General features: G+C 38.7%; 2 protein-coding genes across 2 annotated transcripts; both read left to right on the top strand.

Moving 5' to 3' along the window:
• Nucleotides 1–721,570: 721,570 nt before the first annotated feature.
• Nucleotides 721,571–725,028, top strand: LOC145159101 (protein HEADING DATE 3A-like). Its single transcript, XM_079077996.1, has 4 exons — nt 721,571–721,819; nt 721,937–721,998; nt 722,580–722,620; nt 724,557–725,028. Exons 1-4 carry the CDS (start codon nt 721,619–721,621, stop codon nt 724,778–724,780), a joined length of 528 nt encoding a protein of 175 aa, XP_078934122.1. The 5' UTR covers nt 721,571–721,618; the 3' UTR covers nt 724,781–725,028.
• A 13,176-nt stretch (nt 725,029–738,204) lies between these two features.
• On the top strand, nt 738,205–740,611 carry LOC145159100 (protein HEADING DATE 3A-like). The gene is made up of 4 exons (XM_079077995.1): nt 738,205–738,451; nt 738,569–738,630; nt 739,306–739,346; nt 740,140–740,611. The coding sequence occupies exons 1-4, from the start codon at nt 738,254–738,256 to the stop codon at nt 740,361–740,363; spliced, it is 525 nt and encodes a 174-aa protein (XP_078934121.1). The 5' UTR covers nt 738,205–738,253; the 3' UTR covers nt 740,364–740,611.
• The last annotated feature ends 412,822 nt before the right edge of the window (nt 740,612–1,153,433 follow it).

The raw sequence follows: 1,153,433 nt of genomic DNA, 5'->3' as shown, positions 1-1,153,433 counted from the left end.
TGTGACATATTCTACAACTTGGTTAAGATTACTCCTTCTAAATAATCTTCCATCAAAAACTCATTTTTGATGCTCATTGTCTCTAAATTGACTAGACCGGATCTACGAGCGTTACAATATTTCATGAAGAATGGGCTGAATGGTCGCTGTGCTTTTAACTGCGGTCTGTGGTGCGGATGACTGGACTACCGTAGAGTATGTCAAATATGCTTCATTATTGGGACATTTTATGGAAAGCAGCGATGGACAATTTACAATTACTTATGGTCCTTCCACAATGATTTCTTCATCTACATGTGAAGATGACTGAGAATCGGGACAAATTGTGCCAATGATTGGCAATTGATCACTTGGATTACCAGAGGATTCAGGAAGAATTTCCTCTATGACACAATTGTTACTCAGCTAATGAAGTTTACCGAAGTGGCATCTTATGTCTTCAGGGAACGTTTTTATCATTGACTGGATAATGAAACTCACGATCCGGTGGGACATATGGTCGATCAACATTGAACCGAGGAATTGAGTTCTCATTGGTTGAGTACCCATTGGAGAATCCCCAATTATAGGTGTTGTCTATAGTCCCATTGTTAACTAAGTTTCCAATTGCTTCACATTCATTAAAGAGCTTATCTATTAATTGATTCAAATGTACAATTTCTTTATGGACTAAATCCATTTGATTTAAACCAATATCTAACTGAGTTTCATTCAACATCCTAGCATCCTTTTCTAACAACAAATCTTTTTCTAGCATAGCAACCTTAAGTCTCTTATCCTTAAGTCTTCCTCTCATATGATATAGCTCTTGGGACGCTATATTCTTTTCATCTAGTGCTTTGTTGTAGTCTAAAAGGACGGCAGCACACGTGTCATTAAGTTTTTCTAAGTATGGTTCACAATCATGCATGCTGAAATTGTTAGAATGGATCATGATTTTTACCTGTTCGAGGATGCTTAGAGTGCCGTCTTTGTCCATGTAACATTAATTCCTCTCCAAGTTTGTCGATCCATCCTCTTCAGCAGCTGCAACCATGCATATCTTTCCTTTTCTCTTGTTGTTGTTAAGAATTTCATCCTCATCTCCGGATGACCACACTTGATGATCCCTCTTCACTTGAGCAACATATGCTCTTGCCTTTTCTTTTTCTTCCATCTCTTGGGTCATTCTAAGGTAGAATTCCTTGTCCTTAACCATATTTTCTTTTCAAGCCTTTGCAAAGTGATTCTGTTTATGACACTTCTGGCAGATAGTGACTTCATTCTTCTCTTCAGTTGAGGTACCAGAGTCTGATGGGTTGTTGGACTGCGGTCCCTCTTTAGAATGATGTGCATTTTGTGGTTGCGGTGGATGGTGAGGGTTCCTGGGATAACGTGAGTGGTTAGACTGCAGAGTGAAGTTGCGGTTAAAAGGTGGTTTTATGAATTGCCGATTTTTGCGAAATGATGGTGGTGGTAGCCTGTTGAATTGTTGGCTAACCAAAGCGATGGAATTTTGGAATTCTTCTTCGTCATGAATTTCAGCATCAGCTTCATATGACTGCGGTGGGTTGTCATATGATAGTGGGTAGGATGGTTCAGTAGGATATGAATACTGTTGAGTTTTGACTTGTGGGGTTTGAGCTATCAGGGCAGCTGGACCACCGAGATCAGCAAAGTCTTTCAACACAGTTGATTCTTGTGCCTGAAGTTCTCCGTACAGTTTGAAAAAAGACAAAGTATGAATCTTTCTATCTCCTTGCACAACCATCTTTGAAGTGGACCAATGTCTTCCTAAACCATTGAGAAATTGTAGATTTGTTTCATGGTTGCTTCGAACTGTTCCAACATTTGATAACTTCATGATGATAAGATTGAATCGTTTGAACGAGTCGTCAAGTCTTTCACCGGAATATCATTAAAGTTGTTAAACTCATTGAGAGATGTGGTGAGTTTATTATCTTGAGCTTGTTCTGACCCTTGATAGAGATTTTTGAGCACATCCTAGATCTCCTTAGCAGATTTGCAGTTGATGATGATGTTAAAATTATCAGGAGCAACACCACAAGAGATTTCATAGAAGGCTATGGCATCGTTCTCTATTTTGTCAAGATCATCTTTGGTTGGTCGATTCATTGCGGATTGACCTCCACCTAGTCGTGCTTGAGCACCATCTGTTTGAACAAGAGTAAGAACAGGTACATGGGGTCCTTCTTCAACAGATCTCCACACATCTCTTCCTAGCCTCATAATATACCTTTCCATCCTTTTAGGACCAATGGTGGTATTCATTTGCAACAAGTATTGGTGCTCTGTTCGAGCATCCAACACTGTTGGAAACATTTAGTGATAAAGCTTTTGCCGTATAGCCTTTGTTTTTTTGGGTTTTTTTGTTTTTGAAGAATGAGCTTTTAGTGGTATAGAAGGCTTTTCAAAATCATAGTTTTGTTTAAAAAGCAGTTGATGATGATGTTAAAATTATCAGGAGCAACACCACAAGAGATTTCATAGAAGGCTATGGCATCGGTATCCATTTTGTCAAGATCATCTTTGATTGGTCGATTAATTGCGGCTTGACCTCCACCTGGTCACTCTTGAGCACCATCTGCTTGAACAAGAGTAAGAACAGGTACATGGGGTCCTTCTTCAACAGATCTGCACACATCTCTTTCTAGCCTCATAAGATACCTTTCCATCCTTTTAGGACCAATGGTGTTATTCATTTGCAACAAGTATTGGTGCTCAGTTCGAGCCTCCAACACTGTTGAAAAGATTCTGTGATAAAGCTTTTGCCATATTTCCTTTGTTTTTTTTTTTTTTGGTTTTTTTGTTTTTGAAGCATGAGCTTTTAGTGGTATATAAGGCTTTTCAAAATCAGAGTTTTGTTTAAAAAGCAACCACTTTGCTCTGATAGCAATTGTTGAGAGAAAAACTTGGGAATAACACTTGAACAAACGTTAGTACAAGATAATAGTTGCGGAATAAGTTAATCTCAAGGATCAAGTAAGCTCGACAATAATAAGTTAGAAATGTTAGATAGTTAGTTGCGGAAAAGTAAAGGAAATGTAAATGGCAACAAGTTATATTAAGTATACATCCAACTGATTTGTAACGAGGTTTGAATTCAAACACAAGTTAGTAAGTGTGATCAGTTTAAGATGAAGAGGATATTGGATATCATATAAGAAAGAGAAATGGGAGAATGATATTTGTATTTCAGTGAAAGTTCAATAGATTGTGGAAAGAGATGTGTATTATACATGAAGAAAAGAGACTCTATTTATAGAGTTCCATACAGTTACAACTGAAATAAAAAACTAATATTCTACTGACTTAAGTGATCGTGCAAGGTTTACTGGACAAAGTAATGCAAATACGCTAAGTCAGATAATAAGAGTCTTCTATAATCTTCAGTGCGGTAGTGACTGCACATCACTACGGTTTCAGAATAACTTCTTCAATATTGGTTGCGATAGACACATCTTGATTGCGACAGCAACTCCAATTGCGGTAGACAAAAGTACGATTGCGGATCCTTGAAGTTTAAGAGGGTCACTTTATGTAACAACACAATCATTGGTTGTAGAGCAGCATCATACTTAGATGAATCCAAGTCAAGAATGAGATTTTGGTTGGATTTGATATTCAGAAGCGTTGATGATGCAGTCTATTTAACAGTAGATGGAGTTTCTGTGGAGGTAGCCATGGATGCAATAGAGAAGAAGATGAACAATATTGAGGTATTGCACCAGAGAGTATTCGAAATCTTTAGAAGAGGTAAAAGAAATCAATCGACGATTTTCCCTTTTATACGTCTATATTGGAGAGAGAAAGACAGCTGTTGACGTTTCCTTTTCCCGTAAAAGGCGCGTAACTGACAAGGCGTGATGTCAGGCTGCGTAACTGACAAGGCGTGATGTGAGGCTGCGTAACTGACAAGGCGTGATATAAGGACTTTTGAAAACCAGATGCCCAAATATGGAAATCTTATCCATTTAAAACTGCCGCTTCAGTTTTGCATATTCGTAACGACTCGTCATAACCTGTTCTCGGATGCGAAAGTAACCGTTAGGAATAAGAACCAGACTTTTGGAAAATCACAAAGATTTTCGTGCAAGAGTGTGCCAATAGATAAAGAAATAAAGCAAATAATATCTGAAATTCTGTGATGTCAATAAATTGACATGAAAACAGTTGGATCCCGGGCAACGATCTCTTCCTTCGGAGTCAAGAGAGACTCAGAAGTTTCTGTGTGGTCTCCCGTTGAATTACGATCATCTGTTTGTTGAGAAATAGTGAAAGGCTTCTTTTCATTGGGCTCGTAGGGTGGCTTCATCTTCAACTAAACTCCGAAACTCAACATGAGTCCGGACGTTCGGAAGATGTACTTGTCTGACCAGTGTAGTCACAATAACAAGTATGCATTGGAAAGATTTAAGTGACTGGAAAATATAAAAATCTCAAGAAAAATAAAAACTGGATCTAATGGGAAGAAATGTCTTAGGTCTAGAGTATTTCATTAAGATCTCACAAAAATAAAATAATGAGATTTCAAGGTACAAACTACAAAGGTGGTTCTCGTCAATTCCATGGTGAAAATTCTAGAACATGTTAATTATTCACCGTTAATTTTGAAATTGGTTTTGGATTTTTGGTTTCACTCAATTCGTGGTGATAACGAATTTAAGATCATAAACGCAAAATTTGTTTACCATAAACCTCAGTGGTAATATCTGAGAGTCTCAAGGGTTACGAGTGTGAAAGTGAATGTGATGGAGAAAGTGTTGGAGGTGGTTCTGAGAAGAAGTGTACCTCTGCTATGAAAGAATAACGAAGCAGTCATCTCTTAACTCGATATTAGTAGAGTAAGGTAGCCCAATGACGTATGTGAATTGTCAGTCTGATTGCGAAGAAACGATTGGGATTATCGATTCATTAAGGCTTGAAACATAAAATCTTAGAGGCTTCGGACAACATGCAACAACATGCTTCTAGGGACACTATACTAGTACATAGTATCGAAGTTATATACCTGCCCTATCTTTCTGAATTGAGATGACTAAATGGTACCTAAGATAGTACAAATTTAAATATATCACACACATAAATGAAAAATAATTTTTTTAGAGTTTTTAATTTTTTGAAAAGATAAAACAAAAACAAGAAAGAAAATATTTTTGTATTTTGAATTTTTTTTTGATAAGAAATAAAAAAACAATTTTTTTTTTGTATTTTTGTAAAGTTTCTAAAGAAGAAATAACAGAAAATAAGATACAAAAAACACATAGTATACAAAGTATAAATGAAGTTCCGAATCCGAGATGAACAGTGGACTCCGAGTGACTCCGAGGGCTCAAACCTATTCGCGGCGTGAACAGTATACTCCAAGAGGCTTCAAAGGTTCGCACCCATTCGGAGTGTGAACGGTATGCTCCTAGAGGCTTGGAGAGCTCGGACCCATTCGCAGTTTAACTAGTGCTTTCAGAGTGCGAAGGTTGTTTCGGAACAGAATCTGCTTCTATCATTCCCTAGCCTTGTAGAATTCGATTAAAAGATTGTTCAAGTAAGGATTTCGTGAATATATCAGCTAGTTTATTAGCAGATCTAACAAAGTGGATTTCAACATTGCCATCCTCCACATTTTCTTTTTTGAAGTGATACCTCAATGCTATGTGCTTAGTCTTGGAATGTTGCACTGGGTTGTGGCAAATGCGAATGACACTTTCAGAATCGCAATATAAGGGGATTCTCTTCATATTAATCCCATAGTCCCTAAGATAACTTTGAAACCAAATCACTTGTGAAGTACATGAGGTAGCTGCAATATACTCCGCTTCAACAGTCGATAGGGAGAAGCAAGTTTGTTTCTTTGATTTCCAACTGACAAGTTTTCCATCAAGAAACTGACATCTTCTAGTGGTACTTTTTCGATCAATACCGTAACCTCCAAGATCAGCGTCGAAGAATGCCTGCACAAAGAACCCTGAGTTAGAAGGGTACTTCTCCGATTACTTGTCTTTTAGGATGATCTCTGGTCCATTTGGCCAATGGAAGGTAGTTCGGATCAAAGGATGGATACAGTTCAGCATTCACGTTTTCAAATTCTGAATGAGCATTCGAATCATCATTTGCATTCACATTATCCCCCTCAAATGATGGATTTGGCTCTTCGTTCAGAACAAGATTCTCCCCCTGGATTGGAATTTCGTGGTTTATCTGAGGAGTTGAATACTCCCTCTGAATAGGTGTGGAGGTCGATGTAGAACCCTCCCTTTGAATTGGAGCATTCACAGATTGTGGTTGAGATGGAGTGTCAGAAACTTTCGGAATCGGGGGCTCGTTTTTAAGATCCTTCGCAGCATCATCAATAATCTTCTTTAGTTCATCTTACTTGTTATCAGCCGCTTTGGATTCCGAATAGATCGCCTTTTCTGGCTCATCAAACAGGTTCATGAATTCCTCGTAAAGGTTGGAAAGAGGAATCGTCATCGGATTTGTCGTGGGAAAATTCTCCTTTGATTGAGAGTTAGCCTTCTGATACTTCTTCAGATAAGAGTCATCAAAGGTGACATAATAGGTTTCTTTTATCTTTTTGGACTTTTTTTTAGAACCCTATTGTAACGCCCCGATTCTCAGGTATTGATTTTGTTTATATAAGATTTTTCTTGATTCCAAGGCCTACTCAACGAGTTACGTGCCCGACTCGTCGAGTAGTAGCGGGTTGGTCCGCGTTTTTAAGTGACCTACTCGCCGAGTCCAAGTAGGGTTTCGACAAGTAGGAGCTGGAGGATGAAACCCTAATTTCCGGGGTTTTGCACCCTATTTAAAGGATCATTTGTAACATCCCAAAGTTCTAGAGCAAGAGATTGGGGGTGTAAAGCGCAAATGGAGGGTTGGACTCGGCGAGTTGGAAGGGTAACTCGGCGAGTCGACTCGCGAGTGGACCGCGTGAATAAGTGACCGACTCGGCGAGTCGGGGATGGACTCGGCGAGTCCGTGCTGGAATATGAAACCCTATTTAAAGAACAATATGCCTTCTTTTCAGCCTCTATCTTCACTGAGTGTTCCAGAGAAACCCTAAATCGTGAGAGACTCCATTGTTAAGAAGAGTGAAGCTTGGAAGAAGAAATTGGTGGAGAGAAGTTGGAGGAAGTTGAGGATAGCACCAAGAGAGCTGGTGGATCTGAAGTCTACATCAGTTTAGGCTCATCTTTGGGGTAAGAAGTCACCTCCTTAAGCCTCTTTCCTTATTGTCATCCATGGTGGTTGTTTTGGGGATTCTTTAGCATGATTGAGATCCATTTTGGGTATAGAGACTAGATCTGAGGTTGAAACTTCAGATCTAGGTTGTATTGGAGCCATGAGGGCAGAAAGCATCAGCCATGGGACTTGATTGAGAGTGCCTTTGTCCAAAAACCTTCTTGTAGCTTGGTTGGAGCTTGTTGAGCCTTGCATGCACGTAAAGTTGGAAACTTTACATGTGAATCTGGCCCTAGGAGTCCAGATCTATGTATTGGAAGCAATGAAATGGCCTGAAATCGTCTGAATGAAGATGTCACGTTTGGACTCGGCGAGTCACATGAGTGCACTCGACGAGTTGTTTGAATATATGCATGGACTCGACGAGTTGGAAGAACAACTCGGCGAGTGTGTTGAAGATTGCCTTGGACTCGGCGAGTCTGTTCTTGGACTCGGCGAGTCTGGTCGTGGAACCCTAGCCTTTTCTGGTTGAGCTGTGAATCGGTGAGTCGAGGGATGACTCGGTGAGTTGAGCAAGAAGGGACTCAGAACTTGTTGGACTCGACGAGTCTTGGGTCGACTCGGCGAGTTGAGTCGTGGCATGGGAGTTCTGAGCATAGGGACTCGACGAGTCAACGGGTTGACTCTGCGAGTAGGATCAACCAGGAAGGTTGACTTTGACTGAGGACTTTGACTTGGACCAAGGGTTGACCAGTTTGACTTCCAAGGGTATTTTGGTAATTATTGGTATTTATGGAATTGGTTCTTTGGTAGTGTTCGGTGGTGGAGTTCGTGTCGGTGATCGGAGCAACTGATCTTATCCTTTCAGTCAGCAATTGCGAGGTGAGTTATCCTCACTATATCGACAGGGTCTACGGCACCAAGGTCGGCCCTTTATTGGATAGAAATCCGCGTAGTTGTTATTATGTTATTGCTTTGTATGTTTGCATCTTGGTAGTTAGGATGGTATGTGTTAGAGACCTGGTTAAGGTTGGTACCCGGGATATAGGGTAATGTTATGCTAGTGACCGGTTAGGTCGGAATCCTGGTTAGGATATTGATATGCTATGTGATATGTTAGATTGTTTGTCTGGTTGAGGATTGTATATGATTATATGTTTATGTACACATGGTTGTTGGACTGGGGTTGGGTTGAGGCGGGTCCTGCTTTGTGTTGTAGGCCAACATACCCAGGGCGGACCGGACATTTACGAAGGCCCAGCGAGCGGTCCGGATAGGCTGAAGGCCCCGAGAGGGTGGACCAGACGTGCCGAGGCTCGAAGAGTGGACCAGGCCGACTGAAGGCCCGATGTGGGCGGACCAGTCATACTGTAGACTCAGAGAGTGGACCAGGTGGATTGAAGGCCCGGTGCGGGCGGACCAATCACACTGTAGACTCGATGTACATGGCTAGACTCGGAGGGTGGACAAGGTGGACTGAAGGCCCGGTGCGGGCGGACCAGTCACACAGTAGACCCGATGTGCGTGGCTGTTCTATTTGTGATATGTTATGAGTATGTTTATGTGTGGTTGGTATTTTGGGGGTAACTCATTAAGCTTTCGGGTTTACAGTTGTAGTGTTATGTTTCAGGTACTTCAGGAGATCGTGGCAAGGCGAAGGCGTGATCGTACCGCTCCTCATGTTTTATGATTTATGAGATATGGTTCTGGGGGATACTCTGATAATAAACTATTTTGAAAACGAGATGTATGAACTTAATGGTTTTGGAAATGAATTAAAATGTTTTAATTTGGCAAAATTTTTATGAGTGTTACAAGTTCGTATCAGAGCCTTGGTTTGAGTGAATTGGAGGAACATTCGTGTGAATCCAGTCTCAAATCAAGGATGGATTTTCAAAATGGTTTTCAAAAGGTTTTCGAAATAAGTAAAGGAGGATGCAGAGGGTACGATCAGCCAGAGCCAGTAAGTAGACCCCAAAATACCATGCAAGTTATTTGATTATGTGATATGTTAGAACAGCATGCTAGTACTAGGCTAGGGATCTTCAGGAATTGCATGATAGAATTGCCTGATTATGTGATGCCTATTAGCCTAGGGTTTTCCTTACATGAGATATGCGGCTTTTCCTCTAGGAGCGAGGATTGAGCGGGTGTGTGTATGTATGGTTAAGGTGTTGTGGTGATACTTGAGACAAATATGGGTAGGTGTGCAAGGTAGTATGGGCCCGTACTACTGAAAGCACAGGACCCATATGCGTATCAAGCAAGTCACAACTCTCTAGGGTATCGGTTATGAGATAGTTCCTCGGGTGGATATGTGAGGTGTCTAAGGGTCTCGTTGGTGTATTGCAGTATGGCGATTACGAGGCGTGTTGTGACTGGATCCGGATCGGGATCAGGACAGGGTGAGCCGGAGGCCCCAGTGGCACTTGAGATTATCGGCCAGGAGGGGCCAATGTTGACAGAGGATCAGGTCAGGGAGATCATCCGCGAGGAGGTGGTCGAGATTGTCCGGGGTCAGATCCCGGAGTTGTTTGGGACTATTAAGTCCACTATGAGAGAGTACTCTGATGATCGTTATGCAGCTCTTACTAAGACGGCTGCCACGGCAGCTACAGCGGCTGTAGCAGCGGCAGGGGGAGGAACCGGTCGAGGTTTTCAGTATCGGGACTTTGATAACACGAAGCCCCCTACCTTTGATGGAGTTCAGGATCCTATCATTGCTATGAGATGGTTGTCAGACGTGGAGGGTTGTTTCTTCACGTGTTCATGCCCTGCGGATCAGAGGGTGAGATGTGCTCTGAACCTTTTGAGGCTCGGGGCGAAGGATTGGTGGAGGTTGACTACGGGATCTTATTCTGACGTGCAGCGGGCTGTGGTTACTTGGGATCAGTTTCGGGAGATGTTCAGCACTCGTTATGTTCCACGGGTTGAGAGAAATAGGTTGGCTCAGGAGTTCCTGGAGCTGAAGCAGGATTCAGAGTCGGTGACGGAGATCACCAGGATGTGTACTGAGAGGGCGATGTTTTGCCCGGAGTTTGCTTCGGAGCAGGCTCAGATGTCCCGATATCTGAGTATGCTCAACAGGGACATCAGGCAGTTTGTGTCTACGCAGAGGTGTGATACCTTGTTAGAGCTGCAAGAGGCCGCCAGGCGGCGTGAGTTAGAGATGGAGTTGCAGTTACGAGAGCAAAGGCAGGCCCCGGTGCAGTCGCAGTCGGCGCCGAAACGGTTCAAAACCGTTGACTCCAGGATTGGGGGTCAGAGCAGCCAGACTTGGGAGAAGTGTGGGAAGGGTCATGCCGGAGTTTGCCGATCCGGTGGTGCGTGTCGCAAGTGTGGGAGAGAGGGGCATTATGCGAGGGATTATCGTCAGTCGGCCCCGGTTCAGGATATGAGGATTTGCTATCATTGCCATCAGGTTGGGCACTTGAGGGCCAACTGTCCACAACTTGTTGCAGGACCGGTGCAGGCTCCAGCACCAGCCACTTTGAGGATTACGGGTGGAGGTCAGGGTGGAACGGAGCCCCCGAGGTCTCAGGGACGCGCATTCCAGCTTACAGCAGAGGAGGTCAGGGCAGAGCCAGATGCAGCTGCGGGTATGTTTCCATCCTGTTATCTTGTTATTTGTGTGGTATTGTAAATCTGTCTGCATTGTTTCGCATGTTCGTAGTATGACTGAGGATCTTAGTAGTTAGGAGTTGTAGTTAGCGTTCAGGAGGATTGCGGTCGGAAGACAAGTTATGTGATCTCGCTGCTAGGAATAGCAACGACGATGTAAGGAGGATTCAGTTGAGATTCGAACTTCCTTGGAGTTCGGGTGTGCGATGACGGAAGGGTTATTCAGTGAAGGTTACTTACTCCCGAGGGAGTTAGTCCATGGATAAGAGGGAATGAATGGATTAAGGGAGATTGAGCTATGCCGCTTTTGAGCATCGGTGGTTAGTAGTCGATGCACTAAGTGGGGGAGAATTGGAAAATTCTCCAGTGGAACAACATGCATCCAAGGATGGTTAGCTGTTGGATTTCAGCGTTGTGTTAGCCGAGAGTGTGGAAATAGACACGTGGGGCAGGGAACAAGCCAAGATTTCCAGAGAAAGTGATTGATTGATGTGAGGCCTGGGTTTAGGCCATGGAAAGGATTCCGAGAATGGAACTGGAGTTCGGAGCCCCGAGAGGGCTAGAACAGACTGCATGGGAGAGATTCCCGGGAAGAAGGGATCAGGGTGATGTGCGACAGTCTTTGAAAGGTCTGGATAGACTGAAGGCCGATGGGCGTACCAGTCAGGCCGAGGGCTCGGGGAACGGTCCAGACAGGCTGAAGGCCCAGGAGGGCGGTCCAGACATGCTGAAGGTTCTGAGAGTGGTCCAGATAGGCTGAAGGCCTGGGAAGGCGGTCCAGTCATGCTGAAGACTCTGTATGTATTTATGGATCGATAGGAGGATAATGAGTGAATAAGTCACCATGCAATAGTAATCGATATGGTCTGGCCCCAAGTATTGATTAGGATGCTGGAGTAGGTTGGAGGTTTAGGGAACAGTCCAGACAGGCTGAAGGCCCAGGAGGGCAGTCCAGACATGCTGAAGGTTCTGAGAGTGGTCCAGATAGGCTGAAGGCCTGGGAAGGCGGTCCAGTCATGCTGTAGACTCTGTATGTGTTAGTGGGACTATAGAGTGGAGTTTAGCTCAGTGGCACTTATAAGTGCGGCTATGATTGTGGAGTAGACTTCCTGGAAAGGAAAGGTATGTAACTCCGAAAGGAGTGTGGGTCCTCTGAAAGGAAGGCAGCAGAGTAAATGGATGATCGAAAGTGCTTGGTAGCAAGCACTGGGATTGTACCAGATATATGGAAGCACATGCGGGATGGATGCCCGTTGTGGTTGTGGGAATGTTGGATGATGCACAGGCATGTTTTCGGTCTCCTTGGAAGAGGAGAAGGAAAGGGATTCCCGATTGGAGATTGGGACAGAGGAAGGTGAGACAGCAGGTTAACAGACTCGAGAGTAGCCTGGACCGGTGCTGAGGACTGCATAAGGATATTACAGTCAGAGGTCAAGGACCTAGAAATCGTGATAGAGAGGTGTGAGTGGGTTGCACTCTGTTGTGTCGAACCGAAGGGTTCGAGGGTGACGCAAGGACAAGGTCCTTGGTTCCAAGTATGGCTGTAGGCTTGAGTTGTGTATGAGGAAGTAGTTCAATATGGGGTATTCCGTCATGAGGATGACCGGACCCTATGATTGATTGGACCTGGTGTGTTGGTATTCCAGGCCGAGGCCGTTTAGGCCAGATATGAGTGGTTACGTGATATGGTTGGTTGATGAGTTATGAGAGCTGAAGGATGCGACATCCTGTCAGAGCGTCAGAGATAGAACCCGGGGGTGGAACAGGATTCGTTCCAGGTTGCAGTTATCAGGGTTATCGCCAATTTTTGGGCGGAGGGAGATGGATTAGTGTCTTGGCAGGAGCACAGTGGGAGTATTATCTGGAATTGTGTGCTGCAGCAGGCTTCGAGGACGAAGCCTAATTTAAGTGGGGGAGAATTGTAACATCCCAAGTTCCAGAACAAGAGATTGGGGGTGTAAAGTGCAAATGGAGGGTTGGACTCGGCGAGTTGGAAGGGTAACTCGGCGAGTCGAGTCGCGAGTGGACCGCATGAATAAGTGACCCGACTCGGCGAGTCCGTGCTGGAATATGAAACCCTATTTTCAGGGTTTGCACCCTATTTAAAGAACAATATGCCTTCATTTCAGCCTCTATCTTCCCTGAGTGTTCCAGAGAAACCCTAAATCGTGAGAGACTCCATTGTTGAGAAGAGTGATGCTTGGAAGAAGAAATTGGTGAAGATAAGTTGGAGGAAGTTGAGGATAGCACCAAGAGAGCTTGTGGATCTGAAGTCTACATCAATTTAGGCTCATCTTTGGGGTAAGAAGTCACATCCTTAAGCCTTTTTCCTTATTGTCATCCATGGTGGTTGTTTTAGGGATTCTTTAGCATGATTGAGATCCATTTTGGGTATAGAGACTAGATCTGAGGTTGCAACTTCAGATCTAGGTTGTATTGGAGCCATGAGGGCAGAAAGCATCAGCCATGGGACTTGATTGAGAGTGCCTTTGTCCAAAAACCTTCTTGTAGCTTGGTTGGAGCTTGTTGAGCCTTGCATGCACGTAAAGTTGGAAACTTTACGTGTGAATCTGGCCCTAGGAGTCCAGATCTATGTATTGGAAGCAATGAAATGGCCTGAAATCGTTTGAATGAAGATGTCACGTTTGGACTCGGCGAGTCACATTAGTGCACTCGACGAGTTGTTTGAATATATGCATGGACTCGACGAGTTGGAAGAACAACTCGGCGAGTCTGTTGAAGATTGCCTTGGACTCGGCGAGTCTGTTCTTGGAATCGGCGAGTCTGGTCGTGGAACCCTAGCCTTTTCTGGCTGAGCTGTGAATCGGTGAGTCGAGGGATGACTCGGTGAGTTGAGCAAGAAGGGACTCAGAACTTGTTGGACTCGACGAGTCTTGGGTCGACTCGGCGAGTTGAGTCGTGGCATGGGAGTTCTGAGCATAGGGACTCGACGAGTCAACGGGTTGACTCGGCGAGTAGGGTCAACCAGGAAGGTTGACTTTGACTGAGGACTTTGACTTGGACCAAGGGTTGACCAGTTTGACTTCTAAGGGTATTTTGGTAATTATTGGTATTTATGGAATTAGTTCTTTGGTAGTGTTCGGTGGTGGAGTTCGTGTCGGTGATCGGAGCAGCTGATCTTATCCTTTCAGTCGGCAATTGCGAGGTGAGTTATCCTCACTATATCGACAGGGTCTACGGCACCAAGGTCGGCCCTTTATTGGATGGAAATCCGGGTAGTTGTTATTATGTTATTGCTTTGCTATGTTTGCATCCTGGTAGTTAGGATGGTATGTGTTAGACACCTGGTTAAGGTTGGTACCCGGGATATAGGGTAATGTTATGCTAGTGACCGGTTACGTCAGAATCCTGGTTAGGATATTGATATGCTATGTGATCTGTTAGATTGTTTGTCTGGTTGAGGATTGTATATGATTATATGTTTATGTGCACATGGTTGTTGGACTGGGGTTGGGTTGAGGCGGGTCCTGCTTTGTGTTGTAGGCCAACATACCCTGGGCGGACCGGACATTCCGAAAGCCCAGCGAGCGGTCCGGATAGGATGAAGGCCCCGAGAGGGCGGACCAGACGTGCCGAGGCTCGGAGAGTGGACCAGGCTGACTGAAGGCCCGGTGTGGGCAGACCAGTCATACTGTAGACTCAGATAGTGGACCAGGTGGATTGAAGGCCCGGTTCGGGGAGACCAATCACACTGTAGACTCGATGTACATGGCTAGACTCGGAGGGTGGACCAGGTGGACTGAAGGCCCGGTGCGGGCGGACCAGTCACACAGTAGACCCGATGTGCGTGGCTGTTCTATTTGTGATATGTTATGAGTATGTTTATGTGTGGTTGGTATTTTGGGGGTAACTCACTAAGCTTTCGGGCTTACAGTTGTAGTGTTATGTTTCAGGTACTTCAGGAGATCGTGGCAAGGCGAAGGCGTGATCGTACCGCTCCTCATGTTTTATGATTTCTGAGATATGGTTCTGGGGGAAACTCTGATAATAAACTATTTTGAAAACGAGATGTATGAACTTAATGGTTTTGGAAATGAATTAAAATGTTTTAATTTGGCAAAATTTTTATGGGTGTTACATCATTGGCCTCCCTAGCCTCCCCTTCACAACCCCTTGACATTTCAAAACCATAATTCGTGTGTGTATGCTTCTTTGGTGTATTGAAGCTTTAAGGAAGGAGTTTTGGTGAGAAAAGCTTGGGGAAAACAAGTTATTAGAAGCAAGGAACTCGTGGGAATCAGAGATCTACTTAAGTTGGCACCCTTTTGAAGGTATTAAGCTGGTATCTTGGCTCATTTCTTCCTAGATCTCTTTTGGGTGTTTTTATTTGGAAGCCTTTCTTGTGTTTGAGCTAAGATCTGAAGTTGAAACTTCAGATCTGAGCTCTTCTTGGTCTCTAGGTCCATAAAGTTATCAAATTTGGCAAGTATGAGCTTTCCCTCAAGTGTGAGACTTCTTTATAAGCTTGGTTTTGTCATTTTAAGACTTTGAAGCTTTGCATGCACGTAAAGTTTGCAACTTTACGTGATAAACATGCCTTGGGAAGCTGGATCTATAATTTGGAACCTTAGCATGGATTAAAAGCGTTTGTATGGATGAAGGACTGAAGGGACTCGGCGAGTTGCATGGTCAACTCGGCGAGTCCGATGAAGATTGTCGTGGGCTCGGCGAGTCAGATGAGTGACTCCGCGAGTCGCCTAGGATTTTCCCAACCTTTGGACACGTATGGACTTGGCGAGTTGCAAGAGGAACTCGACGAGCTGGACAAACAGTTTATGGCCGCAAACCTTAGGAACTCGACGAGTTGGCGAGTTATGCAAGGAACTCGGCGAGTAGCTGCGGGTACTCGACGAGTTGAGGTCAACATGGACTGTTGACCTTGACCAATGACTTTGACTTTGACCAAGGGTTGACCAGTGGACTTATGGGGACATTTTGGGAAATTGGAAATTTACAAGTATGGTTTAATGGTGAATATAGGTGGTGGAGTTTGTGCCGGCAATCTGAGAGCTTGAGTTTATCTTCGAGTCGACAGTGTGAGGTGAGTTGCCCTCACTATACTAAGGGTTCTAAGGCACCAAGGCCGACCCATTGGATTTGATATCCTAGTAGTTATTGATATGTTGAGTTTGAACTAGTGATGTATGCCAGTTGATATGCTAGTATGGTAGATCTGTATGTCACAACCAGGAAATTCTATGTTTTTGTAAACATTAACAAAGACAAAATTGTAAACAAAATCTGGAAGCATGCATGATGTTTATTCAATGACAACAAACTTCCATCAAAATACAATTGAAAAGCCCAAAAACTCTATCCAAACACTTCAAATAGTCAACTACAGATTGGAAACCCTAAAAATCCCGGTTTAAGTCCATTATGGACTAGGATTTTCATATTGGGCCTAATGGACCAATAAACCTCCAATTTGACTATTATGGGATTAGAACCGTTGATGGGCTCTAAATGGACCCACATTCATTAAACTTAGAATTTTGGGCCATGTGGGCCTAAAATGGATTGTTTTACCTACATTGGGCCCAATGGGCCGAAAAAGTATTAATTTGGGCTTTGTAATTTCAAACTAAAACAACTAATGGCCCAAAACTATTCAACTCTTTCTTCTAGCCAAACTCTCGGCCCAACATCACTTAACAAAAAAAAAGAGAAATTTGCATGGGAAAGAGGTTGACACCTCATTTTTACATATGGGATTTCCATACTAATTATACCTCATGTATCTAGATTATGATCCAAATCCATCATGCAATAACCCACTTGGAAATCCTCCCCTATCTCTCTTTAACTCTCGGCCGAGAGCATCAACACACCCACATACATAATTCATTTTTCAAACACTTCCAAATTCTCTCAAGAACACCTTCTTTCTTTCATCAAAATCTCGAAATTTTCTTGTTCTCAAGGATATTCACAAGTTTTTCAACCTTTGGTAAGTTGTTATTAAACACAAACATCTATTTTCCATCTTAATGTTAAGAACTCCTTCTTACATAGCTTTACTTCATGAACTAACTCTTAGAAACCTTCTATGTCCGAAAATCACTCAAGAAAGCTTGCTAAAGGTCAAGACTTCTTCCGTTTCTTCTTCAAAACTGAGAACAACTAAGCAAGGTGAGTTCATACTCCCTTTGTTTTCCGTTTTTACTTGTTTTTGGGGGGAGAATACAAGTAAATATGTTGATCTATGTGTGTGCGCATTTTATATGTGATTTCTTTGGTTTGTGTTGTGAAAATGTGATATTATTTGTTATATCTCGAGATCTATGGCTAAAGTGTGAAGGATACATAAACAAATAACATAATAAACAACATACTTCAAAGATCTAAGAGTCTTTAGGCTTAAGAAGTGAAAACAAAGCCAAAAATCTTTATAAGTGTCATTTTTGCAAAAATAACAAAGATTTGGGTAAAATATGATATTTTCGGTTTTATAAGGATAAATTAGTATTATTTACATAAAAATCTGACTTTTATGAAAATAACACTTTTCAAGGGGTCAAAAACATGAATTATAGCTTATTGGGCTTACATTTGGGCCTCACGGGTTTTTGGGCTCAAAATTGCGAAAAATGAAGAGTTTTGGGGGTTGAAGTTGTAAATTTATCAAAATATGAGTCTAAAACGTAAATAAACTATTTCAGGGGCTGAAAATGACTTTGACGCAAAAATTTGACTAAAAATGCAAAGTTTTTGATTTTGGGGTCAAAATTGTAAAACTTACGGAATTTGAGCCAAAAGTGTAAACTTTTTACAAATAAGGACTAGAAATGGCGAATACAAAATTTTTGGGCTAAAATTATTATTTAAATAAAGTTTGGGTCGAAAATGTCAAGAAAAATGGTTTAAGGACCAAAAATGACAATTTTCATAAAAAGGGACTAAAAGTGCCATTTTTATAGATAAAGGGGCTGGAATGGTCAAAATAAATATTTTTGGGCCAAATAGGCTAATATTAAATTATTGGGTTAAAAATATTAAGTTTATAACGCATGGTTCTTAAAAATGTTTATATATATATATATATATATATATATATATATATATATATATATATATATATATATATATATATATATATATATATATATATAACCAAAGCTTCGTTATAAATCAAACGTCAAAGTATTTTTAACAATGCGAATAAACATTTAGCATACAACAAATACCTACACTACGAACTTAAAATCGATAAACTATAAATGATTCAATGATTGGGCCCAAAATCTTCTGTTCGTGCTATTGGGTCTTTGTGGCCCAATATCATGATTATTGGGCCCAATATATTCAAACATGTGTGACACCAATCAAACTATGGTCAAAAATAAATTGATCAATAATTGTAACTGGGATGAACCAAGTGGTAGAGTTTGTAACAAGGTTTCCAAAAACATAAAGAACACTGAAATCCGAGTTATAACGAAGAAGTTATGACCAATCGAAAATCCGCGATAAAACCGGCAAAACACTATTCAGTGTAAAAAGCGAATTTTCGAAAAAAGGGTTTTTAGCCTTAACAATCTAAATGAAAATTGTAGAATATGTTAAACCGAGAACGTTCATAAAAAGAACGTAAAAATCTGACTTCATATGAAGAAGTTATGATTTTTCGAAGTTTCGGTTTAGCAGTAGACAGCTAAAAATTCGAAATATAAATCGATCGATATTTAGCCGACGCAACTTAAATGAGAATCGAATGTCTCGTCAAAAGTAGCACAACGGTAAAAAGACAGACGAAAACGGACGTCGGATGAAGAAGTTATGAATTTTTAACGGATTTCCTGTCCCGGTCTGTTAAAAATAATAATATTAAAAATAAAATCAAAATCAGCCGACGAAGTCTAAACGAAAGTCGTAGAGTATGATTTTCGCAAGTTTTTGGCACAAAAATCAAGAAAATGTGGAAAACCGGGAAATTTCGCTGAGTCAACTTCGGACACGTCACCTCGCATGTGAGGCCTCCATGTGTTCGCTTCTCATTGGACCGCAGCCTCGCGTGTCGTCTCCTGATAGGTCCGAAGTCGTCACCTCCTTTCCCCATTGGACTGAAGTCCGGTCCACTTAGAAGGCTCCACCTGTCCGAAATCACGTGCCTCACACATGGTCCGAAGCTGCACCGCCTTAAGAATTCGCACGTGGCCTTCGCAGGAGCTGCCGCATGTCCTACTGACTCTTCCTTGCCTCGCCAGGTGTCCGAACCCTCGCCAGGTGGCTGCTGACTCCTCACTTCGGACCGCACCCTCGCACCCCTATATAAAGGGTGCGAGACTCCTCGACTAAGAAGAGTTTTTCACCCCAAAACTTCCCAAAATTCACATTTCCACCCCGTAAACTTTCTCCCGAACCCCCAAGGCCCCGATATCGTGTCTAAAGCCCGAAGCAAGCCCTGGAGCCCCGGAATTCTCAAGAAGTCATCCTCTCTCCTGTCGAAACTCTGCCCGGTTTGAGCCGGTTTCTCGTCAAATAAACTCTTTCTAGGAAACGAAACGCTGCCCGAATCACCGCTTATCAAAGTGAGTTCATACCCCTATAATTTACCTTTTTAATGGTTTTTAAATCCTTTTTAGAGGGGGGAGTACAAGTTTAACACAATAATAAATTGTGTTAATAACTGTGTGTGATAATAATCACACATAAAGTTTCGGTATGCTTTTTAGAATTACCAAATACTTCCAAAATAACTTAAAGCCATGTTAAATCTTAAAAGTCATGTAAACTCTGTTAAATTCTTTGAAAAATGTTTTATAAACTATTTCAAAGTATAAATGCCAAAATCATGTTTATATATGTATAAATATATAAATAAGATTTGAAGGGCTTAGGACTAATGAATTATCTTATATCCTTTTCCTTGTTTGGATGTGGAAATAAGGTTGTATTGTTTGTCCGAAGGTCGTTTCCTTCTTAATTATACATATATATCCTTTTAGTATCATTACCGTTGTATCAGGCTGAGCAAAGGTGTTCATCCATGACATATCATGCTAATCAGATAGAACATATAAATTATAATAGGTATAATTTATGATTCAAAACTAAATATACAAGTATGATTCACGACTGTATACCTTCCAAGGAAATTACCAAAATTCATTCAACTATATCAAGATATGTATAATACTTTTAATATACGAACAACATATTAAAGAAGTAAAGATACATCATACCGGGTTTGCATTAACCGAGGGTACGATACAGAGTACCAGAGTTAGCAAACATGAGGTAATGCCGGGTTTGCATTAGCAAAGGTACTATACAGAGTACCCGAATTAGCAAACACGAGGTAATAATACATCCTGTCGGGTTTGCCTTAGCAAAGGTACTATACAGAGTACCCGAGTTAGCAAACACGAGGTAATAATACATCATACCGGGTTTGCATTAACCGAGGGTATGATACAAAGTACCAGAGTTAGCATTCACAGGGTAATAATAATACATCGTAAATCTTGTTGAAACAACGAGTGAATTACAAATTAATATACTTCTCTTATAACAGTAAGAAAAGTTAATTACATCCCGACCAGATATACCTTCAGTAGTTTTTACTTACAGTAAAAGCTACGTATCATGAAATCAAGTATTGTACTTCTGGTTTTGAACATTTAAAACCACAAGGCAGTATTATGGATAATACAATAGTCTCCAGGATTAATACTAAGGTTTTTACTATAGAACAGATATAACTAAGAACACTTTTACAAATGAAACGGTTTATGGGATTAAACCACTTTTACAAATGAAACGGTTTATGGGATTAAACCACTTATACAAAGGAAACGGTTTATGGGATTAAACCACTTATCAAATGAAAATTAGTCATTCAATCTTTGTAAACTAGTATAACATAAAAGACCTTTAGTGGTTAATTCTATAATTCCTTAGTTATTACATCAGAGTTGTACATAAGTAATATCCGATTGACAGTGAAATGTGTGACTTCCGCCTTACTTCCTGTTCCTTGTTTGGTTGTGGGCTTAGGGCAGATACACCCATTTAACTGTCCATTCGATATTGTGTTATATATAATCAGTATAAACTAAGTAATTACAGAGGGAAACTATTGAGGTTATCAGTTAATCACCTCAGGAAATATAGGATTTCCTGGAGAAACCAATGAACTTATTCAATGAACTTAGGGTATACTTAACAGAAATAAAATACTTATGAACTCACCAGCTTAAATGCTGATCTACTCTTTCCAAATAACTTGTATTCTCAGGAATCCAGTAGACAGGTACACTCCGGAAGCTTTTGAGAAGACTACCTAGTACCGTACCGCGACTCTTGTCTTCTACTGTACCTACTTTAGTGTTTGAATATGTAATGTTTGAACACTTATGTAAAACTTATACTTATTAATGCAATGGTTGTTTGTACTTTGATTACTATATTGCATGTGTTGTGATACTTACCTAAAGTCCTCCGCCCCCGAACGTTTCCACCGTTCTGGTTTGCGGGTGCGACAGATTGGTATCAGAGCAGTGTTTATAGTGAACTCAGTATATCAGTCATAAAAGATATACAGCTATAAACCCATTGGGATAAAAACACTCTGACCAAGAGTTATACTTTAAAAATATATCAATATTTTATAAAAGTATAAGTACATGCAGAGTATATATACCAGAATGAGTATCACAAGAAGAACAAAACTAAAGTATTTGGATGTTGGATATTACAGTTAAACCTAGACAGTGACGTAATCATATCTGGGATCAATATAGCCTTATCAACTATATTCATCCGAGACATGACCAACATGTGTTTGGGGAGTGATTGTAGTGTTGCAAGAAGAACAAAACTAAAGTATTTGGATGTTGGATATTACAGTTAAACCTAGACAGTGACGTAATCATATCTGGGATCAATATAGCCTGATCAACTATATTCATCCGAGACATGACCAACATGTGTTTGGGGAGTGATTGTAGTGTTGCAACCGGTCTAAAACTTACCTAATTATCAGAAGAATTCTAGAACCAAACATAAAGACTAAAATACTATGGGAGTATTTTAGGATGCTATAACAAGAAAACTGAAAACTTGTTAAGTTCTTATATCTAGAAGTCCAAGAATCAAACTCATAACTAAAATAACATGGAGGTATGTTACATACCTTTGGGAAAATGTTAAAAAGATCTTTTCTGATAAGTCTATAATTACTAAGTGGATACGTTAAGGTTATATATAGCCGAGATTTTATGGACTTAGAATATGTGATTTTCACTCTACTTCCTTTTCCTTGTTTGGATGTGGTTTTAGAGTAGGATTACTTATTCAAAGGTCTATTTGATCTGGATTATATATAATCGGTACACACCGTGTGATTATAGAAGGACCAGAAAGAATCAGCTTCGTAAAAATTTAAATTTTCTCATAGATTCTTTAGACATTCCCATTCTCGTATAAACCCGTTAGGTAAACATAGTTACTCCAGCAATCAATAGAAGAGTCAAGAAGGATCCAAAAGAATTTCATTAGGAGAATCCCAAGAACGAATCATATGAGAAGTACATAAACTATAGAAATCATCTAGTGCCCTTACCCTATTAAGGACACCAATGAGAGATTCGCATGAACTTCCGAGATTCAAAATGTTCATTACGAAGTAATGGGGATCAGTGTCAGAATCGGAAGTAAGACAGCCCGGGAATTCAATATACCTACAGAGGAGAAGGACACCCTATACATACCAGGGGAGAACAAATCATTACCACCCAGAATAGAACAAAGGAAAACCACGCATGATTCATGTGAAGTGTTCGAGAACCTTTTCATCTAAGTAATAACTAGTAAATCGGTTGAACCTAGTGAGTTAGTGATTTCATTACTCACATTAGGTTTGGAGCTTATCCTTTTTTCCTGTCACATCTAATAACAATAAATCAGATCAGAGAATCTTAATTGATAGTGATTACATCTCAAATTCATAAGTCTATTTTATGTAGACACTGTTATGAATTATTTTCGAATATTTTCGAAAATTGTGAAACGATATCCACCAAACGAAGGTAACTTAGTTCGGATGATACTCGGTTCCTAACCATTCTAGAAACTTAATTATGTTCCTTACCAGGACTGCATCATAGGATGCAGGTCGAATCATTGAGAACAATATAACAAAACAAAAGATTAATACATAGATACAAATGGTTAGAATACATCTAGAGACACGATAGTCGCTCACGAGCTCATTTTCTTATCATGTAACAGAATCATGCCTCCATAGAAGTGTAACCAACCCACCAGCGAAACACCAATCCTTCAGATAGACGCGACTACGTTTCAAGCCGCGGTCACAGTAGCTGTAGCAGCTGTCATGGCACACCTGAATCCTAACAATGCAAATGTTAGTAGTAATGCCATCGGTAACCCCGATCGTGGTGATGGCCAACTACAGCAACGAGCACCTACTTGTAAGGACATCTAGAACCTTAAGCCTAATATCCTTAAACGAAAGTTTGAGAATAAGGAAAGGAGTTGTTCAACTCAAGAACCTAGCAGAGGGCAACGAACTGGGGCAGTCAATACCCCCATCAGCCTTGTTATTCTAGCACCGACTAAGCCGTATTTAGGAAACCTTCCACACTGCAGAAAGTGCAATTACCATCATCATGGAGTTTGCCGAGAGCTGCATTGCAATAGATGCAACATGAAGGGGCATACCGCCCGCATCTGTAGAACTCCGGTTGAGTTCATCACATGAACTACCGATGTTGGAACCATTCCCATATGTCACCTTTGTAGTGAAATAGGACATTACAAGAGGGATTGTCCAACAGAGAAGACCGACTAGGAAGCAGGAGGATTTTGATCCCAATACATGGGATAACATCAAAGAACCCTGCTATATTTTGGTACGCTTCCAAACCCCGATAACTATCTATAATTATGATTACTCTTCCGTTTAAATTAAATCATAACACTTATATAAAATTTGAAACCCTAACAGGTAAGCTATGATGACTTAGTGTATACATAAGGGTCATTTATAATTAAGATTTGTAGACTTAGAGTGAGTAATTCCGCCTCATTTCCTGTTCCTTGTTTGGTTGTGGATTTAGGGCAGGGTTGCTCAGTCAAAAGTCTTACCAGTCTTAATTACACATGACTTGTATACACCAAGCGATTGTAGAGAGACCTAGTAAGGATAGTTTCATGAAAGTTCATAATTTCAAATTATCAGAACCCTCGTATTGGTAGTACCCGTCAATTTTGAATCAAAAAGGGGTTTGTAGTGATAACAACGGAATAAAACCAGAAGTGCAGAAAACTTAGGTACATAGGATATCATCCTAGTAGTCATTCCTCCTAGAACGACTTAATATCTATTTCGTCGAGAAAATTTCGACATTCTCATTCGACATGGTTTGGCCTGGCCCTTACCATGTGAAAATTCTTATGCTGTATAAGAAAACTTTTTCCTTAATCAGCCGTAAGATGAAATTCTTCCAATCATTAACGTAAAACCCTTAGGTTGACTCTCATTTCAAAACTTCAGAAGTACCCATGCGAAGAATACCACACCATTCTAGCCAACTCAGTAGACAGGAAACTTCAAACGAAAAGCACCGAAGTAGTCTTAGACGTCAGTACCTACCGAAGTACCTCAATCGATCTCGTAGGAAAATCATTGTATCGCAGGTCAAGTTCAAGAATAGAGACTAAGAACTCATTAAGTTAATCTATCGCTACAAAGTGTATACACGAGAGTGGAATATAAGTTAGACTTAACAAGATTAAGGATGTGAGTCCGCCCTATCTCCTGTTCCTTGTTTGGTTGTGGACCTGGGGCAGAGTCACCCATCGATCAACATGGTTACATACGAGTTCACGTTAAAACATTTAATTAACCATTCTAGGATTAAAGGCTACTTTAGACTCCCCGAGGTGTATTGTCCATTTAATACTACCTGGAGTCTGTATTCTATTTATTTAGACTCCCCTAGGTGTATTGTCCATTTAATACTATCTTGAGTCGGTATTTTATTACTTTACAGCCAGCAGTGTTACTGCTGAGGTAAAACATTATTTTCCCTATTACATTTACTTTGTGATCTTTTCACATATCCATTAATGTATATACTATATTTAGTTAGTGAGAGTCTCACTTGGGAAAATACACACTCATACAAGGATCAAACCTACAAAACATTAGATGCCTTGGTAGAAGAATACGTTTTGTAGAAAGGACCATAATGCTAACCTTATGATTCCTTAATGTATACATCAAAGGATACATATATATCAATAGGATCCGACAGGTAATAGGATGTGTGCTCTCCGCTTTATTTCCTGTTCCTTGTTTGGTTGTGGGCTTGGAGCAGATTCACCCAACCTATTATCTATTTGATTCTAGATATATATGTCCAGTATACATTGAGTCATCATAAGGGTACCTGGTATGGGTCAAGTCATAGGATACAGAGTCAATGCACAGTTTTCTAGTACAAAACATACTTTCCAAATCAGAACGTTTGGTATACAAAACTAGAAACTTACCAGTTAAGGGTTTAATACATTTTATTAAACCAGGATAAACTTAAAGGACCTTAGGTGATTAACTCTATAATACTTTAGTTTATACATCATGGTTATATGTCATTAATACCCAATAGATAGTTGGATGTGTGCTTTCCGCCTTACTTCCTATTCCTTGTTTGGTTGTGGGCTTAGGGCAGATTCACCCAATTAACTCTCTATCCGATATTAGATCATATATAGCTAGTCTAAACTAAGTAATTATAGAAGTAATCACTGTAGTCACCATTTTATTATAAGAAATAAGGGTTTTCTTAAAGAATATTTTCATTAAATATAAAGGAACCATTACAATTAACCCCATGAGTAACAAGTGAACACGCCAGAGTTATATACAACAATGATCTAACAAACAAAGGGATGTGTGCTATCCGCCTTACTTCCTGTTCCTTGTCTGGTTGTGAGTTAGGGCAGATGCGCACAGTCGATTGTTTGTTTACTCTGAGTTTTATATCACTTGTATCCATTTTGTACTCATAGAAAGGATTGTAGAATCATTTTTACGTATCTTTCATCAAAGTAGAAAATATACGATTTTCTAAGAGGAACAGACGAACTTTTCTAAACAGGACTTACAACTTACTACATTTTTCAACTACATCTTCAACAGCAGTTTACCACAACATTTTACAACTTACATCACTAAAATCTTATGAACTCACCAGCTTAATTGCTGATCAACTCTTTCAAATAACTTGTATTCTCAGGAGCCTAGTAGACATGTACTCGCGCTGGGAATTCAGAAGATGGAGCAATATAGCTTCAAGTCTTGATTGTTATTTGCTTATGTATTCTATGTTTTGTGAACACGCACTTTGTAAACACCTTCTTTCTAATGAAATGGTTGTTCATTACTTTGATTACTATGATGCATGTCTTGTGATACTAAACATGACTTCCTCCAACCCCGAGCATTTCCGTCGTTCCGGTTTTGGGGTGTGACAGATTGGTATCAGAGCATTGTTTATAGTGAACTAAGTATATCAACCAATAAAAGATATACAACTATATATACAATGGGGCTTAAGTGCTCTGGATAATGGTATATTTTAGGGGTATAACGATAAGTTATAAAAAATATACCTACTTGCTTATACACGTACATACTAGACCAAGTATCACAAGAAGAACATAACTAAAAGTATTTAAAGGTTGAACACTGACGTCAAACCTGAACAGTTATGTAATCATAGCTAGGATCAATAGAGCCTGATCAACTATATTCATTCGTGATGTGACCGACATGTGTTTGGGAGTGATGTGGTGTTGCAATAGTCTTAAAACTTACCGAATACTAAGTCAAGAGAATACTAGAACAAGTACATTTGAGTTAGACTACTATATGAGTATTCTATGATACTATAACGCGATAACAAGTCTGAAACATACTAAGTACATTACATTAAAATACTATAAGAGTATTTTAGGCACTATATAAACAACATATGTGATAACTTAAAAGACCCTTACAGATAGGTCTATAATCTTGCAATGTATACTTCCAAGGTTATATATAATTGAGATTTTATAGACTTAGAATTTGTGATCGACGCTCCACTACCTGTTCCTTGTTTGGTTGTGGTTTCGGAGTAGGATCACTTATTCGAAGGTCTATTTAATCTTAAGTTATATAAAACTTGTATACATTACGCAATTATAGGAGGACCCTGTAAGGATCACCCCATAAAGTTACCTTAAATCTCATAGAATCTTTATTCACATCCATTCTCGCACGACAAACCCAGATAGATGCAACCACTTCCTCATAAGTAGACAACAGCAGAGTTCAGGAGGAGCAAGAGCCAGTTCACGAGAAGTTTTCAAAGAGGGATCAACCGAAGTAACCAAAACGTCTTACACGTCACACTAATAAATAATAATCATGGTTAACTAATTGAGCGAGTGGAAACACTGCTCACATTATGTGTTAGGATTACTTTCTTACATGCAACTCGTAACAGTTATTCAGGTAAGTGATATTCATTCGAGGATAGCCATTTCAAATTCATAGAGTTTATTTGGTATATACTCTTTTATGAATTGTTTCTAATACCCTGTGGAAGTCAGGACCCGGTACACTCAGAACTGGAATAACCTTGTCTTTTCAGCTTTCGGCTTGTGTCCATTGTGATAGACTTATTCCATCTCATCTTTGTATTCTTTTAGCAAAGATGCCTCCTCGAAAATCGAACAGATGCACTATTCCGATAACTCCAACTCAACCGTCACTACCCCCGTCACAGTTCGACCTAGCTGCTTTTCAGGCAGCGGTGACAGCAGCAACGATAGCCGCCCTAACCCAAATTCACGCAAGTGGTATCAGTGGATCTGGTGGCGGTGCTCACCTAAATAACCATGGAGATACCCACGAATACCCGCAGGAATGCTCGTATAAAGACTTCATGAAATGCAAACCCAATTCCTTCGACGGAAATGGTGGAGTCATCACTCTGATGCAATGGTTCGAGAGAACAAAGTTGATTTTCGAGATCTGTTCATGCCCTGAAGGAAGTAAAGTGAAGTTTGTTTCTTGCACCTTCTTCGACAGAGCCTTAACATGGTGGAATGGCCATGTTAGGTCACTAACTTTATCGGTGGCTAACTCTATGGGCTGGGAAAACCTGAAGGAAATGATGATGAGAGAGTACTGCCCAAGAGGCGAAGTACAAAAGCTGGAACAAGAACGATGGGAGCTCAAGATGGTTGGCTCAGATATAGGGGCCTACACTGACAGGTTTAGTGACTTGGCAGCACTATACCCCGGGATGGTTACCCCGGAGAGCAGGAAGATAGAACGATACATCTGGGGTCTGATTGCACCGACCCAAGGAAATGTGTTGTCTTCTAAACCAGCCACATTCGATAGTGCCAAACGCCTGGCCCAGCTACCCATCGACCACGAAGTCCATCATGGCTTAGAAGTCCCGGTTCTCGAGCCATCGAGGGAAGAGGACTACGGACAGAAGTCGGGGAACAAGAGGAAGAAGAAGAAAACAACACATAACACCCCGTAGGAAGAACGAACGAGTACTATGTACACCGCCACAAAACCTGCTACTCTAGCACCTGCCAGTCGATATGCTGGAACCCTACCGGAGTGTGGAAAATGCAACTATCACCACACCGGAGTATATCGGAGAATGCAGTGTCTGAACTGCCACAGAAACGGACACACGGTCCGTTTCTGCAAGGCACCGGCTCGACCGATCTCCCAAGTCCCCGAAGTTGAAGAAAACCAAGCCTGCTATGGCTGTGGTGAGATTGGACACTACCAGGAAGACTACCCGATAACAAAGAACTCAGGTGCAGATGGACGAATTCTAATGATCACCGCAGGGGAATCGACCTCGGAGTCGCCTTCGAGCAGCGGTACATTTCCGACCTAGTAATTGCTTTGAAACATAATTTATGTTTATATAAGATTAAAACTTGGGGATAACACTTAAAAGTAATTATAATAACTCACTCATAGGAATCAGTCACACTAATCAAGGGAATTAAAGGACTCGTTTAGGGATTCAGTTTACACTAGATACAATATACGATAATACAGGGAGGAACATACTATAACATATACATAGAGAAACATACTATATCAGATACAGAGGAAAACATACAAAGTACCAGGGAAAATCACGTAAAATATATCTTTCCGGCTTCGCATTGACACTGGTACGATTTCACGTACTAGGACTAGTAGGCACGAGGTGATAAACTTAATAATATATCTTTCCGGCTCTGCGTTGACATTGGTACGATTTCACGTACTAGGACTAGCAGGCACGAGGTGATAAACTTAATAATATATCTTTCGCAGTATGTACGCGCACATCGCGGTACGATATGTAGGAGTGTTAACATCAAGGGGAAAATAGAAAACACTAGAACATTTACAAAGAGTACATTTTTGAACACACTAGAAGTACATAGTCGAGCGCACTAAGAATAGATTTTGAACGTGCTAGGGATACATCATCGTATAACATACATTCCTTTCTAATCGGCCGAACCTTATTCATCAAAGAGTCTGTTGCTATCATTCGTCATGAATTGGCATGGTCCTCACCATACTAAAGTTCATATGTTTCTATCGCCTCAATCGGCAAGTTCTCGAAACTTTTGTCATTCATATCGACAGTCCGACCTAAACCTCAGTACTTTGTCCTCTGAAACCTTATCGTCAGATGTCACACCCCGATCCTTGTCGGAATCGATCGAGGCGTGATATATTGTTCAAAGTCTCATGACAACTATGTTATAATATGATTAGATTCAATTAAGTACTAAGTATGCAAACAAGATCCACAACATACAAATACAAATCCAAATACGAACAACATTTATTACATCAAATTTAAATAGTCTTGTGGATTTCTAAGGCACAACCTATTTTTCATCAACTTCATTCTTCAAATCTGCATCATGGGTAAAAACCGGTCAACTACGAGCGTTGGTGAGTAATCTAATTTTAGTAGAGAAAATTGTGAAGTTGAAACCTTTATAATTGGAAATTTGTTTTCTTTTGAAGTCGACAAACAATTGTATTTGAGATAACGGTTTATAAATCAAAAATTGATTAACAAATGATAACAACAACAATAAGTCCTCACCCTATATATACATATGTATATATATATATATATATATATATATATATATATATATATGTATATATATATATATATAATTATATATAGGATGGAGCATCTAATCATCATACACACTCAACCACGTGCGATCAATCACCTTAGCGTCCCAAGGCGGGGTGGTCAACCCAATAGCGCTATTATCGTCCATAACGTACCTCAAGAATACGGGCATAGTCATGGAGATTAGACTAAAAATGGTAATGCACTACAAGTACATGTAGCGTAAACAAACTATAGTTATACAATTAATGACTCATGTATAAATGTCCCAACAATGTCTCAATTGTGATAAAACAATAAAATGAAGTTGGAACATATTAGAACCACATGATGCACCCCAAAAGTATTGAAAATTATAAAATATGGGGTAGATTACTCACATTAGTCCCAAAACGAAATGCGTGTGTCGTACGATAGACGGTTCGGGTCAAAATGGCGTAGAACCTAATATAATTAATAGTTTTGGTTTAGGAACTGCTAAACGAGAATAGAGTACTAATACAAATAATTAGACACGTATTCTTATATTAGATGAATTAACAATAATTCATTTTGATTATAATATTAAGGTATTCATTTGTTAAATGAATTTTAAATTGAATTAATTACTTTGCATAATTAATTTATATTTTCAATTTAGGCCAGATTTTAATAATTTCTTATTAAAATAATAATTTGCCCAATTATAATTATTTACAGATTTTAACAATTATTTATATGAAATAATCATTAAAATGCATTTTTACATGTTTAAATACTTAGGAAAATGGTTTTAAATAGTACACAGTATTGAAAAATTATGAAATTATTAGGAAATCATTATTTCATACAATATTAATTACTGTAAAATTTTTATATTTTTCTGAACTGTTTTAGTATTTATTTAATACTTTAATGATTAAACAACAACAAAATTCGGGAAAAATAATAAATGATTCCCAAAAATTCTGTAAAATTAACCATAGTTTTATAACATGATATAGAGCCCAGTGTATAAGTTTCGGATATTTGTGACTATCGGAAGTACTTTTTATATATTTCATTATTAATTAATCAATAAAATCATAAATAATAGTAAACAGTAATATAAATGCATGAAACTTCATAAATTATGTTTAATCAATATATTGGTCATCCCAGAATTTTCTCAGAATTTATTGAATGCAAAAAGTATTTTATGTGAATTATTGCCCTACTTTATTGCAATAATTATAGTAATTCAATAAAAATAAGTTATTTTCTGAAAATTTCCAGAACTTCTTATTTTATTGATGGGATTCTGAGAAAAATCAGGTTTATGCATAAAATGAGTTTTAGATATTTTGGTGGATTTAATTTGTTTCTTGTATGAATTTGAAACTTTTAACAACATACCTTCATGAATGCTTCAAGAGGGATGAAGATTTGAGTATAATAGATTGTTCTTGGCTGGAATATGAGTATTTCTTGGATGAATTTCGAGATTGTGAGTGAGAGAAAGAATAGAGAAGGTTTAAGTGGTGAAGAGAATAATGTGTTGGGAGAAAAAGGAAAGGAAAGTGGATGGGAGGTGAGAGTGGGAGACCATGGGAATTATCTTTTTGCTTTTGGTGGTCTTCATAATTTCCCACTAACACAAGCATCTTTTACATAATTAATATAAGAGTTTTATAAAATTTAAAGTAAAGTTTATAAAAATAGAGTTTTATAAAATTTAATGTAAAGTTTATAAAAATGGAGTTTTATAAAAGATAGGTTATGATTTGATTATAACAATCTACTTTGATTTGAAGTTTAATTATAGCATTCAAGTTTGATTCTTTTAATTTAATTAGAGCATTATACTTTGATTTGATTTTAATATGGTATCATAATTTAATTTGATTATAGTTATAACGTTGTACTATACTATGTTGCTATTAACGTCAATTTATATCGTAGTGTATGAGTTTTGATCCTATTAGCGTCAAGTAATCTTGAGTAGGGTTTGAATGAGATTGAGAGAGGTTTCGTTTGTGATCTTTTTGAGTGTCCGGCTTCACAACGCAAGGTCCATAGACCCTGTTAAGCCATGATTTAGTGTCCTACACAATCCCGATGATTGTGCAATAGTGTTTTATCGCTTTGGTTCATTGTTTAGCACTGTTAAGGCTAAGGAAAATCAAACACATGAACTTTCCAAATGATGTTTTCTCATTAAAATAGCGAATTGTACAGTGATTACATAACGTAAACCCTATCATACAAGGGTTAATGGAGTTGACCGGTTTGACTAGTTGACTTTGTTTGACTTTGACTTGACCGAAATTTGATGGTTGTCACATCATCCCCCCGTTAGAGGGAATTTCGTCCCGAAATTTGCATTTTGATTGGGACTTCAAGAGTTTGGAAAAAGATGTGGAAAACTTTTCGTAGTACAAGAAATTGATTGTGGTGAGGAACAACCCTCCTGATGTCACATGACGACCTTGGAAATTTCTTATTGTAACTTGAACTGAGTCAATTTAAAAGGAGTTTATTGTTTTGGGATGATAGAGTATTCTATGTGTGCTTTTATACTCCCTGTTTTATCCTTGGTATTACCACTATGAATATTTTACAACGTAGTTAGCGAGTTCCATCATTACGAATGTTTCAACAAATTTTGACGAAATTTGCATTATAAGTCCTACAAGTTCTTTTATAGTCGATTGACGTAAACTAGTCGTATATCATTAAGATTGCAAGGGCATTTTGGATGGGTGACCCCGCCTTAAGCCCACAACCAAACAAGGAACAGGGAATGAGGCGAAATCACACATTCTAAGTCCATAGAATCTTAATGATATATGACCATAATGTTTACACTAGCCCTCATAGATTCCAGGGGCGTAGTATTATTGGGCTAGAAGTAGGAATTGTAGTTCAAAATAAAATAGTTATAAGCCTCCTATCTTCAAACTTGGGCTTTGGCCCGTCCCGATTCCTAATCAGAATGGTCCAATACTCCCAATTCTCCAAGCGACCAAGCGGTATCAAGAAATCAAAATCGATTCATCCCTATTTTCCCAATTCACTGCCTATCTCGCCTGCTGTTCGTTTGTCGCTGTCTCGCCAAGTCAGTCGCCTGGTCTCACTCTCGCCAATCGCCATCGCCAAGTGCCCAAGTCCCCATTCACACTTCACAGAAATCAGGTATGTAATCCCGAGACCCAAATCCTGTTCAGATGTTCTTTCTTTTCTGATTGTAAGATTGTTGATTGTTGGTGTTGGCGTATTGCACTGCTGCTGCTGTTTTCTGTCAATCTGTTGCCTATTTATGCGTTACTACTGTCTTACTGAGTTTCCTTTTAATTTGGCTGTCATTTGCGATTTGGCGATTTGCCAATTTGATTTATAAGTTATGAACTTATAGATTTGGTTATTGATTTGGTTATGCTTAACAGCTTGTCAGCTTCAAACAAAACTGAAAAGTGACAACAAAGATTGATTTGGTTATTGTTAAATGAGTTATTGGTTATTGTTCTAATTTTGAATTTGATTGGATCAATTGTTCCTTCATTTTGATTTTTCTAGATATAATCATGGGAAAGATGAAAACATTGAAAGAGAAATTGTTGTCTGCTTACTAATATATCATTCATAATCTGTTTTAAAGACATTAAAGGCTGTCGGGCTGAGTTGTAATTCTTTTTCTAGGTGTTTTTGGTGTTTATTTGTTGAAAACAATCTGTTTTTTTTTAATGTTAATTTCAGTTTATAATATTTTCGCCCCCCCCCCCCAAGTTAATTGTTCAAGCTCCGCCACTGATAGATTTACTAGTAAAAACCCTGAGTTTTTTTTTACATAGATGATAAGACTTATTTGGGTTTTGCCGTGTTCTCAAGATTCATGGTTTATATACTTGAATCGATGCTAGTTTTAGTAATAAAAAGAAATTTAGAATTTAAACGTCGAGGTTAGAAGCTTGTACTGATATTTAAGGGGTTAAAAAATAAAGTTTTATTAGTTACCTATAGCGACACACAAGTCATAATTTGCATGTGTGAAGACTTGGAGTACTTTCTAATTGGTTCGTGTGTGAAGACTTGGAGTACTTTCTAACTGGTTCATGTGTGAAGACTTGGAGTACTTTCTAATGAAAAGTGTGCTACTGAGGAAATTTGAAACTGGTACGTAGCTTCAAAGTCAAGAATATGCAGTAGGCATGTGATGTATTAAATGCATGAGGCACATAAGTCATAATTTGCGGCAACATATACGTATATGTGTGTTAATTGAAGAAGAAGGTTACAGTTCAAATACCATATATATTCATTTCCTCTTTATTTGTTATTAATTACTTCTCCCACTTCACTTATATAAATCATCACATTCTTACCGCAACTTTTAACTTCTCCCTCACAAATAGATCCACCTGCAGATCATCAAAACCCCATAGATGACCTCGATTGGTTTCAGTACTTTGATCATCAAGATCTTTTCAGGTATATATAAACGTCACTCATTACCACATCTTTCGCACATAAAAGTGATTTTGTCTATATTGATCAAAACATGGTTTGGATTTGTAGTGATCAAAAAGAGTCTTTCATCGTGTTGGATTTGAGTATCTTGAGTTTTTTTTTTTTTTTTGGATTTTTGCGGTGGTGACATGCTCGACCATCATGATTACGAGTTGTCGGAAAAATTGCATGAAGTTCTCGAGCAGAACGTTTCCACAGTACTTAACAAAGATCAAAACATCATTTCTAGAAATGAGTTTCACGATTTGGATCCCCTTAAAGACATAAGCTTATGGGATTGTTGGGAGGATGGTAATTTACCATTGGTTAGTTTCAGTGAAGACTGTAAATCCGGTGGTGAGGCTACAGGTAGTTCTAGTGCTGCCACCACTGATCACGGTGGCCGAAAGGTGGCAAAGAGATTGAGACCATTGGAGTTTGAAGAGATAGCGAAGTACTTTGAGATGCCGATAATCATGGCGGCAAAGGAACTAGGGATAGGGTTAACATTGTTGAAGAAAAGATGCAGAGAGCTAAACATAAACAGATGGCCTCATAGAAAACTTACGAGCCTACAATCCCTCATTCAAAATGCCAAGGTAAATTACGATAATAACCTTCTATACATTACTCATGTATGCATGCCTGCACTTGGTAACCAAAGTAGTTTTGGTATTTTCTAAAATTTTAATTATTAGTTTCTTTATAACATAAACAATGGCCCTAGGCATATTCCACATCAATTCAATTGATTTTCTACGATTTCCTGACTTATATTTATATAAACTTAACTTATTGTAAATTTTGTGAACTCACACGAAAAATATATTGCATCTACCTTTTTTTAAAAAAAAAAAAAACTAGGAGTTGGGATTAAAGGAGGAGATAGAGACGTTAGAAGGGCACAAGAAGATGATGGATAAATTGCCAGTTATGGAATTGACAGAAAGAACAAAGAAGCTTAGGCAAGCTTGCTTCAAAGCTATTTATAAGAAGAGAGGACTTAACAATCCTTAGTCCTTACCTTTTCTTTTAGCCATTTTGTTATAATTAGTGGATTTTAATCTACATTGTATGTGTTTTTCTCTTGATAATTTGATACCCTTTTTAGTTTCATTGTGTTTGTTTGTCTATTGATTTTTTTATGCAGAAAATTTTGTATAATTTGGGTATTATAGTTTGTATTATGTATTTAGCCATATTCTAGATTGCCGACACGACTACGCCGACGACTCTATACTAGAGGTCTATATAAATAGACTTATGAATTTAGTAGGAATAACTTGATTATAATCTTGTGATTTGTTCCATGTCTGATCCACTCCTAAGATTCACTCGACATGCCCCCAATTACGTGTAATTAAAATTTTATTAGACTATTGATCCTAATGAGTCTACCCTAAGTCCACAACCAAACAAGGAACAAGTCAACTACGAGAAACACGCATATGGACTTGTGAGTTATTTGTAAATTGATTATGGAAATAAAGTTTTTAGACATTGTTGGGTAAAATAATTGTAAAACACTTGTTGGGCCATGGTTAGGAGTGTTGGGCACCTTTTGGGCTTTCCATGGTTACTAAATGTGAAACATGTAGCACTTGCGTGGGCCCCCACAAAACTAAGTTTTCACATTTCTTTCCCACTTCTAGGCCCATTAGGGAACTTAATAGTCCAATGAGTTGGCCATTTTGGAGTGTATTCTTTCGGATACGTTTGATAAGGTCGGGTATTTTGATGGCTCAAAAGTAATGTGAATGACGCGCTTTGGCCTATAGGTTTGGGAACTCTCGCCTTTGGTCCCCAGATAAGCAAACTGGTCCCTCGGTTGATTGGGATGTATACGAATGCTTACCTAGTCAGGACTTTCGGGCTACCGGCACCTCCCCCTTCCAGTTACTACGCGTCCATTACTATGATCCTACCCAACTAGAGTGGATGACTTTGAATTTCCTATGAGCTCTAAGGAATACATATATGTATATACATTTTGTTAAACAACTTGAGTATGTGTGTGATTTTCAGAGAAAGTGGAGAATATTCACAAGTGTATGCACACATATAAGTGTCAGGAGTAATACGTATGCACATAAGGGAGCAATTAACACACAAAGGTATTCCTAGGGTTTTCTAAGTGTGAATTGCATGCAGTTGTGTGTGCATTTTATAAACTAGCATACGAGAGGACCCTAGAGGCTATAGACTAGGTCAAGGCAATTAACCTAATTCCCTATAGTCAAGGGCTCTGATACCAATCTGTCACACCCCGATCCTTGTCGGAATCGATCGAGGCGTGATATATTGTTCAAAGTCTCATGACAACTATGTTATAATATGATTAGATTCAATTAAGTACTAAGTATGCAAACAAGATCCACAACATACAAATACAAATCCAAATACGAACAACATTTATTACATCAAATTTAAATAGTCTTGTGGATTTCTAAGGCACAACCTATTTTTCATCAACTTCATTCTTCAAATCTGCATCATGGGTAAAAACAGGTCAACTACGAGAGTTGGTGAGTAATCTAATTTTAGTAGAGAAAATTGTGAAGTTGAAACCTTTATAATTGGAAATTTGTTTTCTTTTGAAGTCGGCAAACAATTGTATTTGAGATAACGGTTTATAAATCAAAAATTGATTAACAAATGATAACAACAACAATAAGTCCTCCCCCTATATATACATATGTATATATATATATATATATATATATATATATATATATATATATATATATATATATAGGATGGAGCATCTAATCATCATACACACTCAACCACGTGCGATCAATCACCTTAGCGTCCCAAGGCGGGGTGGTCAACCCAATAGCGCTATTATCGTCCATAACGTACCTCAAGAATACGGGCATAGTCATGGAGATTAGACTAAAAATGGTAATGCACTACAAGTACATGTAGTGTAAACAAACTATAGTTATACAATTAATGACTCACGTATAAATGTCCCAACAATGTCTCAATTATGATAAAACAATAAAATGAAGTTGGAACATATTAGAACCACATGATACACCCCAAAAGTATTGAAAATTATAAAATATGGGGTAGATTACTCACATTAGTCCCAAAACGAAATGCGTGTGTCGTACGATAGACGGTTCGGGTCAAAATGGCGTAGAACCTAATATAATTAATAGTTTTGGTTTAGGAACTGCTAAACGAGAATAGAGTACTAATACAAATAATTAGACACATATTCTTATATTAGATGAATTAACAATAATTCATTTTGATTATAATATTAAGGTATTCATTTGTTAAATGAATTTTAAATTGAATTAATTACTTTGCATAATTAATTTATATTTTCAATTTAGGCCAGATTTTAATAATTTCTTATTAAAATAATAATTTGCCCAATTATAATTATTTACAGATTTTAACAATTATTTATATGAAATAATCATTAAAATGCATTTTTACATGCTTAAATACTTAGGAAAATGGTTTTAAATAGTACACAGTATTGAAAAATTATGAAATTATTAGGAAATCATTATTTCATACAATATTAATTACTGTAAAATTTTTATATTTTTCTGAACTGTTTTAGTATTTATTTAATACTTTAATGATTAAACAACAACAAAATTCGGGAAAAATAATAAATGATTCCCAAAAATTCTGTAAAATTAACCATAGTTTTATAACATGATATAGAGCCCAGTGTATAAGTTTCGGATATTTGTGACTATCGGAAGTACTTTTTATATATTTCATTATTAATTAATCAATAAAATCATAAATAATAGTAAACAGTAATATAAATGCATGAAACTTCATAAATTATGTTTAATCAATATATTGGTCATCCCAGAATTTTCTCAGAATTTATTGAATGCAAAAAGTATTTTATGTGAATTATTGCCCTACTTTATTGCAATAATTATAGTAATTCAATAAAAATAAGTTATTTTCTGAAAATTTCCAGAACTTCTTATTTTATTGATGGGATTCTGAGAAAAATCAGGTTTATGCATAAAATGAGTTTTAGATATTTTGGTGGATTTAATTTGTTTCTTGTATGAATTTAAAACTTTTAACAACATACATTGATGAATGCTTCAAGAGGGATGAAGATTTGAGTATAATAGATTGTTCTTGGATGGAATATGAGTATTTCTTGGATGAATTTCGAGATTGAGAGTGAGAGAAAGAATAGAGAAGGTTTAAGTGGAGAAGAGAATAATGTGTTGGGAGAAAAAGGAAAGGAAAGTGGATGGGAGGTGAGAGTGGGAGACCATGGGAATTATCTTTTTGCTTTTGGTGGTCTTCATAATTTCCCACTAACACAAGCATCTTTTACATAATTAATATAAGAGTTTTATAAAATTTAAAGTAAAGTTTATAAAAATAGAGTTTTATAAAATTTAATGTAAAGTTTATAAAAATGGAGTTTTATAAAAGATAGGTTATGATTTGATTATAACAATCTACTTTGATTTGAAGTTTAATTATAGCATTCAAGTTTGATTCTTTTAATTTAATTAGAGCATTATACTTTGATTTGATTTTAATATGGTATCATAATTTAATTTGATTGTAGTTATAACGTTGTACTATACTATGTTGCTATTAACGTCAATTTATATCGTAGTGTATGGGTTTTGATCCTATTAGCGTCAAGTAATCTTGAGTAGGGTTTGAATGAGATTGAGAGAGGTTTCGTTTGTGATCTTTTTGAGTGTCCGGCTTCGCAATGCAAGGTCCATAGACCCCGTTAAGCCATGATTTAGTGTCCTACACAATCCCGATGATTGTGCAATAGTGTTTTATCGCTTTGGTTCATTGTTTAGCACTGTTAAGGCTAAGGAAAATCAAACACATGAACTTTCCAAATGATGTTTTCTCATTAAAATAGCGAATTGTACAGTGATTACATAACGTAAACCCTATCATACAAGGGTTAATGGAGTTGACCGGTTTGACTAGTTGACTTTGTTTGACTTTGACTTGACCGAAATTTGATGGTTGTCACATCACATGTCCGCAGACCGTTATGAAATACCACTCGTCCACCAGACCAAGTACGAGCACAGAGGCTATGGAAGAATACAGCCCATTTATCACTAATCAGTGTATACGCGAGGGTAGTATATGATTATGATTATGCAGATTTAGTATGTGTGAATCCGCCCTATCTCCTGTTCCTTGTTTGGTTGTGGACCTGGGGCAGAGTCACACATCCGACCGTCTTACTAATCCTAATTATATACGACTTGTATACACGAGGTAATGATAGATGGCCCGATGTACGAATCTTATCATGAACACCAGGGCAAAGTTTCCAGAGCTACGAGTTGGTATTCTGCAATCAGAGGAGCGCAAACCCAGTAGTACTGCTAAGAAAGCAAATTTCGGGACGAAATTCCGTCTAACGGGGAGATAATGTGACAACTCGAAAATTTTTAAAATTTTGCATTATAAAGGTCCGCCAGTCAACTCGACTGAGTGTCAAACTCATTTCTGCTATCATTTAGCCTCGTTTAGAGTCCATTTAAAGGTTCAAAGCTCAGTACATTCAAGCCTTGAGCATAGGAATGGATCGCGTAAACTTCTAGCACTAAAATCGAGCCTTACACTCCAACATTAGGAGTGTACGGCCGCACACTGGGTGTGCGGCCGCACACCCCTCTCCTGGCAGCACACCCACGTGTATAAGTCTAGAACCCAACCTCCTTTCATCCCTTTTTACACTCCCAAGCCTAGAACACGATTTCTCTCTCAACTATTATCCGATTTTCAGCCTAGATCTTCAAGAATGTAAGTGTTCTTCACTTGATTTGTTGTTAATCCTTCCAAACTAGTAACACTCTTTGATTTCATCCATTGGAAATCATGTTTTGACTAGATCTTCAAGTGTTCTTCAAAAAACACCAAGAACACCTACTAAGTTCTTGGGCTCCAAAAACTCCCATACACTTATACACTGTAAGTACCCTACTCCTACATGTGTTTAGCTATATTTGAGCCTTGTTAAAAGTACAGAACTCTATCTTCAAGGAGTGTGCGGCCGCACACATTCGTGTGGCCGTACACCCCTTATTTTGATGCTTTAAGACCTCAAACTCAAGTAGTATCCTAGCACATGATCAAAGACACTTAGGGGATATGAGTTATGGCCTTAGAAATACGTTTTTGACCATTTTCCCTAGGAGTGTGCGGCCGCACACTATCTGACCGCACACACCTGGCCGTACAGCCAATGGGCAGCACACCAGGTGGCCGCACACGACCCTGTACGGCCGTACACCCACTTCAGAAGACTCTTGATGCTTCTAACACTTTAATCTAAGTGTTTTCTTAGTCCTAGGGTGTTTTTCTTTCATGACTAGTGGTATATAGACTAATTCTACTCATATATATGCCAATATATGCTCATTAGGGTCCGTTGTGCTCAAGTCTACATTTAGCACTTAGCATCCTACAACCCGATCTTTCATTCATACCACTCCCTTCAGGTGAGTTCGTACCCCGTAACGAATCTTTTAACTGCTTTCAATGTTTTAAGGGGGGGAATACAAGTTGAACACAATGCTAATTGTGTAATTGTTTGTTATAAACATTTTCAAAAGGATTACTTATGTCATTTATAAGTTGTCAAAAACATTTCACAGACTATTTTCAAGTTATGTACTTTATAGTTTAACAAAACTCCGTTTTTAAAGTACCAGCATAACTTAGTGGTAAAATGAGTTTTTTTCACAACCGTTCAAGTACATTACTAGTAAACTATCATAGGTATAGTTTAGATTCAGTTCATTCATGAGTCAAAGCATACTATGATGAGAAACAAACACAACATACATACATACTAGGCAGAGAGAACATACAATACAACCAGTACACACTATACAAGAGAGTATACTATACACTAGTACAGAGAGAACACTACTACACGATAACTTACTATTCAAACACTGTTATACGATAAATTAATGTAACAAACCATTTAAGGATACAACGACACTGTGTTGTATCAATTTGTAACCAGAGACTCCTGGAGGTAGAGCAGGCATCTTGTGCTAGCTACAGTCCCAGCCGATAAGGCCAAAGGGTGACAAATGTCACCTCACTACATATGACACCGGAGGGTCATCTTTTATTCAGTCGTCGATCAGCATGGTTACATACGAGTTCACATTAAAACCTTTAATTAACCATTCTAAGATTAAAGGCTACTTTAGACTCCCCGAGGTGTATTGTCCAATTAATACTACCTAGAGTCTGTATTATATTTCTTTAGACTCCCCTAGGTGTATTGTCCGTTTAATACTATCTAGAGTCGGTATTTTATTACTTTACAGCCAGCAGTGTTACTGCTGAGGTAAAACATTATTTTCCCTATTACATTTACTTTGTGATCTATTCACATATCCATTAATGTATATACTATATTTAGTTACTGAGAGTCTCACTTGGGAAAATACACACTCATATAAGGATCAAACATACATAACATTAGATGCCTTGGTAGAAGACTACGTTTTGTAGAAAGGACCATAATGCTAACCTTATGATTCCTTAATGTATACATCAAAGGATACATATATATCAATAGGATCCGACAGGTAATAGGATGTGTGTGCTCCGCTTCATTTCCTGTTCCTTGTCTGGTTGTGGGCTTGGAGCAGATTCACCCAGCCTATTATCTATTCGATTCTAGATATATATGTCCAGTATACATTGTGTCATCATAAGGGTACCAGGTATGAGTCAAGTCATAGGATACAGAGTCAATGCATAGTTTTCTAGTACAAAACATACTTTCCAAATCAGAACGTTTGGTATACAAAACTAGAAACTTACCAGTTAAGGGTTTAATCCATTTTATTAAACCATGATAAACTTAAAGGACCTTAGGTGATTAACTCTATAATACATTAGTTTATACATCATGGTTATATGTCATTAATACCCAATAGATAGTTGGATGTGTGCTTTCCGCCTTACTTCATGTTCCTTGTTTGGTTGTGGGCTTAGGGCAGATTCACCCAATTAACTCTCTATCCGATATTAGATCATATATAGCTAGTATAAACTAAGTGATTATAGAAGTAATCATTGTAGTCACCATTTTATTATAAGAAATAAGGGTTTTCTTAAAGAATATTTTCATTAAATATAAAGGAACCATTACAATTAACTCCATGAGTAACAAGTGAACACGCCAGAGTTATATACAACAATGATCTAACAAACAAAGGGATGTGTGCTATCCGCCTTACTTCTTGTTCCTTGTCTGGTTGTGAGTTAGGGCAGATGCGCACAGTCGATTGTTTGTTTACTCTGAGTTTTATATCACTTGTATCCATTTAGTACTCATAAAAAGTATTGTAGAATCATTTTTACGTATCTTTCATCAAAGTAGAAAATATAGGATTTTCTAAGAGGAACATGCGAACTTTTCTAAACAGGACTTACAACTTACTACATTTTTCAACTACATCTTCAACAGCAGTTTACCACAACATTTTACAACTTACATCACTAAAATATTATGAACTCACCAGCTTAATTGGTGATCAACTCTTTCAAATAACTTGTATTCTCAGGAGCCTAGTAGACAGGTACTCGCGCTGGGAATTCAGAATATGGAGCAATATAGCTTCAAGTCTTGATTGTTATTTGCTTATGTATTCTATGTTTTGTGAACACACACTTTGTAAACACCTTCTTTCTAATGAAATGGTTGTTCATTACTTTGATTACTATGATGCATGTCTTGTGATACTAAACATGACGTCCTCCACCCCTGAACGTTTCCGCCGTTCCGGTTTTGGGGCGTGACATCACAAGTGCAGATCCTATCTGCACTGGACTAATTTAGGTAATACCCAACTAGCTAGAGATCCAATTTCCACACAACACCCTCGCTGATCGGGAATTCATCCGAGAAACTACCAAAAACAAAATACGAATCAAGAAGCGCCATAAAGCTTCCAGAGTTAATCAGAGAAGCTACGGCTTCGATAAAAGAAAACCCTTGGAATTCCAGGATTGATGACCTTGTCATATGAAGGTCTCACTCTAGAATGACAAGATACGCTTGTGAAAGCGTGGAATACAAAACTCAAAGTACATTGGACCATTTGAGGTTCTTACCAGAATCGAGCTTGTACTTTTAAACTTAAACCACCACAAAAACTTAATAACATTCATCCCATCTTTCACATATCTAATCTAAAGAGGTGTCTATCCGGTAAAACACTTGTTATTTCACTCAATGAAATCAAGTTAAATAAAAGTCTACACTCTGTAGTTGAACCAAAGAAAACCATGGATAGGGAAATCTAAAGAACCACGCTAAGTCTCATCCCGTTAGTGAAGGTTCGTTGGATTACAAACCAGGGACCTGAATTCACTTGGGAAAGGAAAGATTAGACCTAGTCCATGAGTATCACTTTAGACTTAATTTCGGGATGAAATTCCCTCTAACGGGGGGATAATGTGACACTAGTCAAACTTTGGTCAAAAATAAATTGATCAATAATTGTAATTGGGATGAACCAAGTGGTAGAGTTTGTAACAAGGTTTCCAAAAACATAAAGAACACTGAAATCCGAGTTATAACGAAGAAGTTATGACCAATCGAAAATGCGCGATAAAACCCGGCAAAACACTTTTCAGTGTAAAAAGCGAATTTTCGATAAAAGGTTTTTTAGCCTTAACAATCTAAATGAAATTTGTAGAATATGTTAAACCGAGAACGTTCATAAAAAGAACGTAAAAATCTGACTTCATATGAAGAAGTTATGATTTTTCGAAGTTTCGGTTTAGCAGTAGACAGCTAAAAATTCGAAATATTATTTAGCCGACACAACTTAAAATAGAATCGAAGGTCTCGTCAAAAGTAGCACAACGGTAAAAAGACAGACGAAAACGGACGTCGGATGAAGAAGTTATGAATTGTTAACGGATTTCCTGTCCCGGTCTGTTAAAAATAACAGTATTAAAAATAAAGTCAAAATCAGCCGACGAAGTCTAAACTAACGTCGTAGAGTATGATTTTACCTACGCGTTCATATAAAGAACGCCAAAAATGGAGCTCGTATGCGAAAGTTATGATTTTCGCAAGTTTTTGGCACAAAAATCAAGAAAATGTGGAAAACCGGGAAATTTCGATGAGTCAACTTCGGACACGTCACCTCGCATGCGAGGCCTCCACATGTTCGCTTCTCATTGGACCGCAGCCTTGCGTGTCATATGCTGATAGGTCCGAAGTCGTCACCTCCTTTCCCCATTGGACCGAAGTCCGGTCCACTTAGAAGGCTCCACCTTTCCGAAATCAAGTGCCTCGCACATGGTCCGAAGCTGCACCGCCTTAAGACTTCGCACGTGGCCTTCGCAGGAGCTGCCGCATGTCCTGCTGACTCTTCCTCGCCTCGCCAGGTGTCCGAACCCTCACCAGGTGGCTGCTGACTCCTCACTTCGGACTGCACCCTCGCATCCCTATATAAAGGGTGCGAGACTCCTCGGCTAAGAAGAGTTTTTCACCCCAAAACTTCCCAAAATTCACATTTCCACCCCGTAAACTTTCTCCCGACCCCCCAAGGCCCCGGTATCGTGTCTAAAGCCCAAAGCAAGCCCCGGAGCCCCGGAATTCTCGAGAAGTCATCCTCTCTCCTGTCGAAACTCTGCCCGGTTTGAGCCGGTTTCTCGTCAAATAAACTCTTTCTGGGAAACGAAACGCTGCCCGAATCACCGCTTATCAAAGTGAGTTCATACCCCTATAATTTACCTTTTTAATGGTTTTTAAATTCTTTTTAGGGGGGTGGGGGAATACAAGTTTAACACAATAATAAATTGTGTTAATAACTTTGTGTGATAATAATCACACAGAAAGTTTCCGTATGCTTTTAAGAATTACCAAATACTTCCAAAATAACTTAAAGCCATGTTAAATCTTAAAAGTCATGTAAACTCTGTTAAATTCTTTGAAAAATGTTTTATAAACTATTTCAAAGTATAAATGCCAAAATCATGTTTATATATGTATAAACATATAAATAAGATTTGAAGGGCTTAGGACTAAGGAATTATCTTATATCCTTTTCCTTGTTTGGATGTGGAATTAAGGTTGTATTATTTGTCCGAAGGTCGTTTCCTTCTTATTTATATATATATATATATTATACATAGATGAGTCTAAAAGTTATTCCTTTTAGTATCATTACCGTTGTATCAGACTGAGCAAAGGTGTTCATCCATGAGATATCATGCTAATCAGATAGAACATATAAATTATAATAGGTATAATTTATTATTCAAAACTAAATATACAAGTATGATTCACGACTGTATACCTTCCAAGGAAATTACCAAATTTATTCAACTATACCAAGATATGAATAATACTTTTAATATACGAACAACATATGAAAGAAGTAAAGATACATCATACCGGGTTTGCATTAACCGAGGGTACGATACAAAGTACCAGAGTTAGCAAACATGAGGTAATGCTGGGTTTGCATTGGCAAAGGTACTGTATAGAGTACCCGAGTTACCAAACACGAGGTAATAATACATCCTACCGGGTTTGCATTAGCAAAGGTACTATACGGAGTACCCGAGTTAGCAAACACGAGGTAATAATACATCATACCGGGTTTGCATTAACCGAGGGTACGATACAAAGTACCAGAGTTAGCATTCATAGGGTAATAATAATACATTGTAAATCTCGTTGAAACAATAAATTTGTGAGACCCTTCACGGTGTACTTATCTAAGTACGACCTTTTAAGTCCTGAACTATTAGCCATAATCTCTTGTAGGGAGAGCGTGAATTTGTGTATAGATCTATATGGGACTGACAATCCCGCACCTCTACTGTTCGCTACAGTTTGGCCGGCAGGCCTAGGCTGATATATATCATTCCACTTCCGACGCCTGAAGAACGTCGCCGCAGGCATATCAGTCATATTAGTATGGTTAATAGGACTCATATGGATAAAAAAACAAGTGAATTACAAAGTAATATACTTTTCTTATAACAGTAAGAAAAGTTAATTACATCCCGAGCAGATATACATTCAGTAGTTTTTACTTACAGTAAAAGCTACATATCATGAAATCAAGTATTGTACTTCTGGTTTTGAACATTTAAAACCACAAGGAAGTATTATGGATAATACAATACTCTCCAGGATTAATACTAAGGTTTTTACTATAGAACATATATAACTAAGAACACTTTTACAAATGAAACGGTTTATGGGATTAAACCACTTTTACAAATGAAACGGTTTATGGGATTAAACCACTTATACAAAGGAAACGGTTTATGGGATTAAACCACTTACCAAATGAAACTTAGTCATTCAATCTTTGTAAATTAGTATAACATAAAAGACCTTTAGTGCTTAATTCTATAATTCCTTAGTTATTACATCAGAGTTGTACACAAGTAATATCCGATTGATAGTGAAATGTGTGACTTCCGCCTTACTTCCTGTTCCTTGTTTGGTTGTGGGCTTAGGGCAGATACACCCATTTAACTGTCCATTCGATATTGTGTTATATATAATCAGTATAAACTAAGTAATTACAGAGGGAAACTATTGAGGTTATCAGTTAATCACCTCAGGAAATATAGGATTTCCTGTAGAAACCAATGAACTTATTCAAAGAACTTAGGGTATAATTAACAGAACTAAAATACGTATGAACTCACCAGCTTAAATGCTGATCTACTCTTTCCAAATAACTTGTATTCTCAGGAATCCAGTAGACAGGTACACTCCGGAAGCTTTTGAGAAGACTACCTAGTACCGTACCGCGACTCTTGTCTTCTACTGTACCTACTTTAGTGTTTCAATATGTAATGTTTGAACACTTATGTAAAACTTATACTTATTAATGCAATGGTTGTTTGTACTTTGATTACTATATTGCATGTGTTGTGATACTTACCTAAAGTCCTCCGCCCCCGAACGTTTCCGCCGTTCTGGTTTGGGGGTGCGACAACATGGTTATTGGGTCTTGGTGATCCAATTACATGCCCAATGGGCCTTTATCAGCTTTAACATGCTATTGGGCCTTAGTGGTCCATTTGCATTGCTAATAAGACCCTAAACATTCATAATATGCTTAATGGGCTATAACGTGTCCGTAGCATACTCGACAGTCTATAATAACATACATAATTAGTGGACCACTGTTGTCCTCTTTCATGTCTGTTAGGCTTACTTCATATTCACGTAAGCATCATTCGGGTTGTAAAACAAGGTTATTCAATTTCATTGGGATTTAGTGAGAAATAACGGGTTGCACCAATAAATGTCGGCCGTAGCATGTAGTTATAATCAGAGTCTCCTGGAGGGAGAGCGAGAGTTTGTGTATAGATCTATACGGGGGTCACTCCCCCACACCTGAGCTGTTCGCTACAGTTAGACTCGGCCGGTCTAGGGTGACAAAATCTTGATCAAAACCGGCATTTGGAAAAAATGCCAAGACAGGTGAATTAGTCATTATTATGCATGGTTATAACGACTCACATAGAGATCCATTACCATCTAAGTATTCATGGGAAATCATATTCATACACTGTGACGATGCAAAGTGATTCATACAATAATACAAAACTATCATACTATTTAAATTGGAAAACATCGGGTTTTCCGGGGAACGACATTATTCACTTCTACATATAACAACTACAATGCAAGGAACAATTATGAAAGGCATTCATTTTTACATGTTTTGAAATCACATACATATACACTTATGGGATCATCACATCTTTTTCGTAAACAGTTTTTGTTACAGAAAATATCGGATTTTCTGGGTTTTACAAACAATACAAACTATTTTTATATCAAACATGCTTATGAACTCACCAACATTATATATGTTGACTGTTTTCAAAATAACTTGTATTCTCAGGTAACCGTTAGAATGAAGAATCATCAAGCGTGTTTCTGAAATCTCTTTTGTGCAATGTCAATCGTTAAATAACTTATGTTCTGTGATGTTGTAATGTAAACAATGTACTTGATGTGAACAAGGTTAGTTGTAATGTATTAATGCATGGCTATGTTTATGTTATGTTTCATGTATATTCATTGTGATGATATTTCAATTTAAGTCACACAAGCCCTCGGACGTTTCCGCCGTCTGGTTCGGGGGTGTGACAAGTTGGTATCAGAGGTTTGTTTATAGTGAACTATCATATCTAACAATACATGATATGCAAATATAAACACAATGGGGCTAAATAACTCTGAACAGAGTAAATAAAATACTTACCTATGTGTGCGTTTTAGGATCACAACATAATACTAAACAATAAAAGTCTTTGGGGGATTTGAACGTTGCGATTTAACCTGGGCAGTTATGTAATCGTATTGGGGATCAATGTAACCTGATCAACTACATTCATTCAAAGTACGATCAACATATGTTTGGGAATAATCGTGATGGTCAATAAACCGAAAACTTACCACCTAACTATCCAAATAGGTTAGAGGAACTAAACTTAAGAAAAATAAACATTGTAGGAGTATTTTAAGAATACTATCCTTATACACCCCAATGCCCACACTTTTCACACCTATACTTCCCACGCAGGCGATATGGCAGGAATGCAGCAAGACGACCCCTACTATCGAGCTTTAGTAGTCTATGGGGAGATTGAGGTGGGTCTTGACGACAATCCTGAAGAAAACCCTGATGGAGGCCCTGCAATGGGTCAGGAGGTGGGACCCGGAGTGGAACCGGAAGAGTACGTGGTAACTAATTACGAATATGACGAATCTGACCGGGAGTCAAATAAAGGAAAGGACGTTAAGGAGACACCTAGTAAGCCCCACCCATCTGAAGCCTATCAGACCCACACACGATTCAGGAAAGTGATACAGACTACATACGCTCTCTTGAGAAAGAAATAGCCAATCTCAAGCGTCAACTCTTTGCGGCCGAAGCTAGAGCCGTTCGAGCTGAGCAAAGGGAAGAAGTAATCACCCAGGAGGTGAATGAACTGGCTGAACTCCTGATACGCCAGCTTGACGATTGAGTGTCATCTTCATCATCACTGATAGAACGTACTCTACTACTTGTTATTATAGGTCCTACAGTATGTAGAACCAGCCGTATCTCCTACTAGTATTGTGTTTCTATGGAAATTATGTCGTAACACTGTCGGATCGTACATTTTCCCATGGAATGTATCCCCTTCAGGCAAATTTTCCTGTATTAAAAATGGTTATTTCTAGTAAGAAATGTTATATGTTTCAATATGGGGTTTCACTTATGTGCACAAACAAACCATCGAAACCGTTAGATACTCAAGAACCTTGAAACCAAAATAACCTATGAACTCTATGAATAAGACTTAATATTCGTGACAAGTTTACAAATTATCTACTATCATAAATACACCATAGGATCATACGACAGAATGTCACACCATAAACACACCATAGGGATATAGATCGAAACCGGAACGGCGGAAACGTTCTGGGGTGGAGGACGTCATGTTTAGTATCACAAGACATGCATTATAGTAAGCAAAGTAATGAACAACCATTTCATTAGAAAGAAAGTGTTTACTAAGTGTGTGTTCACGAAACATAGAGTATATAAGCAAATAACAAACAGGACTTGAAGCTATACTGCTCCATCTTCTGAATCCCAGTGCGAGTACCTATCTACTAGGCTCCTGAGAATACAAGTTATTTAAAAGAGTTGATCAGCAATTAAGCTGGTGAGTTCATAAGACTTTAGTGATGTAAGTAAGTTGCAAAAGTCGTAGTAAACTATTGTTGAAAATGTAGTTGAAAAATGTAGTGAGTTGTAAGTTCTGTTTAGAAAATTTCGCTTGTTCCTCCAGGAAATCCTATATTTCCTGCCTTGATGAAAGATAAGAAAAATGTGTCCACAGTCCTTTCTATGTGTACTAAATGGATACAAGTTATATAAAACCCAGAGTAAACAAACAATCGGTTGTGTGTATCTGCCCTAAGCCCACAACCAAACAAGGAACAGGAAATGAGGCGGAAAGCACACATCCCAATGGTTGTTAGACCCTTGTTGTATATAACTCTGGTGTATTCCCTTGGTACTCACGAAGTTAACTGTAATAGTTCCTTTATATTTGATGAAAAGATTCTTTAAGAAACCCCTTATTTCTTATAATAAAAATAGTAACCACAATGATTACTTCTATAATCACTTAGTTTATACTGGCTATATATGCTCTAATATCGGTTAGATAGTTAATTGGGTGAATCTGCCCTAAGCCCACAACCAAACAAGGAACAGGAAGTAAGGAGGAAAGCACACATCCAACTATCTATTGGGTATTAATGACATATATCCCTGATGTATAAACTTAAGTATTATAGAGTTAATCACCTAAGGTCCTTTAAGTTTATACTGGTTTAATAAAATGGATTAAACCCTTAGCTGGTAAGTTTCTAGATTTGTATACCAAAAGTTCTAATTTGGAAAGTATGTTCTGTACTAGAAAACGGTGCATTGACTTTGTGTCCTTATGATTTGACCCAAGCCTGGTACCATTGTAATGACTCAATGTATACTGGACATATATGTCTAGTATCGAATAGGTGATAGGCTGGGTGAATATGCTCTAAGCCCACAACCAAACAAGGAAGAGGAAATGAAGCGGAGAGCACACATCCTATCACCTGTCGGATCCTATTGTTATATATGTATCCTTTGATGTATACATTAAGGAATCATAAGGTTAGCATTATGGTCCATTCTACTAGATGTAGCCTTCTACCAAGGCATCAAGTGTTATGTATGAATGCTTCTTGTATAAGTGTGTATTTTCCCAAGTGAGACCCTCATTAACTAAATAAAGTTTAAACATTAATGAATATGTGAGAAGTTCTCAAAGTAAATGTAATAGGGAAAATGATGTTTTTCCTCAGCAGTGACACTGCTGGTTATAAAGTAATACAATACAGACTCCAGGTAGTATTAAATGGACAATACACCTCGGGGAGTCTTAAGTAATAATATGCGGACTCCAGGTAGTATTAAGTGTACAATACACCTCGGGGAGTCTGAAATAACCTTTGGCCCTAAGTCGGTTAATTAAAGGTTTAATGTGGACTCGTATATAACTGAGAAGATATATTATTATATTTTATCACCTCGTGTCTGCTAACTCAGATACGTGTAATCGTACTAAAGTTAACGCAAACTCGGAAATATATATTATTAAGTTTATCACCTCGTACCTATTAGTCCTAGTACGTGAAATCATACCAGTGTCAACGCAAGGCCGGAAAGATATATCATTAAGTTTATCACCTCGTACCTGCTAGTCCTAGTACGTGAAATCGTACAGTGTCAACACACGGCCGGAAAGAAATATTTTACGTGCTTTTCCCTGGTACTTAGTATGCTTTTCCCCGGGTACTTAGGGTGGTGTGTTTCTCTCTATAGTAGTTATAGTAAGTTCCTCTATGTATATGTTATATTATGATTCTCTATGTATCTGTTATAGTATAAAGTGAATCCTTCAACTATACCTATTATAGTTTACTAGAAATGCACTTGAACTGTTGTTAAATACTCATTTCACCACTAAGTTACGCTTGTACTTTAAAAACGGAGTTTGTTAAACTGTAAAGTAGCATAACTTGAAAAGAGTCTTTGAAAGGTTTTGACAACTTATAAACGACATAAGTAATCCTCTTGAAAATGTTTAAATCAAACAAGTACACAATTAACATTATGTTCAACTTGTATTCCCCCCCTTAAAACATTTAAAACGGTTAAAAGATTCATTACGGGGTATGAACTCACCTGATGTGGGTGATTCAAACGAATATGCGCGTAAGGATGAAAAGTTCCACTAATGAAGTCCTGAGACTTAACGAGTCCTAAATGACATATCATGACATATATTGACATAAATATAGTGTTTAGAAGCAACCAAATGCGAGAAAACACCTTACGCGACTAGGAAACACTTTGTCCAAGTGTTGGAATCACATGTGATTCACTAAATGGGAGTGTGCGGCCATATTGATGGGTGTGCGGCCATAGGTGTGCGGCCAGGGAGTGTGCGGCTGCACACTCACGGTAAAGAGTTCACAAAACGTTTTCCAAATGGTGGGGAGGCTTGTAGGACTAATGCTCATCAAGTGTTGAAGCTAGAAAGGCACTTTGGAGCCCCTTAAGCACTGAACAAAGGGGTGTACGGCCACATGTGTGTGTGCGGCCGCACACTTCTTGATGAACATTGTTTTGGCGTTTTCTAAGGCTCACATCTAGTAAGTAACAAGCTTAGGGGGTGGTACTTACAATATGGAAGCCTTTAGGGGTGTTTGAAGGGTGTTTAGAGGGTTTTTGAGGGGTGTGCGGCCACATGAGTGTGTGCGGCCGCACACTCATATGTTCTTGAGTTCTGGGCAGTTTCACGGCCTTCATCTCGAGTTCTTAACAAGTTCTAAGCTTAAGGGAAGAGTACTTACGATCTGGAAGCTCGAGGAGGCCCAAAATCGCCAAGAACAAGTGTGTGTTCTTGGTGTTCTTGGTGTAACTTGAAGATCTAAACAAAACTTGATTTCAAATGGATGAAATCAAAGGATGTATCTAGCTTATGAAGATTAACAACGAATCGGGAGAAGAACACTTACCAACTCGAAGATCGAAGATCAAAATCGGATGGTAGTTGAGAGAAAAATCGAGTTCTAGGCTTGGGAGGGTGAAAAGTGATGAAAGGAGGCTAATGTCTACCCTTTGTACACGTGAGTGTGCTACCAGGAGAGGGGTGTGTGGCCGCACACCCAGTGTGCGGCCATACACTCTTGAAGTTGGAGTGTAAGGCCCGGTTTTGATGCTAGAAGTGCACGTGATCCATTTCTATGTTCGACGCCTGAATGTACTGACCTTTGGACCTTTAAACGGACTCCAAGTGAGGCTAAATGATAGCAGGAATGAGTCCGACACTCAGTCGACTTGACTGGCTGAGCTTTGCAAGGCAGAAATTTTAAAATTTTTCGGGTTGTCACATCATCCCCCCGTTAGAGGGAATTTCGTCCCGAAATTTGCTTTCTTCACAGTACTATTGGGGTTGTGCTTCTCTGATTTGTAGAATACTCGGTCGTAGACTTGGAAACTTTGCCCTACTGTTCATGATTGGATTTATACTCGGTCCATCTATCATTTCCTTGTGTATATAAGTCGTATATAATTAGGCTTAGTAAGACAGTTGGATGTGTGATTCTGCCCCAGGTCCACAACCAAACAAGGAACAGGAGATAGGGCGGAAAACACACATACTAAATATGCGTAATCATAATTACATACCACCCTCGCGTATACACCGAATAGTGATAGGTGGGTTGCATTCGTCTTTAGCCTTTGTGCTTGAACTTGGTATGCTGGACGAGTGGTATTTCGTGACGGTCTGCGGACTTCTGACGACAAAGCTTCGGAGGACAAAGTACTCTTCGCACGAGTACTTCGTGGTTTAGAATACTAAAGATAAAACTGAGGTTTAGGTTGGACTGTCGATATGAATGAAGAAAGTTTCGAGAACTTGACGATCGAGACGATAGAATCATATGAACTTCGTATGGTGAGGACCACGCCAACTCATGACGAAAGATAGCAGCAGACTCCTTACTGAACAAAGTTTGGCCGACTGGAAAGAAATGTAGGTTATACGATGATATATCCCTAGCGTGCTCAAAAAATGTACTCTTCGTGTGTTAGACAATGTTCCCCTAGTGTGTTTGACTGTGTACTCTTAGTGCGTTCGATAGTGTACTCTTAGTGCGTGGAAATGTACTTTTAGTGTGTTCGAAAATGTACTCTTTGTAAATGTTCTAGTGCTTTCTGTTTTCCTCTTGATGTTAACACTTCTACGTATCGTACCGCGATGAGCGAGTACATACAAATGAAAGTGTTTTGATAACTGGTGATGATACCTTATATCATGATCCTCCTCGGTACCACTATGATCGCTCGTCATATACAAGTTGTGAATATTCAAGATGAATAAGACGGTCGACTGAGTAACTCTGCCTCAATCCACAACCAAACAAGGAACAGGAATTAAGGCGGAATCACTCACTCTAAGTCTGCAAAATCTTAGCTACGCACAACACTAAATGTACATACTAAGCCATCATAGCTTCTCAGAACGGATCTCTTAGTTCTTTTGAATGCTGTGACTTATTTCAATAAGCGAGTTATTATAATTACTTTTAAATGTTATCCCCAAGTTTTAAATCTTATATATAAATATAAATTAATTTTTAAAGCAATTACTATGTCGAAAACGTACCGCTGCTCGAAGGCGACTCCGGGGTCGATTCCCTTGCGGTGATCATCAGTATTCGTCCATCCGCTCCTGAGTTCTTTGTTATCGGGCAGTCCTTCTGGTAGTGTCCAGTCTCACCACAGCCATGGCAGGCTTGGTTTTCTTCAACTCCGGGGACTTGGGAGATCGGTTGAGTCGGTGCCCTGCAGAAACGGACTGTGTGTCCTTTTCTGTGGCAGTTTAGACAATGCATTTTCCGGCATACTCCGGTGTGGTGATAGATGCACTTCCCACACTTCGGAAGGGTTCCAGCATATCGACTGGCATGTGCTGGAGTAGAAGGTGTTGTGGCGGTGTACATGGTACTCGTTCGTTCCTCCTGCGGGGTGTCCTGTGTTGTTCGCTTCTTCTTCCCCTTGTTCTCTGACTTCTGTCCATAGTCCTCTTCCCTTGATGGCTCGGGAACCGGGACTTCTACGTCTTGATGGACTTCGTGGTCGATGAGTAGCTGGGCCAGGCGTTTGGCACTATCGAATGTGGCCGGTTTAGAAGACAACACGTTTCCTCGGGTCGGAGCAGTTAGACCCCAGATGTATCTTTCTATCTTCTTGCTCTCCGGGGTAACCATCCCGGGGAATAGTGTCGCCAAGTCGCTAAACCTGTCAGTGTAGGCCACTATGTTCGAGCCGACCATTTTGAGCTCCCATAGCTCTTGTTCCAGCTTTTGTACTTCGCCCCTCGAGCAATACTCTCTCATTATTATTTCCTTCAAGTTTTCCCAGCCCATAGAGTTTGCCATTGATAGAGTCAGTGACTTAACATGGCCATTCCACCATGTTAGGGCCATTTCACCATGTCGGGGCACGAACAGATCTCGAAAATCGACTCTATTCTCTCGAACCATTGCATCAGAGCGATGACTCCACCATTCTCGTCGAAGGAACTGGGTTTGCATTTCATGAAGTCTTTTTACAAACTTTCCCTTGGGTGTTCGTGGGTATCTCTATGGTTGTTTAGGTGAGCACCTCCACCAGATCCACTGATACCACTTGCGCGAATTTGGGTCAGGGCGGCTATCGTTGCTGCTGTTACCGCTGCCTGAAAAGCAGCTAGGTCGAACTGTGGCGGGGATAGTGGCAGTTGAGTTGGAGTTATCTGAACAGTGCGTCTGTTCGATTTGCGAGGAGGCATCTTCGCTAAAAGAATACAAAGATGAGATGGAATAAGTCTATAGCAGTGGACACAAGCCGAAAGCTGAAAAGACAAGGTTATTCCAGTTCTGAGTGTATCGGGTCCTGACTTCCACAGGGTTCTAGAAACAATTCATAAAAGAGTCTATACCAAATAAACTCTATGAATTTAAAATGACTATTCTCGAATGAATATCTGTTACTTGAATAACTGTTACCAGCTGCATGTAAGAAAATAATCCTAACACGTAAGGTGAGCAGTGTTTCCACTCGCTCATGAAGTAAACAAGATTATTATTTATTAGTGCGACGCATAAGACGTTTTGGTTACTTCGGTTGATCCTTCTTTGAAAACTTCTCCTGAACTTGTTCTTGTTCCTCCTGGATTCTTTTGTTGTCTACTACGAGGAAGTGGTTACATCTATCTGGGTCTGTCGTGCGAGAATGGAAGTGACTAAAGAATCTATGAGATTTAAGGTAACTTTATGGGGTGATCCTTACAGAGTCCTCATATAATTGCACAATGTATACAAGTCGTATATAACTTAAGATTAATAGACCTTCGAATAAGTGATCCTACTCCAAAACCACAACCAAACAAGGAACAGGTAGTGGAGCGTGGATCACAAATTCTAAGTCTATAGATTCCCAATTATATATAACCTTGGAAATATACATTGCAAGATTATAGACCTATTCGTAAGGGTCTTTTAAGTTATCACATAAGTTGTTTATATAGTGCCTAAAATACTCCTATAGTATTTTAATGTAATCTTCTTGGTATGTTTTCAAACTTGTCATCGCGTTATAGTGTCACAGAATACTCCTATAGTATTCCAATGTAATGAACTTGGTATGTTTTTAACTTGTTATCGCGTTATAGTATCATAGAATACTCCTATAGTATTCTAACTCAAATGTACTTGTTCTTGTATTCTCTTGACTTAGTATTCGGTCAGTTTTAAGACTGTTGCAACACCACATCACTCCGAAACACATGTTGGTCACATCTCAAATGAATATAGTTTATCAGGCTATATTGATCCTAGCTATGATTACATAACTGTTCAGGTTTGATGACAGTGTTCAACCTTTAAATACTTTTAGTTCTGTTCTTCTTGTGATACTTGGTCTGGTATGTACATGTATAAGCAAGTAGGTATATTTTTATAACTTATCGTTATACTCTTAGACTATACCATTATCCAGAGTACTTAAGCCCCATTGTATTTATAGTCGTATATCTTTTATTGGTTGATATACTTAGTTCACTATAAACAATGCTCTGATACCAATCTGTCACACCCCAAAACCGGAACGGTGGAAACGTTCTGGGGTGGAGGACGTCATATTTAGTATCTGTCACACCCCAAAACCGGAACGACGGAATCGTTCGGGGGTGGAGGACGTCATGTACAGTATCACAACAATGCAAAGTAGTAAATAAGCAACAACATCATCCATTGCATTAATAATATAATTTCATACAAGTGTGTTCTGTCAAGTTATATAGACACCAAAAATATGAATCAAAAATAAAAGAGGAGTCTTGAACAAGCTCCATCTTCTCAAAACCTGGCTCCGGTACCTGTCTACTGGCGACCTGAGAATACAAGTTATTTTGAAAGAGTTTATCAGCTTTAAAGCTGGTGAGATCATAAGTATATTAGTGTCTGTATTTGTATGAAAGTGTTTGTAAGATGTTTGTAATGGATAAGTTTTGTAAAAGTTTGTAATTGTTTGAACTCTCCTAGAAAACCCTATGTTTCCAACTAAAAGTAGCCTTCTACCAAGGCATCTAGTGTCTGTGTGTGTGTCTCTTGTAAGAGTATGTATTCTCCCAAATCTGACTATCATTAACCAAAAATATAGTTTTTACATTATTGTTTATTGTGTGAATATCACAAAGTAAATGTAATGGGAAAATGAAATAGTACTGTAGTGTTGTATTAAGTAACTACTGCTGTACTAACTACCTTAAACCAATTGTTATCTAAAGTACCATGTGTGACAACCCGAAATTTACTCCGTCACTGTAACTCGTTTCCGTTAATAAAAGTTAGTTCTATTAAAATTTTCCGTTAACTTTTATTTATTAAAATAATTTATTTTGAGTTATTAAAATAATATATATATTTAATGACGGAATGAAAGCATCTAAGTCGGGTTACGGTTAGTTTACCGGGTAAAAACATTTAGCTCCGTTTAAACGATAGTGTATGGTGGGTCCCCACTAGGCAGCCATATATAAAAGAGGAGTGTCCACCTTTAGAGTCTTTTCCCCACCTTGGAGCTTTCTCTCTCTACCTTCTCTCTCAAAAATCGAGTTTGGCCAAGGATCACCACTTTCAAGCCTCAAAAATTAAAGGTAAACCCCCCTAACTTGATTTTCTAGCTTGGTATTCATGCTATTTCGAGTTGGATCATCCAAATACCCCAACCTGCATGTGTTTACGGTTTGGGGAGCCTCCCAAAACCGTAAACTCCTATTTGAGGGTTTTGAAGCCCCAAAACACTTCCAAACCTTCTCTAATGCTTAGATATAGCTTAGATACTTGCATGCATGGACAAAGGAACCCAAGATCATGACTTTCTGGCCATAAACTTGAGTTTACGGTTCTTGAACATTCAAGAACCGTAAACCCAAAACCGTAAACACCTCAAATGGTGTTTTCATGCCCCTAAACCCTTCCTTAGCTTGTTTGATGAACTAGAAACTAGTGTAGATGAGCTTAAGACCCTAAAACATGAAATGGTTGAAGTGGTCAAGGGTTTACGGCCGTAAACCCTAGAGTTTACGACCGTAAACTCCCAAGGAGTGGTCCAAGGACCGTAAACTCCAAGGGAGTGCCCAATTGAACCCTAATCACTTCCCAAGCCCTTGAATTGATCCTAGGAACCTTCCTTGTGATGCATGAGACCTTTAGACACCCAAACTCACCCTTTCCATGAGTTTATGGCCGTAAACTCATGGGGGAAATGGTCTCCCAACCGTAAACACACTTAAGTGTGGCCAAGTGAAGTGTAAACTCCATAGTGAGGCCATACACTCCTTAGATGCAACCTTTAGCACTCCTAACACTTGAAACAAAGTGTTTTCATACATTAAAGTGCCTTTACTCACTTAATTAGTGATTACACAACTAATTAGATACTTTATACATCACTACATGTTACATAGGATCCGTGTGTGTGTTCAAGTCCTCACTTGACACCTAGCATCCTACCCGGCGTTTCCATCCACTTCACTCACTACAGGTGAGTTCATACCCCTAAATGAACCTTTTTAAATGTTTTTAACTGTTTTATGGGGGGGGAATACAAGTTGAACCAAATAAGTTATAGTAACAATCGCATGTGAAATATAACATGCAACCAAAAGGATTTTCTACACTATTAACTGTTTTTACCACCAAAAAGGGATTTTCTATATTTTCAACTATATTGCCAATTAAACTGTTTTCAAATGTTTACCAAATTCATTTTTGTGTTAAATCACTATAAAACTATTTTCCAAAATTCGCTTAAACTAATTTTTATTCTCAAACCATATCTACTCCAATATATTTATATAAGTAAGACTTGAAGGACTTAGGACTATTAGCTCACCTTAATTCCTGTTCTTGTTTGATTGTGGGCTTAGGGTATTTTGTTATTAGTCCGACTCTCGTTGAATTCTTAGTTATATATCTTATATATTTGTGTCAGATATAAAAGTTTTCATATCAGTTCAATGCCTTTGAATATCAAGGACATACAACCAACATTACTATTTAACTATAATAGGTATAGTTAAGGATTACTACTCAGTGCTGCTATTACCATGACAACTACCAGAGTCAGTTCAGTTGTGAGTCAATATATGCTATGTACTATACAAGAGAACACTATATACTATACAAGGAGAACATTACATACTATACAAGAGAACACTATATACTATACAAGGAGAACATTACATACTATACAAAGAGAACACTATATACTATACAAGGAGAACATTACATACTATACAAAGAGAACACTATATGCTATACAAAGAGAACAATACATACTATACAAGAGAACTTACTAAAATAGAATGTGCCATACTATTTCTCGATACGACACATCTTTGTGCTATCACCGCGTAACCAGAGTCTCCTGGAGGGAGAGCGGGCATTATGTGTATAGATCTATACGGGACAGACACTCCCACATCCCGACTGCTAGCTACAGTCCGAGCCGTCTAGGCCCAGGGGTGACAAAATGTCACATCACTACATATGACTCGGAGGGTCAAAGGGATTCGATCGTCAATCAGCATGGTTACGTACGAGTTCACATTCAAACCTTTAATTAATACTTTAAGAATTAAAGGTAACAGACTCCCTGAGGAGTATTGTACATTTAATACTACCTGGAGCCTGCATTTCTTTACATATGGCCGACAGTGATACTGTTGGGGTAAAACATTTTTCTCATTACTATACATGAATAAAGTCTAAAACTATATTTTCAAACTAATAACTACTGGGAAAACTTGTACATTATCAAAGGAACAAACAAACCATCGGGTCTTGGTGAAGACTACTTTTTCTGGAAAACATAGGGTTTTCTAGGGCTCATACTATTTTCGAACACCGAAACTTTCTTTTACAATGTATAATTGTGAATATTTTTATACAGGAAATGACACTAAATACTTATGAACTCACCAGCGTTATGCTGATAAACGTTTTCAAAATAACTTGTATTCTCAGGTCATCAGTAGGCAGGTACGGATGCAGCTTTTGAGAAGACGGAGCACACATAAGACTCCACTTTATTTTGATTGTATTTTTGGTGTCTAACATTTGTACTGAACACGTTTGTATTACAATTATTATCTTAATGCAATGGATGTTGTTGCTTGTCTTTACTATTATGCTTGGTTATGATACTGTACATGACGTCCTCCACCCCAGGACGTATTCCGCCGTTCTCGGTTTTGGGGTGTGACACCATGTGATCGGCCTGTATCCTGCTACCGACTCTAGTAAAACGATGATGTAAAACGTCGTAAGAAATGACATTTGGCACCCGTAGACTTGCAAGTCCCACTGTAGCGAGCAGCAAGGTGTAGGATAGTCAATCCAGTATAGATCTATACACAAACTCATACGCTCCCCACCTAAGGAGATTCTGGATACAAAACGGTCATGACAGGTAGTGCCATGCCCCGTTACGTGGCTCACATAACTGTAGTAATGTATATGTAATGAATGTGCTAGCTGTATTGTATGTTCTCCCTCTGTCTAGCCTGTATGTATGTTCTCTCTGTATGGTATTGTTTGTTCTCTCTCTGTATGGTATTGTTTGTTCTCTCTCTGTATGGTATTGTTTGTTATCTATCTCTGTATGGTATTGTTTGTTATCTATCTTTGTATGGTATTGACTCATGTATGAACTGACTCTTTGTATGTTTCATTGTTCTAGTAATATTATTAGTATCTCCCTAAACTATACCTATTATAGCTTACTAGTAATGTTGTTTGGATGTAAGAACATGTTTGTGTACCTTTGCTACCCAAAGGTATTGAACTGAATGAAAGAAGGAACCTTTATATCTATATACATATACATAATATATAACTAGGATTCAAACGACCTTCAGACAAATAGCCTGAATACCCTAAGTCTACAACCAAACAAGGAACAGGAAGTAAGGTGAGCTAGCAGTCCTAAGTCCTTTTAATCCTACTTATATAACTATATCTATATAGATACACATATAACAGAATATAAGTTTAAAAGAGTTTAAGTAAAAGTATTTGACGTGTAAAAGAGTTTGTAAAACAGCTTGAAGTAAAACAGTTTGGTAACACAGTTTGAAAAGTAAGAAATCCACTTGCTTGGTAGTTATTAATCACATGTGATTATTGTAATAACTATAATTGTTCAACTTGTATTCCCCCCCATAAAAGTATTTAAAAACATTTAAAAGGTTAATTCAGGGGTATGAACTCACCTATAGTGAGTGGTTTGGATGAACGGATTGATATAGGATGTTAAGTGTCAAGTGAAGACTTGAACACACACAAGGATCCTAGTTAACATATAATAACACATATATGTATCTAATTAGTCATTAAACAACTAATTAACCAAGTTTAAGACATCCTAAGACATGTAAAACACTTTATTTAAGTGCTATAAGTCCTAAGGATTGCATCTAAGGGTGGTAGGACCTTGCTTTTGAGTTCGGGGTTCAAGGGTAAACACCCTTGGGGTTTACGGTTTTGTGACCATCACCCCTTGAGTTTACGGTCGTAAACCTATGAGTTTACGGCCGTAAACTCATGATACTTTGACCATGTGATGTTTTGAAGCTTTACTAGTCATTGGAAGCATTCCTACTTCATATCTAAGCCTTTGGAAGAGATTAGGGCACCATTTCACTACTTTAGGGAGTTTACGGTCCTTAGACCATTTCTCTTCGGGTTTACAGCCGTAAACCCAAATGGTTTATGGTCTTTTGATGTTTTCAAGTACTAAACACATTAAGGAAGTGGTCTAGACTAGTTTCCAAGGCTTGGTAAGGGACTAGGGCCACTTTGGCCCCTTTATTAGGGTTTACGGTCCAAGGTGTTCTTGGACCGTAAACACCTTCTAGATGATTAGGAAGTATAACAAGCCCTATAACACACTAGGGTAAGAGTACTTACAAGTAGAACCTTGAAAATGTGTTAAAAGTCCAAGAACACTAGTGTGTGTTCTTGGTGAAACTTGAAGATATATACATTTGGCATAATTTCACGGATGGAATCATGTTAGATCACTAGATTAAGTAAGATATCAACTTATTAGGGCCAGAAACACTTACTAAGTTGAAGATCAAGAGGAAAAGTTGGATGATACTTGAGAGGATTTGAGTTTGGATCTTGAAAATGTGAAAAAGTGGTAAATAATGAGTAAGTGTCATTTTTATACCCCCTTTTAGGGTTTACGGCCGTAAACACCTTTGTTTAGGCCGTAAACTCCAACTCACGGATGGAATCATGCAGGCTCGCAACATATCCTCTAAGATTTGGATAGTCCTCTCACTCTGTCCTTCGGTCTGTGGATGGTAGGCTGTACTCAGGTCCAGCCTAGTTCCTAGGGAACTTTGTAGCGACTGCCAGAACCTAGAAGTGAACCTACTAACTCTGTCTGAGATAATGGATATGGGAACACCGTGCAGTCGTACAATCTCCCGTATGTAAGTTCTGGTAAGCTTGTCCATCTTATTTGTTTCTTTGATAGGCAGGAAGTGTGCGGACTTGGTCAATCTGTCGACGATGACCCATATGTTATCAAGTCCACCCGTTGTCTTGGGCAACTTGGTTATGAAATCCATAGTGATCCGCTCCCACTTCCATTCCGGTATCTCCGGCTGTTGTAGAAGACCGGAGGGTTTCTGGTATTCGACCTTCACCTTGGCGCAAGTAAGGAATTTACTCACGAAGGTAGCAATCTCTGCTTTCATGTTAGGCCACCAGTATAACTTTTTAAGATCCAGATACATCTTATCTGAAACTGGGTGGACGGAATAACGAGTGTTGTACGCCTCGTTCATGACCAAGTCTTTGAGACCACCGTGTTTCGGGGTCCAGATCCGATCCATGAGATAATAAGCTCCACCACCCTTAACCTCCAAGTTCTTATCCATTCCTCTCAGGGATTCACCCGCCACATTTTCAGGTTTCAAAGCGTCGAGCTGAGCCTCCTTAATTTGTGTGGACAAGTGTGAATGGATAGTCATGGTCAAAGATTTGACTCTACGACCAGAATATTCTTTCCGACTTAGGGCGTCAACTACTACGTTGGCTTTGCCCGGATGATAATGGATTTCGCACTCGTAATCACTAAGTAGCTCGACCCACCGTCGTTGTCTCATGTTGAGCTCCTTCTGGTCGAATATGTGTTGTAGGCTTTTGTGGTCTGTAAAGATAGTGCTTTTTGTTCCATACAGGTAGTGTCTCCAGATCTTCAGAGCAAACACAACTGCTCCTAGCTCAAGATCGTGTGTAGTGTAGTTGACCTCGTGTGTCTTTACCTGTCTCGAGGCATAGGCGATGACCTTACCTCGTTGCATCAGAACACATCCGAGCCCTTGATTTGATGCATCACAATAGACAACGAAGTCTTCTATCCCTTCGGGGAGGGATAGTATTGGTGTGGTACACAAGGCTCGCTTGAGCGTTTGGAATGCTCTCTCTTGTTTCTCTTCCCAGTCAAAGGCCACGCCCTTCTGGGTCAGTGTTGTAAGAGGTTTTGCAATGCGGTAGAAGTTCTGAATGAACCTGCGATAATAGCCAGCGAGGCCTAGAAATTGACGAATTTCCGTAGGCGTCTTCGGCGCTGACCAGCTCTCAATGGCCTTGATTTTGGAAGGGTCCACGTGTATTCCCTCTTCGCTAACCACGTGCCCTAAGAATTCGACTCTTCGGATCCAAAATTCGCACTTTGAGAACTTCACATAGAGCTTCTCCGTACGCAGTGTTTCTAAGACTAATCGCAGATGTTGACTATGTTCCTCCTTACTACGAGAGTAGATAAGTATGTCATCGATGAAGACGATGAAGAACTGATCCAAGTAAGGACGACACACCCTATTCATTAAATCCATGAATACTACGGGCACGTTTGTTAATCCGAGCGGCATCACTACGAATTCGTAGTGCCCATAACGAGTTCGGAAGGCTGTCTTCGGAACATCCTCCCCTAGCACTCGTAGTTGGTGATATCCGGATCTTAAGTCGATTTTTGAAAAGAAGTTCGCCCCTTGAAGTTGGTCAAACAAATCGTCGATCCGAGGCAATTGTTAACGATTCTTAACGGTCAACTTGTTGAGCTCCCTGTAGTCGATGCACATACGAAATGATCCGTCTTTCTTCTTGACGAACAAGATTGGAGCTCCCCATGGTGAGAAGCTTGGTCTTATAAAGCCCTTGCTGAGCAGTTCGTTAAGTTGACTGGACAGTTCTTGCATCTCTGCAGGTGCTAGACGATAGGGCGATTTGGCTACGGGGGTAGCCCCTGGAACTAAGTCGATTCTGAACTCGACTTGACGTTGCAGAGGTAATCCTGGAAGTTCTTCTGGAAAGATGTCGGGAAAATCACGTACTACTAGAATGTTCTAAATGTCCGTCTTTTCTTGGCTCACATCAACAACATGAGCAAGGAATGTGCGACATTCCTTTCGCAAGAATTTCTGACCTTGAATGCTCGAGATGAGGCGAAGGTTAGTGCCGGGTTTGTCGCCATAAACTACTAGAGTTTTGCTAGAGGGAAGATTAAGGCGAACAGCCTTTTCATAACACATGATGTCGGCACGATGAACACTCAACCAATCCATGACGATAATGACGTCGAAACTTTTAATTGAGACCGGCATGAGGTCGATCGAAAATGAATGGATATCTAGAGTTAGGCTACACCCTATGAATATACTGCTACTGCTCTCTGTCTTTCCATTAGCCATTTCTACATTGAACGGTTCTTTAAGTGCTCGTGATTTTTGCTTAAGTAAATGAGTAAATTTTTGGTTCACGAAGCTCCTCTCCGCTCCACTATCGAATAGTATGCATGCATATGAGTTATCGAGGAGAAACGTACCAGTGACCACTATGGGGTCAGCAACCGCTTCCTCGTGGCGTATGGCCAGAACTCTTCCCACTCTACCGGAATTCCCTGACTTTGGGCAGTCCCTCTTGTAGTGGCCCACCTCGCCACAATTGTAGCAAGCCTGGCCCACACCAGCGTCGGGGACTTGGTTGAGTGGTCTCGCCGGAGCTTTATAGAAACGGGCGGTGTGCCCCTTCCTGTTGCAGTTTGAACACTGCATTTCCCGGCAGGCTCCTGTGTGGTGGAAGTTGCATTTGTTGCACTTAGGCAAACTTCCAGAGTACTGCTTGACCGGAGCAGCAGCGGCAGGTGCTATCGCAGCATGAACTGCCACGACCTGCTGCTTTTTGGCAGCCTTCTTCTTCTTTTTGTCATCCCAGAATTTCCGCTTGGAGTCAGCAGTTCTGGCGGGTTCTGAGATGGCCAGGGTTGTTGTTGTGGCCGGGGTACGAACCCCGTGGTCTATAAGCCGCTGTGCCAATCGCTTGGCACTATCAAATGTAGTGGGGTTTGAAGCCAAAACATTTCCCTGGAATGGAGGCACCAGCCCCTATATGTACCTTTCAATCTTCTTCCCCTCTGTATGAACCATGTTGGGACAGAGGGCCACCAGCTCACAGAACCTGGCGGTGTAGGTGACTATGTCGGAGCCCTTCATGGTTAGGCTCCACAGTTCTTCCTCCAGCTTTTGGATTTCGCCCCTCGGGCAGTACTCCTCAACCATCAGCTCTCTCAGAGCTTCCCAGCCCATAGCATTTGCCACTATTAGAGATAGTGACTTGACATGGCTATTCCACCATGTTAGGGCTTTGTCTTCAAAGGTGCAAGCGGCGAACTTGACCTTGCTCCCTTCTGGACAGGAGCAGATTTCAAAAACCGATTCGGTCTTCTCGAACCATTACGAGAGGGCAATGACTCCGCCATTCCTTCTGAAGGACTTGGGCTTGCAGTTAGTGAAGTCCTTATAGGAGCACTCTCTCAAGCGCACAGGAGCTTCACCAAGAGTAGACTGAACAGGGGTTCCTCCTCCAGTAGAACCAGATGAATGATATTGAGCCATGGCTGTAGCCACAGCCGCAGCTACAGCAGCATTTAGTGCTGCCGTATCGATTTGAGGAGCAGGTGGTGTCGCAGTGATTGGAGGATCGCGTCTTCTTGATCGGCGTGGAGGTATCTTTCAACTATAAGTTTACAAAAATGAAGATATTGATAAGAATAAGTTAGAGAGAACAGATGAGAATGAAACATGGACTAACTCTCCATAGCCCCACAGCACAATTGAATGGTATGATTTGGTTGTAGATGAAAGCATTTGGATATAATTTCCATAAGATTAGATATCTGTCAACAATACTGGAATTACAGATGTAATGAGTTCGGGAAAAATGACCTAGGAGTAGGTCTTACATCAACCAAGATGGGAACATTTTGACAGAACTATGACCTAATCAAGACCTAACAGGTCTAAGATTTACAAGGATAGGAAATTAGACTAGAGTTTTTACATAAACTAGGTTATATCCAAAAGAGAAGTCGATGGGACTCTATCAGCGACGAGAACTAATAGAGTGAGTCCTTGAGTCCGACAGAAGGCGTTCTATGTCCCTCACGCGCCTATCAGATCTTGCTTGCTGAGCTCGAAGTTCCCTGACTTCAGCTTGAGTTTCAGTAAGTTCCCTTTGTAGAACTGCATTGCGGAACTGAGTCCTTTCATGAGCAGACTCTAGCTGGCGAATGCAGATAGTGTTAACGCCAGAGTTGGCGTCAATCTCCACGACTCGGTCTTCAGTTGCTCGACCTTGTACGGTATTCCGAGAAATCCTACGAACCATGAGGGGTAGGACCCTGTCAGCTGAACCTCCCTCGGTGAGGTTGTAAAAGCTTCTGTCTCCATTGTAGGCCATGGGTTGCCCCTGTTCCTGACTCCATCTGTTCAAGTTTGTGGCCCACAGAGGTGTGGGTCCTTGAAATGCTGGACGAGGGTTCGGGTTTGGGTCTTGAGCAGCTGAGGGTAGGTTGTTGACTTCTGGCTCTGAGTCAGAACCATCAGAAAAACCTGCAGCTTCGTGATCATCCAAAGGGATTGGGTGATCATCTTCTAGTTCTTCATCAAGCCATCCACCATTGTCGTGGTTGGGATAGTACGGGTCTCCGGGAAGATGGAATCCAGCCATTAAATCTACGCGAGAAAAGGGATAAGGAAATAATTAATAGACGAACTACTAGATAAATATAAGATGACCTTTATCAGTTACTCCAATACTTGTTTAGATCATACCAGTTATATGTATTCCAAAACATGATAGACCTTCGAATAAGTGATCCTAACTCTAAGCCCACAACCAAACAAGGAACAGGAAGTAAAGCAAAGATCACAGATTCTAAGTCTATGACATCCTAGTTACATATAACCTTAGCGTATCCACTAAGCAACTATTGACATACTAATAATGACCTTTAGTTCTCAGATAAGTAATTATAGTAACACAAAATACTCCTATAGTATTTTAAGTTTATGTTCTGTTCTACTGTTCTCATTATAGTAGTGTTGGTAAGTTTTTAGACTTGTTGCAACCTCACAACCACACTTAGGCACATGTTAGTCACTCCTCGGATAATATAGTTGATCACGCTATATCTTCCCAGTTTTGACTATATGTCTCTAAGTCCACTTCTGCTGCCCAACAATCGTAATACTTTTGTTCTGTCCTAGTGACACTGTTTTTAGTATGAATGCAGGTATTTATACTTGGTTAAATATATTATTATTTAAAAGTATAAACTCTTTATCAGAGTATTTTAATCCCGCTTGTGTTTATAGTTCGTATATCTTTTATGGGTTGATACACTCAATTCACTATAAACAATGCTCTGATACCAATCTGTCACACCACAAAACTGGAATGGCAGAATCGTTAGGGGGTGGAGGACGTCATGTACAGTATCACAACAATGCAAAGTAGTAAATAAGCAACAACATCATCCATTGCATTAATAATATAATTTCATACAAGTGTGTTATGTCAAGTTATATAGACACCAAAAATATGAATCAAAAATAAAAGAGGAGTCTTGAACAAGCTCCATCTTCTCAAAACCTGGCTCCGGTACCTGTCTACTGGCGACCTGAGAATAGAAGTTATTTTGAAAGAGTTTATCAGCTTTAAAGCTGGTGAGATCATAAGTATATTAGTGTCTGTATTTGTATGAAAGTGTTTGTAAGATGTTTGTAATGTATAAGTTTTGTAAAAGTTTGTAATTGTTTGAACTCTCCTAGAAAACCCTATGTTTCCTACTAAAAGTAGCCATCTACCAAGGCATCTAGTGTCTGTGTGTGTGTCTCTTGTAATAGTATGTATTTTCCCAAATCTGACTATCATTAACCAAAAATATAGTTTTTACATTATTGTTTATTGTGTGAATATCACAAAGTGAATGTAATGGGAAAATAAAATAGTAATGTAGTGTTGTATTAAGTAACTACTGCTGTACTAACTACATTAAACCAATTATTATTTAAAGTACCCTGTGATCGGCCTGTATCCTACTACCGACTCTAGTAAAACGACGATGTAAGACGTTGTAAGAAATGACATTTGGCACCCGTAGACTTGCAAGTCCCACTGTAGCGAGCAGCAAGGTGTAGCATAGTCAATCCAGTATAGATCTATACACAAACTCATACGCTCCCCACTTAAGGAGATTATGGATACAAAACGGTCATGACAGGTAGTACCATGCACCGTTACGTGGCTCACATAATTGTAGTAATGTAAATGTAATGAACGTGCTAGCTGTATTGTATGTTCTCCCTCTGTGTAGCCTGTATGTATGTTCTCTCTGTATGGTATTGTTTGTTCTCTCTCTATATGGTATTGTTTGTTCTCTCTCTGTATGGTATTGTTTGTTATCTATCTCTGTATGGTATTGTTTGTTATCTATCTCTGTATGTTATTGACTCATGTATGAACTGACTCTTCGTATGTTTCATTGTTCTAGTAATATTATTAGTATCTCCCTAAACTATACCTATTATAGCTTACTAGTAATGTTGTTTGGATGTAAGAACATGTTTGTGTACCTTTGCTACCCAAAGGTATTGAACTGAATGAAAGAAGGAACCTTTATATCTATATACATATACATAATATATAACTAGGATTCAAACGACCTACAGACAAATAGCCTGAATACCCTAAGTCCACAACCAAACAAGGAACAAGAAGTAAGGTGAGCTAGCAGTCCTAAGTCCTTTCAATCCTACTTATATAACTATATATATATATATAGATACACATATAACAGAATATAAATTTAAAAGAGTTTAAGTAAAAGTATTTGACATGTAAAAGAGTTTGTAAAACAGCTTGAAGTAAAACAGTTTGGTAACACAGTTTGAAAAGTAAGAAATCCACTTGCTTGGTAGTTATTAATCACAAGTGATTGATGTAATAACTATAATTGTTCAACTTGTATTCATCCCCATAAAAGTATTTAAAAACATTTAAAAGGTTAATTAAGGGGTATGAACTCACCTGTAGTGAGTGGTTTGGATGAACGGATTGATATAGGATGCTAAGTGTCAAGTGAAGACTTGAACACACACAAGGATCCTAGTTAACATATAATAACACATATATGTATCCAATTAGTCATTAAAGAACTAATTAACCAAGTTTAAGACATCCTAAGACATGTAAAACACTTTATTTAAGAGCTATAAGTCCTAAAGATTGCATCTAAGGGTGGTAGGACATTGCAATTGAGTTCGGGGTTCAAGGGTAAACACCCTTGGGGTTTACGGTTTTGTGACCATCACCCCTTGAGTTTACGGTCGTAAACCCATGAGTTTACGGCCATAAACTCATGATACTTTGACCATGTGATGTTTTGAAGCTTTACTAGTCATTGGAAGCATTCCTACTTCATATCTAAGCCTTTGGAAGAGATTAGGGCACCATTTCACTCCTTTAGGGAGTTTACGGTCCTTGGACCATTTCTCTTTGGGTTTACGGCCGTAAACCCAAATGGTTTATGGTCTTTTGATTTTTTTCAAGTACTAAACACATTAAGGAAGGGGTCTCGACTAGTTTCCAAGGCTTGGTAAGGGACTAGGGCCACTTTGGCCCCTTTATTAGGGTTTACGGTCCAAGGTGTTCTTGGACCGTAAACACCTTTGATCCTTTGATTCTTGGTGTTTTCTAGATGATTAAGAAGTATAACAAGCCTTATAACACACTAGGGTAAGAGTACTTACAAGTAGAAGCTTGAAAAGGTGCTAAAAGTCTAAGAACACTAGTGTGTGTTCTTGGTGTTCTTTGTGAAACTTGAAGATCTACACATTTGGGATGATTTCACGGATGGAATCATGTTAGATCACTAGATTAAGTAAGATATCAACTTATTAGGGCTATAAACACTTACTAAGTTGAAGATCAAGAGGAAAAGTTGGATGATACTTGAGAGGATTTGAGTTTGGATCTTGAAAATGTGAAAAAGTGGTAAATAATGACTAAGTGTCATTTTTATACCCCATTTTAGGGTTTACGGCCGTAAACACCTTTGTTTAGCCCATAAAATCCAACTCTTGGAGTTTTGGGACTTTATTGTTACACAATAAACGCTAGGGCATCCCCTCTCCTGATACCTCCCGAAGTACTAACTTTAAAACACTAAAACTTAATCCAAAAAACTTGAAAGTTAGCAGAAACTGTTTTGACTCTTATTGAAGTGAATGGTTGTACATAATGCAAATTTCGGGTTGTCACAGTATCACAAGACACTCATTATAGTAAGCAAAGTAATGAACAACCATTTCATTAGAAAGAAAGTGTTTACAAAGTGTGTGTTCACGAAACATAAAATATATAAGCAAATAACAAACAGGATTTGAAGCTATACTGCTCCATCTTCTGAATCCCAGTGCGAGCACCTGTCTACTAGGCTCCTGAGAATACAAATTATTTGAAAGAGTTGATCAGCACTTAAGCTGGTGAGTTCATAAGACTTTAGTGATGTAAGTAAGTTGCAAAAGTCGTAGTAAACTATTGCTGAAAATGAAGTTAAAAAATGTAGTAAGTTGTAAGTTCTGTTTAGAAAATTTCGCCTGTTCCTCCAGGAAATCCTATATTTCCTGCCTTGATGAAAGATAAGAAAAATGTCTCCACAGTCCTTTCTATGTGTACTAAATGGATACAAGTTATATAAAACCCAGAGTAAACAAACAATCGGTTGTGTGTATCTTCCCTAAGCCCACAACCAAACAAGGAACAGGAAATGAGGCGGAAAGCACATATCCCAATGGTTGTTAGACCCTTGTTGTATATAACTCTGGTGTATTCCCTTGGTACTCACGGAGTTAACTGTAATAGTTCCTTTATATTTGATGAAAAGATTCTTTAAGAAAACCGTTATTTCTTATAATAAAAATAGTAACCACAGTGATTACTTCTATAATCACTTAGTTTATACTGGCTATATATGATCTAATATCGATTAGATAGTTAATTGGGTGAATCTGCCCTAAGCCCACAACCAAACAAGGAACAGGAAGTAAGGCGGAAAGTACACATCCAACTATCTATTGGGTATTAATGACATATAACCCTGATGTTTAAACTAAAGTATTATAGAGTTAATCACCTAAGGTCCTTTAAGTTTATACTGGTTTAATAAAATGGATTAAACCCTTAGCTGGTAAGTTTCTAGATTTGTATACCAAAAGTTCTAATTTGGAAAGTATGTTCTGTACTAGAAAACGGTGCATTGACTTTGTGTCCTTATGATTTGACCCAAGCCTTGTACCCTTGTAATGACTCAATGTATATTGGACATATATGTCTAGTATCGAATAGGTGATAGGCTGGGTGAATCTGCTCTAAGCCCACAACCAAACAAGGAAGAGCAAATGAAGCGGAGAGCATACATCCTATCACCTGTCGGATCCTATTGTTATATATGTATCCTTTGATGTATACATTAAGGAATCATAAGGTTAGCATTATGGTCCTTTCTACTAGATGTAGCCTTCTACCAAGGCATCAAGTGTTATGTATGAATGCTTCTTGTATAAGTGTGTATTTTCCCAAGTGAGACCCTCATTAACTAAATAAAGTTTAAACATTAATGAATATGTGAGAAGTTCTCAAAGTAAATGTAATAGGGAAAATGATGTTTTTCCTCAGCAGTGACACTGCTGGTTATAAAGTAATACAATACAGACTCCAGGTAGTATTAAATGGACAATACACCTCGGGGAGTCTTAAGTAATAATATGCGGACTCCAGGTAGTATTAAATGTACAATACAACTCGGGGAGTCTGAAATAACCTTTAGCCCTAAGTCGGTTAATTAAAGGTTTAATGTGGACTCCTATATAATTGAGAAGATATATTATTATATTTTATCACCTCGTGTCTGCTAACTCAGATACGTGTAATCGTACTAAAGTTAACGCAAACTCGGAAAGATATATTATTAAGTTTATCACCTCGTACCTGTTAGTCCTAGTACGTGAAATCGTACCAGTGTCAACGCAAGGCCGGAAAGATATATCATTAAGTTTATCACCTCGTACCTGCTAGTCCTAGTATGTGAAATCGTACAGTGTCAACACACGGCCAGAAAGATATATTTTACGTGCTTTTCCTTGGTACTTAGTATGCTTTTCCCTGATACTTAGTATGCTTTTCCCCGGGTACTTAGGGTGGTGTGTTTCTCTCTATAGTAGTTATAGTAAGTTCCTCTATGTATATGTTATAGTATGATTCTCTATGTATCTGTTATAGTATGAACTGAATCCTTAAACTATACCTATTATAGTTTACTAGAAATGCACTTGAACTGTTGTTAAATACTCATTTCACCACTAAGTTACGCTTGTACTTTAAAAACGGAGTTTGTTAAACTGTAAAGTAGCATAACTTGAAAAGAGTCTTTGAAAGGTTTTGACAACTTATAAACGACATAAGTAATCCTCTTGAAAACGTTTAAATCAAACAAATACACAATTAACATTGTGTTCAACTTGTATTCCCCCCCCCCCTTAAAACATTTAAAACAGTTAAAAGATTCATTACGGGGTATGAACTCACCTAATGTGGGTGATTCAAACGAATACGCGCGTAAGGAGGAGAAGTTCCACGAATGAAGTCCCGAGACTTAACGAGCCCTAAATGACATATAATGACATATATTGACATAAATATAGTGTTTAGAAGCAACCAAATGCGAGAAAACACCTTACGGGACTAGGAAACACTTTGTCCAAGTGTTGGAATCACATGTGATTCACTAAATGGGAGTGTGCGGCCATATTGATGGGTGTGCAGCCATGGTTGTGCGGCCAAGAAGTGTGCGGCCGCACACTCATGGTAAAGAGTGCACAAAACGTTTTCCAAATGGTGGGGAGGCTTGTAGGACTAATGCTCATCAAGTGTTGAAGCTAGAAAGGCACTTTGGAGCCCCTTAAGCACTAAACAAAGGGGTGTACGGCCACATGTGTGTGTGCGGCCGCACACTCCTTGATGAACATTGTTTGTGTTGGATAAGGTGTCTAAGTCCATAAATTATTTGGTATATACTTGACCCGACCCGGCATGGTCCATTTGGGTTGCACTTCACCCGAACTAGTTATGGATAATTTTATGAGAGTTGTATACTTACGATTTATTAATATATTATAAGTTATAATATATTAATATAAAGTCATGTTACCTAATTAGTTTTAATCTTGAATTAATTATGAATTAATTTAGTGATTACAAGGAAGACTAATTAAATCATGGGCTATTATATTTATATGGTGTGGGCTAACACTCATTTGGGAATGGGCTAAGCTTATATGGAAGTCCATGGATGATCCATGGAGCTTTTACCCATGGATCCTTGGAAGAGGAAAAGACATGGGTTATTAGGGTTTCACCCTAACCATGTACACTATATAAACAAGCTTATGTTGCATGAAAAAGACACTAAGGTGTGTGTAAGTGTGGTGGCCAAAATCAAGAGTTAGTATACTCTCTCATACATTTTCCAAGTTTGTGGTGATTTGTGATTTCCATTTGAGGCATTCACATTATTGGTGCTTGGCTCTCAAACTCCAAGGAATCAACAATCAACAAAAGGTATGTAATTCATCTAGTTCTTTTATGGTTAAAAGTACCCCATGCCATGCTAGATAGGTTATAAACCTTGGAAAATAATATTTTGAATGTATCTTAGACAAACATAGATCCAAGGTTTAATAGGGTTGCATGTACACTTAGGAAGTGTTAGAATGCTCAAAACCCAATAGTTTGGACGTTTTCTAAGGCTCACATCTAGTAACTAACAAGCTTAGGGGGTGGTACTTACAATATGGAAGCCTTTAGGGGTGTTTGAAGGGTGTTTAGAGGGTTTTTGAGGGGTGTGCGGCCACATGAGTGTGTGCGGCCGCACACTCATATGTTCTTGAGTTCTGGGCAGTTTCAAGGCCTTAATCTCGAGTTCTTAACAAGTTCTAAGCTTAAGGGAAGAGTACTTACGATCCGGAAGCTCGAGAAGGCCCAAAATCGCCAAGAACAAGTGTGTGTTCTTGGTGTTCTTGGTGTAACTTGAAGACAAAACATGATTTCAAATGGATGAAATCAAAGGATGTATCTAGCTTATGAAGATTAACAACAAATCGGGAGAAGAACACTTACCAACTCGAAGATCTAAGCTCAAAATCGGATGGTAGTTGAGAGAAAAATCGAGTTCTAGGCTTGGGAGGGTGAAAAGTGATGAAAGGAGGCTAAGTCTACCCTTTGTACACGTGAGTCTGCTGCCAGGAGAGGGGTGTGTGGCCGCACACCCAGTGTGCGGCCGTACACTCTTGAAGTTGGAGTGTAAGGCCCGGTTTTGATGCTAGAAGTGCACGCGATCCATTTCTATGTTCAACGCTTGAATGTACTGACCTTTGGACCTTTAAACGGACTCCAAGTGAGGCTAAATGATAGCAGGAATGAGTCTGACACTCAGTCGACTTGAATGGATGAGCTTTGCAAGGCAAAAATTTTAAAATTTTTCGGGTTGTCACACAGAACGCGAAAGTTACAGAGTACCACCGGAAATGACCGTCGTTACTTACGATCCTGCTTATCATCATGCAGCAGAAGATGTCATTCCACTGAAATAACAAGCACACCCGTGAAGCACTACTCTTGCAGATGGACTTTACTACATTCCAAGTTGCTGTCACCGCTGCCGTCACCGATGCTATGGCACAACTCAACGCAAACAACACCAACAGAGGTGGAAATAGCGTCGACAACACCAGTCGAAGGAACAACCACGAAAACCAACGAATGACAGCTTATCAAGGCACTCCAAACCCCAAACCTAAGAGCCGGAAGTGAAAGTCTGGGGGTAAGAGAAAGGGACAGCCAACTCGAGGTTTCTCGAAGAAGCAACATGTTGTTGTTGTCCATGCGATCATGACCCCTACTACATCAACATCGGCGAGACCATATGCTGGAAGCCTTCGAAAATGCAACCAATGAAACCTCCATCATAAGGGAGCCTGCCGGGAGCCGTATTGTAAGAGATGCAACCGAGAGAGCCACACCACCAAATACTATAGAACTTACCCACAACAGAACCAATAGCCAAACAACAAACCGTAATGTTGGGGTTAGCCACACCTGCTATGGGTGCGGGAGAACCGGACATTTCCGCCGGAACTGCCCCAACATTTATAACCAATGAAATGGAGGAGCGGGAAGGGTTCTGGCTATGGGTCAAGGCGAGAAAATTCAAGACCCAACGGTTGTTACTGGTACGTTCCCACTTAACAACTCTTTCCCCTCACATCTTACTCGATAGTGGAGCTGAGCGACGCTTCGTTAGTAACAAATTCGAACACATACTAAAACAATAATCCCAGAAGCTAAACGAAGCCTTCATGGTGGAGATGGCTAATGGGAAAAACCGAATCAACCAAAGATACTTATGTAGGGTACACCTTAACACTAAACAACCATTCATTTCAAATAGATTTGATACTAGTAAATATGAGGAGTTTGATGTGATAATGGACATGGTTGGGTTAAGCCCCCACCATGCTGATACTATGTGTCGCGAGAAGGCCGTTTGCCTTCACCTCCCTAATCACGAAACTCTGATAATCTACGGTGATAAACCTGGTGCCAATCCTCGTCCTATCTCGTGCATCAAGGCACAAAAGTACCTGCACTAGAAGAACTACGTTTTCCTCGCTCATGTTGTCGACAAGACCAAGGAAGAAGTAAGCATACAAGGTATTCCAGTAGCATGCGATTTTCCGGATATATTTCCCGAATCACTTCTGGGAATACCCCAGAGAGACAGGTCGAACTTCGGATCGACCTCATACCGGGAACCACATCAATTGCCAATTCACCCTATAGGTTGGCTCCTGTGGAGATGCGGTATTATCAAGCCAATTAAGCGAACTCTTGAGCAAAGGATTCATCAGACCCAACTTCTCGCCATGGGGAGCTCCGATTCTTTTCGTTAAAAGGAAAGACGGATCCTTCAGGATGTGCATCGACTGTAGAGAGCTGAATAAGCTCACTATCAAGAATCGCTACCTACTCCCTCGGATTAACGACCTATTTGACCAGCTCCAAGGAGCTAACTACTTCTCCAAATAAATCTAAGATTCGGTTATCATTAGCTCCGAATCCGAGAAGAGGACATTCCAACAACGGTCGTCCGAACTCGATACGTCTATTCCAAATTCGTTATGATGCCTTTCGGTCTAACGAATTCCCCCGCGGCATTCATGGACCCCATGAACTGAGTTTTTGTTGCGTTATGAGCATTCTAACACTCCTAAGTGTACATGCAACCCTAAATACCTTGGATCTATGATTTCTCTATTATACATACAATTATGAACATCCAAGGTATTATCCTAATCTAGCATACAAAAATAATAAATATAACAAGATAGAATACATACTTCTTTGATGTAGAATGTCTTCATGAAGCTTGAGTGCCTAGTGCCCCAAGTGTGACACCTCAAATGGTTCACACAACACCAAATACACTTGGAATAACTTGAGAGAAACTTGAACACTCCTTGAAATCGTCTAGCCCTCACACTCACACAATAGTACCCGATTTCTTGAGCCATGGGATTCTTTTATATGGTGGCTATTAGGGTTACACCATGTAACTCATAACTTTACCCATTCCTTATGCTCCATGGATTTTAACCTCCATGGAGTATCCATGGGTCACCCCATGGACTTAGGCCAACATAAGGAATCTTGGATCACAAGCCCACATATATAAGAATGAATGATTTACACAATCAACCCATATATTTAATTAGTCTCCTTTTGATCACTTAATTAATTCCAAATTAATTCTTGATCAATACTAATTAAATAACCTTATTAATATATTAGAACTTATAATATATTAACCAACCTTAAGTGTTATTTCTCTCATTATAGTCTATCCAAATTCATGATGCCATGCAACCCAAATGGACCATGCCGGGTCGGGTCAAGTCGTACCAATTATAGTTATGGACTTAGACATTAATCCAACAGTCTCCCACTTGGATAAGTCTAAAACTATTATTGCGTATGACTTCAGGAACCGATCACAATCGTAGCTCTCAAAAGCTTCTGTCGAACTCTGACCTTGTCGATGAACTCTGACCTTTGTCAATGACTTGTCCATTAGATAAGGGATCATATATTCCTCCATTCTAGATATCATATGGACTGAGACATGGATTATCAATCATTCTCTCTGTCCATTTGTTGTTTCCCAATTTCCGATTCATGATGACTGACTGATTGAACAAATCAAATCAGTACTGGCTTGGCCAAGCACTCACATGTATCATCTTTAAATCATTGAGGGGCCCACAGATATCGCTTTTATCCCGAAGGTAAAAGGAATGGATAAACTTCGACTCATATGGCTTTTTCTACTACTTGTTGAATCATACACAAAGGCACGTTTTATAACATCGAGTTACCAATGCGTTTTCGTGCAATCAATGTATAACCAACTCATAGTAACAACTCATATCTCTAGGTTTGAAGAATATAAGATATTATCGTCTCATGATCACTCGTGATAAAATCCATGAAGTGATTCAAATGAGCGCGGGTTGAATCCAATACTCAGAACTTATGAGCACTCATGAGTGTTGTAGCACCACTTTGTCCACCAACTTGGACCTCTACAAACCAACCCATGACAGTCTTGATTCATATCTACTTCCAACATATGACCGACTGTGGATGGTTTGAATAACTTAATCATTCAGGAAGAGCGACTTAGTTATTCTGGAAGTCAAAACATGCAAAGTGAAACACAAGAATAAATGAATCAAATATGGTATCAAACCCTATGAATATAAATGAACACTTTTATTTATCACCATACTGATTACTCATTATTCATTGTTTCGGTTTTATCAACTTTATACTTGAATTTAAAACAATAGTTGTCCCATGCTCCAAGCATGTACACTATGTTTTCTAAACACTAGTCATGCCATACACCAAGTATGCATACTATGTTTGTCTATGATCTTTACTTTGTAAAATAGATCAAGTGAACATCACTCCAATTATCCTCTTTTCACAGTCCCAAATCCTTACTGCAAATGCAAGAATTCCAAATTCATGCCATTTACTGAAATCTGTTAGATTCTAAACTTATATGCATTGATCCTCTTAATGATTATGCACAAAGTCAGAAAGACTTGACAACAATCATTACAGAGCATTCCAAAGGAGATCAGCTCCTTGGAAACATCCTTCTTTTCATTAAGTTTCCTAATCTTACACAGATTGAATAATTTCTAACTTTGAAACATTTCCATATTCCATTTTGACTATCACTTCTGAACAAGAGTTGCCTCCTTACAGATTATGTCAATATGGTCCTTCCAGAATTAACATTATACTTCCAACTGTCCTTGAGCAACCAATCTTTGGTAAACCTTAGATTGTCCTCGACAATTGCTTAATCATTTTAGTCATATCCAATTCTAGACCTTTTCCCTTCATAATGCCCCAGGCATTTGGAAAATTTTAGAAAGGATGAATATAGCACATGTAATCGATCCTATATCTGAAGCATATGGGACACGATTCATGATGTCTCACATAAAGACTAAACCAGTCTTTTGCTATAATATTTCCATTTCAATTTGCCAAGTTCTCAAAATTCAGATTATGAAAAGGGATGTCGTAATCATAATCGAATTTTAGAACGCAAATAATGGACCCATATATAGAATTTCCTTATGTTGAGCCATTCCAACATGAAATTCATATATATATCCTTGATTAAATACGATTAAAATCTCTATCTAAGCTTTTAGAATTGAAATGAAGTATAATTTCCTCTCCCTTAATTATAGCAAAATAACTTTTTCAACCCCTGCAACCTCACGAATTGAAACTTTTGTTTTCTATAATTAACATTGCTAACTTGCAACCTTTGTCATAATTATCATGCTCCCACTAACATGATGATTATTAGCATAACACTTATGCTCCCACTAGCTTTGACATGTACTCAGAAATCAGCTGGACTTCTAGAAATCAATACTTTATTGACTTTCTTACCAAAGTTCAGATTTCTGATACGAGATGCTTTGATAAAACTTTATCAAAATCATACACCTTTCCTTAGATCGCATGCATGTGTGTCTAAACAATTTCAGAACTATGAAAAGGGATGTCGTAATCATAGTCTCAATTGTTTAGACCTTTTGCCATCTGCTTCAAATCTACTTGGTGGAAGAGTTTCCTCACCATCATTTTCTTGAATCGGAGAGAAACCTTATGACCCTTAGATTTTATGGTGTATGTGTTCTTATCCATGTGAATCGTCAAAACCATAGTCACAAGACAAGGATAATGACAAATCTAAACTAATATGGACTGAATTATGCAATCTTAACTTCTTGCCACCTGGCAGTACAGGGCTTGCCATTGCTTCCAAGTTGTTATGCAACCAATTGAGAACTTTCAGAACTCCTATGCAAAGCCAACTTTAACTGGAATGGGCACAGAATATGTCAACACGATAGGTTATAAACCTCAAGTCGTGTACTAGTAAAGAACCTCAGGTTTTATTCTTGATTAGTTCTTGAAATTCTTTTTAGGATCTTTAAGACTCCCACTATCCTCTTGACATATAAGACTATCTTGCCAAATATTCAAGAGATAGTGCGGATTCTTTATCAAGACAAACACTTCACACAATTGGCCTTAGTTGGTCTTTGTTTTATCCAAAACATCACAACTTACCAATTTCAAATGTACAAGAGTAGGACACTTTTACTCTTACATTTGACAAGTGTTTTAAACCTTTCTTTAAGATATGTCACTCAAGTTACAATCTTGGAGTATGACTCTAAGAATTGTTTTGGAACGAAGTATGATTCATCTTCCTGATTTAACCATTTCAACAATTCATGACTCCTCTTCTTAGTCATAAGAATGCACTAAGATGACCTTTAGAGGACTAATTGTGATATGATTTCTAAATCATTAAGATGATCACAAACATGATACTAAAGTACTCTCCCATCTTTTCAGATTTGAGAAACTTTTATCTTTCTGCCTAATTTGATTCTTCCCATTCGTTCTGCCATACATTGAGACTTTTCCAATGTTTCAGAATTATACTTAAACTTGTAAGTATAACCATATTTACTAAACTTTAGTAAATCAAATAGTCTTAACGAGCTTTGTGGTGGACATGACCAGTGCACAAGAATGTGTAATCGATCCCTTTAGTCCTTCACTTGACTCACACATCCATGTGAACAAGTAATTAGTCTTGATTTTCCAATGCTTGAAAGTTCTCATTCATCATACTATTCAACTTGCATGATTCCAAGTTTCGGTCCAATTGAAACTAGGGTGATGAGGAACTTTCCTGATTTGGTAAATTTACACACTACCACAAATGAAAGAATCAAATCCATTTTCCAATATTGCTATCAGTGGAATCATATAAGCAACAATTTTCCACAAATGCCATTGTAAGGATACTTCAAATAAACAAAATTAAACAATTTTCTTTTATTTTAAAACTTTGCGGAAAAACTTATCCTTACAATCCACATGGAAATATGTTGTTATCTATTCCTTAGCAATATATCATAACTTCTTAAGCAACTGCTCAAAATTCTGATGCGATCGAAATCCACCTTCGCGATCAGAATCAGCATATATTTCCTTTAAGATTTCTCTCTATTCTTTGATTCTTAAAACATCAACATGTGACCCAGTCACATCATGTAATGAGGATCTCAGAATAGAACTTAACAGAGTTAGATAATGGACTTTACCTGAAGTAGAGCCAAACTTATTGACTTAAACATCCTTAGGTAAATTTGGCAGCTTCATAACCAATGCCCCTTCCTTTGGCAATAGTTACCTATGGACCCTTGATAATGGGACTATCTCAGACTTCGCCTCACTCTTTACCATTGGGTCAACCGAGTTGACTATGGCCGATCCCTTTCCATTGGGAAGAGAGAGCTGTACTGGATATCCAATGTCATCATTGTCAATGTCCATAGCGTTTTAGGAAGTTGATCTTAGCAAATAGATAAGATCATTAAGGGTCTTGTCTTAGTCTGTTTCATAGGATTCCCAAAAGAACTCACTATGTGACTTAGAAAGTAGTTGAGCCACCAACTTTATCAAGACTTTGACACCCAACTCTCCCGGCTTGTCAATATGTGACTACATCTCCAAGATGTGATCACACCTAGACCTTGCCTTGCCAATAGGGCTTGAGTGACCTTAAACTTTTTAGGAACTTGTGGGTTAGGGAGAATAATTGGAGGAGGTGAAAGAAGTATGATATCCATGGGACATCATCTTCATTTAGGAAAGCTTGTTTCAAGAGATTTGGGAAGATCATAAATGTCTAGACCAGACATCTTTTTGGGAGATATTCAAGATAGTTGATTTAAAGTCCTTAATATGACACCCAATATGAAATATTAAGGCTAGGACCCAACAAACTATTTTATAACTTAGAAGAGGGATGCCATAATCCAAGCTATAAAATATTTGAAGGTAGGTGAATGACGATTCACCAATTTCCACCATGAAAAACGAAATAATTTATTAGGTTTTAATTGGATTTGAAAGTCCTAGATCTTTGAGATTCATTAAACTGTTCAAAGGCATGTTTCAATCTCGAGTGTGCCCTTCTGGTTTTGTGACTGGGATGTCGAGGATCACAAAACAAGGTGTGAATAACCATGCAAATATACTTGGTACCCTTAATATTTACCCCTTAATCAGTGTGTCGGTTAACCACACACGCTCCACCGATACTATGATAAATATTAAGTTACCATTTGCCTACCTTGTTAAGTGCAGGTTAGTGTGCCGGTTAACCACACACGCTCCACTAACGACTTAAGCAAAGTGCAAAGCGTAATTTCATGGGTTAGCACCAAATTCACATTTTCCTAAGTAACTAAGATTGAGTATTAATAAGAGTTTAGTTACTTAGTATTTATCATTAATACATTTAATGAAAGGAGAATTATAGTCCTTGTCCTACCAGTTCGGCTAACGACCCTCCACCAGTCAAGGAAGCGGTGGGTGAGAGTGGACACCCATTAAACTGCCATTTTATAGGCAGTAACCTTATACCCCCCTTATAGACCGGCTTCGTGAATGAGGCTAACTAACGGTAAGACTGACTTTACTCTTATACATATATATAAATATTATTAACTTATAATATTATAAAGTATAAGGGTTGAATTTTAACTTTTAAAATTCTAAGGGCTAACTTGGAATTAAAGTATTCATAAGTGAAAACTTTTCAAATTCCAAAACTTGAGGGCAAGTTTTGAAACTATTCAAAACTAATTAATTCCATAACTTATGAGTTTAAAGTAGTTTTAATTAACAAAAAAAAAAAAAAAAAAAAAAAAAAAAAAAAAAACTCTTCAAGTTCCATAACTTGAGGACAAGTTATGGAAGACTTTAAACTAATTAAGAAAAAAAATAATTTTTTTTTATTGTAACTTATGGAACTAATTAAGGTTAAACTTTTTTTTTAATTTAATGAAGAGACTCTTGAACCTCCATAACTTGAGGACAAGTTATGGAGTCATAAAACCATTTTATTAGAACTAGACTCTTCATTTTGTAACCTTTGCCAACTTTTATGAGTTTTATGATTCTTAAATGTGACTTTTCATATAACTTGAGGACAAGTTACAAAAACACACTTTGGAATCAACTCTTAGATTAAAATGGATTGAAAACAACTATTTCACACAACTTTTCTATTAATCTAAGAACCTCATAAGAACAAGATAATTCAAATCATCAATCTTCAAGAAATTAGCATGAACATACAAACTAATACAAATCTTGAAATTATGACAATTATCTTAGAAATTGGATTAGCATGAACATTACCACATCAAAAATAAGTTTATAAGTCCAAAAACATCTTAGGGTAATGTTCCTGGTCCAATTCCAGCCAAAACAATCGAATATATGCATCCAACTCGATTTTTCAGCTACTTTAAAAAGTATAACAAGAAAACAAGCCTAGGCTCTGATACCACTGTTGGGTTATGAGCATTCTAACACTCCTAAGTGTACATGCAACCCTAAATACCTTGGATCTATGTTTTCTCTATTATACATACAATTATGAACATCCAAGGTATTATCCTAATCTAGCATACAAAAATAATAAATATAACAAGATAGAATACATACCTCTTTGATGTAGAATGTCTTCATGAAGCTTGAGTGCCTAGTGCAACAAGTGTGACACCTCAAATGGTTCACACAACACCAAATACACTTGGAATAACTTGAGAGAAACTTGAACACTCCTTGAAATCGTCTAGCCCTCACACTCACACAATAGTACCCGATTTCTTGAGCCATGGGATTCTTTTATATGGTGGCTATTAGGGTTACACCATGTAACTCATAACTTTACCCATTCCTTATGCTCCATGGATTTTAACCTCCATGGAGTATCCATAGGTCACCCCATGGACTTAGTCCAACATAAGGAATCTTGGATCACAAGCCCACATATATAAGAATGAATGATTTACACAATCAACCCATATATTTAATTAGTCTCCTTTTGATCACTTAATTAATTCCAAATTAATTCTTGATCAATACTAATTAGATAACCTTATTAATATATTAGAACTTATAATATATTAACCAACCTTAAGTGTTATTTCTCTCATTATAGTCTATCCAAATTCATGATGCCATGCAACCCAAATGGACCATGCCGGGTCGGGTCAAGTCTTACCAATTATAGTTTTGGACTTAGACATTAATCCAATAGTTTTCCCAACCATCACTAGTCAAACTTTTATTATTTTCATTGATAACATACGCATCTGCTCGCGAAACAAGAAAAAACACTGTCAACAGTTATGGCCGGTTTGGGAGGCATCGAAGCCAGAGAATATTGTAAAATGAAGCATTGCGTGAATTGGATAAAACTCTCGAAGTCAACCAGACGAAGCTTATTATTACAAGAGTCGGATTGGGCACTATCTGGGTGATCAACGATAGGTTAACCAAATCTGCCCATTTCCTACCAATAAAAGAGTCCTATAAAATGGAAAGATTAACCCGGATATACATCAAGGAGGTAGTGAGACTTCATGGAGTGCCAATATCTATCATCTCGGATCGAGATAGTAGATTCACTTCACGCTTTTGGCAATCACTTCTAAAGGTTATGGGAACACAACTCGACATGAGCACTGCTTACCACCCACAGACGGATGGTCAAACAGAGCAAACCATTCAGACGCTTGAATATATACTTCGAGCATGAGTGATAGACTTTGGAAGGTCGTGGGATACCCACTTACCTTTAATTGAATTTTCGTACAATAACAGTTATCACACAAGCATCAAAAATTGCTCATTTCGAAGCGTTATATGGTCGCAAATGCAGGTCACCTCTATGCTGGGCTGAGGTGGGTGACTCTCAGCTAGCAAAGGGGCAGGTACCGAGCAGCACTCTAAAAGGACCAGAGATCATCCGCGAAAAAACTGAGAAGATAGTCCAAATCAAAGCCCGACTATAAGCATCGCGAGACCGACAGAAGAGCTACGCTGATAAACGGCGAAAGCCTCTGGAATGTCAAGTTGGAGATCGGGTGTTATTGAAGGTCCCTCCATGGAAAGGGATGATTCGTTTTGGGAAACGGGGGAAACTAAACCCATGATACATTGGGCCATTCGAGATTCTAGCCCAAATCGGCCCAATGGCCTATAGACAACAGCTACCTGCCGAGCTCAGCAGCGTACACCCCGTGTTCCATGTTTCTAATCTGAAAAAGTGCTTATCCGATGAAACTCTTGTCATCCCATTGGAAGAAATCAAAATCAACGAGAATCTCCTGTTCATCGAGGAACCAGTTGAAATCATGGACAGGGAAGTGAAGCGTACTAAGCAAAGTCGCATTCCGATTGTGAAAGTTCGATGGAACACAAAGCGTGGACCGGAATTCACATGGGAACGCAAAGACCAGATGAAGCAAAAGTACCTTCACTTATTCTCGTATTCTCAAATCTAGCGTCAAAAAGAATTTCGGGACGAAATTCCCTCTAACGGGGATGATGTAAGAACCAGGAAATTCTATGTTTTTGTAAACATTAACAAAGACAAAACTGTAAACAAAATCCGGAAGCATGCATGATGTTTATTTAATGACAACAAACTTCCATCAAAATACAACTGAAAAGCCCAAAAACTCTATACAAACACTTCAAATAGTCAACTACATATTGGAAACCCTAAAAATCTCGGTTTAAGTCCATTATGGACTAGGATTTTCTTATTGGGCCTAATGGACCAATAAACCTCCAATTTGACTATTTTGGGATTAGAACCCTTGATGGGCTCTAAATGGACCCACATTAATTAAACTTATCATTTTGGGCCACGTGGGCCTAAAATGGATTGTTTTACCTACATTGGGCCCAATGGGCCGAAAAAGTAATAATTTCCGCTTTGTAATTTCAAACTAAAACAATTAATGGCCCAAAACTATTCAACTCTTTCTTCTAGCCCAAACTCTCGGCCCAACATCACTTAACAAAAATAAAAGAGAAATTTGCATGGGAAAGAGGTTGACACCTCATTTTTACGTATGGGATTTCCATACTAATTATACCTCATGTATCTAGATTATGATCCTAATCTATCATGCAATAACCCACTTGGAAATCCTTACCTCTCTCTCTTTAACTCTCGGCCGAGAGCATCAACACACCCACACACATAATTCATTTTTCAAACACTTCCAAATTCTGCCAAGAACACCTTCTTTCTTTCATCAAAATCTCGAAATTTTCTTGTTCTCAAGGATCTTCACAAGTTTTTCAACCTTTGGTAAGTTATTATTAAACACAAACATCTATTCTCCATCTTAATGTTAAGAACTCCTTCTTACATAGCTTTACTTCATGAACTAACTCTTAGAAACCTTCTATGTCCGAAAATCACTCAAGAAAGCTTGCTAAAGGTCAAGACTTCTTCCATTTCTTCTTCAAAACCGAGAACAACTATGCAAGGTGAGTTCATACCCCCTTTGTTTTCAGTTTTTACTTGTTTTTGGGGGGAGAATACAAGTAAATATGTTGATCTATGTTTGTGTGCATATTATATGTGATTTCTTTGGTTTGTGTTGTGAAAATGTGATATTATTTGTAATATCTCGAGATCTATGGCTAAAGTGTGAAGGATACATAAACAAATAACATAATAAACAACATACTTCAAAGATCTAAGAGTCTATAGGCTTGAGAAGTGAAAACAAAGCCAAAAATCTTTATAAGTGTCATTTTTGCAAAAATAACAAAGATTTGGGTAAAATATGATATTTTCGGTTTTATAAGGATAAAATAGTATTATTTACATAAAAATATGACTTTTTGAAAATAACACTTTTCAAGGGGTCAAAAATGTTGGGTCTTATTGTGTTGCGTCATGGGATTGTGTTTTGTATCCTGATTGGGCTTGTCCATCTGTGATTATCTAGTAGGGTTATACTATAAATAATGCATGCATGTATGCATTAGTAACGTAGTGATTATTGATTATTGTTTTTGTAACCCTAAACACCTCTACAGTCGAAGTTCTTAATCGAGGTCTTCTGAGGTGTTGAAGTTTTAATCATACGACATATTGAAAGCCATTCTTGTGTTCATAATTACGTTCTTAATTGTTTGCCTGCATAGAATCTATCGATCCTAATAGAACTTTGTTCTAACAATTGGTATCAGAGCAGGAGACTGTGTGATCAATACACATTCCTTCTGTGTTAAGAATTCTTTAGGGTTTCCGCTTTTATCGAATATAAAAGAAGTCATCTTTTTCCTATCGCCGGAACTCTGTTTCTGATAAAACCCTAATCTCAAGTTTACACGTCTGATTCTAGCGGCTCACCATGTCTCACGAATATTCTCAAACAAATCCCATCAACATCTCTAACAGCATTGGATCCACTACCAGGATTCCCATTCTTTACACTCAAGACTATGTAGTCGGATCTGAAGACAATGGTTATCTCATCTGGGAAGCCATCACGCTTGGGTCGTTTGTTCATTCTGGAACGAACACGACTATTAAGACCCAAAAAGAGTATAACAAGCTGGTGGCGGACGTAGACAAGATGTTGCAAGATGAGAAGGACAAGTTGATGTGTAATGTGAAGGCCATGAGAATGATCAGATTTGCCTTGCAATCTGACACTTTTCAGTTAGTTGGTTCATGCACGACGGCCAAAGAAATATGGGATAGGTTGAAAGAACTTTACTCAACCGATGAAGATCTAGAACACTCCATTCAAACCTTGCTGCTCTCAGAATTTGGAGTTTTTGAACAGAAACCTGAAGAAAAATTGATACAAACTTTCGATCGGTTCAGTCATCTCCTAAGTAAGATGATCAAGCACGGAATAGAAAGAAAGTTAATCGAGCAGAAGGTAACCTTCATGAACGGTCTGAGAACAGAATGGATGGCAGTGGTTTCAACAGTGAAAGCTCATGAACAGTTTAAATCTTACTCACTAGCGAAACTTGTGGGAATACTTAAGTCCCATGAAAGTGTGGTAACCAAGGAGGCGAAAGTTGTTTCGGGTGTGGGATCGTTGGCCCTTGTCTCAAAAGGAAAGAGTATTGCAGAAGAAGAAGAGGAATCAGATATATCTGAGTGTGATGTAACAAGCGAAGAGTATGCTATGATGGTCATCAATCCAAAGAAGTTTGCACGAAGAAAATTTCTTGTCAACAAGAACCGAAACTGGCAGGGAAGTTACAGTTCTGAGAAGGTGAAGGATGAAGCGAAAAAAACTTCTCAACAAAATGAAGACAAGAAGGAGAGCAAGCTTGCAGGAGACTCTGGGTTCGACTGCAATTACTGTCATGGCAAGAACCACTTTGCCAAAGATTGCATGTTGAGGAAAATGGATGAGAAAAGAGATGGTGAAGATGATGAAGCGTACTACATGCGCAAGTTGGAAGAGATCAAGAAAAAGAAGGCAACTAACAGTTCTTTGAATGCCCTAATTGTGCACGAGAATGCAGATGAAGATGAGTTCGGTGGAGTTGAAGTTTGGTCAACAGATTCTGAGGATGAAGAGGTGAGAAAGCCAACTCATGGAAGAGCTTATGTGGCAAAGGAAGCAAGTTCGGTTGGAAGATGTTTGATGGTCACAGCAGGTGGATCAACCGAAAGTGCCAGTAAGGAACCGAACCTAATTGAGGACAAGTGCTTTGCAGCCAAGCCTGTGAGCAAGAAGATCAACGACTATGATCGGCTGATCAAAAAGGTACAATCCATCTTTGAATCACTTAAAGTTCCAGTAACAGATTATGAAGAAGAATTAAATGAATTAAAATTTAAATTTTCTAACTTAAGTGGTAGTCTCATGCAAACTCGCTTAGCAAATTCTAACCTAACTAACCAACTCAGCAGGGTGTCTTCAAAAAGTGAGGAGAGAAGGATGTGGATTGAGCTGAAGGAGGCGGAGTTAAATAGGGCTAGGGATGAAAGTATTTATTTACAACGTGACAATTTAAGATTTTTGAAACAAAGGAATGTTTTTTGTTTAATTTCTAAGCGCTTATATACTAATATTGCTCAATTGCATTTAAGCTGTGAAATAGGGAAAAAGATTCATAAGATGATCTTACCCTTCCTTGAATTTAAGGAGGATGAGGTTATTGCTGAGTGTGAATCAATAGTGTCCTCAGAAGAGACATCCATCTCATACAAAATTAGACTGGACAAAATAGAGACCTTCATTGACTCTAAGGAACATAAATGTATGCTCAAAAATCTTTTAGATGAAAATGATAGGTTAAAAATTAAGTCCGAAACTATTCAATCATTTGACTCGTCTAACGCCAAATTAATTTCAGAAAATAAAATGAACTTAGATAATACGTCTGAATTTGATGAGGAAAGTGAGATGAGCGAAATCTCAGTAGAAGACGTAGTTGATTGCTCTGAGATTATGAAGAGCGAAACCGAGAATGAGAAACCCCTCATATCTGAAAATTCGGTTGAATTCGCTCGACTGTCAAAAGACAAGCCACAGAAACTCAAAGAAAAAGCTATGGTTTATCAAAAGGTTCAAACTGTGCCGAATCAGGTCTATGCAGTTACAGGGGTCACTGCAAAACAAACGGCAGAATTAAAAATCTTGGTCGACAAAGACAATGCTGAAGGGTGCGACGATTACTTCTGGTCAACCCCTATTGACAACGCAGACGAAACCATTGGCTTATCTGAGCAAACTTCATGGAGGTTAAAGGAAGATATGTAGCTGAACCCATCAACAAACCCTCAAGTTTCGACAAACCAAGCACAAGTGGAACAAAAGAAATCCCTGAAGAACCAATGAGAGAACCGATTGTTCCAACTAAGACAACCGAAACTCAAAAGGAGAAGCCAAAGGCTAGCTTCAATATCCACAAATCTCAGAAGGAGTTAGTTGAACAGAAACGCCTAAGAAATCAAAGATACATGAAAAATCTAAATGAGCGAAAACCTCATTGGCAATCTCAAAATCCCAACTACGTACCTCCTAAGAAAGAATCAATTGACAAAGGAAAGGAAAAACTAAAAGGAAAAGAAAATTTCAGTCCAAATTCCTACTATTCTAAATCTCCCAACCGAACATCTACTTTCGGTTCCAAAACTAGAGCACAGAACCAAACGTCTAGTTTCGGTCCAAACGCCAAGGCTAACAACCGAGCGTCTAATTTCGGTCCCAACACCACCACTCAGAACCGAAAGTCAAGTTTCGGTCCCAAGTCTAGTTTCGGTCCTTCCAACTCCCAAAGCAAATTAAATTCATTAAAGGACATCAAAGGAAAGGGAAAGCTTGATTACGATTCTAATTTCAATAATAAGAAAAAGTCAGCTAACCCGAGGATTCAAAAGAACATTCCAAAACCATCTAACAACACACCATCTAATACACCAAAATTTAAACAAGATAAAACTAAAATCAAGGTGTATACCATCAAAAGAAAAGATCAAACCACTCTGGTAAAAAGAACATATTTGGTTGATATTTCTACTGCAATTCCTTTTTCTGTGAAAGACTGTCACACCCCAAAACCGGAACGGCGGAATCGTTCGGGGGTGGAGGACGTCATGTACAGTATCACAACAATGCAAAGTAGTAAACAAGCAACAACATCATCCATTGCATTAATAATATAATTTCATACAAGTGTGTTCTGTCAAGTTTATAGACACCAATAATATATAAATCAAAATAAAAGATGAGTCTTGAACGAGATCCATCTTCTCAAAACCTGGCACCGGTACCTGTCTACTGGTGACCTGAGAATACAAGTTATTTTGAAAGAGTTTATCAGCTTTAAAGCTGGTGAGGTCATAAGTATATTAGTGTCTGCGTTTGTATGAAAGTGTTTGTAAGATGTTTGAAAGTGTTTGTAAGATGTTTTGTACTCTCCTAGAAAACCCTATGTTTCCCACTAAAGTAGCCTTCTACCAAGGCATCTAGTGTTCGTGCGTGTATCTCTTGTAAGTGTATGTATTTTCCCAAATCTGACTATCATTAACCAAAAATATAGTTTTTACATTATTGCTTATTGTGTGAAGATCACAAAGTGAATGTAATGGGAAAATGAAATAGTAATGTAGTGTTGTATTAAGTAACTATTGCTGTACTAATTACTTTAAACTAATTGTTATTTAAAGTACCATGTGATCGGCATGTACCATACTACCGACTATAAACAGGACGATGTAAGACGTCGGAAGAAATGACATTTGGCACCCGTAGACTTGCAAGTCCCACTGTAGCGAGCAGCAATGTGTAGGATAGTCAATCCAGTATAGATCTATACACAAACTCAACGCTCTCCATTTAAGGAGATTCTGGATACAAAACAGACCATGACAGGTGATGCCATGCCCTGTTACGTGGCTCACATATATGTAGTAATGTATATGTAATGTATGTGCTAGCTGTATTGTGTGTTCTCTCTCTATCTAGCATGTATGTATGTTCTCTCTGTATGGTATTGTTTGTTTCTCATCATAGTATTCTCTATATGTATGTTATGTTCTCTCTGTATGGTATTATTTGTTTCTCATCATAGTACTCTCTATCTGTATGTTATGTTCTCTCTGTATGGTATTGACTCATGTATGAACTGACTCTTTATATGTTTCACAGTTCTAGTAATAGTATTAGTATTTCCCTAAACTATACCTATTATAGCTTACTAGTAATGTTGTTTGAATGTATAAACATGTTTGTATACCTTTGCTACCCAAAGGTATTGAACTGAATGAAAGAAGGAACTTTTATATCTATATACATATACATAATATATAACTAGGATTCAAACGACCTTCGGACAAACAGCCTGAATACCCTAAGTCCACAACCAAACATGGAACAGGAAGAAAGGTGTGCTATCAGTCCTAAGTCCTTTCAATCCTACTTATATAACTATATCTATATAGATACACATTTAACAGAATATAAGTTTAAAGAGTTTAATAAAAGTATTTGACATGTAAAAGAGTTTGTAAAATAGTTTGAAGTAGTTTGTTTGATAATACAGTTTGAAAAGTAAGAAATCCACTTGTTTGGTAGTTATTAATCACATGTGATTGATATAATAACTATAATAGTTCAACTTGTATCCCCCGCCATAAAAGCATTTAAAATCATTTAAAAGGTTGATTAAGGGGTATGAACTCACCTGTAGTGAGTGGTTTGGATGAACGGATGTTATAGGATGCTAAATGTCAAGTGAAGACTTGAACACACACAAGGATCCTAGTTAACATATAATAACACATGTATGTATCCAATTAGTCATTAAACAACTAATTAACCAAGTTAAGACATCCTAGGACATGTAAAACACTTGATTTAAGTGTTATAAGTACTAAGGATTGCATCTAAGGGTTGTAGGGTTTGGCTATTGAGTTTAGGGTCCAAGGGTAAACTCTTTTAGAGTTTACGGTTTTGTGACCAACACTCATTGAGTTTACGGTCGTAAACCCATGAGTTTACTGCCCTAAACTCATGGTACTTCTACCATTTTGTGTTTTGAAGCTTTTCAAGTCATATTGAGGCATCCTACTTCATGTCTAAGCCTTAGGAAGTGATTGTGGCAACATTTCACCCTTTTATGGAGTTTACGGCCCATGGACCATTTCTCCATGTGTTTACGGCCGTAAACTCTAATGGTTTATGGTCTTTTTAATGTTTAAGGTCCTAAGCACATCAAGGATGGGGTCTAGACTAGTACCCAAGGCTTGGTAAGGGACTAGGGCACACAATGGCCCCTTCATTAGGGTTTACGGTCCAAGATCATGTTGGACCGTAAGCACCTTTGATCTTGTGTTTCCTTGAGTTTTCTAGATGATTAAGAAGTGTAACAAGCCTTATAACAAGCCAAGGTAAGAATACTTACCATGTAGAAGCTTGAAAGGGTGTTAAAAGTCCAAGAACACTAGTGTGTGTTCTTGGTGTTCTTGGTGAAACTAAGAACACTTGAAGATCTACACAAATGGAATGATTTCACGGATGGAATCATGTAAGATCACTAGATTAAGTAAGATATCACCTTATTAGGGTAAGAAACACTTACAAAGTTGAAGATCAAGAAGGAAAATCGGATGATACTTGAGAGGATTTGAGTTCTAGTTCTTGAAATGGTGAAAAAAGTGCTAAAAATGGCTAAGTTCCATATTTATACCCTTTGGGGTTTACGGCCGTAAACTCCTTGTTTAGGTCGTAAACTCCAAACTCTTGGAGTTTTGGGACTTTAGTGTTACACAATAAACCCTAGGGCATCCTCTCTCCAGTTATCTCTTGAAGTAGTAACTTTAAAACACTCAAACTGACTCCAAAAAGCTTGAAAGTTAGCAGAAACAATTTTGACTTCTATTGAAGTGAATGGTTGTACAGAATAGAAATTTCGGGTTGTCACATCATCCCCCCGTTAGAAGGAATTTCGTCTCGAAATTAGAGTTTAAGCAAATAAATAGTTACAAATAACTAAGTAAAAAGACGAGGATATTTCAGTTTCATCTGATCCTCTCGCGCCCAAGTGAATTCAGGTCCTCGCTTGGCGTTCCAGCGAACCTTCACTATCGGGATACGGCTTTGCTTGGTTTGCTTGACCTCTCGGTCCATGATCTCTACAGGTTCTTCCACAAAGTTGAGGCTCTCGTTGATCTCAATCTCGTCGAGTGGGATTACAAGAGTCTCGTCGGACAGACACTTTTTCAAGTTCGAGACGTGGAAAGTAGAATGTACGTTACTGAGTTCGCGTGGTAAGTTAAGTTTGTAAGCTACAGGGCCGATTATAGCGAGAATCTCGAAAGGCCCTATGTATCTTGGATTTAGCTTTCCATGCTTTCCAAAGCGTATTAAGCCTTTCCAGGGTGAGACCTTCAATAGAACACGATCGCCCACCTGGAATTCCAATGGTTTCCTTCGTTTGTCTGCGTAGCTTTTCTGTCGGTCTCTAGAGGCTTTCAATTGTTCACGAATCTGAATGATCTTCTCTATCGTTTCCCGGATGATCTCCAGACCCGTGAGAGTGCTATCAGGAACTCGTCCTTTAGCTAACTGGGTATCCCCCACCTCAGCCCAGCACAGAAGGGAACTGCACTTTCGGCCATAGAGGGCTTCAAATGGAGCAGCCTTTATGCTCGTTTGATAACTATTGTTGTAGGAAAATTCGACAAGGGGTAAATAAGTATCCCATGCTTTCCCAAAGTCGATCACATAGGCTCGCAACATATCTTCCAAGGTTTGGATAGTCCTCTCACTTTGTCCGTCGGTCTGTGGATGGTAGGCTGTACCCATGTCCAGCCTAGTTCCTAGGGAACTTTGTAGCGACTGCCAGAACCTAGAAGTGAACCTACTATCTCTGTCTGAGATAACGGATATGGGAACACCGTGCAGTCGTATAATCTCGCGTATGTAAGTTCTTGTAAGCTTCTCCATCTTGTCTGTTTCTTTGATAGGCAGTAAGTGTGCGGACTTGGTCAATCTATCGACGATGACCCATATGGTATCAAGTCCACCCGTTGTCTAGGGCAACTTGGTTATGAAGTCCATAGTGATCCGCTCCCACTTCCATTCCGGTATCTCCGGCTGTTGTAGTAGACCTGAGGGTTTCTGGTATTCGACCTTGACCTTGGCGCAAGTAAGGCATTTACTTACGAAGGTAGCAATCTCTGCTTTCATGTTAGGCCACCAGTATAGCTTTTTAAGATCCAGATACATCTTATATGAACCTGGGTGGACGGAATAACGAGTGTTGTGCGCCTCGGTCATGACCAAGTCTCTGAAACCACCGTGTTTCGGTGTCCAGATCCGATCCATGAGATATAAAGCTCCGCCACCCTTGACTTCCAAGTTCTTATCCATCCCTCGAAGGGATTCACTTGCCACATTTTCAGGTTTTAAAGAGACGAGCTGAGCCGCCTGGATTTGTGTGGGTAAGTGTGAATGGATAGTCATAGTCAAAGATTTGACTCTACGACCAGAATATTCTTTCTGACTCAGAGCGTCAGCTACTACGTTGGCTTTACCCGGATGATACGAATTTCGCATTCGTAGTCACTGAGTAGCTCGACCCACCGTCGTTGTCTCATGTTGAGCTCCTTCTGGTCGAATATATGTTGCAGGCTTTTGTGGTCTGTAAAGATAGTGCTTTTTGTACCATACAGGTAGTGTCTCCAGATCTTCAGAGCAAACGCAACTGCTCCTAGTTCAAGATCGTGGGTAGTGTATTTGACCTCGTGTGTCTTTAGCTATCTCAAGGCATAGGCGATGACCTTACCTCGCTGCATCAGAACACATCCGAGCCCTTGATTTGACGCATCGCAATAGACAACGAAGTCTTCTATCCCTTCGGGGAGGGATAGTATTGGTGCGGTGCACAAGGCTCGCTTGAGCGTTTGGAACGCTATCTCCTGCTTCTCTTCCCAGTCAAAGGCTACGCCCTTCTGGGTCAGTGTTGTAAGAGGTTTCACAATTCGGGAGACGTTCTGAATGAACCTGCGATAGTAGCCAGCGAGGCCTATAAATTGACGAATTTATGTAGGCGTCTTCGGTGCTGACCAGCTCTCGGTGGCTTTGATTTTGGAAGGGGCCACGTGTATTCCCTCTTCGCTAACCACGTGCCCTAAGAATTTGACTCGTCGGATCCAAAATTCGCATTTCGAGAACTTCACATAGAGCTACTCCGAACGCAGTGTTTCTAAGACCTGTCGCAGATGTTGACTATGCTCCTCCTTACTACGAGAGTAGATAAGTATGTCATCGATGAAGACGATGACGAACTGATCCAAGTAAGGACGCCACACCCTATTCATTAAATCTATGAATACTGCGGGCGTGTTTGTTAATCCGAACGGCATCACTACGAATTCGTAGTGCCCATAACGAGTTCGGAAGGCTGTCTTCGGAACATCCTCCCCTAGCACTCGTAGTTGGTGATATCCGGATCTTAAGTCGATTTTTGAAAAGAAATTCGCCCCTTGAAGTTGGTCAAATAAATCGTCGATACGAGGCAAAGGATAACGATTTTTGGAGGTCAACTTGTTGAGCTCCCTGTAGTCGATGCACATACGAAACGATCCGTGTTTCTTCTTGACGAACAAGACTGGAGCTCCCCAAGGTGAGAAGCTTGGTCTTATAAATCCCTTGCTGAGCAGTTCGTTAAGTTGACTGGACAGTTCTTGTATCTCTGCAGGTGCTAGACGATAGGGCGATTTGGCTACGGGGGTAGCCCCTGGAACTAAGTCGATTCTGAACTCGACTTGACGTTGCGGAGGTAATCCTGGAAGTTCTTCTGGAGAGATGTCGGGAAAGTCGCGTACTATTGGAATGTTCTGAATGTCTTTCGTTTCTTGGCTCACATCGACCACATGAGCAAGGAATGCGCGCCATTCCTTTCGCAAGAATTTCTGGGCTTGAATGCTCGAGATGATACGAAGGTTCGTGCCAGGTTTGTCGCCGTAGATTACTAGAGTTTTTCCAAATAGAAGATTAAGGCGTACAGCCTTTTCGTAACACATGATGTCGGCACGATGAAGACTCAACCAATCCATGCCGATAATGACGTCGAAACTTTTAATTGAAACCGGCATGAGGTCGATCGAAAATGAATGGCTATCTAGTGTTAGGGTACACCCTATGAATATACTGCTAGTGTTTTCCGTCTTTCCATTAGCCATTTCTACAGTGAACGGTTCTTTAAGTGCTCGTGATTTTTTGTGACAACCCAAAATTTTCTTTTGTGTAAACTCTACACTCAATCGCTTCAAATAAAAGTCAAATACTTTTCTGCTAAATTTTATCCAGTCTAAAGTCCGTTTGGGTGTTTTAATTTTTATTTCGTCAAACAATTAAATAAAAAGAAATATCGTTACGAGTGAGGTGTAACCATTTATCATTTTAACACCTTAACAAGGTGTTTACGGCCAAACTTGGGGAGTTTGGGCCATAAACTCCCTCTTGACCATGAACTCATGCTTAAGGCATGAGTTTACCCTTATTCCCTCATTTCCTCACTTTACACCTTCAAGTTCAAGAACACCCACCACTTTTCTCTCAAGTATTATAAGATCATTTCTTCAAATCCGCCAAAATGTAAGTATTTCCTTCCTAGATTCGAACACGCAACACTTAATCTAGTGTTTATACATCATTTCATCCATGAAATCTTCATTTCTTCTTAGATCTTCAAGTGTTCTTTTAAACACCAAGAACACACACTAGTGTTCTTGGGTCCTAAACACTCTTACAAGCTTCCTATAAGTAAGTACACTCTCCCTAACTAGTTACTTGCTTGGTATACATGTTAATGCATTGGAAAATCATCAAAACCCCCAAGAACATATGTGTTTATAGTCTTGGGATCTCCCAAAACCGTAAACACCACCAAGTGGTGTTTAAATGCCCCTAACACCTTCTATAGCTTGGAGGAAAGACTAGGAACTTGCATGCATGAACTAGGAACCAAAAAACACGAAATAGAAGAAGTTGCCAAGAGTTTACGGCCGTAAACTCAAGGGTTTACGACCGTAAACTCCCAAGGAGTGGTCCAAGGACCGTAAACTCCAAAGGAGTGCCATTTCGAGCCCTAACCACTTCCTAAGCCTTTGATTCGAACCTGGAACCCTTCTTTGTGAAACATGAGACCTTAAAACACACAAATGCACCATTACCATGAGTTTACGGCAGTAAAATCATGGGGGAAATGGTCCATCAACCGTAAACACATGTGGGGTGACCATTTGAGGAGTAAACTCCAATGTGAGGCCATACTCTCCTTAGATGCAACCCTTAATACTCCTAGCACTTGAAGCAAAGTGTTTTCATGTATTAGGATGTCTTTACTTGCTTAATTAGTGATTAAATAACTAATTAAATACATTTATGTATCAGTACATGTTATATAGGATCCGTGTGTGTGTTCAAGTCCTCACTTGACACCTAGCATCCTACCCAGCACTTCCATCCAATCCACTCACTACAGGTGAGTTCATACCCCTTAATTAACCTTTTAAATGTTTTTAAATGCTTTCATGGGGGGAATACAAGTTGAATCATCATAGTTATCATATCAATCACATGTGATTAATAACTATCAAGCTATGGATTTTCTACACTTTTAGCTGTTTTAAGAAATAAACTACTTCAAAATGATTTTCTCGAATGTATTTACACGTTAAACTCTTTATCAAACTTGTTTTGTAAACTACACTTTTCCTTTCAAATCCTGTTATATCGATGTTTCAAACAAAGGTTTTCATGAATTTCAAACTGTGTTCCCAATAAGCGATTTCTTATATTTTAAAATGTTTATATCAAACAACTGCTTTTAAATCGTTTTATAAATTGACACCAAGTCATAAATTCTTGTTATTAAACTTTCCTAATGTTTTACAAAATTTCTTTTAAACTTTTAGATTACCAATTGCATGCCTCTATATGTATAGTTATATAAGTAATGTTTAAAGGACTTAGGACTACTAGCTCGCTTTAATTCCTTTTCCTTGTTTGGATGTGGCCTTAGGGTATCGGCTATTTGTACGAAGGTCGTCTAAATATTAGTTATATATTATGTATACATATAAAGACATAAAAGTTCTATCAGTCAGTTCAGTACCTTTGGGTAGCAAAGGCATCCTTCCATTATTCATATACATAAAATACTAGTAACTATTATGGGTATAGTTAGGAGATACCATTTACTATTTCTAGTACGAGGAATTACACAAGAGTCAATTCATTCATGAGTCTACACAATTATTTTAATACTATAAATAGAATGTGACATACTACTTCTCGATACGACACTTCTTAGTGGTATCACCTTGTAACCAGAGTCTCCTGGAGGGAGAGCGGGCATCATGTGTATAGATCTATACGGGACAGACACTCCCACATCACGGCTGCTAGCTACAGTCCGAGCCGATAAGGCCCAGGGGTGACAGGATGTCACATTATCATATATGACCTGGAGGGTCATCAATTATTCAGCGTCGATCAGTATGGTTACATCCGAGTTCACATTCAAACTTTTACTTATCTAATTAAGAATTAAAGTTCTATTTAGACTTTGCGAGGCGTATTGTTCATTCGATACCGTCTGGAGTCCATACTTCATTCTTTTAGACTTTGCGAGGCGTATTGTTCATTCGATACTGTCTGGAGTCCATACTTCATTCTTTTAGACTTTTCGAGGCGTCCCGTATGGAGTCCATACTTCATTCTTTTAGACTTTTCTAGGCGTATTGTTCATTCGATACCGTCTTGAGTCCATACTTCATTCTTTTAGACTTTTCGAGGCGTCCCGCCTGGAGTCCATACTTCATTCTCTTAGACTTTGCGAGGCGTATTGTTCATTCGATACCGTCTGGAGTCCATACTTCATTCTTTTAGACTTTTCTAGGCGTCCCGCCTGGAGTCCATACTTAATTCTTTTAGACTTTTCGAGGCATCCCGCCTGGAGTCCATGTTTTATTCACTTTAAAGCCAGCAGTGTCACTGCTGAAGTAAAATATTATTTTCCCTATTACAGTTACTTTGTCTTTTTATTACACACACATTTATGTATAGCTATACTTAGATAATAATAGTTATACTAGGGGAAATAAAACCTTCATTTTTACAAGAGGTGCAAATCTTCAAAACGGTCGGGTCTTGGTAGAAGACTGCTTTTTATACTAGTAGGAAATATGGGATTTTCTAGGGTTTTTCATACTTATACCAAGTTTTCATAAAGAAATTCCAAATCTTCTCTTTACAGTTTTACAAAGAAATGACACTAAAATACTTATGTTCTGACCAGCTTTAAAGCTGATACTCACTTTCAAAATAACTTGTATTCTCAGGTTACCAGTAGACAGGTACGATGATCAGGTTTTGAGAAGACGGAGCGGTCAAGACTTGTATTTTATCTTTATTTCTTATTATCATGTCTTATATTATGAAAGAACACACATGTATTAAAATTCTCATATTAATGCAATGGATGATATTGTTGCTTGTTTACTACTCTACACTGTTGTGATACTGTACATGACGTCCTCCGCCCCAGAACGTTTCCGCCGTTCTTGGTTTTGGAGTGTGACAGATTGGTATCAGAGCATTGTTTATAGTGAATTGAGTATATCAACCCATAAAAGATATACAGTCTATAAATACATTGGGATTAAAATACTCTGACCAAGAGTTTATACTTTTAAATAATAAAATATTTAACTAAGTATACATGCCTGCATTCATACTAAAATCAGTGTCACTAGGACAGAACAAAAGTATTACGATTGTTGGGCAGCACAAGTAGACTTAGAGACATATAGTCAAAACTGGGAAGATATAGCCTGATCAACTATATTATCTGAGGGTTGACTAGCACGTGCCTAAGTATGGTTGTGAGGTTGCAACAAGTCTAAAAACTTACCCACAATACCACAATGAGAACAATAAAACATAAACCTAAAATACTATAGGAGTATTTGGTGTTACTATAAATCACTTATGTGCTTATTTCTTATATCCCTTTTCTCGCGTAGATAATATGGCTGGATTCCATCCCCACGGCAATTTGTACTTCCCTAACCAAGGTAATGAAGGAGGGTTTGAAGCAAAGCCCGAAAATGATCACCCAATCCCTGTGGGTGATCACTAGGCTGAAGGCTTTGCAGATGGTTCTGACTCCGAGCCTGAAGTTGAGAACCTACCCCCGGTGGCTCCCAATCCAAATCCTAACCCTCATCCGGCTTTTCGAGGCCCGACGCCTCCGTGGGTGGAAAGTTTGGAAACATGGAGCCAAGGGCAAGATCAGCCCATGCCATTCAACTGAGACCGAAGTTTTTATGACCTGAGCGAGGGGGGCTCAGCAGACAGAGTCTTGCCAATCCTGGTCCGCAGAGTGGCCCGAAATGAGATTCAAGGCAGGACAGCTCTCCATCAAATCACGGAAGTTGTCACTAATGCGAGAATGCATACCCTTCGCACCATTCGTCTCGAAGATGCTCGTGACAGATCTAGAGTAGACCATGAGACCCTACTTCAAGAGCTAGCTGAAACTCGAGCTGAAGTCATAGAGCTCCGAGTACGCCAAAGGGTGTACGAAAGGTACCTGCTGGATATGGAGCGTCAACTGGCTGAACTAAGGGTCCACCCAAGGGATGACCGTCCCCAGTAGGAGATATTCTACCTTTCTTTCGTTAGTTGAAAGAATAGTCTTCCTACCTATGCTACGAGTAGCACTTTTCTATGTAACTACCCCAGTACCGTGAGTACTTGTATTTAGGCTTTTATGCTGTCGAAACTTTTCTGCTTCGTATATGATGTAAGACCTACTCCAAGGTCATTTTTCCCAAATAAATTACATCTTAAATGTCAATGATATTAACAGTCGGCTAAATTCTGTGTCGATCCTTGCTCAAATACTTTCGTTTTGCTATCGTTAGAATCCTATCTAAACCCTCACTTCGTCGGATTAATGAGCTACGGTGAATTAGCTCAAGGATTCTTTCCAATCCTTGTCAAAGGTTGGATAACAATTGTCTTATAACCATTCTAAGAACTTACTCCTACTCTTTACTAGGACTGCATCATAGGGATGTAGGTCAAACCCTCGAGAACTTACTCCTATTCTTTCATGAATGGTCGAAATACATCTAGGTTCAAACATCATCACTCACAAACTTATTTTCTTTTGTAATAACAGAATCATGTCGTCGCCCAGAGATAACCAGCCGAGCAACGAAACCCCTATCCTTCGTATCGACGCCGCTACATTCCAAGCCGCGGTAACAGCTGCAGTGACAGCCGTCCTTGCAAACCTCAACTCTGGCAACACAAACACGACTGGCAAAGGAGTTGACAATTCCGATTGTCGTATCGATCCGGGAACCCAACAAATGACAATAGTCACGGACTTGCAAAGTCGTAAAACCGAGAAGAAGAAACGAAAGCGCCAAGCCCAATAAGGATTGTCCAATAACAAAGAACTCTGGTGCAGACGGAAAGATACTAAGGATCACCGCCGCAGGAGAGGCTACTCCGGACCCACGTTAAAATAGTTAAGGCGTTTCGTTGTAACAGACTCTTAAACTATTTAAAACTAGTGCAACTCGAGTCTTATCTTTTGCGAGATCCCGTCAGTCAAAGGGACCCACGTGCTGCGTATACTTGTCTTTTGTAGTATACCCTGTTCGCAGCAGTAGTCTTTTAGTTAATCCAAAGTATTGTAACTCTGTTAAAAGTTGCACTGTTGTCTTTTGTCTGTAACACCTTTATGATCTAATCTAATGCCTTTATTTTCCAAGTGAGTCCGATACTATCAGATCACTTGAGTCAATTCGACCCTCACAATACCAGTTCGTGCGTACATCTCTTTCTCCGTAATCGCCTTTCTAGCGAGGCCGTCATTCCGGAACTCCGAGGTACTCATGCATAGGGTACCTTATGTTCCATATCCTTCCCGAAGAAACCTCAGCAAACCTCCCCGGAATACCACTCATACAATACGTCAAGTTCAATCCAAAGACCCTTACGGTTGATCTATCGCTGAAGAATGTATACACAAGGGTGGTATATAATCAAGGTTCTAACGGTTTAGAATTGTCACACCCCGCTAAAGCGGAAATACGGGGCGTGGCAGTACAAAGGTCTCATAGCAAAAGTTAAAAGACAACACCAACCATAGTAGTAAAAATCATTACAAATTTACAATGAGTTTGAACAACTTTTTAAAAGAGATTACAATGTATTTAAAAGTCAACACATGCAAATGCTCCTACAAGTGTTGTGTCTCTACGTGCCTCTTACTAGATGATTCCTGAAAAAGCATGTAAAACGAGCGTCAACTACAAAAATAGTTGGTGAGTACTCACATATTTAAAAATAATATTGGTTTCATAAATCGAAATAAAAATTTTGATAAAAGTTTCCACGAATAAAAATATATTGCCAAAATAAGTAAATAAGTTTGCATAAACAAAGTTCGTTGTCATCATGAGAGATAAAGTATGTTGCTCAAATGAGATGCAATGTTCATATTCTCATGGGAAATAAAGTTCGCTACTAAAACGAGTAAACAAGTTTCATTGCTAAAATGAGTATATAAGTTTCGTTGATAAAATGAGTATACAAGTTTCATTACTAAAATACGATATAAGATTCGTATATGCATCAAGTTTCCATTCATGAGTTCACAACCCAAGCCTAATGACCGTTCCTGCCCCCATTCCATCATGTCCATGGTTCCCATGATGTCAGTTCATGGAAATATGCACTCGCGGTTCCGGGCGAGTGGGGGCTGTCGACCCCAAATAGCGCTATCCATAAGACCATCGGCTCGAATATGAGTTAATAGGTTGTATCGGTTCTCCGGGGACTTAATCGTACAAGTTCATAACACTAAATTCATAGTACAAGTTCATAATACAAGGTTCATACAACAAAGTTCATATCATATAGTTCATAGCACAAGTTCATAAAATAATGTTCATAGAAATTGTAGCATGCTTTCCACCCCAAAACATTAAAAACGTAAAATATGGGCTATGAATACTCACAATATGCAAAATATAGCAACCAATTTTATACGAGTCAAATAAATACAATGAACATAGATAGTTTAAGACATGCTTTCCCACCCCCAAAACATTTAAAAGAAACCGAAAATAGAGGAGTCGTGAATACTCACAATACATTGAGATGATGCTATTGGTGCCTTGAACTACGTTCCACGTGTACCACTCTCGATTCCTACAATAATGGTATTCGCTAGTGAGTCTCTAATCGAAATCTAACACTAGTATACTTACTACTACAATAGAATTATGCCAATATTGTGTCAAAATTTAATATTGATAAGTTACAAACATTTTTCTGTGGAAGTTAACTTTCAAAGAATCAATTGTTATATAACAATTTAAGTGGAAAATTTTCATTATTGAAATGTTAATATTTAACATTTTAGAGGTGTTCCAATGATTAAATATTCAAAACGAAATCAATTTAGTTCTAAACTTTCCCAAACTTTGTATTTCATTTTTAATTGAAGTCAAAGACCTTAAGATAAATTTTCTTGAATTTTTGATTTGTCTAACTATTTTTCACCATTTAATTCCATGAATAATCATAAAATCATGGAAAAATAGTAAATTATCATGAAAAATTCTTGTAATTTTTGTGTAACTATTTTACAGTGTACATAATCTAGGAAAAATATTAATATGTGTTTTCAAAAAGTTTAACACAATTTTTCTGATTTTTGTACACTTAAGTGTATTAAATCTTGGGAAAATAGAAGAAAAATAGCATACAGAAGATAAAAATCATCAAAAAAATTATGTATCAGCCTAACATATTTCAAGAGCTTCTGGTAAATTTTCATGAATTTTGGATGAGCAAAACTATTTTTCTCGGAGTCTTAAATATAAGGTACAAGCTGCGAAAAATAAGAAATAATATTTTCACATTACCTAAAGTGGTTTTATGATTTATTATAGCTAAATAAAAAGAAAATTAAAAACCATACTAAACAGTAACAAAAATCGATGAAACTTCATGAGAGATGTTTATTAACTTAAAGGGTCATCCACAAATATTTCCAGAATTTATTTACAAGTTTAAGTATTTTATATGCTTTAACACTCTATTTTATTATTATTTTCATGTAAAAATAAAGAAAATATATATTGAGCTGAAAATTTCCAGAATGCAACTTCAAACAATTTAATAACAATGAAAAATTGTTTTTTATTTTTGATGTCGAAAAACATGCCTAAAGGCTCAAACAATTAAAGAGAAAACTTGATTCTTGTGATTTTGGTAAAAATTATTGATGTTACTTTGAGAATTTTTGCAACATGTTCCAAAGGCTTTTGAATCAAGATATTTTTATACCTCTTAATACATGATGTTAAGTGCTCAAATTAATTTTTCCTTGATTTTTAATGATGAATAAGATCTTTGAACATGCAATACAAAACTAGTATTCACAAAAAGGTGCTAATTGAGCAACAGTTTTGTAAAAATTGCTAAAAATCGAAATATTTGAATTTTCCAGTGAGGTCAGATGGGTTTGAAAGCTAACTCAAAATATTATATTTCAGAAAAATAATCACGAATTTTTCTTAAGAAATGAGTGAGATATCACAGTTTAAAGTCAGGTAAAGAAATCTGGCAGATTGCATGCATGGTGATTGGTTAGAAAAATGAGTTTTCATCATTTCTTTGAGTAAATCTTTTGAAATATTTTAAAAGATATCATGATAAACTTATATTCTAGTCATGTTTCCAGAGATCAAAAGATTAAAACTTATCAAAATGTATACATTCATTTATGAACAAAATTTTGTTTCTCAAAAACTCTTAACTTGAGTTTGATGTTGTAATCCTTAAAATCGATTTTTGCACTAAGATCATGAACATGCAACCTTGTTTATCATACATGCATGGTGTTAAAACACATCCATGATGTTCTAAAAATCATTTTAACAAAAAGAAAACAAGTTTGAAGAAGATGAAGAAGTAGAAGTCGGTTTTTGAAGTAAAATGCACATGCATGGCTTAAATCATTGTTGTGGATCTTCAAGAGATGTATGTTCTTTACCTTAAATTTATTTGTGGCTTGAAAAACCCTTATGAATCTCCATAATTTCGTGGTTAAGAGGCTGTGGTTGTGGTGTTTGGAGAAAAAAAAATTAGAGAGAAGGTAGAGAGAGTTTTCTAGAGAGAGAAAGAAGAGAGATGTGTGTGTGTTGGAGAATGAGAGTGAGAGAGAGAGATATGGGAAGAAAGGGGTCCGAAATTTTGAGTATAATAACCCTTTCTCATTCATTTTGTTTTATAAAATTTAAGTTATTTTATAAAATATCTAAATTTTATATAAAATGTGCACTAAAATCAAGTTTTTATTCATGAAACCTTGATTTTTGACTTATAAATTAAGGATGAATGTTAATGACTTAAATTTTTATTTTCCTTGATTATATTTCCCTGAATTTAATTGTTTTAAGATAATATTATAAGTTTCATAACTATTTTTATAGAATTCTTGATGTTAAACTTTATAAAATTTAAGTTTTAGGGTTTTTAGGGTTTTTGAGAGTTTGTAAAAATTTGGATATCAAAATAAATAGAATATTTGAGACTTTAAATTATCTTATGGTATTATAACTCTTTTATAGTTATAAATAATGTTTGTAATTTATTTTTATCGGTTTATTGGCATTCTATGTAGTGATTCCGAGATTCAAGCGAAATTGAGGAATCAAGTATACTAGTCCTAGTCTTCAACTTTGACTTAAGTTTCTATGAGACTTTGACCTAATTTCTACTTCTAGGTCAAGTGCATGATGTGTGTATATAATTCATGAAAAGGTGTTCGAGTCAAAGAGTGACCCGAATATGGATAGCCTCTACAGTTAAGTAGTTGTAGAATTCACATATCAATGTGAAATCTAAGTACATTATCCATTGTTTCTAGTTGCTTCAAGTTTCTAGTAGTTTATAACTGAGCTTCTAGTCACTAAGTCCAATATATGCCGTGCCTATATGTGCAACTAAGTTTATTCAAATCTAGAACCGACTCGAATTTTGACGGTTGTCACATTCTCCCCCGGTTGAAAAAATTTCGCCCCGAAATTCAATTCGTGACGTATTCTATTAGAACTCAGTCGAATACAATTATATAGTTGGAGAGGTGGTGACTTGCAATGTTCTTTGATTATTTCGGGTTTATTTCCTCAAGGGAAAAGCCCAATTCTTTAGCTATAGTTAAATTAATGTTTCCTTAATTCGAGTTCTACAATTTAGATTGCGAGAAATTAGGATAATGGAAATCATGATCCAAACATGGCGACCTAGTCGAAAAAGATCATCTAGTTAGATATTATCTGAATTAATAGAGCTATAAGTTTTGCTGAAGCACTAACTGCACTGAGCGTTAAATCCGCATTGATCCTTAAGTCGCGTTCTAAATTAGCACTAAGTGTAAATTCGCCGCCTAATAAAGAAGAGATTAGGAACAATTTGTTCACTTCCGGGTTGGCTACTACATCTGGAAAGGATATATTTTGAAATAAGAAGGGGTAGCACGAATGAAAGAGAAGCGATTGAGGGTAAGTTCCTAAAAATACGTACTAAGGGTAGGCAACGAAGTTTTGGTACATCTCAAATGTAAAGGCTAATTAAGTGTCGTCGACAAAATAAATTACGAATGATTGAGCATCTCCGAGGCTATAATTACTACTACGGTTACTCTTACAATAATAAAACCTTATTCGAAAAATATTTTTATTTAGAGAGTCATTTTTGCAAATCGAGGCGATGAAAGTTTATGAGAAATTAAATCACATTGTGTAGATAGCATTTTAAGTGCTTAGAAGTGATAAAAATCTCACTGTTATCAAAATGTGTGTTTAGAAATGATAATTAATCTCACTATTATGAAAATGTGTAATAATTCCAAGATAGTGAAGATACATGTGTGGCGATCCAACAAAGTAGTAAAATAATATAGAGATTAATTAAGGTTAAAGGTTTAAGTCGTCATTAAAGGAATTTGTAAAGAAATATTTGTATTAAACTTTTGAGAAATTGTCCAATTGTCTAAGTCAGGACAAATTCAAGTTTACGAGGAGTCAGAATACTTATGAAAACAAGTTTGAGAGTTTAGGAACTCACTGAAAACTGCAAAGTAAAATACTATTTTAAGAAAGGTGTAAAAATGTTAATCTTTGAAAATAGTGCATTCATAGTTTAGTGTTTCTACAAAAACAATCATTTAGAGAATAGATAATCGTAAAATTCAAAACTTTTGATGTATTTAAAGAAAAGAAGAAACATAAGGAAATATATCCTTCACATATATGTTCCGGATATAGAAAAATTATAAGCATAAGAGTATTCATCTTGTGTATTAATTATAAGGAAAAATACAATGAAACTTACATTTTAAATCAAATTTCCGAATTTGGAATGAAAGAGCAAATGCAAATAAGGATTACTTGTTTACTGTAGATTTCAAAATAAAAACAAGATGTATATGATAAAAGGCGTAATTGAACATATTAAAGTTGACTAAATAAAAATTATTCCTCACGGCTATACATGTATTAATCGCTCAAAACGAAAGGATAGACTTCTAGTATGTATGTGTACAAACATGATACCAGGAGAAGCAAAATAGACAGAAACAAAGTTAGACAATGTATTATGTTACTATTATGGGTGTGCGAGATCTAAAATCATAAGGAGAGCAAGAAATCAAGTGTGGGGGAAAGAAAAAGGAAGGTAGCGGCGGCAATGATTGTTATTGTTAAAATTATAAGAACAATACATATAGGTAGATTTAAAATCAGGTTGAGATATATTTCAAACTTAAATATTTGATATATGTTGATGATTAAATAGACATGTGGGAGTTTTAAAGTGTTTCCTAAATATTTATGAGTTATCTATTAAATTAAACTCCATTTGTGAATAAGAAGAAACACTAAAACTTGTAATTGAAAAATCTGACAACTTTGACCTTTTAGACTGAAGTTCAACCGTAGTTAAAACGGATAAGGTAAAGAATCAATATATTTAGAAGAGTAATTATACATTGTTGAGAGTGAATCACTAGAAATTTAACATTGAACACTATGTTTTGCAATGTAGTAATCATCTAGAAACTTTATAGATTATATAAATAATTTGTAATAAAATATACAAATATGGTAAGTTTTAAGATGTAGGCATTAGTGATGTCTTGTAAAAAAATTCTGAAGTGAAAGGTTGTAAAAATACCATGTTGGGTTTCAAGAAAACACATTTAAGTAAAGTACAATGTCTAAATGAGAAAGTGGCCAAAAGAGCCAAAACAAAACTGGTTCGAAAGATCCGATGAAACTTATTCATATAATATGAACTTCAATGTCATATGTTTAAGTTTTCTAGCATAGCGTTTAAACACTTTTATAAAAGAAAATGTTTCTATGTTTTTCGAAAACATGTCAAAATGGTAAGCAAGGTTGAAAATGGTTTATATGCCCTTAAAAGCACATCTATCCATTGAAATGGATTTGAAATAGCAATGTTAAAACCAATATTGGCTAAATTGAGTTTTGAAGAAAGGTGTTAAGTTAAAGCAAGTTGTCAAAAGATTTTTAGCGAGAATATGGATTACACTGTTAGGAAATGTCTACTAAGTTGAATGAAGTGGTTATAAAATATTTTATTGATGATAAATAAAACCGATGAAGCAAAATAACTTTTCGATGGAAGATTAAGAAGTAAGGAATAATTATGTTAGTGTAGCTGATCGTACCTAAATACTAAGGCGAGTACAAGGCAAGTATAAGACGAGTACCGATGTCTTTTTCCCCAAGATAAAGGACAAAAAGAATTGTTTGAAAACCGTTTTATGGCGTCAATGCAGTTTACGACCTTTTATAGAGGTCAAAGGGATATCCTATGTTAAGTTTTAACCTGAAGGTGGAAACAACCTAAAGCTAAATCGTAGCGTAGTAATAAGGTCTCACGTATTAGTAGCAATAGGTTAAACCTTTGTGTCTCCTTGTGAGTCGAATCCGGAATGCCCGCCAATGGTATCCAAGTGATTACTTAGTGGTGACTCATCTACATCCTTACGCGATGTTCCAATTATCATTCGTGTCGGTATCGAAACGGTTTTTCCTAGTTGTAACTCTAGTACGAAGACGATGAAGTGGTATCGAGGAATAATTGATATTGGTTTCGACTTAAGATTATTAGTAGTATGTATCTAGCTGCTAACCTTACATCTAAAGTCAAAATCTACCGAGGAATACTCATTCTCAGTACTAAGTGCATTGCTCCTAGAGTGGCAAGTGATATAACCTAAGTGGTTAACCTAGCACTTGATAAGGGATAAGAATATTTCTGAATAAAGGCATTGTTATAAAAGTGCACTTAGTTTCTAAGTGTACCTAGATGAATGCCTATAATATGCAATGCCCGTACGCACACCAAAAAAAATTTGTTTTTCAAAAGTTTAAGTTGAAAATTGTTTTGAACATAATTCTACTATAACCGTTTCAAGCCTCGCATTAAGTTTCCTTAATTAAGCACAGTTGGCCAGGCTATACTTAGTTAAAGTCCAATAATGCGTACTCGAATTAGTTATACTAGTAGTATGTTCAGTATTTTAAAAACATTTTGAAAATTTTTGGCTATAGTTGTGGTTCTCCAAAGGAAAACCGGTATTCTCTATAACCTTCGGCTCTGATACCATTTCCTGTCACACCCCGCTAAAGCGGAAATACGGGGCGTGGCAGTACAAAGGGTCTCATAGCAAAAGTTAAAAGACAACACCAACCATAGTAGTAAAAATCATTACAAATTTACAATGAGTTTGAACAACTTTTTAAAAGAGATTACAATGTATTTAAAAGTCAACACATGCAAATGCTCCTACAAGTGTTGTGTCTCTACGTGTCTCTTACTAGATGATTCCTGAAAAAGCATGTAAAACGAGCGTCAACTACAAAAATAGTTGGTGAGTACTCACATATTTAAAAATAATATTGGTTTCATAAATCGAAATAAAAATTTTGATAAAAGTTTCCACAAATAAAAATATATTGCCAAAATAAGTAAATAAGTTTGCATAAACAAAGTTCGTTGTCATCATGAGAGATAAAGTATGTTGCTCAAATGAGATGCAATGTTCATATTCTCATGGGAAATAAAGTTCGTTACTAAAACGAGTAAACAAGTTTCATTGCTAAAATGAGTATATAAGTTTCGTTGATAAAATGAGTATACAAGTTTCGTTACTAAAATACGATATAAGATTCGTATATGCATCAAGTTTCCATTCATGAGTTCACAACCCAAGCCTAATGACCGTTCCCGCCCCCATTCCATCATGTCCATGGTTCCCATGATGTCTGTTCATGGAAATATGCACTCGCGGTTCCGGGCGAGTGGGGGCTATCGACCCCAAATAGCGCTATCCATAAGACCATCGGCTTGAATATGAGTTAATAGGTTGTATCGGTTCTCCGGGGACTTAATCGTACAAGTTCATAACACTAAATTCATAGTACAAGTTCATAATACAAGGTTCATACAACAAAGTTCATATCATATAGTTCATAGCACAAGTTCATAAAATAATGTTCATAGAAATTGTAGCATGCTTTCCACCCCAAAACATTAAAAACGTAAAATATGGGCTATGAATACTCACAATATGCAAAATATAGCAACCAAGTTTATACGAGTCAAATAAATACAATGAACATAGATAGTTTAAGACATGCTTTCCCACCCCCAAAACATTTAAAAGAAACCGAAAATAGGGGAGTCGTGAATACTCACAATACATTGAGATGATGCTATTGGTTCCTTGAACTACGTTCCACGTGTACCACTCCCGATTCCTAAAATAATGGTATTCGCTAGTGAGTCTCTAATCGAAATCTAACACTAGTATACTTACTACTACAATAGAATTATGTCAATATTGTGTCAAAATTTAATATTGATAAGTTACAAACATTTTTCTGTGGAAGTTAAGTTTCAAAGAATCAATTGTTATATAACAATTTAAGTGGAAAATTTCCATTATTGAAATGTTAATATTTAACATTTTAGAGGTGTTCCAATGATTAAATATTCAAAACGAAATCAATTTAGTTCTAAACTTTCCCAAACTTTGTATTTCATTTTTAATTGAAGTCAAAGACCTTAAGATAAATTTTCTTGAATTTTTGATTTGTCTAACTATTTTTCACCATTTAATTCCATGAATAATCATAAAATCATGGAAAAATAGTAAATTATCATGCAAACTTCTTGTAATTTTTGTGTAACTATTCTACAGTGTACATAATCTAGGAAAAATATTAATATGTGTTTTCAAAAAGTTTAACACAATTTTTCTGATTTTTGTACATTTAAGTGTATTAAATCTTGGGAAAATAGAAGAAAAATAGCATACAGAAGATAAAAATCATCAAAAAATTTATGTATCATCCTAACATATTTTAAGAGTTTCTGGTAAATTTTCATGAATTTTGGATGAGTAAAACTATTGTTCCTGTTTTTAGTCCATTATAAACACAAAAATTCAAGAAAAATAGATATACATTTTCAAAAATTCCCAAAATATTTTTCGGAGTCTTCAGTATAAGGTACAAGCTGCGAAAAATAAGAAATAATATTTTCACAATTCCTAAAGTGGTTTTATGATTTATTAGAGCTAAATAAAAAGAAAATTAAAAACCATACTAAACAGTAACAAAAATCGATGAAACTTCATGGGAGATGTTTATTAACTTAAAGGGTCATCCACAAATATTTCCAGAATTTATTTACAAGTTTAAGTATTTTATACGCTTTAACACTCTATTTTATTATTATTTTCATGTAAAAATAAAGAAAATATATATTGAGCTGAAAATTTCCAGAATGCAACTTCAAACAATTTAATAACAATGAAAAATTGTTTTCTTATTTTTGATGTCGAAAAACATGCCTAAAGGCTCAAACAATTATAGAGAAAACTTGATTCTTGTGATTTTGGTAAAAATTATTGATGTTACTTTGAGAATTTTTGCAACATGTTCCAAAGGCTTTTGAATCAAGATATTTTTATAGCTCTTAATAGATGATGTTAAGTGCTCAAATTAATTTTTCCTTGATTATTAATGATGAATAAGATCTTTGAACATGCAATACAAAACTAGTATTCACAAAAAGGTGCTGATTGAGCAACAGTTTTGTAAAAATTGCTTAAAATCGAAATATTTGAATTTTCTAGTGAGGTCAGATGGGTTTGAAAGCTAACTCAAAATATTATATTTCAGAAAACGAATCCCGAATTTTGCTTAAGAAATGAGTGAGATATGACAGTTTAAAGTCAGGTAAAGAAATCTGGCAGATTGCATGCATGGTGATTGGTTAGAAAAATGAGTTTTCATCATTTCTTTGAGTAAATCTTTTGAAATATTTTAAAAGATATCATGATAAACTTATATTCTAGTCATGTTTCCAGAGATCAAAAGATTAAAACTTATCAAAATGTATACATTCATTTATGAACAAAATTTTGTTTCTCAAAAACTCTTAACTTGAGTTTGATGTTGTAATCCTTAAAATCGATTTTTGCACTAAGATCATGAACATGCAACCTTGTTTATCATACATGCATGGTGTAAAAACACATCCATGATGTTCTAAAAACCATTTTAACAAAAAGAAAACAAGTTTGAAGAAGATGAAGAAGTAGAAGTCGGTTTTTGAAGTAAAATGCACATGCATGGCTTAAATCATTGTTGTGGATCCTCAAGAGATGTATGTTCTTTACCTTAAATTTATTTGTGGCTTGAAAAACCCTTATGAATCTCCATAATTTCGTGGTTAAGAGGTTGTGGTTGTGGTGTTTGGCGAAAAAAAATTAGAGAGAAGGTAGAGAGAGTTTTCTAGAGAGAGAAAGAAGAGAGATGTGTGTGTGTTGGAGAATGAGAGTGAGAGAGAGAGATATGGGAAGAAAGGGGTCCGAAATTTTGAGTATAATAACCCTTTCTCATTCATTTTGTTTTATAAAATTTAAGTTATTTTATAAAATATCTAAATTTTATATAAAATGTGCACTAAAATCAAGTTTTTATTCATGAAACCTTGATTTTTGACTTATAAATTAAGGATGAATGTTAATGACTTCAATTTTTATTTTCCTTGATTATATTTCCCTGAATTTAATTGTTTTAAGATAATATTATAAGTTTCATAACTATTTTTATAGAATTCTTGATGTTAAACTTTATAAAATTTAAGTTTTAGGGTTTTTAGGGTTTTTGAGAGTTTTTAAAAATTTGGATATCAAAATAAATAGAATATTTGAGACTTTAAATTATCTTATGGTATTATAACTCTTTTATAGTTATAAATAATGTTTGTAATTTATTTTTATCGGTTTATTGGCATTCTATGTAGTGATTCCGAGATTCAAGCGAAATTGAGGAATCAAGTATACTAGTCCTAGTCTTCAACTTTGACTTAAGTTTCTATGAGACTTTGACCTAATTTCTACTTCTAGGTCAAGTGCATGATGTGTGTATATGATTCATGAAAAGGTGTTCGAGTCAAAGAGTGACCCGAATATGGATAGCCTCTACAGTTAAGTAGTTGTAGAATTCACATATCAATGTGAAATCTAAGTACATTATCCATTGTTTCTAGTTGCTTCCAAGTTTCTAGTAGGTTATAACTGAGCTTCTAGTCACTAAGTCCAATATGGCTCGTGCCTATATGTGCAACTAAGTTTATTCAAATCTAGAACCGACTCGAATTTTTACGGTTGTCACAAGAATTGATGATTACGCTTTATTTTCTTTTCCTTGTTTGGATGTGAGCTTGAAGAATCATTTATTCGACTGCCTTTTCGGTCTTAATTATATACGACTCGTATACATGAAGCTGTGATTGATGAAACAAAAAAAAATGACTTCTTATAGGAACTTTAGGACGGAGACTGCCCAAGACTACGAATAATCGTACTACCATGCGGATAAACTTAGAACCCAATCAAATGCCTTCTCGCCGATCGAAAAGATAGATTCAGTTAAAACAGAAGAACCTCCAGGATTACCTCCGCAACGCCAAGTCGAGTTCAGAATCAACTTAGTTCCAGGGGATGCCCCCAGTAGCCAGACCGCCCTATCATCTAAGCACTTGCCTTGATGCAAGAACTGTCTGATCAACTTAATGAACCGCTCAGCAAGGGCTTTATAAGACCAAGCTTCTCACTTTGGGGAAAACTCTGGTCTGGTTCGTCAAAAAGGAAAGACTGATCACTTCGTATATGCATCAATTGCAGGAAGCTCAACAAGCTAACCATCAAGAATCATACCCTTTTGCCTATCAAAAACGAATTATTTGATCGACTGAAAAAGGGCGATCTTCCTTTCAAAAGTCGATCCAAGATACGGTTACCACCGATTACGAGTACTAGGGGAGGATGTTCAGAAGACAGCCCTCCGAACTCGTTATGGGCATTACAAATTCTTAGTGATGCCGTTCGGATTAACTAACGCACCCGCAATATTCATAGATTTAATGGATAAGGTGTGTCGTCCTTACTAGGATCAGTTCGTCATCATCTCCGTCGATGACATACTTATCTACTCTCGTAGTAAGGAGGAGCATAGTCAACATCATCAGCAGATCTTGAAAGCATATCGATCGGGGAAGCTCTACGTTAAGTAGACACTTCCAAATCCAGGGCTCAGTTGCATTTTGATGTAACGAGGTAAGATCATTACCTAAGCCTCCCGTCAGCTAGAAACCCTCAAAGCTAACTATGAAATTCACGATTTGGAGTAAGAGGGCATCATTAGAGAAGATCGTTCATATTCGTGAACGATTAAGGGCCTCTAGAAACCGACAGAAAAGCTACGCAGACAAACGGAGGAAACCCTTGGAATTCCAGGTAGGAGAACGAGTCCTCTTGAAAGTCTCACCCTGGAAGGACTTGATACGCTTCGGAAAGCGTGGAAAGCTAAATCCAAGATACATAGGGCCTTTCGAGATTCTCGCAAGAATCGGCCCCGTAGCTTACAAACTCAACCTACCCCGCGAGCTTAGTAACGTACATCCTACCTTCCACGTTTCGAATTGAAAAATTGCTTATCCGATGAAACTCTTGTAATCCCACTCGACGAGATCGAGATCAACTAGAGCCTCAACTTCGTGGAAGAACCTGTAGAGATCATGGATCGAGAGGTCAAACGATCGAAATAATGTCGCATCTCAATAGTGAAGGTTCGCTGGAACGCCAAGCGAAGACCTGAATTCACTTGGGAGCGAGAAGATCAGTGTAAACTGAAATAGCCTCATCTTTTACTTAGTTATTTTATAACTACTTATCTGCTTAAACTCTAATTTCGCGACGAAATTCCTTCTAACGGGGGGATGATGTGACAACCCGAAATTTTCTTTTGTGTAAACTCTACAGTCAAGCGCTTCACATAAAAGTCAAATACTTTTCTGCTAAATTTTAGCCAGTTTAAAGTCCGTTTGGGTGTTTTAATTTTTATTTCGTCAAACAATTAAATAAAAAGAAATATCGTTACGGGTGAGGTGTAACCATTTATCATTTTAACACCTTAACAAGGTGTTTACGGCCAAACTTGGGAAGTTTGGGCCGTAAACTCCCTCTTGACCATGAACTCATGCTTAAGGCATGAGTTTACCCTTATTCCCTCATTTCCTCATTTTACACCTTCAAGTTCAAGAACACCCACCACTTTTCTCTCAAGTATCATAAGATCATTTCTTCAAATCCGCCAAAATGTAAGTATTTCCTTCCTAGATTCGAACATGCAACACTTAATCTAGTACTTATACATCATTTCATCCATGAAATCTTCATTTCTTCTTAGATCTTCAAGTGTTCTTCAAAACACCAAGAACACCAAGAACACACACTAGTGTTCTTGGGTCCTAAACACTCTTACAAGCTTCCTATAAGTAAGTACACTCTCCCTAACTAGTTACTTCCTTGGTATACATGTTAGTCCATTGGAAAATCATCAAAACCCCCAAGAACATATGTGTTTACGGTCTTGGGATCTCCCAAAACCGTAAACACCACCAAGTGGTGTTTAAATGCCCCTAACACCTTCTATAGCTTGGAGGAAAGACTAGGAACTTGCACGCATGAACTAGGAACCACAAAAAAACGAAATAGAAGAAGTGGCCAAGAGTTTACGGCCGTAAACTCAAGGGTTTACAACCGTAAACTCCCAAGGAGTGGTCCAAGGACCGTAAACTCCAAAGGAGTGCCATTTCGAGCCCTAACCACTTCCTAAGCCTTTGATTCGAACCTAGAACCCTTCTTTGTGAAACATGAGACCTTAAAACACACAAATGCACCATTACCATGAGTTTACGGCCGTAAACTCATGGGGGAAATGGTCCATCAACCGTAAACACATGTGGGGTGACCATTTGAGGAGTAAACTCCAATGTGAGGCCATACTCTCCTTAGATGCAACCCTTAGTACTCCTAGCACTTGAAGCAAAGTGTTTTCATGTATTAGGATGTCTTTACTTGCTTAATTAGTGATTAAATAACTAATTAGATACATTTATGTATCACTACATGTTACATAGGATCCGTGTGTGTGTTCAGGTCCTCACTTGACACCTAGCATCCTACCCAGCACTATCATCTAATCCACTCACTACAGGTGAGTTCATACCCATTAATTAACCTTTTAAATGTTTTTAAATGCTTTTATGGGGGGGAATACAAGTTAAATCATGATAGTTATCATATCAATCACATGTGATTAATAACTATCAAGCTATGGATTTTCTACACTTTTAGCTGTTTAAGAAATAAACTACTTCAAAATGATTTTCTCGAATGTATTTACACGTTAAACTCTTTATCAAACTTGTTTTGTAAACTACACTTTTCCTTTCAAATCCTGTTATATCGATGTTTCAAACAAAGGTTTTCATGAATTTCAAACTGTGTTCCCAATAAGCGATTTCTTATATTTTAAAATGTTTATATCAAACAACTGCTTTTAAATCGTTTTATAAATTGACACCAAGTCATAAATTCTTGTTATTAAACTTTCCTAATGTTTTACAAAATTTCTTTTAAACTTTTAGATTACCAATTCCATGCCTCTATATGTATAGTTATATAAGTAATGTTTAAAGGACTTAGGACTGCTAGCTCGCTTTAATTCCTTTTCCTTGTTTGGATGTGGCCTTAGGGTATCAGCTATTTGTTCGAAGGTCGTCTAAATATTAGTTATATATTATGTATACATATAAAGACATAAAAGTTCTATCAGTCAGTTCAGTACCTTTGGGTAGCAAAGGCATCCTTCCATTATTCATATACATAAAATACTAGTAACTATTATGGGTATAGTTAGGAGATATTGTTTACTATTTCTAGTACGAGGAATTACACAAGAGTCAGTTCATTCATGAGTCTATACAATTATTTTAATACTATAAATAGAATGTGACATACTACTTCTCGATACGACACTTCTTAGTCGTATCACCTTGTAACCAGAGTCTCCTGGAGGGAGAGCGGGCAGCATGTGCATAGATCTATACGGGACAGACACTCCCACATCCTGGCTGCTAGCTACATTCCAAGCAGATAAGGCCCAGGGGTGACAGGATGTCACATTATCATATATGACCTGGAGGGTCATCAATTATTCAGCGTCGATCAGTATGGTTACATCCGAGTTCACATTCAAACTTTTACTTATCTAATTAAGAATTAAAGTTCTATTTAGACTTTGCGAGGCGTATTGTTCATTCGATACCGTCTGGACTCCATACTTCATTCTTTTAGACTTTGCGAGGCGTATTGTTCATTCGATACCGTCTGGAGTCCATACTTCATTCTTTTAGACTTTTCTAGGCGTCCCGTCTGGAGTCCATACTTCATTCTTTTAGACTTTGCGAGGCGTATTGTTCATTCGATACCGTCTGGAGTCCATACTTCATGCTTTTAGAATTTTCGAGGCGTCACGACTCGAGTCCATACTTCATTCTTTTAGACTTTACAAGGCGTATTGTTCATTTGATACCGTCTGGAGTCCATACTTCATTCTTTTAGACTTTTCGAGGCGTCCCGCCTGGAGTCCATACTTCATTCTTTTAGACTTTTCGAGGCTTCGCGCCTGGAGTCCATGTTTTATTCACTTTAAAGCCAGCAGTGTCACTGCTGAAGTAAAATATTGTTTTCCCTATTACAGTTACTTTGTGTTTTTATTACACACATATTTATGTATAGATATACTTAGATAATAATAGTTATACTAGGGGAAAAAAACCTTCATTTTTACAAGAGGTGCAAATCTTCAAAACGGTCGGGTCTTGGTAGAAGACTGCTTTTTATACTAGTACGAAATATGGATTTTCTAGAGTTTTTCATACTTATACCAAGTTTTCATAAAGAAATTCCAAATCTTCTCTTTATAGTTTTACAAAGAAATGACACTAAAATACTTATGTTCTCACCAGCTTTAAAGCTGATACTCGCTTTCAAAATAACTTGTATTCTCAGGTTACCAGTAGACAGGTACGATGATCAGATTTTGAGAAGACGGAGCGGTCAAGACTTGTATTTTATTTTGATTTCTTATTATCATGTCGTATATTATGAAAGAACACACATGTATTAAAATTCTAATATTAATGCAATGGATGATGTTGTTGCTTGTTTACTACTTTACACTGTTGTGATACTGTACATGACGTCCTCCGGCCCAGAACGTTTCCGCCGTTCTTGGTTTTCGGGTGTGACATTTTTTCTTAAGTAAATGAGCAAATTTTTGGTTCATGAAACTCCTCTCCGCTCCACTATTAAACAGAATGCATGCATAAGAGTTATCGAGGAGAAACGTACCTGTGACCACTGTGGGGTCGGCAACCGCTTGCTCGTGGCCTATAGCCAGAATCCTTCCTACTCCACCGGTGTCACACCCCCAAACCGGAACGGCGGAAACGTTCGGGGGCGGAGGACGTCATGTTCAGTATCATAACCATAGTGAAGAAAGTAAACACAACCATCATAAATATAATTTAAAAGGTTACATCGTTGCAAAATACATGTTTCCAAATAAATTACATATGATGTCAAAATAGTTCAATATAAATCTACGCCTTAGCGTCTTGCCTTCAAAAGTCTTGTGGTTACCTGTATTACTGATTATCTGAGAATACAAGTTGTTTTTGAAAGAGTATCAGCATTAAAGCTGGTGAGTTCATAAGCAATTTATGAATGAAAAATGAATGTTGTTCCTTAAAGTTTGTTACAAGTTTGTTTCCAGAAAATCCAATATTTTCTAAAAGGTTTAGTGTAATCTTAACTGAACCAAGACTTAGTATATGTAAGTAAATCATCATACTTATATGTTGTTTTATATTTAAATAAAACTCCTTTTCGTAAAATCCTTAAATTCCCGTGAACGGTGTGTTTGTTAATTTCCCATGTGAGTTGTTATAACCATACTATGACTTGAAGACCTCGTACCCGACGTTCTTCAAGCGTCGGAATGTTATGACACTTGTCACCACAGACCTGCCGGTCTAGCTGTTGCAGGCAGCTCAGGTGCGGGTTGTCAAACCCAATATAGATCTATACACAATTATCACGTTCTCCCTACAAGAGATTCTGGCTATAACTACAGGACTTTTCTGTTGTACTAAAGAGTACTCCGAAGATGAATGTCTCACAAATTTATTCATTAACATGTTCACGTAGTTTGTAATAAAATACTCGCTTTGTAAATCGATAGTATTACCATTTCTTTGTTAAATGAGGTGTCCAAACTATACCTATTATAGTTTTATAAAAATGTTTTAGATGAATGAAACCTTGTTATGCATGACCTTGTATTTCAATAAAATAACATTTAAAATGCTAGGTATAAAATCTTACACACCTTGCTCAGCATGTTACAAGGTGTGAATAACTCTTAAACTTGTTTTAACAATTTAACTCTTAACTGTCACTGTTTTAGATTATTTATAGAAAAATCATCGTAAGTTGAAAACTAAATCCGTAAACTCGGAGAGTTTAAAAAAATAGTCTACTATGTTCAAAAATTTTCTTATAATTTTTGGTGGTCTCAAACCAGTGTGAAAATGTTCATTTTCACGACCTGGTCTGATTTCGTTGCTGCAGTGATAGGCAGTTTTGTAAAAATCATAAAAAATTGTAGAAACATCGTATGGAGATGTGCAAGTAGTCCTTTTAAAGGTATAAACCTGAACCATTTGCATATTGAACATTTTTGAAAAATATTAAGTTTAAGTTGGGTAAAACAGTTCGTGAACAGGTCACAACTTTTCTGTTGTAAGCTGTCAAGTTAAGTTTCAAATATGTTTTGGTGTTTTAACTTGTATTCCCCCCCCCCCCCCCTGAAAACTAAAGAAAACTAGAAAATGTAGGGGTATGAACTCACCTTGAGTGATGACTTGAAGAGTGGAAGGTTGAAGTTAAGGAATATCAAGCCAAGAGTACTTGATGAACACGGGAAGACTTGGATGATCCTAAGAACGATTTTTGGTGTTAATATATGAGTCTACGATCCAAGAGTGTTATGGAAATTTGGAATAACACTTTAGTTTAGATGGAATACTTATCAAAAGTGCAGTAGCAACTCAATAACATTTGCACAAGGTGGTGGAAAGTAGAGAGAAAGAAGCTTTCTTAAGGTGATATGAGAAGTGTGGAAGTTTTTGAAATGAGCAAGTAAATCAAGAAATCCTCCAGGGATTTGTTTATATAGAAGGTTGCTGGAGCAACTTGAGAGTTTGAAGTGATGTATACATTGGTTTGTGTGATGTGGATAAGGTTAGCTAATGAGAGGATGACACATGGAGGCAAGTGGGCACACTTGACCCACTTGTGGGGTAGAATACTTCTCTTATAATAAAATAATGATTTTTAATTAAAAATCCTTAAAAAATAAATAAAATATGAGTTTTGGGGGTTAAAAATGGTAAAAATATGAATTTGGTGAAAAAAATCCCGTCAAAAACGGGTTTAGGAGGCGAAAGTAGTCAAAAACCGCCATTAGGGACCGAACCTGCGAGGTTCGGCTCTAAGGAGCTAAGAACCGAGAGTAGGGAAAGGAAGAACCGAGAGTAGGCCGAAGGTCCGAAGTGGGAAGCCGAAGGTCCGAGGTCTCGCATGGGGGGGCCGAGGTTTGGTCCTCGCTGCTGGCTTCGGTCCGAGGAGGCTTCTGACACTTTCGGTTCTGACACTTTCAGCTCCTAAGAGGAGTTTCGGTTCCTAAGAGGAGTTTCGGTTCCATATGGCTGTTTTTCGAGAAATCTTTCCGTTTTGCATGATTTTTGACCCAATTAAGGGTCGGGATGACCCAGATGACTATAAAAAGTTTGAGAGAGATTTTGAGAGAGATTTCACATACTTGGAGAGATTTGGGAGAGATTTCACATACTTGCAGAGATTTGGGAGAGATTTCACATACTTGGAGAAATTTCACATATTTGGAGAGATTTGGGAGAGATTTCACATACTTGGAGAGATTTCACATTCTTGGAGAGATTTGGGAGAGATTTCACATAGTTGGAGAGATTTGAGAGAGATTTCACATACTTGGAGAGATTTGGGAGAGATTTCACATACTTGGAGAGATTTGGGAGAGATTTCACATTAGCCATTATTATCTTATAATCTCGTAATGCAAGGTTCGTGAACCCCGTTATGCTTCGTTTATGATTGTTTTAAGTCCCCGAAAGGGTCCTTTGTCGTGTTTTGATGCGTTTAACTCTCTTTTTAGGGTTTTTACATTGATAACACATAGATTCTTCGAGACCTTTGAATCCTTGACATACAAATGTAAATTTTTATACATAGAATAAGTTTTAACATTCAAGTACAAATTAAGTTTGACCGGTTTGACTTGTTGACCTTGGCTTGAATTTGACGGTTGTCACAACCGGCATTCCCTGCCTTGGGGCACTTCCTTTTGTAGTGGCCCACCTCGCCACAATTGTAGCAAGCTTGGCCCACTCCAGCGCCGGGGATTTGGTTGAGTGGCCTCGCCGGAGCTTTGCAGAAACGGGCGGTGTGCCCCTTCCTGTTGCAGTTCGAACACAGCATTTCCCGGCAGGCTCCTGTGTGGTGGAAGTTGCATTTGTTGCACTTAGGCAAACTTCCAGCGTACTGCTTTACCGGAGCAGCAGCGGAAGGTGCTATCGCAGCATGAACTGCCACGACCTGCTGCTTTTTGGCAGCTTTCTTCTTCTTTTTGTCATCCCATAATTTTCGCTTGGAATCAGCGGTTATGGCGGGTTCTTAGATGGCCAGGGTTGTTGTTGCGGCCGGGGTACGAACCCCGTGATCTATAAGCCGCTGTGCCAATCGCTTGGCACTATCGAATGTAGTGGGGTTTGAAGCCAAAACATTTCCCTGAAATGGAGGCACCAGCCCCCATATGTACCTTTCAATCGTCTTCCCCTCTGTATGAACCATGTTGTGACAGAGGGCCACCAGCTCACAGAATCTGGCGGTATAGGTCACAATGTTGGAGCCTTTCATGGTTAGACTCCACAGTACTCCTCAACCATTAGCTCTCGCAGAGCTTCCCAGCCCATAGCATTAGCCACTATAAGAGATAGTGACTTGACATAGGTATTCCACCATGTCAGGGCTTTTGCCTCGAAGGTTCACGCAGCAAATTTGACTTTGCTTCCTTCCGGGCATGAACAGATCTCAAAGACCGACTCTGTCTTTTCGAACCATTGTGAGAGGGCAATGACTCCGCCAGTCCCTTTAAAGGATAATGGCTTGCAGTTGGAGAAGTCCTTGTAGGAGCACTCTCTCAAGCGCACAGGGGTTTCACCAGGAGTAGATTGAACAGGAGTTCCTCCTCCAGTAGAATCGGAAGAATGATATTGAGCCATGGCGTTTGCCACAGCCGCAGCTACCGCAACATTTAGAGCTACTGTATCAAATTGAGGAGGAGTTGGTGTTGTAGTTATAGGAGGATCGCGTCTCGTTGATCGACGTGGAGGCATATTTTAACTGAAAGTTTACAAAGATGAAGATATCGATAAGAATAAAATAGAGAGAATTTGATGAGAATGACTCATGGACTAACTCTCCATAGTCCAACAGCACAATTGAATGGTATGATTGATTGAAGATGACAGCATTTGGATAATAATTTCCATGAGATTAGATATCTGTCAATAATACTGGAATTACAGATGTAACAAGTTTGGGAAAAATGACCTAGAAGTAGGCCTTACATCAACCAAGATGGGAAAATTTTGACAGAACTATGACCTAATCATGACCTAACAGGTCTAATATTTACAAGGATAGGAAATTAGACTAGAGTTTTACATAACTAAGTTATATCCAAAAGAGAAAGTTGAGTAGGCTCTATCTACGACGAGAGCTACTAGAGTGAGTCCTTCATTCATACATACGACGATCCATGTCTCTCATGCGCCTTTTTGTCATTGCTTGCCGAGCTTGAAGTTCCCTAACTTCAGCTTGGGTTTCGGTAAGTTCTCTCTGCAGAGCTGCATTATAGACTTGAGTCCTTTCATGAGCAGACTCTAGCTGACGTATGTGGACTGTGTTAACGCCTGAGTTGGCATCAATCTCCACTACTCGGTCGATAGTTGCTCGACCTTGTTCTGCGTTCCGGGAAATCCTACGAACCATGACGGGTAGGACCCTGTCAGCCGAACCTCCCCCGGTGAGGTTGTAGAAACTTCTGTCTCCATTGTAGGGCATGGGTTGCCCCTGTTCCTGACTCCATCTGTTCAAGTTTGTGGCCCACAAAGGTGTGAGTCCTTGAAATGCGGGACGGGGGTTAGGATTTGGGTTTTGAGCAGCTGGGGGTAGGTTGTTGACTTCTGGCTCTGAGTCAGAACCATCAGAAAAACCTTCAGCTTCGTGATCATCCAATGGGATTGGGTGATCATCTTCTGGTTCTTCTCCCAGCCATCCTGCATTGTCGTGGTTGGGATAGTACGGGTCTCCGGGATGATGGAATCCGACCATTAATTCTACGCGAGAAAAAGGATAAAGAAATAATTAATCGACGAGCTAACTAGATAATTATAAGATGATCTTTATCAGTTACTCCAATACTTGTTTATTGCATACCAGTTATATGTACTTAAAACAGGATAGACCTTCGAATAAGTGACCCTAACTCTAAGTCCACAACCAAACAAGGAACAGGAAGTAAAGCAATGATTCACATATTCTAAGTTTATAACATCCTAGTACATATAACCTTAGTGTATCCACTTAACAACTATTGGCATACTAATAAAGACCTTTTTAGTTCTCAGATAAGTAATTATAGTAACACAAAATACTCCTATAGTATTTTAAGTTTATGTTCTGTTCTCTTGTTTTCATTGTAGTAGTGTTGGTAAGCTTTTAGACTTGTTGCAACCTCACAACCACACTTAGGCACATGCTACTCACTCCTGGGATAATATAGTTGATCAGGCTATATCTTCCCACGGTTGACCATATGTCTCTAAGTCTAATTGTGTTGTCCAACAATCGTAATACTTTTGTTCTGTCCTAGTGACACTGATTTTAGTATGAATGCAGGTATGTATACTTGGTTAAATATTTTATTATTTAAAAGTATAAACTCTTTATCAGAGTATTTTAATCCCGCTGTGTTTATAGTTCGTATATCTTTTATGGGTTGATATACTCGATTCACTATAAACAATGCTCTGATACCAATCTGTCACACCCCAAAACCGGAACGGCGGAATCGTTCGGAGGTGGAGGACGTCATGTACAGTATAACAACAATGCAAAGTAGTAAACAAGCAACAACATCATCCATTGCATTAATAATATAATTTCATACAAGTGTGTTCTGTCAAGTTTATAGACACCAAAAATATATATATCAAAATAAAAGATGAGTCTTGAACGAGCTCCATCTTCTCAAAACCTGGCACCGGTACCTGTCTACTGGCACCGGTACTCTCCTAGAAAACCCTATGTTTCCTACTAAAGTAGCCTTCTACCAAGGCATCTAGTGTTCGTGTGTGTGTCTCTTGTAAGTGTATGTATTTTCCCAAATCTGACTATCATTAACCAAAAATATAGTTTTTACATTATTGCTTATTGTGTGAAGATCACAAAGTGAATGTAATGGGAAAATGAAATAGTACTGTAGTGTTGTTTAAGTAACTACTGTTGTACTAATTACTTTAAACTAATTGTTATTTAAAGTACCATGTGATCGGCCTGTACCATACTACCGACTATAAACACGACGATGTAAGACGTCGGAAGAAATGACGTTTGGCACCCGTAGACTTGCAAGTCCCACTGTAGCGAGCAGCAAGGTGTAGGATAGTCAATCCAGTATAGATCTATACACAAACTCAACGCTCTCCATTTAAGGAGATTCTGGATACAAAACGGACCATGGCAGGTTATGCCATGCCCCATTACATGGCTCACATATCTGTAGTAATGTATATGTAATGTATGTGCTAGTTGTATTGTGTGTTCTCCCTCTGTCTAGCCTGTATGTATGTTCTCTCTGTATAGTATTGTTTGTTTCTCATCATAGTATTCTCTATCTGTATGTTATGTTCTCTCTGTATGGTATTGTTTGTTTCTCATCATAGTATTTTATATTTGTATGTTATGTTCTCTCTGTATGGTATTGACTCATGTATGAACTGACTCTTTGTATGTTTCACTGTTCTAGTAATAGTATTAGTATTTCCCTAAACTATACCTATTATAGCTTACTAGTAATGTTGTTTGAATGTATAAACATGTTTGTATACCTTTGCTACCCAAAGGTATTGAACTGAATGAAAGAAGGAACTTTTATATCTATATAAATATACATAATATATAACTACGATTCAAACGACCTTCGGACAAACAGCCTGAATACCATAAGTCCACAACCAAACAAGGAACAGGAAGTAAAGTGAGCTATCAGTCCTAAGTCCTTTCAATCCTACTTATATAACTATATCTATATAGATACACATTTAACAGAATATAAGTTTAAAAGAGTTTAATAAAAGTATTTGACATGTAAAAGAGTTTAATAAAAGTATTTGACATGTAAAAGAGTTTGTAAAACAGTTTGAAGTAGTTTGTTTGATAACACAGTTTGAAAAGTAAGAAATCCACTTGTTTCGTAGTTATTAATCACATGTGAGTGATATAATAACTATAATAGTTCAACTTGTATCCCCCCCCCCATAAAATCATTTAAAATCATTTAAAAGGTTGATGAAGGGGTATGAACTCACCTGTAGTGAGTGGTTTGGATGAACGGATGTTATAGGATGCTAAATGTCAAGTGAAGACTTGAACACACACAAGGATCCTAGTTAACATATAATAACACATATATGTATCCAATTAGTCATTAAACAAATAATTAACCAAGTTAAGACATCCTAGGTCATGTAAAACACTTGATTTAAGTGTTATAAGTACTAAGGATTGCATCTAAGGGTTGTAGGGTTTGGCTATTGAGTTTAAGGTCCAAAGGTAAACTCTTTTAGAGTTTACGGTTTTGTGACCAACACTCATTGAGTTTACGGTCGTAAACCCATGAGTTTACGGCCGTAAACTCATGGTACTTCTACCATTTTGTGTTTTGAAGCTTTTCAAGTCATATTGAGGCATCCTACTTCATGTCTAAGCCTTAGGAAGTGATTGTGGCAACATTTCACCCTTTTATGGAGTTTACGGCCCATGGACCATTTCTCCATGTGTTTACGGCCGTAAACTCTAATGGTTTATGGTCTTTTTGATGTTTAAGGTCCTAAGCACATCAAGGATGGCGTCTAGACTAGTATCCAAGGCTTGGTAAGGGACTAGGGCACACAATGGCCCCTTCATTAGGGTTTACGGTCGAAGAACATGTTGGACCGTAAACACCTTTGATTTTGTGTTTCCTTGAGTTTTCTAGATGATTAAGAAGTGTAACAAACCTTATAACAAGCCAAGGTAAGAGTACTTACTATGTAGAAGCTTGAAAGGGTGTTAAAAGTCCAAGAACACTAGTGTGTGTTCTTGGTGTTCTTGGTGAAACTAACACTTGAAGATCTACACAAATGGAATGATTTCACGGATGGAATCACGTAAGATCACTAGATTAAGTAAGATATCAATTTATTAGGGTAAGAAACACTTACAAAGTTGAAGATCAAGAAGGAAAATCGGATGATACTTGAGAGGATTTGAGTTCTAGTTCTTGAAATGGTGAAAAAAGTGCTAAAAATGGCTAAGTGCCATATTTATACCCTTTGGGGTTTACGGCCGTAAACTCCTTGTTTAGGCCGTAAACTCCAAACTCTTGGATTTTGGGGACTTTAGTGTTACACAATAAACCCTACGGCATCCTCTCTCCAGTTATCTCTTAAAGTACTAACTTTAAAACACTCAAACTGACTCCAAAAAGCTTGAAAGTTAGCAGAAACAATTTTGACTTCTATTGAAGTGAATGGTTGTACAGAATAGAAATTTCAGGTTGTCACAAAGACTCACCAGGACCCAAGAAACTTTGGGTTCCTAAATCTGCTTGAACTTGCAGGTAATTAGTGACGAGCAGTTCGATGATGAATGGTATATAGACAGTGGCTGCTCGTGTCACATGACAGGAAGGAAGGAAGAGCTGAGGGAGTTTCGGTCCCTAAAGGATGGTGGATGTGTGAAGTATGGAAATAACTCATATGGCACAATCAAAGGATATGGAATGATAACCAACAGAGACTTCTCGATTCAAAAAGTAGCGTATGTGGAAGGATTGCAGCATAACCTCATCAGTGTGTCACAATTAGTTGTGGGAACAGGGTTGAAGGTTTCATTTCATGATGAGGGTTCTGAAATAATTGAAAAACAAACTAAAATGGTTCTGTTGAAGTCTGAACGCAAGGGAGAGATGTATTCTTTAAATCTCAACCCAATTCGTGGAAAACCAGCAATATGTCTGCTATCAAAGGCGAACACTGATGAAAGCTGGTTGTGGAATCGACGCCTATCGCACCTGAACTTCAAAGACATTAATAAGTTGGTGCTTGGTGATCATGTTCGAGGCCTTCCTCTTCTCAATTTTGATAAGGAACATCTATGTGCAGCGTGTGAGATGGGCAAACAAAGAAGAAAGAGCCATCCTACACGAATCAATACTAAGATTGTTGAAGCTCTTGAACTTCTGCATATTGACTTATGTAGACCTTCGGCTATCGAAAGCATCGGTGGTAGTAAGTTCATTTTTGTCATTGTAGATGATTTTTCACGCTTCACCTGGGTTTTCTTTCTTAAACATAAATCAGAGCAACTCCCAAGTTGAAGATGTTTATCAAGTAAGTGGAAGTGCAGCTGCGAAAGACGGTGAGGAATATCAGAAGCGATAATGGGCTGGAATTCAAGAATAAAGAATTTGAGGACTTTCTGGCTGACAAGGGGATATCTCACAACTTTTCGGCCCCTTATACACCACAACAGAATGGGATTGTTGAAAGACGAAACTGTTCTTTATGTGAGGCAGCCAGAACCATGCTAAGCTTCGCTTCCCTTCCGTTATACTTCTGGGCTGATGTAGTTGCAACCGCGTGCTACACTCAGAACCGATCCTTACTCAACAAAAGATTCTCAATCACTCCATATGAGATTCTGGCATATGCTGCTCATAAAAATTTCGAAGTTTTCCAAATGGACGTAAAATGCGCTTTCTTGAATGGAGAACTAGAAGAAACAGTGTATGTTGAGCAACCACCTGGGTTCGTGAATGAGAAATTCCCTGATCATTGTTATGTGCTGGATAAAGCTGTATATGGTTTGAAGCAAGCACCGAGAGCCTGGTATGAAACTTTAACTCGCTTTCTGAAAATGTCGAAATTTAAGCAAGGTTCGGTTGACCCAACCTTCTTCTGAAAGAAAGAAAGCGAACATCTAATGATAGTTCAGATTTATGTTGATGACATCATCTTCGGCTCTACGAATCCTAGCTTAACGGCTGAATTCAGGAAGTTGATGGAAACTAAATTTGAAATGAGCGCAATGGGTCCGATTAATTTTTTCCGTGGTTTGAATATTAGACAGGGACCAGAAGGTATATTTATAAACCAGGAAGCTTACACAAAGAACTTGTTGGCGAAATTCGGTATGACGGGTGATTCAAAAGTGAAGGTTCCTATGGCATTTGGCACTAAGTTGACACCATCTCTGGAAAAACCTGTTGTTGACATAAGACTATATCGTCAAATGATAGGGTCCCTTATGTATCTAACAGCTAGTAGACCGGATATTATGTTTTTTGTTTGTTATTGTGCCAGGTTTCAAGCAAATCCAAGAGAACCTCACATGGTGGCAGTGAAAAATGTTTTCCGTTACCTGAAGCGAACCTCATCTCTCGGTCTCTGGTACCCTGCTAGATCTGGATTCTTCATTCAAGCTTTTTCTGATGCTGATCTTGGAGGATGTGGTCTGGACCGAATGAGCACTACAGGTGGATGCCAATTTTTTGACGGTAAACTTGTTAGCTGGCAGTCCAAGAAGCAAACCTGTGTGTCACTTTCAACAGCCGAAGCTGAGTATATAGCTGCAGCATCATGTACTTCTCAAGTGATATGGATTCAAAGTCCACTAAGAGATTACGGGCTAATTATGAACAAGATTCCTCTCTATTGTCACTCAGAAAGTGCAATAAGAATATGTCACAATCCAGTGCAACATTCAAAGACTAAGCATATTGCACTTAGATATCATTTCATCAAGGACCATGTAGAAGATGGGAACGTAGAAGTACATTTTGTTCGGTCCTCTGATCAACTGGCTGACATATTCACTAAAGTCTTACGTGAAGCAAGCTTCAATAAAATTTTACAAGGCTTGGGAATGATGGAAGCAGAGTCGGTACCGAAATAGAACGAACGCTCGGTCTATTTCGGTTCCGGATTTTTCGGGAACCGAAATGAACCGAACGCTCGGTCCATTTCGGCTCTGGAATTTTAAGGAACCGAAATGAACCGAACGCTCGGTCCATTTCGGCTCTGGATTTTAAGGAACCGAAATGAACCGAACGCTCGGTCCATTTCGGCTCTTGGAATTTTCAGGAACCGAAATGAACCGAACGCTCGGCTTATTTCGTTTCATTCTTTTAAGGTAAGGTTTCGGTTGCACATTTTGTTTGTTCTTTTAACTCTATTTTTCTTAGTTTTTTTAGAGTGTTTTGTGCTACTTTATTTTTCTATTTCTGTTTTTATTATTTTTCAGAAAACTTCAAAAATCCAAAAATATTTTCTTTTTCTGTTTTTATTATTTTTCAGAAAATCTCAAAACTTCAAAAATATTTTTCTCAACATTATTTTTTTGTTTGGTTTGTTTGTTTGTTTTGTTTGTGTGGTGTGTTTGTTTGCTTGTTCTTTTAAATAGGTCCCAAGTATACCAGTACAACAAAATTTGGATCTAAGGCAGGTACGATTATTTTTATCTGAACTAGTTAAGGGTCCCTAGAAGCATGCTGTTGCATTTTGACCAAAGCCTATACGACTAAGAGCAAAGCCTTAATGATTCGATCTATACCTATCGTTTCTTCCCAATTAGGCTGTTATAATCAACTCAAGTCCAGAGCTACCTTCCTCTTCTCAAATGAGTTAAGAGTTTTCTGCTTTATCATGACTATATAGCAGAGGTACTTTCGGTTCTTTAACCATCCTCCTTACATTCTCCATCAACTTTCGGTTCACCACTGTAACCCTTGAGACTCTCGGTCTTTACCACTAAGGTTTATGGTTGCATAAAATCTGTGTTTGTGATCTTAGATACGTATACCACGTGCTGAGTGAAACCCAAAATCCAACACCTACAATGAATTGACGGTGAATTGTTATATTCAAGATCTTACTGGTTACCTACTGAAATCTCATTTTATTTTTTGAGTGGTCTTTTTATGAAATTGTCTTACACTAAGGCTTTTCTTCCCAAAAAGATCCAGTTTGTTTTTGTTTTGAGATTTCTATCACTTCTTCAGTCACTATAAATCATATCCAACCTACTTGTTCAACAGACCACATCGGTCTCACAAGTACTTCTTCCAACGTTCGGTCTTATTTTAAGAATCGATGTTCGGTTGAAGATAAGCTACCCTTAGCCTTTAAATTAAAAGAAGCCTTTCAATGTTTCTCTACAAACACTTGATCGTATTTTCTCGGGAAACCACACAAGCACTTCAAGTCTCTCATGACTTTGAAGGAAGCGATTCTTGCCCGGAATCATCTGATTTATGTCTTTCAACAGACATCACTCACATCCAATACACATTTTGCTTTATTTATTTATCTTTTGTCACCCTAATGCACGAAAATTTTTATTTTCCAACATTCTGGTTGCTGTTGGTTCGATTTTTGTTTATCTTTTGGAACAACAGGGGTTATCCTGAATTTTGGAGCGAAGCTGAATTTCAAACGACGAATTAAGGATAAGATTTTGAGAGCGTGAATTTGAACGGTTACTAAAACCACGCGTGCTGACGTATACCTGGGAGAAACCACCCTGTCACATCGCGCTTTTTCAGGCGACGTTTCAGTGATCGCGTCATTATCATGATGATTTTTCTCTCTCCTGGCAACGGTATATAAAGGGTTTCTAATATTATTTGTCTTTTACCAGCAACAAATTCTCTCAGTATACACGACGATTCACAACTGTTCATCTTCCTTCTTCAATCAACAATAGCGACTTCTTCATCGGCTCACGATCAAACTGCTTCGTCTACATTGCTCTCGATCAAGCCAAATCAGAATATGATCATTGAACTCAATCCTTTTCTGTACGATTCGTATATGCTTCAAGTGGTTGAGTGTTTGAAGTATTCACCTCTGGTTCTAGTCCTAACACAGATGGAATCCGTCCCTATGTCACTCCTATCACAGGTTTACACTACTGCTTCCTATGACAAGAACAAGGAGAGAATCTACTTCCAAATCTTTTCTCACAAGGCTTCTATTTCAAAAGTGAGATTTTGTTCACAATTTCAACTTGCTGTAGATTCGTCCGTAATCTCACCGGACTTCATCACCACGACTCAACTGTTCTCGATGCTCTACGAGATGGGCTACACTGATGTGCTTACCACGGTTACGAAGGTTAAGAAGTCATGTTTACCGCCCCAATGGAATGGAATGTTAACTCTTCTCATCAAAAGTTTGGCGGAGAGGAGTGGTGGATCTGATGGTACCAGCAAGGGTTTTCTGACCCTTCTATACGTAATTTATAATGGGATAAATCTCGACTATGGGTCGATTATCTGGTCCCAAGTGGTGCAAAGCCTCAACACTTCCACGAGGCATTCTGAAATTTTGTGTGCTCGGTTATGGACTATCATTACACGAAGGGCGCTTAATACTTTGCAGATTCTGGTAATGAAGGATGCCTTAGTCGCGTCTGTAGCTACGTTTCACACCAAGAAAATCATAATTTCTGATCCTACAAAGTTCCCTCACAATGGCTCTATACCAGAGACAATGTACAGGTGTGTCTCAGCCGAGAGTAAGGTCATGGCTGATTATCGCAAGATTCCTCCCAAGGAACCGAGAGTCTTATCTCCTGAACAGCAGGCTGCCTTGGATGCTGTGGAGAAGCCTGGAAACCGAGGAAGAAGGGCTACTACCAAGAAAGGGACAACCGAGGATGATAAGTCTAAGTCTGCTAAGTCCAGCAAAGCGAAAGTCTGATAAAGGGGATTCTTCTAAGCCAAAGAAGATTAAGAAGATGGCGAAGAAATCCAAGAGTCCCACTCCTTCCAGTTCAGAAAATGATGAGGAGGATGAAGAAGAGAAAATTCATCATGAATCACCGAGAGGTAACACCCCTCCCTGATCCCCTACTCCAACCGAACCTATTCATGACAAACTTCCAACACCACCTCCATCGCCGAAACCGACAGTTCCAATTTCGGTTGCTCTTATTCCACCGCCTACCACATCTTAAACAACAACTTCTCTACCACCACCACCAGTTACTAACATTCCTATTTCTACAACTCCCTTACCACCTCCTATAATTTCCCAATCCACTACCACCACTATTCCTGAACCGACAGTAAGAGTCAACATATCTAATATGGGGGCGACTACTGAAACCGAACCTCCAGTTATTTCCAAACCACTTTCACCCTCACCTTCAACTGATTCCGGTGCCACTCTCGGTGGTGCTAATTATGAGTTTGATTCGACCTACTACAGTCCCTATACGCTTCCTACAGATGATGATGATGAAGCTCCAGTCACGAGACAACACTTGCAAAGCATTGATGAGAAACTTGATAAATTGCTTGATGCCAACAAGTCATACAATGATGTTGTGCTCAAAGCTTTCATGGATACTGCTCTTGAGCAATACACTGAGTCAATTGACAAATCCACAAAGGTTGTTAATGAGTCTACTTCTTCTTGCAAGAAGGCCACTACTGATGTTGCTGACATTGTTCATACTACTCAGATCTTTCTCGAGTCACTCAAAGGGCATGCTGATACAAATGCAGCCAAGGTGAATGCTTCTGTGGATTCCTTATCCAAGTCACTTAAAGAGGAGCAAACAAAGTTTGAGGCTGTTCGTTCTTCAAAAAAGCAGAGAACACTTCACTAAACAGTTCTGTGAATTCTCGTCTTGAATCTCTTCACGCTGATTTAGCAAAGGAGAGTGCTCTAAAGGAAGATCTTGCACGCCAAGCCTCAACAATTGAAGTTCAGAAGGTGCAGCTTGCTCATGCTGAAAAGGAAATCTCTTTGTTGAAGACTGAAAGAGCTGTCTTTCGTAGCTGTGCTGGGGATGTCAAGGATTTTCTGACCAACCTCCTTGGTGCTCATGATCCTATTCTTACTCTCACTATCAGAAATCATCTAACTTCAAAACTTCTTCCTGCCCTCGCATTGTTACACGAGATGAAGGGTGTTTCGGAGAGATTCATACCTCCAAAACAAGGGGGAGAAGGTGCTCACCCGAAGGTTACTGTTAAAACTGAAACCAAATCTGCTCAACCGAAAGTCAAAGATTCAACCAAACCGAAGGGTAATGAAGCTTTGGGTTCTGGTTCTCAAGCCAAGAAGAAGGGGATTGATGATGACAGTGATGACGATGTTGAAGAGACTATTGCTGAGGCTCCTAAAAGAAAGAAGAGGGACAGAGAGTTGGATGAAACCTTAAAGGTTGCGAGGGAGGCTGAGGAAAGGGAAAGGAGGAACAAGGAAGAAGAAGAAGCCTTAAACTGCAAGAAGGCCTTGTTTCCCCTCTGGACAAAAGAGACACTTATCAATGAGGCAATAGAGTTTCCAAGCGTCTACTGGCTGGAACATGTCGCTTCGTTTGATTGTGACAATTCTAAGGACTCACAGTTCGACATGCCAATAACACGAAAGGCATTCACATTTCATTGTTTCGACTCGACTGTTGAAGTTCCTTTCCCACATCCAAAAGTTGATTGTGAGCTTATCGACTTTTATCTGAAGTATGGTCAACCGCAGTACTTGACATGGAGCGCACAGAAGATTGTTACTGTCAAGGTACTCAAACCTTCGCCTGCTGGGAAGTTCATAAATGTTAATTTCAAAATCACACAAGGATCAGCAAACTCGGTGTCGATTACTTCCCTGGCAGACCTTCCGAATTTAAATCCTCATGATTGGATCCTATTGTTTAACATTCTGCTCACCAATCCGAAAGAATATGAGCCGATACTGGATCATTTGAAAAGGATGTTGGCCTCCTACATCCATGAGGTTGCTGCTATGGATCAGGAGATAGCGAAAGTAATGAACAAGAAACCAACTGTCAAGCCAACACCGAAACCAGGAGATGTGAACAAAATGAAGATAAGCCAAATCGATACTACACATCTTACTGTAATGTTTACAAGAGGCGAAGCCAACCGATTTCTATTCGCTCTTGTTGATAAACACCTGTTTTCAACAGACTGCTGGGAGCACATCATTAATATCATTCATCGGTGCAAGCAGAATTCAGAAGCAGATAAGAAGAACTTCACGGACATGCTTCGGTAGTACATAATGTTTCGTCATCATCTATTGGCCATCATACCGAAGGTGTTCAAGACAATCAAGAAGTCTTCTGCAGCTCAACCAAAGTGAGCTTTCGGCTCCATTGACGCAAAGGGGGAGATTGTTGGGTCTTATTGTGTTGCGTCATGGGCTTGTGTTTTGTATCCGGATTGGGCCTGTCCATCCGTGATTATCTAGTAGGGTTATACTATAAATAATGCATGCATGTATGCATTAGTAACGTAGTGATTATTGATTATTGTTTTTGTAACCCTAAACACCTCTACAGTCGAAGTTCTTAATCGAGCTCTTCTGAAGTGTTGAAGTTTTAATCATACGACATCTTCAAATCCATTCTTGTGTTCATAATTATGTTCTTAATTGTTTGCCTACATAGAATCTATCGATCCTAATAGAACTTTGTTCTAATAATAAACATATATTATAGCTTATTGGGCTTACATTTGGGCCTCACGGGTTTTTGGGCCCAAAATTGCAAAAAATGAAGAGTTTTGGGGTCTGAAGCTGTAAATTTATCAAAATATGAGTCTAAAATGTAAATAAACTATTTCAGGGGCTGAAAATGAGTTTGATGCAAAAATTTGACTAAAAATGCAATGTTTTTGATTTTGGGGTCAAAATTGTAAAACTTACGGAATTTGAGCCAAAAGTGTAAACATTTTACAAATAAGGACTGGAAATGGCAAATACAATAGTTTTGGGCTGAAATTATTATTTAAATAAAGTTTTGGTCGAAAATGTCAAGAAAAATGGTTTAAGGACCAAAAATGTCAATTTTCATAAAAAGGGACTAAAAGTGCCATTTTTATAGATAAAGGGGTTGGAATGGTCAAAATAAATATTTTTGGGCCAAATAGGCTAATATTAAATTATTGGGTTAAAAATATTAAGTTTATAATGCATGGTTTTTAAAAATGTTTATATATATATATATATATATATATATATATATATATATATATATATATATATATATATATATATATATATATATATATATATAAAAGATAGGATCATACCTAGTCGTCATGCTGGCCAGTTGCCAGGAAACGCTGAAACTCATTGTTATAGCCACTTTGGATAAGCTTAGTATCTAGTGTTACTATGCCCAAGTTTTTGGCTACGTGAAACACACACACACATACACACACACACTATATATATATATATATATATATATATATATATATATATATATATATATATATATATATCAAATAAATAATGTATATAAGTAAACCGTATAAATCCAACACGAATAACAACACGAACGACTAGGGGAGACCCCCACGACAAGAGTTAGCTGAGACACAATTCATCAACACGCTTGTAAATTTTCAGCTAGCACCCGACCTGTAATCGTTAATTCTTAAGTGAGAGAGAGAGGTATGTATAGATCTATACGGGATTGACACTTCCACCTGTGGTTGCTTGCTACAACCCGATGGCAAGTCGAAGTAGGCCTAACTTTCTGAACACATCGACGTCCGATGAATCATCGTGGTATTTCTTTTGGGATCAACAGTCATAACTCGATTATAGGAACTCATCGTAACTTTATCAAACTAAAACGAGTTATCATAAACTACTACTAGGAACTAATCCTACTAGGTAGTGATAGTACACACAAACTCGAGGAAGTGATTTTAGGTCAACCAACATCGACTATCTTAGAATACCACTAGGAACCTATTAATAGAAGTAGTGATAGTAATCAAAAACATAAGGAAGTGAGTTTAGGATAAACAAAACAACTAAAATACCTACAGAAGTTTAATAACAATAAAACCTGTAGACTCACCAACATTATGTTGACCTCTCAAACCACATGTATTCTAAAGAGAATGAACCCCGTTGATGCAGTCAGAAACTTGATGATTCAGTTGATACCCTGGAGGACGGTGATGACTCGGAGCCTGATTATACTCCCGTTGAGCACCCTTCAGAGGCAACCCTATCACCCGACTACACATCGGTTGTGCTAGAGCTTCTTACTTCCGATTATGAGACCGATGAGGATGAGGAGGATACTGCCACCTCACCAGAGACCTCACCACCCTTCCCCACTCCTTTAAATTGGTCTCACAGGACATTGACGGGTACTCTGGTGAAGCACACGCCGAGGAAGGTTGCTGCCACACCCTCACGGAAGAAGGTAGCGTCCCCACCAGCATCACCACCGACAGCTAAGAAATCCTGCGGAGATGCTGTTTCGATGTCCCAGATTCAGGGTACAAGAGGAGGCTATCAGATCACGATTCGAGGTGGGAGAGTCATCCACTGCACCCCTACCCCGGACACCCTTGTGGAGCAGGCCATCTCTCTTCTGGTGCCCTACACCGTCCATCACTCAGACATTATTGGAGTTATGGACATTAAGCTCTTCTTATTGAGGATGGCCTTGATTCAGCTCACGGAGAGGGTAAAATAGTTGGAGGAGGAAAGGGACGTAATGGAAATGCAGACCTTAGTCGTCCACTGCACCCCTACCCCGGACACCCTTGTGGAGCAGGCCATCTTTCTTCTGGTGCCCTACACCGTCCATCACTCAGACATTATTGGAGTTATGGACATTAAGCTCTTCTTATTGAGGATGGCCTTGATTCAGCTCACGGAGAGGGTAAAATAGTTGGAGGAGGAAAGGGACGTAATGGAAATGCAGACCGTAGTCGTAAAGGATCACCTACAGGAGGCACAAGATGATGCCCCATTCCATCGTCTGGTCCTAGAGGAGGTGATTAGCCATGCAGATCGATTAGAGCTCCAGGTGGAGAGAGTAGAGTCTCGAGTCTTTCTTTCTAATATCTGGCTAGAGTTTGTATATAGAAAGTTAGTCCAGCTGATGGCACTTCTTATAGTGTATTGTGGTTTTTAGTTTTCTTTTGTTTTGACCCTAGCATGGTAGCTAGGAGTGATATGGATACTTTTCTTTTGGGTTAGGGTAATAGGAAAAGCCCACACATGTATGATTTGTAATCGCAAGGCTTTTCCTACCCTAACCACACTCTGTTTTGTTGACTACGGCATGATATATATATGATACACATTATACATACCTAGTTGCATGAAATATGTGTTGTTATTGTTGTTCCCATTAACATCAACACTAACACACCACAATGTAACCATGAGAGTACGAACTTGCTAATTCCTACAAATTAACTCACGTCTTCACACTAACTTTAGGAATCTAGAAATGGCACCCCTGAGAATTACCAGATCTAGCCAAGGTCTTCAAGATGAGCAGGATGCTCAGTCAGCACAAAGTAACCCACCCCTGGAGCACACATCTTTTAAGGAAATGGTCGAACGAGGAATAGTTGAGGCACTAGCCGCACATGGAAATCATACAAACTCTAGAATGGGAGGAGAAGGCTCCCATGGAAATGAGAAAGGTGCACTAAAATCATGCACCTTCAAAGATTTCATGAACTATAAACCCAATACGTTATATGGGAATGAGGGAGTTGTAGGACTCACCATGAGGATTGAGAAGAAGGAGTCTATCTTCGAGATGAGCTCATGTGCTGAGGAAAGCAAGGTTAAGTTTCCCGCCTGCACATATGCAGATGTGGCTAAGTCTTGGTGGAATGGCCACGTCAAGACTCTAGGCCTCACCAATACCAAAGCGTTGTCTTGGGAGCCATTGAAACAAATGCTCATTGATGAGCACTGTCCTCGGGAAGAGATGAAACAACTAGAGCAATAACTATGGAACCTAACCATGAGCATGCTGACATATCGACCTACACCAACAGGTTTCAATGACCTTCGCTACCCTTTGCCCAAAGTTTGTGACCGCTAAGTACAAGAAATTATAAATATACATTTGGGGATTGGTTCAACCCATCCCAAGGTCGAGGCACGTTGATCCAGAAGAGCGACATCCCAAGGACGAGGGAAAACAAGCGCAAATCTAGAAACAGATTCCAAGGTACCTCCAAACAATCTCTCAGCAAGATACAGAAAATTGTCAGGGCTTACGCCATCAATCTGGCCCCGAAAATAGTCATCGCCCCTACATCTGAAGGACAGTATGCAGGAAAGCACCCGAAGTGCAATTTGTGTCACTTCCACCACTCTGTAAATAGCATGCACTACAACAAGTTCAATCACAGAGGACATACTGGGAAATACCGCCGCCAGCCCACGACTACTCCAACTGTCACAACAACCCACGCATGGCTGCACTGCCAGATAATAGAGCCTTCTTTGAATGTGGAATTGTTTGGCACCTCAAAAGGAACTGCCCAAGGCCGAGGAACAAGGGAGGAAACGCTAGAGGAGGAATGTTTGTTATTGGCACGAATGATGCCATCCAGGACCCCATCGTTGTGACAGGTACATTTCCTGTTAACGGTTTATGCGCATCTTTACTCTTTGATTCTGGTGCTGAAAGAAGCTTCAATACACCTATGTTTAGGAAAATTTTAAGCAATAAGTCTAGAAACTTAGATGAGTCGTACATAGTAGAAATGGCTAATGGAGAATCCCAAAACACTCATGAAATATCAGAAAACTACCTTTTAACTGTCAATAACCATTTTTTTCACGTCAACCTCATGCGGATGACCATCAGTAGCTTCAATATCATAATCGGCATGGATTGGTTATCGCCATATCGAGCTAATATATTATGCTATGAAAAGGTACTATGACTACCCTTACCCAACGGGGAATCCTTAATAATCTACGGAGATAAGATCAACAAAGGCCTTAGAATCATCTCTTGCATGAAGGCATAGAAGTACATTCACAACAAATATCATGTTTTCTTAGCCCAGATCACAGATAAGAGGGGTGAGAAGAATGAAATGAAGGACATACCCCAAGTATGTGATCGTTGTATTTCTGGAGAAGTTCCCCAGACTACCGCCAATTCGTGAAGTCGAATTTCGAATTGACCTAGTCCTAGGGGTAGCTACAGTGGCAAAATCACCCTACCGATTAGCCCCTTCGTAAATTCAAGACTTGTCTAGTCAACTCCAAAAGATTTTGGATAAAGGCTATATAAGACGGAGTTTCTCACCCTGGGGAGCCCCTGTGCTATTCTTCAAAAAGGACGGAACCTTCTGAATGTCCATCTACTACCGAGAACTGAATAAGTTGAAAATCAAGAATAGATATCCACACCCTAGGATTGACGATCTGTCTGATCAACTACAAGGATCCAGCTTCTACTCAAAAATTGATTTAAGGTTCGGATACCATCAACTTAAGGTGCAAGAGGAAGACATTCCCAATATGGTATTAAGAACTCGTTATCGTCACTACGAGTTCCTAGTTATGCCTTTTGGCTTAACAATTACACCAGTAGCCTTCATGGATCTAATGAACCGTGTCTGTAAACCATACATTGACAAATTCGGGATAATATTCATCGATTATATAATGATATACTCGCGGACAAAGGAAGAACACGATCAACACCTTCGAATCATTTTGTAGTTGTTGAGGAAGTAGAAATTGTATGCAAAATTATTGAAGTGTGAATTTTGGATCAGAGAAGTACATTTCCTAGGACACGTGGTCAACGATAAGGGCATTCACATAGATCCCTCCAAGATCATATCCATAAAGAATTGGGAAGCACGTAGAACACCAACATAGGTGCGCCAATTTCTAGGCTTGGCAGGCTGTTACAGGAGATTTATAGAAAATTTATCAAAATTAGAAAAATCAATCACGAAACTTACACATAAAGATACAAAGTTCGAATGTCAAGAATAACAAAAATATGCATTTCAGAAGTTGAAACATGTGCTGTGTAGTGTGCCAATTCTTTCACTTTTGGAAGGAAGCAATTTTTTTGTCTATTGCGACACATCACATCAAGGCATTGGATGCGTACTTATGCAAAGAGAAAAAGTGATTGCTTACGCCTCGCACCAAATCAAGACTCACGGGAACAATTACACCACCCATGACATGGAATTAGGAGCTGTAAAATTTTCCTTACAGATCTGGCGACACTACTTCTATGGCACAAAGTGTGTCATATACATGGAACACAAGAATATTCAACGCATCTTAAACTAAAAGGAACTCAACATGAGGTATCGAAGATGGCTTTAACTGCTGAACGACTATGAGTGTGAGATTTGATACCACCCGGGAAAGGATAACGTAGTAGCTGATGCCCTAAGCAAAAAGGAAGGAGTCAAACCTCGCAGAGTGAAAGCACTCACTCTAACTATCCAATCAAACCGTCCATCCCATATTTGATAAGTCCAAGAAAAGGCACCTAGGGTAGTGAACAAAACAAAAGAATTCATGCAGGCATGGAGAAATAATTCGAGTCTAAAGAAAATGGAACCTTGTGTTTCATGGACCGAATTTGGATACGAAAATATGGTGACATCAGGAGTATGGTACTGGACGAAGCTCACAAGACAAGACCCTTAGTTCACCCAGGAGCTGATAAGATGTATCTTAAATTAAAGAAAAGGTAATGGTGGCCTAACTTAAAGTTAGCAATCCCCACCTACGTGAAAAAATGCTTGACATGCACTAAGGTCAAGGAAGAATACCAAAAACCATCGGGACTACTGCAACAACCCGAAGTTGCCATGGACTTCATCACAAAACTACCTAAGACGCCCAATATTTACGACACGATTGGGGTAACGATCGATCGTCTGAATAAGTCCACCCATTTCCTACCCATTAAGGAAACGAATAATATGGAGAAGTTATCCAAGACTTATCTCAAGGAAATAGTACGACTACACGAGATACCAACATCAATCATATATGACACAGACAGCCGATTTATATCCCGGTTTTGGCAAACAATGCAACAAGCATTAGGAACCTGACTCGATATGAGTAATGCCTATTACCCGTAGACTGATGGTCAAAGCGAAAGGACCATACAAACCTTGGAAGATATGCTCAGAGCATGTGTGATAGACTTTGGCAAGCATAAAGGTTGCACCATTTGAAGTATTATATGGGAGAAAATGTTGTTCACCATTGTGTTGGGCAGAAGTGGGTGATACCTAACTAGCAAAGAAAAACGCAGGGAACACATTCCTAACTGGACCTGAGATTATTCACGAAACAACCGACAAGATCGTGAAAATTAAGTAACAGTTGAGAACGACTAGTGATCGTCAAAAGAAATACGTTGAATATCGAAGAAAGACACTTGAATTTCAAGTTGAAGATAGAGTCCTTCTAAGGGTATCCTTGGAAATGAATTATAAGATTTGGTAAGAGAGGCAAACTCAATCCAAGATACATAGGACCTTTTGAGATCCTTGCCAATATAGGTCCAGTAGCCTACCAAACCGCTCTACCCCAAAAGCTCAACAATGTACACAATGTCTTCACGTTTCAAAACCTTAAGAAATGTCTCTCTGAAGACATGCTAGTTGTACCTCTCGACGAAAAACAAATCGACACAAAACTTAATTTCGTTAAGGAACTAGTCGAGATCAAGGATCGCGAAGTTAAAACGCTTAAGCAAATCCGCAAACCCATAGTCAAGGTACAATGGAACTCTAAGGGAGGACCAGAGTACACATGGGAATGAGAAGATCAATTGAGGAGCATGTATCCCCATTTATTTGTAAATGCCCTACCCACGGAAAGCTAAATCCAAGGTATATAGGACCCTTTGAAATTATTGCAAGGATTGGTCCAGTAGCTTATAAACTCCAGCTACCACTCAAACTTAACAACGTACATCCTGTGATTCACGTGTCAAATCTGAAAAAGTGTCTATCGGATGAAAATCTTGTAATTCCATTTGAGGAGATCGAATTGAACGAAAATCTTCACTCTGTGGAAGAACCCGTCGAAATCATGGATAGGGAAGTCAAACGAACAAAGAAAAGTCGCATACCAATAGTGAAGGTTCGTTGGAATGCCAAGTGATGACCTGAATTCACTTGGGAGCGAAAAGATCGGATGCAACAGAAGTATCCGCATCTCTTCCCTAGTCCATAAATACTCATTTTAGAAATAATTTCAGGACGAAATTCCTTCTAACGGGGGGCTGATGTAACAACCCGATATTTCGAGTCAATGTAATGATCTAAAGTCAAGTATTGTAACCTATTTTTGAAATAATAAAAATAGCATCAAAATGAAATGTTCAAAAATCTCAATTGGGATGTATAAAGTGTTAGATAGCGTAACCAGGTTTTAAAAAAACATAAAGAACACAAAAATCCGAGTTATAACGAAGAAGTTATGACCAATCAAAGATCTGCAACAAAACCGGTAAAACACTGTTAAGCGTAAAAATCGAAATTTCAATAAAATACTTTTTAGCCTTAGGTATCTAAACGGAAGTCGTAGATTACGTTAAACCATAAACAATCATAAAAAGAACGTCCAAATCTGACTTTGTATGAGGAAGTTATGATTCTTCTAAGTTTCGGAATAACAGTAGACAACTAAAAACTCGAAATAAAGACCGAGTGATTTTCAACCGACGCAACCTAAACGAGAATCGAAGATCTCGACAATAGTAGTGCAATGGTAAAAATACAGACAAAAACGGACGTCGGATGAAGAAGTTATTAAGTTTTAACGGACTATTCCAATCACGGCCTGTTAAAAATATAATATTAAAAATAAAATCAAAATTAGCTGACGGAGTCTAAACGAAAGTTGTAGGGTATATTGTCACCTGCGCGTGGATATAAAGAACGTCAAAAACGGAGCTCGTATGCGGAAGTTACGGATTTTTAAAGATCTGAGCACACACTTCGAGGCTGGTCCGAAGGGAACGCCCTGCGTACCGAGTGAACGCCCCGCGTTCGTAATGCAGGGCCTCGGATTGACCATGTCGCCCCTCTAGTCGCATAGCTGGTCACGTCCGAAGCTCGATCCTCACTGATGCAAGGTGTCTTGCAGAACGCGCTACGTACGAAGGGAGCGCCCCGCGTTCGAGGTTCAGCCCAACCCTATAAATAAGATGCGAGGCTTCCGGGTTTAGGTTGCAAATTCACAACCTCTCTCCTATATTTACATTCTTTTAAGCCCTCGAGACTACCCCGACGCCTCGGTTACGTATCCAAGTTTTGACGGAAGCCCAAAGCCCCGAAATTCTTGAAAAGCCAACCTCTCTCCAGTCGAAGTGCTTCCCGAGCAAAGCCTCGTTTTCATCAAGTCATCACTCTTACCAAGTGAGTTCATACCCCTATTTTACATATCTTTTCTACATTTTTAGGGGGGAATACAAGTAAACACGTGAATAAATCGTGTTAAAAATATCAATCTTTTGCTATATTTTCTTGTTGTTGTTATAACTTTATTTGGAAATATTAGCATGCAAAACATATCATGACACCATTTTACCCTCTAGGGATAAAATAATGTTTATATATATATATATATATATATATATATATATATATATATATATATATATATATATATATATATATATATATATATATATATTATGCCTTGATAAACATCGTAAAAAGGGTAACTATTTCAAACATAACTACATTCATTTCGAAAATACATAATCTCGTTGGGAATTTCTGAGTCTTTCGTCTTCCTAGTACCTATCAAGGTATACAAGAAAGTCCTGTTTTATAATCAGAGTCTCTGTCCATAGAACGTGATAAGTGTGTATAGATCTATACGGTACTGATGATCCCGCACCCTGGTTTTTAGCTACAGCCCGACCGGCAGGTTAAGGGTGACAAATGTCATAACATTTCGACACCTGAAGAACGTCGCTACAGGCAAACCCATCTTAGTACGGTTATGAAAAATCACATGATAGACGACTTTTTACGGTATTATGTTTTACGTGAAAAGTAATAATACAATTATTTTTACGTGAAAGTACAAGCTTTCAAATAGTTTTATTTACTAATAAAACTGTATTTCATCAAATTAAGTATGACATATTTACTTACAATTTACGGTCTTGGAGCATTAAGACTACTTCTCAATTTTCAGGAAAATATAGGATTTTCGGGGTTTATTACATCCATTTTATACAACAACCAATCATAAATCATTTTTATAGAAACTATCGGATTTTCTGGAAACAAATGTGAACTTACGAATGGCATGCATTTATTCAAATAACTGCTTATGAACTCAGCAACTAAATTGTTGACACTTGTTCGTTTTCAAATAACTTGTATTCTCAGGGAATCATTAAATCAAGTAATGAACTACTTTTGAAGATTGTCGCTTAGGCGTTAATAACATCTTTTGACATCATATTATAACTGACTTTTGAAACATGTAATACTTACAATCATGTAAACTTTTCAATTATGTATATGATGGTTGTGTAATTTCTTTACTATTCAATTGTTATGATACTGTACATGACGCCCTCCGCCCCCGAATATTTCCGCCGTTCAGGTTTGGGGGTGTGACATCTAGCATGTAATCCTCAAAGTGCAGTGCCCACACTTCATAATCGTTTGGAAAAATTATAGGGATCCTTGTTGTAGATCCAATACTGGTTGAGATATTGATGGAGTTGACGTGTGAATCTTCAGGTTGCATGTTTTTCGATTCAATAATAACCTATAAGAACCAGATGTGTAAACTGAAATTGAGTTTAGGTTAGAATATGGATCAAAATCCAACGTCTACAATTGATCAAGATGATGAAGACGGCTTATAACAGATCCAATAAAAGCGGAAACCCTAATGAAACTCGACATAAGATTTGTGTAGATTTACACAATCTCCTGCTCTGATACCAATTGTTAGAATAAAGATGAGTAGATTGACAGATTTCAAACAGACAATTGAATCATAAACAAAGAACACAGTGATAAAAGTTATGTTGAATGATTAAAATCACTGCCTTAGAAGAGCTCGATGAAGAACTACTACTGTAAAGGCAATGTAGGGTTACAAGATGATCGTATTTAGATACGGTGCATGCATGCACTATTTATAGCTAAACCCTAATCATTAAAGACACCGGGTGGACAGGCCCAACCCGTTACATAAAAGGACTATATATAATTACAATTGACGCAATCCAATGACCCAACAACGGTCAAAGCTAAGGTAAAAATTGCCAACAGCGACCCTTCACGTTGTGGCCTCCCTTTGGCCATGTCGTGGGCACAAAATTCAAAAAACAGTCGGCTGCTTCCCCAGTCGCCATGTGGTGGAAACCTAAGGCTACGCCGTAGGAACTGGTCTGAACAGCTAAATCGAGCTTAATTTGTTTTCTTCCAATCTCAAGATCTCCAAAGCTCAGATATGGTCCTTTCCAAGGGCTTAAAGGATAAAGTTTCCAACTTTATCCCTTGAGACATCCATCTAAGCCTAGATCTAACTTCTAATGTCCAAAATGTAAACTTGATGCATGGGATTAGGTTATTAGGTACTTAATCCATGAAGTCTTCGATCTCAAACTTCCAAAAGGACTTTAGGGACCCTAATGATCCCTAAAAATGAAAACTTTATGGACATGCATACCAATGATGTCCTTTCCCAAATTTAGGTCAAAAGATGCAATATAACCTAGAATTCAAGCAGAGTTCCCAAATCACCACAATTTCCTAGATCTATGAGATATAATGCTCTTTGGACATAGAAAAAGCATAAAGTTGGAAACATTATCTCTTCAACCCATACAAACCACATCAAAGGGACTAAAATATGACATAAAGTCTACATCAAAGGAGAAAGGCATTAAAAGATGGAAACTTAATGACTTACAAAGAGTCCAGAAAATGCATACAAGTGAAGGAAAGGTTTGCTTGTTTAACCAAGGCATCAATTCTTCTTATTCTTCCTTGAAAACCACCAAGAACTTGCAAAATGAGAACAAAAGCTTCCAAAAGATTAAGGTTTGGACAAGGAGTTATTTGAAGGTGATGGAGGTTGAGGGTGGAGGAAACCCTAGCCTTTACTTCCATTAAATAGGACTCAAAGCCCGAGAATTAGGGTTTGGCCCAAAATGTTCGCCACGGCATGGCACACGGGGCATTTGTAATTAGCGTAAATCCACATGTGGTGTGTGGATCCTGGTAACTGAGTTTTGGTAGTGTTTCCTAATGACTTATTATAGGATTTTTAGGTCTTTTTCATGGAATCTCTCATCTTTGACAAATCGGAGGCGACTCTTTCTAGAATTTCTTTCTAGGGATCATTTAAATATCATTAGGAAACATTTTATTTCATCTTTGTAAGAAAGTTTAGTACTTTAGTTTCATTTCTAGTCTTGTTGATTATATTCTAGTCATGTTTGGCTAGAACCCTAGTTTCTCCAACTTTGTGTTTTGACTTCTTCGTCGTGATTTCAATCATATGACTTGATGTTTGATTTTAATTTCTATCTAGTGAATTTGATTTTCTTTTAAATTGAAAGTTTGATTCTAATTTTAGTTTTTATTGGTCATCTAAATTAGGGTTAGATCACTCAAGTTATCTAATTGCGAAGTTTGTAATTGTTTGTGAATTAGACTATGTAACAAGCACTAAATTGATTTTCGTTGAATAAATTTAGACTAAATTTTATTCAAAAACTCTTACGCTTACGAATTTGTGAGGAGTATTGAACGTTATTGGAAACATTCACATGAAACTTAATGCAACCTTTTGATTTCTATATAAGAGCTTTTTTATATGTAAATTATAATGTTAGGTTATTTTCAAAGAGCTTGTTTTGAATTTGACAATTTGGAGAATGGGGTGTGTTAGAGCCTGTTAATACTTTCAAGTACTAGCTTAGGTAGAATTTAGTAAATATCATGTTATCTTCGAATCACATTGCTAAGTTGTCATACATAGAGTTGGAGTCCCTATAAAATCTAAAATTACTTTAGCTAATTAGCTATTTACTTGTTTCTTTTATCGTTTGTTCAAATCATTGCAACCCAACCCCTCTCTTTTGTGACTGCATCATACCTTATGCAAACATGTATAAGCATTTATCCCGTGTCTCTATGGATCGACCCTTCTTTCCTTTTATTTCTATTTAGTGCAATATAGTAGTGTTTTTGGAGTCAATTCTACCCCTATCGTTTGTTGGGTTTGTCACCCTAACATTGGTCCTATAAACTATATTAACTTAGTCGTAGGAAATAAAGAGATCAACAAAAACAAATACGGATATTTAACAAAACTAACATGATAAATTGAATAAAACTTTAAAATCTGATTAAAGGAAATCACACCAATACTTTAAGGTTTCATCTACTCTGGTGAAAGCATAAAGGTTTTACCCCATAACCAGTAAATAAAAAAAAACATCACCGTAGATTTTCGAAACACATTCATCGAGCAAACCAAAGTGATATCCTAATGCTTGTAGTGTCAGATTCTTCTAATCCTCGCTCCAAACCACTTCTCTATCCTTTGATTCAACCCAAAAGGGTTTTTGGACAAATATAATTCATAGGTTATGTCCCAAGTATTTTATACTTGAATGCCCCAAGGCTACCTCATGGTTGCACACGAAATTATGACAAAACGTTCATGTTTTGTAGAAAACAGTGAATTTATGTCGTTATTGTTTATGGTCGCATTGAGAATCACATATATCCGTGTTTATATTGAATTTTGGAATCGGCTAGTATCGCGAACGGAGAATGTTAGCGGCACTAACGTCAGATTTTTAGCAATTTTCAAAATTGTTTCTTATTAGTTTCTCTCTTGTCCCAATCCTTTCATTTTCTAAATTTTCCTGTAATTATCCAATTCAAAACATACTAAGCATCCTTTGTCCTTAAATCTATCAATTAAGCTCATAAATATTAAGATAAAGGCCTAAAATATACGTGTAAATTTGGCCATATCACAAACGAAAAGAGAATACTCAAAAACTACAAGAATGCAAAGGTGTAGAGGAGATAAAGCATATCAGAGAGAATTTTTGGATTTTGTTTGTGGAATACTTTTCCAGGAGGGCTATATTTATAGTCAAAGAAGCTCTAGGAGGCATCCAAAAACTGTGAAAGTGATAGGGACAACCTTATAATAGAATGCTACATACAACACGTTACTCTCCATTCAACGCATTTTTCTTGGTGATACTAGAAGCTTCTACGAGCTTATCCTTAAAGTCAACATGATGATTTGGTCAGTGTAACCCGATCCGACCCAAACCCTACTAAGAATAAAAGCTCCTCAACTATTAGTAATAATGTAGGCGAAGTGCAAAGTGCACCTAAATCGCTCCATTTCATGAAGTTTGTGTATCTCATCCATGGCTCGACTAGGCGCACATGTGGGATTGGCTCATCCCTTAACCTCCACTAAACTGATTAGAGGCTTAAGGCAAGCAGAGCCATAAAAACCTATCTAAGGTTCCCTCCCCGACCCCACCCACACACACACATATGTAGGGAAAAGAGAATTTATCAACTTATATATTAACCTTTTAAATATTCAACGGTGTAAAGTTGCCACTAAAACAATGCAATATTAAATGGGTTGAGATTTCTCCTGCTAGTTATGATTCGATTTTAGAAATGCTCCAGTATTTGGATTTCTTATCTATTCACAAACCGGCAAACCGAAGTAATCATTTACACTACATGGTGGACGATTTGGTGCTTCAAAATTTATGTGCATTTTAGGGAAAGAAGCATCAAAAAGGTTGATTTTGATTATATTTGTATTTACTCGTTTACTTTTTCTTATAACAATATAATTATAAGATACTAGCAAGAAACTAGAAATGAAATATTACAATGAAAAGCAAGCTTAGATTGAGTTTTGCAAACAAGTAATTGATGGGTTTTCTAGGTAATAAAAATTAACATGTGGCAGAAAAACATTGAAACCCTTATGTTCACATGCAACCTAAAAAGGATCTATGTTTTCTCTATTGATAGCAACTAACTATGAACATCAAGAAACCCTAGGAGAGAGCTATGAAATCGAAATTCATATTAGATTAGGGTTACATAGCTTTTGATTATTGTTGCAAATAATCAAAGTAGAATCATTTTTCTAGATCTTGGAAAGCTAATACCAAAGGAATGGATGCCTTTAATGGCTTGTACCCAAAACCCTAGTAGCAAGAAAACTGGAGGAGAGAGGAGGCTTCAACAAAATTTTGGCTCTTGTAAGAGTATATGTGGTGGTCGAAAATGTGATCCCAAGGGGTCCTATTTATAGCTGATAATGAATCCTTGAAACCCTAATTTGAAAAATAAATAATATATTCCAAATTAGGAATTATCTAAGCCCTTAGGGGGTGTTTGGATAGGGAAAAAATAGGCTGCTTATTATTTATTGCTTAATCCCACCGCAATAAGCAAATTGAAGTGTTTGGATAGAAGTCTTTAAAAATCAGCTTATTGCGGTAGGAATAAACTAAATAAGCTGATTTTAATAAGCAAGGGGGGGAATGCTTATTGCTTATTGCTTATTGCTTATTGATCATTTTACTCATATAAGCTGTTTTGTTTGCCAAACACTTAAGATGCTTATTGCTTATTGCTTATTTCCACCGCAATAAGCTAATCTAAACACATTTTAAAAAAGTGTTTATTCCCACCGCAATAAGCAAATAAGCAATAAGCTAATAAGCTAAAAACTATTTATCCAAACACCCCCTTAATTATCTAATAGAATTATCCTAAAACCCTAAAAGACCTAGCAAAATTCGGCCACATCTAGAAGGTTATAGAGACCCTATTTTGTTCAACTATTGAACAATTACAACTCAGTTCCTGTACTTCCAATTAATTCTAATTAATCCCGAAATTAATATTTAATTAATTCCAAATTAATTATTACTATTTCTAATTAATATATTAATCATATAATATATTAATAAATAATTTATTTCAATTTCTAATTAATTTATTAATCGTATAATAATTTAACAAATGAGTATCTTCCTCCAAGAGTCATTCTATCCAAATACTAGTTTTGAGGACAACACAAAAAAGGACTTTGTTTTTAATTCAAGAATATATCAATTTTAATTATTGACTTAGACAGCTTAATCGAACAGTAATCAAATTCACATTTGATAATAGAAACCGAAAAGTTGGCTTGATTGGTTAAAAAAATCCAAAGTATATTATTACTTTCTAATTCTCCTATTTCTCTCTAGCTATTCGCTAGTGAATTTTAATAATAGGAAGATATTAAAAAATCAACATAACTTCATATTTTCTTTAAAAAAACAATTTAAGTAATTCCAACTCCATATAAACCAAAATCAGATAATTTACTTGTACACTTTTAAATCGTAATTTTCAAATCCGGAAAGATTCATATTCTTTCTCATCTTATAAAATAGTGAAAGATAAAGGGATTCCTTTTGCTTTTCCAAAAACTTCTTCACATTTGAAAGTAAATAATATATTGTTTTATAGATCCTAATACGTTCTGGATAGACCTTTTTTGTGAAAGTAAAGCTTTGTTAGTTCCTACCATACATATTACGGAAACGTTTAGACGCTATAAAGATCACACCGTTGTATTATTTTTATTATAAATAAAATATAAAGCTCAACATTAGATGATACTCCCATAAAAACTTAAATGCCATACGACTTGTTAGATATTATTTCAAACGGTTGTTAGATGGAGTCGTATGTTGATATAACATTATACACTTACACATCATTTTTACTATTTTATATATGTGCACTTCTTACTGTTAGCATGTATTGCTAGTTTTCGCCTCATACTTTTATGATTTTACTTCTATGTATTTGTATAACATGTGTGTTGCCTATTGCAGACAAACTCTTCATAATGTAGGAGCTACTTCGGTGTACCCGCATAAATAAGACAAATTTTTGTTAGCATAATAAAATATTTGAGCTGATTTTATGTTGGACAGTTTTTTAGTATTTGTAAGTTTTTTGTTATTGTTCATATGACTCCTAAGGATGACTCTTTGTAGTCTATTACCGGTTAACTAGATGGCAAAAATAATGTTCATTGGAGTTATTTAATGAAGAATATCCTACCCGGCAAATATGGAGAATATTGTTACGGGTATAAAAGGAAAACCAACAAATGAGAAAGCTATTAATTATGCAATGTTATCGAATGCGTGAGAAACTGATAATTCAATTATGTTATTCAATCAAATATCAAATGACCTTTGACCTAGCGGGATGGAGTGACTCTCTCAAATGAGAGGTCATGAGTTCAAGTCTCTGTAGGAGACATAGATGGTGTTTAGGATTAGATTAGGAGTATGATAGTTTGTTGTTTCAAAAATAAATCCAATCAAATGGTTAAATATGATACGACAAAGGAAGCTTAAGATCATTGATTCATTTCCATAGTATCTTTACATAAATTGTCTATTTACAATTGGTTAGCAATTGTGTAACTCACCAAATAACTATAATAAATAAATAAAAATAAAGAAGCTGTTTGGAAAAACTTATGTTTGAAAAATCTCATCATAGTTTTTTGTTTTCAATAAGCTTTTTAGTGTGAAAAACGCATATTGTTTTAGTGACTATTGTGACCTATACGTAGTATAAAGTACTATTTTGACCTATATGTTTTTTGACTCAACATTTTTCTATAATGTTGCTGACGTGTAAACTTTAAGGGAATAAATAAAATAGAAAAGGAAAAGAAAAACATTGGCCAATGAGATTGACGATAAATATAAGGAAATGGAGACGAAGGCACCTATGATATTGACATTGGCCAATGATATTGACGATAAACATTGGCCAATGATATTGACGATAAATATAAGGAAAAGGAAATTGTGTATCTTTACAAAGAGAGCATTTGATGCGCACAGTATCTAAATCAAGACGAAGGCATACGCCATGTTAATTATGCGTGGCAACACTTTTTGGCTTTTCGATTTGGTGGTATTAGTTGAAAAGACCAAAAGACATATACTCTGTTTTCATTGGCCAAGAGGACATTTCGGAATCTGGATTTAAAAAAATTGTTTTAGAAAGTATGGATTCTAAATTGGTGAGATTATTCTAAACCCACGAATGTGGACCTACTTTTACAACTTTGACACCTTTGTATGGTATTCATGTAGTACAGTAGTACTGGTTTTGCCCATCAAAAATTGCACCCATAAAATGTATGATTTTAAAATATTAGGGGCCAACCGGCGTTTTTCATAAAATCAAAGAAACGGCGTTTTACGAATGTGGAGGTGGCAACAGGAAGCAACGGCAGACGTATAACGCCCATAGGATGTTGCTCATACCCAACATTCTTAATTTTTATAGTATGAATGTAGGGAAAATGAATAATTTAACCATTAGGGGTGTGCGCGGTGCGGTTTGGTGCGGTTTAGAGTCAAAACTACAAACCGCACCGCATATGCGGTTTGAGTTTTTATTAAACCACAGACCGCACAGCGGAAGTTCAAAACCGCATTATGCGGTGCGGTTTGGTGCGGGTTATTTGTGCGGTTAAGATACGGGTTGTGCGGTTTATGAGTTACAATATGTTAAAACTTTTAAAAAACTAAAAAAACCCCGAAACTTTTGACAAAATGAAGACATTTCTTTTGGAATTTGAAAAAGAAATACCAAAATTTGAGTTTAGCTTTTTTCTTATTCTTCTTGTGATATAAATATGAACAGATTGTACCGAAAGAAAACCCAAAATGATGTCGCTTTAAACATACATGTAATACTTTTCTTAATTAATTCTTTATATATTTTAATATACCGTAATTGTTTCCTTGATATAAATGTAGCTTCATAATATGATGTTTACTTTAACATATCAGTGTTGGTAAATGTTCAATATGAAGCTAAGCTTTAGTGGTGTAAGTTAACATGAACCAAACTACATCTAATTCTTATGACATACAAATTGTTACGGATTTATCAAACTTTATTCATTAAATACAATACACATTTTACGTTCCTTTCATTTCATTAATCTAAAATAATATATATATATATATATATATATATATATATATATATATATATATATATATATTGCGGTGCGGTTTAAACCACAGATTCGTAATTAAAAACCGCAAACCGCACCGCATAGCGCGGTTTAACAATCTTACAAACCTCAAACCGCACCACAAACATCCTAAACCGCATTATGCGGTGCGGTGTGGTGCGGTGCGGGCGGTTTATGCGGTTTGTGCGGTTTGGTGAACACCCCTACTAACCATTATAAATGAGATTTTCAAAGAAAGTAACCATTTTTTTTTCAGTTTTCGAAAAAATAACCACTTTCTCCGGAATGCCTTATTTCAGAGCATAGTTTATATTCCAGAGTTTTTTTTTTCTTAATTTTCAAAGAAATCTTTTTCTTTGGATTACGAACGATACATTTCGAAATCTTTAATGTCCCCGTTTTTCAATAAAGTATCAAATTTTATGCAATAATATCGCATATAGTTTAAATTACTATGTTTGTTTAACTTTTTATTAAACTTAAGTAAAATAATAATTTTTTTCTCGAAATCTGGAATTGTTTTTCGGATTTCGAATTTGTTCTTCAAATTCCAGAGTTTTTTTTTTTCTAAAATCTGAAATTTTAGTCCGGAATCCGAAATGTTGTTTCAGAATCGGTCAAAAAAATATTTTTTCTTGGTTCGAAATGCCCATTCCAGATAAATTGGTTATTTTTGCTAAAATAAAATTGGTTATTTTCTTCCAAAAAACATTAAAAAGTTGTTAAATTACTTAATTTCTTGAAAATGATCTCAAATTAGATGTAATTTGTATGCTAAAAGTCAATATTTTTCAATAATGAAATAGACAAATATGATAACTTCAATAAAATAAAAAAGTAGGAAACAATAGATATGTTTAAAAATAAGAAAATAAAAGGTAAAACCATATAACTCTGATCAATATCATCATATTAGATTTTTTTTATTTATCATGATAAAATTTCATATTTATCCAACCTAATTTCTAAATATCATATTATCCTTACCAAAATTTTAAAATATCTTAATAGCCCAAATATTTTTTAGTATTTTATAATTATTCTATATATTTTAGAATCGTTTTAATTATAAATAGGGTAAATTACACCATTGGTCCCTCGTGCATATGTCAAAACACATGTTTAGTCCCTATTTTCTAAAATTAACTCGGACGGTCCCTTGTTTTGTTTTTTCTTGCATGCATAGTCCCTATTGACATAAAATGACTATTTTGCCCTTAAATTTTTCTTTTTCAATTTTATTTTGTTTATTTATCATTTTTAGATTGAAAAAAAAAAGAAAAATAAAATAAATATCTACACCCCCAACCTATCCCTCCCCTTCCCTTCCCCAGCTCGTCTCCCTCTTTCTCACCCCTTCTTCCTCTATATCGATCCTACCACTAACATCGGTAAAGAACATCACCACCGGTAAACACTAACACCGCCACTGGTCGATGCCATCACCACCATAGCTCTTCTTCACAAACTTCCCTTCTGAAACCTATTTTAAACCATATATGTAGCTTGATTTTTAGAGATGACAATGGAGTTTGAGAGGTTAAAACAGTAGCAGAAACCACAAGAAGAGGAGATTTTAGGTATGAACAAAAGACTTGAGGCGATGAAGCAGCGACCAAAACAAATTATGGCGGTTCTCTAAAGTAGCTATTAGCATTATCCGAAGCACTCTTTGATATCAAAATCCAAGCAGAAGAAACCGGTGATGGAGATGAAGAAATCAACGCATTGACAACAACGTCTTGGACTACTTGTTCGTTCTCCATCTTTTGCTAGACGTAAGTAAGATTTCAGGCGAGATTCTTTCTCCTCTCCTCGAGATCCTCTATTTGTGATGGCGATGGAGGCTAGAATCGGAGCAAGAAGGTTCATCGAGCATTAGAAGTAAAATCCTAGGCAGCACAACGGCGATATCCGCAAGATCTCAGTACCAGAAAACCATATGGGATCTTTACGGTTGTGTGTAGCTTAAGTTATGGGGTTCGATTTTGAAAGTGAAACTAAAATTATTGTCGGAGAAGACGACCACCAGATATGAGCACCAGCAACACACTAAAGTGGGTAGATGGGTTGGGTAAGTGAAGGGGGTGGAGTGGTGGTGAATATTTCTTTTTTAATTAAAAATAATAATAATAACATTAAATTAATTGGAAAAGAAATAGAAAAAGGGCATTATTGTCATTTTAGATCTGTCAAGGACTAGATGCGTAACAAAAATGTATATCAGGGACTAAAAGTACAAGTTTTATGCAAACGAGGGACGATCAAAGTTAATTTTTGAAAATAGGGACTAAACATGCTTTTTGGCATTTACACGAGGGACGATTGGTGTAAATTACCCTTATAAATAAAACAAAATTGACCATATTATACCTCCTCTTAAATTGGTGGAATCATCTTCAACACCAACTATGTTTAGGATATAGATTCCTGGCCTCTTGAACCCTGCTTGTCGTCAGTTATCCCAACCACGTCTCTGTTATCTCTACCGCCCCTCCACGTCGTCCATAATCTTCGACGATTTGTTGCTCTCTAAGAAATCCAGATCTTAACGTTTGCTTTCTAGTTCTTTTTATATCCCTTTTCGCATTTGCGTTCATTTGCCCCTCTTTTCTACCATAATCATTTGTAACTAGTTTCTTTCATGTGTCCGTCTTTTCATTTATATGTAATAAACCGATAGCATTGCATGCTAGGGAACTACACAAAAAAAGAGAAAAACTATAATAGATAAACGAGTAAATGTCATGGAAAATCTAAAAGGAACTGTAAAAATCAAAGAGATTAGTGTACATTAGCGGGTACCCTATCATCTTCACCTATCATGTCCTCATTGGCACCTCCGACCGGACTGTGGCATCATCTTACTTGCTTTAGGCCTCACTAAACCACTTAATTTTTTTTTTTGTACTTACATCTCTAACTCTCATCCTCTACGTCACTCCTCTCTAAGACTTCACTTCAACGCTCATGATATTAAAAGACGAAAAAGGCATTACAAGGTTAAAAGGGTCGAGAGTTGCACACTACACAATATAAAGTATTACCTGGGTAAATGTTATCAATACGATTTAATTATAATAGATTAATTATCAATTGAAAGTAGTTTCGATAGCGTTAGAAAAAAGTTTTAATTAAACTATTTTGGATGTAGCTAATAAGTGTTTGATTTTATGCTTGGCTGAGTCATTTTTGTGTATAGTGTAAACAACATATGTCGATAAAATCTCATTAAGAAATATTTTTTATGATATTTAAAACTCAGACAAAGACAATAACTGATTATAAAATGAAATTGGGTAAATATGATATTTTGAACTTAAATTTGTAAAAGGGTATAATTCTCAATTGATAAAATTAAGTATTTAAAATGATTACAAAATGTTAAATTTTTTTTGGGTAAATATGATTTTATGAAAATTAAAAAGGGTAAATATGATATTTAAAAATTAGGTTGGACAAATATAATATTTTGATATTTAAGAAGGGTATATACGGAATTCTTCCTTTTATAATTAAGTAAACATAATTAAAATACTTCCGATTAATTAATGAAAAATAAATTGAGACTTTATGCATTCGACTTTATCCAAAATATTGTTGAGATAATTTTCAGATATGATGAGCCAAATTTTGACATTACTATTGATGGTCTCAACGTGAGCCCACAACTAATCGCCTTAGTGCATCACTTGAAGATATTCGGCAACATGAAGGTAAATATAGAAATACAAGTTAAGATCCAAGTTGTTTTTGTATAATGATCTTTTAAAGATAGAATTACAAAAGATAATTAAAGACTCCATGATCTTAGGGATTGTGATAACAACTATGTTAAGTTATGGTTTTGATTAGTGTTTGTTTATGAATAGTTGATAATATTCTATGTGTATATTATCCAAGAGTGTGTTCCATAATCATTTCATGTTATCTAATTATATCGTGTATTGTGAAACTAACTCTTAAGCAATAAAGATTTAGTTTTAATGTATTTCCTTTTGTTTTTTTACTGCTTGATTTAACAATATACATGACCTGTTTGATTGAACCATATACGAGACCAACAATTGGTATTAGAGAAAGTGTTTAGAATTTTTGCACACATCTTTTCTTTCTACACTTTAATGGATTTACCAACCTCTTCAAAAAACTCTTTTAGATCTAATTCTTTAAACAAATTCCCTCCATTCGACGAAATTTTTTTCTCTATGTGGCTCAACAAGACCTTAATGGTTCTCCAAAACCATAGACATCTTCATGATGAATGTTTTGATTGATATTCCATATGTTCTAATGAGAACAATTACTAAAGGGGATGCACCACCATAGACTATGGTGATGGGTTTTGAGCACTACATCAATCCTATGGTGTACATGCAAACCCTAAAGCTTTAGATCTAGTCTGTCTAAAGAACATGCAATAATTATCCAAAGCTCATAAACCCTAGATCTAGCATATGATAAACGATATTAACATAAGAATAGGGTTTACATCTAACCTTGATTGTTATATAGCAATAACAATCTCAAAACCTTCTTGATCTTGACTTCTGAAAGCTTAGTGCCTCAAATGTTGCACCTCTAATGGAGTCACAAACACCACTAGCAATAAGGATGAAGAAGAAAGAGAACGAGGAGGCACAAAAACGTTCTAGGGTTTTCTCCAAGAGTTGGACACGTTTTTGGAGGCCTAAGGGTTCCTTTTATACTTAGGCTATTAGGGTTTTCAACCAGGAAACCCTAATCTGACTGCTTAGGCCCTAAGCAGCCCATTGACTCCCTCCCTAGAAGCCTTGGATGAATTCTAATGGGTTTCCCCATAGATTTCGTTCACTCCAACATCTATGGAGTCCATTAGCCCAATATTCAACTATCACACAATTGACAGTTCTAGTCCCCTTTATTTAATTAATGTCTTTTAGCCACATAATTAATTTTTGACTAATATTAATAAAACAATATGATTTCTCTTTTAATATATTATTCATATAATATATTAATAAATCATAATTAATCCTTTTTCTCCTTAATTCATCTTATCAGTTGCTATGGTGAAGGCAACCCAAAAGGACCATGCTCACAATCGGGTCAAGTACATACCAAAATATTTATGGGCTTAGACACCTAATCCAACAGTCTCCCACTTGGATAAGTCTAATAACTATTTGCGTATGACTTCGAAACCTGATCAGTAATCGTAGCTTTCAAAAGTCGCTGTCAACTCTGATCTTATCAGAAGCGTGTCCTTTAGATAAGGGATCATATATTCCTCTATTCTAGATATCGTATGAACTGAGACATGGATTTTAATCATACTCTCTGTTCATGTGTTGTTTCCCGATTTCCAATTTATGACGACTGACAACAGACTACAATTGAACACATCAACTTAGTCCCGGCTTGGCCAAGCGCTTAGGGTATCATCACTAAATCATCGAGGGGCCCACATATATCGCTTTTATCCCACTTTGGGTAAAAGGAACGGATAATATTCGACTCAATGCTCGCTTGTACCTACTCATCAAATCACACACAACAATATGTTTTATAACACCAAGTTACTGGTGTGTTTACATATTGTCAATGCGCAACCGACTTGCAGAATAAAACTCACACGTCTCGGTTTCAAGAATATAAGATTCTATCGTCTCACCAATCACTCGTGATAAAAATCCATGAAGCGATCCAAGTGAGCGTGGGTTCAATCCAATACTCTAATTTTATAGGAGCACTCATGAACTCTGCAGCAAACTTGTGCTATGTCTAAACACTTTAGACAATCTACAGACGGATTCATGACAGTCTTCTTTCATACCTACTTCCAAAGTATGATTGACTATGGAAGATTTGAATAATCTTATTATTTAGGAAGTCAAAACATGCAAAGTGAAACACAAGAATAATCGAATCCAATATGGCCCCAAACATATGAGTATAAATAAAACTCCTTTTATTTAGTCACCATATTGATTACACATTATTCATTGTATAATGTTTCGGATAATTAACTTATTACTTGAATTATAACAGCAGTTGTCCCATGCACCAAGCATGCACACTCTGTTTACCTATGGTCCATACTTTTGTGAGATGGATCAATTGAAAAACATTTCCAATGACGCTCATTTCACAATCCCTAATCCTTATCATTAGTGTAAGAATACCAAATTCTTGCCACTATTAGAATATGTTAGATTCTAACATTTTATGCAATTATCCTTTTGTAAGCTTATTGCACAAAAGTCACCAAGACTTTGCCAATGAAATTACAAAGTTCTCTATTGGAGATTGCTACAAGGCAATTCCATAGATATGAAGTCTCACATTCAAAGTACATTCCTTTGAACATTCTTCTTGCATAAAAGTTTCTAATCTAGACATGGATTCTCAATATCCAACTCCCAATATGGAAACATTTCCATATTTTCCATATGACAACTCATTATTAATAGAATCATATCTAATCATAATAATGTCATTATGGTCCATTCATTACTATACTTCCAACTGCTCACAAGCGACCAATCCTTAGCGAACCTTAGATTGTCCTTGACAGTTGTTTAATTATTTTAGTCAAATCCGGTTCTAGTCCTTTTTCCCTCTTAATGCCCTAGGCATTTGGAAAATTTAGAACGGTCGAATATTACAGCATATGCAATCGATCCTATACCCGAAGTATATGGGACACGATTCATAATGAAAAAACGTGATACTTTACCAGTTCTTTGCTATAATATTGCCATATATAGAATCCTTTTAAGTTGAATCTTTTCAACATAACATCCATATATGTCCTTTGACTAAATTTGATTAAAATTTCTCGATCCAAGCCTTTAGATTTTAAAACGAAGTATACTATTCTCTCTCTTAATTATAGCAAAACAACTTTTCAACCCCTGCAACTTTGCAAAGTGAACCTTCTGTTTTCTATAATTAACATTGCTAACTTGCAACACTTAAAATAATAATCATGCTGCCACTAACATGATGATTATATCCATACCAGCATAACATTTATGCTCCCACTAGCTTTGACACGTATTCAAAAAAACATTGGACTTATAGAAGGCAATACTTATCGACTTCCAAAGTTCATATTTCGAATACGATATGCTTCGATAAGCCTTTATCTAAGTTTCTCATACACCTTCCCTTAGATAACTCACATGTGTGTCTAAACAATTCTCGAACTTACAGCAATAAGTCTCAAATGTTCAAACTAATTGCCAAATCTCACAATTCGAACTATGAAGAGGGATGCCGTAATCATAATCGAATTTGAGAATGCAATTTACACAATCGCTATCTCCTTAAAATCTCTCTTAGTGAAAGCGTTTCCTCTCAATCATTTTCATGAAGGAGAGAAACCTTATGACACTTAGATTTTATGGTGTATATGTTCCTATCCATGTGAATTTGTCATAACCATAATCATAAGATAATGTTCGTGACAAATCCAAACTCTTATGGACAGAACTTGTTCATTCTTAATTTCTTGCCATCAAGGGTCCCACCATTGCTTCCAAGATATTTAGCAGCTCACCCCTACCTATCCATGTACTTTCCATTGAACAGGGTGCTTGCCCTTATGCAGTCAATTGAGAAATCGTAGAACTCATATGCATAAGTAACCTTACTGGAATGGCACAGAAACAAGAATATGTCAACACGATAGGTTACAAACCTCAAGTCGTGTGCTAGTGTTTAATAAGTTTACTCTCGATTAGTTCTTGAACCTTTTCAAGATCATTTAGACTCAGTGGCTCTTGACATATAAGATTCTCTTGTCAAGAAACATTTCTTGACAAACAAATATTTAAGAGTTAGTGCGGATTCTTATAAAGACAAACCACTACACACAGTTGGTCTTAGTTGGTCTTAGTTGGTCTTTGTCTTACCCACGATAATCACAAGTTACCAATTTCAAACGTGCAAGAGTAAGAAAAACAATTTTCTACTCTACATTTGATGAGTGTGTTAAAACTTCTTAAGATATGTCACTCAAGTCACAATCTTGGAGTATGACTCTAAGACTTGATTTTGGAACGAAGTATGATTCACCTATTGATTTAACCATTTCAACAATTTCTGATTCCTCTTCTTAGCCATACTAGTGCACTAAGATTTACTTAGAGGATCAATTGTGATACGGTTTCAAATCACTAAGTTAATCATAAAATAGATACTTAAGTACTCTACCATCTTTTCAGATTGGAGAAACCTTTATCCTTCTTCCTAATTGATTCTTCTTACTCCTTCTGCCATTCATTGAAACTTTTCAATGATTTAGAATTATACCTAAACTTTTAAGTATAACCATATTTACTAATCTTTTAGCAAATCATGACGAATATTTTATCGTTCTTTGTGGCGGACTTAACCTAGTGCACAACAATGCGTACTAGATCTCCTAGTCCATCACTTGACTCACATACTTATGTGAACAAGAAATTAGTCTTAGTTTCCCAAATACGAAGTTTCTCATTCATCATACAATACCAGTTGCATGATTCCAAGTTTTTGTCCAATTGATACTTGGGCGATGAGAATCTTTCCTTATTTGGTAAATTTCTGACATTACTACAAATAACATAACTAAGAATCAAATCCATTCACAATATTGCTAACAATAGAAACATTCAAACACCAATTTTCATAAAATCCATCGCAAGGAAACATAAATAAGACAAAATCAAAAATTTATTTTATTGCGGAAAAATCTTGTCCTTACAATGCGATTGCAAATGAAAACTATGTAAATATTATTTAGCAATCTGTCCTAACTCTAAAGTAGCGGCTAAAAAATCCGATCTTTGAATCATGCGATCGAAATCCATTTCTTCATGACCAAATTCAGCTCACTTCTTTCTTTTAAGCTTCCTTTTTCTTTGATCCTACAAAACACCAAATGTAATCTTATCACATCATGTATTAAGAATCTAAAAAGGAACTTAATAGAGTTAGATAGTGGATTTCACCTGAAGTAGAGTCATACATCTTGACTCTTCCATCTCTTAGATCTCTCAAGTAGTCAGGACAGCTTCGCAACCAATACCCCTTCTCTTGGCAGTAGAAACACACAGATTCTTTGGGAATGGCACAAGGGACTATCTCAGACTTAGCCTTTCTCTTGCGTAGAGAAAACTTTTCTGGACTTCCAATGTTGTCATTTCCCATAGAAGGTTGGTATATTGATTTACCAGACAAATTTACTTGACCAGTGCGCCAAATCATTTCCGATTCAGCAGCAATAAGCAAATAAATCAAATCAATGAGGGTCACATCGTTTTTCCATCATATAGTACTCTCTAACGAACTTACCATATGATTCGGGAAGTGAGTGAAGAACCAAGTCAACATCCAACTTTTCCAAGACATCGACGCCCAACATTCCCAATATATCAATATGCAACTTCATATCCAAGACATGAGCGCATACCGACTTTCCATCTTCGTGTCTTTTCGCCAGTAGGGCTTGAGCGACCTTGAAATTTTCAAGTCTTCGAACACGTGGGTCAGGGAGAATTATTGGAGGAGGTGGAGGAAGTGAAGAGTGATTTCCATTTCCACGATCCAATCGTGGAACACCATCTTCAAGTGGAAAACGTTTTCCAACGGATTCAGGAAGACCATAGTTGTCAGACTTTGACATCTACAAAACGGGAGAAAATTCAAGTTAGTTGATTGAGTCCTTAATAAAACACCCAAATGAGATATTAAGGCTAGGACCCAACACAATATTCTACAATATGGAAGAGGGATGCTGTAATCCAAATTGCAGAACATTTGAAGGTAGGTAAATGACGATTTAGCAATTTCCACCATTAAAAACGAAAATTGAAAATTAAGTTTTAAATGAATTGAAACTCCTAGATCTTTTGAGATTCATTGAACTTTTCAATCACATGTTTAAATCTCGAGTGTGTCCTTCGTTTGTGACTGGGATGCCGAGGATCAAAAACAAGTCGTGGATAACCATGCAAATATACATGGTGCCCTCAATGTTACTGTCACCTAATCGACGTGTCGGTTAACCACACACGCTCCATCGATCTATGACAAACATCGAGTCACCCTTTTCAACCTTCCTTAGAGCCCAATTAGTGTGCCGGTTAACCACATACGCTCCACTAACGTCTTCGCAAGGGTACAAAGTGTAATTTCATCGAATAGCACCAACTCCACATTTTTCCTAAAGTAACTAAGATTTGGGAATTTATAAAAGTGTTTAGTTACTTCGTATTCATTATACTTATAATGGAAGGTTGTGTCATATCCTACCCGTTCGGCTAACGATCCTCCACTAGTCAAGAGTGCGGTGGGTAAGAGTAGATACCCAATGGCGGTCATTTTACAGGCCGCTTCCTTAAACACCCCTTATAGACCAGCTTCGTGAATGAGGCCTACTAACGATAAGACTGACTCTTTACTTATACATATATAATATTAGACTTTTAATTTTATATAGTATAAGGGTGTATTTTACATTTTCAAAATACTAGGTGGTCTAATTTAATAAATTATACTTTTAATTTAATTAAATGTAAAACATATCATTATGGATTTATTAACTCTCTTTTAATTATACATTTAATTAATTTAAAAAAACCATAAGGGTATAATTTGAACTTTTCAAAATACTAGGGTTTTAGAATATAATATTTCAAAATTAAACTTTTAATCAAAAAATTTTAATTCCAAAACTTGAGCACAAATTTTTGAAACTTTTCAAAACTTTAGGGTTTAGAATTTAAATATTTCAAAATTAAACTTTTAATAAAAAAACTTAAATTCCAAAACTTGAGGGCAAGTTTTGAAACTTTTCAAAACAATCTAGATCAAATTAGGAATAATTAAATTAATCAAATAATTGGTAATTATCTAAATTTGACCTAATTCAATTTCTTACAAGATAATTCAAAACAAAATTACAAATAATTAATATTTATCTTATAAAACAAGTAATTATCTTAATTTTGACAATAATCTACTATTTTAGTAAGGATAATCACTCCAAATTAATAAAAATCAGATTTTATCAATAAAAAACATTTTTGGTAATTATCCCACAGCAAAATAGGTCAAAAACTCGAAAAATCTGGCATCTGATACTTCGACTCGTCGAGCCAACCTTGGACTCGTCGAGTTGCCAGTGAACTCGGCGAGTCCAGCCTCCAGATCTAAGATTTTTCGATTTCCAGCTTTGAATAATCATGAAAAAACATAAAATACATCAAACAAACAGCCTAGGCTCTGATACCGCTGATGGGTTTTGAGCACTACATCAATCCTATGATGTACATGCAAACCCTAAAGCTTGGGATCTAGTTTGTCTAATGAACATGCAATAATTATCCAAAGCTCATAAACCCTAGATCTAGCATATGATAAATGATATTAACATAAGAATAGGGTTTAGATCTAACCTTGATTGTTATATAGCAATAACAATCTCAAAACCTTCTTGATCTTGACTTCTGAAAGCTTAGTACCTCAAATGTTCCACCTCTAATGGAGTCACAAACACCACTAGCAATAAGGATGAAGAAGAAAGAGAAGGAGGAGGCACAAAAACGTTCTAGGGTTTTCTCCAAGAGTTGGACACGTTTTTGGAGGCCTAAGGGTTCCTTTTATACTTAGGCTATTAGGGTTTTCAACCAGGAAACCCTAATCTGACTGCTTAGGCCCTAAGCAGTCCATGGACTCCCTCCCTAGAAGCCTTGGACGAATTTTAATGGGTTTCCCCATAGATTTCGTCCACTCCAACATCTATGGAGTCCATTAGCCCAATATTCAACTATCATACAATTGACAGTTCTAGTCCCCTTTATTTAATTAATGTCTTTTAGCCACATAATTAATTATTAGTTAATTTTTGACTAATATTAATTAAACAATATGATTTCTCTTTTAATATATTATTCATATAACATATTAATAAATCATAATTAATCATTTTTCTCCTTAATTCATCCTATCAGTTGCTATGGTGAAGGCAACCCAAAAGGACCATGCTCACAATCGGGTCAAGTACATACCCAAATATTTATGGGCTTAGACACCTAATCTAACATATGGGTGGTCTCATGCATCTATGGAGTGAAGATGAAAAAAAGAAGTTCAATCTCAATGTCATAACAAGATATGTTATCTATTCTGCTGTTTTATATGGTTGAAAATTGCATCTCTATTAAAAGATATTAAACACGCTAAAGAATGTGTAGATATTTTTGAGCCTTGGTGAAAGTAATGACTTTAAGGTCTTCCCAGACTTATCGTCATAGATAAATCAGGGCTTCGTCGTTAGGTAATGGTAATCGTATATCTTTTTCATAACATAGGATTTCAGCTTGGTATAAAGATAACCAATACATGTGTAACACTCAAAAATCACAAAATTTTAAAATTTTCAAAAATAAACCATAAATCATCATTGTTTACAAAATATTCATTGTTTCAAAATTATTATTTTAAATAAGAGTTTTTCCCCAAGATCCAGTGACAAAACAGGAGACTGTGTACGATCACGCATTCGCATTCCCACGATCCTCGGAAGTACGTGAAACCATAAACTAAAACTGTAAGCGAAAGATTAGTGAGATCCCCTAAACTACCACCATACAAACATATAATCAAATAGATAACGAATCCAAAACCTCCTGGTTGGATTACTCCTGGCCCACAACCATACGGTTGTAATGCCCCGACCCACAACCTTACAGTCTGACGAAAATAGCGATGAAACTCACCTCACAGTCTGACGAATAGCTGAGAAATACACCGCTCCAAATACCGGCTCTACATGTCACCTATTTGAGCGATAGAGACCACGACTTAACTATAGCTCAAAATACCCAAAATACGCTTAAGTCAAACATGGTCAACCCTGGTCAAAATCAAAGTCAACGGGTCAAAGAGTCCATTTGGTCCACTCAGCCGAGTACGCGGGGCGTACTCAGCTCCTACGTTGGGCGTACTCGAGCTTTGACCGGAGTCAGGAGGTTGACCACGTATGCGCGGCGTACGCTGAGGTACGCACGACGTACTCTCAGAACCTCTTTTCCTCAATAAGAGCTTAATGCATTAAGCTCTCACATCCAACATTCGGATCCAAAGCCAAAATACCACTAAGAGTCATAAAGTTTCTAACTTTATGACTTTGCATGTCCATTAAGTGCTTAATACACAAAATCCCAACTTCTTAATGCCTTAAGACCTTCTAGAGCATGCATGGGGAAAAACTAAGCATCAAGATCACATTTTTATGACTCAAGACCCCTTAAAAGGTCTGAAAGGACGACTTATTTGGTTAAGAGCATGTCATGCTCAAGAATCACCATATTTGGGACCAAAAGTGTCCTAAATGAATAAATGGCTAAATCTACATGATAGGGTGATCAAGTTATGATCTTTTTACCTCCTGTAGGTTGCTAGCAAGGAGAAGTCGTAGCATTCACTGACGGACAGTTAGGGTATAGTGTTGTTAGACTGCGGGGAAGTCGTAGCATTCACTAGGAGTAGAAAGTGTTGTAAGATTGCGGTAGTGCCGTAGCGTTCACGGGTTCTTTCAGGTGATTTGGACTAGGGTAGGCTAGTTCGCAAGGTTGTGAAGGAGCCACATCTTAGTTAGGATCAGGACCAAAGATGATTGATCGATCGGTTATCCGGGGGCGAGCCCGGATGGTTATGGGAATTTAGAATGGAACCGGTAGAGACTACTGAGCCAAGGATTGGATCTTGAGATACAAGATCTTGTGGGTGAGTAGTTCATGTCACAGTAGGGCTACGGCTGGGTAGCCCTGATATTGGATCTCATAGGAACCTGGTGGTTGGACCGGGTGCGAGACTGGTAGTCTCAGGGAATCAGCTAAGGGTATTTATTAATCGGTCGAGTAAAGGATGACGGGAAGTCGTGGTGCATTATGAAAATGCCGATTCGAGGATCTCTGGATAGGAGCGGAGTATCGATTCGGTTTTGGATAGGAACTCGAATCGGAATTCGCGCATGTTTGGTGCAGGATTTTGTTTCAGTGAGTTGGGATGTGGGTCATCTATATGCCAAGGGCATCGAGGGAAGAATTCCAGGGTGATGAACGTGTTGGTTTGATGGTAGTTTAAGCCATTATGATGTGTCTCGGGTGGCTCTATTCGTAATAGAGCCACGATATGTTGGAATAAGGAAACGGTAGGTCGAAGGAGACCGAGTATGATGTAAGACTATAGTTATTCTGATTGCATTCACCTTTTTGCGTCGGATTCAGTGGCGACAAGTTGTCAGCCTATCACGATCGGATGGATCAAATGGATTGAAGGAGCCACGAGTGGCGGTATAGATAGGGCAGTTATTGTTAGACGATGTAACCTTCGGAGGTCGCAGGGGACTGCTGCGTGTGTTTTTGGCTTAGCAATCGGGTAGGTGTCCGGTGTTCTGGACAGTTGGCAGACAAGTTGGAACCAGGGAGGTCCCTGGTTGCTCTTCAGGAAAGCAGCTATGTGGCAGCAAGAGGAGTCGGAGCGACTTAAGTGATTTGGGGTGTGTGTGTGGAATTGCTTGTTATTCGGTAGCCGTAGTTGACCGGTGATTTTGTTCTTTTGATAGCTTCAAGGTATTTCGGGTAGGAACGTATTCTTATTAGGTTGGTTTTCTTGGGGAATAAGTTTGATGATGATTTGATGTGGGTAGTCTGTCAGGGAGACAAACCATCTCAAGACTCTAGATTTCAGATGGAGCAGATGTGATCAGGTTGCAAGGAATTCGTTCATCTTCGGGTTCTAGAACCCTACGAGGGTTGGTCTTAGTTGCCTTGGGAAGGCTGTGGTATTCTCGGGTTTGTGGCCGTGGTGCTCAGGTTGTCTAGTATGTCGGGGATGGTGATGCGTGATTTCGAAGACGAAATCTAATTTAAGTGGGGGAGATTTGTAACGCTCTGTTCCGAATTAATTTCCTAGTCTGAGGTTGTGGCCCGAAGATCGGTCATCATCAGGATTAGGGCTTTTGAGAAGGTAAGATCTAGGCCCATTTGGGTGCGGGTGATGTATTAGAACTGATCCGGCTGTTCGGTTCGTGTTTTGAGGCCTTGGGGTATTTCGGTAAAGTGGCAGTTTTGGCTTTTGTGGAAAATGGACTCTTGTTCGGAAGGTCTTAAGGAAGGTATGAGTTGATAGAAGTGTAGGTCTTCTCGTGACCTTTCCGTGGATATAAGGATCGTCAGAATCGGGTTTATAATGAAGTTATGGCCTTCGGAAGTTTCGTGGTTTTCAGGCTTAGCTGCGTACGCGAGGCTTACACAAAGCGTACACGGGGCGTACTAGTGAAGAAGGCAGTACGCGGGGCGTACCTTGGAGTACGATGGGCGTACTGACCAGGATGGTTGCGAAGGTTCCCAAGAGTACGCTGGGCGTACTCCAGTTAGATCAAAACCCTATTTTAGGGTCTTGGACCCAATTTAAGCCCCTTATCTCATAACCTAACCCTAATATCTTCAGCCTCCACCCCTCTAAACCCTAGAAATCGTGATATATCATCCATTGTGGCATTTTGAGCTTATGGAGTCCATTTTTTGGGTGTTTGATCCATTTTCAAGAAGATGGAGTTTGATGCAAAGATGGGAATCAAGGAGGAGCTTATGGATCTGGCTTTTAGGACTCATTCTCAGCTTGATGAAGGTATAAATCTTTAAACTTGGTCATTCCTCTCTTAAATCTACCATTTGTGAGTTTTTGTTCATTTTGGTCCCAAGTATGAGATCTAGTGGCCTTGATTTCATTCCAGGAGCTTTGAGTTGCCCTTCTTAGTGTTTCTGAGGTTCAAGGTCCATAAAATTGGCACCTTTAGAGTTTAAGACCATCTATGTTGGAGTTTGAACCATTTCCATGAAAGTAGAATGCTATTTGGTCTTGTTGGGGCATGAAAAGTCACCAAGTCAGTGATTTTATGGGTTTAAACATTATATGGGACTCAGATCTGTGGTTTGGATTTATGACTTAAAGCATTAAGTGCTTTATAGCAGAATTGAGACTAGAGGGTAGTACGTTGGGCATACAATCCAGTACGCGCATCGTACAAGCCATTTAGCGAGTATGCGCAGCGTACTGCTGAGTACGCCCTGCGTACTCAGCCATGTTGGATTTCGGACTTTGGGCTTCGTGTTGGGGCCTAGATTCTTGGCTCCTAATGGACCATCAGAGTGGTTGTGTTTTGGGCTAATTGAAGGATTGGATCTTAGGTTAAGGCCCAATAAGGAGCGTGGTCCCAATTTGGAAAATTGTGACATTCATGGGCCTTTATGGATTCTATGATTTTGGACTTTGTGTTTTGGGCCCTGTTGGGCCATCAGGTTTTGGGGTTGATATTTAATTGCGGAGGCTCATTATGGTTTTGAGCCCAAATTGGAAAATTGGGCCATGGATTGGGTCGTAGGGAATTTTTGGTATTTGGGCCTTGTGGACTATTGGGTTTGGGCCCAATTTGTAAATACGACCATTAAAGGATTTATGGACATTATAGTGTTGGGCTTTTGTATTGGGTTTGGGCCTTAGTTTTGGATCATACTAGGCCAGGGGTAGAACGGTCATTTTACCCCATGCATGGATTAAGGATTATGGTATGGGACCGAGTTGCTAATTGGGTATAATGATTGGTAGTGACAGCTCGGGAAGCTGGCGGGGCAGAAGCTAAGGAATTCATGCAGGAAGCTTCTGCAGTGCGAGGTGAGTCTTCTCACCATACCAATGGGTCTAAGGCACCAAGGTCGGCCCATTTTATGATATGTGGTACACTACCTGTAGTAGAGATATGTGTTATGATAGTTAGCTTTATGCTAAGCGGCATGCTAGTGATTATGTGATATTTGCATGGAAAACCCCGGGGGGAGCCCGTGGCAGTTGGATATAAGACAATGTGGGGGAGCCCATGGCATAATGGTATGAGACCCTGGGGGGAGCCCACGACATCCTTATATGTTAATGTATGTGTTATGTAGTATGATAGATACTTCTGTGATATATGATAAGCTAGTTGGTTATGTATGTAATTGCATGGAAGACCCTGGGGGGAGCCCATGGTAGTTGGATATAAGACCATGTGGGGGAGACCATGGCATTCCTAGGTAAAGACCATGGGGGAGCCCATGGCATGAAGGTATAAGACCCTAGGATAACTTGTATAGCTAATATGATATGTGTTATGTGGTAGAGATAACTTTTATAGCTAATATGATATGTGGATTGTGGATTGTGTGTGGGGTATGCTCTGGGGGACTCACTAAGCTTCGTGCTTACAGTTTTGTTTATTGTTTCAGGTTTCATCGGTTTGGAAAGGAAGGGCCCGAATTGATCGCAGTACACACACCCATGTTTTCCGCATTGAATAATTTTGGGATGAACTCTGATAAATGTTTTAATTAACGATGTTTTGGATGCTTGGAATAAATGATATCTATGTTTTGACTATATTAAAAATGAAATTGTTACCCTTGATTTTTGGGTCGTTACAGAGACTTATGTGCCTCCTTCAAAACAATCTGCCTGATCCTGCCAGAAACCGAAACCCATACCCGACCACACCGGGTTAACAATCCCCAACTATCGGTGACAAATCTGTCGACCTCACCTCTGATCCTCTCCGGTTTCCAATTCTCCTTCTTGAATCCCTCTTCCTGTGCCCCTCTGATCAATTGCAAAAGTGGAGAATCAATGGATATCCTCATACACATATCCCTAGCTAAAGATCCAGCCAACTTGAAGCTCAAGGAATCCGCGACCATATTCTCTTTACCCGGATGGTAAAAGATTTCACAGCCTAAATCTTTGACAACGTTCAGTGACCTGTGCTTCCTCATGTTCAGGTTCAGTTGGTCCATGAGATATCGCGAACTCTTGTGATCCATGTAAACGATACAAAGGACCCTATATAGATAATGTCTCCTAATCTTGAGGGCAAATACCACTGCCCCCAACTCCAAGGCATGAGTAGGATATCGTGCCTCATGCGGCTTCAGCTGCCGAGAAGCATATGCAATCACTTATCCCCTCTGCATAAGAACCACCCCCAAACTAGTGATGGATGCATCACAAAATACCACGAAATCCTCAATACCGTCCGGAAGGGTTAATATCGGGGCCTCACATAACCTCTGTCGTAGTGTCTCAAATGTCGTCTACTGCTCAGGGCCTTATCAAAAATCCATTCCCTTCCTCGTCAGACGAGTGAGGGGTACATAAATCTTGGAGAAATCTTGGATAAATCTTCGATAATATCTCGCCAAACCCAAGAAACTCTTGATCTCTGAGGGAGATTTCGGAACCTCCCACTGCATCACGACCTCAATCTTGGCCGTATCGACCAAAATCTCGTTTTCATCGTAACCAAAACATATACTTCGAGAACTTGGCATACAACCATTATCGCCTCAACATTCCCAGAAGCTCTCGAAGGTTCTCCTCATGCTGCTCTAAGGTCTTGGAATACACCAAAATATCATCAATAAAAACAATAACTGATCGATTGGGCATCGGCCTGCATACTCGATTCAACAAATCCATAAACACCGCAGGCGCATTGGTAAGTCCAAATGGCATCACCACGAACTCATAATGCCTATAACGAGTCTGAAATGTTGTCTTCTCCACATCCTCCTCTCTCACCCTCACCTGATGATACATGTTACTCAGATCAATCTTGGATAACCAAGATGCACCCTACAACTTATCAAAGATGTCGTTGATCCGCGGAAGGGGATAACGGTTCTTCACCCTTAACTTGTTCAACTCCCGGTAAATAATGCACATCTACTGTGAACCGTCCTTCTTCTTGACGAACAATATCGATGCTCCCCATGACAAACTGCTCGGTCTAAAGAACTACTTGACTAACAGATCCTGAAGTTGAGAGGACAACTCTTGCATCTCGGGCAGTGCCAAACGGTACGACGCCTTGGCAATCAGAGTCGCACCTGGCACTAGGTCAATCCTGAACTCAATCTTCCTCTCGGGAGGAACACCTAATAACTCCTCTAGAAACACATCAGCAAATTCCATAACAACTGGCACATCTGAAACTGACACCTACTCCCAGCCCGAGTATCAACCACATAGGGAAGATAACCAACACACCCATGCTGATTATACGGATGAGCACTGGCCACCGAAAAAAACCCTGATCCAACCCTGGTACCCTCTCCATAGATGACCAGTTCTCCCCCACTTGGGGTTCAAACTACTACTCGCTGACCCTCGCAATCAACCATAGCACCAAACCTGCTCAGCCAATCCATCCCCACTATCATGCATACATCCCCCATGGGGATGGAAATCAAATCAATTAGATAAGGCACCATGAAAACATCCAAGACACAACCCTGATACACTCTGGATGCAGAAATCCCATGTTCGCTGGCGATAGAGACCCGCAACGGACACTCCAACTCACTAAGGGTCATATCAAAATCCCTACTAAAAGACCAAGACACAAAGGACCGACTCGCGCCCGAGTCGAATAACACAAGAGCATGCAAAGAATTCACTAAGAAGGTACCTATTAGAAAGAGAAACATAAGCATACCATAAAATAATCGACAGAATGATAAATAGAAACATACCAGTAACGACGTCTAGCGCCGCCCTAGCCTCTTCTGCCGTGAGCTGAAAAGCGCGAACTCGAGCCCTCGGGGGCTCCGCCCTACCCTGGCTCTCATCAGTAATTCTCATAGTAATCGGCGATGGAGCCTACACCGGTCTAGCAGTAAGCAAAGGGCACAAGGCCTTCACATGGCCCACTTGGTCACAAATAGGAAATCCTGGTGCTCAGTACTAGAGCCTGCTTACGGCGGTCCTTGGCGTAAAGCCCCTCCTTGCCACATTTGTGGCAACCAGATGAAGTTCGATAAATAGCCTGATAAACCTTACTGCACATATCACAAGTGCGACCCCTTTGCCCTCCAGTCCTCAAATCAGCAGGCTTGAACTGCTTCGTTGCAGGCTGTGTCTGAACCGGAGCCTGCCTCCGCTCTCTCACCTGGAGCTCCATCTCAACCCCCCGCCTCCTAGCGGCCTCCTGAAACTCCAAAAATGTACCATAGTGTTGTGTGGATACGAACTGGTGGATATTTGTCTTAATCATGCTCAAGTATCGGGTCATCTGATCTTTCTCAGAAGCAGCAAACTCAAGACAAAACATAGCTCTCTCTTTAAACATGTTGGTGATCTGTATCACCGCCTCAGTCCCCTACCTCAGATCCAAAAACACCTGAGCCAGCCTCTCCCGCTCCACCAATGGAACATATCTCAAGCGGAACATCTTAGAGAACTGCTCCCAAGTCACAGAAGCCCTCTGCTCTGGAGTGTACGAGCTAGTCACCAATCTCCACCAATCCTTTGCTCCTGACCGAAGAAGGTTCAGAGCCCACTTGACCTTCTGGTCAACTGGGCAGGAACAAATAAAGAAGCATCCCTCAACATCTGATAGCCACCTCATAAATATAATTTGATCCTGAACCCCATCAAACACTGGGGGCTTCGTGTTGTCGAAGTCCCGGTGCTGGAATGCTCCCCCCGTGCCAATCCCTACATGTGACAACCGTCAAAATTCGAGTTAGTTCTAGATTTGATAAACTTAGTTGCACATATAGGCACAACACATATTAGACTTAGTAATTAGAAGCTAAGTTATAACCTACTAGAAACTTGGAAACAGATAGAAACAATGGATGGTGTACTTAGATTTCACCTTGATATGTGAATTCTACATCTACTAAGCTGTAGTGACTATCCATATTTGGATCACTCTTTGACTCGAACAATATTTCATGAATCATGTACACACATCATGCACTTGACCTAGAAGTAGAAGTTAGTTCAAAGTCTCATAGAAACTTAAGTCAAATTTGAAGACTAGGACTAGTATACTTGATTCCTCAATTTCGCTTGAATCTCGGAATCACTACATAGAATGCCAATAAACCGATAAAAATAAATTACAAACATTATTTATAACTATAAAAGAGTTATAATACCATAAGATAATTTAAAGTCTCAAATATTCTATTTATTTTGATATTCAAAGTTTATTAAACTCCAAAACCCTAAAAGCCCTAAAAACTCATATTTATAAACTTTAACCTTAAAAATCCTATAAAAACAATTATGAACCTTATAATATTATCTTATCATAATAATTATTATGAAATAAAATTCAATGAAAAATAAAGATTTAGTTATTAACATTTACCCTTGATTTATAAGTCAAAAATCAAGAGTTTTATGCATAAAAACTAGGTTAAGGTGCACATTTTATAAAAAGTTGGATATTTTTATAAAAGATTTGAATTTTTATAAAAGAAACAAGAGAGAGAGAGCCTCTCCTCCCCTAAAATCGGATCCCTCTCTCCCCATATCTCTCTCACACTCTCATTCTCCAACATACACACATCTCTCTTCTTTCTCTCTCTAGAAAACTCTCTCTACCTTCTCTCTACTTTTTCTCTCCAAACACCACTCCATTCTCTCTTCCTCCCTCTAAGAACCAAGAAATTTTCCAGAAAACAAACCCAAGAACACTCCTCAAACTCGAAATCTTCATCATCTTGTGGTATTCTTGAAGGTAAAATCGATTTCTACTTCACTTTTCCTTCAAGTTTTGCTCTTTTTCTTACACTTTCTCCTTCTTCATCTTCTTCAAACTTGTTTTCTTTTTGTTAAAATGGTTTTTACAACATGATGGATGTGTTTTAACACCATGCATGTATGATAAACAAGGTTGCATGTTCATGATCTTAGTGCAAAAATCGATTTTAAGGAGTAAAACATCAAACTCAAGTTAAGAGTTTTTGAGAAACAAAATTTTGTTCATAAATGCATGTATACATTTTGATAAGTTTTAATCTTTTGATCTCTGGAAACATGACTAAAATATGAGTTTATCATGATATATTTAAAATACTTGAAAAGATTTACTCAAGGAAATGATGAAAACTCACTTTTCTAACCAATCATCATGCATGCAATCTGCCAGATTTCTTTACCTGACTTTAAACTGTCATATCTCACTCATTTCTTAGCCAAAATTCGTGATTCTTTTTCTGAAATATAGTATTTTGAGTTAGCTTTCAAACCCATCTGACCTCACTGGAAAATTCCAATATTTCGATTTTTACCAATTTTTACAAAACTGTTGCTCAAACAGCACTTTCCTTATGAACATTTGTTTTGTGTTGCATGTTCAAAGGACTTATTCATCACTAAAAATCATTCAAAAATTATTTTAAACTCTTAATATCATGTATTAATAGGAACAAAAAGATCGTGATTCAAAAGTCTTTGTAACATGTTGCAAAAATTGTCAAAGTAACATCAATAATCTTTACATAAATCACAAGAACCAAGTTTTCTCTATACATTTTATTGAGTCTTTAGGCATGGTTTTCAACATGAAAAATAAGAAAACAATATTTCATTGTTGTTAAATTGTATAAAGATGCATTCTGGAAATTTTCAGCTCAATATATATTTTCTTTATTTTTATATGAAAATAATAAGGAAATAGAGTGTTAAATCATATAAAATACTTACACTAGTAAATAAATTCTGGAAAAATTCTTGGATGGTTCTTTAAGTTAATAAACATTCCCCATGAAGTTTCAATGACTTTTGTTACTGTTTAGTATGGTTTTTACTTTTCTTTTTATTTAGATCTAATAAATCATAAAACCACTTTAGGGAATGTAAAAATATTATTTCGTATTTTTCGCAGCTTGTACCCTGCATTTAAGACTCAGAAATATATTTTGGGAATTTTTCAAAATGTATATCTATTTTTCCATGATTTTTGTGTTTATAATGGATTAAAAACAGGAAAAATAGTTTTACTCATCCAAAATTAATAAAAATTTACCAGAAACTCTTATAATATGTTAGGATGATAAATAAATTTTTTGATGATTTTTATCTTCTGTATGCTATTTTTCTTCTATTTTCCCAAGATTTAATACACATAAATGTTCAAAAATCATAAAATTGGGTTAAACAGTTTAGAAATCAGTTTTTATATTTTTCCCAGCTTAATAATCTTTAATAACAGTAATACAAAATGTTTGGGTAATTTTGGAAACTGATTTCCATTTTTCATGAATTTGTATCTATTTAGAGAATTAAATATATGAAAAATGGTTATACATATTCATACTCCATGAAAATTTATCTAGAAGTCTTTTAGTACATTTAGAACCAAAATCTGAAGTTTGGTAATTTTTATTAACTGTTTAGTATTTTTCAAGATTTTATGGTTATTCAAGAAACTAAAATCGTGAAAAATAGTCAGACAAATCAAAAATTCAAGAAAATTTATTTTGAGGTCTTTCACTTCAATTAAAACTGAAATGCAAACTTTGGGAAATTTTAGAACTAAATTAGTTTAGTTTTTGAATATTTAATCATTGGATCACCTCTAAAATGTTAAATATTAACATTTCAATAATGGAAATTTTCCACTTAAATTGTTATATAACAATTGATTCTTTGAAACTTAATTTCCACAGAAAAATGTTTGTAACTTATCAATATTAAATTTTGACACATTATTGGCATAATTCTATTGTAGTAGTAAGTATACTAGTGTTAGATTTCGATTAGAGACTCACTAGCGAATACCATTATTGTAGGAATCGGTAGTGGTACACGTGGAACGTAGTTCAAGGCACCATTTGCATCATCTAAATGCATTGTGAGTATTCACCACTCCCCTATTTTCGGTTTTTACGTTTTGGGGTGGAAAAGCATGTCCTAAACTATTTATGTTCGTTGTATTTATTTGACTCGTATAAACTTGGTTGCTATATTTTGCATATTGTGAGTATTCACGCACTCCCCTATTTTCAGTTTTTATGTTTTGGGGTGGAAAAGCATGTCCCGAAAAACTATTATTTGAACGTTGTATTTAAATTGATTTGTATCAAACATGATTGCTATTTTATTGCTATGTCTCTCTATTTATGTCTATGCAACACGGAACATGAGAACTTATCATACTAAGGCCCTTCCCTTATCTCTAACCATTAACTCTTTGAGCCAATGGTCATTATGGATAGCGCTATTAGGAATTGACAACTCCTCACTCGCCCTATTGCTGGAGTGCATGATACCATATTCATCTATGGAACGATAAGCATAGATCTTGATAGGGCTTCAGTCATAGGCTTGGTTGACTCTCATTGTTTGCTCATACACATACAAACTCGTTTCTCGTTATAGCAATAAACTTGTTATTAATTATAGCAATGAACTTCGTTTCTCATTACAACAACGAACTTTTATTACTGAAAACTTATATACATGTTTTAGCAATGAAATTGTTTGCTCCTTATAGCAACGAAATTGATTGCTCATTTTAGCAATGAAACTTGTTTACTCGTTTGAGTAATGAACTTTATCTTCCATGAGAATATGAATGTTGCATTTTATTTGGGCAACATACTTTATCTCTCATGATGACAAAGAACTTTGTTTTTTTACAAACTTATTTACTCATTTTAACAATATACTTTTATTATTGTAAACTTTTATCAAAACTTTGATTTCAATTCATGGAACAAATATTATTTTGTTTATCTGTGAGTACTCACCAACTATTTTTATAGTTGACGCTCGTTTTACATGCTTTTTCAGGAATCATCGAGTAAGTGGCACTTAGGGACACTTCACTTTTAGGAGCATTCGCATGTGTTGTATTTCAATTTACATTGTAATTTCTTTTAAAAGTTGTTCAAACCCATTGTAAAATTGTAATGATTTTTAATACTATGGTTGGTGTTGTCTTTTAACTTTTGCTATGAAACCCTTTATACTGCCACGCCTCGTGTTTCCGCTTTAGCGGGGTGTGACAGAAAATGGTATCAGAGCCGAAGGTTATAGAGAATACCGGTTTTCCTTTGGAAAACCACAACTATAGCCAAAAATTTTCTAAACGTTTTTAAAATACTGAACATACTACTGGTATAACTAATTCGAGTACGCATTATTGGACTTTAATTAAGTATAGCCTGGCCAACTATGCTTAATTAAGGAAAGTTAATGTGAGGCTGGAAACGGTTATTGTAGAATTATGTTCAAAACAATTTTCAACTTAAACTTTTGAAAAACAAAATTTTTCGGTGTGTGTACGGGCATTGCATATTATAGGCATTCATCTAGATACACTTAGAAACTAAGTGCACTTTTATAAAAATGCCTTTATTTAGAAATATTCATGTCCCTTATCAAGTGCTAGGTTAACCACTTAGGTTATATCACTAGCCACTCTAAGAGCAATGCACATAGTACTGATAATGGGTATTCCTCGGTAGCTATTGACTTTAGATATAAGGTTAGTAGTTAGATATACACTAGTAATAATCTTAAGTCGAAACCAATACCAGTTATCCCTCAATACCTCTTCATCCTCTTCGTACTAGAGTTACAACTAGGAAAAAGCGTTTCGATACCGACGCGAATGATAATTGGAGCATCGCGTAAGGAGGTAGATGAGTCTCCACTAAATAATCACTTGGATACCATTGGCGGGCATTCTGGATTCGACTCACAAGGAGACACGGAGGTTTAACCTATATGTGAGATCTTATTTCTACGCTACGATTTAGGTCTAGGTTGTTTCCACCTTGAGGTTAAAACTTAACATATGATATCCCTTTGACCTCTATAAAAGGTCGTCAACTGCATTGACGCCATAAAATGTTTTTCAAACAATTTTTCTTGTCCTTTATCTTAGGAAAAAGACATCGGTACTCGCCTTATACTCGTCTTATACTCTCCTTAGTATTTAGGTACGATCAGCTACACTAATCTACTTATTCCTTAATTCTTAATCTTCCATCGAAAAGTTATTTCGTTTCATCGGTTTTATTTATCATCGATAAAATACTTTATAACCACTTCATACAACTTACTAGACCTTTCCTAACAATTTAAGCCATATTCTCGATAAAAATCTTTTGACAACTTGCTTTAACTTAACACTTTTCTTCAAAACTCAATTTAACCAATATTGGTTTTTTTTTTAACATTGCTATTTCAATTTCAATTCAAATCCATTTCAACGGATAGATATGCTTTTAAGGGCATATAAACCATTTTAAACCTTGCTTACCATTTTGACACGTTTTCGAAAAATTTAGAAACATTTTCTTTTATAAAAGTGTTTAAACTCTATGCTATAAAACTTAAACATATGACATTGAAGTTCATATTATGTGAAAAAGTTTCATTGAATCTTCAAAACACTTTTATTTGACTTTTTAACAGCTTTCTCATTTAGACATTGTAATTTACTTTAATGTGTTTTCTCGAAACCCAACATGATATTTATGAAAATTTCTACTTCAAACATGTTTATAAGACATCTCTAATGCTTGTATTTCAAAACATAGCTTATTTGTGTACTTTGCTTCAATATGGTTTTATAATCTATAACGTTTTTAAAATTTATAGCATTTGAAAACTTAGTGCTCACTTTTAAAATTCCAGTGACGCACTTTCGACAATGCACAATTATTCATATAAATATGTAAGTTTTTACCTTATCCGTTTTAACCATTGTTGGACCCCAGTCAAAAAAAAGTCAAAATTGTCAGATTTTCAATTGCCATTTGTAGGGCTTCTTCTTTTTTTCACAAATGGAGTTTAACTTAATATGTAACTTATGAATTTTTAGCAATCCTTAGCAAACACTTTAGAACTCCCATATGTCTATTTAATCATCAATATACATCAAATATTGAAGTTTGAAATATATCTCAACTTGGTTTTTAATCTACCTATAGGTATTGTTCTTATAATTTTAACAATAACAATCATTGCCGCCGCTACCTTCCTTTTTCTTTCCCTCGCACTTGATTTCTTGCTCTCCTTATGATTTTAGATCTCGCACGCCCATAATAGTAACATAATACATTGTCTAATTTTGTTTCTTTCTATTTTGCTTCTCCTAGTATCATGTTCGTACACATACAGACTAGAAGTCTACCCTTTTCGTTTTGAGCGATTTATACGTGTATAGTCGTGAGACATAATTTTGATTTAGTCAACTTTGATATATTCAATTACGCCTTTTACCATATACATCTTGTTTTTATTTTGAAATCTACAATAAACAAGTATTCCTTATTTACATTTGCCCTTTCGTTCTAAATTCGAAAACTTGATTTAAAATGCAAGTTTCATTGTATTTTCCTTATAAGTAATACAAAGATGAATACCCTTATGCTTATAATTTTTCTATATCTGAAAAATATATGTGAAGGATATCTTTCCTTATGTTTCTTCTTTTCTTTAAATACATCAAAAGTTTTGAATTTTACGATTATCTATTCTCTAAATGATTGTTTTTGTAGAAACACTAAACTATGAATGCACTATTTTCAAAGATTAACATTTTTACACCTTTCTTAAAATAGTATTTTACTTTGCAATTTTCAGTGAGTCCCTAAACTCTCAAACTTGTTTTCATAAATAGTCTGACCCGTAAGCTTGAATTTGTCCTCCCTTAGACAATTGGACAATTTCTCAAAAGTTTAATACAAATATTTCTATACAAATTCCTTTAATGACGACTTAAACCTTTAACCTTAATTAATCTTTATATTATTTTACTACTTTGTTGGATCGCCACACATGTATTTTCATTATCTTGGAATTATTACACATTTTGATAATAGTGAGATTAATTATCATTTTTAAACACACATTTTGATAACAGTGAGATTTTTATCACTTCTAAACACTTAAAATGCTATCTACACAATGTGATTTAACTTATCATAAACTTTCATCGCTTCCATTTGCAACAATGACTCTCTAAATATATTTATTCTTCGAATAAGGTTTTATTATTGTAAGAGTAACCGTAGTAGTAATTATAGCCTCGGAGATGCTCAATCATTTCGTAATTTATTTTGTCGACGACACTTAATTAGCCTTTACATTTGAGATGTACCAAAACTTCGTTGCCTACCCTTACTACGTATTTTTAGGAACTTACCCTCGACCGCTTCTCTTTCATTCGTGGTACCCCTTCTTATTTTGGAATATATCTTTTCCAGATTTAGTAGCCAACCCGAAAGTGAACAAATTGTTCCTAATATCTTTTTTTTTAAGCGGCGAAGTTACACTTAGTGTTAATTTAGAATGCGACTTAAGCATCAATGCGGATTTAACGCTCAGTGCAGTTGGTGCTTCAGCAAAACTTATAACGTTCTTTTAAGTTAGATAATATGTAACTATATAATCTTTTTCAACTAGGTCGCCATGGTTGGATCATGATTTCCATGATCCTAATTTCTCGCAATCTAGACTGTAGAACTCGAATTAGGGAACCATTAATTTGATTATAGCTAAAGAGTTGGGCTGTTCCCTTGAGGAATTAACCCAAAATAATCAAAGAGCTCTTCAAGTCATCATCTCTCCAATTATACAATTGTATTCGGCTGAGTTCTAATAGAATGTGTCACGAATTGAATTTCGGGACGAAATTCTTTCAACCGGGGGAGACTGTGACAACCGTCAAAATTCGAGTTAGTTCTAGATTTGATAAACTTAGTTGCACATATAGGCCCAACACATATTAGACTTAGTAATTAGAAGCTAAGTTATAACATACTAGAAACTTGGAAACAGATAGAAACAATGGATGGTGTACTTAGATTTCACCTTGATATGTGAATTCTACATCTACTAAGCTGTAGTGACTATCCATATTTGGATCACTCTTTGACTCGAACAATATTTCATGAATCATGTACACACATCATGCACTTGACCTAGAAGTAGAAGTTAGTTCAAAGTCTCATAGAAACTTAAGTCAAATTTGAAGACTAGGACTAGTATACTTGATTCCTCAATTTCGCTTGAATCTCGGAATCACTACATAGAATGCCAATAAACCGATAAAAATAAATTACAAACATTATTTATAACTATAAAAGAGTTATAATACCATAAGATAATTTAAAGTCTCAAATATTCTATTTATTTTGATATTCAAAGTTTATTAAACTCCAAAACCCTAAAAGCCCTAAAAACTCATATTTATAAACTTTAACCTTAAAAATCCTATAAAAACAATTATGAACCTTATAATATTATCTTATCATAATAATTATTATGAAATAAAATTCAATGAAAAATAAAGATTTAGTTATTAACATTTACCCTTGATTTATAAGTCAAAAATCAAGAGTTTTATGCATAAAAACTAGGTTAAGGTGCACATTTTATAAAAAGTTGGATATTTTTATAAAAGATTTGAATTTTTATAAAAGAAACAAGAGAGAGAGAGAGCCTTTCCACCCCTAAAATCGGATCCCTCTCTCCCCATATCTCTCTCACACTCTCATTCTCCAACATACACACATCTCTCTTCTTTCTCTCTCTAGAAAACTCTCTCTACCTTCTCTCTACTTTTTCTCTCCAAACACCACTCCGTTCTCTCTTCCTCCCTCTAAGAACCAAGAAATTTTCCAGAAAACAAACCCAAGAACACTCCTCAAACTCGAAATCTTCATCATCTTGTGGTATTCTTGAAGGTAAAATCGATTTCTACTTCACTTTTCCTTCAAGTTTTGCTCTTTTTCTTACACTTTCTCCTTCTTCATCTTCTTCAAACTTGTTTTCTTTTTGTTAAAATAGTTTTTACAACATGATGGATGTGTTTTAACACCATGCATGTATGATAAACAAGGTTGCATGTTCATGATCTTAGTGCAAAAATCGATTTTAAGGAGTAAAACATCAAACTCAAGTTAAGAGTTTTTGAGAAACAAAATTTTGTTCATAAATGCATGTATACATTTTGATAAGTTTTAATCTTTTGATCTCTGGAAACATGACTAAAATATGAGTTTATCATGATATATTTAAAATACTTGAAAAGATTTACTCAAGGAAATGATGAAAACCCACTTTTCTAACCAATCATCATGCATGCAATCTGCCAGATTTCTTTACCTGCCTTTAAACTGTCATATCTCACTCATTTCTTAGCCAAAATTCGTGATTCTTTTTCTGAAATATAATATTTTGAGTTAGCTTTCAAACCCATCTGACCTCACTGGAAAATTCCAATATTTCGATTTTTTTACCAATTTTTACAAAACTGTTGCTCAAACAGCACTTTTCTTATGAACATTTGTTTTGTGTTGCATGTTCAAAGGACTTATTCATCACTACAAATCATTCAAAAATTATTTTAAACTCTTAATATCATGTATTAATAGGAACAAAAAGATCTTGATTCAAAAGTCTTTGTAACATGTTGCAAAAATTGTCAAAGTAACATCAATAATCTTTACATAAATCACAAGAACCAAGTTTTCTCTATACATTTTATTGAGTCTTTAGGCATGGTTTTCAACATCAAAAATAAGAAAACAATAATTCATTGTTGTTAAATTGTATGAAGATGCATTCTGGAAATTTTCAGCTCAGTATATATTTTCTTTATTTTTATATGAAAATAATAAGAAAATAGAGTGTTAAATCATATAAAATACTTACACTAGTAAATAAATTCTGGAAAAATTCTTGGATGGTTCTTTAAGTTAATAAACATTCCCCATGAAGTTTCAATGACTTTTGTTACTGTTTAGTATGGTTTTTACTTTTCTTTTTATTTAGATCTAATAAATCATAAAACCACTTTAGGGAATGTGAAAATATTATTTCGTATTTTTCGCAGCTTGTAACTTGCATTTAAGACTCAGAAAAATGTTTTGGGAATTTTTCAAAATGTATATCTATTTTTCCATGATTTTTGTGTTTATAATGGATTAAAAACAGGAAAAATAGTTTTTCTCATCCAAAATTAATAAAAATTTACCAGAAACTCTTATAATATGTTAGGATGATAAATAAATTTTTTGATGATTTTTATCTTCTGTATGCTATTTTTCTTCTATTTTCCCAAGATTTAATACACTTAAATGTTCAAAAATCATAAAATTGGGTTAAACAGTTTAGAAATCAATTTTTATATTTTTCCCAGCTTAATAATGTTTAATAACAGTAATACAAAAAGTTTGGGTAATTTTGGAAACTGATTTCTATTTTTCATGAATTTGTATCTATTTAGAGAATTAAATATATGAAAAATGGTTATACATATTCATACTCCATGAAAATTTATCTAGAAGTCTTTTAGTACATTTAGAACCAAAATCTGAAGTTTGGTAATTTTTATTAACTGTTTAGTATTTTTCAAGATTTTATGGTTATTCAAGAAACTAAAATCGTGAAAAATAGTCAGACAAATCAAAAATTCAAGAAAATTTATCTTGAGGTCTTTCACTTCAATTAAAACTGAAATGCAAACTTTGGGAAATTTTAGAACTAAATTAATTTAGTTTTTGAATATTTAATCATTGGAACACCTCTAAAATGTTAAATATTAACATTTCAATAATGGAAATTTTTCACTTAAATTGTTATATAACAATTGATTCTTTGAAACTTAATTTCCACAGAAAAATGTTTGTAACTTATCAATATTAAATTTTGACACATGATTGGCATAATTCTATTGTAGTAGTAAGTATACTAGTGTTAGATTTCGATTAGAGACTCACTAGCGAATACCATTATTGTAGGAATCGGTAGTGGTACACGTGGAACGTAGTTCAAGGCACCATTTGCATCATCTAAATGCATTGTGAGTATTCACCACTCCCCTATTTTCGGTTTTTACGTTTTGGGGTGGAAAAGCATGTCCTAAACTATTTATGTTCGTTGTATTTATTTGACTCGTATAAACTTGGTTGCTATATTTTGCATATTGTGAGTATTCACGCACTCCCCTATTTTCAGTTTTTATGTTTTGGGGTGGAAAAGCATGTCCCGAAAAACTATTATTTGAACGTTGTATTTAAATTGATTTGTATCAAACATGATTGCTATTTTATTGCTATGTCTCTCTATGTATGTCTATGCAACACGGAACATGAGAACTTATCGTACTAAGGCCCTTCCCTTATCTCTAACCATTAACTCTTTGAGCCAATGGTCATTATGGATAGCGCTATTAGGAATTGACAACTCCTCACTCGCCCTATTGCTGGAGTGCATGATACCATATTCATCTATGGAACGATAAGCATAGATCTTGATAGGGCTTCAGTCATAGGCTTGGTTGAGACTCATTGTTTGCTCATACACATACAAACTCGTTTCTCGTTATAGCAATAAACTTGTTATTAATTATAGCAATGAACTTCGTTTCTCATTACAACAACGAACTTTTATTACTGAAAACTTATATACATGTTTTAGCAACGAAATTGATTGCTCATTTTAGCAATGAAACTTGTTTACTCGTTTGAGTAATGAACTTTATCTTCCATGAGAATATGAATGTTGCATTTTATTTGGGCAACATACTTTATCTCTCATGATGACAAAGAACTTTGTTTTTTTACAAACTTATTTACTCATTTTAACAATATACTTTTATTATTGGAAACTTTTATCAAAACTTTGATTTCAATTCATGGAACCAATATTATTTTGTTTATCTGTGAGTACTCACCAACTATTTTTATAGTTGACGCTCGTTTTACATGCTTTTTCAGGAATCATCGAGTAAGTGGCACTTAGGGACACTTCACTTTTAGGAGCATTCGCATGTGTTGTATTTCAATTTACATTGTAATTTCTTTTAAAAGTTGTTCAAACCCATTGTAAAATTGTAATGATTTTTAATACTATGGTTGGTGTGGTCTTTTAACTTTTGCTATGAAAACCTTTATACTGCCACGCCTCGTGTTTCCGCTTTAGCGGGGTGTGACAGAAAATGGTAAAGAGTTGGGCTGTTCCCTTGAGGAATTAACCCAAAATAATCAAAGAGCTCTTCAAGTCATCATCTCTCCAATTATACAATTGTATTCGGCTGAGTTCTAATAGAATGTGTCACGAATTGAATTTCGGGACGAAATTCTTTCAACCGGGGGAGACTGTGACAACCGTCAAAATTTGAGTTAGTTCTAGATTTGATAAACTTAGTTGCACATATAGGCCCAACACATATTAGACTTAGTAATTAGAAGCTAAGTTATAACATACTAGAAACTTGGAAACAGATAGAAACAATGGATGGTGTACTTAGATTTCACCTTGATATGTGAATTCTACATCTACTAAGCTGTAGTGACTATCCATATTTGGATCACTCTTTGACTCGAACAATATTTCATGAATCATGTACACACATCATGCACTTGACCTAGAAGTAGAAGTTAGTTCAAAGTCTCATAGAAACTTAAGTCAAATTTGAAGACTAGGACTAGTATACTTGATTCCTCAATTTCGCTTGAATCTCGGAATCACTACATAGAATGCCAATAAACCGATAAAAATAAATTACAAACATTATTTATAACTATAAAAGAGTTATAATACCATAAGATAATTTAAAGTCTCAAATATTCTATTTATTTTGATATTCAAAGTTTATTAAACTCCAAAACCCTAAAAGCCCTAAAAACTCATATTTATAAACTTTAACCTTAAAAATCCTATAAAAACAATTATGAACCTTATAATATTATCTTATCATAATAATTATTATGAATAAAATTCAATGAAAAATAAAGATTTAGTTATTAACATTTACCCTTGATTTATAAGTCAAAAATCAAGAGTTTTATGCATAAAAACTAGGTTAAGGTGCACATTTTATAAAAAGTTGGATATTTTTAAAAAAGATTTGAATTTTTATAAAAGAAACAAGAGAGAGAGAGAGAGCCTTTCCACCCCTAAAATCGGATCCCTCTCTCCCCATATCTCTCTCACACTCTCATTCTCCAACATACACACATCTCTCTTCTTTCTCTCTCTAGAAAACTCTCTCTACCTTCTCTCTACTTTTTCTCTCCAAACACCACTCCGTTCTCTCTTCCTCCCTCTAAGAACCAAGAAATTTTCCAGAAAACAAACCCAAGAACACTCCTCAAACTCGAAATCTTCATCATCTTGTGGTATTCTTGAAGGTAAAATCGATTTCTACTTCACTTTTCCTTCAAGTTTTGCTCTTTTTCTTACACTTTCTCCTTCTTCATCTTCTTCAAACTTGTTTTCTTTTTGTTAAAATGGTTTTTACAACATGATGGATGTGTTTTAACACCATGCATGTATGATAAACAAGGTTGCATGTTCATGATCTTAGTGCAAAAATCGATTTTAAGGAGTAAAACATCAAACTCAAGTTAAGAGTTTTTGAGAAACAAAATTTTGTTCATAAATGCATGTATACATTTTGATAAGTTTTAATCTTTTGATCTCTGGAAACATGACTAAAATATGAGTTTATCATGATATATTTAAAATACTTGAAAAGATTTACTCAAGGAAATGATGAAAACTCACTTTTCTAACCAATCATCATGCATGCAATCTGCCAGATTTCTTTACCTGACTTTAAACTGTCATATCTCACTCATTTCTTAGCCAAAATTCGTGATTCTTTTTCTGAAATATAGTATTTTGAGTTAGCTTTCAAACCCATCTGACCTCACTGGAAAATTCCAATATTTCGATTTTTACCAATTTTTACAAAACTGTTGCTCAAACAACACTTTCCTTATGAACATTTGTTTTGTGTTGCATGTTCAAAGGACTTATTCATCACTACAAATCATTCAAAAATTATTTTAAACTCTTAATATCATGTATTAATAGGAACAAAAAGATATTGATTCAAAAGTCTTTGTAACATGTTGCAAAAATTGTCAAAGTAACATCAATAATCTTTACATAAATCACAAGAACCAAGTTTTCTCTATACATTTTATTGAGTCTTTCGGCATGGTTTTCAACATCAAAAATAAGAAAACAATAATTCATTGTTGTTAAATTGTATGAAGATGCATTCTGAAATTTTCAGCTCAATATATATTTTCTTTATTTTTATATGAAAATAATAAGAAAATAGAGTGTTAAATCATATAAAATACTTACACTAGTAAATAAATTCTGGAAAAATTCTTGGATGGTTCTTTAAGTTAATAAACATTCCCCATGAAGTTTCAATGACTTTTGTTACTGTTTAGTATGGTTTTTACTTTTCTTTTTATTTAGATATAATAAATCATAAAACCACTTTAGGGAATGTGAAAATATTATTTCGTATTTTTCGCAGCTTGTAACCTGCATTTAAGACTCAGAAAAATGTTTTGGGAATTTTTCAAAATGTATATCTATTTTTCCATGATTTTTGTGTTTATAATGGATTAAAAACAGGAAAAATAGTTTTTCTCATCCAAAATTAATAAAAATTTACCAGAAACTCTTATAATATGTTAGGATGATAAATAAATTTTTTGATGATTTTTATCTTCTGTATGCTATTTTTCTTCTATTTTCCCAAGATTTAATACACTTAAATGTTCAAAAATCATAAAATTGGGTTAAACAGTTTAGAAATCAATTTTTATATTTTTCCCAGCTTAATAATGTTTAATAACAGTAATACAAAAAGTTTGGGTAATTTTGGAAACTGATTTCTATTTTTCATGAATTTGTATCTATTTAGAGAATTAAATATATGAAAAATGGTTATACATATTCATACTCCATGAAAATTTATCTAGAAGTCTTTTAGTACATTTAGAACCAAAATCTGAAGTTTGGTAATTTTTATTAACTGTTTAGTATTTTTCAAGATTTTATGGTTATTCAAGAAACTAAAATCGTGAAAAATAGTCAGACAAATCAAAAATTCAAGAAAATTTATCTTGAGGTCTTTCACTTCAATTAAAACTGAAATGCAAACTTTGGGAAATTTTAGAACTAAATTAATTTAGTTTTTGAATATTTAATCATTGGAACTCCTCTAAAATGTTAAATATTAACATTTCAATAATGGAAATTTTTCACTTAAATTGTTATATAACAATTGATTCTTTGAAACTTAATTTCCACAGAAAAATGTTTGTAACTTATCAATATTAAATTTTGACACATGATTGGCATAATTCTATTGTAGTAGTAAGTATACTAGTGTTAGATTTCGATTAGAGACTCACTAGCGAATACCATTATTGTAGGAATCGGTAGTGGTACACGTGGAACGTAGTTCAAGGCACCATTTGCATCATCTAAATGCATTGTGAGTATTCACCACTCCCCTATTTTCGGTTTTTACGTTTTGGGGTGGAAAAGCATGTCCTAAACTATTTATGTTCGTTGTATTTATTTGACTCGTATAAACTTGGTTGCTATATTTTGCATATTGTGAGTATTCACGCACTCCCCTATTTTCAGTTTTTATGTTTTGGGGTGGAAAAGCATGTCCCGAAAAACTATTATTTGAACGTTGTATTTAAATTGATTTGTATTAAACATGATTGCTATTTTTTTGCTATGTCTCTCTATGTATGTCTATGCAACACGGAACATGAGAACTTATCGTACTAAGGCCCTTCCCTTATCTCTAACCATTAACTCTTTGAGCCAATGGTCATTATGGATAGCGCTATTAGGAATTGACAACTCCTCACTCGCCCTATTGCTGGAGTGCATGATACCATATTCATCTATGGAACGATAAGCATAGATCTTGATAGGGCTTCAGTCATAGGCTTGGTTGAGACTCATTGTTTGCTCATACACATACAAACTCGTTTCTCGTTATAGCAATAAACTTGTTATTAATTATAGCAATGAACTTCGTTTCTCATTACAACAACGAACTTTTATTACTGAAAACTTATATACATGTTTTAGCAACGAAATTGATTGCTCATTTTAGCAATGAAACTTGTTTACTCGTTTGAGTAATGAACTTTATCTTCCATGAGAATATGAATGTTGCATTTTATTTGGGCAACATACTTTATCTCTCATGATGACAAAGAACTTTGTTTTTTTACAAACTTATTTACTCATTTTAACAATATACTTTTATTATTGGAAACTTTTATTAAAACTTTGATTTCAATTCATGGAACCAATATTATTTTGTTTATCTGTGAGTACTCACCAACTATTTTTATAGTTGACGCTCGTTTTACATGCTTTTTCAGGAATCATCGAGTAAGTGGCACTTAGGGACACTTCACTTTTAGGAGCATTCGCATGTGTTGTATTTCAATTTACATTGTAATTTCTTTAAAAAGTTGTTCAAACCCATTGTAAAATTGTAATGATTTTTAATACTATGGTTGGTGTTGTCTTTTAACTTTTGCTATGAAACCCTTTATACTGCCACGCCTCGTGTTTCCGCTTTAGCGGGGTGTGATAGAAAATGGTATCAGAGCCGAAGGTTATAGAGAATACCGGTTTTCCTTTGGAAAACCACAACTATAGCCAAAAATTTTCTAAACGTTTTTAAAATACTGAACATACTACTGGTATAACTAATTCGAGTACGCATTATTGGACTTTAATTAAGTATAGCCTGGCCAACTATGCTTAATTAAGGAAAGTTAATGTGAGGCTGGAAACGGTTATTGTAGAATTATGTTCAAAACAATTTTCAACTTAAACTTTTGAAAAACAAAATTTTTCGGTGTGTGTACGGGCATTGCATATTATAGGCATTCATCTAGATACACTTAGAAACTAAGTGCACTTTTATAAAAATGCCTTTATTTAGAAATATTCATGTCCCTTATCAAGTGCTAGGTTAACCACTTAGGTTATATCACTAGCCACTCTAAGAGCAATGCACATAGTACTGATAATGGGTATTCCTCGGTAGCTATTGACTTTAGATATAAGGTTAGTAGTTAGATATACACTAGTAATAATCTTAAGTCGAAACCAATACCAGTTATCCCTCAATACCTCTTCATCCTCTTCGTACTAGAGTTACAACTAGGAAAAAGCGTTTCGATACTGACGCGAATGATAATTGGAGCATCGCGTAAGGAGGTAGATGAGTCTCCACTAAATGATCACTTGGATACCATTGGCGGGCATTCTGGATTCGACTCAAAAGGAGACACGGAGGTTTAACCTATATGTGAGATCTTATTTCTACGCTACGATTTAGGTCTAGGTTGTTTCCACCTTGAGGTTAAAACTTAACATATGATATCCCTTTGACCTCTATAAAAGGTCGTCAACTGCATTGACGCCATAAAATGTTTTTCAAAAAACTCTGGTATCTGCGCTCAGACAATATAAACAACCTCAATATGAATCATCTCCCTAACCCGGTCCTCAGTCAACCCTGGCCTATCCTGGCCACTCGATCCAGCTCCCAACTCAAATTGCCTCGTAACCACCATACTGAAAATATACCGTAAAATATCATATGAGGCGCATATCATACCATATGAGCTATTCCAAACAACAAAACCCTAGGGGTTGTGACTTCCCTGCTACGCATGGAGGTCCTGTTCTTCCGGTAGTACGGGCCCATACTACCTTCCGTACCTACCCGTATTTGTCTCATAAGATCATCACAACAACCATAACAACACACACTAGATTACGTATACACCCTATTCTCACTTCCTATGGAAGGGCTAGACATCCCTCAACTGGTCGGCTGACCCCACATAACTCATCCATGAAACTTCCACCAACCCTACAACACTTGTGTATGCTAATCATACATAACACTGGACCCTATAGACATTCAAATAACTGATTCTACCCTAATCCCTTCATCAAACAAGAACATGAAATAAGGCTAAACCAAACATTCTCATGCTATAGAATCTTAGTTATGTACAAATATGATGCATACACTAAACAACTACAATAATGATGTCAATTCCATACAAGAAAGAAACCCTAGGCTATCAGGCATCAATTTTCAGGCAATTCTAGCATATAATTCCTGAAGATCCCTAGCCTATCACTAGCATGTTTTTCTATCATAAACATAATAGCAAATAATAGTGTGGGTAATTTGGGGTATACTTTCTTGCTACGGTTGATCGTACACATCGCATCCTTCTTTGTTTACTTTTTGAAAACAGTTTTTGAAAATCAGTTAAAGAAACTTTTGCAGTTCCCTAGTTTGAGTACGGATTCACACAATTGCTCATCTAATTCTCACAAACCAAGGCTCTGACACCAACTTGTAACACTCAAAAATCAAAAAAAATTAAAATTTTCAAAAATTAACCATTCATCATCATTGTTTACAAAATAGTCATTGTTTCAAAAGTATTATTTCAAATCAGAGTTTTTACCCAAGATCTAGTGACAAAATAGGAGACTGTGTACGATCACGCCTTCACCTAATACATAATGGGTCCACGATCTCCTGGTTGGATTACCCCTGACCCACAACCATCCGATTGTAATGCCCTAGCCCATAACCTTACGGTAAGAATTCCCCAGTTTGTTGACTTACAACACAAAGTAGTACAGTCTCAACCCCCACCATATCATGTCGACATGCACAAAACAAATCATATATATCCAACAATAGATAATCACATAACCAGTTAAAAGTGTAGCAGGAAGATTTACAGATTACTATTGTATAGAAACATCCTAGATACCAGGATACATAACCAAAGGGGCCGACATTGGTGCCTTCAACCCCGAAAATAGTGAGGTAACTTACCTCATAGTTTGACAGCTAAACATTACACCCGTTTTAAATACTGTCTCTACATGTCACCTATTCAATAGATAGCGACCAAGACTTAACTATAGCTCAAAATACCCAAAATACCCTTAAGTCAAACTTGGTCAACCCTGGTAAAAGTCAAAGTCAAAGTCAACATGTCAAGGAGTCCATTTGGTCCACTAAACCGAGTACGCAGGGCGTACACAAGCTTTGACCGGAGTCGGGAGGATTACTACGTACGTGCGACGTACGCTGAGGTACGCACGACATACGCTCAAAACCTCTTTTCCTCAATAAGAGCTTAATGTTGGAACCTGAAAGTGAACCTCTAGAAATATCAATCCTTTTTGAAGATCCGAAGTCAGTCAAGTTTCCGAAGTAATAAATTGGTGCGGAATCATTTGGAGTCCGGAAGTCCAGCCAAGTCCGGAGCAGATGAGTAGAAGGCATTCTGGAATGAATATTAGGACCTGAATGTTTGTGTTTCTGAATCAGTACCTTTTTCACTATGCATTAATTAGTTTTGTCACTTAGCATGATTAGACATTTCATGGGACTTAGTCAGTTTGTCAACTTGGACAATCAGAATGTCAGAAACATCTTTCTTATCCAGTCCTATGTATGTATCCCAGTTTGTACCTTGTATCATGCTCTCCTATTTATAGGAGCTTTTATTGCAAATCAAATGACGGATCATTCACTCAAATATAGCAATACTCTAGTTACTTCATCTCTCTAGTTATTCTCTCAAACATTCTTCTTGTTCTTCATTTATTATCTTTACCTCGATCATTATCTTCTCACTTCATTAATAGCTTGAATATTTGTTGAATACATTAACTCAGACTTGACTGGAACATTCATTAGCAAGCAGACATTGATCTTAAGTATTAACTCAAGGTTTGAGTTTTCAAACCTTGTCATTGTGCATCAGATCAATTTGTTCTCACACTTAATGCATTAAGCTCTCACGTCCAACTTTCAGATCCAATGCTAAAATACCACTAAGAGTCATAAGGTTTCCAACTTTATGACTTTTCATGTACATTAAGTGCTTAATACACAAAATCCCAACTTCTTAATGCCTTAAGACCTTGTAGAGCATGCATGGAGAAAAAATAAGCATCAAGACCACATTTTTTTGACTCATGACCCCTCATAAGGTCTGAAAGGATGACTTATTTGGTTAAGAGCATGCCATGCTCAAGAATCACCATATTTGGGACCAAAAGTGCCCTAAATGAAGAAATGGATAGATCTACAAGAAAGGGTGATCAAGTTATGAGCTTTTTACCTCCTGGAGGTTGCTAGCAAGGAGATAATCTCAGATCCAAGTTGCTTCCAAGCTCCAAGTTCTTCTCACCACCTTCCTCTTCTTCAAGAATACCACAAAACAAAAAGATAAGCTCAAGATGCATTCTTCTCACTTAGGGTTATCTAGAGGGTCGTTCTTCTCAGATGGAGGCCGATGAGGGAATGAGAAATGAGGGATAATGATGTTTATATATGGACAAAACCCTAAAAATTAGGGTTTGAGGATTTACCACGTACGCCCTGCATACGCGGTGTACGCCCAACGTACTAGGGTCCGCCCCAGTACGCCTAGCATACACAACGTACGCTCAGCGTACTAATCTACATGCCAAAATTACCGAAATGCCACTATGGGCCATTCTTGCAATCTTTCTCAAACCCAAGGGTCAAAATGCAATATTCTTTCATACATAGGGTTAAAATTGAAAATACCTGATCATCGGTTTGTTACTACATGCCAATGATGACGTCAAAGCTCCCAATAGCCATTTACATGAGGTTTACGTGAAAAATGTGATTATTAGAGTTAAAAGGCAAGTTTGTATGATTTTTTGTGTGTTTCAGGTTTAGCCGTTAGCCATTTCTACTTCATATGCCTCTCTTAGTTTGTTAGACTCATGATTTAAATGTTGCCTAAATGTTGGGGTGATAAAGCTCCTATCGGCTCCGGAGTCAAAGGGTACTGTAGCAAATAAGTTATTTATGTGGAACGTACCGATTACCACAGAAGGGACCTAGATAGCGCCCCTGGTTCCAGTTACAAATTATTTGCCACGGGACATTACCTCTGTGGTTCCTCAATTTTGGACATTTTGTTCCAAAATGTCCTGCTTCTCCAAATGTGTAACACGTTTTTTCCTCCACATGTGCCATATCCTATGTTCGTTCCCTGATTAGCCACTGCAGGTGTCGTGTTTTTGCAGTAATTAGCAGTATGCCCTTTCTTTTTACACTTCGTGCAAACAAAACAATCACCAGGGTGATGACGGTTGCACTGATTACATATTGGATGTTTTCTAGTATATTGCTTTGGTGGTGTGGGTGTTGTTGTTGTTTTTGTAGTGACATAAACGGTTGACACTTCTTGTTTCTTCCCGGATGATTGCCTTGGGCTTCCTCCACCGAACTTGTGGTTGTATGTTCTAGATCTGGAAGACTCAACCTTTGCTACCGTAGACACCATTCGGATCTTCGTGTTGGTTAAACAATAGCCTATGCGCTCTATACTATCGTAGGTTGTGGGTTTTGATGCGTTAACCATCCCTTGGATATGTGGGCTAGATCCCAGATGTATCGCTCAATTTTCTTGTATTCAGGGGTCACAAGTCTCGGACACATCACAACAAGGGAATTGAACCTATCGGTATAATCATTTATCTCAGAAACCTTCATAGTTAGGTTTCATAGCTCTTGTTCAAGGTTATGCACCTCGTCTCTAGGACAATACTCTTTTATTAATATCATATTCAGATCCTCCCAGTTCATGGAAATTGTAATACCAATTCCCTTCGTGTTTGCATGGCTATTTAACCATGTTAATGTCGTATCAGAAAAAGTACAAGCTGTAAATCGTACTTTGCAATCATTTGGATAGAAACTTATTTGGAAGACAAACTCCGTCTTCTCAATCCATCTGTGTAATACCTGTTTTCTTAACAGGTATTACCCTAAGAGATATAGATTATTTTGAGATGAACATATTAGATAAATCCATGAGTTGCTTTGATTTGAGAAATGTTATTTAATAAAATATTGTCGAGGAATGTTGTAGTTCGTGTCATGCGGATTCTGTGGATATAAAGGTTTTTGAACACGGAGTTCGTATGAGAAAGTTACGACTATCTAAAGTTGAGATGAAAGTAGGTTGCTATTCAGAGAAAATCAACCTTTGACCACCACGACGTAGTGAAATGATTTCAACGGCGTGACAAGTTGTGACTCATGAAATACACGTGTCAAACGTTCAGAAACACGTGGCAATTATCGGAGAAATGGGTCACCATGACGTGACGAACATATTACCACGACGTGACATGTGACGAGTAACCGAGACACGTGGTTGGAGAGTACGAAACATGACAAGATCGGGGTCTAACTTATCACCACGACGTGTTTTTCAAACCGTCATGTCATGTCTTTAAAACCGTCACGAAGTATACCATAAGTAAAATTTTCATTACACTAGTATAAAAATGAACTACGGCCACACCACAAAAGTATGATCATATGTCGTTAAGCTGCATGTTATTTTTTCAGGTCAAGTGTGACAAAAAATCATGTCTTTCTTGGTATCATACGTCCATATTAAATTTTAGTGGCCGTATCAACTAGAAAAGTGTAATCATATCATAAAAGTATGGTTAAAGGTACCAACATTTCTGGCTGTAATAAAGGATTTCATCCATTAAGTGTGGCTATAAAAGTTTTCTAGACACACAAACGTTATTTGATTGTGATTATTGCTCGTACAACTGCCATATAAGTATATATTTAGTTTGGTCGTAGCTATTATTTAATCACATAAATGAGTGTTTATTGAGCTTTTAGTCACGTCGATTTAATAAAAGCATGGAAAATGGAGTCGTTGTAACCAAGGATGACGTCCATTAAGTGAGGCTATAAACAATTTCTAGATACACAAGTGTTTGCTTGTTGTCACTATTGCTCATACGACCGCCGCATGAGTTTATTGTTAATGTGACCGTAGCTATTATTTAGTCACATACACGAGTGTTTATTGAGTTTTTAGTCACATCGATTTAAGAAAAACATGACAAATGGAGTCGTTGTAATCAAGGATTCTGTCCATTAAGTGTGGCTATAAACAGTTTCTAGACATGCGTTTTTATGTTGTGACTGTTGGTCATGCAACGACCACATGATTTTTTTTTTTGTTAATGTGTTTAAGGCCCCAATATATAGTTTTCATTGTGGCATATGTTATCATTTAGACACAAAAATATTGTTAGGTATGACTGTTGTTTATAATTTAGACACATACATTATTTGTAAACTGTGGTTGCAATTGTGGTATAGTCGCATAATGTTCATTCTTTAGGTGTGACTAATGTTGAAACATCCCAAAAATACAGTCCAAAAATTTCATTTTTAATTCATTAATAAAACCCATAAATATCTTTCATCATATAGAAGTCATATAACGTGTATCTCAAAAATATCAAAACATCTCTAAATATATCAAAATCATATGTCAAACATCAGAGTGAATCCTCCCAGGCTAAAAGTTGTGGTGTGTACCATGCAGTCATCCCGAGCTCTTCCCCTTACTAGCGGAAGTACCTGAAACCAAAACTGAAAACTATAAGCACGAAGCTTAGTGAGTCTCCCCGACTACCTCATACCATACACATAATCAAACAATCACATACATTGGCCCCCGCCCTGCTACATCGGGCACTGCCCGACATCGGGCCCGCCCAACATCTCACCGCATCTGGCATCGGGCCTTGCCCGACATCGAGCAATGCTCAGCATACATATGAGCATAACTACTAATACATATAACGTAAGCATAATCACTTAACCATAAACCTATAAACATTCCTCGGGCCCCACCCGACATCGGACTGAAGTCCAGAAGCATACCGACATAACTCGGGAACCGCCCCGGTATCAGACCATAGTCCGGAAACATACAAATACATACACATGCAAGAATCACAAAGACATCAAGCATACTAACATTCTTCGGGTACCGTCCCGACATCGAATCGAAATCCGGAAAACATATAACCTACATCGGGCTCCGCCCGACATCAGACATTAATCCAGAACATACTAGCATACATAAACGGGCCGACATTGGTGCCTTAGACCCGTTCCTACTGGAGGAAAGCTCACCTCTCAAGCTGGCTGCTGAAATCTCATGTGAGGAATCTCTGATGGCTGCTCCAACGACTCCTCGACTATCATTATCACAATAATCACTTAGTCAAAAACAGATAATCCTTCTAAGGGTAGAATCGCCATTTTACCCCTAGTCAAAGTCAACCTTCTGGTTAACTCAACTCGCCGAGTTGACCTATCAAGTCGCCGAGTTCTATAACTCAAAATCCTGGAAATCACGATCTAACTCGCCGAGTCGTCCCCCCGACTCGTCGAGTTCTATCTGATACATAATCGGGACAACATGACTCAACTCGTCGAGTTCCTCTATGGACTTGACGAGTTCTTTAGTCTGTTTAGGCCATCTTAAGGGATTAAGATCATACTCTTTAGATCCAAACTCCATACTTCATCTACATACTAGAAATACCGTTTTAAGGGTAAAGTTTCCAACTTTACCCAGTATTAGTCCTTCTTAATGAGTTTAACTCAAACCCTAGCTCTTTAAGACATAGATCTTGGTCTAAAAGCCATAATACTCCAAACCAAAGCATACTAGCATAGATCAAGCCCTTAGACATCATTTGAATACGTAAAGCTCCTACCTTTCCTTCCATGCATGGCCTTTTGGGGCTTAAAAGGCCATAATAACACCTTAAAGCTTGCATGGGGCTTCCATGGTCATAAAGTTTGCACCTTTATGCCATGAAACCCCTTTTAGACCCCAGATCTAAAAGATAGGCCACTTGGGACGTCCATTTCCCAAATACCAAGTTTCTTGAACCAAAAACCCCATAAATTGCCAAAGAAGATATCTAACAAGCTACTAAGCAAGTTGTGACAACCCGAAACTTTTTCCGTTTCTGTTATCCGATTTTCATTAATAAAATTTGAATTTTATTAATTTTCCGTCAAATTTCTTGAATTAGAATATCATTTAGTGTTATATAATTAAATTTATATATGCGAGTCGGAACCAAATCATGCGAAAACCCGAATCTCTCGAAAAGTCAAACAAGTTCCGGCCTTACCGAGTTTACGGCCTTAAACTCGTGTACGGCTGTACACTCGTTTACGGCCAGCGTTGGGTGGACCCCCTACCCACCGACCCAGAAACCCCTATATATATGAGACTCCCACCCTCATTTGAACACTTCTGACCGGAAACTCTCTCATTCTCTCTCTAGAACCCCTGGCCGTAAACACCTAAAACGCCTATTTTCTTCCGAAAAACATCTAAAATCATCATTTGGGGTCGATTGGGAGCATCTGAAACACATTTTCTGCGAAATCAAGCACCCTTGTTCTTGAGTTTACGGTCGTACACACTCCAAATCTTCAAATCTTCAAAGGCCGTAATCACTGTTCTTGAGTTTACGGCCGTACACTCCTCGAATCTTCGAAGGCCGTAAACCTAGTTCACGGTCGTACATGTCTCTTGAGCAGTGAAAAACTCGTTTTCCGATTCAACCAAGTCCCGGTAACATTCCTTAACCGAAAGCAAGTGTTTATGTTGCACTTTATCTAATGAAATCGCTAATTTAGATACATTATGTATTTGATGGTTATTAGGATTCCGTTAAGTGCAGTACAACAACCCGAGGATCTTCGTCTCTAGTCGACCTTTTCACACAACAACCGTGAGTTCATACCCCTACATTTTCGTGATTTTTAATGTTTTCAGGGGGGGATACAAGCCAACCACAACTAATTTCGTGAAACTAAAACAAAAGGTTTTCAACGAGTTTAAAACTTATGCAATTGATACAGATAAATGATTTCCCACGTTTTATGAAACATTTAGACATGTTATCCCTTTTGTACTATGTTGAGCATAAGGGACACTTTCAACTTGGAAACATAATTGCATAGTTTTCAGAACATCTTACAAACCAAGTACATAACTTTTCAATCAAACTATAATAGGTATAGTTTTGAGAATTCAATACATAGTTTCTTTTACCAATTCAGACTACATTCATGGGTAATCGTATGAACTATGACATATTTAGTTTATGACATACATTACTACAAGAGAACAACATATAATAATTATTTAAGTATAATTATTATCTTATACATTATATATACAGAGTTCAATACAGTAGATCACTACAGAACCACACCTAAATTAGTTAATACAGGATTGTGAGATCACTCTTCATTTGTATCCTTCTGGGTACTGGTAAAATCCTCCACATATAGTGTAACTAGAGTCTCCTGGAGGGAGAGCATGCGATTTGTGAATAGATCTATTCGGGACTGACAATCCCACACCTAAACTGCTAGCTACAGTTAGGCAGGCATGCCTGGAGTGACAAATATCATACCGTACGATGCCTGAAGAGCGTCGCTGATGTCATCAGTCATATCAAGCATGGTTATACGAACTCACAATAGTATAAACTAACCTTTTGTTTACGGGATTTCATTCTCCAATAGTTTTATTTTCATTAATAGAACTACTACATACTACAACTGGAGGATTCTAGGGTTTTTATACTATAACATACTGGTGTTAGCCAGGGTTTTCATACTATACATACTGGTGCTAGCCAGGGTTTTCATGCTATACATTACTTACATTACTGGTAGCAGCCAGAGATTTCATACAAAAACTTTCATACAAAACAATACAATACAGCTGGTGGTACCAGGCATACATGCAAATACTTTCAGACACAAGAACAGAATTCAATAACGAACTTACAATTGGTCTTAGGGTTTAAGACTACTTTTTCATTACTTAAGAAAATATTGGATTTTCTTGCAAACATACAAACATTTTCACAGATTCATCAACAGGTTTTCATTATAAAAACATGCTTGTATTCTCAGGAAATCAGTAGACAGGTGTTACCTGGAGTTTTGAGAAGATGGAGCAGTTAGAGTCACGTCTTTGCATTTTGCTTATACTTTTGATGTATTCAAACAAGACTTATACAGATGTAAACCTTTTACATATATGTATTCACTGTAATGGTTGTGTTTACTATGATTGCTATGATACAATTGTTGTGATACTATACATGACGTCATCCACCCCCGAACGTTTCCGCCGTTCTGGTTTGGGGGTGTGACACAAGTTTGAGACTTGGTTACCAGAAAATGAAGAGAATGAGAAGTTGTTTCTGGATCTACTAGGTTCTTTTTGAATCTCCAAGCCCCTTCACTTCTTCACAAGCTTCAAATGCACAAAGTTCACTCAAAGATGGCTCATAAACTCACAAAAGGTTCTACTGTTTCGTGGATTAGGGTTTGGGACTTGGAGGCTAGAAATAAGGCAAGCAAGTGGGGATTAAGATGTTTAAATACAGTGAAAAACCCCGAAATTAGGGTTTCATTCTGGCAGACCTACTCGCCGAGTTGAGGGTCCCAACTCGTCGAGTAGATTGCTTAAAAACCCGTGTCCCTTTTAGTCTCTACTCGACGAGTCTGGGGCTACCAACTCGTCGAGTTGTTTTGTAAAAATGAGTGATTTAATAATGAATGCGTACCAGGAACCAGACATTACAATTCTCCCCCACTTGTCGTAGACTTCGTCCTCGAAATCTGCTGCGTCTGGAAAAAAACTCCGGGTAGTGCTCCCTCATGTCCTCCTCGGGTTCCCAAGTCCACTCGGAACCCTTACGATGCTGCCATTGCACCTTCACCAGCTCAAACCTCTTGTTCCTTAGCTCTTTCGTCTCCTTATCGAGAATAGATACCGGTCTCTCTATGTAATTCAGGCTGTCATCATCCTGAATGTCCTCTAGGGGCATAACCGTCGAATCATCCACCAAGCACTTCCGTAACTGAGAAACATGGAAAGTGTTGTGGATCTGCCTGAGCTCTGCTGGAAGATCCAAACGGTAAGCAACCTGGCCCACCCGAGCCAACACCCTGAACGGACTGATGTATCTGGGGCCCAACTTCCCCGCTTCCTGAACTGGATGACATCTTTCCAAGGTGACACCTTTCCAAGGTGACAGCTTCAGGAGGACCATGTCGCCCACCTGAAACTCCAAGTCTCAATGCCGCTTGTCGACATAGCTCTTCTGCCGACTCTGAGCAGTCTGGAGCCTACTCCGGACCTGCTGGATCCTATCAGTAGTCTTGAGTACTACTTTAGTACTCCCTATGACTCTCTGACGGACCTCACCCTAACATATTGGGGTCCTACATTTACTCCCGTAGAGCATCTCAAAGGGAGGTTGGTCTATGTTGGTGTGGTAACTGTTGTTATACGAAAATTCTGCTAATGGAAGATACGTATACCGACTGCCACCGAAATCCAAAACACATACGCGCAGCATGTCCTCGAGAGTCTGAATCGTCATCTCGCTTTGTCCACCCGTCTGAGGGTGGAAATCGGTGCTGAAGTGGAGAAGAGTACCCATCTCCTCGTGAAATCGCTTCCAAAACCTGGAAGTGAAATGGACATCTCGGTTTGACACCACCAAGAAAAGCACTCCATGTCGTTCGACTATCTCACGCACGTAGATATCGACCAACTTCTCAACCGATATACTCTCCTGGATCGGGATAAAAAAAGCACTCTTGGTCAACCAATCCACTATGAGCCATATCGAATCTACTCCATGTGCGGTCCTGGGAAGCTTGGTGATGAAATCCATGGTGATATCTTCCCATTTCCACACGAGAATGTCTAGCGGCTTCATCTTGCCGGGTGGTATCTGGTGCTCGGCCTTGACCTTCCTGCAGGTCAAGCACCGCTCCACATACCATGCTACGTTCCGCTTCATGCATGGCCACCAGTAATCAGGGCGAAGATCCCGCTACATCTTCGTCGCCCCATGATGGATGTAGAACCTCGACTTATGGGCCTCATCCATCATAACCTATCGTACTCCGCCCCAATACAGAACATAGACCCTCCCATGCAGGGTCAAGAACCCTCGGCTGTCGTAATCAAATGAGGCCACCCGGCCTACGATTCGCTCGCACTTCTGGTGCTCTTCCTTTAGGCCCTCAACCCATGCCTCTCTAATCTGCTCCAGCAATGGAGTAATCACTATCATCCTCATGCATATATCTCGAATCGGAGTCATCAATGCCTTGCGGCTTAGGGCAACGGCCACCACATTGGCCTTTCCCGGGTGGTAAAGACAACACCAACTATAGTATTAAAAATCATTACAATTTTACAATGGGTTTGAACAACTTTTAAAAGAAATTACAATGTAAATTGAAATACAACACATGCGAATGCTCCTAAAACTGAAGTGTCCCTAAGTGCCGCTTACTCGATGATTCCTGAAAAAGCATGTAAAACGAGCGTCAACTATAAAAATAGTTGGTGAGTACTCACAAGTTTAAAAATAATATTGGTTTCATGAATCGAAATCAAATTTTGATATAAGTTTCCATAGATAAAAATATATTGCTAAAATGAGTAAATAAGTTTGTGTAAACAAAGTTCGTTGTCATCATGAGAAATAAAGTATGTTGCCCAAAAGAGATGCAACATTCATATCCTCATGGGAAATAAAGTTTGTTACTAAAATGAGTAATCGAGTTTCATTGCTACAAGGAGCAAACAAGTTTGTTACTATAAGAAGCATCCAATTTTGTTGCTAAAACAAGTAAATAAGTATTTAGTAACAAACGTTCGTTGTTATAATGAGATACAAAGTTTATTGCTATAATAAGAAACAAAGTTGATTGCTATAATTGATAAACGAGTTTATTGCCATAATAAATAACAAGTTTGTATGTGTATGAGCAAACAATGAGTTCTCAACCAAACCTATGACTGAAGCCCTATCAAGATCTATGCTTATCGTTCCATAGATTAATATGGTATCATGCACTCCAGCAATCGGGCGAGTGAAGAGTTGTCAATTCCTAATAGCGCTATCCATAATGACCATTGGCTCAAAGAGTTAATGGTTAGAGATAAGGGAAGGGCCTTAATACGATAAGTTCTCATGTTCCGTGTTGCATAGACATACATAGAGAGATATAGCAATAAAATAGCAATCATGTTTGATACAAATCAATTTAAATACAACATTCAAATAATAGTTTTTCGGGACATGTTTTTCCACCCCAAAACATAAAAACTGAAAATAGGGGAGTGCGTGAATACTCACAATGCATTGAGATGATGCAAATGCTGCCTTGATCTACGCTCCACTCGTACCACTATCGTTTTCCTACAACGATGTTACACACTAATGAGTCTCTAATTGAAATCTAATACTAGTATACTTACTACTACAATAGAATTATGCCAATAATGTGTCAAAATTTAATATTGATAAGTTACAAACATTTTTCTGTGGAAATTAAGTTTCAAAGAATCAATTGTTATATAACAATTTAAGTGGAAAATTTCCATTATTGAAATGTTAATATTTAACATTTTAGAGGTGTTCCAATGATTAAATATTCAAAACGAAATCAATTTAGTTCTAAACTTTCCCAAACTTTGTATTTCATTTTTAATTGAAGTCAAACACCTTAAGATAAATTTTCTTGAATTTTTGATTTGTCTAACTATTTTTCACCATTTAATTCCATGAATAATCATAAAATCATGGAAAAATAGTAAATTATCATGAAAAATTCTTGTAATTTTTGTGTAACTATTTTACAGTGTACATAATATAGGAAAAATATTAATATGTGTTTTCAAAAAGTTTAACACAATTTTTCTGATTTTTGTACATTTAAGTGTATTAAATCTTGGGAAAATAGTAGAAAAATAGCATACAGAAGATAAAAATCATCAAAATTTTTATGTATCATCCTAACATATTATAAGAGTTTCTGGTAAATTTTCATAAATTTGGGATGAGTAAAACTATTTTTCCTGTTTTTAGTCCATTATAAACACAAAAACTCAAGAAAAATAGATATACATTTTCACAAATTCCCAAAATATTTTTCGGAGTCTTAAATATAAGGTACAAGCTGCGAAAAATAAGAAATAATATTTTCACATTCTCTAAAGTGGTTTTATGATTTATTAGAGCTAAATAAAAAGAAAATTAAAAACCATACTAAACAGTAACACAAATCGATGAAACTTTATGAGAGATGTTTATTAACTTAAAGGGTCATCCACAAATATTTCCAGAATTTATTTACAAGCTTAAGTATTTTATATGCTTTAACACTCTATTTTATTATTATTTTCATGTAAAAATAAGGAAAATATATATTGAGCTGAAAATTTCCAGAATGCAACTTCAAACAATTTAATAACAATGAAAAATTGTTTTCTTATTTTTGATGTCGAAAAACATGCCTGAAGGCTCAAACAATTATAGAGAAAACTTGATTCTTGTGATTTTGGTAAAAATTATTGATGTTACTTTGAGAATTTTTGCAACATGTTCCAAAGGCTTTTGAATCAAGATATTTTTATACCTCTTAATACATGATGTTAAGTGCTCAAGTTAATTTTTCCTTGATTTTTAGTGATGAATAAGATCTTTGAACATGCAATACAAAACTAGTATTCACAAAAAGGTGCTGATTGAGCAACAGTTTTGTAAAAATTTCTAAAAATCGAAATATTTGAATTTTCCAGTGAGGTCAGATGGGTTTGAAAGCTAACTCAAAATATTATATTTTAGAAAAAGAATCCCGAAATTTGGTTAAGAAATGAGTGAGATATAACAGTTTAAAGTCAGGTAAAGAAATCTGGCAGATTGCATGCATGGTGATTGGTTAGAAAAATGAGTTTTCATCATTTCTTTGAGTAAATCTTATGAAATATTTTAAAAGATATCATGATAAACTTATATTCTAGTCATGTTTCCAGAGATCAAAAGATTAAAACTTATCAAAATGTATACATTCATTTATGAACAAAATTTTGTTTCTCAAAAACTCTTAACTTGAGTTTGATGTTTTAATCCTTAAAATCGATTTTTGCACTAAGATCATGAACATGCAACCTTGTTTATCATACATGCATGGTGTTAAAACACATCCATGATGTTCTAAAAACCATTTTAACAAAAAGAAAACAAGTTTGAAGAAGATGAAGAAGTAGAAGTCGGTTTTTGAAGTAAAATGCACATGCATAGCCTAAATCATTGTTGTGGATCTTCAAGAGATGTATGTTCTTTACCTTAAATTTATTTGTGGCTTGAAAAACCCTTATGAATCTCCATAATTTCGTGGTTAAGAGGCTGTGGTTGTGGTGTTTGGAGAAAAAAAAATTAGAGAGAAGGTAGAGAGAGTTTTCTAGAGAGAGAAAGAATAGAGATGTGTGTGTGTGTTGGAGAATGAGAGTGTGAGAGAGAGATATGGGAAGAGAGGGGTCCGAAATTTTGAGTATAATAACCCTTTCTCATTCATTTTGTTTTATAAAATTTAAGTTATTTTATAAAATATCTAAATTTTATATAAAATGTGCACTAAAATCAAGTTTTTATTCATGAAACCTTGATTTTTGACTTATAAATTAAGGATGAATGTTAATGACTTAAATTTTTATTTTCCTTGATTATATTTCCCTGAATTTAATTGTTTTAAGATAATATTATAAGTTTCATAACTATTTTTATAGAATTCTTGATGTTAAACTTTATAAAATTTAAGTTTTAGGGTTTTTGAGAGTTTGTAAAAATTTGGATATCAAAATAAATAGAATATTTGAGACTTTAAATTATCTTATGGTATTATAACTCTTTTATAGTTATAAATAATGTTTGTAATTTATTTTTATCGGTTTATTGGCATTCTATGTAGTGATTCCGAGATTCAAGCGAAATTGAGGAATCAAGTATACTAGTCCTAGTCTTCAACTTTGACTTAAGTTTCTATGAGACTTTGACCTAATTTCTACTTCTAGGTCAAGTGCATGATGTGTGTATATGATTCATGAAAAGGTGTTCGAGTCAAAGAGTGACTCGAATATGGATAGCCTCTACAGTTAAGTAGTTGTAGAATTCACATATCAATGTGAAATCTAAGTACATTATCCATTGTTTCTAGTTGCTTCCAAGTTTCTAGTAGGTTATAATTGGCTTCTAGTCACTAAGTCAAGTATGTGTCGTGCGTATATGTGCAACTAAGTTTATTCAAATCTAGAACCGACTCGAATTTTGATGGTTGTCACATTCTCCCCCGGTTGAAAGAATTTCACCCCGAAATTCAATTCGTGACGTATTCTATTAGAACTGAGTCGAATACAATTATATAGTTGGAGAGGTGGTGACTTGCAATGTTCTTTGATTATTTCGGGTTTATTTCCTCAAGGGAAAAGCCCAATTCTTTAGCTATAGTCAAATTAATGTTTCGTTAATTCGAGTTCTACAATTTAGATTGCGAGAAATTAGGATCATGGAAATCATGATCCAAACATGGCGACCTAGTCGAAAAAGATCATCTAGTTAGATATTATCTGAATTAAGAGAGCTATAAGTTTTGCTGAAGCACTAACTGCACTGAGCGTTAAATCCGCATTGATCCTTAAGTTGCGTTCTAAATTAGCACTAAGTGTAAATTCGCCGCCTAATAAAGAAGAGATTAGGAACAATTTGTTCACTTCCGGGTTGGCTACTACATCTGGAAATGATATATTTTGAAATAAGAAGGGGTAGCACGAATGAAAGAGAAGCGATTGAGGGTAAGTTCCTAAAAATACGTACTAAGGGTAGGCAACGAAGTTTTGGTACATCTCAAATGTAAAGGCTAATTAAGTGTCGTCGACAAAATAAATTACGAATGATTGAGCATCTCCGAGGCTATAATTACTACTACGGTTACTCTTACAATAATAAAACCTTATTCGAAAAATAAATATATTTAGAGAGTCATTGGTGCAAATGGAGGCGATGAAAGTTTATGAGAAATTAAATCACATTGTGTAGATAGCATTTTAAGTGCTTAGAAGTGATAAAAATCTCACTGTTATCAAAATGTGTGTTTAGAAATGATAATTAATCTCACTATTATGAAAATGTGTAATAATTCCAAGATAGTGAAGATACATATGTGGCGATCCAACAAAGTAGTAAAATAATATAGAGATTAATTAAGGTTAAAGGTTTAAGTCGTCATTAAGGGAAAAAAAATTTTATTGAAATTATTGATATTACGCTATTTGAAAAATTGACTAATTGTCTAAGTCAGGACAAATCTAAGTTTACGAGGAGTCAAAATACTTATGAAAACAAGCTTGAGAGTTTAGGAACTCACTGAAAATTGCAAAGTAAATTACTATTTTAAGAAAGGTGTAAAAATGTCAATCTTCAAAATAGGGCATTCATAGTTTAGTGTTTCTACAAAAACAATCATTTAGAGAATAGATAATCGTCAAATTCAAAATTCTTGATGTATTTAAAGAAAAGAAGAAACATAAGGATGCATATCCTTCACATATATTTTCCGGATATAGAAAAATTATAAGCATAAGAGTATTCATCTTGTGTATTAATTATAAGGAAAAATACAATGAAAATTGCATTTTATATCAAGTTTCTGAATTTAGAACGAAAGAGCAAATGTAAATAAGGATCACTTGTTTATAGAGATTTCAAAATAAAAACAAGATGTATATGATAAAAAGGCGTAATAGAATATATCAAAGTTGACTAAATAAAAATTATTCATCACGGCTATACATGTATTAATCGCTCAAAACGAAAGGATAGACTTCTAGTATGTATGTGTACAAACATGATACCAGGAGAAGCAAAATAGACAGAAACAAAGTTAGACAATGTATTATGTTACTATTATAGGTGTGCGAGATATAAAGTCATAAGGAGAGCAAGAAATCAAGTGCGGGGGAAAGAAAAAGGAAGGTAGCGGCGGCAATGATTGTTATTGTTAAAATTATAAGAACAATACCTATAGGTAGATTAAAACCAGGTTGAGATATATTTCAAACTTTAATATTTGATGTATATTGATGATTAAATAGACATGTGAGAGTCTTAGAATGTTTGCTAATAATCACGAGTTACCTTATTAAGTTAAACTCCATTTGTGAAAAAGAAGAAGCACTACAAACGGTAGTTAAAAATCTGACAATTTGACTTTTTAGAATGGAGTTCAATAATAGTTAAAACATATAAGGTAAAGACGCAATAGATTTAGAAGAGTAATTATACATTGTTGAAGGTGTCACTGGAAATTTAAAAGTGAACACTAAGTTTTGCAATGTTGTAAGTTTTATAAACACAGATTATAAAACTAATTTGAAATAAAATAAACAAATAAGGTGTGTTTTGAAATGTAGGCATCAGTGATGTCTTGTAAACACATTTGGATTAGAAAGTTGTAAAAATACCATGTTGGGTTTCAAGAAAACACATTTAAGTAAAGTACGATGCCTAAATGGGGAAGTAGTCAAAAGTCTTAAAACAAAAGTGGTTTGAAGATCCGATGAAGCTTTTACACATAATATGAACTTTAACGTCATATGTTTAAGTTTTATAGTAAAGAGTTTAAACACGATTATAAAAGAAAATGTTTCTAGTTTTTCGAAGACGTGTCAAAATGGTAAGCAATGTTTAAAATGGTTTATATGCCCTTAAAAGCACATCAATCCATTGAAATGAATTTGAAATGAAATTGAAATAGCAAGGTTAAAACCAATATTGGTTAAATTGAGTTTTGAAGAAAAGTGTTAAGTTAAAGCAAGTTGTCAAAAGATTTTTAGCTAGAATATGGCTTACATTGTTAGGAAATGTCTAGTAAGTTGTATGAAGTGGTTATAAAGTATTTTATCGATGATAAATAAAACCGATGAAACGAAATAATTTTTCGATGGAAGATTAAGAAGTAAGGAATAAGTATATTAGTGTAGCTGATCGTACCTAAATACTAAGGCGAGTATAAGACGAGTACCGATGTCTTTTTCCCTAAGATAAAGGGCAAGAAAAATTGTTTGAAAAACGTTTTATGGTGTCAATGCAGTTTCGTGGCCTTTTATAGAGGTCAAAGGGATATCCTATGTTAAGTTTTAACCTGAAGGTGGAAATAACCTAAAGCTAAATCGTAGCGTAGTAATAAGGTCTCACGTATTAGTAGCAATAGGTTAAACCTTTGTGTCTCCTTGTGAGTCGAATCCGGAATGCCCGCCAATGGTATCCAAGTGATTACTTAGTGGTGACTCATCTACATCCTTACGCGATGCTCCAATTATCATTCGTGTCGGTATCGAAACGCTTTTTCCTAGTTGTAACTCTAGTACGAAGACGATGAAGAGGTATTGAGGGATAATTGGTATTGGTTTCGACTTAAGATTATTACTAGTGTATATCTAACTACTAACCTTATATCTAAAGTCAATAGCTACCGAGGAATACCCATTATCAGTACTATGTGCATTGCTCTTAGAGTGGCTAGTGATATAACCTAAGTGGTTAACCTAGCACTTGATAAGGGATAAGAATATTTCTAAATAAGGGCATTGATATAACAGTGAACTTAGTTTCTAAGTGTATCTAGATGAATGCCTATAATATGCAATGCCGGTACGCACACCAAAAATTTTGTTTTTCAAAAGTTTAAGTTGAAAATTGTTTTGAACATAATTCTACTATAACCGTTTCAAGCCTCGCATTAAGTTTCCTTAATTAAGCATAGTTGGCCAGGCTATACTTAGTTAAAGTCCAATAATGTGTACTCGAATTAGTTATACTAGTAGTATGTTCGGTATTTTAAAAACATTTTGAAAATTTTTGGCTATAGTTATGGTTCTCCAAAGGAAAACCGGTATTCTCTATAACCTTCGGCTCTGATACCATTTCCTGTCACACCTCGCTAAAGCGGAAACACGAGGCGTGGCAGTATAAAGGGTTTCGTAGCAAAAGTTAAAAGACAACACCAACTATAGTATTAAAAATCATTACAATTTTACAATGGGTTTGAACAACTTTTAAAAGAAATTACAATGTAAATTGAAATACAACACATGCGAATGCTCCTAAAACTGAAGTGTCCCTAAGTGCCACTTACTCGATGATTCCTGAAAAAGCATGTAAAACGAGCGTCAACTATAAAAATAGTTGGTGAGTACTCACAAGTTTAAACATAATATTGGTTTCATGAATCGAAATCAAATTTTGATATAAGTTTCCATAGATAAAAATATATTGCTAAAATGAGTAAATAAGTTTGTGTAAACAAAGTTCGTTGTCATCATGAGAAATAAAGTATGTTGCCCAAAAGAGATGCAACGTTCATATCCTCATGGGAAATAAAGTTTGTTACTAAAATGAGTAATCAAGTTTCATTGCTACAAGGAGCAAACAAGTTTGTTACTATAAGAAGCAACCAATTTTGTTGCTAAAACAAGTAAATAAGTATTTAGTAACAAACGTTCGTTGTTATAATGAGATACAAAGTTTATTGCTATAATAAGAAACAAAGTTGATTGCTATAATTGATAAACGAGTTTATTGCCATAATAAATAACAAGTTTGTATGTGTATGAGCAAACAATGAGTTCTCAACCAAACCTATGACTGAAGCCCTATCAAGATCTATGCTTATCGTTCCATAGATTAATATGGTATCATGCACTCCAGCAATCGGGCGAGTGAGGAGTTGTCAATTCCTAATAGCGCTATCCATAATGACCATTGGCTCAAAGAGTTAATGGTTAGAGATAAGGGAAGGGCCTTAATACGATAAGTTCTCATGTTCCGTGTTGCATAGACATACATAGAGAGATATAGCAATAAAATAGCAATCATGTTTGATACAAATCAATTTAAATACAACATTCAAATAATAGTTTTTCGGGACATGCTTTTCCACCCCAAAACATAAAAACTGAAAATAGGGGAGTGCGTGAATACTCACAATGCATTGAGATGATGCAAATGATGCCTTGATCTACGCTCCACTCGTACCACTATCGTTTTCCTACAACGATGTTACACACTAATGAGTCTCTAATTGAAATCTAATACTAGTATACTTACTACTACAATAGAATTATGCCAATAATGTGTCAAAATTTAATATTGATAAGTTACAAACATTTTTCTGTGGAAATTAAGGTTCAAAGAATCAATTGTTATATAACAATTTAAGTGGAAAATTTCCATTATTGAAATGTTAATATTTAACATTTTAGAGGTGTTCCAATGATTAAATATTCAAAACGAAATCAATTTAGTTCTAAACTTTCCCAAACTTTGTATTTCATTTTTAATTGAAGTCAAACACCTTAAGATAAATTTTCTTGAATTTTTGATTTGTCTAACTATTTTTCACCATTTAATTCCATGAATAATCATAAAATCATGGAAAAATAGTAAATTATCATGAAAAATTCTTGTAATTTTTGTGTAACTATTTTACAGTGTACATAATCTAGGAAAAATATTAATATGTGTTTTCAAAAAGTTTAACACAATTTTTCTGATTTTTGTACATTTAAGTGTATTAAATCTTGGGAAAATAGAAGAAAAATAGCATACAGAAGATAAAAATCATCAAAATTTTTATGTATCATCCTAACATATTATAAGAGTTTCTGGTAAATTTTCATGAATTTTGGATGAGTAAAACTAGTTTTCCTGTTTTTAGTCCATTATAAACACAAAAACTCAAGAAAAATAGATATACATTTTGAAAAATTCCCAAAATATTTTTCGGAGTCTTAAATATAAGGTACAAGCTGCGAAAAATAAGAAATAATATTTTCACATTCCCTAAAGTGGTTTTATGATTTATTAGAGCTAAATAAAAAGAAAATTAAAAACCATACTAAACAGTAACAAAAATCGATGAAACTTTATGAGAGATGTTTATTAACTTAAAGGGTCATCCACAAATATTTCCAGAATTTATTTACAAGTTTAAGTATTTTATATGCTTTAACACTCTATTTTATTATTATTTTCATGTAAAAATAAAGAAAATATATATTGAGCTGAAAATTTCCAGAATGCAACTTCAAACAATTTAATAACAATGAAAAATTGTTTTCTTATTTTTGATGTCGAAAAACATGCCTAAAGGCTCAAACAATTATAGAGAAAACTTGATTCTTGTGATTTTGGTAAAAATTATTGATGTTACTTTGAGAATTTTTGCAACATGTTCCAAAGGCTTTTGAATCAAGATATTTTTATACCTCTTAATACATGATGTTAATTGCTCAAGTTAATTTTTCCTTGATTTTTAGTGATGAATAAGATCTTTGAACATGCAATACAAAACTAGTATTCACAAAAAGGTGCTGATTGAGCAACAGTTTTGTAAAAATTGCTAAAAATCGAAATATTTGAATTTTCCAGTGAGGTCAGATGGGTTTGAAAGCTAACTCAAAATATTAGATTTTAGAAAAAGAATCCCGAATTTTGGTTAAGAAATGAGTGAGATATGACAGTTTAAAGTCAGGTAAAGAAATCTGGCAGATTGCATGCATGGTGATTGGTTAGAAAAATGAGTTTTCATCATTTCTTTGAGTAAATCTTTTGAAATATTTTAAAAGATATCATGATAAACTTATATTCTAGTCATGTTTCCAGAGATCAAAAGATTAAAACTTATCAAAATGTATACATTCATTTATGAACAAAATTTTGTTTTTCAAAAACTCTTAACTTGAGTTTGATGTTTTAATCCTTAAAATCGATTTTTGCACTAAGATCATGAACATGCAACCTTGTTTATCATACATGCATGGTGTTAAAACACATCCATGATGTTCTAAAAACCATTTTAACAAAAAGAAAACAAGTTTGAAGAAGATGAAGAAGTAGAAGTCGGTTTTTGAAGTAAAATGCACATGCATGGCTTAAATCATTGTTGTGGATCTTCAAGAGATGTATGTTCTTTACCTTAAATTTATTTGTGGCTTGAAAAACCCTTATGAATCTCCATAATTTCGTGGTTAAGAGGCTGTGGTTGTGGTGTTTGGAGAAAAAAAATTAGAGAGAAGGTAGAGAGAGTTTTCTAGAGAGAGAAAGAAGAGAGATGTGTGTGTGTTGGAGAATGAGAGTGTGAGAGAGAGATATGGGAAGAGAGGGGTCCGAAATTTTGAGTATAATAACCCTTTCTCATTCATTTTGTTTTATAAAATTTAAGTTATTTTATAAAATATCTAAATTTTATATAAAATGTGCACTAAAATCAAGTTTTTATTCATGAAACCTTGATTTTTGACTTATAAATTAAGGATGAATGTTAATGACTTAAATTTTTATTTTCCTTGATTATATTTCCCTGAATTTAATTGTTTTAAGATAATATTATAAGTTTCATAACTATTTTTATAGAATTCTTGATGTTAAACTTTATAAAATTTAAGTTTTAGGGTTTTTGAGAGTTTGTAAAAATTTGGATATCAAAATAAATAGAATATTTGAGACTTTAAATTATCTTATGGTATTATAACTCTTTTATAGTTATAAATAATGTTTGTAATTTATTTTTATCGGTTTATTGGCATTCTATGTAGTGATTCCGAGATTCAAGCGAAATTGAGGAATCAAGTATACTAGTCCTAGTCTTCAACTTTGACTTAAGTTTCTATGAGACTTTGACCTAATTTCTACTTCTAGGTCAAGTGCATGATGTGTGTATATGATTCATGAAAAGGTGTTCGAGTCAAAGAGTGACCCGAATATGGATAGCCTCTACAGTTAAGTAGTTGTAGAATTCACATATCAATGTGAAATCTAAGTACATTATCCATTGTTTCTAGTTGCTTCCAAGTTTCTAGTAGGTTATAACTGAGCTTCTAGTCACTAAGTCCAGTATGTGTCGTGCGTATATGTGCAACTAAGTTTATTCAAATCTAGAACCGACTCGAATTTTGACGGTTATCACAGTATCCTAGGCAAATCCTCCGGTAATACATCCAGGTACTCTCGCACAACCGGTACATAATCCACTGTCGCCTTGCCCTTTTTTCGGGTATCCATAACATAAGCGACATAACCTGCGCAACCCTGCTGAAGGTAACGCGTCGCCCTTGCTGCTGAACATACCGTCGGTCCACATTGTAGCCTCTTACCCTGGATCACTAGCCTTCCCCCATTAGGAGTCCGAACTCTCACTAGCTGCTGCTCGTAGTCGATCACTGCCCCATTGGGGCTCAACCAGTCTATACCTACTATAACCTTATTCCCTTACAGGGGAATGGGGACCAAATCCACGGAAAACTGCTTGTCGAACAACTGTAGTGTACATCCTCGATGCACCCCCGCAACCCTAACGGTCCTATCGCCTGCTATCTCTACATCCAGAGGAGAGTCTAGCTCCCCCAGAGCTCCAACAAATCGCCTGCTAAGTGCAAGCGACACAACAGACCGGGTGGCCCCGGAATCGAACAATACCAAGGCTGATATACCATTCACTAAGAACGATCCTATAAAAAAACAAGTACACATAAGCGATAATCAGTACAAATAAAGAGATAAAGAGAGAATACATACCCGTCACAACATCGGGAGCTGCACGTGCCTCCTCTGCAGTAAGCTGAAAACCCCTGATCCTCGTCGTAGGTGCCTCTGCCCAGCCCTGACGGCCATCTGTAATCCTCAACGTGGTAGGAGCGAGGGCCGCCACATGTCCTGCTGCTGCTAGACTTGGACATTGGGCCTTTTGTGGCCCCTCTGATTGCACTGAAAGCAAATCAGATCTGAAACTGTTGTGGAGGTGGTGGTAGTTGTACAATCCCTGCTCAAGTGACCAGTCCGGCCGCACTTGAAGCAGCCCGAACTCCCCGCCCTGCACGCCCCCTTGTGCATCTTGCCGCACTTGCCACACTGGTTGCGGCCCTGTTGGCTCCTCGATCTATGATCCAATACCTTAGGCTTCTTACTAGAACTACCTATCTGAATCCCATCTGGTTTCCTCTTCCTCTCCATATCCAAATCCAACTCCCTCTCCCGAGCCCTGACAATCATGTCCTCCAGCGTCTTGCAGCTGGATCGGCTCACAAACTAGCGGATATCACTCTGCAGCATGTCATGATATCGGGCCTTTTTCATCTCCTCATGCGCCGCGTACTGCGGAACGAGAAGGGCCCTCTCCTTAAACTTGGCGGTGATCTCCGCCACTGTCTCAGTCGTCTGCTTGAGATCCTGGAACTCCCTAGCAAGCTGTTGCACCACAATCACAAGTGAAAACTCGGCCCTGAACCTAGCCGAGAAATCACCCTAGGTCATCGCATCTAAAACTGCAGCATCTCCAATGGTTATTCCGACCTCCTCCCACCAGTCACGTGCTCTGTCCTTCAGAAGACAGGAGTCCAATCGGACCTTGTCCCCCTCGGGACATCGGCTCGTACGGAATGCGTTGGCGACATCAGCCAACCACCTGCTGCTAGCAATGGGGTCCCGAGCCCCATGATAGCCGGGAGCTCCACAAGCTCTGAACTCCCTGAACGTCAGCGTTCGCTACCCCATCATGGCCGCCACCTCGGTGTGGAATGCACTTAGTCTCTCATCCAAAGGCTCCATGATTCCCTCCTTGATCGTACCGAAGATTACAGGAGTCTGGTCTAAAATACTGCGCCTAATCTCAAACGAAATGAACTATCTCGTCTGCTCATCGAGCTACCCGGCTCCAGAGCCCGAGCTTGATCCCTCTCCGGTGCCTGAAGTGCCAACTGGCCTAGTGCGTAGCGTCACTATACTGAAAATACACCATAACAAACATCAGTATACTCATCAAATGTTACACCGTAAATTTTCAAACAAATTTTTCATTTTAAAATCACATAATTCTCATTAACACATTTCACAAAACCCCAAAGTGTCAAATCATCAAAAACACAAATCCATAATTGTTTAATAAAAATCCAGGATCCTTAAAACATAACTCGATCTCATGTGTACAATCAAGTCGGCGCCTTCCCGCGATCCTGAGAAGTACCTGAAACACATATCACATAACACGGTAAGCACGAAGCTTAGTGAGTTCCTCAAAATACCACACACATCTCATTAGCCTATCATGGCTATGTCTCGAATAAGACCCTCCGGTCAATGTGTCTCAGTGGGACCCTCCGGTCCTAACTCAGTAAAGATCAGAATAATACACAACATAAATCACAAAGACATAATGCAGGATATCATAATACTCAATAATGGCATACAAGACCCTCCGGTCACACAAATTACCACTGAAGGTAAGTATAGTGAGAAGACTCACCTCGTAAGTAAGCAAGTAACCTCGTACCCCTCCAACGGTCTAATCCCCGCCTACATGTCATAATCATCTCTAATTAACACTTATAACAACAACTCTAAATACATTAAGCTAACCCCTCTCTCTAGCTCCCGCAATGGGTAAAAGACCATTTTACCCCTCTATGGTCTCCATAATTCAAGCCTTGACCAACCCTAAAAGTCAACAGAAGTCAACACTCGAGTCAACAGTCCCTGTTAACCCAACTCGTCGAGTGCATCTATGTGACTCGTCGAGTACCCTTGTTTCCTCAGAAGTGTCGTGAAAGCCCAACTTAACTCGTCGAGTTGTCTCATCAACTCGCCGAGTCACACATGTCCAGACTAGTCGGGGAAAACCCTAACCGACTCGTCGAGTCCGCTTACCGACTCGTCGAGTCCCTTCAGCCCCTTTACTCATTCAGATGATTTTTAGCAAAAATGGTGTCTTATACTTTGGATCTATCCTTCCAAGGCTCACTTGTCATGTAAAGTTGCAAGCTTTACGTTCATGCATGGCATCTATGGCTCAAAATGCCAAAACAAGCTCCATAAGAGGTCTCATGCATGGAACCTTGTCTAAAGCTTGATAAAGCTTGGATCTTTGGGCTCATGGGACCTCAATACGTCCAGATCTAGAGTCTCAACTCCATGACAAGCTCATAACACTTTAGATCTCAAAGAAGGATGGGGAAAAAGGCCCTAAACTCCCTAAAACGAGATCTAACTAAACAATGAGCAAGATAGTGACTTTTTACCTTCAAACAGTAGCTAAGAATGAGTGAACACCAGATCCAGAAGCTCCTTCTCATCCAAGGTCTCTTGATCTTCAACTCTCTTCCAAGAATGCACAAAAACCCACAAAACTAGCCTCTCTTTCTCTCACACAAGGTTACAGCTCGATTAGGGTTTCTCACAGTGTAGTAGGGTGACAATGGTGGCGGAAATAAGGGCTTAAGGTTCTTTAAACTGACACAAACCCGCAAAGTTAGGGTTTCCTCACACAGCTCCAACTCGTCGAGTCGGGGTCCTCCGACTTGTCGAGTAGACTCTAAAGTTACGCGACCAATTAACCCCTCTACTCGGCGAGTTGAGGCATCCAACTCTTCGAGTTGCCCCGCCAAAATGAATAAAATTGATTAAATAATATACATGGGACTCAGGATGTTACAATTCTCCCCCACTAGAATCAGACTTCGCCCTTGAAGTCGTTTCCCGAGAATAACTCTGGGTACTGCTCTCGCATCTTTGAGTCCGGCTCCCAAGTCCACTCGGATCCTCTCCGATGTTGCCACTGAACTTGAACCAAAGGCACCTCTTTATTCCTCAAGAACTTCACCTTCTTATCCAAGATCTGTATAGGCCTCTCAATGTAGTTCAGGCTCGCATCCACCTGAATGTCCACTAAAGGGACTACTACCGTCTCATTGGCTACATACTTCCTCAGCTGGGACACATGGAAGGTGATATAAATATGGCTCAACTCTGCAGGTAGCTCCAACCGTTAAGCTACCTTACCCACTCGGGCGATCACCCTGAAAGGACCAATGTATCTAGGGCCCAACTTGCCCCGCTTCATGAATCGAATCACCCCTTTCCATGGGGACACCTTCAGGAGGACAAAATCTCCGACTTGGAACTCTAACTCTGATCGTCTCCGGTCTGCATAACTCTTCTGATGACTCTGGGCCGTCAGTACCCTCTGTCTGACCTGCTGGATCTGCTCTGTCGCCTTGAGCACTATCTCAGTGCTCCCCATAACCCTCTTCCCTACCTCTCCCCAACAAATGGGAGTCCGACATCTCCTCCCGTATCAAAGCTCGAAGGGAGGCATACCGATATTAGAATGATGGTTGTTGTTATATGAAAACTCAGCCAAGGGCAATTAAGTGTCTCAACTTCCACCGAAGTCCATAGCACATGCACGCAGCATGTCCTTGAGCGTCTGAATCGTCCGCTCACTCTGCCCGTCTGTCTGTGGGTGATAGGTTGTACTGAAGTGCAACCGGGTACCCACCTCCTCATGAAATTTCTTCCAGAACTTGGAAGTAAAATGCACATCTTGATCTGACACTATCGACGTCGGCACCCCATCCCGTGCTACCACCTCTCGAACATAGATCTCGGCCAATTTCTCCGCAGAAGAGCTCTCACTAATCGCCAAAAATTGAGCACTCTTCGTCAGACGATCTACAATCACCCATATCGCATCAACGCCTCGCGCGGTCCTCGATTATTTGGTGATAAAATCCATGAAAATCTGCTCCCACTTCCACTGGGAACCTCCAAGGGCTGTTACTTGCGATGAGGACGTTGATGCTCCGCCTTGACCTGACGACAGGTCTAGCACCTCTCGACTACCCAAGCCATATCTCTCTTCATACAGGGCCACCAATAATCCCTTTTCAAGTCGAAATACATCTTGGTGGCTCCCAGATGGATCGAGAATCTCGATTGATTGGCCTCCTCCATCAAAATATAGCCGAGCTCCACCTGTATACGGCACCCATATCCTCCCAAGATATGTCATAAGCCCCCGACTATCCGTCTCAAACTCGGAAACCTGTCCGATCACCCGCTCCCTCTTGCGGTTCTCTGGCCTCACAGCCTCCACCTGAGCCTCTCGGATGGTATCTAGAACTAATTTCATCACCGTCATCCTCATACACACGTCTCGGATCGGAGCACTCTCTGCTCTACGACTCAAGGATTCGGCTACCACATTAGCTTTGCCTGGGTGATATAGGATCTCGCAGCGGTAGTCCTTCACTACATCCAACCATCTCCTATGTCTCATATTCAGGTTGGGCTAATCCATAAGGTACTTCAGGCTCTTATGGTCTGTGTATATGGTACACCGAACACCATATAGATAGTAGCGCCAAATCTTGAGGGCGAACACCACCGCCGCCAACTCCAAATCATGGTGGGGTACCTCATCTCATGAGGCTTCAACTGCCTCGATGCATATGCTATCACGTGTCCCCTATGCATCAACACGGCTCCCATCCCTGATATAGATGCATCACAGTAAACTACGAAGTCATCTACTCCCTCGGGAAGGGCTAACACTGGAGCTTCGCACAATCTCTGACGAAGAGTCTCGAATGAGGCCTGCTGCTCGGGCCCCCAGGAAAAAGTAACACCCTTCCTAGTCAATATGGTAAGAGGAACAGCAATCTTGGAGAAATCTATGATAAATCTCCAGTAGTAGCCTGCCAAGACAAGAAAACTCCCGACCTTGGATGGGGACCTCGGCACCTCCCATCGCATAACCGCCTCAATCATGGCCGGGTCGACCAAAATCCCATCCTGGTTAACGAGATGCCCTAAGAACTGGACCTCCCGTAACCAGAAATCACACTTGGAGAATTTGGCATAAAGTCTCTCCGTCCTCAATACTCCAAGAATCTCCCAAAGATACTCCTCGTGCTGCTCTCTGGTTCTCGAGTATACCAAGATGTCGTTGCTGAACTCGATCACCGACCTGTCCAACATAGGCCTGCACACCCGGTTCATGAGATCCATGAACGCTGCCGGTGAGTTGGTGAGTCCGAAAGGCATCACCACAAACTCGTAGTGCTCATAACGAGTCCTAAAGGTCGTCTTTTGGATATCCTCCTCGCAAACTCTCATCTGATGATATCCAGAACACAAATCAATCTTGGAAAACCAAGATTCCCCCTGCAACTGATCGAATAAATCGTCAATCCTCAGTAGTGGATAACGGTTCTTGACCGTCAGCTTGTTCAACTCCCGGTAATCCATGCACATCCGGTGTGAACCATCCTTTTTCTTGACAAAAAGGATCGGCGCTCCCCACGGAGAGCTACTCGGTCTGATAAAACCCTTCCCCATCAGCTCCTGGATCTGTGAGGATAACTCCTACATCTCAGGTGGCGCAAGGCGATAAGGTACCTTGGCAATAGGTGCCGCACCCGGAACCAAATCAATCCGGAACTCCACTTGCCTCTCGGGAGGCACACCCAGAAATTCCTCAGGGAAAACGTCCGGAAACTCGCACACTATCGGAACCTCAGAGATAGAACTCAGCCTCTCTGTAGCAACCCGCGTATCCATCACGTACGCCAAAAAACCCATACAACCCTGTTGTAGACTCTGTCTCGCCCTGGCAGCAGAGCAGAAAGTTGATCCAGATCTGGTACCCTCGACATAGACCGTAAGCACTCCCCCACTAGGGTCTCGTATGGTCACCATCTGACGCTCACGGTCGATCACAACTTCAAACCGACTCAAACAATCCATGCCCACTATGACATAGACATCACCCATCGCTATCGACACTAGATCTATCGGGAAATCAACACCAAAAATCTATACTAAACATCCTCGGAATACATCAGTGGAAAAAACCGCGTGCTCGTCGGCTATAGAAACCCTAAGAGGTCGACTCAACACCTCTCGCCTGATACTGATGTGACGACTAAAAGCTAAAGACATGAAGGATCGAATCGCACCCGAGTCAAATAACACCAAAGCAGGTACAGAACTCACAAGAAAAGTACCTATACGCAACACAATATAAGCATAGACAAATCTCAAAATAATAGAAATAAGAAAATACGTACCAGCCACGACATCAGGTGCTGCGCGGACCTCCTCCGCTGTCAGCTGAAAAGCTCTCCCACGAGCTTTCGGTTTCTCGACTTTCGCTGGTCGACTATCAATAGCTCGTAAAGCAGCAGGAGCGGAACCCTAGGCTGATCCATGAATGAGCTGAGGGCACTCGGCCATCTGAAGGTCGGTCTGGTTGCAGTGAAAGCAAACTGCAAACCCCTTGGGGAAATCCTTCGCCATGTGCCCCTCTTTGCCACATTTGTAGCAAATCACTGCCAGACATGATCCCTCGTGACTCTTGTCGCACTTGCCACAAGTGCGGCCCTTCTGCCCCCCCCCCCCCCCCCCCCGCTCTCGCATCAGCGGGTTTAGCCCGCTTAGTCGCAGGCTGCGACTGCACTGGTCTCCGGCCTCTCCCTTGAGACTCTCCCGCCTCCCTAGCCTATAACTCTAGCTCAGTCTCCCTCCTCCTGGTATTGGTCTGAAGTTCAGCCAATGTCCGGTATGACGAGTTCGCCACGAACTCCCGTATATCCCTCCTCGGTACGCTCGGATATCGGCTCACCCGTGCCTGCTCAGTAGACACGTACTAAAGGCAAAACAACGCCCTCTCATGGAACATCCTCGTGATCTCGGTCACAGTTTCTGTCTTCTGCTTGAGAGATAGAAACTCTTAGGCTAACCGTTCCTTCTCCACAAGGGGAACATACTCATCTCGGAACAACTGTGTAAACCTCTCACAAGTCACTGCATCATGATCTGCAGGAGTAAAGCTGGCAGTCACAAACTTCCACCAGTCCTTTGCTCCCAAGCGAAGCTGGTTCAGTGCGAACCAAACCCTCAGGTGCTCTGGGCATGAACACGTATAGAAACACCCCTCAATATCGGAGATCCATCTCATAACAGCAATCGGGTCCTGAGTCCCATCAAACTCTGGTGGCTTCGTGTTGTTGAACTCCCAGAACAACAACAAGTCAGCCCCCTGTGGCCTTGAAGCAGATAGGGTTGCGATGGCTGCGACAGCAGTAGCCTCAGTAACAGCAGCATAGCGCTCATCGAAGGTCTCAATCAACGTGGTCTTAATAGACCCGAACATCTCTAGTATGGCCTATCTGATAGCTACACCCACCTCATCATGGATGATCCTGCGGATCTCCTCGTCATTGGTACCACTGGTGCCCTCGGGGTTGTGGCGTGTACCCACCATAATGTCTCTGAAACACAACACGCAAAATCATCAGAGACTCATTTGAGCATACTCACACTCGATTTCCCGCCCCTACATGCTCCTTAGTATGCCAAGGATTCTTACTTAGATTGCATACAAATCCGGTGCTTTCAGTAGTACGGGCCGAATACTACCTTCCACACCAACCTGTAGTCATCCCAAGTCCTCCTCCTAGGATCCTAATTCAAAGTACTCTATCCCTCACAGATATCAAACTACTCTCTTGGTAGATCCCTCTATACTCATCTAGGTATCTCTCCTAGATCACTCAAACTCTCTCTAAAAGATTCCTGCTATATTTCTCCTACTCACTACACAAAGAGCAAATAACAGATAAGATCAATCAATATCATACCCTAGGCTAAGGCATCATGAATCAGGCAACTCTAGGTATAAATTATGAAGTATCTAGCCTATCATCTAGCATGCAACTCTAATATCTCATAAATATCTCATAATACAAACAAGTAATGGTATTTTGGGAATCACCGTTCGGGCTCTGGCTGATTGTACACACTGCTCCATCTCCTTTTTCTCTTAAAAACTCTTTACTCATTCTAGAAAAATCATTTCTCCTTGAAATTTTTTCTCAAATCCTCAGTTTGAGTTCAGACATACCCGAAAGTATATCTGAATCCCTCAAACCAAGGCTCTGATACCAACTTGTAACACCATAAATTTTCAAACAAATTTTTCATTTTAAAATCACATAATTCTCATTAACACATTTAAAAAACCCCCCCAAAGTGTCAATTCATCAAAAACACAAATCCATAATTGTTTAATAAAAATACAAGATCCTCAAAACATAACTCCATCTCGTGTGTACAATCAAGCCGGCGCCTTCACGCGATCCTGAGAAGTACCTGAAACACATATCACATAACACGGTAAGCACGAAGCTTAGTGAGTTCCTCAAAATAGCACACACATCTCATTAGCCTCTCATAGCTTTGTCTCGAATAAGACCCTCCGGTCAATGTGTCTCAGTGGGACCCTCCGGTCCCACAACTCGGGTGGACCCCCCGGTCCTAACTCAGTAAAGCTCAGAATAATCCACATCATAAATCACAAAGACATAATGCAGGATATCACAATACTCAATAATAGCATACAAGACCCTCCGGTCACACAAATTACCACTCAAGGTAAGTATAGTGAGAAGACTCACCTCGTAAGTAAGCAAGTAACCTCGTACCCCTCGAACGGTCTAATCCCCGCCTACATGTCATAATCATCTCTAATTAACACTTATAACCACAACTCTAAATACATTAAGCTAACCCCTCTCTCTCTAGCTCCCGGAATGGGTAAAATACCATTTAACCCCTCCATGGTCTCCATAATCCAAGCCTTGACCAACCCTAAAAGTCAACAATATTTAACACTCGATTCAACAGTCCATGTTGACCCAACTCGTCGAGTGCATCTATGTGACTCGTCGAGTCCCCTTTTTTCCTTAGAAGTGTCGCCAAAGTCCAACTTAACTCGTCGAGTTGTCTCATCAACTCACCGAGTCACACGTGTCCAGACTCGTTGCGGAAAACCCTAACCGACTTGTCGAGTCCGCTTACCGACTCGTCGAGTCCCTTCAGCCCCTTTACTCATTCAGATGATTTTTAGCAGAAATGGTGTCTTATACTCTGGATCTATCCTTCCAAGGCTCACTTGTCATGTAAAGTTGCAAGATTTACGTTCATGCATGGCATCTATGGCTCAAAATGCCAAAACAAGCTCCATAAGAGGTCTCATGCATGGAACCTTGTCTAAAGCTTGATAAAGCTTGGATCTTTGGGCTCATGGGACCTCAATATGTCCAGATCTGGAGTCTCAACTCCATGACAAGCTCATAACACTTTAGATCTCAAAGAAGGATGGGGAAAAAGGCCCTAAACTCCCTAAAACGAGATCTAACTAAACAATGAGCAAAATAGTGACTTTTTACCTTCAAACAGTAGCTAAGAATGAGTGAACACCATATCCAGAAGCTCCTTCTCGTCCAAGGTCTCTTACTCTTCAACTCTCTTCCAAGAATGCACAAAAACCCACAAAATTAGCCTCTCTTTCTTTCACACAAGGTTACAGCTTGATTAGGGTTTCTCATAGTGTAGTAGGGTGACAATGGTGGCGGAAATGAGGGCTTAAGGTCCTTTAAATAGGACACAAACCCGGAAAATTAGGTTTTCCTCACACAGCTCCTACTCGTCGAGTCAGGGTCCTCCGACTCGTCGAGTAGACTCTAAAGTCACGCGACCAATTAACCCCTCTACTCGGCGAGTTGGGGCATCCAACTCGTCGAGTTGCCCTGCCAAAATGAATAAAATTGATTAAATATATATCTGAGACTCGAGATGTTACATCATAACTCGAGGGATCTCTCACACTACAAGTTTCCTGGATTCATCTCAGCTTTCCCTAATTCGAGTACGGATCCTCTACTTTCAGTACTACGGGCCCATACTACCTTCCACATCTATCCGTACTTTCCTCAAGAACTGCCTCGACTCCACCAAGTCCCTTCCACATCTATCCGTACGCATTCAACCCTTATGACCGGTTATTCTAGGTTAGTCGGAAAAAATGACTTAATAGGGTAATCTATTTCTTATTTTTTCACATTTAGTCTTTAATATTTTTGTAAACATTTAATCCTTAATATATTTTTTTGTTTCAAAATAAGTCTTTTTTTGATTTTGTACTCCTTCAGTACTCATGAATGATTTCTTTAGGTTTTTCTCACGACATCTTACGTGAGACAATCATTGATGAGGTGTTTGAGGCTGTTAATGCTTATGTCCATCCAAGGCGAAGCTATGGTGTACCAAGGTGGGTCCTAGGACCCACCTAATTTTTTAATTTTATTTACTATTTTGTATATATAAAAAAATTATGACCTATCTTGAAAAAAACTTTAGACCTACCTTATAGTATTTTGACAAATAAGATACAAATAAATAAAAGAAATGGTGGAATGTTTTACTTAAATTTGCAAAGAATATGATTAATTTTTATCAAACCTATCCCAGATTGGAGACAAAGATAAAAAGTCGTAGTTATTTGATATTATAAAACCGCTCCTACATTATTGGTTTTGATAATAGGTAGTTGCAAGTAGACTTTTTAAAATGAAAAGAAACCCATTTGTACACTATATATATTTTTTTTGTAAAAGTCTGGTTTGAGGGTTCAATTAGGCCGCTTTGTACTGGTTTTTGAGGTGTTCGAACGGTTCGGATGAACGCAGTTTTTTACAAACCGGCCGGTTTATACTGGTTCGACCCGTCCTGCTCTGCTATAAACATTTTTGCCTTTTAGCTTTACTTATATAGGGAACCACGTGCTTTTCTATTCTAGATTCCTCACTGTGTCCATCGCGACCTCGACTGCTTGGTTGCGTAGGTCTTGTAGTTTGGCTTAGGTCTTGTGTCTTGAACGTCGTAACTTCTTCATACGATATCATATTTTAACGATCTTTATATCCACGTGTTCGTTTTTTTAGTCTACTCCAATTTTCGTTAAAATCACTCCCGTTAAAATGTAATATATTTGTACTTACGATTTAAAAAAAAAATTCATACATGCATTCATAAAAAACATATGGATATATAGATCATAAGTAAAAATATCTTATTTTTTAACGGGATAATCTAAATGAAAGTTGTAGTAGACTAAAATACGAACGCATAGATATAAAGTTCGTTAAAATCCGAAATCGCATGAAGAAGTTATGATGTTCAGAACACATGACCTAAGCAAGTAAGTAGTTGAGCTCGCGATGGGCATATACATCAAAAGCCTCAAACACCTCATTAATGATTGTCCCACGTAAGATGTCGTGAAAAAAAAAATAAAGAAATAATTAATAAGTACCGAATGAATATATAAACAAAAATAACTTATTTTGTAAACAAAAAAATATTAAAGATTAAATATGTATAAAAATATTAAAGACTAAATATGTACAAAGTAATAATAAATATATATTACTCTATTAAGTCATTTTTATCGGCTAACCTGAAATAGCCGGTCGTAAGGACTTAATGTGCATAGTTTAAGATTTTGAAGAGGTAAATATAGATGAAAAAATAACTAAATGACCAAATGTGTATAAACCGAAAAATATATATTACTTTGTAAATCATTATCCTATGTTTGCAAGTAAAAAATGATTTAAAATAAAATCTAAAAGTGGTAAGGTGGGTGTGATTACGTGTATAAAAAAAATAGGGATTGTGGTGGGTAAGAGTCTAGTCACGTGAATTATGGAGTGTATGTGGTTGAATATGGAATGTAGGAGCATGTCTTGACCGTGAGAGACATGATGTCGTTTACATCATCCATCAAAAGCAAGAAATAGCTGGTAATTTGACTTTTCATTTTATTCTTGCATCCAAGACATGTACCGATTGTAATAAAAGGTGTACTTCTTCCAAGACTTTATTCAAAATAAATACCAGCCATGTAAAATAAGGAGAGCCATACCGTCAATGTTTCACAGGATTTGTTTTTGTCAGGAGTATGACATCGAAGGATTTGTTTAAATCTTTTTCCAAAAACAAATCTCCTCCGTAATACCCAAAATATTTTGACTCTTCCATAACATAACATGGAGCAAAATTCATTAAATGAGCTCATTAAAAAAAAAAAAAAAACTTGACAAAACCCGGAAATTTCAGCATAAATGATAACGGAACAACATTTTTTATTATTATTTTGGGATAACTTAAATCAACACTCAAAAACTTGGAAAAACTCATCAACAATTCCTAGTTGCGAAACCAAGAAATCTTATACAAAAATCCAAAATCTCAAGATGAAAAGATAGTCAATTGGGTTGGTTCCCTTGAAATAATCGGTTAGATTTTCAAGATACAACTTTAATACCAATTGTAGGATCCCGATTTTAACGATTCGCTTGGTACGGAATAAGAAATATTGACGATTAACTAACATAAAGATAAGTAATCTCACAATTTCATAGAAAATAAGATTACAAAATATAACAATACAAACTCTCTTGGATAGGGGGAGACCACATCCACCATCTCTAACCAGAGGATTATATATTTGGTTCAGTATATGAATGATCACTACCTTTTTATTTGTAGAGAGAGGGGTATCTTCTAAACAATAAAAGGGAATATAAAAACTTAGTTATCACTCATAATAGGTATAACATTTACATACTCAATATTTGCATTGCATAAAGCTTGAATTAAATGTTGTTTGCTTTGTTCTTATGAAGAACATGAAAATTGCATGATGTTAGGTTAAAAATTGACAATCTTGAAGTGTTATGGATTTAAAATGGTTTAAAATATTTTAGGTAATTATCTTCAAGAAGATAGATGTAATCTAAGACATTATCTAGGATTTCTTAATTAGCAAGATACAAGATAATTTCAAAAATCATCTTGGGATTTTAAAAAATTTCATGTGGACCATGATTATCTTGGATATTGCTGGATAGTTAATTTGAAATCATTTTCATATTTGTAAATTTTAAATATTTAAATGATCAAATCTTTTCAAAAGGATAAAACTGTAAAAATGGTCCCTGTGGTGTGTATTTTTTTGGGGTTTTAGTCCAAACCACTATTTTTTTGGATTGGTAGTCCTTTTGAGTTAGTTTCTTTGCGTTTTTTGGTCCCTCAGTAATCTGAAAATACTATTATGCCCTTATGATATATTTTTTATGTTTTTTTATTTAATTTAAATGAAAAATAAAATAATTAATTAATTTGGGGCCAACATCTCTCTCTCTCTCTCTCTCTCTCTCTCTCTCTCTCTCTCTCTCTCTCTCTCTCTCTCTCTCTCCAATAGATTCCGGCCACTCATCCTCTCCACCTTCCACCAAATTTCGGCGACTTCCAATGCTCATTTACAATCCTTGACCAAGTGTATACAAACACAATCAACTAAACCAAGAATCATATGTATGATTTAAATCTTTTTTGCTTCAATTTTTTTCCAGCAACGAATCAGAAAATTTCAATCACAGTCAAACACCATACGTTGGTTTCTTCTTCTTGTTCGCATCACAATTTCTATCTCCGATTCTTTTCCAAAATCAAAATATTCTCCTCTTCTTCTCTTTTTCTGTTTAATGGAATCTCGATCGACATCAAACATATTTCGCAAACCAAAACTTTTCTATTGTTGTGATCCGAGTTTGAACATTTGTGAGACTTGTACGATCGATATTCAACGCAAAAAAAAACCTGCAATAGAAAATCGAAATTGATAGATTACAATTGAGAATCCATGAACAGAATAAAGAGAATCGATTGAAGATTTCATGAGTTGTTCTTTCTGTGAAGGCTTGTAGGTAATAAGATGTCTGCTTGAACACACATATCAATTTCTAAAAACGAAAACCACACACACATACAAATCAATTTCATATTCTTATTTTGGGTTTTTTTTGGTTCGAAAACAAAAGTGAAATTGAGACCTAAGTTTCATTTTGAAGAACCGATGAATTTCATACAAATCAATTTCATATAAATTTCATTTTGAAGAACCGATGAATTTCATACAAATCAATTTCATATAAATTTCATTTTGAAGAACCGATGAAGAACAAATTAAGAACAATGATGAACACGATGATTTATGTTGAAACAAAACTGAAAACTCTATTGGTCAAACTCTATAAAAAAAGAAATCAGAACCAAAACCCAAATACATTCAGAAATTGAGACCTAAGTTTATCTACTTAAACTAACCGGGATGCATTGGTGAAATCAAAACCCAAATACGATGGTCTTTCTCATGATTATTCCAGTCGACGTCATCCCTTGCTTACTCCTTCCTTCTGCCACCGTGAACCACCCCAAACAAGGATGTTTAAAAGATCGAGTAGTAGAGGCCAAAAAGGGAAGGAATAAGTAGACTAAAGATTGGGAGGAGGAAAGTGATGAGCAGGAAATGGAAAAAATTGATGGTGGCTCCTCCTGAGTTTTTTTGGGGAAGAAAAAGATGAGAGAGAGAGAGGGGGGGGGGGAGGGAGGGAGGTCTTTTATTATTTTTTAATTGTTAAAATAAATAAATAAATATTAAATTTAAAAAAATAAAAGAAAAATGAAAATTAAATACCCCAACGGTATTATAGTCATTTCAATTTTCGGAAGGACCATTTTCACATACAAACTATTCCAAAAGGACCACGAAGCCAAAAAAATCGTGGTTTGGACTAAAACCCCAAATAAATGCATACCACAGGGACTGTTTTTGCAATTTTGTCTTTCAAAAGATAATTAATTTAAATAGTTTAAATTATGTTTGGTAACAAATATATCAAAATCTATAGATATTTGAATTAAATTAATCATTATCATTTTAAATATTTAATTGGTAAATTACATAAATATGGATCTTTAGGATTAATTATTTAAGTCAAATTATATATATATATATATATATATATATATATATATATATATATATATATATATATATATATATATATATATATATATGTATTGTAACGTCCCAAGGCTAAGACCAAAAATTTCATTTTTAAATTAATAAAATAGTAATCCCAAAGACAACATCATGGGATCCAAGGTGGAACAAAGTGTGTCAATACATCATAAATATTAGAGAAAATCACAAATGCGGAAAACGGTGGTGTGTTCACTACAATCATCCCGGGCTCTTCACCTTCAAACCAGAAGTACCTGAAACATAAACTGAAAACCGTAAGCACAGAACTTAGTGAGTACCCCAAATACCACATCCCATACATAATAAACACATATTGGGCCCCCGCCCCAAATCGGGCCTCGCCCGACATCGAGTCCCACTCGGCCTCGGACCCCGCCCGACATCGAGCCCCGCTCGGATTACAGATCTATCATTTATTAGACCTCACCTGACATCGGGCCCCGCCCGGTATACATATAAACATATAAATATATAATCATGCTAACACATACGATAGTCGCAAAGCTAATGGAATATAATACAATCATTGGACCTCGCCCGACATCGAGCCCTGCTCGGTATACAAACCAACACATAAAACATGCAAGAGTCATGCAAACATCTAGCATCCTAACATAATAATCATGGGTCAGAATTGGTGCCTTCGACCCACTAAACCCAGTGAGGAAACTCACCTCAGACTGCTGAATCTCATAGATAAATCTATGGCTGGTGGCCCGTTAAAATCCCCACGCTATCAACATAAAAGACCTTTTTACCCTTTACCTAACTTGGCCCAAGGTAAAAGACCTTTTTACCCTTTACCAAACTTGGCCCAAGGCCAAGTCCCAAGCCAACTATCCAAAAGGCCCCAATTCCAAAATGATCACCTAAAGCCCAAATATGGGCCAATCTTCCAAATTGGGCCCAAATCCCTTCATGGGCCTTCAACCAAAAGAGTCCAACAAAATAGTATCAACCCAAAAATAGAATTATGATGACCCAACAAAGCCCTAGACTACTAAGGTCCAACATAGGCCCAATACCGAAAGCCCAAACTTCCAAAGCCCACTACTGAGTACGTTGGGTGTACTCAGCTCATACGCTTAGCGTACATGCTCTGGGTTAGTACGGGCAACGTACCGACTTGTATGCCCAACATACTCCCCAGTTAGCCATCCCACATCATTAAGAACTTAATCCGCTCAGATATTGCTTCATACTCACCGATCTGACTTCCTTAAGGTGGCTTATCACGTAAAGTTGGCAACTTTACGTGCATGCATGGCTTAATGGGGTTATAAAGCTCAAAAAAACTTAATAAAGGGTCTTAACATATGCATGAGTCCATAAACACCTCCAAGCTTGCATTTTTAAGGACAAGGGGTCCAAAAGAACCTTAGATCTATCATTAATCACTTCTGGAGTGAATCAAGAGGCTCGACAATCACTCTAAGGACTAAAAAATGCACAAAATTACACATAACTAGATCTAGCATCATAGATTAGCAAGATGGAAGCTTTTTACCTCAAAAAGTTGGCAGATGATGAACTAATCCCGGATCCTCAAGCTCCAAGCACAACTCCAAATGGTCCACTTCTTCTTCTCTTTCACAAATCACCAACAAACACACTTTATAGCTCAAAACTCTCAAGAACTCACTAGGGTTTCGATTTCTGGACAAGGGAGGGTGGAGGCGGGCTAAACTGTTGTAACCCATTTTGACGATCAGTTGATGCGGAATAAGAACATCCTGATATTTAACGATCATAAAAATATAAATGAAGAACATAAGATGAGTACTTCCATAATCTACTAGAAAAGAGAGATAAAAATAATATATGAAGAACATGGGTTAGGAGAGATAAATCTCCCTTGTTATGAGAGATCCCACCACACTTTCTCTCTCTAGGAACTACATTGTTAGTGCACTCTTACTTTTTTTACATGACCATCTCTCTCTATTTATAAGGAGAGAGAAACCAAACAATACAATAAAGGGAATAAAGTAACCTAACTATCACTCATAATTTGTAGAGCATTTACATGCTCCAACATTCTCTCCCTAAATGATCGCAAATAATGAGGGATACAAATGAAGTGATAAAAGGCTAAAATACACAGTAACCGACTAGAAAGTGTGGTAATAAAAATGAAACGTAATGAGAACCAAATGCTGAAATGTCTCTGAAACTCTGAAGTATCTGTGATATCTGATGCTGGCCATTAATCTCTAATCAGTAAAGGTCTTCGGTTTCAAGGTCAGCAATCTTGAGGCAGAAAAACAAGATCCAAATCTTCAAACTAGTCATAAGCCCAATGAACAAGTAGAAGATCCAATAAGAAAAACACTTCGGTTTCAAGAAGTCTGAAAAACATCTCTAGTTCTCGAATCATAATACACCCAAAATTCTTCAAAAGAATAACCTGCTAAAAATGTGAAGCATCCAAAAGTGAGGTCCGAATAATAAATAATGTGAGTCCAAAGACATGGTCTAGATTTGCCAAAAATTTGATCGAAAGATCAAAAATAAGTGCCACGTCAGATCGCCAAAATAGTCTTTGTCTTCAAAATATCGCAAATCCAAGCTCGAGAAATCAAAGATCTGAACCGGATGCAAACACAAATGAATCATCCTGTGGTAGAGTCTGAATAATAAATAATCTGGAACCGAGAAACATCTAGTGAAGACAAAAATTTGATCAAGATGACCAAAAATCAGTGCCACATCGCATCACTAAATAAATCATCGTCTTCAGAAGTCTCAAAAATCCAAACTCAAACAATACATAATAACATATCCAGATGATAACATAATATTCTCTCCCTATTTTTGATAACAAATGACCGAATATCAAAAATCATAAAATCATCGGGATGGAGAGTGTCGCGTACCAAGAGCTATGCAAGCTCTCCCTAGATGTATGAAGGGAATCGATAAAACTCGAGAATGAGAGTAAAATAAATACTCTCCGATCATATGTAGCTGGCTGATTGAGTCGCTGAAAAACTGCTCGAACAAATACCAAAGTAACAAATAATAACTTTGCATGAAAAATCTTTGTTGTGCTGAATAAATACCAATGTACCCAAACTGTAGTGCCGGATGTCCTGAAGTGGTCTTCAAAAAAAAAAAACAAAGTCCACATGCTCAAGATACATGGTTCGTCAACCAAAGATCAAAAGCGACAAGTCATAAAAATCCCATAAAGCGAAGGTTGCTAAACAATTTTGTTGATCAGACGCAACTGCGGTACAATCCTCGCGAAGAAAAATATGATGTCTGATGCGGTATGGAGTAATCCTCATGGAAAGAATAAAATTCTTCCAATATAATCAACATGAAGTAAACCAATGTGACTATCATAGGTTGGATTGTGGCAAAAATTGGTATTAAAAAAAATTGGTTTTTAAAAAAAATTGGTATTAATAAAAAAAATTGGTTTTAATAAAAAAATTGGTATTAAAAAAATAATTGGTTTAAAAAAATTGGTTTTAAGGACTACCGAAGAGTACTACTGAAGAGGGTGGGTTGTGGGTGAGAGGGGTAGGCTGGAGAGGAGATAGCTACCGAGGAATAAGGTCTGCAGGTAAGGAGGTGAAGTCTGCGGTAGTAGCTGAAGGTTGAAATGGAGAGGCGGAAGGGTTGAGGGAAGTCTGTGGTACTAGTCTTCGGTGCGAGGTAACAAGAAGAAGGTAGTTTGTGGTAGGAGAAGAAATGGAGGTTGCGGTGCGAAGATGAGGGGATTGGTCTGCGGTGCGAAGGCAAAGAGGAGAGGTCTTCAGTAAGAGGTTGCGGTCACTCAGATACGTGTAGGAGGGGTCTCCGGTTGACTGCAGAGGCTGCTCAGTAGTCCACGGTCAGCAGAAGGTCTCCGGGTAAGAAGGCTAAGGAGGTCTCCCGTACCAAGTCCGAGAGGGGTATCGCAGGAGCTTCTCAGCAGACTTTGGTAGGGCAATTTCATTCTCAGTTTTTGGTCTACGGTTCTTGGAACCTTAGTGATCCTTTGCTGATGTGCTGCAATACAGATCATGGTGAGGTCCCTTAGTTCATCAATCATGTTAATATACTAGGCTAGGATCATGTTATTGTCTTCTTGAGTATAAATTTGGTATCTCATCGTTGGAATCACTACTTCAGTTGGGATCATGGATTCTGCTCCAAATACTAAGGAGTATGGAGTTTGACTTGTTCCCGTTTTGTTGTAATCCTATTTAAACAAAAGCTTTAGATTCGATCCATTTTAAGAAGTAATCTGTCATTGCTAGCATGAAGACTTTTCTTTCTGGTGCCTTGGGTAGTATCCCAACTATGTCCATTCCCCACTTCATGAATGGCCAAGGTGAAATGATGAGATGTAAAGGTTCCGCCGGTTGAAGAGGGATATTATTGTGTATTTGGAAAGAATCACACTTTTGAGCATGTAGGAAGGCATCTTTCGTCATGGTCGGCTAGTAGTTTCATGTTCTTAATACTTAGGAACATAAGGATCTACCCCCAATGTGGTTTCCACAATATCCTTCATGTATATCTTTCAAAACTTCTATGGCTTCACGACCTACTAAGCATCTTAGATATGGTCCTGCCATAGACTTCTTGTACATCACTCTTTGGATCAACACAAAGCATGAGACCCTCATTTTGAATGCTTTGTCGTTTTTTCCGTTTGGGATTGTGCCATTCTGGATGTATTCTATGATGGATTGGACCCAATATTTATGTTGTTGGTGTGGATCATGGATGTTCAGATTAGGATTTTGGACATTAGGATCCTGATGGGGGGTTTGGTGAATTGGATCTTTAGTTGCTGTTATGCTAGCTGATTGATAAGGATCCTGGGTGGTGAGATCTTCTAGCATCCTGGTTGGATCTTCTTTTTCTAGGATCGTTATATGGACTATTGGGATCTTGGTTTCCGATGGGATCGTAAGGGAAGATCCTATATCGGCAAGTGTGTCTGCTTCTGTATTATCTTCTTTAGGAACTTGATTTTAACTAAAATTTGTAAATTCAGATGCCAACGTTTTGTGTATCTAAAGGTATAGTTCTATTATTTCACCTTTGACTGCGTAGTATCCATTGAAATGGTTAGTTATTAATAATGAGTCAACATATACCTAAACATCCTTGATCTGAAGATCCTTGGTTAGTTGTAGTCCCATGATTACTACTTCATATTTTGCTTCATTTTAGTTGCGTTGAATTCACAACTAAATGTATAGGGAAAGATGTCCCCCTATGGCGATTTTAGTATGATCCCAAGGCATGTTCCTCTAAAGTTGGATGCTCCATCTGTAAATAGTATCCACCTCCCCATGTTTTCTTATTTTTTGAGTCATTGGATTTCTAACTCTACCGCAGTTGTAGATCTTCACTAAAATATGTTGGATTAGGTGTCTAAGCCCATAGCTATAATTGGTATGTACTTGACCCGAGAGTAGCATGGTCCATTTGGGTTGCATATCATCAGGACAATTTGTTAGGATGGACTTTTGAGAAGAGGTTATTTATGGTTTATTAATATAATATAAGTTCTAATATATTAATATGAAATCATATGATTTAATTAGTATTGATCAAGAATTAGTTTGGAATTAATTTAGTGATCAAAAGAGACTAATTAAATCAATGGGGACTAATTGTGTAAATTAGTTATATTTATATGTTGGGCTTATGATCCATGATGGGCTAAGTTTATGCATGGATATATAAAGAGTTGGGCCACATGAACTATGGATCATAAACGCATGGGTATGGATTAGGGTTAACCCATGACCCTTGGAATCCTACATATAAATATGTTGCTCCATGACCAAAATCGTGTGCATTTATTCGTAGAGAACTATTAGCCGATTTTGTGTGAAAGGAATACTCCGTCAAAATGTCATCCTTTGTCCTAGATGTGTTGTGATTCCATTTGAGGCATTCACACTATTGGTGCTAAGTTCTTAAAGGCCAAATACATCAAGGATAACAAGCAACAACAAAAGGTATGTCATGTAACTACAATCTTATAGTATAGATACTCCATTGTATGCTAGTTAGGATGATGCTTTGGAAAGAAAAAGTTTGCATGTATATTAGAGAAAACATAGATCCAAAGCATCTAGGGTTGCATGTACACCATAGGAGTGTTAGAATGCTCAAAAACCCATCAAAATCAACCATAAAATTTGCTAATGGTTGTTACTTTATTAAGGATATTGGCTCATATTTTATGTCATATGTGATGAGCTTCACTGACCACTTAGCCTTTCTACCTGACATTTTTGGTTTTCTCATAACATTCTTAATAAGATAGTTAGTTTTGACATGTATTGTATGAGTTTCAAATAATGTCTTAGTTTGGTGGAAGTTGTGACTAGTGCTACTATTAATTTTTCAAGGTGAGAGTACCTGTTTTTAAGATCCAAGAGACGTTTACTTACATAGGGTGTTGATCTACATCCAGATCCTTGTCCAGGACTGCACTACTTCTGGCACACTCGAGATCATCTATCTTAACTGTTGAAGTGCCATATCCATGACTGGACTTATCCCTACATCAAGATTCACAGAATTAGTGTTAAAGGTTTTATTTTCCAAGAAGTTACCAACGTCTTGATTTTTAGGAGGAGTGAAGCTTCCGTGAGGATCTTGAGTCACAAGAGTTCGATTATCTGGGATTACGCCTCATGTTGAAGTAGTGGTAGGTGCCGAGGTTGTAGTCTCTCAAAATTTAGGATCCTAGGTTACAAGATCGAGGGTGCTACTTCATAGGGTTCACGAATTTTAGCCCTTATCCTTTCCACCTCATTGAGCAATGTTCTGTTGTATTACTGTTGCTGAGTCACCTGATGCGTCAACATCTTCATCATGGAAAAGAGTTTGTTGTTAGAGATCGAAGCGGGAGGATCTTGGGATCCCAGGGATCCTGGATTCCCACGGCTAGTGGTTGGAGAAGTTCCTTTTCTTAGATGCATCAGAATTTTTCCTCTGACCAGGGGGTCCACTTGGAGGCGGTGGAAGGTTTTTTTAAAGAAATGTGAGGAACAGAGGAAGAAGATAAGGTTGGTTGTGTAGAACTCCACGACCCTACAGTGGGTGCCAAATTGTTTTGTTCTAAAATCGATCAAAAGGATATCAACCAAATTCTATGAGAGGCTGTGGTGTTTTTATTAACTTAAATATATAATTGAGATCAAAATGACACAATTAGTTTACAAGGAATGCCCTTGATCCTTTTTAGGATCTCCGACATAAAATCTTGGGAGGTGATAATGATCACCTGCCTTGTTTGATTTTATTGATTGAAGAATGAATTATAGAGATATGCTTGATAATACGAGTACAAATGATTCAGTGAGCCTAGATGTGTAAGGTATCAAATAATTGAATCCGTTGTGTGCATGTTACAAGGGTATATATAGTCTAGGTTATGTAAATAAAAGTCCAATATTTACGGGAGCCTGTTGAATTAGTATTTGCACGTGCTTTGACTTGGTATTTCATTGTCTTAAGCTTGATTGAAGCGATTCTTCAGAGTTGATGAGTCTTTTGTTGACTATTTATGTACACGTGGATAATAAATAAGAAATATACCTGTTAATTTTGATAGGAAATAATAATGGTGATGTTCTGGATCCTGATGTATCTTTCGGGATCCTCAAACTCCTTTAGGATCCGGGATCCTGGATAGGTTTAAGGGTCTTGACCCCTAACAATTTTAAAATGTTTAAAATATACACTATACTTTATAATAGTTTATTTTATGTATATCTAAAACTAAATGCATCGATAGTTGAATCAAGAGCAGGCCCTATCCATTCTAAGCACTCTAAGATGGTTTAAGGAAATCCCTAGAAATTTACCATTGAATGTGTGTCTTTTTCACTGTAACAACGTGATTTTCAAAACAATTTTTCATTTTTAAAATCATACTTTTAATCACACGATAATCACAAAACATAATGTATCACTGTGTCATAACAAAACATGTCCCAGAATCTCAATAACATAAACTCCATAAGTGTGTACGTATCATGCCGGCGTCTTCCTGTGATCATCACTAGTACCTGAAACACATAACATAACAACTGTAAGCATAAATGCTTAGTGAGTTCCCCAAGATACCACATACAACACATACGCCTTTCCAGGCCACAACTCTGTAGGATCTTCCGATCCATGTGTCTCAGGGGACTTCCGTCCCGAATCCCGGTAGACCTTCCGGTCCTACCCGTATCGACCTTCCGGTCCGTAACCTCTTGACCTTCCGGTCCATATCAACCTGACCTTCTGGTCCTTACCATACATAACATACATAGCACATACATATCACATAACTGCATATAGCACATACATCATAGCATACAAGACCTTCCGGTCACACATAGGTACCCTTCCAGGTACAGTATAGTGAGGAGACTCACCTCAATGAAGTCGGATAAACTCTCGTTCTCACGTCCCGACTTAGCCTCCTCCTATTATTCAAATAGCATCCTCGATCAATATTCTCTCATGATCTCCTCTCTACAGATTGGGTAGAAGGCCTTTCTACCCTTCCCTGAACTCTCCTGAATCAGTCTTGACCATAACCCTAAAGTCAACGAAAGTCAATGGTCAAACTTTGACCCGAATCGTCGAGTGCACAAGGGCGACTCGGCGAGTCCATACGGGTCCTCTGAATCCAATCAGCCTCTCTTGGCTCGTTGAGTCATCCTTCAACTCGACGGGCTACACCTGTCACGAATCGCGGGGCAACCCCGACTCGACTCGTCGAGTCCACTTATGGACTCGGCGAGTTGCTCCCATAACAACTCTCAAACGACATTCTGAGGTCAGATATGCTTCTCTAAACTATAGATCTGGCCTTCAAGTGCTCAAAGATCACGTAAAGGTGCAACCTTTACGTGCATGCAACCCACATCAAGTCATAAATGGAGAAATAACTCTAAAAATGGCAACCTAGTCTCCAATCCTCCATGAACAAGCATAAAACAGAATGGGAAAGGTTCTCTGGACCTCTATGGGTCCAGATCTGAGGTCTAACCCAGCAAGGGACCATAACCTCAACCTTTCAAGCCTTAAAAGGTTTATAGAAAACCCTAAATCATAGATCTTAACCCAAAACAGAAGGGATGTTCGATTTGATATCTCAATAGTGTAGATCTGAACTTGAAAACCCTGGATCCGCAGCTCTCTTGACCTCCTCTTGTTGGAAACTACATCTCTTTTGCTAAAACCCACAAGAAATGGTGAATTAGCCTTCCTCTTGCACCACAAACGTTCTCTCTCTCTCTCTCTCTCTCTCTCTCTCTCTAGGGTTTCTCAGGGGTGAAGTGGCCGCAATGGAGGCTATAAATGTGACAACCCGAAATTTTCATTCGTTTTAACTTCGCAATCAAGCACTTCAAAAAAATTAGCCAAGCTCATCTCAAAACATTTTTGGCCGGATTTAAGACCGCTTGAATATTTTATTTTATATTCGTCAAGCGAACCAAAAATAAGGAAGTATAAATTTAGAGTTGCCATGTTTAACGTAAGTCGCGAAACTCCAAAAATTTGGAGTTTACGGGAGTAAACTTGGAGTTTACGACCGCAAACCCCCGAGAGTATAAGTATGACACTTAGTCATTTTTAACTCATTTTACACTTCCACCTCCAAGAACACCCAAGAAATCCTCTCAAGTATCATAATTCTTTTCCGTCAAATCCGCCAAAATGTAAGTGTTTCTTGCCTAGATTTGTTCATATAATGCTTAATCTAGTGTTTTTACAACACTTCATCCATGGATTTTCGATTTTTGCTTAGATCTTCAAGTGTTCATCAAGAACACCAAGAACACACACTAGTGTTTTTGGCCAAAATCAATCATTCAAGCTTCCTATATGTAAGTATACTTCTCCTAGCTAGTTATATGCTTAGTATGCTTAGTAATCCATGGGTTAAACACCAAAAACCCACAAGAACAAGGGTTTATGGTTTGGGGATCACCCAAAATCGTAAACATCCCAAAGAGGGGTTTTGATGCCCCAAACCCCTTCCAATGCTTGGCTATGAACTAGGAACTTACATGCATGATCTAAGAACCCCAAAAACATGAAAACAAAGGAAAAACATGAGTTTACGGTTTGGGAAGGCCTCCCAAAACCGTAAACACCTTCTAAGGGTGTTTAAGTGCCCTTAACACTTTCCTATGCTTGTATAAGTGACTAGAACCTTGCATGCATGAGATGGAACTAATGGGTTTTGAGCATTCTAACACTTCCTAAGTGTACATGCAACCCTAATAACCTTGGATCGATGTTTGTCTAATTATCATGCAAAGTTGAATTCCAAGGTTATATTCCTATCTAGCATACATGGGGAACAAATTTTAACTTACATGAAAGATAGAATAACTTACCTTGTTGTTGCTTATGATCCTTGAACCTTGTGAGCCTAGCACCCCAAGTGTGATGCCTCAAATGCTTCACACAACACCAAATGCTTTTGGAATGACTTTAGAGAGAATACACACTTCTAAAATCGGCCTAGCCCTCTTGTTTCTTATTGTCCCGATTTTGGTGAAGAACATGTTGCTTATATAGTGTGTCACATCTAGGGTTACACCATGTAAACCCTAATGTGGCATGACTCTTCATTTCCATGACCCATGGGTTTGTAACTCCCATGGAGCCTCCATGGAGCATTCAATAGGTTTAACCCAACTGGATTATCCATGGAGCCTTTTAGCCCACTATACAAGTTATGGATGATTTACATGATCAACCCATATATTTAATTAGTCATCTTTTGATCACTTAATTAATCCTAGATTAATTCTTGATCAATACTAATTAAATAATACTATTAATATATTAGAACTTATAATATATTAATAAACCACAAGTGTTATTTCTCTCATTTAGTCTATCCAAATGCATGATGCCATGCAACCCAAATGGACCATGCCGGGTCGGGTCAAGTACATACCATAAATAGTTATGGACTTAGACACCTTATCCAACAGTCTCCCACTTGGATAAGTCTAATAACTATAACTGCAAGTATGACTTCAGGAACCGATCAGCAATCGCAGCTCTTTTCAAGGTTTCTCGGAACTGAGAAGATGATGATACGCCATTTCAGATAAGTGATCATATAATCCTCTGTTCTAGATATCAGCCGGACAAATACATGGAACAATGTCTTACTTATTGTCCAGCTGTTTGTTTCCCGATTTCCGATTTGTTTGACAAAGAACTTAATTGAACACATCAACTTAGTTCTGACCGGGCCCGATACATAGGTCAAAACAAAATCATCGAGGGGCCCAGATATCAGCTTCTAATCCAAGAAGAAACAGATAAACTTCGACTGATATGTTTGTTCTACCACTCATTGAATTATACAAAATAGCACGTTTTATAACATCGTGTTACCAATGTGTTAACGTACAATCAGTGCATAACCAACTCATAAGTAACAAATCATATCTCTAGGTTTGAAGACTTATATGATATTACCGTCTCACGATAACTCGAGATAAATTCCATGAAGTGATTCCAGTGAGCGTGGGTTGAGTCCAATGCTCAGAACTTATGAGCACTCATGAGTGTTGTAGCCATGTCCAACAACTTAGACCTCTGCAACCAATCATGACAGTCTTGATTCATACCTACTTCCGACATATGACCGACTGTGGAGGTTCGAATAATATGATATACCAAACATAATTATTCTGGAAGTCAAAACATGCAAAAGAAATATAGTAAACGATCGACAAGAGATAGCAACACTTTACTCATAAATAAAACACCTTTTATTCATCATCTAATGTCAATTACACTTTACAAATTTCAAGGTTATCCAACTACTAAATCTAATATCATCATTCAGCCCTATGCTCCGAGCATGCTGGAGATGCTTAACCCGAGTCAGTCCTTTCGTGAGGGGATCTGCTGGATTCTCATCCGATGATACCCTCTTTGCCACGAGGAGTCCTTCTTCTATTCGATGTCTAATGAAATGGTATTTTCTGTCGATGTGTCTGGATCTCCCGTGATCCCTTGGTTCCTTGGCTAAGGCAACTGCACTTTCACTATCACAGAAAATTTCCATTGGCTCTTTAATAGCTGGTACAACTCCAAGGTCTCCAATGAAGTTCTTCAGCCATATCGCCTCCTTTGCTGCCTCGCTAGCTGCTATATACTCTGATTCACAAGTTGAATCAGCCACTGTCTCTTGCTTGGAACTCTTCCAAGAAATTGCTCCTTCATTTAAGGTAAAGACCCAGCCTGACTGAGAGCGGAAATTATCCCTATCAGTCTGAAAGCTAGCATCACTATACCCTACAACTCTCAAGTCTTCACTCCCACCGAGGGTAAGGACCCAGTCCTTAGTCCTCTGTAGGTATTTGAGGATATTCTTTACCGCAGTCCAGTGTGCCTTGCCAGGGTTCCCCTGATACATGCTAACCATGCTCAAAGCAAAGGCTACATCAGGTCGAGTACACGTCATAGCATACATGATCGATCCTACATCCGAAGCATAAGGTATTCGACTCATTTCTGCTATCTCAGCCTCAATACTAGGGCTTTGTGTCTTACTCAATCTGGCATTACTCTGGATGGGTAACTCTCCTTTCTTGGAGTCCTGCATGCCGAATCTCTTCAACACCTTATCCAAGTAAGTACTCTGACTAAGTCCAATTAGTCTTTTACTCCGGTCTCTCAAGATCCTTATCCCTAGAATATAGGCAGCTTCTCCTAGGTCCTTCATAGAGAAACACTTCCCAAGCCAGGACTTAACTTCCTGCAGAGTTGGGATGTCATTTCCTATGAGTAGTATGTCATCCACATACAATACCAAAAAGCTAACTATACTCCCACTAGCCTTGACATATACACAAGATTCATCTTCACTCCTCGAAAAGCCAAATTCCTTGACTTTCTCATCAAAGCAAAGATTCCATCTGCGAGGTGCTTGCTTTAACCCATAAATGGATTTCTCAAGCTTACACACTCTATTAGGGTACTCTGTGTTGACAAAACCCTCTGGCTGACTCATGTAAACATCCTCAGCCAACTTTCCATTAAGGAAAGCGGTTTTGAAATCCATTTGCCATATTTCATAGTCATGAAATGCGGCTATGGCTAACAGAACCCTAATAGACTTAATCTTGGCCACTGGAGAAAAGGTCTCATCATAATCAACTCCCGGAGTTTGTGAGAAACCCTTTGCAACCAGTCGTGCCTTATAAGTGTGTACATTACCATCCATGTCGGTCTTCTTCTTGAAGATCCATTTGCACCCTACAGTCTTACGACCTGGTACATTCTCAACCAAGTTCCAAACTTGATTGTCATACATGGACTGTATCTCGCTGTCCATTGCCTCTTTCCACTTGGTTGACTGAGGGCCTGCCATGGCTTCCGCGTAACTGTTAGGTTCATCCAGACCTATCAGTGTCTCATCACTGATAAATGTATCACCTTCCGCAGTAATATGGAATCCATAGTAATGCTCAGGTGCATTCCTAACCCTTGTGGAACGCCTCAGAGGTACAGACTTGTCAATTGGCTCAATAGAAGTTTCCTCCTCAAGTTGAGTGCTAGGGTTTGAAGTTCCTTCACCACTTGAATCTTGAATTTCTTCAAGGTCAACTTGCTTCCCACTATCTCCTTGGCTTATGAACTCTCTCTCTCGAAAGAAAGCCCTCCTAGCTACAAAGACCACATTCTCACTAGGTCTGTAGAAGAGGTAACCAAAGGATTTCTGTGGGTAGCCGATGAAAATACACCTCTCACTTCGAGGTTCGAGCTTATCATGAGTCTCGCGTCTCACGAAAGCCTCGCAACCCCAAATCTTAATGTGGTCTAGTTTGGGTACTTTACCAGTCCACATCTCATGAGGAGTTTTGTCAACTTTCTTTGTGGGAACTAGATTAAGGATATGGGCGGAAGTCTCTAAGGCATACCCCCAAAATGAGATTGGTAGCGAAGCTCGACTCATCATGGAACGAACCATATCCAACAAGGTTCGATTACGCCTCTCAGCTACACCATTCAACTGCGGTGTCCTGGGAGGTGTCAATTGTGAGACAATCCCACATTCCCTAAGATAGTCGAGGAACTCTGAACTAAGATACTCACCACCTCGATCAGATCAAAGCATCTTAATGTTCCTGCCCAATTGATTCTCGACTTCCTGTTTAAACTCTTTAAACCTCTCAAAAGTCTCTGACTTATGCTTGATTAAGTAGACATATCCATATCTACTGTAATCATCAGTAAAAGTCAAATAATAACGATTAGCATCCTTTGTGGCATGTTTGAAGGGCCCACACACATCCGTGTGTATAAGATCCAACAAACCTTCACCCCTCTCACAAGAACCTGTGAAGGGTGACTTTGTCATTTTTCCAAGTAAGCATGATTCGCAACTATCATCTGACTTTAGGTCAAATGACTCCAATACTCCATCCTTTTGGAGTTGGCCTATGCGTTTCTTGCTTATATGTCCAAGACGACAATGCCATAATGATGCTTTATCCAAGTTATTATCATTAACAAAATCAATACACAATACATTATTTCCTAAGTTATCAACCACAGATACAGTTTCATACACACCATCACAAGGTAATGCTTTAAAATAAAGAACATTATTAAAGAAAGCATTAATCGGACCAACTTCATTATCAAATGAAAAGGTGAAACCTTGTATATACAATGCATGAAAGGAAAAAATATTTCTTGCCATTTCTGGCGAATAACAACATTTATTCAAATCTAAACTAAACCCACTACTTAGCGATAAAGTATAAACTCCAATCTTGGTGACAGGTAAAGCTTTCCTATTCCCCATGATTAAGTTTATTCTTCCATGCTCCACATTCTCACTTCTTCTTAGTCCCTGCAAATCAGAACATATATGAATACCACAACCGGTATCAAGGACCTAAGAGTTAGAATGGGGTGAGTTATTAGATAAGATAGTGTAAATACCTGCATGGTTGGGTTTAACTTTCCCATCTTCACATCTTGCTGGTACTTTGGGCAGTTCCGCTTCCAATGTGACTTTTCATGGCAATAGAAGCATTCAGCCTCTTTAGGGTCAGAAGAAGGAGTGACAAAACCTTTCTTGGTTCCACTTGAAGAAGAGTCATCAAGGGTCCTAGCCTTGGTACCCTTCGAAGAGCTCTTCCTCTTCTTCCCTCTACCTTTCCCGATTGCCAAAACCGGGGCGGAGTTTGGAGTAGGAGTGTTAACAACCGACTTACCCTTAAGACCTGTTTCTGCGGTCTTGAGGAGTCCCTAAAGTTTGCTGAGTGTGACCTCTTCCTTATTCATGTGATATGTCATGCGGAATTGATCATAGCACGATGGTAAGGAGTGCAAAATGATATCTATTGCAAGCTCCTCAGGGAAGTTCACATTAAGCTTCAGCAACCGATCCACATACCTTTGCATTTTCCGCATGTGGCTCGTGACGGATTCCCCGTCCTTCATCATGGTTGTTATGATAGAGCATATGATTTCATACCTCTCTTGTCGTGCACTTTGATGTTATCTTTCCATCAGATCTTGGTGCATTTCAAAAGGGTAGAAGTCCTCATAGGACTTTTGGAGTTCCGCTGTCATGGTGGCCAACATGATGCATGCCACTTTTGTAGCATCCCTTTCATGTGCCCGGAAGTCAGCGATCTCCTGGGGAGTTGCAGTGGTCTCATCAATCTCCTTAAGCTCCTTGTCAAGGACATATTCTTTGTCCTCGTAGCGGGTAATCATCCTGATGTTTCTGATCCATTCATTGAAGTTGGATCCATCAAAAGTGACTTTCCCACACAAGTTCATAAGGGTAAAGGAGCCATTAGGATTAGAGCCAGAAGCAGCATTGTTTGAAGACATCTGAAAGAAGAGAACAAGATTAGTTTAGATATTAAGAGAGTCCTTAATAAAACACCCAAATGTAATATTAAGGCTAGGATCCAATCAACATATATTATAACTTAGAAGAGGTATGCCGTAATCCAAGCTATAACATATTTTGAAAGGTAGGTGAATGACGATTCACCAATTTCCACCATGAAAAACGAAATATAAATATTAGGTTTTTAATTGGTTCTTAGAAATTCCTAGATTCTTTTGAGATTCAATGAACTTTTCAAAGGCATGTTTCAATCTCGAGTGTGCCCTCCAAGTTTTGTGACTGGGATACCGAGGATCACAAAACGAGGTGTGAAGTAACCATGCAAATCACTTGGTACCCTCAAGGTTTATCACTCAATCGATGTGCCGGTAAACCACACACGCTCCACCGATGCTATGGTAAACCTTAAGTCACACTTTACCTACCTTGTTAAGTCCAAGTTAGTGTGCCGGTTAACCACACACGCTCCACCAACGACTTAAACAAAGTGTAAAGTGTAATTTCATGGATTAGCACCTTATTCACATTTTCCTAAAGTAACTAAGATTGGGAATTTAATAAAAGCATTTAGTAACTTTATAATATTCATCATACTTTTAATGAGAATTTATAAGTCCTTGTCTTACCCGTTCGGCTAACGACCCTCCACCGATCAAGGAAGCGGTGGGTGAGAGTGGACACCCATTAAGTTGCCATTTTATAGGCAACAACCTTATACCCCCCTTATAGACCGGCTTCGTGAATGAGGCGTACTAGCGGTAAGACGACTTGTTGTTATATATATATATATATATATATATATATATATATATATATATATATTAGTAACTTATAATATTATAAAGTATAAGGGTTGAATTTTAACTTTTAAAATTCTAACGGTTGGAACTAAAGTTTTAATCAAGACTTTACATGTTCCAAAACTTGAGGGCAAGTTTTGTAAACTTCCAAAACTTTTCATTTCTTATAACTTATGAATTAATTGAGTAATAAAAATGAAGACTCTTCATTTTTATAACTCTTGTGTTCTTTTAATGGCTTTAATAAAAGTGAGACTTTTGGTTTTCCATAACTTGAGGACAAGTTATGGACTCCATTAAAACACATTATGATCATGAATTAAACTACCATGAAGGTTACAAACAATTCCTATGATCATCTAATCTTCATAAGTTCAAGAACATGAATATGAACACTTTCAAGAATCAAAAATTACACTTAAAAAAAAACTTGTAATTTTAATAATTGCCATTGTAAATGGATTAGCATAAACATTACACCATCTAAAACAAGCTTTAAAACATCAAAACAGTTTAGGGTAATGTTTCTAGTCCATTTCCAGCAACAAATGTGCAAACTTTCATACGAACAGAAAATAGAAAAAATGATTTTTTTTCAAGCTGTTTGCACACACAAAAAAAAAACAACAAACAAACCTAGGCTCTGATACCACTGATGGGTTTTGAGCATTCTAACACTTCCTAAGTGTACATGCAACCCTAATAACCTTGGATCTATGTTTGTCTAATTATCATGCAAAGTTGAATTCCAAGGTTATATTCCTATCTAGCATACATGGGGAACAAATTTTAACTTGCATGAAAGATAGAATAACTTACCTTGTTGTTGCTTATGATCCTTGAAACCTTGTGAGCCTAGCACCCCAAGTGTGATGCCTCAAATGCTTCACACAACACCAAATGCTTTTGGAATGACTTTAGAGAGAATACACACTTCTAAAATCGGCCTAGCCCTCTTGTTTCTTATTGTCCCGATTTTGGTGGAGAACATGTTGCTTATATAGTGTGTCACATCTAGGGTTACACCATGTAAACCCTAATGTGGCATGACTCTTCATTTCCATGACCCATGGGTTTGTAACTCCCATGGAGCCTCCATGGAGCATTCAATGGGTTTAACCCAACTTGATTATCCATGGAGCCTTTTAGCCCACTATACAAGCTATGGATGATTTACATGATCAACCCATATATTTAATTAGTCATCTTTTGATCACTTAATTAATCCTAGATTAATTCTTGATCAATACTAATTAAATAATACTATTAATATATTAGAACTTATAATATATTAATAAACCACAAGTGTTATTTCTCTCATTTTAGTCTATCCAAATGCATGATTCCATGCAACCCAAATGGACCATGCCGGGTCGGGTCAAGTACATACCAGAAATAGTTATGGACTTAGACACCTTATCCAACAGGAACCACCAAAACACAAGAGAAATGGACAAACATGGGTTTACGGCCATAAACCCATGTGTTTACGACCGTAAACACCCAAGGGAGTGGTCCAAGGACCGTAAACTCCATAAAGTGTCCATTTTGTGCCCTAGTCACTTCCTTAGCCCTTGATTCGAGTCTAGCATAATTCCTTGAGTGATATAAGACCTTCAAACACCCAATGACACCACAACCATGAGTTTACGGCCGTAAACTCATGGGGGATGTGGTCCAGAAACCGTAAACACCCCTAAGGGCCACCATTTGAGGAGTAAACTCCAATGTGAGGCCATACACTCTTCATATGCAATCCTTAGTACTCCTAACACTTGTAGCAAAGTGTTTTCATGTATTAGGACATCCTTACTTGCTTAATTAGTTATTAAATGACTAATTAGATACTTAAATGTATCACTACTTGTTAAATAGGATCCGAGTGTGTGTTCAAGTCCTCAATTGACACATAGCATCCTATACCGTCCGTTCATCCGAATCACCCACGTCAGGTGAGTTCATACCCCTGAATCAACCTTTTAAATGATTTTAAATGCTTTTATGGGGGGGGGGGGGAATACAAGTTGAACTATAGAGTTATTATATCAATCACATGTGATTAATAACTGTATAGCAAAATAGATTTTTGCTTGTCAAACTGCTTTATCCAGCTGAAGGTTTTCAAATCTTGTTTTAAAATATGAATTTATCTTTTAGATTATCAAAGGATTTCCAAAGGTTTTCCAGAGGTTTTCAAAGCTTGTTTTATATACTGACATCAAGTCATAAATTCTTATTTGTAAAGTTTTCCGAAGGTTTTACCAAAGTTTTTCGATGCTTTTATATTGTTAAATGCATGTCTATATATGTATAGTTATATAAATAATGTGTAAAGGACTTAGAACGGCTAGCTCGCCTTATTTCCTTTTCCTCGTTGGGATGTGGTCTGGTGGGTATCAGTAATCCGTCCGAAGGTCGTTTAAATATTAGTTATATATCATGTATACTTGTATAGTCATAAAGGTTCTCTCATCCAGTTCATTTCCTTTGGGTAGCAAAGGCATCCTTCCATGATTCATATTACCTATACATTAATAACTATTATAGGAATAGTTAGGAGATTCTATTTACTCTTTCTAGTATGAAGAATTCCACAAGAGTCAATTCATCCGTGAGTTTATACTAGTACTTTAATACTTTAAATAGAATGTGACGTACTATTTCCCGATACGACGCTTCCTAGCGCCATCGCTGTGTAACCAGAGTCTCCTGGAGGGAGAGCGGACATCATGTGTATAGATCTATACGGGACAGACACTCCCGCATCCTGACTACTAGCTACAGTCCGAGCCGGTAAGGCCCATGGGTGACATAATGTCACCATACTACGTGTGACCTGGAGGGTCATCAAGGATTCGATCGTCAATTAGCATGGTTACATACGAGTTCACATTCAACCCTTTTATTATCCATTCCCTTTAAGATTTTGCTAGCCGTATCGTTCTTTCGATACCGTCTGGAGTCTGTACTTCCTTATTTTAGACTTTGCTAGCCGTATCGTTCATTCGATACCGTCTGGAGTCTGTATTTCCTTGTTTTAGACTTTGCTAGCCGTATCATTCATTTGATACCGTCTGGAGTCTGTATTTCTTTGTTTTAGACTTTGCTAGTCGTATCGTTCATTCGATACCGTCTGGGGTCTGTATTTTCTCTGTTTTAGACTGAGCCAGACGTATTGTCCATTCGATACCCTCCTGGAGTCTATGTTTTATTTACTTTAACCAGCAGTATTCCTGCTGAGGTATAATATTACTTTCCCCTATTACTTTTTACTTGTGATTTTTCTCACAATTCCTTTAAAGTAAAAACTATATTTTGATAATGATAGTACTTTGGGGAAATTACTCCTTAAACCAAAAACAGTCGGGTCTTGGTAGAAGACTGCTTTTAATAGAGATATCCCTTGGTTTAAACACAAAACAACTGGGTCTTGGTAGAAGACTACTTTTAATTAGAAAATATAGGATTTTCTGGAAAGAATTCTAATACTCTGTAGATTCTAAACTACCATCTTTCATGAGGTTATTTTGAATAAAAACGTGTATTTATACTAATGTCATTAAATACTTATGAATTCACCAGCATTTAAATATGCTAATACTCGCTTTCAAAATAACTTGTATTCTCAGGTCATCGATAGACAGGTACATCCCGGGAGCTTTTGCGAAGTCAGCCTAGTACCAAGCTACATCTATGTTATTCTCTCTATTTACTTTGATATTTCTATGTAATGTAACCTATGTAAAATTATTACTATTAATGCGATGGTTGGTGTACTTTGATTACTATACTGCATATGTTGTGATACTTGACATGACGTCCTCCACCCCAGAACGTTTCCGCCGTTCCGGTTTTGGGGTGTGACAATAAAGGCCTTTAAATAGGGCACAGGCCCCGAGAATTAGGGTTTCACTTAACAGTGCGGACTCGCCGAGTCCACGAATCAACTCGTCGAGTCCTTCATTAAATCAGACCAGAAATGCGCGATCCCACTCGGCGAGTCTGAGCGCCTACTCGCCGAGTCCCTCTCTAAAATTCAATATAAATACTTTGATTACTATACTGCATATGTTGTGATACTTGACATGATGTCCTCCACCCCAGAACGTTTCCGCCGTTCCGATTTTGGGGTGTGACAGATTGGTATCAGAGCATTGTTTATCATGAACTCAGTATATCTAATCATAAAATATATACAACCTATAAATACATTGGGATAAAACACTCTGACCAAGAATTATACTTTAAAATATAACCATATTTTACAAAAGTATAAGAACATCCAGAATCTAAACACCCGAACAAAGTATCACAAGAAGAATAAGAATAAAAGTCTTTGGATGTTGACCACTACCGTCAAACCTGGGAAGTTATGTAATCGTAAGCTGGAATAAATATAACCTGATCAACTATATTTATTCGAGATGCGATTAACGTGTACTTGGGAGTGATGGTGGTGTTGCAACAAATCTGAAACTTACCAAATAGGATTGCTAAAGCCAAACATAAATATTAAAATACTATAGGAGTATTTTAGGATACTAAAAGACTTACAATAAACCCAGAAGCATGTTCAGAAGTTAAAGAATCAAACATGTAGTTAAAATACCATAGGGGTATTTTAGGAACCATAGATAACCTTGCGTGAAAACTAAAAGAGATCCTTATTGATAGACCTATGATTACAGAGTGTATACTTCCAAGGTTATATATGGTGAGGATCTCATAGGCTAAAAATGTGTGGTTTCGCTCTACTTCCTTTTCCTCGTTGGGATGTGGATTTAGAGTAGTATCACATATTCGAAGGCCTATCAGATCTAGGTTATATATGATTTGTGTACGCTCTGTAATAATAGTAGGACTCGATATGGATCGCCAAGTGAAATGTTTAATAATCTCTTAGGATTCTTTAGACATCTCCATTCTCGCACGAAACCCTTTAGAAAGCCTTATCCACTTCAGTGATCGGCAGGAGAGTCGATTCTGACCCAGAAGAGGTTCATTGAGAAGATTTCCATTCAGGAAATAAATGAATCGGGACGAGACTATTGAAACCACCAAGTGCCTATGCCTTTTAGGGACATCAGTGGGAAATCTGCCTGAACTTCCAAGATTCCAGTCATCCATCATGAAGAGATGACACTCAGAGTCAAAATCAGAAGTAAGGGTGAGCAGAAATGCAATATGTCTACAAGAGAAGAGAACCCTAGGAAACATACCCGAATAAAACCAACGCCGGTTCAGTCAAGGATAAGAGGTAGACAGAGGGAGCCAATGCATGGAACCCGAGAAGTGTCTTTTCCTCTTTATCGTCACGCTAATAAATCCATAAAATAATACAATTTAGTGAGTTAGTGATTACACTACTCACACCATGTGCTAGGCAAATCGTCTTTCCCGTCGCGAGTAATACGAATAGATCGGATCTCAAAACCTCGATTGAGAGTGTTTAGCCATAAGTCTTCATGAGCCTTTTCTTCCGTAATCTTCGTTCCAAACTTTCCTCAAAATCTTTTCAAGCCGGAGAGTGAACCTCTCCAGTATAAAAGATAACTTAGTAGGAACGACTCCCATTTTATGGCTTTCCGATACACTTACTCCTACCTTGCTACCCGGACTGCATCATAGGGATGTAGGTCGACGCTCAGATAACCATAAATCAAAGCGCGGGAAAAATTTATGCCTATTATAGTAAGGATAAATACGTCTAGAATTTAACCATCGTCTCTCATCAGCTTGTGTTCCTTTTCGTGTAGGAAAAACCATGCCTCCGAAGAAACGTAACCAATCCGATGGCAAGACACCGACTCTTCTATTCGATGAAGCTACGTTCCAAGCTGCAGTCTCAGCAGCCGTAGCAGCTATCATGGCTCATCTGAATGCTAACAACGCCAATGTTAGCAAGAGCCCTATCGAGATTTCCGATCCTAGCAATGGACAGCAGCAACCAACACCTGCATACCCAGCCACCCAAGAACCCCAACCAAATCCACTGAAGAGAAAGTTCAAGAGCGAAGAGGGAAGTACCTCGACTCAAGGTCCTTCCGAAGGGCGACAAGCTGAGGTAGCCAATACCCCTGTCAACCCTTCCGCCTCGACTCCAAGAAGACCATACCTAGGAAACCTCCCCCGCTGCAGCAAGTGTAACTACCATCATCATGGTATCTGTCGAGAACTCTCTTGCGTTAGGTGCAACATGAAGGGGCATACCGCTCGCTTCTGTAGGACCCCGGTTGAGTTCATTACATCAACCACCAATATGGGGACCAGTCCAGTATGCCACCTATGTGATGAAATTGGACACTTCAAGAGGGACTGCCCAACTGAAAGAAACGACAAGGGCGCAGGAGGAGTCTAACCCTAATGCCTAGGGAGAAGCATCAAGGAACCCGATAGAATTTTGGCACGTCTCTCTCTATCCCGAGTAGTTAACCGAAAACATTAAATGATTAATTCTAGTGGTAATTACTCTCTCGTTAAGGCGAAAGTCGCAGCACGGTTGTAAAATTCAAAATCCATTAGGTAAAGCGATGATGGCTCGTTATATACGTTAAGGCCATGTATAATTAAGATTGATAGACCTCGAGTGAGTGATGCTGCCTTATCTCCTGTTCCTCGTTGGGTTGTGGATTTAGGGCGGAGTCGCTCAGTCAACAGTCCTTTTAACCCTAATTATACATGACTAGTGTATACTAGGCGATTATAGAGAGGCCTCGTGAGAAATCCATTCATGAAAAGTACATTATTCCGAAACATCAGGACCCCCTAGAGTTCCGCGTCGATTCCATCGGTCCAAGTATCCGCGACAGTGATTCCATGAACGAACCCCGAGACGCCAAGAACTTGTGTGCTCGTTCAGCACATGGTCCTACCGATCTTCATTCCATATCATGTCGATGTTTGTTAAATTCGACACTGCCGTCAATCATGGTTCGACTTGGTGCAACCATGTGAAAATTCCTAGTGATGTGTAAAGAGAACTTTCACCCGAGCCTATTCATCAAATAAAGGTTATTCCGAACCTAATAATAATAAAACCTAATGCAATCCGTCAAGTCGTCTCTCTTATCCAAACCTTCCGAAGTACCCAGGAGAAGGGTACCATGCGCTGTTAACCAACCCCTCCCTTGGACAGATAGAACCCGAAGCGAAAGGCACTGCAGGTATCCTAAGAGACAACAACCGCCCGAGACCTACCCAGTGGATTCCCCAAAAAGACCAATAACACCGCATAATCAGGTTCGTGAACCAAGAGAAAGAACTCACGGGATTAACTTACTACTGCTGAGTATATGCATTAGAGTGGTATATAATTCAGATCTATAAGATTTAAGATGTGTGCTTCCTCCCTACTCCCTGTTCCTCGTTAGGTTGTGGGTTTGGGGTGGGGCCACACAACTGAACATCCCGCCGATCTTAATTATATACGACTTGAATACACCGAGTATTAGTGATTAAGCCGAGTATGAACTCTACCACGAACCTTATAAGGAGACCCTCCATCCTATCCCATAGAAAAAGGATTTGGAGTCAAGAAAACCACTGCGGGTGGAGCTACTAAAATGACCACAAATTCGAAATTTGTTGGCATCCCAGTTAGGCCAACATAGTAGCTAACACCCTCAGTTAGGAAAAGTAACTCAAGTCGTAAGAGTCAAACATTGACTACGACCATCCATTCACGCTTAATCCCACGAATTAAGCATCTCAGCAGAGATCCCGGAAACCTGGAAGCCGTGATAGGTTAAACTCTGAGAAGAGTGGATGAGGAATTAGAAATTCCGAGTGACGGAACCCTATACTCTCTAGACTTAATCTAGATCGAGGAAACTCTGAAACACCTCGAGAGTCAGAAGTGCCGGTCCATTTTGCACTAAATCGAGATAGATGTCTCGTAACCGATAGATGCTAGTGTATAGCCAATACATCCGATGATCCAGAGAACCTCCGAAAGTCAACCATTAGGAAGTACGAACCCGAAGACGACATGAGCCTTCTAAGAGACAACCCGGGAACTACGCCCTCAGTATGGAACTTCAAAATGGCGATCACACCAGTGATGATCCCACCATAGAAATACATTATGTTACAAGTACTGAAAAACTCTATCTTTCCGAGAGCTTAGGACCATCCGAGATTCTTTATAGGAATTGGTCCAACCCTCATCAGACCTCGACTACTTTTAGAATCCCATAAATTCCACCGTAGTCTATTCACGTCTCCAACCTGGACAAAGTGTTTGTCCGACATGACTCGTATAATCCCACTCGTCGAGATAGGAACCATTGAGAGCCCCAACTTAGTAGAAGAACCGATAGAAATCATGGACCGAGAAGTCAAGCGAATGAAACAAATCCGCATACCGTTAGTGAAGGTTCGCTGGAACGCCAAGCGAAGACCGGAGTTCACTTGGGAGCGCGAGGACCAACCGAATAGGAAGTACCCTCATCTCCTTGCTCGATTGTTCATGCCTACTTCCTTGCCTAAACTCTAATTTCGGGACGAAATTCCCTCTAACGGGGGGAGGATGTGACAACCCGAAATTTTCATTCGTTTTAACTTCGCAATCAAGCACTTCAAAAAAATTAGCCAAGCTCATCTCAAAACATTTTTGGCCGGATTTAAGACCGCTTGAATATTTTATTTTATATTCGTCAAGCGAACCAAAAATAAGGAAGTATAAATTTAGAGTTGCCGTGTTTAACGTAAGTCGCGAAACTCCAAAAATTTGGAGTTTACGGGAGTAAACTTGGAGTTTACGACCGCAAACCCCCGAGAGTGTAAATATGACAGTTAGTCATTTTTAACTCATTTTACACTTCCACCTCCAAGAACACCCAAGAAATCCTCTCAAGTATCATAATTATTTTCCGTCAAATCCGCCAAAATGTAAGTGTTTCTTGCCTAGATTTTTTCATATAACACTTAATCTAGTGTTTTTACAACACTTCATCCATGGATTTTCGATTTTTGATTAGATCTTCAAGTGTTCATCAAGAACACCAAGAACACACACTAGTGTTCTTGGCTAAAATCGATCATTCAAGCTTCCTATATGTAAGTATACTTCTCCTAGCTAGTTATATGCTTAGTATGCTTAGTAATCCATGGGTTAAACACCAAAAACCCACAAGAACAAGGGTTTATGGTTTGGGGATCACCCAAAACCGTAAACATCCCAAAGAGGGGTTTTGATGCGCCAAACTCCTTCCAATGCTTGGCTAATGAACTAGGAACTTACATGCATGATCTAAGAACCCCAAAAACATGAAAAGAAAGGAAAAACATGATTTTACAGTTTGGGAAGGCCTCCCAAAACCGTAAACACCTTCTAAGGGTGTTTAAGTGCCCTTAACACTTTCCTATGCTTGTATAAGTGACTAGAACCTTGCATGCATGAGATGGAACCACCAAAACACAAGAGAAATGGACAAACATGGGTTTACGGCCATAAACCCATGTCTTTACGACCGTAAACACCCAAGGCAGTGGTCCAAGGACCGTAAACTCCATAAAGTGTCCATTTTGAGCCCTAGTCACTTCCTTAGCCCTTGATTCGAGTCTAGCATAATTCCTTGAGTGATATAAGACCTTCAAACACCCAATGACACCACAACCATGAGTTTACGGCCGTAAACTCATGGGGGATGTGGTCCAGAAACCGTAAACACCCCTAAGGGCCACCATTTGAGGAGTAAACTCCAATGTGAGGCCATACACTCTTCATATGCAATCCTTAGTACTCCTAACACTTGTAGCAAAGTGTTTTCATGTATTAGGACATCCTTACTTGCTTAATTAGTTATTAAATGACTAATTAGATACTTAAATGTATCACTACTTGTTAAATAGGATCCGAGTGTGTGTTCAAGTCCTCAATTGACACATAGCATCCTATACCGTCCGTTCATCCGAATCACCCACGTCAGGTGAGTTCATACCCCTGAATCAACCTTTTAAATGATTTTAAATGCTTTTATGGGGGGGGGGGGGAATACAAGTTGAACTATAGAGTTATTATATCAATCACATGTGATTAATAACTGTATAGCAAAATAGATTTTTGCTTGTCAAACTGCTTTATCCAGCTGAAGGTTTTCAAATCTTGTTTTAAAATATGAATTTCTCTTTTAGATTATCAAAGGATTTCCAAAGGTTTTCCAGAGGTTTTCAAAGCTTTTTTTATAAACTGACATCAAGTCATAAATTCTTATTTGTAAAGTTTTCCAAAGGTTTTACCAAAGTTTTTCGATGCTTTTATACTGTTAAATGCATGTCTATATATGTATAGTTATATAAATAATGTGTAAAGGACTTAGAACGACTAGCTCGCCTTATTTCCTTTTCCTCGTTGGGATGTGGTCTGGTGGGTATCAGTTATCCGTCCGAAGGTCGTTTAAATATTAGTTATATATCATGTATACTTGTATAGTCATAAAGGTTCTCTCATCCAGTTCATTTCCTTTGGGTAGCAAAGGCATCCTTCCATGATTCATATTACCTATACATTAATAACTATTATAGGAATAGTTAGGAGATTCTATTTACTCTTTCTAGTATGAAGAATTCCACAAGAGTCAATTCATCCGTGAGTTTATACTAGTACTTTAATATTTTAAATAGAATGTGACGTACTATTTCCCGATACGACGCTGCCTAGCGCCATCGCCGTGTAACCAGAGTCTCCTGGAGGGAGAGCGGACATCATGTGTATAGATATATACGGGATAGACACTCCTGCATCCTGACTGCTAGCTACAGTCCGAGCCGGTAAGGCCCATGGGTGACATAATGTCACCATACTACGTGTGACCTGGAGGGTCATCAAGGATTCGATCGTCAATCAGCATGGTTACATACGAGTTCACATTCAACCCTTTTATTATCCTTTCCCTTTTAGACTTTGCTAGCCGTATCGTTCATTCGATACAATCAGGAGTTTGTATTTCCTTATTTTAGACTTTGCTAGCCGTATCGTTCATTTGATACCGTCTGGAGTCTGTATTTCCTTGTTTTAGACTTTGCTAGCCGTATCATTCATTCGATACCGTCTGGAGTCTGTATTTCTTTGTTTTAGACTTTGCTAGCCGTATCATTCATTCGATACCGTCTAGGGTCTGTATTTTCTCTGTTTTAGACTGAGCCAGGCGTATTGTCCATTCGATACCCTCCTGGAGTCTATGTTTTATTTACTTTAACCAGCAGTATTCCTGCTTAGGTATAATATTACTTTCCCCTATTACTTTTTACTTGTGATTTTTCTCACAATTGCTTTAAAGTAAAAACTATATTTTGATAATGATAGTACTTTGGGGAAATTACTCCTTAAACCAAAAACAGTCGGGTCTTGGTAGAAGACTGCTTTTAATAGAGATATCCCTTGGTTTAAACACAAAAAAACTGGGTCTTGGTAGAAGACTACTTTTAATTAGAAAATATAGGATTTTCTGGAAAGAATTCTAATACTCTGTAGATTCTAAACTACCATCTTTCATGAGGTTATTTTGAATAAAAACGTGTATTTATACTAATGTCATTAAATACTTATGAATTCACCAGCATTTAAATATGCTGATACTCGCTTTCAAAATAACTTATATTCTCAGGTCATCGATAGACAGGTACATCCCGGGAGCTTTTGCGAAGTCAGCCTAGTACCAAGCTACATCTATGTTATTCTCTGTATTTACTTTGATATTGCTATGTAATGTAACCTATGTAAAATTATTACTATTAATGCGATGGTTGGTGTACTTTGATTACTATACTGCATATGTTGTGATACTTGACATGACGTCCTCCACCCCAGAACGTTTCCGCCGTTCCGGTTTTGGGGTGTGACAATAAAGGCCTTTAAATAGGGCACAGGCCTCGAGAATTAGGGTTTTCACTTAACAGCGTGGACTCGCCGAGTCCACGAATCAACTCGTCGAGTCCTTCATTAAATCAGACCAGAAATGCGTGATCCCACTCGGCGAGTCTGAGCGCCTACTCGCCGAGTCCCTCTCTAAAATTCAATATAAATACTTAAAATAAGATACCTGGGAATCCGGATTTTACAATTCTCCCCCACTAGAATCAGACTTCGCCCTCGAAGTCCTGCTCGGCAAACAACTCTGGATGCTGCTCCCGCATCTCCAACTCCGGCTCCCAGGTCAGCTCGGACCCTTTCCGATGTTGCCACTGGACCTGCACCAGGAGCACTTCCTTGTTCCTCAGAACCTTGATCTTCCGATCCCGGATCGCGATTGGTCTCTCAGCATAATTCAGGCTCGCATCCACCTGAATACCCTCTGGCGGGACCACCGCCGATTCGTCGGCTATTCACTTCCTCAACTAAGACAAGTGAAAGGTATCATGAATCTGCCTCAGCTCCTCAGGTAGCTCCAACCGATAAGCTACCCTACCCACCCTCGCGGTCACCCTAAATTACCCGATATACCGGGGCCCCAGCTTGCCCCTCTTCCTGAATCGGATCACTCCTTTCCAAGGAGACACTTTCAGGAGTACGAAGTCTCCCACTTGGAACTCAAGCTCGGATCGTCGCCTATCCGCATAACTCTTCTGACGACTCTGAGCCGTCAATAACCTCTGTCTAACCTGCTGTATCTGCTCTGTCGTCCGAAGCACTATCTCAGTGCTACCCATCACACGCTGTCCTACCTCTCCCCAATAAATGGGAGTCCGACACCTCCTACCATACAACAACTCGAAGGGAGGCATACCAATACTCGAATGGTGGCTGTTGTTGTAGGAAAACTCAGCCAATGGCAAGTATGTGTCCCAACTTCCTCCGAAGTCCAACACACATGCTCGAAGCATGTCCTCGAGTGTCTGAATCGTCCGCTCACTCTGTCCGTCCGTCTGGGGGTGGTAGGCGGTACTGAAATGCAACCTCGTACCCAACTCCTCATGGAACTTCTTCCAGAACTTGGAAGTGAAATGTACATCTCGATCTGACACAATCGAGATCGGTACTCCATGACGCGATACCACCTCCCTCACATACAACTCTGCCAACCTCTCATCAGAAGAGCTCTCACTGATAGCAAGAAAATGCGCGCTCTTCGTCAGTCGGTCGACGATCACCCAAATTGCATCGACACCCCTCGCGGTCCTCGACAATTTGGTGATGAAATTCATGGAAATTTGTTCCTACTTCCACTGGGGAAGCTCAAGCGGCTGCAACTTGCCATGCAGACGCTGGTGCTCGACCTTAACCTTGTGATAGGTCAAGCACCTCTCGACAAACCACGCGGCATCCTTTTTCATACAGGGCCACCAATAATCTTTCTTCAGGTCCAAATACATCTTAGTGGCCCTGGGATGGATCGAGAACCTCGATCTATGCGCTTCCTCCATCAGAATGGTACGTGCCCCGCCTGCATACGACACCCAAATCCGACCTTGAAAGGTCATCAGCCCTCGACTATCGGTAAAGAACTCGGACACCTGCCCGATCACCCGCTCCCTCTTGCGGTTCTCCGGTATCATGGCCTCTGCCTGGGCCTCCCGAATGGTGTCCAACATTGGAGTCATCACTGACAGTCGCATACAAATGTCTCGAATCGGGGCACTCTCCGCCCTACGGCTCAGGGCATCAGCTACGACATTAGCTTTGCCCGGGTGGTACAGGATCTCACAATCGTAATCCTTTACCACGTCCAACCATCTCCTCTGGCGCATATTCAGATTGGGCTGATCCATCAAATAGTTCAAGCTCTTGTGGTCCGTGTATATGGTACACCGAACCCCATATAAATAATGACGCCATATCTTGAGGGCAAACACCACTGCCCCCAACTCCAGATCGTGGGTGGGATACCTCGTCTCATGAGGCTTCAGCTGCCTCGATGCATACGCTATCACATGCCCTCTCTGCATAAGCACTGCACCCAACCCTGATATCGATGCGTCACAATACACCACAAAATCCTCCATCCTTTCCGGGAGGGCTAACACATGGGCTTCGCATAACTTCTGGCGAAGTGTCTCAAACGAGGCCTGCTGCTCCGGACCGCATGAAAAAGCAACACCCTTCCGGGTCAGCCTGGTGAGAGGCACGACGATCTTGGAGAAATCTCTGATAAATCTCCGATAGTAGCCGGCCAATCCTAAAAAGCTCCTAAGCTCGGTGGGTGATCTTGGCACTTCCCAACTCATCACTGCCTCAATCTTGGCCGGATCGACCAAAATCCCATCCTGGTTGACGAGATGCCCCAAGAACTGGACCTCCCGTAACCAGAACTCGCACTTGGAGAATTTGGCATAAATCCTCTCCGTCCTCAATACCCCGAGGATCTCTCTCAGATGCTCCTCGTGCTGCTCTCTAGATCTCAAATACACCAGTATATCGTCGATGAACACGATCACCGAACGGTCCAACATCGGTCTACCCACCCTGTTCATGAGATCCATGAATGCTGCTGGTGCATTGGTGAGCCCGAAAGGCATCACCACGAACTCGTAATGCCCATAACGAGTCCTGAACGCCGTCTTCTGGATATCCTCATTGCGCACTCTCATCTGATGATATCCAGACCTCAGATCAATCTTGGAGAACCAAGATGCTCCCTACAACTGATCGAACAAATCGTCGATCCTCGGTAATGGGTAATGGTTCTTGACCGTCAACTTGTTCAACTCCCGGTAATCAATACACATCCGGTGTGAACCATCCTTTTTCTTGACAAAAAGGATCGGAGCTCCCCAAGGGGAACTACTCGGTCTAATAAACCCCTTCCCCAGCAGCTCCTGAAGCTGCGAGGATAACTCCTGCATCTCTGGCGGCGCAAGGCGATAAGGCGCCTTGGCGATAGGTGCTGCCCCCAGAACCAAATCGATGTGGAACTCTACCTGCCTCTCGGGAGGCACACTCGGCAACTCCTTGGGAAAAACATCCGGGAACTCACGCACTATCGGAACGTCATCCACCGAACTTGGCCTCTCAGCGGCCTCTCGTGTGTCCATCACAGAGTCTACAAACCCGCTGCAGCCCTGCTGTAAACTCTGCCTCGCTCTAGCAGCTGAACAAAATGCTACCCCAGAACGGGTACCCTCGCCGTACACCGTAAGTACTCCCCCACTAGGGTATCGTATCGTCACCAACTGTCGCTCGCAGTCTATAACAGCCCCAAATCGGCTCAACCAATCCATGCCCACTATGACACACATGTCCCCCATCGCTATCGGGACCAGATCTATCGGGAACTCAACACCGAAGATCTCGAGTACACATCCTTGTATCACATCCGTAGCATACACCGCTCGCTCTTCAGCTATGGAAACTCGCAGAGGTCGACTCAACGTCTCTCGTCTGCTACTGATGTGTCGACTAAATGCTATCGACAGAAATGATCGACTCTCACCCGAGTCAAATAACACTAAGGCAGGTACATAACTCACAAGAAAAGTACCTACGCATATCATCATATAAGCACAATTTCTCAACTCAGCATAAATAAATAAGAATACATACCAACCACTACATCGGGCGCTGCGCGGACCTCCTCCACTGTCAAATGGAAAGCTCTCCCACGAGCCTTCGGTGCCTCGGCCTTCGCTGGCCGAACCTCAGTAACCCTAGCAGCAGGTGCAGATCCCTGTGCTGATCCCTGATGTAACTACGGGCACTCAGCCTTCCGATGGCCAGTCTGGTTGCAATGAAAGCAAACCATAAATCCCTTGGGGCAATCCTTGGCGATATGCCCCTCCTTGCCACATTTGTAGCAAGCACCTGATCGACAGACCCCATCATGTCCCTTGCCGCACTTCCCGCAAGTGCGGCCCTTCTGGCCTCCATATCTCGTATCAGCGGTCTTTGCCCGCTTGGCTGCCGGCTGAGACTGTGCCGGCCGCCGATCCATCCTCTGAGACTCGGCCTCCTCCCTGGCCTGTGTCTCCAACTCAATCTCCCTCTTCCGTGCATTTGCCTGGAGCTCAGCAAATGTTCGGTAAGTCGAGGTCGACACGAACTCCCGAATATCTCTCCTCAAAACTCCTAAATACCGGCTCATGCGTGCCTTCTCGGTAGACACCTGCTCAGGGCAGAACATCGCCTTCTCATGAAACTTCCTGGTAACCACAGTAATAGAATCAGTACCCTGCTTGAGGGTTAAGAACTCCTGAACCAACTGTTCCCTCTCCACTGGGGTAACATACTCGTCTTTGAACATGGTGGTGAACCTCTCCCAGGTCACCGCTGAAATCTCTGCAAGAGTGAAGCTCGCCGTCACGAACTTCCACCAATCCTTCGCTCCCAAGCAAAGCTGGTTCAACGCGAACCGTACCCTCAGATGCTCCGGACATGAACACATGTAGAAGCATCCCTCGATATCAGAAATCCATCTCATCGCAGCGATCAGATCCTGCATCCCGTCAAAATCTGGTGGCTTCGTGTTGCTGAACTCTCGAAGCAACAACGAGTCACCTCCCTGAGGTCTGGCAGCAGCCACAGCTGCAGTAGCTGCAGCAGCCGCAGCCTCAGTCACCGTTGCGTACCGCTCATCAAAAGTCTCAATCAATGTGGTCTTGATAGACCCAAACATCTCCGGAATCTCGGCTCGAATCGTCGCTGCCACCTCATCGTGGATCATCTGACGAAGCTCCTCGTCACTCACGCCACTCAGCTCAGGTCTGTGACGTGTCCCAAACATGATGTCTCTGAAATACAACATAAAAATATCAGAGACTCGCTCGAGCATACTCGCACTCGATAACTCAACCCTACTTGTTCCTTAGTACCCAAATACTTAGAGCGCGCACTACTCCGGTGTCTTCAGTAGCACGGGCCCTATACTACCGTCCACACCGCATCAGTATTCACCCTAAGTCCTCCTCCTTGGATCCCAGATCACAAGTACTCTATATCTCACTGGCATAGGCTACCCTTCGGTAGACCCCTCATCAGCTCCTCACTGCTACCTACTCGCTCTCAAGCATCACATAGCAGCAAAATCCTTCCTAGGCTAAGGCATCACAAAATCAGGCCACTCTAGTCCTAATATGAATACCTAGCCAACTCTAGCATGCATATCATATCATAACATATCTCATAACACATAATGTAAGGGTATTTTGGGAAATCACCGTTCAGGCGCTGGCGGATCGTACATACTGCTTCCTTCTGCCTTTCTCAAAATCTTTTACTCTCTTAGAAAAATTGTTGATTTTATGAAAAACTTTCTCAATTCCTCAGTTTGAGTTCAGATTCATCCGAAGATGCACCCGAATCCCTCAAACCAAGGCTCTGATACCAACTTGTAACAACGTGATTTTCAAAACAATTTTTCATTTTTAAAATCATACTTTTAATCACACGATAATCACAAAACATAATGTATCACTGTGTCATAACAAAACATGTCCCAGAATCTCAATAACATAAACTCCATAAGTGTGTACGGATCATGCCGGCGCCTTCCCGCGATCATCACTAGTACCTGAAACACATAACATAACAACTGTAAGCATAAATGCTTAGTGATTTCCCCAAGATACCACATACAACACATACGCCTTTCCAGGCCACATCTCTGTAGGATCTTCCGATCCATGTGTCTCAGGGGACTTCCGTCCCGAATCCCGGTAGACCTTCCGGTCCTACCCGTATCGACCTTTCGGTCCGTAACCTCTTGACCTTCCGGTCCATATCAACCTGACCTTCCGGTCCTTACCATACATAACATACATAGCACATACATATCATATAACTGTATATAGCACATACATCATAGCATACAAGACCTTCCGGTTACACATAGGTACCCTTCCATGTACAATATAGTGAGAAGACTCACCTCAATGAAGTCGGATAAACTCTCGTGCTCACGTCCCGACTTAGCCTCCTCCTATTTGTCAAATAGCATCCCCGATCAATATTCTCTCATGATATCCTCTCTACAGATTGGGTAGAAGGCCATTCTACCCTTCCATGAACTCTCCTGAATCAGTCTTGACCAGAACCCTAAAGTCAACGAAAGTCAACGGTCAAACTTTGACCCGACTCGTCGAGTGCACAAGGGCGACTCGGGCGAGTCCATGCGGGTCCTCTGAATCCAATCAGCCTCTCTTGGCTCGTTGAGTCATCCCTCCACTCGATGGGCTACACCTGTCACGAATCGCGGGGCAACCCCGACTCGACTTGTCGAGTCCACTTATGGACTCGGCGAGTTGCTCCCATAACAACTCTCAAATGAACTTCTGAGGTCAGATCTGCTTCTTTAAACTATAGATCTGGCCTTCAAGTGCTCAAAGATCATGTAAAGGTGCAACCTTTACGTGCATGCAACCCACATCAAGTCACAAATGGAGAAATAACTCTAAAAATGGCAACCTAGTCTCCAATCCTCCATGAACAAGCATAAAGCAGAATGGGAAAGGTTCTCTGGACCTCTATGGGTCCAGATCTGAGGTCTAACCCAGCAAGGAACCATAACCTCAACCTTTCAAGCCTTAAAAGGTTTATAGAAAACCCTCAATCATTGATCTTAACCCAAAAGAGAAGGGAAGTTCGATTTGATACCTCAATAGTGCAGATCTGAACTTGAAAACCCTGGATCCACAGCTCTCTTGACCTCCTCTTGTTGGAAACTACTTCTCTTTCGCTAAAACCCACAAGAAATGGTGAATTAGCCTTCCTCTTGCACCACAAACATTCTCTCTCTCTCTCTCTCTCTCTCTCTCTCTCTCTCTCTCTCTCTCTCTCTGTCTGTAGGGTTCTCAGGGGTGAAGTGGCCGCAATGGAGGCTATAAAGGCCTTTAAATAGGGCACAAGCCCCGAGAATTAGGGTTTCACTTAACAGCGCGGACTCGCCGAGTCCACGAATCGACTCGTCGAGTCCTTCATTAAATCAGACCAGAAATGTGCGATCCCACTCGGCAAGTCTGAGCGCCTACTCGTCGAGTCCCTCTCTAAAATTCAATATAAATACTTAAAATAAGATACCTGGGAATCCGGATGTTATATTCACCCACCGTTATTTGTGTGGACTAATGGTGTTTATCGAAAGTGTTCAATAGGTTGATATCAAATTAAAAGTATTAACTTAAAAGTATCCAAAGAAAATTCCTATTTAGATATTAGCAAAATGTGAGTAGTATGTTAATCCATGAAAATGCACATCATTTCTTCATAAGTCTATTAGTGGAGTGTATGTGGTTTACCGACATATGATTTTGAGACTATAAGAGGTAAGGTGATGTGGCAAATCGAATTTGCGGTTTGTGATGGAGCGTGTGAGGCTTACCGACACATCTATTCGAGACCGTAAATGGAACGCGTGTGTTATGTGGTTTTGCATGGTACTTCACAATATTGTTTTGTGATCCTCGAAATCCCAGTCACAAAAGTAAGAGCATAATCTGAGATTAACATGCCATTGATAAGATAAATGAATCTCAAAAGATCTACGAGTTTCATAGAGATTGAAATTGGTAAAGGGCTTTGCATACCTAAATAACTTTGTGGTTTGTTTATGACAACCCTTTACACATCACAAACCAGAATATGGTTCTTAGCCTTAGTAAATAATTCATTACTATTAAAAAACTTATTTTAAGGATTAATAAAACAAACAAGAATGGAATTAATAATGAATGATGTCTATAAGATTTGTAAGGTCTAGTATGCTCAAGAGTCATATTAAATTGATATTGCTAAATATCATATGATACTAATGGGTCACACTAACAACAACTTGATACAATTGATTATTTATTAGAAATTGATTTTAATAAATATTCAATAAAACTCTTATAATTAAATTGGAAATTATTTATTTCATGGAAATAATAATTTTCATTAGCAAGTAACATAATATATTATATGGTATGATTTATTAAGTTATGTACAACATTTTGGACTAGTTAAGCTTTTTGTCTTTTAGGAAAAGACAAAGTTTATATCTTATAAACTTAAAGTTTATAAAATATAATCAAACTCTTCTTCTTTATGCAATTTTCGAGATTCTCATAAAAAGAAGAAGTGTATGACTTGTTTAATCATGCTTTAAAGGCATGGGAGACATGCTTGTGACAATGAGGACAAGTTTGCTTAAAGTGCTAAGGACTAATGGTTAATACCTTCACTTTTTGCATATAAATAAGAGGCTTGCATTTGGCTAAGGGTGCTCATTCTCTTCTTCGATGCAAGGCCGGAACTTCTTTCTTCTCCATCATTCTCTTTAGTTTTGGTTAGAAAACTTGAAGTTACTTGCATCTTCAATCCTTCTTTATGTTCATAATGGTTATGAACTTAAAGCTTAAGGGTTTAAGATTTTTGTACTAGTATCTACATCAAGTTGAGTCAATGTTGGTGTCTCAAAGGTTCCACATTCTTCATCAACTTCCAAGCCTCCCAAGAGGACCCAAATAACTACAAAGGTTGTTATTTCTTCGTCTTTCGTTTGGTTGGTGTTTAATCTTTCTATAACTTGCAAGAAGATCGTTGGTGGGTATAAAATGTTTATGTTATTTCAAAATTAAAGTCTTCCGTTGCCATATTTTTCTTTTTTTTGAAACTATTTTTTTGAACTAAAACCCAACAATTGGTATCAGAGCCATCTTGCAAGTTTGGTTAGATTTTTTTTTTGATTTTTGGAAATATTAGTTTTTGGAGAATATGGATAACTTGTTTTTGTATAAAATAAGTTCATACCTATTTTTTATGACAAGTTTTTTTTATTTTATTTTATGTGACAAAAGTTTCATGTATCTTTTGTCATTTATAGTTGTCTTAGAAAATCAAAGGTTGTTTTATGTGTATGTTGATGTATATGATGTGCATAAACTAGCCAATGACCATTGTGTTGTTGTGTTGGTTGTTTTATAAAATGGTTGTAATAATTTATTTATTCATATGGTATGTAGTAATTAAATAGATTAGCTTTCGTTGGTTATTTTTGTAAAGTAATAGATTAGTTCTTAGAATTAATTGATTTTTACAAAAATGTAACAAGAAATCAAGTTGGAACCATTTTTTGAAGACAAAAGAGAAATTTTCAAGTCTAAAAGGCGTGTAGGATTTTCAGTGACATTTTTCTGAAAAGTGTCACTAATGCTGTTCACAAAGGGTTGTTGGCTTTTAGCGACAGTTGCTGAATTTTAGCCTTCAAGAAGTTTTTCCTATCTTTTGCAAGCAATGGGTGTTTACTCAAGTGGGAGCTTCAACAACAACATTACAAGAACTTTTTGGTCCCCTTAAATGTCCCTTTAGGAATGGACTTGGCATTTTTGTGTTTGGCTCACAAAAATATCATTAGTTGGTTATGTTTATGCACATATCTTTTTATGCATGTTTGTGTTGTTTATTTTAAGCATTATTTTGTGTGGTTGATAATGTTGGGATTTGAGCATTCTAACACTTCCTAAGTGTACATGCAACCCTAATAAACCTTGGATCTATGTTTGTCTAAAATACATGCAAAATTTGTTTTCCAAGGTTTATAACTTATCTAGCATGGCATGGGGAAGTTTTAAACATAAAAGAACTAGATGAATTACATACCTTTGTTTGTGAATTGATTCCTTAGGAGTTTGAGAGCCAAACACCAATAATGTGAATGCCTCAAATAGAAATCACAAATCACCACAAACTTGGAAAACTTATGAGAGAGTATATCTATGCTCTAGAAATTGGCCACCTTTCTTCACACACACTAGGGTGTCATTTCATGCATCACAAGCTTGTTTATATAGTGCACATGATTAGGGTAAACCCTAATAACCCATGTCTTTTCCTTTCCAAGGATCCATGGGTTAAAAGCTCCATGGATCATCCATGGACTCCCATATAAGCTTAGCCCATTACCATAATGAGTGTTAGCCCACACTATATAAATATAATAGCCCATGTTTAATTAGTCACCATTTGATCACTAAATTAATTCATAATTAATTTAAGACCAATACTAATTAAATAATACAATTTCATATTAATATATTATAACTTATAATATATTAATAAGCCGCAAATGTACTCTTCTCATAATGTTATCCATATAAATAGTTCGGGTGAAGTGCAACCCAAATGGACCATGCCGGGTCGGGTCAAGTATATACCAAATAAGTTATGGACTTAGACACCTTATCCAACAGTCTCCCACTTGGTTGAGTCTAATAACTATATTTGCCTATATGACTTCAGGAACCAACAGGCAATCGTAGCTCTCTAAAACTCTGTTGAACTATGAAGCGCCATTTTAGATAAGTGATCATATAATCCTCTGCTCTCATGATATCAGCCGGACAAATACATGGAAAAATGTCTTACTTATTGTCCAATAGTTTGTTTTCCCGATTTCCGATTTTTTTTGACAAAGAACTTAATCGAACACATCAATTTAGTTCTGACCGGGCCCGGTACATAGGTCAAAACAAAATCATCGAGGGGCCCAGATATCGCTTCTAATCCTCCAAGGACTAGAAGGAACAGATAAACTTCGACTCATATACTTGTTTCTACTACTTGTTGAATTATACACAAAGGCACGTTTTATAACATCAAGTTACTGATGCGTTTTCATGCAATCAATGTACAACCAACTCATAGGTAACAACTCATATCTCTAGGTTTGAAGACTTATATGATATTACCGTCTCACGATCACTCGAGATGAATTTCATGAAGTGATGCAAGTGAGCGTGGGTTGAATCCAATACTCATAACTTATGAGCACTCATGAGTGTTGTAGCCATGTCCAACATCTTAGTCCTCTACAACCAACTCATGACAGTCTTGATTCATATCTACTTCCAACATATGACCGACTGTGGATGGTTTGAATAACTTAATCATTCGGAAAGAATAACCTAGTTATTATGGAAGTCAAAACATGCAAAGTGAAACACAAGAATAATTGAATCCAATATGGTCTCAACCCTTATGAATATAAATAAAACACCTTTTATTCATCACCATATTGATTCCACATTATTCTGTTTCGATTTATCAACTTAACACTTGAATTAAAACAATAGTTGTCCCATGCTCCAAGCATGTACACTATGTTTTCTAAACAATAGTCATGCCATACACCAAGTATGCACACTATGTTTGTCTATGATCTTTACTTTGTGAAGTAGATCGATTGAACATGATTCCAATGATGCTCATTTCACAGTCCCAAATCCTTACCGTAAATGAAAGAATACCAAATTCTTGTCATTTACTGTAATCTGTTAGATTCCAAACTTATATGCATTGATCCTCTTGCAATGACTATGCACAAAAGTTACAAAACTTGTCAACAATCATTACAGAGTATTCCAAAGGAGATCACTTCTATGGAAACAAACTCTCATATTCAAAGTACATTGCTTTGAACATCCTTCTTGCATAAAAGTTTCTAACTTTCTCATAGATTCTTAATATCCAACTCCCAATATGGAAAATTTCCATATTCCCATTCTGATTATCATATCTGAACAAGAGCTACCTCTTTTCAGAATATATCCATATGGTCCTTCCAAAATTTAACACTATACTTCCAACTGTCCCTGAGCAACCAATCTTTGGTGAACCTTAGATTGTCCTCGACAATTGCTTAATCATTTTAGTCTTATCCAATTCTACACTTTTCCCTTCTTAATGCTCTGAGCATTTGGAAAATTTAGAAAGGATGAATATTATAGCACATGTGACCGATCCTATACCCGAAGCATATGAGACACGATTCACGATGTCTCACATAAAGACCTGATACTAGATCAGTCTTTTGCTACAATATTTTTTTTATTTTCCATGTTTTCAAAAATCGACTATGAAGAGGGATGTCGTAATCATAATCGAATTTGAGAACGCAATATATATAGAATTTCTTTATGTTGAACCATTCCAACATAAAATTCATATATATATCATTGACTAAAGATGATTGAAATCTCAATCTAAACTTTTAGGATTGAAATGAAGTATAATCTTCTCTCCCTTAATTATAGCAAAACAACCTTTTCCAAGTGAAATTCTTGTTTTCTATAATTAACAATACTCATCATAATTGATTATGCTCCCACTAGCATAATAATTATTTAGCACAACAATTATGCTCCTACTAGCTTTGACATGTACTCAGAAATCGACTTCTAGAAATCAATACTTTATTGACTTTCATCACCAAAGTTAAGACTTCTGATACGAGATGCTTCGAAAAAAACATTATCTAAGCTTCTCAGACTCATACATCTTTCTTTAGATAGCTCACATGTGTGTCTAAACAATTATGAAGAGGGATGCCGTAATCATAATGTTTAGACCTATTTGCCATTTCTCACAAGTCCATGTTAGTGTGCCGGTTAACCACACACGCTCCACTAACGACTTTGAGAATGCAAACAACAAAATTGCTATCTACTTAAAATCTACTTAGTGAAAGCGTTTCCTCACCATCATTTTCATGAATCAGAAAAAACCTTGTGACACTTAGATTTTATGATGTATGTGTTCCTATCCATATGAATTTGTCAAAACCGTAATCAAAAGACAAGGTTAGTGACAAACTCAAAACATATGGATTGAACTTGTTCAATCTTGATTTCTTGCCTCTTGGTAGCCCAAGGGCCCACCATTGCTTCCAAGTTGTTATGCACACAATTGAGAACTCACAGAACTCACATACATAGTCAACTTTACCGGAATAGGCACAGGAACAAGAATTATGTCAACACGATAGGTTACAAACCTCAAGTCGTGTGCTAGCGATAAACTATAGGTTTTATCCTTGATTAGCTCTTGAAACTCTGAAGACCTTTAAGACTCCCATTGTCCTCTTGACATGCAAGTTTCTCTTTGTCAAGAATCATTCCTTGACAACCAAACAAACATTCAAGAGTCCGTGCGAATTCTTATCAAGATAAACACTTCACACAATTGATGTCAGTTGGTCTTTGTTTTATCCAAAACATCACAACTTACCAATTTCAAATGTACAAGAGTAGAAAACATTTTACTCTTACATTTGACAAGTGTTATAAACCTTCTTTAAGATGTGTCACTCAAGTTACAATCTTGGAGTATGACTCTAAGACTTGTTTTTGGAACGAAGTATGATTCATCTTCTTGATTTTAACCATTCCAAAACTTCATGAATCCTCTTCTTAGCCATAAAATTCAGTAAGATGTCCTTAGAGGATGAATTGTGACATGGTTTCTTAATCATTAAGATGATCATAAAACAAGATACTAAAGTACTCTCCCATCTTTTCAGATTTGAGAAACTTTTATCTTTCTGCCCAATTTGATTCTTCCCATTCGTCCTGCCATACATTGAAACTTTTCCAATGTTTCAGAATTGTACTTCAACTTGTAGGTACAACCATATTTACTAAACTTTAGTAAATCATGACGAATATTCTTATCGATCTTTGTGGTGGACTTTGACCTGCACACACCTAGTGTACCCGATCCTTTAGTCTTTCACCTGTCTCACATATACATGTGGTCAGGGAATTAGTCTTAACTTTCCAAAAATGAAAATTCTCATTCATCATGCAATACAACCTGCATGATTCCAAGTTTCAGTCCAATTGAAACATTGGGTGATGAGAATCTTTCCTTATTTGATAAATTTAGACACTACCACTAATGAAAGAATCAAATGCACATTTCCATTATTGCTAGAACCATACAAACATCAATTTTTCATAAATGCCATTGCAAGGAGATATAATAAAATAAAACACAATTTTATTTATTTATAAATACGGAAAAACTTTTTCCTTACAATGCAACTTTAAATGAAAACTATGCTATTACATATCTTCTAGCAATCTATCATAACTCTTATATAGCAGCGCAAGAATCCGATCTTCGAACTATGCGATTGAAATCCATCTTCGCGATCAGATTCATCATACTCTTTCTTTAAGTGTCCTTCCCTTTGCTTGATCCTGAAGCAGAGTCAAGCCTTTTGTTTCTACTTGCTTTCAGATCTTTTAGGTATTCAGGGCAGCTTCGCTTCCAATGTCCCTTCTCATGACAATAAAAACATATAGACTCTTTGGGAATGGTACATGATATTATCACAGACTTAGCCTTTCCCTTTGCCTTTTGGTCAACCGGGTTGACCAAGGCTGATCCGTCTCCATTGGGAAGAAAAGGCTTTTCTGGACTTCCAATGTTACCATGGTTCATGTCCGTGGAAGTTTGAGAAATAGACTTTCCACCCATATTTGCTTAACCATTGCGCCATATCATTTCTGACTCGGCAGCAACAAGCAAATAAGATAGATCTATTAGGGTCATGTCGTGATCTATCACATAGTAGTCCTTAATGAACTCACTATATGTATCTGGAAGTGACTGAAGAACCCAGTCAATAGCCAACTTCCTTGGGACAACGACACCCAACATTCTCAACCTGTCAAAGTGTGACTTCATTCCTAAGACATGAGTGCATACAGGTCTTCCATCTTTATGTTTCATTGCTAGTAGGGCTTGAGTGACCTTGAATTTTTCAAGTCTTCGAGCTTGTGGGTCAGGGAGAATAAATGGAGGATGTGGAGGTAGAGAAGTATGATTTCCATGAGATTTGGGAAGATCACAGTTGTCTAAACCAGACATCTACAATGGGAGATATTCAAGTTAGTTGATTTTAAGTCTTTAATAAAACACCCAATATGAAATATTAAGGATAGGACCCAACACAATATTTTATAACTTGGAAGAGGGATGCCGTAATCCAAGCTATAAAATATCTGAAGGTAGGTGAATGATGATTCACCAATTTCCACCATGAAAAACGAAATAAATTATTAAGTTTTAATTGGATTTGAAACTCCTAGATCTTTTGAGATTCATTGAACTTTCAATGGCATGTTTCAATCTCGATTGTGCCTTTCAGGTTTTGTGACTGGGATGCCGAGGATCACAAAACAAGGTGTGAATAACCATGCAAACTCACTTGGTACCCTTAATATTATCACCTAATCGATGTGCCGGTTAACCACACACGCTCCACCGATCTATGATAAACATTAAGTCACCCTTCGTGATCCTTACTAGTCCAAGTTAGTGTGCCGGTTAACCACACACGCTCCACCAACGACTTGGTAAGGTACAAAGTGTGAATTTCATGGGTTAGCACCATATTCACATTTTCCTAAAGTAACTAAGATTGAGAATTTATAAAAGGTTTAGTTACTTTATAATATTCATTATACTTTTAATGAGAATTTAAAGTCATTGTGCTACCCATTCGGCTAACGACCCTCCACCGATCAAGGAAGCGGTAGGTGAGAATGGACACCCATTAAGTTGCCATTTTGTAGGCAACAACCTTATACCCCCGTTATAGACCGGCTTCGTGAATGAAGCCTACTAACGGTAAAACGACTTGATGTTATACTTATATATAATAATTAACCATTAATGTTATAAATAGTATAAGGGTTGAATTTTAACTTTTAAAACTCTAAGGGTTGGATTTAAAGTATATTAGAGTGTGTGTAACTTTACAAATTCCAAAACTTGAGGGCAAATTTTGAAACTTTTCAAAACTTTTCATTTCATAACTTATGAGTTAATGGTTCATAAAAATGAAGACTCTTCATTTTTATGTAACTTATGTGTTTAAATGTGTGTTTAAAAGAAAGTGACCTTTGGATATCCATAACTTGAGGACAAATTATGGACTCCATTAAAACACATAAATGATCAAGAATTAATGATAAACAATTCAGCAAATAATTCCTATCATTTTTCTAAACTCATAAGAACATGAACATGATCGTCCAGATTTCAAGAATTATATGAGCACATAAAATCATGGAATTTTGATATAAGCCATTGTAAATGGATTAGCATAAACATTACACCATCTAAAACAGGTTTTAAAACACCAAAACAGTTTAGGGTAATGTTTCTAGTCCATTTCCAGCAACAAAAGTCGAAAATCTGCTGTCAGTTCATTCTACTCGTCGAGTGCACGAACCTACTCGACGAGTAGGATGAATTTTCACTTGGACTCGTCGAGTCCCCCCATGGACTCGGCGAGTCCACTGTTCAGACAGCAAACAATTTTGATTTTTAACACAATTTTGCATCAAGTATCAACAAACAAGCCTAGGCTCTGATATCACTGTTGGGTTTTGAGCATTCTAACACTTCCTAAGTGTACATGCAACCCTAATAAACCTTGGATCTATGTTTGTCTAAAATACATGCAAAATTTGTTTTCCAAGGTTTATAACTTATCTAGCATGGCATGGGGAACTTTTAAACATAAAAGAACTAGATGAATTACATACCTTTGTTTGTGAATTGATTCCTTAGGAGTTTGAGAGCCAAGCACCAATAATGTGAATGCCTCAAATAGAAATCACAAATCACCACAAACTTGGAAAACTTATGAGAGAGTATATCTATGCTCTAGAAATTGGCCACCTTTCTTCACACACACTAGGGTGTCATTTCATGCATCACAAGCTTGTTTATATAGTGCACATGATTAGGATAAACCCTAATAACCCATGTCTTTTCCTTTCCAAGGATCCATGGGTTAAAAGCTCCATGGATCATCCATGGACTCCCATATAAGCTTAGCCCATTACCATAATGAGTGTTAGCCCACACTCTATAAATATAATAGCCCATGTTTAATTAGTCACCATTTGATCACTAAATTAATTCATAATTAATTTAAGACCAATATTAATTAAATAATACAATTTCATATTAATATATTATAACTTATAATATATTAATAAGCCGCAAATGTACTCTTCTCATAATGTTATCCATATAAATAGTTCGGGTGAAGTGCAACCCAAATGGACCATGCCGGGTCGGGTCAAGTATATACCAAATAAGTTATGGACTTAGACACCTTATCCAACAGATAAAACTAGTTTTTCATATGATAAAATAATTTTGGGCAAAATAAACATCACATGGAGTTTGGGTTTTTCAAAATTGGACATAAGATTTAACAAGTTATTATTTTAAAAAATAAACCCGGTTTTATTAAATTGTTAATAACGACAAATTTTGAAATACTCCAATATTAGTTTTAAAATGATGATTTTTATAACTTATACAAACTCCAAATATATAAGTAATAAAATGAAGTTTTATTAAAAATATAAAAGGTTCAAATGCATTCAAACTGAATACCGGTTATTAAAATTGAATTGCGTCAAATTATATAAAAACTACCTTTTATATAGAACCTTTAAAAGTGATTTTCTTTTGAAAATTGATACCATTGTTTATTTTATGCATGTAATTATTATGATATCATATGTTTTTAAACTAGAATTATAAAACATATAAAGACCCTTTTTACAAACCTCAAATCTATGCAATCCTTTTGAAGAACACTCGCACATCTCTTGTATGCACTAGTGGGATAAAGGATACCTAACCGCATAGTGTTATCTTTTGATGGCCGGGGTGTATTCGAAATTTCTATAACCAAGTTATAGGCCGATTACACAAGTTTTTTTAAATTGAAAGATTTGATCGGAAATCTTTTTTGATAAAGGATACCTAAGCAAGAGAGTTCTGAGGCATAGATGAGATCAAACATGTCTAATTAAATTTTTTATTAGCGATCCCATAAATCTAAGAATTATATAGGAAGATATAATTGATAATCGATATCTACCGAGTTGAATTCAAATGGATGAGATAAAGGATACCTAACCATTTTTTTGTTTTGCAACTTGGATCCTAGACTTTGATAATTAATGTTTTTGGAAACTAAAAAGGGTATTAATTATTAAATATTAAATATTGAAAATACTAAATGAATTTTTGTTAAAATTTTGTAGTTAAATAATCAATTCTCATTATCATGAATTGTCATTTTCTTTAATGACTTAATGAAACATTAACATTCACTATATACAACTTCAATGAATGGGTTCATGTCTTAAGAGACAATCTCGTGAGAGATATGAAATTCTATACACTTAAAGGTCCCAGTCCTAAACTATTTGCCTTGAGCAATAAACCTGAACATGATACCTAGTAAATGCATCAATGTGATGCTAAAGATGCTTCTAATATCAAACTAGGAATAGTTATTCATGGCTTGTAGGAAGTCTTGGATAATTTAAACATATATCTGATGATATAACAGGTCAAGCAATATTCCAATAAATACAGTGATATTTTATTTAAAGCTAGTTTAAACATTGGAATAATGCAAGGCTAAAAGATTCACCTAGTATGATCCAAGAGGTCCATGTTTTATGGACTGAACACCTTTAAACCCAAGAAATCTACTAAAGCCCACATAGATGGATCTTGTTTCTTTTATGAAGAAACTAGACACTGGAAGAGGATTTACTCCTCTTATTTGGAAAGAAAGTCTGGAAGAGACTAGTACTTCTGTATCTAATAGATAGAACTCATACTTTTCATATAACACTTAGGTACTTGTTACTTAAATGTTAATCTAATATCTGTAAATGGCTTGCAGACATTTACTGAATAGTACTAGCTGAGCACAATCAAGTTGGAACTACACTCTCGAAGTTTAGTTTATTATTTATGCTTAGAACATAAATTACTTGTAATGTAAATCAAATTTTGTTTTGAAACAATGTATGTTTTAATTTAGCATGTCTAAATTAATGTCTCAGTTATTTTATTCAAATGTTTGATAATTTACTCAATCGTTTTTCATAACGATAATATTCATATTCTGAAATGAATAACTTCTATTTATGAGACTAGATTTCTTAATAGAATTATGAAGTAAGTATGAACATTTTATAAATAAAATTAAGTTCTATATGCAAACACTTTAGACTTCAACTTGTTTTAAATCAAACTCATCTTTTACATTGTTATCTTTATTATATAAATGGAATTCATATATTCCAACTTCAGGAAAGGGATATTTGAAGGCAAATAATATAGTTTATTTGACATATGTGAACCTCATTTATATGTAAGGGATTCTTAATGATATTTTGACTAAGGTGTAGAGAAAATAATTAAGGAACTATATACTTTTATGTATGACTTCCTTTCTAATGAATGTCTAAGATTAAGCACAAGATACCGAATCAACTTTATTAACAACTATAGTAGTTTTAATTATATTTTATGTGGTAAAACATAATTGTGAAATCTTTGTTGAAAATTTCAAAAGTTGAGATACAAACCAGTAAGAACCATCTAAGGCCTTAATGATAATAAAGGATGAATTAAATCTTACTTGGTTTGATTTACTTTCTTATCGGTAGAGATATCCTCCTTTAATCTTTTTGAGATAATAGTTCAATCACTATTAATTGTATCTCGAATACAAATAACAACTAATTAGTAGATTAAAAACTTTATAAGATTCAGTATGGAAGGGCTCTATCCTCATATTACTTAATGTTTTATGGATTTGAAGCCGATGTTGGACCAAAGCTTCTAAACCCATAATCTACTAAATACATATTTGTATAATACTCTAAATGTGGCTTAGATTATCATATGCAAACCCACCGAGAATAAGTTCTCTTATTCTTGTGAAAGCTAAGTTAGTAGAAAGCAAGCTTCTAATGACAAAGTAAGTGGGAGGTAAATGGAATTTGAAGCAGCTCAAGAACCATAACCTTATGTAGTAATAGTTGGCACTAGTTTTAACAAGGATTGTTAAAATTGAATAATAGCTATTCACAAACACAAATTGTTCGCATTAATGGTAGAATTCATCTATGAGTTGAGAAATGTGGAATATCTCATTGCTGATATTTTATTGATGGTTTCTGGAAAAACCATCAAATACCAAGATGCTATGTCAGATCTCGAATCTGATAAATGACTTAGAGTCTTGAACATGAGATGAAATCCATGTATGAGAATCAAGTATGGGCTTGATTAAAAATTTTCCATATAGCAAGGCTAGAAGGAGTAAATAATTTTTCTAGAAAGAAAAAATTACATGGATAACAATACACATTAAAAGCAAGACTTGTAGTAAAAGGATTTTCTCATACTCATGTCATTGACTATGGTCCTCATCATACTCATGACATTGACTGTAATCAAACCTTTTTCACAAGTAGCTATGATTAGATCAACAAGGATATTATTTACTATAAATTCATATTATTAATATGAGATATAGTAAACAGATTTCAAGAAAGACCGCTTTTCTTAATAGACATCTACTAGAAGACATCTATATAGATTAGCCTGGAGGTTTTCTTAATCGATGTTATCCTAACAAAATGTGTAGAGCTTGAGATCCACTTGTGGATATAAAGCAAAAATCTCAATGTTGCAATCATCATTTTATGTAAAACCACAAGGTATGTTTTTATATCAAAATGAATACAACATGTGTGTTTACTAAGAACTAGTGGGAGCACAGTGGAATTCCTAGTCTTGTATAAGTAAGACATACTTGATCATTTGAAATCACATTCGGACTAAGCAAGGTCATTTTCACATTGACTCAGAAAGTGTTTCTAAAATGAAAGACTTAGGAAGGAAAGGATACATTCTTTGAATGTAAAATCTATAAGGGATATATAAAATGAATGTTATAAGTTTCATGTCCTTATACATATATTAACAATATCTTGAAAGGGATCAAGACACAATATTCTTTTAGAGAATTCTTGGCATTGTCATGTGGCACCATTTTGAGCTAGCGTCAAAAGTTCATAGCTCATAGGCTTGAACTAGATGAAATGATTTATATTATATTTACTTGGAAAATGAATTCATCATTTATGCCATATTATGCATAGGACATGGTATTTGATCATGTTGTAAGCATGTTATAGGATACTAATTGAATACATGGTTAAGTTACTGGATAACTAAGAGAGCATTCTAAGAGTACTTTAGAAGAACTAAGGGATTTTATATGAGACAATCAGTTTAGAAATGATCTTTATGGAAAGAGCTACATAATATGTAATTTCTAAACAGATATAAATAATTATGAATTATAATTGGATTTTGACTTCATTATGGAATGAAGGGTAAGTTTTGTTGGAATGAGGTCCAAGCAAAACATAATGACACAATCTACTACAAAATAAGAATACACTACTTTAGAAGTTGAATTAAAATATGATTGGATGAATGGGATCATTGAAAAACTATATTGATTTCTGCCATTCAAGGATCACATAGAAATCTTTGTGACCTCGAGAGTATACTTAATCAAGCTAAGAGACTCTATGTCACGAAAGAACACCAATCATATTATCCAAGATATTTAACTATACCTAGAGTAAAGTTAAGTATGGAGATGATAGTATTCACATGTGACCACCCGTACTCTCCATTCTTATAAAAGTCAAACTTGGTCATCTAAAGTCAAAACTTATCCCATAAAGGTCAAACTTGTGCTTTGATGTAATCTCAAGGTTAGATTAATAGCCTTTTCATGGTAAAACACTTAGTTAAAAGGGTTGTAGAAAATTGAAAGTTTAAAAACACTCAAAAACCGAGGACCTTCGCTGGGCCGTGAACCTCTCTCGGACCGCAAACGAGCCTTCGCAGCCGTAAACGTCCCTCGTTCTCGGTCGTGAACTCCTTCAGACAGTGAACCTTCATTGGACTGCAAACCCTACCTATATATATATATATATATATATATATATATATATATATGTGTGTGTGTGTGTGTGTGTGTGTGTGTTTAACTGAATTTATCCTCACTTCTACATTTCTAGCCGCAAACTCAAACCTTTTCTCTCAAAGTCTTCAACTGAAAACCCAAGTTTTCTCTCATCTATCATCCGAAGATCATCTAATTCACCTTCGGATCTTGTAAAGAACATCTATTGTTCTTCCTTTTCATTGATCAAACACCCTTTCATTGGTGGGTTTACAGCCGTGAACCATTGAATCTTGTTAGTTACACCAAGAACACCAAGATCACACACTTGTTTCCAGCTGAAAACACTTGAATCATCAAGTAGCCGTGAACCGTTTACGGCCGTACACACACCGACGCCCAGCCGTGAACACCGAAGCCTAGCCATAAATAACTTGCAACCTCTTGATTTCGGTTTTAACACTTCTTTTGTAAGTAATTCTTACATCCTAGGTTGTTTCCTTAACTCCTTTGAGATTATATTCACTAATTTCATGGCAACATATCGCGTGAATTGCTATTTAGGACTAGTTTTGTCTCGGGATCTAACTTGTGGAAACAATCAACGTATATCGAACATCCAAATGAATCACTCACTTAAGGTGAGTTCATACCCCTACAATTTACCTTTTTAAATGCCTTTAGGGGGGGGGGGGGATACAAGTAGAACACATTTTATTGTGTTAACACTGACATGTGAAAACAAACAAACAAAGGATTTCTTATGCTTATAATTGTTGTTAAAATCATTTCAAAAACTCTTTTAAACTATTTTAAATTACTGTTTATTATCAAAATCGTATTCATTTATATATTTATGTATAAATATGCTTTAACGGATTTACGATTATTGCTAAACACCTGGACTCCTGTTCCTTGTTTGGTTGTGGGCTTAGGGTAGGATCACTAGTCCGACTGTCGACTAAATCATAGTTATACTTGGTAAATCTATACATGAGTATTAAACCCCATTTTCAAAGTACATACTTAACTCAGTTGCAAACATTAGTCAATTGCATATTTTCTACAAATCATTTACAGTTCAAACAAATGCACTAGTAAACTATAATAGGTATAGTTTAGAGGAACAATACATACTATTTTCTAGAAAAGAGAAACAATACATGAGTTAATACATACATACTATTACTATTCATTACAAAGTATACTATTCATTTATGAGAACAAAAAGGAACTTACATACTATAACAAGGACAAGATAACTAAAACGTGAGATACTATTTCATGGCATATCAATATTCTTGTTATGTCACGTTTGGTAACCAGTGTCTCCAGGAGGGAGAGTGTGAGTTTGTGTATAGATCTATACGGGATTGAACATCCCACACCTTGCTGCTAGCTACAGTGGGACCTACAGGTCTACGGGTGACAAATGTCATACCATTTTTGACGCCTGAAGAACGTAGTGTTTTACACTAGCCAATCAAGCATGGTTATAACCTAATCACATTTAACCTAAATTAACCAATTTGGTTACAAGGTAGTTAATGCATCAGTAGTTTATTTTACACAATACTACTGTAAATCTTCATTTTGCATTACATTCATACAGTGTTATTATCGCATGAGAAATGCATACTATTTTTCTAGTAAAGATGGTTTTACAAATTTGGAAAACTTACATTTTATACTATTCAAGTACAAACATACCTTTTACAAGAGAACAAGCATACAAAACTGTCGGGTCTTGAGTAGAAGACTACATTTCATTTTTAGAAGAAAATATAGGATTTTCTGGGAAGTATACAAACATTTTACTAAACAAACAAAAACATTTTCATGAAACAAATACAAACACTTGACATTAAATACTTATGAACTCACCAAATTAAATGTTGATAATCTCTTTCAAACTAACTTGTATTCTCAGGGAACCAGTAGACAGGTACACTGGATCAGGTTTTGGAGAAGACAGAGCATGTTCAAGACTCGTCTTCTATATTTTGCTATATACATTTTTGGTGTCTTACAACTATACTCATAACACACATGTATTAACTATTCTATTAATGTAATGGATGTTGTTGCTTGTTTTACTATTATGCATTGTTTTGATACTGTACATGACGTCCTCCGCCCCCGAATGTTTACGCCATCTCGGTTTGGGGGTGTGAGCGATTGGTATCAGAGCTTTGTTTATAGTGAACTGAGTATATCAACCCATAAAAGATATACAATTATAAACACAATGGGATTAAAACACTCTGACCAAGAGATTATACTTTTTAAATAATAAAATATTTTACTAAAGTATACATACATGCATTCATACTAAAAACAGTGTCATACTAGAACAGAACAAAAGTATTACGATTGTTGAACAACACAAGTAGTCTTGGGGACATATAATCAGGTCTGGGATTGATATAGCCTGATCAACTATATCTATCCGAGAAGTGATTAGCATGTGCCTAGGAATGATTATGGTGTTGCAACAAGTCTAAAAACTTACCAACTCTACTACAAAGAACCACTACAACATAACATAAACTTAAAATACTATTGGAGTATTTGTTGTACTATAATTACATATGTGAAAAATGAAAAGGTCTTTACTAGTAGGTCAATAGTTTTCGAGTGGATACGCTAAGGTTATATGTGACTAAGATGTTATAGACTTAGAATCTGTGATCTTCGCTTTACTTCCTGTTCCTTGTTTGGTTGTGGTCTTAGAGTTGGATCACTTATTCGAAGGTCTATTCTATCTTGGTTATATATAGTTGGTATGCACTACGTAAGTATTGAAGTAACTGGTAAGGATCATCCTATAAATATCTTTAGTAATACGTCTATTATACGTCTCTTACACCTCTTTTCTCGCTTAGATAACATGGATGGATTCCACCTACCTGGCGACCCGTATTTTCCCGCTCAAGGGAACGGTGGATGGCTTGAAGCTAAAACTGAAGAAGAGAACCTGATGGTCCCAGTAGTAGAAGACCCCGAGGAGAGTTCTGAGGAAGAGAATGAAGAGGATGAGCAGGAAGACTCTGAATCAGAACCCGAGGTCTATAATCCACCTCAAGTTGCTCGAAATCCTAACCCTCGACCGGAATTTTAAGGCCTAACGCCTCTGTGGGTAGTGAACTTGGGAAGGTGGAGCCATGAATAGGGACAACCACCACCTTATAATATAGACCGAAGCTTCTACAACTTGAGCGAGGGAGGCTCGGCTAACAGATTCCTCCTTATCTTGGTTCGTCGTGTTGCTCGCAATGCTGAACAAGGAAGAACAACCATCGACCAAGTCATGGAAATCAGGGCTAACTCAGGAGTCAACACAGTTCGTCTCCGCCATCTGGCCGATGACCAAGAATTAACCAGGACTCACACTGCCGCACTACAGATGGAACTGAATGCTAGTCGATCCGAAGTTAGAGAACTTCGACAGGGTCAAGTTGCATCGGAAAGGCATGTGTGGGAAATAGAACACCAGCTGGCTGAGTCCAGGGCAGAACAACACCCCTCGCGAGTAGAGCGTGCTCTACTCACTCTTTTGGATATAGCTTAGGTCTACTTTTAGACTCTAGTATTATTTTCCTGTTTATGTTTAAACCTTGAAATTTTAGTTTCGTTAAGTCATTATGCTGTCAAAATTTTCTCTATATTGGTATGTTGTAGACCTTTTACAATGTCAAATTTTCCTGAACTCTATACATCTATAATACCAATGATATTGATAGACATCCAATCCTCTTGGAAAATCTTTATCCAAATACTTTCATCTTCTAGTGGTAACTCTCTATTGAAAACACTCAAACGATTTCATGTTGAACTATGGTGATTTAGTTCAAGGAACACTCTCATTTTTCTCACTGTTGAATACTTACAATTATCTTCATCTTTGTAAACTTATAGTTGAAAGATTCCTCCTCGTAGATCAGATAGACGCAATACACCAATAACTACAACTCAACCACCACCTCCTCCACAATTCGATCCTATAGTTTTTCAAGCTGCAGTGACCGCGGCTGTAACGGCAGCCTTAGCTCAGGTCAACGCTAGCGGTACTAGCGGAGGTGGAACGGGTGTTAACTCCACCCAAGGTGATAGTCAACGACACCCTAGGGAGTGTTCATACAAAGACTTCACCAACTACAAACCCAAAGCATTTAACGGCAACGGTGGAATCATTGCTCTATCGCAATGGTTTGAGAAAATGGAGTCTATCTTCGAGATATGCTCCTGCCCTGAAGGAAGCAAAGTAAAATTTGCTTCTTGCACTTTCTCAGATAGGGCCCTCACATGGTGGAATGGCCATGTTAAGTCACTTACTCTCGTAGTGGCTAACTCGATTGGCTGGGATACACTAAAGGACCTGATGGTAGGAGAACAGTGCCCGAGGGGTAAAGTTCAGAAGCTCGAATAGGAACTTTGGAGCCTGACCATGAAAGACTCTAACATAGTAGCCTACACAACTAGGTTTAGTGATCTAGTGGCTTTATGTCCAGGGATAGTCCCTACTGAGAGCAAGAAGATTGAGAGGTACATATGGGGACTGGTACCTCCATATTAGGGGAACGTTTTATCTTCAAACCGCGCTACATTTGACACTGCCAAACGATTGGCACAACGACTCATTGACCACGGAGTCCGCACACCAGCAACAACCCTTGCTGTCCCAGAGTCGGCCAAACCGAACAAAAACAAAAGGAAGTTTTGGGACGGAAAGAAGAACAAATAGGCGCAGAACTCCGCCAAGAAATAGCAGATTGTGGTTGTTCATGCCGCAACAACCCCTGCTGTCCCTGCACTGACAAAGCAATACGTTGGGAGTTTGCCGAAGTGCAACAAGTGCAACTTCCACCACAACAGACCCTGCCAGGATATGCAGTGTGCTAACTGCAACAGGAAAGGGCGCATAGCCCATTTCTGTAAGGCTCCGGCAAGACCAATCACCTAGGTCCCTGGTGCTGGAGCAGTCCAGGCCTGCTACGAGTGTGGTGAGGTTGGACACTACAAGAGAAACCACCCGAAAGTAGGGAATACTGGTGGAGTAGGGAGAGTTGTGGCGATAGGCAATGAGGAAGCGGTGGCAGACCCTACGGTGGTCACGGGTACATTTCTCCTTGATAACTCTTATGCATGCATACTATTTGATAGTGGAGCGGAGAGGAGTTTCGTAAACCAAAAATTTGCACACTAGCTTAAACAACCACCACGAGCACTAAAAGAAACGTTCACCGTAGAAATGGATAACGGGAAGGCTGAGAGCACTAACAATATATACATAGGATGTACCCTCATTCTAGATAGCTATTCATTTCAAATCGAACTCATGCCCGTATCAATTAAAAGTTTTGACGTCATTATTGGCATGAATTGGTTGAGTCTTCTTTGTGCTGACATTTTGTGTTTCGAGAAATTCGTTCGTCTTAATCTACCGAATAGCAAAACCTTAGTAATCTATGGCGACAAACCAGGCACGAACCTTCGAATCATCTCAAGTATTCAAGCCCAGAAGTATTTACGAAATGAATATCACGTGTTTCTTGCCCACATGGTTGATATGAGACAAAAGGTGAATGACATAAAGAACATCCCAGATGTCTGCGACTTTCCCGACATCTTTCCCGAAGATATTCTAGGATTACCACCACAACGTCAAGTCGAGTTCAGAATCGACTTAATTCCAGGAGCTACCCTGTAGCCAAATCGCCTTATCGACTAGCACCAGCTGAGATGCAGGAACTATCCAGTAAACTAAACGAACTGATAAGCAAGGGATTCATTAGACCAATCTTCTCACCCTGGGGAGCACCGGTCTTGTTCGTTAAGAAGAAGGATGGATCCTTCCGTATGTGCATCGACTATCGCGAGCTAAACAAACTTACCATTAAGAACTGATACCCTCTACCACGGATAGACAACTTGTTCGACCAACTCCAAGGAGCAAGCTACTTTTCAGAGATTGAATTAAGATCCAGGTATCACCAGTTACGAGTGTTAGAGGAAGATGTTCCCAAAACAACCTTCTGAACTCGTTATGGTCACTACGAGTGTGTAGTGATGCCTTTCAGATTAACCAATGCACCCGCAATGTTCATGGACTTGATGAACCGGGTTTTCAGTCCTTACTTAGATAAGTTCGTGATCGTATTCATTGACGACATACTCATCTACTCACGGAGTAAGGAGGAACATGGTCAACACTTACGACTGATTTTGGAAACACTACGAGAAGAGAAGCTTTATGCGAAGTTCTCTAAATGCAAATTTTGGATTCGAAGAGTCGAATTCTTGGGTCACGTGGTTAGCGAAGAGGGAATTCATGTGGATCCTTCCAAAATCAAGGCCATTGAGAACTGGTCAGCACCAAAGACGCCTACCTAAATTCGTCAATTTCTAGGCCTCGCTGGCTACTATCGCAGGTTCATTCAGAACTTTTCAAAGATTACGAAACCACTTACCACATTGACCCAGAAAGGTGTGACCTTTGACTTGGAAGAGAAACAAGAAAAGGCGCTCCAAACGCTTAAGCAAGCCTACGCACCGATATTATCCCTCCTAGAAGGGGTAGAAGATTTCGTGGTATATTGTGATGGATCCAACCAAGGGCTTGGTTGTGTTCTTATGCAATGGGGAAAGGTTATCGCCTATGCCTCAAGACATCTTAAGACACACGAAGTCAACTACACTACTCATGATCTTGAGCTGGGAGCAGTGGTGTTTGCTCTGAAGATCTGGAGACACTACCTGTATGGTACGAAAATCATTATCTTTACAGATCATAAAAGCCTTCAACATATATTCGACCAGAAGGTGCTTAACATGAGACAACGACGGTGGGTCGAGCTACTAAATGACTATGAATGTGAAATTCGTTATCATCCCGGTAAAGCCAATGTAGTAGTTGACACCCTAAGTCGGAAAGAATACTCTGGTCGTAGAGTAAAGGCACTGACTATGACAATCCATTCACATCTGTCCACACATATTAAGGAGGCTCAGCAGGAATCCTTGAAACCTGAAAATATGGCAGGTGAAACCCTAAGAGGGATGGATAAAAACTTAGTAATCAAGGGCGACGAAGTCTTATACCTCATGGATCGGATCTGGACACCGAAGCTCGGTGGCTTCACAGACATTGTCATGAACGAAGCACACAATACTCGATACTCCGTTCATTCAGGTTCAGATAAGATGTATTTGGATCTCAAAAAGTTATATTGGTGGCCTAACATGAAAGCAAATATTGCTACCTTTGTAGGCAAGTGTCTTACTTGCGCCAAAGTTAAAGTAGAATATTAAAACCCCTCAGGTTTACTACAACAACCAGAGATACCAGAGTGGAAGTGGGAGTGGATTACAATGGATTTCATAACCAAGTTACCCAAGAAAACGGGTGGACTTGATACCATTTGGGTAATCGTCGATAAATTAACCAACTCCGCACACTTCCTGCCAATCAAAGAAACCGACAAGATGGAGAAACTGACAAGAACTTACATTAGGGAGATTGTACGACTGCATGGTGTGCCCATATCTATTATCTCCGATAGAGACAGTAGATTCACCTCAAGATTTTGGCAGTCGCTACAAAAATCTTTGGGAACTAGGTTGGACATGAGTACAGCCTACCACCCACAAACTGATGGACAGAGCGAGAGGACTATACAAACGTTGGAAGACATGCTGAGAGCTTGTGTGATCGAATTTGGTAAAGCGTGGGATATCCATTTACCCTTGGTCGAGTTTTGATACAACAAAAACTACCATACTAGTATCAAAGTTGCTCCATTTGAAGCCCTCTACGGCCGGAAGTGAAAATCCCCTCTGTGCTGGGATGAGGTGGGTGACACGCAACTAGCTAAAGGACAAGTTCCTGACAGCACTCTCACTGGTCCAAAAATCATCCGGGAAACTACTGAAAAGATTGTTCAAATTCGTGAACGATTGAAAGCCTCTAGAGACAGACATAAAAGCTATGCTGACAAAAGACGGAAACCCTTGGAATTTCAGGTTGGTGACCTTGTTCTATTGAAGGTCTTACCCTGGAAGGGCATGATACACTTCGGAAAGAGAGGCAAACTAAATCCAAGGTACATTGGGCCTTTTGAGATTCTCGCTAGAATCGGCCCGGTAGCTTACAAACTTCGGCTACCTCAGGAACTTAGTAACGTACACCCTACCTTCCACGTATCGAACCTAAAGAAGTGTCTATCTGATGAGACTCTTGTTATCCCACTCGATGAAATCGAGATCAATGAGAGCCTCAACTTCGTGGAAGAACCAATAGAAATTGTGGATAGGGAAGTCAAACAAATGAAACAAAGCCGTATCCCGATAGTGAAGGTTCGCTGGAATGCAAAACGGGGACCTGAATTCACTTGGGAACGGGAGGATCAGATGAAACATAAGTATCCTTATCTTCTCCCTTAATCCACGTGTATCTCTTAGACTTAATTTCGGGATGAAATTCCCTTTAACGGGGGGATGATGTGACAACCCGTAATCTTCATTCTTATAAAAGTCAAAATTGGTCATTTAAAGTCAAAACCTATCCAATAAAGGTCAAACTTGTGCTTTGATGTAATCTCAAGGTTAGATTAATATCCTTTTCATGGTAAATCACTTAGTTAAAAGGGTTGTAGAAATTTGAAAGTTTAAAAACACAAAAAAACCGAGGACCTTCGCTGGGCAATGAACCTCTCTCGGACCGCAAATGGTTCGGACTGCAAACGAGCCTTCAGAGCCGTTAACGTTCCTCGTTCTCGGTCGTGAACTCCTTCGGACCGTGAACCTTCGTCGGACCGCAAACCCTACCTATGTATATGTGCTTGACTGAATTTATCCTCACTTCTACATTTCTAGCCGCAAAGTCAAGCCTTTTCTCTCAAAGTCTTCAACCAAAAACCCAAGGTTTCTCTCATCTATCATCCGAAGTTCATCCAATTCACCTTCGGATCTTGTTAAGAACATCTATTGTTCTTCCTTTTTCATCGATCAAACACACCTTCATTGGTGGGTTTACAGCCGTGAACCATCGAATCTTCTTAGTTACACCAAGAACACCAAGATCACACACTTATTTCCAGCGGAAAACACTTGAATCATCAAGTAGCCGTGAACCGTTTACGGCCGTACACACACCGAAGCCCAGCCGTGAACACCGAAGTCAAGCCGTAAACACCTTACAGCCTCTTGATTTCGGTTCTAACACTTCTTTTGTAAGTATATCTTACATCCTAGGTTGTTTCCTTAACTCCTTTGAGATTATATTCACTAATTTCATGCCAACATATCGTGTGAATTGTTATTTAGGACTTGTTTTGTCTCGGGATCTAACTTGTGGAAACAATCAACCTATATCGAACATCCAAACGAATCACTCACTTAAGGTGAGTTCATATCCCTACAATTTACCTTTTTAAATGCTTTTAGGGGGGGATACAACTATAACACATTTTATTGTGTTAACACTTACATGTGAAAACAAACGAAAAAATGATTTCTTATGCTTATAATTGTTGTTAAAATCGTTTCAGAAACTCTTTTAAACTATTTTAAATTGTTGTTTATTATCAAAATCGTATTCATTTATATATTTATGTATATGTGTGCTTTAACAGACTTAGGACTATTGCTAAACACCTTGACTCATGTACCTTGTTTGGTTGTGGGCTTAGGGTAGGATCACTAGTTCGACTGTCGGCTAAATCATAGTTATACTTGCTAAATCTATACATGAATATTAAACCCCATTTTCAAAGTACATACTTAACTCAGTTGCAAACATTAGTCAATTGAGTCTTTTCCACAAATCATTTATAGTATGTAAGTTCCTTTAGAGGATCAATACATACTATTTTCTAGAACAAAGAAACACTACATGAGTCAATACATACATACTATTACTCATCATTACAAATTATACTATTCACTTACGAGAACAAAAAGGAACTTACATACTATAACAAGGACAAGATAACTAAAATGTAAGATACTATTTCATGGCATAGCAATATTTTTGTTATGTCACGTTTGGTAACCAGAGTCTCCTGGAGGGAGAGCGTGAGGTTGTGTATAGATCAATACGGGATTGACCATCCCACATCTTGCTGCTAGCTACAGTGGGACCTGCAGGTCTACGGATGACAAATGTCATACCATTTTCGACGCCTGAAGAACGTCGTGGTTTACACTAGTCAATCAAGCATGGTTATAACCTAATCACATTTAACCTAAATTAACCAATTTGGTTACAAGGTAGTTAATGCATCAGTAGTTTATTTTACACAATATTACTGTAAATCTTCATTTTCCATTACATTCATACAGTGATATTCTTGCATGAGAAATGCATACTATTTTTCTAGTAAAGATGGTTTTACAAATATGGAAAACTTACATTTTATACTATTCAAGTACAAACATACCTATTACAAGAGAACAAACATACAAAACTGTCGGGTCTTGAGTAGAAGACTACATTTCATTTTTAGAAGAAAATATAGGATTTTCTGGGAAGTATACAAACATTTTACTAAACAAACACAAACATTTTACTAAACAAACACAAACATTTTCATGAAACAAATACAAACACTTGACATTAAATACTTATGAACTCATCAACTTAAATGTTGATACTCTCTTTCAAAATAACTTGTATTCTCGGGGAACCAGTAGACAGGTACACCAGATCAGGTTTTTGAGAAGATGGAGCATGTTCAAGACTCGTCTTTTATATTTTGATATATATATTTTTGGTGTCTTACAACTATACTTAGAACACACATGTATTAACTATTATATTAATGCAATGGATTTTGTTGCTTGTTTTACTATTATGCATTGTTATGATACTGTACATGACGTCCCCCGCCCCCGAATGTTTCCGCCATCCTGGTTTGGGGGTGTGACATCATAGAATTCACACAAATTAAATTTTGACATATCCATTAATAAAGTCATTCTTTTGAGCTAAGTATGAATGGTAGAAATGGGTTTTTTATTTGTATTTAGTATTTGGATAATGGAACATTATAACAACAACTATTAGATAATGTTATGATATATTAGGATATAGTCATCACATTAAACTTGTTGTGTTCTATATTAACATGTTTAATCCATGAATAATGTTAGTATTCTAAAAGTTCATTGTCGGTTATAATTGTGGGAGAAATTATAAATTAAGACTAATATGATTTGGATTGGTTGACTCTCACTAGATTAAAGTAGGCAAGTGGTTGTAACCAAGTTTATAGGTACTTGTTAGAGAACTTGTATTGAAATGACCCACATCAAGATTATCTCATGGATTTCTATCATGAATGATACTTGAATAAAAGGTACTATCTTTGTATCCTTAACACCTGAGATACATAGTGGGACTTAAGTATACGGAGTACTATGCTTTGATAATGGTCAAATGCTGTTCCTTAACTGGGAAGTTATAAAATCCATTTTCAGGTATGGTGTGAACTATGCAAGAGGCTTATGTAGTCAAGATTGGATTTGTTCCTCTTATGTGTTGAGAGTTAGACATCTAAGGTGCCTTTCCAAACGTTGAACAACTAATGAGATTGATCGCGATCGGAATCTCATGTTCAACATGATCTCTGTAGCAAAGGGATAACTGATAAACTTAACTTATACACCAATTGTAGCTTTGAGCTTTTGGGGAACTAGGCGTTGATAGAATGGAAAAAACAGTCGTATGGTCTTAGGGGAAGTGAAATGTTGCTAGACGTTGACCACTATCTATATCAATCTAATACGAGTGTTGCGCAAGTGGGAGATTGAAAGATCTAGTATGCTCAAGAGTCATATTAGAGTGATATTGTTAAATAACATATGTTACTAATGGGTCACACTTAGAACAACTTGATACAATTGATTATTTATTATTGATTAGAAATTGATTTTAATAAATATTCAATAAAACTCTTATAATTAAATTGGAAATTATTTATTTCATGGAAATAATAATTTTCATTAGCAAGTAACATAATATATTATATGGTATGATTTATTAAGTTATGTACAACATTTTGGACTAGTTAAGCTTTTTGTCTTTTAGGAAAAGACAAAGTTTATATCTTATAAACTTAGAGTTTATAAAATATAATCAAACTCTTCTTCTTTATGCAATTTTCGAGATTTGCATAAAAAGAAGAAGTGTATGACTTGTTTAATGATGCTTTAAAGGCATGGGAGACATGCTTATGACAATGGGGACAAGTTTCCTTAAAGTGCTAAGGACTAATGGTTAGTACCTTCACTTTTTGCATATAAAGAAGAGGCTTGCATTTGGCTAAGGGTGCTTATTCTGTTCTTTGATGCAAGGCTGGAACTTGTTTCTTCTTCATCATTCTCTTTAGTTTTGGTTAGAAAACTTGAAGTTACTCGCATCTTCAAGCCCTCTTTAAGTTCATATTGGTTACGAACTTAAAGCTTGAGGGTTAAAGAGTTTTGGACTAGCATCTGCATTAAGTTGAGTCATTGTTGGTGTCTCAAAGGTTCCACATTCTTCATCAACTTCCAAGCCTCCCAAGAGGACCCAATGAACTACAAAGGTTGTTATTTTTTTATCCTTCCTTTGGGTGGTGTTTAATCTTTCTATAACTTGCAAGAAGATCCTTGGTGAGTATAAAATGTTTATGTTATTTCAAAATTAAAGTCTTCCGTTGCCATATTTTTCTTGTTTATGAAACTATTTTTTAAACTAAAACCCAACAAGATCATCCACTTGAATTTACTATTATAAAACCTCAAAAGGATTATCCAGTATGAAGATTAATCTAGTCCAAATTCATAGTTTGGGAAAAGTTCTTATAGACTAATAGAAAGATTATGTCTTAGATAAAGCTCTTCCTAAGGTTCCTCCCATAACCTCATTCTAAAACTATTAGAATAGTGGTCAAATATATTAATGAAGTAAAGTGGAATTTCATTTTAGGTAGGAGTTGACTATGGTTAACATGATCAACTAGCTGACATGTACATATAATCAGTTGACTCTGATTCTGGTATGAACAACATCAAATATCCATGAAGGTGATGTATGACACATTGAGGGACTTTTTAGAACTAACATGTGTGAGAAGTTCAACTTCATATGCTACCTTATTCGCTATCATGAATAGAAGTGTGAAAAAGAAAAAAAACAATTGCCCATGGGTGAAAAGGCGATTAGTGTTAGAATATCTAATTCGGTCTTAAACACCAAGGACAAAAGGAAGGCTAATTCTGGGACATGTTCTAATAGACTATTCGTTTCCATAACAATAGAAGGACCAATAAAGCATAAATGCCCAATATGTATGCTAGATAAGACTGAAACATGGAGAAGATGATTTGATAATAGATATCGAGCCCATTTTACTATATATTGGATCAAATTCTAACTTGTTCTCGCAAATGTTTAAGTCTACAAATCAGACATGCAAATTCATAATATCATTAGAAAATTACTTCCAATCCTTGAGTATTTTACTATGGATCGAGTAATGACATTTAGAAAAAAATTATAGCGACTAAAAGGAAGTATGAAGACTGAAAGATGGAGAAGGAAATTGATTGTGAATATCGAGCCCTTGTTACTAATCGTAGGATCAAAATACACCTCATTATCCCTAGAAGTTTAGTATATGGTCTTGTGTGTCAAAATTGTTTATACAAAAAATTTCATAATGTTGTTATGACTTATTTAAAATGTTTTAACCTGTTTGAAAGGAAAGTCATGGGATATGTGACACTAGTATAGCAACAATAAATCAGAAGTTGATTCAAATATTTGAATAAGATATATTATTGTGGAATCATTTTCTTGAAAAATAGAATTGCATTACCAAATATCCAGTTGGATAGAATATTGAAGTCCATTTGACCATAAGTCTTATGATAAATGCAAGTATCAAGATGGATGATCAACTCACTATATGACAGTATGAATATCCTTTGGAATTACTCTTAACTAATGGTTCGTTCAGATTATCGATGATACACACTAATTCGAATACATCCAAAAGGTTGGATAAAATATATTTGTGGAGTCATTGTCTTGAACATATAAAAAAGAAATGCATTACCAAGTGTCCCGTTGGAGCGAATTTTGGATATCATTTGACTGCAAGTCTTATGATAAAGGAAACTATTGTTTATCAAAATATATGACGTTTAGATCACTTGGTGATGTGAATATCTATTGGAATTAGTTATTGCTAATAGACCATTCAGATAAACCACAATGCATGAGAAGTAAAACATCGAACACGAGTGTGGAACCTTTAAGGTGTTCAGAAATATCATAAAACGAAGTTTAGAATAAACTGGGCCAAAGGATGAGATACTCAAATCCTATAAGGATAGTGGGCATCTTAGTAAAAACCTTGTCGATCATATAAGGAATTATGAAAATATTTCATGAGATGTCTCTACACAAAACATTATCGAAGAACGTGTAGTTGGATAGAGAAACAAATCGCTGATTGATTTGGTACTTGATGATTCGTATTGTACTTACCAAAAGTTCATGGATTGGACCATGAATAGTGTTACAATAGTCCTTGGTCTTGCACCAAGTTAGAAGGTCTATAAGAAAGTCTTTGAGTTGTGGAGTAAGGGTTCATCCCCCACCAGTGATGGGTTTTGAGCATAGCAAACAATTCCTATGTATGCATGCAACCGTAATTTGTTGGATCTATGTTTTCTCTATTAGACATATAAGCATTGAATACAAAAACTAGAAACCCTAGGAGGAACATGTAATTTTCAAAATTAATAATAAACTAGGGTTAGGATACATACCTTTAAGATTGTTATTGTAAACAGTCTTGAATCCTTTCTTGAAAGACTTTTAGTAGCAAGCGCCACAAGTGTCTTGCCTCTAATGGTTCACAAACAAACCTAGCAACCAAGGAAAGCAATAGAGAGAGAGAGAGGGAACATAGAAGAATTTCGGCCAAGGCACTTCAAAATAAGGTATCCCCGAAATTCAACCCTAAGGATGGTTTATATAGGTGTTAGGAAGGTATTGTATAAGGCAAGTATCTCTAAGATAACCCTAATCCCTTGACTTCCTCCCTAGAGCATCTAAGGAACCCTTACATCCCAAGAAACCCTAGAGATCATCTAGAATTCATTCCCCTCTCTTTAGGGAGGTTCTAGAATTGCCTAATGCTCAACTATTGAAAATTGTCACCTTTAATCCATGCACTTTTAATTAATTCCTTTAACCCCAAAATTAATTCCAAATTAATTTCTGATTAAATATGAATTGAAGAATATGATTTCTAATTAATATATTATTTCCATAATACATTAATAAATCACTTATTTTGATTTCTATTTAATTTATTAACCAAGTAATAAATTTATAAATCATTCTTCTCTCTCTAACAGTCATTCTATTCAATTGCCAGGTTTGAAGGCAACCCAAAAGGACTGTGCTACTATCAGTTCAAGTTTATGCCAATAATAGTTATGGGCTTAGACACCTATCCAACAGTCTTCTACTTGGATAAGTCTAATAACTATAACTTTCAGTATAACTACTGAATTGACTAGCAAATTGTAGCTACCAAAAGTCGCTGTCAAACTCTGACCCAATCAGTGACGTGTCCTAAGAAAAGTGATCAAATATTCCTCTGTTCTACAAGATATCGTATGGGAATTAGACATGGATTATAATCAATCTCTTTGTCTTATATTGTTTTACCGATTTCAGATTTATGACGACTGCAATTAGACTACTAATTGAACACATCAATTCAGTCCAAGATTGGCCAAACGCTTTAGATGTCATCTTCAAATCATCGAGGGGCTCACAAATATCTCTTTTTCCTGCTAGGGAAAAAGTAATGGATAAACTTCGACTTATATGCTTGCATTATTCACTCATTAAATCACACACAACAATACGTTCTATAACATCAAGTTACTAGTGCGTTTATGTATTATCAATGCACAACTGACTCGTAAACAACAACTTATATATCTCCGTTTCAAGAATATAAGATATTATCGTCTCAAAATTACTCATGATAAAATCCATAAAGTAATTATTTGAGCGTGGGGTAATCCAATACTTAAATCCCCATTTCAAAAGTACTCATGAATACTGCAGCAAACTATTGCTATGTCTAACTCCTTAGACAATCTAAAGTATGATTCATGACAATCTTAATTCACTACTTACTTCTAAAAGTATGATCGACTGTGGATGTTTGAATAATCCAATTATCCGGGAAGTAAAACATGCGAAGTGAAACACAATAATAACCTAATTAACTATGGTATCAAAACTATTGAATATAAATAAAATACTTATTATTTAATCACCATATTAATTAGACTTTATTAATTGCATAATGTTTCGATTAATCAACTAAACACTTGAATTAAAAATTAGTCATGCCATTAACTAAACATGCATACTATGTTTCTGTATGGTCCTACCTCCGTGAGAAGATCGATTGGACACTATCCCAATGATGCTCATTTCACAACTTCGAAATCCTTATTACAAGTGTAAGAATTCCAAATTATTGTCACCATTAAATGTGTTAGAGTTTAACCTTGCATGCAATATCCATTTGTGATGATGTGGGGTCAAAGTCACTAAGACTTAGCCAACGATGTCACAAAATGCTCCATTAAAACTTTGTTACTAAAACAATTTCACGGTAATGAAGTATCAAACTCAAGGTACACTCCTTGAACATCTTCCTTGCATTAAAGTTCCTCAATCATATGTAGATTTCAACAACCAACTCCCACTATGGAAACATTTCCATATTCCCACATGACTATAAATTCTGATCAAGAATTATCCCAATCTGAAACATGTCACCATCGTCCTTCCAAATTTATATTATACTTCCAACTGTCCACAAGCAACCAATCTTTAGCGAACCTCATAATTTCCTTTAAGAGTTGTTTAACAACATTAATCATATCTAGTTCTAGTCCTTTTCCCTCTTAATCCCCTAGGCATTTGGAAAATCAGAACAAGTGAATATTATAGCATAATCAATCCAATATTTGAAGCATATGGGATTCGATACATAATGTATTACATAAAGACATGATACTTGATCAGTCTCTTGCTATAATATTTCCATATATAGAATTTCCTATGTTGAATCATTTCAACACGATATTCATATATGTCCATGACTAAGTTCTTTCAAATCCAAACTTTTAGATATGAATGAAGTATAAGTGTCCTCTCCCCTAAATCCTTTTGTAGCGAAACAATTCCCAAACTTTGCAATTTTGCAAATTTGAAATCTTTTTTTCCTACAACTAGTACTGCCAACCTGCAATACTTAGCATAACAATTATGCTCTCACTAGCATAACAATTATGCTTCCATCTGCATAACAATTATGCTCCCACTAGCTTTGACATATACCCAAAAATCAACTGGACTTCCAGAAATCAATACTATTGACTTTATTACTAAAGTTCAGATTTCTGATATGTGGTGCTTCGTTAAATTTTCATCTAGACTTCTCAAGCTCACACACCTTCATTAGATAGCATATGTGTGTGTTTAAACCCTTTCAGAACTTATAGCTATAAGTTGTGAACGTTCAAACTATTTCTTGCCATTTCTCACAATTCGAACTATGAAAAGGGATGACATAATCATATGCAAATTTGAGAATGCAATTATCACAACTGCTAACCATGATGATATTAATCAGATTTAGAAATCTACTAGAGAAAATGTTTCCTCATAATCATTTTCATGAATTAGAGCAAAACCTTTTGCCACTTAGATTTTACGGTGTATGTGTTCCCATCCATGTGAATCTATCATTACCAACCATCAATCATAAGACAAGGTTGAGGAGAAAACCAAAATCGAATTTAGTTTTCCTTTCATGGACTGAACACTGCTTATTCTTTATTTCTTGTCTTCTGGTAGCACATGGGCCTACCAATGCTTCCAAGTTGTCAAGCAGGTCAATCATATTGATCAATGTACTATCACTGACCAACGTGCTCTGCCTTTTGCTATCAATTAAGAACCATATAACTCATAAGCTTTGCCAACTCAACTGGAAGGTGCACAGAAACAAGAATGTGTCAACACGATTGGTTATAAACCTCAGGTCGTGTGCTAGTGATAACTAAAATGTTTATCCTCGATTCACTCTTGAAACTCTTCAAGACCAATAAGACTCCCACTGACTTCATGACATATAATTTTCTCTCTCAGGGAACAATCCTTTACAAGCTAAAACAAATATTCAAAAGTAAGTGTGGATTCTCGATAAGATAACACTTCATTGAATTGGTTTTAGTTTATCCTTTGTTTTAACCAAAACATCACAACTATCAATTTTAAATGTGCTAGAGTAAGAAAACAATATTACTCCACATTTGATGAGGTGTTATCAACCTACTTAGTTTAAAATAAGTTTCAATATATGATTTGCAGTTACTAGAGTATGACTCTAAAACTTGATTTCATACAAAGTATGACTCATCTCTTGATTAAACCATTTCACCGATATTCGATTCCTATTCTTAGTCAAACAATCGCACTAAGACATTCTTTGAGGATCAATTGTGATATAGTTCCATAGCCATTAAGATGATCATAAAACATGATGCTAAAGTACTCTCCTTTCCTTTTAGATTGGAGAAACTTTTATCTTTCTGCCTAATAGATTCTTCATATTCGTTCTGCTACTCTTTTAAACTTTTCAAAGGTGTTAGAATTATGCTTAATCTTATAAGCACAACCATGTTTACTGACTATCAGTAAATCACGACGAATATACTTATCGTCCTTTGTGGTGGATCTGAATAGTCCGTATCAATGTGTACTAGATCCTTTTTTCCTTCACTTGACTCACATAAACATGTGATCAACAAATTAGTCATGATCTTCTAATGATCATGATTCTCATACATCACACAATTCGACTTGTATGACTCCAAGTTTCTGTCCAATTGAAACTTGGGTGATGAGAATTCCTTTTCCCTTGGTTGATTATGACATTTCCACAAACGACATAATTAAGAATCAAATCTATATTCAACATTTCTAATAATAGAAATGTAACCACCAACTTTCATAAATGCCATTGTAAGGAAACATAAAGTAAACCAGATAAAAAACTAAATTTAGTTTATTGATAATCAGCGGAAAATTTTGGTCCTTACAATACAAATATATGAAAACTATGTTTCTAGATATTTCCTAAGCAATCTATCATAACTCCTAAGCAGCAGCTCAAAAATCTGATCATCGAACTATGCGACCGAAATCCATCTATCACGATCAGATTCAGCTTCCTCTTCTTAAGCTTCCTTCTTTCTATTAGATTCTGCATAACATCAAAATGTGACTATCACATCATGTATTAAGAATCTATGAATAGTAATTTATTCAAATAATGGAGTTAGATAATGGATGTATCTGAAGTAGAGTTATACAGCTTGACTTTACCATCTCTGTGATCTTTCAGGTAGTCAGGATAGCTTCGTAACCAATGCCCCTTTAACTGGAAATAGAAACATATGGACCTTTCAGGAATAGCACATGGGACTATCTCAAAATTAACCTTTCTCTTTACCATGTGGTCAAACGGTTTGACCTTGGCCTATCCCTTTCCATTGGGAAGAGAAACCTTTTCTGGACTACCGATATTTTCATTGTCAATGTCCATGGAAATTTAGGAGACAGATCCTTCAAACACATTTTCTTGACTTGTGCTCTTAAGCATTTATGCTTCATCAGCAATCAACATATATGTTAGATCAATTAGGGTCACGTCGTGGTCCCTCATATAGTAGTATTTAATGAACTGACTATATGATTCAGGATGCGAAACTAGAACCAAGTCAATGGACAGTTCCCTTGGGAAAACGACACCCAACATCCCCAATCAGTCAATGTGCGATTTCATTTTCCTAAAATACGCACATACAGACTTTCCATCTTGATGTTTACATGCCAATAGGGATTGAGTAGCTTCGTATTTTTCAACTTGAAGAAGACATGACTTAAGGAGAGTCATTTGAGGAGGTGGAGGAAGAGTTGGAGAAACATGATTTCCAGTTCCACCATTGCTCGAAGAAGGGAACATTGTTTTACCTTAATCAACATGTGGAAGATCATCTTCAAATAGAGAAGGAAAAACATTTCTAGTAGAACGAGGAAAACCATTGTTGTCTTCACTTGGCATCTATAATACGAAAAAAGAGAATTCAAGTTGGTTGATTTGAATCCTTAATTATTAACCCAAAAGTTTAAAATAAGGCTAGGATCCATATTTTCGATTCGGAGTTTGAAGCGGGATGCCATAATCAAATTCGAATCTATTTTAGGTAGGTAAAGCATTTACCAATTTCAATCTTATGAAACTCCTAGATCTTTTTAGACTCATTGAACTATTCAATGGCATGTTTAATCTCGATTATGCTCTCACTTTATGACTGGGATGCCGAGGATCATAAACGATATGTGAATAACCATACAAATTAGCTTGGTACTCTCGATGTCATCTATAATCTAATTAATGTGCCGGTTAGCAACACACTCTATTAATCAATGATAATTTACGAGACACCCACTGCCAACAATATTAGTCCCATATTAGTGTATCGGTTAACCACACCTGCTCCACTAACGACTAATAACGTGCAATGTGCAATTTCATGGGTTAGCATCAAATTCACATTTTGTGACAACCCGAAATCTTCATTTTGTATAAACTCTACAGTCAAGCACTACAAATAATAGTCAAATTCATTTCTGTTAATTTTTAGCTCGGTTTAAAGCCCGGTTGGAAAATTTTTATAATTACTTTTCGAGAGAGAACAAATGAACGAAAGTATTTTTAGGATTGCGGCTTAACAAATAAAATGACTAAAAACTTAGTGAGGTGTTCACGACCAAACATGAGGAGTTTGGGCCGTGAACTCCCCTTTGGCCGCAAACTCATGTATAAGGCATGAGTTTACTCCTTTCCTCCCTCATTTCTCACTTCCATGCTTAAGAACACCATCATTTCTCTCTCAAGTATAATAGCATATTTCTTCCAATCTTCCAAAAATGTAAGTGTTTCTTCCCTTAAATCATTGATACAACACTTCATCTAGTAAGTACACCCCTCTTAACTAGTTATGTGCTTAGAATACTTGCTAAACCATTGAAAAACACCAAGAATTCCCCAAGAACACATGGATTGACGGCCAAGGCAATCTCCTTGGGTCGTAAACACCATTAGGTGGTACACAAGTGCCACCATTACCTTCTAGGGCTTGGATAATGGACTAGAACCTTGAATGCATGAGCTATAGACCTTAAACCACGAAATGATGGGAGTTGCCATGGGTTTACGGCCATGAACCCACTAGGACCGTAAACCCTAGTCCGTAAACTCCATGGGAGTTGGTCCTTGGGCGGTAAACTCTAATAAGGGGCCATTATGAGCCTTAGTCCCTTCTATAGCCTTAGAACTGAGTCTAGATCACTTCTTTGAGGAGTATAGCACCTTAAACAAGCAAACGAAGCAAGCACACATGAGTTTACGGCCGTAAACTCATGGGGTTATGACCATGGGCCGTAAAACTCATATGGTGATACCATATGGGCAGTAAACTCCAATGTGAAGCCATACTCTCTTTAGATACAACCCTTTGGTGTTCCTAACACTTGAATCAAAGTGTCATCCATGTTCTAGGGTGTCCTTACTTGATTAATTAGTTGTTAAATGACTAATTAGATATATTTATGTGTCATTACATGTTAAATAGGATCTGTGTGTGTGGTCAAGTCTTAACTTGACACTTAGCATCCTATCCGACACTTCCATCCAAACCACTCACTACAGGTGAGTTCATACCCCTTAATGAACCTTTAAAATTTTTTAAATGCTTTTATGCGGGGGAATACAAGTTGAATCAAAATAGTTATAATATCAATCACATGTGATTTATAACTTGCAAACAAATGGACTTTCTATACTTTTAACTGCTTTGTCACCAAAACTACTTCAAAATGGTTTTCAAATTCATTTACAATGTTAAACTGTTTAAAAAACTGTTTCCAAACTCTTTAAACTTTCATTATTTTCAAAACCATATCTACACCAATATATTTATATAAGTAAGACTTGAAGGACTTAGGACTGATAGCTCACCTTATTTCCTGTTCCTTGTTTGGTTGTGGACTTAGGGTATTCTGTTATTTGTCCAAATGTCGTTGAAATCCTACTTATATATCATATATATAAGTGTTGGATATAAAAGCTTTCACTTAAGTCAGCTCCTTTGTGTAACAAAGGCATACAAACAACATTACTATTTAACTATAATAGGTATAGTTATGGAATACTACTCACTATTACTACTACAATGATGCATACACGAGTCAATACATTTAGGAGACACTACATAAATACTACATTGAGGAACAGAACATACTATACACTATCCAAGAGAACATATTATACACTATACAAGAGATCATACTATACAAACATTAGAATACTATAAACAGAATGTGACATACTACTTCTCGATACGACACTTCACCGTGGTATCACTTTGTAACCAGAGTCTCCTGGAGGGAGAGCAGACATTGTGTGTATAGATCTATACGGGACAGACACTCCCACATCCCGACTGCTAGCTACAGTCCGAGCCGATAAGGCCCAGGGGTGACAAAATGTCACCTCACTACATATGACCTGGAGGGTCATCAGTTATTCAGCCGTCGATCAGCATGGTTACATACGAGTTCACATTCAAACCTTTAATTAACCAATTAAGAATTAAAGGCAAAACAGACTCTCCGAGGCGTGTTGTTTATTTAATACCACCTGGAGTCTGCATTTTATTTCTTTAGACTCCCCAAGGTGTACTGTACGTTTAGTACTACCTGGAGTCTGTATCTCATTACTTTGTGATCCTGTCACATACACAGTTAAAGTAAACTATATTTTCATAATGATAGTTTCACTGGGGAAAACTCCTACATTTATAAAAGAACAAATATACAAACAGTCGGGTCTTGGTAGAAGACTACATTTTCTGGAAAATATAGGATTTTGAGTATAACTATTTACAAACATTACAAATCAGTTACTTCATTTACACTAAGTTGTTACAGATATTTTCATACAAGCAATGACACTAAATACTTATGAACTCATCAGCTTTATGCTGATAAACTCTTTCAAAATAAATTATATTCTGAGGTCATCAGTAGACAGGTACCGATGAAGCTTTTGCGAAGATGGAGCACATACAAGACTCATCTTTATTTTGACTATACATTTTTGGTGTCTTACATACTGTTCATAACACGCTTGTATCTAAATTATTATATTAATGCAATGGATGTTGTTTTGCTTGTCTTTACTATTATGCATTGTTATGATACTGTACATGACGTCCTCCACCCAGAATGTTTCCGCCGTTCCGGTTTTGGGGTGTGACAGATTGGTATCAGAGCATTGTTTATAGTGAATTGAGTATATCAGCCCATAAAAGATATACAAACTATAAACACAACAGGATTAAAACACTCTGACCAAGGATATATACTTTTAAATAATAAAATATTTAACTAAGTATATATACATCTATTCATACCAGTGTCAGTATCATACTAGAACAGAACAAAAGTATTACGATTGTTGAACATCACAATTAGGCTTAGAGACATATAGTCAAAACTAGGGGGATATAGCCTGATCAACTATATTTTCCGAGGAGTGACTAGCATGTGCCTAAGAATGATTGCGGTGTTGCAACAAGTCTAAAAACTTACTAACACTACTACAACGAGAACATCAGAACAGAACGTAATTTTGTGATTACTATAATTACTTATGTACAAACTAAAAAGGATCTTCATTAGTACGTCTATTAACTATTCTCTTCCCCATTCTCGCGTAGATAGCATGGCTGGCTTCCATCTCCCCGGCGATCCGTATTATCCAAACCAAGGCATTGGTGGATGGATTGATGAGGAGCCAGAAGATGATCACCCAATCCATTTGGATGATCACCTCGCAGAAGGCTTTTCGGATGGCTCCGACTCCGAACCAGAGGTCAACAACCTTCCCCAAGGAGTTCCAATTCCAAACCTCAACCCCCGTCCGACATTTGAAGGTCCCACTCCCATGTGGGCAACAACCTTCAATCGATGGAGTGATGAACAGGGTCAGCCTTTACCTTACAACGGAGACCGAAACTTCTACAACATAAGCGAGGGAGGTTTCGTTGACCGAGTCCTGCCCATCATGGTCTGTAGGATTGCTAGGAACGTCGAGCAAGGTCATGCAGCCATCGACCGGGTAGTGGAAATTGATGCCAACTCTGGCCTTAACACAGTCCGCATTCGCCAACTCGAAGAGGCTATGGATAGGACTAGGAGGACCAATGAGGCTTTGCAGCAACAACTAGCTGCATCTCGAGCTGAAGTCATGGAACTCCGAGTGCGTCAGAGGGCGCATGAGCGACATCTTCAGGAAGTTGTACGTCAACTGGCAGACCTAAGGGTTAGCCCAAGGGATACCCATCGCCGGTAGAAGATATCGACTCATCTTTACCTTTGAATTAAGGAATAACCTTTCTTTCTGTGCTCTATGGAGCGCTTGTCTGTAAAATATTCCTAACTTCTAAAAGTACTCTAACTAGACTTCTAAGCTGCCAACATTTTCTCTTATGGTTTGATGTAAGACTTACTGTTAGGTCAATTTTCCCAAACTCATTTTACATCATTAATACCAGTAATAGTGGCAGTTATCTACTCTATTGGGAAGTCTTTACCTCTGTGTTTCTCTACTCTATGGTTATGTCTCTATCTGATGTTGGACTATGGTGATTTAGTCCATGAAACACTCTCATCATACTTATAATTGATTCTTACTATTATCGTTCATCTCTATCAACTTTCAGTAATAGATGCCGCCCCGAAAGCGTCCGACCGGAAACACGCCTGTGAATCAAGCTCCGCCACCACCACCCCCTCCGCAGTTCGATGCGGTGATGTTTCAAGCAGCAGTGACCGTAGCTGTGACTGCCGTCATGGCTCAAGTAAACTCTGGTGGTGTTAGTGGAACAGGGATTGGCACCAACTCTAGCCACGCTGAAATCCACCCGCGTACACGAGAGTGTACCTATAAGGATTTCATCAGCTGCAAACCTACATACTTCAACGGAACCGGAGGGATCATTGCACTGTCCCAATGGATTGAGAGAACATAAGAAATCTTTGAGATGTGCTCATGCCCTGAAGGAAGCAAGATAAAGTTCGCTGCTTGCACCTTCACCCAAAGGGCCCTGACGTAGTGGAATGGCCATGTCAAATCACTCTCACTGGTAACAGCTAACGCCATGGTCTCGGATACACTGAAGGACCTTATGACAAGGGAGTACTGCCCAAGGGGCGAAATTCAGAAACTCGAGGAGGAACTGTGGAACCTCAAAATGCAAGGTTCCGACATAGTGGCTTATACAGCCAGGTTCTGCGACCTGGTGACCCTATGTCCCAACATGGTCCCCACCGAAAACAAAAAGATCGAAAGATACATCTGGGGTCTGGTGCCCCCATATCGAGGGAACGTTCTAGCATCACACCCTGCAACCTTTGACAGTGCCAAGGAATTGGCCCAAAGGCTCATCGATCACGAGGTTCCTTCTACTCCATCAACAACTACAATGACTACCCCCGCCTCAACCAAAACAGCTGACAACAAGAGGAAGCGTTGGGACCGAAAGAAGGACAAGTCAACTCAACCTTCTTCCAAGAACCAACAGACTGTGGCTCTCCATGCTGCCACTACTCCTGTTGCCCCTGTACCAGCCAAACATTATGCAGGGAGCCTACCCAAGTGCACCAAGTGCAATTTCCATCATAACGGTGCCTGCCGGGAAATGCACTGCGCTAATTGTGACCGGAAAGGCCATACCGCCCGGTTTTGCAGAGCACCACCCAAACCTAACACCCAGGCTCCTGGTGCAGGAGTGGGCCAGGCCTGCTACGGGTGTGGCGAGACGGGGAACTTCAAAAGAAACTGTCAAAAAGCTGGGAACGCGGGAGGAGCAGGAAGACTACTTGCTATGGGCCACAATGAAGTCGTGGCAGATCCCACAGTAGTCACGGATACGTTCCTTCTCGATAACTCTTATGCTTGTATCCTATTTGATAGTGGGACAGAGAGGAGCTTCGTAAACCAAAAATTTAAACACTTACTTAATCAAGCACCGCAAACACCAAAAGAAACCTTCGTCGTAGAAATGGCTAACGGAAAGACAGAAAGTTCTAACGAGATTTACGTAGGTTGTACCCTTACACTAGATAACTATTCATTCCCAATCGACCTCATACCAGTATCGATCAAGAGTTTTGATGTCATTGTGGGCATGGACTGGTTGAGTCTCCATCGTGCCGATATTCTGTGCTTCGAAAACGCAGTCCGCCTGAACCTACCAAATAACGAAACCTTATTGATTTACGGAGACAAACCCAGTACGAGCCTTCGTGTCATCTCAAGTATTCAAGCCCAAAAGTAATTGCGTAAGGAATATCGTGCATTCCTGGCGCACGTTGTCGATACGAATCGGAAAACAAAAGACCTAAAAGACCTTCCAGTAGTACACGACTTTCCCGACGTCTTTTCGGAAGAACTCCCAGGATTACCACCGCAACATCAAGTCGAGTTCCGAATCGACTTAATTCCAGGAGCGACGCCCGTAGCCAAATCGCCATATCGACTAGCACCTGCTGAGATGCAAGAACTGTCCGGTCAACTTAACGAACTGCTCAGCAAGGGATTTATAAGACCAAGCTTCTCACCCTGGAGATCATCAGTTTTGTTCGTGAAGAAGAAAGACGGATCGTTCCGTATGTGCATCGACTATAGGGAACTCAACAAGCTTACAGTCAAAAATCGTTACCCTCTTCCTCGCATAGACGATTTGTTCGACCAACTGCAAGGGGCGAGTTACTTTTCCAAGATTGATCTGAGATCCGGGTATCACCAGTTACGAGTGTTGGAGGAGGATGTTCCGAACACAGCTTTCCGAACTCGTTACGGACACTATGAGTTCGTAGTGATGCCATTCGGATTAACTAATGCGCCCGCAATATTCATCGACTTAATGAATAGGGTATGCCGTCCTTACTTGGATCAGTTCGTCATCGTTTTCATCGATGACTACTTATCTACTCTCGAAGTAAGGAGGAACATAGCGATCATTTACGACAAGTCCTAGGAACCTTACGAGCATGCGAAGTTCTGTAAATGCGAATTTTGGATCCGAAGAGTCGAATTCTTAGGATACGTGGTTAGCGAAGAAGGAATCCACGTGTACCCTTCCAAAATTAAAGCCATCGATAACTGGTCAACACCGAAGACGCCTACTGAAATTCGTCAATTTCTAGGCCTCGCTGGCTACTACTGCAGATTCATACATAACTTCTCTCGAATTGCGAAACCACTCACTACATTGACCCAGAAGGGCGTGACGTTTGACTGGGAAGAGAAACAAGAGAAGGCATTCCAAACGCTGAAGTGAGCCTTATGCACCGCACCAGTACTATCCCTCCCTGAAGGGATAGACGACTTCGTGGTATACTGCGATGCATCCAACCAGGGGCTCGGCTGTGTTTTGATGCAACGAGGTAAGGTCATCGCCTACACCTCAAGATAGTTGAAGACACACGAGGTCAACTACACCACACACGATCTCGAATTAGGGGCAATTGTGTTCGCCCTGAAGATATGGAGACACTACCTGTATGGTATGAAGAGCACTATCTTCACAGACCACAAAAGTCTACAACACATATTCAACCAGAAGGAGCTTAACATGAGACAACGACAGTGGGTCGAACTACTCAATGACTACGAATGCGAAATTCGTTATCATCCGAGTAAAGCCAACATGGTTGCAGACGCCCTAAGTCGAAAAGAATATTCTGGTCGGAAGACCAAGTCATTAACTATGACCATCCATTCGCATCTATCCGTACAAATTAAGGAGGCTCAGTTCGAAGCCTTAAAACCTGAAAATGTGGCGGGAGAATCCCTGCGTGGAATGGATAAGAACTTGGAAGTCAAGGGTAACGGAGCCTTATATCTCATGGACCGGATCTGGACACCGAAACACGGTGGCTTCAAAGACTTGGTCATGAAGGAAGCACACAACACTCGATATTCCGTCCACCCGGGTTCAGATAAGATGTATCTGGATCTTAAAAAGTCATACTGGTGGCCTAACATGAAAGCAGAGATTGCTACCTTCGTAAGTAAATGCCTTACTTGCGCCAAGGTCAAGGTCGAATACCAGAAACCATCAGGTCTACTACAACAACCGGAGATACCTGAATGGAAGTTTGAGCGGATCGCTATGGACTTCATAACCAAGTTGCCCAAGACAACGGGTGGACTTGATACCATTTGGGTCATCGTCGAAAGATTGACCAAGTCCGCACACTTCCTACCCATCAAAGAAACCGACCAGATGGAAAAGCTCACAAGAACATACATTTGGGAGATAGTCCGACTGCATGGTGTTCCTATATCCATTATCTCCGATAGAGATAGTAGATTCACTTCAAGATTCTGGCAGTCGCTACAAAGCTCCTTAGGAACGAGGCTGGACATAAGTACAGCCTACCATCCACAGACCGACGGACAAAGTGAGAGAACTATCTAAACCCTAGAAGATATGTTGCGAGCCTGTGTGATTGACTTTGGGAAGGCGTGGAATACTCAATTACACCTCGTCGAATTCTCTTACAACAACAGTTATCACACAAGCATAAAGGCTGCTCCATTTGATGCCCTCTATGGCCGAAAGTGCAGATCCCCTCTTTGCTGGGCTGAGGTGGGTGACACTCAGTTAGCTAAAGGACGAGTTCCTCACAGCACTCTCACGAGTCCGGATATCATTCGGGAAACGACAGAGAAGATCGTTCAGATTCGTGAAAGATTGAAAGCCTTTAGAGACCGACAGAAAAGCTACGCAGACAAACGAAGGACACCCTTGGAATTCCAGGTGGGAGGCCGAGTCCTTCTGAAAGTCTCACCCTGGAAGGGCTTAATACGCTTCGGTAAGCGTGGAAAGCTAAATCCAAGATACATAGGGCCTTTCGAGATTCTCGCTAGAATCGGCCCCGTAGCTTACAAACTCAACCCACTCCGCGAGCTCAGTAACGTACATCCTACCTTCCACGTCTCGAACTTGAAAAAGTGCCTATCTGACGAGACTCTTATAATCCCACTCGACGAGATCGAGAGCAACGAGAGCCTCAACTTCGTGGAAGAGCCTGTAGAGATCATGGATCGTGAAATCAAGCGAACGAAACAAAGCCGCATCCCGATAGTGAAGGTTCGTTGGAATGCCAAGCGAGGACCGGAATTCAATTGGGAGCGCGAGGATCAAATGAAACTTAAATATCCTCATCTTTTTACTTAGTTATTTGTAATAACTTAGTTGCTTGAACTCTAATTTCGGGACGAAATTTCCTCTAACGGGGGGATGATGTGACAACCCGAAATCTTCATTTTGTATAAACTCTACAGTCAAGCACAACAAATAATAGTCAAATTCATTTTTGTTAATTTTTAGCTCGGTTTAAAGCCCGGTTGGAAAATTTTAATAATTACTTTTCGAGAGAGAACGAATGAACGGAAGTATTTTTAGGATCGCGGCTTAACAAATAAAACGACTAACACCTTAGTGAGGTGTTCACGGCGAAATATGAGGAGTTTGGGCCGTGAACTCCCCTTTGGATGCAAACTCATGCATAAGGCATGAGTTTACTCCTTTCCTCCCTCATTTCTCACTTCCATGCTAAAGAACACGAACATTTCTCTCTCAAGTATCATAGCATATTTCTTCCAATCTTCCAAAAATGTAAGTGTTTCTTCCCTTAAATCGTTGATACAACACTTCATCTAGTGATTATGCATGATTTCGCCCATGAAATCTTCTCTTTTCTTTGATCTTCAAGTGTTCTTCAAGAACACCAAGAACACACACTAGTCTTTTTGGGCCTTAAACACTCTTGCAAGCTTCCTATAAGTAAGTACACCCATCTTAACTAGTTATAAGCTTAGATTACTTGCTAAACCATTGAAAAACACCAAGAATTCCCCAAGAACACATGGATTTATGGCCAAGGCAATCTCCTTGGGCCGTAAACACCATTATGTGGTACACAAGTGCCACCATTACCTTCTAGGGATTGGATAATGGACTAGAACCTTGCATGCATGAGCTATAGACCTTAAACCACAAAATGATGGGAGTTGCCTTGGGTTTACGGCCGTAAACCCACTAGGACCGTAAACCCTAGGCCGTAAACTCCATGGGAGTTGGTCCTTGGGCCGTAAACTCTAATAAGTGCCCATTATGAGCCCTAGTCCCTTCTATAGCCTTAGAACCGAGTCTAGATCACTTCTTTGAGGAGTATAGCACCTTAAAAAAGCAAAGAAGCAAACACACATGAGTTTACGGCCGTAAACTCATGGGGTTATGACCATGGGCCGTAAAACTCATATGGTGATACCGTATGGGCAGTAAACTCCAATGTGAGGCCATACTTTCTTTAGATACAACCCTTTGGTGTTCCTAACACTTGAATCAAAGTGTCATCCATGTTCTAGGGTGTCCTTACTTGATTAATTGGTTGTTAAATGACTAATTAGATACATTTATGTGCCATTACATGTTAAATAGGATTTATGTGTGTGTTCAAGTCTTCACTTGACACTTAGCATCCTATCCGGCACTTCCATCCAAACCACTCACTACAGGTGAGTTCATACCCCTTAATCAACCTTTTAAATGTTTTTAAATGCTTTTATGGGGGGGGGGGGGGGAATACAAGTTGAATCAAACTAGTTATAATATCAATCACATGGGATTTATAATTTGCAAACAAATGGACTTTCTATACTTTTAACTGCTTTGTCACCAAAACTACTTCAAAATGGTTATCAAATTCATTTACAATGTTAAACTATTTATAAAACTATTTCCAAACTCTTTTAAACTTTCATTATTTTCAAAACCATATCTACACCAATATATTTATATAAGTAAGACTTGAAGGACTTAGGACTAATAGCTCACCTTATTTCCTGTTCCTTGTTTGGTTGTTGACTTAGGGTATTCTGTTATTTGTCCGAATGTCGTTGAAATCCTAGTTTTATATATATATATATATATATATATATATATATATATATATATATATATATATATATATATATATATATATAAGTGTTGGATATAAAAGCTTTCACTTAAGTCAGTGCCTTTGTGTAACAAAGGAATACAAACAACATTACTATTTAACTATAATAGGTATAGTTAAGGGATACTACTCACTATTACTACTACAATGATGCATACAAGAGTCAATAAATTTACGAGACACTACATAAATACTACATTGAGGAACAGAACATACTATACAATATCCAAGAGAACATACTATACACTATACGAGAGATCATACTATACAAACATTAGAATACTATAAACAGAATGTGACATACTACTTCTCGATACGACACTACACCGTGGTATCACTTTGTAACTAGAGTCTCCTGGAGAGAGAGTGGGCATTGTGTGTATAGATCTATACGGGACAGACACTCCCACATCCCGACTGCTAGCTACAGTCCGAGCCGATAAGGCCCAGGGGTGACAAAATGTCACCTCACTACATATGACCTGGAGGGTCATCAGTTATTTAGCCGTCGATCAGCATGGTTACATACGAGTTCACATTCAAACCTTTAGTTAACCAATTAAGAATTAAAGGCAAAACAGACTCTCCGAGGCGTATTGTTCATTTAATACCACCTGGAGTCTGCATTTTATTTCTTTAGACTCCCCGAGGTGTACTGTACATTTAGTACTACTTGGAGTCTGTATCTCATTACTTTGTGATCCTGTCACATACACAGTTAAGTAAACTATATTTTCATAATGATAGTTTCACTCGGGAAAACTCCTACATTTATAAAAGAACAAATATACAAATAGTCGGGTCTTGGTAGAAGACTACATTTTCTGGAAAATATAGGATTTTCTAGGGAGTATAACTATTTACAAACATTAGAAATCAGTTACTTTATTTACACTAAGTTGTTACAGATATTTTCATACAAGCAATGACACTAAACACTTATGAACTCACCAGCTTTATGCTGATAAACTCTTTCAAAATTACTTGTATTCTCAGGTTATCAGTAGACAGGTACCGATGAAGCTTTTGCGAAGATGGAGCACATACAAGACTCATCTTTATTTTGAGTATACATTTTTGGTGTCTTACATACTGTTCACAACACGCTTGTATCTAAATTATTATATTAATGCAATGGATGTTGTTTTGCTTGTCTTTACTATTGTGCATTGTTATGATACTGTACATGACGTCCTCCACCCCAGAACGTTTCCACCGTTCCGGTTTTGGGGTGTGACACATTTTTTTAAGTAATTAAGAGTGGCATTTTAGAAAATAGTTTAGTTACTTTATGTCATTATACTTTTAATGAAGTTATGTCCTATCAAACCCGTTCGACTAACGACCCTCCACCATACAAAAGAGCCGTGGGTAAGAATGGATACCCAATGGCGGTCATTTTACATGCCTCTTCCTTAAACTCTCCTTATAGTATGGCTTCGTGAATGAGATGTACTAGCGGTTCGACTGACTTGTCTTATATATATAGTAATATTATACCTTTAATGCTACATATAATATAAGGGTGTATTTTAAAACATTTTTAAAATATCAAGGGTTTAGTCTTTTAATAAATTAAACTTCTAATTTAATTAAATTTAAACCTTTTATGGATTTTTTTAATCTTCTTTTAATTAATCACTTAATTAAATTATTAATAACATCCATAGGGATGTACTTCAAACCTATCAAAATACTAGGGTTTTTAAATCTTATTTAAAATTTCGAAAATCTTCAATTTATTAAATCAATAAGGATTATGCATTAAACTAAACAAATTAATTTAACCTAATCCTTTGTCCCCTAATTTTCGAAAACGGGAAGAGATTTGTATGATTCCATAATTATCTAGTCAAGCAATAAGGAAGATAATTACCAAATATAACATCCCTATCAATCCCTAGATTCTCGAAATCTTGGACATTGAGTGGAAGGCAAGGATTTCAATCCTTTCCTTACTTTTGAAAACCCTAGGGTTAGGAAACCCTAGATTTCAAAATCTTGGAGGCCAAAGGAAAGGGTTAGAAAACCCTTTGCAATTTTCGAAAACAAGGGTTATGGAACCCTATTTGCGAAAATCACATGGCTTAGGGTTTAATTTCTATTAAACCCTAATCTTGTCAAATTCAATCAATTGCATCAAATCTATTTCAAAACAAAAACCAAAAGCTCTGATACCACTGATGGGTTTTGAGCATAGCAAACAATTCCTATGTGTGCATGCAACCCTAATTTGTTGGATCTATGGTTTCTCTATTAGACATACAAACATTGAATACAAAAACCAGAAAACCTAGGAGGCACATTTAATTTTCGAAATTAATAATAAACTAGGGTTATGATACATACCTTGAAGATTGTTATTGTAAACAATCTTGAATCCTTGCTTGAAAGACTTTTGGTAGCAAGCGCCACAAGTGTCGCGCCTCTAATGGTTCACAAACAAACCTAGCAACCAAGGAAAACTATATAGAGAAAGGTAATAGAGAAGAATTTCGGCCAAGGCACTTCAAAATAAGGTATCCCCAAAATTCAACCCTAAGGAGGGTTTATATAGGTGTTAGGAAGGTATTGGATAAGGCATATATCTCTAAGATAACCCTAATCCCTTAACTTCCTCCCTAAGGCATCCAAGGCACCATTAGAGCCCAAGAAACCCTAGAGATCATCTAGAATTCATTCCCCTCTCTTTAGGGCGGTTCTAGAATTGCCCAATGCTCATCTATTGAACATTGTCACCTTTAGTCCCTGCACTTTTAATTAATTCCTTTAACCCCAAAATTAATTCCAAATTAAATTCTGATTAAATATTAATTAAACAATATGATTTCTAATTAATATATTATTTCGATAATACATTATTAAATCATTTATTTTGATTTCTATTTAATTTATTAATCAAGTAATAAATTTATAAATCATTCTTCTCTCTATAACAATCATTCTATTCAATTTCCACGTTTGAAGGCAACCCAAAAGGACTGTGCTACTATCCGTTCAAGTTTATACCAATAATACTTATGGGCTTAGACACCTAATCCAACAATTAGCACATATGGACGTCTATGATTATGAGGCTTACGCTCGTCATTAATTGCTTGACAATCTAAACATTGAATATAAATGTGTCTTCTTGTTGGACTTACCAACAAGAGTTTTCGATAATAGTTTTACAAACCTTTTGAGAACAAAATGTTTGTTGCTCGAAGGGTAGTCCTTCTTAAGAGGGAACTGATATCCAAAAGAGCTAGCGAGAGCCACACTAATATCATCGAATAACCTATAGTTTCCCTAGCTTTCAATTTGAATTTGAAAATGATTTTAAGGAAACTGAACTTCCTCCAACTCTTCATAATAGAATTGATAGAAGACATCATAAAACTTGTTATATAGAGTCTGTATTAACTGAGGAATAGTTACTGGTAAACAATAGTCAGAGTATGCTAGCTATCAGAAGCTATGACGGGCCCTAAAAGGCTGCAAGATGAAAGGATGTCATGGAGAATGAGACTCAGTCCATGTAAATTTTCCAATTGGTTGATCAAACACTTGACTTAAAATCGTAAGTGTTTGTGGATCTTCAAGAAGATAACAAATATGGATAGGAACGAACACACATTGAATCCAAGATAGGTTGTGAAGGATGTGTAAGCTTATGAAGTTCGTTTATAAAATGAAACAAGCATCTCGCAAAATGGAATATTTTATAATGACATAATTCAAGGAGTTTGAATTCCGATAAATGAAGGTAGACCATAAGTATGTCAAAGCCAGTATGAGTAATTGAAATTCATGTTTTATTGAGAGAATTCGAGGAGTTTGAATTTCGAGAAACGAAGACGAACCATATGTGTATCAATGTTAGTGGGCACATTGTTGTCATCCTTGTAATGTATTTGGATAATACAAAATTCATAGTAAACAATGTTCTAACTTATCTTGGGAATTATTTTGCTTTAAGAAACATGGGTGAAACAAAAAACATACTGAATGTAAAATCTATAGAGATAAATCTAACTGGTTCAGTAGATTAAGCCAAACAACATAAAAATCTCAAGGAAACTCTAGATGCAGAGCTCCAAGAGAGTTCATGATTATAAAGAAAGACATGAAATTTAGTAATTCTAATGTCCTATTTCTATTATTGAGTTGTAAGAAATGAGTCTAGCCGCACATGCTTTTGCTTATGGGTTCGATCATGTATGCCACAACATAGACTGGATCTGATGACTAGTATGCCTCGGGCATGATATGTGAGATCATATCAACTTGGCAAGAATCTATTAGTTAAAATATAATACATTCCTTGGTGTCCTAGGAGGAAAAAGGAAAGGATCTATTAGTATGGAAGAGATCAATGTAAAGGTTACAATGATGCTAAGTTCCAGACTAATAAAGACGATAAAGTGTTATCTTGGAAGAGTATCAAGTAATACAACATAGTGGTTTTGAGAATAAACTTATAGTATATTTCAACTAGTTAGAATGCAAAGGAAACAATGTGACTAAATGATATTAATCAGTGACATCACTGTCGTAATTCATGATGGTCCTTTTGAAAGTTCTTGTGACTATAATGGTGAACTTACCTCGCGTATGGATCCCAAGTCACATAAGCTCAGATGACACATACTCAGTAAGTACCATCACATTTGATTGTTGTTTGAATGTAAATACATCATATTCAATAAAATCATATCGAAAGACATTATTTTCGATCCACTGGGTAACTCAATATCACCAATCAAGTCTGATAGTAAGAGTTAGTCACATGGCATTTGGTTTGACTTGATCATACTTGGAATAGTTTGTTTTAAATTTGATAACTCAAGCAGTATAAGGCTTTATCTAATGTGGCGATTATTAAGTAGAGATCTTAGTATATTATAGTGATTAATCATTTCATTAGAATGTTACTGTGTTCTCCTTTTGCATGTTTAGAATCTAGTTCTTGAGTATTAAGTTACTCAAACCTCCACAGTTGGTCATACTCTTGGGAATATGTATTGATTAAAGACTGTCATGGAGTATTAAGTTACTCAAACCTCCACATTTTGTCATACTCTAGTTCTTGAGATGCCACTAACACTTATAAGTAGTTAAATAGAGAGTTATGTATTGGAATTCCCTAACTTAGAGAGATTATCTTACGGATTTAATCATGAATAATTCTAAGATGATAATATATTATATTCTTCAAGCGGAGATGCATAAGTTATAATATAAAATACCGATGCATTACATTAAATGCAACTGTAAATGGACTTTATAAAACGTATGTCCATGTGTAACACCCATTTTCTAGATTGGTGTAGCTTAAAACTTAGCATAAGAAAAGATGGATTTTTTTGGGAAAAACTCCATGACACAACGTGGCACATGGAAGACCACGATGTAGCAAGGTTATTATGGACATTTGTAAGTGTTCAAGATCATCTTCTTCAGTCTCCATTTCCTTTTCTTGTGCATTATATGGACCTTTATAAGTGTTCAAGATCCGGGCTTTTGCGTGATATGCTTCTAGATCAAGATTTGTTGTCCCTTTTCTTCATGATTGTGATTGTTTGGAGGAATGGATTCAATAAATTTGGTAACATTATGGATCCAATAGGTCTCTTTAAGGTCATATGTTTTAGATATGGAGTATCCTGAAGAATTTGGTCCCATGCAAAAGTTTAAGCTCATTTTATCAAGATTATGAACTAAATTGGGAAGGACATGCATTGGACATGCATGTTCGTAAAGCTATGATTTTTGTGGTCCGTTAGATAACATTGACTACCTTGGCGTCCGCAACAGCAAATCCTAGTTTTTATGGGATCTTGTGAGGATCCTGATCCTTTTCTTTGGATATTTCTTTTCTCCTTGAGGTATTCCTTGCCTAGGAGGTAACTGATCTCGTTCCTCAGAGTTATGCAATCTCTTGACATGAAAAAAGTCTTCATGATATATGCACACCACTTGGACTTATCCTTCCAGCTGGTGGATTTTTCTCCCTTTCATGCCCATCTTGCTTTGTCTCCAAGATCTTGTATAGCAAATATTAAACCTGATATATCCACAGAAAAGCAATAGTAAGTAATCTTAGGAAATTCTTCTTCCTCTCCTTGATCGTCAAGGGCATTAACCCTACGATGATCATGTTTGGAATATGATTTTGACTTATTGGAACTTTGGACCTAGGAGTCGGCCTTCCTATTGGGATTATCATATGATTTTGGGGGTTGCTCCTCTTTTGGATCTCCATTTCTTCTTTGAGCCTTACGAACCAAAGTACTTTTCTCCTTACTGCATCCATTATTATTCATGGAGTCGTTACAAGGTCTTCTTAGAAAGGGGAGTCCTTCTTTAAGATCATCTTGAAGGCATCAACGAAAATTGCCATATCAATGTTGGGGATACTCAGAGCTTCCCTGCTAAACATGTTCACGAAATCCCTAAGGGATTTCTTAGCATCCTGAACTACCCGATAGAGATCACTAGTGATCTTTTCGAATGTTCTGCTACAATAAAATTGGTTGTTAAAAATATTAACAAAATGAGAAAACAATGTAATAGAGTAAGTAGGAACATTTAGCAACTACTATGGCAGGATCCCAGAAGCATATTTAGGATCCTTAATAACGGCTGTATTCTTCTTTCCTTTTCTCGCATGTGTAGAATTAGTCAACACAAGAGTCATTCTTAATGGAGAATCACATCAACCAAGCTTAAGACCTGGGAATACCAAGTCAACCAACATGGAAATACTTGTTCGAGGAGGATCCCGAAAATATTAGACTTCTTGTTATTTACCTTACACTATAAATAACACATGTAAATCTCACACTACACACATAAATAGCTCTACTATTACACTCGTACTCGGATTATCTTCATCATATTTATAATCTCACATGAAAATCAATAAAAGCAAAAATGTAGGTCATAATTATCACCTCCTAAGGTTTTATGCCGGAGATCCTTTAAAGGATCAAGGGACCTTGCTTGTCTAACTTTGATCATTATTCTAGACTGTCATTATCCTAACACCAGAGCCTCTCATATAATTTGGTTGAGTTACACTTGATCAATTTCGACCAAAACAGTAGCCATTTATGTTTGATCCTATGAGCGTCAAACCAAAACCCTTTCATAAGCAAGTTTTTTTCAAATGTGTGAGAATAGGGATGATCTACATTCTTTCCCTGTATTGTGCCACATGTTCTTCAGGATTCGTAGTCCCATCGTAGGACCTCATACTGGGAGTTTGGAATCCGTTTGGGATTTCGTTGTCAACAATTGCGAGAGAAAATCTTGAAATCCTGTGGCTTGTTTGGGAAACTTCTCGTATAGGTTGGCTACTATGGGAACACTTGAGATTCATGATCAAACACCTGCATCCGAAAACATGGAAGAATTTGACATTAGTTTTTCGATTGTTCAGAATTTCGTATGGTGTAATATTAAAACGACGAAGAATGAACGATCTGTTTTGAGTGAAACATGCAGTCGAGACTGATTCAACCCACAAATATTGAGGTAAATTCGCATATGCCAACATGGTTCTTGTTGCTTCGCACAGTGAGCGGTTCCTTCTTTCTACAACACCATTTTGTTGTGGTGTGTATGGGGAAGAAAAATTATGCGAAATTCCTTCGTCCACCAAAAATGAATCAAGAACATTGTTCTTAAATTCAGTTCCATGATCACTCTTGATTTTTCGAACAGTTTTCTTCAATGTTGTTTCCATCTTTTTGATAAAATCAATCATGATTTGAGCAACTTCGGATTTGAGCCTGAGGAAATAAACCCAAGTAAATCTTGAAAAATCATCAACAATAACAAGAATGTACCGTTTGTTGTTGAGTGTGGAAACAGTCAAAGGACCACACAAATCGATATGCAAAAGCTGCAGAGGTGCAACAGTTTTCGAATCTATCGTAATTGGATGACCTTGTTAATGTTGCTTGCCAACTTCACAAGCCGCACATAAAGAATCATTATCAATTTTTAGAACAGGTAAACCTCTTACCAGATCTTGTACCACAAGTTTATTGATGTTTCGAAAGTTGAGATGTGAAAGTCTTCGATGCCATAGCCAACTCAAGTCAGTTGTTGCTTTCGAAAGAAGGCATACTGCAGGTTTGCCAACAATCGGATTGATGTCCAGAGTGAACATGTCACCTTTTCTTTTGGATTTCAGCAAAACTTCTTTTGTGTTAACATTTGAAATAACACTTCCTTCTTCATTGAAAAGAACTTGATTGCCAGTGCCCACAACAAGTTGAGAAACACTAACCAAGTTATGTTGAAGACCTTCAACATAGGCAACACGATTCACTGTGAATTGTCCATTCGTGATCTTCCTGTATCCTTTAACTTGACATTTCTGATTGTTCCCAAACTTCACTACTCCAACATTTTTGAGACTTCGAAAATCTCTTAAATTCTTCTTCTTCCCAGTCATGTGACGAGAGCAACCACTATCAATGTACCATTTATTGTCATATTGCTCGTCACACAATACCTGCGATCAATGGAAAAATTTAGGTACCCAAGATTTTTGGGTCCTTGGAAATTAGATTTTAATTTCGAATGAAATGAAGAACTTTTAACCCAATCACAAACTTTGGTTTTGAGACTATCAATTAAGTTCACTTCATCATCTAAAGGAATCGAAACGTAAGTATTCGATGGTTTCGAATGTTCACTGACATTACCCTTCGCATTTTGAGTTTGTGACTGAACTTTCTTCGCTTTTGTGACTGGTCTCCAAGATTTGACTGATATGTTCGAATCCTTAGAAGATGAACTTCCATTCGAAGAAGTATTCATATATTTTTCTTATGCTTCATGAATTTGTTCCTTCGAATATGCATTCGACTGATATATCTTTCCTTTTCCTTTAAGCCAATGATCAATGTTTTTCCTTGAAGTGATTCCTTTTTCCCGTGAAGTTTTCATTGTATCTTTCTTCGAATGATTAGGAAAATTTGGCTTTTGAGGAATAAAATCTATTTTTTGTTTTGTTATAAAAGATTGACTATATGATGTATCAACTGTTGATTTAAGATGTTGACGTTGAATTTTTTTTTGATTTGTATTAGATTTATTTGAAAATCCTCTTGTTTTGTTAGATTCAGAAACTTTCGAAAATTTTGATTGCTTATTCACTTCAGACCTTGTATTATTTGATAGAGTTGATTTTTGAGGTTTTGTTGAAAAGGAGAAATTTTTATCTTTGAAAACATTTTTGGTTGATTGTGATTCAGACATCTTTTGAGACTCAATATGTTGCCAAAATATTTTCTTTCTTGCTTGTCTCTTCGAAATGTTGTTTTCCTTAGAAAACTTGTCAATTTGATCTTTAAATTCCTTAGAGTTTAGTTTGACAACCTTTTCTTTTTCTTTTTCAACACTTTTTGCTTTTTCTTTTTCAATTTTTGATTTTTCAATCCATTGTCTGTGTGGTTTTTGATGTTGAAAAACATACGAATTCTTTGTTAAATTGTTTTCAACTGTGCTTTGATTTGCGAAAAAACCTTCTTCAGTTGTTTTTGAATTATCCTCCTCAACCAACTTCTTTAATTCCGGTTTGATATTCTCAACATTTCCAGTTGTTACGAAAACTTGATTTGGAAAAATGACATCATCTGTGCATTTGAAATTTGGAAAAACCACTGTGTTTGTTTCAAGATAATGTTCACCTTTTTCATTCATTACTTTTTCGAACTTTTGTGTATCACCATACACTTGATCAACCACTAATCGTGGGATTTCTTCTTCCTTTGAAGATACCTTTTCTGTCGAAATTTTCCCTACCTCTTCATCATCACTATCATCAGTTTGGCAATCTTTGAGATCCACGAAGTTCATATCACTTACTTTCGAAGTTGAAGGCATATCATTTTCATTTTCAACCATTAAATCTTTAACTTTTTCTTTCCCTTTAGATGTTGATGCAATATTAACAACAGACAACTGAGAACAATCAACATCTTCAAGCTCACTAATTTCACTAATATTATCAGAATTATCTTCAATATCAGCAAAGTTAGATTGAGAATCAGATTTTGAATTCTCAGTCTTTTTCAAAATGTGAATTTGTTCAGATTTAGTCAAAGTATCATTCACAATGTTAACTAATTCATTAGCATCAAGACATTCATCAACTTTGACTATTCCATATCTATACTTATCATTTGGAAATTTGTTAAAATCAGCTATTTCTTTTTCACAATCATACGAAATGTTGTCTATTGTAGCTCTTTCATATGCTAAAAAAGGTAGCAATTTTCGATGTTGTTCTTTACTGATTTCGCATGAGTGATGTAGTTCAGTTAATTTTCCATACAGTCTTTTATTCGAATTACAGTAAATATTTCTCTGGGCTAATAACAGTTTTGTATCACTCGACAAATTATCCCTATCAACCATGATATTTGTTATTTGAAGTTCTAAACAATCTATCTTAGTGATTTTCGAATCTAGCTTTTTCTGTGTCTCTAGCAACTGCATAGACAACTTCTTAGGCTCATTGCTAGCAGATACCATAATTGAATCAAAATAAGTAACGGTTTCATCGAAAGATACTAATTCAACATTATAAGCATGTACTGGAATATTGAAAGATTCAAGAATATTACGTACTTTTGTGGTCATTGGAGATTTGTCAGCAGCTTTTGATACGAAGCATCTCCCTTTCACTTCGTATGCTTCCTCATCTGATTCTTCCTCCATTTTTGCAAACATTGCTCCGTGGGTCGGATTTCGCATCTCCTCATCGTCTGATCCAGATGACCAGATTTGATAAGTACCTTCTTCATCCTCATTCGTACCCTTTGCCACCAGAGACAAATTTTTGGCTTTCGCACGAACCACCTCCAGCTTCTCAGCATAGTACGCCTCATCCTTGACCTTATTCTTCCTTTCATCCTTCTTTCGAAGGATACAGTCATTTGCAAGGTGATCAGCACCGTTGCAATAATGACAATCAGTCCCAGCATCTCCTTTTAACTTCTTCTCATTCTTTCCCTCAACAGGCTTCAAATCTTTCATCTCTTCCTTCTTCTTCTCATCCCCAGCACTTTTACTCAAAAAATTTTCCTTTTGACTCAGAAGATTTTATCTTCGGATTGAATGGTTTTTTAAAGAACTTTTTCAAACGATTGTTTGAGTAAAAAGCAACCACCTCATCATCTGAGTTCATGATGAACCCTTCATCGTCATCCGAAACATCTTTCTCAGCTTCCTTTTCAGAGATCTTCGAAACTAGAGCAAGTGGGCCTCCCAAACTTGCCTTCGATTCTTCAGCAATTTCGTTCACTTCGCTTTCATCAGTCTTCAGTTGATTGTACAAGTCATTCAAATATGACGTGTCAAAGCTCTGTTGATTCTTAACCATCATGCGTACACTACGCCACTCCTTGCGAAGTCCCATAACAAAAATTAGATTGAACTCCATGGCTGATCTGGTGATACCATATCGATTGCATCGATAGATCAATTCATTAAGACGATCATAGTAAACTTCAATCGTTTCACCATCTTTATGTCTGAAGTCCTTCAGCTCCACTAGGCATTGCTTCATAGAGTTAACCTTTTATTTCTCACCTCCCTAAAATTTCTCCTTGAGATTGTTCCAGATTCCCTTTGCAGTTGTACAACTCCTTACATAGTTGTATACAACTGGAGGCAAAGCTCCTCTTAGTTCTCTCATGCATCTCTTCTCTAACTTTTTCAGACAATCAGACTGATTTTCCACGTCGGAACTTCCAGAGGATGAACCAATTGGTTGAACATTCATTGGTGGATTGAGATTTCCAGAAATGCAATTCCACGGTTCTTCATCTAATCCTCTAAGATAATCCTGCATACGATCAGCCCATTGATCGTAATACTCAGGGATGAGCATAGGAATTTTAGTGGATGATCCTAGAAGATGAGAGAATGAAGTCATGGAATTCAGATTGAAAGACGCCATTGTTTTACGGAATAAAACCTTGAGAATTTTTGAAGAAACTTTGAAAATTTGACAACAAAACTGTATGATTCGAATCAGAATCACTAGCAGAACACTCGATTCAATGAACTAAGTGCAGAATCGAATCACAGACTCAGATCTTGACAATTTTTCACTTTCAAAAAGTGCGGAAACTTTTGAATCAGAAAGTTGATTCAAAAACCTTTTGAACAATGTGAAAAACAGATCAGAGATATGATTCCTGCTCTGATACCAATTGATGAGTCAATGAATCGAGATATGAACTAATCAGAGTATGAATTGCAAAATGATCAAGTTAGATTTAGACACAAGATGTAAATATAATCTGTTTGGCTCAATTACGCTTCCCAAGTTTTACAGAGTACATGTGAATATTCTGTAAAGACTTCGTTACTAAGACTCTAGTAAACACTCCTATTTATAGGAGAGGAAAGTATACAAAAATATACTAAGGACTAAACATTAAGCTTCGAATATAATACCCTAGTAAAATAAATTACAGAATGTTCGAAGACATCAAAACATACTTCGACTAATTACAACACTTCGACTCTAACACGGAGTTCATTCCTATATCAATATCCATAGAGTTAGTAGTTGTGACATCCCCAAAATCACGGCCAGAAAAAACCGGTTTCATATATGCTTTTAAATAAAATCAGAGCAATCCTTTGATTAAAAGAGTTGCGGAATTTGTTCCCAAAACGAAATATGATAAAAATTTATCAAAGCATTTCATAAAGAAATATAGTTTCATTATATAACAAAATCTCGGGATGTCATGTTCCGATACAGACCAAAAGCATAAACAATACAAAATAGACCTTACAACAGTTATTCATAACTACAGGTCTATAATCCAAAAATATCTTCACAATGTCATCCAACTTATGCCCTTGCGCCACTACCTGTAATACAAAGAAACTGAGTGGGTCAGGCTTGGGAGCCTGGTGAGCATATAGGGTTTTTAACCCACAATAAATAATTATATTTAATTTCACCAACCAACAATAACCCGGTTACCCATTCCCGTTATCCTCACTTTATGTCCCTAAAACAACAATATGACAAGGGACCTAATCTAGGATTTTCATTGGGACGGACATTACTGTAAAGGGGTTTCCTTAACAATAGATGTCCTAAAGGCAACCATGAGGGGGATAGAGTACACCGGTGAACACATCGTTCACAACACCTACAGGTTATAAGCCTGCTGGTGTTCCATTGGACTGTCTAGAAGGAGTCCGTGGTCGTCATCCATACTCCGCTAGATGACTAGATCAACAACAACATCGAGGCCTCTCATCATTTTTATTTCACCACACACCAACTGTCTACCCACGTTCTACCCAACATATTAGTAGATAAAATATATACATTTATATACAACTTAAAACCTGTACAAACATCCATTCAACAACTAGTTCACATAAACAAATAATATATACACACATAGCACGTATTTCATAAAGAATACTTCATATCTATGTGTTAGAAGAAAACGAATATACACTCACTTGATCAGAAGATGATCGGACAACATTATGACTCTAAGAGTAGTGTTCTTTGGTGATACCGAGAGATCTTCACGCACCGGGCTTCTCGCGGGTAGGGCTTCGGCTTGGAAACTCTTTTCTTTTTGGGATCTTCGGTGCTTCGGGACTCGCTTCGGGTCTCGGGATGATACCGGGGCTTCGGGGGGGGGGGGGGGGTTAAAATAGGGCTTAGAGAGAGTATCGGGAGTGAGAGAGAAGAGATTGAGCAACCAAACTCGGGTGCCCCTTGAATTCTATTTATAGGGCCAACATTCTGTACTTACGTTGTGAGTTTTAAGTGTTCACGTCGTGAGAACAGTAGGTCACTACGTTCGTCATTCGTACTCTTGATCTGGAGGACGTCCAGTCTGTTCTCACGTCGTGAGCACTGTGCTCACCTCGTGAGTTCTGACACAGCCTCGAATAATGTGATCCGAACTTCAGAAATTCATATCTTTCGCATACGAGCTCCGTTTTCGACGTTCTTTATATCCACGCGTAGGTGAGATCATGCTCTACAACTCTCGTTTAGACTCCGTTGGCTAATTTTGATTTATTTTTATTATATTATTTTTAGTATGCCGGGACAGGAAAACTCTGTTATAAATCCATAACTTCTTCATCCGACGTCCGTTTTCGTCTGTCCTTTTACCGTTGCACTAATATTGATGAGATCTTCGATTCTCATTTAGATTGTTTCGGCTAGAAATCACTCGATCTCAAAATCGAACTTCGGGCTGCATACTGCTAAGCTGAAACTTAGAAAAATCATAACTTCCTCATACGAAGTCAGAAATAGAAGTTCTTTTTATGCACACTCTTGGTTTAACGAATTCTACGACTTTCTTTTAGATCACTAAGGCTAAAAATCACTCTATCGCAAATTTCACATTTTACGTCACGTAGCGTCGTGCCGGTTCTGTCGCGAAACTTCGACAGGTCATAACTTGTTCGTTATAACTCGGATTTCAGCATTCTATATATATTCGGAAACCTCGTTACGACCACTACCACATCCTTCATAGATATAAGGCTTATCTAATATTTTATTTTATCGCTTATTTTTATCCTTAATTCAATTAAGCCACATAATTAAGCATAAAACACATAATACTCAAATAACACATTCTTATTATTTCAAAATGAGTTTGAAAGGTTGAACAAGACTATTACATCAATATAAATTCCTAGCCCAGAAACGCGAGCGTTACAATTCTCTCCACCTTAGGATGATTTCGTCCCCAGAATCACACATCAACAAACAAATGCGGATAGCGATTCATCATGTCACTCCCCGTCTCGCAGGTGAGATTTGGCCCATTCGCATGTTTCCAACGGACAAGCACCAATTTGACCATCTTACGTCGTAACTTCTTAGTCGTTCGGTCAACGATTGCCTCCGGTTCTTCAATTAACCTTTTGTTCTCATCAATTCTCAACTCCGAAAGTGGAATCATGTCGGGAACTTCTCCCGTGAACTTCCTCAAATAACACACATGAAAAGTGTTATGAATTCCACTCAGTTCTTCTGGTAGTTCGAGCTTGTAAGCTTGGTTCCCAATCCTATGAAGAACTTTAAATGGTCCAATAAACCTTGGACTCAGCTTTCCCCTTTTTCCAAACCTTATAAGTCCCTTCCACGACGAGACTTTAAGCAAAACCGAATCTCCAACTTCAAAAGTCATCGGTCTTCTTTTCTTGTCAGCATAGCTCTTTTGACGATCCTGAGCTGCTAACATTCTCTCCTTAATTATTTTCAACTTTTCAGCAGTTTGATGGACTATCTCCGGTCCCATAAACTGCTTTTCCCCAGCCTCAAGCCAACAAGATGGCGTACGACACTTTTGTCCGTACAAAGCTTGATAAGGTGCCATCTTTATGCTCGAGTGGAAACTTTTATTGTAGGAAAATTCTACCAAAGGTAAATGTTCATCCCAGTTACCTTGGAATTCCAGGGTACATGCTCTCAGCATATCTTCAAGTGTTTGTATCGTTCTTTCGCTCTGACCATCAGTCTGTGGATGGTAAGCTGTACTCAAACACAACTTGGTACCCAATTCCTCTTGTAGACTTTTCCAAAACCCCGAGGTGAAATGGCTGTCACGATCTGATACAATTGTTAACGAAATACCGTGAAGCCTCACTATTTCCTTCACGTAAGAATTCACAAGCTTATCCATATACCATTTCTCATTGGCTGCTATGAAATGCGCACTCTTAGTGAATCGATCAACGACTACCCAAATCATGTCGTGACCATTCTTCGTTCTGGGCAGTTTAGTGACAAAATCCATTGTGATGTCTTCCCACTTACCCATAGCGACAAGTAAAGGTTCTAACCTCCCATATGGTTTTTGATGTTGTGCCTTGACCTTCGCATAGGTCACACACTCCGCCACATACTTTACAATGTCGAGCTTCATCGTCGGCCACCAGTAATAGGGTTTCAGGTCCCTATACATTTTAGTGCTGCCAGGATGAATTGAGTACATGGTTTTGTGAGCTTCTTTCATCAGAAGATCTCTTATTCCTCCTGACTTAGGCACCCAAATACGATCTTGGAATACCTTCAGTCCATGACCGTTTGTACCAAACACTAACGTTTAGCCCAAACGTTCCTCCTTTCGGTCATTCTTCTTTGAAGCTTCTTCTTGAGCCTTCTTTATAGTCTCCACAATTCTTGAGACAACTTCTATTCTCAACGCTCTTGGCCTTTTTCTTTCAAGATTGACTTTCCGACTGAGAGCATCAGCAACAACATTGGCTTTACCGGGGTGGTAAAGTATCTCACAATCGTAGTCCTTAAGTAATTCTAGCCAGCGTCTTTGCCTCATATTCAATTCTTTCTGATTAAAGAGATATTGGAGACTCTTATGATCAGTGAAAAGTTTGCACTTCGAGCCATAGAGGTAATGCCTCCATATTTTTAGAGCGAAAACTACCGCTGCCAACTCTAAATCATGAGTCGGGTAGTTCTTTTCATGCTCCTTCAACTGTCGAGACGCATATGCGATCACCTTTTCTATTTGGGTCAAAACACAACCCAACCCAACACCAGACGCATCGCTATAAACAGCGAAGTCTTCAACTCCATCGGGTAGAGAAAGAATCGGTGCCTTACATAGCTTCTTCTTTAGCTTCTCGAATGCTTCTTTATGCTTATCATTCCAAGCATAAGTAGCTCCTTTATGGGTGAAAGCTGTTAATGGAGTAGCAATCGAAGAAAAGACTTGGATAAACCTTCGGTAATATTCGGCTAATCCCAAAAAGCTTCGGACCTCCGTGGGACTTTTTGGTTGTTCCCACTTCATCACAGCTTCGATCTTTGCTGGATCAACCATTATTCCTTCTTGGTTGACCATGTGACCCAAGAATTGGACTTCTCGGATCCAAAAATCACATTTGGAGAACTTTGCATACAGCTTCTCCTTCTTCAAGACTTCTAACACTTCGCGCAAGTGTCTGCCATGCTCCTCTTGGCTTTTCGAATAAACCAGAATGTCATCCATGAACACTATCACAGATTTATCAAGGAACGGATTACGAACTCTGTTCATTAAATCCATGAATGCTGCTGGAGCATTGGTTAGTCCAGACGACATAACCAAAAACTCTTAGTGTCCATATCGCGTTCTGAATGTAGTCTTCTTGATATCCTTCTCTCTCACCTTCAGCTGATGATATCCTGACCTTAGGTCGATCTGTGAAAAATAACTTGAACCTTGTAGTTGATCGAACAGGTCATCAATCCTCGGTAACGGATATCTATTCTTTATTGTTGCCTTGTTCAGCTCTCTATAATCGATGCACATTCTCATACTTCCATCTTTCTTCTTTACGAATAACACCGGAGCTCCCCAGGGTGATGAACTAGGTCTAATGAAACCTTTGTCCAATAACTCCTGAAGTTGCATCATCAGCTCCTTCATCTCCGTCGGTGCTAATCGGTAAGGTGCTTTTGCTATTGGCGTCGTCCCTGGTAACAAGTCTATTCTAAACTCCACTTGTCTATCAGGCGGTAATCCGGGAAGATCTTCAGGAAATACTTCCGGATACTCACATACGACAAGAATGCTCTGCATGTCCTTTTTCTCCTTCTTAGCATCGATCACGAATGCCAAATATGATGTACATCCTTTGGCCAAACACTTTCTGGCTTTCATTAGCGAAATGATTCCAGAATTTACTCTGCGTTTGTCCACATACACCATAAATGACTCTTTCCCTGGCGGCTTTACTTTTACTATCTTCTTCTTGCATAATATCTCGGCGTCATTGGCGCTAAGCCAATCCATTCCCAGCACGATGTCGAAACCGTTAAGTTCGATAGGCAATAATTCCTCGTGAAACTTATTATCATTCAATTCAATTAAGATGTTTTTCATACGATGGCTAACAGGTACAAACTTGCCACTAGCAACTTCGACTAATAAAGCATTATCTAGTCTATCGACAGGCAAAGCTAGTTTTCTACAAAATTCATGCGAAATAAAGGAGTAGTTGGCTCCAGAATCAAATAAAATTTGGGCAGGCAATTTGTTTACGAGAAAGGTACCTAAAGCGACATCGGCTTCTTCTTTATCAGCTTCCAGTGTCATCTGAAAGGCTCTCGCTTTTGGCTTTGGGGTAATGTTGGGTTTTGCTGCCTCCTTCTTTTTCGGACAATCCCTCGAGATGTGCCCCTCCTCACCACACCCGTAGCAGACTTTCTTGGTGAGGGTGCATTCGTTGGCATAGTTCCCTGGCTTTCCACATTTGAAGCATGTGACTTCCCCATCACATTTCCCATGATGCTTCTTTCTGCATTTGTTGCACCACTTCGATTCGCCTCCTCCTCCTCTCGAGCTAGACTTCGAGAGCTTCTTTTTCTTGCTGGACCCTGAAGGCCCATCAAACTTCCTCTTCTCACCACCCTCTGATCTCTCCAGACCCTTCTCCCTGATCTGAGTCTCAACATTCTTAGCAGCCCATATGGCGGCTTTCAAAGTTGTGGCTTGCTTAACCATTGGACCATAGTCCGCTGGTAGTCCGAGGGCAAACTTATTGACCTTTAAGAGTTCTGTTGGAACTAGGTATGGGACAAGCATCATCTTTTCTACGAAACAAGCAGCGTATTCAGTAACGCTCATTTTTCCCTTCTTCAAATTCTGAAACTCGTTATTGATTTCCAGAAGGTCCTGGTCTGAGCAGTATTGCAGTTTCAGTTGTTCCACAAAGTCTTCCCAAGACATCATGCTCGCTTCTCCCTTGGGCATAGAGTCAGCTAACAGCTTCCACCAACTCAACACACCAGATTTTAAGAAAGGGATCGCAAGAGCGGTCTTCTGCCTGTTGCTGCATTCACAACTTTCAAACATTGTCTCCATTTCGGAGATCCAATCCATAATTTGCATCGGCGTCGGGCATCCGGATAGACACGGTGGCTTAGATGCCATAAAATCCTTGTATTTACATCCTCTTCCATTATTTCCTCCATCACGATTATCTTGTCTAACAATTGGTGGGTTGTCTTGATCAATGGTACCATTGAAGTTTCCACCTTCCGACGGCCCTCCATTCACTTCGGGCTCTTCAACTTGGATTGAAAGTTCTTCACGATTTTGTTGAAGCAGGCGTCTAGTTTCTTCCATCTGACGATCCAACATCTTCTGAATCATCAATTGTACCCCAACCATTGTCATTGGCTCAGGTGCTACTGCTACAACAGGTATTTGCTCGATTACAGGTGGTTGGTTCCTGTTTTTGTTCGCGTTTCCAACTCCACTTCTTGTTCTTGCCATTCTTGATTTATACACCGAATAAGGTGAATTTAGATCCTTATTCATGATAGATAATTATCCAAATCACTCCGAAACGTTTACATGCTAGTTCTTATTCCGTAGTCGCACGCTTAGAATCCTAAACACATAAGGTTTCCAGATCCGGTCGGCCATAGACTATAGATCCGAACAAATAATATCCCATATGGCAAACATTTAGCATTTAGCACATAAAAGCATTTTAGGCATCTTTCCAAAAATAAACTAGTGCTCGCATCTCAAAATCATCGCTTAGCATTCTAAGTTTAAGTCTAGAAATCCTACAAATTCCTAGTTCGCTTAAACTAATGCTCTGATACCAACTGTGATATCCCAAAAATCACGGCCAGAAAAGACCGGTTTCATTTTTGCTTTTAAATAAAATCAGAGTAATCCTTTGATTAAAAGAGTTATGGAATTTGTTCCCAACACGAAATATGATAAAATTTATCAAAGCATTTCATAAAGAAATGTATTTTCATTATATAACAAAATCTCGGGATGTCATGTTCCGATACAGACCAAAAGCATAAACAATACAAAATAGACCTTACAACAGTTATTCATAACTACAGGTCTATAATCGAAAAATATCTTGACAATGTCATCCAACTTATGTCCTTGCGCCACCACCTGTAATACAAAGAAACTGAATGGGTCAGGCTTGGGAGCCTGGTGAGCATATAGGGTTTTTAACCCACAATAAATAATTATATTTAATTTCACCAACCAACAATAACCCGATTACCCATTCCCGTTATCCTCGCTTTATGTCCTTAAAACAACAACTATTACAAGGGACCTAATCTAGGATTTTCATCGGGACGGACATTATTGCAAAGGGGTTTCCTTAACAATAGATGTCCTAAAGGCAACCATGAGGGGGATAGAGTACACCGGTGAACACATCGTTCACAACACCTACAGGTTATAAGCCTGCTAGTGTTCCATTGGACTGTCTAGAAGGAGTCCGTGGTCGTCATCCATACTCCGCTAGATGACTAGATCAACAACAACATCGAGGCCTCTCAACATTTTTATTTCCCCACACACCAACTGTCTACCCATGTTCTACCCAACATATTAGTAGATAAAATATATACATTTATATACAACTTAAAACCTGTACAAACATCCATTCAACAACTAGTTCAAATAAACAAATAATATATACACACATAGCACGTATTACAAATAATACTTCATATCTATATGTTAGAAGAAAACGAATATACACTCACTTGATCAGAAGATGATCGGACAGGACTACGACTCTAAGAGTAGTGTTCTTCGGTGAAACCGGGAGATCTTCACGCACCGGGCTTCTTGCGGGAAGGGCTTCGGCTCGGAAACTCTTTTCATTTCGGGATCTTCGGTGCTTCGGGACTCGCTTCGGGTCTCGGGATGATACCGGGGCTTCGGGGAGGTTAAAATAGGGCTTAGAGAGAGTATCGGGAGTGAGAGAGAAGAGATTGAGCAACCAAACTCGGCTGCCCCTTGAATTCTATTTATAGGGCCAACATTCTGTACTCACGTCGTGAGTTTTAAGTGTTCACGTCGTGAGCACAGTAGGTAACTACGTTCGTTATTCGTCCACTTGCTCTGGAGGACGTCCAGTCTGTTCTCACGTCGTGAGCACTGTGCTCACCTCGTGAGTTCTGACACAGCCTCGAATAATGTGATCCGAACTTCAGAAATTCATATCTTTCGCATACGAGCTCCATTTTCGACGTTCTTTATATCCACGCGTAGGTGAGATCATGCTGTACAACTCTCGTTTAGACTCCGTTGGCTTATTTTGAATTTATTTTTATTATATTATTTTTAGTAGGCCGGGACAGGAAAACTCCGTTATAAATCCATAACTTCTTCATCCGACGTCCGTTTTCGTCTGTCCTTTTACCGTTGCACTAATATTGACAAGATCTTCGATTCTCGTTTAGATTGTTTCGGCTAGAAATCACTCGATCTCAAAATCGAACTTCGGGTTGCATACTGCTAAGCTGAAAACTTAGAAAAATAATAACTTCCTCATACGAAGTCAGATTTAGAAGTTCTTTTTATGCACACTCTTGGTTTGACGTATTATACGACTTTAGTTTAGATCACTAAGGCTAAAAATCATTCTATCGCAAATTTCACATTTTACGTCACGCAGCGTCGTGCCGGTTCTGTCGCGAAACTTCGACAGGTCATAACTTCTTCGTTATAACTTGGATTTCAGCATTCTATATATATTCGGAAACCTTGTTACGACCACTACCACATCCTTCATAGATATCGGGCTGATCTAATAATTTATTTTATCGCTTATTTTTATCCTTAATTCAATTAAGCCACATAATTAAGCTTAAAACACATAATACTCAAATAACACATTCTTATTATTTCAAAATGAGTTTCAAAGGTTGAACTAGACTATTACATCAATATAAATGCCTACCCCAGAAACGCGAGCGTTCGAGTAGTGAACGTATTGTTATTCACAAAATTACCAAGATCCATGTTATTGGGAGTGATGAAGGTTTCTACGGGATCCTGGATCGCATGAGTTCACAATTTTGCAGTTGCATCCCAAGCGGGAGTCGGGGCTAGCGTTGAGGATCCTAGCTCCTGGTCTTCTTGCTGATGAGTGACCTGGCGTTCCAGTATCTTCATCATACCGAAGAGCTCATTGTTGGAAATCAGTACAGGAGGATCTTAAAATCCTTGGGTGATGATCGGAGAGGAGTTTTTCTTTGGTGCCTCTGAAAGTCCTCTTGGGAGCTCCACCTAGAGGTGGTGGAAGGTTTTTCTAGGAAGTTGCAAGAATGGAGAAAGAGGATAAGACTGGTTGGGTAGACATGATTGGTGGACGATTGTGAACACCACGGCCCCATGGTCGGCGCCAAATTAATTTTTGTGAAAATCAATCTTATAAAAATCAACCAAATTGGATGAGAGGCTATGGTGTTGTGATCAAAATGAATATGCTAATGAAGTCTAAATGACACAAGCGACTTTAAAAGGAAAGCCTTTGATCCTTGCTAGGATATCCGACATGAAACCTTTGGGAGGTGATAATGATCATTTGCCTTGTTGTGTTTATTAATTTCAAAGCAGGTTTACAGTGATAATGAAGATAATAAGAGTACAAGTGACATAGTAGAGCTTTTTTGTGTGTAGTGTGTGATATACAGGTGTTATTTATAGCCTAAACTAAATAACAAGAAGTGTGATATTTCCGAGATCCTCCTTAAACAAAGATTTGCACGTTATTTGACACGGTATTCCCAGGTCTTAAGCTTGGTTGAAGTGGTTCTCCATTGAGAAAGGGTCTTATGTTGACTAATCTACATAAGCGAGAAAAAAAAGAATATAGCCGTTAAAAATGTTAGGAAATATTAATGATAATAATCAGGATCCTGTGACATGGTTAGTGATCCAGAAGCTTCAGAAATATTAAGGATCCTGAATATGATTATGGGATCCTGCCCCTAACAATATATATATATATATATATATATATATATATATATATATATATATATATATATATATATATATATGGGGCAGGATCCTGAAACTATATTCAGCACCCACGATGTTAACGAAGCTCCAGGATCCTTAAACATACCTTAGGATCCAAATCATCATCGATATGATTTCCTAACACTTTTAATGGATATATTTCTAATTATTTTTTTCACATGTGTAGAAATGGTCAACATAAGACTCATTCTCAATGAAGAATCGCTTCAACCAGACTTAAGACCTAGGAATACAAAGTCAAACAACGTGCATATACTCATTTAAGTGAATCCCGCCAATATCAAAGTTATTGTTGTTTAGTCTAGACTATAAATACACATGTAATTCACACACAACGAAAACAAATAACTCTACTACTACATATGTATTTGTATTACCATCACCATTTATGTAATCTTACATTTAAGTCAATAAGAACAACAAGGCATGTGATCATTCATACCTCCCATGGTTTTCCACCGGAAATCCTATAAAGGTTCAAGGGCTTTCCTTGTAACTTAATTGTTTCAATTTGATCATTGTTTGATACTTGCATTACCTTAAACCCCACATCCTCTCATACAATTTGGTGGAATATTACTTGATCAATTTTTGACCAAAACAATTTGGCACCCACCCGTGGTGTTTACAATCGTTCAAAAACCATGTCTACCCAACCAACCTTATCCTCTTCCTCTATTCATCCCAATTCCTCTAAAAACCTTCCACCACCTCCAAGTAGAGCTCCCAAAAAGACTTCTGATCCACCGCAAAAAAACACCTCTTCGGTGACTACCCTAGGATTTTAGGATCATCCTATAGTGATTTCCAACAACAAGCACTTTATTATGATGAAGAGACTGGAACAACAATTTACTCAAAATAAGGAGGACAATAGGATGGAGTTTAAGGAAATGGAGAGAATGAGGACGGAGATCCATAAACCCCAAGGAGCAGCACCCTCGATCTTGCAACCCAAGATCCCGAAAATTGAAAATACGAGATACTCATGAAACCGTTGGGAGATAAGATCCTCAACACCAACACCTACTCCTACATGGGAAGCAACTCCAAAAGAGCGAGCCCATGTGATCCGATATCCCGATGAAACTTTTATCACTCCCAATAACAAGGATCCTAGTAACTTCATGAACAATTACACTTTTAATACTAACTCTATCGATCTTAATGCAAGAATGAGCTCGGTCATGGCCGATGAACTTCAACAGTTAAGGCAGATAATCTCAAGTGTGCCCAGAGTGGTCCAACCCATACCAGAGGTATCCCCTACAAGCCACATGATCTCAAGAATTTGCACCTGCGATAGCTGATACCGAAGTCCCAAAGCGCTTCCAAACTCCCATCATGAAGCCTTACGATAGAACTACGGATCCTGAAGAACATGTGGGACAATACATGGAAAGATAGGAGATAATTTCCATTCCCACACATTTGAAGGAAGCTTGCCTATTATAGGGTTTTGGTTCGACCCTCAAAGGATCAACCTTAAAATGGATTCTCAATGTTTCTCCTTACTCTATTACCTCATTTTCTCACTTAGTTAATCTTTTTAACAGTCAATTTCTTGTAGCAGAACATTCAAAAAACTCACTAGTGATCTTTACCGGGTAGTTCACGATCCTAAGGAATCTTTAGGGATTTTGTGAACAAGTTTGGTAGGGAGGCTCTGAGTATCCCCAACATTGACATGGCAACTACCGTAGAAGCCTTCAAAATGGGCTTAAAGAAGGACTATCCTTTCTACAAATACCTTATAATGACACAATGCAAAAGAATGGATGATGTAAGAAACAAAGCACTAAGCTTTATAAGGCTCGAAGAAGACAAGGAGATCCAAAAGACGAGAAACCCACTAAACTCATACGAAAACCCGAGTAGGAAGGTCGAATCCTCGGTCCAAATATCCTATAAGTCATAACAATATTACATTCCTGATCTCACAAGGTTAATTACCTTGAAGATGAAGGAGGGGAAGAAGAATTTCTCAAGATCATTGACTATTGGTTTTCTGAGATGGCCAGAAAAGGGAGAAAAGTCCACCGTATGTAAAGATGATTCCATGTGGTGTGCATACCATGAAGACTTTGGTCACGTTCCAGAATATTGCATAGGCCTCATGAAAGAGATTAATTGTCTCCTAGCCAAGGAATACCTCAAAGAGATCCATGGGAGAAGAAAAGAAAGATCCAAAGAAAATGATCAAGATCCTTATAAGATCCTAGTAAGACTAGGATCCCATCTTGCAGATGCCATGGTAATCAATGTTATCTCTGGAGCTTCAGACATTTGTGGTACCTCTTATTTTGGAACAAAAAAGCATGCCAAAGTGTCAAAAACAGAGAAAGAAGAAAGAACACAGAAGAATATGTCAATCACAAACAAGAAGGAGATCACCTTCCATGAAACAGATAGAGCAGACATCCAGGATCATCACCACGATGGATTGGTGATCACTCTTTACATCGCCAACCATTTTTTCAGAAGGATCCTTGTCGACGGATGATCCTAAGTCAACATTATACTCTTGGATTCTTTAAAAATAATGAACATCCTATAGTCTGAAAAGTCAAAAGATCCGAAGTTCTAATAGGATTCAGCGGCAAAACAAAACTTACGGTCGACGAAGTAGAGCTGCCTATCTACATAGAGGGGCTAAACACCATGCAACACTTTTTCGTAATTGATACATTATCCTCATATAATTTTATATTAGGTAGACCATGTATCGACGATATGAAGGTAGTTCCATCAACATACCATCAATGTGTAAAGATGCAAACTCCCTGGGGGACAGTGAAGATCGCAGTTGATCAACAAGAATCCAAGGATTGCTACAAGACCATGATGAAGACTTCCACAGTCCCATGCCAAGCACATAAATTAAAGTAAAGGGCATAACATGTACTAGAAGCCGAAGGACAAGAAACAAAAGAAGTGTCCTTAGACCTTAAGGATCCCGATGCAAAAGTACTCATATGATCCTAAATGCCAGAAGTCATAGAAGATGATATAATAATGTTCCAAAAAGAAAGAAGGAAAACCTTCTCATGGAAACACAAAGAGATGACATGTATAGAGAAAAATATTATAACTCATAAACTAAACATTGCTCCTTCTCTTAGATCCATGCATCAAAAAAGAAAGAAATTTTCACCTGAGGGGAATGAGATCATCCAAGAAGAAGTGGAAGAACTTCTTAAGACAAGATGATAAAGAAGGTCAAGTTCCCAATGTGGCTAGCCAACATGGTCGTGGTACAGAAGATGGTAAATAGAGAGTATTTATGGACTATACAGATATTAACAAGGCTTGCCCTAAGGATCCTTTCCCCCAGCCACACATAGATTCCATGATAATTCCTACGACTGGTCATGAATTATTAACATTCATGGATGCATCAACAGGGTTCCCACAATTTCAAATGGAACCATCTGACCAAGAGGAAAGCATATTCACAACCCCAACATGTATATATTGCTATACTACTATCCCATTTGGTCTTTGTTTGGGCTAGGATCTTAGAACTACAATAATATCCTAAAGCTGAAGGATCCTCGAACCTCCGGATCCCGAACCTACTTCAAGATCCTGGCCATTATATTTCTAATATTTATAATGGTTATATACTCTATTATCTTTCTCACATGTGCAGAAATAAACAGTCAAAGACTCATTCTCAATGAATAGTCGTCACAACTATGCAAAAGACCCGGAGGACCAAGTCATGCAACGTCTATAATTTGATCTTGGAGGATCCCAGAATTTTTGGAGTTCTTGTTATTAGCTTTACACTATATAAATCACTTGTATTCATCACACTACACATGATACTTGGTACAACAATAGGACTCGTACTCATACTCTTTACATTTTCTCTGTAATCAATCTTTTCAGTCAATAAAATCATCACGATAGGTGATCATTATCACCTCCCAAGGTTTTATGCCGGAGATCCTAACAAGGATCTGATGGGTTTTGAGCATAACAAACAGTCCTGTGTGTACATGCAACCCTAATTTTCTTTGGATTTATGTTTTCTCTAATTGAAAATAAAAGTATTGAACATCAAAAGATAAACCCTAAAAGGCATATACTATTTTTAAAATTCATTAAATAAGATAGTAGACATACCTATAAAATTGTTATTGTAAACAATCATGAATCCTTACTTGAAAAAACTTTGATTGCAAGCGACACAAGTGTCGTGCCTATAACGGTTCACAAACAAAACCTAGTAACCAAGGAAAACTATAGAGAGAGAGGGAAGGGACAAAAATTTCATCCAAGGCACTTAGAAAGAAGTCATGGCCGAAATTCTACCCTAAGGAGGGTTTATATGGGTGTTAGGAAGATGTTGAATAAGGCAGGTATCTCGAAGATAACCCTAATCCATTAACTTCATCCTTAAGGCATCCAAGGCACCCTTAGAGCCCAAGGAAACCCTAGAGACACTCTAGATTTCGTTCCCCCCTCTTTTAGGAGGTTCAAAAATTCCCTAATGCTCAACTATTGAACATTGTCACCTTTAGTACTCCTACTTTCAATTAATCCAAATAATCCCAAAATTAATCCAATTAATTTCTTATTAATTATTAATTAAAAAACATGATTTATAATTAATATATTATTTCCTTAATACATTAATAAATCATTTATTTTTTATTTGTAATTAATTTATTAACCAAGTAATAAACTAATAAATCATTCTTCTCTCTCTAACAGTCATCCTATTCAATTGCCAGGTTTGAAGGCAACCCAAAAGGACTGTGCTACTCTCAATTCAAGTTTATACCAACTATAATTATGGGCCTAGACACCTAATCCAACAGTCTCCCACTTGGATAAGTCTAATATCTATAACTGCCAGTATAACTACCAAATTGACTAGCAAATTATAGCTACCAAAAGCCGCTGTCGAACTCTAACCCAGTCAGTGACATGTCATAAGATAAGGGATCAAATATTCCTCCATTCTACAAGATATTGTATAGACATGAGACATGGATTATAATCAATCTCATTGTTCAAGTTTTGTTTCCCGATTTCTGATTTATGACGACTGATATCAGACTACTAATTGAACACATGAATTCAGTCCAGGCTTGGCCAAGCTCTTTAGATGTCGACAACAAATCATCGAGGGGCCCACATATATCGCTTTTCCCGTTAGGGCAAAAGGAATGGATAAACTTTGACTTATATTCTTGCACTATTTTCTCATCAAATCACACACAACAGTATGTTTTATAACATAAAGTTAGTAACGCTTTTACGTATTATCAATGCACAACTGACTCGTAAACAACAACTCATATATCTCCGTTTCAAGAATATAAGATATTATTGTCTCAGAATTACTCGTGATAAAATCCATGAAGTAATTCTCCGAGCGTGGGTTTATCCAATACTTAAAATCACCATTTTCAAGTACTCATGAACATTGCAGTAAAACCGTTTCTATGTCTAAACCCTTAGACAATCTACAATTCAATTCATGTCAATCTTAATTCGCTACTTACTTCAAAAAGTTAGAGCAACTGTGGATGTTTGAATAATCCAATTATTCGGGAAGTAAAACATGCGAAATCAAACACAATAATAACCTAATTAACTATGGTCTCAAAACCATTGAATATAAATAAAACCCTTATTATTTAATCACCATAGTACTTAGAAATTATTCATTGTATAATGTTTCGAGTAATTAACTAAACACTTGAAGTAAACATCAATCATGCCATGTTATAAACATGCATACTATGTTTCTCTATGGTCCTTCCTTTGTGAACAGATCGATTGGACACTTTTCCAATTATACTCAATTCTTGTTACTACTAAATGTGTCAGAGTTCAAATTTACATGTAATGGTTTTCTGTGATGTAGAGGCTTCAAAGTCACAGAGACTATGCCAACGATATTACAGAACTTTTGTAACACCGAAATTTTTCAAACCAAAAATTTCATTTAAAAAGCACAATAAACTCATATATTGTATTTTTTTAATACCACATGTATCTCAAAATGTCAACATCAAAACCACAACTAAAGTCAAATCTCAGAATCCTCAATAAAGTCTCGAACAAGTGTGTACAATCATGTTGACGCCTTCCCGTGGTCATGAGAGGTACCTGAAACACATCACACATAACACGGTAAGCACGAAGCTTAGTGAGTTCCCAAAATACCATATACACAAATAATAAGCCTCTCATGGCTATAACTCGGCATGGACCCTCCGGTCTCATGCTTCTCGGTGGACCCGCCGGTCATGTGTCTCAGTGAGGACCCTCCGGTCTCACAGCTCGGTTTGGACCCTCCGGTCCTGCCTCAGTGGAAACCCTCCGGTCCCACAACTCGGGTTGGACCCTCCGGTCCTATTTCAGTAAAACACAGAATATAGCATATATATCACACAGAAAAAATGCATAATATCACATAACTCAATAAGCACATAAGACCCTTCGGTCACACATAGATACCACTCATGGTAAGTATAGTGAGAAGACTCACCTGGTAAGCTACCAAGTAACAATCTTGTACACGGAATCTCGAACTAGCCTCCGCCTAACACATATAATAATTATCTCTAACTAATTCTTTACTCATACTCAAAATATACCAAATGTTGCTCTCTCTCTCTTTCTCTCTCTCTCTCTCTCTCTCTCTCTCTCTCTCTCTCTCTCTTTCTCTCTAACTATTGGAATGGGTAAAAGACCTTTTTACCCCTCCATGGTCTCCATTACTCATTTTGACCAAACCCTAAAGTCAACAGAAGTCAAACTTGAGTCAACAGTCCATGATTGACCTGACTCGCCGAGTGCACCCATGTGACTCTTCGAGTCCACTCGTTTCCTCAGAAGTCTCGTGAAGGTCCAACTCAGCTCGTCGAGTTAACCCCCAACTCGCCGAGCTATCGTATGATCAAGCTTTTGGGGACAACCCTAACCGACTCGTCGAGTCGGCTCATCGACTCGGCGAGTCCATTCAGACTCATTTCTCATTCAGACGATTTCAAGGCAGAAAACCTTCCTAAACTCTAGATCTACTCTCTCAAGGATTGATTATCACGTAAAGTCATGATCTTTACGTCCATGCATGGCACTTAGGGCTTGAAATGCCAAGAACATGCTCTATTAAAGCTTTTTCACTCAAAAGCTCTATTATGGTTGAATAAAGCAGGGACCTTTGGACTCTAGGGACCTCTCAAGGTCTAGATCTGATGTCCAAATCTCTATATGAACACAATACACTCAAAGTCCCAATATTAGATGAAAAAAGCCCTAAAATCCAAATAATATGAGATCTACCCAACAAAATGAGAAAGGTGTGGACTTTTTACTTTTCACAGAAGCTCCTGGATGAAATAGCCATGAATCTAACAACCTCTTCTCGTTCCTTGGCTTGGAATCCTTCCTTTCTCTTCAAAAGATGCACCAAACACTCAAAGTTAGCTCAAATACTCTCTCTTAGCTCAATGGCCGATTAGGGTTTTCTCTCAGTGAAGTTGGGAAGCTGGTGAGCCGCTAATGAGGCTATAAGTGTCCTTAAATAGGCTCCAAACCCGGGGATTTAGGGTTTCATCACTCATCGTCTACTCGACGAGTCGACTCTCTGACTCGTCGAGTAGGTTACTAATCCCACGTGGCCAAACACGACTCTACTCGACGAGTTGTAGCACCAACTTTTCGAGTTTCTCAATCGTCCTAAAAAATAAATAAATAATTAATATACCTGGGAGTCCGGATGTTACAATTCTCCGACACTAGAATCAGACATCGCCCTCGAAGTCATGCTCTAGGAATAACTTTGGGTACCGCTCGCGCATCTCAGACTCCAGCTCCCAAGTCCACTCGGATCCCTTCCGATGTTGCCATTGAACCTGCATTAGGTGCACCCCTTATTCCTCAGAACCTTCACCTTCCGATCGAAGATCGCGATCGTCCTCTCAATATAATTCAGGCTCGCATCCATTTAAATGTCCTCTAGGGGTACCACCATCGTCTCATCGGCCACACACTTCCTCAATTGGGACACATGGAAGGTGTTATGAATATTACTCAACTTTGCAGGTAGCTCCAACCGATAAGCTACCTTACCCGCCCTGGCGATCACTCTGAAAAGACCAATGTATCTAGGGGCCAAGTTGCCCCGTTTCCTGAATCGGATCACCCCTTTACATGGGGATACCTTTAGGAGAACATAATCTCCGACTTGGAACTTTAACTCACATAGTCTCCGGTCTGCATAACTCCTCTGACGACTTTGGGCCGTCAGTAACTGCTGTCTGACTTGCTGAATCTGCTCCGTCGTCTTGAGCACTATCTCAGTGCTCCCCATCACTCTCTGCCCCACCTCTCCCCAACAGATGGGAGTTCGACATCTCCTTTCATACAAAAGCTCGCTGGGAGGCATGCCGATACTGGAATGATGGCTGTTTTTATAAGAAAACTCAGCCAAGGGCAAATAAGTGTCCCAACTTCCACCGAAGTCCATAACACATGCACACAGCATGTCCTCGAGTGTCTGAATCGTCCATTCACTCTGTTCATCTGTCTGTGGGTGGTAAGTTATACTGAAATGCAGTCGGGTACCCAGCTCCTCATGAAACTTCTTTCAAAACCTGGAAGTAAGACGCACATCCTGCCACCACCTCTTGTACGAAGATCTCGGCCAACTTTCCTACAGAAGATCTCTCATTGATAGAAAGGAAGTGAGCAATCATAGTCAACTGGTATACAATTACCCAAAGTGCGTCAACCCCACGCGCAATCCTCGGTTACTTGGTGATAAAATCCATGGAAATATGTTCCCACTTCCACTCGGGAACCTCTAGTGGCTACAACTTTCCATGAGGGCGCTGGTGCTCAGCCTTTACCTGGCGACAGGTCAAGCACCTCTCAACTACCCATGCTACATCTCTCTTCATACAGGGCCACCAGTAATCTCTCTTCATATCCAAATATATCTTCGTGGCTCCTGGATAGATCGAGAACCTTGATCTATGCGCCTTCTCCAACAATACACGACGAGCTTTACCTGTATAGGGCACCCAAATCCGCCCATGGAAAGTCATAAGCGCACGATTGTCCGTCACAAACTCGGTAACCTGCCCAATCACCCGCTCTCTCTTGCGGTTCTCCGGTCTCACATCCTCCACCTGAGCCTCTCAGATGGTATCTAATACTGGAGTCATCACCGTCATCCTCATACACACATCCCGGATCGGAGCACTTTCGGCTCTGCGACTCAAGGCATCAGATACCACATTATCCTTACGTGGGTGATATAAGATCTCGCAGTCATAGTCCTTCACTATATCCAACCATCTCATCTGCCTCATATTCAGGTTGGGCTGATCAAATCTTGATGGCGAACACCACCGCCCCCAACTCCAGGTCGTGGGTGGGATACCTCGTCTCATGAGGCTTCATCTGCCTCGATGCATATGCTATCACGTTCCCCCTCAGCATCAACACCGCGCCCATTCCAGATATATAAACATAACAATAAACCACAAAGTCCTCGGAAGGGCTAACATCAGGGCTTCATACAATATCTGGCGAAGGGTCTCAAATGAGGCCTACTGCTCGGGACCCTAAGTAAAGGTAACACCCTTCCAGGTCAGCATGGTGAGAGGAACGACAATCTTTGAGAAATCTCTGATAAATCTCCGATAGTAGCTGGCTAAACCCAGAAAACTCCTGATCTCGGGCGGAGATCTCGACACCTCCCAACTCATAACTGCCTCAATCTTGGCCGGGTCGGCCAATATCCCATTTTGATTAACGAGATGTCCCAGGAACTGGACCTCTTGTAACGAGAAATCACACTTGGAGAATTTGGCATATAGCCTCTCCAACTTCAAAACTCTCAGAACCTCTCTAAGATGCTCCTCCTGCTGCTCCCTGGACCTCGAGTACACAAGTATATCGTCGATGAACACGATCACCGATCGATCCAACATGGGCCGGCACACCCGGTTCATGAGGTACATGAACGCCACCGATGCATTGGTGAGCCCGAAAGGCATCACCAGAAACTCGTAGTGCCCATAACGAGTCCTAAAGGCCGTCTTCGAAATATCCTCCTCGCAAACTCTCATTTAATGATATCCAGATCTCAAATCAATCGTGGAGAACCAAGATGCCCCCTGTAATTGATCGAACAAATCGTCGATCCTCGGAAGTGGATCGGTTTTTGACCGTCAGTTTATTTAACTCCCGGTAATCAATGCACATCCGGTGTGAACCATCCTTTTTCTTGAGAAAAAGGATCGGAGCTCCCCACGGTGAGCTACTCGGTCTGATGAACCCCTTCCACAGCAGCTCATGGAGCCGTGAGGACAACTCATGCATCTCTAGTCGCCACAAGGCGATAAGGTGCCTTGGCAATAGGCGCCGCATCCGCAATCAAATCAATCCGGAACTCCACCTGCCTCTCGGGAGGCACGCCCGATAACTCCTCGGGAAAAACATCCGGAAACTCGCACACTATCGGAACCTCGGAGATAGAACTCGGTCTCTCTGTAGCAACCTGCGTATCCATCAAGTACGCCAGAAAACCCATACAAACCTGGTGTAGAGTCTGTCTCGCTCTGGCAACAGAGCAAAAAGCTAATATAGATCTAGTACCCTCTCCATACACTGCAAGCACTCCCCCACTAGGGTCTTATATGGTCACCATCTGATGCTCACAGTCGATCACAGCTCTAAACTGACTCAACCAATCCATGCACACTATGAAACAGACATCACCCATCGCAATCGGTACCAGGTCTATCGGGAACTCAACACTGAAAATCTCTAGTACACACCCTCGGAATATGTCAGTAGCGAAAACCGCATGCTCGTCGGCTATAAAAACCATCAGAGGTCGACTCAACACCTCTCGATCGACACTAATGTGATGACTAAAAGCAAAGGACATGAAATATCGAATCGCACCCGAGTCAAACAACACCAAAGCAGGTACAAAACTCACAAGAAAAGTACCTATACACAACACAATATAAGTATAAACAATCTCAAATAACATAATAAGGAGATACGTACCAGCAACAACATCAGGCGCGACACGGACCTCCTCTGATGTCAACTGAAATGCTCTCCCATGAGCCTTCGGAGGCTCGGCCTTCCCTGGCCTGCTATCAATAACACGCAAAGCAGCAGGAGTGGTAGTCTGGGCGGATCCCTGGGTAAGCTTAGGATACTCGGCCTTCCAATGGCTGGTCTGGTTGCGGTGAAAGCAAACAGAAAATCCCTAGGGGCAGTCCCTCGCCATGTGCCCCTCCTTGCCGCATTTGTGGCAAATCCCTGACTAGCAAGATCCCTCGTGGGTCTTTCCGCACTTGCTACAAGCGCGACCCCTCTGACCTCCAGTCCTCGAATCAGCGGGCATAGCCAGCTTGGCCGCTGGCTACAACTGTGTCAGTTTCCTATCTCTCCCTGCTGCTCTCCCTCCTCTCTAGCCTGAATCTCCAACTCAATCTCCCTCCTGCTGGCATTGGTCTGCAACTCAGCCAATTTCCAATAAGACGAGTTCGCCACGAACTCCTGAATATCCCTCCTCAAAATGCTCAAGTACCGGCTCACACGTGCCTGCTCAGTAGACACCTGATCAACGCAAAACATCGCCCTCTCATGAAACATCCTAGTAATCTCAGTCACCGATTTTGTCTTCTGCTTGAGAGACAGAAACTCCTGCACCAAATGTTCCCTCTACACCTGGGGAACATAATCATCTTGAAACAACTTGGTGAACCTCTCCCAAGTTACTGCAGCATGATCTGCAGGGGTAAAATCAGTCGTCACAAACTTCCACCAGTCCTTCGCTCCCAAGCGAAGCTGGTTCAGGGCGAACCAGACTCTTAGATGCTCTGGGCATGAACACGTATAAAATCATCCCTCAATATAAGCGATCCATCTCATTGCAGCAATCGGATCCTGTGTCCCATCGAACTCTGGTGGCTTCGTGTTGCTGAACTCCCAAAACAACAACGAGTCACCTCCCTGTCGCCTAGTAGCAGCAACAGCTGCAGTGGCTGCAGCAGCAACGACCTCAGTAACAGCAACGTATCTCTCATCAAACGTCTCAATAAGGGTGGTCTTAATAGACCCAAACATCTCAGGAATCTCCGCTCGAATAGCTGCGACCACGTCCTCATGAATCATCCTGCGAATGTCATCATCACTAGTGCCACTGTGTCACACCCCAAAACCAAGAACGGCGGAAACGTTCGGGGGTGGAGGACGTCATGTAAAGTATCATAACAATGCAAAGTAGTAAACAAGCAACAAAATCATCCATTGCATTAAAAGTAAAGTTTAAATACATGAGTGTTCTTTCATTGTAATAAGACACCAAAATATGTAATCAAAATAAAAGACGAGTCTTGTATGTGCTCCGTCTTCTCAAAACCTGGTCATCGTACCTGTCTACTGGTGACCTGAGAATACAAGTTATTTTGAAAGTGTAGATCAGCATAAAGCTGGTGAATTCATAAGTATTTTAGTGTCATTGATTTGGAAAGTTGTTATGAAAGACATGCATTTGTTAATGAAACATTTGATGTAAGTGTGAAAACTCTAGAAAATCCCATATTTCCTACTAGTATAAAAAGTAGTCTTCTATCAAGACCCGAATGCTTTGAAGTTTGCATTTCTGTGTAAATGAAAGTTTTTCCCCTGTGTGACTATTATTATAAATATATAGTCTACCTCATCGTTTATGTGAATGTGTCACAAAATAAAAGTAAAAGGGAAATTATATAAGTATTATCCTTTGGTACTAGGATAAACACGACATAGTAAATGCCGAATAGTATTAACCGTAGACATGCGTCGATGTGCATTTTCCCTCTGTAGCTAACAACCGGGTGTAGAATGGTTAGTCCCGTACATATATAATAGTATCTACACATATAATATGTAATAGTATCTCATCATATAGTATCTATGTAACAGTATCCATGTAAAAGTATCTATGTAAAGGTATCCATGTAATAGTATCTCTTCATATTGTGGGTAATGTATTAGTATAGACTCATGAACGAACTGACTCTGGTGTAATTCCTTGTAATAGGAATAATGTTTTGTATCCCCTAACTATTCCTATAATAGTTTCCTGGAAGGTAAATTGAATGTCCAAGTAGGTTTATACACCCTTGCTACACAAGAGTGTGGGAAGTGAAGAAGAAATGAAAACTCTCATATCAAATACATATATACTTGAATCATAAGTGTATAGATATGCTTTTTAACAATAAGTTGAAAAAGGTTTTGTAAAACATTTAAGAGTTTTGAACAATAAATAATGATGACTTGATGTCATTTTATAAAACATTTCAAAAGTAATTCATTTGATAACAAGGTATAACAGAACTGAAAACCATTGTGTTTATCACATTTTGAAGTATGTGAAATCAGTTGGTTGAAAACATAGTTATAAATCACATGTGATTGATTCTATAACATACTGTTTCCTACTTGTATTCCCCCCCCCCATTAAAGCATTTAAAATCATTTAAAAGATTGATTAAGGGGTATGAACTCACCTGTAGTGGGTGGTTGTGGATGAACTAAATGATGTAGGGTCCTAAGTGTCAAGTGAAGACTTGTACGCACACAATGATCCTAGTTAACATATAATCACATATATGTATCCAATTAGTCATAAAACAACTAATTAATCAAGTTTATGACATCCTAAGACATGTAAAACACTTGATTTAAGTGCTACGAGTCATAAGGATTGTATCTAAGGGTGGTAGGACCTTGCTATTGAGTTTGGGGTTCAAGGGTAAACTCCCTTGGAGTTTACGGTTTTGTGACCATAACTCCTTGAGTTTACGGTCGTAAACCCATGAGTTATGGCCGTAAACTCATGTTTCTTTGACCATTTGTCGTTTTGAAGCTCTACAAGCCATTAGAAGCATTTTCACTTGAAGTATAAGCCTATGGAAGTGATTAGGGCACCATTTCACTCCTAAATGGAGTTTACCGTCCCTAGACCATTTCCCTTTAGGTTTACGGCCGTAAACCCAAATGGTTTATGGTCTTTTGATGTTTTCATGTACTAAACACATTAAGGAAGGGATCTATGCAAGTTTCCAAGGCTTAGAAGGGACTAGGGCACACTTTGGCACCCTTTTTAGGGTTTACGGTCCAAGGTGTTCTTGAACCGTAAACACCTTTGATCCCTGGTTTCCTTGGTGTTTTCTTGATGTATAGAAGTGTAACAAGCCTTATACTACTCTAGGATAGAAGTACTTACTAGTTAGAAGCTTGAAAAGGTGCTAAAAGTCCAAGAACACTAGTGTGTGTTCTTGGTGAAACTTGAAGATCTACACTTTTGGAATGATTTCACGGATGGAATCATGTTAGATCAGTAGATTAAGGTAGATATAAATTTATTAGGGCTAGAAACACTTACAAGTTGAAGATCTAGAAGGAAAACTCGGATGCTACTTGTGAGGATTTGAGTTTTGTTCTTGAAATGTGAAAAAGTGAATAAAATGGCTAAGTGCCAAATATATACCCTTGGGGTTTACGGCCGTAGACACCAACTTTAGGCCGTAAACTCCAAACTTTTGAAGTTTTGGGACCTTATTGTTGCACAATAAACCCTAATGCATCCTCTCTCCTGTTATCTCCTGAAGTGTTAATCCTAAAATACTCAAACTTATTCCAAAAAGCTTGAAATTTAGTAGAAACAGTTTTGACTTCTATTGAAGTGAATGGTTTGTACAGAATAGAAATTTCGGGTTGTCACATCATCCCCTCGTTTGAAGGAATTTCGTCCCGAAATTAAAGTTTAAGCAAATAAGTAGTTACACATAACTAAGTAAAAAGATGAGGATATTTCAGTTTCATCTGATCCTCTCGCTCCCAAGTGAATTCAGGTCCCCGCTTGGCGTTCCAGCGAACCTTCACTAACGGGATACGGCTTTGTTTCGTTTGCTTGACCTCCCGGTCCATGATCTCTACAGGTTCTTCCACGAAGTTGAGGCTCTCGTTGATCTCGATCTCGTCAAGTGGGATTACAAGAGTCTCGTCGGACAGACACTTTTTCAAGTTCGAGACGTGGAAAGTAGAGTGTACGTTATTGTGTTCGCGCGGTAAGTTGAGTTTGTAAGCTACAGGGCCGATTCTTGCGAGAATCTCGAAAGGCCCTATGTACCTTGGATTTAGCTTTCCACGCTTTCCGAAGTGTATCAAGCCCTTCCAGAGTGAGACCTTCAATAGAACACGGTCGCCCACATGGAATTCCAACGGTTTCCTTCGTTTATCAGCGTAGCTTTTCTGTCGGTCTCTAGAGGATTTTAATCGTTCACGAATCTGAACGATCTTCTCTGTCATTTCCCGAATGATTTCCAGACCCGTGAGAGTGCTTTCAGGAAATCGTCCTTTAGCCAACTGGGTATCACCCACCTCAGCCCAGCACAGAGGAGATCTGCACTTTCGGCCATAGAGGGCCTCGAATGGAGCGGCCTTTATGCTCGTGTGATAACTATTGTTGTAGGAAAATTCTACAAGGGGTAAATGAGTATCCCAAGATTTCCCAAAGTCGATCACACAGGCTCGCAACATATCTTCCAGGGTTTGGATAGTTCTCTCACTTTGTCCGTCGGTATCAAGTCCACCTGTTGTCTTGGGCAACTTGGTTATGAAGTCCATAGTGATCCGCTCCCACTTCCATTCTGGTATCTTTGGTTGTTGTAGAAGTCCGGAGGGTTTCTGGTATTTGACCTTGACCTTGATGCAAGTAAGGCATTTACTTACGAAGGTAGCAATATCTGCTTTCATGTTAGGCCACCAGTATAGCTTTTTAAGATCCAGATACATCTCATCCGAACCTGGGTGGACGGAATAACGAGTGTTGTGTGCCTCGGTCATGACCAAGTCTCGGAAGCCACCGTGTTTTGGTGTCCAGATCCGATCCATGAGGTATAAGGCTCCGCCACCCTTGACTTCCAATTTCTTATCCATCCCTCTCAAGGATTCACCCGCCACATTTTCAGGTTTCAAAGCGTCGAGCTGGGCCTCCTTAATTTGCGTGGACAAGTGTGAATGGATAGTTAGAGTCAAAGATTTGACTCTACGACCAGAATATTCTTTCCGACGTAGGGCGTCAGCTACTACGTTGGCTTTACCCGGATGATAACGAATTTCGCATTCGTAATCACTGAGTAGCTCGACCCACCGTCGTTGTCTCATGTTGAGCTCCTTCTGGTCGAATATATGTTGTAGACTTTTGTGGTCTGTAAAGATCGTGCTTTTTGTACCATACAGGTAGTGTCTCCAGATCTTTAGAGAAAACACGACTGCTCCTAGATCAAGATCGTGTGTGGTATAGTTAACCTCGTGTGTCTTCAGCTGTCTCGAGGCATAGGCGATGACCTTACCTCGTTGCATCAGAACACATTCGAGCCCCTGATTTGAAGCATCGCAATAGACGACGAAGTCTTCTATCCCGTCGGGGAGGGATAGTATTGGTGCCGTGCACAAGGCTCGTTTGAGCGTTTGGAACGCTCTCTCCTGTTTCTCTTCCCAGTCAAAGGCCACGCCTTTCTGGGTTAGTGTTGTAAGAGGTTTCGCGATGTGGGAGAATTTCTGAATGAACCTGCGATAGTAGCCAGCGAGACCTAGAAATTGATGAATTTCCGTAGGTGTCTTTGGTGCTGACCAGTTCTCAATGGCCTTGATTTTGGAAGGGTCCACGTGTATTCCCTCTTCACTAACAACGTGGCCCAAGAATTCGTCTCTTCGAATCCGAAATGCGCACTTAGAGAACTTCGCATAGAGCTTCTCCGATCGTAATGTTTCTAAGACTCTTCGGAGGTGTTGACTATGTTCCTCCCTGCTTCGATCGTAGATGAGTATGTCATCGATGAAGACGATGACGAACTGATCCAAGTAAGGACGACACACCCTATTCATCAAATCCATGAATACTGCGGGCGCGTTTGTTAATCCGAACGACATCACTACAAACTCGTAGTGTCCATAAAGAGCTCGGAAGGCTGTCTTGGGAACATCCTCCTCTAATACTCGTAGTTGGTGGTACCCGGATCGTAGATCTATCTTCGAGAAGTAGTTGGCTCCTTGAAGTTGATCAAATAAATCGTCAATGCGGGGTAAGGGATAACGATTTTTAATGGTAAGCTTGTTGATTTCCCTATAGTCGATGCACATACGAAACGATCTGTCCTTCTTCTTGACGAACAAGACCGGTGCTCCCCATGGTGAGAAGCTTAGCCTAATGAATCCCTTCTTAAGAAGTTCGTTAAGCTGACTGGAAAGTTCCTGCATCTCCGTTGGTGCCAGACGATATGGAGATTTGGCTACTGGGGTAGCCCCTGGCACTAAGTCGATTCTGAACTCGACTTGGCGTTGTGGTGGTAATCCCGGTAGTTCTTCTGGAAAGATTTCGGGAAAGTCGCGTACTTCTGGGATGTTCTGAATGTCTTTTAGTTCTTGACTCGTATCGACGATGTGTGCGAGGAATGGATGATACTCATTTCGCAAGCACTTCTGAGCTTGGATACACGACATGATGCGAAGGTTCGTACTAGGTTTGTCGCCGTATATAACTAGAGTTTCGCTGTTAGGAAGGTTAAGACGAACTGCTTTCTCAAAGCACATGATGTCGGCACGAAGAAGACTCAACCAATCCATGCCGATAATGACGTCGAAACTTTTATTTGGGACCGGCATGAGGTCTATCTTGAAAGTATGGCCATCTAAAGTTAGAGTACAACCTACGTGTATGCAGTTAGTACTTTCCGTTTTCCCGTTTGCCATTTCTACAGTGAATGATTTATCTAATGCACGTGGTTTTTGTTTAAGTAGGTATGCAAATTTCTGGCTTACGAAACTTTTCTCTGCTCCACTGTCGAAAAGTATGAAAGCATATGAGTTAACGAGGAGAAACGTACCAGTAACTATCGTAGGATCAGCTACGGCTTCCTCGTGGCCTATGGCCAGAACTCTTCCTACTCCGCCAGCTATCCCTGCCTTAGGGCAGTTCCTCTTGTAGTGGCCCACTTCGCCACAACCGTAGCAAGCTTGGCCCACTCCGGCGTTAGGAACTTGAGCGGTCGGCCTCGCGGGAGTCTTGCAGAAACAGCCGGTATGCCCCTTTCTATTGCAGTTAGAGCATTACATTTCTCGGCCAGGTCCGTTGTGATGAAAGGTGCATTTGTTGCACCTCGGTAGATTTCCATCATATGGCTTTGCTGGTAAGGGATTAGCAGGGACGACAGGAGTTACTGTGGCAGCATTAATTGTAACCAGTTGTTGTCTCTTTGAGGATTCTTGCGAAGCCCCACTTTTCCTATTGTTCCACCCCTTTTTCTTGTTGTTGTTGTTTCCTTTTTGTTGCTCAGGTGTAGAAATTGTTGGGTTCTGGTGGTTTCCGTGATTTATAAGAGATTGTGCCAGCTCTTTGGCGCTGTCAAAAGTAACAGGCCTGGATGCTAACACACTTGACTGGATCTGGGGCGACAGTCCCCAAATATTCCTCTCTATTTTCTTGCTCTCAAGAGCAACCATATCAGGGCAAAGAATTGCCAGATCACAGAATCTGTTAGTATAAGTTGATATGTCAGAACCAACCATTTCAAGACCCCAGAGTTCCTATTCGAGTTTTTGAATTTCCCCTCGTGAGCAGTACTCTCTCATCAGCATGGCTTTCAAGTTTTCCCAGCTGATCGAATTTGCCACTATTAGAGTCAGTGACTTAACGTGGCCATTCCACCAAGTTAAAGCCCTGTCAGAAAAGGTACAAGTAGCAAACTTGACCTTATTGTTCTCTGGGCATGCGCAGATTTCAAAGACTGATTATGTCTTTTCTATCAATTACCTTAAGATCATAACCCCTCCAGTTCCATTGAAATTCTGGGGTTTGGCATTCGTAAAATCCTTGTAGGTGCATTCTCGGGGGTGCCCATGACTCTCGCCATGGTTGGAATGAGGTGCACCTGTTCCCGATCCACTAGGGACAGGAGTATTGATGTGCGACATGGCAGCTGCTACGGCTGACGTGACAGCCGCTTGGAACATAGCAGCGTCAAACTAAGCATGTGGTGGAGGTGGTGGTGGTATCGATGTTTCGTTATTAGTGTTTCGCCTTGGATTTCTGCGAGGAGGCATCTTTTACTATAAGTTGAAAAGATAAAGATTTCGATAAGAATTTAATAGGAAGGTTGATGAAAATGACTCATGGACTAACTCTTCATAGCCCAACAATACTATTGAATGTAGATCTAGAACTAACAGATGATAGTATTTGGATAATAATTCCCATGAGATTAGGTATCTGTCAATGTTACTGGAATTACAGATGTAATAAGTTCGGGAAAAATGGCCAACAGAAGGAGGCCTTACATCAACCAAAATGGGAAAATTTTGACAGGACTACGACCTAATCAAGACCTAACAGGTCTAAGATTTACAAAGATAGGGAATTAGATCAGAGTTTTACATAACTAGGTTATATCCAAAAGAGAAGTCGATGAGATTTTATCGGCGACGAGAACTACTAGAGTGAGTTCTTGATCCCGACAGCAGGCGTTCTATGTCCCTCATACGCCTGTCAGATCTTACTTGCTGAGCTCGAAGTTCCCTGACTTTAGCTTGGGTTCCAGCAAGTTCTCTCCGCAGAGCTGCATTGTGGACCAGAGTCCTTTTCATGAGCAGACTCTAGTTGGTGAATGCGGCTCGACCCTGTTCGGTGTTCCGGGAAATCCTACGAACCACGATGGTCAGGACCCTGTCAGCTGAACCTCCCTCAGTGAGGTTGTAGAGGCTTCTGTCTCCATTGTAGGGAAAGGGTTGACCCTGTTCCTGATTCCATCTATTCAAGTTTGTGGCCCACAGAGGTGTGGGTCCTTGAAATGCTGGGCGAGGGTTCAGGTTTGGGTTTTGAGCAGCTTGGGGTAGGTTGTTGACTTCTGGTTCTGAGTCTGAACCATCAGAAAAGCATTCAACTTCGTGATCATCCAAGGGAATTGGGTGATCATCCTCTGGTTCCTCTCCGAGCCATCCAACATTGCCGTGGTTATAATAGTATGGGTCGCCGTGGGGATGGAAATCCAGACATGATATCTACGCGAGAAAAGGATATAAGAAATAACTAAATAGACGTACTAATTAGATAATTATATGATGATCTTTATCAGTTACTTCAATACTTGTTTAGTGCATACCAGTTATATGTACTCAAAAAAGAATAGACCTTCGAATAGGTGACCCTAACTCTAAATCCACAACCAAACAAGGACAGGAAGTAAAGCAAAGATTCACGGATTCTAAGTCTATGACATCCTAGTACATATCACCTTTGTGTATCCACTAAACAACTATTGACCTCTTGATAAAGATCTATTTAGTTCTCAGATAAGTAATTACAGTAACACCAAATACCCCTATGGTATTTTATTGTGGTAGTGTTGGTAAGTTTTTAGACTTGTTGCCATATCACAACCATTCTTGGGCATATGCTAATCACTCCTCGGACAAGCATAGTTGATCAGGCTATGCCATTCCCAGGACTGACCATACATCCCCGAGCTTACTTGTGATATTCAACAATCGTAATACTTTTGTTCTTGTCATTGTGACACTGATTTTAGTATGAATGCAAGCACGTATACTTAATTAAATATTTTATTATTTAAAAGTATATACTCTTTGTCAGAGTGTTTTAATCCCATTGTATTTATAGTTAGTATATCTTTTATGGGTTGATATACTCAATTCACTATAAACAAGGCTCTGATACCAATTTGTCACACCCCAAAACCAAGAACGGCGGAAATGTTCGGGGGTGGAGGACGTCATGTAAAGTATCATAACAGTGCAAAGTAGTAAACAAGAAACAACATCATCCATTGCATTAAAAGTAAAGTTTTAATACATGAGTGTTCTTTCATTGTAATAAGACACCAAAATATGTAATCAAAATAAAAGACGAGTCTTGTCTGTGCTCCGTCTTCTCAAAACCTGGTCATCGTACCTGTCTACTGGTGACCTGAGAATACAAGTTATTTTGAAAGTGTAGATCAGCATAAAGCTGGTGAATTCATAAGTATTTTAGTGTCATTGATTTGGAAAGCTGTTATAAAGACATGCATTTGTTAATGAGACATTTGATGTAAGTGTGAAAACTCTAGAAAATCCCATATTTCCTACTAGTATAAAAAGTAGTCTTCTACCAAGACCCGAATGCTTTGAAGTTTGCATTTCTGTGTAAATGAAAGTTTTTCCCCTGTGTGACTATTATTATAAATATATAGTCTACCTCATCGTTTATGTGAATGTGTCATAAAATAAAAGTAAAAGGGAAATTATATAAGTATTATCCTTTGGTACTAGGATAAACACGACATAGTAAATGCCGAATAGTATTAACCGTAGACATCCGTCGATGTGCATTTTCCCTCTGTAGCTAACAGCTGGGTGTAGAATGGTTAGTCCCGTACATATATAATAGTATCTACACATATAATATGTAATAGTATCTCATCATATAGTATCTATGTAACAGTATCCATGTAAAAGTATCTATGTAAAGGTATCCATGTAATAGTATCTCTTCATATTGTGGGTAATTTATTAGTATAGACTCATGAATGAACTGACTCTGGTGTAATTCCTTGTAATAGGAATAATGTTTTGTATCCCCTAACTATTCCTATAATAGTTTCCTGGAATGTAAATTGAATGTCCAAGTAGGTTTATACACCCTTGCTACACAAGAGTGTGGGAAGTGAAGAAGAAATGAAAACTCTCATATCAAATACATATATACTTGAAACATAAGTGTATAGATATGCTTTTTAACAGTAAGTTGAAAAAGGATTTGTAAAACATTTAAGTGTTTTGAACAATAAATAATGATGACTTGATGTCATTTTATAAAACATTTCAAAAGTAATTCATTTGATAACAAGGTATAACAGAACTGAAAACCATTGTTTTATCACATTTTGAAGTATGTGAAATCAGTTGGTTGAAAACATAGTTATAAATCACATGTGATTGATTCTATAACATATTGTTTCCTACTTGTATTCCCCCTCCATTGAAGCATTTAAAATCATTTAAAAGATTGATTAAGGGGTATGAACTCACCTGTAGTGGGTGGTTGTGGATGAACTCAATGATGTAGGATCCTAAGTGTCAAGTGAAGACTTGTACACACACAATGATCCTAGTTAACATATAATCACATATATGTATCCAAGTAGTCATAAAACAACTAATTAATCAAGTTTAAGACATCCTAGGACATGTAAAACACTTGATTTAAGTGCTATAAGTCATAAGGATTGTATCTAAGTGTGGTAGGACCTTGCTATTGAGTTTGGGGTTCAAGGGTAAACTCCCTTGGAGTTTACGATTTTGTGACCATAACTCCTTGACTTTACGGTCGTAAACCCATGAGTTTATGGCTGTAAACTCATGTTTCTTTGACCATTTGTTGTTTTGAAGCTCTACAAGCCATTAGAAGCATTTCCACTTGAAGTATAAGCATATGGAAGTGATTAGGGCACCATTTCACTCCTAAATGGAGTTTACGGTCCCTGGACCATTTCCCTTTGGGTTTACGGCCGTAAACCCAAATGGTTTATGGTCTTTTGATGTTTTTATTTACTAAACACATTAAGGAAGGGATCTATGCAAATTTCCAAAGCTTAGAAGGGACTATGGAACACTTTGGCACCCATTTTAGGGTTTACGGTTGTGACAACCCGAAATTTCTATTATGTACAACCCTTCACTCCAATAGAAGTCAGAACAGTTTCTGCTAACTTTCAAGCTTTTTGGAATAAGTTTGAGTATTTTAGGATTAGCACTTTAGGAGAAATCAGGAGAGAGGATGCCCTAGGGTTTATTGTGCATCAATAAAGTTCCAAAAACTCCAAGAGTTTGGAGTTTACGGCCCAAATGGCTTTTGGACCATAAACCCCAAGAGTATATATATGGCACTTAGCCATTTTTATCACTTTTTCACTTTTCAAAATCCAAACTCAATTCTCTCTCAAGTAGCTTCGAATTTTCCTTCTAGATCTTCAACCTAGTAAGTATTTCTAACCCTTTTAAGTTGGTATATCACTTAATCTAGTGTTTTAACACACTTCCATCCGTAAAAATGTTCCAAAAGGTTAGATCTTCAAGTTTCACCAAGAACACCAAGAACACACACTAGTGTTCTTGGCCTTTTGGTACCATTTCAAGCCTCAATCTTGTATGTACTTCTATCCTAGAGTATCTTAAGGCTTCTTATATTTCCATATGTCAAGAAAACACCCAAGAAAGTGGAGATCAAAGGTGTTTACGGTCCAAGATGTTCTTGGACCGTAAACCCTAAAAAGTATGCCAAAATGGCCTTAGTCCCTTCACAAGCTTTGGAAACTAGCCTAGACCCTATCCTTGATGTGTTTAGGACTTGAAAACGTCAAAATACCATAAATCATATGTGTTTACGGCCGTAAACACATGGAATAGTGGTCCATGAGCCGTAAACTACATATAGGAGTGATTTGATGCCACAAACACTTCCATAGGCTTATACTTCAATGTAGAAATGCTTCTAAGGCTTCAAAACACAAAGTGGTCAAAGAAGTATGAGTCTACGGCCGTAAACTCAAGGGTTTACGACCGTAAACCCAATGAGTTATGGTCTCCAAACCGTAAACTCACAAAGAGGGTTCCCTTGAACCCTAAGCTCAATAGCTTTGTCCTACAACACTTAGATGCAATCCTTAGGACTTATGACACTTATATAAGGTGTTTATCATGCCCTAGGATGTCTTAACTTTGTTATTTAGTTGTTTAAAGACTAATTGGATACATATATGTGATATTATATGTTATCTAGGATCATAGAGTGTGTACAAGTCTTCACTTGACACCTAGCATCCTATACTTTCCGTTCATCCAAGCCACTCACTAAGGTGAGTTCATACCCCTTAATCTATCGTTTAAATGTTTTTAAATACTTTTATGGGGGGGGGGATACAAGTTGAATCATGCTAGTTATAATATCAATCACATGTGATTAATAACTAGCATACAAATGGATTTACTACATTTTTAACTATTTTACCAAACAGATTACTTCAAATGGCTTTCCAAAACGTTTTTACTGGTTTAAAACTCTTTATTAAACTGTCTTACATACTGAATGTTTCTTTTCAAACCCTGTTGAAATTGTGTTTCAAACAAAGGTTTTCCTTACTTTAAAACTGTTCTTATAAAAAAAAAACTGTTTTCAAACCGTTTTACAAACTGACATCAAGTCATCTTTTCTTAGTTCTTAAACTCTTCAAAAGTTTTACAAAACTTCTTTTATACTTATATATTGTCAATTGAATGCCTAGATATGTATAGTTATATAAGTAATGTTTAAAGGACTTAGGAAGGCTAGCTCGCTTTATCTCCTTTTCCACGTTGGGATGTGGCTTTAGGGCTTCGGCTATCCGTCCGAAGGTCGTTTAAATATTAGTTATATATCATGTGTACATATACAGTCATAAAGGTTCTTCCAGTCAATTCAATACCCTTGGGTAGCAAGGGTATACTTCCGTGTTCATACGTACAAGTCAAATTACTAGTAAACTACAATAGGCGTAGTTTAGGTAGTTACTAATACTATTACTAGAACAATGAATCCTAAAAAGAGTCAGTTCATTCATGAGTCAATACATGCTAGATAGAGAGGGAACATACAATACAGCTAGTACACACAGTACATTACAATACATGCTAGATAGAGAGAAGAACACACCATATAGCTAGTACATATAGAGAACATACAATACTATACAGAGAGAACATACAGGCTAGACAGAGAAAGAAGACACAATACAGCTACCACACAAATACATTACATATACATTACATACAGTTATGTGAGCCACGTACGGGGCATGGCACTACCTGCCATGACCGTGCATGTATCCAGAATCTCCTTAATTGGGGAGCGTATGAGTTTGCGTATAGCTATACTGGATTGACTATCCTACACCTTGCTTCTCGCTACAGTAGGACTTAAATGTCTATGGGTGCCAAATGCCATTTTTCTCCGACATCTTACATTGTCGCGTTCTATAGACGGTAGCAGGATTACAGGCCGATCACATGGTACTTTAAATTACATTAGATTTAAGGTAGTTAGTACAGCAGTAGTCACTTATTATAATACTACAGTACTAATTCATTTTCCCATTACATTTACTTTGTGATATTCACACAATAGGCAATAATGTAGGAACTATATTTTGGTTAATGATAGTCAGATTGGGAAAATGCACACTCTTACAAGAGACACAGATAGATACTAGATGCCTTGGTAGAAGGCAACTATTAGTAGGAAACATAGGGTTTTCTAGGAGGTTCAAAACTTTTACATACTTATACTTCACATACTTACAAATACATTCTTGCAAATACATACACTAAAATACTTATGATCTCACCAGCTTTAAAGCTGATACTCGCTTTCAAAATAACTTGTATCCTCAGGTCACCAGTAGACAGGTACAGATGCAAGGATTAGAGAAGATGGAGCTCGTTCAAGACTCATCTTTCATTTTGATTTATATTTTGGTGTCTATATAATTTGACAGAACACACTTGTATTAAAATTATACTATTAATGCAATGGATGATGTTGTTGCTTGTTTACTACTATTCATTGTTGTGATACTGTATATGACGTCCTCCGCCCCATAACGTTTCCGCCGTTCATGGTTTTGGGGTGTGACAGATTGGTATCAGAGCATTGTTTATAGTGAATTGAGTATATCAACCCATAAAAGATATACAGACTATAAATACAATGGGATTAAAATACTATGACAAAGAGTTTATACTTTTAAATAATAAAATATTTAATTAAGTATACGTGCCTGCATTCATACTAAAATCCATGTCAGTAAGACAGTACAAGAGTATTACGATTGTTGGGCAGCACAAGTAGACTTAGATACATATAGTCAAAACTGGGAAGATATAGCCTGATCAACTATATTATCCGGGGGTTGACTAGCATGTGCCTAAGTGTGGTTGTGAGGTTACAACAAGTCTAAAAACTTACCCACAATACCACAACGAGAACAATAGAACCTAAACCTAAAATACTATAGGAGTATCTTGTGTTACTATAAGCTAATTATGTGCTAGATTCTTATATCTCTTTTCTCGCGTAGATAATATGGCTGGATTCCATCCCTACGGCAACTTGTACTTCCCTGACCAAGGTAATGAAGGCGGGTTTGAAGTTGATCTAGGAAATGACCACCCGATCCCTGTGGATGGTCACCAAGCTGAAGGCTTAGGAGATGGTTCCGACTCCGAGCCTGAAGTTGAGAACCTACCCCCGATTGCTCATATTCTAAATCCTAACCCTCGTCCGGCTTTTAAAGGCCCGACGCCCCCGTGGGTGGAAAGCTTGGAAACATGGAGACAAGGGCAGGATCAGCCCATGCCATTTAATGGAGACCGAAGCTTTTATGACCTGAGCGAAGGGGGCTCAACAGACAGAGTCTTGCCAATCCTGGTCTGCAGAGTGGCCCGAAATGAGATTCAAGGCAGGACAGCCCTACATCAAATCACGGAAGTAGTCGCCAATGCGAGAATGCATACCCTCCGCACCATTCTTCTGGAAGATGCTCGTGAAAGATCTGAGAGAGACCATGAAACCCTGCTGCAAGCACTGGCTGAATCACGAGCCGAAGTCATAGAACTATGAGTACGCCAGAGGGTGTACAAAAGACACCTACTTGATATGGAACGTCAACTGGCTGAGCTGAGAGTTCACCAGAGGGATAACCGTCACCAGTAGTAGATGCCTTACTTTCTTTCCCTGTTAAAAGGAATCGTTTTCCTGTCTATGTCCTATGTGGCATTTTTCTATGAAACTATCTTGTACTGTAGGTACTTTTAGTTAGGCCTTTATGCGGCCAAAACCCTTCTACTCTGGATATGATGTAAGACCTTCTACAAGGTCAATTTTCCCGAACTTATTACGTCATGAATATCAAGGATATTGACAATCGGCTAATTTCTGTGTCATTCTTTGTTCAAATACTTTCATCACACCATCATTGGAGTCTATCTGAAACCCACTCTAGTCAAGTTATTGAACTAGGGTAATCTAGCTTAGGGATAATTCCCAATTCTTCCTCAAGGTTGGATCATGTTAGTTACCAACCGATGGTACCCTGTTTTAGACATCAAGCGTCATAAGACCATTCTACGAACTTACTTCTACTCCGTGCTAAGACTGCATCATAGGGATGTAGGTCAAACCTTCGAGAACATACCTATACTCTTTAGGTTAACGATCGAAAATACGTCTAGGTTCAATGATAGCCATTACTAGAAATTCTAGTTCATTAAGAAGGATTAGTAAGAAGGTTATTATTATGATTTCCTCGCTTGTACATTCCCAAGTATATATAACGAAGACCTGGTAGACAATAGAATGTGCGATTTCTAACTTAGTTTCTTTTCCTCGTTGGGATGTGAAACTAAAGTAGAATCACACATTTTACTATCCGCCCAGCCTTGATTATATCAAAATGTGTATAAGCTAAGTTTTCATGTATAATAACTCATCTCTTAGTCAGAATCAAATAATCTAGGGTCAACCTTAGTCACTCACGAACTTCTTGTCTTTCGTGTTACAGAATCATGTCATCATCCGGAAACAGTCGGCCGAACAAAGAAACCTCTGCGTTTCCTATGGACGCCGCTACTTTCCAAGTCGCAGTTACAGATGCCGTGACGGCTGCTGTGGCAGTTGTCCTCGCAAACCGCAGCGCTATCATCGCAAGCAATGCTAACAACGCGGACGTTAGCGAAATGGTTATCAATAATTCCAATCAAGGTAACAACCAAGTACATCATCAAGTATCGAACTACCACAACACTCCGAATCCCAAACCCAAGAGTAACAAACAAAAATTTTGGGATAAGTTTAAAGGAAAATCGCCCCAAAGGACGAACAAGAGACAACAACCTGTGGCAGCCTTCGCGGCCACGACGTCTGTAACTCCTACTACCACCCCTACTATCATCCCAGTTATCCCTAACCCAGCCAGACAGTATGCTGGTAACCTTCCAAAGTGCAATAAGTGTAGCTGCCATCATTTAGGTAGTTGTCGTCTGTCGCACTGCAAGAGCTGCAACAGGAACGGACACACCACCCGCTTCTACAGAACTCGGATCCAGCACATTACTTCAACCACCGATGTTGAAATTTCACGGATATGTCATCTGTGTGGCGTAATGGGACATTTCAAAAGGGATTGCCCAACAGAGAAGGGTGATGGGGGAACAGGAGGAGTTTGACCCCCAGAACAACAAAAGACAGCTGAGGACCCCACTATAATATAGGTTCACTTCCAGTAGGCAGTAATTATGTATGCGTTTAATCATGTTTAAAAACTAGTGCAACTAGAGTCTTATCTTCTGCGAGATCCCGTCAGTTAAGGGAACCTCGTGCTGCGTATACTTGTCTTTTGTAGTATACCTAGTTCGCAGCAATAGTCTTGTAGTGAATCTATAGTACTGTAACTCCGTTAAAAGTTGCACTGGTGGATTTTGTCTGTAACACCTTTATGATCAAGTCTAATGTCTTTATTTCCAAGTGAGTTCGATATTATCATACAGCTAGATTCAATTCGATCCGCACAATACCAGTTCTGTACGTACATCTCTTTTTCCGTAAATGTCTTTCTAGCGAAGCCGTCATTTCAGAACTCCGAAGTACTCATGCGTAGAGTACCTCATGTTTCTTATCCTTTCCAAAGAAACCTCCGCAAACCTCCCGAAGTACCACTCGTACAGTACGTCAAGTTCAATACAAGGACTCTTACGGTTAATCTATCGATGAAGAATGTATACTCAAGGGTGGTATATAAACAAGGTTCTACAGGTTTAGAATTAATGATTCCCCTTTAACTTCTTTTCCTCGTTGGGATGTGAGCTTAAAGAAGAATCATACATTCGACTACCTTTTCAATCTTAATTATATACGACTCGTATACATGAGACTTTGATCGATGAACCATGTATGAATCCTAATATGAACATCAGGACGAGACTGCCCGAGACTACGAGAAATCGCATCGTCATGCGAACAAACTTAGAACCCAGTACGACCCCTGTAACCAGATCGCCCTACAGTCTAACACCTACAGAAATGCAAGAACAATCCGGACAACATAACGAACTACTCGGCAAAAGAATAGGAAGACCAAGCTCCTCGCCTTGGAGAGCTCCGGTCTTATTCTTCAGAAAGGTGGACGAATAGTATCATGAGTACATCGACTATCGGAAACCTCGTCAAGATTTCTTTTGGAAATCATTATCTCTGCCTCGCATAGATGAGTTGGTTTAAGCAAACGCAAGGAAACGAATTACCCTTCAGAAATGGACCTGAGATCCGAATATCACCAGTTTCGAGTGTTAGCAGAGGATGTCCCGAAGACGACCTTCCAAACTCGATGCGGACACTACGAGTCCGTAGTGATACCCCTCGGATAGGATCAATACGCCCGTAGTATTCATGAACTTAATGAATAGGGTACGCCATTCTTACTTGGATCAGTTCGTCATTGTCCTGTAAATGAGTTACTTATCTACTCTCATAATAAGAAGAAAATTATAAAAGAGCATCTACAGCAAACCATGGAAACAATGCGAAGTTCTTTAAATACGAGTTTTGGAGTTGAAGAGTCAGATTCCTAAGACACACTATTAGTGATGTGAAAATTCTTGAAGACTCTTTCAATTTATCAAAACCGTTGGGAATTTGTCGGCACTGAAGACGCCGACGGAAATTCGCCAAATTCTAGGTCTCGCAGACCTACTGTCGTAGTTCATTTAGAACTCCTCGTAAATTACGAAACCTCTTACGACCTTGACCCAGAAGGGAGTGGCCCTTGACTGGGAAGATAAGCAAGAGGGAGAAACCCTTGGAACTCCAGGTGAGAGGCCAAATTCTTTTGGAAGTCTCACTCTGGGAAGGCTTAATACGCTTCGTAAAGCGTGAAAAGCTATATTCAAGAGAGTTAGGACCTCCGAGATTCTTGCCAGAATCGGCCCTATATCTCAAAGACTCAATCTACCCCGCGAGCTTAGTAACGTACATTCTACCCTCCACGTCTCGAACTTGCAAAAGTATCTATCCGACGAGACTCTTGAAATCCCACTCGAAGAGATCGAGTTCCACAAGAGCCTCACCTTCGTGGAAGAACTGTAATGACCATGGACCGAAAGGTCAACCGGACGAAGCAACGCTGCTTCGAACCGAGGACTTGAAATCACTAAGGAGCGTGAAAATCAATCGTTTAGGGAGTATCCCCATTTCTTGTCTCGATTATTCATGCCTACTCCGTTACCTAAATTCTAATTTTGGGACGAAATTCCTTCTAACGGGGGGATGATGTGACAACTCGAAATTTCTATTCTGTACAACCCTTCACTCCAATAGAAGTCAGAACAGTTTCTGCTAACTTTCAAGCTTTTTGGAATAAGTTTGAGTATTTTTGGATTAGCACTTTAGGAGAAATCAGGAGAGAGGATGCCCTAGGGTTTATTGTGCATCAATAAAGTTCCAAAAACTCCAAGAGTTTGGAGTTTACGGCCCAAATGGCTTTTGGACCGTAAACCCCAAGAGTATATATATGGCACCTAGCCATTTTTATCACTTTTTCACTTTTCAAGATCCAAAATCAATTCTCTCTCAAGTAGCTTCGAATTTTCCTTCTAGATCTTCAACCTAGTAAGTGTTTCTAACCCTTTTAAGTTGGTATATCACTTAATCTAGTGTTTTAACACACTTCCATCCGTAAAAATGTTCCAAAAGGTTAGATCTTCAACTTTCACCAAGAACACACACTAGTGTTTTTGGCCTTTTGGTACCATTTCAAGCCTCAATCTTGTAATTACTTCTATCCTAGAGTATGTTAAGGCTTCTTATATTTCCATATGTCAAGAAAACACCCAAGAAAGTGGAGATCAAAGGTGTTTACGGTCCAAGATGTTCTTGGACCGTAAACCCTAAAAAGTATGCCAAAATGGCCCTAGCCCCTTCACAAGCTTTGGAAACTAGCCTAGACCCTATCCTTGATGTGCTTAGGACTTGAAAACGTCAAAATACCATAAATCATATGTGTTTACGGCCGTAAACACATGGAATAGTGGTCCATGGGCCGTAAACTACATATAGGAGTGATTTGATGCCACAAACACTTCCATAGGCTTATACTTCAATGTAGAAATGCTTCTAAGGATTCAAAACACAAAGTGGTCAAAGAAGTATGAGTTTACGGCCGTAAACTCAAGGGTTTACGACCGTAAACCCAATGAGTTATGGTCTCCAAACCGTAAACTCACAAAGAGGGTTCCCTTGAACCCTAAGCTCAATAGCTTTGTCCTACAACACTTAGATGCAATCCTTAGGACTTATGACACTTATATAAGGTGTTTATCATGCCCTAGGATGTCTTAACTTTGTTATTTAGTTGTTTAAAGACTAATTGGATACATATATGTGATATTATATGTTATCTAGGATCATAGAGTGTGTACAAGTCTTCACTTGACACCTAGCATCCTATACTTTCCGTTCATCCAAGCCACTCACTACAGGTGAGTTCATACCCCTTAATCTATCTTTTAAATGTTTTTAAATGCTTTTATGGGGGGATACAAGTTGAATCATGCTAGTTATAATATCAATCACATGTGATTAACAGCTAGCATACAAATGGATTTACTACATTTTTAACTATTTTACCAAACAGATTACTTCAAATGGCTTTCCAAAACGTTTTTACTGGTTTAAAACTCTTTATTAAACTGTCTTACATACTGAATGTTTCTTTTCAAACCCTGTTGAAATTGTGTTTCAAACAAAGGTTTTCCTTACTTTAAAACTGCTCTTATCAAACAAACTGTTTTCAAACCGTTTTACAAACTGACATCAAGTCATCTTTTCTTAGTTCTTAAACTCTTCAAAGGTTTTACAAAACTTCTTTTATACTTATATATTGTCAATTGCATGCCTAGATATGTATAGTTATATAAGTAATGTTTAAAGGACTTAGAAAGGCTAGCTCGCTTTATCTCCTTTTCCTCGTTGGGATTTGGCTTTAGGGCTTCGGCTATCCGTCCGAAGGTCGTTTAAATATTAGCTATATATCATGTGTACATATACAGTCATAAAGGTTCTTCCAGTCAATTCAATACCCTTGGGTAGCAAGGGTATACTTCCATGTTCATACGTATAAGTCAAATTACTAGTAAACTACAATAGGCGTAGTTTAGGTAGTTACTAATACTATTACTAGAACAATGAATCATACAAAGAGTCAGTTCATTCATGAGTCAATACATGCTAGATAGAGAGAGAACACACAATACAGCTAGTACACACAGTACATTACAATACATGCTAGATAGAGAGAAGAACACACCATACAGCTAGTACATACAGAGAACATACAATACTATACAGAGAGAACATACAGGCTAGACAGAGAAAGAACACACAATACAGCTAGCACACAAATACATTACATATACATTACATACAGTTATGTGAGCCACGTACGGGGCATGGCACTACCTGCCATGACTGTGCATGTATCCAGAATCTCCTTAATTCGGGAGCGTATGAGTTTATGTATAGCTATACTGGATTGACTATCCTATACCTTGCTGCTCGCTACAGTAGGACTTAAATGTCTATGGGTGCCAAATGTCATTTTTCTCCGACATCTTACATTGTCGCGTTCTATAGTCGGTAGCAGGATTACAGGCCGATCACATGGTACTTTAAATTACATTAGATTTAAGGTAGTTAGTACAGCAGTAGTCACTTATTATAATACTACAGTACTAATTCATTTTCCCATTACATTTACTTTGTGATATTCACACAATAGGCAATAATGTAGGAACTATATTTTGGTTAATGATAGTCAGATTGGGAAAATGCACACTCTTACAAGAGACACAGATAGATACTAGATGCCTTGGTAGAAGGCTACTATTAGTAGGAAACATAGGGTTTTCTAGGAGGTTCAAAACTTTTACATACTTATACTTCACATACTTACAAATACATTCTTACAAATACAGACACTAAAATACTTATGATCTCACCAGATTTAAACCTGATACTCGCTTTCAAAATATGTCACACCCCCAAACCAGAACGGTGGAAACGTTCGGGGGCGGAGGACGTCATTTTCAGTATCATAACAGTTCATAGTAAGGAAAGTACACACCACCATACATATAAAGGTTTCAAAAGTGTTTACATAGTTGTATTTGTTACATGTTCAAAAGATAAATACATAAACATCTTTCAAAAGAAGTAATTAACGTCAGAGAGTTAATCCCCAAAAGTTGATTTCCAAACCTGCTTAGCGGTTCCCAGAGAATACAAGTTATTTCAAAGAAAAAGTGTCAACAATTAAGTTGGTGAATTCATAAGCGGTTTTGAGGAAATGTATGCCATTCCAAAGTTCGTTCGTGTTTTCCAAGAAAATCCCTTATTCTCTTATAAAAGTGTGAAATGCATATGAACGTTCATGTTGTGAATTGTAAATAGTTGAACTAGGCAAATCCCTTATTTTCCTATTAGTTGATTGTTTTAGATGCAGGAAAAACCCTTATTTTCCTAACGTAACAGGCAGTCTCTAATGACCAAGACCGAAAATCGCAAGCAACCGACGTGCTTAAAAAGTTGAGGCATAGTTTTATATAGTAAAACTATAAGAATATCGCACTTGTTAGATGAAGAGTAGTTTTAATAACTATTTGTTCATAAAATAGGAATACTATAATAATTGGCTATCCGGTGAGTTTTATAACCATGCTAAACATAATATGCCTGTGGCGACGGTCTTCAGGCGTCAACTCGTTTACGCCAAACTGTCACCCAAAGGATTGTAGCTAACAGTCAGGGCGCGGGATCATGACTTCCTGTATAGATCTATACACATTTGACACGCTCTCCAAACGGGAGACTCTGGTTATAATCGTCAGGACTTTAAGTTGTACCTTTTCGCAAAAAGGTAGCAGTGAATATGTCTCACGGATTCTCAACTAAGTCTGTATTAAAATGATAGTTTTGTATGAAATGTTTTATCCTCTTTCGCAATGTTTGACAAAGCATAAATCATAAGTTCTTTAAATGCATAAAATGGTTTATCAAGGATGACTACCCTAGATACTATACATTTTGTATAAATATAGTGCATTTTGTATAAATATAGAGCTTTCTGTATAAATATAGTGCATGTAAAATATAACAAAAGTTTTCACGTTTTCACCCGGGATTAACCGGGTGTTTACTTGTATTCTCCCCCGAAATGTATTAAAAGTACATTATAAAGCATTTGAAGGTGTATAAAAGGGGGTATGAACTCACTTGATGATTGAAGAAAGCTAGACGAAAACCGAGCAGAACTTTGACAGGAGAAAGCGGATTTTTCTCGGGGTCCTTGGGAATCTCGGAAGTCTCGGGAGCATAAAACTTCAGTCGGGACTTGGATATGAAAACCGGGATGTCGGGATGGCTTCGTGTGGAAAAACACAGATCTTCGGCACAAGAAAGAGAAGAAATGAGCAATTTTTCCCGGAACCCTCGCGTCCCTTTTATAGGGAGGCTGAACCGCCTCGGTACGCTGGGCGTACAAGCTTACGCGGGGCGTACTCGTGCGTCACTGCTTACGCACTCCTCGGACGAAGCAGCTGATGGGAGGGCATAGAGGCGTAGGGGTGACGTGGACAAACCGAGGCCGAACATCCGTGTACGCTGGGTGTACGAGGGTACGCTGGGCGTAATCCGGATAAGCCCGGGGACTCCTCCTCCTTCGGATAATACCGGGAATTTAGACTTAAATTTAATGTTTAATTATTTAATAAACTTCGAAAATTCATATCTTTCTCATACGAACTCCGTTTTCAACGTTCTTTATATCCACGCGTAGGTGAGACTACGATCTACAACTCTCATTTGGACTCCGTCGGCTAGTTCTGAATTTATTTTTATTATATTATTTTTAATAGGCCGGACCTGGAAAACTCCGTTTAAATTTCGTAACTTCTTCATCCGATGTCCGTTTTCGTCAGACTTTTTACCGTTGTACTCCTATTGATAGGGTCTTCAACTCTCGTTTAGGTTGCGTCGGCTAAAGACCGCTCGATCTCTATTTCGAGTTTTTAGCTGTCTACTGCTAGGTCAGAAACTTCCAAAAATCATAACTTCCTCACACGAAGTCAGATTTGGGCGTTCTTTTTACATATGTTCACTGTTTTGGGATATCTACGACTTTCATTTAGATACCTAAGGCTAAAAAGTATTTTATTGAAATTTCTCGTTTTATGCTTAACAGCTCTTTACCGGTAGTGTGACGAATCTTAGATTGGTGATAACTCCTTCGTTATAACTCGGATTTTAATGTTCTTTATATTTTTGGGAACCTTATCACGATATCTATCACATAATATACTAAAACGGATCTTTTTGAACATTTCATTTTCGATGATATTCTTATTACTTCACAAAAAGATTACAAGACTCGACTTTCAGACATTATATTGACCTGAAATAACGGGTTGTTAGAAAATAACTTGTATCCTCAGGTCACCAGTAGACAGGTACAGATGCAAGGATTAGAGAAGATGGAGCTCGTTCAAGACTCATCTTTCATTTTGATTTATATTTTGGTGTCTATATAATTTGACAAAACACACTTGTATTAAAATTATACTATTAATGCAATGGATGATGTTGTTGCTTGTTTACTACTATTCATTGTTGTGATACTGTACATGACGTCCTCCGCCCGAGAACATTTCCGCCGTTCATGGTTTTAGGGTGTGACAACGGTCCAAGGTGTTCTCGAACCGTAAACATCTTTGATCCTTGGTTTAATTGGTGTTTTCTTGATGTATAGAAGTGTAACAAGCCTTATACTACTCTAGGATAGAAGTACTTACTAGTTAGAAGATTGAAAAGGTGCTAAAAGTCCAAGAACACTAGTATGTGTTCTTGGTGTTCTTGGTGAAACTTGAAGATCTACACTTTTGGAATGATTTCACGGATGGAATCATGTTAGATCACTAGATTAAGGTAGATATCAACTTATTAGGGATAGAAACACTTACAAGTTGAAGATCTAGAAGGAAAACTCAGATGCTACTTGAGAGGACTTGAGTTTTGTTCTTGAAAAGTGAAAAAGTGAATAAAATGGCTAGGTGCCAAATATATAGCCTTGGGGTTTACTGCCGTAAACACCATGTTTAGGTCGTAAACTCCAAACTTTTGAAGTTTTGGGACCTTATTGTTGCAAAATAAACCCTAATGCATCCTCTCTCCTGTTATCTCCTGAAGTGCTAATCCTAAAATACTCAAACTTATTCCAAAAAGCTTGAAATTTAGTAGAAACAGTTTTGACTTCTATTGAAGTGAATGGTTTGTATAGAATATAAATTTTGGGTTGTCACACACTGCCTCTCGGGTTATGGCGTGTACCCACCATGATGTCTCTGAAACACAACAAAAAAGTCATCAGAGACTCGCTCGAGCATACTCACACTCGATCACTCATCCCTACTTGTTCCTTAGCATCCTAAGGATTCTTACTTGGGTGGCATACAGATCCGGTGGTTTCAGAAGTACGGGCCCAATACTACCTTCCACACCAACCTATAGTCATTCCAATTCCTCCTCCTAAGGTTCTAATTCACAAATACTCTATCTCTCACCAATAGCAGGCTACTCTCCCAGTATTCTACTCATATACTCATCTAGGTATCTCTTCCTAGATTATCTCTCGACTCAGAACTCAGCACATACTCAGAGGAAATAACATATAACACTGATCAAAAGCATCTCCTAGGCTAAGGCATCATAAATCAGACAACTCTAGCCCTGGAATATGAAATACCTAGCTTACTCTCTAGAATGCATTTCTATATCTCGTAAGTATTTCATAAATATCTCGAAAAATAAACAGTTAAGGGTATTTTGGGAAACCACCGTTCGGGTTCTGGTTGATTGTACACACTGCTCCTTCTTGTTTTCTCTTGAAATCTCTTACTCGATTTTAGAAAAATCATTTCTTTTGAAATTTTTTCTCAAATCATCAGTTTGAGTCCAGACATGCCCGAAGGTGCATCCGAATCCCTTAAACCAAGGCTCAGATAAAAACTTGTAACATCGAAAATTTTGAAACCAATATTTTCATTTTAAAAGCACAATAAACTCATATATTTTTTTTTTTAAAACCACATGTATCTCAAAATGTCAATATCAAAACCACAACTAAATTCAAATCCCAGAATCCTCAATAAAGTCTCGAACAAGTGTGTACAATCATGTCGGCGCCTTCCCGCGGTCCTGAGATGTACCTGAAACACATCACACATAACACGGTAAACACGAAGCTTAGTGAGTTCCCCAAAATACCACATACACAAATAATAAGCCTCTCATGGCTATAACTCGGCATGGACCCTCCGGTCTCATGCTTCTCGGTGTGGACCCTCTGGTCATGTGTCTCAGTGAGGACCCTCCGGCCTCACAACTCGGTTTTGACCCTGCGGTCTTGTCTCAGTGGAAACCCTCCGGTCCCACAACTCGGGTTGGACCCTCCAGTAATATCTCAGTAAAACACAGAAAATAGCATATATATCACACGGACAAAATGCATAATATCACATAAGTCAATAAGCACATAAGACCCTCCGGTCACAGATAGATACCACTCATTGTAAGTATAGTGAGAAGACTCACCTCGTAAGCTAGCAAGTAACAATCTCGTACACTGAATCTCGAACTAGCCTCCGACTAACACATATAATAATTATCTCTAATTAATACTCTACTCATACTCAAAATATTGTTGGTTTTTGAGCATTCTAACACTCCTAAGGTGTACATGCAACCCTAATAACCTTGGATCTATGTTTTCTCTAAAATACATGCAAATAAGAATTTCCAAGGTTTTCATCCTAACTAGCATAACATGCAAAGTAGAATCATAATATACTAGAAGAATGACATACCTTTTGATAGTGATTGATGTTGGGTTTTGGTATAATACAACATCCTATGGTGCACATACAACCCTAAATACCTTGGATCTATGTTTTCACTAATTATACATGCAAATGGTTTCCAAGGTATTGAACCTATAGCTAGCATTCAATTGTCATACAAACTACATAAAACACTAGATAGTGTAACATACCTTTTTGTGTGGCTGGAAGTCTTGATGTATTTGGCCTTAAGAACTTAGCCCCAATAGTGTGGAAGCCTCAAATGAAGTCACAACACATTAAGGACAAATGTAGGACTTGAGAGAGAATCTCCATGCACTCTAAAACCTTCATGAACTCAAAGAACATGCACACACTCTAGGGTGTGACTAGGGGGTGGCGGTTTTAGGTCATAACATATGTATTTATATGTGTTGAATTCTAAGAGTCATGGGTATAACCCAAACCCATATCCATGGATCTTATGATCCATGGTTCATGTGACCCAACTCTTTATGTATCCATACATAAACTTGGTCCAACATGGATCATAAGCCCAACACATATAAATATAACTAATTACCATAATTAGTCCCCATAGTTTTAATTAGTCTCTTTTGATCACTAAATTAATTTCAAATTAATTCTTGATCAATACTATTTAAAAAATATGACTTCATAGAGCTTATAATATATTAATAAATCATATATAACCTCTTCTCTCAAAAGTCCATCCTAACAAATTGTCCTGATGATATGCAACCCAAATGGACAATGCTACTCTCCGGTCGAATACATACCAATAATAGTTATGGGCTTAGACACCTAATCCAACAGTCTCCCACTTGGATAAGTCTAAAACTATTATTGCGTATGACTCCAAAACCCGACAAGCAATCGTAGCTTTTAAAGCCGCTGTCGAACTCTGAGCAAATCAATGACGCGTCCATTAGATAAGGGAACATATATTCCTCCATTCTAGATATCATATGGACTGAGACATGGATTATAATCATTCTCTCTGTCCATTTGTTGTTTCCCGAATTCCGGTTTATGATGACTGACTAATTGAACAAATCAAATCAGTCCAGGCCCGGCCGAGCACTTACGTTTGTCCTCACCAAATCATCGAGGGGCCCACATATATCGCTTTTATCCCTTTAAGGGTAAAAGGAATGGATAAACTTCGACTCATATGCTTGTTCTACTACTTTTTGAATCATACACAAAGGCACGTTTTATAACATCGAGTTACCAAATGAGTTTACGTGCAATCAATGTATGACCAACTCATAGGCAACAAGTCATATCTCTAGGTTTGAAGAATATAAGATATTATCGTCTCATGATCACTCGTGATAAAATCCATGAAGTGAGTCAAATGAGCGTGGGTTTAATCCAATACTCGAATCCTTTTTCCAGGAGTACTCATGAATGTTGTAGTAACTCTTACTATGTCCACTACCTTGGACATCTACAAACCCGATTCATGACAGTCTTGCCTTAATACCTACTTCCAACGTATTATCGACTGTGGATGGTTTGAATAACTTAGTAATTCGTAAAGAATAACTTAGCAATTCTGGAAGTCAAAACATGCAAAGTGAAACACAAGAATAATACTAATCACTCTATGGTCCCAAGCACCTTTGAGAGTAAATAAAACACCTTTTATTTAAACACGATATTGATTACTCATTATTAAATGTATAATGTTTCAAATAATCAACTTTATACTTGAATTAAAACAATAGTTGTCCCATGCTCCAAGCATGTAAACTATGGTTTTCTAAACACTAGTCATGCCATACACCAAGTATGCACACTATGTTTATCTATGATCTTTACTTTGTGAAATAGATCAATTGAACATGATTCCAATGATGCTCATTTCACAATCCCAAATCTTTATCGCAAATGTAAGAATTCCAAATTCCTACCATTTAACGAAATCTGTTACATTCTAAACTTATATGCATTGATCCTCTCGTAATGACTATGCACAAAGTCACAAAGACTTGTCAACAGACATTACAGAGTATTCCAATGGAGAGCATTCCATGGAAACGAAGTCTCAAATTCAAAGTACATTGCTTTGAACAACCTTCTTGCATTAAGTTTCCTAATCTTACACAGATTTGAAGAACAACTTCCACCTATGGAAACCTTTCCAGATTCCCATTTTGACTATCACTTCAGAACAAGAGTTACCTCTTTTCAGAATATGTCAATATGGTCCTTCCAAAACTAACACTTATACTTCCAACTGTCCATGAGCAACCAATCTTTGGTAAACCTCATATTGTCCTCGACAATTGCTTAATCATTTTAGTCATATCCAAGTCTAGATCTTCTCTCCTCTTAATGCCTTAGGCATTCGGAAAATTTAGAAAGTATAAATATTACAGCACATGCAATCGATCCTATATCCGAAGCATATGGGACACGATTCATGATGCTACAATATTTTTTATTTGCCATGTTTTCAAAATTTGACTATGAAGAGGGATGCCGTAATCATAATCGAATTTTGAAAACGCAATATATATAGAGTTTCCTTATGTTTGGCCATTCCAACATAAAATTCATATATATATATATATATATATATATATATATATATATATATATATATATATATATATATATATATTCTTGACTAAAGATGATCAAAATCTCAATCTAAGCTTTTAGAATTGAAATGAAGTGTAATTTCCTCTCCCTTAATTATAGCAAAACAACTTTTCCCAATTGAAACCTTTTGTTTTCTATAATTAACACTTAACATAATGATCATGCTCCCACTTACATGATAATTACTAGCATAACACTTATGCTCCCACTAGCTTTGACATGTATCCAGAAATCAGTTGGACTTCTACAAATCAATACTTTATTGACTTTCTTACCAAAGATCAGACTTCTTGATACAAGATGCTTTGATAAAACTTTATCAAAAAACATACACCTTTCCTTAGATAACTCATATGAGTGTCTAAACAATTTCAGAACTATGAAGAGGGATGCCGTAATCATAGTCTCAATTGTTTAGACCTTTGCCATTTCTCACAAGTCCATGTTAGTGTGCCGGTTAACCATACACGCTCCACTAACGACTTTGAGAATGCAAATAACACAATTGCTATCTACTTAAAATATACTTAGTGAAAGCGTTTCCTCACCATCATTTTCATGAATTGGAGAGAAACCTTATGACACTTAGATTTTATGGTGAATGAGTTCCTATCCATGTGAATTTGTCAAAACCATAATCACAAGACAAGGTTAGTGAGAAATCCAACCTCATATGGATCGAACTTGTGCAATCTTAATTTCTTGACACTTGGCAGCACAAGGGCCTGCCATTTCTTCCAAGTTGTTATGCACCCAATGCAAAACCAACTTTAACTAGAATGGGCACAGAAATAGGAATATGTTAACATGATAGGTTATAAACCTCAAGTCGTGTGTTAGTGATAAACTATAGGTTTTATTCCTGATTAGATGTTGAAACTCTTTCAGGATCTTTTAGACTCCCACTGTCTTCTTGACATATAAGACTCTCTTGCCAAGAACCATTCCTTGACAAACAAATATTCAAGGGATAGTGTGGATTCTTATCAAGACAAACACTTCACACAATTGGCCTTAGTTGGTCTTTGTTTTATCCAAAACATCACAACTTACCAATTTCAAATGTACAAGAGTAGGACACCTTTTACTCTTACATTCGACTAGTGTTAATAAACCTTCTTTAAGATGTGTCACTCAAGTTACAATCTTGGAGTATGACTCTAAGACTTGTTATGGAACGAAGTATGATTCATCTTTTTGATTTTAACCATTTCAACAATCCACGATTTCTCTTCTTAGCCAAACAAATGCACTAAGATGTCCTTAGAGAAACAATTGTGATATGGTTTCATAATCACTAAGATAATCATAAAACAAGATGCTCAAGTACTCTCCCATCCTTTCAGATTGAGAAACTTTTATCTTTCTGCCTTATTTGATTCTTCTCATTCGTTCTGCCACACATTGAAACTTTTGCAATGTTTCAGAATTATACTTAACCTTGCAAGTATAATCATATTTACTAAACCTTAGTAATCATGACAAATAGTATTATCGATCTTTGTGGTGGACTTGACCAATGCACAAGAATGTGTACTCGATCCCTTAGTCCTTCACTTGACTCACATATACATGTAAACAAGGAATTGGTCATAATTTTCGAAAGATGAAAATTCTCATTCATCATACAACTTGCATCATTCTAAGTTTCTACCAAACTGAAACTTGGGTGATGAGAATCTTTCCTTATTTGGTAAATTATGACACTACCACAGTCGAAAGAATCAAATCCATTTTACAGTATTGCTATCAATGGAAACATATAAACAACAAATTCTCACAAATTCCACTGTAAGGATATTTTAAAATAAAATAAATCCTTTTCTTTTATTTTAGAACTTTGCGGAAAACCTTATCCTTACAATGCAAATGCATGCGAAAAACTATGTTGTTATGTATTCCTAAGCAATCTATCACAACTCTTTAAGTAACAGCTCAAAATTCTTCCTTTAAGCTTCCTTTTCACTTTGGTTCTTAAAACATCAAAATGTGATCTAGTCACACCATGTAATAATAATCTCCAAATAGGAACTTAATAGAGTTAGATAATGGACTTTACCCGAAGTAGAGTCAAAACTTTTGACTTTACCATCCTTATAGACTATCAGGTAAATTTGGCCAGCTTCGCAACCAATGCCCCTTCCTTTGGCAATAGAAGGTTTGGGAAGTCGATCTTCTAATCAAATTTGCTTTTACCAGTGCTCAAAATCATTGCTGACTCAGAAGCACCAAGCAAATAGGTAAGATCATTAAGGGTCAAGTCATGGTCTGTCACATGGTAGTCCCAAAGGAACTCACTATGTGACTTAGAAAGTGATTGAACATCCAACTTTCTCAAGACTTTGACACCCAACTCTCCCGGCTTGTCAATACGTGACTTCATCGCCAAGATATGATCACACATAGACCTTGCTTGCTAATAGGGCTTGAGTGACCTTGAACTTGTGGGTTAGGAAGAATAATTGGAGGGGGTGGAGGAAGTGAAATTCCAAGAGATTTGGGAAGATCATAGATGTCTAAACTAGACATCTACAATGGGAGATATTCAAGTTAGTTGATTTAAGTCCTTAATATAACACCCAATATGAAATATTAAGGCTAGGACCCAACACAATATTTTACAACTTGGAAGAGGAATGCCGTAATCCAAGCTATAAAATATTTGAAGGTAGGCGAATGACGATTCACCAATTTCCACCATGAAAAACGTAATAATTTATTAGGTTTTAATTATTTTTGAAACTCCTAGATCTTTTGAGATTCATTGAACTTTTCAATGGCATGTTTCAATGTCGATTGTGCCCTCTCAGATTTTGTGACTGGGATGCCGAGGATCACAAAACAAGGTGTGAATAACCATGCAAATTCACTTGGTACCCTTAATATTATCACCTAGTCGATGTGCCGGTTAACCACACACGCTCCACCGATCTATGATAAACATTAAGGTACCCTTCGCCACTCTTACTAGTCCATGTTAGTGTGTCGGTTAACCACACACGCTCCATTAACGACTTAGTAAGGTACAAAGTGTAAATTTCATGGGTTAGCACCAAATTCACATTTTCCTAAGTAACTAAGATTGGGAATTTATAAGTGTTTAGTTACTTAGTATTTATCATTAATACTTTTAATGAAGGGAGAATTATAGTCCTGTCAAACCCGTTCGGCTAACGACCCTCCACCAGTCAAGGAAACGGTGGGTGAGAGTGGACACCCATTAAACTGCCATTTTTTAGGCAGTAACCTTATACCCCCTTATAGACCGGCTTCGTGAATGAGGCCTACTAACGGTAAGACTGACTTTTACTCTTATACATATATATAAATATTAAACCTATAATATTATAATAGTATAAGGGTTGAATTTTAAACTATTAAAATTCTAAGGGTTTAACTTGGAACTAAAGTATTCATGGGGGGAAACTTTACAAATTCCAAAACTTGAGGGCAAGTTTTGAACAATTCAAAAACCTTTTCAATTCCATAACTTATGAATTTAAAGTAGTTTTAATAAAAACTCTTCAAGTTCCATAACTTGAGGACAAGTTATGGAAGACTTTAAAAAAACATTTAAGGAAAAATAAACTCTTCATTTTCATAACCTATAAGTTTAAAGTAGTTTAATGAATAAACTCTTCAAGTTCCATAACTTGAGGACAAGTTATGGAAGACTTTAAAATCATTCAAGAAAATAAGACTCTTCATTTTTCCTAACTTATGGAAATATTATGAGTTTTAAAGGATCATAAATGTGACTTTTCATATAACTTGAGTACAAGTTACAAAACACATTTTATGAGCAACTTTAAGATTAATATGGATTGAAAATAAATTATCACATAACTTTTCTATTAATCTAGACTAACTCATAAGAACAAGACAATTCAAATCAAACTTTTTCATGAAATTAGCCTAACCATTAAACTAATACAAAACATGAATCTATTGACAATTATCTTTGAAATTGGTTTAGCATGAACATTACCACATCAAAAACAGGTTTGCAAGTTCAAAAACAGCTTAGGGTAATGTTCCTAGTCCAATTCCAGCCAAAAACATCAAACAGCAAGCTGTCAGCACCCAAAACTCGTCGAGTTCCTTGGGGAACTCGTCGAGTTCATGCCCAAAATGGTGAACTCGTCGAGTTTTTTTGCATAAACTCATCGAGTTTTATGGTCTGGACAGTTTCAGCTTTGAAAAAACAAGTTTGCATCAAGTATAAGTGAAAACAAGCCTAGGCTCTGATACCACTGTTGGGTTTTGACATAATACAACATCCTATGGTGCACATACAACCCTAAATACCTTGGATCTATGTTTTCACTAATTATACATGCAAATGGTTTCCAAGGTATTGAACCTATAGCTAGCATTCAATTGTCATACAAACTACATAAAATACTAGATAGTGTAACATACCTTTTTGTGTGGCTGGAAGTCTTGATGTATTTGGCCTTAAGAACTTAGCCCCAATAGTGTGGAAGCCTCAAATGAAGTCACAACACATCAAGGACAAAGGTAGGACTTGAGAGAGAATCTCCATTCACTCTAAAACCTTCATGAACTCGAAGAACATGCACACACTCTAGGGTGTGACTAGGGGGTGGCGGTTTTAGGTCATAACATATGTATTTATATGTGTTGAATTCTAAGAGTCATGGGTATAACCCAAACCCATATCCATGGATCTTATGATCCATGGTTCATGTGGCCCAACTCTTTATGTATCCATACATAAACTTGGTCCAACATGGATCATAAGCCCAACACATATAAATATAACTAATTACCATAATTAGTCCCCATAGTTTTAATTAGTCTCTTTTGATCACTAAATTAATTCCAAATTAATTCTTGATCAATACTATTTAAAACATATGACTTCATAGAGCTTATAATATATTAATAAATCATATATAACCTCTTCTCTCAAAAGCCCATCCTAACAAATTGTCCTGATGATATGCAACCCAAATGGACAATGCTACTCTCGGGTCGAATACATACCAATAATAGTTATGGGCTTAGACACCTAATCCAACAATTGATTGCTTGGAGTTTGAGAGCCTAGCACCAATAGTGTGAATGCCTCAAGTGGAATCACAAATCACCACAAACCTTGGAACCTTGAGAGAATAATATATGTGCTTTAGAAATTAGGCCACCACTCTTGTTCACACACAGCTAGTGTCATTTCAAGCATCATAAGCTCCTTTATATAGTGTGGAGGATTAGGGTTACATCCATGTAAACCCTAATACCCATGACTCTTCCTTTCCAAGGATCCATGGGTTAAAAGCTCCATGGACTATCCATGGATTCCCATGCATGCCAAGCCCATTCCAAATGAGTATTAGCCCACACTACATAAAATACAAGAGCCCATATTTAATTAGTCACCTTTTTTATCACCAAATTAATTCTAAATTAATTTATGACCAATACTAATTAAATAATATGATTTAATATTAATATATTACAACTTATAATATATTAATAAAGCATGAACATATTATTCTCAAAAGATTATCCAAACAAATTGTTCGGGTGAAGTGCAACCCAAATGGACCATGCCGGGTCGGGTTAAGTACATCTCAAATATTGTTATGGACTTAGACACCTTATCCAACAGTCTCCCACTTGGATGAGTCTAATAACATATTTGCAGATATGACTTCAGGAACCAACCGGCAATCGTAGCTCTCAAAAACTCTGTTAAACTATGAAGCACCATTTTAGATAAGTGATCATATAATCCTCTGCTCTCATGATATCAGCCGAACAAATACATGGAATAATGTCTTACTTATTGTCCAGCAGTTTGTTTCCCGATTTCCGATTTGTTTGACAAAGAACTTAATCGAACACATCAATTTAGTTCTGACCGGGCCCGATACATAGGTCAAAACAAAATCATCGAGGGGCCCAGATATCGCTTCTAATCCTCCAAGGACTAGAAGGAACAGATAAACTTTGACTTATATACTTGTTTCTACTACTTGTTGAATTATACACAAAGGAACGTTTTATAACATCAAGTTACTGCTGCGTTTTCGTGCAATCAATGTACAACCAACTCATAGGTAACAACTCATATCTCTAGGTTTGAAGACTTATATGATATTATCGTCTCACGATCACTCGAGATAAATTCCATGAAGTGATGCAAGTGAGCGTGGGTTGAATCCAATACTCATAACTTATGAGCACTCATGAGTGTTGTAGCCATGTCCAACATCTTAGACCTCTACAACCAATTCATGACAGTCTTGATTCATATCTACTTCCAACATATGACCGACTGTGGATGGTTTGAATAACTTAATCATTCAGAAAGAATAACCTAGTTATTATGGAAGTCAAAACATGCAAAGTGAAACACAATAATAATCGAATCCAATATGGTCTCAGAACCCTTTTGAATATAAATAAAACCACCTTTTATTTATCATCATATTGATTACACATTATTCATTGTATAATGTTTCAAATAATCAACTTAATACTTGAATAAAAACAACAGTTGTCCCATGCTCCTAGCATGTACACTTTGTTTTTCTAAACAATAGTTATGCCATACTCCAAGTATGCACACTATGTTTGTCTATGATCTATACTTTGTGAAATAGATCAATTGAACATGATTCCAATGATGCTCATTTCACAATCCCAAATCCTTATTGTAAATGTGAGAATTCCTAATTCCTACCATTTACCACAAATCTGTTAGATTTTAAACTTATATGCACTGATCCTCTCGTAATGATTATACACAAGGTCACCAAAACCTTGTCATCAGTCATTACAGAGGATTCCAAAGGAGATCAATTCCATGGAAACGAAGTCTCATATTTAAAGTACATTGCTTTAAACATCCTTCTTGCATAAAAGTTTCTAACTTTCTCATACATTCTTAATATCCAACTCCCAATATGGAAAATTTCCATATTCCCATTTTGATTATCATATTTGAACAAGAGCTACCTCTTTTCAGAATATATCCATATGGTCCTTCCAAAATTGAACACTATACTTCCAACTGTCCCTTAGCAACCAATCTTTAGTGAACCTTCGATTGTCCTCGACAATTGCTTAATCATTTTAGTCATATCCGGTTCTATTCCTTTTTCCCTCTTAATGCTCTAAGCATTTTGAAAAATTTAGAACGGATAAATATTATAGCACATGTGACCGATCCTATGCCCGAAGCATATGGGATACGATTCATGATGTCTCACATAAAGACCTGATACTAGATCAGTCTTTTGCTACAATATTTTTATTTGCCATGTTTTCAAAAATCGACTATGAAGAGGGATACTGTAATCATAATCGAATTTGAGAACGCAATATATATAGAATTTCCTTATGTTGAACCATTCCAACATAAAACTCATGTATATGTCCTTGACTAAGGATGATTAAAATCTCAATCTAAAATTTTTAGGATTGAAATGAAGTATAATCTCCTCTCCCTTAATCAGAGCAAAACAACCTTTTCCAAGTGAAACTCTTGTTTTCTATACTTAACAATACTCATCATAATTGATTATGCTCCCACTAGCATAATAATTATTTAGAACAACAATTATGCTCCCACTAGCTTTGACATGTACTCTGAAATCTACTTCTAGAAATCAATACTTAATTGACTTTGATCACCAAAGTTCAGACTTCTGATACGAGATGCTTCGACAAAACTTTATCTAAGCTTCTCAGACTCATACATCTTTCCTTAGATAGCTCACATGTGTGTCTAAACAATTATGAAGAGGGATGTCGTAATCATAATGTTTAGACCTGTTTGCCATTTCTCACAAGTCCATGTTAATGTGCCGGTTAACCACACACGCTCCACTAACGACTTTGAGAATGCAAACAACACAATTTCTATCTACTTAAAATCTATTTAGTGAAAGCATTTCCTCACCATCATTTTCATGAATCGGAGAGAAACCTTATGACACTTAGATTTTATGGTGTATGCGTTCCTATCCATATGAATTTGTCAAAACCGTAATCAAAAGACAAGGTTAGTGACAAACTCAAAACATATGGATTGAACTTGTTCAATCTTGATTTCTTGCCTCTTGGTAGCCCAAGGGCCCACCATTTCTTCCAAGTTGTTATGCATACAATTGAGAACTCACATAACTCACAAACATAGTCAACTTTACCGGAATAGGCACAGAAACAAGAATTATGTCAACACGATAGGTTACAAACCTCAAGCCGTGTGCTAGTGATAAACTATAGGTTTATCCTTGATTAGCTCTTGAAACTTTGAAGACCTTTAAGACTCCCACTGTCCTCTTGACATGCAAGTTTCTCTTTGTCAAGAATCATTCCTTGACAACCAAACAAACATTCAAGAGTCCGTGCGAATTCTTATCAAGATAAAAACTTCACACAATTGATGTCAGTTGGTCTTTGTTTTATCCAAAACATCACAACTTACCAATTTCAAATGTACAAGAGTAGAAAACATTTTACTCTTACATTTGACAAGTGTTATAAACCTTCTTTAAGATGTGTCACTCAAGTTACAATCTTTGAGTATGACTCTAAGACTTGTTTTTTGAATGAAGTATGATTCATCTTCTTGATTTTAACCATTCCAACAATACATGAATCCTCTTCTTAGCTATAAAATTCACTAAGATGTCCTTAGATGATGAATTGTGACATGGTCTCTTAATCATTAAGATGATCATAAAACAAGATACTAAAGTACTCTCCCATCTTTTCAGATTTAAGAAACTTTTATCTTTCTGCCCAATTTGATTCTTCCCATTCGTCCTGCCATACATTGAAACTGTTCCAATGTTTCAGAATTGTACTTCAACTTGTAGGTACAACCATATTTACTAGACTTTAGTAAATCATGATGAATAGTCTTATCGATCTTTGTGGTGGACTGTGACCTGCACACACCCAGTGTACCCGATCCTTTAGTCTTTTACCTGTCTCACATATACATGTGGTCAGGGAATTAGTCTTAACTTTCCAAAAATGAAAATTCTCATTCACCATGCAATACAACCTGCATGATTCCAAGTTTCAGTCCAATTGAAACCTTGGGTGATGAGAATCTTTCCTTATTTGATAAATTTAGACACTACCACTAATGAAAGAATCAAATGCACATTTCCATTATTGCTAGAAACATACAAACATTAACTTTCCATGAATGCCATTGCAAGGAGATATAAAATAAAGTAAAACAAAATTTTATTTGTTTATAAAATGCGGAAAAACTTTTCCTTACAATGCAACTTTAAATGGAAACTATAATATTACATATTTCCTAGCAATCTATCATAACTTCTAAGTAGTAGCTCAAGAATCCGATCTTCGAACCATGCGATAGAAATCCATCTTCGTGATCAGATTCAGCACACTCTTCTTTTACCCTTCCTTTTGCTCGATCCTGCTAAACATCAAGATCCAACCTAGTCACATCATGTAATAAGAATCAAGAATTAGGAACTTTAACAAAGTTAGATAGTGGACTTACCTGAAGCCGAGTCAAACATTTTGTCTCTACTTGCTTTCAAATATTTCAGGTATTCAGGGCAGCTTCGCTTCCAATGTCCCTTCTCATGACAATAAAAACATATAGACTCTTTGGGAATGGTACACAAGACAATCACAGACTTAGCCTTTCCCTTTACCTTTTGGTCAACAGGTTCGACCAAGGCTGATCCCTTTCCATTGGGAAGAAAAGGATTTTCTGGACTTCCAATGTTACCAATGTCCATGTCCATGGAAGTTTGAGAAATAGACCTTCCACCCATATTTGCTTGACCATTGCGCCACATCATTTTTGACTCAGCAGCAACAAGCAAATAAGATAGATCTATTAGGGTCATGTCGTGATTTATCACATAGTAGTTCTTAATGTACTCACTATATGACTCTGGAAGTGACTGAAGAACCCAGTCAATAGCCAACTTCCTTGGGACAACGACACCCAACATTCTCAACCTGTCAAAGTGTGACTTCATTCCTAAGACATGAGTGCACACAGGTCTTCCATCTTTATGTTTCATTGCTAGTAGGGCTTGAGTGACCATGTATTTTTCAAGTCTTCGAGCTTGTGGGTCAGGGAGAATAAATGGAGGAGGTGGAGGTAGAGAAGTATGATTTCCATAAAATTTGGGAAGATCACAGTTGTCTAAACCAGACATCTACAATGAGAGATATTCAAGTTAGTTGATTTTAAGTCCTTAATATAACACCCAATATGAATTATTAAGGCTAGGACCCAACACAATATTTTATAACTTGGAAGAGGGATGCCGTAATCCAAGCTATAAAATATTTGAAGGTAGGTGAATGACTATTCACCAATTTCCACCATGAAAAACGAAATAAATTATTAAGTTTTAATTGGATTTGAAACTCCTAGATCTTTTGAGATTCATTGAACTTTCAATGGCGTGTTTCAATCTCGATTGTGCCCTTCAGGTTTTGTGACTGGGATGCCGAGGATCACAAAACAAGGTGTGAATAACCATGCAAACTCACTTGGTACCCTTAATATTATCACCTAATCGATGTGCCGGTTAACCACACACGCTCCACCGATCTATGATAAACATTAAGTCACCCTTCGTGATCCTTACTAGTCCAAGTTAGTGTGCCGGTTAACCACACACGCTCCACCAACTACTTGGTAAGGTACAAAGTGTGAATTTCATGGGTTAGCACCATATTCACATTTTCCTAAAGTAACTAAGATTGGGAATTTATAAAAGGTTTAGTTACTTTATAATATTCATTATACTTTTAATGAGAATTTAAAGTCATTGTCCTTCCCGTTCGGCTATCGACCCTCCACCGATCAAGGAAGCGGTGGGTGAGAATTGACACTCATTAAGTAGCCATTTTATAGGCAACAACCTTATACCCCCCTTATAGACCGACTTCGTGAATGAGGCCTACTAACGGTAAAACGACTTGATCTTATACATATATATATATATATATATATATATATATATATATATATATATATATATATATATATATATATATATATATATAATTAACCATTAATGTTATAAATAGTATAAGGGTTGAATTTTAACTTTTAAAACTCTAAGGGTTGGAATTAAAGTATATTAAAGTGTGTGTAACTTTACAAATTCCAAAACTTGAGGGCAAGTTTTGAAACTTTTCAAAACTTTTCATTTCTTAACTTATGAGTTAATGGTTCATAAAAAATAAAGACTCTTCATTTTTATGTAACTTATGTGTTTAAATGTGTGTTTAAAAGAAAGTGACTTTTGGATATCCATAACTTGAGGAAAAATTATGGACTCCATTAAAACACATAAATGATCAAGAATTATTTCTATCATTTTTCTAAACTCATAACAACAAGAATATGATCATCAAGATTTCAAGAATTATATGAGCACATAAAATCATGGAATTTTGATATAAGACATTGTAAATGGATTAGCATAAACATTATGTGACAACCCGAAAGATATTCCGTTAACGTAACCCATTCCGTTAATAAAAATTTCATTTTTGTTTTGGGTTTTCCGTTAATTTTCAAATTAAATAATTCATTTAGAATTATTATTATAATTTCGTATGTGTCAGAACGAAATATTTATTTGAGTGAAAACACTCTAAATAATCTTTTGAGGATTTCTAGACTACGACTCATACGGATAATGGTTATTTACCCGGGTAAAATATTAAGCCCCGTTTAATGTCCGTATTGGGTGTATTCCCACCGGGTCACTAACTCTAGTCATACAAAAGGGTGGAGTGACCACCATTTGAGCTTTTCCCACACTTGAACTTTCTCTCTCTACTCTCTCTCTAAAATCGGATTTCTCTCAAGGATCTTCACTTTCAAGCTCCAATTTGGTAAGTGATCCTTCCTAACTAGTGGTTTATCCTAACATGCATGCAAATCCATGTCTTAAACTCTCAAATTCATCAACAACTCGTGTTTACGGTTTTGGGGAGCCTCCCAAAAACCGTAAACTCCTTCAATGGGGGTTTTGAAGCCCCAAGACCCTTCCAAACATCTTCTAATGCTTAGATCCTTACATGCATGGAGTTAGAACCACAAGATCACGAGTTTTTGGCCATAAACATGAGTTTACGGTCCTTGAATGTTCAAGAACCGTAAACACCCTTTCATGGGGTTTTGATGCTCCTTAACCCTTCCAACGCATGTCTAATGGCCTTGAAACTTGCTTGAATGATCTTAGAACCCTAAAACATGTCCAAATGAGCATAAACTCGAGTTTACGGTTTGGGAACGTCTCCCAAAACCGTAAACACCTTCCAAGGGTGTTTTAATGCTCCAAACACCTTGCATGGCTTGTAATTGAGTCTAGAACTTGCATGAATGGCCTACAAACCACCAAAACACATGGAAAATGGACAAACATGGAGAAAGGTGGGTTTACGGCCGTAAACCCATGTGTTTACGACCGTAAACTCCCCAAGGGTGGTCCCAGGACCGTAAACCCTTGAGTTTACGACCGTAAACTCCCCAGGGTGGTCCAAGGACCGTAAACCCTATTTCCAAGGCCATTTCATGTCCCGATCACTTTCCAAGCCATAGAATCAACCTTAGAACCTTCCCGTGTGCAAGATGAGACCTTGGATCACTCAAACCACCACACCCATGAGTTTACGGCCGTAAACTCATGGGGGATATGGTCTTTGGACCGTAAACTCCCCTAAGGGTTTACACTTGAAGAGTAAACACCTTATCTAGGCCCTACACTCCTTAGATACAACCCGCACCATCCCTAACACTAGGATTGAAGTGTTTTCGTGCCTCGGAGTGTATTATCCTACTACCTTGGTAAATCAAAGTCTAATTAGATACAATTATGTATCTCTTCATGTTACATAGGAACCTCACGCGTGTTCAAGCCCTAAACGAATACTTAGCATCTAAATCGGCATATTCTCGTCAGGTGAGTTCATACCCCTACACCATTTTCTGTGTTTTTTCATGTTTTCAGGGGGGGAATACAAGCAAAAGTACAAGGAAACTTGTACTCAAATCTGTTATTTCGTATAACATAACTACATGTTCAATATGTTTTAAACATTGAAAATCCGTTTTAACCAACCGTCTAACTCGTGGAGTTAGTTTTCAAAACCAATTGTGAAACTCATTATAAAATGTTACATTTTTACATTTCACAAGGATTTCATGACATTTCATAAACCGGGATTTTCTATACTATTACTTGTAAAGCTCATTATTCTTATGATTGGAGACACGTCCTCGGTAACACTCCACACGGATTACGAGAGTGGAGGACTACTCCCGTAACCAGAATCTCTTGGAGGGAGAGCGTGACTTGAGTGTATAGATCTATACGGGACTGACTACCCCGCACCCTGCTGCTAGCTACAGTTGGATCGTCAGATCCATGGGTGACAAAAGTCATAAAACGACGATGGACTTCTTATTGCCATGTCTAGTCTATCGTATGGTTATGGAACTCGCAACTTAGATAATGGAGATTTACTGATAAAGTAATAACGAACCTAGTGAACTAACCTTCTAGTAATAACTGTCTTTAATTACTACTAGTTCACTACTTACTTATTAGTTTTGTGTACGTGTCAAAACTAATACGCTTACCACGGGATACTAGACATTTAGTATGTTTCACTTAATCGATACAAGTATGGTAGATACTTGTACACATCACTTCAGAATCGATAACCAACGAATGTTTTACATAAGAAAACATAGGGTTTTCTTGGGATAACGAAACTTTTCATAAACAAGGTTGTATGGTACATCGAACGAGAAATCAAACCATATTTTCATAAGGAAATTTGCAAGATTTTCTTAATTCAAATTGTGTAACAAAGGGATAACCAAACTACTTTTATAAGAAAATACGGGATTTTCTTGGATATCAACTGTTCATGAAACAAAAGGAAACTGAATCTTTTTCCAGAAAACAAACCGCTTATGAACTCACCAGCTTTATGCTGATACTTTAAAACTGCTTGTATTCTCAGGGCATCCATAGACAGGTACTCCTATTAACTTTTTGGAGAAGACGGAGCATATAGAAGACTCGTCTTTACTTTCGTTCTAACCAATGTATCTAAGAAAACTTGTAGTACTTTATTTTCAAACAAATGTAAAACTTCCTCATGTAATGTAATGGTTGTGTTTACTATGCTTGCTATGTACATTGGTTGTGATACTCTACATGACGTCACTCCGCACCGGAACGTCTCCGCCATCGGTTTCGGGGTGTGACAGATTGGTATCAGAGCCCTTGTTTATAGTGAACTAAGTATACCGAACCTTACATGGTATACAACTATAAACACTAAGGGGCCTAAGAGCTCTAAACTAAAAGTATGCTTTTAAAATATAAGTATTTTTATAAAAGTATACAAGTATACCCGAGTACCGAAATCCGTATCGCGAAGAGAACAAAGCATAAGAAATTTGGGTGTTGCACACTGTGGTTAAACCTGGGCAGTTATGTAGTCATGTCTAGGGTCAATATAGCCTGATCAACTATATTCATTCGAGACACGGCCAACATGTGCTTGGGAGTGACTGTGGTGTACAGCAGGCCTATAACTTACCTGATATCCATTCAACATAAAATAGTATGGGAGTATTTTAGTCCGAACCAAATACCTCATGGAAATCCGTTCCGAGTGTTACTACTCATTCCTCCCTTAGCGATAGTTTACTTACTTTAAGTAAATTTTCCTGTCCTATCGCTTAGTAGAACACTCTAAAAATTATTATGAGATATATCCTTGCTTCATATCTCTAAATTCCATCCTCCTGTTTCTTGGTCATTTCAGATCAAGATGCCTCCCCGAAGGAGATCTACCAGGAGAAGCAACGACACTCCTCCACCACCGCCTTCTCCCCAATTTGATCCTGTCATGTTTCAGGCAGCTGTTACTGCTGCAGTGGCTGCTGCCATGTCGCAAATAAATTCCGGTGGATCTGTTGGTCAGGGAAGTGGTGTGCATCCTCAATCACAGGAAAGTGGTCAGGGACACCAAAAGGAGTGCTCCTATAAGGACTTCATGAACGCAAAACCCACATCTTTCGACGGCAAAGGAGGTGTGATTGCTCTGACTCAATGGTTTGAAAAGATTGAGTCCATATTCGAGATTTGCGCAGTCTCCGAATCCAACAAAGTGAAGTACACCGCTTGCACTTTCCTCAACAAAGCGTTAACCTGGTGGAATGGTCGGGTCAAGTCCTTAACCCTACCAGTGGCAAATGCCATGGGTTGTGACAAACTGAAGGAACTCATGATAGCCCAGTATTGCCCACGGGGCGAGATGCAGAAACTCGAACACGAACTCTGGACCCTAAAGATGAAGGGTTCTGACATTGCCTCCTACACTTCTAGGTTCGAGGACCTAGCACTCCTTTGTCCGGGAATGGTATCCCCGGAAAGCAAAAAGATCGAACGATTCATTTGGGGGCTGACCCAGCCAACCAAGGGAAATGTTTTGGCCGCGGAGCCGGAAACCTTCGATAGCGCCAAGTGTTTGGCACAAATTCTGATTGATCATAGCGACGATCCCGAGGAAATAGCCACCGCCTCTGATCCGGCTAAAGGGAACGGTGAAAACAAGAAGAAATCCTGGAACAAACGAAAAGGTCAGGGTTCGCAAGGATCCTCAAAGAAACAGCAAACTGTAGCGGTCCACGCTACTACTACCCCTGTTGCTACTCCTGCCACCCAGGCTCCTACCAGCAGGTACGCTGGCACCCTTCCTCGGTGTGACAAGTGTAGCTACCACCATAATCCCGGCCCGTGCCGGGAGATGTCATGCACAAGCTGTGGCAAAAAGGGGCACACGATGCGATTTTGTAGAACCCCAGCCCAACCAACAAATCAAGCCTCTGGAGCGGGTGTTGGTCGAGCCTGCTACAGCTGTGGGGAGGTCGGGCATTTCAAGAGGGACTGCCCCAAAGCAGCAACAACCAACAACACCGGGAGAGCTCTAACCATGGGACAAGAAGAGGCAGTCGCTGACCCCACTGTTGTCACGGGTACGTTTCTCCTCGACAACTCTTATGCATGCATTCTTTTCGATTCTGGTGCTGAAAGGAGCTTTGTTAGTCATGCATTCAAACAATTTCTTAAACAAAAATCCCAACCATTAACCGAAAAGTTTACCGTCGAAATGGCTAACGGTAAGAAAGAGAGCACTAACGAGATATACGTAGGGTGTACCCTATCCTTAAACGACCGTTCATTTCTCATTAACCTTATGCCAGTCTCCATAAAAAGCTTTGATGTCATCATTGGCATGGATTGGTTGAGCCCTAATCGTGCAGACATCCTCTGTTTCGAAAAAGCTATCCGTCTCAATCTTCCTTCGGATGAAACTCTTGTAATCTACGGGGATAAACTTAGTTCAAACCTTCGCATCATTTCGTGTATCAAAGCCCAGAAACTCCTGCGGAAGAAGTGTTATGCATTCTTAGCCCATGTCGTTAACGAAAAGCAGGAAGTTAAAGACCTCGAGAGCATCCCCGAAGTCTGCAACTTTCCTGATGTCTTCCCAGAGGATCTCCCAGGAATTCCTCCTGAACGCCAAGTGGAGTTTCGTATCGACTTAATCCCCGGAGCTACCCCCGTAGCCAAATCTCCTTATCGATTAGCTCCGGCAGAAATGCAGGAGTTATCTAGTCAGCTCAATGAGCTGCTCAGTAAAGGATTCATCAGACCGAGTTCCTCGCCGTGGGGAGCCCCGATCTTATTCGTGAAAAAGAAAGATGGATCTTTTCGAATGTGTATCGATTACCGAGAGCTGAACAAGCTCACAATCAAAAACCGCTATCCTTTTCCTCGAATAGACGACCTCTTCGATCAACTTCAAGGAGCTAGCTACTTTTCCAAAATCGATTTAAGATCAGGGTACCATCAGCTGCGAGTCCATGAGGGTGACGTTCCCAAAACAGCCTTTCGGACTCGATATGGTCACTACGAATTCGTAGTTATGCCCTTCGGTCTAACCAACGCGCCGGCGGTGTTCATGGATTTGATGAACCGGGTGTGTCGTCCATTTCTGGACAACTTTGTTATCGTGTTCATCGACGACATACTTGTCTATTCTAAAAGCGAAGAGGATCACAAACAACACTTGAGGCTAGTGTTGGAAACTCTTAGATCGGAGCAACTGTACGCGAAATTCTCCAAATGTGAATTCTGGATCCGGAAGATTACCTTCCTTGGTCATGTAGTAAGCAAGGAGGGCATACACGTGGATCCTTCCAAGATCAAAGCAATAGAAAACTGGTCAGCACCGAAGACACCCACCGAAATCCATCAATTCTTGGGTCTCGCTGGCTACTATCGCAGGTTTATCCAAAATTTCTCCAAAATTGCCAAACCCTTAACCACTCTAACTCAGAAATGTGTACCCTTTTGTTGGAGCGAAAAGCAAAACACTACGTTCCAAACACTGAAGCGAGCCTTGTGCAGCGTACCTATCCTGTCCCTTCCCGATGGGACGGAAGACTTCGTTGTCTACTGCGATGCGTCCAATCAAGGTCTCGGTTGTGTCCTAATGCAACGAGGCAAGGTCATCGCCTATGTCTCCAGACAACTGAAAGTACACGAAGTCAACTACACGACTCACGACCTAGAATTGGGAGCAGTGGTCTTCGCATTAAAAATCTGGAGACATTATCTCTACGGAACTAAGTGCACTATCTTCACTGACCATAAAAGTCTACAGCACATCCTCGACCAAAAGGAGCTGAACATGAGACAACGGCGATGGGTTGAACTACTCAACGACTACGAGTGTGAAATCCGCTACCATCCCGGCAAGGCCAATGTGGTGGCAGATGCCCTCAGCCGGAAAGAATACTCAGGTCGTAAGGTGAAGGCACTGACTATGACTATCCATTCCCACTTATCCGCGCAGATCAAAGAGGCTCAGCTGGAAGCCTTAAGACCAGAAAACGTGTCAGGCGAAGCCCTGAGAGGAATGGATAAGAATCTTGAGATCAGAAACGACGGAGTCTATTTTTTCATGGACCGGATCTGGACCCCAAATTTCGGAGGTTTCAGGGAGGTTGTCATGAACGAAGCTCATAATACTAAATACTCCGTACACCCAGGTTCGGATAAGATGTACCTGGATCTCAAGAAACTGTACTGGTGGCCAAATATGAAGGCCGAAATCGCTACCTTCGTGGGCAAGTGCCTGACTTGCACCAAGGTGAAGGTCGAATATCAAAAACCCTCCGGTCTACTTCTTCAACCCGAAATACCTGAATGGAAATGGGAAATGATTACTATGGATTTCATTACCAAGTTACCCAAATCTCCGAGTGGGTACGACACCATTTGGGTAATTGTCGACCGACTGACCAAATCTGCTCACTTCCTTCCTATCAAAGAAAACTTCAAAATGGAAAGACTCACGCGAATCTACATCCAAGAGGTGGTCCGACTGCATGGTGTACCTGTGTCCATCATTTCCGATCGGGATAGCAGGTTCACTTCTAGGTTCTGGCAGTCACTACAGAAGGCTCTTGGAACTAAGCTGGATATGAGCACAGCTTACCATCCTCAAACAGATGGACAGAGTGAGAGAACCATCCAAACCTTGGAAGACATGTTGAGAGCCTGCGTCATCGACTTCGGCGCGTCATGGGATACTCATCTTCCTTTGGTTGAATTTTCTTATAACAACAGCTACCATACCAGCATCAAGGCTGCGCCGTTCGAAGCCCTCTATGGCCGCAAGTGCAGATCCCCTCTGTGCTGGGCTGAGGTGGGTGACACGCAGCTGGTCAAGGGACAAGTCCCTGACAGCACTCTCACTGGTCCAAAAATCATCCGCGAAACCACTGAAAAGATCGTACAAATCCGAGAACGACTTAAGGCCTCCCGAGATAGACAAAAGAGCTACGCCGATAAACGACGAAAACCCTTGGAATTCCAGGTTGGAGACCGTGTCTTGTTGAAAGTCTCACCCTAGAAGGGCATGATACGCTTCGGAAAGCGTGGAAAACTTAACCCAAGGTACATAGGACCTTTCGAAATCCTAGCCAGGATTGGTCCCGTAGCTTACAAACTCCGTCTACCTCATGAGCTTAGCAATATTCACCCTGTCCTCCACGTCTCAAACCTTAAAAAGTGTCTTTCTGATGAGACCCTTGTGATTCCTCTGGATGAGATCGAAATCAACGAAAACCTGAACTTTGTGGAAGAGCCCATCGAAATCATGGATAGAGAGATCAAACGAACGAAACAAAGCCGCATCCCGATAGTGAAGGTTCGCTGGAATACCAAGCGGGGACCCGAATTCACTTGGGAACGCGAAGACTCGATGAAAACGAAATACCCGCATCTCTTTCCAGATCCATGATTTGTATCTAAATTCTAAATTTCGGGACGAAATTTCCTCTAACAGGGGGATAATGTGACAACCCGAAAGATATTCCGTTAACGTAACCCATTCCGTTAATAAAAATTTCATTTTTGTTTTGGGTTTTCCGTTAATTTTCAAATTAAATAATTCATTTAGAATTATTATTATAATTTCGTATGTATTAGAACGAAATATTTATTTGAGTGAAAACACTCTAAATAATCTTTTGAGGATTTCTAGACTACGACTAATACGGATAATGGTTATTTACCCGGGTAAAATATTAAGCCCCGTTTAATGTCCGTATTGGGTGTATTCCCACCGGGTCACTAACTCTAGTCATACAAAAGGGTGGAGTGACCACCATTTGAGCTTTTCCCACACTTGAACTTTCTCTCTCTACTCTCTCTCTAAAATCGGATTTCTCTCAAGGATCTTCACTTTCAAGCTCCAATTTGGTAAGTGATCCTTCCTAACTAGTGGTTTATCCTAACATGCATGCAAATCCATGTCTTAAACTCTCAAATGCATCAACAACTCGTGTTTACGGTTTTGGGGAGCCTCCCAAAAACCGTAAACTCCTTCAATGGGGGTTTTGAAGCCCCAAGACCCTTCCAAACATCTTCTAATGCTTAGATCCTTACATGCATGGAGTTAGAACCACAAGATCACGAGTTTTTGGCCATAAACATGAGTTTACGGTCCTTGAATGTTCAAGAATCATAAACACCCTTTCATGGGGTTTTGATGCTCCTTAACCCTTCCAACGCATGTCTAATGGCCTTGAAACTTGCTTGAATGATCTTAGAACCCTAAAACATGTCCAAATGAGCATAAACTCGAGTTTACGGTTTGGGAACGTCTCCCAAAACCGTAAACACCTTCCAAGGGTGTTTTAATGCTCCAAACACCTTGCATGGCTTGTAATTGAGTCTAGAACTTGCATGAATGGCCTACAAACCACCAAAACACATGGAAAATGGACAAACATGGACAAAGGTGGGTATACGGCCATAAACCCATGTGTTTACGACCGTAAACTCCCCAAGGGTGGTCCCAGGACCGTAAACCCTTGAGTTTACGACCGTAAACTCCCCAGGGTGGTCCAAGGACCGTAAACCCTATTTCCAAGGCCATTTCATGTCCCGATCACTTTCCAAGCCATAGAATCAACCTTAGAACCTTCCCGTGTGCAAGATGAGACCTTGGATCACTCAAACCACCACACCCATGAGTTTACGGCCGTAAACTCATGGGGGATATGGTCTTTGGACCGTAAACTCCCCTAAGGGTTTACACTTGAAGAGTAAACACCTTATCTAGGCCCTACACTCCTTAGATACAACCCGCACCATCCCTAACACTAGGATTGAAGTGTTTTCGTGCCTCGGAGTGTATTATCCTACTACCTTGGTAAATCAAAGTCTAATTAGATACAATTATGTATCTCTTCATGTTACATAGGAACCTCACGCGTGTTCAAGCCCTAAACGAATACTTAGCATCTAAATCGGCATATTCTCGTCAGGTGAGTTCATACCCCTACACCATTTTCTGTGTTTTTTCATGTTTTCAGGGGGGGAATACAAGCAAAAGTACAAGGAAACTTGTACTCAAACCTGTTATTTCGTATAACATAACTACATGTTCAATATGTTTTAAACATTGAAAATCCATTTTAACCAACCGTCTAACTCGTGGGGTTAGTTTTCAAAACCAATTGTGAAACTCATTATAAAATGTTACATTTTTACATTTCACAAGGATTTCATGACATTTCATAAACCGGGATTTTCTATACTATTACTTGTAAAGCTCATTATTCTTATGATTGGAGACACGTCCTCGGTAACACTCCACACGGATTACGAGAGTGGAGGACTACTCCCGTAACCAGAATCTCTTGGAGGGAGAGCGTGACTTGAGTGTATAGATCTATACGGGACTGACTACCCCGCACCCTGCTGCTAGCTACAGTTGGATCGTCAGATCCATGGGTGACAAAAGTCATAAAACGACGATGGACTTCTTATTGCCATGTCTAGTCTATCGTATGGTTATGGAACTCGCAACTTAGATAATGGAGATTTACTGATAAAGTAATAACGAACCTAGTGAACTAACCTTCTAGTAATAACTGTCTTTAATTACTACTAGTTCACTACTTACTTATTAGTTTTGTGTACGTGTCAAAACTAATACGCTTACCACGGGATACTAGACATTCAGTATGTTTCACTTAATCGATACAAGTATGGTAGATACTTGTACACATCACTTCAGAATCGATAACCAACGAATGTTTTACATAAGAAAACATAGGGTTTTCTTGGGATAACGAAACTTTTCATAAACAAGGTTGTATGGTACATCGAACGAGAAATCAAACCATATTTTCATAAGGAAATTTGCAGGATTTTCTTAATTCAAATTGTGTAACAAAAGGATAACCAAACTACTTTTATAAGAAAATACGGGATTTTCTTGGATATCAACTGTTCATGAAACAAAAGGAAACTGAATCTTTTTCCAGAAAACAAACCGCTTATGAACTCACCAGCTTTATGCTGATACTTTAAAACTGCTTGTATTCTCAGGGCATCCATAGACAGGTACTCCTATTAACTTTTTGGAGAAGACGGAGCATATAGAAGACTCGTCTTTACTTTCGTTCTAACCAATGTATCTAAGAAAACTTGTAGTACTTTATTTTCAAACAAATGTAAAACTTCCTCATGTAATGTAATGGTTGTGTTTACTATGCTTGCTATGTACATTGGTTGTGATACTCTACATGACGTCACTCCGCCCCGGAACGTTTCCGCCATCGGTTTCGGGGTGTGACACATTACACCATCTAAAACAGGTTTTAAAACACCAAAACAATTTAGGGTAATGTTTGTACTCCATTTCCAGCAACAAAAGTCAAAAATCTGTTGTCAGTTCATTCTACTCGTCGAGTGTACGAACGTACTCGATGAGTAGGATGAATTTTTACTTGGACTCGTCGATTCCCCCCATGGACTCGGCGAGTCCACTGTTCAGACAGCAAACAATTTCGATTTTTAACACAATTTTGCATCAAGTATCAACAAACAAGCCTAGGCTCTGATACCACTGTTGGGTTTTGAGCATTCTAACACTCCTAAGGTGTACATGCAACCCTAATAACCTTGGATCTATGTTTTCTCTAAAATACATGCAAATAAGAATTTCCAAGGTTTTCATCCTAACTAGCATAACATGCAAAGTAGAATCATAATATACTAGAAGAATGACATACCTTTTGATAGTGATTGATTGCTTGGAGTTTGAGAGCCTAGCACCAATAGTTTGAATGCCTCAAGTGGAATCACAAATCACCACAAACCTTGGAACCTTGAGAGAATAATATATATGCTCTAGAAATTAGGCCACCACTCTTGTTCACACACAACTAGTGTCATTTCAAGCATCATAAGCTCCTTTATATAGTGTGGAGGATTAGGGTTACATCAATGTAAACCCTAATACCCATGACTCTTCCTTTCCAAGGATCCATGGGTTAAAAGCTCCATGGACTATCCACGGATTCCCATGCATGCCAAGCCCATTCCAAATGAGTATTAGCCCACACTACATAAAATACAAGAGCCCGTATTTAATTAGTCACCTTTTCGATCACCAAATTAATTCTAAATTAATTTATGACCAATACTAATTAAATAATATGATTTAATATTAATATATTATAACTTATAATATATTAATAAAGCATGAACATACTATTCTCAAAAGATTATCCAAACAAATTGTTCAGGTGAAGTGCAACCCAAATGGACCATGCCGGGTCGGGTCAAGTACATCTCAAATATTGTTATGGACTTAGACACCTTATCCAACAAATATATCAACGGTTGATCTCTCTCTCTCTCTAACTCTTGAAATGGGTAAAAGACCTTTTACCCCTCCATGGTCTCAATTACTCATGCTGACAAAACCCTAAAGTCAACAGAAGTGAAACTCGAGTCAACAGTCCATGATTGACCTGAATCGCCGAGTGCACCCATGCGACTCGTCGAGTCCACTCGTTTCCTCAGAAGTCTCGTGAAGGTCCAACTCAACTCGTCGAGTTAACCCCCAACTCGTCGAGCTATCGTATGATCAAGCTAATCAGGACAACCCTAACCGACTCGTCGAGTCGGCTCATCGACTCGGCAAGTCCATTCAGACCCATTTATCATTCGGACGATTTCAAGGGAGAAAACCTTCCCAAACTCCAGATCTACACTCTCAAGGCTCGATTATCACGTAAAGTCACGAACTTTACATCCATGCATGGCACTTAGGGCTTGAAATGCCAAGAACATGTTCTATTAAAGGTTTTTCACTCAAAAGCTCTATTATGGCTGAATAAAGCAGGGACCTTTGGACTCTAGGGACCTCTCAAGGTCCAGATCTGATGTCCAAATCTCTATATGGACTCACTACACTCAAAGTCCCAATATTAGATGGAAAAATCCCTAAACTCCAAATAATATGAGATCTATCAAACAAAATGAGAAAGGTGTGGACTTTTTACCTTTAATAGAAGGTCGTGGATGAAATAGCCACAAATCTAACAGCCTCTTCTCGTCCCTTGGCTTGGAATCCTTTCTTTCTTTTCAAAAGATGTACCAAACACTCAAATTTAGCTCAAATACTCTCTCATAGCTCAATGGCCGATTAGGGTTTTCTCTCAGTGAAGTTGGGCAGCTGGTGAGCCCCAAATGAGGCTATAAGTGTCCTTAAATAGGCCCCAAACCCGGGGATTTAGGATTTCATCACTCAACGTCTACTCGGCGAGTCGACTCTCTGACTCGTCGAGTAGGTTACTAATCCCACGTGGCCAAACACGACTCTACTCGACGAGTTGTAGCACCAACTCGTCGAGTTTCTCAATAGTCCTCAAAAATAAATAAATAATTAATATACGTGGGAGTCCGGATATTACAACGTTTCATAGGAACTTTGCTACTTAAAACAATTATGTGGTAACGAAGTTTCAAATTCAAAGTACACTCCTTGAACATCCTTCTTTCATTAAAGTTTCTAACTCACATGTAGATTTCAATAACCAACTCCCACTATGGAAACATTTCCATATTCCCATATGACTATCAATTCCTGTAACAACCGGTTATTTCGGGTCAACAAAAGTCAATAAAGGTCACACTTGTTCAAACAAAAGTTTAACACTTAAAATAAATCATGATATTTCATAGTATATGCATGGTTTTCGGATTTGGGAATCTAATCCCATACCAAAACCGAAATCTCTTCATGGGGAATGTCAAAACCGAAAACTCTACCATTGTTATCCCTAGGACCGAAATCACTTCCTTTATGGAAGCTTGGACCGAAATCACTTCCTTCCATGTGAAGTATATTTACCGAAATCCCATTTGTAAATCAATTGAGGACCGAAATCACTTTGTTAAGGACCATTTAGGCAGGAAACTCCTCCTATATATGTGTGTATAAACGAAAACCAACTTCACAATTAACTTTCAACACCGAAATCCTTCTCAATTTTGCTCTCAAACCTCATTCGTAAACTCCATATGTTCATAAGATTTGCCCAGATCATCATCCAATCTTCATATTTCACCCAAGAACAGCAAGAACACATTCATATCTTCAAGCAGTTTCCTAGAAAACCTTCATATCTTCAAACTTACTCAAGAACACTTTCAAATATTTCCAAAGATTATTGTAAGTATTTATTACATAATCTAGTGTTGTCTAACACTTTAATTGATTATTTCACTAATATAATACAATATCGTGTATAAATACTATTAGAATTACGATTATATACACGTGTTCTAACCCGAGGATTATCACGACTCAGTTGTGCCCAACCAAGAACACCCACTCGAGGTGAGTTCATACCCCTACGTTTTCACGATTTTTCATTGTTTTAGGGGGGAATACAAGTAAAACACAAGGAATCTTGTGTTAACATTCAAACGAATTCAAACGGTTTTTAAACCGTTTCAAACTATTTTAAATATTGTTTTTATCAATATATATATATATATATACATATATATATATATATATATATACATATATATATATATATATATATATATATATATATATATATATATATATATATATATATATATATATATATAAGGATAAACTTATTTTAACACGTTAAACAAAAGGAATATTTTGTATCATAATTTTATTACTATTGGTACAAAGTTGTCAAAAATACATAGGTTTTCATCTCGACGGAACATACACGTTAAACTATAATAGGTATAGTTTATGGAACATACGTACTATTTTAACAAGTTCGAGTTACAATACAGAAACAAACATATAAATTATAATAGGTATAGTTTATGAAATATACATACACTTTAATCATTACAAAGTGGCTTTTCATTATTCTACACGTAACCGTCAATATAGCTTTGTGAGACACACTTCAAGTACTTATCAAAGTACCAACAAGGTCCTGAATTATAACCAGAGTCTCATGGAGGGAGAGCGTGACACATGTGTATAGATCTATACGACACTGACAATCCCGCACCTAATCTGTTAGCTACAGTTAGGCCGGTAGGCCTGGGATGACAAATGGCGTACCATTTCCGACGCCTGAAGAACGTCGTATGATACCATCTTATGTCATCTAGCATGGTTTTAATAGCTCACAAATTGGTATTGAATAATACGATCAGTGTACGAATACGTAAAAAAATTCATATAGTTTTATTAAGTAATAAAACTGCAATACAGTATTTTACATTACAGCTGGTGGATCCAGGCACATACATTTATAGAGTTTTCATACAAGTACACTTACATCATACTATTTTCCAGTACAGAGAAACTTACATTTTAGAGAAACATTCATTTTCATATCGTTTTATTTAATAATAAAACTACGATATACTATTTCAGAGTACAAAAATAGTTATACATTTTGGTCTTAAGGTATTAAGACTACAATTCATTTACAACAGAAAATATAGGATTTTCTGGAAGAAACACACTTACATTTTCAAGAAATCAAAGACAAATTTCTAATACAAAGCTGCTTATGAACTCACCATCTTAATTGTTGACACTCTTTTCAAAACTACTTTTATTCTCAGGGAATCAGTAGATAGGTATCCACACAGGTTTTGAGAAGACAGAGCATTATACAGTCACGTCTTTTAGTCTTTGCTATATAATTTTAGTGTCAAATATACAATGATTTGAACATAGATGTAAAAACTATACTTTATGAATGTAATGGTTGTTGTGCTTTGATTACTATTATTCAATTGTTGTGATACTGTACATGACGTCATCCACCCCTGAACGTTTCCATCGTTCCGGTTTGGGGGTGTGACAGATTGGTATTAGAGCATTGTTTATAGTGAACTAAATATACTAAAACCATGCAAGATGTACAACTATATATACAATTAGGCTGAAACGCTCTGACTAAAAGTATACTTTTTGTAACATCCGGACTCCCATGTATATTATTTATTTATTTATTTTTGAGGAGTATTGAGCAACTCGACAAGTTCGTGCTAAAAGTCGTCGAGTAGAGTCGTGTATGGCCATGTGGGATTTATTAACCTACTTGACGAGTCAGAGAGTCGACTCGCCGAGTAGACGCTGAGTAATGAAACCTAAAATGCTTGGGTTTCGCGTCTATTTAAGGACACTTATAGCCTCATTTGCGGCTCATGAGCTGCCCGACTTCACTGAGAGAAAACCCTAATTGGCCATTGACCTAAGAGAGTATTTGAGCTAACTTTGAGTGAAAAACCCTTGATCGAGCATGTTCTTGGCATTTCAAGCCCTAAGTGCCATGCATGGACGTAAAGCTCGTGACTTTACGTGATAATCGAGCCTTCAGATTGTAGATCTAAAGTTTGGGAAGGTTTTCTGCCTTGAAATTGTCTGAATGAGAAATGAGTCTGAATAGACTCGCCGAGTCGATGAGCCGACTCGACGAGTCGGCTAGGGTTGTCCCGATAAGCTTGATCATAGGATAGGTCGGCGAGTTGGGGATTAACTTGACGAGCTGAGTTGGACCTTCACAAGACTTCTGAGGAAACGAGTGGACTCAATGAGTCACATGGGTGCACTTGGCGACTCAGGTCAAACATGGACTGTTGACTCGATTTTGACTTTTGCTGACTTTAGGGTTTGGCCAACATGAGTAATGGAGACCATTTAGGGGTAAAAAGGACTTTTTACCCATTCTAAGAGTTACAGGGAGGGAGAAAGAGAAAGAAACCTTGGTATATTTTGAGTATGAGTAGAGTATTAATTAGAGATAATTATTCTATGTGATAGGTAGAGGCTAGTTTGAGATTCCGTGTACGAGATTGTTACTTGATAGCTTACGAGGTGAGTCTTCTCACTATACTTACAATGAGTGGTATCTATGTGTGACCGGAGGGTCTTATGTGCATATACTGTGTATTGAGATATCCTGCTTATTGTTTTTGTGATATATATATATATATATATATATATATATATATATATATATATATGTTGTGTATTATATTGAGTTGTCGAATTGAGGGACCGGAGGGTCCAACTGAGTTGTGGGACTAGAGGGTCCCACTAAGACACATTGACCGGAGGGTTTTATCTGAGTATAGGCATGATAGGCTAACGAGATATGTGTGGTATTTTGGGGAACTCACTAACCTTCGTGCTTACCGTGTTATGTGCTATGTGTTTCAGGTACTTCTCAGGATCACGGGAAGGCACCGACTTGATTGTACACACATCAGAGATTGAGGTATGTTTTGAGAGGATCCTGGAGTTGTTATATATATAGTTTTTGGATATCTGTTGGGTGATTTGAGATTATGACACTTTTGAGATGTTTGGATTGATAAAAATGTGTTTTTAAATTAAAAAAAATATTGGTTTGAAAATTTACTTTGTTAGAAGTTGGTATCAGAGCCTTGGTTTGAGGGATTCGGATGCACCTTCGTGTATGTCTGAACTCAAACTGAGGATTTGAGAAATATTTTCAAAAGAAATGAATTTTTCTAAAAAGAGAAAGAATTTTTAGAGAAATGGAGATGGAGCAGTATGTACAATCAGCCAGAGCCCGAACGGTGATTTCCGAAAATACCCTTACTTATTGTGTTATGAGATATTTATAGGATGTTAGTTATGCATGCTAGAGGATAAGCTAGATATTTAATATCTTAGGGCTAGGGTTGCCTGAATTGTGATGCCTTATCTTAGGAGTCGTTGCAATCTGTTATGTGCTTTGAGTATGTGTCGAGCGAGAGTAGCGAGCAGGATCACGTAAAGAGAGAATTCTGAGGCGAGGGATAATCTAGAGGAGATATCTAGATGAGTAGTGAGGTGTCTACTAAGAGAGTAGTTTGGTATTCGTGAGAGATAGAGTACTTGTGAATTAGAATCCTAGGAGTAGGACTTGGGGTGACTACAGGCCCGGTGTGGAAGGCAGTATTGGGCTCGTACTACTGTAAGCAACCCAAGTAAAAATCTTTAGGAAACTAAGGAACAAGTAGGAATGAGTAATCGAGTGTGAGTATGCTCAAGCGAGTCTCTGATGATTTTTGTGTTGAGTTTCAGAGACATCATGGTGGGTACACGCCACAACCCTGGAGGCAGTAGGACTAGTGATGATGAGATTCACATGATGATTCACGAGGAGGTGGCCGCAGCTATTCGAGTGGAGATTCCTGAGATGTTTGGGTCTATTAAGACCACCCAGATTGAGACGTTTGACGATCGATACACTGTTTTCACTGAGGTTGTTGCTGTTGCAGCCACTGCAGGATTCGTCTCTGCTAGGCCACAGGGAGGTGACTCGTTGTTGTTCTGCGAGTTCAACAACACGAAGCCACCAGAGTTTGATGGGATATAGGATCCAATTGTTGCGATGAGATGGATCTCTGATATCGAGGGATGTTTTTACCAATGTTCATGCCCAGATCACTTGAGAGTTCGGTTTGCACTGAACTGTAACGCCCGTGTTTCTAGGCTAGGCATTAATATTGACGTGATAGTCTAGGTTAACCTTTGTAACTCATTTTGAAGAAATGAAAAGGAATTATGTGAATATTATGTGAAAATTATGTGTTTTATGCTTAATTAGTAGGGTTTAATTAATTAAGAATAAAAAAAAGTGTCGAAAATAAATATTAGATAAAGCCGATATCAATTAAGAAAGCTGTGGTGGTCGTGACAAGGATTACAAATATATAAAGAATACCGAAATCCGAGTTATAACGAAGATGTTATGACCTTTCGAAGTTTCGCGACAAAACCGGCACGGTGCCGAATGACGTAATAAGTGAGTTTTTGATAAACTACTTTTTATCCTTAGTGATCTAAACGAAAGTCGTAGTGTTCGTCAAACCGAGAGTATGTATAAAAAAAAAGCCCAAATCCGACATCGTATGAGGAAGTTATGATTTTTCTAAATTTCAGCTTAGTAGTAGACAGCTAAAAACTTGAATTTTAGCTCGAGTGATTTTTAGCCGACACAACCTAAACGAGAATCGAAGGTGTCGTAAATAGTAGTACAACGGTAAAAATACAAACGAAAACGGACGTCGGATGAAGAAGTTAAGAATTTTTAACGGATTTCCTGTCTCGGTCTGTTAAAAATAATAATATAAAAACTAAAGTCAAAATTAGCCGACGAAGTCTAAACGAAAGTTGTAGAGCGTAATTTTACCTACACGTGCATATAAAGAACGTCAAGTTCTTTCACGTGTTCGGTTCAAGATGCTTCATCTTCAATTAAAGGAGCATAGAAACAAGTTTGATGTGAAAGCAGACGAAGGAATCTTTCTGGGTTATTTCTTAACCTCCAAAGCATGTAGGGTCCTCAACAAGCATTCAAAGAAAATAGAGGAGACCTATTATGTAACCTCGGATGATAACTACGTCAAGAAACTGAAGACAACCGAAGGTTCTGTGGAGGAGAATTTTCCAATTTCTGGCAAAGTAACGGTACCTATATCAAACCTGTTTGAGCAGTACCTTATGCTGTTTGATGAAGCAGAAAAGACAATTCATTCTGAATCTGGAGCTGCAGACAATAAGGTAGATGACTTGAAGAAGATAATCGATGATGCGGCACAGAAAATGGCAGAAGAACAACCAGTACCACTAGAACAACCAAAAACAAGCGAACCTCCAAAAGACTGTTCTCATACTTTGGGGGAGGGTTCGTCTTCTCAACAGAATCAAGATTCACAATTCCAGGGGAGAGCTCTTCATCATTCATTCCAACCGAAAGTCAATTCCAGGGGGCGAATTCTGAACCTGAAACTGAAGAAGTATCATCATTCGAGGGGGAGAATGCGAACTTAAATGATGATGATACTCAGTCTGAACTTGAAGAAGTAGTAACTGCTGAATTGGACCCCACATATGATCCTAATTACCCTCCACTCATCAAATGGACCAAAGATCATCCACAAGCACATATTATTGGTGATTCGGCTGAAAAAGTTCTTACACGATTGTAGCACCTGGTTCTTGGTATGTATTTTTATTTAAATATTTTGCATTTTTGGCCTTGGACTCGGCGAGTTGAACGACCGACTCGCCGAGTAGAAGCGGGATGAGGCGCGAGATTTAAGTGATGGACTCGTCGAGTCGGGTCCCGGACTCGACGGGTAGGCTCTGACTGGACAAAACCCTAATCTGAGGGTTTGTACCCTATTTAAACAACCTTATGCAGCCTCAATCGCCCCTTTATGCTCCCAGAAACCCTCCATAGCAAACCCTAAGTGTTTTGGTGCAAGATCTAAGGCTTTTGAGTGATTTTTGTGGGATTTGACCTCAAGGAAGAAGGAAGAGCATAGAAGGATCAAGAAGAGACTGAAGGATTCGAGTTTGGTTCATCATTTGCAGTCTTTGAGGGTATAAAGTCTGTACCTTGCTCTTTCATTTGATAGATCCCTTTTTGGGTAGATTTAGGGCTTTTATAAGCCATTTTTGGTAACCAACCATGATTGCAAACATGGTTGGGGGATGAGGCTTTGGAATCAGGTCTTTATAGGGGTCACAAGGCAGATTTGGGTTGCTTTTGCACCCAAGGAAGGCCCCATGCAACACTAGAGCTTATCTTATGTCCTTTTGAGCTCAAAGTCCCATGCATGCACGTAAAGTTTGTAACTTTACGTGCTAGAACGATTGAAGGAGCTTAGATCTATCTTTTGGTCAAGTGTTGTACATCAGAAATCGAGGATTTAGGGTGTGGATGTTATCGACTCGGCGAATCCGTTCTTGGGACTCGACGAGTCCGAGGCTTTTAGTCCCATATCTGTTGAGGGTCAAAAGGACTTAGTTGGGTGTTAGAAGGGTTGTAGCAGGATAGAAAGAGTGACCCAACACATTGGACTTAATTTTAGACCTGGAGTTCATGGGACTTGACGAGTGCTAGAACAGACTTGGCGAGTCCAAGGCAATCTCCTTAGGTTTGAAGATGAACTCGACGAGTTGTTCATACAACTCAGCGAGTCAAGGTCAGGACTTGTTCATCAATTGAAGGTGAACTCGGCGAGTGTTCATCCGACTCGGCGAGTCGGATGAAGGTCCATTCGATGTTCATAACGAAGAGGAACATGTCGAGTCGTCGCTAAACTCGACGAGTAAAGTCGTGGATAAGGACGAGTAAAGGGAAGGGACTCGACGAGTTGACGGCCCCACTCGGCGAGTCTGGTCAATTGAAAGTTGACTTTTGAGTTGGACTTGGTTGGGGGTAAAATGGTCATTTTAAACTAAGAGTAGATATCAGATGCTGACTGAGTGTTTTGTGGGGACTGTAGCCGAAGGATTTCCGGAGCAGTAGCAGACAGAAGTTCCCGCACATATTATCAGCAGCTACTCGTACGAGGTGAGTTACCTTCCAGTAGCGGTGGGTCTACGGCCACAATGCCGACCCACTAGTAGGAGTTGTATGTTAGATGATTGTCTTTGTGATATCATCTAGGTTTGCTACTACCTAATATGTTATATGCTGGCATGATATGTTATATGTGATAGTAGTAGAGTTCGGTTGTTAGGACCGAAGGGTAGGTCAGGCACCCCAGATATGTCTGACAGTATGCGATGATATGTTTATATGCTGGCAAGATATGTTATATGTGATAGTGGTAGTAGGAGGGGGAATAGTCCCCAAGTTCGCTTTTTAGGACCGATGGGTAGTTCGGACACCCAAGATATGTCTGATAGTATGTTTATGTTATGATATATGTGATAGTAGCAGTAGGGGGTGGAATAGTCCCCGAGGGTCGGTTGTTAGGACTGACGGGTAGGTCAGCACCCCAGAATGGCTTGACACGGGTAGGTCAGCACCCTAGAATGGCTTGACACGGGTAGGTCAGCACCCCAGAATGGCTTGACACGGGTAGGACGCCACCCCAGAATGGTCGTACAGGGTAGGTCGGGCACCCCAGAATTGTCCGAAAGTATGCATGCTTTGTGATTGTATGATATGTGGTATAATGGGGGGACGCACTAAGATTTGTGCTTATAGTTGTAGTTTTGGTTTCAGGTACCACTTCGTCTAAGGGGAAGGAGCCGACAGTGTAGCAGCGCATCACACACACACATGATTTCCGCATAGAGTTTTCTAGGATTGTACTCTGACATGTTGTTATTTATGACTTGGGCTTTCAAACATGATACATTGTTTTCTGGGTTGATGTGTTGGCACAGTATTTTCTTATGAATGTTTTTATGAGTCAATTAATTAAAAGAAATTTTTTTTTGGGCTTGAAAATTGGGATGTTTCAAGTTGGTATCAGAGCCCTGGTTTGAGGGATTCGGAAACACCCTCGGGAGTGTCTGGACTCAAACCAAGGGATTTAAAAGATTTTTACAAAGAAAATGGTTTTCTAAAATCTTATTCAAATGGTTTTGAGAAAGAACAAGGTGTGTGATGCGTGCGACCAGCCGAGCTCAAGTAAGTTTGCCCCAAGATACCCATACTTGCTATGTTATGTTATATGGTCTTGATTCAGAAAACTGCATGCTAGAATAGGACTAAGGATCTAGGAAGATGCCTTGTGTGCCTAATATATGATTATGAGAATTGCATGCTAGTTATGGCAAAGGGTTTAGGGAGGATGCCTTATATGCCTGTTGTATGAGTTATATGCTAGGACTGTTTAGTCAGTAGTAGGATGGCTTGCGTAGGTTATGCCTGATTTGATTACCCAATGCACGAATGTTGCTTGCTTTGTGCTATGGGGGTTCTGATCATCTTCAACTAGCTAAGGAACGGATATGTAATAGTATCTGCAAGTTAGCTAGGGGGAAGTGGTGGGGACTCCTAGTGCAGCTGATGGCGGAGGGTAGATCGGAGAATGCCCTAGGCAAGCCTAGGATGAGGTAAGTGGAAAGGGTATCGGTAAAAGGGACTTGGTGAAATCGAAGCAATCCTTGAGGAAAGAACGGGTAGATGTGGAAGGTAGTATGGGCCCGTACGACTAAAAGCAAAGGACCCGTACTCGAATCAAGGAGGGCCTAGATTGTCACACCCCAAAACCGAGAACGACGGAATACGTTATGGGGTGGAGGACGTCATGTCGAGTATCACAACAATGTAAAGTAGTAAACAAGCAACAACATCATCCATTGCATTAATAGTATAACTTTAATTACGAGTGTGTTCTTTCATAGCGTAAACAACATAATGAATACTTATATAAAGACGAGTCTTGACTGCTCCGTCTTCTCTAAACCTTGCATCAGTACCTGTCTATTTGTGACTTGAGATATCAGCAATAATGCTGGTGAATTCATAAGTATTTTAGTGTCATTACTTGTGAAAAGCTGTTATAAAACACTCGTAATAGTTTAAAGAAAACAGTTTTGTGTAAGTTTGAAAACCCCAGAAAATCCCATATTTCCTACTAGTATAAAAAGTAGTCTTCTACCAAGACTCGAGTGTTTTGAGAATATGAACCTCTACGCAAGTGAAGGTTTTACCTTGTACAACTAATATTACTCAATTCTAATCTACCTCATCGATTATATGAATGTGACACAAAGTAAAGGTAATAAAAGAAATAATATAATAACAGAGAGCGTAACTATGTGAATGTATCACACAGTAAGATAGTGGTATCACGACGTGGAAACTCGCCGAACAGTAAGTAGTGGTATCACGGCGTGGAAACTCGCCGAACAGTAAGTAGTGGTATCACGACGTGGAAACTCGCCGAACAGTAAGTAGTGGTATCACGGCGTGGAAACTCGCCGAACAGTAAGTAGTGGTATCACGGCGTGGAAACTCGCCGAACAGTAAGTAGTGGTATCACTGTGTGGAAACTCGCCGACCAGTAAGTAGTGGTATCACACAGTAAAATAATTAGGTAAGTAATATAATATAATACCTAGTGTAATAGTATCTCTACGTATAGTGTATATATAATCGTATTCAAGTAGTAGCATCCATGTATTAGTGTATCTACAAACGGCATGTATGTAATTGTATTCAAGTAGAAGCATCCATGTATTAGTGTATCTACAAAAAACATGTATTCGTATAGACTCCTGAATTAACTGACTCTTGGGTGATTCCTTGTACTAGGAATGGCAACTAGTGTCTCCTAACTATACCTATTATAGTTACTAGTAATGTATGAGTATAATCGGAAGTATACCTTTGCTACCCAAAGGCATTGAACTGACTGATGGAACTTTTATGACTATATATGTATACATGATATATAACTAATATTTAAACGACCTTCAGGCGGATAACCGATACCCTAAAACCACATCCCAACGAGGAAAAGGAGACAAGGCGAGCTAGCCGTTCTAAGTCCATCTGAAAGGTAGCTGAGACTGCTTGGTAACTAAGATAAGATGACTTGATGTTAGTTTGTAAAACTATTTGAGAACTGTTTGGTAAAATAGATAAAACCGTAGTAAATCCTTTTGCATGCGGGTTATTAATCACGTGTGATTGATATGATAACTAGCATGGTTCACCTTGTATTCCCCCCATAAAAGCATTTAAAAACATTTAAAAGCTTAATTAAAGGGGTATGAACTCACCTGAAGCGAGTGGATCGGATGGAAGTGCCGGGTAGGATGCTAGGTGTCGAGTGAGGACTTGAACACACACACGGATCCTATGTAACATGTAATGATACATAATTGTATCTAATTAGTTATTTAATTACTAATTAAGTGAGTAAAGGCATTCTAATGTATGAAAACACTTTGTTTCAAGTGCTAGGAGTGCTAAGGGTTGCATCTAAGGAGTGTATGGCCTCACTATGGAGTTTACACTTCAAATGGTCACCCCTAAGGGTGTTTACGGTTTGAGGACCATTTCCCCCATGAGTTTACGGCCGTAAACTCATGGGAATGGTGTGTTTGTGTGTTTTAAAGTCTCATGTTTCACAAAGAAGGGTCCTAGGGTTGATTCAAGGGTTTAGGAAGTGGTTAGGCCTCGAAATGGCATACTTTTTGGTGTTTACGGTCCTTGGACCAACCTTGAGTAGTTTACGGTCGTAAACACTAGGGTTTACGGCCGTAAACCCAAGTATGCTTCAATCTTTTCGTGTTTTGTGGTTCTTAGTTCGTTCATGCAAGTTCCTAATCCATAAGTCATGCTAGAAAGGGAGTTTGGGGCATCAAAACACCCTTTAGGGGTGTTTACGGTTTTGGGACTTTTACAAGCATTGGAAGGCATTAGGGGCACCTAAACACCTTTAGAAGGTGTTTACGGTTTTGGGAGGTCTCCCCAAACCGTAAACTCATGGATCTTGATGTTCTTCAAGGCTTTGACATATATTCTAAGAAATCAACTAGCTAGGAGGAGTATACTTACATATAGGAAGCTCGAATGGGTGCTTGGAGCCCAAGAACACTAGTGTGTGTTCTTGGTGTTTTGAAGAACACTTGAAGATCTAGTTAAAAACCAAGAATTTATGGATGAAATGTTGTATAAACACTAGATTAAGTGTTATATGAACGAATCTAGGAAGAAAACACTTACATTTTGGCGGATTAGACGGAATGATTTTATGATAGTTGAGAGAGAATCTTGGGTGCTCTTGGAGGTGGAAGTGAAAAATAAGTTAAAAATGACTAGGTGTCATATTTATACTCTTCGGGGTTTACGGCCGTAAACTCCATTTTTATGTCCGTAAAATCCAAAATTTAGGAGTTTCGTGACTTACGTTAAACACGGCAAACTCTAAATTATACTTCCTTATTTTTTTTTGCTTGACGAATATGAAATAAAATATTCAAACGGGCTTAAATCCGGCCAAAAATGTACGGAAATGTTTTTGACTATTATTTGAAGTGTTTGACTGTAGAAATTATGCAAATGAAAATTTCGGGTTGTCACATAGATGGAACCTGGAAACCTTGGAGAGTGTGTTAGACCTCTCGAGAGTATGTATGATCTTGACATTTATGCGTGTATTATTCATTATGGTGACCACGCGACATGGAGCGGGAGGTTCCGGATCAGGATCAGGATCGGGCTCGGGAGCAGAATCCGAGCAGGTTGATGACGGGCTGCGCGAGTTCATCGCGTCTGAGATCACGAGAGGCATTCTTGAGTCGACCCCTATCATTTTCAGGTCGATCAAGGAAGGGATTGTTGAGCTGGTGGAGGATCGCCTCCGAGCATTCATGAGTGATATGGCATCTAGCCAGGCGGATACGCGCACACTGTCCTTCAAGGATTTCCGAGGGAGCGGTGCGCCGGATTCCATAGGGCGAAGGACCCCATTGCTGCCAGGCGATGGATTGCAGACATTGAGTCTGCACAGTTAACTAGCTTCTGCCCCGAGGGGTCGAAGGTGAGATACGCAGCAGGATGCTTGAGAGACAGGGCCATAGACTGGTGGGAGTCTGTTGGTGACTCCTTGGGAGCCTCGGCTGTTGAGGCTATGACCTGGTCAGGCTTTGTGACTAGATTCAGGGAGGAGTTTGCACCAGCTGTTGAGCTTCAACAGCTGGCCAGTGAGTTTTTACATATGAGACAGACTACGGAAACTGTGGCGGAGATCACCGCCAAGTTCCGGGAGAGGGCGTTGCTGGTGCCCCAGTATGCAGGAGATGAGGATATGAGGAGGACCCGCTACCATGACATGCTACGAGCTGACATTCGGGAGCATGTTAGTTTTTCAGCTTGCCCTACCCTGGATTCCATGGTTGCCAGGGCAAGGGAGAGGGAGATTGATCTGGAGCATATCCGAAAGAGTAAGGTAGAAGAGGGACAGACGACTGGGGCTTCGGGGAAGAAGCCCAAGGGATCAGATGGTAGGCCGAAAGACCAGCCAGGACAGGGCCGCTGCAGGAAGTGTGGCAGGCCGCACGAGGGAGCTTGTAGAGTGGGATCGTCAGGCTGCTACAAGTGCGGTAAGACGGGGCACTTTGGCAGGGATTGTACTGCCCCACCCCCACGGTACAGATGACAGACCTGATTTGCTTCCATTGCAATCAGAGGGGCCATAAAAAGGCCAACTGCCCGATATTGACAGCAGCGTCAGCAGCAGCGCCAGTAGTGGCGCCGGTCTCAGCGACAGCGCAGGTTGCAGATGGCCGGAAGGCCAAGTCAGAGGCTCCAGTGGTGCGGAGCCGAGCATTTCAGTTGACAGCCGAGGAGGCACGCGCTGCACCTGATGTAGTGACATGTATGATTCCTTTCTTATGCTTTTATGTTATGGCGCTGTGATCTTGATATGTTATGTATGTGCATTGTTTAGGATCGTTCCATGTGAACGGTATCCCAGTTCAGAACGGTATCCCAGTTCAGGTATTGTTTGATTCGGGTGCCACCCGATCATTTGTCTCTCTTGCGCTTAGCAAGAAGTTTCCTGAGTCGTCGGGCACGTTGGATTGCCCTCTAGAGGTCGAGATTGCGGACGACCGGTCAGTGCGAGCGTTAGAGGTTTACTGAGATTGCGTCCTACGACTGTTTGAGGAGCGTTATCCGGTAGATCTGTTTCCCATACCTTTAGAGGGGAACAAGGTTATTATCGGTATGGATTGGCTAAGCCCCAATGGGCAGTGATTGACTGTGCACAGCAGTTGGTGCGGATCAGGACCCCAAGTGGGGGAGAGCTGGTGATTCAGGGCGAGAGGCCACATCAAGGACCAGCTTTATGTTCAGCAGCGAGAGCTAGGCGTTACCTTCAGCAAGTTTGCACAGGTTATGTTGCCTATGTTATGGATACCCGGGAGGCGGGTAGGGCGACGGTGGGCGATGTGCCCGTGGTATGAGTGTTTGCGGACGTATTCCCCGAGGAGTTGCCTGGGATACCTCCAGAGCGACAGGTGGAGTTCAGGATCGACCTAGTCCCTGGTGCGGTTCCGATAGCCAAGGCACCGTATCGGTTGGCTCCTCCTGAGATGCAGGAGTTGTCTACACAGCTGCAGGAGCTGTTAGACAAGGGATTCATTAGACCGAGTAGTTCTCCTTGGGGAGCCCTGATTCTATTTGTGAAGAAGAAGGACGGGTCGCATCGGATGTGTATAGACTATAGGGAGCTGAATAAGGTAACAGTGAAGAACCGTTACCCACTCCCGAGGATTGAGGACCTCTTTGACCAGCTACAAGGAGCATCTTGGTTCTCCAAGATTGATTTGCGTTCAGGGTATCATCAGATGAGGGTCAGAGAGGAGGATGTGCAGAAGACGGCGTTTCGGATGCATTTTGGCCACTATGAGTTTGTGGTGATGCCTTTCGGGCTCACCAATGCTCGTGCCGCGTTCATGGACCTCATGAACCGCGTGTGTAGACCGATGTTAGACCGGTCTATGATAGTGTTTATCGATGATATATTGGTTTACTCCAAGATGCGAGAGCAGCATGAGGAGCATCTGCGAGAGGTTCTGGAGACTTTGATGAGGGAGAACATGTATGCTAAGTTCTCCAAGTGTGAGTTCTTGTTGCGCGAGGTGCAATTTCTTGGGCACCTTGTCAACCAGAACGGGATTTCGGTAGATCCGGCCAAAGTGGAGGCCGTGATGAGATGGGAGGTTCCGAGGTCTCCATCTGAGATTCAGAGTTTCCTAGGATTAGCAGGCTACTATCAGAGATTCATCCAGGATTTCTCCAAGATAGACGTACCCCTTACCAGGCTAACGAGGAAGGCCGTGGTTTTTCGTTGGGGGCCCGAGCAGCAGGCTGCATTCGAGACACCGAGGCAAAGATTGTGCGGGGCGCCAATCTTAGCCCTGCCAGAGGGTATGGAGGACCTCGTCGTGTACTGTGATGCGTCGATCTCGGGTTTGGGCGCAGTATTGATGCAGAGAGGGCATGTCATTGCATACGCTTCGAGGCAGCTGAAGCCTCACGAGGCGAACTACTCGACACATGATTTGGAGCTGGGGGCTGTTGTGTTCGCCCTCAAGATTTGGCGTCATTACCTCTATGGGGTTCGTTGTATGATTTACACGGACCACAAGAGCCTGAGGTATCTCATGGAGCAGCCAAATCTGAACATGAGGCAGCGTCGGTGGTTGGACGTGGTGAAGGATTACGATTGCGAGATCCTTTACCACCCGGGGAAGGCCAGTGTGGTGGCCGACGCGCTTAGCCGCAAGTCAGTGCCGATCAGGGATATCTGTCTGAGGATGACAGTGGTGACTCCGCTGTTACAGCAGATTCGGGAGGCCCAGCAGGAGGCCGTGAAGGAGGAACATCGGAAGAGCGACCGGATTGTGGGGCAGGTTTCCTCCTTCGACTCTGATAGCCGAGGGTTATCGATTCTTCACCGTAGGGTGTTGGTCCCTTATCATGGAGGCGTGCGCCAGATCCTGATGGAGGAGGCACACAAATCTAGATTTTCTATCCATCCCGGAGCGACGAAGATGTATAGAGATCTTCGTCCTGACTATTGGTGGCTCTGCGTGAAACAGGATGTAGCATGGTACGTGGAGCGGTGCTTGACCTGCAGGAAGGTCAACGCCGAGCACCAGAGGCCACATGGCAAGATGAAACCGTTGGATATTCCGCTGTGGAAATGGGAGGACATTACGATGGATTTTATCACAAATCTTCCCAGGACCGCGCGCGGAGTGGATTCGATTTGGGTCATCTTCGATCGATTGACCAAGAACGCCCATTTTATCCCAATTCAGGAAAGTATTTCGGCCGAAAGGTTGGCCGATATCTATATCAGGGAGGTAGTGGCGCGGCACGGGGTGCCAGTTTCGGTGATTTCAGATAGGAATGTACGGTTCACTTCCAGGTTTTGGAAGAAGTTTCATGACGAGTTGGGTACTCGTCTGCATTTTAGCACCGCCTTTCACCCGCAGATGGATGGTCAGAGCGAGCGGACCATCCAGACATTAGAGGATATGCTACGGGCATGTGTTTTAGACTTCGGAGGTAGCTGGGATACCTACCTTCCTTTGGCGGAGTTCTCATATAATAATAGCTATCATGCGAGTATTGACCGTCCTCCCTTCGAGATGTTATACGGGAGTAAGTGCAGAACCCCGATATGTTGGGGTGAGGTTGGCCAGAGGGTCATGGGGAGCACCGAAGTGGTGCTCAAGACGACAGAGAGGATTCAGCAAGTTCGGAGCAGGATTCAGACCGCTCAGAGTCGGCAGAAAAGTTATGCCGACAAGCACCGATCGGACCTGGAGTCGAGGATATGGTTCTCCTGAAGGTGTCGCCATGGAAGGGCATCATCCGATTCAGGAAGCGGGGCAAGTTCGGTCCCAGGTATATTGGACCCTTCAGGGTTATAGCCCAGGTGGGCAAGGTGGCTTATAGGTTGGATGTGTCAGCCGAACTCAGTCAGATCCACATTACGTTCCACCTCTCTTAGCTACGGAAGTGCCTGGTGGACGACTCAGCAGTGGTACCATTAGAGGATATTCAGGTCGATGACAGCCTGAATTACATTGAGCGGCCTGTAGCGATTCTCGACCGAAAGTCGAAGGATCTGAGGAACAAGAGGGTTGACCTGGTAAAGGTGCAATGGCAGCACTGGAAGGGCTCAGAATGGACTTGGGAGCCGGTGGAAGAGATGATGGAGCATTACCAGAGTTGTTCCAGGATCGAGCAGCAGACTTCGAGGACGAAGTCTAAAATAAGTGGGGGAGATTTGTAGCACCTGGTTCATGGTATGTATTTTTATTTAAATATTTTGCATTTTTGGCCTTAGACTCGGCGAGTTGAAGGACCGACTCGCCGAGTAGAAGCGGGATGAGGCGCGGGATTTAAGTGATGGACTCGTCGAGTCGGGTCCCGGACTCGACGAGTAGGCTCTGACTGGACAAAACCCTAATCTGAGGGTTTGTACCCTATTTAAACAACCTTATGCAGCCTCCATCGCCCCTTTATGCTCCCAGAAACCCTCCATAGCAAACCCTAAGTGTTTTGGTGCAAGATCTAAGGCTTTTGAGTGATTTTTGTGGGTATTGACCTCAAGGAAGAAGGAAGAGCATAGAAGGATCAAGAAGAGACTGAAGGATTCGAGTTTGGTTCATCATTTGCAGTCTTTGAGAGGTATAAAGTCTGTACCTAGGTCTTTCATTTGATAGATCCCTTTTTGGGGAGATTTAGGGCTTTTATAAGCCATTTTTGGTAACCAACCATGATTGCAAACATGGTTGGGGGATGAGTCTTTGGAATCAGGTCTTTATAGGGGTCACAAGGCAGATTTGGGTTGCTTTTCCACCCAAGGAAGGCCCGATGCAACACTAGAGCTTATCATATGTCCTTTTAAGCTCAAAGTCCCATGCATGCACGTAAAGTTTGTAACTTTATGTGCTAGAACGATTGAAGGAGCTTAGATCTATCTTTTGGTAAAGTGTTGTACATCAGAAATCGAGGATTTAGGGTATGGATGTTATCGACTCGGCGAGTCCGTTCTTGAAACTCGACAAGTCCGAGGCTTTTAGTCCCATATATGTTGAGGGTCAAAAGGACTCAGTTGGGTGTTAGAAGGGTTGTAGCAGGACAGAAAGAGTGACCCAACGCATTGGACTTAATTTTAGACCTGGAGTTCATGGGACGCGACGAGTGCTAGAACAGACTCGGCGGGTCCAAGGCAATCTCCTTAGGTTTGAAGATGAACTCGACGAGTTGTTCTTACAACTCGACGAGTCAAGGTCAGGACTTGTTCATCAGTTGAAGGTGAACTCGGCGAGTGTTCATCCGACTCGGCGAGTCGGATGAAGGTCCATTCGATGTTCATAACGAAGAGGAACTCATCGAGTCGTCACTAAACTCGACGAGTAGAGTTGTGGATAAGGACGAGTAAAGGGAAGGGACTGGAAGAGTTTACGGCCCAACTCAGTGAGTCCGTTCAATTAGAAGTTGACTTTTGACTTGGACTTGGTTGGGGGTAAAATGGTCATTTTACCCTAAGAGTAGATATCAGATACTGACTGATTGTTTTATGGGGATTGTAGCCGAAGGATTTCCGGAGCAGTAGCAGACAGAAGTTCCCACACAGATTATCAGCAGCTACTCGTACGAGGTGAGTTACCTTCCAGTAGCGGTGGGTCTACGGCCACAATGCCGGCCCACCAGTAGGAGTTGTATGTTAGATGATTGTCTTTGTGATATCATCTAGGTTTGCTACTACCTAATATGTTATATGCTGGAATGATATGTTATATGTGATAGTAGTAGAGTTCGGTTGTTAGGACCGAAGGGTAGGTCAGGCACCCCAGATATGTCTGACAGTATGCGATGATATGTTTATATGCTGGCAAGATATGTTACATGTGATAGTGGTAGTAGGAGGGGGAATAGTCGCCAAGTTCGGTTGTTAGGACCGATGGGTAGTTTGGACACCCCAGATATGTCTAATAGTATGTTTATGTTATGATATATGTGATAGTAGCAGTAGGGGTGGAATAGTCCCCGAGGGTCGGTTGTTAGGACCGACGGGTAGGTCAGCACCCCAGAATGGCTTGACACGGGTAGGTCAGCACCCCAAAATGGCTTGACACGGGTAGGACGACACCCTAGAATGGCCGTACAGGGTAGGTCGGGCACCCTAGAATTGTCCGACAGTATGCATGCTTAGTGATTGTATGATATGTGGTATAATGGGGGGACTCACTAAGCTTTGTGCTTACAGTTGTAGTTTTGGTTTCAGGTACCTCTTCGTCTAAGGGGAAGGAGCCGGCAGTGTAGCAGCGCATCACACACACACACACATGATTTCCGCATAGAGTTTTCTGGGATTGTACTCTGACATGTTGTTATTTATGACTTGGGCTTTCAAACATGATACATTGTTTTATGGGTTGATATGTTGGCACAGTATTTTCTTATGAATGTTTTTATGATTCAATTAATTAAAAGAAAAAATTTTTTGGGCTTGAAAATTGGGATGTTACAACGATCACAACTGTAAGCGAAACAAACTGCACTTTTCTCTAAAGCTGAATTTTGTATGTTCAATTCATTTGTCTCCAAAGTTGAACCCAAGACGGTCAAGACTGTACTCGATCATTCTGATTGGGTACAGGCTATGCAGGACGAACACAATAAGTTTGAAAGAAATTAAATGTGGAGATTGATTCCAACTCCAAAGGATGCTTCTGTGGTTGGGTTAAAGTGGGTCTTCCGGAACAAGATGGATAAGGAAGGGAATGTAATACGCAACAAGGCGAGACTGGTTGTGAAAGGTTATTGTCAAGAAGAAGGCATAGACTATGAAGAGACCTTCGCTTCAGTAGCAAGACTAGAATCAGTTCATATTTTTCTCGCCTACGCTGCACACAAGAACTTTGAAGTATTCCAAATGGACGTCAAGTGTGCCTTCCTAAACAGAGAACTGGAAGAGACGGTATATGTTGAGCAACCACCAGGCTTCGTGAACAAAAAGTATACAGATCACTGCTATATTCTGGATAAAGCTGTTTATGGTCTCAAGCAAGCACCGAGAGCATGGTATGAAACTCTGACTAGATTCCTGAAAATGTCTAAATTTAAGCAAGGTTCGGTTGACCCAACCTTCTTTCGTAAGAAAGAGGGTAACCACCTTATGATTGTTTAGATTTACGTTGATGATATCATCTTCGGTTCCACAAATCCTAGCTTAACAGCTGATTTTAGGAAGTTGATGGAGACTAAACTTGAAATGAGCTCAATGGGTCCTATTAACTTTTTCCTTGGCTTAAATATAAGACAGGGACCCGAAGGCATTTTCATTAATCAAGAGACTTACACGAAGACCTTGCTCGCAAAGTTTGGAATGATGGGTGATTCGAAAGTAAAGGTTCCTATGGCGTTTGGCACAAAATTAACTCCTTCTCTGGACAAACCGGCTGCTGATATGACTCTTTATCGTCAGATGATAGGGTCTCTGATGTATCTAACTGCGAGTCGACCAGACATAATGTTCTTTGTGTGTTATTGTGCCAGGTTTCAAGCAAATCCACGCGAACCTCACCTGACTGCTGTGAAGAACATCTTTCGATACCTGAAGCGAACTACTTCTCTCGGTCTGTGGTACCCAGCTAAATCAGGGTTCTTTGTCCAAGCATTATCCGATGCTGATCTTGGGGGATGTGGACTCGACCGAAAAGTACCACTGGAGGATGCCTATTTTTAGACGGAAAACTTGTTAGCCGGCAATCCAAGAAACAAACATGTGTATCTCTTTCCACGGCCGAAGCAGAATATATAGCCGCAGCATCATGCACATCTCAGGTTATCTGGATACAAAGTCAACTTCGAGACTTCGGCCTGAACATGAAGAAAATCCCACTATATTGCGACTCAGAGAGTGTAATTAGGATTTGTCATAACCAAATGAAACACTCAAAGACGAAGCACATAGCACTGAGGTATCACTTTATCAAAGATCATGTGGAAGACTGTAACGTTGAAATTCATTTCGTTAGAACCACTGATCAATTGGCTGACATCTTTACTAAGGCCTTGCCTGAAGCAAGTTTTAATAAAATCCTACAAGGCCTAGGAATGATGGAAGTTGAATCTGTACCGAAATCTCTTCAGTCTCAATAAAAGTTGGAAGCGAAATATAGCGAACGCTCGGTCCATTTCGGGTTCGGTTCTTCTAGGAACCGAAATGTACAGAACGTTCGGTCCATTTCGGGTTCGGTCTCACCGGGCTCGGTTCGCTCCTAATTTCCAAAAGATGATTTCGGTTGTATTCTTTGTACACTCTTTTCTCACAATTGATTTTATGTTTTTCCTTTCATTTTAATAAAAGCCAAAACAAATATTTTTCTTTTCTAGTTTTAATTATTTTTCAGAAAATCTTGTAAAATCCAAAAGTATTTTTCTCTTCTGTTTTATTTCTTTTTCAGAAAATCATATAAAATTCAAAAATATTTTCTTTCGTTCTATTACCATTTGCTTTTAATATTATTTGTGTACAAGGACCATTCTCAATGATGGAGCTGGGGAAGGTATGATTCTTTTTCTATGTACTCGCTGAATGTCCCTACAAGCATGCTGCTGCATGTTGACCAAAGCCTCAAGCGATTTCGAGTGAAGCCTTAATGACTTGATATATACCAATCTTGTCTTCCCAATCAGGCTGTTATATTCACTCTGATCAAGAGCTACCTTACTCTACTCAAATTGAGTTAAGATTTTTTCTGCTAAGTCCATCTTTTGTAGCAGAGGTACATTCGCTTCTTTATCCTCCTATATATTCTCCATCACACTTCATCTCATATCTGTAACCCTTGAGAGTATCAGCTTTACCACTGAGGTTTACGGTTACACAACTTCTGTGTTGATGATCTTCGTTTCGTGTCACTACGAACCGAGTGAAACTCAAAATTCAAATCCTTTAATGCATTGACGGTGAACAATTAAATGTTCTAGTTTTCATCCTTGGTATTAACGAAAATATTTTTTTGTACATGATTACAGAAATCTATTTTTATTTCAGGACCTGAAAATACTTTTTTGGCCTGGATCGAGGATTGCAAAGAGAAAGAGGCGGAGATAGATCCCGAAGAAGACATGATGAACCTCCAGTTTGCCTTCATGGTGGAAACTACTTCTGAGCCATCTAAGCCCGAGGTAAGTGAGTCTAGTTGCTCTCCATCATGCGCTAAAACTATAATTTTTTTGCGAGAATCAACGGAGTTAATCAAGAGAGAGAACGAGGACTTGAAATATGAGGGATACTGTCTTAAAAAAAACCAAAATCCCTAAGAGACTCAACTAGAAAATAAAATAAATGACTTTAGAAAATTACAAGAGGACTACAACAACAAATGTGAGAACTATGACCATATGAAACGAAACTTTGAAGCTGTGTCTGCTGAACTTGACTCATTAAAAACACATTTTGAAAATGCTGAATTCAATTTTAAAAAATTTGATGGGTCAAGTGAAGTAGTTGCAAAAATGATTGAGAAACAAATGCAGTGGAAGGACATTACCTGTGGAAACCAAAAGAAAGTAGGATTAGGTCTTGAGAGTGTCCCTCCCCCATTCAATCACACTTACAATGTTACTCCTTTATCTCAAGAAGAGATCAACAGAGAACCTTATATGGTTTATGGTAAACCAGCTGCTGAACAGGCAACATGACCTAGTGCTAGGGTTTTGGATACTAACATTTCTACTTCCCATGCAGATACATCTTTAAGCCAGGGAAAGCAGGAGTCTAGAGAGAATTGTGCAGGTAAAGTAGTGGAGGATGAGAACAAGGAGAAAGCTATTGAACAATCCAATGACACCTTGAACTCTGAATCTGTTGCTTCTAACTCAGTTACTCCTAACAAACCTGCTGTTGGTAAATACATGCCACCATTCCAGCGAATCAGGGTGCGTGCTGCAAGTGTGCATGTGCGAACAACAAGAGACAAGGCATGGACACGCCACCAGGGGCAGGAAGAAACAACTCCTACGTGAAGAAGCATACTTGCTTTCACTATGGAACACCTGGACACATTACCAGACATTGTCCGAATCGCGCATACGTTCCCTATTATACACAAGGCTGGCAGAACGCGCCAAGAGGGAGATACTCCAAAGGAAACCCCTGAAGGTCACGTTCAGACAATGGTGACTCGAACGCGCAGAAGGCCAAAAATCAAACCCACAAGGCCATGAATCTGAATCCCAAGGGCAAGAAGGGAATGTCGGCCAAGAAGTCTAATCCAAGAGATGCTCCCGTGAATCCAAAATCAAAGTCGTCTCAACGGCCGACATCAAGATCAAAAGCAAGTACCGAGCCACCCATCAGATCGAAAAAGAAATGGGTTAAACCCAACTACCAATGGGTACCAAAGGCTCAATCTCCCAAATCTTCTAACAATTCTAATATTTCTACATCTTCTGTTTGTGATAAACAGGATATGTCATGGGAGAAAGTACCTTGCAAGGATGAAAAAGGTCGACCCAGTTTCAAAATGGACTGGGTTCCAAAGACCAACTGATCCCGCTCTGTGTCGGAGCAGCTATGGAGGCATATCATCGGACTTCGGTTTGTTGATAATGGGTGCTCCTGGCACATGATAGGGGGCATCTCTCAACTGTACAACATTCAGATCTTTGTTTGAGAGTATGTGATCTTTGCGGGAAATGAAGAGATCACACATGGGGTTAGTGCTTAATGACATGAAGAATTTTCGGATCTGTTCTGAGATTACACGTGCAGTTCTCAGACCTTTTGGATCCAAATTCAATCGGTGACTTACGGTTTGAGTTTTCTTCTCTATACTCCTGAGTTTTTCTTAAACTGATTCGCTTTAAAGACTAATTTTTGTTTTAGGATAGTTTAAATTTGCGCATTTACTTAAGTTTCTCTACTATGCACAAATTTAGGGGGAGAAATAAAAACAAAAGAAAAATTTTAAAATTTTTAAAAAAAAAATTCCAAAAAGATTAGAAAAGCAGGAAATCCAAAAATATGTTGGTTATGAAATGTGCTTGAGGGAGATGTTTTGGGAAGTGATATAATCATGTGATAACAGGCAATCTGAGTCTATGTAAAGTACCAAAGCTGAATTGTCTAGGCTCTGTGTTCGATGCGCTGGTAGGCACGAAGAATTTAACGGACTTGACTAGGTGCAGATGAACTTAAGGAATCTAGAGACTTCATAAATCTTGACCTAGATAGTTCCGTTTAGCCTGACAATATGACGCTCGGATAGGTTAAACAGGGAGATATACATGAGAATCCACCAGTCACATTAAAGAACCCGTATCTAGAACTGTGGTTTAACTTTTCCTCGATGTACGGACTCTGTCCTTAATTCCGGTATTGATAGGGCGACTGGGGAATTTTGATAAGGTAGGTCTGTAGAAAATTATTTTCTTTCTTTCTTACTGTTAGTCATATGTTGCCTCCTTTACGTGATTGGAAGAGATCCGACCTGGACTGCAACATATGCAAATCTATTTCTCTGCATATTATATCTATGAAATTCTTCCTATCTGTTAGCCGTATGCTGTCTCCTTTGTGTGATTAACAATCCGACCTGGTACACAGCATATGCAACCTTCTACTTCTCAATCCCTCTAAAAACTATAATTAATAATAATCTAAATCTATCCTCTCTATGAATAATAGTCTGCTCACCTAAAGTAAGGAGTATCTCGGAAGTTCTTGATTATTGGAGTATATCAGGAAGCGGGAAACATGTTGCAGTACATCTAAAACTGAACAATTCTAGATTGTCTGTAGATCTCGCTGCTCAACTTAGGTGGACAACAATATTCTTGGTCGTCGTCAGATGAATGCTCCTTAGGAAATATTATCTAGGCACATAGGATCAACTTGTCTTGTCATCTATAGCAGGTCCATAATTTGTCATAATTTTTCGTGCTTAAGTGGACCACAATACTGGTGATCGACCAGATCTATTCATGAAAGGAGAGGTACTGATAAATGGCAAATGATTGTTTAAAAACTTTGATCCCAAATCACTCTTAAAGTTAGATATCATTTTTATTTTTTGTTAAATTTGATCATAATTTTATTCTTATTTAAATATTAGGGGAGAATTAAAAAAAAAACTTTAAAAACCAAACAAAAAAAAACAAAATTTTCAAAAATAGTGTTAATTCTGTTTTATTTCTTTTTCAGAAAATATGAAAACCCAAAAATATTGTGTGCTAAATTTTTCTTTTAGTTTTGTTTTGTCTTGAAAAGTGATTTCAAGCGTAGATGAGACTCGTGGAGACTGTATAGAAGATTTTCTGAGCCAAGGCTTCATCCGTGAGCATCGAAGAATTTTCATTCGAAGGAGCAAGAAATGAAGACTATTCTTCCAACATTCAATCTTTCAACCCCAAAAGCAAGGTGAAGCTGTTCTTCAAGGTTATGTGACGGATTGCATTGAAACCTCCAAAATCAGTCTGCTGCTATCTTGAACCTGCTGAAGTGATCCAGAAGATACGTTCTCTCTGTTCTCTCTGAAGATTCTCAAGCTGAAATTGCCATCTTTCAAGAATCTGTCCATCAAGCCTCGTCACCCAATGTGCGTTCAATGTCAAAATCTGCAGAAATCCCAACTGCTCAAGATGAAGTCATTTATTGAAGATTCATATGTTCATCTTGAAGTTGTGAAGAAATTTGAAGATTAACGGTAAAGCCAAGCTCCAATTGAAGATCGACAAGAAGAGTCAGCTACTTTTTAGGGGGAGCTTGTTGGGCCTATTAGAAAAGAAAGCTATAAACCAAGGGGGAGATTGTTGGGTCAAAAATATGGTTTATACTTTGCTTTTCTAAGAAAATATATTTTTATGTAATTTTGTGGCTGTGTGCAGCCGCACACCCTGTGTACGGCCGCACACGCGTGTGCAGCTGTACACTCATGTGATGCTGGTGGCCTATGTCTCATATATATAGGCTGAGGAGTGTACGGTTAGAGGAGAGTTATTAGAGAGGAGCATATTGTAGAGAGAGAAACAAGAGAGAAGAAGAGTGTGTGTGACAGAATCTATTGTAAGGAGCATCATTCATATTGAATACATCATTAGATTCATCTTAATTCTTCTTATCCTTCTCTTCTATTTGATCTGACATCATCCAATTGATTGGGATTCCGCACCATCAATTGGATCTGATTGATACACAAGCATTTTAGGGAATGACAAATTTTGAGAGATCCTTATGCAAATGTTTTCCACCAACACTTTTCTTCCCAAAGGATCCAAATTTTAATATTTTTTTGAGATTTCTACTTAATATTTTTCACCGAGTCACTGAATATGTTCCCAACCTACTTGTTTAACAGGCCACATCGGTCTCACAAGTACTTCGTTCTATTTTAGTCTTATATCAAGTATTGATATCAAGAATTGAAGCGAAAGCCACCCTTAATAGCCTTATATAAAAGATGCCTTTCAATCCTTCTTAACAAGTACTTGATCGTAATTCAACGGGAATCCAAACAAGCACTTTGAAGTCTCTCCTGACTTTGAAGGAAGAGATTCGTGCCCAGGATCCACTGTATTGTGTCGTAAATGACATCACTTATTCCCACAAATAGTTTGATTTATTTCTTTATCTTTTACACTCTCTTGCACGAAAATCTTGTATTTTCAAGATTCTTGTTTGGTCATTCATAAGCTATTAATCTCTATATAGCTTCGGTTATTCACGATCTAGTCGAGCTATTTTCAAAACAATGCGATATGTCACAGTAAACGCCTTTGGTTATTACGGAATTTAAAACAATAAATTGGCGGTTTCAGCGGTGACTCAGCAGGAAGTTTAAACGCTTGACAATTTGAATTGTGGATAAGTATGGAAGGTGCCAGAATTTGAAGCATTCCTCATTATACGTCATCACTACTTTATCGGGTTTGCAAGTTGTCCAATCACGCCTTTTTAGGCGTCGTTTCCAAGATTTAAGGAATCATTGCTTGCAATTTTTCTCTCTCTACACAATCGTATGTAAGGGTTTGCTTTTTGTGGTATTATTCTTTACCACTCTTCAAATCTCTTACGCAAAAGAAGGCGATTCAATTCTCACTGTTCATCTTCTTCCTCGTCAAGCTTCATCAATGGCGGAATCTTCTTCTGTTCAAGAAACTACTGCACGTTCCATTCTTCTTGCAATCAAGCCCAATCAGAACTTGCTGATCGATCTCACACCATTTCTCTACGATACGTACATGTATCAAGTGGTGGAATGCTTGAAATATTCCCCACTGGTCAAAGCCCTAACAACAGTCGAAGTCGTTCCGATGTCCTGTCTCTCTCATATCTATTCCTCTGCAACGTACGATAAAAGGGCAGACAAAATTTTCTTCCACATCCTCAACCAGAAAGCTTCAATCTCCAAGACTCGTTTTTGCTCTCTGCTAGGGCTTTCTTATGAAGAATCTATGGTGAATCCTGATTTGATCGCAACGGGTCAGCTTTTCTCAATGTTCTACAACATGGGGTATACTGAGACCCTAACCACTATGACCAAGTTCAAAAAGTCCTGCCTTCCTACTCAATGGAATGGCCTCTTCACTCTACTCTTCAAAGGGCTTTCTGAACGTAGTGCTGGATCTGACGGAGCTAGCAAGTCTTTTATGACTCTGCTTTATGGGTTGTACCATGGTCTTAATCTGGATTACGGACTGGTCTTGCGGCTTCAGCTTGTTCAGAGTTTATCATCTTCTTCTTGCCACACAGAAATCTACTGTGCCCGCTTCTGGACTATTATAACTCAATGGGTAATGGATCGTTTTCATGTTCCTATCATGGCGGACTCCATGCTTTCTTCCATCGCTATGTTTCACACCACCAATATCATTGTCACTCATCAGTCGAAGTTTATTTTCATTGGCTCCCTTCCTGAGACGATGTATGCTTCTGTCCCTCCTTTAAGCAAGCTGATTCAGGAGTACAAAAAGCTTCCCCTTTCTGGTGCAAGGGAACTCACTGCAGAAATGGTGAAATCTATTGAGGAAGCAGACAAACCTGCCAAGAGGGGCAAGAAGCCAGAAGCGAAAAAGGGCGATAAAGGGGGTCAAGTCTCCAAGGTTCAAACTCCTAAGAAGCGAAAGTCAGAGAAGGCGGCGGCATCCCAGCCCAAGCAAAAGAAATCCAAGAAACCTGCTCGCCGACTAATTCTTCAATCATCGAGTGATTCTGACTCAGAGTACGTGCCTCCTGGTCATCAATCAACTCTTCCTAATGAATCTGAGAGCGAAAGCTCAGAGGATGAATGTTCGGTTCGTGGTGATACACCACCTCGTTCGCCTTCACCAGAGGTAATTGTTCGCTCCAAATCACCTTCTCCTCCACCTGTTTCCATTCCTATCTCCTTACCTCCCACCATTCCCATTATCACATCTCAACCTTTCTCTACAATTCCCATTTCTACACCCATTTTTACTGAAGCTACTACCACCACCACTACTAGAGTTCGGACCAACGTATCTGATACGGGGGCTCCCTCTTCAGCACCCGAACCCCCTGTTAACACTAAACCTCCATCACCTACTCCCTCTACAGAAACCAATACTGTTCTTGGCGGTGAGGACTTGGAGTTTGATTCTACTTATTTTAGTCCTTATCGTGTCCAAAGTGACGATGATGAAGATGATCCCATTACAAAGCGTCATCTAAAAGCGGTGACTGATAAGATCGATCAGCTACTAACTTCCTCCTCCACTGGTGCTTACTCAGAAGCTGCTCTCAAAGCTTTGTTCTCTTCAGTGGTACAATAACATGCTTCCTCTCTCTCTCTGATGCAGCAAAGGCTATTGATGCCTCTACCTCTCAATGTCAGAGGGCTTCGCTTGTTGTTGAAGCTTCAACAAAGGATTGTAAGGAAGCCACCACAAAAGTCGAAAAAATAATTTCTGAGGCTCAACTGTTTTTGGATTCTTTGCAAGCTGCTGCTCAGAAGAACGCCCACACTGTGAATGCTTCGGTTGACAATCTCACACGTTCCCTGGAAGTTGAAAAGAATAATCTTGAAGTCGCCCGAAGAGCCACTGAAGCTGCTAATAAAGACCTTCATACGAAAGTTGATGAATGTTTAACTCAGCTAGAGGCAGAGCTTGCAGTCGAAAATCGGATTATGGATGAGCTAGACAAGCGAACTTCCCAACTCAAGATTCACAGTTTAAAGCTCCGAACTGCCACGAAAGAGCTTCATGATTTAAAGTCTGAAAGGGAAGTTATTCGAAGGTCCGTGGGTGATGTTCATTCCATTCTGTTGCATCTTCTTGATGCCCACGACTCCATCCTGACTATCTCCATTCGATGCCATTTAGCTGAAAAGCTAAGACCTGCTTTGGATATCCTTAGTAGGATTGAGGGTGTTCCGGAGTCTACTGTCCTTCCGAAACAAGGGGAGAAAAGGTCACACAAGGTAAAGCAGCTCATTCCCAACCTCCTCCAGATCCAAAATCAACGGTTGAACCGAAGGATAATGTAGCTTCGGGTAGTAAGAAGGAGAAGAAGAAAAAGAAGATTGGAGAAGATGATGTAGTTGATGATGATGATTTTGATGACTTCACGGGTGGGAATCCTTCCAAATGCTATCAGAAAACTAAGTCCACTGATAAAGAGCTTGTGGAGAAACTTCTCAAAGCAAAAGAACATATGGAGAAGGAGATGAAAGACAAAGAGCTCGTGGAGAAAAAGAAGTCCATGTTTCTAGAATGGACTATTGAATCGCTACAGAGGGAAGTTATAGATGAAACGAGTACTCATTGGCTCGAACCCGTTATATCGTTCGGTCTTGAGAACTCAAAGGACGCTTAATTCGATATGCCAATCACCTGAAAGGCATTTATCTTTCATTGCTTCAACTCAACTGCTGCCATTCCCTCTCCAGACCCGAAGGTAGATCGGGATCTGTTGGAAATTTATCTTGAGTTCGCTCAGCCTCAGTACTTGACCTGGAGCACACAGAAGATTACGACGGTCAAGGTACTAAAGCCTTATTCAGCGGGGAAATTTGTCAATGTCAAGTTCAAAGTGACCCGAGGCTCAAATAGCTCGGTCCATAATTTTTCCCTGGCTGATCTACCGAACCTGAACCCACACGACTGGATGCTCCTCAACAATATTCTGCTGTCCAATCCTCAGGAGTACCAGCCGATCATTGACCACGTCAAGCGAATGCTTGTTTGCTACATGCATGAAGTAGCAAAGATGGATCAAGAAATTGCATCTGCCATTCACAAGCGACCCACGATCAAACCAATTGGAAGAACTGGCAATGTGAACGCGATGGTCAAGGGCAAAATTGATCTAAAATTTCATATTGTGATGTTCATTAGGAACGAAGGTCAAAAGTGTCTGTTCGTGTTGAATCATAAAAGTGACCCTCTTGAACTCAGCTACCGCAACTATCTCTCTACCGCAACGGTTCAGCACCCGGAGTCAATCTCTTCATCAGCATCATCAACCTCATTAGCACCCGGAGTCAGCTACCGTAGTCAACATAACTATATTACTATATTTGTCTTTTATGTAATACACTCTATTATCCAGTATGCCTTGCATGGCTGCTTATAGAGATGTAATCTAGTGTAGATCTAAGTCACTATAAATAGAGACTTATTCTCTTGTATTGAGTACATCTATCACCGATAACTTGCGACTTATTCTGAATACATTTCTCCAAGTTATCTTCTTCATTTCTCTATCTTTCTACTCTTCACTTCTTACTCTCAATTGTTACCGGAACATAACTGATTATAACCTCTCTCCGGAGCAAGTCTTTGCGACTTAATCACTAAGTTGATCTTCCTTATTAACTCGGTTTGATTGCATTCCGTGTTATGAATCAACTTAAGTGTATACTTGATATAACAACTGTTGTCATTTATCTTTCTTTATATTTCCGCAACTAACTAATTAACTCTAACTTATTAATATTATTGTTGAGCTTTTAGATCCTTTGAGATTAACTATTCCGCAATATATACTTGTTCTAACAATTTGTTCAAGTGTGTCTCCAAGTTTTTCTCTCAACAATTGGTATCAGAGCCAAAGTGGTTGCTTCTTGAAAACGGAACTCTGTTTTTTCAAAAAGCCTTCTATACCACTAAAGCTCATTTCTTAAAAAAAAAAACAATTTCAAATGGCACAATCGTTATCTCTGAATGTTTCCAACAGTGTTGGTGGTTCTAACCGAGCCCCAATACTAGTAGCAAATGAATATCATCACTGGTCATAAAGAATGGAAAGGTACTTGAGAAGACTAGGTAGAGATGTATGGCGATCCGTAGAAGAAGGACCACATGTTCCAGTCCTTACACCAGTCCAAACTGACGGCACTGCTACCAGGCTAGGAGGAGGTCAACCAGCCATGAGCCGTCCCACGAAGGATGATCTCGATAAAATTAAAAATGATGCTGTTGCTTTTTATGAAATCTCCTGCGGAGTTGCTCCTGACAACTTCGATATTATCATAAATTGCAAATCAGCAAAAGAGATCTGGGATGTTCTTAAGAACTTGTATGAAGGCTCAGAACAAGCACAAGACAAGAAACTCACTACCGCACTCAGTGAGTTTAACAACTTCAAAGCTCATGCAGGCGAAAGTTTGGAAGACTCCTTCAAAAGGTTCAACCTGATAGTCACCAAATTATCCAATGCGGGCACCATCCGCAGTAACCATGAAACTAATCTTTAGTTTCTTAATGGTTTGGGAAGACATTGGACTACGGACAAGATGATAGTCCAAGGCGATAGAAAGATTCACTCTTTGTCACTCTACAAGCTCTATGGAGAGCTACAAGCTCAGGAATCCACCGTACTCAAAGATTGTGCTGACTTCGGAGGACCACTTGCTCTCATAGCACAAGCTCCACCGCAGTCACCTTACTCTTCCTCGTATGACACTCCACCGCAGTCATACGAAGCGGATTCTGAGTATGATATTGAAGAAGATTTTCAGAAGGCTATTGCTCTGGTTAGCCAAGAGTTCAACCGTCTACCACCTCCTTCCTACCACAAGAATCAACACTTCAACAAGCCTCTATTTAACCGTAGACGAAGATGAGGCCATCAGCAGTGTCAAAGAAAAAGGGAAAATCTGCATGCTGGCCACTGCGGATGACGATGGGTCTTCAATGCTGAACAAGAACTACTGCTACATGGCAAAGGATGGAACTCTTAGCATCGTTGAACAGGTATAACTCATGATCCAAACTATAAATTATAGTATGCATGACTGTCAGCCCTACATAAATGATCTTAATGACACTTGTGTTGTCGTCCTTACAGACTATAATAAAGCCTTAGATGAGAAGAACATTGCGTCCAAAGAGATGTTCCACGTGAGAGGACGACTGGATAACAAAAGACTTAAGATGGCTATGTTAGAGAAGGACCTAGAGTTAGAAAAGGATGCAAGAATGTTAAGTGAAACCCAATTAGAGATAGCTTTGAACCAGAGAGATTTAGCTCAGAGAGAAATTATACGCTTAAATCTCTTAATTGAAAATTTGTTTAATGAAAGTGAAGCTATTGAAAATTTGGTAAACAATGGAGCCGTGGACAATACATACAGTTGGGGTTGGTCGAATGGATATCCTACCGCAATGGATTCCACACCCCGGTTCAACAAAGACAGACTGTATGTCCTTCCGGATAGAGAATTTCAATTCCCTGTCAATGACAAGACTTTTCCCGAAGATATCAAAACTCACTTCGGTAGACTGCACAACTTAAGCAATAATTGTGTCATTGAGGAAATTATGCCTGAGGTTTCGGGTCACATATGTGATCAAATTCCTATCTGTGGCACCGTCTATTCAAATTCTCAAACTTCATCCGTAGTTGATGAAGAGATTGTTGTTGAGGGCCCCAAAGTCTCAAAAGACTTTCCATCTCTGTCCTCAGACTGTAGTGTCTCACACTGTAGTCAAATGTCCCACAAATGTCCCACCGAAATCCCATCTAAGACCTACTCAGCGGTAGTCAAGTCATCCCTACCGCAGTCATCAGTTCAAGGAACTGTAACTCTTCAGCCAATATTTCATGAATTACCCATAGATAATTTTGAAGTAGGACAATGTTCCCAAATTCCCGAATCCTCAAGTTCAGATGAATCAAGTCCACATTTTCAAAATCACTCAAAAAATTCCAAGAAACCGCAGTTGAACAACCGTGACTGCGGTTCACCAAAATCTTTGGCCAAAAAGGCCTTCAAGGAGGAAGTTAGATCTCGAGGCACAAACAGACAAACTCTTTCAAAAAACAAAAAACATGTCAGAAGTCCAAAATCTAAGAGTCCAGAAAAATTTGTTTTCTCACACTACATGTCAAAAAACTCTCCTATCTTGAAAACAAACAAAAAAGAATGTCTAGTTTCATCAGTCATTCCTAGTTCACCTGACAAAAATCAAAAGAGTATAAAGTCTTTTCAAATCAATGGTTTTCAAATATATACCTTGGACGACCCAAAATGGAAAGGTATTTTACCTATTCCAACACTTTCTAAGTCTCATCAGAATTTCAAAAGATGGAAGGGTATTCTGTCAAATCCACCAAAAAAAACTCAAAGATTCACACGTGCTAAGTCTCTTCGAAAACAACCTTTTTCGAACTCCAAAAACACTCATGTCAGAAATTACCCGTCTCGGACCGGTAACAAGTCTGAAGTATCCTTTAAACCCCTGACCAAGCGTAATGTCAGATCAAAAGACAAAATTCCTTTTTGTAAATGTTAGTGTAGCTATCAAAATGTTTTATCTCATGTCAAATCTAGTCAGAATCAGAAACCTCGTACCTTTTCACAAACTCACAACACGAAACCTCGTACATTTTCCAAAAATCACAACACTCCAAAGCTGCACAAACACCCAGGACTAGGCTTGAAAGATGACAAAAGACCTGTCCATGCAACCTCGGACCTTGCATCATTCAGAAACACATCAATTGTCCCAGGCTCCAAACTTGTTTGGATGCCTAAACTAACCGTTTAATTCTCAGGCTTTGTGCAAGGAGGAACAAGAAGATGAATGGTTAATTGATAGTGCCTGCTCCTTGCACATGACCGGAAGGTTAGAATACCTTCGGGACTTCAGGCCTGTATGCAATGGTGGAAATGTCACGTTTGGTAACAATGCAAACGGTGTCATCCGAGGTTACGGTGTTCTCACTATGGGGACTTTTTCCATTCAGAAGGTTGCCTATGTTGAAGGCCTCAAACACAATCTCATCAGTGTGGGCCAACTATGTAAGGCAGGACATACGGTTGAATTTGACGATCAGTTCTGTTACGTAATGACTAGTGATAGAAACACCTGTCTGATCAAATCTCGATCCGAAGGCGCGATGTATCCTTTGGATGTCTCCTTGATCATTGGCAGACCGTAGTTGTTTTTTCTATCCAAAGCCGTATCTGAAGTAAGCTGGCTATGGCACCGCAAGCTAGCTCATCTCAACTTCCGGTACATCAACAACTTGGTCACTGGTGAACTAGTCAGAGGTCTTCCTATTCTCAAATTCAGCAACGATACTCTTTGTCCGGCTTGTGAATGCGGTAAACAGTCCAAAGCAAGTCACCCTCTGATAATTGACTCTTCCATTTCTGAACCACTGGAGCTATTGCACATTGATCTCTGCGGTCCATCAACCGTAGCCAGTCTCCACCACAAAAAGTATATACTGGTTATTGTTGATGACTATACACGCTTCACATGGGTCTTCTTCCTCAGACTCAAATCAGAGACACCGCAGATCTTGATCAACTTCATCAAAGAAATCGAACTTCAGATCAAGCTTCCAGTCAGACACATCCGCAGTGATAATGGAACCGAGTTCACTAATCATCTTCTCAACAGTTTCTTGGTGTCCAAAGGCATTTCTCACAACTTCTCAGCACCCTACACACCGCAACAAAATGGTGTAGTAGAAAGAAGGAACCGCACACTGGTAGAAGCAGCCAGATCCATGCTTAACTTTGCCCAACTTCCTCTCTACTTCTGGGCTGAAGCTGTAGCAACCGCATGCTTTGTCCAAAACCGAAGCATCGTGTGCAAACGCCTCAATAAAACTCCATATGAAGGTCTTAACAACCGCAAGCCCAATTTTCGATTCTTCCACATTTTGGGTGTAGATGCTTCGTGATCAACAATAGAGATCAGCTCAACAAATTTGCACTGAAGTCTGATGAAGGCATCTTCCTTGGTTATTCCACAAACAAGGTTGCTTATCGAGTGCTCATCAGGCGTACAAGGCTGATCATTGAAAGCTTCGATGTGAAATTTGATGATTCTCACATCCGCAACGCCCCTCCATCCACTGAAACCACCGCAATCATGGAAAGTGATATTCCTTCTTCTTCAGGACCTTTAAACCTTGTTGAAGTCAATTATGACGATCTCTTCGACCCTGTTGAAACGGCAAAACTATCCGAAGTTCTTGTGTCACCCGCAGCTCAACAACAACATGCTGATGTTTCTGGACCATCTCTATCTGAAGTAGCCTCTCTCAATACTTCCACCTCTCCGGTTGAGGGGGAAAGCTCTACTCCGGATCTAGCCGCAACCGTTGAGGTTCCAGTACTTGATATTGTTCAAATTCCTGCCCGTAGAGAAGCATTACCATCAAACGTATCTTCGGATTCGGATGATGAATTCATAGAGAACATTGACACAAGAACCGATCCAAGGGTTATCACACTCCCATCCGTAGTCCAGGGGGAACCTTCTCAGGTTCCAGAGGAACTCCCATCCACAACCCAGGGGGAACCTCTCCCGATTCCAGTAGATGAAGATGACTCAGTAGGATGTTCTCAAGTCCAGGGGGAACTACCATCTCCAACCGCAGATTCCCCTGATATTCAAGATATTCCATCTACCGCAGCCACTGATCATCTGCAACCCCGTCTACATGTGTGGACGAAGGACCACCCACCAGGTCAAATTCTTGGCAACCCATCCGCAGGCATCCAGACTCGATCTTCCAAAGACCTATCTGATCACTGCCACTATGCAGCATTTATGTCCTCGGTAGAACTGATGGGTTTTGAGCATTCTAACACTTCCTAAGTGTACATGCAACCCTAATAACCTTGAATCTATGTTTTCTCTATATACATGCAAATTTCTTTTTCAAGGTTATTTCCTAACTAGCATGGCATGGGGATTACATAAAACATAAAACTAGTAGAAATACATACCTTGTTGTTGCTTGGATTCCTTCAAGACTTTGTGAGCCTAGCACCCCAAATGTTGTGCCTCAAATGCTTCACACAACACCACAAGACTTGGAATAACTTGAGAGAATACTTCTAGCACTCAAAATTGGTTATGCCCTCTCTAGTAACACTATGTCCACTAGGTCTTGATTTTGCTAGCCATAGGGTTTCTTTTATAGTGTTGTCACAATTAGGGTTTACACATGAATGCCCTTAATTGTCATGACTCTTGATTTCCCATGACCCATGGGTTTGTAACTCCCATGGACTATCCATGGAGCTCTATATGGTTATAACCAAACCCATAAACCATGGATCATTAATCCACCATAAAAGAATTGATGATTGTCATAATCAACCCTATATATTTAATTAGTCTCACTTTGATCACCAAATTAATACTAGATTAATACTTGATCAATACTAATTAAATAATACTATTATTAATATATTAGAACTTATAATATATTAATAATCATAAGTGCCTTATTCTCTCATTTAGTCTATCCAAGTATTGCAATGCCATGCAACCCAAATGGACCATGCCGGGTCGGGTCAAGTACATACCAAATAAAGTTATGGACTTAGACACTATATCCAACAGTCTCCCACTTGGATAAGTCTAATAACTATATTTGCAAATATGACTTCAAAATCCGACTAGCAATCGTAGCTCTTTCAAAGTCTCTCGGAACTGAGATGATGATGATACGCCATTTAAGATAAGTGATCATATAATCCTCTGTTCTCATGATATCAGCCGGACAAACACATGGAACATGGTCTTACTTATTGTCCAGCATTTGTTTCTCGATCTCTGATTTGTTTCGACATAGAACTAAATTGAACACATCAATTAGGTTCTGACCGGGCCCGGTACATGAGTCAAAACCAAATCATCGAGGGGCCCAGATATCGCTTCTATTTCTAGAAGGAACAGATAAACTTCGACTGATATGCTTGTACTAACTACTTGTTGAATTATTCACAAAGGCACGTTTTATAACATCGAGTTACCAATGCGTTTTCGTAAAATCAATGAATAGCCAACTCATAGTCAACAACTCATATCTCTAGGTTTGAAGATTTATATGATATTACCGTCTCACGATCACTCGAGATAAATTCAATGAAGTGATGCAAGTGAGCGTGGGTTGAATCCAATACTCAGCCCTTATGAGTACTCATGAATGTTGTAGCAACCATTGCTTTGTCTAAAGCACTTTAGACAAATCATACAAGCCAAATTCATGATAGTCTTGATTCATATCTACTTCCAACATATGACTGACTGTGGATGGTTTGAATAATATGATATATACCATAACATAATTATTCTGGAAGTCAAAACATGCAAAGTGAAACACAAGAATAATACTAATCTTATATGGCCCCAACACTTTGAGTGTAAATAAAACACCTTTTATTTAAGCACCATATTGATTACTCATTATTTATGTTTCGATTAATCAACTTTATGCTTGAATTAAAACATTAGTTGTCCCATGCTCCAAGCATGTACACTATGTTTTTCCAAACAACAATTATGCCATACTCTAAGTATGCATACTATGTTTACATATGGTCCTCTCTTTGTGAAATAGATCAATTGACAATATTCCAATGATGCTCATTTCACAATTCCAATCCTCGTTGTAAATGAAAGAATACCAAACTCTTGCCATCTACTGTAATCTGTTAGATTCTAAACTTATATGCAATGATCCCCTTGTAATGACTATGCACAGAAGTCGCAAAGACTTGGCAACAGAAATTACAAAGTATTCCAATGGAAAACAATTCCTATGGAAATGAAGTCTCAAATTCAAAGTACATTCCTTTGAACATCCTTCTTAGCATTAAGTTCTTTAATCTTACACAGATTCAAAGAATAACTTCCACCTATGGAGACAATTCCATATTACCATTTTGACCATCACTTATGAACAAGAGTTGCCTCTTTTCAAAATATGTCAATATGGTCCTTACTCTATACTTCTAATTGTCCATGAGCAACCAATCTTTGGTAAACCTCATATTGTCCTCGACAACTTTGCTTAATCATTTTAGTCATTTCCAGTTCTATTCCTTTTTCCATCTTAATGCCCTAGGCATTTGGAAAATTTAGAATGGATGAATATTATAGCACATGTAATCAAACCTATAGGACATGATTTATGCTATAAAATTTTTTATTTGACATGTTTTCATAATTCGAACTATGAAGAGGGATGCCGTAATCATAATCGAATTTTGAGAACGCAACATATATAGAATTTCCTTATGTTAAACCATTCCAACATAACATTCATATATATTCTTGACTAAAGTAGATTAAATTCTCAATCTAAGCTTGTAGAATTGGAGTGAAGTATAAAATCCTCTCCCTTAATTATAGCAAAACAACTTTTTCAAGGCGAATTGAAACTTTTATTTTCTATAATTAACATTGCTAACCTGCAATATTTAACATAATCGTCATGCTCCCACTAGCATAATGATTACCAGCATAACACTTTATGCTCCCACTAGCTTTGACATGTACTCAGAAATCAACTGGACTTCTAGAAATCAATACTTTATTGACTTTCTTACCAAAGTTCATATTTCTGATAGTAGATTGCTTTGATAAGACTTTATCAAAAACATACACCTTTCCTTAGATAGCTCACATGTTTGTCTAGACCTTTTGCAATTCTCACTAGTTAGTGTGCCGGTTAACCACACACGCTCCACTAACTATATGAGAATGCAAATATCACAACCGCTATCTACTTAAAATCTTCTTAGTGGAAGCGTTTCCTCACCATCATTTTCATGAATCGAAGAGAAACCTTATGACACTTAGATTTTATGGTGTATGTGTTCCTATCCATGTGAATTTGTCATAACCATAATCACAGGACTAGGTTAGTGACACTTCCAAATTCATAGGGACTGAACTTGTGCAATCTTAATTTCTTGCCACCTGGTAGCACAATGCCCACCATTGCTTCCGGGTTGTTATGTAAACAATTGAGAACTCATAGAACTCACAAGCATAATCAACTTTCAACTGGAACAGACACAGAAACAAGAATATGTCAACACGATAGGTTACAAACCTCAAGTCGTGGGCTAGTGATTAACAAAACTCTTGATTTAGTTCTTGAAACTATTTCAGAATCATTTAGACTCCCACTATCCTCTTGACATATAAGACTTCTCTTTGTCAAGAACCATTCCTTGACAAAACAAATATTCAAGATCTAGTGCGGATTCTTATCAAGTTAAACACTTCTCACTATTGGTCTTAGCTGGTCTTTGTTTTATCCAAAACATCACAACTTACCAATCTCAAATGTACAAGAATAGGAAACATCTTACTCTACATTTGACAAGTGTTGTGAACTTTCTAAAGACTATGTCACTCAAGTTACAATCTTGGAGTATAACTCCAGGATTTGTTTTTGGCACGAAGTATGAATTATCTTTTGATTTAACCATTTCAACAATTCACGATTCCTCTCCTCAGGCAACAAACACACTAAGGTGTCCTTAGAGGATCAATTGTGATATGGTTCCATAATCACTAAGATAATCATAAAACAAAATACACAAGTACTCTCCCATCTCTTCAGATTGGAGAAACTTTTATCTTTCTGCCTTATTTGATTCTTCTTATTCATTCTGCCATACATTGAAACTTTTCCAATGTTTCAGAATTACACTTAAACTCGTAAGCATAACCATATTTACTAAACTTTAGTAAATCATAACGAATAATCTTATCTATCTTTGTGGTGGACCTGACCAGCACACAACCAAGTGTACCCAATCTTTTAGTCCTTCACTTGACTCACATGTACATGTGAACAAGGAATTAGTCTTAATTTCCCAAAGACGAAAACTTCTCATTCATCATACAATACAAGTTGCATGATTCCAAGTTTCTATCTAACTGAAACTTGGGCGATGAGAATCTTTCCTTATTTGGTAAATTATGATACTACCACAAATGAAAGAATCAAATCCATTTTCAAATATTGCTATTAATGGAAACATATAATCAACAATTTTTCACAAATGCCATTGTAAGGATACTTAAAATAAAATCAAATCAAAACTTTTCTTTATTTTAAAACTTTGCGGAAAACTTATCCTTACAACCCATATGAAAACCTTGTTGTTATCTATTCCTAAGAAATATGTCTCAACTCTTAAGTAATAGCTCAAAATTCTGATCACCGAACCATGCGATCAAAATCCCTCTTCGCGATCAGAATCAGCATATACTTTCTTTAAGTTTCTTCACTTTTCTTTGATTCTTAAAACATCAACATGTGACCCAGTCACATCATGCAATAAGAATCTCAGAATAGAAACTTAATAGAGTTAGACAATGGACTTTACCTGAAGTAGAGTCAAACATTTGACTTTACTATCCTTATGGACTTTTAGGTAAATTTGGCAGCTTCGCAACCAATGCCCTTCCTTTGGTAACAGAAACATATGGACTCTTTGGAAACGGTACACAGGACTATCACAGACTTAGCCTTTCTCTTTACCATTTGGTCAACCGAGTTGACTATGGCCAATCCCTTTCAATTGGGAAGAGAAAGTTTTTCTGGACTTCCAATGTTACCATTGTCAATGTCCATGGAAGTTTGGGAAGTTGATCTTCCAATCAATTTTGCTTTATCAATGCTCCAAATCATTGCTGATTCAGCATCATCAAGCAAATAGGTAAGACCATTAAGGGTCATGTCGTGATCTGTCATCAAGGAGTGACCAAGTCAACAGCCAGCTACCTTGAGACTTCGACACCCGACTCTCCCGGCTTGTCAATATGTGACTTAATCTCCAAGACCTGAGCACATATAGACTTTGTTTGCCAATAGGGATTGAGTGACTTAGAACTTATCAGGTCTTGAGACTTGTGGGATAGGGAGATTTATTAGAGGAGGTGGAGGAAGTGAAGTATGATTTCCAGTCCCACTAATGCATAACAAAGGGATTGATCTTTCACCTTGGTTGCCATTTGGGATATCATCTTCATTAGGAAGCTTGTTCCTAAAGATTTGGGAAGACCATAGCTGTCTAAACTAGACATCTATAATGGGAGAAATTCAAGTTAGTTGATTTAAAGTCCTTAATATTACACCAAATATGAAATATTAAGGCTAGGACCCAATAACCTATTTATAACTGGAAGAGGGATGCCGTAATCCAAATTATAAAATAGTTAAAGGTAGGTAAATGACGATTTACCAATTTCCACCATGAAAAACGAAATATAATTAAGTTTTAATTGGATTTGAAACTCCTAGATCTTTTGAGATACATTGAACTTTCAATGGCATGTTTGAATCTCGATTGTGCCCTCTCAAGTTTGTGACTGGGATGCCGAGGATCACAAACAAGGTGTGAATAACCATACAAATTGACTTGGTACCCTCAACAATATTACCTAATCGATGTGCCGGTTAACCACACACGCTCCACCGATCTATAATAAAGTCAAGTTACCCTTTGCCACTCTTACTAGTCCATGTTAGTGTGCCGGTTAACCACACACGCTCCACTAACGACTTGGTAAGGTACAAAGTGTAATTTTATGGGCTAGCACCAATTTCACATTTTCCTAAAGTAACTAAGATTGGGAATTTCTAATGTATAGTTACTTTATAATTCATTATACTTTTAATGAAAATTTAAAGTCGTATCCTACCCGTTCGGCTAACGACCCTCCACCGATCAAGGAAGCGGTGGGTGAGAGTGGACACCCATTAAGTCACCATTTTATAGGCAACAACCTTATACCCCCCTTATAGACCGGCTTCGTGAATGAGGCCTACTAACGGTAAGAATGACATATTCTTATACATATCTATATAATAAAATTATAATAATAGTATAAGGGTGTATTTTAAACATTTAAAATACTTGGTGGTTTAATCTATTAATTAAACTATACTTAATTTAATTAAACTTAAACCATGTCTTTATGGAATTATTAACTCTTTTAATTAAACACTTTAATTAATTTAATGAAGTCCATAAAGCTTGAATTTTACCTTTAAAAAATTCTAAGAGTTCAATTTGGAATTAAAGTGTAAGGCTTTTCAAATTCCAAAACTTGAGGGCAAGAATTGAAACTATTCCAAGTCTCTTCAATTTGTAACTTATGAGTTTTAATGGTTCATAGAAATGAAGACTCTTCATTTTATGAAACCTCTTTAGTTCTTTAATTACAATTTAAAGAAGTGACTTTTGGTTATCCATAACTTGAGGACAAGTTATGGACACCATCATTAGCATTAAGATCATGAATTAAACAAGCATGTAAGTTACACAAAATTCCTATGATCTTCTAAAAACTCATAAGAACAAATATTCATATCAAACAATTTCAAGAAATCATATAAACATATACAATACTTGAAAATTGATAAAAGCCATGTAAAACGGGTTAACATAATCATTATCATTTTGAAAAACAGATTTTACAAGTCCAAAACAGATTGGGATAATGATTTTAATCCATTTCCAGCAACAAAACACGAAAAGCTGCCCAGCACGATCCTACTCGGCGAGTGCATTATTCTACTCGTCGAGTAGGATGAATTTGTTCATGGACTCGGCGAGTTCAGTCGTCAGAATGCAGAATTTTCAATTTTTAAGCAATTTTGCATCAAGTATACAGAAAACAATCCTAGGCTCTGATACCACTGATGGGTTTTGAGCATTCTAACACTTCCTAAGTGTACATGCAACCCTAATAACCTTGAATCTATGTTTTCTCTATATACATGCAAATTTCTTTTTCAAGGTTATTTCCTAACTAGCATGGCATGGGGATTACATAAAACATAAAACTAGTAGAAATACATACCTTGTTGTTGCTTGGATTCCTTCAAGACTTTGTGAGCCTAGCACCCCAAATGTTGTGCCTCAAATGCTTCACACAACACCACAAGACTTGGAATAACTTGAGAGAATACTTCTAGCACTCAAAATTGGTTATGCCCTCTCTAGTAACACTATGTCCACTAGGTCTTGATTTTGCTAGCCATAGGGTTTCTTTTATAGTGTTGTCACAATTAGGGTTTACACATGAATGCCCTTAATTGTCATGACTCTTGATTTCCCATGACCCTTGGGTTTGTAACTCCCATGGACTATCCATGGAGCTCCATATGGTTATAACCAAACCCATAAACCATGGATCATTAATCCACCATAAAAGAATTGATGATTGTCATAATCAACCCTATATATTTAATTAGTCTCACTTTGATCACCAAATTAATACTAGATTAATACTTGATCAATACTAATTAAATAATACTATTATTAATATATTAGAACTTATAATATATTAATAATCATAAGTGCCTTATTCTCTCATTTAGTCTATCCAAGTATTGCAATGCCATGCAACCCAAATGGACCATGCCGGGTCGGGTCAAGTACATACCAAATAAAGTTATGGACTTAGACACTATATCCAACAAGAACCCAGAACGATCAAAGAAGCATTGCTTGAACCTGACTGGATAGCCGCAATGCAAGAAGAGCTTGAAGAATTTCAAAGAAAAAAAGTTTGGCAGCTCGTTCCGAAGCCACGTGGTCACTCCATTGTTGGAACTAGATGGGCGTTCAAAAACAAGTTGGATGAATCTGGTGCGGTAGTCAGAAACAAGGCAAGATTAGTTGCAAAGGGCTATAGTCAACTTGAAGGCATTGACTACGATGAAACGTATGCTCCGGTAGCACGCATGGAAGCCATCCGGATCTTTCTAGCATACGCAGCCCACAAGAATGTCAGGGTACACCAGATGGACGTTAAAAGTGCTTTTCTCAATGGGGAACTAAAGGAAGAGGCTTATCTTCAGCAACCTCCAGGTTTTGAAAATGTGGAATTCCGAGACCACTGCTACAAGCTTGTGAAGGCAGTCTATGGTCTGAAGCAAGCTCCTAGAGCCTGGTATGAGACTCTTTCTGAATTCCTCGTCTCATCCGGATACAAGAGAGGAGTGATCGATCCCACACTATTCAGAAAAGCAAATGGTGACCACCTTATGATGGTACAAATATATGTGGATGACATCATCTTCGGTTCGACTGATCAAGGCATGGTAGATGAATTTGCCAAACTCATGACCAACAAGTTCAAAATGAGCATGAATATAGAGATTAACTTCTTTCTAGGTCTTCAAGTGAAACAAGTACCGCAAGGGATATTCATTCATCAAGAGAAATACACCACTGAACTATTAAAGAAATATTCTATGGACAACTGTTCTTCTGCTAAGGTCCCCATGGCCTTCGGTTATAAGATCTCTGCTAATCCCTTAAGAGAATATGTGGATCACAAGACTTATAGAGGCATCATAGGCTCTTTGATGTACCTCACCGCAAGCAGGCCAGACATTGTCTTTGCAACTGGTGTATGTGCAAGGTATCAGGCTGACCCAAAAGTATCACATATGACCGCAGCCAAACAGATTCTATGGTACCTGAAAGGAAGCAAATCTCTTGGTCTATGGTACCCCGCAGGCAATGACTTCAGCCTGCAAGCTTTCACATATGCGGATCATGTCGGATGCAAGCTCGATCGAAAAAGCACTTCAGGAGGATGTCAGTTTCTGGGTGAACGACTCGTCAGCTGGTCTTCAAGAAAACAAAGTTGTGTCTCTCTATCAACTGCAGAAGCTGAGTATGTGGCTGCAGCCAGCTGTTGCTCTCAAGTCCTTTGGATGAAAACTCAACTAATGGACTACGGGTATAGAATGCTGCGGATACCGATCTATTGTGACTCTGATAGTGCTATTGCTATTTCTCACAATCCAATTCAGCACTCCAAGACCAAACATATTGAACTAAGGTATCATTTCATCAAAGACCACATCTTGAAAGGTAACATTGAACTCATCTTTGTCCCTTCTCATGAAGAGATTGCTGATGTGTTCACAAAAGCACTCCACTCAACAAAGCTCAACACTTTCCTGCAAATGCTAGGGATGATGAATCCAGACCCGCAATTCTTCTTGAATTGTTAGCTACCGCAGACCAGCCTTGGTCTCCGTTGCGGTTCTAACTGAGAATTACATATGATAGATGGTTTTAATATCGTAGTCTAGGTACCGCAACCATATATCATACGTATCTCTCATGGGTCTTTATGGTCTGTTATTACTAATTTTTTTGTACAAGTGTTTTCCTCTCAGTTCCTCACTGCAGTCTCTTCGTTTCTCAACCGCGATGACGGTTCTCGACCGCGATGACGTTTTTCAACCGCAATGATGTTTCTCAACCGCAATGACGTTTCCCAACTGTTTCATCAACTCTTGAATCCTTTGTGTGCTATTTAATGATCCTTCATTAAATAAAATAAAACATTCCATTAGACACTATCACATTCTCTCTCTAAATAATCCTCGTGTCAGACCTATTTTAGGGATGATGACAAAAAGAACATTTTTCCAATAAACTCTTCCTTAATTTGTCCTTTCCTCTCCCTAACACGTCCCATCCGTTACAATTTCCTCTCCCATCACCCCCACGATCACCTGACGTATTGACACGCGTCTGACCTTACATTAAATGCAAAACCCCTTTTCGAAATCTCCTCAAATCCTTTTAAATCCGTTTTAATGATGTGTGGCTGAGATTTAATCCAAAATTCATATATTCCCCCCAAAAACCACAATCGACGTTTTACCCTATTCTTACCTTTTACTTAGGGTTAAAAAAAACGTTTTCACCCCCTTTATAAACCTTTCTTTTCCCCAATCTCACTTTACGCTTTCTGATTATCGACTGTTTCTCTCAACCTTAAAAACCCTCCATAACTCTCAAGAACTCTGTTTTCCTTTTTCTCAAATCATTCACAATGGTGAAATCAGGTGCATCTAAGAAGCATTCCAAGGCTTCAGGTTCAGTAAATCCAACTGGTTCTGATTCTCCAACAATCGCATCATGCAATTTCAGAGCAATATTTGAAGATCACCATTCCTACAATGCCCCGACTAAGCTTATGATCAAGTTTCTCAAGAATCACCCTTTGTTTGGTCCATTCGATGCATTTACAGACGTTGTTCCAGTTTCTACACTCTTCAAGTGTGCATTTTCTGCATATCGCCCATTGGAGAACCCCCAAGAAGAGCATCTCAACCTCATCAACGATTCTTTGGTCATCTTGTCCAAAGAGAAGTTCTTAACTGCCATTAATCTACTGGTTCACCCCTCCATCAAGATTTTCTCACCATCAATGGCGGACGTTACATCCGCACTCTACCAGATGGGGTATCAGAGACCAATCCGAGGGATTGGAGAATTCAAAAAGAATCAACTGCCTACGGTATGGCAGTTTGTATGTCACATTATCATCCGTTGCCTATCCGGCAGAACCGGAGGCATCGATAACATGGGACTGAAGTTGCTAGAACTGGTATGGAGCATCTACACAGGCCACGACGTCAACTATGGGCAGATCCTTTGGGACGATTTCCTCCAATATATCCCCAAAGAGCACCCAAGGGAGAACCCAACCGAGCTCACCTTTGCACGGTTCTGGTCACTGTGCATCTCAGACTTGCATGCGGATGTTGGCATCGACATGGGGAGTGACATCAACTTTTTTGTCACTAAAGATCTTAAAAGGTACAACCCTTCTTCTGATCAAACTATATTTGGACCGATCCGCAGACTTCCCCTACACATTCTTTCATCTCTTGGTCGTAAGACTGCTGATGTCTCTGACCACATTGAGGCTACGGAGGGTATTGCCCCATACCCTTCTACCCCGCCTCTTCCATCCGCAACCATTAACCCTGAGGGTACCGCAGTCCCCTCTGCCACTACACTATCCAATATTTCTCAAAGACGAAAATAGTTGGCATCGAAGAAGAAACAAGGAATACCCAAGAAGGATGCACCCAAACGAACCGCACCCATCAAGAAACGCAAATCAAAACCTTCCCCAACCGTATCTAGCAGTAATTTAGATGAGGATAGGCAACAGATCTCTATCCTCAAGAAAAGGAAAACAACCGATACCACTGACCAAATGCGTGACCGGACAGATGCTGAAGCCTCTCAAAAGGCTCTAGTAGTCCTTGGGGTGGCCGCACACCCATTCGACACCACTATCATATTCCAGTGAGACTCAGAAACTGAGTCTGATTCACAAAATCGTGGAGACTCCCCCCCAGTGCACTCCCAAGGGGATGAAACTGGTTCACGCTCTAAGGTCTCCAGGGCTTCCCGACTGCATTTCTTTTCCCCGGAGGAGTTGCGCTCCATCCTTCTTTCTGTCACCCAAACACTTTAAACACCTTCCCACCCGCTGGGCACTTCTTCAAGGAGACCGAGGAAGCTCAGGAAATCCTACTTTTCTTTCATCTTTTACAGGTGGTTTAGGCACGGTGAGCACAGATGTGCAAGGATTCGTGGACCCGAAGGACACTTCGGTGCGATTTGAAGGATTTGACGGTGATGCATCCAACGACTCTTGGTTACAGTACAATCCGGTAACCGAGTCAGCCAAAAAGAAGTATGCTGCATTCAAAAGAGCCTTCCAAGCCCGCAAGGAGCAACAAATCAAGCAGCAGCAACAGAAAGAACAAGAGATCCAATTCGTGGCGCAGTATTGGGCAAAAGCTATCAGCAATGCCAATACCGTAGCCACAATTCAAAAGGTTCAGAACCGGATGGATCAGCTGGAAGAGACAATGTTAAAAGCTCAAGCTTCAGGAGCAGCCGCGGGTACTTCCAAAGTTCCTCCTACTCCAACTCCTATCCCAACTCCCACTCATACAGACCATCCATCACAAGACGAAAGACCCGCAATCGAACTCAGTTCAGCTCCAACCTTCGGTCTTGATGATGAAGACATTCAAGAGGTCAATAACCCAAACCCTTCAGACGATGACCTTATGATGTTTGAAGAAGAGGAGTCTAGTGGTTCTCAGCATTCGACTTCCAAGCCTAAAGATAAGAAGAAGAAGAAGAAGAAGAAGAATGTTGTCACCCGCAAGGAGTTCATGAGCCTTCAAGCCAAAGTAGATCAGATCTTGGCTGCGGTTAAGCCTACTCAACCACAACCTGAAGACACTCCAGGCCCGCAGTCACTGATTGAAAGAATTGAACGACTGGAGACAAGGGAGCGCATGGCTGCTGAACGCATCTCTCTCAAAGTAGAGATGGGGATCCGGTCCCTTGACAACAACCGCATGGCTGACCATAAGGACTTCATGGCTGCAGCGGAACACCTCATCACTGAGGTGACCGCAATCAAAAAGGATCTTCAAGCAGCCATCGCGGATCAAGCTGCTCAGTCTCAGAAAGTGATAGATGAGACTTATACTGCTTATGAGTCCACTATCTCTGTTCTTCAAGCAACCATCAACAGACTGCAGAAATCCCTCTCCTCCAACTTCCATGGCTCTGAGATCCTCCAGCTCACCAAAGAAATCCACAAGTTGCTTTTCAGCTCTTCCAATCCAAACAACCAACAATTGGCAGAAACCCTAAAGGCTTAATTCCAAGAAGTTTTTGCCAAAGTGGATGGACTTAAGCAATGGCTTGAGGAAGCACCTCCGTTGCATCCCTCAAGAGGGGGAAGTGAAGAAGAAGTCCACCACTCTGATACATCTATCCATCAGAGTCCCCCAATCATCACTGAAAAAATTCCAACACCGCAGCCTTCACCGCACCCATCTCAACATACTCCATCTCCCCACACTTCACCTCAAAAGGATACTCCCAAAAACCCTCCAACTCCTCCTCACTTCAAAAATCTTGAGGAGAGCATGTCATCCGCAAGCTCTACAGACTCCCCTGCCACCGCTCAGAAAAAACACGACTGGAAAGCGGCCAAGCTTGCTGAACTTATTTGGCGTGAATGCGGATTTGACACGGTCATGGACGAATCATTGATCAATTCTTGGGTCAATCCGCACCGCAGGCTCCATGATGAAGATTACAGACCGCACCTCACTTATGTTGAACCCCCTGCTGATGGATATTGGGATGTCCCAATTTATCCTAATGCCAAATACTTTGCGGTATTTGAGCCATTCGACAACAGTCTTCCTGATCACAAACGACTGCCGATTGAATTTGAAAGACTGAATTGTTTTTATGCTAAGCATGGCACTTCAGTTGACAGAATATGGTCTAACGATAGAACATCCGCAGTCAAGAATTACAAGATCCGAAAATTCATGAAGGCTGACTACATCCAGTATACCCTCACCAGAAGGGAGCATGACTACATCCGCACCCAGGCAGACTTCCCATGCATGAATCCGGAAGAAATCTTCCTCATTGCCAGGGTGTTCCAGAACAAGGCAGAAAAGCACCCTAAAATGTAAATAGCGCTTGAAAAAGCCAACTCTTTTCTGAGGGATATGGTCTGTGATTTTGGAAAGATAGATGCAGATATCTACCCCACCATCCTCAAGAAGTTTGTTCTCCCACCGCTTGAACCTGTGCCAATGCCTACCGAAGGCTTTGAAGAAAGATCTCTAGGAGCAACAAACTTTCCTAAACTTGGAATCATATTCAAAAGGAAGACTGACAATGTCAAATACTTCATTCCCATCACAGCCATGCATCGCCTCACCAGAAAACAACCTGAAATATGCCGGACCGCAGTTGAAAGATCGAAACATACCACCGCAGAGGTCGAGTTCGAGATCACAAGAAGAATCACATGGTTGGAAAATGTCAGGAAGTTCTGGTGGATTTTGATCAAGTTCCTCAAACTTGATAGCTGAACCGGAGTTAAAGAGGTCACTTAGGGGGAAATTGTTGAATAATAAAAGTGACCCTCTTGAACTCAGCTACCGCAACTATCTCTCTACCGTAACGGTTCAGCACCCGGAGTCAATCTCTTCATCAGCATCAGCAACCTCATTAGCACCCGGAGTCAGCTACCGCAGTCAACATAACTATATTACTATATTTGTCTTTTATGTAATACACTCTATTATCCAGTATGCCTTGCATGGCTGCTTATAGAGATGTAATCTAGTGTAGATATAAGTCACTATAAATAGATACGTATTCTCTTGTATTGAGTACATCTATCACCGATAACTTACGACTTATTCTGAATACATTTCTCCAAGTTATCTTCTTCATTTCTCTATCTTTCTACTCTTCACTTCTTACTCTCAATTGTTACTGGAACATAACTGATTATAACCTCTCTCCAGAGCAAGTATTTGTGACTTAATCACTAAGTTGATCTTCCTTATTGACTCGGTTTGATTGCATTTCGTGTTACGAATCAACTTAAGTGTATACTTGATATAACAACTGTTGTCATTTATCTTTCTTTATATTTCCGTAACTAACTAGTTAACTCTAACTTATTAATATTATTGTTGAGCTTTTAGATCCTTTGAGATTAACTATTCCGCAATATATACTTGTTCTAACAATTTGTTCAAGTGTGTCTCCAAGTTTTTCTCTCAACAGTTCGCTCTTATTGACAAGCACCTGTTCTCAACCGCTTGCTTGGAGCATATTTTGGAGATCATTCACAAGTGTAATCAAAATTTTGCAGCTGACAAGAAGTTGTTTACTGATATGCTACGCTGGTACATTCAGTTTCGGCAGACACTTCTTGCTATCATTCCTCGGCTGTTCAAGGTTGTGAAGAAGGTGAAGGTTACACAACCAAAATAGTCTTTCGTCTCATTTGACGCAAAGGGGGAGATTGTTGGGTTGAATTGTGTTGCCTCTTGGGCTTGGTTCTTAGCCCAGTTTTGTTTACCGGTTTGGGCCTGTCCAGCCGTGTTTTGTTTATTTGGGTTTAGTATTTAAGGTGCATGCATGCATCCTTTATGGGAGACGCTTTAATCATTATTCATTGCATTGTACTAAAAACCCTAGCTCGCCTCTACAGTGGAAGTTCTTTATCAAGCTCTGCTGAGGCGTGACTATATTTGAATCATTAAACATTATTTGATTCTACATTGTGTTTACTGTGTTTGTTTGATATTTTATTGTTTAACCTGTTGAATATCTAATAGATCTAAGAGTTTTTCAACTCAACAACCTTTCATGTGTGTTATTTAAGAAAGTTCACGGGAGATGTGCCCGACATAATTCCCATTTTCTGAATTAAGGTTGGATCAAAACAAGAGGTTAATTGAAGAACCTGAGGCAATCGTTGAACGTAAGACTAAGAAGTTGTGACGCAAGATGGTCGATTTAGTGATTGAGTGTTGGAAACATACGAATGGGCCAAATCTCACCTGGGAAACGGAGAGTGACATGATGAGTCGCTACCCGCAATTTTTTGTTGATGTGTGATTCCGGGGACGAAATCATCCTAAGGGGGAGAGAATTGTAACGCCCGTGTTTCTAGGCTAGGCATTAATATTGACGTGATAGTCTAGGTTAACCTTTGTAACTCATTTTGAAGAAATGAAAAGGAATTATGTGAAAATTATGTGTTTTATGCTTAATTATTAGGGTTTAATTAATTAAGAATAAAAAAGAGCGTCGAAAATAAATATTAGATAAATCCGATATCTATTAAGAAAGTTGTAGTGTTCGTGACAAGGATTACGGGTATATAAAGAATACCGAAATCTGAGTTATAACGAAGAAGTTATGACATGTCGAAGTTTCGCGACAAAACCGACACGGTGCCGAATGACGTAAAAAGTGAGTTTTTGATAAACTACTTTTTAGCCATAGTGATCTAAACGAAAGTCGTAGTGTTCGTCAAACCGAGAGTATGTATAAAAAGAACGCCCAAATCTGACTTCGTATGAGGAAGTTATGATTTTTCTAAGTTTCAGTTTAGCGGTAGACAGCTAAAAACTCGAATTTTAGATCGAGTGATTATTAGCCGACATGACCTAAACGAGAATCGAGGGTCTCGTAAATAGTAGTACAACGGTAAAAAGACAGACGAAAATGGACGTTGGATGAAGAAGTTATGAATTATTAACGAATTTCCTGTCCCGGTTTGTTAAAAAAAATGATATAAAAATTAATGTCAAAATTAGCCGACGAAGTGTAAACAAAAGTTGTAGAGCGTAATTTTACCTACGCGTGCATATAAAGAACTTAAAAATGAAGCCCGTATGTGAAAGTTATGGATTTTAGAAGTTTTTGCACAAAAATCAAGAAAAAATGTCAAATCCGAGAAAATTCGCATAGTCATACTTCGGCCACGTCACCTTCGCTCCATGCGCGCCACGTGTCCGAAACTGCTAAGTCACCGAGGCCAGCTGGCGAGGCATGTCGCCTACCCTTGCATCCGAAGTGCGGTCGAATGGGGGTCCGACGCGTGCCTTCTCCTGACGTGTCCGACCTTCGCATGGTGTGCCACGACTCCGAACCTCGGACCTAGACCTCGGTCCAATCAGAGGCCAACAGCTCACCCCTCGCACGTGCGACGCACCTGCCTTCTCTTCGCATCTGTTGCCGCGTGGATTCCTCTCAGCCGTCTGATCAGAAGCCTCGCACCTATAAATAGAAGGGTGCGAGACCTCCCGGGTATATTTTGGAAACTTGTCATTTTACACCCCTAAACCCATATTTCTATCATTCCAACTTCACCTAAAGCCCCGATATTATACCAAACACCCGAAATACGCCCCGAAGTGCCCGAGAAGGCCGAGAAATTTATCTTTTCGGTTTTGAAGCCCGACCCTCGCATAGCCCAGTTTCTCAATAAAACTCTCGATTTTATTAGAAACGATCGTTTTAGGAAACGAAGTGCTGCCCGATTATCATCAAATCAAGTGAGTGTGTAGTTACTTCCACCTTACACATATATATGAAGTATTTTATATAAAATACATGCTGTGTGAATATATATTGTTTGTTTATTTGAGATGGATGTTGAAGGAATGATTTATACAGGTTTTTAAATAATTTAAACTACATATGTATTTTTATCTACAAAAATGTTGGGTAAAACATGGGTAGATGAAATAGTGGGTGTATAATGAAAGATGAGTTGGATAAATGAGATGATCAGTGATATAGATCATGAGTTGAGGGTGAGTGGTGAATTATGAGAGAATCACTTACCCAAACGTTGGCCCCTGTCATTCAGCAGAGTGTGGATGACAACCATGGACTATTCTAGATGATCTGTGGAACACTAGCAGGCTCACAACCTGTAAGTGTGTGAACCATATGTTCATCAGTTGTACTGTAAAAACCCATTGACATGTATTACATGGGGGATTCCCATGAATAATACTGTCAATAAATAAGAGCTATGGACTTAGCACATGTTGTATAAACCCTGACAGCTATGGACTTAGTTCCTGTTGTATAAACCCTGGCGACGATGTGACTTCATGCCTATTCCTTAGGGTGAATCCTTAGGAATGAGTGATAGTTGAATATTAGGGTAAATCCTTAAGAAATAAATATGATGAATCAAAGAATCGAGTTACGAATTAATCAGAGTATGAATTCAAAGTATGAATGCGAGATTTGAACACGGATGTAAATATGATCTGTTTGGCTCTATTACGCTTCTCAAGGTTTACAGAGTACAAGTGAATATTCTGTAAAGACTTCGTTACCTATGACTCTAGTAAACACTCCTATTTATAGGAGAGGAAAGCGTACAAAAAATATACTAAGGACTAAGCATTAAGCTTCGAATACAATGCCCTAGTAAAATAGATTACAAAATGTTCGAAGACACCAATACCTACTTCGACTAATTACAACACTTCGACTCTAACAATCTCCCCCTTTGTAATCATAGTCGAAGTCTTCAGTTTGTAAGAAGTATGATGGAGTACAACAAAACTCTTCGAACCTCAGTATACCATGAAATAATCTTCTTCAACTCCTTCTTGTCTCCTTCATTATTCTTTTTGCAATGATTCATACGAACAATTAAGTTCGTATATTGAGATGTAGAATAGCTCTCAACTTCACTTTCTTGAAACAAAAATCTTTTCGCTTTTCCAGCAAAAACGATTCCAAATGGCTTAAGGCAAATTTCACCATCAGCAAACTTCTTTAATTATGCCTGAGTTTTCGATGGAGCCATTGGAGCCTTTATTTCCATTCCCTTGGCAGTTGCCAACTCCACATCAGTCATTGCTAAGCACTCATAGTAGTTTTCAATAAAAATCTTGATGCGAGCAACTCCAGTCTTGAATTCTTCTGGATCTGTGTTTTGAAGGAATGAAAATGATTTGTCTTTTAAAAGCAATGCAACTTGTATGAGATCATACAAGTTCATCAATGGAAAATCTGCAACAGTGAATTCACAAATCTTTCCATCTGCCCTGGCAACCACGTATTTAAAGTTTTGGACTGTGTTTTCGAAAACCACATCCTTTTTCATGCTGATCACTTTCTTTATTTTTATCAAGGACCAAACATCTTCAGGGGCTTTTCCAAGTACAACATGAAAACGAATTTTCATGTGTGTGCCTTCATCCTTGTTTTTAAAGTTCCCTTCTGCCTTGAACTGTGGCATGATAAACATCATCTCATTGATTGGGAAATCCAGCTGGCATACATCAGTGTTCGTGATCAAGTAACTTTGCTTTGGCTTCTTTTCGAACGTATACATGTGATTAAAGGCAACCTTGGCTTCGATTGTCTCATAGTTATAGTGCTTCGCTGGATCCCCTTTGTCCATCCCCTTCGGATCATTTGCTCTTAGTGCCATGATGCTTTGAACCATTCTGAGCTTTTCAATATCAGCTTCAGCTTCTGCCTTCTTTTCATCCTTCGAATTTTTAACAAAAATCGATTTCCCTTTGTCTTTTATTGCTGGATTCTCTATTGCTTCCTTTGGTTTTGAACCACTCCCACCAGTTTCCAAAGGTTTACCAATTACAATTCCTTTTGAAATTGGTCTTGCAGTTGGCATTGTTGTTACTACAGTAGAAGTCACTGGTTCAGCAGAAACAATAATAGGCTTTGTTGATGGAATTTTTGAAGAAAATACTTTGCCCACTACTTTCGCATCTTCTTCACCTGACTTTCTTTCTCCCCCTTGCACCCCTGTGAAAACAGGAGGGGCAGTTGTTGTTGGTAGAAGACTGTAGATACGAAAGAGTAGGGCTAGTTGCTTGTTGAGTATGGCTTCGAACTGAACAAACTTCTGGGATAAAAAATCCGGAGTAATCAAAGGAGAAGAAACCGGCTTTTCAGAAAGCTCCTTTAACTCCTTGAGCAACTTTAGCACTTCCTCAAAACTTGCCTTTTCGGATGTTGATATTTAAGTTATTTGAGGACTAAAATTTTCGTATAATTTCACAAATCTTGTGACAGCATCACAAATGATATCTACTTTTTGATTTACAGAAGCATAATCTTGTTGAACAGTGACTACTTCTTTGTGCATATCTTCACGAAGTTCACGTATCTGCATATTGACATCTTCACGTACCTTCTTGACATCGTGAATAAAAAGCACATGTCTTTCCTTTGCTACATTCTTTAACTGTTTCATATCACTAGCAAATTTCGAATTAAGAGAATTGATTCGAATTTCAGTGTTTTGATCATTGAGATCAACTTTCTCCAAAAGGCGAGATTCAGAATCTTTAATCATGCCAGAGACTTTGCTGATTATCTGGGATTCCATCATCTTCATCATAGTATCAATTTCCAGATTGGATACTGACGAACCTCCTCCAAGATCTGCTTGATATTGAATGATGGAGTTCAATTTCTGATTAAGAGTTTTATACTGCTTCATAGTCATCAGCATATGATCAGGAAATTCTTCTTCTTCGTCGTGAAACTCCAATTCTTCGAATGTACCACCAAATCCCTCATTGTCAGTCTCTGTCTCCATTTCTATATTTTCTTGAATAGGTGACGGTGGTTTAGGTGTGTCAGTGGATTGAGATGAAAAAATGGAAGTGATTGGGTGATTTATAATGTGTTCAAAAGTAGGTGAGTCTATGGTTGATGTAATGGGAATAGTAGATGATTGTGTTACAGAAACAATTGTTTTGAAAGGAGTAGAGATAACAGGACCATGATCTTTATTCTTCGAACCTCCTTCACCCATGTCGACATTTGCATCCGTATCAGATACGTGTGCAGGGATGCCTAAAGTTCGAACCTCCTTAAAAATTGATTCGACAATCGAAACTTCGGGTGGTATGACAACGGTCTTCTCAGGAGTTGAACTTGTAATGAGATGAGTGAATTTTGGTGTTTCTGGAATCCTTTCATCTTCTTCTGTGGACTCAGTTGATAAAACAAGCTTTCGATTCTTCTTCTTCTTCTTTTTCTTTGACAAATGCTTTGCCATATCCTCAGCTCTCCTTTTCTTCGACACCGGTGAAACAGGTGCTGGTACTTCTCTAATTAACACACCTTGATGTGTAATTTGGGGTTTTCATACCATTTTCTGTGTAGGAGACTTGCGTTTATGAGAGGACTTCATTTTAATTCTTCGAAACATTCCTATTTTCGAAGGAATGACAACCTTCTCTTGTGTTTCTTCAATGATAGGCTCAATCACTTGTGGTTCAGAAACAATTACTCCAGCAGTTTCAGACTTTTTCTTTGGAGACTTTGAGGAGGGTGAAGCTTTAGGAGGGAGCAGGATCAACCTTCTTTGTCTTTTTAGACTTCTTCTCTTCCCTAGGCAACAAGATTCCTGTTTGGACAGAAGTATCGATGTTCTGCAAATATGCGACTAACACCGAATTCGTAAGATCCACCCTTTTAAGCATCGCGTCTGGAATTCGAGCAACAGTTGGGAATTCATTAGCATCATCAACAACCTCCTTCGTATAATGATAAGATTGAAAAGTAACCTTCTCTTCGTCATTTGGGACCAAAATCCTTCCTTATTGCAAAAATATTGCAAAATAAGGCTCCAGTACCATGCACACGAAATGTCATGAACAACATTCATATGTTCTACACCTTTTTGGAATTCCTTCCATAACTGTGTAGAGTAATCTGCTTCAAGATCATAGTATAGGCCTGCAACCATTGCATACACCTCCATCCGTCCTTTGTCTAACCCAACAGTTCTTCCAGTCAAACATCTTAGAAAGATCCCAAACAAGAAATTCCATAATCGTGGAAGTCCAGACTTCTTAAAATCACTGATTTTTGACAATGGGGGCTGATAACCCATTTCATTAAACATATGGACTATTTGTGGGAATGTGAAATCAACAAAAGGAGGCGAATTCGGAACTGCAAGAATCTGGCAAAATAGTTTCTTGGAAAACCTAACCTTTTTGTCGTTCACTAGATGGAAAGTGATCGTATCGGAGGCTTTATTGTATGTTGTAGTGAATCCTTGTGACAACCCGAATATTTCATATATGTAATTCTACAGTCAAACCCTTCGTTTGGAAGTGAAATTCATTCCCGCCACTTTTTAGCAAATTTAAAAATCCGCCTTAGCATTCCGAGATTTTCACACTTAACGATCAAGTCTTAGAAAGTAACCACTAAAGCCCTTAGCACCAAAAATCATGTCATAAACCTCGTAAGATAGAGTTCTCGGGCGATAAACTCCCGGCGGTAAACTCGGGCTGTAAACTCCCGGCGGTAAACTCCGGCGGTAAACTCTCGGCGGTAAACTTGGGCGGTAAACTCACCCTATATAAGGGTGAGTGAGCCTCATTTACACCCTTTCCACTCTCTCTCTACTCTCACCCTCTACCCTCTCTCTCTACAAAGCCGATTTTGATCCAAAAACGCCCCTTTCGAGCTCCATAATCGTAAGTAATCTATCCTAGCTTGTTGTTTAGCTTGATATACATGCAAATTCGTGTTTAAATCATCCAAAAGCCTCAAAATCATGTGTTTACGGCCCAAGAACACTCTTGGACCGCAAACACCCATAAGTGGGGTTTTGAAGCCCCAAAACCCTTCCAACTCACTCCTAGTGCTTAGCTATGACTTAAGGGCATGCATGTACGAGTTTAGAACGCCAAAAAATCGTGTCATTTGAGGAGTAAACATGAGTTTACGGGCCAAGAACATTCTTGGACCGTAAACCCCTCTTCATAGGCCGTGAACACCCTTTGAGGTGTTAAATTGCCCCTTAAACACCTCCTATGGCTTGAGGTAATGTCTAGAACCAACCACCATCGAAGTAGGAACCTTAAACACCAAGGAAACAATGACCTTAGGAGATTACGGCCGCAAACCCCCCAAGGATTAGTCCCTGGGCCGTAAACTCCCTTAAGGAGGTCAAATGATGCCCTAACTTCCCCCTATGGCTTGGAATAATGCATAGAACCATGTATTCTCTCATTCAAGACCTTAAAACATCAAGTGAGGGGACAAGTAAGAGTTTATGGCCGTAAACTCTATGTTTGCGGCCGTGAACTCCCATAAATGGTCCATTTGAAGACTTAACCACTTCCTATGCCCTAGAATTGAACCTAGCCTAATTCCACAAGTGTTATAAGACCTTAGAGCAACCAAGAACACACCACCCATGAGTTTACGGCCGTAAACTCATGGGAATATGGTCATTGGGCCGAAATCTCCTCTAAGAGTTTACTCTTGAAGAGTAAACTCCCTAACTAGGCCATACACCCCCTTATTGCAACCCAATAGCCTCATGGCACTTGACCAAAGTGTTTTTCCGCACATTAGGATGCTTATATGTGTTTAATTAGTGTTATAATCACTAATTATATGTAAACATATGTCTTCATATGTTATTAGGTCATTAAGTGTGTTCAAGTCTTTACTTGGCACCGAGCACTCAACCGACACCTCCATCCGATTCACTCGCAGCAGGTGAGTTCATACCCCTTAATTAACCTTTTAAATGTTTTTAAATGCTTTTATGGGGGCGAATACAAGTTGAATCATGCTAGTTACCATATCAATCACAGGTGATTAATAACCCGCATGCAAAAGGATTTACTATACTTTTATCTATTTTACCAAATCTATTACTTTAAATGGCTTTCCGAAATGTCTTTTCTAGTTTATAACTCTTTATTAAACTGTCTTACACTCTGTATACTTTCTATCAAAATCTGTTACAGCTGTATTTCAACATGGACTTTCTTCACATAAACTGTCTTACCAAGCTTTCTTCAAATCATTTTATAAACTGACTTCAAGTCATCTTTTCTTAGTTCTTAAACTTTTCAAAGGTTTTACAAAAACTTCTTTTATACTTTTAATTGTTAAATGCCTGCCTATATATGTATAGTTATATAAGTAATGTTTAAAGGACTTAGAACGGCTCGCTTGCCTTGTTTCCTTTTCCTCGTTGGGATGTGGTCTGATGGGTATAGGTTATCCGTTCGAATGTCGTCTAAATATCAGTTATATATAATGTATACATGTATAGTCATAAAAGTTCCATCATTCAGTTCAGTACCTTTGGGTAGCAAAGGTATACTTCAGATTTTACTCGTACAGTACTAGTAACTATAATAGGTATAGTTAGGAGATACTACTTGCCATTCCTAGTACAAGGAATCACACCAGAGTCAGTTCATTCATGAGTCTATACTACATGCTATATGAAGGGATATACTTACATAGATTCCTCTTACATGAATACATGGATACTCTTACAGGGATACTTATACATAGATACTATATGATGAGATACTAGTACATATTATATGTGTAGGAATTATTATGGTAGATCTATCTATCCTAGTACAAAAGGATATTGTAAGGGATTGACCATTCCTAAACCCCTGCTAGCTACAGAGGTAAATGGACATCTACGGATGTCTACGGTTGGTACCATTATGGTAGATCTATCTATCCTAGTACAAAAGGATATTGTAAGGGTATACGAAAGGGACTAACTATTCCTACACCCGGCTGTTAGCAACAGAGGTAAATGCACATCTACGGATGTCTACAGTTAATACATTTACGGCGAGTTTCCACACCGTGTTTACTTCTAGTATAATACTTATATAGTTATATTGTTACCTTTATTATGTGTCACATTCACATAACCGACGAGGTAGGTTATACTAGAATATCCTAGTACCCAAGGATACAACATAAGTTATTCTATGATTACTTCAATAGTTTTATAATAATACTTAAACAAAGAAAAAACCGTCACATTTTCAGTGATGCATACTTTCAAAACATTCGGGTCTTGGTAGAAGACTACTTTTATACTAGTAGGAAATATGGGATTTTCTAGAGCTTTCACACTTATACATAACTGCTTTTCTCAAAGTTTTACAAATCTTTCATAACAACATTTCAAAGTAATGACACTAAAATACTTATGAATTCACCAGCTTTCTTGCTGATACTCGCTTTCAAAATAACTTGTATTCTCAGGTTACGAATAGACAGGTACCGAAGCAAGGTTTAGAGAAGACGGAGCAGCCAAGACTCGTCTTTTATTTTAAGTATTCATTATATTGTCATGCTATGAAAGAATATACTTGTAATCAAAATTATACTATTAATGCAATGGATGATGTTGTTGCTTGTTTACTACTTTACATTGTTGTGATACATTACATGACGTCCTCCACCCCAGAACGTATTCCGCCGTTCTCGGTTTTGGGGTGTGACAGATTGGTATCAGAGCATTGTTTATAGTGAATTAAGTATATTAACCCATAAAAGATATACTAACTATAAATACAATGGGATTAAAACACTCTGACCAAGAGTTAATACTTTTAAATAATAAAATATTTAAGAAAGTATACATGCCTGCATTCATACTAAAATCAGTGTCACAATGACAAGAACAAAAGTATTACGATTGTTGAATATCACAAGTAAGCCTGGGGATGTATGGTCAGTCCTGGGAGTGGCATAGCCTGATCAACTATGCTGGTCCGAGGAGTGATTAACATATGCCCAAGAATGGTTGTGATGTGGCAACAAGTCTAAAAACTTACCAACACTACCACAATGAAATACCATAGGGGTATTTGGTGTTACAATAATTACTTATCTGAGAATTAAATAGATCCTTATCAATAGGTCAATAGTTGCTTAGTGGATACATTAAAATTATATGTATCTAGGATGTCATAGACTCAGAATCTGTGAATCTTTGCTTTATGTCCTGTCCTCGTTGGGTTGGGGGGCTAGAGTTAGGGTCACTTATTCTAAGGTCTATCCTGTCCCAAATACATATAACTAGTAGGCACTAAACAAGTATTGAGGTATCTGATAAAGATCATCTTATAATTATCTAATTAGTACGTCTATTTAGTTATTTCTTATATCCCTTTTCTCGCGTAGATATCACGGCTGGATTCCATCCCCACGACGACCCGTACTACCCTAACCACGGCAACGCTGGATGGCTCGGAGAGGAGCCAGAGAATGATCACCCAATCCCTATGGATGGTCACCAAGTTGAAGGCCTTGCTGATGGTTCTGACTCCGAACCTGAAGTGGAAAACCTACCCCCGATGGCTCTTGTTCCAAATCCTAATCCTCGCCTGACTTTTCAAGGTCCGACGCCTCCATGGGTGGAAAGCGTGGAAACATGGAGCCAAGTGCAAGATCAACCCATGCCATTTAACGGGGACCGAAGCTTTTATGACCTAAGCGAAGGGGGCACAGCAGGCACAGTCTTGCCAATCCTGGTCCGCAGAGTGGCCCGAAATGAGATTCAAGGCAGGACAGCCCTCCATCAAATCGAAGAAGTTGTCGCCAATGCGAGGATGCATACTATCTGCACCATTCGCCCGGAAGATGCTCGGGAGAGATCTGAGAGAGACCATGAAACCCTGTTGTAAGCACTGGCTGAGTCACGAGCCGAAGTCATAGAACTCCAAGTAGGCCAGAGGGTGTACGAAAGACGCCTGCTTGATGTGGAACGTCAACTGGCTGAACTAACGGTTCACCTTAGGAATGACCGTCACCAGTAGGAGACGCTTTACTTTCCTTCCTTGTTTCGAAGAACCATTTTCCCGTTTATGTCCTATGGGGCATTTTTCTATGTAACTACCTTGTACTGTAGGTACTGTTAGTTAGGACTTATACGGCCAAAACCTCTCTACTCCGGATATGATGTAAGACCTTTTACAAGGTCAATTTTCCCTAACTTATTACATCATAGATATCAATGATATTGACAGTCGGTTAACTTCTGTATCATTCCTTGTTCGAATACTTTCATCATACTATCGTAGGAGTCTATCTGAAACCCACTCTAATCAAGTTATCGGACTAGGGTAATTTAGCTCCGGGATCATTCCCAATTCTCATTCAAAGGTTGGATCATGTTATTCACCAACCATTAGAACCCCGGTTTGAACGACAAACGTCATGAGACCATTCTACGAACTTACTTCTACTCCGTACTAGGACTGCATCATAGGGATGTAGGTCGGACCTTCGGGAACATGCTTCTACTCTATAGGTGAACGATCGAAGTACATCTAGGTTCAATGATAGCCTTTACTAGGAATTCTAGTTCATTAAGAAGGGTTAGTAAGAAGGTTATTAGTATGATTTCCTCGTTTATACATTCCCAAATTATATATAACGAAGACCTGGTAGACAGTATGAGATTTCTAACTTAGTTTCTTTTCCTCGTTGGGATGTGAAACTAAAGTAGAGTCACACATTTTACTATCCGCCCAGTCTTGATTATATCATAATGTGTATAAGCTAGGTTTTCATGTATAATAACTCATCCCTTAGTCAGAATAAAGATAATATAGGGTCGACTTGAGTCACTCACGAACTCCTTGTCTTTCGTGTTGCAGAATCATGTCATCATTCAGAAATAGTCAGCCGAACAACGAAGCCCCTATCCTTCATGTCGACGCCGCCACATTCCAAGTCGCGGTAACCGCTGCCGTGACAGTTGTGCTTGCAAACCTCAACGCTAACAACGCAATCACGACTGGCGAAGGAATTGAAATTACCGATCGTTGTATCGATCTAGGAAGCCAACGAATGGCAACAGTCACGGACGTGCAAAGTTGTAAAACCGAGAGGAGGAAACTAAAATGTCGAGCTCGAAAGAAGCGCCAACGATTCCAAAGGCTTGCCATGCAACATCAGCAAGTGACAACTCCTGCCCCTTCAGCACCGGCACGACCCCTTTCTCAAGTTCCTGGCATCGGGACCAACCCTACACACAAAGGTGATGGTAAAGCCGGACTCTTTAAAGGGAAATTTTCAAAATGGAGGAACGAGGAGGGCACCCGCGTCCACGTAACCCTAACTAAACACCTCACTCCCAACCCCAATGCTAGTACAAGCCAGCTATGCCACCAATGCGGCGAGAAGGGACACCTCAAAAGGGACTGTCCAATAATAAACAACTCCGGCGCAGACGGGAGGATACTAAGGATCACTGCCGCAGGAGAAACTACTCCGGACCCCCGTTAAAGTATCTAAGGCGTTCGTTGCAACAGACTCGTAAACTATTTAAAACTAGTGCAACTAGAGTCCTACCTTTTGCGAGGTTCCGGCAGTTAAGGGATCCTCGTGCTGCGTATACTTGCCTTTTGTAGTATACCTTGTCCGCAGCCATAGTCTTGTAGCTAATCTAAAGTACTGTAAACTCTGTTAAAAGTTTCACTGCTATGTTTTGTCTGTAATGCCTTTATGATCAAATCTAGTGCTTTTATTTCCAAGTGTTTCCGCTTTTATCATACAACTAAAATCCATTCGACCCTTACAATACCAGTTTCATGCGCACATCTCTTTCTCCGAAATCATCTTTCTAGCGAAACCGTCATAATCAGAACTCCGAAGTACTCATGCGTAGAGTACCTCAAGTCTCTTAGCCTTTCTGAAGAAACCTCAGCAAACCTCCCCGAATTCGCACTCGTACAGTACGTCAAGTTCAAACCAAAGACCCGTAAGGTTGATCGATCGATCGCTGAAGAATGTATACGCAAGGGTGGTATATAATCAAGGTTCTACAGGTTTAGAATTAATGATTCCCCTTTAACTTCTTTCCCCGTTGGGATGTGAGCTTAAAGAAGAATCATTCATTCGACTACCTTTTCAATCTTAATTATATACGACTCGTATACACGAGACTGGGATTGATGAACCATGTATGGTTTCTAATATGAACTTCAGGACGGAGACTGCCCAAGACTACGAGTAATCGCATCGTCATGTGAACAAATTTAGAACCCAATACGACTTCTGTAACCGGATCGCCCTACAGACTGACACCTACCGAGCTGCCAGAAACTGCCAGGACAAACCTAACGAACTACTCAGGCACTTTGTGCATCCAGTTACGGACAAGTAGTGCCTAGGACACACCACCTCCTCATGCGAGAAAAGTCACCGTCGCCCTGTAGACGATAGACTGCATGCTCCAAAGTTAGTATTAGGACCCTAAGAACCACATGACCCCCTCCGCAACCAAGAATACTTGAATAAAGTAAAGTGGTATGTTGCGTTAAGCCTTATAACCCAGATCATGAAGAGATTATAGACTCGACACCAGTCTAGGCGTTAGTCGATGGGTTATACAAGAAAACATGCTTCCTGCAAACTGGAAGGAGCCGACACCTTAGAGAATAAAACATGTCTTAGAGATTAGTTGGGCTACTCGGTGTTCCAAAGAATACTATCCCTATAGAGATAGTAGAACCACCTCCTAAAAAAGGTCCAACACTTCAGAAAATCTCAAAGGCCTAAGTTAGCCCTGATCAGAGACTGCTATCCATGAAACAGCAAAGCGAGTAAGAGCATGATTCTTTCCAGTTAGGAATCATACTGCGAAAGCATCTGATAGACGATCATGAAAATTAAAACTCTCTAAACATCGTCTGGTAAAACCCTATCTCACCGACCTTGAGGGTTTCCGTTAGAAACACCTCGAGAGTTAGAAGTGCAGGTCCATTTTTGCACTAGGTCGAGATAGATGCCAAGTAACCAATAGGTACCAGTAGTAGCCAATACCTCCGATGATCCAGAAAACCTCCGAAAGCCACTCAGTAGGAAATACGAATCCGAAAACGACCTGAGCCTTCTAAGAACCAACCCGGGAACTACACCGTCAGTAAGAGAGAAGTTTTGAAACTTCAAAATGGCGATCACTCCAGTGATGATCTCACCATAGAAGTACTTTATGTTCTAAGTACTGAAAAGCTCTATCCTTCCGAGAGCTTAGGGCCATCTGGGATTCTTTATAAGAATTGGCCCAACCTTCGTCATATCTCGACTACTTTTGGAATTCCATAAATTCCACCGTAATCTATTCGCGTCTCCAGCATGGACAAGATGTTTGTCCGACGTGACTTGTATAATCCCACTCGTCGAGATAGAAACCATTGAGAACCCCAACTTCGTAGAAGAACCTGTAGGAATCATGAACCGAGAGGTCAAGCGAACGAACCGAATCCGCATCCCGTTAGTGAAGGTTCGTTGGAACGCCAAGCGAAGACCGGAGTTCACTTGGGAGCGCGAGGAACATTCGAATAGGAAGTACCCTCATCTCTTTACTCGATTGTTCATACCTACTTCCTTGCCTAAACTCTAATTTCGGGACGAAATTCCCTCTAACGGGGGGATGATGTGACAAACCGAATATTGCATATATGTAATTCTACAGTCAAACCCTTCGTTTGGAAGTCAAATTCATTCCCGCGACTTTTTAGCAAATTTAAAAATCCGCCTTAGCATTCCGAGCTTTTCACACTTAACGATCAAGTCTTAGAAACTAACCACTAAAGCGCTTAGCACCAAAAATCATGTCATAAATCTCGTAAGATAGAGTTCTCGGGCGGTAAACTCCCGGCGGTAAACTCGGGCGGTAAACTCCCGGCGGTAAACTCTCGGCGGTAAACTCACCCTATATAAGGGTGAGTGAGCCTCATTTACACCCTTTCCACTCTCTCTCTACTCTCTCCCTCTACCCTCTCTCTCTATAAAGCCGATTTTGATCCAAAAACGCCCCTTTCGAGCTCCATAATCGTAAGTAATCTATCCTAACTTGTTGTTTAGCTTGATATACATGCAAATTCATGTTTAAATCATCCAAAAGCCTCAAAATCATGTGTTTACGGCCCAAGAACACTCTTGGACCGCAAACACCCATAAGTGGGGTTTTGAAGCCCCAAAACCCTTCCAAATCACTCCTAGTGCTTAGCTATGACTTAAGGGCTTGCATGTATGAGTTTAGAACGCCAAAATCGTGTCATTTGAGGAGTAAACATGAGTTTACGGCCCAAGAACATTCTTGGACCGTAAACCCCTCTTCATAGGCCGTGAACACCCTTTGAGGTGTTAAATTGCCCCTTAAACACCTCCTATGGCTTGAGGTAATGTCTAGAACCAACCACCATCGAAGTAGGAACCTTAAGCACCAAGGAAACAATAACCTTAGGAGATTACGACCGCAAACCCCCCAAGGATTAGTCCCTGGGTCGTAAACTCCCTTAAGGAGGTCAAATGATGCCCTAACTTCCCCCTATGGCTTGGAATAATGCATAGAACCATGTATTCTCTCATTCAAGACCTTAAAACGTCAAGTGAGGGGACAAGTAAGAGTTTACGGCCGTAAACTCATGAAGAGTAAACTCCCTAACTAGGACCTTAGAGCAACCAAGAACACACCACCCATGAGTTTACGGCCGTAAACTCATGGGGATATGGTCATTGGGCCGAAATATCCTCTAAGAGTTTACTCTTGAAGAGTAAACTCCCTAACTAGGCCATACACCCCTTATTGCAACCCAATAGCCTCCTGGCACTTGACCAAAGTGTTTTTCCGCACATTAGGATGCTTATACGTGTTTAATTAGTGTTATAATCACTAATTATATGTAAACATATGTCTTCATATGTTATTAGGTCATTAAGTGTGTTCAAGTCTTTACTTGGCACCGAGCACTCAACCGACACCTCTATCCGATTCACTCGCAGCAGGTGAGTGCATACCCCTTAATTAACCTTTTAAATGTTTTTAAATGCTTTTATGGGGGGGAATACATGTTGAATCATGCTAGTTATCATATCAATCACAGGTGATTAATAACCCGCATGCAAAAGGATTTACTATACTTTTATCTGTTTTACCAAATCTATTACTTTAAATGGCTTTCCGAAATGTCTTTTCTAGTTTATAACTCTTTATTAAACTGTCTTACACTCTGTATACTTTCTTTCAAAAAAATTTACAGCTGTATTTCAACAAGGACTTTCTTCACATAAACTGTATTACCAAGCTTTCTTCAAATCATTTTATAAACTGACTTCAAGTCATCTTTTCTTAGTTCTTAAATTTTTCAAAGGTTTCACAAAAACTTCTTTTATACTTTTAATTGTTAAATACCTGCCTATATATGTATAGTTATATAAGTAATGTTTAAAGGACTTAGAACGGCTCGCTTGCCTTGTTTCCTTTCCCTCATTGGGATGTGGTCTGATGGGTATAGGTTATCCGTTCGAATGTCGTCTAAATATCAGTTATATATCATGTATACATATATAGTCATAAAAGTTCCATCAGTCAGTTCAGTACCTTTGGGTAGCAAAGGTATACTTCAGATTTTACTCGTACAGTACTAGTAACTATAATAGGTATAGTTAGGAGATACTACTTTGTGACAACCGTCAAAATTCGAGTCGGTCCTAGATTTGAATAAACTTAGTTGCACATATAGGCACGACACATACTAGAATTTGTAACTAGATGCTAAGTTATAACCTACTAAAAACTAGGAAACAAGTAGAATCGATGGATTGTGTACTTAGATTTCACATTGATATGTGAATTCTACAACTACTTAACTGTAGAGACTATCCATATTTGGGTCACTCTTTGACTCGAACAACATTTCATGAATCATATACACACATCATGCACTTGACCTAGAAGTAGAAGTTAGTTCAAAGTCTCATAGAAACTTAAGTCAAAGTTGAAGAGTAGGACTAGTATACTTGATTCCTCAATTTCGCTTGAATCTCGGAATCACTACATAGAATGCCAATAAACCGATAAAAATAAATTACAAACATTATTTATAACTATAAAAGAGTTATAATACCATAAGACAATTTGAAATCTCAAAGATTCAATTTATTTTATATTTAAAGTTTATGAAACTCCAAAACCCTAAAAGTCATAAAAACTCAAATTTATGAAGTTTTATATTAAAATCTTATAAAATTTTTGTTATAAACACTATAATATCAAATTAATATATTTAAAATGTTGAAATGTAATCAAGGAAATTAATTTAATTCATTAATATTGACATTACATTTATAAGTTAAACATCCAAGAGTTATGAACAAATTTTATATAAAATGCATATTTTATATAAATTGAAAGAAAATTTATAAAAATTTAGGAATTAATATAAAATAAATAAGCAAAACAAGATAAAATCTCATCTCTCCACTCAATGGTCGGCCTCATCCCTCCCAAGACCACTCTTCCCCAAAACTCAATCAATTCACTCATTTATTCACTCTACCACTCCATCTTCTCTCTCACTCTATCCCTCATTCTCTCTCACACTCTTCATCACCACCACTCCATTTCTGTCTTCATTTCTCTATACCCACGAAATTTTCCAGAGAATAAGTCCAAGAACACACCTCAAACTCAAAATCTTCATCATCTAGTGGTGTTCATTAAGGTAGAACACGATTTCCTTTCATTTTCCTCCATGTTTTCAAGGTTTTTCTTGCATTTCCTTCTTCTTCTACAACTTTCTCTTAGAAAATATGTGTGCATGTTCATTCACTTCAGTTTTGATGATGATGGTGGTAGGATTTCACCCAAAAACAACATGCATGTTGTAAATGGTGAAATCCAAGGACCTAAACCTAAGTCAAGATCATGAAAATGCACTTTTCTACAAGTTTTGGTGGAAAATCACCACATGCACTCTAAGTTTTCTTTCAAAAACGATTTTTGAACATTTCAAACTCATGAATGGTCTTCAAACAAACATGCATGTGATGATCTTCAAGCTTAGATGCTAGACCATCAAAGTATGTTGTTAAAAACTTTCAAATATGTTCACGAAGGATTTATTTCCAAATAAATATCTAAAACCCCTTTTCTGACCAATTCCGATTTTTCCCAGATTCCCATCAACAAAATGAGATGTTCAACAAATTTTCAAAAAATAATTCATTTTTCTCGAATTATTATAATTATTGAAATAAAATAGGGCAATAAATCATATAAAATACTTTCTGAGGTCTATAAATCCTAGGTAAATTCGTGGATGACCCCTATGCTAAATAATGACTCCACATTAAATTTCATCGGTTTTTGTTACTGTTTAATATGGTTTTGAATTTTCTTTTTGTTTAGCCCCAATAAATCATAAAACCGCTTTAGATAAATTGAAAAGGGTATATAATAATTTTCGCAGCTTATACTTTCTGTGGAAGACTTAGAAAAATATTTTCAGAATTTTTCATAAGGCATTCCTATTTTTCTCCGATTTTTGTATTTATAATGGACTAAAAACAGGAAAAATAGTTTTACTCATCCACAAATTATGAAAATGTACCATAACACCTTGTAGTACATTAGGAGGCTACATAAAAAGTTTGATGATTTTTCTCTTCTGTATACTATTTTTCTCCTATTTTCTAAGATTAAATACACTTAAATACACAAAATCGGATTCCAGTAGATAAAAACCACCTTTGGGATTTTTCCCAGATTATTTACACTGTAAATGAACTTTACAAAAATTTTGGTAATTTACGTTAACTGTTTAATAATTATTCTACATTTAATGATTATTTAAGAGGATAAAACAAAGAAATATAGAAAGACTAATTGGAAAATATCTTTTATATTTTTCACAGCTTCTACATGTATAATAAAAGTGTTACAAAAATTTTAGGCAATTTTGGAAACTGTTTCCTATTTATTTCAATTTTTATTAGAATAAATGCTCAAAAATCATAAAATTTGGTTAAACAGTTTAGAAATCAATTTTTATATTTTGCCCAGCTTAATAATGTTTAATAACAGTAATACAAAAAGTTTGGGTAATTTTGGAAACTGATTTCCATTTTTCATGAATTTTTATCTATTTAGAGAATTAAATATATGAAAAATGGTTATACATATTCATAATCCATGAAAATTTATCTAGAAGTCTTTTAGTACATTTAGAACCAAAATCTGAAGTTTGGTAATTTTTATTAACTGTTTAATATTTTTCATGATTTTATGGTTAATCAAGAAACTAAAATCGTGAAAAATAGTCAGACAAATCAAAAATTCAAAAAACTTTATCTTGGGGTCTTTGACTTCAATTAAAACTAAAATGAAAACTTTGGGAAATTTTAGAACTAAATTAATTTAGTTTTTGAATATTTAATCATTGGAACACCTCTTAAAATGTTAAATATTAGCATTTCAATAATGAGAAATTTCCACTTAAATTGTTATATAACAATTGATTCATTGAAATTAAATTTTTACAGAAAAATGTTTGTAACTTGTCAATATTAAATTTTGACACACTATTGGCATAATTCTATTGTAGTAGTAAGTATACTAGTGTTAGATTTCGATTAGAGACTCACTAGCGAATACCATTACTGTAGGAATCAATAGTGGTACGAGTGGAGTGTAGTCAAGGCACCATTTGCATCATCTCAATGCATATTGTGAGTATTCACCACTCCCCTATTTTCGGTTTTTAAATGTTTTGGGGTGGAAAAGCATGTCCTAAACTATTTATATTCGTTGTATTTATTTGACTCGTATAAACTTGGTTACTATATTTTATATATAGTGAGTATTCACGCACTCCCCTGTTTTCAGTTTTTATGTTTTGGGGTGGAAAAGCATGTCCCGAAAAAAAAAACTATTATTTGAATGTTGTATTTAAATTGATTTGTATCAAACATGATTGCTATTTTATTTCTATATCTCTCTATGTATGTCTATGCAACACGGAACATGAGAACTTATTGTATTAAGGCCCTTCCCTTATCTCTAACCATTAACTCTTTGAGCCAATGGTCATTATGGATAGCGCTATTAGGAATTGACAACTCCTCACTCGCCCTATTGCTGGAGTGCATGATACCATATTAATCTATGGAACGATAAGCATAGATCTTGATAGGGCTTCAGTCATAGGTTTGGTTGAGAACTCATTGTTTGCTCATACACATACAAACTCGTTACTTATTATAGCAATAAACTTGTTTATTAATTATAGCAATGAACTTTGTTTCTCATTATAGTAATGAACTTTGTTTCTCATTATAGCAATGGAATGTTATTACTGGAAACTTATTTACTTGTCTTAACAATGAATTTGTTTGCTCCTTGCAGCAACAAACTTGATTGCTCATTATAGCAATGAAACTTGTTTACCCGTTTTAGCAACGAACTTTATTTCCATGAGGATATGAACGTTGCATCTCATTTGGGCAACGTAACTTTATTTCTCAAGATGGCAACAAACTTTGTTTATGAAAACTTATTTACTCATTTTTTGCAATATATTTTTATGGAAAACTTTATCAAAACTTTGATTTCGATTCATGAAACTTATATTATTTTTAATCTGTGAGTACTCACCAACTATTTTTATAGTTGACGCTCGTTTTACATGCTTTTTCAGGAATCATCGAGTAAGTGACACTTAGGGACACTTCACTTTTAGGAGCATTCGCATGTGTTGTATTTCAATTTACATTCTAATTTCTTTTAAAAGTTGTTAAAACCCATTGTAAATTTGTAATGATTTTTTTATACTATGGTTGGTGTTGTCTTTTAACTTTTGCTATGAAACCCTTTATACTGCCACGCCTCGTGTTTCCGCTTTTGCGGGGTGTGACAGAAAATGGTATCAGAGCCGAAGGTTATAGAGAATACCGGTTTTCCTTTGGAAAACCACATCTATAGCCAAAAATTTTCTAAACGTTTTTAAAATACTGAACATACTACTGGTATAACTAATTTGAGTACCCATTATTGGACTTTAATTAAGTATAGCCTGGCCAACTATGCTTAATTAAGGAAAGTTAATGTGAGGCTGGAAACGGTTATTGTAGAATTATATTCAAAACAATTTTCAACTTAAACTTTTGAAAAACAAAATTTTTCGGTGTGTGTACGGGCATTGCATATTATAGGCATTCATCTAGATACACTTAGAAACTAAGTGCACTTTTATAAAAATGCCTTTATTTAGAAATATTCATGTCCCTTATCAAGTGCTAGGTTAACCACTTAGGTTATATCACTAGCCACTCTAGGAGCAATGCACATAGTACTACGAATGGGTATTCCTCAGTAGCTATTGACTTTAGATCTAAGGTTAGTAGCTAGATATACACTAGTAATAATCATAAGTCGAAACCTATACCAATTATTCCTCAATACCTCTTCATCGTCTTCGTACTAGAGTTACAACAATGAAAAAGTGTTTCGATATCGACACGAATGATAATTGGAGCATCGCGTAAGGAGGTAGATGAGTCGCCACTAAGTAATCACTTGTATACCATTGGTGGGCATTCTGGATTCGACTCACGAGGAGACACGAAAGTTTAACCCATACGTGAGACCTTATTACTATGCTACGATTTAGCTCTACGTTGTTTCCACCTTGAGCTTAAAACTTAACATAGGATGTCCCTTTGACCTCTATAAAAGGTCGTAAACTGTATTGAGACCATAAAACGTTTTTCAAACAATTTTTCTTGTCCTTTATCTTGGGGGAAAAGACATCGGCACTCGCCTTAGACTCGCCTTAGTATTTAGGTACGATCAGCTACACTAACATACTTATTCCTTACTTCTTAACCTTCGATCGAAAAATTATTTCGCTTCATCGGTTTTATTTATCATCGATAAATATTTTATATCCACTTCATTCAACTTAGTAGACATTTCCTAACAATTTAAGCCATATTCTCGCTAAAACTCTTTTGACAACTTGCTTTAACTTAACGCTTTTCTTCAAAACTCAACTTAACCAATATTGGTTTTTACCTTGCTATTTCAATTTCATTTCAAATCCATTTCAATGGATAGATGTGCTTTTAAGGGCATGTAAACCATTTTAATCCTTGCTTACCATTTTGACACGTTTTCGAAAAACTTAGAAACATTTCTTTTATAAAAGTGTTTAAACTCTATGCTATAAAAATTAAACATATGATATTGAAGTTCTTAATATGTGAAAAAGTTTCATCGAATCTTCAAAACACTTTTGTTTTGACACTTTTAACAACTTTTTCATTTAGACATTGTAATTTACGTTAATGTGTTTTCTCGAAACCCAACATGATACTTATGCAAATTTCTACTTCAAACATGTTTATAAGAAATCTCTAATGCTTGTATTTCAAAACATACCTTATTTGTGTACTTTGCTTCAATATGGTTTTATAATCTATAAAGTTTTTAAAATTTATAGCATTTGAAAACTTAGTGTTCACTTTTAAATTTCCAGTGATACACTCTCAACAATGAATAATTATTCTTCTAAATATATTGAGTCTTTACCTTATCCATTTTAATCATTGTTGGACTTCAGTCTAAAAAGTCAAAATTGTCAGATTTTCAATTGCCATTTGTAGGGCTTCTTTTTTTCCCCACAAATGGAGTTTAACTTAATAGATAACTTATGAATTTTTAGCAATCCTTAGCAAACACTTTAAAACTCCCACATGTCTATGTAACCATCAACATACATCAAATATTGAAGTTTGAAATATATCTCAACCTGGTTTTAAATCTACCTATATGTATTGTTCTTAAAATTTTAACAATAACAATCATTGTCGCCGCTACCTTCCTTTTTCTTTCCTCCGAACTTGATTTCTCGCTCTCCTTCTGATTTTAGATCTCGCACGCCCATGATAGTAACATAATACATTTTCTAACTTTGTTTCTGTCTATTTTGCTTCTCGTGGTATCATGTTCGTACACATAAAGACTAGAAGTCTACACTTTCGTTTTGAGCGATTAATACATGTATAGTCGTGAGACATAATTTTGATTTAGTCAACTTTGCTATATTCAATTACACATTTTATCATATACATCTTGCTTTTATTTTGAAATCTACTATAAACAAGTGATCCTTATTTACATTTTCTCTATCGTTCTAAATTCGGAAACTTGATTTAAAATGTAATTTTCATTGTATTTTTCTTACAATTTATACACAAGATGAATACCATTGTTCTTATCATTTTTTCTAAATCCGTAAAATATATGTGAAAGAATACATTTTCTTATGCTTTTTGTTTTCTTTAAATACATCAAAAGTCTTGAATTTTACTATGATCTATTCTCTAAATGATTGTTTTTGTAGAAACACTAAATTAAGAATGCACTATTTTCAATGATCGATATTTTACACATTTCTTAAAATAACATTCTACTTTGTAATTTTCAGTGAGTTCCTAAACTCTCAACTTTGTTTTCATAAATATTCTGACTCATAAGCTTGAACTTGTCCAGACTTAGACAATTAGACAATTTTTTTTTCAAAGACAATTAGACAATTTTTTTTTCAAAAGAGTAATCAAAATATTTTTGTATAGATTCCCTTATTGATGACTTAAACTTGTAACCTTAATTAATCTTTATATTATTTTACTACTTCGTTTGATCGCCATACATGTATCTTCATTATCTTGGAATTATTATACATTTTGATAATAGTGAGATTAATTATCATTTCTAAACGCACATTTTGATAACAGTGAGATTTTTATCACTTCTACACACTTAAAATGTTATATACACAATGTAATTTAAAATATCATAAACTTTCACCGCATTCATTAGAAACAATGACTCTAATTATATATACTCTTCAAATATAGTTCTATTATTGTAAGAGTAACCGTAGTAGTAATTATAGCCTCGGAGATCCTCAACCATTTCGTAATTTATTTTGTCGACGACACTTAAATAGCATTTACATTTGAGATGTACCAAAACTTCGTTGCCTACCCTTAGTACGTATTTTTAGGAACTTACCCTCGATCGCTTCCCTTTCATTCGTGCTACCCCTTCTTATTTCGGAATATATATTTTCCATATTTAGTAGCCACACGAAAGTGAACAAATTGTTCCTAATCTCTTCTTTATTAGGCGGCGAATTTACACTTAGTGTTAATTTAGAATGCGACTTGAGGATCAATGCGGATTTAACGCTCAATGCAGTGGGTGCTTCAGCAAAACTTATAACGTTCTTTTAAGTTAGATAATATCTAACTAGATAATATTTTCAACTAGGTCGCCAAGGTTGGATCATGATTTCCATGAACAAAATTTCCCATAATCTAGACGATAGAACTCGAATTAAGGAGACACTAATTTGATTATAGCTAAAGAATTGGGCTTTTCCCTTGAGGAATTAACCCAAGATAATCAAAGAGCTCTTCAAGTCACCACCTCTCCAACTATACAATTGTATTCGGCTGAGTTCTAATAGAATACGTCACGAATTGAATTTCGGGACGAAATTCTTTCAACCGGGGGAGACTGTGACAACCGTCAAAATTCGAGTCGGTCCTAGATTTGAATAAACTTAGTTGCACATATAGGCACGACACATACTAGAATTTGTAACTAGATGCTAAGTTATAACCTACTAAAAACTAGGAAACAAGTAGAATCGATGGATAGTGTACTTAGATTTCACATTGATATGTGAAATCTACAACTACTTAACTGTAGAGACTATCCATATTTGGGTCACTCTTTGACTCGAACAACATTTCATGAATCATATACACACATCATGCACTTGACCTAGAAGTAGAAGTTAGTTCAAAGTCTCATAGAAACTTAAGTCAAAGTTGAAGAGTAGGACTAGTATACTTGATTCCTCAATTTCGCTTGAATCTCGGAATCACTACATAGAATGCCAATAAACCGATAAAAATAAATTACAAACATTATTTATAACTATAAAAGAGTTATAATACCATAAGACAATTTGAAATCTCAAAGATTCAATTTATTTTATATTCAAAGTTTATGAAACTCCAAAACCCTAAAAGTCATAAAAACTCAAATTTATGAAGTTTTATATTAAAATCTTATAAATTTTTTTATAAACACTATAATATCAAATTAATATATTTAAAATGTTGAAATGTAATCAAGGAAATTAATTTAATTCATTAATATTGACATTACATTTATAAGTTAAACATCCAAGAGTTATGAAGAAATTTTATATAAAATGCATATTTTATATAAATTGAAAGAAAATTTATAAAAATTTAGGAATTAATATAAAATAAATAAGCAAAACAAGATAAAATCTCATCTCTCCACTCAATGGTCGACCTCATCCCTCCCAAGACCACTCTTCCCCAAAACTCAATCAATTCACTCACTTATTCACTCTACCACTCCATCTTCTCTCTCACTCTATCCCTCATTCTCTCTCACACTCTTCATCACCACCACTCCATTTCTCTCTTCATTTCTCTATACCCACGAAATTTTCCAGAGAATAAGTCCAAGAACACACCTCACACTCAAAATCTTCATCATCTAGTGGTGTTCATTAAGGTAGAACACGATTTCCTTTCATTTTCCTCCATGTTTTCAAGGTTTTTCTTGCATTTCCTTCTTCTTCTACAACTTTCTCTTAGAAAATATGTGTGCATGTTCATTCACTTCAGTTTTGATGATGATGGTGGTAGGATTTCACCCAAAAACAACATGCATGTTGTAAATGGTGAAATCGAAGGACCTAAACCTAAGTCAAGATCATGAAAATGCACTTTTCTACAAGTTTTGGTGGAAAATCACCACATGCACTCTAAGTTTTCTTTCAAAAACGATTTTTGAACATTTCAAACTCATGAATGGTCTTCAAACAAACATGCATGTGATGATCTTCAAGCTTAGATGCTAGACCATCAAAGTATGTTGTTAAAAGCTTTCAAATATGTTCACGAAGGATTTATTTCCAAATAAATATGTAAAACTCCTTTTCTGACCAAATCCGATTTTTCCCAGATTCCCATCAACAAAATGAGATGTTCAACAAATTTTCAGAAAATAATTCATTTTTCTCGAATTATTATAATTATTGAAATAAAATAGGGCAATAAATCATATAAAATACTTTCCGAGGTCTATAAATCCTAGGTAAATTCGTGGATTACACCTATGCTAAATAACAACCCCACATTAAATTTCATCGGTTTTTGTTACTGTTTAATATGGTTTTGAATTTTCTTTTTGTTTAGCCCCAATAAATCATAAAACCGCTTTAGATAAATTGAAAAGGGTATATAATAATTTTCGCAGCTTATACTCTCTGTGGAAGACTTAGAAAAATATTTTCAGAATTTTTCATAATGCATTCCTATTTTTATCCGATTTTTGTATTTATAATGGACTAAAAACAGGAAAAATAGTTTTACTCATCCACAAATTATGAAAATGTACCAGAACACCTTGTAGTACATTAGGAGGCTACATAAAAAGTTTGATGATTTTTCTCTTCTGTATACTATTTTTCTCCTATTTTCTAAGATTAAATACACTTAAATACACAAAATCGGATTCCAGTAGATAAAAACCACCTTTGGGATTTTTCCCAGATTATTTACACTGTAAATTAACTTTACAAAAATTTTGGTAATTTACTTTAACTGTTTAATAATTATTCTCCAATTAATGATTATTTAAGAGGATAAAACAAAGAAAAATAGAAAGACTAATTGAAAAATATCTTTTATACTTTTCACAGCTTCTACATTTATAATAAAAGTGTTACAAAAATTTTGGGCAATTTTGGAAACTGTTTCCTATTTATTTCAATTTTTATTAGAATAAATGCTCAAAAATCATAAAATTTGGTTAAATAGTTTAGAAATCAATTTTTATATTTTTTCCAGCTTAATAATGTTTAATAACAGTAATACAAAAAGTTTGGGTAATTTTGGAAACTGATTTCTATTTTTCATGAATTTGTATCTATTTAGAGAATTAAATATATGAAAAATGGTTATACATATTCATAATCCATGAAAATTTATCTAGAAGTCTTTTAGTACATTTAGAACCAAAATCTGAAGTTTGGTAATTTTTATTAACTGTTTAGTATTTTTCATGATTTTATGGTTAATCAAGAAACTAAAATCGTGAAAAATAGTCAGACAAATCAAAAATTCAAAAAAATTTATCTTGAGCTCTTTGACTTCAATTAAAACTAAAATGAAAACTTTGGGAAATTTTAGAACTAAATTAATTTAGTTTTTGAATATTTAATCATTGGAACACCTCTTAAAATGTTAAATATTAGCATTTCAATAATGGGAAATTTCCACTTAAATTGTTATATAACAATTGATTCATTGAAATTAAATTTTCACAGAAAAATGTTTGTAACATGTCAATATTAAATTTTGACACACTATTGGCATAATTCTATTGTAGTAGTAAGTATACTATTGTTAGATTTCGATTAGAGACTCACTAGCGAATACCATTATTGTAGGAATCAATAGTGGTACGAGTGGAGCGTAGTCAAGGCACCATTTGCATCATCTCAATGCATATTGTGACTATTCACCACTCCCCTATTTTCGGTTTTTAAATGTTTTGGGGTGGAAAAGCATGTCCTAAACTATTTATATTTGTTGTATTTATTTGACTCGTATAAACTTGGTTACTATATTTTATATATAGTGAGTATTCACGCACTCCCCTCTTTTCAGTTTTTATGTTTTGGGGTGGAAAAGCATGTCCCGAAAAAAAAAACTATTATTTGAATGTTGTATTTAAATTGATTTGTATCAAACATGATTGTTATTTTATTGCTATATCTCTCTATGTATGTCTATGCAACACGGAACATGAGAACTTATCGTATTAAGGCCCTTCCTTTATCTCTAACCATTAACTCTTTGAGCCAATGATCATTATGGATAGCGCTATTAGGAATTGACAACTCCTCACTCGCCCTATTGCTGGAGTGCATGATACCATATTAATATATGGAACGATAAGCATAGATCTTGATAGGGCTTCGGTCATAGGTTTGGTTGAGAACTCATTGTTTGCTCATACACATACAAACTCGTTACTTATTATAGCAATAAACTTGTTTATTAATTATAGCAATGAACTTTGTTTCTCATTATAGCAATGAACTTTGTTTCTCATTATAGCAATGGAATGTTATTACTGGAAACTTATTTACTAGTCTTAACAATGAATTTGTTTGCTCCTTGTAGCAACAAACTTGATTGCTCATTATAGCAATGAAACTTGTTTACTCGTTTTAGCAACGAACTTTATTTCCATGAGGATATGAACGTTGCATCTCATTTGGGCAACGTAACTTTATTTCTCAAGATGGCAACAAACTTTGTTTATGAAAACTTATTTACTCATTTTTGCAATATATTTTTATGGAAAACTTTATCAAAACTTTGATTTCGATTCATGAAACTTATATTATTTTTAATCTGTGAGTACTCACCAACTATTTTTATAGTTGACACTCGTTTTACATGCTTTTTCAGGAATCATCGAGTAAGTGGCACTTAGGGACACTTCACTTTTAGGAGCATTCGCATGTGTTGTATTTCAATTTACATTCTAATTTCTTTTAAAAGTTGTTCAAACCCATTGTAAATTTGTAATGATTTTTAATACTATGGTTGGTGTTGTCTTTTAACTTTTGCTATGAAACCCTTTATACTGCCACGCCTCGTGTTTCCGCTTTAGCAGGGTGTGACATACTTGCCATTCCTAGTACAAGGAATCACACCAGAGTCAGTTCATTCATGAGTCTATACTACATGCTATATGAAGGGATATACTTACGTAGATTCCTCTTACATGAATACATGGATACTCTTACAGGGATACTTATACATAGATACTATATGATGAGATACTAGTACATATTATATGTGTAGGAATTATTATGGTAGATCTATCTATCCTAGTACAAAAGGATAATGTAAGGGATTGACCATTCCTAAACCCCTGCTAGCTACATAGGTAAATGCACATCTACGGATGTCTACGGTTGGTACCATTATAGGTATATGAAAGGGACTAACTATTCCTACACCCGGCTGTTAGCAACAGAGGTAAATGGACATCTACGGATGTCTACAGTTAATACATTTACGGCTAGTTTCCACGCCGTGTTTACTTCTAGTATAATACTTATATAGTTATATTGTTACCTTTATTATGTGTCACATTCACATAACCGACGAGGTAGGTTATACTAGAATATCCTAGTACCCAAGGATACAACATAAGTTATTCTATGATTACTCCTATAGTTTTATAATAATAGTTAAACAAAGAAAAAACCGTCACATTTTCAGTGATGCGTACTTTCAAAACATTCGGGTCTTGGTAGAAGACTACTTTTATACTAGTAGGAAATATGGGATTTTCTAGAGCTTTCACACTTATACAAAACTGCTTTTCTCAAAGTTTTACAAATCTTTCATAACAACATTTCAAAGTAATGACACTAAAATACTTATGAATTCACCAGCTTTCTTGCTGATACTCGCTTTCAAAATAACTTGTATTCTCAGGTTACGAATAGACAGGTACCGAAGCAAGGTTTAGAGAAGACGGAGCAGCCAAGACTCGTCTTTTATTTTAAGTATTCATTATATTGTCATGCTATGAAAGAACATACTTGTAATCAAAATTATACTATTAATGCAATGGATGATGTTGTTGCTTGTTTACTACTTTACATTGTTGTGATACATTACATGACGTCCTCCACCCCAGAACGTATTCCGCCGTTCTCGGTTTTGGGGTGTGATAGATTGGTATCAGAGCATTGTTTATAGTGAATTAAGTATATCAACCCATAAAGGATATACTAACTATAAATACAATGGGATTAAAACACTCTGACCAAGAGTTAATACTTTTAAATAATAAAATATTTAAGAAAGTATACATGCCTGCATTCATACTAAAATCAGTGTCATAATGACAAGAACAAAAGTACTACGATTGTTGAATATCACAAGTAAGCCTGGGGATGTATGGTCAGTCCTGGGAGTGGCATAGCCTGATCAACTATGCTGGTCCGAGGAGTGATTAGCATAACTCATCCCTTAGTCAGAATAAAGATAATATAGGGTCGACTTGAGTCACTCACGAACTCCTTGTCTTTCGTGTTGCAGAATCATGTCATCATTCAGAAATAGTCAGCCGAACAACGAAGCCCCTATCCTTCATGTCGACGCCGCCACATTCCAAGTCGCGGTAACCGCTGCCGTGACAGCTGTTCTTGCAAACCTCAACGCTAACAACGCAATCACGACTGGCGAAGGAATTGAAATTTCCGATCGTTGTATCGATCCAGGAAGCCAACGAATGGCAACAGTCACGGACGTGCAAAGTTGTAAAACCGAGAGGAGGAAACGAAAACGCCGAGCTCGAAAGAAGCGTCAACGATTCCAAAGGCTTGCCATGCAACAACAGCAAGTGGCAACTCCTGCCCCTTCAGCACCGGCACGACCCCTTTCTCAAGTTCCTGGCATCGGGACCAACCCTACACACAAAGGTAATGGTAAAGCCGGACTCTTTAAAGGGAAATTTTCAAAATGGAGGAACGAGGAGGGCACCCGCGTCCACGTAACCCTAACTAAACACCTCACTCCCAACCCCAATGCTAGTACAAGCCAGCTATGCCACCAATGCGGCGACAAGGGACACCTCAAAAGGGATTGTCCAATAATAAAGAACTCCGGCGCAGACGGGAGGATACTAAGGATCACTGCCGCAGGAGAAACTACTCCGGACCCCCGTTAAAGTATCTAAGGCGTTCGTTGTAACAGACTCGTAAACTGTTTAAAACTAGTGCAACTAGAGTCCTACCTTTTGCGAGGTTCCGGCAGTTAAGGGATCCTCGTGCTGCGTATACTTGCCTTTTGTAGTATACCTTGTCCGCAGCCGTAGTCTTGTAGCTAATCTAAAGTACTGTAAACTGTGTTAAAAGTTTCACTGCTATGTTTTGTCTGTAATGCCTTTATGATCAAATCTAGTGCTTTTATTTCCAAGTGTTTCGGCTTTTATCATACAACTAAAATCCATTCGACCCTTACAATACCAGTTTCATGCGCACATCTCTTTCTCCGAAATCATCTTTCTAGCGAAACCGTCATAATCAGAACTCCGAAGTACTCATGCGTAGAGTACCTCATGTCTCTTATCCTTTCTGAAGAAACCTCAGCAAACCTCCCCGAATTCACACTCGTAAAGTACGTCAAGTTCAAACCAAAGACCCGTAAGGTTGATCGATCGATCGCTGAAGAATGTATACACAAGGGTGGTATATAATCAAGGTTCTACAGGTTTAGAATTAATGATTCCCCTTTAACTTCTTTCCCCGTTGGGATGTGAGCTTAAAGAAGAATCATTCATTCGACTACCTTTTCAATCTTAATTATATACGACTCGTATACACGAGACTGGGATTGATGAACCATGTATGGTTTCTAATATGAACTTCAGGACGGAGACTGCCCAAGACTACGAGTAATCGCATCGTCATGTGAACAAACTTAGAACCCAATACGACTTCTGTAACCGGATCGCCCTACAGACTGACACCTACCGAGCTGCAAGAAACTGTCAGGACAAACCTAACGAACTACTCAGGCACTTTGTCCATCCAGTTACGGACAAGTAGTGCCTAGGACACACCACCTCCTCGTGCGATAAAAGTCACCGTCGCCTTGTAGACGATAGACTGCATGCTCCAAAGTTAGTATTAGGACCCTAAGAACCACATGACCCCCTCCGCAACCAAGAATACTTGAATAAAGTAAAGTGGTATGTTGCGTTAAGCCTTATAACCCAGATCATGAAGAGATTATAGACTCGACACCAGTCTAGGTGTTAGTCGATGGGTTATACAAGAAAACATGCTTCCTGCAAACTGGAAGGAGCCGACACCTTAGAGAATAAAGCATGTCTTAGAGATTAGTTGGGCTACTCGGTGTTCCAAAGAATACTATCCCTAAAGAGATAGTAGAACCACCTCCTGAAAAAGGTCCAACACTTCAGAAAATCTCAAAGGGCTAAGTTAGCCCTGATCAGAGACTGCTATCCATGAAACAGCAAAGCGAGTAAGAGCATGATTCTTTCCAGTTAGGAATCATACTGCGAAAGCATCTGATAGACGATCATGAAAATTAAAACTCTCTAAACATCGTCTGGTAAAACCCTATCTCACCGACCTTGAGGGTTTCCGTTAGAAACACCTCGAGAGTTAGAAGTGCAGGTCTATTTTTGCACTAGGTCGAGATAGATGCCACGTAACCAATAGGTACCAGTAGTAGCCAATACCTCCGATGATCCAGAAAACCTCCGAAAGCCACTCAGTAGGAAATACAAATCCGAAAACGACCTGAGCCTTCTAAGAACCAACCCGGGAACTACACCGTCAGTAAGAGAGAACTTTTGAAACTTCAAAATGGCGATCACATCAGTGATGATCTCACCATAGAAGTACTTTATGTTCTAAGTACTGAAAAGCTCTATCCTTCCGAGAGCTTAGGGCCATCTGGGATTCTTTATAAGAATTGGCCCAACCTTCGTCATATCTCGACTACTTTTGGAATTCCATAAATTCCACCGTAGTGTATTCGCGTCTCCAGCATGGACAAGATGTTTGTCCGACGTGACTTGTATAACCCCACTCGTCGAGATAGAAACCATTGAGAACCCCAACTTCGTAGAAGAACCTGTAGGAATCATGAACCGAGAGGTCAAGCGAACGAACCGAATCCGCATCCCGTTAGTGAAGGTTCGTTGGAACGCCAAGCGAAGACCGGAGTTCACTTGGGAGCGCGAGGAACATTCGAATAGGAAGTAACCTCATCTCTTTACTTGATTGTTCATTCCTACTTCCTTGCCTAAACTCTAATTTCGGGACGAAATTCCCTCTAACGGGGGGATGATGTGACAACCCGAATATTTTATATATGTAATTCTACAGTCAAACCCTTCGTTTGGAAGTCAAATTCATTCCCGCCACTTTTTAGCAAATTTAAAAATCCGCCTTAGCATTCCGAGCTTTTCACACTTAACAATCAAGTCTTAGAAAGTAACCACTAAAGCCCTTAGCACCAAAAATCATGTCATAAACCTCGTAAGATAGAGTTCTCGGGCGGTAAACTCCCGGTGGTAAACTCGGGCGGTAAACTCCCGGCGGTAAACTCACCCTATATAAGGGTGAGTGAGCCTCATTTACACCCTTTCCACTCTCTCTCTACTCTCTCCCTCTACCCTCTCTCTCTATAAAGCCGATTTTGATCCAAAAACGCCCCTTTCGAGCTCCATAATCGTAAGTAATCTATCCTAGCTTGTTGTTTAGCTTGATATACATGCAAATTCGTGTTTAAATCATCCAAAAGCCTCAAAATCATGTGTTTACGGCCCAAGAACACTCTTGGACTGCAAACACCCATAAGTGGGGTTTTGAAGCCCCAAAACCCTTCCAAATTACTCCTAGTGCTTAGCTATGACTTAAGGGCTTGCATGTACGAGTTTAGAACGCCAAAATCATGTCATTTGAGGAGTAAACATTAGTTTACGACCCAAGAACATTCTTGGACCGTAAACCCCTCTTCATAGGTCGTGAACACCCTTTGAGGTGTTAAATTGCCCCTTAAACACCTCCTATGGCTTAAGGTAATGTCTAGAACCAACCACCATCGAAGTTGGAACCTTAAACACCAAGGAAACAATGACCTTAGGAGATTACGGCCGCAAACCCCCAGGGATTAGTCCCTGGGCCGTAAACTCCCTTAAGGAGGTCAAATGATGCCCTAACTTCCCCCTATGGCTTGGAATAATGCGTAGAACCATGTACTTATGAATTCACACTTATACAAATATACTTTTCTCAAAGTTTTACAAATCTTTCATAACAAGATTTCAAAGTAATGACACTAAAATACTTATGAATTCACCAGCTTTCTTGCTGATACTCGCTTTCAAAATAACTTGTATTCTCAGGTTACGAATAGACAGGTACCGAAGCAAGGTTTAGAGAAGACGGAGCAGCCAAGACTCGTCTTTTATTTTAAGTATTCATTATATTGTCATGCTATGAAAGAACATACTTGTAATCAAAATTATACTATTAATGCAATGGATGATGTTGTTGCTTGTTTACTACTTTACATTGTTGTGATACATTACATGACGTCCTCCACCCCAGAACGTATTCCGCCGTTCTCGGTTTTGGGGTGTGACAATCCTGCTTGAGAAAGCCAGGATAATGGAACGGAAAACGAATTGAACATCGCGGTGGCTAACACAGAATGTTTTAGAGCAACAATGAGCATCTTCGATTCCTCCGGGTATTGTGAAACTTCACCATCTACATAGTAGTTTGTGGATTGAATCTTCATAACTGGTGCAGATGAAATACCTTCAGTGGAATGATCAACATGAGCAGAAGTCGCCATTGTTAGGGTTTGAAGATGATGATTAACAGAGAAATTTTGGGAATTTTTCGTTTTGATCGCGTAAACGACTGATGAACTCTTTAATCCCCTCTTATATGTAACGCTGAATTTTGAATTTGAAGCGGGATGTGTAATTAATGACATTCGATGTGGCACCTTGAAAATCGGACCATTACTGCGTAAAGGTAGGCATGCGTCAAAAAGTAGCTGTCACATCACCTTGAAAACCGGATAAAATACCATACGTCATTTATAAATAGCCTGTCATTATCCCCCCAAGAGAATTGTAACCGCCAGAACCCTTCGAATGAAAGCAAGGCTCTTTCACTTTTGGGATTAAAAAGCGAAGTCATATGCTAAATGTTCGAAATCATCAGTCTGAGTTGGTATTACTCAGAACCTCAAGGATTTCGTGTGTGCAGTGTTCCAAAGAAAGTTAGACAAGAAACAATGAAATAAAAATGTTGGGATTTTGTGATGTCAAATTTAATTTGACAGAAAAGCAGTTAAAACCCCGGGCAAATGTTGCTTCGTTAATCATCAAGAGAGATGATCAACAGCTTGTGTATGTTCCCGTGAATTACAATTGAATACTTTGTGATAAGTATCAAAGGGCTTCTTTTGAGAATACTTCGTGGGTAGGTTCAAAATTTCGTTACATGTCAACCTAAACATAAGGTGATTAATTGTAACCGAAATTACTTGTTTGACCAGTGTAGTCACTGACAAGTTGGTTTGGAAACTTTTTAACATGACTTAGGACATTCGTATGAAACTCACACGGAAACCATATTCAAGAAAAATTTGTGTGCTGGATCTTGTTGGGTAACAAACATCGTGGGTTTCGAATGTTTGATCAAGACCACTCATTCGAAATGAATATGATTTGGAGTTTCGAAATCTGGTACTGAAACAAATGTTTCGTAAATTCTGGAACTTAGTTCCCCTTCAATTCCTTAATTTACAAGAAATTTGGGTTTTACTTTCATCACGGTCTCATGATGTCAGATCATAAACACAGAGTTGTGATATGTCTAAGTCTCGATGGGTTTGATCAGAGACCTCTTGGACATATGTCTTTGTATGTGATCGTGTAAGAACATTATGGATGAAAAATATTGGTAAAGAGACGAAGTGTACCTTTGTTATATATTGACAAAACAGTAAACTCTTTACTCATATGAGAAGAGTCAGGTAGCTCAGAAGACTAATGTGAATACAAGCCTGATTGGGAAGAAAGCTTCGTATGAAAAGTTCATTAAGGCTTTCGTACACACACATTGAGTCATGGAGGCTTTTGTCAACATACAACAACATGCTTCTAGGGACATCCTAACTAGTTCGAATGATGAAAAATTTATAGATGCATATGAAAATTGTACCTTACCCTAATACTGCTTGCATAGCCTCCTCTGAATTGTCATGCTAATCTGCAACAAAATACTTTTAAAAAGAAGTAAGAATCAAAATATTTTTGTTGTTTTGATTTTTCAAAAATAAAGACAAAACAATCTAAAATCTTTTTGGAATTTTGAGTTTTCGAAAAATGGAAATTACAAAACAGTAGAAATTCTTTTTGGATTTTTGAATTTTCAAAAAATGAAAATGACAAAACAAAAGAAAATCTTTTTGGATTTTTGTGTTTTCGAAAAATGAAAATGACAAAACAAAAGAAAATCTTTTCGAAAAATGAAAAAATATATTGTACTTGTTGCAAACAGACGAAATTTTATCGTGATAAATGTACGAATTCGAAGCGTTCGAAGCGTTGAATATGAACAGTAACCCTAGAAACCACTTGTAAAATAAGTGATAATCGTACGAATTCGAAGCGGTCAAAGCGTTGACCATGAACAGTAACCACAGAAACCACTTGTAAAATAAGTGACAAACGTGCGAATTCGAAGCGGTCGAAGCGTTGACCGTGAACAGTAACCGCTGAATGCTGAATGACTTTGCGTTATCTTTTATTCAGTACCTCTGATTCATTCTTTGTTACCCATCATTCTTCTTTTTCGTATGGAACAGAATTTCCATCGATCATTCCAAGCCCTTCTATTATTCGCACAAGAGACTTTTCATCTAATGGTTTTGTGAAAATATCAGCTAACTGATCAGTTGTTTTCACAAAATGTACTTCGATATTTCCATCCTCCACATGATCTTTAATGAAATGATAACAAAGATCTATGTGTTTAGTCTTCGAATGCTGCACAGGATTATGACAAATTCTTATCGCACTTTGAGAATCACAATATAATGAAATTTTTTTCATATTAATTGCATAATCACGCAATTGACTTTGGATCCATATTATTTGTGAAGTGCAAGCAGCAGCAGCCACATATTCTGTTTCAGCTGTAGAGATCGATACGCATGTTTGATTTTTCGATTGCCAACTCACCAATTTGCCATCAAGAAATTGACAACCACCACTCGTGCTTTTTCGATCAAGATTACAACCACCCAAGTCTGCATCTGAGTAAGCTTGTACGAAAAATTCAGTTTTCGAAGGATACCACAATCCTAACGAAATTATTCCTTTAAGATAACGAAATATATTCTTCACAGCAGTGAGATGTGGCTCTCATGGATTGGACTGATACCTGGCATAATTACACACATAAAACATTATATCAGGTCGACTTGCTGTGAGATAAAGTAATGAACCAATCATGCTTCGATAAAGAGTTATGTCAACTGCAGGTTTATCTAATGATGGTGTTAACTTGATGCCTGTTGCCATAGGTACTCGTAACTTCGTCATATTCGTCAATCCAAACTTTTCTAGCAGATTCTTCGTATATTTTTCTTGATTGATGAAGATCCCTTCTCTGTTTTGACGAATATTCAAACCAAGAAAATTATTGATTTTTCCCATCATGCTCATTTCGAACTTGCTTTTCATCAGTTCTTCGAATTCTCTAGACAAGGCAGAGTCAGTCGAGCCAAAAATAATATCATCAACATAAATTTGAACAAGCATAAGATGATTCCCCACTTTCTTTCGAAATAATGTGGGATCAACAGATCCTTGTTTAAATTTAGATTGTTTCAAAAATGTTGTTAGAGTTGCATACCAAGCTCGTGGTGCTTGTTTCAAACCATAAACTACCTTATCTAAAATATAAACATGATTTGGATATTCTTCGTTAATAAAACCTGGAGGTTGTTCCACATAAACCGTTTCTTCAAGCTCTCCATTTAGAAATGCACACTTTACGTCCATTTGATAAACATCAAAGTCCTTGAGAGCTGCATAAGCCAGAAATATTCGAACCGCCTCGAGTCTTGCGACAGGGGCAAAAGTTTCTTCATTGTCGATTCCTTCTTGTTATGAATATCCTTTAACAATAAGGTTGGCTTTGTTTCGAACAATATTTCCATCTTTGTCGGTTTTATTTTTAAAAATCCATTTTAACCCGACAATCGAAACATTTTCAGGTTTAGGAATTAATCTCCAAACCTTGTTTCGTTCGAATTCTGACAATTCAGATTGCATTGCAACAACCCAATCTGAGTGTTCCATTGCATTCTTAACTGTTTTTGGTTCAATTTTAGAGATGAAAACATTGAACATGCAAAATTCTTGATGAGTATTCAGTACCACATTCTTTGCACGGATTTGAGCTCTTGTTAATACTCCCTCTTGTGGATTCCCAATTACTTGATCCTTCGGATGATCTTTTGTCCATTTTTCCATTGGTGGATATGCTGGATCAAATTCCAAAGGTGCATCTTCGTAGATTTCATCATACTCAGAGCCTACAATCGAACAAACATCATCAATATCATTAATATTTCCAATGTTTTCTAAATGCTCCCCCTCAACATCATGCTCCTCCTCGACATTAGGCTCCCTCTCAACATCAGCATTCAATCTTTCTTTCTCCCCCTCGAAAGAATGCTCGTCGTCATTTAAAGAATTCGAATCCAAGTGCTCCCCCTCCACTAGATTATGGTGCATACTTTCGCTTGCTTGAGGAATTGATGTTGATTCATCATTTAACTTCTCAAATTCTGGTAGGTGATTATCAGGAGCATTAAGTTCAACATCGATTGCATGATCTGAAATTCCAAAAATCAAATCATAATCAATATCATCCATTTGTAAAGATTCAGTTTCAACTTGTGTTTCTTGTAAAATTGGATGATTTGCAAATTTTTGTTCAATTTGTTTAACATAGTAATCATCGAATGTGAGATTAAAAGTTTCTTCCACTTTTCGTGTTCGCTTGTTTAACACTCGATAGGCAACAGAATTGTGCGAATATCCAAGAAAAATCCCTTCATCAGCTTTTGCTTGAAACTTCGAAAGATGGTCCTTGAGATTCATAATGAAGCATCTACAACCGAAAACATGAAAGAATTTCACATTAGGTTTACGATTATTCAGAATTTCATATGGTGTAATATTAAAACGCCTGTGTATGAAAGATCTGTTCTGAGTAAAACAGGCAGTGGATATTGCCTCAGCCCAAAGATATTGAGGTAAATTCGCATATGCCAACATGGTTCTTGCTGCTTCGCATAGTGAGCGATTCCTTCGTTCTACAACACCATTTTGTTGTGGTGTGTATGGAGATGAAAAATTATGTGAAATTCCTTTGTCCACTAAAAATGAATCAAGAACATTGTTCTTGAATTCAGTTCCATGATCACTCTTGATTTTTCGAATAGTCTTCTTCAACGTTATTTCCATCTTTTTGATAAAGTCAATCATGATTTGTGCAACTTCTGATTTAAGCCTGAGAAAATACACCCATGTAAATCTGGAAAAATCATCAACAATGACAAGAATGTACCGTTCCTTGTTTATGTTGCTTGCCAACTTCACAAGCTGCACACAAAGAATCATTATCAAATTTAAGAACAGGTAAACCTCTTACCAGATCTTGTATCTCTAGTTTATTGATGTTTCAAAAGTTGAGATGTGAAAGTCTTCGATGCCATAGCCAGCTTAGATCAGATGTGGCTTTCGAAAGAAGGCATACTGCAGGTTTGCCTACAATTGGATTGATGTCCAGAGTAAACATGTCACCTTTCCTTTTTGATTTGAGTAACACTTCTTTTGTGTTAACATTCGAAATAATACTTCCTTCTTCGTTAAAGAGAACTTGATTGCCAGTGCCAACAACAAGTTGAGAAACACTCATCAAGTTATGTTGAAGACCTTCAACATATGCAACACGATTCACTGTGAATTGTCCATTCGTGATCTTCCCATATCCTTTGACTTGACATTTTTGATTGTTCCCAAACTTTACTACTCCAGCATTTTTGAGACTTCAAAAATCTTGTAAATTCTCCTTCTTCCCAGTCATGTGATGAGAGCAACCATTATCAATGTACCACTTGTTATCATATTGCTCGTCACACAATACCTGCGATCAATGGAAAAATTTAGGTATCCAAGGCTTTTTGGGTCCTTGGAAATTAGATTTTAATTTCGAATGTAATGAGGAACTTTTAACCCAATCATAAACTTTAGTTTTGAGACTATCAATAATGTCCACATCATCAATTGTAGGAACCGAAATATAAGATTTTGTTGGTTTCGTATGTTCACTGACTTTACCCTTCGCATTTTGATTTTGTGATTGCTCTGTGTTTGCTTTTGTGACTGGTCTCCAAGCTTTAATGGAAATGTTCGAATCTTTTGAGGATGAACTTCCATTCGAAGAAGTATTGACATACATTTCATAAGCTTCGTTGATTTGTTTTTCTGAATATTTTCTGGATTGATAAACGTTTCCTCGTCCTTCGAGCCAATGATCTATATTTTTCCTTGAAGTTATGCCTTTTTCATGCGAAGCCTTTAATGTTTGTTTTGGGTTTTGTTACAAAAGAATGAGCATTTGATGTATTTCCAGTTGTTTTAACTTGTTGATATGTATTAGATTTGTTTGAAAAGCCTTTTGATTTGTTAGTTTTAAAAACTTTCGAAAACTTTGGTTCCTTATTCACTTCAGACCTTGTTTGAGTTGATGGTGTTGAATATTGGGTTTTTATTGAAAAAGAGGAAGTTTTAGCTTTAAAAACATTTTTGGTTGTTTGTGATTCAGACATCCTTTGAGACTCAATATTTTGCCAAATTATTTTCTTGCTTGCTTGTCGTTTTGAAATGTTGTTTTCCTTCGAAAATTTGTCAATTTGATCTTTAAATTCCTTAGAATTTAATTTGACAACATTTTCATTTTCCTTTTCAACATGTTTTATATTTTCTTTTTCAAACTTTGATTTTTCAACCCAATTACTTTGTGGTTTTTGTCGTTGAAACACATACAAATTCTTGGTCAAGTTGTTTTCAACTGTGTTTTGATTTGCAAAAAATCCTTCACCAGTTCTTTTTGAATTGTCTTCCTCAACTAACTTCTTTAATTCGGGTTTGATATTTTCAACATTTCCAGTAGTTACGAAGACTTGGTTTGGAAAAATAAGATCATCAGTACACTTGAAATTTGGATAAACCACTGTGTTCGTTTCAAGATAATGTTCACCTTTTTCATTCATTACTTTTTCGAAATTTTTTGTATCACCATACACTTGATCAACAACTATTCGTGGAATTTCATCTTCCTTTGAAGATGCCTTTTCTTTCGAAACTTTCTCTACATCTTCATCATCACTATCATCAGTTTGATAATCTTTGAGATCCACGAAATTCATATCACAAACTTTCGAAGTTGAGGGTTGATCAGTGTCAATCTCAACCAACAAATCCTTAACTTTTTCTTTTCCTTTAAGTGATGATGCAACATTTATAATAGCCAACTGAGAACAATCAACATCCTCAATATCACTTATTTCACTAATATTGTCAGAATTATCCTCAATATCAGCAAAATTAGATTGAGATTCAGATGTTGAATTCTCAGTCTTTTTCAAAATGTGAATTTGTTCAGATTTAGTCAAAGTATAATTCACAATTTTAACCAATTCAGTTGAATCAAGACATTCATCTACTTTGACTATACCATATCTATACTTATCATTCAGAACTTTGTTAAAATCAACAATTTCATTTTCAATGTCATACGAAATATTGTCTACCGTAGCTCTTTCATAAGCTAAAAATGGCAGCAATTTTGTATGTTGTTCTTTACTGATTTCGCATGAATGATGTAGTTATGTTAATTTCCCATACAATCTTTTAGCCGAATTACGGTAAATGTTTCTCTGGGCTAATAACAGTTTAGAATCACTAGACAGATTATCCCTATCAACCATGATATTAGTTATTTGAAGTTTTAAACAATCTACCTTAGCTATTTTCGAATCAAGTTTCTTCTGTGTCTCAAGCAACTGCATAGACAGCTTCTTAGCTTCATTGCTAGCAGATACCACAATTGAATCAAAATAAGTAACAGTTTCATCGAAAGATACTAATTCAGAATTATAAGCATCTACTGGAATATTGAAAGATTCAAGAATATTCCGTACCTTTGTAGTCATCGGAGATTTGTCATCAGCTTTTGATACGAAGCATCTTCCATGAACTTCATATGCCTCCTCATCTGATTCTTCCTCCATTTTTGCGTACATTGCTCCATGGGTCGGATTTCGCATCTCCTCATCGTCTGATCCAGATGACCAGATTTGATAAGTACCTTCTTCATCCTCATTCGCACCCTTTGCAACCAGACACAAATTTTTGGCTTTAGCACAAACGACCTCCAGCTTCTCAGCATAGTACGCCTCATCATTGACCTTATTCTTCCTTTCATCCTTCCTTCGAAGCATACAGTCATTCGCAAGGTGATTAGCACCGTTGCAATAATGACAATCAATCCCAGCATCTCCCTTTAACTTTTTCTCTGTCTTTCCCTCAACAGGCTTCGTATCTTTCATCTCTTCTTGTCTTCTTCTCATCCCCAACACTTTTACTCATAAAATTTCCTTTTATCTCAGATGACTTTGCCTTCGGATTAAAAGGCTTTTCGAAGAACTTTTTCACACGATTGTTTGAATAGAAAGCAATTGCCTCATCATCTGAGTTCATGATGAACCCTTTATCTTCATCCGAAACATCTTTCTCAGCTTCCTTTTCAGAGATCTTCGAAAGCAAAGCTAGTGGACCTCCCAAACTTGCCTTCGATTCTTCAGCGATTTCGTTCACTTCGCTTTCATGAGTCTTCAGTTGATTGTACAAGTCATTCAAAGTTGATGTATCAAAGCTCTGTTGATTCTTAACCATCATGCTCACACTACGCCACTCCTTACAAAGTCCCATAACAAAAATTAGATTGAACTTCATGGCTGATCTGGTGATACCATATTGATTGCATCGATAGATCAATTCATTAAGACGATCGTAATAAACTTCAATTGTGTCGCCATCTTTCTGTCTGAAGTCCTTCAGTTCCACTAACCATTGCTTCACAGAGTTAACTTTTGTCTTCTCACTTCCCTGAAATTTCTCCTTGAGATTGTTCCAGATGTCCTTTGCAGTTGTACAACTCCTCACATAGTTGTAAACAATTGGAGGCAAAGCTCCTCTTAGCTCTCTTACACACCTCTTTTCCAGCTTTTTCAGACGATCAGTTCGATTTTCAACTTCAGAATTTCCAAAAGATGATCCAATTGGTTGAACATTCGATGGTGGATTGAGATTGCCAGAAATGCAATTCCACAGTTCTTCATCCAATCCATTGAGATAATCCTGCATATGATCAGCCCATTGATCGTAATACTCAGGGATGAGCATAGGAATTTTAGTGGATGATCCTAGAAGATGAGAAAATGAAGTCATGGAATTCAGATTGAAAGACGTCATTGATGTATGGAATAATTCCTTGAGGATTTTTGAAGAAACTTTGAGAATTTGACAACAAACTATATGATTCAAATCAAAATCACTATTAAAACACTCGATTCAATGAATTAAGTGCAGAATCGAATCACAGACTAAGATCTAGACAATTTTTCACTTTCAAAAAGTGCGGAAACTTTTGAATCAAAAAGTTGATTCAAAAACCTTTTGAACAATGTGAAAATCAGATCAGAGATATGATTCCTGCTCTGATACCAATTGATGAATCAAAGAATCGAGTTACGAATTAATCAGAGTATGAATTCAAAGTATGAATGCGAGATTTGAACACGGATGTAAATATGATCTGTTTGGCTCTATTACGCTTCTCAAGTTTTACAGAGTACAAGTGAATATTCTGTAAAGACTTCGTTACCTATGAATCTAGTAAACACTCCTATTTATAGGAGAGGAAAGCGTACAAAAAATATACTAAGGACTAAGCATTAAGCTTCGAATACAATGCCCTAGTAAAATAGATTACAAAATGTTCGAAGACACCAATACCTACTTCGACTAATTACAACACTTTGACTCTAACAAAATAAGATAATGGGGTTGGGGTAATTTGGTTGATTGTTGATGTTTAAGCATAATAAATTTATTTATTGTGGATTGAAAACCCTATATGCTCACCAGGCTTCCAAGCCTGACCCACTCAGCTTTTTATATTACAGGTAGTGGACCGCGAGCATAGTCGGATGATGATGATGAGTGATTTTTGGATTATAGGCCAGTAGTTGTAAATAACTGTTGTAAGGCTTATAATGTCTTGTTTATGCTTTTGATCTGTATCGGAACATGACATCCCGAGGTTTTGATATGAAATGAAAATATATATTTCTTAAAGAAACGTTTTGAATAATTTTTATCATGTTTTGTTTTGGGAACAAATTCCGCAACATCTTTTAAAAGGATTACTCTGATTTTTTTAAAAAAAGCATAAAATAAATCGGTCTTTTCTGGCCGAGAAATTAGGAGATGTCACATGAACCACCTTCGCTTGGGAGCGAAGGACTGATGGAAGTTTGTGACAGCCAGCTTTACCTCTACAGATCTTGTTGTAGTGACATGGGAGCGGTTTGTTTTGATGTTCCGAGACGAGTATGTTCCCCCGGTGGAGAGGGAACGATTCAAGTAGAAGACAGAGTTAGTGACTGAGATTTCGAGGATGTTTCACGAGAGGGGGATGTTTTTCCCTGAGCACGTGTCCACTGAGCAGACACGTGTGAGCTTATATTTGAACATACTGAGGAGGGATGTACGAGAGTTCGTGGCAAACTCGTCATACAGGACATTGGCTGAGCTTGAGGCCAATGCCAGGAGGAGGGAGATTGAGCTTGAGTTGCAGACCAGGGAGGAGGAGGAGTCTCGGGGTAGGGATTGGAGACCAGTGCAGTCGCAGCCGGCGACGAAGCGGGCTAAGCTCGTTGATACCAGAGATGGGGGCCAGAAGGGCCGCACTTGTGCAAGTGTGGCAAGAGTCACGAGGGGTCGTTCCGTGCGGGGATTTGCTACAAATGTGGCAAAGAGGGGCACATGGCGAAGGATTGCCCCAAGGGGTTTTCAGTTTGCTTCCACTGCAACCAGACCGACAATCGGAAGGTCGAGTGCCCTCAGCTCGTGCAGGGGTCAGCACAGGGATCTGCACCTACTACTTTGCGTGCTAATGAGAGTCTGTTAGCGAAGTCTGAGACATCAAGGGTTCGTGGAAGAGCCTTTCAGCTGACAGGGGAGGAGGTCCGTGCAGTACCTGACGTCGTGGCCGATATGTATTCTTGTTATTATTCTGTTGAGATATATTGTGCTTATATTGTGTCATGTAATGGGACTTTTCTTGTGAGTTATGTACCTGCTTTGGTGTTATTTGACTCGGGTGCGAGTCGATCTTTAGTGTCCATAGCTTTTAGTCGTCACATCAGTATCCGACGTAAGGCGTTAAGTCGACCTTTGAGGGTTTCCATAACCGACGAGCATGCGGTTCTTACTACTGACGTGATCCGTGAGTGTATACTAGAGATTTTTGGTGTTAAGTTTCCGATAGACCTGGTACCGATCGCTATGTGTGATGTATGTGTCATAGTGGGCATGGACTGGTTGAGTCGATTTGGAGCTGTGATAGACTGCGAGCGACAGTTAGTTACTATACGAGACCCTAGTGGGGGAGTACTGACGGTGTACGACGAGGGTACTAGATCTGGATCAGCTTTCTTCTCTGCTGCCAGAGCGAGACAGAGTTTACAGCAGGGTTGTATGGGTTTTCTGGCGTACATGATGGGCTATTATATTTATATAGTGTGGGCTAACACTCATTATGGTAATGGGCTAAGCTTATATGGGAGTCCATAGATGATCCATGGAGCTTTTAACCCATGGATCCTTGGAAAGGAAAAGACATGGATTATTAGGGTTTACCCTAATCATGTGCACTATATAAACAAGCTTGTGATGCATGAAATGACACCCTAGTGTGTGTGAAGAAAGGTGGCCGATTTCTAGAGCATATATATATTCTCTCATAAGTTTTCCAAGTTTGTGATTTCCATTTGAGGCATTCACATTAATGGTGTTTGGCTCTCAAACTCCTAAGGAATCAATTAACAAACAAAGGTATGTAATTCATCTAGTTCTTTTATGTATAAAAGTTCCCCATGCCATGCTAGATAAGTTATAAACCTTGGAAAACAAATTTTGCATGTATTTTAGACAAACATAGATCCAAGGTTTATTAGGGTTGCATGTACACTTAGGAAGTGTTAGAATGCTCAAAACCCAATAGTGGTATCAGAGACTAGGCTTGTTTGTTGATACTTGATGCAAAATTGTGTTAAAAATTGAAATTGTTTGCTGTCTGAACAGTGGACTCGCCGAGTCCATGGGGGGACTCGACGAGTCCAAGTGAAAATTCATCCTACTCGTCGAGTAGGTTCGTGCACTCGACGAGTAGAATGAACTGACAGCAGATTTTCGACTTTTGTTGCTGGAAATGGACTAGAAACATTACCCTAAACTGTTTTGGTGTTTTAAAACCTGTTTTAGATGGTGTAATGTTTATGCTAATCCATTTACAATGGCTTATATCAAAATTCCATGATTTTATGTGCTCATATAATTCTTGAAATCTTGATGATCATGTTCATGTTCTTATGAGTTTAGAAAAATGATAGGAATTATTTGCTGAATTGTTTATCATTAATTCTTGATCATTTATGTGTTTTAATGGAGTCCATAATTTGTCCTCAAGTTATGGATATCCAAAGGTCACTTTCTTTTAAACACACATTTAAACACATAAGTTACATAAAAATGAAGAGTCTTCATTTTTATGAACCATTAACTCATAAGTTATGAAATGAAAAGTTTTGAGAAGTTTCAAAACTTGCCTTCAAGTTTTGGAATTTGTAAAGTTACACACACTTTAATATACTTTAATTCCAACCCTTAGAGTTTTAAACTTAAAATTCAACCCATATACTATTTATAACATTAATGGTTAATTATTATATATATGTATAAGATCAAGTCGTTTTACCGTTAGTAGGCCTCATTCACGAAGCCGGTCTATAAGGGGGGTATAAGGTTGTTGCCTATAAAATGGCAACTTAATGGGTGTCCATTCTCACCCACCGCTTCCTTGATCGGTGGAGGGTCGTTAGCCGAACGGGTAGGACAATGACTTTAAATTCTCATTAAAAGTATAATGAATATTATAAAGTAACTAAACCTTTTATAAATCCCAATCTTAGTTACTTTAGGAAAATGTGAATATGGTGCTAACCCATAAAATTCACACTTTGTACCTTACCAAGTCGTTGGTGGAGCGTGTGTGGTTAACCGGCACACTAACTTGGACTAGTAAGGACCACGAAGGGTGACTTAATGTTTATCATAGATCGGTGGAGCGTGTGTGGTTAACCAGCACATCGATTAGGTGATAATATTAAGGGTACCAAGTGAGTTTGCATGGTTATTCACACCTTGTTTTGTGATCCTCGGCATCCCAGTCACAAAACCTGAAGGGCACAATAGAGATTGAAACATGCCATTGAAAGTTCAATGAATCTCAAAAGATCTAGGAGTTTCAAATCCAATTAAAACTTAATAATTTATTTCGTTTTTCATGGTGGAAATTGGTGAATCGTCATTCACCTACCTTCAAATATTTCATAGCTTGGATTACGACATCCCTCTTCCAAGTTATAAAATATTGTGTTGGGTCCTAGCCTTAATATTTCATATTGGGTGTTTTATTAAGGACTTAAAATCAACTAACTTGAATATCTCCCATTGTAGATGTCTGGTTTAGACAACTGTGATCTTCCCAAATCTCATGGAAATCATACTTCTCTACCTCCACCTCCTCCATTTATTCTCCCTGACCCACACGCTCGAAGACTCGAAAAATTCAAGGTCACTCAAGCCCTACTAGCAATGAAACATAAAGATGGAAGACCTGTGTGCACTCATGTCTTAGGAATGAAGTCACACTTTGACATGTTGAGAATGTTGGGTGTCGTTGTCCCAAGGAAGTTGGTTATTGACTGGGTTCTTCAGTCACTTCCAGATTCATATAGTGAGTTCATTAAGGACTACTATGTGATAGATCACGACATGACCCTAATAGATCTATCTTATTTGCTTGTTGCTGCTGAGTCAGAAATGATGTGGCGCAATGGTCAAGCAAATATGGGTAGAAGGTCTATTTCTCAAACTTACACGGACATGGACAATGGTAACATTGGAAGTCCAGAAAAGCCTTTTCTTCCCAATGGAGAGGGATCGGCCTTGGTCAACCCGGTTGACCAAAAGGCAAAGGGAAAGGCTAAGTCTGTGATAATCTCATGTACCATTCCCAAAGAGTCTATATGTTTTTATTGTCATGAGAAGCGACATTGGAAGCGAAGCTGCCCTGAATACCTAAAAGATCAGAAAGCAAGTGGAAACAAAAGGTTTGACTCTGCTTCAGGATCAAGCAAAGGGAAGGACACTTAAAGAAAGAGTATGTTGAATCTGATCGCGAAGATGGATTTCAATCGCATAGTTCGAAGATCGGATTCTTGCGCTGCTACATAAGAGTTATGATAGACTGCTAGAAGATATGTAATATCATAGTTTTCATTTAAAGTTGCATTGTAAGGAAAAACTTTTTCCGCATTTATAAATAAATAAAATTTTGTTTTATTTTATTATATCTCCTTGCAATGGCATTTTATGAAAAATTGATGTTTGTATGCTTCTAGTAATAATGGAAATGTGCATTTGATTCTTTAATTAGTGGTAGTGTCTAAATTTATCAAATAAGGAAAGATTCTTATCACCCAAGGTTTCAATTGGACTGAAACTTGGAATCATGCAGGTTGTAGTGCATGATGAATGAGAATTTTCATTTTTGGAAAGTTAAGACTAATTCCCTGACCATATGTATATGTAAGACATGTGAAAGACTAAAGGATCGGGTACACTGGGTGTGTGCAGGTCAAAGTCCACCACAAAGATTGATAAGACTATTCGTCATGATTTACTAAAGTTTAGTAAATATGGTTGTACCTACAAGTTGAAGTACAATTCTAAAACATTGGAAAACTTTCAATGTATGGCAGGACGAATGGGAAGAATCAAATTGGGCAGAAAGATAAAAGTTTCTCAAATCTGAAAAGATGGGAGAGTACTTTAGTATCTTGTTTTATGATCATCTTAATGTTTAAGAAACCATGTCACAATTCATCCTCTAAGGACATCTTAGTGAATTTTATGGCTAAGAAAAGGATTCATGAATTATTGGAATGGTTAAAATCAAGAAGATGAATCATACTTCGTTCCAAAAACAAGTCTTAGAGTCATACTCCAAGATTGTAACTTGAGTGACACATCTTAAAGAAGGTTTATAACACTTGTCAAATGTAAGAGTAAAATGTTTTCTACTATTGTACATTTGAAATTGGTAAGTTGTGATGTTTTGGATAAAACAAAGACCAACTGACATCAATGGTGTGAAGTGTTTATCTTGATAAGAATTCGCACGGACTCTTGAATGTTTGTTTGGTTGTCAAGGAATGATTCTTGATAAAGAGAAACTTGCATGTCAAGAGGACAGTGGGAGTCTTAAAGGTGTTCAGAGTTTCAAGAGCTAATCAAGGATAAAACCTATAGTTTATCGCTAGCACACGACTTGAGGTTTGTAACCTATCGTGTTGACATAATTCTTGTTCCTGTGCCTATTCCGGTAAAGTTGACTGTGTATGTGAGTTCTCAATTGTGTGCATAACAACTTGGAAGCAATGGTGGGCCCTGTTGGATTAATGTCTAAGTCCATAACTATAATTGTTAAGACTTGACCCGACCCAGCATGGTCCATTTGGGTTGCATGGCATCATGCATTTGGATAAACTATAATGAGAGAAATAACACTTAAGGTTGGTTAATATATTATAAGTTCTAATATATTAATAAGGTTATTTAATTAGTATTGATCAAGAATTAATTTGGAATTAATTAAGTGATCAAAAGGAGACTAATTAAATATATGGGTTGATTGTGTAAATCATTCATTCTTATATATGTGGGCTTGTGATCCAAGATTCCTTATGTTGGACTAAGTCCATGGGGTGACCCATGGATACTCCATGGAGGTTAAAATCCATGGAACATAAGGAATGGGTAAAGTTATGAGTTACATGGTGTAACCCTAATAGCCACCATATAAAAGAATCCCATGGCTCAAGAAATCGTGTACTAATGTGTGAGTGTGAGGGCTAGACGATTTCAAGGAGTGTTCAAGTTTCTCTCAAGTTATTCCAAGTATATTTGGTGTTGTGTGAACCATTTGAGGTGTCACACTTGGGGCACTAGGCACTCAAGCTTCATGAAGACATTCTACATCAAAGAGGTATGTATTCTATCTTGTTATATTTATTATTTTGTATGCTAGATTAGGATAATACCTTGGATGTTCATAATTGTATGTATAATAGAGAAAACATAGATCCAAGGTATTTAGGGTTACATGTACACTTAGGAGTGTTAGAATGCTCATAACCCATCAGTGGTATCAGAGCCTAGGCTTGTTTTCTTGTTATACTTGCAAAAGTAGCTGAAAAATCGAGTTGGATGCATATATTCGATTGTGTTGGCTGGAATTGGACTAGGAACATTACCCTAAGATGTTTTTAGACTTATAAACTTGTTTTTGATGTGGTAATGTTCATGCTAATCCAATTTCTAAGATAATTGTCATAATTTCAAGATTTGTATTAGTTTGTATGTTAATGCTAATTTCTTGAAGATTGATGATTTGAATTATCTTGTTCTTATGAGGTTCTTAGATTAATAGAAAAGTTGTGTGAAATAGTTATTTTCAATCCATTTTAATCTAAGAGTTGATTCCAAAGTGTGTTTTTGTAACTTGTCCTCAAGTTATATGAAAAGTCACATTTAAGAATCATAAAACTCATAAAAGTTGGCAAAGGTTACAAAATGAAGAGTCTAGTTCTAATTAAATGGTTTTATGACTCCATAACTTGTCCTCAAGTTATGGAGGTTCAAGAGTCTCTTCATTAAATTAAAAAAAAAGTGTAACCTTAATTAGTTCCATAAGTTACAATAAAAAAAAAAGTTATTTTTTTTTATTTATTAGTTTAAAGTCTTCCATAACTTGTCCTCAAGTTATGGAACTTGAAGAGTTTTTTTTTTAATTAAAACTACTTTAAACTCATAAGTTATGGAATTAATTAGTTTTGAATAGTTTCAAAACTTGCCCTTAAGTTTTGGAATTTGAAAAGTTTTCACTTATGAATACTTTAATTCCAAGTTAGCCCTTAGAATTTTAAAAGTTCAAATTCAACCCTTATACTTTATAATATTATAAGTTAATAATATTTATATATATATGTATAAGAGTAAAGTCAGTCTTACCGTTAGTAGGCCTCATTCACGAAGCCGGTCTATAAGGGGGGTATAAGGTTACTGCCTATAAAATGGCAGTTTAATGGGTGCCCACTCTCACCCACCGCTTCCTTGACTGGTGGAGGGTCGTTAGCCGAACGGGTAGGACAAGGACTATAATTCTCCTTTCATTAAAAGTATTAATGATAAATACTAAGTAACTAAACTCTTATTAATACCCAATCTTAGTTACTTAGGAAAATGTGAATTTGGTGCTAACCCATGAAATTACACTTTGCACTTTGCTTAAGTCGTTAGTGGAGCGTGTGTGGTTAACCGGCACACTAACCTGGACTTAACAAGGTAGGCAAAGGGTAACTTAATATTTATCATAGTATCGGTGGAGCGTGTGTGGTTAACCGGCACACTGATTAAGGGGTAAATATTAATGGTACCAAGTATATTTGCATGGTTATTCACACCTTGTTTTGTGATCCTCGGCATCCCAGTCACAAAACCTGAAGGGCACACTCGAGATTGAAACATGCCTTTGAACAGTTCAATGAATCTCAAAGATCTAGGACTTTCAAATCCAATTAAAACCTAATAAATTATTTCGTTTTTCATGGTGGAAATTGGTGAATCGTCATTCACCTACCTTCAAATATTTTATACCTTGGATTACAGCATCCCTCTTCTAAGTTATAAAATAGTTTGTTGGGTCCTAGCCTTAATATTTCATATTGGGTGTCATATTAAGGACTTTAAATCAACTATCTTGAATATCTCCCAAAAAGATGTCTGGTCTAGACATTTATGATCTTCCCAAATCTCTTGAAACAAGCTTTCCTAAATGAAGATGATGTCCCATGGATATCATACTTCTTTCACCTCCTCCAATTATTCTCCCTAACCCACAAGTTCCTAAAAAGTTTAAGGTCACTCAAGCCCTATTGGCAAGGCAAGGTCTAGGTGTGATCACATCTTGGAGATATAGTCACATATTGACAAGCTGGGAGAGTTGGGTGTCAAAGTCTTGAGAAAGTTCGTGGCTCAACTACTTTCTAAGTCACATAGTGAGTTCTTTTGGGAATCCTATGAAACAGACGAAGACAAGACCCTTAATGATCTTATCTATTTGCTAAGATCAACTTCCTAAAACGCTATGGACATTGACAATGATGACATTGGATATCCAGTAAATCTCTCTCTTCCCAATGGAAAGGGATCGGCCATAGTCAACTCGGTTGACCCAATGGTAAAGAGAGAGGCGAAGTCTGAGATAGTCCCATTATCAAGGGTCCATAGGTAACTATTGCCAAAGGAAGGGGCATTGGCTACGAAGCTGCCAAATTTACCTAAGGATGTTAAAGTCAATAAGTTTGGCTCTACTTCAGGTAAAGTCCATTGTCTAACTCTATTAAGTACATGCTGATTCTGATCGCGAAGATGGATTTCAATCGCATGGTTCGGTGGTCAGAATTTTGGGCTATTACTTAAGAGTTATGATATTTATATTGCTTAGGAATAGATAACAACAAGGTTTTCATATGGATTGTAAGGATAAGTTTTTCCGCTAAGTTTTAAAATAAAAGAAAAAGGTTTTGATTTTATTTATTTTAAGTATCCTTACAATGGCATTTGTGAAAAGTTGTTGCTTATAAGATTCCATTGATAGCAATATTGGAAAAATGGATTTGATTATTTCGGTTGTGGTAGTGTCTAATATTACCAAATAAGGAAAGATTCTCATCACCCAAGGTTCAATTGGACCGAAACTTGGAATCATGCAAGTTGTATAGTATGATGAATGAGAACTTTCAGCTTGGAAAATTAAGACTAATTCCTTATGTGAATAAGGAAAGGACTAAGGGATCGAGTACACATTCTTGTGCACTGGTCAAGTCCACCACAAAAGATCAAGAAGACTATTCGTCATGATTTACTTAAGTTCAGTAAATATGGTTATACTTATAAGTTTAAGTATAAGTCTGTAGCATTGGAGAAGTTTCAATGTGAGACAGAACGAATAAGAAGAATCAAAGAATGGCAGAAAGATAAAAGTTTCTCAAATCTGAAAAGATGGGAGAGTACTTTAGTATCATGTTTATGATCATCTTAATGATTAAGATACCATATCACAATTGGTCCTCTAAAGTCATCTTAGTGCATTCTTATGACTAAGAAGAGGAGTCATGAATTGTTGAAATGGTTAAATCAAAAAGATGAGTCATACTTCGTTCCAAAACAATTCTTAGAGTCATACTCCAAGATTGTAACTTGAGTGACATATCTTAAAGAGGGTTTGTTAACACTAGTCAAATGTAAGAGTAAAAGGTTATCTACTCTTGTACATTTGAAATTGGTAAGTTGTGATGTTTTGGATAAAACAGAGACCAACTTAGGCCAATTGTGTAAAGTGTTAGTCTTGATAAAGAATCCGCACTATCTCTTGAATATTTGACAAGGGAATCTTATATGTCAAGAGGACAGTGGGAGTCTTAAAGCTCTTGAAAGTTTCAAGACTTAATCAAGAATAAAACCTAAAGTCCTTCATTAGCACACGACTTGAGGTTTATAACCTATCGTGTTGAAATTTTTGTGCCTATTCAAGTTGGCTTTGCATAGGAGTTGTGAGAGTTCTCAATTGGTTGCACAACTACTTGGAAGCAATGGCAGGCACCTGAGCTGCCAAATGGCAAGAATTTAAGATTGCACAAGTTTAATCAATATGAGTTTGGATTTGTCACTAACCTTGTCTTGTGATTATGGTTTTGACAAATCCACATGGATAAGAACACATACACTATTAAATCTAAGTGTCATAAGGTTTCTCTCCGATTCATGAAAATGATGGTGAGGAAACACTTTCACTAAGTAGATTTTAGCTAGATAGCAATTGTGATATTTGCATTCTCAAAGTCGTTAGTGGAGCGTGTGTGGTTTACCGGCACACTAACATGGACTTGTGAGAAGTGGCAAAGGTCTAAACAATTGAGACTATGATTACGGCATCCCTTTTCATAGTTCTAAAATTGTTTAGACACACATGTGAGCTATCTAAGAGAGGTGTATGATTTTGATAAAGCTTTATCAAAACAATCTAGTATCAGAAATCTGAACTTTGGTAAGAAAGTCAGCTGATTTCTGAGTACATGTCAAAGCTAGGGGGAGCATAAGTGTTATGCTAATAATCATCATGTTAGTGGGAGCATGATAATTATGACAAAGGTTGCAAGTTAGCAATGTTAATTATAGAGAACAAAAGTTTCAATTCGTGAGGTTGCAGGGGTTGAAAAAGTTGTTTTGCTATAATTAAGGGAGAGGAAATTATACTTCATTTCAATTCTAAAAGCTTAGATTGAGATTTTAATCGTATTTAATCAAGGATATATATATGAATTTCATGTTGGAATGGCTCAACATAAGGAAATTCTATATATGGGTCCATTATTTGCATTCTAAAATTCGATTATGATTACGGCATCCCTTTTCATAATCTGAATTTTGAGAACTTGGCAAATTGAAATGGAAATATTATAGCAAAAGACTGGTTTAGTCTTTATGTGAGACATCATGAATCGTGTCCCATATGCTTCGGATATAGGATCGATTACATGTGCTATATTCATCCTTTCTAAAATTTTCGAAATGCCTGGGGCATTATGAAGGGAAAAGGTCTAGAATTGGATATGACTAAAATGATTAAGCAATTGTCGAGGACAATCTAAGGTTTACCAAAGATTGGTTGCTCAAGGACAGTTGGAAGTATAATGTTAATTATGGAAGGACCATATTGACATAATCTGTAAGGAGGCAACTCTTGTTCAGAAGTGATAGTCAAAATGGAATATGGAAATGTTTCAAAGTTATAAAATTATTCAATCTGTGTAAGATTAGGAAACTTAATGAAAGAAGGATGTTTCCAAGGAGCTGATCTCCTTTGGAATGCTCTGTAATGATTGTTGTCAAGTCTTTCTGACTTCGTGCATAATCATTAAGAGGATCAATGCATATAAGTTTAGAATCTAACAGATTTCAGTAAATGGCATGAATTTGGAATTCTTGCATTTGGGACTGTGAAAAGAGGATCATTGGAGTGATGTTCAATTGATCTATTTTACAAAGTAAAGATCATAGACAAACATAGTATGCATACTTGGTGTATGGCATGACTAGTGTTTAGAAAACATAGTGTACATGCTTGGAGCATGGGACAACTATTGTTTTAAATTCAAGTATAAAGTTGATAAAACTGAAACAATGAATAATGAGTAATCAGTATGGTGATAAATAAAAGTGTTTATTTATATTCATAGGGTTTGATACCATATTTGATTCATTTATTCTTGTGTTTCACTTTGCATGTTTTGACTTCCAGAATAACTAAGTCGCTCTTCCTGAATGATTAAGTTATTCAAACCATCCATAGTCGGTCATATGTTGGAAGTAGATATGAATCAAGACTGTCATGGGTTGGTTTGTAGAGGTCCAAGTTGGTGGACAAAGTGGTGCTACAACACTCATGAGTGCTCATAAGTTCTGAGTATTGGATTCAACCCGCGCTCATTTGAATCACTTCATGGATTTTATCATGAGTAATCATGAGACGATAATATCTTATATTCTTCAAACCTAGAGATATGAGTTGTTACTATGAGTTGGTTATACATTGATTGCACGAAAACGCATTGGTAACTCGATGTTATAAAACGTGCCTTTGTGTATGATTCAACAAGTAGTAGAACAAGCCATATGAGTCGAAGTTTATCCATTCCCTTTACCTTCGGGATAAAAGCGATATATGTGGGCCCCTCGATGATTTAAAGATGATACATGTGAGTGCTTGGCCAAGCCAGGACTGATTTGATTTGTTCAATCAGTCAGTCATCATGAATCGGAAATCGGGAAACAACAAATGGACAGAGAGAATGATTGATAATCCATGTCTCAGTCCATATGATATCTAGAATGGAGGAATATATGATCCCTTATCTAATGGACAAGTCATTGACAAAGGTCAGAGTTCATCGACAAGGTCAGAGTTCAACAGAAGCTTTTGAGAGCAACGACTGCTGATCGGTTCCTGAAGTCATACGCAATAATAGTTTTAGACTTATGCAAGTGGGAGACTGTTGGATTAATGTCTAAGTCCATAACTATAATTGGTAAGACTTGACCCGACCCGGCATGGTCCATTTGGGTTGCATGGCATCATGCATTTGGATAGACTATAATGAGAGAAATAACACTTAAGGTTGGTTAATATATTATAAGTTCTAATATATTAATAAGGTTATTTAATTAGTATTGATCAAGAATTAATTTGGAATTAATTAAGTGATCAAAAGGAGACTAATTAAATATATGGGTTGATTGTGTAAATCATTCATTCTTATATATGTGGGCTTGTGATCCAAGATTCCTTATGTTGGACTAAGTCCATGGAGTGACCCATGGATACTCCATGGAGGTTAAAATCAATGGAGCATAAGGAATGGGTAAAGTTATGAGTTACATGGTGTAACCCTAATAGCCACCATATAAAAGAATCCCATGGCTCAAGAAATCGTGTACTAATGTGTGAGTGTGAGGGCTAGACGATTTCAAGGAGTGTTCAAGTTTCTCTCAAGTTATTCCAAGTATATTCGGTGTTGTGTGAACCATTTGAGGTGTCACACTTGGGGCACTAGGCACTCAAGCTTCATGAAGACATTCTACATCAAAGAGGTATGTATTATATCTTGTTATATTTATTATTTTGTATGCTAGATTAGGATAATACCTTGGATGTTCATAATTGTATGTATAATAGATAAAACATAGATCTAAGGTATTTAGGGTTGCATGTACACTTAGGAGTGTTAGAATGCTCATAACCCATCAGGCCCTTGGGCTACGAAGTGGCAAGAAATCAAGATTGAACAAGTTCAATCCATATGTTTTGAGTTTGTCACTAACCTTGTCTTTTGATTACGGTTTTGACAAATTCATATGGATAGGAACACATACATCATAAAATCTAAGTGTCATAAGGTTTTTTCCGATTCATGAAAATGATGGTGAGGAAACGCTTTCACTAAGTAGATTTTAAGTAGATAGCAATTGTGTTGTTTGCATTCTCAAAGTCGTTAGTGGAGCGTGTGTGGTTAACCGGCACACTAACATGGACTTGTGAGAAATGGAAAACAGGTCTAAACAATATGATTACGGCATCCCTCTTCATAATTGTTTAGACACACATGTGAGCTATCTAAAGAAAGATGTATGAGTCTGAGAAGCTTAGATAAAGTTTTTTTCGAAGCATCTCGTATCAGAAGTCTGAACTTTGGTGATGAAAGTCAATAAAGTATTGATTTCTAGAAGTCGATTTCTGAGTACATGTCAAAGCTAGTGGGAGCATAATTGTTGTGCTAAATAATTATTATGCTAGTGGGAGCATAATCAATTATGATGAGTATTGTTAATTATAGAAAACAAGAATTTCACTTGGAAAAGGTTGTTTTGCTATAATTAAGGGAGAGAAGATTATACTTCATTTCAATCCTAAAAGTTTAGATTGAGATTTCAATCATCTTTAGTCAATGATATATATATGAATTTTATGTTGGAATGGTTCAACATAAGGAAATTCTATATATATTGTGTTCTCAAATTCGATTATGATTACGACATCCCTCTTCATAGTCGATTTTTGAAAACATGGAAAATAAAAAAAATATTGTAACAAATGACTGATCTAGCATCAGGTCTTTATGTGAGACATCGTGAATCGTGTCCCATATGCTTCAGGTATATGATTGGTCACATGTGCTATAATATTCATCCTTTCTAAATTTTCCAAATGCTCAGAGCATTAAGAAGGGAAAAGTCTAGAATTGGATAAGACTAAAATGATTAAGCAATTGTCGAGGACAATCTAAGGCTCACCAAAGATTGGTTGCTCAGGGACAGTTGGAAGTATAGTTTTAAATTTTGGAAGGACCATATGGATATATTCTGAAAAGAGGTAGCTCTTGTTCAGATATGATAATCAAAATGGGAATATGGAAATTTTCCATGTTGGGAGTTGGATATTAAGAATCTATGAGAAAGTTAGAAACTTTTATGCAAGAAGGATGTTCAAAGCAATGTACTTTGAATATGAGAGTTCGTTTCCATAGAAGTGATCTCCTTTGGAATACTCTGTAAAGACTGTTGACAAGTTTTGTAACTTTTGTGCATAGTCATTGCAAGAGGATCAATGCATATAAGTTTGGAATCTAACAGATTACAGTAAATGACAAGAATTTGGTATTCTTTCATTTACGCTAAGGATTTGGGACTGTGAAATGAGCATCATTGGAATCATGTTCAATCGATCTACTTCACAAAGTAAAGATCATAGACAAACATATTGTGCATACTTGGTGTATGGCATGACCATTGTTTAGAAAACATAGTGTACATGCTTGGAGCATGGGACAACTATTGTTTTAATTCAAGTGTTAAGTTGATAAATCGAAACAAAATAATGTGGAATCAATATGGTGATGAATAAAAGGTGTTTTATTTATATTCATAAGGGCTGAGACCATATTGGATTCAATTATTCTTGTGTTTCACTTTGCATGTTTTGACTTCCATAATAACTAGGTTATTCTTTCTGAATGATTAAGTTATTCAAACCATCCACAGTCGGTCATATGTTGGAAGTAGATATGAATCAAGACTGTCATGAGTTGGTTGTAGAGGTCTAAGACGTTGGACATGGCTACAACACTCATGAGTGCTCATAAGTTATGAGTATTGGATTCAACCCACGCTCACTTGCATCACTTCATGGAATTCATCTCGAGTGATCGTGAGACGGTAATATCATATAAGTCTTCAAACCTAGAGATATGAGTTGTTACCTATGAGTTGGTTGTACATTGATTGCACGAAAACGCATCAGTAACTTGATGTTATAAAACATGCCTTTGTGTATAATTCAACAAGTAGTAGAAACAAGTATATGAGTCGAAGTTTATCTGTTCCTTCTAGTCCTTGGAGGATTAGAAGCGATATCTGGGCCCCTCGATGATTTTGTTTTGACCTATGTACCGGGCCCGGTCAGAACTAAATTGATGTGTTCGATTAAGGTCTTTGTCAAAAAAATCGGAAATCGGGAAACAAACTGTTGGACAATAAGTAAGACATTGTTCAATGTATTTGTCCGGCTGATATCATGAGAGCAGAGGATTATATGATCACTTATCCAAAATGGCGCTTCATAGTTCAACAGAGTTTTCGAGAGCTACAATTGTCAGTTGGTTCCTGAAGTCATATAGGCAAATATAGTTATTAGACTTATCCAAGTGGGAGACTGTTGGATAAGGTGTCTAAGTCCATAACTTATTTGGTATATACTTGACCCGACCCGGGATGGTCCATTTGGGTTGCACTTCACCCGAACTATTTATATGGATAACATTATGAGAAGAGTATATTTGCGGCTTATTAATATATTATAAGTTATAATATATTAATATGAAATTGTATTATTTAATTAGTATTGGTCTTAAATTAATTATGAATTAATTTAGTGATCAAATGGTGACTAATTAAACATGGGCTATTATATTTATATAGTGTGGGCTAACACTCATTATGGTAATGGGCTAAGCTTATATGGGAGTCCATGGATGATCCATGGAGCTTTTAACCCCTGGATCCTTGGAAAGGAAAAGACATGGGTTATTAGGGTTTACCCTAATCATGTGCACTATATAAACAAGCTTGTGATGCATGAAATGACACCCTAGTGTGTGTGAAGAAAGGTGGCCGATTTCTAGAGCATAGATATACTCTCTCATAAGTTTTCCAAGTTTGTGGTGATTTGTGATTTCCATTTGAGGCATTCACATTATTGGTGCTTGGCTCTCAAACTCCTAAGGAATCAATTCACAAACAAAGGTATGTAATTCATCTAGTTCTTTTATGTTTAAAAGTTCCCCATACCATGCTAGATAAGTTATAAACCTTGGAAAACAAATTTTGCATGTATTTTAGAAAAACATAGATCCAAGGTTTATTAGGGTTGCATGTACACTTAGGAAGTGTTAGAATGCTCAAAACCCAACAAAATTCTCCTGTCATGACGTTCCTTGGGACGCCGACGGGTTTATGGTAAGGTCTGTCACCCTAGACTGGCCTAGTCTAACTGTAGCGAACAGCTCAGGCGTGGGGTGTCACCCCCATATAGATCTATACACAAACTCTCGCTCTCCCTCCAGGAGACTCTGTTATAACTACAGGCTACGATTGTACACTCAATAGGTGTCAACCGAAATGTCTCACAAGATCCTTTACCAAATTTACGCGAATATGAAGTTGCACAGAGTATATTATTTTCATATAAGTATTTAGTATTCGTAGCCCAACGTGTACGTTTGTGAATGTGTGAAGTCAACAAGCATGTAAATGGACCACGAAGGCCCAATATACATGTAAGGTATATTCCAGGCCCAATATACATGTAAGGTATATTCCAGGCGCAAATAAACATGTAAAATGACAACTAAGGCCCATTAAACATGTAATTTATAATCCAGGCCCAATAAGCATGCAAGGTCTATTCCAGGCCCAATAAACATGTAAAAGGACACGAAGGCCCACTAAACATGTAAATTATATTTTAGGCCCAATAAGCACGTAAATGACGTAATTGATCCGTTTGATGTTACGCTGGTTGTTAAGTTTAGTTGTTTACCAAAATGACATTAAAAGGCCCATTTTTAGTAAAAAGACGTTTTTGGTCCTTAAAACTGAAAATTTTACAATTTAGGCTCATTTTTGGTAAAAATGACACTTTAGGTCCTTTAAGACCAAAAGTTTGTATTTAAGGCCAGTTTTAAGTAAAAATAACATTTTTAACCCTCTTTTGTCAAAAATATCATTTTTGGCTTAAGTTTATGAAAATGTGCATTCTCGGCCCCATTAATAAATAAATTTATCTTTTTGACCCAAGTTTTAAATAAATTTACATTTTCAGCTCTTTTTGTCGAAAATTTACATTTTTGGCACAACTTTGTTTAGAATGACACTTAACCCACAAAAGTCCAAAAATTTACATCTTTGGCCGAAAAGCCGTGAAAGCTCAAATGAGCACCATTTGTGATAATTTACACTTTTAGCCCCTTGAGAACCGCAAATACCATAAAGATTCATGTTTAGCAAAAATAAATCCTTTTTGGTCCCTTAAAACCGTGAGGTATATATAGAATAACCTCACTTTGATTGTTTTTGTCATTATTGGTTCTCTCATGCAATTTTCTTAGTTTGAAACAAACTTTGAAGTGTTTAAAACCTTTTCTTAACATTATATGTTGTAATAAGTGTTATGTTCTATAAATATCATCATAAGTTAGTATATCTCCAAGTTTATGATGTTTATAACACATAATCACACTTATATCATGAAAAACACACAAAATCAGGGATCTACATATAGATCTACACAAAACAACTTGTATTCTTCCCCAAACCATAGTAAAAACCGAAAATAGGGGGTATGAACTCACTTTGGTTTGATGGATTCGGTTTTTGGTGAAGAATGAATGAGATCTCGGCCCTAGTAAGCTTCTTGAGTGGAGTTTTCGAACCTAAGATGGATCTAGAGCATCGATCACGAAATGATGTGTTAAGGAGTGAAGATTATCATAAAATGAAGTTAATCATCATACTTAGAGAGTAGCTTACCAAATTAGTGGACTTTTGGATGAAGTGTTCTTGGATATACACTTAAGCACACACGAAATTTTTGGAAGAATAGAGGAGGTTTCTTTGAGAGTTCTTAGAGAGGATTTTTGTGTTTGAAAACTAGAAGAATGATGATGGTGGTGAGGTCTCTTATGGCCGAGAGTGAGAAGAGAAAAGAGAGAGAGAGAGAGAGAGAGAGAGAGAGAGAGAGATTTGATGTTGCATGGAGATATGTGATTGCTTAGATATTTGAAGTGTAAAATGCATGGATAACCACCATGTAACACTGAGGTGTCAAGGCTCTAATCCCTCTTAATTTTATACAGATTATTGTTACTTTTTTTATAATATGGGCCGAGAATGAGAGGGAAGGAAAAAGAGAAAGAAATGTTTGGGCCATTCTTGAATATATTCGAAGTTATTGGCCCAGTATGAAGGTTCTCGGCCCATTGGGCCTATATAAGGGTTTACGGCCAAAAAATGATAAAGAAATGGGTTTACGACCCAATAATGTTCAACAAAGTTGTTCACAGCTCATAAAGGCCCATGGAAATAGAGTGAGTCATTTTAGGTCCAATAAGCCCATAAAAGTCTTATGGCCCAAAATGTTATAGTTTAATGAAAGCGGGTCCACTTAGAGCCCCAATAGAGCTCCTTGGACCAAAATAAATAAATTGAATGTTTATTGGCCCAATAGGCCCAATAAAAGGATCCTGGTCCATTCCGAGTTTGAACCGGGATATTAGGGTTTCAAACCCACAGTTGAGTATATGAGATGTATTGAATTAGGTTTTGAACTTCAAGAGTGAGTTTTAATTCAAATGATTGTTTTTGGAATGAGCATTTGTATATAACATCAATTTAGATTACAAGTTACACAAGAGTTGATTACACGAAGACAGAGATTGCTAACCAAAATGCTAGTTGTGACATGACGCCTTTCGTGCTCACCAACGCACCGGTGGCGTTCATGGACCTCCTGAACTTGGTGTACAGGCCCATGTTGGATCGATCGGTGACCGTGTTCATTGAAGATATTCTTGTGTACTCGAGGTCCAGGGAGCATCACGAGGAGCATCTTAGAGAGGTTCTGGGAGTTTTGAGGGCGGAGAGGCTATATGCCAAATTCTCCAAGTGTGATTTGTGGTTATGAGAGGTCCAATTCCTGGGACATCTCGCTAATTAGAATGGGATATTGGTCGACCCGGCCAAGATTGAGACATTTATGAGTTGGGAGGTGCCGAGATCTCCGACCGAAATCAGGAGTTTTCTCGGTTTCGCCGGCTACTATCGGAGGTTCATCAGAGATGTCCCCAATATTGTCGTTCCTCTCACCAGGCTGACCCGGAAGGGTGTTACCTTTACTTGTGGTCCCGAGCAGCAGGCCTCATTTGAGACCCTTCGCCAGAGATTGTGCGAAGCCCCGGTGTTAGCCCTTCACGAGGGAGTGGAGGATTTCGTCGTTTACTGTGATGCCTCTACATCAGGGATGGAGCGGTGTTGATGCAGAGTAGACACGTGATCACATATGCATCGAGGCAGTTGAAGCCTTATGAGACGAGGTATCCCACCCATGATTTGGAGTTGGGGGCGGTGGTGTTCATCCTCAAGATTTGGTGCCACTATCTTTATGGTGTCCGGTGTACCATATTCACGGACCACAAGAGTCTGAAGCTTGATGGATCTGCCCAACCTGAATATGGGGCAGAGGAGATGGTTGGATGTAGTGAAGGATTATGAATGCGAGATCTTTTATCACCCAGACAAGGCTAATATGGTAGCCGATGCCTTGAGTCGCATAGACGAGAGCGCTCCGATCTAGGATGTGTGTATGAGGATGACAGTGATGACTCCAGTCCTAAATACCATCCGAGAGTCTCAGGTGGAGGCTGTGAGACCGGATAACCGCAAGAGAGAGTGTGTGATTAGGCAGGTTTTTGAGTTTGTGACGGACAATATTGGGCTTCTGACTTTCCATTAGGGGTGAGCACGGTGCGGTTCAGTGCGGTTATTAGCCAAAACCTCACCACTAACCGCAAATGCGGTTAATCCGTTTTCAAAACCCCTTGGTGCGGTTATTTTTGCGGTTTGGTTAGGTGGTTATTTTTGTGTTGCGGTTTTGTTATTTCTGTCTTGCGGTTATTAACCGTATGGATTTGGTGAGGTTATTTTGTGTGGTTTTTAACAACAGTTTAGAGCTCAAACGGTTTTAAGAGTTCAAACATATTACTAGTAATAGTAAAAAAATCATAAGGTATAAGATAATTAACTTAAATCACAAACAACTAATCTCTTAAAAACGTCAAATCAATAGTAATTAACAAGAAATATCTTAAAATTGTCTAATTTCACCAATTTTCAAAGTTAAGCATAACAAAAAACTAATATTTTTGTCTTCTAGTATTTTATCCATCTTTCATCCATGAAACTTGTCTTATTTTTAATATTTAATATATTAATAATTAATTAAAAAAATTTTATATAATATATGCGGTGCGGTGCGGTTTTTGAAAACTAATAACCGCACCGCACCGCAAATTTGCGGTTTTTGAAAAACAAAACCTCACCATCGGTTGCGGTTTATCGGTTGCGGTTTATGCGGTTTTTGCGGTTAATTTTAGTTGCGGTTCGGTTTTTGCTCACCCGTACTTTCCATTGGCAGATTTGGGTGCCCTATACAGGTGGTGCTCGTCATGTATTGTTGGAGGAGGCACATAGATCGAGATTCTCGATCCATCCAGGGGCCACGAAGATGTATTTTTATATGAAGAGAGATTACTGGTGGCCTTATATGAAGAGAGATGTGGCATTGGTAGTTGAGAGGTGCTTGACCTGTCGCCAGGTTAAGGCCGAGCACCAGGGCCCTCATGGCAAGCTGCAACCACTAGAGGTTCCCCAGTGGAAGTGGGAACAGATTTCCACGGATTTTATCACCAAGTTACCAAGGACTGCTTGTGGGGTTGACGCAATTTGGGTGATTGTAGACCGGTTGGCTAAGAGTGCTCACTTCCTTGCTATAAGTGAGAGCTCTTCACAGAAAGGTTGGCCGAGATCTATGTACGAGAGGTGGTAGAACGACATGGAGTAACGACATCGATAGTGTCAGATCGGGATGTGCGTTTTACTTCCAGGTTCTGGAAGAAGTTTCATGAGGAGCTGGGTACCCGACTGCACTTCAGTACATCTTACCACCCACAGACAGACGAACAAAGTGAGCGTACGATTCAGACGCTCGAGGACATGTTGCATGCATGTTTATCGACTTCGGTGGAAGTTGGGACACTTATTTGCCCTTGGCTTAGTTTTCTTATAACAACAGCCATCATTCCAGTATCGGTATGCCTCCCATTCGACCTTCTGTATAGAAGGAGATGTCAAACTCCCATCTGTTGGGGAGAGGTGGGGCAGAGAGTGATGAAGAGCACTGAGATAGTGCTTAAGACGACCGAGCATATTCAGCAAGTAAGACAGCGATTACTGACGGCCCAGATTCGTCAGAAGAGTTATGCAGACCGGAAACGATCTGAGCTAGAGTTCCAGGTTGGAGATTTTGTCCTCCTGAAGGTATCCCCATGGAAAGGGGTGATCCGATTCAAGAAATGGGGCAAATTGGTGCCCCGATACATTGGTCCTTTCAGAGTGATCGCTAGAGTAGGTAGGGTAGCCTACCGGTTAGAGCTACTAGCAGAGTTGAGCCAGATTCATAACACATTCCATGTGTCTCAGTTGAGGAAGTGTGTAGCCGACGAGACGACAGTAGTACCATTATAGGACATCCAGGTGGATGCGAGCCTGAATTATATTGAGAGACCGATTGCCATTTTGGATCAGAAAGTGAAGGTTCTTAGGAACAAGGAGGTGCCCATGGTTCAGGTTTAGTGGCACCATCGGAAGGAGTCCGAGTGCACTTGGGAGCCGAAGTCTGAGATGCGAGATCAGTATCCAAAGTTATTTCCAGAGTATGACTTCGAGAGCGAAGTCTGATTCTAGTGGGGGATAATTGTAACATCCGGACTCCCAGGTATTTTATTTATTTATTTATTTTTGAGGACTATTGGGCAACTCGACGAGTTGGTTCTAAAACTCGTCGAGTAGAGTCGTGTATGGCCACGTGGGATTAGTAACCTACTCGATGAGTCATAGAGTTGACTCGCATAGTAGACGCTAAGTAATGAAAGCCTAAATCCCGAGTTTGGGGCCTATTTAAGGACACTTATAGCCTCATTTGCGGCTCATCAACTGCCCAACCTTACTGAGAGAAAACCCTAATCGGCCATTGAGCTAAGAGAGATTATTTGAGCTAACTTTGAGTGTTTGGTGTAGCTTTTGAGGAGAAAGGAAGGGTTCCAAGGCAAGGGACGACAAGAGGCTATTAGATTCGAGCCTATTTCATCAAGGCTTCTGTGAAAGCTAAAAAGTTCATACCTTTCTCATTTTGTTGGGTAGATCTCATATTATTGGAGTTTAGGGCTTTTTCCATCTAATATTGGGACTTTCAGTGTGCTGAGATCATATAGAGATTTGGACATCAGATCTGGAACTTGAGCGGTCCCTAGAGTCCAAAGGTCTCTGCTTTATTCATCCATAATAGAGCTTTTCAGTGAAAAAACCCTTGATAGAGCATGTTCTTGGCATTTCAAGCCCTAAGTGCCATGCATGGACGTAAAGCTCGTGACTTTACGTGATAATCGAGCCTTGAGAGTGTAGATCTAGAGTTTGGGAAGGTTTTCTACCTTGAAATCGTCTAAATGAGAAATAAGTTTGAATGGACTCGCCGTCTCGATGAGCTGACTCGACGAGTCGGCTAGGGTTGTCCCGATAAGCTTGATCATACGATAGTTCGGCGAGCTGGGGGTTAACTCAACGAGCTAAGTTGGACCTTCACGAGACTTCTGAGGAAACAAGTGGACTCGACGAGTCACATGGGTGCACTCGGCGAGTCAGGTCAAACATGGGCTGTTGACTCGATTTTTACTTCTGTTGACTTTAGGGTTTGGTCAACATGAGTAATGGAGACCATGGAGGGGTAAAAATGTATTTTACACATTCCAAGAGTTAGAGAGAGAGAGAAAGAAACCTTGGTATATTTTGAGTATGAGTAGAGTATTAATTAGAGATAATTATTCTATTTGATAGGCGGAGGCTAGTTCGAGATTTCGTGTACAAGATTGTTACTTTCTAGCTTACGAGGTGAGTCTTCTCACTATTCTTACCATGAGTGGTATCTATGTGTGTCCGGAGGGTCTTATTTTCATCTACTATGTATTGAGATATCCTGCTTATTTTCATATATATATATATATATATATATATATATATATATATATATATATATATATATATGATGTGTATTATATTGAGTTGCCGACTTGAGGGATCAGAGGGTCCAGCTGAGTTGTGGGACCAGAGGGTCCCACTCAGACACATTGACCGGAGGGTCTTATCTGAGCATAGTCATGAGAGGCTAATAAGATATGTGTGGTATTTTTGGGAACTCACTAAGCTTCGTGCTTACCGTGTTATGTGTTTCAGGTACTTCTCAGGATCACGGGAAGGCGCCGACTTGATTGTACACACATCAGAGATTGAGTTATGTTTTGAGAGGATCCTGGAGTTGTTATATAGACAGTTTTTGGATATGTGTTGGGTGATTTGAGATTATGACACTTTTGAGATGTTTGGATTGATAAAAATGTGTTTTTAAATTAAAAAAAAATGGTTTTAAAATTTACGTTGTTACACTTTTAAAATACAAGTATTTTGTAAGAAGTATACGAACATCTATACATACCAGAAACAACATCATAGTGAGAACTACATAAACGTATTTAGATGTTGGACACTGCAGTCAAACCTAGACAGTTATGTAATCATATCTAGGATAAATATAGCCTGATCAACTATATTTATTTGAGATACGACCAACATGTGTTTGGGAGTGATCATGGTGTTGGAACAAGTCTAAAACTTACCAATTCTATATACAAGAGAAACTCTAGAACCAAACATGAAGTTAAAATACTATAGGAGTATTTTATGACACTATAACACTAGAACAAGAACATTTAGGCCTCGATAGTTATATAAACTAATAGTCGAGAAGGGCCTTATTACCAGAACCAATCATGTGAAAACAAATGACCCTTTCTGGTAGATCTATAATTACTAAGTCTATACGTCAGGGTTATATATAATTAAGATTTTGTAGACTTAGAATTTTTGAATTCGCTTTACTTCCTGTTCCTTGTTTGGTTGTGGACTTAGAGTAGGATAACTTATTCGAAGGTCTATTTGATCTTGGTTATAAATAATTTGTATACACTATGTGATTAAGGAGGACCCAGTATGAGTCACACTATACGAATTCATTAGAAGTGTTAATATAAATTTCATAAATTGAAATTACGATTGTTTACTTATTTTAGTAAATCTCTACTATAATCGCCGATAGAACACTATAAAAGTCAGGATGTGATGCGTTTAGAACTAAGATATATCTTGTTCAATATCACCTGACTCATGACCACTATAGAGGACTTATCCTCATTTCCTCTTTAAACCTTATAGAAAAAGATGTCGCTACGTAAATCAAACAGGCGTTTCAACAACATACAACCAACTCCACCACCGCCACCATCTCCACAGTATGACACTGCTATTTTCCAAGCAGCAGTAACAGTCGTCGTGGCAGCCGTCATGACGTAAATCAACGCAAGTGGTGCTAGTGGGGCGAGTAGTGGTACCAACAATTCTATCCACAGAGAAAGCCACGAACACCCAAAGGCGTGTTCATACAAAGACTTCACGAATAACAAACCTAAGTCTTTTGTTGGCACCGGAGGTGTTATTACTCTCACACGCTTGTTCGAGAAGACATAATCATTGTTTGAAATTTGTGCGTGCCCTGAAACTAGCAAAGTCAAATTTGCAGCATGCACATTTCTAGGCAGAGCCCTCTCATGGTGGAACGGTTATGTCAAGTCATTGACTCTCCAAGTAGCCAATGGCATGAGCTGGGAAGACCTAAAGATTCTGATGCTAGCAGAATACTGCCCGAGGGGTAAGGTGCAAAAACTAGAGCAAGAGCTCTGGGGTCTGATGATAAATGACTCAGACATTGCAGCTTATACTGCCAGATTTAGTGTCCTGGCTATTCTTTGTCCCGGGATGGTCACCCTAGAAAGTAAGAAAGTGGAAAGGTACATTTGGGGACTATCTCCACAGATCCAAGGAAACGTGATAGCCGCAAATCCACTTACTTTCGACAGTGCCAAGAGTCTGGCACAGACATTCGTGGATCATGGAGTTCACCAAGGCTTCATGACAACCATTACCGAGCAACCCAAAGAAGGAAACAATAAAAAGAAGTTTTGGAACAAAAGAAAGGGCCAATCGTCATAAGATCCCTCAAAGAAGCAACAATTTATGGCAGTGGAAGCTGCTACTGTTCCTACTATTGCACCTGCTACTCCAGCACCCCAAAGTCGATATGCTGGAACACTTCCAAAGTGTAAGAAGTACAACTTCAATCACATAGGAGTTTGCAGGGAAATGCATTGCAAAAACTACAACAGGAAGGGCCACACCACTCGTTTCTGTAAGGCGCCAACACAACCAATCACTCAAATCCCCGACGTTGGAGTTAGCCAGGCTTGTTATGGGTGTGGTGAAACAGGATACTTCCTGAGAGATTGTCCAAAAGCAAAGAATGCTTGTGGTGTGGGAAGAGTATTGGTAATATGTCACGAAGAAGCAATAGCAAATCTTACCGAGGTTACCGGTACGTTTCTCCTCAACAATTCTTATGCATGCATTCTTTTCGATAGCGGTGTGGAGAAAAGTTTCATTAGCCAGAAATTTAAACACCTACTTAAACAAAACCCCCAATCACTAAAAGACACATTCACCGTAGAAATGACGAACGGAAAGATCGAGAGCACTAATGACATATACATAGGATGTACCCTTACTTTAAACAACTACTCTTTCCAAATCGACCTTATGTCGGTCTCAATAAAAAGCTTCGACGTTATCATCGGCATGGATTGGTTAAGTCCTCACCGTGCTGATATCCTATGTTTCAAAAAATCCATTCGTCTTAATCTACAAAGTAGCGAAACCCTCATCATTTATGGCGACAAACCCGCCACGAACCTTGAAATCATTTCTTGCGTCAAGGCTCAAAAGTATCTTCACAAATAATACTGTGCCTTCTTAGCTCACATGGTAGATAAGAAACAAGAAGTAAAACACATCGAGATCATTCCCGAATTATGTAACTTCCCCACCGTATTCCCCGATGATCTCCCAGGAGTTCCTCCTGAACACCAAGTCGAGTTCCGAATCGAATTGATTCCCGGAGCTACTCCCGTTGCCAAATCCCCGTACCGTGTAGCACCGGCAGAAATGCAGGACCTATCCAGCCAACTTAACGAACTGCTAAACAAAGGATTCATAAGACCAAGCTTCTCGCCTTAGGGAGCACCAGTCTTTTTCGTGAAAAAGAAGGATAGATCGTTTCGCATGTGCATATACTACCGGGAATTAAATAAACTCACTATCAAAAACCGATACCCTTTACCTCGAATCGATGATCTCTTCGATCAACTTCAAGGAGCAAGTTTCTTCTCAAATATTGACCTGAGATCAGGATACCATCAGCTACGAGTCCAGGAGGAAGATATTCCTAAGGCTGCTTTCAGAACTCGCTACGGTCACTATGAATTCGTAGTAATGCCCTTCGGTTTAACGAATGCACCCACAATGTTCAAGGACCTTATGAACCGTGTGTGTCAACCTTACTTAGACAAATTCGTAATAGTTTTCATCGACCATATACTAGTCTATTCCTGAAGTAAGGAAGAACATAGCAAACACTTGCGACAAGTCTTGGAAACATTAAGGGCAGAGAAGTTGTATGCGAAGTTCTCGAAGTGCAAATTATGGATTCGAAAGGTGGATTTCATAGGTCACGTGGTCGGCAAGGAAGGGATACATGTGGATCCCTCCAAAATCAAAGCTATCGAAAACCGAGCGACCCCGAGAACCCCAATAGAGATTCGTCAATTTCTAGGCCTCGCTGGCTATTATAGAAGATTCATTGAAAACTTCTCCAAGATTGCAAAGCCACTCACCTCTTTTACTCAGAAGGGTGTAACCTTCAACTAGGAAGAGAAACAAGAAACTACTTTCCAGACACTAAAGTGAGCCCTCTGCAGCGCTTTGATCTTGTCCCTCCCAGAAGGGACGGAAGATTTTGCACTTTACTGTGATGCGTCTAAGCAAGGACTAGTCTGCGTTCTTATGCAGCAAGGAAAGGTCATATCCTATGCCTCAAGACAACATAAGAACCACGAAGTTAACTATACCACACACGAATTTGATCTGGGAGCAGTGGTTTTTGCTCTAAAGATCTGGAGGCATTACCTTTATGTTACAAAGTGCACAATCTTCACGGACCACAAAAGCCTCCAGCATATCTTTGATCAAAAAGAACTTAACATGAGGCAAAGACAATGGGTAGAACTACTCAATGATTAAAAATGCGAGATCTTCTATCATCCAGGGAAAGCCAATGTAGTAACAGATGCCCATAGTCGAAAATAGTACTCGGGCCGTCGAGTAAAGTCATTAACAATGACCATCCATTCACACCTGTCCACGCAAATCAAAGAGGATTAGTTGGAAGCCTTGAAACCCGAGAATGTGACACGTGAATCCTTAAGAGGAATGGATAAAAATCTAGAAGTAAAGAATGACGTAGTTCGTTATTTTATGAATCAAATCTGGACACCAAAGTTCGGTGGGTACAGAGACGTTGTCATGAACGAAGCACACAAGACTCGATACTCTGTTCATCCTGGTTCAGTCAAAATGTACCTGGACCTCAAAAAACTCTATTGGTTGCCAAACATGAAAGCTGAAATTGCTACCTATGTGGGAAAGTGCCTGACTTGCACCAAAGTTAAGGTAGAATACCAGAAGCCTTCAGGTTTAATACAGAAACCAGAAATACCCAAATGGAAGTTAGAACGGATAACTATGGATTTCATAACCAAGTTGCCCAAGACAACGGGTGGTCATGATACCATTTGGGTAATCGTCGATAGATTAACCAAATCCGCGCACTTCCTGTCAATAAAGGAAACTGACAAGATGGAGAAGTTAACAAGGACATATATAAAAGAGATAGTAACATTGCATGGTGTGCCAACATCCATTATCTCTGACAGAGATAGTAGATTAACCACATGGCTTTCGCAATCACTGCAAAAGTCCTCGGGAACACAACTCGACATGAGTACATCGTACCATCCCTAGATTGATGGGCAAAACGAGAGAATCATACAGACGTTGGAAGACATGTTGAGAGCTTGTGTGATAGATTTTAGTAAAGCTTGGGATACCCATTTACCACTCTTCGAATTCTCGTACAATAACAGTTATCGCACTAGCATAAAAGTTGCTCCATTTGAAGCCCTCTATGGCCGGAAGTGCAGATCCCCTATGTGTTGGGCTGAAGTGGGTGATACACAACTAGCAAAGCAACAAATTTCTGATAGCACTCTCACCAGTACTGAGATCATTCGAGAAACTACAGAGAAAATTGTCCAAATCTGAGAACGACTGAAAGCTTCTAGAGACAGACAAAAGAGCTATGCGGACAAACGAGGAAAACCCTTGGAATTTCAGGTTGGGGACCGCGTCCTGTTAAAGGTCTCACCCTGGAAAGGAATGATACATTTCGGAAAACGTGGAAAACTAAATCTAAGGTACATCAGACAAGTTGAGATTCTTGCTAGAATCAGCCCGGTGGCTTACAAACTCAAATTACCGCATGAACTCAGTAACATACATCCCACTTTTTACGTATCCAATCTAAAGAAGTGTCTGTCTGACGAGACTCTTGTAATCCCACTCGATGAAATCGAGATAAACAAGAGTATACACTTCGTAGAAGAAGCAGTGGAAATCATGGATAGGGAAATAAATAGAACAAAACAAAGTCGTATACCAATAGTGAAGGTTCCCTGGAATGCCAAGCGGAGACCTGGATTCACTTGGGAACGGGAAGAACAAATGAAACAAAAGTACCCAAATCTTTTCCCTAATTCATGAGTACCACTTTAGAAAAAATTTCGGGACGAAATTCCCTCTAACGGGGGGATAATGTAACAACCGGTTATTTCGGGTCAATAAAAGTCAATAAAGGCCACACTTGTTCAAACAAAAGTTTAACACTTAAATTAAATCATGATAGTTCATTGTATTTGCATGGTTTTCGGTTTTGGGAATCTAATCCCATACCTAAACCGAAATCTCTTCATGGGGAATGTCAAAACCGAAAACTCTACCATTCTTATCCCTAGGACCGAAATCACTTCCTTTATGGAAGCTTGGAGCGAAATCACTTCCTTCCATGTGATGTATATTGACCGAAATCCCATTTGAGAATCAATTTAGGACCGAAATCACCTTGTTAAGGCCCATTAAGGCCGAAAACTCCTCCTATATATGAGTGTATAACCGAAAACCAACCTCACCATTCACTTTCAACACCGAAATCCTTCTCAATTGTTCTCTTAAAACTCATCCGTAAACTCCATATATTCATATGATTTGCCTAGATCATCATCCAATCTGCATATTTCACCCAAGAGCATCAAGAACACATTCATATCTTCAAGCAGTTTCCCAGTAAACCTTCATATCTTCAAACTTACTCAAGAACACTTTCAAATATTTCCAAAGATTATTGTAAGTATTTATTGCATAATCTAGTGTTGTCTAACACTTTAATTGATTATTTTACTAATATAATACAATATCATATATAAATACTATTAAGATTACGATTATATACACGTGTTCTAACCTGACGATTATCACAACCCAGTGGTGCGCAACCAAGAGCACACACTCGAGGTGAGTTCATACCCCTACGTTTTCACGATTTTTAATTGTTTTATTAGGGGGGGGGGGGGGAATACAACTAAAACACAAGGAATCTTGTGTTAACATTCAAACGATTTCAAACGGTTTTCAAACTGTTTCGGACTATTCTAAATATTGTTTTTATCAAAAATATATATTTATATATTTATATATGTATATATATATATATATATATATATATATATATATATATATATATATATATATATATATATATATATATAAATATATATATATATATATATATTATATATATTATATAAATAAAATTAAGATTCTACAGGCTTAGAATTGGTGATTCCGCCTTATTTCATGTTCCTTGGTTGGTTGTGGGCTTAGGGTAGAATCATTTATTCGACTGTCTATTCAATCTTATATATATATATATATATATATATATATATATATATATATATATATATATATATATATATATATATATAAGTATAAAATTATTTCAACACGTTAAACAAAAAGAATATTTCTTAACTTAATTTTATTACTATTGGTACAAAAACGTTAAATTTCACGAAATACCTTTATCACAGATTTATGATTATAAGCATTCAAAGTTGTTAAACAAAAAGAATATTTCTTAATTTTATACTTATATTATAAGTATATTTCTTAACACGTTAAACAAAAAGAATATTATAAGTATAAAATTATTTCAACACGTTAAACATAAAGAATATTTCTTAACTTAATTTTATTACTATTGGTACAAAAACGTTAAATTTCACGAAATACCTTTATCACAGATTTATGATTATAAGCATTCAAAGTTGTTAATAAATACAAAGGTTTTCATCTCGACGGAACATACACTTTAAACTATAATAGGTATAGTTTATGGAACATACGTACTATTTTACTATGTTCGAGTTACAATATAGAAACATACATATAAACTATAATAGGTATAGTTTATGAAATATACATACAGTTTATTCATTACAAAGTGGCTTTTCATTATTCTACACGTAATCGTCAATATAGCTTTGTGAGACACACTTCAAGTACTTATCTACGTACCAACCAAGTCCTGAATTATAACCAGAGTCTCCTGGAGGGAGAGCGTGACACATGTGTATAGATCTATACGGGACTAATAATCCCGCACTTAAAATTTTAGCTACAGTTAGGCCGGCAGGCCTGGGATGACAAATATCGTACCATTTCCGACGCCTGAAGAACGTCGTATCAGGACATCTTAGGTCATCAAGCATGGTTATAATAGCTAAAAATTTGGTATTGAATAATACGATTAGTGTACGAATACGTAAACAACTTCATATAGTTTTATTAAGTAATAAAACTACAAGGTATTGTCACACCCCCAAACCGGAACGGCGGAAACGTTCGGGGGTGGAGGACGTCATGTTAAGTGTCACAACACATGCATCATAGTAATCAAAGTAACAACAACCATCTAATTGATAATATAATATTTACATTATGTTCAAAACATTACTTGAAATACATAAAAAGTACAACAAAAGATAAGACGTAAAGCTCCATCTTCGCATCACCTGGGAGAGAGTACCTGTCTACTAACGACCCTGAGAATACAAGTGGTTTGAAAAAGTGTCAACATTAAAGTTGGTGAGTTCATAAATATTTTTGTTATAGAAAGTATACCCTTTATTCTTTTGAAAAGTTCGCCAGTTCCTCTAGAAAATCCTATATTTTATGCTGTCAAATGATAAGTAAAACAACTCATGATTGTTACTTCTACGAGTACTTAGTGAATATAAGTCATATACATTCAGATCGAATAGATAGTTGAATGTGTGGTTCTGCCCCAAGCCCACAACCAAACAAGGAACAGGAAATGAGGCGGAATCCACACATCTCACTATCTGTCGGACCCTAATGTATAAAACCCTGTCGTATTCACTAAGTACTTTTAGTAATCCTTTAATTTGAAAATATTCCTTTAGAAAATCCTATATTTTCTTAATAAGTAAAATAATTGCAGTTAATCCTTCTGTAATTATTCGGTGAATACTAATTATATATAATACAGATCGATTAGACAGTTGAATGTGTGAATCTTCCCTAAGCCCACAACCAAACAAGGAACAGGAAATGAGGCAGAAGCCATGCATTCCATTGTCTATCGGATCTTTATTATATATAATCCTAATGTATTCATCAAGCAATTACATAATTAACATTAACGAATCTCTGGTAAAACAGTAACCATAATAGTTCCTTCTATAATCACTTAGTTTATACTAACTATATATAACCTAATATAGAACGAACAGTTGAATATGTGAATCTGCCCTAAGTCCACTACCAAACAAGGAACAGGAAATGAGGCGGAAGTCACACATTCCACTGCCTATCGGATATTATTTATATATAATTTGAATGTATAAACTAAGGAATTATAGAAATAATCATAAAGGTCCTTTATGTATTACTAGTTTAATAATATAATATTAAACCTTTGTAAATAAGTTTATCTTCCCAAATAATGATGTAATCCATAGAAAATCCTATATTTTTTATAAAAACCGATTTATAGTCTTAAACACTTCAAGACCGAGAAGCACAAGTATAATTACCATACTTAGCTTAATGATACCCAGTTTTGTTTATCAGTAACCCTATCTGAACATGTAATTATCCTGAAAACTCGACGTGACGATACTCCCTCCTATGATCACTTAGTACACACGAGTTGTATAATACCGAGATCGAATAGACAGCTGAATGGGTGAATCTGCCCTAAGCCCACAACCAAACAAGGAACATGAAATGAGGCGGAAGTCACACATTCCACTGTCTATCGTACTTCAATTTTATCTAACCCTATTGCATATGCTGAGAAATCATATAGTTAATATTCCTTAGGAAAGTTTAGGAAAAGTATATCTTTATGTAAATAATTAGTTAATACTATTGTGAATATTCATTATAACCATACTAATACAAAGTTACTCCCATATAGATCTATACACCAACTCGTTCTCTCCCTTATGAAGACTCTTGTTATAATTAAGATTTGAACGGGTACCCTGAGTGGTACATCGAGTGGTTCACAATCCTGTATTAATTATTTACATAAAATGTAAAACCTTTTTATAATTAACATGTAATTTTGTAAAAAGATTTCCTTTCGTTTCATAAACCATGTTTATATGTTCATTTCCATGTTATAACCTGGATTTTTGTGAAAGAGTTCCTGTGATCCATAAACCATACTTAATATAGTTTATAAGTTGATTTCTATGACTTTAACAAGTTTCAAGTTCAAATACATTTAAACGGTAAGAAAACATAATAAATAAATTATGTTTTTAAACACAAGCAATCTTGTGTTATACTTGTATCCCCCCCCCCCCTTAAAACATTAAAAATCTTGGAAAATATGGGCGTATGAACTCACCTTATTTGAGGGATTTAATAGAAGATTTGGTATAGATTGGTAAATTTCCCGAGTGAAATCCCGAAGCAGAAACGAGTCCCATTTGGTATATTATGACACATATATGTATATAATTAGTGAATATAACTACAAAGGTGTTTAGGAAACAAGCTAGGATGCTAGAATAACTCACCAAAAGAGTGTTAGAAGCAAGTTAGGAGGATGAAATGGAGTTCACGGCCACCTGGAGGTGTTTACGGCCCAAGAACACCAAGTGTTCTTGAGTTCACGACCAGCTGTTCTTGAAGGATGATGAAGATTCAAGTGTTTTAGTCTGGAGATTTGTGTGTGTTCTTGGTGTTCTTGAAGGAATGAAGAATACCTTGAAGATCCAAACAATAATCTAAGAAGATTAGAAGGTTTGAAAGATGATACTTGGGAGAGAATTGGTTGAAATATCGAGCGAAAGTGAATATATGAAGCAAAAACTACCTGAAACATATATATATATATATATATATATATATATATATATATATATATATATATATATATATATATATATATATATATATATATATATGCGAGGGTTCACGACCAGGAGGGGTTTATGGTCGTGAACCTCATTTGCGGTCCGAGGTCGGCTAGCGTTTACGGTCCGAAGGCGGTTTCCGAGGCGATAAGATCCGATGAGTTTGCGGTTGCGAGGCATGTTTACGGCTCCCAAGCTGTTCACGGTTGGAGCTTGGTTCACAGCCGTGAATCGAGGGTTCACGGTCCGAAGTTGATTGCGGCCATGTGAAGCTTCTCAATTCCTTTTGCTTTTCTCTTCCAAACTATAACACACTTATTTAACTAGGCTTCAACACTTATAATCCATCGAATGTTTAGAATCCTGGAAGGAATAAGTTTGACCAAAGAGAAATTTTTCAAGAATAAAATTTTTATGTTGTCACATTATTCCCTTGTTAAAGGGAATTTCGTCCCGAAATTCAGAATTCTAAGTGGTTACTCATGAATTTGGGAAAAAGATGGGTACTTTGGTTCTATCTGATCTTTTGTTCTAAATGGTAGAGAGTGTGCGGGTTTTGCTTACTTGATTACGTTTATCCAACTGGTAGGATGTCTACTCGTAGTTCTGGACAGCTTTGTCCTGAAGTTCATGGTAAGACTCATACTTGGTTCATCCATCATCGTCTCGTGTATACAAGTCGTATGTAATTAAGATTAGTAAGATGGTCGGATGTGCGACTCTGCCCTATGTCCACAACCAAACAAGGAATAGGAGATAGGGCGGAAACACACATCTTAGGTCTATATAATCTTAATTATATACCACTCTCGCGTATACACTTAACAGTGATAGGTTAACCGTATTTTTCCTTAGCCGCTTTGCTTGAACTTGACTTGCTGTATAAGTGGTGTTCCTAGAAGATCTATTGGAAATACTTCAGAAGAAATGGAGACTTTCAGAATATCCTCGGTGTATCTCCCTTTAAGTTCCTTGTCTACAAAGTAAACTAGAAAGATGTGGTACCCCTCGCATGGGTACTTCTGAGTTTTGAAACGAGAGTCGATACGAAGGTTCTTGTCAAGTTTGTTGTTATAAATTGAAAGGATTTCGTTAGACGGTTGATTAAAGTGAAGGGTCTTTATGTAACACAAGAAATTGGTATGGTAAGGACCAAACCAATATATTTCTAAAGACGACATCGGAACTTCTTATCGTGACGGTTGTTAAATCGAATTGAACATCGTACTATTCTATGTATGTGTTTTTAGTGCCCTCCGGGTTTATCCCTGTTATTAATACCTGTGAACAATCTGTACCTCATTAAGCGAGTACTAACAGTATGAGTGTTCTGATATTCGAGACTGATTAATTTTCATAAGATAATCCCTAACAAATATCTCTATAATCGCTTGGTGTATACAAGTCATGTATAATTAAGATTAGATAGACAGTTGACTGAGCAATTTTCCCTAAATCCACAACCAAACAAGGAACAGGAAATAAGGCGAAATTACTCACTCTAAGCTTACAAATCTTAATTATAAATGACCCTAATGTATACACTAAGCCATCACAGCTTATCTGCATAGGTTTCTTAGTTTCTTTTATAAATGATGTATTTTGTTCAATTATTTATAATTATTTATAAAAAGTCTTAAGTTTTTTAAAAAATATTTTCATTGGGAAAACGTACCACTATTCACTGGGGTTTCGGGACAGTCTCTCCTGCGGTAATCATCAATGCTCTTCCATCCCTGCCAGCATTCTTAATTATTGGACAATCCCTCTTGAAGTGTCCAATTTCACCATACTGGTAACAATTCGGGTTAACTCCAATATCGGGGACTTGGTTAAGGGGTTGTGTTGGTGCCCTACAGAAACGGGCAGTGTGCCCCTTTCTGTTACAGTTTCTACAGTGTAACTCTCGGCAGGCTCCATAATGATGGAAGTTACACATATTGCATTTTGGGCGATTCCCCGCATATTGTCGTGCTGGTGTTGGCGTGTCAATTGTTGTAACAGTATGAACAGCTGCAATTTGTTGTCTTTTCGAGGCCTCTTGTGTTGACAATCCTTTCTTCTTGCTCCCAGAATTTCTCTAATTGTTGCCCTCTTTTGTTGGCACGGGAACGGGGGTCATTGTTCCTTGGCGAACCCCATGGTCCACGAGACTCTGCGCCAATTGTTTGGTGCTATCGAAAGTAGTTGATTTGGAGGCTAAAACACTTGCTTGAATCTGGGAAGATAATCCCCAGATGTACCTCTCTATCTTCTTGTTCTCCGCTAGGTCACTAAATCTATTAGTGTAGGCCACTATGCCTGAGCCCGTCATGGTGAGACCTCAAAGCTCTTCCTCTAGCTTTTGTATTTCTCCTCTCGGGCAGTATTCTTTCATCATTATTGTCTTTAAGTTCTCCCAGACCATCGAAGTAGCCACTGCAAGGGTCAGTGACTTGACATGGCCATTCCACCATGTCAAAGCTCTATCGGAGAAAGTGAAGGCAGCAAATTTGACTTTGCTCCCTTCTGGGCACATGCAAATTTCGAAAACTGACTCCGTTTTCTCGAACCATTGCATTAAAGCAATGACTCCTCCACTTCCACTAAAGGATTTGGGTTTGCATTTCATGAAGTCTTTATACATACACTCCCTAATGAGTCTGTGGATATTTTCGTAGTTAGACGGGTTGGCACCACTTCCAGTTCCACTGGTACCACTTGCATGGATATGAGACATGGCGGCTGTTACGGCGGTAGTCACCGCAGCCTGGAACATAACAGGATCATACTGTGGAGGTGTGGCGGAGGATTTGTGCTTGTGTTGTTATTACGCCTAATATTTCTACGAGGCGGCATCTTTCTGTCATAAAGTTTAAATATGGAAGGTTGGCAAGATATAGGTAGTATAAATCGAATGATATAATACCAGAATATCGAGTGTATCATGTTCCGAAAGTGTTTTGAAATCAATTCATAACAGAAGTCTATGTGAACATAAACTTATGAATTTTTCACTAATGAATACCCTTACCGAAGTTTCGTGACTTGATTTACAAGTACTAGTTGTGATGAAATACGTGATAAACTTAACACCTGATGTGAGCAGTGTAATCACTAGCTCATTAAGTTAAATTATTTTCTTTCTTATTAGTATGATGTATACGGTACTTTCTAGTTTATTCCTTATAAGGTAAGGTTCGATAATGATCTCTCTAGGACCTTTCTCTTCGTCCGATCCTTTCTCAGAATTCTCCTTGTAAACCCTCTTTTGGTTCTGTCTTGACTCCTCTGTTGGCTGATTGCGAGGTCTAGGTGTATCGGTTGTGCGAGAATAGTAATGTCGAAAGAACCTACGAGGTTAATAAAACACTTTTATTAAAAATAGATTCTTACGAGGATGATCCTTACTAGGTCTTTCTATAATCACTTAGTGTATACAGATTATATATATTCCAAATTAAATAGACCTTCGAATAAGTGATCCTACTCTAAAACCACATCCAAACAAGGAAAAAGAAGTAGAGTGAAAATCACCAATTCTAAGTCTATAAAATCTCAATTATATATAACCTTATGTATACACTCGGTAATTATAACCTTACCAGTACAGATCTTTTAGTTTTCACTCAAGTTATTTATAGTACTTAAAATACTCCTATAGTATTTTATGTTTGATTCTAGGATTCCTTTTTATATAGGGTTGGTAAGTTTTAGACTTGTTGCAACACCACTATCACAACCAAACACATGTTGGTCATATCTCAAATAAATATAGTTGATCAGGCTATATTGATCCCAGATATGATTACATAACTGTCCAGGTTTGAATATAGTGTCCAGCATCCAAATACTTTTGTTTTGTTCTTCTTGTGATACTTGTTCTAGTATATATATACTTTTATAAAATATTGTTATATTTTAAAGTATAACTCTTGGTCACAGTGTTTTAGTCCCTTCACTATTAACAATGCTCTGGTACCAACCTGTCACACCCCAAACCGGAACGACGGAAACGTTTGGGGGTGGAGGACGTCATCTTAAGTATCACAACACATGCATGATAGTAATCAAAGTAACAACAACCATCGTATTGATAATATAATATTTACATTATGTTCAAAACATTACTTGAAATACATAAAAAGTACAATAAAAGATAAGACGTAAAGCTCCATCTTCGCATCACCTGGGAGAGAGTACCTGTCTACTAACGACCCTGAGAATACAAGTGGTTTGAAAAAGTGTCAACATTAAAGTTGGTGAGTTCATAAGTAGTTTTGTTATAGAAAGTATATCCTTTATTCTTTTGAAAAGTTCGCCAGTTCCTCCAGAAAATCCTATATTTTCTGCTGTTAAATAATAAGTAAAACAACTCATGATTGTTCCTTCTACGAGTACGTAGTGAATACAAGTCATATACATTCAGATCTAATAGATAGTCGAATGTGTGGTTCTGCCCCAAGCCCACAACCAAACAAGGAACAGGAAATGAGGCGAAATCCACACATCCCACTATCTGTCGGATCCTCATGCATCAAACCCTGTCGTATTCACTAAGTACTTTTAGTAATCCTTTAATTTGAAAATATTTCTTAAGAAAATCCTATATTAAATAGTTGAATGTGTGAATCTGCCCTAAGCCCACAACCAAACACGGAACATGAAATGAGGCAGAAGCCACACATTCCACTGTCTACCGGATCTTTATTATATATAATCCTAATGTATTCATCAAGCAATTACATATTAACATTAACTAATCTCTGGTAAAACAGTAACCATAATAGTTCCTTCTATAATCACTTAGTTTATACTAACTATATATGACCTAATATCGAACAGACAATTGAATATGTGAATCTGCCCTAAGTCCACAACCAAACAAGGAACAGGAAATGAGGCGGAAGTCACACATTCCACTGCCTATCGGATATTATTTATATATAATTTGAATGTATAAACTAATGAATTATAGAATTAATCATAAAGGTCCTTTATGTATTACTAGTTTAATAATATAATATTAAACCTTCTGTAAATAAGTTTATCTTCCAAAATAATGATGTAATCCATAGAAAATCCTATATTTTCTATAAAACCGAGTTGTAGTCTTAAACACTCCAAGACCGAGAAGCACAAGTATAATTACCATACTTAGCTTAATGATACCCAATTTTGTTTATCAGTAACCCTATCTGAACATGTAATTATCCTGAAAACTTGTCACACCCCCGAACCAGACGGCGGAAACGTCTGGGGGCTTGCGCGTGACTTCATCTTGAAATATCATTATAGTGAATATAATTGAAACATAACAGCATCATCATCACACATGTAATATAACAACGTTCATTGTTTACATCGAGTATTGTATTTGAATATTACATGCCAAAATAGTAAGAGTATGATGAAACAAAATATAACACAATATCCATTAGTTTGTTCCGTTCATCCTGCTTCAACGGTTTCCTGAGAATACAAGTTATTTTGAAAACGGTCAACATAAAAATGTTGGTGAGTTCATAAGCATGTTTGTGAAAATGATTTGTATAACTTTAAAAACCACCAGAAAATCCTATATTTTCTACAAACTGTTTAGTGTGTTTGTGTCAGATCTTGTATTTATACATGTATGTTATTGTTTATTTGACTAAATAGGTAAAGAGAATGTAAAGAGCATGTAAAGAGAATGTTCCCAGACAACCCGATGTTGTCTGTAAAAGAGAAAGCTGCCATACCAACCCCCGAGGTTGAGTACCAGTACGAGAATGTTTCCGAGTAATCCAAGAGAAAAGAGAATGGTCTTCCGTAAACTTCATAACGTTAATTCCTCTAAGCGAGCCGTCATAACCATACTAAATAATGACAATTTCACCTGTCTTTGCATCTTTGGGACGCCGCCGGAATAGAATAAGGTTTTTGTCACCCTAGACTGGCCTAGTCTAACTATAGCGAACAGCTCAGGTGTGGGGTGTCATCCCCGTATAGATCTATACACAAATCCCCGCTCTCCCTCCAAGAGACTCTAGTTATAACTACAGGAGACGATCAAACACTTAATAGGTGTCAACCGATAAAAACTCACTAGATCCTTAATCGAATTTATGCGAAGAAAAAGGTATAAACTCATTCCAGGCCCAATGATCCATGTAAGTGAACCACTAAGGCATCGCTAAACATGTAAATCATTTCAAGACCCAATTGGAATGAGATTATATAACATGGGCCCGAAATATATATGAAAGGACAACTAAGGCCCATTTCACATGTAAGGTATTTACAGGCGCAAATAGCACGCAAATAGTATCCAAGGTCCGTCGCACATGTTAATGGGTCAAGGAGGCCCAATAAACATATAAATAGTATACAAGACCTATCGCACATAAAAAAAATGGGCCACTAAGGCCCAATAACCTAGAAAATGATCAAATTAATCTGTTTGTTAGTTTATCGTTGGTTTTGGTTCCGGTATTCACTTAAAATAGCATAAAAGCCCACTTTTTGTAAAAATGACGTTCTTGGCCCAATAAGCCAAAAATTTACAATTAAGGCCCAATTTTTGTAAGAATAACACTTTAGTCTCCATTTTGTTTAAAACTTGTGTTGATGACTAGTTTATGGTAAAAATAACATTTTAAACCCATTTTTGTCAAAAATATTATTTTTGGCTTGATTTTTGTGAAAATACACATTTTTCTGGTTTTGGGCTTTTCTGACCTAGTTGTTGGAAAATTCGTAGAAAATTCATCGTAAGTCGAAATTTGGATCCATAAATTGTGGAAGTTTGGAAATTTTGTCTACTTTGTTCACGATTTTTCTCAAATTTTTTAATGGCTTCTAACAAGTGTGAAATTGCTCACCTTCACAGGCTGGTCCGAAAATATTTCAAATATGATAGGCAGTTTTGTAAAATTCGCCAAAAATTATAGAAAAATCGTATGAAAACGTGAGAGTGGTCATTTTAAAGGTATAAATCTGAACTTTATCCATGTAAAACATTTTTTAAAAATATTTTGCATTAAGAGGGTCAAAACAGTTCGAGATTGGGCTAAAACTTTCCAGTCAAAAGCTGATTTTTGAGTATAAGTTATAGATCTTTGAGCACAACACTCATTTTTTTCTATTTTAAGTGTATAATTCCCAGATCTACAAGTTTATATGTAATATATGTGATAAAACATACTTTTCTCAAGGTTCGTATGAAGATCCAAGTGATAAACTTCAAGTTCTTAACATATTTTTAGATTAATGAAGAAATCAACACATAATCACCAAATAATTCATGGAAAACACACATAATCATGCATATACACATAGATCTACACAAAGCAACTTGTATTCTCCCCCAAAACAAAGTAGAAATCGAAAATAGGGGGTATGAACTCAGCTTTGCTTGAAGTTTCGGTTTTGAAGTAGAATGAAGTGAAGATCTTTACTTTAGCAAACTCCTTGAAGGGTTTTCGAACTCTATGAAGCAAGGATGTGTTATTCATGAAGTGTTATGGTTTAAGAAGAGATTCTTGAGGGAATCAAGAAGTTAAACTATAGATCCAAGTATAAACTTACCAAAAATGATGATTTAGATGGAGATCCTCTTGCAACCAACACCAAAACTCGAAAATTTAGAGGAATAGAGAGGAGTTCTTGAGAGAGTTTTGAAAGTGTTTGAAAGGAAAAATAGAAGATGGTGGGAGGGGTGTTTGGCCGTAAATAGAGAGGAGGAGAGAAGAGAGAGATTTGATAAGTTTGCATGGTGGGTAATAGTCTTCATGGATGTATGTGATACAATTATGTGTTGTCAATTGTTTAACGTTAAACCCCAAAACCGAGAACGGCGGAATACGTTCTGGGGTGGAGGACGTCATGTCAAGTATCACAACATATGCAGTATAGTAATCAAAGTACAACAACCATTGCATTAATGTAATAATTTTACATAGATTACATTTAGCAACAACATCAAAAGTAAATACATAGAATAACATATTCCCATTAATCTTTTTTTTTTGTATTATTGTTGTTGGGCCGAGATTTGGGCCAAAAGAAAGGAATTGAGATAAGTTTGGGCCCTATCTTGACTTAGTTTCGAAATTGAGGGGCCAATTAATATTTTTCGGCCCAAAAGTATAAAAGAATGGGTTCTATGGTCCATTAAGGTTAATTGGAGTTGTTATGGCCCAATAAGAGAATCCTAGTCCATAATAATCTTGAACCGGGATTTCTAAGGTTTCCAACCCTTAGTTGAACATATGAGATGTATTTGAACGAGAATAGAGTATAGGCTTTTACAATGGATGATGCTTACATGGGGATAGAATTCCCTAGCAAAATGCCAGTTGTGACAAAACTCGACGTGATGATACTCCATCCTATGATCACTTAGTACACACGAGTTGTATAATACCGAGATCGAATAGACAGCTGAATAGGTGAAATCTGCCCTAAGCCCACAACTAAACAAGGAACAGGAAATGAGGCGGAAGTCACACGTTCCACTGTCTATCAGACTTCAATTTTATCTAACCCTATTGCATATACTGAGAAATCATATAGTTAATATTCCTTAGGAAAGTTTAGGAAAAGTATATCTTTATGTAAATAATTAGTTAATACTATTGTGAATATTCATTATAACCATACTAATACAAAGTTAGTCCCGTATAGATCTCTACACCAACTCGTGCTCTCCCTTATGAAGACTCTGGTTATAATTAGGATTCGAACGGGTACCCTGAGTGCTACATCAAGTGGTTCACAATCCTGTATTAATTATTTACATAAAATCTAAAACCTTTTTATAATTAACATGTAATTTCGTAAAAAGATTTCCTTTCATTTCATAAACCATGTTTATAAGTTCATTTCCATGTTATAACATGGATTTTTGTAAAATAGTTCATATGATCCATAAACCATACTTAATATAGTTTATAAGTTGATTTCTATGACTTTAACAAGTTTGAAGTTCAAATACATTTAAACGGTAAGAAAACATAATAAATAAATTATGTTTTTAAACACAAGTTTGTGTTCATTGTTTTCTATTGCTTGTTATTATCTCATTGATATTTGTTTGAATCTATCGGTCTAATAGAAGATTTGGTATAGATTGGTAAATTTCCCGAGTGAAATCCCGATGCACAAACAAGCCCTATTTAGTATATTATGACACATATATGTATATAATTAGTGAATATAAGTACAAAGGTGTTTAGAAAACAACCTAGGATGCTAGAATAACTCACCAAAAGAGTGTTAGAAGCAAGTTAAGAGGATGAAATGGTGTTTACGGCCACCTGGAGTTGTTTACGGCCCAAGAACACCAAGTGTTCTTGAGTTCACGGCCAGCTGTTCTTGAAGGATGATGAAGATTCAAGTGTTTTAGGCTGGAGATTTGTGTGTGTTCTTGGTGTTTTTGAAGGAATGAAGAATACCTTGAAGATCCAAACAATAATCTAAGAAGATTTGAAGGTTTGAAAGATGATACCTAAGAGAGAATTGGTTGAAATCTCGAGTGAAAGTGAATATATGAAGCAAAAACTAGCTGAAACATATATATATATATATATATATATATATATATATATATATATATATATATATATATATATATATATATATATATATATATATATATATATATATATATATATATATATATATATGCGAGGATTCACGGCCAGGAGGGGTTTACGGCCGTGAACCTCATTTGCGGTCCGAGGTCGGCTACCATTTACGGTACGAAGGCGGTTTCCGAGGCGATAAGATCCGATGAGTTTGCGGCTGCGAGGCATCTTTACGGCTCCGAAGCTGTTCATGGTTGGAGCTAAATTCACAGCCTTGAACCGAGGGGTCACGGTCCGAAGTTGTTTGCGGCCATCCGAAGCTTCTCAATTCCTTTTGCTTTTCTCTTCCAAACAATAACACACTTATTTAACTAGGCTTCAACACTTATAATCCATCAAATTTTTAGAATCCTGGAAGGAATAAGTTTGACCAAAGAGAAATTTTCAAGAATAAAAATTTCAGGTTGTCACAGGTATTAAGACTACAATTCATTTACAACAGAAAATATAGGATTTTCTGGAAGAAACACACCTACATTTTCAAGAAATTAAAGACAGATTTCTAATAAAAAACTGCTTATGAACTCACCAACTCAATTGTTGACACTCTTTTCAAAACTACTTGTATTATCAGGGAATCAGTAGACAGGTATCCACACAGGTTTTGAGAAGATGGAGCATTATACAGTCACGTCTTTTAATTTTTGCTATATACTTTTAGTGTCAAATATACATTGATTTGAACACAGATGTAAAAACTATACTTTGTCAATGTAATGGTTGTTGTGCTTTGATTACTATTATTCAATTGTTGTGATATTGTACATGACGTCATCCACCCCCGAATGTTTCCCCAGTTCCCGTTTTGGGCTGTGACAATTCCGAACAACTGTCTCCTGTAACACCGTAAATTTTCAAACAAATTTTACATTTAAAATCATATAATTCTCATAACACATTTCACAAAAATGTCATTTATTTAATTGACAAATCGCAACTCCATAATTGTTTAATTACAACTCCAGGATCCTCAAAACATAACTCTTTCTCTGGTGTGTACAATCAAGCCGGCGCCTTCCCGCGATCCTGAAAAGAACCTGAAACACATATCACATAACACCGTAAGCACGAAGCTTAGTGAGTTCCGCAAGATACCATACACAGCTCACTAGCCACTCGAGGCTATAACTCAGTAAGACCCTCTGGTCAATGTGTCTCAGTGGGACCCTCTGGTCCCACAACTCGGGTGGACCCTCCGGTCCTAACTCAGATGGACCCTCCGGCCCTACTCGGTAAGCTCAGAATAATACACATCATACATATCACAAAGACAAATAAGCAGGATAACTCAATACATAATATATGCACATAAGACCCTCCGGTCACACATAGATTACCACTCAAGGTAAGTATAGTGAGAAGACTCACCTCGGATGACGAACAGCTCCTATAGACGCTGCTTCTACGCATCGGCCACTAACTCTTTGCCAAACCCACAATTATCCCAATTAGGAACTAAGTCCACAACTCTCACTCATTAGGTCTAAAGGTAGTCCACTAACCAGCCCATCAATGACCTAAAACCCATTGTGCCCACCAAGGCCCAATAACAGATGGGCTCTCCCAAGGCCCAATTCTCAATATAAATGACAATCCCAACTCAAGGGCCCAAAGCACAATATAATATTTCTCTGCTCAAAGTCTGTAATACACAAGCCCAATCATCCAGGAACAACCCTTAAGGCCCATTAACAAATTTAACCCAAAAGCTCACAGTGGGGTTACGCGGGGCGTACCTCCCTTGGTTCGCTCAGCGTACACTAGCATGCACGAATCTGATCAGGGACACCAAACCAGTATGCGGGGCGTACTGGAATTACGCTGGGCGTATGCCCAGTTTTGCTTAGTACATTCTCTTGGTCTTAACCCGTTAAGACCTTAGCTCATTTCTCAGATCTGGACTCCCTAATAGCTCTTACTCCATAAAGTCAGTGACTTTAAGCCTTTGCATGGCTGATAAGGTCACAAACACACAAAACTCTTACTCTCTTAACTTAAAATGCTCATATCTCATGCATGGGCTGATTCTCATGTTCAAGACATCATTTTTATGGATCCTTACACTAGAAACACTTAAAAGGACAGATATTAAGCTCTGGAGTGCAACAACTCATAAAGCCTCAAGCTTTGGGTCCAAAAACCCTAAATTGGACCGTATCATGCACAAAACAAAAGAATGTGAAAGCTTTAAGCTTTATACCTTCAAATGATGCTCCAACCACAGAAAAGCTCAGATTCAAAGCCTGGATTCCAACTCTATTCTCTTCCATGATCCTCCTTCACTCCAGTAATCCCACAAGAACACTTAAAAGCTCACAATGGTCACACACAAGCTCAAGAATGAGGATTAGGGTTTGAGAGGGTTTATTGACTGAGGATGGTGGCCAGGAATGAGCCCATCTCATTCTTTATATAGGGACACTCCTCTCAATTAGGGTTTTCCTTTTGTGCCTAGTACGTGCAGCGTACCCTCTGGTATGTCCATCGTACTAGGTGGCTCCGCTTAAAAGTCACGCACATGAGTACGCTAAGCGTACACACATGTACGCCCAGCGTACTCCACTGCCACCTTTTTCAATTAAAGGACTTATCCTGCCATAACTTCAAACAACCATTGCTTCCTCGCTATAACTCCGTTTCCCATGAATCTCATATCCTCAGAAAGGTGTCAAGACGCTCTACGCTTCCAGCAACTAGTCGCAACCCCGAGACTTCCTCCAGTCCGGGTTGCAGCCCACAAACCCTAATCTCAGACGATCTTAAACAGGATGTTACAATTCTCCCCCACTTGAATTAGATTTCTCCCTCGAAATCGCTCCTTACCAACACATAGATCGAGCCCAAAAACCCGAGAAGCACTACCGAAGGTCCTCATATCATACAACAATCACTCCCAAAGACACCCGATCCCAACAGGGACTCCCGACCCGAAGAAGGACATACCCAAATGCCGTTGCGGTACTCGATATGACTCTCCAGCACTTGAAAACTCTAGTGGCCTATCTCCCTGCTAGACCACCCTCGCAAATCACTATCCTGCTAATTGCCCATCGATTAACAGACTCTAGGAACACTCCTCCAACCCTGATTCTCTAATCGATCCCGATCGCAATTCAAAAGGAACGAAAAGGTCATAATCTCCCCCCTTAAGGACCCACTGCATGAACAACTATCAGAACTCATCCGAAAGGATGAACCCAAAACTCTGACATTGAACACAAGAAAAAGATCATGCTCACCTGGAAATATCCTCTGACCTCTATGAACACAAGCCCCAGCTCTCACTCAAATATCCCCTTCAACACTAAGCACCCGGTCAACTCTCGACCCAATAGATGAACCTCCAAAGGTTACTCATTGCATAACAAGAACGCCTTACCGACTTCCTTCTTACAATAACTATCTCGGCTCATCGTGACACACAAGTCACGAAGTTCGCTTTACCCCAAGAGAATACTGCAACTCATTTGAAATCGTCTCACCTTCGACCTCTGTCATCTACCAACCACTGATTCCATGCGTCTCGCGGTTCTTCCCCTACCGACGAAACTGACTCACTGTGGTCTAAGACACCTGATGGAGAACAATACTTCTCAAAATGAACCCATCTACGAATCCAAAACCTCATCTCGCCTACTCAACAAACGAACGAATCCAGACTCAAGCTCGAGAGTCTGATTCAACAGCAGAATTAGAACCACTCAATTCCAATATGGTACTAAACTCATGACCCAAGATTCGCGAATCTAACACACACCATTTCTCTAATTCCTTCCGATTACGATAATCCCTTCTCAACCTGGGATATAAAAATTCTCGACCAACACGGAGACCCCAGTCTCGCCCCTGGTTCGGCACTCAAGTTCCTGAAGACTCAAGTGGTAAGGCTGCACAAGCCTAAGGACTCCTGTGCGTCATACTCGGACTAGTGAATATTACAGCTCCCAACGGGACAATATTCACCCTTATCGACTACTGAGTGCTACGGTCTCCCCCGTAGTCTTACGACACTCTCTCACCGACTGGAGTATGCTACGCCTCCTCACAGTATCACAACACTCTCTCTTTAACCAGTGAATACTACGGCCCCCACAGTATCACGACACTCTCTCGCTGACTAGTGAATACCACGACTCCCCGCAGTATCACGACACTCTTTCTCTGACTCACGTATGCTGCAGCTCTCCGCTGTCACACGATACCCTTTCTCTCACTGACCCATAGGTACTACGGCTCCCCGTAGTCATACAACACTCTCTTACTCACTGACTCGCCATGGGCTCACTCCATGATTTTTCCCCAATAATCCTGAGTGATTACCCCCACTCGAATCCACTCGCTCTTTTATCACCTCATAATCTCATCATCAAGTCATCACTACACTGAGTTCACTAACTCATGCTCAACAACCCAACATAGATAAGTGCACACACCGACTCAGTTTATGCACCAGCACTCCTGATGTAAGTTCTCATAGGCAAGGCACTTTCCTCAACACATACACCCTTAGATAGTCCCACTCCGATGACAATTAACTGTTGGGTTCCCACTAGAACAATAAAATCATTCGGGTACCTCGATACACCATCACAGCATCTCACGATGTATTGCCTCAACCACTGATCTTCTACTTACACAACATGAAACAACGAAATATTCTCATCTCACAAATTGAAACACGAAAGAAATTGTCAACGACTGAAAACATGTTGACAAAAATCCAAAGCTCCATTCTCTACTGATCACCATCCATACGTAACTACTCATACCGACCCTGTAATTGGTTGAAAAATCAACTGCTGCCCCTCATGGAGTATAAATCACGATCTATATCGATACCCACATCTCTCAGCAATTGCACCTTGAAATCAGTGACTCGACCGCCTCGAACTCAACATTTGCAAACCTTGCTCCTCATTTCATCCACCAATAACCCATATATCATGTGTCCGCACCGTAGATCTCCATAACCAGCTCTCTAACAGTACCTGAGTAAATCTCTGATCCTCTTAATAAAATAATCAGTCCTCCCCCAGTCAAGGTTCGAACCATCACCAATTGGCATACTCACAGTCTACCCCACAGACTGTTTCACCGGGTACATCACACTTAACTCTTGGAACGTACCACATAATCGCATCAATGATCTTCCCGATGGAAACCAAGCAACTCCAAATATCCCATAACTCAGACAAAAATCTCAGAATCCTCTCGACGTGATTGCCTCTAGTCATCTCGAAGCCTCAGACCGACACACCGCCGGATACCCCAACTGTTCCGAAATAATCCTGACTCTCGTCCGGAAATAATGCACTATCACACACCTCGTCTCTGCCTCCTCGACCATCCTCTTAATACGTGAATCATCATCAAAGCACGAGACCTCACTCTCACGGCCGATACACAACATAACGACGAGGGCCACTGCCCCAGTGTACTCCTCTTGATCACTTGAAACAGCTGCTAAAAACATGTCTGACTCGACTAAAGCATCCCTTTGTCCTCATCTCAGTTTCCACTAATAGTTCTCTCGTGGCATAAGGAATACCTTGTAGCAAACATACTACCCAATTATTCTGGTGAAAAGGTTGCAACCCTATGCTGCCCCACGGGGTTTACCTCCTGTGACAACTATCAATTCAGGTCATTCTCGGACTCATGCATCTTGTTATAAAAACCATACATGCACAACATGCCATGGCCTATTAGTATAAATTAGGTCAAAATCTTGCATGAACTAGGATCCAACTAAAATCTAGGACTAATATACTTGACTCTTACGATTCTAGTAAGTTGTTTAACTACGATAGGAAATGCCAATACCCGAATTAGAATAAAACTTCAAACTTTGTTACAATTGAAAAAGGGTATAAAACCCTAAAAATAAATTAAAATATTCTAATTTCATCCCAATATGATGGTGAATATCAAACAATGTTCCAAAAACTCTAAAGAGCCCAAAAATCCAAATTTATAAACTTTAAAGCTTAAAAACTTTATAAAATTTGCTATAAACTTCCTAATATAAAATTTTTATTAATCAAATTATAGATTATAATCAATGAAATAGAAATTTAAATTATCATACATTAATCATAATTTATTAGTTAAAAACAAGATTTTTAAATAAATCAAAAATTGCTTAAAGAAACATTTTTATAAAAATTTAGGTTTTATAAAAAATTGAAGGGAGAATTATATAATTTGAATTTTAGGAGAGAGGGAGCCCCTCTCACTCATAAAATCCGTGCATCCTCTCCCCCATGCCCTCTCTCTTCCCAAAACTTCAATCATTAAAACACAATCCCCACTCTTCCACTTCTCTCTTCACTCTCTCTCACACTCCACCCTTTCAACTCTCAAACTCTCCTCCTCTCTCTCCAAACCCACGAAAATCATCAGCCAAGAACACCTCTCCACACTCAAATCTTCATCTTCTAAGGTTGTTCTTCAAGGTATTCACGAAAATCCTTCATATTCCTTACTTTTCCTTCTTGTTTTTAAAGGGTTTTCTTGTACTTCTCCTCCTTCTACACCATTCTTTATGAACATTCATGAACATGTTCATGAATGTCGTGTTTGATGATGATGGTGGTAGGGTTTCACTCAAGAACAACATGCATGTTGTTTAATGGTGAAATCCAAGGACCAAAACCTATGTCAAACACTAAGGTTCGGATTTTTACAAGTTTTAAAGGCTCATACACCTTATGCATTCAAGTATTTCCTTTAAAAACATCACTATAACAAACATATGTCCATGCATGGTCTTCAAACCGTGATGCATGTGAAGAACACCAAGCTAAAGAGCTTGATGATCAAAGTACATTGTTAATAGTGCATGTAAATGATTTTGTCTAGAAAAATATCTAAAAGTACTTTTCTGTTCAAATCAAAAATTTTCCAGATTCCCATTAAGGTAATATGAATATCTGGAAAATCCCAAGAGTTTTTATCGTTTCCTTGATTTATTAAAATTGTTGCAAGAAAACAAGGGCATAAATCACATAAAATACTTCCAGAGGTCTATAAATCCGGAATAAATTCGTGGATGACCCTTATGGTGGATAATGACCTCTCATTAAATTTCATCGATTTATATTGCTGTTTAATATGATTTTCGATTTTCTTTTTGTTTGGATGCAATAAATCACAAAACCACTTTAAAGAGTGTGCAAAATTGTATCTAACAATTTTCGCAGCTCTTACCTGTGGTGAGAGACTCAGAAAAATAATTTCAGAATTTTTCATCATGCCTTTCTATTTTTCCCAATTTTTGGTAGTTATAATGGCCTAAAAATAGGAAAAATAGTTCGATGATCCAAAATTCATGAAAATTGACCAGAACATCGTGTTGTACATTAGGAGGATACATAAAAATTTTGATGATTTTCCTCTACTGTATACTATTTTTCTCCTATTTTCTAAGGTTAAATGCACTTAAATACACTTAAATACACATAAATACCCAAAACCGGATTATACAATATGAAAACCACTTTTGGTATTTTTCCCAGATTACTTACACTGTAAATGATGTTAGAAAATTTTGGTAATTTATTTTAACTGTTTGTTATTTATTATTCAATTAATGGTTATTTAAGGGGATAAAACAAGGAAAAATAGAAATAACCACTGAAAAATATCTTTTATATTTTTCCCAGCCTAGTTATGTATAATAACAGTTAAATAAAAAGTTTGAGTAATTTTGGAAACTGTTTTCTATTTATTCCAATTTTTATTAGAATAAATGCTCAAAAATCATAAAATATAATTAAACAGCTTGGAAATCCATTTTTATATTTTTCCTAGCTTAGTAATGTGTAATAACAGTAAACTAAAAAGTTTGAGAATTTTCATCCTTTGAATGCTATTTTTAGTGAATTTATTTGGTTATGAAGGCTTAAAAACTTGGAAAAATAGTTAACCATATCAAAAATTCAAGGGAAATTTTCTGGAAAATCTCTATTGTATTTAGAATGAAAATACAAGGTTTGACAATTTTTGGAAACTATTTGATAATATTTTGCGTTGTTAGGAATTTAAAACACCTTTAAATGTGTTGAAATACCCTCAAATTATATTACTAAATCTGAAAAATTAATATCCAAAATTTTCTTAATCACATGACTTATAGAATTTCACCATTTCAGAAAAATCGTAACCAATTAATATAAAACCGATATTAGAACATAAATTTGGCATTTCTCTATATGTAGAGTTTAGTATATTAGCATTAGATTTCGACATGGAAACTCACTAGTGTGTGTTTGATGTCGTAGGATCCCGGTAGTAAGACGTTGGTGTATTCCGAGGCACCACTTGTACCTACTCGAAACATTGTGAGTATTCACGCACTCCCCTATTTTTCAGTTTCTATGTTTTGGGGTGGAAAAGCATGTCCCGAAAAACTATTATTTGAATGTTGTATTTAAATTGATTTGTATCAAACATGATTGCTATTTTATTGCTATGTCTCTCTATGTATGTCTATGCAACACGGAACATGAGAACTTATCGTACTAAGGCCCTTCCCTTATCTCTAACCATTAACTCTTTGATCTAATGGTCATTATGGATAGCGCTATTAGGAATTGACAACTCCTCACTCGCCCTATTGCTGGAGTGCATGATACCATATTCATCTATGGAACGATAAGCATAGATCTTGATAGGGCTTCAGTCATAGGTTTGGTTGAGACTCATTGTTTGCTCATACACATACAAACTCGTTTCTCGTTATAGCAATAAACTTGTTATTTATTATGGCAATAAACTCGTTACTCATTATAGCAATAAACTTGTTATTTATTATGGCAATAAACTCGTTTATCAATTTTAGCAATCAACTTTGTTTCTCATTATAGCAATGAACTTTGTTCTCATTAAAGCAATGTACTTGTATTTATGAAAAGTCTTATACCATATCTTGATTTTATAAACCTGTGAACTCACCAACTATTTTCATAGTTGACGCTCGTTTTACATGTTTTTTCAGGAAATAATTAGTAAGTGGATATAGAGATTCATCATCATAGAGCATGCTGCATCGTGTGGAAGTTATTTTATGAAGTTATATTTTGAACAATGTCATTTTGGAAAAACTTGTACTTTGTTTTGTTTAAGCTATGGGTTGTAAACTTTTAAATATTGGTATGGTGATGTATCTTTATCTTTTGCAATGAAACCTTTGTCGCTGTCATACCTTGCGTTTCCGCTTTAGCGGGGTGTGACATAAATGGTATCAGAGCTAAAGTTATAGAGAACATCAGTTTTCCTTTAAGAAAACACAACCTATAACCAAAACTTATAAAAATTCTTTTTACATCAAACATATTACTAATATAATTAGGTCGGGAATTGTATCGTTGGACCTCAATTAAACATAGCCTGATCACCTATGTTTAATTAAGGAAAGATTTATACAAAGCTTGAGCTAATTATAATGGGAATATGTTCAACAAAATTTTTGAGAAAACTTTATTTCAAAAATTCAAAAAGGTTAATTTTGGTGTGTGTAAGCATTGCATATTATAGGCATGCATTGTCATTTATTTCATATCTCATTCAATCTATGTCTCAGTCCACTATGTCGACATCGTCATCTTCTCACGCTACCGCCTCAGCTGATGAGTCTGGCTACGTCACTGTTATTCCTCGACGTGATCCCCCCGCCTCGGTGGAGGAAGACCCCTCGGAAGACACAAAAGATACAGGAAACTCGGTGGAGATCAGCAATGACAACGCCCCGAGTCAGCAACGTGAGGCATCGCCTGCATCGGTGTTGCCACAACCACCACTTTATGGGCTTCGTATTCGGAGGACAGCAAGGAAGAGTGTCCCTATCCCGGGAAGGATAGCAACCAGTACAACAGGACTTGGCACGGCAGGAATCAGTCGGGTAGGACCCAGCATGGCAGGACCGAGAGCACCCCCACCTCAGCGAGTTATAGGGATACCTGTCAGGCGGTCAGGTATGACCCCGGAGGAGTCCCGGAGGATGCATTCGATGGCAGCGGGCCTACATCGCAGTCTTGCTGTGATAGCTGAGCATCGGGAAGTTTTAGATGAAGTGTTGACAAGGATGGAAATCCCGTTTCAGCATTCGATGGAGACTGCTGACACTGCTAGTGCTGCTAGACGAGTGGCAGGTCGTGCGATGACCGCATGTTATGTGTTTGGAGGGCTGTTACTGATTGTGGTGTGGATGTTTCTTGTTGGGATAGCGATTCGTACTTGGTTCTGATTTTAGTATTTTATTGTGTCATGAAATGAAAACCCATGTTGGGTATCTTTTGGGGAAAGACATTAAAACTTTATTTTGGGATTGAAGTATTGTTTTGGTTTTAAGACTATTTCAAATGGTAATGAAGAAGTTTATTTTATGTTTGAAAACTTTTACTATGAGGTCAAACCCTAGAACTTATTTAGTCAATAGTTGAACAAAAAGATTTTTCTTTTTCTTTCCTTTCTCAAATCTATGTGCATAGTATTAATGCAAACCATTAATTTGACAACACTTATGGTTTTCAAAATAGTAGTGAATTAAAAAAAAAATTTATACATTATTTTATGTATTCATACGTATTTCTTCTCTTGTGTCTTAGAACCATGTCAGGAAGGCCTAATCGCGGGCGCCCACAGAACGAAACACCCGATGTTGCTCAAGTGGTAGCACAACAACTCATGGCAGCAATCCCAAACATTGTCACTCAAGTAACTACGGGTCTTAATGCTAACCAAGGAAGTAGTGGAGGAAACCGGGGAAACAATGAAAGAGAATGCAACTACAAGTCCTTTATGGCCTGTAAACCTAAGGAATTCCATGGAAAGGAAGGTGCGGTCGGGTTGCTGAAATGGATTGACAGTATGGAGTCGGTCCGTCACATTAGCAAATGTCTCGAACGCAACAAAGTGGAGTATGCAACTTGTCTACTTCAGGATAGGGCATTGACCTAGTGGAATACTTTAGTGCAAACCCGAGGTCGTGCAGCGGCATATCAGCTAACTTGGGAAGACATAAAGAAGCTGCTGATAGAGGAGTATTGTCCCAAGGATGAAATTCAGAAGCTTGAATCTGAGTTCTGGAACCATTCTATGGTTGGAACACAAATAGAGAAGTACACAGTCCGATTTCATGAACTAGCAAAACTGGTACCTCACATGGTTACTCCTGAGAAGAAACGGATAGACCGTTACATCTGGGGTCTGGCACCAGAGATTCGGGGAATGGTTACTTCAGCAAACCCAACTACCATTCAAAGTGCAGTAAGTCTAGCAAATCGACTAACCAATGATGTGATAAGGACGGGAGCATCGGCAAGGGAAAACTCTAGTAGCAAGAGGAAGCCAGCAGATCAGGGAGAGAAGAAGTATGGAGGCAAGTCGGGGAGGAAGCAGAAAGTCTCAAGAAACTTTATGGTAAGAGCCCAGGAGCAAGAACCAGTGAAAACTCAGGAACAGAAAGTCATGGAAGTGCAGGAGCGAAAGCAGTACACGGGACCGCACCCGAAGTGCAATAAGTGTAACTTCCATCACAAGGGAGCTTGCCCAGTGTGCCAAAACTGTAAACAGACAGGCCATTACCCGAAGTATTGTAAGCTGAATAAGGATGGAAAAAGGGCATGTTACGAGTGCGGGAGTACTGATCATCTGCGTAGTGCTTGTCCCAAACTAAACAAGGGGCCTGGTAACAATGGACAAGGCCAAGCTAGGCAAAATTTCCAAGGAAATCAAGGTGGGCGGCCAAGAGGTGTAGCCTTTGTGATTGGTGCAGAAGAAGCTCGTCAGAACCCTGAAGTGATAACAGGTACGTTTCTCCTGAACAATCATATTGCATCAGTAATATTCGATGCGGGAGCAGATAGGAGTTTCGTTTCTTTAGCATTTAGACCGGTACTCGACTTGAAATCAAGAAAGATGAGGAATACTCATACTATTGATCTTGCTGATGGGTATGAAATTAGGGCTAATGAAATAATTCCTGGCTGTACTATGAATTTAGCTGATAAACTCTTTAGCATTGACCTAATTCCTATCGAACTAGGTAGTTTTGATGTAATAGTAGGAATGGATTGGTTATCCAAGAATAGAGCGGACATTGGTTGTTACGAGAAAGTCATTAGGATCCCTCTCCCTAATGGAGAAACCCTTATCATACACGGTGAGAAGCCAGGAAGAAGTTTAAACATTGTATCGAGCATAAAGATTCATAAGTACCTGAAAAGGGATTGTATCGCATTCATGGCCCACGTGATAGAAAGAGAATCTAAAGCTAAGCAACTCAAGGAGATCCCGGTGGTTCAAAACTATCCCGAAGTGTTTCCGGAGGAATTACCCGGTCTACCCCCTCACAGACAGGTCGAATTTCGGATAGACTTAATTCCCGGAGCGGCACCGGTAGCAAAAGCACCATATCGCCTCGCGCCATCCGAGATGCAAGAACTGTCCGGACAACTTCAAGAACTTCTAGACAAAGGGTTTATTCGACCAAGCTCTTCACCATGGGGAGCCCCAGTGTTATTCATCAAAAAGAAAGACGGGTCATTCCGAATGTGTATTGATTATAGAGAACTGAACAAGTTGACAATCAAGAATCGATATCCTCTCCCTCGAATAAATGACTTGTTCGATCAGTTGCAGGGCGCTTCATACTTCTCAATGATCGACCTCCGATCAGGATACCATCAACTAAGAGTTCACGAAGGAGACATTCACAAAACAACATTTAGAACCCGTTATGGACATTATGAGTTCTTAGTCATGCCTTTTGGACTAACGAACGCACCCGCTGTTTTCATGGATTTGATGAATAGGGTCTGTAGACCATACCTAGACAAGTATGTAATTGTATTTATCGATGACATACTTTTTTACTCACAAACCAAAGAAGATCATGAGAGACATCTGAAGCTAGTGTTGGAGCTGTTGAAGGAGCATAAATTGTATGCCAAGTTCACTAAGTGTGAATTTCGGATTCGGGAAGTACATTTCCTTGGTCATGTGATCGGCGAAAGAGGAATTCATGTAGATCCAGCTAAGATCGAGGCAATCAAGAAATGGGAAGCCCCCAAAACCCCGACAGAAATACGATAGTTCCTAGGATTTGCTGGGTACTACAGACGCTTCATTGAGAATTTCTCTAGTATTGCTCAACCATTAACATCTTTGACCCAAAAAGACAGAAAATTTCTCTGGGAAGAGAAACACGAAGAGGCGTTTCAAATCCTGAAAAACAAGTTGTGTAATGCACCAATTCTGGCTTTACCAGAGGGATCAGAGAACTTTGTAGTGTATTGTGTTGCGTCTCATCAAGGACTAGGATGTGTGTTAATGCAAAAAGATAAGGTCATTGCGTATGCTTCCAGACAACTCAAGCCGCATGAGAGGAATTATACCACCCATGATCTAGAACTAGGAGCAATAGTTTTCGCTCTTAAAATATGGAGGCATTATTTGTACGGAACCAAGTGCACCATTTATACCGATCACAAAAGCCTTCAGCACATCCTAGATCAGAAAATGTTAAACATGCGGCAGATGAGATGTGTAGAGTTGTTTAGTGATTATGACTGTGAGATACGATATCACCCAGGGAAGGCTAACGTAGTAGCCGACGCTCTTAGTAGAAAAGAAAGAGTGAAACCTTCCCGTGTGAGAGTCTTGGGAGTGGTGATTCAGACAAACTTGAAATCTCAAATCATCGATGCCCAGGAGAAAGCTTCATTCAAGGAAAATCTTCCAGGTGAAACTTTACATGGTTTAGAAGTGAGATTTGAAACCAAACCTAATGGAGTTCGTTATTTTAAGGACAGAGTTTGGATTCCAAGGGTTAACAATATGAGAGACATGGTACTAGAGGAGTCTCATCGATCTAAATACTCAATCCACCCTGGAGCGGATAAGATGTACAAGGATCTTAAAGAGTACTATTGGTGGCCTGGAATGAAAAGGGATATTGCCTTACATGTTGGGAAGTGTTTAACTTGCTCAATAGTCAAAGCTGAACATCAAAAATCATCCGGCTTATTGCAACAACCTGAAATTCGCCAATGGAAATGGGAGCAGATACCCATGGATTTCGTTACCAAGCTTCCTAGAACTGCTAAAGGTCATGACTCAATTTGGGTCATAGTGGATCGACTGACGAAATCTGCTCACTTTCTCCCCATTCGGGAAGACTTCAAGATGGAAAAGTTGGCCCAAATCTACATCGACAAAATTGTTTCTCTGCATGGTGTATCCCTATCCATCATTTCTGATAGAGATAGTCGTTTTACATCACGATTTTGGTGGATGTTACAGAAGGCACTAGGAACCAAGATAAATTTGAGCACAACTTACCACCCTCAGACAGATGGGCAGACAGAGAGAACAATACAAACATTGGAAGACATGTTACGGGCGTGTGTCATTGAGTTCAAAGGAAATTGGGATACTCATTTGCCTCTAATTGAGTTTTCCTACAATAACAGTTACCACACGAGTATCCAATGTGCCCCATACGAAGCATTGTATGGACGCAACTGTCGTTCTCCATTGTGTTGGACAGAAATCGGAGACAGACAATTGACTAGACTCGACCTTATCCAGGAAACAACTGACAAGATTGCTATCATCAAAGATAGGCTTAAAGCCGCCAGAGATCGTCAGAAAAGTTATGTGGATAATCGTCGAAAACCATTAGAATTCCAAGTTGGAGACAAGGTACTTCTAAAGGTGTCGCCTTGGAAAGGGCTTGTACGTTTTGGTAAGAAAGGAAAACTAAGCCCAAGATATGTTGGACCCTTCGAGATCATCGAAAGGATTGGTCCGGTGGCATATAAACTCCGATTACCCCAAGAGTTAAGCGCCATTCACGACACATTCCACGTCTCCAATCTTAAGAAATGTTTAGCCGACGAAGCATTGATAGTACCTCAGGAGGAAATTAAGATCAATGATAAGCTAAACTTTGTTGAGGAACCGATATAAATCCTTGACAAGGAGGTGAAACAACTTAAGCGGAGTAAGATTCCGATTGTGAAAGTTCGATGGAACTCAAAACGCGGGCCGAAGTACACTTGGGAGCGTGAGGACTTCATGAAGGAAAAGTATCCACAACTTTTCCCATGCGATGACAAACGATGACATAGAATGAATTTCGGGACGAAATTCTTTTTGAGTGGGGGATACTGTGACAACTGTCAATTCAGGTCATTCTCGGACTCATGCATCTTGTTATAAAAACCATACATGCACAACATGCCATGGCCTATTAGTATAAATTAGGTCAAAATCTTGCATGAACTAGGATCAAACTAAAATCTAGGACTAATATACTTGACTTTTACGATTCTAGTAAGTTGTTTAACTACGATAGGAAACGCCAATACCCGAATTAGAATAAAACTTCAAACTTTGTTACAATTGAAAGGGTATAAAACCCTAAAAATAAATTAAAATATTCTAATTTCATCCCAATATGATGGTGAATATCAAACAATGTTCCAAAAACTCTAAAGAGCCCAAAAATCAAAATTTATAAACTTTAAAGCTTAAAAACTTTATAAAATTTGCTATAAACTTCCTAATATAAAATTTTTATTAATCAAATTATAGATTATAATCAATGAAATAGAAATTTAAATTATCATACATTAATCATAATTTATTAGTTCAAAACAAGATTTTTAAATAAATCAAAAATTGCTTAAAGAAACATTTTTATAAAATTTTAGGTTTTATAAAAATTGAAGGGAGAATTATATAATTTGAATTTTAGGAGAGAGGGAGCCTCTCTCACTCATAAAATTCGTGCATCCTCTCCCCCATGCCCTCCTTCTTCCCAAAACTTCAATCATTAAAACACAATCCCCACTCTTCCACTTCTCTCTTCACTCTCTCTCACACTCCACCCTTTCAACTCTCAAACTCACCTCCTCTCTCTCCAAACCCACGAAAATCATCAGCCAAGAACACCTCTCCACACTCAAATCTTCATCTTCTAAGGTTGTTCTTCAAGGTATTCACGAAAATCCTTCATTTTCCTTACTTTTCCTTCTTGTTTTTAAAGGGTTTTCTTGTACTTCTCCTCCTTCTACACCATTCTTTATGAACATTCATGAACATGTTCATGAATGTCGTGTTTGATGATGATGGTGGTAGGGTTTCACCCAAGAACAACATGCATGTTGTTTAATGGTGAAATCCAAGGACCAAAACCTATGTCAAACACTAAGGTTCGGATTTTTACAAGTTTTAAAGGCTCATACACCTTATGCATTCAAGTATTTCCTTTAAAAACATCACTATAACAAACATATGTCCATGCATGGTCTTCAAACCGTGATGCATGTGAAGAACACCAAGCTAAAGAGCTTGATGATCAAAGTACATTGTTAATAGTGCATGTAAATGATTTTGTCTAGAAAAATATCTAAAATTTCTTTTCTATTCAAATCAAAATGTTTCCAGATTCCCATTAAGGTAATATGAATATCTGGAAAATCCCAAGAGTTTTTATCGTTTCCTTGATTTATTAAAATTGTTGCAAGAAAACAAGGGCATAAATCACATAAAATACTTCCAGAGGACTATAAATCCGGAATAAATTCGTGGATGACCCCTATGGTGAATAATGACCTCTCATTAAATTTCATCGATTTATGTTGCTGTTTAGTATGATTTCCGATTTTCTTTTTGTTTGGGTGCAACAAATCACAAAACCACTTTAAAAAGTGTGACAAATGTATCTAACAATTTTCGCAGCTCTTACCTGTGGTGGGAGACTCAGAAAAATAATTTCAGAATTTTTCATCATGCCTTTCTATTTTTCCCAATTTTTGGTAGTTATAATGGCCTAAAAATAGGAAAAATAGTTCTGATTATCCAAAATTCGTAAAAATTTACCAGAACATCATACTGTACATTAGGAGGATACATAAAAATTTTGATGATTTTCCTCTACTGTATACTATTTTTCTCCTATTTTCTAAGGTTAAATACACTTAAATACACTTAAATACACATAAATACCCAAAACCGGATTATACAATATGAAAACCACTTTTGGTATTTTTCCCAGATTACTTACACTGTAAATGATGTTACAAAAATTTTTGGTAATTTATTTTAACTGTTTGTTATTTATTCTTCAATTAATGGTTATTTAAGGGGATAAAACAAGGAAAAATAGAAATAACCATTGAAAAATATCTTTTATATTTTTCCCAGCCTAGTTATGTATAATAACAGTTAAATAAAAAGTTTGAGTAATTTTGGAAACTGTTTTCTATTTATTCCAATTTTTATTAGAATAAATGCTCAAAAATCATAAAATATAATTAAACAGCTTGGAAATCCATTTTTATATTTTTCCTAGCTTAGTAATGTGTAATAACAGTAAAATAAAAAGTTTGAGAATTTTCATCCTTTGAATGCTATTTTTAGTGAATTTATTTGGTTATGAAGGCTTAAAAACTTGGAAAAATAGTTAACCATATAAAAAATTCAAGGGAAATTTTCTAGAAAACCTCTATTGTATTTAGAATGAAAATACGAGGTTTGACAATTTTTGAGAAACTATTTGATAATATTTTGCGTTTTTAGGAATTTAAAACACCTTTAAATGTGTTGAAATACCCTCAAATTATATTACTAAATCTGAAAAATTAATATCCAAAATTTTCTTAATCACATGACTTATAGAATTTCACCATTTCAGAAAAATCGTAACCAATTAATATAAAACCGATATTAGAACATAAATTTGGCATTTCTCTATATGTAGAGTTTAGTATATTAGCATTAGATTTCGACATGGAAACTCACTAGTGTGTGGTTTGATGTCGTAGGATCCCGGTAGTAAGACGTTGGTGTATTCCGAGGCACCACTTGTACCTACTCGAAACATTGTGAGTATTCACGCACTCCCCTATTTTCAGTTTTTATGTTTTGGGGTGGAAAAGCATGTCCCGAAAAACTATTATTTGAATGTTGTATTTAAATTGATTTGTATCAAACATGATTGCTATTTTATTGCTTGTCTCTCTATGTATGTCTATGCAACACGGAACATGAGAACTTATCGTACTAAGGCCCTTCCCTTATCTCTAACCATTAACTCTTTGATCTAATGGTCATTATGGATAGCGCTATTAGGAATTGACAACTCCTCACTCGCCCTATTGCTGGAGTGCATGATACCATATTCATCTATGGAACGGTAAGCATAGATCTTGATAGGGCTTCAGTCATAGGTTTGGTTGAGACTCATTGTTTGCTCATACACATACAAACTCGTTTCTCGTTATAGCAATAAACTTGTTATTTATTATGGCAATAAACTCGTTACTCATTATAGCAATAAACTTGTTATTTATTATGGCAATAAACTCGTTTATCAATTTTAGCAATCAACTTTGTTTCTCATTATAGCAATGAACTTTGTTCTCATTAAAGCAATGTACTTGTATTTATGAAAAGTCTTATACCATATCTTGATTTTATAAACCTGTGAACTCACCAACTATTTTCATAGTTGACGCTCGTTTTACATGTTTTTTCAGGAAATAATTAGTAAGTGGATATAGAGATTCATCATCATAGAGCATGCTGCATCGTGTGGAAGTTATTTTATGAAGTTATATTTTGAACAATGTCATTTTGGAAAAACTTGTACTTTGTTTTGTTTAAGCTATGGGTTGTAAACTTTTAAATATTGCTATGGTGATGTATCTTTATCTTTTGCAATGAAACCTTTGTCGCTGTCATACCTTGCGTTTCCGCTTAAGCGGGGTGTGACACCTCCAACTCTGAAACCGGAACTCTTATCTCCTTCGCTTCTCCCAGGAACGGGGACATCACAACTCTTGTCACAGAAGGTGACGTCTCATCTATCGGTCGATTGCTCAACTTAGATCGCGATCCTCCAATAAGCATCACCTCTACTCATCTCCTGAGTCTTGCGACTCCAACTGGCATCTCACAAATAAAATCCCCCGGAATCTAACTCGATTTTTCCTCTCAAGGTAGGCTCCATTAAAACTCGCTCGACATTTCCCTCGTGCCCCACACGCTATCACATCTGATCTCGGTCTAATCAATCACAACGGGATAACTGGTAAAACCAGAAGCACTAACCGCCACAAATCATGGTACTCGAAACTTGTGATCACCTCAATTTGCAACGAACCATGGCAACCGAACCATGTTATCTCTCTTCTCAATCTGCTACGATTCATGGTACTCGAACCGTGTTATCTCTCTTCTCAATCTGCTACTTAGAACCTCTGGAATTCTCCCTGTTTCGAGTATGGGTCCTCTGCTTTCAGTAGTACGGGCCCATACTACCTGCCACATCTACCCATACTTTCCACACAGATCGTCACAGATTTCCTAAGTAGCTGCTCAACCTTCCCGATCACCAATCTCTTTATACCTAGTCGCTCTCTAATGAATATTCTCCTCTATCAGCGTACTAATCTGACTAAGGGCTCTCCCTAGGCTCTTCCTAGGTTCTCATACTTCTCTGCGATCAGCTGCTGAAGAACTCCTTATGATGCCAACCATCTACCTCCTGAATATCGTCATATTCACTTAGTAGCTGACTCCCATCATCAAGAGTCCCACAAAGCACGAAGCAAGCAGCATTCGGGCATCAAATAATCTCTATCAACACGTAAAACCACTCTAGGTTACAACTCCACTTGCTCTACTCACACTCAAAAGGTGTCACCAAACTCAGGCAACTCTACCCCTCACGGGTATCTAACTACTCTCTCAGTAGGCTCCTCCGATGATCATCTAGGTATCACTCCTAGATTACTCCTCTACTCAAAGCTCTTTCTCTCTCTAAAAAATTCCTGCTGGATACTCTTACTCCGCACATACTCGGAGCACATTACATATAGCAAAATTCCTAGGCTAAGGCATCACAAATCAGGTAACTCTAGCCCTAAGATATGAAATACCTAACCTATCTTCTAGCATGCATCACTAATATCTCAATAATAACTCATAACACAAATAAGTAAGGGTATTTTGGGAAATCACCGTTCGGGCTCTGGCCGATTGTACACACTGCTCCTTCTCGTTTTTCTCTTAGAAACTCTTGCTCGTCTTAGAAAAATCATTTCTTTTGAAATTTTTTCTCAATTCCTCAGTTTAAGTCCAGATATACCCGAAGGTGCATCCGAATCCCTCAAACGAAGGCTCTGATACCAACTTGTAACACCGTAAATTTTCAAACAAAATTTTCATTTAAAATCTTATAATTCTCATAACACATTTCACAAAAATCTCATTTATTTAATTGACAAATCGCAACTCCATAATTGTTTAATTACAACTCCAGGATCCTCAAAACATAACTCTTTCTCTGGTGTGTACAATCAAGCCGACGCCTGCCCGTGATCCTGAAAAGAACTTGAAACACATCTCACACAACACTATAAGCACGAAGCTTAGTGAGTTCCCCAAGATACCATACATAGCTCATTAGCCACTCGAAGCTATAACCCAGTAAGACCCTCCGGTCAATGTGTCTCAGTGGGACCCTTCGGTCCCACAACTCGGGTGGACCCTCCGGTCCTAACTCAGATGGACCCTCCGACCCTACTCGGTAAGCTCAGAATAATACACAACATACATATCATAAAGACAAATAAGCAGGATAACTCAATACAAAATATATGCACATAAGACCCTCCGGTCACACATAGATTACCACTCAAGGTAAGTATAGTGAGAAGACTCACCTCGGATGACGAAAAGCTCCTATAGACGCTGCTGCTACGCACCGACCACTAACTCTGTGCCAAACCCACAATTATCCCAATTAGGAACTAACTCCAAAACTCTCACTCATTAGGTCTAAAGGTAGTCTACTAACCAGACCATCAATGACCTAAAACACATTGGGCCCACCAAGGCCCAATAATAGATGGGCTCTCCGAAGGCCCAATTCCCAATATAAATGGCAATCCCAACTCAAGGGCCCAAAGCACAATATAATATTTCTCTGCTCAAAGTCTCTAATACACAAGCCCAATCATCCAGGCCCAACCCTTAAGGCCCATTAACAAATTCAGCCCAAAAGCTCAAAATAGGGTTACGCGGGGCGTACCTTTCTTGGTACGCTCAGCGTACACTAGCATGCACGAATCTGATCGGGGACACCAACCCAGTACGCGGGGCGTACTGGAATTACGTTGGCTGTATGACCAGTTTTTCTTAGTCCATTCTCTTGGTCTTAACCCGTTAAGACCTTAGCTCATTTCTCAGATCTGGACTCCTTAATAGCTCTTACTCCATAAAGTCAGTGACTTTAAGCCTTTGCATGGCTGATAAGGTCACAAACACACAAAACTCTTACTCTCTTAACTTAAAATGCTCATATCTCATGCATGGGCTGATTCTCACGTTTAAGACCTCATTTTTATGGATCCTCAACACTAGAGACACTTAAAAGGACATATATTATGCTCTGGAGTGCAACAACTCATAAAGCCTCAAGCTTTGGGACCAAAAACCATAAAATGGACCATATCATGCACAAAACAAAAGAATGGGAAAGCTTTAAGCTTTATACCTTCAAATGATGCTCCAACCACTAAAAAGCTCAGATCCAGAGCCTGGATTCCAACTCTATTCTCTTCCATGATCCTCCTTTACTCCAATAATCCCACAAGAACACTTAAAAGCTCACAATGGTCACACACAAGCTCAAGAATAAGGATTAGGTTTTGAGAGGGTTTATTGACTGAGGATGGTGGCCAAGAATGAGGCCATCTCATTCTTTATATAGGGACACTCCTCTCAATTAGGGTTTTCCTTTTGTGACTAGTACGCCCAACGTACCCTCTAGTATGCCCAACGTATTAGGTGGGTCCGCTTAAAAGCCACGCACATGAGTACGCTAGGAGTACACACACGTACGCCCAACGTACTTCGCTGCCACCTTTTTCAATTAAAGGACTTATCATGCCATAACTTCAAACTACCAATGCTTCCTCGCTATAACTCCGTTTCCCATGAATCTCATATCCTCGGAAAGGTGTCAAGACGCTCTACGCTTCCAGCAACTCGTCGCAACCCCGAGACTTCCTCCTTCCTGGGTTGCAACCCACAAACCCTAATCTCGGACGATCTGAAACAGGATGTTACATCTCCTCCATTCATAATTATGTCATTATGGTCCATCCAAATTAACACTATACTTCCAACTCTCGACAAGAAACCAATTTATAGTAAACCTCAGATAGTTCTTGACAGTTGTTTAACAACTACACTCACATCGTGTCCTAGTCTTTTTCCCCTCTTAATTCCCTAGGGATTTGTAAAAATCAGAACAAGTAAATATTATAACATATGTAATCAATCCTATATCTGAAGCATATGGGATTCGATACATAATGTCTTACATAAAAGCATGATATCTGATCAGCCTCTTGCTATAATATTTCGATATATCGAAATTCCTTTGTTGGATCATTTCAACACGATATTTATATATGCACATGACTAAGTTCTATTAAATTCTTCAATCTAAACTTTTAGATTTGAAATGAAGTATGAATGCCCTCTCCCTTAAGCTTATTATAGTGAAACAATTTCTTGAAAAATGAAAACTTTGTTTCCTACCAATAGAATTGCCAACTTATAACACATAGCATAACAAATATGCTCCCACTAGCATAACAATTATGCTCCCACTAGCTTTGATATGTACCATAAAACTAACTGGACTTCTAGAAATCAATACCTTGACTTCTTTACAAGAGTTCAGATTTCTTATACATGGTGCTTCGATAAGTCTTCATCTAGACTTCTCAAGCTCATACACCTTCATTAGATAGCATATGTGTGTGCGTGTGTGTTTAAACCCTTTCAGAACTTATAGCTATATGTCCTGAACGTTCAATCTATTTCTTGCCATTTATCACAATTCGAACTATGAAAAGGGATGCCGTAATCATATGCGAATTTGCGAACGCAATTATCACAACTGCTAACCGTAATTATATTAATCAGATTTAAAATCTACTATAGAACGTTTTTCCTAATAATCATTTTCATGAATTAGAGCGAAACCTTTTGTCACCTAGATTTTATGGTGCATGCGTTCCTATCCATGTGAATTTGTCATTTCAAACCTACAATCATAAGATAAGGTTTATGACGCATCCAAAATCAAATTTAGGTTTCACGGACTGAACTTTTCTTATTCTTATTTCTTCCTATCTGGTAGCACAAGGGCCTACCAGTGCTTCCATGTGGTTTAGCAGCTCACCCATATTGATCAATGTACTATCACTAACCCACGTGCTCTGCCTTTTGCAGTCAAATGAGAACCATAGAGCTCATAAACATTGCCAACTCAACTAGAAGATGCACAGAAACAATAATGTGTCAACTTAACACGATAGGTTATCGACCTCAGGTCGTGTGCTAGTGATAAGTAAAAGGTTTATTCTTGATTGACTCCTGAAACTCTTCAAGACCAATAAGACTCCCACTGAATTCTTGACATATAAGTTTTTTTTCTCAAAAAACAACCCTTTACGAGTGAAAACACGTAATCAAAAGTTAGTATGGATTCTTGATAAGAAAACACTTCATGGAATTGGCCATAGTTTATCCTTTGCTTTAACCAAAATATCACAACTACCAATTCTAAATGTTATAGAGTAAGAAAATATTATTACTCCACATTTCATGAGGTGTTATAAACCTACTTAGTACAAAACAAGCTTCAAAATACGATTTATAGTTACTAGAGTATGACTCTAAAATTATAATTGGATATGAAGTATGAATCATCTAATGATTGAACCATTTCAACAATATCTGATTCCTCTTTTTACTCAAACAATTGCACTAAGATGTTCTTCAAGGATCAATTTTGATATAGTTCCAAAATCATTAAGATAATCATAAAACATGATACTAAAGTGCTCTCCTTTCCTTTTAGAGTAGAGAAACTTTTATCTTTCTGCCTAATAGATTCTTCATATTCGTCCTGCTATTCTTTGAAACTTTTCAAAGTATCAGAATTATGTTTAATCTTATAAACACAACCATGTTTACTAAAGCATCAGTAAATCATGACGAATAAAATTATCGTCCTTTGTGCTGGATCTAAACAGTCCATATCAACATGTACTAGATCCATTAGTCCTTCACTTTGACTCACATAAGCTTGTGATCAATGAATTATTCATAATCTTCCAACGATCAAGATTCTCATATATCATGCAATTCAGATTGCATGACTCCAAGTTTCTATCCAATTGAACCTTGGGTGATGAGAACTCCTTGTCACTTGGTTAATCATGACACTACCACAAACGATATAATTAAGAATCAAATCCACATTTAACATTGCTAATAATAGCAATGTAACCACCAATTTTCATACATGCCATTGCAAGGAAATATAAAATAAATTAGAAAAATCAAAATTCACTTTTATTGATAATAAGCGGAAAAATATTGCCCTTACAATGCAAAATATGAAAACTATGTTTCTAAACATCTCCTAAGCAATCTATTAAGTTATCATAACTCCTAAGAGTAGCTTCCAAAATCTGATCATTGAACCATGCGAACGAAATCCATCTCTCACGATACGATTCTAATCACTCTTCTTAAGCTTAGTTCTTTCTCTTAGGTCTTGGAAAACATCAAAATGTGTTCATCACATCATGTATTAAGAATATATGAATAAGAACTTATAATGGAGTTAGATAATGGACGTACCTGAAGTGGAGTCATACGGCTTTACTTTACCATCTCTAAGGTCTTTCAGGTAGTCTGGGTAGCTTCGCAACCAATGCCCCTCTATATGGCAATAGAAACATATGGACCTTTTAGGATTAGCAGATGGAACTATCTCAGAACTAGCCTTTATGTTCACCAAATGGTCAAACGGTTTGACCTTGGCCGATCCACTTCCATTGGGAATAGAAACCTTTTGTGGACTACCATTATCAATGTCCATGGAAATTTGGGAGCCAGATCCTTCAAACATTTTTATTTCACTTGTGATCTTAAGCATTTCTGCTTCACAACAACTAACATGTGTGTCAGATCAATTAGGGTCACATCGTGGTCATTCATATAGTAATCTTTAATGAACTCACTATACAACTCAGGAAGCGAAAGTAGAAACAAGTCAATGGCCAGCTTCCTTGGGAAAATGTGTCACACCCCCAAACCAAGGATGGCGGAAACGTCCGGGAGTGGAGGACATCATGTAAAGTATCACAACAACGAGTATAATAGTGCTCAAAGTAAATACAACCATCATAAATATAATTGAAAAGGTTACACCATAGTATATGTTTACAGGTTTCAAAATCAATTACATTATGATGACAAAATGAACTGTTTGACGATTTAACGTCCCATTCTCATAATGCTGTTGGTTTCCTGTTTCACTGATTTCCTGAGAATACAAGTAGTTTTGAAAAGTGTCAACAATTCAGTTGGCGAGTTCATAGGAGTTTTGTTTGAGGAAGAAATCGTTTTTCTTGTAAAAGCGGTAGAGTATGATTTCCAGAAAATCCAATATTTTCTTAGTTAAGTGTCAAATGAATGCTTCTATGTTATGCGATAATGAACCCTAGAAAGAACCATAAATTCCTTCTATAATCACTCAACGTATATGAGATATATAAAATTTAAGTCAAATAAACCGTTGAATAATAATGGGTCTGCCCTAGGTCCACAACCAAACAAGGAACAGGAAATAAGGCGGGCCCACCAATTCTAAGTCGATTTCAATTCAATTTTATATAACTCTAACATGTACACTTAGTAATTATAGCTGAAAACTAACAATTCTAAAGATATGTAGTTTTAATATCATAAAAACCATTTTGTGTACACTTGGTACTTTGTATTTGTACCCCTTTTTGTATGAATCCGGTACTTTGTATTTGTACCCCTTTTTGTACAAATCTGGTACTTTGTATTTGTACCAATTTTTGTATGAATCCGGTACTTTGTATTTGTACCCCTTTTTGTATAAATCTGGTACTTTGTATTTGTACCCCTTTTTGTATGAATCCGGTACTTTGTATTTGTACCCATTTTTGTATGAATCCGGTACTTTGTATTTGTACCGTTTTTAATATGAATCTGGTACTTTGTATTTGTACCCCTTTTTGTATGAAAACCCGGTACTTTGTATTTTTACCCCTTGTTGTATAAAAAACCTTTTGTAATGTAAATGAACATAAACTATACCTATTATAATTTATCAAAATGTTTGTAATGTATATGCAACCTAACTATACCTATTATAGTTTAGCATGTTTGTTTGACGTGTATAAGAACCCTTTTCTATGTAAGTCGAATGTATATCAAGAATATAACTATGTTTATCATGCCTTGTTTTGTGCTAATCGTAATGATGGAGTATTCTTACAATTCAGTGAGTATTTTATGTTATTCGATTATACCACAACAAGAAACACATGTAAAATATGAAATTCTCAAATATTAACACTTTGCTCAACATGTTACAAAGTGTGATGAAAGTTATAAGTTGTTATCTAGATTATGACATTTCTACACTGTTTTAGAAAAATCATAGAAAAATCATAGAAAAATCATAGAAAAATCATACGAAGTCGAAAACTGAATCCGTAAATTCTGAGAGTTCATAAAATTTCTCTAGTTTATTCATAATTTTTATTATGATTTTTGGAAGTCTTTAACTTGTGTTAAAACGTTTATATTCACAGACTGGTCCGATTTCGTTTCTGAAATGATAGGCAGTTTTGTAAAAATCACCATAAATCGTACCAAACTTGTATGGAGATGTGCAAGTAGTCATTTTAAAGGTATGCACCTGAACTATTTGCATATTAAACAGTTTTGAAAGATATTAAGTTTAAGATAGTAAAAACAGTCCGTGAATAACACTCAACTTTTCTGATGAAAGCTGTTGTTTGAGTTTAGTTAATTTTTTGGTGTTTTAACTTGTATTCCCCCCTTAAAACTTAAGAAAAACATGAAAAGATAGGGGTATGAACTCACCTTGTGTGTTCTTAGTGGATGGATGTTGAAGAAAAGGAAGTGTTCAACTGAAGAACACTTAGAAGATGCCTTGAAGGTTCGAAGATCAAAAGTGAAAGAAAACTTGATGATCAGCCCTTGAATCTCGAATTTGAGAGAGAAAGGTGTTTTGTTCTTTGGTGGAAATGAGAGAAAATGAGAGAGGAGAGATAATGATTCTACCTTTTGTTCAAGTGTATGGCTGGAAGAAAATTATGGGAAGGACGATGGAAGTGACTAGGTATGGTGGAAGGACAATGGTTGGTCATGGAGTGGGCATGGGGTGGTTGCTTGTGTCATACACTAAGGCAAAGTCAACACTCCACCACAAGATCTAACTTAATAGATTTTTATTCTTAAATAAGGATTTCCCTGAAAATATGCTTAATTTATGAATATATGGGGTCTTATATGTCAAAATATAAGTTTGGGTGAAAATCCCTCGTTAAAATAATTAAAAACGGGCTTAAAACGGAGTCGTGGTCGAAAACCGGGTGGAAAATCGGAAAATCCGCAGTCAGGGCGAGGTTCCGGTCTTAGCAGCCTTATAACCGGAGGGGGAGGAACTTCGGTCCGAGCAGGTTTCGCAGGCGATCTCATCCGAAGGGGCCGAAGGCGGGGGTCAGGTCCGGTGCTCCAGTTTCGGGTCCGGTTCAGCGCTGCAGTCTTAATTAGCCTCGGTCCTCAGCAGTTCCGTCCTTAGTCGTTCTGGTCCGATGACTGCGGTCCGATGGCTGCAGTTCCTTAAGGGGACTTCGGTTTTGGTTCTTGGAGCTTCGGCTCAAGGACGGTTTGGTCCCTATAGAGAGACTTCGGCCCTAAAAGGCTATTTTCCACGGTATCATCCCGTTTCGAATGGTTTTTCACAAAGTCAAGTGTCGGGATGCCCCAAATGATTACAAAACTCAAAAGCGGTTTTGAGAGAGATTTGGGAAAGATTTGACATACTTGGAGAGATTTGGCATACTTGGAGAGATTTGGGAGAGATTTGACATACTTAGAGAGATTTGGGAGAGATTTCTCATTCTTGGAGAGATTTCTCATACAGAGAGAGATTTGGGAGAGATTTTACATTCTTGGAGAGATTTCTCATACAGAGAGAGATTTGGGAGAGATTTCACATTCTTGGAGAGATTTCTCATACAGAGAGAGATTTGGGAGAGATAGAGTGAAAGAGATTGGGAGAGACTTCTTTTGTGACCTTTTTGAGTGTTTGGCTCTGTAATTCAAGGTTCGTAAACCTCGTTAAGTCTCGTTATGAATGTTATACGCTCTCGAGGGATATGGAATAATGTTTTATCGAGTAGTTTCATCACTTGCCCTGATTAGGGTTTAGATTTTTCGAACACGTGAAAACTCTAAGTGATACTTTGTATTAAGATTGTGAGTTGTTCAATAAGAAACATAATCGAAACCCTAATATACAAGGGTTAGATGAGTTGCCCGGTTTGACTTATTGACTTTATTTTACTTTGACTTGACCGGAAATTGACGGTTGTCACATCATCCCCCCGTTAGAAAGAATTTCGTCCCGAAATTAGCGTTTCGACTGGGACTTCAAGAATTTGGAGGAAAGATGGGGGAAACTTTTCGTAGTACAAGAAATTGATATGGCGGGGACAAATTCGCCCGATGTTAAATGACGACCTTGGAATTTCTTATTGTAACATGAGCTGAGTCGATTTAAAGGAGTTTATTGTTTTGGAATGATAGGGTATTCTACGTGTGCCTTTATGCTTTCCGCTTTATACTTGGTATTACCACTATGAATATTTTATAATGTAATTTGTAAGTACTAGTATTATGAATGTTTCAACAAATTGTGACGAAATTTGCATTATAAGTCCTACCAATTCTTTTATAATCGCTTGGTGTAAACTAGTCATATATCATTAATTGCAAGGGCATTCGGATGGGTGACCCCGCCTTAAGCCCACAACCAAACAAGGAACAAGAAATGAGGCGGAATCACACATTCTAAGTCCATGGAATCTTAATGATATATGGCCACAATGTTTACACTAGCCATCATAGATGCACTAGTAAAAACCCTGCGTTTTTATATAGGTGATAAGACTTATTCGGGTTTCGACGTGTTCTCGAGATTTATGGTTGATATACTTCAGTCGATGCTAGTTTTAGTAATAAAAAGAAATTTAGAATTTAAACGTCGATGTTAGAAACACGTATTGATATTTACGGGCGGTTCCGGGGTGGTCTCTCCTGTGGTGATCGCAAGCACCCTTCCACCATCGTCGGCATCTCTTGCTCTTGGGCAATCCCTTTTAAAGTGTCCCGTTTCACCGCACTTGTAACAGGCTGGGCTTACTCCAATGCCAGGGACCTGGTTGATGGGTCGTGCTGGTGCCTTACCGAAACGGGCAGTGTGCCCCTCTCTGTTGCAATTTTTGCAATGCATCTTTCGGCAAGCCCTAGTGTGATGGAAGTTACACTTGTTGCATTTCGGAAGGGTTCCCGTGTATTGTTTTATGGGTGCTGGCGCGGCGAGGGTGGTGGCAGCATGAACATCAACATTCTGTTGCTTCTTAGTGAAGTCTTGGGCTGGTTGGTCCTTCTTGTTGTCCCAGAACTTTCTTTTGTTGTTCCCTCCTCTTGCTTGATTAGGGGTGGTTGTCGTGGTGTCATGGCTGGTACGATGGTCTATGAGTTGTTGTGCCAATTCCTTGTGTAACATCCCAAAAATACCAGCTAAAAATTTCATTTTTAAATTAGGTTAATACATAAAAACATCGTTACAAAACATTCATAATATAAATTCATGTCTGAAAACCGGTAACATCATAGTAAAATATTCAGAGTACATCCCAGAAAATCCATAGTGCGGAAACAAGAGTGTGTGTGATATGCCGCTACCGCGCCGGCTCCTTTCCCCTAGCTGAAGAGGTACCTGAAACAAAACTGTAAACTGTAAGCACGAAGCTTAGTGAGTTCCCCCATCGTACGACAGACCATACAATCACATAACATACAGATACTGTCAGGCATATCTGGGTGCCCGACCTACCCCTTCGGTCCTTTCGACCGGATGCTGCCCAGCATATCTGGGTGCTGGCCTCCCCTTCGGTCCTTTCGACCGGATACTGGGGACTATTTCACCCCTCTACTACTACAACATAACATATATCACATAACCATAATCTGTCTAACATGACTGGGTATGACTACCCCTTCCGGCCCTATCGACCGGAAACCCTGGGGACTATCTCCCCTACTGCTACTAGCATATAACATCATATCATACTAGCACATAACATATCAGGTAGTAGCAAACCTAGATGATATCACAAAGACAATCATCCAACATACAACTCCAACTGGTGGGCCGACATTGTGGCCGTAGACCCACCGCTACTGGAAGGCAACTCACCTCGAGGGTAGCTGCTGAAAACCCGCCCAACCTACGCCTGGCTACCGCACCGGTAACCCTCCGGCTATAAATCTGTAATCATGGATTAGGTACTCATAAATACCCCTTAGGTCAAATGACTGGTCAAAGTCAACTTCTTGGTCAAAGTCAACTCTCTGATTGACTGGACTCGCCGAGTCCATATAGCGACTCGCCGAGTCCTTCTACGTCTAGCCCGACTCTGACTCATCGGGTCCCTGTTCCCACTCACTGAGTCAGCCTGACTCGCTAAACGGGGACAACTAACAAACCCGCGACTGGACTCGCCGAGTCCAAGGGGGGACTCGCCGAGTCCGACGAACAGATCTCACAATTCGCTCCAATCTTCCATCAGAACATCAACCTTGGAGATTTGGAGATTCTGGGACTATAGCTACACGTTAAATTGCTAATTCCACGTGCGACTACGAAGGGTTGGACCTCCTACACTTAAACCCTTCTTATCCTAGTGACAGGTAATATGACTCGCCGAGTTTGAAGAACACTCGCCGAGTTCAAGGCTATATTCAAGGGACTCGCCGAGTTTGAAGAACGACTCGCCGAGTACCAGACAATCTTCATAGGACTCGCCGAGTTGTTCATCCAACTCGTCGAGTCTAAGGCCATCTTCATGGAACTCGCCGAGTGCACTTTGGCACTCGCCGAGTTCCCTTCAACTCTTCACCCAATCTGGCGAAATCTGAGACATGCAACTGATCCAACTCATGGGTCTCAGTTCCTAGGGTCTGGTTATCACATATACACACGAAATCTAGGGTTTTTAAGGCTTGCAGATCAACCATTGGGGACAAAAAGGAACCTAAGAGCTAATGAGCAAAGTGAGGGTTTTATTACCTGATTTGATGCCTTCCCCAGAGTAGATTTCGGATCTACCTTCACTTCTGGAACACTCCAACTTCCTCCTTCTTCTTCTAAGCTCCAAAACCTTCTTTGGAAGATCAAAATCACTCAAGAACACTAAAGGAGCTAGGGTTGTTCTCTACTGCTCTCTGGGAGGAAAATGGGACGAAATGGGTGTTTTAGAATGGGTAAAATAGGGTGCAAAGTCTGAAAATAGAGTTTCATCCAGACAGGTGGACTCGCCGAGTCCATGTGTCGACTCGCCGAGTTCCCAGCTTAAATCCCGTGTCCACCTCGCTGCTACTCGGCGAGTCGGGACGCAGACTCGCCGAGTTCATGGCAAAAATTTAAGAAAATACTTAAATAAAATCATACCAGGAATCGGGTGTTACAAATCTCCCCCACTTATTTTAGACTTCGTCCTCGAAGTCTGCTGCTCCCTCCCGGAACAGCTCCGGATAATGCTCCACCATCTCATCCGCGGGCTCCCAAGTCCATTCCGAGCCCTTCCGGTGCTGCCATTGCACCTTCACCAGCTCCACCCTCTTGTTCCTCAGTTCCTTCGACTTCCGGTCTAGGATAGCCACAGGCCGCTCGATATAATTCAGGCTGTCATCAACCTGGATGTCCTCCAAAGGTACCACCGCTGAGTCGTCCACCAGGCACTTCCGCAGCTGGGAGACGTGGAAAGTGCTGTGGATCTGACTGAGTTCGGCTGGCAGATCCAGCCGGTATGCCACCTTGCCCACTCGGGCTGCAACCCTAAACGGTCCAATATACCCGGGACCCAACTTGTCCCTCTTCCTGAATCGGATGACGCCCTTCCAAGGCGACACCTTCAGGAGAACCATATCCCCAACCTGGAACTCCAAGTCTGATCGGCGCCTATCGGTATAACTCTTCTGCCGACTCTGAGCAGTCTGAAGCCTGCTCCGGACCTGCTGAATCTTCTCCGTCGTCCTGAGCACTACTTCGGTGCTCCCCATGACTGTCTGTCCAACCTCGCCCCAACATATCAGGGTCCTGCACTTCCTCCCGTACAACATCTCGAAGGGAGGACAGTCAATACTCGCGTGATAGCTGTTATTGTATGAAAACTCGGCTAAAGGAAGATAGGTATCCCAGCTACCACTGAAGTCTAAAACACACGCCCGCAGCATATCCTCCAGAGTCTGGATGGTCCGCTCGCTCTGGCCATCCGTCTGCGGGTGGAAGGCTGTACTAAAATGCAGACGATTACCCAGCTCGTCATGAAACTTCTTCCAGAACCTGGAAGTGAACCACACATCCCTATCCGAAATCACTGAAACTGGCACCCCATGTCGTGCCACTACCTCTCTGATGTAGATATCGGCCAATTTCTCGGCCGAGACGCTCTCCTGAATCGGGATAAAGTGGGCGCTCTGGGTCAATCGGTCGACAATGACCCATATTGAATTCATTCCCCGCGCGGTACTGGGAAGCTTGGTTATAAAATCCATCGTGATGTCTTCCCATTTCCACAGCGGGATATCCAACGACTGCATCTTGCCGTGCGGTCTCTGGTATTCGGCCTTGACCTTCCTGCAGGTCAGGCACCGCTCAACGTACCATGCTACATCCCGCTTCATGCAGGGCCACCAATAGTCCAGACGAAGATCCCTATACATCTTCGTTGCCCCTGGATGAATGGAGAATCGGGATTTGTGCGCCTCGTCCATCAGGACTTGGCGCACGCCTCCGAGGTATGGAACCCACACCCTGCGGTGTGATGTCAATAATCCCCTGCTGTCATGGTCGAAGGAGGAAACCTGTCCCACAATCCGCTCACTATTCCGATGTTCCTCCTTCATAGCCTCCTGTTGAGCCTCCCGGATCCGCTCCAGAAGCGTAGTCACCACCGTCATCCTCAAACAGATATCCCTGATCGGTGCTGCCTTGCGGCTAAGCGCATCGGCCACGACATTGGCCTTCCCTGGGTGGTAGAGGATCTCACATTCGTAATCCCTTACCACATCAAGCCACCGACGCTGCCTCATATTCAGATTTGGCTGGTCCATGAGGTACCTCAAACTCTTGTGGTCCGTGTAAATCGTACAGCGAACCCCATAGAGGTAATGACGCCAAATCTTGAGGGCGAACACAACGGCCCCCAACTCCAAATCATGCGTCGGGTAGTTCGCCTCGTGAGGCTTCAGCTGCCTCGACGCGTAAGCGATGACATGCCCTCTCTGCATCAATACTGCGCCAAAACCTGAGGTGGACGCATCGCAGTATACAACAAAATCCTCCATGCCCTCTGGCAAGGCTAAGATTGGCGCCTCGCACAATCTCTGTCTCAGTGTCTCGAATGCTGCCTGCTGCTCAGGCCCCCAACGAAAGAGCACGACCTTCCTCGTTAACCTGGTCAGGGGTAATGCTATCTTGGAGAAATCCTGGATGAATCTCCGATAGTAGCCAGCCAATCCCAGGAAACTCCGAATCTCAGATGGAGATTTCGGAACCTCCCATCTCATCACGGCCTCCACCTTGGCCGGATCCACCGAAATCCCATTCTGGTTGACAAGGTGCCCAAGAAACTGCACCTCGCGCAACCAGAACTCACACTTGGAGAACTTGGCATACAAGTTCTCCCTCCTCAAGGTCTATAGAACCTCTCGCAAATGCTCCTCATGCTGCTGTCGCGTCTTGGAGTAAACCAAGATATCATCAATAAATACTATCACCGACCGGTCTAACATCGGTCTACATACGCGGTTCATGAGGTCCATGAACGCGGCAGGAGCATTGGTGAGCCCGAAAGGCATCACCACGAACTCATAGTGGCCATAACGTGTCCGAAATGCCGTCTTCTGCACATCCTCCTCTCTGACCCTCACCTGGTGATACCCTGAACGCAAATCTATCTTGGAGAACCAAGATGCTCCCTGAAGCTGGTCAAAGAGGTCGTCAATCCTCGGGAGTGGGTAGCGATTCTTCACCGTTACCTTATTCAGCTCCCTATAATCGATACACATCCGATGCGACCTGTCTTTCTTCTTCACAAACAGAATCGGGGCTCCCCAGGGTGAACTGCTCGGTCGAATGAAACCCCTGTCTAACAGCTCCTGAAGCTGTGTAGACAACTCCTGCATCTCAGGAGGAGCCAACCGATACGGTGCCTTGGCTATCGGAGCCGCACCAGGGACTAGGTCGATCCTGAACTCCACCTGTCGCTCCGGAGGTATCCCAGGCAGCTCCTCGGGGAATACATCCGCGAACTCTCGTACTACGGGCACATCGCCCACCGTCGCCTTACCCGCCTCCCGGGTGTCCATGACATATGCGACATATCCTGCGCAACCCTGCTGAAGGTAATGCCTCGCCCTCGCTGCCGAACAGAAGGCTGGCCCTCGCTGTGATCTCTCACCCTGAATTACTAACTCTCCCCCACTTGGGGCTCTGACTCGTACTAACTGCTGCGCGCAATCTATCACTGCCCCATTGGGACCCAGCCAATCCATACCAATAATGACCTTGTTTCCCCGCAATGGAATGGGAACTAGGTCAACGAAATACCGCTCTTCGAACAACCTCAATACACAATCTCGAAAGACCTCTGATGCTCGCACCGACCGGTCGTCCACAATCTCGACCTCTAAAAGGCAATCCAACATGCCCGAGGACTCAAGAAACTTCTTGCTAAGTGCAAGAGAAACAAAGGATCGGGTAGCCCCCGAATCAAACAACACCTGGATTGGAATACCGTTCACATGGAACGATCCTAAACGTATATACACAGAGCACATATCAATATCATAAATCTCATATAAATAGGTCAGAGGGAAACAATCATACCCGTCACCACATCGGGTGCAGCGCGTGCCTCCTCGACTGTCAGCTGAAATGCCCGGCTCCTCACCAACAGAGCCTCTGCCTTGCCCTGCCGGCCATCCGTAATCCGCAGGGTCGTTGGAGCTGGCGCCCGTACTAGCGTTGTTGCTGTCAACTGAGGGCAATTGGCCCTCTTGTGGCCCCTCTGGTTGCAGTGGAAACACAGCAACTCAGACGTCTGAAATACCGGAGTAGGAGCAGTACAATCCCTGCTAAAGTACCCCGTCTTGCTGCACTTGTAGCAGCCTGACGATCCTAACCTGCATGGTCCCTCATGCGACTTGCAACATTTCCTGCAGCGGCTACGACTCGGTGGGCCTCTTGGGCCCGGATCTGATCCCTTGGGCTTCTTCCCCGAAGCCCCAGTCTTCTGTCCCTCCTCAGCCTTTCTCTTCAGAATGTGACCCAGATCAATCTCCCTCTCCCTTGCCCTGGCAATCATGGACTCCAGGGTAGGGCAAGCTGAAAAACTGACATGCTACCGGATGTCGGCTCGGAGCATGTCGTGGTAGCGGGTCCTCCTCATGTCCTCATCACCCGCGTACTGAGGTACCAGTAACGCCCTCTCCCGGAACTTGGCGGTGATCTCCGCCACTGTTTCTGTCGTCTGCCTCATATCCAAGAACTCCCGTGCTAACTGCTGGAGCTCCACCGCAGGCGAGAACTCCGTCCTGAATCGTGTCACAAAGTCCGGCCATGTCATAGCCTCAATGGTCGCGGCTCCCAAAGAGTCACAAACCGACTCCCACCAATCTCTAGCTCTGTCACGTAGACACCTTGCTGCAAATCGTACCTTTGACCCCTCGGGGCAGAAGCTGATCAGCTGTGCAGACTCAAGGTCTGCAATCCATCGTCTAGCAGCAATGGGGTCCTTCGCCCTATGGAAATCTGATGCACCACTGCCCCTGAAGTCCTTAAAGGACAGTGTGCGTGGTCCTGACTGGCTAGCCGCCATATCACTCCTGAACGCCCTGAGACGATCCTCCATCAACTCTACAATTCCCTCCTTGATCGACCCGAAGATGATGGGAGTCGACTCAAGGATGCCCCTGGTAATCTCTGAAGCGATGAACTCGCGTAGACCCTCAACAACTGGTTCAGACCCTGAACCCGAACCCGATCCTAATCCTGAGCCTCCCGCTCCCTGTCGTGTGGTCACCATACTGCAAAACATAGCATAACCACCATCAAACTATATTCCACTAACGAGGCTCACATACATATCACAAGTCCCCGGTCTCGTCTCGACCCTTTTTTGAATCGAGTACGGATCCTCCGCTTTCAGTAGTACGGGCCCATACTACCTTCCACGTCTATCCGTACTTTCCTCAAGAATTGCCTCAACTCAACCAAGTCCTTTCTACTAATATTGCGGTTCTCGTGCTACTCTCGCCCTAGGCTTGCCCTAAGTAATCGCCACCCACTCTCTGCCATCAGCTGCACAAGAAGTCCCTACTTTCTTTCCATAACTAGCTCGCAAATACTATTACATATTACTCAGACTAGATAATTCTTCGAATGAGAGGTCCTAGCCTACAACGGTTGGACTCAGACAAGAGCTGCGAAGTAGGGCTAGACCCAACCTTCTGAAATTATTTAGTCCTTTCAATATGTAACGTAACATATTCGTTTACTAGTTAGTGAGAGACAACTAGAACTCCTAAAAGCACATAGCAAGCAGCATTCGTGCATTGAGTACACATAATCAAGTATATACTATTCTGGCTATCATACTGACTGATCTGTACTAGCATGCAATTCTCATAAAGCTGGAACACATAAAGCAGACACATAAGGCATCATTCCTAGATCCTTAGTCCTATTCTAGCATGCTGTTCTACTGAAAATTGGAACTGATAATCATAACAATAACTTGTATGGGTACTTTGGGGAAAACTTACTTGAACTCGGCCGGTCGCGCACATCACACACCTTGTTCTTTCTTTCTCAAAACTCTTTTACTTAGTCTTTAGAAAAATCATTTCTTTATAAAAAAAAAAATCTTTTGAGTCCAGACACCCCCGATTTGAGTCCAGAAACACATGTAAAATATGAAATTCTCAAATATTAACACTTTGCTCAACATGTTACAAAGTGTGATGAAAGTTATAAGCTGTTATCTAGATTTTGACATTTCTACACTGTTTTAGAAAAATCATAGAAAAATCATACAAAGTCGAAAACTGAATCCGTAAATTCTAAGAGTTCATAAAATGTGACTAGTTTATTCATATTTTTTATTATGATTTTTGGAAGTCTTTAACTTGTGTTAAAACGTTTATATTCACAGACTGGTCCGATTTCGTTTCTGAAATGATAGGCAGTTTTGTAAAAATCACCATAAATCGTACAAAAATTGTATGGAGATTTGCAAGTAGTCATTTTAAAGGTATCAACCTGAACTATTTGCATATTAAACAGTTTTGAAAGATATTAAGTTTAAGATAGTAAAAACAGTCCGTGAATAAGACTCAACTTTTCTGATGAAAGCTGTTGTTTGAGTTTAGTTAAGTTTTTGGTGTTTTAACTTGTATTCCCCCCCTTAAAACTTAAGAAAAACATGAAAAGATAGGGGTATGAACTCACCTTGTGTGTTCTTAGTGGATGGATGTTGAAGAAAGGAAGTGTTCAACTGAAGAACACTTAGAAGATGCCTTGAAGGTTCGAAGATCAAAAGTGAAAGAAAACTTGATGATCAGCCCTTGAATCTCGAATTTGAGAGAGAGAGAAGTGAGAGAGAAAGGTGTTTGTTCTTTAGTGGAAATGAGAGAAAATGAGAGAGGAGAGATAATATGCTTAATTTATGAATATATGGGGTCTTATATATCAAAATATAAGTTTTGGTGAAAATCCCTCGTTAAAATAATTAAAAACGGGCTTAAAACGGAGTCGTGGTCGAAAACCGGGTGGAAAATCGGAAAATTCGCATTCAGGGCGAGGTTCCGGTCTTAGCAGCCTTAGAACCGGAGGGGGAGGGACTTCGGTCCGAGCAGGTACCGCAGGCGATCTCATCCGAAAGGGCCGAAGGCGGGGGTCAGGTCCGGTGCTCCAGATTCGGGTCCGGTTCAGCGCTGCGGTCTTCATCGGCCTCGGTCCTCAGCAGTTCCGTCCTTAGTCGTTCCGGTCCGATGGCTGCGGTTCCTTAAGGGGACTTCGGTTTTGGTTCTTGGAGCTTCGGCTCAAGGAGGGTTTGGTCCCTATAGAGAGACTTCGGCCCTAAAAGGCTATTTTCCACGGTATCATCCCGTTTCGAATGGTTTTTCACCAAGTCAAGTGTCGGGATGCCCCAAATGATTACAAAACTCAAAAGAGGTTTTGAGAGAGATTTGGGAGAGATTTGACATACTTGCAGAGATTTGGCATACTTGGAGAGATTTGGGAGAGATTTGACATACTTAGAGAGATTTAGGAGAGATTTCACATTCTTGGAGAGATTTATCATACAGATAGATATTTGGGAGAGATTTCACATTCTTGGAGAGATTTCTCATACAGAGAGAGATTTGGGAGAGATTTCACATTCTTGGAGGGATTTCTCATACAGAGAGAGATTTGGGAGAGATATAGTGAAAGAGATTGGGAAAGACTTCTTTTATGACCTTTTTGAGTGTTTGGCTCTGTAATTCAAGGTTCGTAAACCTCGTTAAGTCTCGTTATGAATGTTATACCCTCTCGAGGGATATGGAATAATGTTTTATCGAGTAGTTTCATCACTTGCCCTGATTAGGGTTTAGATTTTTCGAACACGTGAAAACTCTAAGTGATACTTTGTATTAAGATTGCGAGTTGTTCAATAAGAAACATAATGGAAACACTAATATACAAGGGTTAGATGAGTTGCCCGGTTTGACTTAATGACTTTATTTGACTTTGACTTGACCGGAAATTGACGGTTGTCACAAATAGACACCCAACATCCCTAATCTGTCAATGTTCGATTTCATTTTCAGAACATGCGCACACACAAACATTCCATCTTGATGTTTGCATGCCAACAGGGCTTGAGTAACTTTGTATTTTTCAGCTTGAAGGAAACATGACTTGGGGAGAGTCACTAGAGGAAGTGGAGGAATATTTGGAGAAGCATGGCTTCCAGTTGCACCATTTCTTGAAGAGGGGAACATTCTTTCACCTTGATCAACATGTGGCAGATCATCTTAAGATAGAGAAGGAAAAACATTTCCAGAAGGACGAGGAAGATCATTGTTGTATAAACTTGAAATCTTGATCACTGTAATAGGGAGAAAAGAGAATTCAAGTTAGGTGATTTCAATCCTTAATTATTATCCAAAAATTTAAATTAAGGCTAGGATCCATATTTTCGATTCCCACTTTGAAGAGGAATGTCGTAATAAAATTCGAATCTATTTTAGGTGGGTAAAGCATTTATCAATTTCAATCTTATGAAACTCCTAGATCTTTTGAGATTCATTGAACTATTGAATGGCATGTTTAATCTCGATTATGCTCTCACTTTGTGACTGGGATGCCGAGGATCACAAACGAGATGTGAATAACCATGCAAATTAGCTTGGTACTCTTGATGTCATTTATCATGTAATCAATGTGTCGGTTAGCCACACACGCTCCATTAATCAATGATAATTTACGAGACACCCATTTCCAACAATATTAGTCCATATTAGTGTGTTGGTTCACATTTTTCATAAAGTAACTAAGAGTGAGATTTTACAAAATGGTTTAGTTACTTTATATCACATTATACATATTAATGACATTTAATTTGGCCATATCGAACCCGTTCGGCTAACGACCCTCCACCATACAAGAGAGCGATGGGTAAGAATGGATACCCATTGGCGATCATTTTATAGGTTGGTTCCTTAAACTCCCCTTATAGTATGGCTTCATGAATGAGGCGTACTAGTGATTCGACTGACTTTTCTTATACGTGTAATATATATTAAGCTCTTAATTATATATATATATATATATATATATATATATATATATATATATATATAGTATAGGTTGAATTTTAAACATTTTAAATTCCAAGGGTTTAATCATTTAATAAATTAAACTATTAATTTAATTAAATTTAAACTAATTATGGATTTATTGATTATCCTTTAATTAATCTATTATTTAAATTAATAATAAGATCCATAAGGATGTATTTTAATGTTTTCAAAATACTTGGGTTTATTTTTAATATTTTAAATTTCGAAATTAAAACAATTAATTTAAATTTAAATGAAATTGATTTTATAATTATCTATTAATTAAACCTTTAATTAATTTATTAAAACAAATAAGGATTAGCCAATTAAATTAATCAAATAATTTAACCTAATCCACTCCCCCTATATTTCGAAATTATGGGAGGGATCTTACAAAATCTTGTAATTATTTTAATAAACAAATAAGAAGATAATTACCAAAAATAAGAAATCCCTATCATATTTAACAATTTTCGGAAATATGGAAGGGATCAAACAAATCTTCCAATTATCTAGTTAATCAAATAAGGAAATAATTGCCAAAAATTAGAAATCCTACTGAAACCCTAATTTCCAAAAATTGGCAAATCTTGGGAAGGAAGCTAAGGATTTCAATCCTTGACATATTTTGAAAATCCAAAGGGTTCAGAAACCCTAATTTTCGAATCGTGAGGGACATGGGAAAGGGTTAAAACCCTTTTTAAAAACTTTGAAATCTAGGGTTTTGGAAACCCTATTTAACGTCTGGTTCCTGGTATGCATTTAACGTATTTATTTATTCATTTTAAGAGAGGGACTCGACGAGTTGGTGGCCCTAACTCGTCGAGTAGAAGGCAAATTATGCGCGTGGTTTAAGCTATCTACTCGACGAGTCAAGAGCCCTCGACTCGGCGAGTAGATCGGCTAGAATGAAACCCTAATTTCAGGGTTTTGCACCCTATTTAAGCTCTTTAACCCCCACTCATTAGCCTCATTTACAGCCTCCTTGTCCCAAACCCTAATCAACGAAAACCTAGAGCATCTTGTGAGTGTGTGTGAGCCATTTGTACGCAATCTTTTGTGTTCTTGAAGCTTGAAGAAGTAGAATGAGGTAGAAGGCTCAAGAGGAAGAGAGTAGATCCAGAAACTACACTTCTTTGGCTACATTTTCTGGTAATCAAGTTTCTATCTTGACCTCTAGTTCATTCGATCTCTTCCTTCCCCTTTTATGAAGGTTTTGGCCCAAGAATGATGACCTTTGGAGAATGGACGACCCAACTCCCAAGTGGATAATCTTCCAGATCTAGGACCTAGAGGGGCTGTTACGACATAATGGTGCAAAATTTATGCCATTGGATTCTCCATGCAAGCCATAGGGTTGTCATATTGGCCTTTTTAGCCCCAAAAGGCCATGCATGTGGAGAAAGGTTGGAACTCTACGTTCCCAAGTAGTGTTAGGGGTTTAGATCTGAGGTTGTAAGCTTTAGGTTGGTATATAGAGAGCTTAAGGACCAAGTTCTAGGCCCCAAGAAAATAGGGTTTGAGCTAAACCCTTTAAGAAGTGGTATTAATGGGTAAAGTCAGAAACTTTACCCTTAAAAGCACATTTTCAGAATTATTGTGGAGTATGAAGTTGATGGGTTTTGAGCATCCTAACAACCTTAAGGTACATATATAACCCTAAATGCTTTGTATCTATGTTTTCTCTAGTTATACATGCAAAATGTTTTTCCAAGGCATTGTCCTATTTAGCATGCAAACATAGGTACTTGTATAACAAAATCTAGATAGAAGACATACCTTTTCTTGTAGATTGATTCCTTGGACCTTTAAGAGCCTAGCACCCCAGGTGTGATGCCTCAAAATGCTTCACACAACACCACCAACAATGGAGGACTTGAGAGAGAATACTTGTACTTAAAATCGGCTATAAGTCTTCCAAGAACACTAGGGTGCCGATTTTAGGAGCCATGGGGTCTCTTATATAGTGTGGAAAAACTAGGGTTACGCCATGTAAACCCTAATGTGCATGACCTTCCATATTCCTTATGCACCATGGGTTTAAACCTCCATGGATCATCCATGGGTTGTGACATTGGCTTAGCCCAACATAAAGAACTATGGATCATTGTCCCACATTATAAGAATCAATGACTTACACAATCAATCCCATATATTTAACTAGTCTCTTTTGATCAAAAATTTAATTCTTGTCAATACTAATTAAATAATATGATTTCATATTAATATATTAGAACTTATAATATATTAATAAATCATAAATAACCTCTTCTAAATTGTCCATCCTTCAAATAGTTCTGGTGCCATGCAACCCAAATGGACCATGCTACTCTCGGGTCAAGTACATACCAAATATAGTTATGGAGTTAGACACCTTATCCAATAGTCTCCCACTTGGATAAGTCTAATAACTATAGTTGCAAGTATGACCTCAAACACAGACTAGCAATCATAGCTCTTAAAAGCCTCTGTCGAACTGTGACGTGCCATTTTATATAAGTGATCATATAATCCTCTGTTCTGAAGATATCAGCTGGACAAATACATGGAACAATGTCATACTTATTGTCCAGCAGTTTGTTTCCTGATTTCCGATTTGTTTGACATAGAAATTAATCGAACACATCAATTGAGTTCTGGTCGGGCCCGACACATAAGTCAAAACAAAATCATCGAGGGGCCCAAGATATCGCTTTTAATCCTCCAAGGACTAAAAGGAACAGATAAACATCGACTCATATGCTTGTACTAACTACTCGTTAAATCGTACACAACAACACGTTTTATAGCATCAAGGTACTGAAGCGGTTTCGTACTATTAATGTAAAACCAACTCATAGTCAACAACTAATATCTCTTCGTTTGAAGACTTATATGATGTTATCGTCTCACGATCAGTCGAGATGAATTCCATGAAGTGATACAAGTGAGCGTGGGTTTAGTCCAATATTCAGACCTTATGAGCACTGATGAATGTTGTAGCAATCCTTTGTTATGTCTAATACACTTCAGACACTTTACAAGCCGAATTAATGACAGTCTTGTTTCAATACCTACTTCCAACGTCTGATCGACTGTTGATAGTTTGAATAATAAAATTATTCTGGAAGTCAAAACATGCAAAATGAAACAATAGTAAATGATTCACACAAGATAGTAACATTACTTATAAATAAAGAACACCTTTTATTTAATCATCAAATGTCAATTACATTTCAACTATTAAAAGTTTCAAAACTATCTAATCTTTAAAACTAATATCGTCCTTCAGCCCGATGCGCCTCGCATGTTGTAAGTGCTTAACCCTACTCAGTCCCTTCGTGACGGGATCCGCTGGTTCTCCTCTGACGATACCCTCTTTGCTACAAGGAGTCCTTCTTCTATTTGATATCATATGAAGTCATATTTTCTGTCAGTGTGCCTGGATCTACCATGATCCCTTGAATCCTTGGCCAAGGTCTCTGTACATTCGCTATCATACAAAATCTCTATAGGCTCCTTTATAGATGGTACAACCCCAAGGTCTCCGATAAAGTTCATCAGCCATATTTCCTCCTTCGCCACCTCGCTTGCTGCTATATACTCTGATTCGCACGTTGAATCAGCTACAGTCTTCTACTTGGAACTTTTCCAAGTTATTGCTCCTTTATTCAGGGTAAAGACCCAGCCCGACTAAGAGCGTAAATTATCTATGTCGGTCTGAAAGCTGGCGTCACTATACCCACCACTTTCAAGTCATCACTCCCACCGAGGGTAAGGACCCAGCCCTTAGTCCTCCACAGGTACTTGAGAATGTTCTTCACCGCAGTCCAGTGAGCCTTGTCAGGATTCCCTTGATATCTGCTGACCATGCTCAAAGCAAAGGCCACATCAGGGCGAGTACAAGTCATATCATACATGATCGAACCAACTGCGGAAGCATATGGTATATGACTCATTTCTGCTATCTCAGTCTCTGTACTCGGACTTTGAGTTTTACTCAGCTTAGCATTGCTCTGGATCGGTAAATCACCTTTCATGGAATCATTCATGTTGAATCTTTTCAACACCTTATCCAAGTAGGTACACTGACTAAGTCTAATTAGTCTCTTACTCCTGTCTGTCAATATCCTTATCCCCAAAATATAGGCAGGTTCTCCGAGGTCGTTCATAGCGAAACACTTCCCAAGCTAGGACTTAACCTCTTCCAAGGGCGGGATGTCATTTCCTATGAGTAGTATGTCATCCATATACAACACCAGAAACCTAACTATGCTCCCACTATCCTTGACATATATACAGGACTCATATTCGCTTCTCGAAAAGCCAATCTCTTTGACTTTCTCATCGAAACAAAGATTCCATCTGCGAGATACTTGTTTCAATCCATAAATGGATTTCTCAATCTTACACACTCTATTAGGGTACTTTGCATCGACAAAATCTTCTGCTTGACTCATGTAAAGATCCTCGGCCAACTTTCCATTAAGGAAAGCGATTTTACATCTATTTTCCATATTTCATATTCATGAAATGCAGCTACGGCTAGCATAACCCTAATAGACATAATCTTCGCTACTGGTGAGAAGTTCTCATCATAGTCAACTCCCGGCGTTTGAGTAAAGCCCTTCGCAACCAATCGTCGCCTTATAAGTGTGTACCTTTCCATCCATTTCGGTCTTCTTCTTGAAGATCCATTTGCACGTGAATGTCTTACGACCCGATACATTGTCAACCAAGTTCCAAACTTGATTGTCATACATGGACTGAATCTCGCTGTCCATATCCTCTTTCCATTTAGCAGACTCGGGGCCTGCCATGGCTTCCTTGTAGTTGTTAGGTTCATCCAAATTTACCAGTATGATATCACTGATAAATGTATCCCCTTCAGTAGTAATATGGAAACCATAAAACTCAGGTGTATTTCTGTAACGACGTGAAATTTCAAAACAATTTTCACATTTTATAAAACACATTTCCATTCATGATTGTCATAAAAACACCAGTGGAAATCATAAAGACATAATGTGTCCACTGTAACATAACAAAACATGTCCCAAGATCTCATATACATAAATCCTCTGTGTGTAAATCCTCTGTGTGTACAAATCATGCCGACGCCTTCCTCGCTGGTACCTGAAACACATATCACAACAACTGTAAGCATAAATGCTTAGTGAGTTCCCCAAGATACCATATACCCCACATACGCCTTTCCAAGCCATAACTCTATAGGATCTTCCGATCCATGTGTCTCAGGGGACTTCCGTCCCAAATCCCGGTAGACCTTCCGCTCCTACCCGTATCGACCTTCCGGTCCGTAACCTCTTGACCTTCCGGCCCATATCCTCTTGACCTTCCGGTCCACACCATCTTGACCTTCCGATCCATACCATACATAACATACATAGCACATACATATCACATAACTGCATATAGCACATACATATCACATAACCGCATATAACACATGCATCTCATAGCATACAAGACCTTCCGGTCACACATAGGTACCCTTCCAGGTACAGTATAGTGAGAAGACTCACCTCGTAAGATGTCTAGTAACTCACGTGCTCGATATCCCTGAATCTCAAAACAACGAACTAGCCCCGCCTAATCACATAAAGTAATTACTTCAACTCATTAACCGCTCTCAAGGCTAGACCACACTCCTTCCTACAATCTCACAGAAGGGTAAAAGACCATTTTACCCCTCCCTGACTCAAAAGTCCACATGTTGACCAAAACCCTAAAAGTCAACAAAAGTCAACAGCAAGCAGTACGAGGGGCGTACCAACTCCTGTACGCGGGGCGTACTCTTGCAATCCAGAATCAGGGAACGCAGCCCCTTACGCGGCGCGTACTGGGATTACGCCCAGCGTAAATCCCAGTTTCCTTCTTTCTTCACTTTAGGTCTTAAACAGTTAAGACATAATCTCACATTCCAGATCTGGCCATTCTAATACCACTTAATCCATAAAGTCGAAACCTTTAAGCCTTTGCATGGCTGTAAAGGTCACCAATCCCTCCAAACACCTTTCCTCTTTTCTCATTAAACCCTAATCTCATGCATGACTTAATCTCAACGTCCAAGATTGGATTTTTATGAACATACAACTCATAATACTCTAAAATATGGTAGATCTAGGTCAATGGAGACCCTTTGCTCATAAAGTCTCCACCTTGGGACCAAAAACCCTAAAAGTTGGTCCATGGAACATAAAACAAAAATGACAAGGAAAGCTTTGAGCTTTATACCTCCAAGTGAAGCTCCTCCCACTGTAGAACTCAGATCTAAGCTGGTACTCCAACTTCCAGCCATCGCATCTATCATAGAGTCAATATGTGGTAGAGGGAAGGAATCCTTAGGACAAGCCTTGTTGAGATCAATGTAATCTACACACACTCTCCATTTGTCGTTTTTCTTTTGTACCACAACCACGTTAGCTAGCCATCTTGGGAACTTTACTTCCTTGATCATCCCTTTTTTGAGGAGCTTCTCTACCTCCTTTGGATGATTTGATTCTTTCAGTTGCAAACTTCCTTCTTTTTTGGTGTATTGGTCTGAAAGAATGATCAATATGTAAGTTTATGAGTAATAATACTCTTGTCTATACGTGTCATATCTTCATGTTTCCATACAAATGTCTTGCTTCTGGTTCTTAAGAAATTCAGTAGATCCTGCTTGATCTGCTCCGACATTGAGGATCATATGAGGACTTTAGCTTCATGATCCTCGATGCCCAGGGGCACTTCCTTTTCGTTTTATTCCTTTGTCTCTAGAATATGTCGTGCCCCCTACCTTAATTGCTATGCTTGATGAGCTTTGGTCGTATATTTCATAGAGGTTTTGTAGCATTATTTCGATTGTTGTTGATCTTCCATGATCTTCATTGTTCCCGATGGAGTGGGCATCTTCACACACTGATGGTATGTTGATGGAACCACTTTCATCTCGTGGATCCATGGTCTACCTAGTATCACATTATACGAAGACAGGGTGTCAATAACATAGAAATTTTGTATGGAGTTTATTTTGGATTAGGTGTCTAAGCCCATAACTATAATTGGTATGTACTTGACTCGAGAGTAGAATGGTCCATTTCGGGTTGCATATCACCAGGACAATTTGATAGGATGGATACTTGAGTAAGAGATTACTTATGATTTATTAATATATTATAAGTTCTAATATATTAATATGAAATAATATTATTTAATAAGTATTGATCAAGAATTAATTTGGAATTAATTTTGTGATCAAAAGAGACTAATTAAATATATGGGGATTGATTTGGTAAATCAATGATTCTTATAGTGTGGGCCAATTGTTATTTAGGATTGGCTAAACCAATATGGTAGTCCATGGATAGTCCATGGAGGTTTAACCCATGGAGCCTAACTAATATGAAAGGTCTGTAGCACCTGGTTCTTGGTACGCATTCTTTATTTAATTCCTTAAAGGTTTTACAATTCTGGCCTCGGACTCGGCGAGTCAGGACCGACTCGCAGAGTAGAAGCGAGAAGGGACACGGGGCTTAAGTCGTGGACTCGCCGAGTCGGGTCCCGGACTCGGCGAGTAGCAGCTGTCCGGACAAAAACCCTAACCAGGGTGTTTTCACCCTATTTAAACACTCTAACTCGGCCTCCCTTGTCCCTAACACTTCCAGAGAGCTGTAAAGCGAAACCCTAGCCCCCATATTGTTCTTGTTAGTGATTTTTGGCTTGTGAAGGAAGTTTGGAGCTAAGAAGAAGAAGGAGGAGGTTGAAGAGTGCAAGGAGGGGAAGTAGATCCGAAATCTACACTGTGAGAAGCTTCCATTTAGGTAGAAAAGTTCCTACCTTGATCACTAGTTCATTGGATCCCCTTTTTGTCCCTAATTTGTGGTTTTTAAGCCGTAAAACCTCAAACTCCATGTGTTTATGCTCTATGTTCTGAAAGGACTTCAGATCTGGACATTATGGACATCTTAGAAGTGTAAAGTCTCTGTGGTTGAAGTGATTGAGGTCCCTATTGAATGTTTGACCTCATAAAGATCTTGGAATTGCCTTTTTGAGCTCATAGGGCCATGCATGCACGTAAAGTTTGCAACTTTACGTGATAAGCATGCCCTAGGAGCTTAGATCTATGGTTTGGAACCGTTGCATGCCTCAGAATTGGTCTGTATGGGAGGAGGGTTGAAGGGACTCGGCGAGTTCCAAAGTGCACTCGGCGAGTTCTATGAAGATGGTCTTAGACTCGACGAGTTGGATGAACAACTCAGCGAGTCCTATGAAGATTGCTTGGAACTCGACGAGTTGTTCTTCAACTCGGCGAGTCATATGAACTGTTACTGAGTTAAGAGGGGTTTAAGTGTAGAAGGTCCAACCCTTCGTAGCTGCACGCGGAATTAGCAATTTATCGAGCAGCAATAGTCCCAGAAATCCAAATCCTCGAGATGGATGCTCTGGTGAGGATTTGGAAGCGAGTAGGAGATCTGCTCGTGGGACTCGGCGAGTTGTTCTCGGACTCGGCGAGTTGGATCGCGAGTCGGTCTAATCGTCCCTAGTAGTGAGTTAAGGGTGACTCAGTGAGTGGGAAGAGGGACTTGATGAGTTAGTACTGGGATAGTAGGAGAGGGACTCGGCGAGTCTGTGCCATGACTCGGCGAGTCCAGTCAACTGGAAGTTGACTTTGACCAAGGAGTTGACCTTGGACCAGGGGCAGGTCAGTTATTTGACCTAAGGGTATTTATGAGTGTCTAATATATGTTTATGGATTTATAGCCGGAGGATTACCGGTGCAGCAATCAGACGTACAGCAAGCAGACTTTCAGCAGCTACTTTTCGAGGTGAGTTACCTTCCAGTAGGGGTGGGTCTAAGGCCACAATGCCGGCCCACCAATGAGGAGTATTTAGTAGATGATTGTCTTTGTGATAATTATCTTGGTCTGGTATGTGTTTGGTTATGAGTTATATCTGTATGTATGTTACATGATAGGGATAGTTTCCCTGATAGTGGTCCTTAGGACCAAGGGGTAGGTCAGTACCCGGATATGCCTGACTGTATGCTTATATCTTGTTATTGTATGCTAGTGGTAGGGGGTGGAATAGTCCCCAGTTACCGGTTGAAAGATAATGATGATGATTACCGGTTGAAAGATACCGACGACGATTACCGGTTGAAAGATACCGATGATGATTACCGGTTGAAAGATACCGATGGTATTGTATGGTATGTGGTATGATGGGGGAACTCACTAAGCTTTGTGCTTACGGTTTCAGTTTTTGGTTTCAGGTACCTCCTCGTCTAAGGGGAAGGAGCCGGCGGCGTAGCATGGCATACACACACATATGATTTTCGGCATGGTGTTTTCTGGGATTGTACTCTGATATGATATTGGTTTATGTTGTGGGTTTTCAACCATGATACTTGATTTTATGAGATGACGTGTTTTTACAATGTTTACTAGTGAATGTTTTACGAGTTAATTAATTAAAAATGAAATTTTTGGGATGTTACAAGTTGGTATCAGAGCCCTGGTTTTAGGGATTCGGACACACCCTCGGGGGGGGGGGGGGTGTCTGGACTCAAACTGAGGGGCTAAAAGATTTTTACAATAATTGGTTTTCTAAAAATCTAAACGGAAGGATTTTAAGAAAAACAAGGTGTGTGATGCATGCGACCGGCCGGGCTCAAGTAAGTTTTCCCCAAGATACCCATACATGTTATGTTATGCTATGTGGCTTTGATTCAGAATTGCATGCTAGAATAGGACTAAGGATCTAGGAAGATGCCTTGTCTGCCTGATATATGATTCTGATAATTGCATGCTAGTTAGGGCTAAGGATCTAGGAGGATGCCTTATATGCCTGTTGTATGAGCTGTATGCTAGGACTGTTTAGTCAGCAGTAGGATGGCCTGTATAGGTTATGCCTGATTTGGTTACCCAATGCATGAATGCTGCTTGCTTTATGCTATGGGAGTCCCGACCATTTTCAACTAACTAAGGAACGGATATGTAACAGTATCTGCAAGTTAGTTAGGGGGAAGTAGTAGGGACTCCTAGTGCAGCTGATGGCGGAGGGTAGATCGGAGAGTACCCTAGGGAAGCCTAGGATGAGGTTAGTGAAAAGGGTATCAGTAAAAGGGACTTGGTGAAGTCGAAGCAATCCTTGAGGAAAGTACAGGTAGATGTGGAAGGTAGTATGGGCCCGTACTACTGAAAGCAGAGGACCCGTATTCGAACTAAGGAGGGCCTAGATGGAACCAGGGACCTTGGGGAGTGTGTTAGATCTCTCGGGTATATGTATGATCCTGACTTTTATGCGTGTATTTTCGAGCATGGTGACCACGCGACATGGAGCGGGAGGTTCCGGATCAGGATCAGAATCGGGCTCGGGTGCAGGATCTGAGCAGGTAGATGACGGGCTGCGCGAGTTCATCGCGTCTGAGATCACGAGAGGCATCCTTGAGTCTACCCCTATCATTTTCGGGTCGATCAAGGAAGGGATTGTTGAGCTGATGGAGGATCGCCTCCGAGCATTCAGGAGTGATATGGCGTCTAGCCAGGTGGGTACGCGCACACTGTCCTTTAAGGACTTTCGTGGGAGTGGTGCGTCAGATTTCCATGGGGTGAAAGACCCCATTGCTGCTTGGAGATGGATCGCAGACATTGAGTCTGCGCAGCTGACGAGCTTCTGCCCAGAGGGGTCGAAGGTGAGATATGCAGCAGGATGCTTGCGAGACTGGGCTAGAGATTGGTGGGAGTCTGTTGGTGACTCATTGGGAGCCTCGGCTGTTGAGGCTATGACATGGTCAGACTTTGTGACCAGATTCAGGGCGGAGTTTGCGCCATTTGTGGAGCTTCAGCGGTTGGCCAGGAAGTTCTTGGATATGAGGCAGACTACGTAGACTGTGGCGGAGATCACCGCCTAGTTCCGAGAGAGGGCATTGCTGGTGCCCCAGTATGCGGGTGATGAGGATATGAGGAGGACCCGCTACCACGACATACTACGAGATGACATTCGGGAGCATGTTAGTTTTTCAGCTTGCCCTACCTTGGATTCCATGATTTCCAGGGCTAGGGAGAGGGAGATTGATCTGGACCACGTCCAGAAGAGGAAGGCAGTGGAGGGGCTGACGACTGGGGCTTCTGGGAAGAAGCCCAAGGGATCTGATGGTAGGCCGAAAGGCCAGGCAGGACGGGACCGCTGTGGGAAATACGGTCGGTCACATGAGGGAGCTTGTCGCACTGGGCCGGGTTCGGGCTGCTATAAGTGTGGCAAGGTGGGGCATTTTGGCAGGGATTGTACTGCCCCCGCCCCTGCGGTACAGATGACAGACCTGATTTGCTTCCGTTGCAATCAGAGGGGCCACAAAAGGGCCAATTGCTCGAGGTTGACAGCAGCGTCAGCAGCAGTGACTGCAACGACGCCGGTCTCAGGGACGGCGCGGGTTACAGATGGCCGGAAGGTCAAGGCAGAGGCTCCAGTGGTGCGGAGCCGAGCATTTCAGCTGACAGTCGAGGAGGCACGCGCTGCACCTGATGTGGTGACGGGATCATTCCATGTGAACGGTATCCTAGTTCAGGTGTTGTTTGATTCGGGCGCTACCCGATCGTTTGTTTCTCTTGCGCTCAGCAAGAGATTTTCCGAGTCTCCAGGCATGTTGGAGTGCCCTCTAGAGGTAGAGATTGCAGACGACCGATCGGTGCGAGCATCGACGGTATCCCGAGATTGTGTGCTGAGATTATTCGAGGAGCGCTACTTGGTAGATCTGGTTCCCATACCTTTGCGAGGGAACAAGGTTATTATTGGTATGGATTGGCTAAGCCCCAATGGGGCAGTGATCGACTACGCGCAGCAGTTGGTGCGGGTCAGGACCCCAAGTGGGGGAGAGCTGGTAATTTCGGGCGAGAGGCCGCAGCGAGGACCAGCTTTATGTTCAGCAGCGAGAGCTAGACGTTATATGCAGCAGGGTTGCGCAAGTTATGTTGCCTATGTTACGGATACCCGGGGGGTGGGTAGGGCGACGGTGGGCGATGTGCCCGTGGTACGAGAGTTTGCGGACGTATTCCCCGAGGAGTTGCATGGGATACCTCCGGAGCGACAGGTGGAGTTCAGGATCGACCTAGTCCCTGGTGCGGCTCCGATAGCCAAGGCACCGTATCGGTTGGCTCCTCCTGAGATGCAGGAGTTGTCTACACAGCTGTAGGAGCTGTTAGACAAGGGTTTCATTAGACCGAGCAGTTCACCCTTGGGAGCCCCGATTCTGTTTGTGAGGAAGAAGGACGGGTCGCATCGGATGTGTATAGATTATCGGGAGCTGAATAAGGTAACGGTGAAGAACCGCTACCCACTCCCGAGGATTGATGACCTCTTTGACCAGGGAGCATCTTGGTTCTCCAAGATTGATTTGCGTTCAGGGTATCACCAGATGAGGCTCACAGAGGAGGATGTGCAGAAGACTGCGTTTCGGACGCGTTATGGCCACTATGAGTTTGTGGTGATGCCTTTCGGGCTCACCAATGCTCCTGCCGCGTTCATGGACCTCATGAATCGCGTATGTAGACCGATGTTAGACCGGTCTGTGATTGTGTTTATCGACGATATCTTGGTTTACTCCAAGACGCGAGAGCAGCATGAGGAGCATCTTCGGGAGGTTCTGGAGACTTTGAGGACGGAGAACTTGTATGCTAAGTTCTCTAAGTGTGAGTTCTGGTTGCACGAGGTGCAGTTTCTTGGGCACCTTGTCAACCAGAACGGGATTTCGGTAGATCCGGCCAAAGTGGAGGTCGTGATGAGTTGGGAGGTTCTGAGGTCTCCATCTGAGATTCGAAGCTTTCTGGGATTGGCAGGCTACTGTCGGAGATTCATGCAGGACTTCTCCAAGATAGCAGTTCCGCTCACCCGACTGACTAAGAAGTCGATGGTGTATCGTTGGGGCCTGAGCAGCAGGCCGCGTTCGAGGCACTGAGACAGAGATTATGCGAGGCACCAATCTTAGCCCTGTCAGAGGGCATGGAGGATTTTGTTGTGTACGGCGATGCATCCATCGCAGGTTTCGGCGCGGTATTCATGCAGAGACGGCATGTCATCGCCTACGCGTCGAGGCGGCTGAAGCCTCACGAGGCGAACTACCCGACGCATGATTTGGAGTTGGGAGCTGTTGTATTCACCCTCAAGATTTAGCGTCATTACCTCTATGGGGTTCGTTGTACGATTTACACGGACCACAAGAGTTTGAGGTATCTCATGGACCAGCCAAATCTGAATATGAGACAGCGTCGGTGGCTTGATGTGGTAAAGGATTATGATTGTGAGATCCTCTACCATCCGGGGAAGGCCAATGTCATGGCCGATGCGCTTAGCCGCAAGGCAGCGCCGATCAGGGATATCTGTCTGAGGATGACAGTGATGACTTCGCTTCTGGAGCGGATCCAGGAGGCTCAGCAGGAGGCTATGAAGGAGGAACATCGGAAGAGTAAGCGGATTGTGGGGCAGGTTTCCTCCTTCGACTATGATAGCCGAGGGTTATTGACTCTTCACTGTAGGGTGTGGGTCCCTTATCATGGTGGCGTGCGCCAGGTCCTGATGGAGGAGGCACACAAATCCCGGTTCTCCATTCATCCCGGGGCGATGAAGATGTATAGGGATCTTCGTCTGGACTATTGGTGGCCCTGCATGAAGCGGGATGTGCGGTTTACTTCCAGGTTTTGGAAGAAGTTTCATGACGAGCTGGGTACTCTTCTGCATTTTAGCACGCTTTTCACCCGCAGACGGACGGTCAGAGCGAGCGGACCATCCAGACTCTGGAGGATATGCTGCGGGCATGTGTTTTAGACTTCGGAGGTAGCTGGGATACCTACCTTTCGTTGGCGGAGTTCTCGTATAATAATAGCTATCATGTGATTATCGACCCCCCCCCCTTCGAGATGTTGTATGGGAGGAGGTGTAGGACCCCGATATGCTGGGGCGAGGTTGGCCAGAGGGTCATGGGGAGCACCGAAGTAGTGCTCAAGACGACAGAGAAGATTCAGCAGGTCCGGAGGAGGCTTCAGACTGCTCAAAGTCGGCAGAAAAGTTTTGCCGACAAGCGCCGATCAGACCTGGAGTTCCAGGTCGGGGATATGGTTATCCTGAAGGTGTCGCCATGGAAGGGCGTCATCCGATTCAGGAAGCGGGGCAAAATGGGCCCCATGTATATTAGACCATTCAGGGTTGTAGCCCGGGTGGGCAAGGGGGCGTACGGTTGGATCTGCCAGCCGAGCTCAGTCAGATCCACAACACTTTCCACGTCTCTCAGCTGCGGAAGTGCCTGGTGGATGACTCAGCAGTGGTACCTTTGGAAGACATTCAGGTTTATGACAGCCTGAATTACATCGAGCGGCCTGTAGCGATCCTCGACCGGAAGTCGAAGGATCTGAGGAACAAGAAAGTGGAATTCATGAAGGTGCAATGGCAGCACTGGAAGGGGTCGGAATGGACATGGGAGCCGATGGATGAGATGATGGAGCATTAGCCAGAGCTGTTCCAGGATCGAGCAGCAGACTTCGAGGACGAAGTCTAAAATAAGTGGGGGAGATTTGTAGCACCTGGTTCTTGGTACGCATTCTTTATTTAATTCCTTAAAGGTTTTACAATTCTGGCCTCGGACTCGTTGAGTCAAAGGACCGACTCGCTGAGTAGAAGCGGGAAGGGACACGAGGCTTAAGTCGTGGACTCACCGAGTCGGGTCCCGGACTCGGCGAGTAGCCGCTGTCTGGACAAAAACTCTAACCAGGGTGTTTGCACCCTATTTAAACACTCGAACTCGACCTCCCTTGTCCCTAACACTTCCAGAGAGCTATAAAGCGAAACCCTAGCCTCCATATTGTTCTTGTGAGTGATTTTTGGCTTGTGGAGGAAGTTTGGAAAGAAGAAGAAGGAGGAGGTTGAAGAGTGCAAGGAGGGGAAGTAGATCCGATATCTACATTGTGAGAAGCTTCCATTCAGGTAGAAAAGTTCCTACCTTGATCACTAGTTCATTAGATCCCCTTTTTTTCCCTAATTTGTGGTTTTCAAGCCCTAAAACCTCAAACTCCATGTGTTTATGCTCTATGTTCTGAAAGGACTTCAGATCTTGACCTTATGGACATCTTAGAAGTGTAAAGTCTCTGTGGTTCAAGTGATTGAGGTCCCTATTGAATGTTTGACCTCATAAAGAGCTTGGAATTACCTTTTTGAGCTCATAAAGTTTGCAACTTTACGTGATAAGCATGCCCTAGGAGCTTAGATCTATGGTTTGGAACCGTTGCATGCCTCAGAATTGGTCTGTATGGGAGGAGGGTTGAAGGGACTCGGCGAGTTCCAAAGTGCACTCGGCGAGTTCTATGAAGATGGTCTTAGACTCGACGAGTTGGATGAACAACTCGGCGAGTCCTATGAAGATTGCTTGGAACTCGACGAGTTGTTCTTCAACTCGGCGAGTCATATGAACTGTTACTGAGTTAAGAGGGGTTTAAGTGTAAAAGGTCCAACCCTTCGTAGCTGGACGCGGAATTAGCAATTTATCGAGCAGCAATAGTCCCAGAAATCAAAATCCTCGAGATGGATGCTCTGGTGAGGATTTGGAAGCGAGTAGGAGATCTGCTCGTGGGACTCGGCGAGTTGTTCTCAGACTCGGCGAGTCGGATCGCGAGTCGGTCTAATCGTCCCAAGTAGTGAGTTAAGGGTGACTCAGTGAGTGGGAAGAGGGACTTGATTCGTTAGTACTGGGATAGTAGGAGAGGGACTCGGCGAGTCTGTGCCATGACTCGGCAAGTCCAGTCAACTGGAAGTTGACTTTGACCAAGGAGTTGACCTTGGACCAGGGGCAGGTCAGTCATTTGACCTAAGGGTATTTATGAGTGTCTAATCTATGTTTATGGATTTATAGCCGGAGGATTACCGGTGCAGCAGTCAGACGTCTAGCAAGCAGACTTTCAGCAGCTACTTTTCGAGGTGAGTTACCTTCCAGTAGGGGTGGGTCTAAGGCCACAATGCCGGCCCACCAATGAGGAGAATATTAGTAGATGATTGTCTTTGTGATAATTATCATGGTCTGGTATGTGTTTGGTTATGAGTTATATCTGTATGTAATGTTACATGATAGGGATAGTTTCCCTGATAGTGGTCCTTAGGACCAAGGGGTAGGTCAGTACCCGGATATGTCTGACTGTATGCTTATATCTTGTTATTGTATGCTAGTGGTAGGGGGTGAAATAGTCCCCAATTACCGGTTGAAAGATACCGACGACGATTACCGGTTGAAAGATACCGATGATGATTACCGGTTGAAAGATACCGATGGTATTGTATGGTATGTGGTATGATGGGGGAACTCACTAAGCTTTGTGCTTACGGTTTCAGTTTTTGGTTTCAGGTACCTCCTCGTCTAAGGGGAAGGAGCCGGCGGCGTAGCATGGCATCACACACACTTATGATTTTCCGCATGGTGTTTTCTGGGATTGTACTCTGATATGATATTGGTTTATGTTGTGGGTTTTCAAACATGATACTTGATTTTATGAGATGACGTGTTTTTACAATGTTTACTAGTGAATGTTTTACGAGTTAATTAATTAAAAATGAAATTTTTGGGCTTGATTTTTGGGATGTTACAGTCATGAGCATTAGGCTTTGCATGGATTTAACCCTAGACTTTGCCACACTATAAAAGGACTCCCTTAGCACCCAAAATCATGACTAGAGTTCTTGGAGTTCATAACCGATTTTATGTGCTAGTATCCTCACTCTTAAGTCATCCTTTGTCCAAGGTGTGTTGTGAACCGTTTAAGGCATCACACTTGGGGTGCTAAGTTCTTAAACGCCAAAACAACAAGCTACAACATAGAGGTAATTCTATAACTCACTTTTATGTTGTTTATGTCAATTGTATGCTAGTTGTAGGCTTTATGCTTTGGAAACAATATTGCATGTATAATTACAGAAAACATAGATCCAAAGCATTTAGGGTTGTATGTACACCATAGGATGTTGTAGTATACACAAACCCAACAGTGGTATCAGAGTCATGGGTTGTTTTCTGTTATATTGATTCAAATGTTTGATGTTAAGATAATTACTTGATTTTGTGAAAAACTAATTCTTTGTAAAAGTTGAGTCATTTTACTACAAGAGTTGAATTAGGTCAATTTATTAAAATATAGAATGATATGATTATTTTATTTGTTTTAAAAGTTTGATCTAAATGTTTTTAAGGAGTTACAAATTTTGTCATAAAATTTTGGAACTCAAAAGTCTTTTTTAAAAGTTATGATCTTAAGAGTTTTGAAACTTCAATAAGTTATGGATGTGAAAAGTCTCATTCATTAACTCTTTAAGTTATGAATTCCAAGAGTCTTCAAAGGTTACAAAATTTGTTATAAATGCCTTTGAAGAGTTTCATAACTTGCCCTCAAGTTATGAAACTTGGAAAGTCTCTTTTATGGAATTCTAAAAGTTTTCAAGAGTTACAAAACTTGCCCTCAAGTTTTGGAATTTGAAAAGTTTTTTTATGAGACATTGAATTCTAAAACTAAAGTTATTTGAAAATTTTCAAAAGTGTAAGTTATGGGTTCATAGATTAATAATAAATTAAATAGTTTTAATTTTGTTTTAGCATCTTGATGTTTTGAATAATTCATATTACATCTTTATGGACTTTATTAATAGTTAATTCAAGTGTTTAATTAAAATAGAATTAATAATTCCATAATGACATGGTTTAAGTTTAATTAAATTAAGAGTATAGTTTATTTAATAGATTAAACCACTTAGTATTTAAAAGTTTAAAATACACCCTTATACTATTATAATATTAAAAATTTAATATATCATATGTATAAGTAAAAAGTCAGTTTTACTGTTAGTAGGCCTCATTCACGAAGCAGGTCTATAAGGTGTCACACCCCAAAACCAAGAACAGCGGAAACGTTCTGGGGTGGAGGACGTCATGTACAGTATCACAACAATGCATAATAGTAAAGACAAGCAACAACATCCATTGCATTAATATAATAATTGTAATACAAGCGTGTTTTGTATTGTTTGTAAGACACCAAAATTATAATCAAAATAAAAGATGAGTCTTGTATGTGCTCCATCTTCTCAAAAGCTCCATCTGTACCTGTCTACTGATCACCTGAGAATACAAGTTATGTTGAAAGAGTTTATCAGCATAAAGTTGGTGAGTTCATAAGTATTTAGTGTCATTGCTTGTATAAAAATGTTTGCAACAAAGTAGTGTAGTAACTGATTTCAAAGTTTATAAATAGTATACTCCCTAGAAAATCCTATATTTCCCAGTAAAAAGTAGTCTTCTACCAAGACCCAATTGGTTGTATGTTTGTCCTTTCGTAAATGTAAGGGTTTTTCCCCTAGTGAAAACTACTAGTATAAAAATATAGTTTACTTAAACGAGTATCTGACAAAATCACAAAGTAATGAAATACAGACTCCAGGTAGTACTAAATGTACATTACGTCTCGGAGAGTCTAAAGTAGAAATATGTACACTCCAGGTGGTATTAAATGAACAATAAGCCTCGAAAAGTCTAAAGTAGAAATATGTACACTCCAGGTGGTATTAAATGAACAATACACCTCGAAAAGTCTAAAGTAGAAATATGTAGACGCGAGGTGGTATTAAATGAACAATACGCCTCGAAAAGTCTATTTTTACCTTTAATTCTTAATTAGTTAATTAAAGGTTTGAATGTGAACTCGTATGTAACCATGCTGATCGACGGCTGAATAACGGATTACCCTCCAGGTCATAAATAGTGAGGTAGCATTTTGTCACCCCTTGGCCTTTCGACAGGGACTGTAGCTAGCAGTCAGGAGGTGGGAGTGTCTGTCCCATATAGATCTATACACACAATGCCCGCTATCCCTCCAGGAGACTCTGGTTACACGGTGATACCACTGTGAAGTGTCGTATCGAAAAGTAGTATGTCACATTCTGTTATAGTATTTATGTTTGTATAGCATATAGTATCTTATCTTGTATAGTGTATAGTGTATTCTCTTGTATAGTGTATAGTGTATTCTCTTATATAGTGTATAGCATGTATTGTTACTCAATGTAGTACTTATGTAGTGACTCATGTATGGGTCTTTGTAATAGTAGTAGTGAGTAGTAATCCCTTAACTATACCTATTATAGTTAAATAGTAAGGTTGTTTGGATGCCTTTGTTACACAAAGGTACTGAACTGAAGTGAAAGCTTTTATATCCAACACATATATATATATATGATATATAACTAAGAATTCAACGACATTCGGACAAATAACAAGATACCCTAAGTCCACAACCAAACAAGGAACATGAAGTAAGGTGAGCTATCAGTCCTAAATCCTTCAAGTCTTACTTATATAAATATATGGGTGTAGATATGAGTTTGAAAATATTGAAAGTTTAAAAGAGTTTAAAAGCAGTTTTAAGATTTAAAGAGTTAAATAAAAGGTTTGTAGCACTTGAAAATCCATAAGTTTGATAGCAATTTGAAAGCAGTAGTAAATCTTTATGTTTGTTCTAGTTATTAATCACATGTGATTAAAGCAATAACTAGAAATGTTCAACTTGTATTCCCCCCATAAAAGCATTTAAAATCATTTAAAAGGTTGATTAAGGGATATGAACTCACCTGCAGTGAGTGGTTTGGATGAAAGTGCCGGGTAGGATGCTAGGTGTCAAGTGAGGACTTGAACACACACACGGATCCTATTTAACATGTAGTGATACATAAATGTATCTAATTAGTCATTTAACAACTAATTAATCAAGTAAAGACACCCTAGTACATGGAAACACTTTGTTTCAAGTGTTAGGAGTGCTAAAGGGTTGCATTTAAGGAGAGTATGGCCTCACATTGGAGTTTACTTCTCATTTGGTAATCCTACATGTGTTTACGGTTTTTGGTCATTTCCCCCATGAGTTTACGGCCGTAAACTCATGGTAAATTGGACCATTGTGTGATTTAAGGTCTTATACCCCTCAAGGAAGTGTTCTAGGTTTGTATTCAAGGCTTAGGAAGGGACTAGGGCTCAAAATGGCTCATCTTTGGAGTTTACGGTCCTTAGAACACTCCTTGGGAGTTTACGGTCGTAAACCCATGCGTTTACGGCCGTAAACTCATGGTCACTCCTACCATTTCGTGATTTGGGGTTTCTAGCTCATGCATGCAAGGTTCTAGTCCAATATCCAAGCCCTAGGAGGTGTTAGTGGCACTTAAACACCATTAGATGGTGTTTACGGTTCAAGGATATCCCTTGACCGTAAGCCCACGTGTTCTTGGGGGTCTTTGATGTTCTTCAATGGTTTAGCAAGTATTCTAAGCAAATAACTAGCTAGGAGGAGTATACTTACTTATATGAAGCTTGTAAGAGTGTTTAAGGCCCAAGATCACTAGTGTGTGTTCTTGGTGTTCTTGGTGTTTTGAAGAACACTTGAAGATCAAAGTAAAAATGAAGAATTCATGGATGAAATGATGTATAAACACTAGCTAAGGTGTTATAACAACAAAACAAGTGGAGAAACACTTACATTTTTGGAAGATTTGGAAGATGATCCTATGATAGTCGAGAGAAAAAGTTGGGTGTTCTTGAGCTAGGAAGTGAGAAGTGGGTAAAATGAGAAGTAAACTCATGTTATATGCATGGGTTCTTGGTCAAAGAGGAGTGTACGGACCAAACTCCTCATGTTTGGCCATAAACACCTAACCAAGGTGTTGTTTGTTTATTTGATACCCAACACTCCTAAATGATACTTCCATTTATTTGCTCGTTTGACGAAAATTAAAATAAAAACACCCAAACGGACTTAAAACCGGCCAAAAATGTACTGAAATGAATTTGACTAGTAATAGTAGTGCTTGACTGTAGAGTTTATACAAATGAAAATTTCGGGTTGTCGCATCATCCCCCCGTTAGAGGGAATTTCGTCCCGAAATTAGAGTTCAAGCAACTAAGTTATTACAAATAACTAAGTAAAAAGATGAGGATATTTAAGTTTCATTTGATCCTCGCGCTCCCATGTGAATTCCGGTCCTCGCTTGGCGTTCCAGCGAACCTTCACGATTGGGATGCGGCTTAGTTTCGTTCGTTTGACCTCTCGGTCCATGATCTCTATAGGTTCTTCCACGAAGTTGAGGCTCTCATTGATCTCGATCTCGTCGAGTGGAATTACAAGAGTCTCGTCGGATAGGCACTTTTTCAAGTTCGAGAGGTGGAAGGTAGGATGTACGTTACTAAGCTCGTGGGGTAGATTGAGTTTGTAAGCTACGGGGCCGATTCTAGCGAGAATCTCGAAAGGCCCTATGTACCTTGGATTTAGTTTTCCACGCTTTTCAAAGTGTATCAAGCCCTTCCAGGGTGAGACTTTCAAAAGGACTCGGTCTCCCACCTGGAACTCCAAAGGTTTCCTTCGTTTGTCTGCGTAGCTTTTCTGTCGGTCTCTAGAGGCTTTCAATCGTTCACGAATCTAAACGATCTTCTCTGTCGTTTCCCGTATGATCTCCGGACCCGTGAGCGTGCTGTCAAGAACTCATCCTTTAGCTAACTGAGTGTCACCCACTTCAGCCCAACACAGAGGGGATCTGCACTTCCGGCCGTAGAGGGCTTCAAATGGAGAAGCCTTTATGCTCGTGTGATAACTGTTGTTGTAAGAGAATTCGACGAGGGGTAAGTGAGTATCCCACGCCTTCCCAAAGTCGATCACACAGGCTTGCAACATATCCTCTAAGGTTTGGATAGTTCTCTCACTTTGTCCGTCGGTCTGTGGATGGTAGGCTGTACTCATGTCCAGCCTCGTTCCTAAGGAGCTTTGTAGTGACTGCCAGAACCTCGAAGTGAATCTACTATCTTTATCGGAGATAATAGATATAGGAACACCATGCAGGCGTACGATCTCCCTAATGTATGTTCTTATGAGTTTCTCCATTTTGTCTGTTTCCTTGATAGGCAGGAAGTGTGCGGACTTGGTCAATCTATCGACGATGACCCATATGGTATCAAGCCCACCCGTTGTCTTGGGTAGCTTGGTTATGAAGTCCATAGTGATCCGCTCCCACTTCCACTCAGGTATCTCCGGTTGCTGAAGTAGACCTGATGGTTTCTGGTATTCGACCTTAACCTTTGCGCAAGTAAGACATTTACTCATGAAGGTAGCAATCTCTGCTTTTATGTTAGGCCACCAGTATGACTTTTTAAGATCCAGATACATCTTATCTGAACCCGGGTGGACGGAATACCGAGTGTTGTGTGCTTCCTTCATGACCATGTCTCTGAAGCCACCGTGTCGCGGTGTCCAGATCCGGTCCATGAGATATAAGGCTCCGTCACCCTTGAATTCCAAGTTCTTATCCATTCCAAGCAGGGATTCTCCCGCCACATTTTCAGGTTTCAAGGCGTCGAGCTGAGCCTCCTTAATTTGTGTTGGGGTACAAAGTTTTCCTTGAATGCTTTGTAATGATTGACTTTTGTAAAACCCACTTGCATGTGGAGTATTAGCCTTGTGACACATAAGAGATAGAGAGTGAGAGAGAGACATGTAAACACCTCTATAAATAGTGGGTTCATACCACTTGTAGAGGTGTGCTTGAGAGATGTAAAAGTGAGTGTGTAAGTGTGTGTTATTTATGTAGATGTAGATCCATGTCCCTTTTTATGTAACACCATACATATTCAATACATATCTTGAACACCCAAATCACCATGTTTAATTGTGCAAACTTTAATTCCGCATGCCAAACCATGTTCTTTGACACTACAATTGGTATCAGAGCGGGTCTTCAAGATCAAGGTGATTTTTGAAGAACGATTCTCGGTTTGGCAAATTTTGTCACAATTTGGAGCAAGTTTGGTGAGTCTCTCTCTATGATCTCTCGTAATATTTGAATTGTGCGTTGCGTTTATGATTTTTGGATCATTTTGTCTCGGATTGGATCGAATTTGTTTCAAGCCCAATTGTAGATCCAATTTATTTTCTTTCATAGATCAAATCCAAATAAATAGAAAAATCGAGTCAAATCTCAATATTCATGTTACTGTTCGTATGTTAGGATATTTGAAACCCAAATTCCTTATTCTTTACTATTCATTTAATCATGTTCAAGCCCATAAACAATTTCAATCCAATAAAGTGTGAGCCCAACATCGATTAAAGCAGATGAATTATTGAACTCGTCATTGGTGTTGTCAAACGCTTCAGTTAAATGTACCATTGGATTTACACGCATTTGTTCATACTTCTCAATCGATCGCACATAATATCTCTTCTCGTTTTTCATCAGATCGTATATTCAATTTGTTCTTGATCTATATGCATCTTATTCTTATTCCGATTGAATTTCTCATCGCATCAATTTCTTAATCTGATCTTGTAATTGGTGTTCTTGAGTTGGAATCCCTAAACAGCAAATTCATTGCATCTCAATATTGATGTTGATTGTTCTGGATAATTTTGAGGGTAAATCGATTTCTTGATGTTTTCATGATCGATTTTAATCACGTTAGAATTCAGAAATGTCAATCGATGTCTTGAAATTGATATTCTTGTTGATTGAAATTGATGAACCGATGAAGAACATTCAAGAACAAATCAAGAATGTTACAATTACTGTTGAAAATGGGTATTTGATCCAAAATAGATTTAAAAAATGATAGATTTGGTGTTCATTGGGGTCAATCACAAAAGTCAAAATCAAATCAACATCAGAAATCTAGTAGTCGATGGTTGGAAGTTCACTTTTGGAATCAATGGGTTGATTTTTTTTTTGAATGTTGATGGTTGATGTCGTTTTCGAAGAGTGATGTACTGGAAATCGACAATTTGGTGTTGATACTGAGAAATCAATTTCGAATACATAATGGATTTTGGAGTCAATGTTTGAAAAGTGTAAGTTGAACTGAAAAAGCGAATCCAGTAGGTTGTCAATAGTCGACTGCTTTGGGTTAAATCGATTGTAACTATTTCAAAGATTGGAAAATGTTTGATGTCTAGTCGCTGTTGAAGAAAAGCGAAGATTTTTGATTTGGAGTCGACATCGACAAAATCAAATGGAATTTGTAAGGATGAACAGACGAAGTCACTTTCATATCCATGGATGATTTCGTTTTGAACTGAGAAGTTAATGTCGATGAATTTGGAATCGATGGTTTGGGAATGAACAAGGAATGCTTGATTTGGAGTCAGGAGGTCGAAATTTTTTGAAGACGATGATTTTGGAACAAGCTTGCTAACGAAAATCTGTTGTAGCAAAATGTCGATTCAGAGAATGAATGATTAAGAGGTTATTGTTCATTGGATAGGCTTCGAATGCTTCGAATTCGTGTGTTTGGGAAGATGATTTTCATACGAAGAGGAGAGAGAAGGAAAATCTCCGTATGTTTGGTTGAAAAATTTTCGTGTGTTTAGATGCAGTTTTGTACGAAGCGAACGAAGGGAAGAAACGAAATTGAAAAAAAAAAAAAAGGAAAAACGAATTTTCGTATATGGCCCTTGACACTTCGTATGTTTGTCATTTTTCACCTAAGGATATTTCGTATGTTTTGCCAAAATGCTTCGTATGAATTGAAAGGAAATGGCAAAGTTTCAAATTTGACCCCTAAACCTTAGAATTTCTGACACTTCGAAAATTAACTCAAGTTTCGAATATTTGACACTTTTCACCCAAATTCGAAAATTTTCTTAAATTTCGAATTTTTGGGTCAACTCTTCGTATGTTTGGTGCATAATGGCAGAATTTTCGAAAATAGTCCCTGAGGCTTCGAATGTTTGGCGGTTCATACACAAATTCGAAAAAGGACTGTTTTTGCTGAAAATTGAAAAAAATGCATTTCAAGCCCCTGCAGTTTGTGCAAATTGACGCTTTTTACCCAGCTTTGGAAAACGGGAAGAGTTTTGCATATTTGGTTGTTTTGGGCGCACCGGGTCACTGCAGAATTTTGAAATTGACAATTTCTACCCATTTTTGAGAAATTTTGTCAAAGGCAATCCGTGAACGAAGATAAAAATTCAATATTTTTTGGATTTTCCGGATTAAAGCACAATGTTTATGCCACATGTTAAGGGGGAGTTTTGACATGAAAAATTCCGAATAGAGCACGTTCTTTTTCCTTGGGAGTTTTATAATCAAGTTTCAATTATAAAAAGTGGGAGAAGTTTTATATGGAAATTCGAACTTGAATTTTTCATATTACGCGAATTTGAAGACCGAAGTGATCTTGAAGTTTTGAAGCCTACGAGATGATGCAATTGGAAGTTCGAAAATGATGTATTCGAAATGGGTTTGGTTTATTGAAGATTTTTGGGGTGTGTTTTTATGCGCAACTTTTGGGTGATTATTTGAAGTTAATCATTCGTTGCTGCTCGGTTTGTATGGTTTCACATCCTAGAGCCCAAATTGAAGAATCATGGAAGAATTGAAGATTGAAGTTCGTTTCGACATGTGTCACCTTTGAGGCTCGAACCGCGTAGTTGCTCGATTTTGGAAGATTTGAAGTGGGTCATTCATTCCTAACTTTTAGGGGGAGAATGTTGGGGTACAAAGCTTTCCTTGAATGACATTGTAATGATTGACTTTTGTAAAACCCACTTGCATGTGGATTATTAGCCTGGTGACACATGAGAGATAGAGAGTGAGAGAGAGACATGTAAACACCTCTATAAATAGTGGGTTCATACTGTTGGATTAGTGTCTAAGTCCATAACTATAATTGGTATGTACTTGACCCGACTCGGCATGGTCCATTTGGGTTGCATGGCATCGGAACATTTGGATAGACCGTTTATGATGAAAAGACATTTTGTGATATATTAATATATTATAAGTTCTAATATATTAATATGAAATCATGTTATTTAATTAGTATTGATCAAGAATTAATTTGGACTTAATTTAGTGATCAAAAAGAGACTAATTAAATATATGGGGATTGATTGTGTAAATCATTCATTCTTATATATGTGGGCTTATGATCCAAGATTCCTTTATGTTGGGTTTAACCCATGTGGTGATCCATGGATACTCCATGGAGGTTAAAACCCATGGAGCATAAGGAATGGGTAAAGTCATGAGTTACATGGTGTAATCCTAATAGCCACACTATATAAGAACCCCTTTAGTTCAAGAAATGGGCACTAGTGATACATGTAAAATTGCTGAAGGCTTGTAATCCTAATAGCCACACTATATAAGAACCCCTTTAGTTCAAGAAATGGGCACTAGTGATACATGGTGTAATCCTAATAGCCACACTATATAAGAACCCAACAGTGGTATCAGAGCCAAGGCTTGTTTTCTTGTTATACTTGTAAAATTGCTGAAAAAAACGAAGTTTTGTGCTGTCTGCACAACAGACTCGCCGAGTCCATGGCAAAACTCATCCACCTCGCCGAGTTGGTTCGTACACTCGACGAGTTGGACCCCCTGACAGCATATCTTCGAGTTTTTTGGCTAGAAATGGACTAGGAACATTACCCTAAGCTGTTTTTGAACTTATAAACTTGTTTTTGATGTGGTAATGTTCATGCTAATCCAATTTCAAATATAATTGTCAATAGATTCATGTTTTGTATTAGTTTAAGTGTTATGCTAATTACATGAAAAAGTTTGATTCTAATTATCTTGTTCATATGAGTTGCTTAGATTAATAGAAAAGTTAATTGATGATGTGTTTTCAATCCATTTTAATCTAAGAGTTGATTCTAAAATGTGTTTGTGTAACTTGTCCTCAAGTTACATGAAAGGTCACATTTAAGTTTCTTAAAACTCATAAAAGTTGGCAATGGTTACAAAATGAAGAATCTTGTCCTCATTAAATGGTTTTATGACTCCATAACTTGTCCTCAAGTTATGGAGGTTCAAGAGTCACTTCATTAAGTAATACAATGTGTAACCTTAATTAGTTCCATAAGTTACAAAAATAAAGAAAAGTTACATTCTTTTATTAGTTTAAAGTCTTCCATAACTTGTCCTCAAGTTATGGAACTTGAAGAGTTTTTTAATTAAAACTACTTTAAACATATAAGTTATGGAATTAATTAGTTTTGAATATTTTCAAAACTTTCCCTCAAGTTTTGGAATATGTAAAGTTTCCCTCAAGAATACTTTAATTCCAAGCTAAGCCCTTAGAGCTTTAAAAGTTAAAATTCAACCCTTATACTTTATAATATTATAAGTTAATAATATTTATATATATGTATATATATATATATATATATATATATATATATATATATATATGTATAAGAGTAAAGTCAGTCTTACCGTTAGTAGGCCTCATTCACGAAGCCGGTCTATAAGGGGGTATAAGGTTACTGCCTATAAAATGGCAGTTTAATGGGTGTCCACTCTCACCCACCGCTTCCTTGACTGGTGGAGGGTCGTTAGCCGAACGGGTAAGACAAGGACTATAATTCTCCCTTCATTAAAAATATTAATGATAAATACTAAGTAACTAAACACTTATAAATTCCCAATCTTAGTTACTTAGGAAAATGTGAATAAGTTGCTAATCCATGAAATTACACTTTGCACTTTGCTTAAACCGTTAGTGGAGCATGTGTGGTTTACCGGCACACTAACTTGGACTTAACAAGGTAGGCAAATGGTTTCTTAAAGTTTATCATAGGCCGGTGGAGTGTGTGTGGTTTACCGGCACATCGGTTGGGTGGTAAACATTTAAGAGTACCAAGTAATTTGCATGGTTACTTCACACCTTGTTTTGTGATCCTCGGCATCCCAGTCACAAAAGCTGAAGGGCACACTCGAGATTGAAACATGCCATTGAAAAGTTCAATGAATCTCAAAAGATCTAGGAGTTTCAAATCCAAGTAAAAACCTAATTAAATTATTTCGTTTTTCATGGTCGAAATTGGTGAATCGTCATTCACCTACCTTCAAATATTTTATAGCTTGGATTACGGCATCCCTCTTCCAAGTTATAAAAGTATTGTGTTGGGTCCTAGCCTTAATATTTCTTATTGGGTGTTATATTAAGGACTTTAAATCAACTATCTTGAATATCTCCCAAAAGATGTCTGGTTTAGACATTTATGATCTTCCCAAATCTCTTGAAACAAGCTTTTCTAAATGAAGATGATGTCCCATGGAAATCATACTTCTTTCACCTCCTCCAATTATTCTCCCTAACCCACAAGTTCTTGAAAAATTTATGGTCACTCAAGCCCTATTGGCAAGCAAAGGTCTATGTGTGATCACATCTTGGAGATGTAGTCACATATTGACAAGCCAGGAGAGTTGGGTGTCAAAGTCTTGAGAAAGTTGGTGGCTTAACTACTTTCTAAGTCACATAGTGAGTTCCTTTGGGACTCCTATGAAACAGACTATGACAAGACCCTTAATGATCTTATCTATTTGCTAAGATCAACTTCCTAAAACTTTATGGACATTGACAATGATGACATTGGATATCCAGTAAAGCTCTCTCTTCCCAATGGAAAGGGATCGGCCATAGTCAACTCGGTTGATCAAATGGTAAAGAGAGAGGCTAAGTCTAAGATAGTCCTATTATCAAGGGTCCACATGTATCTATTGCCAAAGGAAGGGGCATTGGTTGCGAAGCTGCCAAATTTACCTAAAGATGTTAAAGTCAATAAGTTTGACTCTACTTCAGGTAAAGTCCATTGTCTAACTCTGTTAAGCTTCTATTTGGAGATTCTATTACATAATGTGACTGGGTCACATGGTGATGTTATAAGAATCAAAGAAAAGAGAGAAAGCTTAAAGGAAGTATATGCTGCTTCTGATCGCGAAGATGGATTTCGATCGCATCAGAATTTTGAAGTTATTACTCAGGAGTTATGACACATTGCTTAGGAATAGATAACAACAATGTTTTAATATGGATTGTAAGGATAAGTTTTCCGCAAAGTTTTAAAATAAAAGGAAATTTTTTATTTTATTTATTTTAAGTATCCTTACAATGGCATTTGTGAAAAATTGTTGTTTGTATGATTCCATTGCTAGAAAAATTGGAAAGTGAATTTGATTCTTTCATTTGTGGTAATGTCTAAATTTACCAAATAAGGAAAGATTCTCATCACCCAAGTTTTAGTTGGATAGAAACTTGGAATCATGCAACTTGTATAGCATGATGAATGAGAACTTTCAAGCATTGGAAAATTAAGACTAACTACTGGTTCTCATGGATGTGTGAGTCAAGTAAAGGACTAAGGGATAAAGTACGGTGCACTGATCAAGTCCACCACAAAAAGATTGATAAGTCTATTCGTCATGATTTACTAAAGTCTAGTAAATATGGTTATACTTACAGGCTTAAGTATAACTTTGAAGCATTGAAAAAATTTCAGTGTATGGCAGAACGAATAAGAAGAATCAATTTAAGCAGAAAGATAAAAGTTTCTCAAATCTGAAAAGATGGGAGAGTACTTTAGTATCATGTTATGTAATCCTCTTAATGATTAAGAGACCTTATCACAACTCATCCTCTAAGTGCATTCTGATGGCTTAGAAGAGGAGTTATGAATTGTTCAAGTGGTTAAATCAAGAAGATGATTCATACTTCGTTCCAAAAACAATTCTTAGAGTTATACTCTAAGATTGTAACTTGAGTGACATGTCTTAAAGAAGGTTTAAAACACTTGTCAAATGTAAGAGTAAAAGTTTTCTACTCTTGTACATTTGAAATTGGTAAGTTGTGATGTTTTGGATAAAACAAAGATCAACTAAGGCCAATTGTGTGAAGTATTTGTCTTGATAAAGAATCCGCACTATATCTTGAATATTTGACAAGATAGTCTTATATGTCAAGAGGACAGTGGGAGTCTTAAAGATCCTGAAAAGAATTTCAAGATCTAATCAAGAATAAAAAACATGTAGTTTAACACTAGCACACGACGTGAGGTTTATAACCTATCGTATTGACATACTTTATTTCTGTGCCCATTCCAGTTAAAGTTGGCTTTGCATATGAGTTATTATAGTTCTCAATTGGTTGCATAAGAACTTGGAAGCAATGGTAGGCCCTTGAGCTGCCAGATGGCAACAAATTAAGATTGAGTTCAGTCCATATGAGTTTGGATTTGTCATTATCTTTGTCTTGTGACTATGGTTTTTACAATTCACATGGATATGAACATATACACCATAAAATCTAAGGGTCATATGGTTTCTCTCCAATTCATGAAAATGATGGTGAGGAAACACTTTCACCAAGTAGATTTGAAGCAGTGGCAAAGGTCTAAACAATCGAGACTATGATTACGGCATCCCTTTTCATAGTTCTTAAAACTGTTTAGACGCACCTGTGAGCTATCTAAGATAAGGTGTATGATATTGATAAAGTTTTATCAAAGCAATCTAGTATCACAAATCAGAACTTTGGTAAGAAAGTCAATAAAGTATTGTTTTTCTAGAAGTTTAGCTGATTTCTGAGTACATGTCAAAGCTAGTGGGAGCATAAGTGTTATGCTAATAATCATCATGTTAGTGGGAGCATGATAATTATGGTAAAGATTGCAAGTTAGCAATGTTAATTATAGAAAACAAAGTTGTTGGGTTATGAGCATTCTAACACTCCTAAGTGTACATGCAACCCTAAATACCTTGGATCTATGTTTTCTCTATTATACATACAATTATGAACATCCAAGGTATTATCCTAATCTAGAATACAAAATAATAAATATAACAAGATAGAATACATACCTCTTTGATGTAGAATGTCTTCATGAAGCTTGAGTGCCTAGTGCCCCAATTGTGACACCTCAAATGGTTCACACAACACCAAATACACTTGGAATAACTTGAAAGAAACTTGAACACTCCTTGAAATCATCTAGCCCTCACATTCACACATTAGTGCACGATTTCTTGAGCCATGGGATTCTTTTATATGGTGGCTATTAGGGTTACACCATGTAACTCATAACTTTACCCATTCCTTATGCTCCATGGATTTTAACCTCCATGGAGTATCCATGGGTCACCCCATGGACTTAGTCCAACATAAGGAATCTTGGATCACAAGCCCACATATATAAGAATGAATGATTTACACAATCAACCCATATATTTAATTAGTCTCCTTTTGATCACTTAATTAATTCCAAATTAATTCTTGATCAATACTAATTAAATAACCTTATTAATATATTAGAACTTATAATATATTAACCAACCTTAAGTGTTATTTCTCTCATTATAGTCTATCCAAATGCATGATGCCATGCAACCCAAATGGACCATGCCGGGTCGGGTCAAGTCTTACCAATTATAGTTATGGACTTAGACATTAATCCAACAGCCTCCCACTTGGATAAGTCTAAAACTATTATTGCGTATGACTTCAGGAACCGATCAACAATCGTAGCTCTCAAAAGCTTCTGTCGAACTCTGACCTTGTCGATGAACTCGGACCTTTGTCAATGACTTGTCCATTAGATAAGGGATCATATATTCCTCCATTCTAGATATCATATGGACGGAGACATGGATGATCAATCATTCTCTCTGTCCATTTGTTGTTTCCCGATTTCCGATTCGTGATGACTGACTGATTGAACAAATCAAATCAGTCCTGGCTTGGCCAAGCACTCACATGTATCATCTTTAAATCACGGAGGGGCCCACATATATCGCTTTTATCCCGAAGGTAAAAGGAATGGATAAACTTCGACTCATATGGCTTGTTCTACTACTTGTTGAATCATACACAAAGGCACGTTTTATAACATCGAGTTACCAATGCGTTTTCGTGCAATCAATGTATAACCAACTCATAGTAACAACTCATATCTCTAGGTTTGAAGAATATAAGATATTATCGTCTCATGATCACTCGTGATAAAATCCATGAAGTGATTCAAATGAGTGCGGGTTGAATCCAATACTCAGAACTTATGAGCACTCATGAGTGTTGTAGCACCACTTTGTCCACCAACTTGGACCTCTACAAACCAACCCATGACAGTCTTGATTCATATCTACTTCCAACATGTGACCGACTGTGGATGGTTTGAATAACTTAATCATTCAGGAAGAGCGACTTAGTTATTCTGGAAGTCAAAACATGCAAAGTGAAACACAAGAATAAATGAATCAAATATGGTATCAAACCCTATGAATATAAATAAACACTTTTATTTATCACCATACTGATTACTCATTATTCATTGTTTCGGTTTTATCAACTTTATACTTGAATTTAAAACAATAGTTGTCCCATGCACCAAGCATGTACACCATGATTTCTAAACACTAGTCATGCCATACACCAAGTATGCATACTATGTTTGTCTATGATCTTTACTTTGTAAAATAGATCAATTGAACATCACTCCAATGATCCTCTTTTCACAGTCCCAAATCCTTACTGCAAATGCAAGAATTTCAAATTCATGCCATTTACTGAAATCTGTTAGATTCTAAACTTATATGCATTGATCCTCTTAATGATTATGCACGAAGTCAGAAAGACTTGACAACAATCATTACAGAGCATTCCAAAGGAGATCAGCTCCTTGGAAACATCCTTCTTTCATTAAGTTTCCTAATCTTACACAGATTGAATAATTTCTAACTTTGAAACATTTCCATATGCCATTTTGACTATCACTTATGAACAAGAGTTGCCTCCTTACAGATTATGTCAATATGGTCCTTCCAGAATTAACATTATACTTCCAACTGTCCTTGAGCAACCAATCTTTGGTAAACCTTAGATTGTCCTCGACAATTGCTTAATCATTTTAGTCATATCCAATTCTAGACCTTTTCCCTTCATAATGCCCCAGGCATTTGGAAAATTTTAGAAATGATGAATATAGCACATGTAATCGATCCTATATCCGAAGCATATGGGACACGATTCATGATGTCTCACATAAAGACTAAACCAGTCTTTTGCTATAATATTTCCATTTCAATTTGCCAAGTTCTCAAAATTCAGATTATGAAAAGGGATGTCGTAATCATAATCGAATTTTAGAACGCAAATAATGGACCCATATATAGAATTTCCTTATGTTGAGCCATTCCAACATGAAATTCATATATATATCCTTGATTAAATACGATTAAAATCTCAATCTAAGCTTTTAGAATTGAAATGAAGTATAATTTCCTCTCCCTTAATTATAGCAAAACAACTTTTTCAACCCCTGCAACCTCACGAATTGAAACTTTTGTTTTCTATAATTAACATTGCTAACTTGCAACCTTTGTCATAATTATCATGCTCCCACTAACATGATGATTATTAGCATAACACTTATGCTCCCACTAGCTTTGACATGTACTCAGAAATCAGCTGACTTTCTTACCAAAGTTCAGATTTCTGATACTAGATTGTTTTGATAAAACTTTATCAAAATTATACACCTCTCTTAAATAGCTCACATGTGTGTCTAAACAATTTTAGAACTATGAAAAGGGATGCCGTAATCATAGTCTCAATTGTTTAGACCTTTGCCACTTCTCACAAGTCCATGTTAGTGTGCCGGTAAACCACACACGCTCCACTAACGACTTTGAGAATGCAAATATCACAATTGCTATCTAGCTAAAATCTACTTAGTGAAAGTGTTTCCTCACCATCATTTTCATGAATCGAAGAGAAACCTTATGACACTTAGATTTAATAGTGTATGTGTTCTTATCCATGTGAATTTGTCAAAACCATAATCACAAGACAAGGTTAGTGACAAATCCAAGCTCATATTGATTAAACTTGTGCAATCTTAAATTCTTGCCATTTGGCAGCTCAGGTGCCTGCCATTGCTTCCAAGTAGTTGTGCAACCAATTGAGAACTCTCAGAACTCCTATGCAAAGCCAATTTGAATAGGCACAAAAATTTCAACACGATAGGTTATAAACCTCAAGTCGTGTGCTAGTGAAGTACTTTAGGTTTTATTCTTGATTAACTCTTGAAACTTTCAAGAGCTTTAAGACTCCCACTGTCCTCTTGACATATAAGACTCCCTTGTCAAATATTCAAGAGATAGTGCGGATTCTTTATCAAGACTAACAATTTACACAATTGGCCTAAGTTGGTCTCTGTTTTATCCAAAACATCACAACTTACCAATTTCAAATGTACAAGAGTAGATAACCTTTTACTCTTACATTTGACTAGTGTTAACAAACATTCTTTAAGATATGTCACTCAAGTTACAATCTTGGAGTATGACTCTAAGAATTGTTTTGGAACGAAGTATGACTCATCTTTTTGATTTAACGATTTCAACAATTCATGACTCCTCTTCTTAGTCATAAGAATGCACTAAGATGACTTTAGAGGACCAATTGTGATATGGTATCTTAATCATTAAGATGATCATAAACATGATACTAAAGTACTCTCCCATCTTCTCAGATTTGAGAAACTTTTATCTTTCTGTCATACTTTGATTCTTCTTATTCGTTCTGTCTCACATTAAAACTTCTCCAATGCTACAGACTTATACTTAAACTTATAAGTATAACCATATTTACTGAACTTAAGTAAATCATGACGAATAGTCTTCTTGATCTTTTGTGGTGGACTTGACCAGTACACAAGAATGTGTACTCGATCCCTTAGTCCTTTCCTTATTCACATAAGGAATTAGTCTTAATTTTCCAAGCTGAAAGTTCTCATTCATCATACTATACAACTTGCATGATTCCAAGTTTCGGTCCAATTGAACCTTGGGTGATGAGAATTTATCCTTATTTGGTAATATTAGACATTACCACAACCGAAAGAATCAAATCCATTTTTCCAATATTGCTATCAATGGAATCTTATAAGCAACAACTTTTCACAAATGCCATTGTAAGGATACTTAAAATAAATAAAATCAAAACCTTTTTCTTTTATTTTAAAACTTTGCGGAAAAACTTATCCTTACAATCCATATGAAAACCTTGTTGTTATCTATTCCTAAGCAATATAAATATCATAACTCTTAAGTAATAGCCCAAAATTCTGATCACCGAACCATGCGATTGAAATCCATCTTAGCGATCAGAATCAACATGTACTTAATAGAGTTAGACAATGGACTTTACCTGAAGTAGAGCCAAACTTATTGACTTTAACATCCTTAGGTAAATTTGGCAGCTTCGTAACCCATGCCCCTTCCTTTGGCAATAGTTACCTATGGACCCTTGACAATGGGACTATCTCAGACTTCGCCTCTCTCTTTACCATTGGGTCAACCGAGTTGACTATGGCCGATCCCTTTCCATTGGGAAGAGAGAGCTTTACTGGATATCCAATGTCATCATTGTCATTGTCCATAGCGTTTTATTAAGTTGATCTTAGCAAATATATAAGATCATTAAGGGTCTTGTCTTAGTCTGTTTCATAGGATTCCCAAAAGAACTCACTATGTGACTTAGAAAGTAGTTGAGCCACCAACTTTCTCAAGACTTTGACACCCAACTCTCCCGGCTTGTCAATATGTGACTACATCTCCAAGATGTGATCACACCTAGACCTTGCCTTGCCAATAGGGCTTCAGTGACCTTAAACTTTTAGGAACTTGTGGGTTAGGGAGAATAATTGGAGGAGGTTAAAAGAAGTATGATATCCATGGGACATCATCTTCATTTAGGAAAGCTTGTTTCAAGAGATTTGGGAAGATCATAAATGTCTAGACCAGACATCTTTTTGGGAGATATTCAAGATAGTTGATTTAAAGTCCTTAATATGACACCCAATATGAAATATTAAGGCTAGGACCCAACAAACTATTTTATAACTTAGAAGAGGGATGCCATAATCCAAGCTATAAAATATTTGAAGGTAGGTGAATGACGATTCACCAATTTCCACCATGAAAAACGAAATAATTTATTAGGTTTTAATTGGATTTGAAAGTCCTAGATCTTTGAGATTCATTGAACTGTTCAAAGGCATGTTTCAATCTCGAGTGTGCCCTTCAGGTTTTGTGACTGGGATGCCGAGGATCACAAAACAAGGTGTGAATAACCATGCAAATATACTTGGTACCCTTAATATTTACCCATTAATCAGTGTGCCGGTTAACCACACACGCTCCACCGATACTATGATAAATATTAAGTTACCCTTTGCATACCTTGTTAAGTCCAGGTTAGTGTGCCGGTTAACCACACACGCTCCACTAACGACTTAAGCAAAGTGCAAAGTGTAATTTCATGGGTTAGCACCAAATTCACATTTTCCTAAGTAACTAAGATTGGGTATTAATAAGAGTTTAGTTACTTAGTATTTATCATTAATACTTTTAATGAAAGGAGAATTATAGTCATTGTCCTACCCGTTCGGCTAACGACCCTCCACCAGTCAAGGAAGCGGTGGGTGAGAGTGGACACCCATTAAACTGCCATTTTATAGGCAGTAACCTTATACCCCCCCTTATAGACCGGCTTCGTGAATGAGGCCTACTAATGGTAAGACTGACTTTACTCTTATACATATATATATAAATATTATTAACTTATAATATTATAAAGTATAAGGGTTGAATTTTAACTTTTAAAATTCTAAGGGCTAACTTGGAATTAAAGTATTCATAAGTGAAAACTTTTCAAATTCCAAAACTTGAGGGCAAGTTTTGAAACTATTCAAAACTAATTAATTCCATAACTTATGAGTTTAAAGTAGTTTTAATTAAAAAAAAAATACTCTTCAAGTTCCATAACTTGAGGACAAGTTATGGAAGACTTTAAACTAATTAATAAAAAAAATAACTTTTTTTTATTGTAACTTATGGAACTAATTAAGGTTACACTTTTTTTTTTAATTTAATGAAGAGACTCTTGAACCTTCATAACTTGAGGACAAGTTATGGAGTCATAAAACCATTTAATTAGAACTAGACTCTTCATTTTGTAACCTTTGCCAACTTTTATGAGTTTTATGATTCTTAAATGTGACTTTTCATATAACTTGAGGACAAGTTACAAAAACACACTTTGGAATCAACTCTTAGATTAAAATGGATTGAAAACAACTATTTCACACAACTTTTTCTATTAATATAAGAACCTCAAAAGAACAAGATAATTCAAATCATCAATCTTCAAGAAATTAGCATGAACATACAAACTAATACAAATCTTGAAATTATGACAATTATCTTAGAAATTGGATTAGCATGAACATTACCACATCAAAAACAAGTTTATAAGTCCAAAAACATCTTAGGGTAATGTTCCTAGTCCAATTCCAGCCAAAACAATCGAATATATGCATCCAACTCGATTTTTCAGCTACTTTTGCAAGTATAACAAGAAAACAAGCCTAGGCTCTGATACCACTGTTGGGTTATGAGCATTCTAACACTCCTAAGTGTACATGCAACCCTAAATACCTTGGATCTATGTTTTCTCTACTATACATACAATTATGAACATCCAAGGTATTATCCTAATCTAGCATACAAAATAATAAATATAACAAGATAGAATACATACCTCTTTGATGTAGAATGTCTTCATGAAGCTTGAGTGCCTAGTGCCCCAATTGTGACACCTCAAATGGTTCACACAACACCAAATACACTTGGAATAACTTGAGAGAAACTTGAACACTCCTTGAAATCGTCTAGCCCTCACACTCACACATTAGTGCACGATTTCTTGAGCCATAGGATTCTTTTATATGGTGGCTATTAGGCTTACACCATGTAACTCATAAATTTACCCATTCCTTATGCTCCATGGATTTTAACCTCCATGGAGTATCCATGGGTCACCCCATGGACTTAGTCCAACATAAGGAATCTTGGATCACAAGCCCACATATATAAGAATGAATGATTTACACAATCAACCCATATATTTAATTAGTCTCCTTTTGATCATTTAATTAATTCCAAATTAATTCTTGATCAATACTAATTAAATAACCTTATTAATATATTAGAACTTATAATATATTAACCAACCTTAAGTGTTATTTCTCTCATTATAGTCTATCCAAATGCATGATGCCATGCAACCCAAATGGACCATGCCGGGTCGGGTCAAGTCTTATCAATTATAGTTATGGACTTAGACATTAATCCAACAAAAGTTTCAATTGGGAAAAAGTTGTTTTGCTATAATTAAGGGAGAGGAAAATATACTTCACTTCAGTTCTAAAAGCTTAGATTGAGGTTTTAATCATACTTAGTCAAGGATATATATATAAATTTCATGTTGGAATGGCTCAACATAAGGAAATTCTATATATGGGTCTATTATTTGCGTTCTAAAATTCAATTATGATTACGGCATCCCTTTTCATAATCTGAATTATGAGAACTTGGCAAATTGAAATGGAAATATTATAGCAAAAGACTGGTTTAGTCTTTATGTGAGACATCATGAATCGTATCCCATATGCTTCGGATATAAGATCGATCACATGTACTATATTCATCCTTTCTAAAATTTTCCAGATGCCTGGGGCATTAAGAAGGGAAAAGGTCTAGAATTGGATATGACTAAAAAGATTAAGCAATTGTCGAGGACAACCTAAGGTTTACCAAAGATTGGTTGCTCAAGGACAGTTGGAAGTATAGTGTTGATTCTGGAAGGACCATATTGACATAATCTGTAAGGAGGCAACTCTTGTTCAGAAGTGATAGTCAAAAATGGAATATGGAAATGTTTCAAAGTTAGAAATTGTTCAATAAATCTATGTAAGATTAGGAAAGTTAAGGCAAGAAGGATGTTTCCAAGGAGTTGATCTCCTTTGGAATGCTCTGTAATGTTTGTTGTCAAGTCTTTGTGACTTTGTGCATAATCATTACAAGAGGATCAGTGAATATAAGTTTAGAATCTAACAAATTTCAGTAAATGGCATGAATTTGGAATTCTTGCATTTGCAGTAAGGATTTGGGATTGTGAAATGAGAATCATTCGAGTTATGTTCAATTGGTCTATTTCGCAAAGTAAATAGACAAACATAGTATACATACTTGGTGTGTGGCATGACTAGTGTTTAGAAAACATAGTGTACATGCTTAGAGCATGGGACAACTAGTGTTTTAAATTCAAGAATAAAGTTGATTGCTGAAACAGTATGCAATGAATAATGTGTAATCATATGGTGATAAATAAAAGGTGTTTTGTTTATATTCATAAGTTCTGAGACCATATTGGATTCAATTATTATTATGTTTCACTTTGCATGTTTTTGACTTCCAAAATAACTAGGTCATTGTTCTGAATGACTAAGTTATTCAAACCATCCACAGTCGGTCATATGTTGGAAGTAGATATGAATCAAGACTGTCATGGGTTGGGCTTGTAGAGGTCTAAGATGTTGGACAAGGTGGTGCTACAACACTCATGAGTGCTCATAAGTTCTGAGTATTGGATTCAACCCGCCCTCATTTGAATCACTTCATGGATTTTATCACGAGTGATCATGAGATGATAATATCTTATATTCTTCAAACCTAGAGATATGAGTTGTTACTATGAGTTGGTTGTACATTGATTGCGCGAAAACGCATTGGTAAGTGGATGTTATAAAACGTGATTTTGTGTATGATTCAACAAGTAGTAGAACAAGCCATATGAGTCGAAGTTTATCCATTCCTTTTACCTTCGGGATAAAAACGATATATGTGGGCCCCTCGATGATTTGGTGATGACAAATGTAAGTGCTCGGCCGGGCCAGGACTGATTTGATTTGTTCAATTGGTCAGTCGTCATAAATCGGAAATCGGGAAACAACAAATGGACAGAGTGAATGATTTATAATCCATGTCTCAGTCCATATGATATCTAGAATGGAGGAATATATGATCCCTTATCTAATGGACAAGTCATTGACAAACGTCAGAGTTCATCTACAAGGTCAGAGTTCGACAGCGGCTTTTGAGAGCTACGATTGCTAGTTGGTTCCTGAAGTCATACACAATAATAGTTTTAGACTTATCCAAGTGGGAGACTGTTGGATTAGTGTCTAAGTCCATAACTATAATTGGTATGTACTTGACCCGACTCGGCATGGTCCATTTGGGTTGCATGGCATCGGAACATTTGGATAGACCGTTTATGAGGAAAAGACATTTTGTGACATATTAATATATTATAAGTTCTAATATATTAATATGAAATCATGTTATTTAATTAGTATTGATCAAGAATTAATTTGGACTTAATTTAGTGATCAATAAGAGACTAATTAAATATATGGGGATTGATTGTGTAAATCATTCATTCTTATATATGTGGGCTTATGATCCAAGATTCCTTTATGTTGGGTTTAACCCATGTGGTGATCCATGGATACTCCATGGAGGTTAAAACCCATGGAGCATAAGGAATGGGTAAAGTCATGAGTTACATGGTGTAACCCTAATAGCCACACTATATAAGAACCCCTTTAGTTCAAGAAATGGGCACTAGTGATACATATTTTGAGGGCTAGCCGATTTGAACATGTATGTCTTCTTCTCATGGTTATTCCAAGAGTTCATGATGTTGTGTGAACCATTTGAGGTGTCACACTTGGGGCAGTAGGCTCTCAAGCTTCATGGAGTCAAGCAACAACAACAAGGTATGTATTCTATCTATTTTATTATCCTAGTATCAATGTTTTGGTATGCTAGTTAGGATAATACCTTGGATAATCATATTTGCATGTATAATAGAGAAAACATAGATCCAAGGTATTTAGGGTTGCATGTACACTTAGGAGTGTTAGAATGCTCATAACCCAACACATACCACTTGTAGAGGTGTGCTTGAGAGATGTAAAAGTGAGTGTGTAAGTGTGTGTTATTTATGTAGATGTAGATCTATGTCCCTTTTTGTGTAACACCATACATATTCAATACATCTCTTGAACACCCAAATCACCATGTTTAATTGTGCAAACTTTAATTCCGCATGCCAAACCATGTTCTTTGTCACTACAATTTGTGCGGATAGATGCGAATGGATAGTCATTGTTAATGACTTGACTCTTCGACCAGAATATTCTTTCCGACTTAGGGCGTCTGCTGCTACGTTGGTTTTACCCGGATGATAACGAATTTCACATTCGTAGTCATTGAGTAGCTCTACCCATCGTCGTTGTCTGATAAGCTCCTTCTGGTTGAATATGTGCTGTAGGCTTTTGTGGTCTGTAAAGATAGTGCTCTTCGTATCGTACAGGTAGTGTCTCCAGATCTTTAGAGCGAACACAACCGCTCCTAATTCAAGATCGTGTGTGGTGTAGTTGACCATGTGTATTCAGCTGTCTTGAGGCGTAGGCGATGACCTTACCTCGTTGCATCAGAACACAGCCGAGCCCCTGGTTGGATGCATCGCAGTATACCACGAAGTCTTCTATCCCTTTGGGGAGGGACAGTACCGGTGCGGTGCATAAGGCTCGCTTCGGGGTGTGGAATGCTTTCTCTTGCTTCCCTTACCAGTCAAAGGCCACGCCTTTCTGGGTCAATGTCGTAAGGGGTTTCGCGATTCGAGAGAAGTTTTGAATGAACATGCGGTAGTAGCCAACGAGGCCTAGAAATTGACGAATTTCTGTAGGCGTCTTCGGTGCTGACCAATTCTCAATGGCTTTAATTTTGGAAGGGTCCACGTGGATTCCCTCTTCGCTAACCAAGTGTCCTAAGAATTCAACTCTTCGGATCCAAAATTCGCATTTAGAGAACTTCACATAAAGTTTCTCTGATCGTAAGGTTCCTAGGACTTGTCGTAAATGATCGCTATGCACCTCCTTACCTGGAGAGTAGATAAGTATGTCATCGACGAAAACGATGATGAACTGATCCAAGTAAGGTCGGCATAGCCTATTCATTAAGTCCATGAATACTGCGGGCGCATTGGTCAATCCGAATGGCATCACTTCGAACTCGTAGTGTCCGTAACGAGTTCGGAAGGCTGTCTTCGGGACATCCTCCTCCAGCACTCGTAACTGGTGATACCCGGACCTCAGATCAATCTTGGAAAAGTAGCTCGCCCCTTGCAGCTGGTCAAATAAATCGTCTATGCGGGGAAGAGGGTAACGATTTTTGACTGTAAGCTTGTTGAGTTCCCTGTAATCAATGCACATACGGAACGATCCATCTTTCTTCTTCACGAACAAGACCAGTGCTCCCCAGGGTGAGAAGCTTGGTCTTTTAAAGCCCATGCTGAGCAGTTCGTTAAGTTGACCGGATAGTTCTTGCATCTCAACAGGTGCTAGACGATAGGGAGATTTGGCTACTGGGGTCGCTCCTGGAATTAAGTCGATTCGGAACTCGACTTCACGTTGCGGGGGTAATCCTGGGAGTTCTTCTGGAAAGACATCGGGAAAATCGCGTACTACGGGGAGGGCTTTTAGGTCTTTTGTTTTCTGGCTCGTATCGAAAACGTGCGCCAGGAATGCACGACATTCCTTACGCAAGTACTTCTGGGCTTGAATACTCGAGATGATACGAAGGCTCGTACTGGGTTTGTCTCTGTAGATCAACAAGGTTTCATGATTCGGTAGGTTCAGGCGGACTGCTTTTTCGAAGCACAGAATGTCGGCATGATAGAGACTCAGCCAGTCCATGCCTATAATGACGTCGAAACTCTGGATAGCTACTGGTATGAGGTCGATTGGGAACGAGTGATTATCTAGCGTGAGGGTACAACCTATGTAAATCTCGTTAGAACTCTCTGTCTTGCCGTTAGCAATTTTTACGACGAAGGTTTCTTTTACTTTTTGCGGTGCTTGATTAAGTAAGTGTTTAAATTTTTGGTTTACGAAGCTCCTTTCTGCCCCACTCAGCTAGTCTTGCTGTATTCCACTGATGAAGACCTAGAGCATTCTACTCAAACTCTATTGCTCTCTGAGTTCGGTGCTTTCCAACAAAAGCCTGATGAAAAACTTGTTCAAACTTTTGATCGTTTCATCCATATTTTGAGCAAGATGATCAAGCACGGCATTGGAAGAGAAGTGATCGAACAGAAGGTCACATTTATGAATGGTTTAAGACCCAAATGGATGGTTGTGGTATCAACGGTGAAGGCTCACGAGCAATTTAAAAACTATTCACCGGCGAAGATGGTAGGTATTCTCAAGTCTCATGAAAGTGTTGTGACAAAGGAAGCGAAAGTGGTGTCTGGTATGCGATCCTTGGCCCTTCTCTCTAAAGTGAAGAATGTGGCAGAAGATGAAGAAGAGTCAGAGATGTCAGAATGTGATCTGACAAGCGAAGAATATGCACTGATGGTTTCCAACCCGAAAAGCTTTGCTCACAAAAAGTTTCCTATTGCCAAGAACCGAAACTGGCAGGGAAGCTATAGCTCAGAAAAGGCCAAAGAGGAGATCAAAAATACTCCTCAGAAAGAAAAAGAGAAGAAGGAGAGCAAATTGGTGGGAAACTCCATATATGATTGCAACTTCTGCCATGGAAAAAACCACTTTGTTAAAGATTGCATGTTGAGAAAACTATCGGAGCAGAAAGAGGGTGAAGATGATGAAGCGTACTATATGCGCAAGTTGGAGGAGATAAAGAAGAAGAAATCCTCTAACAGTTCAATGAATGCTTTGATTGTGCAGGAGAATGTTGTGGATGACGAGTTCGGTGGCGTAGAGGTCTGGTCTACAGACTCTGAAGATGAAGAAGTACGTAAACCCATCCATGGCAAGGCGTTTGTGGCGAAAGAAAAGAGTGCTGAGTTTGTTGGGAGATGCTTGATGGTGACAGCTACAGTGTCACAAATGAGGGGTTATACAACCGAAGGCGAGTATGAGGAGGCGAATCTGAGGGAAGATAACTGTTTTGCTGCCAAACCTGTGAGCGAGAGGATCAACGACTGCAATCAATTGATCAAGAAGGTACAATCCATTCTCGAATCACTTAAAATACCTGTAACAAACTATGAAAAGGAACTAAATGATTTGAAATTCAAGTTTTCTAGTTTAAGTGGAAGTCTAATGCAAACACGCCTCACAAATGCTAACCTAATCGATCAACTTAGCAGGGTAACATCCAAGAATGAGGAGCGAAGGATGTGGATAGAGAACACGGAGTTAGAGTTAGTTAGGACGAGAAATGAAGTCATTTATTTGCAACGTGATAACTTGAAACTTATGAAACAAAGAAACATTTTTTGCTTAATTGCTAAACGTTTATATACAAATATCACTCAATTGCATTTAGATTGTGAAATTGGCAAAAAGATTCACAAAATGATTTTGCCTTTCCTAGAGTTAAAGGAGGACGAAGTTGATATTGATGGTTATAACTGTGAATCTATTGTCTCCTCTGATAATATCTCTGACGCTTACAGGGTTGGTCTGGACAAAATCGAGTCCTTTATCAAGTCCAAATACCATAAGGACATGCTCAAAAATCTTTTGGACGAGAATGATAAATTGAAAATCAAGATCGAAACCATACAAAAATTTGACTCATTGAATGCCAAGTTAAGTTCAGAAAACAAAATAAATGTTGAAAACTCTTCTGAATTTGACGAGGAAAGTGATATGAGTGAAATGTTTGTAGAGGATGTGGTTGGCTGTTCAAAATTTGTCAAGAGCGAAACCGAACCTACCACAGGCCTTATATCTGAAAATTTGGTTGAGTTCGCTCGTGTGTCCCAAAATAAATCCCAAATTCTGAAACCAAAAGCAGTGGTTTATCAAAAGGTACAAACAGTGCCAAATCAAGTATACACCACGACAGGGGTTACTCAGGATCACACAGCCGAACTGACAGCCATAGTGAACGAAGATAATGCAGGTGGCTATTGTGACAACCCGAAATTTCTATTCTGTACAACATTTCAAATCAATAGAGGTCAGAAATGTTGTTGCTAACTTTCAAGCTTTTTGGAATAAGTTTGAATATTTTAGGATTTACACTTTAGGAGATATCAGGAGAGAGGATGCCCTAGGGTTTATTGTGTAACAATAAAGTCCTGAAACTCCAAGAGTTTGGAGTTTACGGCCTAAACTTGGTGTTTACGACCGTAAACCCCAAGAGTATATATATGGCACTTAGCCATTTAAATCACTTATTCACTTTTCAAGATCCAAACTCAATTCTCTCTCAAGTAGCTTCGACTTTTCTTCTTGATCTTCAATATTGTAAGTGTTTCTAACCCTTTTAAGTTAGTATATCATTTAATCTAGTGATTTAACACACTTCTATCCATGAAATCTTTCCAAAAGGTTGAATCTTCAAGTTTCACCAAGAACACCAAGAACACACACTAGTGTTCTTGGACTTTTGGCTCATTTCAAGTTTCTATCTTGTAAGTACTTCTATCCTAGAGTATCATAGAGCTTGTTATACTTCCATATATCAAGAAATCACCCAAAAAACACCAAGATCAAGGTGTTTACGGTCCAAGATGTTCTTGGACCGTAAACCCTAAAAAGGGTACCAATGTGTGCTCTAACCTATCCTAAGCCTTGGTAACTAGCATAGATCCCTTCATTGATATGTTAAGGACTTGAAAACATCAAAAGACCATAGATAATATGTGTTTACGGCCGTAAACACATGGAATAGTGGTCCATGGGCCGTAAACTACATATAGGGGTGATTTGATGCCACAAACACTTCCATAGGCTTATGCTTCAAGTAGAATTGCTTCTAAGGACTTATAAGGCTTCAATACACAAAGTGGTCAAAGAAGCATGAGCTTACGGTCATAAACTCATGGGTTTACGACCGTAAACTCAATGAGTTATGGTCTAAAAACCGTAAACTCAAATAGAGGGTTCCCTTGAACCCTAAACTCAATAGCAATGTCCTACAACACTTAGATGCAATCCTTAGGACTTATAACACTTATATAAGGTGTTTAACATGCCCTAGGATGTCTTAACCTTGTTATTTAGTTGTTTAAAGACTAATTGTTTACATATATGTGATAATATATGTTAACTAGGATCATAGAGTGTGTACAAGTCTTCACTTGAGACCTAGCTTCCTATACAGTCCGTACTTCCCAACCACTCGCTACAGGTGAGTTTATACCCCTTTAATTAACCTTTTAATTGTTTTTAAATGCTTTTATGGGGGGGATACAAGTTGAATCATGCTAGTTATAATATCAATCACATGTGATTAATAGCTAGCATACAAATGGATTTATTACACTTTTAGTTGTTTTACCAAACAAATTACTTCAAATGGCTTTCCAAAACGTTTTTACTTGTTTAAAACTCTTTATCAAACTGTCTTATATACTGAATGATTCTTTTCAAACTCTGTTACAATTGTGTTTCAAACAAAGGTTTTTCTTATACTTAAACTGTTCTTATCAAATGAACTGCTTTCAAACCGTTTTACAAACTGACATCAAGTCATCTTTTCTTAGTTGTTAAACTTTTATAAGATTTTACAAAACTTCTTTTATACTTCTATATTGTCAATTGCATGCCTATATATGTATAGTTATATAAGTAATGTTTAAAGGACTTAGGAAGGATAGCTCGCTTTATCTCCTTTTCCTCGTTGGGATGTGGCCTTAGGGCATCGGTTATTCGTCCAAAGGTCGTCTAAATATTAGTTATATATTATGTATACATGTATAGACATAAAAGTTCTATCGGTCAATTCAATACCCTTGGGTAGTAAGGGTATACTTTCATGTTCATACGTACAAGTCCTATTACTAGTAAACTACGATAGGTGTAGTTTAGGAAGTTACTAATACTATTACTAGAACAAGGAATCATACAATGAGTCAGTTCATACATGAGTCAAATACATGCTAGATAGAGAGAGAACACACAATACAGCTAGTACACACAGTACATTAAAATACATGATAGATAGAGAGAGAACACACAATACAGCTAGTACACACAGTACATTACAATACAGGCTAGACAGAGGGAGAACATACAATACAGCTAGCACATTCATTACATATACATTACTACAGTTATGTGAGCCATTAAACGGGGCATGGCACTACCTGCCATGACCGTTTTTGTATCCAGAATCTCCTTAATTGGGGAGCGTATGAGTTTGCATATAGCTATACTGGATTGACTATCCTACACCTTGATGTTCGCTACAGTGGGACTTGCAAGTCTCCGGGTGCCAAATGTCATTTCTTACGACGTCTTACATCGTCGTTTTTCTATAGTCGGTAGCAGGATACAGGCCGATCACATGGTACTTTAAATTATAAATAGTTTAAGGTAGTTAGTACAGCAGTAGTTACTTATTACAATACTACAGTACTATTTCTTTTTCCCATTGCATTCACTTTGTGCTTTCACACATTATACAGAAATGCGAAAACTATATTTTTGATAAATGATAGTAAGGTTTGGGAAAATACACACTCTTATAAGAGACACAGACAGATACTAGATGCCTTGGTAGAAGGCTACAGTTAGTAGGAAACATAGGGTTTTCTAGGAGGTTTGAAACTTTTACATACTTATACTTCACATACTTACAAATACATACTTACAAATACTTTCTTACAAATACAGACACTAAAATACTTATGATCTCACCAGCTTTAAAGCTGATACTCTCTTTCAAAATAACTTGTATCCTCAGGTCACCAGTAGAGAGGTACCGATGCAAGGTTTAGAGAAGATGGAGCTCGTTCAAGACTCATCTTTCATTTTGATTTATATTTTGGTGTCTATATAATTTGACAGAACACACTTGTATTAAAATTATATTATTAATGCAATGGATGATGTTGTTGCTTGTTTACTACTATTCATTGTTGTGATACTGTGCATGACGTCCTCCACCCCAGAACGTTTCCGCCTTTCATGGTTTTGGGGTGTGACAGATTGGTATCAGAGCATTGTTTATAGTTAATTGAGTATATCAACCCATAAACGATATACAGACTATAAATACAATGGGATTAAAATACTCCGACAAAGAGTTTATACTTTTAAATAATAAAATATTTAATTAAGTATACGTGCATGCATTCATACTAAAATCCATATCACTATGACAGTACAAAAGTATTACGATTGTTGGGCAGCACAAGTAGACTTAGAGACATATAGTCAAAACTGGGAAGATATAGCCTGATGAACTATATTATCCGGGGGTTGACTAGCATGTGCCTAAGTGTGGTTGTGAGGTTGCAACAAGTCTAAAAACTTACCCACAATACCACAACGAGAACAATAGAACCTAAACCTAAAATACTATAGGAGTATTTTGTGTTACTATAAGCTACTTATGTGCTAGATTCTTATATCTTTTTTCTCGCGTAGATAATATGGCTGGATTCCATCCCTACGGCAACTTATACTTCCCTGACCAAGGTAATGAAGGCGGGTTTGAAGCTGATCCAGTAAATGACCACCCGATCCCTGTGGATGGTCACCAAGCTGAAGGCTTAGGAGATGGTTCCGACTCCGAGCCTGAAGTTGAGAACCTACCCCTGATTGCTCATGTTCCAAATCCTAACCCTCGTCCGGCTTTTCAAGGTCCGACGCCTCCATGGGTAGAAAGCTTGGAAACATGGAGCCAAGGGCAGGATCAGCCCATGCCATTTAATGGAGACCGAAGCTTTTATGACCTGAGCGAAGGGGGCTCAGCAGACAGAGTCTTGCCAATCTTGGTCCGCAGAGTGGCCCGGAATGAGATTCAAGGTAGGACAGCCCTACATCAAATCACAAAAGTTGTTGTCAATGCGAGAATGCATACCCTCCGCACCATTCGCCTAGAAGATGCTCGTGAAAGATCTGAGAGAGACCATGAAACCCTGCTGCAAGTACTAACTGAATCACAAGCCGAAGTCATTGAACTCCGAGTACGCCAGAGGGTGTACGAAAGACACCTGCTTGATATGGAACGCCAACTGGCTGAACTGAGGGTTCACCAGAGGGATGATTGTCACCAGTAGTAGATGTCCTACCTTCTTTCCCTGTTAAAAAGGAATCGTTTTTCCTGCCTATGTCCTATGTGGCATTTTTATATGAAACTATCTTGTACTGTAAGTACTTTTAGTTATGCCTTTCCGCGGCCAAAACCTTTCTACTCTGGATATGATGTAAGACCTTCTACAAGGTCAATTTTCCAAACTTTTTACGTCATGAAAATCAGGGATATTGACAGTCGGCTAACTTCTATGTCATTCTTTATTCAAATACTTTCATCATCCTATCATGGGGGGGCTATCTGAAACCCACTCTGGTCAAGTTATTAGACTAGGGTAATTTAGCTCAGGGATCATTCCCAATTATCCATCAAAGGTTGGATCATGTTATTCACCAACCAATGGTATCACGTGTTGAACGAAAAACGTCACGAGATCATTCTATGAACTTATTTCTACTCCGTACTGGGACTGCATCATAGGGATGTAGGTCAAACCTTCGATAACATACTTCTACTCTTCAGGTGAACGATCGAAATACATCTAGGTTCAATGATAGCCATTACTAGAAATTCTAGTTCATTAAGAAGGATTAGTAAGAAGGTTATTTTTATGGTTTCCTCGCTTATACATTCCCAAGTTATATATAACGAAGACCTGATAGACAATAGAATGTGAGATTTCTAACTTAGTTTCTTTTCCTCGTAGGGATGTGAAACTAAAGTAGAATCACACATTTTACTATCCGCCCTGTCTTGATTATATCATAATGTGTATAAGCTAAGTTTTCATGTATAATAACTCATCTCTTAGATCTAGGGTCAACCTTAGTCACTCACGAACTCCTTGTCTTTCGTGTTACAGAATCATGCCACCAAAGAAAAGTAATCAACCCATCAACCGAACACCGACTCTTCAGATTGATGCAGCTACCTTTCAAGTTGCAGTCTCAGCTGCCGTGACAACTGTTCTGACTCACCTTAATGCTAACAACGCGAACGTTAGCGGGATGGTTATCAATAATTCCAATCAAGGTAACAACCAGTACATCATCGAGTAACGAACTACCACAACACTCTGAATCCCAAACCCAAGAGTAACAAATGAAAATTTTGGGATAAGTTTAAAGGCAAATCGCCCCAAGGGACGAACAAGAGACAACAACCTGTGGCAGCCTTCGCGGCCACGACGCCTGCAACTCCTACTACCACCCCTTCTAGTATCCCGACTATTCCTAACCCAGCCAGACAGTATGCTGGAAACCTACCAAAGTGCAATAAGTGCAGCTTCCATCATCTAAGGGGTTGTCATCTGTTGCACTTCAATAACTGCAACAAAGATGGACACCCTACCCGCTCCTGCAGGACAAGGATCCAACACCTTACTTCAACCACAAATGTCGAAATTTCTCAGATATGCCATCTGTGTGGTGTAATGGGACATTTCAAAAGGGACTGCCCAACAGAGAGGGGTGACGGGGCAACAGGAGGAATTTGACCCCGGAACAACAAAAGACAGCTAAGGACCCTACTATAGTGTAGGAACGCTTCCAATCGGCACTATTTTTGTATGCTTTCAAACTATTTAAAGACTAGCGCAACTCGAGTCGTATCTTTTACGAGACCCCGTCAGTAAAGGGATCCTCGTGCTGTGTATACTTGTCTTTTGTAGTATACCTAGTTCGCAGCAGTAGTCTTGTAGTTAATCAAAAGTACAAAAACTCTGTTAAAAGTTGCACTTTCATGTTTTGTCTGTAACGCCTTTATGATCAAGTCTAATGTCTTTATTCCCGAGTGAGTCTGATATTATCATACAGCTAGGTTAATTCGATCCGCACAATACCAGTTTCGTGCGTACATCTCTTTCTCCGTAAACGTCTTTCTAGCGAAGCCGTCATTTCAGAACTCCGAAGTACTCATGCGTAAAGTACCTCATGTTTCTTATCCTTTTCGAAGAAACCTCAGCAAACCTCCCCAGAGTACCACTCGTACAGTACGTTAAGTTCAATCCAAAGACCCGTACGGTTGATCTATCGCGGAAGAATGTATACACAAGGGTGGTATATAATCAAGGTTCTACAGGTTTAGAATTGATGATTCCACTTTAACTTCTTTTCCTCGTCGGGATGTGGGCTTAAAGAAGAATCATTTATTCGACTGTCTTTTCAATCTTAATTATATACGACTCGTATACACGAGACTGTGATCGGTGAACCATATATGAATTATAATATGAACTTCAGGACGGAGACTGCCCAAGACTACGAGTAATCGCATCGTCATGTGAACAAACTTAGAACCTAGTACGACTCCTGCAACCAGAACGCCCTAGAGTCTAAACACCTACAGAGATACAAGAACAGTCCGGACAACTTAATGAACTATTCGACAAAAGAATAGGAAGACCAAGCTCCTCGCCTTGGAGAGCTCCGGTCTTATTCTTCAGAAAGGTGGTCGAATAGTATCATTAGTGCATCGAATATCGGAGACCCCGTCAAGATTTCCATTGGGAATCATTATCTCTGCCACATATGGTTGAGTTGGTTGAGCAAACGCGAGGAACGAATTACCTTTCAGAAATGGACCTGAGATCCGAATATCACCAATTTCGAGTGTTAGCGAAGGATGTCCCGAAGACAACCTTCCGAACTCGATGCGGACACTGCGAGTCCGTAGTGATACCCCTCGGATAGGACCAATACGCCCATAGTATTCATGAACTTAATGGATAGGGTACGCCATTCTTACTTGGATCAGTGCGTCATTGCCCTTGTAAATGACTTACTTATCTACCCTCGTAGTAAGAAGGAAATCATAAAAAGCATCTACAACAAACCATGGAAACAATACGATCAGGGAAGCTTTGTACGAAGTTCCCTGAATACGAGTTTTGGAATTGAAGAGTCAAATTCCTAAGACACACTATTAGTGATGTGGGAATTCTGGAGGACCCTTTCAATTAAACAAAACCGTTGAGAATTTGTCAGCGCCAAAGACGCCGTCGGGAATTCGCCAAATTCTAGGTCTCATAGACCTACTGTCGTAGTTCATTTAGAACTCCTCGCAAATTACGGAACCTCTTACGACTTTGACCCAGAAGGGAGCGACCCTTGACTGGGAAGAGAAGCAAGAGAGAGAAACCCTTGGAACTCCAGGTGAGAGACCAAATCCTTTGGAAGTCTCACTCTGGGAAGGCTTAATATGCTTCGTAAAGCGTGGAAAGCTAAATTCAAGATAGTTAGGACCTCCGAGATTCTTGCCAGAATCGGCCCTGTAACTCACAAACTCAATCTACCCCGCGAGCTTAGTAACGTACATTCTACCCTTCACTTTTCGAACTTGCAAAAGTATCTATCCGAAGAGACTCTTGAAATCCCACTCGAAGAGATCGAGTTCCACAAGAGCCTTACCTGCGTAGAAGAACCGTAGAGACCATGGACCGAGAGGTCATGCGAACGGTTCATAGCCGTTTCCCATTAGTGAAGGTTCGTTGGAATGCCAACCGAGGACATGCATTAACTTGGGAGCGCGAAAATCAATCGATTTGGAAGTATTCCCCACTTCTTGGCTCGATTATTCATGCCTACTTCTTTTCGTAAATTCTAATTTCGGGACGAAATTCCTTCTAACGGGGGATGATGTGACAACCTGAAATTTCTATTCTGTACAACATTTCAAATCAATAGAGGTCAAAACTGTTGTTGCTAACTTTCAAGCTTTTTGGAATAAGTTTGAATATTTTAGGATTTACACTTTAGGAGATATCAGGAGAGAGGATGCCCTAGGGTTTATTGTGTAACAATAAAGTCCCGAAACTCCAAGAGTTTGGAGTTTACGGCCTAAACTTGGTGTTTACGGCCGTAAACCCCAAGAGTATATATATGGCACTTAGCCATTTAAATCACTTATTCACTTTTCAAGATCCAAACTCAATTCTCTCTCAAGTAGCTTCGAATTTTCTTCTTGATCTTCAATATTGTAAGTGTTTCTAACCCTTTTAAGTTAGTATATCACTTAATCTAGTGATTTAACACACTTCTATCCATGAAATCTTTCCAAAAGGTTGAATCTTCAAGTTTCACCAAGAACACCAAGAACACACACTAGTGTTCTTGGACTTTTGGCTCATTTCAAGCTTCTATCTTGTAAGTACTTCTATCCTAGAGTATCATAGAGCTTGTTATACTTCCATATATCAAGAAATCACCCAAGAAACACCAAGATCAAGCTGTTTACGGTCGAAGATGTTCTTGAACCGTAAACCCTAAAAAGGGTACCAATGTGTGCTCTAACCTATCATAAGCCTTGGTAACTAGCATAGATCCCTTCATTGATATGTTAAGGACTTGAAAACATCAAAAGACCATAGATAATATGTGTTTACTGCCGTAAACACATGGAATAGTGGTCCATGGGCCGTAAACTACATATAGGGGTGATTTGATGCCACAAACACTTCCATAGGCTTATGCTTCAAGTAGAATTGCTTCTAAGGACTTGTACGGCTTCAATACACAAAGTAGTCAAAGAAGCATGAGTTTACGGCCATAAACTCATGGGTTTACGACCGCTAACTTAATGAGTTATGGTCTAAAAACCGTAAACTCAAATAGAGGGTTCCCTTGAACCCTAAACTCAATAGCAATGTCCTAGAACACTTAGATGCAATCCTTAGGACTTATAACACTTATATAAGGTGTTTAACATGACCTAGGATGTCTTAACCTTGTTATTTAGTTGTTTAAAGACAAATTGGTTACATATATGTGATAATATATGTTAACTAGGATCATAGAGTGTGTACAAGTCTTCACTTGACACCTAGCATCCTATACAGTCCGTACTTCCCAACCACTCGCTACAGGTGAGTTCATACCCCTTTAATTAACCTTTTAATTGTTTTTAAATGCTTTTACGGGGGATACAAGTTGAATTATGCTAGTTATAATATCAATCACATGTGATTAATAGCTAGCATACAAATGGATTTATTGCACTTTTAGTTGTTTTACCAAACAGATTACTTCAAATGGCTTTCCAAAACGTTTTTACTTGTTTAAAACTCTTTATCAAACTGTCTTATATACTGAATGATTCTTTTCAAACTCTGTTACAATTGTGTTTCAAACAAAGGTTTTTCTTATACTTAAACTGTTCTTATCAAATGAACTGCTTTCAAACCGTTTTACAAACTGACATCAAGTCATCTTTTCTTAGTTGTTAAACTTTTATAAGATTTTACAAAACTTCTTTTATACTTCTATATTGTCAATTACATGCCTATATATGTATAGTTATATAAGTAATGTTTAAAGGACTTAGGAAGGCTAGCTCGCTTTATCTCCTTTTCCTCGTTGGGATGTGGCTTTAGGGCATCGGTTATTCGTCCAAAGGTCGTCTAAATATTAGTTATATATTATGTATACATGTATAGACATAAAAGTTCTATCGGTCAATTCAATACCCTTGGGTAGCAAGGGTATACTTTCATGTTCATACGTACAAGTCCTATTACTAGTAAACTATGATAGGCGTAGTTTAGGAAGTTACTAATACTATTACTAGAACAAGGAATCATACAATGAGTCAGTTCATACATGAGTCAAATACATGCTAGATAGAGAGAGAACACACAATACAGCTAGTACACACAGTACATTACAATACATGCTAGATAGAGAGAGAACACACAATACAGCTAGTACACATAGTACATTACAATACAGGCTAGACAGAGGGAGAACATACAATACAGCTAGCACATTCATTACATATACATTACTACAGTTATGTGAGCCACTAAACGGGGCATGACACTACCTGCCATGACCGTTTTTGTATCCAGAATCTCCTTAAAAAGGGAGCGTATGAGTTTGTGTATAGCTATACTGGATTGACTATCCTACACCTTGCTGTTCGCTACAGTGGGACTTGCAAGTCTCCAGGTGCCAAATGTCATTTCTTACGACGTCTTACATCGTCGTTTTTCTATAGTCGGTAGCAGGATGCAGGCCGATCACATGGTACTTTAAATTATAAATAGTTTAAGGTAGTTAGTACAGCAGTAGTTACTTATTACAATACTATAGTACTATTTCTTTTTCCCATTGCATTCACTTTCTGCTTTCACACATTATACAGAAATGCGAAAACTATATTTTTGATAAATGATAGTAAGGTTTGGGAAAATACACACTCTTATAAGAGACACAGACAGATACTAGATGCCTTGGTAGAAGGCTACAGTTAGTAGGAAACATAGGGTTTTCTAGGAGTTTCGAAACTTGTACATACTTATACTTCACATACTTACAAATACATACTTACAAATACATACTTACAAATACATACTTACAAATACTTTCTTACAAATACAGACACTAAAATACTTATGATCTCACCAGCTTTAAAGCTGATACTCTCTTTCAAAATAACTTGTATCCTCAGGTCACCAGTAGACAGGTACCGATGCAAGGTTTAGAGAAGATGGAGCTCGTTCAAGACTCGTCTTTCATTTTGATTTATATTTTGGTGTCTATATAATTTGACAGAACACACTTGTATTAAAATTATATTATTAATGCAATGGATTATGTTGTTGCTTGTTTACTACTATTCATTGTTGTGATACTGTGCATGACGTCCTCCGCCCCAGAATGTTTCCGCCGTTCATGGTTTTGGGGTGTGACAGGTATGATGTTTATTTCTGGTCGGCTCCAATCGACAATGCAAATGAGACTGTTGGTTTATCAGAGAGAACCTCATGGAGGGTTAAAGGCAGATACGTGGCAGAACCACTCAACAAGCCTACAAGCTTTGATGTACCAAGCACAAGTGGTACCAAAGAAACCCCAAGCGAACCAATGACGGCTGCAAGCGAAACCTCTTCATTGAAGAGCGAAACTCATGCTGAGAGACCGAAGCCAAGAGCAAACATACACAAGTCTCAAAAGCAGTTTGCTGAACAAAAACGCCAGCGAAACAAAAGATATCAAAAGAATCTTAATGAAAGGAAGCAGTTTTGGAACTCCCAAAACTCCAATTATGTTCGCACAAAAAAGCCGTCAAATCTCAAGGCGAAATCTGGATCAAAGGATAATTCTGGTCCATGCACCCTGTGACAACCCGAAATTTATATTCTATACAACCATTCACTTCAATTGAAGTTAGAACTGTTTCTGCTAACTTTTAAGCTTTTTGGAGTCAGTTTGAGTGTTTTAAAGCTTAGTACTTCAAGAGATAACTGGAGAGAGGATACCCTCGGGTTTATTGTGCAACAATAAAGTCTCAAAACTCCAAGACTTTGGAGTTTACGGCCTAAACAAGGTGTTAACGGCCGTAAACTCTAAGGAGTATAAATATGACACTTAGTCATTTTTATCACTTTTTCACCATTTTCAAGACTAGAACTCAAGATCCTCTCAAGTATCATCCGATTTTCCTTCTTGATCTTCAACTTTGTAAGTGTTTCTTGCCTTAATAATTTGATATCTTACTTAATCTAGTGATCTTACATGATTTCATCGATGAAATCATTCCATTTGTGTAGATCTTCAAGTGTTCTTAGTTTCACCAAGAACACCAAGAACACACACTAGTGTTCTTGGACTTTAAACACCCTTACAAGCTTATATATTGTAAGTACTCTTACCCTAGTGTGTTATAAGGCTTGTTACACTTCTTATTCATGTAGAAAAAACAAAGAAACACAAGATCAAAGGTGTTTACGGTCCAGACAAGCTCTTGGACCGTAAACCTCAATGAAAGGGCCATTGTGTGCCCTAGTCCCTTACCAAGCCTTGGATACTAGTCTAGATCATATTCTTGAAGTGTATAGGACCTTAAACATCAAAAAGATCATGAACCATTAGAGTTTACGGCCGTAAACTCATGGAGAAATGGTCCATGGGCCGTAAACTCTATAAGTTGGTGCAATGGTGCCACAATCACTTCCTAAGGCCTAGATTTGAAGTTAGGATGCTTCTTTATGACTTATAAGACCTCAAAACTCGAAATGGTAAGACTTACCATGGGTTTACGGTCGTAAACTCATGGGTTTATGACCGTAAACTCCATGGGAGTTGGTCCCAAAACTGTAAACTCCGAAAGAGTTTACCCTTGGACCATAAACTCAAAAGCAAGGCCCTACAACCCTTAGATGCAATCCTTGGTACTTATAGCACTTAAATCAAAGTGTTTTCATGTCCTAGGGTGTCTTAACTTGGTTAATTAGTTGTTAAATGACTAATTGGATACATATATGTGTTATTATATGTTAATTAGGATCCTTGTGTGTGCTCAAGTCTTCACTTGACACTTAGCATCCTATACCATCTGTTCATCCAAACCACTCACTACAGGTGAGTTCATACCCCTTAATCAACCTTTTAATTGATTTTAAATGCTTTTATGGGGGGAATACAAGTTGAACTATTATAGTTATTATATCAATCACATGTGATTAATAACTACCAAACAAGTGGATTTCTTTCTTTTCAAACTGTGTTATCAAAAAAACTACTTCAAACTGTTTTACAAACTCTTTTACATATCAAATACTTTTAGTAAACTCTTTTAAACTTATATTATGTTAAATGTGTATCTATATAGATATAGTTATATAAGTAGGATTGAAAGGACTTAGGACTGATAGCTCACCTTACCTCCTGTTCCTTGTTTGGTTGTGCACTTACGGTATCGGTTGTTAGTCCGAAGGTCATTTGACTCCTAGTATATATTATGTATATGTATACAGATATAAAAGTTCCTTCTTTCAATTCAATACCTTTGGGTAGCAAGGGTATACAAACATGTTCATTCATACAAACAACATTACTTGTAAACTATAATAGGTATAGTTTAGGAAGTTACAATACTATTACTAGAACAGTGAAACATACAATGAGTCAGTTCATACATGAGTCAATACATACTATGATGAGAAACAAACATAACATACAGATAGAGAACACTATGATGAGAAAAAAACGATAACATACAGAGAGAACATACATACATACTAGACAGAGAGAACATACAATACATCTAGTACATACAATACATATACAAGATAACTACTACAGTTATGTGAGCCACGTAACGGGGCATGACATCACCTGTCATGGCTCGTTTTGTATCCAGAATCTCCTTAAGCAGAGAGCGTTGAGTTTGTGTATAGATCTATACTGGATTGACTATCCTACACCTTGCTGCTCGCTACAGTGGGACTTGCAGGTCTACGGGTGCCAAATGTCATTTCTTCCGACGTCTTACATCGTCGTGTTTATAGTCGGTAGTATGGTACAGGCCGATCACATGGTACTTTAAATAACAATTGGTTTAAGGTAGTTTAGTACAACAGTAGTTACTTAATACAACACTATAGTACTATTTCATTTTCCCATTGCATTCACTTTGTGATCTTCACACAATAAACAGTAATGTAAAAACTATATTTTTGGTTAATGATAGTCAGATTTGGGAAAGTACATACTCTTACAGGAGACACACACACAAACACTTGATGCCTTGGTAGAAGGCTACTTTTAGTTGAAAACATAGGATTTTCTAGGAGAGTACAAACATTTACAAACTTATACATTACATACTTACAAACACTTTCATACAAACACAGACACTAAAATACATATGATCTCACCAGCTTTAAAGCTGATAAACTCTTTCAAAATAACTTGTATTCTCAGGTCACCAGTAGACAGGTACCGGTGCCAGGTTTTGAGAAGATGGAGCTCGTTCAAGACTCATCTTTTATTTTGATTCATATTTTTGGTGTCTATTAAACTTGACAGAACACACTTGTATTAAATTATCTTATTAATGCAATGGATGATGTTGTTGCTTGTTTACTACTATGCATTGTTGTGATAATGTACATGACGTCCTCCACCCCCGAACGATTCCGCCGTTCCAGTTTTGGTGTGTGACAGATTAGTATCAGAGCATTGTTTATAGTGAATCGAGTGTATCAACCCATAAAATATATACGAACTATAAACACAGCGGGATTTAAAAATACTCTGATAAAGAGTTTATACTTTTAAATAATAAAATATTTAACCAAGTATACATACCTGCATTCATACTAAAATCAGTGTCACTAGGACAGAACAAAAGTATTATGATTGTTGGACAGCACAAGTAGACTCAGAGACATATAGTCAAATCTGGGAAGATATAGCCTGATCAACTATACTATCCGAGGAGTGACTAGCATGTGCCTAAGTGTGGTTGTGAGGTTGCAACAAGTCTAAAAACTTACCAACACTACTACAATGAAAACAATAGAACTGAACATAAACTTAAAATACTATAGGAGGATTTTGTGTTACTAAAATTTCTTATCTGAGAATTAAAGGTTTTTATTAGTAGTTCAATAATTTCTAAGTGGATACTCTAAGGTTATATGTGACTAGGATGTCATAGACTTAGAATATGGGATCTTTGCTTTTCTTCCTATTCCTTGTTTGGTTGTGGATTTGGAGTTAGGATCACTTTTTCGAATGTCTATTCTGTTTTGCTTTCATATAACTGGTATGCATTAAGCAAGTATTGAAGTAACTAATAAAGATCATCTTATAATTATCTAATTAGTGCGTCTATTTAAGTTAATTCTTATACCCCTTTTCTCGCGTAGATATCATGGCTGGATTCCATATCCCCAGAGACCCAAACTATCCCAACAACGGCAATGATGGATGGCTGGGAGAAGAGCCAGAAGATGATCACCCAATCCCTTTGGATGATCACCAGGTTGAAGGCTTTTTCTGATGGTTCTGACTCAGAGCCAGAAGTCAACAACCTACCCCCAACTGCTCAAAACCCAAATCCTAACCCTCGTCCAGCATTTCAAGGACTCACACCTTTGTGGGCCACAAACTTAAACAGATGGAGTCAGGAACAGGGCCAACCCATGCCCTACAATGGTGACAGAAGCTTCTACAACCTCACCGAGAGAGGTTCAGCTGACAGGGTCCTACCCATCATGGTTCGTAGGATTTCTCGGAACACCGAGCAAGGTCGAGCAGCTATCGACCAAGTCGTGGAGATTAACGCCAACTCTGGCGTTAATACAGTCTGCATTCGCCAATTAGAGTCTGCTCATGAAAGGACTCAGGTCCGCAATGCAGCTCTGCAGAGAGAACTTGCTGAAACCCAAACAGAAGTCAGGGAACTTCGAGCTCAGCAAGTAAGATCTGAAAGGCGTATGAGGGACATAGAACGTCTTCTGTCGGAGTCAAGAACTCACTCTAGTAGTTCTCGTCGCTGATAGAGCCTCATCGACTTCTCTTTTGGATATAACCTAGTTGACGTAAAAACTCTAGTCTAATTTCCTATCTTTGTAAATCTTAGACCTGTTAGGTCTTGATTAGGTCGTAGTTCTGTCAAAATTTTCCCATCTTGGCTTGATGTACGACCTACTTCTAGGTCATTTTTCCCGAACTTGTTACATTTGTAATTCCAGTATTATTGACAGATATCTAATCTCATGGAAATTATTATCCAAATGCTATCATCTGTTAGTACTAGATCTGCATTCAATCGTGCTATTCAATTGTGTTGTTGGGTTATGCAGAGTTAGTCCATGAGTCATTCTCATCAATTTTCCTATTAAATTCTTATCAATATCTTCATCTTTCTAAACTTATAGTTGAAAGATGCCTCCATGTCGATCAACGAGACGTGATCCTCTGATAACTGCAACACCACCTGCTCCTCAAATCGATACGACGACTCTAAATGTTGCGGTAGTTGCGGCTGTGGCAATAGCCATGGCTCAATGTCATTCCTCGAGTGCCACCGGAGGTGGTACACCTATTCATTCTACTCATGGTGAAATCCCTGTGCGCTTGAGAGAGTGCTCCTACAAGGACTTCACCAACTGCAAGCCCAAGTCCTTTAGAGGGACTGGCGGAGTCATTTCCCTCGTCCAGCATTTCAAGTTCGCTGCTTGCACCTTTGAGGAAAAAGCCCTGACATGGTGGAATAGCCATGTCAAATCACTATCTCTAGTAGTGGCTAATGCTATGGGTTGGGAAGCTCTGAGAGAGCTAATGATTGAGGAATACTACCCGAGGGGCGAGATCCAAAAACTGGAGGAGGAACTGTGGAGCCTAACCATGAAAGGCTCCGACATAGTCTCCTACACCGCTAGGTTCTACGAGCTGGTGGCCCTCTGTCCCAACATGGTTTATACAGAGGGAAAGAAGATAGAGAGATACATATGGGGGCTGGTGCCTCCATTCCAGGGAAATGTTTTGGCTTCAAACCCCACTACATTCGATAGTGCCAAGCGATTGGCACAGCGACTTATTGACCACGGGGTTCGTACCCCGGCCGCAACAACAACCCTGGCCATCTCAGAACCCGTCAAAACTGCCGACTCCAAGTGGAAGTTCTGGGATGACAAAAAGAAGAAGAAGGCTGCCAAAAAGCAGCAAGTCGTGGCAGTTCATGCTGCGATAGCACCTGTCGCTGCTGCTCCGGTAAAGCAGTACGCTGGAAGTTTGCCTAAGTGCAACAAATGCAACTTCTACCACATCGGAGCCTGCCGGGAAATGCAGTGTTCAAACTGCAACAGGAAGAGGCACACTGCCCGTTTCTGCAAAGCTCCGGCGAGGCCAATCAACCAAATCCCCGGCGCAGGAGTGGGCCAAGCTTGCTACGGTTGTGGCGAGGTGGGCCACTATAAGAGGGACTGCCCTAAGGCAGGGAATGTCGGTGGAGTAGGAAGGGTTCTTGCTATAGGCCACGAGGAGGCGGTTGCCGACCCCATAGTGGTCACTGGTACGTTTCTCCTCGATAACTCTTATGCATGCATTCTGTTTGATAGTGGAGCGGAGAGGATTTTCGTGAACCAAAAATTTTCTCGTTTACTTAAGGAAAAATCACGAGCACTTAAAGAACCGTTCACTGTAGAAATCGCTAATGGAAAGACGGAGATCACTAGCAGTATATACATAGGGTGTACCCTAACACTAGATAGCCATTCATTTTCGATCGACCTCATGCCGGTCTCAATTAAAAGTTTCGACGTCATTATCGGCATGGATTGGTTGAGTCTTCATCATGCCGACATCATGTGTTATGAAAAGGTTGTTCGCTTTAATATGCCATTAGGTGAAACTCTAATAGTTTATGGTGACAAACCCGGCACGAACCTTCGTATCATCTCCAGCATTCAAGCCCAGAAATTCTTGCGAAAGGAATGTCGCACATTCCTTGCTCATGTGGTCGATGTGAGCCAAGAAACGAAAGACATTCAGAACATTCCAGTAGTACGCGACTTTCCCGACATCTTTCCAGAAGAACTCCCAGGATTACCTCCGCAACGTCAAGTCGAGTTCAGAATCGACTTAGTACCAGGGGCTACCCCCGTAGGCAAATCGCCCTATCGTCTAGCACCTGCAGAGATGCAAGAACTATCCGGTCAACTTAACGAACTGCTCAGCAAGGGCTTTATAAGACCAAGCTTCTCACCCTGGGGAGCTCCAGTCTTGTTCGTCAAGAAGAAAGACGGATCGTTTCGTATGTGCATCGACTACAGGGAACTCAACAAGCTACCAGTCAAAAATCGTTATCCTCTGCCTCGTATTGACGATTTATTTGACAAACTTCAAGGGGCGAACTTCTTTTCAAAAATCGACTTAAGATCAGGATATCACCAGCTACGAGTGTTAGGGGAGGATGTTCTGAAGACAACCTTCTGAACTCGTTATGGGCACTACGAATTCGTAGTGATGTCCTTCGGATTAACAAACGTGCCCGCAGTATTCATGGATTTAATGCATAGGGTGTGTCGTCCTTACTTGGATCAGTTCGTCATCGTCTTCATCGATGACATACTTATCTACTCTCGTAGTAAGGAGGAGCATATTCAACATCTGCGACTGGTCTTAGAAACACTGCGTTCGGAGAATCTCTATGTGAAGTTCTCGAAATGCGAATTTTGGATCCGAAGATTCGAATTCTTGGGGCATGTGGTTAATAAAGAGGGAATCATGTGGACCCTTCCAAAACCAAGGCCATTGAGAGCTGGTCAGCACCGAATACGCCTACAGAAATTTGTTAATTTCTAGGCCTCGCTGGCTACTATCGCAGGTTCATTCAGAACTTCTCCCGCATTGCGAAACCTCTTACAACACTGACCCAGAAGGGCGTAGCCTTTGACTGGGAAGAGAAGAAAGAGAGAACATTCCAAACGCTCAAGCAAGCCTTGTGCACCCCACCAATACTATCCCTCCCCGAACGGATAGAAGACTTCGTTGTCTATTGCGATGCGTCAAATCAAGGGCTTGGATGTGTTCTGATGCAGCGAGGTAAGGTCATCGCCTATGCCTCGAGACAGCTAAAGACACATGAGGTCAACTACACCACCCACGATCTTGAACTAGGAGCAGTTGTGTTTGCTCTGAAGATCTGGAGACACTACCTGTATGGTACAAAAAGCACTATCCTTACGGACCACAAAAGCCTACAACATATATTCGACCAGAAGGAGCTCAACATGAGACAACGACGGTGGGTCAAGCTACTTAGTGATTACGAACGCGAAATTCGTTATCATCCAGGTAAAGCCAACGTAGTAGCTGACGCCCTAAGTCGGAAAGAATACTCTGGTCGTAGAGTCAAATCATTGACTATGAATATCCATTCACACTTGTCCATGCAAATTAAGGAGGCTCAGCTCGACGCTTTGAAACCTGAAAATGTGGCGAGTGAATCCCTGAGAGGGATGGATAAGAACTTGGAAGTCAAAGGTGGCGGAGCCTTATATTTCATGGATCGGATCTGGACACGGAAACACGGTGGTTACAGAGACTTGGTCATGACAGAGGCGCACAACACTCGTTATTCCGTCCACTCAGGTTCAGATAAGATGTATCTGGATCTTAAAAAGCTATACTAGTGGCCTAACATGAAAGCAGAGATTGCTACCTTCGTGAGTAAATGCCTTACTTGCGCCAAGGTCAAGGTCGAATACCAGAAATCCTCCGGTCTACTACAACAGCCGGAGATACCGAAATGGAAGTGGGAGCGAATCACTATGGATTTCATAACCAAGTTGCCCAAGACAACGGGTGGACTTGATACCATATGGGTCATCGTCGACAGATTGACCAAGTCCGCACACTTTCTGCCTATCAAAGAAACAGACAAGATGGAGAAGCTTACAAGAACTTACATACGGGAGATTGTACGACTGCACGGTGTTCCCATATCCATTATCTCGGATAGAGATAGTAGATTCACTTCGAGGTTCTGGCAGTCGCTACAAAGCTCCCTAGGAACTAGGCTGGACATGAGTACAACCTACCATCCACAGACCGACGGACAAAGTGAGAGGACTATCCAAACCTTGGAAGATATGTTGCGAGCCTGCGTGATCGACTTTAGGAAGGCATGGGATACTCATTTACCCCTTGTCAAATTTTCCTACAACGACAGTTATCACACGAGCATAAAGGCTGCTCCATTCGAGGCCCTCTATGGCCGAAAGTGAAGATCCCCTATGTGTTGGGCTGAGGTGGGTGATACACAGTTAGCTAAAGGACGAGTTCCTGAGAGCACTCTCACGGGTCCGGAGATCATTTGGGAAACGACAGAGAAGATCGTTCAGCTTCGTGAACGATTGAAAGCCTCTAGAGACCGACAGAAAAGCTACGCAGATAAACGAAGGAAACCATTGGAATTCCAGGTGGGCGACCGTGTTCTATTGAAGGTCTCACCCTGGAAAGGCTTAATACGCTTTGGAAAGTGTGGAAAGCTAAATCCAAGATACGTAGGGCCTTTCGAGATTCCCGCTAGAATCGGCCCGGTAGCTTACAAACTTAACTTACCATGCGAACTCAGTAACGTGCATTCTACTTTCCACGTCTCGAACTTGAAAAAGTGTCTGTCCGACGAGAATCTTGTAATCCCACTCGACGAGATCGAGATCAACGAGAGCCTCAACTTCGTGGAAGAACCTGTAGAGATCATGGACCGAGAGGTCAAGCAAGCAAACGAAATGAAGCGGTATCCCGATAGTGAAGGTTCGCTGGAACGCCAAGTGAGGACCTGAATTCACTTGGGAGCGAGAGGATCAGATGAAACTGAAATATCCTCGTCTTTTTACTTAGTTATTTGTAACTACTTATTTGCTTAAACTCTAATTTCGGGACGAAATTCCTTCTAACGGGGGGATGATGTGATAACCCGAAATTTCTATTCTGTACAACCATTCACTTCAATAGAAGTCAGAACTGTTTCTGCTAACTTTTAAGCTTTTTGGAGTCAGTTTGAGTGTTTTAAAGCTTAGTACTTCAAGAGATAAGTGGAGAGAGGATACCCTAGGGTTTATTGTGCAACAATAAAGTCTCAAAACTCCAAGACTTTGGAGTTTACGGCCTAAACAAGGTGTTTACGGCCGTAAACTCTAAGGAGTATAAATATGACGATGATCCTCTCAAGTATCATCCGATTTTCACCATTTTCAAGACTAGAACTCAAGATCCTCTCAAGTATCATCCGATTTTCCTTCTTGATCTTCAACTTTGTAAGTGTTTCTTGCCTTAATAAGTTGATCTCTTACTTAATCTAGTGATCTTACATGATTTCATCCATGAAATCATTCCATTTGTGTAGATCTTCAAGTGTTCTTAGTTTCACCAAGAACACACACTAGTGTTCTTGGACTTTAAACACCCTTACAAGCTTCTATATTGTAAGTACTCTTACCCTAGTGTGTTATAAGGCTTGTTACACTTCTTATTCATGTAGAAAATACAAAGAAACACAAGATCAAAGGTGTTTACAGTCCAGACATGTTCTTGGACCGTAAACCCTAATGAAAGGGCCATTGTGTGCCCTAGTCCCTTACCAAGCCTTGGATACTAGTCTAGATCACATCCTTGAAGTGTATAGGACCTTAAACATCAAAAAGATCATGAACCATTAGAGTTTACGGCCGTAAACTCGTGGAGAAATGGTCCATGGGCCGTAAACTCTATAAGTTGGTGCAATGGTGCCACAATCACTTCCTAAGGCCTAGATTTGAAGTTAGGATGCTTCTTTATGACTTATAAGACCTCAAAACTCGAAATGGTAAGAGTTACCATGGGTTTACGGCCGTAAACTCATGGGTTTACGACCGTAAACTCCATGGGAGTTTGTCCCAAAACCGTAAACTCCAAAAGAGTTTACCCTTGGACCATAAACTCAAAAGCAAGGCCCTACAACCCTTAGATGCAATCATTGGTACTTATAGCACTTGAATCAAAGTGTTTTCATGTCCTAGGGTGTCTTAACTTGGTTAATTAGTTGTTAAATGACTAATTGGATACATATATGTGTTATTATATGTTAACTAGGATCCTTGTGTGTGCTCAAGTCTTCACTTGACACTTAGCATCCTATACCATCCGTTCATCCAAACCACTCACTACAGGTGAGTTCATACCCCTTAATCAACCTTTTAATTGATTTTAAATGCATTTATGGGGGGAATACAAGTTGAACTATTATAGTTATTATATCAATCACATGTGATTAATAACTACCAAACAAGTGGATTTCTTACTTTTCAAACTATGTTATCAAACAAACTACTTCAAACTGTTTTACGAACTCTTTTACATATCAAATACTTCTAGTAAACTCTTTTAAACATATATTCTGTTAAATGTGTATCTATATAGATATAGTTATATAAGTAGGATTGAAAGGACTTAGGACTGATAGCTCACCTTACCTCCTGTTCCTTGTTTGGTTGTGGACTTAGGGTATTGGTTGTTAGTCTGAAGGTCGTTTGACTCCTAGTTATATATTATGTATATGTATACAGATATACAAGTTCCTTCTTTCAATTCAATACCTTTGGGTAGCAAGGGTATATAAACATGTTCATTCATACAAACAACATTACTAGTAAACTATAATAGGTATAGTTTAGGAAGTTACAATACTATTACTAGAACAGTGAAACATACAATGAGTCAGTTCATACACGAGTCAATACATACTATGATGAGAAAAAAACATAACATACAGAGAGAGAACACATGAGAAACAAACGATAACATACAGAGAGAACATACATACATACTAGACAGAGAGAACATACAATACAGCTAGTACATACAATACATATACAAGAACACTACTACGGTTATGTGAGCCACGTGACGGGGCATGACATCACCTGTCATGGCTTGTTTTGTATCCAGAATCTCCTTCAGTGGAGAGCGTTGAGTTTGTGTATAGATCTATACTGGATTAACTATCCTACACTTTGCTGCTCGCTAAGTGGGACTTGCAAGTCTACGGGTGCCAAACGTCATTTCTTCCGACGTCTTACATCGTCGTGTTTATAGTCGGTAGTATGGTACAGGCCGATCACATGGTACTTTAAATAACAATTGGTTTAAGGTAGTTTAGTATAGCAGTAGTTACTTAATACAACACTACAGTACTATTTCATTTTCCCATTGCATTCACTTTGTGATCTTCACACAATAAACAGTAATGTAAAAACTATATTTTTGGTTAATGATAGTCAGATTTGGGAAATACATACTCTTAGAGGAGACACACACACAAACACTTGATGCCTTGGTAGAAGGCTACTTTTAGTAGAAAACGTAGGGTTTTCTAGGAGAGTACAAACATTTACAAACTTATACAGTACATACTTACAAACACTTTCATACAAACACAGACACTAAAATATGTATGATCTCACCAGCTTTAAAGCTGATAAACTCTTTCAAAGTAGACAGGTACCGGTGCTTGGTTTTGAGAAGATGGAGCTCGTTCAAGACTCATCTTTTATTTTGATTCATATTTTTGGTGTCTATTAAACTTGACAGAACACGCTTGTATTAAATTATATTATTAATGCAATGGATGATGTTGTTGCTTGTTTACTACTATGCATTGTTGTGATACTGTACATGACGTCCTCCACCCCCGAACGATTCCGCCGTTCCGGTTTTGGGGTGTGACACACCCACTGCCAATCCTGCAGTCAAGCGAACCGAAATTCTTGTTTCGGTCCCAATTCTTGCAGTGACAAGAACCGAAATACTAGTTTCGGTCCCAAGTCTAGCCTTGATAAGAACCGAAAGACAAGTTTCGGACCTAAATCCCAACCTCCTCGTTCTCAACCAAAGCATAATCCTAACAAGGATGTCAAGGATAGCAAGGGAAAAGGGAAGCTCGTCTCTGAAGACAAAACGCAAACAAAGAAGATGTCGGCTAACCCTAGGAAACATCAAAACAAATTTGTTAAGAATCAAAATAAAATTCCTCAATCTGATTTAAACAAACTCAAGGTCTTTACCATCGAGAGAAAAGACTCAACCACACTAATAAAAAGAACTTATATGGTTGATCTTTCTATTGCAATTCCCTGTTCTGTAAAAGGCTCACGTGGACCCAAGCAACTTTGGGTTCCTAAATCTGCTTAATTTTGCAGGTTATAAGTGACGAGCAGTTCAACGACGAATGGTACATCGATAGTGGCTGCTCACGTCACATGACAGGAAGAAGGGAAGAACTAAGGGAGTTTCGGGCTCATAAGGATGGTGGATGTTTCAAATACGGGAATAATTCATATGACACGATCAAAGGCTACAGAATGATCACAAATGGTGAATTCTCGATCAGGAAGGTAGCATATGTAGAGGGATTACAGCACAATCTCATCAGTGTCTCTCAACTGGTTGTGGGAACTGGCATGAAGGTTTCGTTCGATGATGAAGGCACTCAGATTATTGAAAAGAAAACGAAGGATGTCTTGTTAAAATCCAAGTGAAAATGAGAGATGTATCCTCTAAATCTTAACCCAATACGAGGAAATTCAGATGTATGCTTGTTAATGAAAGCACACTCTGACGAAAGATGGCTATGGCACCGAAGGCTATCACCTCTTAACTTTAAGGATATCAACAAGTTGGTTATCGGTGATCATGTACGAGGACTTCCACTTCTCAAATTTGAAAACGAACACTTATGCGTAGCATGCGAGATGGGAAAGCAAAGCAGAAAGAGTCATCCCACAATTGTCAACACCAAGATCATCGAATCTCTTGAACTGCTTCACATCGATCTATGTGGTCCTTCGGCCATAGAAAGCATCGGTGGTCGTAAGTACATTTTAGTTATTGTTGATGACTTTTCACGTTTCACCTGGGTTTTCTTTCTTAAACAGAAATCAGAGGCAAATCCAAAACTCAAATCATTTATAAAGCAAGTGGAGCTTCAAATGCAAAAGGTGGTTAGAAATGTCCGAAGTGACAATGGGCTGGAATTCAAAAACCAAGAGTTTAAATAATTTCTCGCTGAAAAGGGAGTGACTCACAACTTCTCTGCTCCCTATACTCCATAGCAAAATGGCGTAGTTGAAAGGCGAAACCGTTCGTTGTGTGAAGTGGCCCGAACCATGCTCAGTTTCGCTTCTCTACCTCTGTACTTCTGGGCTGATGCAATTGTTGCTGCCTGCTATACCCAAAACCGAACCTTCCTCAAAAAGAGATTTTCCATCACTCCATACGAAATCTTGAATAATCACAAGCCAAATGTCAAGTTCTTCCATGTGTTCAGTTCAAGATGCTTTATTTTCAACTCCAAAGAGAACCGAAACAAATTCGATGTCAAGGCTGATGAAGGGATTTTTCTTGGTTACTCACTAACTTCAAAGGCATATAGGGTTCTAAATAAACGTTCTAAGAAACTTGAAGAAACCTACTATGTCACCTTTGATGATAATTATGTGAAGAACCTGCAGTCCGGTAAAGTATCAACGAAGGACATCTTTCTAAAATCAGGTCAGGTCTCGGTTCCAATTTCCAATCTATTTGAAGAATACATGTTGCTCTTTGATGAACCAGAGAGGGCAATTCATTCTGAGGCAAAAGCTGCTGACAACAAGATCGACAACTTGAAGAAAATTATCGATGAAACAGCAAAAGAAATGGAAAGTAATCATCAAGGACAAACCGAACATGCAGGTCTAAGCGAACCTCACAATCTAAGCGAACCTCAAAGCTCAAGCGAACCTCCAGTTCAAGGCAAACCCCAAAGCTTAAGTGATTCTACTCCTAAATTCTCCACATTCCAGGGGGAGAGTTCATCTACACCAAGGCGACCTGACTTACCATTCCAGGGGGAGAACCCATCTCCATCAATGACCCATGAAAGTCCAATCGAGGGGGAGAATTTTGAAACAGATGTTGAGATTGTTTCGTCATTCGAGGGGGAGAAACACAATACAAATGACGAAGATTCTCAATCAGAATTCGAAGAAGAAATAAATGTTGAACTGGATCCTGCCTATGATCCAAACTACCGTCCTCTCAAAAAATGGACAAAAGATCATCCAAAGACTCAAGTAATCGGTGAAACATCAGAAGGCGTTCTTACTCGGTCTCAAATAAAAGCGAAGCAAACTGCTCTGTTCTCTTAAGTAAAATTTTGCATGTTTAATTCATTCGTCTCGAAAATAGAACCAAAAACGGTTTCTACTGCACTCGATCACTCCGATTGGGTACAGGCAATGCAAGACGAACTCCACGAGTTTGAGCGAAATCGAGTCTGGAGACTAATTCCCACTCCAAAGGATGCATCTGTGGTTGGGTTAAAATGGGTGTTCAGGAACAAGATGGATAAAGAGGGGAATGTAATTCGCAACAAGGCAAGGCTGGTAGTCAAGGGATATTGTCAGGAAAAAGGTATAGATTACGAAGAAACCTTCGCTCTTGTAGCAAGGCTAGAATCAGTTCGGATCTTTCTGGCATACGATGCTCACAAGAATTTTGAAGTCTTTCAAATGGACGTCAAATGTGCATTCTTGAATGGAAAACTAGAGGAGACTGTATACGTTGAGCAACCACCGGGTTTCGTGAATGAAAAGTACCCTGATCATTGCTATATTCTGGATAAAGTTGTCTTTGGTTTGAAGCAAGCCCCTAGAAGCTGGTATGAAACCCTTACTCGATTTCTAAAAATGTCAAAGTTTAAACAAGGTTCGGTTGACCCAACCTTCTTTTGCAAGAAAGAGGGTGACCATTTAATGATCGTCCAAATTTATGTTGATGATATCATCTTGGATTTTAACAAGGTTCGGTTGACCCAACCTTCTTTTGGGAACCGAAATGAACCGAACGCTCGGTCTATTTTGCTTCACGACTTTTAGGTGAAGTTTCGGTTGTATAGTTTGTACATTATGTATGTCTTTTCTCACTTCATTTCTATTCATAAAAATCAAAAATATTTTCCTTTCTGTTTTTAATTCTTTTTCAGAAAATTCATAAAAATCAAAAATATTTTCCTTTCTATTTTTAATTCTTTTTCAGAAAATTCATAAAATCCAAAAATATTTTTTTTGTTTTGTTTTAGTTGTTTTTCATTAACATCAAAAATTCCAAAAATATCACCAAAAGGTATCATCGATCATTCAAATGATGGAGCTGGGACAGGTATACATCTCTTTATCTTAGTACTAGCTAAGTGTCCCTAGAAGCATGTTGATGTATGTCGACCAAAGCCTCAAAGACTTCAAGTGTAGCCTTACTGATTTGATATACACAAATCAAATCTTCCCAATCAGGCTGATAAAATCACTTATGTCATGAGCTACCTTACTCGTCTCACATTGAGTTAAGAGTTATCTGCTCGGTCCTTACTATATAGCAGAGGTACTTTAGGTTCTTTAACCTCCTTATCACTCTTCTCCATCTTATTTTGGTTCATCATTGTAACCCTTGAGACTCTCAGAATTTACCACTGAGGTTTATGGTTAAACAACATCAGTGTTCATGATCTTAGCTTCATTTCACCACGTGCTAAGTGAAAGCCAAAATCCAACACCAATAACGAATTGACAGTGAACAATCAAATGTTCTAGTTTTCACCCACGCTTTAACGAAACCACTTTAGTGGAAGGTACCAAGAAATCTCTTTTTTTTTATTTTTCTGCGATCTTTATCAATCTGTCTAACACCAAGGCATTTCTTCCCATAAGATCCAATTTAATTTTGTTTTTGAGATTTCTACAAGTTATCACCAAGTCACTGGATATATTCACTAACCTACTTGTTTAATAGGCTACATTGGTCTCACAAGTACTTTATCCCACTTTCGGTCTTATGTCAAGTACTGAAGTTCAGTTGAAGATAAGCCACCCTTTATAACTTAAATTTGAAAAGATGCCTTTCAATGTTTCTTAATAAACATTTGATCGTAATTCAACGGGAAACCACACATACACTTCTAAGTCTCTCTTGACTTTGAAGGAAGCGATTCGTGCCGGGGATCTATAGCTGTCAAATTGCGCTTTTTCAGGCGTCGATTCAAAAGATCGTCAAATCATTACTGTGGATTCTTTCTCTCTCCTGGCGATGGTATATAAGGTTTTCTCACACCTCTTGGACTACTTTACCAATTCACAACTCTCTCAAGAACACACCGGCGAATCTCCACTATTCATATTCTTCTTCACACCTGCAACTGTTAGAACAAAGTTCTAGTAGGATCGATAGATTCTAAGCAGAAAAACAATTAAAGACGTGATTATGAACACAGGAATGGTTTAACTGATGTCGAATGATTAAACTTTAACACCTCAGAAGAGTTCGATTAAGAACTTCGACTGTAGAGGTGTTTAGGGTTACAAAGCAATAATCACTATATTCACGTTAGTTTCTAAGGCATACATGCATGCACTATTTATAGCTAAACCCTATAATAATCACAGATGGACAGGCCCAATCCGGATATACAATACTAAGCCCATGACGCAACATAACATACCTAACAATCTCCCCCTTTGCGTCAATGGAGCCGAAAGCTCAGTTCGGTTGAGCTATAGAAGACTTCTTGATAGTCTTGAACACCTTCGGTATGATGGCAAAAAGAGTATGACGAAACGTGATATACCACCGAAGCATGTCCGTGAAGTTCTTCTTGTCTGCCTCAGAGTTCTGCTTGCACCGATGGATGATACTAATTATGTGCTCTAAGCAGTCCGTTGAGAACAGATGTTTGTCAACAAGAGCGAAAAGAAATTTATTGGCTTCACCTCTTGTGAACATCACCGTGAGATGTGTAGAATCAATTTGGCCCATCTTCATTTTATTCACATCTCCAGGTTTTGCTGTTGGCTTTACAGTGGGTTTCTTATTCATAACATTAGCTATCTCCTGATCCATTGCAGCTACTTCATGGATATAGGAGGCCAACATCCTCTTTAGATGATCCAAGATCGGCTCATATTCTTTTGGATTGGTGAGTAGTATGTTAAACAACAAGATCCAATCATGAGGATTCAAGTTTGGAAGATCTGCCAGGGATATAACCGAAACCGAGTTTGCTGAACCTCGGGTTATTTTGAAATTAACATTGATAAACTTCTCGGCAGGCGAAGGTTTCAGCACCTTGACAGTAATAATCTTCTGAGCACTCCATGTCAGGTACTGAGGCTGACCGAACTTCAGATAAAAATCGATAAGTTCGCGATCAACTTTAGGATGAGATAAGGGAACTTGAACAGTCGAATCGAAGCAATGAAATGTAAATGCCTTTCGTGTTATAGACATATCGAACTGTGAGTCCCTTGAGTTTTCACAATCAAAAGAAGTGACAGGTTCCAGCCAGTACACGCTTGGAAACTCTATTGCCTCTTTGATGAGTGTTTCTCTTGTCCAGAGAGGAAACAAGGCCTTTTTACAGTTTATAGCATCTTGTTCTTCCTTCTTCTTTCGCTCCCTTTCTTCAGCTTCCTTCACAACCCGAAGGGTTTCATCCAATTCTTTATCCCTTTTCTTTCGCTTTAGGGCCTCAGCAATTGTTTCTTCTTCTTCCTTACTATCATCATCCGATCCCTTTTTCTTATCTTGATTACCAGAACCCGAAGCTTCATTACCCTTCGGTTTGGTTTTGACTGTGACCTTCGGTTGAGTGATGTAGGCACCTTCTCCCCCTTGTTTTGGAGGGACGAATCTCACCGAAATACCCTTCATTTCATGTAAGAGAGCAAGGGCAGGAAGGAGTTTGGAAGTCAAATGATTCCTGATGGTTAGAGTAAGTATTGGATCATGAGCACTAAGAAGATTGGTAAGCATATTCTTGACATCCCTAGCACAACTCCGGAATACAGCTCGCTCTGTCTTTAACAATGAAATCACTTTTTCAGCTTGAGCTAATTGCACTTTCTGAACTTCTATAGTAGAGGCTTGGCGTGCAAGATCTTCTTTTAATGCACTCTCCTTTGCTAAATCAGCTTGGAGTGTTTGAAGATGAGAAGTCACTGAGCTAAGAAGAGAAGTGTTCTCAGCTTGAATGGAAGATCGAACAAACTCAAATTTAGCTTGCTCCTCTTTTAGTGACTTGGATAAGGAATCAATTGAAGCGTTCACTTTGGCTGCATTTAAATCAGCATGTCCTTTGAGTGATTCAAGAAAAATCTGAGAGCTATGAACAAGTTCTGCAACTTCAGCAGTGGCCTTCTGGCAAGAAGTGGAATCCTCAACGGCCTTCGTCGATTTGTCAATAGCCCCAGTATATTGCTCAAAAGCAGTGTCTAGAAAAGCTTTGAGCACAACATCGTTGTATGACTTGTTAGAGGCAAGCAATTGATCAAGCTTTTCATCAATACTCTGCAACTGTTGTCGTGAGATAGGAGCCTCTTCATCATCGTCTGTTGGAAGCCGGTAGGTACTGTAATAAGTCGAGTCAAATTCAACATTATCACCACCGAGAGTGGCACCAGAATCGGTTGAAGGTGAGGGTGAAAGAGGTTTGGATGTAATAGGAGGTTCGGTTTTAGTATTCGCCCCCGTATCAGATACGTTGACGTTAACTGTCGGTTCGGTTGTAGTGGTGGTAGTTGCTTGGGAAATGATAGGAGGTGGTAAAGGAGTTGTAGAAATGGGTATGGTACGAACTGGTGGTGGTGGTGGAATAGAAGTTTTTGTTTGAGATGTGGGAGGTGGTGGAATTGGAGCAACCGAAACTTGAACAGTGGTTTTCGGTGGAGATGGAGGAGGTGTTGGAACCGTGTCATTAAGAGGTTCGGTGGGAGTTGGAGAACGAGGAGGTGTGTTACCTCTCGGTGATTCATGATGCTGAATTTCCTCTTCCTCATCCTCCTCATCATTGTCTGAACTGGGAGGAGAAGGACTCTTTGATTTCTTCGCCATCTTCTTAATCTTCTTTGGAGCCGAATAATCACCTTTATCAGCCTTTCGCTTTTTAGACTTGGAAGCTTTAGACGAAGGACCTTCGGTTGTCACTTTCTTGGTAGTTGCCCTTTTTCCTCGATTGGTTGGCTTCTCTACAGCATCCAAAGCAGCTTGATATTCAGAAGTCAGTACTCTCGGTCCTTTGGGAGGAAGCTTTCGGTATTCAGCCATCACCTTACTTTCGGCTGTCACACACCTGTACATCGTCTCAGGTATGGAACCATTCTGGGAGAACTTTGTGGCATCAGAGAAAATGATCTTCTTCGTATGAAAGGTAGCCACAGACGAGACCAGGGCATCCTTCATTACTGGAATCTGCAAAGAATCAATAGCCCTTCGCGTAATGATGGTCCAGAAGCGACCACAAGAAATTTCAGAGTGTCTCGTTGAAGTGTTGAGACTTTGCACCACTTGTGACCAAATAATCGACACATAGTCGAGATTAATTCCATTGTAGAGACCATAGAGAATGGTCAGAAAACCCTTACTGGTACCATCTGACCCAGCAACCCTCTCCGCTAAACTTTTGTTGAGAAGAGTAAGCAACCCATTCCATTGTGGCGGAAAACATGATTTCTTAACCTTCGTCACGGTGCTAAGAACATCAGTGTATCCCATCTCGTAGAGCATTGTAAACAGTTGAGTTGTGGTTATGAAATCGGGAGAGATAACAGAGGCATCGACGACAAACTTTAATAGGGAACAGAATCGCCCTTTTGAAATTGATGCCTTGTGCGAGAACGTAACGTCCAAAAATTTCACGCCAAATTCAAACTTTTTAAATCACAAATGAAAGCCCAAGTATTGTTTACAAAATGTTTTCAAATTAATATCCATCAGAGTGTCCTAAAATCATAACATAAGGATGAGGAGCGGTACGGTCACGCCTTCGCCTTGCCACGATCTCCTGAAGTACCTGAAACAATAAACTGAAAACTGTAAGCCCGAGGGCTTAGTGAGCTACCCCCAAAATACTAATACCACACTGACAATACCATATCAGTAACAATCAATCAATCAATCATGCATACTGGCCCATCGGCCTGACTAGTCCGCCCTACCAGGCCTACAGTCTATCTGAGTCTATTCATGCATACTGGGCCATCGGCCTGACTAGACTGCCCTACCGGGCCTACAGTCAATCTGAATCTATTCATGCATACTGGGCCATCGGCTTGACTGGACCGCCCTACTGGGCCTACAGTCTATCAGAATCTATCCCGAGCCTTCGGCATGACTGGTCTGCCTCGTGGGCCTGCAGTCTCCCCGGACCGCTCATAGGGTATGTTGGCCTTCAGCACAAAGCAGGACCGCCTCAACCCAACCAATAAGCAAATAACCAAGTTCGCATAACTATCACATACTGGTATATACAAACATCAACATATCTGTCATACTGATCATCAACCATAGAATCCTCTCGTAACTAGAGTACCGACCTAGCAGGTCACTAACATACCAATCCTTACAGATCATAAAGCATAACATGCTGTCTACCCTGATTCCGATCTAGCAGACCAAACCATATGTAGCATACCATAACAATAACAACTAAAGGGTCGGCCTTGGTGCCGTAGACCATATCGATATAGTGAGGATAACTCACCTTGCAGATGCCGACTCGAAAGGTAAACTCCAATTCTCGGATCACTTGACACAGGCTCCACCACCTATGACCATAGTACAATATACTCATAAGTCCTTAAATCTATAATGTACTCCATAACCCACCAGTCAACCCCTGGTCAAAGTCAAAGTCCTCAGTCAAGGTCAACAGTCCATGTTGACCCCCAACTCGCCGAGTACCCTTGGCTACTCGTCGAGTTCCTCGAAGCACATTACACTCGCCGAGTCATCGGGGTGACTCGTGGAGTTCCTTCGATTCCCGTTTAAACTCTAAGGCCACCCGTCGAGTTTCCTCCTTGCCACTCGACGGGCACACACGCATACATATCCTAGGGAAACCCCATCCGACTCGCCGAGTTGTTCTTCAACTCGTCGAGTCTTATGGTGATCTGCATCGGACTCGCCGAGTTGTTCATCCAACTCGTCGAGTTCACGGCCATCTTCATGTGACTCGTCGAGTCAACCTCGCGACTCGCCGAGTCCATTCAATCCTTTTTTCATACAGACTTGTTTTGAGCCATGCAGTGGCTCCAAATCACAAATCCAAGCTTCTAGGGCATGCTTTTCATCTAAAGTTGCAAACTTTACGTGCATGCATGACTAATAAGGTTCTTAATGCCAAAACTAAGTTCTTAATGGGGCTTTATGCACAAGGAGGGCCTCATTCTCGACCAAAATCAGAGCTTTATGACCCTAGAACCCAAGAAGGTTACAGATCTGAAGTTACAACTTCAGATCTAGCTCATATCCCACATTACCATCTCAACCAAACCATAAAAACCCTAGATCTCAACCAAAAGAGGTCTAGAAAGAAAAAGGAGAAAAGATGACGACTTGATACCTCCAAATGATGCTATTTGAGGTAGATTTCTGATCTCCCACACTTCCTTGCTCCTAGCCTTTTGTTTCTCCAAGCTTCTCTCCTCAAAAGATCTCCTCTCCAAAGCTTTACACACATAAGAATGAACACCACATGAATTAGGGTTTTTCTGAGCTCTCAAGGACTGCAAAGAGGCCAAAGGAGGCTTATGCTTCCTTAAATAGGGTGCAAAACCCCGGGATTTAGGGTTTCATCTGCCAGCTCCTACTCGCCGAGTCCTAATATGGACTCGTCGAGTAGGTCACTTAACAAGCGGTCCCACCCTGCTGCTACTCGACGAGTAGGTTAACCGACTCGTCGAGTAGAGCTCCATCCAATAACTCTTGTTTAAATGATACCTGAGAATCGGGGCGTTACATAGAAGATTTGAAAGTAGATCATCTCCTTGTTCTTCTCATAGGTTGCAGTAGAATACAATTGCGATAATAGAGACATCAGTACTGATTCCACATGTGTGAGTGCGATAACCAGAGGAGAGTATTTGAGGCATTCAACAACATGGAGCATGTACGAATCATACAGAAACGGGTTCAGTTGAATGATCATGTTCTGATTGGGTTTGATCACGAGCAATGAGGACGAAGCAGTTTGATCTTGAACAGATGAGGAATCCGCCATTGTTGATGTAAGGAAGAAGATGAACAGTTGCAGATCGCCTTGTGTATTGAGAGAATTTGAAGAAGGTAAGAAGGTACAATATGTGTGAGAAACCCTTTATATACCGTTGCCCGGAAAGAGAAAGAATCTTCGTGATGATGATACGATCACTGAAACGTCGCCTGAAAAAGCACGATGTGACAGCTTGGTTTCCCCAGATAGACGTCATCAAGCGTGGGTTTAGGAACCGTTCAAATTCACGCGCCCAAAATCTTATCCACATATCGACTTTTCAAATTCACCTTCGCTTCAGATATGATAACAACCATTTTCGCGCCTAAAAGAAACTTCACACAGGCCATAAGAAACAACCAGAATTTTGGAAAATCACAAAGTATTTTTGTGCAAGAGTGTGCCAAAAATTAAGAAATAAAGCGAAATGTGTATAGGATGTGAGTGATGTCTGTTAGAAGACATAAAGCAGATGATTCCGGGCAAGAATCTCTTCCTTCATAGTCAAGAGAGACTTGAAGTGCTTGCGTGGTTTCCCGAAACAATACGATCGAGTACTTGTAAAGAAACACCGAAAGGCTTCTTTTAAATAATAGGCTAAGGGTGGCTTATCTTTAACCGAACGTCGATTCTTAACTTAAGACCGAACGTTGGATGAAGTACTTGTGTGACCGATGTGGTCTGTTGAACAAGTAGGTTGGATATAATTTGCTATGACTGAAGATGTTATATAAATCTCAAAAACAAAACCAAACTGGATCTCTTTGGGAAGAAATGCCTTGGTGTTAGACAATTTCATAAAAGACCACTCAAAAATAAAATGAGATTTTGTCAGGTAACAAGTAAGATCTTGAATATAAAGATTCACCGTCAATTCATTGTTGGTGTTGGATTGTGGGTTTCACTCAACACGTGGTGTACGTATCTAAGATCATAAACACAGATTTTATGCAACCATAAACCTCAGTGGTAAAAGCTGAGAGTCTCAAGGGTTACAGTGGTGAACCGAAAGTTGATGGAGAATGTAAGGAGGGTGGTTAAGGAACCGAAACTACCTCTGCTATATAAACGTGACAAAGCAAAAAACTCTTAACTCATTTGAGAAGAGTAAGGTAGCTCTTGACGTGAGTGGATTTTAACAGACTGATTGGGAAGAAACGATATGTACAGATCGAATCATTAAGGCCTAGCTCTTAGTCTTAAAGGCTTCGGTCGACATGCAACAGCATGCTTCTAGGGACACTTAACTAGTTCATATGAAAAGAATCATACCTGCCTTAGCTCCAAATCATGTTGTACTGAAATACTTGGAACCTAATTAAAAAGAGCAAGCAAACAAACAAACCACACAAACAAAACAAACTAAACAAAACAAAAAAAAAACTTTTTAGAAAACTATTTTTGGAGTTTTAAAATTTTCTGAAAAATAATAAAGAAAAAATATTTTTGGATTTTTGAAGTTTTCTGAAAAATAAAAAAAATATATTTTTGGATTTTTGAAGTTTTCTGAAAAATAATAAAAACAGAATAATAAACCAAAAGAAATTAGCGCAAAACACTCTTTAAAAATAATAAAAAAATGAAAGAGAAAATAGGGTAAGAAATAGACTTAAAAAAAACAAAATTTACAGCCGAAACCAAACCTTAAAAGAATGAAGCGAAATAAGTCGAGCGTTCGGTTAATTTCGGTTCCTTAAAATTCCGGAGCCGAAATAGACCGAGCGTTTGGTTCATTTCGGTTGCCGAAAATTATGGAGCCGAAATAGACCGAGCTTTCGGTTCATTTCGGTTCCCGAAAAATCCGGAACCGAAATAGACCGAGCATTCGCTCTATTTCGCTTGTCTAATTTTAAGAGAGAGATTTAAGGGTTCGGTACCGACTCTGCTTCCATCATTCCCAAACCTTGTAAAATTTTATTGAAGCTTGCTTCTGGTAAGGCTTTAGTGAATATGTCAGCCAGTTGATCAGAGGACCGAACGAAATGTACTTCCACGTTCCCATCTTCTACATGGTCCTTGATGAAATGGTATCTTAGTGCAATATGCTTTGTCTTTGAGTGTCGCACTGGATTGTGGCATATTCTTATCGCACTTTCTGAGTCACAATAGAGAGGTATTTTCTTCATGCTTAGTCTGTAGTCCCTCAGTTGGCTTTGTATCCATATCACTTGAGAGGTACAGGATGCTGCAGCTATATACTCAGCTTCGGCAGTTTAAAGAGACACACAGGTTTGCTTCTTGGACTGCCAGCTAACAAGTTTACCGTCAAGGAATTGGCATCCACCAGTTGTGCTCTTTCGGTCCAGACCACATCCTCCAAGATCGGCGTCAGAAAAGGCTTTAACAAAAAATCCAGATATAGCCGGGTACCAAAGACCGAGAGAGAAGGTTCGCTTTAGATAACGAAAAATATTTTTCACTGCCACCATGTGAGGTTCTCTTGGATTAGCTTGAAATCTGGCACAATAACAAACAGAAAACATAATGTCTTGTCTACTAGTCATTAGATACATAAGAGACCCTATCATTTGACGATAGAGTGTTACGTCAACAACAGGTTTTTCCAAAGACGGTGTTAACTTTGTGCCAAACGCCATAGGAACCTTCACTTTGGAATCTCCCGTCATACCGAACTTTCCCAGCAAGTTCTTCGTGTAGGCCTCCTGGTTGATAAAAATACCTTTTGGTCCCTATCTTATATTCAAACCAAGGAAAAAATTAATCGGACCCATTGCGCTCATTTCAAATTTAGTCTCCATCAACTTCTTAAATTCAGCCGTTAAGCTAGGATTCGTGGAGCCGAATATGATGTCATCGACATAAATCTGAACTATCATTAGATGTTCGCCTTCTTTCTTTCGGAAGAAGGTTGGGTCAACCGAACCTTGCTTGAGTTTAGACATTTTAAGAAAGCGAGTTAAAGTTTCATACCATGCCCTCGGTGCTTGCTTCAGACCATATACTGCTTTATCTAACACATAGCAATGATCAGGGTATTTCTCATTCACAAACCCAGGTGGTTGCTCAACATACACCGCTTCTTCTAGTTCTTCATTCAAGAAAGCACATTTTACATCCATTTGGAAAACTTCGAAGTTTTTATGAGTAGCATATGCCAGAAAGATTCTAATTGATTCTAACCTTGCTACAAGAGCGAAGGTATCCTCATAATCTATCCCTTCTTCTTGGAAATATCCCTTTACCACTAACCGAGCCTTATTGCGTATAACGTTCCCCTCTTTGTCCAACTTATTCCTGAAGACCCATTTTAAGCCGACCACCGAAGCATCCTTTGGAGTGGGAATTAACCTCCAAACTCGATTACGTTCAAACTCATGAAGTTAATCTTGCATGGCTTGTACCCAATCAGCGTGATCAAGTGCAGCATTAACCGTCTTCGGTTCGACTTTGGAGACAAACGAATTAAACATACAGAATTCAACATTACAGAATAATGCATCTTGTTTCGCTTTCAATTAAGAACGTGTCAGAACTCGCTCAGACGATTCACCAATTATTTGTGCTTTGGGATGATCCTTCGTCCATTTCATTAGAGGAGGGTAATTTGGGTCATAGGTTGGATCCAACTCTGCATTTACTTCTTCTTCAAGTTTTGATTGATCACCTTCATCATTTGTATTCTCTTTCTCCCCCTCAAGTGGCGAAGCGTATCCCTTGTCAGGTTCAGAATTTTCTTCCTCTGTTGTAGTTGGATTCTCCCCCTCGATTGGACTATTATTGGGTGGGATCGGAGTTGGATGCTCCCCCTCGTCTGGACTTTTATGGGTTGGGGATGGAGTTGGATGCTCCCCCTCGTCTGGACTTTTATGGGTTGGGGATGGAGTTGGATTTTTCCCCTCGAAAGACATATTGGTTGTCTTTGGTGCAAATGAACCCTCCCCCTTGAATGTTGAGCTGTTGTTTGGAGGGTTAGTTGAGGGTTGACCTTCATTCGGTTTAGGAGGTTCATTTTCCATTTCTTTTGCAGCTTCATCAATGATCTTTTTCAGATTGTCGATTTTGTTCTCTGCTGCTTTCGCCTCTGAGTGTGCAGCCTTTTCGGTTCATCAAATAGCCTTATGTACTCTTCAAACAGGTTGGAAATTGGAACCGAGACTTGTCCTGACTCAGGAAATATTTCCCCTAAGGTACTTTCGCTTCTTTGAATTTTTTTTATGTAGTTGTCATCAAAGGTTACATAGTATGTTTCTTCAATTCGTTTAGAGCGTTTGTTCAAAACTCTATATGCCTTTGAAGTGAGTGAATAACCAAGAAAAATTCCCTAATCGGCTTTGATGTCAAACTTGTTTCGGTTCTCTTTGGAATTGAAAATGAAGCACCTCGAACCGAACACGTGGAAAAATTTAACGTTGGGCTTTCGATTGTTCAGAATTTCATACGGAGTGATGGAGAATCATTTGTTGAGTAACGATCGGTTCTGAGTATAGCACGCGGTAGCAACTGCATCAGCCCAGAAGTATAGCGGAAGAGAAGCGAAGCTTAGCATGGTTCGGGCTGCCTCACATAAAGAACGGTTTCGTCTTTCAACGATCCCATTCTGTTGTGGTGTATAGGGGGCCGAAAAGTTATGAGATATACCCTTTTCAGCCAGAACGTCCTCAAAATCTTTATTCTTGAATTCAATCCCATTGTCGCTTCTGATATTCCTTACCAGCTTTCGCAGCTGCACTTCTACTTGCTTGACGAACGTCTTCAACTTGGGAGTTGCGTCTGATTTCTGTTTAAGAAAGAAAACCCAGGTGAAGCGTGAAAAATCATCTACTATGACAAAAATAAACTTACTACCACCGAAGCTTTCGATAGCCGAAGGTCCACATAAGTCAATATGCAGGAGTTCAAGAGCTTCAACAATCTTTGTATTGATACTTGTAGGATGGCTCTTTCTGCTTTGTTTTCCCATCTCACACGCTGCACATAGGTGTTCCTTATCAAACTTGAGAAGAGGAAGGCCTCGAACATGATCACCAAGCACCAACTTATTAATGTCTTTGAAGTTCAGGTGTGATAGGCGTCGATGCCACAACCAGCTTTCATCAGTGTTTGCCTTTGACAGCAGGCACATAGCTGGTTTTCCTCGAATTGGGTTGAGATTTAAAGGATACATCTCTCCCTTGCGTTCAGACTTCAACAGAACCCTTTTAGATTGCTTCTCAATTATTTCTGATCCCTCATCATCGAATGAAACCTTCAAACCAGTTCCCACAACCAATTGTGATACACTTATGAGGTAATGTTGCAACCCTTACACATAAGCTACTTTTCGAATTGAGAAGTCTCCGTTGGTTATCATTCCATATCCTTTGATTGTGCCATAAGAGTTATTTCCATACTTCACACATCCACCATCCTTAAGGAACCGAAACTCTCTTAGCTCTACCCTCCTTCCTGTCATGTGACGCGAGCAGCCACTGTCTATGTACCATTCGTCATCGAACTGCTCGTCACTTATAACCTGCAAATTCAAGAAGATTTAGGAACCCAAAGTTTCTTGGGCCCTGGTGAGTCTTTTACAGAAAAAGGAATAGCAGTAGAAATATTAACCAAATAAGTTCTTTTTATTAGAGTTGTTTGGTCTTTTCTTTTGATGGTATACACCTTGATTTTGTTTTTATCTTGTTTAAATTGTGGTGTATTAGATGGTGTGTTGTCAGATGGTTTTGGGATATTCTTTTTAATCCTAGGGTTAGCTGACTTTTTCTTATTGTTGATATCAGAATATGAATCAAGCTTTCCCTTTCCTTTGATGTCCTTCATTGAATTTGATTTTCTTTGGGAGTAGGACGGACCGAAACTTGACTTTCGGTTGTTAGCCTTGGCGTTGTGACCAAAACTTGATGTGCGGTTCTGAGCGTTGGTGTTGGAACCGAAACTAGACGTTCGGTTCTGAGCTTTGGAATAGTAAGAGCTTGGATTAAAATTTTCTTTCCCTTTTAGCTTTTCCTTTTATTTGGCAATGGACTCTTTCTTGGAAGGAACGTAGTTGGGGTTTTGAGATTGCCAATAACGTTTTCGCTCATTCAGATTTTTCATGTATCTTTGATCTCTTTGGCGTTTCTGTTCAGCTAACTCCTTTTGGGATTTGTGAATATTGAAGTTTGATTTTGGCTTCTCCTTTTGAGTTTCGGCAGTCTTGGAAGGAACATTCGGTGTTTTCTTTGGTTCTTCAGGTATCTCTTTTGTTCCACTTGTGCTTGGTTTGTCAAAACTTGAGGGTTTGTTGATGGGTTCGGCAACGTATCTTCCTTTTACCCTCCATGAGGTTTGCTCCGATAAGCCGATGGTTTCGTCTGCGTTATCAATAGGGGCTGACCAGAAATAATCGTCGCACCCTTCAGCATTGTCTTTGTCGACCAAGATTTTCAATTTTGCTGTTTGTTTTACTATGACCCCTGTAACAGCATATACCTGATTTGGCACAGTTTGAACCTTTTGATAAACCATTGCTTTCTCTATGAGTTTATGTGGCTTGTCCTTTGACAGGCGAGCGTATTCAACCGAGTTTTCAGATATGACGGGTTTCTCATTCTCGGTTTCGCTTTCATAAACTCAGAACAACCAACCACGTCTTCTACCGAGATTTCGCTCATCTCACTTTCCTCATCAAATTCAGACGTATTTTCTATATTCATTTTATGTTCTGAAATTAATTTGGCGTTAGACGAGTCAAATGATTGAATGGTCTCGGACTTAATTTTTAACCTATCATTTTCATCTAAAAGATTTTTGAGCATACACTTATGTTCCTTAGAGTCAATGAAGGTCTCTATCTTGTCCAGTCCGATTTTATAAGCGATGGATGTCTCTTCTGAGGACATTATTGATTCACATTCAGCTATGACCTCATCCTCCTTAAATTCAAGGAAGGGTAAGATCATCTTATGAATCTTTTTCCCTATTTCACAACTTAAGTGTAACTGAGCAATATTTGTATATAAGCGTTTAGCAATTAAACAAAAAACATTCCTTTGTTTCAAAAACTTTAAATTGTCTCGTTGCAAATAAATAATTTCATCCCTAGCTCTATTTAACTCCGTCTCCTTCAGCTCAATCCACATCCTTCTCTCCTCACTCTTTGAAGACACCCTGCTGAGTTGGTCAGTTAGGTTAGAGTTCGCTAAGCGAGTTTGCATGAGACTACCACTTAAGTTAGAAAATTTAAATTTTAATTCATTTAATTCTTCTTCATAATTTGCTACTGGAACTTTAAGTGATTCAAGGATGGATTGTACCTTTTTGATCAGCCGATCACAGTCGTTGATCTTCTCACTCACGGGTTTGGCTGCAAAGCACTTGTCCTCAGTTAGGTTCGGCTCCTTACTCGCACTTTCGGTTGGTCTACCAGCTGTAACCATCAAACATTTTCCAGCCGAACCTGTATCCTTTGCCACATAAGCTCTTCCATGTGTGGGCTTTCTCACTTCTTCATCCTCAGAATCGGTTGACCAGACTTCAAGGCCACCGAACTCATCTTCATCTGCATTTTCCTGCACAATCAAGGCATTCATTGAACTGTTAGTTCCCTTCTTTTTCTTGATCTCTTCCAACTTTCGCATGTAATACGCCTCATCATCTTCACCATCTCTTTTCTCAGCCATCTTCCTCAGCATGCAATCTTTGGCAAAGTGGTTCTTGCCATGACAGTAATTGCAGTCGAAACCAGAGTCTCCTGCAAGCTTTCTCTCCTTCTTGTCATCATCCTTTTGAGAAGTATTCTTCGCTTCATCTTTCACCTTCTTAGAGATGTAACTTCCCTGCCAGTTTCGGTTCTTATTGACAGGGAACTTCTTTCGTGCAAACCTTTTTGGATTGGTGACCATCATTGCATACTCTTCGCTTGTAAGGTCACATTCAGACATATCTAACTCCTCCTCTTCTTCTGCAACACTTTTGCCTTTTGAGACAAGGGCTAATGATCCCACACCCGAAACCACCTTCGCCTCCTTCGTTAACACACTCTCATGGGATTTAAGTATGCCCACAAGTTTCGCTAGTGAGTAAGATTTGAATTGTTCGTGAGCTTTCATTGTTGAAACCACTGCCATCCATTATGTTCTCAAATCATTCATGAAGGTTACCTTTTGCTCGATCAATTTTCTTTCTATACCATGCTTGATCATCTTGCTAAGGAGATGATTGAAGCGATCGAAGGTTTGTATCAGTTTCTCTTCAGGTTTCTGTTCGAAAACTCCAAATTCAGAGAGTAGCAAGGTTTGAATAGAGTGTTCTAGATCTTCATCGGTTGAATAAAGTTCCTTGAACCTATCCCAGATTTCTTTAGCCGTCGTGCATGAACCAACTAACTAAAAAGTGTCAGATTGCAGAGCGAATCTGATCATTCTCATCGCCTTCACATTACATAGCAACATGTCCTTTTCATCTTGTGGCATCTTATCTACATCCGCCATGAGCTTATTATATTCCTTTTGAGTCTTCACTGTCGTGTTCGTTCCAGAGTGAACAAACGGCCCAAGTGTGATTTCTTCCCAGATGAGATAACCATTATCTTCAGATCCAACCACGTAATCTTCAAAGTGATGCGCCCATACTTCATAGTCTTGAGTGTAAAGAACGGGTACCCTTGTAGTGGATCCAATGCTGTTAGAGATGTTGATGGGATTAGTTTGAGAATCTTCGTGAGACATGGTGAGCCTTTCCTTAGAACCGCTAGAATCTGACCTGTAAACTTGAGATTAGGGTTTTATCAAACACAAGAGTTACCGTCGACAGGAAAAAGACGGCTTCTTTATATTCGATAAAAGTGGAAACCCTAAAGAATTCTTAATACAGAAGGAATGTGTATTGATCACACAATCTCCTGCTCTGATACCAATTGTTAGAACAAAGTTCTAGTAGGATCGATAGATTCTAAGCAGAAAAACAATTAAAGACGTAATGATGAACACATAAATGGTTTAACTGATATCGAATGATTAAACTTTAACACCTCAGAAGAGCTCGATTAAGAACTTTGACTGTAGAGGTGTTTAGGGTTACAAAGCAATAATCACTATATTCACGTTACTTTCTAAGGCATACATGCATGGACTATTTATAGTTAAACCCTATAATAATCACGGATGGACAGGCCCAATCCGGATATACAATACTAAGCCCATGACGCAACATAACATACCCAACAGCAACAATGGTTGAATCTTCATCTGTTTATGAACAAACTGCTCAGTCCTCTCTTCTCACCATTAAACCGAATCAAAACCTCATCATTGAACTCTCACCTTTCCAGTATGATCCCTACATGCTGCAAGTGGTTGAATGGCTCAAATATTCACCACTCGTCATAGCCCTAACCCAGGTGGAGTGTGTTCCAATGTCACTACTTTCTCAAGTCTACTCAACCGTTGTCTATGATAAAGCAAAGGAGCGCATTTTCTTTGAGATCGTCAATCAAAAGACGTCGATTTCAAAAGCTAGGTTTTGTTTGTTGCTAAGGCTTGCTGTCGACGACTCCATGATCAACCCTGATTCCATTACCACCACTCAACTCTTCACAACGTTCTATGATTTGGGGTACACTAAGATTCTCACCACTGTCACAAAGTTCAAGAAATCATGTCTTCCTCATCAGTGCAACGGTCTATTTACCCTCCTCTCCAAGGGTTTATCGGAGAGGGTTGCAGGTTCTGATGGAGCGAGCAGGGCGTTCGTGACCCTTCTTTATGGTCTGTACCATGGGGTTAACATGGACTTTGGATCTATCTTATGGTCTCAACTGGTTCAGAGTATTAGCTCTACTTCTCGCTACTCTGAAATTTCTTGTGCTAGGTTTTGGACTCTTGTTACTCAATGGGCGATGGAGAAGTTTCATGTTTCAACAATGGCAGACTCACTGATGTCATCTATTGCTACTTTCCACACGATGAGGATACTTGTCTCAGATCCATCGAAGTTTCTCTTTATTGGTTCATTTCTGGAATCTATGTACAGGTGTGTTTCCAGTGAAAGCAAGGTGATAATTGAGTACAAGAAGCTACCCCCTACAGGGCCAAGGCAGCTTACTCCAGAAATGCAAAGCTCCCTAGACGCATCATATAAACCAACGAAAAGAGGGAAGAAGCCTGAAAGAAAAGGGGAGAAGGAAGGTCAATCCTCAAAAGTCTCTAATCCCAAGAAGCGAAAGTCGGAACAAGTAGCCCCTACTGCTCCAAAGAAACGAAAGACCAAGAAGAAAGCACACAAGTCGAAGTCTCCGTCCCCTTCTTCAAGTGACTCTGACTATGTTCCTTCTGACCCACAGCCCGAACCCGAGTCCACTGAAGACGATGTTTCTCAAACCGAAAGTCCGCCTCGGGGTAATTCGCTTCCACCCTCACCAACTAATGAAGGTAACCAAAACTCACCTCCTCATTCTCCTATATAATCGGTTCCTATTACCATTGCTCCTTTCCCTCCTCCCATCTCATCTTCAACTACAACCTCCATTCCAATTCCAATCCCTTAATTTACCGAGGTTACCACAACTACTACTCGTCCAACCGAATCTACTGTTCATGTCAACGTATCTGATACGGGGGCACCTACTTTAGAAACCGAAACCCCAGTTACTTCCAAACCTTTATCTCCACCTCCCTCACACGATTCTGATCCTGTTCTTGGAGGAGAAGAAATGGAATTCGATTCTGTTTATTATAGTCCATATCGAGTACAGAGCAATGAAGATGATCACGCTCCTGTCACGAAGAAGCATTTAAAGGATATGAATGACAAGCTTGACCAATTGCTTTCTTCCTCTTCTTCAGGTAATGCATACTCTGAAACAACTATCAAGGCTCTGTTGGCAACCTTTGTCAAGGAGCATGATACATCCATTACTAATGCTGTCAAAGCTATCGATGCTTCCACTTCCACATGTCAAAAAGCCACTATTGCAGTCGAAGCCTCCACCAAAGATTGCAAGAAAACGACCGCAAACGTCGAAAAACTAGTTTCTGATGCTCAACTTTTCCTTGACTCTCTTCAGGCTGCCGCTCAGAAGAATGCTCAAACGGTGAATGCTTCGGTTGATAATCATACCCGATCACTTCAGGATGAAAAGAAGCATTTTGAGGAAACACGCAAAGCAATCCAGACTGCCAACACCGAGCTTCAAACATCATTTGATGCCCGTCTCTCTCAACTTGAAGCCGAACTAGCTGTGGAAAGCAAGATCATGGATGAGCTTGATAAAAGTACTTCTCAGCTTAAAATTCAGAACCTGAAGCTCAAAACGGCGACCAGGGAAATTGAAGAGCTTAAGTCTGAAAGAGGAGTAGTCAAAAGCTCGGTTGGGGATGTGCATTCCATTCTTCTACATTTTCTGGAAGCCCATGACTCGGTCCTTACAATCTTGATTCGACGCCACTTGGCTGAGAAATTGAGACCTGCTCTAGACATTCTAAGAAGGATTGAGGGTGTTCCGGAGTCCGTTGTCCCTCCGAAACAAGGGGAGAAAATGTTACTCAGGGCCAGAGTCAATCACAACCACCTCCAAAAAGCAAACCTATCACCCAACCGAAAGTCACTGCTGACCCGAAAGGTAATGAAGCTTCGGGCAGTATGAAGGACAAACGAAAGAAGAAGATTGGCGATGATGATGAGGATGAAATCGATGATGAGACTGATACAGGAGCAAAATCTTCTAAAACCGAAAGCCTCAATGTCAAGCCTAATGATAGAGAGATTGAGGAAAAGGTTCGAAAAGCGAAGGAAGGATTTGATAGGGAGAGGAAAGCAAACGAAGTATTAGAAAAGAGGAAATCTATGTTTCCTCTGTGGTCTATGGAAAAGCTTCATAGGGAGGTAATTGAAGCTCCAAGCACACATTGGCTCGAACCGGTCCTTTCATTCGCTCTTGAGAATTCCAAGGATTCTCAATTTGATATGCCAATCCCCCGAAAGGCATTCATCTTTCATTGTTTTGAGTCAACAGTTGCCATCCCCTCTCCTGACCCGAAGGTTGATCGAGATCTGCTTGAGTACTATCTTGAGTTCGCTCAACCTCAATTCCTGACTTGGAGTAATCAGAAGATCACAACAGTCAAGGTGTTGAAACCCACTTCGGCAGGGAAATTTATCAATATGAAGTTCAAAGTGACCCGAGGTTCAGACAGTTCGGTTCATATGATCTCCCTGGCTGATTTGCCAAATTTGAATCCTCATGACTGGATTCTCCTGAACAACATCTTGCTGAGTAATCAAAAGGAGTATGAGCCTATTACATATCACATCAAGCGAATGCTAGTGTGTTACATTCTTGAAGTCGCAAAGATGGATCAGGAAATCGCCTCTGCCATAAAGAAGAAGCCCACTATCAAGCCAATTGGGAAGGCAAGCGACATCAATGTGATGATTAAGGGTAAAATCGACCCCAAGTTTCATACAGTCATGTTCATCAGAAGCGAAGGTCAAAAATGTATGTTCGCTCTTGTTGACAAACACCTGTTCTCCACTACCTGCTTGGAGCATATTCTCGATATCATACACGGGTGCGATCAGAACAGTGAAGACGATAAAAAGTTGTTTTCTGATATGCTTCAGTGGTATATTCTTTTTCGTCAAACTCTTCTTGCCATCATCCCCAAGTTGTTCAAGACTGTGAGGAAAACTACAGTTACTCAACCGAAGTGATCTCTCGCCTCAATTGGCGCAAAGGGGGAGATTGTTGAGTATATGGGTTGCGCCTTTGGGCTTAGATAGTTCAGTCCATTTGTATTCACGGTTTGGGCCTGTCCAACCGTGAGTTTGTTTTTAGGGTTTAGTATTTATGGTGCATGCATGTATCACATTTTTTATGCTTCTGAATATTTCTTTTGACAAGTATTGTAACCCTAGCACCCTCTAAAGTAGAAGTTCTTCATCGAGCTCTTTAAAGGGTGCTATTTTAATCATTCGACATTCGTTTGATTTACGTCGGTGCTCATTGTTTCATATTGCTTGTTATTTCCTTATTAATATATGTTTGAATCTATCGATCTAAGAGAACTTTATTCTCATCAATTATGAAAGACCATATCACAATTGATCCTCTACGGACACCTTAGTGCACTTGTATGTCTAAGAAAAGGAATCGTGAATTGTTGAAATGGTTAAATCAAAAGGTGAATCATACTTCGTTCCAAGAACAAGTCTTAGAGTCATACTCCAAGATTGTAACTTGAGTGACATAATCTTGAAAAACATGATATTTGGACAGAGTAACGATAAGGGACAGTGCATATCCCTATATTTGACCAACATTACTTCTAGGTACTATGTTATCCTAGGAAAATTAGTCATTATAACATCTAGGTAATATCTCTTTTCTAGACTATCGGACATCATAACTCTTAGGCATAATATCATAGCTTACAACTAGGTATAGTATCTATAGCTATATTATCCTAAGGTTTCATGCTTTATATAACGATTGATATTTATAGATAGAAATATATTTTGATAAAGCATTTTGATAAGCATTTATCCCCCGGTAAAACCTTTAAAATAGTAAAATGGGGTCGTGAAATCACCCTTGTCGCGTGAGACCGTTGGTGTAGGGTTGAATCGGGTTCGGGACTCCGGGGAACGCTCCAAGGGCAGCAACTTCGAGAGAGAAAGAGAGAGAGAGAGAGAGAGAGAGAGAGAGATGTTTAGAATGTGTGAAGAATGGGTTCTGCACTTTCTTCTATTTATAGGCATGGAATTTGGGAGCGCGACGCAAGGATCTTGTGCGTCGTGCGTGATCATCGTGGCTCCATCCAGAGAAGGTCACGTGTCACTTCCCTAATTGGCCACCTCACTTGAATGCAGAAATGATCTAAGCATAACTCTTTTGTGTGAGCTCTGATCTAAGCCCTCTTTATATCTATGTAATGATCTCAAGGAGTACTACAACTCTCATTTAGGTTGTTTTAGCTAGTTTTGACTTTCATTTTTGTACCTAACGAGGGTAAAAATAAATGATTTTACAAAAATCATATCTCTCTCACACAGATTCTGTTTTCGGCATTCATTGTCCTAAAGTTTTTTATCTTAAGGAGTACTATGAATCTCCTCTTTGCACTTTTAGTCAAAACTCAACTAATCTCTAAGTACTGCTCTGACGTAATTAACTTTAATTATGCGGTTGATTTTTATTTTTATAAAACTCATAACTCTTTCTTTTGGAGTCGGATTTTTACGAATCTTATATCCTTGGGATCACGTTAACGAGTAATTTCCAAATACGTTAACCAACTTAGAAGATGGTACAACTTTTTGGATGCTTATTTTTTAGCCTAACAGTCGATTTAACAAGAAATGTAACGGCACATTTGATTTTTATTATCTCAAAAATCAAATATCACAATATTAAGCTATTAAATTCATTTTCCTACTCTCTCTTAACAGTAGTTAGTGACGGATTCCTCTCAGTTGTCACACAATAAGTTTTGGCAAACTCTAAATTTTCGTCCAGGTTTTTCTTTAGTCCTTGAAATCTTTACATGAGATGGTAACTTACAATCATATGGATGGTCAGCATAAAATTCACCACGTCTTTTTGAAGAGAATGAGGAAGAAGAAGATGTCATTATCGATCTCTAATGTTAGGGCTCGGTGGCTTGATTAATGAGCTAAGTCCATATATCACCTTCTTATAATGTACTTATGTGTTTTACTTTTTAGGGTATATGCCACTTATTGCTATTTAATAGCCAAGCAAGCCTTGTATAAAGCCACATCAGCTAACTGTAATATGTGATTGTCAATAATAATGGTAAATTTTGAAAAAGTTAAATAAGTTAGTTACCTTAATGTCTACAAAAAAAATGGCTATAGGTGAACAAAATAAAAAGTAGTTATCCAAATAAGTCAATTTTCCTATATTTTATGGCCAAAATATGCAATATAGTAAGGATGCTACTATACATCCCCTATTTACTAATTGCACCCTTAAACCCCTAATTAACACATATAGTACTTTTTTGTTGTATAAAGAGTCGTTCATATTTATATATTTGTTCGAATTTATATAGTCGTTCGAATAATTGACAGATGTTCAAATTATTATTAATATTAATGCTTATTTCCAATAATTATGAAAAATATTTTAATAATTAACAAGAGTTCTAAAATGCAGGAAGCATTTATATAAAGTTAGCTAATAAGTAAGTATCATACATTTTTAATAATTTTATAACGACTTTCATAATTAATTGACAATGTGAATCATTATGTAAAGGAAACAGAGTTATATGAAAAAACTGTAAGAAAAACCTTGTATACTACGTACGTATCGATCAAAATGTTTTGTTGAATAGGAAACATTGTATATTGTTTGACTGAAAACCTTGTATACTACGTACGTACCGATTAAAATGTTCTGTTGAATAGGAAACATTGTATATTGGTTGACTGATTGTTATGTTTTGCATAATACATATAATACTCCATGCAATTATAGTACTAAAACTATTAGCATATCTGATTACTAATAAAAACAAACTTTGATTTATAATTATTATTACTTATATTATCGTTGTTTATATTATTTTTTAATAATAATAATAAATGATATAAATTAAATAATATTAATAAAAGAAAATCAAACAACAAAAAACAAAATAGAGTAAAGAAAAGAAAAAAAAAAGGAGAAACCAAAAAACAAAAATTAAAAGACGAGAGATACAAGTAGTAATGAGGGGTGCATATCAACTCACCCTATAGTAACTAAGAATTAGTTATCTTTGTTACTCATAAAATAGTTACTATGGAAAATGATTTCTACTTTTTACTTATTTATGGGAAAAACATTTTATTGTTATTATTTTTTTAATTTATACAACAATATTTAACACTGATAACTATTGATTTATTAGTTGATCAATGTATTGTTTCCAATGACGACATGATTCTAAGGACCGAGCCTATAAAAAAATTAGGCGACCTAAACAAATTTGAGGCTATAGTTTTTGCTTAAAAAGCTAAGTTAAATAGGCTTTTGAAGGGGATGATATCTCTTTTGTTCAAATGGATTAGGAGATTTTAAACAAGATTGGAGGATTTGTTAGTAGTGATCAAAAATATTCATGGCGAACATGGTGGTCTTGGTAACTCAGTTCTACATAGTTTAGCTCATAGTCCCAGAGCGTGATCCTTAATGAAAATAAACATCTTTCCGAGAATAATATTGACTTATTTTTTTTATGAAAACACAAGGTTAGGAACAAGTCTTTTGTTTTGTTTTGGGATGTTGTGTGGTGTAGAGATCAAAGTCTTTCGTAGGTTTTATGCTTTAGATAAGGAGAAGTTTTATACTGTTGCAGATCGACTTAGATTACTAGATTGATTTGTATTTTTTAGAAGACCTCTGAGAGGTGGTGAGGAATCTCTTTAGCATAATTCAATGAGGGCTTGTACTAATCTCCTTAATCTTTTGTAGGAGTAAAATGATTGGGTTTGGTCGATTGTTCAGGTTTTATTGTTGCTTCAGCTCAGGGCCTTATTGATTTTAAAATTGTAGAAACTTCAACACATCCGACTAGATGGAATCAGTTTATTCCATCTAAAGTTAATGTCATTTTTTGGAGGATGGAGTTGAATGAGAATCCAACTAGGGTGAATATGGATAGGAGAGACATTGATATCAATTCGGTGATATGCCCCATTTGTTATTCAAATGTTGAAATAATTAATCATCTCTTCTTTTCTTGTAATATGGCGATGGATTTATGGGATCTTCTGTCTAGATCGTGGGAATTAGATATGCTTGTTTTCTAATCTTTTTAAAAGTTATTGTCTTGGATTGATTCTGTTTGTTTACTTGCTCAAGAAAAAAAATGGATGTTATTGGGCTTACTATGTTTTGGACGATATGGTCTTTCCGTAATAGGTTTTTGTTCGCTCAGGTCAAAGGTATAAAGGCAGTTCATTAGGATTTCATTTTAATCTCAATCTTTCTTATGGATTAATGCTAGGAATCCCAAATTTTAGTGTTAAGTGGGTTAATTGGGTGGAAAATCCTTTTCTTGTAACAATATCTATGTAACTTTTTGCAATATATTTTAATAGTTTTAATTCAATGACGTCCTTCTAAAAAGAATGTTTTTTAAAGGATAAACAGACCTATGACGTCGACGATAAGGTTAAAACCACTATTTTTGGTCAAAATATGTCTCGTATTGATAAAATTTTCATGTCTATTTATAAAAGCTCCTAAAGGTGTTTTAGCTAAGTTAGTAGCCCTACGTAATAAATTTTTCTTAGGAGTTGAGATACAAGTAAAAAAATATTTATTATAAGCTGGAAAAGGATCCTTGTTTAGAAGCAGTTTGGGGGGTCTTGGAGTTAATAGCTTGTTAGCCTCAAATCGTGCTCTCCTCTTTAAATGGGACTCACGTTTTTTTATTTAATCCCACGACTTTGTGGGTTTCAGTGATTAAGTCTATCTATGGTAATTTGGGATGTCTTCGTGAGAATATTTCTTCTTTTAAAAACTCGACTTGATGGAGAGTGTTAAAGTTGTGAATTATCTTAAAGGCTTGGATGTAGATTTACTTCAGACGTGCAACAAAAAGATTGGTTATGGTGCCTCTAATTCTTTGTGGGATGATTTGTGGTTAGGTGGTTTGGTTCCCAAAATTTATAACTTGGAGAACAATAAAAACATTTTGGTTAAGGAAAAGTTGAATCATGATTCTTTGGTGGTTTCTTTTTGGAGGCCTCCTAGAGGTAGGGCTGAGATTTTACAATATCAAGGTTTTTCTTCGCTTATTGATTCAATTTCCCTTTCTTCGGCTTCTGGTAGATGGGTTTGGTCTCTCTCAAGGATGGATGATTACACGGTGTCTTTGGCTCGTTCTTATATTGATGAGAAGACTTTGGGGGGGAGGGGATTTGGGGGGGGGGGGGGTACTAAAACTATAGTTCTTAAAAAAAAGCAGGGGCAAAACCTAAATTTTATATTTTCATGTCTAATATATATAAGATATAATGGGTAAAAGTAGTTATAAGCAAGAAAACAAGGCCACAGCCCCCCCCCCCCCCCCCCAAGCCCTTAATATCCTCCGCCCATGTTACTTGGGTCATCCTAAATAGGAGGGGGTTGGACTTGCCGTCTTTGTTAGACCCGCTTTGTGAAGATTCTCTCTAGTCTTCATGACATCTCTTTTTTGAGTGTGTGTTCTCTTCCAATATTGTTTTTCAAGTAGGTGGTGGGGTTTATCTGTGCCCAATTTCTCTTCCTATGAAAATTAGTTGGTTTAGATAAAAGCCTAGCGGTTACTGACTGTTTCAAAAAACATTCTAGAATGTGTTTTCTATGTTACGCGGTGGTCCATTTGGGAGTTTATACATTTTGGCATGTTTGGTGTTCCAAAGCTAAAAGCAGCCATATTTTTGAAAATATTGTTTCTAAGTCTTATTTTTGGTGTAACGCTAGATGTAAGAAAGACATCAATTGGATGGGATGACTTCAAAACCCAAAAATTGCTATTATGTAATGTTTTTCTTGGTTTCGGGGTAGTTTCTTGCTAGTCCGATCTTTTAATCAAATCATGTCGTTCGTTGAAAAAACACCACTATTTTTTTAAATAGATAATTATTAGTTTATTTAGTAAGAGTATAAAATTACTTTATATATGTATTAGGCCCGCAACAAAATATGTGAAATAACATATATGAAAAAAAAAAATTGTAACACTACAAGAAAATTCTTTTTTAGTAACTAATTTTTTAGTGACAATTGGAAATCTGGACAACATTCTTTAGTCACCATATATTAAGTGATCATTGAATTTTGGTAGTGGTACACATTAATTAGTGACCAAATCTGAGATGGTCTTCACCGAATGGCTACTGAAAGTTGTTATTATTTAATTTCTTAACAAACATCAGTAACTAAAATTGGTGCTCACTATTTTCATGTTTTTTTTTCTTTTTTCTTAAACGGCAAATAATGGTCATTAGCGACCAGATATAGTGGTCATTAAGTGTTATTCGATTTTCAAACACACACATTGTGACGACATAAAATGGTGATGGAAAAAATTTAGTTATCAGAACATAATGAGCGCTAAGTATAATAAAAAAAAACAACAACATAAGTGATTTACTTATTTTTTTACATGGGAAAACAATGTTAATGTATACTTTTTTCACCAAATTTTTTCTAAACAATATAAGAAAAAAGTATATAATATTTATTTTTTATTATACAAAGGAATATAATTTTTATTCATGTCACGTATTGAATTCTTTTTTATTGCGATCGATTCCAACTTAAATACTTAATAAAATTACTTAGCTTAAAAATCTCTAACAATGATACTTAATAAAATTACTTGGGTTAAAAATACAACCGGAGATGCAGACATATATTTGTATGGATCATAATTTGAAGTGTTGAATCATGAAAAGTGACCCTCTTAAACTTCAGCTACCGCAGTCAAGCTCCCTCTTCAGCATCTGAAGTCATCAAAGCCAACCGCAGTCACTCTTTACTTAGTTTATTTTGTCTTTCTGTAATTCTCTCTATTGTCCAGTATGCATTGCATGGCTACTCTTGGACAGTGATTCATATGTAACTTCTGGAGTCTCTATAAATAGAGCTCATTCTCTTGTATTAAAAAAAACACGCGGATCTATCATTCTGAATACACATCTCTGAAGTTATCTTTTCTATCTCTCTTACTCACACTTCTTACTCTCACATAACCGAATACAATCTCTCTTCGGAGCAAGTCTTTTGTGACTTAATCACTAAGTTTGATCTCACTTACTAACTTGGCTTGAATGCATTCCTCGTTATGAATCAACTTATGTGTATACTTGATATAACAATTGTTGTCATTTCCATTTCATTTTTATTCCGCAACTAACTCTCTAACTTTCTAACTCTAACTTATTAATATTATTGTTGAACTTTTAGATCCTTCGAGATTAACTATTCTGCAACTATACTTGTTCTAACATATGTTCAAGTGTGTCTCAAAGTTTTTCTCTCAACAATTGGTATCAGAGCCATAGTGGTTGCTTTTTGAAAAACGGAACTCTGATTTTCAAAGGGCCTTCTATACCACTGAAGCTCATTTCTTAAAAAAAAAACTTAAAAAAAAACAAGGAAATATGGCTCAATCGTTATCTCTAAATGTTTCCAACGGTGTTGGTGGTTCTAATCGAGCCCCAATATTTATTGCAAATGAATATCATCATTGGTCCCAGAGAATGGAAAGATACTTAAGGAGACTTGGTAGAGATGTATGGCGATCCGTAGAAGAAGAACCACATGTCTCAGTTTTTACACCAGTCCAAACTGACGGCGCTACAACCAGACTAGGAGGAGGTCAACCAGTCATGAACCGTCCCACCAAGGATGATCTCGATAAAATGGAAAATGATGGTGTTGCTTTTTATGAAATCTCTTGTGGAGTTGCTCCTGACAACTTCGATATTATCATAAATTGCAAATCAGCAAAAGAGATCTGGGAAGTTCTCAAGAATCTGTACGAAGGCTCAGAACAAGCACAAGACAAGAAGCTTACAACCGCACTCAATGAGTTCAACAAATTCAAAGCTCATACTGGCGAAAGTTTGGAAGACTCCTTCAAAAGGTTCAACCTGATAGTCACCAAGTTATCCAATGCGGGCACCATCCGTAGTAACCATGAAACAAATCTTCAGTTTCTTAATGGTTTGGGAAGACACTGGACTACGGCTAAGATGATAGTCCAAGGCGATAGAAAGATTCATTCTTTGTCACTCTACAAGCTCTATGGAGAACTGCAAGAACAAGAATCCACCGTACTCAAAGACGGTGCTGACTGCGGAGGACCACTTGCTCTCTTAGCACAAGCTCCACACAATCAATCTTACTCTCCCTCGTATGACACTCCACCGCAGTCATACGAAGCTGACTCAGAGTATGACGATGAAGAAGAATTTCAGAAGGCTGTTGCTCTGGTTAGCCAACAGTTCAACCGTCTACCACCTCCCTCCTTCCGCAAGAATCAACAGTTCAACAAACCTCCATTCAACCGTAGCATCAACCCACAAAATAACCATCCTCGATATCCCAAAAGTTCTCATCCACCACCGCAATCTCAAAATACTCAACCAAAGGAAGCACCGCAGTCTACTCAAACCACTGACTCCGGTACTTCCTCAGAAGACAAGACTGATGTTGTGATTTGCCACAAATGCAACAAAGAGAATCACTTTGCAAGAGATTTTAAGGCCAATGTAGTTAAAGACAGAGCATTCTACCTTAGAATGGCTCAAGAGCTGGAAGATAAGGAAAAGTCAAGGGCATATGTAGCCCATGTCAAAAGAGACCATCAAGTTTGGTCATCCGGAGACGAAGATGAAGCCATCAGCAATGTCAAAGGAAAAGGGAAAATATGCATGCTGGCAACTGCGGATGATGATGGGTCTACAAAGTTGGACAAGAACTACTGCTACATGGCAAAGGATGGAACTCTAAGCATCGTCGAACAGGTAAAACTCATGATCCAAACTCTAAACTATAGCATGCATGACTGTCAACCCTACATAGATGATCTTAAGACACATGTGTTGTCGTCCTTACAGACTATAACAAAGCCTTAGATGAGAAGAACATTGCGTCCCAGGAGATGTTCCATGTGAGAGGACGACTGGATAACAAAAGACTCAAAATGGCTATGTTAGAAAAGGACCTAGAGTTAGAAAAAGATGCAAGAATGTTGAGTGAAACACAATTAGAGATAGCTTTGAACCAGAGAGATTTAGCTCAGAGTGAAATTGTACGCTTAAATCTCTTAATCGAAAAATTGTTCAATGAAAGTGAAGCTATTGAAAATTTGGTAAATAATGGAACCGTGGACAATACATACAATTAGGGTTGGTCAAATGGATATCATACCGCAATGGATTCCTCACCCCGATTCAACAAAGACAGACTGTATGTCCCTCCAGACCGAGAATTTCATTTCCCAGTCAATGACAAGACCTTTCCCGAAGACATCAAAACTCACTTCGGTAGACTTCATAATCTAAGCAATAATTGTGTCATTGAGGAAATTGTGCCTGAGGTTTCGGGTCACACATATGATCAAATTCCTATCTGTGGCACCATTTACCCAAATTCTCAAACCTCATCCGTAGTTGATGAAGAAATTGTCATTGAGGGCCCCGAAGTCTTGAAAGATTTCCCATCTCTGTCCTCAGACCGCAGTGTCTCACACTGTAGTCAGAAGTCCCACAAAAGTCCCACTGAAGTCCCAACTCAGACTTACTCTGCGGTAGTCAAATCATCCCTACCGCAATCCTCAATAAAAGGAACTGTTACTCTTCAGCCTATTCATCATGAATTACCCATAGAGAAATTTGAAGTGGGTCAATCCTCTTAGACACCTGAATCTTCAAGTTCGGATGACTCAAGCCCACGTTTTCAAAAATTTTCTAAGAATTCCAGGAAACCGCAGTTGAACATCAAGTACTGCGGTTCCCCAAAAACTTTAGCAAAAAAGGTTTTCAAAGAGGAAATTCGCTCCCGAGGCACAAATAGACAAATTTTTTCGAAAAACAAGAAGCATGTCAGATTTCAAAAGTCCAAAAGTCCAGAAAAATTTGTTTTCTCTCACTATTTTTCGAAAAACTCTCCCATTAAGAAAACATACAAAAAGGAGTGTACAGTTTCAACAGTCATTCCTATTTCATCTGACACAACCCAAAAAGGTGTAAAGTCTTTTCGAAACAATGGTTTTCAAATCTATTCCTCAGATGATCCGAAATGGAAATGTATTTTACCCACTCCAACACTTTTAAAGTCACATCAAAATTTTAACAAGTGGAAGGGTATTCTACCAAATCGAACAAAAAGGACACAAAGATCTACACGTACTAAACCTTTTTCAAAACAAACTTTTCAGAAACCAAACAACACTCATGTCAGATCTTTTCAACCTCGGACTGGTCACAAGCACAACAACTCATCCTTTAGACCGCTGACCAAACGTGGTGTCAGAACAAAAGACAAAACCTCAACCTGTGAATGTCAGTGTAGTTGCCAAAAAGATTTATCCTATGTCAAATCTAGTTGGAGTCAGAAACCGCGTAATTTTTAAAAAACACACAACACTCCAAAACTGCACAAACACCCAGGACTAGGATTAAAAGTTGACAAGAAACCAGTCCCTGCATCATTCAGAAACTCATCTGTTGTCCCAGGCTCCAAACTAGTTTGGATGCCTAAACTAACCGTGTAATTCTCAGGCTTTGTGCAAGGAGGAACAAGAAGAAGAATGGTTAATCGACAGTGCCTGCTCCTTGCACATGACCGGAAGGTTAGAATACCTTCGGGATTTCAGGCCAATTTTCAACGGTGGAAATGTTACATTCGGCAACAATGCAAATGGAATCATCCTAGGTTACGGTGTACACACTACGGGGAACTTCTCTATTCAAAAGGTTGCTTATGTAGAAAGCCTTAAACACAATCTCATCAGTGTTGGCCAACTATGTAAGGCAGGCCATCGAGTTGAATTTGATGATCAATTTTGTTATGTAATGAAAGCACATGTTTGATCAAGTCTCGATCCGAAGGTACTATGTATCCTTTGGATGTCTCTCTGATCATAGGCAAACCGCAGTTATGTTTCCTATCCAAAGCTGTATCCGAAGTCAGCTGGCTATGGCACCGCAAGCTAGCTCATCTCAACTTTAGATACATCAACAATTTAGTCACTGGAGAGTTAGTCAGAGGACTCCCTATTCTCAAGTTCAGCAATGATACTCTCTGTCCTGCATGTGAATGTGGTAAGCAATCCAAAGCAAGTCACCCCATGGTGATTAACTCTTCAATTTCTGAACCACTTGAGCTCCTGCACATTGATCTCTGCGGTCCATCAACTGTAGCCAGTCTCCATCATAAGAAGTACATACTGGTTATAGTAGATGACTTCACTCGCTTCACATGGGTTTTCTTCCTCAAACTCAAGTCAGAAACACCGCAGATTCTTATCAATTTCATCAAGGAAATAGAACTTCAGATAAAGCTGCCAGTAAGACGTATCCGCAGTGATAATGGAACCGAGTTTACTAATCATCCTCTCAACAGTTTCTTGGTGTCCAAAGGCATCACTCACAACTTTTCAGCTCCCTAAACACCTCAACAAAATGGAGTAGTATAGAGAAGGAACCGCACTCTAGTAGAAGCAGCCAGATCCATGCTCAACTTCGCACACCTTCCTCTCTACTTCTGGGCTGAAGCAGTAGCAACCGCATGCTTTGTACAGAACCGAAGCATTGTGTGCAAACGTCTCAATAAAACACCATATGAGGGCCTTAACAACCGCAAGCCAAATGTTCGCTTCTTTCATATCTTTGGGTGTAGATGTTTTGTGATCAACAACCGAGATCAGCTTAACAAGTTTGCACCGAAGTCTGATGAATGCATCTTTCTTGGCTACTCCACTAACAAGGTTGCTTATCGAGTTCTCATTAGACGCACAAGGTTGATCATTGAAAGCTTTGATGTGAAATTTGATGACTATCACATCCGCAACACCCCTCCATCCACTGAAACCACAGCAATCCTGGAAAGTGATATTCCTGCCTCTTCGGGTCCATTAAATCTTGTTGAAGTCAATTATGACGATCTCTTCGACACTGTAGAAACAGCCAAGTTATCTGAAGTTCTTGTGCCTCAAGAAGCTCAACAGCAGCACGCTGATGTGTCTGGTCCCTTGCTATCCGAAGTAGCATCTCTCAATACCTCCACCTCACCGGTTGAGGGGGAAAGCTCTACTCCGGATCAAGCAACAACCATCGAGGTTCCAGTACATGATATAGCTCAAGTTCCCATCCGCAGAGAATCATTACCATCAAACGTCTCTTCGGACACGGATGATGAAAACATAGAGAACATTGACACAAGAACAGACTCTAGGATTATCACTCTTCCATCCGCAGTCCAGGGGGAACCTTCTCAGGTTCCAGAGGAACTCCCATCAGCAATCCAGGGGGAACCTCTTCCAACGGCTCAACCAACAACCATTCTCGTTCCAACAAACCAAGAAGATTCCGCAGGATGTTCTCAAATCCAGGGGGAACTGCCATCTCCAACCGCAGAATCTTCTGATATTGAAGACATTCCCTCTACCTCAGCTGCTCATCATCTGCAACCCCGTCTACACGTATGGACGAAGAACCACCCACCAGGACAAATCATTGGCAACCCATCCGCATGTATCCAGACTAGATCTTCTAAGGACTTATCTGATCATTATCACTACGCAACATTTATGTCCTCAGTCGAGCCTCGAACGATCAAAGAAGCGTTACTAGAACCTGATTGGATATCTGCAATGCAAGAAGAGCTTGAATAATTCAAAAGAAACAAAGTGTGGCAGCTCATTCCGAAGCCACATGGTCACACCATTGTTAGTACTAGATGGGTATTCAAAAACAAGCTGGATGAATCTGGTGCGGTAGTCAGAAACAAGGCAAGGTTAGTTGTAAAGGCCTATAGTCAATTTGAAGGTATTGACTATGATGAAACGTATGCTCCGGTGGCACGAATGGAAGCCATCCGAATCTTCTTAGCATACGCAGCCCACAAGAACGCCAAGGTACACCAAATGGACGTTAAGAGTGCATTTCTCAATGGGGAATTAAAAGAAGAGGTTTATCTTCAGCAACCTCCAGGCTTTGAAAGTATTGAATTTCCAGACCACTGCTACAAACTTGAAAAACCAGTCTAAGGTCTGAAGCAAGCCCCAAGAGCGTGGTATGAGACTCTCTCTGAATTTCTTGTCTCGTCCGGATACAAAAGAGGAGTGATTGATCCCACTTTATTTAGAAAAGCAAATGGTGACCACCTTATGCTTGTACAAATATATATGGATGATATCATCTTCGGATCGACTGATCAAGGAATGGTGGATGAATTTGCTAAGCTCATGACCAACAAGTTTAAAATGAGCATGAATAGAGAGATTAACTTCTTTCTAGGACTTCAAGTGAAACAGGTTCCGCAAGGGATATTCATTCATCAGGAGAAATACACCACTGAACTATTAAAGAAATATTCTATGGACAACTGTTCTTCGGCTAAGGTCCCCATGGCCTTCGGATATAAGATCTTTGCTGATCCCTCAGGGGAATCTGTGGATCACATGACTTATAGTGGTATCATAGGCTCTTTGATGTACCTCACCGCAAGCAGGCCATACATTGTCTTTGCAACAGGTGTATGCGCAAGGTATCAGGCTGACCCAAAAGTGTCACACATGACCGCAGCCAAACAAATACTACGGTACCTGAAAGGAAGCAAGTCTCTTGGATTATGGTACCCTGCAGGCAATGATTTCAGCCTTCAAGCCTTCACAGATGCGGATCACGTCGGATGCAGATTAGATCGAAAAAGCACTTCGGGTGGATGTCAATTTCTGGGTGGAAGACTTGTCAGCTGGTCTTCAAGGAAACAAAGTTGTGTATCTCTGTCTACTGCAGAAGCTGAATATGTGGCCGCAGCCAGCTGTTGTTCACAAGTTCTATGGATGAAGACACAACTTATGGACTACGGATACAGAATGTTGCGGATTCCAATTTACTGTGACTCCGAAAGTGCTATAGCGATTTCTCACAATCCTATTCAGGACTCCAAGACCAAGCATATTGAACTACGGTATCACTTCATCAAAGACCACATACTGAAAGGTAACATTGAACTCATCTTTGTCCATACTCATGAAGAGATTGCTGATGTGTTCACAAAGGCACTTGACTCTACAAAGCTCAACACTTTCTTACAAATGTTAGGAATGATGAATCCGGACCCTCAATTCCTCTTGAATTGATAGGTACCGCAGACCATCATTGGTCTCTGTTGCGGTCGTAACTGAAAGTTACTTATGATAGATGGTTTTGGTATAAACTGTGTACCGCAGTCTATATACCGCAACCATATATCATATTTATCCTTCACCGGTCCTTATTGTTTGTTATTACTAAATTATTGTACAAGTGCTTTCCTCAGTTCTTCTACTGCAGTCACACATCTACCCATCCGCAATGACAAAGGATCCATCCGCAATGAAGTTTCCATCCGCAATCACATTAATAATTTCTCAACTGTTTCATTAATCTTTGATTCATGGTGTGCTATTTAATGATCCTTCATTAAATAAAACATTAAATAAAAACATTCCTTGAGAAACTGTCTCATTCTCTTTTTTGAATAAACCTTGTGTCAGACCTATTTTAGGTATGATGACAAAAAGAACGTTTTTCCATAAACACATCCTTAATCTATCTTTTCCTCTTACCCAGCACGTCCCATCCGTTACAACTTCTTTTCCCCTCACCACACGATCACCTGACGTGATGATGTACGTCTGACTTTTCATTAAATGCAAATCCCTTTTTCTGTAAAATCCAAATATTTTAAATCGTTTCATAATTTGTGGCTGAGATTTCATCTCCCAAAATCAAAAGAACCCCCAATTTTTTTTTTACCTTTTTTTTCACCTAGGGTAAATAAAAAAAACGTTTCCCGCTCCCATAAGCCCCTATAAAAACCTTTCTTCTTCCCCAAGCACAGTTTACGCTCTCTGAACATTGAATCCTTTCTCCATTATCACACTCTGTTTTCTACACTTTCTCTCAAACTGCTACAATGGTGAAATCCGGTGTATCCAAGAAACAATCCAAAGCTTCTGGATTAGTGAACCCTACTGGTTCAGACTCTGCTTCAAGAAATCCCACACCTTCGATTGCTTCAAGCAACTTCAGAGCCGTGTTCGAAGATCATTCATCCTACAATGCTCCGATCAAGCTGTTGATCAAGTTTCTAAAAAATCACCCCCTGTTTGGACCCTTCGATGCTTTCACAGACGTTGTCCCACTTTCAACCCTATTCAAATGTGCCTTTTCAGCCTATCGATCACTCGAAAATCCACAAGAAATACATCTTAACTTGGTTAACGATTCTTTGGTCATTCTGTCCAAAGAAAATTTTCTTTCTGCCATTAACCTCCTTGTTCATCCCTCCATCAAGATTTTCACCCCATCCATGGCGGACATCACTTCTGCACTTTGCGAAATGGGATATCAGAAGAAGATTAAGGGATTGGGGAATTCAAGAAAAACCAACTGCCTGCGGTCTGGCAATTCGTTTGCCATTTCGTCATCCGCAGTCTATCCGGCAGAACCGGAGGCACGGATAATATGGGACTCAAACTTCTAGAGCTGGTGTGGAGTACCTTCACAGGTCATGACGTGAACTGTGGTCAGATTCTATGGGAAGACTTTCTGCAATACATTCCCAAGGAGAACCCAAGGGAGAACCCAACCGAAGTCACTTTTGCAAGGTTCCGGTCCCTCTGCATTTAAGACCTCCATGCAGATGCAGGGATCAACATGGGTAGCGACATCAATTTCTTTGTCACCAAGGATCTCAAAAGGTACAATCCCTCATCTGATCAATCTATTTTTGGACCGATTCGTAGACTTCCAACCCACATTCTTTCCACTATTGGTCTTGAGACTGCTGATGTTTCAGATCATATTGAGGCTACGGAAGGTATTGCCCCATACCTTCCTACGCCGCCTCTTCAAACCCCATCCGCAATCATTACCCCTGGAAGTACCGCAGTCCCTTCCTCCACTACTCTCTCCAATCTTTCTCAAAGAAGAAAGAAACTGGCCTCAACCCGTCAAGGCCCCCGCAACATCTCCAAGAAACAAGGAACCCCTAAGAAAGATGCTCCCAAAACAACCGCACCCCCAAGAAACGCAAAACCAAACCAACCGTAACCACACATGACAGTGACTCTGATGAGGATGCGCAACCAATTGCCATCCTTAAGAAATGAAAAACCAATCCCACTGGCCATATGCGTGACCGGACTGATACCTCAGCCTCTCAAAAGGCTCCGGTAGTCCTTGGGGTGGCCGTAGACCTATTCAACACCACCATCGAATACCACTCAAGCTCAGAAAGTGAGTCTGTTTCATCACCTCGTGGAGACTCCCCCCCCCCCCCAGTTCAATCCCAAAAGGATAACACTGGTTCTCGCCCTAAGGTCTCCAGCTTCCCGACTGCATTTCTTTTCACCTGAGGAGTTGAACTCCATCCTCTTGAATGTAACCCATACACTTCAAACACCTTCCCAACCGCAGGGCACTTCTTCCGCCCTTGCCGGAACTGAGCCGAGGCCAAACTTGACTACGGGTCAAGGAGACCAACGAAGCTCAGGAAATCCTACTCTGCTTACATCTGTAACAGGTGGTTTAGGCACGGTGAGCACAAATGTGCAAGGATCCGTGGACCCGAAGGACACTTTGGTGCGATTCAAAGGATTTGACGATGAAGACTCGAATGACTCCTGGTTAAACTACACTCCGGTATCTGAAGCCGACATCCAGAAGTATGCTGCTTTCCATAGGGCATTCCAAGCACGAAAAGATCAACAAATCAAGCAACAACAGCAAAAAGAACAAGAAATCCAAGTTGTGGCTAAGTATTGGGCAAATGCAATTAACAATGCCAATACCGTAGCCACCATATTGAAGGTTCAAGACCGGATGTCTGAAATGGCCGAATCTCTCCATAAGGCTCAAGAAGCAACTGCTGATCAAAATACTTCCAAAGTCCCTCCAACTCCCACTGCTCAAGGATCACAAGACGAAGGAACCGCAATAGAAGTTAGCTCTGCTCCCACCTTCGGTTTTGATGATGTTGATCTACAAGAGGTAAACAAACCCTCGCCCTCTGATGATGATCTTATGATGTTTGATGAAGACAAAGAATCTAGTGGCTCTCACCATTCAACTTCTAAGCCTAAAGAGAAGAAGAAAAAGAAGAAGAATGAAGTGACCAGGAAAGAATTTTTGAGCCTGCAAGCAAAGGTCGATCAAATTCTCGTTGCGGTCAAGCCAGCTCAACCGCAACCAGAAGACATGTCTGGACCGCAGTCTTTGATTGAAAGGAGAGAGCGCTTGGAAACTCGTGAAAAAATGGCTGCTGAGAGAATTTCTCTCAAGGTGGAAATGGGAATCCGGTCCCTTGACATCAATCGTCAAGCTGATCATAAGGACTTCATGGCTGCTGCGGAACGCCTCATCTCTGAGGTGACAGCAATCAAGAAAGATCTACAAGCAGCCATTGCGGATCAAGCCACCCAATCTCAAAAGCTGATAGCTGAGACTCATACTGCTTATGAGTCCACTATCTCAGTTCTTCAAGCCACTATCAACTGACTGCAACGATCTTTGTCCACAAATTTCCATGGCCCTGAAATCCTTCAAATCACCAAGGAAATTCACAAGCTGCTCTTCAACACCACAATCCCCAACAATCAATAGTTGGCAGATGCCCTTAAAGCCCAATTTCAAGATGTTTTTGCCAAAGTTGATGGCCTTAGACAATGGCTTCAGGAAGCTCCTGCGTTGCGTTCCTCAAGAGGGGGAAGTGAAGAAGAAGAAGACCATCACTCACATCACTCCAAAAGCCTCTCCCAACATCAAAGCCCCCCCATCATTACAAAAAAAATTCCTACACCGCAACCCTCACCGCAACCATCTCATCATACTCCACCTCATAACACTCCACCGCAAAAGGAGATCACTCCTGAGAAACCAGAGACCCCTCCTCACTTCAAAATTTTGGTGGATCACATGTCCTCTCCAAGCTCAAACGACTCCCCTACCACTACCCAAAGGAAAAAAGATTGGAAAGCAGCTAAACTTGTTGAGCTTATATGGAGAGAATGCGGTTTTGACACAATCATGGATGAATCCTTGATAAATTCTTGGCTCAATCCCCACCACAGACTGTTGGATGATGACTACAAGTCATACCTTACATATGATGAACCCCCTTCGGATGGCTACTGGGATGTTCCAATCTCCCCAAATGCTAAATACTTCACAGTGTTTGAGCCATTTGACCGCAGCCTTCTAGACCACAAACGACTGCCAATGGAGTTCGAGAGACTTGACCATTTTTATGCTAAGCATTCCTCTCTCATTGAGAAAATATGGTCTAACGACAGACCATCCGCAGTCAAAAACTACAAGCCTCGGAAGTTCATGAAGGTTGACTTCATCCAATACACTCTCACTAGAAGGGAACACGACTATGTCCGCACCCAAGCTGACTTCCCCTGAATGAATCCTGAAGAAGTCTTTCTCATAGCTAAGGTGTTCCAGAACAAGTCGGCGAAACACCCGAAGATGAAGATAGCTCTTGAAAGAGCTAGTACGTTTTTGAAAGAGACTGTCTGTGATTTGCTAAAATCGACGCAGACATCTACCCCACCATTGCCAAGAAGTTTGATCTACCACCACTCGATCCTGCACCGATGCCTACCGAAGGCTATGAAGAAAGATCCTTAGATGCAACCAACTTCCCTGAACTCGGAGTCATTTTCAAAAGGAAGACCGATAAAGTAAAATACTTTATTCCTATGACTGCCATGAATCACCTCACCAGGAAACAACTTGAAATCTGTCGAACCGCAGTCGAAAGATCAAAGCATACAACTGCCGAAGTCAAGTTCGAGATTTTAAGGAGGATCACTTGGTTGGAAAACATCAGGAAGTTTTGGTGGATCATGATCAAGTTTCTTAAACTTGATAGCTGAACAAAAAGTTAAAGAGGTCACTTAGGGGGAAATTGTTGAATCATGAAAAGTGACCCTCTTAAACTTCAGCTACCACAGTCAAGCTCCCTCTTCAGCATCCGAAGTCATCAAAGCCAACCGCAGTCACTCTTTACTTAGTTTATTTTGTCTTTCTGTAATTTTCTCTATTGTCCAGTATGCCTTGCATGGCTAATCTTGGAGAGTGAATCATATGTAACTTCTGGAGTCTCTATAAATACAGCTCATTCTCTTGTATTAAAAAAACACGCGGATCTATCATTCTGAATACACATCTCTGAAGTTATCTTTTCTATCTCTCTTACTCACACTTCTTACTCTCACATAACCGATTACAATCTCTCTTCGGAGCAAGTCTTTTGTGACTTAATCACTAAGTTTGATCTCACTTACTAACTTGGCTTGAATGCATTCCTCGTTATGAATCAACTTATGTGTATACTTGATATAACAATTATTGTCATTTCCATTTCTTTTTTATTCTGCAACTAACTCTCTAACTTTCTAACTCTAACTTATTAATATTATTGTTGAGCTTTTAGATCCTTCGAGATTAACTATTCCGCAACTATACTTGTTCTAACATTTGTTCAAGTGTGTCTCAAAGTTTTTCTCTCAACATGAAGCATATGCATCAATTTTTCTCGTCAACTGTTGGAAAAAATTAATAACAATAATGATTACCAGGATATTAGAAAAAAAAATATAGCATAATGGTTATAAAATATAACAAGGGTACTATAAAATATTACTTTTCTATTTATTATTATTATTATAGTATTTATTATGAATCAATGTCACTGTCGTCTGTACAACTAAAGTGAAATCTATAAGACTGGTAAGTGTGGGCAACGCCCACACCGGCGTTATTAGGAAAAGACAAAAAAAAGGCGTTATAACGTTTTATGATGGTAACGGGAAGTAACGTGCAGGCTAATAACGTCTGATAACGGGTAAGGGGGCGGTATTCACATGTTATAACACCCAATAACGCCCCTTGTGGCGTTGCCCATACCCATCTCTCTAAGCGATATGCACTCTAAAGGACAGGAATTTCATAAAGCATTCACTCTTTTAAGTCACCCAAGAATCATTTCTGCCCAAAAGCAAAACAAAAAGATATCCAAACAGACACCTAATCAGTGTCTAAATGATGTCAAATCGTAATTTTTAGAGTAAAGCATGTATGAATGTTTATTCTCATAATAAGTGATTCCTTAAGGGTCAATCTCCTACAAATTCGTATCTAGTGTGCTATAAACTTTAATTAATGTGATTAGATTCCCGGATCAAATGCCGAAAGCCACACCTTAAGTTCTTGTATTTTTGTTTGGGGAAATTGTCAGAAAAGACCTAATATTTACGGAAAATTTACACTTTAGTCCCAAGATTTTTTTTTGAACGAAAAAGTCCTGAAAACCGACAAAAATTTACAGTTTGACCCTTTTTGACCGGTTGAAACCGGTACCAAATTAATTTGGGACTATTTCGTAAACTAACCCAAAATATTGAGACTTTTCTATAAACAAAAATATTAGGACTTTTCTGTAAACAAAAATATTAGGACTTTTCTGCAAACAAAACCCTTATTATTATTAGACGAATGGTCCCTATGGTTTAGGGCAATTTACACGTTTGGTCCCTAACTTATTTTTTTAACTCGGAAGGTCCCTATTGTTTGTTTTTGTTACACGTTTGGTCCCTATCTTACCTAAAAAAACTATTTTGCCATTAATTTTTTAATTTATATAAATAAACACACTCCCAACCCCACCCCCTCACCTAACCTTACATACTTCACCATTTTTCCCTATTTAAATAATAGTATTTTTAGGTAATACAGGACCAAACACGTAATAAAAACAAACAGTAGGGACCAAACGCGTAACAAAAAACAAACAGTAGTGACCTTCCGAGTTAAAAAAATAAGTTAGGGACCAAACGCGCAAACTACCCCAAACCATAGGGACCATTCGTGTAATTTACTCTTAATATTATTATTATTATTATTATTATTATTATTATTATTATTATTATTAAAAATATAAATAAGAATACTATTTTTTGAACTTGTATTATTAATATTGTTAATAAATCATATAATGTATTTAAATGAAATTGTTTAAGGCATAATGATTACTTGCCAAACCCAACAGATCCACTACAAACATCTACATAGATAGATAACTCATATCAAAATTCAAAAGTATTAATTACAATATCTTGTTTAATAAAAAAGTAATAGGACATGTTTTTTGGATTAATACTTTTGAATTTTGATTAATACTTTTGAATTATTCCTTTTACTTTTATTAAACAAGATATTGTAATTAATACTTTTGAATTTTGATATGTGCTACCTATGTAGATGTTTGTAGTGAATCTGTTGGATTTGAAAAATAATATTCTACCTTAAACAATTTTATATACAAAGTGAGAAATCCTTCTACCTTAAACTATTTATAAACAATTTTACAAATATGCAATTTCTTTTAAATTGTTAAAGTATTAATATTCTGAATTGAAAACAATAATAACAAATGTGAAATGACATATACAAAGTAAAAATATACAAGCAGGAATTCATGATTTCAATGCTAAAAGCATCACCATCTCCTCCACCTTCACCCTTAAATAATGTCATTATTTTTTTCATTTAAATTCATTTATATGTTTTATTAACAATATTAATAATACAAGTTCAAAAAATAGTATTCTTATTTATATTTTCAATAATAATAATAATAATAATAATAATAATAATAATAATAAGAACAATAACAACAACAACAATAATAATAATAATAGTAATAAAAATAATAATAATAATAATAATAATAATAATAATAATAATAATAATAAGGGTTTTGTTTACAAAAAAAGTCCTAATATTTTTGTTTTCAGAAAAGTCCTAATATTTTTGTTTACAGAAAAATCATAATCTTTTGAGTTAATTTACGAAATAGTCCCAAATTAACTTGGTACCGGTTTCAATCGGTCAAAAAGGGTCAAACTGCAAAATTTTGCCGGTTTTCAGGATTTTTTCGTTCAAAAAAAAATATTGGGACTAAAGTGTAACTTTTCCGAAAATATTGAGACTTTTCTGGAGATTTCCCTTTTGTTTGTTATCTTTTTTTATTGTTATTTTTGTAATGTAGGGTTTAATTTCATTCTTATAAATTTTTTTAGGCCAAGAAATTGTGTGCTACGAGAGTCCAAGGCCGTCAATGGGAATTCATCGCATGGTTTTTGTGTTGTTCCGACAGTTGGGTCGACAAACTGTGTATGCCCCTGGATGGCGTCAGAACTTCAATACTAAAAACTTTGTGGAGCTTTACAACCTTGGTTCTCCGGTGGCAGCAGTCTACTTCAACTGCCAACGTGAAAGTGGGTTTGGTGGGTGAAGAAGATAAGATAAAAGCATGTTGATGGCATGCAATGCCGTTATAAATGCATACGGATGGCTTGCACACCATATTATCACGAGTCTTTCTATATGATATATTTTATATGTTATATATCAAAATAATGTATCTAGGAACGATAGTTATAAAGGAATAAGAAAACTACGGGTGAAGTGCGTAGTTGTAAGACGTAATAGAAATAGAAACGATAGCAAAATGATGAGTTGGAATGAAATAAATATATATCATTTTCATTATTGTTTACTAAATACTAAGTATTTTGGATTACATAGCTCGAAAAAATGGAATGGATCGGATACCTAAGGCCAAAAAAATGTTAAACACACAACTAAAGTTGCTTAATTCACATATTTCGAGTTAAATTTTGAATTTATTACGTTGGCGTGCGTGATTAATAAGCAAATATTAAACATCTAAATGTTTGCTTTTATGGTCTATTTGGTATTTTTTTAACATATTTTCGTTATGATCACAGGTTGAAGTCTTGATGCAGATTCCATCCTTGATCGGCTTGTTTGTGTAATAAAGGGAGATTAAATAACTAAAGGTGCGCAAAAGACGAGCGGAAGGAAATCAAAGCAGTTGGCTTTGAGTTCGGTTCGTGTTGCGGGTGATAAAAGACGATAAAGGTGGTTGTTACCTTATTTTCTTGATCAGTGAAAGAATCTTTCGAAATTGGCAACGTTATGACTATCAAGACACGAGTGAATCAAGAAACAACATTGTGTGAACATTCTGGCGGTGGAAGTTCAAATCGGGTGGCTTTGGATGTGGCCAAGGAAGAGGTCGTGGATCCGAAAAAAGTCGATATGGTAATGAAGATGTCGAATAGGATGTCATGTAACATGTTATGGGTGTTGTAAACAATCAAAAGGTGTTGAGAGAAGACTTTGGATGTGATTGTGATGGAGGTCGGATGTGACTGTGATGGAGGTCGAGAATCAAGATGGTTCAAAAAGACAAAATGAAGAAGTTCCTAGGAATGAAGGTGTGCGAGATTCTGAATTAGAAGGGAAAATGTTGGATAACTCAAAATCTTGTGACGAATTTTATACCTAGAGTATTTTGAGAATTATTTCATTTTAAATGTTTTTGAGTTATTTAGGAGTCTAATTTGTTTAGTATATATAGGGGTTAATTATAGGTATTTTAATTCACTTTTCCATTCTTATTTCCTAGTAAAGCTTCGGGAACAAGTATTTTTTCCCATATGAACTTTATCCCATGTTCTTCTTTTATTCTTTTTGTTTTATGCCCTGTTTCTTTTTACTATTCTTCTTTACCTCTACCTTGGTGATCAAGGACTATTATCTAAGTTTTACTTACATTTGATGCTAGAGAAACAACACGACGTGAACATTATGTCGGTGGAAGTTCAAATCGAGTGGCTGTGGATGTGGCCGAGGATATCGTAGATCTAGGAAAAATAGAGATGGTAATGAACGTGTCTAACGGGATGCCATATTACATGTAACAGGTGTTATGAACAGTCATAAGGGGTTGAGAGAAGACTTTGGATGTGACTGAGGTGGAGGTTAGGTGTCCAGGAAAGGTCGAGAAATCGAGATGGTTCAAAAAGAAGGTGAGTAAACCCTATTGTAAGTCAAAGGTTTGAATAAACAAATTATGGGGTGATTGTTGGATCCTTTCTAAATTAAGGAGGAGAATGTTAGATTAATTCAAAAATATAGGACAGTTTTAGCCCAAAGGCACTTTTGGAAAGTTGCATTTTAGATAGTTTTTATATTAGAAAAGGATACCAACACATCTAGTATAAATAGCGTATATGTTTAATGTTTTTATTTATTCAGTTTTGTATTTTAATAAGAATTTACATGCAACCTAAGGAAAATTCCCATGTTTCTTTTATTCCATTGTTTTCGTTTTTCTTCCTTGTTTATAACAGGGGATTCATCAAAGTTGAATCGAACAATTTCGTCTTTTGTTTTTCCTAGACTTACGCAAGTGACCTTCTTGGATGATTTTCATATTTTCTGGATTAGAATCTTACTAAAATTTGGATTAATCACTAAAATGTAAGTAAAATATCACACATGACCATGTTTTTTCTTTTTCTATTACAAAATATCCATCAAAACTGAGATAAGAAAGGTAGCTTTTTTTGAAACAATAATTGGGTGAGAAATAGAAATCTCAACAATAGAATGCACGATCTAATGATTAATGACAAGTTGATAAGTGATCCTAAGAAAATCAAAACACGGTTCACAATTTCAAGCTATCGATGCTTCCACTTCCACATGTCAAAAAGCCTCTATTGCAGTCGAAGCCTCCACCAAAGATTGCAAGCAAGCGACCGCAAACGTCGAAAAACTAGTTTCTGATGCTCAACTTTTCCTTGACTCTCTTTAGGCTTCCACTTAGAAGAATGCTCAAACGGTGAATGCTTCGGTTGATAATCTTACCCGTTCACTTCAAGCTGAAAAGAAGCATTTTGAGGAAACACGCAAAGCAATCCAGACTGCCAACACCGAGCTTCAAACATCATTTGATGCCCGTTTCTCTCAACTTGAAGCCGAACTAGTTGTGGAAAGCAAGATCATGGATGAGCTTGATAAACGAACTTCTCAGCTTAAAATTCAGAACCTGAAGCTCAAAACGGCGACCAGGGAAATTGAAGAGCTTAAGTTTGAAAGAGCAGTAGTCAAAAGCTCGGTTAGTGATGTGCATTCCATTCTTCTACATCTTCTGGAAGCCCATGACTCGGTCCTTACAATCTCGATTCGACGCCACTTGGCTGAGAAATTGAGACCTGCTCTAGACATTCTAAGCAGGATTGAGGGTGTTCCGGAGTCTATTGTCCCTCCGAAACAAGGGGGAGAAAATGTTACTCAGGGCCAGAGTCAATCACAACCACCTCCAAAAAGCAAACCTATCATCTAATCGAAAGTCACTGATGAGCCGAAGGGTAATGAAGCTTCGGGCAGTATGAAGGACAAACGAAAGAAGAAGATTGGCGATGATGATGAGGATGAAATCGATGATGAGACTGATACAGGAGCAAAAGCTTCTAAAACCGAAAGCCTCAAAGTCAAGCCTAATGATAGAGAGATTGAGGAAAAGGTTCGAAAAGCGAAGGAAGGATTTTATAGGGAGAGGAAAGCAAACGAAGTATTAGAACAGAGGAAATCTATGTTTCCTCTGTGGTCTATGGAAAAGCTTCAGAGGGAGGTAATTGAAGCTCCAAGCACACATTGGCTCGAACTGGTCCTTTCGTTCGCTCTTGAGAATTCCAAGTATTCTCAATTTGATGTGCCAATCCCCCGAAAGCCATTCATCTTTCATTGTTTTGAGTCAACAGTTGCCATCCCCTCTCCTGACCCGAAGGTTGATCGAGATCTGCTTGAGTACTATCTTGAGTTCGCTCAACCTCAATACCCGACTTGGAGTAATCAGAAGATCACAACAGTCAATGTGTTGAAACCCACTTCAGCAGGGAAATTTATCAATATCAAGTTCAAAGTGACCCGAGGTTCAGACAGTTCGGTTCATATGATCTCCCTGGCTGATTTCCCAAATTTGAATCCTCATGATTGGATTCTCCTGAACAACATCTTGCTGACTAATCAAAAGGAGTATGAGTCTATTATAGATCACATCAAGCGAATGCTAGTGTGTTACATTCTTGAAGTCTCAAAGATGGATCAGGAAATCGCCTCTGCCATAAAGAAGAAGCCCACTATCAAGCCGATTGGGAAGGCAAGCGACATCAATGTGATGATTAAGGGTAAAATCGACCCCAAGTTTCATACACTCATGTTCATCAGGGGCGAAGGTCAAAAATGTATGTTCGCTCTTGTTGACAAACACCTGTTCTCCTGTGACAACCGTCAAAATTCGAGTTAGTTCTAGATTTGATAAACTTAGTTGCACATATAGGCACAACACATATTAGACTTAGTAATTAGAAGCTAAGTTATAACCTACTAGAAACTTGGAAACAGATAGAAACAATGGATGGTGTACTTAGATTTCACCTTGATATGTGAATTCTACATCTACTAAGCTGTAGTGACTATCCATATTTGGATCACTCTTTGACTCGAACAATATTTCATGAATCATGTACACACATCATGCACTTGACCTAGAAGTAGAAGTTAGTTCAAAGTCTCATAGAAACTTAAGTCAAATTTGAAGACTAAGACTAGTATACTTGATTCCTCAATTTCGCTTGAATCTCGGAATCACTACATAGAATGCCAATAAACCGATAAAAATAAATTACAAACATTATTTATAACTATAAAAGAGTTATAATACCATAAGATAATTTAAAGTCTCAAATATTCTATTTATTTTGATATTCAAAGTTTATTAAACTCCAAAACCCTAAAAGCCCTAAAAACTCATATTTATAAACTTTAACCTTAAAAATCCTATAAAAACAATTATGAACCTTATAATATTATCTTATCATAATAATTATTATGAAATAAAATTCAATGAAAAATAAAGATTTAGTTATTAACATTTACCCTTGATTTATAAGTCAAAAATCAAGAGTTTTATGCATAAAAACTAGGTTAAGGTGCACATTTTATAAAAAGTTGGATATTTTTATAAAAGATTTGAATTTTTATAAAAGAAACAAGAGAGAGAGAGCCTCTCCTCCCCTAAAATCGGATCCCTCTCTCCCCATATCTCTCTCACACTCTCATTCTCCAACATACACACATCTCTCTTCTTTCTCTCTCTAGAAAACTCTCTCTACCTTCTCTCTACTTTTTCTCTCCAAACACCACTCCATTCTCTCTTCCTCCCTCTAAGAACCAAGAAATTTTCCAGAAAAGAAACCCAAGAACACTCCTCAAACTCGAAATCGTCATCATTTTGTGGTATTCTTGAAGGTAAAATCGATTTCTACTTCACTTTTCCTTCAAGTTTTGCTCTTTTTCTTACACTTTCTCCTTCTTCATCTTCTTCAAACTTGTTTTCTTTTTGTTAAAATGGTTTTTACAACATAATGGATGTGTTTTAACATCATGAATGTATGATAAACAAGGTTGCATGTTCATGATCTTAGTGCAAAAATCGATTTTAAGGAGTAAAACATCAAACTCAAGTTAAGAGTTTTTGAGAAACAAAATTTTGTTCATAAATGCATGTATACATTTTGATAAGTTTTAATCTTTTGATCTCTGGAAACATGACTAAAATATGAGTTTATCATGATATATTTAAAATACTTGAAAAGATTTACTCAAGGAAATGATGAAAACCCACTTTTCTAACTAATCATCATGCATGCAATCTGCCAGATTTCTTTACCTGACTTTAAACTGTCATATCTCACTCATTTCTTAGCCAAAATTCGTGATTCTTTTCCTGAAATATAATATTTTGAGTTAGCTTTCAAACCCATCTGACCTCACTGGAAAATTCCAATATTTCGATTTTTACCAATTTTTACAAAACTGTTGCTCAAACAGCACTTTCCTTATGAACATTTGTTTTGTGTTGCATGTTCAAAGGACTTATTCATCACTACAAATCATTCAAAAATTATTTTATACTCTTAATATCATGTATTAATAGGAACAAAAAGATCTTGATTCAAAAGTCTTTGTAACATGTTGCAAAAATTGTCAAAGTAACATCAATAATCTTTACATAAATCACAAGAACCAAGTTTTCTCTATACATTTTATTGAGTCTTTAGGCATGGTTTTCAACATCAAAAATAAGAAAACAATTTTTCATTGTTGTTAAATTGTATGAAGATGCATTCTGGAAATTTTCAGCTCAATATATATTTTCTTTATTTTTATATGAAAATAATAAGAAAATAGAGTGTTAAATCATATAAAATACTTACACTAGTAAATAAATTCTGGAACAATTCTTGGCTGATTCTTTAAGTTAATAAACATCTCCCATGAAGTTTCAATGACTTTTGTTACTGTTTAATATGGTTTTGAATTTTCTTTTTGTTTAGCCCCAATAAATCATAAAACCACTTTAGACAATTTGAAAAGGCTGTATAACAATTTTCGCAGCTTCTACCAGAGGTATAAGACTTAGAAAAATATTTTCAGAATTTTTCATAATGTATTCCTATTTTTCTCTGATTTTTGTATTTATATTGGACTAAAAATAGAAAAAATAGTTCTGCTCATCCAAAATTCATGAAAATTTACCAGAAACTCTAATAATATGTTAGGTTGATACATAAACATTTTGATGATTTTTATCTTCTGTATGCTATTTTTCTTCTATTTTTCCAAGATTTAATACACTTAAATGTACAAAAATCAGAAAAATTGTGTTAAACTTTTTGAAAACACATATTAATATTTTTCCTAGATTATGTACACTGTAAAATAGTTACACAAAAATTACAAGAATTTTTCATGATAATTTACTATATTTCCATGATTTTATGATTATTCATGGAATTAAATGGTGAAAAATAGTTTGACAAATCAAAAATTCAAGAAAATTTATCTTAATGTGTTTGACTTCAATTAAAAATGAAATACAAAGTTTGGGAAAGTTTAGAACTAAATTGATTTCGTTTTGAATATTTAATCATTGGAACACCTCTAAAATGTTAAATATTAACATTTCAATAATGGAAATTTTCCACTTAAATTGTTATATAACAATTGATTCATTGAAATTTAATTTGCACAGAAAAATATTTGTAACTTATCAATATTAAATTTTGACACAATATTGGTATAATTCTATTGTAGTAGTAAGTATACTAGTATTAGATTTCAATTAGAGACTCATTAGTGTGTAACATCGTTGTAGGAAAACGATAGTGGTACGAGTGGAGCATAGATCAAGGCATCATTTGCATCATCTCAATGCATTGTGAGTATTCACCACTCCCCTATTTTCCGTTTTTAAATGTTTTGGGGTGGAAAAGCATGTCCTAAACTATTTATGCTCATTGTATTTATTTGACTCGTATAAACTTGGTTGCTATATTTTGCATATTGTGAGTATTCACCACTCCCCTATTTTCCGTTTTTAAATGTTTTGGGGTGAAAAAGCATGTCCTAAACTATTTATGCTCATTGTATTTATTTGACTCGTATAAACTTGGTTGCTATATTTTGCATATTGTAAGTATTCACCACTCCCCTATTTTCCGTTTTTAAATGTTTTGGGGTGGAAAAGCATGTCCTAAACTATTTATGCTCATTGTATTTATTTGACTCGTATAAACTTGGTTGCTATATTTTGCATATTGTGAGTATTCACCACTCCCCTATTTTCCGTTTTTAAATGTTTTGGGGTGGAAAAGCATGTCCTAAACTATTTACGCTCATTGTATTTATTTGACTCGTATAAACTTGGTTGCTATATTTTGCATATTGTGAGTATTCACGCACTCCCCTATTTTCAGTTTTTATGTTTTGGGGTGGAAAAGCATGTCCCGAAAAACTATTATTTGAATGTTGTATTTAAATTGATTTGTATCAAACATGATTGCTATTTTATTGCTATGTCTCTCTATGTATGTCTATGCAACACGGAACATGAGAACTTATCGTACTAAGGCCCTTCCTTTATCTCTAATCATTAACTCTTTGAGCCAATGGTCATTATGGATAGCGCTATTAGGAATTGACAACTCCTCACTCGCCCTATTGCTGGAGTGCATGATACCATATTCATCTATGGAACGATAAGCATAGATCTTGATAGGGCTTCAATCATAGGTTTGGTTGACACTCATTGTTTACTCATACACATACAAACTCGTTTCTCGTTATAGCAATAAACTTGTTATTAATTATAGCAATGAACTTTGTTTCTCATTACAACAACGAACTTTTATTACTGAAAACTTATATACATGTTTTAGCAATGAAATTGTTTGCTCCTTGTAGCAACGAAATTGATTGCTCATTTTAGCAATGAAACTTGTTTACTCGTTTGAGTAACGAACTTTATCTTCCATGAGAATATGAATGTTGCATCTTATTTGGGCAACATACTTTATCTCTCATGATGACAAAGAACTTTTTTTTTACAAACTTATTTACTCATTTTAACAATATACTTTTATTATTGGAAACTTTTATCAAAACTTTGATTTCAATTCATGGAACCAATATTATTTTGTTTATCTGTGAGTACTCACCAACTATTTTTATAGTTGACGCTCGTTTTACATGCTTTTTCAGGAATCATCGAGTAAGTGGCACTTAGGGACACTTCACTTTTAGGAGCATTCACATGTGTTGTATTTCAATTTACATTGTAATTTCTTTTAAAAGTTGTTCAAACCCATTGTCAATTTGTAATGATTTTTAATACTATGGTTGGTGTTGTCTTTTAACTTTTGCGATGAAACCCTTTGTACTGCCACGCCCTGTGTTTCCGCTTTAGCTGGGTGTGACATCTCCATTGCCTGCTTGGAGCATATTCACGATATCATACACGGGTGCGATCAAAACAGTGAAGCCGATAAAATTTTGTTTACTGATATGCTTCGGTGGTGTATTCTTTTTCGTCAAACTCTTCTTACCATCATCCCCAAGCTGTTCAAGACTGTGAGGAAAACTACAGTTACTCAACCGAAGTGATCTCTCGCCTCAATTGGCGCAAAAGGGGAGATTGTTGAGTATATGGGTTGCGCCTTTGGGCTTAGATAGTTCGGTCCATTTGTATTCACGGTTTGGGCCTGTCCAACCGTGAGTTTGTTTTTAGGGTTTAGTATTTATGGTGCATGTATGTATCACATTTTTTATGCTTCTGAATATTTCTTTTGACAAGTATTGTAACCCTAGCACCCTCTAAAGTAGAAGTTCTTCATCGAGCTCTTCTGAGGGTGCTGTGTTAATCATTCGACATTCGTTTGATTCACGTTGGTGCTCATTGTTTCATATTGCTTGTTATTGCCTTATTAATATCTGTTTAAATCTATCGATCTAAGAGAACTTTATTCTCATCAATTATGAAAGACCATATCACAATTGATCCTCTAAGGACACCTTAGTGCACTTGTATGGCTAAGAAAACGAATCGTGAATTGTTGAAATGGTTAAATCAAAAGGTGAATCATACTTCGTTCCAAGAACAAGTCTTAGAGTCATACTCCAAGATTGTAACTTGAGTGACATAATCTTGAAAAACATGATATTTGGACAGAGTAACGATAAGGGACAGTGTATATCCCTATATTTGACCAACATTACTTCTAGGTACTATGTTATCCTAGGAAAATTGGTCATTATAACATCTAGGTAATATCTCTTTTCTAGACTATCGGACATCATAACTCTTAGGCATAATATCATAGCTTACAACTAGGTATAGTATCTATAGCTATATTATCCTAAGGTTTCATGCTTTATATAACGATTGATATTTATAGATAGAAATATATTTTGATAAAGCATTTTGATAAGCATTTATCCCCCGGTAAAACCTTTAAAATAGTAAAATGGGGTCGTGAAATCACCCTTGTCGCGTGAGACCGTTGGTGTAGGGTTGAATCGGGTTCGGGACTCCGGGGAATGCTCTAAGGACAGCAACTGAGAGAGAGAGAGAGAGATGTTTAGAATGTGTGAAGAATGGGTTCTGCACTTTCTTCTATTTATAGGCATGGAATTTGGGAGCGCGACGCAAGGATCTTGCGCGTCGTGCGTGATCATCGTGGCTCCATCCAGAGAAGGTCACGTGTCACTTCCCTAATTGGCCACCTCACTTGCATGCAGAAATGATCTAAGCATAACTCTTTTGTGTGAGCTTTGATCTAAGCCCTCTTTATATCTATGTAATGATCTCAAGGAGTACTACAACTCTCATTTAGGTTGTTTTAGCTAGTTTTGACTTTCATTCTTGTGCCTAACGAGGGTAAAAATAAATGATTTTACAAAAATCATATCTCTCTCACATAGATTCTGTTTTCGGCATTCATTGTCCTAAAGTTTTTTATCTTAAGGAGTACTACGAATCTCCTCTTTGCACTTTTAGTCAAAACTCAACCAATCTCTAAGTACCGCTCTGACGTAATTAACTTTAATTATGCGGTTGATTTTTATTTTTATAAAACTCATAACTCTTTCTTTTGGAGTCGGATTTTTACGAATCTTATATCCTTGGGATCACGTTAACGAGTAATTTCCAAATACGTTAACCATCTTAGAAGATGGTACAACTTTTTGGATGCTTATTTTTGAGCCTAACAGTCGATTTAACAAAAAATGTAACGACACATTTGATTTTTATTATCTCAAAAATCAAATATTACAATATTAAGCTATTAAATTCGTTTTCCTACTCTCTCTTAACAGTAGTTAGTGACGGATTCCTCTCAGTTGTCACACAATAAGTTTTGGCAAACTCTAAATTCTCGTCCAGGTTTTTCTTTAGTCCTTGAAATCTTTACATGAGATGGTAACTTACAATCATATGGTTGGTCAGCATAAAATTCACCACGTCTTTTTGAAGAGAATGAGGAAGAAGAAGATGCCATTATCAATCTCTAATGCTAGGGCTCGGTGGCTTGATTAATGAGCTAAGTCTTTATATCACCTTCTTATAATGTACTTATGTGTTTTACTTTTTAGGGTATATGCCACGTATTGCTATTTAATAGCCAAGAAAGCCTTGTATAAAGCCACATCAGCTAACTGTAATATGTGATTGTCAATAATAATAGTAAAATATGAAAAAGTTAAATAAGTTAGTTACCTTAATGTCTACAAAAAAAATGGCTATATATGAACAAAACAAAAAGTAGTTAGCCAAATAAGTCAATTTCCCTATATTTTATGGCCAAAATATGCAATATAGTAAGGATGCTACTATACGTCCCCTATTTACTAATTGCACCCCCAAACCCCTAATTAACACATATAGTACTTTTTTGTTGTATAAAGAGTCGTTCAGATTTATATAGTTGTTCGAATTTATATAGTTGTTCGAATAATTGACAGATGTTCAAATTATTATTAATATTAATGCTTATTTCCAATAATTATCAAAAATATTTAATAATTAACAAGAGTTTTAAAATGCAGGAAGATTTATATAAAGTTAGCTAATAAGTAAGTATCATACATTTTTAATAATTTTATAACGACTTTCATAATTAATTGACAATGTGAATCATTATGTAAAGGAAACAGAGTTATATGAGAAAACTGTAAGAAAAACCTTGTATACTACGTACGTACCGATCAAAATGTTCTGTTGAATAGGAAACATTGTATATTGTTTGACTGAAAACGTTGTATACTACGTACGTACCGATCAAAATGTTCTGTTGAATAGGAAACATTGTATATTGGTTGACTGATGGTTATGTTCCACATAATACATATAATGCTCCATGCAATTATAGTACTAAAACTATTAGCATATCTGATTACTAATAAAAACAAACTTTGATTTATTATTATTATTACTTATATTATCGTTGTTTATATTATTTTTTAATAATAATAATAAATCATATAAATTAAATAATATTAATAAAAGAAAAACAAACAACAAAAAACAAAATAGAGTAAAGACAAGAAAAAAAGGGAGAAACCAAAAAACAAAAAATTAAAAGACGAGAGATACAAGTAGTAATGAGGGGTGCATATAAACTCACCCTATAGTAACTAAGAATTAGTTATCTTTGTTACTCATAAAATAGTTACTATGGAAAATGATTTCAACATTTTACTTATTTATGGGAAAAATATTTTATTGTTATTATTTTTTTAATTTATACAACAATATTTAACACTGATAACTATTGATTTATTAGTTGATCAATGTATTGTTTCCAATGACGACATGATTCTAAGGACCGAGCCTATAAAAAAAATTAGGCGACCTAAACAAATTTGAGGCTATAGTTTTAGCTTTAAAAGCTAAGTTAAATAGGCTTTTGAAGGGGATGATATCTCTTTTGTTCAAATGGATTTGGAGATTTTAAATAAGATTGGAGGATTTGTTAGTAGTGATCAAAAATATTCATGGCAAACATGGTGGTCTTGGTAACTCAGTTCTACATAGTTTAGCTCGTAGTCCCCAGAGCGTGATCCTTAATGAAAATAAACATCTTTCCGAGAATAATATTGACTTAATTTTTTATGGAAACACAAGGTTAGGAACAAGTCTTTTGTTTTGTTTTGGGATGTTGTGTGGTGTAGAGATCAAAGTCTTTCATAGGTTTTATGCTTTAGATAAGGAGAAGTTTTATACTGTTGCAGATCGACTTAGATTACTAGATTGGTTTGTAATTTTTAGAAGACCTCTGAGAGGTGGTGAGGAATCTCTTCAACATAATTGTGACAACCCGAAATTTCCATTATGCACAACCAGTCACTTCAATAGAAGTCAGAACTGTTTCTTCTAACTGTTAAGCTTTTTGGAGTCAGTTTGAGTGTTTTAAAGCTTAGTACTTCAAGAGATAACAGGAGAGAGGATACCCTAGGGTTTATTGTGCACCAATAAAGACCCAAAACTCCAAGAGTTTGGAGTTTACGGCCTAAACATGGTGTTTACGGCCATAAACTCTAAGGAGTATAAATATGACACTTAGCCATTTTTAACACTTTTTCACACTTTCGAAAGCTAGAACTCAAATGCTCTCAAGTATCATCCGATTTTCCTTCTTGATCTTCAACTTTGTAAGTATTTCTTGCCCTAATTAGTTGATATCTTACTTAATCAAGTGATCTTACATGATTCCATCCGTGAAATCATTCCATTTGTGTAGATCTTCAAGTGTTCTTAGTTTCACCAAGAACACACACTAGTGTTCTTGGACTTTTAACATACTTTCAAGCTTCTACATAGTAAGTACTCTTACCTTGGCTTGTTATAAGGCTTGTTACACTTCTTAATCATCTAGGAAACACAAAGAAACACAAGATCAAAGGTGTTTACGTTCCAACATGTTCTTGGACCGTAAACCCTAATGAATGGGCCATTGTGTGCCCTAGTCCCTTACCAAGCCTTGGATACTAGTCTAGATCATATCCTTGATGTGCTTAGGACTTTAAACATCAAAAAGACCATGAAACATTAGAGTTTACGGCCGTAAACCCATGGAGAAATGGTCCATGGATCGTAAACTCCACAAAGGAGTGAAATGATGCCACAATCACTTCCTAAGGCTTAGACTTGAAGTATGATGCTTCTTTATGACTTTTAAAGCTTCAAAACACAAAACGGTAGAAGTACCATGAGTTTACGGCCGTAAACTCATGGGTTTACGACCGTAAACTCCAAGGGAGTTGGTCCAAAAACCGTAAACTCATAAAGAGTTTACCCTTGGACCCTAAACTCATAAGCAAGGTCCTACAACCCTTAGATGCAATCCTTAGTACTTATAGCACTTAAATCAAGTGTTTTACATGTCCTAGGATGTCTTAACTTGGTTAATTAGTTGTTTAATGACTAATTGGATACATATATGTGCTATTATATGTTAACTAGGATCCTTGTGTGTGTTCAAGTCTTCACTTGACACCTAGCATCCTATAACATCCGTTCATCCAAACCACTCACTACAGGTGAGTTCATACCCCTTAATTAACCTTTTAAATGATTTTAAATGTTTTTATGGGGGGGGGATACAAGTTGAACTATTATAGTTATTATATCAATCACATGTGATTAATAACTACCAAACAACTAGATTTCTTACTTTTCAAACTGTGTTATCAAACAAACTACTTCAACTGTTTTACCAACTCTTTTACATATCAAATGCTTTTATCAAACTCTTTTACATGTCAAATACTTTTATTAATCTCTTTTAAACTTATATTCTGTTAAATGTGTATCCATATAGATATAGTTATATAAGTAGGATTGAAAGGACTTAGGACTGATAGCTCACCTTACCTCCTGTTCCTTGTTTGGTTGTGGACTTAGGGTATCGGTTGTTTGTCCGAAGGTCGTTTGAATCCTAGTCATATATCATGTATATGTGTATAGATATAAAAGGTTACTTCTTTCTATTCAATACCTTTGGGTAGCAAAGGTATACACACATGCTCATACATTCAAACAACATTACTGGTAAGCTATAATAGGTATAGTTTAGGGAGATACTAATACTATTACTAGAACAGTGAAACATACAATGAGGCAGTTCATACATGAGTCAATACCATACAGAGAGAACATAACATACAGATAGGGAATACTATGATGAGAAACAAACAACACCATACAGAGAGAACATACATACATACTAGACAGAGAGAGAACATACAATACATCTAGTACATTCAATACATACACAAATGCACTAATACCGTTATGTGAGCCACGTAACAGGGCATGACATCACCTGTCATGGCTCGTTTTGTATCCAGAATCTCCTTAAATGGTGAGCGTTAAGTTTGTGTATAGATCTATACTGGATTGACTATCCTACACCTTGCTGCTCGCTATAGTGGGACTTGCAAGTCTACGGGTGCCAAACGTCATTTCTTCCGACGTCTTACATCGTCGTGTTTATAGTCGGTAGTATGGTACAGGCCGATCACATGATACTTTAAATAACAATTGGTTTAAGGTAGTTAGTACAGCAGTAGTTACTTAATACAACACTACAGTACTATTTCATTTTCCCATTGCATTCACTTTGTGATCTTCACACAATAAACAGTAATGTAAAAACTATATTTTTGGTTAATGATAGTCTGATTTGGGAAAATACATACTCTTTCAAGAGACACACACACGACCACTAGATGCCTTGGTAGAAGGCTACTGTTAGTAGGAAACATAGGGTTTTCTAGGAGAGTTCAAACAACTTACAAACATTTTCAAACTTATATAGTACATACTTTCAAACACTTTCATACAAACACAGACACTAATGTACTTATGATCTCACCAACTTTAAAGCTGATAAACTCTTTCAAAATAACTTGTATTCTCAGGTCACCAGTAGACAGGTACCGGTGCCAGGTTTTGAGAAGATGGAGCTCGTTCAAGACTCATCTTTTATTTTGATTCATATTTTTGGTGTCTATTAAACTTGACAGAACAAACTTGTATTAAATTATATTATTAATGCAATGGATGATGTTGTTGCTTGTTTACTACTATGCATTGTTGTGATAATGTACATGACGTCCTCCACCCCCGAACGATTCCGCCGTTCCGGTTTTGGGGTGTGACAGATTGGTATCAGAGCATTGTTTATATTGAATCGAGTATATCAACCCATAAAAGATATACGAACTATAAACACAGCGGGATTAAAATACTCTGATAAAGAGTTTATACTTTTAAATAATAAAATATTTAACCAAGTATACATACCTGCATTCATACTAAAATCAGTGTCACTAGGACAGAACAAAAGTATTACGATTGTTGGGCGGCATAAGTAGACTTAGAGACATATAGTCAAAGCTGGGAAGATATAGCCTGATCAACTATGTTATCTGAGGATTGACTAGCATGTGCCTAAGTGTGGTTGTGAGGTTGCAACAAGTCTAAAAACTTACCAACACTACTACAATGAGAACAGTAGAACAGAACATAAACTTAAAATACTATAGGAGTATTTTGGGTTACTATAATTACTTATCTGAGAACTAAAAAGGTCTTTATTAGTATGTCAATAGTTGCAGAGTGGATACACTAAGGTTATATGTAACTAGGATGTCATAGACTTAGAATCTGTGATCTTTGCTTTACTTCATGTTCCTTGTTTGGTTGTGGGCTTAGAGTTAGGGTCACTTATTCGACGGTCTATCCTGTCTTGGTTACATATGACTGGTATGCACTACGCAAATGTTGAAGTAACTGATAAAGATCATCTTATAATTATCTAGATAGTTCGTCTATTAATTATTTCTTTGTCCCTTTTCTCGCGTAGATATAATGGTTGGGTTCCATCTTCCCGGAGACCCGTACTATCCCAACCACGGCAATGCTGGATGGCTTGGAGAAGAGCCAGAGGATGATAACCCAATCCCTTTGGATGATCACCTAGCTGAAGGATTCTCTGATGGTTCTGACTCAGAACGTGAAGTCAACAACCTACCCCCAACTGCTCAAGACCCAAACCCAAACGCTCGTCCAGCATTTCAAGGACTCACACCTTTGTGGGCCACAAACTTGAACAGATGGAGTCAGGAACAGGGCCAACCCATGACCTACAATGGAGACAGAAGCTTCTACAACCTCACCGAGGGAGGTTCAGCTGATAGGGTCCTACCCATCATGGTTCGTAGGATTTCTTGGAACACCGAGCAAGGTCGAGCAACTATCGACCGAGTCGTGGAGATTGACGCCAACTCTGGCGTTAACACAGTCCGCATTCGCCAGCTAGAGTCTGCTAATGAAAGGACTCAGGTCCGCAATGCAGCTCTGCAGAGGGAACTTGCTGAAACCCAAGCTGAAGTCAGGGAACTTCGAGCTCATTAAGCAAGATCTGATAGGCGTGTGAGGGACATAGAACGTCTTCTGTCGGAGTCAAGAACTCACTCTAGTAGTTCTCGTCGCCGATAGAGTCTCATCGACTTCTCTTTTGGATATAACTTAGTTTATGTTAAAACTCTAGTCTAATTTCCTACCTTTGTTAGAACTTGGACCTGTTAGGTCTTGATTAGGTCATAGATCTGTCAAAATTTTCCCATCTTGGTTTGATGTAAGACCTACTTCTAGGTCATTTTTCCCGAACTTATTACATCTGTAATTCCAGTATTATTGACAGATATCTAATCTCATGGAAATTATTATCCAAATGCTATCATCTGTTAGTTCTAGATCTATATTCAATCGTGCTATTCAATTGTGCTGTTGGGCTATGGAGAGTTAGTCCATGAGTCATTCTCATCAATTTTCCTATTTAAAATCTTATCAATATCTTCATCTTTGTAAACTTATAGTTGAAAGATGCCTCCACGTCGATCAATGAGACGCGATCCTCCAATAACTGCAACACCCCCTGCTCCTCAAATCGATACGGCAGCTCTGAATGCTGTTGTAGCTGCGGCCGTGGCTACAGCCATGGCTCAATATCATTCTTCTAGTTCCACTGGAGGAGGAACCCCTGTTCAATCTACTCCTGGTGAAGCTCCTGTGCGCTTGAGAGAGTTCTCCTATAAGGACTTCACTAACTGCAAGCCCAAGTCCTTTAGAGGGACTGGCGGAGTCATTGCCCTCTCGCAATGGTTCGAGAAGACCGAATCGGTTTTCGAAATCTGCTCTTGTCCAGAAGGGAGCAAGGTCAAGTTCGCTGCTTGCACCTTTGAGGAAAAAGCCCTGACATGGTGGAATAGACATGTCAAGTTACTATCTCTTGTGGTGGCTAACGCTATGGGCTGGGAAGCTCTGAAAGAGCTGATGATCGAAGAGTACTGCCCGAGGGGCGAAATCCAAAAACTGGAGGAGGAACTGTGGAGCCTAACCATGAAGGGCTCCGACATAGTCTCCTACACCGTCAGGTTCTGCGAGCTGGTGGCCCTCTGTCCCAACATGGTTCATACAGAGGGAAAGAAGATAGAAAGATACATATGGGGGCTGGTGCCTCCATTCCAGGGAAATGTTTTGGCTTCAAACTCCACTACATTCGATAGTGCCAAGCAATTGGCACAGCGGCTTATAGACCATGGGGTTCGTACCCCAGCCACAACAACAACCCTGGCCATCTCATAACCTCCCAGAACCGCTGATTCCAAGCGGAAATTCTGGGATGACAAAAAGAAGAAGAAGGCTGCAAAAAAGCAGCAGGTCGTGGCAGTTCATGCTACGATAGCACCTGCCGCTGCTGCTCCGGTAAAGAAGTACGCCGGAAGTTTGCCTAAGTGCAACAAATGCAACTTCCACCACACAGGAGCCTGCCGGGAAATGCAGTGTTCGAACTGCAACAGAAAGGGGCACACTACCCGTTTCTGCAAAGCACCGGCGAGACCACTCAACCAAGTCCCCGGCGCAGGAGTGGGCCAAGCTTGCTACGGTTGTGGCGAGGTGGGCCACTACAAGAGGGACTGCCCAAAGGCAGGGAATGCCGGTAGAGTGGGAAGAGTTCTGGCCATAGGCCACGAGGAAGTGGTTGCCGACCCCACAGTGGTCACGGGTACGTTTCTCCTCGATAACTCTTATGCATGCATACTGTTTGATAGTGGAGTGGAGAGGAGTTTCGTGAACCAAAAATTTGCTCATTTACTTAAGCAAAAATCACGAACACTTAAAGAACCGTTCACTGTAGAAATGGCTAATGGAAACACGGAGAGCACTACCAGCATATTCATAGGGTCTACCCTAATACTAGATAGCCATTCATTTTCGATCGACCTCATGCCGGTCTTAATTAAAAGTTTCAACGTCATTATCTGCATGGATTGGTTGAGTCTTCATCGTGCCGACATCATGTGTTACGAAAAGGCAGTTCGCCTTAATTTTCTGTCTGACGAAACTCTAGTAGTTTATGGCGACAAACCCGGCACGAACCTTCGTATCATCTCGAGCATTCAAGCTCAGAAATTCTTGCGAAAGGAATGTCACGCATTCCTTGATCATGTGGTCGATGTGAGCCAAGAAACGAAAGACATTCAAAACATTCCAGTAGTACGCGACTTTCCCGACATCTTTCTAGAAGAACTCCCAGGATTACCTCCGCAACGTCAAGTCGAGTTCAGAATCGACTTAGTTCCAGGGGCTACTCCCGTAGCCAAATCGCCTTATCGTCTAGCACCTGCAGAGATGCAAGAACTGTCCTGTCAACTTAACGAACTGCTCAGCAAGGGTTTTATAAGACCAAGCTTCTCACCCTGGAGAGCTCCAGTCTTGTTCGTCAAGAAGAAAGACGGATCGTTTCGAATGTGCATCGACTACAGGGAGCTCAACAAACTGACCGTCAAAAATCGTTACCCTCTGCCTCATATTGACGATTTATTTGACTAACTTCAAGGGGTGAACTTCTTTTCAAAAATCGACTTAAGATCCTGATATCACCAACTACGAGTGCTAGGGGAGGATGTTCCGAAGACAGCCTTCCGAACTCATTATGGGCACTACGAATTCGTAGTGATGCCGTTCGGATTAACAAACGCGCCTGTAGTATTCATGGATTTAACGAATAGGGTGTGTCGTCCTTACTTGGATCAGTTCGTCATCGTCTTCATCGATGACATACTCATCTACTCTCGTAGTAAGGAGGAACATAGCCAACATTTGCGACTAGTCTTAGAAACATTACGATCAGAGAAGCTCTATGCGAAGTTCTCAAAATGCGAATTTTGGATCCGAAGAGTCGAATTCTTAGGGCACGTGGTTAGCAAAGAGGGAATACACGTGGACCCTTCCAAAATTAAGGCCATTGAGAGCTGGTCAGCACCAAAGACGCCTACAGAAATTGGTCAATTTCTAGGCCTCGCTGGCTACTATCGCAGGTTCATTCAGAGCTTCTCACGAATTGCAAAACCCCTCACGACTTTGACCCAGAAGGGTGTGGCCTTTGACTGGGAAGAGAAGCAGGATAGAGTGTTCCAAACACTCAAGCGAGCCTTGTGCACCGCACCAATACTATCCCTCCCCGAAGGGATAGAAGACTTCGTTGTCTATTGCGATGCGTCAAATCAAGGGCTCGGATGTGTTCTGATGCAGCGAGGTAAGGTCATCGCCTATGCCTCGAGACAGCTAAAGACACACGAGGTCAACTACACTACGCACGATCTTGAACTAGGAGCGGTTGTGTTTGCTCTGAACATCTGGAGACACTACCTGTATGGTACAAAAAGCACTATCTTTACAGACTACAAAAGCCTACAACATATATTCGACCAGAAGGAGCTCAACATGAGACAACGACGGTGGGTCGAGTTACTCAGTGACTACGAATGTGAAATTCGTTATCATCCGGGTAAAGCCAATGTAGTAGCTGACGCCCTAAGTCGGAAAGAATACTCTGTCGTAGAGTCAAATCATTGACTATGTCTATCCATTCACACTTATCCACGCAAATTAAGGAGGCTCAGCTCGCCGCTTTGAAACCTGAAAATGTGGCGGGTGAATCCCTGAGAGGGATGGATAAGAACTTGGAAGTCAAGGGTGGCGGAGCTTATTATCTCATGGATCAGATCTGGACCCCGAAACACGGTGGTTTCAGAGACTTGGTCATGAACGAGGCGCACAACACTCGTTATTCCGTCCACCCAGGTTCAGATAAGATGTATCTGGATCTCAAAAAGCTATACTGGTGGCCTAACATGAAAGCAGAGATTGCTACCTTCGTGAGTAAATGCCTTACTTGCGCCAAGGTCAAGGTCGAATACTAGAAACCCTCCGGTCTACTACAACAGCCTGAGATACCGGAATGGAAGTGAGAGCGGATCACTATGGACTTCATAACCAAGTTGCCCAAGACAACGGGTGGACTTGATACCATATGGGTCATCGTCGACAGATTGACCAAGTCCGCACACTTCCTACCTATCAAAGAAACAGACAAGATGGAGAAGCTTACAAGAACCTACATACGGGAAATTGTACGACTGCACGGTGTTCCCATATCCATTATCTCGGACAGAGATAGTAGGTTCACTTCAAGGTTCTGGCAGTCGCTACAAAGTTCCCTAGGAACTAGGCTGGACATGAGTACAGCCTACCATCCACAGACCGACGGACAAAGTGAGAGGACTATCCAAACCTTGGAAGATATGTTGCGAGCCTGTGTGATTGACTTTGGGAAAGCATGGGATACTCATTTACCCCTTGTCGAATTTTCCTACAACAACAGTTATCACACGAGCATAAAGGCTGCTCCATTCGAGGCCCTCTATGGCCGAAAGTGCAGATCCCCTCTATGTTGGGCTGAGGTGGGTGATACCCAGTTAGCTAAAGGACGAGTCCTGAAAGCACTCTCACGGGTCTGGAGATCATTCGGGAAACGACAGAGAAGATCATTCAGATTCGTGAACGATTGAAAGCCTCTAGAGACCGACAGAAAAGCTACGCAGATAAACGAAGGAAACCATTGGAATTCCAGGTGGGCGACCGTGTTCTATTGAAGGTCTCACCCTGGAAGGGCTTAATACGCTTTGGAAAGCTTGGAAAGCTAAATCCAAGATACATAGGGCCTTTCGAGATTCTCGCAAGAATCGGCCCTGTAGCTTACAAACTTAACTTACCTCGTGAACTCAGTAACGTATATTCTACATTCCACGTCTCGAACTTGAAAAAGTGTCTGTCCGACGAGACTCTTGTAATCCCACTCGACGAGATCGAGATCAACGAGAGCCTCAACTTCATGGAAGAACCTGTAGAGATCATGGACTCGGAGGTCAAGCAAACGAAACAAAGCCGTATCCCGATAGTGAAGGTTCGCTGGAACGCCAAGCGAGGACCTGAATTCACTTGGGAGCGAAAGGATCATATGAAACTGAAATATCCTCGTCTTTTTACTTAGTTATTTGTAACTACTTATTTGCTTAAACTCTAATTTCGGGACGAAATTCCTTCTAATGAGGGGATGATGTGACAACCCGAAATTTCCATTCTGCACAACCAGTCACTTCAATAGAAGTCAGAACTGTTTCTGCTAACTGTTAAGCTTTTTGGAGTCAGTTTGAGTGTTTTAAAGCTTAGTACTTCAAGAGATAACAGGAGAGAGGATACCCTAGGGTTTATTGTGCACCAATAAAGACCCAAAACTCCAAGAGTTTGGAGTTTACGGCCTAAACATGGTGTTTACGGCCGTAAACTCTAAGGAGTATAAATATGGCACTTAGCCATTTTTAACACTTTTTCACACTTTCAAAAGCTAGAACTCAAATCCTCTCAAGTATCATCCGATTTTCCTTCTTGATCTTCAACTTTGTAAGTGTTTCTTGCCGTAATTAGTTGATATCTTACTTAATCTACTGATCTTACATGATTCCATCCATGAAATCATTCCATTTGTGTAGATCTTCAGGTGTTCTTAGTTTCACCAAGAACACCAAGAACACACACTAGTGTTCTTGGACTTTTAACACTCTTTCAAGCTTCTACATAGTAAGTACTCTTACCTTGGCTTGTTATAAGGCTTGTTACACTTCTTAATCATCTAGGAAACACAAAGAAACACAAGATCAAAGGTGTTTACGGTCCAACATGTTCTTGGACCGTAAACCCTAATGAATGGGCCATTGTGTGCCCTAGTCCCTTACCAAGCCTTGGATACTAGTCTAGATCATATCCTTGATGTGCTTAGGACTTTAAACATCAAAACGAACATGAACCATTAGAGTTTACGGCCGTAAACCCATGGAGAAATGGTCCATGGGCCGTAAACTCCACAAAGGAGTGAAATGATACCACAATCACTTCCTAAGGCTTAGACTTGAAGTAGGATGCTTCTTTATGACTTTTAAAGCTTCAAAACACAAAATGATAGAAGTACCATGAGTTTACGGCCGTAAACTCATGGGTTTACGACCGTAAACTCCAAGGGAGTTGGTCCAAAAACCGTAAACTCATAAAGAGTTTACCCTTGGACCCTAAACTCATAAGCAAGGTCCTACAACCCTTAGATGCAATCCTTAGTACTTATAGCACTTAAATCAAGTGTTTTACATGTCCTAGGATGTCTTAACTTGGTTAATTAGTTTTTTAATGACTAATTGGATACATATATGTGTTATTATATGTTAACTAGGATCCTTGTGTGTGTTCAAGTCTTCACTTGACACCTAGCATCCTATAACATCCGTTCATCCAAACCACTCACTACAGGTGAGTTCATACCCCTTAATTAACCTTTTAAATGATTTTAAATGCTTTTATGGGGGGATACAAGTTGAACTATTATAGTTATTATATCAATCACATGTGATTAATAACTACCAAACAACTAGATTTCTTACTTTTCAAACTGTGTTATCAAACAAACTACTTCAACTGTTTTACAAACTCTTTTACATGTCAAATGCTTTTATCAAACTCTTTTACATGTCAAATACTTTTATGAAACTCTTTTAAACTTATATTCTGTTAAATGTGTATCTATATAGATATAGTTATATAAGTAGGATTGAAAGGACTTAGGACTGATAGCTCACCTTACCTCCTGTTCCTTGTTTGGTTGTGGACTTAGGGTATCGGTTGTTTGTCCGAAGGTCGTTTGAATCCTAGTCATATATCATGTATATGTGTATAGATATAAAAGGTTACTTCTTTCTATTCAATACCTTTGGGTAGCAAAGGTATACACACATGCTCATACATTCAAACAACATTACTGGTAAGCTATAATAGGTATAGTTTAGGGAGATACTAATACTATTACTAGAACAGTGAAACATACAATGAGGCAGTTCATACATGAGTCAATACCATACAGAGAGAACATAACATACAGATAGGGAATACTATGATGAGAAACAAACAACACCATACAGAGAGAACATACATACATACTAGACAGAGAGAGAACATACAATACATCTAGTACATTCAATACATACACAAGTGCACTAATACAATTATGTGAGCCACGTAACGGGGCATGGCATCACCTGTCATGGCTCGTTTTGTATCCAGAATCTCCTTAAATGGAGAGCGTTGAGTTTGTGTATAGATCTATACTGGATTGACTATCCTATACCTTGTTGCTCGCTACAGTGGGACTTACAAGTCTACGGGTGCTAAACGTCATTTCTTCCGACGTCTTGCATCGCCGTGTTTATAGTCGGTAGTATGGTACATGCCGATCACATGGTACTTTAAATAACAATTGGTTTAAGGTAGTTAGTACAGCAGTAGTTACTTAATACAACACTACAGTACTATTTCATTTCCCCATTGCATTCACTTTGTGATCTTCACACAATAAACAATAATGTAAAAACTATATTTTTGGTTAATGATAGTCAGATTTGGGAAAATACATACTCTTTCAAGAGACACACACACGACCACTAGATGCCTTGGTAGAAGGCTACTATTAGTAGGAAACATAGGGTTTTCTAGGAGAGTTCAAACAACTTACAAACATTTTCAAACTTATACAGTACATACTTTCAAACACTTTCATAAAAACACAGACACTAATGTACTTATGATCTCACCAGCTTTAAAGCTGATAAACTCTTTCAAAATAACTTGTATTCTCAGGTTACCAGTAGACAGGTACCGGTGCCAGGTTTTGAGAAGATGGAGCTCGTTCAAGACTCATCTTTTATTTTGATTCATATTTTTGGTGTCTATTAAACTTGACAGAACACACTTGTATTAAATTATATTATTAATGCAATGGATGATGTTGTTGCTTGTTTACTACTATGCACTGTTGTGATACTGTACATGACGTCCTCCACCCCCGAACGATTCCGTCGTTCCGGTTTTGGGGTGTGACAATAATTCAATGAGGGCTTGTACTAATCTCCTTAATCTATTGTAGGAGTAAAATGATTGGGTTTGGTCGATTGTTCAGGTTTTATTGTTGCTTCAGCTCAGGGCCTTATTGATTTTAAAATTGTAGAAACTTCAACACATCCGACTAGATGGAATCAGTTTATTCCATCTAAAGTTAATGTCATTTTTTGGAGGATGGAGTTGAATGAGAATCCAAGTAGGGTGAATATGGATAGGAGAGACATTGATATCAATTCGGTGATGTGCCCCATTTGTAATTCAAATGTTGAAATAATTAATCATCTCTTCTTTTCTTGTAATATGGCGATGGATTTATGGGATCTTCTGTCTAGATCGTGGGAATTGGATATGCTTGTTTTCTCATCTTTTTAAAAGTTATTGTCTTGGATTGATTCTGTTTGTTTACTTGATCAAGAAAAAAAATAGATGTTATTGGGATCTTCTGTCTACAATGTTAATGTATACTTTTTTAACCAAATTTTTTCTAAACAATATAAGAAAAAAGTATATAATATTTATTTTTTATTATACAAAGGAATATAACTTTTATTCATGTCACGTATTGAATTCTTTTTTATTGCGATCGATTCCAACTTAAATACTTAATAAAATTACTTAGCTTAAAAATCTCTAACAATGATACTTAATAAAATTACTTGGGTTAAAAATACAACCGGAGATGCTGACATATATTTGTACGGATCATAATTTTAAGCATATGCATCAATTATTCTCGTCAACTGTTGGAAAAAATTAATAACAATAATGATTACCAGGATATTAGAAAAAAAAATATAGCATAATGGTCATAAAATATAACAAAATCATTGGTGCCATTGACCAAACTTCATAAAATCATCATCGACTATCACGACTAAGAAATGGAAATATATAAAGGACCAAATTGATAATAAGTTTTAAAAAGAGTGGTGAAATAGGTGAAACGAAAGTCATTGGGGGTAAAACTTCAAAACCTAAAATGTTTATGGGCCACTTGTGCAGAAATAAAAAACTAATGAGTGCGGGGAAAGAAACAAATACCGGCGTGGTCGATAACCTAACGCCCGGAAACCCTTCGCAGCCTGCTGTTCACTTTCTCCGACACAGTAATTATGGCGGACGTAGTACAATACAAGCTCGATCGCATGGTCAATGATATCGACGACCTTGAGCGCCATGGCTTGTTCAGTGGAATTGCCGATTTGGTCAACCAACGCCGGAAGTCCCCTGAAGCATGATTACTTAGCGTACGTCGACTACGAGAAATCTCTCGATGCGCTCCTTCTCCTCCGTAAGAAAGGGATTTACCGGAGAGATCTTCAACAACTTTGAACATGTAAGAACATCTCGTACTCCAGTTATTTGAAGCCCTAACGCATCAAATGTCCTTTATTTAAAAAAAAAAACCCTTTTTTTAACCCTAAAACGTTGGTCTCTCTACCGCTCTACGTCTTACCACAACTGAATCACTTGTTGGTCCTCGATCGATTTCGGCATCGATGATAGTGATTAGCTCAGTAATTTTTTTCTTATCTAAGATCGTTGTATTAACTACGATTAGTTGAGTTTCTTTTGCTTTCTGTAAAGTTTTAATTGTTAGATTTCTGTTTTGCTGAGTAATTTGTTCTGATCTTTGCGAAGTCTGCATAGCTTCAATTCATCACTCACCGGTTCTGATTTTTGTTGATGCTTCATACTTGATCAGTTCCTGAATTATATATCAGTTTCTGATTGTTTCTAAATTCTGAATTCTTGCTGATTGTTTCTGAGATGCACCTGTATGTGGGTTTGATGATGCTGATTCTTTTTAGGGTATTTGTGTATTTTGTAGATGGTTGTAACCATTCATAGCAATTCTTACACCTTGGAGATTTTTTTCAAGCTTGCTTATTTTGGTCTTTTCAGGAATTTGCATCAGCTAGTGATAAAGCTCTGGGGAAAATGTAGAGGTGTTGATAATCATACCATGTTTACAAAATATTAATCAATCTTAATCATCTTTTGCACATGATGTTGATGGGGTCGCTAGTTTATGTTGATGGTACCTTTTGAAAATGATGCAGTTTCTCCACCCCAAATTTGTTTTTTTGTACATTTTTGTTACATATAATGTTGTGAAACATGTTTTTTTTAATGCATTTAGCTCATAATTTTTTGGTTAAATGCAAGGATGTAAGGAGAATCGATCATATGTCTGCTCCAACTATCTGTGAAAGATCAGCTTCTAATTCCTATTACAATATTGAAATAAAGGATGCATATATTCCTCCATGGATAATTAGTTGTAATTAAGTTTAATGGAGATACCATGTGCTCAAAAGTCCCTTATGTTACCAACGTAGTCATGAAATATATACACTAGTTCTAGTAATGTTTTTGAAAAGAAAATATGAGCAAGTTTCAAGATCATTGAACCATATTTATTGGAAGGTAATATGAGGATTGATGTAAATCTATTCAAACATTATCATTGAAATAATTGAGTAGTTTTTAATTTATAGCAATTACATCAACCTAGTCACTATCGTCTTTTCTTGTATTTTCCTTATTACTGACAAACTTTCTTGGTCTCTAACAATACATATTTAGGGACCACTTTTTTGGTCACTATAGTCATTATTAGGGTAACAAAAACCAGAGACATTTTTGTGGTCGCTAAAAGATTTTGGTCACTAATTGAATAAATAGTGACAACTTTCATTGATTAGTAACTACATCTAGTGACAAAAAGGGTTGTCACCAATATAGTGACCAATATATTTTAGTCATTATTTAGTGACGATGTATATATTCTGAACTCTATAGTGATGAAAATTGACAACCAAAATTTTGGTCACTAAGTTGTTTAGTGCCTAGGTTATTTTCGTCACTAATTAGCATGCTTTTGGTAGTGTAATAATATTAGAAGTATGACGTAGAGTAGAAGGAGTGTTTTTAAACCTAAAAATCTCATTCTAACTAGTTATTTTTATATGAGGAAAAAATTTATTTTAAATATAAATTTAATTTTTAATTATATATCTAAATATCTTTTTTTTTTCTTTTCTTTTTTTACTTATAATTTCTGTCTGGAGTACCGGAAAGTTTTTACAGGCGGTTTTATATGGGTGCCCGTAGTGGCACCGGCAACACCTGATTTGTCGGTATGTAGTGCAAAATTTTTTGATTTTTTTATTATTATTATCGTGTCACTACCTAGCATATCATAGAAAAGCTTTTTTTTTTATCTAGTCTAGCTTATCAAATACAACATTAATTAAATTGGTTACTAATAAAATATTGTGTACTCTGAACCTTCAATAACCTAGCTATGGTTATAATTTCATATAAAATACTAGTTTGATACATCAATTATTAGATATAAGGAAAATTTGTTTCACAAAAACTCTAAAAAACAAAAGCCATATATCATTGTTTGTCACATGCATCAACAATGTACGATACAAAAATGATAAATCCTTTCTTACACATACAGGTACTTCTGACTTAATATTTTTGGAACCACAAGTCCCACTAACCTTAAAACTTATAAGATTCTAATTAGAGATCTAATTCATCACCACTACTTAAGATACTCATAATACGAGGATAAAACTTGACAAATCTGTCTCTCGGCGCCTCTGTCCCTTAAATTTTGTTATACATGTCATCTAGTGATTAGATGTGCCGGATCAATGGCGTTTATTTATGTGATAAGATTACCAAACGCAATTCGATTCCAAGTGATAATGATACCTCTATCTATCTATCTATCCAAATTACTTTTACCTTCGACTTCTAGAGCTAACTAGTTGTTGAATTCTTGTTTCTGAATCTAAAGATAGTATCCAACATGCTTTGGTAACCTTATACTGCGTGAAAGAGCAAAACTTTTGATCACTCAGCCTTCGCCACTGGTCTATCTATCATTGGAGAATCGTCAATATTTAAAATCGATCACATCATAAAGGGAATATGTTTGTGTGGGATGTACTTGTGGTGCCACACACTATGTTCTCCAACTCAAAAATGAAAAATAAAAACCCTATAAATACCAACACTACTTCCATGCAAACCACTACAAGAACCAACAGGCTTTAAAGAAACACAACAAACTAAACCCAAATTCCAATTTTCGTATGATGCCTAGGGAGAGGGACCCGTTGGTGGTTGGACGTGTGATAGGAGATGTTCTCGACAGTTTCACAAAGTCGATTAACCTTTCTGTATCATACAACGATAGAGAAGTTAACAATGGATGCGAGCTAAAACCCTCTCAAGTGGTAAATCAGCCTAGGGTTGATATTGGAGGTGACGACCTTCGGGCTTTTCACACTTTAGTACGTTTAGTTTCTATTCATTCTTAATCCTCCTTACTTCTTTCACTTTTTCTTTCTTCCAAATTCGCTCTTCTGAACTATAATTAAACTATTTCAGTTACATTATTAATGTTTTAGGTGATGGTGGATCCTGATGCTCCAAGTCCTAGTGACCCTAACCTTAGGGAATACTTGCATTGGTAAGCTTCTTGTATAAAAAGACATTTATTTTCTGTGAAGCAAAAAAAAGGAAATCTCATTTATGTTTTGGAAACCATTTTAGCAAATTTTGCAACAAAGAATAAGTTTTTCAAAATGTGACAACATAGTGATAGACAATGGATTGCTCGGGTTAAACCGAAGTAATAATTTCTTTGATTTTGTCGGCCTAATCAAAATTATAAAGGGCTTGGATCTAAACCCTAATTCTTATAAAAATGAAAGAAATTATAACCACGATAACCAACATTAAAGAGAATAAAAAGTTTAGGAGCATATAAGTGGCTTTCATGTCTTTAATTATCTGGATGCCACATAAACAAAAAAGCAAGCTCAGATAGTTCTCACTTCATTATTAAACTCAATGGTCAACCATCATTTATCACTATTACTTTCTAGCTTTTTTTTGATACCATGGTATCTCCGAAAACAACATATATTTGTTTTTATTGTCAAAGTCGAATCTCAGATATTGTTTTCTACTTCATATTTTATGTTGTTTCTGATTGGTCTACTCGTTTGCTTTTTGTAATACTTTATTCTCTGCATGTAAACCACATAGGTTGGTGACCGATATACCAGCGACCACGGGAGCACGTTTTGGTGAGTGTTTTGTTTTTTTATTTCACATCCAACAATTCATATTGTTCGTTGCTGCACTAGTTCTGAAATCATTTATTGCGGCTAATTGCACAAATATTAGACAAAAAATCGCATAAATAAAACTGTATTGTGGTCCACGAACTCAATCCTTCCATGATTTTATGTTGATCGCTACTTCGTTTTTTTTTCTTAATAAGTATGGTAAAAAGGTGAGTAAAGGAAGAGGTGATTTCGCTAATTTACATAACAATCCTCAAAGGTAGGGTAGTTTTGTTTTTCATAAGAATCCAAATTTTATTTTGAGCATACGTATTCTTGCAAACAAGGGTACTATAAAATATTACTTTTCTATTTATTATTATTATTATAGTATTTATTATGAATCAATGCCACTGTCGTCTGTGCAACTAAAGTGACTCAAGAATCTTTTCTGCCCAAAAGCAAAACAAAAAGATATCCAAACAGACACCTAATCAGTGTCTAAATGATGTCAAATCGTAATTTTGAGAGTAAAGCATGTATGAATGTTTATTCTCGTAATAAGTGATTCCTTAAGGGTCAATCTCCTACAAATTCGTATCTAGTGTGCTATAAACTTTAATTAATGTGATTAGATTCCCGGATCAAATGCCGAAAGCAACACCTTAAGTTCTTGTATTTTTGTTTGGGAAAATTGTCAGAAAAGACCTAATATTTACGGAAAATTTACACATTAGTCCCAAGATTTTTTTTTTAAACGAAAAAGTCCTGAAAACCGGCAAAAATTTACAGTTTGACTCTTTTTGACCGGTTGAAACCGGTACCAAATTAATTTGGGACTATTTTGTAAACTAACCCAAAATATTGAGACTTTTCTATAAACAAAAATATTATGACTTTTCTGTAAACATCTACATAGATAGGTAGCTCATATCAAAATTCAAAAGTATTAATTACAATATCTTGTTTAATAAAAAAATAATAGGACATGTTTTTTGGATTAATACTTTTGAATTTTGATTAATACTTTTGAATTATTCCTTTTACTTTTATTAAACAAGATATTGTAATTAATACTTTTGAATTTTGATATGGGCTACCTATGTAGATGTTTGTGGTGAATCTGTTCGATTTGGAAAATAATATTCTACCTTAAACAATTTTATATACAAAGTGAGAAATTCTTCTACCTTAAACTATTTATTAACAATTTTACAAATATGTAAGTTCTTTTAAATTGTTAAAATATTAATATTCTGAATTGAAAACAATAATAACAAATGTGAAATGACATATACAAAGTAAAAATATACAAGCAGGAATTTATGATTTCAATGCTAAAAGCATCACCATCTCCTCCACCTTCACCCTTAAATAATGTCATTATTTTTTTCATTTAAATTCATTTATATGTTTTATTAGCAATATTAATAATACAAGTTCAAAAAATAGTATTCTTATTTATATTTTTAATAATAATAATAATAATAATAATAATAATAATAATAACAACAACAACAACGATAACAACAACAACAACAACAACAATAATAATAATAGTAATAGTAATAATAATAATAATAATAATAATAATAATAATAATAATAATAATAATAATAATAATAATAATAAGGGTTTTGTTTGCAGAAAAGTCCTAATACTTTTGTTTTCAGAAAAGTCCTAATATTTTTGTTTATAGAAAAATCATAATATTTTGGGTTAATTTACGAAATAGTCCCAAATTAACTTGGTACCGGTTTCAACCGGTCAAAAAGGGTTAAACTGCAAATTTATGTTGGTTTTCAGGACTTTTTCGTTCAAAAAAAATCTTGGGACTAAAGTGTAACTTTTTCGAAAATATTGAGACTTTTCTGGAGATTTCCCTTTTGTTCGTTATCTTTTTTGATTGTTATATTTGTAATGTAGGGTTTAATTTCATTATTATAAATTTTTTTAGGCCAAGAAATTGTGTGCTATGAGAGTCCAAGGCCGTCAATGGGAATTCATCGCATGGTTTTTGTGTTGTTCCGACAGTTGGGTCGACAAACTGTGTATGCCCCTGGATGGCGTCAGAACTTCAATACTAAAGACTTTGCGGAGCTTTACAACCTTGGTTCTCCGGTGGCAGCAGTCTACTTCAACTGCCAACGTGAAAGTGGGTTTGGTGGGCGAAGAAGATAAGATAAAAGCATGTTGATGGCATGCAATGCCGTTATAAATGCATACGGATGGCTTGCACACCATATTATCACGAGTCTTTCTATATGATATATGTTATATGTTATATATCAAAAGAATGTATCTAGGAACGATAGTTATAAAGGAATAAGAAACCTACGGGTGAAGTGCGCAGTTGTAAGACGTAATAGAAATAGAAACGATAGCAAAATGATGAGTTGGAATGAAATAAATATAAGTCATTTTCATTATTGTTTACTAAATACTAAGTATTTTGGATTACATAGCTCGAAAAAATGGAATGGCTCGGATACCTAAGGCCAAAAAAATGTTAAACACACAACTAAAGTTGCTTAATTCACATATTTCGAGTTAAATTTTGAATTTATTATGTTGGCGTGCGTGATTAATAAGCAAATATCAAACATCTAAATGTTTGCTTTTATGGTCTATTTCGTATTTTTTTTTTAACATATTTTCGTTATGATCACAGGTTGAAGTCTTGATGCAGATTCCATCCTTGGTCGGCTTGTTTGTGTAATAAAGGGAGATTAAATAACCAAAGGTGCGCAAAAGACGATCGGAAGGAAATCAAAGCAGTTAGCTTTGAGTTCGGTTCGTGTTGCGGGTGATAAAAGACGATAAAGGTGGTTGTTACCTTATTTTCTTGATCAGTGAAAGAATCTTTCGAAATTGGCAACGTTATGACTATCAAGACACGAGTGAATCAAGAAACAACATTGTGTGAACATTCTGGCGGTGGAAGTTCAAATCGGGTGGCTTTGGATGTGGCTAAGGAAGAGGTCGTGGATCCGAAAAAAGTCGATATGGTAACGAAGATGTCGAATAGGATGTCATGTAACATGTTATGGGTGTTGTAAACAATCAAAAGGTGTTGAGAGAAGACTTTGGATGTGACTGTGATGGAGGTCGGGTGTCAAGGAAAAGTCGAGAATCAAGATGGTTCAAAAAGAAAAAATGAAGAAGTTCCTAGGAATGAAGGTGTGCGAGATTCTGAATTTGGAGGGAAAATGTTGGATAACTCAAAATCTTGTGACGAATTTTATACCTAGAGTATTTTGAGAATTATTTCATTTTAAAGGTTTTTGAGTTATTTAGGAGTCTAATTTGTTTAGTATATATAGGGGTTAATTATAGGTATTTTAATTCACTTTTCCATTCTTATTTCCTAGTAAAGCTTGGGGAACAAGTATTTTTTCCCAGATGAACTTGATCCCATGTTCTTCTTTTATTCTTTTTGTTTTATGCCCTGTTTCTTTTTAGTATTCTTCTTTACCTATACCTTGGTGATCAAGGACTATTATCCAAGTTTTACTTACATTTGATGCTAGAGAAACAACACGATGTGAACATTATGTCGGTGGAAGTTCAAATCGAGTGGCTTTGGATGTGGCGGAGGATATCGTAGATCTAGGAAAAGTATAGATGGTAATGAACGTGTCTAACGGGATGCCATATTACATGTAACAGGTGTTATGAACAGTCATAAGGGGTTGAGAGAAGACTTTGGATGTGACTGAGGTGGAGGTTAGGTGTCCAGGAAAGGTCGAGAATCGAGATGGTTCAAAAAGAAGGTGAGCAAACCCTATTGTAAGTGAAAGGTTTGAATAAACGAATAATGGGGTGATTGTTGGATCCTTTCTAAATTAAGGAGGAGAATGTTAGATTAATTCAAAAATATGGGACAGTTTTAGCCCAAAGGCACTTTTGGAAAGTTGCATTTTAGATAGTTTTTATATTAGAAAAGGATACCAACACATCTAGTATAAATAGCGTATATGTTTAATGTTTTTATTCATTCAGTTTTGTATTTTAATAAGAATTTACATGCAACCTAAGGAAAATTCCCATGTTTCTTTTATTCCATTGTTTTCTTTTTTCTTCCTTGTTTATAACAGGGGATTCATCAAAGTTGAATCGAACAATTTCGTCTTTTGTTTTTCCTAGACTTACGCAAGTGACCTTCTTGGATGATTTTCATATTTTCTGGATTAGAATCTTACTAAAATTTGCATTAATCACTAAAATGTAAATAAAATATCACACATGACCATGTTTTTTCTTTTTCTATTACAAAATAGCCATCAAAACTGAGATAAGAAAGGTAGCTTTTTTTGAAACAATAATTGGCTGAGAAATAGAAATCTCAACAATAGAATGCACGATCTAATGATTAATGACAAGTTGATAAGTGATCCTAAGAAAATCAAAACATCGGTTCACAATTTCTTTTAATCTAAATTTGATGATAAACGGTGTGTTACACCGAAATTGGTGAACCACCTATTCAGATCGTTGTCTCCATGTCAAATTCAATATCTTGATGCACCGATCTCAATTAACGAGATAATAATGGCTATATGGAATTGTGGAAGTGAAAAGTCCTTGGGGTTCGACTATTTCATCTTCAAATTATTAAAGTGTAAATGGGAGATTATCATAGAGGATGTGATGAATTTTGTCAGAAACTTTGAGAGCTCTGACATGTTCTCCTTGGGACGCAACCCATCCTTTATTACCTTAGTCCCAAAAATCAAAGAGTCGATTACACTTACTAACTATTGACATATTAGTCTTATCAATTGCATTTACAAAATTATTGCAAAGACACTAGCCTCTAAACTTAAAAAATGTAATCAGAATGGTAATCGATGAGGTTCAATCGCATATGTTGAGGCTAGAAATATCTTAAGGGACGCTTTATAATCCACAAATTATGTTCTTGCTAAAAAAATCTAAGAAAGATGTTTCTTTTAAATTTGATTTTGAGAAGGCGTTTGACTCTTTAATTGTGGTTATCTCAACTCTGTTTTAGATCAAATCGGCTTCGAGGAGAGGTGGCATGCATGGATAAGCAACTATCTTTCTTCTTCTCATGCATCGATACTTGTAAGTTTTTCCCTACCAAAGAGTTTTTGGTTTATTGCAACATTAGACAAGGTGGCCCATTATCACCATTTTTATTTATAATTTCAATAAAAGGACTTAACGTGGTTATGAAAAGTACTTGCAACAAATCTTTGTTTCATGGAATCATGATCACCAAAATATCCCTGTCATATCTCATATATTCTTTGCGGATGATGCAATCTTTATATGCGGATATGATTATATTAACATTCAGAACCTTGCCCGAATTCTTAAGTGCTTACACACTTCCTCTGGCCTTAAAGTAAATTTGCAACAAAGTTTTGAGTCATTAAGTACTTAATGGAGTCTAACCACATTAGGACCACCACAGGACCATCATATCACCAAAAATCTGTCGAGGCTGATGTGAACCTATATTTCCAGCCATGTTTTTAGTCACTAAGTGATTAATTGGGTTTGCTTGAAGACCAAACCCTTAAAACTATTCTTATAAGCTTAATGTGAAGAAAGGTGATGTGTTTGAGTTAAATTGTCAAGTTCTTAGTCCATTAGACCATTTATTGTTTGGTATTGAAAATACTTGGTTAAGATTACATTTCACTATTTTGGTTGTTTATTAACATAACTATTAAGGACTTAATGAGTTGAGTGAAATGTAAGATCAAACTTAATGGTTTCTCAAAACTCTGATACTGTTCACTAGCTTTGAAAAATCATAATAAATCATTCGATGATCCAATTTGCATGAACATATGTCCCTGGAAAGATATGGACATCTCATTCCAGCCAAATGTAGGGCTTGATCTAACTCCATCTACAAATGTAGGGGCATTGCTTCAAGTGCATGTAGGTCCAAAAATTTCACTAACCATTTTAGCAAAATTTGCAACATAGAATAAGTTTTTCAAAATGTGACAACATAGTGATAGATAATGGATTGCTCGGGTTAAAACGAAGTAATAATTTCTTTGATTTTGTCGGCTTAACCAAAATTATAAAGGGTTTGGATCTAAACCCTAATTCTTGACAAAATGAAAGAAATTATAACCACGATAACCAACATTAAAGAGAATAAAAAGTCTAGGAGCATATAAGTGGCTTTCATGGCTTTAATTATCTGGCTACCACATAAACAAAAAAGCAAGCTCAGATATACTAGGTTCTCACTTTATTATTAAACTCAATGGTCAACCATCATTTATCACTATTACTTTCTAGCTTTATTTTGATACCATGGTACCTCCGAAAACAACATATATTTGTTTTTATTGTCAAAGTCGAATCTCAGATACTGTTTTCTACTTCATATTTTATGTTGTTTCTGATTGGTCTACTCGTTTGCTTTTTGTAATACTTCATTCTCTGCATGTAAACCACATAGGTTGGTGACCGATATACCAGCGACCACGGGAGCACGTTTTGGTGAGTGTTTTGTTTTTTTATTTCACATCCAACAATTCATATTGTTCGTTGCTCCACTAGTTCTGAAATCATTTATTGCGGCTAATTGCACAAAAATTGGACAAAAAATCGCGTAAATAAAACTATATTGTGGTCCACGAACTCAATCCTTCCATGATTTTATGTTGATCGCTACTTCGCTTTTTTTCTTAATAAGTATGGTAAAAAGGTGAGCAAAGGAAGAGGTGATTTCGCTAATTTACATAACAATCCTCAAAGGTAGGGTAGTTTTGTTTTTCATAAGAATCTAAATTTTATTTTGAGCATCGTATTCTTGCAAACAAGGGTACTATAAAATATTACTGTTCTATTTTTTATTATTATTATAGTATTTATTATGAATCAATGTCATTGTCGTCGTCTGTACAACTAAAGTGAAATCTATAAGCGATATGCACTCGAAAGGATAGGAATTTCATAAAGATTCACTCTTTTAAGTCACCCAAGAATCTTTTTTGCCCAAAGCAAAACAAAAAGATATCCAAACAGACACCTAATCAGTGTCTAAATGATGTCAAATCTTATTTTTGAGAGTAAAGCATGTATGAATGTTTATTCTCAATAAGCGATTCCTTAGAACATGTTGAAAGCCATAACAAGATGGGATAAGGGTCAATCTCCTACAAATTCGTCTCTACTGTGCTATAAACTTTAATTAATGTGATTAGATTCCCGGATCAAATGCCGAAAGCAACACCTTAAGTTCATGTATTTTTGTTTGTTATCTTTCTTTATTGTTATTTTTGTAATGTAGGGTTTAATTTCATTCTTATAAATTTTTTTAGGCCAAGAAATTGTGTGCTATGAGAGTCCAAGGCCGTCAATGGGAATTCATCGCATGGTTTTTGTGTTGTTCCGACAGTTGGGTAGACAAACTGTGTATGCCCCTGGATGGCGTCAGAACTTCAATACTAAAGACTTTGCGGAGCTTTACAACCTTGGTTCTCCGGTGGCAGCAGTCTACTTCAACTGCCAACGTAAAAGTGGGTTTGGTGGGCGAAGAAGATAAGATAAAAGCATGTTGATGGCATGCAATGACGTTATAAATGAATATGGATGGCTTGCACACCATATTATCACGAGTCTTTCTATATGATATATGTTATATGTTATATATCAAAAGAATGTACCTAGGAACGATAGTTATAAAGGAATAATAAAACTACGTGTGAAGTACGCAGTTGTAAGACGTAATAGAAATAGAAATGATAGAAAAATGATGAGTTGGGATGAAATAAACATACATCATTTTCATTATTGTTGACTGTTAAATGTAAACACTAATTATTTTGGATTACATAGCTCGAAAAAATGGAATGGATCGGATACCTAAGGCCAAAAATTGTTAAACATAAAACTAAAGTTGCTTAATTAACATGATTCGAGTTAAAATTTGAGTTTATTACGTTGGTCGTGCGTGATTAATAAGCAAATGTCAAAAATCAAAATGTTTACTTTTATGGTCTATTTGTTTTTTTTAACATATTTTTGTTATGATCATATGTTTGAAGTCTTGAAAGCAGATTTCATCCTTGATTGGCTTTTGTGTGTGATAAAGGGAGATTAAATAACCAAAGGTGCGGAAAAGACGAGCGGAAGGAAATCAAAGTAGTTGGCTTTGAGTTCGGTTCGTGTTGCGGGTGATAAAAGACGCTAAAGGTGGTTGTGACCTTGTTTTCTTGATCAGTGAAAGAATTTTTCGGAATTGGCAAAGATATGGCTATCAAGACAAGAGCGAATGGAGAAACAACATCCTGTGAACATTACGGCGGTGGAAGTTTAAATCGGTTGGCTTTGGATGTGGTCAAGGAAGAGTTCGTGGATTCGGGAAAAGTCGATATGGTAATGAAGATGTCCAATGGGATGCCATGTAACATGTTATGGGTGTTGTGCACAATCAAAAGGGGTTGAGAGAAGACTTTGGATGTGACCGTGATAGAGGTCAGGTGTCAAGGAAAAGTCGAGAATCAAGATGGTTCGAAAAGACAAAATGAAGAAGTTCCTAGGAATGAAGGCGTGCGAGATTCTGAATTTGGAGAAAAAATGTTGGATTATTCATAATCTGGTGACGAATTTTATACCAGGAGTATTTTGAGAACTATTTCCTTTTAAATATTTTTGAGTTATTCAGAAGTATAATTTGTTTAGTATATATAGGGGATAGTTATAGGTATTTTAATTCACTTTTCCATTCTTATTTCATAGTAAAGATTGGTGAACAACCAATTTTTCCCAGATGAACTTTGTCCCATGTTCCTCTTTTATTCTTTTTGTTTTCTGCCATGTTTCTTTTAGTGTTCTTCTTTACCTCTACCTTGGTGATCAAGGATTATTATCCAAGTTTTACTTACATTTGATGCTAGAGAAACAACACGGTGTGAACATTATGTCGGTGGAAGTTCAAATCGAGTGGCTTTGGATGTGGCCGAGGAAGAGATCGTAGATCCATGAAAAGTCGAGATGGTAATGAACGTGTCTAACGGGATGCCATATTACATGTAACGGGTGTTATGAACAATCATGAGGGGTTGAGAGAAGACTTTGGATGTGACTGAGGTGGAGGTTAGGTGTCCACGAAATGTCGAGAATCGAGATGGTTCAAAAAGAAGGTGAGTAAACCTTATTGTAAATGAAGGGTGTGAATAAACGAATAAGGGGGTGATTGTTGGATCATTTCTAAATTAAGGAGGAGAATGTTGGATTAATTCAAAAATATGGGATTGTTTAAGCCCAAGGGCATTTTTGGAAAGTTGCCATTTTAGATAGTTTTTGTATTAGAAAAGGATACCAACGCATCTAGTATAAATAGCGTATATGTTTAATGTTTTTATTCATTCAATTTTGTATTTTAATAAGAATTTACATCCAACCTAAGGAAAATTTCCATGTTTCTTTTAGTCCTTTGATTTCGTTTTTTTTCCTTGTTCATAACAGGGGATTCATCAAAGTTGAATCAAACAATTTCATCTTTTGTTTTTCCTGGCTTACGCAAGTGACCTTCTTGGACGATTTTCATATTTTCTGGATTAGAATCTTACTAAAATTTGGATTAATCACTAAAATGTAAATACAATATCACACATGACCATTTTTTTTCTTTTTCTATTACAAAATAGCCATCAAAACTGAGATAAGAAAGGTGTAACATCCATAAAAATCACAACCAATTTAAATCTTCCAAAACAACCCATTTACTAATAAAAGTGTTTACAAAATCATTGTTTTCAAAACATTCTTTAAAATCTGAGTCTCCCAAGATCCAATCATTAGTAAAACCAAGGATGTGTACGGGCGCACATTCGCCTTGCCACGGTCCTCTGAAGAACCTGAAACCATAAACAAAAATGTAAGCACGAAGCTTAGTGAGTTCCCACAAAGTACCAACACACAACATATAACATATTCAAATAACAACATGTATTGGGTCCACAGCTAAAGACTGGATTTTCCCTGAGCCCACAGTATGAGTCTGGCTTGCCTATCGGGCCCACAGCTCATATTTGGCTTGCTCCTAAGCTCACATTATAAGTTTGGTTTGCCCTCGGGGCCCACAACTTATGTCTGGCTTGCTCCCTGCCCCAATTAGTCCGACTGGAATAGCAATGTTCATCCCTCAGTACGAGTCTGGCATACCAACTGATCCTCAGCTCGTATCTGGAATGCTATTGGGCCCTCAGTATGAGTCTGGCATGCCCTTCCTGGCCTTCAGCTCATATCTGGAATGCTCCATGGTTTATTTGTAACGCCCGCAGATCCGGGCTAGTCAATTTAGAGACAATAAACATCAAAAAATGAGTTTTTGATGGAAGATTATTTAGAATGAATAATCTTAACCAAGTTGTAGTATAGGTTACAAGGGTTCCGTACATATAAAGAACACCGAAATCCGAGTTATAACGAAGAAGTTATGACCCGTCGAAGTTTTACGGCAAAACCGGCACGACACCGGGAGACGTAAATAGCGAATTTATGATAGAGCGACTTTTAGCCTTAGCAATCTAAACGAAAGTCGTAGAAAACGTTAAACCGAGAGTGTCCATAAAAAGAACTCCCAAATCTGACTTCGTATGAGGAAGTTATGATTTTTCGAAGTTTCGGCTTATTAATGTAGAGCCCGAAGTTCGAATATTGGATCGAGCGGTTTTTAGCCGACGCAACCTAAACGAGAACCGAAGATCTCGTTAATAGTAGCGTATCGATAAAAAGACAGACGAAAACGGACGTCGGATGAAGAAGTTATGAATTTTTAACGGACCAATCCTGTCCCGGCCTGTTAAAAATATAAATTTAAAATAAAGTCAAAATTAGCCGACGAAGTCGAAACGAAAGTTGTAGAGTACGTTCCCGCCTACGCGTGGATATAAAGAACGTCGAAAACGGAGCTCGTATGCGAAAGATACGAATTTTTGAAGTTGGAGTATGAATTTACGAAGCCTGATGCTAACTCGCTGACGTGGCCAAATCTCATCCGTTCCTTGTTGCCCACGCCTCACTTCGGATGGTGACAACTGGTGCGAGGACTACGCCCAGCGTAATCTGAGAACGCCCCGCGTAGTCCGAAGGAAGCCTTGCCATGCGAAGTATGCCCCGCGTCGGAAGGAGTTATGCCCAGCGTACCTCGGTTCTTATCCATCCGAGTCCGAAGTGCGAGACAGCTGGATCTGCCTGGCACCCTCATCCGAACTACGCCCAGCATAGTTGAGTGGTACGCGCAGCGTAGGTCCGAACTTCAGCCCTATATATACCATGCGAAATGTTCCGGATTTCTCACTCATTTCTTCATTCCTTTCTCTCTCTACTTTCTCTCACTACCTCTCTAACCCCCCTGAACCCTAGGAAAAAACCCCTAGCACCCGAAGGAAGCCCCGAGGCTCTCGGAGTCCCAAGAAAAAGGGTCTTTCAGTTCGGAAACGCTGCTCCGAGCAAAGCCCGGTTTTTAATAAAACCCGCTGTAAGTGAGCTACGCCTACGCAAATTTTAATATAGCTTTTAAATAATTATAGTAATGTTATTAGGTCCTTCAAATAATTATTTGGGCTATTATTATGAATTATATTGAGTGTTATTTAACGCTTATATAATAATAATAATAGCTAGACTATTAATTAGTCGCGGTTAACGTTAGACTAAACCCTAGTGATATTGATACTAGGTTTTGTCGAGGAAAATTGTTTTGAGATAACGAAGCGCTGTTCGAGTACAGAGTCACCACCTAATCAGGTGAGTGCATAGTCCTTTTCATGAACATGATTTTAATACAAGTATTGATTGAAGTATTAATTATATGTTTATGTGCGAGTTAATTGATGTTGTCTGAAATACGTGTTAAAGAACATACCTGATTATATATGATAATTTAGGATAAAGAGTAAACCTAAATTAATTATGAGGAATATTGGGTAGTATTTTCTTACGAGTACGAGTGAGTTATACTCAGAAAATAGAACTTTAGTATATGTCATTGATCCAGGAGCATGGATTAGACATAGTCATTGTCCCTAGTCCGAGAGTATGGATTGGACATAGTTAACTGTCATTAATCCGGGAGTATGGATTAAGACATAGTCAGTTGTCCTTAGTCCGGGAGTATGGATTAAGACATAGTCAGTCGTCCTAATCCGAGAGTATGGAATGGGCACAATTATTGATCCGAGAGTATGAATTAGATCCGAGAGTATGGATTAAGTAAGAGGTGAAATTTAAGGTCCGAGAGTATGGATAGTCTCGTTGTGAGGATTAACGGGGTGGGGTAAGAGTTGCTACTATATATATGGTGAAATTGTATATTTTGTGAGTTCTAAATTGTATATATGATATGACATTGTGGGATTGAAATCCATATGTACTCACCAGGTTTTCCAACTTAAATACTTAATAAAATTACTTAGCTTAAAAATCTCTACCAATGATACTTAATAAAATTACTTGGGTTAAAAATACAACCGGAGATGCAGACCAATATTTGTACGGATCATAATTTTAAGCATATGCATCAATTATTCTCGTCAACTGTTGGAAAAAATTAATAATAATAATGATTACCAGGATATTAGAAAAAAAAATATAGCATAATGGTCATAAAATATAACAAAATCATTGGTGCCATTGACCAAACTTCATAAAATCGTCATCGACTATCACGACTAAGAAATGGAAATATATAAAGGACCAAATTGATAATAAGTTTTAAAAAGAGTGGTGAAATAGGTGAAACGAAAGTCATTGGGGGTAAAACTTCAAAACCTAAAATGTTTATGGGCCACTTGTGCAGAAATAAAAAACTAATGAGTGCGGGGAAAGAAACAAATACCGGCGTGGTCGATAACCTAACGCCCGGAAACCCTTCGCAGCCTGCTGTTCACTTTCTCCGACACAGTAATTATGGCGGACGTAGTACAATACAAGCTCGATCGCATGGTCAATGATATCGACGACCTTGAGCGCCATGGCTTGTTCAGTGGAATTGCCGATTTGGTCAACCAACGCCGGAAGTCCCCTGAAGCATGATTACTTAGCGTACGTCGACTACGAGAAATCTCTCGATGCGCTCCTTCTCCTCCGTAAGAAAGGGATTTACCGGAGAGATCTTCAACAACTTTGAACATGTAAGAACATCTCGTACTCCAGTTATTTGAAGCCCTAACGCATCAAATGTCCTTTATTTAAAAAAAAAACCCTTTTTTTAACCCTAAAACGTTGGTCTCTCTACCGCTCTACGTCTTACCACAACTGAATCACTTGTTGGTCCTCGATCGATTTCGGCATCGATGATAGTGATTAGCTCAGTAATTTTTTTCTTATCTAAGATCGTTGTATTAACTACGATTAGTTGAGTTTCTTTTGCTTTCTGTAAAGTTTTAATTGTTAGATTTCTGTTTTGCTGAGTAATTTGTTCTGATCTTTGCGAAGTCTGCATAGCTTCAATTCATCACTCACCGGTTCTGATTTTTGTTGATGCTTCATACTTGATCAGTTCCTGAATTATATATCAGTTTCTGATTGTTTCTAAATTCTGAATTCTTGCTGATTGTTTCTGAGATGCACCTGTATGTGGGTTTGATGATGCTGATTCTTTTTAGGGTATTTGTGTATTTTGTAGATGGTTGTAACCATTCATAGCAATTCTTACACCTTGGAGATTTTTTTCAAGCTTGCTTATTTTGGTCTTTTCAGGAATTTGCAACAGCTAGTGATAAAGCTCTGGGGAAAATGTAGAGGTGTTGATAATCATACCATGTTTACAAAATATTAATCAATCTTAATCATCTTTTGCACATGATGTTGATAATCATATATTCCTCCATGGATAATTAGTTGTAATTAAGTTTAATGGAGATACCATGTGCTCAAAAGTTCCTTATGTTACCAAAGTAGTCATGAAATATATACACTAGTTCTAGTAATGTTTTTGAAAAGAAAATATGAGCAAGTTTCAAGATCATTGAACCATATTTATTGGAAGGTAATATGAGGATTGATGTAAATCTATTCAAACATTATCATTGAAATAATTGAGTAGTTTTTAATTTATAGCAATTACATCAACCTAGTCACTATCGTCTTTTCTTGTATTTTCCTTACTACTGACAAACTTTTTTGGTCTCTAACAATACATATTTAGGGACCACTTTTTTGGTCACTATAGTCATTATTAGGGTAACAAAAACCAGAGACATTTTTGTGGTCGCTAAAAGATTTTGGTCACTAATGGAATAAATAGTGACAACTTTCATTGATTAGTAACTACATCTAGTGACAAAAAGGGTTGTCACCAATATAGTGACCAATATATTTTAGTCATTATTTAGTGACGATGTATATATTCTGATCTCTATAGTGATGAAAATTGACTACCAAAATTTTGGTCACTAAGTTGTTTAGTGACTAGGTTATTTTCGTCACTAATTAGAAGTATGACGTAGAGTGGAAGGAGTGTTTTTAAACCTAAAAATCTCATTCTAGCTAGTTATTTTTATATTAGGAAAACATTTATTTTAAATATAAATTTAATTTTTAATTATATATCTAAATATCTTTTTTTTTCTTTTCTTTTTTTACTTATAATTTCTGTCTGGAGTACCGGAAAGTTTTTACGGGCGGTTTTATATGGGTGCCCGTAGTGGCACCGGCAACACCTGATTTGTCGGTATGTAGTGCAAAAATTTTCGATTTTTTTATTATTATTATCGTGTCACTACCTACCATATCATTGAAAAGCTTTTTTTTTATCTAGTCTAGCTTATCAAATACAACATTAATTAAATTGGTTACTAATAAAATATTGTGTACTCTGAACCTTCAATAACCTAGCTATGGTTATAATTTCATATAAAATACTAGTTTGATACATCAATTATTAGATATAAGGAAAATTTATTTCACAAAAACTCTAAAAAACAAAAGCCATATATCATTGTTTGTCACATGCATCAACAATGTACGATACAAAAATGATAAATCCTTTCTGACACATACAGGTACTTCTGACTTAATATTTTTGGAACCACAAGTCCCACTAACCTTAAAACTTATAAGATTCTAATTAGAGATCTAATTCATCACCACTACTTAAGATACTCATAGTACGAGGATAAAACTTGACAAATCTGTCTCTCGGCGCCTCTGTCCCTTAAATTTTGTTATACATGTCATCTAGTGATTAGATGTGCCGGATCAATGGCGTTTATTTATGTGATAAGATTACCAAACGCAATTCGATTCCAAGTGATAATGATACCTCTATCTATCTATCTATCCAAATTACTTTTACCTTCGACTTCTAGAGCTAACTAGTTGTTGAATTCTTGTTTCTGAATCTAAAGATAGTATCCAACATGCTTTGGTAACCTTATACTGCGTGAAAGAGCAAAACTTTTGATCACTCAGCCTTCGCCACTGGTCTATCTATCATTGGAGAATCGTCAATATTTAAAATCGATCACATCATAAAGGGAATATGTTTGTGTGGGATGTACTTGTGGTGCCACACACTATGTTCTCCAACTCAAAAATGAAAAATAAAAACCCTATAAATACCAACACTACTTCCATGCAAACCACTACAAGAACCAACAGGCTTTAAAGAAACACAACAAACTAAACCCAAATTCCAATTTTCGTATTATGCCTAGGGAGAGGGACCCGTTGGTGGTTGGACGTGTGATAGGAGATGTTCTCGACAGTTTCACAAAGTCGATTAACCTTTCTGTATCATACAACGATAGAGAAGTTAACAATGGATGCGAGCTAAAACCCTCTCAAGTGGTAAATCAGCCTAGGGTTGATATTGGAGGTGACGACCTCCGGGCTTTTCACACTTTAGTACGTTTAGTTTCTATTCATTCTTAATCCTCCTTACTTCTTTCACTTTTTCTTTCTTCCAAATTCGCTCTTGTGAACTATAATTAAACTATTTCAGTTACATTATTAATGTTTTAGGTGATGGTGGATCCTGATGCTCCAAGTCCTAGTGACCCTAACCTTAGGGAATACTTGCATTGGTAAGCTTCTTGTATAAAAAGACATTTATTTTCTGTGAAGCAAAAAAAAAGGAAATCTCATTTATGTTTTTGGAAACCATTTTAGCAAATTTTGCAACATAGAATAAGTTTTTCAAAATGTGACAAGATAGTGATAGACAATGGATGGCTCGGGTTAAACCGAAGTAATAATTTCTTTGATTTTGTCGGCCTAACCAAAATTATACAGGGTTTGGATCTAAACCCTAATTCTTGACAAAATGAAAGAAATTATAACCACGATAACCAACATTAAAGAGAATAAAAAGTCTAGGAGCATATAAGTGGCTTTCATGGTTTCATTATTAAACTCAGTGGTCAAAAAAGCAAGCTCAGATATACAAGGTTCTCACTTCATTATTAAACTCAATGGTCAACCATCATTTATCACTATCACTTTGTAGCTTTATTTTGATACCATGTTACCTCCGAAAACAACATATATTTGTTTTTATTGTCAAAGTCGAATCCAGATACTGTTTCTACTTCACATTTTATGTTGTTTCTGATTGGTCTACTCGTTTGCTTTTTGTATTTGTTTTCATTGTCAAAGTCGAATCTCAGATACTGTTTTCTACTTCATATTTTATGTTGTTTCTGATTGGTCTACTCGTTTGCTTTTTGTAATACTTTATTCTCTGCATGTAAACCACATAGGTTGGTGACGGATATACCAGCGACCACGGGAGCACGTTTTGGTGAGTGTTTTGTTTTTTTATTTCACATCCAACAATTCATATTGTTCGTTGCTCCACTAGTTCTGAAATCATTTATTGCGGCTAATTGTACAAATATTGGACAAAAAATCGCGTAAATAAAACTATATCGTGGTCCACGAACTCAATCCTTCCAAGATTTTATGTTTATCGCTACTTCGTTTTTTTTTCTTAATAAGTATGGTAAAAGGTGAGCAAAGGAAGAGGTGATTTCGCTAATTTACATAACAATCCTCAAAGGTAGGGTAGTTTTGTTTTTCATAAGAATCCAAATTTTATTTTAAGCATACGTATTCTTGCAAATAAGGGTACTATAAAATATTACTTTTCTATTTTTTATTATTATTATAGTATTTATTATGAATCAATGTCACTGTCGTCTCTACAACTAAAGTGAAATCTATAACCGATATGCACTCAAAAGGATAGGAATTTCATAAAGCATTCACTCTTTTAAGTCACCTAAGAATCTTTTCTGCCCAAAGCAAAACAAAAAGATATCCAAACAGACACCTAATCAATGTCTAAATGATATCAAATCGTAATTTTGAGAGTAAAACATGTATGAATGTTTATTCTCGTAATAAGTGATTCCTTAAGGGTCAATCTCCTACAAATTCGTATCTAATGTGCTATAAACTTTAATTAAGGTGATTAGATTCCCGGATCAAATGCCGAAAGCAACACCTTAAGTTCATGTATTTTTGTTTGTTATCTTTTTTGATTGTTATTTTTGTAATGTAGGGTTTAATTTCATTCTTATAAATTTTTTTAGGCCAAGAAATTGTGTGCTATGAGAGTCCAAGGCCGTCAATGGGAATTCATCGCATGGTTTTTGTGTTGTTCCGACAGTTGGGTAGACAAACTGTGTATGCCCCTGGATGGCGTCAGAACTTCAATACTAAAGACTTTGCGGAGCTTTACAACCTTGGTTCTCCGGTGGCAGCAGTCTACTTCAACTGCCAACGTGAAAGTGGGTTTGGTGGGCGAAGAAGATAAGATAAAAGCATGTTGATGGCATGCAATGACGTTATAAATGAATATGGATGGCTTGCACACCATATTATCACGAGTCTTTCTATATGATATATGTTATATGTTATATATCAAAAGAATGTATCTAGGAACGATAGTTATAAAGGAATAAGAAAACTACGTGTGAAGTACGCAGTTGTAAGACGTAATAGAAATAGAAATGATAGAAAAATGATGAGTTGGGATGAAATAAACATACATCATTTTCATTATTGTTGACTGTTAAATGTAAATACTAAGTATTTTGGATTACATAGCTCGAAAAATGGAATGGATCGGATACCTAAGGCCAAAAATTGTTAAACATAAAACTAAAGTTGCTTAATTAACATTATTCGAGTTAAATTTTAAGTTTATTACGTTGGTAGTGCGTGATTAATAAGCAAATGTCAAAAATCAAAATGTTTACTTTTATGGTCTATTTGGTTTTTGTTTTAACATATTTTTGTTATGATCACATGTTGAAGTCTTGAAAGCAGATTCCATCCTTGATCGGCTTGTTTGTGTGATAAAGGGAGATTAAATAACCAAAGGTGCGGAAAAGACGAGCGGAAGGAAATCAAAGCAGTTGGCTTTGAGTTCGGTTCGTGTTGCGGGTGATAAAAGACGATAAAGGTGGTTGTGACCTTGTTTTCTTGATCAGTGAAAGATTTTTTCGGAATTGGCAAAGATATGGCTATCAAGACAAGAGTGAATGGAGAAACATCGTGTGAACATTATGGCGGTGGAAGTTCAAATCGGTTGGCTTTGGATGTGGCCAAGGGAGAGTTCGTTGATTCGGGAAAAGTCGATATGGTAATGAAGATGTCCAATGGGATGCCATGTAACATGTTATGGGTGTTGTACACAATCAAAAGGGATTGAGAGAAGACTTTGGATGTGACCGTGATAGAGGTCGGGTGTCAAGGAAAAGTTGAGAATCAAGATGGTTCGAAAAGACAAAATGAAGAAGTTCCTAGGAATGAAGGCGTGCGAGATTCTGAATTAGGAGGAAAAATGTTGGATAATTCATAATTTGGTGACGAATTTTATACCAGGAGTATTTTGAGAACTATTTCCTTTTAAAGGTTTTTGAGTTATTCAGGAGTCTAATTTGTTTAGTATATGTAGGGGATAGTTATAGGTATTTTAATTCACTTTTCCATTCTTATTTCATAGTAAAGATTGGTGAACAACCAATTTTTCCCAGATGAACTGTGTCCCATGTTCCTCTGTTATTCTTTTTGTTTTCTGCCATGTTTCTTTTTAGTGTTCTTCTTTACCTCTACCTTGGTGATCAATGATTATTATCCAAGTTTTACTTACATTTGATGCTAGATAAACAACACGGTGTGAACATTATGTCGGTGGAAGTTCAAATCGAGTGGCTTTGGATGTGGCCGAGGAAGAGATCGTAGATCCATGAAAAGTCGAGATAGTAATGAACGTGTCTAACGGGATGCCATATTATATGTAACGGGTGTTATGAACAATCATGAGGGTTTGAGAGAAGACTTTGGATGTGACTGAGGTGGAGGTTAGGTGTCCAGGAAATGTCGAGAAACGAGATGGTTCAAAAAGAAGGTGAGTAAACCCTATTGTAAGTGAAGGGTGCGAATAAACGAATAAGGGGGTGATTGTTGGATCCTTTCTAAATCAAGGAGGAGAATGTTGGATTAATTCAAAAATATGGGACTGTTTTAGCCCAAGGGCATTTTTGGAAAGTTGCCATTTTAGATAGTTTTTGTATTAGAAAAGGATACCATTGCATCTAATATAAATAGCGTATACGTTTAATGTTTTTATTCATTCAATTTTGTATTTGAATAAGAATTTACATCCATCATAAGGAAAATTTCCATGTTTCTTTTATTCCTTTGATTTCGTTTTTCTTCCTTGTTCATAACATGGGATTCATCAATGTTGAACCCAACAATTTCATCTTTTGTTTTTCCTGGACTTACGCAAGTGACCTTCTTGGATGATTTTCATATTTTCTGGATTAGAATCTTACTAAAATTTGGATTAATCACTAAAATGTAAATAAAATATCACACATGACCATTTTTTTCTTTCTATTAATAAATAGCCATCAAAACTGAGATAAGAAAGGTGTAACATCCATAAAAATTACAAACAATTTAAACCTTTCAAAACAACTCATTTACTAATAAAAGTGTTTACAAAATCATTGTTTCCAAAACATTCTTTAAAAGCTGAGTCTCCCAAGATCCAATCATTAGTAAAACCAAGGATGTGTATGGGAAAACCTTCGCCTTGCCACGGTCCTCTGAAGAACCTGAAACGATAAACAAAAATGTAAGCACGAAGCTTAGTGAGTTCCCCCAAAGTACCAACACACAACATATAACATATTCAAATAACAACATGTATTGGGTCCTCAACTAAAGACTGGATTATCCCTGAGCCCACAGTATGAGTCTGGCTTGCCTATCGAGCCTAAAGCTCATACATGGCTTGCTCCTGAGCTCACATCATAAGCTTGCTCCTGACTTATGTCTGGCTTGCTCCCTGACCCAATTAGTCATCGGACTGGAATACCAATGTTCATCCCTCAGTACGAGTCTGCCATACCAACCGATCCTCAGCTCGTATCTGGAATGCTACTAGGCCCTAAGTATGAGTCTGGCATGCCCTTCCTAGCCCTCAGCTCATATCTGGAATGCTCCAGGGTTTGTTGGCTGTAGCACAAAGCAGTACCTCAACCCAACACAACATGTCGACATATAACAGATAACAAACATATACAGATAATCAGGCAAACAGGATCACAGGTAGTCCTACAGATCTACCAGACTAACATTTCGACAACTAGCATAATCATGCAGATCTATTCTATACTCATCATAAGAGTGTATAGCAGGATATCAATCCAATGGGCCGGCCTTGGTGCCTTCGACCCGTAAGTGTAATGAGCAAAACTCACCTTGATCCGCTGATAGTCAAATAACTGCTCGAACCGCCGAACTGGATAACCTCGCGTCAACTAACAATAAATACAATCTTAATCAATAATTAACCCGATAACCCAAAATACCCTTAGGTCAAACTTGGTCAACCCTGGTCAAAGTCAAAGTCAACAGTCAAGGTCCAAAAGTTAATATTTCTTCCCAGTGGAGTACGCCCTGCGTACCTAGAGAGTACGCCCAACGTACTCTAATGTTGACCAATAGCAGGGCGCTGACCGCGTATGCGTAGCGTACCACCAGGTACACCCAACGTACTCAGCCCAGTCCCAAAACTCCATTAAGAGCTTATTTCATTAACTTCTTACATGCAAAACTTAGATCCAAGCCCAAAATGATGTCCTAAGTGATAAATTTTCCAACTTCATGACTTTGCATGGCTATAAAGTTCTTAATGTCCAAAACCCTAAGTTCTTAACCCAATAAGACATCACAATTCTTGGATGGAAAGGATAGAAGGGCCAAGATCACATTTTTATTATTCATAATAGCTTGATAATGGATAAGGTTTCCAACTTTATCCATTAGAATGGTCCCAAAAAACAAGATCTAGTCTTTAAGTCTCAAAAGGACCCAAAAGTTCATCTTTTTCAACTTAATCCGTTAAGTATACGTCTCCAACTTTTAGATCTGAATCAAAATGATGTTTAGATGGATAAAGTTTCCAACTTTATCCATAACAAGGTCACAAACTTTCATGATCTAAACTTTATGCACTAAAATGACCAAAAGCTCATAACATCCAAAAGTAGTTAGATCTAACAAATACATCATCAAAATTCAAACTTTATACCTCTAGAAGATAGATCAAGGTGAACAAAGTCCAGATCTACAAGCTCCAAAGCAACCAACACTTCTCCAAGAAGTTACTTCTTATCCAAGGTGCACTATGCATACTCCAAAGCACTAAAAAACACCTTCTTTTAGCACACAAGGCTCAACTAGGGTTAGGGTTTCATGGAAGGGGTGTTGGAGGGGTGGAGGCTGAGAATAGAGTGGGTTTGGGGGAGTTAAGGAGCTTAAGTAGGGCTCAAACGACGATAATAGGGTTTAGGTATTGATTGCGTGTGCCTAGCGTACTCAGGGTGCCATAGTACGCCCAGCGTACTCCCCTTTGTACGCCCAACGTACTCTGCACAACCCAAAACTGACCAAACTTCAAACAGGCATAACTTCTTCGTTCTAACTCCGATTTTGGCGTTCTTTTTATCCACGGAAAGGTAACGAGAAGCTCTACACTTCTATCAACTCATCCTTGCCTTAAAAAGTTCCGAAAAAAAAAAATCCAAAATTCATAAAAGCCCGAATTGACACTTTACCAAAATACCCCTTGGCGTCAAAGCACAGACCAAACTCCCGGATCATCCAAATTACATTATACACACCCAAATGGGTCTAAATATCTTTTCCTAAAAGCCTTAAGCCTAATGATACTCGTTCTTCGGGTCACCACCCCCACATACGAAACGATTCGGAACAGGGCATTACAAAAGGTAGCTTTTTTTGAAACAATAATTGGGTGTGAAATAGATATCTCAACAATATAATGCACGATCTAATGATTAGTGACAAGTTGATAAGTGATCTTGAGAAAATCAAAACATAGGTTCGCAATTTCTTTTAATCTAAATTTGATGATAAATGGTGTGTTAGACCGAAACCGGTGAACCACCTTTTCAAATCATTGTCTCCATGTCAAATTCAATATCTTGATGCACTGATCTCAATTAACGAGATAAGAATGGCTATGTGGAATTGTTGAAGTGGAAAGTCCCTGGGGTTCGACTGTTTCATCTTCAAATTATTAAAGTATAAATGCGAGATTATCAAAGAGGATGTGATGAATTTTTTCAGAAACTTTGAGAAATCTGACACGTTCTCCTTGGGACGCAAGTCATCCTTTATTACCTTAGTCCCAAAAATCAAAGATTCGATTACCCTTGCTAACTATCGACATATTAGTCTTATCAGTTGCATGTACAAAATTATTGCAAAGTCACTAGCCTCTAAACTTAAAAAATGTAATCAGAATGGTAATCGACGAGGTTCAATTGCCATATGTTGAGGCTAGACACATCTTGAAGAGACGCTTTATAAACCACAAATTATGTTCTTGGTAAAAAAACTAAGAAAGATGTTTCTTTTAAATTGGATTTTGAGAAGGCATTTGACTCTTTAATTGTGGTTATCTCAACTCTATTTTAGATCAGACAGGCTTCAAGGAGAGGTGGCATGCATGGATAAGCAGTTATCTTCCTTATTCTCATGCATCGATACTTGTAAACGCTTCCTTACCAAAGATTTTTTTGATCTATTGCAACATTAGACAAGGTGGCCAATTATCACCATTTGTATTTATAATTTCAATAAAAGGACTTAACGTGGTTATGAAAAGTACTTGCAACAAATCTTTGTTTCATGGAATCAAGATCACCAAAATATCCCTGTTATATCACATATATTCTTTTCGGATGATGCAATATTTATATGCGGATAGGATTATATTAACATTCAGAACCTTGCCCGAATTCTTAAGTGCTTACACACTTCCCCTGGCCTTAAAGTAAATTTCAAACAAAGTTTTGAGTCATTAAGTGCTTAATGGAGTTTAACCACATTAGGACCACCATAAGACCATCATATCACCACAAATCCGTTGGGGCTAATGTGAACCTATATTTCCAGCCAAGTTTTGAGTCAATAAATGATTAATGGGGTTTAGTAGAAGACCAAAGCCTTAAAACTATTCTTATGAGCTTAATGTGAAAAAAAGGTGATGTTTTTGAGTTAAATTAGTCAAGCTATTAATCCATTAGACCATTTATTTTATGGTATTGAAATTACTTGGTTTAAGATTACATTTCACTAGTTTGGTTGTTTATAAACTTAACTATTAAGGACTTAATGAATTGAGTGAAATGTAAGATCAAACTCAATGGTTTCTCAAAACTCTGAAACTGTTCACTAGCTTTGAAAAATTTATAATAAATTATTCAATGATCCAATTTGCATGAACATATGTCCCTGGAAAGATATGGACATCTCGTTCCATCCAAACATAGGGCTTGATCTAACTCCATCTAGAAATGTAGGGGCATTGCTTCAAGTGAATGTAGGTCTAAACATTTCACTGATTACTTTAGTCTTTTTGTAAAAATCATAACTAAACCTAGGTAGCTCCATTTTTCATGAGTTTACATTCTAAAATTTGGTAGGAATGTGTAGTTTCTTCCATAAATTATGCTTGGTCTGATTCCATTCCTATGTTGGATGGAATTGGAATTTCTTTCAGCTTGGTCCAGAAAAATGTTGTTTTCATTAGTCATTAGTAAAATGTGTAAATAAATATAGAAAAATCCAAATTTCGTGAATCCAAGGGATGAATTTAGGTGGTAGAGTCTAGTTTGTCACATTAGTTTTCAATGGAATGATTCTCATCCCTTCTAGGGTGTTGATGACCATTTTCACTAATCGTACCAAAAAAGGGACAATTTTTATGGGCAAATTGTAAAATCATTAGATTTTTATAGAAAAATAACTATAGCATGTTTTTACATCATTGGAAAGCTAAGGTAATGTTACTTAATAACTAGTATCAACCCTTCTTTGGTTTGGTGTTAAGAGTGGTAAATCGGTCCTCGAGACAACTGATATAACGATTTAAAAATAGTAATAAAGCATAATATTAAGTATTAGGGTTTAGGTCATTTCTGGTCAGTTAACGTTTAACTTTGTGCTCATTTGGTAACTTAACTCATTTTAAGTTTTAAAATGTCATCAAAATTTTGGCTTTGTGCTCATTTAGTCACTTAACTTTTGATTTGGTCACTTAGCTTTTGGATATGTACTCATTTAGTCACATAACTTTTAAAATTGTGCTCATTTAGTCACTAAACTTTTAAAATATTTTAAAAGTTTAATGACTAAATGAACACAGTTATAAAAGTTAGGTGACTAAATGAGCACAAATCCAAAAGTTAAGTGACCAAACCAAAAGTTAAGTGACTAAATGAGCACAAAGCCAAAAGTTTGAGGACTAATTAAAACTTAAAAAGAGTTAAGTGACCAAATGAGCACAAAACCAAAAGTTAAGTAACTAAAACGAATCTAAACGCTAAGTATTATTAAGTGGTACCCGAGGAATAAACTAAATGAGGGTTATTGATGTGTTGTAGGTGTTTATTGATAACGTGCCCTAGCGAGCACGAAAAGAACCGCACCCGGCCGTGACAGAACGCCTCAATGCATAGTACGCCCGACAGTACAGACCCGTGGAGCTTAGTACCCGCCAAGCGCCCCTGAGAGCAGGGCGCTCCCGCAGAAAGGATCGCCCCCACTTGGGGCGTCTTACGCTTCGGGACAAATATAACGGTCAAGCGACAAAGCAAACATTCAGGGAATTACCACCAGAACCAATCACAACACTCTGACAGATTGAGGAGCACGATCCTCCAATCAGCGCTCCTGATCCTGTCGGATCTGACGATCCTGTCCCGTACGGACGATCATGAGCGCCTAATATAAAAGGCTACCCTTAGAGTCCCGACAGGTAAGAAATCTTCTCCAAGTAAAATACACCAAACCCTAGAATACCCAACTGAATTGACCGTCAAAGCGTCTTTCCGGGAGCTCCTCCCGGGAAACGGCTGACGGCCCTCTTTTCACTTAGACCTTGCAGGAGCAGCGAAGCAATCCTTTCTGGAGTTTGAGAAGATTGAGTCCAAGGTCACATTATTTGGCACCATCCGTTGTGTGACGAAAAATAAAACTAAAAGCACACTATTCATCAGAAAGAAATGGCATCTGGCGACAAAGGAGGTACCAGTGGAGCACCGACCAGTCCCATTCGGTCAATGATGGTGTTAGAAGAAACACCACCACCCATAGTGGTCGCCAGAGAGGTACCAGATGAGGGTGGTTCGGTGGTAACCGTCGAACCACCAGATAGACAACAACAACCGGCCGACGAGGGACATCTTTCCTCCACGCCGGCCTGACAACAATTACTCCGACGTAAACGTCTCAACCACCGCCTATGTATTCAACGGAAAATGCCTACGTCGCAGCACCAACTCCACCCCAACAGCCGATGCCAATCCAGATGACAATGCCACAACCCACATTTCTTCAAGCACCGCCACTGGGCCAACTGATAGCGGCACAGCTGGTAGTCTCTCAGAAACCACCATTGTTTAATCCAATGGCGAGAGAGCAATAAACGGCCCTTCAAGCAATGTTGCCACTAAATCAGACGGCCGACATCTATCCATCATTCCACCCATCACCGATAATCTAGACGCCAGCGGCAGCGCAAACAACTCCCTCAATGCCACCGCTGGCCCAAACAATGGCAACCCAAACACCGGCTTTCTTGACATCGCCGTTTCCGGCGAGCACACCTCTTCTTCCCGTAATTTCCCATTACCAACAAGTTACGCCGAACAACCTCCATACCCAAAACCTACTCACATCATCCAACCACCTGCTAACATTACCATTTCCACAAAAAGCGTTCTATGGCCCAAACCCTGGTTATTATACACCTTATAATAACACAATTGCGCAACCACATGCCATAGCCCAACAATACAACTTGCAAGGCATGTTTCCTATTCCAAACCAAGATTTTTTATCGTGTTGCGTGACATCTCTGTTCGCCAAAGAACTGTTAGACTACGGAATCCCAAACACAACAAAACTCCCCAATCTAAAAACCTACAACGGAACCACAGACCCAGACAACCATATAGATAGATACGAATGGACGATGACGTCACTTAAGTTGGACGAATGATTCTTGTGCACATACTTTCCGACAACTCAATACGGCAACGCTGGAACTTGGTTCAAAACGCTCTGCCCAAGAAGCATATACAACTTTGGGCAACTGAAATATCTATTCCTTACAAACTTCATGCAACTACGGAAGTATAAAGGAGACTCACACTCCATTATCGGCTGCAAACAGAAAGAAGGGGAAACGGTAAGAGAATATTTCACAAGGTTCACGAACGCCATGCTGGATGTCCCAGGACATCACGAAGGCTTAATACCAAGGGCCTTCACATGGGGACACCTATCGGGCCCCCAATCCCAAAAACTTATGGGCAAAACACCGTAGACACGGGCCGAGCTGAAAGAAAAGGTAGAACGATATTTGATATAAGAGGAAGGGGAAGCGAAGAAACATGCATACCTGAACACGATGACCACCTACACGAAAAAGCGCCACAGTCCGCCTCATGTATAGGCACAAGGTGGGAACAGGCATTTTGGGCGAGGAAAACGCTTGTAGGGGCCTTTCAGGCCATTCACCAGGGATGATAGGCAGGGCCGATGACCAGACATCTATGTGGTCGTAGACAAGCAGCCAGCAAAAGTAACGAAGGGACGGTTCTGCGAATACCATAAGATCAAAACACATGACACCACCAACTGTTCAGTGTTGAAGAGAGAAATGGAGGAAAAGCAGTTAAAGGGTAACCTCATCATGGTATCGCAGAGCCTTCGCGCCAAATTTGACACTGAAAACGCCAAGGATGCAACAAAGAGCATGCCCAACCCAGAGAAATCCTCATGATACGAGCTAAGCGGGAGCGACAAGACGAACAGGACGACCTGGAAAGCCTCACCACGATAATGCAAGGGCTCACATTTTCAATGAGAGACCCTCAACCAAAGGCTAGAGGGAAGACAACCCGCTCATAATCCAAGGGTCCATTAAGAACATAACAATCCATAGGGTGTACATCGACACGGGAAGCTCGGCGGACATCATCTACGAACATTGCTTCCGCCTCCTCCCCAACAATGGAAGGAGAATCTCAAGCCTGCCACAGGGAGACTCGTAGGTTTTACAGGGCATAGCTTGTGGCCCATAGGCACGATTCACCTGCCTCTCACGTTGACTAGCCACGATAAGCAGCGAAGGAAGATGGCTCTAATAGACTTCGTAGTAATACGACACCCGGCAGAGCACAACATCATTCTGGGGAGGACAGCTCTGTACTTAAGCTTGGAGCAATTTTGTCAACAATGCACAGGATCGTAAAATTTAGCACCATCGAGGGGCCAGGCACAGTCCTCGCGACCCTACCAAAGGAACTACAATGTTTCGAGGTCATGCGACTGACGGAGATATCACAGGAAAGCAAAAAGGAACGTGTCCAGTTAACAAACGGAAAAGAAATCATCCACGCAGAATACTCGGATCAGCTGGTTAGCATCGGCAGCAATCTCCCTGAACCCGCTAGACAAACGCTGATCATCCTTTTAAAACAATATAAACATGTGTTCGTGTGGACCCCCACCGACATGATAGGGTTAGCCAGGGAAGTTATAGAGCACATGTTGTTGATCAACCCAGGTATAAAAAAAGTTAAGCAGAAGAAAAGGGTTCAAGGGGGAGAATGCAACAGAGCAATTAATGACGAGGTAGCCAAGCTAACAAAAGCAGGAATCTTAAGGGAAGAGATCTATCCAACCTGGATCGCCGATCCCATATGGTAAAAAAGCACGGCGGCTCGTGGTGCATGTGCGACGACTACTCTGATCTGAATAAGGCGTGCCCGGAAGATTGTTATCCCCTGGCAGAAATCGATCAGAAGGTAGAATCATTGCAGGGGTTCAAGTTAAAATGTTTCTTCGATGTGTACAAGGGGTACCATCAGATCTTGATGAGCAAGGAAGACGAAGAGAAGACAACCTTCTACACAGACCACGGAGCTTTCTGCTACACCAAGATGTCGCTCGGGCTAAAAAATGCAGGTGCAACATACCAGCGACTACTCGATTCCGTATTTGCTAAACAGATTGGAAGGAATATTGAAGTATATGTTGACGACATGGTCATCAGAATCCTGGATGAAGAAAAGCTACTAGAGGAGGTGGAGGAAACCTTCAAGACGTTTGAGAAAGTCAGGATGAAGCTAAATCCAGACAAGTGCACCTTTGGAGTAGAAGAGGGGTAGTTCCTGGGGTACTATGTCACTAGGCAAGGAATACAGCCTAGCCCAGTCAAGGTGGATGAGTTCATGGAGACCCCGTCACCAAGCACCCTCAGAGATGCCCAAGGCCTAAATGGAAAGCTGACAGCCCTAAGTCGTTTCATATCGAAATCGGCTGAGAAGGCTATGCCGCTCTTCCACACGCTCAAGGGTTGTATCGAGAAAAACAACTTCCAATGGACGGCAGCAGCGAACGCAACACTTCAGCAAATTAAAGAGGCCCTGCATAAATTGCCCACGTTGGCCAGTCCTATCCCAGGCGATACATTGAAAATGTACCTCTCAACTTCAGAAGAAGCCATCTCCTCAGTTTTGGTTGTGGAAAGAGAAGGAAAGCAGGCACCGGTCTACTTTATTAGTCGGGCATTGCAGGGCCCCAAACTCAATTATCCCACTCTCGAAAAACTAGTGCTCACACTTATTTATGTTGCGCGACGCCTGAGGTGCTACTTCCAAGCGCACTAGATAGAAGTGTTAACAAACTGTCCAATCAAGCAAATAGTGATCAAGCCAGAGACATTTGGACGACTCGCAAAGTGGGAAATCGAGTTGGGCGAGCACGACATCAACTACCGTCCACGAACGAGTATCAAAGGGCAGGCGCTTGCAGATTTCCTGCTTGAAATCCCTAGGGGAGGGGAAGACATGAACCAGGAAGGAAAACTAGCGGCAGGGAAACCGCCAAAGGACAGCCGAAGATGGACTCTATACACGGACGGTGCGTCTAGCAGTGAAGGCTCAGGATCGGGCCTAATCCTAACCAGCCTAGAGGGGGAGGAAGTCGCGTATGCCTTTTGTTTTGATTTCCATACCTCCAAAAATGAAGCAGAGTGCGAGGCCTTGCTCGCAGGCCTGTGGTTGGCGAAACAAATGGGAGCGGAAGCAGTGGTATCCCTGACATATTCAAGACTAACCGCTTACCAAATCAACGTAAGCTTCGAAACAAAAGATAAAAGGGTGGAGAAGTACGTCAAGATAGTACAGCGGCTTGTCAAGCCCTTCAAAGGGTGTATCATCAAGCAGATACCAAGAAGCGAGAACAGAAGGGCAGATGCCCTAAGCAAGCTGGCGTCGACATGCTTTGACCACCTATCCAAAAACGGTCCTAGTGGAGGTGCTCAAAGAAAGAAGTATAGGCGAGCGACAGGTGAACACCTTGATGGCGGCCAGACGCACATGGATGAATCTCCTGATCGAATACTTGCAACACGATATTTTACCAGATAGCCACAAAGAGGCCAGAAAAGTACGCGTTAAAGCGCCCTCGTATGCACTCATGGACGGAAAATTATATCGGAAGGGATTTACGACGCCTTGGATAAAGTGTGTAGACGAGATTAAAGGCAGAGAAGCACTCCAGGAGGCACACACTAGTCAGGCAGGCGCACACGAAGGAGCGCACACTTTGGCAGGGAAGGTACTCCGCATGGGCATCTATTGGCCAACCACACATCAGGACGCGACGGAGTTAACAAAGAAGTGTGTGGAATGCCAGGTGTATTCCCCAGTCCAGGGGAACCCCTCAGCTCCCCTTACAAACATCTCCCGTCCATGGCCATTTTACCAATGGGGGATAGACATCGTGGTGCCGTTCCCAGAGGCCCCGAGCAAGCTAAAATACCTGATAGTCGCAGTAGATTACTTCATAAAATGGATAGAGGCTGAACCATTGGCATGTATATCAGGAAGGCATGTAATCGAATTCATGTGGAAAAATATCATGACCAGATTCGGAATTCCCAAGATACTCATCAGCAACAACGGGCTGCAGTTCGCTGAGAACCCATTCAGAGATTGGTGCACCGACAAGGGAATCACGCAGAGGTTTACGTCGGTAGCACACCCCCAGGCGAATGGCCAGACAAAAGTTTCCAATAGAACGATCGTAAATGGGATCAAGAAGCGCCTTGGGAAAGCTAAGGGCAATTGGGCCGAAGAACTACTAACCGTACTATGGTCATACAGGACAACGCCAAGAGTAGGTACACAAGAAACTCCATTCAGCCTGACATATGGCATAGAGGCAATGCTACCGATGGAGTTAATAGTGGGCTCGCTAAGAGAAACCCACTCCGAAGAAGAAACCACTCCGAGGAACGACGTGAACAATCAAGCATCCAGCAAGCTGCTTACAAACACACTGTTGAAAAGTACTATAACCAGAGGGTCAAGGAAAAAGATTTCAAAGTGGGAGACTATGTGCTAAGGTACAACGAAGCAAGTCGAGCCCAACCACAGGGCAAGCTGGGTCCCATTTGGGAAGGACCATATAGGATCGCCGAGGCCAGTCGCAACAGCGCATATACGTTAGAAACAATGGAGGGAAGACAGATTCTGAGGACCTAAAATGTGAGAAATCTAAAGAAGTTCTACTTTTAGTACACCTCCCGGGTTGATCGCTTAAAGAAGACGACCGATGCCAATGACTCAGGGTGCTTGGGCAGATAACTTTATCTCTTACATATAACTAGTCTATGTAGTGTGGGGTCGAGAAACATTTCTCCCCTACTTCAAAATACTCAGTGTATTGAAAACAGGAGTCCTATCTATGATACTTAGTGTATTAACTCCAAAATACTCAGTTTCCTATTTTTAATACTTACTGTATTAACTCTAAGTTACTCAGTGTATTGAAACCAAATTTCCCTTCCATAATACTTAACATATTAAGCCCAAATGCTCAGTGCATTGGGATAAGTTCTATCCGTAGTACTTAGCATATCAAATTCAAATACTCAGTGTATTTGCAAGGCTCAAAACATGCCACAAAAGTTTAAATACTCAAAACGTTTATGCAATTGAAATGAAAAGCATACCCATGCGGCTCAGAGCCATAATTGATATAACATGCATGGGACACCCACAAAACTAAACAGACTACGTGGAAAACAAAATACATAAGAAGCCATTTATATTACAAGATAAAGGTTCATTACAAAAGCAAGGCCTAAGAGGCCGACATTAACACACTATTCATCAACAAAACAACGAGTTATAGAGCTTCAAAGTTTTCTTTTCACACCCCAGAGGGGCAGCACATGGTACAGAGTACCTCAAGAAACAACAGGATCAACACCACTAGCACCATCCCCCAACACTGGATCACCAACATCGGCATTGACACCGCTACCCACATCCTTGTCGTTACCGCCACCGCTATTACCATCGTCGATCAACATACCCTCAGGGGTTTCCTCAACACTGTCAAAGGCACAAAGTTCTCGCAAGCCCTGCATGTCCAAACCTCCCAAGCCCAACAGAGACGCATGATTCATGCTTGCAAAAGCAATAATGGCTTCATTCACACTTAAAACATGGCTCGATCGGGAGTCACTAGCATTTGGATCGTGGGAACCAGAATTCATTTCAGACCTTAAGTTGCTATGACCGAACTCCTCTCCAGCAAAAAAAGCAGCATGGAAAATGAGACTCATGGCGCCGGTGAATTCCGGATGCTCGATCAACTTGTCCACGATTCGGACAACGCCTATACGTAATAACCAATCCAAATCACACCGAGCAGCCTCGGTGTCCGCCTGGATAGCAACAACCAACTTATCACGGTCAGCAACGTTACGCTCAAGACTTTCATTCTGGATCATTAATCCATCATTTATCTAGGTTAGGGAATCCACCTTGCTCTCCAAGGCAGCTCAAACTTCTTCTACAATGGTCTTTTCAACAACATGCATTTCTGTTCTAAACCCTGAACATCGCTCTCAAGCTCAGAAATTTGACGCCTCAAACCACCCTCACGGACGTTGCACCCCGAATGAGCGACCTCCATTTCGTTAAGCAACTGAATCCGATGGGCACATGCAACAAGATAAAACATAGCTTGTGCAACAGTGTAGGACATGTTTTGGGACAGGGTGGTGTTGGGTTTTGAGCACTATAACACTCCTATGGTGCACATGCAACCCTAAATGCTTTGGATCTATGTTTTCTCTAATTATACATGCATTTTATTTTTCCAAAGCATTCACCCTAGCTAGCATACATTTGAAGCTATATAATAAAACTTAGTTTGGATGCTCACCTCTTGAGTAGGGTAGAGTTCTTGACCTTTGAAAGCTTGAGCACCTCAAGTGTGATGCCTCTAATGGTTCACAAACACCAATATGAAAATGGAGGCTTTAAGAGAATAAGTTACTTATCTCAAAGAGATGGTGTAACCGATTTTGGCTCATGAGGGTTCAATTTATAGTGTGGCAAATGCTAGGATTACACTTTGTAAACCCTAATGCTCCATGAATTTCCACATTCTTATGCTCCATGGGTTTAACCTCCATGGACTATCCATGGATCAACTTATTGGTTTAGCACATCTAAATAATCATGGATCATTGGCCCACATTACAAGAATCATTGATTTACATAATCAATCCCCATATATTTAATTAGTCTCTTTTGACCACAAAATTAATACCAAATTAATTCTTGATCAATACTAATTAAATAATATGATTCCATATATTAATATATTATACTTGTAATATATTAATAAATCATAAATAACCTTATTCTCAAAAGTCCATCCTATCAAATTGCATTGGTGAATGAAACCCAAAGGACCATGCTACTATCGGGTCAAGTACATCCCAGTTATAGTTATGGGCTTAGACACCACATCCAACAATCTCCCACTTGGATAAGTCTAATAACTATAACTGTCAATGTAACTTCAGGATCCGACTTAGCAATCGTAAGATTTCAAAAGCTGCTGTCAACTCTGACCCAGTCAGTGACGCATCCTTTAGATAAGGGATCATATAATCCTCTGTTCTCAAGATATCAGCTGGAAAATACATGAAAAAATGTCATATTTATTGTCCAACAGTTTGTTTCCCGATTTCCGATTCGTCTAACATAGAACATAACTGAACACAGCAATTTAGTTCTGATCAGGCCCGACACATAAGTCAAAACAGAATCATCGAGGGGCCCAAGATATCGCTTTTAATCCTCTTAGGATAAAAGGGAACATATAAACTTCGACATTATATGCTTGTACTAACTACTCATCAAATCGTGCACAACGACACGTTTTATAACATCAAGTTACTGATGTGTTTCCATTCCATCAATGCATAACTATCTTGCAGTCAACAACTCATATATCTTGGTTTGAAGACTTACATGATATTATCGTCTCACGATCACTCGTGATAAATTCCATGAAGTGATTCAAGTGAGCGCGGGTTGATCCAATACTCAAATCTTATTTCAGAAGTACTCATGAATGGTGTAGCAAACTGTTGCTATGCCTAACGCCTTAGACAATCTACAACCCAACTCATGACAGTCTTCTTTCATACTTACTTCCAACGTATGATCGACTGTGGATAGTTTGAATAAATCTTATTATTCTAGAAGTCAAAACATGCAAAGTGAAACAATAGTAAATGATTGACACAAGACAGTAACTTTACTTATAAATAAAACTCCTTTTATTCAATTATCAAATGTCAATTACAATTTAGCTATTACAAGTTTCGGTTTATGTAATCACTAAAACTAATATCGTCCATTAGCCCAATGCCCCTTGTATGTTGCAAGTGCTTAACCCTAGTCAGTCCCTTTGTAAGGGGATTTGATGGGTTGTCCTCTAACGATATCCTCTTCATCACGAGGTGCCCTTCTTCTACTTGATGTCTTATAAAGTGGTATTTTCTGTCGATATGCCTGGATCTTCCATGATCTCTTGGTTCCTCGGTTAAGGCAACCGCCCCTTCATTATCGTAGAAAATCTCCACAGGCTCCTTTATGGATGGAATTACTCCAAGGTCTCCGATGAAGTTTTTCAACCATATCGCCTCCTTCACTGCTTCGCTTGCTGATATATATATTCTGATTCACACGTTGAATCAGCTACAGTCTCCTGCTTGGAACTTTTCCATGTCATTACTCCTCCATTGACGGTAAATATCCAGCCCGACTGAGAGCGGAAATTATCTCTGTCGGTCTGAAAACTCGCGTCGCTATACCCTGTCACTGTCAAGTCATCACTCCCACCAGGGGTAAGCACCCAGTCCTTAGTCCTCCGCATGTACTTGAGAATGTTCTTAACTGCAGTCCAATGAGCTTTGCCAGGATTCCCTTGATATCTACTGACCATACTCAAAGCAAAGGCTACATTAGGGCGAGTACAAGTCATTGTTGGATTAGTGTCTAAGTCCATAACTATTTTGGTATGTACTTGACCCGATTATGAGCATGGTCCTTTTGGTTTGCCTTCACCATAGCAATATGTAGGGTGAATTAAGGAGAGAAAGGTTTAATTATGATTTAGTAATATATTATAAGAATAATATATTAAAGGAGAAATCATATTGTTTAATTAATATTAGTCAGGAATTAATTATGAATTAATTTTGTGACTAAAAGAGATTAATTAAATTAAGGGGACTGATATTGTAATTATAAGATAGTTACAAAGTTGGGCTTAGGATCGATTAGATGGCAATGGACGAATTCTATATGGAGGACTATAAAGAAATTGTCCAAGGGCCTTCTGGAATGGTCCATTGGACTGCTTAGGGCTTAAGCAGTTAGATTAGGGTTTCCTAGTTGTAAACCCTAATAGCCTACATGTATATAAAGGACCCTTAAGCCCCAAAAATGTGGACAAGTAATCCTTTAGGGTTTCCAGCCAGTTTTGGTGCCTCCTCTCTCCTCCCTCTTCATCCAAGTTGCTTAGTGGTGTTTGTGACTCCGTTAGAGGTGCAACACTTGAGGCACTAAGCTTTCTGAAGCCAATCAAAGCAAGGATTGATTGTTATTGCTATATAACAATCAAAGGTAATTACTAAACCCTTATTTCAGTTCTTATTTGATAGATCTAGGGTTTGTAAGTCTTGGATTCATTGCATGTACAATAGAGAAACCTAGATCCAAGCATTAGGGTTTGTATGAGCACATATGATTGTTCTTATGCTTAAAACCCATCAGTCATAACATACATGATCGAACCAACTGCGGAAGCATATGGTATATGAATCATTTCTGCTATCTCAGCCTCTATACTCGGACTCTGAGTCTTACTCAGTTTGGTATTTCCTTGGATAGGTAAGTCACCTTTCTTGAAGTTCTCCATACTGAAACGTTTCAACACCTTGTCCAAGTAGGTACTTTGACTAAGTCCTATTAGTCTTTTACTTTTGTTTCTCAATATCCTTATCCCTAGGATATAGGCAGCTTCTCTGAGGTCCTTCATAGCGAAACACTTCCCAAGCCAGGACTTGACCTCCTCCACAGTTGGGATGTCGTTTCCTATTTGGAGTATGTCATCTACATACAATGCCAGAAAGCTCACTATACCCCCACTAGCTTTGACATATACACAGGACTCATCCTCGCTTCTCGAAAATCCAAACTCTTTGACTTTCTCATCAAAACAAAGATTCCATCTGCGAGATGCTTGCTTCAAGCCATAAATGGATTTCTCAAGCTTACACACTCTATTAGGGTACTTTGTATTGAAAAACCCCTCTGGCTGACTCATGTAAACATCTTCAGCCAACTTTCCATTAAGGAAAGCGGTTTTGACATCCATTTACCATATTTCATAGTCATGAAATGCAACTATGGCTAGAATAACCCTTATAGATTTAATCTTCGCTACTCGTGAGAAGGTCTCATCATAGTCAACTCCCGGAGTTTGAGTAAAGCACTTTGCAACCAGTCGCGCTTTATATGAGTGTACTTTCCCATCCATGCTGGTCTTCTTCTTGAAGATCCATTTGCACCCGACTGTCTTACGACCCTGTACATTATCAACCAAGTTCCAAACTTGATTGTCATACATGGACTGAATCTCGCTGTCCATAGCCTCTTTCCATTTTGCAGACTCGGGGCATGCCATGGCTTCCTTGTAGTTGTTAGATTCATCCAAATTTACCAGTGTGCTATCACTGATAAATGTATCACCTTCAGTAGTAATATGGAAACCATAAAACGCAGGTGTATTTCTAACTCTACTGGAATGCCTCAGAGGTAAGTACTTGTCAATTGGATTAACCGAAGTTTCCTCCTCAGTTTGATTGCTAGTGTTTGAGGTTCCTTCACCGCTTGACTCTTGAAGCACTTCAAGGTCAATTTGCCTCCCACTGTTTCCTTGGCCTATGAGTTCTCTCTCACGAAAGACTCCTCTCCTTGGAATGAAGACAACATTGTCACTCGGTCTATAGAAGAGATATCCAAAGGATTTCCGTGGGTAGCCGATGAAAATACATCGCTCACTCCGAGGTTCGAGCTTGTCATGAGTTTCTTTTCTCACAAAAGCCTCGCAACCACAAACTTTGATGTGGTATAATGTGGGAACTTTCCCTGTCCACATCTCGTAAGGTGTTTTGGAAACCTTTTTGGTAGGGACTGGATTAAGGATATGGGCGGCAGTCTCTAAGGCATACCCCCAGAATGAGATAGGTAACGAAACTCGACTCATCATGGAATGAACCATGTGTAGCAAGGTTCTATTGCGCCTCTCAGCCACACCATTAAGCTGTGGTGTCCTAGGTGGTGTCAATTGTGAAACAATTCCACATTCCTTAAGATAGTCATGGAACTCGATACTAAGATACTCTCCTCCATGATCAGGTCGTAGCATCTTTATCTTCCTGTCCAATTGATTCTCCACTTCTTGCTTAAACTCCTTGAACTTTTCAAAAGTTTCCGACTTATGCTTGATTAAGTAAATATACCCATATCTACTATAATCATCAGTAAAAGTCACATAGATGCGGTTAGCATCCCTTGTGGCGGTTCTGAATGGTCCACACACATCAGTGTGTATGAGATCCAACAGACCTTCACCCCTTTCACAATTACCAGTGAAGGGTGACTTGGTTATCTTTCCAAGTAAACAAGATTCGCAAGTGTCATCCGACTTCAAGTCGAATGACTCCAAAACTCCATCCTTTTGGAGTTGGGCTATGCGCTTCTTGTTGACATGTCCAAGACGACAATGCCACAAGCATGCTTTGTCCAAATCATTGGAAGAATCAATATTCAACACATTATTTCCTAAGTTATCTACAACCATCACAGTTTCATATATAGCATTTCAAGGCAGTGCTTCAAAATAAAATACACCATTACAATAAGCATAAATACCACCATTTTCATTATTAAAAGAAAAGGTAAAACCTTGTTTATACAAAATGTGAAAGGAAATAACATTTCTCTCCATATCGGACGAAGAACAACAATTATTCAAATATAAATTTAAACCATTACTAAGCAATAAAGAATAAACTCCAATCTTGGTCACAGACGACACTTTCCTATTTCCCATGATTAAGTTTATATTCTCGTGCTCCACATCCCTACTTCTTTTTAGTCCCTGCAAATCAGGACAAATGTGAATACCACAACCTGTATCAAGGGCCCAAGAATTAGCATGTGATGAGTTATTATATTGAATAGTGTAAATACATGCAAAAGAGGGCTTGATCTTGCCATCCTTTATGTCCTGCAAGTACGTGGGGCAGCTTCGTTTCGAGTGCCCTTTTTCATGGCAGTGGAAGCACTTCGCATCCTTCGGATTAGAGGAGGGATTAGCAGAACCAACTTTGGTGCCACTTGAAGAGGATCCATCAAGAAACTTTCCCTTGTTGCTCTTGTAGGGAACCTTCCTCTTCTTTCCCTTCCCATGTCCAATTGCCAGAACAGGGGCAGAAGTAGTAGTAGTAGGAGTAGACACAACCTACTTGCCTTTCAGGTTGCTTTCTGCAGTCCTAAGAAGGCCTTGAAGCTTGCTAAGAGTGACCTACTCCTTGTTCATATGATAAGTCATACGAAACTGATCATAACAAGAAGGTAAAGTGTGTAGAATGATATATATGGCCAACTCTTCATCAAAATTGACATTCAATTTAAGCAAGCGGTCAACAAATCTCTGCATCTTTTGCAAGTGGGCCGTGATAGGTTCACCATCCTTCATCTTGGTTGTGATCATGGAGGCAATGATCTCATACCTCTCATGCCGACCACTTTGATGGTATCTTTCCATCAAATCTTGATACATTTCAAAATGATAGTAGTCCTCATAGGACTTCTGCAACTCAGTAGTCATGGTAGCAATCATTAGACACGACACCTTTGTCGCATCCCTCTCATGAGTAGTGTGTTCAGCGATTTGTTCGGGAGTAGCAGTGGTGCCATCAATCTCTTTGATCTCTTTATCTAGGGCATATTCTTTGTCCTCATAGCGAATAGCCATTCTGATGTTTCGAATCCAGTTATTGAAGTTCGAGCCATCGAAAATGACCCTCCCACATAGGTTCATCAGGGAGAATGAGCCTGAAGGGATTGGGTTGGAAGCATTGTTTGGGATAGACATCTGTAAAAGAAGAAGAACAAAGTTTAGATTAGATGATAATCCTTAATATTACACCCAAATGGAATGTTAAGGCTAGGACCCCACACAATATTCTACAATTGCGAAGAGGGATGCCATACTCCAATTGTAAAATATTTGAAGGTAGTTAAATGACGATTTACCAATTTCCACCATGAAAAACGAAATAGATTATTAAGTTTTAATTGAATTTGAGATTCCTAGATCTTTGAGATTCATTGAACTTTTCAATGGAATGTTTAAATCTTGATTGTGCCCTTCAAGTTTGTGACTGGGATGCCGAGGATCACAAACAAGGAGTGAATATTAACCATGCAAATTAACTTGGTGCACCAAATGTTACAGATCACCTAATCAATGTGCCGGTTAACCACACACGCTCAATTGATCTATGATTAACATCAAGTTACCCTTTGCCACACATTGTCAGTCCCAGATTAGTGTGATGGTTAACCACACACGCTCCACTAACGACTTAACAAGGTGAAAAGTGTAATTTCATGGATTAGCACCATTTTCACATTTTTCCTAAAGTAACTAAGATTGGGAATTTAATAAAAGTTTAGTTACTTTATTTTTTAATCATTATACTTTTAATGAGAGAGAATTAATGTCCTATCCTACCCGTTTGGCTAACGACCCTCCACCAGTCAAGGAATCGGTGGGTGAGAGTGGAAACCCATTAAACCACCATTTTATAGGCAATAACCTTATACCCCCCTTATAGACCAACTTCATAAATGAGGCCTACTAACGGTAAGACCGACTTGTCTTATATATATATATATATATATATATATATATATATATATATATTATTAAACTTATAATATTATAAAGTATAAGGGTTGAATTTTAACTTTTAAAACTCTAGGGTTTGGAATTAAAGTTTCATTAGTGTGACTTTACAAATTCCAAAACTTGAGGGCAAGTTTTGAAACTTGTCAAAACTCTTCACATTCATAACTTATGAGTTTAATTGGATTTTAATGTATGAGACCTTTCATTTTCCATAACATGAGGACAAGTTATGGAGGTCATTAAAATTCATTTAGATCATTTTTTCTAACAACTAAAATTATCACATAATCTATGATCGAACTAAACTCATAATCAAGATAATTTCTAGTCAACAATTTTAAGGCAATTTTGTTTATCATATAAAAACAACAATTATTTTAAAAGTTTGACAATTATATTGTGGTTGGATGAGTATAAGCACTACAATATCATAAAAAATATTTCCAATGATCCAAAACAGTTTGTGGTAGTGTTCCCAATCCAAACCAGGCCAAGAAACTCGAAATTCTACAAACATATCCTTCAACTTGTCGAGTGCATGAACTGGACTCGGCGAGTTGCTCTGTTACTGAGTCGAGTCGTCGATTCTGTTCATGGACTCGGTGAGTTCACCAGTCAGAGGCCAAAATTTCGACTTTTTCAGCTTTGAAAAACTAGTAAACATCAAATATAATAGAAAACAATCCTAGGCTTCGATACCACTGTTGGGTTTTTAGCACTATAACACTCCTATGGTGCACATGCAACCCTAAATGATTTGGATCTATGTTTTCTCTAATTATATATGCATTTTGTTTTTCCAAAGCATTCACCGTAGCTAGCATACAATTGAAGCTATATAATAAAACTTAGTTTGGATGCTTACCTCTTGAGTAGGGTAGAGTTCTTGACCTTTGAAAGCTTGAGCACCTCAAGTGCGATGCCTCTAATGGTTCACAAACACCAATATGCAATAGGATGCTTTAAGAGAACAAGTTACTTATCTCAAAGAGATGGTGTAACCGATTTTGGCTCATGAGGGTTCTATTTATAGTGTGGCAAATGCTAGGGTTACACTTTGTAAACCCCAATGCTCCATGACTTCCCACATTCTTATGCTCCATGGCTTTAACCTCCATGGACTATCCATGGATTAACTTATTGGTTTATCCTATCTAAATAATCATGGATCATTGGCCCACATTACAATAATCATTGATTTACATAATCAATCCTCATATATTTAATTAGTCTCTTTTGACCACAAAATTAATTCCAAATTAATTCTTGATCAATACTAATTAAATAATATGATTCCATATATTAATATACTATACTTGTAATATATTAATAAATCATAAATAACCTTATTCTCAAAAGTCCATCCTATTAAATTGCACGGGTGAAGGCAACCCAAAAGGACCATGCTACTATTGGGTCAAGTACATCCCAGTTATAGTTATGGGCTTAGACACCAAATCCAACATGTAAGACTATCCATAGCCTCCATATCAGAGACAGCGGCGGGTGGAAACGCATGACGGGCGAACTCTATCGCGTTCGCACGAATAGACAAATGAGAATCATTGCTAAGACTCCATGCAGGAATAAACGTGCAAGACCCAAGAAAATCCCCAGAGATCCCCTCGTGGGCAGGGGCCTGGCGCTGCTTAGTGTCACCAGAACCCCTAGTGGGAGAAAGACCAGAAGAAGTTTGAAGAACATGTTGGATAGGAACTTCGGGCCGCTTAGTCGGCCCCTGAATCCCCTTAGACCGTTGAACTTCATCATCGGGAATCACAACAATCGTTATCGGCGTTGAAGACATCGAATTCAGGAGGCGAGTAAAGTTACGCCTCAACTGAACTCGCTTACCAATGTTAAATGCACCAGTAACTGCCTCACCCGTGGCGAAAAATGATTTTCCTTTTGGCGTGCACACGATGGATATATGAGATTATACGACCCTTGCTATCTTCAACCACCATCGTGGAGCTGGAGTAGGCACCAACAGGAGGGGCGACAGTCGAGATAGGGTGGGCGGTCAAAGGGGTTTCCTCGACCGATGCCGATGTCCCTTCGGCCACGGGTGGGGAAGGAGTAGCAGCGGTTAGAGCAAGCTGATCGATGCGATGGGGAGGAGGAAGATTATCAACCAAGTCTGTCTCCCGATGCTCCAGTTTTCCCCGGTAGCGCTACCGCAACACCTCATGCATAGACAGCGGGGACTCGACACCTGCACACATGTGACAACCCTAAATTTCAATCTTGAACAAACCATTCAATCCAATGAAAGTTAGACTTGTTCCTACTAACTTCTAGCACTATTTTGAGTCTATTTGAGCATTCCGAGCCTAGCATATCCAAGGAATAAGTGAAAGGAAGTGCCAATTGAAGTTGTAACCCATCAAACATGCCATAAACCCTCAAAAGAGGAGTTTACGGCCAAGGGTCATGGGTTTACGGCCGTAAACACATGGTGGCCGTAAACTCCATGGTATATATATCGCCCTGAGTCATTTTCAGCCACTTTTCCCTTTTCCAAGCCTAGAACTCGAATTCTCTCCCAAGGATCTTGAGACTTTTGCTCCCAATCTTCAAAAATGTAAGTAAATCCTTCCATATTTTAGTTAATACATCTCTTCTCCTTGATTCACTCTTGATTTCATCCATGAAATCTCTTCTTTTGGGTAGATCTTCAAGTGTTCTTCATTTCACCAAGAACACCAAGAACACACACTAGTGTTTTTTTGACTCTAACCTCCCTTTCAAGCTTCTACTACGTAAGTACACTATCCCTAACATGTTGTATACTTGAAACACTTGTTAAACATCAAGAAATCGTGACCAGAAGGGTGTTTACGGCCAAGGCAATCTCCCTTGGCTGTAAACTCTATTTAAGTGGTGCAAAGTTGCCACAACACCTTCCTAAGTCTTGAAACTAAGTCTAGAACACCTCCAAGATGAGTATAGGACCTTAAAACACACAAAATGGAACATGATACCATGAGTTTACGGCTGTAAACCCATTGGGCCGTAAACCCATGGGCAGCAAACCCATTGGGCCGTAAACCCATGGATCGTAAACTCATGGGGGGTTTACTCTTGGGCCGTAAACTCCAATGTGAGGCCCTACAACCCTTAGGTGCAACCCTTTGTACTTCTAGCACTTTAATCAAAGTGTTTTCCATGTCGTAAGGTGTCCTTAATTGCTTAATTAGTTGTTTAAACACTAATTAGATGCATATGTGTGACATTATATGTTAAATAGGATTCGTGTGTGCTCAAATCCTCACTTGACACTTAGCATCCTTTCCGGCACTTCCATCCAAACTACTCACTACAGGTGAGTTCATACCCATTAATCAACCTTTGAAATGATTTTAAACGCTTTTATGGGGGGGGGGGGGAAATACAAGTTGAAACATTCTAGTTATTATATTAATCACATGTGATTAATAACTAGAACAAACAGTAAGATTTTCTATTACTTTCAAATTGTTGTCAAACTTATGGATTTCAAACACTTCAAGACATTTTAAAACTATTTTACATGCTAAATCCTTTATAAAACACTTTTAACTTATATTACTGTCAAACTCATGACTATACAAATATATTTATATAAGTAAGATTTGAAGGGCTTAGGACTGATAGCTCACTTTATTTCATGTTCCTTGTTTGGTTGTGGACTTAGAGTATCCTGTTATTTTTCCGAATGTCGTTGAAACCTTAGTTATATATCATATATATGTGTGTTTAGATATAAAATTTTTTACTTCATTTCAGTACCTTTGGGTAGCAAAGGCATACAAATAACATTACTAGTAAACTATAATAGGTATAGTTTAAGAGATTACTACTCACTATTACTAGTACAACGAAGCATACAAGAGTCAGTACGTTTACAAGTCATCGCAAACATACTATAATGAAATATAATACACACTAGTTACTATACAAGAGAGCATACTATACACCAATACAGAGAGAACATTACTACGCTATGATATACTATACAAACATACGAATATGATAACTAGAATGTGACATACTATGTTCGGATACAACAAGACATTGTTGTATCATTTTGTAACCAGAGTCTCCTGGAGGGAGAGCAGGCATTGTGTGTAAAGATCTATACGGGATAGACACTCCCACACCCCGACTGCTAGCTACAGTCCCAACCGATAAGGCCAAGGGGTGACAAAATGTCACCTCACTACATATGACACCGGAGGGTCATCATTTATTCAGTCGTCGATCAGCATGGTTACATACGAGTTCACATTTAAACCTTTAATTAATCGAGTAAGGATTAAAGGCAAAAAGACTCCCCGAGGTGTATTGTACATTTAATACTACCTGGAGTTTGTATTTTATCACTGTATAGCCAGCAGTGTCACTGCTGAGGTAAAACATTATTTTCCCCTATTACATTATTTTGTAATCATCTCACATAAGCGACGACTTAAACTATATTTTTATAATGATAGTTTCACTGGGGAAAACTCTTACATTACAAAAGAACAAACATAAAAAAAGTCGGGTCTTGGTAACAGACTACATTTCAGTAGAAAATATAGGATTTTCTAGGGTGTTCAACCATTTGCAAACATTTACAATCATTTACAAACAACTACGAGCATTTACACTATGTTGTTACAAACATTTTCATACAAGCAAAGACACTAAATACTTATGAACTCACCAGCGTTAATGCTGATAAACTCTTTCAAAATAACTTGTATTCTCAGGTCATCAGTAGATAGGTACAGATGAAGCTTTTGAGAAGATGGAGAACATTTAAGACTCATCTCTTATTTTGATTCACATTTTTGGTGTCTTATAAACTATACAGAACACGCTTGTATTAAAATTATTCTATTAATGCAATGGATGTTGTTGCTTGTTTACTATTATGCATTGTTATGATACTGTACATGACGTCCTCCGCCCCAAAACGTTTCCACCGTTCCGGTTTTGGGGTGTGACAGATTGGTATCAGAGCATTGTTTATAGTGAATCGAGTATATCTACCCATAAAAGATATACCAACTATAAACACAACGAGATTAATATACTCTGGCCAAGAGTTTATACTTTTAAATAATAAAATATTTAACTAAGTATACATACATGCATCCATACTAAAATCAGTGTCATTTAGACAGAACAAAAGTATTACGATTGTTGAACAACACGATTAGGCTTAGAGACATATAGTCAAACCTGGGAGGATAAAGCCTGATCAACTATATTTTCCGAGGAGTGACTAGCATGTGCCTAAGAGTGGTAGTGAGGTTGCAACAAGTCTAAAAACTTACCAACACTACTACAACGAGAACATTAGAACAGAACATAAACCTAAAATACTATAGGAGTATTTTGTGTTACTATAATTACTTATTTGAAAACAAAAAAAAAGATCTTTACTAGTAGGTCAATAGTTGCTAAGCGGATACGCTAAGGTTATATGTGACTAAGGTGTTATAGACTTAGAATCTGTGACCTTTGCTTTACTCCTTGTTCCTTGTTTGGTTGTGGATTTAGAGTTAGGGTCACTTATTCGAAGGTCTATCCTGTTTTAATTACATGTAACTGGTATGTACTATGCAAGTATTGAAGTAACTAGTAAGGATGATCTTATAATTATCTTAGATTAGTACGTCTATTATTATAAGATTCTTATACCCCCTTTTCTCGCGTAGATAGCATGGCTGGTTTCCATCACCCCGGCGATCCGTATTTTCCCAACCAAGGCAATGGTGGGTGGCTCGATGATGAGCCAGAAGAGGATCATCCAATCCCTTTGGATGATCACCTCGCAGAAGGTTTTTCAGATAGTTCTGACTCCGAACCGGAAGTCAACAACCTACCTCAAGAGGCTCAAATCCTAAACCTCAACCCCCGACCAACATTTCAAGGCCCCACTCCCTTGTGGGCAACAAACTTGAACCGTTGGAGCGATGAACAGGGTCAACCATTACCCTTCAATGGAGACCGAAGCTTTTACAATATAAGCGAAGGAGGCTCAGCTGACCGAGTCCTGCCCATCGAACGAGTCATGGAATTTGATGCCAACTCTGGCATTAACACGGTCTGCATTCGCCAACTCGAAGAGACTATGGAAAGGACTAGGAGAACCAATGAGGCTCTGCAGCAACAACTGGCTGCATCCCGAGCCGAAGTCATGGAACTCCGAGTACGTCAGAGGGCGCATGAACGACATCTTCAGGAAGTTGTTCGTCAACTGGCAGATCTGAGGGTTCGCCCGAGGGATACTCATCGCCGGTAGAAGATGTCAACTCGTATTTTCTTTTGGGTTAAGGAATAGCCTTTCTTTTCTGTACCTATGTAGCATTTGTCTGTAAAATATTCCTATCTTTCAAGTACTCTAACTAGACTCCTAAACTGTTAACATTTTCCCTTATGGTTTGATGTAAGACCTACTATTAGGTCATTTTTCCCTAACTCATTTACATCACTTATACCAGTAATATTGGCAATTATCTAATCCATTGGAAAGTCCTTACTCTTGTGTTTCTCTACTTTATGGTCATATCTCTATCTGATGATTGGACTATGACGATTTAGTCCATAAATCACCCTCATTATGCTTACAATTGATTCTTACTACTATCATCATCTCTATCAACTTTCAGTAAAAGATGCCGCCTCGTAAGCGTCCGACCAGAGGCATGCCTGTAAATCAAACTCCACCACCACCACCCCCTCCATAGTTTGATGCGGTGATGTTTCAGGCAGCTGTGACCGCAGCCATGGCTCAAGTAAATTCTGGTGGTGTTAGTGGAGCTGGAACGGGCCCAACTCTAGCCATGGCGAAATCTAACCACGTACACGGGAGTGTACCTATAAAGACTTCATCAGCTGCAAACCAACGTACTTCAACGGAACCGTAGGGATTATTGCACTATCCCAATGGATCGAGAGAACATAAGCAATATTTGAGATGTGCTCTTGCCCGGAAGGAAGCAAGATTAAGTTCGCTGCTAGCACCTTCACAGAAAGGGCCCTGACATGGTGGAATGGCCATGTCAAATAACTCTCACTAGTAGCAGCTAATGCCATGGGCTGGGAGACATTGAAGGACCTAATGGCGAAGGAGTGCTGCCCGAGGGGCGAAGTCCAAAAACTTGAAGAGGAACTGTGGAATCTCAAGATGAAGGATTCCAACATAGTGGCTTATACGACCAGATTCAGTGACCTGGTGACTCTATGTCCCAGCATGGTCCCCACTGAAAGCAAGAAAGTCGAGAGATACATCTGGGGTTTGGTACCCCCGTATCGAGGGAACGTCCTAGCATCGAACTCTGTGACCTCTGTGTGACAACCGTCAAAATTCGAGTCGGTTCTAAGATTTGACTAAACTTAGTTTCACATATAGGCACAACACATACTAGACTTAGTAAATAGAAGCTAAGTTATAACCTACTAGAAACTTGGAAACAAGTAGAATCGAAGGATAGTGTACTTAGAGTTCACATTGATATGTGAATTCTACAACTACTTAACTGTAGAGACTATCCATATTCGGGTCACTCTTTGACTCGAACACCATTTCATGAATCATATACACCCATCTTGCACTTGACCTAGTAATAGAAATTAGGTCATAATCTCATAGAAACTTGAGTCAAAGTTGAAAACTAGGACTAGTATACTTGATTCCTCAATTTCGCTTGAATCTTGAAACCACTACATAGAATGCCAATAAGCCGATAAAATAAGTTACAAACATTATTATAACTATAAAAGATTTATAATACCATAAGATAAATTTAAGTCTCAAAGATTCTATTGATTTTGATATCCAAAGATTTACAAACTCTCAAAAACCCTAAATGCCCTAAAAACGTACATTTATGAAATTTAACCTTAAAATTTCTATAAACATAGTTATGAACCTAATAATATGATCTTATAATAATTAAAATTATAAAAATGCATTCAAGGAAAATAAAAATTTAACTCATTAACATTTACCCTTAATTTATAAATCAAAAATCAAGGTTTTATGAATAAAAACTTGATTTTAGTACACATTTTATATAAAAATTGAGATATTTTATAAAACAACTTAAATTTTATAAAAGAAAATGAATGAGAAAGGGGTATTATACAAAAAAATTCGGATCCCTCTCTCCCCATATCTCTCTCTCACACTCTCATTCTCCAACACACACACATCTCTCTTCTTTCTCTCTCTAGAAAACTCTCTCTACCTTCTCTCTAAATTTTTTCTCCAAACACCACTCCATTCTCTCTTCCTCCCTCTAAGAACCACGAAATTTTCCAGAAAACAAACCCAAGAACACTCCTCAAACTCGAAATCTTCATCATCTTGTGGTGTTCTTGAAGGTAAAATCGATTTCTACTTCACTTTTCCTTCAAGTTTTGCTATTTTTCTTACACTTTCTCCTTCTTCATCTTCTTCAAACTTCTTTTCTTTTTGTTAAAATGGTTTTTAGAATATGATGGATGTGTTTTAACACCATGCATGTATGATAAACAAGGTTGCATGTTCATGATCTTAGTGCAAAAATCGATTTTAAGGACTAAAACATCAAGCTCAAGTTAAGAGTTTTTGAGAAACAAAATTTTGTTCATAAATGCATGTATACATTTTGATAAGTTTTAATCTTTTGATCTCTGGAAACATGACTAAAATATGAGTTTATCATGATATATTTAAAATATTTCAAAAGATTTACTCAAGGAAATGATGAAAACTCACTTTTCTAACCAATCATCATGCATGCAATCTGCCAGATTTCTTTACCTGACTTTAAACTGCCATATCTCACTCATTTCTTAACCAAAATTCGTGATTCTTTTTCTGAAATATAATATTTTGAGTTAGCTTTCAAACCCATCTGACCTCATTGGAAAATTCCAATATTTCGATTTTTAACAATGTTTACAAAACTGTTGCTCAAACAGCACTTTCCTTATGAACATTTGTTTTGTGTTGCATGTTCAAAGGACTTATTCATCACTAAAAATCATTCAAAATTTATTTTGAACTCTTAACATCATATATTAATAGGTACAAAAAGATCTTGATTCAAAAGTCTTTGGAACATGTTGCAAAAATTCTCAAAGTAACATCAATAATCTTTACCAAAATCACAAGAATCAAGTTTTCTCTATAATTGTTTGAACCTTTAGGCATGTTTTTCAACATCAAAAATAAGAAAACAATTTTTCATTGTTATTAAATTCTTTGAAGTTGCATTCTAGAAATTTTCAGCTCAATATATATTTTCTTTATTTTTACATGAAAATAATAAGAAAATAGAGTGTTAAAGCATATAAAATACTTACACTTGTAAATAAATTCTGGAAATATTTGTGGATGACCCTTTAACTAAATAAACATCTCTCATGAAGTTTTATCGATTTTTGTTCTTGTTTAGTATGGTTTTTAATTTTCTTTTTATTTAGCTCTAATAAATCGTAAAACAACTTTAGGGAATGTGAAAATATTATTTCTTATTTTTCGCAGCTTGTACCCTGTATTCAAGACTCCGAAACATATTTTGGGAATTTTTCAAAATGCATATCTATATTTCCATGATTTTTTTGTTTATAATGGATTAAAAACAGGAAAAATAGTTTTACTCATTCAAATCTAATGAAAATTTACCAGAAACTCTTATAATGTGTTAGGATGACACACAAATTTTTTGATGATTTTTATCTTTTGTATGCTATTTTTCTTCTATTTTCCCAAGATTTAATACACTTAAATGTACAAAAATCATAAAATTGGGTTAAACAGTTTATGAATCCATTTTTATATTTTTCCCAGCTTAAGTATGTGTAATAACACTTGTAAAAAAAAGTTTTGTGAATTTTTGAAACTATTATCTATTTATTTCTATTTTTATTGAATAAATACACAAAAATCAGAAAAATTGTGTTAAACTTTTTGAAAACACATATTAATATTTTTCCCAGATTATGTACACTGTAAAACAGTTACACAAAAATTATAAGAATTTTTCATGATAATTTACTATTTTTCCATGATTTTATGATTATTCAAGGAATTAAATGGTGAAAAATAGTTAGACAAATCAAAAAATTCAAGAAAATTTATCTTAAGGTCTTTGACTTCAATTAAAACTGAAATACAAAGTTTGGGAAATTTAGAACTAAATTGATTTAGTTTTTGAATATTTAATCATTAGAACACCTCTTAAAATGTTAAATATTAACATTTCAATAATGAGAATTTTCCACTTAAATTGTTATATAACAATTGATCCATTGAAATTTAATTTTCACAGAAAAATGTGTGTAACTTATCAATATTAAATTTTGACACAATATTGGCATAATTTTATTGTAGTAGTAAGTATACTAGTGTTATATTTCGATTAGAGACTCACAAGCGAATACCATTATTATAGGAATCGGTAGTGGTACACGTGGAACGTAGTTCAAGGCACCATTTGCATCATCTCAATGCATGGTGAGTATTCACGCACTCCCCTATTTTCGGTTTTTATGTTTTGGGGTGGAAAAGCATGTCCGAAAAACTATTTATTATTCGTTGTATTTATTTGACTCGTATAAACTTGGTTGCTATATTTTGCATATTGTGAGTATTCACGACTCCCCTTATTTTCGGTTTTTAAATGTTTTGGGCTGGAAAAGCATGTCCGAAAAACTATTTATTGTCCGTTGTATTTAAATTGATTTGTATCAAACTTGATTGCTATTTTATTGCTATATCTCTCTATGTATGTCTATGCAACACGGAACATGAGAACTTATCGTCTTAAGGCCCTTCCCTTACACTTTTCTCTAACCATTAACTCTTTGAGCCAATGGTCATTGTGGATAGCGCTATTAGGAATTGACAACCCCTCACTCGCCCGATTGCTGGAGTGCATGATACCATATAATCTATGGAACGATAAGCATAGATCTTGATAGGGCTTCAGTCATAGGCTTGGTTGAGAACTCATTGTTTGCTCATACACATACAAACTCGTTACTTATTATAGCAATAAACTTTCTATCTCAATATAACAACGAACTTTTGTTACTAGTTACTTATTTACTTGTTTTAGCAACAAACTTTGTTGCTTCTTATAGTAACAAACTTGTTTGCTCCTTGTAGCAATGAAACTTGATTACTCATTTTAGTAACAAACTTTATTTTCCATGAGGATATGAACGTTGCATCTCTTTTGGGCAACATACTTTATTTCTCATGATGACAACGAACTTTGTTTACACAAACTTATTTACTCATTTTAGCAATATATTTTTATCTATGGAAACTTATATCAAAATTTTGATTTCGATTCATGAAACCAATATTATTTTTAAACTTGTGAGTACTCACCAACTATTTTTATAGTTGATGCTCGTTTTACATGCTTTTTTCAGGAATCATCGAGTAAGTGGCACTTAGGGACACTTCACTTTTAGGAGCATTCGCATGTGTTGTATTTCAATTTACATTTTAATTTCTTTTAAAAGTTGTTCAAACCCATTGTAAATTTGTAATGATTTTTAATACTATGGTTGGTGTTGTCTTTTAACTTTTGCTATGAAACCCTTTATACTGCCACGCCTCGTGTTTCCGCTTTAGCGGGGTGTGACAGAAAATGGTATCAGAGCCGAAGGTTATAGAGAATACCGGTTTTCCTTTGGAGAACCACAAGTATAGCCAAAAATTTTCAAAATGTTTTAAACTACTGAACATACTACTGGTATAACTAATTCAAGTACGCATTATTGGACTTTAATTAAGTATAGTCTGGCCAACTATGCTTAATTAAGGAAAGTTAATGCGAGGCTGGAAACGGTTATAGTAGAATTATGTTCAAAACAATTTTCAACTTAAACTTTTGAAAAACAAAATTTTTCGGTGTGCGTACGGGCATTGCATATTATAGGCATTCATCTAGGTACACTTAGAAACTAAGTGCACTTTTACCACAATGTCTTATTTAGAAATATTCTTACCCTTTATCAAGTGCTAGGTTAACCAGTTAGGTTATATCACTAGCCACTCTAGGAACAATTCACTTAGTACTGAGGAATGAGTATTCCTCGGTAGCTGTTGACTTTAGATGTAAGGTTACTAGCTAGATATACACTAATAATAATCTTAAGTCGAAACCAATTCTAATTATTCCTCAATACCTCTTCATCGTCTTCGTACTATAGTTACAACTAGGAAAGCGTTCCGATACCGACACAGATGAAAATTGGAGCATCACGTAAGGAGGTAGATGAGTCTCCACTAAATAATCACTTGGATACCATTGGCGGGCATTCCGGATTCGACTCACGAGGAGACATAGAGGTTTAACTCATACGTGAGAACTTATTACTACGCTACGATTTAGCTCTAGGTTGTTTCCCACCTTGAGCTTAAAACTTAACATAGGATATCCCTTTGACCTCTATAAAAGGCTGCGAAACTGCATTGGCACCATAAAATGTTTTACAAACAATTTTTCTTATCCTTTATCTTGGAAAAAAAACATCGGTACTCGCGTTATACTCGCCTTAGTATTTAGGTACGATCAGCTACAGTAATCTACTTATTCCTTAATTCTTAATCTTCCATCGAAAAGTTATTTCGTTTCATCGGTTTTATTTATCATCGATAAAATACTTTATAACCACTTCATACAACTTACTGGACCTTTCCTAACAATTTAAGCCACATTCTCGCTAAAAATCTTTTGACAACTTGCTTTAACTTAACACTTTTCTTCAAAAACTCAATTTAACCAATATTGGTTTTTACCTTGCTATTTCAATTTCATTTCAAATCCATTTCAATGGATAGATGTGCTTTTAAGGGCATAGAAACCATTTTAAACCTTGATTACCATTTTGGCACGTTTTCGAAAAACTTAGAAACATTTTCTTTTATAAAAGTGTTTAAATTCTATGCTATAAAACTTAGACATATGACATTGAAGTTCATATTACGTGTAAAAGCTTCATCAAATCTTTCAAATCACTTTTGCTTTGACACATTTAACCGCTTTCTCATTTAGACATTGTAATTTACTTTAATGTGTTTTCTCGAAAACACAACATGATATTTATGCAAATGTCTACTTCAAACATGTTTATAAGACAGATCTAATGCTTGTAATTCAAAACATACCTTATTTGTGTACTTTGCTTCAATATAGTTTTATAATCTATAAAGATTCTAAAATATAATGCATTGCAAAACTTAGTGTTCACTTTTAAATTTCCAGTGGCGCACTTTTGACAATGCACAATTATTCATCTAAATATGTTAAGTCTTTACCTTATCCGTTTTAACCATTGTTGGACTCCAGTCAAAAAGGTCAAAGCTGTCGGAATTTCAATTACAAGTTTTAGTGTTTCTTCTTTTTCACAAATGGAGTTTAACTTAATAGATAACTCATAAATTTTTAGAAAACACTTTAAAACTTCCACATGTCTATTTAATCATCAATATACATCAAATATTGAAGTTTGAAATATATCTCAACCTGGTTTTAATCTACCTATAGGTATTGTTCTTATAATTTTAACAATAACAATCATTGCCGCCGCTACCTTCCTTTTTCTTTCCCCCGCACTTGATTTCTTACTCTCCTTATGATTTTAGATCTCGCACACCCATAATAGTAACATAATACATTGTCTAACTTTGTTTCTGTCTATTTTGCTTCTCCTGGTATCATGTTTGTACACATACATACTAGAAGTCTATCCTTTCGTTTTGAGCGATTAATACATGTATAGCCGTGAGGAATAATTTTTATTTAGTCAACTTTGATATATTCAATTACGCCTTTTATCATATACTTCTTGTTTTTATTTTGAAATCTCAATAAACAAGTGATCCTTATTTACATTTGCTCTTTCGTTCTAAATTCAGAAACTTGATATAAAATGCAATTTTCATTGTATTTTTCCTTATAATTAATACACAAGATGAATACTCTTATGCTTATAATTTTTCTATATCCGGAAAATATATGTGAAGGATATATTTCCTTATGTTTCTTCTTTTCTTTAAATACATCAAAAGTTTTGAATTTTACGATTATCTATTCTCTAAATGATTGTTTTTGTAGAAACACTAAACTATAAATGCACTATTTTCAAAGATTGACATTTTTACACCTTTCTTAAAATAGTATTTTACTTTGCAATTTTCAGTGAATTCCTAAACTCTCAAACTTGTTTTCATAAGTATTCTGACTCCTCGTAAACTTGAATTTGTCCTGACTTAAGCAATTGGACAATTTCCAAAAATTGCAATATGAATATTTCTATATAAATTCCCTCATTGACGACTTAAACCTTTAACATTAATTAATCTCTTTATTATTTACTACTTCGTTTTATTGCCACACATGTATCTTCTTTCTCTTGGAATTATCACCTATTTTTAATAACAGTGAGATTATTTATCATTTTTAAACGCTCAAAATGCTACCTAAATAATGTGATTTGAAATATCATAAACTTTCACCGCCTTCATTAGAAACAACGACTCTCTAAATATATATGTTCTTCAATTATGGTTCTATTATAGTTAGAGTACCTGTAGTGGAAATTATAACTTCGGAAATCCTCGATCGTTTCGTAACTTCTATTGTTGACGGGACTTAAATAGTTTTACGCTTGAGATGTACTAATAGCACGTATCATTAGGAACTTACCCTTGATTGTTTCTCTTTCATTCGTGCTACCCCTTCTTATTTCGGAATATATCTTTTCCAGATGTAATAGCCACCCCGGAAGTGAACAAATTGTTCCTAATCTTTTCTTTATTAGGCAACAAATTTACACTTAGTGTTGATTTAGAATGCAACTTAAGGATCAATGTGGATTTAATGCTCATTGCAGTTGGTGCTTCAGCAAAACTAATACCGCTCTCTTAATTCAGATAATATCTAACTAGATGATATTTTTCGACTAGGTCGCCATGGTTGGATCATGATTCCGTGACCCAAATTTTCCATAATCTAGACGAAAGAACTCGAATTAAGGAAACATTAATTTGATTATAGCTAAAGAGTTGGGCTCTTCCCTAGAGGAATTAACCCAAAATAATCGAAGAGCTCTTCAAGTCACCATCTCTCCAATTATACAATTGTATTCGGCTGAGTTCTAATAGAATGCGTCACGAATTGAATTTCGGGACGAAATTCTTTCAACCGGGGGAGACTGTGACAACCGTCAAAATTCGAGTCGGTTCTAAGATTTGACTAAACTTAGTTTCACATATAGGCACAACACATACTAGACTTAGTAAATAGAAGCTAAGTTATAACCTACTAGAAACTTGGAAACAAGTAGAATCGAAGGATAGTGTACTTAGAGTTCACATTGATATGTGAATTCTACAACTACTTAACTGTAGAGACTATCCATATTCGGGTTACTCTTTGACTCAAACACCATTTCATGAATCATATACACTCATCTTGCACTTGACCTAGTAATAGAAATTAGGTCATAATCTCATAGAAACTTGAGTCAAAGTTGAAAACTAGGACTAGTATACTTGATTCCTCAATTTCGCTTGAATCTTGAAACCACTACATAGAATGCCAATAAGCCGATAAAATAAGTTACAAACATTATTATAACTATAAAAGATTTATAATACCATAAGATAAATTTAAGTCTCAAAGATTCTATTGATTTTGATATCCAAAGATTTACAAACTCTCAAAAACCCTAAATGCCCTAAAAACCTAAATTTATGAAATTTAACCTTAAAATTTCTATAAACATAGTTATGAACCTAATAATATGATCTTATAATAATTAAAATTATAAAAATGCATTCAAGGAAAATAAAAATTTAACTCATTAACATTTACCCTTAATTTATAAATCAAAAATCAAGGTTTTATGAATAAAAACTTGATTTTAGTACACATTTTATATAAAAATTGAGATATTTTATAAAACAACTTCAATTTTATAAAAGAAAATGAATGAGAAAGGGGTATTATACAAAAAAATTCGGATCCCTTTCTCCCCATATCTATCTCTCACACTCTCATTCTCCAACACACACACATCTCTCTTCTTTCTCTCTCTAGAAAACTCTCTCTACCTTCTCTCTAAATTTTTTCTCCAAACACCACTCCATTCTCTCTTCCTCCCTCTAAGAACCATGAAATTTTCCAGAAAACAAACCCAAGAACACTCCTCAAACTTGAAATCTTCATCATCTTGTGGTGTTCTTGAAGGTAAAATCGATTTCTACTTCACTTTTCCTTCAAGTTTTGCTATTTTTCTTACACTTTCTCCTTCTTCATCTTCTTCAAACTTCTTTTCTTTTTGTTAAAATGGTTTTTAGAACATGATGGATGTGTTTTAGCACCATGCATGTATGATAAACAAGGTTGCATGTTCATGATCTTAGTGCAAAAATCGATTTTAAGGACTAAAACATCAAGCTCAAGTTAAGAGTTTTTGAGAAACAAAATTTTGTTCATAAATACATGTATACATTTTGATAAGTTTTAATCTTTTGATCTCTGGAAACATGACTAAAATATGAGTTTATCATGATATATTTAAAATATTTCAAAAGATTTACTCAAGGAAATGATGAAAACTCACTTTTCTAACCAATCATCATGCATGCAATCTGCCAGATTTCTTTACCTGACTTTAAACTGCCATATCTCACTCATTTCTTAACCAAAATTCGTGATTCTTTTTCTGAAATATAATATTTTGAGTTAGCTTTCAAATCCATCTGACCTCATTGGAAAATTCCAATATTTCGATTTTTAACAATGTTTACAAAACTGTTGCTCAAACAGCACTTTCCTTATGAACATTTGTTTTGTGTTGCATGTTCAAAGGACTTATTCATCACTAAAAATCATTCAAAATTTATTTTGAACTCTTAACATCATGTATTAATAGGTACAAAAAGATCTTGATTCAAAAGTCTTTGGAACATGTTGCAAAAATTCTCAAAGTAACATCAATAATCTTTACCAAAATCACAAGAATCAAGTTTTCTCTATAATTGTTTGAGCCTTTAGGCATGTTTTTCGACATCGAAAATAAGAAAACAATTTTTCATTGTTATTAAATTGTTTGAAGTTGCATTCTGGAAATTTTCAGCTCAATATATATTTTCTTTATTTTTACATGAAAATAATAAGAAAATAGAGTGTTAAAGCATATAAAATACTTACACTTGTAAATAAATTCTGGAAATATTTGTGGATGACCCTTTAAGTAAATAAACATCTCTCATGAAGTGTTATCGATTTTTGTTCTTGTTTAGTATGGTTTTTAATTTTCTTTTTATTTAGCTCCAATAAATCGTAAAACCACTTTAGGGAATGTGAAAATATTATTTCTTATTTTTCACAGCTTGTAACCTGTATACAAGACTGAGAAACATATTTTGGGAATTTTTCAAAATGTATATCTATATTTCCATGAATTTTGTGTTTATAATAGATTAAAAACAGGAAAAATAGTTTTACTCATTCAAAATTAATGAAAATTTATCAGAAACTCTTATAATATATTAGGATGATACACAAAATTTTTGATGATTTTTATCTTCTGTATGCTATTTTTCTTCTATTTTCCCAAGATTTAATACACTTAAATGTACAAAAATCATAAAATTGGGTTAAACAATTTATAAATCCATTTTTATATTTTTCCCAGCTTAAGTATGTGTAATAACACTTGTAAAAAAAAGTTTTGTGAATTTTTGAAACTGTTATCTATTTATTTCTAATTTTATAGAATAAATACACAAAAATCAGAAAAATTGTGTTAAACTTTTTGAAAACACATATTAATATTTTTCCCAGAGTATGTACACTGTAAAACAGTTACACAAAAATTATAAGAATTTTTCATGATAATTTACTATTTTTCCATGATTTTATGATTATTCAAGGAATTAAATGGTGAAAAATAGTTAGACCAATCAAAAAATTCAAGAAAATTTATCTTAAGGTCTTTGACTTCAATTAAAACTGAAATACAAAGTTTGGGAAATTTAGAACTAAATTGATTTAGTTTTTGAATATTTAATCATTAGAATACCTCTTAAAATGTTAAATATTAACATTTCAATAATGAGAATTTTCCACTTAAATTGTTATATAACAATTGATCCATTGAAATTTAATTTTCACAGAAAAATGTTTGAAACTTATCAATATTAAATTTTGACACAATATTGGCATAATTTTATTGTAGTAGTAAGTATACTAGTGTTAGATTTCGATTAGAGACTCACTAGCGAATACCATTATTGTAGGAATCGGTAGTGGTACACGTGGAATGTAGTTCAAGGCACCATTTGCATCATCTCAATGCATGGTGAGTATTCACGCACTCCCCTATTTTCGGTTTTTATGTTTTGGGGTGAAAAAGCATGTCCGAAAAACTATTTATTGTTCGTTGTATTTATTTGACTCGTATAAACTTGGTTGCTATGTTTTGCATATTGTGAGTATTCACGACTCCCCTTATTTTCGGTTTTTAAATGTTTTGGGCTGGAAAAGCATGTCCAAAAAACTATTTATTGTCCGTTGTATTTAAATTGATTTGTATCAAACTTGATTGCTATTTTATTGCTATATCTCTCTATGTATGTCTATCCAACACAGAACATGAGAACTTATCGTCTTAAGGCCCTTCCCTTACACTTTTCTCTAACCATTAACTCTTTGAGCCAATGGCCATTGTGGATAGCGCTATTAGGAATTGACAACTCCTCACTCGCCCGATTGCTGGAGTGCATGATACAATATATTCTATGGAACGATAAGCATAGATCTTGATAGGGCTTCAGTCATAGGCTTGGTTGAGAACTCATTGTTTGCTCATACACATACAAACTCGTTACTTATTATAGCAATAAACTTTGTATGTTATTATAACAACGAACGTTTGTTACTAAATACTTATGTACTTATTTTAGCAACAAACTTGGTTGCTTCTTATAGTAACAAACTTGTTTGCTCCTTGTAGCAATGAAACTTGATTACTCATTTTAGTAACAAACTTTATTTTCCATGAGGATATGAATGTTGCATCTCTTTTGGGCAACATACTTTATTTCTTATGATGACAACGAACTTTGTTTACACAAACTTATTTACTCATTTTAGCAATATATTTTTATCTATGGAAACTTATATCAAAATTTTGATTTTGATTCATGAAACCAATATTATTTTTAAACTTGTGAGTACTCACCAACTATTTTTATAGTTGACGCTCGTTTTACATGCTTTTTTTCAGGAATCATCGAGTAAGTGGCACTTAGGGACACTTCACTTTTAGGAGCATTCGCATGTGTTGTATTTCAATTTACATTGTAATTTCTTTTAAAAGTTGTTCAAACCCATTGTAAATTTGTATTGATTTTTAATACTATGGTTGGTGTTGTCTTTTAACTTTTGCTATGAAACCCTTTATACTGCCACGCCTCGTGTTTCCGCTTTAGCGGGGTGTGACACTTTGATAGTGCCAAGGAATTGGACCAAAGGCTGATCGATCACGAGGTTCCTTCCCCTCCAACAACAACTAAAACGGCTGCCTCCGCGCCAACCAAAGCGGCCGACAACAAAAGAAAGCGTTGGGACAAAAAGAAGGGCAAATCAGCTCAACCCTCTTCTAAGAACCAACAAACTGTGGCTGTCCATGCTGCTACAACCCCTGTTGCCCCTATACCAGCAAAGCCATATGCAGGGAACCTACCGAATTGCACCAAGTGCAATTTCCATCATAACGGCCCCTGCCGGGAAATGCAGTGCACCAATTGCAACCGGAAGGGCCATACCGTCCGGTTTTGCAGAGCACCACCCAAACCCATCACCCAAGCCCCTGGTACAGGAGTGAGCCAGACCTGCTATGGGTGTGGCGAGACAGGGCACTTCAAAAGAAACTGCCCGAAAGCTGGGAATGCGGGAGGAGCGGGAAGACTACTTGCTATTGGCCACAATCAAGCCGTGGCAGACCCCATAGTAGTCACGGGTACGTTCCTCCTCGATAACTCTTATGCATGTGTCTTATTTGATTGTGGGGCAGAGAGGAGCTTCGTAAACCAAAAATTTAAACACTTACTTAATCAAGCACCGCAAGCACTAAAAGAAACCTTCATCGTAGAAATGGCTAACGGAAAGACAGAGAATTCTAACGAGATTTACATAGGTTGAACCCTCACACTAGATAATCATTCATTCCCAATCGACCTCATACCCATGGCTATCAAGAGTTTCGACGTCATTGTAGGCATGGACTGGTTGAGTCTTTATCGCGCCGATATCCTGTGTTTCGAGAAAGCAGTCCGCCTAAACCTACCAAATAACGAAACCTTGTTGATCTACGGAGACAAACCTAGTACGAGCCTTCGTATCATCTCAAGTATTCAAGCCCAGAAGTACTTGCGTAAGGAATATCGCGCATTCCTTGCACACACAGTCGATGTGAACCAGAGAACAAAAGACCTAAAAGACCTCCCCGTAGTACGCGACTTCCCCGACGTCTTTCCAGAAGAACTATCGGGTTTACCTCCCCAACTTCAAGTCGAATTCAGGATCGACTTAGTTCCACGGGCTACCCCCGTAGCCAAATCGCCCTATCGTCTCGCGCCTGCAGAGATGCAAGAACTGTCCGGTCAACTTAACGAACTGCTCATCAAGGGCTTTATAAGACCAAGCTTCTCACCCTGGGGAGCACCGATCTTATTCGTGAAGAAGAAAGACGGATCGTTCCGTATGTGCATTGACTACAGGGAACTCAACAAGCTTATGGTCAAAAATTGTTACCCTCTTCCTCGCATAGACGATTTATTCGACCAGCTGCAGGGGCCGAGCTACTTTTCTAAGATTGATCTGAGATCCGGGTATCACCAATTACGAGTGCTTGAGGAGGATGTTCCGAAGACAACCTTCCGAACTCGTTACAGACACTTCGAGTTCGTAGTGATGCCCTTCGGATTGACTAATGCGCCCGCAGTATTCATGGACTTAATGAATAGGGTATGCCGTCCTTACTTGGATCAGTTCGTCATCGTTTTCATCGATGACATACTTATCTACTCTCGAAGTAAGGAGGAACATAGCGATCATCTACGACAAGTACTAGGAACCTTACGATCAGAGAAGCTCTATGCGAAGTTCTTTAAATGCGAATTTTGGATCCGCAGAGTCGAATTCTTAGGTCACGTGGTTAGCAAAGAAGGAGTCCACGTGGACCCTTCCAAAATTAAAGCCATCGAGAACTGGTCAGCACCAAAGACGCCTACAGAAATTCGTCAATTTCTAGGCCTCGCTGGCTACTACCGCAGATTCATACAAAACTTCTCTCAGATTGCGAAACCTCTTACGACATTGACCCAGAAGGGTGTGTCCTTTAACTGGGAAGAGAAACATGAGAAGGCGTTTCAAACGCTGAAGCGAGCCTTATGCACCTTACCGATACTATCCCTCCCCGAAGGGATAGAAGACTTCGTAGTATACTGCGATGCATCCAACCAGGGGCTCGGCTGTGTTCTGATGCAACGGGGTAAGGTCATCACCTATGCCTCAAGGCAGCTGAAGATACACGAGGTCAACTACACCACACACGATCTCGAATTAGGAGCAGTTGTGTTTTACTTGAAGATATGGAGACACTACCTGTATGGTACGAAAAGCACTGTCTTTACAGACCACAAAAGCCTACAACACATTCAACCAGAAGGAGCTCAATATGAGACAACGACGGTGGGTCGAACTACTCAATGAGTACGAATGCGAAATTCGTTATCATCCGGGTAAAGCCAACGTAGTAGCAGACGCCCTAAGTCGGAAATAATATTTTGGTCGAAGAGTCAAGTCATTAACCATGACTATCCATTCGCATCTGTCCACACAAATTAAGGAGGCACAGCTCGAAGCCTTGAAACCTGAAAATGTGGCGAGTGAATCCCTGAGAGGAATGGATAAGAACTTAGAAGTCAAGGGTGGCGGAGCTGTATACCTCATGGACCAAATTTGGACACCAAAGCACGGTGGCTTCAGAGACTTAGTCATGACCGAGGCGCACAACAGTCGATATTCCATCCACCCGGGTTCATATAAGATGTATCTGGATCTTAAAAAGTTATACTGGTGGCCTAACATGAAAGCAGAGATTGCTACCTTCGTGAGTAAATGTCTGACGTGCGCCAAGGTCAAGGTTGAATACCAGAAACCCTCAGGTCTACTACAACAACCAGAGATACCTGAGTGGAAGTGGGAGCGGATCACAATGGACTTCATAACCAAGTTACCCAAGACGACGGGTGGACTTGATACCATTTGGGTCATCGTCGACAGATTGACCAAGTCCGCGCACTTCCTACCCATCAAAGAGACCAACAAGATGAAGAAGCTCACAAGAACATACATTTGGGAGATAGTACGACTGCATGGTGTCCCTATATCCATTATCTCCGATAGAGATAATAGATTCACTTCGAGGTTCTGACAGTCGCTACAAAACTCCTTAGGAACGAGACTGGACATGAATACAGCCTACCATCCACAGATCGACGGGCAAAGTGAGAGAACTATCCAAACCTTGGAAGATATGTTGCGAGCCTGTGTGATCGACTTTGGGAAGGCATGGGATACTCATTTACCCCTTGTCGAGTTTTCCTACAACAACAGTTATCACACGAGCATAAAGGCTGCTCCATTTGAAGCCCTCTATAGCCAGAAGTGCAGATCCCCTCTGTGTTGGGCTGAGGTGGGTGACACTCAGTTAGCTAAAGGACGAGTTCCTGACAGCACTCTCACGGGTCCGGAGATCATTTGGGAAACGACAGAGAAGATCGTTCAGATTCGTGAACGACTGAAAGCCTCTAGAGACCGACAGAAAAGCTACGCAGACAAATGGAGGAAACCTTTGGAATTCCAGGTGGGAGACCGAGTCCTTTTGAAAGTCTCACCCAGGAAGGGCTTAATACGCTTCGGAAAGCGCGGAAAGCTAAATCCAAGATACATAGGGCCTTTCGAGATTCTCGCTAGAATCGGCCATGTAGCTTACAAACTCAACCTACCCCACGAACTTAGTAACGTGCATCCTATTTTCCATGTCTCGAACTTGAAAAGGTGCCTATCCGACGAGACTCTTGTAATCCCACTCGACGAGATCGAGATCAACATGAGCTTCAATTTCGTGGAAGAACCTGTAGAGATCATGGACCGAGAGGTCAAGCAAACGAAGCAAAGTCGTATCCCAATAGTGAAGGTTCGCTGGAGCGCCAAGCGAGGACCGGAATTCACTTGGGAGCGCGAGGATCAAATGAGATTTAAATACCCTCATTTTTTCGCTTAGTTATTTGTAATAACTTAGTTATTTAAACTCTAATTTCAGGACGAAATTCCCTCTAACGGGGGGATGATGTGACAACCTGAAATTTCAATCTTGAACAAACCATTCAATCCAATCAAAGTTAGACTTGTTCCTACTAACTTCTAGCACTATTTTGAGTCTATTTGAGCATTCCGAGCCTAGCATATCCAAGGAATAAGTGAAAGGAAGTGCCAATTGAAGCTGTAACCCATCAAACATGCCATAAACCCTCAAAAGAGGAGTTTACGGCCAAGGGTCATAGGTTTACGGCCGTAAACACATGGTGGCTGTAAACTCCATGGTATATATATGGCCCTTAGTCATTTTCAGCCACTTTTCACTTTTCCAAGCCTAGAACTCGAATTCTCTCCCAAGGATCTTGAGACTTTTCCTCCCAATCTTAAAAAATGTAAGTAAATCCTTCCATATTTGAGTTAATACATCTCTTCTCCTTGATTCACTCTTGATTTCATCCGTGAAATCTCTTCTTTTGGGTAGATCTTCACGTGTTCTTCATTTCACCAAGAACACCAAGAACACACACTAGTGTTTTTGGACTCTAAGCTCCCTTTCAAGCTTCTACTACGTAAGTACACTATCCCTAACATGTTGTATACTTGAAACACTTGTTAAACATCAAGAAATCGTGACCAGAAGGGTGCAAAGTTGCCACAACACCTTCCTAAGTCTTGAAACTAAGTCTAGAACACCTCCAAGATCAGTATAGGACCTTAAAACACACAAAATGGAACATGATACCATGAGTTTACGGCCGTAAACCCATTGGGCCGTAAACCCATGGGCAGTAAACCCATTGGGCCGTAAACCCATGGGCCGTAAACTCATGGGGGGTTTACTCTTGGGCCGTAAACTCCAATGTGAGGCCCTACAACCCTTACGTGCAACCCTTTGTACTTCTAGCACTTGAATCAAAGTGTTTTCCATGTCCTAAGGTGTCCTTAGTTGCTTAATTAGTTGTTTAAACACTAATTAGATACATATGTGTGACATTATATGTTAAATAGGATCCATGTGTGCTCAAGTCCTCACTTGACACTTAGCATCCTTTCCGACACTTCTATCCAAACTACTCACTACAGGTGAGTTCATACCCCTTAATCAACCTTTGAAATGATTTTAAACGCTTTTATGGGGGGGGGGGAATACAAGTTGAAACATTCTAGTTATTATATTAATCACATGTGATTAATAACTAAAACAAACAGTAAGATTTTCTATTACTTTCAAATTGTTGTCAAACTTATGGATTTTAAACACTTCAAGACATTTTAAAACTCTTTTACATGCTAAATCCTTTATAAAACACTTTTAACTTATATTACTGTCAAACTCATGCCTATACATATATATTTATATAAGTAAGATTTGAGGGGCTTAGGACTGATAGCTCACTTTATTTCCTGTTCCTTGTTTGGTTGTGGACTTAGAGTATCCTGTTATTTCTCCGAATGTCGTTGAAACCTTAGTTATATATCATATATATGTGTCTAGATATAAAAGTTATTACTTCAGTTCAGTACCTTTGGGTAGCAAAGGCATACAAACAACATTACTAGTAAACTATAATAGGTATAGTTTAAGAGATTACTACTCACTATTACTAGTACAACGAAGCATACAAGAGTCAGTACGTTTACAAGTCATCGCAAACATACTATAACGAAATACAATACACACTAGTCACTATACAAGAGAGCATACTATACACTAGTACATAGAGAACATTACTACACTATGATATACTATACAAACATATGAATACGATAACTAGAATGTGACATACTATGTTCGGATACAACAAGACATTGTTGTATCATTTTGTAACCAGAGTCTCCTGGAGGGAGAGCAGGCATTGTGTGTATAGATCTATACGGGACAGACACTCCCACATCCCGACTGCTAGCTACAGTCCCAGCCGACAAGGCCAATGGGTGACAAAATGTCACCTCACTACATATGACACCGGAGGGTCATCATTTATTCAGTCGTTGATCAGCATGGTTACATACGAGTTCACATTTAAACCTTTAATTAATCGACTAAGGATTAAAGGCAAAAAGACTCCCCGAGGTGTATTGTACATTTAATACTACCTGGAGTCTGTATTTTATCACTTTATATCCAGCAGTGTCACTACTGAGGTAAAACATTATTTTCCCCTATTACATTATTTTGTAATCATCTCACATAAGCGACGACTTAAACTATATTTTTATAATGATAGTTTCACTGGGGAAAACTTTTACATTACAAAAGAACAAACATACAAAAAGTCGGGTCTTGGTAACAGACTACATTTCAGTAGAAAATATAGGATTTTCTAGGGTGTTCAACCATTTGCAAACATTTACAATCATTTACAAACAACTATGAGCATTTACACTACGTTGTTACAAACATTTTCATACAAGCAAAGACACTAAATACTTATGAACTCACCAGCGTTAATGCTGATAAACTCTTTCAAAATAACTTGTATTCTCAGGTCATCAGTAGACAAGTACAGATGAAGCTTTTGAGAAGATGGAGCACATTCAAGACTCATCTCTTATTTTGATTCATATTTTTGGTGTCTTATAAACTATACAGAACACGCTTGTATTAAAATTATTCTATTAATGCAATGGATGTTCTTGCTTGTTTACTATTATGCATTGTTATGATACTGTACATAACGTCCTCCGCCCCAGAACGTTTCCGCCGTTTAGGTTTTGGGGTGTGACAACAGACACCAACGCACCAGAGAAGCATGCAACCAAGTACAAAATTAACCTGTTATTTTCCTTCGAAGAAAAAAAAGGGGGAAAGACGAAGAGGACGAAAGGAAGGAAAACGAGAATGTACAATAGAATCACTTACCATCAACGATAGTGAAAAAGACCGCCATCTTCCCTCGTCCCCTCCAGGAGGGGCTTATTCCAACACCAGCAAGCAGCGCTTCGGAATAGTCCTCAGCGGCGACCTGGATACTCTTCAAAAGATTGGCGACGACCTGATTATGAGGAAACAACTTAGGAGTAACGTGAGCAAAGGTATTCGCACAATACCGACCACTACCCACCAAGCCTTGGTTGACCCACAACCATTTGTCCTGCCAGTTCTTGGGAGTCCTCCCGTCGGGGAACAAGGTATGTCCTCCTCGTCGGACAGAGAAAGTACACTTATCGCCGGTACAACAGAACCTAAAGAAATACTTGAAAATGAAATAATCTGGGAGCAAGCCGTTAGCACGGCAAATCATCTCGAATGCCACCACTTTATTCACGGTGTTGGGGGTGAGCGTTTGAACACTGCACCCGACTTTCTACTGAACTTCCTCTTAAAAGTCCGAAAGAGGAAGACGTAAACCAGCGTCAAGAGTCTTCAAGTAGACCCCCACTTTACCTTGTAGGGGGGGACAGAATCGATGAGCCAGGTAACAGAAACTCAACACCATCCGCCGAAGAAAGACCGTATGTATCTCGATGAAATTTGAAATCGGCCTCAGAAGGGAGTGCACCAGGTTGACCGGCCATAAGAAAAGGGATAGAAAGAACCCTAGAAGAAGAAAAGGAAGGGTAGAAAGATAACATGAAAAGAAGGTGCAAAGCATCCTTATAAACAGTGGGAAAGGCGGGATGTTCAAAATCCCAGACACAGTGACGTAATTGATAGCCATGATGAGCGGTCACGTCTCCATTAAAATCGAAACGGCGGATAAACCAAAAATGGACACGTATACAGAGTAGTTGAGTCCATAACATCGTCTCTAGCGCAACAACGCTACGACTACTGGACTAGGGGACTTGATAATGTGCCCTAGCGAGCACAAAAAGAACTGCAGCCGGCTGCGACAGAACGCCTCAAGGCATAGCACGCCTGGCATGACAGGCCCGACAGAGCTTAGTGCCCGCCAAGCGCCCCTGAGAGTAGGGCGCTCCCGCAGAAAGGCTCGCCCCCGCTTGGGGCGTCTTCCGCTCCGGGACAAATGTAACAGTCAAGCGACAAAGCAAACGTTCAGGGCATTACCACCAGAACCAATCACAGCGCTCTGACAGTTAAAGGAGCACGATCCTCCAGTCAGCGCTCCTGATCCTGTTGGCTCTAACGATCCTGTCCCGTACGGACGATCATGAGCGCCTAATATAAAAGGCTACCCTTAGAGTACTGACAGGTAAGCAATCTTCTCCATGTAAAATACACCAAACCCTAGAATACCCAATTGACTTGACCGTCGGAGCGTCTTTCCGGGAGCTCCTCACAGGAAATGGCTGACGGCCCTCTTTTCACTGTGACCTTGCAGGAGCAGCGAAGCAATCCTTGCTGGAGTTCGAGAAGACTAAGTCTAAGGTCACATCATTTATAGTGGGAAAAGTTTAGCTAGCTCACTTCAATAGCATTGCTCACACAACTTCTTATCAGTTGGTATGTACTAGTTGATTCCTTTGTGGATTCCTGCGTGTGAGACTTGGGTGTTAGATTCAGGTGAGTTGTCTCACTATATTATGTGTGAAATTATATGTCCTTTATGTGGTAGGATGCCTATGTGTTTTAGATATACGAGTATATGATAGACTAGGATAGTCTAGTGTTAGTATATCTGTCAGGTTTATGTGATTGGGTTTGTGTTACTATTCATATATCGTCGAGTGGGTGGCCTAGGGGTTGTGTGTGATTAGGACTTGATATCCTTAGAACTCTTGATATATCCTTATTTCATGGTTCTTGTTTGGTTTATTACTAACAGGTAGGAACATCAGTTCGACTTGCTATCTTCTATTCGACTACATATAACATGTTGGATTAAGGCGTCTAAGCTCATAACAAAATTGGTATAAACTTCAAAATAGAAGCAATGTCCATTGGGTTGTCCTCATAACCAGAAATAGTTATAAATGATATTAGGAGAGAGAGAGAGAGAGAGAGAGAGAGAGAAAAATGTTTTATTAATATATTATGTGATTAATATATTAATTGGGAATAGATAATTGATATGTTAATTTATTATGTGATTAACAAATTAATATCATATTAATATTAAAAAAAAATTTGTTAATTTATATGGTTAATAAATTAATAATAAATCAGTTCGAATTAATTAATTATTAATCAGAATTAATCTGGAATTAATTAGGATTTATTGGAATTAACTAAAGGTGTAGGGGTGAATTGTAATTGTTCAATAGTTAAACAAAAGAAGCAGTTCTAGAAACCTCCATGGCATTGACGGTTTTTGGAGGCTCCTCTACGATTTCTGGAAGCCTCCTGGTTGCATAAAAGGAAAAGATTTTAATTAGGATTAAATCTTTTATTAAATCAATTCAAATTCTGCTTTGCTTGTAATTTACCTACACTATAAATTGTTGGGTTTTGTGTACTATAACACTCCAATGGTGCACATACAACCCTAATAGTTTTGGATCTAAGTTTTCTCTAGTTATACATGCAATAAAATTCCAAAGCATGAAGCCTACAACTAGCATACAATTTTTGTACATGAATCGTAAAATCAAGTTAGAAGAATACCTCTTTATTGTAGCTTGTAGTTTTGGCCTTTCAAGAGCTTAGCACCTCAAGTGTGATGCCTCAAATGCTTCACAAACACCATGAACAAAGGAGCACTTTGAGAGAGAGTATGGAGCACACTAAAATTGGTTATGATTCTCTTAGAATACATTGTGCAAGCGATTTTTGCTAAGGGATTACTCATATATAGTGTAGGATTCCAAGAGTCATGGGTAAACCCTAATCCATACACTTAGGTTATGATCTATATCTCATGTGGGCTAACTCTTCATGGATACTTACATAAAACTTAGCCCAACATGGATCAATAGCCCAAACACGATATATATATCACTGATTTACATAATCAGTCCCCGTTAATTTAATTAGTCTCGTTTGATCACTAAATTAATTCCAAAATAATTCTTGATCAATACTAATTAAATAATATGATTTCACAATGACTATATTATATTTGTAATATATTAATAAATCTTAAATAACCTCTTTCTTAAATATCCATCCTATCAGATTGTTCTGGTGAAGGCAACCCAAATGGACCATGCTACTCTCGGGTTGAGTACATACCAATTATAGTTATGGGCTTAGACACCTAATCCAACAGTCTCCTACTTGGATAAGTCTAATAACTATTATTGCAAATACGACTCCAAAATCCCGACTAGCAATCGTAGCTCTCAAAAGTCGCTGCCGAACTCTGACCTAGTCAATGACGCGTCCATTAGATAAGGGATCATGTATTCCTCCATTCTAAATATCATATGAACTAATAAATGGATTATAATAATTCTCTGTGTTCATGTGTTGTTTCCCGATTTCCGATTTACGACGACCGACTAATTGAACAAATCAAATCAGTCCAGGCTTGGCCAATCACTTAGGGTTGTCATCACTAAATCATCGAGGGGCCCACATATATCGCTTTTATCCGACATTGGGTAAAAGGAATGGATAAACTTTGACTCAAATGCTTGCTTGTACTTACTCATCAAATCACCGACAACAATATGTTTTATAACACCAAGTTACTGGTGCGTTTACATATGTCAATGTGCAACCGACTTGTAAACTACAACTCACATGTATTGGTTTCAAGAATATAAGATATTATCGTATCATGATCACTCGTGATAAAATCTATGAAGTGATTCAAATGAGCGTGGGTTTAATCCAATACTCAAATCTTATTATAGGAGTACTCATGAATACTACAACAAACTTGTGCTATGTCTAACACTTTAGACAATCTACAGACGGATTCATGACAATCTAGCTTCAATACCTACTTCCAAAGTATGATTGACTGTGGATAGTTTGAATAATCTTATTGTTCGGGAAGTCAAAACATGCAAAGTGAAACACAACAATAATCGAATCCAATATGCTCTCAAAACTTTTGAATATAAATAAAACACCTTTTATTTAATCACAATATTGATTACAGATTATTCATTGCATAATGTTTCGATTTATCAACTTCACACTTGAATTAAAACAATAGTTATCCCATGCTCCAAGCATGCACACTATGTTTACCTATGGTCCTTACTTTGTGAAATAGATCAATTGTAAACATTTCCAATGACACTCATTTCACAATTCCAAATCCTTATCATAAGTGTAAGAATACCAAGTCCTTGCCACTTAGTGTAATCTGTTAGATTCTAAGCTTATATGTAGTGATCCATTTGTAACGACTATGTACACAAGTCACAGAGACTTTTCCAATTACAAAACTTCCATTGGAAATTGTTACACGACAATTCCATAAATACGAATTCTCATATTCAAAGCACATTCCTTTGAACATCCTTCTTGCATAAAAGTTTCTAACTTACTCATAGATTCTTGATATCCAACTCCCATTATGGAAACTTTTCCATAATTGCCATATGACTATCCATTCTTAAGAGAACTCTATCTATTCAAAATCATATCAATATGGTCCATTCATTACTATACTTCCAACTTTCCTTAAGCAACCAATCCTTAGCGAACCTCAGATCGTCCTTGACAGGATTTTAATAACTTTAGTCATATCCGATTCTAGTCCTTTTTCCTTCTTAATGCCCTAGGCATTTGGAAATTTAGAATAGGAGAATATTATAACACATGCAATCGATCCTATATCTGAAGCATATGGGACACGATTCATAATGTCTTACGTAAAGACCTGATACTTTACTAGTCTCTTGCTATAACATTTCCATATATAGAATTTCCTTATGTCGAATCTTTTTAACATAGCATTCATATATGTCCCTGACTAAATTTTATTAAAATCTCAATCTAAACTTTTAGAATTGAAATGAAGTATAATTTCATCTCCCTTAATTATAGCAAAACAACTTTTCAAACCCTGCAACTTTGCGAATTGAAACCTTTGTTTTCTATAATTAACATGGCTAACTCGCAAAACTTACCATAATAATTATGCTCCTACTAGCATAATAATTATTATCTTACTAGCATAACACTTATGTTCCCACTAGATTTGACATGTACCAAGAAATAAGTTGGACTTCTAGAAATCAATACTGTCACACCCCCAAACCAGACGGCGGAAACGTCCGGGGGTGGAGGACTTCATTTGTAGTATCACAACACATGCATCATAGTAATCAAAGTACAAACAACTGTTGTATTTAAAAAGTATAAGTATTTACATGTGTTCAATCATTGTATATTGAAACCAAAATAGTTATACAAAAGAAGAAGATATGACTCAAAGTAGCTCCATCTTCTCAAAAAGCTCGGGGAGTACCTGTGTATTATTTCCCTGAGAATACAAGTAATTTGAAAAGGGAGTATCAACATAAAGTTGAGTGAGTGCATAAGTGTTTATGTTTAAAAGGGTGTCTCTTTATCTTGCATATGTAAACTGTTCCAGAAAATCCTATATTTTTCGTTGTATATGAAAAGTAGTTTTATTCCCATAAAACTGTTCTATTTGTAAACCAATGTTCTGTATTTGTAAAACTTGTAACTGAGAGTGTGCCTGGCTTCACCAGCTGTTATTGAAAACTGTATTGAACCATTGTAGTTTAAATTATACACTAACGCATTGTTAGTATCATTTTAATGAGTTATTATAGCCATACTAAGACATGATGGCCTGAAACAAACGATTTGTAGGCGTTTAAACTGTTGATAACAATTGCCACTCATTGGCGTGTATGCCTGACTGTAGCGAGTGCCTGAGTGCGGGGTTGTCAATCCCGATATAGATCTACACACAACTTGTTTCGATCCCCTAGCTGGAGATTCTGGTTATAATGTCAAGACTTTACCTTGGTTGTCTAAATGAATTAAACAACCTGAATTGAATGACTCATAAAAAGCATATAAACATTACATGTATATTAGTCATGGAAACCCAATCATTCTGAAATAAATGATTGACAGTATGTTCTTGAATTAGTATTCCGAACATGTATTTTACAATTGTAAACCCTTGATTTGTTTTGAATCAAAACCCTTGTTTCTTGTAAAACAGTGTATTCTAGTATACTTGAATTATGAATTATTGTTCTATGTATCATAAATTATACCTATTATAATTTATATGTACTTTCTGAATCGATATTTAACTATTTTTGCTTGTAACCCCTTGCTCAACATGTTACAAAGGTATTTGAACTGATGAAATAACTTTTATATTTATATACATACACAATTCTATATATAAGTAAAATTTAAACGACACTTGGACAAATAACCGGTACTCTAAGCCCACATCCAAACAAGGAAAAGGACCCAGAATGAGTTATCAGTCCTAAGCCTTTTCAATCTTATATATATATATATATATATATATATATATATATATATATATATATATATATATATATATGAATTTGGGGAAAAATATAAGTTTATTAAGGAGTTTAATATTTTGAGTATTTTTAATGACTTAATGTCATTTTATCACGATTTGAAATCATGTATTTATAACACAAAGTTCTTGTGTTATACTTGTATTCCCCCCCTTAAAAAAGTAAAAATTATGAAAATACGGGGGGTATGAACTCACTTGATAGGTGGTGATTTGGACAGCGTTTTGTTTCCCGGAAAGGAGTTTATTTGACGAAAAACCGGCTTGAATCGAGCAGAGTTTTGATTGGAGAGAGGTTAGCTTCTCGAGAATTTCGGGGCTTCGAGGCTTGCTTAGGGTATTAGACTTGATACCGGGGCTTTGGAGGTTGTTTGTAAGCTTATGGAAGTGAAAAGGGTGAAAGTGTGTGAAATTTGGTGTGAAAAAGGTGAAAAATCAGGAGAGTCTCGCACCTCTTATATAGGCCGAAGCCTCAGATCCAAAGCTGTGGGAGGCTGCCGCGTGTTCGGACAGGTGGCGAAGGGGAGGGCTCGCTTCGGACAGCTGGCGAGGCATGTTGGCTCCGGAGTGGACCGAACTTCGGTCGAATGGGAAGAGGGCGCGTGTCCGAGGGGTGTGGTCCTGCGAGGGTGTCGGCTGCCTATTGGACCTCGGCCTCTGTAATGCCCGTGTTTCTAGGCTAGGCATTAATATTGATGTGATAGTCTAGGATAACCTTTGTAACTCATTTTGAAGATATGAAAAAAATTATGTGAAAATTATGTGTTTTATGCTTAATTATTAAGATTTAATTAATTAAGAATAAAAATGAGCGTCAAAAATAAATATTAGATAAAGCCGATATCTATTAATAAAGTTGTAGTGGTCGTGACAAGGATTACGGATATATAAAGAATACCAAAATCCGAGTTATAATGAAGAAGTTATGACATGTCGAAGTTTCGCGACAAAACCGGCATGGTGTCGAATGACGTAAAAAGTGAGTTTTTGATAAACTACTTTTTAGCCTTAGTGATCTAAACGAAATTCATAGTGCTTCTTAAACCGAGAGTATGTATAAAAAGAATGCCCAAATCTGACTTCGTATGAGGAAGTTATGATTTTTCTAAGTTTCAGCTTAGCAGTAGACAGCTAAAAACTCGAATTTTAGATCGAGTGATTTTTAGCCTACACGACCTAAATGAGAATCGAAGGTCTCGTCAATAGTAGCACAACGGTAAAAAGACAGACGAAAACGGACGTCGGATGAAGAAGTTATGAATTTTTAACGGATTTCCTCTCCCGGTCTGTTAAAAATATTAATATAAATATTAAATTCAAAATTAGCCGACGAAGTCTAAATGAAAGTTTTAGAGCATAATTTTACCTACGCGTGCATATAAAGAACGTCAAAAACGGAGCTCGTATGCGAAAGTTATGAATTTTAGAAGATTTTGGCACAAAATTCGAGAAATTTCGCATAGATAAGCTTCACCCGGAAAAGCCACGTCACCCTCGCTCAAAACGTGCCACGTGTCCGAAATTTGATGAGTCACCAAAGCCACTTGGCGAGGCGTGTCGCCTGCCCTCGCATCCGAAGTTCGGTCCAATGGGTGTCCGACGCGTGCCCTTTCTCACGTGTCCGAGCCTCGCAGGTGTGCCACGAACCCCCACCTCGGACCCTAGACCTCGGTCCACTTAGAAGCTGCCAGCAAGACCCTCGCATGCGCAACCCACGTGACTTCGCTCCGGATCTCCTGACGCGTGGAGTCTTCTCAGCCCTTGGATCAGGAGCCTCGCCCCTATAAATACAAGGGTGCGAGACCTCCCGGGGAATATTTGGAAACTTGTCATTTTTAACCCCTTTTTCAATATTTCTTTCATTTCAACTTCCCCCAAAGCCCCGGTATCATACCAAACACCCGAAATACGTCCCAAAGTGCCCGAGAAGCCCGAGAAATTTATCTTTTCGGTATTGAAGCCCGACCCTTGCAGAGCCCAGTTTCTCAATAAAACTCCCGGTTTTATTAGAAACGATCGTTTTAGGATACGAAGTGCTGCCCGATTATCATCAAATCATGTGAGTGTGTAGTCACTTTCATCTTACACCTAGATTTGAAGTATTTTCTATAAAATACGTGCTATGTGTAATTATATTAAGTGTTTATTTGAGGTGATTGTTGAACAGATGTTTTGTACAAGTTTTAAACTGTATATGTATTTTATCTACAAATATGTTGGGTAGAACATGGGTAGACGAAATAGTCGATGTGTGTTAAAATGCTGAGAGGCCTCGATGTTGTTGTTTTTGTTGTTGTTGTAGTCGTCTAGCAGAATATAGATGACGATCACGGACCTTTCTAGACAGTCTAGTGGCACACTAGCAGGTTCGCAACTTGTAGGTGTTGATGAACTAAATGTTCATTGGCGTACTCCATCCCCGTCATGGGTTGCCTTTAGGACATGTATGGCTGAGGAGTCCCCTTAGCAGTAGTGTCCATCCCGATGATATTCCTTAGGCTAGGTCCCTTGTGATAGGTGTTTAGGGACGTAAATTGAGGACAACGGGAATGGGTAATCAGGGTTATTGTTGATTGGTGAACTTAATAAGTTTATTATTATTGTGGGTTGAAACCCCTATATGCTCACCAGGCTCCTAAGCCTGACCCACTCAGCTTTTTATGTTACAGGTAGTGGACCCCGAGCATAGTCGGAGGATGATGAGAGATTTTTGGATTATAGGCTAGTAGTTGTAAATAACTGTTGTAAGGCTTATAATATCTTGTTTATGCTTTTGATTTGTCTCCGAACATGACATCCCAAGGTTTTGATATAAAAGGAAATTATATATTTCTTAAAGAAAGGTTTTGATAAACTTTTATCGTGTTTTGTTTTGGGGACCAATTCCGCAACATCTTGTAAAAGGCATTCTCTGATTTTATTTTAAAAAGCATAAATTAAATCGGTCTTTTCTGGCCGAGAAATTAGGGGATGTCACAGTTGGTATCAGAGCATTAGTTTAAGCGAACTAAGAAATTGTAGGATTTCTAGACTTAAACTTAGAATGCTAAGTGATGATTGTGAGATGAGTGTCTACCATATTTTAGACACGAGCACTAGTTTATTTTAGGAAAGATGCCTAAAATGCTTTTATGTGCTAATTGCTATATGTTTGCCATATATGCCATTATTTGGTCGGATCTATGGTCTGTTGCCGACCAGATCTGGAAACCTTATGTGTGTAGGATTCTAAGCGTATGATTACGAGATTAGAACTAACATGTAAACGTTTCGGAGTGATAAGGGAATTGAAATATCTATCAAGGATAAAGACCTAAATTCACCTTATTCAGTATATAGATTATAATTGCAAGAACTCGAAGTGGAGCGGGAAATGCAAACAGAAACCAACAACCTCAACCCCAAGTGGTGGAACAGGTGCCTATAGTAGGAGCTGCACCAGAACCCATCACCATGGCTGGAGTACGAACTATGATTCAGACCATGATGGTTGAACAAAGGGAGGAATTGAGGCAAATGTTGCTGAACAACAGGGATGAACCTTCAGTTCCTGTTGAACAACGTGAATTGAATGATGATCGATCTGAAGAAGGAAACAATAGTAGATCTGTTGGACATAGTGAACCGCTTGTGGTTGGGAGAAATAACCACGAAGATAGAGTGGAGAGAAATGGGTGCAAGTATAAGGACTTTATGAATTGAAAGCCATCAACTTTCACTGGAAAAGAAGATCCTGTCGAAGTAATGGATTGGATCTCGGAAATGGAATTGGCTTTCATGACTTGTGGTTGCCAATGCAAGTTACAAACCACATTTGCAGTACGTCAGTTCAGGGGTTGTGTTGCTCGTTGGTGGAACACTCTGGGGAAAACCCTAAGCCCTAATGAGCCACTGCAACTGACTTGGGCAGAGTTCTTGGTGCACTTCAAGCGCAAGTACTGCTCGGCCCAAAACATGCTTGAGCTAGAAAACCAATTTCTGACGTTGAAGAAGGGGAGTATGACCGTTGTTGAATATACGAATAACTTCACAGACAAAATGGAGTTTGCTTTGCGTATTGTCCCAGATGAGCTGGCAAAAATTAACAGGTACGCAAAGGGACTTCCATGGGAGTATGCGGTGCCAGTACATCAGGTACATACTTTGGAGGCAGCTATCTGGGCTGCTAAGTCTGTGGAAGATATGATTAAGGGGAGAGCCGCCAGCAAGGTTAAAGTTGGTGAAAAGAGAAAGTTTGAAGGAACTTCAGGTTCCAATAAAAAGAACAAGTTCTCGAAGACTGGTTCGAGAAAATTCGGAGGAGGAGACGAAGCCAAGTGGTGTAACAAGTGTAAGAAGAAACATGTTGGGAAATGCAGCGTGGAAATCACTTGTTACAAATGTGGAAAGCCTGGGCATTATGCCAATGAATGCATCTTCGATAAGAACGTCTGTTTTGGGTGCCATGAAGAAGGGCATATTTTGGGGGATTGCCCGAAGAAGAAGGATGCAGCAAAGCCCAATCTTCCACCAAAGCCGAAGGCGAGAGCCTTTCAGGTGACACTTGAAGCTGCGAAAGAAGAAGCTGATGTCGCTTCAGGTACCTTTCTCGTAAACGAATTGTCTGCCCAAATTTTGTTTGATTTTGGAGCCAATTACTCCTTTATTTCGCATGAATTTGGTAGAAAACTAGCTTTGGCTGTAGATAGACTAGTTAATGCTTTATTAGTCGAGATTGCTAGTGGCAAGTTTGTGCCTGTTATCCATCGTATGAAAAACATCTTCATTGACTTGAATGGGAATAAGTTCCACGAGGAATTATTGCCTATCGAGTTAAATGGATTCGACATAGTTTTAGGAATGGATTGCCTTAGCGCCAATGATGCCGAAATATTGTGTAAAAAGAAGATAGTAAAAGTAAACCCGCCAGGGAAAGAGTCATTTATGGTGTATGGAGACAAACACAGAGTAAACTCTGGAATCATTTCCCTAATGAAAGCCAGAAAGTGTTTGGCCAAGGGATGTACATCATATCTAGCGTTCGTGATCGATGCTAAGAAGGAAAATAAGGAGGTGCAGAATATTCTGGTGGTGTGTGATTATCTGGAAGTCTTTCCCGAAGATCTTCCCGGATTGCCCCCTGATCGACAAGTAGAATTTCGTATCGACTTGTTACCAGGAACGACGCCAATAGCAAAAGCACCGTATCGATTAGCACCAACAGAGATGAAAGAAATTATGACACAACTTCAGGAGTTATCGGACAAAGGTTTTATTCGACCTATTTGATCACCCTGGGGAGCCCCAGTGTTATTTGTAAAGAAGAAATACGGGAGCATGAGAATGTGCATCGATTACGGAGAGCTGAATAAAGCAACAATAAAGAACAAGTACCCGTTGCCGAGGATCGATGACCTGTTCAATCAGTTGCAAGTTTCGAGCTATTTCTCGAAGATCGATCTTAGGTCAGGATACCATCAACTAAAGGTGAGAGAGCAGGATATCGAAAAGACTGCGTTCAGAACAAGATATGGACACTATGAATTTTTGGTTATGTCGTTCGGACTAACCAATGCCCCAGCAGCTTTCATGGATTTGATGAACAGGGTTTGTAAACCATACCTTGATAAATCCGTGATAGTATTCATAGATGATATCTTGATTTATTCGAAAAGAAAGTAGGAGCATGACAAGCATATGCATGAAGTGCTAGAAGTTCTGAAAAAGGAGAAGTTGTATGCAAAGTTCTCTAAATGTGAATTTTTGATTCAAGAAGTCCAATTTTTAGGTCATGTGGTTAACCGAGAAGGAATAATGGCTGACCCAGCAAAGATTGAAGCTGTGATGAAGTGGGAACAACCAAAAAGTCCTACAGAGATTCGAAGCTTTCTAGGATTAGCCGGATATTATCGCCGATTTATCCAAGGCTTTTCTTCGATCGCTACTCCATTAACAGCTTTGACCCACAAAGGAGCTACTTATACTTGGAATGAGAAGCATAAGGAAGCCTTTGAGAAGTTAAAGAAGATATTGTGTGAAGCACCGATTCTTTCGTTACCTGAAGGAGTTGATGACTTAGCAGTTTATAGTGATGCCTCTAGAGTTGGGTTAGGTTGTGTTCTGACCCGAAGGGATAAAGTGATAGCATATGCATCGAGGCAATTGAAAGAGCATGAAAAGAACTACCCCACTCATGATCTCGAGTTGGCAGCGGTAGTATTCGCCTTAAAGATATGGAGGCACTATCTTTATGCTACTAAATGTAAACTTTTCACTGATCATAAGAGTCTTCAATATCTCTTTAATCAGAAGGAATTGAACATGAGGCAACGACACTGGCTGGAGTTACTCAAGGACTACGACTGTGAGATATTTTACCACCCTGGTAAAGCAAACGTGGTTGCTAATGCTCTCAGTCGGAAGGTAAACCTTGAAAAAAAAGGCCAAGAGCGTTGAGAATTGAAGTTGTCTCGACAATTGTGGAAAGTATAAAGAAAGCTCAGGAGGAAGCTTTAGAGAAAAATGACCGAAAAGAAGAACGTTTGGGGAAAACGTTGGTGTTTGATACAAACGGTCAAGGACTGAAGGTATTCAAAGATAGGATTTGGGTACCTAAGAGGGGAGGAGTAAGAGATCTTCTGATGGAAGAAGCTCACAAGGCCATGTACTCGATTCATCCCGGCAGTACGAAAATGTATAGGGATCTAAAACCCTATTACTGGTGGCCGACGATGAAGCTCGATGTTGCTAAGTATGTGGCCGAGTGTGTAACTTGTGCTAGGGTTAAGGCACAACATCAGAAACCGTATGGGAGTTTAGAACCTTTACCTGTACCCATGGGTAAATAGGAAGACATTACCATGGATTTTGTGATCAAACTGCCCAGAACAAAGAACGGTCACGAGATGATTTGGGTGGTCTTTGATCACTTCACTAAGAGTGCGCATTTCATAGCAGCCAACGAGAAATGGTCTATGGATAAACTTGTGAATTCTTACGTGAAGGAAATCGTGAGGCTTCACGGTGTTCCGTTAACGATTGTATCTGATCGTGACAGCCGTTTTACCTCAATGTTTTGGAGGAGTCTACAAGAGGAATTGGGTACCAAGTTGTGTTTGAGTACAACTTACCATCCGCAAACGGATGGTCAAAGAGAACGAACAATTCAAACGTTGGAGTATATGCTGAGAGCATGTACCCTGGAATTCCAAGGTAACTGGGATGAACACTTACCTCTAGTAGAATTTTCCTATAATAATAGTTTCCACTCAAGCATCAAGATGGCACCTTATCACGCTTTGTATGGGGAAAAGTGTCGAACGCCGTCATGTTGGCTGGAAGCTGGGGAAAAGCAGTTTATGGGACCTAAAATAGTCCATCCGACTGCTGAAAAGTTGAAAGTAAATAAGGAAAGGATGTTAGCTGCTCAAGATCGTCAAAAGAGCTACGCTGACAAGAAAAGACAACCGATATCATTCGAAGTTGGAGATTCGGTTTTACTTAAAGTCTCGCCGTGGAAGGGATTTATAAGATTTGGTAAAAGGGGAAAATTGAGTCCAAGGTTTATTGGACCATTTAAAGCTCTTCAGAGGATCGGGAATCAAGCTTACAAGCTAGAATTACCGGAAGAACTGGAGGGTATTCATAACACCTTTCATGTGTGTTATTTGAGAAAGTTCACGGGAGATGTGCCCGACATAATTCCCATTTCTGAATTAAGGTTGGATGAAAACAAGAGGTTGATTGAAGAACCGGAGGTAATTGTTGACTGTAAGACTAAGAAGTTGCGACGCAAGATGGTCGATTTAGTGCTTGTGCGCTGGAAACATACGAATGGGCCAAATCTCACTTGGGAAACGATGAGTCGCTCCACGCAGTTGTTTGTTGATGTGTGATTACGGGGACGAAATCATCCTAAGGGGGAGAGAATTGTAATGCCCGTGTTTCTAGGCTAGGCATTAATATTGATGTGATAGTCTAGGTTAACCTTTGTAACTCATTTTGAAGAAATGAAAAGGAATTATGTGAAAATTATGTGTTTTATGCTTAATTATTAGGATTTAATTAATTAAGAATAAAAATGAGCGTCAAAAATAAATATTAGATAAAGCCGATATCTATTAAGAAAGTTGTAGTGGTCGTGACAAGGATTACGGATATATAAAGAATACCAAAATCCGAGTTATAACGAAGAAGTTATTACCTATCGAAGTTTCGCGACAAAACCGACACGGTGCCGAAAGACGTAAAAAGTGAGTTTTTGATAAACTACTTTTTAGCCTTAGTGATCTAAACAAAAGTCGTAGTGCTCGTTAAACCGAGAGTATGTATAAAAAGAACGCCCAAATCTGACTTCGTATGAGGAAGTTACGATTTTTCTAAGTTTCAGCTTAGCAGTAGACAGCTAAAAACTCGAATTTTAGATCGAGTGATTTTTAGCCAACACAACCTAAACGAGAATTGAAGGTCTCATCAATAGTAGCAGAACGGTAAAAAGACAGACGAAAACGGACGTCGGATGAAGAAGTTATGAATTTTTAACGGATTTTTTGTCCTGGTCTGTTAAAAATAATAATATAAAAATTAAATTCAAATCTAGCTGACGAAGTCTAAACGAAAGTTGTAGAGCGTAATTTTACCTACGCGTGCATATAAAGAACGTCAAAAACGGAGCTCGTATGCGAAAGTTATGAATTTTAGAAGATTTTGGCACAAAATTCGAGAAATTTCGCGTAGATAAGCTTCACCCGGAAAAGCCACGTCACCCTCGCTCAAAACGTGCCACGTGTCCGAAATTTGATGAATCACCAAAGCCACCTGGCGAGGCGTGTCGCCTGCCCTCGCATCCGAAGTTCGGTCCAATGGGTGTCAGACGCGTGCCCTTTCTCACGTGTCCGAGCCTCGCAGGTGTGCCATGAACCCCCACCTCGGACCCTAGACCTCGGTCCACTTAGAAGCTCCCAGCAAGACCCTCGCATGCGCAACCCATGTGACTTCGCTCCGGATCTGCAGACGCGTGGACGCTTCTCAGCCCTTGGATCAGGAGCCTCGCCCCTATAAATAGAAGGGTGCGAGACCTCCCGGGGAATATTTGGAAACTTGTCATTTTTAACCCCTTTTTCAATATTTCTTTCATTCCAACTTCCCCCAAAGCCCCGGTATCATACCAAACACCCGAAATACGTCCCGAAGTGCCCGAGAAGCCCGAGAAATTTATCTTTTCGGTTTTGAAGCCCGACCCTCGTAGAGCCCGGTTTCTCAATAAAACTCCCGGTTTTATTAGAAACAATCGTTTTACGAAACGAAGTGCTGCCCGATTATCATCAAATCATGTGAGTGTGTAGTCACTTTCATCTTACACCTAGATATGAAGTATTTTCTATAAAATACGTGTTGTGTGTAATTATATTAAGTGTTTATTTGAGGTGACTGTTGAACAGATGTTTTATACAAGTTTTAAACTGTATATGTATTTTATCTACAAATATGTTGGGTAGAACATGGGTAGACGAAATAGTCGATGTGTGTTAAAATGGTGAGAGGCCTCGATGTTGTTGTTGTTGTTGATGTTGTTGTAGTCGTCTAGCGGAGTATAGAGGACGACCACGGACCTTTCTAGACAGTCCAGTGGCACACTAGCAGGTTCGCAACTTGTAGGTGTTGATGAACTAAATGTTCATTGGCGTACTCCATCCCTCTCATGGTTGCCTTTAGGGCATGTATGGCTGAGGAGTCCCCTTAGCAGTAGTGTCCATCCCGATGATATTCCTTAGGCTAGGTCCCTTGTGATAGGTGTTTAGGGACGTAAAGTGAGGACAACGGGAATGGGTAATCAGGGTTATTGTTGATTGGTGAACTTAATAAATTTATTATTATTGTGAGTTGAAAACCCTATATGCTCACCAGGCTCCCAAGCCTGACCCACTCAGCTTTTTATGTTACAGGTAGTGGACCCCGAGCATAGTCGGAGGATGATGAGAGATTTTTGGATTATAGGCCAGTAGTTGTAAATAATTGTGTAAAGCTTATAATGTCTTGTTTATGCTTTTGATCTGTATCGGAACATGACATCCCGAGGTTTTGATATAAAAGGAAATTATATATTTCTTAAAGAAAGGTTTTGATAAACTTTTATCATGTTTTGTTTTGGGGACCAATTCCACAACATTTTTTAAAAGGATTTCTCTGGTTTTATTTTAAAAAGCATAAATTAAATCGGTCTTTTCTGGCGGAGAAATTATGGGATGTCATAGCCTCGGTCCGATCAGATGGTGACACGGTGGACTTCGGTCCAATCCGATGGTGACACGTGGAAGCCTCGCATGCGAGGGTGACGTGGCCGAAGGTCAGCCATGCGAAAATTCTCGGATTTCAACATTTCTCGATTATTGTGCCAAAAATTTGCGAAAATCATAACTTTCGCATACGAGCTCCGTTTTCGACGTTCTTTATATGCACGCGTAGGTAAAATTATACTCTACGACTTTTGTTTAGACTTCGTTGGCAAATTTTGATTTAGTCTTAATATTATTATTTTTAACAGACCAAGACAGAAAATCCGTTAAAAATTCATACCTTCTTCATCCGACGTCGTTTTTGTTTGTCTTTTTACCGTTGTACTACTATTGACGAGACCTTCAATTCTCGTTTAGGTTGTGTCGGCTAAAAATCAATCGATCGTTATTTCGAGTTTTTACATGTACACTGTTATACTGAAACTTAGAAAAATCATAACTTTTTCATACGAAGTCAGATTTTGACGTTCTTTTTGTGAAAGTTCTCGGTTTAACATAAACTACAACTTTCATTAAGATTGTTAAGGCTAAAAAGCCTTTTATTGAAAATTCAGTTTTTACACTGAACAGTGTTTTGCTGGTTTTGTCGCGGATCTTCGATTGGTCATAACTTCTTCGTTATAACTCGGATTTTAGTGTTCTTTATGTTTTGGAAACCTTGTTACAATCTCTACCACTTTGTTCATCCCAATCGAGATTGTTTAACAATTTATTTTTGAGGGTCAATTATGTAAATATACATAGTATGCTAAAATTTCTCTTTATTATTTAAAAAGAACTACAAATTGACCTACATTATTACATAGGTTTGAAATAACGGTTTGTTACATTATCCCCCCGTTAGAGAGAATTTCGTCTCGAAATTACAGATAGACTAGGGAAAAAGATGTGGATATTTCTGTTGCATTTGATCTTCCCGCTCTCAAGTGAATTCAGGTCCCATTTGCGAAACTTGGCATAAAGTGTAAGTTCTCACCAACTGCAGGGACCAGAAATGAATATTCTTCAATTTCTCAGCTTTATAACCCTATTTTCGAAATTGGATATTTGCTGCCAAAATTTCGAAACTGCAGGGACTCTTTTCAAAAATTCTGCATTTTTCTTCGAAAATGTCAAAAATCAGGTCCTAACGTCGAATATGGTTACAAACTATCAAACTATCGAAAGTTGCAGGGACCAATTCGTAACTTTTATATCTTTCTTCCCCAATCCTTTACCAGTCGATGACTCAGAATCTTCGCCCTTGTCGATCAAACCAAAAATCTTCGACTATCAAACAATCAAAAATCTTGGTTAGTCAATATCGATTCAAAAATCTTCGTTAGTTAATGTCGATGCCTAAATCTTGATGTCACAACCTTCGAAAACATACCTAAATCGACTATCACACCTTCATTCGCTTTCTCATAATCTCAAAACCATCGACACTTTGTTAACAAAACGCGGCAAGCCTTCGCTTTTTGATTGAAACCAAAATCGCCATTACTTCACAGTCCAACCTTTCGAAATCAAAACATCAACCCTTTTCCCAAATCGAGTTCAATTCCAAGCACATGATATCAAATCTATCTTCCCAATCAACTCGATATTGAAATTGAACACTCGATTCCAACGTTTCCAAATGACTACAGGTAATAGTCGAAATCGACTTCAACTAGCTTGATTCCAGTTTCGATTCTAAGCGATTTTACAACAGTCGAACTCCCATTCGTTGATTTTGACTTTAAACTTTGACTTTTGATCCTTATGAATACATTTTTCGAGTTCAATTAACAGTGAGACTCGATTGTAAATTTTCCAATCAAAAGAATGAGCAGCAGTCGATAATCCTTCCTTTCGTCTCCAAGTAATTCCAAATTTTGAACCTTGACATCAAAGATCATCATCGTTCTAACAGCTTCGATTTCATATTCAATAATTCAAATTCGTCAATTCACAATTCATATTCGACATCTAGTATTCCAAATACATCCTTAGTCGAAATCGTTTTCTAACACCAAATCAACAACAGTTGTAATCGACTCCAATCAAACAACCAGGATTGATTTTAAACATCAGTCGAACTCTTCGAATCCCAACATCTGTTCTTGATATAAACAACATCGATTGGAATCAAGTACCCAGATGCTAGAGACCAACATTCGAAATCCCAATACTTGACTCAATTCCTGACTGAATTTCAACCAATACGCATTCGAATTAGACTGCAATACACAATTATGACTCTGATTCGACCACATTTGATGGGAAGAGTCAAAATAAAAAAAAATTAGTTTGACTCCAAGAACCAACAGTCAAACCGTATTCGAGGATATTAACACTAACATCAGGCCAATTCAAGTACAAAAGAAATTCGATTTCAATTACAAATATTCTTTCGACCATTCGACTCAATTAGTAAGCATAAATCGAATTCAATTTTATTGATGAAATAGAGAGTGAAATTGTGAGACACAAGAACAGATGAGAACGGAATATTGAACTGAGTACATGAACAGTAACAAATTAACATTTTGGGCTCAAACATGATGAACATTATCATATAGTAGATATGGATGAAATTGTTTGGGCTCAAAAGAATAAATGGATGAACAATAAAATTGATTTTGTTTTGGGCTTGATCTACACAAAAATAATTGGATCAACAATGGGGTTTGAAACGAAATAGATCCAACGAATCAAGACGATCGGAAATGAAAAACATAAAGCATGAATCAAAATCATGGACATTTTGGAATCCATTTGAGAATTTTAGATATCTTTTTGACGACTCGATTTCCATTTTCAACGAACGAATCAAATTTAGAAGATCTTGGTTCTTTTGTTGGAACGAGAAAATCTCCAATTTGAACATTGTACCATCCAGTATGTGTGATGTACAACTCGTTCTTCGTGTTCTTTGTGTTCTTCAATGATCCAAGAACATCTTCAAAAGAACCACCAATACTTTTGGATTTTGACTTAAAATTCAATACAACACTTGGAGATTGTTGCTTCGGAACCCAAATTTCCTTCACGGATTTAGACTTCACAACATTTGACGATTTTTGTGAGTAAAACCGCTTGTTTTTGCGTTTAATCTTCTTCTTCTTTTTCTTTCTCATCTTTTTGCATCTTGAAGATTTCATTTCATGAACAAACCCACTTTCCACAACATCAACATTGTGAATTTGAATCAAATATTTTGGAGTTTGATACTTGTGAATTTCTTGGATCACCGGATTTCGATAAGGAATCATTTCTTCAAACGAATCACAAGAACACAAAATATCATCGGTTTGAACTCCAATTGAGCAAAAAACTTTTTCATCATGAGAATGAACTTGAATCTTCTTATCATGAACTTCAAGAACATCTTTAACAAACTTAAGAGCATGAAGATCTCTTGGGTTTTCAACAAGAGAAATGTATCTTTTATTAAGCAAATCTCTTTCATCTCCTTCTTTTCGGTTATCACTACGAACTACCATCATTATGGAAAGATCATACAAGCATTCAATCTTCGAAAGTGGTTGAAATACCAATCTTCCATGAACATCCTTCAAACCTCCATAAGAAACCATAGAATCCCATGAAATCAACTCACTTAACAATAACCCATAAAATTGATATTCGTTGATCTTGTATTTCACACGTTCAATGATTACAACCCAATAATCATACTCCAAACACACCATGATCACAAAAACTTGAAGATTCCTAGAGAGAGAAAGAGAATTTAAATGGGTTTTCTAGAGAGAGAAAGTAAAAATCACTTGAATTCTAGTGAAGAAAATCGAATTATTAATAGAATCAAAGATGAGTTTGATTTCTAGAATCCAAACTCACAATAACATGAAGATCAAAACTCAAAATGAAGAATCACCAAATCAAGATTGCCAACATGGATCAATTCTTGATGAAAATCAAGAACACCTGCTCTGATACCAATTGTAGTGGTGTTGATTATGATGACATGTGCGGAATAAGAAAAGATCTGGTGAATCATCATGTAAACTCAAGAACGCAAGGAAAAAATAAATCTGTGTAAGCTCATATTAGATCTAGAAAGGATATACAAATGAGTTTGTACAAATTTCTCTCTCTAGTCTAACACTCCAAAATGATCATTTTAAATATGAGTGTCACTCACTTCCTATTTATAGGAAAGACAACTCATTTATACTACAATAAGGGTAAGCCACATCCAAGCGTGACTTTGCACCCTAACATGGTGTTAGATATTAAAATGTTTGACAGATGAATTTTTATTTTTGACCTAATAGTTTTAGGGTTTTTCAGATTTTAAACCCTAGATCTATAAATAGTTTAGGTCGTTTTTTTTAGTGAGCTTCATTTTTTCACTGTAATTTTCATTTTTACATTAGAAAGAGAAAGTGAGAGTTCATCTTTTTCATGTGAGGTTTCTTCATTGTAATCAGATCTGATGATAATATGAATGCAGAAATATTTCACTGATTTTTTGTTTATCTGAGATTGATTCATCTACTGCTCTTAATTTCCGCACTGTCATCTCATATTGTGTGAATCTGGGTTCCAACAATTGGTATCAGAGCTTGATCTTGAAGAATCATCTGTTCTTTCAAGTTTTAAAGATCAGAGGTGACATATTTTGATCTGTAAGATTTATGAAGAAACATTCCAGATCTGAAGATTTTTTGAAGAGTTTTTGAATACTTTTTTTTAAGATCTGTGTTTCTCTCATCAGATCTACACTCACTCTTTGGAACCCGTTTTTACTGAAGATTCTTATTCAGATCTGAGTTTTATCATGATTTCAATATGTGGTTATCCATATTTTTATAAAGAAAGTCATCCACACCTGTTTAAAGACATATGGTATCCTGAAAGAGGTGCTCGTTTCCCTCGAGGTGTAGTCTGTAGTGCTCTAGATTTATATAGTGCAATGTTGGTAGAATGGATTAATTATGATACAAAGGTATCATATGATAAAAATACATTGAATTATCATCCTATACATACCGATAAGTTGTTGATGTCTAATCTTACTGAAATAATTGATATAGAAGAAAAAGAGGTGATTGTTGCTCCAGTTATAGATGAAGTTTCCCATGTTAAAAGTGTTCATAAATCCTCAAAAATAAAGAAAGAGAAAGATGTTGCTGATGAATCATGTTCTCCAAAAGTTGTTGAAGATCCCGTCACCCAAGTTCATGATGTTATACCTGAAAGGAAAGAAGATATTGTTAAGGTTCTTCATATTGGTGACACCTCAACAAGAAAGCCTCCTGATACTTCATCCAGATCAAGTAATTCTTTTTGATGGGATGAAACCATACAGGAAACCAGTGATTCATGAAGACAAAGTGTACCACAAACAAAAATCAATGGTACCTAAGAGATGTGAGAACCACTTCAGAAAGCCATATGTGTCTTCATGGATTGGAAATTCATATCTTAAGCCAAGATACAAGAAGTTCAAGAAGAAGAAGAGTAAACCTAAACAAATTTGGGTTCCAAAGCAAAAATTCCCAGAACTTGAAAGAAAGATAAACACAAAAGTTTCAAGATTTCAGAATGTAACGTCTACTGATAGAAGATATCTAAAAAGGAACAATATTCAATCATCTCAATTATGGTTGAATGATTTGATGACGTTTATGAGCTCCATGAATAGATGTTACAACACTCCAATTATCCAAATAATTTTTGAAGATAGCCTTGTTTGGAGTAATCAAATGTCTGGTGGTGATTATGTGTTTGAACAGAAGAAAACAATTTTGAGGAGCAGTTCTACAACTTCCAAACAAATGTGGGTTTCTAAAAAGAATTGTTAATTTTTGAAGATATGAGAGAGATAAAGCCAATATATGATATATTGCTCTCTCAAATAAAGGTACACTTTTGAAATTGAGTCTACAATTTAGGGGAGACTAATTAAAAATAATAATCATACAAGGACATGGATGGAAATTCATTCATACGATTAATGAGAAGATACATGGATGATTTATTTTTATGCTCGTGAAAAATAGTCCCAACAGCATCAAATTTGTGGGTTTTAGTATTTAAAAAAGAAAAATAGCTAGTAATTGTTTCAATCAATTACTACCGTGAGTTCTAAAGAAATAAAAAAGGAGGTGAAACAAAAGTCATGGGATGGTCTCTTTTCTTGATATTTTTGTTTACAAAGAATTTCAAAAGTGCAAAATGTGAAAAGATTTAAAGGTGCATGTTAATTTAAGGCAAACAACAATGTGGAAGAGTTTTATGATGTTATTCATAAAGGATCATAATTGTGGTTATGGTTTTCTTTTGCAACTTCTCGGTGGTGGGCAATTATTTAGAAAAAAAAAGGATGAAGTCACTTTATGGATAATTAAAGCGGATGATGCCATAATTGTAAATATGGTGAATTTTAAAGAAGGTCAAAGATATTTGATATCAAGGTTATTCATGTAGAGCAAGAAGATACAGCAAAACAAGATTTGGAATTAAACTGTATCTTTGTGGGGATACTAAAAAGGTAAAATAAAGCTACAATAGAAAGATTAAAATAATTGGGTAGCTTTACATTGGTATATTATATTGGGATGAAGGTACGTGGTTGTTGCACTATGGGTTGTTCACTCTTTTATCTTTGTACCGAGAATACAAGGCTCCAAAAAGAGAGAAATATTACTCTCTCCGGCCCATATTAATAGTCAATGTTTTTTTTTGGTTTGTCCCAAAATAATTGTCTACTTCTAAAAATAAATATGTATTTTACCATAATACCCCTCATTGTTAGTTAAATTACCATAAAATTAAATGCAACTACCATAGAATTAAATGCAACAGAAGGGTAAGACTGTCATTTTATTTAATAAAGTTAATGACAATTAATATTTTCTTAAACTGTGTGTTTTTTGTCTGTAGACTATAATTTTGGGACGGAGGGAGTATTTTATTTGAGGTTTTCGCCGTCCTATGGAGTCTACCTTTCCATGTCAACATGGATAACATTGCACACCATACTCTTTTGAGAAAACGTATATAGCTGGTCATGTGGGAGTTGCTGCAACGTTTCCTTTGGTCTAAGGCTTAGGACTGCAGTTTTTTTTTACCAGATGTCTTGGGTATAGCAGGTACATGGCTTGAAGGCGAATTGGTCCGGTTTTTGCTCAGTAGTTAACATCTTTATCGGACGGCTAAATGGTTTTACCCGATGGATATTTACATCGGATTAGTCCAGTGGTATACGTTTTTACCATTGACTTTTACACAAAAGATCTTGCTATTATCCAATGGTTTCTAGTTTTATTTGACAAACCCGAACCATTACCCAGTGGATTTTAGCGTTACTAAGATTTTGCATTCTCCTCGGATAGATTTATTTGAAGACTTTATGCAAATGTCGAGGGGAGACCGGTGTTTAAAAATCGTTAAATTTATTTTATTTTATTTTTTATTCATCAGTCTAAACATTTAGGGGAGAATTGTTAGATATTAAAATGTTTGACAGATGAATTTTTATTTTTGACCTAATAGTTTTAGGGTTTTTCAGATTTTAAACCCTAGATCTATAAATAGTTTAGGTCGTTTTTTTTTAGTGAGCTTCATTTTTTCACTGTAATTTTCGTTTTTACATTAGAAAGAGAAAGTCAGAGTTCATCTTTTTCATGTGAGGTTTCTTCATTGTAATCAGATCTGATGATAATATGAATGCAGAAATATTTCACTGATTTTTTGTTTATCCGAGATTGATTCATCTACTGCTCTTAATTTCCGCACTGCCATCTCATATTGTGTGAATCTGGGTTCCAACACATGGTGTACGTGTTCCTATCCATGTGAATCTATCATTTCCAACCATTATCATAAGACAAGATCTATGACAAATTCAAACTCATATGGACTGAACTTGTTCAGTCTTAATTTCTTGGCACTTGGCAGCCCAAGGACCTACCATGTCTTCCAAGTTGTTGAGCAGATCAACCTTACTGATCAATGAACTTTTACTGATGAAGGTGCTTTGCCTTATGCACTCAATTGAGCACTCATAGAACTCACATGCATAGTCAACTTTAACTGGAATGGGCATAGAAACAAGAATATGTCAACACGATAGGTTACAAACCCCAGCGAGACCCAGACTTCGGTCCAATCAGGAGCCTCCAGCGAGACCCTCGCATGCGCAACCCACGTGCTGCCTCTTCGGATCTGCTGCCACCTGGAAGCCTCTCAGCCGTCCGATCAGCAGCCTCGCCCCTATAAATAGGAGGGTGCGAGACCTCCCGGGTAATATTTGGAAATTTGTCACTTTTAGCCCCTCTTTCAATATTTCTTTCGATCTAACTTCCCCAAAGCCTCGGTATCAATTATAACACCCGCAAAACGTCCTGAAGTGCCCGAGAAGCCCGAGAAATTTATCTTTTCGGTTTCGAAGCTCGACCCTTGCAGAGCTCCGTTTCTCAATAAAACTCCCGGTTTTATTAGAAACGATCGTTTTAGGCAACGAAGTGCTGCCCGATTATCATCAAATCATGTGAGTGTGTAGTCACTTTCATCTTACACCTAGATATGAAGTATTTGCTATAAAATACGTGCTATGTGTAATTATATTAAGTGTTTATTTGAGGTGACTGTTGAACAGATGTTTTATACAAGTTTTAAACTGTATATGTATTTTATCTACAAATATGTTGGGTAGAACATGGGTAGATGAAATATGTAACAACCCATTATTTCAGGTCAATATAGTGTCTAAAAGTCGAGCCTTGTAATCTTTTTGTGAAGTAATAAGAATATCATCGAAAATGAAATGTTCAAAAAGCTCCGTTTTAGTACCTTATAGGATAGATATCGTGATAAGGTTTCCAAAAATATAAAGAACACTAAAATCCGAGTTATAACGAAGGAGTTATGACTAGTCTAAGATTCGTAACACTACCGGTAAAGCGCTGTTAAGCATAAAACGAGAAATTTCAATAAAATACTTTTTAGCCTTAGGTATCTAAATGAAAGTCGTAGATATCACAAATACCGTGAACATACGTAAAAAGAACACCCAAATCTGACTTCGTATGAGGAAGTTATGATTTTTGGAAGTTTCTGACCTAGCAGTAGACAGCTAAAAACTCGAAATAGAGATCGAGCGGTCTTTAGCCGACACAGCCTAAATGAAAGTTGAAGACCCTGACAATAGGAGTACAACAGTAAAAAGTCTGACGAAAATGGACATTAGAGGAAGGAGTTACGGAATTTAAACGGACTTTTCCAGGTCCGGCCTGTTAAAAATAATATAGTAAAAATGAAGTCAAAATTAGCCGACGGAGCCTAAATGAGAGTTGTAGAGCGTAGTCTCACCTACGCGTGGATATAAAGAATGTCGAAAACGGAGTTCGTATGAGGAAGATATGAATTTTTGAAGTTTATTAAATAATTAAGTATTAAATTTAATTATTAATTCCCGATATTATCCGAAGGAGGAGGAGTCACCGGGCTGATCCGAGTTACGCCCAACGTACCCTCGTACGCCCAGCGTAACCGGGTGCTAGGCCTCGGTTCGTCCATGTCGCCCCTACGCCTCTATGCCCTCCCATCAGATGCTTCGTCCGAGGAGTGGGTAAGCAGTGACGCACGAGTACGCCCCGCGTAACCTCGTACGCCCAGCGTACCGAGGCGGTTCAGCCCCCCTATAAAAGGGATGCGAGGGTTCCGGGGAAAATTGCTCATTTCTTCTCTTTCTTGTGCCGAAGCTCTGCGTTTTTCCACACGAAGCCATCCCGAGATCCCGGTTTTCATATCCAAGTCCCGACTGAAGTTTTACGCCCCCGAGAGTCCCGAGAATCCCAAGATTTTCCCGCGTTTTCAGCTTTTCCAGTCGAAGTTCTGCTCGATTCTTCTCACGACTACTTCAAAACAACCACTTCAATCAAGTGAGTTCATAGCCCCTTTTATACACCTTCAAATACTTTATAATGTACTTTTAATACATTTCGGGGGAGAATACAAGTAAACACCCGGTTAATCCCGGGTGAAAACGTGAAAACTTTTGTTATATTTTGCATGCACTATATTTATATAGAAAGCTCTATATTTATACAAAATGCACTATATTTATACAAAATGCATAGTATCTAGGGTAGTCATCCTTGATAAACCATTTTATGCATTTAAAGAACTTATGATTTGTGCTTTGTCAAACATTGTGAAAGAGGATAAACATTTCATACAAAACTATCAATCTAATACAGACTTAGTTGAGAATCCGTGAGACATCTTCACTGCTACCTTTTTGCGAAAAGGTACAACTGAAAGTCCTGACGATTATAACCAGAGTCTCCCAATTGGAGAGCGTGTCAAATGTGTATAGATCTATACGGGAAGTCATGATCCCGCGCCCTGACTGTTAGCTACAGTCCTTTGGGTGACAGTTTGGTGTAAACGATACGACGCCTGAAGACCGTCGCTACAGGCATATTATGTTTAGTATGGTTATAAAACTCACCGGACAGCAAATTATTATAGTATTCCTATTTTATGAACGAATAGTTATTAAAACTACTCTTCATCTAACAAGTGCGATCTTCTTATAGTTTTACTATATAAAACTATGCCTCAACTTTTTAAGCACGTTGGTTGCTTGCGATTTTCGGTCTTGGTCATTAGAGACTGCCTGTTACGTTAGGAAAATAAGGGTTTTTCCTGCATCTAAAACAATCAACTAATAGGAAAATAAGGGATTTTCCTGGTGCAACTATTTACAATTCACAACATGAACATTCATATGCATTTCACACTTTTATAAGACAATAAGGGATTTTCTTGGAAAACACGAACGAACTTTGGAATGGCATACATTTTCTCAAAACCGCTTATGAACTCACCAACTTAAATGTTGACATTTTTTCTTTGAAATAACTTGTATTCTCAGGGAACCGCTAAGCAGGTTTGGAAACCAACTTTTGGGGATTTACGCTCCGACGTTAATTACTTCTTTTGAAAGATGTTTATGTATTTATCTTTTGGACATGTAACAAATACAACTATGTAAACATTTTGAAACCTTTATATGTGTGGTGGTGTGTACTTTCCTTTCTATGAACTGTTATGATACTGAATATGACGTCCTCCGCCCCCGAACGTTTCCGCCGTTCTGGTTTGGGGGAGTGACAGATTGGAGACCTCCCGATCAGCAGTCTCGCCCCTATAAATAGGAGGGTGCGAGACCTGAATATGTATTTATCTTCGGATCTGCTGCCACCTGGAAGCCTCTCAGCCGTCCGATCAGCAGCCTCGCCCCTATAAATAGGAGGGTGCGAGACCTCCCGGGTAATATTTGGAAATTTGTCACTTTTAGCCCCTCTTTCAATATTTATTTCATTCTAACTTCCCCCAAAGCCCCGATATCAATTATAACACCCGAAACACGTCCCGAAGTGCCCGAGAAACCCGAGAAATTTATCTTTTCGGTTTCGAAGCCCGACCCTCGCAGAGCCCGGTTTCTCAATAAAACTCCCGGTTTTATTAGAAACGATCGTTTTAGGCAACGAAGTGCTGCCCGATTATCATCAAATCATGTTATGTGAGTGTGTAGTCACTTTCATCTTACACCTAGATATGAAGTATTTGCTATAAAATACGTGCTATGTGTAATTATATTAAGTGTTTATTTGAGGTGACTGTTGACCAGATGTTTTATACAAGTTTTAAACTGTATATGTATTTTATCTACAAATATGTCGGGTTGAACAATGGTAGATGAAATAGTCGATGAGTGTTAAAATAGTGAGAGGCCTCGATGTTGTTGTTGTTGATGTTGTTGTAGTCGTCTAGCGGAGTATAGATGACGACCACAAACGTTTCTAGACAGTCTAGTGGCACACTAGCAGGTTCACAACTTGTAGGTGTTGATGAACTAAATGTTCATTGGCGTACTCCATCCCCCTCATGGTTGCCTTTAGGACATGTATGGTTGAGGAGTCCCCTTAGCAGTAGTGTCCATCCCGATGATATTCCTTAGGCTAGGTCCCTTGTGATAGGTGTTTAGGGACGTAAAGTGAGGGCAACGGGAATGGGTAATCAGGATTATTGTTGATTGGTGAACTTAATAAGTTTATTATTATTGTGGGTTGAAAACCCTATATGCTCACCAGGCTCCCAAGCCTGACCCACTCAGCTTTTTATGTTACAGGTAGTGGACCCCGAGCATAGTCGGATGATGATGAGAGATTTTTGGATTATAGGCCAGTAGTTGTAAATAACTGATGTAAGGCTTATAATGTCTTGTTTATACTTTTGATCTGTATCGGAACATGACATCCCAAGGTTTTGATATAAAAGGAAATTATATATTTCTTAAAGAAAGGTTTTGATAAACTTTTATCATGTTTTGTTTTGGGGACCAATTTCGCAATATCTTTTAAAAGGATTTCTCTGATTTTATTTTAAAAGCATAAATTAAATCGGTCTTTTCTGGCCGAGAAATTAGGGGATGTCACGGGTAAACCCTAATCCATGCACTCAGGTTATGATGCATATCTCATGTGGGCTAACTCTTCATGGATACTTATATAAAACTTAGCCCAACATGGATCAATGGCCCAAACACGATATATATCACTGATTTATATAATCAGTCCCTGTTAATTTAATTAGTCTCTTTTGATCACTAAATTAATTCTTGATCAATACTAATTACATAATATGATTTCACAATTGATATATTATACTTGTAATATATTAATAAATCATAAATAACCTCTTTCTCAAATATCCATCCTATCAGATTGTTCTGGTGAAGGCAACCCATATGGACCATGCTACTCTCGGGTCGAGTACATACCAATTATAGTTATGGGCTTAGATACCTAATCCAACATAAATAGGATCTCAAGGCCATCCGTTTTCGCTCATGACCTTCCTAAGAAGCATAAGAACAAAATTTATTCCTCTCTCCTCTCTCTCCACTTCATTCTAGTGTTTCTAGGGTTTTGGGTGTGAGCCATGAGAGGCATTACATTTCTGGTGCTTGATTTCCAAGGTTTTCAAGAAGGATATTGGTGTGATTATTTTCTACAATAGTCAAGAGGTATGTAAATTTCGATTATTATAGAGTTCCCTTAGGGTTCTTGATGTTCATATGTTATTGTTATGAATAGAGAAAACTTAGATCCAAATAGGTTCCATGTGAACTTAAGGGTTAAGTTTTTCCGCCACATGTTTAATTATAACCTATAAAACCTATCAGTGGTATCAGAGCAATAATTTTCTATTTGATTGTGCATAATATCGAATAGATCAAAATTAGGGTTTATAGAAATTAAACCCTAATAGCCTTGGATTTTCCATTTTGATAGGGATTCTTGAAACTAGCGATGAGCAAAGGAACTGACCCGGCTGGAACCGGCCCGAACCGGAACTGGCCCGGGAACCGAACTTGGTTGAAAATAGGAGCCGGACCGGACAACCTATTCTACCAATTCTGGTTCCTACCGGTTCTTGCCCTGTGTTCAATGCTGGAACCAGTGCTCGAGAAATAACAATATACGGTTCCGGTTTTTGCCGGTTCTACCGGTTCCCGGTTCCAAAAATCCACAAGAATATCATCCCGGTCCCGGCCCGACCGGTTCCATCCGGTTCCGGTACCGGTTCTGGCTGGTTCCTCGGTTCATATGCTCATCCCTACTTGAAACCCTAGCCTCCTTTTCTCTATTTTCGAAAATGGCGAGTTTGTCACACTCCCAAACCAGAACGGCGGAAACGTTCGGGGGCGGATGACGTCATGCTCAGTATCATAACCATAGTGAAGAAAGTAAAACACAACCATCATAGATATAATGTAAAAGATTACATTGTTTCCAAGATACATGTTTCCAATTAAATTACATATGATGATAAAATGTAGCAAAATAATCTATGCCTTAGCGTCTTGACTTCAGAAATCTTGCGGTTACCTGTATTACTGATTACCTGAGAATACAAGTTGTTTTGAAAAGAGAGTATCAACATAAAGCCGGTGAGTTCATAAGTATTTTATAAAAATGAATGTTGTTTCCTTAACGTTTGTTACAACTTTGTTTCCAGAAAATCCAATATTTTCTAAAGATTTGTTGTAAAATGAATTGAAACAAGGCCTAATATGTGTAAGTAAGTCGTCATACTTAGTAATCTAAACGAAAGTCGTAGTGCTCGTTAAACCGAGAGTATGTATAAAAAGAACGCCCAAATCTGACTTCGTATGAGGAAGTTATGATTTTTCAAAGTTTCAGCTTAGTAGTAGACAGCTAAAAACTCGAATTTTAGATCTAGTTATTTTTAGCCGACACGACCTAAACAAGAATCGAAGGTCTCGTCAATAGTAGTACAAAGGTAAAAAGACAGACGAAAACGGACGTCGGATGAAGAAGTTATAAATTTTTAACGGATTTCCTGTTCCGGTCTGTTAAAAATAATAATATAAAGATTAAAGTCAAAATTAGCCGACGAAGTCTAAACAAAAGTTGTAGAGCGTAATTTTACCTACGCGTGCATATAAGCAACGTCAAAAACGGAGCTCGTATGCGAAAGTTATGGATTTTAGAAGTTTTTGCACAAAAACCAAGAAAATTCGCATAGTCACACTTCGGCCACGTCACCCTCGCTCAAAACGCTCCACGTGTCCAAAATTGGTGAGTCACCGAATCCAGCTGGCGAGACGTGTCGCCTGCCCTCGTATCTGAAGTTCGGTCCAATGGGTGTCCGACGCGTGCCCTTTCTTACGTGACCGAGCCTCGCAGGGTGCCACGAACCCCCCTCCTCGGACCCAGACTTCGGTCCAATCAGGAGCCTCCAGCGAGACCCTCGCATGCGCAACCCACGTGCTGCCTCTTCGGATCTGCTGCCACCTGGAAGCCTCTCAGCCGTCCGATCAGCACCCTCGCCCCTATAAATAGGAGGATGCGAGACCTCCCGGGGAATATTTGGAAATTTGTCACTTTTAGCCCCTCTTTCAATATTTCTTTCATTCTAAATTCCCCCAAAGCCCCGGTATCAATTATAACAACCGAAACACATCCCCAAGTGCCCGAGAAGCCTTAGAAATTTATCTTTTCGGTTTCGAAGCCCGACCCTCACAGAGCCCAGTTTCTCAATAAAACTCCCGGTTTTATTAGAAACGATCGTTATAGGCAACGAAGTGCTGCCCGATTATCATCAAATCATGTTATGTGAGTGTGTAGTCACTTTCATCTTGCACCTAGATATGAAGTATTTGCTATAAAATACGTGCTATGTGTAATTATATTAAGTGTTTATTTGAGGTGACTGTTGAACAGATGTTTTATACAAGTTTTAAACTGTATATGTATTTTATCTACAAATATGTTGGGTAGAACAATGGTAGATGAAATAGTCGACGAGTGTTAAAATAGTGAGAGGCCTCGATGTTGTTGTTGTTGATGTTGTTGTAGTCGTCTAGCGGAGTATAGATGACGGCCACAAACGTTTCTAGACAGTCCAATGGCACACTAGCAGGTCGCAACTTGTAGGTGTTGATGAACTAAATGTTCATTGGCGTACTCCATCCCCCTCATGGTTGCCTTTAGGACATGTATGGCTGAGGAGTCCCCTTAGCAGTAGTGTCCATCCCGATGATATTCCTTAGGCTAGGTCCCTTGTGATAGGTGTTTAGGGACGTAAAGTGAGGACAACGGGAATGGGTAATCAGGATTATTGTTGATTGGTGAACTTAATAAGTTTATTATTATTGTGGGTTGAAAACCCTATATGCTCACCAGGCTCCCAAGCCTGACCCACTCAGCTTTTTATGTTACAGGTAGTGGACCCCGAGCATAGTCGGATGATGATGAGAGATTTTTGGATTATAGGCCAGTAGTTGTAAATAACTGATGTAAGGCTTATAATGTCTTGTTTATGCTTTTGATCTGTATCGGAACATGACATCCCGAGGTTTTTATATAAATGGAAATTATATATTTCTTAAAGAAAGTTTTTGATAAACTTTTATCATGTTTTGTTTTAGGGACCAATTCCGCAATATCTTTCAAAAGGATTTCTCTGATTTTATTTTAAAAGCATAAATTAAATCGGTCTTTTCTGGCCGAGAAATTAGGGGATGTCACAGTTGGTATCAGAGCATTAGTTTAAGCGAACTAAGAAATTGTAGGATTTCTAGACTTAAACTTAGAATGCTAAGTGATGATTGTGAGATGAGTGTCTACCATATTTTAGACACGAGCACTAGTTTATTTTAGGAAAGATACCTAAAATGCTTTTATGTGCTAAATGCTATATGTTTTCCATATATGCCATTATTTGTTCGGATCTATGGTCTGTTGCCGACCGGATCTGGAAACCTTATGTGTGTAGGATTCTATGTGTATGATTACGAGATTAGAACTAACATGTAAACGTTTCGGAGTGATAAGGGAATTGAAATATTTATCAAGGATAAAGACCTAAATTTTCCTTATTCGGTATATAGATTATAATGGAAAGAACTCGAAGTGGAGCGGGAAATGCAAACAAAAACCAACAACCTCAACCTCAAGTGGTGGAACAGGTGCCTATAGTAGGAGCTGAACCCGAACCCATCACCATGGCTGGAGTACGAACTATGATTCCGACCATGATGGCTGAACAGAGGGAGGAATTGAGGCAAATGTTGCTGAACAACAGGGATGAACCTTCAGTTCTTGTTGAACAACGTGAATAGAATGACGATCGATCTGAAGAAGGAAACAACAGTAGATCGGTTGGTCATAGTAAACCGCTTGTGGTTGGTAAAAATGACCACGAGGATAGAGTGGACAGAAAGGGGTGCAAGTATAAGGACTTTATGACTTGCAAGCCATCGACCTTCACTGGAAAAGAAGATCCTGTTGGAGTAATGGATTGGATCTCAGAAATGGAATTGGCTTTCATGACTTGTGGTTGCTAAGGCAAGTTACAAACCACATTTGCAGTGCGTCAGTTCAGGGGTAGTGCTATGCGTTGGTGGAACACTTTGGGGAAAACCCTAAGACCTAATGAGCCACTGCAACTGACTTGGGCATAGTTCTTGGTGCACTTCAAGCGCAAGTACTGCTCGGCCCAAAATGTGCTTGAGTTAGAAAACCAATTTCTAACGTTGAAGAAGGGGAGTATGACCGTTGACGAATATACGAATAACTTCACAGACAAAATGGAGTTTGCTTTGCGTATTGTCCCAGATGAGCTGGCAAAAATTGACAGGTACGCAAAGGGACTTCCATGGGAGTATGCGGTGCCAGTACGTCAGGCACATACTTTGGAGGCAGCTATCTAGGCTGCCAAGTCTGTTGAAGATATGATTAAGGGGAGAGCCGCCAGCAAGGTTGAAGTTGGCGAAAAGAGAAAGTTTGAAGGAACTTCAGGTTCCAATAAGAAGAACAAGTTCTCGAAGACTGGTTCGAGAAAATTCGGAGGAGGAGCCGAAGCCAAGTGGTGTGAGAGGTGCAAGAAGAAACATGCTGGGAAATGCAGCGTGGAACTCACTTGTTACAAATGTGGAAAGCCAGGGCATTATGCCAATGAATTCACCTTCACTAATAACGTCTGTTTTGGGTGCCATGAAGAAGGGCATATTTTGAGGGATTGCCCGAAGAAGAATGACGCATCAAAACTCAATCTTCCACCAAAGCCGAAGGCGAGAGCCTTTTAGATGACACTTGAAGCTGCGAAAGAAGAAGCCGATGTCGCTTAAGGTACCTTTCTCGTAAACGAATTGCCTGCCCAAATTTTGTTTGATTCTGGAGCCAATTACTCCTTTATTTCGCATGAATTTGGTAGAAAACTAGCTTTGGCTGTAGATAGACTAGTTAATGCTATAATAGTCGAGATTGCTAGTGGTAAGTTTGTACCTGTTAGCCATCGTATGAAAAAAATCATCATTGACATGGATGGGATTAAGTTCCACGAGGAATTATTGCCTATCGAGTTAAATGGATTCGACATAGTTTTAGGACTGGATTGGCTTAGCGCCAATGATGCCGGAATATTGTGTAGGAAGAAGATAGTAAAAGTAAACCCACCAGGGAAAGAGTCGTTTATGGTGTATGGAGACAAACACAGAGTAAACTCTGGAATCATTACCCTAATGAAAGCCAGAAAGTGTTTGGCCAAGGGATGTACATCATATCTAGCGTTCGTGATCGATGCTAAGAAGGAAAAGAAGGAGGTGCAAAATATTCCGGTGGTGTGTGATTATCCGGAAGTCTTTCCCGAAGATCTTCCCGGATTGCCCCCTGATCGACAAGTAGAATTTCGTATCGACTTGTTACCAAGAACGACGCCGATAGCAAAATCACCGTATCAATTAGCACCAACAGAGATGAAAGAACTTATGACACAATTTCAAGAGTTATTGGACAAAGGTTTCATTCGACCTAGTTCATCACCCTGGGGAGCCCTAGTGTTATTTGTAAAGAAGAAATACGGGAGCATGAGAATGTGAATCGATTACAGAGAGCTAAATAAAGCAACAATAAAGAACAAGTACCCGTTGCCGAGGATCGATGACATGTTCGATCAGTTGCAGGGTTCGAGCTATTTCTCGAAGATCGATCTTAGGTCAGGATACCATCAACTAAAGGTGAGAGAGCAGGATATCGAAAAGACTGTGTTTAGAACAAGATATGGACACTATGAATTTTTGGTTATGTCGTTCGGACTAACCAATGCCCCAACAACTTTCATGGATTTGATGAACAGGGTTTGTAGACCATACCTTGATAAATCTGTGATAGTATTCATAGATCATATCTTGATTTATTCGAAAAGCAAGCAGGAGCATGACAAGCATCTGCGTGAACTGCTAGAAGTTCTGAAAAAGGAGAAGTTGTATGCAAAGTTCTCCAAATGTGAATTTTGGATTCAAGAAGTCGAATTTTAAGGTCATGTGGTTAACCAAGAAGGAATAATGGTTGACCCAGCAAAGATTGAAGTTGTAATGAGGTGGGAACAACCAAAAAGTCCTACGGAGATTTGAAGATTTTTAGGATTAGCTGGATATTATCGAAGATTTATCCAAGGCTTTTCTTCGATTGCTGCTCCATTAACAGCTTTGACCCACAAAGGAGCTACTTATACTTGGAATGAGAAGCATAAGGAAGCCTTTAAGAAGTTGAAGAAGAGATTGTGTGAAGCACCGATTCTTTCGTTACCTGAAGGAGTTGATGACTTCGCATTTTATAGTGATGCATCTGGAGATGGGTTAGGTTCTGTTCTGACCCAAAGAGATAAAGTGATAGCGTATGCATCAAGGAAATTGAAGGAGCATGAAAAGAACTACCCCACTCATAATCTGGAGTTGGCAGCGGTAGTATTCACCTTAAAGATATGGAGGCACTACCTTTATGGTACTAAATGCAAACTTTTCACTGATCATAAGAGTCTTCAATATCTCTTTAATCAAAAGGAATTGAACATGAGGAAACGGCGCTGGCTAGAGTTACTCAAGGACTACGACTGTGAGATACTTTACCACCTTGGTAAAGCAAATGTTGTTGCTGATGCTCTCAGTCGGAAGGTAAAACTTGAAAAGAAAAGGCCAAGAGCGTTGAGAATTGAAGTTGTCTCGAAAATTGTGGAAAGTATAAAGAAAGCTCAAGAGGAAGCTTTAGAGAAAAATGACCGGAAGGAGGAACGTTTGGGTAAAACGTTGGTGTTTGATACAAACGATTAAGGACTGAAGGTATTCAAAAATAGGATTTGGGTACCTAAGACGGGAGGAGTAAGAGATCTTCTGATGGAAGAAGCTCACAAGACCATGTACTCGATTCATCCCGGCAGTACAAAAATGTATAGGGATCTAAAACCCTATTACTGGTGGCCGACGATGAAGCTCGATGTTGCTAAGTATGTGGCCGAGTGTGTAACTTGTGCTAGGGTTAACGCACAACATCAGAAACCGTATGTGAGTTTAGAACCTTTACCTGTACCCATGGGTAAATGGGAAGACATTACCATGGATTTTGTGACTAAACTACCCAGAACAAAGAATGGTCACGACATGATTTGGGTGGTCGTTGATCACTTCACTAAGCGTGCGCATTTCATAGCAGCCAAAGAGAAATGGTCTATGGATAAACTTGCGAATTCTTAAGTGAAGGAAATTGTGAGGCTTCACGGTGTTCTGTTAACGATTATATCCGATCGTGACAGCCGTTTTACCTCAAGGTTTTGGAGGAGTCTACAAGAGGAATTGGGTACCAAGTTGTGTTTGAGTACAACTTACCATCCGCAAACTGATGGTCAGAGCGAACGAACGATTCAAACACTGGAGGATATGCTGAGAGCATGTACCCTAGAATTCCAAGGTAACTGGGATGAACACTTACCTCTAGTAGAATTTTCCTATAATAATAGTTTCCACTCAAGCATCAAGATGGCACCTTATCACGCTTTGTATGGGGAAAAGTGTCGAACGCCGTCATGTTGGCTGGAAGCTGGGGAAAAGCAGTTTATGGGGAAAAGCACCTTATCACGCTTTGTATTAGGGAGAGGATGTTAGCTGCTCAAGATCGACAAAAGAGTTATGCTGACAAGAAAAGACAACCGATATCCTTCGAAGTTGGAGATTCGGGTTTACTTAAAGTCTCGCCGTGGAAGGGACTTATAAGATTTGGTAAAAGGGGAAAATTGAGTCCAAGGTTTATTGGACCATTTAAAGTTCTTCAGAGGATCGGGAATCAAGCTTACAAGCTAGAATTACCGGAAGAACCGGAGGGTATTCATAACACCTTTCACGTGTGTTATTTGAGAAAGTTCACGGGAGATGTGCCTGAGATAATTCCCATTTCTGAATTAAGGTTGGATGAAAACAAGAGGTTGATTGAAGAACCGGAGGCAATCGTTGACTGTAAGACTAAGAAGTTGCGACACAAGATGGTCGATTTAGTGCTTGTGCGCTGGAAACATACGAATGAGCCAAAGCTCACCTAGGAAACAGAGAGTGACATGATGAGTCGCTACCCGCAGTTGTTTGTTGATATGTGATTCCGGGGACGGAATTATCCTAAGGGGGAGAGAATTTTAATGCCCGTGTTTCTAGGCTAGACATTAATATTGATGTGATAGTATAGGTTAACCTTTGTAACTCATTTTGAAGAAATGAAAAGGAATTATGTGAATATTATGTGTTTTATGCTTAATTATTAGGATTTAATTAATTAAGAATAAAAATGAGCGTCAAAAATAAATATTAGATAAAGCCGATATCTATTAAGAAAGTTGTAGTGGTCGTGACAAGGATTACGGATATATAAAGAATACCAAAATCCGAGTTATAACGAAGAAGTTATGACCTGTCGAAGTTTTGCGACAAAACCGGCACGGTGCCGAATGTCGTAAAAAGTGAGTTTTTGATAAACTACTTTTCAGCCTTAGTGATCGAAACGAAATTCGTAGTGCTCGTTAAACCGAGAGTATGTATAAACAAAACGCCCAAATCTGACTTCATATGAGGAAGTTATGATTTTTCAAAGTTTCAACTTAGCAGTAGACAGCTAAAAACTTGAATTTTAGATCGAGTGATTTTTAGCTGACACGACCTAAACGAGAACCGAAGGTCTCGTCAATAGTAGTAAGACGGTAAAAAGACAGACAAAAACGGACGTCGGATGAAGAAGTTATGAATTTTTAACGGATTTCCTGTTCCGTTCTGTTAAAAATAATAATATAAAAATTAATGTCAAAATTAGCCGACGAAGTCTAAACGAAAGATGTAGAACGTAATTTTACCTACACGTGCATATAAAGAACGTCAAAAACGGAGCTCGTATGCGAAAGTTATGGATTTTAGAATTTTTTGCACAAAAACAGAGAAAATTCGCATAGTCACACATCGGCCACGTCGCCCTCGCTCAAAACGCGCCACGTGTCCGAAATTGGTGAGTCACTGAAGCCAGCTGGCGATCGTGTCACCTGCCCTCGCATCCGAAGTTCGGTCCAATGGGTGTCCGATGCCTGCCCTTTCTCACGTGACCGAACCTCGCAGGGTGCCATGAACCCCCCTCCTCGGACCCAGACTTCGGTCCAATCAGGAGCCTCCAGCGAGACCCTCGCATGCGCAACCCACGTGCTGCCTCTTTGGATTTGCTGCCACCTGGAAGCCTCTCAGCCGTCCGATCAGCAGCATCGCCCCTATAAATAGGAGGGTGCGAGACCTCCCGTATAATATTTGGAAATTTGTCACTTTTAGCCCCTCTTTCAATATTTCTTTCGATCTAACTTCCCCAAAGCCTCGGTATCAATTATAACACCCGCAACACGTCCTGAAGTGCCCGAGAAGCCCGAGAAATTTATCTTTTCGGTTTCGAAGCCCGACCCTCGCAGAGCTCAGTTTCTCAATAAAACTCCCGGTTTTATTAGAAACGATCGTTTTAGGCAACGAAGTGCTGCCCGATTATCATCAAATCATGTGAGTGTGTGGTCACTTTCATCTTACACCTAGATATGAAGTATTTGCTATAGAATACATGCTATGTGTAATTATATTAAGTGTTTATTTGAGGTGACTGTTGAACAGATGTTTTATACAAGTTTTAAACTGTATATGTATTTTATCTACAAATATGTTGGGTAGAACATGGGTAGATGAAATATGTAACAACCCGTTATTTGAGGTCAACATAGTGTCTAAAAGTCGAGCCTTGTAATCTTTTTGTGAAGTAATAAGAATATCATCAAAAATGAAATGTTCAAAAAGCTCCGTTTTAGTACCTTATAGGATAGATATCGTGATAAGGTTTCCAAAAATATAAAGAACACTAAAATCCGAGTTATAACGAAGGAGTTATGACCGGTCTAAGATTCGTAACACTACCGGTAAAGCGCTGTTAAGCATAAAACGAGAAATTTCAATAAAATACTTTTTAGCCTTAGGTATCTAAATGAAAGTCGTAGATATCACAAATACCGTGAACATACGTAAAAAGAACACCCAAATCTGACTTCGTATGAGGAAGTTATGATTTTTGGAAGTTTCTGACCTAGCAGTAGACAGCTAAAAACTCGAAATAGAGATCGAGCGGTCTTTAGCCGACACAACCTAAATGAAAGTTGAAGACCCTGACAATAGGAGTACAACAGTAAAAAGTATGACGAAAATGGACATCAGAGGAAGGAGTTACGGAATTTAAACGGACTTTTCCAGGTCCGACCTGTTAAAAATAATATAGTAAAAATGAAGTCAAAATTAGCCGACGGAGCCTAAATGAGAGTTGTAGAGCGTAGTCTCACCTACGCGTGGATATAAAGAACGTCGAAAACGGAGTTCGTATGAGGAAGATATGAATTTTTGAAGTTTATTAAATAATTAAGTATTAAATTTAATTATTAATTCCCGATATTATCCGAAGGAGGAGGAGTCACCGGGCTGATCCGAGTTACGCCCAACGTACCCTCGTACGCCCAGCATAACCGGGTGCTAGGCCTCGGTTCGTCCATGTCGCCCCTACGCCTCTATGCCCTCCCATCAGATGCTTCGTCCGAGGAGTGGGTAAGCAGTGACGCACGAGTACGCCCCGCGTAACCTCGTACGCCCAGCGTACCGAGGCGGTTCAGCCCCCCTATAAAAGGGATGCGAGGGTTCCGGGGAAAATTGCTCATTTCTTCTCTTTCTTGTGCCGAAGCTCTACGTTTTTCCACACGAAGCCATCCCGAGATCCCGGTTTTCATATCCAAGTCCCGACTGAAGTTTTACGCCCCCGAGAGTCCCGAGAATCCCAAGATTTTCCCGCGTTTTCAGCTTTTCCAGTCGAAGTTCTGCTCGATTCTTCTCACGACTACTTCAAAACAACCACTTCAATCAAGTGAGTTCATACCCCCTTTTATACACCTTCAAATACTTTATAATGTACTTTTAATACATTTCGGGGGAGAATACAAGTAAACACCCGGTTAATCCCGAGTGAAAACGTGAAAACTTTTGTTATATTTTGCATGCACTATATTTATACAGAAAGCTCTATATTTATACAAAATGCACTATATTTATATAAAATGCATAGTATCTAGGGTAGTCATCCTTGATAAACCATTTTATGCATTTAAAGAACTTATGATTTATGCTTTGTCAAACATTGTGAAAGAGGATAAAAATTTCATACAAAACTATCATTCTAATACAGACTTAGTTGAGAATCCGTGAGACATGTTCACTGCTACCTTTTTGCGAAAAGGTACAACTTAAAGTCCTGACGATTATAACCAGAGTCTCCCGTTTGGAGAGCGTGTCAAATGTGTATAGATCTATACGGGAAGTCATGATCCCGTGCCCTGACTGTTAGCTACAGTCCTTTGGGTGACAGTTTGGTGTAAACGATACGACGCCTGAAGACCGTCGCTACAGGCATATTATGTTTAGTATGGTTATAAAAATCACCGGATAGTAAATTGTTATAGTATTCCTATTTTATGAACGAATAGTTATTAAAACTACTCTTCATCTAACAAGTGCGATCTTCTTATAGTTTTACTAAATAAAACTATGCCTTAACTTTTTAAGCACGTCGGTTGCTTGCGATTTTCGGTCTTGGTCATTAGAGACTGCCTGTTACGTTTGGAAAATAAGGGTTTTTCCTGCATCTAAAACAATCAACTAATAGGAAAATAAGGGATTTTCCTGGTGCAACTATTTACAATTCACAACATGAACATTCATATGCATTTCACACTTTTATAACACAATAAGGGATTTTATTGGAAAGCACGAACGAACTTTGGAATGGCATACATTTTCTCAAAACCGCTTATGAACTCACCAACTTAAATGTTGACACTTTTTCTTTGAAATAACTTGTATTCTCAGGGAACCGCTAAGCAGGTTTGGAAACAAACTTTTGGGGATTTACGCTCCGACGTTAATTACTTCTTTTGAAAGATGTTTATGTATTTATCTTTTGGACATGCAACAAATACAACTATGTAAACATTTTGAAACCTTTATATGTATGGTGGTGTGTACTTTCCTTTCTATGAACTGTTATGATACTGAATATGACGTCCTCCGCCCCCGAACGTTTCCGCCGTTCTGGTTTGGGGGTGTGACAGATTGGAGACCTACCGATCAGCAGTCTCGCCCCTATAAATAGGAGGGTGCGAGACCTGAATATGTATTTATCTTCGGATCTGCTGCCACCTGGAAGCCTCTCAGCCGTCCGATCAGCAGCCTCGCCCCTATAAATAGGAGGGTGCGAGACCTCCCGGGTAATATTTGGAAATTTGTCACTTTTAGCCCCTCTTTCAATATTTATTTCATTCTAACTTCCCCCAAAGCCCCGGTATCAATTATAACACCCGAAACACGTCCCGAAGTGCCCGAGAAGCCTGAGAAATTTATCTTTTTGGTTTCGAAGCCCGACCCTCGCAGAGCCCGGTTTCTCAATAAAACTCCCGGTTTTATTAGAAACGATCGTTTTAGGCAACGAAGTGCTGCCCGATTATCATCAAATCATGTTATGTGAGTGTGTAGTCACTTTCATCTTACACCTAGATATGAAGTATTTGCTATAAAATACGTGCTATGTGTAATTATATTAAGTGTTTATTTGAGGTGACTGTTGACCAGATGTTTTATACAAGTTTTAAACTGTATATGTATTTTCTCTACAAATATGTCGGGTTGAACAATGGTAGATGAAATAGTCGATGAGTGTTAAAATAGTGAGAGGTCTCGATGTTGTTGTTGTTGATGTTGTTGTAGTCGTCTAGCGGAGTATAGATGACGGCCACAAACGTTTCTAGACAGTCCAGTGGCACACTAGCAGGTTCGCAACTTGTAGGTGTTGATGAACTAAATGTTCATTGGCGTACTCCATCCCCCTCATGGTTACCTTTAGGACATGTATGGCTGAGGAGTCCCCTTAGCAGTAGTGTCCATCCCGATGATATTCCTTAGGCTAGGTCCCTTGTGATAGGTGTTTAGGGACGTAAAGTGAGGACAACGGGAATGGGTAATCAGGGTTATTGTTGATTGGTGAACTTAATAAGTTTATTATTGTGGGTTGAAAACCCTATATGCTCACCAGGCTCCCAAGCCTGACCCACTCAGCTTTTTTTGTAGGTAGTGTACCCTGAGCATAGTCGGATGATGATGAGAGATTTTTGGATTATAGGCCAGTAGTTGTAAATAACTGATGTAAGGCTTATAATGTCTTGTTTATGCTTTTGATCTGTATCGGAACATGACATCCCGATGTTTTGATATAAAAGGAAATTATATATTTCTTAAAGAAAGGTTTTGATAAACTTTTATCATGTTTTGTTTTCGGGACCAATTTCGCAATATCTTTTAAAAGGATTTCTCTGATTTTATTTTAAAAGCATAAATTAAATCGGTCTTTTCTGGCCGAGAAATTAGGGGATGTCACGGGTCAACCCTAATCCATGCACTCAGGTTATGATGCATATCTCATGTGGGCTAACTCTTCATGGATACTTATATAAAACTTAGCCCAGCATGGATCAATGGCCCAAACACGATATATATCACTGATTTATATAATCAGTCCTTGTTAATTTAATTAGTCTCTTTTGATCACTAAATTAATTCCAAATTAATTCTTGATCAATACTAATTACAAAATATGATTTCACAATTGATATATTATACTTGTAATATATTAATAAATCATAAATAACCTCTTTCTCAAATATCCATCCTATCAGATTGTTCTGGTGAAGGCAACCCATATGGACCATGCTACTCTCGGGTCGAGTACATACCAATTATAGTTATGGGCTTAGATACCTAATCCAACATAAATAGGATCTTAAGGCCATCCGTTTTCGCTCATGACCTTCCTAAGAAGCATAAGAACAAAATTTATTTCTCTCTCCTCTCTCTCCACTTCATTCTAGTGTTTCTAGGGTTTTGGGTGTGAGCCATTAGAGGCATTACATTTCTGGTGCTTGATTTCCAAGGTTTTCAAGAAGGATATTGGTGTGATTATTTTCTACAATAGTCAAGAGGTATGTAAATTTCGATTATTATAGAGTTCCCTTAGGGTTCTTGATGTTCATATGTTATTGTTATGAATAGAGAAAACATAGATCCAAATAGGTTCCATGTGAACTTAAGGGTTAAGTTTTTCCGCCACATGCTTAATTATAACCTATAAAACCTATCAGTGGTATCTGTCACACCCTAAAACCGGAACGGCGGAAACGTTCTGGGGTGGAGGACGTCATGTCAAGTATCACAACATATACAATATAGTAATCAAAGTACAACAACCATTGCATTAATAGTAATAATTTTACATAGGTTACATTTCATAGCAACATCAAAGTAAATACAGAGAATAACATAGATGCAGCTTGGTACTAGGCTGACTTCGCAAAAGCTCCTGGGATGTACCTGTCTACCGATGACCTGAGAATACAAGTTATTTTGAAAGCGAGTATCAACATTTTTATAATGCTGGTGAGTTCATACGTATTTAATGACATTAGTATAAATACATATTTTTCTTCAAAATAACCTCATGAAAGATGGTGGTTTAGAATCTACAGAGTATTAGAATTCTTTCCAGAAAATCCTATATTTTCTAATTAAAAGTAGTCTTCTACCAAGACTCAGTTGTTTTGTGTTTAAACCAAGGAGTATCTCTATTAAAAGCAGTCTTCTACCAAGAACCGACTGTTTTATGTTTTAAGGAGAAATTTCCCCAAGAATACTATCATTATCAAAATATAGTTTTTACTTTAAAGGAATTGTGAGAAAAATCACAAGTAAAAGTAATAGGGGAAAATAATATTATACCTCAGCAGTAATACTGCTGGCTAAAGTAATTAAAACCTAGACTCCAGGCGGGACGCCTCGCAAAGCTTAAAGGTAAATAAATCATAGACTTCAGGCGGGACGCCTTGCAAAGTCTAAAAAGGTGAATAAATACATAGACTCCAGGAGAGTATCGAATGGACAATACGCCTGGCTCAGTCTAAAGGAGAATAAAACATAGACTCCAGGAGGGTATTGAATGGAAAATACGCCTGGCTCCGTCTAAAACAAGGAAACACAGACTCCAGACAGTATCGAATGAACGATACAACTAGCAAAGTCTAAAACAAAGAAATACAGACTCCAGATGGTATCGAATGAACGATACGACTAGCAAAGTCTAAAACAAAGAAATACAGACTCTAGATGGTATCGAATGAACGATACGACTAGCAAAGTCTAAAACAAAGAAATACAGACTCCAGATGGTATCGAATGAACGATACGACTAGCAAAGTCTAAAATAGTATCAAACATAGACTCCAGGAGGGTATCGAATGGAAAATACGCCTAGCAAAGTCTAAAATAGTATAAAGCATAGACTCCAGGAGGGTATCGAATGAACAATACGCCTAGCAAAGTCTAAAATAGTATAAAGCATAGACTCCAGGAGGGTATCGAATGAACAATACGCCTAGCAAAGTCTAAAATAGAATAAAAGTACTAGTATAGACTCACGAATGAACTGACTCTTGTGGAATTCTTCATGCTAGAAAGAGTAAATAGAATCTCCTAACTATTCCTATAATAGTTAATAATGTATAGGTAATATGAATCATGGAAGGATGCCTTTGCTACCCAAAGGAAATGAACTGGATGAGAGAACCTTTATGACTATACAAGTATACATGATATATAACTAATATTTAAACGACCTTCGGACGGATAACCGGAACCTACCAGACCACATCCCAACGAGGAAAATGATATAAGGCGAGCTAGCCATTCTAAGTCCTTTAAACATTATTTATATAACTATACATATATAGACATGCATTTAACAATATAAAAGTATAGAAGAAACTTTGGTAAAACCTTTGGAAAACTTTACAAATAAGAATTTATGACTTGTTGTCAGTTTATAAAACAAGCCTTGGAAACCTTTGGAAAAACTTTGAAAAACCTTTGGAAAACCTTTGGAAAACCTTTGGAACACTTTTGATTATCTAAAAGAGAAATTCACATTTTAAAACAAGTTTTGAAAACGATATTTGAAAACCTTTAGCTGGATAAAGCAGTTTGACAAGCAAAAATCTATTTTGCTATATAGTTATTAATCACATGTGATTGATATAATAACTCTATAGTTCAACTTGTATTACCCCCCATAAAAGCATTTAAAATCATTTTAAAAGGATAATTCAGGGGTATAAACTCACCTGACGTGGGTGATTCAGATGAACGGACGGTATAGGATGCTAAGTGTCAAGTGAGGACTTGACCACACACTCGGATCCTATTTAACAAGTAATGATACATTTACGTATCTAATTAGTCCTTTAATAACTAATTTCGCAAGTAAAGACATCCTAGTACATGAAAACACTTTGCTACAAGTGCTAGGAGTACAAAGGATTGCATATGAAGAGTGTATGGACTCACATTGGAGTTTACTCTTCAAATGATGGCCCTTAGGGGTGTTTACGGTTTCTGGACCATAACCCCCATGAGTTTACGGCCGTAAACTCATGGTAGTGGTGCCATGGGATGTTTAAAGGTCTTATCTCACTCAAGGAATTATGCTAGACTCGAATCAAGGGCTATGGAAGTGACTAGGGCTCTAAATGGACACTTTATGGAGTTTACGGTCCTTGGACCACTCCCTTGGGTGTTTACGGCCGTAAACACATGAGTTTACGGCCGTAAACTCATGCTTGTCCATTTCTTTAGTGCTTTGGTGTTTCTAGGTTATGCATGCAAGGTTCTAGTCACTTATACAAGCATAGGAAGGTGTTAAGGGCACTTAAACACCCTTTGGAGGTGTTTACGGTTTTGGGAGGTCTCCCCAAACCGTAAACTCATGTTTCTTGGTGTTCTTCAAGGCTTTGACATGTATTCTAAGCAATCAACTAGCTAGGAGAAGTATACTTACGTTCTAGAAGCTTGGATGATCGTTTTTGGCCAAGAACACTAGTGTTTGTTCTTGGTGTTCTTGATGAACACTTGAAGATTAATGAAAAACTGAAAATCCATGGATGAAGTGATGTAAAAACACTAGATTAAGTGTTATATGAACAAATCTAGGCAATAAACGCTTACGTTTTGGCGGATTTGACGGAAATGGAATATGATACTTGAGAGGATTTCTTGGGTGTTCTTGGAGGTGGAAGTGTAAAATGAGTTAAAAATGACTAAGTGTCATATTTATACTCTCGGGGGTTTGCGGTCGTAAACTCCGAGTTTACTCCCGTAAACTCCAAATTTTGGCGTTCCAGCGAACCTTCACTAACGGGATGCGGATTCGTTTCGTTCACTTGAACTCTCGGTTTATGATTCCTACTGGTTCTTCTACGAAGTTGGGGCTCTCAATGATTTTCATCTCGATGAGTGGGATTATACGAGCCACGTCGGACAAGCACTTTGTCCATATTGGAGACGTGAATAGACTACGGTGGAATTTATGAAATTCCAAAAGTAGTTGAGATATGACGGGGGTTGGACCAATTCTTATAAAGAATCTCGGATGGTCCTAAGCTCTCGGAAAGATAGAGCTTTTCAGTACTTAGAACGTAATGTACTTCTATGGTGAGATCATCGTTGGTGTGACTGCCATTTTGAAGTTCCAAAAGTTCTCTTTTACTGAGGGCGTAGTTCCTGGGTTGGTTCTTAGAAGGCTCATGTCGTCTTTGGATTCGTATTCCCTACTGATTGGCTTTCGGAGGTTTTCTGGATCATCGAATGTATTGGCTAAACACTGGTATCTATTGGCTACGGGACATATATCTCGACATAGTGCAAAAATGGACTTGCACTTCCGACTCTCGAGGTGTTTCTAACGGAAACTCTCAAAGTTTGTGAGATAGGGTCTTACCAGACGATGTTTAGGAAATTTTAAATTTTCATCATCGTCTAACAGATGTTTTCACAATATCATTCCTAACTGGAAAGAATCATGCTCTTACTCGCTTTGCTGTTTCATGGATAGTAGTCTCTGATCAGGGCTAACTTAGCCTTTTGAGATTTTCTGAAGTGTTGGACTATTTCAGGAGGTGGTTCTACTATCTCTTTAGGGATAATATTCTTTTGGAACACCGAGTAGCCCAACAAATCTCTAAGACATGCTCTATTCTCTAAGGTGTCGGCTCCTTCCAGTTTGCAGGAAGTGCATGTTTTTGTATAACCCACCGACTAACACCTAGACTGGTGTCGAGTATATAATCTCTTCATGATCTGGGTCATAAGGCTTAACGCAACATACCATTTACTTTATCCAAATATCCTTGGTTGCGGAGTTGGTCATGCGGTTCTTAGCGTCCTAGTACTAACTTCGGAGAATGCAGTCTATCGTCTATAGGGCGACGGTGACATTTCTCGCATGAGGAGGCGGTGAATTTCCTAGGCACTACTCGTCTGTAACTGGGTGGACGATGTGCCTGAGTAGTGCGAGTATCTTTTGCAACTACTCTTTCGGTGTTTCTGAGTTTTCTCGATCTAGATTAAATCTAGAGAGTATAGGGTTCCGTTGCTCGGGACTTCTAATTTCCTCATCCGCTCTTCTCAGAGTTTAACCTGTCACAGCTTCCAGGTTTCTGGGATCTCTGCTGAGATGCTTACTTCGTGGGGTTAAGCGTGAGTGGATGGTCGTAGTCAATGTTTTGACTCTTACGACTTGAGTCACTTTTCCACTGAGGGTGTTAGCTAATAGGTTGGCTTAGCCGGGATGACTACAAGTTTCGAATTTGTGGTCATTTTAGTAGCTCAACCCACAGTGGTTCTCTTGACTCCAACTCCTTTTCTATGGGGGAAAGGGTGAAGGGTCTTTTTATAAAGTTCGTGGTAAAGCTCATACTCGGCCTAATCACTATTACTCGGTGTATGCAAGTCGTATATAATTGAGATCGACGGGACGTTCAGTTGTGCGGCCCCACCCCAAACCCACAACCCAACGAGGAACAGGGAGTAGGGAGGAAGCACACATCTTAAATCTTAAAGATCCAAATTATATACCACCCTAAGGCATATACTTAGTAGTAGTAAATAAACCCATGAGTTCTTTCTCTTGGTTCACAAACCTGGTTGTGAGGTGCTAAGGGTCTTTCCGGGGGATCTATTGAGTAGGTTTCGGACAGTTGTGGTCTTCTGAGATACCTGCGATGTCTTTCGCTTTGGGTTCTAACTGTCTAATGAGGGGTTGGTGAACAACGCGTGGTACCCTTCTCCGGGGTACTTCGGAAGGTTTGGATAAGAGAGACGACTTGATGGATTGCATTAGGTTTTATTAGGTTCGGAATAACCTTTATTTGAAGAATAGGCTCTGGTGAAAGTTCCCTTTACACAGCACTAGGAATTTTCACATGGTTGCACCAAGTCGAACCATGATTGAGGTAGTGTCGAAGTTAACAAGCATCGACATGATATGGAATGAAGATCGGTAGGACCATGTGCTGAACAGGGCACACAAGTTCTTAGCATCTCGGGTTTTGTCCATGGTATCACACTCGCGGATACTTGGACCGATAGAATCGACGCGGAACTCTAGGGGGTCCTGATGTTTCGTAATAATGTACTTTTCATGAATGGATTTCTCACGAGGCCTCTCTATAATCGCCTAGTATACACTAGTCATGTATAATTAAGATTGCAAGGACTGTTGACTGAGCGACTCGACCCTAAATCCACAACCAAACGAGGAACAGGAGATAAGGCAGCATCACTCACTCGAGGTCCATCAAGCTTAATTATACATGGCCTTAACGTATATATCGAGCCATTATAGCTTTACCTGATGGATTTTTGAATTTTATAACAGTGCTGCGACTTTCGCCTTAATGAGAGAGTAATTACAATTAGAATTTATCATTTAATGTTTTCGGTTAACTACTCGGGATCGAGAGAGACGTACCAAAATTCTACCAGGTTCCTTGATGCTTCTCCCTAGGCATTAGGGTTAGACTCCTCCTGCGCCCTTGTCGTTTCTTTCAGTTGGGCAGTCCCTCTTGAAGTGTCCAATTTCACCACATAGGTGGCATACTGTACTGGTCCCCACATTGGTGGTTGATGTGATGAACTCAACTGGGGCTCTGCAGGTACGAGAGGTATGCCCCTTCCTGTTGCATCGGACACAAAGGAATTCTCGACAGGTACCATGATGATGGTAGCTACACTTGCTGCAGCGGGGAAGGCTTCCTAGGTATGGCCTTCTAGGAGTCGGGACGGAAGGGTTGACCGGGGTATTGACTACTTCAGCTCGTTGCCCTTTGGAAGGTCCGTGAGTCGAGGTACTTCCTTCTTCGTTCTTAAACTTTCTCTTCAGTGGATTTGGTTGGGGTTCTTGGGTGGCTGGGTACACAGGTGTTGGTTGTTGCTGTCCATTGCTTTGATCGGAAATCCCGATAGGGCTCCTGCTAACATTGGCGTTGTTAGCATTCAGATGAGCCATGACAGCTGCTACGGCTGCTGAGACTGCAGCTTGGAACGTAGCTTCATCGAATAGAAGAGTCGGTGTCTTGCCAGCGGATTGGTTACGTTTCTCCGGAGGCATGGTTTTTCCTACACGAAAAGGAACACAATCTGATGAGAGACGATGGTTAACTCTAGACGTATCTTTCTTTACTATGATAGGCATAAATTTTCCCGCGCTTGATTGATGGTTATCTGAGCGTCGACCTACATCCCTATGATGCAGTCCGGGTAACAAGGTAGGAGTAAGTGTATCGGAAAGCCATAAAATGGGAGTCGTTCCTACTAAGTTATCTTTATACGGGAGAGGTTCGCTCTCCGGCTTTCAAAGATTTGAGGGAAGTTCGGAACGAAGATCACGGAAGGAAAAGGGTTCATGAAAACTTATGGCTAAACTCTCTCAATCGAGGTTTTGAGATCCGATCTATTCGCATTACTTGCAACGGGAAAGACGATTTACCTAACACATAGTGTGAGTAGTGTAATCACTAACTCACTAAATTGTATTATTTTATGGATTTATTAGCGTGACGATAAAGAGGAAAAGACACTTCTCGGGTTCCATGTATTGGCTCCCTTTGTCCACCTCTTATCCCTGACTGGACCGACGTTGGTTTTCTTCGGGTATGTTTCCTAGGGTTCTCTTCTCTTGTAGACATATTGAATTTCTGCTCCGCCTTACTTCTGATTTTGACTCTGAGTGTCATCTCTTCCTGATGGATGACTGGAATCTCGGAAGTTCAGGCAAATTTCCCACTGATATCCCTAAAAGGTATAGGCACTTGGTGGTTTCAATAGTCTCGTCCCGGTTCATTTATTTCCTGAATGGAAATCTTCTCAATGAACCTCTTCTGGGTCAGAATCGACTCTCCTGCCGATCACTGAAGTGGATAAGGCTTTCTAAAGGGTTTCGTGCGAGAATGGAAATGTCTAAAGAATCCTAAGAGATTATTAAAACAATTCACTGGGTGATCCATATCGAGTCCTGCTGCAATTACATAGCGTACACAAATCATATATAACTTAGATCTGATAGGCCTTCGAATATGTGATACTACTCTATATCCACATCCAAACAAGGAAAAGGAAGTAGAGCGAAACTACACATTCTTAGCCTATGAGATCCTCACTCTATATATCCTCGGAAGTATACACTCTTGTAATCATAGGTCTATCAATAAGGATCTCTTTTAGTTTTCATGCAAGGTTCTTTATGGTTCTTAAAATACCCCTATGGTATCTTAACTACAGGTTTGATTCTTTAACTTCTGAACATGCTTCTGGGTTTATTGTAAGTCTTTTAGTATCCTAAAATACTCCTATAGTATTTTAAACTTTATGTTTGGCTCTAGAATTCCTATTTGGTAAGTTTCAAACTTATTGGAACACTACCAACACTCCCAAGCACACGTTAATCACATCTCGAATAAATGTAGTTGATCAGGTTACATTGATTCCAGCTTACGATTACATAACTGCCCAGGTTTGACAGTAATGGTCAACATCCAAAGACTTTTATTCTTGTTCCTCTTGTGATACTTTGTTCGGGTGTTTAGATTCTGGATGTTCTTATACTTTTGTAAAATATGGTTATATTTTAAAGTATAATTCTTGGTCAGAGTGTTTTATCCCAATGTATTTATAGGTTGTATATCTTTTATGATTAGATATACTGAGCTCACTATAAACAATGCTCTGATACCAATCTGTCACACCCCAAAACCGGAACGGCGGAAATGTTCTGGGGTGGAGGACGTCATCAAGTATCACAACATATGCAGTATAGTAATCAAAGTACAACAACCATTGCATTAATAGTAATAATTTTACATAGGTTACATTTCATAGCAACATCAAAGTAAATATAGAGAATAACATAGATGCAGCTTGGTACTAGGCTGACTTCGCAAAAGCTCCTGGGATGTACCTGTCTACCGATGACTTGAGAATACAAGTTATTTTGAAAGCGAGTATCAGCATTTTTATAATGCTGGTGAGTTCATAAGTATTTAACGACATTAGTATAAATACATATTTTTCTTCAAAATAACCTCATGAAAGATGGTGGTTTAGAATCTACAGAGTATTAGAATTCTTTCCAGAAAATCCTATATTTTGTAATTAAAAGTTGTCTTCTACCAAGACCCAGCTGTTTTGTGTTTAAACCAAGGAGTATCTCTATTAAAAGCAGTCTTCTACCAAGACCCGACTGTTTTATGTTTTAAGGAGAAATTTCCCCAAGAATACTATCATTATCAAAATATAGTTTTTACTTTAAAGGAATTGTGAGAAAAATCACAAGTAAAAGTAATAGGGGAAAATAATATTATACCTCAGCAGTAATACTGCTGGCTAAAGTAATTAAAACCTAGACTACAGGCGGGACGCCTCACAAAGCTTAAAGGTAAATAAATCATAGACTTTAGGCGGGACGCCTTGCAAAGTCTAAAAAGGTGAATAAATACATAGACTCCAGGAGAGTATCGAATGGACAATACGCCTGGCTCAGTCTAAAGGAGAATAAAACATAGACTCCAGGAGGGTATTGAATGGAAAATACGCCTGGCTCCGTCTAAAACAAGGAAACACAGACTCCAGATAGTATCGAATGAACGATACAGCTAGCAAAGTCTAAAACAAAGAAATACAGACTCCAGATGGTATCGAATGAACGATACGACTAGCAAAGTCTAAAACAAAGAAATACAGACTCTAGATGGTATCGAACGAACGATACGACTAGCAAAGTCTGAAACAAAGAAATACAGACTCCAGATGGTATCGAATGAACGGTACGACTAGCAAAGTCTAAAATGGTATCAAACATAGACTCCAGGAGGGTATCGAATGGAAAATACGCCTAGCAAAGTCTAAAATAGTATAAAGCATAGACTCCAGGAGGGTATCAAATGAACAATACGCCTAGCAAAGTCTAAAATAGTATAAAGCATAGACTCCAGGAGGGTATCGAATGAACAATACGCCTAGCAAAGTCTAAAATAGTATAAAAGTACTAGTATAGACTCACGAATGAACTGACTCTTGTGGAATTCTTCATGCTAGAAAGAGTAAATAGAATCTCCTAACTATTCCTATAATAGTTAATAATGTATAGGTAATATGAATCATGGAAGGATGCGTTTGCTACCCAAAGGAAATGAACTGGATGAGAGAACCTTTATGACTATACAAGTATACATGATATATAACTAATATTTAAACGACCTTCGGACGGATAACCGAAACCTACCAGACCACATCCCAACGAGGAAAAGGAAATAAGGCGAGCTAGCCGTTCTAAGTCCTTTAAACATTATTTATATAACTATACATATATAGACATGCATTTAACAATATAAAAGCATAGAAGAAACTTTTGTAAAACCTTTGGAAAACTTTACAAATAAGAATTTATGACTTGTTGTCAGTTTATAAAACAAGACTTGGAAACCTTTGGAAAAACTTTGAAAAACCTTTGGAAAACCTTTGGAACACTTTTGATTATCTAAAAGAGAAATTCACATTTTAAAACAAGTTTTGAAAACGAGATTTTGAAAACCTTCAACTGGATAAAGCAGTTTGACAAGCAAAAATCTATTTTGCTATACAGTTATTAATCACATGTGATTGATATAATAACTCTATAGTTCAACTTGTATTATCCCCCATAAAAGCATTTAAAATCATTTTAAAAGGTTAAATCAGGGGTATGAACTCACCTGACGTGGGTGATTCAGATTAACGGACGGTATAGGATGCTAAGTGTCAAGTGAGGACTTGACCACACACTCGGATCCTATTTAACAAGTAATGATACATTTACGTATCTAATTAGTCCTTTAATAACTAATTTCGCAAGTAAAGACATCCTAGTACATGAAAACACTTTGCTACAAGTGCTAGGAGTACAAAGGATTGCATATGAAGAGTGTATGGACTCACATTGGAGTTTACTCTTCAAATGATGGCCCTTAGGGGTGTTTACGGTTTCTGGACCATAACCCCCATGAGTTTACGGCCGTAAACTCATGGTAGTGGTGCCATGGGATGTTTAAAGGTCTTATCTCACTCAAGGAATTATGCTAGACTCGAATCAAGGGCTATGGAAGTGACTAGGGCTCAAAATGGACACTTTATGGAGTTTACGGTCCTTGGACCACTCCCTTGGGTGTTTACGGCCGTAAACACATGAGTTTACGGTCGTAAACTCATGTTTGTCCATTTCTTTAGTGCTTTGGTGTTTCTAGGTTATGCATGCAAGGTTCTAGTTATACAAGCATAGGAAGGTGTTATGGGCACTTAAACACCCTTTGGAGGTGTTTACGGTTTTGGGAGGTCTCCCGAAACCGTAAACTCATGTTTCTTGATGTTCTTCAAGGCTTTGACATGTATTCTAAGCAATCAACTAGCTAGGAGAAGTATACTTACGTTCTAGAAGCTTGGATGATCGTTTTTGGCCAAGAACACTAGTGTGTGTTCTTGGTGTTCTTGGTGTTCTTGATGAACACTTGAAGATCTAATCAAAAACCGAAAATCCATGGATGAAGTGATGTAAAAACACTAGATTAAGTGTTATATGAACAAATCTGGGCAAGAAACACTTACGTTTTGGTGGATTTGACGGAAATGGAATATGATACTTGAGAGGATTTCTTGGGTGTTCTTGGAGGTGGAAGTGTAAAATGAGTTAAAAATGACTAAGTGTCATATTTATACTCTCGGGGGTTTGCGGTCGTAAACTCCGAGTTTACTCCCGTAAACTCCAAATTTTGGAGTTCCGCGACTTACGTGATACACGGAAAACTCAAAATTATACTTCCTTATTTTTGGTTCGCTTGACGAATATAAAATAAAGTATTCGACGGGCTTAAATCCGGCCAAAAATGTTTTGAGATGAATTTGGCTAATCTTTGAAGTGCTTGATTTGTGGAGTTAAGACAAAAGAAAATTTCGGGTTGTCACAGTATCGGAGCAATAATTTTCTATTTGATTATGCATGATATCGAATAGATCAAAATTTGGGTTTATAGAAATTAAACCTTAATAGCCTTGGATTTTCCATTTTGATAGGGATTCTTGAAACTAGCGATGAGCAAAGGAACTGACCCGGATGGAACCGGCCCGAACCGGAACTGGCCCGGGAACCGAACTTGGTTGAAAATAGGAGCCGGACCGGACAACTGGTTCTACCAATTCTGGTTCCTACTGGTTCTTGCCATGTGTTGAATGTTGGAACCGGTGCTCGAGAAATAGCAATATACGGTTCCGGTTTTTGCCGGTTCCCGGTTCCAAAAATCCACAAGAATATCATCCCGGTCGCAGCCCGACCGGTTCCATCCGGTTTCGGTACCGGTTCTGGCTGGTTCCTCGGTCCATATGCTCATCCCTACTTGAAACCCTAGCCTCCTTTTCTCTATTTTCGAAAATTGCGAGTTTGTCACACTCCCAAACCAGAACGGCGAAAACGTTCGGGGGAGGATGACGTCATGCTCAGTATCATAACCATAGTGAAGAAAGTAAAACACAACCATCATAGATATAATTTAAAAGATTACATTGTTTCCAAGATACATGTTTCCAATTAAATTACATATGATGATAAAATGTAGCAAAAGAATCTACGCCTTAGCGTCTTGACTTCAAAAATCTTGCGGTTACCTGTATTACTGATTACCTGAGAATACAAGTTGTTTTGAAAAGAGAGTATCAACATAAAGCTGGTGATTTCATAAGTATTTTATAAAAATGAATGTTGTTTCCTTAACGTTTGTTACAAGTTTGTTTCCAGAAAATCCAATATTTTCTAAAGATTTGTTGTAAACTGAATTGAAACAAGGCCTAGTATGTGTAAGTAAGTCGTCATACTCATGTGTGTGTTTTATATTTAAATAAAACTGCTTTGTATAAAACCTTAGAATTTCTGTGAATTGTATGTTGTGTTAATATTCCATGCGAGATGTTATAATCATACTAAAGACTAGATGGCCTTGAATGCGACGTTCTTCAGGTGTCGGAAAGTTATGACACTTGTCACCCCAGACCTGCCGGTCTAGCTATTGCAAGCAGCTTAGGTGCGGGTTTGTCAGACCCAGTATAGATCTTTACACAACTATCACGTTCTCCCTCCCGGAGATTCTGATTATAACTACATGACTTTTCTGTGGTACTTAGGAGTACCCCGAAGGAGAATGTCTCGCGAGTTTAATTAATACAAGATCACGTAGTGTGCAAGGAAATATTTGTTTTGTAAGTCGATTGAGTTACTGTTTCTTTGTCGAACGAAGTGCTCAAACTATACCTGTTATAGTTTATCAAAAAGTGTTGTGTGTGTTTGGATGAAATCTTTTTATGCACGTCATTGTATTTCCATAAATCGACATTTGAAATGATAAGTGTAAACCGTATACACACCTTGCTCAGCATGTTACAAGGTGTAGGAAAACTCTTAAACATGTATTAGATAGTTTTGGTATTTTGAACTTGTATCCCCCCCCCCCCCTGAAAACTAAAGAAAACATAAAAATGTAGGGGTATGAACTCACCGGGAAAGTGCGTGATTTGAAGAAAACAAGATTTTCTCGGGCGGCACCTCGACCGGAAAGTGGCAGATTTTTCGGGAATTTCAGAGCTTCGGACCTTCGTCGGGGCTTAGATATGGAACCGGGACTTCGGGATATTACTTGCACATAAAACGAGGTGAAAACATGAGAGAAGGAGAGAAAATGAGCAAAGGAACCCGAAACTCTAGCATGCTCTTTATAGGAGGGGGAGCTGCATTCTTACACTAGGCGTACACCGAAGTACGTAGGGCGTACCTCGTACGCTGGGCGTACCCTCGTACGCGGGGCGTAGGTCAGCGATAACGTCTCCGGTCTTCGGATGGGGCTGCCGTAGCGGGTGTAGGGGCGACGTGGCCGGTCCGAGACCCTTCATTCGGTACGCGGGGCGTACTCCGAAGTACGCTGGGTGTACTCCTTCGGTTAAGCCTCGAAGTGTGTGCCAAAATCTTCAAAAATGCGTAACTTTCGCATACGAGCTCCGTTTTTGACGTTCTTTATTTCCACGCGTAGGTGAGAATATACTCTCCAACTTTCATTTAGACTTCGTCGGCTAACTTTGAATTTATTTTGAATTATATTTTATTTAATAGGTCGGGACAGGATAATTCCGTTAAAAATCCATAACTTCTTCATCCGATCTCCGTTTTCGTCTGTCTTTTTACCGTTGTACTACTATTGTCGAGATCTTCAATTTCCGTTTAAGTTGCATCGGTTAAAAATCGCTCGATCTTAAATTCAAATTTTTAGCTGTCTACCGCTGATCTGAAATTTAGAAAAATAATAACTTCCTCATACGAAGTCAGATTTGGACGTTCTTTTTATGTACGCTCACGGTTTAACATAATCTATGACTTTCGTTTAGATACTTAAGGCTAATAAGTATTTTATTGAAATTTCACTTTTCACGCTTAACAACGTTTTACCGGTTTTGTCCCGAATCTTTGATTGGTCATAACTTCTTCGTTATAACTCGGATTTGAGTGTTCTCTATATTTTTGAAAACCTTGATACAATATCTATCACTTTTTGTACTCCAATTGAGACTTTAGAACATTCCCTTTTTGACGCTAATTTTTTTTGATTCAAAATAGTTTATAATATTTGACTTTTCGAACATTACGTTGACTCGAAATATCGGGTTGTCACATCATCCCCCCGTTATAGGGAATTTCGTCTTGAAATTTTAATCTAAGACAGAGTTTATGGACTAGGAAAAAGATGCGGGTACTTATGTTTCATCTGATCCTCGCGTTCCCAGGTGTATTCAGGTCCTCGTTTGGCGTTCGACCTGACCTTTACGATGGGGATGCGACTTTATTTCGTCGACTTCACTTCTCGGTCCATGATTTCAACAGGATCCTCTACGAAGTGGAGGTTCTCGTTGATCTCAATTTCTTCCAAGGGAACGACAAGGGTCTCATCAGACAAACATTTCTTCAGGTTTGACACATGAAAGGTAAGATGAACGTGATTGAGTTCCTGTGGTAATCGTAGTTTGTATGCCACCGGGCCAATCCTAGCGAGAATTTCGAATGGTCTGATGTACCTTGGATTTAGTTTCCCATGTTTTCCGAAACGTATGAGTCCCTTCCAAGGTGATACCTTCAGAAGTACACGATCCCCAACTTGAAACTCCAAAGGTTTTCCGTCTCTTGTCCGCGTAGCTCTTTTGTCGGTCTTGCGAAGCCTTCATTCATTCTCGAATCTGGACGATCTTTTCGGTTGTTTCCCTGATGATCTCCGGGCCAGTGAGTGCGCTGTTAGGGACTTGCCCTTTTGCTAGTTGCGTATCTCCCACCTCAGCCCAACACAGGGGTGACCTGCACTTACGGCCATAGAGGGCTTCGAACGGAGCAACTTTGATGCTAGTATGATAGCTATTATTGTAGGAAAACTCAATAAGAGTCAGATGAGTATCCCAAGCTTTTCCAAAGTCTATCACGCAAGCTCTTAGCATGTCTTCTAACGTCTGAATGGTTCTTTCACTTTGACCGTCAGTCTGTGGGTGGTAAGCTGTACTCATGTCCAGCCTAGTTCCCATAGCTTTCTGTAGTGACTGCCAGAATCGTGACGTGAACCTACTATCTCTTTCGGAGATAATGGATATTGGTACTCCGTGAAGGCGCACTATTTCTCTAATGTAGATCCATGTCAGCTTATCCATTTTGTCTGTTTCCTTTATTGGTAGGAAGTGTGCGGATTTGGTCAATTTGTCGACGATTACCCAAATGGTGTCAACTCCACCCGTGGTCTTAGGTAACTTGGTAATGAAATCCATCGTAATCCGCTCCCACTTCCACTCGGGTATCTCTGGCTGTTGTAGTAGTCCCGAGGGCTTTTGATAGTCTACCTTAACCTTGGCGCAAGTCAGGAACTTGCCCACAAAGGTAGCTATTTCGGCTTTCATGTTCGGCCACCAATATAACTTCTTGAGGTCTAAGTACATCTTGTCTGAGCCGGGATGCACGAAGTAGCGAGTTTTATGAGCTTCATTTATGACAACGTCCCTGAATCCACCAAATTTTGGTGTCCAGATCCGGTTCATGAGACAACGAACTCCGTCATCCCTGACTTCAAGATTTTTGTCCATTCCTCTCAATGCTTCACCTGTCACGTTCTCTGGCTTCAAGGCTTCTTCCTGAACTTCCTTGATTTTTGCGGACAGGTGTGAGTGGATGGTCATGGTTAATGCCTTTACTCGGCGGCCCGAGTACTCATTTCTGCTTAAAGCGTCTGCAACCACGTTGGCTTTTTTGGGGTGATAACGAATCTCGCATTCGTAATCTTTTAGTAATTCCACCCATCGCCTTTGTCTCATGTTGAGTTCCTTCTGATTGAGGATATGCTGGAGGCTTTTGTGATCGGTGAAGATGGTGCACTTAGTGCCGTAAAGGTAATGCCTCCAGATTTTTAGGGCGAAAACTACTGCTCCTAATTCAAGGTCGTGCGTCGTGTAGTTTACCTCATGCGTCTTCAGTTGTCTTGAGGCGTAGGCAATGACCTTTCCTCGTTGCATTAACACACACCCTAGACCTTGGTTTGAAGCATCGCAGTAAACCACAAAGTCTTCGGTTCCATCTGGTAGGGACAAGATCGGAGCACTGCATAGAGTTCGTTTTAGTGTTTGGAATGCAGCCTATTGCTTATCTCCCCAGACGAATGTCCCCCCTTTTTGAGTCAGGGTGGTGAGTGGTTTTGCGATTTTGGAGAAGTTTTGAATGAACCTCCGATAGTAACCGGCGAGCCCTAAAAATTGTCGGATCTCCGTGGGTATTCTTGGTGCTATCCAACTTTCAATCGCTTTGATCTTTGAAGGGTCCACATGGATTCCTTCCTTGCTGACTACATGTCCGAGGAAATTCACCTCTTGAATACAGAACTCAAACTTTGAGAACTTTGCATACAATCTCTCCTCCCTTAGTGTTTCTAGGACTTGACGTAAATGATGGCTGTGTTCTTCCTTACTTCGGGAGTAGACTAGTATATCATCGATGAAAGCAATCATGAACTTGTCTAAGTAAGTTCGACACACTCGGTTCATCAGATCCATAAATGCTACGGGTGCATTGGTTAAGCCGAAAGGCATCACTACAAATTCGTAGTGACCATAGCGCGTTCTGAAAGCTGTCTTAGGAATATCCTCTTCTTGAACTCGTAGCTGATGGTACGCAGATCTAAGGTCAATCTTCGAGAAGAAACTCGCTCCTTGTAGTTGGTCGAAGAGGTCATCGATTCGAGGCAAAAGATATCGGTTTTTGATGGTGAGTTTGTTTAATTCGCGGTAGTCAATGCACATGCGGAACGATCCATCCTTCTTCTTGAAGAACAAAACCGGTGCTCCCCAAGGCGAGAAGCTTGGTCTAATGAAGCCTTTGCTCAGTAGTTCGTTCAGTTGACTGGACAGTTCCTGCATTTCGGCTGGGGCTAGACGGTATGGCGATTTGGCTACGGGGGTAGCTCCGGGAATTAAGTCGATTCGGAATTTGACTTGTCAAGGAGGGGGCACTCCTGGAAGGTCTTCCGGGAATACATCGGGGAAATTGCAGACCTCCATAATGTCCTTGATATCTTTCATTCCTTGACCCTTATCTACGACGTGGGCTAGGAAGGCGTGGCAATCCTTGCGGAGATACTTTCGAGCCTTGAGACAGGAGATGATCTGAAAGTTTGAGCTAGGTTTGTCGCCATAGACAACGAGAGTTTCGCTAATTGGCAGATTAAGGTGAATGGCATTTTCGTGACATAGGATTTCAGCATGGTGAGGGCATAACCAATCCATCCCAATGATAACATCAAAACTTTTTATGGTGACCGGCATAAGGTCTATTTGGAAGGAATGATTGTTTAAAGTGAGGGTACACCCGATGTAAATGTCGTTAGTGTTCTCTGTTTTTTGGTTAGCCATTTATACGGTGAATGTGTCTTTTAGTGTTTGTGGTGTTTGATTAAGCAAGCGTTTAAATTGGTGGCTCACGAAGCTTTTCTCCGTGCCACTATCAAAAACAATACATGCATAAGTATTTTTGAAGGGAAACGTACCGGTAACCACAGTTGGATCTGCGACGGCTTCCTCATGACCTATCGCCAGAACTCTGCCCACTTCGCCGGGGTTGGGGTTTCTTGCCTTCGGGCAGTTACGTTTGAGGTGTCCTGCTTCTCCACATCCATAGCAGGTTCGGCTTGCTCTGGCATTGGCAGCTTGTGCGTTCGGTTGGGCTGGAGTTCTACAGAATCGGGCGGTGTGCCCCTTCTTGTTACAGTTGGTGCAATGCATTTCACGGCATGCACCGTTGTGGTGGTAATTGCATTTGTTGCACTTGGGTAGGTTCCCGACGTATTGCCTTATCGGAGTAGGGTTGGTAGGGGTCGTGGCAGTGTGCACAACAACCACTTGTTGCTTCTTGGCTGAGTCTTGGGTAGGTTGGCCCTTCTTCTTATCCCAGAACTTCCTCTTGTTGTTTCCCCCTTTTTCTTGCTCGGAGGTGGTCGTTACAGTGCCATGACTGGCATTATGGTCGATGAGTTGCTGTGCCAGTTCCTTGGCACTGTCGAAGGTGGTTGGCTTTGAGGCCAATACGTGTCCTTGGAGTTGTTGAGATAATCCCCATACGTATCTTTCCACCTTCTTGCTTTCAGTAGGAACCATCCCGGGACACAGCATGGATAGATCGCTGAACCTTGAGGTGTACGACAGGATGTCAGAGCCTGTCATTTTAAGACCCCAAAATTCTTCTTCCAGCTTCTGTATCTCACCCCTGGGGCAGTACTCCTTCATATAATGGTTTTCAGATCTTCCCATGTTATCGCATTAGCCACCGGGAGCGTTAGTGCCTTGACGTGACCCTTCCACCAGGTGAGGGCTCTTTCGGAGAATGTGCATGAAGAAAATTTGACCTTGCTTGCTTCAGGGCATGCGCGTATTTCAAAAATGGTCTCGGTTTTCTCGAACCATTGTAGCAATGCTATGACACCTCCGCTTTCGTTGAAGGTTTTGGGCTTGGCGTTAGTAAAGTCTTTGTATGTACACTCTCTCAAGCGTCCCTGGCCGTCCCCGTTATTAGTATTCGAGGCACCACTGCCTGCACCTCCTGAATTACTGGGGTTGATTTGGGCTATCACGACTGCCACTGCGGCCGCCACCGCAGCCTGGAACACTGCTGGGTCGAACTGAGGAGGTGGTGGTGGGGGTGGTGCAGTCTCAGCTGCGTCGCCGCGCCTAGGATTTCTACGAGGTGGCATTTTCTGCCATAATCAAGAATGGAAAGACAATAAGTCTTTGATACAAGTCGAGTGTTAAACTAAACATTATTAGTTCTTTGTATGCATCATGATTCCGACTTGTAAGAATGTCATAAGAATTCATTCATACTAGAAGTCTATAAACAATGAAATATAGACTTTATGAATTTCGGTAGTATTGATTTTTATGCAATGTCTGTGATAGTATCCATACCGGGTCCAACCAACAATCACTTGATGTATAATATTTACATGTAATTAAGATTAAATAAACTTTCGAATCTGATGGGTCTGCCCTGGGCTCACAACCAAACAAGGAACATGATCCAAGGCGGAACCACCATTTCTAGGTCGACTTGGCCCTAATTACATACAAATTTGATTTATACCTCGGGCGATCATAGGTTGGTCACCAATAAATTTTTATCTGAAAATAGCTCATGTTATGAAATTGGAGTAGTGTTAATAAAGTAAATAGCGTGCCAATATCATTGATATAACTTAGTATACAATACTTTGGGAAAATTTGACCCTACTAGGGGCCTATGCTACATCAATGTACGGAAAATTTTTGGCCGCCTAACTGATCCCAGAAGTGTAAACACTTAAATCGCGAGATTAAACCTAAAATACTAGAAAGTAATATTTATCCGCAAAACTAAATTAAACTGGGGCGAACAGTGCAAGCACTACTTGTAGTGGTTGAAGTTCTGAGGATCACAAAGTGTAGATACGAAGTTCCTCATCTCGGCTCTGGATTCCGCCGCTTGGCGCTCCGCTTCAGCTAGACGTGCCTCTAGGGTGGCTCGGTGCTCTCGGAGTTCTTGCACTTCGGTTCGGGTTGCAGCCATTTCCCGTCGAAGAAGCTCGGTGCGGTCCCGAGTCCGATCGTGGTCGTCGTCTAACCGACGAATGCGAACGGAGTTGACTTGGCTGGTAGCACCAACTTCCATGAGATGTTGGGTGTTAACTCTTGTTTGCTCTTCGTGGCGTGTGGCACGGTGAACTATGACAGGGAGGGCTCGGTCGGCTGACCCGCCTCTGCTGAGATCGTAGAAGCCTTGTTGCATGCCATAGGGAGGTCGTTGACCTTGTTCTCGGCTCCATCGATGTATTGTTTCGGCCCATTGGGGTGTCGGGCCCTGGAAGTGTCATGGAGGATTACGGGCAGGGTGTGGATTGTAAACTTTGGGTTCGGAGTCGGTTCCATCTGAGTCTTCTTCCTCTTCACCGTGTATGGATTCTTCTTATTCCATGGGTTCCTCGTCCTCCATGGGCTCTACTTCGAGTTCTTCCTCTAGGTCTTCCACAATCCAACCGGCATTACCTTGGTTGGGAAAGTAGGGGTCACCCGGTAAGTGGAATCCTACTATCGTACCTGTACGAGAATGGGGATAAGGAGGAATGTCGCAAGAAACTTTGGGAAGAAGAAGTTAGTTGTCGAAGTTGTGATTACGCCTTTTTGTGTTAAAATACTCCTATAGTATGTTTAAGTTTGATTCTTGGAATTTTTGGTAAGTTGCAGACTTGTTGCTCACCATCATCGTTCTTCGGCATACATTGGTCCTATCTTGGCTGAATATAGTTGATCAAGCTATATTCATCCAAGATCTGACTACATACCCCGAAGCTGGACCATGGTCTCCAACTTGTCTTGATACTTTTATGTTATTGCCATTATGATACTGAATGTGCGATTGTGCGAATACTTTTATAAAAATATTAATTCTAATTTTTAAAGTATTTTTGAAAAGCTACGTCAGAGAATTTTTGTCCTGCTGTATTTATAGTTTGTATATCTTACGTGGTTCGATATACTTAGTTCACTATAAAGAAAGCTCTGATACCAATCTGTCACACCCCCAAACCAGAACAGCGGAAACGTTCGGGGGCGGATGACGTCATGCTCAGTATCATAACCATAGTGAAGAAAGTAAAACACAACCATCATAGATATAATTTAAAAGATTACATTGTTTCCAAGATACATGTTCCAAAAATACATGTTTCCAATTAAATTACATATGATGATAAAAATGTAGCAAAAGAATCTACGCCTTAGCGTCTTGACTTCAGAAATCTTGCGGTTACCTGTATTACTGATTACCTGAGAATACAAGTTGTTTTGAAAAGAGAGTATCAGCATAAAGCTGGTGAGTTCATAAGTATTTTATAAAAATGAATGTTGTTTCCTTAACGTTTGTTACAAGTTTGTTTCCAGAAAATCCAATATTTTCTAAAGATTTGTTGTAAACTGAATTGAAACGAGGCCTAGTATGTGTAAGTAAGTCGTCATACTTATGTGTGTGTTTTATATTTAAATTAAACTCCTTTGTATAAAACCTTAGAATTTCCGTGAATTGTATGTTGTGTTAATATTCCATGCGAGATGTTATAATCATACTAAAGACTAGGTGGCCTTGAATGCGACGTTCTTCAGGCGTCGGAAAGTTATGACACTGGTCACCCCATACCTGCCGGTCTAGCTGTTGCAAGCATCTTATGTGCGGGTTTGTCAGAACCAGTATAGATCTATACAGAACTATCACGTTCTCCCTCCCGAATATTCTGATTATAACTACATGACTTTTCTGTGGTACTTAGGAGTACCCCGAAGGAGAATGTCTCGCGAGTTTAATTAATACAAGATCACGTAGTGTGCAAGAAAATATTTGTTTTGTAAGTCGATTGAGTTACTGTTTCTTTGTCGAACGAAGTGCTCAAACTATACCTGTTATAGTTTATCAAAAAGTGTTGTGTGTGTTTGGATGAAATCTTTTTATGCAAGTCATTGTATTTCCATAAATTGACATTTGAAATGATATGTGTAAACCGTATACACACCTTGCTCAGCATGTTACAAGGTGTAGGAAAACTCTTAAACATGTATTAGATAGTTTTGGTATTTTGAACTTGTATCCCCCCCTCAAAAACTAAAGAAAACGTAAAAATGTAGGGGTATGAACTCACCGAGAAAGTGCGTGATTTGAAGAAAACAAGATTTTCTCGGGCGGCACCTCGACCGGAAAATGGCGAATTTTTCGGGAATTTCGGAGATTCGGACCTTCGTCGGGGCTTAGATATGGAACCGGGACTTCGGGATATTACTTGCACGCAAAATGAGGTGAAAACGTGAGAGAAGGAGAGAAAATGAGCAAAGGATCCCGAAACTCTCGCATGCTATTTATAGGAGGGGGAGATGCATTCGTACGCTGGGCGTACACCGAACTACGCGCGGCGTACCTCATATGCGGGGCGTACCCTCGTACGCGGGGCGTACGTCAGCGATGACGTCTCCGGTCTCCAGTCTACGGATGGGACTGCCGTAGAGGGTGTAGGGGCGACGTGGCTGGTCCGAGACCCTTCATTTGGTACGCTGGGCGTACTCCGATGTACGTTGGGCGTACTCCTTCGGATAAGCCTCGAAGTGTGTGCCAAAATCTTCAAAAATGCGTAACTTTCGCATACGAGCTCCGTTTTTGACTTTCTTTATATTCACGCGTAGGTGAGAATATACTCTACAACTTTCGTTTAGACTTCGTCGGCTAATTTTGACGTTATTTTTAATTATATTTTATTTAAAAGGCCGGGACAGGATAATTCCGTTAAAAATCCATAACTTCTTCATCCGATCTCCGTTTTCGTCTGTCTTTTTACCGTTGTACTACTATTGTCGAGATCTTCAATTTCCGTTTAAGTTGCGTCGGTTAAGAATCGCTCGATCTTAAATTCGAATTTTTAGCTGGTTACCGCTGATCTAAAATTTAGAAAAATAATAACTTCCTCATATGAAGTCAGATTTGCACGTTCTTTTTATGTACGCTCACGGTTTAACATAATCTACGACTTTTGTTTAGATACTTAAGCCTAAAAAGTATTTGATTGAAATTTCACTTTTCACGCTTAACAGCGTTTTACCGGTTTTGTCACGAATCTTTGATTGGTCATAACTTCTTCGTTATAACTCGGATTTGAGTGTTCTCTATATTTTTGAAAACCTTGATACAATATCTATCACTTTTTGTACTCCAATTGAGACTTTAGAACACTTCATTTTTTACGCTATTTTTTTTTTATTCAAAACAGTTTATAATATTTGACTTTTCGAACATTACGTTGACTCGAAATATCGGGTTGTCACATAGTTACTTTAGGGTTTTATCTTGTTTCCTTAATTTTTGTTTTAATAACCTTAAAATAGAATAATTAAACTTGGAAAACTCATAGTTTTATATTGTTTGCTTAATTATTGTTTTAATAGCCTTAAAATAGAATAATTAAAATTGGAAAAACCCATACCCGATTTAAGAAATTTAGAAGGATTTAGATTATGATTAAATTTGAGTTATTTTTATTAATTGTTTAATTTAAATAGTTATTAAATCCTTAGATGATTTAATTAATTTAACTAATTGGTTAATTAAAAGATAAAGATAAATCACAATTGGTTTAATTTTAATTAATTAAAAGGTTTAATTTAGATAATTAATATTTAAACCTTGTATTCTGAAAATATTTAAAAGTACAGATGATATATATATATATATATATATATATATATATATATATATATATATATATATATATATATATATATATATATATTGTGTGTGTGTGTGTACTATTAGAAGTTTATTATATTATATGTATAAGACAAGTCAGTCAAATCATTAGTACGCCTCATTCACGAAGCCATACTATAAGGGAGGGCCGTTAGCCGAACAGATTTGATAGGACACAATCTCATTAAAAGTATAATGATATAAAAGTACTAGAACCTTCTTTAAAAAAATCTCACTCTAGTTATTTTAGGAAAAATGTGAAAAGAATGCTAATCCATGAAAACGTACATTATGCTTTATATGTCGTCAATGGAGCGCGTGTGCTTAACCGACACACTAATAGGGATTATAAAGAGATATGATGGGCATCTCGAAATTATCATTGTTGACGGAATGTGTGTGGTTAACCGACACATCAATGTGAGATGATAAATAAAATCGAGGTTGTCAAGCGGGTTTGCATGTTTTTTTTCACATCTCATTTGTGATCTTCGGCATCCCAGTCACAAAAGTGAGAGCATAATTCGAGATTAAACATGTCGTTGATAAGTTCCAATGAATCTCAAAAGATCTAGGAGTTTCATAAGATTGGTATTGGTAAAAGTGTTACCTACCTAAAATAGATTCAAATTTGATTACGACATCCCTCTTCAAAGTTCGAATCGAAAATATGGATCCTAGCCTTATTTTAAATTTTGGTTTACTAATTAAGGATTAAAATCAACTAACACGAATTCTTTTTTTTCCTCTTCCTTCTGAAAACGATCTTCCACGTTCTGATCAAGGTGTAAATATTTTCCCTTCTTCGGGAATTGGTGGAACTGGACATCATGCTTCTTCAACTCTTCCACCTCCTCCTATTGTGACTCTCCCAATGTCATTTTTTCCTCAAGTTGAAAGATATGAGACAACTGAAGCCCTATTGACATGTAGACATTAAGATGGAAATTCTGTGTGTGCACATGTTCTACAAATGAACTCGTACATTGAAAAGTTGGATAGAATGGGTGTCACTTTCCCAAGGGAGAAATCCATTGATTTGGTTCTTCTTTCACTTCCAAATTCAGATGATCAGTTCATTGAGAACTTTTATATGAGGAATACATACATGAACCTAATTGATTGAACCAAATGTTGATTGTTGTTAAAGCAGAAATGCATAAGAGCACATCTAAAGCTGAGATGCTTATTGGGTATAATTTTGAGCTTTCCATGGATATTGAGAATGGTGACAATGATTGTTCAGTAAAGATTTTTCTTCGCAATGGAAAGGGGTCGTCCTAGATGAAATCGTTTGGTCGTATGGTAAAAGGAAAAACTAGTTATGGGATTATTCCATGGGTTAATCCAAAAGAGTCCATTTTTTCCACTACCAATTGAAGGTACATTGGAAATGAAGTTGCCCAGAATACTTGAAAGGTCTTAGAGATATTAAAGTCAAGTCATGTGATTCTACTTCAGGTACATCCATTATTTGACTCCATTGTTTTATAAGGTCCTGTTCATAGACTCTTAATACATGATGTGATGATCACATTTTGATGGTATTAAAGGAGCTAAAAGAAAGAAGGAAGCTTGAGCAAGGTGAGCTAAATTTGATCATGGGAAATGGACTTTGGTCACATGGTTCAAGGATCAGAATTTGGAGCTACTACTAAGGAGTTAGAATAATTTAATAGATTGTTATTGCTCTATGGAGATGTCTAGAAACATAGTTTTCATTTTATGCGTTGTAAAGACAAGTTCCAACTTTTCGTTTATGTTGGGTATAGAAGATTGCGTCAGTGGGCTTTTTGCTTTAGTCCACTATGTATACGGTTTTGGGCCTGTCCAACCGTCATTTATTAGGCTTATAGTATCTATATATAGTGCATGCATGCACCGTGTATAAGTTAGTCGTGGAGATCATTATTGTAAGCCTACCACACTTCTATAGTAGCAAATATTAATAGAGTTCTTTTGAGGTTCTGGCTTATTAATTATTCGACATCAGTTTGATTCATCTTGTGTTCTTATTTACTTTGTGTTCTTGTGTTGCTTGTTAAGAATATTATCGATCTTAAAGAGTTTTAGTGTCATCAATTGGTATCAGAGCAGGAGGCTGTGTAAATAATACGCATCTCTTCTGTTAGAAGAAAATCTTTAGGGTTTACGCTTTTATCTAATCTATTGGAGCCGTCATCACTTTATTGACGCTGTTCATAGATCTCGATATTATCCTAACTCAATCTTTACAAGTCTGATTCTTAACAGGTACGCAGATCAAATCATCATGTCTCTCGACGAGTCTCAAAACAATCCCATCAACATCTCTAACAACATTGGCTCGACCACAAGGATTCCGATCCTATACACTCATGAATATGAGGTATGGGCTCTTCATTTTGAAGACTATGTTCTCGGTTCAGAGGATAATGGATACTTGATCTGGGAGGCTATTACTTTGGGTCTTTTCATTCACTTAGGAACCAACAGAACCATCAAGACACAGAAAGAGTACAATCAACTAATGGTAGATGTGAAAGAAATCCCTCAAGATGAGAAGGACAAACTAATTAGCAATGTAAAAGCATTGAGGATTATCAGATTCGCTTTACAATCTGATACCTTTTGTCTGGTGAGTACGTGTACTACTGCAAAGGAAATCTGGGAAAGGCTTAAGGAGTTATATTCCACCGATGAGGATCTCGAGCATTGCATCCAAACTATTCTACTTTCGGAGTTTGGTGACTTCAAGAAAAATCCTGAGGAAAGTCTTATTCAAACATTCAATCGTTATAACCATCTTCTCAGTAAGATGATTATGCATAGAATTGGCAGAGAGGTGAACGAGCAAGAAGGTCGTACATGAATGGCCTAAGACCCGAATGGATGGCGGTGGTTTCAACTATTAAAGCACATGAACAGTTCAAGTCTTACTCATTGGAAAAGCTCGTAGGGATTCTCAAGTCACATGAAAGTGTTATGACAAAAGACTCAAAAGTTGTTTCTAGTTTGGGCTCTTTGGCACTTGTGGCTAAAGGTAAGTCCATGACCGATGAAGAACCTGAGACTGATCTCTCAGAATGGGATCTTACTAGTGAGGAGTATGCTTTGATGGTATCTAACCCCATGTGGTTCACGAGGAATAAATTCCCATCTGCCAAGAACCGAAACTGGCAAGGGAATTATAGCTCCGAGAAGGCGAAGGAGGAGAACAAAACCACTTCTCAGAAGGAAGAAGAGAAGAAAGAAGAAAAGCCAGTTGGTAACTCTGGGTATGACTGCCATTACTGTCACAGACATAATCATTTGGCGAAGGATTGCATGTTACGAAAGCTGAATGAGAAGAAAGAGGGATAAGATGATGAAGCTTACTTCAAGCGTAAGCTGGAGGAAGTCAAGAAGAAGAAATCTAATGATAAATCTATGCGTGCTTTGATTGTGCAGGAAGATGTCGCAGAGAACGAGTTCGGTGGAGTAGAAGTTTGGTCTACTGACTCGGAAGATGAAGAAGTTCACAAGCCCACACATGGCAGGGCATTTGTTGCGAAGGAAGAAGACTATGAGGTTACTAGCAGATGTTTAATGGTAACAACTGGTGTGTCACAAATGAGAGGCTACACAACAGATGACGAGTGTAAAGAAGCGAAGGAGAGGGAAGACAAATGCTTTACCGCAATACCAGTCGGAGAGCAGATCAATGAGTGTGATCAGTTGATCAAGAAGGTAAATTCCATCCTTGAATCTCTTAAAATACCCGTACCTAACTATGAAAAAGAATTAAATGATTTAACATTCACCTTCTCCAGTTTAAGTGGTAGCCTAAAACAAACTCGCCTCATGAACTCTAACCTAACTGATCAAATTAGCAGGGTGTCTTCCAAGAGTGAGGAGCGAAGGATGTGGATAGAGAAGAAGGAATTAGAGTTGGCTAGGGCAAGAGATGAATTGATTTATTTGCAACGTGACAATTTAAAGTTTTTGAAACAAAGGAATTTTTTTTGCTTGATTGCTAAACATCTTTATTCCAATATTACTCAGTTGCATTTAAATAGTAAGATTGGCAATAAGATCCATAAAATGATTTTGCCTTTCCTTGAATTAAAGGAAGACGAAATAGATGCTGATTGCTATAATTGTGAATCAATTGTCTAATCAGAAGAAACTTCAAAAGCCTACAAAATTGGACTGGACAAAATTGAGTCATTTATTAAGTCCAAAGACCACACGGACATGCTTAGAAACTTACTGGATGAAAATGACAGATTGAAAATAAAGACCGAAACTATACAAAAATTTGATTCGTCGAGTTCTAAGTTAAGTTCAGATAAAAGGATCAATGCTGAAAATACATCTGAATTTGATGAGGACTGTGACATGAGTGAAATATCTGTAGAGGATGAAGTTGATTGTTCTGAATTTATTAAAACAGAACCTAAACCAATAAAAGTCCTTATATCCAAAAACTCTGTTGATTTCGCTCGATTGTCCAAAGACAAGGTCAAAGTCCTGAAAGAAAAAGTTGTGGTATACCAAAAGGTACAAACCGTACCAAATCAAGTGTATGAGTAACGCTGATGGCTGTGATGAGTATTTTTGGTCAGCCCCAATCGACAATGCAGAGGAAACGAAAGGTTTGTCGGAACGAACCTCATGGAGAGTGAAATATAGATACGTAGCTGAACCAATAAACAAACCATCAAGGTTCAATAAAGCTAGTACAAGTGGCACCAAGGATGTTCAAAGTGAAATTTCAAAAGGAACAAGCGAAACTAACAGTACTAGCGAACCTCAGTTAGTGAGAACCGAACCTCATGCCTGGAAGGCGAAACCGAATGTGAATATTCACAAATCATCAAAGCAACTTGCAAAGCAGAAACGTCAACAACATAGAAGATATCAGAAAACTCTCAATGAAAGGAAGCAGTTTTGGCAATCCCAGAACTCTAACTATGTACGTAAAGAAAAAGCTTCCAACCTGTCACACCCCAAAACCTAAGAACGGCGGAAACGTTCTGGGGCGGAGGACGTCATGTACAGTATCACAACAATGAATTGTAGTAAACAAGCAACAACATCATCCATTGCCTTAATAATATAAGTTTTAATACAAGTGTGTTCTGTCAAGTTATATAGACACCAAAATATAAATCAAAATGAAAGATAAGTCTTGAACGAGCTCCATCTTCTCTAAACCTTGCACCGGTACCTGTCTACTAATGACATGAGGATACAAGTTATTTTGAAAGAGAGTATCAGCTTTAAAGCTGGTGACATCATAAGTATTTTAGTGTCTGTATTTGTAAGAATGAATTTGTAAGTATGTATTTGTAAGTATGTATTTGTAAGTATGTAAAATTTTTGAACCTCCTAGAAAACCGTATGTTTCCTACTAAAGTAGCCTTCTACCAAGGCATCTAGTATCTATCTGTGTCTCTTGTAAGAGTGTGCATTTTTCCCAACCTGACTATCATTAAACAAAATATAGTTCCTACATTATTGCCTATTGTGTGAATATCACAAAGTAAATGTAATGGGAAAATGAATTAGTACTGTAGTATTTTAATAAGTGACTACTGGTGTACTAACTACCTTAAATCTAATGTAATTTAAAGTACCATGTGATCGGCCTGTAATCCTATTACCGACTATAGAACGCGAAAATGTAAGATGTCGGAGAAAAATGACATTTGGCACCCATAGACAATTAAGTCTCACTGTAGCTAGCAGCAAGGTGTAGGATAGTCAATCTAGTATAGCTATACGCAAACTCATACGCTCCCCAATTAAGGAGATTCTGGATACATGAACGGTCATGGCAGGTAGTGCCATGCCCCGAACGTGGCTCATATAACTACATGTAATGTATATGTAATGTATTTGTGTGCTAGCTGTAATGTGTTCTTTCTCTGTCTAGCCTGTATGTTCTTTCTGTATAGTATTGTATGTTCTCTGTGTGTACTAGCTGTATTGTGTGTTCTCTCTCTATCTAGCATGTATTGTAATGTTCTGTGTGTACTAGCTGTATTGTGTGTTCTCTCTCTATCTAGCATGTATTGACTCATGAATGAACTGACTCTTTGTATGATTCATTGTTCTAGTAATAGTATTAGTAACTACCTAAACTACGCCTATTGTAGTTTACTAGTAATATGACTTGTATGTATGAACCTGGAAGTATACCCTTGCTACCCAATGGTATTGAATTAACTGGAAGAACCTTTATGACTATATATGTACACATGATATATAACTAATATTTAAACGACCTTCGGACGGATAGCCGATGCCCTAAAGCCACATCCCAACGAGGAAAAGGAGATAAAGCGAGCTAGCCTTCCTAAGTCCTTTAAACATTACTTATATAACTATAGATATCTAGGCATGCAATTAACAATATATAAGTATAAAAGAAGTTTTGTAAAACCTTTGAAGAGTTTAAGAACTAAGAAAAGCTGACTTGATGTCAGTTTGTAAAATAGTTTGAAAGTAGAATACTTGATAAGAACAATTTTAAGTATAAGGAAAACCTTTGTTTGAAACATTATTGTAACAGGGTTTGAAAAGAAACATTCAGTATGTAAGACAGTTTAATAAAGAGTTTTAAACTAGTAAGGATGTTTTGGAAAATCATTTGAAGTAATCTGTTTGGTAAAACAGCTAAAAGTGTAGTAAATCTATTTGTATGCTAGTTATTAATCACATGTGATTGATATAATAACTAGCATGATTCAACTTGTATCCCCCCCATAAAAGCATATAAAAACATTTAAAAGATAGATTAAGGGGTATGAACTCACCTGTAGCGAGTGGATCGGATGGAAGTGTCGGACAAGTGCTTGGTGTTAAGTGAAGACTTAAACACACACAATGATCCTAATACATATTAAGACATATGTATATAAAAATTAATGATTATAACACTAATTAGGCAAGTATAACATTCTAAGGCGTGGAAAACACTTTAGTCAAACTGTTAGGATGCTATCGGGTTGCAACAAAGGAGTGTAAGGCTTTGTAAGTGAGTTTATGGTCCATAGACCATACTTGTTGGAGTTTGCGGCCCAGGGGAGTTTACTCGTGGCCGTAAACTCTCAAATGGGTCACCAAATGAGGCTTAAAGCTATCATGTCTTAAGTGGTTAAGTGTTCCAAGGCTTGAACAAGAGGATAGGTGAGTTTAAGGTCCAAGAATGACCTTACCTTGAGTTTGCGGCCCAAGTACCACTTCCCCATGAGTTTACGGCCGTAAACTCATGGTAGGAAGTACCATTTGATGTTTTGAGGTTCCTAGCTCATTGGTGATTGGTTCTAGGTTAATTTTTAGCCATTTGGACGCATTAGGGGCACAATATCACCCCTTTATAGAGTTTACGGCCTAAGGACCAATCCTTATGAGTTTACGGCCGTAAACTCTATGGGAACATGGTTTCTTGGATGTTTAAGGTCCTTAACACTTCAAGGATGTGATCTAAGCTAGGTTCTAGGCACAAGGAAGGAGTTAGGGTGCAATTTGCCCCACTTATAGGGGTTTACGGCCCAAGAACATGTCTTGGCCGTAAACTCCTTCGTTCTTGTGTTTCCTTATGATTTCTTAGCTATAAACATGTTAAACCTAGTGTACAACGAGTTAGAACAAGAGTACTTACGATCTAGGAGCTTGAATGGTCGTTTCTGGCCAAGAACACTAGTGTGTGTTCTTGGTGGAACTTGAAGATCTACAAAATGGAATGATTTCACGGATGAAATCATGTAAGATCACTAGATCATCTAAGATATCAACTAGTTAAGGCAAGAAACTTACGAGTTTTGAAGATCGGGGACGAAGATCAGGATGATACTTGAGAGGATTTGGGCCAAGGGAAGTAAAAGGATGAACTAATGACCATCTTTTCATCAAATAAGATGGAGTTTACGGCCCACATGGAGTTTACGGCCGTAAACTCCCATGTGGTGGCCGTGAACTCCAGGTCAAGGTGTTTCGGACTCGTTCTTTGCACTATAGATCCAGCAGATAAACCCCGACACTTATTCCTTAAGTGTACAAGTCTCAGAATGCTCAAACAGACTCTAAATTGTGCTAAATGATGGCAGAAATGAGTTTGACTTTCAATGAAGAGTTTGACTTTGCAGGATAGAAAATTTCGGGTTGTCACATCATCCCCCTGTTAAAGGGAATTTCATCCCGAAATTCAGATTCAAAAGTGAATACCTCTGAATCATGAAAAGAATAGGTACTTCTGTTCCATTTGCGTCTCCTGCCCGGATCGATGGGAACTTCTAAGTTTGGCTTATAAGTTTATCTGGATGACGATGCGATTACTCGTAGTCTTGGGCAGTCTCCGTCCTGAAGTTCATATTAGAAGTCATACGTGGTTCATCAATCACAGTCTCGTGTATACGAGTCGTATATAATTAAGATTGAAAAGGTAGTCGAATAAATGATTCTTCTTTAAGCTCACATCCCAACGAGGAAAAGAAGTTAAAGGGGAATCATTGATTCTAAACCTGTAGAACCTTAATTATATACCACCCTTGTGTATATATTCTTCAGCGATAGATTAACCGTACGGGTCTTTTGGATTGAACTTGACGTACTGTACGAGCGGTACTTCGGGGAGGTTTGCTGAGGTTTCTTCGGAAAGGATAAGCAACATGAGGTACTCTACGCATGAGTACTTCGGAGCTCTGAAATGACGGCTTCGCTAGAAAGACGTTTACAGAGAAAGAGATGTACGTACGAAACTGGTTTTGTGCGGATCGAATTTAATCCAGCTGTATGATAATATCGGACTCACTTGGGAAAAAGACATTAGACTTGATCATAAAGGCGTTACAGAAAACATCCAACAGTGCAACTTTTAACAGAGTTACAGTACTATAGATTCACTACAAGACTATTGCTGCGAACTAGGTATACTACAAAAGACAAGTATACGCAGCACGAGCATCCCTTTACTGATGGGATCTCGCAAAAGATAAGACTCTAGTTGCACTAGTTTTAAAACGTTTGGGTGCCTGTTACAACGAACACCTTAGATACTTTAACGTGGGTCCGACGTAGTCTCTCCTGCAGCGGTGATCCTCAGAATCTTTCCGTCTGCGCCCGAGTTCTTTGCTATTGGACAGTCCTTCTTGAGATGTCCTACCTCCCCACATAAATGACATATATGGCTAGCGCCAGCATCAGTGGTGGAAGTGAAGTGTCGAGTAGGCGTTATGGGGACACGGTTTCTTTCGTTGATCTTCTCTTTTGGACAGTTTCTATAATAGTGCCCTGCCTCACCACAACTATAGCACACTAGGCTAGCTCCAGTGGTGGAGGTAGTTCTATAGAAACGAGTAATGTGCCCCATTTTGTTGCAATTGTTGCATTGCCGTACTCGGCAAATTCCCTTATGGTGATAATTGCACCGGTCACACTTCGGGAGTGTTCCCTCATATCGCTTGACCGGTGTTGTGGCGGCAGGGGCCGCCACTGGTTGCTGTTGCATGGCAATCCTCTGAAATCGTTTGCGTTCCACTTGGGCTTGACGCTTTCGTTTCTTAAACTCTGAGTTGTGGCCTTGAGTGTTTGTGACCTTTATCATCTGTTGACTTCCAGGGTGGTTACAACAATTTGAACTGTCAACACCTTTTTCAGCCCTTCTTTCGTTACTGGCGTGGCGGTGTGCCAGAACAACTGCCACTGCGGCTGTCACGACAGCTGAAATCGCAGCTTGTAAAGTAGCGGCATCGACATGAAGGATAGTGGTTTCGTTGCTCGGCTAGTTATTCCTGGGGGACGTCATGATTCTGTTACACGAAAGACAAGAAGTTCGTGAGTGACTAAGATTGAACCTAGATTTTCTTGATTCTGACTAAGAGATGAGTTATTATACATGAAAACTTAGCTTATACACATTATGATATAATTAAGACTGGGCGGATAGTAAAATGTGTGATTCTACTTTAGTTTCACATCCCAACGAGGAAAAGAAACTAAGTTAGAAAACTCACATTCTATTGTCTACCAGGTCTTCGTTATATATAACTTGGGAATGTATAAGCGAGGAATTTATAATAATAACCTTCTTACTAAACCTTCTTGATGAACTAGAATTCCTAGCAAAGGCTATCTTTGAACCTAGACGTATATCGATCGTTCACCTAAAGAGTAGTAGCATGTTCTCGAAGGTTTGACCTACATCCCTATGATGCAGTCCTAGTACGGAGTAGAAGTATGCTCGTAGAATGGTCTTATGACGCTTGACGTCTAAAACAGGGTACCATCTGTTGGTAAATATCATGATCCAACCCTTGGAAAAGAATTGGGAATGATCCCTGAGTTAAATCACCCTAGTTCAACAATTCGACTAGAGTGGGTTTCAGATAGACTCACATGATAACATGATGAAAGTACTTGAATAAGGAATAACACAGGAGTTAGCCGACTGTCAATATCCTTGATATTCATGATGTATAAAGTTCGGAAAAATGACCTTGTAGAAGGTCTTACATCATATCCAGAGTAAAAACGTTTTGGCCGCATAAAGGCCTACTAAAAGTACCTACAGTACAAGATAGTTTCATAGAAAAATGCCACATAGGACATAGATAGGAAAAACGGTTCCTTTTGACGGGGAAAAAGTAAGGCATCTACTACTGGTGACGGTCATCCCTCTGGTGAACTCTTAGTTCAGCCAGTTGACGTTCCACATCAAGCAGTTGCCTTTCGTACACCCTCTGGCGTACTCGGAGTTCTATGACTTCGGCTCGTGATTCAGCCAGTGCTTGCAGCAGGGTTTCATGGTCTCTCTCAGATCTCTCACGAGCATCTTCCAGGCGAATGGTGCGGAGGGTATGCATTCTTGTATTGGCGACAACTTCTGTGATCTGATGTAGAGCTGTCCTGCCTTGAATCTCATTCCGTGCTACTCTGCGGACCAATATTGGCAAGACTCTGTCTGCTGGGCCCCCTTCGCTCAGGTCATAAAAGCTTCGGTCTCCGTTAAATGGCATGGGCAGATCCTGCCCTTGGCTCCATGTTTCTAAGCTTTCCACCCACGGAGGCGTCGGGCCTTGAAAAGCCGGACGAGGGTTAGGATTTGGAACAAGAGCTGTCGAGGGTAGGTTCTCTACTTCAGGCTCGGAGTCAGAACTATCTCCAAAGCCTTCAGCCTGGTGACCATCACAGGGATTGGGTGGTCATTTCCTGGATCAGCTTCAAACCCGCCTTCATTACCTTGGTTAGGGAAGTACAAGTTGCCGTAGGGATGGAATCCAGCCATGTTATCTATGCGAGAAAAGAGATATAAGAATCTAGCACATAAGTAGCTTATAGTAACACCAAATACCCCTATAGTATTTTAGGTTTAGGTTCTATGGTTCTCATTGTGGTATTGTTGGTAAGATTTTAGACTTGTTGCAACCTCACAACCACACTTAGGCACATGCTAGTCAACCCTCGGATAATACAGTTCATCAGGCTATATCTTCCCAGAATTGACTATATGTGTCTAAGTCTACTTGTGGTGCTCAACAATCATAATTCTTTTGTACTGTCCTAGTGACACTGATTTTAGTATGAATGCAGGCACATATACTTAATTAAATATTTCATTATTTAAAAGTATAAACTCTAGGTCAGAGTATTTTAATCCCATAATATTTATAGTCTGTATATCTTTTATGGGTTGATATACTCAATTCACTATAAACAATGCTCTGATACCAATCTGTCACACCCGAAAACCTAAGAACAGCGGAAACGTTCTGGGGCGGAGAACGTCATGTACAATATCACAACAATGAATTGTAGTAAACAAGCACCAACATCATCCATTGCATTAATAATATAAGTTTTAATACAAGTGTGTTCTGTCAAGTTATATATGTTGGATTAGGTGTCTAAGCCCATAACTATAATTGGTATGTACTTGAATTGATAGCAGCACAGTCCTTTTGGGTTGCCCTCAACCTAGCAACTGGACAAGGAAATTATGAAAGGAGAGATATTAATTTATAAGATTAATAAATTAATATATATATATAAATGATTTATTAATATGTTAATGGATTAATATATTAATTAGAAATCATTATGTTTAATTAATTGTTAGCCAGAAATTAATCAGAATTGATTTTGGGGTTAAAAGAATTAATTATAAGGTGCAGGGACTAGTTTGCAATTATCTAATAGTTGAGTGGAAGGCTCTAGAACCCCCTTGGAAGAGGGTGGACGAAATCTTTAGGGGAAACCCTAATAATTTCGTCCATAGGGGCTTGGATAAGGCCCTTGGGTTTGCTTAAACCCTAAGCAAAGGATAACTAGGGTTTCCCTTGAACCCTAGATCCCTCAGCTATATAAGGAGCCTCCTGGTTCATGTTTTTGGTCACTGATTTCTTTGGAAGAAACCCTAAGGCCGAAATTGCATACTCTCTCCATCCTCTCTCCTCCAAGTTTCCTTCTTGCTAGTTCTTGGGTGTGATTCCATTAGAGGCATTACATTTGTGGTGCTAAGCTTCCAAGAAGATCAAGATCAAGATCAAGAGGATTATCAATTGTTTGCTATAACAATTGAAAGGTATGTAACTCCTAAACCCTAGTTTGTTAATTTCGAAATTAGCCTCTCTCCTCTAGGGTTCTTGTTTTGCAATTCAAAGTTGTATGTTCAATAGTTAAAACATAGATCCAAAGTAGGTTGCATGTGAACTTAGGAATTGTTTTCTAGTTTATTTGTTTTACCTAAAACCCATCAGTGGTATCAGAGCCATTGTTGTTTTAAATTGAATTGCTACAATTGTTGAATTGCAAATTAGGGTTTATAGCTATTAAACCCTAAAGGCCAAATTTTCGATTTCTAGGGTTTTGGATCAAAGGGTTTTTTTTCGAAAACCCTAGCCTCCAAAGAACCCTAATCGAAATTAGGGTTAGGGTTTTGAAAACCCTAGCCTCCTCCCTTGTAAATTTCGAAATATGCTAGAGGATAACTAGGGTTTCTTGTTTTTTGGATAATTGTTACTTAATTAGATTAATTGGATAATTATCCTTACCCTATTTTTCGAAATTAGAGGGATAAGGATTAGGATTAAGTTAATTGATTAATTTAATTAGATAATCCTTACAAGATTTAATAATTTGATTAATAGTTAATTAATAGATAAATATTAAATCTAATGAATTGGTTTATTTAAATTTGAATTTAACAGCTTAAATTTCGAAATTTATATAAACCCTTGAAGTTTTAAAAAGTTTTAAAACACACCTTATATATATATTATAATTAAAGGTTTAATATTATATGTATAAGAATATAGTCAGTCAAATCGCTAGTATGCCTCATTCACGAAGCTAATCTATAAGGGGGGTATAAGGAAACTGCCTATAAAATGGTAGTTGAATGGGTGTCCACTCTCACCCACCGCTTCCTTGATTAGTGGAGGGTCGTTAGCAGAACGGATTTGATAGGACAACTACTTCTCATTAAAAGTATAATGATATTAAAGAAAGTACTAGAACATTATTTTCAAAATCCCAACTCTAGTTACTTTAGGAAAAATGTGAAAAGTATGCTAATCCATGAAATTGCACATTATGCTTTATTGGTCGTTAGTGGAGCGTGTGTGGTTAACCAGCACACTAAAAGGCACTAATAAAGAGTAGCAATGGGTATCTCATAATTGTCATTTTGATGGAGCGTGTGTGGTTTACCAGCACATCAATAGTTAATGATAAAGACAATGAGGTTACCAAGCACATTTGCATGGTTATTCACATCTTGTTTGTGATCCTCGGCATCCCAGTCACAAATAGAAGAGCATAATCTGAGAATAAAACATGCCATTGAATAGTTTCAATGTATCTCAAAAGAATTAGGAATTTCACTTCGTTTGTTTCGTCTAATGGTGGAATTGGTGAATCGTCATTCACCTACCTTTATGAAATTTGCACTTGGATCTCGGCATCCCATTTCTAAGTTGTGAATCTTCATAGTTGGATCCTAACCTTGATATTATATCTTTGGGTTATTCTATTAAGGTATCTTGAAATCTAACTAGAACTTTCTTTCTTTTCAGATGTCTACTCCTGGAAACACTTCTGCTTCGTCCTCCTCCAACCAAAACTTCTCTTTGCTCAATATATGCTCCAAAGTCGTTATGGATGGCTCAAACTATAACGATTGGATGCGCAACATCAAGATGGCTCTTCGTTTCGAGAACAAAGAATATGTTCTTGAAAAGGAGCTCAAAGAGCTTGATGAGAATGAAGCTACTCCTGAAGATCTTGCTGCCTACAAGAAACATTACGATGATGCTACCAAAGTGGCATGCATCATGGTGGCAACTATGTCCCCAGAACTGCAGAGGTACTATGAGGACTACTGGCCTTTCGAGATGAACAAGGACCTTATGGAAAAGTACCATAAGCGAGCTCGTCAAGAAAAGTTCGAAGTAGTCAAGTCACTCATGGCTTGCAAGATGAAAGATGGGGAGTCAGTTTTGTCACATGTGCAAAGAATGCAACGCTACATAGAGCGTTTGGTCAAGCTCAATATTCACTTTGATGAGGAATTGGCCATTGACATGGTCTTGAACTCACTTCCTGAATGTTATGGTCAGTTTATTCTAACTTACCATTTGAACAATACTGAGCAGACCTTGGCCCAATTGCACAACTTGTTGCAGACAGCTGAGGCAGGGATGAAGGGTAAAAGTATACCCTCCACACCTATGAGTGCCCCTGTTTTGGCTATTGGACAGGGAAAGGGGAAAAAGAGGAAAGGTCCTCCCAAGCAAAACTGGAAGAGCAAGGCTCAAGCTGGGTCATCTAGTAATGGCCCAAAGGCTAAGCCCAATGGTTCCACTCCCCATGTTTCTGATCCAAAAGAGGCAGTTTGCTTTTACTGCAACCAAAAGGGGCATTGGAAGAGATCTTGCCCACAATATCTGCAAGATATCAAGGATGGCAAAGTGAAGCCATCTTCGGCAGGTATTTACACTATTTCTGCTAATAACTCATTATCTTCTCGTTCATGGGTCCTTGATACAGGATGTGGTTTTCATATCTGTTCTGATTTGCAGGGTCTAAAGGAAAGTGAGGAGATAGAGCGAGGAAGGATAAACCTGATCATGGGAAACAGAAAGTCTTCACCAGTAACCAAGATCGGAGTTTATCAGCTTCTGCTTAGTAATGATGTTAGATTAGATTTAATAAATTGTTGCTATTCGTCTGAGATGACGAGAAACATTATTTCATTTCATGCATTGTTCAGACAAGGTTTTACATATTCTTTTAATGATTTGAATGGTTCAATTTCTGTTTATAAGAATGGTGTTTTTATGTTTGAAGCTTTGCCTTGTAATGGTGTGTATGAAACAGTGACTTGTGTTGATAGCCTAGGAAATAGTGTACTTAATATTGACTTGTCTAATAGTGTAGACAAGGCATGCTTGTGGCATTGTCGTCTTGGACACATTAACAAGAAACGCATAGCCCAACTCCAAAAGGATGGAGTGTTGGAATCATTTGACCTAAAGTCAGATGACATGTGTGAATCTTGTCTTTTGGGAAAGATGACAAAATCACCATTCACAGGGTCTTGTGAAAGAGGTGAAGGTCTGTTGGATCTCATACACACGGATGTGTGTGGGCCCTTCAGATCAACTACAAGAGATGCTAATCGATTCTATGTGACTTTCACTGACGATTATAGCAGATATGGATATATCTACTTGATCAAGCATAAGTCAGAAACTTTTGAAAAGTTCAAAGAGTTTAAGCATGAAGTCGAAAATCAATTGGGCAAAAAGATAAAGATACTTAGATCCGATAGAGGCGGGGAGTATCTTAGTATCGAGTTTAACGACTATCTGAAAGAATGTGGGATAGTCTCACAATTGACTCCTCCTAGGACACCACAGTTAAATGGTGTAGCTGAGAGGCGTAATCGAACCTTGTTAGACATGGTTCGTTCTATGATGAGTCGGGCTTCGCTTCCCATTCACTTCTGGGGGTATGCCTTAGAGACAGCCGCCCACATCCTCAATCTTGTCCCTACAAAGAAGGTTGCCAAAACACCTCACGAAATGTGGACAGGGAAAGTTCCCTCGTTAGCACATATTAAAGTCTGGGGTTGTGAAGCTTTCGTAAGACGAGAGACTCACGACAAGCTAGCAGCTAGAAGTGAGAAATGTGTTTTCATTGGTTACCCAAAGCAGTCTTTTGGATATTTGTTCTACAGGCCTAGTGACAACGTGGTCTTTGTAGCACGAAGAGGAGTCTTTCTTGAAAGAGAGCTCATATTCAAAGAGGACAGTGGGAGCACTATTGACCTTGAAGAAATTCAAGAGTCATCCAATGAAGGAACCTTAGATGACACTAGCACTCAACCAGAGGAAACAGTTCCTGTTGAACCAATCGATAACTCATTACCTCTTAGAAGATCCACTAGGATGAGTGTGCCACCTGAGTTGTATGGTTTTCATATTACTTCAGATGGTGACACATTCATAAGTGACAGAACACTGGTAAACTTAGATGAACCAGTCACTTATAAGGAAGCAATGGCAGGCCCAGAGGCTTCCAAGTGGAAAGAGGAAATGGACAGCGAGATTAAGTCCATGTATGACAACCAAGTTTGGAATTTGGTTGATAGTGCACCAGGTCGTAAGACAGTTGGGTGCAAATGGATCTTCAAGAAGAAGACAGACATGGATGGAAATGTGCACACATTCAAGGCTCGACTGGTTGCAAAAGGTTTCACTCAAACCCCAGGGGTTGACTATGATGAGACCTTCTCACCAGTAGCTAAGATTAAATCTATTAGGATATTGCTCGCCATAGCTGCCTTTCATGATTATGAAATCTGGCAGATGGATGTCAAAACTGCTTTCCTTAATGGGAAGTTGGCTGAAGATGTTTACATGAGTCAGCCAGAGGGTTTTGTTGATGCAAAGTTTCCCAATAGAGTGTGCAAGCTTGAGAAATCCATTTATGGATTGAAACAAGCATCTCGCAGTTGGAATCTTTGCTTCCATGAGAAAGTCAAAGAGTTTGGTTTCTCTAGAAGTGAAGATGAGTTTTGTGTGTATATCAAGGCTAGTGGGAGTATAGTAACTTTTCTGGTGTTATATGTCGATGACATATTACTCATTGGTAACGACGTTCCAACCATGAAAGAGGTTAAGTCTTGGCTTGGAAAGTGTTTTGCAATGAAAGACCTTGGAGAAGCTGCCTATATTCTTGGGATTAGAATATTGAGAGATAGAAAGAAGAGACTAATTGGACTTAGTCAGAGCACATACTTGGATAAGGTACTAAAGAGGTTTAGTATGGAAAATTCCAAGAAGGGAGAGCTACCTATCCAGAGCAATACCAAATTGAGTAAGACTCAATGCCCGAGTACAGATGTTGAAATAGATGACATGAGTCGTGTACCTTATGCTTCCGCTGTCGGATCGATCATGTATGCTATGACATGTACTCGCCCTGATGTGGCATTTGCTTTGAGCATGGTCAGTCGCTATCAGGGAAACCCAGGTAGAGCTCATTGGATAGCAGTTAAGAATATACTCAAGTATTTGCGAAGGACAAAGGACTGGGTTCTTGTGCTTGGTGGCAGTGATACTTTGAGAGTAGATGGTTACAGTGATGCCAGCTTTCAGACGGATAGAGATAACTTCCGTTCTCAGTCGGGCTGGGTATTTTTACTGAATGGAGGAGCAGTTACTTGGAAGAGTTCCAAGCAAAATACGGTGGCTGATTCTACTTGTGAATCAGAGTACATTGCAGCAAGTGAAGCGTCGAAAGAAGCAGCTTGGTTGAGGAACTTCATCGGGGATCTCGGAGTTGTTCCAACCATCCAGGAGCCTATGGAACTCTTCTGCGATAATGAAGGAGCGGTTGCCTTGACAAAGGAACCGAGAGATCATGGTAAGACCAGACATATCGACAGAAAGTACCATTTCATTAGACATAGAGTTGAAGAAGGCCATCTTATAGTAAAGAGGGTGTCATCTGAAGATAACCCAGCAGATCCCCTCACAAAGGGTCTGAGTAGGGCTAAGCATATTCAGCATGCTCGGAGCATAGGACTGAAAGATGATATTAGTTTTAGTAGTTAGATTAGTTTTTGAAACTTGTAACAAAGTAAATGTAATTGACTTTTGGTGATTAAATAATAAAGTATTATTTATAAGTTTGGCTACTACCTTTTGTCAATTGTTTATTACTGTGTTTCATATTTTGCATGTTTTACTTCCTGAATAATGAGATTATTCAAACTCCACAGTCGCTCGTACTCTTGGAAGTAAGTAGTGAATTAAGACTGTCATGAATTGGATTGCAGATTGTCTAAGGATAGACATGGCAATAGAATTGCTGCAATGTTCATGAGTACTCAGAAATTGAGATTTGAGTATTGGATAAACCCTCGCTCAGAGTATCACTTCATGGAATTCATCACGAGTAATACTGAGACGATAATATCTTATAATCTTGAAACGAAGATATATGAGTTGTAATTTACAAAGTCGGTAATACATTGGTGATACGAAACCGCATCAGTAACTTGGTGTTATAAAACGTATTGTCATGTATAATTTGATGAGTAAAAGATACAAGCATATGAGTCAACGTTTATTCGTTCCTTTTGCCCTAACAGGAAAAGCGATATCTGTGGGCCCCTCGATGATTTGGTGTTGACTTATGTGCTGGGCCCAGCCAGGACTAAATTGATGTGTTCGATTAGAAGTCCTACATCATCACAAATCAGGAATCGGGAAACATAGATTCTGGACAAACAGATTGATTACATTCCATGTCTTTTGTCTGGGGATATCAAGCAGAACGAAGGGTTATATGATCACTTATCTTAGGACACGTAACTGACTGGGTCAGAGTTCGGCAGCAGCTTTTGGAAGCTACAATTTGCTGGTCAAATTTAGAAGGCATACTAGCAATTATAGTTACAGACTTATCCAAGTGGGAGACTGTTGGATTAGGTGTCTAAGCCCATAACTATAATTGGTATGTACTTGAATTGATAGCAGCACAGTCCTTTTGGGTTGCCCTCAACCTAGCAACTGGACAAGGAAATTATGAAAGGAGAGATATTAATTTATAAGATTAATAAATTAATATATATATATAAATGATTTATTAATATGTTAATGGATTAATATATTAATTAGAAATCATTATGTTTAATTAATTGTTAGCCAGAAATTAATCAGAATTGATTTTGGGGTTAAAAGAATTAATTATAAGGTGCAGGGACTAGTTTGCAATTATCTAATAGTTGAGTGGAAGGCTCTAGAACCCCCTTGGAAGAGGGTGGACGAAATCTTTAGGGGAAACCCTAATAATTTCGTCCATAGGGGCTTGGATAAGGCCCTTGGGTTTGCTTAAACCCTAAGCAAAGGATAACTAGGGTTTCCCTTGAACCCTAGATCCCTCAGCTATATAAGGAGCCTACTGGTTCATGTTTTTGGTCACTGATTTCTTTGGAAGAAACCCTAAGGCCGAAATTGCATACTCTCTCCATCCTCTCTCCTCCAAGTTTCCTTCTTGCTAGTTCTTGGGTGTGATTCCATTAGAGGCATTACATTTGTGGTGCTAAGCTTCCAAGAAGATCAAGATCAAGATCAAGAGGATTATCAATTGTTTGCTATAACAATTGAAAGGTATGTAACTCCTAAACCCTAGTTTGTTAATTTCGAAATTAGCCTCTCTCCTCTAGGGTTCTTGTTTTGCAATTCAAAGTTGTATGTTCAATAGTTAAAACATAGATCCAAAGTAGGTTGCATGTGAACTTAGGAATTGTTTTCTAGTTTATTTGTTTTACCTAAAACCGATCAATATAGACACCAAAATATAAATCAAAATGAAAGATGAGTCTTGAACGAGCTCCATCTTCTCTAAACCTTGCACCGGTACCCGTCTACTAATGACCTGAGGATACAAGTTATTTTGAAAGAGAGTATCAGCTTTAAAGCTGGTGAGATCATAAGTATTTTAGTGTCTGTATTTGTAAGAATGAATTTGTAAGTATGTATTTGTAAGTATGTATTTCTAAGTATGTAAAAGTTTTGAACCTCCTAGAAAACCGTATGTTTCCTACTAAAGTAGCCTTCTACCAAGGCATGTAGTATCTATATGTGTCTCTTGTAAGAGTGTGCATTTTTCCCAACCTGACTATCATTAAACAAAATATAGTTCCTACATTATTGCCTATTGTGTGAATATCACAAAGTAAATGTAATGGGAAAATGAATTAGTACTGTAGTATTTTAATAAGTGACTACTGGTGTACTAACTACCTTAAATCTAATGTAATTTAAAGTACCATGTGATCGGCCTGTAATCCTGCTACCGACTATAGAACGCGACAATGTAAGATGTCGGAGAAAAATGACATTTGGCACCCATAGACAATTAAGTCAATCCAGTATAGCTATACGCAAACTCATACGCTCCCCAATTAAGGAGATTCTGGATACATGAACGGTCATGGCAGGTAGTGCCATGCCCCGAACGTGGCTCACATAACTGCATGTAATGTATATGTAATGTATTTGTGTGCTAGCTGTATTGTGTGTTCTTTCTCTGTCTAGCCTGTATGTTCTCTATGTATAGTATTGTATGTTCTCTGTGTGTACTAGCTGTATTGTGTGTTCTCTCTCTATCTAGCATGTATTGTAATGTTCTGTGTGTACTAGCTGTATTGTGTGTTCTCTCTCTATCTAGCATGTATTAACTCATGAATGAACTGACTCTTTGTATGATTCATTGTTCTAGTAATAATATTAGTAACTACCTAAACTACGCCTATTGTAGTTTACTAGTAATATGACTTGTACGTATGAACCTGGAAGTATACCCTTACTACCCAAGGGTATTGAATTAACTGGAAGAACCTTTATGACTATATATGTACACATGATATATAACTAATACTTAAACGACCTTCGGACGGATAGCCGATGCCCTAAAGCCACATCCCAACGAGGAAAAGGAGATAAAGCGAGCTAGCCTTCCTAAGTCCTTTAAACATTACTTATATAACTATACATATCTAGGCATGCAATTAACAATATATAAGTATAAAAGAAGTTTTGTAAAACCTTTGAAGAGTTTAAGAACTAAGAAAAGCTGACTTGATGTCTGTTTGTAAAACAGTTTGAAAGTAGAATACTTGATAAGAACAGTTTTAAGTATAAGGAAAACCTTTGTTTGAAACATAATTGTAACAGGGTTTGAAAAGAAACATTCAGTATGTAAGATAGTTTAATAAAGAGTTTTAAACTAGTAAGGATGTTTTGGAAAACCATTTGAAGTAATCTGTTTGGTAAAACATCTAAAAGTGTAGTAAATCTATTTGTATGCTAGTTATTAATCACATGTGATTGATATGATAACTAGAATGATTCAACTTGTATCCCCCCCATAAAAGCATATAAAAACATTTAAAAGATAGATTAAGGGGGTATGAACTCACCTGTAGCGAGTGGATCGGATGGAAGTGTCGGACAAGTGCTTGGTGTTAAGTGAAGACTTAAACACACACAATGATCCTAATACATATTAAGACATATGTATATAAAAATTAGTGATTATAACACTAATTAGGAAAGTATAACATTCTAAGGCGTGGAAAACACTTTAGTCAAAGTGTTAGGATGCTATCGGGTTGCAACAAAGGAGTGTAAGGCTTTGTAAGTGAGTTTATGGTCCATAGACCATACCTGTTGGAGTTTGCGGCCCAGGGGAGTTTACTTGTGGCCGTAAACTCTCAAATGCGTCACCAAATGAGGCTTAAAGCTATCATGTCTTAAGTGGCTAAGTGTTCCAAGGCTTGAACAAGAGGATAGGTGAGTTTAAGGTCCAAGAATGACCTTACCTTGAGTTTACGGCCCAAGTACCACTTCCCCATGAGTTTACGGCCGTAAACTCATGGTAGGAAGTACCATTTGATGTTTTGAGGTTCCTAGCTCATTGGTGATTGGTTCAAGGTTAATTTCTAGCCATTTGGAAGCATTAGGGGCACAATATCACCCCTTTATAGAGTTTACGGCCTAAGGACCAATCCTTATGAGTTTACGGCCGTAAACTCTATGGGAACATGGTTTCTTGATTGTTTAAGGTCCTTAACACTTCAAGGATGTGATCTAAGCTAGCTTCTAGGCATAAGGAAGGAGTTAGGGTGCAATTTGCCCCACTTATAGGGGTTTACGGCCCAAGAACATGTCTTGGCCGTAAACTCCTTTGTTCTTGTGTTTCCTTATGATTTCTTAGCTATAAACATGTTAAACCTAGTGTACAATGAGTTAGAACAAGAGTACTTACGATCTAGGAGCTTGAATGGTCGTTTCTGGCCAAGAACATTAGTGTGTGTTCTTGGTGTTCTTGGTGGAACTTGAAGATCTACAAAATAGAATGATTTCACGGATGAAATCATGTAAGATCACTAGATCATCTAAGATATCAACTAGTTAGGGCAAGAAACTTACGAGTTTTGAAGATCGGGGACGAAGATCGGGATGATACTTGAGAGGATTTGGGCCAAGGGAAGTAAAGGGATGAACTAATGACCATCTTTTCATCAAATAAGATGGAGTTTACGGCCGTAAACTCCCATGTGGTGGCCGTGAACTCCAGTTCAAGGTGTTTCGGACTCGTTCTTTGCACTATAGATCTAGCAGATAAACCCCGACACTTATTCCATAAGTGTACAAGGCTCAGAATGCTCAAACAGACTCTAAATTGTGCTAAATGATGGCAGAAATGAGTTTGACTTTCAATGAAGTGTTTGACTTTACAGGATAGAAAATTTTGGGTTGTCACACAACCAAAATATGAAAGTACATCCACAAGCGAAACCCAAACAATGTTCTAGCTGTAGTTCGTACGCTTCACATAAACAAAATGGTAGTTTCGCTCATAAGTCAACAGTTCCAAAAAGGTTTTCTGAGAAACCCAATCCTCCTCTCTCTCTACCAAAGAAGACTCCTATCAAGAATGTTAAAAGGGAAGGGAAAGCTCGTCTCAGATTCTGAAGTTCAAACAAAGAAGACGACCACTAACCCTATGAAGGAAAAGAGAGAATTTGTTAAGAATCAATATAAAGAAAAACAAACTGATTCAAACAAAACAAGTAACAAAATCAAGGTTTTCACCATTAAAAGAAAAGACGAAACCACTTTAATAAAACGAATGTATATGCTTGATCTTTCTGCTGCTTTTCCTTGTTCTGTAAAAGGCTCACCAGGACCCAAGAAACTTTGGGTTCCTAAATCCGCTTAATTTTGTAGGTCATACGTGACGGGTAGTTTGACAGTGAATGGTATATTGATAGTGGCTGCTCGCATCACATGACATGAAGAAAGTAAGAGCTGATAAAGTTTCGTGCTCTCAAAGATGGTGGATGTGTAAAGTATGGTAACAATTCCTTTGAAACAATAAAAGGCTACGGGATGATCACAAATGGAGATTTTTCAATCCGGAAGGTGGCTTATGTGGAAGGGTTGCAACACAATCTAATTAGTGTTTCACAATTAGTTGTGGGAACTGGCCTGAAAGTATCCTTTGATGACGAAGGATCATAAATTATAGAGAAAAAGACGAAAGGAGTTCTATTGAAGCCACATCGAAAAGGGGAGATGTACCCCTTAAACCTAAATCCCATAAGAGGGAAGCCTACTATATGTCTGCTAACGAAGGCTCACTTTGATGAAAGCTGGCTATGGTACCGAAGGCTTTCGCACGTTAACATCAAAGACATCAACACGCTAGTTCTTGGTGATCACGTGCGAGGGCTTCCTCTCTTAAAGTTTGATAAAGATCACCTGTGTGCCGCATTCGAAATGGGGAAGCAATGCAGAAAGAGTCATCCAACTCTTGTAAACACAAAGATCATCGAGCCTCTTGAGCTTCTTCATATTGATCTTTGTGGACCGTTTCACTTGGGTATATTTTCTTAAACAGAAATTAGAGGCTACTCCAAATCTGAAGAACTTTATAAAGCAAGTGGAACTTCAGTTGCGAAAGCTGGTTCGTAACATCAGAAGCGACAATAGGCTGGAATTTAAAAACAAAGAGTTTGAAGAATTCTTAGCTGAAAAGGGAGCAACTCACAACTTTTCTTCTCCCTACACTCCATAGTAGAATGGCTTAGTTGAAAGACGAAATCATTTCTTATGTGAAGCAGCCCGAACCATGCTTAGTTTTGCTTGTTTACCTCTATATTTCTGGGCTGATGCAATCGCCACAGCTTGCTACACTCAAAATAGATGCTTCTTGAATAAGCGATTTACCCTTACTCCATATGAAATCTTAAATAATCGCAAACCTAACGTCAAGTTTTTCCATGTCTTCGGTTCCAGGTGTTTCATCTTTAATTCTAAAGAAAACCGAAGCAAGTTCGACGTGAAGGCAGACGAAGGTATCTTTCTGGGTTATTCGCTGACCTCTAAGGCATATAGGGTTCGCAACAAACGATCCAAGAAAATGGAATAAACTTATTATGTCACGTTTGACGACAACTTCCTGAAGAATAAACAATCAAGCGAAAGTCAAATGAGAGATATCTTTCCAACACCAAGTCCAGTCACAATTCCAATAGCTGACCTTTATGAGGAATACATGCTACTCTTTGATGAGCCAGAGAAGGCTATCCACTCTGAAGCAAAAGCAGCAGATAATAAATTCGATGAAATAAAGAAGATAATCGATGATGCCACAAAAGAAATGGAAAGTGAACCTCCAATCTCAAGCGAACCTTCAAAAGAAAGCACTACATTGCATGGGGAGGGTTCGTGTACGGGAAATAAATCTGATTCGCCTTTCCATGGGGAGAACCCATCTCCAACCATGACCCATGCAAGTCCACTCGAGGGGGAGAATTCTAAACCTGAGGTTGAAACCGTCTCATCATTGGAGGGGGAGAATCAATATACAAATGTTGATTCGGATGTTCAATCAGAATTCGAAGAGGAAGTCCACACTGAACTGGATCTTGCCTATGATCCATACTACCCTCCGCTCACAAAATGGACTAGAGATCACCCAAAAACTCAAGTTATTGGTGAATCATTTGAGGGAGTTCTTACACGCTCTCAACTGAAAGCGAAGCAAACTGCTTTATTCTCTCAAGTGGAATATTGCATGTTTAATTCATTCGTCTCCAAAGTTGAACCAAAAGCAGTTTATACTGTACTCGATCACTCTGATTAGGTTCAGGCCATGCAAGAAGAAACTCAATGAGTTCGAACGAAACAAGGTTTGGAGATTGATTCCCACGCTACCTGATGCATCTATGGTCTGTCTAAAATGGGTTTCGCAACAAGATCGATAAAGAAGGCAACGTCATAAAGAACAAAGTGAGACTTGTAGTAAAAGGATATTGTCAGGATGAAGGGATCGACTATGAAGAAACTTTCGCTCCAGTAGCAAGGTTAGAATCAGTTCGAATCTTCTTGGCATATGCAGCACACAAAAACTTCGAGGTATTTCAGATGGATGTCAAGTGTGCTTTCTTGAACGGAGATTTAGAAAAAACCGTATACGTTGAGCAATGTCACACCCCGGCCGTCGGTGGAAATACCAGGCGGTGTAACGTCATTTCTCGTATCATAGTTATCAACTTGCTGAAAACACATGCAATTTAAAATACGTCAACATAAAGTTGGTGAGTCCACAGGTTTTGACTCCATATAAAAATAATACATTTTCCAAGTTCAAAAGTATAGTTTTGAAAGTATCATTTTGACTCTCCAACGTGTAGTATATGTATCCTAGGTATAAAAGTTTACTTACCTAATAAGTAGTTTACCTATAAGTCTCATATACTATGAATATAAGTGTTTGTAATTCCGTACAAACGTAAGTTGCTACGTATAAATCTTATTTCAATTCTATACGAGTAAAACCGCTACGTATAAATATTTTTCAATTCTATACGAGTATGTGTGTTAGGTATAATTATCTACTTAATATACAAGTAATACCTAGGGTATAAGTAGGGGGAAACTTATACTTAACATTAATACTTGTATACGACAAAGTATAATGTTTCTAACAAGTTGCTACCATGAGTCTGTAACCGCTGCTTGACAACAAAACCTCTGACAAAACAATACACTCATGATTTACCATGAGAAACAATACACTCATGATTTTCCATGAGAAAAAAATACACTCATGATTTACCATGAGAAACAATACCGCGCGCTTCATCGACGCCAGAACAATAACAAATAAAAGGAACAAACCGTCACTCGCTTGTCTTGGGTTGTAATTAACAACCACGAGTGGGGTCGTCAACCTGTATCTTATTCATACACGACTTCCTCGCTCACAGGGGATTAACGGTTACAGGTCAGAGGACTTCCACTAAGATCCCCAATCTTAGTTGATGAATGAGGTAGCTCATGTAGACTTTGACGACTTCCTATAGCTCTAACAACAAAAGCATTTTCATTTCTAAAACCCTAAGTCACTACACTATGCTTTTAAACATTACTCCTAACTTCATCACATTTAGGTAGTATAACAGCTATATCTTGAAGTAAAACCAGGTTTTATCTTGACCTAAAACCAATAATAACAACATATAACGTTCCTAGTTTTATCTTGACATAAAACTATCAATAACAATACTAAGTTTTATCTTAACATAAAACTAACAATAACAACATACTTTATAACTTAACATATAGAACTTCCAAATATTACTTCGGAACTATATCGCACACAACATATATATAGAATCCTATGTATAACTCAAGATCTACATTAGTATAATAACATGCTAACAAGTTGATAATAGTTGTATATATTCAAAATATTATATTTAAACAACTATATCCTGGTTAATATATAACTATCTACATCGATACTAGTATACTATCATATAGACATAATATTAACGTATATAAAATATTTAGCATGCGTTTTCCCCCGAAATATTAGAAAGTGGGGCCGTGAAACTCACCCAAATAGCGTGATCTATAGAATCTAAGCGATCAGAGGCTCGTCGTTGTCAGGCTCGGGAAGGGAAACGGCCTTCGGAAATGAGAGAGAAAGAAGAGATTTGGTGTAAGGAATGAATGAGCTTTGATCCCTATTTATAGGCTGTTCTGGGCCATTTCACGTCGTGGAATACATATGGCCACGTCGTGGACTTCCATGAGTCACCCCGTAGCTTTAACACGTGTTTTCTAGCCCCGATTAGTGTCCCTGACATGTTTCACGTTGTGGACTTCATTTTCACGTCTTGACTTTCTTTATAACTTTTGCATACGAACTCCGTTTTTGACGTTCTTTATATGCACACGTAGATAATTACGAGTACTACGACCTTATTTTAGACTCCAAAAGCTAATTCTAAGTCTATTTAAATTCCTCTTATTATAGAGGTTTATAGCATTAGGGTTTATCATAACTTCTTCACGTGAAGTCAGATTTAGACGTTCTCTATATTTTTCGAATCGTATGGATGTATACTTTGAGTTGTATCATAAATTATGTATGAAAGTTCATACTTTAACATGAATTAAATAGTAAGTTTATCACATTACTAGTTTAACAAAATCACATTATGTGATTGGCATAATCACATGTGATTGTTATTGACTTATTTTGACTGGTGTTACATTCTCCCCCCCATTAGAATAATTTCGTCCCGGAATTTATCTTAAGGATGGGGTTCTGATAAATAGTTGGGGGTATTGTTGTTTCATCTGATATTCACATTCCCAAGTAAATTCAGGTTCTCGTAAAGAGTTCCATCGAACTTTCACTATGGGAATACGGCTTTGTTTTAATCGTTTGGCGTATCGATCCATGATTTCGACCGGTTCTTCTACAAAGTTGAGTTTGGTATTGACTTGTATCTCTTCGAGAGGTACAACAAGAGTGTCATCGAATAGACATCTTTTGAGATTTTACACGTGAAAAACATCATGTACATTGCTTAGCTCTTGAGGTAACTTGAGTTGGTATGCGACAAAACCAATTCTTGCTAGAATTTCAAAAGGTCCTATATACCGTGGATTTAGTTTGCCTCGTTTCCTGAATCGAATTACGACTTTCCAAAGAGAGACCTTCAACATTAATTTATCTCCAACTTGGAATTCTAAAGGCTTACGTCTTACGTCAGCATAGCTCTTCTGACGATCACGTGCTGCCTTTAATATATCCTTAATTTGCACGATCTTTTGAGTTTGTCTCGTGGATTATTTCTGGCTCGGCACATAAGGTATCACCTATATGTTCTCTGGCCAATTGTGTGTCTCCAACTTCTCAGTTGAAAAACTACAACTCCCAATTTATGGTCATGGGTAGTTTAATTATTCTCACGCACCTTAAGTTGTTGTGATGCGTAGGCGATAACTTTTCCTCTTTGCATCAACACACATTCCAATCCTTGATTTGATGTGTTGCAGTATACGATGAAATCTTCTGTTGGCGTCTTTGGTGCTTCTCAATTCTTGATTGCTTCAATCTTGGAGCCTTCAACATGAATCCCTTTGTTACTAACTACATGTTCTAAAATTTGTACTTCTTTAATCCAAAATTCACATTCGGAGCATTTGGCGTACATTTTTTCTTTTCTTAGTAGTTCCAAGATTATTTGCAAGTGTTGACCGTGTTCTTCCTTGGTTTGTGAATATATCAATATATCATTGATAACTACTATCACAAATTTATCCAAGTATGGTTTGCAAACACTCTTCATGAAGTCCTTGAACATTGTTGGAGCGTTGGTCAATCCAAAAGCTTAACTAGGAACTTAGATTGACCATACCGAGTCCTAAATGTTGTCTTCGGAACATCATATACTTCTACTCTGAGTTGATGCTATCCTGATCTGAGATCTATCTTAAATCTTCTAGAATCTTCAGGTGTTTTAGTCTATCAAACACCGTATCCAAGTTTAGTTGTGCATTGGTCTGACCAAAATTAAACATAAGTGATCAGTCTACGTTTAGTTGTGGTTCGTACCATGTACAATAAAACTCGACTAAGTAGTTTGACCTAAAACCTTGCGTTGAATTCTTATCGAAGGTTTGGGTTTTCTATACTTTTGGGTTATATACATGTGTTCTCATCGCGGGACTGAGTTCATACATAACTCTATATCTCTGTGTTTGTTGTATTCACGAGTATTATTAATTATTGTTTGTTACTTCAGGTCTAGCTGATAAGGCACCGGCCAATCAGGACAGTCGGTGGGCAAGATCATTTTAGCATATAGCCGTTCTGAAATCTAGCAACCCAACGCGACATGTCTATCCTGTCACCGCTCCCGTAAGTAGTCCTTCAGTAGTATAATTACTAATACTTTTTATTTGTAGGTTAGGGATATACCTAAACCTAACAGAGTAAGCCCTAAACTATAGTCGTGCTTTCCTAAGAAAGTACTAATTCACTATAGTTAATAGCTCTGATACCAACCTATCACACCCCAGCCATCGGCGGAAACACCGGGCGGTGTAACGTCATTTCTCGTATCATAGTTATCAACTTCCTGAAAACACATGCAATTTAAAATACGTCAAGATAAAGTTGGTGAGTCCATAGGTTTTGACTCCATATAAAAATAATACATTTTCCAAGTTCAAAAGTATAGTTTTGAAAGTATCATTTTGACTCTCCAACGTGTAGTATATATATCCTAGGTATAAAAGTTTACTTACCAAATAAGTAGTTTACCTATAAGTCTCATATACTATGAAAATAAGTGTTTGTAATTCCATACAAACGTAAGTTGCTACATATAAATCTTATTTCAATTCTATACGAGTAAAACCGCTACGTATAAATCTTTTTCAATTCTATACGAGTATGTGTGTTAGGTATAATTTTCTACTTAATATACAAGTAGTACCTAGGGTATAAGTAGGGGGAAACTTATACTTAACATTAATACTTGTATACGACAAAGTATAATGTTTGTAACAAGTTGCTACCATGACTCTGTAACCGCTGGTTGACAACAAAACCTCTGACAAAACAATACACTCATGATTTAGCATGAGAAACAATACACTCATGATTTACCATGAGAAACAATACACTCATGATTTACCATGAGAAACAATACTGCGCGCTTCATCGACGCTAGAACAATAACAAATAAAAGGAACAAACCGTCACTCGCTTGTCTTGGGTTGTAATTAACAAACACGAGTGGGGTCGTCAACCTGTATCTTATTCATACACGACTTCCTCGCTCACACGGGATTAACGGTTACAGGTCAGAGGACTTCCACTAAGATCCCCAATCTTATTTGATGAATGAGGTAGCTCATCTAGACTTTGACGGCTTCCTATAGCTCTAACAACAAAAGCATTTTCATGTCTAAAAACCTAAGTCACTAGACTATGCTTTTAAACATCAATCCTAACTTCATAACATTTAGGTAGTATAACAGCTATATCTTGAAGTAAAACCAGGTTTTATCTTGACCTAAAACCAATAATAACAACATATAACATTCCTAGTTTTATCTTGACATAAAACTATCAATAACAATACTAAGTTTTATCTTAAAATAAAACTAACAATAACAACATACTTTATAACTTAACATATAGAACTTCCGAATATAACTTCGGAACTTGTAGCACCTGGTTCTTGGTACGTATTCTTTCATTAAGTCTTTAAAATGTTTTGCAATTTTGGCTTTGGACTCGGCGAGTTGAAGGACCAACTCGCCGAGTAGAAGCGGGTGGAGACGTGGGGTTTAAGCAGTGGACTCGACGAGTCGGGTCCCGGACTCGGCGAGTAGGCCCTGTCTGGACAAAAACCCTATCCCGAGGGTTTGCACCCTATTTAAACACCTTAACTCGGCCTCCTTCGTCCCATTTACTCCAAGAAGACCCCCATAGCAAACCCTAGCCGTTATTGAAGCAATCTAAGGCATTTGGAGTGATTTTGGTGCTTTTGTGACCCAAGGAAGGAAGGAAAAGCTTGAAGGATCAAGAGGAGGCTAGAAGGATCCGATTTTGAGCATCATTTGCAGTCTACAGAAGGCATAAACTCTATACCTTTCTTGTTCTTTTGATAAATCCCATTTCATGAAGTTTTAGGGCTTTTCTAAGCCATTTTGGTCACCAACCATGATTGCAAGCATGGTTTGGGGTTGATGTTTCGGATCTAGGTCCTTAGAGGGTTTACAAGGCAGAAAGGAGTGGCTTTTGCACTCAAAGAAGGCCCCATGCATTGTAAGAGCTTGTTTTAGGACCTTTTGAGCTCAAAGTCCCATGCAAGCACGTAAAGATTCTAACTTTACATGCTAGATCGATTGTAGAAGCATAGATCTATCTTTTGATCAAGGGTTGTACATCAGAAATCGAAGATTTAGTGAGAGGATGTAACCAACTCGACAACTCCATTCTTGGACTCGGCGAATCCTAGGGTTCTGTCCCATATCAGTTGAGGGTCAAAAGGACCCAGTTGAGTGTGGAAAGGTTTTAGGGAGTCCCGGGGAGTGACCCAACGTTCTGGACTAAGCTATGGTCCTGGAATTCATGGGACTCGGCGAGTGCATGAACAGACTCGGCGAGTCCAAGGCAATCTTCTTAAGGATGAAGATGAACTCGACGAGTTGTTCATCAACTCGGCGAGTCATGGGCAGAACTTGTTCATCAGATGAAGGTGAAATCGACGAGTTGTTCATCAACTCGGCGAGTCGGATGAAGATTCAGTCGATGTTCAATTAGAAGGAAAACTCGTCGAGTCATCGCCTAACTCGACGAGTAGAGACGGGTATAAGGACAAATAGAAGGATAGGGACTCGGCGAGTTGGCGAGCCAACTCGGCGAGTCAGGTCAACTGGAAGTTGACTTTGACTTTGACTTGGTTAGGGGTAAAATGGTCATTTTACCCTAAGAACAGTTAGCAGTGTATGACTAAGTGTTTTGTGGGAATTATAGCCGAAGGATTTCCAGAGCAGCAGCAGCAGCAGTCAGAGGATTCCCGCACAGATCAACAGCTACTACGAGGTGAGTTACCTTCCAGTAGCGGTGGGTCCACGACCACAATGACGGCCCACCAGTAGGGATCATATGATAGATGTTTGCCTTTGTGATATTCATCTGTGTTGCTACTACCTGATATGTTATATGCTAGCGTGGTGTGATATGTGATAGTGATAGAGTTCGGGTGCCGTCCGCATTATGATATGTTCTGGGATTGTACTCTGACATTATTATTATTTTTATGACTTGGTTTTCAGACACGAGATATGTTTTTATGAAATGATATGATCGGATGATGTTTTACTACAAATGTTTTGTAACCCACTTATTTTAAATGAAATTTTTGGGTGTGAATTTTGGGTTGTTACAAGTTGGTATCAGAGCCCTGGTTTGAGGGATTCGGATACACCTTCGGGGGTGTCTGGACTCAAATCGAGGGATTAAAAGGTTTTTATAAAGAAATGATTTTCTAAAGGCTAAGTTAAAGAGTTTTGAGAAAGAACAAGGTGTGTGATGTGCGCGACCGGCCGAGCTCAAGTAAGTTTTCCCCAGAGTACCCATACAAGTTTATGTTATGTTTTACCAGTTTCAGTAGAACAGCATGCTAGAATAGGACTAAGGATCTAGGAATGATGCCTTATGTGCCTGCTTTATGTGTTTCAGCTTTATGAGAATTGCATGCTAGTATTGAGTAGACAGTAGTAGGATAGCCTGTTTGGGTTATGCCTGATAGTATGAGCATAGCGTTGTATGCTAGTACAGTTTCTTGTTACGAGAATAGATTGCTTGAGTAGTTTCCTTTGTCTGAATGCTGCTTGCTTTGTGCTTTTAGGAGTTCTAGCTGTCTTTCACTAACTAGTAAACGAATATGTTAAGTTACATATTGCAAGGACTAAATAATTTCAGAAGGTTGGGTCTAGCCCTATTTCGCAGCTCTTGTTTGAGTCCAACCGTTGTAGGGTAGGATCCCTCATTCGAAGAATTATCTAGTCTGAGTGATATGTAATAGTATTCGCGAGCTAGTTAGGGGAAGAAAGCAGGGACTTCTTATGCAACTGATGACGGAGAGTGGGTTGGTGGTTACCTAGGGCAAGCCTAGGATGAGATTAGCATGAGATCAGCAGTAGTAGTAGAAGGGACTTGGTGGAGTCGAGGTAGTTCTTGAGGAAAGTACGGATAGATGTGGAAGGTAGTATGGGCCCGTACTACTGGAAGCAGGGGATCCGTACTTGAATTGAGGAAGGCTGAGGCGAGACCGGGAACCTTGTAGTGGATGTGATCCCTCTAGATGTATCAGTACCCCTCCTGCCGCGTTCATGGACCTCATGAACCGCGTGTGTAGACCGATGTTAGACCGGTCTGTGATAGTGTTTATTGATGATATCTTGGTTTACTCCAAGACGCAGGAGGAGGGAGAACTTGTATGCCATGTTCTCCAAGTGTGAGTTCTGGTTGCGCGAGGTGCAGTTTCTTGGGCACCTTGTCAACCAGAATGGGATTTCGGTAGATCCGGCCAAGGTGGAGGCCGAGATGAGATCGGAGGTTCCGAAGTCTCCATCTGAGATTCGGAGTTTCCTGGGATTAGCTGGCTACTATCGGAGGTTCATCCAGGATTTCTTCAAGATAGCATTACCCCTGACCAGGCTAACGAGGAAGGTCGTGGTTTTTCGTTGGGGGCCTGAGCAGCAGCCTGCATTCGAGACACTGAGGCAGAGATTGTGCGAGGCGCCAATCTTAGCCCTGCTAGAGGGCATGGAGGATCTCGCCGTGTACTGTGATGCGTCCATCTCAGGCTTGGGCGCAGTATTGATGCAGAGAGGACATGTTATTGCTTACGCTTCGAGGCAGCTGAAGCCTCACGAGGCGAACTACTCGACGCATGATTTGGAGCTGGGGGCTATTGTGTTCGCCCTCAAGATTTGGCGTCATTACCTCTATGGGGTTCGTTGTACGATTTACACGGACCACAAGAGCTTGAGGTACCTCATGGATCAGCCGAATCTAAACATGAGGCAGCGTTGGTGGTTGGACGTGGTGAAGGATTACGATTGCGAGATCCTTTACCACCCGGGGAAGGCCAATGTCGTGGCCGATGCGCTTAGCCGCAAGGCAGCGCCGATCAGGGATATCTGTCTGAGGATGACAGTGGTGACTCCGCTTTTGGAGCGGATTCGGGAGGCTCAGCAGGAGGCTATGAAGGAGGAACATCAGAAAAGCGAGCGGATTGTGGGACAGGTTTCCTCCTTCGACTATGATAGCCGAGGGTTATTGACTCTTCACCATAGGGTGTGGGTCCCAAAGCGACGAAGATGTATAAGGATCTTCGTCCCGATTATTGGTGGCCCTGCATGAAGCGGGACGTAGCATGGTATGTGGAGCGGTGCTTGACCTGCAGGAAGGTCAAGGCCGAGCACCAGAGACCGCACGACAAGATGCAACCGTTGGATATCCCGCTGTGGAAATGGGAAGACATCACGATGGATTTTATCACCAAGCTTGCCAGGACCTTGCGGGGAGTGGATTCGATTTGGGTCATCTTCGATCGATTGACCAAGAGCACCCATTTTATCCCGATTCAGGAGAGCATCTCGGCCGAGAAGTTGGCCGATGTCTATATTCGGGAGGTGGTGGCGCGGCACGGTGTGCCAGTTTTTGTGATTTCGGACAGGGATGTGCGGTTCACCTCCAGGTTTTGGAGGAAGTTTCATGACGAGTTGGGTACTCGTCTGCATTTCAGCACCGCCTTCCACCCGCAGACGGATGGTCAGAGCGAGCGGACCATCCAGACCCTGGAGGACATGCTGCGAGCATGCGTATTAGACTTTGGAGGTAGTTGGGATACCTACCTTCCATTGGTAGAGTTCTCCTATAACAACAGCTACCACACGAGTATTGATTGTCCTCCCTTTGAGATGTTATACGGGAAGAGGTGCAGGACCCCGATATGCTGGGGTAAGGTTGGCCAGAGGGTCATGGGGAGCACCGAAGTGGTGCTCAAGACGACGGAGAGGATTCAGCAGGTCTGGAGCAAGCTTCAGACTGCTCAGAGTCAGCAGAAAAGTTATGCCGACAAGCGACGTTCAGACCTGGAGTTCCAGGTCGGGGATATGGTTCTCCTGAAGGTGTCGCCTTGGAAAAGCGTCATTCGATTCAGGAAGCGGGGCAAGTTGGGCCCAATGTACATAAGACCGTTCAGGGTTGTAGCCCGGGTGGGCAAGGTGGCGTACAGGCTGGATCTGCCAGCCGAACTCAGCCAGATCCACATCACTTTCCACGTCTCCTAGCTGCAGAAGTGCATGGTGGACGACTCAGCAGTGGTACCCTTAGAGGACATTCAGGTCGATGACAGCCTGAACTACATTGAGCGACCGGTGGCAATCCTCGACCGGAAGTCGAAGGATTTGAGGAACAAGAGGGTGGAACTCGTGAAGGTGCAATGGCAGCACCGGAAGGGGTCGGAGTGGACTTGGGAGCCGGTGGACGAGATGATGGAGCATTACCCCGAGCTGTTTCAGGATCGAGTAGCAGACTTCGAGGACGAAGTCTAAAATAAGTGGGGGAGATTTGTAGCACCTGGTTCTTGGTACGTATTCTTTCATTAAGTCTTTAAAATGTTTTGCAATTTTGGCTTTGGACTTGGCGAGATGAAGGACAACCTCGCCGAGTAGAAGCGGGAGGAGACGCGGGGTTTAAGTAGTGGACTCGACGAGTCGGGTCCGCGACTCGGCGAGTAGGCCCTGTCTGGACAAAAACCCTAACCCGAGGGTTTGCACCCTATTTAAACACCTTAACCCGTCCTCCTTCGTCCCATTTACTCCCAGAAGACCCCCATAGCAAACCCTAGCCGTTATTGAAGCAATCTAAGGCATTTGGAGTGATTTTGGTGCTTTTGTGACCCAAGGAAGGAAGGAAAAGCTTGAAGGATCAAGAGGAGGCTAGAAGGATCCAATTTTGAGCATCATTTACAGTCTACAGAAGGTATAAAGTCTATACCTTGCTTGTTCTTTTGATAGATCCCATTTCATGGAGTTTTAGGGCTTTTCTAAGCCATTTTGGTCACCAACCATGATTGCAAGCATGGTTTGGGGTTGATGTTTCGAATTTAGGTCCTTAGAGGGGTTACAAGGCAGAAAGGAGTGGCTTTTGCACTCAAAGAAGGCCCCATGCATTGTAAGAGCTTGTTTTAGGACCTTTTGAGCTCAAAGTCCCATGCAAGCACGTAAAGGTTGTAACTTTACGTGCTAGATCGATTGTAGAAGCATAGATCTATCTTTTGATCAAGGGTTGTACATCAGAAATCGAAGATTTAGTGAGAGGATCTGACCAACTCGACGAGTCCATTCTTGGACTCGGCGAGTCCTAGGGTTCTGTCCCATATCAGTTGAGGGTCAAAAGGACCCAGTTGAGTGTGGAAAGGTTTTAGGGAGTCCCGGGGAGTGACCCAATGTTCTGGACTAAGCTATGGTCCTGGAATTCATGGGACTCGGCGAGTGCATGAACAGACTCGGCGAGTCCAAGGCAATCTTCTTAAGGATGAAGATGAACTCGACGAGTTGTTCATCAACTCGGCGAGTCATGGACAGAACTTGTTCATCAAATGAAGGTGAACTCGACGAGTTGTTCATCAACTCGGCGAGTCGGAAGAAGATTCAGTCGATGTTCAATTAGAAGGAAAACTCGTCGAGTCATCGCCTAACTCGACGAGTAGAGACGGGTATAAGGACAAATAGAAGGATAGGGACTCGGCGAGTTGGCGAGCCAACTCGGCGAGTCAGGTCAACTGGAAGTTGACTTTGACTTTGACTTGGTCAGGGGTAAAATGGCCATTTTACCCTAAGAAAAGTTAGCAGTGTATGACTAAGTGTTTTGTGGGAATTATAGTCGGAGGATTTCCGGAGCAGCAGCGGCAGCAGTCAGAGGATTCCCGTAGAGATCAGCAGCTACTACGAGGTGAGTTACCTTCCAGTAGCGGTGGGTCTACGGCCACAATGCCGGACCACCAGTAGGGATCGTATGATAGATGTTTGTCTTTGTGATATTCATCTGTGTTGCTACTACCGGATATGTTATATGCTAGCGTGGTGTGATATGTGATAGTGATAGAGTTCGGTTGTTAGGACCGAAGGGTAGGTTAGGCACCCCAGATATGCCTAACAGTATGTTATGATATGTTTAGCTGCTAGCATAATATGTTATATGAGATAGAGGTAGTGGGAGGGGGAATAGTCCCCGCGATTCGGTTGTTACGACCGAAGGGTAGGTCGGACACCCCAGATATGTCTGACAGTAGATTATGCTATAATGTATGCGATAGTAGTAGTAAGGGGTGAAATAGTCCCCGAGGTTCGGTTGTTAGGACCGAAGGGTAGTCAGCACCCCAAAATGGCTCGACATGGGTAGGTCAGCACCCCATAATGGCTTGACACGGGTAGGTCGGCACCCCAGAGTGGCCGTACGGGTAGGTCGGCACCCCAGAATGGCCGTACCGGGTAGGTCAGGCACCCCAGAAATGCTTGGCAGTATGTATGCTATATGATTGTATGGTATGTGGACGATGGGGGAACTCACTAAGTTTCGTGCTTACAGTTTACAGTTTTGCTTTCAGGTACCTCTTCAGCGAAGGGGAAGGAGCTGGCGCGGTAGCGGCACATCATACACACACGCATTGGTTTTCCGCATTATGAGATGTTCTGGGATTGTACTCTGACATTATTATTATTTTTATGACTTGGTTTTCAGACACGAGATATGTTTTTATGAAATGATATGATCGGATGATGTTTTACTACAAATGTTTTGTAACCCACTTATTTTAAATGAAATTTTTGGGTGTGAATTTTGGGTTGTTACAGAACTATATCGCACACAACATATATATAGAATCCTATGTATAACTCAAGATCTACATTCGTATAATAACATGCTAACAAGTTGATAATAGTTGTATATATTCAAAATATTATATTTAAACAACTATATCCCAGTTAATATATAACTATCTATGTCGATACTAATATACTATTATATAGACATAATATTAACGTATATACAATATTTAGCATGCGTTTTCCCCTGAAATATTAGAAAGTGGGGTAGTGAAACTCACCCTAGTAGCGTGATCTATATAATCTAAACGGTCAGAGGCTCGCCGTTGTCAGGCTCGGGAAGGGAAACGGCCTTCGGAAACGAGAGAGAAAGAAGAGATTTGGTGTAAGGAATGAATGAGCTTTGATCTCTATTTATAGGCTGCTCTGGGCCATTTCACGTCGTGGAATACATATGGCCACGTCGTGGATTTCCATGAGTCACCCCGTAGCTTTAACACGTGTTTTCTAGCCCTGATTAGTGTCCCTGACACGTTTCACGTCGTGGACTTCATTTTCACGTCGTGACTTAAGGCGGCTAGGGTTTCTGCCACGTGTCATGTCCTTAGACATCAGCATCTTCGGAAGGTCATAACTTTTGCATACGAACTCCGTTTTTGACGTTCTTTATATGTACGTGTAGATAATTCCGAGTACTACGACTTTATTTCAGACTCCAATAGCTAATTCTAAGTCTATTTAAATTCCTCTTCTTATAGAGATTTATAGCATTAGGGTTTATCATAACTTCTTCACGTGAAGTCAGATTTAGACGTTCTCTATATTTTTGGAATCGTATGGATGTATACTTTGAGTTGTATCATAAGTTATGTATGAAAGTTCATACTTTAACATGAATTACATAGTAAGTTTATCACATTACTAGTTTAACAAAATCACATTACGTGATTGGCATAATCACATGTGATTGTTATTGACCTATTTTGACTAGTGTTACAAGCCACCACCAGGTTTCGTGAATGAAAAGTATCCCAACCATTGCTATATTTTGGACAAAGCCGCATATGGTCTGAAGCAAGCTCCTAGAGCCTGGTATGAAACTTTAACTCGTTTTTTAAAGATGTCCAAGTTTAAACAAGGTTCGGTTGACCCAACCTTCTTTCGCAAGAAAGAGGGTGACCACTTAATGATCATCCAAATCTACGTCGATGACATCATCTTTGGTTCCACAAATTCTAGCCTAATAGCTGAATTCCAGAAGTTGATGGAGACTAAATTTGAGATGAGTTTAATGGGTCCAATTAATTTTTTCCTTGGATTGAACATAAGACAGGGACCAGAAGGCATTTTTATCATTCAGGAGGCTTACACAAATACTTTAATGGCGAAGTTCGGCATGATGGGAGACTCAAGAGTGAAGGTTCCAATGTCTTTCGGGACGAAGCTAACACCATCTCTAGAAGAACCGGCTGCTGATATGACACTTTATCGCCAAATGATAGGGTCTCTAATGTATCTTACAGCTAGTAGACCAGATATTATGTTTTCTATTTGTTACTGTGCCAGGTTTCAAGCCAATCCACGCGAACCTCACATGGTGGCAGTCTAGAACATCTTCCGATACCTGAAGCGAACCTCATCTCTCGGCATATGGTATCCGGCGAAATCAGGATTCTTCGTTCAAGCATTCTCTGATGCCGATCTAGGGGTATGTGGTCTAGATAGGAAAAGTACCACATACGGTTGTCAATTTCTGGATGGAAAACTCGTCAGCTGACAGTCCAAGAAACAAACGTGTGTATCCTTGTCCACAGCCGAAGCTGAATATATAGCCGCTGCATCTTGTGCTTCACATGTCATTTGGATTCAAAGTCAGTTAAGAGACTATGACCTAAACATGAAGCGAATCACACTCTATTGTCACTCTGAAAGCACAATCCAAATATATGAAAGTTCATACTTTAACATGAATTACATAGTAAGTTTATCACATTACTAGTTTAACAAAATCACATTACGTGATTGGCATAATCACATGTGATTGTTATTGACCTATTTTGACTAGTGTTACAAGCCACCACCAGGTTTCGTGAATGAAAAGTATCCCAACCATTGCTATATTTTGGACAAAGCCGCATATGGTCTGAAGCAAGCTCCTAGAGCCTGGTATGAAACTTTAACTCGTTTTTTAAAGATGTCCAAGTTTAAACAAGGTTCGGTTGACCCAACCTTCTTTCGCAAGAAAGAGGGTGACCACTTAATGATCATCCAAATCTACGTCGATGACATCATCTTTGGTTCCACAAATTCTAGCCTAATAGCTGAATTCCAGAAGTTGATGGAGACTAAATTTGAGATGAGTTTAATGGGTCCAATTAATTTTTTCCTTGGATTGAACATAAGACAGGGACCAGAAGGCATTTTTATCATTCAGGAGGCTTACACAAATACTTTAATGGCGAAGTTCGGCATGATGGGAGACTCAAGAGTGAAGGTTCCAATGTCTTTCGGGACGAAGCTAACACCATCTCTAGAAGAACCGGCTGCTGATATGACACTTTATCGCCAAATGATAGGGTCTCTAATGTATCTTACAGCTAGTAGACCAGATATTATGTTTTCTATTTGTTACTGTGCCAGGTTTCAAGCCAATCCACGCGAACCTCACATGGTGGCAGTCTAGAACATCTTCCGATACCTGAAGCGAACCTCATCTCTCGGCATATGGTATCCGGCGAAATCAGGATTCTTCGTTCAAGCATTCTCTGATGCCGATCTAGGGGTATGTGGTCTAGATAGGAAAAGTACCACATACGGTTGTCAATTTCTGGATGGAAAACTCGTCAGCTGACAGTCCAAGAAACAAACGTGTGTATCCTTGTCCACAGCCGAAGCTGAATATATAGCCGCTGCATCTTGTGCTTCACATGTCATTTGGATTCAAAGTCAGTTAAGAGACTATGACCTAAACATGAAGCGAATCACACTCTATTGTCACTCTGAAAGCACAATCCAAATATGTCACAACCCAGTGCAACACTCAAAGACGAAACACATAACACTGAGGTACCACTTTATCAAGGATCATGTGGAAGATGGTAACGTTGAAATTCATTTCATGCGCTCTGCTGATCAATTGGCTGACATATTCACGAAAGCCTTGCCTGAAGCAACCTTCAACAATATACTCCAAGGTTTAGGAATGATGGAAGCCGAATCTGTACCGAAACCACCTTCGCCTCATTAAAATTTTAACAAGCGAAATAGAGCGAACGGTCGGTCTATTTCGGTTCTGAATTTTTCGGGCACCGAATTGTACCGAACGCTCGGTATGTTTCACTTCATCCATCAAAAGGCGAACGTTCGGTTGACACTTTGTGTATACCTTTTGTACATTATATTTTTTCCTTTCTGTTTTTATTTATTTTTTAGAAAAATCCAAAATACAAAAATATTTTTCCTTTCTGTTTTTATTTCTTTTTCAGAAAAATCCAAAATACAAAAATATTTTTCCTTTCTGTTTTTATTTCTTTTTCAGAAAAATCTAAAATACAAAAATATTTTTCCTTTCTTATTTCTTTTTCACACATATCGAAAATGCAAAAATATTTTTTTTAATCTGTTTAACCTAGATTGTTTTACAATTGCTGTTTCTCTTAACAATGTATCATGGGGAAGGTATCAACTCTTAATCTATATACTAGCTAAGTGTCCCTAGAAGCATGCTACTGCATGTTTTCCAAAGCCTTGACGACTCTAGAGTGAAGCCTTACTAATTCGATATATACAAATCGTTTCTTCCCAATCAAGCTATTAAATTCACTTAAGTCATGAGCTACCTTACTCTTTTCACATTGAGTTAAGAGTTATCTGCTTGGTCACTTTCGTATAGCAGAGGTACTTTCGGTTCTTTAACCACCTCACCATTTTTCTCCATTATGTTCGATTCCATGAAAGTAACCCTTGAGACTCTCAGCACGTACCACTGAGGTTTACGGTTACACAACATCTGTCTTAACGATCTTAGTTTCATATTAACCATGATCTATGTGAAACCCACAATCCAATACCTTACATGAATTGACGGTGAACAATTGAATGTTCTAGTTTTTCACCCATGTATTAACGAAACCACTCATGCGGTATGTACCAAGAAATCTCTTTTATTTATTAAGATCTTTATGAATTTGTCTAAAACTAAGGCATTTCTTCCCAAAATATCCAATTATATTTTTTTGTTTTTGAGATTTCTAAACTTTTCCCAAGTCACTACAAAATTATCACACCTACTTGATGTTCAAAGCTACACTGGCTACACAAGGACTTCATCCCACTTTCGTTCTTATATCAAGTTCGTAGTTTGGTTGAAGAGAATGCCACCCTTAAAGCCGGAATTAAAAGATTCCTTTCAATGTTTCTAAACAAACATTTGATCGTACTTCAACGGGAAACCACATAGACATTTCTAAGTCTCTATTGACTTTGAAAGAAGAGATTCGTGCCCGGTATCCTCAGTTTCATGTCTCAAATGACATCACTTAAATCCCATAGATATAACTTGATTTATTTCTTCTTCTTTGGCACACCCTTCCACGAAAGTCTATTGACTTCCCAAAAGTCTTGTTCGTGGTTACTATGGCTTATTCCTCTTACAAGATGTTAAGGTATCTCGCTTCCACATAGGATTATTCAGGCGAAAGGAGCTTCGTTTATGAACTCGTAATATGATGCGTTAAAGGATAATATGAAGAGGCGGGGAATGGATAAGATTTCAAACTAAAGGCGCTTGAATTTGAAACGTCACCAGTTGATCACACCGCCTAACACGCTTTCGAGGGAAACAATTGTCAAATCACGTCTAATCAGGCGTTGTTTCAGAGAATCACACTTATGTTATCATTAAGGATTTTCTCTCTCCTGGTAATCGTTTAAAGGGATTTCTCATAATTGTTTTCTCCATCACTACTTACAAAATCTCTCGAGCATTCAAAAGGAAAAATACTCTATCTAATGTTCATCTTCCTCACCAAGCTTCAGCAATGGCAGAATCATCTTCAGTTCACAAACACACCGCTCAATCCACTCTCCTCACAATTAAGCCTAATCAGAACCTGATCATCGACTTGGATCCATTCCAGTATGATGCTTTTATGCTGCAGATCGTCGAATGCCTGTTGGAACCTGAAAGTGAACCTCTAGCAATCATAAGTCCAAATGTCAATTCCGAAGTTAGCCAGTGTTACGAAGTGAAGAGTAGTTCGGAATCTGTCCGGACTTGGAGAATAGAATACAAGAAGTTTAGAAGTGAAGACATTCCGTAATGGATGTTATGTCCGGAATGGAGTCACTGTTTTTCTCTACTTATGTATTAATTATGTTTGTCCCTTTGCATGATTAGTCATTTCATAGGACTTAGTATATTTGTCAACTTGGACAATCAGTATGTAATAATCGCTCCTTTTATCCGGTCCTATGTATGTTTACCAGTTTGTACCATGTTTCATACACTCCTATTTATAGGAGCTTTCAATGCAATGTTAAGATACGGATCTTTCAATTATTTTGGCATTTACTAAGTTACTTCAATTCCCTTTCAAACATTCTTCTTGTTCTTCATTTATTAGCTTTACGTTGATATTTATTCTCATTCTACATTTATGGCTTTGATTATTTGTTGAATGCGTTAACTCAGACTTGACTGGTCTATCCAGGCTTGATTAGAAAATTTATTAGAAAGCAGACATTGATCTTAAGCATTTACTCAAGGTTTGAGTTTTCAAACCTTGTCCCTGCGCATCAGATCTTTTTGTTCTCACAATTGGTATCAAGGCTGGCGTGGTTGTCCTTTGAATCCATAAGATCAGATCATAGCTGGTTTGAAATTACCTTGGTACTTCAACCATTTCTGTGTTAAGGATAAAAGTTCTTCTATATACCACTTTTTCTTGAAGATATCTTAACTTCAATGGCTGCTTCTAATCCTCAACAAATGATTTCAATGCAAATCGCAAATAGTGTGGGCAACCCTACACGTGCCCCATTGCTAGTTGTGGAAGAATATGATCATTGGAAAGTTAGAATGGAAAATTTTTTACTAGCTAAAGAGAAAGGTGAAGAGATTTGGAGATCCGTCAAAGAAGGTCCTCATGTTCCTGTAAGAACGGTTGTGAGAGATGCTGCTGATCTGCTTATGCGTGAAGATGAAACTCGTCCAGCTCCTCTAACTACAGATGATATTGAGAAGTTGCATGTTGATAAGTTGCTTTCTCAGAAATGGTGTTTGGTGTTCCTCCTTCACTCTTAGAGCACATTAAATTGTGCAAGTCAGCAAAAGAGATTTGGGACACTCTTCAAGATTGGATTGAAGGTTCAGAAAATATGAAAGACAAGCGTTTCACCTCAGTTGCCAATGATTTTGACACCTTCACTACCACTCCTGGTGAATCAGTAGCCTCAGCCTCTAACCGTTATCGAATTGTAGTCAACAACATGACTACTCATGGGATTGTTCGAACTCCCATGGAGTATAATCTCAAATTCATAAACATTCTCGGTAAAGGATGGGGAAATGTGAAATATTGTCTCCAAAGTAATGGTTCTTTGAAAAAGTTAAAGATTTATCAACTTTTTGATACACTTCAAGGACATGAATCTAATGTTGCTCATACCATACGGGAACTCTCTAGAGGTCCTCTTGCTCTTGTCAGTTCCTTTGAACTAACCCTTCCAAACACATCCACCTCGGACCTTTTCAAACCAGTTATTCCATCTGTTCAATCCTCCTTACCTGTCTTACCCACACCAAACTATCTAGTTGATGATTCCGAAGCCATGGACTCTGAGCTACGTTTCCAACAGGCGTTTGATCTCCTTTCAATGAAATAGAAACGTCCTTTCAATCCCTCTTACAAACCATACCAAAATCGATTTCATGCTCCTCACCAAAACAATCCTCAAACATACTCAGCTCCGGAACCACAACCAACTCCGGAAAATCCTCCCTCATACAAACCGAACATCTCAAAACCAAACTCTACCTCGGAACCACAACATAATAAAAAAAATCCGATAAACCAAAAATTGTGTGTCACAAGTGTGGACATACAAATCACTTTGCAAAAGATTGCTTGGCTGAAGCTCCACAAAAACCAAAGATCAAGAACTCTACATACTACGCCCAAAGAGCTCAAGAAATGGCTGAAAGTGAAAAAGCTTTAGTAACAACTTTATCAAGGGATGTTGAAGGATATTGGGCATCCGGAGATGATGTAGACGTGGTAACTGGAAGAAACATATGCTTGATGGCAATACCATCTGTTGAATGTGAAGAAGGCTGCTGGTCCTCCAGTTCTGAAGATGAAGATGATGTTGCTGAACCACACTACTGCTATATGGCCACCAATGATCCACCTGGTCGAAGCATCGTTCAGCAGGTAAAATCTATGATTGCTGATAATAGTTTTGATCTATCTCTTTGTGAACCTTATCTGACCTAGATCCAAACATATATGAGCACCATTTATAAAGCCTATGAGTCTGCCATAGAAGCCAGTGAGAAGAAGGAGTGTGAACTAAATCGTCTTAGGTTGCATTTTGAGGATAAAAAATTGAAAATCGAGTCTTTAGAGCATAAGCTTGTAATGTCTAAAGATGAATGTATCATTTTGAAAGACAAATGTGAAATTACCTATTCTGAAAAAAATATCTTGATCACTGATAACAAACGTCTCAATGCTAAGATAGATGCTTTGCATAATTCAATTGACATACTTGAATCAAATCTTCAGATGACTCATAATTTTCGTGATCCATAGTCTAAAGCACCTAGTATTGGAAGCGAGTTTCCGAAACCAATTGCTCGTCCCATGAAGGAATTGCAAAATTTTACATTCATGGGAGAGGTTCCGAACATCAAAGATTCGGACACCCCAATTTCTCCCTTGTCACCTCTTCATGAGACCACATACCACTTTGCGTCCTTAATTCCTGAGTTTCAACCAATTGTTGTCAAATGTCCCAATTCCACGCCTCTGATAAACCTGGACCTGAATCAGACCACATAATTTCATCACAGTGTTTCAAATTGCGTAGATTACGTCCCTAAGAGTAATCCTCCTAACAACTGTGTTGTTGAAGAAATCATTCCGGTGACAACTGAAACTGTTGCCTATGAGTTTGTATGGGCATCCTTAGATGATAATGTTGAAATCTCAAGCTGTGTCTCCTTTGATTCTTGTGAATCAGACTCTTTAGTAATTTCAAAAACAAGTTTGGTTCCCATTGATCCCAAGTTCAGCAATCCGTCTCTAGGGAAACTTCAAAATCCTCGTCTCATCCCAAAAGAAAACCAATGTTGAATAGAAAGGATATAGTAGAACCCAAAGTGGAGGCTCGAAATGCTCATAAAAAGGAAGTTAATACTAGAAAAAATTCTAGGTTCCTTGAGAACTCCAAAAAGATTGTATCTCGGAATCCTCATTCATCAAACCATTGTCAAAACTCCTTCACACCTAATAAGATCCTCAAGAGACCTTCTGATTCTCTTAGTCTTGTAGAACCCAAGAAAGTAGTCAGTACCACTCAGCCTAAATCTCGTGTGAACACCATGACTGTCCAAAACACCTCTCCTCAGACTGTTTCATTTGTTTGCATTGCTAAATCTGATGGCACAATTTTTAAAGCCAATCTTTCGAAAACAAATGTGTCATCAAGCAAATAAAAAATTGCTGAGAAAACAAATTTTTCAAAATCTTCAAAAAAGAATCTTGTGTGGAAAGTCAAATCTCAACGTAATAAAACAACAGTTCCGGAAGTTACAAATGTTTCCACCACTCCTGAAGTCAAGAAAAATGTTCCTAATCCTCAAGACATTGAATATGACTACTGGATAGATGAGAAGACATTAGCCTTTTTTCTGTTTCCTAAGAACTCAAAGAGTACTCCTAAGAAACACAAAGTTGTTCCGAAGTCACAATCCAAGTCCAAACCCCGTGCCTATGTCCCTAGATCTAACTCGGAGCCTAAAAACTCCATCACTCACTAATTTTGCAGGCAGTTTGTGCTTCAGATCAAAAAGAAATATGGTATATTGATAGTGCTTGCTCCCTGGACATGACGTGGCAACAAGACTTTCTGCGGGATCTCAAGCTTTCTTCGAATGTTGGTTACGTGACATATGGAAACAACTCCAACTCTAAAATTCATGGTTATGGAATTCTCACCAATGCAAATTTCTCTATCTCAAATGTGGCTTATGTTGCTGATCTGAAACATAATTTGATAATTGTAGCTCAGCTCACTGATTCAAATCGACGTGTGGAATTTTGCAAAAGCACAACTATGTAATGAGTAAAGACCAAAAATAATGTTTAATCAAGTCCAACCACAACAAGAACATGTACCCACTCGACATCAACATGATTACTGGCAAACCACAACTCTTCCTTCTCTCCAAAGCCGTTCTTGACGTCAGTTGGTTATGGCACCGAAGGCTTGCTCATTTGAACTTTTGGTCCATGAATGATCTCGTATCTGGTGAAATGGTGAGAGGTTTACCTCTTCTTAAATTTGAAAATGATCATTTATGTGCTGCATGTGAGTGTGGAAAGCAATCAAAGAAGGGTCATCCTGTTATCATCGAAAAATCAATCTCGAAACCATTGGAGCTCCTGCACATTGATCTTTGTGGACCATCCACTGTAGAAAGTCTTCATCATAAGAAATACATTCTTGTGATTGTTGATGACTTTACAAGGTTCACTTGGGTTTTCTTCCTCAGATTAAAGTCTGAAACAGTCTCTCAACTCATCAACTTCATCAAAGGAATTGTAGTCCTCATCAAACTTCCTTTTAGGCGTATCCGAAGAGATAATGGCTTGGGGTTCACAAATGGAACCATTGAGAAATTCCTCACGGAGAAAGGAATTGACCATATGTTCTCAGCACCGTACACTCCACAACAGAACGGTGTAGTTGAAAGACGCAATAGAAATATTGTTGAAGCTGATCGTTTCATGCTTAACTTCGCAAATCTACCACTCTATCTCTGGGATGAAGCCGTATCAATTGCGTGCTTCACTCAAAATCGGAGTATCATCAATCGACGCCTCAACATGACTCCATATGAAGCTATGAATGGTCAGAAGCCAACGATCTCATTCCTTCATGTTTTTGGATGCATGTGCTTCATCAAGAACAACCTTGATCACCTTACCAAGTTCTAACCCAAAGCTGATGAAGCCATCTTCCTCGGTTACTCCTATAAATCAAAGGCTTACAGAGTTCTTAATCGAAGAACTCGTGTGTTGGAAGAAAGCTTTGATGTTACATTCAATGATAATTTAGTTCGGAATTTTGGCCCAACTCATGTTGCAACTCACATTATGGAGTCTGATGCTCCAACGTCAGGATGTACGAGCCAGCAACCCATCCTTGAATTCGACTTTGAAACTCTCTTTGGACCTTCCGAAACCACCATTGATTCGGAATATCGATCAAGGCAAATTTCAACTTCGGAAGCCCCTGTTTCTCAACCTGTTTCCGGTCCTCTTCCCTATCTCTCTCCATTTGATTCCGAACCATTTTAACCTTCTCAGTTTGAGGGGGAGATTGGTCAACCCTCTCTTGAATCAAATGTGGATGGTTTCCAAGATGCAACTGCTAATTTCGACGACTCCAATCCTGTCAACATTGATGATAACGAAAATTTCTTTGAGTTTCCTTCTGATGATGATGTTAACCTCTCTGGTTCAGAAGTTCAGGGGGAGCATCACCCTCACGTTCAAACCATTCAGCGGGAGCAACTCGATTCTACTGTAGTAGTTGGAACGTCTGCCGCTCAAGAACTTCCAAGGTTACACGTCTGGACAAAGGATCATCCTCCAAACCAAGTTATCGGAAAACCTAATGCTGGTGTACAAACTCGTTTTGCTGCAAGTATTCCAAACGAATGTCATTTTTCGGCATTTATCTCCATAGTTGAACCCAAATCCATCAAGGAAGCATTAGAGCATGCTGACTGGATTACAGACATGCAAGAAGAATTGGCAGAATTTGATAGAAATGAAGTATGGACTCTCATGCCTCCTCCTCAGAATCATCCCATTGTCGGTACAAGATGGGTATTTCGCAACAAGCTAGATGACGCAGAAGTTATTATTCGAAATAAAGCTAGATTGGTGGCAAAAGGATTTACACAGATTGAAGGGCTCGAATATGATGATACTTTGCTCCTGTTGCTCGTCTTGAAGCCATCAAAATTTTTCTAGCTTATGCTGCTCACAAAGGCTTCAAAGTTTACCAAATGGATGTTAAGAGTGCTTTTCTTAACGGTGAACTTGACTCTGAAGTATATCTTCAACAACCCCCGGTTTTGTTAACCTCTCTTTTCCGCACTACTGTTACAAACTCCGAAAGGCAGTCTATGGCCTCAAGCAAGCTCCTCGCGCATGGTACGAGACCCTCACTGACTTTCTCAAGCGCTCCGGTTTCCAAAGAGGTATTCTAGATCCTACCCTGTTGCGAAGATCAAATGCAAAGCATCTCATGCTGGTTCAAATCTATGTGGATGACATCATTTTTTGATCTACAGATTCATCTATGGTTTCTGACTTTGCTAAACTAATGATCAATCGATTCCAAATGAGCATGAATCGGGAGTTAAGCTTCTTTCTTGGTCTCCAAGTCAAACAGACTAATAGAGGAATTTTCATTCACTAAGAGAAGTACATTTCAGAACTCCTCAAAAAGTACCCAATGGACACCTGTGCCTCAGCCAAAGTACCAATGGGCTTCGGACACAACATCTTTGCCGACCCTTCAGGTGTAGCAGTTGATGAAAAGAAGTACAGAGGAATGATTGGATCCCTGCTCTATCTCACAACAAGTCGTCCAGATATCATGTTTTCCACATGCTTGTGTGCCAGATTTTATTCCAACCCAAACATGTCTCATCTTTTGGATGTGAAACAAATTTTCCGATACCTCAAAGGTACAAAGAGTCTTGGAATCTGGTACCCAACAAGCGAGAGCTTCCTACTTCAAGCATATTCAGATTCAAACTATGGTGGTCTTCAACTTGATAGAAAAAGCACATCAGGTGGCTTTGAATTCGTAGGTGGTCGTTTGGTTAGTTGGTCATCCAAGAAACAGAAATGAATTGCACTCTCCACAGCCGAAACTGAATACATTGCTGCTGCCATCTGTACCTCTCAAGTTCTATGGATGAAGTCTCAACTCGTGGATTATGGTTACCGTTTCCAACGCATTCCTATCTATTGTGATTCTCAAAGTGCCATTGCGATTTCTCACAATCCAATTCAGCACTTCATGACGAAGCACATTGACATACGGTACCATTTCATAAAAGAACATGTTTTAAATGGTAACATTGAACTCATTTTTGTTCTATCTGATGATGAGATTGCTGATGTCTTTACGAAGGCATTAGACGAAACCAAATTCAATGGTTTTCTGAACAAGATGGGCATGATGATGCCAGATCCTCAGCTCTTTCAAGAGACTTGTTCTCTTTGATGGAAGTATTCGGAAGAAAATTGGTTCCGATCTCACAAGAACTTTTCATCTCGGAACTACTTTCTCTCGGAATACATAGGATCATTTTACTTGTCTTTATTTCTAGCCATCACTTGAGTTTTAAGATGTACAGTTCTTCCTGATTATTTGTAGTTCAAGTCCACATAGTCCTAGTGATCAAATTTTCATCTCGGAATTCACTTCATAAGGTCATCCCGGAATTCTACTCCGGAAATGTATTGTTCTCCTTACTCAGAAACTCATTCAAACCATGCTCCAGAACTTTTGGCTCCGGAACATCAAAATGCCTTTTCAGAATTTTCAAATCTTGTTCCAGAATGTCTTTCAAATCCCTTCCGGAAATTCTTTAAAAAACATCATTTCATAATTTTGCTCCAGAATCATACACTTTGTTAACTCCGGAACTGCAATCAATTTTTGACTCCGGAATCGACAGGTTTTTTACCCTAGAACTTTAAACTCTCTCCGGATTAATTTTATTCTGGACCTTCTTCAAAAGACCATGTTCCAGAACTCAACTCTTTATCTTCCAACGGTTACTTTGTGATGATCCTTATCCAATTTTCCTTGATTTTTTTTGTCATGATTGCACGTCTCCAAAAGAAACCATCTAATGGCCGTTTGGGTTTTCTATTTAAAGCTACAAAACAACCCTAACTTTCTCTTCCCAAGTCATCTAAACCCCCAAAATGTAACATCCTGAAATTCAGGTACAACTATTTAACCCTTCTCTTTTGTCAAGTTGTCAAGATTAGCCCTTGAGTGGAAATTGTAGAAAATTAGTACGCTGGGCGTACTCAAGAGTACGCTGCGCGTACTCATGCGCTTATTTTGGACGCGGACTCGCCTAGGTACGTTGGGCGTACCCAGGGTTACGCTGGGCATAGTTGGCCCAGGTGCAAAACCCTAATTGTGGCTTGAGGGCTATGAAAGGAATGAGATGGTCTTGTCCCCAGCCGCCATCCCTCAGAGAGAAACCCTAGAAGAGCAACTTTATCCTTCTAAAGCTAGTGTGTGTGTTCTTGAGCAAGAAAGGGCCTTTGTGTGTTAGTAAAGAAGAAGAGGAGGTTCTTGTGGAGGCTAGAAGTTGGAGTACAAGCTTGGATCTGAGTTCTACAGAGGGAGGAGCTTCACTTGGAGGTATAAAGCTCAAAGCTTTCCTTGTTATTTTTGAATTGTGCTTTATGGACCATTTCTAGGGTTAAAGTCCCAAAGTTGGAGACTTAATGAGCATAAAGCACTCCACGGACCTAGATCTGTCCCATTTCAGTGATATTTGTGTTATAGATCCATAAAGTTTCCATCGTGGTCATTGATATGAGGTCATGCTTGAATTATGAGCTTTCTAGAGTTGGGAAATGGAATGTTATGGGTGTTAGTGACTTGTCCAGCCATGCAAAGGCTTAAAGTCACCAAATTTATGGATTAAGAGGCTTAGAAATGGTCAGATCTAAAAGTTGGACGTGGGTCTTAACTGTTTAAGACCTCAAGAGCTAAGGAGTCTGAAACTGGGAGTTACGATGGGCGTAATCCCAGTACGCGCGACGTAGGGGGTCGCGTTCCCCGTTTCTGTGAGGTCGCCGGGTACGCCCAGCGTACAGGCTTGGTACGCGCAGCGTAACCCGGAGAGTTGACTTTTGTTGACTTTTAGGGTTTGGTCAACAATTGGACTTTTGGGACCATTGAGGGGTAAAATGGTCTTTTAACCTTCTGAGAGGACATAGGAAGGGATTAGTCTAGCCTTGAGAGCCGTTAATGATTTGAAATAATTACTTTATGTGATTAGGCGGGGCTAGGTCGTTGTTTCGAGATTCAGGGATATCGAGCACGTGAGTTACTAGACATCATACGAGGTGAGTCTTCTCACTATACTGTACCTGGAAGGGTACTTATGTGTGACCGGAAGGTCTTGTATTCTATGATGTATGTGCTATATGCGGTTATGTGATATGTATGTGCTATGTATGATTATGTATGATATAGACTGGAAGGTCAAGAGGTTACGGACCGGAAGGTCGATACGGGTAGGACCGGAAGGTCTACCGGGATTTGGGACGGGAGTCCCCTGAGACACATGGATCGGAAGATCCTACAGAGTTGTGGCCTGGAAAGGCGTATGTGTGGCATGTGGTATTTTGGGGAACTCACTAAGCATTTATGCTTACAGTTGTTATGATATGTGTTTCAGGTACTAGCGAGGACCGTGGGAAGGCGCCGGCATGATCCATACACACTTATGGAGTTTATGTTATTGAGATTCTGGGACATGTTTTTGTTATGACACAGTGACACATTATGTTTTGTGATTATCATGTGAATGAAAGTATGATTTAAAAATGAAAAATTGTTTTGAAAATTTACGTTGTTACAAGTTGGTATCAGAGCCTTGGTTTGAGGGATTCAGGTGCATCTTCGGATGGATCTGAACTCAAACTGAGGAATTCATAAAGTTTTTCATAAAAAAACAATTTTTCTAAAAGAGTAAAAGATTTTTAGAAAGGCGGAAGGAAGCATTGTGTACGATCAGCCAGCGCCTGAACAGTGATTTCCCAAAATACCCTTACATTACGTGTTATGAGATATGTTATGATATGATATGCATGCTAGAGTTGGCTAGGTATTCATATTAGGACTAGAGTGGCCTGATTTTGGGATGCCTTAGCCTAGGAAGATTTTTGCTGCTATGTGATGCTTGAGAGTGTGTAGATAGCAGTGAGGAGCTTATAAGAGGTCTACCGAAGGGTAGTCTATGCCAGCGAGATGTAGGGTACTTGTGATCTGGGATCCATGGAGGAGGACTTAGAGTGAATGTTGATGCGGTGTGGACGGTAGTATAGGGCCCGTACTACTGAAGACACTGGAGCAGTGCGCACCCTAAGTAAGAATCCATTGGGTACTAAGGAACAAGTAGGGTTGAGTTATCGAGTGCGAGTATGCTCGAGCGAGTCTCTGATATTATTCTATTGTATTTCAGAGACATCATGGTTGGGACACGCCACAGACCTGAGGCGAGCAGTGTGAGTGACCAGGAGCTTCGTCAGATGATCCACGATTAGGTGGCAACGACGATTCGAGTCGAGATTCCGGAGATGTTTGGGTCTATCAAGACCACATTGATTGAGACGTTTGATGAGCGGTACGCAGCGGTGACTGAGGCTGCGGCTGCTGCAGCTACTGCAGCTGTGGCTGCTGCCAGACCTCAGGGAGGTGACTCGTTGTTGCTTCGAGAGTTCAGCAACACGAAGCCCCCAGAGTTTGATGGGACGCAGGATCCGATCCCTGCAATGAGATGGATTTCTGATATCGAGGGATGCTTCTATACGTGTTCATGTCCGGAGCATCTGAGGGTACGGTTCGCGTTGAACCAGCTCCGCTTGGGAGCGAAGGATTGGTGGAAGTTCGTGACGGCGAGCTTCACTCTTGCAGAGATTTCAGCGGTGACCTGGGAGAGGTTCACCACCATGTTCAGAGACGAGTATGTTCCCCCGGTGGATAGGGAACGGTTGGTTCAGGAGTTCTTGACCCTCAACCAGGGTACTGATTCTGTTACGGTGGTTACCAGGAAGTTTCATGAGAGGGCGATGTTCTGCCCTGAGCAGGTGTCTACTGAACAGGCACGCATGAGCCGATATTTGGGCGTTTTGAGGAGGGACATTCGGGAGTTTGTGTCGAACTCGACTTACCGGTCATTTGCTGAGCTCCAGCCAAATGCCCGGAAGAGGGAGATTGAGTTGGAGACTCAGGCCGGGGAGGAGGCCGAGTCTCAGAGGATGGATCGGCGGCCGGAACAGTCTCAGCCGGCAGCCAAGCGGGCCAAGCCCGCTGATACGAGATCTGGAGGCCAGAAGGGCCGCACTTATGGGAAGTGCGGCAAGGTACATGATGGGGTCTGTCGATCGGGTGCTTGTTACAAATGTGGCAAGGAGGGGCATATCGCCAAGGATTTCCCCAAGGGATTTATGGTTTGCTTTCATTACAACCAGACTGGCCATCGGAAGGCCGAGTGCCCGCAGTTACATCAGGGATCAGCACAGAGATCTGCACCTGCTGCTAGGGTTACCGAGGTTCGGCCAGTAAAGGCCGAGGCACCGAAGGCTCGCGGGAGAGCTTTCCAGTTGAAAGCGGAGGAGGTCCGCGCAGCGCCCGATGTTGTGGCTGGTATGTATTCTTTAATTATTTATGTTGAGTTGAAATATTGTGCTTACAAGATGATATGCGTAGGTACTTTTCTTGTGAGTTCTGTACCTGCCTTAGTGTTATTTGACTCGGGTGCTAGTCGATCGTTCGTGTCGATAGTGTTTAGTCGGCACATCAATAGCAGACGAGAGGCGTTGAGTCGGCCTCTGCGAGTTTCCATAGCTGACGAGCGAGTGGTGTATGCTACGGAGGTGATACGAGGATGTGTACTCGAGATCTTCGGTGTTGAGTTCCCGATAGATCTGGTCCCGATGGCGATGGGGGACGTGTGTGCCATAGTGGGCATTGATTGGTTGAGCCGATTTGGGGCTGTTGTAGACTGCAAGCGACAGTTGGTGACGATACGAGACCCTAGTGGGGGAGTACTTACGGTGTACGGCGAGGGTACTCGTTCTGGGACAGCGTTTTGTTCGGCTGCCAGAGCGAGGCAGAGTTACAGCATGGCTGCAGCGGGTTTGTAGCCTATGTGATGGACACAGGAGGGGCCGCTGAGGGGTCAAGTTCGGTGGGTGACGTTCCGATAGTGCGCGAGTTCTCGGATGTTTTTCCCGAGGAGTTGCCGGGTGTGCCTTCCGAGAGGCAGGTAGAGTTCATCATTGATTTGGTTCCGGGGGCAGCGCCTATCGCCAAGGTGCCTTATCGCCTTGCGCCGCCAGAGATGCAGGAGTTATCCTCGCAGCTTCAGGATATGCTGGGGAAGGGGTTTATTAGACCGAGCAGCTCCCCCTGGGGAGCACCAATCCTTTTTGTCAAGAAAAAGGATGGTTCACACCGGATGTGTATTGATTACCGGGAGTCGAACAAGTTGACGGTCAAGAACCGTTATCCATTACTGAGGATCGACGATTTGTTTGATCAGTTGCAGGGAGCGTCTTGGTTCTCCAAGATTGATCTGAGGCCTGGATATCATCAGATGAGAGTGCGTGATGAGGATGTCCAGAAGACGGCGTTCAGGACTCGTTATGGGCATTACGAGTTTGAGGTGATGCCTTTCGGGCTCACCAATGCACGAGCAGCGTTCATGGATCTCATTAACAGGGTGTGTAGACCGATGTTGGATCGTTCGGTGATCGTGTTCATCGACGATATACTGGTGTATTCGAGATCTAGAGAGCAGCACGAGGAGCATCTGAGAGAGATACTCGGGGTATTGAGGACGGAGAGGCTTTATGCCAAATTCTCCAAGTGCGAGTTCTGGTTACGGGAGGTCCAGTTCTTGGGGCATCTCGTCAACCAGGATGGGATTTTGGTCGATCTGGCCAAGATCAAGGCAGTTATGAGGTGGGAGGTGCCAAGATCACCCACTGAGATCAGGAGTTTTCTGGGATTGGCCGGCTACTATCGGAGATTTATCTGAGATTTCTCCAAGAAAGTCGTGCCTCTCACCAGGTTGACCCAGAAGGGTGTTGCTTTTTCATGGGGTCCGGAGCAGCATACCTCGTTTGAGACACTTCGCCAGAAGTTATGCGAAGCCCCTGTGTTAGCCCTCCCGGAAGGGATGGAGGATTTTGTGGTGTATTGAGACGCGTCGATATCGGGGTTGGATGCAGTACTTATGCAGAGGGGGCATGTGATAGCGTATGCATCGAGGCAGCTGAAGCCTCATGAGACGAGATATCCCACCCACGATTTGGAGTTGGGAGCAGTGGTGTTCACCCTCAAGATCTGGCGTCACTATTTGTATCGGGTTCGGTGTACCATATACACGGACCACAAGAGCTTGAAGTATTTGATGGATCAGCCCAATCTGAATATGCGTCAGAGGAGATGGTTGGACGTGGTAAAGGATTACGATTGTGAAATCCTGTACCACCCGGGCAAAGCTAATGTTGTAGCTGATGCGTTGAGTCGTAGCGCGGAGGGTGCCCCGATTAGAGGCACTTGTATGAGATTGACAGTGATGACTCCGGTGTTGGACACCATTCGGGAGGCCCAGGCAGAGGCTGTGAGACCGATGAACCGCAAAAGGGAGCGGGTGATCGGGCAGGTGCCGGAGTTCGTTACCGATAGTCGAGGGTTGATGACCTTTCAAGGTCGGATTTGGGTGTCGTATGCAGGCGGCGCACGTACCAATTTGATGGAGGAGGCGCATAGATCGAGGTTCTCGATCCATCCCGGGGCCACGAAGATGTATTTGGACCTGAAGAAAGATTATTGGTGGCCCTGTATGAAGAGGGATGTCGCGTGGTTTGTCGAGAGGTGCTTGACCTGTCGCAAGGTTAAGGCCGAGCACCAGCGTCCGCATGGCAAGTTGCAGCCGCTTGAGGTTCCCCAGTGGAAGTGGGAACAAATTTCCATGGATTTCATCACCAAATTGCCGAGGACCGCGAGGGATGTCGATGAAATTTGGGTGATCGTCGACCGGCTGACGAAGAGCACGCATTTTCATGCAATCAGTGAGAGCTCTTCTGCTGAGAGGTTGGCAGAGTTGTATGTGAGGGAGGTGGTATCGCGTCATGTGGTACCGATATCGATTGTGTCAGATCGAGATGTACGTTTCACTTCCAGGTTCTGGAAGAAGTTCCACGAGGAGTTGGGTACGAGGTTGCATTTCAGTACCACCTATCACCCCCAGACGGACGGACAGAGTGAGCGGACGATTCAGACGCTCGAGGACATGCTTCGAGCATGTGTGTTGGACTTCGGAGGAAGTTGGGACACGTACTTGCCGTTGGCTGAGTTTTCCTACAACAACAGCCACCATTCTAGTATTGGTATGTCTCCCTTTGAGTTGTTGTATGGGAGGAGGTGTTGGACTCCCATTTGCTGGGGAGAGGTAGGACAACGTTTGATGGGTAGCACTGAGATAGTGCTGCAGACGACAGAGCAGATACAGCAGGTTAGACAGAGGTTACTGACGGCTCAGAGTCGTCAGAAGAGTTATGCAGATCGGCGACGATCCGAGCTGGAGTTCCAGGTGGGGGACTTCGTACTCCTGAAAGTGTCCCCTTGGAAAGGGGTGATCCGATTCAGGAAGAGGGGCAAGCTGGGGCCCCGGTACATCGGTCCGTTAATGGTGACCGTGAGGGTGGGCAAGGTAGCATATCGGTTGGAGCTACCTGCGGAATTGAGCCAGATTCATGATACCTTCCATGTGTCTCAGTTGAGGAAGTGTATAGCCGACGAGTCGGCAGTGGTGCCGCTGGAGGACATTCAGGTGGATGCGAGCCTGAATTATGCTGAGAGGCCAATCGCGATTGTGGATCGAAAGATCAAGGTTCTGAGGAACAAGGAGGTGCACCTGGTTCAGGTTCAGTGGCAACACCGGAGGGGGTCTGAGCTGACCTGGGAGACAGAGTCAGAGATGCGGGAGCAGCATCTGGAGTTGTTTTCAGCATGAGACTTCGATGGCGAAGTCTGGTTCTAGTGGGGGACAATTGTAACATCCCGAAATTCAGGTACAACTATTTAACCCTTCTTTTTTGTCAAGTTGTCAAGATTAGCCCTTGAGTGGAAATTGTAGCAAATGAGTATGATGGGCGTACTTAAGAGTACGCTGTGCGTACTCATGCGCTTATTTTGGACCCGGACTCGCCTAGGTACGCTGGGCGTACCCAGGGTTACGCTGGGCGTAGTTGGCCCAGGTGCAAAACCCTAATTGTGGCTTCAGGGCGATAAAAGGAATGAGATGGTCTTGTCCCCAGCCACCATCCCTCAGAGAGCAACCCTAGAAGAGCAACTTTATCGTTCTAAAGCTAGTGTGTGTGTTCTTGAGCAAGAAAGTGACTTTGTGTGTTAGTAAAGAAGAAGAGGAGGTTCTTGTGGAGGCTAGAAGTTGGAGTACAAGCTTGGATCTGAGTTCTATAGAGGGAGGAGCTTCACTTGGAGGTATAAAGCTCAAAGCTTTCCTTGTTATTTTTGATTTGTGCTTTATGGACCATTTCTAGGGTTAAAGTCCCAAAGGTGGAGACTTTATGAGCATAAAGGACTCCATGCACCTAGATCTGTCCCATTTTAGTGATATTTGTGTTATAGATCCATAAAGTTTCCATCTTGGTCGTTGATATGAGGTCATGCTTGAATTATAGCTTTCTAGAGTTAGGAAATGGAATGTTATGGGTGTTAGTGACTTGTCCAGCCATGCAAAGGCTTAAAGTCACCAACTTTATGGATTAAGAGGCTTAGAAATGGTCAGATCTAAAAGTTGGACGTGGGTCTTAACTGTTTAAGACCTCAAGAGCTAAGGAGTCTGAAACTGGGAGTTACGCTGGGCATAATCCCAGTACACGCGGTGTAGGGGGTCGCGCTCCCCGTTTCTGTGAGGTCGCCGGGTACGCCCAGCGTACAGGCTTGGTACGCGCAGCGTAACCCGGAGAGTTAACTTTTGTTGACTTTTAGGGTTTGGTCAACAATTGGACTTTTGGGACCATTGAGGGGTAAAATGGTCTTTTAACCTTCTGAGAGGACATAGGAAGGGATTAGTCTAGCCTTGAGAGCCGTTAATGATTTGAAATAATTACTTTATGTGATTAGGCAGGGCTAGGTCGTTGTTTCGAGATTCAGGGATATCGAGCACGTGAGTTACTAGACATCATACGAGGTGAGTCTTCTCACTATACTATACCTGGAAGGGTAGTTATGTGTGACCGGAAGGTCTTGTATGCTATGATGTATGTGCTATGTATGATTATGTATGATATGGACCGGAAGGTCAAGAGGTTACGGACCGGAAGGTCGATACGGGTAGGACCGGAAGGTCTACCGGGATTTGGGACGGGTGTCCCCTGAGACACATGGATCGGAAGATCCTACAGAGTTGTGGCTTGGAAAGGCGTATGTGTGGCATGTGGTATTTTGGGGAACTCACTAAGCATTTATGCTTACAGTTGTTATGATATGTGTTTCAGGTACTAGCGAGGACCGTGGGAAGGCGCCGACATGATCCGTACACACTTATGGAGTTTATGTTACTGAGATTCTGGGACATGTTTTTGTTATGACACAGTGACACATTATGTTTTGTGATTATCATGTGAATGAAAGTATGATTTAAAAATGAAAAATTGTTTTGAAACTTTACGTTGTTACACAAAAGCAGTTATTCATTTAATGCAACCCAATTGAAATTCGGACCCTAATCATTACCATCCTAAACCCGACCCATTTCCCTTACCTATATATACCCATCAAAACCCCTTTTTACCTATTTGCGCGCTCAAACCCTCAAAAAATTCAAAATCTCTCTTTGTTCATAGTGTCTTGAAGCTTTCATAACAACTCATCAATGGCGTCCCAATCTTCAACTCAACAACCTCCTGTTACTGATTCATCACCAAAGAAGGCTGCAACGAAGAAGAAATCATCCAAAGGATCATCATCTTCTCAATCTGCTGAACCGTTTCTCCGTGATACAACCCAACTTTTTTCACTAAACCCTATGGATTACGATGAATCCATTAGAGTCATGATCGAGTTCATGACACACCACCCTATCTCCATCCCTCTCATAAAAGTACTTGAACCACCTCTCCCACTTCATCTCCTTCATACAACCTTCACTAGAATAAAAATTGATAATGATGTTCTAGAAACCAAAGTCACAGGTGATAGAATCGTGCCAATCTCCAAATCAATGTTTCTGAAGGCTATTGGAGTGAAAGAAAACCCCAAGGGTTTTAAGGTACAAGAACCCACTGCAGAAGAATTCCAATTGTTCTTGAACCATATTGGGTACAACCAAGATTACAAGGCAAAGGACTTCAAGAAATCAGCCATCTACGGACTCTGGAACGTGCTGATGCACATCATAATTCGAGGGCTATCCTGAAAGCACGGAGGTACGGATAATCTCAGTAAGGACTGGCTGCATGTTGTATACATCATCTATTCTGTTCGTGACAATGCTGTTGACCTTCCGGTGGTGCTATTGCAAGACATCCGAAAATTTGCTGTAAAAAGGAAGACAAACGAGATCTCAAGCCCTAGGTTCTGGGCTTTGACAATTCAGCAACTCTACAAGGAATATTCCGAACCTATTCCTATTGCCACGATTCCTCCGGAGGTATACGTTTCTTTTAGATCTGTTAAATCTTATAGAATTTCGGACCAATCTTCTTTTGGTCCTGTCCGAAGGTTGCCTCAACACATGTTGGACCTTATTCCTTCCGGATCAATCCATTTGCAAAAACATTTGGAGACTTCGACTGTGTAAATCCCAACATAGTCTACCCAAGTCCCCATTGAGCCCACTACGGAAGTGGCCAAGGCAACATCATCCGGACCCAAAACCAAAAAGTCTGCCAAAAGGGAGACTTCTCCTTCAAAGCCAAAGCCTAAAAAGAAAACCAAAGTCAGTTACTCCTCTCAAAAAGATGGAGCTCATGACATTCAGGTTGATTCTAGCCTTTCGAACACCCCTCCTATCCTCTCATCCGAGGTTCTCCTCGATGTTTCAAAATCACATACACACACTCACGGGGAGACTGCACATAATCCACCCTCACCTTCTCAAAAAGATGATGCTGGTGTTGAACAAAGTTCCTTGCCCCCTGGAACAAACCCACGTGTCAAATTTGATATCCCATTTTTTTCATCACGCACACACTCCGGAACCCCAGTTCCTGACCCTAAGCACTCCGAGGCTGGAGTTGTCCCTCCAACCTCCGGTGCCACAACTGGTATGATACCCGAAAAGGGTATAAGACGACCAGGAGTTAACGATCCTTTGTGGGAAGATTTTGTAAACTGGGAACACTCAAGGCATCCAGAACTTACAAGAGCCCAAGTGGAAGCCACTCTCATCTACATGCGGAACCGAGCCATTTAAAGCAACCTTCCCTATGTTGCTCCTACTGATGAGCTTGCTCATCTTGAATTCACATCCGGAGAAACTCCACGGCCTGCTCCTCTTGCTTCCAATCCTCAAGATTCAGATGATGAAATTTCCATAGATGTGATACTGACAATAGATGTTGCACACGTTGCCGATGCTAAAATGTTTTCCTCAGCTCAACTTCATCTTAAGCCATCTTCGTCCAAGCCAGCATTTGATTTCGGATCCTCCTCCTCTACTCAACATGAATCTGAATCAACACAAAACTTCATGATGATGCCACCAACAAACCTGGGCCTTTTGTCACTCCAATCATTCCGGAATCTCCGAAACACACTCCTCAATCTTCCAGCTCCGACAACGCATCCTCAGCCAGAAATCATATTGATCCGTTTGCTCTGTTGGATATCCAATCCAATGTTTCGTACGCTATGAAGAAGGTTACCACTCTTGAAACTTTTGTGGCTGAGCTCAACACCAAGATTGACACAAAGGTTTCTGGACTGGACTCCAAGTTAGATGCCATTCTCCAGTCCATATCTACTCAGTCCGGACCCTCCGTTGCTGATAGAGAAACTCAATTAGATCAACTGATCTCCATCCGGCTCAAGCATTCGCTCGAAGAAGTTGAAGCGAAGTATGATTGTTCAGTTGAGCACTACCTTGACACCATCACCACAATGCTCAAGGTCTATGATGACTTGGTTTCTGCTACCAATGATCTTATGAAGCAGACCCATGTTCGCCATGAGAAGCAGATTCAGAGACTGGAGATGGAAATCAAGAAGAAGGATGAGATGAATCTGATAATTCAACAAGTCCTCATCAAACTCCTTCGATCCACTCGGAACATTGTTGATGTTTCGAATCAAAAGTTTGATGAGATGTTAGCCACCCTTGGACACCTATTCGATCATCTCGCTACTCAAGCGCCCACTTCCAAAGCATATGATGCTCTTACTCGACAACTCAACACCGGATTTCAAAAGGTGTTTCAAAATTTTGATGGTTTGAAGGAGTCTTTATTGCTTGCACCGTTTCCTCGATTCATCGATGCAATAGGGGGAGAAGGTCCAAGTCAAGCATGGAAGTCAGCCTCGGAATTCTCACTCCGGGATGAAAATGATTCTTACGATGAAGAGCTGAAAATTCATTCCAACTCCCCTCCCAAAATCAATGATGAAGAAGACAGTGATGAAGAGAAGTATGTTACGAATGGAGTTCTTGGTCTCGAAGCTCCAAACAAGCTCTTTCCGAAGGAAATGACAGAGGAAGAAAAGAGGATATGGTCCGTAGTCTCTTGGCCATCCTCTTTTCCTGGCGTTCTCCGAAGGGTAATTCAAATGGCCAAAGCGAAATCACTTCTCACAGCTCAAGCCTTTCGAGCCACCCCTCAATACTTCCTCCTATTCCGACTCCAAAGATCGCTCCTATAGACCAGGGTTCTCTACTCCAGATCCCTAATAATATTCCGGAAGAACCTCTTCCGAACCCTACTCCGGAATTTGTTGTTGATGAGAACATGTAGTTCATCATGTCTACATTAAAGAAAGACAAAGGAAAAAAGCCGATGACAGCCGAGAAACAAGCCTTCCACTCCGGACATCCCCTAAAGCAAAAACATGGATGGTCTCAGGAGGAAATTAACAAGGCATTAGAAGACAGCATCCGGATCCAAGCTCTCAAGGATAATCCTGATCCGATGCGTGGAATATCTCCTCTATGTCGTGAAGGCATTCTCCGTGATCATGAAATCATTCCTTTCATGTATTACGATGTTCCGGAAAATGACTCCGAATAGCTCGATCTTCCTCTCTCTCCATACAGCAAATACTACATCAAATTCACTCCTCTTCACCCCTATGATGATCTGGAAGTGATCCGCCGGGCTAAGCGTGAAAGGCTTGAAACATTCTACTCCAAGAATGCACAACCTCTTAAGGAAGTGTGGATGAGGAAAAGAATTACCAAAGTCCATGGATTTGGAAGAAAAATCTTAGTGAAGTTCGAACTCAACTGCCCATTATTTCGATTTCACATCTCCCGGAACAAACCAACTCACCGGACCATCACTGACGCTCATTTCCCTTCGATGAATCCGAATGTCATTCTTACATTGGCTGCTCACTTCCGAGGAATTCAAAACGATGATATCGGCATAGGTGCTTACCATGCTGCTCTGAGTTTCCTCAAGGACTACGTCACGGATTTTTGCAGATACGACTATGAGCTGGCCCACTTATACAGAACTGAAGACTTTGTTGCGAAAATCGACTATGTTCTCCTGGAAGCTGAATTGCTTGCAGATGGTCTAATCGATGACCCGGTTCTAGGGTTTGTCTACACAATCGGGAAGACAAACAAGGACTTTTTCCGAGTCCTTGACAAACACCTAGTTCCTACCAAAGCCCTTCGGAAGTTCATTTCTCGTACATCCAACTCTGAAGCTCTGGAAAAGGTCAAATCAAAGTTTTTCAGTCAACTGACCTGGTACATTAAAGTAAGAGAATGGTTGTTAAGAGTCTACACCTTCATCAAGGAAGAAGCCATCTAAGTTCACTTAGGGGGGGATTATTGGAACCTGAAAGTGAACCTCTAGCAATCATAAGTCCAAACGTCAATTCTGAAGTTAGCCAGTGTTCCGAAGTGAAGAGTAGTCCAAAATCTGTCCGGACTTGGAGAATAGAAGATGAGAAGTTTAGAAGTGAAGGCATTCCGGAATGGATGTTATGTCTGGAATGTGTGCTGATCCGGAGTCACTGTTTTTGTCTACTTATGTATTAATTATGTTTGTCTCTTTTATCCGGTCCTATGTATGTTTACCAGTTTGTACCATGTTTCATACACTCCTATTTATAGGAGCTTTCAATGCAATGTTAAGAGACAGATCTTTCACTTATTTTGGCATTTACTAAGTTACTTAAATTCCCTTTCAAACATTCTTCTTGTTCTTCATTTATTAACTTTACTTTGATCTTTATTCTTATTCTTCATTTATGGCTTGATTATTTGTTGAATGCGCTAACTCAGACTTGACTGGTCTATCCAGGCTTGACTCGAACATTTATTAGCAAGCAGACATTAATCTTAAGCATTTACTCAAGGTTTGAGTTTTCAAACCTTGTCCCTGCACATCAGATCTTTTTGTTCTCACAATGCCTCAAGTACTCACCACTGGTACATGCTCTTACCAAAGTTGAATACGTGCTAATGTCTCTCGTATCTCAAGTTTACTCTTCAGCAAAGTACGTCAAGGCCGAGGAGCGTATTATGTTCGAGATTATCAATAAGAAAACTTCTGTCTCCAAAATTAGGGTTTGCTCTCTTTTAGGGTAACCCATATGGACTCAATGGTGCATCCTGACTTGATCACTAATGCTCTGATCTTCGAGATGTTCTACAACTTGGGGCACACTGATCTTCTCTCCACCAGCACAAAAGTCAAGAAATCTTGCCTACCTCCTCAATGGAATGGGTTGTTTACCCTTCTCTTTAAGGGTTTTTCTTAACATGTTTCTGGATCCGATGGTGCAAGCAAAGCGTTCATGACCATCATCTATGGTCTATACCATGGCATCAATCTTGAGTATGGGTCTATTCTCTGGACTCAATTGGTTCAAAGTTTGAATTCATCTTCTCTTCACCCCGAAATTTCATGTGGGAGATTTTGGACCATCGTTACCCATAGGGCTATGGAGAAATTTCAAGTCCCAGTCATGGCGGATTCTTTAATGTCTGCAATTGCTACTTTCCACACCACAAAGATCATCGTGGCAGACTCTTCCAAGTTTCTGTTCATCGGTCCAATCCCTAAGAAGATGTACAGGTGTGTTTCCGGGGTTAGTAAAATTATTTCTGAATACAAGAAACAATCCTTTTCAGGTCCAAGGGTATTCACTCCCGAGATGCAACGTTCCCTAGATGAGGCTGACAACTCAAAGAAAGGAGGTGAGAAAAGGGACAAAAAGAAGGAAGTTCAAGGGGGACCCTCCTCTAAACCTATCATGCCTAAGAAGCGAAAGGGTCAAACCGCTAAACCTTCGACTCCTAAGAAGCGAAAACTACGAAAGATGACTCTCAAGCCGAAATTCTCTTCAACAAGCGATTCCGATTATGTACCTTCGGATCAACCAGTAGAAGAGTTAAGCGACAGTGAAGATTATCTGTATGGGGGTTCGCCTTGAGGTGATTCGCCTCCATCTTCACCAAATCATGAGGTACATGTTTCTGAAACCATTCAATATCCACCTCGTTCTTCAATTCGTATTTCGATAGCTCCTTGCCCACCTCCAGTTTCATCTCAACCACCCACTTCTACACAATTACCACCACCCATAATCACTGAAACAACTACCACCACCACTACCACTACAACCAAACCATCGGTTCATGTCAACGCATCTGATGCGGGGGCACAAACAGCTTGTTTTGAAATCCCCATTACTTCTAAACCGCTTTCCCCACTTCACTCCGACGAGTCTGATACCATTCTTGGTGGCAACGATGTGGAGTTTGACACATTCCACTATAGCTCCTTTACCGTTCAAAGTGACAGTGATGATGATGCCCCAGTCACTAAACGACATCTTAATGAATGAGAAGCTTGAAACTTTGCTGGCCTCTTCATCTTCCTCTTCTACCACTGAATACTCCGAAGAAGCGGTCAAGGCCCTATTCTCTACACTGGTCAAAGAGCATCAGTGTTGGAACCTGAAAGTGAACCTCTAGCAATACTAAGTCAGGTTCCGAAGTACTTGTGTTCCGGAGTGAATGTTCTGGAGTCAATGGTGAAGAGTTGTCCGGATTCTGTCGGGACCAAATGAGAAGAAGATACGAAGTTGAATACATTCCGGAATGACTCTCATGTCTGGAATGGTTGATCATCCAGAGTTACCTTATTTTGTCTTTATACATTTATTGTATTTGTCTTTGTATTGATGTGACTTTTCATAGGACTTAGTCTTTTGTTGTATTTAGACAATTAGAATGTCAGAAACATTTCTATTGTCCAGTCCTATGTAAGTGCTCTAGTTAATTCGATGTAACCTTCACTCCTATTTGTAGGAGTATTCAATACAAGTCAGCAACGAATATTTTCACTCACTTTTGGCATTTTCACTAAGTTCATTCAAAACATTCTTCTTGTTCTTCATTTATTAGCTTTACCTTGATCATTTATTCTCAATCATCATTTATGTCTTGATCATTTGTTGAATACACTAACTTAGACTTGACTGGTCTTTCCAGACTTGACTAGAACATTTATTAGCAAGAAGACATTGATCTTAAGCATTCACTCAAGGTTTGAGTTCTCAAACGTTGTCCCTGCACATCAGATAGATCTTGTTCTCACAATTGGTATTAGAGCTTGCGTGGTTGTCCTTTGAATCCATAAATATCATATTATAGTTGGTTTGAAATTACCTTGGTATTTCAACCATTTCTGTGTCAATGATAAAAGTTCTTCTATATACCACTTTAGCTTGAAGATATCTTAACTTCAATGGCTGCTTCTAATCCTCAGCAAATGGTTTCAATGCAAATCGCAAATAGTATCGGTGGCCCTACTCGTTCCCCATTACTAGTTGTGGAAGAATATGATCACTGGAAAGATAGAATGGAAAGATTTTTACTTGCCAAAGATAAAGGTGAAGAAATCTGGAGATCCGTCAAAGAAGGTCCATATGTTCCTGTAAGAACAGTTGTAAGAGATGCAACTGCTCAGCTCATGCGAGAAGATGAAACTCGCCCAGCTCCTCTAACTGCAGATGATATCGTGAAGCTGCATGCTGATCAAGTTGCTTTCTCAGAAATGATGTTTGGTGTTCCTCTTTCACTCTTCGAGCACATCAAGTTGTGCAAATCAGCCAAAGAGATTTGGGACATTCTTCAGGACCTAATTGAAGGTTCGGAAAATATGAAAGACAAGCGCCTCACCTCTGTTGTCAATGACTTCGACACCTTCACTACCACTCCTGGTGAATCAGTGGCCTCAGCCTCAAACCGTTACAGAATCGTTGTCAACAACATGACTGCTCATGGGATTGTCCGAACTCCTTTGGAGTACAATCTCAAATTCATAAACAGTCTGGGCAAAGGATGGGGAAATGTAAAGTCTTGTCTCCAAGGCAATGGCTCCTTGAAAACGTTGAAGCTATATCAACTTTTTGATGAACTTCAAGGACATGAGTCCAATGTTGCTCAAACCATAAGGGAACTCTCCGGAGGTCCTCTTGCTCTTATCAGTTCTTTCGAATCAACCATTCCGAACTCATCTACTTCATATCCCTTCAAACCCATTGTTCCATCTGTTCAAACATCCGCACCTATTTTACCAACACAAATCTATCCTGCTGCTGATTCCGAAGCCATGGACTTTGAACTCCGTTTCCAACAGGAGTTCGCCCTACTCTCAATGAAATACAAACGTCCTTTCAATCCTTCTTACAAACCATACCAAAACCGATTCAATCCTGCTCACCATAACAATCATCAACCATACTCAGCTCCGGAACCTAAACCGACTTCCGAAAACCCTCCCGCATACAAACCAAACATCACTAAACCAAACTCTACTCTGGAACCCTCTCAGAGTTCCAAATCGGACAAACCAAAAATTATGTGTCATAAGTGTGGACATGCAAACCATTTTTCTAAAGATTGTCTGGTTGATGCTCTGCAGAAACCAAAAATCAAGGATTTTGCTTACTACGTCCGAAGAGCACAAGAGATGGCTGAAAGCGAAAAAGCCTTTGTAACAACGGTTTTGAGAGATGTTGAAGGGTATTGGTCATCCGGAGATGATGATGACATGGTAACTGGAAGGAACATGTGTCTGATGCCAAGACAAACAGTTGAATGTAATGAAGGATATTGGTCTTCTGGGATGGAAGATGAAGATGATGTTGCTGAACCTCACTAATGCTACATGGCCACCAATGATCCACCCGGTGGAAGCATCTTTCAGCAGGTAAAGTATATGATCTCTGATAATAACTTTGATTTGTCTCTTTGTGAACCTTATCTGACCCAAATCCAAACAAATATGAACACCATTTATAAAGCCTATGAGTCTACCATAGAATCCAGTGAGAAGAAGGATTGTGAACTAAATCGTCTTAGGTTACATTTTAAGGATAAAAAATTGAAAATCGAGTCTTTAGAGCATGAGCTTGTAATGTCAAACGATGAATGTATCATTTTGAAAGATAAATGTGAAATCACCTATTCTGAACGAAATGTTTTAATTGCTGATAACAAACGTCTCAATGCAAAAAATAGATGCTTTGCATAATTCTGTAGACATGCTTGAAGCGGACATTTGGATAACTCATAATTTTCGTCATCCATGGTCTAAAGCACCTGGTCTCGGAAGCGAGATTCGGAAACCAATTGTTAGTCCCTTGAAGGAATTGCAAAATTTGACATTCATGGGAGAGGTTTCGAATATCAAACATTCGGACACCTCTGTTTCACCCTTGTCTCCACTTCCTGAGACTACAAACAATTTTGAGTCCCTAATTCCTGAGTTCAAACCAATAGTTGTCAAGTGTCCTGATTCCACGCATCTTCCGCCTTTGATAAACCTGGACCTGAATCGGACCACAGATTTTCATCACAGTCTTACAAATTGTGTAGATTATGTTCCTAAAAGTAATCACGTGAACAATTGTGTGATTGAAGAAATTATTCCGGTGACAACTGAAACTACTGCTTCTGAGTTTGTATGGGCATCCTTAGATGATAAAGTTGAATTCTCAAGCTGTGTGTCCTCTGATTCTTGCGAATCGGATTCCTTAGTCATCTCAAAAACTAAATTGGTTCCCATTACTCCTGAGTTTAAGAATCCATTCGTAGGACAAACCTCAAAATCCTCGTCTCGTCCTAAGAGAAAACCAATGGTGAATAGAAAGGATATTGTAGATCCCAAAGTAGAAGCTCGAAATGCACATAAAAAGGAAGTTAAGACTAGACAAAATTCTAGGTTCCTTTCAAACTCCAAACCAAGTTCATCCTGGAATTCTCATGCATTAACTCCTAGTCGAAACTCCTTTGTTCCCACCAAGATCCTCAAAAGACCTTTCAAACCTCTTGGTCGTGTAGAACCTAAGAAAGTCGTCAGCTCTACTCAGCCTCAATCTCATGTAACCACCAAGACCATTAGAAACACTTCACCAAAACCTTGGACTGTTTCATCTGTTTTTATTGCAAAATCTGATGGCACAAAAACCAAGACCATTAGAAACACTTCACCAAATCTTTCAAAAACCAATGTGTCATCAAGAAAATCCACAAATGCAAAGAAAACATATTTTTCCAAATCTTCAAAGAAAAATCTTGTGTGGAAAGTCAAAACTCCCATTGATGAAACAACAATTCCGGAGGTTACAAATGTTACCAACACTCTGGATGTCAAATGTCCGAAGAAAACCATTCCGAAACTCCAAGTCATTGAATATGACTACTGGATAGATGAAAAGACATTAGCTTTCTGTCTGTTTCCAAAGAATTCAAAGAATACCACCCAGAAACAAAAAGTTGTTCCTAAATCACAATCAAAGTCCAAAGCCCGTGCCTACGTCCCAAAGTCTAATTCGGAGCCTAAAAACTCCATTACTCACTAATTTTGCAGGCACTTTGTGCTTCAGAGCAAGAAACAATATGCTATATTGATAGTGCTTGCTCCATGCACATGATGGGGCAGAAATATTTTTTGTGAGCTTTAAAGCTTTCTCCAAATGCTGGTTACGTGACGTATGGCAACAATTCCAACTCTCAAATTTGTGGTTATGGGACTCTCACCAATGGAAACTTCTCTATTTCACATGTGGCTTATGTAGCTGATCTAAAACATAATTTGATAAGTGTTGCTCAGCTCACTGATTCAAATCGACGTGTGGAATTCTGTAAAAAGTACAGCTATGTGATGATTGAAGACCGGAAAGAGTGTTTGTAACGTCCCAAAATTCAAGGCCAAAAACTTCTTTTAAAAACATTACAAAATCATTGTGTTAAGTCATTCAAACATACAAAAAGGGTTTATATGGCAAATCATAGTTTCATTTTCAAAACACTTGTTTAATTATCAGAGTAAAACATCTCAGGTTAACTTGTCATGGTGTGTGCACTGCAACCCTCCCGAGCTCCTTTTCTGAAAACTAGATACCTGAAACCAAAACTGAGAACCGTAAGCACGAAGCTTAGTGAGTTTCCCAAACAGCACATACCATACAAACCAATTGATCCATGCATGCCATACTTAGCCAAGAGCCAGACATAATCAACATACCATAATCAAGTAGGGTGCTATGCGCCAAACATAGTCTTACTAGGGTGCTATGTGCCAAACATAGTCTTACTAGGGTGCTATGTGCCAAACATAGTCTTACGATTATGCCACGGGTCGCACGTGGTCTTCCTGGTCAAGCCTGGGGCCACTCCCTGGGTCTTACAGACAAGTGCCAAGGGCCACCCCCTGGTCTTCCATGTAAGCATCACAAAGACAACTATACAGACTACTCTATTAGGCTACTCCGCATATAGTGTGCCAGGAGCCACCCCCTGGTCTTTCATACAATAGCATACAGTGCGCCAGGAGCCACCTCCTGGTCTTTCATACATATTGTCTAGGGCTAACCCCCGGGTCTTCCTACCATACATAATAACATACTGGGTGTCAGGAGCCGCCTCCTGGTCTTTCATGCATATTGCCTAGGGCTAACCCCCGGGTCTTCCTACCATAGGAAAACTAGATGGGTCGGCATTGTGGCCGTAGACCCATACAAACAGTGAGGAGACTCACTTCAACTAAGTCAACTCTGGTCAAAGTCAACCTTCCAGGTCAACCCTACTCGCCGAGTCTGCCTACTGACTCGCCGAATTCATACGCTCAGAATCCTTTCATTCGCGATTCGACTCGCCGAGTCAGCCCCTGACTCGCTGAGTCTACCGATTTTCTGAATCCTGACCTGTCCAACTCACTGAGTCCCCACTTAACTCACTGATCCGAGTCTTAACTCGAAGAGGTTGAGGTTCTGCAATCCGACTCGTCGAGTCCAAGAACAGACTCGCCGAGTCCATGGCAATATTCAACAGACTCGCCGAGTTGTTCTTCCAACTCGTCGAGTTCCTGCCTATCTTCATCCAACTCGCCGAGTCCACCCATGTGACCAGCCGAGTAGCTTCAGTTCTTAATCCATACAGTGGCTTTTCGAGCCATGCAGGGGCTCCAACTCATAGATCCACCCTTCCCAAGTCTAATCCTCACGTAAAGTTGCAAACTTTACGTGAAACCAAAGAGATATGGGCTTAAAACACTCTAGGGCTAGGTTTTGTGACCAAGGGACTTCACCAACAACTTATTGACTTCGGCTTTAAGACATTCTGGACCATCATAACCCTAGATCTGAAGTAGCAACCTCAGATCTAAGTCCCAAACCCGAAAGAGATCTCAATCTTACCAAAATAGCCCCAAAATCTCATTCAAGAATAGATCTAATTGCAATAAAGCCAAAGCAACGGCTTATTACCTCAAGGATGACCTCCCACTGAAGAATAATCCATCTCTCTACAAAGTCCCTTGCTCCTTAGTGGTCAAATCCTCCAAATCTTCCTCTTGCAAAAGCCCCAATCTCACTTTCTTCCTTCTCTCACTCAACTTAGGGTTTGGAATCGTGTATAGCAGCTTCTGGCCGACAAGGGGGAGTAAGGAGAGGACATAAGGTCCTTTAAATACCGTGCAAGCCCTTGGATTAGGGTTTTCCTCATTCAGACCAGACTCGCCGAGTCCACTTCCCGACTCGTCGAGTCGGTCACTTATTCCATTACCCGGATCCCGCTCCAACTCGTCGAGTTCACCCATGGACTCGACTAGTTGACCCCCTTGACCTTGGGTTTTCCTTTCCTTTCTTAGTCTTCCTGATTTCGGGTGTTACAACACTCCCCCACTTAAACTAGACTTCGTCCTCGATGTCTGCCACGGCCAACTACCTTACCATCTAGTCGCCACTTACCACAAGGTACACACCCCACCCCTTCCGATCCAAACCTTGAAGATGCCATCTTCAGAATAACCCGTTACTTACAACCTTCGAGCACAACACTTTATCCAACCGGCAATTATACCGATACTCCTGATACACTTACCCTTGATTCGCAAGGGGTGTACCCTTTTACCCTATACTGTCATTGGCCCTTCTAGGGCACTTTCCGCAACAACAACCTTCCCAACGCCCTTCGAGGACCGATCCCTTGCCCAAACCGCAATCCCGACCACTCCCAGTGCCGGCCATCATACCAATACTCGCGGAATAATCCCCATACAATGCTCCCATACTGAGTACTCCACCCCTTTAGGAGAATTCAGGCAACCCTTCGGGTAGCAGCTCCCTCTCTGCTACGTTTAAGGCTCAAGCGAGAACAGCGTCACTGAGCCCAATTTCTTTCCTCTGAGATCATCTGGTCCCGCCATGAGCAGTTTAGCATTGTCCGATCAGTTCACGGCTTTCCACACTGAATCCCTTACCATCTCTCTTGCCTGTAGTCCTGTTGACTCCCATCCGTCCACCGGATGAACCGAGACCGCCCTGGTCCCAACTGATCTACCATTACCCGGAATGCCGGTCTCCCTCACGCTAACTTGGAGATACGGGCCCTCGCCCACATTCCACGAACTAAGCTACTAATTATTGCCACGGCTTACCCGCAGCCTTATGCCACTCTTGGTCTCCAATGACCTACCGCCTTCCGGGCCCAATCAATATGTGGCCTGCTCACATCCGGGCGGCTGCCCCATCCTGAACTTAACTATCTGAAAAACTCTGCCACTAAATCACACACCTGATACATTCGCACTTAGCGAATAGGGACTGACGATTGCTATGGGCTACCCCGTAGTCTTACTATACCCGCTCTGTCCACTAGTGAATGCTATGGCCACCCACATAGTCTTACAACACTTCTGCGCTGCCAGCCAATTAAAGCTACGGGCCACCCCACAGTCTTGCTAAACCAATGCTACGGGCCACATCGCAGCCTAACTATACTCACATACGATTGCTACCGGCCACACCGCAGCCTTACTATACTAATGCTACGGGCCACACCGCAATCTTACTAAACTAATGCTACGGGCCACACCGCAGTCTTACTAAACTAATGCTACGGGCCACACCGCAGTTTAACTATCCTCACATATGATTGCTACGGGCCACACCGCAGTCTTAGTAAACTAATGCTACGGGCCACACCGTAGTCGCACCACACTTCGACGCTATCTGCTAACCATCGCTACGGACCGCCCCGTAGTCTTACCATACCTCTCTTACTATCTGACCACTGGCGAATGCTACGGCCATCCGGTAGTCTGACAACACCTTCCCACACCGGCTAACTGGTAGTGAATGCTACGACTAACCCATAGTCGATCATACAAGCACAATCTAGTATCCCCAAGCGGTACTCATGTCTCAACTGGAACTCCCAACCGATTCCTCTGCAGTCTGCTACCAAACATCTCGAGAATGAGGTCTCACAATTGGCAACTTTTTCCAAACTTCCCACTCACACTGTCCTCTATTCATACAGCCACCTGGGCCGTCTTTCTCCCTGACAGGAGAGCGAAACTTTTCCTAGTTTCAAAACCTCTTCAGCGCCCATAGTATGATTGTTTCTCCCCCACTTAGCCTCGGCTAAGTCTTTACTGAACGCGAAAACCCGAGGATTTCCATTCCTTCCTCTCTTGCACAAAAGGGCATGATAACTACCATCGCCTTGATGTCGCTAGCGATCCATCGCTAGTCCGCTCCTAATACCGAACGATCATCGAATACTAGACGAAAACCTCCTGCATCCCCGATCCTGAAAATCCCCTGATCTCCAACTAATGCCCTTAAGGTCCGAATAACTACTGCTCCGGGCAACCTCCTCGGTGATAAGCCACTTCTTTTGATGCTTCCGAAAGCCATCCCAAACGCCAAGACTAGAACCATCAAACCCTGATGATGGTGGCTGACAACTCCCTGAACCATTTTCAACCGTAACCGAGATGATACTGGACACTTCGAACCCGAAGTTAAAGATGACCTACACTAGCTACTAATAGCTCCTGGTATGCAATTGGCATATGACAATTCCAGAATACAATCCGAATACAAGCAGAGAGACAAATCATACATAAAATCACCTCAGTCCGGGGTAAGAACTTCCCTATTTCGCATAGAAGTGAAAATAGCCATAGATACGTACCTGCAACATTCCCTGCTGTAATCCAGATCTCCCGCATCTGTCACTGCATGGCCCTACCCTCTCGCCCATCCGTAATCCTCATAGTCGTTGGGGAAGACGCACTCCATGCTCCTCCCCTCATCGTCGGGCAGTCAGCCCTCTTGTGGCCCACCTGATTGCAGTGAAAACATAATGGGCTTGCCCCCTGTGGGCAATCCCTGCTGACGTGACCATCACTGCCACACTTGTAGCAGCCTGAACCGCTGGAACGACAAACGTCCTCGTGCGGTTTCCCGCACTTGCTGCACTGACTTCGGACCTACCGACCTGCTAATCTCTAATCTAAAGTCTTGGGTCTCTTCCCGGGACCCTCCAAAGTATACGTCTGATCTGACCTCCTCTTCGCAATGTGCTCCAGATCGATCTCCCTTTCCCGCGCCCTGGCAATCATAGAGCCCAGGTTCACGCATGCCGAGAAGCTAACATGCTCCCGAATATCAGCTCTCAACATGTCATGATAACGGGTCCTCTGCATCTTATCATTCCCTGCATACTGAGGCACCAATAAGGCCCTCTCCCGAAACTTGGCGGTAATCTCCGCCACCGACTCTGTCGTCTGTCTCATGTCTAGGAATTCTCTGGCCAGCTGCTGAAGCTCCACCGTCGGCGTAAACTCCGCCCTAAACCTAGTCACAAAGTCTGACCAGGTCATAGCCTCGATGCCCAAGGCTCCCAATGAGTCATTAACTGACTCCCACCAATCTCTGGCCCAGTCTCTCAAACATCCCGCCGCAAGGCGGACCTTCGACCCCTCCGGGCAGAAGCTCGTCAATTGTGCAGACTCAATGTCTGCGATCCATCTTCTGGCAGCAACGGGGTCCTTCACCCCGTGAAAATCCGGCGCACCACTCCCTCTGAAGTCCTTGAAGGACAGCGTGCGCGTACTCGCCTGGCCAGACGCCAAATCACTCCTGAAAGCTCGGAGGCGATCCTCCATCAGCTCAATGATCCCCTCCTTGATCGACCCGAAAATGACTGGGGTCGCCTCAAGGATGCCTCTCGTAATCTCAGATGCGATGAACTCGCTTAACCCATCATCAACTTGTTCGGATCCCGTGCCCGAACCTGATCCTGAACCGGATCCTGATCCTCCTGCTCCGTGTCGCGTGGTCACCATGCTGAAAATACACGCGTAAATGTCAGGATCATACATACTCCCGAGAGGTCTAACACACTACAAGTTTCCCGATCTCATCTCGGCCTTTCTCGAATCGAGTACGGATCCTCTGCTTTCAGTAGTACGGGCCCATACTACCTTCCACATCTATCCGTACTTTCTTCAAGAACTGCTTTGACTCCACCAGGTCCCTTTCTCTACTACTACTGCGCCCAGTACTATCTCATCCTAGGCTTACCCTAGGGAAACCACTGACTCAACTCAAACCAGTCCTCAGCTGCTGAAGGCCTCCTCATGATGCCAATTAGCCATCACCTGAATACCATCACATGTGATGAGGCTCAGATAATCCTTCGAGTAAAAGACTCGTCCCTACAGCGGTTAGACTCAGACGAGAGTTGCGCAATAGGGCCAAATCCAACACTCTGAGATTATTCAACCCTGACCACATGTGACGTGACGTATTCACCTAATTGCTAACCCCCATCACTCAGAATCCCTCAATACACAAAGCAAGCAACATTCAGACAAGGGAAAATCTAACCACATAATCCAATCATATTGCTCTATCCCCTACCCAGGAATCTATTCTAGCATGCATCTCATAAAGCTCATATACATGTAACAGGCACCTAAGGCATCCTCCTAGATCCTTAGTCCTAATCTAACATGCAGTTCTAATAATCATATCATAACATAACTTGTATGGGTATCTTGGGGTACTTACTTGAGCTCGGCTGATTGCATGCACCACACCCTTTTCTCTTTCAAAAGTTCCTTTTGCTTGTTCTAGAACCCTTTTTCTTTCCTCAAAAATCCTTTTATAATTATGGTCTTTCTTTTGAAAATTTTATACCACTTTCTCAGTTTGAGTTCAGACACACCCGAGAGTGTGCCCAAATCCATCAAACTAAGGCTCTGATACCAACTTGTAACGTCCCAAAATTCAAGGCCAAAAACTTCTTTTAAAAACATTACTAAATCATATTGTTAAGTCATTCAAACATACAAAAAGGGTTTATATGACAAATCATAGTTTCATTTCCAAAACACTTGTTTAATTATCAGAGTAAAACATCCTAGGTTAACTTGTCATGGTGTGTGCACTGCAACCCTCCCGAGCTCCTTTTCTGAAAACTGGATACCTGAAACCAAAACTGAAAACCGTAAGCACGAAGCTTAGTGAGTTCCCCAAACACCACATACCATACAAACCAATTGATCCATACATGCCATACTTAGCCAAGAGCCATACATAATCAACATACCATAATCAAGTAGGGTGCTATGCGTCAAACATAGTCTTACTAGGGTGCTATGTGCCAAATATAGTCTTACTAGGGTGCTATGTGCCAAATATAGTCTTACGATTATGCCATGGGCCGCACGTGGTCTTCCTGGTCAAGCCTGGGCCACTCTCTGGGACTTACAGACAGGTGCCAAGGGCCACCCCCTGGTCTTCCATGTAAGCATCACAAAGACAACTATACAGACTACTCTTTTAGGCTACTCCGCATATAGTGTTCCAGGAGCCACCCCCTGGTCTTTCATACAATAGCATACAGTGCGCCAGGAGCCACCTCCTGGTCTTTCATACATATTGTCTAGGGCTAATCCCCGGGTCTTCCTACCAAACATAATAACATATTGGGTGCCAGGATCCGCCTCCTGGTCTTTCATGCATATTGCCTAGGGCTAACCCCCGGGTCTTCCTACCATATGAAAACTAGATGGGTCGGCATTGTGGCCGTAGACCCATACAAACAGTGAGGAGACTCACCTCGCACTGCTGAACTTGCTGATGATCCTATGGCTAATGTCCAACCACTTCCTGAACTGTTGCTCCACTAGCTCTCCGAGCTACTAATACCAATAAAACACTTAGTTCCAAACTGAACTCTAGAAGTCAACTAAGTCAACTCTGGTCAAAGTCAACCTTTCAGGTCAACCCTACTCGCCGAGTCTGCCTACTGACTCGCCGAGTTCATACGCTCAGAATCCTTTCATTCGCGACTCGACTCGCCGAGTCAGCCCCTGACTCGCCGAGTCTACCGATTTTCCGAATCCTGACCTGTCCAACTCATTGAGTCCCCACTCAACTCACTGATCCGAGTCTTAACTCGAAGAGGTTGAGGTTCTGCGATCCGACTCGTTGAGTCTAAGAACAGACTCGCCGAGTCCATGGCAATATTCAATAGACTCGCCGAGTTGTTCTTCCAACTCGTCGAATTCCTGCCTATCTTCATCCAACTCGTCGAGTCCACCCATGTGACTCGCCGAGTAGCTTCAGTTCTTAATCCATATAGTGACTTTTTGAGCCATGCAAGGGCTCCAACTCATAGATCCACCCTTCCCAAGTCTAATCCTCACGTAAAGTTGCAAACTTTACGTGAAACCAAAGAGATATTGGCTTAAAACACTCTAGGGTTAGGTTTTTTGACTAAGGGACTTCACCAACAACTTCTTGACTTCGGCTTTAAGACATTCTGGACCATCATAACCCTGGATCTGAAGTAGCAACCTCAGATCTAAGTCCCAAAGCCGAAAGAGATCTCAATCTTACCAAAATAGCCCCAAAATCTCATTCAAGAATAGATCTAATTGCAATAAAGACAAAGCAACAACTTATTACCTCAAGGATGACCTCCCACTGAAGAATAATCCAGCTCTCTACAAAGTCCCTTGCTCCTTAGTGGTCAAATCCTCCAAATCTTCCTCTTGCAAAAGCCCCAATCTCACTTTCTTCCTTCTCTCACTCAACTTAGGGTTTGGAATCGTGTATAGCAGCTTCTGGCCGACAAGGGGGACTAAGGAGAGGATATAAGGTCCTTTAAATAGGGTGCAAGCCCTTGGATTAGGGTTTTCCTCATTCAGACCAGACTCGCCGAGTCCACTTACCGACTCACCGAGTCGGTCACTTATTCCATACCCGGATCCCGCTCCAACTCGTCGAGTTCACCCATGGACTCGACGAGTTGACCCCCTTGACCTTGGGTTTTCCTTTCCTTTCTTAGTCTTCCTGATTCCGGGTGTTACAGTGTTTAATCAATTCGCTTTGCAACAAGAACATGTACCCGCTCGATATCAACATGATTATTGGCAAACCGCAACTCTACCTTCTCTCCAAAGTTGTTCCTGACGTCAGTTGGTTATGGCACCGAAGCCTCGCTCATCTAAACTTTCGGTACATGAATGATCTTGTATCCGGCGAAATGGTGAGAGGTTTACCTCTTCTCAAATTCGAAAATGATCATTTGTGTGTTGCTTGTGAGTGTGGTAAGCAATCGAAGAAGGGTCATCCTGTTATCATCGAAAAATCCATTTCATAACCATTGGAGCTTCTACACATTGATATTTGTGGACCATCCACTGTAGAAAGTCTTCATTATAAGAAATACATTCTTGGGATTGTTGATGATTTTACAAGGTTAACTTGGGTCTTCTTCCTAAGGCTGAAATCCGAAACAGCCTCAGAGCTCATCAACTTTATCAAAGGAATAGAAGTTCTTATCAAACTCCCAGTTAGAAGAATTTAAAGTGATAATCGATCCGAATTCACTAATTCCACCATTGATAAATTTCTCACTAAAAAAGGAATCGACCACAACTTCTCAGCTCCCTATACTCCACAACAAAACGGTGTAGTCGAAAGACACAATAGAACTCTCGTTGAAGCTGCTCGATCAATGCTGAACTTCGCAAATCTACCACTCTATCTTTGTGCTGAAGTCGTATCTGCTGTTTGCTTCACTTAAAATCGGAGTATCATCAATCGACGCCTCAACATGACACCGTACGAAGCAATGAATGGTCGGAAGCCAACAATCTCGTTTCTGCATGTCTTCGGATGCAGATGCTTCATCATGAACAACCGTGATCAACTTACCAAGTTCCAACCTAAAGCTGATGAAGACATCTTCCTTGGGTACTCCTCAAAATCGAAAGCTTACAAAGTTCTTAACCGGAGAACTCATGTTATGGAAGAAAGCTTTGACATTAGTTTCGATGACAACTTCGTTCGGAATTCTGGCCCTACTCACATTACAACTCACATTATGGAGTCCGATGCTCCTCCGCCAGGATGTCCGAATCCCCAAACAATTCTTGAAGTTGATTTTGAAACTCTCTTTGGTCCTTCCGAAACCGCTCTTGATTAGGAATCTCGATCAAGACCAACTCTCATTCTAATCTCTACATAGGAAGCCCCTATCTCGCATAACGTTTCAGTCCAATCCCAAGCCTCCCTCAATGTAACAACCCAATTTTCACGCCCAAAAATTTCATTTAAAATAAGTGGTTTGCAAAACACTTGTAGTAAAACATCATCCGATCATATCATTTCATACAAAACATATCTCGTGTCTGAAAACCAAATCATGAAAATACTAATAATGTCAGAGTACAATCCCAGAACACCTCATAATGCGGAAAACCAATGTGTGTGTGTATGATGTGCCGCTACAGCGCCAACTCCTTCCCCTTCGCTGAAGAGGTACCTGAAAACAAAACTGTAAACTATAAGCACAAAGCTTAGTGAGTTCCCCCATCGTCCACATACCATACAATCATATAGCATACATACTGCCAGGCATTTCTGGGGTGCCCGACCTACCCGGTACGGCCATTCTGGGGTGCCGACCTACCCGTACGGCCATTCTGGGGTGCCGACCTACCCATGCGGCCATTCTGGGGTGCCGTTCTACCCGTGTCAAGCCATTCTGGGGTGCTGACCTACCCGTGTCGAGCCATTCTGGGGTGCTGACTACCCTTCGATCCTAACAACCGAACCTCGGGGACTATTTCACCCCCCCTATTATTACTATCACATATATCATAGCATAATCTACTGTCAGACACATCTGGGGTGTACGACCTACCCTTCGGTCCTAACAACCGAATCTCGGGGACTATTCCCCCTCCTACTACCTCTATCTCATATAACATATCATGCTAGCAGCTAAACATATCATAACATACTGTTAGGCATATCTGGGGTGCCTAACCTACCCTTCGGTCCTAACAACCGAACTCTATCACTATCAAATATCATATCACGCTAGCATATAACATATCAGGTAGTAGCAACACAGATGAATATCACAAAGACAAACATCTATCATACGATCCCTACTGGTGGGCCGACATTGTGGCCATAGACCCACCGCTACTAGAAGGTAACTCACCTCGTAGTAGCTGCTGATCTGTGTGGGATCTCTCTATCTGCTGCTGCTGCTCCGGAAATCCTCCGGCTATAAATCCCACAAAACACACAATCAGAGTCTGATATCTACTCTTTGGGTAAAATGACCATTTTACCCCTTATCAAGTCATGTCAAAGTCAAAGTCAACTTCCAGTTGACATGACTCGTCGAGTTGCCTTGCCAACTCGTCGGGTCCCCATCCTTTCGTTTGTCCTTATACCCGCTTCTACTCGTCGAGTTGGGCCGTCAACTCGACGAGTTCTTCACTCATATGAACGTCACATGAAACTCATCCGACTCGCCGAGTTGATTAACAACTCGTCGAGTCCACCTTCATCTGATGAACGAGTTATGTCCTCGACTCGCCGAGTTGATGAACAACTCGTCGAGTTCTAAGAAGATTGCCTTGGACTCGCCGAGTCCGTTCATGCACTCACTGAGTCCCATGAACTTCCAGAACAATGGCTTAGTCCAGAACGTTGGGTCACTCCCCAGGACCTTCCTGAAACCTTTCCACACTCAATTGGGTCCTTACGACCCTCAACTGATATAGGACAGAACCTTGAACTCGCCGAGTCCAAGAATGGACTCGCCGAGTTGGTCACACTCTCTCACTAAATCTTCGATTTCTGATGTACAACCCTTGACCAAAAGATAGATCCATGCTTCTACAATCGATCTAGCACGTAAAGTTACAACCTTTACGTGCTTGCATGGGACTTTGAGCTTAAAAGGTACTAAAACAAGCTCTTACAATGCATGGGGCCTTCTTTGAGTGCAAAAGTCACTCCTTTCTGCCTTGTAACCCCCTTAAGGACCTAGATTCGAAACATCAATCCCAAACCATGCTCGCGATCATGGTTGGTGACCAAAATGGCTTAGAAAAGCCCTAAAACTCCACGAAATGGGATCTATCAAAAGAGCAAGCAAGGTATAGACTTTATACCTTCTGTAGACTACAAATGATGCTCAAAACCGGATCCTTCTAGCCTCCTTCTGATCCTTCAAGCTTTTCCTTCTTTCCTTGGGTCACAAAAGCACCAAAATCACTTCAAATGCCTTAGATTGCTTCAATAACGGCTAGGGTTTGCTATGGGGGTCTTCTGGGAGTAAATGGGACGAAGGAGGCCGAGTTAAGGTGTTTAAATAGGGTGCAAACCCTCGGGTTAGGGTTTTTGTCCAAACAGGGTCTACTCGACGAGTCTGGGACCCGACTCGCCGAGTCCACAGCTTAAACTCCGCGCCTCATCCCGCTTCTACTCGGCGAGTTGGTCCTTCAACTCGTCGAGTCCAAGGCCAAAATTGCAAAACATTTAAAGAATTAAATAAAGAATATGTACCAAGAACCAGATGCTACACTCCATTTGATTCCGAACCATTTCAACCTTCTCAGGTTGAGGGGGAGAATGATGCTCATCCCTCTCTTGAATCAAATGTGGACGGCTTCCAAGATGCAGTTGCTGATTTCGATGACTCCAATCCTCTCAACATTGATGAAAATGAAAACTTCTTTGAGTTCCCTTCTGATGATGATGTCAATCTGTCTGGTTCAGAAGTTCAGGGGGAGCATCATCCCAACATTCAAATCATTCAGAGGGATCAAATCAATTCCACTGTTGATATCTGATCGACGGCTGCATAAGAACTCCCACGATTACATGTTTGGACAAAGGATCATCCTACAAATCAAGTAATCGGAAACCCCAATGTTGGTGTACAGACTCGTTCTGCTACAAGTATCCAAAATGAATGCCATTTTTCAACATTTATATCCATGGTTGAACCCAAATCCAATAATGACGCATTGGAGCATGCTTACTGGATTACAGCCATGGAAGAAGAACTGGCAGAATTTGACCGAAATGAAGTTTGGACTCTCGTTCCTCCTCCTCAGAACCATCCCATTGTCGGTACGAGAAGGGTATTTCACCACAAACTAGATAACGTAGGAGTTATTATTCGAAGTAAAGCAAGACTGGTAGAAAAAGGCTTTACACAGATCGAAGGGCTCGACTATGATGATACCTTTGCTCCTGTTGCACGTCTTGAAGCCATCAAAATCTTTCTTGCCTACGCTGCTCATAAAGGCTTCAAAGTTTACCAAATGGATGTTAAGAGTGCTTTCTTAACGGTGAACTTGACACTGAAGTGTACCTTCAACAGCCATGCAGATTTATTAATCTCTCCTTTCCGAACTACTGTAATAAACTCCGAAATGCTGTCTACGAACTCAAGCAAGCTCCTCAGGTATGGTACGAGACCCTCACTGATTTTCTCAAGCGCTCCGGTTTTCAAAGATGTATCCTAGACCCCACTCTATTCCGAAGATCAAATGGAAGGCATCTCATGTTGGTACAAATTTATGTGGACGACATCATTTTTGGATCTACGGATTCATCTATGGTTGCGGAGTTTGCTAAACTTATGGTCAATCGATTTCAAATGAGCATGAATCGGGAGTTAAGCTTCTTTCTTGGCCTTCAAGTCAAACAGACTAACAGGGGAATCTTCATTCACCAAGAGAAGTACATTTCCGAACTTCTCAAGAAATACTCAATGGACACCTGTGCCTCTGCCAAGGTGCCAATGGGCTTCAGACACAAGATTTTTGCTGACCCTTCAGGTGTTTCAGTTGATGAAAAGAAGAACCGTGGAATGATTGGATCCCTACTCTATCTCATAGCAAGGCGTCCTGATATAATGTTTTCCACATGCTTATGTGCCAGATTTCAAGACAACCCAAAGATGTATCATCTATTGGCTGTGAAACAAATTTTCCGATACCTCAAAGGTACTAAGAGTCTCAGAATCTGGTATCCAGCAAACGAGAGCTTCCTACTTCAAGCCTATTCAGATTCAAACTATGGTGGCCATCAACTTGATAGAAAAAGCACTTCAGGTGGCTGTCAATTCTTAGGTGGTCGTTTGGTCAGTTGGTTATCGAAGAAACAGAACTGCATTGCACTCTCTACAGCCGAAGCCGAATACATTGTTGCTGCCAGCTGTACGTCTCAGATTCTGTGGATGAAATCTCAACTCTTGGATTATGGTTACCGCTTTCAACGCATTCCTATCTATTGTGACTCACATAGTGCCATTGCGATTTCCCATAATCTAATTCAACACTCAATGGCTAAGCACATTGATATAAGGTACCATTTCATAAAAGATCATGTACTAAATGGTAACATTGAACTCATTTTTGTTCCATCTGACGATGAGATTGCTGATGTCTTTACCAAGGCATTTGACGGAACCAAATTCAATGGTTTTCTGAACAAAATGGGTATGATGATTCCAGATCCTCAATTCTTTCAAGAGACTTGTTCTCTTTGATAGACGTATTCGAAAGAAAATTAGTTCCGATCTAAAATTTTCATCTCGGAACTACTTTCTCTCTGAATATATAGGATCATTTTACTTGTCTTTATTTCTGACCTTCACTTGAGTTTTTAAGTTGTACAGTTCACCCTAATTATTTGCTATTTAAAGTCCACATTGTCATAGTGCTCAAATTCTCATCTCGAAATATACTTCACCATAGCATCCCGGAATTCCACTCCGGAAAAGGTATTACATTCTGCACTCCGGAATTTCAAAATGCACTCCATAATTTCAAAATGCACTCCGGAATCTCAAAATTCACTCCGGAAGGTCTCTCAAATTTCACCCCGGAATGCTTTTTAAAACCTGCTCCGGAATTCTCTAAAATCTCATTCCGGAATGCTTTCACAATCTTGTTCCGGAAACTCTTTCCAATTCTCTCCATAAATTCTTGAATTTCTATTCCGGAACCATTGCTCCGGAATCTCAACCTTTTTCATAAACAAACAAATTTCTGTTCCGGGGCCACACATCTTTTCCTAAATGACACTGAATTTTTGACTCCGGAATCGAAACCTTCTCCGGATCATTTCTCATTCTGGACCTTTTTTCAAAACTAGCATGTTCCGGAACACAATCTCTTCTCCTCCGGATCATACTCTGTCCGGAACCACTCATCCGGAATACCAAAGGACAATAAGGTGAAACGTTTTTGTTTCAACGGTTACTTTTCCTGAAGCTCATATCCTATCTTCCTCGATTTTCGTGACACGTTTGCACGCCCCCATAAAAGTAGCCATCGAATCGTCGGTTATGGGTTACCATTTTTAGCCACAAACACCCTTACCTTTCACCTCCCAAGTCAACTCAGCCCCCCTAAACCTCCTTCACATTTAATGCGACCCATTTCTCGTTCGGATCCTCATCATTACCTTCTAACCCGACCCAGCTCCCTTACCTATAAATCTCAATCAAATTCCCCTTTTACCTCTTTACGCGCCCAATACCTCCAAACCCTTGATTTCTCTCTGTGTTCTTCGTGTTCTTCAAGCACTCATCCTTCTGCAATAATGGCGTCTCCTCCTTCACCTCCGAAAACTTCTCCAACTGCTTCAACACCCAAGAAATCCATTGCTAAGAAGAAACGATCTAAGGGTTCTTCATCATCTACTACTCAAGAACCGTTTCTGAGAGACACCACTCAACTGTTTTCCCTAAATCCCAAGGATTACGATGAATCGAGCAGGGTAATGATAGAGTTCATCGCCAATCACCCCATATCCATTCCCCTCACCAAAACCCCTGAACCTCCACTACCACTTCATCATCTTCATTGTGCCTTTACCAGTATCAAACTCGACACCGGTGCACTATAGACTACGATTATCGGTGATAGAACTGTTCCAATCTACAAATCGACCTTCCTTAAGGCGATCGGTGTGAAAGAAAACCCAATGGGTTTCAAGGTCCAAGAGCCAACGACTGAAGAGTTTCTGACGTTTTTGAACTACATCGGGTATACTCAAGATTACCGGGCAAAAGACTTCAAGAAAACTGCTGTCTCCGGACTCTGGACCGTGCTAATGCACTTCGTCATCAAAGGGCTGTCCGGAAAGCATGGAGGAGCAGATACGCTTAGCAAAGACTGGCTCAACGTCATCTTCAACATCTACTCCGGAAGGGAAAATGCAGTGGATCTTCTAGAAGTTCTGTGGCAAGATTTTTGCAAATTTGCCACCAAAAGAAAGGAGAACGAGATTTCGAGCCCTTGATTTTGGGCACTGACACTTCAACAAATCATCAACGAGCTTAACGAACCAATTCCAGTCTCCTCTGATCCTCTGGAGGTGTGAGTCACTTTCAAAGTTGTTAAGTCTTATCGCATTCCGGACCAATCCTCTTTTGGTCCGTTTAGATGACTTCCAGACCACATGTTGGCCCTTATTCCTTCCGATTCCATTTATTTAAAACATCACTTAGAGATTTCCGTTGTGTTTAACCCAACACAACCTGCCCCAGTCTCAGTTGAGCCCACTTCGGAAGAGGCCAAACCTACCACGTCCAGACCTAAGGTTAAGAAAGCTACCAAACGCAAGGGTTCTCCCCCCAATCTAATGCCTAAAAAGAGAACCAAAGTCAGCTCCTCCTCTCCAAAGGAAGATGCTCATGACATTCAGATTGACTCTGGCCGTCCGAAAACCCCACCTGCCCACTCATATGAGGTACCCCTCGATGTTTCAAAATCACACGCACACACTCACGGGGAGTCTCCACTTAATCCACCCTCACCTTCCCAAAATGGTGATGTCGGTGTTGACCATAGTTCTTTGCAGCCCCCTAGAACACATCCACAAGTCACATTTGATATCCCTTTCGATTCTCACACAAGCACACACTCCGGAACCCCTGTTCCGGACCCTAAGCTTTCCAGAGCTGGAGCAGTCTCTCCGACTCCGGAAGCCTCAACTGGTCTGATACCCGGAAGGCGTACAGGACGACCAGGCGTTAATGATCCTCAATGGGAGGATTTTGTTAACAGGGCCGCATCAAAACATCCTCAATGGGACGACCAGGTGCTAATGATCCTCAAGTGGAGTCAACTCTTATCTCCATGACGAACAGGGCCATCCAAAGCAGTATGCGTTATGTTCCTCCCACTGACAACGATGCAGCAAATGAACTTACTTCTGAACTACCGCCTGTTACAACTCACCAATCAATCTTCCAAACCGATCCAGATGAAGAGCTCTCTGTAGAAGTCATGCTGGATGATGAAGGAAAAACTATTCCGGACATAAATTTCATGACTTCAGTCCGCTTTCAATCAAGGGCATCCATATCCAAGTATGCCTATGACTTCGGATCCTCCTCCTCCACGACTCCGGATGGTGCCTCCAACCCCAATCTCAAGATACAGGAAGATGATGCTGCAACAAAGCCTGGTCCATCCATTGATCCCTCTTCTCATCAAGCTAAATCTCCTCACTCCAATTCCGAATTCGGATCTTCCGCTGGCAACTACGTCGATCCCTTTGCTCTCCTTGAGATGCAAACCAATGTGTCGGATACCATGAAGAAGGTTTCCTCCATCGAAACCTCCATAACCAAGCTCAACAATAAAATGGATCAAAAGGTTTCCGGACTGGATTCTAAACTTGATGCCATCCTCCAGTCTCTCTCACATCAGTTCGGACCTTTAGTTGCGGAATGAGAAGCCCAATTGGACCAATTAATTTCTCTCCGACTCAAGCACTCCATGGAGGAAGTTGAAACCAAATATGATATTTTGGTTGATCACTATCTCAACACCATTACCTCCATGCTCAAAGTCCATGACGACTTGCTGTCTGCGACCAACGATCTGATTAAGCAGACCCACGTTCGTCATGAGAAACAAATCCAATGGCTGGAGAAGGAGATCAAGAAGAAGGACGAAATGAACCTAATCATTCAACAAGTCCTCATCAAACTTCTTCGCTCAACTTGGAATATCGTTGATGTTCTGAACCGGAAGTTTGATGAGATGATAACTATTCTCAGTGACATGTTCAAACACATTGTTGCTCAAGCCCCCACGTCTGAATCCTACGATTCCCTCACTCTTTAGCTTAACTAGGGCCTTCAGATAGTCTTCTCCAGATTTTACGATCTCAAGGATACCTTGTTACTTGCAGCGGTTCCAAGGTCCACCAATGCAAGAGGGGGAGAAGGTCCAAGTAAACTGTGGAAACCTGCCTCGGAGTTCACACTCCGAGATGAAGACCTGAATTCCGATGATGAAGTCCAAATTGTGTCCGGACTTCTAGGAAATTCGTCTGCTGACGAAGAAGACAGTGATGAAGAAAAGTATGTCACCAAAGGAGTTCTAGGCCTTGAAGCTCCAAAGAAAATATTTCCACAGGTGCTGACTGAGGAAGAGAAGAGAATATGTTCCGTAACCTCCTGGCCAACCTCTTTACCAGATGCTTTTCAAAAGGCCAAATCTCTCCTCACCGCTCAAGCCATCCGAGCCACTCCTTCTGTCACACCCCAAAACCGAGAACGGCAGAAACGTTCTGGGGCGGAGGACGTCATGTACAGTATCATAACAATGTAAAGTAGTAAACAAGCAACAAAGCTGGTGAATTCATAAGTATTTATGACCTGAGAATACAAGTTATTTTGAAAGCGAGTATCAGCAATAAAGCTGGTGAATTCATAAGTATTTATGTGACTTTGATTAGTAAGACTGTAAAGAAAGGGCTGTAAATATTTGAAGAAAAGTTTGTATCAATGAACATGTTTGTAAGTAATTGTAAACGTTTCTATGTAATCGTATCTCTTGTAATTGTATGTCTTGTAATTGTATGTAATCGTATCTCTTCATATAGTATGTAATGTGTTCGTATTTCATATAGTATGTAATGTATTAGTATAGACTCATGAATGAACTGACTCTTGTGTGATTCCTTGTACTTGGAATAGTAAGTAGTATCTCCTAACTATACCTATTATAGTTACTAGTAATGTATATGTATAACCAAAGTATGCCTTTGCTACCCAAAGGTAGTGAACCAACTGATGGAACTTTTATGTCTATATATGTATACATGATATATAACTAATATTTAGACGACATTCGGACGAATAACCGATGCCCTAAGGCCACATCCCAACGAGGAAAAGCAAAATAAAGCGAGCTAGCCGTCCTAAGTCCTTTAAACATTACTTATATAACTATACATATATAGGCATGCATTTGACAATATAAAAGCATAGTAGAAGTTTTGATAAAACCTTTGAAAAGTTTAATAACTAAGAAATGATGATTTGATGTCAGTTTCTAAAATGATTTGAAAGCAGTTTGTTTGATAAGAACAGTTTTAAGTATAAGAAAACCTTTGTTTGAAACACGATTGTAACAGCGTTTGAAAGGAAACATACAGTATGTAAGTCAGTTTGATAAAGAGTTTTAACATGTAAAAACGTTTGAGAAAGTCATTTGAAGTAATATGTTTGGTAAAACAGCTAAACGTGTAGTAAATCCATTTGTATACTAAAAGTAGTCTTCTACCAAGACTCAGCTCTTTTGGATGTTTACCTTTAGAAATCCAATATTTGTCCATAAGTGTGTGGTAGTTTAAAAGTTCCAAAACTAAAATGCAATAGTGTTTTTCATGCCTAGAATAGTAGATTTATGTATGTATAAAATTGCTAAGGCATTTGATAACCCCGTAAATCAACGTGTTCTTAATACTCCATGTGAGTTTTATAACCATACTAATGACCCAGACTGCCTGTAACAACGTTCTTTAGGCGTTGGAATGTTATGACGTTTGTCACCCCAGACCTGCCGGTCTAACTGTAGCTAACAGTTTAGGTGCGGGATTGTCAATCCCGTATAGATCTATACAAAAATATCACGCTCTCCCTACAAGAGATTATGGTATATAATACAGGACTTTAACTGCATACTCGAAAGTACGTGAAGTTGAATGTCTCACAAAACTTAGTATTAAATAGATTTACGTATGAAAAGTCCATTTGTTCTTGTATATGAAAGTATTCCCTTGATATAGTACTAGCAGTATGTAAAATTTCATGAATATCTAGTAAACTATACCTATTATAGCTTTTCCAAATGTGTGATTCGTTTGTATGGTAAACCCTAGTGCAATATCGACTTTGTATGCAAGTATAACATTTATAATAATATTATTGAACATTTATATTCAAAATATAAATAAAGTGTTTGATATTTATATAACAACATGTTTTGTTCCAAAAGGACAAAGTATTATCGTGATATGTTGTATAAGAACGTCTTCGTATGATAGTTATAAATCTCATATGATTGACTATATAACAAAAAGTATAACAAAAGATTTATGTCTTTCACACGAGGATAACCGTGTGTTTACTTGTATTCCCCCCCCCCCCTTTAAAGTGTATAAAAAGCATTTAGAAAGCATTTGAAAATGTAGTTTATAGGGGTATGAACTCACTTGATAGATTGAAGGAAGCGAGACGAAAACCGGGAAGAACTTTGACCGGAGAAAGCGGATTTTCTCGGGATCCTCGGGAATCTCGGGAATCTCGGGAGCGTAAAACTTCCTTCCAAACTTGGATATGAAAACCGGGACTTCGGGATGGCTCCGAGGGTTTAAACGCAGAGCCTTGGCACGAGAAAGAGGAGAAATGAGCAAATAACCCCGGAACCCTCGCATCCCTTTTATAGGGTCTGAATCCTCGGATTACGCTGGGCGTAATTTTGGAGTACGCTGGGCGTACTCGTTACGCGGGGCGTATTTCGGTTACGCTGGGCGTTCGCATGCGTCATGCCTTACCGCATCCTCGGACGGAGCATTGGATGGGACCCGGAGCGACGTGGACGAACCGAGGCCTAGCACTCGAGTACGCTGGGCGTACGAGGGTACGCTGGGCGTAAATCCTCTTGGTTTGTGTGCCTCGAACTTGTAAAATCCGTAACTTTCGCATACGAGTTTCGATTTTTACGTTCTTTATATCCACGCGAAGGTGGGAAAATACTCTACAACTTTCATTTAGGCTTCGTCGGCTAATTTTGACTTTATTTTTAAATATATTTTATTTAATAAACCGGGACACGATAATTCCGTTAAAAATCCATAACTTCTTTATCCGACGTCCGTTTTCGTCAGACTTTTTACCGATGCACTACTATCGTCGAGATCTTCGATTCTCGTTTAGGTTGTTTCGGCTAGAAAACGCTCGATCTCTATTTCGAGTTTTTAGCTGTCAACCGCTATCTCGAAACTTCGAAAAATCATAACTTCCTCATACGAAGTCAGATTTGGGCGTTCTTTTTATGTATGTTCGTGGTTTAATGATATCTACGACTTTCATTTAGACACCTAAGGCTAATGATCATTGTATTGAAACTTCGCGTTTTACGATTACTAGTATTGCCGGTTTTTGCCGCGAATTTTAGATTGGTCATAACTTCTTCGTTATAACTCAGTTTTTTTTAGTGTTCTTTATATTTCCGAAACCCTTGAAACGATATCTATCATTTAGGCAACTCAATAGAGACTTTTTGAACATTTTATTTTTGAAGATATTTTATTAACTTAAAACGGGTTACAAGGTTCGACTGGAATTCGTTACATTGGCTTGAAATTTCGGGTTGTCACATCATCCCCCCGTTAGAGGGAATTTCGTCCCGAAATTAAATGTAAGGTAAATATTTGTGGATTAGGGAAAAAGATGCGGGTATTTTTGTTTCATCTGATCTTCGTGCTCCCAAGTGTATTCAGGCCTTCGCATGGCATTCCAGCGAATCTTTCACTATCGGGGTACGACTTTGTTTCTTTTGTCTGCCTTCACTGGGGTGATAACCCTTCCTGAGAAACTCGTTAAGCTGACTGGAAAGTTTATGTATCTCAGCTGGAGCTAGACGATAAGGCGATTTGGCTACTGGGGTAGTTCCTGGAACTAAGTCGATTCTGAAACTCGACTTGGCGTTGTGGTTGAAAAGTTGCGTACTTTTGGAATGTTCTGAATGTATTTCACTTCTTGGCTCGTATCGGCGATGTGCGCAAGGAATGTATGCCATTCCTTTCGTAAGCACTTCTGATCTTGCATACACGAAATGATGAGAATGTTCGTACTTGATTCGTCGCTGTAAATAACTAGAGTTTCGTTGTTTAGGGAGGTTAGGACGAACTGCTTTATCAAAGCACATGATGTCGGCTCGATGTAGAATTAACCAACTCATACTGATTATGACGTCAAAACCTTGGGGTGGATTAGATGTCGTGAAGATTTAAAAGAAAGTATGATTACTCATGAATTAGGGAAAAGGATAGGTACTTCTAAGTTTGTTCTCACGGAAGCATGATCACTCGCAGTCTTGGGCAGTCTCCGTCCTGAAGTTCATAGTAGAACTCATACCTGGTTCATCAATCACAGTCTCGGGTATACGAGTCGTATATAATTAAGATTGAAAAGGTGGTCGAATGAATGGTTCTTCCCTAAGCTCACATCCAAACAAGGAAAAGAAGTTAAAGCGAAATCATCAAATCTAAACCTGTAGAACCTTAATTATGTACCACCCTTGTGTATACATTCCTCAGTGATAGATTTAACCGTATAGGCGTTCGGATTGAACTTGACGTACTATACGAGTGGTATTCCGAGGAGGTTTCATGTGGTTTCTTCGGAAGGAATACAAAACATAAGGTACTCTATGCATGAGTACCTCGGAGTTCTGAAATGACGGCTTTGCTAGACAGACGTTTATGGAGAGAGAGATATGCGCACGAAACTGGTATTGTGCGGATCGAATTGACTCGAGTTGTATGATAATATCGGAATCACTTGGAAAATAAAGGCACTAGATTTGATCATAAAGGTGTTACAGATAAAACACAACAGTGCAACTTTTAACAGAGTTACAGTACTTTAGATTTACTACAGGAATACTGCTGCGAACAAGCTATACTACAAAAGGCAAGTATACGCAGCACGAGGGTCCCTTAGCTGACGGGATCTCGCAAAAGATAATGCTCGAGTTGCACTAGTTTTAAACAATTTATGAGTTTGTTACAACGAACGCCTTAGATACTTTAACGTGGGTCCGAGGTAGTTTCTCCTGCGGCAGTGATCCTCAGTATCTTCCCGTCTGCGCCGAAGTTCCTTCTTATTGGACAATCCTTCTTGAGGTGTCCAATTTCAACGCATTGGTGACATCTCTGGCTTGTACTAGCATTGGTGGTGGGAGTGAGGTGTCGAGTCAGAGTTATGTAGACACGGGTGTTTTCCTTGTTCATCCACTTCGAAAATTTCCTTTTATAGGGTCCGGTTTTACCACCACCATCGTGTGCAGGACTGGTCCCGATGTTAGGGAGTTGAGAAATGGGTCGTGTCGGTGCTGAAATGGCAGGAGTTGCCACTTGTTGCTGTTGCATGGCAAGTCTTTGGGATCGCTTGCGCTCCCTTCAGGCTTGGCGATTTCGTTTTCTCTTCTCGGTTTTAAGGCTTTGCAAGTCCGTGACTGTTGTCATTTGTTGGCTTCCCGGATCGGTACAACTTTCAGAATTGTCAACTCCTTTGCCAGTATTGATTGCGTTGACAGAGTTGAGGTGTGCAAGGAAAGCTGTCACGGCAGCTGCTACCGCGGCTTGGAATGTAGCGACGTTGATAGGAAGAATAGGGGTTTCGTTGTTCGGTTGACTATTTCTGGATGATGACATGATTCTGTAACACGAAAGGAAAGGAGTTCGTGAGCTATTTTGATTGAACTTAGACATATTTCGATCGTTCATGTAAAGAGTAGAAGTATGTTCTCGAGGGTTTGACCTACATCCCTATGATGCAGTCCTAGTACAGAGCAAAAGTAAGTTCATAGAATGGTCTCAAGATGTTTGACGTTCAAACCAGGGTACCATCGGTTGGTAAGTAACATGATCCAACCTTTTAAAGAGAATTGGGAATGATCCCTGAGCTAAATTACCCTAGTCCAATAACTTGACTAAAGTGGGTTTCAGATAGATCCCAACGAAAGTATGATGAAAGTATTTGAACAAAGAGTGACACAGAAGTGAGCCGACTTTCAATATCGATAATCATGACGTAATAAGTTTGGGAAAATTGACCTTAAAGAAGGTCTTACATCATATCCGGAGTAGAAAGGTTTTGGCCGCATAAAGGCCTAACTAAAAGTACTTACAGTACAAGATAGTTACATAGAAAAAATGCTACGTAGGACAGGAAAACGATTCCTTTAAACAAGGAAGGAAATAAAACATTTCCTACTGGTGGCGGTCATCCCTCTGGTGAACTCTCAGTTCAGCCGATTGACGTTCCATACCCAGCATGTGACTTTCGTACACTCTCTGGCGTACTCGGAGCTCTATGACTTCGGCTCGAGTTTCAGCTAGTGTTTGCAGTAGGGCCTCATGGTCTCCCCTAGATCTCTCGCGAACATCTTCCAGACGAATGGTACAGAGGGTATGCATTCTCACATTGGTGACAACTTTCGTGATTTTGTGGAGTGATGTCCTGCCCTGAATGTTGTTTCGGGCAACTCTGTGGACCAGGATTGGCAGAACCCTGTCTGCCGAGCTTTCCTCGCTCAGGTTATAGAAACTTATGTCTCTGTTAAATGGTATAGGTTGGTCTTGCTCTACGCTCCACGTCTCTAAACACTCAACCCAAGGAGGTGTCAGGCCTTGGAAAGTCGGACGAGGGTTAGGATTTGGATTGGGACCACCGGGGATAAGTTCTCAACCTCGGGCTCGGAATTAGCACCGTCCGAAAAGCCTTCAGCATGGTGATCGTCCAAAGGGATTGGATGATCATTTTCTGGCTCTTCTCCAAACCATGCAGCATTGCCTTCGTTCGGGAAGTACGGGTCGCCGTGGGGATGGGGTCCAGCCATGTTATCTATGCGATAATTGGGGTATAAGAATCTAACACATAAGTAGTTTATAGTCACACAAAATACCCCTATGGTATTTTAAGTTTATGTTCTATTGTTTTCATTGTGGTATTATGGGTAAGTTTTTAGACTTGTTGCAACCTCACAACCACACTTAGGCACATGCTAGTCACTCCTCGGATAATATAGTTGATCAGGCTATATCTTCCCAGGGTTGACCATATGTCTCTAAGTCTACTTGTGCTGCCCAACAATCGTAATACTTTTGTTCTGTCCAAATGACACTGATTTTAGTATGAATGCAAGTATGTATACTTAGTTAAATATTTTATTATTTAAAAGTATAAACTCTTGGTCAGAGTATATTTAATCCCGTTGTATTTATAGTTAGTATATCTTTTATGGGTTGATATACTTAATTCACTATAAACAATGCTCTGATACCAATCTGTCACACCCCAAAACCGAGAACGGCGGAAACGTTCTGGGGCGGAGGACGTCATGTACAGTATCATAACAATGTAAAGTAGTAAACAAGCAACAACATCATCCATTGCATTAATAGTATAGTTTAATACATATGTGTTCTTTCATAGTAATATGACATAAACAGGATAATCAAAATAAAAGACGGGTCTTGACATGAGCTTCGTCTTCTCAAAACCTGGTCGTCGTACCTGTCTATTTGTGACCTGAGAATACAAGTTATTTTGAAAGCGAGTATCAGCAATAAAGCTGGTGAATTCATAAGTATTTATGTGACTTTGATTTGTAAGACTGTAAATAAAGGGCTGTAAATGTTTGAAGAAAAGTTTGTATCAATGAACATGTTTGTAAGTAATTGTAAACGTTTCTATGTAATCGTATCTCTTGTAATTGTATGTCTTGTAATTGTATGTAATCGTATCTCTTCATATAGTATATAACGTGTTCGTATTTCATATAGTATGTAATGTATTAGTATAGACTCATGAACGAACTGACTCTTGTGTGATTCCTTGTACTTGGAATAGTAAGTAGTATCTTCTAACTATACCTATTATAGTTACTAGTAATGTATATGTATAACCAAAGTATGCCTTTGCTACCCAAAGGTAGTGAACCAACTGATGGAACTTTTATGTCTATATATGTATACATGATATATAACTAATATTTAGACGACATTCGGACGAATAACCGATGTCCTAAGGCCACATCCCAACGAGGAAAAGCAAAATAAAGCGAGCTAGCCGTCCTAAGTCCTTTAAACATTACTTATATAACTATACATATATAGGCATGCATTTGACAATATAAAAGCATAGTAGAAGTTTTGATAAAACCTTTGAAAAGTTTAATAACTAAGAAATGATGATTTGATGTCAGTTTCTAAAATGATTTGAAAGCAGTTTGTTTGATAAGAACAGTTTTAAGTATAAGAAAACCTTTGTTTGAAACACGATTGTAACAGCGTTTGAAAGGAAACATACAGTATGTAAGTCAGTTTGATAAAGAGTTTTAACATGTAAAAACGTTTGAGAAAGTCATTTGAAGTAATATGTTTGGTAAAACAGCTAAACGTGTAGTAAATCCATTTGTATACTAAAAGTAGTCTTCTACCAAGACTCAGCTCTTTTGGATGTTTACCTTTAGAAATCCAATATTTGTCCATAAGTGTGTGGTAGTTTAAAAGTTCCAAAACTAAAATGCAATAGTGTTTTTCATGCCTAGAATAGTAGATTTATGTATGTATAAAATTGCTAAGGCATTTGATAACCCCGTAAATCAACGTGTTCTTAATACTCCATGTGAGTTTTATAACCATACTAATGACCCAGACTGCCTGTAACAACGTTCTTTAGGCGTTGGAATGTTATGACGTTTGTCACCCCAGACCTGCCGGTCTAACTGTAGCTAACAGTTTAGGTGCGGGATTGTCAATCCCGTATAGATCTATACAAAAATATCACGCTCTCCCTACAAGAGATTATGGTATATAATACAGGACTTTAACTGCATACTCGAAAGTACGTGAAGTTGAATGTCTCACAAAACTTAGTATTAAATAGATTTACGTATGAAAAGTCCATTTGTTCTTGTATATGAAAGTATTCCCTTGATATAGTACTAGCAGTATGTAAAATTTCATGAATATCTAGTAAACTATACCTATTATAGCTTTTCCAAATGTGTGATTCGTTTGTATGGTAAACCCTAGTGCAATATCGACTTTGTATGCAAGTATAACATTTATAATAATATTATTGAACATTTATATTCAAAATATAAATAAAGTGTTTGATATTTATATAACAACATGTTTTGTTCCAAAAGGACAAAGTATTATCGTGATATGTTGTATAAGAACGTCTTCGTATGATAGTTATAAATCTCATATGATTGACTATATAACAAAAAGTATAACAAAAGATTTATGTCTTTCACACGAGGATAACCGTGTGTTTACTTGTATTCCCCCCCCCCCCCCCCCCTTTAAAGTGTATAAAAAGCATTTAGAAAGCATTTGAAAATGTAGTTTATAGGGGTATGAACTCACTTGATAGATTGAAGGAAGCGAGACGAAAACCGGGAAGAACTTTGACCGGAGAAAGCGGATTTTCTCGGGATCCTCGGGAATCTCGGGAATCTCGGGAGCGTAAAACTTCCTTCCAAACTTGGATATGAAAACCGGGACTTCGGGATGGCTCCGAGGGTTTAAACGCAGAGCCTTGGCACGAGAAAGAGGAGAAATGAGCAAATAACCCCGGAACCCTCGCATCCCTTTTATAGGGTCTGAATCCTCGGATTACGCTGGGCGTAATTTTGGAGTACGCTGGGCGTACTCGTTACGCGGGGCGTATTTCGGTTACGCTGGGCGTTCGCATGCGTCATGCCTTACCGCATCCTCGGACGGAGCATTGGATGGGACCCGGAGCGACGTGGACGAACCGAGGCCTAGCACTCGAGTACGCTGGGCGTACGAGGGTACGCTGGGCGTAAATCCTCTTGGTTTGTGTGCCTCGAACTTGTAAAATCCGTAACTTTCGCATACGAGTTTCGATTTTTACGTTCTTTATATCCACGCGAAGGTGGGAAAATACTCTACAACTTTCATTTAGGCTTCGTCGGCTAATTTTGACTTTATTTTTAATTATATTTTATTTAATAAACCGGGACACGATAATTCCGTTAAAAATCCATAACTTCTTTATCCGACGTCCGTTTTCGTCAGACTTTTTACCGATGCACTACTATCGTCGAGATCTTCGATTCTCATTTAGGTTGTTTCGGCTAGAAAACGCTCGATCTCTATTTCGAGTTTTTAGCTGTCCACCGCTATCTCGAAACTTCGAAAAATCATAACTTCCTCATACGAAGTCAGATTTGGGCGTTCTTTTTATGTATGTTCGTGGTTTAATGATATCTACGACTTTCATTTAGACACCTAAGGCTAATGATCATTGTATTGAAACTTCGCGTTTTACGATTACTAGTATTGCCGGTTTTTGCCGCGAATTTTAGATTGGTCATAACTTCTTCGTTATAACTCAGTTTTTTTTAGTGTTCTTTATATTTCCGAAACCCTTGAAACGATATCTATCATTTAGGCAACTCAATAGAGACTTTTTGAACATTTTATTTTTGAAGATATTTTATTAACTTAAAACGGGTTACAAGGTTCGACTGGAATTCGTTACATTGGCTTGAAATTTCGGGTTGTCACATCATCCCCCCGTTAGAGGGAATTTCGTCCCGAAATTAAATGTAAGGTAAATATTTGTGGATTAGGGAAAAAGATGCGGGTATTTTTGTTTCATCTGATCTTCGTGCTCCCAAGTGTATTCAGGCCTTCGCATGGCATTCCAGCGAATCTTTCACTATCCGGGTACGACTTTGTTTCTTTTGTCTGCCTTCACTGGGGTGATAACCCTTCCTGAGAAACTCGTTAAGGTGACTGGAAAGTTTATGTATCTCAGCTGGAGCTAGACGATAAGGCGATTGGGCTACTGGGGTAGTTCCTGGAACTAAGTCGATTCTGAAACTCGACTTGGCGTTGTGGTTGAAAAGTTGCGTACTTTTGGAATGTTCTGAATGTATTTCACTTCTTGGCTCGTATCGGCGATGTGCGCAAGGAATGTGTGCCATTCCTTTCGTAAGCACTTCTGATCTTGCATACACGAAATGATGAGAATGTTCGTACTTGATTCGTCGCTGTAAATAACTAGAGTTTCGTTGTTTAGGGAGGTTAGGACGAACTGCTTTATCAAAGCACATGATGTCGGCTCGATGTAGAATTAACCAACTCATACTGATTATGACGTCAAAACCTTGGGGTGGATTAGATGTCGTGAAGATTTAAAAGAAAGTATGATTACTCATGAATTAGGGAAAAGGATAGGTACTTCTAAGTTTGTTCTCACGGAAGCATGATCACTCGCAGTCTTGGGCAGTCTCCGTCCTGAAGTTCATAGTAGAACTCATACCTGGTTCATCAATCACAGTCTCGGGTATACGAGTCGTATATAATTAAGATTGAAAAGGTGGTCGAATGAATGGTTCTTCCCTAAGCTCACATCCAAACAAGGAAAAGAAGTTAAAGCGAAATCATCAAATCTAAACCTGTAGAACCTTAATTATGTACCACCCTTGCGTATACATTCCTCAGTGATAGATTTAACCGTATAGGCGTTCGGATTGAACTTGACGTACTATACGAGTGGTATTCCGAGGAGGTTTCATGTGGTTTCTTCGGAAGGAATACAAAACATAAGGTACTCTATGCATGAGTACCTCGGAGTTCTAAAATGACGGCTTTGCTAGACAGACGTTTATGGAGAGAGAGATATGCGCACGAAACTGGTATTGTGCGGATCGAATTGACTCGAGTTGTATGATAATATCGGAATCACTTGGAAAATAAAGGCACTAGATTTGATCATAAAGGTGTTACAGATAAAACACAACAGTGCAACTTTTAACAGAGTTACAGTACTTTAGATTTACTACAGGAATACTGCTGCGAACAAGCTATACTACAAAAGGCAAGTATACGCAGCACGAGGGTCCCTTAGCTGACGGGATCTCGCAAAAGATAATGCTCGAGTTGCACTAGTTTTAAACAATTTATGAGTTTGTTACAACGAACGCCTTAGATACTTTAACGTGGGTCCGAGGTAGTTTCTCCTGCGGCAGTGATCCTCAGTATCTTCCCGTCTGCGCCGAAGTTCCTTGTTATTGGACAATCCTTCTTGAGGTGTCCAATTTCAACGCATTGGTGACATCTCTGGCTTGTACTAGCATTGGTGGTGGGAGTGAGGTGTCGAGTCAGAGTTATGTAGACACGGGTGTTTTCCTTGTTCATCCACTTCGAAAATTTCCTTTTATAGGGTCCGGTTTTACCACCACCATCGTGTGCAGGACTGGTCCCGATGTTAGGGAGTTGAGAAATGGGTCGTGTCGGTGCTGAAATGGCAGGAGTTGCCACTTGTTGCTGTTGCATGGCAAGTCTTTGGGATCGCTTGCGCTCCCTTCAGGCTTGGCGATTTCGTTTTCTCTTCTCGGTTTTAAGGCTTTGCAAGTCCGTGACTGTTGTCATTTGTTGGCTTCCTGGATCGGTACAACTTTCAGAATTGTCAACTCCTTTGCCAGTATTGATTGCGTTGACAGAGTTGAGGTGTGCAAGGAAAGCTGTCACGGCAGCTGCTACCGCGGCTTGGAATGTAGCGACGTTGATAGGAAGAATAGGGGTTTCGTTGTTCGGTTGACTATTTCTGGATGATGACATGATTCTGTAACACGAAAGGAAAGGAGTTCGTGAGCTATTTTGATTGAACTTAGACATATTTCGATCGTTCATGTAAAGAGTAGAAGTATGTTCTCGAGGGTTTGACCTACATCCCTATGATGCAGTCCTAGTACAGAGCAAAAGTAAGTTCATAGAATGGTCTCAAGATGTTTGACGTTCAAACCAGGGTACCATCGGTTGGTAAGTAACATGATCCAACCTTTTAAAGAGAATTGGGAATGATCCCTGAGCTAAATTACCCTAGTCCAATAACTTGACTAAAGTGGGTTTCAGATAGATCCCAACGAAAGTATGATGAAAGTATTTGAACAAAGAGTGACACAGAAGTGAGCCGACTTTCAATATCGATAATCATGACGTAATAAGTTTGGGAAAATTGACCTTGAAGAAGGTCTTACATCATATCCGGAGTAGAAAGGTTTTGGCCGCATAAAGGCCTAACTAAAAGTACTTACAGTACAAGATAGTTACATAGAAAAAATGCTACGTAGGACAGGAAAACGATTCCTTTAAACAAGGAAGGAAAATAAAACATTTCCTACTGGTGGCGGTCATCCCTCTGGTGAACTCTCAGTTCAGCCGATTGACGTTCCATACCCAGCATGTGACTTTCGTACACTCTCTGGCGTACTCGGAGCTCTATGACTTCGGCTCGAGTTTCAGCTAGTGTTTGCAGTAGGGCCTCATGGTCTCCCCTAGATCTCTCGCGAACATCTTCCAGACGAATGGTACAGAGGGTATGCATTCTCACATTGGTGACAACTTTCGTGATTTTGTGGAGTGATGTCCTGCCCTGAATGTTGTTTCGGGCAACTCTGTGGACCAGGATTGGCAGAACCCTGTCTGCCGAGCTTTCCTCGCTCAGGTTATAGAAACTTATGTCTCTGTTAAATGGTATAGGTTGGTCTTGCTCTACGCTCCACGTCTCTAAACACTCAACCCAAGGAGGTGTCAGGCCTTGGAAAGTCGGACGAGGGTTAGGATTTGGATTGGGACCACCGGGGATAAGTTCTCAACCTCGGGCTCGGAATTAGCACCGTCCGAAAAGCCTTCAGCATGGTGATCGTCCAAAGGGATTGGATGATCATTTTCTGGCTCTTCTCCAAACCATGCAGCATTGCCTTCGTTCGGGAAGTACGGGTCGCCGTGGGGATGGGGTCCAGCCATGTTATCTATGCGATAATTGGGGTATAAGAATCTAACACATAAGTAGTTTATAGTCACACAAAATACCCCTATGGTATTTTAAGTTTATGTTCTATTGTTTTCATTGTGGTATTATGGGTAAGTTTTTAGACTTGTTGCAACCTCACAACCACACTTAGGCACATGCTAGTCACTCCTCGGATAATATAGTTGATCAGGCTATATCTTCCCAGGGTTGACCATATGTCTCTAAGTCTACTTGTGCTGCCCAACAATCGTAATACTTTTGTTCTGTCCAAATGACACTGATTTTAGTATGAATGCAAGTATGTATACTTAGTTAAATATTTTATTATTTAAAAGTATAAACTCTTGGTCAGAGTATATTTAATCCCGTTGTATTTATAGTTAGTATATCTTTTATGGGTTGATATACTTAATTCACTATAAACAATGCTCTGATACCAATCTGTCACACCCCAAAACCGAGAACGGCGGAAACGTTCTGGGGCGGAGGACGTCATGTACAGTATCATAACAATGTAAAGTAGTAAACAAGCAACAACATCATCCATTGCATTAATAGTATAGTTTAATACATATGTGTTCTTTCATAGTAATATGACATAAACAGGATAATCAAAATAAAAGACGGGTCTTGACATGAGCTTCGTCTTCTCAAAACCTGGTCGTCGTACCTGTCTATTTGTGACCTGAGAATACAAGTTATTTTGAAAGCGAGTATCAGCAATAAAGCTGGTGAATTCATAAGTATTTATGTGACTTTGATTTGTAAGACTGTAAATAAAGGGCTGTAAATGTTTGAAGAAAAGTTTGTATCAATGAACATGTTTGTAAGTAATTGTAAACGTTTCTATGTAATCGTATCTCTTGTAATTGTATGTCTTGTAATTGTATGTAATCGTATCTCTTCATATAGTATATAACGTGTTCGTATTTCATATAGTATGTAATGTATTAGTATAGACTCATGAACGAACTGACTCTTGTGTGATTCCTTGTACTTGGAATAGTAAGTAGTATCTTCTAACTATACCTATTATAGTTACTAGTAATGTATATGTATAACCGAAGTATGCCTTTGCTACCCAAAGGTAGTGAACCAACTGATGGAACTTTTATGTCTATATATGTATACATGATATATAACTAATATTTAGACGACATTCGGACGAATAACCGATGCCCTAAGGCCACATCCCAACGAGGAAAAGGAAATAAAGCGAGCTAGCCGTCCTAAGTCCTTTAAACATTACTTATATAACTATACATATATAGGCATGCATTTGACAATATAAAAGCATAGTAGAAGTTTTGATAAAACCTTTGAAAAGTTTAATAACTAAGAAATGATGATTTGATGTCAGTTTCTAAAATGATTTGAAAGTAGTTTGTTTGATAAGAACAGTTTTAAGTATAAGAAAACCTTTGTTTGAAACACGATTGTAACAGCGTTTGAAAGGAAACATACAGTATGTAAGTCAGTTTGATAAAGAGTTTTAACATGTAAAAACGATTGAGAAAGTCATTTGAAGTAATATGTTTGGTAAAACAGCTAAACGTGTAGTAAATCCATTTGTATACTAAAAGTAGTCATCTACCAAGACTCGACTGTTTTGGATGTTTACCTTTAGAAATCCAATATTTGTCCATAAGTGTGTGGTAGTTTAAAAGTTCCAAAACTAAAATGCAATAGTGTTTTTCATGCCTAGAATAGTAGATTTATGTATGTATAAAATTGCTAAGGCATTTGATAACCCCGTAAATCAACGTGTTCTTAATACTCCATGTGAGTTTTATAACCATACTAATGACCCAGACTGCCTGTAACAACGTTCTTCAGGCGTTGGAATGTTATGACGTTTGTCACCCAGACCTGCCGGTCTAACTGCAGCTAACAGTTTAGGTGCGGGATTGTCAATCCCGTATAGATCTATACACAAATATCACGCTCCCCCTACAAGAGATTATGGTATATAATACAGGACTTTAACTGCATACTCGAAAGTACGTGAAGTTGAATGTCTCACAAAACTTAGTATTAAATAGATTTACGTATCAAAAGTCCATTTGTTCTTGTATATGAAAGTATTCCCTTGATATAGTACTAGCAGTATGTAAAATTTCATGAATATCTAGTAAACTATACCTATTATAGCTTTTCCAAATGTGTGATTCGTTTGTATGGTAAACCCTAGTGCAATATCGACTATGTATACAAGTATAGCATTTGTAATAATATTATTGAACATTTATATTCAAAATATAAATAAAGTGTTTGATATTTATATAACAACATGTTTTGTTCCAAAAGGACAAAGTATTATCGTGATATGTTGTATAAGAACGTCTTCGTATGATAGTTATAAATCTCATATGATTGACTATATAACAAAAAGTATAACAAAAGATTTATGTCTTTCACACGAGGATAACCGTGTGTTTACTTTTATTCCCCACCTTTAAAGTGTATAAAAAGCATTTAGAAAGCATTTGAAAATGTAGTTTATAGGGGTATGAACTCACTTGATAGATTGAAGGAAGCGAGACGAAAACCGGGAAGAACTTTGACCGGAGAAAGCTGATTTTTCTCGGGATCCTCGGGAATCTCGGGAGCGTAAAACTTCCTTCCAAACTTGGATATGAAAACCGGGACTTCGGGATGGCTCCGAGGGTTTAAACGCAGAGCTTTGGCACGAGAAAGAGGAGAAATGAGCAAATAACCCTGGAACACTCGCATCCCTTTTATAGGGTCTGAATCCTCGGATTACGCTGGGCGTAATTTCGGAGTACGCGGGGCGTACTTCGGTTACGCTGGGCGTTCGCACGCGTCATGGCTTACCGCATCCTCGGACGGAGCATTAGATGGGACCCGGAGCGACGTGGACGAACCAAGGCCTAGCACTCGAGTACGCTGGGCGTAAATCCTCTTGGTTTGTGTGCCTCGAACTTGTAAAATCTGTAACTTTCGCATACGAGTTCCGATTTTTACGTTCTTTATATCCACGTGAAGGTAGAAAAATACTCTACAACTTTCATTTAGGCTTCGTCGGGTAATTTTGAATTTATTTTTAATTATATTTTATTTAATAGGCCGGGACACGATAATTCCGTTAAAAATCCATAACTTCTTTATCCGACGTCCGTTTTCGTCAGACTTTTTACCGTTGCACTACTATTGTCAAGATCTTCGATTCTCATTTAGGTTGTTTCGGCAAGAAAACGCTCGATCTCTATTTCGAGTTTTTAGCTGTCCACCGCTATCCCGAAACTTCGAAAAATCATAACTTCCTCATACGAAGTCAGATTTGCGCGTTCTTTTTATGTATGTTCATGGTTTAATGATATCTACGACTTTCATTTAGACACCTAAGGCTAATGATCATTGTATTGAAACTTCGCGTTTTACGATTACCAGTATTGCCGGTTTTTGCCGTGAATTTTAGATTGGTCATAACTTCTTCGTTATAACTCAGTTTTCTTAGTGTTCTTTATATTTCCGAAACCCTTGAAACGATATCTATCATTTAGGCAACCCAATTGAGACTTTTTGAACATTTTATTTTCGAAGATATTTTATTAACTTAAAACGGGTTACAAGGTTCGACTGGAATTCGTTACATTGGCTTGAAATTTCGGGTTGTCACACCTTCCATGCAACCCCCCATTCTGGAACCAAAGATTGCTCCGATCGACCAGGGTTCTCCTCTCCGGATCCCTGATGAAATTCCGGAAGAACCTCTTCCAAATCCCACTCCGGAATTTACAATCGATGAGAACATGAAGCTTGTCATGGAAGCTCTGAAAAGAGACAAAGGAAAAAGGACAATGACTGCGGAACAACAAGCCTTTCATTTCGGACCTCCTCCAAAGCAAATTCATGGATGGTTTCAGGAGCAAATCAATAAAGAATTAGAGGATAGCATCCAGATTCAAGCTCTTAAGGACAATCCTGATCCGATGCTTGGCATCTCTCCTCTTTGCCGTGAAGGTATTCTCCAGGCTCAAAAAATCATTCAGTGCTTCTACTATGAAGTTCCTACCAATGACTCCGATCAGCTGGATCTTCCTCTCTCTCCCTACAGCAAATTCTACACCAAATTTGCTCCTCTTCACCCAACTGACGATCCGGAAGTGATTATTCGGACTGAGGGAGAACGACTTAAAACTTTCTATTCTAAGCACGCACAACCTCTCAAGGAAGTGTGGACGAGGAAGAGAATTACCAAAGTCGAGGGCTTTGGAATTTTTTTTTTATGAAATTTGATCTCAACTGTCCACTATTTCGTTTTCATCTCCTCCGGAACAAGCCAACATCCCAGACTGTTACTGATGCTGACTTTCCCTCCATGAATCCTAATGACATCCTCACCTTAGCTGCCTACTTCAGAGAAAATCAAAATGATGACATTAGTACGGGAGCTTACCATGCTACTCTGAGCTTCCTGAAAGATTATGTTGCGGTTTTTTACCGACGCGATGTTGAGGTTGCACACCTATACGGAACTGAACAATTTGTTGCCAAATTCGACTTTGTTTCTCCGGAAGCTGAAATTCTTGCAGATGGTCCTATTGAAGAACCGGTTCTAGGGTTTGTCTACACCACAAGAAAGAAAAACAAGAAGGACTGTTTCCGAGTCCTTGACAAACATCTAGTTCCGACCAAAGCTCTGAAGAAGTTCATATCCCGGGCGTCCAAGTCTGATGCTCCGGAACAGGTCAAGGCAAAGTCTGTAAGTCAACTGACTTGGTACATTGAAGTCAGAGAATGGTTGGTCCGGGCCTTCACATTCATCAAGGAAGATGCACCGTAAATTCATGGATTGCTAGGTTCACTTAGGGGAGATTCTTGGAACCTGAAAGTGAACCTCTAGCAATCCTAAGTCAGGTTCCGAAGTACTTGTGTTCCGGAGTGAATGTTCTGGAGTCAGTGGTGAAGAGTGGTTCGTAATCTGTCCCGATCAAATGAGAAGAAGATACGAAGTTGAAGACATTCCAGAATGACTCTCATGTCCGGAATGGTTGATGATCCGGAGTTACCTTATTTTGTCTTTATACATTTATTGTATTTGTCTTGGTATTGATGTGACTTTTCATAGGACTTAGTGTTTTGTTGTATTTAGACAATCAGAATGTCAGAAACATTCCTATTGTCCAGTCCTATGTAAGTGCTCTAGTTAATTTGCAGTAACCTTCACTCCTATTTATAAGAGTATTCAATACAAGTTAACAACGGATCTTTTCACTCACTTTTGGCATTTTCACTAAGTTCATTCAAAACATTCTTCTTGTTCTTCATTTATTAGCTTTACCTGGATCATTTATTCTCAATCCTCATCTATGTCTTGATCATTTGTTGAATACACTAACTTAGACTTGACTGATCTTTCCAAACTTGAATACAACATTTATTAGCAAGCAGACATTGATCTTAAGCATTCACTCAAGGTTTGAGTTCTCAAACCTTGTCCCTGCGCATCAGATAGATCTTGTAAGCATGCGACCGAAAATGTCGAAAAACTAATCTCAGATTCTCGATTATTATTGGAATCTCTCCAGGCGGCTGCCGAAAAGAATGCTAATATGGTGAACGCTACTATTGAGAAACTCACCACTTCGCTCCAGGCTGAGAAGGAGCATTTTGAAAGCATTCGTACGGGGCTGAAAACTTATAATAAAGAGCTCCACTCTTCAGTCAAATCTCGTCTTGATCAACTCCAGACTGAGTTAGCCGTGGAAAACAAAAACATGGACGAACTGGCTCTTCGCACTACTCACCTCAAAACTGAGACTCTAAAGCTCAACCAAGCGAACAAGGTTGTTGATGAGCTCCATTCTGAAAAAACAGTCATGAAGACATGTGTGGGTGATGTCCGTATCCTAATCACCAATCTGCTTGATGGTCATGACTCAATCCTTACCGTCAGTGTCCGCTTACACTTAGCATAAAAAATCCGTCCAACACTTGAGATCCTGTATCGCCTTGAGGGTGTTTCCGAGGCGGGTGCTCCTCCGAAACAAGGGGGAGAAGTAACTCAACCTCCTCCTACTCAACCTCTAACAACCGAAACAACTCAGACTCCCCCAAAACCGAAAGTCTCCAATGAACCGAAGGGTAATGCATCTTCGAGTTCCAAAGGAAAGAAAATCATCGGCGAAAGTGAAGAAGAAGAAGAAGCTGAAGAAGAGTTGTTAAAGCAAAAGCAACGTGATCAAACTCTAGATGAAAATATCAAAATTGCATGGGAAGCCGAAGAGAGGGAACGAAAAGAGAAAGAAGTCCATGACATGTTGGAATGCAGAAAAACTCTCTTTCCATTATGGACATTGGAAAAGTTACTGAAAGAAGAAATGGAGTCTCCATGCTTTCATTGGCTTGAGCCGGTCATTTGTTTTCACTTGGAGATTCTAAAGACTCACAGTTTGATATGTCAATCACCCGAAGGGCATTTGTTTTTCACAGCTTCAAGCCGACAACATCAATTCCCTCTCGTGACACGAAAACTGATCGGTCTTTAATTGATTACTATCTTGCTTTTTGTCAACCTATGTACTTGACCTGGAGTGCATAGAAGATGACATCGGTCAAAGTTCTAAAGTCAGTCGTTGCAGGAAGCTTTATCAATGTGACGTTTCGGGTGACTCAAGGTTCTTAAAACTCGGTTCATGAGATCTCTCTTCCTGATCTTCCGAACCTTAACCCCCACGACTGGATCCTGCTCACAAATTTGCTGCTAACCGAAGAACAGAAGTATGAACCTATTCTTGGTCACATAAAGGGAATGCTGGTCTCAAACATGCATGAAGTAACGAAGCTGGATCAGGAGATCGCCTCTGCCTTGAGGAAAAAGACAACTGTCAAACCAATTGGTAAAGCAAGTGATGTGAACAAGATGCAATTGGTGTGACAACCCGAAATTTCTATTCTGTACAACCATTCACTTCAATAGAAGTCAGAACAGTTTCTGCTAACTTTTGAGCTGTGTAGAGTTAGTGTGAGTGTTCTAAAGCCTAGTACTTCAGGAGATAACAGGAGAGAGGATGCCCTAGGGTTTATTGTGCAACAATAAAGTCCCAAAACTCCAAGAGTTTGGAGTTTACGGCCTAAACATGGAGTTTATGGCCGTAAACCCCAAGGGTATAAATATGGCACTTAGCCATTTTTAGCACTTTTTCACCATTTCAAGTCTAGAACTCAAATCCTCTCAAGTATCATCCGATTTTCCTTCTTGATCTTCAACTTTGTAAGTGTTTCTTGCCCTAATAAGTTGATATCTTACTTAATCTAGTGATCTTACATGATTCCATCCGTGAAATCATTCCAAATGTGTAGATCTTCAAGTTTCACCAAGAACACACACTAGTGTTCTTGGACTTTTAGCACCTTTTCAAGCTTCTACATAGTAAGTACTCTTACCCTAGTGTGTTATAAGACTTTTTACACTTCCAAATCATCTAGAAAACATAAGGAAACATAAGATCAAAGGTGTTTACGGTCCAAGATGTTCTTGGACCGTAAACCCTAACAAAGTGGCCAAAGTGTGCCCTAGTCCCTTACCAAGCCATGGATACTAGTCTAGATCCCATCCTTGATGTGCTTAGGATTTTAAACATCAAAAAGACCATAAACCATATGGGTTTACGGCCGTAAACCCAAGGAGAAATGGTCCATGGACCGTAAACTCCACAAAGGGGTGAAATGGTGACCTAATCACTTCCTAAGGCTTAAACATGAAGTAGGAATGCTTCTTATGACCTTTAAAGCTTCAAAACACAAAATGGTAAAAGTACCATGAGTTTACGGCCGTAAACTCATGGGTTTACGACCGTAAACTCAATGAGAGTTGGTCCCAAACCGTAAACTCCAAAAGAGTTTACCCTTGGACCCCAAACTCAATAGCCAAGTCCTACAACCCTTAGATGCAGTCCTTAGCACTTATAGCACTTAAATCAATTGTTTACATGTCTTAGGATGTCTTTACTTGGTTAATTAGTTGTTTAAATGACTAATTGGATACATATATGTGTTATTATATGTTAACTAGGATCCTTGTGTGTGTTCAAGTCTTCACTTGACACTTGGCATCCTATAACAATCCGTTCATCCAAACCACTCACTACAGGTGAGTTCATACCCCTTAATTAACCTTTTAAATGTTTTTAAATGCTTTTATGGCAGGGGGGGAATACAAGTTGAACTATTATAGTTATTATATCAATCACATGTGATTAATAACTATCAAACAAATGGATTTCTTACTTTTCAAACTGGGTTACCAAACTGTTTTACTTCAAACTGTTTCACTTCAAACTGTTTTACAAACTCTGTTTCATATCAAATACTTTTATTAAACTCTTTTAACTTATATTCCGTGTATCCATATAGATATAGTTATATAAGTAGGATTGAAAGGACTTAGGACTGATAGCTCACCTTACTTCTTGTTCCTTGTTTGGTTGTGGACTTAGGGTATTCAGGTTATTTGTCCGAAGCTCGTTTGAATCCTAGTTATATATTATGTATATGTATATAGATATAAAAGTTCCTTCTTTCGTTCAGTTCAATACCTTTGGGTAGCAAAGGTATACACAAACATGTTCATACATTCAAACAACATTACTAGTAAACTATAATAGGTATAGTTTAGGGAGATACTAATACTATTACTAGAACAGTGAAACATACAATGAGTCAGTTCATACATGAGTCAATAACATACAAACAATAGAATACTATGATGAGAAACAAACAATACAATACTATGATGAGAAACAAACAATAGAATACTATGATGAGAAACAAACAATACATGCTAGACAGGGAGAGAACACACAATATAGCTAGCACATACAAATACTAGAACATTACTACAGTTATGTGAGCTATGTAACGGGGCATGGCACTACCTGTCATGACCGTTTTGTATCCAGAATCTCTTTAATTGGGGAGTGTATGAGTTTGTGTATAGATCTATACTGGATTGACTATCCTACACCTCACTACTCGCTACAGTGGGACTTGCAAGTCTACGGGTGCCAAACGTCATTTCTTCCGACGTCTTACATCGTCGTGTTCTATAGTCGGTAGCAAGATACAGGCCGATAACATGGTACTTTAAATAACAATTGGTTTAAGGTAGTTAATACAGCAGTAGTTACTTAATACAACGCTACAGTACTATTTCATTTTCCCATTACATTACTTTGTGATGTTCACACAATAAACAATAATGTAAAAACTATATTTTTGGTTAATGATAGTCAGATTTGGGAAAATACACACTCTTACAAGAGACACACACACAGATACTAGATGCCTTGGTAGAAGGCTAGTTTTAGTAGGAAACATTGGGTTTTCTAGGAGAGTTCAAACTTTTACAAACATTTTCAAACTTATACATTACAGACTCACAAACACTTTCATACAAATACAGACACTAATATACTTATGAACTCACCAGCTTTAAAGCTGATAAACACTTTCAAAATAACTTGTATTCTCAGGTCACCAGTAGACAGGTACCGGTGCCAGGTTTTGAGAAGATGGAGCTCGTTCAAGACTCATCTTTTATTTTGATGTATATTTTTGGTGTCTATATAACTTGACAGAACACACTTGTATGAAATTATATTATTAATGCAATGGATGATGTTGTTGCTTGTTTACTACTTTGCATTGTTGTGATACTGAACATGACGTCCTCCACCCCCGAACGTTTCCGCCGTTCCGGTTTTGGGGTGTGAAAGATTGGTATCAGAGTATTGTTTATAGTGAATTGAGTGTATCAACCCATAAAAGATATACGAACTATAAACACAACGGGATTAAAATACTCTGATAAAGAGTTTATACTTTTAAATAATAAAATATTTAACCAAGTATACATACCTGCATTCATACTAAAATCAGTGTCACTAGGACAGAACAAAAGTATTACGATACTTGGGCAGCACAAGTAGACTTAGAGACATGTGGTCAACCCTGGGAAGATATAGCCTGATCAATTATATTATCCGAGGAGTGATTAGCATGTGCCTAAGTGTGGTTGTGAGGTTGCAACAAGTCTAAAACTTACCAACACTACTACAATGAGAACAGTAGAACAGAACATAAACTTAAAATACTATAGGAGTATTTTGTGTTACTATTAATTACTAATCTGAGAACTAAAGGTCTTTATTAGTATGTCAATAGTTGCGGGGTGGATACACTAATGTTATATGTAACTAGGATGACATAGACTTAGAATCTGTGATCTTTGGTTTACTTCATGTTCCTTGTTTGGTTGTGGGCTCAGAGTTAGGGTCACTTATTCGAAGGTCTATCCTGTCTTGGTTACATATGACTGGTATGCACTACGCTTATGTTGAAGTAACTGATAAAGATCATCTTATAATTATCTACATAGTTCGTCTGTTAATTATTTCTTAATCCCTTTTCTTGCGTAGATATAATGGTTGGATTCCATATTCCCGGAGACCCGTACTATCCCAACGAAGGCAATGCTGGATGGCTTGAAGAAGAGCCAGAAGATGATCACCCAATCCCTTTGGATGATCACGAAGCTGAAGGCTTTTCTGATGATTCTGACTCAGAGCCAGAAGTCACCAACCAACTCCCATCTGCTCAGGACCCAAACCCAAACCATCGTCCATCATTTCAAGGACCCACACCTCTGTGGGCCACAAACTTGAACAGATGGAGTCAGGAACAGGGTCAACCCATTCCTTACAATGGAGACAGAAGCTTCTACAACCTCACCGAGGGAGGTTCAGCTGACAGGGTCCTACCCATCATGGTTCGTAGGATTTCTCGGAACACTGAGCAAGGTCGAGAGACTATCGACCGAGTCATAGAGATTGACGCCAACTCTGGCATTAACATAGTCCGCATTCGCCAACTAGAGTCTGCTCATGAAAGGACTCAGGTCCGCAATGCAGCTCTCCAGAGGGGACTTGCTGAAACCCAAGCTGAAGTCAGAGAACTTCGAGCTCAGCAAGCAAGGTCTGAAAGGCGTATGAGCGACATAGAACGTCTTCTATCGGAGTCAAGAACTCACTCTAGTAGTTCTCGTCGTCGATAGAGTCCCATTGACTTCTCTTTTGGATATAACCTAGTTGGTGTAAAAACTTTAGTCTAATTTCCTATCTTTGTAAATCTTAGACCTGTTAGGTCTTGATTTAGGTCATAGTTATGTCAAAATTTTTCCATCTTGGTTGATGTAAGGCCTACTTCTAGGCCATTTTTCCCAAACTTGTTACATCGGTAATTCCAGTATTATTGACAGATATCTAATCTCATGGAAATTATTTCTAAATGCCTTCATCTACAATCAATCATACTATTCAATTATACTGTTGGGCTATGGAGAGTTAGTCTATGAGTCATTGTCATCAATTTTCCTATTAAATTCTTATCAATATCTTCATCTTTGTAAACTTATAGTTAAAAGATGCATCCACGAAAATCAACAAGACGCGATCCTCCAATCACAACAACACCCCCTGCTCCTCAAATCGACACGGCAGCTCTAAACGTTGTTGTAGCTGCGGCTGTGGCTACAGCCATGGCTCAATATCATTCTTTGGGTTCCACTGGAGGAAGAACCCCTATTCAATCTACTCTTGGTGAAGCTCCTGTGCGCTTGAGAGAGTGCTCCTATAAGGAATTCACTAACTACAAAACCAAGTCCTTTAGAGGGACTGGCGGAGTCATTGCCCTCTCGCAATGGTTCGAGAAGACCGAATCGGTTTTCGAAATCTGCTCCTCTCCAGAGGGGAGCAAGGTCAAGTTCGCCACTTGCACCTTTGAAGACAAAGCCCTGACATGGTGGAATAGCCATGTCAAGTCACTATCTCTTGTGGTGGCTAATGCTATGGGCTGGGAAACTTTGAAAGACCTCATGATTGAGGAGTACTGCCCGAGGGGCAAAATCCAAAAACTGGAGGAAGAACTATGGAGCCTGACCATGAAGGGCTCCGACATAGTCACCTACACCGCCAGGTTCTGTGAACTGGTGGCCCTCTGTCCCAACATGGTTCATACAGAGGGGAAGAAGATAGAGAGATTCATATGGGGGCTGGTGCCTCCATTCCAGGGAAATGTTTTGGTTTCAAACCCCACTACATTCGATAGTGCCAAGCGATTGGCACAACGGCTTATAGACCATGGGGTTCGTACCCCGGCGGCAACAACAACCCTTTCCATCTCAGAACCCGCTAGAACCGCTGATTCCAAGCGGAAGTTTTGGGATGAAAAAAAAGAAGAAGAAGGCTGCCAAAAACCAGCAGATCGTGGCAGTTCATAGTGCGATAGCACCTTCCACTGCTGCTGCTCCGGTAAAGAAGTACGCTGGAAGTTTGCCCAAGTGCAACTTCCACCACGTAGGAGCCTGCCGGGAAATGCAGTGTTTGAACTGAAACAGGAAGGGGCACACTGACCGTTTCTGCAAAGCTCCGGCGAGGCCAATCACCCAAGTCCCCGGCGCTGGTGCGGGCCAAACTTGCTACGGTTGTGGCGAGGTGGGCCACTACAAAAGGAACTGCCCGTAGGCAGGGAATGTCGGTGGAGTGGGAAGAGTTCTGGCCATAGGCCACGAGGAGGCGGTTGCCGACTCCACAGTGGTCACGGGTATGTTTCTCCTCGATAACTCTTATGCATGCATTCTGTTTGATAGTGGAGCGGGGAGGAGCTTCGTGAACCAAAAATTTGCTCATTTACTTAAGCAAAAATCACGAGCACTTAAAGAACCGTTCACTGTAGAAATGGCTAATGGAAAGACGGAGAGCACTAGCAGTATATTCATAGGGTGTACCCTAACTCTAGATAGCCATTCATTTTCGATCGACCTCATGTCGGTCTCAATTAAAAGTTTCGACGTCATTATCGGCATGGATTGGTTGAGTCTTCATCGTGCCGACATCATGTGTTACGAAAAGGCTGTACGCCTTAATCTGTCGTCTGGCGAAACTCTAGTAGTATATGGCGACAAGCCCAACACGAACCTTCGTATCATCTCGAGCATTCAAGCTCAGAAATACTTGCGAAAGGAATGTCGCGCATTCCTTGCTCGTGTGGTCGATGTGAGCCAAGAAACGAAAGACATTCAGAACATTCGAGTAGTACGCGACTTTCTCGACATCTTTCCAGAAGAACTCCCAGGATTACCTCCGCAACGTCAAATCGAGTTCAGAATCGACTTAGTCCCAGGGGCTACCCCCGTAGCCAAATCGCCCTATCGACTAGCACCTGCAGAGATGCAGGAACTGTCCTGTCAACTTAACGAACTGCTCAGCAAGGGATTTATAAGACCAAGCTTCTCACCCTGGGGAGCTCGAGTCTTGTTCATCAAGAAGAAAGACGGATCGTTTCGTATGTGCATCGACTACAGGGAGCTCAACAAACTGACCGTCAAAAATCGTTATCCTTTCTCTCGTATTGACGATTTATTTGACCAACTTCAAGGGGCGAACTTCTTTTCAAAAATCGATCTAAGATCCGGATATCACCAACTACGTGTGCTAGGGGAGGATGTTGAAAAGACAGCCTTCCGAACTCGTTATGGGCAGTACGAATTCGTAGTGATGCCGTCCGGATTAACAAACGCGCCCGCAGTATTCATGGATTTAATGAATAGGGTGTTTCTTCCTTACTTGGATCAGTTCGTCATCGTCTTCATCGATGACATACTTATCTACTCTCGTAGTAAGGACGAGCATAGCCAACATCTTCGTCAGGTCTTAGAAACACTGCGTTCAGAAAAACTCTATGCGAAGTTCTCGAAGTACGAATTTTGGATCCGAAGAGTCGAATTCTTAGGGCACGTGGTTAGCGAAGAGGGAATACACGTGGACCCTTCCAAAATCAAAGCCATTGAGAGCTGGTCAGCACCGAAGACGCCTACAGAAATTCGTCAATTTATAGGCCTCGCTGTCTACTATCGCAGGTTCATTCAGAACTTCTCCCGCATCGCGAAACCTCTTACAACACTGACCCAGAAGGGCGTGGCCTTTGAATGGGAAGAGAAGCAGGAGAGAGCGTTTCAAACGCTCAAGCGAGCCTTGTTCACCGCACCAATACTATCCCTCCCCGAAGGGATAGAAGACTTTGTTGTCTATTGTGATGAGTCTAATCAAGGGCTCGGATGTGTTCTGATGCAGCGAGGTAAGGTCATCACCTACGCCTCGAGACAGCTGAAGACACATGAGGTTAACTACACTACCCATGATCTTGAATTAGGAGCAGTTGTGTTTGCTCTGAAGATCTGGAGACACTACCTCTACGGTACAAAAAAGCACTATCTTTACAGACCACAAAAGCCTACAACATATATTTGACCAGAAGGAGCTCAACATGAGACAACGACGGTGGGTCGAGCTACTCAGTGACTACGAATGCGAAATTCGTTATCATCCGGGTAAAGCCAACGTAGTAGCTGACGCCCTAAGTCGGAAAGAATATTCTGGTCGTAGAGTCAAATCTTTGACAATGACTATCCATTCACACCTGTCCACGCAAATTAAGGAAGCTCAACTCGATGCTTTGAAACCTAAAAACATGGCGGGTGAATCCCTGAGAGGGATGGATAAGAACTTGGAGGTCAAGGGTGGTAGAGCTTATTATTTCATGGATCGGATGTGGACCCCGAAACTCGATCGTTTCAGAGACTTGGTCATGAACGAGGCACACAACACTCGTTATTCCGTCCACCCAGGTTCAGATAAGATGTATCTGGATCTTAAAAAGCTATACTGGTGGCCTAACATGAAAGCAGAGATTGCTACCTTCGTGAGTAAATGCCTTACTTGCGCTAAGGTCAAGGTCGAATACCAGAAACCCTCCGCCCTTCTACAACAGCAGGAGATACCGGAATGGAAGTGGGAGCGGATCACTGTGGACTTCATAAACAAGTTGCCCAAGACAACGGGTGGACTTGATACCATATGGGTCATCGTCGATAGATTGACCAAGTCCGCACACTTCCTGCCTATCAAGGAAACAGACAAGATGGAGAAGCTTACAAGAACTTACATTCGGGAGATTATACGACTACACGGTGTTCCCATATCCAATATCTCAGACAGAGATAGTAGGTTCACTTCGAGGTTCTGGCAGTCGCTACAAAGTTCCCTAGGAACTAGGCTGGACATGAGTACAAACTACCATCCACAGACCGACGGACAAAGTGAGAGGACTATCCAAACCTTGGAAGATATGTTGCGAGCCTGTGTGATAGACTTTGGAAAAGCATGGGATACTCATTTACCCCTTGTCGAATTTTCCTACAACAACAGTTATCACACGAGCATAAAGGCTGCTCCATTCGAGGCCCTCTATGGCCAAAAGTGCAGATCCCCTCTGTGCTGGGCTGACGTGGGTGATACCCAGTTAGCTAAAGGACGAGTTCCTGAAAGTACTCTCACAGGTCCGGAGATCATTCGGGAAACGACAGAGAAGATCGTTCAGATTCGTGAACGATTGAAAGCCTCTAGAGACCGACAGAAAAGCTACACAGATAAACGAAGGAAACCGTTGGAATTCCAGGTGGGCAACCGTGTTCTATTGAAGGTCTCACCCTGGAAGGGCTTAATACGCTTTGGAAAGCGTGGAAAGCTAAATCCAAGGTACATAGGGCCTTTCGAGATTCTTGCCAGAATCGGCCCTGTAGCTTACAAACTTAACTTACCACGCGCACTTAGTAATGTATATTCTACGTTCCACGCCTCGAACTTGAAAAAGTGTCTGTCCGACGAGACTCTTGTAATCCCACTCGACGAGATCGAGATCAACGAGACCCTCAACTTCGTAGAAGAACCTGTAGAGATCATGGACCGGGAGGTCAAGCAAACAAAACAAAGCCGTATCCCGATAGTGAAGGTTCGCTGGAACGCCAAGCGAGGACCTGAATTCACTTGGGAGCGAGAGGATCAGATGAAACTGAAATATCCTCATCTTTTGACTTAGTTATTTGTAACTACTTATTTGCTTAAACTCAAATATCGGGACGAAATACCTTCTAACGGGGGGATGATGTGACAACCCGAAATTTCTATTCTGTACAACCATTTACTTCAATAAGTCAGAACAGTTTCTACTAACTTTTGAGCTGTGTAGAGTGAGTGTGAGTGTTCTAAAGCCTAGTACTTCAGGAGATAACAGGAGAGAGGATACCCTAGGGTTTATTGTGCAACAATAAAGTCCCAAAACTCCAAGAGTTTGGAGTTTACGGCCTACGGCCGTAAACCCCAAGCATATAAATATGGCACTTAGCCATTTTTAGCACCTTTTCACCATTTCAAGTCTAGAACTCAAATCCTCTCAAGTAGCATCCGATTTTCCTTCTTGATCTTCAACTTTGTAAGTGTTTCTTGCCCTAATAAGTTGATATCTTACTTAATCTAGTGATCTTACATGATTCCATCCGTGAAATCATTCCAAATGTGTAGATCTTCAAGTTTCACCAAGAACACCAAGAACACCAAGAACACACACTAGTGTTCTTGGACTTTTAGCACCTTTTCAAGCTTCTACATAGTAAGTACTCTTCCCCTAGTGTGTTATAAGACTTTTTACACTTCCAAATCATCTAGAAAGCATAAGGAAACACAAGATCAAAGGTGTTTACGGTCCAAGATGTTCTTGGACCGTAAACCCTAACAAAGGGGCCAAAGTGTGCCCTAGTCCCTCACCAAGCCTTGGATACTAGTCTAGATCCCATCCTTGATGTGCTTAGGACTTTAAACATCAAAAAGACCATAAAACATATGGGTTTACGGCCGTAAACCCAAGGAGAAATGGTCCATGGACCGTAAACTCCACAAAGGGGTGAAGTGGTGCCCTAATCACTTCCTAAGGTTTAAACATGAAGTAGGAATGCTTCTTATGACCTTTAAAGCTTCAAATCACAAAATGGTAAAAGTACCATGAGTTTACGGCCGTAAACTCATGGGTTTACGACCGTAAACTCAATGAGAGTTGGTCCCAAAACCGTAAACTCCAAAAGAGTTTACCCTTGGACCCCAAACTCAATAGCCAAGTCCTACAACCCTTAGATGCAATCCTTAGCACTTATAGCACTTAAATCAAGTGTTTACATGTCTTAGGATGTCTTAACTTGGTTAATTAGTTGTTTAAATGACTAATTGGATACATATATGTGTTATTATATGTTAACTAGGATCCTTGTGTGTGTTCAAGTATTCACTTGACACTTAGCATCCTATAACAATCCGTTCATCCAAACCACTCACTACAGGTGAGTTCATACCCCTTAATTAACCTTTTAAATGTTTTTAAATGCTTTTATGGGGGGGAATACAAGTTGAACTATTATAGTTATTATATCAATCACATGTGATTAATAACTATCAAACAAATGGATTTCTTACTTTTCAAACTGGGTTACCATACTGTTTTACTTCAAACTGTTTTACAAACTTTGTTTCATATCAAATACTTTTATTAAACTCTTTTAACTTATATTTTGTGTATCTTTATAGATATAGTTATATACGTAGGATTGAAAGGACTTAGGACTGATAGCTCACCTTACTTCCTGTTCCTTGTTTGGTTATGGACTTAGGGTATTCAGGTTATTTGTCCGAAGGTCGTTTGAATCCTAGTTATATATTATGTATATGTATATAGATATAAAAGTTCCTTCTTTCGTTCAGTTCAATACCTTTGGGTAGCAAAGGTATACACAAAAATGTTTATACATTCAAACAACATTACTAGTAAACTATAATAGGTATAGTTTAGGGAGATACTAATACTATTACTAGAACAGTGAAACATACAATGAGTCAGTTCATACATGAGTCAATAACATACAGATAGAGAATACTATGATGAGAAACAAACAATAGAATACTATGATGACAAACAAACAATGGAATACTATGATGAGAAACAAACAATACCATATAGAGAGAACACACATACATGCTAGACAAAGAGAGAACACACAATACAGTTAGCACATACATATACTAGAACATTACTACAGTTATGTGAGCCACGTAACGGGGCATGAAAGTACCTGTCATGACCGTTTTGTATCCAGAATCTCCTTAATTGGGGAGCGTATGAGTTTGTGTATAGATCTATACTGGATTGACTATCCTACACCTCGCTGCTCGCTACAGTGGGACTTGCAAGTCTACGGGTGCCAAACGTCATTTCTTCCGACGTCTTACATCGTCGCGTTCTATAGTCGGTAGCAGGATATAGGCCGATCACATGGTACTTTAAATAAAAATTGTTTTAAGGTAGTTAGTACATCAGTAGTTACTTAATACAACGCTACAGTACTATTTCATTTTCCCATTACATTACTTTGTGATCTTCACACAATAAACAATAATGTAAAAACTATATTTTTGGTTAATGATAGTCAGATTTGGGAAAATACACACTCTTATAAGAGACACACACACAGATACTGTCACACCTCAAAACCGAGAACGGCGGAATACGTTCTGGGGTGGAGGACGTCATGTCAAGTATCACAACAATGTAAAGTAGTAAACAAGCAACAACATCATCCATTACAAGTGTGTTCTTTCATAGCATAAACAACATAATGAATACTTAAATAAAAGACGAGTCTTGACTGCTGCGTCTTCTCTAAACCTTGCATCGGTACCTGTCTATTTGTGACCTGAGAATACAAGTTATTTTGAAAGCGAGTATCAGCAATAAAGCTGGTGAATTCATAAGTATTTTAGTGCCATTTCTTTGTGAAAAGTTATTATGAAAGATTCGTAAAAGTTTGAGAAAGCAGTTTTGTATAAGTGTGAAAAACTCTAGAAAATCCCATATTTCCTACTAGTATGAAAAGTAGTCTTCTACCAAGACTCAAGTGTTTTGAAAGTATGAACCTCTACGTAAGAGAAGGCTTTACCTTGTACAACTATTATTATTCAAACCTAACCTACCACATCGATTATACGAATGTGACAAAGTATAGGAAATAAGGAAAAATAATATAATAACAGAGAGTGTATCCTTTTGCACTAGGATAATCACGGCGTGGAAACTCGCCGAATAGTATAACCGTAGCTATGTGAATGTGTCATACAGTAAGGTAAGCAGGAAGGTAATATAATAAAATAAGTTGTATCCTTTTGCACTAGGATATTCACGGCGTGGAAACTCGCTGAACAGTATCACCGTAACTATGTGAATGTGTCACACTGTAAGGTAGTTGTATCCTTTTGCACTAGGATATTCACGACGTGGAAACTCGCCGAACAGTATCACCGTAACTATGTGAATGTGTCACACAGTAAGGTAGTTGTATCCTTTTGCACTAGGATATTCACGGCGTGGAAACTCGCCGAACAGTATAACCGTAGCTATGTGAATGTGTCACACAGTAAGGTCATCAAGAAAGTAATATAATAGTATCTACTCATATAATATGTCGTAGTATCTCATCATATAGTATCTATGAAGTCGTATCTATGTAAAAGTATCTCTACATACAACATATATGTAATTGTATTCAAGTAGAAGCATCCATGTATTAGTATATCTACAAACGGCATGTATTCGTATAGACTCATGAATGAACTGACTCTTGTGTGATTCCTTGTACTAGGAATGGCAAGTAGTATCTCCTAACTATACCTATTATAGTTACTAGTAATGTACGAGTATAATCGGAAGTATACCTTTGCTACCCAAAGGCATTGAACTGGCTGATGGAACTTTTATGACTATATATGTATACATGATATATAACTAATATTTAAACGACCTTCGGACGGATAACCGATACCCTAAAACCACATCCCAACGAGGAAAAGGAGACAAGGCGAGCTATCCGTTCTAAGTCCTTTAAACATTACTTATATAACTATACATATATAGGCATGCATTTAACAATCAAAAGCATAGAAGAAGTTTTGAAAAAACCTTTGAAAAGTTTAGTAACTAAGAAAAGATGACTTGATGTCAGTTTATAAAACGATTTGAAAATAGTTTGGTAAAACAGATTAAGTGAAGAAAACCCTTGTTGAAACACAACTGTAACATGTTTTTGAAAGGAAGTATACAGAGTGTAAGACAGTTTGATAAAGAGATTTAAACCAGTAGAAACATTTTGGAAAGCCATTTAAAGTAGTATATTTAGCAAAACAGATAAAAGCGTAGTAAATCCTTTTGCATGCGGGTTATTAATCACTTGTGATTGATATGATAACTAGCATGATTCAACTTGTATTCCCCCCTATAAAAGCATTTAAAAACATTTAAAAGGTTAATTAAGGGGTATGAACTCACCTGAAGCGAGTGGATCGGATGGAAGTGCCGGGTCGGATGCTATGTGTCAAGTGAGGACTTGAACACACACACGGATCCTATGTAATATGTAGTGATACATAAATGCATCAAATTAGTTATTTAATTACTAATTAAGTGAGTAAAGGCACTCTTATGTGTGAACACACTTTGATTCAAGTGCTAGAAGTGCTAAGGGTTGCATCTAAGGAGTGTATGGTCTCATTATGGAGTTTACACTTCAATTGGTCGGAGGACCATTTCCCCCATGAGTTTACGGCCGTAAACTCATGGGAATGGTGTGTTTGTGTGTTTTAAAGGCTCATGCTTCACAAAGAAGTGTCCTAGGGTTGATTCAAGGGCTTAGTAAGTGGTTAGGGCTCAAAAGGGCATACTTTTGGTGTTTACGGTTTTTGGGACCAACCTTGAGAGTTTACGGTTGTAAACACTAGGGTTTACGGCCGTAAACCCAAGTATGCTTCAACCTTTTCGTGTTTTGTGGTTCCTAGTTCGTTCATGGAAGTTCCTAGTCCATAAGTCATGCTAGAGAGGGAGTTTGGGGCATCAAAACACCCTTTAGGGGTGTTTACAGTTTTGGGAGATCCGCAAACCATAAACACATGTTCTTGGGTGATTTTTGGTGATTCCAACTCATGCATGCAAGGTTCTAGGCATTTTTACAAGCATTGGAAGGCATTAGAGGCACCTAAACACCTTTAGAAGGTGTTTACGGTTTTGCAAAGTCTCCCCAAACCGTAAACTCATGGATCTTGATGTTCTTCAAGGCTTTGACATGTATTCTAAGCAATCAACTAGCTAGGAGGAGTATACTTACATATAGGAAGCTCGAATGGGTATTTGGAGCCCAAGAACACTAGTGTGTGTTCTTGGTGTTCTTGGTGTTTTGAAGAACACTTGAAGATCTAGTTAAAAACCAAGAATTTATGGATGAAATGTTGTATAAACACTAGATTAAGTGTTATATGAACGAATCTAGGAAGAAAACACTTACATTTTGGCGGATTTGACGGAATGATTTTTATGATAGTTGAGAGAGAATCTTGGGTGTTCTTGGAGGTGGAAGTGAAAAATGAGTTAAAAATGACTAAGTGTCATATTTATACTCTTCGGGGTTTATAGCCGTAAACTCCATTTTTACGTCCGCAAACTCCAAACTTTAGGAGTCTCGTGACTTACGTTAAACACGGCAAACTCTAAATTATACTTCTTTATTTTTGTTCGTTTGACGAAAATAAAATAAAATATTCAAACGGGCTTAAATCCGGCCAAAATGTTTTGAGGTAAATTTGGCTAATTTTGAAGTGCTTGATTTGCGGAGTTAAAACAAATGAAAATTTCGGGTTGTCACAGATACTAGATGCCTTGGTAGAAGGCTACTTTTAGTAGGAAACATAGGGTTTTCTAGGAGAGTTCAAACTTTTACAAACATTTTCAAACTTATACATTACAGAATTACAAACACTTTCATACAAATACAGACACTAATATACTTATGAACTTACCAGCTTTAAAGCTGATAAACTCTTTCAAAATAACTTGTATTTTCAGGTCACCAGTAGACAGGTACCGGTGCCAGGTTTTGAGAAGATGGAGCTCGTTCAAGACTCATCTTTTATTTTGATGTATATTTTTGGTGTCTATATAACATTACAGAACACACTTGTATGAAATTATATTATTAATGCAATGGATGATGTTGTTGCTTGTTTACTACTTTGCATTGTTGTGATACTGAACATGACGTCCTCCACCCCCGAACGTTTCCGCCGTTCCGGTTTTGGGGTGTGACTGCCTTGAGGAAAAAGCCAACTGTCAAACCAATTGGTAAAGCAAGTGATGTGAACAAGATGTAATTGGGGAAAATAGACACGAAATATCTCACAGTGATGTTCACTCATGGAGAAAACCAAAAGTGTCTGTTCTCCTTACCCGACGAACACCTGTTCTCCACTACCTTTTTGGAGCACATTTTGAATATTATACACAGGTGTAAACAAAATGACGATGCTATTAAGAAGAACTTTATGATATGCTTCGCTTATATATCAGTTTTCGTCATACCCTACTGGCTATCATACTGAAGCTGTTCAAGACAGTGAAGAAGACAAGACAGGTACAACAGTAGATTTCTCTCGCCTCAATTGACGCAAAGGGGGAGATTGTTGGGTATAGAAGATTGCGTCATTGGGCTTTTTTCTTTAGTCCATTATGTATACGGTTTTGGGCTTGTCCAACCTTCATTTATTAGGGTTAGAGTATCTATATATAGTGCATGCATGCACAGTGTATAAGTTAGTCGTGGAGATCATTATTGTAACCCTACCACACCTCTACAGTATCAATTCTTAATAGAGTTCTTCTGAGGTTGTGGCTTATTAATCATTTGACATCAGATTGATTCATCTTGTCTTCTTATTTACTTTGTGTTCTTGTGTTGTTTGTTAAGAATCTTATCGATCTTAAAGAGTTTTAGTCTCATCAGTTTATTTTCAATAAAACTGAAATTTTGGTTTATCTAGTTGTCTTATATTATATTTCCTTGCAATGGCATTTAAGAAAGTATTGGTTACTTTTCTAATAATAACAATATTAATTCTAGATTTGAGTCTTATGATATCGCTTCTGGTATTTTCATAATTAACCAAGTGAAAAGAATTCTCATCACCATGTTTCAAATTGGACAGAAACTTGGAGTCATGAAATTTGAATTGTTTGATGTATGACAATCTTGGTCATTAAAAAATTATGACTAATTCATTTATCACATGTTTATGTGAGTCAAGTGAAAGACTAATGGATCTAGTACATGTTGATACAGACTATTTATATCCACCACAAAGGACAATAACTTTAGTTGTCATGATTTCCTGATGTTTCAGTAAATATGGTTGTGTTTATATGATTAAGCATAATTCTGATACTTTGAAAAAGTAGCAGAGCGAATAAGAAGAACCTATTAGGAAGAAAGATAAAAGTTTCTCAAATCTGAAAGGAAATGAGAGTACTTTAGTATCATTTTTATGATCATCTAAGTGATTTTCAATTCATATCACAATTGATCCTCGAAGAATATCTTATTGCAATTTTATGAATGAGAGAGGAATTGGATACTGTTGGAAATAGTTCGATCAAGAAATGAGTCATACTTCATTCCAAATTAAGTTGTAGAGTCATGCTCTAGTAACTATGAATCATATCTTGAAATTCATTTCAAACTAAGAAGGTTGAAAACATCTCGAAATATGTGGAGTTAAAATGTTTTTTTTACTCTAACACATATAGAATTACAGTTATGATGTTTTCATTAATCGAGAAACAAAAGATAAACTGAGACCTATTCTATGAAGTCTTTTTCTTGTCGAGAATCCACACAAACTTTTGAATATTTATAAAAGCTCGCCAAGGAATGTTCCTTGAGAGAAAAATCATATGTCAAGAAGTCAGCAGGAGTTTGTTTAATCTTTATAGTTTCAAGAGTCAACCGACAATAAACCTTTTAGTTATCAGTAGCACGCGACCTGAGGTTGATAACCTATCGTGATTGGTTGACGCATTCTTATTTATGTGTAATTCTAGTTGAGTATGCAATGCTTATGAGTTCTATGTTTTTCATTTAACTACAAAAACAAATCGCGTTGGTCAGTGAAAGTGCATTACTCAATATTGTTGACTTGCTAACAACATGGAAGCACTAGTAGGCCCTTGAGCTACTAGAGGGCAATAAATTTACAATAATGAAATTCAGTCCATGAAGGAAAGATAAATTTGAATTTGGTTTTGTCCTAAATCTTGTCTTAAGATTGTAGGTTGGAAATGATAGATTCACATGGATAGGAACGTATGCACCATAAAATCTTGTTGGCAAAGGCTTTGCTCTAATTCATGAGAATGATTGTGAGGAAATACTTTTGCTGAAAGATTATAATATCTGATAAAGATCAATATGGATGTTGGTTGTGTTAATTGCATTCTAAAATTCAGAATATGATTACAACATCCCTCTTCATATTTCGAATTGTGAGGAATGGCAAGGAATTGTTTGAACTTTCAAGACATATATCTATAAGTTCTGAAATGGTTTTAACACACATATGCTATCCAATTAAGGTGTATAAGGTTAAAAAGTGTAGTTGGAGACTTATCGAAGCATCACGTAATAGAAATATGTACTTCAGTAAGAAAGTCAAGAGTATTAATTTCTAGAAGTCCAGTTGATTTTTGGGTACATGTCAAAGCTAGTGGGAGCATAATTGTTATGCTAGTTGAAAATACTGTTCGTATGGAACATAGTTTTCAATTTCCAAATTGCAAAATTTAGGAATTGTTTCATTATAGTAGACTTAAGGGAGAAGTCACTCATACTTCTTTGCGAGTCTAAAAGTTTAGATTGTATAGTTTAATAGAACTCAGTCATAGACATATCTGAATATCATGTCGAAATGGTTCAACATAGGAAATTCAATATATGGAAATATTCTAGCAAGATATTGAACATATATCATATCCTTATGTGTGATATAATGAATAAAGTCTCATATTCTTCGGATATAGGATCGATTACATATGCTATATTATTCACTTATTCTAATTTTCAAATGCTTAGAGAATTGTGAGAAAAAGGAATAGAATTTTGCGTGACTAATTTTTTAAACAACTATCAAGAACATTCTAAGGTAATACCAAAAGACGGGTTGCTTGTGGGCAGTTAAAAGTATGATATTAATTTGGATGAACCATAGTGACATGATTCTGGATTGAGATGGTTGTTGATCAGAATTGATGGTCATATGGGAATATGGAAATGTTTCATAATGGGAGATGGTTGAAAAGTCTACATGTGAGTTGGAAACTTTAATGTAAGAGAATTATTCAAGGAGTGTACCTTGAATTAGAACCTTCATTACAATGGATTGTTTCTAGTAACAAAGTTCCAATGGAATATTATGTAATATCAAAGACTTAGTATTTGAGACTTTGGAATCTTGATATCACATGATTTTAAATCATGTTAACTTGGAATTCCATCACATATTGGATAGTGATAAGAATTTGGAATTGTAAAATGAGCATCACTGGACTAATGTCTAGTTGATTTGTTCACAAAGGAAGGACCATAAAGAGGCAACATGAATGATGTTTAATTCAAGTGGTTAGTTGATTACTCAAAACATTATGCAATGAATAAAGTCGTAATTATTATGGTTATTAAATAGTAGATATTATTTATATTCAATAGATTTGAGATCATAGTTAATTAGTTTATTATTGTGTTTCAATTTGCATGTTTTACTTCTTGAATGGTTTGATTATTTGAAATTTAACAGTCGCTCATACTTTTTGAAATAAGTAGTGAATTAAGATTGTCATGAATTGAATTTTAGATTGTCTATGAGGGTTAGACATTATAATAAGATTGCTACAATGTTCATGAGTACATAGAAAAATAGGGATTTTGAGTATTTGATGAACCCATGCTCATAGAATTACTTCATGGATTCTATCACGAGTAATTGTGAGACGATAATATCTTTTATTCTTAAAACGGAGATATATGAGTTGTAATTTACAAACTGGTTGTGCATTGGTATTATGAAAACGCATCAGTAACGTGTTGTCATAAAACGTAGTGTCATGCATGATTTTGTGAGTAAAAGATATAAGCATATAAGTCGAAGTTTATTCCTACAATTTTCCCTAATAGGAAAAGCGATATCTTTGGGCCCCTCGATGATTTGTTTTCGACATCGGAAGAGATTGGCCGGGCCCGGACTAAACTGATGTTTCAATTAGTTGTCTAAATTCAGTCGTCATAAATCAGGAAATCGAGAAACATAATCTTGGACTATGAGATTGATTCTAATCCTCTCATGTCTATACGATATCTTGTAGAACGAAGGAATATTTGACCACTTATCCTAGGGGCATTGTCTAATTAAATCAGAGTTCGACAGTGGATTTCGAAAGCACTCTTTGCTGCTTGGTTATATTTGTAATTATAGTTATAGACTTATCCAAGTGGGAGACTGTTGAATTAAGGTGTCTAAGCTCATAACTAAATTGGTATAAACTTGAAAATAGAAGCAAAGTTCTTTTGGGTTGCTCTCATAACCAGAAATAGCTAGAAATGATATTAGGATAGAGAGAGAGAGAGAGAGAGAGAGAAATGTTTTGTTAATATATTATGTGATTAATATATTAATTGGGAATAGATAATTGATATGTTAATTTATTATGTAATTAATAAAATAACATGAGATCAATAGTTAAATAATTGATTTGTGAATTTATATGGTTAATAAATTAAGAAGAAATCAGTTAGAATTAATTAATTATTAATCGAAAGTAATCTGGAATTAATTTGGATTAATTGGAATTAAATAAAGGTGCAAGTGGTGAATTGTAATTGTTCAATAGTTGAACAAAATAAGCAACTCTAGAAACCTCCATGGCATGGACGGTTTTGGAGGCTCCTCTAGGATTTCTGGAAGACTTCTGGTTTCATAAAAGGAAAGGATTTAAATTAGGATTAAATCTTCTATTTAATCAATCCAGATTTTGTTTTGCTTGCAAGTTACCTAAATTATATATAGGACCTCAAGCCCATCATTTTTCGTTCATGACCTTCCTAAGAAGCATAGGAAAAAAATTTATTCCTCTCTCGTCTCTCTCCACTTCATCCTAGGGTTTCTAGGGTTTTGGGTGTGCGCCATTAGAGGCATTAGATTTTTGGTGCTTGATTTCCGAGGTTTTCAAGAAGGATACCGATGTGATTATTTGATACAATAATCAATAGGTATGTAAACTCTAACCCTAGGTAAATTTCGATTATTATATAGTTACCTTAGGGTTTTTTATGCTCATAGTTTATTGTTATCAATATAGAAAACTTAGATCCAAATAGGTTGCATGTGAACTTAAGGGTTAAGTTTTTCCGCCACATGTTTTAATTATCACCTATAAAACACATCATAAATATGCATTCATAAGGTGATTTGTCAATAATGGTAGGAACTTTGATATGTTTGTATGATTGTTAAGTTGGATGGTTGATGTAATAATTACGAGTCGGTAGCTGGTGTGAGGGGTTGGAGCCCATAGGATGGGAACGTATGATTGGTCTGCAACATATTCTTAGATTGTTTGTTGTATGTATTGTATGTCTGATGTTATATATGATATAATGTGGAATTCACTATGTTGTGTGCTTACGTTGTTAAGTTGAATGTTTTTTAGGTTGTTCAAGTTCGAAAGGGTAGGGCGTTATGTGACTGTACATTCAAATCTATGTTGTATATCTATTTAAGACGTCCGCGAGTTTTTATAATTAACTCTATTTTTCACCTTATGGTTTATGTTTTAAAAAAATATAGGTTATGTTATTTATTTAGGAAATGGTTTTTGGATGTTAAATCTTATAAAAAATATGGTTTGAAATTTGGTACGTTACAAGTCTGTATCATAGCCTTAATTTAAAGGATTTGGGCGCACTTTTATGGTGTGTCTGAACTCAAAAATAGGATTGAGAGAATTTTCCTAATTAATTTTTGAAAAATAACACTTTTCTACCAAAAGAAATTCAACAAATTAGTTGGGGTAGGAGCATGAAATCAGTCTCTTTTCATGTTCTTGTCAGATTGTTGGCCTAAGACCATGGACATGGTTCTCTGACCTGACTTTGGTTTTAATAAGGTAAGGCGTGATATGTACACTCAGCCGAAGCTCAAAAAGGAAACTAATTCCAGACATACAACTAATGTTATATATGTTATTTATGTTGTTTATAGATATTCATGCTAGATTGTAGGCTAAAGGATATGTTAAGGAATTACATGCTAGAATTGCTTAATTTGTATAGATGTCATTAGGGTTGTAAATAATTAGCATATAATAACCTTAGAATTTTTTATTTGGCCTTATTAACTATTCCTTTTTTGGTTGTGGTCTTATGATACAAACATTTATTCAAATGTCTATCTCATTCTCGATTATGTACGACTACACATTCATGAGGTAATACATTGATATTAGAAGAGACTCCATACGACTTATGGACTAGTAGGGAAGGGAGAATCCTAGAGAGGGTATAGGAAGAGTAGTGTTATACATATGGATAGACATATGCATGTATGATAGAAGTTTAGTGGAGTGGTGAGAGGCAAGTTGGGAACCTTGGAACAATCCTTGGAGCAAGTATAAATAGGTGTGGAAGGTAGTATGGGGAAATATTATCAAAATCATAGGATACATATGTGGGTCAGGAAAGTGTTACAAGGGTACCAATAAGCATGTAGGTGGGTATCATTGTGGATTGTTTATAACATGTGTTCGTTCACATATGTATTATGGTAATGACTAGGCAAAAGGAGAGCAGTTCAACTGTAGGTTCGAACGATGTGGATTTGCATAAGTTAGTGACCTCCAAGTTCTTGAGGGTTGTACATGATGAGTTTTTGGGTATGATTAGGAGGTTCAAGGAAGAGTTGGTTGCTCTGATAGATGAACAGATTACGGCTGCCCTTGCAGTCGGCGGGATCAGTTAGATTAAGATTAGGGAAGTCACCTATCGTGACTTTGCGGCTTGCAGTACTCCCTTGTTCAAGGGAGGGCATGACCTGATTGATATCATGTGTTAGTTAATAGACATAAAGAGTGCTTTTTTCACAACTTTTTCCTGGAGGGGAAAAAGGTAAGTTTCGTTGAAGCAAGGGATTAGTGGGGTCTGTGTATTTAGACCATCTTTATGACATAGCAAGAGGATATGTATTGAGAGGATTTCATGAGATGGTTTCGGGAGGAATATGTACCACTGGTCAAGGTGGAGTGGATAGCTCAAGAGTATCTGGCTTGTGAGCACACTACAAAGTCGATGATAGATATCACCAACATGTTCATGGAAAGAGCATTATTCTGCCCCAAGTACGTAATAACATAGGATATGATGACGTATCGTTACTATGATGTGCCGAGGATGGAGATCTGAGTGTTTGTGAGCATTTCTAGATGCTAGACTCTTTCTGAGTTGGTAGTTCCAACCAAGAGCAGAGAGTTGGAGTTGGAAACCCAACAACGGAAGCGGCGATAGGTACAAGTTCACTTGAAAGTGGCAACAACCAAGAGGTCCAAATGTGACGATGTTTAGTCAGGAAGTTAAGGGAGCCGACTTGTTTTGGCATGTGTGGGAAGATGTATGAGAGTGCTTATCCTGCGTTTGTTGGGTTTTAAGCATTCTAACACTCCTATGGTGTACATGCAACCCTATAAACCTTCGATCTATGTTTTCTCTATTATACATGCAAATATTAACTATTCCAAGGTTTCATCCTAACTAGCATATTATGAAGCACCTATACTACAAAGTTCTAGTTAGATGACAAAGTTCTAGTTAGCCCCAATAGTGTGGAAGCCTCAAATGAAATCACAAATCACCAAAACACCTTGGAAGAACTTGAGAGAATATGTATGCACACTAAAATCGCCCCACTCTTATTTTCACACACTTGTGTCAATTTTGTGAGCCAATGACCCCTTTATATATTATGGAGGATTAGGGTTACATCCATGTAAACCCTAATACCCATGACCTTTCATTTACATAGGATCCATGGGTTAAAAGCTCCATGGACCATCCATGAAAGCTTAGCCCAACCTAAATGAACTTGGCCCATTCCATATATATAAGAGTCCATATTTAATTAGTTCTTTTTGATCACTTAATTAATTCTAAATTAATTCTTGATCAATAATAATTAAATAATATGATTCCATATTAATATATTAGAACTTATAATATATTAATATAAATCATAAATATACTATTCTCAAAAGACTATTCATATAAATTGTGCCGGTGAAGTGCAACCCAAATAGACCATGCCAGGTCGAGTCAAGTACATACCAAATATAGTTATGGACTTAGACATTAATCCAACAGTCTCCCACTTGGATAAGTCTAAAACTATTATTGAGTATGACTTCAAAACCTAACTGGAAATCGTAGCTCTTAAAGCCGTTGTCGAACTCTGACCTTGTCAATGACTTGTCCATTAGATAAGGGATCATATATTCCTCCATTCTAGATATCATATGGACTGAGACATGGACTATAATCATTCTCTCTGTCCATTTGTTGTTTCCCGATTTTCGATTTATGATGACTGACTGATTGAACAAATCAAATCAGTCCTGGCTTGGCCAAGCACTCACATGTGTCATCGCTAAATCATCGAGGGGCCCACAGATATCGCTTTTATCCCAAAGTTAAAAGGAATGGATAAACTTCGACTCATATGGCTTGTTCTACTACTTGCTGAATCATACACAAAGGCACGTTTTATAACATCGAGTTACCAATGCGTTTTCGTGCAATCAATGTATAACCAACTCATAGTAACAGCTCATATCTCTAGGTTTTAAGAATATAAGATATTATCGTCTCATGATCACTCGTGATAAAATCCATGAAGTGATTCAAATGAGCGTGGGTTGAATCCAATACTCAGAACTTATGAGCACTCATGAGTGTTGTAGCACCACTTTGTCCACCAACTTGGACCTCTACAAACCAACCCATGACAGTCTTGATTCATATCTACTTCCAACATATGACCAACTATGGATGGTTTGAATAACTTAATCATTCAGGAAGAGTGGCTTAGTTATTCTGGAAGTCAAAACATGCAAAGTGAAACACAAGAATACATGAATCAAATATGGTATCAAACCCTATGAATATAAATAAACACTTTTATTTATCACCATACTGATTACTCATTATTCATTGTTTCGGTTTTATCAACTTTATACTTGAATTAAAAACACTAGTTGTCCCATGCTCCAAGCATGTATACTATGTTTTTCTTAAACAATAGCTTTGCCATACACCAAGTATGCACTCTATGTTTGTCTATGATCCTTACTTTGTGAAATAAACCAATTGAACATAATTTCAATGATTCTAATTTCACACTCCCAAATCCTTATCGAAAAATATGAGAATTTCAAATTCCTATCATTTATCGAAATCTGTTTAGATTTTAAACTTATATGCACTGACCCTCCTGTAATGAATATGTACAAAGTCACAAAGACTTGTCAACAGTCATTATAAGGTATTCCAATGGAGATCAACTCCATGGAAACTAAGTCTTATATTCAAAGTACATTGCTTTGGACATGCTTCTTGCATTAAGTTTTCTAATCTTACACAGATAACTTCCACCTATGGAGACAACTCCATATTCTCATTTTGACTATCACTTCTGAATAAGAGATGCCTCTTTTCAGAATTTGTCAATACGGTCCTTCCAAAATTAGCACTATACTTCCAACTGTCTCTGAGCAACCAATCTTTGGTAAAGCTCAGATTGTCCTCGACAATTGCTTAATCATTTTAGTCATGTCCAATTCTAGACCTTTTCCCTTCTTAATGCCTCTGGGCATTTAGAAAAATTTAGAAATGACAAATATTATAGCACATGCAATCGATCCTGTACCCAAAGCAAATGGTACACGATTCATGATGTCTCACATAAAGACATGATTCTAGACTAGTCTTTTGCTAAAATATTTTTATTTGCCATGTTTTCAAATTTTCACTATGAAGAGGGATGCCGTAATCATAATCGAATTTTGAGAATGCAATATATAGAATTTCCTTAAGTTGAACCAATCCAACATGAAATTCATATATATATTCTTGACTAAAGATGATTAAGGTCTCAATCTAAGCCTTTAGAACTGAAATGAAGTATATCCTCTCCCTTAATTATAGCAAAACAACTTTTTCAATCCCTGCAGCCTCACGAATTGAAACTTTTGTTTTCTATAATTAACATTGCTAACTTGCAACACTAACAATAATTGTCATGCTCCCACTAACATGATGATTATTAGCATAACACTTATGCTCCCACTAGCTTTGACATGTACTCAGAAATCAGCTGGACTTCTAGAAATCAATACTTTATTAACTTTCTTACCAAAGTTCAGATTTCTGATACGAGATGCTTTGATAAAACTTTATCAAAATCATACACCTTTCCTTAGATAGCATGCATGTGTGTCTAAACACTTTCAGAACTATGAAAAGGGATGTGGTAATCATAGTCTCAATTGTTTAGACCTTTTGCCATCTGCTTCAAATCTACTTGGTGGAAGTGTTTCCTCACCATCATTTTCATGAATCGGAGAGAAACCTTATGACCCTTAGATTTTATGGTGTATGTGTTCTTATCCATGTGAATCGTCAAAACCATAGTCACAAGACAAGGATAATGACAAATCCAAACTCATATGGACTGAACTTATGCAATCTTAACTTCTTGCCACCTGGCAGTACAGGGTCTGCCATTGCTTCCAAGTTGTTATGCAACCAATTGAGAACTTTTAGAACTCCTATGCAAAGCCAACTTTAACTGGAATGGGCACAGAATATGTCAACACGATAGGTTATAAACCTCAAGTCGTGTGCTAGTGAAGAACCTCAGGTTTTATTCTTGATTAGTTCTTGAAATTCTTTTTAGGATCTTTAAGACTCCCACTATCCTCTTGACATATAAGACTATCTTGCCAAATATTCAAGAGATAGTGTGGATTCTTTATCAAGACAAACACTTCACACAATTGGCCTTAGTTGGTCTTTGTTTTATCCCAAACATCACAACTTACCAATTTCAAATGTACAAGAGTAGGACACTTTTACTCTTACATTTGACAAGTGTTTTAAACCTTTCTTTAAGATATGTCACTCAAGTTACAATCTTGGAGTATGACTCTAAGAATTGTTTTGGAACGAAGTATGACTCATCTTCCTGATCTAACCATTTCAACAATTCATGACTCCTCTTCTTAGTCATCAGAATGCACTAAGATGACCTTTAGAGGACTAATTGTGATATGATTTTTAAATCATTAAGATGATCACAAACATGATACTAAAGTACTCTCCCATCTTTTCAGATTTGAGAAACTTTTATCTTTCTGCCTAATTTGATTCTTCCCATTCGTTCTGCCACACATTGAGACTTTTCCAATGTTTCAGAATTATACTTAAACTTGTAAGTATAACCATATTTACTAAACTTTAGTAAATCAAATAGTCTTAACGAGCTTTGTGGTGGACATGACCAGTGCACAAGAATGTGTACTCGATCCCTTTAGTCCTTCACTTGACTCACACATCCATGTGAACAAGTAATTAGTCTTGATTTTCCAATGCTTGCAAGTTCTCATTCATCATACTATTCAACTTGCATGATTCCAAGTTTCGGTCCAATTGAAACTTGGGTGATGAGGAACTTTCCTGATTTGGTAAATTTAGACACTACCACAAATGAAAGAATCAAATCCATTTTCCAATATTGCTGTCAGTGGAATCATATAAGCAACAATTTTCCACAAATGCCATTGTAAGGATACTTCAAATAAATAAAATTAAACAATTTTCTTTTATTTTAAAACTTTGCGGAAAAACTTATCCTTACAATCCACATGGAAAATTGTTGTTATCTATTCCTTAGCAATATATCATAACTTCTTAAGCAACTGCTCAAAATTCTGATGCGATCGAAATCCACATTCGCGATCAGAATCAGCATATAATTCCTTTAAGATTTCTCTTTATTCTTTGATTCTTAAAACATCAACATGTGACCCAGTCACATCATGTAATGAGGATCTCAGAATAGAACTTAACAGAGTTAGATAATGGGCTCTACCTGATGTAGAGTCAAACTTATTGACTTTAACATCCTTAGGTAAATTTGGCAGCTTTGCAATCAACGCCCCTTCCTTTGGCAAAATAAACATATGGACCCTTTGGTAATGGGACTATCTCAGACTTAGCCTTTCTCTTTACCATTTGGTCAACCGGGTTGACTATGGCCAATCCATTTCTATTGGGAAGAGAATGCTTTTTCTGGATTTCTAGTGTCACCATTGTCACTGTCCATAAAGTTTTTGGGAAGTTGATCGTCTAATCAAATTTTCTTTACTATCGTTCCAATTCATTGCTGATTCAGCATCACCAAGCAAATAGATATGATCATTAAGGTTCATGTCATAGTCTGTTTCATAGTAGTCCCAAAGGAACTCACTATGTGACTTAGAAAGTGATTGAACATCCAACTTTCTCAAGACTTTGACACCCAACTCTCCCGGCTTGTCAATATGTGACTTCATCTCTAAGATGTGATCACACATAGACCTTGCTTGCCATTAGGGCTTGAGTGACCTTGAACTTGTGGGTTAGGGAGAATAATTGGAGGAGGTGGAGGAAGAGAAGTATGACTTCCATGAGTCAAACTCGGGAAGTCATATTCATTAGGAAAGCTTGGTTTGGGAAGATCATTGTTGTCTAAACCAGACATCAACAATGGGAGAAATTCACGTAAAGTTGATTTAAGTCCTTAATATAACACCCAATATGATATATTAAGGCTAGGACCCAACAAACTATTTTATAACTTGGAAGAGGGATGCCGTAATCCAAGCTATAAAATATTTGAAGGTAGGTGAATGACGATTCACCAATTTCCACCAAGATAAACGAAATGTATTATTAGGTTTTAATTGGTTTTGAAACTCCTAGATTCTTTTGAGATTCATTGAACTTTTCAATGACATGTTTCAATCTCAAGTGTGCCCTTCAGGTTTTGTGATTGGGATGCCGAGGACCACAAAACAAGGTGTGAAGTAACCATGCAAATATACTTGGTACCCTTAATATTTACCCCTCAATTGTTGTGCCGGTTAACCACACACGCTCCAACGATACTATGATAAACATTAAGTTACCCTTTGCCTACCTTGTTAAGTCCAATTTAGTGTGCCGGTTAACCACACACGCTCCACTAACAGCATAAACAAAGTGCAAAGTGTAATTTCATGGATTAGCACCTAATTCACATTTTCCTAAGTAACTAAGATTGGGAATTTATAAGTGTTTAGTTACTTAGTATTTATCATTATACTTATAATGAAGGGATAATTATAGTCCTTGTCGTACCTGTTCGGCTAACGACCCTCCACCGGTCAAGGAAGCGGTGCGTGAGAGTGGACACCCATTAAACTGCCATTTTATAGGCAGTAACCTTATACCCCCCTTATAGATCGGCTTCGTGAATGAGGCCTACTAATGGTAAGACGACTTGCTCTTATACATATAATATATTAAACTTTTAATATTATAATAGTATAAGGGTGTATTTTAGACATTTAAAATACTTGGTGGTTTAATCTATTAATTAAACTAGACTTTTAATTTAATTAAACTCAAACCATATATTTATGGATTAATAATACTCTTTTAATTAAACGCTTTAATTAACTATTAATAAAGTCCATAAGAGTTAATTTGAACTATTCAACAAAACATCATAATTCCAATTATTAAACTCAAAATTAAAACCATTTAATTAATTGTTTAAGTTATGAACCCAAGAGTTTTAGAATTCAATTCTTTTTTTCATAAAAAACTTTTCTCAAATTCCAAAACATGAGGGCAAGTTTTGTAATTCTTGGAAACCTTTGGATTCCATAACTTATGGAATTAATGGTGTTTTATGATGAAACTTTCCATGTTCCATAACTTAAGAACAAGTTATGAAATTCTTTAAAACATTAACACCAAATTTTGTAACTCCATAAAAACTTTGAATCAAAATTTTTTTTTTTAAAAAAAAAAAACTTTCATATCCATAACTTATGGAAGTTTGAAAAACCCTTAAGATCACAACTTTAAAAAAAAAACTTTTGAGCTCCAAAATTTTATGACAAAATATGTAACTCCATAAAACATTTAGATCAAACTTTTAAAACTAATAAAATAATCATATCATTTTATCTTTTACTAAATTTGACCTAATTCAACTCATATAACAAATGATTCAAATTTTACAAATAATTCGTTTTTCACAAAACAAGTAATTATCTTAATATTTGACAAACGTCATGTTTTTTTTCCTTTTTTTCCAACTTGAAAATAAAACATTTGCATCAATATAACAGAAAACAACCCATGGCTCTGATACCACTGTTGGGTTTTGAGCATTCTAACACTCCTATGGTGTACATGCAACCCTATAAACCTTGGATCTATGTTTTCTCTATTATACATGCAAATATTAACTATTCCAAGGTTTCATCCTAACTAGCATATTATGAAGCACCTATACTACAAAGTTCTAGTTAGATGACATACCTTTTGATGTAGATTGATGTCTTCAAACTTTAAGAGCTTAGCCCCAATAGTGTGGAAGCCTCAAATGGAATCACAAATCACCAAAACACCTTGGAAAAAGTTGAGAGAATATGCATGCACACTAAAATCGGCCCACTCTTATTTTCACACACTTGTGTCAATTTTGTGAGCCAAGGACCCCTTTATATATTATGGAGGATTAGGGTTACATCCATGTAAACCCTAATACCCATGACCTTTCATTTACATAGGATTCATGGGTTAAAAGCTCCATGGACCATCCATGAAAGCTTAGCCCAACCTAAATGAACTTGGCCCATTCCATATATATAAGAGTCCATATTTAATTAGTTCTTTTTGATCACTTAATTAATTCTAAATTAATTCTTGATCAATACTAATTAAATAATATGATTCCATATTAATATATTAGAACTTATAATATATTAATATAAATCATAAATATACTATTCTCAAAAGACTATTCATATAAATTGTGCCGGTGAAGTGCAACCCAAATGGACCATGCCAGGTCGGGTCAAGTACATACCAAATATAGTTATGGACTTAGACATTAATCCAACAGCGTTTGCATTGAGGTGTTTCAGATATGGTTAGGAGGGTCATTACAATCGATACTATAATTAGGGAGAGATGAGAATGTGTTTTCTTTGCAGTCAGCTTGGTCATAACAAGGTTCATTCTCCTAGAAGAGCGGGACGAATGGCTTTAGATCCAATACCTATATTTTGTTAATTGTCAGATTGATGTCAGGGGATAGCAAAGATCCCAAGGGCCAGGGATTAGGCTTATCATCTTACTGCATGGGAGGTGAGTGCAACACCCATCATTATATATGGTATGTTTTCAATTATGTTTATGATGTTCTTCGTATTTTTAGATTGTGCCTATCGATTTATATGCTTTAGTAAAATTTAATCATGTTATTAGCTTGTTAAATTGTGTGCGGTTTGTTCCTTTAGGTCGCTTGTTGTGAGTAAGGAAATCACCATTATGCTAGGGCTTAGTTGCCGATGGTAGGATGTTTAGAAGCTTCTATAAGTCTTCTAAGTGCTTTGCATGGTTGGAAGCATAATGGTTTTAGAATTTTTGACTAAACCTTACTACATGTATTTGTTTGATTAGAGTTTTAGTGAGGAGTTGATTATTCTAAGGATTATTTGATTCCAAATTGTTCACAGTCAGTTAGTATTAAGGTTAGTATGGTATGGGTGAGCCAGTTCAGGCTATGATCGATTGTGGGCAAAAACATATGACGGTTCAAACCCAAGTAAAGTAGAACCGACCATTTATAGAGATAGTTCGAGGGGCAACTCAACTATCTTCTTAGCTGAGGGGGCTAGGATGTGTATGGGGCTTCTGGAATATGTAACTGATTGTGGCAGGAGAAGAAGAGTCAGACGATTGCTAAGATACTATGTTTAGGAAATTTCTGATGTTTCACAAAGAGGTTTGTAACTGGGTTGAGGACTATGAAAATAGTTCTTTGCATGTCTTTTTTTGATTGTTACTTAAGGATGTAAAACCTAGTGTAATGACCCGATTTAAATTTCCCAGTGCTCACCACAGAAAAGGATAAGCAAAATGATGGTCTATATTCAGTCTTATGGGTATCGTGATAGAACATAATAAGAGTTTTAAAGTGTAAAGGATCTGATTGAGTTATTGAAGGCGAATCTTGGGGATAAAATCCATATAAGTGCAGGAGAGTTGTAACGCTCCGTTTTTTATTTAATTATTTAGAAAAAGGGGTTCGGTAAATAATATCGGTGATTATATAATTAGAATTGAACTTGTAAGTTGGTATAAGTAACTTATAAATAAAAGGCATTGTATAGAGATACGTTTATAATTAAAAATAAAAATGTTACAAATAACCATCTTGATGAATTAAATGACTTAGAAGAGAAAATATAATATTTTTAAGGGATTAAATTAGTTAAATGTGAGATTTAATAATTAAGGTGAAAATTAAAACATTTGAAAAATTATATTATAAAGGGTTTAATAATAATGAACTAATTAAAATAGGATTTATTAAAATTAATAGGAGCGTTAAAGTGCAATTCCCATAAACCATATTTGTAGAGAAATTTCGGGTGTACAATAAGTTTTGATAGAATGGAAAACTTCGGGGACCAAAGTCGCTAGGTCTGAAAAGTGTGTGTCTTCTTCCTCCTTTGGTAGCAACAAATCAGGGGGGGTTCTCTCCTTATAGCTAGCCGTATAACTCCTACCTTAACAAAAAAAACCCTATCTATAACTTTTGTGTGTTTGTGTATGTTGTAGAGTTTGGGATGACAAGAGGGAGAGATACCACCGTAAGAGTAAGGGATTACCACTCATGAGATTAATGTGAATAAGGGTGATGTTTTTGAGTTAAATGGGTCAAGTTCTTAATCCATTGTCATTTATTGTTTGGAATAGAAAATAATTGGTTTTATGTTACATTTAATTGTTATGGGTGTTTATGAACTTAACTATTAAGGACTTAATGAGTTGAGTGAAATGTTAGCTCAAACTTAATGGTGTTGCAAAATTCTGAAATTGTTCACTAGCTTTAAAAAACTCATAATAAAATCATTCATTTTTCCAATTTTCATGCACATTGTGTCCTTGGAAATGTATGGATATCTAGTTTTATCCACACCTAATGCTTGATCTAATTCCGTTTACAAATGTGGGGGGATTGTTTCAACTGCATGTAGGTCCGAAAATTTCACTAATCTCTTTGGTCCTTTTGTCAAAATTATAATTAAATTTAGGTAGCTCCGTTTGTCATGAGCTTTCTTTCTCGATTTGGGTAGGAGTATGTCGTTTATTACATAAATCAGGCTTGGTCTGATTCCATTCCTCGGTTGGATGGAAACGGTATTTCTTTCATATTGATCTAGAAAAATGTTCTTTTCATTTGTCATTTTGTAAATTGTGAAAATAAATATAGGAAAATCCAAATTGCACGAATCCATGGGTTGATTTTAGATGGTACGGTCTAGTTTTTCACATAATTTTTCAATGCAATGACTATCATTCCTTCCAGGGTGTTGATGACCATTTTCACTGATCGGTCCTAAAAGGGGACCATTTTTTGGTCAAATTATAAAATCATTAGAGTTTAATTGAAAAAAAATTATAGCATGTGTTTTACATCGTTTTGAATTCAAGCGAATGTTTCTTAATAATTAGTATCAACCCTTCTTGGGGTTGGGGTTGAGAAGGGTAAATCGGTCCTCGATCCGGTTGATATAATGATTTAAAAATTAGTAACAAAGTGTAATATTAAGTATTATTAACTAGTACTTGAGGAATAAAGTAAATTAGGGTTATTGATGTGTTCTATGTTTTTAGAGAGGGAGAAGTTCATTTAGCTCACTTCAATAGAGTTTCTCAGATTAGTTGTTATAAGGTGGTCCGTATTAGCTGATTATTTTGTGGAGTCTTGTGTGAGAGACTTGGGTGTTAGATTGAGTTGAGTTTTTTCACTATACTATGTGTGACACTATATTTCCCGTGTGTGGTAGGATGCCTATATGTTGTAGATATACGAGTACATGATAGACTAGGACAGTCTTGTGTTAGTATATCTGTCAGGTTTATGTGATTGGGTTTATGTTGTTAATGATAGATCGTCGAGTGTATGACCTAGTGGGTATGCGTGGTTAGGACTTCATAGCCTTAGAAATCTTGATCTAGCCTTATTCATGGTTGTTGTTTTTTTATTGCTCTCGGGTAGGAACATTTTTTCGACTGGCTATCTTCTCTTTGACTGCGTACTCCTGTGCATTCATAAGGTGAGATGTCAGTAATGGCAGGAACTTTGGTATGTTTGTATGTTGGTTAAGTTGGTTCGTTGATGTGACGGATGGGAGTCGGTAGCTGGTGTGGGTGCTAAGAGCCATAACGGTATGATGGTTGGAATCATGTAATTGGTATCTACCTCATAGATTGTTTGTTGTATGCATTGTATGTGTGGTGTGATATGTATTATACTTGGGAACTCACTAAGCTTTATGCTTACGTTGTTAAGTTGAATGTTTTTCAGTTTGTTCAGGTTCAAAAAGGAAGGGTGTGGCGTGACTGTACAATTACATCGATGATGTATATCTATATAAGACGTCCACTAGTTTTTTTATAAATAACTCTAATTTTCACCTTATGGTTTACGTTTTGAAACAAATTGATGTTATGTCATTTATTTAAGAAATGGTTTTTAGATGTTATAGTTCATTGCATCGTGGCTTCACCATCTAAATTCATGATCCTCGGCAAACAAATCATGAATGTTGGATGAGCATGATAGAGATTACACATGATATTGACGTAATTTGATAAATCTCGACAGATATAACAATTTCATAAGATTGAAATTGGCAAATAGTTTAAGTACCTAAATAGCTATTTGATGCGATTACAACAAATATTTTTACATATTAGAGTGAAATATGGATCCCAATCTTATTTAGATAATTTTAATATATTGGGTAATTATTTGTTTAAGTAATTAATCAAACTAAACCAAAAATTGTTCATATAGATGTATGCTGCTATGAGTGTGAATGTTCTCCCCACACCTACCTCTTCGTCAAAAATCTCACTACTCTAGCTCCTCTCGAGGGACAAGCTCACTTGTCCAAACTATCTAGATTTGATTCGTTTATAAAGGATTAACCTTATGTACGAGAGAAAATAGTATGTTATGGATGAGATGGTCCATGAGGAGCCTCAAGAAGATGCTATTGCATAGGAGATTACCGATTATGAAAAAATTCATAACCATTCGATTAAACTCGCATGTTGGTGACTGTGACAACCTGATATTCCAAGTCAACGTAATGTTCAAAAAGTCAAATATTATAATCTATTTTTGGAATCAATAAGAATAGCGTCAAAAATGAAATGTTCAAAAGTCTCAATTGGGATACATAAAATGTTAGATATCATGTCAAGGTTTTTCAGAAATATAAAGAACACTCAAATCCGAGTTATAACGAAGTAGTTATGACCAATCAAAGATCCGCGGCAAAACCGGTAAAACACTGTTAAGCGTAAGAAGTAAAATTTCGATAAAATACTTTTTAGCCTTAAGTATCTAAACGAAATTCGTAGATAATAACAAACAGTGAGCGTACATAAAAAGAACGTCCAAATCTGACTTCGTATGAGGAAGTTATGATTTTTCTAAGTTTCAGAACAGTAGTAGACAGCTAAAAATTCGAAATAAAGATCGAACGATTTTTAGCCAACGCAACCTAAACGAGAATTAAAGATCTCGACAATAGTGGTACAACGGTAAAAAGACAGACGAAAACGGACATCGGATGAAGAAGTTATGAGTTTTTAACGGATTTTTCCTGTACCGGCCTATTAAAATTAAATAATTAAAAATAAGTTCAAAATTTGCCGATGGAGTCTAAACGAAAGTTGTAGAGTATAATCTCACCTACGCGTGCATATAAAGAACGTCAAAAACGGAGCTCGTATATGAAAGTTACGCATTTTAGAAGATTTGGGCACACACTTCGAGGCTTATCCGAAAGGTTACGCCCCGCGTACTTCGGATGTACGCCCAGCGTACCCGATACAAGGCCTCGGATTGGCCACGTCTCCCCTATTCTACTCTACTCCCGTCCCATCCAAAGACCGGCGAACGCCCCGCGTACTTCGGATGTACGCCCAGCGTACCCGATACAAGGCCTCGGATTGGCCACGTCTCCCCTATTCTACTCTACTCCCGTCCCATCCAAAGACCGGCGACCGATGATGACGTCATTGCTGATGTACGCCCCGCGTATGAGGGTACGCCCAGCCTACGAGCTGCGGACGAGGTACGCCCAGCGTACGAGCTGCGGACGAGGTACGCCCCGCGTACTTCGGAGTACGCCCAACGTATGAGGGTGCCGGCTCCATTTGCTAATTCTCACAATTTCTCTCCCACTTTTTCACTTCCGAGCCCCTCGAGACTACACCAACGCCCCGGTTACGTATCCAAGTCCCGACGAAGGTCCGATGCTGCGAGACTCCCGAGGAATATACCACTTTCCGGCCGAAGTGCTGCCCGAGAAAAAAATTCTCGTTTTCTTCAAATCACCACACCTTGCAGGTGAGTTCATACCCCTTTATTTTCACGTTTTTACTATACTTTAGGGGAGGGGGGGGGGGAATACAAGTGAAACACAAGATAAACTTATGTAAAAATACAAATCGTTACATGGGGTTTCAGATGTTTCATCTACATTTTTATTTAATGTTAAACAATATTACTACTAATGTCACACTTTACATGCAAAGTTAGTAACACACCAAGTTTTATCATTTTGATGGAACATATTTTCGAAAAACTATAATAGGTATAGTTTACGAGTTATTCATGACTTTTTACATACTATAAACACTATAAAGAGGAAATACTTACATTTACAAGGAAAATGGACTTTTCATTTCGTAAATCTATTGATACTAAATTTTGTGCGACATTTGGCTTCACCGTACTTTAAAGTACGCATTTCAAGTCCTGTATTATAAACCATAATCTCTTGTAGGGAGAGCGTGACACTTGTGTATAGATCTATACGGGATTGACAATCTCGCACCTAAACTGTTAGCTACAGTTAGACCGGTAGGTCTGGGGTGACAAACGTCATAACACTTCAGTGCCAGAAGAACGTTGTTACAGGCAGTCTGGGTTAATGGCATGGTTATAAAACTCACATGGAGTGTCAAAACATTTTGATTTACAGGGCTATCAAATGTATTAGTTATTGTATATATACACATATGTAAACCTACTTACACCATTTTAGGTATGAAAATTTCGTATGCATTCCAGTCTTTGGAACTTTTCAAACTACCACACATACATGGAAAATATTGGATTTTCTAGAAACAAGCTCAGTTATTTTATATAGAAAGACATACAATTCTAGTACAAAAACGCTTATGAATTCACCAACTTAATCGTTGACACTTTTTCTAAACTACTTGTATTTCTCAGGGATTCAGTAATACAGGTAAAACATCAGCTTTTGGAGAAGGATCGCTAAGGCGTCAGTTTTCAAACTTATTAAATCATCATATTGTAATTTATTTTTGAGACATGTATCACATGCTACAATGTAACTTTTTAATTATATTTATGATGGTTGTGTTTACTTTCTTTACAAATATTCAACTGTTATGATACTACATGAAGTCATCCACCCCCGAATGTTTCCGCCATTCTGGTTTAGGGGTGTGACAGTGACCATCGTTCCCGAGCTCCAAAAGAACTCTGAGAACATTGAGGGCCTAACATGAATGTGCAGCTCAAGTAAATGTTCCAAGAGCAAGCTAGACATGAGCGGTTAAAAGCCATGAAGTCTCTTCTAAGGTGAAAGATTTAAAAGGGAACATTTATCAGTGCACATGTTGTAATAATGAAGTCATGCATTGACATAATTGAGTATCTTGGTGTTCCATATCCTCAAGAGTTGGCTAATGATATATAAATTACTCAACTCGTTGACTGGTTCGTATCATAAGCTCATCATGAGTTAATACGAACAACTTAGAAGAGACCTTAATTGAGCTTAAATGGGATGTTGAAAACTGACAAGATGAGAGAAAGGTGGTGTCAATAGGAAGAATACCTCTCATCTCAAAGGAAAGGGAGAGGGAAAAGTTAGACAATACAACCAAAACCCTAATAACGTCGACTCTAACATAACACCTATTAGTGACCCTAATAAAGCCATCTACTTCCATTGCCAAAAAAGGGACATTGGAAACGTAATTGCTCAAAGTACCTGCAAGACACCTAAAAGTGTTTGGTCTAAAATTATGGTTTATACTTTGCTTTTCTAGGCAATTGATTTTTCGGTCAATGTGGTGTGTATGGTTAGGAGTGTTCGCGGCCCAGGTGGGTGTTTATGGCCGTGAACTGGTTCACGGCCATGAACCAGTTCACGGCCCATGTTCTATATAAATAGTTGTAAGGGTGAGGAATGCATGTGTGAGTCTGTACAGCCAAGAGAGAGGGGAGCTTAAGTGTGTGTAATCCAAGGTATGATAAAGAGAGAAAGTAGAGAGAAGAAGAGAGAGTGTGTGAATATTGTAAGGAACATCATTCTAATCATAAAATCATACAAGATTCATCTTATTCTTCTTCTCCTTCTTCTCTATTTTGATCTTGCATCATCCAATTGATTGGGATTCCGCACCATCAATTGGATCTGATTGATACGTCAAGCTAATTTGGGACCTACAGTTGGTATAAGAGCGTGGATTGTATCAATCAATTTGTCAGATCTGGAGCGTATTTGATCTTTTTTGTGAAGGATTTTTGCGTTTTTGGATAGTTCTTGGAAAAATAGTGGGGGTTTGTTATTTGTGTTTTTCATAAAAATGAGTTTTTGATCGAGTTTTGGAGCAAAAAGTGGTGAAAAACGTTGTTTTTCATGTCATCTGCGAAGTGTTCACGGCCAACTGAAGATGGGTTCTCAGCCACCGAAGAAGTGTTCTTGGCCAACCGAAGCAGCTTTCACGGCCGTGAACCGAAGAAGCTTTCATGATCCTCAAAGCTTTCACCGTCCAGCCTCGTTTGCAGTCCTCGCCTCGTTCACGGCTCAGCAACGTTTCCGGCTTCGGACAATTCATGGCTCGGCATCCTCGCACGCAGCATCCTCGCACGCGCATCAACATTTATTAAAAAAATCCAGGGGGTTGCAAGGATCGAACCCGGGTCCGCTGCCTTCTAAGTCCAACGCCCCTTCCAGTTGATCTAGCAAGCATCTTGTTACAAGCCCTCGTGATTTAACTCAAATACTATACTTTCGCACCTAATTTCGCATTTTTAACATATTTTGCCCAAAAATCAATTTTTTTTCTTGAAATTTCACTTTCAACCCAAAGTTTTTAACTTTTAATTTTTGGCTTCCTAAATTGACTTTTGACTTAAAAAAATTGACTTTGACTTTTAAGGTTGAGTTTTTAAGTTTGACTTTTTAAATTTGACTTTTAAGGTTGACTTTTGAGTTTTTAGTCAAAGGGCATTTTTGGTAAACAATGAGTTCCTCAAACATCCCGGTCACTGAAATTTCGTGTTCTAAAGCATGCATTGATAATGTTAAAAATTTACGTGAACAGATCGATTTATTAAAAAGAGAAGTTGAGGACCTAAAATATGAGGAATACACACTTAGGAAGGCCCAAAAACCCCTAAAAGCTCAATTACAGACCAAAACAAAGGATTTTCGAAAACTACAAGAAGAATATAGCAACAAATATGTAAATTATAAATATGTTAATGAACAGCTTGCCACTGTGACTGCCGAACTTGATGCAATAAAAGCTAAATATAAAGATGTTGAATTCAACTTTAAAAAGTTTTATGTGTCAAGTGAGGTAGTTGTGTCCATGACTGCCAATTGTTTGAAATTAAAAGATACCCAACAAAAGGGTCTAGGGTATGAAAGTGTTCCTCCTCCTTTAAATCATACCTACACTTTCACCCCTCTGACTAAGGAAGAAATTGAAAATGAAGCACACCTTCAGTATGGCCATCCCGTTGTACCAGTTTCAGTTAAGACTGAACAATTTGGGCCAACTGAGGGTGTTTAGACGAAAGATTCTAATGATTCTACTTCCTGTGCAGGTAAAGTACCGGAAGATGAGAACAAGGAGAACATTATTGAAAAAACCAATGACTCCTTGAACTCTGAATCTGGTACTTCTAATTCTGTTACTCCTAACAAACCTGCTGTTGAGAAATACAGGCCACCAAAACAAGCGAAACCGACGGCTTGCTGTATGTGTGCATGTGGGAACAACCAGAAACGAGGCAAGGGCATGCCACCAGGGGCAGGAATAAACAACTTTCCAGTGAAGAAAAATACATGTTTTCACTGTGGAACACCTGGACACATTGCCAAAAATTATCAAAATCGCGCATACATTCCCTACTACACACAAGGCTGGCAAAATACGCAAAGAGGGAGATTTTCCAAAAGAAACCCCTCAAGGTCACGTTCAGAAAATGGCGACTGGAACACGCAAATGGCCAAGAATCCAAATCCCAAGGTTAAGAAGGGAATGCCAGCCAAGAAGTCCAATCCAAGAGATGCTCCAGTGAAACCAAGACCGGTTAGGTCAAAGTCTTCTTGGCGATCGACTTCATGTTCAAAAGAAAGCGATAAGGCACCCATCGGATCGAACAAGAAATGGGTTAAACCCAACTACAAATGGGTACAAAAGGTTCAATCTCCCAAATCACCTAATGGCTCTAATATTTCTTCATCTTCTGCTTGTGATAAGCAGGACATGTCGTGGGCGAGAGTTCCTTGCATAGATGACAAAGGTCAACCCAGTTTCAAAATGGATTGGGTTCCAAAGATCAACTGATCCCACTATGTGTCGGAGCAGCTATGGAGGCATATCATCAGACTTCGGTTTGTTGATAGTGGTTGTTCCAGGCACATGATAGGAGGCATCTCTCAACTATACAACACTCAGAACTTTGTTTGAGAGTGTGTGTCCTTTGCGGGAAAGGAAGAAAGGAGATGATCACACATGGGGTTTTGTGCTTAACGAAATGAAGAATTTTTTGATCTGTTCTGAGATTATGTGTGCTGTTCTCAGACCTTCTGGATGCAAATTCAATCGGTGACATACGGTTTGAGTTTTCTTCTCGATACTCCTGAGTTTATCTTAAACTATTTCGTTTTGAAGACAATCTTTTATTTTCTTATAGTTTTTCGTTAGTAGGTATTGTATTGGGAAGTGATATCAAGAAAGTGATAATGGGCAGTCTAAACATGTGTAAGGGACTGAATCAGAATTGTCTAGACTCTGTGTTCAATGTGCTGGTAGGCACGAAGGATTTGACAGTGTGTATTTAGATAGGATTTTTTGGACTGACCATACGACGCTCGGGTAGATTGAGCAGTGAGATAAACACGAGAACCCACGGGATACACTAAATTAATACGCATCTAGAATTGTGGCTTAACTTTTCCTTGATGTACGAACTTATTGTAGGGATTTGAGCATTCTAACACTCCTAAGGTGTACATGCAACCCTAGAAACCTTGGATCTATGTTTAACTAAGATACATGCAAAATTGATTTTCCAAGGTTCTTTACCTATCTAGCATAGAATGGGGAACTTTTAAACATAAATGCTAGAAGAGGAACATACCTTTGGTAGTTTGGATTCCTTGAGATCCTTGTTAGCCTAGCACCTCAAGTGTGATGCGTCAAATGTCTCACACAACACTACAACAATTGGAATAACCTTGAGAGAGGTTCCCTAAGCCTCAAAATCGGATTTCCCTCTCAGTTGTACAAGTAGTGCACGATTTTGATTGCATAGGGTTCTTTATATAGTTGTGGCACAAGTAGGGTTACACCATGTAAACCCTAATTGGCATGGCTTTCCATATTCCATGATCCATGGGTTTGTAACCTCCATTGACTATCCATGGAGCACCTTATGGGTTTTAACCCAATCCATACAAACCATGGATCATTAGCCCACTATACAAGAATAGATGATTTACACAATCAACCATATATATTTAATTAGTCTCTTTTTGATCACTTAATTAATTCAAAATTAATTCTTTGATAAGTACTAATTAAATAATATTATTAATATATTAGAACTTACAATATATTAATAATCCTTAAGTGTCCTTTCTCTCATTTTGGTCTATCCAAGTATTGCAATGCCATGCAACCCAAATGGACCATGCTAATCGGGTCAAGTACATTCCAGAAATAGTTATGAACTTAGACACCTAATCCAACAGTCTCCCACTTGGATAAGTCTAATAACTTTAACTAAAAGAATGACTTCAGGAACCGATCAGGAATCGTAGCTCTTTCAAGGTCTCGCGGAACTGAGATGATGATGATATGCCATTTAAGATAAGTGATCATATAATCCTCTATTCTAGATATCAGTCGGACAAATACATGGAACAATGTCTTACTTATTGTCCAGCAGTTTGTTTCCCGATTTCCGTTTTGTTTGACATAGAACTTAATTGAACACATCAATTTAGTTCTGACCGGGCCCGGTACATGGGTCAACACAAAATCATCGAGGGGCCCAGATATCGCTTCTAATCCAAGAAGGAACAGATAAACTTCGACTCATATGCTTGTTCTACTACTTATTGAATCATACACAAAGGAACGTTTTATAACATCGTGTTACCAATACGTTTTCGTACAATCAATGCATAAGCAACTCAAAGGCAACAAGTCATATCTCTAAGTTTGAAGACTTATATGATATTACCGTCTCGCGATCACTCGAGATAAATTCCATGAAGTGATACCAGCGAGCGTGGGTTGAATCCAATACTCAGAACTTATGAGTACTCATGAGTGTTGTAGCAACACTTTGCTATGTCCACTACCTTTGACATCTACAAGCCAACTCATGACAGTCTTGATTCATATCTACTTCCTACATATGACCGACTGTGGAGAATTTGAATAATATGAGATACAATAACATAATTATTCTAGAAGTCAAAACATGCAAAATGAAACGATAGTAAACGATTGACAAAAGATAGCAACACTTTACTCATAAATAAACACAACTTTTACTCATCATCAAATGTCAATTACACTTTACACATTTCAAAGCTATCTAACTACTAAAACTAATATCATCCTTCAGCCCTATGCGCCTCGCATGCTGGAGATACTTAACCCTACCCAGTCCCTTTGTGAGGGGATCTGCCGGGTTCTCATCCGATGATACCCTCTTTGCCACGAGGAGTCCTTCTTCTATTCGATGTCTGATGAAATGGTATTTTATGTCGATGTGTCTGGATCTCCCGTGATCCCTTGGTTCCTTGGCTAAGGCAACTGCACTTTCACTATCACAGAAAATCTCCATAGGCTCCTTTATAGCTGGTACAACCCCAAGGTCTCCAATGAAATTCTTTAGCCAAATAGCCTCCTTTGCTGCCTCGCTTGCCGCTATATACTCTGATTCGCAAGTTGAATCAGCCACTGTCTCCTGCTTGGAACTTTTCCAAGCAATTGCCCCTCCGCTTAAGGTAAAGACCCAGCCTGACTGAGAGCGAAAATTATCCCTATCAGTCTGGAAGCTAGCATAACTATACCCTAATACTCTCAAGTCATCACTACCACCGAGGGTAAGGACCCAGACCTTATTCCTCCGTAGGTACTTGAGAATGTTCTTTACCGCAGTCCAGTGGGCCTTGCCAGGGTTCCCCTGATATCTGCTGACCATGCTCAATGCAAAGGCCACATCAGGACGAGTACAAGTCATAGCATACATGATCGAGCCTACAACGGAAGCATAAGGTACTCGACTCATCTCAGCTACCTCAGCCTCTGTACTCGGGCTATGAGTCTTACTCAATCTGGCATTACTCTGGATTGGTAACTCTCCTTTATTGGAGTCTGCATGCTGAACCTATTCAGCACCTTATCCAAGTAAGTACTCTGACTAAGTCCAATTAGTCTTTTACTCCTGTCTCTTAAAATCCTTATCCCTAGGATATAGGCAGCTTCACCAAGGTCCTTCATAGCGAAACACTTCCCAATCCAGGACTTCACTTCCTGCAGAGTTGGGATGTCATTTCCTATGAGTAGTATGTCATCCACATACAGTACCAAAAGGCTAACTATACTCCCACTAGCCTTGACATATACACAGGACTCGTCTTCACTCCTCGAAAAGCCAAACTCTTTGACCTTCTCATCGAAACAAAGATTCCATATGCGAGGTGCTTATTTCAATCCATAGATGGATTTATCAAGCTTACACACTCTATTAGGGTACTCTGCACTGACAAAACCCTCTGGCTGACTCATGTAAACATCCTTAACAAACTTTCTATTAAGGAAAGCGGTTTTGGCATCCATTTGCCATATTTCATAGTCATGAAATGCAGTAATGGCTAGCATAACCCTAATAGACTTAATCTTCGCTACTAGTGAAAAGGTCTCATCATAATCAACTCCCGGAGTTTGAGAAAAGCCCTTTGCAACCAGTCGCGCCTTATAAGTGTGTACATTACCATCCATGTCCGTCTTCTTCTTGAAGATCCACTTACACCCAACTGTATTACGACCTGGTACATTGTCAACCAAGTTCGAAACTTGATTGTCATACATGGATTGTATCTCGATGTCCATAGGCTCTTTCCATTTAGCAGCCTCAGGGCCTGCCATGGCTTCCGTGTAGCTATTAGGTTTATCCAGACTTACCAGTGTGTTATCACTGATAAGTGTATCACCTTCCGCAGTAATATGGAAACCATAGTAATGCTCAGGTGCATTCCTAACTCTCGTGCAACGTCTCAAAGGTACAGACTCTTCTGTCGGATCAACAGGAGTTTCCTCCCCAGGTTGATTGCTAGGGTTTGAGGTTCCTTCACCACTTGACTCTTGAATTTCTTCAAGGTCAATTTGCCTCCCACTGTTTCCTTTGCTTATGAATTCTCTCTCTCGAAAGACTCCTCTCCTTGCTAAAAAGACCACATTATCATTGGGTCTGTAGAAGAGGTAACCAAAGGATCTCTGTGGGTAGCCGATGAAAATACACCTCTCACTTCGAGGTTCGAGCTTATCGTTAGACTCGCACCTCACGAAAGCCTCGCAACCCCAAATCTTGATATGGTCCAGATTGGGAACCTTTCCAGTCCACATCTAACAAGGTTCGATTGAGCCTCTCAGCCACACCATTCAACTGCGGTGTCTTGGGAGGTGTAAATTGTGAGACAATCCCACATTCCTTAAGATAGTCAAGGAACTCTGTACTAAGATACTCACCCCCTCGATCGGATCAAAGCATCTTAATGTTCTTGCCCAACTGATTCTCCACTTCCTGTTTGAACTCTTTGAATCTTTCAAAGGTCTCTGACTTATGCTTGCTTAAGTAGACATATCCATATCTACTAAAATCATCAGTAAAAGTCACATAGAAGCGGTTAGCATCTCTTGTGGCGGTTCTAAAGGGTCCACACACATCAGTATGTATGAGGTCCAACAAACCCTCACCCCTTGCGCAAGTACCAGTGAAGGGTGACTTTGTCATTTTCCCAAGCAAACAAGATTCACAACTATCATCTGATTTTAGGTCAAATGACTCCAAGACTCCATCCTTTTGGAGTTGGCCTATGCGTTTCTTGCTTATATGTCCAAGACGACAATGCCATAATGTTGCTTTATCCAAACTAGTGGAAGAATCGATACACAATACATTATTTCCTAGGTTATCTACAACCGACACAGTTTAATACACACCATCACAAGGTAATGCTTTAAAATAAAGAACATTATTAAAGAAAGCATTAATACCACCACTATCATTATCAAATGAAAACGTAAACCCTTGTTTGTACAAACCATGAAAGGAAATAATATTTCTTGCCATTTCAGGAGAATAACAACATTTATTCAAATCTAATGTTAACCCACTACTTAGCAACAAAGAATAAACTCCAATCTTGGTGACAGGTGTAACTTTCCTATTTCCCATGATCAAGTTTATCTTCCCATGGTCCACATTCTCACTTCTTCTTAGTACTTGCAAATCACAACATATGTGAATACCACAACCTGTATCAAGGACCCAAGAATTTGAATAGAATGACTTATTAGACAATATAGTGTAAATACCTGCATGGTTGGGTTTTACTTTCCCATCCTTAACATCTTGCTGGTACATTGGGCAATTTCGCTTCCAGTGCGACTTTTCATGGATATAGAAGCATTCAGCCTCTTTAGGGTTAGCAGAAGGAGTGACGAAACCTTTCTTGGTTCCACTTGAAGAGGAGCCATCAAGGGGCTTTCCCTTGGTACCCTTCAAAGGGCTCTTCCTCTTCTTTCCTTTGACTTGCCTGATTGCCAAGACAGGGGCCGCAGTAGGAGTAGGATTAGTAACAACCGACTTACCTTTAAGACCACTTTCTACGGTCTTCAGAAGTCCTTGAAGTTTGCTGAGTGTAACTTCCTCCTTGTTCAAGTGGTATGTCATACGGAATTGATCATAACACGAAGGTAGAGAGTACAAAATGATATCAATTGCTAACTCCTCTGGGAAGTTCACATTCAGTTTCAGCAAACGGTCTACATACCTTTGCATTTTTTACATGTGGCCCGTGATGGGTTCACCATCCTTCATCGTGGTTATTATCATGGAGGAGATGATTTCATACCGCTCTTGACGAGCACTCTGATGGTAGCGGTCCATCAAGTCCTGGTGCATCTCAAAAGGGTAGAAGTCCTCATAGGAATTTTGGAGCTCGGCTGTCATTGTGGCCAACATGATACATGCCACCTTGGTAGCATCTCTCTCATGTGCCTGGTATTCAGCGATCTCCTCAGGAGTAGCAGATGACTCATCAAGTTCCTTAAGCTCCTTGTCGAGGACATATTCCTTGTCCTCATACCGAGCGACCATCCTGATGTTCCTGATCCAATCCATAAAGTTGGATCCATCAAAGATGACTCACCCACAAAGGTTCATGAGATAGAAGGAGTCGATAGGGTTTGAGCCAGAAATAGCATTGTTGGAAGACATCTGAAAGGAAGAAAGACAAGTTTAGTTTAGATATAAATATAGTCCTTAATAAGACACCCAAATGTAATATTAAGCCTAGGACCCAACACAATATTTTATAACTTAGAAGAGGGATGCCGTAATCCAAGCTATAAAATATGTGAAGGTAGGTGAATGACGATTCTCCAATTTCCACCATGAAAACAAAATGAATTATTAGGTTTTAATTGTTTTTGAAACTCCTAGATTCTTTGAGATTCATTAAACTTTTCAATGGCATGTTTCAATCTCGAGTGTGCCCTTCAGGTTTTGTGACTGGGATGCCGAGGATCACAAAACAAGGTGTGAAGTAACCACGCAAATTACTTGGTACCCTTAATATTTACCCCTCAATCGATGTGTCGGTTAACCACACGCGCTCCATCGATACTATGATAAATATTAAGTTACCCTTTGCTTACCTTGTAAAGTGCAGGTTAGTGTGACGGTTAACCACACATGTGTTGGGTTATGAGCATTCTAACACTCCTAAGTGTACATGCAACCCTAAATACCTTGGATCTATGTTTTCTCTATTATACATACAATTATGAACATCCAAGGTATTATCCTAATCTAGCATACAAAATAATAAATATAACAAGATAGAATACATACCTCTTTGATGTAGAATGTCTTCATGAAGCTTGAGTGCCTAGTGCCCCAAGTGTGACACCTCAAATGGTTCACACAACACCAAATACACTTGGAATAACTTGAGAGAAACTTGAACACTCCTTGAAATCATCTAGCCCTCACACTCACACATTAGTCCACGATTTCTTGAGCCATGGGATTCTTTTATATGGTGGCTATTAGGGTTACGCCATGTAACTCATAACTTTACCCATTCCTTATGCTCCATGGATTTTAACCTCCATGGAGTATCCATGGACTTAGTCCAACATAAGGAATCTTGGATCAGAAGCCCACATATATAAGAATGAATGATTTACACAATCAACCCATATATTTAATTAGTCTCCTTTTGATCACTTAATTAATTCCAAATTAATTCTTGATCAATACTAATTAAATAACCTTATTAATATATTAGAACTTATGATATATTAACCAACCTTAAGTGTTATTTCTCTCATTATAGTCTATCCAAATGCATGATGCCATGCAACCCAAATAGACCATGTCGGGTCGGGTCAAGTCTTACCAATTATAGTTATGGACTTAGACATTAATCCAACAGTCTCCCACTTGGATAAGTCTAAAACTATTATTGCGTATAACTTCAGGAACCGATCAGCAATCGTAGCTCTCAAAAGCTTCTGTCGAACTCTGACCTTGTCGATGAACTCTGACCTTTGTCAATGACTTGTCCATTAGATAAGGGATCATATATTCCTCCATTCTAGATATCATATGGACTGAGACATGGATTATCAATCATTCTCTCTGTCCATTTGTTGTTTCCCGATTTCCGATTCATGATGACTGACTGATTGAACAAATCAAATTAGTCCTGGCTTGGCCAAGCACTCACATGTATCATCTTTAAATCATCGAGGGGCCCACAGATATCGCTTTTATCCCGAAGGTAAAAGGAATGGATAAACTTCGACTCATATGGCTTGTTCTACTACTTGTTGAATCATACACAAAGGCACGTTTTATCACATCGACTTACCAATGCGTTTTCGTGCAATCAATGTATAACCAACTCATAGTAACACCTCATATCTCTAGGTTTGAAGAATATAAGATATTATCGTCTCATGATCACTCGTGATAAAATCCATGAAGTGATTCAAATGAGCGCGGGTTGAATCCAATACTCAGAACTTATTAGCACTCATGAGTGTTGTAGCACCACTTTGTCCACCAACTTGGACCTCTACAAACCAACCCATGACAGTCTTGATTCATATCTACTTCCAACATATGACCGACTGTGGATGGTTTGAATAACTTAATCATTCAGGAAGAGCGACTTAATTATTCTGGAAGTCAAAACATGCAAAGTGAAACACAAGAATAAATGAATCAAATATGGTATCAAACCCTATGAATATAAATAAACACTTTTATTTATCACCATACTGATTACTCATTATTCATTGTTTCGGTTTTATCAACTTTATACTTGAATTTAAAACAATAGTTGTCCCATGCTCCAAGCATGTACACTATGTTTTCTAAACACTAGTCATGCCATACACCAAGTATGCATACTATGTTTGTCTATGATCTTTACTTTGTAAAATAGATCAATTGAACATCACTCCAATGATCCTCTTTTCACAGTCCCAAATCCTTACTGCAAATGCAAGAATTCCAAATTCATGCCATTTACTGAAATCTGTTAGATTCTAAACTTATATGCATTGATCCTCTTAATGATTATGCACGAAATCAGAAAGACTTGACAACAATCATTACAGAGCATTCCAAAGGAGATCAGCTCCTTGGAAACATCCTTCTTTCATTAAGTTTCCTAATCTTACACAGATTGAATAATTTCTAACTTTGAAACATTTCCATATTCCATTTTGACTATCACTTCTGAACAAGAGTTGCATCCTTACAGATTATGTCAATATGGTCCTTCCAGAATTAACATTATACTTCCAACTGTCCTTGAGCAACCAATCTTTGGTAAACCTTAGATTGTCCTCGACAATTGCTTAATCATTTTAGTCATATCCAATTCTAAACCTTTTCCCATCATAATGCCCCAGGCATTTGGAAAATTTTAGAAAGGATGAATATAGCACATGTAATCGATCCTATATCCGAAGCATATGGGACACGATTCATGATGTCTCACATAAAGACTAAAGCAGTCTTTTGCTATAATATTTCCATTTCAATTTGCCAAGTTCTCAAAATTCAGATTATGAAAAGGGATGCCGTAATCATAATCGAATTTTAGAACGCAAATAATGGACCCATATATAGAATTTCCTTATGTTGAGCCATTCCAACATGAAATTCATATATATATCCTTGATTAAATACGATTAAAATCTCAATCTAAGCTTTTAGAATTGAGATGAAGTATAATTTCCTCTCCTTTAATTATAGCAAAACAACTTTTTCAACCCCTGCAACCTCACGAATTGAAACTTTTGTTTTCTATAATTAACATTGCTAACTTGCAACCTTTGTCATAATTATCATTCTCCCACTAACATGATGATTATTAGCATAACACTTATGCTCCCACTAGCTTTGACATGTACTCAGAAATCAGCTGACTTTCTTACCAAAGTTCAGATTTCTGATACTAGATTGTTTTGATAAAACTTTATCAAAATCATACACCTCTCTTAGATAGCTCACATGTGTGTCTAAACAATTTTAGAACTATGAAAAGGGATGCCGTAATCATAGTCTCAATTGTTTAGACCTTTTCCACTTCTCACAAGTCCATGTTAGTGTGCCGGTAAACCACACACGCTCCACTAACGACTTTGAGAATGCAAATATCACAATTGCTATCTAGCTAAAATCTACTTAGTGAAAGTGTTTCCTCACCATCATTTTCATGAATCGGAGAGAAACCTTATGACACTTAGATTTAATAGTGTATGTGTTCTTATCCATGTGAATTTGTCAAAACCATAATCACAAGACAAGGTTAGTGACAAATCCAAACTCATATCGATTAAACTTGTGTAATCTTAAATTCTTGCCATTTGGCAGCTGAGGTGCCTACCGTTGCTTCCAAGTAGTTGTGCAACCAATTGAGATCTCTCAGAACTCCTATGCAAAGCCAACTTGAATAGGCACAAAAATTTCAACACGATAGGTTATAAACCTCAAGTCGTGTGCTAGTGAAGGACTTTAGGTTTTATTCTTGATTAAGTCTTGAAACTTTCAAGAGCTTTAAGACTCCCACTGTCCTCTTGACATATAAGACTCCCTTGTCAAATATTCAAGATATAGTGCGGATTCTTTATCAAGACTAACACTTTACACAATTGGCCTAAGTTGGTCTCTGTTTTATCCAAAACGTCACAACTTACCAATTTTAAATGTACAAGAGTAGATAACCTTTTACTCTTACATTTGACTAGTGTTAACAAACCCTCTTTAAGATATGTCACTCAAGTTACAATCTTGGAGTATGACTCTAAGAATTGTTTTGGAACGAAGTATGACTCATCTTTTTGATTTAACCATTTCAACAATTCATGACTCCTCTTCTTAGTCATAAGAATGCACTAAGATGACTTTAGAGGACCAATTGTGATATGGTATCTTAATCATTAAGATGATCATAAACATGATACTAAAGTACTCTCCCATCTTTTCAGATTTGAGAAACGTTTATCTTTCTGCCATACTTTGATTCTTCTTATTCGTTCTGTCTCACATTGAAACTTCTCCAATGCTACAGACTTATACTTTAACTTATAAGTATAACCATATTTACTGAACTTAAGTAAATCATGACGAATAGTCTTCTTGATCTTTTGTGGTGGACTTGACTAGTGCACAAGAATGTGTACTCGATCCCTTAGTCCTTTCCTTATTCACATAAGGAATTAGTCTTAATTTTCCAAGCTGAAAGTTCTCATTCATCATACTATACAACTTGCATGATTCCAAGTTTCGGTCCAATTGAACCTTGGGTGATGAGAATCTTTCCTTATTTGGTAATATTAGACACTACCACAACCGAAAGAATCAAATCCATTTTTCCAATATTGCTATCAATGGAATCTTATAAGCAACAACTTTTCACAAATGCCATTGTAAGGATACTTAAAATAAATAAAATCAAAACCTTTTTCTTTTATTTTAAAACTTTGCGGAAAAACTTATCCTTACAATCCATATGAAAACCTTGTTGTTATCTATTCCTAAGCAATATAAATATCATAACTCTTAAGTAATAGCCCAAATTCTGATCACCGAACCATGCGATTGAAATCCATCTTCGCGATCAGAATCAACATGTACTTAATAGAGTTAGACAATGGACTTTACCTGAAGTAGAGCCAAACTTATTGACTTTAACATCCTTAGGTAAATTTGGCAGCTTCGTAACCAATGCCCCTTCCTTTGGCAATAGTTACCTATGGACCCTTGATAATGGGACTATCTCAGACTTCGCCTCTCTCTTTACCATTGGGTCAACCGAGTTGACTATGGCCGATCCCTTTCCATTGGGAAGAGAGAGCTTTACTGGATATCAAATGTCATCATTGTCAATGTCCATAGCGTTTTAGGAAGTTGATCTTAGCAAATAGATAAGATCATTAAGGGTCTTGTCTTAGTCTGTTTCATATGATTCCCAAAAGAACTCACTATGTGACTTAGAAAGTAGTTGAGCCACCAACTTTCTCAAGACTTTGACACCCAACTCTCCCGGCTTGTCAATATGTGACTACATCTCCAAGATGTGATCACACCTAGACCTTGCCTTGCCAATAGGGCTTGAGTGACCTTAAACTTTTTAGGAACTTGTGGATTAGGGAGTATAATTGGAGGAGGTGAAAGAAGTATGATATCCATGGGACATCATCTTCATTTAGGAAAACTTGTTTGAAGAGATTTGGGAAGATCATAAATGTCTAGACCAGACATCTTTTTAGGAGATATTCAAGATAGTTGATTTAAAGTCCTTAATATGACACCGAATATGAAATATTAAGGCTAGGACCCAACAAACTATTTTATAACTTAGAAGAGGGATGCCGTAATCGAAGCTATAAAATATTTGAAGGTAGGTGAATGACGATTCACCAATTTCCACCATGAAAAACAAAATAATTTATTAGGTTTTAATTGGATTTGAAAGTCCTAGATCTTTGAGATTCATTGAACTATTCAAAGCCATGTTTCAATCTCGAGTGTGCCCTTCAGGTTTTGTGACTGGGATGCCGAGGATCACAAAACAAAGTGTGAATAACCATGCAAATATACTTGGTACCCTTAATATTTACCCCTTAATCAGTGTGCCGGTTAATCACACACGCTCCACCGATACTATGATAAATATTAAGTTACCCTTTGCCTACCTTGTTAAGTCCAGGTTAGTGTGCCGGTTAACCACACATGCTCAACTAACGACTTAAGCAAAGTGCAAAGTGTAATTTCATGGGTTAGCACCAAATTCACATTTTCCTAAGTAACTAAGATTGGGTATTAATAAGCTTTTAGTTACTTAGTATTTATCATTAATACTTTTAATGAAAGGAGAATTATAGTCCTTGTCCTACCCGTTCGGCTAACGACCCTCCACCAGTCAAGGAAGCAGTGGGTGAGAGTGGACACCCACTAAACTGCCATTTTATAGGCAGTAACCTTATACCCCCCTTATAGACCGGCTTCGTGAATGAGGCCTACTAACGGTAAGACTGACTTTACTCTTATACATATATATAAATATTATTAACTTATAATGTTATAAAGTATAAGGGTTGAATTTTAACTTTTAAAATTCTAAGGGCTAACTTGGAATTAAAGTATTCATAAGTGAAAACTTTTCAAATTCCAAAACTTGAGGGCAAGTTTTGAAACTATTCAAAACTAATTAATTCCATAACTTATGAGTTTAAAGTAGTTTTAATTAAAAAAAAACTCTTCAAGTTCCATAACTTGATGACAAGTTATGGAAGACTTTAAACTAATTAATAAAAAAAATAACTTTTTTTTTATTGTAACTTATGGAGCTAATGAAGGTTACACTTTTTTTTAATTTAATGAAGAGACTCTTGAACCTCCATAACTTGAGGACAAGTTATGGAGTCATAAAACCATTTAATTAGAACTAGACTCTTCATTTTGTAACCTTTGCCAACTTTTATGAGTTTTATGATTCTTAAATGTGACTTTTCATATAACTTGAGGACAAGTTACAAAAACACACTTTGGAATCAACTCTTAGATTAAAATGGATTGAAAACAACTATTTCACACAACTTTTCTATTAATCTAAGAACCTCATAAGAACAAGATAATTCAAATCATCAATCTTCAAGAAATTAGCATGAACATACAAACTAATACAAATCTTGAAATTATGACAATTATCTTAGAAATTGGATTAGCATGAACATTACCACATCAAAAAGAATTTTATAAGTCCAAAAACATCTTAGGGTAATGTTCCTAGTCCAATTCCAGCCAAAACAATCGAATATATGCATCCAACTCGATTTTTCAGCTACTTTTGCAAGTATAACAAGAAAACAAGCCTAGGCTCTGATACCACTGTTGGGTTATGAGCATTCTAACACTCCTAAGTGTACATGCAACCCTAAATACCTTGGATCTATGTTTTCTCTATTATACATACAATTATGAACATCGAAGGTATTATCCTAATCTAGCATACAAAATAATAAATATAACAAGATAGAATACATACCTCTTTGATGTAGAATGTCTTCATGAAGCTTGAGTGCCTAGTGCCTCAAGTGTGACACCTCAAATGGTTCACACAACACCAAATACACTTGGAATAACTTGAGAGAAACTTGAACACTCCTTGAAATCGTCTAGCCCTCACACTCACACATTAGTGCACGATTTCTTGAGCCATGGGATTCTTTTATATGGTGGCTATTAGGGTTACACCATGTAACTCATAACTTTACCCATTCCTTATGCTCCATGGATTTTAACCTCCATGGAGTATCCATGGGTCACCCCATGGACTTAGTCTAACATAAGGAATCTTGGATCACAAGCCCACATATATAAGAATGAATGATTTACACAATCAACCCATATATTTAATTAGTCTCCTTTTGATCACTTAATTAATTCCAAATTAATTCTTGATCAATACTAATTAAATAACCTTATTAATATATTAGAACTTATAATATATTAACCAACCTTAAGTGTTATTTCTCTCATTATAGTCTATCCAAATGCATGATGCCATGCAACCCAAATGGACCATGCCGGGTCGGGTCAAGTCTTACCAATTATAGTTATGGACTTAGACATTAATCCAACAACATGCTCCACTAACGACTTAATCAAAGTGCAAAGTTGAATTTCATGGGTTAGCACCTTATTCACATTTTCCTAAAGTAACTAAGATTGGGAATTTATAAAACATTTATTTACTTTATTTTTCATCATAATTTTAATGAAGATTTAGAAGTCCTTGTCCTACCCGTTCGGCTAACGACCCTCCACCAGTCAAGGAAGCGGTGGGTGAGAGTGGACACCCATTAAGCTGCCATTTTATAGGAAACAACCTTATACCCCCTTATAGACCGGCTTCGTGAAGACGACTTGTTCTTATATATATATATATATATATATATATATATATATATATATATATATATATATATATATATATATATGTATGTATATATATATATATATATATATATATATATATATATATATATATATATATATATGTATATATATATATATATATATATATATATATTATTAAACTTATAATATTATAAAGTATAACAGTTGAATGTTAAATTTTAAAATTCTACGGGTTGGAACTAAAGTTTTTAAAGTGACTTTACATGTTCTAAAACTTGAGGGCAAGTTTTGTAACTTTCCAAACTTTTCATCTTTCAGTTGATGGATTAATAAAATTAGAGACTTTTCATTTTATGTAACCTATGTGTTTAATAATGGACTTTAAAAGAGCGACTTTTGGTAATCCATAACTTGAGGACAAAGTATGGATTCCATTAAAACACATAATGATCAAGAATTAAACTAACAAGCAAGTTACAAATAATTCCTATGATCTTATAAACTCATAAGTTCATGAACATGCATATCAACAATTTCAAGAAACATAAATAAACCATATAAAACTTGAAATTTTGATAATAGCTATTGAAAATGGATTAGCATAACCATTACACAATCTAAAACAAGTTTTATAACACCAAAATAGTTTTGGGTAATGTTTCTAGTCTATTTCCAGCAGCAAAACTCGAAAATCTGCATTCAGGGGCTCCTACTCGTCGAGTGCATGAACCTACTCGACGAGTAGGATGATTTGGTCATGGAATCGTCGAGTCCCCCCATGGACTCGGCGAGTTCATGCTGCAGAATGCAGAAAACTCGAGTTTTTTCAACAATTTGCATCAAGTATCAAATAAACAAACCTGGCTCTGATACCACTGTAGGGATTTGAGCATTCTAACACTCCTAAGGTGTACATGCAACCCTACAAACCTTGGATCTATGTTTTACTAAGATACATGCAAAATTGATTTTCCAAGGTTCTTTACCTATCTACCATTGCATGGGGAACTTTTAAACATAAATGCTAGAAGAGGAACATACCTTTTATAGTTTGGATTCCTTGAGAACCTTGTGCGCCTAGCACCTCAAGTGTGATGCCTCAATTGTCTCACACAACACTACAACACTTGGAATAACCTTGAGAGAAGTTCATTAAGCCTCAAAATCAGATTGCCCTCTCACTTTTACAAGTAGTGCACGATTTTGCTTGCATAGGGTTCTTTATATAGTTGTGACACAAGTAGGGTTACACCATGTAAACCCTAATTGTCATGGCTTTCCATATTCCATGATCCATGGGTTTGTAACCTCCATGGACTATCCATGGAGCACCTTATGGGTTTTAACCCAATCCATACAAACCATGGATCATTAGCCCACTATACAAGAATGGATGATTTACACAATCAACCCAATATATTTATTTAGTCTCTTTTTGATCACTTAATTAGTTCCAAACTAATTCTTTGATCAATGCTAATTAAATAATATTATTAATATATTAGAACTTATAATATATTAATAATCCTTAAGTGTCCTTTCTCTCATTTTGGTCTATCCAAGTATTGCAATGCCATGCAACCCAAATGGACCATGCTAATCGGGTCAAGTACATTCCAGAAATAGTTATGAACTTAGACACATAATCCAACACTTATGTCCTTAATTCTGGTTCTGATAGGGTGACTGGGGGGTTCTGATAAAGTAGGTATGTAGGAAATTATTTTCTTGCTTTCTATCTGTCAGTCATATGTTGCTTCCTTTGCATGATTGGAAGAGATTCGACCTGGAATGCAACATATGCAACTCTATTTCTATGTGTCTTCTTTATCTGTGCAATTCTTCCTATCTGTGAGCCATATGATGTCTCCTCTGCGTGATTGAAATGATCCGACCTGGAACACATCATATGCAACATTCTACCTCTCAATCCCTCTATCCTAGTTAGCCATATGTTGTCCCCTCTGCGTGATTGAAAGAGATCCGACCTGGGACACAACATATGCACCTATTTCTAAATCAGACTTCCTCCTTAATAATTGTCTATTCACCTAAAGTAAGGTGTTCTTTGGAATTTCTTGAGAACCAGGGTATATCAGGAAGTGGGGAACACGTTCTAGTGCAACTAAAATCAAACCATTTAAGAGGCTGTATGTAGATCTCGCTGCTTAATTTAAGTGGACCACAATACCCGTGGTCGTCGTCAGCTAAATGGTTTATTTAGAAAGGTTTATCAATATTCTTCGTGTTTAAGTGGGCCACAATACTGGCAATCGACCAGATGTGTTCATGAAGGTTAAGGTACTAATAAACAAAGTTAAGACTGTCTCACAACTTTGATCCCAATTATTTTTGTTTTTGTTAAATTTGTTCATAGTTTTACTCTATGCACAAATTTAGGGGGAGAATTAAAAAATTCAAAAATCAAACAAAAATCATAAAACGAAAAAAAAAATCAAATAAAAATCGGGAAATTAAAAAATCAAACAAAAATCAGAAAACTAAAAAAAATATATTGTGTGCTAAGTTTTCTTTTTGTTTTGATTTGTCTTGAAAAGTGAATTCAGATGTAGATGAGACTCATGGAGACTGTATCGAGATTTTCTTAGCGATGACTTCATCCGTGATCATCGAAGAATTCTCATTCGAAGGAACAAGAAATGAAGACTATTCTTTCAACATTCAATCTTTCAACCCCAGAAGCATGGTGAATCTGTTCTTAAAGATTATGTGACAGATGGCATTGAAGCCTCCTCAATCAATTTGATGCTATCTCGTACCTGCTGAAGTGATCCAGAAGATTAGTTATCTCTATCATTCTCTCTGAAGATTCTCAAGCTGAAAGCGCTAATTTTCAAGAATATCTACAAGAAGCCTCCTCACCCAATGTGCGTTCAGAGTCAAATTTTGAAGAAAATCCCATCTGCTCAAGATGAAGTCATTTATTGAAGATTCATCAACTTCATCTTGAAGCTGTGAAGAAATCAAAGATAAATGTTGAAGCTAAGCTCCAAATGAAGATTGACAAGAAAATCCAACTACATTTTTGGGGGGAGTTTGTTAGGTCAATTAGAAAAGAAAGCTATAAACCAAGGGGAAGATTTTTGGGTCTAAAATTATGGTTTATACTTTGCTTTTCTAGGAAATTGAGTTTTCGGTCCATGTGGTGTGTACGGTTAGGAGTGTTCACGGCCTAGGGGGTTGTTTACGGCCGTGAACTCGTTTACGGCCGTGAACCAGTTCACGGCCAATGTTCCATACAAATAGTTGTAAGGGTGAGGAGTGCATGTGTGAGTCTGTACGGCCAAGAGAGAGAGGAGCTTAAGTGTGTGTAATCCAAGGTGTGATAAAGAGAGAAAGTAGAGAGAAGAAGAGAGTGTGAGTGAATCTTGTAAGGAACTTCATTCTAATCATCAAATGATACAAGATTCATCTTATTTTTCTTCTGCTTCTTCTCTATTTTGATCTTGCATCATCCAATTGATTGGGAATCCGCACCATCAATTGGATCTGATTGATACGTCAAGCGAATTTGGACTTACAAAACGAACAAGGCAAATAACATCGTCACCTCAAGTATTTTTATGATTGAACTCCATAGTGTTTCAACTTCTAATCCTTGGATCCTTGACACAAGATTCATTACTCACATTTGATATGATGTGCATGGACTTAAACGAAGTAGGAAGCTAAGGAATGGTGAGCTCAAATTGATCAGGGGAAACAATAGCAAGGTTATTGTTACTATGATTGGGGATTACAAGCTTATTTTGTCTATTGATTTTTCTATTAGTTTGTTAGATTTTTTCTATTCTCCATATATGGAAAGAAACCTTATTTCTTTTCATGCATTGTACCGAGATGGTTTTCAGTTTGGAATTGATAATGAATGTATTATAGTTATCCAACATGATAATATATATTTTAAAGCTAATTCGTGTAATGACATTTATGAAAACATCATATGTTTAAGAAAGAATGATAGCTTAACCTAAAATTTTGATTCATCCAAGGATAGTTTGGATAAATCATTTTGGTGGCATTTTTTACTTGGCCATATAAACAAGAAACACATCAGCAAGCTCAAGTTGGATGATATCTTGGAATCATATGACTTAGAGTTAGATGATGTATGTGAGTCTTACTTACTTGGAAAGATGACAAAGGCACCATTAGCAGGTAATTGTGAAAGAGGAAAAGATCTGTTGGACCTCATTCACACTGATGTATATGGACCGTTCAAATCTTCCACACAAGATGGTGAGAAATACTTCATCCAATTTACTTATGATTACAATAGATAAGCATATGTTTATTTGAATAAACATATGTCTAAAAAATTTGAGGTTTTAATAGATTCCAATAAGAAGTAGAGAATCAGTTGGGCGAAAGAATTAATATTGTCTGATATGATAGAGGTGGAAAGTATCTTAATAATACATTTAACAATCATCTTAGGAGCTATGGAATAGTTTCAAAGTTATCTCTACTTGGAACACCAAAACATAATGGTGTGTTTGAGAGGAGAAATCAAAATTTAATTGATATGGTTCGATCTATGATGAGTCATGCAACACTTCTGATCTATTTCTGGGGTTATTCCTTTCAGACTACCACAAATGTCCTTTACCATGTACTAACTAAGAATGGTTCGGAAACACCCTTTAAAATATGAACTAGGACTCGTCCCACACTAGCGCATATTAAATTCTATGGTTGTGAAGCTTCGCTCATCGTGAAGTGCTCGAAAAGTTAAAACCAAGATTAGATAAGTGTTGCTTCATTGGTTATCCAGACAAGTCCTTTGAGTATTTGTTTTACAAACCCTCTAACAAGAAAGTGTTTGTTGCTCAAAGGGCAGTCTTCTAACCGAGGAAGCTTATTTCCAAATGAGCTAGTGTGTAACACCCCAAAATTTTCAAACTTTAAAATGTTATGGTTTTCAAACTCATTTCGAGTAATAACCCACATTTAACAAAAACCGGTCCCAAAAAAACATTTACAAACATTGGTTGTTACCATTAAGCATCATACAAAACATAGAAAGCAAATGAGAATTACATCAATATAATAAATAAGGAACTTAAGAATTTCCACTCCATTCTCTATCTTTGAACTTCTAACTTTCATCTATCATCTTCTCTCCTTAACTGTAACCTGAGATACATGATATTAAAAGAGATACTTAAGACAATAATGTCTCGTGAGCTACGTGGATTTGAGACCCAAAACATTTTTCACATTTTCATCAAAAACATTTGATCTTTGCAAAACATAGTTTTAGACCATAAAACATTTTCAAGTATTTTCAAGGAAAACTATTTTCATACATATCATAAATATCATTTCATATCTTAACATTTCATTTCTCTTTATTTCATTTTCAAAAGACATATTTCCATATTTCTTTCTCTTTTATCATTAAGGGCTAATTTCGATATCAAACCATTGCCATTTTTATACTTAGGGCCTAACAATATCCCCAAGTCTATACCAAGGTGGAAAGAACAAATCAATCCACCAAGGCATCATTTCCATTAGTTGAGTCAACCTTTGGTCAAACATACTTTACCAAACTGGCACTTTTGGTCCCTTAACTCTGAAATGTTCACATTTCAACCTTTAACATTCTAAGCTTTATATCAACTAAAGATATAATTATCATTTAAATGACTTAATTATGTAAATAATCCTTTATTTAGTTAATTAATTTAAGAACCTTATCTTAAATTTTAGGATGTTACAAATATCTACCCCTTAAAAGGATTCCGTCCTCGGAATCAAATCGCGAGGCATCTCGTTAGTTTTTTTTCATCACTTTCTAGTTTATTTCATATCCAAATCATTGCGGTCAATTTTTTCACAATTGTAGCCCGCTCAAATAGGTAATAGTACGCTATTAGGGGTTGTCAACCCTCTTGGAGACTTTTACCCTTTCGTCCCTTTTTTAGCTTTTAACAACTTCATGCAATAAGGTTATCCAACCTTGTCTATTTCCTTACTTAGGTTCCAGTTATTCTACCTGATCCCTCATTTTGATACTTATCATTCTTAGTTCATTACGCTCATCTATGCATTTATGTTTAAAACATGAGATTTACACTATAGTGCATCACGGATACGAATTTAAGTTTACCTTTAAACTTATATTTGATTTTGTTTTATCACTTTTATCCCTACTAATACTTCTACCTTTCCTTCCCGAAGGTCTTACTTTAGAGTTATAAGAATGACACTTTACCCTTAATAAGGTCTGCAAGTCAATTTATACTATTGATGCTTCCCTTCAATGTTATCAACAAGATAATCCAATCATGTATACATTTCTGTTTCTACTATACCTTTATACCAATGAGTACTATCCAATTCAATTCCATGTATACTTCCTAAACCTTGTCCCTATCTCCTTTCGTTCACTTTAACTATTGTGTCAAACCAAAATATCATCTCATGATATGTATTTCTTACGTCTACAAACCTAAGCACACCATGATAAGACGCACTAAAGCACATAGTGTTATTTTCTACTCAACTTTCAAAATGTTGTTCGGTATGAATGATCTCATCACTCGTAACTTGTTTCTTCCTAACTATCTACCCCTTAAAAGAAACGAAGGCATTTCCTTTAAGGCTAAATCACAAGATGATTCTTATTATGTAGCCAGATGTTTTGTTTATTTCTTTATGGAAATTCGTTGCCTCACGTGTACTCCTTATGGACCTCGAATTCCACCTTTTTTCCTTTTCATTGATTACATAAATCTTCCATCATTATTTCAGCATTCTCGTGTCCCTCAATATGGTTATTCGAGTACTCAGCTCTCCCATTCAACACTTTATCAGTTTAATTTCTCATGCATCATAAATTACTTCTTTCTATTCTTGTCCCTTTTTATGAATGAGTGAAGGTTCATCCTTTAATCACATATTGCTCGGTTGTGTGTGCTTTTAGACATCCTTTATGACTTATAAAAATAGTCCTTCTTTTGAATATACAACCAATTCTTATATCATTTGATTTTCGCGTCCTTTAGTCATAGTCAAGTGACCCATAATGCCCTGAGTCAAAGTTCAATCATTTATATCAAATCATAATAGAAGATATCATTATCACAAGTTTGCTGATTGTTTTTCTGGTTATCAAATTCATATTAGCAGTAATACCTACATCTAATACTCAGTTGTACTTGAGTGTGCTCGCTATGTGTAATCTGGTTGCACAACTTGGAATCTCTAAATCTAGTATCATTGGTTCGTTCATGTCACTTATAATTATAAGCTCTACATGTTGCTCTTACTTAGCCTCTAAAGTGTTGTGAGCTCTTGTGACATCACATCGCCATGATTTTATATTCTTCTTACCATCTAACCCATAAAAGAAATGAGGGCATATCTTTTAAGGTCCAAGTCACCCTTTTATTCTTACACTGTAGTAGTTCATCCCTCTGACTTGTCCAAGGAAGTTTTAAAATTTTCCTTTGTTCATCATCTTCTTCTTGAAAGTTATTTTCAACAAACTTCAATTGTTAACTCTTGTCCACACCTTGTTAGCACTGTAAAGTCTTTTGATTTTCAATTTGCATTCTTGGATAATACATCATGTGAAAATTTCTTTTTCCTTGATCAATCATGACATCTTCTAGATAATTCTCCCTCATCATCAAGTTATCACATCTTGAAGTCTTATCCCTCCTGGCGTTCTCATCAGGTTCTTCACATAGCCTTATCACTTCATCAAAAATCACAAAACTTGTAAGCAGAGCTTACAAAGTTCCTCTAATTAAAATTTTCAACTTGGTAGTCTAGTACCCTAGGTTAAGATACTTTCATGGACTTATCATTGTAACTTTTAGTTTCCATTATGTGCATGCTTCGAGATGATCTTCATACTGGTTGTGTTCCGTTTAGGCTCTAGAAATAGCTTCAAGTATCTTTCACTATTCTTCTTTCCTAGTGATGACTTCACGTTCTAGTCTAGGGCATTAGGTTAATGTACCATTGCTCACCTTTACCAGTGTCTTGTTTTCACAAAGATATCTTTCTTCTACATCTGTCATCACACTCGGCACCTGATACCATTGTCATCTGGTTGCCAACTCCTAAAAATCCCAAAAGATCTCATTGAGTCAACATTATCATGCTCCTTCCAGAGATGTCTCGATCGTGCTTTCTTATACCATCTCGCTTTCATCATCATATCATCATTTCACCAAATTATCCATTGGTTCGTCTTCCTATGTCAACAATCACATCAAATCATTATCTTTCATCTAAGGATGGAACTAATTATTCTATTTCATTCATTTCTCAATCAACTTACTTGTAACTTGAAGTTATCACTCTTATGCTGTAACATAAGCTTGTCTGTAATTACCAACTCCAACTAATTTTCATTATCGTGACTTTGGAGTTCTAGTTCTTGTCCTATTTTAGACTTTTTCCAAAAGTCAACTATGTCCGTTTTTAGATAATTGTTTGTTAACAATTTAATAGCTCAATTTGTTTCATTCCTTGGTGTTTCGAACTCACTACCAATGGCAAGAAAAGAGTACAAACTCACTTTTGAGCATCTATCAAATGTACACCAAGAAAATTTCATTTTCACACTAGTTGTTTGACTTTGACAAAAAGTCAAAGTTGTAAAAAATTTCCCATTATCCATTAATCATGTTTTTGAACTCCTTAATGACCCTTATCTAACACAAGATATGCATTCAGTAAGTCCTCAACTCACTCGAATCCTTACAACATTTCACAAAACCCCTTCATGTTTCCACCAAGTTCATGTATGTATCATGTGTGTATAATAGTACTGGCCCTATACAATTATTCCCACATCATACATAATCGACCTTGAATTCACCACTGAAAGGTTCTGATCCACTGGTTTTGATTATCCATACACTAGTCTTACTTCCATTATTCACTATAGACTCACTCAATGTAGCATTCTATGATTTCATCTAGATGTATCCAACTGTTATAAGCATCTAACTAAGGCAATTCCTATCATCATTCATTGCATAGGATACTACCTACATTAAGGCATAACAATCCTATGTATCATTCACATTTTTCATAACCAAATTCTAAGCCTAGGAGTGGAATGATATCCAATCCTAATTCGCTTAAACTATGGCCCTTATACCAAAATGTAACACCCCAAAGTTTTCAAAAATTAAAATGCTATGGTTTTAAAATCATTTTGGGTAATAAACCACATTTAACAAGAACCGGTCCCATAAAAACATTTACCAACATTGGGTGTTACCATTAAGCATCATACAAACCATAGCAAGCAAATGAGAATTACATGAATACAATAAATAAGAAACTTAAGAAGTTCCACTCCATTATCTATCTTTGAACTTCTAACTTCTAACTTTCATCTATCATCCTCTCTCATTAACTGTAACCTGAGATACATGGCATTATAAAAGATACGTAAGACAATAATGTCTTGTGAGCTACGTGGGTTTGAGACCCAAAACATTTTTCACATTTTCATCAAAAATATTTCATCTTTGCAAAACAAAGTTTTAGACCATAAACCATTTTCAAGGAAAACTCTTTTGATACACATCATTAATATCATTTCATATCTTAACATTTCATTTCTTTTTATTTCATTTTCAAAAGACATCTTTCCATATTTCTTTCTCTTTTATCATTAAGGGCTAATTCCGATATTAAATCCTTTCCATTTTTATCCTTAGGGCCTATCAATATCCCAAAGTATATACCAAGGTGGAAAGAACAAATCAATTCACCAAGGAATCATTTCCATTAGTTTAGTCAACCCTTGGTCAAACATACTTTGCCAAATTGGTACTTTTGGTCCCTTAACTTTGAAATGTTAACATTTCAACCTTTAACTTTCTAAGCTTTATATCAACTAATGATATAATTATCATTTTAATGACTTAATTATGTAAATAATCCTTTAGTTAGTTACTTAATTATTTTAAGAACCTTATCTTAAATTTTAGGATGTTACATAGTGGTAGTTAAATTGATCTTGATGAGATTCAAGAGTCGACCAACAAAGAACACGTAGTTGGCCCTAGCTCTTAAGAAGAGGAAAATATACATGATAAGTAATCTAACATACCTCCACCTCCTCCTTGTAGATATGATTTCGATTTTTGTGCTCCTAAGTTTTATGGTTATCGGGTGATGAAACTGTAACATCCCAAATTTTTATTTTTTAGATAGAATATAATATTAAATTTCATTCTCAAAAGCAATATAAAAACTCATTTATTAAACATTGTAAAAACATATTTTCCAATATAGAGTGATAACATAGGATCAACGAAAGTCAAGAACATATGTCATCAGCGACCACATGTGGTACAGTCAAGCTGGTACCTTTCCATGATCAGCAAAACTACCTGAAAAACATTTATGTGACAACTAGGAAAAATTTGTTGCTAACCGTTATTAGAAATTAGCATAGACAAATAGATGTTACATAGTATCAAGGTAAAAAGTAATATTATGGATAAATATGATCGAGTGGACTCTTACATATAAGAATAAGACGAGTAATAGACTCAAAAATAAGTGTCCGAGAAATTGTGCCGTCTCCCAAAACGGTTAACATGTTTGGAAAGTACACTGCAACACGGTTCCAAGTATATAGAATTTGTAAAAATATGACTTGATTAGAGAATTTATGATTTTATAAAAATTGAAATCAATTGCGTCAATAAATTTCACAGCGTAAAAAAAATAGTACTCAGTGATTAGTTGAGTTTTGGCTAAAGTAATTAAAAGGGAATTCATAGTACTCCTCGAGGCAAGAACTTAGAGGCAAAGAAGGCCAAAAATGAAGTACATATGAAGAAGATATGATTTTTAGAAAAACATAAAATACGACTAAAAATGGAAGTTAGAATTAGCCAAAACAACCTAAAGGAAAGTTGTTGTACTCATAAATAGATACACAAATGCAAGAAACAAGATTCATATAAAAGAGATCGGAATTTTCGAAAAATATTAATCGTGAGCGAGTAATGCACGCCATGTTCAATGTGCATGTCTGACACCCGTATTCATCAAGATATGAGAGACGTCGACCACCATAAAGTTGACATGTGGCAAGTTTTTGGATGGGGTCGCGAGGCTCGTGCATGACACGCATAGATATTTGTGTCACTTGCATGTACAAGCAACCCTATAAATAGAAGCCTTCACCTCATCCAATTCCACACCTCAAACTCTTTCTCTTCTCTTTAAATTGATCCGGAATCCTTATACATTTCCCGATGGATCGAAACATCCAATACGATAGTTAGAGTCTCTTTGATCACGCTACTAAGGTGAGTTCACAGCCCCATTTTTACCGTTTTCAAATGTTTTGTGGGGGGGGGGGTAATACATGCTATAAAACTATTTCAATGATCTTACAAAAATATTATTACTTGTAATATATCAATAGTTTTGAAACGACATGCAACGTTAGGATAATATTATGCCCGGTTGTTAACCTGCCTAAACTTTAAGAATGATATTATGCCTTGTCATTATAATGCCTAAGATTATACTAAAGGATTACACCTAGTTGTTATATTGGCCAATTCCCTATAATAACTTAGTTTCTAGTCGTTATGCGGGCAAAATTTTAGGATAAGCATTGTACTTAGTTGTTACTCTTACCTAATATCCAATAAATATCAAGAACCTAATAATTAGGTTATGGATATGGTATAATATATATATATATATATATATATATATATATATATATATACATATATATATATATATATATATATATATATATGTATCAGAATAATTATGGAATAAAACTATATTAAAGGAAAACTTAGGGATATGCAATGTACTTAACTATAAAATAGCCTAAAATAATTATGGAATATATGTACTTAACTATACTTATGGATATGGTATAATATATGTGTATCAGAATAATTATGGAATAAAACTATATTAAAGGAAAACTTAAGGATAGACAATGTACTTAATTGTAAAATGCCCTAGTATCATATCAAAGATATAAAAGCAAAGATAATTATTATATAAATAATGTTAAGTGTATATATATATATATATATATATATATATATATATATATATATATATATATATATATATATATGAATAATTATGTAAGGAAATTAAACTAAAAGAAAGAATAACAAAGATAAATAATCATACTTTAAAGGTTTATCAAGGTAAGTGTTAAATGAGACGTATTATTCATCCATAGCTGATTAATATTTGGCTACCCTGGACCTATAATCGTCAGAGTAAGTGTGAAATGTATGTATAGATCTATACGACATTCACACTCCCACTCGCGGTTGCTAGTTACAAGTCCGACAGGCATAAATTTATAGTCTTTTCACGATGTCTGACGAAGCATCGTGGCGGGGAAATTTCAAGTTATATAGATCGGTTATAGGGACTCATTGTAACATTGCTCGCCAACCTTAATTAATTACACAACCTAGAGGAGAATGCCTAGGAATTAATTAAAGTATGAAAAGATAGGAAAATTTGATAAAAATTGATAGTTTCATGAGCATAATTGCATATTTTAAGGAGACTAGCGGAGCGGAATCTTTGGGAAGCGATTGGACTTAGAGGACGACAAGAATTTTGGGATTGATATCTAATGGATTTGATACATGGAGTGGGCTTGTGGTTAATTAAAGGCTTGAAGGAAATAAACTTTAAATTTGCAAGATACTGGAGAATTTTCGAGCGTGCGTAGATTATTGATCAGGAAATTACGTGAGCTATGGGTCATTTGGAGAAGCCAAATTGGGATAAAAATGAAGAAAAATTGAAGAAAAATGGGCTAGAAGCTGATCAGACTCGAACTAGGCCAATGGACTAATCTGTGGAGGCCCAAAACTCAAAGATGCCCATAATCAGACCCACCCACGTAGGGCTGCGTGGCCGCACACGACACTGCAGGGGTAATTTTAGAATTTCATTTGGAAGGCTATTTGAGGAAGGTTGGTGTGCGTCTTTTGCATACTCTTCCACATCCGAAATTTCATCATTTATCTAGAGATTTTGGAGCATTTTCAAGACCAAGAACACCTCAAGAACTTCATCTTTTAGCTCTTGATTCTTGTTAAATGTTTGGTACAATCTATCCTTAATTTATTTTCTTGAGTTTGGCCATGCTAGGCTAAACTAAACTTGGTTGACTTTGGTGAAATCATTTGAATGTTTGTTGAATATTGAATACTCCATGAACTTGTTCTTGAATCTTTATGTGAATGTTTTGTGTTTTAACGTTTTATTGCTACTTGTATGTTTTTATTCATTAGTTTAAATGTATTTGTAGTGATTAGTTGGCTAATTTCTTGAATAAGTAAAGGATCCTCAAATTAGCAAGAAACAAGTGGTTCTTGTGTTGGTTTAACTTCACACAATCATAAAAACATTTTCTCCTACATGGAAGTGAAAGCATTTGACTCCTCTTGGATTTGGTGACTTTTTGGTTCTTAATGCTAGTTGACTTTCACTAAATACATGCTTAATGGAAATTATGAATTTAACTAAGGAAAATGTTATGAGCTTTTCTAACTATTCTAATAACTAAGAAAAGTCTAGGTAATCTCAAGCTTCTTGGATTACAATAGCAAAACTAAAGAATTAAAACAAGTATTGCAACATTGGATTCTAATGATATGTTCATCAAATGTTCAAGTGAGGAAACCTTAAGTCAACCATCTTTCTCTTATTGATTTTACATCAAACCCTTGTTTTTGTTGAAATTGTCTATTTAAATCTTAGTTTCATTCTAGTTTATTTCAAGTATTTCAAAAAGACCAAAACCTTTACTTTTATTGTCATTTTACAAGTAGTTTTACAAAGAGATTTTGATAGAGTTATAAAATTGAACCAATCTCCGCATATTCGACCCCTTTACCAATATACACTATTTTAGTGTAAAAGATTTTGGGTTATTAATTTTTTTGGCCACGACAACCACCAAAAATGTATAAAAGGAGAAGTTATAGGATAAGTACAGAAGAAGTAATTTATCCTAGGAAAAGTAAGATGTAAAGTATATATATATATATATATATATATATATATATATATATATATAGATGCTTTCCTGAGTATCTCATCTAATAACTACTTGAAACTAATCGAGTGTATAAATCAAATCTCCTCCTGAAATGATGGAAGAAGCACATCAAATATTAAAGGAAAATATGATAAGTTACGAATTAAAGATAATAAAAGAAAATACTCCCTAGAAACTTATAGTGTTAGAAAAGTTTCAAAAGCCTATACATTCATAAACAAATATCCTATATGAAGGAGTAATTTTAAAGCTATAAAACATGTGAACTCACCAACATTATTTTAACTGTTTTCAAAACCCATGTATTCCTAGGAAGCCGAAATGAAGAGAAGACTATTGCAGGGAAATACAAGAAGCATGGAACTAGTTAGATTTTATTATGTAAGGATCAATGTAATTATGAGTTATAAATTAAAATGTTATGGTGTTAATTTTATGCTTTGTGATTTGGATAATAAAACGTATCCTGTCACGGTCGGCATTTTCGCCACCGGCCAAGGGTGTAAAACAGAATGGTATCAGATCTGAAGGTTATAGCGAACTAGTAATTCCTTAGCAAATGACGCCTATAGCCTAGGGCATAAACTCCAATAAAGTTTGTCCTTAAACCTATAAATAAAAGTATTATTATTAAATTACACTACTGATAGACTACTTATGAAAAATGTGAGTAGTTTGAATTGTCGCTTAGGTTGCAAGATTTCGAAACGGTTATATGCTAAAATGGTCCCGCCCTTCAACACTTCTCACCTGGCTGATCCTTATTTGATAGTCTAGAAGAACATAACAAACATAATAATCGCAAATCCAGAACATTTAGGTATACGAATGAAAAGCATCATATATAATGATCAATTATCCTAACTAAAGTAGAGTGCATATGTCAAGCCACAACTAAATGTAGATTGGTCACCTATGGTTAATTATGGTTGGACCAATTCACTAGCTGAATTTAGATTTGGTGATTGATAAACTAATAAAACATATATATATATATATATATATATATATATATATATATATATATATATATCATACAACCCCAAAAAAAAGTATAATATATGTAAAGGGTATCAAAAATAAATATGTAGAATAAGTAGAAAAATACAACTATCAAATCAAACATTACTCCTCACTTCTACCATCACCATCGCCATCATCACTTACATACTCGTCCTCCTCATCCTTATCGATGTTGTTACCACCAGTTTCCCCCTGTTGTATGCCTGATGGTCCAACATCATGGTCTGGTCGTGCAAAGGGTGGAAAATCCATCCCTTGAAACTCCATAATACTGGTACGAGATGCTATGATCCACTGTTGAGCTCGTAAGATGGTCTGATGTTCCTGCTATAGAAAATTCATGCATTGAGAAAAGTGGTGGAAGTCGACCCCAGGCTCAGACTCCTGTCAAGCAGTCTCTAATGCATGTCTAGGTTTATGTCGCTCTCGAATGCAAGCTCCGGAACAGGCTTCCGCTCCACTTGTCTCAGAGGCGGGATGATATCGTCATCAGGGATCCTCAACACCTAATCAGCTCTAAGTATCACAACCCACATCTTCCATAGAGTAGTCACACCTAACTTGTGGATGGGGTACAAAACCATCTCGCTAGTATGAATCCCATAGGAACAAGCCAACCGAGTAACCCAATGACCTCCCTAAATATGGCCCTTCACCATAGAGCATATAGTTGAGGTAGATAAATATAAAGAAAGAGAAAAAAGGAGGTTGAGGCGAACCTCTGTGTGGATCAGACACCATATCAAGAAAAGGTCGCCCACAGGAACCTTGTCACACTCCTCTCCATGACATATAGTAGAAGCAATCAGGTGATAACTCTGTTGGATAAGGTGTCTAAGTCCATAACTTATTTGGTATATACTTGACCCGACCCGGCATGGTCCATTTGGGTTGCACTTCACCCAAACTGTTTATGGATAATTTTATGAGAATTGTATACTTACGATTTATTAATATATTATAAGTTATAATATATTAATATAAAGTCATGTTATTTAATTAGTTTTAATCTTGAATTAATTATGAATTAATTTAGTGATTAAAAGGAAGACTAATTAAATCATGGGCTATTGTATTTATATGGTGTGGGCTAATGCTCATTTGTTAATGGGCTAAGCTTATATGGAAGTCCATGGATGATCCATGGAGCTTTTAACCCATGGATCCTTGGAAGAGGAAAAGACATGGGTTATTAGGGTTTCACCCTAACCATGCACACTATATAAACAAGCTTATGTTGCATGAAAAAGACACTAGTGTGTGTGTAAGTGTGGTGGCCAAAATCAAGACTTAGTATACTCTCTCATACATTTTCCAAGTTTGTGGTGATTTGTGATTTCCATTTGAGGCATTCACATTATTGGTGCTTGGCTCTCAAACTCCAAGGAATCAACAATCAACAAAAGGTATGTAACTCATCTAGTTCTTTTATGTTTAAAAGTACCCCATGCCATGCTAGATAGGTTATAAACCTTGGAAAATAATATTTTGCATGTATCTTAGACAAACATAGATCCAAGGTTTAATAGGGTTGCATGTACACTTAGGAAGTGTTAGAATGCTCAAAACCCTACAGTGGTATCAGAGCCTAGGCTTGTTTGTTTGATACTTGATGCAAAATAGTGGAAAAAGTCGATTTTCTTGCTGTCTGCATGATGAACTCGCCGAGTACATGGGGGGACTCGTCGATTTCATGTGTAAACTCATCCTACTCGCTGAGTAGGTTCGTGCACTCGGCGAGTAGGAGCCTCAGGGTGCAGATTTTCGACTTTTGCTGCTGGAAATGGACTAGAAACATTACCCTAAACTGTTTTGGTGTTTTAAAACTTGTTTTAGTTGGTGTAATGGTAGTTCTAATCCATTTACAATAGCTTATATCAAAATTTCATGCTTTGTATGTGTTCATATAATTCTTGAAACTTTGATGATCATGTTCATGTTCTTATGAATTTAGAAGATGATAGGAATTATTTGCTGAATTGTTTAGGATTAATTCTTGATCATTTATGTGTTTTAATGGAGTCCATAATTTGTCCTCAAGTTATGAATATCCAAAGGTCACTTCTTTTAAACACATACTTAAAACACATAAGTTACATAAAATGAAGAGTCTTCATTTTTATGAACCTTTAATTCATAAGTTATGAAATGAAAAGTTTTGGATAGTTACAAAACTTGCCCTCAAGTTTTGGAATTTGTAAAGTTTCACACACTTTAATAAACTTTAATTCCAAACCCTTAGAGATTTAAAAGTTAAAATTCAACCCTTATACTATTTATAACATTAATGGTTAATTATTATATATATGTATAAGATCAAGTCGTTTTACCGTTAGTAGGCCTCATTCACGAAGCCGGTCTATAAGGGGGGTATAAGGTTGTTGCCTATAAAATGGCAACTTAATGGGTGTCGATTCTCACCCACCACTTCCTTGATCGGTGGAGGGTCGTTAGCCGAACGGGTAGGACAATGACTTTAAATTCTCATTAAAAGTATAATGAATATTATAAAGTAACTAAACCTTTTATAAATTCCCAATCTTAGTTACTTTAGGAAAATGTGAATATGGTGCTAACCCATGAAATTCACACTTTGTACCTTACCAAGTCGTTGGTGGAGCGTGTGTGGTTAACTAGCACACTAACTTGGACTATTAAGGATCACGAAGGGTGACTTAATGTTTATCATAGATCGGTGGAGCGTGTGTGGTTAACCGGCACATCGATTAGGTGATAATATTAAGGGTACCAAGTGAGTTTGCATGGTTATTCACACCTTGTTTTGTGATCCTCGGCATCCCGGTCACAAAACCTGAAGGGCACAATCGAGATTGAAACATGCCATTGAAAAGTTCAATGAATCTCAAAAGATCTAGGAGTTTCAAATCCAATTAAAACCTAATAAATTATTTCGTTTTTCATGGTGGAAATTGGTGAATCGTCATTCACCTACCTTCAAATATTTTATAGCTTGGATTACGGCATCCCTCTTCCAAGTTATAAAATATTATGTTGGGTCCTAGCCTTAATATTTCATATTGGGTGTTATATTAAGGACTTGAATCAACTAACTTGATTTTCTCCCATTGTAGATGTCTGGTTCAGACAACTATGATCTTCCCAAATCGCTTGAAACAAGCTTTCCTCTTGAAGATGATGTCCCTCAACATCATGCTTCACTCCCCCCACCTCCTCCATTTATTCTCCCTGACCCACAAGCCCGAAGACTTGAAAGTTTCAAGGTCACTCAAGCTCTACTAGACAGGTTGAGAATGTTGGGTGCTGTTATTTCAAGGATGTTCGCTGTTGACTGGGTTCTTCAGTCTCTTCCTGAGTCATATAGTGAGTTTATTAAAGACTACCATATGACAGATCCTGACATAACCCTAATAGATCTTTCTTATTTGCTTGTTGCTGCTGAATCAACAATGATTTGGCGCAATGGTCAAGCAAATATTGATGGAAGGTCTAATTCTCAAACTTCCATGGACATGGACAATGGTAACATTGGAAGTCCAGAAAAGCTTTCTCGTCCCAATGGAAAGGGATCGGCCTTGGTCAACCCGGTTGACCAAAAGGTAAAAGGAAATGCTAAGTCTGTGATTGTCTCGTGTACCATTCCCAAAGAGTCTATATGTTTTTATTGTCATGAGAAGGGACATTGGAAGCGAAGCTGCCCTGAATACCTGAAATGTTTGAAAGCAAGTAGAGACAAAATGTTTGACTCGGCTTCAGGTAAGTCCACTATCTAACTTTGTTAAAGTTCCTAATTGTTGATTCTTATTACATGATGTGACTAGGTTGCATCTTGATGTTTAGCAGGATCGAGCAAAAGGAAGGTTAAAAGAAGAGTGTGTTGAATCTGATCACGAAGATGGATTTCTATCGCATGGTTCGAGGATCGGATTTTTAAACCACTACTTAAAAGTTATGATAGATTGCTAGGAAATATATAATATCATAGTTTTCTTTTGAAGATGCATTGTAAGGAATATTTTTCCGCATTTTAATAAAGAAATAAAAGTTTTGTTTAGTTTATTTTATATTATATCCCCTTACAATGGCATTTATGGAAAATTGATGTATGTATGTTTCTAGCAATATTGGAAATATGAGTTTGATTCTCTCATATGTGGTAGTGTCTGAATTTACCAAATGAGGAAAGGTTCTCATCACCCAAGCTTCAGTTAGACATAAACTAGGAATCATACAAGTTGTATTGTATGATGAATGAGAATTTTCATCTTTGTAAAATTGAGACTAATTCATTGATCACATGCATATGTGAGTCAATTGAAGGACTAAGGAATTAGGTACACTCGGTGTGTGCTGGTCAAGGTCCACCAAAAAGATCAATTCGTCATGATTTACTAAAGATTAGTAAATATGGTTATACTTATAAGGTTAAGTATAATTCTGTAACATTGGAAAAGTTTCAATGTATGGCAGAACGGATGAGAAGAATCAAATTTGGCAGAAAGATAAAAGTTTCTCAAATCTGAAAAGATGGGAGAGTACTTTAGTATCATGTTTTTATGATCATCTTAATGATTATGAAACCATATCACAAATTCATACTCTAAGGACATCTTAGTGCATAGTTATGACTAAGATGAGGGGTCATGAATTGCTGGAATGGTTAAAATCAAAAAAATGGATCATACATGTTTTTATGATCATCTTAATGATTATGAAACCATATCACAAATTCACACTCTAAGGACATCTTAGTGCATTGTTATGACTAAGATGAGGGGTCGTGAATTGTTGGAATGGTTAAAATCAAGAAGATAGATCATACTTCGTTCCAAAACAACTCTTAGAGTCATAATCCAAGATTGTAACATTGAGTGACATAAAGTAAGGTTTAAAACACTTATCAAATGTAGTGTAAAATGTTTTCTACTCCTGTACATTTGAAATTGGTAAGTTGTGATGTCTTGGATAAGACAAAGACCAACTAAGACCAATTGTGTGAAGTGTTTATCTTGATAAGAATCTGCACTATCCCTTGAATATTTGTTTTGTCAAGGAATGGTTCTTGACTAGGGAAACTTATATGTCAAGAGGACAGTGGGAGTCTTTAAGATCCTGAAAGGATTTCAAGATATCAAGGGTAAAACCTGAGTTTTATCACTAGCACACGACTTAAGGTTTGAAACCAATTAAGTTGACATAATTCTTGTTTCTGTGTCTGTTCCTATTAAGTTGACTATGCATATGAGTTCTGTTAGTTCTAAACTGTGTGCATAACAGCTTGGAAGCATTGGTGGGCCTTGTGCTACCAGATGACAAGAAATTAAGATTGAACAAGTTCAATCCATGTAAGGCTGAATTTGTTACTAACCTTGTCTTGTGATTATGGTTTTGACAAATTCACATGGATAGGAACTCATACACCATAAAATCTAAGTGTCATAAGGTTTCTCTCCGATTCGTGAAAATGATGGTGAGGAAATGCTTTCACTAAGAAGATTTTAAGTAGATAGCAATTGTGATGTTTGCATTCTCAAAGTCGTTAGTGGAGCGTGTGTGGTTAACCAGCACACTAACATGGACTTGTGAGAAATGGCAAAGGTCTAAACAATTAAGACTATGATTACGGCATCCCTTTTCATAGTTTTGGAAATTGTTTAGACACACATGTGAGCTATCTAAGAAAGGGTGTACGAATCTAAATTTCAGAAGTCCAACTGATTTCTGGAAATATGTCAGAGCTAGTGGGAGCATAAGTGTTATGCTGATAATCATCATGTTAGTGGGAGCATGATTATTATGTTTAGTGTTGCAACTTAGCAATGTTAATTATAGAAAAACAAAAGTTTCAATTCGTAATGTTGTAGGGGTTGAAAAAGTTGTTTTGCTATAATTAAGGGAGAGGAAATTATACTTCATTTCAATTCTAAAAGCTTAGATTGAGTTTTTAATCATCTTTAGTCAAGGATATATATATGAATTTTATGTTGGAATGGTTCAACATAAGGAAATTCTATATATATTGCGTTCTCAAATTCGATTATGATTACGGCATCCCTCTTCATAGTCGATTTTTGAAAACATGGCAAATAAAAAATATTGTAGCAAAAGACTGATCTAGTATCAGGTCTTTATGTGAGACATCATGAATCGTGTCCCATATGCTTCGGATATAGGACCGTTCACATGTGCTATAATATTTATCCGTTCTAAATTTTTCAAAATGCTTAGAGCATTAAGAGGGAAAAAGGAATAGAACCGGATATGACTAAAATGATTAAGCAATTGTCGAGGACTATCTAAGGCTCACCAAAGATTGGTTGCTCAGGGACAGTTGGAAGTGTAGTGTTAAATTTTGGAAGGACCATATGGATATATTCTGAAAAGAGGTAGCTCTTGTTCAGATATGATAATCAAAATAGGAATATGGAAATTTTCCATATTGGGAGTTGGATATTAAGAATCTATGAGAAAGTTAGAAACTTTTATGCAAGAAGGATGTTCAAAGCAATGTACTTTGAATATGAGAGTTCGTTTCCATAGAGTTGATCTCCTTTGGAATCCTCTGTAATGACTGATGACAAGGTTTTGGTGACCTTGTGCATAATCATTACGAGTGGATCAGTGCATATAAGTTTAAAATCTAACAGTTTTTTGGTAAATGGTAGGAATTAGGAATTCTTACATTTACAATAAGGATTTGGGATCGTGAAATGAGCATCATTGGAATCATGTTCAATTGATCTATTTCACAAAGTAAAGATCATAGACAAACATAATGTGCATACTTGGAGTATGGCATAACTATTGTTTAGAAAACAAAGTGTACATGCTAGGAGCATGGGACGACTGTTGTTTTTGTTCAAGTATTAAGTTGATTATTTGAAACATTATATAATGGATAATGTGTAATCAATATGGTGATAAATAAAAGGTGGTTTTATTTATATTCAAAAGGGTTCTGAGACCATATTGGATTCGATTATTATTGTGCTTCACTTTGCATGTTTTGACTTCCATAATAACTAGGTTATTCTTTCCGAATGATTAAGTTATTCAAACCATCCACAGTCGGTCATATGTTGGAAGTAGATACGAATCAAGACTGTCATGAGTTGGTTGTAGAGGTCTAAGATGTTGGACATGGCTACAACACTCATGAGTGCTCATAAGTTATGAGTATTGGATTCAACCCACGCTCACTTGTATCACTTCATGGAATTTATCTCGAGTGACCGTGAGACGGAAATATCATATAAGTCTTCAAACCTAGAGATATGAGTTGTTACCTATGAGTTGGTTGTGCATTGATTGCACGTAAACGCATCAGTAACTTGATGTTATAAAACGTGCCTTTGTGTATAATTCAACAAGTAGTAGAAACAAGTATATGAGTCGAAGTTTATCTGTTCCTTCTAGTCCTTGGAGGATTAGAAGCGATATCTGGGCCCCTCGATGATTTTGTTTTGACCTATGTACCGGGCCCGGTCAGAACCTAATTGATGTGTTCAATTTAGTTCTTTGTCAAACAAATCGGAAATCGGGAAACAAACTGATGGACAATAAGTACGACGTTGTTCCATGTATTTGTCCGGCTGATATCATGAGAACAGAGGATTATATGATCACTTATCTAAAATGGCGCTTCATAGTTCAACAGAGTTTTCGAGAGCTACGATTGCTGGTTGGTTCCTGAAGTAACATATGCAAATACAATTATTAGACTTATCCAAGTGGGAGACTGTTGGATAAGGTGTCTAAGTCCATAACTTATTTGGTATATACTTGACCCGACCCGGCATGGTCCATTTGGGTTGCACTTCACCCAAACTGTTTATGGATAATTTTATGAGAATTGTATACTTACGATTTATTAATATATTATAAGTTATAATATATTAATATAAAGTCATGTTATTTAATTAGTTTTAATCTTGAATTAATTATGAATTAATTTAGTGATTAAAAGGAAGACTAATTAAATCATGGGCTATTGTATTTATATGGTGTGGGCTAATGCTCATTTGTTAATGGGCTAAGCTTATATGGAAGTCCATGGATGATCCATGGAGCTTTTAACCCATGGATCCTTGGAAGAGGAAAAGACATGGGTTATTAGGGTTTCACCCTAACCATGCACACTATATAAACAAGCTTATGTTGCATGAAAAAGACACTAGTGTGTGTGTAAGTGTGGTGGCCAAAATCAAGAGTTAGTATACTCTCTCATACATTTTCCAAGTTTGTGGTGATTTGTGATTTCCATTTGAGGCATTCACATTATTGGTGCTTGGCTCTCAAACTCCAAGGAATCAACAATCAACAAAAGGTATGTAACTCATCTAGTTCTTTTATGTTTAAAAGTACCCCATGCCATGCTAGATAGGTTATAAACCTTGGAAAATAATATTTTGCATGTATCTTAGACAAACATAGATCCAAGGTTTAATAGGGTTGCATGTACACTTAGGAAGTGTTAGAATGCTCAAAACCCTACAAACTCAACTTGAAGATAGTAGATCTAATGGAACTCTCCTTAGCTACCTTAGAGACAAAGATGCCCCTAGCATGAGCCCAAACCTGCAACTGATCGTACTAATGTAGTGGAGAAAGGATGCAACTGTCTAGATAGGAAATAAAATGAGTACTAGAAACCTCATCCTCAGTGTTAATACCTAGTCTCCATCCCACCTCTGCAATGTTGAAAGAGTAGGATACCCCTCCCAAACAAAAGGTAAAGACGGATTGATCTGTCCAGACTGTCGACCACCTGTCAAAGTGAACAGTAGCAAAGAACTCCCTGCAGAGATCATGATAAATAACCTCTTAAATCTTGAATATTAAAAACCACCCCCGGCAGGTAAAAATCTCAAGACCGTTATCATCACGAAGGACCCGGGTCAGATACGGCTCTAAACGCACCGACAATCTAAGATCATTAGTGGTCCCCCATACAAGGGTCTGAGGAATATTGAACTGCTTGGACAACAGAGCAGTCAACCAGGAAAATGAAGAAGCTTCGTTCCTCATAAGAAATATCATTTGGAAACTATAGGAATGGATGAGATGGCCATTTAGGCGGTAACTGACCAGCCCTCTGCCGACCTGATCGAGAGATACCCTGAGAAAATTAAGGAAAGATTGTTAGAATTAAGATTAAATAAGTAAAAGGATTGAAAAATGAAAGAAAAATGGTTTGCACGCATCAAGAACTGTGCCTTGCATAGATCAAAACTCAATGCTTACACTTAATAAATAGAGAAAGGAAATTAACATGCATGGGTCGGGTGTTACAATTCGCCCCCACTTGAATCATACTTCATCCTCGAAGTCTGTTGTTGTGAATAAATCTGGGTAATGCTTTTGCATCTCTGCCTCGGGTTCCCAAGTCCATTAGGAACCAAACTGATGTTGCAACTAAGCCTTGTGTAAGTCCCTAATTCTTGAGATTCAAATCAGTGATCAAATGATATTCAATAAATCAGAGTGTAGAATGAGTAGAAGATAGAATCAATCCAAGCATGCATACATTTATATCATATAAACGTCAAATACACCTTAGAAAACACGTACATACGTCACCCTATTACAGACACATACACTTGCTATTTATACCACACCCAGCAGCACATGAGTGTACAGCCACACACGCGTGTGCAGCCGCACACAAGGTGTACGGCCACACACACGTGCTTGACCGCACACAACCATACATAATATATAATTCACCATAACTACCCCCAAGACCCAAACAAGACCTTTACAAGACATATGCCTAGCCCAAACCACTATATTATGACCTATCAATCTCCCCCTTGGTTTGTGGCTAGCATAGACATGGTCTTCAATCACTTGGTTTCTCGAACAGCCTTAGATCATATGTTCCAATAGATCCCATCCAAAGTTTTTCATTGATGATCGTGGCAACCATTCCGGTGAATTCTTTCGCAGCAACTTCCATGACCTCCCTTCTACATATGATTCGATGACGGGCCAAGGTATTAATGTGTCTCTCTCTGAATCTCAGAAGATCCGTAGCGCTGATGAGCCTCAGAACTCCTTCTCTGTTCTTGAACTTTATGGCAGCAGTTGTTGTTTCATCATCATAGGCCTAGAATTCCATATCATCAAGATATCCATCACAAAAGTGTTGTGGAATTGGAATCTCCTTCGCTTGATTAGTAGCTGGCCATAACATTATTTTCATCGGTTGGTTAGTTCCAGGGTCAAGGATATCTTTGTCCTTTCTAACCAACACTTTTGCAGTCTTCATCATTGTAAAGTTATCCCTGACCTGTCTGTCCAAAAACTGCTTGAAGTTGGAAACACTAGGATCATGAGAAGGATTGTGTAATGGAGCCCTTGAGAGTTCAGAGAGATCAACCTTCGTCCAAGAGTTGAAGTCATGAATGTTCTTGTAATATTCTGGGTTTCCAGAATTCCTCTTAACCACCCACAACTTAAGCTCAGGATCATAGCCCCACATCCTGATCCCTATACGATCACCATATTCATCACCAAATTTTCTCTTTTTAAGATCAGTCACTGTGAGTTGTGGTTCATCTGCTTTACGATTCTCATTTGAACTTTTCAAGAAAAGTAAGCCTTTCCTCTGCTTAGAAGTGACTGTTCTTTAGCCATGTTTGATTTTGATCCGTGGAATGGCATTTACAGGCTCCCTTTTAAATCGATCAACAATTCTTGTTGTTCTTGGAGGGGGTTGGTCAACAGGAATTGCGTTTTCGGAAGGCTGACTGGGAGCAGTGGGAGGATCATCAATACCATGAGGCTGTTGAAACAAGGATTTGAACTTGTCACCAAAGGCTTCAAACAACTTGTTCTTCAGGCTGAGGTAGAAAGCAGTCGCAGATCCAAGATTAGTTTGCAACTCGGAAATCTGTTTTGACTTCATTGCTTTGTTTGCTTCATGTTCAACGATTCTGACATCATGCTTTCCAAGTAAAATGTCCTTCTCAATATTTTGTTGTTTTAGAATGCCAATTTCTTCTTTGAGAGAGGACACATCAGAATCATCATCCCCTGAGCGACCTTCCTCGATAGATATTCCTTTTCCACGTGAGGAAGGTCCTGGACTATGTTGAGCCAAGTACCTTGCTAGCCTAATTGAGACTTCATCTAGTGAAGGCCTTGTGGGAGAGTATTTTGGGACAACTGAAGAGCCTCCAAATTCATACATAGATCTTGGGCCTTGTTGGGTAAGAATGGGTGGTGCAGTAACTGTTGTGGTGACGACTGTGGATGGAGCTGGGGGTGCGTGATGTTGAATGATCACTCCCTGCCTCGGATCAAGACGCCTTATTTTCACAGGAGGTAGAGAGGTCTGTGTCTGTGTCGGATCACTAGAAGATGGTACAGATGTAGGAATAGCTAAATCAGAGGGAGGAATCTATGAAACTGCTTCCTTATGTCTTGAAGATTCTATCATCACTCTTGATGTGGGAGGCATTGTTTTAAGAACGTCATCAGCAACCCTAGACTCAGTTGCTGTTTGAACAACTTCATTGTCATTGAAAAAGAACCTGTTAAGAACCTCTGAGCTTGGACCTATGTCGTCGTCATCAAGATCAAGGTTAAGTGGGATTGCTTCATTGTTAAAGCCAGAAAGGTCCATGTCTTTGAGAAAATCATCATCACCAACATTTTCTCCATCACCACTCTCCACATCAAAATTACTCTCAACCTCCACATCTCGCAGTTGGTCATGCTCCTCTACCACGATTGTGACAGGGGAAACACAAACTTCCTCGTTTTCATGTTCAGATGCTGAGATAATAATCTCCTCGGTTTTGGCGGGGCTGGAAAGAGCATTGGATTCAGACTTTTCACTTTCTTCAGCAAATATTCCAAACTTGATCAGAGGGAATTTTCCTTCAAAATTAACCTTTCCAAGTCGAATTTGCTTCATAAGACCAAAAGCACTTGAGCCGATAGACTTGAGATCCAGAGTCTCTCCTCCTCTTTCGATTTCAGGGTGTTTCATATTGAAGATGAGCTACAGGAATCTTGGGTACATGAAGAACTTGTCCCTCTTGTTTCCTTCGATGTTCAAAATCATCTCATTCAAGATAAATTTTGAGATATTGGAATTTGCTCCAGAGGCTAAAGCAGCAATCGCTCCGGTGATGGCCAGAGATATTTCATTTACTCCTGATTTTCGTCCTGAAATACAACTCACAAACACATGAGCTAAGTACTTCCAACACGGAGGTAATAGCTTCTTGAGAGTGGGGAGGAAAGGTTCCTTCATAGCCCATTTGGTTCAGAATCTCTTGAGCTCTATCTAGATCAATCTCCATTGGGAATTCAGACTTGTCACTGATCTGAAAAGATTCTCGAATGATCCGTTCGGTGACCAAGACTTTCGTTCCGTGTACAGAGGCCTCAAGAACTTTTGCACCCTTATTTTCCTTCTTCACAATTGCGCTGCTCCAGAATTCTTTAACTAGATGTTGAAAGATGATCGGACTTGAAGTGAGAGCATGGAACAGGCAGCATCTTCGTAATCCATTCACTATGAATTGAAACTCGGAGTGAGCCTCTGGAGGATCAACAAGGAAAATGGCTAAGTTGTGAACTTTAGCGAATTCGGGTCTTGCCATACTGAGTTGAGAAAAAAACAGAAAGATTCATCAATAATCATCAAGGTTTTTTAAAAAAAATCGATTAGATTAAGTTTTCATAGGTTAAATTTCAAATTTTAGGGAAAATTGGGGTGCACAGCCGTACACAAATGTCCAGCCGCACACATGGTGTGTGACCGCACATGTGATGTATGACCGTACACGGGTGTGCGACCGCACACGGGACGTGCGACCGCACACAGAGTGTGCGGCCATGGCCGTACACGCGTATGCGACCGCACACGCTCCAAAGCTGCCGGAAAATGATTTCCTTTCAATAAACCGTGGATTCATGGTCGATTAAGCTCAAAAATACCATCACGAGGGTCGATTTGATTGTACTTACAGAGAAGAGTGGTTAATTTTAGGAGAAAAACGATTTTTGATGGTTCAATAGAGAGAGAGAGCGTTTTATGGGTGTGCGGCCGTACTCAAGAAACTGATGGGAGGAAATGAGTCCGGCCAATCCCCCTTATATACCCCCTTGAAAAATGAGCTGCAACCCAAATAATCTCAAGCCCAACACCCCAATACACCCCTCTTTTAAAAAATGATACATTTCAAGAACTTAAAAAAAATAAAAAATAAAAAATAAAAAATAAAATGAAATAAAATAAAATCTAAGACTTTTAAACTAAGCTAAAATTAAAAAAATTTAATTTTTCTGGTTTTCTTTGCAAAATAAAATAAATTTGAAATTGAAATGAATCAAGACTAATTTCTCATTAACCAATGCCAATAATATTTTGTGATATAGGGATCAAAGTTGTTAGACAACCATAATCCACTTATCGATACTTTTGTCTTCATGTCTACGTCTGGTCGATCGCCGGTATTGTGGTCCACTTAAACACGAAAGATTTTGATAAATTTTTGTACATACTGTAAGTGACAAGTTATTAGATCTTATGAACTTAGATAATATTCCTAAAAGACCATTCAGCTGACGACGACCAGAGGTATTGTTGTCCACCAAAATTGAGCAGTGAGATCTACAAACAACCTATAAGTGTTCAATTTTAGTTTTACTAGAACGTGTTTCCTGCTTCCTGATATACCCCAATAATCAAGGACTTCCAGAATACTCCTTACTTCAGATGAGCAGACAATTATTAAGGAAGAAATTAGATTTAGAATCCATATGTTGTATACCCAGGTCGGATCTTCCGATCACGCAGAGGGTGAAACGTATGACTAACTAGAGTTTAGAAGGATTGAGAAGTAGAAGGTTGCATATGATGTGTACCAGGTCGGATGTATTTCAATCACGCAAAGGAGTGAGCATATGACTAACAGACAGGAAGAATTACATAGATAGAAGATGTTCCAGTCCAGGTCGGATGTATTTCAATCACGCAGAGGAGGCAACATATAACTAACAGAAAGAAAGAAAGAAAATAACTTTCTACAGACCTAATTTATCGGAATTCCCTAGTTCCCCCGTCAATACTGGAATTAAGGACAAAGTCCGCACATCGAGGAAAAGTTAATCCACAGTTCTAGATACAGATCATTTAATGTATCCGCAGATTCACATGTATATCTCTCTGCTGAACCTACCCCAACGTCGTATTGTCAGGCCAAACGGAACTATCTAGGTCAAGATTTGTCAAGTCTCTAAATTCCTTAAGTTCATCTGATCCTAGTCAAGTCCATTTTGAAAACTTTCGTGCCTACCAGCGCATCGAACACAGAGCTTAGACAATTGAACTTTTTGGCATCTTACACAGATTCAGATTGTCTGTTATCACTTGATTATATCACTTCCCTAAACAACACCTATAAACAAAAACTATTAGCAACATATTTTTGATTTTCTGATTTTTTAATGTTTTTTGATTTTTTTATTTTGAATTTTTTGTTTATTTCTCCCCCTAAATTTGTGCATGGGAGAGAATGAAATTAAAATACGCAAATTTAAACTAACCTACAACAAAAATTAGTCCTCAAAACGAATCATTTTCAAAAAGCTCACAAGCACATCGAATCAGGCTTTGTTAAATGGCTTTGTGAACAGATCCGACACATTATTAGCAGTGGGAACCTGTTCCAGCCGAATGAGCGAACGCTCATAACTGTAACACCCAAAAATTTCGAACGAATTTAAACTTTCAAAACATGTCAAGTTCATCAAAACATTACAACTTTGTTTTAAAAATACATTTTTATCGGAGTATTCCCAGAAACATAAACGTGATAGGAGGAGCTGTACGATCATGCCTTCGCCTTGCCACGATCCCCTGATGTACCTGAAACAATAACTGAAACCTTAAGCCCGAGAGCTTAGTGAGTTACACCCAAAATACCAACCACATAACCATGCCATATAAACATATAACCAAACAGCAAGCATAGTGAGCCTTCAGTCTGACTGGACCGCCTCGCAGGCCTTCAGTCTGACTGGACCGCCTCGCCATATACAATCAGTTCTCCCCCTCTTGGGGTTCGAACTACCACTCGCTGGCCCTCGCAATCAATCATAGCACCGAACCGACTAAGCCAATCCATGCCTACAATCACGCATACCTCCCCCATGGGGATCGGAATCAAATCTATCGGAAAGGATATCCCGAAAATCTCCAAGTCACACCCTATATAAACTGAAGAAGCAGAAACCCTGTGCTCGTTGGCGATAGACACTCGCAACGGACACTCTAGCTCGCCCACAGGCGCACTGAACTCCCTACTAAACGACTGAGATACGAAGGACCGACTCGCCCCCGAATCAAATAATACCAAAGCAGGCAAGGAGTTCACTAAAAACGTACCTAACCACAGGTACAACAGATAAGCATACAACAGATATAGGAAAACGAGATAAAGGATAGAAACATACCAGCAACTACATCTGGTGCTGCCCTGGCCTCCTCCGCTGTAAGCTGGAAGGCACGACCCTCAGCCTTCGGAGGCTCTGCCCTAACTGGTCTCCCATCTGTGATCCTCAAAGTAGCCGGCGCTGGAGCCTGCGCCGGTTTGGCGGCCAGCTGTGGACAGTTGGTCTTCACGTGACCAACCTGATGACAATGATAGCATATCCTCATATCCGAGGCAGGGGCAGACTGACGGCAGTCTCTAGCAAAATGCCCCTCCTTGCCACACCTGTGGCACGCACTGCTAGATCGACAAGCTCCAGTATGACCCTTGCCGCACTTTCCACAAGTGCGGCCCTGCTGACCCCCAGTCCTAGAATCAGCGGTCTTAGACCGCTTCGGCGCCGGCTGCGACTGTACCGGGGCCGGCCGCTGCTCCCTCAACTGCAGCTCGATCTCCAACTCACGCCGCCTGGCGGCCTCCTGTAGCTCCAATAGAGTATCACATCGCTGTATGGCGACAAATTGTCGAATATCAGTCTTGAGCATGCTCAGATAACGTGTCATCTGGGCCTGATCGAACGCGAACTCAGGGCAGAACATTGCCCTCTCAGTGAACATGCGGGTGATCTCCGTCACCATCTCCCCATCCTGTCTCAGACTCAAAAATTCCTGCGCCAAACGTTCCCGCTCGACCCGTGGAATGTAACGGGCGCGGAACATGTCCCGAAACTGCTCCCAAGTAACCGTAGCTCTCTGCTCATCCGTGCATGACCCTGTCGTCAGTCTCCACCAGTCCTTGGCCCCGAGCCTCAGCATGTTCAGGGCGCACCTAACCTTCTGGTCAGTAGGACATGAACACGTGAAGAAACAACCCTCCACGTCGGACAACCACCTCATGGATCGAATAGGGTCCTGTGTACCGTCGAATGTCGGGGGCTTAGTGTTATCGAAGTCCCGGTACTGGAAACCCATACTGGCTCCTCCCCCCGCCGCTGATACAGCTGATGCAGCTGCTACGGCGGCTGTCTCTGCAAGAGCCGCATAACGCTCATCAAAGTACTCGACCATGGCGGTCTTAATCGACCCGAACATCTCTGGTAACTGTGCCCGAAATGCAGCAACAACCTCATCCTGTAGGATCTCCCGAATCCTGGCATCCAACTCCTCTGTACCCATTTGTACTATCGGCTCAGGTGCTGTCGGCCCCTCCTGGCCTCTGTCCCCTGATCCTGATCCCGAACCGGATCCAGCCACGAAGCGCCTCGTCATCACCATTCTGAAACATACCACAAGATATCAGATAATCCATATAAATCACTGGGAATCAACTCCCTACCAACCCTAGGGATTGTGACTTACTTGACACGCGTATGGGTCCTGTGCTTTTAGTAGTACGGGCCCATACTACCTTCCACACCTACCCATATTTGCCTCAAGCATCATCAGAATGCCTAGCTGAATTCACAACATGGCGAGCGCTCAACCCTCACCCCTAGAAGAATGCTAAATATCTCACAACTGGCCTCCCGGCCTCACTACCCACCCATCCATGAAACTTCCATCAACCCTGCAGCACTAGTGTATGCTATCCATACATAACGCTGGACCCTATAGACTTTCGAATATTCAATCCTACCCTAAGCTCCCAATCAAACAAGAACAGAACATAAGGCCAAATCAAACATTCTCAGGCTATTAGATCTTAATTATATACAGCCGTGATGCATACACAAGTAACTACAGTAATGATGTCAATCTCATATAAGGAAACCCTAGGCTAGCAGGCATCATGTAGTCAGGCAATTCTATCATGCAATTCCTGAAGATCCCTAGCCTAGCACTAGCATGCTGTTCTAACATATCACATAATCAAATAACTGCATGGTATTTTGGGGTCTACTTACTGGCTCTGGCTGATCGTACACCGTGCATCCCCCTTTACTTATTTTGAAAACCATTTAAAATTCTTTTTAAAATCCTTTCCTTGATTTGAGACTGGATTCACGCGAGCGTTCCTCCAATTCACTCAAACCAAGGCTCTGATACCAACTTGTAACACCCAAAAATTTCGAACGAATTTAAACTTTCAAAACATGTCAAGTTCATCAAAACATTACAACTTTGTTTTAAAAATACATTTTTATCAGAGTATTCCCAGAAACATAAACGTGATAGTAGGAGCTGTACGATCATGCCTTCGCCTTGCCACGATCCCCTGATGTACCTGAAACAATAACTGAAACTGTAAGCCCGAGAGCATAGTGAGTTACCCCCAAAATACCAACCACATAACCATGCCATATAAACATATAACCAAACAGCAAGCATAGTGAGCCTTCAGTCTGACTGGACCGCCTCGCAGGCCTTCAGTCTATCTGGACCGCTCTCCGAGCCTTCGGCACGTCTGGACCGCCCTGCGGGGCCTTCAGCCTATCCGGACCGCTCGCCGGGCCTTCGGTCTGACTATCATACCCTCTTGGGTTTTGTAGTCTATCCGGACCGCCCTGGGTATGTTGGCCTTCAGCACAAAGCAGGACCGCCTCAACCCAACACCCAAATCAAAGAACATGTGCATATATATTCATATGTTATCATAGAAACGGACGAACCGATCTAACAGATCACATAGCATAGCAACGTCTCACACCAGGACACCGACCTACCCAGGTCATATCATAGCATAATCCTGTAACTAGGGTATCAACCGAATCCGATCACTAAACATAAACATATCACCATCCTAACTAAGAGGATGCGAACCAATGCACATAGTATGTAATATTCCAAATACAATTCCATAAGGGCCGGCCTTGGTGCCTTAGACCCTGTCGATATAGTGAGGATAACTCACCTTGCAACTGTCGTCTGAACTAGAGAACTCAACTCCCGGATCCAACACGAACTCCACCACCTATAGATACATAACCCTTTTGATAAATCTCCAAATTACCAGAATACCCTCAGAAGTCAACTGGTCAACGCTTGGTCCAAGTCAAAGTCCATAGTCAAAGTCAATAGTCCATGTTGACTTGACTCGTCGAGTGCAGATCACCAACTCTTCGAGTCCTTCCTGAACTCGAGAAGTCGTGAAATCCTTGATTGGCTCGTCGAGTTCCCCTTTAACTCGCCGAGTTCATACGTGTCCAAGACTTTAGGAGAAACCCTAGCCGACTCGCCGAGTCTTCGAACGACTCGCCGAGTTTAAGGCAATCTTCAACAGACTCGTCGAGTTGTTCATCCACTCGTCGAGTTCAAGGCTATCTTCAACGGACTCGCCGAGTTGTTCATCCAACTCGCCGAGTCCTTGCAGATCTTTATCCATGCCGCTGCTTTTTAAGCCATGGCAAGGTTCCAGATTACAGATCCAAGCTTCTAAGGCATGTTTTTCACGTAAAGTTGCAAACTTTACGTGTATGCATGGCTAACAATGCTCTTAATGGCAATTCCAAGCTCTTAATGGAACTTCATGCTCAAGAGGGACCTTAATCATGACCAAGGCTGGAACTTTATGCTTATAGAATCCAAGGAGGGTCCAGATCCGGAGTTACAACTTCAGATCTAGCCCATAGCTCACCATATCAACTCAAAATCCACAAAACCCTAAAACGCAACCAAAAGAAAAGAGATCTAGAAGGAAAGGGAAGTAAATATTGCAATTTGATACCTCCAGAAGATGCTAGCTGAGGTAGGTTCTGCTTCCCACACCTTCCTTGCTTCCACTCCTTTGCTCTTCAAGTTTTTCCCTCCTAGCCAACCTTCTTTCCAAAGCTTAAGTCACACCAAGAAGAGTACCACACGAATTAGGGTTTCTCTGAGCTCTGAAAGACTGTAAGGAGGCCAAAGGAGGCTGATGCTCCTTTAAATAGGGTGCAAAACCCCGTAATTTAGGGTTTCATCTGCCAGCTCCTACTCGTCGAGTCCCTTATGGGACCCGACGAGTAGGTCACTTAAACGCGCGACCCAACTCATTGCTACTCGACGAGTAGGGCAACCAACTCGTCGAGTAGACTTCGAGACAAGAAAATTCTTATATAACGTCGATACCTGTGAATCGGGGCGTTACAATAACAATCTCTGATGAAATGAATTTTGATGTCAATGTGCTTAGTTTTCGAATGATGGACTGGATTTTTAGCAATCTGAATTGCAGCCTCATTATCACAGAATATAGGGGCAGCAACATATTCCACTTCTGCTGTTGAGGTTGAGACGGCGTGCTGTTTCTTGCACTGCCAAGACACTAGCCGGTCACCAAGGATTTGACACCCCCCAGACGTGGATTTCCTGTCAAGCTCACAGCCTCCATAATTACTGTCAGCAAATGCATATAAATCGAAATCAGAATTTTTTGGATACCAAAGACCCAATTTTGCGGTGGCTTTGAGGTACCGAAAAATTCTTTTGACAACAATAACATGTGAAAGTTTAGGATTAGCCTGATAACGTGCGCATTGACAAACTGCAAACATGATGTCTGGTCGGCTTGCAGTTAGATACATCAACGAACCGATCATTGATATGTAATGAGTTTGATCTACGGATTCGCCATTAGTATCTGGAGTCAGCAAGGGTCTTTCGGCCATTGGCGTCAAGGAAGGTTTTGTGTCTTGAAACCCGAACTTCTCAAGTATATCGACCACATACTTTGCTTGATGGATCAGGATTCCGGTTGAACTTTGTTGGACCTGAAGCCCCAAAAACATGGTCATTTTGCCTAACGAGCTCATCTCGAACCTCTTTTTGATCACTCCTTCAAACTCTTTGCAAAGCTGTGGACTTGTAGATCCGAAGATAATGTCGTCAACGTAGATCTGGACTAGAATCTGATCATTACCCACATGCTTGATGAACAAAGTGCCGTGAGAATATCCATGTTCAAGCAAGTGCTTTGTGAGAGTTGCATACCACGCTCGAGGAGCTTGATGTAACCCATCCAACGCCTTGTCCAACTTGTAGGCATGATTGGGAAGCTTCGAGTTAACAAACCCAGGGGGTTGATCAACGTAGATTTCTTCCTTCACGTTGCCATACAAGAAGGATGTCTTGACATCCATCTGATAAACAGTGAAGTTCATGTAAGAGGCGTATGCAAGGAAGATACGGATAGCCTCCAAGCGAGCCACCAGAGCATAAACCTCAATGTAGTCAAGACCCTCGATCTGTCTAAACCCGCGAACCACCAATCTCGCTTTATTACGTACTATGACTCCAGAATCATCTTGCTTATTGCGGTATAACCAGCAAGTGTCAAGAGACTTTTTGCCTTCAGGAAGTTCAACAAGCTTCCAAACCCCAAGTTTTTCAAATTGATTTAGCTCTTCGTGCATAGCATCTATCCAGCTGGGCTAATTCAAAGCCATTTCAACGTTCTTTGGCTCTATTTGAGAGATAAAGCAAGAATAGAGACATGTATTGACGTCTCCACTCTGACTTCTTGTTTTAACACCATCACCCAGCTGGCCAATGACATTTTCTATCAAATGATCGCGTTGAATGCATGAAGGTATCTCCTGGCTGATGTCATTAAGTGAAACAGGAAGATTGTGAATGTTTATAACTCCATCATTTGCTGAATGATCCACTTCAAATGAACCTGTCTCGGTAGAAGGATCTGCCACAAACTCATTATCAATCTGCTCGGGAAAGAGAAGTTCCATAAAAGTTTGAGTAACAGCGGAAGCATCTCGTGACATGAACTCTCTTTCATCGGGAGTAAGAGGAGTGGCATCAGCATCTGGAGCATGTTGTTGACTTGGAGATTCTGGACTAGTAATTGGACCAGATGACTCCACCAAAGGAATTGCAAAAGAAACTATCGGCGGTCAGTATACAACGTCTTCGTCTTCATCTTCAGGTACAATCTTCGAACCAGAAGTAGAACCAGATAAACTATCGGAACACGTATTGAATGATTTGAACAAATATGTGTAATCAAACAACCAATCAGGACCCACTCTATCATCTGTTTCATTCTCCTCTAGCCAGCGCACATCAAAGGATTCTACAATTTGCTTTGTTCTTTTATTGTTTACCCTGTACGCAGTGCGAGCAGCATACCCCACGAAATAGCAGTCATCAGCTTTGGCATTAAACTTCGGGTTGGACTCCAGGTGAAGAAGGGTACACGGGCAGCCAAATACGTGGAAATGGCTGACATCTGGCTTGTGACCGTATAGAATTTCATATGGAATCTTTATCTGGGCTTTGTTGATGAAAACACGATTCTAAACAAACCATGCACTGTTGATCGCCTCAGCCCAAAAGAAAACTGGTAACTTTGAATCACACAGCATCGTCCCAGCATCGTCTTGCAGCGTTCGATTTCTCCGTTCAGCAACACCGTTTTGCTAAGGCGTGTGAACTGAATTGTATTGACGCACAATTCCCTTTCATGTGCAAAGGTGATCAAGAACTGCATTCTTGAATTCTGTTCCATTATCAGTTCGAAGCGCCTTCACCCGGTATTTGTTTGGTTCTCAATCATTACGATGAATTTCTTGATCAGATCAGATACCCTAGCTTTGTTGTTTAAGAAGAAAACCAACGTGAAACACGATAAGTCATCAATCACAACTAGACAGTATGAGTTTCTATTGATGCTTTGGACATTGACCGGACCAAATAAATCCATGTGCAACAATTGGAGCACCTAGCTGATTGAGTTGATCTGTTTTGGCAGGTGTGGTTTCCTGTGATGCTTTCCTTGGGCACATGACACACACTTTTCAAATGTTATGAAGTCTCTGACAGGCAGGCCACGCACCATTTCATTTTTAGCAAGACGATTCAGATTCTTAGCGTTAGCATAACCGAGTCGTCGGTGCCACAGCATAGCATTTTGTTCTGAGACTTTTGAAAAGAGACAGGTGACTTGCTCAGGAATGTTGCTATTCATGTCTATAATGTAAGCATTTGATGGGTTTTGCGCATTCTAACACTCCTAAGTGTACATGCAACCCTAAATACCTTGGATCTATGTTTTCTCTATTATACATGCAATTATGAACTTTCCAAGGTATTACCCTATCTAGCATACAATACTTGATACTTGGGTAATCAAATGGATAGAATACGTACCTTTGTTTGATGTAGCTTGTCTCCATGAAGCTTGAGTGCCTAGTGCCCCAAGTGTGACACCTCAAATGGTTCACACAACACCAAATGCACATGGAATGACTTGAGAGAAATGGAACACTCCTTGAAATCATCTAGCCCTCATATTCACACATTAGTGCACGATTTCTTGAGCCATGGGATTCTTTTATATGGTGGCTATTAGGGTTACACCATGTAACTCATAACTTTACCCATTCCTTATGCTCCATGGATTTTAACCTCCATGGAGTATCCATGGGTCACCCCATGGACTTAGTCCAACATAAGAAATCTTTGATCACAAGCCCACATATATAAGAATGAATGATTTACACAATCAACCCATATATTTAATTAGTCTCCTCTTGATCACTTAATTAATTCCAAATTAATTCTTGATCAATACTAATTAAATAACCTTATTAATATATTAGAACTTATAATATATTAACCAACCTTAAGTGTTATTTCTCTCATTATAGTCTATCCAAATGCATGATGCCATGCAACCCAAATGGACCATACCGGGTCGGGTCAAGTCTTACCAATTATAGTTATGGACTTAGACATTAATCCAACAACATGCTCCACTAACGACTTAATCAAAGTGCAAAGTTGAATTTCATGGGTTAGCACCTTATTCACATTTTCCTAAAGTAACGACATTAATCCAACAACATGCTCCACTCCAACAGTCTCCCACTTGGATAAGTCTAAAACTATTATTGCGTATGACTTCAGGAATCGATCAGCAATCGTAGCTCTCAAAAGCTTCTGTCGAACTCTGACCTTGTCGATGAACTCTGACCTTTGTCAATGACTTGTCCATTGGATAAGGGATCATATATTCCTCCATTCTAGATATCATATGGACTGAGACATGGATTATCAATCATTCTCTCTGTCCATTTGTTGTTTCCCGATTTTCGATTCATGATGACTGACTGATTGAACAAATCAAATCAGTCCTCGCTTGGCCAAGCACTCACATGTATCATCTTTAAATCATCGAGGGGCCCACAGATATCGCTTTTATCCCGAAGGTAAAAGGAATGGATAAACTTCACTTGTTGAATCATACACAAAGGCACGTTTTATAACATCGAGTTACCGAATGCGTTTTCGTGCAATCAATGTACAACCAACTCATAGTAACAACTCATATCTCTAGGTTTGAAGATTATAAGATATTATCGTCTCATGATCACTCGTGATAAAATCCATGAAGTGATTCAAATGAGCGCGGGTTGAATCCAATACTCAGAACTTATGAGCACTCATGAGTGTTGTAGCACCACTTTGTCCACCAACTTGGACCTCTACAAACCAACCCATGATAGTCTTGATTCATATCTACTTCCAACATATGACCGACTGTGGATGGTTTGAATAACTTAATCATTCAGGAAGAGCGACTTAGTAATTCTGGAAGTCAAAACATGCAAAGTGAAACACTAGAATAAATGAATCAAATATGGTCTCAAACCCTATGAATATAAATAAACACTTTTATTTATCACCATACTGATTACTCATTATTCATTGTTTCGGTTTTATCAACTTTATACTTGAATTAAAAACACTAGTTGTCCCATGCTCCAAGCATGTACACTATGTTTTTCTTAAACAATAGCTTTGCCATACACCAAGTATGCACTCTATGTTTGTCTATGATCCTTACTTTGTGAAATAAACCAATTGAACATAATTTCAATGATTCTAATTTCACACTCCCAAATCCTTATCGAAAAATGTGAGAATTTCAAATTCCTATCATTTATCGAAATCTGTTTAGATTTTAAACTTATATGCACTGACCCTCCTGTAATGAATATGTACAAAGTCACAAAGACTTGTCAACAGTCATTATAAGGTATTCCAATGGAGATCAACTCCATGGAAACTAAGTCTCATATTCAAAGTACATTGCTTTGGACATGCTTCTTGCATTAAGTTTTCTAATCTTACACATATAACTTCCACCTATGGAGACAACTCCATATTCTCATTTTGACTATCACTTCTGAATAAGAGATGCCTCTTTTCAGAATATGTCAATATGGTCCTTCCAAAATTAGCACTATACTTCCAACTGTCCCTGAGCAACCAATCTTTGGTAAACCTCAGATTGTCCTCGACAATTGTTTAATCATTTTAGTCATATCCAATTCTAGACCTTTTCCCTTCTTAATGCCTCTGGGCATTTGGAAAAATTTAGAAATGACAAATATTATAGCACATGCAATCGATCCTGTACCCAAAGCAAATGGTACACGATTCATGATGTCTCACATAAAGACATGATTCTAGACCAGTCTTTTGCTACAATATTTTTATTTGCCATGTTTTCAAAATTTGACTATGAAGAGGGATGCCGTAATCATAATCGAATTTTGAGAACGCAATATATATAATTTCCTTAATTTGAACCAATCCAACATGAAATTCATATATATATTCTTGACTAAAGATGATTAAGGTCTCAATCTAAGCCTTTACAACTGAAATGAAGTATATCATCTCCCTTAATTATAGCAAAACAACTTTTTCAATCCCTGCAGTCTCACGAATTGAAACTTTTGTTTTCTATAATTAACATTGCTAACTTGCAACACTAACAATAATTATCATGCTCCCACTAACATGATGATTATTAGCATAACACTTATGCTCCCACTAGCTTTGACATGTACTCAGAAATCAGCTGGACTTCTAGAAATCAATACTTTATTGACTTCCTTACCAAAGTTCAGATTTCTGATACGAGATGCTTTGATAAAACTTTATAAAAATCATACACCTTTCCTTAGATAGCATGCATGTGTGTCTAAACAATTTCAGAACTATGAAAAGGGATGTCGTAATCATAGTCTCAATTGTTTAGACCTTTTGCCATCTGCTTCAAATCTACTTGGTGGAAGTGTTTCCTCACCATCAGTTTCATGAATCGGAGAGAAACCTTATGACCCTTAGATTTTATGGTGTATGTGTTCTTATCCATGTGAATCGTCAAAACCATAGTCACAAGACAAGGATAATGACAAATCCAAACTCATATGGACTGAACTTATGCAATCTTAACTTCTTGCCACCTGGCAGTACAGGGCCTGCCATTGCTTCCAAGTTGTTATGCAACCAATTGAGAACTTTCAGAACTCCTATGCAAAGCCAACTTTAACTGGAATGGACACAGAATATGTCAACATGATAGGTTATAAACCTCAAGTCGTGTGCTAGTGAAGAACCTCAGGTTTTATTCTTGATTAGTTCTTGAAATTCTTTTTAGGATCTTTAAGACTCCGACTGTCCTCTTGACATATAAGACTATCTTGCCAAATATTCAAGAGATAGGGCGGATTCTTTATCAAGACAAACACTTCACACAATTGGCCTTAGTTGGTCTTTGTTTAATCCAAAACATCACAACTTACCAACTTCAAATGTACAAGAGTAGGACACTTTTACTCTTACATTTGACAAGTGTTATAAACCTTTCTTTAAGATATGTCACTCAACTTATAGTCTTGGAGTATGACTCTAAGACTTGTTTTGAAACGAAGTATGACTCATCTTCTTGATTTAACCATTTCAACAATTCATGACTCCTCTTCTTAGTTATAAGAATGCACTAAGATGTCCTTAGAAGACCAATTGTGATGTGGTTCTTTAATCATTAAGATGATCACAAAACATGATACTAAAGTACTCTCCCATCTTTTCAGAATTCAGAAAGTTTTATTTGTCTGCCTAATTTGATTCTTCCCATTTGTTCTGCCATACATTGAGACTTTTCCAATGTTTCAGAATTATACTTAAACTTGTAAGTATAACCATATTTACTAAAATTTAGTAAATCATGACGAATAGTCTTAACGAGCTTTGTGGTGGACTTCACCAGTGCACAAGAATGTGTACTCGATCCCTTTAGTCCTTAACTTGACTCACACATCCATGTGAACAAGTCTAAATTTTACAATGCTTGAAAGTTCTCATTCATCATACTATTCAACTTGCATGATTCCAAGTTTCTATCCAACTGAAGCCTTGGGAATGAGAATCTTTCCTTATTTGGTAAATTATGACACTACCACAAACGAAAGAATCAAGTCCATTTTTTTCCAAATATTGCTATCAATGGAATCATATAAACAACCATTTTTCACAAATGCCACTTGTAAGGATATTTAAAATAAATATAAAATTAAAAACTTTTATTTTATTTCAAAACTTTACGGAAAAAACTTATCCTTATAGTGCAAATGCATACGGAAAAACTTGTTGTTATCTATTCCTAAGCAATATATCATAACTCCTAAGTAACAGCTTCAAAATTCTGATGCGATCGAAATCCACCTACGCGATCAGAATCAGCATATACTTCCTTTAAGCTTTTCTCTCTATTCTTTGATTCTTAAAACATCAACATGTGACCCAATCACATCATGTAATGAGGATCTTAGAATAAAAACTTAACAGAGTTAGATAATGGGCTCTACCTGAAGTAGAGTCAGACTTATTGACTTTAACATCCTTAGGTAAACTTGGCAGCTTTGCAATCAACGCCCCTTCCTTTGGCAAAATAAACATATGAACCCTTTGGTAATGGGACTATCTCAGACTTAGCCTTTCTCCTTACCATTTGGTCTACCGGGTTGACTATGGCCAATCCCTTTCCATTAGGAAGAGAATGCTTTTTCTGGATTTCCAGTGTCACCATTGTCACTGTCCATAAAGTTTTTGGGAAGTTGATCTTCTAATCAAATTTGATTTACTATCGTTCCAAATCATTGTTGATTCAGCTGCACCAAGCAAATAGATATGATCATTAAGGTTCATGTCATAGTCTGTTTCATAGTAGTCCCAAAGGAACTCACTATGTGACTTAGAAAGTGATTGAACATCCAACTTTCTCAAGACTTTGACACCCAACTCTCCCAGCTTGTCAATATGTGACTTCATCTCTAAGATGTGATCACACATAGACATTGCTTGCCATTAGGGCTTGAGTGACCTTGAACTTGTGGGTTAGGGAGAATAATTGGAGGAGGTGGAGCAAGTTAAGTTCCAAGAGATTTGGGAAGATCATAGATGTCTGAACTAGACATCTTTTGGGAGATATTCAAGATAGTTGATCTAAAGTCCTTAATATAACACCCAATATGAAATATTAAGGCTAGGATCCAACAACCTATTTATAACTGGAAGAGGGATGCCGTAATCCGAGTTATAAAATAGTTGAAGGTAGGTAAATGACGATTTACCAATTTCCACCATGAAAAACGAAATAATGTAATTAGGTTTTTAATTGGATTTGAAACTCCTAGATCTTTTGAGATTCATTGAACTTTTCAATGGCATGTTTCAATCTTGAGTGTGCCCTTCAGGTTTTGTGACTGGGATGCCGAGGATCACAAAACAAGGTGTGAAGTAACCATGCAAATATACTTGGTACCCTTAATATTTACCCCTCAATCGATGTGCCGGTTAACCACACGAGCTCCACCGATACTATGATAAATATTATGTTACCCTTTGCCTACTTTGTTAAATCCAGGTTAGTGTGCCGGTTAACCACACACGCTCCACTAACGGTTTAAACAAAGTGCAAAGTGTAATTTCATGGATTAGCACCTTATTCACATTTTCCTAAGTAACTAAGATTGGGAATTTATAAAAAGTTTAGTTACTTAGTATTTATCATTAATACTTTTAATGAAGGGAGAATTATAGTCCTTGTCCTACCCGTTCGGCTAACGACCATCCACCAGTCAAGGAAGCGATGGGTGAGAGTGGACACCCATTAAACTGCCATTTTATAGGCAGTAACCTTATACCCCCCTTATAGACCGGCTTCGTGAATGAGGCCTAGTAACGGTAAGACTGACTTGCTCTTATACATATATTTATTATTAACTTATAATACTATAAAGTATAAGGGTTGAATTTTAACTTTTAAAATTCTAAGGGCTAACTTGGAATTAAAGTATTCATGGGGAAAACTTTACAAATTCCAAACCTTGAGGGCAAGTTTTGAAAATATTCAAAACTAATTAATTCCATAACTTATGTGTTTAAAGTAGTTTTAATTAAATAAAAAACACTTCAAGTTCCATAACTTGAGGACAAGTTATGGAAGACTTTAAACTAATAAAAGAATGTAACTTTTCTTTATTTTTGTAACTTATGGAACTAATTAAGGTTACACAATTTATCATTTAATGAAGTGACTCTTGAACCTCCATAACTTGAGGACAAGTTATGGATTCATAAAACCATTTAATGAGGACAAGACTCTTCATTTTTGTAACCATTGCCAACTTTTTATGAGTTTTATGAAACTTAAATGTGACTTTTCATATAACTTGAGGACAAGTTACAAAAACACATTTTAGAATCAACTCTTAGATTAAAATGGATTGAAAACACATAATCAATTAACTTTTCTATTAATCTAATAAACTCATATGAACAAAGATAATTCACATCAAATTTTTTCAAGTAATTAGCATAACTTTTAAACTAATACAATTCGATTTTTCAGCCTTGTCTCTGATACCACTAATGGGTTTTGCGCATTCTAACACTCCTAAGTGTACATGCAACCCTAAATACCTTGGATCTATGTTTTCTCTATTATACATGCAATTATGAACTTTCCAAGGTATTACCCTATCTAGCATACAATACTTGATACTTGGGTAATCAAATGTCTAGAATACATACCTTTGTTTGATGTATCTTGTCTCCATGAAGCTTGAGTGCCTAGTGCCCCAAGTGTGACACCTCAAATGGTTCACACAACACCAAATGCACATGGAATGACTTGAGAGAAATGGAACACTCCTTGAAATCGTCTAGCCCTCATATTCACACATTAGTGCATGATTTCTTGAGCCATGGGATTCTTTTATATGGTGGCTATTAGGGTTACACCATGTAACTCATAACTTTACCCATTCCTTATGCTCCATGGATTTTAACCTCGATGGAGTATCCATGGGTCACCCCATGGACTTAGTCCAACATAAGAAATCTTGGATCACAAGCCCACATATATAAGAATGAATGATTTACACAATCAACCCATATATTTAATTAGTCTCCTTTTGATCACTTAATTAATTCCAAATTAATTCTTGATCAATACTAATTAAATAACCTTATTAATATATTAGAACTTATAGTATATTAACCAACCTTAAGCGTTATTTCTCTCATTATAGTCTATCCAAATGCATGATGCCATGCAACCGAAATGGACCATGCCGGGTCGGGTCAAGTCTTACCAATTATAGTTATGGACTTAGACATTAATCCAACAGCATTTCTATTCCGCTTTGATTTAACAAGAATCCACTCATCCGGGATGACAATGCCTGGCTTTAAGATCAGACACTCTTTATCAATAAAATGCATTGAATAACCCTTGTCGCAAATCTGAGAAATGCTTAACAAGCTGTGCTTTAACTCGGGAGCATAGTTGACGTTCTCGAAATTCAGCACTCCGTTTGTTACAGTTCCTATCTGAGTGATTTTTCCGCCTTCACCACCCGCAAAGGAAACAAATCCCCCATTAAAAGTCTGAATGTTGTTCAATTGCGAGATGTCTCCTGTCATATGCCGAGAGCAGCCGATGTCGACATACCAAGGTCTGACGACATTCCTCCGCAACTGTCCCTGCAAAGTGAGTGGGATCGTTTAGATTTGGGGACCCAGGTCATTACAACTCTGGGTTGACCCTTAACATTCACTGATTTATATTTTAATCCTTTTGATTTTGAATCATCATGTAAAATATTTTCAGAGGATGATGATGATTGGTTGGAAGATAATTTGGGCACCCACTGGCATTTAGGTTTCTTAACACTCACGAGTGATTTTGAAACAATTTTCTTTTCAGTTTGCTTTGAGTATTTGGATTTTCTACCAGAAGTTGTTGAAGATCCAGATTCACTCTTTGATGACACCGACCTTGGCTTAGCCGAACTCGATTTTGGCAAACTGTTTTTGACTTTGTTATTGAAAACCTGTTTGTTCTTTTGAAAAACTGCCATTTTCTTGTTTTGATTAGCCCTCCAAGCATCATATCGAGGACGAGATTTCGAGGACTTTCTAGTTAAAGACCTTCCTCGAGACTCATTCTTTCCTCTTTGAGACGAAAAATGCACAAATGCCCTATTAAGACAATTCCTAGCGATGTGACCGGCAGTATCACAGTTAAAACAAATATGCTTATTGTTATTATAACCGGTACTGCCTTTGTCTGATTTGCTTTCTTTACTGGCACCCTTACTTTCTTTATTGACACCCTTACTTTTTCGACAAGAACATGTGCAAGAATCAGATTTTGTAATAGGTGGGGGTGAATCCGGTTGTGTGATTGGTGAAGTGGATGTGCTTGAAACAGGAACATCAAATTCATGAACATCAGAATTATCAAACAAATAATCAAATATGTCAAAAAAAATTGAATCAACATGATCCGATGCAGAATTATCACACGAAGTATCATTGATTTTAACATTAGAAACAAAAGAGTCAATTTTTGAAACAAAAACATCAGGTTCAGAAACAGAAACTTTTTTATTTTTCAGAAACAGATCCTGTAGCTTCTTGCCTTGAGAGACTTAAAGATTTATCTGCATGGGAAGTAGAAACATTAGTATTTTCAACATTAATGGTACCACCTGACACAAATCCATACTTGAGAAATGGCTCTCTTTCCATTTCCTCTTTTGACAAAGGAATATTAGTATAAGTATGATTAAAAGGAGGAGGAACTTTGACTGATTATTTTTGAATTGCAGATTAGTTTCTATCATGGATGCAACTACTTCACTTGACACATCAAATTTTCTAAAAGTAAAATCTGCATTTTCAAATTTGATTTTCAATGTGTTAAGCTCAGCAGTCGCCTCAGCAAGTTGTTCAGTTACATATCTATAATGCGCACTCTTAGTACTATACTCTTCCTGAAGTTTTCGAAAGTCTTTGGTTTTAGCTTCTAATTCAGCCTTCAGGGGTTTCTTTCCTGTCCTAATTTGATACCATTTATATCTCAAGTCTTCGTTCTCTCTACGTAATAATTCTATATGCTCAAGAAGATTTTTAACATAATCAATGCATGTTTGAGAACGACAAGACTGACTTACCTCATTCTTTTCAGGTTCTGAAGTAGAAGATACCATGAAAGCAAACTGTAACTCCATCATTTCTTCTTCAGGATCAACTTCAGCTTCTTCCACAGGAGTATCATTGTGTAACGTCCAAAAATTTCACGCCAAATTCAAACTTTTTAAATCACAGATAAAAGCCAAATAGTATTGTTTACAAAATGTTTTCAAATCAATATCCATCATAGTGTCCCAAAATCATAACATAAGGATGACGAGCGGTACGGTCACGCCTTCGCCTTGCCACAATCTCCTGAGGTACCTGAAACAATAAACTGAAAACTGTAAGCCCGAGGGCTTATTGAGCTACCCCCAAAATACCAATACCACACTGACAAAACCATGTCAGCAACAATCAATCAATCAATCAATCAACATGCATACTGGGCCATCGGCCTGACTGGAATGCCCTATTGGGCCTACAGTCTATCTGAATCCATCCCGAGCCTTCGGCATGACTGGTCCGCCTCGTGGCCTGCAGTCTCCCCGGTCCGCTCATAGGGTATGTTGGCGTTCAGCACAAAGCAGGACTGCCTCAACCCAACCAACAAGTAAATAACCATGTTCGCATAACTATCACACACTTACATATACAAACATCAAACATATCTGTCACACTGATCATCAATCATAGAACCTCTCGTAACGAGAGTACCGACCTAGCAGGTCACTAACATACCAATCTTTACGGATCATAAAAGCATAACATACTGTCTACCCTGATTCCGATCTAGCAGATCAAATCCATATGTAGCATACCATAACAATAACAACTAAAGGGCCGGCCTTGGTGCCGTAGACCCTATCGATATAGTGAGGATAACTCACCTTGCAGATGCCGACTCGAAAAGTAAACTCCAATTCTCGGATCACTTGACACAGGCTCCACCACCTATGACCATAGTACAAGACACTCATAAGTCCTTAAATCTATAAGGTACTCCATAACCCACCAGTCAACCCCTGGTCAAAGTCAAAGTCCTCAGTCAAGGTCAACAGTCCATGTTGACCCCCAACTCGTCGAGTACCCTTGGCTACTCGCCGAGTTCCTCAAAGCACATTCCACTCGCCGAGTCATCGGGGTGACTCGTTGAGTTCCTTCGATTCCCGTTCACTCTAAGGCCACCCGTTGAGTTTCCTCCTTGCCACTCGACGGGCACACACGCATACATATCCTAGGGAAAACCCATCCGACTCGCTGAGTTGTTCTTCAACTCGTCGAGTCTTATGGTGATCTTCATCGGACTCGCCGAGTTGTTCATCCAACTCATCGAGTTCACGGCCATCTTCATGTGACTCGCCGAGTCAACCTTGCGACTCGCCGACTGCATTCAATCCTTTTTCCATACAGACTTGTTTTGAGCCATGCAGCGGCTCCAAATCACAGATCCAAGCTTCTAGGGCATGCTTTTCACGTAAAGTTTCAAACTTTACGTGCGTGCATGACTAATAAGGATCTTAATGCCAAAACTAAGTTCTTAATGGGGCTTTATGCACAAGGAGGGCCTCATTCTCGACCAAAATCAGAGCTTTATGACCCTAGAACCCAAGAAGGTTATAGATCTGAAGTTACAACTTCAGATCTAGCTCATATCCCACATTGCCATCTCAACCAAACCATAAAAACCCTAGATCTCAACCAAAAGAGGTCTAGAAAGAAAAAGGAGAAAAGATGACGACTTGATACCTCCAAATGATGCTATTTGAGGTAGATTTCTGATCTCCCACAATTTCTTGCTCCTAGCCTTTTGTTTCTCCAATCTTCTCTCCTTAAAAGATCTCCTCTCCAAAGCTTTACACACACAAGAATGAACACCACACGAATTAGGGTTTTTCTGAGCTCTCAAGGACTGCAAAGAGTCCAAAGGAGGCTTATGCTTCCTTAAATAGGGTGCAAAACCCCGGGATTTAGGGTTTCATCTGCCAGCTCCTACTCGCCGAGTCCCAATATGGACTCGTCGAGTAGGTCACTTAACATGCGGTCCCACCACGCTGCTACTCGACGAGTAGGTCAACCGAATCGTCAAGTAGAGCTCCATCCAATAACTCTTGTTTAAATGATACCTGAGAACCGGGGCGTTACACATTGATTTGAGCCAAGTGAGCATTTTCAGGTCCTGAAATATTTAGTGTCTGAATCCGGTCCTCCCAGTCAAAAGACTGAGCAACCACTGCTAGATTAGCAGTCTCACTGTTGACAACAACATTTCCGCGACCATTTCCCATTGGAACCATTGTTCGATCACTGCTTACTCTTCTGTCTGGTTTGGGACACTCATGAGCAAAATGACCCGGCTCGTGACAGTTGTAGCAACGCAACTTTCCGTTGTTAAACCCTACTTTCTTATCTGTATTCATTCCCCAGTTATTCTTTCCTGTTTTCTTAGCAAATTGCTTTGCCCTGAACACTGTCATAGCTATTTCCCAAGTAATGTCCATTTCCTCCACATCCTCTGGATGAATTTGATCCAGGTCAGCAAATGATAGTTGAGGTGTAAGCCTCCAGCTACAAAAGCATTGTAGCAGTTGACAAGTCCAGTGGCAAGAGCTAAGTTTTCATCAATTTTTTTGGAATGGGGAGCAGGAACCATAACTGGTGCATTTGAGGAAGAAACAGCTTGAGGAACAGCGTAAGACTAATTTTGTGGATGAGAAACAGATGCTGAAGCAACATGTGGATGAGAGACAGATGTTGAAGCAACAAATGGTGCAACTGATGGAGTGATAAATGTTTGATTCTGAGGTTGTTGAACAACAAAGGCTTGACTTGAAGAAGAGGTATAGGATGAAAAAGCATTGTTTGAGGAAATCCCAAGGTTCGCAGTCGAGTAGGAATTCACATGATTAATCTCTCGTTGCTTGTCATCAAGATCACAAGCTTTGATGATTGCCATTGTTTCAGCAAGACTAAGACGATTTAGATCTTTTGTCTTTTTGATAACAGCCACATTCATGTCCCACGACTTTGGAAGTGAGTTCAGCAACTTTTTGTTTATCTCTGACTTAGTCAAGTAAATCCCAGTTGTACTCATCTCAGTAGTAAGTGCAGTAAATCGCTGTAACTGTGCCTCCAGGGTTTCTCCAACGACATAATTGAACATGTTGAATTTCTGCCTTAACATATCCTGTCGCCTTTCCTTCATATCTTCATTTACCTCATAAACCTCTATCAAAGCTTCCTATAGTGCTTTGGCTGAAGTGTTTTCTCTGAAGCCTTGCGCAATATCGGGAGATAGTGCCATAGTCAGGGTAGTCAGCGCTCTTTCTTGTTCTTCAACCTTCTCGAAATCCTCATCAGTGTAATAAGCGTACAACTTGTCAATTACTTGTCCAGTTGGAAGATTCGTAGTGATTCTGACTGGTCCTTTGAGGATGCTTCTCCAAACCTTGAAATCTTTCATTTTGATGCATTTTTTGATTCTGTACTTCCATTCTGGGAACCCTTCTGCATATAACAATTGGGGAATACGAGTGGTTGTTCCCATGATGGAATCCAGTTCATGATGAATTGTTGAGTTTTGTGAGTCCATTTTTGTTTGAAGTTTTTGGCTTTTCATAAATGAGCAGATCGAAAACTCAACAGGAAAGATGCTTAAAAATAGGAGTTTTAAGCTGCTAAAAAGTTTGCGGCCGCACACTCAACCGTACACACTTACAACCGTATACACTTTCAACCGCACACACTCAGCCGTACACACTTAGCCGTACACACTCAGTCGTACACACTTAGCCGAACACACTTAGCCGCACACTCAGCCGCACACCTTCAACTATCAACCGTACACCTTCAATCTTCAGCAGTACAACTTCAATCGAACCCAACCGTACACTCACAAGAATCCAAATTGACACTGATTTGGCTCTGATACCAAATGTAAGTCCCTAATTCTTGAGGTCCAAATCAGTGATCAAATGATATTAAATAAATCAGAGTGTAGAATGAGTAGAAGATAGAATCAATCCAAGCATGCATACATTTATATCAGATAAACGTCAAATACACCTTGGAAAACACGCACATACTTCACCCTATTACAGACACAGACACATGCTATTTATACCACACCCAGCAGCACATGAGTGTATAGCCACACACGCGTGTGCGGCCGCACACACGTTCTTGACCGCACACAGCCATACAAAAGATGCAGTTCACCATAACTACCCCCAAGACCCAAACAAGACCTTTACAAGCCAGATGCCTAGCCCAAACTACTATATTATGACCTATCACCTTGACTAAAGGTACCACCATGTTGTGCAAGGCCTTCGTCTTCCTATCCAAAATAGCCACCGGCCTCTCCACATAATTCAGGTGCTCATCGACCTAAATGTCTTCCATAGGAACCACCACATAATCATCAACGACACACTTCCAAGGCTGAGAAACATAGAAGGTGTTGTGGATCTGACTAAGCTCTTCAAGCATATCTAGTCGATAGGCTACCTTACCTACCCTAGCCACTACTAGGAACGGTCTAGTAAATCGGGGCCCCAACTTGCCCCTCTTCGTGAAGTGTATAACACCCTTCCAGGGTGATTCCTTCAGTAAAACCATATCCCTGACCTGGTACTCTATCTCGGATCATCGTCGGTCGACATAACGCTTCTGTCAGCTCTGGGTTGTCTGCAATCTCTGCCTGATCTGCTGGATAAGCTCCATAGTCTGAACAACCACCTTGGTCCTAGCTCTGACCTTGTGGCCGACCTCTCCCTAAAAAACTGGTGTACAACACTTCCTTCAATAGAGAAGCTCGAAAGGTGGTGCACCAATACTAGAATGATAGTTGTTGTTGTAAGAAAACCTGGCTAGGGAAAGGTACGAGTCCCAACTCCCACCGAAATCGATCATGCAATCCCTCAACATATCCTCGAGCATCTGATTGGTCCACTCACTCTGTTCATTAGTCTGAGGGTGATAAGCGGTGCTAAAAAGCAGGCTCGTACCCAACTCCTCATGAAACTTCTGCCAAAATCGAGAAGTAAACCGCACATTGCGATCGTATAAAATATAGACTGGTACACCGTGGCGAGCGACAATCTCGTACACATACACTTCGGCCAACTTCTCGGGCGAAGAACTCTCCTGAATGGAAAGAAAGTGGGGACTCTTCGTACACCGGTCAACGATAACCCAAATTGTATCAAAACCATTGGCCGTCCTCGGCAACTTGGCGATGAAATCCATAGTGATATGTTCCCATTTCCACATGGGAACCTCTAAGGGCTGCAACTTGCAATGCGGTCTCTGGTGCTCACCCTTGACCATCCAACAGGTCAAAAATCTCTCCACGTATCATGCAATCTCTCATTTCATGCATTGCCACCAATAACTAAGTCTCAAGTCCTGATACATCTTTGTGGCTCTAGGGTGAATCGAGAACCTAGACTTATGAGCCTCCTCCAATACTATCTGCCAGACCCCGCCAAAAAATGGCACCCATAACCAACCGCACCGGGTCAAAAGTACGCTACTATAGGTAGAAAATATGTCAATCTCACCCCTAATCCTCTCCTGTTACCAATTTACCTTCTTGACTCCCTCGGCTTGAGCCTCCTGATCAAATCCAGAAGTGGGGAGTTGATTCTCATCCTCAAACAGTGTCCTCGAGCAGAAGTACTAGCCGTCTTGTGGTTCAAAGCATCGACGACCATATTGGCCTTCCCCAGATGATAGAGAATCTCACAATCATAATCCTTGATGACGTCAAGCCATCTATGCTCCCTCATGTTCATATTTAGATGATCCATAAGATATCTCAAAATCTTGTGATCCATGTAGATGGTACATCGGACCCCATAGAGATAATGCCTCCAAATCTTGAGGGAAAAAAACCACTGCCCCCAACTCCAAATTATGAGTCGGATACCTAACCTCATGAGGCTTCAACTTCCTGTATGCATAGGCAATGACTCTACCTCTCTGCATGAGAACCACCCCTAAAACTGAGATCGATACATCACAAAATACCACAAAATCCTTAACACCCTCAGGTAGGGTCAATACAAGGGCCTCACATAACTTCCACCTCAGAGTCTCAAATGCAACTTACTGCTCATGCCCCCAACAGAAATCCACACTCTTCTTCATCAGGCGAGTCAGAGGAACAAAAATCTTGGAGAAATCATCAATAAATCTCCAATAATAACCAGCCAACCCCAGAAAACTCCTAATCTCAGTCAGGGACTTCATGACCTCCCACTACATCACTGCCTCGTAAAAAAACTCACACTTAAAGAACTTGGCATAAAGCCTCTCCTATCTTAGCACCCCAAGTAACTCTCTAATATGCTCTTCATGTTGCTCCGTTGTCTTGGAGTAGATAAGAATATCATCAATGAAAAATAATGACCGACCGATCGAGCATCAATCTACACACCTGATTCATCAAATCCATGAACGTTTTTGGTGCGTTGGTGACCCAAAATGGCATCACCACGAACTCATAATGACCATAACGAGTCCAGAACATTGTCTTTTCCACGTCCTGCTCTCAGACTCTTATCTGGTGGTAACCCGATCTCAAATCAATCTTGGAGAACCAAGATGCACCTTGCAAGCTGATCGAAGAGATCATCAATCCTGGGGAGTGGGTAACGATTCTTTGATGTCAACTTGTTCAACTCCCGATAATCAATGCACATAGGTTGAGTCCCATTCTTCTTCTTCACAAACAGGGGTGTTCCCCATTATAAACTGCCCGGTGTGATAAACTCTTTCCCAACAACTAATGAAGCTGAGAAGAAAACTTATGCATCTTTGGTGGTGCGAGGCGTTAATACATCTTAGCAATCGGGGCCACACCGGGGATCAGATCGATCATGAACTCTACCAACCTTACGGGAGGCACACTGGGTAAATCCTCCGAAAATACATCTGGAAACTCTCTGACCACTGGCACAACTGAAACCGAAGCTCTCCCCTCATCCTGAGTGTCAACCACATAAACAAGATAACCCAAACATCGATGCTAAATATATTTCCGAGCTCTAACAGCTGAACAAAAGGCTGAAACAACCCTAGTACCCTCACCATAAATAACGAGTACTTCCCCTCTGGGATTTCGAACTACCACCCGTTGTCTCTCACAGTCGATCATGGCTCTAAATTTTCTCAACCAGTCCATCCCTACAATCATGCACACATCCCCAATAGGGATGGGAATCAAATCGATTGGATAAGACACCCCGAATATCTCCAAGGCACAATCCCAAAAATCCTCAATACAGAAACCCCATGTTCGTTGGCGATGGAAACTCACAACAGACACTCTAACTCCCCAAGAGTCATAATGAAACCCCTAATGAAAGACCGAGACACAAAGTACCGACTCGCACCCGAGTCAAAAAGCACAATAGCAGGCATGGAATTCACTAAGAAGGTACCTACTAGAAATACAATCATAAGCATACAAGAAAATAACTTGACCGAATAATAAATGACAACATACTAGTAACGACATCTGGCACCGCCCTGGCCTCATATTTTGTGAGCTGAAAAGCACGACCCCTGGCCTTCTGGGCCTCAAATCTCCCTTGGCATCAATCCACAATCCTCAAAGTAGACGGGGCTGGTTCCTTCACGAGTCTAGCAGCAAGCAAAGGACACTGGGCCTTCATATGACCCACCTGATCACAATGATAAAAAATCTTGGTACTCGATAGCAGAGCCTGCTGACGACACCTTGTGAAATGCGCCTCATCGCCACATTTTTGGCACCCAACAGTTGATTAACATGCGCCCTCATGCGCTTTCTTGCACTTGCCACAAGTGTGGAACCTCTGACCTCTAGATCGTGAATCAGCGAGCTTGAAACGCTTCTCTTTTAGTTTTGGTTGAGTTGGGGTATGCCTCTTCTCTCTCGTCTGTGTCTCAATCTCAATCTCTCTCATCCGAGCGAAAGACTACAGCTCGGATAGAGAACTATACCGCTAGGTTGATACAAACTCATGGATCTTCGTCTTGGGTATGCTCAAGTAACGGAACATTTGGACCTGCTATGAAGCATCATGCTCGGGTAAAAAATGCTCTTTCTATAAACATCTTGGTGATCACCATCACCGAATCTTTCGTCTGCCTCAGCAACAGATACTCATGGGATAATCTCTACCTCTCCACCAGCGATACATACTTAATACAGAAAATCTTTTCAAATTTCTCCCAAGTCACTGCAATTTTCTCCACAGAAGAATAAGCATCGGTCACAAGCTTCCACCAGTCCTTCATCCCCAAACGAAGAAGGTCCAGGGCATACCTGGCCTTCTGGTACTCCAGACATAAACAAGTGAAGAAACATCCCTCCACAACGGATAACCACCTCATAGAAACAATCTGTTCTTTGACGCCGTCAAAATCTGGGGGACTTCGTATTGCTGAAGTTTTGGTACTGAAAAGACCCTATCCTCTATACTCGTGCAGTAGGAACAACAGTAGCCTCTGAGACAACATCATAGCGCTCGGCGAACATCTCAAAAGCATGGGTCTTAATAGACCTAACAACCTCCAGGATCGCCTCCCTAACATCCATGGGTACCTGAGTGGTGATCATCTCCCGAATCTCATCATCCGTCAATCTTGGCCTCGTCGGGCCGCCCGCTCCTGATCTTAAGCCTCTAGTGATCGGCATACTAAAAGCAAACCATAATACATCATAAAAGCCACAATTCATACGATTACAACATTATGGAATTACTAAACCCTCATGGTTCATGACTTCCTTTCTTCTCATATAGGTCAATTGCTTCCAGCAGTATACGCCCATACTACATTCCACACCTACCCGTATTTATCTCAAGGGATCGTCACGTACCACCCAACCACAAGGCCCAACATTTAGGATACACATATATCCTATACATATTCTTTCAAGAATGTCTAATCCTTCCTCACGCTATCTTGCTACAATCCATACTCACTCACGAAACTGCCACTAACCCTGCAACTGCTCATGCATGTTAATCATACATAACACTGGATTAGATAAACAGTCAAATACCTGATTCTATCTTAAGCCCAGAACTAAACGAGGAATAGGAAACAATGTTAAATAAAACATTCTGATACTATAAAATCTTAGCTATGTAAAACTATGATGCATATGCTAAGCAACCACAGTAATATTGTCAGTTCCATATATCATAATAAGAAACTCCCCTAGGCTATCATGCATCATACATCAGACAATTCAATCATGCAATTCCTGAAGATCCTTAGCCAACATACTAGCATGCAATTCTATCAATACACAAAACAAGTGTGGGTATCTTGGGGAATCACTTTCCTTGGGTCTGGTTGATTGTACACATTGCATGCTTTTTGTCTTTCTTTTAGAGTAAATTTTTTTGAAAAACATTTGCAGATCCTTAGTTTGAGTCTGGAATTACACAAGTGTTCATCCAATTCTCTCAAACCAGGGCTCTGATACCAACTTTGATACCAACTTGTAACATCCGAAAAATCATGTCAAAATTTTCATTTTTAAAAAAATCTTAAAATCCATAATTCACACAAAACATAGTTTCTGAAACCATAAGTATAAATCAGAGTATCTCAAAATCATAAGTAAAATAAATATACAGAATGATGTGCACAATCACGCCTTTCCTTTCCCTTGTCCTATGATGTACCAGAAACAATAAAAATCAAATTGTAAGCCAAAGCTTAGTGATTTCCCCCAAAGTACCACACACAGCAACATAATACATTGCACGCAACCAGGCCTGCAACACTAGGTTGGACTGCCATCGAGCCTTCAACTTCTAGTTGGACCACTCCGGAGCCTACAACATAAGTTGGAATGCTCCTTTGGGCCTACAGTATCAACTAGACCACCCAGGTATCTTGGCCTTCAGCACAAAGCAGGAACGCCTCAACCCCACAACACAATAAGATGTCAACACATACAACTATAACCAATAACAAGCAAGTACAGGTAATCATACAGATCTACCAGTATAACATATCACCAGTGAATACATGCAATCATATAGATCTACTAGTCTAACATATATCCAACATAGTATCATCTTATTTACAAGGATACATAACCTAGTGGGTCGGTATTGGTGCCTTCGACCCACGAGTGCAGTGAGGAAAACTCACCCCACATTCACTACTCCAAACAATGTCTCTATAGGTCACCTATTTAATAAACAAGGACCCAATCTCAATATACTACTCAATTTACCCTAAATCATCTAAATTCAAACTTGGCCAAAGTCAACGGTCAATAGTCAAAAAGTCAAAGGTCCACATCTAAACTGAGTACCCCCTTCATACCGAATCTATGCCTTGCGTAGAGTATTGCTTGGCTTTTATGGGACAATACATAGTTACGTACTACGTACCAATATGTATGCCCATCATACTTACACTGAAGCCAAACATTCCATTAAGTGCTTAATACATAAAGTGTAACACCCCGTCTATTAAATAAAATAAATGAACAAATTAATAAATTAATAGTAGCCCTCAAATCCGTAATAATATAGCAAAGGTGTTGGTCTTGAGGGTTAATTGTTACAATTTTATAAATTGGAGGTTAAAAACGTAAGTTCTGGATTTAATTTGAAAAAGATTTAAGAACTCAGGGTGCGTTTGGTAATTAATGGACTTAAATTGTAAATATTTGAAGGCCTAAGAGGGCTGATTGGTAATTTCGGGATTTATTATGAAAGGAATTTATGGAGTCAGGGGCTAAAGGGTAAGTTTTAGACTTACTTTGAAAAGATCCAATGGGGAGGGACCAGACTCGTAAATATGCTAAAGTTTTAAAATGGTCGGGGTATATAACCCGCCACCCTCACCATACAAAATCCTAACCCTAATAATGCAGCCGAAATCTCTCCACCTTATGCCTCCCTCTTCGTTTTCCGGCGCCTCACCACCACCTTTGTTAAGGTCGTCAGCCACCGGACTTCCTCTCGTCCTCCGAACATTCGAAGCGCCGATCAATTGCCGTCTTCAGTTGAAATTCCAGCCGCCATCGGAAGCCACAACCACCTCCATGCGTGCGCTGCTGCCCTCCGACGACGAAAAGGCTACATCCACCTCCTTTGTTCCGGTTAGGTCGTCACAAGCTCGCTGCTGCTGGAAGGTTTCGTGAATCGTATGGACTGACCACTGCCACAAGGTGGGTGGCTAGGGTTGTTTTGTAATCAGTTAGGGCGTATGAGTGTTATTTCTGTGATGTATGATTGGGTTTGTTGGCCGGAAAATCAAGAAAATCCACCACCACCGTGAGGTGGTGGCTGTGACCTTCTACCACCACCGGCCGCCACTAGGGTGGCTGTGTGTGTATTATGTTAGTCATTGTGTGTGTGTGTATGTTAGTGAGTGTGTGTGTTATTTTGGATAAAAGCCTTGTAACTGTAATTAGCATTCAATAATGAACAAAATAATAATAAGCACCAGCGTAAGGTGGTGGCCGCCGCCGTGAGCCGCTATTGACCACCACTACCCGAGGTGCTAGTGGGTGATGCCCCACTAGCAAAACCCTAATGGACCTAGCAAAACCCTAATCGGCTTAAAGATTAATATTAGGCCATGTTTGGGTGGAAACCCTAATTAGGGTTTAGAAAACCCTAATTATGAGTATTTGGGCGTTGGACTTATTGGGGCCCACATTTGGGCCATTGGTATGGAATTGTGTATTAAGCCGAATCACACCATATGACTTATTTAGTAGAGTGAGGGACTTAATGAATTAAGTCCTTAATGGTTTAAGTGAGAAACACTTAACCCTAATCATCATTTTATGTGAAACCCTAATTTCGCTTGGGCTTTGTGTTGGGCCATCCAAGAACAAGCAAATGGACTATAACAATTTAATCGGCTTTAGGGTAAGGCCCATAGGAGGGTTTAGGCCCAATTTGGAAAATTGGGCCATAGATGGGCCACAGTTTGGGCCTTAATGATTATATGATGTTGGGCCTTAGAATAACATCATGTATACGCTTTGGCCCAATTTAGATGTTAGTAGTACCGGACTTCGGTCTGATGCCGGGCGGGGCCCGATGCAGTGATTTAGCATACATGTTATATGTTATATGTCCCGGACTTCGGTCCGATGCCGAGGAAATCCCGAGAAGTAGTGATGTATGCTTGATGTCTTTGTGATTCATGCATGTTTATGTTATGTGTTATATGTTCTGGGCTTTGGTCCGAGGCCGGGAAAACCCGATGTAGTATATGTGATTATGTTATATGTTTATGCTTATGATATGTTCAGTACATTCCGGACTTCGGTCCGATGCAGTGGGCGGGGCCGAAGTATATTCCGGACTTTGGTCCGATGCCGGGCGGGGCCCGATGCAGTCGGCGGGGCCCAAGTTATTCCGGACTTCGGTCCGATGCTGGGCAGGGCCCAAGTTAGTCTGGACTTCGGTCCGATGCTGGGCGGGGCCAGATGCAGTGGGCAAGGCCTAGTATGTGCTATATATGTTATTGTATGGTATGTGGTAGCATGGGGAGACTCACTAAGCTTCGTGCTTAAAGTTTTCAGTTTTGGTTTCAGGTACTCAGTTTTCAAAAGAAGAGCTCGGGAAGATTGTAGTGCACACACCATTTGATCAGCCTGGGATGTTTATACTCTGATATTAATGACATTTGTTACAGTATTCTGAGATACATTGTTTATAATTTTTCTATGACGTATGATGGTTATGGTTTTATTACTGATTTAAAACGAAATTTTCAGACTGTATTTTTGGGACGTTTCAAGTTGGTATCATAGCGTTGGTTTGAGGGATTCAGGCACACTTTCGGGTGTGTCTGAACTCAAAATAAGGAAGTGGTATAAAATTTTGAAAAGAAAAACCATGTTTATAAAAGGATTTTGAGAAAAGAAAACAATTTTATAAAATTATAAAGAAAGGAACTTTGAAAAGAGAAAAGGGTGTGGTGCATACAATCAGTCGAGCTCAAGTAAGTATTCCCAAATTACCCATAAAAGTTTATGTTATGTTATGATTATGAGCTTTATGAGGACAACATGATAGATTAGGACTAAGGATCTAGGAAGGATGCCTTATGTGCCTATTATATGTGTATCAACTTTATGAGAATTGCATGCTAGTTTAGGACTAAGTATCTAGGAAGGATGCCTTATGGTCCTGTTATATGTATCTCAGCTTTATGAACTGCATGCTAGTACAGATTAATCAGGGATAGCCTTAAAGAGATATGTTACGTTACATAATGCGAAAAATTCGTGCTTTTAGGAGTCTTAGTTATATTTTAGTAACTAGTAAATGAATATGTTACGTTATATTTTAGTTTTATTTTATGGTCCTGTCAGACTGTATTTTTGGGACATTTCAAGTTCGTAACTAGTAACCAAGAGATATGTTATTAAAATATAACTAAGACTCCTAAAATATAATTTTTCTATGACGTATTAATGCTGCTTGCTTCGTGCTTTTAGGAGTCTTAGTTATATTTTAGTAACTAGTAAATGAATATGTTACGTTACATAATGCGAGAATTAAATAATTTCAGAAGGTTAGGTCTAGCTCTATTGCGTAACTCTTGTTTGAGTCCAACCGTTGTAGGGTAGGATCTCTCATTCGAAGAATTATCTAGTCCTAGTAATATGTAATAATATTCACGAGCTAGTTAGGGGGAGGTAGCAGGGACTTCTTATGCAGCTGATAGCGGAGAGTGGGTTGGTGATTAACCTATGGCAAGCCTAGGAAGGGTTTAGTATAAGATCAGCAGTAGTAGTAGTAGAAGGGACTTGGTGAAGTCGAGGCAGTTCTTGAGGAAAGTACGGATAGATATGGAAGGTAGTATGGGCCCATACTACTGAAAGTAGAGGATCCGTACTCAAATCAAGGAAGGCTGAGATAAGACCACGGAACTGGTAGTGTGTGAGATCCCTCGAGTTTTGATGAGTATTGTGATGTTAGTGATGGTATATTACCGAGTATAGTGACGATACGTGGTAGACCATATGGTAGTTCTGGTGTCAACGAGGGATCAGGGTCGGACTCTGTAGCCGGGCAGCTCGATGATCAGATGAGGGAGTTCATTCCATCTGAGAATTACACGCATAATCATTGACTAGACTCCTGTGATCATCAGTATGATCAAGGAGGGTATTTTGGAGATTTGTGACGAGAGGATGAGTGCACTCTGCACTGAGATAGTAGCCATGATAGGGATGCGTACGGTGATGATTCGGGAGCTCAGAGTTTGAGGAGCTCCAGATGATCATGGGTGTTAGGGACCCCATTACTAGTAGAAGATGGTTGGCAGATGTCGCCAACACTTTTCGTACCAGACGTTGTCCCGAAAGGAGACAAGATCCGACTTACTTTCTGTCTCCTGAGGGACATAGCACGATATTGACAGGAAGAGGTTGGTAGTGAGTTGAGTGATGAATCGGTTGATGTTATGTCATGGGATGAATTTTTGACCAGATTCTGGGCAGAGTCTGCCCAAGCGATTGAGGCGCATCAGTTGGCGCCAGAGTTGTTAGATCTCCACCAGATGACTGAGACTGTGGCAGAGATCACTATCAAGTCTCGGGAAAGAGCTTAATTGGTACCACAGTATACAGCTGATGAGGAAATGAAGAAGGTAAGGTAACAAGACATACTCCAAATCATAGCAGGGAGATCGTGAGTAACTCGGGGTGCGAGAACCTCAATGAGATGACTTCTAGAGCACGAGAGTGAGATATTGACTTGGAGCACATTAGGAAAAGGGAACTAGATCGGTTGTTTATATAGAAGGGTCTTGGGAGGAGACCTAAGATTTCAGATCAGCTTTTGAGAGGCCTGTAGGGCCAGAAACAGTGCATCAATGGCGGGAAATGGAGAGTACAGCATCATCTTGGTTTATTCCAGAACTAAGGAGCAGCATGAGGAGCGCCTAAGGGAGGTGCTAGAGACTCTGAGGAGGGAGAGACCTTTTGCATGGTACTCCAAATGTGAGTTCTGGTTGCGCGAGGTGCAATTTGTTGGGCACCTTGTAAATCAGAAGGGTATTCTAGTCGTTCCGGCCAAGATAGAGGCAGTGATGCAGTGGGAGATTCTGAGGTCTCCAATTTAGATTTGGAGCTTCCTAGGTCTAGCGGGTTATTACCGGAGGTTTATTTCGGTTCTTGGAGGTGGTGTGATCTTTTGGACTGACTAGTATTGAAACACTAGCAATGGTAAACGTGGTTTTCAGCAGATTGGGCATAGAATGGCAAGAAGGATTGAGAATCCTTCTAGTATTGTGTGCCGTAAGACGTTAGTTGAATCAAAGTGGGGGAGAATCATCCATGGATTCAGAAGTAGGAGCAGTTTTGAAACTGGGATAAGTTTCGCATCTTTGTTTGGAAGGAAACCAGCCCAAGCGGTTGTATGGTTTGAGGATAGTATGAGATGGAAATTCGGAAAAACTTGCCAATAAGGAGATCGCGTTCCAGTAATGTTTGCTAGAAAACCTTAGGGAATCAGGTTGGGGATTCCAGTCAGGACATGAGTTCAGCTGAGTGCGGGTCAAGCGCGTGTTTGATCCAGTATGGAAAGTGTTGTAAGTCTGCGGGTGTAGCGGTAGCATTCACTAGCAGCCAGATAGTGTTAGAGTGTTGTAAGTCTGCGGGTGTAGCCGTAGCATTCACTAACAGCCAAATAGTGTTAGAGTGTTGTAAGTATGCGGGTGTAGCCGCAGCATTCACTAGCAGCCAGATAGTGTTAGAGTGTTGTAAGTATGCGGGTGTAGCCGTAGCATTCACTAGCAGCCAGATAGTGTTAGAGTGTTGTAAGTCTGCGGGTGTAGCCGTAGCATTCACTAGCAGCAAGATAGTGTTAAAGTGTTGTAAGTCTGTGGGTGTAGCCGTAGCATTCACTAACAGCCAGATAGTGTTAGAGTGTTGTAAGTCTGCGGGTGTAGCCGTAGCATTCACTAGCAGCTAGATAGTATTAGAGTGTTGTAAGTCTGTGGGAGCATCCGTAGCATTCACTAGAATCCATATAGTGATAGAGTGTTGTAAGTCTGCAGGTGTAGCAGTAGCATTCACTAGGTTGGTAGATAGTGTGACTGAGTTGTTAGGACGCGGAAAGAACAATAGTACCCACCAGTTCGGGTGTAGCAGTGAGGATATTGAAATCCACGGATTGGATTTCAGAATTACCCAGACGGATTAGACCTGGTTAAGCCAGTGATAAGACTGTAGAAGCGCCACTACAGCTATGAGAGCAAGGAAGCAGTGGACTGCTTAAGGTCATTTATGACATAAGGCTACCAATAGTCAAGTAACAATCACTTTTAGCCTTGGGTTTGGTGACGTCAGGATTTGACGCATGGAACCAATCAGTTAGATCAGAAGGCCGTTAGGGCCATAGTGACAAGATAACTAGTAGCAACTAGTTCCAGAGAAGGATTTCGTTCAGAGGTCGTGTGAGGCGACTAAGTAGGGAGTCCTTTGGCTCCGCAGTCGGGCTGGAACCCGGTATTTTAGATGACTGACGAATGAATTGAGACCAGGAAGGTCTCGATAGATTTTGGAAAGCAGCCATGTAGCTGCATACTGTTTCAGGCAGTTCAGTGTTTCAGGCAGTTCAGTGTTTCAGACAGTTTTGGGTCTCCAGCAGTAATGGTATTTGAGGATCTCATGTAGGGTAAGCGTAACAGATTGCTGAGTAATGCTAAGTCACCCACCGCGGGGTTCATCTATAATGATTCAGTATAAGTGGTCTGTTAGGGATTCAGATCATCTAGAGACAGCAAATTTCAGACAGAGTATATGTGATCTTGTTGCGAGGAATTTGTTCACCTGCGGATTTTAGGGCTTTGCGAAGATTGGTCACGACTACCCTGGGAAGGCTAGGGTGTGCCCAGGATGGTGACCATGTTACTTGAGTGGTTTGGCATGTAGGAATGGTAAGGAATGATTTCGAGGACGAAATCTAATTTAAGTGGGTCTCGAGGCCTAAAATAAATGACCAAATTAATAAATTAATAGTACCCCTAAAATCCGTAATAATATAGCAAATGTGTTGGTCTCGAGGATTAATTGTTACAATTTTATAAATTAGGGGTTAAAAGTGTAAGTTCTGGATTTAATTTGAAAAGGATTTCAGAAGTCAGGGTGCGTTTGGTAATTAATGGACTTAAATTGTAAAGATTTGAAGGCCTAAGGGGGCTGATTGGTAATTTCGGGATTTATTATGAAAGGAATTTATGGAGTCAGGGGCTAAAGGGTAAGTTTTAGACTTATTTTGAAAAGATCCTATGGGGAGGGACCAGACTCATAAATATGCCAAAGTTTTAAAATGGTCGGGGTATATAACCCGCCACCCTCACCATACAAAACCCTAACCCTAATAATGCAGCCGCCATCTCTCCACCTTATACCTCCCTCTTCGTTTTTCGGCGTCGCACCACCACCTTTGTTAAGGTCGTCAGCCACCGGATTTCCTCTCGTCCTCCGACCAGTCGAAGCGCCGATCAACTGACGTCTTCAGTCGAAGTCCCAACCGCAATCGGAAGTTACAACCACCGCCATGCTTGCGCTGCTGCCGCTGCTGCCCTTCGACGGCGACAAGGCCACAGCCACCTCCTTTGTTTCGGTCGCGTCGTCACAAGTTCGCTGCTGGCGGAAGATTTCATGAATCGTATGGACTGACCAATGCCACCACCGTGAGGTGGTGGCTGCCATCGCAGTGTGCCACAAGGTAGGTGGCTAGGGTTGTTTTGTAATCAGTTAGGGCGTATGAGTGTTATTTCTGTGATGTATGATTGGGTTTGTTGGCCGGAAAATCAAGAAAAGCCACCACCACCACCGTGAGGTGGTGGCTACGACCCTCTACCACCACCGGCCGCCACTAGGGTGGCTGTGGGTGTGTATTATGTTAGTCAGTGTGTGTGTGTGTGTGAGTGTGTGTGTGTTATTTTGGATAAAAGCCTTGTAACTGTAATTGGCATTGAATAATGAAAAAAATAATAATAACCACCATCGTAAGGTGGTGGCCGCCGCCGTGAGCCGCCATTCACCAGCACTACCCGATGTGGTAGTGGGTGGTGCCCCACTACCAAAACCCTTATGGACCTAGCAAAACCCTAATGGGCTTAAAGATTAATATTGGGCCATGTTTGGGTGGAAACCCTAATTAGGGTTTAGAAAACCCTAATTATGAGTATTTGGGCCTTGGACTTATTGGGGCCCACATTTGGGCCATTGGTATGGAATTGTGTATTAAGCCCAATCACACCATGTGACTTATTTAGTAGAGTGAGGGACTTAATGAATTAAGTCCTTAATGGGTTAAGTGAGAAACACTTAACCCTAATCATCATTTTATGTGAAACCCTAATTTCGCTTGGGCTTTGTGTTGGGCCATCCAAGAACAAGCAAATGGACTAGAACAATTTAATGGGCTTTAGGGTAAGGCCCATAGGAGAGTTTGGGCCCAATTTGGAAAATTGGGCCATAGATGGACATTTTGGGCCTTAATGATTATATGATGTTGGGCCTTAGAATAAGATCATGTATAGGCTTGGGCCCAATTTGGAAAATTGGGCCATATGTTGGGCTTTGAGCCATAGTTAGACTTTGGGCCTTTGAATTGGGCCTTGAGACTGAGTCAACCTAAGTTAGGGGTAAAGTAGTCTTTTACCCCAAGCATGGATTTATGGATATGTGTTAGAACCCAATTATTAATTGGGTGTTATTTTGATATTGACAGATCGGGAATCTGTCATCCAGCAGCTATGGTTTTGTCAGCAGGACTTCAGCAGTGTGAGGTGAGTTCTCTTCATGTAGGAACAGGTCTAAGGCCACAATGTCGGCCCGTTTAGATGTTACTAGTACCAGACTTCGGTCCGATGCCGGGCGGGGCCCGATGTAGTGATTTAGCTTACATGTTATATGTTATGAGTCCCGGACTTCGGTCTGATGCCAGGTAAATCCCAAGAAGTAGTTATGTATGCTTCATGTCTTTGTGATTCATGCATGTTTATGTTATGTGTTATATGTTCTGGGCTTTGGTCCGAGGGCAGGCAAACCCGATGGAGTATATGTGATTATGTTATATGTTTATGCTTATGTTATGTTAGTACATTCCGGACATCGGTCCGATGCAGTGGGCGGGGCCCAAGTAAATTCCGGACTTCGGTCCGATGCGGGCGGGGCCCGATGTAGTGGGCGGGGCCCAACTTATTCCAGACATCAGTCTGATGTCGGGCGGGGCCCGATGCAGTGGGCGGGGCCCAAGTTAGTCCGGACTTCGGTCCGATGCCGGTCGGGGCCCAATGCAGTGGGCATGGCCCAGTATGTGCTATATGTGTTATTGTATGGTATGTGGTAGTATGGGGAGACTCACTAAGCTTCGTGCTTACAGGTTTCAGTTTTGGTTTCAGGTACTCAGTTTTCAAAAGAGGAGCTCGAGAAGATTGCAGTACACACACCATTTGATCAGCCTGGGATGTTTATACTCTGATATTAATGACAGTTGTTATAGTATTCTGAGATACATTGTTTATGATTTTTCTATGACGTATGATGGTTATGGTTTTATTACTGATTTAAAACGAAATTTTCAGACTGTATTTTTGGGACGTTTCAGAAAGGGATGTGACATCCCGGAATTTAGGGCATAAACTAAGAACGACTTAATTACAGTAAATATGTTTGTAATTTAACTCATTCAGTCTTAGTGCATCTAATGTAAAATAAATGTCTTCAATTCAATTATTATAACATGTCAAACCGCATCAAACCGCTAAAACTGCAACGCTGATTAATGCGTTTGAAAAACTGAAATTTTGCATTAAGCATTTATTAGCAAAGCAAACATTAAAATATTATAGTACATGTTCCTCTATTTCCAAAAGTATAAAAAACATCCAAAATGGATTTTGTATGCAAAATATACGACAGTTTTAAGAAAACAGACAATAAACACTATTTTTCTTTAATCGCGTAAAACCGAATCGATCTGTTGAGACACCTACGCATCTCCGACGGGATTTTCGAGAACGTTTTTTGAATCAGACTACAGTCTATTATTTAATTCCATACTCGAAATATTTTTAACGAAAATATTTACAAAAGTCGCGAAAAACGGACTTTACGGCTATTTAGACGTGAAACGTCAAATGTAATTTCCCAGAGTTCCGTAACTCAAAAAATTAATCCATTTGATGTTCCGGAATCCTTGAATTAAACTCTATCTAATGGAACTTTCAGAAAAATATCTCGATGAACGGATCCCTATACACCAAAATAACCTAGCTTTTGGGCATTTAATGAGGATGTGCAGTATGTGGGGCCCACATGTGACTCAAGAGACAAAAAATCTTATTTCTTTTCCCCTTGGGCTTGCCCACATGGGTAATCCATCCTCCATACCCATCCTTTCCTTCTCTTTGTGTGCAAGCCTTCCAAAATGGTACAAGAACACTTGATGAAGCATGGTTCCCTCAAGAGCCTCTAGCATCACTAACACTATAAATAGAGAGGCTTAAAACCTCATTCCTCACTCAAAAACATCAGCCATATCCTCTCTCTCAACCTTGATTTTAGCCTCTTTCAAAATCTCTCTCTAAACCTCTCTCAATCTCTCTCGGTATACCACCATAACCCACCACCTTATACGACCCTCCATTGATAAAAACACCTCGCAAACACCTTCCCCACTCTTCCCTCCCTTCCCCCTTTCGATTTCAGTCCAAATAGGAGGAAAAACAACCCCCCGAAACCACCCCCGCCCACCACACTGCCACCACCACACCATTCACAGCCACCACCGGAGATCACCATCCCTAACCCTTGGTTGTTGCTGTTTTTGATCCCCACAACTCTCTCCCTCCTCCCTTATGTCTTCTCAGTCGAAATAAGCAAGAAAGAGGCAGCAGAAGGCCACCGGAGTAGCCTCCTGTCACCCATCGTCACCTCCACTGTCGTTGTTTTAAATCACTTGCCACCACCGCCATCCACCACCTCCACCTGCTGTAGGTACCCTCCACCACCCCCTTAACATTTTAATTTTGGTCTCTTTGCATTTCGTCGATCAAACTCAAATCATAGGAGCCATTTACGTTTTTTTGGATGCATGAACTTCGACGAACAAGTGGGTGATGCCTCTTGTTCCTTCCAAACTCTAATACAAATTAATTGTATTTAACCCTATTTCCAAAATTTGTTACAAAAGAGGTCCTAAGCTTATAAACTTCCATTTCAAATGTCCACAACTCACCCCTCATCTAGAAATCATTTTTAAATCAAGTCCAAGAGTTCTACTTTAATTTTATTTATTATTTACATTAACTCCTACCTTATGATCTATTTGCAAAATAAACCCAATAGGCCAATATTTTAATACAAAGTTCAATAAAATACGTTATTTTATATATTGATTTAATCTGGATTAAATAAACCTTAAATTTAATAAATTTCTAAAAATTATTGAATAAAATTTTAATTTAAATAAATTCTTATATTAAAATATTGGAAAATATTAAAATAAATTTTTAGATAAAATTTATTTAAATAACTAATTATTTAAATAAAATTTGAATTAACAAAACTTGGAAAAATTATTCAATAAGTCATTATACTTGGTCAAAATACCAAATCACTCCCAAATATTAATTTATATCTAATTTTTTTAGGAAATCGAATTAATCTCGGAGATCACGACTTCATGACAACACATCCCGATTTTCAAAACGACTCGATAACCGCTCGTTGAGGTGAGTGTTACGGCCCCTCTTTTGTATTTACTTATTTTGGGGTAGAATACATGTACTAAGTATTATAAAGTTTACAAAAATGTTATTACAATACATTTTAACTGCTTATGGTACGGAGAATCTAGTTTTAAGGGCCGCATATGGTTGTTGGATTTCAGAACAGCTTAAATGCCAAAACGGTTCTGCCCTCCGGTATTTCATGTTTGGCCCCTGTCTGTGAATAGTAGTTAAAAAGCATTGTTTAACACTTATATATTATAAGTAAACAATATTGTTTTTAAACCTCAATATCCTAGTATGTTATATTGTTAGAATAATACAACTATTGAAATAGGATATGCCTTTTTACTATAGAGTTTATAAAGGAAACATACTTCGTTATAAAAGTTAGTTCCTTATACTTTACTCACATGTCAATCATACTCAGATTTTATAAGCTTGATCTCATGAAATTCATTATGCCTAGAACTTACCCACAATTAAGTGAAGGCTGAGAGTTATTCACAAACTTTTTAGTTAAGGGCTTTTTAGTGAGACGCTATTCATTAGCTGAGTCTAAACACTTAGCATAACCACACTACTATAATTGGTAATCTTCGAAGCGAGATACATTTGTATAGATTTATACGGGGTTGACATCCCCACCTGTGGTTGCTAGCTACAACCTCGACTGATCAACCGAAGCGGGTAATAGGTGTCTATAACTTTTACTTCAACGTCCAATGAAGCGTTTTGGTCAGGTACACTCAAGTCACATAACCCGGTTATAGGACTCACTATAAACATTAATTCGAATATCTCTTTCTCTTACTACAACTTCTAAACTTGATTCGTTTAAAAATCGTTTTAAGCATGAAATTACTTATTTCAGGACATTGTTTGGATTTTTTTCAAAGCTTATTTAAATATGGTTTACTTATAAATAAAATACTTTTTGAAACGCTTTTAAGAGTATTATTACTGCGGCTAGCAGAAAACCTATGACTCTCACCAACCTTGTGTTGACACTGAAAACAACATGTATTCTCAGGAATTCAATAATCAAGCAAATTCAGACGACGGATAGTTGGGGATCTCAGGCAATTAGGTTACTACTTTTTGTTATGTATGCCTACATGTTTAAGGCAATTCATATATTATACTATTATCTGCAAGAACCATGTATTCAAACGCCAATATGGAATATAAATGTTGTTTTGTTTATTGTTGACTTGTGATATATATTCAGTTTATCTATGATCCATGAACTTAGTCGTACAGCCTGGTATGTTCCGCCGCCTCGGCCGGGGGTTTGACTAATTGGTATCAGAGCTAAATTGGATATAGAGAACTCGTATCCTCAAAAGAGGAAATACAACTGTAGCAACAAGCTCCTAATAAAAGTATTATTATAATAATACTACTTCTTGACTACTTATGGTACGGGGAATCTGTTTTGAAGGGTCGCATAGCGTTTTTGGATTTCATAACAGCTTAATTGCCAAAATGATCATGCCCTCCGGTACTTCATGTCTGGCCATCGTCTGTGTTCGGTAGTCGGGAAGTACAAAACAAAATTTAATAATACTACAAACCCCATCAACCATAATATATAAGAGTTTATATATACTCTGACCTGTGATGAGGACACTTAATACAAATTCTAAACGTCCCTTCAACTAAAACTACCAACTCAACCCTTTAGGTCAGACGTCTCAATTAAAGGTTAGTATCATACATAAGCCATACCAAAAATAACCTGGAACGCGCGCCTATGTTATTTATGGTCAGGCCGGTGCACAACCAACCTTGAGCAAGGAGTTTGACATACTACAACGGTTGAAAGTTTTAGAGATTGAAGAATGTTCTCAAGATTTGCTGCAGATACCTAGTATCTTAGAAACCTTATTTCAACCCCAAAAAAACGTATAAATTTTAAATCATAAAAACACTTAAAAATCTGGGATAATATTCAGATTTTCCTAGTTTGCCTAAATCAGAAGAACCGATAACCTCGCTACCTTCGTAGCAGAGAAACCCATAAGTTCTCAGTCAATCATTCAATAGTCTCCAAACTTCTCTCTTCCAAACATGACAAAGATTTTAATTCTCTCTATTATTTGAAATCATAAGGATTTCAATTCCCTTCCTATCATTCGGGAATCTGGAGGAATTCCGAATCAATCATTTTTCCCTCATCACTTGGAAATCGGTAGGATTTCAGGAATCAATCTCAATCTATAATTTAGAAATCTATGGGATTCTAAGAACAAAGTATACTAATACACTTTCATGCAATATAAATCCTACATTCTTATTTATGATTAAGTAGTATAAAAAACTTAAGTGTGTCTTTTTCTAAAATGTTTAGGATAAAGGCCTTCGAAGGAATCCGTGAGTTCACCCAACATTTTGAATGGACACAACACTAATGCAAACCATGATTGCACAAAGGATTGCCACAGCCTTAGCTACGTATGAGGTTGCCCGGAATGAATTTTCCATGAATGGTGGAAGTAATGACAGTATTCCATTCTTTAACAAAAACAACCCCATATCCTGTTGATACAAGGATTTTTTTAGCCTACCAACCCCCATCCTTCTTCCATACGGAAGGAGTCATTGGTCTCTCCCATTGGATAGAGTTGATGTGTAACATCCAAAATCTTGAAGAGAAATTTTTAAGAATAACCCTATTTCAAGGTGAACTCGGCAAGTTGGAGAGACCAACTCGACGTGTTCAAGATAGAAGAATCGCGAGGGTTTAATGAACCAACTCGGCGAGTTGAGAAGCCTCAACTCGACGAGTTGGCAGCTGGGAAGGAAACCCTAATTTTTTGGGTCTTGTGCCCTATTGAAAGACCTTAAGTCCATTTTCTGGCCTCTTTATCAGCCTCCATTTTTATCAAAACCCTAAAACGAATTGTAGCCTCCATTGTCATGTTTTTGAGCCTTGGAAGGAAGTTTGGTGTTCATTTTTTGCATTGTGAAGGAATTAGAAGATCTTGAAGTTTCTAGCTTGGAGAATGAATTCATGGATCCATAATCACTCGATTTCTTGCAGTCACTTTAAGGTATCAAGTTAATACCTTGATTTTTAGATGATTAGATCTCCTCATTTTGGGTTTTGTTGTATTTTGGCCTCTTTTTGGGGATGATGATGGAGTGAAGCCATTTGTGGGTTTGTTCTTTCAGATCTGAGTTGGTTTTGGTACCCTTGAGCTCAAAGGTGCAAACTTTATGAGGATTTTGGTGTCATGCATGCATTAAGTCAATTATTAAGTCCATTCTAAGCTTAAGAGCTTCATTTATACATGCATGAACGTAAAGTTGGCCACTTTACGTGGTTTTCTAGCTCAAGGAAGTCAGATCTATGTTTTTGAGACATGTTCTTATGGGTTAAGTGCTTAATGTATTAAGATGTGGGTTTCTGGAGATCTCGGCGAGTTTATGGATAAACTCGGCGAGTCGGCTCGTTTTTCCCCGACATTTTCAGATTGATAGAGGAACTCGGCGAGTTTGTTGGTCAACTCGGCAAGTTGACTTGGTTTTTCCCGATATGTGCAGTTTATGGAGGAACTTGGCGAGTTGGGTCAACTCAGGCCGTTGACCTTGACTTTTGACCTTGTCTTTGACCAAGTTTCTCAACCGGGGGGGGGGGGGGGGTTACTTGAGGTAATCAGAATTATAATTAAGAAAATTATGGGCTTAGGATAAGACCCATATGAGATTGGGCCCAATTTGGAAAATTGGGCCATTAGTAGGCCTGTGTGGATCTTTTGGTTTTGGGCCTCCGTTTTGGTTCATGTTGGTTCAGGGGTAAAATGGTCATTTTGCTAATTGGGTGTGTTGTTGGTATTGATAGCTCGGGATGTCGGCAGGGAAGCAGCTAGGGATTTCTTTCGGGGGGGCTTCTGCATTCGAGGTGAGTTTCCCTCACTGTACTTATGGGTCGAAGGCACCAATGTCGGCCCTTTGGATTGTTATCGTGGTCTATTGTATGATTGAGTACTGTGGTGTAACATTTGTTCTAGGTATTGATTAATTTATAAGATTTTTAGGGTTTTGTGCATGGACTCGGCGAGTTGGGGTGCTCCAACTCGTCGAGTAGAGACTGTTAGGGGACGCGGGGTTTGGGTCCTACTCGACGAGTCGGAAGGCCTCGACTCGACAAGTAGGAGCTGTAAAGAGAAAACCTAATTTTTAGGGTTTGCACCCTATTTAAAGAACTTATTGCGCCTCTTGTGGCCTCCCTTATCACCCTAATATCCAGAGAAAATCCTAGATCGATCTTGAACCTTATTGAGTGAGAGAAAGAGCTTTTGTGAGTGATTTTGGGGCATTTGCGAAGGGTTCTAGAGCTTATAGTGAAAGGAACAAGGAGAGGAGCAGTAGATCCAACATCTACTCTGTCTTGGCCATCATTTTGAGGTATAAACTCGTCACCTTGATCTCTAGTTGATTAGATACCTTTTCTTGGAAGTAAATGGCCATTTTTTGTGCAAAATGGAGTCAATGCTTGGATCTGGACTTATCACAAGGATATGGTTCCAGATCTAGGCCTCTCAAGGTCCTGAATGGCATAAAGCTGCTCACTTTATGCAGCCTAGCCGTTTCCATGCATAAAAACCTTGTAAGAAGCCTAGTTTTGAGGTTATGGTCTTGTAGGGCCTTGTATGCATGTAAAGTTTGCAACTTTACGTGGTAACTGCACTCGACGAGTTGGGTCAACATGGACTGTTGACCTTGACTTTGACCATGGTTGACCAAGTTTGACTTTGAGGGTATTTTTGGTATTTCGGGATTTTGACAAAGTTAGTCACATGATATTTGTAGGTAATTGATTTGGAGTTGCAGGTTGGGACTTATTGTGACAACCCGAAACTTTTTTTTTCCGTTATCCTTACCCAGTTTCCGTTTATAAAAATTTGGGTTTTTAGTTAATTCCGTCAAATTTCTTAGTTTGGGAAGGACCTTACGTTCTAAATAAATCCGAATTGATTTATTTCCGTTCACATTAGTATTATTTTTGGTCTAACGGAATATTCTAAACTCAGTTCGATCGAGTTTCGTATTCGAAATCGAGGTTTTCTAAGTCAAAACATAGCATCCGGGCCAAACGAACCTTCGAGAGGAGCTTATGGCCGCAAACACAGCTTACGACCGTAAACCCTGTTTACGACCGTAAACACTATTCACGGCCGTAAACCCTCCACCCCACCCCTTGGCCGTAAACTCACCCCTATATAAGGGATGAGTGGCGTTCATTTCTCACTTTACACACTCCAGAAGCTTTCTCTCTCTACTCTCTCTCTTTCTCTCTCTACAAACTTCGAATTCTCTGCAAGATCTTCAAGAAAGTAAGTGTTTTTCCACCTTAAATGTTGTTTCAAATCAATTTCTAGTGGTAAATCCATGTTCCTATCTCATGAATCTCATCTTTTTCTAGATTTTCTCTCTCACCAAGAACACACACTAGTTCTTGGTGGCTAAAAACCTCATTTCAAGCTTCCACTACGTACGTACACTACTCTTAGCTGGTTGGATACAAGAATCACTTGTTAAACATCTAGAAATCGTGACCAAAAGGGTGTTTACGGCCAAGGAAATCTCCCTTGACCGTAAACTCTATTTAAATGGTGCAAAGTTGCCACAACACCCTCCTAAGCCTAGAAACGAGGCTTAGAACACTTCCAGAAGGTTAGAAAGGACCTTGAAACGCCGAAAATCCCATCTTTCACCAAGTGTTTACGGCCGTAAACACATGGGCCGTAAACCCATGGGTCGTATCGGAGATTCACTGAGAATTTTTCCAAAATAGCCATGCCTCTCACCACACTAACCCAGAAATACAAAAAGTTCGATTGGGAGACATTAAAGAGTCTGCCTTTCGGAAATTGAAGCGATTGTTGTGCAGTGCACAAATTTTGTCTCTTCCAGAGGGAACAAAAGACTTTATAGTATTATGGAACACTTCTCACCAAGGTTTAAGATGCCTATTGATGCAACGAAATAAAACCATTGCATAAACATCTAGACAATCTAAGCAAAATAGGACAAACTACACCACCAATAAAAACTGTGACAACCCGAACCTTTTTTTTCCATTTCCGTTATCCAAATTCCGTTAATAAAATTTGGATTTTTATTGAGTCCCGTCGAATTCCTTTGGCTTGGAAAGTCATTTTGTTATAAAATTGAGCTTCATATATGAGTCGGGACCAAAACTACGCGAAATTTCGAGTTTTCCGTCAATCAAAACAACCATTCTCGACCTGACTTGGGTTCACGACCGTACACCCGTGTACGGCCGTACACTCGTTTACGGCCCATGTCTGGTGGACCCCACCACCGACGATAAAATCCCCTATAAATACGAGACCCTACCCCCTCATTTACGCGTTTCTGGCCGAACACCCTCTACTTCTCTCTCTAGACTATCGACCGTACACTCTTAAAGCACCTTTATTCTTCCGTAAAACATCAAAAAACACCATTGGGGGTTCATTTCGGGGCATCTATGACACGTATTCATCGATTCCAGAACTCTTGTTCTTGAGTGTACGGCCGTACACCTTCAAGATCGTTGACCGCACACTCGTCCACGGCCGTACACCTTCAAAGGCCGTACACTCCCTTTCACAGCCGTACACACTCCCTAAGTGGTACATTAGGCTGAAAATCCGCTTTCCTCGATTCACTCAAGTCACGGTAACATTCCTTAACCGAAAGCAAGTGTTTTCCAACACTTTATTTAATGAAATCACTAATTTAGATACATATATGTATTTAATTGTTATTAGGATTCCGTTAAGTGCCACGTACAACAACTCGAGGGTCTTCGTTTCCAGTTCATTGATTCGACGCTTACACACAATTAACGGTGAGTTCATAACCCTATATTTTCCAAGTTTTTAATGTTTTCAGGGGGCGGAATACAAGTAAAAGCACAAGTAACCATGTGTTTAAAAATATAATTTGATTTATTATATTTTCCTACACCAGTATACATTGAACATAGAACTTGCATACATGGTAAACATCGTCACTACTAGACCTGAAATCAGTTTTAGAAAACATGTTAAATTACAAACATTACAAATACAGTTTTCAGAATAGAGGAAACAAATTTATGAATCATTAAATAAAAGATATTATTTTCATCACAAAAAGGGTTTTCATAGTATTATTCGTGAATTCGTTGAGAGAACGAACAGTGTGAGACGACTTGTAACCAGAGTCTCTTGAGAGGGAGAGCGTGAGTTTATGTATAGATCTATACGGAAGTGACAATCCTGCACCCTGACTATTAGCTACAGTTAACCTAGGGTGACAAACGTCATTTTTATCGACGTACGTCCGGGTACGTCGTATTGTTGATCGTCCATAGTATGGTTATAAGAATCCACAAGTGAAACAATGACTCGTTCACATAATAATACACCTAACAAACAGTCACTAGGGTTAGTAATCAAGTGATCACTTAGTATATACACTAGGGTAATATGAAATTAACATCCAACTTTCAGTGAGATGTGTGATCTCCGCCTCATTTCCTGTTCCTTGTTTGGTTGTGGGCTTAGGGTGGAATTACCTAATCGACTGTCTGACCGATCCAGATTTCTATAACTCGTATGTACTAAGTGATCGCAGGAGGGTACTCACAATACGGTATTCACACTACGGTATTCATACAAAGTTTTTTCATCCAAAGGTTTTCATACAAGGGTATTCATACAAAGGTATTCATATTGGTTTTCAAACAGAACAATATTTAAACAACATAAGTATGGTAGATGCTTATACTATTTGGTTTGTAACAGATAATTCAATAACTTACAGTTAGGGAAGATATAGGATTTTCCAAGGTAAACATCAGTACTTACAACAACCGGTTAATTATTCAATTAGCGAATATTCATTATTAATTCTATAATTCCTTAGTTTATGCATCCGGGTTACGTATGAAGAATATCCGATAGACTGTGGAATGTGTGGTTTCCGCCTCATTCCATGTTCCTTGTTTGGTTGTGGGTTTAGGGCAAATCTACACAATTAACCGTCTATTCGATATTGGTTTATACGTAACTAGTATGAACCAAGAAGTTATAGAAAGAATGGGTTTAATCATACTTTTCATAAGAAAATATTGGATTTTCTTGAGGAACACTTTCAACAGATATCAAAGGATAAATACAGTTAACTTTGTAAGTATCTAGTGCATACTTCAGGATTATGTACATAAGGATCCGACAACCAGTGGAATGTGTGGCCTCCGCCTCACTTCATGTTCCTTGTTTGGTTGTGGGCTTGGGGCAGAACCACATAATCGATTGTTTGTGCGATCTGGATTGTAAATTATTTATATACACTAAGTACTTGCAAGAGAAACTGGTAAAAATCATATTTACTTAAGGTTTATACATTCATTACATTAGAAGATATAAGTTTTTCTGGAGAAACATAACGTACCTTTCGAAAGAACAAAGAACAATTTTCTAAACTAAAAGCTTAAGAACTCACCAGCTTTATGCTGATACTCTTTCAAAACCTACTTGTATTCTCAGGACATTAGTAGACAGGTACACGCACCGGGTTCAAGAAGACGGAGCATTTTAGTTTCGAGTCTTTACTTGCATTTACTTTTGTAGTCAATCGTGTATGATTCAAATGCAATGTAAACATTATACTATTAATACAATGGTTGTTGTTGCTTTGATTACTATTATTCAATTGTTGTGATACTACACATGACGTCCTCCGCCCCCGAACATTTCTACCGTTTCGGTTTGGGGGTGTGACAGATTGGTATTAGAGCATTGTTTATAGTGAACTTATTATATCAACCAGTAAAAGATATACAACTATAAATACAATGGGGTCGGAGTGCACTGACTAAAAGTATACTTTTAAAATATAAGTATTTTACGACAAGTATACTAATAAGCATACATACTAGGAACAAGTACCACAATAAGAACAAGTAAGAACAAAACAAACAAAAGTATTTAGATGTTTGACACTACAGACAAACCTAAGCAGTTATGTAATCATATCTGGAATAAATATAACCTGATCAACTATATTTATTTGAGATAGGACCAACATGTGTTTGGGAGTGATAATGGTGTTGCAACGATTCTAAAACATACCTAACTCTATATACAAAGTATCCTAAGAACAAAACATAAAGATAAAATACTATAGGAGTATTTTAGACACCATAACAAACATACATGAGAACTAAAAGACCTTTACGGGCAGGTCTATAGTTGCGAAGTGCATGCTTCCAGGGTTATATATAATTGGGATCTTATAGACTCAGAATTGGTGATCTACGCTCTACTACCTGTTCCTTGTTTGGTTGTGGTTTTAGAGTAGGATCACCTATTCGAAGGTCTATTTGATCTTGGTTATATACAGCTTGCATGCACTACTTGACTATAGGATTACCCAGTTTGGATCATCAATACCTACAGAAGCAATGTCTTACTTAATCTCGTAGGATTCTTTAGACATTCCCATTCTCTCATGAGCAACCTAGATATAGACAGCCACTTCACTACGATCACCAATAGAGGAGTCAAGGAGGAACCAGAAGGGATTCATAAAGAGGGTTCCTAGAAGGAATCATACGAGGGAGCAAATCTTCCACTTGGAAGTGATGGAGATCTGTGGTAACAACCGAAGCATGATCTACACAGAGAATAGGAAAACCATAAGAGAGAATCCAGACACAACAAACCCCCACGGTCGAATTCAGGACCATCATAACTAGGACATGAAACCCCTCCCGAGGAACGCAAGGTGGTAGAGCACCATATATGTCACACTAATAATTAACTAACTAATATGATCTAGTGAGTTAGTGATTACACTGCTCACACTAAGTGTTAGGCTTATTGCCTCTATCATATCAGCTAGTAACAGTAAACCAGATCCCATAACTTCATTACGAGGGTAGTCACTATCAAATTCACAAGTCTATGTTGTATAGACCTCTGTTATGAATTACTTCAAAAGTCAAAACATGAAAACACTCGGAACTAAAATAACTTCGATTCAGATAACACTCGACTTGTAACCACTAAGGACTTACCCTCGTTTCGCCTTTTAAACCTTTTGACAGAAAGATGCCAGCGAAGAAGTCGAACAAAAACAGAAACAACACACCAACGCCGCCACGCCGTCAATATGACCCGGTTGTCTTTCAGGCGGCAGTATTAGCTGTAGTGACAGCTGTCATGACTCAAATCAATGCAAGGGGTACTGGTGGATCGGGTAGTAGAACCAACAACTCTAACAATGGACACACAAGGGAGTGTTCATACAAAGACTTCATGATCTGTGGACCCAAATCCTTCGATGGAAATGGGGGAGTCATCGCCCTAATGCGATGGTGTTGGATTAGATGTCTAAGCCCATAACTATTATTGGTATGTACTTGACCCGAGAGTAGCATGGTCCATTTGGGTTGCATATCATCAAGACAATTTGTTAGGATGGACTTTTGAGAGAAGGTTATTTATGGTTTATTAATATATTATAAGTTATAATATATTAATATGAAATCATATGTTTTAATTAGTATCGATCAAGAATTAATTTGGAATTAATTTAGTGATCAAAAGAGACTAATTAAATCTATGGGGACTAATTATGATAATTAGTTATATTTATATGTGTTGGGCTTATGATCCATGTTGGACCAAGTTTATGTATGGATACATAAAGAGTTGGGCCACATGAACCATGGATCATAAAACCCATGGGTATGGATTATGGGTTATACCCATGACCCTTGGAATCCTACATATAAATAGGTTACTCCATAGCCAAAATCACCACTTCTTTTCTTAGAGAAATATGGAGGTGTTTTGGTGCATGGAATTCTCTCTCAATAGCCACCTTTGTCCTAGGTGTGTTGTGATTTCATTTGAGGCATTTCATACTATTGGTGCTAAGCTCTTAAGGCCAAATACATCAAGACTTCAAGGCACATAAAAGGTATGTTTCCCTAACTAGTATATTATATGGTTTATGTCAAATGCATGCTAGTTATAGGTTTAATGCCTTGGAAACCATTTGCATGTATAATTAGTGAAAACATAGATCCAAGGTATTTAGGGTTGTATGTGCACCATAGGATGTATGTAGTATACTAAAACCCAACAGTGGTATCAGAGCCATGGGTTGTTTTCTATTATATTTGATGCAAATGTATTTTTTTTTCAAGTTGAAGGAAAAAAAAAGAAAAAAACATGAAGTTTGTCAAATTTTATGATAATTACTTGATTTTATGAAAAACTAATTATGTATAAAATTTGAGTCACTTTACTACAAGAGTTGAATTAGGTCAATTTATTAAAAGATAGAATGATATGATTATTTTATTTGTTTTAAAAGTTTGATCTAAATGGTTTTAAGGAGTTCTCCCCCTCTTGGGGTTCGAACTACCACTCGCTGGCCCTCGCAATCAATCATAGCACCGAACCGACTAAGCCAATCCATGCCTACAATCACGCATACCTCCCCCATGAGGATCTGAATCAAATCTATCGGAAAGGATACCCCGAAAATCTCCAAGTCACACCCTATATAAACTGAAGAAGCAGAAACCCTGTGCTCGTTGGCGATAGACACTCGCAACGGACACTCTAGCTCGCCCACAGGCGCACTGAACTCCCTACTAAACGACTGAGATACGAAGGACCGACTCGCCCCCGAATCAAATAAGACCAAAGCAGGCAAGGAGTTCACTAAAAACGTACCTAACCACAGGTACAACAGATAAGCATACAACAGATATAGGAAAACGAGATAAAGGATAGAAACATACCAGCAACTACATCTGGTGCTGCACTGGCCTCCTCCGCTGTAAGCTGGAAGGCACGACCCTGAGCCTTCGGAGGCTCTGCCCTAACTGGTCTCCCATCTGTGATCCTCAAAGTAGCCGGCGCTGGAGCCTGCGCCGGTTTGGCGGCCAGCTGTGGACAGTTGGTCTTCACGTGACCAACCTGATGACAATGATAGCATATCCTCATATCCGAGGCAGGGGCAGACTGACAGCAGTCTCTAGCAAAATGCCCCTCCTTGCCACACCTGTGGCACCCACTGCTAGATCGACAAGCTCCAGTATGACCCTTTCCGCACTTTCCACAAGTGCGGCCCTGCTGACCCTCGGTCCTAGAATCAGCGGTCTTAGACCGCTTCGGCGCCGGCTGCGACTGTACCGGGGCCGGCCGCTGCTCCCTCAACTGCAGCTCGATCTCCAACTCACGCCGCCTAGCGGCCTCCTGTAGCTCCAATAGAGTATCACATCGCTGTATGGCAACAAATTGTCGAATATCAGTCTTGAGCATGCTCAGATAACGTGTCATCTGGGCCTGGTCGGACGCGAACTCAGGGCAGAACATCGCCCTCTCAGTGAACATGCGGGTGATCTCCGTCACCATCTCCCCATCCTGTCTCAGACTCAAAAATTCCTGCGCCAAACGTTCCCGCTCGACCCGTGGAATGTAACGGGCGTGGAACATGTCCCGAAACTGCTCCCAAGTAACCGCAGCTCTCTGCTCATCCGTGTATGACCCTGTCGTCAGTCTCCACCAGTCCTTGGCCCCGAGCCTCAGCATGTTCAGGGCGCACCTGACCTTCTGGTCAGTAGGACATGAACACGTGAAGAAACAACCCTCCACGTCGGACAACCACCTCATGGATCGAATAGGGTCCTGTGTACCGTCGAATGTCGGGGGCTTAGTGTTATCGAAGTCCCGGTACTGGAAACCCATACTGGCTCCTCCCCCCGCCGCTGATACAGCTGATGCAGCTGCTACGGCGGCTGTCTCTGCAAGAGCCGCATAACGCTCATCAAAGTACTCGACCATGGCGGTCTTAATCGACTCGAACATCTCTGGTAACTGTGCCCGAAATGCAGCAGCAACCTCATCCTGTAGGATCTCCCGAATCCTGGCATCCAACTCCTCTGTACCCATCTGTACTATCGGCTCAGGTGCTGTCGGCCCCTCCTGGCCTCTGTCCCCTGATCCTGATCCCGAACCGGATCCAGCCACGAAGCGCCTCGTCATCACCATTCTGAAACATACCACAAGATATCAGATAATCCATATAAATCACTGGGAATCAACTCCCTACCAACCCTAGGGATTGTGACTTACTTGACACGCGTATGGGTCCTGTGCTTTCAGTAGTACGGGCCCATACTACCTTCCACACCTACCCATATTTGCCTCAAGCATCATCAGAATGCCTAGCTGAATTCACAACATGGCGAGCGCTCAACCCTCACCCCTAGAAGAATGCTAAATATCTCACAACTGGCCTCCCGGCCTCACACTACCCACCCATCCATGAAACTTCCATCAACCCTGCAGCACTAGTGTATGCTATCCATACATAACGCTGGACCCTATAGACTTTCGAATATTCAATCCTACCCTAAGCTCCCAATCAAACAAGAACAGAACATAAGGCTAAATCAAACATTCTCAGGCTATTAGATCTTAATTATATACAGCCGTGATGCATACACAAGTAACTACAGTAATGATGTCAATCTCATATAAGGAAACCCTAGGCTAGCAGGCATCATGTAGTCAGGCAATTCTATCATGCAATTCCTGAAGATCCCTAGCCTAGCACTAGCATGCTGTTCTAACATATCACATAATCAAATAACTGCATGGTATTTTGGGGTCTACTTACTGGCTCTGGCTGATCGTACACCGTGCATCCCCCTTTACTTATTTTGAAAACCATTTAAAATTCTTTTTAAAATCCTTTCCTTGATTTGAGACTGGATTCACGCGAGCGTTCCTCCAATTCACTCAAACCAAGGCTCTGATACCAACTTGTAACACCCAAAAATTTCGAACGAATTTAAACTTTCAAAACATGTCAAGTTCATCAAAACATTACAACTTTGTTTTAAAAATACATTTTTATCAGAGTATTCCCAGAAACATAAACGTGATAGTAGGAGTTGTACGATCATGCCTTCGCCTTGCCACGATCCCCTGATGTACCTGAAACAATAGCTGAAACTGTAAGCCCGAGAGCTTAGTGAGTTACCCCCAAAATACCAACCACATAACCATGCCATATAAACATATAACCAAACAGCAAGCATAGTGAGCCTTCAGTCTGACTGGACCGCCTCGCAGGCCTTCAGTCTATCTGGACCGCTCTCCGAGCCTTCGGCACGTCTGGACCGCCCTGCGGGGCCTTCAGCCTATCCGGACCGCTCGCCGGGCCTTCGGTCTGACTATCATACCCTCTTGGGTTTTGTAGTCTATCCGGACCGCCCTGGGTATGTTGGCCTTCAGCACAAAGCAGGACCGTCTCAACCCAACACCCAAATCAAAGAACATGTGCATATATATTCATATGTTATCATAGAAACGGACGAACCGATCTAACAGATCACATAGCATAGCAACGTCTCACACCAGGACACCGACCTACCCAGGTCATATCATAGCATAATCCTGTAACTAGGGTATCAACCGAATCCGATCACTAAACATAAACATATCACCATCCTAACTAAGAGGATGCGAACCAATGCACATAGTATGTAATATTCCAAATACAATTCCACAAGGGCAGGCCTTGGTGCCTTAGACCCTGTCGATATAGTGAGGATAACTCACCTTGCAACTGTCGTCTGAACTAGAGAACTCAACTCCCGGATCCAACACGAACTCCACCACCTATAGATACATAACCCTTTTGATAAATCTCCAAATTACCAGAATACCCTCAGAAGTCAACTGGTCAACGCTTGGTCCAAGTCAAAGTCCATAGTCAAAGTCAACAGTCCATGTTGACTTGACTCGTCGAGTGCAGATCACCAACTCGTCGAGTCCTTCCTGAACTCGAGAAGTCGTGAAATCCTTGATTGGCTCGTCGAGTTTCCCTTTAACTCGCCGAGTTCATACGTGTCCAAGACTTTAGGAGAAACCCTAGCCGACTCGCCGAGTCTTCGAACGACTCGCCGAGTTTAAGGCAATCTTCAACAGACTCGTCGAGTTGTTCATCCACTCGTCGAGTTCAAGGCTATCTTCAACGGACTCGCCGAGTTGTTCATCCAACTCGCCGAGTCCTTGCAGATCTTTATCCATGCAGCTGCTTTTTAAGCCATGGCAAGGTTCCAGAATACAGATCCAAGCTTCTAAGGCATGTTTTTCACGTAAAGTTGCAAACTTTACGTGTATGCATGGCTAACAAGGCTCTTAATGGCAATTCTAAGCTCTTAATGGAACTTCATGCTCAAGAAGGACCTTAATCATGACCAAGGCTGTAACTTTATGCTTATAGAATCCAAGGAGGGTCCAGATCCGGAGTTACAACTTCAGATCTAGCCCATAGCTCACCATATCAACTCAAAATCCACAAAACCCTAAAACTCAACCAAAAGAAAAGAGATCTAGAAGGAAAGGGAAGTAAATATTGCAACTTGATACCTCCAGAAGATGCTAGCTGAGGTAGGTTCTGCTTCCCACACCTTCCTTGCTTCCACTCCTTTGCTCTTCAAGCTTTTCCCTCCTAGCCAACCTTCTCTCCAAAGCTTAAGTCACACCAAGAAGAGTACCACACGAATTAGGGTTTCTCTGAGCTCTGAAAGACTGTAAGGAGGCCAAAGGAGGCTGATGCTCCATTAAATAGGGTGCAAAACCCCGTAATTTAGGGTTTCATCTGCCAGCTCCTACTCGGCGAGTCCCTTATGGGACTCGGCGAGTAGGTCACTTAAACGCGCGACCCAACTCGTTGCTACTCGACGAGTAGGGCAACCAACTCGTCGAGTAGACTTCGAGACAAGAAAATTCTTATATAACGTCGATACCTGTGAATCGGGGCGTTACAATAACAATCTCTGATGAAATGAATTTTGATGTCAATGTGCTTGGTTTTCGAATGCTGGACTGGATTTTTAGCAATCTGAATTGCAGCCTCATTATCACAGAATATAGGGGCAGCAACATATTCCACTTCTGTTGTTGAGGTTGAGACGGCGTGCTGTTTCTTGCACTGCCAAGACACTAGCCGGTCACCAAGGATTTGACACCCCCCAGACGTGGATTTCCTGTCAAGCTCACAGCCTCCATAATTACTGTCAGCAAATGCATATAAATCGAAATCAGAATTCTTTGGATACCAAAGACCCAATTTTGCGGTGGCTTTGAGGTACCGAAAAATTCTTTTGACAACAATGACATGTGAAAGTTTAGGATTAGCCTGATAACGTACGCATTGACAAACTGCAAACATGATGTCTGGTCGGCTTGCAGTTAGATACATCAACGAACCGATCATTGATATGTAATGAGTTTGATCTACAGATTCGCCATTAGTATCTGGAGTCAGCAAGGGTCTTTCGGCCATTGGCGTCAAGGAAGGTTTTGTGTCTTGAAACCCGAACTTCTCAAGTATATCGACCACATACTTTGCTTGATGGATCAGGATTCCGGTTGAACTTTGTTGGACCTGAAGCCCCAAAAACATGGTCATTTTGCCTAACGAGCTCATCTCGAACCTCTTTTTGATCACTCCTTCAAACTCTTTGCAAAGCTATGGACTTGTAGATCCGAAGATAATGTCGTCAACGTAGATCTGGACTAGAATCTGATCATTACCCACATGCTTGATGAACAAAGTGCCGCGAGAATATCCATGTTCAAGCAAGTGCTTTGTGAGAGTTGCATACCACGCTCGAGGAGCTTGATGTAACCCATCCAACGCCTTGTCCAACTTGTAGGCATGATTGGGAAGCTTCGAGTTAACAAACCCTGGGGGTTGATCAACGTAGATTTCTTCCTTCACTTTGCCATACAAGAAGGATGTCTTGACATCCATCTGATAAACAGTGAAGTTCATGTAAGAAGCGTATGCAAGGAAGATACGGATAGCCTCCAAGCGAGCCACCAGAGCATAAACCTCAATGTAGTCAAGACCCTCGATCTGTCTAAACCCGCAAACCACCAATCTCGCTTTATTACGTACTATGACTCCAGAATCATCTTGCTTATTGCGGTATAACCAGCAAGTGTCAAGAGACTTTTTGCCTTCAGGAAGTTCAACAAGCTTCCAAACCCCAAGTTTTTCAAATTGATTTAGCTCTTCGTGCATAGCATCTATCCAGCTGGGCTAATTCAAAGCCATTTCAACGTTCTTTGGCTCTATTTGAGAGATAAAGCAAGAATAGAGACATGTATTGACGTCTCCACTCTGACTTCTTGTTTTAACACCATCACCCAGCTGGCCAATGACATTTTCGATCAGATGATCGCGTTGAATGCATGAAGGTATCTCCTGGCTGATGTCATTAAGTGAAACAGGAAGATTGTGAATGTTTATAACTCCATCATTTGCTGAATGATCCACTTCAAATGAACCTGTCTCGTTAGAAGGATCCGCCACAAACTCATTATCAATCTGCTCGGGAAAGAGAAGTTCCATAAAAGTTTGAGTAACAGCGGAAGCATCTCGTGACATGAACTCTCTTTCATCGGGAGTAAGAGGAGTGGCATCAGCATCTGGAGCATGTTGTTGACTTGGAGATTCTGGACTAGTAATTGGAACAAATGACTCCACCAAAGGAATTGCAAAAGAAACTATCGGCGGTCAGTATACAACGTCTTCGTCTTCATCTTCAGGTACAATCTTCGAACCAGAAGTAGAACCAGATAAACTATCGGAACACGCATTGAATGATTTGAACAAATATGTGTAATCAAACAACCAATCAGGACCCACTCTATCATCTGTTTCATTCTCCTCTAGCCAGCGCACATCAAAGGATTCTACAATTTGCTTTGTTCTTTTATTGTTTACCATGTACGCAGTGCGAGCAGCATACCCCACGAAATAGCAGTCATCAGCTTTGGCATTAAACTTCGGGTTGGACTCCAGGTGAAGAAGGGTACACGGGCAACCAAATACGCGGAAATGGCTGACATATGGCTTGTGACCGTATAGAATTTCGTATGGAATCTTTATCTGGGCTTTGTTGATGAAAACACGATTCTAAACAAACCAAGCAGTGTTGATCGCCTCAGCCCAAAAGAAAACTGGTAACTTTAAATCACACAGCATCGTCCCAGCATCGTCTTGCAGCGTTCGATTTCTCCGTTCAGCAACACCGTTTTGCTAAGGCATGTGAACTGAACTGTATTGACGCACAATTCCCTTTCATGCGCAAAGGTGATCAAGAACTGCATTCTTGAATTCTGTTCCATTATCAGTTCGAAGCGCCTTCACCTGGTATTTGTTTGGTTCTCAATCATTACGATGAATTTCTTGATCAGATCAGATACCCTAGCTTTGTTGTTTAAGAAGAAAACCAACGTGAAACACGATAAGTCATCAATCACAACTAGACAGTATTGGTTTCTATTGATGCTTAGGACATTGACCGGACCAAATAAATCCATGTGCAACAATTGGAGCACCTAGCTGATTGAGTTGATCTGTTTTAGCAGGTGTGGTTTCCTGTGATGCTTTCCTTGGGCACATGACACACACTTTTCAAATGTTATGAAGTCTCTGACAGGCAGGCCACGCACCATTTCATTTTTAGCAAGACGATTCAGATTCTTAGCGTTAGCATAACCGAGTCGTTGGTGCCACATCATAGCATTTTGTTCTGAGACTTTTGAAAAGAGACAGGTGACTTGCTCAGGAATGTTGCTATTCATGTCTATAATGTAATCATTTGATGGGTTTTGCGCATTCTAACACTCCTAAGTGTACATGCAACCCTAAATACCTTGGATCTATGTTTTCTCTATTATACATGCAATTATGAACTTTCCAAGGTATTACCCTATCTAGCATACAATACTTGATACTTGGGTAATCAAATGGATAGAATACGTACCTTTGTTTGATGTAGCTTGTCTCCATGAAGCTTGAGTGCCTAGTGCCCCAAGTGTGACACCTCAAATGGTTCACACAACACCAAATGCACATGGAATGACTTGAGAGAAATGGAACACTCCTTGAAATCGTCTAGCCCTCATATTCACACATTAGTGCACGATTTCTTGAGCCATGGGATTCTTTTATATGGTGGCTATTAGGGTTACACGATGTAACTCATAACTTTACCCATTCCTTATGCTCCATGGATTTTAACCTCCATGGAGTATCCATGGGTCACCCCATGGACTTAGTCCAACATAAGAAATCTTGGATCACAAGCCCACATATATAAGAATGAATGATTTACACAATCAACCCATATATTTAATTAGTCTCCTCTTGATCACTTAATTAATTCCAAATTAATTCTTGATCAATACTAATTAAATAACCTTATTAATATATTAGAACTTATAATATATTAACCAACCTTAAGTGTTATTTCTCTCATTATAGTCTATCCAAATGCATGATGCCATGCAACCCAAATGGACCATACCGGGTCGGGTCAAGTCTTACCAATTATAGTTATGGACTTAGACATTAATCCAACAACATGCTCCACTAACGACTTAATCAAAGTGCAAAGTTGAATTTCATGGGTTAGCACCTTATTCACATTTTCCTAAAGTAACGACATTAATCCAACAACATACTCCACTCCAACAGTCTCCCACTTGGATAAGTCTAAAACTATTATTGCGTATGACTTCAGGAACCGATCAGCAATCATAGCTCTCAAAAGCTTTTGTCAAACTCTGACCTTGTCGATGAACTCTGACCTTTGTCAATGACTTGTCCATTAGATAAGGGATCATATATTCCTCCATTCTAGATATCATATGGACTGAGACATGGATTATCAATCATTCTCTCTGTCCATTTGTTGTTTCCCGATTTTCGATTCATGATGACTGACTGATTGAACAAATCAAATCAGTCCTCGCTTGGCCAAGCACTCACATGTATCATCTTTAAATCATCGAGGGGCCCACAGATATCGCTTTTATCCCGAAGGTAAAAGGAATGGATAAACTTCGACTCATATGGCTTGTTCTACTACTTGTTGAATCATACACAAAGGCACGTTTTATAAGATCGAGTTACCGAATGCGTTTTCGTGCAATCAATGTACAACCAACTCATAGTAACAACTCATATCTCTAGGTTTGAAGAATATAAGATATTATCGTCTCATGATCACTCGTGATAAAATCCATGAAGTGATTCAAATGAGCGCGGGTTGAATCCAATACTCAGAACTTATGAGCACTCATGAGTGTTGTAGCACCACTTTGTCCACCAACTTGGACCTCTACAAACCAACCCATGACAGTCTTGATTCATATCTACTTCCAACATATGACCGACTGTGGATGGTTTGAATAACTTAATCATTCAGGAAGAGCGACTTAGTTATTCTGGAAGTCAAAACATGCAAAGTGAAACACAAGAATAACTGAATCAAATATGGTATCAAACCCTATGAATATAAATAAACACTTTTATTTATCACCATACTGATTACTCATTCTTCATTGTTTCGGTTTTATCAACTTTATACTTGAATTAAAAACACTAGTTGTCCCATGCTCCAAGCATGTACACTATGTTTTTCTTAAACAATAGCTTTGCCATACACCAAGTATGCACTCTATGTTTGTCTATGATCCTTACTTTGTGAAATAAACCAATTGAACATAATTTCAATGATTCTAATTTCACACTCCCAAATCCTTATCGAAAAATGTGAGAATTTCAAATTCCTATCATTTATCGAAATCTGTTTAGATTTTAAACTTATATGCACTGACCCTCCTGTAATGAATATGTACAAAGTCACAAAGACTTGTCAACAGTCATTATAAGGTATTCCAATGGAGATCAACTCCATGGAAACTAAGTCTCATATTCAAAGTACATTGCTTTGGACATGTTTCTTGCATTAAGTTTTCTTATCTTACACAGATAACTTCCACCTATGGAGACAACTCCATATTCTCATTTTGACTATCACTTCTGAATAAGAGATGCCTCTTTTCAGAATATGTCAATATGGTCCTTCCAAAATTAGCACTATACTTCCAACTGTCCCTGAGCAACCAATCTTTGGTAAACCTCAGATTGTCCTCGACAATTGTTTAATCATTTTAGTCATATCCAATTCTAGACCTTTTCCCTTCTTAATGCCTCTGGGCATTTGGAAAAATTTAGAAATGACAAATATTATAGCACATGCAATCGATCCTGTACCCAAAGCAAATGGTACACGATTCATGATGTCTCACATAAAGACATGATTCTAGACCAGTCTTTTGCTACAATATTTTTATTTGCCATGTTTTCAAAATTTGACTATGAAGAGGGATGCCGTAATCATAATCGAATTTTGAGAACGCAATATATAGAATTTCCTTAATTTGAACCAATCCAACATGAAATTCATATATATATTCTTGACTAAAGATGATTAAGGTCTCAATCTAAGCCTTTACAACTAAAATGAAGTATATCCTCTCCCTTAATTATAGCAAAACAACTTTTTCAATCCCTGCAGTCTCACGAATTGAAACTTTTGTTTTCTATAATTAACATTGCTAACTTGCAACACTAACAATAATTATCATGCTCCCACTAACATGATGATTATTAGCATAACACTTATGCTCCCACTAGCTTTGACATGTACTCAGATTTCAGCTGGACTTCTAGAAATCAATACTTTATTGACTTCCTTACCAAAGTTCAGATTTCTGATATGCGATGCTTTGATAAAACTTTATCAAAATCATACACCTTTCCTTAGATAGCATGCATGTGTGTCTAAACAATTTCAGAACTATGAAAAGGGATGTCGTAATCATAGTCTCAATTGTTTAGACCTTTTGCCATCTGCTTCAAATCTACTTGGTGGAAGTGTTTTCTCACCATCATTTTCATGAATCGGAGAGAAACCTTATGACCCTTAGATTTTATGGTGTATGTGTTCTTATCCATGTGAATCGTCAAAACCATAGTCACAAGACAAGGATAATGACAAATCCAAACTCATATGGACTGAACTTATGCAATCTTAACTTCCTGCCACCTGGCAGTACAGGGCCTGCCATTGCTTCCAAGTTGTTATGCAACCAATTGAGAACTTTCAGAACTCCTATACAAAGCCAACTTTAACTGGAATGGGCACAGAATATGTCAACATGATAGGTTATAAACCTCAAGTCGTGTGCTAGTGAAGAACCTCAAGTTTTATTCTTGATTAGTTCTTGAAATTCTTTTTAGGATCTTTAAGACTCCCACTGTCCTCTTGACATATAAGACTATCTTGCCAAATATTCAAGAGATAGTGCTGATTCTTTATCAAGACAAACACTTCACACAATTGGCCTTAGTTGGTCTTTGTTTAATCCAAAACATCACAACTTACCAACTTCAAATGTACAAGAGTAGGACACTTTTACTCTTACATTTGACAAGTGTTATAAACCTTTCTTTAAGATATGTCACTCAACTTATAGTCTTGGAGTATGACTCTAAGACTTGTTTTGAAACGAAGTATGACTTATCTTCTTGATTTAACCATTTCAACAATTCATGACTCCTCTTCTTAGTTATAAGAATGCACTAAGATGTCCTTAGAAGACCAATTGTGATGTGGTTCTTTAATCATTAAGATGATCACAAAACATGATACTAAAGTACTCTCCCATCTTTTCAGAATTGAGAAAGTTTTATTTGTCTGCCTAATTTGATTCTTCCCATTCGTTCTGCCATACATTGAGACTTTTCCAATGTTTCAGAATTATACTTAAACTTGTAAGTATAACCACATTTACTAAAATTTAGTAAATCATTACGAATAGTCTTAACGAGATTTGTGGTGGACTTGACCAGTGCACAAGAATGTGTACTCGATCCCTTTAGTCCTTAACTTGACTCACACATCCATGTGAACAAGTCTTAATTTTACAATGCTTGAAAGTTCTCATTCATCATACTATTCAACTTGCATGATTCCAAGTTTCTATCCAACTGAAGCCTTGGGAATGAGAATCTTTCCTTATTTGGTAAATTATGACACTACCACAAACGAAAGAATCAAGTCCATTTTTTTCCAAATATTGCTATCAATGGAATCATATAAACAACCATTTTTCACAAATGCCACTTGTAAGGATATTTAAAATAAATATAAAATTAAAAACTTTTATTTTATTTCAAAACTTTGCGGAAAAAACTTATCCTTATAGTGCAAATGCATACGGAAAAACTTGTTGTTATCTATTCCTAAGCAATATATCATAACTCCTAAGTAACAGCTTCAAAATTCTGATGCGATCGAAATCCACCTACGCGATCAGAATCAGCATATACTTCCTTTAAGCTTTTCTCTCTATTCTTTGATTCTTAAAACATCAACATGTGACCCAGTCACATCATGTAATGAGGATCTTAGAATAGAAACTTAACAGAGTTAGATAATGGGCTCTACCTGAAGTAGAGTCAGACTTATTGACTTTAACATCCTTAGGTAAACTTGGCAGCTTTGCAATCAACGCCCCTTCCTTTGGCAAAATAAACATATGGACCCTTTGGTAATGGGACTATCTCAGACTTAGCCTTTCTCCTTACCATTTGGTCAACCGGGTTGACTATGGCCAATCCCTTTCCATTGGGAAGAGAATGCTTTTTCTGGATTTCCAATGTCACCATTGTCACTGTCCATAAAGTTTTTGGGAAGTTGATCTTCTAATCAAATTTGCTTTACTATCGTTCCAAATCATTGTTGATTCAGCAGCACCAAGCAAATAGATATGATCATTAAGGTTCATGTCATAGTCTGTTTCATAGTAGTCCCAAAGGAACTCACTATGTGACTTAGAAAGTGATTGAACATCCAACTTTCTCAAGACTTTGACACCCAACTCTCCCAGCTTGTCAATATGTGACTTCATCTCTAAGATGTGATCACACATAGACATTGCTTGCCATTAGGGCTTGAGTGACCTTGAACTTGTGGGTTAGGGAGAATAATTGGAGGAGGTGGAGGAAGTAAAGTTCCAAGAGATTTAGGAAGATCATAGATGTCTGAACTAGACATCTTTTGGGAGATATTCAAGATAGTTGATCTAAAGTCCTTAATATAACACCCAATATGAAATATTAAGTCTAGGATCCAACAACCTATTTATAACTGGAAGAGGGATGCCGTAATCCGAGTTATAAAATAGTTGAAGGTAGGTAAATGACGATTTACCAATTTCCACCATGAAAAACGAAATAATGTAATTAGGTTTTTAATTGGATTTGAAACTCCTAGATCTTTTGAGATTCATTGAACTTTTCAATGGCATGTTTCAATCTTGAGTGTGCCCTTCAGGTTTTGTGACTGGGATGCCGAGGATCACAAAACAAGGTGTGAAGTAACCATGCAAATATACTTGGTACCCTTAATATTTACCCCTCAATCGATGTGCCGGTTAACCACACGAGCTCCACCGATACTATGATAAATATTATGTTACCCTTTGCCTACTTTATTAAATCCAGGTTAGTGTGCCGGTTAACCACACACGCTCCACTAACGGTTTAAACAAAATGCAAAGTGTAATTTCATGGATTACCACCTTATTCACATTTTCCTAAGTAACTAAGATTGGGAATTTATAAAAAGTTTAGTTACTTAGTATTTATCATTAATACTTTTAATGAAGGGAGAATTATAGTCCTTGTCCTACCCGTTCGGCTAACGACCATCCACCAGTCAAGGAAGCGATGGGTGAGAGTGGACACCCATTAAACTGCCATTTTATAGGCAGTAACCTTATACCCCCCCTTATAGACCGGCTTCGTGAATGAGGCCTAGTAACGGTAAGACTGACTTGCTCTTATACATATATTTATTATTAACTTATAATACTATAAAGTATAAGGGTTGAATTTTAACTTTTAAAATTCTAAGGGCTAACTTGGAATTAAAGTATTCATGGGGAAAACTTTACAAATTCCAAACCTTGAGGGCAAGTTTTGAAAATATTCAAAACTAATTAATTCCATAACTTATGTGTTTAAAGTAGTTTTAATTAAAAAAAAACACTTCAAGTTCCATAACTTGAGGACAAGTTATGGAAGACTTTAAACTAATAAAAGAATGTAACTTTTCTTTATTTTTGTAACTTATGGAACTAATTAAGGTTACACATTTTATCATTTAATGAAGTGACTCTTGAACCTCCATAACTTGAGGACAAGTTATGGATTCATAAAACCATTTAATGAGGACAAGACTCTTCATTTTTGTAACCATTGCCAACTTTTTATGAGTTTTATAAAACTTAAATGTGACTTTTCATATAACTTGAGGACAAGTTACAAAAACACATTTTAGAATCAACTCTTAGATTAAAATGGATTGAAAACACATAATCAATTAACTTTTCTATTAATCTAATAAACTCATATGAACAAAGATAATTCACATCAAATTTTTTCAAGTAATTAGCATAACTTTTAAACTAATACAATTCGATTTTTCAGCTAATTTTGCAAGTATAACAAGAAAACAAGCCTTGTCTCTGATACCACTGATGGGTTTTGCGCATTCTAACACTCCTAAGTGTACATGCAACCCTAAATACCTTGGATCTATGTTTTCTCTATTATACATGCAATTATGAACTTTCCAAGGTATTACCCTATCTAGCATACAATACTTGATACTTGGGTAATCAAATGTCTAGAATACATACCTTTGTTTGATGTATCTTGTCTCCATGAAGCTTGAGTGCCTAGTGCCCCAAGTGTGACACCTCAAATGGTTCACACAACACCAAATGCACATGGAATGACTTGAGAGAAATGGAACACTCCTTGAAATCGTCTAGCCCTCATATTCACACATTAGTGCATGATTTCTTGAGCCATGGGATTCTTTTATATGGTGGCTATTAGGGTTACACCATGTAACTCATAACTTTACCCATTCCTTATGCTCCATGGATTTTAACCTCGATGGAGTATCCATGGGTCACCCCATGGACTTAGTCCAACATAAGAAATCTTGGATCACAAGCCCACATATATAAGAATGAATGATTTACACAATCAACCCATATATTTAATTAGTCTCCTTTTGATCACTTAATTAATTCCAAATTAATTCTTGATCAATACTAATTAAATAACCTTATTAATATATTAGAACTTATAGTATATTAACCAACCTTAAGTGTTATTTCTCTCATTATAGTCTATCCAAATGCATGATGCCATGCAACCGAAATGGACCATGCCGGGTCGGGTCAAGTCTTACCAATTATAGTTATGGACTTAGACATTAATCCAACAGCATTTCTATCCCGCTTTGATTTAACAAGAATCCACTCATCCGGGATGACAATGCCTGGCTTTAAGATCAGACACTCTTTATCAATAAAATGCATTGAATAACCCTTGTCGCAAATCTGAGAAACGCTTAACAAGTTGTGCTTTAACTCGGGAGCATAGTTGACGTTCTCGAAATTCAGCACTCCGTTTGTTACAGTTCCTCTCTGAGTGATTTTTCCGCCTTCACCACCCGCAAAGGAAACAAATCCCCCATTAAAAGTCTGAATGTTGTTCAATTGCGAGATGTCTCCTGTCATATGCCGAGAGCAGCCGATGTCGACATACCAAGGTCTGACGACATTCCTCCGCAACTGTCCCTGCAAAGTGAGTGGGATCGTTTAGATTTGGGGACCCAGGTCATTACAACTCTGGGTTGACCCTTAACATTCACTGATTTATATTTTAATCCTTTTGATTTTGAATCATCATGTAAAATATTTTCAGAGGATGATGATGATTGGTTGGAAGATAATTTGGGCACCCACTGGCATTTAGGTTTCTTAACACTCACGAGTGATTTTGAAACAATTTTCTGTTCAGTTTGCTTTGAGTATTTGGATTTTCTACCAGAAGTTCTTGAAGATCCAGATTCACTCTTTGATGACACCGACCTTGGCTTAGCCGAACTCGATTTTGGCAAACTGTTTTTGACTTTGTTATTGAAAACCTGTTTGTTCTTTTGAAAAACTGCCATTTTCTTGTTTTGATTAGCCCTCCAAGCATCATATCGAGGACGAGATTTCGAGGACTTTCTAGTTAAAGACCTTCCTCGAGACTCATTCTTTCCTCTTTGAGACGAAAAATGCACAAATGCCCTATTAGGACAATTCCTAGCGATGTGACCGGCAGTATCACAGTTAAAACAAATATGCTTATTGTTATTATAACCGGTACTGCCTTTGTCTGATTTGCTTTCTTTACTGGCACCCTTACTTTCTTTATTGACACCCTTACTTTTTCCACAAGAACATGTGCAAGAATCAGATTTTGTAATAGGTGGGGGTGAATCCGGTTGTGTGATTGGTGAAGTGGATGTGCTTGAAACAGGAACATCAAATTCATGAACATCAGAATTATCAAACAAATAATCAAATATGTCAAAAAAAATTGAATCAACATGATCCGATGCAGAATTATCACACGAAGTATCATTGATTTTAACATTAGAAACAAAAGAGTCAATTTTTGAAACCAAAACATCAGGTTCAGAAACAGAAACTTTTTTATTTTTCAGAAACAGATCCTGCAGCTTCTTGCCTTGAGAGACTTAAAGATTTATCTGCATGGGAAGTAGAAACATTAGTATTTTCAACATTAATGGTACCACCTGACACAAATCCATACTTGAGAAATGGCTCTCTTTCCATTTCCTCTTTTGACAAAGAAATATTAGTATAAGTATGATTAAAAGGAGGAGGAACTTTGACTTATTATTTTTGCATTGCAGATTAGTTTCTATCATGGATGCAACTACTTCACTTGACACATCAAATTTTCTAAAAGTAAAATCTGCATTTTCAAATTTGATTTTCAATGTGTTAAGCTCAGCAGTCGCCTCGGCAAGTTGTTCAGTTACATATCTATAATGCGCACTCTTAGTACTATACTCTTCCTGAAGTTTTCGAAAGTCTTTGGTTTTAGCTTCTAATTCAGCCTTCAGGGGTTTCTTTCCTGTCCTAATTTGATACCATTCATATCTCAAGTCTTCGTTCTCTCTACGTAATAATTCTATATGCTCAAGAAGATTTTTAACATTATCAATGCATGTTTGAGAACGACAAGACTGACTTACCTCATTCTTTTCAGGTTCTGAAGTAGAAGATACCATGAAAGCAAACTGTAACTCCATCATTTCTTCTTCAGGATCAACTTCAGCTTCTTCCACAGGAGTATCATTGTGTAACGTCCAAAAATTTCACGCCAAATTCAAACTTTTTAAATCACAGATAAAAGCCAAATAGTATTGTTTACAGAATGTTTTCAAATCAATATCCATCATAGTGTCCCAAAATCATAACATAAGGATGACGAGCGGTACGGTCACGCCTTCGCCTTGCCATAATCTCCTGAGGTACCTGAAACAATAAACTTAAAACTGTAAGCCCGGGGGCTTATTGAGCTACCCCCAAAATACCAATACCACACTGACAAAACCATGTCAGCAACAATCAATCAATCAATCAATCAATCAATCAACATGCATAATGGGCCATCGGCCTGACTGGAATGCCCTATTGGGCCTACAGTCTATCTGAATCCATCCCGAGCCTTCGGCATGACTGGTCCGCCTAGTGGCCTGCAGTCTCCCCGGTCCGCTCATAGGGTATGTTGGCGTTCAGCACAAAGCAGGACCGCCTCAACCCAACCAACAAGTAAATAACCATGTTCGCATAACTATCACACACTGACATATACAAACATCAAGCATATCTGTCACACTGATCATCAATCATAGAACCTCTCGTAACGAGAGTACCGACCTAGCAGGTCACTAACATACCAATCTTTACGGATCATAAAAGCATAACATACTGTCTACCCTGATTCTGATCTAGCAGATCAAATCCATATGTAGCATACCATAACAATAACAACTAAAGGGTCGGCCTTGGTGCCGTAGACCCTATCGATAGTGAGGATAACTCACCTTGCAGATGCCGACTCGAAAAGTAAACTCCAATTCTCGGATCACTTGACACAGGCTCCACCACCTATGACCATAGTACAACACACTCATAAGTCCTTAAATCTATAAGGTACTCCATAACCCACCAGTCAACCCCTGGTCAAATTCAAAGTCCTCAGTCAAGGTCAACAGTCCATGTTGACCCCCAACTCGCCGAGTACCCTTGGCTACTCGCTGAGTTCCTCAAAGCACATTCCACTCGCCGAGTCATCGGGGTGACTCGTTGAGTTCCTTCGATTCCCGTTCACGCTAAGGCCACCCGTTGAGTTTCCTCCTTGCCACTCGACGGGCACACACGCATACATATCCTAGGGAAAACCCATCCGACTCGCTGAGTTGTTCTTCAACTCGTCGAGTCTTATGGTGATCTTCATCGGACTCGCCGAGTTGTTCATCCAACTCGTCGAGTTCACGGCCATCTTCATGTGACTCGCCGAGTCAACCTTGCGACTCGCCGACTGCATTCAGTCCTTTTTCCATACAGACTTGTTTTGAGCCATGCAGCGGCTCCAAATCACAGATCCAAGCTTCTAGGGCATGCTTTTCACGTAAAGTTTCAAACTTTACGTGCATGCATGACTAATAAGGATCTTAATGCCAAAACTAAGTTCTTAATGGGGCTTTATGCACAAGGAGGGCCTCATTCTCGACCAAAATCAGAGCTTTATGACCCTAGAACCCAAGAAGGTTACAGATCTGAAGTTACAACTTCAGATCTAGCTCATATCCCACATTGCCATCTCAACCAAACCATAAAAACCCTAGATCTCAACCAAAAGAGGTCTAGAAAGAAAAAGGAGAAAAGATGACGACTTGATACCTCCAAATGATGCTATTTGAGGTAGATTTCTGATCTCCCACAATTTCTTGCTCCTAGCCTTTTGTTTCTCCAAGCTTCTCCCCTTAAAAGATCTCCTCTCCAAAGCTTTACACACACAAGAATGAACACCACACGAATTAGGGTTTTTCTGAGCTCTCAAGGACTGCAAAGAGTCCAAAGGAGGCTTATGCTTCCTTAAATAGGGTGCAAAACCCCGGGATTTAGGGTTTCATCTGCCAGCTCCTACTCGCCGAGTCCCAATATGGACTCGTCGAGTAGGTCACTTAACATGCGGTCCCACCCCGCTGCTACTCGACGAGTAGGTCAACCGACTCGTCAAGTAGAGCTCCATCCAATAACTCTTGTTTAAATGATACCTGAGAACCGGGGCGTTACACATTGATTTGAGCCAAGTGAGCATTTTCAGGTCCTGAAATATTTAGTGTCTGAATCCGGTCCTCCCAGTCAAAAGACTGAGCAACCACTGCTAGATTAGCAGTCTCACTGTTGACAACAACATTTCCACGACCATTTCCCATTGGAACCATTGTTCGATCACTGCTTAGTCTTCTGTCTGGTTTGGGACACTCATGAGCAAAATGACCCGGCTCGTGACAGTTATAGCAACGCAACTTTCCGTTGTTAAACCCTACTTTCTTATCTGCATTCATTCCCCAGTTATTCTTTCCTGTTTTCTTAGCAAATTGCTTTGCCCTGAACACTGCCATAGCTATTTCCCAAGTAATGTCCATTTCCTCCACATCCTCTGGATGAATTTGATCCAGGTCAACAAATGATAGTTGAGGTGTAAGCCTCCAGCTACAAAAGCATTGTAGCAGTTTACAAGTCCAGTGACAAGAGCTAAGTTTTCATCAATTTCTTTGGAATGGGGAGCAGGAACCATAACTGGTGCATTTGAGGAAGAAACAGCTTGAGGAACAGCGTAAGACTAATTTTGTGGATGAGAAACAGATGCTGAAGCAACATGTGGATGAGAGACAGATGCTGAAGCAACAAATGGTGCAACTGATGGAGTGATAAATGTTTGATTCTGAGGTTGTTGAACAACAAAGGCTTGACTTGAAGAAGAGGTATAGGATGAAAAAGCATTGTTTGAGGAAATCCCAAGGTTCGCAGTCGAGTAGGAATTCACATGATTAATCTCTCGTTGCTTGTCATCAAGATCACAATCTTTGATGATTGCCATTGTTCAACAAGACTAAAACGATTTAGATCTTTTGTCTTTTTGATAACAGCCACATTCATGTCCCACGACTTTGGAAGTGAGTTCAGCAACTTTTTGTTTATCTCTCACTTAGTCAAGTAAATCCCAGTTGTACTCATCTCAGTAGTAAGTGCAGTAAATCGCTGTAACTGTGCCTCCAGGGTTTCTCCAACGACATAATTGAACATGTTGAATTTCTGCCTTAACATATCCTGTCGCCTTTCCTTCATATCTTCATTTACCTCATAAACCTCTATCAAAGCTTCCTATAGTGCTTTGGCTGAAGTGTTTTCTCTGAAGCCTTGCGCAATATCGGGAGATAGTGCCATAGTCAGGGTAGTCAGCGCTCTTTCTTGTTCTTCAACCTTCTCGAAATCCTCATCAGTGTAATAAGCGTACAGCTTGTCAATTACTTGTCCAGTTGGAAGATTCGTAGTGATTCTGAGTGGTCCTTTGAGGATGCTTCTCCAAACCTTGAAATCTTTCATTTTGATGCATTTTTTGATTCTGTACTTCCATTCTGGGAACCCTTCTGCATATAACAATTGGGGAATACGAGTGGTTGTTCCCATGATGGAATCCAGTTCATGATGAATTGTTGAGTTTTGTGAGTCCATTTTTGTTTGAAGTTTTTGGCTTTTCATAAATGAGCAGATCGAAAACTTAACAGGAAAGATGCTTAAAAATAAGAGTTTTAAGCTGCTAAAAAGTTTGCGGCCGCACACTCAACCGTACACACTTACAACCGCATACACTTTCAACCGCACACACTCAGCCGTACACACTTAGCCGTACACACTCAGCCGAACACACTTAGCCGCACACTCAGCCGCACACCTTCAACTGTCAACCGTACACCTTCAATCTTCAGCAGTACACCTTCAATCGAACCCAACCGTACACTCACAAGAATCCAAATTGACACTGATTTGGCTCTGATACCAATTGTAAGTCCCTAATTCTTGAGGTCCAAATCAGTGATCAAACGATATTAAATAAATCAGAGTGTAGAATGAGTAGAAGATAGAATCAATCCAAGCATGCATACATTTATATCAGATAAACGTCAAATACACCTTGGAAAACACGCACATACTTCACCCTATTACAGACACAGACACATGCTATTTATACCACACCCAGCAGCACATGAGTGTATAGCCACACACGCGTGTGCGGCCGCACACACGTTCTTGACCGCACACAGCCATACAAAAGATGCAGTTCACCATAACTACCCCCAAGACCCAAACAAGACCTTTACAAGCCAGATGCCTAGCCCAAACTACTATATTATGACCTATCACCTTGACTAAAGGTACCACCATGTTGTGCAAGGCCTTCGTCTTCCTATCCAAAATAGCCACCGGCCTCTCCACATAATTCAGGTGCTCATCGACCTAAATGTCTTCCATAGGAACCACCACAGAATCATCAACGACACACTTCCAAGGCTGAGAAACATAGAAGGTGTTGTAGATATGACTAAGCTCCTCAAGCATATCTAGTCGATAGGCTACCTTACCTACCCTAGCCACTACTAGGAACGGTCTAGTAAATCGGGGCCCCAACTTTCCCCTCTTCGTGAAGTGTATAACACCCTTCCAGGGTGATTCCTTCAGTAAAACCATATCCCTGACCTGGAACTCTAACTCGGATCGTCGTCGGTCGACATAACGCTTCTGTCAGCTCTGGGTTGTCTGCAATCTCTGCCTGATCTGCTGGATAAGCTCCATAGTCTGAACAACCACCTTGGTCCTAGCTCTGACCTTGTGGCCGACCTCTCCCTAAAAAACTGGTGTACAACACTTCCTTCAATAGAGAAGCTCGAAAGGTGGTGCACCAATACTAGAATGATAGTTGTTGTTGTAAGAAAACCTGGCTAGGGAAAGGTACGAGTCCCAACTCCCACCGAAATCTATCATGCAATCCCTCAACATATCCTCGAGCATCTGATTGGTCCATTCACTCTGTTCATTAGTCTGAGGGTGATAAGTGGTGCTAAAAAGCAGGCTCGTACCCAAATCCTCATGAAACTTCTGCCAAAATCGAGAAGTAAACCGTACATTGCGATCGTATAAAATATAGACTGGTACACCGTGGCGAGCGACAATCTCGTACACATACACTTCGGCCAACTTCTTGGCCGAAGAACTCTCCTGAATGGAAAGAAAGTGGGCACTCTTCGTACACCGGTCAACGATAACCCAAATTGTATCAAAACCATTGGCCGTCCTCGGCAACTTGGCGATGAAATCCATAGTGATATGTTCCCATTTCCACATGGGAACCTCTAAGGGCTGCAACTTACAATGCGGTCTCTAGTGCTCACCCTTGACCATCCAACAGGTCAAAAATCTCTCCACGTATCATGCAATCTCTCATTTCATGCATTGCCACCAATAACTAAGTCTCAAGTCCTGATACATCTTTGTGGCTCTAGGGTGAATCGAGAACCTAGACTTATGAGCCTCCTCCAATACTATCTGCCTGACCCCGCCAAAAAATGGCACCCATAACCAACCGCACCAGGTCAAAAGTACGCTACTATAGGTAGAAAATCTGTCAATCTCACCCCTAATCCTCTCCTGTTACCAATTTACCTTCTTGACTCCCTCGGCTTGAGCCTCCTGATCAAATCCAGAAGTGGGGAGTTGATTCTCATCCTCAAACAGTGTCCTCGAGCAGAAGTACTAGCCGTCTTGTGGTTCAAAGCATCGACGACCACATTGGCCTTCCCCAGATGATAGAGAATCTCACAATCATAATCCTTGATGACGTCAAGCCATCTATGCTCCCTCATGTTCATATTTAGATGATCCATAAGATATCTCAAAATCTTGTGATCCATGTAGATGGTACATCGGACCCCATAGAGATAATGCCTCCAAATCTTGAGGGAAAAAAACCACTGCCCCCAACTCCAAATTATGAGTCGGATACCTAACCTCATGAGGCTTCAACTTCCTGTATGCATAGGCAATGACTCTATCTCTCTGCATGAGAACCACCCCTAAAACTGAGATCGATGCATCACAAAATACCACAAAATCCTTAACACCCTCAGGTAGGGTCAATACAAGGCCCTCACATAACTTCCACCTCAGAGTCTCAAATGCAACTTGCTGCTCATGCCCCCAACAGAAATCCACACTCTTCTTCATCAGGCGAGTCAGAGGAACAAAAATCTTGGAGAAATCATCAATAAATCTCCAATAATAACCAGCCAACCCCAGAAAACTCCTAATCTCAGTTAGGGACTTCAGGACCTCCCACTACATCACTGCCTCGTAAAAAAACTCACACTTAAAGAACTTGGCATAAAGCCTCTCCTATCTTAGCACCCCAAGTAACTCTCTAATATGCTCTTCATGTTGCTCCGTTGTCTTGGAGTAGATAAGAATATCATCAATGAAAAATAATGACCGACCGATCGAGCATCAATCTACACACCTGATTCATCAAATCCATGAACGTTTTTGGTGCGTTGGTGACCCAAAATGGCATCACCACGAACTCATAATGACCATAACGAGTCCAGAACATTGTCTTTTCCACGTCCTGCTCTCAGACTCTTATCTGGTGGTAACCCGATCTCAAATCAATCTTGGAGAACCAAGATGCACCTTGCAAGCTGATCGAAGAGATCATCAATCTTGGGGAGTGGGTAACGATTCTTTGATGTCAACTTGTTCAACTCCCGATAATCAATGCACATAGGTTGAGTCCCATTCTTCTTCTTCACAAACAGGGGTGTTCCCCATTATAAACTGCCCGGTGTGATAAACTGTTTCCCAACAACTAATCAAGCTGAGAAGAAAACTTATGCATCTTTGGTGGTGTGAGGCGTTAATACATCTTAGCAATCGGGGCCACACCGGGGATCAGATCGATCATGAACTCTACCAACCTTACGGGAGGCACACTGGGTAAATCCTCCGAAAATACATCTGGAAACTCTCTGACCACTGGCACAACTGAAACCGAAGCTCTCCCCTCATCCTGAGTGTCAACCACATAAACAAGATAACCCAAACATCGATGCTAAATATATTTCCGAGCTCTAACAGCTGAACAAAAGGCTGAAACAACCCTAGTACCCTCACCATAAATAACCAGTACTTCCCCTCTGGGATTTCGAACTACCACCCGTTGTCTCTCACAGTCGATCATGGCTCCAAATTTTCTCAACCAGTCCATCCCTACAATCATGCACACATCCCCAATAGGGATGGGAATCAAATCGATTGGATAAGACACCCCGAATATCTCCAAGGCACAATCCCAAAAATCCTCAATACAGAAACCCCATGTTCGTTGGCGATGGAAACTCACAACAGACACTCTAACTCCCCAAGAGTCATAATCAAACCCCTAATGAAAGACCGAGACACAAAGTACCGACTCGCACCCGAGTCAAAAAGCATAATAGCAGGCATGGAATTCACTAAGAAGGTACCTACTAGAAATACAATCATAAGCATACAAGAAAATAACTTGACCGAATAATAAATGACAACATACTAGTAACGACATCTGGCACCGCCCTGGCCTCATATTTTGTGAGCTGAAAAGCACGACCCCTAGCCTTCTGGGCCTCAAATCTCCCTTGGCATCAATCCATAATCCTCAAAGTAGACGGGGCTGGTTCCTTCACGAGCCTAGCAGCAAGCAAAGGACACTGGGCCTTCATATGACCCACCTGATCACAATGATAAAAAATCTTGGTACTCGATAGCAGAGCCTGCTGACGACACCTTGTGAAATGCGCCTCATCGCCACATTTTTGGCACCCAGCAGTTGATTAACATGCGCCCTCATGCGCTTTCTTGCACTTGCCACAAGTGTGGAACCTCTGACCTCTAGATCGAGAATCAGCGAGCTTGAAACGCTTCTCTTTTAGTTTTGGTTGAGTTGGGGTATGCCTCTTCTCTCTCCTCTGTGTCTCAATCTCAATCTCTCTCATCCGAGCGAAAGACTACAGCTCGGATAGAGAACTATACCGCTAGGTTGATACAAACTCATGGATCTTCGTCTTGGGTATGCTCAAGTAACGGAACATTTGGACCTGCTATGAAGCATCATGCTCGGGTAAAAAATGCTCTTTCTATAAACATCTTGGTGATCACCATCACCGAATCTTTCGTCTGCCTCAGCAACAGATACTCATGGGATAATCTCTACCTCTCCACCAGCGATACATACTTAATACATAAAATCTTTTCAAATTTCTCCCAAGTCACTGTAATTTTCTCCACAGAAGAATAAGCATCGGTCACAAGCTTCCACCAGTCCTTCATCCCCAAACGAAGAAGGTCCAGGGCATACCTGACCTTCTGGTACTCCAGACATAAACAAGTGAAGAAACATCCCTCCACAACGGATAACCACCTCATAGAAACAATCTGTTCTTTGACGCCGTCAAAATCTGGGGGACTTCGTATTGCTGAAGTTTTGGTACTGAAAAGACCCTATCCCCTATACTCGTGCAGTAGGAACAACAGTAGCCTTTGAGACAACATCATAGCGCTCGGCGAACATCTCAAAAGCATGGTTCTTAATAGACCCAACAACCTCCAGGATCGCCTCCCTAACATCCATGGGTACCTGAGTGGTGATCATCTCCCGAATCTCATCATCCGTCAATCTTGGCCTCGTCGGGCCGCCCGCTCCTGATCTTAAGCCTCTAGTGATCGGCATACTAAAAGCAAACCATAATACATCATAAAAGCCACAATTCATACGATTACAACATTATGGAATTACTAAACCCTCATGGTTCATGACTTCCTTTCTTCTCATATAGGTCAATTGCTTCCAGCAGTATAGGCCCATACTACATTCCACACCTACCCGTATTTATCTCAAGGGATCGTCACGTACCACCCAACCACAAGGCCCAACATTTAGGATACACATATATCCTATACATATTCTCTCAAGAATGTCTAATCCTTCCTCACGCTATCTTGCTACAATCCATACTCACTCACGAAACTGCCACTAACCCTGCAACTGCTCATGCATGCTAATCATACATAACACTGGATTAGATAAACAGTCAAATACCTGATTCTATCTTAAGCCCAGAACTAAACGAGGAGTAGGAAACAATGTTAAATAAAACATTCTGATACTATAAAATCTTAGCTATGTAAAACTATGATGCATATGCTAAGCAACCACAGTAATATTGTCAGTTCCATATATCATAATAAGAAACTCCCCTAGGCTATCATGCATCATACATCAGACAATTCAATCATGCAATTCCTGAAGATCCTTAGCCAACATACTAGCATGCAATTCTATCAATACACAAAACAAGTATGGGTATCTTGGGGAATCACTTTCCTTGGGTCTGGTTGATTGTACACATTGCATGCTTTTTATCTTTCTTTTAGAGTAAATTTTTTTGAAAAACATTTGCAGATCCTTAGTTTGAGTCTGGAATTACACAAGTGTTCATCCAATTCTCTCAAACCAGGGCTCTGATACCAACTTTGATACCAACTTGTAACATCCGAAAAATCATGTCAAAATTTTCATTTTTAAAACAATCTTAAAATCCATAATTCACACAAAATCTAGTTTCTGAAACCATAAGTATAAATCAGAGTATCTCAAAATCATAAGTCAAATAAATATACAGAATGATGTGCACAATCACGCCTTTCCTTTCCCTTGTCCTATGATGTACCAGAAACAATAAAAATCAAATTGTAAGCCAAAGCTTAGTGATTTCCCCCAAAGTACCACACACAGCAACATAATACATTGCACGCAACCAGGCCTGCAACACTAGGTTGGACTACTATCGAGCCTTCAACTTCTAGTTGGACCACTCCGGAGCCTACAACATAAGTTGGAATGCTCCTTTGGGCCTACAGTCTCAACTAGACCACCCAGGTATCTTGGCCTTCAGCACAAAGCAGGAACGCCTCAACCCCACAACACAATAAGATGTCAACACATACAACTATAACCAATAACAAGCAAGTACAGGTAATCATACATATCTACCAGTATAACATATCACCAGTGAATACATGCAATCATATAGATCTACTAGTCTAACATATATCCAACATAGTATCATCTTATTTACAAGGATACATAACCTAGTGGGTCGGCATTGGTGCCTTCGACCCACGAGTACAGTGAGGAAAACTCACCCCACATTCACTACTCCAAACAATGTCTCTATAGGTCACCTATTTAAGAAACAAGGACCCAATCTCAATATACTACTCAATTTACCCTAAATGATCTAAATTCAAACTTGGCCAAAGTCAACGGTCAATAGTCAAAAAGTCAAAGGTCCACATCTAAACTGAGTACCCCCTTCATACTGAATCTATGCCTTGCGTAGAGTATTGCTTGGCTTTTATGGGACAATACAGAGTTACGTACTACGTACCAATATGTATGCCCATCATACTTACACTGAAGCCAAACATTCCATTAAGTGCTTAATACAGAAAGTGTAACACCCCGTCTATTAAATAAAATAAATGAACAAATTAATAAATTAATAGTAGCCCTCAAATCCGTAATAATATAGCAAATGTGTTGGTCTTGAGGGTTAATTGTTACAAGTTTATAAATTGGAGGTTAAAAACGTAAGTTCTGGATTTAATTTGAAAAGGATTTAAGAACTCAGGGTGCGTTTGGTAATTAATGGACTTAAATTGTAAATATCTGAAGGCCTAAGAGGGCTGATTGGTAATTTCGGGATTTATTATGAAAGGAATTTATGAAGTCAGGGGCTAAAGGGTAAGTTTTAGACTTACTTTGAAAAGATCCAATGGGGAGGGACCAGACTCGTAAATATGCTAAAGTTTTAAAATGGTCGGGGTATATAACCCGCCTCCCTCACCATACAAAATCCTAACCCTAATAATGCAGCCGAAATCTCTCCACCTTATGTCTCCCTCTTCGTTTTCCGGCGCCTCACCACCAGCTTTGTTAAGGTCGTCAGCCACCGGACTTCCTCTCGTCCTCCGAACATTCGAAGCGCCGATCAATTGCCGTCTTCAGTTGAAATTCCAGCCGCCATCGGAAGCCACAACCACCTCCATGCGTGCGCTGCTGCCCTCCGACGACGACAAGGCCACATCCACCTCCTTTGCTCCGGTTAGGTCGTCACAAGCTCGCTGCTGCTGGAAGGTTTCGTGAATCGTATGGACTGACCACTGCCACAAGGTGGGTGGCTAGGGTTGTTTTGTAATCAGTTAGGGCGTATGAGTGTTATTTCTGTGATGTATGATTGGGTTTGTTGGCCGGAAAATCAAGAAAATCCACCACCACCGTGAGGTGGTGGCTGTGACCCTCTACCACCACCGGCCGCCACTAGGGTGGCTGTGTGTGTATTATGTTAGTCATTGTGTGTGTGTGTATGTTAGTGAGTGTGTGTGTTATTTTGGATAAAAGCCTTGTAACTGTAATTAGCATTCAATAATGAAAAAAATAATAATAAGCACCAGCGTAAGGTGGTGGCCGCCGCCGTGAGCCGCTATTGACCACCACTACCCGAGGTGCTAGTGGGTGATGCCCCACTAGCAAAACCCTAATGGACCTAGCAAAACCCTAATGGGCTTAAAGATTAATATTGGGCCATGTTTGGGTGGAAACCCTAATTAGGGTTTAGAAAACCCTAATTATGAGTATTTGGGCGTTGGACTTATTGGGGCCCACATTTGGGCCATTGGTATGGAATTATGTATTAAGCCGAATCACACCATATGACTTATTTAGTAGAGTGAGGGACTTAATGAATTAAGTCCTTAATGGTTTAAGTGAGAAACACTTAACCCTAATCATCATTTTATGTGAAACCCTAATTTCGCTTGGGCTTTGTGTTGGGCCATCCAAGAACAAGAAAATGGACTATAACAATTTAATCGGCTTTAGGGTAAGGCCCATAGGAGGGTTTAGGCCCAATTTGGAAAATTGGGCCATAGATGGGCCACAGTTTGGGCCTTAATGATTATATGATGTTGGGCCTTAGAATAACATCATGTATACGCTTTGGCCCAATTTGGAAAATTGTGCCATATGTTTGGCTTTGAGCCATAGTTAAACTTTGGGCCTTTGAATTGGGCCTTGAGACTGAGTCAAGCTAAGTTAAGGGTAAAGTAGTCTTTTACCCCAAGCATGGATTTATGGATATGTGTTAGAACCTAATTATTAATTGGGTGTTATTTTGATAATGACAGATCGGGAATCTGTCATCCAGCAGCTATGGTTTTGTCAGCAGGACTTCAGAAGTGTGAGGTGAGTTCTCTTCCAGTAGGAATGGGTCAAAGGCCACAATGCCGACCCGTTTAGATGTTAGTAGTACCGGACTTCGGTCCGATGCCGGGCAGGGCCCGATGCAGTGATTTATCTTACATGTTAGATGTTAGTTGTACCGGACTTCGGTCTGATGCCGGGCGGGGCCCGATGCAGTGATTTAGCATACATGTTATATGTTATATGTCCCGGACTTCGGTCCGATGCCGAGGAAATCCCGAGAAGTAGTGATGTATGCTTGATGTCTTTGTGATTCATGCATGTTTATGTTATGTGTTATATGTTCCGGGCTTTGGTCCGAGGCCGGGAAAACCCGATGTAGTATATGTGATTATGTTATATGTTTATGCTTATGATATGTTCAGTACATTCTGGACTTCGGTCCGATGCAGTGGGCGGGGCCCAAGTATATTCCGGACTTTGGTCCGACGCCGGGCGGGGCCCGATGCAGTCGGCGGGGCCCAAGTTATTCCGGACTTCGGTCCGATGCTGGGCAGGGCCCAAGTTAGTCCGGACTTCGGTCCGATGCTGGGCGGGGCCAGATGCAGTGGGCAAGGCCTAGTATGTGCTATATATGTTATTGTATGGTATGTGGTAGCATGGGGAGACTCACTAAGCTTCGTGCTTAAAGTTTTCAGTTTTGGTTTCAGGTACTCAGTTTTCAAAAGAAGAGCTCGGGAAGATTGTAGTGCACACACCATTTGATCAGCCTGGGATGTTTATACTCTGATATTAATGACATTTGTTATAGTATTCTGAGATACATTGTTTATAATTTTTCTATGACGTATGATGGTTATGGTTTTATTACTGATTTAAAACGAAATTTTCAGACTGTATTATTGGGACGTTTCAAGTTGGTATCATAGCCTTGGTTTGAGGGATTCAGGCACACTTTCGGGTGTGTCTGAACTCAAAATAAGGAAGTGGTATAAAATTTTCAAAAGAAAAACCATGTTTATAAAAGGATTTTGAGAAAAGAAAACAATTTTATAAAATTATAAAGAAAGGAACTTTGAAAAGAGAAAAGGGTGTGGCGCATACAATCAGTCGAGCTCAAGTAAGTATTCCCAAATTACCCATACAAGTTTATGTTATGTTATGATTATGAGCTTTATGAGGACAACATGATAGATTAGGACTAAGGATCTAGGAAGGATGCCTTATGTGCCTATTATATGTGTATCAGCTTTATGAGAATTGCATGCTAGTTTAGGACTAAGTATCTAGGAAGGATGCCTTATGGTCCTGTTATATGTATCTCAGCTTTATGAACTGCATGCTAGTACAGATTAATCAGGGATAGCCTTAAAGAGATATGTTACGTTACATAATGCGAAAAATTCGTGCTTTTAGGAGTCTTAGTTATATTTTAGTAACTAGTAAATGAATATGTTACGTTATATTTTAGTTTTATTTTATGGTCCTGTCAGACTGTATTTTTGGGACGTTTCAAGTTAGTAACTAGTAACCAAGAGATATGTTACTAAAATATAACTAAGACTCCTAAAATATAATTTTTCTATGACGTATTAATGCTGCTTGCTTCGTGATTTTAGGAGTCTTAGTTATATTTTAGTAACTAGTAAATGAATATGTTACGTTACATAATGCGAGAATTAAATAATTTCAGAAGGTTAGGTCTAGCTCTATTGCGCAACTCTTGTTTGAGTCCAACCGTTGTAGGGTAGGATCTCTCATTCAAAGAATTATCTAGTCCTAGTAATATGTAATAATATTCACGAGCTAGTTAGGGGGAGGTAGCAGGGACTTCTTATGCAGCTGATAGCGGAGAGTGGGTTGGTGATTACCCTATGGCAAGCCTAGGAAGGGTTTAGTATGAGATCAGCAGTAGTAGTAGTAGAAGGGACTTGGCGAAGTCGAGGCAGTTCTTGAGGAAAGTACGGATAGATATGGAAGGTAGTATGGGCCCATACTACTGAAAGTAGAGGATCCGTACTCAAATCAAGGAAGGCTGAGATAAGACCACGGAACTAGTAGTGTGTGAGATCCCTCGAGTTTTGATGAGTATTGTGATGTTAGTGATGGTATATTACCGAGTATTGTGACGCTACGTGGTAGACCATATGGTAGTTCTGGTGTCAACAAGGGATCAGGGTCGGACTCTGTAGCCGGGCAGCTCGATGATCAGATGAGGGAGTTCATTCCATCTGAGAATTACACGCATAATCATTGACTAGACTCCTGTGATCATCAGTATGATCAAGGAGGGTACTTTGGAGATTTGTGACGAGAGGATGAGTGCACTCTGCACTGAGATAGTAGCCATGATAGGGATGCGTACGGTGATGATTCGGGAGCTCAGAGTTTGAGGAGCTCCAGATGATCATGGGTGTTAGGGACCCCATTACTAGTAGAAGATGGTTGGCAGATGTCGCCAACACTTTTCGTACCAGACGTTGTCCCGAAAGGAGACAAGATCCGACTTACTTTCTGTCTCCTGAGGGACATAACACGATATTGACAGGAAGAGGTTGGTTGTGAGTTGAGTGATGAATCGGTTGATGTTATGTCATGGGATGAATTTTTTACCAGATTCTGGGCAGAGTCTGCCCAGGCAATTGAGGCGCATCAGTTGGCGCGAGAGTTGTTAGATCTCCACCATATGACTGAGACTGTGGCAGAGATCACTATCAAGTCTCGGGAAAGAGCTTAATTGGTACCACAGTATGCAGCTGATGAGGAAATGAAGAAGGTAAGGTAACAGGACATACTCCAAATCATAGCAGGGAGATCGTGAGTAACTCGGGGTGCGAGAACCTCAATGAGATGACTTCTAGAGCACGAGAGTGAGATATTGACTTGGAGCACATTAGGAAAAGGGAACTAGATCGGTTGTTTATATAGAAGGGTCTTGGGAGGAGACCTAAGATTTCAGATCAGCTTTTGAGAGGCCTGTAGGGCCAGAAACAGTGCATCAATGGCGGGAAGTGGAGAGTACAGCATCATCTTGGTTTATTCCAGAACTAAGGAGCAGCACGAGGAGCGCCTAAGGGAGGTGCTAGAGACTCTGAGGAGGGAGAGACCTTTTGCATGGTACTCCAAATGTGAGTTCTGGTTGCGCGAGGTGCAATTTCTTGGGCACCTTGTAAATCACAAGGGTATTCTAGTCGTTCCGGCCAAGATAGAGGCAGTGATGCAGTGGGAGATTCTGAGGTCTCCAATTGAGATTTGGAGCTTCCTAGGTCTAGCGGGTTATTACCGGAGGTTTATTTCGGTTCTTGGAGGTGGTGTGATCTTTTGGACTGACTAGTATTGAAACACTAGCATTGGTAAACGTGGTTTTCAGCAGATTGGGCATAGAATGGTAAGAAGGATTGAGAATCCTTCCAGTATTGTGTGCCGTAAGACGTTAGTTGAATCAAAGTGGGGGAGAATCATCCATGGATTCAGAAGTAGGAGCAGTTTTGAAACTGGGATAAGTTTCGCATCTTTGTTTGGAAGGAAAACAGCCCAAGCGGTTGTATGGTTTGAGGATAGTGTGAGATGGAAGTTCGGAAAAACTTGCCAATAAGGAGATCGTGTTCCAGTAATGTTTGCTAGAAAACCTTAGGGAATCAGGTTGGGGATTCCAGTCAGGACATGAGTTCAGCTGAGTGCGGGTCAAGCGCGTGTTCGATCCAGTATGGAAAGTGTTGTAAGTCTGCGGGTGTAGCGGTAGCATTCACTAGCAGCCAGATAGTGTTAGAGTGTTGTAAGTCTGCGGGTGTAGCCGTAGCATTCACTAGCAGCCAGATAATGTTAGAGTGTTGTAAGTATGCGGGTGTAGCCGCAGCATTCACTAGCAGCCAGATAGTGTTAGAGTGTTGTAAGTCTGCGGGTGTAGCCGTAGCATTCACTAGCAGCCAGATAGTGTTAGAGTGTTGTAAGTCTGCGGGTGTAGCCGTAGCATTCACTAGCAGCAAGATAGTGTTAGAGTGTTGTAAGTCCGTGGGTGTAGCCGTAGCATTCACTAACAGCCAGATAATGTTAGAGTGTTGTAAGTCTGCGGGTGTAGCCGTAGCATTCACTAGCAGCTAGATAGTATTAGAGTGTTGTAAGTCTGTGGGAGCATCCGTAGCATTCACTAGAATCCATATAGTGATAGAGTGTTGTAAGTCTGCAGGTGTAGCAGTAGCATTCACTAGGTTGGTAGATAGTGTGACTGAGTTGTTAGGACGCGGAAAGAACAATAGTACCCACCAGTTCGGGTGTAGCAGTGAGGATATTGAAATCCACGGATTGGATTTCAGAATTACCCAGACGGATTAGACCTGGTTAAGCCAGTGATAAGACTGTAGAAGCGCCACTACAGCTATGAGAGCAAGGAAGGAGTGGACTGCTTAAGGTCATTTATGACATAAGGCTACCAATAGTCATGTAACAATCACTTTTAGCCTTGGGTTTGGTGACGTCAGGATTTGACGCATGGAACCAATCAGTTATATCAGAAGGCCGTTAGGGCCATAGTGACAAGATAACTAGTAGCAACTAGTTCCAGAGAAGGATTTCGTTCAGAGGTCGTGTGAGGCGACTAAGTAGGGAGTCCTTTGGCTCCGCAGTCGGGCTGGAACCCGGTATTTTAGATGACTGACGAATGAATTGAGACCAGGAAGGTCTCGATAGATTTTGGAAAGCAGCCATGTAGCTGCATACTGTTTCAGGCAGTTCAGTGTTTCAGGCAGTTCAGTGTTTCAGGCAGTTCAGTGTTTCAGACAGTTTTGGGTCTCCAGCAGTAATGGTATTTGAGGATCTCATGTAGGGTAAGCGTAACAGATTGCTGAGTAATGCTAAGTCACCCACCGCGGGGTTCATCTATAATGATTCAGTATGAGTGGTCTGTTAGGGATTCAGATCATCTAGAGACAGCAAATTTCAGACAGAGTATATGTGATCTTGTTGCGAGGAATTTGTTCACCTGCGGATTTTAGGGCTTTGCGAAGATTGGTCACGACTACCCTAGGAAGGCTAGGGTGTGCCCAGGATGGTGACCATGTTACTTGAGTGGTTTGGCATGTAGGAATGGTAAGGAATGATTTCGAGGACGAAATCTAATTTAAGTGGGTCTCGAGGCCTAAAATAAATGACTAAATTAATAAATTAATAGTACCCCTAAAATCCGTAATAATATAGCAAATGTGTTGGTCTCAAGGATTAATTGTTACAATTTTATAAATTAGGGGTTAAAAGTGTAAGTTCTGGATTTAATTTGAAAAGGATTTTAGAAGTCAGGGTGCGTTTGGTAATTAATGGACTTAAATTGTAAAGATTTGAAGGCCTAAGGGGGCTGATTGGTAATTTCGGGATTTATTATGAAAGGAATTTATGGAGTCAGGGGCTAAAGGGTAAGTTTTAGACTTATTTTGAAATGATCCTATGGGGAGGGACCAGACTCATAAATATGCCAAAGTTCTAAAATGGTCGGGGTATATAACCCGCCACCCTCACCATACAAAACCCTAACCCTAATAATGCAGCCGCCATCTCTCCACCCTATGCCTCCCTCTTCGTTTTCCGGCGTCGCACCACCACCTTTGTTAAGGTCGTCAGCCACCGGATTTCCTCTCGTCCTTCGACCAGTCGAAGCGCCGATCAACTCACGTCTTCAGTCGAAGTCCCAGCCGCCATCGGAAGTTACAACCACCGCCATGCTTGGGCTGCTGCCGCTGCTGCCCTTCGACGGCGACAAGGCCACAGCCACCTCCTTTGTTCCGGTCGCGTCGTCACAAGTTCGCTGCTGGCGGAAGATTTCATGAATCGTATGGACTGACCAATGCCACCACCGTGAGGTGGTGGCTGCCATCGCAGTGTGCCACAAGGTAGGTGGCTAGGGTTGTTTTGTAATCAGTTAGGGCGTATGAGTGTTATTTCTTTTATGTATCATTGGGTTTGTTGGCCGGAAAATCAAGAAAAGCCACCACCACCACCGTGAGGTGGTGGCTACGACCCTCTACCACCACCGGCCGCCACTAGGGTGGTTGTGTGTGTGTATTATGTTAGTCAGTGTGTGTGTGTGTGTGAGTGTGTGTGTGTTAATTTGGATAAAAGCCTTGTAACTGTAATTGGCATTGAATAATGAAAAAAATAATAATAACCACCATCGTAAGGTGGTGGCCGCCGCCGTGAGCCGCCATTCACCAGCACTACCCGATGTGGTAGTGGGTGGTGCCCCACTACTAAAACCCTTATGGACCTAGCAAAACCCTAATGGGCTTAAAGATTAATATTGGGCCATGTTTGGGTGGAAACCCTAATTAGGGTTTAGAAAACCCTAATTATGAGTATTTGGGCCTTGGACTTATTGGGGCCCACATTTGGGCCATTGGTATGGAATTGTGTATTAAGCCCAATCACACCATGTGACTTATTTAGTAGAGTGAGGGACTTAATGAATTAAGTCCTTAATGGGTTAAGTGAGAAACACTTAACCCTAATCATCATTTTATGTGAAACCCTAATTTCGCTTGGGCTTTGTGTTGGGCCATCCAAGAACAAGCAAATGGACTAGAACAATTTAATGGTCTTTAGGGTAAGGCCCATAGGAGAGTTTGGGCCCAATTTGGAAAATTGGGCCATAGATGGATATTTTGGGCCTTAATGATTATATGATGTTGGGCCTTAGAATAAGATCATGTATAGGCTTGGGCCCAATTTGGAAAATTGGGCCATATGTTGGGCTTTGAGCCATAGTTAGACTTTGGGCCTTTGAATTGGGCCTTGAGACTGAGTCAACCTAAGTTAGGGGTAAAGTAGTCTTTTACCCCAAGCATGGATTTATGGATATGTGTTAGAACCCAATTATTAATTGGGTGTTATTTTGATATTGACAGATCGGGAATCTGTCATCCAGCAGCTATGGTTTTGTCAGCAGGACTTCAGCAGTGTGAGGTGAGTTCACTTCATGTAGGAACAGGTCTAAGGCCACAATGTCGGCCCGTTTAGATGTTACTAGTACCGGACTTCGGTCCGCTGCCGGGCGGGGCCCGATGTAGTGATTTAGCTTACATGTTATATGTTATGAGTCCCGGACTTCGGTCTGATGCCAGGTAAATCCCAAGAAGTAGTTATGTATGCTTCATGTCTTTGTGATTCATGCATGTTTATGTTATGTGTTATATGTTCTGGGCTTTGGTCCGAGGGCAGGCAAACCCGATGGAGTATATGTGATTATGTTATATGTTTATGCTTATGTTATGTTAGTACATTCCGGACATCGGTCCGATGCAGTGGGCGGGGCCCAAGTAAATTCCGGACTTCGGTCCGATGCGGGCGGGGCCCGATGTAGTGGGTGGGGCCCAACTTATTCCAGACATCAGTCTGATGTCGGGCGGGGCCCGATGCAGTAGGCGGGGCCCAAGTTAGTCCGGACTTTGGTCCGATGCCGGTCAGCGCCCGATGCAGTGGGCATGGCCCAGTATGTGCTATATGTGTTATTGTATGGTATGTGGTAGTATGGGGAGACTCACTAAGCTTCGTGCTTACAGGTTTCAGTTTTGGTTTCAGGTACTCAGTTTTCAAAAGAGGAGCTCGAGAAGATTGCAGTGCACACACCATTTGATCAGCCTGGGATGTTTATACTCTGATATTAATGACAGTTGTTATAGTATTCTGAGATACATTGTTTATGATTTTTCTATGACGTATGATGGTTATGGTTTTATTACTGATTTAAAACGAAATTTCCAAACTGTATTTGTGGGACGTTTCAGAAAGGGATGTGACATCCCGGAATTTAGGGCATAAACTAAGAACGACTTAATTACAGTAAATATGTTTGTAATTTAACTCATTCAGTCTTAGTGCATCTAATGTAAAATAAATGTCTTCAATTCAATTATTATAACATATCAAACCGCATCAAACCGCTCAAACTGCAACGCTGATTAATGCGTTTGAAAAACTGAAATTTTGCATTAAGCATTTATTAGCAAAGCAAACATTAAAATATTATAGTACATGTTCCTCTATTTCCAAAAGTATAAAAAACATCCAAAATGGATTTTGTATGCAAAAGATACGACAGTTTTAAGAAAACAGACAATAAACACTATTTTTCTTTAATCGCGTAAAACCGAATCGATCTGTTGAGACACCTACGCATTTCCGACGGGATTTTCGAGAACGTTTTTTGAATCAGACTATAGTCTATTATTTAATTCCATACTCGAAATATTTTTAACGAAAATATTTACAAAAGTCGCGAAAAACGGACTTTACGGCTATTTAGACGCGAAACTTCAAATGTAATTTCCCAGAGTTCCGTAACTCAAAAAATTAATCCATTTGATGTTCCGGAATCCTTGAATTAAACTCTATCTAATGGAACTTTCAGAAAAATATCTCGATGAACGGATCCCTATACACCAAAATAACCTAGCTTTTGGGCATTTAATGAGGATGTGCAGTATGTGGGGCCCACATGTGACTCAAGAGACAAAAAATCTTATTTCTTTTCCCCATGGGCTTGCCCACATGGGTAATCCATCCTCCATACCCATCCTTTCCTTCTCTTTGTGTGCAAGCCTTCCAAAATGGTACAAGAACACTTGATGAAGCATGGTTCCCTCAAGAGCCTCTAGCATCACTAACACTATAAATAGAGAGGCTTAAAACCTCATTCCTCACTCAAAAACATCAGCCATATCCTCTCTCTCAACCTTGATTTTAGCCTCTTTCAAAATCTCTCTCTAAACCTCTCTCAATCTCTCTCGGTATACCACCATAACCCACCACCTTATACGACCCTCCATTGATAAAAACACCTCGCAAACACCTTCCCCACTCTTCCCTCCCTTCCCCCTTTCGATTTCAGTCCAAACAGGAGGAAAAACAACCCCCCGAAACCACCCCCGCCCACCACACTGCCACCACCACACCATTCACAGCCACCACCGGAGATCACCATCCCTAACCCTTGGTTGTTGCTGTTTTTGATCCCCACAACTCTCTCCCTCCTCCCTTATGTCTTCTCAGTCGAAATAAGCAAGAAAGAGGCAGCAGAAGGCCACCGGAGTAGCCTCCTGTCACCCATCGTCACCTCCACTGTCGTTGTTTTAAATCACTTGCCACCACCGCCATCCACCACCTCCACCTGCTGTAGGTACCCTCCACCACCCCCCTTAACATTTTATTTTTGGTCTCTTTGCATTTCGTCGATCAAACTCAAATCATAGGAGCCATTTACGTTTTTTTGGATGCATGAACTTCGACGAACAAGTGGGTGATGCCTCTTGTTCCTTCCAAACTCTAATACAAATTAATTGTATTTAACCCTATTTCCAAAATTTGTTACAAAAGAGGTCCTAAGGTTATAAACTTCCATTTCAAATGTCCACAACTCACCCCTCATCTAGAAATCATTTTTAAATCAAGTCCAAGAGTTATACTTTTATTTTATTTATTATTTACATTAACTCCTACCTTATGATCTATTTGCAAAATAAACCCAATAGGCCAATATTTTAATACAAAGTTCAATAAAATACTTTATTTATATATTGATTTAATCTGGATTAAATAAACCTTAAATTTAATAAATTTCTAAAAATTATTGAATAAAATTTTAATTTAAATAAATTCTTATATTAAAATATTGGAAAATATTAAAATAAATTTTTAGATAAAGTTTATTTAAATAACTAATTATTTAAATAAAATTTGAATTAACAAAACTTGGAAAAATTATTCAATAAGTCATTATACTTGGTCAAAATACCAAATCACTCCCAAATATTAATTTATATCTAATTTTTTTAGGAAATCGAATTAATCTCGGAGATCACGACTTCATGACAACACATCCCGATTTTCAAAACGACTCGATAACCGCTCGTTGAGGTGAGTGTTACGGCCCCTCTTTTGTATTTACTTATTTTGGGGTAGAATACATGTACTAAGTATTATAAAGTTTACAAAAATGTTATTACAATACATTTTAACTGCTTATGGTACGGAGAATCTAGTTTTAAGGGCCGCATATGGTTCTTGGATTTCAGAACAGCTTAAATGCCAAAACGGTTTTGCCCTCCGGTATTTCATGTTTGGCCCCTGTCTGTGAATAGTAGTTAAAAAGCATTGTTTAACACTTATATATTATAAGTAAACAATATTATTTTTAAACCTCAATATCCTAGTATGTTATATTGTTAGAATAATACAACTATTGAAATAGGATATGCCTTTTTACTATAGAGTTTATAAAGGAAACATACTTCGTTATAAAAGTTAGTTCCTTATACTTTACTCACATGTCAATCATACTCAGATTTTATAAGCTTGATCTCATGAAATTCATTATGCCTAGAACTTACCCACAATTAAGTGAAGGCTTAGAGTTATTCACAAACTTTTTAGTTAAGGGCTTTTTAGTGAGATGCTATTCATTAGCTGAGTCTAAACACTTAGCATAACCACACTACTATAATTGGTAATCTTCGAAGCGAGATACATTTGTATAGATTTATACGGGGTTGACATCCCCACCTGTGGTTGCTAGCTACAACCTCGACTGATCAACCGAAGCGGGTAATAAGTGTCTATAACTTTTACTTCAACGTCCAATGAAGCGTTTTGGTCAGGTACACTCAAGTCACATAACCCGGTTATAGGACTCACTATAAACATTAATTCGAATATCTCTTTCTCTTACTACAACTTCTAAACTTGATTCGTTTAAAAATCGTTTTAAGCATGAAATTACTTATTTCAGGACATTGTTTGGATTTTTTTCAAAGCTTATTTAAATATGGTTTACTTATAAATAAAATACTTTTTGAAACGCTTTTAAGAGTATTATTACTGCGGCTAGCAGAAAACCTGTGACTCTCACCAACCTTGTCTTGACACTGAAAACAACATGTATTCTCAGGAATTCAATAATCAAGCAAATTCAGACGACGGATAGTTGGGGATCTCAGGCAATTTAGTTTACTACTTTTTGTTATGTATGCCTACATGTTTAAGGCAATTCATATATTATACTATTATCTGCAAGAACCATGTATTCAAACGCCAATATGGAATATAAATGTTGTTTTGTTTATTGTTGACTTGTGATATATATTCAGTTTATCTATGATCCATGAACTTAGTCGCACAGCCTGGTATGTTCCGCCGCCTCGGCCGGGGGTTTGACTAATTGGTATCAGAGCTAAATTGGATATAGAGAACTCGTATCCTCGAAAGAGGAAATACAACTGTAGCAACAAGCTCCTAATAAAAGTATTATTATAATAATACTACTTCTTGACTACTTATGGTACGGGGAATCTGTTTTGAAGGGTCGCATAGCGTTTTTGGATTTCATAACAGCTTAATTGCCAAAATGATCATGCCCTCCGGTACTTCATGTCTGGCCATCGTCTGTGTTCGGTAGTCGGGAAGTACAAAACAAAATTTAATAATACTACAAACCCCATCAACCATAATATATAAGACTTTATATATACTCTGACCCGTGATGAGGACACTTAATACAAATTCTAAACGTCCCTTCAACTAAAACTACCAACTCAACCCTTTAGGTCAGACGTCTCAATTAAATGTTAGTATCATACATAAGCCATACCAAAAATAACCTGGAACGCGCGCCTATGTTATTTATGGTCAGGCCGGTGCACAACCAACCTTTAGCAAGGAGTTTGACATACTACAACGGTTGAAAGTTTTAGAGATTGAAGAATGTTCTCAAGATTTGCTACAGATACCTAGTATCTTAGAAACCTTATTTCAACCCCAAAAAAACGTATAAATTTTAAATCATAAAAACACTTAAAAATCTGGGATAATATTCAGATTTTCCTAGTTCGCCTAAATCAGAAGAACCGATAACCTCGCTACCTTCGTAGCAGAGAAACCCATAAGTTCTCAGTCAATCATTCAATAGTCTCCAAACTTCTCTCTTCCAAACATGACAAAGATTTTAATTCTCTCTATTATTTGAAATCATAAGGATTTCAATTCCCTTCCTATCATTCGGGAATCTGGAGGAATTCCGAATCAATCATTTTTCCCTCATCACTTGGAAATCGGTAGGATTTCAGGAATCAATCTCAATCTATAATTTAGAAATCTATGGGATTCTAAGAACAAAGTATACTAATACACTTTCATGCAATATAAATCCTACATTCTTATTTATGATTAAGTAGTATAAAAAACTTAAGTGTGTCTTTTTCTAAAATGTTTAGGATAAAGGCCTTCGAAGGAATCCGTGAGTTCACCCAACATTTTGAATGGACTCAACACTAATGCAAACCATGATTGCACAAAGGATTGCCACAGCCTTAGCTACGTATGAGGTTGCCCGGAATGAATTTTCCATGAATGGTGGAAGTAATGACAGTATTCCATTCTTTAACAAAAACAACCCCATATCCTGTTGATACAAGGATTTTTTTAACCTACCAACCCCCATCCTTCTTCCATACGGAAGGAGTCATTGGTCTCTCCCATTGGATAGAGTTGATGTGTAACATCCAAAATCTTGAAGAGAAATTTTTAAGAATAACCCTATTTCAAGGTGAACTCGGCAAGTTGGAGGGACCAACTCGACGTGTTCAAGATAGAAGAATCGCGAGGGTTTAATGAACCAACTCGGCGAGTTGAGAAGCCTCAACTCGGCGAGTTGGCAGCTGGGAAGGAAACCCTAATTTTTTGGGTCTTGTGCCCTATTTAAAGACCTTAAGTCCATTTTCTGGCCTCTTTATCAGCCTCCATTTTTATCAAAACCCTAAAACGAATTGTAGCCTCCATTGTCATGTTTTTGAGCCTTGGAAGGAAGTTTGGTGTTCATTTTTTGCATTGTGAAGGAATTTGAAGATCTTGAAGTTTCTAGCTTGGAGAATGAATTCATGGATCCATAATCACTCGATTTCTTGCAGTCACTTTAAGGTATCAAGTTAATACCTTGATTTTTAGATGATTAGATCTCCTCATTTTGGGTTTTGTTGTATTTTGGCCTCTTTTTGGGGATGATGATGGAGTGAAGCCATTTGTGGGTTTGTTCTTTCAGATCTGAGTTGGTTTTGGTACCCTTGAGCTCAAAGGTGCAAACTTTATGAGGATTTTGGTGTCATGCATGCATTAAGTCAATTATTAAGTCCATTCTAAGCTTAAGAGCTTCATTTATACATGCATGAACGTAAAGTTGGCCACTTTACGTGGTTTTCTAGCTCAAGGAAGTCAGATCTATGTTTTTGAGACATGTTCTTATGGGTTAAGTGCTTAATGTATTAAGATGTGGGTTTCTGGAGAGCTCGGCGAGTTTATGGATAAACTCGGCGAGTCGGCTCGTTTTTCCCCAACATTTTCAGATTGATAGAGGAACTCGGCGAGTTTGTTGGTCAACTCGGCAAGTTGACTTGGTTTTTCCCGATATGTGTAGTTTATGGAGGAACTTGGCAAGTTGGGTCAACTCAGGCCGTTGACCTTGACTTTTGACCTTGTCTTTGACCAAGTTTCTCAACCGGGGGGGGGGGGGGGGTTACTTGAGGTAATCAGAATTATAATTAAGAAAATTATGGGCTTAAGATAAGACCCATATGAGATTGGGCCCAATTTGGAAAATTGGGCCATTAGTAGGCCTTTGTGGATCTTTTGGTTTTGGGCCTCCGTTTTGGTTCATGTTGGTTCAGGGGTAAAATGGTCATTTTGCTAATTGGGTGTGTTGTTGGTATTGATAGCTCGGGATGTCGGCAGGGAAGCAGCTAGGGATTTCTTTCGGGGAGCTTCTGCATTCGAGGTGAGTTTCCCTCACTGTACTTATGGGTCGAAGGCACCAATGTCGGCCCTTTGGATTGTTATCGTGGTCTATTGTATGATTGAGTACTGTGGTGTAACATTTGTTCTAGGTATTGATTAATTTATAAGATTTTTAGGGTTTTGTGCATGGACTCGGCGAGTTGGGGTGCTCCAACTCGTCGAGTAGAGACTGTTAGGGGACGCGGGGTTTGGGTCCTACTCGACGAGTCGGAAGGCCTCGACTCGACAAGTAGGAGCTGTAAAGAGAAAACCTAATTTTTAGGGTTTGCACCCTATTTAAAGAACTTATTGCGCCTCTTGTGGCCTCCCTTATCACCCTAATATCCAGAGAAAATCCTAGATCGATCTTGAACCTTATTGAGTGAGAGAAAGAGCTTTTGTGAGTGATTTTGGGGCATTTGCGAAGGGTTCTAGAGCTTATAGTGAAAGGAACAAGGAGAGGAGCAGTAGATCCAACATCTACTCTGTCTTGGCCATCATTTTGAGGTATAAACTCGTCACCTTGATCTCTAGTTGATTAGATACCTTTTCTTGGAAGTAAATGGCCATTTTTTGTGCAAAATGGAGTCAATGCTTGGATCTGGACTTATCACAAGGATATGGTTCCAGATCTAGGCCTCTCAAGGTCCTGAATGGCATAAAGCTGCTCACTTTATGCAGCCTAGCCGTTTCCATGCACAAAAACCTTGTAAGAAGCCTAGTTTTGAGGTTATGGTCTTGTAGGGCCTTGTATGCACGTAAAGTTTGCAACTTTACGTGGTAACTGCACTCGACGAGTTGGGTCAACATGGACTGTTGACCTTGACTTTGACCATGGTTGACCAAGTTTGACTTTGAGGGTATTTTTGGTATTTCGGGATTTTGACAAAGTTAGTCACATGATATTTGTAGGTAATTGATTTGGAGTTGTAGGTTGGGACTTATTGTGACAACCCGAAACTTTTTTTTTCTGTTATCCTTACCCAGTTTCCGTTTATAAAAATTTGGGTTTTTAGTTAATTCTGTCAAATTTCTTAGTTTGGGAAGGACCTTACGTTCTAAATAAATCCGAATTGATTTATTTCCGTTCACATTAGTATTATTTTTGGTCTAACGGAATATTCTAAACTCAGTTCGATCGAGTTTCGTATTCGAAATCGAGGTTTTCTAAGTCAAAACATAGCATCCGGGCCAAACGAACCTTCGAGAGGAGCTTATGGCCGCAAACACCGCTTACGACCGTAAACCCTGTTTACGACCGTAAACACTATTCACGGCCGTAAACCCTCCACCCCACCCCTTGGCTGTAAACTCACCCCTATATAAGGGATGAGTGGCGTTCATTTCTCACTTTACACACTCCAGAAGCTTTCTCTCTCTACTCTCTCTCTTTCTCTCTCTACAAACTTCGAATTCTCTGCAAGATCTTCCAGAAGTAAGTGTTTTTCCACCTTAAATGTTGTTTCAAATCAATTTCTAGTGGTAAATCCATGTTCCTATCTCATGAATCTCATCTTTTTCTAGATTTTCTCTCTCACCAAGAACACACACTAGTTCTTGGTGGCTAAAAACCTCATTTCAAGCTTCCACTACGTACGTACACTACTCTTAGCTGGTTGGATACAAGAATCACTTGTTAAACATCTAGAAATCGTGACCAAAAGGGTGTTTACGGCCAAGGCAATCTCCCTTGACCGTAAACTCTATTTAAATGGTGCAAAGTTGCCACAACACCCTCCTAAGCCTAGAAACGAGGCTTAGAACACTTCCAGAAGGTTAGAAAGGACCTTGAAACGCCGAAAATCCCATCTTTCACCAAGTGTTTACGGCCGTAAACACATGGGCCGTAAACCCATGGGTCGTATCGGAGATTCACTGAGAATTTTTCCAAAATAGCCATGCCTCTCACCACACTAACCCAAAAATACAAAAAGTTCGATTGGGAGACATTAAAGAGTCTGCCTTTCGGAAATTGAAGCGATTGTTGTGCAGTGCATAAATTTTGTCTCTTCCAGAGGGAACAAAAGACTTTATAGTATTATGGAACACTTCTCACCAAGGTTTAAGATGCCTATTGATGCAACGAAATAAAACCATTGCATAAACATCTAGACAATCTAAGCAAAATAGGACAAACCACACCACCAATAAAAACTGTGACAACCCGAACCTTTTTTTTCCATTTCCGTTATCCAAATTCCGTTAATAAAATTTGGATTTTTATTGAGTCCCGTCGAATTCCTTTGGCTTGGAAAGTCATTTTGTTATAAAATTGAGCTTCATATATGAGTCGGGACCAGAACTACGCGAAATTTCGAGTTTTCCGTCAATCAAAACAACCATTCTCAACCTGACTTGGGTTCACGACCGTACACCCGTGTACGGCCGTACACTCGTTTACGGCCCATGTCTGGTGGACCCCACCACCGACGATAAAATCCCCTATAAATACGAGACCCTACCCCCTCATTTACGCGTTTCTGGCCGAACACCCTCTACTTCTCTCTCTAGACTATCGACCGTACACTCTTAAAGCACCTTTATTCTTCCGTAAAACATCAAAAAACACCATTGGGGGTTCATTTCGGGGCATCTAGGACACGTATTCATCGATTCCAGAACTCTTGTTCTTGAGTGTACGACCGTACACCTTCAAGATCGTTGACCGCACGCTCCTCCACGGCCGTACACCTTCAAAGGTCGTACACTCCCTTTCACGGCCGTACACACTCCCTGAGTGGTACATTAGGCTGAAAATCCGCTTTCCTCGATTCACTCAAGTCACGGTAACATTCCTTAACCGAAAGCAAGTGTTTTCCAACACTTTATTTAATGAAATCACTAATTTAGATACATATATGTATTTAATTGTTATTAGGATTCCGTTAAGTGCCACGTACAACAACTCGAGGGTCTTCGTTTCCAGTTCATTGATTCGACGCTTACACACAATTAACGGTGAGTTCATACCCCTATATTTTCCAAGTTTTTAATGTTTTCAGGGGGCAGAATACAAGTAAAAGCACAAGTAACCATGTGTTTAAAAATATAATTTGATTTATTATATTTTACTACACCAGTATACATTGAACATAGAACTTGCATACATGGTAAACATCGTCACTACTAGACCTGAAATCAGTTTTAGAAAACATGTTAAATTACAAACATTACAAATACAGTTTTCAGAATAGAGGAAACAAATTTATGAATCATTAAATAAAAGATATTATTTTCATCACAAAAAGGGTTTTCATAGTATTATTCGTGAATTCGTTGAGAGAACGAACAGTGTGAGACGACTTGTAACCAGAGTCTCTTGAGAGGGAGAGCGTGAGTTTGTGTATAGATCTATACGGAAGTGACAATCCTGCACCCTGACTATTAGCTACAGTTAACCTAGGGTGACAAACGTCATTTTTATCGACGTACGTCCGGGTACGTCGTATTGTTGATCGTCTATAGTATGGCTATAAGAATCCACAAGTGAAACAATGACTCGTTCACATAATAATACACCTAACAAACAGTCACTAGGGTTAGTAATCATGTGATCACTTAGTATATACACTAGGGTAATATGAAATTAACATCCAACTTTCAGTGAGATGTGTGATCTCCGCCTCATTTCCTGTTCCTTGTTTGGTTGTGGGCTTAGGGCGGAATCACCTAATCGACTGTCTGACCGATCCAGATTTCTATAACTCGTATGTACTAAGTGATCGCAGGAGGGTACTCACAATACGGTATTCACACTACGGTATTCATACAAAGTTTTTTCATCCAAAGGTTTTCATACAAGGGTATTCATACAAAGGTATTCATATTGGTTTTCAAACAGAACAATATTTAAACAACATAAGTATGGTAGATGCTTATACTATTTGGTTTGTAACAGATAATTCAATAACTTACACTTAGGGAAGATATAGGATTTTCCAAGGTAAACATCAGTACTTACAACAACCGGTTAATTATTCAATTAGCGAATATTCATTATTAATTCTATAATTCCTTAGTTTATGCATCTGGGTTACGTATGAAGAATATCTGATAGACTGTGGAATGTGTGGTTTCCGCCTCATTCTATGTTCCTTGTTTGGTTGTGGGTTTAGGGCAAATCTACACAATTAACCGTCTATTCGATATTGGTTTATACGTAACTAGTATGAACCAAGAAGTTATAGAAAGAATGGGTTTAATCATACTTTTCATAAGAAAATATTGGATTTTCTTGAGGAACACTTTCAACAGATATCAAAGGATAAATACAGTTAACTTTGTAAGTATCTAGTGCATACTTCAGGATTATGTACATAAGGATCCGACAACCAGTGGAATGTGTGGCCTCCGCCTCACTTCCTGTTCCTTGTTTGGTTGTGGGCTTGGGGCAGAACCACACAATCGATTGTTTGTGCGATCTGGATTGTAAATTATTTATATACACTAAGTACTTGCAAGAGAAACTGGTAAAAATCATATTTACTTAAGGTTTATACATTCATTACATTAGAAGATATAAGTTTTTCTGGAGAAACATAACGTACCTTTCGAAAGAACAAAGAACAATATTCTAAAATAAAAGCTTAAGAACTCACCAGCTTTATGCTGATACTCTTTCAAAACCTACTTGTATTCTCAGGACATTAGTAGACAGGTACACGCACCAGGTTCAAGAAGACGGAGCATTTTAGTTTTGATTCTTTACTTGCATTTACTTTTGTAGTCAATCGTGTATGATTCAAATGCAATGTAAACATTATACTATTAATACAATGGTTGTTGTTGCTTTGATTACTATGATTCAATTGTTGTGATACTACACATGACGTCCTCCGCCCCCGAACATTTCTACCGTTTCGGTTTGGGGGTGTGACAGATTGGTATTAGAGCATTGTTTATAGTGAACTTATTATATCAACCAGTAAAAGATATACAACTATAAATACAATGGGGTCGGAGTGCACTGACTAAAAGTATACTTTTAAAATATAAGTATTTTACGACAAGTATACTAATAAGCATACATACTAGGAACAAGTACCACAATAAGAACAAGTAAGAACAAAACAAACAAAAGTATTTAGATGTTTGACACTACAGACAAACCTAAGCAGTTATGTAATCATATCTGGAATAAATATAACCTGATCAACTATATTTATTTGAGATAGGACCAACATGTGTTTGGGAGTGATAATGGTGTTGCAACGATTCTAAAACATAACTAACTCTATATACAAAGTATCCTAAGAACAAAACATAAAGATAAAATACTATAGGAGTATTTTAGACACCATAACAAACATACATGAGAACTAAAAGACCTTTACGGGCAGGTCTATAGTTGCGAAGTGCATGCTTCCAGGGTTATATATAATTGGGATCTTATAGACTCAGAATTGGTGATCTACGCTCTACTACCTGTTCCTTGTTTGGTTGTGGTTTTAGAGTAGGATCACCTATTCGAAGGTCTATTTGATCTTGGTTATATACAGCTTGCATGCACTGCTTGACTATAGGATTACCCAGTTTGGATCATCAATACCTACAGAAGCAATGTCTTACTTAATCTCGTAGGATTCTTTAGACATTCCCATTCTCGCATGAGCAACCTAGATATAGACAGCCACTTCACTACGATCACCAATAGAGGAGTCAAGGAGGAACCAGAAGGGATTCATAAAGAGGGTTCCTAGAAGGAATCATACGAGGGAGCAAATCTTCCACTTGGAAGTGATGGAGATCTGTGGTAACAACCGAAGCATGATCTATACAGAGAATAGGAAAACCATAAGAGAGAATCCAGACACAACAAACCCCCACGGTCGAATTCAGGACCATCATAACTAGGACATGAAACCCCTCCCGAGGCACGCAAGGTGGTAGAGCACCAAATATGTCACACTAATAATTAACTAACTAATATGATCTAGTGAGTTAGTGATTACACTGCTCACACTAAGTGTTAGGCTTATCGCCTCTATCATATCAGCTAGTAACAGTAAACCAGATCCCATAACTTCATTACGAGGGTAGTCACTATCAAATTCACAAGTCTATGTTGTATAGACCTCTGTTATGAATTACTTCAAAAGTCAAAACATGAAAACACTCGGAACTAAAATAACTTCGATTCAGATAACACTCGACTTGTAACCACTAAGGACTTACCCTCGTTTCGTCTTTTAAACCTTTTGACAGAAAGATGCCAGCGAAGAAGTCGAACAAAAACAGAAACAACACACCAACGCCGCCACGCCCTCAGTATGACCCGGTTGTCTTTCAGGCGGCAGTATTAGCTGCAGTGACAGCTGTCATGACTCAAATCAATGCAAGGGGTACTGGTGGATCGGGTAGTAGAACCAACAACTCTAACAATGGACACACAAGGGAGTGTTCATACAAAGACTTCATGATCTGTGGACCCAAATCCTTCGATGGAAATGTGGGAGTCATCGCCCTAATGCGATGGTGTTGGATTAGATGTCTAAGCCCATAACTATTATTGGTATGTACTTGACCCGAGAGTAGCATGGTCCATTTGGGTTGCATATCATCAAGACAATTTGTTAGGATGGACTTTTGAGAGAAGGTTATTTATGGTTTATTAATATATTATAAGTTATAATATATTAATATGAAATCATATGTTTTAATTAGTATCGATCAAGAATTAATTGGGAATTAATTTAGTGATCAAAAGAGACTAATTAAATCTATGGGGACTAATTATGATAATTAGTTATATTTATATGTGTTAGGCTTATGATCCATGTTGGACCAAGTTTATGTATGGATACATAAAGAGTTGGGCCACATGAACCATGGATCATAAAACCCATGGGTTTGGATTATGGGTTATACCCATGACCCTTGGAATCCTACATATAAATAGGTTACTCCATAGCCAAAATCACCACTTCTTTTCTTAGAGAAATATGGAGGTGTTTTGGTGCATGGAATTCTCTCTCAAGAGCCACCTTTGTCCTAGGTGTGTTGTGATTTCATTTGAGGCATTTCATACTATTGGTGCTAAGCTCTTAAGGCCAAATACATCAAGACTTCAAGCCACATAAAAGGTATGTTTCCCTAACTAGTATATTATATGGTTTATGTCAAATGCATGCTAGTTATAGGTTTAATGCCTTAGAAACCATTTGCATGTATAATTAGTGAAAACATAGATCCAAGGTATTTAGGGTTGTATGTGCACCATAGGATGTATGTAGTATACTAAAACCCAACAGTGGTATCAGAGCCATGGGTTGTTTTCTATTATATTTGATGCAAATGTATTTTTTTTTCAAGTTGAAGGAAAAAAAAAGAAAAAAACATGAAGTTTGTCAAATTTTCTGATAATTACTTGATTTTATGAAAAACTAATTATTTATAAAATTTGAGTCACTTTACTACAAGAGTTGAATTAGGTCAATTTATTAAAAGATAGAATGATATGATTATTTTATTTGTTTTAAAAGTTTGATCTAAATGGTTTTAAGGAGTTACAAATTTTGTCATAAAATTTTGGAACTCAAAAGTTTTTTTAAAGTTATGATCTTAAGAGTTTTGAAACTTCCATAAGTTATGGATGTGAAATGTCTCATTTATTAACTCTTTAGGTTATGAATTCTAAGAGTCTTCAAATGATAATTGTCAAAGTTTCAAGATTTGTATTAGTTTGTATGATTATCTAATTTCTTGAAAATTGTTGATGTGAATTATCTTTACTTATGAGTTTAATCTAGATCATAGAAAAATTATTTGATTATTGTGTTAATTGGAATATTTGATCTTAATGGTTTTTATGAACTCCATAACTTGTCCTCAAGTTATGGAAAGTGAAGAGTTTTTCTTTTTAAAGTGTCATTAAGTCTCATAGGTTATGAAAATAGAAGAGTGACTAATTTTAATGTCATCATTAAATGATTTAATGTCTTCCATAACTTGTCCTCAAGTTATGGAACTTGAATTTTATTTTTCATTAAACCTTAATTAAACTCATAAGTTATGAAAAATCCAAGAGTTTTGAAAGGTTTCAAAATTTGTCCTCAAGTTTTGGAATTTTAAAGTTACCCCCCATGTATACTTTAATTCCAAACTAGACCTTAGAATTTTAAAAGTTTAAAATTCAACCCTTATACTATTATTATAATTTTAATTATATAGATATGTATAAGATAAAGTCGTCTTACCATTAGTAGGCCTCATTCACGAAGCCGGTCTATAAGGGGGGTATAAGGTTACTGCCTATAAAATGGCAGTTTAATGGGTGTCCACTCTCACTCACCGCTTCCTTGACCGGTGGAGGGTCGTTAGCCGAACAGGTAGGACAAGGACTATAATTCTCCCTTCATTATAAGTATAATGATAAATACTAAGTAACTAAACACTTATAAATTCCCAATCTTAGTTACTTAGGAAAATGTGAATAAGGTGCTAATCCATGAAATTACACTTTGCACTTTGTTTAAGCTGTTAGTGGAGCGTGTCTGGTTAACCGGCACACTAACCTGGACTTAACAAGGTAGGCAAAGGGTAACTTAATGTTTATCATAGTATCGTCGGAGCGTGTGTGGTTAACCGGCACATCAATTGAGGGGTAAATATTAAGGGTACCAAGTATATTTGCATGGTTACTTCACACCTTGTTTTGTGATCCTCAGCATCCCAGTCACAAAACCTGAAGGGCACACTCGAGATTGAAACATGCCATTGAAAAGTTCAATGAATCTCAAAAGAATCTAGGAGTTTCAAAACCAATTAAAACCTAATAATACATTTCGTTTATCTTGGTGGAAATTGGTGAATCGTCATTCACCTACCTTCAAATATTTTATAGCTTGGATTACGGCATCCCTCTTCCAAGTTATAAAATAGTTTGTTGGGTCCTAGCCTTAATATATCATATTGGGTGTTATATTAAGGACTTAAATCAACTTTACGTGAATTTCTCCCATTGTTGATGTCTGGTTTAGACAACAATGATCTTCCCAAACCAAGATTTCCTAATGAATATGACTTCCCGAGTTTGGCTCATGGAAGTCATACTTCTCTTCCTCCACCTCCTCCAATTATTCTCCCTAACCCACAAGTTCAAGGTCACTCAAGCCCTAATGCCAAGCAAGGTCTATGTGTGATCACATCTTAGAGATGAAGTCACATATTGACAAGCCGGGAGAGTTGGGTGTCAAAGTCTTGAGAAAGTTGGATGTTCAATCACTTTCTAAGTCACATAGTAAGTTCCTTTGGGACTACTATAAAACAGACTATGACATGAACCTTAATGATCATATCTATTTGCTTGGTGCTGCTGAATCAGCAATGATTTGGAACGATAGTAAAGCAAATTTGATTAGAAGATCAACTTCCAAAAAAAATTATGGACAGTGACAATGGTGACACTGGAAATCCAGAAAAAGCATTCTCTTCCCAATGGAAAGGGATTGGCCATAGTCAAACCGGTTGACCAAATGGTAAAGAGAAAGGCTAAGTCTGAGATAGTCCCATTACCAAAGGGTCCATATGTTTATTTTGCCAAAGGAAGGGGCGCTGATTGCAAAGCTGCCAAATTTACCTAAGGATGTTAAAGTCAATAAGTTTGACTCTACATCAGGTAGAGCCCATTATCTAACTCTGTTAAGTTCTATTCTGAGATCCTCATTACATGATGTGACTGGGTCACATGTTGATGTTTTAAGAATCAAAGAATAGAGAGAAATCTTAAAGGAAGTATATGCTGATTCTGATCGCGAAGGTGGATTTCGATCGCATCAGAATTTTGAGCAGTTGCTTAAGAAGTTATGATATATTGCTAAGTAATAGATAACACCAATTTTCCATGTGGATTGTAAGGATAAGTTTTTCCGCAAAGTTTTAAAATAAAAGAAAATTGTTTAATTTTATTTATTTGAAGTATCCTTACAATGGCATTTGTGGAAAATTGTTGCTTATATGATTCCACTGACAGCAATATTGGAAAATGGATTTGATTCTTTCATTTGTGGTAGTATCTAAATTTACCAAATTAGGAAAGTTCCTCATCACCCAAGTTTCAATTGGACCGAAACTTGGAATCATGCAAGTTGAATAGTATGATGAATGAGAACTTTCAAGCATAGGAAAATCAAGACTAATTACTTGTTCACATGGATGTGTGAGTCAAGTGAAGGACTAAAGGGATCGAGTGCACATTCTTGTGCACTGGTCATGTCCACCACAAAGCTCGTTAAGACTATTTGATTTACTAAAGTTTAGTAAATATGGTTATACTTACAAGTTTAAGTATAATTCTGAAACATTGGAAAAGTCTCAATATATGGCAGAACGAATGGGAAGAATCAAATTAGGCAGAAAGATAAAAGTTTCTCAAATCTGAAAAGATGGGAGAGTACTTTAGTATCATGTTTGTGATCATCTTAATGATTTAGAAATCATATCACAATTAGTCCTCTAAATGTCATCTTAGTGCATTCTTATGACTAAGAAGAGGAGTCATGAATTGTTGAAATGGTTAGATCAGGAAGATGAGTCATACTTCGTTCCAAAACAATTCTTAGAGTCATACTCCAAGATTGTAACTTGAGTGACATATCTTAAAGAAAGGTTTAAAACACTTGTCAAATGTAAGAGTAAAAGTGTCCTACTCTTGTACATTTGAAATTGGTAAGTTGTGATGTTTTGGATAAAACAAAGACCAATTAAGGCCAATTGTGTGAAGTGTTTGTCTTGATAATGAATCCGCACTATCTCTTGAATATTTGGAAAGATAGTCTTATATGTCAAGAGGATAGTGGGAGTCTTAAAGATCCTAAAAAGAATTTCAAGAACTAATCAAGAATAAAACCTGAGGTTCTTCACTAGCACACGACTTGAGGTTTATAACCTATCGTGTTGACATATTTTGTGCCCATTCCAGTTAAAGTTGGCTTTGCATAGGAGCTCTGAAAGTTCTCAATTGGTTGCATAACAACTTGGAAGCAATGGCAGGCCCTGTACTGCCAAGTGGCAAGAAGTTAAGATTGCATAAGTTCAGTCCATATGAGTTTGGATTTGTCATTATCCTTGTCTTGTGACTATGGTTTTGACGATTTACATGGATAAGAACACATACACCATAAAATCTAAGGGTCATAAGGTTTCTCTCCGATTCATGAAAATGATGGTGAGGAAACACTTCCACCAAGTAGATTTGAAGCAGATGGCAAAAGGTCTAAACAATTGAGACTATGATTACGGCATCCATTTTCATAGTTCTGAAATTGTTTAGACACACATGCATGCTATCTAAGGAAAGGTGTATGATTTTGATAAAGTTTTATCAAAGCATCTCGTATCAGAAATCTGAACTTTGGTAAGAAAGTCAATAAAGTATTGATTTCTAGAAGTCCAGCTGATTTCTGAGTACATGTCAAAGCTAGTGGGAGCATAAGTGTTATGCTAATAATCATCATGTTAGTGGGAGCATGATAATTATTGTTAGTGTTGCAAGTTAGCAATGTTAATTATAGAAAACAAAAGTTTCAATTCATGAGGCTGCAGGGATTGAAAAAGTTGTTTTGCTATAATTAAGGGAGAGGATATACTTCATTTCAGTTCTAAAGGCTTAGATTGAGACCTTAATCATCTTTAGTCAAGAATATATATATGAATTTCAAGTTGGATTGGTTCAACTTAAGGAAATTCTATATATTGCGTTCTCAAAATTCGATTATGATTACGGCATCCCTCTTCATAGTCAAATTTTGAAAACATGGCAAATAAAAATATTGTAGCAAAAGACTGGTCTAGAATCATGTCTTTATGTGAGACATCATGAATCGTGTACCATTTGCTTTGGGTACAGGATCGATTGGATGTGCTATAATATTTGTCATTTCTAAATTTTTCCAAATGCCCAGAGGCATTAAGAAGGGAAAAGGTCTAGAATTGGATATGACTAAAATGATTAAGCAATTGTCGAGGACAATCTGAGGTTTACCAAAGATTGGTTGCTCAGGGACAGTTGGAAATATAGTGCTAATTTTGGAAGGACCATATTGACATATTCTGAAAAGAGGCATCTCTTATTCAGAAGTGATAGTCAAAATGAGAATATGGAGTTGTCTCCATAGGTGGAAGTTATCTGTGTAAGATTAGAAAACTTAATGCAAGAAGCATGTCCAAAGCAATGTACTTTGAATATGAGACTTAGTTTCCATGGAGTTGATCTCCATTAGAATACCTTATAATGATTGTTGAC

Source organism: Lactuca virosa, chromosome 2 (genome assembly GCF_052849685.1).
Source record: "Lactuca virosa cultivar CGN04683 chromosome 2, Lactuca_virosa_CGN04683_v6, whole genome shotgun sequence".
Lineage (NCBI taxonomy): Eukaryota > Viridiplantae > Streptophyta > Magnoliopsida > Asterales > Asteraceae > Lactuca > Lactuca virosa.
This window is presented reverse-complemented; position numbering and strand designations above follow the sequence as displayed.

Coding starts and splice junctions, on each gene's coding strand:
- LOC145159101 (XM_079077996.1), top strand. CDS start 721,619: ATGATGCCTAGGGAGAGGGACCCGTTGGTGGTTGGACGTGTGATAGGA. Junction 721,999..722,579: donor CTTAGGGAATACTTGCATTG/GTAAGCTTCTTG, acceptor TAAACCACATAG/GTTGGTGACCGATATACCAG. Junction 722,621..724,556: donor GACCACGGGAGCACGTTTTG/GTGAGTGTTTTG, acceptor AAATTTTTTTAG/GCCAAGAAATTGTGTGCTAT.
- LOC145159100 (XM_079077995.1), top strand. CDS start 738,254: ATGCCTAGGGAGAGGGACCCGTTGGTGGTTGGACGTGTGATAGGAGAT. Junction 738,452..738,568: donor TCCGGGCTTTTCACACTTTA/GTACGTTTAGTT, acceptor TTAATGTTTTAG/GTGATGGTGGATCCTGATGC. Junction 739,347..740,139: donor GACCACGGGAGCACGTTTTG/GTGAGTGTTTTG, acceptor AAATTTTTTTAG/GCCAAGAAATTGTGTGCTAT.